Source organism: Pan paniscus, chromosome 19 (assembly GCF_029289425.2).
Source record: "Pan paniscus chromosome 19, NHGRI_mPanPan1-v2.0_pri, whole genome shotgun sequence".
NCBI classification, from domain to species: domain Eukaryota; kingdom Metazoa; phylum Chordata; class Mammalia; order Primates; family Hominidae; genus Pan; species Pan paniscus.
The window spans coordinates 31,479,875-32,633,307 of NC_073268.2; the positions used below are offsets into that span (position 1 = coordinate 31,479,875).

General features: G+C 43.2%; 14 protein-coding genes, 4 long non-coding RNA genes and 4 pseudogenes across 80 annotated transcripts; 13 read left to right on the forward strand and 9 right to left on the reverse strand.

Moving 5' to 3' along the window:
• Positions 1 to 45,647: 45,647 nt before the first annotated feature.
• On the reverse strand, positions 45,648 to 59,120 carry TMEM98 (transmembrane protein 98). 2 transcript variants are annotated; one of them, XM_034942103.3, is made up of 8 exons: positions 58,944 to 59,120; positions 55,887 to 55,962; positions 55,630 to 55,814; positions 53,990 to 54,121; positions 52,971 to 53,004; positions 50,848 to 50,963; positions 47,762 to 47,821; positions 45,648 to 46,511 (listed from the first exon to the last, which is right to left on the reverse strand). In XM_034942103.3, the coding sequence occupies exons 3-8, from the start codon at positions 55,758 to 55,760 to the stop codon at positions 46,304 to 46,306; spliced, it is 681 nt and encodes a 226-aa protein (XP_034797994.1). In that variant the 5' UTR covers positions 55,761 to 55,814; positions 55,887 to 55,962; positions 58,944 to 59,120; the 3' UTR covers positions 45,648 to 46,303. The 2 variants fall into 2 exon arrangements, with proteins under 2 accessions (XP_034797994.1, XP_034797996.1); XM_034942105.3 differs by lacking the exon at positions 55,887 to 55,962 and having other exon boundaries at positions 58,944 to 59,114.
• A 19,190-nt stretch (positions 59,121 to 78,310) lies between these two features.
• On the reverse strand, positions 78,311 to 128,358 carry LOC129394401 (histone H2A.N). Of its 3 annotated transcripts, XR_008621646.2 has the most exons (4): positions 101,956 to 128,358; positions 100,888 to 101,005; positions 100,214 to 100,758; positions 78,311 to 78,704 (listed from the first exon to the last, which is right to left on the reverse strand). XR_008621646.2 is itself a non-coding variant. In XM_055101299.2 (2 exons), the coding sequence occupies exons 1-2, from the start codon at positions 89,488 to 89,490 to the stop codon at positions 78,522 to 78,524; spliced, it is 357 nt and encodes a 118-aa protein (XP_054957274.1). In that variant the 5' UTR covers positions 89,491 to 90,650; the 3' UTR covers positions 78,311 to 78,521. The 3 variants fall into 3 exon arrangements, 1 of the variants encoding a protein (XP_054957274.1); XR_008621645.2 differs by having other exon boundaries at positions 100,214 to 101,005; XM_055101299.2 differs by lacking the exons at positions 100,214 to 100,758; positions 100,888 to 101,005; positions 101,956 to 128,358 and adding an exon at positions 89,317 to 90,650.
• Positions 101,612 to 484,635, forward strand: MYO1D (myosin ID). 9 transcript variants are annotated; one of them, XM_055101291.2, is made up of 23 exons: positions 101,621 to 102,071; positions 196,785 to 196,993; positions 198,998 to 199,091; positions 201,540 to 201,705; positions 204,728 to 204,781; positions 206,352 to 206,447; positions 209,814 to 209,930; positions 212,495 to 212,698; positions 216,954 to 217,099; positions 217,176 to 217,290; positions 221,900 to 222,070; positions 228,565 to 228,635; positions 232,266 to 232,340; positions 239,155 to 239,287; positions 249,929 to 249,949; positions 256,357 to 256,523; positions 265,323 to 265,530; positions 317,920 to 318,143; positions 322,638 to 322,782; positions 323,312 to 323,416; positions 338,410 to 338,523; positions 372,006 to 372,160; positions 466,367 to 470,652. In XM_055101291.2, exons 1-23 carry the CDS (start codon positions 101,977 to 101,979, stop codon positions 466,407 to 466,409), a joined length of 2,928 nt encoding a protein of 975 aa, XP_054957266.1. In that variant the 5' UTR covers positions 101,621 to 101,976; the 3' UTR covers positions 466,410 to 470,652. The 9 variants fall into 9 exon arrangements, 8 of the variants coding, with proteins under 8 accessions (XP_054957266.1, XP_063455194.1, XP_034797999.1 ...); XM_063599124.1 differs by lacking the exon at positions 466,367 to 470,652 and adding an exon at positions 442,812 to 443,068; XM_034942108.3 differs by lacking the exon at positions 466,367 to 470,652 and adding an exon at positions 382,699 to 403,418.
• A 1,355-nt stretch (positions 484,636 to 485,990) lies between these two features.
• On the reverse strand, positions 485,991 to 490,214 carry CDK5R1 (cyclin dependent kinase 5 regulatory subunit 1). Of its 2 annotated transcripts, XM_055101298.2 has the most exons (3): positions 489,883 to 489,901; positions 488,704 to 489,768; positions 485,991 to 487,683 (listed from the first exon to the last, which is right to left on the reverse strand). In XM_055101298.2, exons 2-3 carry the CDS (start codon positions 489,621 to 489,623, stop codon positions 487,680 to 487,682), a joined length of 924 nt encoding a protein of 307 aa, XP_054957273.1. In that variant the 5' UTR covers positions 489,624 to 489,768; positions 489,883 to 489,901; the 3' UTR covers positions 485,991 to 487,679. The 2 variants fall into 2 exon arrangements, with proteins under 2 accessions (XP_054957273.1, XP_034798004.1); XM_034942113.3 differs by lacking the exon at positions 489,883 to 489,901 and adding an exon at positions 490,081 to 490,214 and having other exon boundaries at positions 485,991 to 489,768.
• Positions 490,215 to 496,211: 5,997 nt separating this feature from the next.
• PSMD11 (proteasome 26S subunit, non-ATPase 11) lies at positions 496,212 to 533,368 on the reverse strand. Its single transcript, XM_003818017.7, has 14 exons — positions 532,693 to 533,368; positions 530,263 to 530,364; positions 522,686 to 522,810; positions 513,116 to 513,187; positions 512,658 to 512,715; positions 508,036 to 508,230; positions 503,286 to 503,430; positions 502,407 to 502,467; positions 499,651 to 499,713; positions 497,860 to 497,985; positions 497,349 to 497,384; positions 497,038 to 497,089; positions 496,604 to 496,746; positions 496,212 to 496,482 (listed from the first exon to the last, which is right to left on the reverse strand). Exons 1-13 carry the CDS (start codon positions 532,781 to 532,783, stop codon positions 496,604 to 496,606), a joined length of 1,269 nt encoding a protein of 422 aa, XP_003818065.1. The 5' UTR covers positions 532,784 to 533,368; the 3' UTR covers positions 496,212 to 496,482.
• A 252-nt stretch (positions 533,369 to 533,620) lies between these two features.
• Positions 533,621 to 549,685, forward strand: LOC129394400 (nucleotide triphosphate diphosphatase NUDT15-like; annotated as a pseudogene).
• A 57,099-nt stretch (positions 549,686 to 606,784) lies between these two features.
• Positions 606,785 to 627,030, reverse strand: ZNF207 (zinc finger protein 207). 10 transcript variants are annotated; one of them, XM_055101294.3, is made up of 12 exons: positions 626,787 to 627,025; positions 625,228 to 625,401; positions 618,557 to 618,695; positions 616,440 to 616,607; positions 616,238 to 616,313; positions 615,690 to 615,737; positions 614,222 to 614,292; positions 611,732 to 611,889; positions 610,456 to 610,548; positions 609,226 to 609,468; positions 607,781 to 607,940; positions 606,785 to 607,635 (listed from the first exon to the last, which is right to left on the reverse strand). In XM_055101294.3, the coding sequence occupies exons 2-12, from the start codon at positions 625,231 to 625,233 to the stop codon at positions 607,475 to 607,477; spliced, it is 1,323 nt and encodes a 440-aa protein (XP_054957269.2). In that variant the 5' UTR covers positions 625,234 to 625,401; positions 626,787 to 627,025; the 3' UTR covers positions 606,785 to 607,474. The 10 variants fall into 10 exon arrangements, with proteins under 10 accessions (XP_054957269.2, XP_003818067.3, XP_054957268.2 ...); XM_003818019.6 differs by having other exon boundaries at positions 625,228 to 625,354; positions 626,813 to 627,010; XM_055101293.2 differs by lacking the exon at positions 626,787 to 627,025 and adding an exon at positions 625,962 to 626,532.
• A 32-nt stretch (positions 627,031 to 627,062) lies between these two features.
• C19H17orf75 (chromosome 19 C17orf75 homolog) lies at positions 627,063 to 645,708 on the forward strand. Of its 5 annotated transcripts, none has more exons than XM_034942120.3 (10): positions 627,063 to 627,197; positions 635,876 to 635,956; positions 637,248 to 637,359; positions 638,827 to 638,970; positions 639,224 to 639,281; positions 641,767 to 641,886; positions 642,370 to 642,434; positions 642,604 to 642,740; positions 643,782 to 643,885; positions 645,324 to 645,708. In XM_034942120.3, exons 2-10 carry the CDS (start codon positions 635,926 to 635,928, stop codon positions 645,537 to 645,539), a joined length of 987 nt encoding a protein of 328 aa, XP_034798011.1. In that variant the 5' UTR covers positions 627,063 to 627,197; positions 635,876 to 635,925; the 3' UTR covers positions 645,540 to 645,708. The 5 variants fall into 5 exon arrangements, with proteins under 5 accessions (XP_034798011.1, XP_034798008.1, XP_034798009.1 ...); XM_034942117.3 differs by lacking the exon at positions 627,063 to 627,197 and adding an exon at positions 634,907 to 635,158 and having other exon boundaries at positions 637,234 to 637,359; XM_034942118.3 differs by lacking the exon at positions 627,063 to 627,197 and adding an exon at positions 635,114 to 635,158.
• Positions 645,709 to 652,620: 6,912 nt separating this feature from the next.
• Positions 652,621 to 711,590, reverse strand: RHBDL3 (rhomboid like 3). 6 transcript variants are annotated; one of them, XM_008971290.5, is made up of 9 exons: positions 711,356 to 711,490; positions 709,728 to 709,751; positions 692,579 to 692,737; positions 688,382 to 688,606; positions 682,926 to 683,074; positions 679,179 to 679,291; positions 672,330 to 672,430; positions 661,181 to 661,241; positions 652,621 to 656,313 (listed from the first exon to the last, which is right to left on the reverse strand). In XM_008971290.5, the coding sequence occupies exons 1-9, from the start codon at positions 711,464 to 711,466 to the stop codon at positions 656,042 to 656,044; spliced, it is 1,215 nt and encodes a 404-aa protein (XP_008969538.2). In that variant the 5' UTR covers positions 711,467 to 711,490; the 3' UTR covers positions 652,621 to 656,041. The 6 variants fall into 6 exon arrangements, with proteins under 6 accessions (XP_008969538.2, XP_034798016.1, XP_008969539.2 ...); XM_034942125.3 differs by lacking the exon at positions 672,330 to 672,430 and having other exon boundaries at positions 711,356 to 711,590; XM_008971291.5 differs by lacking the exon at positions 709,728 to 709,751.
• A 570-nt stretch (positions 711,591 to 712,160) lies between these two features.
• On the forward strand, positions 712,161 to 724,053 carry LOC129394403 (uncharacterized). Its single transcript, XR_008621648.2, has 3 exons — positions 712,161 to 712,394; positions 712,732 to 712,882; positions 718,568 to 724,053. It is a non-coding gene; the product is annotated as an uncharacterized LOC129394403 (long non-coding RNA).
• Positions 724,054 to 724,250: 197 nt separating this feature from the next.
• On the reverse strand, positions 724,251 to 835,104 carry RHOT1 (ras homolog family member T1). 25 transcript variants are annotated; one of them, XR_004667205.3, is made up of 22 exons: positions 834,715 to 834,924; positions 806,454 to 806,512; positions 803,641 to 803,722; positions 802,191 to 802,234; positions 801,551 to 801,604; positions 801,353 to 801,405; positions 794,859 to 794,967; positions 794,471 to 794,572; positions 785,431 to 785,529; positions 784,487 to 784,595; positions 783,606 to 783,726; positions 778,698 to 778,782; positions 778,179 to 778,324; positions 776,673 to 776,773; positions 774,840 to 774,970; positions 773,764 to 773,847; positions 770,734 to 770,853; positions 769,453 to 769,655; positions 768,320 to 768,415; positions 766,530 to 766,652; positions 764,942 to 765,055; positions 753,012 to 753,141 (listed from the first exon to the last, which is right to left on the reverse strand). XR_004667205.3 is itself a non-coding variant. In XM_055101302.2 (22 exons), the coding sequence occupies exons 3-22, from the start codon at positions 806,484 to 806,486 to the stop codon at positions 762,658 to 762,660; spliced, it is 2,091 nt and encodes a 696-aa protein (XP_054957277.1). In that variant the 5' UTR covers positions 806,487 to 806,512; positions 817,128 to 817,428; positions 834,715 to 834,852; the 3' UTR covers positions 754,782 to 762,657. The 25 variants fall into 25 exon arrangements, 23 of the variants coding, with proteins under 23 accessions (XP_054957280.1, XP_034798020.1, XP_034798018.1 ...); XM_055101302.2 differs by lacking the exons at positions 753,012 to 753,141; positions 764,942 to 765,055 and adding exons at positions 754,782 to 762,853; positions 817,128 to 817,428 and having other exon boundaries at positions 834,715 to 834,852; XM_034942127.3 differs by lacking the exons at positions 753,012 to 753,141; positions 764,942 to 765,055 and adding an exon at positions 724,335 to 724,533.
• On the forward strand, positions 749,595 to 751,891 carry LOC129394402 (ubiquitin-like protein 5; annotated as a pseudogene).
• Positions 824,628 to 830,700, forward strand: LOC100988584 (arginine-fifty homeobox-like; annotated as a pseudogene).
• Positions 835,105 to 847,053: 11,949 nt separating the features above from the next.
• LOC134729507 (uncharacterized) lies at positions 847,054 to 883,811 on the reverse strand. The gene is made up of 2 exons (XR_010110655.1): positions 883,687 to 883,811; positions 847,054 to 850,181 (listed from the first exon to the last, which is right to left on the reverse strand). It is a non-coding gene; the product is annotated as an uncharacterized LOC134729507 (long non-coding RNA).
• Positions 860,594 to 867,374, forward strand: LOC100989136 (WD repeat domain phosphoinositide-interacting protein 3-like). Its single transcript, XM_034943253.3, has one exon. The coding sequence runs from the start codon at positions 864,954 to 864,956 to the stop codon at positions 865,998 to 866,000; it is 1,047 nt and encodes a 348-aa protein (XP_034799144.1). The 5' UTR covers positions 860,594 to 864,953; the 3' UTR covers positions 866,001 to 867,374.
• A 648-nt stretch (positions 883,812 to 884,459) lies between the features above and the next one.
• LOC134729505 (uncharacterized) lies at positions 884,460 to 895,213 on the forward strand. The gene is made up of 2 exons (XR_010110652.1): positions 884,460 to 885,222; positions 894,918 to 895,213. It is a non-coding gene; the product is annotated as an uncharacterized LOC134729505 (long non-coding RNA).
• A 3,927-nt stretch (positions 895,214 to 899,140) lies between these two features.
• On the forward strand, positions 899,141 to 931,495 carry LRRC37B (leucine rich repeat containing 37B). Its single transcript, XM_034943239.3, is given in 14 exon segments — positions 899,141 to 899,170; positions 899,173 to 899,226; positions 899,228 to 900,834; positions 902,725 to 902,796; positions 905,764 to 905,835; positions 908,660 to 908,731; positions 909,383 to 909,463; positions 912,902 to 912,973; positions 913,556 to 913,630; positions 923,674 to 923,792; positions 925,750 to 925,890; positions 927,091 to 927,383; positions 927,991 to 928,095; positions 931,272 to 931,495. Coding segments are annotated over 14 exon segments (2,841 nt in total). The 5' UTR covers positions 899,141 to 899,155; the 3' UTR covers positions 931,335 to 931,495.
• On the forward strand, positions 918,257 to 920,822 carry LOC129394429 (endophilin-A2-like; annotated as a pseudogene).
• An 8,443-nt stretch (positions 931,496 to 939,938) lies between the features above and the next one.
• LOC134729506 (uncharacterized) lies at positions 939,939 to 949,044 on the forward strand. 2 transcript variants are annotated; one of them, XR_010110654.1, is made up of 3 exons: positions 939,939 to 940,289; positions 942,395 to 942,484; positions 948,922 to 949,044. It is a non-coding gene; the product is annotated as an uncharacterized LOC134729506 (long non-coding RNA). The 2 variants fall into 2 exon arrangements; XR_010110653.1 differs by lacking the exon at positions 948,922 to 949,044 and adding an exon at positions 942,779 to 942,904.
• LOC103785028 (polycomb protein SUZ12) lies at positions 940,881 to 1,056,861 on the reverse strand. 5 transcript variants are annotated; one of them, XM_063599129.1, is made up of 22 exons: positions 1,056,333 to 1,056,861; positions 1,053,507 to 1,053,553; positions 1,053,353 to 1,053,417; positions 1,046,146 to 1,046,214; positions 1,027,645 to 1,027,694; positions 1,020,626 to 1,020,711; positions 1,018,150 to 1,018,381; positions 1,017,247 to 1,017,340; positions 1,010,812 to 1,010,917; positions 1,005,407 to 1,005,584; positions 1,000,590 to 1,000,681; positions 999,914 to 1,000,057; positions 999,201 to 999,358; positions 998,161 to 998,359; positions 997,045 to 997,124; positions 985,801 to 995,278; positions 972,671 to 972,742; positions 969,634 to 969,705; positions 966,745 to 966,816; positions 966,014 to 966,094; positions 964,934 to 965,052; positions 940,881 to 957,584 (listed from the first exon to the last, which is right to left on the reverse strand). In XM_063599129.1, exons 1-16 carry the CDS (start codon positions 1,056,604 to 1,056,606, stop codon positions 994,933 to 994,935), a joined length of 2,220 nt encoding a protein of 739 aa, XP_063455199.1. In that variant the 5' UTR covers positions 1,056,607 to 1,056,861; the 3' UTR covers positions 940,881 to 957,584; positions 964,934 to 965,052; positions 966,014 to 966,094; positions 966,745 to 966,816; positions 969,634 to 969,705; positions 972,671 to 972,742; positions 985,801 to 994,932. The 5 variants fall into 5 exon arrangements, with proteins under 5 accessions (XP_063455199.1, XP_063455198.1, XP_063455197.1 ...); XM_063599128.1 differs by lacking the exon at positions 964,934 to 965,052; XM_063599127.1 differs by having other exon boundaries at positions 940,881 to 965,052.
• A 34,811-nt stretch (positions 1,056,862 to 1,091,672) lies between these two features.
• UTP6 (UTP6 small subunit processome component) lies at positions 1,091,673 to 1,130,486 on the forward strand. 3 transcript variants are annotated; one of them, XM_003811976.5, is made up of 19 exons: positions 1,091,673 to 1,092,072; positions 1,093,887 to 1,093,971; positions 1,098,606 to 1,098,647; positions 1,098,880 to 1,098,972; positions 1,100,819 to 1,100,866; positions 1,101,290 to 1,101,353; positions 1,104,208 to 1,104,326; positions 1,106,312 to 1,106,389; positions 1,107,564 to 1,107,645; positions 1,109,121 to 1,109,202; positions 1,112,888 to 1,113,069; positions 1,114,862 to 1,114,941; positions 1,115,316 to 1,115,393; positions 1,118,210 to 1,118,389; positions 1,119,870 to 1,119,950; positions 1,120,136 to 1,120,245; positions 1,125,496 to 1,125,562; positions 1,128,218 to 1,128,290; positions 1,130,140 to 1,130,486. In XM_003811976.5, exons 1-19 carry the CDS (start codon positions 1,091,981 to 1,091,983, stop codon positions 1,130,295 to 1,130,297), a joined length of 1,794 nt encoding a protein of 597 aa, XP_003812024.3. In that variant the 5' UTR covers positions 1,091,673 to 1,091,980; the 3' UTR covers positions 1,130,298 to 1,130,486. The 3 variants fall into 3 exon arrangements, with proteins under 3 accessions (XP_003812024.3, XP_054957292.1, XP_008962597.3); XM_055101317.2 differs by lacking the exon at positions 1,128,218 to 1,128,290 and having other exon boundaries at positions 1,091,834 to 1,092,072; XM_008964349.4 differs by lacking the exon at positions 1,118,210 to 1,118,389 and having other exon boundaries at positions 1,091,863 to 1,092,072.
• Positions 1,130,487 to 1,134,378: 3,892 nt separating this feature from the next.
• On the forward strand, positions 1,134,379 to 1,141,787 carry COPRS (coordinator of PRMT5 and differentiation stimulator). Of its 2 annotated transcripts, none has more exons than XM_034943255.3 (4): positions 1,134,379 to 1,134,568; positions 1,136,796 to 1,136,862; positions 1,140,625 to 1,140,843; positions 1,141,347 to 1,141,787. In XM_034943255.3, exons 1-4 carry the CDS (start codon positions 1,134,470 to 1,134,472, stop codon positions 1,141,514 to 1,141,516), a joined length of 555 nt encoding a protein of 184 aa, XP_034799146.1. In that variant the 5' UTR covers positions 1,134,379 to 1,134,469; the 3' UTR covers positions 1,141,517 to 1,141,787. The 2 variants fall into 2 exon arrangements, with proteins under 2 accessions (XP_034799146.1, XP_003812025.1); XM_003811977.5 differs by lacking the exon at positions 1,134,379 to 1,134,568 and adding an exon at positions 1,134,639 to 1,134,903.
• The last annotated feature ends 11,646 nt before the right edge of the window (positions 1,141,788 to 1,153,433 follow it).

Genomic DNA, 1,153,433 nt, shown 5'->3' on the forward strand with positions numbered 1-1,153,433 from the left:
ACGCATTCACAAAGACATGGTTTGGAATTTTAACTTATGTTTAAAAAGGAAGCAGAGCATAAAGGTTTGGAAAATTTGCAGCCTGACCACGTGGTAGAAAAGAAAAACCCAGTTTCTGAGGAAGAATTCAAATGAGCTGCAGAAATTTGCATAAGTAACCAGGAACCAAATGTTAGTAGCCAAGACAATGGGAAAAATGTCTCCAAGGCATGTTAGAGATCTTCAAGCCAGCTCATCTCATCATAGGCCTGGAGTCCTAGGAGGAAAAAATAATTTTATGGGCAAGGCCCAGCACCCTGCTGCTTTGTGCAGCCTTGGCACTTGGTGCCCTGCATCCCAGCCACTCCAACTCCAGCCAGAGCTAAAAGGGGCCATGGCTTCAGAGGGTACAAACTCCAAGCCTTGGTGGCTTCCACATGGTGTTGGGCCTGCAGGTGCACAGAAGTCAAGAATTGAGGTTTGGAAACCTCCACTACATTTCAGAGGATATATGAAAACACCTGGATGTGCAGGCAGAAGCCTGCTGCAGGGGTGGAGCCCTCATGGAGAACCTCTGCTAGGGCAGTGTGGAAGGGAAATGTGGGGTAAGAGCCCCCACACAGAGTCCCCACTGGGGCACTGCCTAGTGGAGCTATGAGAAGAGGGTCACTGTTCTCCAGACCCCAGAATGGTAGATCCACTGAAAGCTTGCACTGTGCAACTAGAAAAGCCACAGACACTCAATGCCAGCTAGTGAAAGCAGCCGAGAGGGAGGCTCCACCCTGCAAAACCACAGGGGCAGAGCTGCCCAAGATCATGGGAACCCACCTCTTGCATCAGCATGACCTTGATGTGACACATAAAGTCAAAGGAGATTTTGGAGCTTTGAGATTTAATGACTGCCCAGCTGGGTTTTGGACTTGCATAGGGCCTGTAGCCCATGTGTTTTGGCCAATTTCTCCCATTTGGAATGGAAACATTTACCCAATGCCTGTACCCCCATTGTATTTACTGTTTTAGCCCATTTTCACACTGCTATAAAGAAATACCTGAGACTGGGTAATTTATAAAGGAACAAGGTTTAATTGACTCACAGTTCCGCATGGCTGGGGAGGCCTCAGGAAACTTACCACCATGGTGAAACGGGAAGTAGGCAAATCTTATATGGTGGCAGGCAAGAGAAGTGCAAGCAGGGGAAATGCCAGATGCTTAGAAAACTGTTAGATCTCGTGAGAACTCTAACTGGGCACAGTGGCTCATGCTTGTAATCCCAGCACTTTGGGAGGCCAAGGCAGGTGGATTGCTTGAGACCAGGAGTTTGAGACCAGCCTGGCCAACATGGCAAAACCCCATCTCTACTAAAAATACAAAAAAAATTAGGTGTGGTGGCATGCACCTCTAATCCCAGCTACTCAGTAGGCTGAGGCAGGAGAATCACTGGAACCGGGAGGCAGAGGTTACAGAGAGCTGAGATCATGCCACTGCACTCCAGCCTGACTCAGTCTCAAAAAAAAAAAAAAAATCTCATGAGAACTCACTCACTATCATGAGAACAGCCTGGGGGAAACTGCCCCCACCCCATGATCCAATCACCTCCCTCCCTACTTCAACACATGGGGATTACAGGTCCCTCCCTCAACACATGGGGATTAAAATTCTAGATCAGATTTGAGTGGGGACACAGAGTTAAACCATATCAACATGGGAGTGCCAATATCTCTTGGAGATCATGATTCCGATTATTTTGGATAAACACCAAAAAACAGGATTGCTGGATCGTATGGTATTTTTAATTTTTTGAGGAATCTCCATACTATTTTTTTTTTTTTTGAGATGGAGTCTTACTCTGTTGCCCAGGCTGGTGTGCAGTGGTACGATCTTGGCTCACTGCAACCTCCATCTCCTGCATTCAAGCAATTCTCTGCCTTAGCCTCCTGAGTAGCTGGGATTACAGACACCTACCACCAAGCCCAGATAACTTTTGTGTTTTTAGCAGGGACAGGGTTTCACCATCTTGGCCAAGCTGGTCTTGAACTCCTGACCTTGTGACCCACCCGCCTCAGCCTCCCAAAGTGCTAGGATTACAGGTGTGAGCCACCATGCCCAGGCTCCATACTGTTTTTCATAACAGCAGCACCATTTTCTGTTCACACCCATAGTGCACAAGGGTTCCAATTCTTTCACACCCTCACCACCAGCACTTGTCTTAGTTTTTTTTTAAATAATAGCCATCCTGACAGGTATGAGGTGATATTTCATTGTGGTTTAGTTTTGCATTTCACTGGTGATTAGCTATGCTGAGCATTTTTTCAAACACCAGTTGGCCATTTGTATGTCTTCTTTGAAGAAATGTCTGTTGGCATCAATATGTCTTTAAAGCTTCCCAGATGACTCCCACATGCAGCCAGTCTTCGGGCTTTATTGGAGGTGGGGGAGGGAAGAGCTTTGTACTTGAGTTAGAAATCCCAGTTCAATTTCTTGCTCTGCCCCAACTGGCTAACTAGTCTTGGCAAGTTAGCCTCCACTTCTCATCATTGAAATGGAGCCATTACCCTGCCCTGCCCACTGTAACCTTGAGCACTGTACTTCATCTCCCCAAACCACGTTTTCCTCCCCTATAAAATGGAAATAATAACCATCCCTCCCTCTTAGGGTGGTGGTGAATCTCAAGTGTCTCAATGCATGAAGATGCTTACCACTTGGAGCAGTACATTTTAGCTATTGTTTTTATTGCCTGGCCCTTGGTGGTGATTCTGTCTGGTTGAGTTTTGGGGGTTTTACTGCATCCACCTGCTTTTACTATTTTATTGCTTCTTTTTATTGAGTAATCTTTCAGCTTATTTTATTTTATTGTATGTTTTGTTATTTCCCAGTTGACTTTCACTTTTAAATGGGGAATAAGAAACAGAAGCTCAAAAGGAACAGTTATAAGGGCAGACGAGGCCCCAGTTGGAGATCAGCAGGTCTTTATTTCCCTGCTGAGCTCTGCACAGTGTTTCCTACCCTCAAAGTAAACTCAGATTCTTGACCACATCCCAGAAGAGATACTCCTCTGCTCTCTCCAAGTTTAAGTTCTCCATCAGCCTCTCTTACATGCCTTGTCCTCAGGCCTGCCAACACTTTAGAAAAACTACTGACTCCTGGGTCCCATCCCAGGCCATTTACACCAAAATCTCTGGGGGTAGAACTCAGGCATCAGTATGTTTGTAATGTTCCCAAGTGATTCCAAAGTGCAGCCAGGGCTAAGAGCCACTTCCAACCAAACTCTTATAGTTCCCCTAAATGTGTGACGACATTTTGCATCCGTGTCTTGTATGGGATCATATATTCACATTTGTCAAAATTGCTCTTTCTGACCCAACTCCCTGGCTAGAATCTAGTCCTTCTTAAAGCACTGCTAAAGCTTGACATCTCCCTCTGGCCTCCTTGGGCTGACTTAGACAGTATCCAGTGGTACATTCTTGTACAGTATCCAGTGCTAACTTATAATCTCAGCACATCCCACATGCTCTCAGTTCTTCTTTCTCTATCATTCCCACCAGACTAGCAAATGCCTGATTTGTGTCTCCCATGTCTATTTTCCCAGCATCAAGAACAAAGATTTTTAGATGCTGGGTGAGTAAAGAAATGAAGAAATGAATGAAAATCACCTAGTTAGTTGATGCAGAAGAAACTTAGCCAAGAAGGCTTGGTCAGAAGAGTCCTCAGGCTGGCCACAAGGAATGTGCCAGGGTCACTGTGGGCAAAGAGAGAATGCGTCCTCCTCTGGCTAAGCAGAGAGAGCCTAAAATCCATAGATCAAGACCCTCACCTGATCCACCTCAAATTTAGTGCACTGAAAACAGAATTCACCTCTTCCCCATGATGTTCCCTGCTCTTTTCATCAGTGGGCACAGTACATGGGAGTAGTCACGTGGCATTGTTGGCAGGAGGACTGTGGTGTGTAAAGCCACTTATTCCTACACTAGTCTAACACCACTGTATTCCTTCAGTGTTGTGTCTCCTTTATTATTCTATCTTATCCTGTATGATGGTTAATTTTATGTGTCCACTTGACTGGGTCACAGGATATTTGGTCAAACATTTTACTAGGTGTTTCTATTCTGGGTGCTTTGGATGAGATTAACATTTTAATTGGTAGATTGAGAAAGCGGATTGCCCTCCCTAATGTGGGTGGGCCACATCCAATCTGTTTGAAGTCCTGAATAGAAGAAAAGTCTCACTTTTCCCAAGTTAAGAGAGAATTCCTCCTGCCTGCCTGCCTGCCTGCCTGCCTTCCAACTAAGACATCACCTTTTGTTTCCTGCCTTCAGTCTCAAACTGGAACATTTGGCTCTTCCTGGGTTTTGAGTCTGTCAGCCTTCAGACTGGAACTACAACATCAGCTCTCCTGGGTCTCCAGTTTGCCCTCTCACTCTGCAGATCTTGGGATTTGCCTCTGTAATTGCATAAGCTAATTCTTTATAACAAATTTCCCTTCGCCAGGTGCTGTGGTTCCCACCTGTAATCCCAGCACCTTGAGAGGCCAAGGCAGGAGAATTGCTTGAGGCTAGGAGTTTGAGACCAGCCTGGGCAACAAAGCAAGATCCCCATCTCTACAAAAATGAAAAATAAAAAATTAGCTGGGCACAGTGGCATGTGCTGTAGTCCCCACTTCTCAGGAGGCTGAAGCAGGAGGATCCTTGGGCCTAGGAGTTCAAGGCTGTAGTGAGCTATGATGGTGCCACTGCACTCCAACCTGCCTGACAAAGCAAGATCCTGTCTCAAAAACAAAAATTAAAAATTAAAAAATATATAAAAACTATATATATATAGATTGATAAGTAGGTACATAGATAACAGATAGATTATAGACAGACACATAGATACATAGAATGATATGGTTTGGCTGTGTCCCCACCCAAATCTCATCTTGAATTGTAGCTCCCATAATCCCCACTTGTCATGGGAGGGACCCAGTGGGAGGTAATTGAATCATGGGGGTGGGCTTTTCCCATGCTGTTTTCATGATAGTGAATAAGTCTCATGAGATCTGATGGTTTTATAAAGGGCAGTTCCCCTGTACATGCTGTCTTGACTGCTGCCATGTAAGATGTGACTTTGCTCCTCCTTCACCTTTCACCATGATTGTGAGGCCTCCCCAGCCATGTGGAACCATGAGTCCATTAAACCTCTTTTTCTTTAAAAATTACCCAGTCTCAGGTATTTCTTCCTAGCAATATGAAAATGGCTGGGCATGGTGGCTCACGCCGGTAATCCCAGCACTTTGGGAGGTTGAGGCAGGCGGATCACCTGAGGCCAGGAGTTCAAGACCATCCTGACCAACATGGAGAAACCCTATCTCTACTAAAAAATACAAAACTTATCCAGGTGTGGTGGCACATGCCTATAATCCCATCTACTCTGGAGGCTGAGGCAGAAGAATAACTTGAACCTGGGAGGTGGAGGTTGTGGTGAGCCAAGATTGTGCCATTGCACTCCAGCCTGGGCAACAAAAGTGAAACTCCATCTCAAAAAGAAAGAAGAAAGGAAGAAAGGAAGGAAGGAAGGGAAGGAAAGGGAAGGGAAGGGAAGGGAGAAAAGAAAGAAAGTAAAGAAAAAAGAAAAAGAAAAGAAAAGGGACTAATACAGTAAATTGCTACCGCTAGAGTGGGGTACTACGATAAAGATACCCAAAAATGTAGAAGCAACTTTGGAACTGGTTAACAGGCAGAGGTTGAAATAGTTTGGAGGGCTCAGAAGAAGATAGAAAGATGTGGGAAAGTTTGGAGCTTCCTAGAGACTTGGAGGGCTCAGAAGACAGGAAGATGTGGGAAAGTTTGGAGCTTCCTAGAGATTTGTTGAATGGTTTTGACCAAAATGCTGATAGTGATATGAGCAATAAATGGAGTCTATGCTGAGGTGGTGTCAGATAGAGATGAAGAACTTGTTGGGAACTGGAATAAAGGTGACTTTTGCTATGTTTTAGCAAAGAGACTGGTAGCATTTTGCCCCCACCCTAGAGGTCTGTGGAACTTTGAACTTGAGAGAGATGATTTAGGGTATCTGGCAGAAAACATTCTAAGCAGCAAAGCATTCAAAAGGAAGCAGAGCATAAAAGTTTGGAAAATTTGCAGCCTTATGATGCAATAGAAAAGAAAACCCCATTTTCTGGGGAGAAATTCAAGCTAGCTACAGAAATTTGCATAAGTAATGAGGAGCCAAATATTAATCAACAAGACAATGGGGAAAATGTCTCCAGAGCATGTCAGAGACCTACACAGCAGCCCCTCCCATCACAGGCCAGGAGGCCTAGGAGGAAAAAATGGTTTTCTGGGCCAGGGCCAGGGCCTCCCTGCTGTGTGCAGCCTCGGGACCTGGCGCCCTGCATCACAACAACTCCTGCTGTGGCTAAAAGGGGCCAAAGTGCAGCTCAGGCCATGGTTTCAGTGGGTACAAGCCTCAAACCTTGGCAGCTTCCACATGGTGTTGGTCCTGCAGTTGCACAGAAGGCAAGAATTGAGGTTTGGGAACCTCCACCTAGATTTCAGAGGATGTATGGAAATGCCTGGATGTCCAGGCAGAGGTTTGCTTCAGGGGCTGTGTCCTCATGGAGAACCTCTGCTAGGGCAGTGCAGAAGGGAAATGTGGGGTTAGAGCCCCCACACAGAGTCCCCACTGGGGCTCTACCTGGTGGAACTGTGAGAAGGGGGTCACTGTCCTCCAGACCCCAGAATGGTAAATCTACCAACAGCTTGCAACATGCACCTTGAAAAGCCACAGACACTCAATGCCAGCCTGTGAAAGCAGCCAGGAGTGTAGGGCTGCCCTCCAAAGCCACTGGGGCAGAGCTGCCCAAGACCATGGGAACCCACCTCTTGCATCAGCCTGTCCTGGATATGAGACATGGAGTCAAAGGAAACCATTTTGGAGCTGTAAGGTTTGACTTCCCAACTGGATTTTGGACTTGCATGGGGCCTGTAGCCCCTATATTTTGGCCAATTTCTTCCATTTGGAATGGGTGTCTTTACCCAGCCTGTACCTCCATTGTATCTAGGAAGTAACTAGCTTGTTTTTGATTTTGCAGGCTCATAGGCGAAAGGGACTTGCCTTGTCTCAGATTAGACTTTGGACTGTGAACTTTTGAGTTAATGCTGAATGAGTTAAGACTTTGGGGGACTGTTGGGAAGGCATGATTGGCTTTGAAATGTGAGGACATGAGATTTGGGTGGGGCCAGGGGCTGAATGATATGGTTTGGCTGTATCCCCACCCAAATCTCATCTCAAATTGTATCTCCCATAATCCCCATGTGTCATGGGAAACCAAGTGGGAGGTAATTGAATCACAGGGGCAGGTTTTTCCTGTGCTGTTTTCATGATGGTGAATAAGTCTCATGAGATCTGATGGTTTTATAAAGGGCAGTTCCCCTGCACATGCTCTCTGGCCTGCTGCCATGTAAGAAAATACTTTGCTCCTCCTTCACCTTCCACTATGATTGTGAGGCTTCCCCAGCCATGTGGAACCATGAGTCCATAAACATCTTTTTCTTCATAGCAGTATGAAAATGGATAGATAGATAGATAGATAGACAGATAGATGCATAGATACATAGATAGATAGATATCCTATTGGTTCTATTTCTCTGGAGAACTCTGTCTTATATACCACTCACGTGAAGTTGGTAGAAAATTATTTGTTAGAAGATAGATAGATGATAGATAGATAGATAGATAGATAGATAGATAGATAGATAGATAGATGATTGATTGATATAGATAGATAGATAGATAGATAGATAGATGATAGATAGATAGACAGACAGATAGACAGACATCCTATTCTGTTTCTGGAGAAGCCTAACTTATATACCACTCATGTGAAGCTGATAGAAATTACTTAACAGTTGCCAAGATCCTCAATTCACGTGAATTTCCTTCCTGGACCTGGTGCCACTATAGGCTGACATTCTTCCTTTCCCTCTTGTGATTTGTGGCTTCTGCAGTCTGGGTCAGTGGGCTGAGAGCAGCAGACCTGGGGGGAGGCCTGATTTTGCAGAACCTACCAGCTCTGTGAGCTTGGTGCATTAATTAACTTTGCTGACCCTCAGTATCCTCCCTGTAAAATGAAGAGAACTGCCGCCCCAGGAAGGTGTGGAGGGGATTCATGAGATAACATGCAAAACATTTCACACAGTACCTGGCACCAAGCAGACACTCAATAAAAGATTGCTTATATTATTATTTTAGAGGTGAGGAAACAAAGAAACTATGCTTTTGAGAACTACACTTGAATTGTCAAAAAAGCCTCTGAGTAAGGACCTAAAGGATATTGTGAAGTTAAAACAGCATGAGCTTGTTTCAACTGATCAGAGGCCTTTTCCTCATACAAGTTTATGCTATCTTGGCTTTCATTGCAGTGGCAAGATCTCTGGATAAGCAGGGAATTACTCTTCTCACATTCATCTTCTTGGACTTATATCCTAGGATTTTCTCTCAAGGAAACTGATATCACCTTAAAAAAAAATGAATCTTGGAAAAAGTGCTTGTTCATCCTTTTGATAACTCCTCATTCCCACCCTGATCTCCTTCTGAGTTCAGAGCTGGTTCTTCCATATCTGTTCCCACTACTCTGGTTGATGCCTTCTTCGTATCTTACCTGGGACTGCAGTCATTTCTTAACTGGCCTCTCTACATCACAGGGCTCTTTCTAAATGACAGGGCTGAATGCACCATTCCCCATTTCTAAACCTTTCAGTGGGGCTCTGTCACTTACAGAATTGGGCCAGCCCACTCAGTCAGAAGCCCAGATGGACCTCCATGGTCTGCCCTCTTCACCCTGCAGCCTCACCTCCCAACCCCTGGGCCCTGGAAGTTCCAAACAACCAACTCTTCCCCAGACATATCTGTCTAAACGTTCTTCCTCATTTGGCAACAGATAACTTTGTCTTATCCTTCAAAATCAACCCAGTGTCACAACTTTTGCAGAAGGAGCTAATCCAACACTCTCTGCTCCAGAACACCCCGCCCCCTCACCTATTTGCTTGCCGCTACACCTTGAGCTTATTCCTATCATAGAATTACCACATTACACTATAGTTTGTGATGTACGTGACTATGGCCCTGTCTGTGAGCTCTTCCAGAGCTACAAGTACATTATAGTTATCTCCGTGTTTCTTTGACCTATTAATGGGTGAGGCACACAGAAGGCACTGAAGAGATGTTAAGCAAATACATTTAAAAATGCACAGATTGGGGACAGAAGAAGATGAATGTAACTGTAAAGGGGTAGTACAAGGGGGAGCTTCATAGTGATGGCATAGTTTTGTATCTGGATTGGAGTGGTGGGTATACAAATCTACACATGAGACCAGGCAGAGTGGCTCACGCCTATTAATCCCAGCACTTTGGGAGGCTGAGACGTGCAGATCACTTGAGGTCAGGAGTTCGAGACCAGCCTGGCCAACATGGTGAAACCCCATCTCTACTAAAAATATAAAAATTAGCCATGCTAATGGGAGGCTGAGGTGGGAGTAATCACCTGAACCTGGGAGGCAGAGATCCCACCACTGCACTCCAGCATGGGCGATGGAGCAAGACTCCATCTCAAACACATACACACACACACACACACACACACATCTACACATGTTATAAAATGGCATAGAACTGTATACACATTGTAGCAATGTCAATGTCCTGACAGTGGTATTACACTATAGCTGTGTAAGACGTAACCATTGAAGGAAATTGGATGAAGCATATGCAGGATCTCCCAGTGCTATTTTCACAACTTCTTGTGAACCTATAGTTACTTTGAAAAAAAAAAGTTGGCCGGGCACTGTGGCTCACACCTGTAATCCCAGCACTTTGGGAGGCCAAAGCAGGCGGATCACTTGAGGTCAGGAGTTCAAGGCCAGCCTGGCCAACATAGCGAAACCCTATGTCCACTAAAAATACAAAAATTAGCCAAGCATGATGGCGCATGCCTGTAATCCCAGCTACTCGGGAGGCTGAGACAGGAGAATCGCTTGAACCAGGAGGCAGAGGTTGCAGTGAGCCAAGATGGCGCCATTGCACTCTAGCCTGGGCGACAGACAGAGCAAGACTCCGTCTAAAAAAAAAAAAAAGGAAAAGAAAAACTTTCTTAGAAATGAAAAACACACACAAAGTCTAGTTTTACTGTTCCGGCTAATCTAATAAAATAATTGGAAGTAAGGGGCTGTCAAAGTCTAATTTAATATTATTTAAAATTGGTTAGAAGGTGAACGATTACAACAGAAACATAACCCAAGTGTGCTTCAACATGCGGCTGTTTTAATCTGGTTTGAGTTGATGTTTAAAAACAAAAAGAAAAAGAAAAAAAAACATGGTTGTTTTAGAATATAACAAGTTTCTGCTCTGAAGACCTTTCCACCAGTGCCTAAGTGCTTAGGGCCTTGAGTAGAGTGAATTAGGTCAGTGCTGCTGTGGGTGCTGAACAAGGTCGGCAATGATGAAACACCTGAGAGAAACATACAGCTGCATTTATGGTATCTGACCACATAGAGGCTGAATGGGTGGAAGAAAACTGCTGGGCTGACCCACAACTCTGGGAAAACCTAAAACTCTGAGACTGTGTCCGTAGCAACCTGGAACCTGTGAAAAGCTACAGGTGCTAAAAAGTGAGGCTTTGAGTGGATTGACACCTTCAGAAGCTAAAGGCCTCTAGAAACCCAGAGCCTCTAAAACCTGAAAGTCCTAGCAACCAGGTTGAGCTAACAACCTAACATGAGAGCCTAGATCCATAAGAGCCTAGGGCCCCTAGAAACTGATGTCTCTAATAACTTGCGGCCTTTGAGAAACATGAAGCTGTTAATAAATTGAAAATCTGAATAACCTGGGGCTTTTAACAACCCAATACCTATAATAAACTGAAACTCTTAGCAACTTGGGTTGCCTAGCAACCTGGGGGCTCTAATTATCAGAGACTCCTAGCAACCAGAGAGATTGTACAACCTGAGGGCCCTGTACACATCCAACCCTGGACCCAGACTGCCTGTCACTCTTGCAGTAGCTGCCGCTGCATCTTGAGAAGCAGTGTGATCTAAGAGACAGAGCTGGAATTGGAAACCAAAGACGCATGTTTAGCGTTCTGACTTTGCCACTTGCTAACCATATATCCTGTGGCCTAAGCTCCCTGACCATCAGTTTCCTTACATATGAGAAAAGGCCGGGCACAGTAGCTCATGCCTGTAATCCCAGCACTTTAAGAGGCCAAGGTGGAAGGATTGCTTGAGGCCAGGAGTTCAACACCAACCTGGGCAACATAAAGAGACACTCTCTACAAAAAAAAAAAAAAAAAATTTAATTAACCAGGTGCAATGGCACATACCTGGAGTCCCAGATATGCAGGAGGCTAAGGCAGCAGGATTTCTTAAGTCCAGGAGTCTGAGGCTGCAGTGAGCTATGATCACGCCAGTACACTCTAGCCTGGGCAACAGAGCGAGACCCTGTCTCAAAAACAAAACAAACGATCCAGTTATTAACATTTTAGTGGCTAAACAGTCATTTGCACTAACATACTTCCTGTGAATAAAACAGGTTAATCTGGATTCTAAAAATACACATTGTCCTACGTTGGACTCAAAAAAACTGTCATTTTTCATTAAAATAAATACACCCTGTAAACACCTTTATTCACCCCATTTGATTCTCAAAGTTGCGAGTGTGGGAAGGTGGAGTGAACACCAGGAAGATGCTCATCCCTGGTGCAGTCCAATGTGAGAACCAAGACCCCCAAGGGGAAAGTGAAGACCTCCCACGCTCACAGGAAGGGCCAGAGCAGGGACCAGATCGACCTTTCCAGAACATAGCTGTGTAATCACACTGCTCTTGCCATTGACAGAGAGGGCACAAGAGAAAGCCTCTGACATTATTGCTCATGGGCCTGGAGTCGACAGACAGTGAGCCTGGGTATTCTATGGGGCTTCTTATGGTGTGTGGAAGGGAAATCATATGCGGCTCTGTGGGTGTGTTCAACCTTCTGAACTTCTACGCCTTTCTCTGCAAAATGGGGAAAATGATATGCATCTTTCAAAAGATCTGGTGTTCACGCTGTCTTCCCTCTGACATATTCCCTACTACTGTCTTGGAGCTCCTCTCTCCTAGCTGAAATCCCAGGCCCCAGCAGAGCTCTCCCACGGTGCTCAAGGGTTGAGTGGGGAGGAAAGACATTCTCCACTTAGCACCCAAAAGCAATTTCTCTCCCAAACTACAAGGAAAGAGCTGAGCTCCAGTTTTATGCTGTTTGATGGGCCCAAAGGAGTATCTTTTTTTTCTTTCTTTCTCTCTTTTTAGACAGAGTCTCACTCCATTGCCTGGGCTGGGGTGATCTCGGCTCACTGCAACCTCTGCCTCCTGCATTCCAGGGATCCTCCCATCTTAGCCTCCCAAGTAGCTGGGATCACGCCTGGCTAATTTTTTTTTTTTTTTTTTTTTGGTGTTTTAGTAGAGATGGAGTTTCACCATGTTGCCCAGGTTGATCTCAAACTCCTGAGCTCAGGCAATCTGCCCGCCTTCGCCTCCCAAAGTGCTAGGATTACAGGCATGAGCCACCATGCCCCACCTCAGAGGAATATCTTATATAGCAATGGTTTTCCACTGGAGATGGTTTCGCCTTCCAGAGGATGCATGGCAATGCCTGAAGACATTTTTGGTTATCACAACTAAGGGAGGGGGATTGCTACTGGCATTTGGTGAGGAGAAGTCAAGGATGCAGCATCCAACAAAGCACAGGACTGCTGCCCACAACAAATCATTATTCAGCCCAAATGTCAGTCGTGGCAAGGTCAAAACATCCTAATATACGGCATAGAGCAGTCTAGGTCTGGATCCTTCTCTGTTCCTAGCTTCCATGTGATCTTAGACAGGCTCTCTCATTTCTCTAGGCCATAGTCAGTTCCCTGACCTGCAAAACAAGACAATTTGATTTGATTGTGAGAAACACACGTTCACCCGTCCAAACCCAAAGAATGGACTTGGAGACACGAAGAACAGCGGAAGCAAGACTTTTAATGGCAGTCTTGCAAGATCAGGTGTCTGGTAGGCAGGCACGCCCAGGACAGTTACAACAGGTAATTTATCTCCTAACATGCAAGTCCCTCCCCCAGTTCCTCATTGATCGAGTACTGTGGGGTTACAATCTTCCCGGATATCGCCTAAGTTTCATTATCCCTCTTGTAAGGTTATACCCTGGGTCCCCTTCCCCACTTAAGTTTCAATCTCCCAATAATGAAACTTTCTTCCCTTTTACAGGGTGACCCCTTCCTCTACATTCTGTTCACTTATTGTGACCTTCTAGGTGAATGACCCATGCGGTTTGTTACGTTTGCAGGCTGGCTGCCAATACTTAGATTTATCATGCCTTGAAAATGGACCATTTAAAATGTTTTCTCACAAACTCCCTCCTCTTTTCTATTTACTTCCTTTGGTCTCATTTTCATATGAAGCCTTTTAGTCCTCGAATTTCTCGTTTACTTTCTTCATCATAGGAGAATGAGTTTAATTTGGTTTCTAACAGTAACAGGTTATTTTCCTGGTAAGTCATGGGCATTTGTTTACTAATAGCTGCTTCAATTAATCTCTGTGCTAGTCCCCTCACACAAGGGATAATACAACATCTCACTGAGGTTAAGACTCCTGCCACAATTGTGAGAGATATAAGGATTGAAGCTACCATGTCTTTCCAAACCAAGTTCTAGCCAACCCACAAGTGGGTCATCAATTCCAGCATTTTCTGCCAGTTCGTTGGCTAGAGTTTTCAGTCCTTGTAAAGCTTCTGTGATGGTCCCATCTGGGGCAGTATTGTTGAGAATGAAAGTACAACATTTCCCACCTAGCATAACATATACGCCCCCTTTTTCCACTAGTATCATGTCTGACGCAAGCCTGTTTTCCCAGGCCATTTGGCTGGTGGCATCTAACTGGCTAGCCACCCCTTTGAGGGTGTCTCAAGTATAATTGATAAATTTCTGTTGATTATAATAGATGTAGTTAATCCAATCCACATTCTTATTAATAGTTGGGCCAGGTGTGGTGGCTCACACCTGTAATCCCAGCACTTTGGAAGGCCGAGGCGGGCAGATCACTTGAGGTCGGGAGTTTTAGACCAGCCTGGCCAACATAGGGAAACCCCATCTCTACTAAAAATACAAAAATTGGCTGGGCATGGTGGCATGCACCTGTAATCCCAGCTACTTGGGAGGCTGAGGCAGGAGAATGGCTTAAACCTGGGAGGCGGAGGAGGTTGTGGTGAGCCGAGAACGTGCCAATGCACTCCAGCCTGGGTGACAGAGCGAGACACTGTCTAAAAAAAAAAAAAAAAAAAAAAAAAAAATTAGTTGACCCCCAAAAGAGTGCTGACTTTGGGCCTTAAATTCATTAGGCACCCCACTAGGGACTCTTATTGAGTCAACATATATATTGCGGTCAAAAGAATTTGTCAAATCTCTCCAGTTTTTATGGCCATATGTATTTTCAGGTATCTTGTGGAATGCCACGGTGAAGGGAATGGCCAATTGGACTAAAGCAAAGTCCTGGTCCAATTGGACAGTAACAAGTTATGGAGATTCCTTTCCCACAATACCATCAGACATCAGCCTGGGGTATATGGAGAGCTGAGTAATTGCCTTTGCCTCAACAGTGATGTTTAGGAATTGGGTACAAGTCGAGAGTTCTCCCATGGGCTTATTGAACCTGCCCCCTGCCTAGAGAGGCAAGAGGAGTGGTTCATATTCCCTATAGAGAATGAGGGGATTGCTGTGGGATCTGACCTCTGCAATGCAGGAAAGAGTAACGACAGACTCCTACAAGTCTCATTTCCCATGCATCCTTATCCTCGTATAGAGCCAACATACAACGCATTCCTTCAGGACTGGTATCCCATCCTAGGGGAAACGGAGCCACTTGTGCCTGAGGTTGTCCTGCAGCACACACATAGCAATTACTCTTCTTGAGGGCTTATACCGAAAATTTGACCCATTAGACCCAGACATTCACATCCCTGTAAATTGTCTCAATTTCTGTGATTTGCCTTAAATACTTTACCTCAATTATTTTTACCATTTTAGGGTCATTATTTGGTGGACTAAAGTGTTTGTTAGGGTCTGGGGTTGCAGTAGTCCCAGGCAAATGGGAGGTTGAGTTATTGATTAGTTTGAGAACAAACCACCCTAGGGGTCTTTCCCTGTGATGTCTGCCCCTAACTTATGTACATAGGATGCTACTTCTGGTTCTTGGTCTAGAACAGCTGGATTGTCAATGGTGATGAGTATAGGATTGCATTCTAAATTCTGGCAGTTATTTGGTGTGGAGCTCTTGGACAGAGGTAGTTTACTCCTCAAGGGTCTTCAGCTCAGAGTTTCCCACCCCATGTTTACTGCCCAACCCTCAAATTGGGTAGTCCACCATACATCATCCCAGCTGGGGCAGGGTGATGCCCTACTGTAACCTGCATTTGACTCAGGGCAAAGATATTTATTCACCTGGGAGAGCTGTCTCTAATTTTCCAAATTCCCACAAGGTAAGACCTGGCAGGCATTAAATCTTATAGTTTGGGGTGCTACCATCTGGGTTATATTAACTACCAACCTGATTGGATAGGGAGGAGTCCCCTGCCAGTTTCCATTTTGACCTTCTGCTCCTTGTATAGTAGCCTATCCCAGCCATATTAACTTCCAGAAATGGGACCAGCTCATGTTTTCTTTTTAGATTTTTCTCAGAGTTAACTTTAAGGGTTCCTCAGGTGACCCATGCACTTTTCACTGGGTTTTTTTTCCCTCCCTTCTGGGGTATCTTTTACCAGTTACTTGACTCAAGTATACTGAGTTCACCCCCATTCAGCTGTTTGCACAGCTGTCTCAGTGCTCAGGAGCACTTGATAGGGACCTTCCCAGCTTGGGTGCAGCATGTCTTCTTTCCAAGTCTTAATCAGCACCAAGTCACCAGGCTGGAAGTGGTAAACCACAAACTCAAGAGGCAGAATTTGAGTCAGAAGTCCTTTTAACCTAAGGGATAACAGGGTAGAGGATATGGCCAGTATATAATATCTTAAGAATTGATCAAAAAAAAATTGATCCTTGGTTTCCATAGTAGGGAGATCTGTAGCTCTGCCCAAATATGGGAGCCCATATAATAACTCATAGGGAGACAATCCCAAGTCTTTTCTTGGGGCTGTCCTAATCCTAAGGAGTGTTATTGGAAGACATTTTGTCCAAGGCATTTTAGTTTCTAAGATTAGTTTGATGATACACTTTTTGGGTGTTTGATTCATTCTTTCTACCTTTCCAGAGGAAGGGGGATGCCAAAGGGTGTGATAATCCCATCTAATTTGTAAACCTTCCATAATTCCCCTTAACAACCTTGAGATAAAGTGGCTCCCATTGTCTGAATCAGTATTTTCCACCAGGCCAAATCTAGGGTATAATTGCTCTAATATTATTTTGACCACATTCCTGGTGGTGGCTGTTGAAAGGGGAAAGACCCAGCCAGGAAGGTGATCTATGATCACCAGTAAATACTTTAGTCTTCCTACTTAGGGCATTTCTGTGGTATCTACTTCAATGCTTTGAAATTGTCTTAATCTGGGAGGTCTTCCTCCCGTGGCCTGTTTTCTCATTATCTTTTTGTTCATCCTTTGACAAGCTACACAACTTCCACATACTTGTTTAGTGAGGGTATAAATCCCTATACAGCCATAATTCCTAAGTATTGCATTATACAGAGACTGGGATCCCCAGTGACTCCTTTTGCATAATACAGACATTAGTTTCTTATTAGGGGTTTACTCACACTGGTTCTTTCACACTGTCCACCTTTTTCTCGGCTGTCTGCTCTGGCTCTGTGGCTCCTGCCACCCCCACGCCTGCAGCTGCACTCCCTGGCCTGCTAGGCCAGCTTTTAGTCACAAAGCTAACCTTTAAAAGGCCTTGCCCACTGGTTCTTCCAGATTTAATCCAAAATATTTTCTCATCTGATCTCTGAGCCTCTGCAGGAATGCAGAGGGAGTTTCCTCTTTTTCTTGTTGAATCTCAAATGCCTTTAAGACATTTTATGTCCTAGGAGTGGACTCTTTGATCTCTTATAATTATTCATTCCTCCATTTGGGCCCAGTCCCTGGGATCTTTATTATCCAATTTGGGAATGACATTTGGGAATTTTTGTTTGGCTGGCAAGAACCCTTGCCCAGGAGAGTGTTGCCTGTCCCAGATGGTCATGACTGCTCTCCTAATCATTCCCCTTTCTTCTCCTGTGAACAGTATATTTATAATAGAATAATTTTAGCCCAGGTGTAAAAGCTGGGTCCTAGGATTTGGTACAGCTGGTCTGCTAAACTGAGGGGAACTTCTAGGAGTGGTTTCATTTCCTTCTTGAAATTCCTAACTTCAGTACCTGTAACAGGAGCATTTACAAAGCCAGTCTCTCCCTGTCCCATGGGAACTTCCCTAAGAGGATACATGCTAGATGCCTGCTGTGTGGAGTGGATAGGGGAGTTTTCAATATCCTCTTACACTGTTCTTTTTTTTACATATATGCTTTAAGTTGTAGGGTGCTTGTGTACAACGTGCAGGTTTGTTACATATGTATACATGTGCCATGTTGGTGTGCTGCACCCATTAACTCATCATGTACATTAGGTATATCTCCTAATGCTATCCCTTTGCCCCCCCCAACACCCCACAACAGGCCCTGGAGTGTGATGTTCCCCTTCCTGTGTCCAAGTGTTCTCATTGTTCAATTCCCACCTATGAGTGAGAACCTGCGGTGTTTGGTTTTCTGTCCTTGCGATAGTTTGCTGAGAATGATGGTTTCCAGCTTCATCCATATCCTTACAAAGGACATGAACTCATCCTTTTTTATGGCTGCATAGTATTCCATGGTGTATATGTACCACATTTGCTTAATCCAGTCTATCATTGATGGACCTTTGGGTTGGTTCCGAGTCTTTGCAATTGTGAATAGTGCTGCAATAACCATACGTATGCATGTGTCTTCATAGCAGCATGATTTATAATCCTTTGGGTATATGCCCAGTAATGGATGGCTGGGTCAACTGGTATTTCTAGTTCAAGATCCTTGAGGAATCGCCACAGTCTTCCACAATGGTTGAACTAGTTTACAGTCCCACCAAGAGTGTAAAAGTGTTCCTATTTCTCCACATCCTCTCCAGCACCTCTTGTTTCCTGACTTTTTAATGATCACCATTCTAACTGGTGTGAAATGGTATCTTATTGTGGTTTTGATTTGCATTTCTCTGATGGCCAGTGATGATGAGCATTTTTTCATGTGTCTGTTGGCTGCAAAAATGTCTTCTTTTAAGAAGTGTCCGTTCATATCCTTCACCCACTTTTTGTTGGGGTTGTTTGATTTTTTCTTGTAAATTTGTTTAAGTTCTTTGTAGATTCTGGATATTAGCCCTTTGTCAGATGGGTAGATTGTAAAAATTTTTTCCCATTCTGTAGGTTGCCTGTTCACTCCGATGGTAGTTTCTTTTGTTGTGCAGAAGCTCTTTGGTTTAATTAGATCCCATTTGTCTATTTTGGCTTTTGTTGCCATTGCTTTTGGTGTTTTAGTTATGAAGTCCTTGCCCATCCCTATGTCCTGAATGGTATTGCCTAAGTTTTCTTCTAGGGCTTTTATGGTTTCAGGTCTAACACTTAAGTCTTTAATCCATCTTGAATTAATTTTTGTATAAGGTGTAAGGAAGGGATCCAGTTTCAGCTTTCTATGTATGGCTAGCCAGTTTTCCCAGCACCATTTATTAAATAGGGAATCCTTTCCCCATTTCTTGTTTTTGTCAGGTTTGTCAAAGATCAGATGGTTGTAGATGTGTGGTATTATTTCTGAGGGCTCTGCTCTGTTCCGTTGGTCTATATCTCTGTTTTGGTACCAGTACCATGCTGTTTTGTTTACTGTAGTCTTGTGGTATAGTTTGAAGTCAGGTAGCATGATGCCTCCAGCTTTGTTCTTTTGGCTTAGGATTGTCTTGGCAATGCGGGCTCTTTTTTGGTTCCATATGAACTTTAAAGCAGTTTTTTTCCAATTCTCTGAAGAAAGTCATTGGAAGCTTGATGGGGATGGCATTGAATCTATAAATTACCTTGGGCAGTATGGCCATTTTCATGATATTGATTCTTCCTATCCATGAGCATGGAATGTTCTTCCATTTGTTTTTGTCCTCTTTTATTTCATCGAGCAGTGGTTTGTAGCTCTCCTTGAAGAGGTCCTTCTCATCCCTTGTAAGTTGGATTCCTAGGTATTTTATTCTCTTTGAAGCAATTGTGAATGGGAGTTCACTCATGATTTGGCTCTCTGTTTGTCTGTTATTGGTGTATAGGAATGCTTGTGATTTTTGCACATTGATTTTGTATCCTGAGACTTTGCTGAAATTGCATATCAGCTTGCGGAGATTTTGGGCTGAGACGATGGGGTTTTCTAAATATACAATCATGTCATCTGCAAACAGGGACAATTTGACTTCCTCTTTTCCTAATTGAATACCCTTTATTTCTTTCTCCTGCCTGATTGCCCTGACCAGAACTTCCAACATGATGTTGAATAGGAGTGGTGAGAGAGGGCATCCCTGTCTTGTGCCAGTTTTCAAAGGGAATGCTTCCAGTTTTTGCCCATTCAGTATGATATTAGCTGTGGGTTTGTCATAAATGGTTCTTATTATTTTGAGATACGTCCCATCAATACCAAGTTTATTGAGAGTTTTTAGCATGAAGCGCTGTTGAATTTTGTCAAAGGCCTTTTCTGCATCTATTGAGATAATCATATGGTTTTTGTCTTTGGTTCTGTTTATATGATGGATTACATTTATTGATTTGCATATGTTGAACCAGCCTTGCATCCCAGGGATGAAGCCCACTTGATCATGGTGAATAAGCTTTTTGATGTGCTGCTAGATTCAGTTTGCCAGTATTTTATTGAGGATTTTTGCATTGATGTTCATCAGGGATATTGGTCTAAAATTCTCTTTTTTTGTTGTGTCTCTGCCAGGCTTTGGTATCAGGATGATGCTGGCCTCATAAAATGAGTTAGGGAGGATTCCCTCTTTTTCTATTGATTGGAATAGTTTCAGAAGGAATGGTACCAGCTCCTCTTTGTACCTCTGGTAGAATTCGGCTATGAATCCATCTGGTCTTGGACTTTTTTTCGTTGGTAGGCTATTCATTATTGCCTCAATTTCAGAGCCTGTTATTGGTCTATTCAGGGATTCAACTTCTTCCTGGTTTAGTCTTGGGAGGGTATATGTGTCGAGGAATTTATCCATTTCTTCTAGATTTTCAAGTTTATTTGCATAGAGGTGTTTATAGTATTCTCTGATGGTAGTTTGTATTTCTGCAGGATCAGTGGTGATATCCCCTTTATCATTTTTTTATTGTGTCTATTTGATTCTTCTCTCTTTTCTTCTTTATTAGTCTTGCTAGCAGTCTATCAATTTTGTTGATCTTTTCAAAAAACCAGCTCCTGGATTCATTGATTTTTTGAAAGGTTTTTTGTGTCTCTATCTCCTTCAGTTCTGCTCTGATCTTAGTTATTTCTTGCCTTCTGCTAGCTTTTGAATGTGTTCGCTCTTGCTTCTCTAGTTCTTTTAATTGTGATGTTAGGGTGTCAATTTTAGATCTTTCCTGCTTTCTCTTGTGGGCATTTAGTGCAATAAATTTCCCTCTACACACTGCTTTAAATGTGTCCCAGAGATTCTGGTGTGTTGTGTCTTTGTTGTCATTGGTTTCAAAGAACATCTTTATTTCTGCCTTCATTTCGTTATGTACCCAGTAGTCACTCAGGAGCAGGTTGTTCAGTTTCCATGTAGTTGAGTGGTTTTGAGTAAGTTTCTTAATCCTGAGTTCTGGTTTGATTGCACTGTGTTCTGAGAGACAGTTTGTTATAATTTCTGTTCTTTTACATTTGCTGAGGAGTGCTTTACTTCCAACTATGTGGTCAATTTTGGAATAAGTGCAAGATGGTGCTGAGAAGAATGTATATTCTGTTGATTTGGGGTGGAGAGTTCTGTAGATGTCTATTAAGTCCACTTGGTGCAGAGCTGAGTTCAATTCCTGGATATCCTTGTTAACTTTCTGTCTCATTGATCTGTCTAATGTTGACAGTGGGGTGTTAAAGTCTCCCATTATTATTGTGTGGGAGTCTAAGTCTCTTTGTAAGTCTCTAAGGACTTGCTTTATGAATCTGGGTGCTCCTGTATTGGGTGCATATATATTTAGGATAGTTAGCTCTTCTTGTTGAATTGATCCCTTTACCATTATGTAATGGCCTTCTTTGTCTCTTTTGATCTTTGTTGGTTTAAAGCCTGTTTTATCAGAGACTAGGATTGCAACCCCTGCTTTTTTTTTTCCATTTGCTTGGTAGATCTTCCTCCAACCCTTTATTTTGAGCCTATGAGAGATTTTGTCACCACCAGGCCTGCCTTACAAGAGCTCCTGAAGGAAGCACTAAACATGGAAAGGAAAAACCAGTACCAGCCACTGCAAAAACATGCCAAATTGTAAAGACCATCGACGCTAGGAAGAAACTGCATCAACTAACGAGCAAAATAACCAGCTAACATCATAACGACAGGATCAAATTCACACATAACAATATTAACCTTAAATGTAATTGGGCTAAATGCTCCAATTAAGAGACACAGACTGGCAAATTGGATAAAGAGTCAAGACCCATCAGTGTGCTGTATTCAGGAGACCCATCTCACGTGCAGAGACACACATAGCCTCTTACACTGTTCTAATTCTTTTCTTAAATTTGGATAAAGATTTAAAGGAGAGGTTGGTTCAGCTCCCCCATGGTCTCCAGGTCTTTCTTCCTCTAACCTTCCTCCTGCCCCTTGATCTTCCTGTCCCCTATTTTTTGAGACATATGGAAGGGGCAAGCATGGTAGGGGGTCCCAGGGCTTTTCCCTGGGTGAGGACTTTTTACTAGGCTCTTTTTCTTCTTTGAGGGGGAACATGGGGGCTAATTCCATGATCCATCAGAGAGTGTAACCTATCTCTTCTCATCAGTATGGGGTTTTATCATTCACATAGAGAATTAAAACTTGGCAAACCCAGTCCTCGTCTGATCCAAAGTTAGGCCAAAAGACTGAAGGCTTACAAATGGGGTCCTTGGGACAGATAAAACAGCAATACTTTTTCATCTTTTGCTTTTCCTTGTCTCTGGTTCGAGAGTTGTCCCTCTAAACCTGCAGCACTCTCCCCAAAAGACTATCCAGGGAATGTCAGAGAGAGTCTCTTTGATTCCCTCTTTCCTTTGACCCCTTGGCCTAGAATTTCTGTTTCCCATTTTTGGTCAGTCTCTGTGTCTGAGTTTCCCTGTGTACTCAACCCCCCTCTATTGGAGGTTTCTTGCACACCCCGAAAATCACTTCATCCATCTCCGGCCATTTCCCTTGCAGGAGAATGGAACTGCGGATTGGGACTCTGCACTCGCTTCGTATCTAAGATACCTCTCAGTCACACACACTTGACCTCCGAAAATGCCCAACCACCAAGGCAGTACTTATAGTCCAATTTTCTACCTTGGCTCATGCACAAGTTTGCCTGGTTGCCACAGTGCCTGCTTTTCTCCCTCTGTCACCTCCACTGCCTCCTGAGTAACAGTCTCGAGTTTGTCTATGGCTTCTGCAGGGAGCCGGGGTGCCCGGACAGAGCAGGCCACCTAAATCAGGTGGGACACATCTCCCCTCTCACCCAGAGTCTTACTCCACGCAGGCACAGAGATCCCAGATGGGCCTCCAGGTTTGTGAGAAACATACATTCACCCATCCAAACCCAAAGAATGGACTCAGAGACACGAAGAACAACGGAAGCGAGACTTTTAATGGTGGACTTGCAAGATCGGGTGTCTGGTAGGCAGGCACACCCAGGGCAGTTACAACAAGTAATTTATCTCCTAGCACACAAATCCCCCCCCCCCAGTTCCTCACTGGTTGAGTACTATGGGGTTACAATCTTCCTAGAGATCGCCTAAGTTTCATTATCTCCCTTCTAAGGTTATACCCTGGTCTCCTCCCCTGCTTAAGTTTCAATTTCCCAATGACAAAACTTTCTTCCCTTTTATGGGCTGACCCCTCTTCTACATTCTGTTCACTTATGGTGACCTTCTAGGTGCATGAGACATGTGGTTTGTTACGTTTGCAGGCTGGCTGCCAGTACTTAGATTTATCATGCCTTGAAAATGGATCATTTAAAATGTTTTCTCACATCGATGATCCATGTGGCCCCTCCTAATGCCATCATCCTCTAGCTGTGCCCCCTACTCACCCACCTGCTGATTTTGTATACGGTATTTTGAGTCTCCATAAGCTAAAGTGGGTGTATTGTCACCTCCATTTCTTCAACTATAAAATGGGAATAATTATTCCTACTGCACCTTTCCTATATTGGCATGAGGAGAAAAAGGGAATAAAGTGTGTGAAATTGCCTTACACATAGTACATGCTTAATCAACATTTGTCTTCCTTAAAAAACCATCATAATGGGTTAGCATGGAAAAAATGTTTAAGAAAATTGTAATTCACTGACAAGCATCTTCATTCAACAGCCAGCGGGACAGAGTGGCCTTCAAGCCAAGAGAATTACATAATGTCACAACTTTCCAAGAGGCAGTGATGGATCTCAGGCTTCACAGGCAGCCTAGTGAAGTGGAAAGAACTTGGGCAGGGAGGTAGACAGACCTGCTTTTAGGCCTCTGACCCATCCTTAATAGAAATATTTCTGTCCAAAAAAAAAAAAAAGATTACACTGGAATAATCATTTCAACAGCTCCAGTCACTACAAAGTGGAAGATTACAGAGTCTTGATGCCAAGTCTGAGCTGAGCTCAAACCCTTCCTTTGCCATTTGTTATTGAGTGACCTAATTGTCAGTAGGGATGGTAATAATTCAAATTATTATTAGGAGGCTGTGAATTTCAAGTGAGATAAAGTATTTAGTAAGTGCTTAATAATATTAGCTATTGTTGTGTTCTAAGAGCTACAGATGGGTCCCAGTCAGTGTATTAGTGTATTGCCTGCCTAGGCACAACTGTATTCTTGTTTAAGATTTCCATGAAAAATCACACAACATTGTCAAACCCCATCACGGTTCCATGAGAAAGATGTTTAGTAGTCTCTGCTACCCTCCCTCCATACACACACACACACACACACACACACACACACACACACACGCATCCCATTTTACATATTAAAAAGTTCACATTGGACATTTGATCAAGATAAAGATCTGTTATACTCTGAAGGATGGGGATATAAAGTTGTGTTTTTCCAGCATCTCTTTCCTTCATCCCAAGAACATACTGCACTCCCAAGAACATACCCATCAAAAGAGGTTAAAATGACTGTTTGAAGTGGGAAAGGCATCATCCTACCCCTGAGCCTCTATAAAGAAAGAAATCTTGTAAAACAGAATCTGTCCCATGGTTAAGCCAAGACCATCTCTTATTGATTAAAGGTCAACAAGAATGTAGATTAGTTAAGCTATGGAGAGACCTAACATTCTGAAATGCCAAGTCCTGAGGCTAAAAGTCTGAAACCAATCATTCAAAATCCAAGGAGATGCAACCCTGGAGGAATGATCTGAAGTAAGCTATTTCACAGAATCTGAAATCCGGATTGCCAGTATCTCGCTAAGGCACTCCCACACAGAGGGCTGAAACTGAGCTCCAAACTCTGATAGTGCTTAAAATAGAGTCCTGCAAACATACACAGAGCTCATGAGGCTGTAAGGCAGACCCCTGAATTCCAAAGTTGCTGGGAGTATTGGGACAATCAGGCTTGACAAGAGACAGATACAGACAAGAAGACAGAAGGAGACAGAGGCACCCACATGATAAAGAGAGTCAAGCAGCAGCTACCCACTTCTGGTTCCTTAAACGTTCTAAATAAACAGTGGAAGCTTGCTCTTCTCTTGGTTAATCTTTCATCTCTCCAGAGAATGTGGCTTTAGTTACTACCCAGTTTTCTTATCAGAGGAAACCAATGTATACAAAGGCAATGGAGTTAGTCCAGAAGCCTTTATCTAATTATATTATCAGAAGTCAATGGTTGGCCTTAAACAGTGCCCACTTCTCTAGAGTCTAAGACAGGGAGGTGAGAACAAGCCAGGCCAGAGCTCAGGATAGAGCTGAGTAGGGGGCAAAATTTCAGCTCCGGTCTGGACGCAGTGGCTCACGCCTGTAATCCCAGCAATTTGGGAGGCCGAGGTGGGTGGATCACTTGAAGTCAGAAGTTTGAGACCAGCCTGGCCAACATGGTAAAACCCCATCTCTGCTGAAAATACAAAAATTAGCCATGCATGGTGGCGGGTGCCTGTAGTCCCAGCTACTCGGGAGGCTGAGGCATGAGAATCACTTGAACCCGGAAGGTGGAGGTTGCAGTGAGCCGAGATAGCACCACTACATTCCAGCCTGGGTGACAGAGCAAGATAACATCTCAAAAAAAAAAAAAAAATTCAGTTCCAGGGCTGGGCCCCTGCAGAAGGCAGCTGTGAAGGTTCAAGGTGCTTAGTTCAAAAAGTGAAGCAAACTCAAGGGTACAAGCAGTAAATGTCTGTAAAGCTGCTCTGGCTGGGATGAGTGCACAGCAGCAGAATGTCTAAGCAGCCAGCCAGAGCTCAGCAGCCAAATAAATGGAAGTCAGTTACGGAAAACATGTCCAGATGCGGCAAGACCTCACCAGCAAGTGGGGAGGGGGAGAAACAGATAACTGGCTCGATTTTCTTGTTTGTCACTATCTTCTCATTGCCTAGCCTGGATGCCGGCATATAATAGATGCTTAATAAACATTTGTAGAATTAATAAATGCAAGACAAAGCCCCTATAGACACCAAGTGTCTGCTTACCTTCCCGTCTCCACCATCCTTCCCATCACTGCCTTTCTTGCAGCTTCCGAGGGTAGTCTCATTAAATCACTAATTTTAATTAGATCATAAGAACAAAAGTACAGATACTGTCAGGTTGTAAAGGACAAGAAAATTAGGAGAAATCTAATGGGAAACATAAAGCTTGGAGATGGAGTTGCTGATTGAGCTCCAGGAGCAGCGCCTGGGAGGGGAAGACTGGCTGTTGCGGGAGGGTTGGAGAGAGCAGGGGAGCCTACTGGGGCATGGAGAGGAGAAGAGGGGGCTGGACCTTGCTTCCTGGTCCAGCGAGACACAGGGAACTAACACCTAATGAAAGCAGCCTTGCAAGCTCACAATAGGACGTGGTCTGACTCATCACCTCCACACTGTAACTCTGGTGGATGGGCTTCTCACACTGCCTATGGAAGAGGAAAGCATTACAGAGGCCACATGGGATGGGGCTGGCCTGTGGCTCCGTTCTGGAAACAGCAACCAGACTGCCTGCCCAAAAGGTGCTGCTAAGACCATGGTGAAAGTCAATAATGATAAGAAGCCACCATCCCTCTGACAGAAGACTCATGACATGATAGCCAGATGTTCCACAGGACAAGGATCTCCTTCCCTGAGTCAGAGGCAGGCAAGGAGCTGAAGTTCTGTCAATCCAGCCAGCTTGGGCTGAGCCATGGAGCAAACCAGGTCTGTTTCTAATCTTGTCATCTACTTTGCCCACATTCAGGTGTGGCCTCAGGCATCCTCTTTACTCTTGGCTTCTAGGAAGCGCCCCTTTGGGCCACATGTTGAGACTCAACCCTCAGAGAGGATCTGCTCCTGGTTGTGTTGCTGCAGATCCCTGGATCTTGCAGCGGGGAGAGTGTTGATGTCGCCTGGAAGAGGAAACAATGTAAGAGACTGGCTATCAAACTACATTCTGTGAAGCTGGGGGACTCCGCAGAGGTGTTCGGGAACAGAGGGGAGTTGAGCAGGCAGGGGTTCTGCACACCCCCACTCCTACTTCAAATCAGAGCAGCTTCACTTTTCTCCATATTACATTACAATTCTACATAAGGTTTTGTTTCAAGAAAATGTTTTTAACTAGCCTGGGCAAAAATAATGAGACCCCCTGTCTCTATAAATTTTTTTTTTTAATTAGCCAAGCATGGTGGTGCATACCTATACTCTCAGCTATCAGGACGCTGAGGCAGAAGGATCGCTTGAGCCCAGGAGTTCAAGGGTGCAGTGAGCTATGATCACACCACTGCACTTCATCCTGGCCAACAGAGAGAGACCCTGTCTCCAAGAAAGAAAGAGAAAGAGAGAGAGAGAGAAAGAGAGAGAGAGAGAGAGCTGGGCACAGTGGCTCATGCCTGTAATCCCAGCTTTTTGGGAGGCCGAGGTGGACAGATCCCTTGAGCCCAGGAGTTTGAGACCAGCCTGGGCAATACAGTGAGACCCTGTCTCTACTTAAAAAAAAAAAATAGCTGGGTATGGTGGCATGTGCCTGTGATCCCAGCTACTTGAGAGGCTGAGGTGAGAGGACCAATTGAACTTGGAAGGCCGAGACGGCAGTGAGCCATGATCAGCCACTGCACTCCAGCCTGGGTGACAGAGCAAGACCCTATCTCAAAAAAAAAAAAAAAAAAAAAAAAGATATTAGAAAAACAGGGAGAAGAAAGAGAAGAAAGAAAGACAGAAAGAGAGGGAAGGAAGGAAGGAAGGAAGGAACGAAGGAACGAAAGAGGAACGAAGGAAGGAACGAAGGAAGGAAGGAAGGTCCTGAAACTAAAAAACGTTGATATCTGTGGCAGATTCAGTTGTTGACCCCAGATCTTCCTTCCCCTATAGTGGAATTATACATCCACATTCATACCATGGCTTCACGATGGACAGAGTGTATTTCCTGAGCTCTTGACTTTGGGCCTACCTATTCTTTGACCAACAGGATGGTTGCACAACACTAGCAAAGACTTGAAAAGTGTTTGTGTGGGCCTACACTTGAGTTCTTGCCTTTTCCCATGAGAAAAATTTGCCTCAGCTACAAGTCCAAGGAGGATGAGAGGCATGTGGAGCAAACCTGAGCCCAACCCACTGCTTGGAGTCAGGCTGAGTTGAGCCCGTTACACATCAGCCAAACCCTACCAATGCACAGGTCAATAAGCCCAAAATAAACGCTTGTTGTAAAACATTCAAATTTCCTTTTTTCTTTCTTCTTCTTTTTTGTTCCATCTTGCCCTGTTGCCCAGACTGTGCAGTGCAGTGGTGCAATCGCAGCTCACTGCAACCTCCACCTCCTGGCTCAAGTGATCCTCCCACCTCAGCCTCCCAAGTAGTGGAATTCTAGGTGCATGCCACCACACCCAGCTAATTTTTGCATTTTTTTGTAGAGATCACATCTTGCCGTGTTGCCCAGGCTGGTCTCGAACTCCTGAGCTCAAGCAATCCGTCCACCTGGCCTCCCAAAGTGCTGGGATTACAGGTGTAAGCCACCACACTCTGCCACCATTCAAATTTCAAAGTTGTCTGTATGCAGCAACATTAACTGACTACACAATGCCTTTTAAGGGCCCATCCAGCACCTTTATTTAAACAAAGAATCTGTCCAAAAAGGAAAGAAAGAAGTTTACAAAAAACTCAAGCACTACAGTACTTAGTTCTATTGCTTTGGAGAGCAATTTTACAACATCTAGTAAAGCTGAAGATGCCCATACCTTACCATTCATTATTCCACCTCTAGGTAATTATATAACAGCAGGAGTTGGCAAACTTATTCTGTGAAGGGCCAGATAGTAAATATTTTAGGCTTTGCCAGCCATATGGTCTTAATTAACTGCTGTTTTAGCATGACAGCAGCCATAGACAACACTCAAATCAATGCCTGTGGCTGTGCTCGATTCAAACTTTTTAATAGACACAGAAATCTGGATTTTATGTACTTTTCACGTGCCACAAAATAGTTTTATTATTATTTTTAACCATTAAAAATGTAGTGGATAAACAAAATGTGATACACACATGCAATGGAAAATTATTCGGCCTTAAAAATGAAATTCTGACACATGCCTCAACATGCATGAACCTTGGAGACGTGATGCTAAGTGAAATAAGCCAGTCACAAAAGGATGAATATGGCATGATTCCACCGACATAAAGGACCTACAGTAGTCAGGTACACAGAGACAGAAAGTAGAATGGTGTCTGTCAGGGCTAGGGGAAGCGGGAAAGGGGAGTTATTAATGACCACGGAGTTTCAGTTTGGGATGATGAAAACATTCTGGAGATGGATGGTGGTGATGGTCACCCAATGATGTGAATGTACTTAATGCCACTGAACTATATACTGAAAAATGGTGAAAATGGTAAATCTTCTGTTATGCATATTTTACCATAATTTTTTATTTATTTTTATTTATTTATTTTTGTGTGTGTGTGAGACCTCTGTCGCCCATGCTGGAGTGCAGTGGTGCGATCTTGGCTCACTGCAACCTCTGCCTCCTGGGTTCAAGTGATTTTCCTGCCTCAGCCTCCCGAGTAGCTGGGATAACAGGCATGTGCCACCACACCCAGCTAATTTTTATATTTTTAGTAGAGATGGGGTTTCGCCATGTTGGCCAAGCTGATCTCAAACTCTTGACCTCAGGTGATCTGCCCACCTTGGTCTCCCAAAGTGCTGGGATTGCAGGCATGAGCCACCATGCCAGGCCCCATTTTACCACAATTTTTAAAGTTAAAATTCAAATTCAGAAAAAGAAAAAAATGTAAAAACCATTCTTAATTCATAGCTGCATACAAAAAACAAGTGGTAGCCAGGTATGACCTATAAGCTACAGTTTGCTGACACTTGCCTTAAACAAACCCTCTCACTGTTCCCCAGGAGGAGGTAAGTGGAGGAATTCATCACAGCATAGTGTGGGTTATAAAAAAGAAAAAAAAAGGAAACAGCATAAATATTCATCAACAGGAAAATGGAGAAATACATTGTGGTATATTTATACAATGGAATACTCAATGATAAGTGGAATCTGCTACAATTTATATATAAAATTTAAAACCCTACTGAGTAATGCTATATTGTATTAATGAATACATAAATATGTAATAAAAGTGTAAAAACATACATAGGAATGATAAACACTGGATTCATGGTAATAGTTACCTCTGAGGAGGGAGAGGAACAGGGGTAGGGGTGGAATATGCGGAGATCTTCAATTATATCAGTAATATTTTATTTCTTTAAATGAGATCTGATGCAAATATGACATAATGTTAAGATTTGATAAAGCTTAATCGTGGGTAAATAGGTATTCATTATGCTCTTTTCTATTCTTGTCTATCTTTGAAATATTTCATGACGGAAAAATTAATTTAAAAAAAAAGCAAAGCAAAGGGAGGAACAAGTTTTTTGAGGAAAGAAAAGAAATCATCAATTTCAAAACATGCTAGTAACAAAGTGAATAACAGGCAAGGTAATCGGGCCATCTCACAGATCCTGGCTTCCTCAGGCTTCTTCAGCCCACCAGCTGAGAGCTTAGGGGACGGACCATGTGCAGAGACCCACATTTGGAACCAAAGGATAGCTCTGTCCACAGGTTTGTCCCTCTGTGGCTGAGAGAGAAGACCGACAGTGCCAGACCACCCATACCTGGGCACCTTCCTCCAGCCACAGCCCTGGTTTCCAGAGATAAGCCCACCCCCACTCACAAGGCATGACAAGTCATTTTAGGGCTTCAAGATGTTTTGTTGTGAAAACCCCAGCTTCTCTCCTAAATACCTGCAGAGATGGAAAAAGACAGGCCAGGCTTCTCTGAGGGACCTCTCCTCAACTCAATAAACATTTATTGACCTTGTTTCTAGTCCGTATCTAATGCTGTCTGTTAGGATTAGATTAGACTGCAAGTAACAGGAAACCCAACCAACAGCGGCTTAAACATGACAGAAGTCTACTTCTGTCTCATATGAAATAAATCTAGAGGTACATAACTCATGGTAGTGTGAAGGCACTGTCATCCTTAGGCTATGACATACTCCTGTTCAAGATGACAAGAGCTTCAGTTACCAGATCTGCCTTCTAAGCAAAAAGATGGAAGAAAGGGGAAAGAACCAGCATTCTCCGTTTTGAAGGAGACTTCCAGAAAGTATCCTATGACTTTTTCACTGACATCTCATTGGCCAGACATAGTCAAATGGCCACACTTAGCTCCAAGGAAAGCTAGGAAATGTAGTCTTTTTCCAAGACACCATGAACCCAGCTAAAAACCAGGGATGCTATTGCTAAGAAAGAAGGGAGACAAGATATTAGAAAAGGCAACTCACAATCTTTGTCACAGTTACTGAGTTACTATGTGACTGGCCTTGGGCAAGTGTCAATAATTCCTCACGCTTCAGACAATGCATTGGATTAGGTCATTGCTAAGATCCTTTCCGGATCTGACATCTCATTCTATCCTATACTATTCTGTGCTAAAGCTTTATGCTTAATATAATTGATTGATTCAAAGTCGGAAGAGAACCAATACGTATTACTTATTTTCAAATGTTCAATACTGTCATTGTTTATCTTTTTTAAACCTCACAAACAATTATATGATGTTTGATGTATTATTCCCTCGTTTTTTTTTTAGAGACAGGGTCTCACTTTGTCACCCAGCTTGGAGTGCATTGGCACAATCAGAGCTCACTGAAGCCTAGAACTTCCAGGCTCAAGCCATCCTCCCTGCCTCAGCTCCCTGAGTATCTAGGACTGCAGGTACACGCCACCATGCCCAACTAATTTATCTATTTATTTATTTTTTAGAGATGGGTTCTTGCTATGTTGCCCAGGCCGGTCTCTAACTCCTGGCCTCAAGTTCCTCCTGCCTCAGCCTCCCAAAGCACTGGGATTACAGGCATGAGCCACCACACCCGACCATATTATTCCCTTTCAGATATGAGAAAATTGAGGTTCAAGATGGCTAAGCCACCTCCCAAGTTCATGCAGCTTTAAATGGTGTGACCAAGATTTGAACCCAATCCAGGCTCTTTCACCACACCATGCTGCCAACTTCAATAACTTGAAATAGACTGGGATACAATCCCAGGTCTGCCATTTACTAACAGTGTCACCTTGGATAAATTACTTAGCCTTTTTGTGCCTTGTTTTTCTCATCTGCAAAATGGAAATAATGGTACCTATGCTGTAGGGCTGTTGAGAGGATTAAATAAATGAATAAATATATCTGCCACATAAGTATTAGTGTATAAGCATATTAGCTATTCTTATAACAGGGAACATTTGAGATGTACCTGGAGGAAGAACTGAGGAACAGGGAGGGTGTTGCAAGCAGAGGCAGGGATAAGCAGGAGGTATTTAGTCTCCTCCAACTCCAGTACTTAAGCAGGACAGGTCCTCATTTGGCACGTATTTGACTCAAATAAGTCTCAAGAAAACCCCGAAGAATAAAGGACTATGAGACATGAATCTTAACCTCTACCTGGAAGGGAAGGGAGAGTAGCCCCTCTTAACTCCCAACTGCAAGCTCTCCATGGCGCTGGGAGCATGTAAAAGGAGGGTGATGAGGGTCATACATGAACTTGGGTCCTTGCTCTGTCTTGGCCCATATCATGCCATATTCCATGTGTTCTGGTTAGTTATTCACAGCAGGCAGCCAGCCAGCTGGGCAGCACTCAGCCCCACCTTCTTGGTGAGGTTGTTCCTTGAACTTTATCCCCACGACGGAAAAAAATTTTTTTTCTCTGTGTACTTAAGAGAAAGACAGCTACACAGAGTCACACCCACAGGTACAGCTAGCCAGGGCGCTGCAGCCAGGAGGAGGGCTGACGGGTAGGGCTTTCCTCCCCAATGCCAACCTCTCCCAAAGAGAGATGTATCTCTCCTGCAGGGGCCATGTGCAGGTCTGTCTTTCAACAAACTGGGCAAATCGTGACATGGAGGCAAGCACATGAAAATGGAATTTGAGAGACCTGGTCTCTCATCCCAAATCAGCTCCTAAGCCACTCTGTGACTGTGAGCAAGTGCTTTGACCTCTCTGAGCCTTGAGTTGGTGGATGTAATAACACCAGCCTCATAAGGTCATTCATCTCTTGTGAAGATTAAATAAAATAATGCATGTAAGATGTTTCCAACAGCTCCCAACATGCAGTAGCGACCCAGTCACCCGAGGCCCCTGTCTCTGCAGGCTCCTCTCAGCTATTTTAACATTCTACCACACTGTGCTAGTGCGTCCCATAAGTCATTAGATGACTTTTTTTTTTTTTTTTTTTTGGCCCTAGGCATACCCCTTATATTTCTGAACTTAATGGGTTTACCTTTGAACTTTTTCACACTGTTTATGCATTTATGACTTTTTATTATAGCTTTTACAGGATGACAGATGTTAGGGGCTCTGAGTAGCACACTCACCTCCTCTCCTCCAAGCAATGAACTGGGAATTCCTTGGTGTGCATTCTTTCCCAGTTCTTCCCTTACTGGCTGCATGAGCTTGGAGCATGAGTTTCCCTTCCTAGGCCTGTTTCCTCCTTGCTAAGTCTCATTTTCCTAACTAAAAACCAGGAATAATAGTTGCTACCCCTCCAGATCTCCCAGGCTGTTTTAAGGAATCCACAGACTCCAGTAAGATGAGTGTGGCATGTGTTCTCCTGATGAGAGGAGATGGGGAATGAGCAAAGTCCTACCAGGTCAGGACAGAGTGATCAGTCCAACAACAACATCAACTAAGAGAAAGGATGTCCCAGAGGCCAGGAAGGGTACAGGGAGAGGGGCATGAAGAGAAGTTGATTGATGGGTACAAATATAGACTTAGATGGAAAAAATAAGATCTAGTATTTGATACATCAGCAGTGTGACTATAGTTAACATTAATCAATTGTATATTTCCAAATAGCTAGAAGAGAATAATTTGAATCTTCCTCGCTTAAAGGAAGATAAATATTTAAGGTGTTAAAGCAAATTAAATATGGCCTGAGAAGGACTCCATACTTCTATATATGAGTGATTGTGGACAAAATGTAACCTAGCTTAATAGGCAGACAAGATTGAAAACCTAACTTAGGAGTATGCACCTGTAACAATAGCTGAGTCTTGGCCAATCCCAGTGGCCACACCTCAACTACTCATGGACTAAGTTAAACACCAACTGTAACCAATCCAGCTGTTTCTATACCTCACTTCTTATTTCTGTACCTCACTTCCCTTTTTATAAATTTGTTCTGACCACAAGGCACCCCTGGAGTCTCTCTGAATCTGCTGTGATTCTGGGGGTTGCCTGATTCATGAATCATTCATTGTTTGATTAAACTCCTTTAAATTTATTTCCACTGAAGTTTTTATTTTAACAAAGGTATTGGATGTCCCAATTACTGTGATTTGACTACATGAATGTACCAAATTATCACCTGTACCCCAAAAGTATGTATATCTAATATACATATCAATAAAAATAAATTTTTAAAAGAAGAGAAAAGGAGTCTTATTCACCCTTCATAAGACAAATGGGGCTGGGTCATCTGGAAAGACAATAAGAGAAAAGCCTCTCTCAGGAGATGTATTAGTCTGTTCTCATGCTGCTAATAAAGACATACCCAAGACTGTGTAATTTATAAAAAAAAAAAAAAAAAAAAAAAGAGGTTTAATGGACTCACAGCTCCACATGGCTGGGGAGGCCTCACAATCATGGTGGAAGAGCAAAGGACATCTTTTATGGCAGCAGACAAGAGAGAATGAGAGAGCCAAGTGAAAAGGGAAACCCCTTATAAAATCATCAGATCTCATGAGACTTACTCACCATCATGAGAACAGTATGGGGGAAACTGCCCCCATGATTCAATTATCTTTCACTGGGTCCTTCCCACAACACATGGGAATTATGGGAGCTACAATTCAAGATGACATTTGGGTGGGGACACAGCCAAGCCATATCAGGGGAGGACAAAGCCAAAAGTTTCAAAGAGTAAAATTAATAATCCCATTTGCAGAAGTAAATAACAAAGAGGAGAAGGAGAAATGGTAAAGTGCTGAAATGAAGCAGAAATCACTTTTAAAAAACCAAAGAGCCAAAGTGAGAAGTCTGCATAAACAGAATCCCAGTAATTAGGAGAGACAAACGGAGTAGCAGGCAGGAAGGCAATGCCATGCACAGACCTTCGCCAGAAATGCAAGGAGGTCAGAGGGCTGCCATAGGGTTGAGAGAGAATGCACAGGGAAAGGTGAGAAATAAGAAAGTAAGGACATCAGAACAGTGTAATCGTTCTGTTTCAGGAGCAAGGGAAGGCTCAGAGAAAGTGGGAGGCAGGCTTTAGAGGAAGACTACAGCATCATTCCAGAATGGGCCAAGCTATAAACTTAAGCAAGCACTCCCCAGGGAGTCAGAGTCTGGCAATCAAGGTCTCTATATGGCCTCAAGACCAAGAAAACCTCAGATTGCTGTCCCAGGAAAAGGAGAGGCCTAGCCAAGGCAATAATAATACATTTAGAAAGGACAGTGGGCAGCTATGGCAAGCTGGAGCCCTCCAGCTGCAGCTCCAGCTTAAGTCCCACCACAAGCACTGGCAGCAGCAGGTGAGGCTGGGGGTGCCATGCAGGATGGCAGTGGACCACTCAGCCACCATAAGGGAAAACACAGCAGGGATGACAGAGCGAGCTGTGGGAGAACCATCACATTCAGATCCATGATAAGCTTCAGACCAGACAATGAGCCAGGGACCAATGTTGGCAGGAACACTGGAGGTAAAGAAGATGCTAAACAACTGGGGAAGCAAGGGAAGGGACCTGGAGAGGAGCAGGCACATGGGAGCTGAGGCTCAGACACCTGCCTTCAAAGATCACATGGAGACAGACCAAGTGAAGTATCTCCCCCAAGCAGGGATGGGCCAGCAGGGCAAACATGGAAAGTCATCTGAGTACTTGCTGCTGGAAGAAGACACACTGAGCAACATCAGCATGTGCATTTGTGTGTTTGTGTACTTTGAAGTGTACATAGCTACATTTTTATTTTTTTTTTTTTGAGACAGCATCTTGCTCTGTGGCCCAGTCTGGAGTGCAGTGGGGCAATCTCAGCTCACTGAAACCTCCGCCTCCCAGGTTCAAGCAATTCTCCTGCCTCAGCCTCCCAAGTAGCTGGGACTACAGGCACACATCACCGTGCCTGGCTAATTTTTGTATTTTTAATAGAGACAGGGTTTCATCATGTTGGCCAGGCTGGTCTCAAACTCCTGGCCACAAGCAATCCACCCACCTCAGCCTCCCAAAGTGCTAGGATTACAGGTGTGAGCCACCGCACCCGGCCAATGGCTACAATGTTTTTGAGCATCTGCTGAATGTAAAGCAGTGGGTGAGGCACATTACATACATTAGCTCCATCAATTCACACATACACACAGACACACACACACACGATTTTGTGTAAGGCCACACAGTAAGTGGCAGAGCTGGGATTTGAATGTGTTTCTTGCATCCCAAGCCTATGCTCATAATTGCTCTTCTATTCCTTAAGGTAAAAGGTAATACCATTTGACCCAGCCATCCCATTACTGGGTATATACCCAAAGGATTATAAATCATGCTGCTAATAAAGACACATGCACACGTATGTTTATTGCGGCACTATTCACAATAGCAAAGACTTGGAACCAACCCAAATGTCCATCAACGATAGACTGGATAAAGAAAATGTGACACATATACACCATGGAATACCATGCAGCCATAAAAAAGGATGAGTTCATGTCCTTTGTAGGGACATGGATGAAGCTGGAAACCATCATTCTCAGCAAACTATTGCAAGGACAAAAAACCAAACACCGCATGTTCTCACTTATAGGTGGGAATTGAACAATGAGAACACTTGGACACAGGAAGGGGAACATCACACACCGGGGCCTGTCGTGGGGTGGGGGGAGGGGGGAGGGATAGCATTAGGAGATATACCTAATGTAAATGATGAGTTAATGGGTGCAGCACACCAACATGGCACGTGTATACATATGTAACAAACTTGCACGTTGTGCACATGTACCCTAGAACTTAAAGTATAATAATAAAAAAATTTAAAAATTAAAAAATAAATAAATAAAATAAAAATAATAATAAACAATGGGAAGCTTTTGGAGATTTAAAAAAATAAATAAATTTTCACTTAAACTTGAAAAAAAAAATTCCCACTATGTGTCAGTCTAGGTATAATTACTAGGTATTGGAAATACAGTATTCAGCAAAAGCATATAGGGTTCAAACTTTCATAGATTTGACACAGAAAGACACTATTCAGACAATCAGGCTAATCAATATAACAAACTGATGCACGTTCTGAGAAAGAAGAAATGAATCATAGTCCTAGGTGCAGGATAATCAGATGTGCACACAGCAGCTTTCCAAATGTAACCCAATCAGCCAGTCTGGGAATTCCAGGTTGACACATTCTTATACCTCCCTCTTCAGACAAAGGCCACAGAAATTAGATCAAGCACCTTGAATCAAGCACCACTGTTTAGCTTTCCAATGTCCTCACTCCAGAACTACAGGGAGAGGGTATACTAACATGCCTCAGTTGGCCTCCAGGGTGAGGCAAAGTTGTGGCTAAGTGAACACTTCCTCCACTCTACTAGGAACCCAGCGGTCCAGTGAGATGCTGGAGCCCACACCTGAAGGTTCCCAAGAGCTGATTATGCACATCACGTCCCATGTTCAATGGCATCATGTTGGTACCCTGAAATCAGACATGCAGGGAGAATTTAAACTCCAAAAACAATAAGCACTACAAATCAAACAATAAACACTGCATCTGGGGGGAAAAAAAAGATAAAAGGTAACTCTAGGAGATACTTTCATTTCTCCTATTTGATTGGAAAATGGGAGGAAAGGTGGGCTCTGCAAAAAGTTCTGGGATGAGACGGGGCACTGAGTCATCCACTCTGGGTAACCTGCCCGGCTTTCTCACTTCCTAAGCTGGATCCCAGGTTTCTCTTCTGTTCTCCGCCTGCCCTCTGTGCTTACTTCTGCCTTCACATTGTATTAAAATCATTTGTCTCCACATCTGTTTCATCCATTAGACTAGTGAGTGGTTCTTATCCCTGGGTGCACATTAGAATCTGTTTAAAAATAACAATGCCAGGGTCTCACTCAATACCAATTAAACCAGAATCTCTATGGCTAGGACTTCGCAATTAGTATTTTTTTAAAGTTCTTCAGACGGCGATTCAAACGTGCCACCAGGTCTGAGACCCACTGTTGCAGGCTGTGAATACTTCAAGGTCAAGATCAGGTCATGGGTTTTTGAATCCCCAGAGCCCAGCACAGAGCCTGGTTCATAGTAGTTGCTTGACACATGTTTGCTGAGATGGTGAATTCAGATAGCAGAAGATAAAGATCAAGAATACAGAAAGGGAAATCAGGAAAGTGTCATGAAGAATGGGAAAAAAAGATGTGATTTGAAAAGCAAAAAAGAATCTTCAAGATGCCAGGGCAAAGGAAAAATCTGCATGAGGCTGCACGATCATGAGGTTGTCTTGCATAACAAATCTCTAGTTAAAGGTAATATGAAGCTTCAATGCAGAATAAACAGCACTTGCCTCAGAGAGGAATGAGGTGGAGAGGAGTCAGAAACGTGAGTCTCTGAATGTACTGGAACAATGGGCGTTAGGGGCCAGAACCCTCGTCGGTGAGAGGAGATGAAGAGGGCACGTGCCAAATCAGAAGAGAAAGAATGAAATCATGATTTTGAGAATAACAAAAATGTGTGAAAGAATATGGCCTGGAAGATAAAAATCATGATTTAAAAATAAAATGGGAAAACAAGAAAAAGAAATCTTATGAATAAGAGTGGATTTGTTAGCCATATGCATGTTTGCTCAGAATGCTATTGTTTCAGCAGCGGGGAAAGGATTATAGGTAAATAAAATACGCAAATGCAGTTCATAATGAAAAATCCTTTGATGAACAACTGAGATAATCACTGTGAAAACTCTCTGAAAAAATACAAAATGTTCTGGAAATGCAAAGTGACATAATTATCATTCTAAGGTGCGATCATCCAGTAGAAGTTGCTGTGTGTCCTAAGAAAATTAGCTCTCGGACGGGGGCTGTGGCTCATGCCTGTAATCCCAGCACTTTGGGAAGCCAAGGTGGGCAGATCGCTTGAGCTTAGGAGTTGGAGACCAGCCTGGGCAACATGGTAAAACCCCATATCTACAAAAAAAAAATACAGAAATTAGCCAGGTTTGGTGGCATGCACCTGTAGTCCCAGTTACACAGGAGGCTGAGGTGGGAGGATTGATTGAGCCCAGGAGGCGGAGGTTGCAGTGAGCTGAGAGATCATGCCACTGCACTCTAGCCTGGGTAACAGAGTGAGATCCCATCTAGAAAAAAGAACAAATGAAAGGAAGGAAGGAAGGAAGGAAGGAAGGAAGGAAGGAAGGAAGGAAGGAAGGAAGGAAGGAAGGAAAGGAAAAAAAAAACTGGCTCTCTGAGCGCTGATCATTGGTAACTAAACTTACTTCAGCTTGAGACAGCTCTCAAGAGGTAGGCTCTCCCAGGCTGGATCTTGGAGGACAGCGATGTATGCCAGGTTTGTGCACTAGGTACCCTGGGGAAGTTGAAAGAAGTCAGCTTGAGTCTCTGGCTGTAATACATAGAGCCAGAAAAGAGAGAGAAATAGAATAAAGGGAGCAGAGAAACAAAGGAGAAAAAGGAGACATATTTAATATTTACTGAGTGCCTACTGTGTGCCAGGAACTGGGCATATGCAATTTCATTTAGCCATCAACATAACAGTACAGAGCTTTGAACTGGCCCAGTATCATATTCGATGTTAAGAGTATCTCACACCCCTCTGCAATTTTCACTCCACACTCTCTCCCTAGGATTGCACCCATGGCCAAAACTCTCGTAATAACTTAATGAAAAGCCTTCAGCCCAGTCTTTTCTGAGCTCCAATCATTATATCTCTAACTCAACTCAGATATCTCAAATGTACCGCAAACTCTTCAACTCCAAAATGGATGACTTTAAACTCGTCCCCAAACCTGATCCTCTTCTGGTGCTTCCTGTACCAGTGACCCCTAGCCCCAAACTGTCACCCCCATATAGGTGTGCAAACTTGAAACCTAGGAGTCTTTCTTGGCACACTATTATCTTGCATCACTGTCCCATATCCAATCCACCCAAATTCTATTTATTTTACTTCCTAAACATTTCTCAAATGCTCCACTCCCCTTTCCATCTTCCTCTCCCTGCCTAGACCAAGCTACCATCATCTCTCACCTAGACTGCTGCAGCAGCATCAGGCAGCTCCTATCTGCTCCAGCCTCCTCCTATTGGTTCTCCACGTAGAAGGCAAAAGGATCTTCTCAAAATACAAATCTGATTATGTCTCCACCTCTAATCAAACCCCACCAGATCTGAAGAAACCATTTGAATGGGTTCTCATCACTCTTCAGAGAAAGACCAAAGTCCTTCACATGGCCTGCAAGGTCTGGCATGATTCAGTCCCTCCCCCATTTTCACCTGGCCTTCTTCCCTGTCTGCTCTGCTCTTCAGTCACACTGGCCTGGTCTCAATTCTTGTCCTTCTGCCAAAGGGCCTTTGCACGTACAGTTTCTCGTACATCCACTTCTTCACTTCTGGACTCCTACTTATCCTCCAGATAGTATATCAAAGATCCTCTTACTGGAAGCCTTCCTTGACATCTAGATAGATCAGTTTCCCTTATAATCTCTCATAAGATTCAAATTATTTTCTTACAACACTTTTAAAGTTTTCATTTTACATTTATTTAAGCAACATTTGTTTAATGTATGTCTTTCCTCACCAGACTACAATCTCATGAGAGCAGAAATTGTGTGGCTTTTCTCTGCCCTGCATCCCCCGCACTCAGACATGCTTGTCTCTTCATCCTCTACCTTGGGACATGCAGCTTCCTTTCTGTGCTACTCCCACACACCCTGTATGCCTGACCAGCTCCTACTCGTCCTTCAAGGTGTTCCCTTCCTCTCCTCACCATTCTTGTCTATTTCTTTGACCTGTGACTGTTCCCACAGGATTTGGGTGGATTGGGGTGGATTTGGGGTGGATAAAGGAAGGTTTGGGTTTTTTCTACCCTGTTGTTTTTTTCTGCCACTACTCCTAACATGTGAATATTATTATGTGCCTTTTGTTTCATAGCTCCAGCTCTCGATATTTATTTGATCTCTAGATAAGAAAGTATAAAAGCAATGGAAGGAATAACTAACAAAAAGAAAATCAATAAATTTGACTACACCAAATTTGAAACCTCTGGACATCAGAAACCATTGTAAACAAAACTAAAAAGCAAATGACAAAGCTGGGTGAAAATATATGCAATAAATATGACAAAGGGTTGTTATATTTAATATATAAAGAGCTCATATAAGTCAATGAGAATACTAAAATCCCAGTAGAAAAATGGGCAAAGGGCATGAATATGTACAAATAGCTAATAAACACCTGAAAAAAAAATGTCTAACTGCACCAGTAGTCAGGGAAATGCAAATTAACACAATGCTAGGCCATTGTTCACCTATCAAATTAGGAAAACATTAAAGGCTGGTGAGGGTGCAGTGATCAATTGCTAATGCCCCAGGAAAAAAATAAGAAAACAATTTTCAACATTCAATTGACCCCTATCACCTAGAGAAAAAGTCCAAAGACCTCAGCAAGGCCTATGAGACTCTCCAGAGTCTCATCCTCACCTTCTTCCCCAGGCTTACCTCCTACCATGCCACAGCTCCCACCTGACACTCACAGTACTGAACCAGCTAACATGTCCTGAGCATGGCATGGAATGTCATGTCTGCAAGATGGCCCTGCCTGGATGCTCTGTCCTCCACTTCCACCTTCCCAACCCCACCCTGTCTTCTCCTAACGCCTACTCCTCGACAGACTATTCTGAGATGTGACCACCTTTAGGAAACTCTCATGACCTGGGTTTGGTGGCCCTGCTCTGCGCTGTCATCACACACACATTCCCTCCCTTAGCCCTTACCACACTGTATTGAAAATGACTCTTTATGGTTTTCTTTCCACCTTAGATTATATGTACCTCAAGAGAGGCATTATCTTTTTATTCATTCATGCATCTCTGGGCCTAATCCAGTGCAGATGCTCAACAGATGACTCTTGAACTAATCATTCATGTAATAAATCAATTATTCTATTCTGCACAATAAATTTTTGCCACTATTCTGGTAAATGCAAATTTTATTTTAAATGGATAAAATTAAGTCATTTTGGAAGGAGAGGAAATACCTCACCCATGCCCCAGCCCTCGTTTTAGTACCTATGTTCTATCATCCTGTGGGTTGTAACCAATTAGTGGGCCGTGAAGTTAATTCATGGGTCACAACTACCATTTTTTTCACAAAAAAGATTTGAACTGGAAGAGAATGGAATGACTCTCATGTCTGTTCTTTCCTTTCCATGATGGATTTCCCACCTGCTGCACCCAGGCAGGAAGATGTGCCAGTTAAAAACACAAGTTGAGGAGTTGAAGATCCTGCTCTGATTCATATTAATTGTGAGACTCCAGGAGGGTTACTGATCTTTATGCTTTGGTCTCCTTACCTGCAAAATTGGGATAATAAAAATACAAATAGGATGAAACAGGAAGAACCAGTTTTGCCTCAAATTCTGAAAATTGCTCATCAGCCTTTCTCATAGAAACACAGTAAGACCCACCAGAACAAACACAGCACAACCATATTATTTCCCCCGGCACTTTCTGTGTGTGTGTACATGTGTGTGTTTTGAGACAGGGTCTTGCTCTGTTGCCCAAGCTACAGTGCAGTGGCTCTATCAAGATTCACTGCAGCCTCCACCCAACCCGGGCTCAAGTGATCCTCCCGCCCCTGCCACCTGAGTAGCTGGGACCATTTTCTGTTCTGATGCCTGACTCCTTCTTTGTCAAGTCTCCATTCAGGCAGCAGCTCTTCCCTATTTCAACCCCACCCCTGCCCTGTCCCTTCTGTGTGTGCCCACAGTCCCTCTTGTGGTCCCCTCCATCACAGCACTGGCTACAGTCATGGCTCCAGCAGCTGCTCATTTCTCTATCGCTCCTTAAGGGCAGGGATTGTGCCTTTTGTTTCATAGCTCCAGCATCTAGCACGAACCCTCTTCCACAGAAAGCTCTTGGTATGCATTTATTGGAGACAGGGAGGAGGTGAGGAGGATAGAAATTCTTCATCTGACACTTTCCCCACATTTCCAAGGCCATAAAGCAATGCAGGGCCTTTGAACTGTAGGCCATTTTCTAAAAGTCTGCTCGTGTGGGCACACAGGGTCTCTGAAGAGAGGGAACTCCTGGAATGAGGCAGGTCAGGCGGAGCACCAGGGGAAGTTGGATGCCAGGAATACGTGTTCCCTCTCGGAGATCTCACAAGCTGGGGGAATTTCTCTGGAGGAATGTGAGTTGCACAATCGACCCTTTGAACACTGATAAGAGGCAACGGCTTTGTATGTCTCCATATGAACAGACTTGTAGTGGGGCAGGGACAAAGCTACTCTCCCTACTGTAGGGATTCCAGATTTTTGGCCACTCAATTCCAGAGCCCATGAACAGAAGTCACTGCTTGGACCAAGCCATGGTAACTGAGGTGACGCCATCTGGGTCAGCCGCATCAGAGAATGGGAAGCTGTGGAGAGAAGGCTGTTAACATTGGCTAATCAGAACCAGGCCCACAATTGGGCAGCTCACACATACCGTTTTGCTTGTTGACATACCAACCCAATGACAATAGCCTTGATCATACAGATGAGAATGCTAAGGACCAGAATGTTAAGAACTTGACCAAGCTCACACTGTAAGTCACTGAGCCCAAATTCAAACCTAATTCTGACTTCAAATATCTTGTTCTCTTCACATTGAATCTCTATCTCCAAGTAATTTCTTTTTCATCAGAATTTGAGTCTAATGCTCCTATTCCAGGCCAGAGGGAAGAGAGACATGGAAGGAAGGCTCTACCACCATGTATACAGACGCTAGAGAACTAGGCACTTAGGAATGTGTCTGTTGCCTGGGAAACCACACCTGGCACAGAGACAGTCCTGAGATCCCTGGCACTCACTAACCAGCCCCTTCCAAGGGAGGAAGTAACTTCAGCCAACTCCCGAAGGGCCTAGAGGAGTGGCATTGCCTCCTACCCCAAAGACTGCTTCCACTTCAACCATCAGCCACCAACACCAAATTTATCCAGAGGCTTCTTACTTGTCCAGCACTAGAAAAAAAAAACTACACAGCAGTGGGATCAGAAATCCTACAGTCCAGCAGACACCTCCAATATCTTCGGCAACCTCTCCTCACAACAGAAAGGGCAGCATCTAAGGGATCCAGAAAGCCAATGTGCCAGGACTTGCCAGGACTCAGAGAAGGTAATCGACATTGGGCATTGCTTCAGGGGTGCTGGGAAAGCTCTCCACCCTGCAGACCCACACCAGGTGGATGGTATTTGAGATACCAATTCAGAACTGCTTCTCTGTGGCTTAGGGCTCTAGTGCAGGTTAAAATGCAGGGGACACTTACAACTGTGGCAGCCATTGCAAACTTAGCATGAATTGCTTTCCAGTCTAATTACGAAAACAGGTTCTGAAAGGGAGGTAAAAAGACAAAAATAGGATGACTCTGGATGTTTACTGTGGAGGCCTCAAACAGAAAAGTCAAAGTGACTTTGTATACATTCCCCATTCACAGCTTGACAGGACGGGAAAGTTCACCACTTAACGTTTTTAAGAGTTGATGGAAGCCACCAATCCAATAAGGTGTCCCCTGGAGCCCATCCAGAATCCATCCTTTAGTCCATGAGAGTTGAGCTCCAGCTTCCCTCTCCTGACTCCATATCCCAGCTGTGGTTCTGTGGTTTGGTGTACATTGTGCAGGTTGGAAGTGGCCTGTTTTCCTGGAAAGAATGAAATGTGCCCAAATGGAAAGACAAACCAGGTCCCAATCTTGGATTTGGGAATATGGGTTCCTGGTTCCCCAGAATCCAGCTGAGGAATTTTCTGACTTCAGTTAGACAGAGAAAATGACATGGGAACAGATGTGCAACTCCAAACATGCTTGACAGCATAGGCTACGAACCTGGGCAGCCCCTATACCAGGCCCCTCTCCCAAGAGCAAGCTGGCTCTGAGAATCTGAGAAGTGAAGAACTTCAAGCTTTTCCTACAGGCTTATGACAGAAATTGTGCCATTTGGGTATGTATCCAAATTATATAATTGTGATTCTGGGTCATAGCTTTCATAATCTTTCAATGTTTGCAAAATGAACAGGTATTAATATCAGAAGGGGGAACACATCGTTCAAGTCATTGCTATTGTTAACGTGGAAACTACTTCATAGTGCTATCTTCACTTCTGCCTGAACTCCAAGAGGTCTTTAAATATATTTTATATATATGTATGTTTTGGAGACATGGTCTCACTCTGTCGCCCAGGCTGGAATGCAGTGGCACAATCAGGGCTCACTGCAACCTTCACCTCCTGGGCTCAAGCGATCCTCCCACTTCAGCCTACCAAGCAGCCGCACGTGTCACCATGCCCAGCTAATTTTTGTAGTTTGTGTAGAGATGAGGTTTCACCATGTTGCCCAGGCTGGTCTCAAACTCCTGGGCTCAAGCAATCCACCCACCTTAGCCTCCCAAAGTACGAGGATTACAGGTGTGAGCCACCGCGCCCAGCCTAAATATCTCATTTTGAGGCATACACAGAAATCATCCTCAGGATTCTTAGGCTCTCTCCTTCCATCTAAGTATGTCCCACAATACACCATGCATATGAATTTGATTCAATAACTACACACTTGAGGGAAACATAAGTATAAATTTACTATCCACCTAGTGGTAGCTAGGTAAAATTGCAGGCATAAAGATAAAAAAGAAATCATCAACTTTGTAGTTCCTCAGCTTCAAACCCAAACCTGCAAGGGAGAGGAGAGACCCAGACGCCTCAGGGACCAGGCAGATAATACAAATAAATGAAACAGGCCAGGTGAGAGAGTACAAGTCTTGCCAAAAGAAGAAACCCCTACTTAGTTTCAATTGATTGTCCTCTTCTGAAAATGCAGATCAGAATTGCCACACATTCTGACCGATCGAGAGAGGCCAGAAATTCTAATTTTAATGTGAAACCTCTTGATTTCTTAGACGGTGGCTCAATTTTCTTGAAAACACTAGGTGAGCTAAATAAAGCTGACAGTCCACCAGTTTTCAATACTCCTCTTGCAGAGAGTGAATGGCATCTCCCCTAACTGTAGTATCAGACTGCCACTCACCAGCCACAGTTTGCAACTGCAAAAGAGGCATAAACTGACGGGGATCTCCTGCTTTACTATGCACACACAGCTGAACTCTCCAGCCGTGGAGAACAACTAACTCTACAGGAAAAAGTAGAAGGCTAAGCTGAGCCACCCAGGGATGGCGGCGGGGGCCTTCATGGCTAGCTGCTGGCCTGTAGGCACTAAATTGCAGACTGCTCCTGCAGGAAGCCTTCGGGGCCTGGGAGGCCTTTATCTGGCTCAGAAGCTAGGGCTGCTTCTCGAAGGACTTCCAAATGCTCCTCAGCAGCCGACAGAGACTGGTCAATCCAGTCCAGGCCTCCCGTCAGATGGCAGGCATTCCTTGTCACCAGCACCAGGTGACTGACAGACAGGAGCAGGGCAGTCGTCCTAGGGAAAAAAAGAAAATAGGGTCAGGTTTCCTAGGAAATGAGGGACTTTGCACAAAAGCCCAAATAGATAGACTTTTTGACTAGTATTCCCCAAACTGCACACCCTTCCCTAGGATGTTGGTAGGTATGCAATTTAAAGTTGGCTCCATGCTCAAATAAATTTGGAGATGGCTGGGTTAAACATGGTTAACTGAAGCCTGCCTCAGAGCCTTCTGAGATGTACCTGGTAAAGCTCCAAGGAGAATATAACAGGCTGTCTCTCACAAGCTTATTTAAGACTGTGGAAGCCATTTTCTGCAGCACACCTATTAACATCTCCCCAAAGAGAGCTTTGTGAAACAGTTCAGATATAGTCAATCAGATGAGCATATTCCCCAACCGCTGCCCACTGAAACGTAGGACAGACACACCCTCACTTAAACATTCCTTATTGATTACAAATCGGTAAGGCCCAGGGCTGGTTTATCCAACTCAAAAAAAAAAATGTAACTGAAAACCAAAGTGAGGAGTAGATTTTTCAGTGCTGAAAGATTCACTGTAGAATACCTTTTATAAGGTTAGTACCATGATGCATTTGAGAATACATTACAGATTATTAACCCACGGACAAAGCTCGGCAGCAGTAGGAGTGGGGCAGAGAAACCAAAGCTGAAGCGCTGTGACCCACTGCTGATCTGGCAACTGTTACATGTGTATCAAACAGTCATATAAATCCAAGGCAGGAAAGAATCTATATTTCTTAAATGGGTTGCATCTGGCACAGGAACATAACAATTTCATAGGGCTAAGTACACTCTGTGTATGCGCATGTCTGGTGGCAGGTGAGCACAGCTGTGGCTGACCTGTCACCTCCATTCTCACTGCTCTGGGAACCACTGCCCCACCGCCCAACTGGGTGGCACTCACAGCTAAGGCATGTCTGCTTCTGGGGTACAAAAATCAGAGGGGGGAAAGGGGAAAAGGTAGAAGGGAAGGCACAGTTAGGATGTAACATGGCCAGAAGTCTAATCATAACAATTTAAAATCTAAGACTGGCTCTTTCTTCTCCTGGGTTTCAGGAGAGGACTGGCCTCTATCACCCAGTCAGGCGCCACTCACTGAAGTAAATGGCACCCATGGCCCAGGCAGCCTAAGGAGGCTGCAAAGCCACCCTCCCTACACAAGCCAGTCAGCCAGCCTCACAGATCTGATAAAACGGTTGTGGACCTCTGCATGAAAAACCGAACATGCACCCACCCCTGGTCTCACCGTGCGTCCAGGAGTTTGGGGTCCAACGGAGGGTACATCGACTTCACAACATCATCCACCCTGACCGGAGGCAAAAGGTGTTCAGTACTTCACTTTCCTGATCTCCTTTTCTCCTTCCTTTTTTTTTTTTTTTTTCCTGAGACGGAGTCTCGCTCTGTCACCCAGGCTGGAGTGCAATCGTGCTATCTCAGCTCACTGCAACATCCACCTCCCAGGCTCAACTGATTCTCCTGCCTCAGCTTCCCAAGTAGCTGGGATTACAGGCACGCACCACCATGCCCAGCTAATTTTTGTATTTTTAGTAGAGACGGGGTTTCACCATGTTGGCCAGGCTAGCCTTGAACTCCTGACCTCAGGTGATCCACCCACCTCAGCCTTCCATAGTGCTGGGATTACAGGCACGTGAGCCACACGCCTGGCCCCTTCCTTCCTTTCTATCTTTATTCCAGTTCTTCTTTTTTGGTATCCCAGACCTGGTCTTTAATGGTTCTTTCTCCAATTGCTTCTGCATTCTCAGACAGACACTTAGGCACAAAGACTTCAGGTTCAGTCTTTGTAGAGACTACTTTGTTTTCTAGTTTTGTTTCAGTTCCAACGGTTTTTTAAAATACAGTCATACATATGGAATGATGTTCAAGATTACTACTATATTAAAAAGGCAAATTGCCAAATAATATGTAAAGCTCGATCTGTCATTTGCATAAAAATAGATAAACAAAAGCTCTGAAATGTGGAGTTGGGAAGGATCTGGAGGAAAACTCACCACTTAATAGTGGTTTTTTCCTACAATTGGGAGGGAGTAGACTTTCCAGGTCATCTATGTCTGCAGTATTTTACATTTTTATAAGCATTAATTACTCTTGTATTCAGGAAAAAAAAAATACAAAGCTAAAGGTATGTAAGACACCGAAAAAGAAGGCCATGAGTTTCATTTGGCTTCACACTGCTCTACTGGATTTCTTCTACCCTGTGGTTAATTTTTTTAAATCAAGTTCAGAACTACAATTCATTCTGATTTGCGTGGCACAAGGTTTTGCTCCAAATCTTTGCTCATGAACACTCGATAGGAAGAAAAAATAAAGATGTATTGTTTGATTTCTAAAAGCACTTGAAAAAAAGATGGCCTCAAACACTCTTATTCACGGCTGTGGAGCCGGTGAGGACATGCAGAGACACAGTCACCCTCCGCGCCTATCTCAGCCAGCTCCTTTCTCTAGTGCCCTGGAGCTGAAGCCACCTCCTCCAGACTCATAGGCCATCAACACACTGTGTGGGATAAATGGAGCAGGAAAAACAATGGGGACAAAACATGGCCAGAAGGAGAAAGAAGTGTGAGGGCAAAAGGACAAAGCAGGACCCTGGCTGAATTATGGCACGGAGCATTCTAGAAGTAGTCCAAGGTACTCTTTAGGACGGGCCTGTGAGCACCAGAACAGGTCCACTCTCTGGACAATGCCACACCCTCATCTTAGGACCCGTGCTGATCCTACTCACCCAGGCCTCAACCTCCTGAAAGTGCTGCCTTGTAACCTGTATCACAGGAATCTGCCTGGCCTCTAAGTGTCTCTTAGAAGGCATAAAAAGCATGATGAAGGGTCTAGTGAATACCATAGTGCAGAATCTTTAAAACTAATGGGGAAGGAGGCTGGGTGTGGTGGCTCACACCTATAATCCCAGCACTGTGGGAGGCTGAGGCAGGAGGATCACCTGAGGTCAGGAGTTTGAGATCAGCCTGGCCAACATGGTGAAACCCCGTCTCTACTAAAAATACAAAAATTAGCCAGGCATGGTAGCAGGCACCTGTAATCCCAGCTACTCAGGGGGCTGAGGCAGGAGAATCGCTTGAACCCGGGAGGTGGGGGTTGTAGTGAGCCAAGATCACACCACCGCACTCCAGCCTGGGTGACAGAGCAAGATTCCATCTCAAAAATAAATAAATAAATAAAATAATGGGGAAGGAATGCCCAGTGCCCACCCAGAGCCTGGGATCCGGGTTCTTATAAAGCCAGGGGCTGACCATGTGGCTACAGCCCACTGGAGGCAATTCCAGAGAAGGCAGGGAACTGTTCTCGGCTGAGTCCCTCCCTGGATTATCTCCCTCCCACTCTCTCAACTCACTGAACTGCCTGGACTGAGTTCAAGCTGACCAGGTCGTGTATTCCCTCAGAGGAACTCACGTGGCAACTCAGGAAACTGGTCGTTTTTATTTGGTTAATCTTGAGGCAGAGAAAGGGCTGGTTCCTCGTGATTTACCTGGGGCCATGGCAACAAGGAACGTGTGGGCCCCTGGAACTCACAGCAGTGCCATTGTTTCAGCAGGCATACAGAGGTGCCCTCCCGGGTGGGCGGAGGGGCCAGGTGGCTGACGTGGAAAACATCCTGGCCCCGACCCTCTGCTCAGGCACGTCAGCATACCAGCCACCAGGTGGCAGCACAAACTTAGTACAGCCCTTGGCTCTAAGAAAAGGGCTTTATTTTTCCTCACGAAATCAAGCCCAAATGAGGGGGTGTAGCTGTTGACTGCAATCCTGCTGGTTGCCTCCCACACGGGATTTCGCAGTTAGCCTGGAATCTGGGAGGTTGAATGCCATATGGCTTCAGCTCCCACCCAGTGCTGGAGGCTGCTGGCCTGGGCCAGGGATGGAGCAGTGGGCACAGCCGGAGTGGGTCCCCCAAGCTAGTCTCCAACACAGATTCGGGCAGAGACAGGGGTGTGGGCATCTGTGTGACATGTTGGCCTGGGAGGAAGGCGTGGCAAGGGGAGCTGGTATGTGGCTGGGAAAGAGGGGCGGCCACGGGCTCTGCAGGGCAGGGTCTAGGACAGGGTCAGGACTAGGCACCTGCTGGCGCTTCCCCAAAGCCCTCTCAGATGGGTCATGCTGCAGGTGGGGATGGTGGAAGCCCACCTTAGCTGAGAAGTCTCGGTATCTAAACCCTCCTGGTCACTCTGTAAATGTGTGGGAAACAAATAGCTGAAGTTGCCTGTGCACCGTTTTATAGAAGAGCCCAGCTCTGCGGCTACCCCAGCTTCCAGCCCCTCTCTTCCCTCAGGGAGTGTGGGGACCTCGAAGCCGCCAATCGCTCACCTGGGGCTGATCCGCTTGGCCACCACAATGATGTCGCTGACACTGGCTGAAGTCTTCATCTTGGCCCCAGAGCCCATTGTCATGGCAACAAGCTTCTCTGTCAGAGTGTGACAAATCTAATGCGGCAGGGAGGAGAGAGATGAGGGCTGACCTGGCTCCACTCAGGGCCTCGCCACCCCCACGAGACAAATCAGCCCTGCCGTGAGTTCCATCGCAGCTGGCCCCCTAACCTAATGGCCAGATGTGAAAAGTACAGAGATGAGAGGAAACGGGTGGGAAGTGGCAAAAGCCAAGGGCATGGCTGGGAGAGGACCTGGGGTGGGAGCCGCAGATCAAGGGCAGGGTGTGGGCTCTGGGAAGCCTAAGCTGAAATAATCTGTCTTAAGAAAAATCATGTGCTCCAATTTCACCTTCTCACTTAGGGGAAAAACCTACTTTCTTTTTCTATTCCTTCATCTCATGGTTTAGTCTTCCACAAGAATAAATATCTCCAACAAGGCACCCTCAGGAATGGGGCTGAACAAAGGGCAATTGTTCCCTTTAAGCACATGCTCCAATAACAGCACTTATTTCAACAATTGTCTCAGGTAATATATTAGCATGTTTATCAAGCTGATGATGAAAGGACCTTAGGAAAAGCAGGGAAAAGGCAAGACTGACTACAGCCTTCTTCGTGGTCCCACCCACAGAGCTGGCCACCCCAGAGCTTGCTTCCCCTTTCCAGGCCACCCCATGCTAGAACCAACCAACATGGGTGCGCCTCTATCCATGGCAAGGAAGCACCCCTACCTGACCTATACTTGGAGCTGGACAGTAGAGAGCAGAAAGAAGCCCAAAGGTCCACCTGGGAGTAAGCCCAGACCCCTCTCCCAGCTCCCACCACAGAGACTCAAGGGCAGGTGACCTAGCAAAACAGTCTTAAGATCCCAAGAGGAGACTTAGAAGCCCTCTCCTTTGATCAGAGGTTCGCCGGGTAGACACAGATTCCAATTCAATATGACTCCCTCCAGCTGATTCATCTCACACCACAGGTGCCATTTATCCTCCTAATAGATGAGGACAGGAGACAAAACCCAGGCCCAGGACACATCTTGGCCAGGAGAAGGGAAATGTAGTATAGTATTATCTTCTAGCCATTATGCCTACCTAGCTCTATCAATAACCATATTTATATCTATAGCCATATTTGTATATCCAAAGAGCCTCTCAGAATTAACTAAGCCTGGACTCTGAGATAATAACTTCCTACTAGGCATTTATCCATCCCCTGAGAGAGACAGCCAAAGAAGAGGTGGGGTAAAGAATGTTTTATTAATAGTGTCTTCTACTGAATGACACTAAAGAAAATACAAAGTTGTCTCTTTTGAAATCTTGAATAATTACTAGTCAAAGAGATAAATGTGTGATTACCCAGGTTACTGATGTAAAAAAAAAACCCTGATATTTGCAACTGGCCAAATATTTCAGTATAGTTATTATTCTATTAGGTAGGATATTAACAGGCAAGAATTGAAAACAAATGCTAAAACCATAAAATTACCCAAAATGCAAATTGGATGCAATTTTTCAAAGATTCCAGGCTTTCAAAGAAAAAATCCTCTGCCTTCAGATTGAAGTATGCCTGCTTTGGTTTTTTAACACTGATTGTCCCATTTGGCTGACTACGGTCACAGCCAAAGAAGGCTAGTGATGACTTTCTAGTCACAGTAGAAATCCAAATACAGAAAGAAACTCACTGTACAGGCCTGAACTCTCTGTTAGTGAAAATGAGTGTGCAGGGGGAAGCAGGGAAACCCCATTTCTCTTGGCAGCTACATGGTCTCAGGCATACACAGCTTTCTCCAAGAGGAGTGAAATGGTGGCTGTGTACCTAGGCTGTCTTTCCCACAGGTCATTGAATTAAGACGACCAGATGAAATAAAGCCTTTGAAACAGCCTTGAGATTCTGTGAACAGCCAGTCCAGGCAGGGGGGGAAGTAAACCACAAAAATTCCAAGTGTCAGGTTAAGGAAAGGCCTCTTGCGAGAGGTCAGTGCCCTTTCTAAGGTCCCATTCTACTCCATCCACGCACAGTGGTGCTTTTCGACTACCCTTTATCCCACAGAGAAATAAGAGAGGGTTACCTTCAAGATGGCAATGCAGTGGGACATGAGACCCCTGGGGAAACAAGAAGAAGTCATCAGTGCTCATCTGGAGGGGCCCACCACCCTCCAGCTCCCACCCTTGCTTCTCAACTTGCCCTGACCGGTGGGCACAGCCGAATACCAACCACTGAGAGTGGGAATGCCTCAGTGTCAACATGAACCAGCCCATGAGTTAAAGGAGGGAGCACCTCCCTTCCCTTCCCCTCCCTGCACCCAATCCACTCTTCCAGCAAGCTCCACTGTGTGCCTAGCGAGTCATGCTTTAATATAACTCTAAAGCTTCTGGTAGACTGTTCCCTCTGCCCAATGTGTCCTTCCCCTTTGCTCAGACTGGGGAACTCCTCTTCATCTTTCAAGACCCAAGTCAAAAGGCACCTCCTCTGTGATATCTTCCGTGAGATCCAGCTCAACCTCCCCAACCCAGGCAAACCTAGACACTGCCTTCTCCATGTGCCTACTGCACTGTACACAAGGATCTCTTACAGTTTCTGTGATACTGACTATAACTGTCTTTTCAACCGTTTCAATATCTGCAGCACCTGACCCAGTACCCTCCACATAATGCCCCACAAACATGGGCCCAGGGAATGGATGGCTAAATGGATAAGGCAATGAAGTAGCAGCCGCTTCTCAAAATGTAGGGGCTCCTGTTGGATGGAGAGACCCCTGAGATCCTAAAGAAAAGGGCTGCATCTCTGAAGCCTGAGCCAAATTTATGGGCACTCAAGGATAACCCAAGCACACCAGGGTGACTTTATAACAACCTTTGCCACACAACTATAGGCCGCAGTGTTCAGGTCTACAAAATGTGGGGAGAGAAGGAAAGGACAAACACTTTCAAGTCATATTCTGATTTTCCCCCATACTAAAGGCACAGGAAAGAGCAGCAAGTAACAGAGTGACTGTTCTTGAATGCCAGCTAAGTGCTCTGGCAAAGGACACCAGCAAAGGGCATCATTTGCCAGAAGCCCGGAAGCAAACAGTTCCCATGGCCTTACGAGGCATCTTCGACCCAGTCTTCATTCTCCAGAATGGCCTCAATGTGTGGGTTGGTGATAACGACATCGTCCAGTTCTAACTCAGAGGGCTCAGACTGGGTCTCCATGGCACCAATGAGGTCCACAATGGGCCTGGAAGAAAAGGCCCCCGTTAAATGGTTTCATGGTGGGTGACTGCTGCTGATCCTCTCCTCACTGAGGCCCACATACACCATAAAAGAAGGAAGGGAGTCAATAAGCTAGGGCAGAGACCACTTGTCTCGGATCCAAACCTAAGCCTAGTGGGGCTGCAGCTGAGGGCAGGGCACATGGCTAGACAGGGAGTTGGGGAGGCAGGCCGGGAGCACTAAAACAAAAGAAAAGTGAAATGGAGTCAGATAAGCTACCAAGAGAAAGAGTAGGGTATAACTACCTGATTACAAAGATGTTAGGGATATCCCTTCAGGACAAAATTATATCCTTCTATAATGTATTTTCCCTTTAATCCTACATTTTACAGAGAGGCGGTGGTTCCTATTACCCAAACCTACATGGGCTCCCTACCTGGTCTGCAGAATAACTCTTGTGAACCACTTTGGTCCATCCCTATATCCCTGCCTTTTCCTAGTTACACTGGAAAAGTGAAAGAAGTAAAAACACCTCCAATTTTACAACAGGGTACTTTAGAAAATGAGATACCATGGCATTCTGTTCAGTAGAAGAGCTTTCCTGGGTCATATAAATGGGCATTTATAAATTACGAACCACTTGACAGAGATGCTGATAGGATTAAGACAGAAGGATAAGAAAAACTAAGGGTTAATCCCTGAATGGTCTATCAATTAAAATATCCCTAAATTGAAAATAGAATCTTGCTTACAAAATATATTTCACATACAATGCATCACAAAGAAATCTGCTGGGCAGGCCAAGCATGGTGGCTCATGCCTGTAATCCCAGCACTTTGGGAAGCTGAGGCGGGTGGATCACCTGAGGTCAGGAGTTCAAGACCAGCCTGACCAACATGGTGAAACCCCGTCTCTACTAAAAATACAAAAATTAGCTGGGCGTGGTGGTGCATGCCTGTAATCCCAGCTACGTGGGAGGCTGAGACAGGAGAATCACTTGAACCCGGGAGGCGGAGGTTGCAGTGAGCCAAGATTGCACCATTGCACTCCAGCCTGGGCGACGAGAGTGAAACTCTATCTCAAAAAAAAAAAAAAAAATCTGCTGTGCAAAGAGAGAAACAGTCCTAAGTTGGGATTTCACAAAACCAAATGTTTGTTGCTTAGATGTATGGCCAGAGTGTGGGCATCTGATTTCTGTTCCTGTGGGTCTGGCTGGAAAGTGATTTGGCTTATCCAAATGCTAAGTGAGGTGGCCAGTTTGAGACAGATGGCTGAGCTTTTATGCTAGGTGAACATGTTCATATTCAGTGACTTTCTTCTTGGCTCAGGAAGCAGAGAAGGAGGTGACTCAGGATGTTGGGAGGCTTAAGGAACATTCTTAAACTCTGAGGTCTTTACAGGGAAGGACACCTGCAGGTACCATTTTAGAACCGAAAAGCTGAGTTAGAGTTGCCCAACACTGAACTACGTGTTCCTCTCTTTTTCTTTAGTTAGAGCCCACCCCTCCTCCTTGCCCTCCATAGGCTCACTCACTTAGAATCATAGCGCTGCAGCAGGTCTCGCGGCCGGCAGTAGCGCTGCCTGCAAACCAGCACCAAGGCTGCAAACGAAGCCAGAAAGATGGTGGCCAGCACACCTATGGCAACAATCACCACAGTCTCCATGCTTCCAGAGGGCTCCTAACTCAGTCCCGCTCACATCCTCCTCACGGGCTAAAGCTTGAGAGAACATGAAGTCAGAGCAGATCTGGTCAAGAAGCCACGAAAGAGAGTGGGACAGGTGGGTCTTACCTGCTGGAAGTGGCAAATTGGGGAAGAGGATGGCAGGTGCTAGGTTCCTCCACGACACCTGCAGAGACCTGAGGGCCTGAAGAGAACCAAGGTAAAATTTATGCCATGCCCCAAATTTGCCTTTTCCTTTCTCAGAAGAATTTGCTCCCCAGTTGGACTAAAATTGTTTTTTGTTTGTTTGTTTGTGTTTCTGTTTGTTTGTTTGTTTAAGATGGAGTCTAGCTCTGTCACCCAGGCTGGAGTGCAATGGCACGATCTCAGCTCACTGCAACCTCTGCCTCCTGGGTTCAAGCGATTCTCCTGCCTCAGCCTCCCAAGTAGCTAGGATTACAGGTGCCTGACACCACACCCGGCTAATTTTTTGTATTTTTAGTAGAGACGGGGTTTCACCATGTTGGCCAGGCTGGTCTTGAACTCCTGACCTCAAGTAATCCACCCACCTCCGGCCTCCCAAAGTGCTGGGATTACACGCGTGAGACACCGAGCCCGGCCTTAAGATAGCTTTTTAAACCCTAGACAAAAGGAAACATTTTAACTAGCAGTTGTTTTCGCAGCCATAAAAACATGCACAAAAGAACACCCATTAAAGAGAGGAAAGATGAAACTGTATTTACTGAGGATCTACTCTGCACCAGGTTCTTTGTTAACTTTTCCAACAACAATCTTATGAAGTGGACATTAGTAATCCCATTTTACAGTTGAGGAAACTGAGGTTCAGGGAGGTTACAGAATTTTTCCAATATGCAGTCAGGAGATGGAAAGCCATCCACTTACACTGAGATGGACATTCACTCTACTTTTCCTTTCTAAGGAAGAAAGAAGACTGTAAAGGTTCTGGAAAGAGTTCTAATTGCCAGTTTCAGTGCTGGAAACTTAGAACTGGCATTAAAGTGTCCATTGCCTCTTGCCAGTTTTCACTCAGGAGACTCTCATCTACTTCTTTTTCTCATAGAATTCTTTTATTTGTGTACAAAAGAAGAATGAAAGAAGTCCGTGCATTTGTATATACTAGTGTGTGCACAGAATTTTTTTAGTATGAACACATCGATAGGCACAAACACACATAAAATGTAACTTGATAACAGTAGCTGCCTCTGGAGAGAGGAACTGAAGAACAGGGGTCTTTCACACCTATTTTAAACTCATAAGCCAGAAGAACAAGGGCATCTCACAGAAGTACATATTCACTGTTATTTCATTGTAGGCCTCCTGCTTGCCTCTCTTTGTGCAAGCATTCTTCCCTCTCTGGGCTTTAATTTCCCCACGTGAAAAAAAGACACTCTGACTTAGGAGTCCTTAGAATACCAGGAGGGTGCTTTTCCTCTATTTGCACTTAATTCTATCCTCCATGTCTCGGAGGGTCCAAACGCTCTCAGTCACCATTCACTAAGTATTTATTGATCATCTACTATGCATCATGCACTGGAGATTGGAGATAGATAGGACAGAGACCCTGATCTTAAGGAGCTGGTGGGAGAGGCAGACAGGTGACAAAGCACTTGAACTCCATGTGCCTGTGCTTCCTGCAGAAGAACACAGAAAAGAGAGTAACTGTGCTTGCATGACACTTTCTGGGAACTGACACTTTCACAGGAGTGGTGAGGCTAGAGCTGGGTTTTGAAGGATGAGCAGGAGTTTGCCAGGTAGACAAGGTTGGGACATGCCTGGCTTAAAGTGCCAAGGAAGCCTTTCTCAAAGGGCTCACAGAGCTGCTCTCCCATCTCGAGCTCACTGGACCACAAGAAGGAGAAGGCTGGCATCTGCCTCTTCTGTGTGTGTCGCTGATTTTGTGAGAGGTAGGTGGGGGAGGGGGGTAATTCTCAGGGTAATTCTCTACGTGTGTGTTTCTCTTTACTGTCCTTTTATCCACCTCCTTTTGGCCTTTGTGTTTTCTGCCTCCTCTTATGTCTGCCTTTATCTCTGTTTCTCTCTCCAGGCATCTTTCCCTCTGCTGCTCCCGTCTCCCCCTTCTCAGTGTCTCTCCTTCCCCTCCCCCGGTCCCAGGCCTCCAAGACCACCCACTTGGTTTCCTCTCTCTTCCTGTGCGTTCTGAGTGTTTCTCTGAGCGTGTTTCTCTGGGTGTGTGTGAGCTGAGTGTGCTTCGGTGTTTCTCCGTGTGTGTTTGTGTTAGTGTGCGTGAGCTGTGTTTTTCTGTTTCTGTGTGTGTGAGCTGTTTCTCAGAGTGTGCTTCTGAGTGTGTGAGCTGTGTTTCTCAGAGTGTTTCTGAGTGTGAGCTGTGTTTCTGAGTGTTTTCTGAATGTGCTTGTGTGAGCTGTTTATCTTGAGTGTGCTTGAGTGGGTGTGAGCTGATTGTGTTTCTCAGAGTATGTTTCTGAGTGTGTGTGAGCTGAATGTTTCTCTGAGTGTGCTTCTGTGTGTGAGCTGAGTGTGCTTCTGAGCGCGTGTGAACTGTTTCTGAGTGTGTTTCTGAGTGTGTGTGAACTGAATGTTTCTCTGAGTGTGCTTCTGTGTGTGAGCTGAGTGTTTATCTTGAGTGTGCTTCTGAGTGTGTGTGAACTGAATGTTTCTTAGTGTGCTTGTGTGTGTGACCTGAGTGTTTAAGTGTGCTTCTCAGTGCGTGCGAGCTGAGTGTGTTTCTCGGAGCGTGTGTTCGTGGTCCTTCTCTGCAGTCTGCGTGGCGTTTCTTTGTGTTTTTCTTTCTCTATTCTTCCCTGCGTACTGAAGAGTAAGTTTTCCTGTTTTTCTCCGTCTCTTTCTCTCTCCCTTACTTTCCCCCTTCCCCTCCGGTTCCAGAACCACAAGGACAGAACAGACCCAAGACCCTACCCGCTTCCCCGTGCTCGTCCACCCAGGACGCCCACTCCGTCCCCGGGAGGGAGGGACCCCCAGCCCGCCCGGGACGCGCCGCACGGGCCCCGGAGCGCTCCGGGGCGCGGCTCCTACTCCTTTCCCCAACTTCGGGCGCGCGGCCCCGCGGCGAGAACAAAGCTGCGGCACCCGCCTCCCCTCTCCCCGGCAGCCGGGCCAGGCCCCGCGCCCCCCGCGTCCCCTTCCCCGACTCGCCGCGGCCCGCCGGGCCCGGCGGGGCTCACCCACCTCAGGCTGCGGCTCCCGGGCGCATCCCGCGACTGCCCCGCCGATGGCAAAGTCCGGGCGCGGGCCTGCAGCGGAGCATGCCGGGAAGCGCCGCGGCCCTAGGAATCCAGCCTCGCGCCCCCGCGCCCCGGCCCCGGCCCCCGGCCCGCGCCAAATCCCCGCCGCCAGGCGCCGCCGTCACCGCCAGGCCCCCCGGCGGCCGGGGCAGCTGGGAGGCGGGCCCTGGCGACCCAACACCCCTTCCTCGCGCCCCCGCGGTGGCCCGTCCGGGCGGCAGACGGAGAGGGGAGCGGAGGGTCCCTGCCTGCGCCCCGCCCCGGGCTGGCGGTCCCAGGCGGCGAGCGCCGATGCGTTCCGCAGGGGGGCTGGCGGCGGAGCCAGTGTGCTCCGCCACGGACTGTCCCATTGAAACCCTGCCTCTGCCACTCACTAGCTATGGGCAACTTAGTTCAGCCTTTGTGCCTCGGTCTGTAAAACGGGGCTGCTGCTTGTCAGCATCCTCAGAGTTGGTATTAGGAATGATGGGATGCAGGATGCATCGGACGGCCTGGCCCAGGGTAAAGAGTGAATCGAGAGTCGCTCTTATTTACAGCCTGACCCACGGGGCAGTGACAAGCAGGCCCACCCCTGGCGACTGCCTAGCCAGGGGCAAGAGTACAAATGCAGAGCCCTTGCTAGTAGTCTTGCTGCTTCTATTCCCACACGACTCCATCCCATACATACTGAAGGGGGTCTACTGGTTCAGGCAAACACACACCCCCTACCCTGCCATCCTTCATTCTAACGATACTCAGGCCAGGCAGGGCAGGCTGCCCTGGGTGGATGGAAGTCAGACCTCGGAAGCAGGCTCAGGGCTGTTTACACAGGGATTTCCGGAGTCCAGGGTACCAGGAGCATGATCTAGAAGGGAACACACGCTCCAGCTGGAGTGGGCCAACTAAAGCACGGGGTTCAGGGCAGGATCCCAGTGGTCCAGGTCTCAGGTCAGTATCGGTGACAGTTAACAAAGGATACAGATTGGGTCCTAGGCCGCTTGACACAGGGTCTGCAAACTGGTACCCCCAAGGCCACATCCAGCCCACAGAGGTGGTTTTTTTGGGTTCATACTTTTGTTGTTTTATTTTAATTTTTTTGAGACAGAGTCTCACTCAGTCGCCCAGGCTGGAGTGCTGTGGCACAGTCTTGGCTGTTTACGGGTGGAGGGTGTCCAGGTTCTTGCCTTTATTTTTTATTTATTTATTTATTTATTTTTTGAAACAGAGTCTGGCTCTGTTGCCGAGGCTGGAGTGCAATGGCACGATCTCAGCTCACTGCAACCTCTGCCTCCTGGGTTCAAGCGATTCTCCTGCCTCAGACTCCCAAGTATCTGGGATTACAGGTGTGCGCCACCACGTCCCACTAATTTTTTTTGTTATTTTTAGTAGAGACGGGGTTTCGCCACGTTGGCCGGGCTGGTCTGGAACTCCTGACCTCAGGTGATCCACCCACCTCAGCTTCCCAAAGTGCTGGGATTATAGGCGTGAGCCACCGCACCCGGCCGGTTCTTGTCATTTTGAACAAAGAATTAGACAAAAGGCACAAGCAAAGCAAGTAAAGAAAGAATGAAGCAACAAAAGCAGAGATTTATTGAAAACAAAAGTGCATTCCACAGGGTGGGAGCAGGCCCCAGCATATGGGCTCAAGAGCCCCTGCTGTAGAATCTTCTGGGGTCCAAATACCTCCTAGAGGTTTCCCATTGGCCACTTGGCGTTCACCCCATGTAAATGAAGTGGTGCCACAATTAGTCTGATTGGTTGTGGAAAGCAACCAATCAGAGGCTGAAGTGAAGTTACAAAGGTTGCACTGCTATGCAAAAGAAGATTTGGCCCGCAATCAGTCTGATCGGTTACTTTCCACAACCAATCAGAGGCTAAAGTGAAGTTACAAAGTTACACTCCTATGCAAAAGAAGATTTGGCCGCAATCAGTCTGACTGGTTGCTTTCCACAACCAATCAGAGGCTGAAGTGAAGTTACAAAGTTACACTTCTATGCAAACGCAGGATTGGTTGCAGAAAGGCAATCAGAGGTACTTTCAAAAGATTTTCCATCTGCCAAGCAGAAAGTGGGGAGTGGGGGTTGCAAAGGGAGTAGTCTCTGGTCCGTTTGTTACTTAGATGCGGGAAGTTGGGGTTTTCCTTTTGATTTAGTTCTAGGAAGTCAGGTGAACCCTTAGGTTTCCTGCCTCCAGACCCTATTCTCCTGCCTCATCTCCCTCCTGAGAGACATGACCCCCATAAATCTTTATGGGATGCAGAGGAACTGTAACTGCTTCATGCCAACTTGGGGCGTAGTCCCTACCTGCTGGAGATCATGGAACTCTTGCCCTACTCTGTCTAGTGGAGACAGGGTGGCATCCTGATGGCCAGGGGTGGTGTCTTCACCTGGAACTGACTGGAAACTTTGTCACATGATCATCTGAAGCTTGATGGTCTCTATGTGAAAGGAAATGAATATGGTTAAAAGATTTAACAGGAACTTCAGGGGGTGGATACTTATGCTGTCAGGAATGTTCGTTATGGAGATGAATTGAAACATTCTGCTAATTACTACAAAGGAAGTGATTCCATAAGTTTGGAAGAAGGCAATAAAAAAATGGCCACTATTATCCAGAGCACTTCCACGTTTTATTAAGTACCTTATCTCCTGGCCTGATTTGGGGTTGCTGGGATTGGCCAAGACTCAGCTATTTTTACAGGCACATATTCCTAAGTTAGGTTACCGTTCATCCACAGAGACTCCAATATAGAAATACGGAGTCCTTCTCAGGCTATATTTAATTTGCTTTAACAATTTCCCCCTTTTGGTCATTTTCTCAATTTTGAGAGATTGACCAAAACTTTAGTCATTCATGTCACTACCACCATCATAAATGTACTTATTTGGTCTTGAAACCCACTGGGAAACAGTAAAACAACAGTGAGTTTTGTACAGTGGGAACAAGGACTGAGTAGAGGGTACCTCCTTATGGTGGAACATCCTGTTTGCAGGAGAAAAACAAAACCTGGTCTGTTTTAGGATCTATGTGTTTTGGTTTGTTTGGTTTGCTGGGGCCTAGCACATGAGGTCAGTCCAAAACACTGGCCTCTCATAATTTTGTTAAAAAAATTCTCCCTTTTTGGTCAGGTTCTCACTTGGGTGAGAGTGTGACCAAAATTTAAGGCCTTAGCACCACACTCACTTGCCATCATTTTGGGTTTCCAGTCTCACCACATCATTCATAGGTTATGGTATCCTCCTGGTCATGCACTTCTTTCAGCTCTTGTCATTCCACTTGAAAAGAGACCATTTGACATTCTAGAGATGGCTGAATGCAAGCATTTAAAGCCTTTGAGATAATACAGCGCACCAGGGAGACTATTATTATGACTACTGGGAGGATAATACTAAGAGTTTGGAGCATACTTCATACCAAGGATCCCCATAAACCAAACCACCTAAAATTAAATCAAAGAATGTGCTAAAGAATCTACTCACTTAACTAAGAAATCTCTTCGTTAATCCCCTACAACTAAATCTCTATAATCTTCATTTGATGTATTTCTCCATAAGCCACAAGTGCCAGCAGCTGCACAGATACTTCTCTGTTCAGCCGATTCTATCGTAACCTTCACAAAAGAATTTAAAATCTGTTGTGTAACTATAGCCTTTACAGTAGATATTCTCAGAAGACCCAATCTTTGGGTTCTAGATTGTGAAGGGGTTGATTGTCCTCAGTGACCCATAAAAAGCTTTCTTTACCTGGTGAAAATACACTGTAGCATAATAATCTACTGTTATAACATCAGCCCTCTTGCATAGGAAAGCTTTTTTACAACCAGAAACATGCATTGAAAATGACAATTGAAATGTTTAAATGGCCCATGAGGTAGCTAAATGTACTTGAAGATTTGATTGTCTTCCCAGGAATATGGATTTGACAAACCAAACATTGGTTATAAACTACTTTAGCAATGTATAAGTCAGCACACCAATATATATTTAATTTGGATTATTTTATCTTTTCCATGATGAGTCATGGAGTGCATAACCTTTAATAACAAAAGCTTTAAGGACTCAGGAAGGGCAAGGCTGCTGTCCTGGTTCTCCATGAGTCCATGCTTAACATTGGACTTACGTCATCTTGAATACCAGTTGTTTCTCCAGTTTAGCTGTATAGCACTGACAACTGATGGGTTATCATAGGTAATTTGACTTAGACCATGGAGTTCATTCAAATTGTATATCTAAACAATTTTAGTATCTGCTGATTTAGCATGCAAATCTGGCAAAGCATTTTCTTGGTACTCAATTAATTTTTGTTCCACTTGGGTTAACACTTTTATACAAAGAAATTTGGTTATTTCTGTGGTCTACAGTAAGTTAACATAATAAACATAATTATGAATGATAGCATATACTCAGACATATTTAGAATTTTAGAAATCCCATACAATTTTGTAACATATATTAATATTCACTGAAATATAACCTGAAGAAAATTAAACATTTTTTTATTTTGACAATGCTTCCCATGTAACTAAATATGTAAGCTGAAATTTGATTTTGGGAAGCCTATTAAATATGCTAAAGGTTTACAAAAATTTACATTCCCATGCCTTCTTATAATCTTTTACCATTCATTTAACCGGTTTGCACAGAGAAAGAGAGGCCAGAAGTCCGACTGGTAAGAAATTCTTACCCTTTTGCTGCGTATCAGGTTTCTGGGTTCTCTCTCCCTGAGCAGCCCTAGTGACCCTGGCTCAACTATATGCAAACACAAACATTGCCATGAATTAAGAATGTTCACAGGCCGGGCGTGGCGGCTCGTGCCTATAATCCCAGCACTTGGGAGGCTGAGGCACAAGAATCACTTGAACCCAGGAGGCAGAGGTTGCAGTGAGCCGAGATCGCACCACTGCACTCCAGCCTGGGTAACAGAGCAAGACTCCATCTCAAGAAAAAAAAAAAGGAATATTCACAAATAGTTTACAAAGTCTGGACGAATTAGGCAGAGAGAGAAAAATATGACTTGAAAGCATACTCAATACACTTAAAGTATCAGGGAATCTAATATCCAAAAAATTTGTTTAAAGTTAGCAAGCTGGTGTGTTCCATCAATTCCTGTGAACCCAACAAAGGTAGCCTAGAAATTCCAGACAAATGGAACAAATGATGACTTGCTAGAAATGTATAGGAAACAAAATAACTATTCATAGAACCGAATAAAAGCCTTCCACTAGAAACTAAAAAACATCATGGTTTTATATATATGCATACATAAGCAAAGCCCAGAGGAGCGTAAACAGCAAACAAATAAAAATTAGAAGCACAAACAAATAAACAGGAAACCAACCCTAAATTTCTCCTACTCAATCTACCCGGGAGGCAGCAGTGTTACCCAGAGCTCCCCTCAAAAAAAAACCCACATAATGAATATTTTATTCCTGATATACAATTCAGTTCCCTTAAGCTCACCAATATCACCATATATCCTGTGCAATCAAGAAATACACTCTCAGCCAGCCGTGGTGCTTCACGCCTGTAATCCCAGCACTGTGGGAGGCCAAGGCAGGTGGATCACTTGAGGTCAGGAGTTCAAGACCAGCCTGGCCAACATGGTGAAACCCCAGCTCTACTAAAAAATACAAAAATTAACCAGGCATGGTGGCACACACCCGTAATCCCAGCTACTCAGGAGGCTGTGGCAGGAGAATAGCTTGAACCCAAGAGGCAGAGGTTACAGTGAGCCGAGATCATGCCACTGCACTCCAGCCTCGGTGACAGAGCTAGATTCCATCAAAAAAAAAAAAATCACTCTAGGCACATAATCAGTAAGTACTCCAGTGCCAGCACTATCCATGCAAAACAGTAAACATAGTATGAAGCAATGCAAGCATGTATGTGAAATTTGACTCCACACAGAAAAACACAGCTTAACTATATTAAAAAAGAATTGCCAAACTGCCAATGCTTTTTTTTACAATATTTCTTATTTTACTTTAATCAAGACTAAGAGTTTTAACTATGAAAATGTTAATTAGCCAAATTTCTCCAATTCTCTATGAGGTTTTAAATAATATTTTATTATCTAAACTTTTCCACATGTTTCTTCCCTACTTACTGGTTCCTTACTACATTGTTTCATAAACAACTTTTTCAAATCTGTAATTTGAACTAACTTTTAGATAACTTCTGAATTAGACAAAATTATTATTTTTCTCACTAATATCACAAACTTTTTTGGCACATTTTGTCCTTAGTAACCTAAAACTTTAGCAAAACACTAAAAAGCAAGAAATCTTGAACGATCAGACATGGGCATTTATAGATAAGAACAATCCCACAGTTTTTAAAAATATATTTCCCCATATCACAACCCTTTCTTAATTGGAAATGACCCACATATTCAACGAGCATCAAAAATAATTTTAAGATTTTAATTTACACAAAACATTTACATAAAACATTTATCCCATTTACATATACTCAATTCTTTCACTTACATTTATCTAGATAACTTCTGTAAACTGAGATATTAGATGCTATCATTTAAAGTTAGTTATTTCCTTGTTAACTACGTTTTGAATAGCCAGTGAACATCAGGTGCTCACCTAAACCTAAGTAAGAGTCTCAAAGTTAAATACGTAGGTATTTTTGCTAATAAATCACAAGATTTAGCTGACAACATTAAATTACTCATGTTTGTCAATAAAAAGGGCACGCAAACCAAGATCACTTTGTTTTTGCTGGGTTTATAGTTTTATAACTTTCTATGCCAAACCTGGACACCTCAAAATATCTAGCAGAGACAAATATAAAATCCAGACAAAAGTGTATGCTGACAGCTCTGAAGGCATTTCTATTTTTATTTTACCAATAATTTTAAAAGCAGCTTGTTTAGTAAAGTTATACTTAAGTCACGTGAACTTGAACATTGCTTAAACTTATTTATTTAATTTATGAGGGCTCTTTTACTTACAAGCCAGTTTGGTAGACACAACATATAACAATAAGCATACATACAAATAAACACATCTAGACATGTATACACACAAATAAATGAAGATCCAATACCTTTTACCTTGGAATCCTAGCCATGAGATAGCAATACAAGCTCGCCAGTTTTACTTTGTTTGCCCCAATAGGTAATCCAATGAAGGCCATGAACCAAAATTTCAGGTAAAGCAGTTTGATTTTTAAAGGCCAGACCGCCCCAGATTCCAAAGAACACTGGGGCCAAACAGCACCAAAGGAGAGCATCACATATTAACCAGACCCAACCCTGCTTAGGACAGCAGCACTAAAGCCTGGATACATGCAACTCCATCCTACTTTCCCATTCAACAGCAAACTCCAGATTCCAAACAATATTGGGGCCAAACAGTACCGCAACTGCAAGAGAAAATTCTAACGAGGGCTTAGTACTAGGCCTAAGAACCTCTGCCGATGGCGTTCTCTTTGGAGAGGTTGTGGTCCAGAGGATCCCCCAGAGTGTCCCGCTTTGGGGTCCAATCTTAGAGTGTCAGATGTCTCTGACCATAGATGGGCACCAGTGCCACTTTGCATGTTTTCCCTCCAGAGGTCATGGCCTACTATGAGCTTTCCTTTTATCCTTGGATGAAGGCCTGGACTTACAGCACTCTTATCATTTGTTAAGGCCACAATTTCCCATGCTCTTCATTCCACTAGAGATAGCCATGAACTTTAATGACAGGAACTGGAGGCTGAGTGGGTTTCTTTTGCCCTTAGCCAGTCGAGTAGGAGAAGGGAAGAATTTAGCATAAGAAAAGGTTTAAGTCGCCTGAAACACTTGTGAGTTCGCCCCAAGCCGTGCCACATGTAGCGATCAGGGACCACAACCAGAAAAGATAGAAGAGTCCTTCCTGCTTCTGGGCAGGGCAATTATCCCCATTCACTCCTTTGCCTTCAGGCAACACTGGAGAGTGGTCCCAGCCAGTTGCCCTCAATTACCAAGGAGCTGCTAGGAAACAGCCACTGAAAGACTGAAAAAGAAAGAAAGGAAAAATACCCAGGTCCCCTAAGCAAACCAGGCGGTGGCAGTTAGGTGCCTCCACATGGAAAACCCTTTCAGTTCACCTGCCACAGCCAGAAACCTAGAGTTGCCTCCATGCTTAGGCACTGCTCACCAAGGGACCCGAGTTGCAAAGGAAAACAGAGAGAGAGAGAGAGAGAGAGAGAGACAGAGAGAGAGAGAGAGAGACAGAGAGGGAGAGAGGGAGAGAGACAGAGAGATTACCCTGTATGGAGCAGAAAGGAGAAAAATAAACCCCAAACTTTGGGCTTACCTTTTGGCTGGCTCACCAAAATATGTTACCGGTGGAGGGTCTCCAGGTTCTTGGCATTTTGAACAAAGAATTAGACAAAATGCACTAAGCAAGGAAAGAATGAAGCAACAAAAGCAGAGATTTATTGAAAATGAAAGCACACGCCACAGGGTGGGAGCGGGCCCGAGCATAGGGGCTCCAGAGCCCCCATTACAGAATTTTCTGGGGTCCAAACACCCTCTAGAGGTTTCCTATTGGGCACTTGGTGTTCACCCCATGCAAATGAAGTGGTGGCCTGCAATCAGTCTAATTGGTTGCTTTCCACAATCAGAGGCTGAAGTGAAGTTACAAAGTTACCCTCCTATGCGAATGTCTGATTGGTTTTGGAAAGCAATCTATCAGAGGTACTTTCAATTTTCTATCTGCCAAGCAGAAAGGCAGGGTGGTTTGCAAAGGGAGTAGCCTCTGGTCCTTTTGTTACTTAGGTGTTGAAAGTTGGGGTTTTCCTTTTGATTTAGTTCTAGGAATTCAGGGTGAATCAGCCTTGGGTTCCCTGCCTCCAGACCCTATTCTCCTGCCGCAGGCTCACTGCAACCTCTGCCCCCTGAGTTCATGCCTCGGCCACTCGAGTAGCTAGGATTATAAGCATGCACCACCATGCCTGGCTAACTTTTGTATTTTTAGTAGAACTGGGTTTTCACCATGTTGGCCAGGCTGGTCTCGAACACCTGGCCCCGAGTGATCCTCCTGCCTTGGCCTCCCAAAGTGCTGGGATTACAGGTGTGAGCCACCATGCCTGGCCTGGTTCATGGTTTTTAAAAATCAGATTAGTTGCCAACATTTTAAAAAATCAGGACTCTCACTTATAATTCTAGATTTCCAGCTTCCCTGAAAAATTAATAAGATCTCTCAAAAACACAGCCTACAGTCCACCAGTAGCAACAGTCAGCAGGAGAGGCAGGTGCTGTCCGAGGCTTGCTTTCCAGACCCAGCACTACCCCATTGCCCCTACAACATATGTGCACACACTCACAGCTCACCCTTTTGGTAAGAGCCTGGACCTGTAGGTAGCTGGGTTTTCCCACCATTGGCTCTCAGGGAAAAGAAGGCTGAGGGATGATTTTATAATCCTCTGAAGTGCTTTCATGAAGAAGCTACAAGCATTACAATCTGTGTAAGGAAAATAGGCTCAAAGCAAAGCAGCCAGCGTTGGAATGGGTGACTGGGGACATTAAATGTGTCCATTTCTTGGAGAGTCTCTGAGACAAACTATTTCTATTTGTGTTGGGTGGTTAAACATTTGGTGGCCTTGAGGTAAGAAGCTAAACCACATGATCTCTTGTGGCCTCTTCCAGGTCTGGGGTTCTGTGACTCTGTACAAGAGATGTAAAAGAAAGCTTTAATCTTGAGGAGGTTGAAGCACACGTAGAAAAGACATACACTTACCAAAAAACAAGCAAACATATAAACAAGTGAATAAACAGCTCAGCGACTGCCTGGAGCTGACAGTATGCATGCCTCAATTAACCACCCACTAACCTGCTGCTGGGAGGAAAGAGTTGTACCAAGGTTGTGCCCAGTACCTTTTCTAGCCAGCTGTCTCCCATTGTTCTAACATCCCAAGGCCCCTTGAAATCTCTCTCAGGATTGATCTGAGAAGACCTCAGTGTTGCACAAGACTGAACTGCAAGCAACAGAAAATTATTGTCCCACGAGGAAAGGGGACTTGTTGAAAGGACAAGAGGGTGCCCACAGAATCAGCAGGAGACTGAAGACCAAGATTAAGAACTGGGCAGGCTCTAGGGGCTAAGTGCCCCTCTCCATTATCCTACATTCTAGATCCCAAATCCTGGGTAGGACCTCACCCTGTCTGCTTCCACTGTGGGAGGTGAGGCACAGGCAGTATCCTGCCTTCCAATATACTGCATGTGAGGAGGTTGTCCCCAAATAGGTAAGAGGTATGATTGCTGGATTGTTCCCCAAAATTCAAATACCCCTAGCTAAGGCCTCTCCTCACTAAGTCTGAACAGCAAACTGTGTAACAAGGGTCCCTAAATTGAAAGCTGAACCCAGTGATTAGAGAGGACAAGCCAGCAGGTCAGAAATGGTGCTGACCATGATAAGGAGGAAGAAGGCTTGGCTCCTGGCCACTGGGTGCATACTCGTGCTCTACTCAGCAAGGAATGAATATTTGTTGAGCACTTACTATGTAGCAAACACTGATTAGACATCCGACACACCTTATCTCTTTTGATCTTCTCACCAACCCTAAAAAGTAGGTATGATTATGTTTGCAAAGGAAGAAATAGCCTTGGAAGGGTAAGGCAACTTGCCTGAGCTCTTTCAGCTTATATGTGGGAAGGCAGGAAGTGAAACTCAACGCCTCCTGGTACCAAAGCAAGACCACTCAAACCAGGAAGCTGATAGCTCTTCCAACAACCTGGTTATTGGAACAGGACAGGTGGTCATGGCTCCAGCTGCAACAAATAGAGCCACTCCATCCCAATTTTGCACACACTCCATCATCAAAAACAGACTTACTCTGGTCCAGATGTAACTCAAGTACTGTATTTTTTGGCTAGTCTCATCTTGATTTCCTTTTGTTTTGCTTTTTCCTTCTGATATCTGTTGCATAGCTGTATCTGTGTCATGCGTAGCTCCTGGATGAATCTCTTTGCAGCACCTAGCACTGTGTTATAACCTAGTAATAAATAAGTGGTGGTAGTGCTACCTGGTTGACTGGACACCAAGCAATAAAGATGCCCATGCTTCTCCACTCAGAGCAGCTGATACCCCTTGAAAGACAGCTCAGAAGACAAAGATGGAAAAGGAGAATAGCAGACAGATGTTGGTTACCTACTCTCCCTTCTCTCCCCAATCCTTGTCACTGGGCAAGAGCCTCTTCCTTCCAGGCAGACAGGACCAGTGAGGTACAACAAACCCCCTCCTGTCCCAACCAGAAAAGCTTCTCACATTGTCTGTAATCCACATGAAACTCTCTCAACTCACCTCTATGTTTTCAGAGGGGCGGCAGAAGGACATCCTAAACCCCTACCAGGTAGGCAGTTACAAGCAGGAGCCTGAGCCAGAAGCACTGTGAATGGAGACCTCCTTCCCTCACTTAATGGCCGTGTGATCTGAGACAGTTCACTCAGTTTACGTTTCCTCATCTGTAGAATGGGGATCACAGTAAAACTCATGGCCTACAGTTGTTTTGAGGATGAAATGAGATGACACATTTAAAGTGCTAACACCTAGAAAGTAGAATGGTGGTTGCCAGAGGTTGGGGGAGGGAGGAAGGGGGAGTCATTGTTGATGGGCACAGAGTTTCAGTTTGAGAAGATGATTAAAAAGTGCTAGAGATGGATTGTGGTGATAGCTGCGTAACAGCATGAATGTACTTAATTCCAGTGAACTGTATACTTCAAAATGGTTTAAATGGGGAAGTTTATGTTGTATATATTTTATCACAGATTTTTAAGTGCTCATCACTGTATGACATTAAAAAAAAAATGAGGCCTCCTAGATGTTCCTCCAACATGTGAAGCTCATTCTACTCCAGTGATTTGCTGTGCCCTCTGCCTGGAATCCTTACCCCCATTATTCCCAAGGCTCCTCCTTCCTTTTGCTCAGGGACCTGCACAAGAGTCACCTCCACAGAGAAGTCTTCCCAGATCAACCTATCTAAAGTAGCACCTCCCATCATTGATGTGCTCCTGGCTCTGTTGTGAAATGTGGGGTTTTTTTTGTTTGGTTGGTGTTTTGTTTTGTTTTGTTTAGAATTTTTCTTTTCTTGCTCTGCCACCCAGGCTGGAGTGCAGTGGTGCAATCACAGCTCACTGCAGCCTTGACCTCCTGGGCTCAGGCAATCCTCCTGCCTCAGCCTCTCACGTAACTGGGACCACAGGTGCATGCAACCATACCTGTTGGAGACCAGCCTCAACACCACCCGTACGGTACCCAAAGTCCGGTGGCGACGAAGGAATGAGAAGATACAGGTTAAGAGTGCATAAAGAGTGTGGGCCAGGGGGACAATTGTAAAATGGAGGCTGTAAAAGGCTCAGAGCTCTGGTCTCCGCACTATTTATTGAGTACAGTCACTTAGAACTAAGAAGCAGATGTTGAGAGCGAAACAGTGAAAGGGAGGCAGTGCGTCATACGTGTAATCTATAGCAGTGGTGGTTTAAATGAATCTCCTTTGTGCTCAAACAGTGTATCTTTAACTTATTGGAGAGTAGTTAGTGGGAGTGGGTTTAACTAGCAGCCTGTACATCTGGCCACATTCTAATGTTTCAAAGGAGGGTCTTTTTTCTTGAACACAGTGTTTATGGATAAGAGAGCAAGTCTCGCTCAGAGCATGGGAACATAATGGCGATAAGAAGGCTTTCCTCCTCAGAGGCCTCTTGTGGCTTTTCACAACCTACTGTCCCATATTTTTACAGCCAGTTTATACAGGCACCCCATAAGCCTTTCCCCCAACATATACTCAGCTAATTTTTGTGTGTGTATGTAGAGACGGGGTCTCCCTATGTTGCCCAGGCTGGTCTCGAACTGCTGGGCTCAAGTGATCCGCCCACCTCGGCCTCCCAAAGTGCTGGGATTATAGGCATGAGCCACCATGTCCTGCCTGCATTGGATTTCTGAATGGCATGTATCACTACCTGACACTGCGCGATATATTTATGACTTCTCCCATTCCAGAATATAAGCTCCATAAGGGCAGGGACTTTATTGTCATGTTCTCTGCTGACCCCCAATATCTAGAACAGTGCCTGGATCTTAGTGCTCAGTAAGCACTGTGCATGGAGTGAAAATAAAGCTTAGCTATCATCACTGTCATTCTACAGCGGGGATGGGAACTCTCGACCCACACCTAGCACCAACAGGCTCGCTGGGGTGTGGCAGCCACTGGGAGGCAGGAGGGTTAAGCACATGGGAAACACTCAGACAGGGTAAGGCACCAGAATTGGAAAGAGAACGAAGGTTGACCTGAATTAAAGTGCCGCAATTTTAAATTTCTGGTTTGACCGAGTCCATGTTTGTTTTAAGCGTTCAGGCCCTTTTATGGACTAGTAAATGGCTTTCCAAGGACAGCGCCACCAGCCAGGAAGGGGGTTGTGTATACACTGATCAGGCTTTCTCTAAGCTGTGGGCGTGGACAGAGACCATAGCGAAAGCCCGTCCTCCTTGGAGGAGTGAAAGTGAGCAAACACTCAGAACTGCTGTGGGTCTGGCTGGAGCGAGGGGGCAGGACCAGGAAGCAAGGAAAAAGAAAAAGAGTGGAGGAGGGTTGAGAGCTAGCAGGGCAGTTCTGAGCCACTGGAGATACAGGGCAAGTTTGCATTTGCGCTAAGTTAAGGCAGCTGGGCCAGGGGACATTGAGAACCTGAACAGGGTTTCCCTAGAGGAAAAGGCATGTGCATAGGGCATGTGCATCTGGCAATTGAGGCTTAAAACACTTAAAATCTTCAAAAGACTTCCCTGAAAAAGCTTTAAAGACAGATAACACAGCTGTCCTCTCTTGCCCATTTCCGTATTTTACCATGTCCCTCTTTACAGCCAATAGAAATATCTTGCTTTAAGTATTTTGGGAGTGATGTGTAGATGTGTATAAGGGGAAGTAAATCCCATATTTTAGTTAATGCAGAGAAGGTTGGTTCAAGGATGGATATAATGCTATAAATAAAGTTATTTAAGTGTCCAGCTTTAAATCTGATACATCAGCATCTCCTACTTTTAACTTTCAGCATGATCATATTAATTACAATCACTGTCATTTTTGAGACTTTGTTCATGCCAGGTACTGTGCTAGGCACCTTGCATAGATTATATAATTATTACAATAATCTCTCAAAATAGGTATTATTCTCCCTCACTTTATATAGGAAGAAACTAGGGCTCGAAGAAGTTAAATACATTTCTACAGCTGGTAAGTGGTAAATCTAGGATTTGAACTAGAACTGTCTATCTGAAAAGCTGTGTTATAAGACAAAATCACCCACCACCTAGCCTGGTGCCTGGCCCATAATATATGTCCAAAATATTTAGTTTGGGATGACCTGAATTAACTCATTTTCATGATACCATATTCACTGAGTGCATACTCTATTTAAGGTGCTTTACAGGCAGCGCTTCATTTAATTGTCTCAACAGGTCAGCGGGGAGGAATTATCTCCACTTTATACAGGGGTACACTGAGCATCTGGGAAGTTCAAGAACTTGTGTGAGATGCCACAACTAGTAACTGGCAAATACAGGATGAGAAGCTAAGTCTGTCTGACTCCAAGTGGTGGATCTTCTCCTTTACCCACCTCTTTCTGTGTTCTCTCAGTCTTGGAAAAGACATCAGTGGTCACTTTGCCTCTGATGAGTTCCCCCAGGGCCTGGTACACCTCTGATGGAATTTCATTGCCATAAAACTTTTTTCTTTTTCCTTAATGTCTGTGAAATCTGCCTTGGTATAAATATCTAATAGTAATGCCTTAAACCAAAGCATTGTGTTGGTGTAAGAAACACTTTCATGTACATTGTTTAATTTTTCACCATAACCATGTGCCATCACCACATCACCATTTTACAGATGTGGAAGCAGGTATGTGGCCAGGGGATGACCCGACTGCAAGTTCAGCACAGGCTCCTTCCACGACACCAGGCTGCCCTAAGTACAAAGTCCAGTTCAAACTGGGGAGTGTGAGATAAGAGATGGGGAAGAGGGATAGAGGTGAGTCAGAAACAGTCTTCCTCCATTTCTTGACCACCTTAGAAACCACCTCCCTCACCTACCCCATGCCTCAGTGACCCTCTTGTGTTTGAACTCAAACCTGATTTACTAACCTCTTAAAGTGGAAGGGAAACAGCATGTCCTGGTACAGGGTAATTGATCAGAACAGTAAAAGTGCCTTAGGTTGCTGCAAAGGGGCTGCCCTGTCTTGGTCCTCTTTGTATTTCCCTATACCCTCTAACTAAGGGACACCCAACTTCTTGGCCCAGAAGTCATGCCCAGTACCTCTGATGACTGACAGGACTTTGGGAGGAATCTGCGTTTCTCTTTAGACTAAGCCAGATCCCAGTGCTTGGGTCAAGTGGAGCTGGAGACAGTGGAACCCTCTTAGAACCCCAGCAACAGTCAACTTGCGGGAGGTGGTGCTGAGAAGAGAGTCCTCACACAGTTCTGGGTCAGCCAGGATGGTATTTCCCCAGGACAACTGTGGGCTGGAAGAGGATTATGTCACTACCTGGCATTTTTCTAAACCCAAGCAGGGCTTTAGAATACCCAAAGCCATCCCAGGATTCAGGATCTGTCTCAGGACAGCAGGAACCTAGCAGAGAAGCCCAGGTCTGGGGTCTGGAGCTAACAGCCCCCAGATTGCCTTCAGTCCACTTCTAGTTACCCCCCTAAGCAGCAGCCTCTCCATCCCCTTGAAATGTCCAGGACCAATGGGACAGAATCCTGCAAGAGAGAACCATGGAGAGAATGGTGAGGGCTCTGATGCCTCCCAAGTGGAAAAAAACACACACTTCGGATCTGCTGACAACCTAAAACCAAGAAGGTGCACTTCAAAGAGTGGTCGCTGGGTGTCACCACTGCTTCTAAAGCAAGTGCCCTCATCTGTGAGCTAACGTTGAAGATTGCTGGGGAGAGAAATTCCTTCTTGGAGCCTCTGTTTACAGGCCTGACATCTTCTGTGCTTCTCTTGAGCTCCATGCCATTCTCACTCCTCTCACCCTCTGGTCCTACCATCTGGCCTGGATCACATAGGCCACCACGGAGTTGCTCTCTTGCTCTTCTCTCCTTCCCAGCTCTCTTGGCAGAACCCAAACTCCGTGTTCTCCATGCTGGCACTGGAGCACATAGTTAGGGAAAGTCACCCAAGACTGGCTTTGCTTTTGATTCATGATCACAAATCTCAAACAGGCACTTATTCCTAGTCATCCATCTGTCCGTAAGTGTCCAACTCTCACTTACTCCCTCAAACAACTTCATATCTAATCTTTAAACCTCCTATGCCCCTATTCTGCTTTACTTGTACCATTTAGAAAAGAAAAAAGAAATAGGTATCAACTCCGTGTTTTCATCACCAAACATCTAAACCTTCCAAAATTTGTATCTATCTTCTCTTTCACCTCTACTCTGTATCTCATCTCCCTTTACTTTCTCAAGGTCCTTTGGCTTTCTCTACTTTCTTCTGGATTAATATCTCCCTCTATCCTAGAGAATTCCCACCAATGAACAATTAAAATCTAGTATCCCTCATCTTAAAAATCTCTATATACCAAGTGACTCTCCAGTTACCAGCCTGTGTCTCTCTTCTCTTTCAAACTAGATTTCACCTTTCATCTCAACACCATAAGAAAAAAAAAAGCTGTCTCTACTAACTACTTCCCGTTCTCTCTTCAACCTGCTCAAATCTCGCTGATACCCACTGTGCTCCACTGAGTTGACTTCTCAAGATCACCATGACCCCCATGTCACCAAATGGACATAAATATCCTCACATTCCCACCAGGATTGTGAACACCAGTCTGACCATGTTGTCCCTCTTGGCTTCCATGACACCACCCTCTCCTGATTTTCTTAGATTTATCCTTGGTTTCCTTTGTTGGCTCCTCCACTATCTGATTTTAAATATTAGAATTTTTCAGTCTTTTTCCTGGATAGTTTTCTCTTTTCCTTTTTTACCCCATCTTCCTGGGTAATCTCATCCATTCCTGCTGATCTATACATTGCCTTTTGATGCTGATGGCTCCCAGATTTGTATTTTGGGCCCAGTCCTATCTATTCCACGTCTTCACTTGCAGGTTTCATAGGTATTTCACAATGAGCATGTCCAGAATGGAATTCTCAATTTCTTCCTCTCCCCAAAACACCTCTCCTGTGTTTAGTCTTCTCCATCTCTGTAGATTGCATGGCTGTTTCCCACAATGCCCAAGCTCCAAACCTAGGAATCAGCACTTTTTTCTACACGCTCATATTCATTCCATGAGCACGTTCTATTCTCTCTCCAAAATTCATTTCAAATTTCTCACTTCTCTCCATTTTCACACTCAACTGGATCACCATCACCTTTCTACGAAACTGACATGGAACATTTCTAAATAATCTTCTCATTTCCACACTTCGTGATCCATTATTGACACAGCGGCAACAGAGGTCTAAAAACTAAGTCAGTGATGGGGCCATTCTGTATCTTAATCTGGTATACATATGTAGAACTTTGTGGTGTGCTTAAGGTTTGTACACTTTACTGTAGGTTGTATCTCAACTAAAAACAACAACAACAACAACAAAATAAAGCCAGGTACATTGGTACATGCCTATAATCCAGGCTACTTGGGAGGTCAAGGCAGAAGGATGGCTTGAGCCCAGGAGCTTAAGACCAGCCTGGGCAACATAGAAAGACTCTGTCTGAAAACAAAACACCTAAGTAAAATGTCAATTCTCCAGTTAAAATTCTTCAGTGGTGTCCCTCTGTACCCAGGTAAAACCCAAGCCCTCCATCACATGGCCCCAGTCTTTTCCTCCAGCTTCATCTCCTATTGTATTTCTTCCTTGCTTGCTACAGCCCAGCTGTCCCAGCTTCATTTAGTTTCTCCAATTAATCCAAGAACTGTCCTGCCTGCCTCAGGGCCTTTGCTCAGGCTTTTTCCTTAGCCCAGAACCCTTCTCCATTCTTAAGACCTTCTCCTTCATGTCACCTACCCAGGCTTCCCCCAGGCCCCCCACCCACCCCTATCTACAGCATATCATCCCATTTATCCCTTTTGCTCCTTACCGTGATTTTTTTTTTTTTTTTTTGAGACAGGGTTTCACTCCCATGGCCAAGGCCGGAGTGCAATGGTGCAATCTCGGCTCGCTGCCACCTCTGCTTCCTGGGCTCAAGCGATTCTCCTGTCTCAGACTCCCAAGTAGCTGGGATTACTGGCGCATGCCACCACACCCAGCTAATTGTTCTATTTTTAATAGAGACGAGGTTTCACCATGTTGCCCAGGCTGGTCTCCAATCCCTGAGCTCAAGCGATCCGCCCACCTCTGCCTCCCAAAGTACAGGGATTACAGACGTGAGCCACCATGCCTGCCCTTGATTTTATCATACTATTATAATTGTCTTTTTTCTGCAGTTGGGACCAGATTATACATTTGACACTTGTACACTTATTACACACATTATTATATATAAGTGCTACATCATAGATAATCAATGCCACTGCCACAATTCTTTTTTTTTTTTGGAGACAGAATCTCACTCCATCACTAGGCTGGAATGCAGTGGCGCGATCTCGGCTCACTGCAACCTCTGCTTCCTGGGTTCAAGCAATTCTCCTACCTCAGCCTCCTGAGTAGCTGGGATTACAAGCACGTGCCACCACACCAAGCTAATTTTTGTATTTTTAGTAGAGACAGGGTTTCACCATGTTGGCAGGCTGATCTCGATCTCGTGACCTCATTATCTGCCCGCCTTGGCCTCCCAAAGTGCTGGGATTACAGGCGTGAGCCACCGTGCCCAGCCCCAATGCCACAATTCTTATACTCAAAGAGCAAGCAGATACCTTTTGCTTTAGTTCCTATAAATCATGGCAGAGGTGCTTAAATTTTAAAAATTGTCTTTCCTCATAGGAGTCTAAACAATGTCTCAACACTGTCAAGAGCCATAGCAATCTACACAAGCCAGGTAAAAGGGAAAATTACGGCCAAAGCAAAGGTTGGGGGCTAAGGTTGGAGAGGCAGGCACAGGTGGATAGGGAGAAAGCCAGAAGCTGGCAGCAGTCCTCATTACACTGCAAGTTTGGGCAATACTGTCTACTTTCAAGCTCCCCTCTCCCTGGATTAATACCCCCACATACGTGCCCCCCAACTTGCCCCCAATCCTTTGTGATCTCAGTTCATTCTAGTGTAGCAGTCTCCACCCTCAGTCTGGAGTGGGGAGAGATGATGGGTATACAGTGTAATCGATCTAGTTGTGTCCTTCAAAGAATACAATGGGTAGGCGCAAAACGGGAGTAGTATATATAAGAAATTAATAGCCATAGACAACAAGTACATACACACATGCACACATAGCATGCACAAGAGAAAATGCCTTTCCTTTATTATGTTCACGAAGTAAGCTGGAGGCCAAAAACACAGGACCCAGAGACTAGGTGTGTAGCAATGAAACTCCTCATGCAGCAGGACAGCTTCTCAGACATCTTGTCTTCCAACCCAGCCTTCCAAAACATCTAGTTTTTTGACAAGTGAGTCATTTTAACAAGGCCATTCTGAACAACTTCATTTATTCAAAAGCTCTTCTGAGAAGATCTCTGCTTAACTGCACCAAGGATCTCTCTGCCAGTGATGGCTCTTCTGTGGTTGTAGAAGGACAGCCTAAATGCCTCCAGGCTAACCCATTCCAGTTGCCAAGCATTGAGGGCACCTAGTGCATACAAGACCCAGGAACGCCCGCTGAAATCAGGGTGGATCTAGGGGAGAAATGGCACAGAGGTGAGACAGAAGTAAAGGCTTCCCACAGTGAACAGTTGTGGTCTGACCCAACACCCAGTACTCATGGTTTCTATGAATTCATGTACAAGTGGAACAACATAAGCGACCTTCAAGTTGAATGATGAATTAAAAAATAATAATAAACCACCTAAAGGGGCAATGACAGGCATTTGATGAAACAGGCTGTTATACTGTAAAAGGAAAATAAACCTTGGGACCCCAAAATACTAAACTAAAGGAAAAAGCCAAACTGGGAACTGCTTAGGACAAACCTGCCTCCCATTCTATTCAAAGTCACCCCTCTACTGAGATAAATACATATTTGATTGCCTCACTTGGAGAAGCTAATCAGAAACTCAGTAGAATACAACCACTCGTCTCTTACCTACCTATGATCTGGAAGCCCCCTCCGCACTTTGAGTTGTCCCGCCTTCACCTCAAGTTGTCCCCTTTCCAGATGGAACCAATGTACATCTTATACATATTGATTGCTGTCTCATGTCTCCCTAAAATATGCAAAAACACACTGTGCCCCTACCACCTTGGGCATATGTCATCAGAGCCTCCTGAGACTGTGTCATGGACACATATCCTCAACCTTGACAAAATAAACTTTCTAAATTAACTGACAAAACACACACACACACACACACACACACACACACAACCACACACACAAAAATCAACTGAGACCTGTCTCAGATTTTTGGGGTTCACATTTTGGTAACCATAAAGGGATTCTGAGTAGAGATGCCCCTGACCTTTGACAAATCTCTTGTCGGTGCTTGGTACCAGCATGAGCTAACTTTATGGCTCAAACCAATAGGACAATTTACTGAAGTCTGCGAGCACCCCCTCCAGAGAATCCCTGATCTCCCCAAATTTAGTCAAGAACTAAAGTTTATTTTGCTGTACAACTCCTCCCTCTTTTGTTTTGTTTGTTTGTTTGTTTTGGAGTTTACTTGCTCCCAACAAGGAAGGCAAGATTTCCTGTTTACAGGACGATGGAAGGCAGGTAACTCCTTTATGGAGTTTGAGCTCACTCTCGGCAGGGAAGAGGAGTTTGAGGCTTTTTTCCTGCTTCTAGGATGGTTGAAAGCAGTCTTCAGCCTCAGACCCATCCCTAGGTAAATAACTGAATTGGAGTTTTGTCTTGGCTAAAGTTCAACAACCAGCTGGTCTTAATTTTTTCTCCATTAGAACACTCAGTGATCATATTGTTGGGTTTTTGTTGTTGTTGTTTGTTCCAGTCTTTCTTCCATCAGATTTGACCAGCTTTACATGACTTGATCAAATCCAAGTGAAAATTCCAAATTATGGGTAACAAAACCTCTCTAATTTGACTAAAATTCCTCACAACTATAAAAGAGTTAAAAAATGCATTTGGTTTCTGTGTTTACTTCCTGTCTTAAAAAAAAAAAAAAAAGTTCTTTCATTTACTTTTCTTCCACCCCATACCTCCTTGCCCCTTTGCTATCTACAGTACCAAAAAATCTAGAGGAGGCTTCTAATGACTTGAACCCTTTAAAAGAATTCAGAACAAAGATTCCAGTCACCCCTTTTGGGGTGTTCTGTTTTCTTTGTTGAGTTTCAAGAGTCATAGGCAGATTTTTCTTAGGTCTAAAGGTCTGTTTTTCTGTATTACATGACCTGACTTCTTTGGCTTTGGGGGTACCAGAGGTTATCTTGTACTGTGAGAGGATTTGACCTTGATGTGTGTAATGGTGGATGAGAGCTACAAAGTAGGGGTGGCTGAACACAGTCTACAGGAAATGCCCTTGGCTGTTGTTTATTTTTTCTCTCCTAGGAAGTTGTTGTTTAAGGAGCCTAATTCTAGTTCGGAGATGCATTCTAAGAGGTCTTGTCTATTACTTTGTCTCCCAAAATTAATCTCAATTCGGCTTGTCTGTGTACATTTACATGAGGAACTGAACTGTTGTTTTCATAGATAAATGAGAGACTGAGTTTTCTCAGCTCTGAAGAGAAAGGGCATTTGCTCCTCCCAGCTGAAAGGTGCCCCTGGGTGACCAGGGGCCTTGTGGGAGTGTCTGGGGGGTTGACCCCCAAGACATACAACAACCCCACAGGGAAATCTCCAACAAAAATTAATTTTAAAAAAAGACTCATCCAGGAAACACGTATAAAGACTGATCACCCGGCATTTTGAACCCTCTCAGAAGTCTTAGACCTCTGGAGAGAGAAACTGAGACATGTAAGAGGGTGAAACAACTTAGTGGTGACACATTGTGGGGTCTGGCCACAAGCAGCACACATCAAACCACCACACAAAAAACCCGAGGCCACAGCTCAGTTCCCCCTCTTCAGAAAAAAAGTGAGACATAATCTAATGAGGAGAAAACAAGGAGAATGACCTCCTTTTGAACACTCCGTAGGTTTTATGACACCTCTACTTGCCAGAGTTTATGTAAAATGGAATATGGTCTTTGTACACACTTACATTAGAGAAAAAGAGCCCTAAGTTTGACCTGCAAACTATGTTGTTCCTAAATTCTTTTTCGCTATTTTTCTCTTCTGTCTGCTTTAAATCTGCTGTTATTTTTCTCTTCAGATAAAAACCACTGTTTAGATCCAACATGTTCATTTTGCAAGCTGGTGAATTTGTATTTATCTCATGGCTAAGTTCTGAAGTAAAAACTATAGGGTGTGTGTGTGTGTATTTAAAAAGACTTTATAATTTCTATAATTTTATGTTCAAATGACAATTAAATTCATATTAATTTCCCTCTAACACAGACTTTTTCTCTCCATAACTTACGATGTAAATTTTGCTATTAGATTTTGACCCGAATTGTTTCCTTTAATATACAAGTTTAAGACTATTTAACTGACAAGTGCCTAAGATAATAAAACAGGTTGTTAAGAATTTGAAAGTCTAAGATAGGAAAAAAAAAGTTTTTTATGAATTGATAGGAAGTACTTCCATTGGCATGCCTAATACATCTATGTATTTATGTGTTGTATATATAATATATATATAATATTTCACTACTGAAAATATATAAAAGAACTCTAATTGGCTTAAGAAAATAAAACACTTGAATCAAATACTTTATCAGGAAAAAAGAAAAGACTAGTCAAATGCTCTTTCAAGTTTATGTAACAAGTAAAATCTTTAATAAATTAACCTTAACATTATTGGTAAAGTAATATTAGAAATGTCTTAATAATTGCCAACATACATTGTTGTTTGCATTTATTAATTAAACAATTTCATTCTATCCCTGCCAAATACTATAAAGGTGTCAAAATTTGGTATACGGGTTACAAAACTATAAACACAGCCCCAAAACAGAATGACCTTTGCTTGTGTAATTTCTTTTTTTTTTTTGAGATGGAGTCTCGCTCTGTCGCCCAGGCTGGAGTGCAGTGGTGCAATCCCGGCTCACTGCAAGCTCCGCCTCCCAGGTTCACACCATTCTCCTGCCTCAACTTCCTGAGTAGCTGGGACTACAGGTGCCCACCACCACGCCTGGCTAATTTTTTGAATTTTTAGTAAAGACGGGGTTTCACCATGTTATGAAGGATGGTCTCGATCTCCTGACCTTGTGATCCGCCTGCCTTGGCTTCCCAAAGTGCTAGGATTACAGGCGTGAGCCACTGCACCCGGCCAACTTGTGTAATCTTTAATAAGATATTGATATTCATTTAATAAAAAACTACATCTTAAATTTAGTAAGATTACCATAACTCCTAATTTTGTGACTTTAGACGGTCTAGTCTACAGGCAGTAAGGTTTGTTTGGGGAAGGGATTGTTATCATCTTTGTTTCAAAGCTAAACTATAACTTCCTCCCAAAGTTAGTTCAGCCTACACCCCAAAATAAACAAGGACAACTTGGAGGTTAAAACTGAGATCACCGTCTCAGTTATAATTTTACAATGATGGTTCCATAACTTTAAATGATGATTATCACAGTTTTCAGAAATAATCTAGGTAAATGACTTCTAAGTTAAAATGTATTTAAAGGTTATGTATAAAACAAGATAAAAGGAACCCAGAAATAAGAAAGATGTGAAGAAAGTTATAAAAGTAAAGAGGTTTTTTTTTTTTTTTTTTTGGTAAGAAAGCGTAAAGAGAAATGAGAAAGAGTCTTGTACGGTAGATTTAGTCCTAAAGTAAAATAACTGATTGTTTAAGAAAGAGGGATGTTCAGGACAAGCCAGAAAGTCCAAACATGTTATGAACAGTCTGTGTAAGTCACAATAAGAAAATTCATTTTTTAAAAAAGTTTTATATGATCAAGTTGTCAATTAAAGTATAATGATCTTTCTAGAAATTGGGCTTGATGTTAAAAAAACACTTCTACACTAAATAATTGGTTAGAACAATGAAATTTTCTTAAGGGATTGACTTACTCTTAATAAATTACAAGAGATTTTAACTTTTTTTAGCCCAAAGTTCAACTTTCATTGCATCTCGCCATTTTCAGTTTTCTTTCACCTTTTAAAGGGCACAAAATAGTAATGCTCTCCTTCAACTCATTTTCAGCTCATACTTTTAAATACAAGTACTTTTAAAGTACTTGTGACATTGAGTTATAGGACTTTGACTCCTGGGACTAAAAAGGACACCAAGTCCTGCTAAATCTTAAACACTGACAATAATTAAAGCCTCATCTTCAGGCCCAATAGAAGATGTCAATTAAAATAAACTACATTCCTGAAGTCACAGGGCCAGAAATTAAAATTATTCAACTCCTCAAGGCCCAGGGACTATCACAGAAGAGGTGAATATGTGAGATTTTAAGGGCTGATTTTGAGAGATAAAATAAGTTCAGTTTCCCTATAAATTAATAATTAATGTCAAAGACACACTGATACAAGACCAATGCATAAGCCCCTATGTCAGATTAACAAGGTTTTTTTGAAACATTAACTGACTCCTTAATAAAAGTTATAAAAGGTTTATGGAAATTATATCTTATGGTCAAGATTTAAAAAAAAAAATTTTTTTTTGACACAGAGTCTCACTCTATCACCCAGGCTGGAGTGCAGTGGCGTGATAATGGCTCAGTGCAACCTCCGCCTCCTGGTTCAAGCAATTCTCCTGCCTCAGCCTCCCAAGTAACTGAGATTATAGGCACATGCCACCATGCCCAGCTAATTTTTGTATTTTTAGTAGAGACAGGGTTTCACCATGTTGGCCAGGCTGGTCTCAAACTCCTGACCTCAGGTGATCCACCCGCCTCAGTCTCCCAAAGTGCTGGGATTACAGGCTTGAGTCACCACACCCGGCCGAGATTAAAATTTTATAGATTGCTTATAAAATTTTTAAAAACAAGGGCTGGGTGCAGTGGCTCACACCTGTAATCCCAGCACTTTGGGAGGCCAAAGCGGGTGGATCATGATGTCAGGAGATCGAGACCATCCTGGCTAACGTGGTGAAACTCCGTCTCTACTAAAAATACAAAAAATTAGCCAGGTGTGGTGGCGGGCGCCTGTAGTCCCAGCTACTTAGGAGGCTGAGGCAGGAGAATGGCGTGAACCCCAGAGACGGAGCTTGCAGTGAGCCAAGATCACACCACTGCACTCCATCCTGGGCGACAGAGCAAGACTCCATTTCAAAAAAAAAAAAAATTTTAGTTGCCTTCATACTGTTTATTAGGACTTATTGTTTGGAAAATTAAGTGTCCTCTCTCAAAGAATGAAAGTTTTTGCCTTTTTTTGAAATCCTTGAGTTATCACTTTGGTCAAATGAATGACTTGTTTTACAACGACCTGTGTTTTTAACCTTTGATATTTTACAAAATTTCCAAAATCAAATTATAAATTATGTCTTTTTCTGACCTAATTAATCCTTTAAGATATTAGGTTCCCTAAAGTCAAAATTTAATCCTTTAAGATATTGGGTTTCCCAAAAATCCTAGTTTGAATTATTTGATATACAAATTATACAGGAAACAAGTCAAATCTAAAATGATATTTGACTTTATCTGGGCTGTATTTATATAAATATGTTATTGGTATGTGTTCCAAAATTATGGGAAATTCCTATAATTCTGATATGACTTAGTATACATTATCAGTAATTATAATTGTTATGTTAAATTATTGTGTGCCACAGAAGTAACAAATTTCCTTGTCAATTGTATGTCAACTATGACTGACCTAAAACTTTGTCATCCACAGACAATTGTTGTTTGCTTTGGTCCTCTTTAGAAGGTGGCTTTATAAACAACTATAAAGCTCTAACAGATCCTCTTGAATACAAATTTCTGATAACTTTGGAGACTGTGACATCAGAATAGAAGAAAAATGTTTAAGACTCATGGAAAACGGAAATGTTTATAAATATCAAACAGAATTAACTACATGGAGTGACCTAATATAAGACTGAAATAATCTTTTTGACTTTTGACTTAAAACTTTATTGCTGATCCTTTGTTTTGTTTTTTTCATAGTCAAGGAAACTTTTCCTTTGAGCTATTGACAACTTTTAACAATTTAGTATATGCCTATGAACAAACTTTAAAACATATTTGTTTCTCTCTATCTGATTTCTCCAGAATTTACAAACTATTTATGAGTATTCTTAACTTTTGAAAATACAGTTATTTACAAAAGTACAGTAAGAATCTATTTTCATTTATAACAGGACACGACTAGACAAACTGGTTATTTTACCAAGACTTTTGACTGGAATGGTGTGCTTTCCTTTAAAGAATCACACTTGACTTATGGAGCCAATAAAAGCCCCTTAGGAAAACTGGCCTCATACCTTGTTGACACAGTCCCTGTACAGGTCTTCAGCCAGGCTGACTCATGATAAGTAAAGAATGTCACTTTCTGACAGGCCCAGGAGCCCCAAGTTTATCTTGGAACCTCAAGAGGAGAAGAATTCACTCAACTCATAGGTATTTGATGGTACAAATCCATGACTGGGCTTGGCTTTTAAAAACTCTTTTCTAAGTTTCTTTCTATGGAACAAAGTTCCATCAAAGCCAATTTAAAAGCCTATGTTAAAAAATTTTTCTTGCTATACTATATGCAAATAATCAGGCCAAGTATAATAAAACAAATCAGTCCTACCATGATTTGTCTTTAATAAAAATGGTAAACTAGACAGAGAAAAATTATATTTCAAAAACTATGGTACACCTGTTATTAGATTCTAGTCTTGCCTAATGTTGTTCGATTTTTATTATTTTCTACAGTTCAGACCAAATTCTAATTTTTCTTGGCTACAAGTCTTCAAAATAATGTTTTCAATTTTTTCTTCCCCCCCATCTTTCCCAGTTTAGAGTCACTGAAAACTAAGCTGTGCTTTCATAAAGCCCTACGAACTGAAACTAGACAACTTAAACTTCAGAAGAAAATAATAGCAACCTATTTACATACATAAGCCACTTTCATACCTGCCTACTAAAGTATGGACTTCAGGGTAATATGGCCTATACCAATTTTCCAATATTGTTCTTTTGTTTTTGTTTTTCTCCCTTCCTCCCCCTACTTTATCTTCATAGGACATGAGACTTCACAACTTACTAAAAATGAACTTTCCTAGTAACTCAAGACCTACCCATCTAAAAATAAACCATCCTAGCCATGAAACATCAGACAAAACCTGAGAGCAGATTAATTTTCTCCTAAAATGTTTTCTCCAAAAGATTTTAAAAAAGAAAAGGGGGGATGTGAAATGAAAATAAATCTTGGGACCCCCAAAATCGCTAAAGGGAAAAGCCAAACTGAGAACTGCTTAGGACAAACCTGATTCTATTCAAAGTCACTGCTCTACTCACTGAGATATATACATATCTGATTGCCTCATTTGGAGAGGCTAATCAGAAACTCAATAGAATACAACCATTTGTCTCCTATCTACCTATGACCTGGAAGCCCCTCCCCACTTTGAGTTGTCCTGCCTTCGCCTCAAGTTGTCTCACCTTTCCAGACTGAACCAGTATACATCTTAAACATATTGATTGATGTCTCATGTCTCCCTAAAATATATAAAATCACACTGTGCCCCTACCACCCTGGACCCATGTCATCAGAACCTCCTGAGACTGTGTCACGGACACACATCCTCAACCTTGACAAAATAAACTTTCTAAGCTAACTGAGACCTCTCTCAGATTTTTGGGGTCCACAGTACCTATCAGCAGTTTCTTGGGATGAGAAAGAAGAGAGGGACGGGAATTTGGAGCTGGTGAGAAAGATAACCGTTGTTTGGATAACACAGACTAATTCCAGTCACTTCAACTTTTGTGACTTGGTTTTTCCTAACAGAAGTGGAGTTAACGTCCAACACCATCTGAAGATGGAAAACACTTAGTTTAGAATGTGCTTTCCCACTTTATATTTCACATTAAGTAAGCATTTTACTTTAACATTTCTCAATCTTCAGCCTCTCTTTCTTCCTGTTACTTCTTTGTGGTCTTCAGCCAGGCTGGAAAACTTGGTCTTCCTCGGATGTGTCCCTGTGTTTTCCAGCCTCCACCCCACTGTTCATCTGTCACTTCTACCTACCATGCTGACACTCAACAGCACTCTTCAGATCCTATCCATCCTGTAAGGCTCTTCCCCAAGTGCCAGCTCCCTTATCTGTGTTCCACACACACTTACTAAGTTCCTCCTCCCACTGAGGACATTGGCACTCTCTGCCGTCAGGCCCTGTATCACATGTTGCTACATGTCATTAGTGTCCTTGTTTAATGTTAGAGAGACAACCAGAGTAGTAAAAATAAGCTGTTCTGAGAATCATTTACCCAACGCTCTAATCCTAGCTCCACTTGGACATGAGACATATGGAGCAAGTCATATTTTCACACTGCTCTCAGCTTCTTGTTGCTGTGTGTGTGTGTGTGTGTGTGTGTGTAAGACAGAGAGAGAGGGGAGGGAGGGAAGAAGGGGGAGATGGGGGATGAGAGGGAGAGGGAGGAGAGAGGGAGGCTTGAGGTGAGATTCAAAAAGTTTTCCTGGTTCTAATAATTGAGAAATACTTCCTCCTCAACACTCTCCCACCGCAGGATTGTGCGTCCCTTTACAATAAAGTCTGCATCATTTTCATCTGAGTTCCCACAGCAAACAAGGCTTGCACTTAGACCACTTAGACACTCAATACATTTATCCAACCAATATCTTGTTTTATCCTTACAGTGCCCTGAGACAGTGACTCCAGCCACAGACCCAAGCCTTGGGAGGTACAAGGTGGCCTGCCAGGCCCACACAGTTAAGAACAAGCCAAAGAAAGACTAATTAGAGGAGAATGTCCAGGGAATGCACAAAGGACTACTTAATGCAAGTACTCCCATAGAGGGTCCTACCAGCCCTACAGGCTCTAGAGCAGGGGTTCTCCACTGGGGGAAATCTTGCCCTCCAGAGGACATTCAGCAATGCCTGAACATTTTTGGTTGTCACAACTGAGAGGGAGGGTGCAACTGGCATGTAGCAGATAGAGGCGGTAGAGGCTGCTTAACATCCTACAATGCACAGAACCCCACAACAAAGAGTTAACCAGCCCCAACATGTCAACAGGGCTATGGTTGAGAAGCTCTGTTCTATATATCCTCACTACACATCATGCACCTTCTCTCCTCTCCCATCTTTCCTTAATCTCATTTTCCCCTTTGTTTCCCAAGATAAGCAACAGATTCTAGATGATATTACCGGAATATGGGAGCTGTGGTATGACACACGTGAACACTCAAACTTACTTCCTTGTCATGAAGGCGTAAAATTCAGTCAAGATTTCAGAAAATCTCCTTATATCTTTTGAATCTTCCCAGCTTTTGAGGGGGAAGATTTTCCTTATTGTTTTCTACCAATTTTTTATGCCACGGGGTGAAGTTGGGTGGGCAGGAGGAAGGAACCAGGGTGCCTACCCCTCCTAAGTAATATTAGAAATACAGAGCATCATTTGACGAAAACTGATCTATGCCACTCTTCAAAGTTACAGAACAGACTAGGTGGCAAATATCCGCTTTACAAGAAAAGGAGAGGGCGTTTAAGAATCAGTTTAGGCCAGGCGCAGTGGCTCATGTCTATAATTCCAACACTTTGGGAGGCCAACATAGGAGGATTGCTTGAGCCCAGGAGTTCAAGACCAGCCTGGGAAACGTAGTGAGACCCTATCTAAAAAAAAATAAAAACCCACTAAAACAGACAAGCAAATTAGCTAGGCATGGTGGCGTGGGCTTATAGTCTCATCTACTTGGGAGGTTGAGGTGGAAGAATCATTTGAGCCCAGGAGATGGAGGCTGCAGTGAGCTATGATTGCAACAATGCACTCTAGTCTGGGTGACAGAGCAAGACACCATCTCAAAAAAAAGGAAAAAGAATCAGTTTACAGATTTACAGATTGCCTGTCAACAGATACGAGAGCGAGAGAGACATTCATTCAGAGCTCAGGTGTTCAGAGTTGCTGCCAACAGAAAGAAAACGAAGCGAGAGAAGACAGCAGCCATTAGCAGATCAATTTAGAAAAGCTGTTGGCACATAACTTTTCAGGAACACAGTGTGTGAAGGACTCCTGTATCACAGTAAGTTGAAGTCAAGATGATACCCAGGGCCGCTAACATGATACCTCTCTTGGCCATTCTAAGCTTCTACAAAGAGTGCACCAACTCACTTGCTTTAGGATTTTCCCCATGTAACTAAAATAGGCTTCCTTCCTCCTCTTCTTTCTCCACCTCCTCTTCTTCCCAGTGGCTGAGTTGGCCCACTCATACTTCTTTTTGACTGGGAAATAAAGCTCAGTCTTCTTCTTAGGGAATCTTAGGTCATTTAAGCAAATGAAATACATGTTGAAAGCTCAATTTAGGCCCCTAGCTCAGAGCACTGGCTGTAGGTCAGTGTGTGCTCCAAAAAGGTTTTATAGGGAGCGCTGAAGTATGCTTTCCTAATTAAATTAGTGATCACACCTGCAGAAGATGAAGGTGCTCAGAATCCCTAATAGATATTAGGTGTAGGCCGGCACAGTGGCTCACACCTGTAATCCCAGCACTTTGGGAGGCCGAGGTGGGAGGATCACTTGACCCCAGGAGTTTGAGACCAGCCTGGGCAACATGGTGAAACCCTGTCTCTACCAAAAAAAAAAAAAAAAAAAAAATTGTCGGGCATGGTGGTACATGCCTGTGGTCCCAGCTACTTGGGAGGCTGAGGTGGGAGGATCACCTGAGCCCAGGAGATGGAGGCTGCAGTGAGCCGTGATCATGCCACTGCATTCCTGCACTCCATTCTGGGTGACAGAGTAAGACTCTGTTTCAAAAAAAAAAAAAAAAAAAAAAAAGATTAGGTGTAGACTCTAAACGAGAGAGGCTACTTTGATGCAATGGCCATTAATTTACCAGGCAACAGTCATTTCAGAAGTTATTCTTTTATTGTACCTAACTCAAGGTGTTTTTATTACATGATTCTTAGCCACTAAGATTTATATTCAAAAGACTGGGAGTGAAACCTGGAAGATAGATGTTTCTAAAGCAGGCCAGGTGAATCTAATGACCAACCAGATATGGAATTTATTGATCTATGAAAGCTTCCTGAAACAACTACACAAGATTTGGGTTGGAGTGGAGGAGGCATCTATTCACAGACATTGCACTTATGCCTTGTATTTGTATTTGCATCAGGAGAAAAACGCATCCTCTGAAAGGCAAGCACATACCTGGTTATGCAACAGCAATTAGGAACTCGGGTGACAGCATGAACAAGAATGCCAGGAAGTGACTGTATCTACAAGACTCAACTTTGAGAAATTGTAGATAGCCCATGAACTTCCTGCAATTAGTGTATCAGTTCAGCTACAAGGAATTGACCAGCCTGACACGAACGAACAGATAAGAGGACACCAGAGAACCAGGGTGTCAAAGGAGAGAAGAACCAGATCAGAACAGACACTCTTTCCCCTACTGCTGGTTATAAGTTGCTTCAAAGCCTTGGTGCAAGGGACTGGCAGATAATAACAGTGCTGTCAACTTAGGAGCCCTAACTATGTCCCAGATGCCACACTAACATTCTTTATCCCATTTAATTATCAGAGCAATGCTATGAGGTAAGATATTAGCATTACTCCACTTAACAGAGAAGGACACTGAGGTTCAGAGGGCTTAAGTGACTTGCACAGGGTCATATACAGTGTCTGAGTGGCAGAGCCAGCCTTGGAGCCTTTGCTTTCTAACTCGCATTCTCTCTCCTTCCAAAACTGAACACCAGAGCCCCACAATGTTTGTAGTTACACATGTGCTCTACATAATTGCTACATGTATCAATTCATTGCTGGAGAATTTCAAATGTAACTTATTTATAGTGTAGGTTGAATTCTTCTGAATTATTTCTTTGATACTCTGCAAAGTCCTGAATTTAAAACCCTGAAAAAAAAATCTGAATAGTGCCTGAGTTAACAACAACGACAACAAAAACTAAACAGAATACCTCTGTGTACTGGAAAGGAACAAGTATGAAAGGAAAAGGTAGTTGCTTGTTGCCTGGTTGTCAAAACCATGCCCCCACCCCACCCCCAACTCTTACTCTCAAGTCACCAGTCTCATCTTTAAACTCTCTATTTTAAAATGCCATATATGGCTGGGTGTGGTGGCTCACGCCTGTAATCCCAACACTTTGGGAGGCCAAGGCGGGCGGATCACTTGAGGTCAGGAGTTCAATATCAGCCTGGCCAACATGGTGAAACCCCGTCTCTACTAAAAATACAAAAATTAGTCGGGTGTGGTGGTGGGCACCTGTAATCCCAGCTACTCGGGAGGCTGAGGCAGGAGAATCGCTTGAACCTGGGAGGTGGAGGTTGCAGTGAGCCGGGATTACACCACTGCAGTCCAGCCTGGGCAACAGAGTAAGACTCTGTCTCAAAACAAAATAAATAAAATAAAATAAAATAAAATGCCATTTATACACAGAGCATGTATGATAGAGTGAATCAGAAGGTTTTTTGTTTTGTTTTGTTTTTGTTGTTTTTTGTTTGTTTTTGTTGTTTTTTTCTCATTATTTTAAACAAATTCAAGTCACACTTTAACACAGAGTGAATCAGAAGTTTTAATGCAAATAACATATACAAATTGGCAGGTAACAATCAAGGCTCCATTGGATGGCACTCGTCACATGGAATGGGGAAATGGGAAGAGTTGTGCCAGGAGGGACGTAAACCAGGGCTTTATGTCAGGAGGAGGCTGGAGAGCATTCGGGGAATGGGAAGAAGAAATGTGATGTTGCAGTGAGGGTGTAGCACAGAGGGAATTCACTCATTCAAATATATTCAGGAAGGGCCAGGTGCAGTGGCTTATGCCTCTAATCCCAGCATTTTGGGAGGCCAAGGCAGGAGGATTGGTTGAGCCCAACAGTTTGAGACCAGCCTGAGCAACATAGGAGACCCTGTCTCTATGAGACCAGCCTGAGCAACATAGGAGACCCTGTCTCTACAAAAAAATTTAAAAAAATAAATAAATAAGCCAAGCATGGTGGCACGTGCCTGTAGTCCTATATAGTCCTAGCTACTCAGGAGGCTAAGGTAGCAGAGTTGTTTGAGCCCAGGAGTCTGAGGCTGCAGTGAGCTGTGATCGCACCACTGCACTCCAGTTTGACAGAGCTAGACTCTGTCTCTTATTTTAAACACACGCACACACACGCAGAGGAAGTTTTGATCCCTTACTAAGTGCAAGGCCCAGGGCTATACATGTAAATGGTAATAAATCAACAGGAATCATAAAACTCACATAGAGGAAAATCACAGCATGACCAGAAGCTCACAGGCATCAATTAGAAATCTCAGTCTGCTAAAAAGGACATGCTACAACTTATCTGCTTCTAATAATTCCCTATTCTGAAGATAACAGAAGCAATTGCACTAATAGCAATGCTAGCTTGTATTTACTGAGTGCTTACTGCCCGCCTTAAATTACATGAAGCACTTTATAGATGTCACCTCACTTTACACTTCGAGGTGGGTTTTTCTCATCTTTATTAAAGGTGAGGAAACTGAGGCTTACGCAGATGAGCTAATTTGTTCAAGGTCATACAGACCTAGGACTTGAACTCCAGTGTATGACACCAAAATTCCCCTCAACATTTCTCCAAGTTTGGTTGGCCCCCTGCCCACCTGCAGCAGAATCTCCTGGGCTGCTTATTAAAATTCAGATCTCTAAGTCTCTCGTGCAGGTACCCAAAGTTTGGGTACCACTGTGCCACCACTGCCTCCTGAGTATGGGGAGGATGCTACTGTGAACAGAATCCTATTCAGTTCAGGAGAGCTAATTAGAGACTTGGAAAGGACGAGAACACTAAGAGAAAGTGACACTGTGAGGAGATAAGCAAAGTCACACTGAGACATTGAGACGCTGGACCTCAAAAAGATCGGTGAAATAAGAGTTGGAATTTTATGGACAGAAACTCTAAAGACAGGTCAACTTGAGAAAAGTAGGAGGCTCCTTTCTACCTGGCCCTGACCTTGGCCTCCCAGCTTGATTACAATTCACTTCAAGCTGGTCCTACCTTGGTGGCATATAAGCTCCAAAGGACAAATCGAGCTCATAAATAGGGATAATGAGGAACAAGAAGATGGGACAGTTGGGAGCTGGTTGGCATACAGGGCATGCAGCGAGTCTGGGCAGTGGTTCAGGACTAAGAGTGAGTGAGATATTTGTTTGTTTGTTTTGTTTTGAGATGGAGTCTCGCTCTGTCGCCCAGGCTGGAGTGCAGTGGTGCAATCTCGGCTCACTGCAACCTCGGCCTCCCGGGTTCAAGTGATTCTCCTGCCTCAGCCTCCTGAGTAGCTGGGATTACAGGCATGCACCAGCATGCCCAGCTAATTTTTGTATTTTTAGCAAAGATGGGGTCTCACCATGTTGGTCAGGCAGGTCTCGAACTCCTGACCTCGTGATCCATCCACCTCGGCCTCCCAAAGTGCTGGGATTACAGATGAATGAGCTGTTTTTATGTAGATATACCTTCTGGGCATGAGGGAGGCCTAATGAGGCAAATGTCCCAGGTAGGTGCAGACATTGTGGCATATTACAGAGGGGATTCAGGCATTGGATGAGATATTGGGTTACATGACCTCTGGGATCTCCTAGATTGAAACTTTTCCCCTGTATAATTTCTTCAGGGTTCAGGTTGTCAGACTTGGATATAAGCATGGCTCACATTATTTATACCTCTAGATATTCTGAAGAATTAATCCAGTTGGTTGGAAAAAGTCAGAGGGTCATGCTGTGCATTTTATTTCAGGATCTTAACCCTAGGAGATGGATACTGCTGCAGCTTACCAGTTGAGAAACTGAGAAACTCTGGGTAAAAGGCAGGAGGAAAGCAGTTTGGGGGAGCAGATTATCAATCACCCTAAATATGATGTTGCACTCTTCCTGGAATGTCAATTCTGCAGATACTGACCCAATATGAATGCTAGATGAAACTAGTACTAACTAGTACTAGGTATTAGATATTGTAGTAGTAGATGTATCTAGTACTAGTTATTATTATCGTATCTTGTACTAGTTACTAGATATTGTTGGGTTTGAAAGAAGACCATTCCAATTCATTTCTTCCCTCCACCTGACAAAGTAGCAAAGTACTTGGAATTGGAACGGTTTTCTTCCAATCCCGACAATATCTCCTCTTTAACCTCTACTCTAAACTTTTAGGAGAAAAAGGGGACAGAGAAAATGAAGACATCATCCCAATATTTACAAATGGGAAAGGAACAGAAGTTCTGGGGGTACCCAGAGAAGATCTAGGGTGTTGCTCTCCCTCACTTCTACTTACCTTACCTCCTGAATTTCATCTCACGAAGTGCAATTTCTCTCTTTTTAAATTTTTTTAAATTTTTAAATTTTTTGTTGTTGTTGTTGAGACAGAATCTCACTCTGTCACCCAGGGTGGAGTGCAGTGGCCCGATCTTGGCCCACCTGGGAACCTTGGCCTCCTGGGTTCAAGCAATTCTCCTGCCTCAGCCTCCCGGCGCAATCTCTTAATTGAATGTCCATGCTGGATAGTGGAAACTACCCATTACATGACCCAAACCACATATTTTGAGTTCTGGTCTCAGCTCTACCACTGCCTCACTTTGATCTAGTTAGTCAGCCACTATTCCTGGGATTCGGTTTGTCCGTCTGTAAAGGAGGATGTTTGATATGACCAAACATATCCTCCTTTACAGATATCATCATACTTAAACATGATGTTCAAGTAACAACATTCTATTCCTTAGAATCTTGCTACCTAAAGTGTGGTCTCAGAACCAGCAGCATCAGCATCACTTGGGAGCTTATTAGAAGAGCAGAATTTCAGGACCCAGACCTACTAAATCAAATTCTGCATTTTGACAAGATCTCTAAGTGATTTTTCTTTTTCTTTTTCTTTTTCTTTTTTTTTGAGACGGACTCTTGTTCTGTCACCAGGCTGGAATGGAATGGCACGATCTCGGCTCACTGCAACCTCCGCCTCCCGGGTTCAAGTGATTCTCCCGCCTCAGCCTCCCGAGTAGCTGGGACTACAGGCACCCACCACCACGCCCAGCTAATTTTTGTATTTTTAGTAGAGACGGAGTTTCACCACATTGGCTAGGATGGTCTCGATCTCTTGACCTCATGATCCGCCCGCCTTGGCCTCCCAAAGTGCTGGGATTACAGGCGTGAGCCACGGCGCCTGGCCCCCTAAGTGATTCTTCTGCACTTTAAAGCTTGAGACATCCTGCCCTAAGACACCATCAATCCATGAATAGATTGTGATATGTCTTTTTGTTTTCCCTCTCATGGGTTCCTATCACACTCCCAAACTTTCTAGCTCTAGGACTGCTTTCAATGGCAGAATAGCTTGAGATTTAGTGATTATTTGGTTTGGGGCTTAAGGAAAGGCCATATGGCCCTTAAAATGGAACAATACATCTACACACATCCATTTACTAATTAACTTGCTAATTAATTCACCTACTACACTCAAGAAATACCTGTTGGGTACCAGGCACAGTTTGAGGGGTTGTAGATATAAGGATGAGTTGGGCACAGCCCCTGTCCTAGAGAGTTTAGGGATATGCCTGAACAGCCAACTCCAACCCAGAGTGATAAACACTTCTGTAATTCCTAAAGAAGATGCATTCCCTTTGAATGTTTATAGTCAGAAACTACGTCATGGCAAGCAGGAATAATTCTGGAGGCAGTTCCAGGTTGTCCGCCTCCACCCTCTGATTCTATCTTTCCTGTGGCCTTACATCTGTGGCTTGTCTGCCCACACAGGGGGATGAGTTATTGGGACAGTCCCTGTCTGGTGACTCACAGGATACTGACAGTGATGGCTTGCTATAATTCTTCTCCATTCCAAAATAATCAGGAATTGTGGTGTGATCTTTCCCTTAGCTCAGGAGTCCTTAACTTGGGGCCCGTAGAAGAGAGGTTACTTCCAGGGGTGGAGGTGAATTGGTGGCCCGTGGGCAAACTGTTCTGTGTATGTGCTTAATATATTTGTCTCAAGAGAAAAAGTCCACAAGTGTTTTTGTTTTGTTTTGAGACAGAGTCTCGCTCTGTTGCCCAGGCTGCAGTGCAGTGGCACGATTTCAGCTCACTGCAACCTCCGCCTCCCGGGTTCAAGCAATTCTCCTGCCTCAGCCTCCTGAGTAACTGGGACTACAGGTGCGTGCCACCATGCCCAGCTAAGTTTTGTATTTTTAGTAGAAACGGGGTTTCACTATGTTGGCCAGGCTGCTCTTGAACTCCTGACCTCATGATCCATCCGCCTCAGCCTCCCAAAGTGCTGGGATTACAGGCATGCGCCACTGTGCCCAGCCGGAAGTCCACACGTTTTTATTAAAGGATGATGAAACTTAAAATTGAGAAGTAGTGCCTTGCTACTCTCCTCTTGCTGCCGACACCCTTGTAGTACCAGCTCCTTCCTTCTCTTCCTCCTCTATCTCCTCCCCTCTTCAGCTGACATCTCCCAACACCCTCTGTGCTTAGCCTGATTAGTTAAAAGGAGCTCTGTCTGTGGTATCACAGTCACTCCAGTCCCCAACTCAACACCATCACAGTTAAGCACAGCTGGACCACAGGAACAATGGAGAAAAGAAGTGTCTAGAACTCAAAGCCAAGTCGTTAGCAATTGGCTTGCTAGTCTTCTGTCTTTAAGAGTTAGAGGTGAGAAGATGAACTTTAAAAATCACTTTTTGGACTTTCAGGATGGTTCAGGGTAGTGATCCCTGCCATGAAAACTCCCTTTCCTTTGTCCTGTGAGATGTCTAGAGTGTCAGGTTGGGGGTTAGGGGAGAGAGGGGACTCTACAGGTGGGTAAAAGTCATTAATGACATCAGAGAGGTAACTGTCAGGTCTCTTTATACTTAAAGAATTTTTTGGCTTCAGAAGCCATGAAAAGTACATATGCTATTTCTGATGTATCATTCTTAGTTCAAATCCAGGCTCCTGCAGTAAAAAGGAGGAGGTATGTTTTGGATATTTTCTAAGGCAGAGTTCCAAATCATTTCTATACGGCTGTAAGTACGTAATGAAGTTATTTTGCAACATATGTTTGCCTTTCTACTTCTGCTCTGTGATAATTTGGGATTATAAAATAAATTTATAAAATGCCCTTTGAATATGCTGTGTGACTATTGTTGTTGTTGTTTTTTTCCTAGCCGTCTTATTTCTGTCTTGCCAGACTCATGCTGAAAGAGTTGTCTTCCTTGGATGCAAAGCCTCTGGTAAAGGGAGGGAGGGCAGGGCAGCCCAGAAACATTCTGGGAAAGTTGAATGGGAATAAACATTTGTGGTGGAAAATTCAGGGTTGATTTTCGTGGATCATCAAGAGTAGACCCTCTGCAGTGGCTGGTAACTACAGAAGGGTTTTTGGAACAGCAGCTTTTGTTCAGTGTGAACACACAGTGTGCAGGCCTGGCCCCAGGGGAGAAATAAACACAGCCCTGAGATCTGCTTCCGGGGCAGGAGATGAGACTGAGGTTAATGTTGTACAATGACTAATTTGCAATGCAGAAAACTACCAAGGGGGGTGGATTTACAGTCTCACATTTTATGACCCATAGGTTCACAGACTATTACATATTCATTTATCAAGCAACAGTTTATTAAGCACTTCATCTCTTAGCACTATGCTAGGAGGTGCCAGAATTACATTTACATCAAAAACCAGAAAAGACAGCTTCCAGCCCTCATGGCCCTTACAAACGAGTGAGAGAGATAGACAGTAGGCTCAAGGGCATTTAGTACTGTAATGGGGGCAGCACTTCCAGGATGCTACAGGAGGCACAGAGGAGGAACAGCCAATTCTGATTTAGGAGATTACGGAAGCCTTCTTGGAGGAAGTGATGTTGAGACTGAGAGCGGAGGGATGAGCGGAAGTTAGCTAGGTCATAGGAGTGAGGGGTGGGGTGGCGGGGAGAACTTCAGGCAGAGAACAGGATGCACCTTCTCAGGGGCATATAGGTATATTTGACATCTAATTATTTTTGTTTTTAGAATCACCTGTTCAGTGTTTATAATCTCCTAGCACATCTATGCCAAATAGAGCTAAGAGGTACCCTGGACCAGGGTTTTCAAAAATATCTGCTGGTTCTTCAGTTCTGGAAGGTTTGCAAAATTCTGATGTGACTTTGATTTCTAAGTGTTATTTAATATTTTTAAATTAAAAATTTTTATTTAGCACAGTTTTAGATTGCTATTTAATTTTTAAGTTTAAATTTCAGGCTGAGTGTGGTGGCTCACACCTGTAATCCCAGCACTTTGGGAGGCTGAGGTGGGCAGATCACGAGGTCAGGAGCTTGAGACCAGCCTGACCAACATGGTGAAACCCCGTTTCTACTAAAAACACAAAAATTAGCTGGGCATGGTGGCATGCACCTGTAGTCCCAGCTACTCAGGAGGCTGAGGCAGGAGACTCGCTTGAACCCGGGAGGCGGAGGTTGCAGTGAGCCGAGATCGTGTCACTGCACTTCAGCCTGGGCGACAGAGCAAGACTCCGTCTCAAAATAAATGAATAAATTTCAAACTAATTGCAAAGTTACAGAAAAGTTGTGAGGATAGTACAAAAGAAAATTCCCTCAAAAGTCCCATATATTTTTAATGACTTTACCACTTGTTAGTATTTTGCATCATTTGCTTTAATCATTTATATGTCTACCAATATATATCCAAACCCTCCTTCCACCTCCTCATCTCCTTATTATTATTTTTATTATTCTTGCCAAACAGTTCGAGACATCATTTTACTCCTAAATACTTTAGCAGATACCTGCTAGAAACAAGGACATTATCTTGCAGAATCCCAGTAAAATGATCAAGTTCAGAAAAACTAGCATTGATACTATCCTACTATCTAACATAGCATCTATATTTGAATTTCACCAATTATCCCAATAATGTCCTTTACATTTTTCTGGTTGGAGATCCAGTCCAGAATCACCCATTGCCTTTAATAGTGATGTGCCTCAGCCTCTTTGTCTTTCACACCATTGATATTTTTGAAGAATACAGGTCAATTGTTTTGTAGGATGCCCCTTAATGTGAGTTTGTTTGATGCTTCTTCATGATTAGATTCCATTTACGTATTTTTAGCAGGTAAATGATATGTGTCTTTTTCAGGAGACCATATCAGGAGGCTCATGGTGTCTGTGTGTCTCATGATTGGGGATATAAACTTTTATTTATTTTTTGTATATTTTAAACTGTAACAAAAACATGCATCTCCAAATGTGTTTCTATTCAAATTTTATCACAAAGAACATTCATAATGAGCTAATCTGCTCTAGGTTACCTTGACTGAACGCAGACCAGAGTATTCAGTCTCTCCTGCCGGCTGTGCATATACCTGAACTTTGCTCAAGTGTGTCATTGATTAATAATGTTGTAACTGCACATTGGCCTAGAAATGCTGAATGTAAAGTTGTATGGGTAACAAATTACTGCTTAGTTATACAAACAAGAATTTGCTTGACACGGTACAATGAAAACAACATACAAAAGTAAACTGGAATCCTGAGGCTAATAGTGAGCCCCATTGAGCAGATTTGGGTTCATCATGAGAGCATCAATGCCTAATTTTATACTAATTTGGACTTATACAAGAAATTAATAAAATACCCTTTGCATATGTTGTATATGTGTTTTATATGTTGGGTTCCTATATAAGATGTTGATTAAAATGAGGATCTCTTACTTTGGCCATTTGGAAACCACATTGTATCCCACCATAACTCCTAACCACTGTACAATTTCTGCAACTCTCTCATCATCTGCAAGCCGTGATGTTTCTTTTCCTGGTACCTGGGATTTTGCCCTAATTTTTAACACCTACAGAGCTCAGGGAACACACATATATAATTTACCAAAAGGTTTTGGGGTGTGGTCCCTGGATGCTCCAAAGTGCACACAGTTTGAGATTTCTTTCTTTCCTTCTTGAAGTTCAGTTCTGCTTATGTTAAAACATGCCAATACAAACATTAGGAATACAACCATACCCTGTGCAATAACCTACTTGGCCACTGACCAACACCTCCACAAATGACCCAACCATAGGACACCTACCTTATTCCAGAGCTTTTATTCCACAAATGAGGACACTGATATCGAGACAGGTGGATCTCCTCCTTCTGAAGGACAGCTGCTAACGGTAGTCAGATGCAACCCAGCTCTGCTGGTGCCAGGGATTGGGGTGGTTTTCTGATGGCAGAGGCAGTCCCTCAGGAGGTGACAAAGCTACTTTCCTTTCTCTTAGCAAGTGTGGGTGGCTGGCAGCTGAAGCAGGCCTTGGGCAAGGTCCTTCAGTCTGGTTTACTCATCTCAAACTCAGCCAGAGTTGAAGCCCAGCCAGGTCCTTGGAGGCCTCTAGATTTCCTCATAGATTTTGTAATAGAAGATGTCCTAACAGAAACACAGGACTGAATAAATGTAGATACATTAGAAAGTCATTTATTTAAAAAAAATAGCTGGGCATGGTGTCATACACCTGTAGTCCCAGCTGCTCAGGAGGCTGAGGCTGGAGGATTGCTTGAGCCCAGGAGTTTGAGGTTGCAGTGAGCTGTGATTGCACCACTGCACTCCAGCCTGGGTGACAGAGGGAGAATTTGTCTCTAGAAAAAGAAAAAAAAAAAAAAAAGAAAGAAAGTCATTTGTAGTATATTTTCTTTGGGAAAATACATTGAGTTCAAAAAGAATTTTCCAAGCTCAACCAATGTATCAATAAATTGGAGACTACTTACAACTCACTTCATTCCACTGAACCAGTATGGATTTCATATTTATATATGCGAAGTAGTACAATAGTTATTTGGTGGATGCAAAAAGAATGGTCCCATGCTCAAGACATCCGCAATAATCCTGGAGAGATGATACAAAGATATATTTAAAACTTAATAATCATATAAGGTAATGTCTGATGACATGCTCGGATGAGTGGAAGAGAAAATGGGCCACTGAAGAATGGAGGTAGTCAGACATGGTTGAACGCTGCGGCTCCTAAGTCAAATGACCTGCGTGAAACCGCAGCTGCTCCACTTCCTAGTCGTATGGCAAGTTTCTTAAAAGTTCTCTAAGGCGCTGAGAACAGCTCTGGGCATTTTTGGTGCCCCCAAAATGTTAGCCATTATTATTACCTCTCAGTCTGTGCTTGAACCACCACTTCAAGAATGGGCAGGGTGTGAGTAGAGAGGCGGGAGTGGGTTTTGGAGCAGGGTGACAGAATCATAATGAATTGTCCTCGCGAAAAGCTCCACGAACTACTTTTCTAACTTTGTTGGCAGCTACCAAGTGTGGGCGGCAGGCGGCCATCCTCTTGGCCGCCTGAGATCCCAGCGCCTGTCCCCAGGGGGCGCTGTCACCCAGCTGCCGCCGCCCGGCCCAGCGCGCGTCCCCGCCGCCCACCCGCGCGTGCGCGCCGCCCAGGTGAAGAGGCGGCGGCCAGGGCCGCGGCTGGGGCGGGCTCCTCAGTGGGCCGGGAGGGGCGGAGCCGGGAGGCCCGGGCGGGGCGGAGCCGGGACGAGCCCCAGGCTGGAGGCGGGACCAGCCGCCGCCGTCTCCGTCTCGGTGTCCCGGCCCCTACAGCGCCCGGCAGCCGCGGCGGGAGGAGCGGAAACTGTCGGGCGCGTCCCGTTCGGAGCCGCGCCGGCCGAGAAGGCGCCGAGGAGCAGCGAGGCGGCCTCCGTCCGGCCCGGACCCGCCGAGCGGCGTGCGCGCCCCCTCCCCGTAGCCTCGCGGCGCGGCCTCGCCCCGGCCCCTCCCGAGCTCATCGCGGGCCCACGGAGCGGCCCCGGAGGCCCGAGCGCGCCCACCTGAGCCCCCGCGCTGGCGCCATGGCGGAGCAGGAGAGCCTGGAATTCGGCAAGGCAGACTTCGTGCTGATGGACACCGTCTCCATGCCCGAGTTCATGGCCAACCTCAGGCTCAGGTGAGGGCGGAGCGGCCGCGCGCAGGGGCGCGAGGCTGCGCTTTCCCGAGAGGGGGCGCCTCGGGGCGCGGCCGGATCCGGGGTGTCGGGGGCGCCCAAGCTCCAGGGATGGAGGCGCGGCCGGGCTGCAGTGTCCGGGGGTCTGCCGAGCTCCGCGGCTGCGCTTTCCCGAGAGCGGACGCCCCTGGGGTGCGGCCGCTTTGGGGTGCGGGGGGCGTGTCGAGCTCAAGGGCCGCGCTTCCCTGAGAGGGGAGCCCTGGGCGCTGTCCGGGGTTTAGGTGCAGGGGGTGTGCCGCGCGGGAGGGCGCGCTTCCCCGCGCCAGGTGAGGGATGTGGGCGGGCCGGTGACCTCATGGAAACTGAAGGGAAATAACTTGAACGAGAGTTGCGGTGGCCCCGAAGGCCCTAGGAGGACTGGAGGATTATTTTGGAGAGAGGCTGGCGTCTCATCCCGGCTTTACACTTGCTGCTTTTCTTTCTTTCTTCGCCCTTCTTCTTTTTTTTTTCCTCCTGGCGTAGTTCCATCCTGTCATTCAGGATGCTATGGAGTGATCCCTGAGCTGTCTGTTCCGGGACACTGGCTATTTTTTTAGTTACTCTCTAAACGTAATTAGACACGTTTCCAGACATCGAAGAGACTGCTGTACTTGCCAGTGCCAAGATAAACTGTCTGAATTTGACAAGACGTTCATGGTTTTGGTTTTTTTCAAGGAGTTAGTGGATGGAGCTCTTGTGTTATTAACATCCTGGAGAACGTAGTCACAACTCAACGCCCCAAAATGGGCTTCCAAGATGTGGATTTGTTTTAGAAAGCCCTTTACATGCGATTATTTCACCCTTGATAGAGTAATATGTAAACAGTTTTAAAGTAGTTTGACTTAAACATTAAAGTAAGTGGAATTTCAAAATAGCTGAGTTTTGGTGTGCGTGTGTATGTTTCCCTGCAAGCTTTGGCTCCATTTCTTCTAGGGTTTATAGCTAAACATCATTCCTTAAGCTTATAAAGTGAAAGTCATAATCTAGGCTTGGGTGCTTAACCCTAATTTCAGTATTAACTACCCCTGTCAATCCAGTTGACAGGGGTCAATCAGGTTGATTACATACCAGCATAATGATAGGATGTTACATTTCTGATCAAGGTTTGGATGTACAACTTTTATAGAAAGCACCCCAAATATTAATCAAAATGATATACCTCTACATCAGCTATAACCAATACCCATTATCATAGTGATTAAGAGTCAGACTGTTGAGATTCAAATTCTAGTTCCACTGCATTCTTGCTGTGATCTTTGAGCAAGTTACTTAACCTCTCTGTGCCTCAGTCTTCCCGTCTGTAGGATTGGGGTTGTCCTGAGGGTTAAATGAATTATTAATAATATGTGTATACATACTTCAAAGATTAGTGCCTGGCAAATCCATATTAGTAAAACTGTTTTAAGTTTTCCCAAGTGCACATAAAATAGATAAAGGGGTAAGTTACATAGCAATTTCATAGATTAAGGTTGTTTTAAATTAAGAGATTCTACTCCCCTCCCCCACAGGAAATAAGTTGTGTGCTTTGAGAAATGCCTTTATAATTTTGACACTCTCAGTTATAATCATTTCAGTTTTTCAGACATTGGTACATTTATTATGTACATACTGTATACAAGACCCTGTAGTAACAGTTGAATATGAAGCCTTTCATTTTAACCTCCATCTTTCACCTCCAGCAAATACATGGGCTTAGCCAGAGCTTTTGCAGAATTTTCAGAATTTGAAATTGAAGGCATAGAGTCTAACAAGGCTACATTAGTTTGTAGGACTACTCCTCTGTAATAGAATTAAAACTCTAGTGGTTTTTAAAAAGTAAATTGAGGGAAGGCACGTAGAATTTCTGCTTTTTTTTAAAGCATTAAGTCTCTTAAGTGTGAAGTTTGAATCTCAAGATAGATTACTAAGGTGAGCCTAACAACTCCTATGTGTACAGAAGAGAATGCTGCAATTTATTTATATTTATATTTATATTTTTTAGAGATGGGCCCTTAGAGTTGCTATGTTGAGCAGACTGTTCTTGAACTCCTGGCCTCAAGCAATCCTCCCATCTTGGCCTCCCAAAGCACTAGGATTATAGGTGTGAGCCACCATGCCCGGCCGAATGCTGCAATTTAATTCTACTGTGTGCAAGGTACTCTAGGAGATAAGCTAGGAGTATCCAAAGAACTACAAGATGTGCTGCTTACCTCTCAAAGAGGTGACATCTCAATGAAGACATGGAGAAAGGTGGAATTTTCTATTGATTTAAAGAATAGTTCAAGAAAACAACATCAGGAGGCTGAGACAGAAGGATTGCTTGAGCCCAGGAGTTCAAAGCTGCCGTGAGCTATGATCACACCACTGTACTCCAGCCTGTGTAATAGAGCACAACCCTGTCTCTTAGAAGAAAAAGAAGAAAGAAAACAGAGAGAGACAGAGACACAAAGAGAGAGAGAGACAGAGACACACAGAGAGAGAGAGACAGAGACAGATAAAGAGGAAGGAAGGGAAGGAAGGAGAGAAAAGAAAAGATAAAAGAAAAAAGAAAGAAAGGAAAAGAAAGAGAAGATAAAAGCCTTATAAAGCTTAGGTGATTATTTGTCAAGTAATTATAGAAATTGTTCTGGAAGTTCAGAAGAGAGAGAGATACCTTAGGTTGACTCCAAAACACCTTATAGAGGAAGAGAGGAGTTGAGCTGAGTTCCAAAGGATGGGTAGGATTTGTAAAGGTGGACTCGTGGCTGGAGAGCATTCCAGGTGGATTAAGCAGCATAAGCAGGGGTTGGCGGCATGAAAGCTGACTCTGGGTGACAGTGAATAAGTTAAGTTGTTTGGAAGGGAAGTGGTTGGTGTTGTGGAGAGGTGGGAGGAATCACCAGCTCTCCATATGGCCATTGGCTAAGGCCCAGGTTTTTAGGTCTACCTTTATACCCAATCTCCACATCATTCAAAATCCTGGGTGTACAGATGTATATGTATTTGTATGTATCTCATCTGTGTGTCCTTGATGACTCTGAGAACTGGCTGTGGTTCTCATTGTACAGATCGGTGATTGTTCATGACTTACTTATAAATTAAAATAGTTGGTTCCCTGTAGCCATAAACACAGTGCCAGCAAAGGGTAGCACCCTTACCCTCCTCTCAAACTATAAATTCTGACCCAGACAGAAAACAGTCCTCTCTTTCCTTTCACTTTGCAGAAGGTGACCAGAAACCCACCACTGCGTAATCCAGGTGCTGTTCTGTGATGTTGAAGTGTTTTTGTCCCCTGGAATATTGGTGGTTGGGCACATATTTCTGGTTGTATATAGCTGAAATTGAGCGTGTTTGGTCCATTGGTATATATGGATGTGTGAGTGAAATTCCCATGTGTGCTTGTACCTCATGACTCCTGCCCTCCCAAGCTGTAGTTCCTGCTCTTACTCCCCAGTCTGGAATGTCCTGTCCTCCCTTCCCACCTGGCTCTTCTGCAAGGCCTGCTTCCTTCCTTTAAGTCATGTAATAGTCAAGCACTCAAGGCTGCAGGTGCTTCATGGGTCTGTGTTTTCTCAACAGCAGCACCTAGCATAATGCTGGGTACAGAGTACGTTCCTTCGTGACAACATTTTTTTGTAGAGAGGGAAAAATGCTTGTTACTTTTTTTTTTTTAAAGCTTATGTGGCATTGTCCTTTTAGAATTATCTTCTTGTTTTGCTATTAATCTGGCCTTCTTTTTCCCTCTTGGAGCTAAAGCTTGATTTTTAGACAACTGCCACAATTGACAGAACTTTCTCCTACCATTTTTACTTTTAAAGATTGACCTAGATGTGTGTCTGGATGGGGCAAGAGTAAAAGAGTGATGTGGATTAGTGCGAGTTAGGATATCTGAGAAGGAGCTTCAACTTATATTTCTTGCTTTATAACAAAACCTGCGGCCGGGCGCGGTGGCTCACGCCTGTAATCCCAGCACTTTGGGAGGCTAAGGCGGGCGGATCACGAGGTCAGGAGATCGAGACCATCCTGGCTAACACCGTGAAACTCTGTCTCTACTAAAAATACAAAAAAAATTAGCCAGGCGTGGTGGTGGGCGCCTGTGGTCCCAGCTACTTGGGAGGCTGAGGCAGGAGAATGGCGTGAACCTGGGAGGCGGAGCTGGCAGTGAGCCGAGATTGCACCATTGCCCTCCAGCCTGGGTGACTGAGCAAGACTCTGTCTCAAAATAAATAAATAAATAAAACCTGCTTGTGTTCTAACAAAACCCTGGAATATCTGAGAAGGAGCTTCAATTTATATTCCTTGCTTTATAACAAAACCTGCTTGTATTGTGAGGGCTCCTTCTTTCCCTCCCAGAAGTCTCTTGTTGGGGGATATTTCTTTTGCCTTTTTGGTGGAGATGGAGGTGGTGGTGATAAGTTCCTCATTCCAATTTCCAAGGATCTCTGCTCAGGAGTAAGACCCCTGTATGAGTCCTGCCTGCTTCCATGGTCAGGAGCAGTTCCTGCCAGCAACCCTGATGACCACTTGAAGCCCTAACCACAGCATCCCTGTCCTACCATGTTCTGCTTTCTCTGTAGCCACTTCCTTTTTGGATGTGGAGCTCATTAGTTCCTTTTCTCCTTGCATGGGCCATTCCTATACGTGAGTTCTTCCAGCATTAACATCAGCTTTGCACCCTCCCTCTGAGAGTCCTGCCAGGGCAAGCTGCTTGCATCTGCTCCTCGGTGTGCTCCTTACTCCGCACACTCCTCACTCTCAGCCATGTGCGTGAAAGGAAGAATGCAGGCTACTGCTCAGGAGTGGACTTGAGCCACGGACGGTGTCCTTGACAGAAATGCTTTCCATTTTATAGGACAATGAAATATACGTTAGACTTCCAGAGGTCCAGTTTCTTAACTTTATTTGTTATTGGTTCCTGTTTTGAGAGTAAAGCATCTATTCAGTCTGATATCTTGGCTTCTCAGAAATTTAATTTTTCACCCTCTCTTTTCTTACTGGGTTTTGTCTTCCATAAAAGCAATCATCTGAAGCACTGTGCGTGCCAAAGCTCCATGCAACTCCTCTTTTTTAATCTAACACAGCATGTCTTTTGTACCTTTGCTTGGACCTGGGGTTTTCAGCCTTGTCACTATTGACATTTTAGACATTTTAGACTTTGTTGTAGGGGCTGTCCTGTGTGTTGTAGGATGTTTAGAAGCATCCCTGGCCTCTACTCACTAGATGTCAACAACTCCACTCCTCTTTGTGTCTTTGTGCTCACATGCATGCAATATTATCCCTAGCTGAGAGCCACTGGCTCTTGCTGTTTTCACCCCCTGGAATGTCCTCCTTTCCTCATCTCTGCCCTCATTCCCTGCCTGCCATACTCTTACTCATCCTTCAAGACCAGATGTGAGAAATCTTTCCCAATCCCCCAAAACAGGTCAATGTCACATTCTCATGTGCTCTCAGGATACATGGACATTTATTCATAACAGAGAATTTATCATATTCATAGGTTGCTTCCTCACCAACCTATGGAATCCTCAAAGGCAGATAGCCTGTTCAGAGGTAGATCCAGGTTTTCTGGTGCTTTGAACCTCATAATGCTTGGGGGCAACCACCTTTAAGAAAAAGAATGTAAATCATGAATGCAGAATAAGATGCAAGGCTTTGGAAGGGGAAGGTGCAAGTGAGTGGCTGTGAAGCAAACCTACCTTTAATCCTTTTGCGTTTTCTGTGATGCTACAGAATTTGCCCTTCCTCATGTTTAATACATCTTAAAATGAATTAACTGAGTACTCAAATGTTGGCTGATTGGTCTTCAACCAATGGAATTATTTCTTTTTTTTTTTTTTTTAGCAGACAATCTTCTCAAAATACTGTACTTTAATAGAACTTAACTGTGTGTTGGGGCAGTGAGTTATAGATTAGAAGAAAGGCAGGAAACAGACACACACATACTCACCACACCACCCCTGTATTCTTTCTCTGTGGCTGTTTGGTCATTTGGAAAATTTGGTGGGACAAAGGGTTTCTCTTGCTTGCCAGGGAAAAAAACCCATAGATACCCTGGGTGGTCTTCAAGTAAATGTAAACCTGCCATTGGTTCAGGGCTCTAGTTAGAAATAGCTCTAGTTAGATTTATAGGAGAGGTGAATGGCACACTAAATCTTTTTGGCTTCCATGTGAAATTCTTTGGCAACCTCTTTTGAAGGCCTTTGGAAAAGGACAGTTTGCTCTCTGCCTGTTTTGTACATTGGCTTCATATTGGGACAAAAATGGGAATTTGGGTTTTGGAGCTGCCATTTGGAGTGAATCACCCTGCTGCCTGGTTTCCTTTCCTACTCCGTGACAGATTTCCGAGACTATTTTTATTCAGGGTCATTTCTTGACCCTGGAGACTTCTGCTGAATTTAGTTCCCAAATAGAGCCAGATGTGGGTGGAATCAAGCACTTAGAAGTTGCTACTGGTTCATTTCATTGCAGGTTCTGATGGGATCTCCTTTTCTTTTTTCTTTTTTCTAGACGAGGTCTCACTCTGTCACCCAGGCTGGAGTGCAGTGGCACAATCATGATTCACTGCAGCCTTGACTTCCCCAGCTCAAGCAACCCTCCTACTTCAGCCTCCTGAGTAGCTGGGACTACAGGCGCACACCACCAAGCCTGGCTAATCTTTTTTTTTTTTTGTATTTGAGAACTACTTTTACATTAAAGAGATACACTTTGGCTCTTTGCTTAACTTTGAGACAAAAATGTTGAATCTGATGTAGCTAGAAATGTGTTTATTTAGTGATCTCCATATTAGCTCTATGTGGAGAGCTGTTCGTTGACATTCTCACCTAAGTGTGAGTCAGCTAAGCAAAATGGACACTATCTCTAGGAGTGACCTCATTTAATGATAATTCTCTAGTACCCATTTGTGGTGCTGCCACTGGAACTGGTTTGGGTCATTGTATTATTGCCCAGCCACTGCTAAGTCAGGGAACTTTACTGTCAGCAGTGGCTCCAGCTCCACTGGGTAGATTACCTGTTCATGAGCCTCACCGACATGGCCTATAAAAATGCCAACTATATTCATAATGGGGTCAGAGGGTAACAGCATTTTAAAATATGCATTGTATGTCTTTCCTTTATCATTTATTAGATGCCTTGATTTGGATGACAGTTTTATTTCCTGTAGGAAGCAGGCTTCTTTCAGTTCAACTACAATGTAATTACTGGCTAGATCTCTTTTTTTTTTTGAGACAGGGCCTCGCTCTGTTGCCCAGGCTGGAGTGCAGTAGTGCGATCTTGGCTCACTGCAACCTCTGCATCCCAGGTTCAAGCGATTCTCATGCCTCAGCCTCCCTAGTGGCTGGGATTACAGGCACGTACCACCACTCCCAGCTAATTTTTTTTTTTGTATTTTTAGTAAAGATGGGGTTTTGCTATGTTGGTCAGGCTGGTCTCAAACTCCTGAGCTCAAGTGATACGCCCGCCTCAGCCTCCCAAAGTTTTGAGATTACAGGCCTGAGCCACCGAACCCAGCCAAGATCTCTTGAATAGAACAATGTTTTCCAAACTTTAGTTTTGAGCATTTGTGGGAAAAAGAGCATTTGTGGGAGAAGAGAATCAAAAGCATGCTTCCAATAGGGAATCATGGAAAGAGCACAGGCTCTGAGACTTAAATGGCCAAGTTCAAATCTCAGCTTCAGCTGAGCATACTCCTCTTAGCATAGGCTTCCCTAAGCCTCATTTCCTTATATGTAAAATGATCGCCTTTTAGGGTTATTGAGATGAAATCACATGTTCAGCAAGTGCCTGGTATATAATTCTCACTCAACTAATGCTAACTCTTCCTGAATCCTTCCCAAATGGCCTCACCTCCCTACCCTGACCCCATAACTGCTAGAGAGCTAGATATTTTCATCTCTTCCTTGTCATTTCTTCCTCCCTCACTAAGACAAAGTTTTGTCTTTTTTGTTTGTTTTGATTTTATTTGGGGGGCAAGGATGAAAGTTTGCAATGGCGCAAACTAGGGAATTCAGATTACCTAGCAGAGAGTGCAAGAACACTGGAAATAGACAAATCTGGACCTTAATCTTGTCTTTGTTCATTTACTACCACCTGTGTGACTTTGGACAAGTGACTTAGCTTCTTTGAGCCTCAGTTTTTTCATCTATAAAGATGATGTGTTCTTGTGAAATTATAGCACATTTAAAATATGTGTCAAATACCTATGGTGGTGGCTGAAGCATAGTAGATACTCAGTGGGTACCCCTCTGTCTCTGCTCCATTCCCTGGTCCAGCCCTGTGGACCAAAAATGCCCTTGCTATTCCCAATTCACTCTGTAACTATCACCCTATGCATTCTCATAATCACATTCCCTCCAGGTATCACTATTTAATTTCTAGAAATCGTTTAAAACTCTTTGGAAAATGAAATATATTCATATTTAAGAGATTTCTAAACTATTTTATTCTGCATGTCACTGTTCTCAGCCTCCGTGAAGGTTTGTAACATCTAGGCACTATTGCTAGGGAATAGACTTTAAGTCTAGAGTTTTTTTTGCTTGTTTGTTTTTTAAATCTATAACCAATTTCCTCATTATCTATAGACCCTGTGTGTTTTTCATATAATCTCCTGGTATTAAAGCTAGCAACTACTTGAATTCTTTTTTTTTTTTTTTTTTTTGAGACGGAGTCTTGCTCTGTCGCCCAGGCTGGAGTGCAGTGGCACGATCTCTCGGCTCACTGCAACCTCCATCTCCTGGGTTCAAGCAATTCTCCTACCTCAGCCTCCTGAGTAGCTGGGATTACAGGCGCCTGCCACCATGCCCAGCTGATTTTTGCATTTTTAGCAGCGACAGGGTTTCACCATGTTGGCCAGGCTGGTCTCGAACTCCTGACCTCAGGTGATCTGCCCGCTTTGTCCTCCCAAAGTGCTGGGATTACAGGCGTGAGTCACTGTACCCGGCCAACTACTTGAATTCTTACAGTGTGCTTAGTGCTGGGTTGGGTACTTTGGTGGGGGTTACTTTTAATAAAGTTACTCTTTGAGGGATAGCTTAATTGGGAGTAAGAGATACCTTAATAAATGGATCAATATAAAGTGAAATATGATTGAGCTCAAATGAATAGCACAGACAATTCTTTTTTTTTTTTTTTTTTTGAGACAGTCTCACACTGTCACCTGGGCTGAAGTGCAGTGGCGTGATCTCAGCTGACTGCAACTTCCGCCTCCTGGGTTCAAGCAATTCTCCTGCCTCAGCCTCCCGAGTAGCTGGGATTACAGGCACCTGCCACCACATCCAGCTCATTTTTGTATTTTTAGTAGAGATGGGATTTCACCATGTTGGCCAGGCTGGTCTCAAACTCCTGACCTCATGATTCACCTGCCTTGGCCTCCCAAGACAATCCATTCTTTTAAGGGCTTCCTACAGAGAAGGAATCAATATATCATATTTTTAGAAAAGAGAACTGATGACAATATAATTAAGAGCTGTCTATATGTATGTACTATATTATGAGGGAATTCAGAAAAGGAAAAAATGGCATTGGGAGTAGGTAAAAAATGCCCTATGGAAGAGGTAGAATGTCAGCAGACCCTTGTTGAAGTAGACATAGTCTTTCATTTGGAAACAGTCCTTCCTCCCCCTGCCCTGTGGCCTGAGCCATCCTGGCCTTCTTTTCTTCTCTCTCCACTCACTTTAAGCATGCGTGGGCTGGCTGTGCTGCTAGCCAGCTTCCATTGCTCAAAAATATTTTCCCCCACATTGTCTGCACTTCTTTCATTCTTGTCTTATGCTGCCCCAAATTCTCCCAACTAGAGATTGAGTTAGGTTGATAAGAATCCCCTTAGAAAGTCAAATACTTCTAATGCAGCACAAGCACGTTAGTGTAAATCTGCTCAGTCTGGTTAATTTCTTTCTCATGCCTCAGTGGCATCAGTTAGAATAAGGAGTAGAGAATTTCATTTTTGAGAAATAACTTTACAGTATGTTACTGTTCAGGGATATGGCAGACCTGGGATAGAGAACTGAACCCTTGTGGGAAGGGACGGGCAGCAGGTAGTATAAGGTTAGTTCATTCTTGGGGAGGCAGGTCCTGATGACAGAGAGGGGAGGGTACCTGACGAAAACTTTGCTCAATTAAAAACTGTGTCTCTGGTTTATCTTTGGGTCTAGAAGAGAGAGAGAATTTTTTTTTCTTCTTTTATTTTATGCTCAATTACAGAACTTCCAAGACACAGCACCCAGTGTGTGTGGTGAATACTGTGGCCCTAACATTTGGGTTAAAGGGACATTACTGAGGAGCCAGGTGCAATGACCCATGCCTGTGGTCCCAGCTACTGGGGAGGCTGAGGCAGGAGGATTGCTCAAGCCTATGGGTTTGACACTATGGTCACGCCTGTGAATAGCCACTGCACTCCAGCCTAGGCAATATAGTGATACCTTGTCTGTAAAAAAATGAAAAATAAAAAGAGAGACACTAGAGAGCCAGACTATGACTCTAATCATGGTTTTCAACATTGTTATTGAAATAGAATGGTCTGGTTTTGGAAAGTAGATCATTTTTTAAGTGAAGGGTTCCTGTAAGTGACTTCAGTTGATGGAGAAGGGAATCAAGAACATCTGCTAGTTCCTCTTGATATTTTGTCCACCTTCCAGGCTCCTCATTGTCTTAGCCTCATTCCTGAAGATATCCCAGTTTGTATTCCAGGCACAGCTGCCCACATGGGACTAGTTACAATTATTCCAGCATGGGATTGCCTTTATTTTCCCACATTTCTGCTCCTTGATACACAATATAGAAATGGATTTCACTTTAATGAGATTAAAGCATTAACTCTAGTAAAGCTATTCTGCTTTAATAAAAAGATTGTTTACTCCTGAACATAGGTTTTTCAGAAAAAGCCACAGGCCAGTTCAGAGTTCTAAAAGAACCTCCTGGAATAGATGGATAAACACACCAAGGAACAAACACAGCTTTCCTTTTATTCCTCCTCTCCTCATATCTCTCACAGTTATATTGTTAAGTCTTGGGAAAAAACCCATTACCACTTACTGTATATTCACAAGGTTCACATATGCAGTAGAAGCAAATGAATTTGTCAAAAAAAAAATGGCTTAATCTAAAACAATGAAGCAAACAAATTTCGCCTCTGACCACAAAGTCGGCTTTGAGTAACTTGTACAATAGAGGATCATCTGTAGCAACGCCGGGTTATCCCAAATGGTTCTATCTCAGACTGTTGCTTTGTGTCCAATATAAAGTCAAGATAAATTTTATAGTCAATTAAAAGTCAAACCCCATGAAAAAAACCCAACAACATATTTATTTTGGATAAACCCCATCATTGGTCATATATCAGCTTTGGGTTTTACAGATATTTAGGTCATTTTAAGTTTATTATAAGGATAGTACTTGATAATGAGATTGAGTTAACCTGATTCTGCCATCTTATCCCGTGTTCCGTCTTATTAAGACAAAAACCTATAAACAATTCAAAAAATGTCTAGAATAGTTTAAATGTCAGTGAGTACAACTGTTTTTTTTAATTGCATTCAACGTTTCCTATCGGTTTATATTTATGTCCTACCTCTACACTCAAAGTTCTAAGGGCAAGACAAAGTCTTATCTCCCAAGGCTTATTTCCAGGCATTAAGGACAAAATATTTTCACCTCTATCACGGAATAAACAAATAAATGCATAGTACTTCTGCATCTTTGATTCTTGGCTGAACTATGCATTTACTATATTTTATGTATGCTTTTTAATGTATTCTATTTTATGTATATAATCTGATTTTTCTGTAATAACTCCAGTTTTTGGTAATGCAGGAAAAATGAAATTACCATTGCTCTTGGAAAAACCACTAAAATAGATTTTGGGCCTTTGTGAAATGGTAGACATTTCTCTCCTTTTTTTTTTTTTTTTTTTTTCATTCGTAGAACTCAGACATGTGAAGCTTGACACCGTACAACAAAGCAGGAAACATTAGTGGCACTGTAATCTTGAGCAGTCTCATGATGTTGCTTGCCTTAGCCAGTTAAAGACATTTTACCATACTACCAAACTTTTCACAGCATTGTGATGCCTTTATATAGCTTTGTGTCATTCGGTAAGTGTTTCTAAGGGACATGCCTTTACACAGCAAATCTAGGGACTAAGCTTGTTTAGATTGGTGCTTTTAAAAAAAATCTGTAATCTGTCGTGTCCTGGGTCATGGAGGTGCCTGAGGAGCAGTCTTGGATTACAGGTAGAGGTGGAGTAGGGCTTCAGGCCCTGGCACTCTAGTGCTTTTAACAGAGCAGCTCTGCTCCTGCATAGTGGGGTTCCAAGGAATATGTCATTTGGGAAAAAATGCTATCACATTGGAAAAACAGCTTGCAAACAACTGTTTTAGATGATTTTGTTTCCAGAAGGCTTTTATTCTTGCAAACACCAAAAAAAAAAAAAAAAAAAAAGAAAAAGAAAAGGAAGAAATGTTTGTAACCAAAATTATTTTAAAAGTGGCGGTATGGTATAAAATAATGAGCAAAGGAAATATTTCAGTTATTCAAAGTTCAACATGGCTATGGCTACTTTCTACAGTAAAACTTAAAAAATCTACTTCAGTTCTCTGAGCCTTTAATGGCTCGGTCTTAAAATGAGACTGATTTCTACACTACAAGGTTATTATATCAAATGAGATAATAGCTGGGTTGTTTATTGTTCTTTACACATAGAGGGCACTCAGATGTTCGTGCCTTTTCATTTTTGCTTCCTTAAGCAGAATATAAAGAATGTGATTTAATTCTTTTTTCTTAATGACTTAGATCATCATGACTGTAGTTATAAAAAGTTGTTTTCATGTCCTTGGTATTTACTGTCATATTTGTAATGTTTCGTTCCACACTAAGTTGATCTAAATTAACTTTTAAAAATATATGGTTCAGTTTCTATCGTTGCTTTGTGTATGCCTCCCCGTGAATTCCCTTTCCCCTCTTAATTTACAAAGGTAATCCTTTCTGGGTTTTGGCTGTCAGCCGAGCTCGTTAGAAGGGTGTATAAAAAAGGAGTTAATATGTTGTAATGAAGACTGAGGGGTTATCTTGGGTATATCAGTCATAGGGCAAGAGTTTTAAGATGTCTGTTTTTTATCTTCTCTGCTGAGAGGTATTTTTTATTGCTTTGCTGTGTTTGGCTGGAAAGGCAAGTAGGCCAAACTGAGTTCTAAGGTAAGGTGCTACTCTAAAACATATTACTGCCCTTGGTATTTGAATTATTTGTGTGGTTGAACAAACCAAACATGATGAGTGCATTTTTCCACACAGTGTGCAATTTATGACTGCTTGTTGACTTGTGGTAGGCAGCTGCTATTGGCAGAATCTGTTACTGTTTGCATCTCCACCTCTCAGGTTCCTATTTTATCTGAAACTCTTACTGAAAAGAAACCTCTTCTTCAACTTCTTGATTTACCCTAGGCTGGGGTTCCCAAATCCAGCTTTGTGTCATGATCACCCAGCTTTTAAAATACGCAGATTCCCCGGGCTCTGTCTTCTGGAGATGGTGATTTATTAAGCCTCCTTAGTGCCCAGGTGAGTCTCATATGCAGCCAGGCTCGGAGCCACTGTCCTAGGCTAACGTTTTTCACTCCACAGTTGTGTTCTATTAAAACTAAATGGGCTATCACTGTAATGTGAGCTGACTGACATATTAACAAATGTATTACAACTTATCCAGATAGTCAGTGTTCTTAGTTCTGTTTTGGTTATTAAATCAATTTAATCGTTTGATAATCACACTTTATTCTTTATCCTTACAACAAGTTTTCCATTTTTTCACCCGATGGTTATGGTTATCCAGTTTTAGCTACTATGTATGTATTTTTCTGTCCTCAGATTATCCATAAAAACTGTATAATCCCACCCTCCTTGTTAATACCTTGATTTATTTCCTTTACAGTCTTTTCTAGACATATAAAAAATGTACATATTCAAAACTTTGGAATCTTCCTGTTTATACAACATATAGTTTTGTAAACTGTTTTCTCACATAGCATGGTATCTTAAATGCTTTTCCATGCCATTAAGGTGCCTTTGAAAGTATGGTGGCAACCACGTTGTCTTTATTCTTTTCTGGATATGCAGGAGCAACCCCGATAGACACAGTTCTTGTTCTCATAGAACTGATAAACCAGCAAGGGGAATATACTAAACCAGTAAACAAACAAAAGGATAACTACAAATAGTAATAAGTGCTATGAAGAGAAAGAGCAGAGTTCCCCCATAGGGGAAATGGAAGTGACGTGTCCAAGTATGTGGGTGTGTCACAGGGAAGGCACTTTATGGGGAAGATAGCTTTAAGCAAGATCAGAAGGATGCGGAATATGTGCCTGTTGGGGGAGAGGTGGGGAGCGGGGGAACAATCAGATAGGGAAGAGAGAGAAGACAGAGACATAACTTTTATTGATTATTTATTTATTGAGACAAGGTCTGGCTCTATTGCCCAGGCTGGAGTGCAGTGGCACAATCTCAGCTCACTGCAACCTCCACCTCCTGGGCTCAAGCTATTCTCCTATCTCAGCCTCCCGAGTAGCGGGGACTACAGGCGTGTACCACTATGCCCAGCTAATTTTTATATTTTTTGTAGAGACGGGGTTTTGCCATGTTGCCCAGGCTGGTCTCAAACTTGTGAGCTCAAGTGATTCACACCTGCCTTGGCCTCCCAGTGTTGGAATTACAGGTGTGAACCGTGGCACCTGGCCGAGACATATTTTTAGATAGACTCAGTTTCTGAAACTGAAAGGTATCCAGTGAGGCTAGAGTCTTTGGGCAGAGTGGGGCAGGCAAAGTAGGGGCAGGTGAAGATGGAGCACTCATCAGGGACCACACTTTGCGGAAGGGGCTTGGGACATAAAATCCCAAGATTGAAAATTTAAGTATGTTGGGGAGCAATTGAAGGGCTTTACATCAGGGTGACAACACATTTTTAACTATCTGGGCTTTCTTTCATTTAGCTCCTATAATCTCTCTGGTCTGGGAGATGGCTGAATGTTTGTTTTTTGTCACATTCGTGAATAGGGTGCAGATTTGGCAAGTGTTTTCTACACATTTCCTCTGCTAAGAATAAACACAGGCCAGGTGCGGTGGCTCACGCCTGTAATCCTAGCACTTTGGGAGGCTAAGGCGGGTGGATCACGAGGTCAGGAGATTGAGACCATCCTGGCTAACATGGTGAAACCCCCATCTCTACTAAAAATACAAAAAATTAGCTGCGTGTGGTGGTGGGCGCCTGTAGTCCCAGCTACTCGGGAGGCTGAAGCAGGAGAATGGCATGAACCTGGGAGGCGGAGCTTGCAGTGAGCTGAGGTTGCGCCACTGCAGTCCAGCCTGGGCAACAGAGCGAGACTCCGTCTCCAAAAAAAAAAAAAAAAAAAAAAAAAAAGAATAAACACCAATACAGCCCAGACGTGATCCCTATAGTATAACAGAGTTGTTTCTTGGAGTAGGTAGCCCTAGGGCAGTGTTCTGTTGATTTGAAATAAGTGAATCTTGATAATGACTAATGGGCTAACACTGATTTGGGGGGATTTACTTTTCTTCATTTTATGCTTCAAGCCAGAGAAATTCTGAGCCATGAATTCTCTGATGAAGTCTCTTGAGTCATAGAATTTTAATGCCGGAAGGGAATCTTGAGGTTCCTCACTGTTGTATAGATGCATGAAGTTAGAAACACAGAAAGTCAGGACTTTTTACTAGTCTAGTGGCACATTTACTATGGAGGCAAAAATCTGTCTCCTAGCTTTGTGTTTATTATTCGGTTTTTGCCCTATTCCTAGCTCTTTTGCTTTGCAATCAAGTAGCAACTCTTCAATTTCCTTTATTATTCTCACTTAAAAGACCTGAACTAGTTGAAACAATGGAAAAGCTTACAGTGTAAATAAGAAGTAAACCTCTAGTTCTCTATTGAAGGGCAACAATTTAACAATACAAATACAAAATAACATTGTTGTAGGTGTGAGAAAGATGGAGGTCTTAGTAGTCTATGTTATGTGTCACCATTGACTTGAGCTATGTCAGAGGAAATACAGGGACTTGGAAGTTCCCTAGCTTATCACACCTCTCCTGGAGGGGTGTGTGGTTGCTAGCTTCACTCTATATCAGTCAGAATGCTGTTGGGGGCAGCTAAAAAGAAAACCAAACCAAACTGGCTTAAACAGAAAAGAAACATGTTATCTCACACAACAAGAAGGCTAATGATAAGAGAGGTTCTGGCCAGTCCCTAAGGACTCTGCCTCCACTTGTCTGTGATTCCCTTGGTTTTGCCCTTCTTGTTGTGCTGGTTTCATCCTCAGCTGGTGGAAGGTCGTTGCAACAGTTCTGTGCATCTCACCCAGGCACAGTAATGTCCTGAGGAAGGAGAGTGAGCTCTCTGCTTGTGTTGTGCTCCTTGCTTAGGAAGCCCCCCAGAAGACTTCCTTACATGTCACATTAGTTAGCATTTGGTCACATGCCCATTATTAAACCTGCCACTGGTAAGAGGAATGTGGTTATCATGATTGAATAGTCAGGTGCTGATGATAGATTTCACATTTCCTGCAGCATGTGGCTGTATGGAAGGGAGTGGATACCTGAACAAAGTCAGGCTTTTTTAGGAAAGAAGGAATTTTAGGGGCAGAATAGGATATTGGATAGGCAACCAAAAGTGCCTCCTCTACACAGTTTTACAAGCTATGTAGACAGAATAGGATTTATTCAGAAAAGAATGCTCAATATGTTGAGGGTACTTGAAACCATGTGATTTAAGGAATGACTGAAGGAACAAGACAGGACATGAACACCAACCTCAAATACTTGCGTATGAATTGATTATGTTTATTCTGGGAGACCCCAAAAGACAGAATTCATGCCAGTGGGTAAAAGTGAAGAGATGTAGATTTATCTTTCTGCTCCTTTTCTTCCTCTTCTTCTCTTCCTCCTGAAGAATTTGGTCCTAAAGCCATTGGGTTGGGGCACAGCAAGGTAGGCATCCATCCCAGGGGAAGGGGAGCCACAGGGGCCCAGATTAGAGTTTGGAGCCAAGTTGAGTAAAGAGGGGGCCAATGCATGAGGACCTGAGTATGGAAAAAGAGCATCCGTGCTGGCGTGGTCTTGGTGACAGCAGTGGGAGATAAGTGATAAACAGGGAGATTGACAAACAAGTAAATATGTTGAGGATAATGGAGTCAGGTTTCTCATGGTCATAAAAGAGAGCTCCAAATATGGAAAGAGGAAAAGTACAGTCAACCCTTTGTAGTTAGATTGGAATCAGAAGTTTTCAATATACAGCTAGACAGAGGAGTAAATATAGATGTGAATGTGTATGCACCTATATCCATACATTATGTATTCCCCATCTCTGTCCATTGTGAGGACCTGGGAGCAGTGATACCTTAATATAATAGCAATGGTCACACCTAGTACCATCCTCCACTGAAAGAAATAAGGGCTTTGTGGAGAAATGGGTAATTCCAGGGTTGTCACAAAGTAAATATTAATACAAGGTGAGCCGGGGGCATCTTGTATTTTCAGAAAGCAAGGAAATCCTCAAAGAATGATGAAAAATGTAAAACAGATTCAGAAAGCAGCTTAAGTGAGTACCCACTAGCTAAATCTGGGTCAGTTTAATCATCAAAATGAAATTGGAAACCATGATTCCATACTTACATAAACTAATAAATAACTTTTGAAGTTTGATGAGGAATGGGATATTTACTTAGTATCTCCCTACAAAATGTTCAATTAATTAATATCAAAGAAAAAAAGATTATTGTTACAGTGGAGAAGCCTGACAGATGCTACCTTAATGAAGTGATCAAAATGAACAATGTCAGAAATGGGACAAATCAGAATCATGTACCATGTGATCAGGTGCAATGAGAAAAACACAGCATTACTTCCTCTGTGACATTCCTGCTAAAGATGCATAACCTGAATCTAATCAGAGGAAACACCTAGCAAGCTCAGATTGAAGGCCAGTCTTTAAAATAACTAGCCTGTAACCTTCAAAAATGTTAAATTCCAAGAAAGACTGAGGAAGTATTCTAGAAGCAACGAGAATAACAAGACATAACAACTAAAGGTGAAGCATGATGCTGAACTGTATACTTTTGCTATAAGGGACATTTATTGGGGCATTTGGTAGAATTTGAATAGGGTTCAAGAATTAAATCTTAGCAGTATATCATATGTTAATCTCCTGATATTGATAGTTGTATTTTGGAACTGCTACTTAGACATCAAATGGTTCCCAAAGAAGGTAATGAGTTTCTGGTCAAGTGAACTTATTGAAACTGGAGTTAAAGGTTCACTCATTAGGTTCTTTTAAAGAGATGTTGTGCATCTGGAATATTGGTCTATGTGGCCTCTAAAGTCATACATTCTAGGATTCCAGTTGTCTAAATGCATATTTTAAAGTAACAGTTGAAAATATTAAATGATGTTATGCTCTCAGTTATTACAAATTAACAATTAACATTACCAAACAACAGGTATTACTTAAAGCTTTTTGCTAGAAACTGTGTATACTGAGGACTACATATAATTCGTTCCAAGAATAATTGGAGATAAATGGAATGAAAAGATGTGTAACCCCCGAAAGTATCATATAATAAATGCCTGATGATTAGTAGCAATATTCTACAGTTCACATGTGGAGAAAATTTCTGAGGAGTCTGAGCTTTGGTGGTTAAGGAAGGCCTTTATTGATTAAGGGATTGGGCTGAATGCTGGAATGTGAATAAGACTTAGGTATGCATGAAGTAAGAATGGCAAGGGAGAGCATTCCATGCAGGGGTGCCTCTGTGAATGGTTGTGACATGTTCAGGAACAGTGAGAAGACCAGTCTGATAGGGTTAAAGGAGTCTTTTTTTTTTTTTTTTTGAGGTGGAGTCTCGCTCTGTCGTCCAGGCTGGAGTGCAGTGGTGCGATCTCGGCTCACTGCAAGCTCCACCTCCTGGGTTCACACCATTCCCCTGCCTCAGCCTCCTGAGTAGCTGGGACTACAGGTGCCCGCCACCACGCCCAGCTAATTTTTTGTATTTTTAGTAGAGATGGGGTTTCACTGTGTTAGCCAGGATGGTCTCTATCTCTTGACCTGGTGATTTGCCTGCCTCGTCCTCCCAAAGTGCTGGGATTACAGGCATGAGCCACCGTGCCCGGCCAAAGGATTCTTAAAGGATTAGCTCTGCCTTAAATTCATTACAGTTGGGAAGACAGGATTAGATTCCATAAAATGGAAAATGGGAAGGAAACTAATTATTGGGGCAGCTACTAGGCATCATCAGGTGCAGTGTTAGGTGGTTTTCACTCATTAATCTCTTATAATCTATTCAACCCTACAAGATAGGTGTTATACGGGTATGAAACACATGTTTACAGAGAAAGAAGATGGCTTTGCCAAAGTCACATAACTGATTAAGAAGCAGTTTGAATTTGAAGCCAGACTGACAGGACTTCAAAGTGCTTGACATTTCTGCTACCCCTGCTTCATACCTGTGGAAAGGAATAGAGAGCAGTGATACAGACTTGGGGGGAGGGGATGACTATATGTGTAGAATATTGAGAAGAATATTGGAAAAAGGAGGATATTTCCCAGTACCTCTTCTCATGTTGAGATCAAAGTGCTCATAGAACATGCCTCTGAGATTTAGATGATCAGAAATGAGCATAAAATGTGAGAAAAGGGCCAAGGATTGAACCTTCAAAGAGATCTGTATTTAAGGGACAGTCAGAATAATAAGGACCCTGAGAGGAGTCTGAAGAGGAGTGTCCATGGAGGTTGGAAGAAAACAGGAAAGTCTGATATCACGGAAGTTGAGAAGAGAGGGGTCAGCAAAGTTGCACACTTGAGAAAGGCCAAGGAAGAGAAGGATGAAGAGGTGTCCATTAAGTACAGCATCCAAGAGGGCATTGATGACTTTCATTAGGGTGGTCTCAGTGGAGGGGTAGAGGTGGAAAACAGTTTGTAGTGGGTTAGTCAGTAGGGGTGAACAACTAGAGACTGAGTGATACTGCTTTCAAGAAGAGTGTTGTAAAGGAAAGGAGAGAAGACCATAGCTACAGGTTTTTGTTTTTCTGCTACTTTTTAAGCCAAGAGAGTTGAGTGTGAATAGGTAATGATGGGAAGGAGGCCGTAGAGAGAGAAAGACATTTGAGAGGACAGAGAGTCTTCTGCAAAGGATGAGATGTCTGAGGAGATGTGAAGCGCTGGAATCTGGAGCAGCAGACATGAAGAGGATGAAGGCTCCTATGCTTTTTGTGGAAATTGTCCATATCTCTCCCTCATACAACAGAAGTCTTTGTGTTCCCAGGCAGGGTGGTCTCACTGACCATAGTATAGCTGCTGTGTGGTCTATACTATTTCAAAAAGAAAAAAAAAATCATCCAAGAATAGCATCTGCATGCACATTCTAATTGATGGCAACTAAGATACATTTTGTTTAAAGCTGCAAAATTCGGTACCGTCATTATAATGCTGTCATTCTGAAATGCCTGCCTTAAAAATGAGAGTAAAAGAAGAACAAGGGAATAAGAATGAATATATACTCTCAGCCAATGAAAGCTAGTCCTACAGACTATCATAGCATGGATCCATGAGTTAGTGCTTCAGACAACCTCATCCAAAGAGCCCTGTGCTGTGCGTTCCAGAGATGAGTATGTTTCACAACATGTATTGTTTACTCTGTTGTGACCTCTTCTCCATTTATTTTGGCTTCTACAGACCTATTTTGATTTGTAATAGTTGCCAAAGATTTTTTTAAGTGAATGAATGATATTAGGCATGCAAGAAATAATACTAGACCTGCAGCTTCTGCAGTGTAGAAATAAAGGGGGAAAGTACTATGTTAGATGTAGGAGTAGGAGTCGAAACCTAAGAAAAAACACAAGTGTCCATCAACAGTGGGATGGAAAAATAAATTGTATTCATACAATAGAATGCTAGATGACAACAAAAGTGAATGAATTACAGCTACATACATCAGCATGAATTAATCTCACAATCATAACATTGAGCAAAAGAAGCCAGACAGAAAACAATACGTACTCTATGCTTTCATTTATATAGAATTCAAAAACAAGCAACACTAATCTATGGTGTAAGAAGTCAGGATAATAGTTATTTTTGGAGAAGAGAGAGGGGACAGTAATTAGGAGGAGACTAAAGGAGGGTATCTGGGGGTGCCGGGAACAGTCTTGGCACAGGCAGTGGTTACGTGTACTAAAGATGTGTACATTCTTATGTATGAATGTTATACTTCAATAAAAGTGTGTTTTTAAAAAAGGCCACAAGGAGTCCTCAAGGAAATCATGGAGGAAACAGTACAAAAATCAGCAAGCAATTAAAGGTTTGTAGCAATCCTTTGACCTTACATATGGCATCATAAACCTCATTGCAGCCAACGGGGATGGAACCAACAATTTTATTGTCAGTTGAAGGTGTGTCATGACTTCTGTGGATTTGCAGAGACTGCAAGAGTAACTGCCAAATATGGGATGTGTGCGTGTGTGAGTGAAGCTACACTCACACATGTACACATACACATTTGTATATCATATGTTGGCATCTTCATAGGGACCACAGTTAAAGCATGCAGATTCATCCAGTGCCCTCATTCCAGGAAACTCTACTTCCAGCTCTCTACTTTCAATTCATGTATTCTGTAGCTATAGTTACGGACTTTATTGTGCCTATTCAACCTTTACCCTGTGTTTATTACTTCTCAAATCACTGTCTAATTTTATTTTGAGTCTCAGATGCCTTTCAAGAATTTCACATTTATGGGATGTTTTTACTTCCATAAATGTTTTTACTGTGTTAACCTGGCCCAGTTGGTCTGTGTACAGGGAGTACAAACTAATTCTGATGTTAGCTTGTCAAATAAAATTAAATCTGTCACCACTGCATAAAGTGTATAATGTATCCCAAAGTGAAGCAAGAATTATTTCTTGTTTGTTGTTTGCCATTGGCTTCGCCAACGATTTCTCCCTTTAGCCCAGAGAAGAACTGAAGTTGATTCCTTTAGATGTGCAAGCTTTTCACATTCAGGTTTATTTCAGGTGGAACTTTGCTTTTCTTGGAGGAAGGTGACTCATTTGTGAGGAATTCTGAATGGCTAAGTAAGGAAGAGATCTGTTTTTCAGAGTTTCATAAATTTTTACTAGTCTACTCTGCCAGGATCCATTTTTATTCCTTCATGTAAGCTCTTATGAGTTAGATCTTAATGATGATTCTGATTAATAAGCTAAAATTCCCAAGGGTTACCTATTGCCTATGCTTGCAATTAATGTAAAAGAAACTTTCCGTGGAGTGAAAAGGAGATTTTATTTTTCTTTAGTTTGGACTGATTCCAGTATGCTGAAGTTGTTGATATTGCTAGTAAAAAAAGTATTTGAATTTTCGTTCTATTTTTAGGAAACTAAGATAATTTTTGCCTATATTTGAAATCAGTAGCTATGAAAGGTGACTTTCAAGTGTATTCCTGAGAAAGAGGAAATAAGAGGTTGGGGGAAGATTCTAATAATTAAGTTTAAAATGTGCATACTTTAAATATCACTGCGAGACAGTTGTTTGAACTTGAAGCAGATACCATGCTTCATAATGTTGAATTTACTGTTTGTTTCAATAATTTATTGACAAATTTATTGGGTAAATTTGCCATCTTGCATATATTGATTCTAGAGCATTGGTTCAGAAGTGTGGAAAAAAAGATCCATAATTTGTTAATCCATCATGTACTTTTTGTTCGTTTGTGAGCCAAATCATTCATTTAAGCAATTAGCAGTTAATTATCCATCAACTATATGCTAGGTTTTAGAGATACAAAAATGAATAGAATCCTTTCCTTGCCCCTGTGTAATCCAGGTCTATAGGGAAAGACAGACATGGAAATAATTACAGCAGTGTAATCCATGCTGTGATGGAGATATGGATGGCATGCCCCAGGAACCCAACTATTTCTGGGAGGTAAAGGGAAGCTTCAAAGGAGATGTTTGAACTAAAGTGTGAGCAGGAAGTTGGCAAGTTGGCCATAGAATAAGAATAAATTCATCAAATCCTATGCTAAAGATTTTTTATTATGTGGTGATGGGGAGCCATTGAAGGATTTTAATTAGGGAAATGACTTGATCAGATTTACATTTTAGAAGACTGTGGTGTTAATGAAGGAGATATATAATCACATGACTGAAGCTGGAAGTAGAGAGAACATTTAGGAAATTGTTGAAAGAGTCCAAGTGAGACTAGTGAGAAAGTGGGAAGAGAGACACAGAGGCGTGGTTTTCATATCTGTTGAGAAGGTAGAATTGATTGGCTTTGGTATTTGATTTCGATGGTGCTGTTTACAAAGAGTAGAGATGCAAGAGGAAAGAAAATTTGGAGTGTGGGTTAGAAGGTAAGATAACAGGCTGAGGCTATTGTTCTTGCGAGTCATCACATGGAATTGTCTAGTAGCCAGATGGAAGTACTGGACTGTACAGTTTTGAAGCAGAGTAGAGTGGTGTGTAGTCAGGACATAGGTGTTAGAGTCATCTGTATATGATGACATTTGATGCTTTTGAAGTATATGAGATTACCTTATTAGAGAATGTATACAGTGAGAAGTGAAGGTAAATACCATCTTTCACAAAAAGGCCTTTTGGACCTCTGGTTTGTTTCTCAAAATTGTTTCTTTTTTTATCTAAATTTATAAATACATGATTCTTGTAGAAAAATTGAAAAATATAGAAATATATAAAGACAATAAGATAGTAATATTCACCCATAATTCAATTCTCATTCCCCAAGAAAGTCACTGTTAGGAAGAAACTATGCATGTATTTGCCACATAGTTGAGACAACATTCTACAGACAATTTTGCACCCTATTTACCATTAATTCAAGCATAGTATCATATTAGTATTATAAGTAACATTGCATTTAATATGTCTGTATGAGAATTATTTCTCTAAGATCACAATTCTTGGTATGGATTCCTAGAAGTAGAATAACTTGGCTACAAGACATAAACAAATGTAAAACTTTACATTTTGGCCAGGCACAGTGGTCATGCCTGTAATCCCAGCACTTTGGGAGGCCGAGGTGGGTGGATCACCTGAGGTCAGGAGTTCGAGACCAGCCTGATCAACATGGTGAAACCCCGTCTCTACCAAAATATACAAAAACTAGCCGGGTGTGGTAGCATGTGCCCGTAGTCCCAGCTACTGGGGAGACTGAGGTGAGAGAATCTCTGGAACCTGGGAGGCAGAGGTTGCAGTGAGCTGAGATCATACCAGCCTGGGTGACAGAGTGAGACCCTGTCTCAAAAAACAAAAAAAAAAACTTTACATTTCATCAAGTGTTTTTCAAAATGGTCATATCAATTTCTACTTCCACTGGCAGACAGTTCTAACATTTGAAGGTTTTAGGGGAAGAAGAGTCAATAAAAGAAATAAAACTAGAAAGTAATGGTACGAGAGAAACTAACAGAGGAGAGAATTTCTAGAAGGAAACAACAGCAGTAGTAAATGCTGTAGATCAGGGATCCCAACCCCCAGGCCCCTGACCAGTACGGTGGTCTGTTAGGAACCGGGCTGGGCTGCACATCAGGAGGTGAGCAGCGGGCCAGCAAGCATTACAGCCTGAGCTCCACCTCCTGACAGATCAGCAGCATTAGATTTTCAGAGGAGTGCAAACCCTATTGCGAACTGTGCGTTTGCACACTCCTTATGAGTGCACACTCCTTATGAGACTCTAATGCCTGATGATCTGAGGTGGAACAGTTTCACCCTGAAACCACCCCCCTGGGTCCATGGAAAAATTGTCTTCCACAGAACCTGTCCCTGGTGCACAAAAGGTTGGGGACCACTGCTGTAGAGAGATCACAGAAGCAAAGAATGGAGGAGACCATTGAGTTTGGTGATGGGAAGCCTTGGTAGAATGGTAGGGAGTTAGCCAGGTTGCATTGAGCTGAGGAGTAGATGAGGTGGATATGGACTATTTGATAGAAGGGCTGCAGAACTGGTGGAAAATATTGTGTTGTTTGTTTTTAAAGGTGAGGAGTCTTAGGCATGTCTGTGGGAATTGGAGTTGATCATTGATGGAACAAGATGCTTGAGGAAGTGAGAGAGGATGGGTTCCAGAGCTCTGGGGCTCCCTCTTTTTCAGGCTCAGGAAAAAAGGTGGTCAGGATTAGGGTGGATGTAGGTAAAGTGGCAGGAAGTCAGAGTTGTTTCTGTCTATTGGATTTTATTTTGCTTTGTGAAATAGAAGGCAAGATGTTGGCTGAGTGGGGGGAATGGTAGAAACATCGACTTGAGTTAAGAGTGAATAGGTTTACCTTCTGATTTGGGAGCTGTTGAAGGACAAGTACAAGGATCACCAGACAATGCCAAAGGTCCTCCTGATGTTGAACTCCATGGATTTATAGAGTTTCCAATTGGTCAACCTGAGATTTTGTTGTTGTTGTTGTTGTTGTTTTTCATAGTACTTGGCAGCCTAGGTGCAGGGGAGAAATGAAGTAAACAGTTGGTCATCTGAAAAAAAAAAGTTTTCATAAGTATTCTTAACTAAAATTTAAAGTAGGTACAGGGAGGTTTATTCTCTCATAAATGAGAAAAAAGAGACAGAGATTGACTCCCATGGTAAGTTGGTGATCAAGCCCAATCCAAGCCTTGATAAGACTCCATTCCCCTCAAATTCACTAATGCTTGTAGTTAAATTTTAGAAAACTTGGTATGTCCTTATATGGTGTATCTCAAACAAACAAAAAACAGGGTACATAAGAGTGAGTTAGGGAGAAGAAAGAAAATCAGACAGCATTACTCTACTTTGTTATTCCTGTGCAAAATTACTTCATATTACAAAGTGGAGCAGTGTTTAATCAGAGGAATTATAGAGAAACAATGAAAGAGAGGTAAATAGAGCACTTACAAAAGTCACTTAGTTTTTATACTGCCCAGACATTTTTTCCTGAAGAATACTTTTAAAAAATTAATATCAAATACAATTTTATTTCAAAATAAAGTGGCTGCATTCTTTGATAGGATTGTTGTACCCATGGTGAAAGAGTAGTGCAGTAGTTCAGGTCTGAGTGTGTGATGTGTTGGAGGATGGGCAATTGTCCATTTAAGTATCAGTGGATAATTATGATTTTAAAACTTCACATAGTTTGATTCTCTCTCAAAATATTGTAAAGAAATAACTCCTTTGTGAAACTTACCATCATTGTTTTCTCTTACATGGTCTTGAGTGACATCAGTTTTAAAGGATGTAAAGAGCCATCTCAAGAACAGTAGCTATTAAACTGGTTTGAAAGTTGCTTGACAATAATGGAAAAAAAAAGTTATTTCCCAAAGGATTGCAGTAAGACTGATGATTTTTATGCCAGTGGAAGGCCAGTTTTTACCACAAAAATTTCCCTGTAACCTTTCATGATTGAAAACATATTACTTGCTATTCAAAAACACAGGCAAATTAGTGAGGAGAGTTTCTAAAAGAAGCTCAAGGGTTAGACATATAATTTGTGGATTACATGTCATGATAGTGAAGTGTATTTCCTTCCGTGTTTTGTTTTAAACTGTAGAAGGGACACAAAAGTCCACAATTTGGGCTTCAAACATATTTTTACAGCTGTAAGATGAAAACACTTAATTTTTAAGGGATTTTGTGTTCCAGTTTTACATGTCTTACTACATGTTTATTTCTAACAATTTATTTATTCTTATACTTAATAATATATGTTTATGTAACTTTGCATGGGTACATAAGAATGTTAGGGAACTTGGCATTGTCTATGAAATGGTCATCTAGGAGCCTCTTTATTACAATGTGGCTTATTCTCTTAAAGCATGTACTTTAAGGAACAAATATGAGACATGGGACTACTGCACTGAATGAGCCCAGCTACCTACTATGGCAAGAAGGGTGTGGGACGGGGGACTGTGGTTAGGTAGCAACGGCACCAGTAATTCAAGCTGGAAGTCATCAGGGACTGATACCCCACAGAAACAAGAGTATTTCCACTTTAAGGAGTGAATCCGTTTTAAATCCAGTGTAAGCAACAGAGAGCTAAGGACAGAGTATGGCAACTCCTCAAGCCCACTAATGGCCTCTGTAACATCCAAAACATTTAGTCTTCTTGATCATTCTGAGACTTGACTACCACAGAACTACTTGTTTTCATAAGGAAATGTAAAGAATTAATGTTTTGGTAATGTTTTACTTTGACATGATTTAAAATTTCAGAAAAGTTACGGGAACTCCCATGTACTTTTCACCCAGATTCATCAATTGTTTGACATTTGCCTTATCACTCACTTACCAATATTTGAGAGTAAGTTGCAGACATCCTGCCCCTTTCCCCTAATTCTTCTATGTGAATTTCCTAAGAACAAGGAGGGTCTCCTACATAACCACAGCATAGTTATGAAAAGCAGGAAATTTTACATGGGGTAGATAATAATCTTGTACCAAAGTCCATATTTAGATTTTACAATTGCCCTAATCATATGTTTTATAGCATTTTTCCTGGTCCAGGAGTCATATCTTAAATCTCATTTAATCTGAAATAAATTAACTAACTAGAACGGAGACAGGCCCATTTTTCATAGTACACACTGCACACTTTCATTCATGTGTATTCATTTCAGCATCTTCTCTGAAACAGAATGACAGAAGCTTGTACATAGCAGGTACCCTGTAGGAAATACTTGTACTTTATGGCTTCTCAGTTAGTGCCTTTTTCAGCAGTGAATTAATTTTTGTATAAACAATCATTGGTTCTTATTCTACTGTATAGGTACTGTTGTGTGCTGAGGATAATATTAAGCTTTCTTTGGTTTGAGCCATGTTTTTAACATGTATTAATAATAACTATTCTGGCTAGGCATGGTGGCTCATGACTGTAATCCCAGCATTTTGGGAGGCTGAGGCAGGTGGATTGCTTGAGCCCAGGAGTTGGAGATCAGCCTGGGCAACATGGCAAAACCCTGTCTCTACTAAAAACACAAAAATTAGCCAGGCGTGATGGGGCATGCCTGTAATCCCAACTACTTGGGAGGCTGAGGCACAAGAATTGCTTGAACCCCAGAGGTGGAGACTGCAATCAGCTGAGATTGTGCCACTGCACTCCAGCCTAGTGACAGAGTGAGACTCAGTCTCAAAATAATAGTAATAACTATTCTATCCCATTGGGACATTTTTGTGAGTCCCTGATGAGACAGTTCCAAAGTTCCAAGATATGTCCTGCAGTTTGTCTTTAGCTGAGAAAAAAATGGCAAGTGGCCACCATCTTTCTGCTTAGGGCCAGTGATTTAGTTTCTTTTCTCTGGGCTATAATTATTCTCTGAAGTATGTGAACAAAGCAGCATATATATGCTTGTGATTCCAAAATCACTCGTAACTTTCACCATGTTTGTTCCATTGAAAATTGCATGATAGTTTTTGGTACTGATGTTCCAGTCTATAAAAGTTTGGCATCGTTGACATTCTGTATCTAACTCATTCATGCCATGTATGAAGAATTCCCAAATTAGGATTTTTCTTAAAAGACTCATGGGCTACATGGAATTAAATTACTAAATTCAGGTATAGTTTTTAAATGGTTGTTTTGTTTAATGTTATGATTCTATAAATTCTATAAAGAGGAGAATTGTGCTATCATCTAATCTCCCTATTCTGTCTTATTTACTTATTTGTTTGTTTGTTTGAAACAGGGTCTCGTTCTGTTCCCCAGGCTGGAGTTCAGTGGTGTGATCATAGCTTACTGCAGCCTCAATCTCCTGGGCTCAAGCAATCCTCTTACCTCAGCCTCCCGAGTAGCTTGAACTTCAGGCACAGACCACTACACCTGGCTAATTTTTAAATTTTTTGTTTAAAAAAAATTTAGCTGGGCAGCTATGTTGCCCAGGCTGGTCTCAAAGTCCTGGCCTCAAGCAGTCTTCCTGCCTCGGCTTCCCAAAGTGCTGGGATTACAGGCATCAGTTATCACTCCTGTGCCTGACCTGTCTTGATTGTTTAAATTTTTATAAATGTTTGGCTACAAAAGGAGTAATGTTCTCCACAAAGTCTACCTAGATAATGTGCTTTGTTAATATTTGTATTATCAGTCTGCTTCCCTTTTTATTTAATTATTACTGTAATTTACTTTTGCAAGAATGTATTTCTATTTCAGATGGTAGATTTCAAAACACAAAGCACAAAATTAGATTTTTTTAACCTCAGAATGTACCTAGATACTCACCTGTACACATATTAATGAAGCTAATAGAAATACTACACATATTAGTAAAACAGAGTGACGTGCTTGGCCCATATTGTGGACTCTGTTATGCTGATGAGATATAACTATTAATAGTCATGCGTGTGATCACATGATATACATACACTTTTTGGTTAATGCCTGAGATAATGTTGAAGTAGGTATTCTGCTGTTTGGCCCTTCAGAGGTTAAGACCAAAGCCTCAAAAGGTGTTACTCTTATCAGCTAACTTTTTGTCTTGTGTGACGAAGCCCAAATTGCATTGCAGGCCTGTTCCTGAACTCTGTGGGACAAAGCCCATGTTGGGTAGGGGTAGATACCAAAATAAAATCTTAGTCCTATTAAAAGGAAGAAGAGAGGGAATAGGTGCTAAGTAGGCAACCCTCAGAGTTCACTCTATCACCCTTCAGGCTTTCGTTGTACCTTCTCCCACTACTCACCACTCTCTGGCTACCCTAGCCATCTTTGTATTATGAATTCAGCAGTTTTTTTTTTTCCTCTACAGTATTTCAGAAGCTCATACCATGCAGAGTAAGATGCTCAAATAATATTTTCCTTTACTTTAAGTGGGCAAAGCAAGGGTGTAGAAAGCCACCACAGGAGTGGAAAATGTCCTTGGAGTGGGAGTCACATCAGTTCTGTGATGATGGAAATATTCTGTACCGTACTATCCAAAGCAGTAGCCACGAGCCACCTGTGGCAATTGGGCCCTTAAAATGTGGCCAGTGCAACTGAAGAACTGCATTTTTAATTTTATTTCCCTTTAATTTAAGTTTAATAGCCACATGTGGCTCGTGGCTACTGTATTGGACTATGCAGGACAACGCTGTCACTCCCCAATTCAAGAACCTGGATACATCCCTCTACCTCTTCTAACTGAGACTGTTTATCTTGTAAGGGGGAATTATACTTCCCTGCCATCTTCATAGACTTGAGAACCAAATATGATTGTAGTTGTAAAACCTCTTTGGAAATCATCAATTGAAAATGTAAAATGACATTATCAATATTATGGCACTCTGTCTTTTTTTCGTAGCAAAGCTGAAACCAACCACTTTTTGTTGATAATCTCAGTCCTATTACTTCTCCTGTTCTACTGCTGATTCTTTAGGCAGGGGTAAACCTAGAGGCTATTGAGTGAATAGGGAGAGGAAGCATAATTAAAGTCAGTATTGTTGAACCTTTTTAGTTATTAAAAAGGTTTACTAGTGAAAATTGAAGATGAAGTTTTTAAGTGAAAACTTCATTTATAAAAATAGTATGTGGTCTTAATTTTTTAAAAAAGGGAGTCAAAATAGAAAGTTGCAAAGAGGAAAGCAAAAATCACACAAAAATCTCACCACCCAGAATAGCCATCGACAATGTTTTGGTGTAGCCTTCCAGATTTTTTTTTTCCTTTGGTACGTGTGTAACTTTTTAGAAACGTGAATGTGTTGCCTTAAGCTGCATTTTTTCATTTAAAAGGTGTACTGTTGACATTTTACGTGTCAATAGATATACATCTACTTTAAAATATCTATACATTTCTAATTATGAATATAATACAAAGTTATACAAAATTCCTAACTCAAGTGTTTCATAAACACAAGATTTATAAAGAGAAAGTCTCCCAGAAGTCATACCCCATTTGACATTATTATATGGTACATGCACATCAGTATTACTTTAAAATTTATTTTTATAAAACTATATTACATTATACATTGTTTTTTTAGAGATAGGGTCTTGCGCTGTCATGCAGGCTGGAGTGCAGTGGCGTGATCATAGCTCACTGCAGCCTCAAGTTCCTGGGCTCAACCAATCCTCCTGCCTTAGTAACTCTGTAGTAACTGGGACTACAGGCATGTGCCACCATGCCCAGCTAATTTTTAAAAGATGTTTTACAGAGACATAGTCTTGCTGTGTTCCCCAGGCTGGTCTGAACTCCTGGCCTCAAGTGATCTTCCTGTCTCAGCCTCTCAGAGTGCTGGGATTACAGTTATGAGCCACATATTATATATATACATATTATATATAATATATATACACATATATACATATTATATATGTATATATACATATATAATATATACACATATATTATAATATATACGTATATAATATATACATATACATATTATATAATATATAATATACATATTATATAATATATACATATGCATATTATAATAATATATACATATGATATATATCATATATGATATATACATATTATATATTATATATACACATATATGATATATACATATTAAGAACAGCCTAATACTGTTCTTAAACTTGCTTTTGTCACTTTTCAGTATATGTTTTATACATGTATTTATTTTATATGTTACTTGTGTTACATATAATAGAATATTTAATAAATTTACTGGTGAGCTGATACTAGTTTTTTGTTAATAAGGTTATCATTATGCTGATAAATATCCTTGTGTGTGTATGTATGTGTATATATATGTGTGTGTGTATATGTGTATATATAAAATATATTTATCTTTTTTCTTAATATAGATTCCTAGAAGTAAAATAAGAAGTCAAGAAGTCAAATGTATGCAAATTAACCATTTTTATATTTATTGCTAGATCGCCATATAGAAAAGTGGTGTTATTTCAACAGAGAATAAGAGTTCTCCAGAATGGGTATTGCCATATTCATTTGGAGAGGAAAAAAGCTTTACCATTGTTAATAGATTTTCTTCATGTTAATTCTAGACTGGAATGTGGCTGAATGAGTTTGTGTATATGTCCCTTCGAAATTACAGATCTTACACCTTGTCTGTAGGATCTTGATGAAATCCACTGCCTTTCCTTCCATTCGGTTTCAGCTGGATCTGTAAACCATTCTTGCCTCCTTTATTTCCATCTCTTCTATTCTCCTTAAGATAGGGGAAAATAAAGCTTGGTGACTTTGGATTTTCTTAGCATGCCAGATAGAAAACATGATGATTTAGTGACTAATAAACATAAGGCTAGTAGTCAGTATTATGCTTTCCGTTTGATTCATTTGACATTCCATTACTAATTTGGCAGGTTATTGTGCAGCTTTGAATACATTTTGTATAAGCACACTTCTCTGTTTTTTCCTTAGTCATCGGAGTTTGTTCTTTATGGATACTCAGTGTGGTATGTAAGCTTTAGAATAAAAAGATGGTTGTCTACATGTTTGGCTGGCTGTGTACTTTAAGTCAAGAGTCTTTCTTAGGCTCCAGCTACACTCACACATATTTTGGCTTAAAACTTGAATTTAAGAGGAATTCCTGTCCTTAAAGAGAAATAGAAGTAAACTGGGCATGGTGGCTCACGCCTGTAATCCCAGCACTTTGGGAGGCCGAGGCGGGCGGATCACTTGAGGTCAGGAGTTCGAGACCAGCCTGACCAATATGATGAAACCCTGTCTCTACTAAAAATACAAAAATTAGCCGGCCCATGGTGGCGGGTGCCTGTAGTCCCAGCTACTTGGGAGGCTGAGACAGGAGAATTGCTTGAACCCGGGAGGCAGAGGTTGCAGTGAGCTGAGATCGTGCCACTGCACTCCAGCCTGGGCTACAGAGCGAGACTCCATCTCAAAAAAAAAAAAAAAAAAAAAGAAATAGAAATAAAACAAATGACAGTATAACTATGTTGAATACGAAAAACTTGTGTATTGAAAGAAATAGTGATTTGGGTTAGGTAGAATCTTAGAGACTTTCCTAGAAGAAATTGGATACTTACCTGGATGTTGAAGTTGGTGAGATTTTGAAGTCTGAGCGCATAGAATGTGGAAGCACATTCTGAATGAGAGTGAGGAGAAGGTATGTAAGACACCTTGAGTGAAAGTTCGAGTGCCAGCAACATCTTGGAAATGGCACACAGCTTTGTCTGGTTGGGGTAGATCACCTTTGCTGAGAAAGAATGCAGGCATTTTATAGGAACAGATGAGTGGGGGAGAGAAAGAGAAAGAGAGCGAAAGAGAGCCCCTTAAAGTGTATAAAGTATCTACATATAAAGACTTTGAGGAATAACTGCATATTTCTAATCAAGAAAAATATCAGAAACCCCATTAATCCAGTGTGCAGCCAACTCCTAAGAGTCCTAAGTGACCCCTGTCCACCTGGGCACTGCTGGGATTAACTGTCTCGGAAACCTTGCAGTAACTTACGCTTCACATCCCCTGTGTTCTTGGTTATCTCCCAGAATGCCATTCTATTTTATTGTTCTCATACTGCTTCTTCTTCCTTCAGACCCACAACTCTCAGTCCAAGCTCCATTGTATCCCTGTCTTCCCAGTCTTAAACTGCCTTGTTCCGCTGACCTTCAGGGACTGTCACCTGGCAAAACCCCAGTCCTGGAACTATCAAATGGCTCATCTTAATTTGTCCCTAGAGATCCAATATTGGGGCTGCCGAGACTTGCTGGAGAAAATACTACTACTGCACAGATGGGTACAAATAAATGTATAATTGCTAATCTCACTCAGATCTTCAAATTTATGGACATTACTTCTGTGCTTCCCTAGACTGCTCTCTCTCTCTCTTATTTTGTGTAATGTCTCTTTCTTAGCCTTTTCACTAATCTTTTATTACTAGCCTACTCCCTGTCTCCTGCATCACCTTCCTGCTTCCCAGAGAAATACCCTGCAGACCTGAACTCCCACTTCCTCTGGCACATCTAAAGACCGCATCTTTATCCATTCTTTCTTCCTTCCTTCCTGTTGCAATAGGAGATGGGGGCTTATCCTCCTCTATTAGGCTAATTCTGCCTACCCTATCGTGAGTCCTGTCTTTTTTCACCCTCACAGGGACATTGATCTCTGAAATTATCTTTTTACTCTTTTGAATCTTCATCCTTGTCCTGTCTCCCAGATGCTTCCCTTCAGCATCCAAACTTTGTAGTAGACACCTATTACTTTATCTGAATAGTGCCCTTTTCTCCAATCCAGCCAGATGGTAACTCTGGGAGCTACAATTTAAATGCAGATGCTTCTTGACTTGCAAAGGGGTTGTGTATTTTTTTTTTTTTTTTTTTTTGAGACAGGGTCTCACTCTGTCACCCAAACTGGAGTGCAGTGGCACAACCATAGCTCACTGCAGTCTTGACCTCCCCAGGCTCAAGTGATTCTCTCACCCCAGCTTCCTGAGTAGCTGGGACTACAGCATGCAACCGTGCCTGGCTAATTTTTTCTATTTTTTGTAAAGGTGGGATTTTTGCCATGTTACCCAGGCTGGTCTTGAACTCCTGGGCTCAAGTCATCTGTCTGCCTAGGTCTCCCAAAGCTCTGGGATTATAGGTGTGAACCACTGCGCCTGGCCTACAGTGGGGTTACAGCCTGATAAACCCATCATAAGCTGAAACTATTGTAAGTCAAAAAGGCATTTAATACACTTAACCTACCAAACATCATAGCTCAGCCTAGCCTACCTTGAACATGTTTAGAACATTTGCATTAGCCTACAGTTGGTCAAAATCATCTAACACAAAGCCTGTTTTATACTGAAGTGTTAAATATCTCCTGTAATTTATCGAATACCATTCTGAAAATGAAAAACAGAATGGTTTTATGGGTACTTGAAGTATGGTCTTTACTGAATGTGTATCACTTTTGCACCATTATGAAGTCAAAAAAATCAAACCATCATAAGTTAGGGATCATCTGCACAAGACATTCCTACCTTTTGGCCACTGTTGATTTGTCCAAGGATGGGCATCTGACTCAAGCTGGACCAACCACAGTTCTTCCCCAGGACTTTATATTTGAAATGAAATCATCTTTCTCTCTGTTTTGGTGGCTGAAATTCAGAATGTGTATGTTTTGGAATTGTTGGGAGTCAAGTTCTGAGGGTTGAAGAGTAGAAAAGAGTAGAGAAGAATGAGGGGAAAGAAAGACGAGAGAGTAAGAGAGGGAGAGAATAAGAATGAATTATAGCCAAAAGGCAAAAACATTTCCTTAGTTCTTTACAAGCAGTGATTCCTAACCTTTTTTATGTCATGACACACATAGCAAATGGTAATATAAATACTGCCCATTGAAGGAGATGGACAAGGCTGTGCTTATGGCTGGTGGACACACCTGTAATCTGAACACAGGTTAAAAAGCTGTACTCTGCAGTGTTCTGAGAGGTCATACTTGTAAATCACTCCCACGTTGGGAAAAGCTCTGTTCCAGAATCTGGTTCTAATTATCTTGGTCCTAACCCTTGTGTCCTATGAGATACCCTTGCAACCTTCCTTTAGATGCCATTTCCTCCAGGCTGCTTCCTGAACTCCCCAGACCCTCTCCAGTGTGTTCCAGTAACACCCTGGGCTTTTTGTTGTAATTATCTAATTATTTATCTGTATAATCTGTTGTATATGAACCCCAGGAGGATAAGAACTACATCTCTCTTTTCATCTTTATAGCCTTAGTGCCTCCAGTGGGGTAAACATCTCCTGAATGAAGGAATTATGCTCTGCCCACATAAAAAGATGGAACAAGAAAATTGTAATTGAAACAAGATCTTTTGTGTAAATATTCTTTCTTTCTAAAAGGAGACAGCTTTGAATGGCAGCCCTGGAAAGGAAAGTGAATGAGAACTATGTCTTTTTGGCATTATGTGTCTGGTAGTTTTGTCAGACCGTCAGATCTTCAATTTCTTAAATTTTGCCTTGTGTTAAATATCTCACTATTCATGTTGCAAAATAAGACTCAACCCATTTTCAGAATAACAAATCCCCTGTGGAAAAAATGCATTAAAAATCCTGAGAGTAAATACAGGCCTAAAAATATGAGCAGTATCTCTGTTTTGTCCACTCACAGAATTATGTGTCCTGTCTTGTTTGTACTGAAGAGGTTGAGGAGGATTAATCTCTTCCTATAGGGTGAGCTTCCTTCCCCATGCTTCCCTTCATCCTCTGCCTTTCTCTGGAATTGCCCCTTACCTTCAACTTGCTGTCCATATTCCAGCTCAGTGTTTCCAGGTTCACAGCCTCACTGCACTATGGTATGAGAGAATCCAAACTCAAACTGATTAAAGCCACACGCAATTACTCCTCACTTAGTCTGGCCTAATTTAAAAGCACTTAAATTCTCTGCCAGGGTCTTTTCCACTCCTTTGGTTCTTAGGCCCTGCCACTATAGGTTACAATTATTTTGATAAGGCTCCAGCTTGCTTTGAATTCAGGTTGAAGTTTTTTCTTTATTCACTTCTTGGCTCTTGGAAAAACAAGGTTCTTTCTTCCTTGGGACCAAGGTATACCTCTGTTTAACTGAATTAACAGATTGTCCATATAGTTCTCTCCAACAGCTTAGTCTACCTTCTTGGCTTAGACTTAGTCCTTTTTGCTTTTGCTTTCCTTTAGTTCTTGACATTTCCTGTACTTTGAGACAAACTATTAAGGTGTTCCTACTCTGCTTGTTTTTCTTGTTTTTTGTTTTGCTAACAACTTATGTTATTCTTGCAAAAATATATGATGGAAGGAAACATGGCTGAATAGCAATTGTTTAGAAACCTTATGGAAAATTATATGTAATCAAGTTGTAATTTTTCATATATTAAGTATTTAGTGTACTTCCAAATAAAATCACAATTGGATTGGAGTTGGGTGTATAGGAGGGAAATTGACTAAACAATTTCAAAGTTTATGTGGAAACTAAATATGTGAAAGTAGCATAGAAAAGTTTGAAGAAGAGTATTGAGTCAGTTGTTAATATTCCTCATAGTCCCTTAAGTGGGCTCCTTGACTGTACTCCTGACTTCCTCTAGTAAATTATTTTTATTTTCTTATAGATAAAGTGATCTTTCTAAAATGCCTGTCTGAACACTTTGCCCCCGATGAAGCCCTTCGGTGGCTTACTTTGCTCTCAAGATAAAGTGCAAACTCATTTTTTAGATCTTTAATATCCTGTGTGATCTCGCCCTTAATACTTCTCCAGCCTGAGCTCTTGCCTATACTTTTCCCATCTGTCTGTTTACTTGTCTTCATCTTCTCACTAGCCTGCAAGCACCATAAAAATAGTGACTATCTAGTCACTATGTCTCGTTCCCTGTTTTATCCCTACAATCTAACGTGATGCAGGTGCTTAGTAAATATTGGTCAAATGAAATAATTATAAGGCTACAAGAATGGAACAATATGATGATATTGTAGGACTAGACAGACCAAATCGATGGAACTGAAAAGACAGTCCAGAAGCAGACTATTTCATGTTAAAAATTTAATAAATGATAAGGTATGCATCATAAATCTGAAGAGGAAAAGAATATTTGATAAATGGTATTGCCAGAGCTGGTTATTAATTTGGAAAAAGATAAGAGTTAGAGATGAGACCAGTATGTTAATAGTACCCCCAAAAAGGTTGCTAAGGCATTAAAGAGTTAATTTTTTTAATTTTAAGAATATAGTTTGACGTGAATATTTATAGGGAAATACTTAGATTTATGGGGAATATTGTAGGGAAAAAATATTTCTAAGCTTGGGTGTGATCACAGATCCAACTACATAAAAATTTGAAAAGCACAAAGAACATTACATCTTGGGAAATGATTGCAGTAAATATAAAAATAAAAATGTTATAAAGTATTATATGAAAAGAAAAGCACAATACCTTAGTGAATGAGAAGAACTCTAAGAAGCACTTGATAAATGCATACACAAAATGAAGACCGTTTATGAAAATGAGAATATAAACGACTAAACAAAAGTAATTTCGATTTTACTAGTAATCACTGAGTTAAACATTAAAACAATGAAATACAAATTTTTTGTCCTATCAGACTGATAAAAAATAGGGGAAAAGCCAGACTTGGTGAGGACATGGTGAGTTGGTATTATGATGCATTATTGGGCACCAATATCAACTGATAGAATTTTTCTGAACCAGTTTGGCTCTGTCTGCATCAATACCAAATGGTCGTGTACATTAATTCAGTAATTCAACTTCTGTGAGTATGGATGAAGGAAAGATTTTACATACAAATAAAGCTTTAAATTTTGGTTATCAGTGTTTAATTAAAGCAAAAATTAGAAATAGTCTATTTGTGCCCACCTAGGGATGCAAAAAGAAAGAAAGAAAATAATCTAAATGTCCAGCAGTAAGAGAATCGTTAAACGGTGGTTAGATCTAATTGAATAATGCATAGCCATTAACAATGAACATGAGCCACAGTCTGGGAAAAGACTTTTATTATATATTATGAGTCCTATATAATATAAGATTTGACAAAGCACTCATAGCTAGAACATTTAAAGAACTACCAAAAGAAAAAAAAAAAGACAAACAGCCCAATTAAAAAAAAAAAAAGAAAACGCAGGCACTTTGAAAAGAAGATAACCAAATGATCAATAAACATTTAAAAAGTCCACAACATCATTGCACATCAAGAAAATGGGAGCTAAAACTACAATGAGATAATATTACACACTCATCAGAATGGCTAAAAATTTAAAAACTGACAAAAATCAAATATTGGTGAGGATTCAGAATGAACCATTTAAAAAAAAGGAAAAAAATATTGGTGAGGATATGAAGCAACTGGAACTCTTACACATTGCTGGGAAACATGTAAATTACTTCAGCCACTTTGGAAAACTGGCAGTATCTCCTCAGGCTAACTCTATACCTATCCTATGACCTAGCGATTTAACTCCTAGGTATATACTCAGGAGAAGAATTCATGTCTACCAAGAGACTTTTAAAAGTGTAAAAAGAGTAGCTTCATTCAAACTAAACCAAAACTGAAAATAATCCAAATGTTCATAAACAGGAGAATGGCTTAACCGTGGTATAATCTAATGTAATAATTAATATAATTATATGATGTCATTATGTAACTATAATAGTTAATGTAATTAAATTGTGGTATATTCCTATATAGAATACTGTATGGTGATAATGAAATAACAAATTAGTGACACACACAACAACATGAATGATTCTCACTAACACTATGTTGAACAAAGGAAGATAGACCAAAAGAGTACATACTAAATGATTCCACTGATTTGATGGAAGAGTAGGCAAATTGATTAGTGACTGATCGTCATAGAAGGCAGAATAGTGGTTACCCCTGGGTGGGAGAATTAACTGGGAATGAGCAGAAGAGAACCCTCTGGTGTGATGGAAATATTCTATATATTGATCTCTAAGGGGGTTAGGACTATCCATGTGTCCAAATTCAGCAAGCTATGCCCTTTATGTGCTCTTTAACATTCCTTTCTGATAAACTGAGGGAAAAATAACACATGGCCTTGAGCAAGTCACTTAATTTTCCTAAGCTTCAGTATGCTCTTCTCTAAATCACAAATACACTTGCAGGATTGTTGTTAGAATAGCATATGGTTAATGGGTAAAAATGGCAGTTACTGTCAACTAGAAATACTTAAAAATATTATATGTTGCAATATGTATAAATTGTGAATATATCATATGGTTGGAGGAGTGTAAAACAAAACCCCCTTTGCATTAAAATACTAATTTACCAAAATATTTGCAGTGGTTTAGATGTCTTTGGTTAATGAGATTTGTTTTTCTTCCTATTTTTAGCTTACAAAAATATGAATGAGCATTATACTCATAATGAAAGCAAACAAATCTTATTTAAAACATTTAAAAGTAATTTTCAGTCCATAGTGAGCGCAGTATGAACCAACAGTTAGTGTAAACCCCCAAATCTTAATTCTCTTTTAGGTTAGATTACTTGAAGAGTTGTGACTACAACAAAGGAATTAATATTCACTTGGTTTTAGGTGCCACCGTTCTAAAGGGATATAAATAATCTAGGAGGAATTCAGAAGAAGCATGACCAGGTGTTAAAGAGATGTGAGCTTGTGATATGTGACAAAAGCTGAAAGACCTACTCATGCTTGTCTGGGAGAAGAAAGACCCAGAAGGACTTGATGTCTGCTTTCAAATCAGAAGGCATCCATGTGAACAAGAGTAGGTTATGTTCTCTGTGATCTCAAGCAGAACCAGTAACAGTAGGTAGAACCTATGCCAGGGAATCCATTTCAGGGCCGTGTAAGAAAGCTCTTTGTGACAATGCTATTCATTCATTTATTCAAGTTATTTATTGAGTGCATTTCTGTTGTAGGCCCTCTACTAAGCATAGAGTATCCAAAAATAACTAAATCATGGTCCTTTCAGTAGTGACCAAGGAAGCTATGCAAATGATAACAGATCATGTTTTTCAGTGCTGTGACAGAAGTATAACAAATGTTATAGGAGCTTAGAGGAGGGAAATGTGCTGTTGTGCAGGGAATAGGAGAGAGCTTCACAGAAGGGGTAACATTTTAGTTGAGTATTGAATAATGGATTAATGGGTATTTGCCAAGCAGCCAGGCAGGGTATGGTATCTGGCAAAACAAACAAACACAAAACCAAAAAAAAAAAAAACCCCAAAAGAAAGCAAAACCAAAAACCAGAGCTGTGTTTGTACCTGACAAGGTATGTTTGGGACCAGACTGTGCAGGACCTTGTATATATCCTTTTGTAGGCAATGGGAAGCTGTTGAACAAATGTGGTTTTTTGTTTGTTTGTTTTTGTTTTTGAAGCAGAGTCTCGCTCTGTCACCAGGCTGGAATGCAGTGGCGTGATCTCGGCTCACTGCAACCTCCACCTTCCGGGTTCAGCGGATTCTCCTGCCCCAGTCTCCCGAGTAGCTGGGACTACAGGGGCGCACCACCATGCCTGGCTAATTTTTGTATTTTTAGTAAAGACAGAGTTTCACCATGTTGGCCACGATGGTCTTGATCTCTTGACCTTGTGATCTGCCCGCCTCGGCCTTCCGAAGTGCTGGGATTAAAGGTGGGAGCTACCGTGCCTGGCCAAAAAATGTTTAAGAAAAGGAACAGTGTTTGTTTTGGGGCAGGTAACTCCAGCTAAGGTTGTAAGACAGATTGGAGTAGGAGAGCCTGTGGTGAGATCCTAGTTTGGAGAATGCTGCAGTTCTCAAGTGGCAGATGATGTAGGATGAGGAATTGAATGATAGTGGAGTTGGAGAGTTGGACTGCATTTGGAACGTTCCTCAGGTAGACTCAAGAGGTCTTGATGACAAATTGGGTAATTGTTTTGGAAGGTGAGGGAGAAGAAAGAATTGAGGATAATTCACATGTTGTTAGCTTGAAGAACTGGGGGCCAGGTGACCTTGGCCTTACTCACAGGCACTGTTTGGTTCTGGTTATGGGGCAGGGGAGTGGACACCTTCACTTTGACTGCAAGCTCCATGAGGACAGGTATCATATCCACTTGTTCATTTCTGTTTTTCCAGTGACTGGAATAATGAATGAATGAGCAATTTGTTATCCCTCCCAAAGTGTTCTACGAATTTGATGACAATTCTGGGACTTCTGTCTGTTGTACTTAATTAATATTGATCAGGCTAAACATATTATCAGGTATTATTACATTTCGGAGAAGTTCATTTATTCAGCAAACATCTGTTGGGCGCCTACAATATGCTGAGCACCATCCTTGTCTTGACAGGTAAAATAGTAAGCAAAAAAGATAAAAATGCAAGCCTTCATGGAGTTTTAATTCTAGTGGGGGGAGACAGACTAAAAATAATGATAAAGAAGCAAAGCATATAGTGCATTAGATGGTGATAAATGCTGTGGAGAAAAAGCACAATGTGGAGAGAGGGAGTGTTGGGAGGTGTAGTAGGGGGTCTTATCTAGAATGGCCAGGGAAGGCCTCACTGAGAAGGTGGCATTTGAAGAAAGAATTGAAGGAAGGTGAACCACGCAGACAGCTGGGAGGAGAGACTTCCAGGCAGAGGGAACAGCAGATGCAGAGACCTGTTGATGGGAGCTTGCCTAGTGTGTTCAGAGGAGCAAGGAGGTGGCCAGTAAGGCTGGAGTGAAGTGTGTGTGAAGAGGAGAGCAGAAGGAGATCCGGTCAGAGCTGTGGGCGGATCAGTGTCAGGAAGGCCAGTAAGGCCAGGAAGCCTGATAGAAAGACTTGACATTTTTCCTGGGGTGCCATTGGAGCTGGGGTGCCATTGGAGCTGGGGTGCCATTGGAGAGTTTGAGCAGAGGAATGGCATGATGTGACTTACATGTTAACGGAATTACTCCGGCTGCTGTTTTAAGAATAAATTGAAGGGGAACCATTTGGCTAAGAAGCTATACAATAATTCAGGTGGGAGAGGTGATAGTGACTTGGACCTGGATGATCACAACAGAGGTGGTGAGAAGTAGTCAGACTCTAGATATGCTTTGAAGAGAGATGGATTCTGTTTATACTTTGAAGATAGATGGATTCTCGATATACTTTGAAGACGGGTGGCTTCTGTATGTACTTTGAAGATAAACAGATTCTAGATATACTTTGAAGATAAATGGATTCTGGACATACTTTACTGACAGATGAGACATGGGGTATAGCGAGCAGGAGGAGCAGGTGTGGGACACTATCAGGGGCTCAGTGTTAACATGCTACGTTTGAAGTGGCCACTAGACATCCAAGTAGAAATGCTAAGTAGGCAAGTGGATGTACAATTCTGAGATTTGGGTTAGAAATCCAAGCTGGAAATATAAATTAATTCTGAGGGAACTTGTTACTGTGAGCATATTTTATGATTTGAGCACCCGAGACTCGGGGGAGTACCATATACAACACTACTGTAAAATAATGTAAAAGTCCCTTGGGAGAAATTTCAGATTGTTTTGTAGGCATAAAAACATTTTATAGATCAGATAAATTAAGCTGCCAACTTGTACCAAAGTTAAAAGTTCTTAGTTCTTTGTATTTTAAAGAACAGTAGATTCTTAAATCATATATAACTTCTATTCTTTACATTTACTTTTCGTTTAAAAATAAAGCATGCCTTTTTCTCACGTCAATAAAATTGGTGAAATCTGTCATTTTAATGCAGCTGCTTTTACTCAGAACACCTAATTTTTTCTTAGCTTGCTCTTCTCATTCATGTGTATTCACAGACTGCAAGTTAATTTTAACAAATGCAAAATACATAATTAGGAGCCGGGCCCGGTGGCTCACACCTGTAATCCCAGCACTTTGGGAGGCCGAGGCGGGCGGATCGCAAGGTCAGGAGATCGAGACCATCCTGGCTAACACGGTGAAACCCCGTATCTACTAAAAATACAAAAATTAGCCGGGCGTGGTGGCGGGCGCCTGTAGTCCCAGCTACTCGGGAGGCTGAGGCAGGAGAATGGCATGAACCAGGAGGTGGAGCTTGCAGTGAACCAAGATTGTGCCACTGCACTTCAGCCTGGGTGACAGAGCGTAACTCCATGTCAAAAAAAAATACAAAAAAAAAAAAAAGAAGAAAGAAAAAAATTAGCCAGGTGTGGTGGTGCGTGCCTGTAGTTCCAGCAGTGGAGTCAAGGGAGCTGAGGTGGGAGAGTTACCTGAGCCCAGGGAGGCTGAGGCTGCAGTGAGCCATGATTGTACCATTGCCTGGGCAGCAGAGCAAGACCCTGTCTCAAAAAAAAAAAAAAAAAAAAAAAGAAAGAAAGGAAAAAGAAAACCCCCATATTATACATGACAATGTATCACTTCGTGGCCTTTTGGCTAAGATCTAGTGTATACATGACACTGCAGAATCCTAGTGGGATGATTACCAAAATTACACAGCTGAGCTGAGATGAGGACCCAGGTGTGTTGGACTCCAAGGTTAGTTTCCCCTGCATTGCCTCACCTAGAAAAGTTAGGAGATGGTAAAAGATGCCTTGCCCTTATGTGTAATGACAACAGCATCCCTGGTTACCTGATCAGGCCATTCAAATTCCAGGAAATGAAAGCAGCATATCACTGAGAACTTACCTAAATATTTGTTTAAGAATAATATGTAAACCTAAGTACAAACACCCCAGCATTTAAGTATGTAGAAAAGTAATCTTATTCTCTGGGGCACAAATTGAGTTATTAAATGCAGTACATTGTTTTTACAGCACACAATTCTGGTTATTACTTTGTATTGCATCAATAATTAATTACATTGCTGTTTACCTTGTTTATTTAGATTTGAGCATATGTTACTTTGTAAGTGATCCTAAGCCATCATTCTAAAAACAAATTAGTGGAAGCCCTATGCTCACATTCCTCTTTAAACAGATATTTTAGTTGGATTACGAAGTATCTCATTATCTGAAAGCACTTAATGCTCCATCAGCTTGGGGTTTCCTAAGCAATGTTCACAAATTAGTGAGAACAAAAGTGAAATAAATTCATCTGTGAGGACTTACCTGAGTGCTATTAGTAATGGGTACTTTTCATAGGTTTCTTGTAGTAAAAACTCAGCGTGATCTAACGCAGCAAAAAATAACAAAAAGCTGTTTCTTTCTCCTCCAAGCGAATATCATGTGCTTCAAAAAATGTTATTCTCTTTCTCAGCAGAATTTTGGAAGCCTTTTCTGATTAGATTAGCACTCTATTAAATTGCTGCTTAGTATTGTGTTGACTTCTACTTTCTTAAGTCTGACAATATTCTCTTGATCACAAGTCAGTAATATATTTATGGAAACTTAATCTATACCTGCTTTTTGCACTCATGTCAGTATTTTTTTTTATTCGAGATGGAGTCTTGCACTGTCCCCCAGGCTGGAGTGCAGTGGCATGATCTCAGCTTGCTGCAACCTCCGCCTCCTGAGTTCAAGCGATTCTCCTGCCTCAGCCTCCCAAGTAGCTGGGACTGTAGGTGCGTGCCACCACGCTCAGCTAATTTTTTGTATTTTTAGTAGAGACGGGTTTCACCGTTACACAGGTTGGTCTCCATCTCCTGACTTTGTGATCTGCCCCCCTCGATCTCCCAAAGTGCTGGGATTACAGGCATGAGCCACCGCCCATGTCAGTATTTTTTAAAAACCCTTTTTGTGTAGAAAAATCAGAAAATGAGTATTAGGAAAAATTTAAAAACCCAATTATTCCATGTAGTGATAACCATGCTTAATATTTTGTGTTTATCTGCCCAGAGTTTTTTCTGCTTATATAGGTTAGATAAATGCCTATATGATTTTAAAGAATAAAAATGGGTTCATACCACTGAGCAGTACAACACTGTATCCTTTCATTTACTGTGTTTTTAACATCTTATTTCACTAGATAATGTCGCTGCCACATTCATTTTTATTAGCTTCATGTTCTGCTGTATTTCACAGCCTTCTTTCTGTCTACCCTGCTTGCAGTCATCCCACTTTAATCTAGGACAGTAGCTCCTGGGGGTACTATGCTGTTATACATTTTTAGTATTTTCTTATATTCAATGATAATTGTGTGATAAATGCTATTTAAAGCATCGTGGCTGGTCTGAAGGTAGTGAGTTATCTCAGTTGATTGTTCAGTCACTTGCAGATCAAACTCCTTATTCTACTCTTTACCCCCTTCTCACTACTACACTTGACTATTCGAAAATGAGCATCCCACATATTTTCATCAGATGGAGAATTTTGTGCTAATGCTGAGTATCTTGATTTAAATGTTATCACTTTCTCGGTTTACCTCAGTTATCCAGAGCACAGATAAAGAGAATAAAGTAAAATTTATTTAATGGAAACTAAAATATATATTGTAATCAGTTAACTTTATTCATAAGAAGACTGTCTCATGCCTTTTCTAGGAGCTCTTTTTCTCTCTAGCTTTAGACAGGACTCTAGGGCTAAGCTTCAGTTACCTGGAAAATTTGATGATATGTGAATTAAATTATTCATAGAAGAGATGTCTGTTTATTTGATTAGCGGTGAGTGGGTTGGAGAGACCGATTTATGATAGGTCTCATGCTAGGGACTTTTCATTTCTGCTTCACAAAAATCCCACAAGGCATGTACTCTAGTTTCTGTATCTCTCTCATTTCCTTGTTAGTTTAAAAAACAACATGAAGCCAGGCTTGGTGGCTCACACCTGTAATCCCAGCACTTTGGGAGGCCGAGGTGGGCAGATACTTGATGCCAGGAGTTTGAGATCAGCCTGGCCAACATGGCAAAACCCTGTCTCTACTAAAATATAAAAAAATTAGCTGCGCTTGGTGGCACACTTCTGTAGTCCCAGCTACTTGGGAGGCTGAGGCATGAGAATCGCTTGAACCCAGGAGGTGCAGGTTGCAGCGAGCTGAGATTGCGCCACTGTGCTCCAGCCTGGGTGACAGAGCAAGACTCTGTCTCCAAAAACAAAACAGAAAAGAACAGCATGAGACTCAAGTTCCCACCCCTAGAAAGTAATTGAACTAGGGTACAACCTCAGGTCTGGCTGCAAAGCCAGAGGTATGTGTATAAATTCAAAGTGCATAAAATAACTTTTAGCCAAATCATTTTATCCATCCACTTGAAAATGACTTTGTCTGATGTTCTGATAAATATCTGTCCCAAAAGGTGGGGAGGTAAATGAAAGCACCCTGAGAAGACCTTACTCAAAAATGCCCTTAATCTAAGTATCTAGTTCCCCTGTTCTAATACTTTCTTAGCTCCTCCCTGTTAGATGACTCTTTTTTTGCTACTATTTCAAGATTTCATCTTAAAAGCAAATGTTTTGTAGTTTACTTTGGCACACACCATAGCATATTTTCTTTCTAGCATTTCCATTTTTGTTCCTAACTTATTTTCTCCTGTCTGTGTGGAATTGAGGCAGTGTAGCTCAGTGATTAAGTCCTGAGCATTGGAGTCAGACCCAAGGTCTGCCTTCTGACTGTCACTTACTAATAGTGTGGCTTTAAGCAGGTTTACCTGACTTGTATGTGTGTGCCTCCGTTTCCATAGCAGGAATATAGTATAGTAGTATGGCACCAACAGAACTGATAGAACAGAATACAACACCATAGAGTGGCTCTGAAGTTTAAATGAGAAAAATGCATATCTAGCACCACCTTGCCTCTTAGCACGAAGCAGGCATTCAAAATAGGTTAGCTTGTCTACCCCTTTTACCTCTTTAAATAATATGAAATAATTGATTTTGCCCACTGGCTTACATAGCATTTTCCCTCCCTCCCTCTCTGCATGTAGTAGCTTAGAGAGAACATTTGGAACCTGGCATACCTGGCCAGAGCCTGCTCATTCTCTGCTTGACTCATTCACGTACACACCTGTTTCCTGTCTTCTTTCTTTCTTTTTTTTTTTTTTTTTTTTTTTTTGAGACGGAGTCTCACTCTGTCGTCCAGGCTGGAGTTCAGTGGTGCGATCTCCGCTCACTGCAAGCTCCGCCTCCCTGGTTCACGCCATTCTCCTGCCTCAGCCTCCCGAGTAGCTGGGATTACAGGCACCTGCCACTATGCCCAGCTAATTTTTTGTATTTTTAGTAGAGATGGGGTTTCACCGTGTTAGCCAGGATGATCTCGATCTCCTGACCTGGTGATCCGCCCGACTCGGCCTCCCAAAGTGCTGGGATTACAGGCGTGAGCCACCGCGCCCGGCCTCCTGTCTTCTTTCTGATAGCACGGGAGAAAACAAACAGAATCCAATTTACTTACACAGAACAATGACCTCTTACCCAGGACCTTTCTGGAAAATAATGCCTGCCATTAGTATCCCTGGCTTCCACGTCAGCTTCTTTCACTCATCCTTAACTTGAAGCGTTTTTCATTGTGCTTTCAGCCTCTCCCATGCTCAGGGTTTTGGTCTTTGTCCAATATTTAGCGGTTTGTGATCATGTGCTTTTGCCATTGGTGTGGTTCTGACTTGGTAAGAGTTATTTCTTAATGCTTTGTAATGTTATCCCTATTTCTTTAGTGAAAACTGCAGTTTATAAGTAATGATAAGCATCATATTTTACTTGTAAATCAGATTTCTGAAAATATTTTTCTGCTTAAGTGAGAGCTGGATTTTTTTTCAAGGTTACTTTTTCCTCATTGCTTTGGCATAAAAGACAATTCCTTGTGTACATAGTCACTGACCATCTGTTTTGTGGGCTGTAGATTCTAGAGTTTGCCTTTAAACTTAATGATGTCTTTTTTTCTACTCTTTCCTTTTTGGGGGGTGTTCATGTCAGTTGAATCGATTGGAGGTTTTAAAAATAGAGAAATAAACACAAACATTTTTTACAAAATGCTTATTAATTTTTTTATTGTAGTAAAATATATGTAACATAAAATTACCATTTTAGCCACTTTTAAGTGTACAGTTCAGTATTTCTGTAGCATTAAGTACATTCACATTGTTGTTCAGCTGTCACCACTACCCATTTCCAGAACTTTGTCATCATCTCAAACTGAAACTCTACCCATTGGACCATAACTCCCATTCCTCCCTCTTCACAACCCTGGTAACCACCATTATGCTTTCTGCCTCTATGAATTTTTTCATTCCAGGTACTTCATATAAATGGAATCATACAATATTTGTCCTTTTGTGACTGACTTAGTCACAACTTATTATATGACTTATTATAATGTTCTCAAGGTTTATCCATGTTATAGCATGTGTCAGAATGTCTTTCCTTGTTAATCCTGAATAATATTCCATTGTGTGTTCATACCACATTTTGTTTCTCCGTTCATCCATCGATGGACATCTGGGGTGTTTCCACTTTTTGGCTATTATGAATAATGCTGCCACGAACATTAGTGTGCAAATAAATTTCAGGCCTCTACTTTCAATTCTTTTGGGTGCATACCCAGGAATGGAATGCTAGATCATATGGTAAATCTATTTTTAATATTTTGAGGAACTACCATACTGTCTTTCACATTTGGTGGCACCATTTTTCCTAACATACATTCCCATGTTTTATATTTTACATTCCCATGTTTCCTAATATACTCATATAGCATTTTTTAAAAGTTTAAAATATATATATGTATATGTTTTCAGCTATGATTGTATCAGAATTTAGCTGGAAATTATGAAACAGTATGATAAATGCATTACCAAATATTGCACTTCTGAAATATTTTCTCAAGATATTTTTATGTCCATTAAATTAGTTTGCTATTAGTACTAGTTTGTCTTCTATTCAAATAGAAATTTTCTCCTATCACAAGAGTGTGGAAGATCCAGTGTCCACGGTCTTCTATATCATGGCAGGATTTTTGGTGTGTGGTGTCACCTGTATAAATTACATTGTATTCAGTTTTATTAAATGTCAAGTTTTGTTAGATTTCAGATTTTAGTAACATAGAAATTACTGAAGGGATGCACATTTTTCTACAAATAAATTTTCAAGCCATGATTTACTCATTTGCAACTAAATATTTAAGCTCCTATTCTTTTTAAGGTAGTAAGCTGGCTACTGTAAGAAAAGCATCTCTATGTATTTTTTCCACATAGGCCTTAAAAGCATTCATTCATTCATATCAACAAACTTTTGTTGACTTCCTATATGCCAGGCTCTGCTAAATGGGTGGGGATGGAGGTGTTGATTGCAGGTAGGTGAACAGGCAAGTCTTTATTAGACTTGTATGGTTAAGTTATGTGAAGGTGGAAGTACAGAATGCTTTGAGAGTAAATGAGATGGGGCAAGCTAACCAATAGTTGGAGAGGAAGGGAGAATGTATCACCAAGATCTCTAAAATACCTCAAAATTCTTCAGGAAGTATATTCTCCCTAGAATAGTTAACCCCCAGAATAAAGTAGTAATACACTTTTTTTTTTTAAAGATGGAGTTTCACTCTATCACCCGGGCTGGAATGCAGTGGCACCATCATAGCTCACTGCAAGCTCAAACTCCTGGGCTGAGGCAATCCTCCTGCCTCAGCCTCCCAGTAACTGGGACTACAAGCGTGTGCCAGAGCACCTGGCTAATTTTTATCTTATTTTTTAAATGTTTGGTAGAGATGAGATCTTGCTATATTGCCTGGGCTGGTCTTGAACTCCTGGGCTCAAGCAGTCTTCCCGCCTGGGTCTTCCAGAGTGCTGGGATTAGAGGCATGAGCTACCACACCTGGCTATGGTAAACATTTTTATAGCATTTTAATATCATATATCACTTGTGAAATGAGTATTCTGTTAAGGAAGCAGCATTCGACTTCTGTCATGCCCATCAATTAAAACTATCAATAGTTTTAAAACTCTGTGCATATGAGCATGTGACCTTGCTTAAAGAAAAATTGGGCCGGGTGCAGTGGTGCACACCTGTAATCCCAGCAATTTGAGAGGCGAAGGTGGATGGATCGCCTGAGCCCAAGATTTTGAGATCATCCTGGGCAAGATGGTGAAACCCTGCCTTTACAAAAAAATACAAAAATTAGCCAGGCGTGGTGGCACACACCTGTAGTCCCAGCTATTCAGGAGACTGAGGTGGGAGAATCATTTGATCCTGGGAAGTTAAGGCTGCAGTGAGCTGTGATCACACCATTGTACTCCAGCCTAGACATTGGAGCAAAACACTGTGTCAAAAAAATAAAATAAAACAAAATAAAATAAAATAAAATAAAGAAAAAAGAAAAAGAAATGAAAATTCATCCTGAAATAATAAATACCCTGTGTTTATAAAGTAATGTATTATGGAAATTTTTGTTGTAGTAGTACTTAATTTCAGTTTGAAAATGTTGTACACCCAAACAAGCTCAACGACTATTTCTAATATCACATTTTCAAAAGGCCACAGTTGAGATAACAAAGATATGCTGCTATTCTTTAATATTTTCATCACTTTTAATTTAGCTTACTTTTTTATCCTTATTTTTTCATTACTAAAGAAAAACATGCAAGTAACAGTCAAACAATCAGAAGTAAATGAAGTAAAACATGAAATTTCCTCCCTTTCCTCTCCTCCACCAATTCTACTCCACAAAAGTAAACATTGCAGTTTAGTGTGTCTCCTTCCAGGACATGCAAGCATTTGGACAGCCAGCTACTATAAGAGGAGGGAGGGAGGAAGAGCGGGAGAAGGCAAGGGAGAGAAATTGTGCATACCCATACATACATTCAAACTAAATAATATGAGAGTATGCCATAATAATGTTCTGTATATGGTTTGTTTTCTATTTACTAGAAATGGAAAGTTAGACCAGAGCACCAGCTCCAAAGAAAGAGGTCCTGGGTCACTTCTGAGCCATCACTTACTAGCCGGGGGATCTCAGACAGTAATGCAGTCTTCTTCAATCCTAATTTTGTCATCTGTCAAATAGGGGTAATTATTTGCTCCTTAACAGGGTTGTGAGGATTAAATGAGATACTATGTGTAAAGTATTTGGGGGACGTGCCTGGCACAGAACCCCAAACTCTGGACAAACAGTAAGCTGTTAGTTTTATGGGTACTATAACTAGGATAGCTGACCCATTATGCTATGCTTTGCTGTGTGAAAGGACAAATATCTCTTTACTGTTCTTTATTTTGCAAAAATTGAACTTTAAAGCCAACTTTTCAGGTTCCTAAATGAAAGTTTATTAGTCTATTGAGTGCAGTTGCTTTGAATTTATAAGTTAAATTTTGGGAGAATTAGTACCAACTTTCAGGGTTGTTTTGTTCCAAATGAATCTCTTGTGTTCAGCATATAATTTGATTCTACTTTGTGATCATTCTGAGAGTCTTGCTTTTAATGGTTTTATATGACAATTTATTGACATGACAGATATGTTTGGTCTCAGTTCTGTTTTACTTTATGTAATTTTTCTGCCTTTAGTACTTCTTTTTTTTTTTTTTTTTTTTTTTGAGACGGAGTCTTGCTCTATCGCCCAGGCTGAAATGCAGTGGCCTGATCTCGGCTCACTGCAAGCTCCACCTCCCGGGTTCACACCATTCTCATGCCTCAGCCTCCTGAGTAGCCCGGACTACAGGTGCCCACCACCACACCCGGCTAATTTTTTATATTTTTAGTAGAGACAGGGTTTCACCATGTTAGCCAGGATGGTCTCGATCCCCTGACCTCTTGATCCACCCGCCTCGGCCTCCCAAAGTGCTGGGATTACAGGCATGAGCCACCGTACCCAGCCTAGTACTTCTTAAATAGTTTTTGCATGATGTTCAGTGTTTGTGTTGCCTGGCTTTATGTTTTCCTTTTGATAATTTGAACATCTAAAATTAGGTTTTTTCCTAGTAGTTACTTTTATAACTGTAACTTTACATTCCCTCTCTCCCTTTGATCACTCAATTTTTAATTACTTATATTACTATTATTAGTTTTCCTAGGTGTATTTCGCCAAATTGGGGATATATATGACCAACCTGTGGGCTTACCAACAACCAGTGGCTTGATTTGCAAAGTTTAACTCAGTTTTAAGCACTATATGCATGTTGTCTAGACTGAAATTCAGACTTAGCCACTTGCTAGTTGTGTAACCTTAGGCAAGTTACCCAAAGTTCACTATGCCTCAGTTTCCTTCTCTGTAAAATATTTTATATATATATGTATATAAAATGAATGCTGCAGAGGTTAGTTGGGCTGATCTTGTAGCTGCGTAGTGTCATCAGTGCCCTGACCCTGGGTGCTCACTCAGTCTATCCTTGGCTTGTGACTTTCGTGCTCATGCTTGTCTTGTGGTCATATGATAGTTACTCCACCTCCAACCTCTCATCAGCATTCTAGACAGAAAGAAAGAAAACGAGGAAAAGGGGTGCCTATACTGAGGAAGCAAAACTTTACTAGAAACCCTCAACTTACATCTCATTGTCCAGAACTAGGTCACATGATCACCCCTTCCTGAATGTGGGAAATAAAACAAGAATATTTACCATGATAATTTTACCAGACCAAGTAAAAGTCATGGTTAAAACCACTAATTTTATTTATTTATTTTTATTATACTTTAAGTTTTAGGGTACATGTGCACAACGTGCAGGTTTGTTACATATGTATACATGTGCCATGTTGGTGTGCTGCACCCCTTAACTCGTCATTTACATTAGGTATGCGAGACGCCGGCTGGGTCTCACGCCCGCGGGCGGCAGCCGGTCGACCCCGGAGGCCCGACCGAGGAGCGGTCGCGAGCGGAGGTCGGCCGGGTGCGGGGACGCCCCGGGCCTCGCCACCCGCTGCCCGCCACCCGCGGTCTGCTGGTCGACCCGTGCGGAGGAAAGAGGAGGAAGGACGCGCGAGGGCCGGAACCCCGGGTGGCCGCCCCACCGGGGCCCGCGCGGCCACCCCCCGGGACGGGGGCCGGCGGGCCACGGGCCCGGCTCTGCGCGGCCGCCTCCGCGGTTCCCGCCCACGCTCCCCGGGCCCCGTCCCGGCCCGGAGCGGACGAGCCGCCCCGGCGGTGAACGGGGAGGAGGCGGGAACCGAAGAAGCGGGGCGCGCCCCCCGCCGCCCCCCCCCCCCCACCGCCTGTGGTCGGCGGGAGAGGCCGGGAGGGAGGAAGACGAACGGACGGACGGCGCCGGACGCGTTATCCCTCCCCCCTCCCCCTACCCCACAACAGGCCCCACTGTGTGATGTTCCCCTTCCTGTGTCCAAGTGTTCTCATTGTTCAATTCCCACCTATGAGTGAGAACATGCGGTGTTTGGTTTTCTGTCCTTGCGATAGTTTGCTGAGAATGATGGTTTCCAGCTTCATCCATGTCCCTACAAAGGACATGAACTCATCCTTTTTTATGGCTGCATGGTATTCCATGATGTATATGTGCCACATTTTCTTAATCCAGTCTATCATTGTTGGACATTTGGGTTCGTTCCAAGTCTTTGCTATTGTGAATAGTGCCACAATAAACATATGTGTGCATGTGTCTTTATAGCAGCATGATTTATAATCCTTTGGGTATATACCCAGTAATGGGATGACTGGGTCAAATGGTATTTCTAGTTCTAGATCCCTGAGGAATCGCCACACTGACTTCCACAATGGTTGAACTAGTTTACAGTCCCATCAACAGTGTAAAAGTGTTCCTATTTCTCCACATCCTCTCCAGCACCTATTGTTTCCTAAAAACCACTAATTTTAAAATGCTGCCTGTGGTTGGCAGAATTATGCCCCACCATCACCCCCAAAGGATGTCCACAACCTAATCCCTGCATTCATATTTTGTCTCTTTCTTTCACTTTTTGAACAAAAATCCTATGCTTATAAGTAAAGGGAGTTTTTCCCTGAAAAAACTTTTCCCCCCAATCCCTAGTATGGACGAGTTTGAATTTGGTAGTTTGAATTTAGATCTGTCCATGGAAATTCAGTTCAAATATAGGACTAGATCTCCCTGGATCCATAGAGAAGTTCCAATCAAAGATGGTGTGTGTGTGTGTGTGTGTGTGTGTGTGTGTGTGATTTAGTTTCACTTATCTTCAGCTGACAAAGGTTGGCAGTCGTAGGGCACTTGGCCATCTCTTATTTCTCTACAGTAAGGATTACTTCATCCTTATTTGTAATTCCTAAAACTAAATTAAATTTTATGTACATATGTATTCATTCATTTCTTTATTTTAGTTTGTTGATTTAAGAATATTCCCACAAGTTAAACAATGAAAGTGATAGTTATATTAGACATATGAATGACTAATTATTCCTGCCCACCACCTACATCATTTTCCCCCCCAGCTTAATGGAGGTTTTATTGACAAACAAAAATTATATATACTTGCATCCAGTCATAAAAAAGAATGAGATCATGTCCCTTGCAGGGGCATGGATGGAGCTGGAGGCCATTATCCTTAGCAGACTAACACAGGAACAGAAAACCAAATACTGCATGCTCTTACTTATAAGTGGGAGCTAAATGATGAGAACACATGGACACACAGAGGGGAACACACACTGAGGCCTATCAGCGGGTGGAAGGTGAGAGGAGGGAGAGGATCAGGAAAAATAACTAATGGGTACAAGGCTTAATACCTGGGTGATGAAATAATCTGTACAACATACCTCCAACACAAAAGTTTACCTATATAACAAACCTGCATATGTACCCCCTTAACTTAAAATAAAAGTTAAAGAAAAAAAAAGTAGGAAGAATGAACAGAAAAAATATATATACTTAAAGTATACAATGTGATGTTTTGATACAGGTATACATTGTGTAATTATTACCACAGTCAAACTAATTAACGTAGTCATCACCTTATATAGTTACTCTTTTGTGTGTATATGGTGAGAATATTCTTCTATAACTGAAAGTTTCTACCCTTTGACCAATGTCTCTCCATGTCCGCCATCCCTTGACCATATATGCCCTCATATGGTCATAATCGTATGAGGTTATGACCTCATAACAACCATTCTTTCTTTTTCCATGAGTTCAACTTTTTAGATTCCATATTGTAAGTGAAATCATGTAGTATTTGTCTTTCTGTGTCTGGCTTATTTCACTTAGCATAATATCCTCCAGGTTCATTAATCATTCATGTCACAAATGGCAGGATTTGCTTTTTAAAACTGAATAGTATTCCATTTTATGTGTATGTGTGTATATCACATTTTCTTTATCCATCCATTTGTCAACAGACACTTTGATTCTTTCGTATCTTGAGACTAATGTGAATATGCTGCAATGAACATGGGGTGAAGATCTGTCTTCAAGATAGTGATTTTCTTTCCTTTGAACATATACCCAGAAGTGGGATTGCTGGGTCATATGGTAACTCTATTTTTAATTTTTTGAGGAACCTACATACTGTTTTCCATAATGGCTGTACCAGTTTACATTCCTGCCAACAGTGTGCAAGAGTTCCCATTTCTGTGCACCCTTGTTCTCACTTTTTAAAAGAGAAACTACCCTTCTATGGCCTTACTGAACAGTGACCATGTTTTGAACCACTTGATTCCTGTCTCCCGTCTCTCCCTCTTGCCACATCTGGAATGGGACATAATCCAAAGATGACCAACCTGTGGGCTTACCAACAACCTGTGGCTTGATTTGCAAAGTTTAACTCAGTCAGTTTTAAGTACTATGCATGTTGTCTAGATTGAAATTCGGACTTAGCCACTTGCTAGTTGTGTAACCTTAAGCAGGCTACCCAAAGTTCACTATGCCTCAGTTTCCTTCTCTGTAAAATATTAGATCCTATATAATGTGGTTTTGAGAATTAAAAATAGTTAAGTCCTTAGAACAGTATCTGGCTCATACTCAAAGCTTCATAAATGGTAGCCATTATTATTATTCTGGCAGGAATTTGGAATTAAGAAACTGAATAACTAAAAGAGTTACTAGTAGAAACTAAAGGTAGAGTGTCATGAGATAGAACAGTGGTTTTTATTCCTTTTTGGGGTCATTGCTTGCCTGAAGCATCTGATGAAAGTATGGACATTCCCTGCAGAAAAGTTCATAAGTATATATAAACAATAAAATCAAGATTGAAAGCACCTGATGCAGAGAATGATGGAGGGGAGGCCACAGCAAGTCAGAGCCATGTGCAAGTCAGCCGTGAGAAGGAGCAGAAACTGCCACCAAAGCAGAGGGAACTGTTGAGTAAACGGAGGGGAATGGACTGAAAGAAAAGGCAGAAACAGAAGCTGGGAGGTAGCCCTTCAGTTCCGGTCCAGTGATTTCTACCCCAGAATTCCTGTGAGATCTCTGTTTATCTCCTCACAGCCAACTTCCCTGCTTATAACCAAGCTAGCATAGCCTCCCTTCTTGCAATCACACTATCCAGACCAAAAAAAAAAAACAAAAAAAAAAACTTGAAACCAACTTCTACATGATAAAGCATTATTGCTGTGTCATTTCAGATTTCTTTCAGCCAACATTATGATGTTTTCCTGTGGTGTGATTATATCAACAGCAAATGCTTTCAGAGTAAAGTGAATAGCCATCTGTAGTTACTTTTCCGCGGCTGCTAACTTCCTTTTTTGTAGATAGAACACTTTCCAGGCATATCCTAGTTTTTAACATTCCACTTTAAGGAAAAAGCAAGGAAGAAGTAACGTCAACCTATCTCTCTAGTAGAATTCTCTTTTATTTCTATTAATTTTTTAAAGTTTTTAAGCTGAAAATGAGGCAGAACTTCATAAGATTTTGTAGGTGAAAAGGATTTTAAGGAATTTTCCAGGCCCATTACATCCAAAGAAAACTGGACTCTGGTATCCTATTGCATACTTAGTCTAATTTAGTCCTCAGAGTAACCTTATGTGATATAATACCCTTCCTTACAGATGAGGAAACAGGCTTAGAGAGATCTGACCCCTTGCCCAAGATCACTATAGCAAGTGGTAGAACCAGGATTTGAACTCAGGGTTTTCTGACTACAAAGCATATGCTGCAATGCTTCACTGGACTCTAAAACTTAGGCTATAGAAGAATGAGCCTTTCACTTTATTTCCCCCATTGGTCTCTCTCTCAGCAGCTCTTCTAGAAAAGAAGAATGGGAACTTGCAAGCCCCATTTTTTTTATCCTTGAGCCGAATGGGTCTTGTACGTGTCCATCGAGCATCTGCCTCCATTGCAGTGTCATCTCAAGTGGTGGTACCTTCCCACTGGGCTGGAGCTACCATTGGATACTTAGCCAACCCTCCTTCCATAATGAGGCCTTCACATGGGACCACAGCTCAGCAGTGCTGGGAAGAATGGTCAGAGACTGCAGGGGCAGCAGCGATCCATAGTTTGAACAGAAGCATCACTAAGACTTGTTTACAGACTATTTGCAGGATAGAGGTGTGGTTAAAAGCACTGGCTCTAGAAGTAGACTGCTTAGGTGAATCTCAACTCTTTCACAATACTTGTAGGGCAAGAACCTACTACCTCTTAAAGTCTCCATTTCTTTATCTGGAAAGTAAGATATTTCTTTAAAAGTGCGTACCATATAGGGTTGTTGTGAAGATTAAATGTGATAATGCACGTAAACCACTTAGCTCAGTGCCTGGCATGGTAACGCTCAGTGAGTGTTGGCTATTACTATACTACTTGAAAACAGTTTAGAGAAAAAGCAAAGAAGGAGGAACATCAACCTCTACTGGATCCTTTTATTTTGGTTAATTTTGAGTTTTTGAACTGAAAACAAGTCATAAATGTATAGGCTTTTATAGCTGGGAAGGATTACTTTCCTTGAAAATGGTAACTCCTGTGTTTAGCTGACAAAACCAGTTTTTAAACTGCAGTCATTTTATGAGTGTAAAATATTACCTTCAAAAGGCATAGAATGTATATGCATTTTATTACTGTAATTAAGAGAGGTACAAATATGTTCTTGTTCCAAGTTGTTTTGTTGCTAAACCATTAAATAATCTGGTTGTTGTTTTCCTATTACTCAGCAACATAAAGAGGCTTCAGTCTTCAGTCTTCAGTCTTCATATCTTTTTAGAAATGCATAAAATTTGTAGATTGCTAATGTATTCTTGTAACATTACTGTTAGCCAGGCATGGTGGCTCATGCCTATAATCCTAACACTTTGAGAGGCCAAGGTGGGAGAATCACTTGAGGCCAGGAGTTCAAGACCAACCTGGGCAACATATCATGACCCTGTATCTACAAAAAAATTAAAAAATCACTGTGAAGTAGCTAGCAGGTAATTACTATTTTTATTTTATTTATAGCAATACATCTAGTACCTCATTAAATAGAAATTTGAGGTACAAGTAGTTACTTGCCTAAGTTACATAATTTTTCCTCACCAAAAACTTTTTATTCTGTGACATCTCTTACCACTTGTCATCTTTTTCTTTAGTTAAAAATACTAATTTTTTTATTATTTAAAAAAATTCAAAAAGGGACTGTATTATATTGGAAGAAAGACTAAATCCTGTGTGTGTGATGAAAATGGATTAAGGTTTTGATGTTGAATTTTAAACTCATGCTACATCCAGGAATTTTTCATAATATCTGCAGTTGAGGTGAGTGCATCCATTTATTAGATTTAGACCACTTAATATAAAAACAATGAAGTAACTCAGGATTTACTAATTGTAAATACATAGTATAAATATGTTTAGAGAAAAATTATATGCAAATGTTTTTTCCCTTGCCTAGAATTTGAAGATATTGTTAAAACATGGCAATCTATTGCAAACTTGACTGTTTAGAATCAAACAGAATTATTTAAAATTCAGTTTTAATAGTACTACAGCAATCAGGTGGAGAGAAACCAAAATAATTATTAAAATGATTTCAAAGTTTAAGACGAAAAGTAAATAACATTGGACTAAGTTTCCAACCTTTCCCTTGGTCTAGGACATTAACCTTCTCTCTTTAGCTGTCTAACCCTTATGTATCCTTCTGGGCCCTGCGTTTGTCTCAGTGAAGCCTTTCCTAACCTGGTCAGGTCTCATGTTTAATACAGTGTTAGCACTGTGCCCTCTTCCTATATCTCTTGTTTGTCTGGATTGTAATAATATGATTGTTGATAATTTTTTAAAACCGTGTTCCTCACTTGACTCTAAGTTTGATCAGGGCAGGAACCAAATGTGCCCTTTTCACTCCCAGACGCTTAATGCAGTGTTAAACATCACACTAGACCCACAGACATTCTCAATAAATATTTATTGACTGATAGATGAATGGATTCCTTGTTTAGGATATTGTAGCTGAGAGATATTGAGAAGAATCAACTGGCTACTTCCCACTGGTTTTCAGATCAGTTAGTTGCTACTAGGTTACCATGGATAAAGGATTTGTTTATAAGCCCAGAAGTTTAATTTTATCATCTTGGTTCTCAGTTATTGATACTAGTAAACAAACTTACAAGAAACTAATTTGTATGAGAGAATACAACCCCGAAATTTACATAGGAAATGTACCTAGAAACTGGGGCTTGTGGTCTATACAGGTGTGGCAGAGACGGTAATCACTTACCTTGTCCTTCTCAACATTTCATACCTAGCTTGCAGTTAGGTGGGGACCACAGGACTAACCAGTGGTATTGGCCAATGAACTCTGCACAGAGTGATGTGTCACTTTGAGGCCAAGGGAATTCAGAGCCAGCATGCTTTCTTGTTTGTTTCTTTTGCCAAAGCGTGTGCTCTTTAGGCCTCCTGTTCTCATTGGCAAATCTACGAGAGGGAAGAGGGCTGCCTGACCAGGATTGGACTTAAGCATAATAACTATGCTTTTAAAAAAGTTAAGAGAATAAGAACTAACATGAAAATTTAAAATATTTAAGTCATTATCATTGATATTTTTCCATACTTTAGAAATAGTTCTCACAATTCTTGAGCCACAAGTTTGGAATGGTTTCTTCTACCACAATATTTTTGGTGTCTTCCTGGTAAATAAGGAAAATCCAGGTTGAAATGGGCAACTTCTATAAGTCAAGAGCCGGAAAATCTTTTTTCCTACAGTTTATGTATTTTAGCAGTAGTTTATGTAGCAAAATGGATCTGTTATGAGATAATTTTTTCATTAAGTATTTTTTCAACAGAATTATATTTGAGCCTTGAGCGCCTATTTTCTTCAAGATACTGTTAAGCTCTGCAAAGGTGAGTAAGTCATATATCTTGTCTTCAGTATTTTACCATCCACAACAGACTGCTAATTATTCAGCAAAATGTGTTTCCTGTTCTTTGGAGGCACATCCTCCCTTGCAGTTATGTGTCATGTGACAGAGTACTCATTGGTGGAATTTCTGAGGTCTAGACACTTCTAGGTCTAACTCATAAAAGCCTCCCGCAAGTGATTCTCCATTCTCTGCCACTTTTGCTGGCTGGCTGTTGATGCGCAGCATAACTTGAAGTCATGTGTTGAAGATGGAAGCGTTTTTGTCAGACATGTCACTGAACAGTTGCATGGAGCAAAGGCCTACTCCCTCCCCACAGAAACGTTTGTATTGGACTAATGTATGGGTAATAAATCAACTTCTTGTGTAAAGCCACTGAAAGTTTGGAGTTTATCTGTAATTGCAATTAGCATTATTCTAGGCAACTTCTAATAGATGATACAGCAATTCCAGTGTGAATATTTAAATTTTCAACAATGATTAATTTGTCTTATTTGTAATGCATCGTGCTTAGAAGAGACATGTTTTCATTTAAAACAGTCTGCTAATTCTTTGTCTTGCTTTCATTACTCCAAATTATATGTCTCTTCTTTTAACAGCCAACAAATGGCTACTCTGATTAAGGAGGCCCTTCATTATCCTCCTTCCTCTCACACCGTTTTATAAGGTCATTTATATGGTTTCTGTGCTTACAAATTCATTGAGCATTTACTCTTATTTATAAGTGCAGTAGGAAAAAAAGAAGGGATAAATTTAGAATGTTAACACAGAAGTGTTTTTTGTTTTTGTTTTTGTTTTCTTGAGACGGAGTCTTGCTCTGTCGCCAGGCTGGAGTGCAGTTGTGGGATCTCAGCTCACTGCAACCTCCGCCTCCCGGGTTCAAGTGATTCTCCTGCCTCAGCCTTCCGAGTAGCTGGGACTACAGGTGCACACCACCACACCCAGCTATTTTTTGTAATTTTAGTGGAGACAGGGTTTTACCATGTTGACCAGGATGGTCTCGATCTCTTGACCTCATGATCCGCCCACCTCGGCCTCCCAGAGTGCTGGGATTACAGACATGAGCCACCACTCCTGGCAAGAAGTGTTTTTTAGATGGCTGACCTGAACTCTGGCAGGTCACTTTTCTAAAAAGTGTTGCTGCCTCGAGAAAGTTACCAACATGTGAAGGCTAGTTTGTATTAAACCTTCCACCTAATGCCCATGGCAGAAATCTAGTTATTCTTGATTCATGTCTGTCCTCACCATCTCCACTCCCATCTGATCAATCACCAGATGAGGTCAATTGAGTCTCCTAAATATCTTTTGAGTGTGACTACCACCATGCTCTAGCGTAGGTTTCTATCAAGCATCCCATGGATGCAGCTGTCTCTTAACTGGTCTCCATAGCTCCAGTCTTAAGACTTCCATGCTGTAGCCAGAACTTCTTAACATGACTTGGAAGGCCCTTGCATCATCAGCAATTAATTCTCCTCTCTTTTCTCTAGTTTTCCTTTCCTTTACTGTTACTGTCCTTTCTGTGCCTTGTGCTCCAGGCTTACTGAACTTCTTTCCATCCTTTAAACATGCTTTTATCTTTCTGAAGCCTCTCAGCCTCTGCTCCTGCTGAGATCTCCATGTGGCACACTACTCTTTCCCACTCCTCCTCCTCCACCCCGTCGCCTCAATAATTCCTACCCATTCTTTAGTTTTCAACTTAGATGTTACTTCTGGGATCACCTTCTCAGTCCTTGAGGTCTGGGTTAACTGCCTTTCATTGGTACTGTAATATATCTCCCTGTATTTCCTCTAATAGCTCCTTTGTTACATTTTCCTTTTACTTGTCTGCATCCCCTACTGGGCTGTCTGGAGGAACACAGACCATAGTTATGTTGATCACCATTGTATCTAAGCCCTTGGCATATTGCTTAGCACAAAAAATATTTGTTAGATGAATGAGTAATAGGTTGTGTAAGAACCTAGTCTTTTTTCAGACTTGTCTGTAGAGTGATATTTGAGGATATAATAAAGAAGAGACTGAAGTCAGTGCCAGAGTATCTTTTCACATATTGGGAAATCATCAGTGAAGACCGTTTATAGGAGAAATGATTGAATGCTGGATAGTTGTTGAAGATTGAACTAACAAGATTTGCCAATGGATTGGATGATGGGTGTGGATGACTCCACGTGTATAAGTTATATTTGCTTGGCAAAATTGTTCATGAAAAGTTAATGTCGCCATTATGGTTAAGGTGATTGTGAGAATTAAATGGCCTATACATATAAAGTCTCTACCTAGTCTAGTGCTTGGCATTTTGTAGGTACTCAATAAATACTATTTTCCTATTTGTAAGTGACTTAGTGCTTTGTTAAGGCAAGGAAGCTGAATGTGTTATAACATGCTGCTGTTTCTAAGCAAAACTGTGCAGCAGGTGAAGTTGGTGCCCAGTGTCTGCTGGAACTTCTGCAGTCCTCTCCGTTGTCCTACCCAGAACCCCACAGGCTATATCTCAAGGTCAGTACTCCTTCCCTTGACCTGGTACTCTACTTGTCTCTCCAGTTCCCTCACTTGGAAGGCTTATTACTCTCATGTTTCATTCTGACTTCCTCTAACTTAAGTGTAGGTAACACAACATAAAGAGTTAAGAGCATTTACTCTGCTGTCAGACTGCTGGGTTTGAACTGTGGCCCTATCACCCCTGACCTTTGTAACCTTTTGCAAGTTACTAGACCTCTCTTGTCCTCATTTTTTACCATATGTAAAATAGGAAGAGAAACTCTTAGAACTGTGAGAATAAAAGAGATAATTCTTGTAGTACATTTGAAATTGTGCCTAGCACATAAAAAACACTGAATAATTGTTTGCCATTTTGAGTCATAATCATACCTGATGACTTCAGCCACTTCTGTGTAGCCCTCAATATCCCTTCTGTACCAATTCTTGAATTTCTGCACTCCTGTCCTCTCATCCATCCTTTGATCTTGTTTCCATTTGGAAAAGTAAACTCAAACTCAGAATTCAAAACTAAACTTATCAACTTCCCTATTAAGGCAAGCTTATCTCTTTTTGTAGCAGAATGTGTTGGCTACAAGTAGTAATAGAAAAACCCAAATAAAAGTGACAAACTACAAGGAAAGTTATTTCTCTCCCATAACAAGAAGTGTAGTAGTAGAATGGGTCCTGGGTTGGATAATTCAGTTGCTCAGTTATGTTTTCAAGGACCCAGGTGCCTTCCATTTCCTCAGCATTTTGACTTGTCCTTTTAGACTGGCTCTCCTCAACTCAAGATGAAAACTCAGGCAACATGTGCATATGACAGCTTTCAAAAAGGATTGCCCCACATCTTTACTCAGATCCAAGAAAAGCTTCCTAATCTCATCAATGACAAGAGGACTGGAATTCCCAGCTTTACCTTAGACTAACCAAGATCCATTCTCTTGGAGCTGGGGATAGCATTCCATTTCTGGAACACATGGCTTGGTGAGGGATGAACACCTGAGCAGCATCAGAGCCCTCCTGGCAAAAAAAAAAAAAGAGGGTGAGGGTTGGGAGATAAATGTGGCTAGAGGGCATACAGTGTCTACTACAAGGTTTGAAATATTTCATGATTAGAAGTAAAAGATATAAAAATGAAGAAGAATTAGTAGTCACATTGAAGTTAGGGAAAACTAGGTAGTAAGTACTGTAGAAAATCAACTCAGACCAAGGATTGGGGCTGGATTAGCGGGGATGGATTTGGGAGATGCAGCATGCATCCTCATTGACTGGACATAGGGAGGGGAAGAAAGGCCTCACTTGACTTCCAGTTTCTTTTTGGCTAAGTGGATAGCCATTCATGGAGATGAGGAAGACAACAGGATGAGTAGGTTTGACTGGTAGAGGTTTACTTATGTTTTAAATGCATTGAGTCTGGGATGCCTAGTGAGACATCCTAGTTGAAATATCCTATAGGCAGTTGGAAGAAATGTCTGAACTGGAAATGTAGATGCCCTTTTGAGAGCAGAAACTGCTCCTTTTTTCTTCATTATTGATGGTGTCTCCCAGTCTTTTTCAAGTCTTCCTCATCCTTTGGTGCCTCTCAGGCTGATAGCCTTCTCCCTCTCTTCTTAAGGAATACACTCACTTTTGGTGAAGCCGTTGCTACAATTGCTGTCTGTCTGCCAAGGTTTCAGTGTAATGCCATAAGGCAAATAACCTAAACCCATTAAAATTAATTCAGAATTTAAAAGGCCAGATAATTTAATCTACTTTTTAAAAGACTCATAAATATTAAATTACCAAAAAAAAGACAACTCCTCAAACAGAATAGATTTATCCTAAGCCCAGGAAATTGTGATAAGTGGACAGAGTTATTTAAAGGCATATTAAAAGTTAGATTTCTCACGCCTGTAATCCCAGCACTGTGGGAGGCCGAGGCAGGCAGATCACTTGAGGTCAGGAGTTCGAAACCAGCCTGGCCAACATGGTGAAACCCCGTCTCTACTAAAAATATAAAAATTAGCCGAGCATGGTGGTGGGTGCCTGTAATCCCAGCTACTTGGGAGGCTGAGGCTGGAGAATCACTTGAACCCAGGAGGCAGAGATTGCGGTGAGCCAGGATCATGCCATTGCACTCCAGCCTGGGCAATAGAGCGAGACTCTGTCTCAAAAAAAAAAAAAAAAAGTTACGGACTTAACCTTATGGTTCCCCAAAAGTATAAACATGAGAAACAGAGATCAGGAATTTTCAATCATTTGCTATTTAGACTTAAATTACCAGGGGAAATCCTCCAGCACATTCTGACACAGGACACCCAACCATCTGTACCTTTTCTGAGTCTGTGAACTCTGAACTTCAGGGTCACCCTTAGAACTCTTTGTATCTGCCCTTCTGTTTCTCTTGCCACCTACTCTCTCCTCCCTTTCTCAGCCTCCCTGTCTGCTGTCTGGGTGCTCTTCTCTGCAGCTTCCTCACCCTTCATATATAGTCCCTTGTCACATTGGTTCCTGGCTCTGGCTACCCACTACTTCCTCCCCTTCGCCACTTCTCCCCAGTGTTCATGTACACCTTTCAGCCACATCATTCTCCTGGCTGCTTCCTGCTCATGCCTGTCAAGGTCACCTGCACGCCACTGCTTTTGCTTTGTCCTGGCCTTTTCCCTTCACCCTTTAGTTAGCCCTTTCCCACTGCCTTTAGGTATAGAGGAAGCATTAATTAGTTTTTGCCTGTCTTTAGAGAAGCAGATCATTGATCATTGTGAATTTGTACTGCAAATACTGTATAGATTATTAGCTCACCTGACAATTATAGTTGGACCCCTTCTAATAAGATGATGCAAAAGGCCTGTCCAAGTATTAGCAGTTGCTATTACTGCTGAGCACAGAAACTCTGCATGAGTGCCCCTTATTTTAAAAACAGCCCAATGGCTGGGCGCAGTGGCTTACACCTATAATCCCAGCACTTTGGGAGGCCAAGACAGGCAGATTAATTGAGGCCAGGAGTTTGAGACCACCTTGGCCAACATGGTAAAACCCTGTCTCTACCAAAAATACAAAAATCAGCCAGGCATAGTGGCACATGCCTGTAATCCCAGCTATATGGGAAGCTGAGGCGTGAGAATCGTGTGAACCCAGCAAGTGGAGGCTGCAGTGAGCCAAGAACACGCCACTGCCCTCCAGCCTGGGCAACACAGAAAAAGAAAAAAAAAAAAAAAAAAAAGGCCTAGGCCAGATACAGTGGCTCATGCCTGTAATATCAACACTTTGGAAGGCCAAGTGGGGAAGATTGCTTGAGGCCAGGAGTGCAAGACCAGCCTGGGCAACATAACAAGACCCCCATGTCTATAGAATAAAAAACAAAAAAATTTAGTTGGGTGTGGTGACACATGCCTGTAGTCTTAGCAGCTCAGGAGGCTGAGGTGGGATGATTGCTTGAGCTCAGGAATTTGGGGCTGCAGTGAGCTATGATTGCACAACTGCACTCCAGGATGGGTGACAGTTTTGTTTTTGTTTTTTATCAAAAATAAAAATGAATAAAAACAGCCCTGGGAGGGTGTGGGAGAGCAGGCATTTTCTTTGAGATACAATTTAGAAATATCTCTCAAATCTACCCTAAATATACATATGCGTGTGCATGTGTGTATTTATATGTATGTATACATACACATGTTTACATATATACATATGGCTATACCTAAAGGCATAAAATTTGCATACAAAATTTCTCAACGTCTTAGTCTTTCAGGCTGCTCTAACAAAATATCATAAAGTAGGTAGCTTATAAATGGCAGAAATTTATTTCTGACAGTTCTGGAGGCCAGGAAGTCCAATATTAGGGTGCTGACATAGTTGAGTTTTTGTGAGTGACCTCTGCTGGGTTGCAGACTGCCACCCTCTCATTGTATTATTACATGGTGGAAAAAGAGTATGTTAGCTCTGTGGCCTCTTCCTATAAGGGCACTAGTCTCATTCATGAGGGCTCTACCCTTGATGACCTGGTTAACCCCAAAGGCCCCCTCTCCAAATACCATCACATTAGGAGTTAGATTTCAATGTATGAATTTTGGCGTGGCAGGGGGTGGGACACAAATATTCCATTCATAGTGCTCAGAATACATTAGAAATCGATAGCATTGGTTATAGTCGGATAAAAGCACTGGAAGTTCTGGGATAAGCTGTGAGGGAAAACTTTTACTGCATTCCTTTTATATCTTTTGAATTCTGATTATTGATGTATTACTTAAATATTTCTTTCAAATTTACTTTTTTTTTTTTTTTTAAAGAGACAGGCTCTCATCCAAGCTGGAGTGCAGTGGCATGATCATATCTCACTGCAGCCTTGTACTCCTGGGCTCAAGCAATCCTCCTGCCTCAGCCCCCTGAGTAACTAGGACCACAGGCATGCACCACCATGCCTGGGTAATTTTTAAATTTTTTTGCGGAGATAAGGTTTTACTATGTTGCCCAGGCTGATCTTGAACTCCTGACCTCAAACAATCCTCCCACCTTGGCCTTCCAAAACATCAAATTTAGTATTCTATGACCCATCAGTTCTCACTTGAAGAAATTTTCCCCCACAGAAATGCTTGTTTGGGTTAGGAAAATTGTGGGTAAGGTGATGTTAATGATAACATTGTTTATAGTAACAATAGCAACCACAAAAGCAGGAGCAACCTAAAAGTACATCAGTAGGGGCTGACATCTCAATTATAACATATCTATGCTGTTATTTAGGAAAATGAGGTATGCAAATATGGTAATGTGAAAGGGTTGCTGATTAAGATAGGGTAGGTTATGCTAGAGTTACAAACAACCCCAAAGTCTCAGTGGCTTTAATGTAAGAAAGGCTTATTTCTCACTCACATAAACTTTTCTGTGAATCCAGGGGACTCTCCAGGCAATCACTGAGCATGCAAGCTGCTTTGATCTTGTGGCTCTGCCATCTCAAACACAGAGGTTCCTCAGTCACCAAAGCATGTGCGCACCAGCTTTTCTGTGCTTTGGCCCAGAAGTGTATGTGTATCCCACAGCCTGTCGGGCAGAGCTAATAGCATGGCCTTGCCTAACTCCCACAGAAGTGTGGGAGAACAGATGAAATGTTTGGGATATAAGCCTGCTTTACTATTTACTGCTAATGTTACCTTTAGTATTTAAGACATCCTAATTGAGAAAAACATGTAGATCAGATTATATATCACATACAGACAAGATATATTAATATGACACGTAAGATACAGTGTATATTTTACATATTATATATAATTTTGTTTTAAATATGTATATACATAGGGTATAGGAACATAAAGTTTTATGGAAGAATATATAAGTTAACAATAGGAACCTCTAGAGAGTGGAACTAAGGTTACCCTGTTTAAATATTTTTACTGTAATTTTTACTGTAATAAAGTGTTTAAACTGCTTTAAACACTATAGTATAGTCTTTACCTTTTATTCATACATATTAAAATAGTAGGATTATTGTGTATTAATTTTTATGAGTTTTTTCCAATCTGGTTTAAATTGACTTTGTGAAATCCTCCATGAAAATAAATTCAAGTTTGAGAAATCTGAGTTGTGCAACTGTTATTTCACCTTAAGTGAAATTAACTTATAGCCTATTTATGTGTGTATATAATATGTATAGACCAAAGAGAATTGCCAAATTCACCTACATTTTTATTTATACATCCTATGTTATTTAGTTAAGGCTTACGTGTTGCCAGTTTTGTAAAATAGGAAATGCCATTCACTGTTGACTCTGCACCACTCCTTTCCTGAATATGTTGGAACTAAAGGGCAGGCAAAGAAATAAGTAATTCATTCATGGTGAACAAGCAAGGAACAGACTAGCAACGCCTTGGAAAGCCAAACACCCTTGGAGCTATAAAAACATAGTAACAGATGACATAATCCTTACTCGGAAGATTTATTATTAATCTCTTTAGATACTCAAAATGTGGAGGTTTGGCCATTCATGGTGGCTTATACCTGTAATACCTGCACTTCGGGAGGCTGAGGCAGGAGGATTGTTTCAGCTCAGGAGTTCAAGGCCAGTCTGGGTAACATAGTGAGACCTTGTCTCTAGTGAAAATTTTTTAAAAATTTAAAAGATCAGCTGGGCGTGCTGGCATGCACCTGTAGTCCCCAGCTACTTAGGAGGCTGAGGTGAGAGAATCACTTGAGCCCGGGAAGTTAAGGCTGAAGATTCACTTTTCACAGATTAATGACTATTTCTACAAAGCTAAACATTCTAATTTACAAACGGGATACATATTAAATATACATTTAAAAAATAAATTTAAACTCTAATTGAAAAACAAACAACATAACACCTTAGGTATGGTGTGATAAGGTTACTTTTTTTTGTTTTTGTTTGTTTGTTTTTGAGACAGAGTCTCGCTCTGTCACCCAGACTGGGGTGCAGTGGCGCGATCTTGGCTCACTGCAACCTCCGCCTCCTGAGTTCAAGTGATTCTTCTGCCTCAACCTCCCGAGTAGCTGGAACCACAGGCGTGTGCCACCACTTCTGGCTAATTTTTTTGTATTTTTGGTAGAGACAGGGTTTCACCGTGCTAGCCAGGATGGTCTCAATCTCCTGACCTTGTGATCCGCCCACCTTGGCCTCCCAAAGTGCTGGGATTACAGGCGTGAGCCACTGCACCCGGCCATAAGGTTACTTTATAATAATCATGAACTTTTACCTCTCATCAAACCCCAGAAGGCAGTTTATTCGTTGAAGTTGCAGATAACCCGAGAATAAAGATGGTGAAAAGCCCTAAAGATGTGGCTTGAGGTCCTATGTCTATCAGGGAGTAACTCTAGGAAGGAACATGTAATCTTTGAAAAAGCTCTTCCAGAATTCAGATCCAAGAGCAGTGCTTCTTTGAACCAGCCCAACCTGAATGAGCTGCCTTGACCAGGGTTAGACTATCCTGTAAACATCAGCTTTTAAAGCTATCATTTTTTTTTTCAGAGAATTATTTTGGCTTTGAAGTAATGTTTGTTTTATATATAAATGCTGTCTAATTTTGATGGTTTGATTGCTTCATTAGTCATCTCTGCAAATAACACACTTCTCCATCGGTTTTGGCTTCAAAACCAAACTCAATATGTGAGGAAATCACACCTCCAAGTAACAGCTAGTACAATCTCTTTTGGTCCTCATTTCTCTGAACCTGCTTCCTTCACCATAATTTGGTTTGCAATGACTGTACACTCAGAAAATACATGTATTTTGGAGACAAAGGAGTCCATAAAGCTTATTTTGCAAAGGATTAGGCGTGAAACCAAATTAGGATTAAAAATAAATAATGTACTTTTTATTTCCCTAATGTCTTAGTTTGTTTGGGCTGCTATAACAAAATACCTTAAACTCAGCAACTTATAAGCAACAGAAATGTATTGCTCACAGTTCTGGAATTTGGAAAGTCCAAGATCAAGATATTGATAGCAGATTTGGTGTCTGTTGGGATCCATTCGTCATAGCTGGTGCCTTTTTGCTGTGTCCTTACATGACAGAAGGGGCAAGCAAGCTCCCTCAAGCCATTTTTATAAGAGCACTAATTCTATTCATGGGGGTAGAACCCTTATAATCTAATCACCTCCCAAAGGCCCTACCTCTTAATACAGTGCAAATAATATTTTGAGTTAAGAGTTTGTATAATACCCTAAATATGACACTTTGTAACATGGTCAGACTGTGCGTGACCAATCCAGCTTGTATCATACAGGACCTCATCATGCAACCTCACCGTGTGATTTTGATAGCATCCAGACTGCTCTATACTTTATTGAATAAAATGAGTCCACTAATCTTGTTCTTGGCTGCCACTGTAATGTCAAATTGTTGTAAAAGTTACTAAACTCTTTATTTCCTTACTTATCACAGACCAAGCAACAGACAGTTTGCAGACTGGAACCCTTGAAATAACACTGTTCTAGGAACTATTAGAGAATATAAACAAATGTAGAAGCATTTAAAATACTAGATAGCAGTGAAACATTTAATTGCTTACAAGGGTAATAGATGAGATGCCCCAGTGCAACATCCAATTAATTGGCAAATAAATTGTAGAGACAGTAACTGTCCTGAAAATCCAGTGGAAGGAGAAAGATCACTCCAGGCTAGAGGTGTCAAGAAAAGCCTTATGGAGATGGTGGGTCTTCAAATAGTTCTTAAAGGACAATATTTAAAAATAAAAATTGCATAAGTTTTATTAATAATTTTAGTATATTCCTGTAAACTCCAAAGTAAACCCTAGTCATACTAGTTAGTGTTAGTCATACTATTAGAGCCCTCTATATCTATGTGTCCTGCATCTGTGGATTCAGTCAACTGCTAATAGAAAGTATTTGGAAATCTACATCTGTACTGAACATGTACAGACTTTTTTGGGTCATCATTCCCCCAAAATATAGTATAACAACTGTTTACATTGTGTTTGCATAGTATTGGGCATTATAAGTATCTGGAGATGATTTAAAGTATACAGGAGGATGTGCATAGGTTATATGCGAATACTATGCCATTTTATGTCAGGAACTTGAGCATCCAAGAATTCTGCTATCCACAAGAGGTCCTGGAACCAACCCTCCACTGGTATCAAGGGATGACTGCATATAAATACTAGTATTACTAGATAAATCTTCCATTCAGCCTTTGAATGCAAAGGGAACTTCCTTGCTTGTCTTCTTTTTTAAAACAATTTACAAAATTTAAAAACAAAAGTCTTTGTTCTCTTGAATCATTACAAATTTCCTGGTAATTACTGTGTTTGGATTAGATTCTTTATAAGTGGGACTACTCTGTAAGATTCCTTTAAAAGCTCTGCTTTGCAGATGTTGTTTTGTAATATGGAATCAATCCTTACCAGCAAGAGTGTAGTTTATATTGCATCACTTCCTTTGCAAGAGAATTGACTGCAGGATCCTTGGGGTTAGGGTCATTATTTTTTCATTGTTTTGCAAAGTGTGTATTGCCTATTTATGGTGTTAGAACTTTCAGATTAGTCATGACCAGAAATTAACTGGGAATGATTATTACACCTGTCAGCTGGTAGTGCGATGTATATAAGCTATAGATGATTTTTTTCCCAAACCAATTTCATGATTTGTAAACATTAGTTTGGTTTTAAAATAGGATAACATCCTTTTAAAATACATATTTCCAGCTTTTCTTGAAAAATTGGAAGTTCTGGACCAGGCGTGGTGGCTTACACCTGTAATCCCAGCACTTTGGGAGGCAGATCAGGAGGTCAGGAGATCGAGACCATCCTGGCTAACACGGTGAAACCCTGTCTCTACTAAAAATACAAAAAATTAGCTGGGTGTGGTGGCGGGCACCTGTAGTCCCAGCTACTCGGGAGGCTGAGGCAGGAGAATGGCGTGAACCTGGGAGGCGGAGCTTGCAGTGAGCCGAGATCGCGCCACTGCACTCAAGCCTGGGCGACAGAGTAAGACTCTGTCTCAAAAAAAAAGAAAGAAAAATTGGAAGTTCTGGCACAACTTGGTTCACATTTCAGAATGGGAACCGTCTGCTAGAGTTAACAGCTGCTTACTTTATACAGGGCTCATGCTTCTCACAGCCCTCACCATGCCCTGTTTGACTGACTTCTTTCCTTTTCCACTTATCTTTGCCTGTCTAACTTCCATAGACAGTTTGGCTACTGGACTAGTGTGTAATAGTGCGATTTGGCCACCAAATCTAAAACCAAGACAAAATGAAACCTCCAGCTTTTTTAGACCAGCAGGTACCTTTCCTAACTTGATGAAGCATCATTTGAAGAACAAAATCATGTATCATTCTGTGTTTAAAATTAGTTGGTTGATCACAGAAATAGATTATTATAATCTGTATAAACAAGTGAAATTGATCTGTATGTATATATATGTTATAGGTCTACATACACACATACATGTATATGAGAATAAGACAAATTTGAAAACATTAACAATTGGGCATTCATCTGAATGAAATTTAGGAGTTTTTAATGGTCTTCTTACAACTTTTAAGTTTGAAATTGTTTCAATGTGAAAATTATTTTTAAAAGTCAAACTAACTCTTAACCACAGATTTTTAACAGTGAAAAATATTTTTCTTCCCTAAGTGATTAATCTTTGTCAGATTAGTCAGGATTTGAGAAAGGGAAAATTTAAGACCAACTTAATTGATACCATGTTTTACAAGTTCTTTCCCAGAAAAAAAATTTTTTCTTTAGCTGATATTAAAAATAAAACTTAGAAAAAATGTTTTTAATGCATTAGCAATTGAAACTATTTGTCTCTGCATCCAAACTGTTAGTACCTTGACATAATAAAGTACTCAAAGCATAAATAAATGCGTTGCTTCTCTGTGTCCAAAGAGGAAGCTTATTAGCAAAATATATACATATGTGGTGATGTGTAGGCATCTACATATTAGGTACTTTAAACAAATGATCATACTGTCAGAAGAGCACAGACTTGAGCTGTTTGTTCATTTGTGGTGATGAATTTGTGCCAGTTCATTCCCATTGGTCTGATCTCCCTTGTAATCAATGGTATGTGTCTCCTAGAAGGCTGATGAGGGTACAAGCTGTATACCACACAGCCAAGACTGAGAACAGATAGTCAACAACTGAATTGATTCTCCTTATTTTCCACAATAAACTATCCCAGATTTGGATAGTGGAGGTCCGTTTCAGCTGGCTGCAGTATCCTTTGGACATGTCTGTCATTCTGTGAGAACTTCGTTATTTTCTGGCTCATAAAGATAGTCCAGGTTCATCTTGTATTTCCTGTGTCCCCATTATGGATTCAGCCGTTTCCTTTAGTATAGCATTTAGAAATCAAGAACTGGGTGGTCGATATGGTTGTTGGCATTGGTGTGTCATTGCTCTTACAAACAGAGCTAGGAAGGGGGTTGGGGAATGCACACACACACATACATGTGTCTACATCTATTTCTTTGTCTATTTATTGACAGGTACCATATTGATATTTACCATTTCAATCTAACACCATGGGGTTTATTTTAACCTTCCCTCTTTCATATTTGTAATTTCTTTCTGTGGTAGGAAGAAACCTGGGCTCCCATTATCCTCAACATATATACTTATTTTCTCAGTTTTCCTGTTTGTCACCAATTTCCACTCCCCCTGCCATGCAGGCCACTTCCTAGACCCCTCCCCTGCTGGACAACCCAGCTGCACCAGTGGAATCCTTACCCTGGCCCCACCACCAGCCCAGTGATCCAGCCGAATCCTCAGCCCTGTCTCTGCCAAATATACTGGCCACGCTGGCCAAACCCTTGACTTTTTAAACTTAGACGAATTATAAGCAAAATCTTGAGACAAAGTATTTCCTGGAATTTTAAAATAAGAATATTAGTAGTTTTAGTTATTCAATCACACATTATTTAGTTTCAAATCTTATTCACGGAAGATGTAAGACTTGTTTAAGTAAAGATTTGTAAATAATATTATTTATAAATAAGCTTAGTTTTTCTTTCACTTTTTTGAAATGTCATATTAATAGACACTTAGAGAAACTGTTTACTGCTTAAATGAGCAAGATTGAACTAGAGGACAGGCACTTTCCTTTTTTTCTTGTTTTATTTTTAATTTACAAATAATTATATTTATGGGGTACAGTGTGATGTTTGATACATGTATACATTGTGGACTGGTCGAATCAGAGTAATTAGCATATCTGTCACCTGAAATATTTATCGTTTCTTTGTGATAAGGACAGTTAAAATCGTCTCTTTTAGATTAGCTGGTGTTGTGGCACGCACCTGTAGTCCTAGCTACTCAGGAGGCTGAGGTGGGAGGATTGCTCAAGCCCAGGAGTTTGAAGCTATAGTGAACTATGATTACGCCACTGCACTCCAGCCTGGGCAACAGAGTGGGACCCTGTGTCTGGAAAAACAAAAATAAAAACAAAAAAAAAAAACAAAAACAAATAGCTCCTTTAGCTATTTTTCAATATGCAATGCATTATTATTAACTGTAGTCACCCTGCTGTGACTTTTTCCTCCTCTCTAGCTGAAACTTCGTACATGTTGACCAGCATCTCCCATTCCCCATCCAATCCTCCCCTGGTCTCCAGCCTCTGCTAGCCACCATCTACTCTCTACTTCTATTAAGTTCGACTTTTTTAGATTCCACATGTAAGTGTGGTCATGTGGTATTTGTCTCTCTCTGCCTGGCTTATTCTACTTAGCATAATGTCCTCTAGGTTCATCCATGTTATCAAAAATGACAGAATTTCCTATTTTTTTAAATAAAAGCTAAATAGTATTCTGTTTTATATATATATATATGTATATTTCGCATTTTAAAAATCTATTCCTCTGTTGATGAAAACTTAGATTGTTTCTATATCTTGGCTATTGTGAATAATGGTGCAGTGATTGAGAGTGCAGACTGATCTTTGACATAGTGATTTTAATTCCTTTGGGTATGTATATATCCAGTAGTGGGATTGCTGGATCATAAGGTAATTCTGTTTTCTGTTTTTTGAAGAACTCTATACTGTCTTCCAAAATGGCTGTATAATTTATAATACCACCTACAGTGTACAAGGGTTCCCTTTTCTCCACATCGTCTCTAACACTTCTTATCTCATTTTTTTGATAATAGCCAGTCTAACAGGTATGAGGTGATACCTCATTTTGGTTTTAATTTGCATTTCTCTTCTTATTAGAGATGAGCAGTTTTTCATATGTATTGGTCACTTGTATGTCTTGAGAAATATCAATTCAAGTCCTTTGCCCATTTTTAAATAGATAGTTTATTTGTTTTCTTATTATTGAGTAGTTTGAGTTTCTTGTATATTATGGATATTAGCCCCTTTCCAAAGTACAATTTGTAGGTATGTTCTCCCAATCTGTAGGTTGTCTCTTTACTCCATTAATTGTTTCCTTTGCGGTGCAGAAACTTTTTAGTTTGATGCAATCCCATTTGTCTGGTTTTGCTTTTTTTTTTTTTTTTTTGGTTTTGCTCTTTGCTTTTAAGGTTATATCCAAGAAATCACTGCCCAGACCAGTGTCATTGAGCTTTTCCCATGTTTTCTTCTAGTAGCTTTATAGGTTCAGGTCTTATGCTTAAGCCTTTAATCCATTTTTAATTGATTCTTCTTTAAGAGGGGAGATAAAGTTATATTTTCATTCTTCCATATATGAATATCCAGTTTTCCTAACACCATTTATTGAAGAGATTGAGGACAGCTATTTTTTTAGAACAATTAAAGATTTTCTTAATGGCTTATGAAGCTCAGAATGCAGTCATGGTTGGGATGATACTTAAAAAATATACTATTTGTCTTAAATTGGCAACCAATCTACCTACACAAATTTCTCTCTCAGTTAGATCTAGCAATAAACGAGATTTAATTTCTGCTAGAGGGACTAAAAAATAGGGAAAATTATTTGTTTTTTCCATTTCCTGATGTATTTGATCTGTTTTTAGTTTTTGACTCTTTTCTTTGCCACTACATTTTTATTCTCTTAGTTCACTTCCTGATGTCTGGTATTCCTGAGTATAGAAAATACTTGGTTATTTTCACAAGTGGAAAAGGACTGGCTGGCTAAAGCAAAGTAGTAGATTATCCAAATCATGTTTGTCTTTAGCATGTGTTGATTTGTGTTTCTGAATGTGGACCCATTTAATACTTAGAAATTTTAATAATGAATCTCTTAGTAGTTCCAGTTCCCTCTTACCTTACTTACTAAAAACCTTTTTGAGCCCCACAGCAGTATACTAGAAATAAGTATAAATAAAAAGAAATTTGGTTCACATTGTCTTAGGAAACTTGATTACAATCTAGGAAGAAAGCTGTAAAATGCCATATCTCAACCATCATTTAAAGATGAAAACTCTTTGCAGAGTGGCCATAGCTGATGTCTTTCACCTACTTTAGGTCTTCTTTACACCCTTCCAAATTCAGCTCCCTTTCCCTTACCATAATCACTCTATCCCAAAATGAACAGACATTATTGATGGCCCCAGTGAGCAGCTTTTGATATTTCATTTGGGGATGCCATCTCACATTCTTAGCTTCCATTTAGGGGCTGTTGGCATCAAAAGAGTTACAGTATTACCAGATTAGCACCGTAGAAGTTCCACGTGCCTCCAGACACTCCCAACGTTGAAGCAGTGATTGAGCCTCCTTAACTGTGGACAGGGGAAGGGAAGTAACCACTTACTCTATCTTAGACACAAGGAAGATTATTCTTTAAAAAAAGGTAAACTTAAGCTAAAAGAAAATGCCAGATATAGGAAGTATAAGGATAGTGCAGAATATAGGAAGTATTAAAAGCTTTCCATGAGGAAATGCAGCCTTACGGATGTTACAGACTTCTGACGAGGAAAGCCAAGGAGAGCCAGCAGACAAGGTGTCTGGCCCTTCACTAATTCAATAAATATTTTGGCTGATTTTAAAATACTTTGCTCAGTTCCTTGTTGGCTATTAATTCACCCCAACAAAAACAATAGTCAAACAATAACTTTAGGAGCGTCTGGGAAACTTTCCGGTTTTTCTACTCATGCAATCCATTCTGTAAAGTAGAAGTAGATCTCCTTCCCAGGTCAGTGAAAGCTGTGCTTTGTAATTCAGATTTCTCCAAGTAGAGATGATGGTTAAATGATTGGCATAAACGTATTTCTTTCTTACCTGTAACTGGGCACATGATGTCAACAAAAGAGGGCTTTAGAAGATTTTCTATTAATATTTAGTAAATGTATAATTAGCAACATACATGGAAAAGATCTAAAATAATTCTAGGCACAGAGTTGATGCATAGTAAATATTAGGTCAGAGTGAATCTGTTTATTGAATTTAAAAAAGTTTTGTGACAGTAAACTGAAAAAGTAATCCATGCGCTTGACGTTAACCACCTGTGAAAGTCTTCAGTGTCTCTTGTCACAACTACAATAGCTCCTCCTTATCTGTGAGGGATACACTCCAAGACGTCTAGTGGATGCCTGAGACCACCTATACTGAACACTATATATACTGTTTTTTTCTATATGTACATAGATGTGATGACGTTTAATTTTTAATTTAGGCACAGTAAGAGATTAACAGCAATAATAAAATAGAACAATTATAACAATAAACTGTAATAAAAGTTATATGAATGTGATGTTTCTCTCGAAATATCTTCATGTTTTTGGGCCATGGTTGACCGAAGATAACTGAAACCACGAAAAGCGAAACTTTGGATAAGGGGGACTACTGTGCCTCCCAGCCTGTGCCCAAAAGCTGCCTATCTGGGTACCTGAGGATTTTTAATAACACCTTGGAAAACCTTTCTTTAAATACATCACAGTCTTCACATGTTATGAAAAGTGGGAAAAGAAACTATGTTTTTAGAAAAGTGATGCAGCAGGCCAGGTGTGATGGCTTATGCCTGTAATCCCAGCACTTTGGGAGGCCGAGGCGGGTGGATCACGAGGTCAGGAGATCAAGACTGTCTTGACCAACATGGTGAAACCCCATCTCTACTAAAATACAAAAAATTAGCCGAGTGTGGTGGCAGATGCCTGTAATCCCAGCTACTTGGGAGGCTGAGGCAGGGGAATCGCTTGAACCTGGGAGGCAGAGGTTGAAGTGAGCTGAGATCGCACCACTGTACTCTAGCCTGGTGACAGAACGACACTCCATCTCAAAAAAAAAAAAACAAAAGTGATGCAGTGTGCTAAGTTTTATGTCATTTTCTGAATTAGGCATAGTTATTTAAAAGTGACAGGATATACTGTTTAGGTTTCCTGTCGTCCAGAGACCCGTCCCATGGAGTGAAATACCTCAGTACCATGTAAGGTAGAGAGGCTTCCTACCAGTATAAATTTGAGAGTGGGAAGGGATGAGAATCTTAAGTTTATTCTATTTAGTTAAAGTCCTCAGCCATCTGTGGGATTTACTTGTTTTTTAAAAGGATGTTTGGCTGGGCATGGTGGCTCACACCTGTAATCCCAACACTTTGGAAGGCTGAGGCCAGCAGATTGCTTGAGCTTAGGAGTTCGAGAACAGCTTGGGCAACATGGCAAAAACCCCGTCTCTACAAGAAATACAAAAATTAGCTGGATGTGGTGGCCCGCGCCTGTAGTCCCGGCTACTCAGGAAGCTGAGGTGGGAGGATCACTTGAGCTTGTGAGGTGGAGGTTGTAGTGAGGCTGCGATCATGCCACTGCTCTGCAGTCCAGACAACACTGTGAGACAGTCTCAAAAAAAAAAAAGTATGTTTAATACTGTAATTCACATGGTTTTTAATATTATTTAAAATGCATAATTGTTATCAATTCATATAATTGTCAATGCCTACTAAAGAGTTTTCTGTATCAGGTCCAGGTATCCTTCATTTTCCTGAGCAGTGTTGATTTATAAATAAGCTAACTCCCCAGTTAAGGTAAAATGCAGCTAACTACTTCCCTAGGCATGCCAAGTAGCCAAATGTTACCATAATGGGAAATCATTTCTAAATGGAATGGATGAAAAGGAATAAATATATAAATATTGAGCCCTATGTTGGATAAATTATGTTTATTGTTGGTTGAAAGAGAAAATCAGTGTCATATTATTAATAGGTAATTTTCATTCTTATGTTTTGGTTTAAATCTTCATGTCTGTCATTATTGGACACTCAGCACTGTTAAGGGTCTTGTATCGGTTCGAACCCCGAGAGCGCGCTAACAGACAACATGAGGTGGTGTGAAGCAACATGCTGTTTTAATGAGCGCCTGGGTGCAGGCGGGCTGAGGCCTAAAATGGCCTCAGCACCAAGTGAGGACGGGGCAAAGGTTTTATAGTCTCCTGTAAACAGGAAGTGTCGTAGTCTGACGTAACTGCTATGTTGTACCCGGATGGCCTCTTTCTCAATCTTTAGGAGTACTTGTCTTCAGGCGGACTCTCTTCCTCCTTCTGCTATCTTGCTGGCGCAAGTTGCTGCCCCAAGTTGCACCTTGGAACTGGGCCTGAGAAGAGAGGAGTTATTCATCTCCTTAAGCTTTCAGGCCCCGGGGAGAATCTTACAAGCACTTCATAGCTAAATAATGCTATGGTGATTTATTCATGTGCTGACATTGTATAGCTTCTTTATTGTATTTTTTAAAAAACTGAATTGCATGAGACCTTAGTAGTTAACGTTTTATGGGAGGAAGGTATTGTGTTTGTTTCTATTATACCAGGAAGGTTGAATCACTGAGGAACTTGGTATGATGAATTAATTCAGTTAGTAAAAAAAAAAAAAAAAAAAAATTTAAATAGAACCCAGATATCTCCTGTCTCTTTAAAATATTTTTCCACTTTTAAATGGGGCAATGAAGTATGTGTTCTCCTTGCCGTGTTTGCTGGCCGTGATGGTGTGGATATCTGCTTGCCCTCTCCACTGCTGATGATCTGTGTTTGCCATCCTCGGTGTTGTTCACTTTGTGTTCAGGGGATCGGATTTAATTCTATGAGAGAAAGAAGTGTGAGAAACATCTTCACTTGGATCTCTCTCAGGTGTCTCAAACAGATTGCATAGTCTGTCTGAATCACAGTTGCCTCCTGTCCCTATCCTCATTAATGGAGCATCACGGTCTGCCCAGTAGCTCATGTGAGATACTTACCCTGACACTTCCTTCTTTCTTGCCTCTCATACCCAGTAAGTTACCGTCTCCAATAGATTATATCTCTACTCTTAAAGCCTGTCTACTTCTCTGTCTCTCTACTGCTCCATCCCAACCAGAGACCCCGTCATTCCTTCCTGAGACCAGCGTAGTGCTTCCTAACTGGTCCATTAGCAGGCACTCAATTCCTTACACCCTGCAGCCAAAGGGAAGCTTTCAAAAAAGCAAATGTGATCAATACTTAAAGCTCCACCCTTGGATAAAGTCCACAAGCCCTAAGGCCTTGCGTGTTCTGGCCCTCCTCTCACACCTCTCTCCCTATGCTCTCTCTGCTGTGGTATAGTCACATGCCCTGCTCTGGATTCCTCAAACACTGCTGCTTCCCTCCACCAGTACAGTGCATTCTATTGGCTCTCCCTGGACCTCCATTTAGTGTCTGTCCTTATCATTGCCTGCATTAGGGTGGAGATGAGTCTGCTGTTTATTCTTCTGCTTGTGGCTCCCAGCACAATGCTTGGAACATGAGTGCTAATTACTAATGATTGATTGAATAAACAACTGGATACAAATACAATTAAATACATCAATAACATTTAAAATTAGGCATGCCATAATAAATAAAAGAATTGTGTTTTGAAAAAGCAAGCATCACCTAAAAACGTATATATCAAAAACAGTTGTTTTCCATTGCAGAGGAAAGGTAAGATAATTCATCTAGGCATCTCCTGACCACATCTTCTGGTTAACTACCATTTGTGCAGCTCAAATGAAGAAATATTGCACCAGAAGAAGAAAGCCAAGAAATGAAGTCACAACGTCAGTCATTTAATCCACCACCTGTGGTCCTAACTAGTTCTTATGTCCTGTGGTAAGCCTAAACAATTTTACTGAAGGCATTTGGCCTTAGAGGGTCCCCATGAACTGCTAGAAGAATGCTTTATAAACATGAAGCCAAGCTGGATCACCGTTCGCTATGCTAGCAGAAGTAACCCTCACTGTGATGTTAAACAGAAACATTGCACTGATGCCGCATGCTGAACAATGGGTCTCAAGTGGAAGAAAGATATTTCCTGCCATTCTTATGACTTCTGCTATTGCTCATAATAAAAATACGACTTGGTATTATTGTGCTGTTACCATGTACTAATTAGTGTGCTGAGCACTTTATGCAGAGTATCTCACTTCTTGTAACAATCCTCTGAGGGAAAGGTACTATATCAGTTGAAGAAAGTGAGGCACAGGGAGGTTAAACAGCTTCCACGTGATCATAGAGCTAGTCAGTGCTAAACTGCAGCCAGATCCCAGAGTCCACCTTCTTAATCAATACACCCTTTCCTCTGCTATCGATGGGCCTGGGAATACCCATATGCTGCACTGGTGGGCTGTGGTGGTGGTTCTTAAGTGCTGTCTTCCAAGTTGTTAATTCTAGGCTTCAGTGTGTTAACAAAAGATCAAAATAAAGCATCCTTTTCCAAATCATTTTAAGAAAGTGTAAACCAAGAAGTGGTTAGAACTGTCTATGTGGAGATTATATAATTGCATAAATAATTCAAATGTCAAGAAATACAATTTTTAGGAAGTCTTCTTTGAAGCCTCCCACTCCTAAAGCTGGTTTAGGTATCCTTCTCTAAGCTTCCATGACATTCTTTCTATCTTTGTTATTGCCTTAAATCTTTTCTGGAACAGAGAGAGAGACTGAGAGACAGAGGAGAATGAGAACAAGAAGGGAATAAGTTTAAAAAAAAAAAAAAGCCTAGTTTTTAAACCCTCTATCGTTGTGCTTACTGCATAGCATTGTCTGTTTATATAAGCCTTTGAGTACAATAATACTATGTCTTATTCTTCTAGTAACTAGTAAGTGTCCATGTGCCAAGTACTATATCAAGAGCTTGAGTGCTGCACTGGTGGACTGTGGTGGTGCTTCTTAAGTGCCCTCTTCCAAGTTGTCAATTCTAGGCTTCAGTGTGTTAACAAAAGGTCAAAACAAAGCATCCTTTTCCAAATCATTTTAAGACAGCTTGAGTGTTCTTGACATAGTACCTGGCACATGGACACTTACTAGTTACTCAGATGTTTATAAATGCACACAATCAGTAACTAGCAGAGCCAGGGTTCAAACCCAGGGCTCCAGTGCTGTATGACTCTAAAGCTCATAATTGGAGACCAGGGTAGGGAGATCATTTGTGGCCAGGAGCTCCAGACCAGCCTGGACAGCATAGAGAGAACCTGTCTCTACAGAAAAATCAAAAAATTGGCCAGGCATGGTGGTGTACACCTGTAGTCCCAGCTATTGGGGAGCCTGAGGCAGAAGAACCACTTGAGCCCAGGAGTTTGAAGTTACAGTGAGCTATGGTCATACCACTGCACTGTAGCCTAAGTGACAGAACGAGACCCTGTCTCTAGAAAAATAAAAACAAAAATAAAATAAAGCTCCTACTCTTTCCAACATATGGTCCCTGTCCATCTCAGGAACACACAGTCTAACAAGGGGATAAAACTAATTGACTCCATCACATGGAAACCATGATTTTTGCCAAGAGAAGCAGAAACAAGATGCTTTCACCCTTGGGAGAGATTCTCATCTAAGAACTGGCAAGGTGGGCTGAACCTTATTGAAAGTAACCTAATGAACATTGCATAAGCTAGGCGCATCTGTGAAGAAAGGGGTCAAAGTTTTGTGTATTTTGAAAATAAAACTCTGTCCTTTCTAAATAGGCCAGTATCGTTGGTTTAAAAACCCACACCCATGAAACAGAAACTCTCATACATTATAAGCAGAAGTTTAAATTGGTACAGTCTCTTTGGAGACTAATTTGGCAATATAATTCATAAATTTAAATTGCTTATATCCTTTGAACTAATAATTTGAATTCTAGATGTGCGTTCTACAGATATACATACACATATGCACAAAGAAATAGCTACCATTATATTTATACTTGCATTGTTCATAGTAACAAAACTAAATGTCCAATAGGGACTGATTAAATATATTATTGTATAATCACCCATGAAATGGAATACTATGAAGCCATAAAAAACTCGGCTTTTCTCTATCTACTTACATGAGACTTTTGCCAAGATAAACATTTTAATTAGAGAAAAAAAAATTGCCATTCATTCAAAAACAACAACAACTAAACTGTTTCTAAATGAATTCACAGGAAACCAGCAGCAGTGGTTGCCTCTGAGGAGGGAAGGTATAGGAAAGAGGAGAGAGAAACACTTTTCACTGTGTATTCATTTACATCTTTTGAGTCTTTTACTAAGAGTCTATCTTGCCTATTCTAAATTAATTAATTAACTATATAAAGAGGATTAGAAGTTGGATTTTTATTATCAACTTCTAATTTTGATATAATTTCAAATTTACAAAAAAGGTAGACGATACTACAAGAAACCCCCTTTTGTTCTTTATCAGTTGTTTACATTTTGCTCTATTTGCTTCTTAATTTCTCTTTGTATATTTTTATATATGTATGTAGTTATTTTTTGTAACCATTGGAGAATAAATTGGAGACATCAGGCCCCTATCATTAAATAATTCAGGGTGTGTTTCTTAAGAACAAGGATCTTCTCTTACATAACCACAATACAGTGATGAAAATCAGAAAGTGTAATTTTGACGCAATTCTGGTTTCTAATTCATAGCTGATGTTCAGATTTTATCAGTTGTCCCAACAACATCCTTTTTTTTTTTTTTTTTTTTTTTTTTTTTTTTTTTTTTTTTTTTTTTTTTTTTTTTTGAGACGGAGTCTCGCTCTGCTGCCCAGGCTGGAATGCAGTGGTGTGATCTCGGCTCACTGCAACCTCTGCCTCCTCGGTTCAAGCGATTCTCCTGCCTCAGCCTCCCGAGTAGCTGAGATTACAGGCACGTGCCACCATGCCCAATTAATTTTTGTATTTTTGGTAGAGATGGGGTTTCACCATGTTGGCCAGGCTGGTCTCAAACTCCTGACTTCAGGTGATCCACCCACCTCAGTCTCCCAAAGTGCTGGGATTACAGGTGTGAGCCACCATGCCCAGCTCATTACTGACATGATTTTAATGCCCATGTGGTCCCAGATGGGTGCAGTGAAAGTCCATTCAATCTAGCTCCTGTGTCCTTTTGACATGTGCGTTTCCTACTTTCTGGCTCAACAAGATAGTCCAAGCTCATTTTGTACTTTCCCTGTTCCAGTGATAGAATCCGCTTTTCTTCAAGGAGCCCTGAGTCCTTTTAGTTAAGAAAAATGGTATTTCCAGGCCTTTATCTGGTGTTACTGTTTCTCTAAGTGGACAGAGTTAGGAAATGTGTGTGTGTGCATACCTATTTCTTCCTCTCTCCCTCTTCTCTCTCTTTGCCCTGCATATACTATGAGTTTGTACTGATTCTTCCAATTCCAATTGAGCCCCATATATTCTGTGACCTTCTTCTCCAGCAATGAAAAGTCTGTCTCAGAAGTTGAGTTGGAGTAGATACCATTTAATTTTATTTTTCTAGAATAAAAGTTGCTGTTTGTATCTAGATTATGTGAAGTTGTCCACATAAAGAGAAGATCGTTCTGAAGATAAAACATGAACAAGATAGATATGTCCTCTATTCCTTTGCAGGTAGACAATAAACAAGTAAACAAAAAACAACTTGTGACCGGTATTACAAAGGAAACATACAGGTGTGGAATGATGGGGGATAGAGAAATTTTGATGGATAAGGAACTTGTGTGAAATTTAGGAAACAAACAGGTGTGGAATGATGGGGATAGGGGAATTTAGATGAATAAAGGCCAGTGCACACAGTAATCAGAGGTAGATGGCATGAGATGAACCAATGTCTGTGTGTCAGATTGGCTTGAGATTAAAGTTTCCCATTGAAAAGATTTAAGGCTAGGAATGCAGAGTAAGATAAGGTTTATATTTTAAGATCATACTTGCTACTGTATGGGGAACGGATGGAGAGTGGTTTGAGCAGATCAGTTAAGATGATACCTGTGACAGTGAAGATACCTGAGGTTGCATATTTTTGCTAACACCGTTAACTATCAAAACTCTTGCTCTATATAGGTGAAGAAGCATATCTTATTGTTGATTTGATTTACATTTCTTTATTTGTAAGGAAGAATGAGACATTTTTATTGAATTTATTTTAGTATAACTAGTTTTATTCCTACGGTTATTGTAACAAATTACCACAAACCAGGGGGGCTTAAAATAAAGAAGTGTATTGTCTCACAGTTCAGAAAACTAGAAGTCCAAATTCAAGGTGTCAGCAGAGCAATACCCCCCAAAACCGTCAAGGGAGATACCCTTCCTGGACTCTTCCTAGCTGCTGGCAGTGGTCGTCAATCCTTGGCTTGGCTTGACTTGTGGCTGCATTCTTCTTCTAGTCTCTGCCTCTGTCATTGCACAGTGTTCTCCCTGTCTCTCCCTTCATGGGGCATTTTTCTCTTTTATTGGTTTCAGGTCCACCCTAATGACCTCCTCCTAACTTGATTTCACCTGCAAAAACCCTATTTCCAGATAAGGTTACATCCACAGATACTAGGGGTTAGGATTTCAGCATATCTTTTGGGAGAATACAGTTCAACTTATGACACTAATGATGTGTGTTTTTTATTTTTCCAAGTGACTAGCCCATTTTCTAACACTGTTTATTGATGTTTATTGTTGGTATATTTATTTACTGTTTTGAAATGTCACCATTATCAGATACCTCACATCTGTGACAGACTCACAGCCAACATCATACTGAATGGGGAAAAGTTGAAAGCATTCCCCATGAGAACTAGAACAAAACAAGAATGCCCACGTTCACCACTTCTATTCAACATAGTACTAGAAGTCCTGGCCAGAGCAATCAGACAAGAGAAAGAAAGAAAGAGCATCCAAATTGGAAAAGAGGAAGTTGAACTGTTGCTGTTCACCAGAGATCTGATCATATACCTAGAAAATCCCTAAGACCCATCAAAAAAGCTCCTAGATCTGATAAACAAATTCAGTAAAGTCTCAGGATATGAAATCAGTGTACACAAATCAGCAGCACTGCTATATACCGACAATGGCCAAGTAGAGAATCAAATCAAGAACTCAGTCCCTTTCACAACAGCTGAAAAAACAAAACAAAACAAAAAACAAAAAAACTTAGGAATATATTTAACCAAGGAGGTGAAAGATTACAAGGAAAACTACAAAGCACTCGTGAAAGAAATATTAGATGGCACAAACAAATGGAAACATATCCCATGCTTATGAATGGGAAGAATCAGTGTTGTGAAAATGACCATACTGCCCAAAGCAATCTATAGATTTAATGCAATTCCTATCAAAATACCATTATCATTTTTCACAGAACTGGAAAAAAAATCCTAAAATTCATATGAAACCAAAAAAGAGCCTGCACCCCCAAAGCAAGACTAAGCAAAAAAACCAAATCTGAAGGCATGACATTACCTGACTTCAAATTATACTGTAAGGCTATAGTTACCAAAACAGCATGGTACTGCTATAAAAATAGGCATGTAGACCAATGGAACAGAACAGATAACCCAGAAATAAAGTCAAGTACAGCCAACTGATTTTCGACAACTGGGGAAAAGACACCCTATTCAGTAAATGGTGCTGGGAAAACTGGCAAGCCACATGTAGAAGAATGAAACTGGGTCCTTACGCAAAAATCAACTCAAGATGGATCAAAGACTTAAATCTAAGACCTGAAAGCATAAAAAGTATAGAAGATAACATAGAAAAACTCTTCTAGACATTGGCTTGGGCAACGAATTCATGACTAAGACCCCAAAAGCAAATGCAACAAAAAATAAATAGATGGGACCTACTTAAACTAAAAAGCTTCTGCACAGCAAAAGAAATAATCAGCAGAGTAAAAAATAAAAAAATAACAGATATTGGCATAGATATGGTGAAAAAGGGAACACTTTTACACTGCTAGTGAGAATGTAAACTCGTACAGCGACAGGATGGAGAATTACCATTTGATTCAGTAATCCCACTACTGGGTATCTACCCAAAGGAAAAGAGGTCATTAAGTGAAACAGACACACACACACCCACACGTTTATAGCAGTACAATTTGCAATTGCAAAAATATGAAACCAACCTAAATGCCCATGAACCAATGAGTGGATAAAGAAAATGTGGTATAGATACACCATGGAATACTACTCGGCCATAAAAAGGAACAAAATAATGTCTTTTGTAACAACTTGAATGGAGCTGGAGGCCATTATTCTAAGTGAAGTAACTCAGGAATGGAAAGCCAAATATCATATGTTCTCATTTGTAAGTGGGAGCTAAGCTATGAGGATGCAAAGGCACAAGAATGATATAATGGACTTCGGGAACTTGAGGGGAAAGGGAGGGAGGTGGGCGAGGAATAAAAGACCACATACCAGGCCTGGCACTGTGGCTCACGCCTGTAATTCCAGCACTTTGGGAGGCTGAGGCTGGCAGATCACGAGGTCAAGATATTGAGACCATCCTGGCCAACATAGTGAAACCCTGTCTGTACTAAAAATATAAAAATTAGCCGGGCGTGGTGGTGGGCGCCTGTAGTCCCAGCTACTTGGGAGGTTGAGGCAGGAGAATCGCTTGAACCCGGGAGGTGGAGGTTGCACTGAGCCGAGATCATGCCACTGCACTCCAGCCTGGGCGACAAAGTGAGACTCCGTCTCAAAAAAAAAAAAAGAGTACATACCTGGTACGGTGTACACTGCTGCTTGGGTGACAAGTGTACCAAAATCTTGGAAATCACCCCTGAAGAACTTACCCATGTAAACAAAACCCACCTGTTCCACAAAAACTATTGAGGTAAAAAAAATTTAAGATTTTACATATAAATGAGATAATACAAAAAATTATTTTGCTTACTTTTCTCCACCTTTTCTTCCTGTCCCCTTCTATTTTCAGCGGTGTCCATTCTCTTTATGTCTTTTAATATGACCTTTATTACTGTGGATTTTTTTTTCTCTCTTCTGGTTTTTTTTTTTTTTTTTTGAGCTCTTCTAGCTTTTTATCTCTTGAAAAAATGATTTTAAACACAATTTCTCCTTTTAAATGATGCCTTCTTTGATATTTTAGAGAGCTACATTTTTTTTTGTATTCTTTGCTTTCATACAGAATGTTCTTTCATAATTTTTCTACTTTGTGGTTTTCTTTGGGGGAGTGGGGTATTCTTGGTCTGCCTTTTGCCTGTCAGATGTTTTACCCACTACCTACTTTTTTTTTTCTTTTCTTCTGACATCTTATCATGTGCCCCATTCTGGTTCACTTCAACTGACCGTCTTTTTTCTTTTTTGACGGAGTTTTGCTCTTTCACCCAGGCTGGAGTGAAGTGGCGCGATCTCAGCTCACTGCAACCTCTGCCCCCTGGGTTCAAGAGATTCTCCTGCCTCAGCCTCCCAAGTAGTTGGGATTACAGGTATGCGCCACCATGCCCAGCTAATTTTTGTATTTTTAGTAGAGCCAGTGTTTCGCCATGTTGGCCAGGCTGGTCTCAAACTCCTGACCTCAGGTGATCCACTCACCTCAGCCTCCCAAAATGCTAGGGTTACAGGCGTGAGCCAGCGCGCCCGGCCTAATGATTGTCATCTTTGAGTAGGTATGGTTCATTCTGGGTTGAAAGATAAAATGCACTGAGTTTGGTGGTCTGCTGCTCATTCCCTGTCTCACCAACTGTCTGCCCTGAAATGGCAAGAAGATTGCCTAACTAGAAAGCAAGTTCCCTAGGTATGTCTGAGACTTCTGGGAGGTGATTTAGCATTGCCTCTTTTCATTTATCAAGATCATCTGCTGCAGAGCCACTGCACTTTTTCTCTTTTGCCTCACCACTATGACAGCCTGTTTTTTTTTAAAAAAGGAATTTCTAGTTATTTCTTCATTTAACCTCACCTTACATATACTTAGAAGTGTCAAATGGGACTTATTTTGTTCCAAAGCCACCTGCATACTGAGACCCTGACATTCTTAGCAAGACTTTTGGTTTGGCTACTCAGGAACTGCAACCTACTTCTGGAGAACTCTACTCCAGTGCCAGAGATTTGGAGAGGCATATATTCAGTCTTAGCAACCTGCCTCAACTAGGTCTAGTTTTCATAGCTTTTCACAATCTTTCTTCCTAGATTGTGGTTCAGAGTTGTGGCTAGTTTTTTGTTTCATCGTAGGCGATGTCTTTGTCTGTTTTTGTTATTCTTGTTGATTTTCTGAGGGTAGAAAGGGGGCCAAGATATCATTACTTTATCCTCCTTAAATGGAAGACCCTTGAATGGTATTTGAAGTGATACTAGACTCAACCCTAGAGAACTGGAATATTTAGAGATCAGCAGAAAAAGAGGAGTCAGCAAAGGAGACTGAGAAGGAAAACCAGAGAAGCAGAAGGAAAATGAAGAGAACGTGGCTCAAAGAAGCCAGTAGAAGAGTGTGTTGAGGAAATGGGAGTCAGTGTCGAATACTGAGAAATTAAGTAAGATGAGCATAGAAAAGCAACCAGTGAATTTAGCAATTTGGGAAGTTTGGTCAAGGTTTATTGAAGTGCAGGAGTGGAACCTAAATTGGAGTTGTCTAAGGAGATAGTGAAAGGCCAAAAAAAATGGCATGGGTAGATGGACACCTCTCCTGAGAAATAGGAACGTTCATGGTAACTTAAGATTCCATTTAAATTCAAAAAGGAAGGAAGACAGGCTAAATGAGTGTGATTAAGCAACACCTATTCAGAAAGTGTACGTTCCTCCTCAAGTAAATGAATAATACTTACGAATAAGGTTTTGTTAATACCATACCTAGTAGACCATTCACAGAGAATTTTCTTCCTGATTATAAGTGGTTCCATATATTTCAAGAAGTCAACCAAGGATAACACTGAATTCTGTTAGTGGGTGAATCTAACTTAGACGCTTCAGGAGTACATTTGAGATATGGTCATCTGAAATAAATTCCTTTTTCTCTTCTGCCTAACTCAAATATATTTTTGTCCCTTATGTTCAGTAGGTTTTAAGATTCTGTCCAGTTTCCCCGTGAAACAACTCCAATTTTCCTTTCCTCATTTCTCCTATCATTCCCCCCACTGAGCACCTTATTGATGTCTTTAACTAGAAAAGTCTTCACTGATTCCTTGTTTCCAGTCACATCAAATGTAAACTCCCTCAAATGTAAACTCCCTAAGCCTGGTTTTCATGTCATATCAAATCTGACCCCCATGTACATTTCCAACTGTTCCCCAGCATTCCGTAACACAGCCTTCTACTCTGACTGGGCCAACCACCTTCCGGTTCTCCATATCCCACCCCTCCCCACAGTATCTTCCTTTTTTGTGGGGTTGTGCATGTAGTCTGCCTGTGACTGATCTGAAGGAGCCCCTCTCATCTTGACTTCCTACTATAGATTGTCCTATATATAAGTGGCACATGCAAATTTACAAGCTACTTTAAAAAAAAGGTTTCAGAATTCCTTTACAGTGAACTATTGTTTGCCAATGTCATTATTATACCTTTATATTTTATCCATTACTACTCACTAATTCAGAACTTTTTAGAACCTCTTTGTTTCACTTAAAAGCCAGTGAAAATGTATGTCCCTTTTAATAAATATTTTTAAACTTACTAGTTTAAAAAATCAATTGCTATTAATTTATGTTAACCATTTAGGAAGTTCTAAAAAGGAAAAAAAAAAAAGGTAACAGAGCAAAGACCATAAAACTGACGTTGGAGGTAGAGTATTAAGAGTGACTCCATAGAGGACCTAGTGCTTAGACTTTTGGAGAAGGAGAGGGAATCTGGCAAGCACATGGGGAAGAAGGAACCAGGAAAAGGTGTGTGAGGCAGAATGAACTCCATGGGCAAAACCATGAAGACATGGCACTCTTGGGAACTGTAATTAGCTCATTAATGAGAACAAGAGTAACAGAGACAGAGAGAAGTGGTAGGGGAGGTTTTGGTGGGTGGAAGTGTTGTTGGTAGACGGAAGTCAACAGAAACCCGGAGGCCAGACCCTGTATGCTCTTACTCTTAGTGTTCCTCACTGAAGGTAGTTTATTGGGATAATCTTTGTCACTACAGTACATGCTTTTATTACCTTACCTATCACACTATATTGTTGTTATTTATGTACAATGCTTTCCTGTTCTCTACTCCTTTTTTAATTCCCAGGGTTTGACCCGGTATCTGGCACAAAGTAGATACTGAATAATTATAAAAGTTTGTCATGAAAGGTTTGCACACAGAAGTCATAGGAACACCTTCCTTGGTCTCTTGTAAGAGATGATAACATCCTATTTGTCATCTACGATAATTAGTAGTTCTTCCTGGAGGCAAACAGAGTAAGCGACTATATTACTTTAGTGCTTGCTTACTACCCTATGGCTTTCCAATGCAAACTGAAATTTGAGTTGCTGTTAAGGTGTATATTGGCACCACCTAGTGGTGATTTTTAAGACCCAACCAAATTGAAAGTTTTGTATTTGATAACCAAACTTAGAATTTCAAGTAAAATGAGCTTCTCACGTTTTGTGAATTGCTGAAGCATTGTATTTAATATCATATTCTGTTAATATTTGCCACTATCTTTGAGTTAATAGTTATGCATTCAATTATTTTCTTAAGACATGAGATCTTGCTGTGTTGTCCAGGCTGGACCCAAACTCCTGGGCTCAAGTGATCCTTCTGCCTCAGCATCTCAAATAGCTGGGTCTGCAAGCATGTGCCACTATGCCCAGCCATTTAATTATTTTATACATGGTGCCTATAGGTTAATAGAAAATATTTTATTTGTAATAAAATATTATTTTAGAGCATAATGATCTATTAGTGGCTCTAAAAATTATCCAGTGAAAAAGAAGGTACATCATTGGACCAACATGGAATCTTAAAATAGTCTAATCTCATACATAATTTGCTGTGTCTCTTAGTTGCAGAGTTCCCGGCTCATGAGACATTCTTCTGCTGCTTTTCTTCATTTTTTTTTTTTTGTTTGGACAGTGCTTATTCAAAACTAAACAATCGTGCCCTTTTGATTCTTTTCCTTGGAGATACTTGAGCATGTACTGCAAATTTGCAGGTTAAGCCAGAAAAACTTGCGTAGTGAATCTTAGCTTATTTTCACGAGTCTTTGAACAGTTGTTATATAGATATTTTGCTTGTGACTTGTAGTTGACTGACAGCTGAGTCAGGGAATTGGATTTTTTTTTTTTTAAGATGGAGTCTCACTCTGCTGCCCAGGCTGCAGTGCAGTGGTGCGATCTTGCCTCACTGCAACCTCCGCCTCCCAGGTTCAACCGATCCTCCCACCTCAGCCTCCCAAGTAGCTAGGATTATAAGTGTGCACCACCACACCGAGCTAATTTTGTATTTTTGGTAGAGATGGAGTTTCACCATGTTGCCCAGGCTGGTCTCAAACTCCTGGCCTCAAGTAATCCACCTGCCTTGGCCTCCCAGAGTGCTGGGATTATAGGCAAGAGCCACTGCGTCTGGCCAGAGAATTGGATTATGATAATTGAATTCATTCATTCCTCATGTGTAAGGATTGTTGTGATTTCAGTAGCAATGTTTATAAAACAAAAATGTTATTTAAAAATCTCCCTTATGCATAACATAATCAGAAGCATACTATTAATGATCTTTTTTAAAAAGTACTTATTCAATGTCCGAGGGTAGAGCGGTATAATTATGACCATTTTACAGATGAATAAGCTGAAACACATGGAGGTTAAGTAGCTTTCACAAGGTATCACTGCTATTGAGTTTGCAATGTGAGCATTCAAACCCAGATGTGAAGGACTGGAAATCAGTGCTTTTAGCTGCCATGTAAACTTCCTAACAACTGAGAGGATACATAGAAAACCCATAGTAGAAAAATGCACTGAAAACCTTGAAGTAGTTAATAACTGTTAAAATACTCTAAATACTTGATAAAAATCTTGGTTTGAATTTATTGTTGAAATTATCAACATCTGTTTGTTTCCATTCCTAATTATAGCCAACAGCCTTCATTCCAGCTTAAAGGAAATTTAAGGTTCTTGCTTTTTGGTCCCAAATGGTTAGTTATTTCTCCTGCTCCACCAGCCATGAAGCAAGCGTGCTTAGAGACATGCTGTCTGTGAACCAGCATTTTGCCTGTCAGGGCACACCCTTTGTTCAGTTCTTGGATGTGAGAGAGATGTCTACCAGTATCTCTCAGCTGGTAGAGCATGTTGGTGGTAACCACTTGTTATGTGGAAACATCTAAGCTCTGGGCCACATGTGTTTCTATGTGTGGATTACTGTGTAAAAACAGTGGACATATATGGGTTTTCTAAATTTTATATTTAAAAATTTTCTTAAATAGACACATAAAGTGGCACAATTGCAGTCATAGCATACCTACTCAAGCTTTGTATTCTTTTTTTTTTTTTTGTCCTGTGGCCTCTTCTCACCTGCCCATGTGGCCTTCCTCTTTATTTCTCTCCTTCCACATAACCCTACTGTGTGTATAAAATGATGCATAAAATATAACATGTATTTGTGTATATTTTTTCACACTTATGTACTCATTTATAAAATATATCTATGTACAGATACAAATACGTATGATTAGATTTTTAACCCTATTTTATGGGGAAAAGGTAGAATCATATTATATATACTTTAAAAATACACATGCCTTTCAACCAGCTGTCCCATTCCTGAGAATCTATACCACAGAAGTAAAAGCACCAATCTGTAAGATTATGTACCAAGAGCGTTTTCTGCAGTATTGTTCATAGAAAGCAGGAAGGAACAGGAATCGTTGAATATATAATGATATATCGACACCATGAAACTTTAGGCAGTCATAAAAAAATAAGTTTGATTTAGAGCAGAAGTGTCTCCTCCACCATTCTCTCTGTTATGGATTTTACTGTTTATATTAATTTACTAACATTTTAGTGAGGTTCAAGAGGAAGAAAAAAATAAATGTATATGACAGTCCTCTTTATAATTGAAAATCTGACTAGGTGGATTTCAAGATCTACTTTAACTTCTATTTCTTTTCCTCCTAGAGCTCTGAGATTGTCTTCAACCCTTTTTAGCTTTTTCATCTTCTTACCCTTCTGTATTTTGGAAACAGGAAATCCCAGCCTCCAACAAGTTAAATTCTTCCTTCTTGCCTGGCTTTTAACCCCTACTGGTCTTTTCTACCAATGGCATCTGAAGGGGCACAGCCTCAAACATTCTCTACAAGTTAACTCAGAGCCAATGAAACGTCAGTTCAGAAATCATTCCTAGGATATTTGGACTTCCTTGGAAATAAGAGACTCACAGGACAGATACATCATTTCTCTGTAACCACAGCTACGTCTTCCTTTTCTTTTGCTTCTGTACAGATTTGAAAAAGGGCGCATCTATACGTTCATTGGAGAAGTCGTCGTTTCTGTGAACCCTTACAAGTTGTTGAACATCTATGGAAGAGACACAATTGAGCAGTATAAAGGCCGTGAGCTGTATGAGAGACCGCCTCACCTTTTTGCTATTGCGGATGCTGCTTACAAGGCTATGAAGAGGCGATCAAAAGACACTTGTATTGTGATATCAGGTAATTGGAGGGGATCCCCTGTATTTCCAAAGTCACAATGTGTTTAATTTGTTTGATACTCAAGAATCCAAACAATTGATTAAATATTTTTTTAAAGGTAGAAGCCTGAGCAATTCTATAGGAGAGAGAAAACTGATGAACGTTAAATACCAAATTATTTATATCATTTCTGATCATCCTCTAATCTTGGTTCATTTATGAATACATATTACACTTGGATGACTTCTGGCCAATTTGTTGGATTGAGCTGACATGAAAAATGTTTCCATCTCAAACACATAAAAGTCTGGATAAAATGTAACAAAATTATTTTAAATAGCAAAATGAAACCAACGAAAATGAAATATTGAGGTGTGAAAAGGAAGAATCAACTCAAAATCAGACTGGTGCTTGGGAACTAGTGTTGAGGGACCTACTGAGGCGTGGGGGCCAAAAATAAGCTTTCAGAGCTGAGGGGCTGAGTTATTGAAGCCCAACAAGGGGGGAGATAGGCACGAGATAGGGTACACACCTCACATGTTTGAGGACTGGAGCCAAACTGCCTACGTTAAGGGGAGCCCTTCAAGGACCCTTATGTAGTGAAATGGGGACAGGAAAAATATCTGTTCACTGACCCAGGATGGCCTCTCCCAAATTGTGGGAATTTCTTCAGGTGCTAATAATACCTCACATTTGCACTGGTGGTTTTATGCTTTTAGAAACACTTTTATAATCATTATTCCATTTTGGTGAGCAAAACAACTCTCTGGTATGTAGAACAGTTATTTTTCTACTTTATAGATAAGAATATTAAAGGTCAGAGGAGTTAAGTAACTTAGTGTTGGAGTTAGAAAATTATATCCTAGGACTATGTTTTATTTAAAACAAATCACAAAAACAGTATTACTGGGTTTTAAAGGGGAGAATAAAAACAATTATATGAGTGTGTGGAGTAAAAGCAAAACGTTTCTTTGCCTTGAGTGCCTTATTCTTCCCAAAATTCCAGCAGTAACAGCTGTTAACAGTTTAGTGTTTATCCTTTTATACATTTTCTCTGGATGTGCAAACAAATACAGTCATAATTGCATGTGTAATTATATTATAAATATATAATTATATATAGAGAATTATGTCTGTTATATAACTAATTTTTCCATTTAATAATATATAGTAAATATCTTTTCATTGGTGTTTCTATAGAGCTAGTGCATTCTTTTTAATAATTGTATAGTATTCAATTTAAATAATTGAATCATAATTTATCCAGTTATCTACTGATGGATATATAATTTCCAGATTTTAGCCATGACTTACAGTACAGTCTATAGAAATGTTTTAAAACCTTTGAACATTATTATTATTTGGTTATGTTAGTATTTTTTAGTATTTCCTTAGGAGAAATTTCTACCAGTGGAATTTTTGAGTCAGAAGGCATAAGCATTTAACATTTCGAAGATACTTCAAAATTGGTTCCTTTTTCCCCATCCCCCAGCATTATCCCAATTGTCATGCTTTTTCTATGATACCTTGTGTCTGGAGCTTGCTGTTTTGTTTATTCACTAAAATTACTCTAACCTTAATTTTTTAGACGAATTATTTTGTCCCCTTTAAGATTAAAAGAAATTCTCTTATAGAAAATAAGATTATATGAATTTAGTTGTAACCACTGTTTGACTCACTACCTTATTTCATTTGTGCTAGACTTATGAGTCCCTACCAAGTACTAAAACTTTAGTCTTAGTTTACCACATCAGTACCTTTTTCCTAAGTAAATCTTTATTTGTAGTCTACTCATTATTTTAGTTTTATAATAGTTTTATTTTCTTCATCATATTCAGGTCTGTTAGAACCACTAACCATATCAAGGCAGGACGAAATAACTCAAAAAAGCAAAAAAATGAAACAGTGCAACATGTGGGATTTTAAATGCATCACCAGTATCAGATTTTTAAATTATTCTATTAAAAATTAGCTTACTCTTGGTTTAAATTATTATGTTAAGCCCTGAACAATTTTTCCCCCCAGGGGAAAGTGGAGCTGGTAAAACGGAAGCCAGTAAGTACATTATGCAGTATATTGCGGCCATCACCAACCCCAGTCAGAGAGCAGAGGTTGAAAGGTAAGAGCACTCTAATAATGGGGAGGAATTCTTAGCACTCTGTTTTCTCTATGGACTTGGCTAGACCTAAACTCTAGGAGTTGAGCATTTTGGGGGTCTAAACCTATGGGCTGAGCATTTTTTGATGATTAAGCTACTTTGATTCTCTTAAGTGCATATTGTCTCTGTACTTTTATTTATTTCACTGTATCCATTTCTAGATTTGTTTTTAATAGAAAAATAATACTATGGTAAGCTTTACCTAATTATGAGACCAAAAGAATCATTACTCTGAAACAGTTGAAAGTGGTCCCATCCTGGTTTATTACTGTTGACTTAAATGTGGTCAGCAGAGCTGTTATAATTTACACTGGTAGGTTTTATTGTTCAAACTCTCACAGGTTCCTTGCTCTTTGCACCACATCAGGGTTTTTAAAAAACTGTTCTGAGAGAAGTGGGACTCTGGAAGGCAGACCCATGCCTTCCCATCATCATCATTACAACATTCAGAACCCACTGACAGTGGAATTTCTGAACAAGATTCATTTTCTTTTTTTCTTTTTTTGAGATGGAGTCTCGCTCTGTGGCCCAGGCTGGAGTGCAGTGGCGCGATCTCAGCTCACTGCAAGCTCCGCCTCCCGGGTTCATGCCATTCTCCTGCCTCAGCTTCCTGAGTAGCTGGGACTACAGGCACCGGCCACTGCGCCCGGCTAATTTTTTCGTGTTTTTAGTAGAGACGGGGTTTCACTGTGGTCTCGATCTCCTGACCTCGTGACCCATCCGCCTCGGTCTCCCAAAGTGCTAGGATTACAGGCATGTGCCACCACGCCCGGCCGAACAAGATTCATTTTCTAAAAGGATTTCATGCCATACTGTGCTATTGCTCATGGGAAGATGAGTAATAAAGCTGATCTCTACTGTCTGGGGCCCAGCATTTAGGGGAGCAGCTGGCACATAGTATTTGCTTAACAAATACTTAAGGGATGAATGGATGATAGCTATAAAGCAACAAGACTCACTTTCTTATGTGGTGCAGCCTTTTTGAAGAGAGAAACTGTTTTCCTAATTGGTTACTTCAAAGCTCAGTACTAATTTAGTAAAGAGTCCCACCTCATCTACACATAACAATCTTCAGTTTTATAAATAGGAAGAAAGGATATTGGGTTGATGTAAAAGAAGAGAACTTACACTTCACTACCCTGCGTGGCCTTTCTTCTTTTCATCATATTGGGCTGCATTGCTGGGCCAGGAGAGGCATTTTTCTTAATTGTAACATATCCCTCCTTCTTACTCTGACTTTACAATCTAGTTTGACAAGGACAGGGATATGTGTAAATTTTCGTAATTTCCTTAGGAGCTCAGGAGAGCAACTAGATGAGAAATAAATTAATTTCACACCTACAATAGTAGAGTAAGGCATATATAAATTTACTAGTCTTTCACAAACATATCTTATCACAAGCAGTTACCCCACACACACATATTTTTAAAATATGCTTTCATTTATGAGGCGATAAGGTTGAACTCTCCAGTATTAGCGGGAGTAACAGTAGATCTTCTACATCAAGTTATTTCAGAGGCCAAAGTTATTTCTGCAGGTATGCCTGTATAAGAGGAATTTTATCAGTGGAATGAAAACAAGGATATAGCATGAAGTTTAAAATGTATCCATTGGGAGGGACTGCTGTATAGAAAGTTAGCATTCGTCGAATAAAGAATGCATTAAATGGCTGGTACAAAGGAGAAATTCCATACAGCTTCAAAGAAAATAATGAGCAATTTCTGAACTAGTGAAGATTAAATTTATGATGTATAACTAAGTACAATAAAATGTCACAATTCCAGGTTTTATAAGCAAGTGCCTTAAAAATTGTATCATTTTCTGTATCACCTATTCTTTCCCTTTTCAGAACACATCTTTTTAAAAATTTTCTTTATGTAGATAAAATATGTACATTTATAAAATGAAAAACAAAAATTACAGAATTAAGTTGAAGATGTAAAAGTTCCCTGAAATCCTACCTTGCCCATTCTATCAGTCTTCTGTCTAGATAACCATAGTAAGGTGTGCTGATCCCTCCAGATTTTTAAGCATTTGCTGATACATGTGTATGCACACACACACACACGTGAACATACACATACACACACAAGGATCCTGCAATGCATGTTATTTGACAACTTGATTTTATATTCATTAATATATGCTGGACATTTCCATGTGAGTACATATTGATGTACCTCATTCTTTTTAGCACCTGTATAGTATTTCATTATATTGGGAAACAAAAATTTATTTTTATCCCTATTGGTGGACATTAATTTGTTTGGTTTTTTTTGATATTGCAAACAATGCTGGAGTTAGCATCTTTGTATAAATATTTGTATGTGGTTTAGCAAAATCCAGTTTTTAAAAAATTCTAGTCTCTATAAGTTTTTATAATGACTTTCATTTATCTGTGTTAAAAGAGTGAAGAATATGTTGCTTAAGTCCAACTGTGTTTTGGAAGCTTTTGGAAATGCCAAAACCAACCGTAATGACAACTCAAGCAGGTTTGGAAAATACATGGATATCAACTTTGACTTCAAGGGTGACCCTATTGGTGGGCATATCAATAACTACTTACTAGAAAAGGTAAAATATGCTTAATTTCTGAGGGTAATGTTTAAGTGCTGAATGTTTAAACAAATTATATTTATAGAATTTATTTTATTGACTCAAAATAGCTTTAAATCCTATTCTCCCTTCTTCATTAGCTTTTTATGATAAGATATTCTCCTTTTGTCTTCTCTTCTTAGCACTTACACTGTCAAGTTGGAAAAAGTTGTGGACTTTGTAGATAGATTTAGCTATGCGTGTGAATGGGTGGGGGCACAGGTATGAGTGTGTGCCAGCTTCTGGGTAAGGTTTAACCGAAAGTCAATCTAAGACTAATCAGTTCTAGCCTTTTTATACATCACCATCTTCTATACATTTTAATTTTAATTAATTTGATATCTCATTTTCTTCTAGTTTCTATTTGTTCATTGCTTTATAGTAACATATATGTATTTTGTGATCTTACATCCTAATTATGAAGCGAACTGTATTTGGTCAGTAAAAACTTAAAATCAGCCCAATTTCTAGAGGATTCCAATTAGAATTTTCTTCTTGGGACCACCAGAGAGGTTGTGTCTGGTTTGGTTTTGTGTTTTTTGAGACAGGGTCTCACTCTGTCATCCAGGCTGGAGTGCAGTAGCATGAACATGGCTCACTGCAGCCTCAACCCCCCAGGCTCAAGCAATCCTCCCACCTCAGCCTCCTGAGTAGCTGGGACCACAGGCATGGCCCACCATACCCAGCAATTTTTTTTTTTATTTTGTAGAGATGGGGTCTCCCTGTGTTGCCCAGGCTGGTCTCAAACTCTTAGGCTCAAGCAGCCCTCCTGCTTCAGTCTCCCAAAGTGCTGGGATTACAGGCATGAGCTGCTGCACCCAGCTGGTTGTGTCTTAACTAATCTTGATTATCAGTGGACATGACTGCAAGAGAATACATAGAGTTCATTTTTACAGTTAAGCTTGTGCTTTATAAAATCAAGTCTCCACCTTGAATTCACACAGATCTAAGCCGACAGGTTTTCTCAGTTAAGGGTTTCCTATCCCAGTTAGGCCATAGCATCCTTTATGGCCATATAATGAAGTATAATCTTTATTTTTGTTTGTTATATTGAAGTCGGACTGTTAAGGAAATAAATGTATTATCAGAGTCAGTTGAAAAAGGACAGGAAATGCCAGGTATTATTATCAGTCCTTTTTCCAGAATGTTTCATCAGTTCACTTTATGTGTAATACATATTCAATCAAAAGGATCCTTTTGAATGAACTCATATTTTGAACCCTCTCCTAACAGCAGTATTTTTGGAACCATCTAAGGCAGAGGTCTCTATGGATTGATCTTGCTCAACTGACTTTTATTACAGGATATAAGGCATTGCTCTTTGAAATGCCAGCAGACCCTGGGGAAAGGAATGTTGAGAATATTCCTCCCTAAGCATTCCTTCCTATTCTCCCCACTTCTAATTCTTACCCCACCCCCAACCACCAAATTCCATCTTTAGGCTCCAGGTTAAAAAAATCAAAATAGCTTCATTCTTCAGAAAGTTTTAGGGACCTCTGTTTTAAGCAATAAAAAGAATTATCAAAGAATTGCAGGGGAAACCCCATAGAGAAGACTCATTCTTAGATGAGTATACAATCCATGGGGGTCTTTAGGATATTTAACTGATTTGGGAGAGGTCGGATAAAGAAAAAGGAGCATTAACCTTGACTATGCCTTTAGCTCCAGCCACCTCTTTAAGAGGAAATTGTTGGGCAGGTGGGGGAAGGCTAGTCATGGAACGAAACTGTAAGCCAGATTGGGTGTGAGGAGGGGAGGTGATAAAAGGATTATAGGGTGGGAGAGCACAGGCTGAGGAAGAATTGGGACCTGGCTCAGCCTGGCAAGGCACAGCCTGGGGAGGAGGGGAAGAGGTCCTGTAGAACGGGAGGATTCAGAGGACTCAGAGCTTGGGGTGGAGACTAAAGGAACAGACAGGAGAGAAAGAAGAAAGATGTGGGACAAGTCGCATTGGGAGCAGAGACTAGGGAGGGACCGATGTGTAAAAGAATGCCTGGACGTCAGGCATCTCAGATCATTTGCCCATTGTACGACAATAATTGTCTAGACCTTGTAGGATGGAGAAATTTAAAGTGCTGTTTTCTGGCTATTTGGAACCATTGTTGAGTTTGTATTGGGGTCAAGTGGTATTGCAGAAGAAAATAAGGTGTTTAGGTTTTAGGTCAGGTGTGAGTTGAAGAGGTTTTAAGTTCTTGAGAACACAGGCTAAGGGAGAAGAAGGAGGAATGGAGGGTGGAAGGTTGACCATAGTGGAGGAGGCAAGCCCAGAGAAAAGAGAGGGTAGAGACATGGGCCGGGGTCGGGGGGTGGGGGTAGGGAGTGGGGTGGGGTTGGTACTTGCCACCCAGGAAAGTGGTGCTTGCCACCAAGGTGAAGGATCAAGGCAAGTGTCCCCACAGTGATCAGACACCAATGGAGTGTGGGTGAATAATCAGGCAGGCGTCCCCGCAGTGATTAAACACCAAGGGAAGACTGTCTTCCCGAATCCGTGACTGGTGCTGAAGTTTTGTGTTCACAGATAAAACACGTCTCCTCTGTCTCTACCAGAAAAGGAAAGGAACTGAAATTAAGGGAAGGGGGAGATTGAAGGGTGGCGCCGAAATTGAAAGGAGAAAGAGGTTGAGGGATAGTAAGAGAGGTTGGAGAAGAGAGTAAAAAGAGGCCGCTTACCTGATTTTAAATTGGTGAGATGTTCCTTGGGCTGGTTGGTCTGAGGACTTGAGGTCGTAAGTCAGTCTTTCTCACAGAGCAAAGAGCAGGAGGACAGGGGATTGATCTCCCAAGGGAGTTCCCCCAATCCAAGTCACGGCACCAAATGTCATTAGTTAAGGCAAGAATCTGCCATTTTCACTTCTTATGTGATTCTTCAGTTGCTTCAGGCCATCTGGACGTATACGTGCAGGCTTGGGCTCAGAGGCCTGACAGTTCCCTAAGAAAGTGGCTCCTGTTTTATTTTAGGGGCACATTTTCGGGTTAACCATTTTAATGTGTTTTTTCTTAGTCTCGAGTGATTGTGCAACAGCCAGGAGAAAGAAGCTTTCATTCTTTCTATCAGGTTAGTAATCCATTATACAGATAATTGATCATTTGCCCAGTTGTGCAGGAAATGAGTATTTGTGTCTTGGGCTTTCCCCTGTCCTATGCATCACTCATCTCCATTGGCCCCGTAACATGTCACGCATGCACGCACGCACGCACGCACCACATGCCCTGCCCTACCTGCTTAAGAGATTGGATGAACATGACTGTTCCACCCAGCTGGCAGGAGCTTAGCCAACCAGATGACTGCCTTGGGTGAGCATCCCCCATATTTTCTTGCAGTACAGATAACACTTTAATGACTGTGAAAGCTTTTGAAATGGTACATTCTAAATGTTAAATTAATTTTTGTTTTATTTTGAATTGAAGCTGTTGTTTCCATATTTGGGAGTTCTAGAGATCAGAATACAAATTCAGTTTGTTTCACTCATACACACTAAAAGCAATATGATTACTTTTAAAAAACAATCCGGATTTATAACTTCTAGGGAGAATTGCCTTTTTAATCCATCAAGTTTAGAAAAAAATTTGAGTATTTATTTTCAAGAGTGCTTTTAGATTTTAAAGCAAAATCTTTTAAATAGCCTTCCTGTTGGCAAGTCTTTACACTTAGAAAACAAGTATGATATATTATTGTAATTTTTTAAAGCCCAAATTAATGTAAATCAAGGTTAACAAAAAGTAACTGAACGGTGACAATACAATTGAATGCAATTCAGTCGAATTCAGTTTCTTCTAGGTAACTGCTTTAATAGACACTACTCATTTGTATATATAAGTTCTGGTATATTAAGTTTAAAAATCAATTTTTAAAATCTGATAATTAGACTTTTTAAGTAAACAAAAGCATACAGTTTAATTTAGAGAATTTAAACATAATACCTTCCAAAAACATGCTCTATATAAAAGCACTGTCAATATTGTGTTTATGGTTCTGTTGGCAATATGCCATGTTTTAAATAAGCTATTTTTCTACCAAATATAAAAGAGTTCTGTTTATTTCAATAACCTGTAACTTTTTCCCAGTGTTCTTCCCACTTGGGTGAAAGTATTAAAATTTATCTTTATCCAATACTACAATCATGGTTCCCCAGCTGTCCTCTTTTCCTGAGAGGTACAGATTGATGAGGAAAAGTTGTTTGTTTCCAGTGTGATTCAGCATATGACTGTCTGCTGATGTTTCTTACTTCCGTAGCAATATTGACTTTTTCTAAATTCTGAGACAGAAGTATATCCTGTCTATAATGAGGCTGCTAAGCAAGCAACCACCACAGAGCATAGGATCCTGTTTTACAAATGACGGCATTCAAAGCAAGAAGCTTTTATGCCAGTTATATTGTAAATGAGATGAGACATTTTCAGAGTAATTTTCTTTATGACTGCATAACATTCTCTGTAACTGATGACATTGAAGCCATTTACCTTGAATGTTTAAAAAAACAAACAAACAAAACTTCTTCAAAGCTAGAAACAGGAAGACATAAGTGAATTAAGCCCAGAAAATGAATAAAAGCTAGATTACCACTAAGTTCATGTTTGGTTCAATGTATGTCTGGCCAATTTATTTCTAATTAAATATTTTTCAGCTACTCCAAGGAGGTTCAGAACAAATGCTACGCTCTCTACATCTCCAGAAATCCCTTTCATCCTACAACTATATTCATGTGGGAGCTCAATTAAAGGTGAGAATTTCCTCTTTGAGATTGCTCCAATAGAAAATCAGTCAAAGGATTAGAAGAGACATTCAATAATTATCTGGTCAAGCCTGCTGTCTTTAGGCAAATAAACATCTCTTTTATCCTGTTCTATTTTTTAAATTCTCAAGGACAGAGATTCAGCACATTTTTGAATCAACAACTTTGCTTAAAATCAATTATGATATTTTATCACCATCTGACAGGAAAGAAGTTTTTTCCTACATTCAATGTTTTATTTTAATTTTTAATCCTATCCCTATTCCGTTTATTTTCACACTATAAAAATATTGATAGGACTAGGAAGCCTACCTCCTAAGAAGATTCCATATGATTTGGCCAAAGGCAAGTTAGTAAGACAAAATTAAAATGCATTTTGATTCTCCATTCACTGTTTGTTCAAATGTTGATTTTGATGTACCCTAGAAATAATTTTGTGACCTTTGAGGCATTTCTATTCAGCTTTCAAGTTTTTCCATTTTTTCTCTTTTCTTGCATGCAAGCACTTGCATACACTTACATGCAGGCGTATTTTTGCTCTTTTATTTCTAGTTCATTTTATTTCTAGTTCATCTACTAGTAATTTTACAACTAATTATAATAATAGTTTGTTGATAATAGTTACACTATTATCCTATTTCGTAGGAGGGAAGGTATATAAATGCATATAATAAGATATGGTAGGATATAGATCACAGTATTAATTATTTATTCTAGATGGGTGAGATTATGGATATTTGTGTTCTGTTTTTCCTTATTTAAAAAAATTCTACATCAAAAACTTACTGCTTTCATATTTGGGGGAGAAATAAAAGAAACTGTAAAGGAAAAAGATCTAAGATATGGGAGCTATTTCTTTAAAAAATTCTATTAATCAAAATAAGCTAATTATACCTGCATTATTGGTTTAGCTGTATTTTTATTGCTGTGCATAGAAATTAATGATATTTTGGTTTTTGCAATTAATTTTCCATTATTTGACATTTAAGTTACAACAACTTCACTTTTATGGTCATCTGAGAGCAGGATGTTTGGCTGAAAATGAATTAAAAACAAAAAACAGTAGAGGGCAACACTCCAGCTCTCTGAGAACTAGCCAGAGGCACTTAAAGAATTGTGAAATCAACACCTGGAAAGCCAGTGACTGGGAATGTTTGTTTTCAAATTGTCTTATCGACTAAGTTACTTTTGACCAAGTCGTGTAGAGTCCCCACAGAAAGCAAGTATTAAATTAATAGCCTTTTTTCTAGGTTAAATTTAGCTTAGATTCCCTTTTTATCAAAAATTTCCATGTCTGCTTTCCCCACCTTTTTTTTTTTGCTTCCTAAGAAAAACAAAGAAGTAATAAATGATCATAGTCAAAACCTAAACTATGAACCAAAAGGAAACAAAAATACACTAAATCTTACCATACAGAAATGATTATTGATAATGGTTTGCATCTATATTTATAAATGGAATCATACAATAAATCCTAATTAAATAAACCTGTTTTTATTATAATCTTTCCATGCAAACAAATATAAATTAATATAATAATTTTTATAACTATTAAGTATTGCACTGTGTGTATCTTAACCAGTTCTAAAATGCAGGAGTCATATACAGTTAAGATATTTTGGGTTGCAAGTAAGAGAAGACCCAATTAAAAGTCTCCAAAAACAATAAGAAACTTAATTATCTAGCATAACAAGAAACTCTGAGATAGGACAATTCCAGAATTAGTTAGTTCATTGCCTTAACAATGTTGTCAGGGACCCAGGTGTTTTTTTGGTTGTTTCCCCAACTTACAACTCTGCCACACTCATGGACAGCTCTGTCCTCTTAGGCTGGTTTTCCTTTTAGTCCCAAAATGTCATCAGAAGTTCCAGGAGTCACCTGCAAAGGAGATGTTCATGGCATATGTCCTTTATAAGCTAGGGAAACCTCCCCAAGAACCCTCCTCCACTCATCCCCCATAAACACTTTCCCTCATGTTGTATTGATCAGAATGGCATCCCATGCCTGTGGCTAACCAGTCATTTAGTAAGGGAAATAAGATCACTCTGATGAGTTTAGACCAGTGAAGATTTACCTCTTGAGGCTAGGTAGATGCCAGTCACAAAGGACCTGCACACTTAGAGAGGAGTAAACAAATCAGGGTTCGATTGGCAAGAAAGAAATGAGGGTAGAGGATGGCTGTTAGGTAAGCAGCCAACAGTTCCCCACAGTAGGACATTTAGATTTTATCCAGTTACTTTCCAACTTCAACATGGTTGCAGTTCATAATAATAGTAATATCTGATACTGCTGAGTGGTTTTTTTTGTATGCTGGTGCTAGAGAGGTGCTTTATATAAATTTTCATTCAATTCTGACAACCACCCTGTAAGATATATGTTATTATGCCCATTTTATTTGTGAGGAAGTTGAGGTTCAATGAGGTTAAGTATCTTGCCCAAGGTAAAAACAAAAACCTAGGAGGAGGAGGGGCTGGCCTGGTTGTCTCCTGGACACTAGAGGAACTTGTACTCACCAGGCAGAGAGGTCCCCTTCCAGGGCCCTTCCTCAACAAGTGAGCATCAGGCCAGGTCTCTGTATCCAAACAAGAGGAGAAACTTACTGAGGAAAGAATTGATCAAGCCTCTGCGGCTGCTGCTGTGGTAAAACTAATATAAGCAGTTACTATTGCTTTATTGCGAATTTCTGTTTACGCACTTGTATTTCCAATGTGATGGCCACAGCTCTAAAAGGGCAGGCGATTCATCTTTGAGCTGCCTGTACCAGTTAGTAGAGCTGACTTGTGAAATGCGTATCAAGTGAGTGAAAGAATGAAGTTATAGTCCCAGACTATTTAATAGCTTACTAAATGACTGAGGCTGGCTGTTTTGCTTTTGAGGGCCCGCCTTGCCTCACCTGGAAAATAAACCGCCTGATTATACGAGAGTGAAGTGTTGTTGCCAGCCTAAATAAGACAATTGTGGAACAAAGAGCCACAAACAACAGTAGCCAAGCATGTATCTTGGAGGCTCCCACATTCAGCACTTGCATTTGTGATCTCACATCCATGCCGTTGCCTTCACTGATCATGGAGTGGGGGATCAGCTTGTCTGAGCCAGCTCAGGACTTGCTCCCTCACTGAAGGTTCCAGAAAACGACACAGTGCTTATTTTAGGGCTTTCACGCACAAGTGGGCTTTGTACGTGCTGAATAATGTTGCAACTCGTGAAATAATTTTTATTTTCTCTGGAGACTCACCATCCCCTCAAGTGATTTACTACGAAGGCAAAACCTTGGTATAACTTAGTTTTATAATTGTTGAATTTTAATGCTCATAGGAAATATCTGTAACTTCAGTTTTTCATTTTCATCCCCAGTCTTCTATCAATGATGCTGCCGAATTCAGAGTTGTTGCTGATGCCATGAAAGTCATTGGCTTCAAACCTGAGGAGATCCAAACAGTGTATAAGATTTTGGCTACTATTCTGCACTTGGTGAGTAGGGACACCTCTCAGAATGTATTGTCTTCTGCTGAGAACAGGATGCTTTCTCAGAAGATTTTGTTTTTTCCCTGTAGATTTAAAAAGTATTCAGAGAAAATTTTGTACATATTTTGAAGAAATTACTATGTCTGTGGTTCTTGCCATCATTTTATAATATTATGAGGGATTTTCCAAGCTACTATAGGGTTGGAGACTACTACTTCAGTTGATTGTCTTACTGGTATTGTCAAACTTTGAACTGGTTAATTTTAAGGATAAAGGAATTCAGCAGTGATGTGACTACTAGTGGTATAAATTTCTAGTGGCATTTGAAACATAGAATCGTAGGTTATCGGAACTGGATTTTTAATCATCTCATTTTACAGATTGGGAAATAGCCCTGATGGGTGGCATGACTACCTCAAAGGCACAGCCAGCTCATCCCAGAGCCAACACCATAGACCACTTTTGGGCCACTTGTTTCCCACTATACCACACCAAACTTAGAAGTGAAGAACTGTGTGTTAGATTTCTTTCATTAACATTTATATAATTAGAGATACTTAAAATACACTGAACATATAATCTTACAATAAGAATGACAACATGGATTCAAATCTGGAATAAAAATTACTTTTCACTTAATATAGCAAGATTTAACTCTAAATGAATCAGAAATGTGCAGGATCTTTATGAAAAATATTATATAGCGATATAAACAATAAATGTTCCTGACTAGGAAGACTTTAGTATTATAAATTGTCTCATCTGTTTGAATCAGTTTTTAAATACAGTGCAGCAGTCCTTTTCAGAATCCAAACAATAATTTTATTTTTTGTTGTTTTTTTTTGTTTTGTTTTCTTTTTGAGATGGAATCTCGCTCTGTCACCCAGGCTGGAGTGCAGTGGTGCAATCTAGGCTCACTGCAAGCTCCACCTCCCGAGTTCATACCATTCTCCTGCCCTAGCCTCCTGAGTAGCTGGGACTACAGGCGCCTGCCACCACGCCTGGCTAATTTTTTTTATTTTTAGTAGAGACGGGGTTTCACCATAGCCAGGACAGTCTCGATCTCCTGACCTCGTGATCTGCCCATCTCAGCCTCCCAAAGTTCTGGGATTACAGGCGTGAGCCACCGTGCCTGGCCTTTATTTTGTTTTTAACTTGACCTGTTGATTCTAGAATTTACCTGGAAAAAGATCAAATAAAGTATATTAAAGAAGTGTCGTATAGGGTAGGGTAAGGGAGGAGAGGGAACATGACTAGTTCTACCAAACTTAAAATGATAGTAAAAGCTATAGTACTTTATAACTTTCCACAAATTCAGCACCAGATCAACAGATTAATCAACTGATTGGTTAATGTGCTGGACATTTGGTAGATGGTTATAAGTATGTATTGCTTATTGAATGAGTGGAATATAAATAGACTCAAACACTTGAGGAGATTTAACATATTAAAAAGGTGACATTTCAGCTGGGCGGGGTTGCTCACACCTGTAATCCCAGCACTTTGGAAAGTTTGAGGTGGACAGATTGCTTGAACCCAGGAGTTCCAAGACCAGCCTGGGCAACATGGCAAAACCCCATCTATACAAAAAATACAAAAATTAGCCAGGCATGGTGGCACGCATCTGTAGTCCCAGCTATTTAGAGGGGCTGGGGGTGGAAGGATCGCTTAAGCCTGGGACGTTGAGGCTGCAGTGAGCCATGGTGCACCACTGCATTCCAGCCTGGGTGACAGACCCTGTCTCAAAAAAGAGGTGACATTTCAAATCAGAAAAAGCTAGACTGTTCAATAAGTCCCGTTAGAGCAACTAATCATGTGAAAAATAAAGTTAGATTCTTACTTGATACCACATACCAAAATAAATTGTGGATGGATTAAAAAGTTTAAGGAAAAAGGCCAGGCGCGGTGGCTCACGCCTGTAATCCCAGCACTTTGGGAGGCCGAGGTGGGTGGATCACGAGGTCAGGAGGTCGAGACCATCCTAGCTAACATGGTGAAACCCTGTCTCTACTAAAAATACAAAAAATTAGCTGGGCGTGGTGGCAGGCACCTGTAGTCCCAGCTATTCGGGAGGCTGAGGCAGGAGAATGGCGTGATCCCAGCAGGCAGAGCTTGCAGTGAGCCAAGATCGCACCACTTGCACTCCAGCCTGGGCGACAGAGCGAGACTCTGTCTCAAAAATAAATAAATAAATAAAATTAAAAGTTTAAGGAAAACAAAAACTATAAAAGCATTAGAGGAAAGCATCAAATGCTCATAAACCCTTTGGAGTAGGAATGGTCTAAGTATGACACCAAAGAAAGAGAGACCCTAAGGCAAAAGATTCATAGATTCGATTACATAAAAATGTAAAACTTTTATCTATCAAAAACATACACTGAAAGCAAAAAGATAGATGAGTGTCCGGAGAAAGGGAAAAAGTAGATGAAACACTGTTTTTAGATGTTGAGATGTATAATGTATTTAGGAAAATAGGTACAAACAAGGTCACCTGAATTATATTTTATATTGGCAAATATATCCTTGACATAATGTTTCATAATGTGTTATTTTTTTCACTTTTGATACAGGGAAATTTAAAATTTGTAGTAGATGGTGACACACCTCTTATTGAGAATGGCAAAGTAGTATCTATCATAGCAGAATTGCTCTCTACTAAGACAGATATGGTTGAGAAAGCCCTTCTTTACCGGACCGTGGCCACAGGCCGTGACATCATTGACAAGCAGCACACAGAACAAGAGGCCAGCTACGGCAGAGACGCCTTTGCCAAGGTGAGAGTGTAACTGACCCTATGTCACCTGGTGTTGATCGCAGTTGCAAATTGAGTGAAATCCTGTGAGCATGTATTCAGACATTCTTGAAAGAGGGTTAAGGCTTTTAGAAACCATAATGATACTTTCTGGCCATTGAAGCCTCGGTAAAACTCCCAGATGTAAGCATCACTGCCAAAAAAGGTTCTGAGAAGAGTGGAAGCTGACTGGGGGTGGCGCTCATGAGGGCTTCACGTGCTGCTTCTCTCACTCAATAATGCTTCGCCAGAGTCAACTGACTGAGCTCTGATCCATTTTTTTTAAGTTTTATTTATTTTTAATTGACAATAATTGTATATGTTTATGGGTACAATGGGATATTTCAGGACATGTACACATTATGGAATGATCAGATCAGACTAATTAGCATACCTCTTACCTCACCTACTTACCATTTATTTGTGGTGAGAACATTTAAAATCCACTCTTAGCAATTTGAAACAATATTATTAGTATTATTATTAATAGTCACCACGCTTTGCAGTGGATCACCACAAATTATTCTTCCTGTCTAACTGAAACTTTACCCTTTGACTAACGTCTCACACTTTCTCCATCCACCCCGCTCCTCTAGCCTCTGGTAATCACCATTCTATTCTCTGCTTCTATGAGTTTGACTTTTTCAGATTGCATATAGGTGAGATCATACAATATTTGTCTTTTTGTGCCTGGCTTATTTCACTTAGCATAATGTCCTCCAGGGCTGTGTACTAAGCCTGCAGTGATAGTACCACAATTTATTTAACCATCTTACTCTTAAGTCACCCACTTTACTTCCCTTTTTTGCAACTGCAAACAATGCTGCACGTCTTTATACATCTATGCTTATACACTAGTGCTTTTGTTTCAGCTGGATGGATTCCCAGGAGTGAGCTTGCCAGGTCAAAGGGTATACTTATTTTATTTTTATTTTTTGAGACGGAGTCTTGCTCTGCCATCCAGGCTGGAGTGCAGTGGCACAATCTTGGCTCACTGCAACCTCCACCTCCCGGGTTCAAGTGATTCTCCTGTCTCAGCCTCCCAAGTAGCTGGGATTACAGGAGTGTGCCACCATGCCCAGCTAATTTTTGTATTTTTAGTAGAGACGAGGTTTCACCATGTTGACCAGGCTGGTCTCGGACTCCAGACCTCAAGCGATCTACCTGCCTTGGCCTCCCAAAGTGCTGGGATTACAGGCATGAGCCACCACACGTGCCATATATTTATTTTAAACTTTAAATTTACTGATTTTATGGCTGCATGGTAATATTTTATTGTTACTTTTATTTCATTACTAGTATATTTGAGCATCTTATCATATTTTTGTAGAGTATTTTAACATATTCTAAGAATTGCCTGGGTATATCTTTTGTGCATTTTTCTTTGGAGCTGTTATCTTTTTATTGTCAATTTCTAAGTGTTCTTAGCATATCATAAACTTTAACCCTTTGTCTGTTATCTGTGTGGCAAGCATTGTATTTTCTCACGTCTAACTTTTGTTGTTGTTGTTTTGCTGGTTGATTAGTTTACTGTCTATTTCATTTTTTACTCTTGTAAGTCTTAGGCTTGGTTTTTAGTTTTGGGGGAATTTGAATTTTTCCTAAGTGCAATGGAGAGCAATAGGGAGGACTTTAAGGAGGGGCAATGACATCAAGTTTGCCCTTTTTTTTTTTTTTTTGAGATGGAGTCTCGCTTTGTTGCCCAAGCTGGAGTGCAGTGGCACAATCTCAGCTCACTGAAAGCTCCGCCTTCCGGGTTCATGCCATTCTCCTGCCTCAGCCTCCCGAGTAGCTGGAACTACAGGCGACCGCCACCACGCCCAGCTAATTTTTTATATTTTTAGTAGAGACAGGGTTTCACCATGTTAGCCAGGATGGTCTCCATCTCCTGACCTTGTGATCCGCCCTCCTCGGCCTCCCAAAGTGCTGGGATTAGGTGTGACCAACCGCGCCCGGCCGTTTTTTTGTCTTTTTTTTTTTTCTTTGCTTTTTGAGACGGTGTCTCTCTCTGTCACCCAGGCTGGAGTGCAATGGTATGATCTCAGCTCACTGCAACCTCCACCTCCCAGGTTCAAGCAATTCTCCTGCCTCAGCCTCCTGAGTAGCTAGGATTACAGGCACCTGCCACCATGCCTGGCTAATTTTTGTATTTTTAGTAGAGATGGGGTCTCATCATGTTGGCCAGGCTGGTCTCAAACTCCTGACCTCAGGTGATCTGCCCACCTCAGCTTCCCAGAGTGTTGGGATTACAGGCATGAGCCACTGCACCTGGCAAGTTTGCATTTTTAAAATGATCACTCTGGCCTTAGTATGGAGAATGTTACGGGGGCTAGAGTAAGAATGGAAGCAAAGAGGTCAATTAAGGGGATATTTTGTTAATCCAGGAAAGAGATGAGGGCAGCTTGAATCAGAAAGGTGGAAGTACAAACGGGGAGAGGAGGATGATTTGAAATGGACTGTGTTGAGAAAATAAAATCCATAGGACCTATTATGTGGAGAATGAGAGAAGCAAGGATAATACTTTAACATGGTCTGGCTCCAGCCCACCTCTCCCACCTCATTTTATACCATACCCAGCCCCCCTTTCTTCAGCCCAGCACATTAGTCTTCTCTCAGTCCTCACAGATTATCCTGATCGCTTTCTCCTTCCAGTCACAGGGCCTGTGCACATCTGTTCCCTCTGCTTGGACTGCTCTTCTCTCCTCTCTTGCTTGGCTACCTCTTACTCATCCTTCTGGTCTCAAGTATCACTTTCCCAGAGAGGCCTTCCCTAACCTTCCTGAGCACTGCATAGATTAAATTCCCCTAAGACCCCATGTACCTCTCCTTTAGTGTGGATGTTTATCTGCGAGGTGGGGGGCAAGTGAGAGAGACAGAGAGAATAATTTTTTCCTTCACTCTATTCCCTAAGTTTCTTGGACATTGAGACCATGTTTTTGTTTGCCTAGACCTGTATCTCTAACAAACTATATATAATAAGTATTCGGCAAATATTTGTTGAATAAATCAGTGAATTTCTAAGTGGTGCTATTTATTTGTGGCTAAAAGTAGGATAGGAACAGTTGTTGGAAGAGGAAAGATCAAGAGTCCTTTGAGTTTGAGATGGCTGTGAGCCATTGAAGAGTCAGTGTCAGGTAGACAGTCAAGCTCTTGAGTCAGGAGCTCAGAGACTGTTCTGTGAGTCTGGATTTGGATAATACTTTTGGGAGTCATATTATATTTGTATTATTTAATCCTGGGTGAGATGATTTAGAAGGTGCTAGAGAGTGAAGAGAAGAGTACCAGGAAGAACTCCAACTTTTACAAGTCAGGTAGAAGAGGAGACTCTACCAAAGGTCACCAAAAAGGAACATCCAGTGAACAAAGAGTAAAATTCAGAAAGGCTATTATCCGAAATCCAGAGAGAAGAGTGTTCCAAGAAGGCAGTGAAAACCTAGGTTGAGTGATGCTGAGCGACAGAGCAAGATGCCCATATGAGGTACGAGAAGTATCTACGTAGAGGTGCTGGGAGTCTTTGATGAGCCATTTCAATGGAGTAATAGGATGTAAGTGGAGACTGGAGTGGATTGAAGAGTAAAGGGGAGGTAATGGATATGGGTGAAGAGAGTGGGTAGCTGGCAGGAGACGTTAAGGAAGGTTTTCTGACGATGTGACATTGCAGAGCACATGTGTATCGGGATGTGAATGTGTGTTAGCGTGTGGCGCCTTTGTCCATGTGTGGCTTAGTGTGTGTGTTCTTTTGCATTGGATGTGTGTTCGATTCTCAGGGAATTTCAACCCTTGATCTTTGGCTCAGATCTTCATTTAGCATTAGAAATCAATATTTATATTTTTTAGAATTCATATAGCTTTAGTGGATCATAGATATTAACTCACTAGCTCTCAACTCTTTATAGTTGATGAAATTAATAATAAAGCAATGAACTGGCTTATTCAAAGGATCAGGCAAACTATTGATATAGCCGGGCAGGGAAACATGCCTGGAGAGTGTCGTTGGAATTGGTATAATGACCGGTAATAATCTTTTAAAAATACAAGCTATTTACTTTAGTTTTGCATACATCAGGTAGTTTGGGTTTTTTTTAATGGACAGTCTACATTTTCATTTGTTCTGCTAAGGCCAGTAATGGCTATGCTAAACAGTGAGAAGGTGGACAGGAATTTAAAACTGATCACAAATCCAAACAGAGGACTCATTCCCAAATTGGCAAGCATTTATGATGCTATTTTCCTTGCAGGCAATATATGAGCGCCTTTTTTGTTGGATCGTTACTCGCATCAATGATATTATTGAGGTCAAGAACTATGACACCACAATCCATGGGAAAAACACTGTTATTGGTGTCTTGGATATCTATGGCTTTGAAATCTTTGACAACAACAGGTAAACGGAAAAGATACTTAAAACCTTGTTGCCTATTTTCTATTTGTTGAAACTTAATTTATTCCTTTTCTTGTAGTTTTGAACAATTCTGTATCAATTACTGCAATGAGAAACTGCAGCAGCTATTTATTCAGCTGGTTCTGAAGCAAGAACAAGAGGAATACCAGCGGGAAGGGATCCCCTGGAAACACGTGAGTGGACTCTTATGGAAAATGCCTTCATGTGTTTCTCATATTATTGATAATGTCAAATTTTATTTTAGGTATTTCTTGATCTTTTGGGGGTATTTGAAACATCTGAACCTTAGCTTTCCTTTTTGGGATATGTAAATACAATTAATTTCATCATTTTTAGGTGGGATTGCTATAATTTGATAGACTGCCTTGTTGATGCCCAGAACATCCTGAGTTAGAACCAGTAAACCTGTTTTCACTTTATGGCTGATACCACGTGGACTTACTGGTTTATATCTGTCTGTTAGGTTTAGCATACTTTATTAAGTTATACCTTAAATTGGCTGAACTTTGCTTCAGAATCTAGTTTCTTCTTCCCCTTTTCCTCCTTTTTCTCCTCTTCTGCTTTGTAGACTATATGGTATTTTATTGTCTTCAGTTAATGTTGTTTATATTCTCTGAAACCTACACATTAAAATACTTGTTTTACTTTGCATTTTCTTGTGTATTACACTTCAATTATCACCTCTACTCTAATCAATCTTTGGGAACTTTTGTATTTGTCAGAGGCAAACTAATCTGGTAAGATATAGCTGGAAAGTATAATGGGTGCACAGTGCAAACCACAGAGATCAAAGCTAAAAGGCATGACTTGTTTGGTTTTTAAATTTCCTGTGATAAGACCTTCTGTTTATGATAGAAATGAGACATAGTAATTTTTCTTGTAAGTTTGCATTTTTAAGCAATTTTGAGAATAAACTTGAAAAATACAAAAACTTTTAAGTTTCTGTAGTTTGAGTTTATATGATTGTTCATCCTCTTGCCAGAGAATAGAAATGAAGCCAGTATTTGTTTTTTGTTATCCAATATAATAGCAGCAAAAAAATATTGGAAATACTGTATTTAAATGACTTTTATCTTCCTTCCTACCTTTCTATTTTCTATTTCCTCTCATTCTGAAATAAAGAGACAATGATATAACAAATAGCTTTCCCACCTCAAAATTGTATCTGCCTTCCATCATGTGTTAAACGTTAGAATACCATAAAAAAGTTGCTCAGGTATATTGGCATAAATTTTACCTATCTGCATATAAACCAAAGGGCTATTTTATATAAGAATTATCTGTAGTTTGACTTAAATAATGAACTCTTCTAATACAATTAAAATTTAATTCAATTCAATTAAGTGTATATGAAGCTTTCTAAGAATGTTGTATAATACACGGTATAACTGAAGCTTGGATTTTTAATACCAAATTTAATCATAAAACTTGTTATTCAAATGTGATTTCAAGATACTAGTCAAAAATATCCTTTCACAATCAGAATATCAAATTTCACAGACATAATTGACAACAGGGTAAGTAATGCAGTGGACTGTTCCAAACATCTCAAAAAGAATCAAGAATCCCAAAATGCAAAAAATTTTCGCTAAATAAACCAAGAACTATTTGTCCTAGAGGGAGCAGAAGGCTAACTCCAAGGTAACAGTTACTTACTACATGGCAGATCCCCCCACAATTAGAATCTCTATTCTGGGTAAAACCCCAAACTTCTAAACATAGTGATTCTTTTTAAAAGATTTTTTATTATGGAAAATTTTAAACACACATTAAGAAGACAGACTATAGTACAGTAAACCCTATATACCCATCACCTGGCTTTAACACATACCAGTTGATTGCCAGTCTTATGCCATCTGTACTATACCCACCTACTCCCAGATTATTTTGAAGCAAATTTCAGATATCACATTATTTCATCTATTCAATTGGGTATCTATTCAGTAAATATTTCCATGTATTTCTCTAAGAGAATTTTACAAAAACCATAATCACAATGCCATTATCATACCTAAAACATTAACAAAAATTCCTTAATATCATAAAATATCCAGTCAGTATACATGTTTCATATTTCCTTAGTTGTCTTCTGGTTGTTGTTTTGCAGGTTAAATTTGGATCCAAATAAGTTTCTTACATTATGATTGATTGATAGGTCTCTTGCATATCTATAGATTTTCTCCATGTTTCTTTTTTTCCTTGAATGATCTCTCTTTGCAATCTTGTGTTGAAGAGAATGAGTCATCTGTTATGGAGTTCCCCACAGTCTGGATTTTGCTAATTGCATTCCTCAGGTGCCATTTAATATGTTTCTCTGTTTCTTGTATGTCCTGTATATTGGTTGTTAGATCTAGAGTCTTGACTGGATTCAGAGTCAGTTTTTTTCCACAGGCCATTTCATAGACTGTGTGTGAACTTCCACCAGGAGGTTCATAATGTCTGGTTATCTGGTACATTCACTTTTAAAAGCTTTCAATGCTGTAGTCTGCAAATCATTTTAACTATTGAGAACTTGATACTCAAGCACAAAGCTGTTTTATCTGGAGTGGGTATGAAAGGCCAGAGCCCCATATCCCTAAGCTACCCCATCACAAGTCTTCTGGCTCCTGGTATCCCTTAGGAAACCTTACGGGAATGCCAAGTTGCTGGAAGAACTTAGTTTGAAAACTACTGGTTTAAGCAATGTTTGAAGCAGTATTAAACTTATAAACTGAAAGTTACTAGCAGAGACCAATAGCTTTTAGTAATATAATTGGGATTTTAGGGAAGGTAATTCTTTAGTCCCTGGGGCAAAAGACTTCGTCTTTAATTTCATAGTCCCGAAGTCTAAGATGTCAACTATTAATATAGAGCTCCTACTTTTTGAGTATTTTTAGGATTTTTTTTCCAAAGATGGAAATAACTTTTCTCCCTAATTAGAAATATAATAAATGCCCATAATGAAAGTAAATATTTAGACCTACACTGCTTCACCTCAGTACTACTGAAATTTTGTGCCAGATAATTCTTTGTTGTGGAGGCTGTTCTATGCATTGTAGGATGTTTAGCAGCATCCCTGGCCTCTCCCCACCAAATGACAGTAGCACCCCTACCCCATTTTGACTAGAAATGTCTCCTGATATTGCCAAATGTCCCCTGGTGAGCAAAATTCCCCCTATTTGAGAAACTTTAGTTTAGACAAATCAGAAAAGTATAAAAAACAAAGTAAAAACTACCCAGTTTACAGGTTTCAGTCCATAAGATACAGAAGAGAACATGCAAGACTAGAAATGGAGCTAAAAGCCATGTACAAATAACTGGCATAAAACCTTGGATTTTAAAGCATGAAATGGGAATACATGAGTCACTTGAATGGTCTATTATGAGTATATAGACCTTATAGAAGGTAATGGAGACAGCAATCAGTTTAGGTAACTCCTGCGTAAGATGGGACATAGCAAGATTAAACTGTGTGATCATAAGCTGCCCCTCTTTGAGATGTGCAGCTTGCCTGAGTTGGCCTTTCTTTGTGTGCCTTCTGTGTGTAGTGATAGGTACATTGCAGGCTGTCAGAATAAACAGGTGTGGCAGAGGATTGTTGGACAAACCTTGTACATGTATAGTTGCTGAAAAGCCAGAAGTTATTTATAACTTCATTCAGCTTGTGGAAGTAAAGGAAAAGCTTTTTCTTATCTTTTATAGATATTTATTTCTCAGAATTAAATTCTTTATATTATGCCTAGAAAAATGTCAAAATTCTACTGAATTTTTTCAAATTGTTCAAAATTCTATTGAAGCTTTTTAACTTTGGGGAAACCAAAAGAAATGCTCTTTTGGATTTTAGTCATTCAGGGTCATGTAACTAAAAATGCAAGTTCTTTTTTTTTTTTCTGTTTTAAGTGGAGTTTATTTAACACTAAGAGATAAAGGGTTGTTAACAAACACAATGACAAATGGACATCTGATTGGGATGAGGCATTATCCTGTACACATAATGTTGATATTTTTGTGTACCCTCAGTGCATAGCATTTACACATAGAGCCACTACTGCACAGCACAAGAGTATCTGAAGAGGCTGAATCAGAGTAAGGCTGTTTAAAAGACTGAAATTTTTTAGTATGTATATTCTGTATGAAAACAGAACTTTTGAACTGGCAGGTAGAAGGCAACTCTGCCAAACACTACAGTTAAAGCCCCCACTTTAGTGCACAGTTCCACCCCTTCCATCTGCATGCATGACACATTAACAGTATTTAAAGGTAAACGAGGCACTTTGTGGCAAATGCAGCCATCGTTATGAACATATTGCACAACATTTCTAGAACTAAACATTTAACTTGTACCCTACTTTTATAAAATTGCAAGTTTTGTGTAGTACCTTAACTTTATTATGAAGTAGTATATCAGATAGTACTTTAAGGTTATTTGTTGGCCCTTTGTGGAAGGTGGACCTTACAGTTAATGGCAGGCAGATTGGTATGAAGGAGTAGGGTTGGGTGTGGGATCTGGAGGCAGGATTAAAATGAGTTTGTAATGGGAGAAATGGTGTCTACCTTATTATCTTTGCCTTGGGTGTACTAATCTCAGACAGTGTATTTCATGATAGAAAGTTAACAAAGAAATTTAAAAATAAACCTCTGTTAGAATGTGTACTCTTTTTAGCGTAAGACCTCTTTAATGTTATTCACACATTTGACACCAAAGTAGTTTTACCTGAACTCCTGATACAAATGGGGGCATCAGGGTTTAACCTGGCCTGGTCACTGTTCTCTTCAGAATTCCCTCCTTGCTGTGTCCTACAGATTGACTACTTCAACAATCAGATCATTGTTGACCTCGTGGAGCAACAGCACAAAGGGATCATTGCAATCCTTGATGATGCTTGCATGAATGTCGGCAAAGTCACCGATGAAATGTTTCTTGAAGCACTTAACAGTAAATTGGGCAAACACGCACATTTTTCCAGCCGAAAGGTATATGTGTTTAATGACACCTTCTTCCTTTTATCTGTGAGGTTCTCCTTATTGTTTGATGGAGTTCAACGACTTTATATGTTGGGATAAAAGAATGTCCCCTTTAATAAGAAAGAAAAGTCACAAACATTCATTAAATGATTTGTTGCTGTGGATAAATTCTGCCTCTCTGGTTTATAGTATGAAGAAATTGATAAAATCATGTTAATCCAGGAGAGGGAGCTCCAGACTATGCAATTTGGTAGAAACAGGAAAAATGAGCATGATTCTTTAGAAAGCATGATGTCATTTGTAACCAATAGATGTAGAGTCCTTGCTCATGTGCTAGAATTTTGCTCCTGCATCTGATAATTCTGGCATGGAAAATAGCTTTTGTCCTTGACTTTTTACTGTAATCCTCAGTAACAAAATGTGTTGTGCACTCTGCTGTACTTCTTCAGATCATATGACTTTCTTGAAAACAGAGAGATTCTAGTTGTAATTCTAGTTATTACAGAGAAACTTATTCATTAAATAAATGGGTATCCTTTTAACTCTCCATTTTTCAGGATCTAAAAATGTGATAAACAGATCACATATCTGTAGTAATTGGTGACAATTGTGATTATCAGACCTTTGTGCTGATATGGACATATCATTTGCATGGAATATTCCATTTGCATGGAATATGTTTGCTATTAATATTTGTTCAAGAAATTTGTGTTAGAAGAGGAACACATCATCATCGCCCCTGAGACTTCCCTACACATAGTCTTGTCTAGTAACCATATGCTAAAGGGAAAACAGGCCCCTGCTCCTTCACATCCATAGAAAAAGGGGGCAAACATTTCTGCCTCTCCAGAGTTCCATATAAATCTCTGACACTGCCATTTTTTAGTGTGAATAAAGTCTATTTTCTAACTTATCTCCTTTGAAATTATGTAATCAGAACAGAGAAATTCCACAATTAACTAGCTAAAGCCCACATCGTCAAGAAATAGATTACTAGCTGACATTTATTTTAGGCCAGTTTTTTCTAAAATATTCTCCTTGGTCTGTTACTGAGGATTGATAGTAACCCTACTACAAGTTGGCTTTCAGATACTACAGTCTGCTCTTTCATGTTAGGGTTTTGGGTTAGAGGTACTGCTTCAGTCATTCCCTATTTACACCACAAATACCTAATAAGTGCTTCTTATCTTCCAGGTGCAATCCTAGGTGCTGGGGACAGAGTACTGGGCAAAGTTAGAAGTCACCTAAATAATTTAGAGTGATGCTTTTAAAGATGGCATGATTACATGGGCAAATGTCCTATCTTTGAGGGAAAGTTTATAAATGCCCTTTATAATCACAGTTCAGGTTTGGAGACTCACTTAGCACGGTGCCTACCAGATGGTAGACATTCAATCAGTGTTTGTAAAGTTGAATTGAATTGTTCCCAATCATGTCAAATAAATCTTATTTAAATTTTCATTTAAATTAGCTATGAGTCTCACATGAGAAATCAAATCCACCTCATTTTGATATCTTCTACCTTGGCCATTTATATACCTGAATTAAATGTGTCAACCAAATATTTTGAAATATAATATCATTCCTTTTTTTTTTTTCTTTTGAGATGGAGTCTCACTCTGTTGCCCAGGCTAGAGTGCATGGTGCAATCTTGGCTCACTGCAACCTCCGCCTCCCGAGTTCAAGCGATTCTCCTGCCTCAGCCTCCCAAGTAGCTGGGATTACAGGCACCCGCCATCATGCCCAGCTAATTTTTGTGTTTTTGTAGAGACGGGGTTTCACCATGTTGGCCAGGCTGGTCTTGAACTCCTGACCTCAGTTCATCTGCCCACATGGGTCTCCACAAGTGCTGGGATTACAGGCATGAGCCACCGCGCCCAGCCATGTCATTTGTAAGAGTAACTGTACATACTACATCAGTATTTGCTACTGATTTGACATGAAATGCTAAATAGTAATTTGTCTGTGGAGAGGATTTTCTTTTTCTTTTTCAAATTTGTGGGAGCCCAGGTTTCCCAACTTTCAGACCAAGTAGCTCTTTCTTTTGGTATCCCTAAGACAAGTGCTGAGGTAGTGATTATTTGTTTATTTATTTATTTTTATTATTTTAGATCTGGGGGGTGTACATGTTCAGGTTTGTTACATGGATATATTGCATAATGGTAAACTTTGGGCCTCTAGCTTACCTATCACACAGATAGTGAACATTGTACCCAATATGTAATTTTTCAACCCTCACCCCCCTGCTTTTGGAGTCCCCAGTGTCTTATTTCCATCTTTGTGTTCATGCATATGCATTGTTTAGCTACCACTTACAAGCGAAAATGTACATTATTTCACCTAGTATAATGGCCTCCAGCTCTACCCCTGTTGCTGCAAAGGACATGGTTTCATTCTTTTTTATGGCTGCATAGTATTCCATTATATATATGTATATCACATTTTCTTTCTATCCAATCATTTGTTGATAGACACTTAGATTGATTGTTTCCATGACTTTGCTATTGTGAATAATGTTATGGTAAACATACGAGTACAAATATCTTTTCGTTATACCTGGTAGTGGAATTGCTAGATCAAATGGTAGTTCTATTTTTAGAACTACCATTTAAAAGAAATGTTTACATTCTTTGAGAAATCTCCATACTGTTTCCCATAGAAGTTGTATTAATTTACATTCCCACCAACAATGTATAAGCATTTCCTTTTCTCCACATCCATGCCATCTGTTTTTGACATTTTTAGTAATAGCCATTCTGACTGGTATAAGACGATATCTTATTGTGGTTTCAATTTATATTTCTCTGATGATTAGTGATGTTGAACATTTTTTCAAATGTTTGTTGGCTGTTTGTATTTCTTCTTTTGAAAAATACCTGTTCATGTTCTTTGCCTACTTTTTAATGGGGTTATGTGATTTTTTTGTTATTTAGTTATTTGAGTTCCTTGTAGATTCTGAATATTAGTCCTTTGTTGGAGGCATAATTTACAGATATTTTCTCTGATTGTGTAGGTTTTTTGTTTACTCTGTTGGTTATTTCTTTTGCTGGGCAGAACCTTTTTAGTTTAATTAAGTCTCATTTGTTTTTGTCACATTTGTTTTTGAGGTCTTGGTCATAAATTCTTTGCCTAGGCCAATATCCAGGAGAGTTTTTCCTAGGTTTTCTTCTAGGATTTTTATAGCTTCAGGTTTTATATTTAAGTCTTTAATTCATCTTAAGTTAGTTTTTGTGTATGGTGAGAGACAGGGGTCCAATTTCATTCTTGTGTATATGGCTAGCTGTTTTTCCCAGTACCACTTAGTGAATAGCGTATGCTTTCTCCATTGTTTATTTTTGTCAACTTTGTCAAGGATCAGTTGATTGTAGGTATACAGCTTTATTTCTGGGCTCTCTGTTGTGTCCCATTGATCTATATGTCTATTTTTGTACCAGTGCCATGCTGTCTTGGTTACAATAGCCTTGTAGTATAATTTTGAAGACAGGGTAATGTGATGCCTCTGGTTTTGTTCTTTTTGCTTAGAATTGCTTTGGCTATTTGGGCTGTTTTTTGGTTCTATATAAACTTTAGGATTGTTTTTCTAATTCTGTGAAAAATGACATTGGTAATTTGATAGGAATTGCATTGAATTTTTAGATTGCTTTGGTCAGTATGGGCATTTTAATGACATTAATTCTTCCAATCCATGAGCATTGTATGTTTTTCCATTTTTTGTGTGTCATCTATGACTTCTTTCGTCAGTGTTTTATAGTTCTCCTTGTAGAGATCTTTCACTTCCCTGTTTAAATATATTCCTAGGGTTTTCTTTTGTGTGAGTGTTTGTGGATATTGTAAATGGGATTGAGTTCTTGATTTGGTTCTTAGCTTCAGTGTTATCAGTCGTGTATAGAAATGCTTATTTATTTTTGTACATTGATTTTATATCCTGAAACTTTATTGAAGTTGCTTATCAAGTCTAGGAGTCTTTTGGAAGAGTCTTTAGGGTTTTCTAGGTATTAGATCATGTTATCAGTGAACAGGAATTATTTGACTTCTGTTTTCCAGTTTGAATACCTTTTATTTCTTTGAGATAGAGATTTTTAAAATGTGTTCTTCTTTGATTTTTACCTAATGAAGAAAAGAAATGATCAAACTATCAAAATATTTTAATCACTGTGAACTGTTTATTACATATGCTATTCTGTGTGTTGAGCTGGATATCATCATTTGCTACGGGTTACTGATTAGCTAGACTTATTGGCATGTTAAATTAGAGGTTTCTGTCTTGTAACAGTTATTTCATTTAGGGACTACATTGCTTCTTCCGCATTAAAGTTACCATGGAGAGACAGGCAAATAATCCAATAAAGCATAAAATTATTATTTAAATTATTAATATAAAAAGTTAAATGATAAATACATAACTGCTATTACCAAAAAAATAAAGAAAAATCTAAAACCTCCTGTGTTCAGATCAGTTGCAACTTTGCAGTATCCAAATGTAAGAATGTTCCATTAGTGTAGACATCTCTTGGGTCCTTTTCCTTAAGGGGTTTTATAAATAAAACGGTTTGTAAAAGGGGTTAATAAGAGAGAGAGCAGAAAAGGGGAATTAAGTATTTTGGAGACCTCTCTGTATGGTAGATGCTTTGTTCTCAATAGTTCATTTAATCCTCAGAACAACTCTCTGAGATAAGTAATTATTAAAGAAGTCAGAGTGAATAGATGGTAGAGGCAAGATTTGAACCGTGGAGGTCTGACTCTAATTTCCTGTAATTATTCACTTGTCAAATTAATAGAATACACCTTTCAGGTTGAGATTATTTGTTATCGAACATTAGAACCTAAGTGGTTTTTGTATATTTCCCTAGGAAAATTTATTTATGTATTTATTTATTGAGACAGAGTCTTGCTCTTGTTGCCCAGGCTGGAGTGCAGTGGCATGATCTCGGCTCACTACAAGCTCTGCCTCCCAGGTTCATGCTATTCTCCCGCCTCAGCCTCCCGAGTAGCTGGGACTACAGGCGCCTGCCACCACGCCCGGCTAATTTTTTTTTATTTTTTTAATAGAGACGGGGTTTTACTGTGCTGGCCAGGATGGTCTCAATCTCCTGACCTCGGAATCCGCCCGCCTCGGCTTCCCAAAGTGCTGGGATTACAGACGTGAGCCACCACGCCTGGCCTCCCCAGGGAAACTTTTGTGGACTCTCCTAGACTATGTCTGCTTAAGAAACTATAAGATTCCAAGTGATTCTTAACAGGGCAGACAAAGAAGTCTAGATGCTACTGTAACAAGGAAGATTGTATGAAGTCATAGAGACCTCCACAGCCATGTAAAAACTGCCTTCCCATAAACTATTCCTCTTCAGGGAGAAAAGGAGCTGCAGAAGCTTTATCTTCTGTGAAATAATAGTCCTGAACTGGAGTCTCAGCTTAGCAGACAGATGAGCCAGGCCTCCGTGTACATAAGAGAGCACAGATGTTACATTCGATTCCAGGAGTCCTTTCCAGGGGTACCAGTTACTAGCTATGTGATCTTGGGCCAATTGCTTAACCTCTTTGAACCTCAGTTTCCATGTGTGTAACAGAGAGATTGTTGTCAGCATTGTTGTCAGATTATATGTCAGCATTGAGGACTGAATAAGATGTATATGCCTAACAACTAGTAAGCCTTCAGTATGGTCCTCCTTAAGTCCTCCTTCAGTATGGTCCTCCTTAAGGAGGAGAAAGAAACTCTATCAGTCAGGGTAGGCTGGACTGCATGAAGATAGTAGCTAAATTTTGTTTGGTTTGGTTTGGTTTTTGAGACAGGGTCTCGCTGTATTGCCCAGGCTGGAGTACAGTGGCCCAATCTTGGCTCACTGCAGTCTCTGCCTTCCATGGTCAGGTGATTCTCCCATCTCAGCCTCCCGACTAGGTGGGACTACAGATGCATACCACCACGCCTAATTTTTGTATTTTTAGTAGAGACAGGGTTTCACCATGTTGCCCAGGCTGGTCTTGAACTACTGGGCTCAAGCAATCTGCCTGCCTCAGCCTCCCAAAGTGCTGGGATTACAGGCCTGAGCCACCATGCCTAGGCTGTAGCCAAGATTAAAGTGTCATAAGATAGTAGAAGTCTATGTCTCTCTCAGGGACCCAAACTTCCTCTATCTTCTGACTATTCCATGCCTTAGGGACTACCCTCTGCATCCAACTAGTGGGAGGAGAGAAGAAAGCACAGAGGGGAATCATTCACTTTTCACCAGTTTGGGCCTAGAACAGCCACACTTTACCTCCATTGCCCAGAACTTGGTTACTTGGCCATATCCAGCTGTAAGAGTGGTCAGGAAATGTAGTCTAGCTGTGTGGATTTCTAGTGAAAGTTTAGTCTTTATAATACATAAGCCATATTTTTAAATCAAGCCCCACACAATGTGATGTCATAATTTGTGATATTATCATCATTTCATATTAAGCTGGAATATATTTTTAGCAAAGCAAAAATGTCTGTTTTCAAAATAATATCCTTCTTGATTTCTTAGCTCTGTGCCTCAGACAAAATTCTGGAGTTTGATCGAGATTTTCGAATTCGACATTATGCAGGCGATGTAGTGTGAGTATCTTACCTTAGTACCTACCATGATTTGCATGCCGCCTCACTTTAGAAAATACAACCAGGAAAAATGTAAATTGGTTTTTTATATTCATTTGCATGTTTTGGTCATTTGATATGTCAATATATTTTAATTTGTTCAACTTAAAAATGGCATAGCTTCATTCATTCCTTGCTTTTCAACCGTTTATTGAGCACACACTACTTGCCCATGTACATTTCATACAGTTCCTGGCATAGTTCGTGTTCAGTAAGAATCAGCTGGCGGGTCAATAAATCATGGAAGTATATTAAGAACTGGGATAGAAAGATGGATAAGATGGTCTTTGCCCTAAAGAACCAACAGTTTAGTGAAGAGTATAGGCATGTACGTCCATCAAAGGTCACTATAATGAAGAATGGAAACAGTTAAACTAGAGAAGCACAGGCATTATAGGAGCAGTGAGTAGGAATAATTAACCCACTGAGAGGGGTATAGAGAGGTCTTGCTGGAGGAAGTGGTATCCAAATTGAGTCCTAAAAGTAAAAGAGGGTTAGTCAGGGGAATGAATTAGGAAGAGGGGAGAGAAAAGGGAAAGCTTTCCAAGTAGAAGAAACAGTAGGCATAAAAAGGCCCCTAGGTGAGAATAACTCCTGTACATGAAGATCTGCAAATAGTTGGGTAACTGCATAAGCAAAAACAATTTTTGCTACATTATTTTCCAAATATTATTTTAAAAAGTAAAACTCTTACTAGCCGTATTTTTATTAACAATACAATAAAGTAGAAATTGATCAGAAAGTATAACTAAAAATTATAACTACCTTAGTACATTAGGTTCCAAGGGCTGCTGTAACAAATTAACCACAATCGGTGGCTTAAGTCAACAAAAACTTACTCTTTCACAGTTCTGGAGTTCAAAAGTTCAAAATCAAGATGTCAGCAGGGCCACACTCTCTCTGGAGGTTCCTGTAGAGAGGAGTCTGTTCCTTTTTCCAGCTTCTAGTAGCACTGGACATTCCTTGGCTTGTAGCTGCATCACTCCAGTCACATTGCCCTCCTCTTTGTGTGTCTGTGTTAACTGTCCCTCTGTGTCTATCTTTTTTTTTTCTTTTTTTTGAGATGGAGTCTCGCTCTGTCACCCAGGCTGGAGTGCAGTGGTGCGATCTCAGCTCACTGCAACCTCCGCCTCCCAGGCCCAAGCAAGTCTCCTGTCTCAGCCTCCTGAGTAGCTGGGATTACAGGCGCATACCACCATGCCTGGCTAATTTTTGTATTTTTAGTGGAGATGGGGTTTCACCATGTTGGCCAGGCTGGTTTCGAACTCCTGACCTCAATTGATCTGCCCGCCTTGGCCTCCCAAAGTGCTAGGATTACAGTCATGAGCCACCGAGCCTGGCCGCTCTGCCTCTATTTTAAAGTGACATTTGATATGGTATGTAGGGCCCATCTGAATAATGTAGGACGAGCTTCTCCTCTCAAGATCATTAATCACATATTTTATGATATAAGGTAACATTCCCAGGTTCCAGGGAATTTGATGTGAAACTTTTGTTGGGGCTGCATTTCTTAGCCTACTATATTTATTATGCCTTTACTGTCCACTGAACACTGCTCCTCATCTTTTAGAACTCTTTTTCTTAGTTTTTACATTAGGAATTCTTTACATGTAATGCATTGCAGGAAGAGATTAAACAAAAAAAGGTAAATGATCTTCTCTATAAATGCCGAAAAGATGTTTGAAGAAATTTTAATAGCTGTTCCTGATTTAAATTAAAATTCTAGGACCATAAAATAATATGGCTCAAAATTATCACACCATCTGTCAAACTAACCATTAGTGATGGAATGGCACCATTTTCCACTTTTTCTGGTCCTGTTCCCAGGTTCCATAATACTGAAGAGGGAAGATCCAGTACTATACAAATATCTCCCACTAAGAATCCAAGCCTCACAGGGTACTTTCATACCACTCAGAATGACGCAAATGCAGAGCTGGATAGAGGCCTTAGAGATGACCTAGACCAGCCACTTCGTTTTACAGATGAAGAAACTTATGCAGAATGAGTAAAGTTCTTACGCAATGCCACATAGCAAATTTACAGAAGAACTGAGACAATAACTAGGTTTCTAGACTCCTAGTCTAGAACTTCAACTAACCCTTTTGAGGGATATTCAATGCTTCAGACTTCCTCTTCTTAAACTCTTCAATCCTTTTCTGGATTTTTACTGAGTATCTTCTATGTGCTCAATACTTCATAAGGTATGGTCTCTGCCCACAAAGAGTTTGCCATGTAAGATACATACGTATATACATATATGTATGGTTGTATGTGTTCTTATTTATACACATGTAAACACGCATATATACACATAAACATTTATATACATGTATACAGTAACAGTGGTCTAAAATAATTGCCATATGAGTAATAGCAATTACTCATTTGGAATTTAGAGTAAGGAAATACTTCCAGGTTTGTGTGATAAACCCAGGAAGGCTGATGCTGGTCTTTGAATGCTAGGAATTATTCTTATAGGAAGAAGTGGGAAGGGTGCTACAAAATATTCAGGAAATAGCAACTAGGTCCATCTGATTGGAGTGTATCCTTTTTTGTAGCACAGAGAAGTAGAACTATCTGGAAGAGTAGCTTGAGATCAAATCACAAAGGTTCAGTCAAAAGTGACTTGAAAGTATTAAGAAGACCTAGGTCAGGGCAGGCAAGGAAATAATTTTGGGTATGGTAACCTTGAAGTACCCATGGGCAGCACAGCCTGAAGGAACTTTCTTGCAGGATTAAATATGTAAGGCAAGGAATCCGGGTTAGAGATCTGAGAATTGCCTATACTGATCTGATTGTCAAGGGAGAAAACAGGCACGAGAGCAGAACTGTAAGGTGTAGCTGTGTCTAAAGTTCCTATTTGCTTAATCTCCTAGCCTCTGCCTTAGTCACCCAGAGTCGTCAATTACTTTTATAACCCCAAAAATGAATTCACTCCTCCTAGAGTCCATGCCAGTCACTGGAGTAGTACAGTTCTATTCCTACTCTTCTCAACAACTGCAATCTTAGCTGGACTTTCAAGACCTTACTCATCTCCCTTCCAAACCATCTATACTGGCCTCCTCATTCTCTCTCCAGAGCACCATGCATGTGCCTGCTTTCGTCACTCCATTTGATCTGTTTCCCTGTGTGATCTGCCTGCCTTTTTCTCCTCTGCTTATCCAATTATTACCATCCTTTGCAGTTCTTCTTGGATTCTTTTATCCTACCCTCAACATTGAGTGAACCTTAGGCAAGTCACTTGACCTCCCTACGGATGAGACTGTTAGTTCCTGTATGTTGCTGTTTTGCTTTTATCTTAGGAATGCTGGATGATAAATACAGCTATCTTTTAAAAAGTCATCTTCTTGAGGTAAGCAATAAACCAGTAGGGAATTATCATCTTAATCATAATAGTACTGATGAAAATTCCCTTCTATTTAGTAGGTAAATTTGGTATCCTTTAATACAGAACAAGATGAACAATATCAGCTTTTAGATTATTGATTGCATAATTAACGGTGGAAAGGCTTGTTGCCTCCTGGAAAAACTTAAATGTGGCTCTTGCTTGGTAAATAATACATGTTTTCTGTGATTTTTCCCTGTTAGCTATTCTGTCATTGGTTTTATTGACAAAAATAAAGATACTTTATTTCAAGATTTCAAGCGCCTTATGTATAACAGGTAAGATTGAAATTTTATTAACTCTAGATTAAGCTCATTGACATATGTAATATATGCACATGGTTATATTTATATGCAATTTTAAGAGTTTCTGGCACATTTTCTTGTTCTGCTTTATCAGACTTAATAAATAGCATATAACTAACTTGATGATAAAATCTATAAATTTTGGGCAGGGACCTGCTAATAATATGATTTGCTTTGATTTCCCTTGGGTTGCCTCAGCTTCTGTGCTCACTGCTGCCAGCCTTCCAGCATCCCCTACCAGTATACTCAGCAGTCCTCAGGCCGGGCCGGTGTGATGAAGAAGTGTCAGGTGACATCTGGCCCAGCTAGAAGTTTTGCATACTCAGATTCCCATTGTAGTGTCTTCACCCCCAAATAAGAGACCGCTCTGATATCAGAGTGGCATCTAGTGTCAGTGAGCCCTGATAGTGACTGAGCAGACAGAATCTTCTCACAAACCAACAAAATGTGGAAAAGTTACGGCAAAATAAAACTAGGCAAATGATAACAAGTTTAAATCCAGTATGGATACTTTAAAAAGAAGGTCCATGAAGAAGAAAGAGGATTCCTGGTCATCTTTCTATGGGTTAAAGAACTGTATTCACTCATTTGTTAAGTCTGCTTAGTCAGTTGCTCAGTAGATTATCAAAAATGTATTGAGTATCTTTGAGGCACACTTTCTTCTATGTTCTGGGATACAGCTGTGAAAAAATGTAGGCAAAGTCCCTGGCCTCATGGAGATTATAGTCTAGTAAAGGTGACAGTTAATAAACAAGGAAACAACTTTCAGTTTGTGACAAGTGCTGTGCAGAAAAATAAGGTAACAGATTGAAGGGTACAGATGAGGAGGGGCTGGGAAGGAATTATAGATAGGGTAGTCAGAAAAGGCCTCTTATAGAGGTGACATTTCAGCAGAGACCTGAATTAAGTGAAGGAGGGAGCCATGCTGGAGGAAGAGCATTCCAGGCAGAGAGAAAAGCTAGTACCAAGGCCACAAGGTGGGAATGAGCTTGAGTGTATTGACAGCAAGGCCATTGTGGCTGAAAACAGAATGAGGGATGGAAAGAGTGACTTTAGAAAGGTAGGTAGAGCCTGGATCATAAAGAGCCTGAGTCCACGTAAGAAGAAAGTATGAAGGGAAGCGTTGGAATTTATGATGTGATGTGATGTGATTTATGTTTTAAAGATATCACTGCTGCTACTACTATGTAAAATGCACACAGTAAGGGACAAGCATGGAAATAGACAGTAAAGGAGGCGATTTTAATAATGCAGGCTGAGGCTGGGTGCAGTGGCTCACACCTGTAATCCCAGCACTTTGGGAGCCTGAGGCGGGCAGATCACAAGGTCAGGAGATTGAAACCATCCTGGCTAACATGGTGAAACCCCGTCTCTACTAAAAATATGAAAAACTTAGCCGGATGTGGCGGTGAGTGCCTGTAGTCCCAGCTACTCAGGAGGCTGAGGCAGGAGAATGGCATGAACCTGGGAGGCGGAGCTTGCAGTGAGCCGAGATCGCGCCACTGCACTCCAGCCTGGGCGACAGAGTGAGACTCTGTCTCAAAATAATAATAATAATAACAATAATAATAATAATGCAGGCTGAGGCCTGGGTGGTAGTGACGGAGATAATGAAAAGGGGTCAGATTGGGTGATATTTTGAAAGTAGAGTTGGCAAGATTTGCTGGTAGAGACAATGTGTGGTGTGAGAGGAAGACAAATCAAAGGTGATACCTGAGCCTGATAGGAGAAGACAAGAGGAAACGCTAATTGGTTCAGGGAAATTAAGAGTTTTGTTTTGGATATGTTATGTCTAAAGTGCATTTTGGATACCCAATTAAAAGTGCCAAATCAGCAATTGCAACTATGCATCTGGATCTCAGGGGAAAGGTGGGGCTAGAGATATAAATTCACAGTCATCAGTGTATTGATTGTATTTAAAGCCATAGACTAGATGAGAGTATCTAGGGAGTGAGCGTAGATTTAAAAAGAGAAGAGGTTAAAAAGACTAATTCCTGAGACACTGTAACATATAGAGACAAACGAGGAAAGAGGAACTAGCAAAGGAAACTGAGAGCATGCCAGTGAGGAAGGAAGTAAACAAGGAATCTGGTGTCACAGAGGCCAAGCCAAGAAAAAATGTTTAAAGAAGAAAAAAACGATACACTACATCAAATCTTGTCAAAAGCAGGAGTGATGAGAGGACCAAGATTGACCATTGGATTTGCTAACGCCAAGGTCAGTGGGACTCTTGACAACACTGGTTTCCATGTAGCATTGAAGACAAATATCTCATTGATGTGAGCTCAAGGGAATACAGGAAATGAGAATATAGAGACATTGTGTTTAAACTGTTCTTTCAAGAATTGTTATCAAATGATTCATCTGTGTGGATGTTGAAGCCACCAAGATTAATGATGGCACTATCATCAGTAGAAAGTTACAGAGACAGGAATGTGAGAGAGGATCCTTGGAAGAACTGGGCATGGGGAAAAGGGACTTTCAGAAGGGAATTTCAATGCTTAATTTATCAGGTAAGGTACATTCATTTTGAGGGACAAATGACAGAGTCCAGCATTTCTCTGTGCAGAAAATGTTAAAAGCTCAACTTAGAAAAAACAGCCTTATTTGGCCAGTAGTACCATCAGGGTGTGTTGCCAGTCTCTGTACCAAGAGGCTGCACGAGGTGATGTTTGTTAACTTTGTGAATGTACCATGGCCCGGAGGTTCAGCTGCTGAGAACAGCTTCACCTTTCAGTGGTGAACTAATATAGCCCAGGCTCTCCAGGCCAGTGTAGAAACCAAACAGCATGTGGATTTATTTCTAGTGGAAAATCTAACAGTAACATGGAATGGAATACAGTTGTCCCGAAGTATCCTTGGGGGATTAATTCCATCTGGTACCCTCCTCCACTGAAGATACCAAAATCCATACATGTTCAAGTCCCTTATATAAAATGGTGTAGTATTTACATATAACCTACACACATCCTCCCAGATACTTTAAATCATGTCTAGATTACTTATAAAACCTACTGAAATGTAAGTGCTATGTAAATAGTTGTTGTATTGTTTAGAGAATAATGACCCCTCAAAAAAGTCTGTACATGTCTAGCACAGGCACAACCATCTTTAAAAAAAAATTTTTTTTTAATTTACTTTTTTTTTTTTTTTTGAGACGGAGTCTCACTCTGTCGCCCAGGCTGTAGTGCAGTGGCACGGCTCGGCTCACTGCAAGCTCCGCCTCCCGGGTTCACGCCATTCTCCTACCTCAGCCTCCTGAGTAGCTGGGACTACAGGCGCCCACCACCACGCCCGGCTAATTTTTTGTATTTTTAGTAGAGACGGGGTTTCACCGTGTTAGCCAGGATGGTCTCGATCTCCTGACCTCGTGATCCGCCCGCCTTGGCCTCCCAAAGTGAAAAATATTTTCTATCCATGGTATATGTTGAATGTGGAAGCCATGGATATGGAGAGCCAACTGTAATTGTGTTCATGTAACAGGCTGTTTTTCCCTATTGGAAAACCTGCTTGGGAAGTCAAATAGCAGTGAGAACTCTGATTCATTATTACCCATGGAATCCAGAATGCTTAGTTGCCTGGTAAGCACAGAATCAGAACAAAGGAACTTAGATAAACCCAACAAATAAAGGCATCAGGCTAAGATGAATCCATTTCACAATAGGAATAGTTTTGCCAAAGGGGTGAAAGATTGAAAGTCTATTAAATGCAGCATATTGTGTATATTCCATAATAGGAAAGGCCTTGCCCGTGAGATGGGAAGTCTTGACTTTTTTTTTTTTTTGGATAAAACCATCCTCCTAGATGGTATTGGAATGAGCCACCTTCATCTCTGGACACTATTTGATGCTTCCATGGCTAATAACCTTCCAAAATTTGAATCCATTTTTTCTTTGTATATGTTAATATAATGATTTTTCTTTTCTTTCTTTTTTTTTTTTTTTTTTAGAAGTGGTATCCCAGTCGCCCAGCCTGGAGCACAGTGATGTGATCATAGCTCACTGTAACCCTGAACTCCTGGGCTCAATGATTCTCCCAACTCTGCCTCCCCAGTAACTGGGGGTACAGGCATGCACCACTACACCCAGCAATATAATTATATTTAAGCAATGTTCCTTGGATTCTAGTTCTGTAGACCTTGATAATATACACACATGTATGCATGCATGTATGTGTGTGTCTGTGTCTGTGTGTGTCTGTGTAAATGGAGGGAGGAAGGGAGCAAGCATTTTGCATTCCAAGTGCACAAACTTTTACTCTTTACTGCTGTCTTGTTAGCCAGATGAGATCTGCCTTACCTATTATACATACTGGGTCTCTGGAGGAGCTTCCCTTTTAAGATAAGGGTTCTGGTATTTAAAATATGTTGAAAACTGTTTTGTTAATATTACATTCAGGCTGGGCATGGTGGCTGACACCTGTAATCCCAGCACTTTGGGAGGCTGAGGTGGGAGAATCGCTTGAGCCCAGGAGTTTGAGACCAGCCTGGACAACATAGGGAGACCATTCTACAAAAAATTAAAAAGTTAGCCAGGCATGGTGGCATGTGCCTGTAGTCCCAGCTACTTGGGAGATTGAAGTGGAGTATCACTTGAGCCTGGAAGGTCGAGGCTGCAGTGAGCTATCATCTCACCACTGCACTCCAGCCTAGGTGACAGAGTGAGACCCTGTCTCAGAAAAACAAAAATATTACAGTCATGACTTGGCCTGAAAGTTCTTTCTCTTTAAAATGACTCCCTACAACTGTTTGGATTCATTTTGTATCAATTCTGCTATTTAACATATTATCTTATTTCCTTCATTTCCAACCTTTACAGTGTAGTACAGGAATAGTCTCCAAATATGGCCAACAGTGAGTAAGGTAGACAAAGAATTTGGAGTAGAAACTGCATAGACCAAACACCAGTGACTAAAAGACACAGTCTTTTAACATGTGTCAGAATTTTCAAAGTACACAAAGTGCAATTTTCTACTTTCTGAAAATTCTATTCAGTAAATGTTAAAATGGCATTCAGGCACCATGTGCACTGTAAGTTGAGATCGTTGCCTTAAATTATTTCTGTGCTAAAGATAAGAATGAAAAAGTTAAGGAAAAACAATATACATCTATGTAGTCATTTTGATATAAGTGTACAAATGGAAAATTATGGAATAGGACTAGAAAGTAATGAAACTGGGTTCATAAGCCACAGGTTATTGCAGCATTTTGTAGCCACTTTGACAGTAGTTGGCACTGCTTGCTGGTGATGGTGGGGGCTGGGAGTGTTGCTCTGTCTGTGTTCACAGACCCAGTCAATCCACACATTACCATTTATCTTCTTCGCTCTACGCTCATCTGCTCTTTCATCTTGCAGCTATTATTTTGAGCACCTACATACAGAAATATTCTGAGTGCTTTGGGGATCCAACTCAATTTTTAAAATTTTATATGAGGGAAAAAAAGTGGGTAAAATGTTAGCAGTAGTAAGAGCAATTAGCAATGAATGCTAATGTTAATTATTTTCTCTTCTCAACCCCTAATTTTTTTTATTATACTTTTAGTTCTAGGGTACATGTGCACAGCGTGCAGGTTTGTTACATATGTATACATGTGCCATGTTGGTGTGCTGCACCCATTAACTCGTCATTTACATTAGGTATATCTCCTAATGCTATCTCTCCCCCTCCCCCCACCCCATGACAGGCCCTGGTGTGTGACGTTCCCCTTCCTCTGTCCAAGTGTTCTCATTGTTCAATTCCCACCTATGAGTGAGAACATGTGATGTTTGGTTTTTTGTCCTTGCGATAGTTTGCTAAGAATGATGGTTTCCAGCTTCATCCATGTTCCTACAAAGGACATGAACTCATCCTTTTTTATGGCTGCATAGTATTCCATGGTGTATATGTGCCACATTTTCTTAATCCAGTCTATCATCGATGGACATTTGGGTTGCTCAACCCCCAATTTTTTAAGAAAAGTTTTTTTCTGATAAAAGTTTCTAGGAAGCAAGCAACATTTTGAGTTCCAACTGCTTTAATAACATCAAAAGCACCCAAAATGAAACCAGAAAAAAAATGACAGTTGAGATCACTACACGTTTTTAAAAATATCTCCACAGAGCAAAATTATGAATATACAATTTTAACCTGAAAATTGGCCTGAAATGCATTTTTAGAATTGGATTGCAACCGTCCTAATGTCACATCCATAAAATATTGTAACTGCCAATGCTACCTACAAATTTGTTCACAATTTGAACTGTAGTAAAGGGATTTACTAGGGACAATATAAAAATGGTTATTTTATATTCCTACCTGTGTTTTTTTTTAAAGAGCAGGCTTTCTGTAGTGTTACCTGTTCTATTAATATATAAATTATTTGCTTTAATTCAAAGATATTGCCACTTTTATGTTTTCTGCTGTGACATTGAGGATCATTTTTCTACTAGTGGTTTGTCCTCATTTTCTAACCATCACAAAAATGAATTTGTTTTATATATGTATTGTAAGAGCCATATTGACCATTTGAGGGTCCTAGGTAGGTATAATAAGGATGTCACTTTAAAGAAGTTTAAATAATTTTTAAAATATGCTATAGTTTGGAAAAACATCTCAATTTGCATTGCAGTATCAGTCATTATTCTTGTAGCATAATTTTCTGGATGGAATCATCTTTCTAATTAGGCCTTGTGAGTTGAATCTGTAGTCCAATTATGATTCTCAGGATACATTTCAGCAGAATTGCTTATCAGTTTTTATCCAGCTTATTTGAATGTGACATTTGAATTGTTTTTTCTGTGCTTCTCAGTTCAAATCCTGTGCTCAAGAATATGTGGCCTGAAGGCAAACTGAGCATTACAGAGGTGACCAAGCGACCTCTGACTGCTGCTACCTTGTTTAAGAATTCTATGATTGCTCTAGTAGACAACCTTGCATCAAAGGTAATTATTTTCTTTTCTAAATATCCATTTTAACTCATAGATTTCCTCTTGATGTATTATAAAGAATGTATATATGATTTGCTTTTTAGGTAATCATATGTAGATTGAAGAATATGTATAAAGTGAATGTTATAATAGAATTTTTATTCCTGCATTTTAAAAAATCTCACCTCAGTGGAATGATTGTTTGTGTCCTAGATTAGTATCTGTCTTGAATTTGAGCTTTTTATTCTACTGTCATGGTCAAGGGAAAAATCTTGGATTTGAAAAATATATAAGGCACAGCATGCCCAGCAAAAGGAACTTTAGCGCTGTGCTGGAAACAGGACCTGGCCAAAATAAATAAGTAAAGTCTTGAATTAAGTTGTAAAATGTACCATTTATATATTGTGTTTGAGTACAAAGTGGCCAGAGAGTTTTAAGAGGAAATTTAGGATGCAAGTATTGTCCTTAGGCTGTTTTAAATAATTGAAATATAAAGATGTATTGGCCTGGGTGTTGTGGCTTATGCCTGTAATCCCAGCACTTTGGGAGGCCAAGGCGGGAGGATCACTTGAGACCAGCCTGGACAATATAGTGAGACCTCTTTTCTACAAAAAGTTAAAAAATTAGACAGGCATGGTGGCATGCACCCACAGTCCCAGCTACTCAGGAGGCTGAGGTGGGAGGATCACTGGAGACCAGCCTGGGCAATATAATGAGACCTCCTCTACAAAAAGTCACAAAATTAGCCAGGCATGGTGGCACATGCCTGTGGTCCCAGCTACTCTGGAGGCTAAGGTGGGAGGATCGCTTGAGCCTGGGAGGCAGAGGTTGCAGTGAGCCAAGATCACACCACTACACTCCAGTCTGGGTGACAGAGCAGGACCTTGTCTCAAAAAAAAAAAAAAAAAAAAAAGATGTATTATTGACAATTATTTGTGTTTTTTATTGTTTCTTTAAGGACTAATACTATTTGATAACTTTTGTCTGTTTTTTCCCTTAAAGAACATATTTCTACCCCTAACTGCTGCTGTTGGCAAGTTTGATAAATTAGGCAGCATTCTGAGCCATGTTATTTTTAGTTTCTTCATTTTTATCTTTCTCTTCTGGTGCTTCTCCTATGTAGTTTCTTCTTCGTTATCTTTTTTTAAAAAATCAACTTCCTCTCTAAGAATTTGAATCCATACTGTTTCTGGTTACTTCACTATAGATAAATTAGGCAAATGCCACAGGAACACATCTGTGCGGTCGCTTTCTATCTCCTTTTGTCAGGATTCTTTGGCCTCAAGTGACCGCATATGAGCACAATTTGTTGGCTTATATAATCAAACCTCCAGAAAGGCAGGGGTAAGGACACTGGCACTGGAGGCTGGAATGCCGTTAGGACTCTTCACTCTTGTATCTCAGCTTTTCTTTGCATGTCAACTGCAGCCTGCTTCATCCAGCAAGAAGAAAAGTGAACCTGGAAGGAAGACACAGGACACAAGAAACAGTTGAACACTGAATTTCATGAAAGACTTTTAAGTATTCAGTTAACTACAGTTAGTCAATTAACTAGAAAAAGAATTGTTTTGTTTTCTAAACTTGGTAGTTAATGTGCCATATAAAGAAATAAAAATTCTAGAACCTTCTATAATTTCTGTATCAGAAATTGCATTCAACTTCTAATAAAACAGATCCCTGAATTAGTAGCTTAAATAAGAGAGACATTTATTACTCTCTCCTATAAATGAAGTATAGAAGAAGGCATCCCAGGACTGGTATGGCAGCTCCAAAGTTATTAGAGACCCAAGTTCTTTCTGTCCTTCCGCTCTACCATCCTAGTGCTTGGCACCGAACCTCCTGGTCCATGATGGCAGCTGGAACTTCCTTCTTTTTAAAGAGACTTCCTGGAAGTTTGACACACTTTAGCTACACCCCATTTGCTATATAGAGTTGTCAGGGAAGCTGGGAAGGACATTTTCATTCTGGTCAGCAGTGCACTCAGCTAGCAATAAGAATTCTGTTTTAAAGTAAGAAAAAGATACTGGACATAAAGTAGGGAACTAGCCTAGCAATCTCTGCTACAGCTTCCCAATCCATGTGTGTATGGAGGTCAGGGGAGAAGAGAGGGAGCAGAGATAAGCAGAAGAATATAGACAACTTATCAGTACAATAGAAGGCAAGAAGGTAAAGCCAGACTGAGGGGTTCTAGAGGACAGCAGGAAAAAAAAAAGAGTTGCATTTAGAACAAAATAATATGATAGAAATAAATCTAAATAATTGGTATTCATCATAATGTAAATAGACTAAGCAGACTAGATAGGTGGAAAATCCAGCTATATGCTCCTTAGAGGAGACACACATAAATAACACTATGCAGAAAGCTCAAAAACAAAGACGTAGAAAGATATCAAGCCACCTCTCACCAAAAACGGTTAAAAGCAACATTCATGTGAAAGAACATAGAATTTAAGAAAGCAAGTATTAATACAGATAAACTAGTGATATCAAAATTATCCAAGGCAAGCCATGTTGAACTAACATGGTACCCAACAACATACCCATGCTTCTTGTAAATTCTATAAAGAAAAAAAAAAACCTGAAAAATTTTAAAGGAAAAATTGACAAGTCCACCATCATAGTGGGAGATTTTAAACCAGTGCTGTCAGAAAGATAAATGATAGATGAAGCAGACAAAAATGTTAGTGAGAATGCAGAAGCTTTGAAAACCAAATTTAAACTTTATCTAATAGATCAAAGGAACCCCGTACCCAGAGAATAGGAAATACATATGCCTTTAAAGTATACATTGAGGCCAGACATGGTGGCTTACACCTGTAATCCCAGCACTTTGGGAGGCCAAGGTGGGAGGATCACTTGAGGTCAAGAGTTCAAGACCAGCCTGTCCAGCATAGTGAAACCCTGTCTCTAATAAAAATACAAAAATTAGCTGGGCATGGTGGCCTGTTGTCCCAGCTACTCGGGAGGCTGAGGCAGGAGAATCACTTGAACCCAGGAGGTGGAGATAGCAGTGAGCAAGATGGTGCCAATGCATTCCAGCCTGGGCAACAGAGCGAGACTCCATCTCAAAAAAATAATAAAATAAAGTATACATGGAACATTTACAAGAATTGACCACATAATAGATGACAAAGGAAACCATTTTGGGTTCGTGTGTGTGTGTGTGTGTGTGTGTGTGTGTGTGTGTGTGTGTGTTCAGATGGAATCTTGCTTTGTTGCCCAGGTTGGAGTGCCATGGTGCGATCTCAGCTCACTGCAACCTCTCTGCCTCCTGGGTTCAAGCAATTCTCACACCTCAGCCTCCTGAGTAGCTGGGATTACAGGTGTGTGCCACCACACCCGGCTAAATTTTTTTTTTTTGTATTTTTAGTACAGATGGGGTTTCACCATGTTGACCAGGTTGGTCTTGAACTCCTGATCTCAGGTCGTCCACCCACCTCGGCCTCCTAAAGCGCTGGGATTACAGATGTGAGCCACCATGCTCAGCCATCTCAGCTATTTTGAAGAAGTGCATATACAGATACAGTTTTCATCTTCAAAGCAAGTAAAATAAAAATCAGCATTAAAAAAATGTAATATGTTTTGGAACTTTAAAACTACTCTCCTAAACAGGTCATAGTTTGAAGAAGAAATCACAATGGAAATTACAAAATGTTAGGAAGTGCATGACAAAAAATTTGTCAGAATTTATAGAATACTGCTAAAGTGATCCATTTGTTATGCCTTTGTAAAATAACAAGAAAGACTGAAAAGTTAATGAGCTAAGCGCAACTTAAGAAGCCAGAAAAGGAACTCCAAAGAAAACCTGAAGAAAGAAGTAAGAAAATATTTTTTAAAATAGTAAAACTTTAAAGTAATGGAACAAAAAAGTAATCAATAAGACCTCTAATAAAGCTGATAAATTAAAAAATTATGAACAAAAAAAGGGCTATTACTGTGCAGACATTATGGAGATTTTTTTAAAGTATCAGAATATTATGGATAACTATATGCCAATGAATTTGAAAATGTAGATGGTTTTCTAGAAAAAAAAAGTTATCAAAATTAATTCAAGAAGAAAAGGGCAACCTGAATATATCAGTAACCTTAAAGAATCCGAATAACTGATGATAAATCCACCTTTTCCCAACGTTGCCAAGGACATCAGATCTAGATGGTTTTACAAATCAGTTTTATAAAACCTTTGTGGAGCCATTAATCCCTATCATATGGAAACTGTTTTGGAGGGTGGGAAGAAGAGAGGCAACTACTCAACTCATTTAATGAGATTAATATTACCTTAATACAAGCTTAATATGAGAAAATAAAATTAGAGATCAATTTAACTTAGAAACATAGATGTAAAGACCTCAAAAATATATGAATAATGCATTTTCTGGCAACATGGTGAATGAGGTGCCCACTAAAGCCAACTGAAAACAACTAAAATGTTAGATAAAATATAAAAATCAACATCTTGAATCTAGCCATGAACTAACGAAAAGTAAGAAATATACAAGCCAGGAGCTGAGTGAATACAGAAGTTAACTGAGTGAAGGAAAAAACCCCTAAAGCTGCCCCTCACCCTGTGGGGATTTGTTGAAGTGGGTAACTTTGCATATAGTTATTCAAGGATGGGTCTTTGAAGTGAAGCCCAGGGCCTGCCCAAAGTAGGGTATCTAATAAGGAATTCTGTGCACACACACACACAATGGTGAGTCTTTAAAGGGCTACATGTAGAGTGAACTAGAAGTAATTCCCCATTATCAGTAAGGAAAACTGCCTGTCTTGGTCCTTGGCACTCAGCCATGGGTGGAGGGGGTGTGAATCTCTCTTGGGAATTTATAATCATAAGTGAGCTTTTAGGTGGTTTGCAACCCAAACTCATACTAGCTGGGTAGCTTGAAAAAGCCTCAGACTGACAATTTGATTAAAGGTGGTCCAGGTCTTATAATTGCCCCAGGCATCTGAAAAAAGCAAGTAAAACTGTTTTCCTTAGGAAACTGTCTTCATACTGTCACAGAATCCTTGGAGTGTCACTTTTCTCGCCAGAAACCTTTGTGCCTGGTGGTGCCTTTGCCTGAGTTTTGCTCAAGCCTGCCAGGCTTGTTCCACCTACTCAGCCTTGCAGGCTGCACTCAGCTTGCCCTACCAGCCTGGATTCCACACCTGCCAAGGGTGAGCCAGGCACAGAATGGCAAGGGGAGTGTGAATGAGCGAGCATAAGGTCCAGCCACTGCACACAGCCAAGCACACAGGCTGCAGCAGGGCAGGCAGCTCCAGGTGCCGGCACAGACACTGGTTCCTTGTGAGGCTGTGGCTGGACCAGGCATACTGCAAGCAGCTTCCATGGCTGGCACTGGGGAATGCAGTGGTGCCCAGAAGCTTGGAAATACCAGGAACTGCAGAGCCCCAAAGAGAGTATATCAGCCCTGGCTTGGGGAGCTCCTAGGTCTGGGCTCCCTGAAGGGCCACAGCTCTTCTCCTTCTCTCTTCACTCCTCGTCACCCACAACGTGGCAAGCAAAGGGCATGTTTCAGCCCTGTTTGTGTTACAGCTCTTTTAGCCCTGCCATTCAGTGGATTCTGAGTTGTTGTCCTGTGTCCAGGAAGAATGAGGTATGCATACAAATAGAGGGTGAGCAAGGCAAAGAGGTGCTTTATTGGGTGACTGAACAGCTCAGAAGAGACTCTCAGTGGGTAGCTCCTCTCTGCAGTCAGGTCCTCCCATTGTCTACTCATCTCTCAGCATAGAGGAGACCAGCAGTATGAAGCTAGCTCCTCTCTGCAGGCAGGTCGTCCCATCATCTGCTCAGCTCTCAGCAGAGAGGAGACCCATGGTGGGTAGCTCCTCTCCACAGGCAGGTTATCCCATTGTCTGCCTGAGTCTGGCTGAGTCTGGGGTTTTTATGGGCTTCGGAGGAGGGGAAGTGTGTGCTGATTGGTCTATAGGCAGGCCTGGAAAAAGCACTATAAGTTCTCACTCTGGACCATGGAACTGGCAGTCTGGCCCAAAGGTGGGATTTCACCAGCGACCCACCCCTTTCTGCCCAGGCACCTGTCTGCCTCCTGCCACCATTAACCTGCCATCCACAGCGCCCACAGAGTCCAGACTGTTTGTGCCAAGGGGTGCCTCCAGGCCCACACCAAGCAGCCCTCAGCACCCCGTTGGCCTTCCGCTGTGCTCTTCGGCATCCAAAGTCTGAAGGGGGCCAAGGTAGCAGGGGGCTGGCATGTCAGCACTGCCCCAAGTGTGCGCATACCCAGCTGGGTTGCAACAGTGCCCAGGCTCAGCCTCAACTTTGCTCTGAAATCAGAGTGGGCGCCAAGACCAGGGAGAGGCCAGACGTTGGGAGCAGCACATCCAAGCCAACAGGGGCAGGGGAGCTTCCCATGTTCCCAGGAGTGCAGAGGTACCCAGGTCTACAGCCATGGCTGGGCGGTTATGGCTTCACCCAGGAGGTTGGGGCTCCTGCCTGCTCCCAGCCCCCAAGAGCACAGGGATGCCTGGGTCCTGCACCGTAGCTGGGCGGCCACAGCTGCGCCCAGGAAGCGCAATGATCCCACCCAGCCAACTTGGAAGGGGGCAGGGCTTCCACCTGTTCCTGGCTACTGCCAGCTCCACGGAGCACACAACCCCAGATGTACCTCCCCCACTGCAGCCAGCATCATGGCAGCAGCTGCTCCAGATGGGCCACCAATACCAGACCTTAAAGAATTTCCACAAAGCTCTAAGGAAAATTTGCTCACAGTAAAGAATCACTACAAGATACTGTAAGTAAAAGGCAACCTTAAACAACAAACAGCAGGTTCAGACTCTTGAAAACTTCTGATACAGAAATGATCAGAAAGGGAATATGAGAATGCTTAATATACATCAAGAAATGAAAGGCCTGAAAATGAGAGAGAACAAGCAACTAGACAATTGATAGAAATAAAAACTAAGTAATTAAAATTAAAAATTCAATGGATAGGTTTAACATCAGTTTACATAAAGCTGAAGAGAAAGTAGTGAAATGAAAATAAGAACTGAAGGATTATCCAGAATTCCACTTAGACTAAGAAATGAAACATATAAAAGAAACATTAAGACACATGGGGGCTGGTGGCTCACGCCTGTAATCCCAGCACTTTGGGAGGCCGAGGCGAGCAGATCACAAGGTCAGGAGATCAAGACCATTCTGGCTAACACGGTGAAACCCTGTCTCTACTAAAAATACAAAAAAATTAGCTGGGTGTGGTGGCATGCACATGTAATCCCAGCTACTCAGAAGGCTGAGGAAGGAGAATCGCTTGAACCTGGGAGGCAGAGGTTGCAGTGAGCCAAAATTGTGCCACTGCACTCCTGCCTGGGCGACAGAGCAAGACTGTCTCTGAAAAAAAAAAAAAAAAAGACACGTGGAAGAGAAAATAAAGTGGTCAAACATGTATCTTATCAGAGTTATAGAAGAGAAAATGGATAGAACAATATTTGAAGAAATATTCCTGAGAATTTCAAGAATATTGAAGGACTTAACAGAATCAGGAAGCCCAATGAATCTGAAGTTGGAAAAATTAAAAGAAATCTGCATATAGACACCTAGTAAAATCCTAGAACATTAAAGACAAAGAAAATATCTTAAAAGCAGCCAGAGAAAAGACAGATTAGATTCAAAAGTATGACAATTAGGCTGAGAAAATAAACGTAAACCAAAATTCTATACCCAGGGAATACATTTTTTCCAGAACAAAGGCACAATAAAGAATCTTTCTGAAAAACAAAAACCAAAAACAGAGAGTTTATCAACCTCACTTAAGGAGATTCTAAAAGATATTCATCAGACAATAGGAAGAGTATACTAAATGAAACTCTGAAATGCAAAAAGAAAAGAAGAGCAAAGAATTGGTAAATATGTAGATGCATGTAAATGAACTCTGTAAAATAATATTTTGTGGAATGGAAAATACAGACTAGAGTTATCACAGTAACAATTGCATATCAATTAGAAGAGCAGGTAATTGTAATTCCAGTGTTTAAGGTCCTTAGTTCAGAAAAAAATAATAAAAATATTGTTTAACGTTCAACTCTGATGAGTTAAAAATACATGTGAAAATTTTCTAACATAATCATTGAAAATAGTAGAAAATAGAGGTTATAAATTCCAAACTAGTAGAGAAGGAAAAAAAAAAAAACAGAATAAAAACAAAGAATCCTCACTGCCCCCAAAACAAAAACATAAAAAAGAAGAAACAAAAGAACATGGGAAAGCTGGATATTTGGTAGAAACAAATATAAATATATTAGTAATTACATTGAATGTAAATGGATAAAAACCAATTCAGATTGAAGAAAAAGAATCCAGATATATGCTATTTATTAGTGACACCCGTAAGGAAATAGAACAACTGAAAGTTTATATCAGTTCGACAGTCTGGGATCACCTTTATCCCATTTCAGGGCCTGTAGTAGCTCAGTGTTGGGCTGTCGTCCATTCACCTTTATCTCCCTGGTTTAGCTATTCAGGATTCCAGACCAAACTACAGTCCCTCATCCAAGACCCCAGATTCTAACTTTGGTACCCAAGTCCCATGAGAGCCAGAAGCTATGTTCAGCCTTATGACTGTCTTTTCCATGTCAACAGTAGCTTCTAAGACAAAAACAACCATGAGATGTAGGCTCACTCAACTTGATTTTAGTTTTCGGATTTTGGCCAGGTCTTTCCTCACTGTCTTATTAGCTCCGAGATGCACTTACCAAAACCTTTTCCCCATATTTTGTCTAGCACTTTTTTTTTAGTAACTTCATCAGGAAGATTGATAAGTATTACCTAGTCCTCCATTACCAGAAGTAGACGTCCCTGGCTCCTCACTTTCACAGAGTCCATAGTGCCTTCAGGTCATGACTTGTGTCCCCACCCAGATTGTAAATCTTTTGAATCTAGAGAATGGGTTTTGTTAATTTTATGTATTAATACCTAATAAGGTACTAAAACAGATTGTCAGTAAATTATGAAATGAACTTGAATTTGCTATGACTATTTGACAGTGTTCAAAGCAAGTTAAATAGAGGTATATTTAGATAGTGTAGTCTAGCTAATCTATATACTGATTGGTGTACTTTCACAAATGGTGTTTTTTTTCCTGTAAAATATATAGGGAGAGACAGGTGAAAAAGTTCAAGAGAATAAGATCACTATTAACTTTTGCAATTTAACCTTTATAAGACACTCTGAATTTGCCAAATTTAGGATTTCTTAGGCTGAGTCAGTCTGGATATTTATAAATGAGAGAGGAGGCGGCATTTATAAATTGAGACAGAATGCTGATTAAATATAGAGAAAGTATTCCCACTAGATTCCTTATCCAAAGACTTTTATATCACTAAACAGGATGAAAGGGCTTCCCCCCATGTCTTAGTTGGTTGTTAGTGTCTCATCCAATATTGCCACTTCCTATGCGTAATCACTCAGTACTGGTAATATTCCATTCAACTGTTTTCTGGTTAATAAAGTTATATTAATACTCTTCATATGATGCCTTATAAGATTGCGTTGCCTACATGATTTTATACATTATTCAGTCCAAAATGTTTTCCAAATCACATTGTAATTTCCTTTTTGACCTAAGGTTTAGTTGTTCAGAAGTATTTTTCTTAATTTTCAACATATAGGATTTTCTCATTATCTTTTTGCTCTTGATTTCTAGCTTAGTCTTATTTCATCAGAAGACATACTCTGTGTGGTTTCAATTTTTAGAAATTTGCTAAATTTGCTTTATGTATATGTTTTGTTTGTCTTTAAAAAATAATTTGCAGCCGGGCGCGGTGGCTCACACCTGTAATCCCAGCACTTTGGGAGTCCAAGGTGGGCAGATCACAAGATCGGGAGTTCAAGACCAGCCTGGCCAACATAGTGAAACCCTGTCTCTACTAAAAGTACAAAAAATTAGCCAGGCATGGTGGTGTGCACCTGTAATCCCAGCTATTCGGGAGGCTGAGGCAGGAGAATCATGTGAACCTAGGAGTCCGAGGTTGCAGTGAGCTGAGATCACGCCATTGCACTCCAGCCTGGGTGACGGTGTGAGACTGTCTCAAAAAAAAAAAAAAAAATTGCATTCAATATTCTATACAAGTCCATTAGGTCAAGTTTGCTAATAATATTGTTCAACTTTTCTATTTTCTTCCTGACTTCTTTGTTTTGTAAACATTGAAAGGTGTTTTAAACTCTGCCTTGATTCTGAATTTATCTACTTGTCCTCATTGTACCTTTGATTTTTTGTGTAAATATTTAGAGAATTTGTTAGGCTCATTCAAGTTAGAACTGTTATATCTTCCTGGTGTTTGAGTCATTTATCATTATGAAACATCTCTATTTCCATATTGCTTTTTGCCTTGAAATCTGCTTTGCATGAATAATATAGCTATGCCAGCTTTTCTTTTGGCTAGAGTTTGCATGGTATATCTTTTTCATCCTTTTACTTTCAATCTTTCTATATCCTTATGTTTCAAGTGTGTCTCTCATAAGTAGCATATAGTTAGCTTTGATATTTTTAATCCAGTCTGACAATTTTTGTCTTTTGAATAAATCATTTAGTTCATTTACTTTTAATATAGTGTGTGTTGCATTTAAATCAGGCATCTTGTTAATGCTTCTATTTGACTCTTCTGTATTTATTTTCTTTTTTTCTGTATTTCTTTTAGATTGATTATTGTGGGAGAAAGGTAAACAAAACTTTATTCCTTCCCCTTGACAGCTTAACCTCAGTTAAATTTCTAGCTCTGTTCCTCTGGCAACCTAGTAAGACATGTATCACTTAACAACATTACTTATGGTCAGAATTATCCCTGTCAGTAAATTGCATCTGTCTTGGGAGAATGATGTCTGGTGGGTTTGATATAATTTGGGTTTGCCTGAGCTTAGTGACTCTTGTATTAGGTCTGTCCTTTGCTGGACCCTTGAAGCTATGTCTTCTGAGCTGTTCTAAGAGATATTTGGTCCTGTGGGGCATGAGGCTTTTAAGCCAAGTTCACCTCGCACACATGTCCAATGTGGATCTCATCTCCTTACACCTAAGCTGTCACTTGACTGCTGTGTGGACTGCTCCAAGGACACTGACGCTACCTGCTAGCAAACCGTGTTCTTGGCCTTTTGAAGAGATTGCTGCCAAATGTGGCCTATGAGTATTCTGAGTCAAAATGTTTAGTTAGACCTAAGATCATACTCTTTCCCCTCCACTGGTGTTGCAAGTATTTTTTATCATTTTATTTATTCTCTTTATTATTTTGGAAGATTTACTTAAATACTGTTATAGTGGTTACTTGACTTATTGCAATATCATTCTTGAATATAAAAATCTAATGTTATTTGGTACTTTTGCCTCCTTCCTAGAAAGTACAAGGCCAATTTAATTCCATTTACCTTCCTCCTAACTTGTATGCTATTTTGGTCATGTATTTTAATTATATACCAAAATAACATGCATGTATTTTAATTATATACCAAAATATATTTGGTCATGTATTTTAATTATATACCAAAATAACATGCATATACACTTTTAAAGCCAGTAAGACATTATTATATCTATTTAGATATAAATATATTTATTATATTAGATATAGATGTTATATCTATATTATCTGTATCTATATTACCTATAGCTATTTATATCTATATTATCTAATATCTATATCTATTATAGCTATTATAGCTATTAGATGATATAGATATAATATATATCTATTTAGATTGTAATTTACATCTATTATATCTATTTATTCACTTGTTTATCTTTTTTTCTCTTCCTATTTTTTTAAAATATATCATGGTTTTATTTTGCCAAGTTACTCATGAAAAGCATGACTTTTTTTCTTTTTCTTTTCTTTTCTTTTTTTTTTTTTGAGACAGGGTCTCACTCTGTCACCCAGACTGGAGTGCATTGGCATGATCTCAGCTCACTGCAACCTCCACCTCCTGGGTTCAAGCAATTCCTGTGCCTCAGCCTCCCAAGTAGCTGGGACTACAGGTGCACGCCACCACACCCGGTTAATTTTTGTATTTTTTGGTAGAGATGGGGTTTCACCATGTTGGCCAGGCTGGTCTCAAACCCCTGACCTCAACTTATCTGCCCACCTTGGCCTCCCAAAGTGCTGGGATTACAGGCGTGAGCCACTGCACCCAACCCCTATATTGTTGACCTTCCATCTGGGATCATTTTCTTCTGCCTTAACCTCACTCTATTATATTTGAAATCTGAGGGTGACAAATGTTGTTTTTGTTTACCAAAAAATATTTCTATACTGTTTTCATTCTTGAAGAATATTTTTGCTCAGTGTAAAATTCTACATTAGCAGTGTCTTTTGGCACTTCAAAGATAATGTTCCTTTGTCTTCTGGATTTCATAGTTTCTTTTGAGAAGTTAGCTGTCAGTCTGTCTCTTTGTTGCTCCTTAAGGTAATCTTTTTTTCCCCTCTGGCTGCTTTGATTTTCAGAAGTTTCACTATGATGTGCTTAGGTGTAGATTTTTTTTTAAATACGCTTGTAGTTTGTAGAATCTCTTCAATTTGTAGCTCCCCCTTTTTTTTTTATCAGTTTTAGCAAGTTCTTTTCAAATATTTCTTCTGTCCCTTCTGTCTCCTCTCCTTTAGAACTCCATCTCACTGTATCTTCTATACCTCTTAGCCTCCCATCTTTATTTTCCATCTTTTTATCTATCCATGCTTCATTCCAGAAAATTTCTTCTCACCTAACTTCTAGTACATTCATTTTTTTTTTCTTCACCTATTTCTTTTTTTTTTTCTTTAAGATGGAGTCTCGCTCTGTTGCCCAGGTTGGAGTGCAGTGGCGCGATCTCAGCTCACTGCAAACTCTGCCTCCCAGGTTCAAGACATTCTCCTGCCTCAGCCTCCTGAGTAAACTGGGATTACAGGAGCGTGCCACCATGCCCAGCTAATTTTTTGTATTTTTAGTAGAAACGGGGTTTCACCATGTTGGCCAGGCTGGTCTCAAACTCCTGACCTCAAGTGATCCACCCGCCTTGGCCTCCTAAAGGGCTGGGATTACAGGCATGAGCCACCACACCTGGCCTTCTTCACCTACTTCTAATCTACTCTTGTACTGATCCACTGAGTTCTTAATTTCCTTTATTATATTTTTCAGTTCTAGGTTTCCATTTGGCTTGGTTCTTTTTCATAGTTTCTGGTTCTATACAAAATTCTCATTATTGTCTTTTGTCACCTTGAACATGGTAAGCATAGTTATTTTAATATCTCTATCTGATAACTCCAGTGTCTGGATACCTGCAGGTTTGTTTATTTTTTTATTTTGTTTTGCTGTTTCTAATTCCAGTTTACTTGGCTACTTACATGTCTGGTTACTTTTTATTTTGTTCCAAATATTATATTTGCAAAATTATCTGCAGAAATAATTGGAGGCCCAAGTTTATGTGATTTTTCTTCAGGGAAGAGTTAATTTTGCTTCTTTTAGTTACCTAAGAACAATAGTATTCCAAATCAGCTATTCCAATTTCAAGGACTTAGGTGATTCAAAGCTGAATTATGGGCTCTGTAAAGGACTGCCTCCTTCTAATTCATCCTTATTCCTGTTGGTGGGATCCTAACCCAAAGTGAGAGGGGTTTACCTGTGTCCCCTCCTTTTCAGGCCTTACTCGCTAATCTTTGTCCCACTAGGCCCATGAAGCTGCCAGAATCACTACTCAGATCCCATCTACCTTCTCTGGAACTGGCAAATTTCCCCAGGAAAAAAAGGCAGCCTCAAACCTGGGTTCTCCTCCACGGTTTTCTTCCTCTCCTGGATTCTGACCCAGTAAATTCTCCGCTGTCTTGTTAGATCTCCCATGTCTTCTGGCAAACGTTTTGTTTATTTTGTTTACCTATTCTAGTTAACCCTCAGCACGGGTGTCAGTTTAAATTACCTAGTCTGTCATTACTCAAAGAAAGCCCCCGTGTCTTCATTTCATAAATTAGCTAATTAGTTCCAGAGAGAATTTACAGCCAAGACTCAAGTGTTCTGATTTTGTACAATGCTTATTCTGTTACACTGGTGCCAAACATGCAGATAAATCTGGTAGCATTTTGGCATTTACTGTGCTCAGTGCCACTTTTCTTGGTTTATTCACCCAAAAGTAAAGGCATTCTATTCCAGCAAACTAGTAGAAAATCCTTAAGTAAACAGTGCCTCCTCCCGACTTCCCCATCCTATTAAGTTTTTTTAAAAACTTACTATAAGCCATTTTTTAAAGTGAGCTACAGTTGTTCCCCCAATATAGATGCTCCACTTGAAAATCATTACAGATTTAGTGAACGTTTGATCACCCATCACTATTTTTAAAGTAGGATTCTGCTTGTGCTTTATAATAAAATATACCAAAATTTAATATCTAATGAAAGGGTTGGTATTCCAGAATAGGGAAGAAGTGTAAGTTATCTATCAATCCATAACAAATCACTGTAAAATATAGTGCTTAAAATAATGGTTCTTTGTCATGATTCAGGGGTTGACTGGGCAGTTCTGCTGGGCTCACCAAGCAGCTGCAGTCAGCTGGGGATAGATAGGCTAAGATGAGCTCACTCAAATGGCGTGCCTGGATGACTGAGCATCTTTTCTTCACGTAGTCTTTAATCCCGGGCTTCTTCACATGGTAGAAGTGGTCCAAGAGGGCAGACCCTCTCGAGGATGGGCTTCCAGAAGTAACCCAGTGTTGCTTCTGCTGCATTCTACTGGTTAAAGCATGTCACAGGCCAAGCCAGATTCGAGAAGTGGTGTAGAGACTCCACCTCTTACTGGGAGGTGGTGCAAGATATTGAGGTCATGTTTTTCCTTCTGCTACAGATGACAAGATGAAAAAGGGCAGGTGTACTAGGCAGAATAATGGCCTCTGCATAGCAACAGCAACTCTCTAACATCAGCTAAGTGTCCTACAATTCAATTCAGTTCTTACACTAACTACCCAGAGTTAGCATTAATCTAAAAAATTAAAGGACAAGGTCCCTAATAAGACTCTCCTTTACTTCAGACACCAGCTGCAAGTGAGGTCCACAGAACACCTGCCCTTATATATAACTTGGGTATAAATTTGAGGATTCCCATGACCCCCCTCTTCAGGTCTGATAATTCACTAGAATGATTCACAGAACTCGGGTCCAAGCGCAGGAGCTTCTGTCCCCCTGGAATCAGGGTGCACCACCCTCTGAGTACATCCATGTGTTCACCAACCAAGAAGCCGTTGTGAGGCTCAGCGTCCTGAGGTTTTGTTTTTTTGTTTTATCAGCGTTTCATCACAAAGGCATGATTGATTAAATCTTTGGTCACATGATTAAGCTTAATCTTTAGTCCCCCTAACCTGCCCAGAGGTCAGGCAGCTGTAAGTTCCAGCACATGACGGAGTTTTCTGGTGACCAGCTCCCATCCTGAAGCTACCTAGATGCCCAGCTATGAGTCACCTCATTGTCATAACTAAGACACTCCTGTCACTGAAGAAATTTCATAAGTTTTTGAAGCGCTATGCCAGAAACCAGGAACAAAGGCTGGTAGATAATATTTTTTATTCTTACTATTACTATACCATAGTCATCCCAGATGTCCACATCCTAATCCCCAGAACCTATGAACATGATATGTGCTGTGGCAAGGTGGAATTAAGGTTGCAGATGGAGATAAGGCTACTAATAAATGGGCCTGAAAATAAGGGCTTATCCTCCATTACCCAAGTGAGCCCAGTGCTATCACGAGTCCTTCAGTGGGAAGGAGGGAAGCAGAAAAGTCAGAACGAAGAGGTGACATCATAAAAGACTCAACTGGCCATTGCTGGCTTTGAAGATGGAAGGGGGCCACCAGCCAAGGAATGTGGGCAGCCTCCAGAAGCTGGAAAATATGAGAAAATGGGTTTTCTTCTGGAGCTCCCAAAAACACCAACCCTGCTGACACATTGACTTTTGACTCAGTTAAACCTATTTCAGACTTCTGACCTCCAGAAATGTGAGATAATAAAACTGTGTTGTTTTAATATACTAGATTTATGATAATCTGCTATAGCAGCCAATAGGAAACTAATACAGCAGGGCCTAGAAAAAGGCAAAAAATGGCATTACCTTTCACCATGTAGGACAGCATGATAAATGTACTATCGGAGTTTCTTTTTTTAGGTGTTGAAAACTGTTATTCTGTTCAAAATGCAAGTAGATTTACATCCTTCAAATCTCTCCTACTTCTTAAATTATTTACTACCCGTTTCTACTTCTAGCCCTCAGCGGAGCTCAAAACTGCCTAATTTAACTACAGAGTATTCTGTATCTTAATCAAAGTGCATCTGTGTGTGTCTGATAGATAACAGATTCAGAGAAGAAAAAGAAATTCTTTACACTTGTAGGATACATTTGACCTCATTGATTCATCCAGTGATAATTTATTCATTATCTTCAGTGTACCAGGATCTATGCCAAGCATGGTTTTATATTTAAAAGGGGTTATGATCTAATATGTAGTATAAAACTTAATTGGCACAGAGGGAAGGATTGCTAGCTGAGCTCCTTCATAGAATCAGTGATGCCTGTAGGTGGTTTTGGAACTTCTCTACTTACCCGTGAAGTTTAATCTCTTTTCCGAAAGTACAAACTAATGCAATAATATTAATAATGATGGCTGACACTTAAGGAGCACTTACTGTATACCAGAGCTGTCCGTCCCTGTCATTCCTTAACATAATATTAACATTAACAAAGAATGTCCTTTTACATTCTCCATCCATTTTCATCGTTAGCTGCTGCCTTTTTCTATTGAATTACTCCTTCAGCTGCTTTAACCTTGTTTTCATAAATACACAGAAACTCGATCTTTACGTCTCTGTTATTTACTTCCTAGTTTTATCCCTTTTCTACTATTCCTAATAAACCCTAAAACATAATTAAACAAAAATTTGGCTGAATGTATGAGAACTTCTAACCTTGAATTGAAGGAGAAAGGAAGAATAACTACTTTATTCACAAGTGTATGCCTGAGAAATTAGAGGCACTGAGCTTAACTTGACACAATTAACACTAATTACATGTTAGTGTCCCTAGCTGGGAATTTTTCTCCAGTGAAATTACCATTTGCTGATTTATTTCTTTAGGAACCATATTACGTTCGTTGCATCAAACCCAATGACAAGAAATCTCCACAGATATTTGATGATGAACGCTGCCGGCACCAAGTAGAATATCTTGGACTACTGGAAAATGTGAGAGTGCGTCGGGCAGGATTTGCCTTCCGCCAGACATACGAGAAGTTTCTTCACAGGTGAGAATAGACTCGTCAGAGAGGCCTAGTTCACTGAGAATAAGGGAGTCCTCCCCGTACAATAGTGCATCAGCACATATTAGGCAATCTATAAATATTTGTTGGATGAACAAAAGAGCTGAGGAAATTACAAATATGAAAGACTTTCCCAGTTTCAACATGAGTCCCTGAATTCATGGTTTATGGACCATGAAAAAGTTTCAGCCTTTTGGGAGGAAATACTGGCATATAGCATAGCAGAAAGAGCACTGATCTGAAATCACATTGTGGGTGGAATTCTGATTATGCCACTTACTTGCTGCTTGATCATGGGCCAGAAATTTAACTTCTATGACCCTGTTTTTGCATCTGTGAAATAAGTAAAATAACATTTCATAGGACTGTTATGAGAAATTAACCTAAGTAAAAAGCCTAGATTCCTGGTACATCATAGCTATTTAATTAACGCTGCCTATCATTACTGGTGTCAGTAATTATCATAATAATAAAATATTAAGGAGTTAAGCATGGAGGACCTGAAATCAGTCTGCCTGGTTTGATTCCTGGCTCTGTCATTTTTCAGTTGTGTGACTTTGGACAAATTACATACCCTGTTTCCTCATGTGTAAAATGGGGATAATAATAATAACTACCTTGAAGCATTGCTAGAGGGTTAAATAAGATAATATATACAAAGCACTTGGAATAGTAGTACCTCCGTATAGTAATCACTCAATAAGTGTAATATATTGTTGCTATTGTTAATTTATTGTTGATAATGTTGCTTAATGATACATGTCATATAAAAAAGATAATGATAATTGATAACTTGGAATCACAAGAATGCTTTAAATTCCATTTGTTTTAAAACATTTATTGAACATTTTCTATAATCTCGACTATAGATTTCCCCCAAAAAATGAATAAATATAAATTTACATAAAATATAAATAAGAAAAATGCAGAAAATTAAAATACTTTAGATTAGTTGGTCAAAAAAGAGTCTCTAAGTAGCTGACAATGACAGGAAGCAGCCAGCCATACAAAGATCAGAGCAAAGAGAAGGTGGGGCAGAGGGAACAGCCAGGGAAAAGGCTCTATTGTGGTAGTAAGTGAGGCATTTTAGATGCCAAATGTAGTCCATTGTGGTTGGAGGACACTGACAGGACAGTGGTGTGAGATGAGATCAGAGAGATGGACAAGAGCCAAATCATGTCAAACTTTGTAATCAGACTAAACTATTTAGATTTTGGCTAGGCGTGATTTAAAAAACAAAGAAAGAAACAAAACCATTGGTGGATTTTAAGCATGGAATTACATAACCTTATGGATGTCTTAAAGGAATCACTGTGGCTACTGTGTGAGTAGAAGGCAAGGAGATGTTGGCCGGGCGCAGTGGCTCACATCTGTAATCCCAGCACTTTGGGAGGCTGAGGTGGGCAGATCATGAGGTCAGGAGATCTAAACCATCCTGGCTAACAAGGTGAAACCCCATCTCTACTAAAAATACAAAAAATTAGCCGGGCGTGGTGGCGGGCACCTGTAGTCCCAGCTACTCGGGGAGGCTGAGGCAGGAGAATGGCCTGAACCTGGGAGGCGGAGCTTGCAGTGAGCCAAGATCATGCCACTGCACTCCAGCCTGGGCAACAGAGCGAGACTCCGTCTCAAAAAAAAAAAAAAAAGGGGGCAAGGAGATGTTTAAGGATGCTATTGCAGGAGTCCAGGAAACAGGGCTTGATGATAGTGCCTTCAGTAAGGGACTATTATAGATATGAGAGCAGTGGACAGATTTGGGATATGTTTGAGGGATAAAGTTGACAAGACTCTCTCATGGATTGGATATGATGAAATAGGAATAAAGAGGAATGAAGGATGAAAATTATATTTTGGCTTGAGCATCTAGGTAAGCGCAGTACCATTTGCTGAGATAAAATTGGGTAAAATAATTTTGAGGAACAGGATGTGGAACAGGAGTAAAGATGGAATCAAGATTATTCTCTTGACTATGTTAACTTTGACACATCTCTATGTTCACTTTGAAATGCCTACTAAATATCTAGGCAGAAATATTAAGCCATTAGACTTTCATACCTGGAGTTCTGGAAAGAAGTTTAGGCTGCAAATAAGAGATTTTGGAGTCACTGGTAACATAGATTACATAGAAAGTCTCGGGACTGGATAGTGAAGAGGAGGAGGTCCATGACAATGTTTAGATTTGTGGTCTGGCATGAAAGAACCAGCAAAGATAAGAGAAGCAGCAACCAATAAGGTAGAAGAAAAACCAGAAGAGGATTATGTCAGAGAAGCCAAGAGAAGATGGCCTTTTTTTTCTTTTTTTGACAGGGTCTTGCTCTGTCACCCAAGCTGGAGTACAGTGGCGCCATCTCAGCTCACTGCAGCTCCACCTTCCGGGTTCAAGCGATTCTCCCACCCCAGCCTCCCAAATAGCTGGGATTATAGGGGCGTGTCACCACACCCAGCTAATTTTTTTTTCATTTTTAATAGAGACAGAGTTTCACCATGTTGGCCAGGCTGGTCTCAACCTCCTGACCCCAGGTGATCCACCCGCCTCAGCCTCCCAAAGTGCTGGGATTATAGGCATGAGCCACCGTGCCCAGCCAGAAGATGGCATTTTAAGAAGAAAAGTGTAGCAACTTTATGCTGCCCTTTATATGAAGTTCAAGAGCAGGCAAAACTAATTTATGGTGATAGAAATCAGAATAGTGGTTAGCTATTTGTATGGCAGACTAGAAAGCAGAATGGGGGAACTCTCTGAGATGATATATCTTGATCAGGGTGTCGGTTTCATGAGTATACACATTTGTCAGAACTTACTGAATTATATACTTAAGTGTGTATATTTTAGTGTATGTAAATTTGATCACAATTTTTAAAATGTTTTTTAAAAACTAAACTTTTTTAAAAAGTAAATTAGTGGGCCAGAGGATCAAGCTGAAGTCTTGTTCCAGATCTCATCACAAAGAAAAAAAGATGGGAAGTATTAAACAAAGGTCTAGCCGCATGTAAGGTTGATCCAGGAGCAGCAAAACCCATGTAACAGAAGGACTAGAGGAAAGAACACCAAGAATAGGGGAGAGGCACTATTCGAACAGCGGCCAGGGATTTGCATGAACTGAAAAAAGACGAATCTTCAGATTAAAAGGATACACTGACTGTCAAGCATAAGAATTTTTTAAAAACTTAAAAATACATTTGTTCACTTTTAGAATGTTAAAGAAAAATAATTATAGCTCCCAAGAAAAAAAGACAAACTGCCTTTGGGGAGTGAGAATCACGCTGACATCTGGTTCCTCATGAACATTTGATCAAGTAGACGAAGGAGCAAAATGCCTTCACAGTGTAAGGAAAGGGCTTTCATGCCTGGAATTGTATTCTGTGTCAAAATACCATTCAAGAGTGTGAGTAAAATAAACAGCATTTTCTGGCATACCTAGTTTGAGAAAGTTTATTATTCATAGACCCTCTGAAAAATCTTCTAGAGGATATACTTCAGCAAAAAGAAAGATGAATGCAGAAAGGAAACATGTGGCAGGATATATGCAAAAAAGCAACATTGAGCAAAGAAATCTGTAAAACTTTTTGTTAAATCTAAACAAGTACTGATTGTAAGGGTGGGGAAGAAGTCTTTAGTGATAATCTGGAACAAAAATTAAAATGGGAGTGAGAAGTAGAGATAATTAAAGATTTTGTCCTATTTATGGAAAGGATATTATAGACCGTGATTAACTAGACAGGAAAAGAATTACGTGTTGAAATTTTCAAGTGAGTTATAATAATAGTTGTGAATATTTTGAAATGTTTACTGGATGTACTAGATACTGATTTAAACATTTCACATGTAGGAAGTCACTGGAACTGACAACCACTTGAGGAGTATACATTATTCCCCTTTTATGTGGCTCATCCAGTGATGATGAGAGAAAAGATAATATTTTCTACAGTGAATTTTTGCTTTTAGATTCTGCAGATTTTTTGCAAGTAGTTTAGGTTTGAACCTGAATTTTTGCTTGTGACTTTTCTTCATTTTCATTTATTTTACTGAGAAAAGAGAGAAGGATTTAAAACATGCTGATAACCTTAACAGCTACTAAAGTCCTTTAGGGAGGTAAAACTCATTGTCAGAAAGCAGATGAGTTCAACTTTTTAATTAGCGAGTTCAGATTGCTGGTTTGCCAGAGAACCAGGGTCATGCACTTTGCTGGCATGAAACAAGGCAGAGTGCCTCTCGCCTGCCATGGGAGCTGAGCAGTGGGGCTGTAGGATAGCAATCCAGTTTCTGAAGCGTGCCTGAAACAAACAACACCAGCACTACCCATATGATGACCCAGATGTAGACCCCTACTATAGTTTGGTGTAATGAATTTGAGAGGTTTCCGATTTCACTTTTTTTCATGTGACATTGTTTGGTATTACCTCTGTCTTTATATTAAAACTTTTTCGTTTGGCTTTGATCTCTGCCCCCATCTAGCAAGTGAGTAGGCTTTAAATGATTTCTTTTCATTCATTCTGCAAATACCTATTGCCTCATAGTATGGCAGGCAACATGATAGGCACATGGTATATAGTGGGGAACAAAACAAAGTCCCTGCCTTCATATTAGCCACAGACTAGGGAGGGAGACTGACATTAAGCAGATAAACCCACAAATCAGTATGATTACAAGTTGTGATAAATCATGTGAGAAAAGAATAAATAAAACTAGTTGCCTTAGAGAGAATATTGGGGGTAGGGGGTTTGTTGATATACAAAGATCAAGAAAAGACTAAAGGATGAGAAGGAGCCAGACTTTCAAGGACTAGATAAAATGCATTCCGGGCAGTGGGAACAGCATGTGCAAAGACCCTGAAGTAGGAAGGAGGCAACCGCATTACAGAACCCCAAAGAAGTTAACATGATTGATGGATAGTAAGGAAGGAAAGCAGCCAAAGACAAAAATGATTTCAAGCTTTTTAGAAAACTACTCTGACTGATGTATGCAGAATGGATTGGAAAGGAAATGGAAAACAATTTAGGAGTCTGTTGTAAACTAGAAGGTGGCTTGCCTTTGAATTGAAACAATAAAGATGAGGAGAATTGTTAAATATATTTTGGAGGTAGAGTCAATAGGACTTGATGATGGATTAGAAATCATGATAGGGCAGGGAAAGAATGAAAATATTCTCAGGATCCTGGCTTTAGTAACTGGGTAGATTGAGGTAGGAAAGACTGAAGGAGTAATTAAGATGCCTTCAAGACCTGTATAGACATTGGATGTATAAATCTGAAGCTCATAACTGAGGGATAACACACAAATTGAAAATATATGTTTATATTTTATATACTTATAAAATATACATATTTTTGTGTTTATATTTGGAATGTTTTATTAAAAGTAAGTGGACTAGATGAGGTAATGTGGGGAGAGAATACATAGAAAGAAGTCCAGGTCTTAGGCTTGGGACACGCCTGCATTTGGGGGTATAGTAGTAGCCAGAGTAGCCAGAAAATCAGATTGACAAGATATATCCAGAGAGGCAGAAGGAGAGCATGCTGTCATGGAATCTAAGAAAAGAGATATGTCAAGAAGAAGGAAGTAATTAACTGTAATTAGGGAGTAATTAACAGATGCTTCCTACATATCTACTATCTTAACAAGAAATATGAAAAGCCCTGTGAATGATTTATATTCCTTTGGGTATATACCCAGTAAGGGGATTGCTGGGTCAAATGGCATTTCCGGTTCAAAATCTTTGAGGAATCGCCACACTGTCTTCCACAATGGTTGAACTAATTTACATTCCCACCAATAGTATAAAAGTGTTCCTGTTTCTCTGCAACCTTGCCAGCATTTGTTGTTTCTTGACTTTTTACTAATTGCCATTCTGACTGACGTGAGATGTTATCTCATTGTGGTTTTGATTTGCATTTCTCTAATGATCAGTGATGTTGAGCTATTTTTCATATGTTGGCCGCATGTATGTCTTTTTTTGAGAAGTGTCTGTTTATATCCTTTGCCCACTTTTTAATGGAGTTGTTTGATTTTTTTTTTCTTGTACATTTGCTTAATTTCCTTTTAGATTCTGGATATTAGTCCTTTATCAGATGGATAGATTGCAAAAATTCTCTCCCATTCTGTAAGTTGTCTGTTCGCTCTGATGATAATTTCGTTTGTTGTGTAGAAGCTCTTTAGTTTAATTTGTCATTTTTGCTTTTTTTGCAATTGCTTTTGGTGATTTCATCATGAAGTCTTTGCCCATGCCTGTATCCTGAATGGTATTGCCTAGATTTTCTTCTGGGGTTTTTATGGTTTTGGGTTTTACATTTAAGTCTTTAATCCACCTTGAGTTAGTTTTTGTATAAGGTGTAAGAAAGGGATCCAATTTCAATTTTCTGCATATGGCTAGCCAGTTCTCCCAGCATCATTTATTAAATAGGGAATCCTTTCCCCATTGCTTGTTTTTGTGGATACATGCACAGGTATGTTCATTGCAGCATTATTCACAATAGCAAAGACATGGAATCAACCCAAATGCCCATCAATGATAGACTAGATAAAGAAAATGTGGTACATACACACCATGGAATACTATGCAGCCATAAAAAGGAAAGAGGTAATGCCCTTTGCAGGGACATGGATGGAGCTGGAAGCCACTATCCTCAGCAGACTAACAGAGGAACAGAAAACCAAACCGCACATGTTTGCACTTATAAGTGGGAGCTGAACAATGAGAACACGTGGACATATGGGGGTGAATAACACACACTGGGGCCTGTTGGGGTGGGGGTGGGAGAATGGAGATCATCAGGAAGAATAGCTAATGGATGCTGGGCTTAATACCTAGGTAATGGGCTGATTTGTACAGCAAACCACCATGGCACACATTTGCCTATGTAACAAACCTGCACATCCTACACATGTACCTCAGAACTTAAAAAATAAAATAATTATTAAAAAAAAAAGAAAGAAAAGACATATGAGAAAACTTTAAAGATTCACGTAAGGCACAAAGCAGACTAGATCAAGTGGGAAAACATCTCTTGTTCTTGAATAGGACAACTCAACACCATATAAAAATTAATGGATTCACTGAGTGCAGTGGCTCTTGCCTATAATCCCAGCATTTTGAGAGGCCAAAGCGGGCAGATCACTTGAGGTCAGGAGTTCAAGACCAGCCTGGCCAACATGGTAAAACCCCATCTCTACTGTTAACAAAAAAATTAGCTGGGCGTGGTAGTTGCCTGTAATCCCAACTGCTCAGGAGGCTGAGGCAGGAGAATCGCTTGGACCGGGAGGCGGGGGTTGCAGTGAGCTGAGATCGCACCACTGCACTCATAGATAGAGCGAGACTCTGTGTCCAAATAATAATAATAATAATAATGTATTTAATGTTCCAACTCACTAAAACTATCAAGGGTGCTTTGGGTCTTTAAAAATTGTTTATTCACTGAATTCTGGTTTTTTTGCCTGGAACTATAAAACTTGATTCTGAAGTTCATGTGGAAAAATATGTGCGCCAGAATAACTAGAAAGACCTTTAAAAAAGAAAAGAATTAGGAAAAACATTAAAATGTACTTGTATCCTCTATAATTAAAACCATGTGGTAGTGATGCACAGATGGACAGACACAGCAATGAAACAGACCAGAAAGTCCAGAAATAAACTGAAGCACATATGATAAAGGCAGCATGTTAATCACAGAGGGGAAAGATGGACTTTTTAATAGTGTTGGAACAGCTAGACAGCCATTTGTTAAAAGATAAAATTAGATCCATACCTCACACCATATACCAAAAAACCCTCTAAATGATCAGAAATCTAAATGTGAAAAATGAAAACATACAAGTACTAGAAGAAAACATAAATGCATTACTCTATAAACCAAGTGAAGAAAGCCTTTCATACAATGACTTAAAATTTAGATGTAATATAAGAAAAAAACTAAATTTGACTACATGTGTTAAACAACTTTGCATGATGGAAAAAGCTCTGTGATAGACAGCCTTCTAAGATGCCCTCTACCTCCTGGTATCCATGCCCTGTGTAATCCCCTTCCTGTGAGTGTAGGCTAGACCTAGTGATTTGCTTCTGACAAAGTAGAATATGGCAAAAGTGATAGGATGTCACTTTTGAGATTAGACCACAAAAGACTGTGACTCTGTGACTTCTGTCTTGTTCACACTCACACTCATGAAGCAAGCCGCTGTGTGGTGAGCTGCCTTAATGAGAGGCCCACATGACAAGGAGCTGTTGACTGCTCGTATGTAAAAATGAAATCAATTTTTGTGTGTTGCTCTTATGTGCAGCAACACTGCTTAATTTTCTTTTAGTTATAATAGTTTTTTTATCTAGAGATCTGCTTGATTTCCTTTGAGGAAAGTTACATTATACTTAAGTAGTATCCATTTTGTTTTTCTGTCAGTCATTTACCAATTATGTCTTGGTCTCACTATGTCGACTAGACCTCCAGAGCAATGCCGAGCAGGACCCATGACAGAGCCACCCTTCTCTTATATCTGTTTGTAAAAAGAATGTTTCTAAGGTTACCCCTTTATGAACAATATTTGCCGTAGGATTTTGGCAAATAGACTGTATGAGCTTGAGGAAGTCCCTTCTATACCTAGTTTAGTAAGAGTTGTTATCTTAAAGTGTTTTATTTTACTGAAGCCTTTTTTTGCATACCTTATGAGGCTAATGAAATTCTATTGATAGTTTGCTAAGATTTGGTTTTCTATGAGGTGTCTTGCATTTTATTGAATAGTTTTCTATTGAGATGACCATATGGTTTTCTCCCTTAACCCTGTTTCTTTTTTTCATCCAGGTATAAGATGATCTCTGAATTCACCTGGCCCAACCATGACCTTCCTTCAGACAAAGAGGCTGTCAAGAAACTGATTGAACGGTGTGGTTTTCAGGATGATGTAGCTTATGGGAAGACCAAAATTTTCATTCGAACACCCCGAACATTGTTTACCTTGGAAGAACTCCGTGCCCAGATGCTCATAAGGATTGTCCTCTTTCTACAAAAGGTAATTTTATATTTTATATATAAGGATAAGATTTTGCTTTTAAGTTCTTAAAAATTTGTTGCATATTTTCTTTAATTCAAGAAATATTCCTGGAAGATATGTTGTTTTATGTCTATGCATATCTTAAAATGTTTTCTGTTGCCTTCACACATGGAAAACTTACTTGGTTGCCCCAGTTCAAAATTATTTTTGCCCAAGTTCAAAATTATTTTATCTTCAAAACTCTGAAGATATTTTGTTTTTAAAGTTGGAGAGATGTCTGAACCAGTCTTTCTGTCGTTTACTGTTAACTGTGTTTTTTCCTTCAGCTTAAATGCATAAAGGACTTTTCTTTTTCCCCCCCGAGACGGAGTCTCACTATGTCGCCTAGGCTGGAGTGCAGTGGCACAATCTTGGCTTACTGCCACCTCCACCTCCAGGGTTCAAGTGATTCTCCTGCCTCAGCCTCCCGAGTAGCTGAGATTACAGGCACACACCACCACACCTGGCTAATTTTTGTGTTTTTAGTAGAGATAGGGTTTCACCGTGTTGGTCAGGCTGGTCTCGAACTCGTGACCTCGTGATCTGCCCACCTCGGCCTCCCAAAGTGCTGGGATTACAGGCGTGAGCCACCACGCCTGGCTGCGTAAAGGACTTTTAAATCTTGTAAGTAAAAAATGTTGCCAACATGTTTGAAATTGCCTCCTTCACCTATCATTACCTACTCACCACCACTTGACCTCAGTGCTGACTCAATGCTCATTAGTTGATGGTGCTGTACCTGTCATCAATGATCTGTGCAAGGCCCCTTCTCATTTCATTCACTAATTCATGTATTTCTTTTTATCCCCCATACCCTTTCCCATATCTTCCGTATGAACTAAAATAATGCAAAAAATTGTAGAGCTATATGAAAAATCATATACCTCTGTGAGGATGTCCTTGGGATATATACCTAGGTGAAAAGTTGCTGGGTCATAGGGCATGTGTATACCTAATTGATATAAATACTGCCAGGTTGTCTTGCATGAGCCAGTTTGCACCACCAACAGCTGTATATGAGAGTTACTATGTGCCATATCCCTACCAGTATCTTCCAGCTACCTAAATTTTGTCAGATTAATAGATAGAATGATATCTCATTGTTGTTTTACTTTGTATTTCTCTGATTACCTTTGAGTTTGATTATCTCATTAAATGCTTCTTTGCTTGCTGTGTTTTCCTGTAAACTGTCTATTCATACTTTGTTTTTCTACTCGAGCTGGTACTTTCTTGTTGATTAGCAGAAATGCCTTCAATATTCCAAACATTAACCTCTTATTTACTTTAGATGTTATATATTCTCCTATTCTGTAAGCATTCTAATGAACTTTATCCATAAGAAGCTTTGTGGACCGAATTCTTAATTTTGACATAATCAAAGTCTTCAATATTTTGCCTTATAGTTAGTGATTTGGAATTTTCTTTAAGAAGGCTTTTCATGTCTCTCAGTCACAAAGATATTCTGCATTTTCTTCTATGAACTATATGGTTTTACCTTTCACATTTAGGTCTTTAATTCATTTAGAATCCACCTTCATACATGGTTTTATATAGGAAACTAGTTTTATTTTTCTCCATATGTTGAGAAAGTTTTCTCGATATCATCTACTAAGCAATCTGCCCTTTTCCCATTGATTTGCAGTGCCACTTTTATTATATATTAAGTTCCTGTATGTAGATAGGGAATAGTTTTATTCACACTTACACACACATCCTGTCTCTGTGTGCTCTATTCTGTTCCATTTTTCTATTTGCCTGTTTTTGCACTAATGCAACACAGCTTTTATTATATATATTAGTGTATTAGAGGGTTAGTTTATCTTTTCTACTTCTTTATTAAGGTTGATTAACCTATACATAGACCTTTATTCTGCAGTATACATTTTAATGTGCATAATAAGTTTATTAAATTCAATGATTTTTATTAGGATTGAACTGAATATAGATTAATTTGAAATGATTAACATTTCTACAATATTAAATCATCTTATTAAGAGTGTAATATAGGTTTACTTAAATCATCTTTATTGAACTTTAGACTTAGGCCTTATGAATTCATGGTTAATTCCTAGATACTTTATTATTTTTGTTGCTGGGGTGAATTTTTTTATTATGTTTCCTACATGGCAGTGTTAGTACAGAGAAATAATATTGATTTATGTTGCTTTATCTAAATCTAGAACAAAACCTTTCTTGATTTATATTTGTTGATTCTGTTGGCTTTCCTAGGTAAATAATTATATCATGTATAAATAATGAATTTTTTCTTCCAGTTGCCAAGATGTTTCTAAGTGTTGGTTTCTTTTTATTTATTTTGCCTAGAACTCAGGAAAACATTTGGACTGGAATACTAAATTCTGTTTCATCCCAAAACATTTTCCTTCTATTAATTTTTTTTAATGTTGCTTTCATTCAGTTCTATTTCTCAAGAATGCTTGTAAATGTTTCTGTTGGATCTCTGTTTTCTGCCATAGTAAATTATTTGCAAGTATCTGTTCTTCTCTGTCTTCAAGTCCTGGAGTCCTTACCCTTGGATCTCAAGTACTTACCTGTAGGCTTGTTTTTAGGGTTTTTTTGGTAGATTCCTCTGCCCCCAGATCTGTTACTATGTCTTTTTTTCTTTCTACCTATTCAAGAGATTGATTGATTCAAGCTCAGAGTTAGACTCTGAACCAGGGTGACCATACCTCTCAGTTTGCTTAGGACAGTCCTGGTTTATGGCAATTGCCTGTTGTGACTATTAATAGTACCCCATTTACTCTCAAAGTGTTCCAGTATGGATAAACTACATAATCACTCTACCCTGGAACTCACTTTCTTTCTACATGGTGCCCGGTAGATTCCTCTTTTTAAATCTACAGCGATAGTTTGTTTACTTCCTTCACAATTGTCAGTGTCCCACAGACTTCAGTCTGTGGCAGCTCTGCTAGCCAAAGATGAGCCCAGCTCATATATAAAAAGATGTAATTCCAGCTGTGCTACTAGGGCTGCAGCCACTAGGCTTCTTCCTTTCCTGGTTCTCTCTGACAGCACTGTGCTTCTAGAAATGCAGGGTGCCATTACCAGTCCCTACCTCTGCTTTTTTTCTGGTGAGAAATTAGTCTCTGTCTAGGAAAGAGGTTCTAAAAGAGAAGGGACAGTGGCTTCAAAAATTATCACATATGCGGTGAAGGGAAAGCTGTCCAGTCTTCTCTGTGAGACAGATCTCGCATTTCTTCACCATGAGGCAGTGGAGTAGGGAATATAAGGGTCCCTGTGCTCAAGAAGACCATTCCAGGGTATCTTATGTGCGACCTACTGATTATGTTTTTTTAGATCAACTCCACAGGCCATAAAATTGGAGGAAATTTCTCTGGGCTTTTCGGAATGGGTCATCAGTCACCTAACCGTGTGATGTGTGTTTTTACTTTTTCTGTATCCTTATAGAAATTTAATGGGAAGTTAGGAGAGACAGTATCAGGAACTGTTATTTTAAACAAGAATCTCCAACAATTGATTTTTATTTCCTTTTAAAATAAAAATAGCTATACTGATAATATAAATAAATTATGCTCATTGTAAGAACAAATTTAAAGCATACAAAAAATATAAGGGAAAATGTGAAAAAGTCACCTAAAACCCCACCATCCAGAAGTAACATCATTAACATTGTGGTGGCCATCCTTTTTGATATCTTTCTGTGCATATAGACAAACATATCTAATATAATATAAACAAGATCATAGTTCATATGAGTGTATTTCTATGATCAACTTTATCTTTTTCTGCAATACTTTGTACTGTCTTTTTTCCCCACATTTTTCCTCTCTGCCCACATTTCTTCTCACCCTCTATGTCGAGAGTCCTCAAGACTATCCTGTTTTGATGATTCACTAGAAGGATTCACAGGATTCAGCATAGTGTTGTACTGATGAGTAGAATTTATTACAGCAAGAGGATCAAAGCAAAATCAGCAAAGGGAAAATGCACAAGGAGTGAGATCCAGAGGAAACCAGGAGCAGGCTTCCAAGAGTCTTCTCCCAGTAGAGTGGCACCAGATGCACTCAATTCCTCCAGCAATGAGCTGTGTCAACATATGCCAAGTGTTGTCTACCAGGGGAGCTCCTTAGAGACTCAGTACTCAAAAGTTTTTACCAGGAACTGGTCATTTAGGCACCTTCTGCCTATCATGTACCAAAATTCCAGATTCTCAGAAGGGAAATCAGATATTCAGCACAATCTACATTATTTGTATAAACATAGTTTAAACACAGTAAACCAATCTTATTACTTAGGGAAAGTTTTGTATCAACGTAGGGAGCTGTTGACCAGCAAGTTCCCAGACACCAGCCAAGGACCAACAGACAGACCACTGTAAGCATAGTAGTCTCAGGCCTGCTATGTAAACTATTTTATGGGGACCCCCATAGTCTTCCCTAAACTTTAATAGACATCTTTATACATGTAGCCTTCCATACTGGTGCCTTCATTTCTATGTGCTGAATTCCCAGGAGTGAGATTGTTAAGTTGAAGAGTATATATGGTTTTAATCTTAAGAAATCATATTTGAACCCACAATGCAAGTGAACTCTTTTCTCTAAATTTTTGACCACAGTGGCTTTTACCAGGCTTTTTAATTTTTTCCCTTCTGATCAATAAGAAATAATACCTTATTTCTACATTTTTTAATTTCCATGACTACCCTTGAGTGTGTGCTTATTGGCTTTTTGGATTGCCTCTCTTGTTACTTATTCATATTCTTGGCCCATTTTTATATTGGGTTGTTCATCCTTTTCCTATGAATTTGTGGGAGCTATCTGTATGTAATATGCATTAATATTATGTATTACAGTTATTTTTGTTAGAGTTGTCATTTGACTCTGTTAATCGTAAACTCTTCAATGTGAAAATTTTCACTCTCAATATAATGAAATTTGTCTTCTTTTTCTTCATCGCATCTGGGTTTCTTCAAAAAAAATTTATGGATCTGGGAGGCTGGGCGCAGTGGCTCACGCCTGTAATCCCAGCACTTTGGGGGGCCGAGGCGGGTGGATCACAAGGTCAGGAGATCGGGCCCATCCTGGCTAACACGGTGAAACCCCATCTCTACTAAAAATACAAAAAATTAGCCAGGCATGGTGGCAGGTGCCTATAGTCCCAGCTACTCAGGAGGCTGAGACAGGAGAATGGCGTGAACCCGGGAGGCGGAGCTTGCAGTGAGCTGAGATCGCGCCACTGCACTCCAGCCTGGGCAACAGAGTGAGACTCCATCTTAAAAAAAAAAAAAAATGTATAGATCTGGAATTTATTTTTGTACATGATTTTGTCCCAGGCGAATAACTAGCTGTTTTAATTTTATTTAAACATTTCTCTTTTTTCCACTAAATTGAAATTCCACCTTTGTTCAGTGTTAATCTTCCATACATTCATGAATGTATTTCAGGACTCACCATTTTATTCTACAGTCAATTCCTATGGCAGTACCGTGCTGTTTTTGTTATAGTACAGCATAATAGATTTTAATATCTGAGAACCTGGCTTTAAGTGTATTTTCATACCTTTTCTGTGCCATAATAGAGATTTAGGCCAGGTGCAGTGGCTCATGCCTATAATCCCAGCACTTTGGGAGGCTGAGGCGGGCAGATCACTTGAGGCCAGGAGTTCAAAACCAGCCTGGCCAACTATGGCAAAACCCCATCTCTACTAAAAATACAAAAAGTAACCTGGTGTGGTAACGTGCACCTATAATCCCAGCTACTCAGGAGGCTGAAGAACGAGAATTGCTTGAACCTGGAGGCAGAAGTTGCAGTGACCTGAGATTGTGCCACTGCACTCCAGCCTGGATGACAGAGTGAGACTCTGTCTCCAAAAAATTAGAGATTTATTGGTAAGTTGTAGAAGGTTCAGTCAAGAATGTTGACTGTATTAGTCTGTTCTCATGCTGCTAATAAAGACATACCCAAGACTGGGTAATTTATAAAGGAAAGAGGTTTAATTGACTCACAGTTCCACATGACTTGGGAGGCCTCACAATCATGGCAGAAGGTGAAAGGCATGTCTTAACATGGTGGCCGGCAAAGAGAGAGATGAGAGCCAAGTGAAACAGATTTTCTCTTATAAAACCATCAGATCTCATGAGACTTATTCACTACCATGAGAACAGTATGGGGGAAACTGCCCCTATGACTCAATTACCTCCCACTTGGGTCCCTCCCACAACATGTGGGAATTATGGGAGCTACAATTCAAGATGAGATTTGGGTGGGGACACAGCCAAACCATATCATTAACTAAAACCAGAACCTCCAAACTTTATCGTTCTTAGAGAGATACAAACTGTGTTACTTTCCGATGCATAAAAAAATGTATAGTCTTCTACTATCATCATCTAAACCATTAACTACTCAGCATCAAGAATTACAGATAATCAGCCAGGTGTGGTGGCCCATGCCTGTAATCCCAGCACTTTGGGAGGCCAAGGCGGGCGGATCACGAGGTCAGGAGTTCTAGACCATCCTGGCTAACATGGTGAAACCCCGTCTCTACTAAAAAAAAGTACAAAAAATTAGCCAGGCATGGTGATGGACTCCTGTAGTCCCAGCTACTCGGGAGGCTGAGACAGGAGAATGGCGTGAACCTGGGAGGCGGAGCTTGCAGTGAGCTGAGATTGTGCCACTGCACTCCAGCCTGGGCGACAGAGTGAGACTCCATCTCAAAAAAAAAAAAGAATTACAGATAATCTGTTTAGTGCATATTATTCCTCTTAGTATACAGTCAGCCAGGTTTCGCATCCTGTGAATATTGTATTTTCTATCTGCATTGGGGTGAAAAAAAAATCTGTATGAGTGGACCCACATAGTTCAAACTTGTGCTGTTTAAGGGTCAACAGTACTCAGTCGTGTATTTGATATTGTAAGGAATTTGTGAAATGAGTAGAAAGATCTCTTTTTTTAAAGAAATAACCATCTAGATTGCAAAAACTGTTTTATTGATTTTATAGTGGATAATTTATAGCAATACAAGTTCATGTTGAAAAATGAAAAAATATAATTTTATATTATTTAAAATATGTCATTTTATATTAAATGCAAATTTAAATTGTTACATCACTGTTGTGTAATACTTTTTTGTTATATCTTTACTCTCTACACATTTATTGCATATTTGTAATAGCTGACTTAGGCCTTCATAGGATTCCTCAATCTGCATTTCCTCAATCAGTCTACTATTACCAGGCATTTAGGCGTTTCCAATTCTTCACTCTCACAGGTCTCATTACAGTGCACATCCCCGTTTACCTAGAGCAGTGCTTGACAAGTACTAACAATTCAGTGAATGTTAGCTGCTGTTGTTACTACTAGTGCTGCTACTACTACCATTGACTATTTCTAAATATCCTTGATTATTTTGTTGGAATAAATTCTCAGACACGAAATTGTTGGTTTAAAAGATGTACACTGTTAAGGTTTTCTATACCCATTTTCAAATGGCCCCTAGAAAGATTGTACCGATTTATGTTCCCACCAACTAATGTGGGAAGGAGTTTGTCTCACTGATGCACTGGTGATTTTCATTTTTTAGAGCACTCTTTGTGAATGACTCAAAACCTGAATGTTTTGTCTGAATATTGAAAACTGTGTTTTATAAAAAGCCCCAGTTATACTATACCCATTAAAAGAAATGAATCAATGTAGCCAGTGAGATTTTTATGAAGGTCATTCTTCTCTACCTTTCATAATGCACATTTGATTCACTTACCCATATACCCTCTACATTTGAGTTTGTGTGTGTGTTCCTTATATCACATTTGAATGAGAAATCACTAAGATGGTGTTTCTAGAAGGCACTGAAGAAACTATATAAGTTTTCAAAATTACAGCTTTAAGAAAGGAGGTGCTAAGAAATAAGTAAAGTATGTTGTCATTTCAGCAGCAAACACGTGGATGGAGCTGAGTTGAAGTATACAGTGATTTAGCGTATTATGAGATAAATCTGTCCACACTGATTTTGTTATTTTAGCTTTTTTTCTTCTTCAACCTGGGCCTTTCTGGTTTGGGATGTATCATTCATCTTCTATGTGTCATATTCATTAATTCCCAGAAAATAGGACACTTATTTGTTGCATGGCTGGGGAAATCCTGAAAGAAGACTGTAGTTTTAACTTTTAACTAATAATTAACAATTAGCCGAATTTTAATGAAAAGAATGTACCAAATGCATAACAAAGATTTATAATCCTCTAATATTCTGTAACCATTCAGACTAAAATATTTTGTTGTCTTGGAAGAGGAATGGGATATGAAAACCTTCAAAAAACTTCCTTTCTTTTTTGGTAGATATATAGTTTATATTTATGTTCTCATTCTAGGGAATCATAGGGCAAGATCAAAATCGTCAATAGCCAGGCACGGTAGCATGCACCTGTAATCTCACCTACCCAGGAGGCTAAGGCAGGAGGATCACTTTAGCCCAGGAGTTCAATACCACCCTTGGCAATATAGCAAGACCCCTATCTCAAAAAAAAAAAACAAGCAAAAGGGATCAAAATTTATATATAAAGTTATGTTAAGAATGGATTCTCAAAGGGAGATAGAAAAGAATTGAGAAAGTTTGTCTTTTGTGTCCATTAACAACAAATTTGGACAGGTAGATAAATTGAAAGAATAGATTTCTTGACCTACCTATAACACAAATAGGTGCCTTTGTGAATTGTTTTTATTTGGGGGATTTGGCCTTTTTTAAAGGGCATCTATAATTAATTATAGACAGAGATCTTAATTGCTCACTGTGTCACATAGTTGGACCATTTCTGATTGCATAGCTTTGATTGTAGCTCTAGGAATGGAATCAGCTCTTCCAGTGTAGTTAAGAGGGCAAGGCCTTTCCTCTGTCACTCACTGAAGGCTACTAAACATATAAATTATTTCTCAAAATGGTAATATCTTAAGACTCTAATCATTTTCCTCTGAGCAATTTGTAGGTAACTTAGCATCACAGTTACAGCTTATGAATTCTACAGCAGCAAGAACTGTCAACTCTTTGGAAATTTAAATCATGCTACCCCTTACCTGCTCCATGTTCCATGCTATGAGTTTTCCAGTTTTTATTTCAGGCCTAATTGTGGCTCGCAGCTTGTAGCATCCATGATACAGTGAACTGTGGGGTCCACAGTCAAGCTTGAATTTGAAGTCAGTTGGCAGTCTTCCATTGTAGTTGTGTGAAACTACAGACATGTCTTTACAGGAAATAATAGAAATACTTGCTGTAAATATTCAGATGCATTCAGTCCCCAGAATTTATTTTTGCTTATCTGGTAGATTCCTAATTAGAGGATGATAGTAATTTGATTATTAAATCATTGCAAAATTGATGCAATTCCAAAAGCAGAATAGCACTGGGGGGCGAGGAGGGACAAAGGAATGAGTGGAGAAGAAAGTCTGTGGAAAGACGTGAAAGAGAAAAAGATATGAAAAAGATAAAGCCAAGAACAGGGAAAAAAGCCTCAAGCTAGTGAGATAAAATATTCAAGATATAGGCTAAAATTATATGATTGTTTCTAATTTTATGTGGAATTCAAAGTGGAATTATAGGGTAGTTAGGGATCTTTTCTTAATTCAAAATAATAAACATTTGACATTCCCCTAGCAAACTAATATGAAAATATTCAAAAATAGGGTATGTGATTTTATCAATAAATCAGTGCAGGCATAATGTATATACAAATAACAGGCACACCACGTACATATATGCACACAAGTATAATATGGGAAAGGAAATAACAGAAGCATGTAAAACTCAGCATCATTTTTGTGCTGGTTCATGGGAAAATTTTTTTCTGTTCTTATATCAGGATTAGCTGTACTTCTCCTGGGCCACTGTCCTCAAACTGGCAGTCATGTTATGGGGAGGAGCCAGGCTGCTGTGTAGCCTGCTTGTGAGCTTTCCTTAAGCAATGATGTTAGACAGCCTTGAAATATTCCTGCACTTAAGGGAAATGTTTCTAGTGGTTTCTACTTTTGATTGATACTGGTTGACATAGATACATTTGAACATGCAGACATGCTAAGGTAGTCATCTATTCCAGTTGTGTTAAGAGTACTGTACTTTGGCAGGGCATGGGGGTTCACCCCTGTAATCCTAGCACTTTGGGAAGCCAAAGCTGGACTATTACTTGAGGCCAGGAGTTCGAGACCAGCCTGGGCAACACAGCAAAACCCCATCTCTACAAAAATAAAAATAAAATATTAACTGAGCATAGTGGAGCACACCTGTAGTCCCAGCTACTCAGAAGCCTGAGGCAGGAAGATCACTTGAGCCCAGGAGTTCTAGGCTATGGTAAGACATGATTGCGCCACCGAACTTCAGCTTAGGTGACAGAGTGTGACCCTGTCTCTAAAAAAAAAATGAAATAAATTTTAAAAAGAGTAATGTACCTTAAAAATCAAGAATAGATGAATTATATCAAATTACTTTTCAACAGATATCGAGATGCTTATGTCATTTTTTTCTCTTGAATTATCAATACAGAGAATTCTAACCAATTTGATAGCAATATGATGTTTGCCTAACAAGATAAAATGGACACTTTTCTTTTTTTGTCTGTATTTTGAAACAGTCTAAATAGCCTTGGAGTTAATCTGTTGAGGTTAAACTCCCTTGTGAAGCCATCTGGAAGGGGGTATTTGTTGGAGTGTACCTCTTCAACAGCTTACTCTAGCTCTTTGTGATAATTGATCTGTTTTTATTTTGTGGGATTAATTTTGGTAATTTATATTTTCCTAGAAAATCATTCAGATTCTCTAATTTAATTGAACAGAATTGAACGAAGTAGTCTCTTACATTTTCTTCTCATTTCCCTTGAATCTGTAGTCATTCCCTCTTATCATTTCTTATTTTGTGAATTTCATTTATGCTTATTATCTTTTTTCTTTATCAGCTTTAGTTAATGATGTATTATTTTTTCCTCAAAAAATCACCTCTGATTTATTTATTCTACTATTTTCTTTTTCTTTTCTTTTCTTTTCTTTTTTTTTTTTTTTTTTGAGATGGAGTCTTACTCTGTCATCCAAGCTGGAGTGCAATGGCGTGATCTCAGCTCACTGCAACCTCCACCTCCTGGGTTCAAGCGATTCTCCTGCCTCAGCCTCCCAAGTAGCTGGGATTACAGACGCACACCACCATACCTGGCTAATTTTTGTATTTTTAGTAGAAACAGGGTTTCACCATGTTGGCCAGGCTGGTCTCGAACTCCTGACCTCAAGTGATCCACCTGCTTTGGCCTCCCAAAGTGCTGGGATTACAGGTATAAGCCACCGTGCCCAGCCCATTTTCTGATTTCTAATTTGTTAATTTTTTTCTTTATCTTCATCAATTCCTCTCCTTTTTGGAATATAAAGAACAGAGGCAATCAGTTTATCTTTCTCCAACTTCTGGAGTTGAACACTTCGTTCAGTTTTTTTCTTTCACATTTATTAGTAATGAACTGTGAAATTTGTTGTGGATCTGCTTCTGCTGTATCTGTAGCAGGGGCCCCCAACCCTTGTGCCACGGACTGGTACTGGTCCGTGGCCTGTTAGGAACTGGGCCCCACAGCAGGAGATGAGCAGAGGGCAAGCAAGCTCCGTGGCCTATCAGATCAGCAGCGGCATTGGATTCTCATAGGAGCAGGAACCCTGTTGTGTGTGAAATGCCCAGGCAGGGGATCTAGGTTGTACACTCCTTATGAGAATCTAATGCCTGATGATCTGGTGGAACAGCTTCATCCCGAAACCATCCCCTACCACCTCCCAGTCCATAGAAAAACTGTCTTCCAAGAAATTGGTCCTTGGTGCCAAAAAGTTGGAGACTGCTGATCTGTAGGACCTGATATATTATTATTTAATTATTTTTTATGTTTACATTTTCTCTTTCCCTGAAAGTTGTTTAAAACATTTTTTTTAATCATTTCCGGGTGATATGTGTTTTGTGTGTGTATTTTCTTTAATTTTCTAATTTTGTTCTTAATTTTTTAGTTTCACTGCTTTATGATCACAGAATGTTAAATGTTCCATTTCTACTTTCTGGAATTTATTGAGGTTTACTTTAGGGCCTGGTGTACAGTGATTTTTTGTGAGTATAATGTGAAATAAGGTATATGTTATTTTTAAATATTTTTATTATGGAAAATTGCAAATATTCACAAAAATAGGAAGAACAGTTTAATGAATCTCCATGTTTCCATCACCCAGATTCAACAATTAACAATATTTTGTCATTCTTATTTTATCTAATTCCCACCTCATGCTTTTATGTATGTTTGTTTTGGTTTGGTTGAAGTTTTTAAAGAACATCCCAGATATCTTTTGTCACCCTTAAATACCAATCTACAGATAAGGACTTTATAGATAAGGACTTCATACTGTTATCATACCATATAAAATTAATAATTAATAGTTTCTGTTCATTGTTCCCAGTTGACTGGAAACTATCTTTTCACAGATGGTTAGGGATAGGCGTGGCCACCCCCAGAGCTGAGACAGCATTGAGAAAGGAGCACACTCATCTTTATCAAAGGGCAGCATCAACACCTAAGGCAGTGAGTGGTTCCTGGCAGTCTGACAGTTATCTCTGTCATTTGGGAGTTTTGTTCCCATATATTTCAGAAACTTGATATGTAATATTAATTATGATTTTCAGTGACATATCATTTCATCTTTAAAAATTGAATGTTTTAAAGGTGGCTTATGGGCTGGGCACGGTGGCTCATGCCTGTAATCCCAGTGCTTATTTGGAGACTGAGGCAGGCGGATCACAAGGTCAGGAGTTTGAGACCAGCCTGGCCAACATGGTGAAACCCCATCTCTACTAAAAATACAAAAATTAGCTGGGCGTGGTGACACACACCTGTAATCCCAGCTATTCAGGAGGCTGAGGCAGGAGAATTGCTTGAACCCCGGAGGCAGAGGTTGCAGTGAGCCAAGATGGTACCACTGCACTCCAACCTGGGTGACAGAGCAAGACTTGTCTTGAAAAAAATTAAAATAAAAATAAAATAAATGTGGCTTATGTATGGCAAGGAGTGGCATCTTTAGTTTGTCTTAATTAACAATTTGATATTATTTATATGTTCTTATATTTATTTGTTAAATTTGCATTTTGCATTTTTTATTATTGGATTATATTATGGCTTTAGCTCCCTTATCACAAGAAAGATCTTGTGAAGGATTAAAAGTGGCTCATTAAAGCATAAACATATAATGAAAATAGTAAATTCTGAAACTGAGAATAATATAATAACTGTTAATTGTAAGTAGACTCAAAGGTTAATATAGTGTAATCATTTTCAGTGAGTACGATAATTTTGTAAACCAGCCAAAAGAAAAAGTATGAATAGAATCATTATCTGAAAATCGGATTTTATTGGTTTTGTCATTCATTTGCCTAATGTTTTATTTGTTAGGAAACTGTCAGGTAGAGACATGAAGTGATGGGGGCTTTCATATGATTTCTAAACAAAGCACTCTGACTTCTTTGTAAAACCAATCAAGTGTTTTATTTCTAAGACTAAAAGCAAAATAATTATTTCTCATATAAAATTGATTACTTTTGTCCTTAAACAAAAAAGAAAGGAAGGAAGGAGGGAAGGGGAGGGGGAGGGGGGAAGAGAGGGAGGGAGGAAGGAAGGAAGGAAAGAAGGAAGGAAGGAGGGAAGGGGGAGGGGGAGAGGGGAAGAGAGGGAGGGAGGAAGGAAGGAAGGAAAGAAGGAAGGAAGGAGGGAAGGGGAGGGGGAGGGGGGAAGGGAGGGAGGAAGGAAGGAAGAAGGAAGGAAGGAAAAGGAAAAGAGAAAAGAAAGAAAACACAAAACCTACTGATACGGTAGCCAGTATTTCCTGAGTGATAGGCACTACTCTGGATACTTTACTATTCTGATTATTTAACTAAGTCATTACAAGAACCTTGTGAATGAGTGTCCATTATTATTTCCATTTAATAGATAAGGGAGCTAAAGCCACTGAGTGGTTAAGGACCTTGGCAGAGGTCACACACGGTAAACACCAGAGCTGGGATTTGAACCTAAGAGGCCTGCTTCCCACACACACTCTTTTGACTGCTGTACACTTTTGTACCATAGTGGCATCATTCAAGAAACAGCTATGACTCACACTATTGAAAAGTTTGAAAAACTAGTCACAAAGGTGATGTGTTCAGAGGATGTCCTCAAAGGTGATGTGCATCATGCTCACAAAGAAAGCAGAATGCAATTTGCAAAATTGCTTTATTAAATAGCCTTGGTAAACTGGTAATGTCTTCTGAGTTATTCACTGTCAAGTATGTGGACTAAGATACAGTAATACAATTGGAAAAAAAAAACCCTGATGTTGAAGTATGAATCAGCTCTTGACACGTGTATAGTAACAAAAAGTGATCGATGACTTTTTTTTTTTTAACTGAAAATACATGCTCCAGGAGAAGAGATTTTTGTTTGTTTTGGAAAAAGTGACTTTCGAGCTATGGGTAGGTTGGGAAAGGTGCATTTACAAAGCGACCAAGAAAGCATCAGCTGAAACAGGAAGCTGGGGTATGCTACTAGGCAATGAAAGAGGTTGCCCCCAATGCTAGTCCATTCATTGCTTTATTGATGGGAATATTTATGGTCAAAAATAGGCTGCTTGGTCTTGACTGAGTGTTGAAAGAAACAAAAGCGTACCTTTGACTGAATGGTGGCCATTGACTCCATATTTTTCCAGTATGCTGTGAGAAGAAATGGGTAGCATTTACAACACTGTGACATGTGGCTATGCAGGAAAAGGTGCTCACATGCATTTTAAAATGAGTAATAAATGTGGATTTGTTCATTCATTACTGAATGGAAACATGAAAAGGAACAAGACAAAGCTCCATCCAGAAGCTGACAACCCAGCCAGGGGGCAGATGTGTGCACCCAAACCAGTGAAATGGAGTAATTATGAGGCCCTAGGGTAGTAGGCAGTGACTGCCAGGTGGGCTCAGAGAAGAGGCACCTACCTGAGCTGGGGAGAGGACACTTTCTGGAAGAAGTTTGCCAAAATCTTAATTAACTCTGTTAGATTCACATCTTACTTGGAAACACATTAACAGGGAGGACAGATCTTAATCTGTATTTCATAAGCCATTTATACAGATTGAGTTAATTAGAGCTGGAACTTGACATTATAGTGGGTTAACTGTCACTAAAGCTAGTGGGTAAAATGGACTTCCTTTGACAAATGTAGAAAGCAAAGTTTTCTACAAAAATATGCAAACAAATATTGTTTTCTGTAACAAACATAGACTAGTCTTAGTCTTTGGAATTACTAAAACAGCCTTTCCATATCACAGGAAAGTGCTTGCCCTGCATAGCAAACAGCCAAATGGGTAACTAGCAAGCAAACACATGTGGCAGCAGTGCCACGTAGAAGGACAGAATTAAACTTGAATTTCATAACAGGTATATAAATATTTACTAACCCCTTCCTTATTTATCTAACAAGATGTAAAGAGCTAGCTCAGGACTTGTCTTCTTAAAGCACCTGGATCAACAAACTCCCATTCTGTCAAGGTTCCTCATTACTAACTACTAGTTGAGCTTGGCAGCCTCTAATTTGGTTATACTTTTTTTGTCATAGTGTATAATGTTCTGTTTCCACATTATACTGTCCATAGTCTTCTGCAACTTGTTTTTTTTTCCACTCAGAATAATGTTTTTAAAATTTGTATAGGTCCATAAGTGTACTAATGGCTTGTTTACTTTTGCTTGTTATTTTACTATTTAAAAGTCACAGTTTATTTAATTTCCTAATAATAGTCAGTTTTTCAGTTTTTTGTCATTCTATGAAATGCCATAGTGAACAATTTTGTACATATTCTCTTGTCTGCAAGTGAATAGGTCTCTGTGGGGCTGCCATTCTCAAATTTTGAGAATTCCAAAGAGCTTACCTTAGAAAATTCTACAAAATGCAACAATATGCAAGCACATATTCCATTAGCTATCAGAGTGATGATATCATCACATGTGATATAGTCTCTGGAAAATTCTGTCATAGGCTGAGAGGGTGAGAATTTAAAAGGCAAATAACCTGCTGGTATTCTTAGAAAATTAGTTTTTATCTTGAAGATCCCCTAAAAGTAAAGGGTCTCAGCAGTGCTCAGGGTTCCCCAACCACACTTTGAGAACTGCTACTCTTGGGTATATACCCCAGATTGCAAATGCTAGATTGTAGAGTCTGCACATTTTTAAGTTCACTAAAGTTTGCCCAGTTGCTTTCCAAAATAATTGTACCAGTTTATGCTCACCAAGAAATGTATGAAAGCTTTTATTCTTCTACATCCTTATCAACAATTCACATTGGCAGATTTTTTAATTTTGGCCAATCAAATTTTGATCCCTGAATATGACCGTTACTTTCTTACAAGCTCAGCTGTGCATAGGGGTATTTGTTACATTGTTGTAGCAGTAGGGATATCAAGTTATCTATTCTTCTACCTTCTTGCCCTACTCAGTGGAAGTCCTACTGGAAGTTTAAGAGAGAAGTGGTGTGGTCAGTTTGTGAGTGTTAAATAGATCTGTGTCAAGGAAACATTAGAAGTCAATAAGACAAGGAAGGATGGCCAATTAAGAGCCTGTTGCTGTAATCTAAGGCAGGGGTCCCCAATCCCCAGGCGGCAGACTGGTACTGGACTGTGGCCTGTTAGGAACCAGGCCGCACAGCAGCAGGTGGGCGGCAAGTGAGCAAACATTACCACCTGAGCTCCGCCTCCTGTAAGATCAGTGGCTCATTGGATTCTCATAGGAGCATGAAGCCTATGGTGAACTGCGCATGCAAGGGATCTAGGCTGTGCACTCTTTATGAGAATCTAATGCCTGATGATCTGAGGTAGAACAGTTTCATCCTGAAACCACCCCCACCCCCACCATGCCGGTGCATGGAAAATCTTTCCTCCACAAAACTGGTCCCTGATGTCAAAAAGGTTCAAGACCACTGATCTAGAGGAAAGCTGATGAGAACTTAAATTGCAGCAGTGGTAGTTAAGATGCAGAAAAATGTGAGAAATATTTAGGAGACCATGAAATAATTAGCAGACTATGATAGTTATTGGACAGGAGATTGATGAAAGGCAGGAATCAATGATTCCCAGGTTTCCACCATAGAGTCCTGGATAGCTGGTATCACTGACAACTGAGATAGAGGTAGAAGGTACAGAAGCAGGGGCATATCTGGAAGATGGTAGTAGTGTGGGGTATGATGTGTTCGAGGTGCCTATGAGACATTCAAGTAGAGATGACCAGCAAGCAGTTGGATATATGAGTCAGAGAAACAAAAGAAGTAGCAAATTTTAAATAAGAAGAAGCAGTCAACAGCATCAGACATAGTAGGTATGTCCAACACCATAACGGCTGAAAAGTGCCCACCTAGTCTGGCAATTAGTAGGTCATTGGTTTATTAATAACCGGCATGTTAAAGTTGGTCAGGATGAGCTCAGAGTGTAGAAGAAAAACCAGCTGCCAAACTCCTCCGGCGAGGAAATAAAAGTGTTTTGAACATTTGTTGGTGAATCATGGAAATGAAAATAGGTATAGCAAAAAGGTGTCCGTAATGAAGAAACTAAGAAGCGTTAATTTTCCATAAGACATTTAGTAAATGTTGAAACACTGAAGACTTACCCCTACATATATTACTAAGCAGCGCTATTAGAATAGCACTACTATGTACAAGTCACTGAACTTACTATGGGGAAAAATTTGGTCGATTTATAATATAAGCCTATAACTGGTCCATTTAGTATTTAACATATTGGCAAATGTAAAGCCCTTTTAGAACAATAAAAATGCTTCAGCAAAAACTTAACATTGAAGCAACAGTACATTCCCCCCCACCCGGCCCCACTCTCCTTTTTTCTCTTCCCACCTACTTGGTGAATAAAACGATAAAAGCATATTTGGAAAATAATGGTGACATGTCAAAAATAATTTGTTTCTTATTTATCTCCTCTCAGACACTGCCAATAAGAAACCATTGCCACTCCATCCCCAGCCCACTCTGCTGTAAGTTGGAAGCAGATGATTTGCTCTCCTGAAAGAGCAGCAAATCCGTTGCCTGGGTGATATCTCATTACTAAGGCAACCAATTTGGCGCATCAGTGTGAATCTCAATTTTAAAATATAATTATGCCAAGAGATGTACATATGCTTGAGGTTTACTTAATAGAAATCTGTTCGCCTTTGCAAGGAAAACATTTCGTATGTTAGGTGAAAAAAGAGGGGAAATACCGCTTTTATTCTTTGCTAGCTAAAATACACCTTTCAACTGAGCCCCCACTATGTTTAGTGAAACAGCTTGCATTGGTTTCTCCCTCACCACTTTTTTTTTTTTTTTTTTACTTGAGGTGTTCCCTTTCCAAGACACTTCTCTCTTGAGACTTGTCACTCATAACCCAACAGCTGTTGTCTCCATGACAACATTTTCTGGCCCCTATAGGTGGTGATAGGAAAAAAAGGAAGGAAAAAAAAATGGCTACATTTTCATTTCACTTTTCTTTTTTAATTGCTACAAGCTCAAGAGATTTGACTCTTTGTAAGGAATTAATTAATGAAGGGGAAGTGATTTCGTGAATAGATGCTTAAATTAAATTACAAAACTTCTGAACAATTTAATGAGAATTGCTATCCCAACCTCAAATGAAAGGTCTTATAGATAAGATGTATACAATCAAAAGCTTGTCTGGAGGAAGACTGTATTACAGAGGTAGCTGAAGATGCGCACAGCCAAGCCATGTAAAATCCCACTGAATTACTGCTGAGCAATTATTTTTTCTTCCTTGCCAACAATAAAACATTTGTTTAAAAATAAAAAGAGCATATTTTGGTGGAGGGAGTATTTAATTATCAACCTTATTAAAGAATGCCTATTAAATCATGAAATCCTTGCAACTCATTAAGTTTCCTGTTTGCTGTAGATGCCAGGAAGCTCAGGGCTCAGATTTGTATGTAAGTCCAGGAACCATCCTCAGTTTGGGAGTTTCAGTGGAACTGACTCCCTTTCCTTCCTACCACCCTGCCCCTGTTGCCCGGCTGTCCTTTTATTCTTACTTTGGTAATTTAGTTGTCTGTATACCTTTTTTTGTAAGTTCCCTCTAATCCTTTTAAAAATAATTAGATAACAAGTATTAAAGGCAATGATGAAAATACTTTATTGTAATAGCCATTCACTGCTTAGTCACCATGCTGACATTTAATGTAAAATATCACCCTAAAAAAGATTTTTTTGAACAGACTTTTATGAAAAGAAACAGCTTTTCTAAAGTATGTAATTTTGCCACGTATTTCATTGAGCTAAGAAACTTTATGGGTGACAAAATATATCCTGTTTACCAAGTTAGGTACATAATGGCATACATGTGGTTTAAGTGTGAAGCCTACAGTATTGAGGTTTATTTTATTCTCTTCTTGCTATAGCAAATGTATATAACTACTACCAAGAGATCTAAGTGTATCAAAAATTGCTCATATTCTTTGTCATGGCACATGTAAACACATTCTGCTGGACTATCAAGTTTTGCTAACCTAAAACAGAAAGTTTATGAAATATTCAACATGTTCTGGGAAATGTGTATATTTAGAGCATTCAGTTTCTATTAATGAGGAGCTATATAGCAGTCTTAAGCTATATTTTTTAAAATTTCAGCAACTGCAGATTATGAATACCTTTAATATACAAAAGGTCCCTCCTAAGAAATGAGATAGATACCTCACTAGAAAACTGAACAAAAATATGGACACTCAGACCACAGAAGAAGAAAAATGGCCAGCAACCATATTTTCACCTATCAAATACTCGGGATTTTTCAAAATATCATACACAGTGTTGCTGAGGATGTACACTACTGGCATAAGAGTAAATTGGTGAGAACTTTCTGGAGGGGTAGTTTGGCAATGTGTTTCCAAAAAATCTAAAAATTATATTTGCCTCTAATCCAGCAATTATACCTCTAGAAATTAATACTAAGGAAAATCTTAAGAATATATGTAAAACTTTAGTTGTAAGAAATTTTTTTGTGGCCAGGCATGGTGGCTCACACCTGTAATCCCAGACTTTGGGAGACCAAGGTGAGCGGATCACCTGAGGTCAGGAGTTCGAGACCAGCCTGGTCAACATGGTGAAACCCTGTCTCAACTAAAAATACAAAAATTAACCGGGCATAGGGGCAGGCGCCTGTAATCCCAGCAACTCGGGAGGCTGAGGCAGGAGAATCGCTTGAACCCAGGAGGCAGAGGTTGCAGTGAGCTGAAATTGTACCACTGCACTCCAGCCTGGGCGACAGAGTAAGACTGCATCTCAAAAAAAAAAAAAAAAAGAAAAGAAAAAGAATTTTCTTTGCAACATTTCTCATGACAGTGGGAAATAATGAAGACTCTTAAATGTTAAGAAGTTAGTGGAGATGAAGAGCGATTGGCTATGAGTACAAACATACAGTAAGATAGAAGAAATAAGTTCTTTTTTTTTTTTTTTTTTTTGAGGCAGTGTCTTCTTGCTCTATCACCCAGGCTGGAGTACAGTGGTATGATCCTAATATGTTGCAGCCTTGAACTCCTGGGCTCAAGCAATCCTCCTGTGTTGGCCTCCCCAGTAGCTGGGTCTACAGCCAGGTGCCACAACATCTGGCTAAATTTTTTTTTAAGAGATGAGTTCTGACTATCTTGCCCGGGCTGGTGTTGAACTCCTGGGCTCTAGTGATGCTCCTACCTCAGCCTCCCAAAGTGCTGAGGTTACAAGCATGAGGAGAAATAAATACTAAAGTTTGAGAGCCCACTAGAGCGACTGTACTTAGCAACAATATAATGTATAAGTCAAAGTCACTAGAAAAGAGGACTTTAAAGGATATGGTGTTAGTCTGTTCTTGAGTTGCTATAAAAAAATACCTGTGGCTGGGTAATTTATAAGGAAAAGAGGCTTAATTGGCTGATGGTTCTGCAGGCTGTATAGGAAGCATGGTGCGGTCATCTGCTCCTGGTGAGGCCCTCAAAGAGCTTCCAATCATTGCAGAAGGCAGAGGGAGAGCAGGCATCACATGGCAAGAGCAGGAGCAAGAGAGGGAGACATCTCATGAACTAACAGAGCAAGAGGTCACTCATCACAAAGGATATGGCACTAAGCCATTCATGAGGGATCTGCTCCGTGATCCAGTCCCTCCTACCAGGCCCCACCTCCAACACTGGGGATTAAATTTCAACTGGAGATTCGAAGGGGATAGACATCCAAACCATGTCAGACGCCGACACATAAAAATGATAAACACTCGGTCAGGTGCTGTGGCTCACACCTGTAATCCCAGTACTTTGGGAGGCCGGGTCGGGCAGATTGCCTGAGCTCAGGAGTTCGCGACCAGCCTGGGCAACACAGTGAAACCCTGTCTCTACTAAAATACAAAAAATTAGCTGGTGTGGTGGCATGTGCCTGTAGTCCTAGCTACTTGGGAGGCAGAGGCAGGAGAATTGCTTGAACCCGGGAGGTGCCATGAGCCAAGATCGCGCCACTGCACTCCAGCCGGGGTGACAGAGCAAGACTCCATCTCAAAAAAAAAAAAAAAAGATAAACACTCAAGGGAACGGATACCCCAAATACCCCAACTTGATCTTTATACATTCTATGTATGTAACAGACACTCACACATAACCTATATATAAGTAAAAAATATATCAGGAAAACAGTTATATAAATTATGATGTATCTATACAATAGAAAACTATGGGCCAGGCGCAATAGCTTATGCCTATAATCCCAACACTTTGGGAGACTGTGGCGGGTGGATAACCTGAGGTCAGGAGTTCAAGGCCAGCCTGACCAATGTGGTGAAACCCCATCTCTACTAAAAATACAAAAATTAAAAATTAGCTGGGTGTGGTGGTGGGCACATGTAATCCCAGCTACTCGGGAGGCTAAGACAGGAGAATCGCTTGAACCCAGGAGGCAGAGGTTGCAGTGAGCTGAGATCGTGCTGCTGCACTCCAGCCTGGGCAACAGAGCGAGACTCCATCTCAAAAAAAAAAAAGACAGGAAAACTATGCAGCCATTAATAATGACGATATTTTAACAAAATGAAGAGTGTTCTTCATAAATGTTAAGTGAAAATATATGTTACAAAACAGGATATTCAATGCGATTCCTCTTTAACCACATTGTTAATCCTGGAAATATCTACACACACACCCATTATATTTACTGAAGAGGACGTGATGAGTCATACTTTTGGTGGCTAGGCGGGCATCATTCGTAACTAAGGAAAATTAGGACTATTTTTATTCAGTAGTTTTTGTTAAAGTTTTAATGTTGTCAAACATCGCTATCTATTCAAACTTAGTACTATAATGAGAATCAGTATTTTTAAGAAATTCAATTTCAAAATAAGATGTTTACTACTCAACTGTCCTGAGTTGGTTGTATTGTATTTGTGTGGATAAGAAACCAAACACTCATAGAAAATATGTTGGTGACAGGTATCCTTGGGGAACTCAAAATATAATCAAGCATTTATAATTTAAATGCAGGTTTACAAACAAAGTACTGTATTCATGAGTTTATTGTACTTTAAATCGATTATAAACAACATATAACTATGATCACATTATTTCAGCCTAAAATTTTAAGTAACAGTTTTTATTATAAGGTAATACATGTTCATTGTGAAAGATTTTTAATTTAAAGAAGAGAATAATATTACCCATCATCTCACCACCAAAAGAAAATCACTGTTAACATTTTGGGATATATCATTCCAGTCTTTGTTCTACTCTCTTACATGCACACACACACAGACACATACACACATACACACACACACACACACTTCAAAAATCAAAGAGACCATATGCACTGTAAATGAGTATTACCATTTGAAAATCAGCAGAACCGTGGTGATGGTTGTGGTACTCTGCCCCTAAACCACTTCTGTGTGATCTTCCAGGCTTCCTCCCTTGACTTGGATCTGCACAGCATCACAATCTTAGGTTTTATGGTGTTGTATCTCCGTTCAAAAACCCTTCAATCACCCACAAAATTAAGACTAGACTTTCCCAGAGTCTGGCTCCAACCAACCACGTCTCCTGTGATACCATAGCACGACATTGTTTGTTTTTACTGAACCCTCAAACATCTCTGCTTTTTCACCTGTATGTATACTTTTACACATACTGTTTGCCTTGCTTACAGTGTTCTTCAAGTTCAATTCTGCCTCCTCACTAAAGTCCTCCCAACCAGACCACTGTAAATAAAGTCATCTTTACATCTTTGCCAGAACCCATTTGTCAGTTGTATGTGGCTGTATGAGACAGTGAGTCAAAGGGAAGCAGAAACGATGTGCCTGCTGTTAGTTTTATTGTAGGATTTACGTTCGTGTAAGGTTTTAGGTCATTCTCACTTCGTTTGTCTGTAAAACAATAGGGATGGTGTAGGCATATCTATTATGATCAAGTGTGAAGTGTGTTGCAGGTAATTTTTTACTAAGGTTTTGAAGATTGTGAATCATTTTATAAGTAGGAGTTGATTCAAGGTTATTCCTATGGAATTTATACGTGCTTTCTTGAGTGGGCAAGGAAGGCAAATCTCAGGGATTGCACAGCTCCCAGAAAGGTGTTGTGCATGTGAATGTTCCTCCCAAGCTATGCTATGGAAGAGGCGGGGCAGAGAACCTCTCAAATAGATGACTTATAAGGAGTCTTTAGCTCAGAAATTCCCGGTGGATTCTGTATTTTTTGTAGTCTTTAACCAGTGTTTAAATCTTAGATCATTTATTAATTTTGCAGATGTGTCTGATCTCTTCAGCTAGATTATAAATTATGGAGGGCAGCAGAATCCTTGTACTTGATTATGTTCCACAGAGGACTCCCAGCATCATGCCCTGTACCCAGTAGTCTTAGGTAACATTTCGTCAATAATGTACTTATCATGATTCAATACTAGGTAATAATTTGCTTCTGGATTTATAAGATTTCTTATTAGCTATGTTATGTATTAAAGCAAAGATATTTTTGAATATATAAGAGCTATTTATGTGCATTTAAATGAGATACTTTAGTAATACCAAGCAAATGGAGTAATCAGTAGGCCCTAGAGTTATTCCCAACTGGGCCAGGCACAGTGGCTCATGCCTGTAATCCCAGCACTTTGGGAGACTGAAGCAGGAGGATTGCTTGAGCCCAGGAATTCAAGACCAGCCTGGGCAACATGGTGAGATCCTGTCTCTACAAAAAATTTTAAAAATTAGCCAGGTGAGGCCAGGCACGGTGGCTCACACCTGTAATCCCAGCACTTTGGGAGGCCAAGGCGGGCGGATCATGAGGTCAGGAGATCGAGACCATCCTGGCTAACACGGTGAAACCCTGTCTCCACTGAAAAATACAAAAAATTAGCCGGGCGTGGTGGCAGGTGCCTGTAGTCCCAGCTACTTGGGAGGCTGAGGCAGGAGAATGGCGTGAACCCGGGAGGCGGAGCTTGCAGTGAGCTGAGATCGCGCCACTGCACTCCAGCCTGGGTGACAGAGCGAGACTCTGTCTCAGAAAAAAAAAAAAAAAAATTAGCCAGGCATGTTGGCCCTTGCCTGTGGTACTAGCTACTCAGGAGGCTGGGGTGTGGGTGGGGGGTAAGGGGGAAATAAAATAGTACCCACCTCATAGTATAGTTGTATTAAATAAGTTAATACATTTGACAGAATTTGAACACTTTGTAAGTACCTGTGTATTTAGTTTTTGTTCTTTGTTTTTTGGTGTGTGTGTGTGTGTGTGTGTTTTGAAACAGGATCTCACTCTTATCACCCTGGAGTGCAGTGGCACAATTATGGCACTGCAGCCTCAACTTCCAGGCCTCAAGCAATCCCTCCCGCTTTGAAACAGGGTCTCACTCTTATCACCCAGGCTGAAGTGCAGTAGTGTGATTATGGCTCACTGCAGCCTCAGCCTCTGGGGCTCAGGTGATCCCTCCTGCCTCAGCCTCCCAAGTAGCTGGGACTACAGGTGTGTACCACCACCTCAGCTAATGTTTTTATTTTTTGTACAGACAGGGTCTCACTTTATTGCCCAGGCTGATCTCGAACTCCTAGACTCAAATGATCCTCCTGTCTCAGCCTCCCAAAGTACTGGGATTACAGGCATGAGCCAATGAATGGTTTGGGTTTCCATTCATTGGAATAGTTAACTGTTGTCACAGTTACATGACAGACCACGTGCGTTAGTGTCCTAAGGCTGCTGCAAAAAAATTATCACAAACTTGGCAGCTTAAAACACAGATATTTATTCTTTCACTTCTGGAGGAAGGTTTGAAATCAGTTTCACTGGGCCAAAATCAGAATGTCAACAGGACCACATTTCTTCCAAAGGTTACAGGGGAAAATCTATTCCTTGCTTCTCCCAGCTTCTGGTAGCTGCCAGCATCCCATGGCTTGTGGCTGCCTCCATGGTCACAGTGCCTTCTCTTCTGTTGTCATATTTTCCACTGCCTCTGTTTTACAAGGATATATATGATTGCATTTAAGGTCCAAACAGATAATCTGCCCATCTCAAAATCCTTAACTTAATCATATATGCAAAGTTTGTGTGTGTGTGTGTTTGTTTTTGTTTTTTTGTGTGTTTTTTTCCCCCTTCCACAGATCTGTAGGTGATGATAACTTAAAGCTGGTAACATTCACAGAGATTTGCAGTTGGCTATTTTGGCTATTTTTTAAGGACCATTGTTCAGCCTACCACATCACTCTAAAACTTGGTGGATATAACAGTCAGAATTTATTTGTTGCTCATGCATCTAGGGTTTGGTCAATTTTGGCTCAGTTTATCCAATTTATATCGCATTGGCCAAAGCAGGTCATATCAATGGGATAACCCATGGAGGTCAAGAAGGCAGAAGTGAATATTTGCTCAACTATAATGTAACCGAGCATGGGGTTCTCTGTAGATGACAATAACTTAAAGCTAAGTTAGCAACGTACTTATTTGGGTGAAGAAGAAAATCCAGAATTAAAAGCAAAGTTATTTAGTAATAGGACAGTTTTCTATAGTTCTTATTTGATGGTTAAATCAAGGAGCTCTGTCTATTGTGGGCCTAGTCTGGCTAAATACATATATTCCTGAATCTAATAATCGTAGAAAACCTGTTCTAGGATTTTTTATTTAGGGGAAAAACCTCTACAGACATGGAAACTCCAGGACTCCTTTAGGCTACCTGCCATTATATAGTTAATCAGTGGATTCCATGGAGTTATGAAAAAGAAGCAAGGGTTTTCTGCCCCTTTGGAAGAACAGAATATCTGCTAGATAGCCTCTCAAGATGAGAAGTGAACCTGGAGATTGCTCACCAGCTGCTTTCTTGAAGCCAAAGCTATATTAATTACAGTATTTTCTCATGTCATCTTTGGCCTATGAGCTTGGGTATCTAGTTCATCTAAATAATCCAACCAAGAGTTGTTTCCTTATGCATTACTTGGAGTTAATTTGAGAACCAGTATACAATACTTGAGTTTGATAGAATTTCCCAGTCTAATTTTTTTTCTTCCCTCTCATTCCAATAATAGAGGAATTATATCATTCTCACAGGCCCAGTGAAAAAATGAACAACACACAGCGTTTATTGCTTTCTAGGTCTTGTTGACTTTAAGAGAGAGAATAAGGATGTGCACCTTTTCCCTGGTCACTTGATAAAATGCAGTGACATTGAGGTATTGACTTTTTTTTCCAAAAAAAATGATAAAGAGAAATTTTCCATGAAAAAATCCTGTAACCAGAATGAATAGGGAAGCCGGAACTTAATTTAGAACATCCACATTTTCATACTCTAACAGAACCAGCTTATTTAAGATGAAGAGTTTGTATTTTCAGTGAAATTTTTATGTAAAAGGAAAATTCATTGAAAATCAGACATTTTCATGCATCAAGTTGTTCATTGGCAAATTGGCAGCAGTTTTTCAAGTTGATGCTTATTCATGCTAGTCTGCTCTAGAACCATCAACCGTCAACAGTGAATTTGAAATTCTCTTCAGACTTGAGAAAATACATGACAGCTGCCATGTATTTTCTTCCTTGAATGTTTCATAGTTTGCTTGGCTCATCCTCACAGTTGTGTAATAGGATGGGCTGTTTCTTTTTAGTGCTCTTATACCCTAAGGTTACTGAGCCCTTGGATGGCCTTTTTACAGATCAGCGAGTCTTTAAACTTCAAATAAAGATATTTAGTCTATTCAAGCCAGTAATCATTCCTTCAGCAAATGTGTTTATTGCTAGGTACTCTTTGGAAATACAGGAATAAATAAAATGAAAATAGTCCTTGTCCTCATGGATTACACATTCTAGTCAGACAAAACATGAGTGAACACATAATTACAAATTGTGTAACAGTCATGAAGGAAAGAAAATGCTGAGCGAGGCAAGGATTCAGAGGACAAGGGAAATATATTTTTGGCTTTTAAAAAGACATGTGGGGGGAGGAGCCAAGATGGCCGAATAGGAACAGCTCCGGTCTACAGCTCCCAGCGTGAGCGACGCAGAAGACGGGTGATTTCTGCATGTCCATCTGAGGTACCGGGTTCATCTCACTAGGGAGTGCCAGACAGTGGGCGCAGGCCAGTGGGTGCGCGCACCGTGCGCGAGCCGAAGCAGGGCGAGGCATTGCCTCACCTGGGAAGCGCAAGGGGTCAGGGAGTTCCCTTTCCGAGTCAAAGAAAGGGGTGACGGACGCACCTGGAAATCGGGTCACTCCCACCCGCATATTGCGCTTTTCAGGCCAGCTTAAAAAACGGCGCACCACAAGACTATATCCCACACCTGGATCGGAGGGTCCTACGCCCACGGAGTCTCGCTGATTGCTAGCACAGCAGTCTGAGATCAAACTGCAAGGCGGCAGCGAGGCTGGGGGAGGGGCGCCCGCCAATGTCCAGGCTTGCTTAGGTAAACAAAGCAGCCTGGAAGCTCAAACTGGGTGGAGCCCACCACAGCTCAAGGAGGCCTGCCTGCCTCTGTAGGCTCCACCTCTGGGGGCAGGGCACAGACAAACAAAAACACAGCAGTAACCTCTGCAGACTTCAATGTCCCTGTCTGACAGCTTTGAAGAGAGCAGTGGTTCTCCCAGCACGCAGCTGGAGATCTGAGAACCTGCAGACTGCCTCCTCAAGTGGGTTCCTGACCCCTGACCCCCGAGCAGCCTAACTGGGAGGCACCCCCCCAGCAGGGGAACACTGACACCTCACACGGCAGGGTATTCCAACAGACCTGAGCTGAGGGTCCTGTCTGTTAGAAGGAAAACTAACAAACAGAAAGGACATCCACACCGAAAACCCATCTGTACATCACCATCATCAAAGACCAAAAGTAGATAAAACCACAAAGATGGGGAAAAAACAGAACAGAAAAACTGGAAACTCTAAAACGCAGAGCGTCTCTCCTCCTCCAAAGGAACACAGTTCCTCACCAGCAACGGAACAAAGCTGGATGGAGAATGACTTTGACGAGCTGAGAGAAGAAGCCTTCAGACCATCAAATTACTCTGAGCTACGGGAGGACATTCAAACCAAAGGCAAAGAAGTTGAAAACTTTGAAAAAAATTTAGAAGAATGTATAACTAGAATAACCAATAGAGAGAAGTGCTTAAAGGAGCTGATGGAGCTGAAAACCACGGCTCGAGAACTACGTGAAGAATGCAGAAGCCTCAGGAGCCGATGCGATCAACTGGAAGAAAGGGTATCAGCAATGGAAGATGAAATGAATGAAATGAAGCGAGAAGGGAAGTTTAGAGAAAAAAGAATAAAAAGAAATGAGCAAAGCCTCCAAGAAATATGGGACTATGTGAAAAGACCAAATCTCCGTCTGATTGGTGTACCTGAAAGTGATGGGGAGAATGGAACCAAGTTGGAAAACACTCTGCAGGATATTATCCAGGAGAACTTCCCCAGTCTAGCAAGGCAGGCCAACATTCAGATTCAGGAAATACAGAGAATGCCACAAAGATACTCCTCGAGAAGAGCAACTCCAAGACACATAATTGTCAGATTCACCAAAGTTGAAATGAAGGAAAAAATGTTAAGGGCAGCCAGAGAGAAAGGTCGGGTTACCCTCAAAGGGAAGCCCATCAGACTAACAGTGGATCTCTCGGCAGAAACCCTACAAGCCAGAAGAGAGTGGGGGCCAATATTCAACATTCTTAAAGAAAAGAATTTTCAACCCAGAATTTCATATCCAGCCAAACTAAGCTTCATAAGGAGAAATAAAATACTTTACAGACAAGCAAATGCTGAGAGATTTTGTCACCACCAGGCCTGCCCTAAAAGAGCTCCTGAAGGAAGCACTAAACATGGAAAGGAACAACCAGTACCAGCCGCTGCAAAATCATGCCAAAATGTAAAGACCATCGAGACTAGGAAGAAACTGCATCAACTAACGAGCAAAATCACCAGCTAACATCATAATGACAGGATCAAATTCACACATAACAATATTAACTTTAAATGTAAATGGACTAAATTCTCCAATTAAAAGACACAGACTGGCATATTGGATAAAGAGTCAAGATCCATCAGTGTGCTGTATTCAGGAAACCCATCTCACATGCAGAGACACACATAGGCTCAAAATAAAAGGATGGAGGAAGATCTACCAAGCAAATGGAAAACAAAAAAAGGCAGGGGTTGCAATCCTAGTCTCTGATAAAACAGACTTTAAACCAACAAAGATCAAAAGAGACAAAGAAGGCCATTACATAATGGGAAAGGGATCAATTCAACAAGAAGAGCTAACTATCCTAAATATATATGCACCCAATACAGGAGCACCCAGATTCATAAAGCAAGTCCTGAGTGACCTACAAAGAGACTTAGACTCCCACACATTAATAATGGGAGACTTTAACACCTCACTGTCAACATTAGACAGATCAACGAGACAGAAAGTCAACAAGGATACCCAGGAATTGAACTCAGCTCTGCACCAAGCGGACCTAATAGACATCTACAGAACTCTCCACCCCAAATCAACAGAATATACATTTTTTTCAGCACCACACCACACCTATTCCAAAATTGACCACATAGTTGGAAGTAAAGCTCTCCTCAGCAAATGTAAAAGAACGAAATTATAACAAACTATCTCTCAGACCACAGTGCAATCAAACTAGAACTCAGGATTAAGAATCCCACTCAAAGCCGCTCAACTACATGGAAACTGAACAACCTGCTCCTGAATGACTACTGGGTACATAACGAAATGAAGGCAGAAATAAAGATGTTCTTTGAAACCAACGAGAACAAAGACACAACATACCAGAATCTCTGGGACGCATTCAAAGCAGTGTGTAGAGGGAAATTTATAGCACTAAATGCCCACAAGAGAAAACAGGAAAGATCTAAAATTGACACCCTAACATCACAATTAAAAGAACTAGAAAAGCAAGAGCAAACACATTCAAAAGCTAGCAGAAGGCAAGAAATAACTAAAATCAGAGCAGAACTGAAGGAGATAGAGACACAAAAAACCCTTCGAAAAATCAATGAATCCAGGAGCTGGTTTTTTGAAAGGATCAACAAAATTGATAGACCGCTAGCAAGACTAATAAAGAAAAAAAGAGAGAAGAATCAAATAGACACAATAAAAAATGATAAAGGGGATATCACCACCGATCCCACAGAAATACAAACTACCATCAGAGAATACTACAAACACCTCTATGCAAATAAACTAGAAAATCTAGAAGAAATGGATAAATTCCTCGACACATACACTCTCCCAAGACTATACCAGGAAGAAGTTGAATCTCTGAATAGACCAATAACAGGAGCTGAAATTGTGGCAATAATCAATAGTTTACCAACCAAAAAGAGTCCAGGACCAGATGGATTCACAGCCGAATTCTACCAGAGGTACAAGGAGGAACTGGTACCATTCCTTCTGAAATGATTCCAATCAATAGAAAAAGAGGGAATCCTCCCTAACTCATTTTATGAGGCCAGTATCATTCTGATACCAAAGCCGGGCAGAGACACAACCAAAAAAGAGAATTTTAGACCAATATCCTTGATGAACATTGATGCAAAAATCCTCAATAAAATACTGGCCAACTGAATCCAGCAGCACATCAAAAAGCTTATCCACCATGATCAAGTGGGCTTCATCCCTGGGATGCAAGGCTGGTTCAATATACGCAAATCAATAAATGTAATCCAGCATATAAACAGAGCCAAAGACAAAAACCACATGATTATCTCAATAGATGCAGAAAAAGCCTTTGACAAAATTCAACAACCCTTCATGCTAAAAACTCTCAATAAATTAGGTATTGATGGGACGTATTTCAAAATAATAAGAGCTATCTATGACAAACCCACAGCCAATATCATACTGAATGGGCAAAAACTGGAAGCATTCCCTTTGAAAACTGGCACAAGACAGGGATGCCCTCTCTCACCACTCCTATTCAACATAGTGTTGGAAGTTCTGGCCAGGGCAATTAGGCAGGAGAAGGAAATAAAGGGTATTCAGTTAGGAAAAGAGGAAGTCAAATTGTCCCTGTTTGCAGATGACATGATTGTATATCTAGAAAACCCCATTGTCTCAGCCCAAAATCTCTTTAAGCTGATAAGCAACTTCAGCAAAGTCTCAGGATACAAAATCAATGTACAAAAATCACAAGCATTCTTATACACCAACAACAGACAAACAGAGAGCCAAATCATGAGTGAACTCCCATTCACAATTGCTTCAAAGAGAATAAAATACCTAGGAATCCAACTTACAAGGGATGTGAAGGACCTCTTCAAGGAGAACTACAAACCACTGCTCAAGGAAATAAAAGAGGATACAAACAAATGGAAGAACATTCCATGTTCATGGGTAGGAAGAATCAATATCGTGAAAATGGCCATGCTGCCCAAGGTCATTTACAGATTCAATGCCATCCCCATCAAGCTACCAATGACTTTCTTCACAGAATTGGAAAAAACTACTTTAAAGTTCATATGGAACCAAAAAAGACCCCACACTGCCAAGTCAATCCTAAGCCAAAAGAACAAAGCTGGAGGAATCACACTACCTGACTTCAAAGTATACTACAAGGCTACAGTAACCAAAACAGCATGGTACTGGTACCAAAACAGAGATATAGATCAATGGAACAGAATAGAGCCCTCAGAAATAACGCCACATACCTACAACTATCTGATCTTTGACAAACCTGAGAAAAACAAGCAATGGGGAAAGGATTCCCTATTTAATAAATGGTGCTGGGAAAACTGGCTAGCCATATGTAGGAAGCTGAAACTGGATCCCTTCCTTACACCTTATACAAAAATCAATTCAAGATGGATTAAAGATTTAAACATTAGACCTAAAACCATAAAAACCCTAGAAGAAAACCTAGGCATTACCATTCAGGACATAGGCATGGGCAAGGACTTCATGTCCAAAACACCAAAAGCAATGGCAACAAAAGCCAAAATTGACAAATGGGATCTAATTAAACTAAAGAGCTTCTGCACAGCAAAAGAAACTACCATCAGAGTGAACAGGCAACCTACAAAATTGGAGAAAATTTTCACAACCTACTCATCTGACAAAGGGCTAATATCCAGAATCTACATTGAACTCAAACAAATTTACAAGAAAAACACAAACAACCCCATCAAAAAGTGGGCGAAGGACATGAACAGACACTTCTCAAAAGAAGACATTTATGCAGCCAAAAAACACATGAAAAAATGCTCATCATCACTGGCCATCAGAGAATTGCAAATCAAAACCACAATGAGATACCATCTCACACCAGTTAGAATGGCAATCATTAAAAAGTCAGGAAACAACAGGTGCTGGAGAGGATGTGGAGAAATAGGAACACTTTTACACTGTTGGTGGGACTGTAAAGTAGTTCAACCATTGTGGAAGTCAGTGTGGCAATTCCTCAGGGATCTAGAACTAGAAATACCATTTGACCCAGCCATCCCATTACTGGGTATATACCCAAATGACTATAAATCATGCTGCTATAAAGACACATGCAGACGTATGTTTATTGCGGCATTATTCACAATAGCAAAGACTTGGAACCAACCCAAATGTCCAACAATGATAGACTGGATTAAGAAAATGTGGCATATATACACCATGGAATACTATGCAGCCATAAAAAATGATGAGTTCATGTGCTTTGTAGGGACATGGATGAAATTGGAAATCTTCATTCTCAGTAAACTATCGCAAGAACAAAAAACCAAACACCGCATATTCTCACTCATAGGTGGGAATTGAACAGTGAGATCACATGGACACAGGAAGGGGAATATCACGCTCTGGGGACTGTGGTGGGGTGGGGGGAGTGGGGAGGGATAGCATCGGGAGATATACCTAATGCTAGATGACGAGTTAGTGGGTGCAGCGCACCAGCATGGCACAGGTATACATATGTAACTAACCTGCACAATGTGCACATGTACCCTAAAACTTAAAGTATAATTAAAAAAAAAAAAAGAAAAAGAAAAAAAAAGAAATATATTTTTGAGAGGATGGTCAGGGAAGACCTCTCTGAGGAGGTGCTATTAAGCTGGGACCTATAGATATGAAGGATTTAACCCTAGGAAAAGTTCAAAGAGGGAGAATTCAAGCCAGGAAATACATAAATAAGGAGGCTGTGAGAAAGAGCTTGAGCATTTGAAAGACCTTTTAAGCAGTTTCACCATAGTGTCCGTCTTCTGTCACTTTTTGATGCTATTGCACATCCATTTCTTCAAGGTTCAGTGCAGCAGGGTTTATATCTATGCTGGAGTTTAGGTTTTGGTTTTCTGGAAGGACACCTGGAGGGCGGCTATAGAGGAGTTCCATGAAATATTGATCATAAGCCAGTTGAGATGAATTAAAAAAGATAAAAAAGAAGGGCAGATTTTGATGATCCTAAAATATTTCCATGGTTCACATACAGAAATAACTGTTTAGGCAGCCTAATGCTTGTGTTCGTTTGAAAAGCAGTCTGATTTGTTTTCTGAAATCAAGACATGCATTTCTGACTTCGAATGAAACCACTCATTTATTATGACATATATTAAAAACTATATTGTATACCCTTTTCATCATACTTTATGCCTTTTGCAATCAAGTAATGTATTTATATGTCTGTGTGCATATATCTATCTATCTATCTATCTATCTATCTATCTATCTATCTATCTATCCCCTGATGACTTCCCAGTGACTTTTTACACCTCTGTTTCAGAGGAGATATATAAAGATTTCAAATATTAACCCTTCTTATTGCCTGACCAGGTGCTGACCTAGATTCACACCACTCACATGGAACATTTCTCCTGTCATCTTCATCATCTGTAGCCAAAAACTTGTTTGTATTTCAAAGAATCCAGAGCTTTAGTGGGCATTTCACACATTTTTAATTATGGATAATCTACTGGAATAGGCAGAATCTGCTGCCATTCATGGAGTGATTATAAAATAAAGGCTCTCTGCTCATTATGATTCAATTCCCCTAATGTTTTAACAAAAACATAAATTAATTGTATGGGCATGTAATTGATTTTAAAGTAGGGAAGGCCTTTCTAACTATAGCAGCAGTAAAAGAATTCACAAAGGCAAAGTTTGCTAGATATTCCTGCGTAAAAATTTAAAACTTCTGGCCGGGCATGGTGGCTCACACCTGTAATCCCAGCACTTTGGGAGGCTGAAGCGGGCAGATCACGAAGTCAGGAGATCAAGACCATCCTGGCTAACACAGTGAAACCCCATCTCTACTAAAAATACAAAAAATTAGCCGGGCATGGTGGTGGGCGCCTGTAGTCCCAGCCACTCAGGAGGCTCAGGCAGGAGAATGGCGTGAACCTGGGAGGTGGAGCTTGCAGTGAGCCAAGATAGCGCCACTGCACTCCAGTCTGGGCGACAGAGCAAGACTCCGTCTCAAAAAAAAAAAAAAATTCTGCTTTTCAGAAAACATCATTGTATCACAATATGTTTAGTTGCAAATACAGAAAATGCAATTCAAACTGGCATAGAGAGTAACAGATTTATTTCACAGAACATGAAACCTCTCTATTCAGCCGTCTCTCGGGTCGTCTTCCTTCTAAGTCTGGCTCCCCCTTGTGGTTGTGAGGTGGCGGCTAACAATTTCAGCCGCCACAGGTTCTAGGTTCAGGGAGAGTCGCCTCTACAAGTCCCTTGGACATTCTCTCAGACAGGAGAGAACGTTTTTCTCTGAAACACCTAGCAAAATTCCTCCTGTTTCATTGACCTGAACCAGTAACCATGGCCAGGAAATGATAAAAGGCAAAATGCTAAGAAATCTTTGTAAATGTAATAAAAAGTTTATTTTCATATACAAAAAGCCCTTACAGATCATTATGTAAAGTAATGAACATGTTATGGACAAAAAAAAATAGAGAAACAATTCACAAAAGAAAAAATCTAAATAGCTAATGAATTTTTAAAAGTTGAATAACCCTAATTAAAGCAGTTTAATCAGAGCTACATTATCCCATCAATTTATTTAATTCTTTTAAACTATTTATATGGTAGATTTTGGAAATGAGGGCTTTAATGTGTGGCAGCTGAAAATACAAAGGGATCACAACAGCAATTCTGTTTTGAGAACTTTGCCATGAATCATTCATGTGCTTGAATTTATGTACAAGGATACTACTAAAATGTTACTGTATTTATAACTCCAAAAAAAAAGAGAAAACATCAGAAATATCTCACAATAGGGGATTAGTTAACTGAATTTCATATTTGAGTACTGCAAGGATGCTTAGAATCACATCATAGGAGGAGATTTGATCACATGGGAAAATATTTCTGATATATCAAGTAAAACGCATTGCAAGGCATTGTATGATTCTGTATAGTTTTGTATAAAAATGTACACAGGCATAAAAGAAAAATGAGTACATTTGACTACATAAAACTTTTTTAAAAACAACCTCTGTATGGCAGTATACCATAAACAGTATCAAGAGATCATCAACATACTGAAAACAAAACACCAGTGACAAAAGGATGGTTCACTTAATTTATGAAGAACTCATACAAATTAATAAAATAGAAACCCAAAGAAAATGGATAAAAGATAGAAATACACAGTTCACCAAAAGAATTACAAATTACTAAGAAGATATAAATTTATTTTTAAAATAATAGATTCAACAGTAATAGATGTTGATTGAAAAATTAATCATATTCCTGTTGACATTTATTTAAAATGTATTCTGACTTGATTGTTATTATATAACTCAATTAAGAAACCTCAATTTTCAAATACTGTGTTATAAAACATTTAGGAAGAAATAGATGAGGTAATACAAGCACAAGATGATGTTTCTGGTAGGTATGATACTTTATCAGTGATAGATAGTTACAGTTGTATGTACAAGTTGAATGTAACATGATTAATTAATTATGAAGGCCATATAAAACTTCAACATCACAGGAGTATATCCAGCATTCTACTTTATCTAGGTTTTTCTCTATAACAGTGACATTTATTTCTGTGTCACATTATTCCAACATGAGCTACTCATTACTGTGATCATTTCTGATACCCACTGTTATGATAAACCATGCACCCAAATAACACAGTTGTATTCCCTTAGCAATATATTTTTTCTTTTTGTAATTGAGTTATGACCAGTAACAGTCTTCATAGTTAATTGTGTTATGTTCAACTTGCATTATGTAAACTTGTACTGTTGAAAAAGTATGTCCTTAATAAATATACATTGTCTTATCCTGTCATTCCCCCTTCTATCAATTACAGTCTAAGACAGGAAAATGAAAAAGAAGAAGTATGTTTGATGTTTACCCTAAGTAAATGGGAGCCTTTTCCAGATTATTCCCTTCCCTGCAACATTCTAAAATCCCCTTTGAGGAAGCATCTTCGCCCAGTATCTCTGTTATAGTGAGCACTGGAAACTGATGTATTTTGGGATGCAGGGCTGCATTGAAGAGCACTGGTCAATGCCTACAACAAGAGCCAGGCTACTAGCAAAAACTGGAAACATGGATTACGTTTCTCTGTAGAAGCAGACTTCATAGGGCTGAAAAATGACTGTTTCCCAAAACCAAGCATTTGCCAGCAAGAAAATATTATATATGACTTAAAGAAGCTTATGTCAAATATATTTTCTGCTTTTTATGGTGAATTATTAGTAAGAAACATACAGCAGCACAGTACAAACAAATGTCAAGAATAAGTACTTTAAAAAAAAAACCTATTCTTAATGTATGTCAAGTGTCTAGGACAAGGCATGGCACATACCAGTAAAACAATGTGTTCTCTCCCTTCTCTTGGGGTAATACCAGTCATCAGATGAAAATCAAATATAGTGTTTATCAGTTCCATGTCTACTTTGGAACAGAAAAAAACTTTGCAATAACATTTTAAAATGTTTACTCATTATCAGTAGCTGTTATGATAGAATGCTGGTATATGCTCTTATGAATCATCTAATGTTGCATCCTCAGTGTACAGGTGAAGAACCCAAAGCCTATAGAGTTTGAATTGCCTGATTCCCCAGTAGTTGGTGGGAAATGCTTGCCTCTTCCTCCAAAGTAGGGCCGTTTCCACTCCACCCCCACACAGTGCCAGTCAAGGAGCTGTCCGTCAGAACATTGAAACAGCCTCACTTTGGAGCTCAGGAATTCAAGCTTCATACATGGAAGTTGGCATTGTTGTGGCATTTGATCAGATCTTACTTTTAAGGAATTAGTCATAGTTGTTTCCCAGTTATCTCATAGGCATATTTGGTTCTTCCTAGAATATCATAGATGTTTCCCATTCTAATCATTGCAGTAATATATTATACATCAAGAAAAACTGGAAGGGAAAATAATCCAAACACCAGTATTTTGTAAAGATACAAAAATATTTTCAATTTAATACATTGACACAAAACTGATACTTGGATGGAAATCCAGTTACCCCAAAACAATTAAGAACTATCGATGAGCATCTAATGTGTCATTGGGCCTATATGCAAAAGATTATCTGGAAACTGGAAACAATTATCCAGTTTTGTTAAGAGATAGGGTCTCACTATATCACCTAGGCTAGTAACTCTTGGCCTCAAGCAATTTTCCCACCTCAGCCTCTCAAGTAGCTGGGAATACAGGCATTAGCCTCCATGCCCAGCTCTTCAAATTTTAAGTATTACATTTTTCCGAAGCCTTGTTCATCATTAATACTTTTTAGTTATCCTTTGTTTATGAGCACAAAGTTGACTTAGCTCAGCTATCAATTCCAATTTTTTTTATTGCCAAAATTTTAAATCAGATATTTTCTTCCTTCAAAACTGTTTCCCCAAACTGTGATTTCATTCTCTTATTAAAAAATGTAGCATGTTGGCGGGGCACAGTGGCTCATGCCTGTAATCCTAGCACCTTGGGAGGCCGAGGCGGGCAGATTGCCTGAGCTCAAGAGTTCAGGACCAGTCTGGGCAACACGGTGAAACCCCGTTTCTACTAAAATACAAAAAATTAGCCAGGTGTGGTAGCACGTGCTTGTAATCCCAATTACTCAGGAGGCTGAGGCACAAGAATCACTTGAACCTGGGATGTGGAGGTTGCAATGAGCCAAGATACTGCACTCCAGCCTGGGCAACAGAGCAAGTCTCTGTCTCAAAAAAAAAAAAAAAAAAAAAGTAGCATGTTTATGTAATTCCTTACAATGGTCAACCAGAAGTTAATGAAGAAAGCCTTAACTAACCAATAAAGAGACTTTTTTTTCTTTAAAGTATGGTCAAAGCCAAAAGTTTTCAATATGTATATAGTTTGGCAACAAACCATGCTCTCTGCCTTTTACTAAGTGCAACAGCTGCAGTGTACAAAACCCACTTCCTCTCAGTGGCCACATCTCTGCCCTTTATTATTATTGGAATACTATAAACCTACTCCTATTAACAATCAGCACAATGAAAACTGTGCTGATGCCATTAGAGATCACACTCAATTCAACACTTTATGATTGGCTATAATCCAAGCACTTTGGGAGGCTGAGGCAGGTGGATCACCTGAGGTCAGGAGTTGGAGACCTTCCTGGCCAACATGGCAAAACCCCATTTCTACTAAAAATATTAAAATTAGCTGGGTGTGGTGGTGCATGCCTATAATCCCAGCTACTCAAGAGGCTGAGGCAGGAGAATCACTTGAACCCAGGAGTTGGAGGTGGCAGTGAGCTGAGATCACACCACTGCACTCCAGCCTGGGTGACAGAGCAAGACTCCATCTCAAAAAAACAAACAAACGAAAAAAAACCTTTATGATTGGGAATTATCTACGTATATATGAAGAATGTAGTAGTGTAGTAGTTTGGATTATGTTTGAAACCAAGCTTCCTGTTAATTATTATAGCAAGTCCAAGTCTCTCAGAGGGAAAATTAAATAATAGGCATTATTGCTTTATATACCATTAGACTGCTTTAAGTGTGATACATTTAGGAGATGGCATGATCAATTCTTGGAGCCAGACAGAGCTAAGAGACAGTTTTATCATTTACTGTGTTATCCAAAGTATATCACTCTCTTTGAACCTTAACATCCTCCTTTGTAAAATGCTAAAAACATCTGCCTATTGGGACTATTGGAAAACTTAAAATGAGATAGCATGTGTCCCCTGGCACAGAGCCCAGCACGTGACTGGCACTCACTCCCTTCCCTTCCTCCAATCTGCCAAATACCACATCATGTTTGTTCTGTAATTTTTGTTTCCTTATGCAGGGCCAGGACTCAAATGTAAAATTTAAGGTGGTACCAAAAATGTGGTCAGGATAGATAATATGTTCATGCAATATTTTTAAAAATCCAAAATTAATGGAACAAATCTGTGGTGAACAAAAGATCAAACTTTTAAATAAAGACGGGATCCATATTATTGAACTTTTTCCTTTTGCCTCAGGCTCCAATATGGCCCGACATGGCACAGCCTTTATATATAACTCAGTGCAGGTTAACATATGAATTAACTTAGCATCCATTAAACATGTTTCCAGTTTTTTAAATTAGCACAGACTAATTTACATACTCATAAAATTGCCATCATTTTCAATTTTTATATATACTCACCAATATTCAGAAAGCACAAGTACAACAAACTCCTTAGAAGAAAATTTAAATTTTTAAAAAAGGTATAATGACCACTCTTGCTTATGTAAAATTGTTAAAAATAATTGTGCAGTTGTTCTCCACTATCCCTTAAAGATACCTGTTGTTTTATTTTGAAATAATTTTAGATTTACAGAAAAGTTGCAAGAATAATATAAAGAATTCTTATGCCTTTCGCCCCAGCACCCAAATGTTAAAATTTTAACTATATTTGCTTTATCATATTGACACAGGATTTTTCTTGGCCCCTTTGCTAGACTCGCAGCCCGGGCACCCTGTCTACTTGGCCCACTGCACTCAGCCCCTGGCAGGAGGGAGCACGTGGGCGAGCGAGTATGGGATCTGGCTGGCCGCTCCAAGCACCAACATAGAAGCAAGATCCATGCAGGGTCCATGACCAAACCAGGCATATTACCCCCAGGGGAATGCAGTGATGCCCAGGCAGGGGTGCCTATGACTCCAGAGCCCCAAAGGGAGTGTTACAATATGCTTATTAGCTCTTTTAGCTCTGCCATCTGCAGCCCGACAAACAGGGATGTGTTAGCAGCTCCATCAGCCTTTTGCCCCACTCTGGCCTGCAGCTCCGGGACAGGCATGGCCCTGGGCCAGCTCAGGACCACCACTGCTTCTCTTCTATGGGGTGGCTGCTCTCCATTGACACAGGCAGAGGGTCAGTGTTACAGCCTTTCTGAATATCTGGTCCTAAGCTCTTGTCCTGCATCCAAGAAGAATGAGGTCATGCTGACAATTGAAGGGTGGTAAAGGCAGAACATTTTATTGAGCAACAAAACAGCTCTCAGCAGAGAGGGGACAGGAGGGTCAGATCATCTCTCCAGTGTGGCTGAGTCTGGGGCTTTTATAGGCACAGGATAAGGGAGTGCATGCTAATTGGTTTGTGAGTATGCAAACATGGTTAAAACAAAGGCACCAGTCGAAAGTGGACACGGTGTAAAAACAGGGAAGGGTATATGTAAAATAGGTGAAAGGTGGGGATCAGTCAAAGGAAAGCACACCAAATGGGAAGACAGGTTCTCAGTCTCATCCATGGATTTGACTTGTAGCTTGGACTTCAGGCTTTAAGCTGTTTTTGGCTTGAAGGTAGGGTCGCACCAGGGACCCACCTATGTCTGCCTAGGATTTCTCTGTCTCCTGCCTCTATCAATGCTTGTTCTTTGGTTCTCTCTCTCTCTCTCAATCTGTATATGTGTATATCTGTGTATATAGATCTATTTGTGTGTATATATACAATTGGTTTTGGAACTATTTGAGAGTAATTTGCACATGTAATACCCTTTACCCCTAAATATTTCATGTATATTTTCTAAAAACAAGAGCATTCTCTTCTGTAACTATAGTATAATTATCAAAATCAGAAAATTCACACTGATACAATGATATTTTCTGTGAGTTTACTTGGTTTAGGAAAGTGTCTTTCAGCCAGGCACAGTGGCTCACACCTGTAATCACAGCATTTTGGGAGGCCAATGAGGGCAGATTGCTTGAGGTCAGGAATTCGAAACCAGCCTGGCTTACATGGCAAAAACCCGTCTCTACTAAAAAAAGACAAAACTTAGCCAGGCATGATGGTGCACACCTGTAACCCTGGGCTACTCAGGAGGCTGAGACAAGAGAATCGCTAAAACCAGGAAAGGGAGATTGCAGTGAGCCAAGATCACACCACCGCAACTCCAGCCTGGGTGATAGAGTGAGACTCCACCTGAAAAAAAAAAAAAAAAGAAAAAGAAAATGTCTTTCCTGACAAATGTGTATGCCTCTTATTAGCTAAATAAAATGTGTATAAAATACCCCATTTCTGTTTCTGCTTTGACTTTTAATTAAAGTAAGCTTTATACACAATAGCTTTCATAGTCTAGGTTTTCTGGTATAATTACTCTTTATCTTATTTGAATAATTCTTTTATTTTGTTTGATTTCATTGCTTCCCAAAAGGATAGAACCTGGTTCTTTGGAAATTGTAGAGCAGGAAAACACTTCCTTTACCTGCTTAGATTCAGTGCCTGGGGCCTGCAAATTTAACTCACAAAAGACAGATTAACTGGAGAAAAGGCATACAATTTTTACTGATGTAAGGATTTTATATGCACAGGAACTTCACAGAAAAGAAGTGAAAAACCTAAAGAAGTGGTAGACTCAGGGTCTTATATACCATTTTAAAGAAAGGCAATAAAATGTGACTAGACATGAGATAGGGGATCTGGGATTCTAGGGCCAGTAAATTGTGAGAAAGTGACTGGGAACTGCATGAAAGGAAGTAATGGAAGATAAAGGCTATTTTAGTGAGACCTATTTATGTAGACTCATCTCAATGTGGACTCTTCCTCTCTGCTGGTGAGAGTGTTCTTATCTTCCTGGTACAAGGAGAGGGCACTTTTCTCATGGGAAATATATCCTTTTCAGGGAGATAGGGGAAGGGCAGAGAGCTTTTCCCGCATCTACTATTTCTTAGTTGTCTTTAGCTCAAAATAATCTTTATGCCAAAGTGGCATAATTTTGGGTGGCATATCCTGATCCCCTTCAACATTAGTACTCTGTGTACAAAGAAATCTGTAGTCAATTATGGTTTTTTTCAATTCTGTTAAAGTAGATTTACATAAAAATTCTCAGAGCTTCGGCCAGGCGCAGTGGCTCACACCTGTAATCCCAGCACTTTGGGAGGCCAAAGCGGGTGGATCATGAGGTCAGGAGATCAAGACCATCCTGGCTAACATGGTAAAACCACGTCTCTAGTAAAAAATACAAAAAATTAGCCAGGCGTGGTGGCGGGCACCTGTAGTCCCAGCTACTCAGGAGGCTGAGGCAAGAGAATGGCATGAACCTGGGAGGCGGAGCTTGCAGTGAGCCAAGATCACGCCACTGCACTCCAGCCTGGGCGACAGAGTGAGACTCCATCTCAAAAAAAAAAAAGAAAGAAAAAGAAATTCTCAGAGCTTCTAATGTGCTAATGTACACCATGAATCTCCATAAAGGGAATTGCAGTATGCAGCTGTTCCAAACTTATTGAAATTGGAACCCTTTTTTCAGGGAGCATTCCAAAAGCCCTGTGTTCCAGAATGTACTTTTAGAACTCTGTGGAATCAATGTTAGGGTATACCTTTGGCTGGATCTTTCAAATATCAGCTATTTTGGCAATCTAGAGAACTAGTCAAAATTGAGATTATTTGCAAACCACTAAAGCAAATGTATACTGTGTTATTATTTTGATGGAGTACTGTGTGTTTTGAATGCTGGGCATTTGTCACACAAGGTCAAAGCCTGACCTGTACTCTTTACCAGGTGGTAAGCCACCTCGCTATCAGACAGAGGTAGACTTGGAGATGGTAGAGGCTGTAGGAGTCTCCTGAAAAAGCTGAAATATTGCCAGACACCACTTTGGATCTGCTCAGATGCTCAAACTTTTGACCAAAACTCTGTAGTTCTACATCAAAATGCAGTTTAGATAGTCTTGAGAGATTTTCAAGATGAATTACCAAGTTTTTACCTCCTCTTTTAAGAAAACAAAACCAAACAAAAGAAAGCAGTCACTTTCCTACAGCTCCACAGAGTGTTTACAAGATTGAATCCTGGAAAATCTGTCAGAGTTACTTAACCTATTATCTGGAGTAATTTTATTTTCATTTGTCTGCAAAATAATTGCGATTTGGGTTTCAATAGTGTTGATAATGGGCTGTTCTTCTGATAGTAATTGACCAAAAGGTTCAATTACTTCTTGAAGTTACAGTTATAAGGAGGCTGTCAGATCATGTCATCATCATAGTGAAGAAATCATTAATAGGCAGCAATTGTGTGCACTAAAGAATTGCAAGGTTAATGAATCTGGACAAGGCCATATATATAAAATGGGCATGTCCTAAACGAAGGTTCATGGGTCAATTAACTCGGCAAGTTAGTCTCCCAGACCAAGGTAAGACAGCTCAGGGGTGGTCACTTCTAAATTATGTTCCACCAAGCACATACCAATACCACCACCTGCAATAGTTAAGTTCATCAGGACGGCTTGTAATGATCAGACTCACATGTACTTTTTGTGTGTGTGGCTCTTCATTTTAATGATTTTTACATTTGTTTATTGACTAAAGATTTGGTTCTTTTGTGTCTTAGATTTATCCTATGTCTTCCAAAATATTATTAATTTATCTGTAAAACGAAGGAATTTTGTGTCAGGAATTAAGCTAATAGCCTATAAATTATATTCACTGGATTATATTTTCTTCTTGTTACATATTAACCTGCTAGTCTGGTAAAAACATGAGCACCAGCATTTTAAAAATAGCACATCAAGTCTTTATTCATTTTGTCCCTTATAGAAATGGAAGAGGAGTAATTCAGAAAGATTTTTCTGTCTCTGAGTCTTCCTTTAAAATAGCTCTTAGAGCCACACCCTTCATCAGTCAATCATGAAATATCCTAAATTGAATGTGACTGTCATATTCTAAATTTGATGGAATGTGTCCATACCAAATTTTGTATATTTATAATTTGCTCAGAGTTCATTCAACAAGAGTTCATTATTTACATAAATAAACCCTCCTCTACCACAACTTTTTAACAACCGTAAGGTGTCAGAACTCTGCCCAAATAACCGTATGGGTTATGTAGACTTATCTCAATGTGGACTCTCAAAGTTCCCCATTATGTAGACTCATCTCGATATGGACATCTCGAAGATCCCCATAGGGGGAACTTAAAGATAGAAATGGAAGAAAGATGCTTCTAAAAATTGTCCTTAGGCATGGAGGACCTGAGAAGCTAGGAGCTGAAATGTTGAACGATTCTGTTTGTGGAAACCAAGAGAATGTCTAATTCAGAGTACCAGGGAGCTGTGAAATAGTGATTTATATTGACAACAAGACAGAAAGAGCCCCCAATGCCCATAATGACTAGAATTTTGAAAAACAAAACAAAACATGGGGAACTAGGAGAAAAAAAGGAAAGCTGACCTGTGTTTGATTCTGAGACGAAACGGAAGATACATAATTGCCCTACTTCTTAATAGAGTGTAACCTAGAATCCTACTTTTTTTTGCAAAGTTTAATGACTGTTAGATGTTGCTTTGAAACGTCTGACTGCTGAAGAAGTATGCAGCAGAAGAAAAAAATGGTAGAATTAAGATGGCATTATGAAACATCTGGTTAAACATGACAGTTGTGTTTATATCCACTCTCTTAACATCTCGAAAAGAGCAGAAAAGGAATAAAAATTGGATAAACCTACGAGGACAAATAGTACCATAGTGGAAACAACAGAAGACAAGAGGTGTCAGCATAAGTTTAGAAGTAAGTAAATGAGTCGTTACTCCCAGGCAAGTGCCTGCAGAGAACAAGGCAAACAGGCAAGACAGTTTGCCTTGTTCTGACTGTAGGGCTGTAGAAAGATTCTAGACTGGGAAGGACTGGGTGCCTCTGTAGGTAGGGATGAGGGGTGGCCCTGACAGAGGAGGTTGGTTAAAATCTATATAAAGAGGAATTAGACACTAGGTCTCTCCCCAGACCACACAAAGCTAAGGGACTACCTCAGCCTCATTCTGATAGATGGCAAGAAGTTTCTTTTCTGAATAAATTGAACAGGATTTAGAGAAGTTCTGAACTTAGGGACACCAGGCTTAGTGGAGGAGAGGGGTCAGGTACCATATTGAGACCAAGGATATTAAATGAAAGTATAGACACTGAGGAGTAAGATTCCCCCCACCACCCACCCCAGACCCCTTCACTCTGAGGATTCTGGCAGGAAAGAGAAAACACTTCATGATCCTGACATTCTGGGGTTCCCCACAGATGGCTACTCCCAACCTAATCACCCTGTAGTGAAGTTCCCCATCCATGAAGCACTTATACAGAGCTTCTAAGGGCTGTTCACCCTTCAGTGAGAGTGGAGGGCCAACGATCCCTATACATTTGAGGAAGGCCTTGGGCAAGGCCAAGACTAAGACAAATAGGAAAACTGGGGATTTAGAGGTAACAGGTGCAATACAAGGAACAGTGCAAAAAATAAAACCATAAGTTATATACTCAGAGGTGGGATGAGATGTTGCATTCATAAAGTAAGAGCAACATGCTTTTAAAAGAAATATTACAAGAGCAAGGATGAGCTCTTGAAGATGGAAAATGTGACAGCCGAAGTGAAAGATTCAATATCAGACTTGGAAGATGAAGTAGAATACATTCATTCATTCAGCAAATATTATTAACTAGGTCCTTGGCATTGTTCCAGACAGTGGAAATACATCAGTGAGCAAAACAGACAAAGATCCCCAGCCTAGTAGCCCTTAAATTCTAGTGGGAGAGAGCATAAATAACACCATAATATGTAAGTTACGTGATATGTTGGAAGGGATTGAGTGCTGGGGGAAAAAGAAAAAGCAGAGCATGGTAAGGAGAATTAAGAGTGCTGGGCGGGTGGGGGGGCGGGGAGGTGGAGACAAGTTGAACTTTTAAATCAGAAGGCCAGGGCTGGCCTCCCTTGGGAAGGTGACAACTGAGCAAAGATGCAGAGAGTGAGGAAGTCAGCCATCTGATGGCTGGGAGCAGATTATTCCAGGCAGAGGGAGCAACTAGCACAAAAGCCCTGAGACAAGAGGATGCCTGGCCTGTGTAGGGTCCAGCAGGGAGGCCAGTATGGCGGGAGCGAGCAGGGGAGAGGACAGCGGGAGATGAGGTGGGGAGGAGACAGTATCAGACCACATAGGGCCATGAACGCTATAGGAAGGACTTTGGCTTTTCTGCTCAGGGAAATAGCCACTGCAGAGTTTGAGCAGAGAAGTGACATGATCTGGCTTTGGTCTTAAAAGGATCACTCTGGCTGCTGTGTTGAGAATTGGCACCTCAGTTGCAAGGATGTGTGCAACGCCATGCCAGCATTCTCTGTTTATACCTGAGTCGTTCCCTGTCAGCAGGCCTCTCTGTTTGCCGCTGTCCTCTTTTCTGAGAAATGGTCCCTTGCTTGCTCCTCTGTCAGTATGCTCTCTACCCGATATCCTCTGCTGACTTCACCTCGCAGGTCCCAGTGTGTGTCCTTCAGCTCCCACTCCTCTGGCCTCATATCCCAAAGCATGTAACGTCTGGCTGGTTCTACTTTTGTGTTAATATTGTTTGAAGCAGGGCCCCTTTTGGCTCCCTTGTTGTTTGTTGAACCTCTCAGCCATATGCAAATAAGTATTAAGCACTTGTTTTTTAATATAACATTTAATTTTCTGCTTTCTGAGGCTTTGTCATCAGGCACAGTCCTTTACAAACGTAAGCTTTGTATGACTCAACAAACTCAACAGTTTAAGCTGCTTTAAACAAAGAGAGAAAACAGGAAAATCTGTCTTATACCTTAAATTCCAAACCTGCAGACCCTTGGTGGGAAAACCAACCAACAACCCTCCTGCCACACATACACACAAACTTTTATGGAAGCGTATCTATTTAAACCAAATATGCTTAGATTATAAGGGAAAATGCATGAATCATTTTTTCCTGTAAAATCATTTTCCTCTGTAGTTTTCAATGCTTGTCCTTTGATGTTAAAAAATAGAGCCTAAGGGACTTCTCATAAAGTTGGTGATATAACTGCAGGTTCACAAAATTTCCTTCCCACAGAATTGTGTAAGATTAACAAATATCAAATGTAAAAATAACAAAGAACATGTCATCAACCCCGAAACCAAGAAAAGATTCCAACTCCATACCATCAACTTTGAGAAGTGTCATCCAAAAAAAGAAAACTTGGGCCAAATTGAAAGAAGATGCTTTTAAAAAATCGATATGTTCTTCAAAGAGAAGAATGGAGCATGGAGAAGTACAAGGAGGAAATTCTGAAAAGTCGTACTACTTTTGAAGGTGCTTCATTCAGTATAAAGGTGTACCAGAGGGAGGGCTTAGAATACCCCACACCTTCATCAGGGACACTTTCTTTCATCAAGAAGACTTCTTTCACAAGCAAGAAGAGTAGGCAAGGTTTGCCAGCTTTCCTGCCTCTGATATATCAATAAGTGGGTGTAAAATGAGGAAAGCATCTGCAAGCAATGATTATTACAGCCGAACCAAGGAAAAGCTCCACTAGACATGAAAAAGGAACACTTGGCCCCATACCAAGCCAAAAGCCTATGATACAACCCAGATTTGAAGCAAACCTCTGATGCATTTATTTCATAGAATGAAGTAAAGCAGTTACTTAAAGCCCCTGCATGCTCTCCTCTCCTCTTAGGCAACTGAATGACTGGATAAGGTGTATAAACCATGGACACCAGTCCATATTATAGGTGGAAGAATAAAACAATATCAAATCAGGCACTGTTTGGGGGCAAATGGCAGACTGAGAAAGAATGACTTAACATTTACTAAACAGTTTTCAGGTCACACTGAGAAGTGACGGAGGCAAAAAATCTGCACATACAAAAAAAGAAAGTAGCACAATCGCCGGGTGTGGTGGCTCACACCTGTAATCCCAGCACTTTGGAAAGCCAAGGCGGGTGGATCACAAGGTCAGGAGATCGAGACCATCCTGGCTAACACAGTGAAACCCAGTCTCTACTAAAAATACAAAAAGTTAGCCAGGCGTGGTGGCAGGTGCCTATAGTCCCAGCTACTCAGGAGGCTGAGGCAGGAGAATGGCGTGAACCCAGGAGGTGGAGCTTGCAGTGAGCCAAGATCACGCCACTGCACTCTCGCCTGGGTGACAGAGCGAGACCCTGTCTCAAAAAAAAAAAAGAAAGAAAAGAAAGTAGCACGACCCACTAAAGGTAAATAAAGAACAGACTTTCAAATAGTCATAACAGCCTATGCTTATTGGGCACTGACTACTCACCAGGCACTATTTTAAGTGTTGCGTATGTATTAACTCCATTAATCCTCATAACACTACAAGGTAAGCACCATTATTATCCCCATTTTACAGCTAAGAAAACTAAGGCACAGAACGAGGCTTGCCCAAGTTTACACAGCTCTTTTTTTTTTCTTTTGAGACAGTCTCGCTCTGTCACCCAGGCTGCAATGCAATGGTGCGATCTCAGCTCACTGCAGCCTCCCCTTCCCAGGGTCAGGCGATTCTCCTGCCTCAGCCTCGCGAGTAGCTGGAATTACAGACGCGCACCACCACACTTGCCTAATTTTTTGTATTTTTTAGTAGAGACGGGGTTTCACCATGTTGGCCAAGCTGGTCTGGAACTCCTGACCTTGTGATCCGCCCACCTTGGCCTCCCAAAGTGCCGAGATTACAGGCGTGAGCCACCGCGTCCCGCTGCGCAGCTCTTAAGAGTGGGACCAGGATTTGAAAACAGGCAGTCTGAGTCCAGAGCTTGTTCTCAACTACTCTGCTTTTATAACTCAAGAAACAGACAACATTTTAGACAACTGCTTTTTACTTTCAAGGAAACTTAAGAGAATAGAAATGTATTGGCCATACACCTTTTCTTGAAAGCTACTGGGCGTGGGGCGGTGGGGGAGAACTCGGATCCAACGTGGAAGAGTAGTTTAAAAAGCCCCAGGATAGGGAACTGTTCAGTGGATACAGGTAATATCAAAGAAAAAGATTCAGTTAATGTGCCTGACAAGTAAAAAAATTACTGCTAATCATTTGATGGGTCTGTAAGAGCATTTGGCAAAAATTAGCAGTAGGTTTATAGTAAATAAAGCAAATTTTAAAAACAAGGCAGTTACTAATGATAGGTAAAAACAAATACACACAATAAAGAAAGAACATTCATACTTCTTAGCACAGCAATGAACCAAATATATGTGTAATATATAATACAATGCAATATAACATATACATATCAGATGTAAATTATTCAATATATAATAGAGTTAATATAGGTAATGTAAACATACTTTAACTATGATTGGGAAGGTAGATGAGAAGAAAGAATGATGGTGAGAGAGCTAAATCTCCATCTTGCGTGATTTGGATAGTGTCTAAAAGGATCAACCAAGAAATCATAATATACGTGGTTTTTTGGGGGGTATTTTTTTTTTGGGGGACAGGGTCTCACTTCCATCGCCCAGGCTGGAGTACAGTGGTGCAATCTTGGCTCACTATAGCCTCAACTTCCTGAACTCAGGCAATCCTCCCACCTAAGCCTCCTGAGAAGCTGGGACTACAGGTGCACACCACCACACATGGCTAATTTTTCTGTATTTTTGGTGGAGACAGGGTTTCGCCATGTTGCCCATGCTGGTTTCAAACTCTTAGGCTCAAGTGATCCTCCCACCTCAACCTCCTAAAGTGCTAGGATTACAGGCATGAGCCACCGCACCTAGCCATATTATCTATAAATATGACAGTAAATATGGAAGAAGCATCTAAAATAGTTTGTGTTGATTGAGACTGGAGGTAGGGAGGTGGGTTTAGAAGGATGAAGAGAAGGGCTAGTGTGTTTTTTTTTATGCATTTTTGTGCTATTTCATTTTTTCAACTATTAAAAACCTAAATAAGCCAACACAGATGAAATTATAAAGGTTGTCAAAAAAGACCCCCTTTATAAAGTAGGTTTCTTGTAAAAGAAATAAATTACTGCTTAAAAAGTACTTACTTATAAAATGTTTTTTTCAATTTGCTAAAGAATCTAACCAAAAACATTCTAATAGGAAGCTCTATAAAACACTTCTTGAAAATTAAAGATTGATATCCTTTATAGATGTGGCTCCAAGGAGTCTTAAATTCCTCCCAATAAAAAAAAAGAAACAAACAGTAGGAAACTTAAAAATGTGTTTTGTCTAAGAAATTAAATCACATACTTTCACCCTGTAATTGTATTTTTTTGGCTTTTCAAGATGCTAAAGAAGGGAGCTTTATTTTTGCACTTGGGTGGAGGCGTAACAAAGCCATCTGTACAGTGGATTTGGCTACAAGGAAGGGAGCCATTTTGACTAAAAAGGGCTGCTGTACTGACGCCACATGAGATGACGAGTTAGTTTTTATTGCCTCATTGTCTTTAAACATTCTGTTTATATGTGAACTCTAGATTACCATCACAAATTGCCCATGTGTCATGTTTCCCTTAAATGTTATGGTTTTTCTTGACCCATTGGGGTCCCTTGATGATCTTCTTGCACGTAGTGTGCAAACAAATCTGTATTGTGCAGCAGGCTGAAAAGGGAGAACACTGCAAGCACATGGTGTACTTTAGGAGTCCGCATGAGGACAAACCTAAAACAACTGAGTCAAATGAGGCATTGTGCAAGTTTTGCTTAGAGGAATTGGTGGGCACAGACGGGGATTTTTAAGAAGAAATAAAAGAAACCTGAGGGAGTCTGCAGAACCCATACTGTGGGCTTTGAACTAGAGGTTGAAAATCTTGGCTCTGAAAGGCCAGGGACTAGGGAGGGAAATAATATAATCAACCTAAGAGTTGGAACAGTTATTTAAGTAGCAGCAATAAATATACTGGGGCATGATGGCGATGTGTACAAGGAGTTCATCGAAGAAAGCAACTAGGGTTGTTTGGCATCTTGGAGACTGGTAGCAGAAAGGGAAAGAAAGGGGTTTACACTTCCATATTGTGGAAGAAGGAGTAAAGTGGTGGTGGAGAGGATATACAGGGGAAGAGCCAGTGATTAATTGAAGATCGCACCAAATTTGTTTTTGCTTGAGAAGTTGAGAAATATGGGTACCTGACAAAGGATCCTGAAAAAAAATAAGTATCTCTGACTTAACCATGCTTGGATGAAGTTGGCATTGAGGTGTTTATATAGTGTCATTGATTTGTGAGCACTGAAAAACTTTTAACAAAGATTCACAGGATATTAGTACGTAATCTGATTTACCCTTTACCCATGAATCTTTGAGAGTTTACATAGTGCCGCGGGAGAGGACGTGCACAGGCTGTGTGTAAATCAGTTTGTAAATCCAAAGTGGCGTTACACCAGTGGCCAGCATGTATAATCTATGTAAAGTTAGGTTTCACAAGGAAACTATAGATGCTTATGGCATGATGTTCTGACTCATCTCGCTTCCCTTCAGCATTCCTAAAATATTTATCCAAAGATATTTGCATTTTGGCTTTCTTCTTTTCATGACAGTAAAGTTAAAACAGGACTCAGCTTCAGGCTCAGCACACACTTCAGTGTAGAATAATGAGCAGCTAGACAGCTGAAACAAAATGACTGACGTGACTCCCCACGCCATCTGTTGGTGGCAGGTGGAACTGACATGCTTTGGCTCTGGCTGATTTTTGTGCACACTTGCAAGTTGCCTGGTTGAGTTTGTAAGTAGAGGAGCTGCTATAATATCAAAGCCATCCACAACTCAGCCGGTCAATAACGTTTTCCTTTTTCTTTCTCTATTGTGAAGGTGTGGCGGGGCACCCTGGCCCGCATGCGGTACAAAAGAACCAAGGCAGCTCTGACCATAATCAGGTACTACCGGCGCTACAAAGTGAAGTCGTACATCCACGAGGTGGCCAGACGCTTCCATGGCGTCAAGACCATGCGAGACTACGGGAAGCACGTGAAGTGGCCAAGCCCTCCTAAAGTTCTTCGCCGTTTTGAGGAGGCCCTGCAGACGATTTTCAATAGGTAAGAACGTGTTGCTGTGTGCTGCATCCATTTATGGTGGCACAGTTAATACTATGCAAAGTCACAAGTCTGAGACCGTGATATTGACTCAGCTATTTGCTGTTATGACATTTACCTTTACCTTATGTTTTCAGTTTTGTAGATTTGGCTTTCAAAGAGCATCTGCTTACCCCTCAAAATAAAGGAACTGCCAATTTGTTTTTCCTGTAGCAGCTGACAGCAATGTGCCACAACCCCTGGACACAAGCCATAGTTAAGATAAGCTACTAGCATGCTGTTTCTACTTACTTTTATTAGCTAAAAATAAAACCACCACACATAACTCAAACTAGAAAATCCATTAATCCTTTCAAAGCAGTGGTTCTCAATTCTGCTGCACCTTAGAATAACAAGGAGTTTAGGAAATATGCCAGCACCCAGGTCCTACCACCAGAGAGTCCTGTTTAATGGCGCTGGAGGGGTGGGGCCAGGCAGAGGTCCTTTTTTAAAGTTTCCCACGTGATTTTAAAGTGCAGCCAAAGGGGAAAATAACTGTTTTTAGAGCGAGCTGTCTTTTAAATAAATAAAAACCCAAGTAAAATGTGGTACCTTTCCAACTGGTCTTTATTTTTTTATAACCTGCCCTGGATCTGAGTGTGTAGTTATTCCAAGTCCTTTCTCCTCGCTTTTTGAGCTTATTTATTGCCAGTATACACCAGATATATTTAGTTCTGTCTTAGATACAGCCATCTAGTCACATAAACTAAGCTACTTCTTCTCAAATATAGTCATTTTATCATGATACTCCATAAAGAACACTTTGAACTAATTGATATGCTGAATGTACAAGAACTAATGTATAATTCTGTGCTAAATCAGATGTTATCTTCTTTAGATTTTGCTCTAAATATAATTGATGGAAGGTATCAAAAGATAAAGAAAAATGCATGGAAGAAAACTCTTATATATATCTCATATGCTTTTTTAAAAAAAGAAATAATTGCTCATAAGAAGAAAAAATACAGAATTATTGAAAACAAAAGTACCTCAACCTTCGGTTCTCAGATATAGTACTATAAATAATTAGTTTTCAATCTTGGCAGGCTTTTTATGTAGTCACATATGATTTGAACATTTTTTTCCTCTTTTTTACACAGATAAGATTATATGTATGGCTATATGACTTTACTCAAAAATAAGTCTTGAAGATCTGTCCATACCAATAAAGATCTGTGTAAGATTTTAAGAGCTGCAGGAGATTGTTATTGATTTTGATTAGATTGCACTACAGCCTATACAGTCTTCTTTTTAGATTTTGAGGTTTTACTTGTGGTCTAGAATTGATTGTTTTGTACAAAATTCAATGTACTCATTCAGCAAATACTTACTGAATGTCTGCTGTGTTGCAGGCACTGACCTAGGTTTCAGGGATATGGTGACAAACAAGAAAGATGTGAAAGACAGTCCCAGCCTTCCCAGGCCTTATAATCAATGGCATTTGAAACTAACAGGTCTGCTACATTTGTTCTGTATACGCACACGTGCGTGCACACAAGCACACTCGGACGCGCACACACACTGAATCTTGCCAGTTGTGTCCATCTAGTCCAGGGTTCTGCAAACTTTTTCTGAAAGAGCCAGATATTAAGTATTTTAGGCTTTGTAGGCTACAGATGGTCTCTGTCACATATTCTTCTTTGTTTTGGTTTTGGTAAACATGTAAAAATGTAAAAACTATTCTTAGCTTGTGGGCAGTACCAAGACAGACCATTGGCCAGATTTGGCACAGGCTATAGTTTGCCAACCCCTGATCTAGGCACTATCAGGAATTTTTTGATCTGTGGAATACAGAGAGAGATGTATTAAAGAATTCTACTGTGATTGTAACATTCTTGTGTTTGTTTTTCTAAAATCTCAATGTGCATCTAATCATGTTTAAGTTCACTCCTGTTCTTCACAGTAATTCTTTTTAATTGAGCTTTCTCCATGCCTGGCTTTGTCCCCTTTTCATGTCATTGAGGCTGGTGATTTTTATGGCTGCAGCTGTTGTTGGCTACACGTATTTATAGACAGCAGTTTGCTTGATTAGGATGAGAAGCATGGGTGGCTTTCTCCATGGTCGTATAGGTCAGGTCCTGAATCCCCCAGTGTGCTTCTGTGGCCTTTGGAGTCAGTCAGGGACAGACCTTGTCCTGAGCCACTGTGGGCAGTGAAGACAGGACAGGCTGACCAGGTTTGTAGACTGGAAACAGACCAGTAGACAGAGCAAAGATGTCTCTCCACCAGTCATGAAATTTGGAGATCAAGGGCTGATTCGAGAAGTTGCTTAGGAAGCCACTGAGTATTGTAAGACCCACCTGTCACAGTGTCCTTGACTTTGACCACCAACTGCTCTAAGTCTGTCACCTTCTAGTCTCTTCTGGAATGATCTTAGGACAGTCTGTCTTGTTGGAGTGTTGGTTGTCCATAGGAAGTAAAGAAAGGATTCCACTATTCTATTGAGCCATGACTTCTTCATGGTTGTTGCTTTGGCAACCTACTATCTCTGACCAACATGTGGCCTGCCTCACTGCAGCCAGCCATTCCATGTGCAGGGAACAGGCACAGCTCTCACCTTAAAATCCTTCATCTCCTGCCCTTGCTACCAGTCCCTGCCACTTCAGGCTTCAGGATTCTCATCTATCCCTCTGAGGGGTTTTCTCCTTCCACTGAGTAGAGTGCACTGCCCTGAGTGAGCCGCTTCCCCATCAGCTGGATCCCATCTGCTTTGTGTCTTCCAGAAAGTCATTACACTTTCTACTTTATTGACATTCCCATTTTCTGGTGTTGTTATAAATGTTTCCTTATTTTTATATTTATTTGGTTATTTCAGTGGGAATTTTCCATTTTAGTTAAATCTCTTTCTATGGAAACAAGTTTGAGAACAGCCGGCCTTGATTATTCGTCTGATCAAAAGGAAGTTCTCTGTTTGCTTCCAACCTCCGTACTTCAAGCTCCTGTGGCAGAAGAGAGGATATAAGCATCGTGCAGGGCTAGGGTGCCGCCAAGCGCATAAGAGAACTTGTACCTGCTTTTTCCCAATCAGGAACAGGTTATTTTTGGTTTAAGCTTTCAGTTGCTTAGCCAAAAAATCTTGGAGTTGTCCTTAAATCCTCTCTGGCCCCCACATCTAATCCATTGTCAAATTCTATTTGTTCTTCCTTCAGAAATATGCAGAACCAACACTTACCTCCACCTCCACCTCCACCTCCCTGATCCAAGCCACCTTACTCTAGCATGTGTGTTTCGGAAATAGCCATCTAACAGGTCTTCCTGTTCCCAGCCTATAGCAACCACAATGACCCTTTTAAAGCATGAGTCAGGTCATGTCCCATCTTTGTTCCAAACCTTCCGATGGCTTCTCATCTCATTCAGAGGAAAGGCCAAAGTCCTGATCATGGTCTCATGGCTTTGTGGATTCTGACCCTGACTCTCCCAGCTCCTTACACTGCTCCTCTGACGCACCAAGCAAGCTCACATCCCAGAGCCTTTGCACTTGCTGTGTTCTCTTCTCTTCCTGGAACACTCTGGTGCAGGTCTCCGTATGACCAGCTCCCTCACAGCCTGTAGGTCTCTGCTCATCTATCCTTATCAGTGGTGCCTGCCCAGACCACCCTATGTAAACCACCCTATATAAACCACACCCACTCTGCATTCCTTCCGTCTTCCACACTCCCGGTCCTCCTTGCCTTACCTTCACCATCCTACATACTATATGTCTACTCATATATTTGCTATCTGTCACTTCTCTCCAGAATACAAGCACCTAGCAGAAAGGACCTTTGTTTTGCTTATTACTGTGCCCCCACTGCCTAGAACAGCACTGGGAGTTTAGCAGGCACCTAGAAAACCTTCGTTGAATGAATGAATGATGAATCCAATTTTCTATGCCCTAAATATAAATATTATGAGAGCCCATGTATCACTAAGTTCTAGTTGCTTTCAAAACACACAAACAACAAAGCAAGTTTTAGGAAAGATCTGTCTACATAAAATGATATGTATTTTAGCAACTTCTGTGTGTATTTTGGAGGCATTTTACTTTTTTTAGCATGCCAGTGCTTTGATTTCATTCTACTTAATGACAGCTTCAGTTATTTTTGAGAATGCATGGAGCCCAGGCGTGGTGGCTCATGCCTGTAATCCCAGCACTTTGGGAGGCCGAGGCAGGCAGATCACTTGAGGTCAGGAGTTCAGGACCAGCCTGGCCAACATGTTGAAACCCCATCTCTTATAAAAATACAAAAATTAACCAGGCATGGTGGCACGCACCTGTAATCCCAGCTACCCAGGAGGCTGAGGCAGGAGAATCACTTGAACCTGGGAGGCAGAGGTTGCAGTGAGCTGAGATCATGCCATGCACTCCAGCCTGGGAGATGGAGGGAGACCCAAAAAAGAAAAAAAAAAAAAAGAGAGAGAGAGAATGCATGGGATTGCATTTCTAAAGTCTAATACATGTTGTCTATTTACTTGTAGATGGAGAGCATCCCAGCTCATCAAGAGCATTCCGGCCTCAGACCTGCCCCAGGTCAGGGCAAAGGTTGCAGCCATGGAAATGTTGAAGGGTCAAAGGGCTGACCTCGGGCTCCAGAGGGCCTGGGAGGGCAACTATCTTGCTTCAGTAAGTCCAAGGGAGCAAAGTGAAATCTACTTCTACGTCCTCTACTAAAAAAGAGAAGAACATATCTCCAAAGAATTTGCAGAAAGGATAAAACACTTTTAGAAACTAAATAATTTCTATGAGATACTAAAACATTTTATTGCTTCTAAATGTACAGTATTTGATGTTTCTCCCGTGTTTAAAAGGGTTCTGTGTGTTGTATCCATATGTATTAAATACACTCTATAACCTGGCCTTTGACCATTTAAACCTTCCCTTACATCATTCAGTGACGATTTTTTAATTACTACCTTTATATTAATTATTCCCAGAGCTACACTTTATCCTCTCTCCCATTCCCTATTTTAAAATTTGTATAGGATCTTTGATGTTACAACAACCATTTAGTAGCTTACCATCTGGGGTGAGGAGATAAAGAGTGCATGTGTGAAACTATATAAGTGTAGTTATAAAGTAGTACACTGAAAGATTGCCTTTCCTTCTAAAATGCTAAGCATACTCATTTTGCCTTGTTTCCTTTCTCTTTCAGAAGCCAGATACACCTCAGACCTCAGGCACTTTTGTCCCTGTTGCTAATGAATTGAAACGGAAGGACAAATACATGAATGTCCTCTTTTCCTGTCACGTCCGTAAGGTAAGGCAAGCTTAAACCAGATCATCTTGGAAAGGAAAGACTGATTCAGATAAAACTCACTTAAGTAAGCCTGTAATAAAACATAACAGTAGGTACACAACTAGCTTCATCATCAGTTCACTAGACCTGTCTGTGCTGAGGCATTGTAGGAATGGCTGAGGTGACTACAACTTTACAGTTAGGCTATAAAGCCTTCCTAAGGGAAGTGATAACCTTTTTTTTTTTTTTTTTTTTTTTTGGAGACGGAGTTTTACTCATGTTGTCCAGGCTGGACAGCAGTGGCGTAATCTCGGCTCACTGCAACCTCCGCTTCCCAGGTTCAAGTGATTCTCCTGTCTCAGCCTCCCAAGTAACTGGGATTACAGGCATGCACCACCATGTCTAGCTAACTTTATATTTTTAGTAGAGACAGGGTTTCACCATGTTGGTCAGGCTGGTCTCGAACTCCTGATCTCAGGTGATTCACCTGCCTCAGCCTCCTAAAGTGCTGGGATTCCAGGACTGACTCACCATGCCCAGCCAATTTCTTTTTAAAACTAGAAAAAAAAAACAAAAAAACTAGATTGCGGGGACCTCTTTAAAGTCAGGGATTTGTATTCCACTGCATGTGTAACTTTCATAGCAGCTGTATATCTACTTTATATTTAATTGTCATTTAGTACTTTTTATACCTACATTATTTCTTTTATTTATTTATTTTTTTTGAGACGGAGTCTCATTCTGTCGCCCAGGCTGGAGTGCAGTGGTGCAATCTCGGCTCACTGCAAGCTCCGCCTCCTGGGTTCATGCCATTCTCCTGCCTTAGCCTCCCGAGTAGCTGGGACTACAGGCGCCCACCACCATGCCCGGCTAATTTTTTGTATTCTTTAGTAGAGACGGGGTTTCACCATGTTAGCCAGGATGGTCTCGATCTCCTGACCTCGTGATCCGCCCGCCTCGGCCTCCCAGAGTGCTGGGATTACAGGCGTGAGCCACCGCGCCCAGCCTATACCTACATTATTTCTATAAAACAGGGTTTGGGAGAGGAAGAACTGAGTTTTAAAAAGAGGAGTAGGGCATATTGAGATTCGGAAGGTGAGGGAAAAGTTACCTGCTGTGAATGTATTTGTTTGTCTGGTGCAGGATACTTGGGCTGCTATTTACCTGGAGATGATAGCAGTTGGGCAAGTGGAAGTTGGGAAGTGGAAGGCAAAGGACGTAGCTAGTCTTAAAAAAAAACCTTAAAATACTTGTTTAGAAGAACACAGAAGAATTGAAATTATCATTAAAAGAGTATTTTGTAGAATTATCCAAATACATTTTAAAATATTAATGAAATTATAATTTTTTAAAAATATTAACTAGGTTGATCCAAGAAGAGACAGTAACATAAATATGGCAATAGACAAAGGAGGAATTAAGAAAATTATCAAAGAATTACCTCACAATAAAGGCCCAAGTTTAGGTGATTTTACACGTGCTTCATTTCAGATCTTTTAAAAAATAATAATTACAGTAGTATTCAGATCAAAATAATGAAATATGATTTTTCAACTATAAATTCGGCAGTCTTTAAAGTGTTGATAATAACCAATGTTTATAAGGATGTAAGAAGACATTTTTGGTCGGAGTATAAGATATAGTCATTTAGAGTGGACAGTTTGGCAATATCTATCAAAATTTAAAATTCTCATACCACTTAATCTAAGAATTCCACAACCCATATTTACCCTACAAATATATCTGCACAAATACCCAGAGAGAGAGAGATGTACAGGTTTGTACATTGTAACAGCCAGAAAAACTGGAAAAAATGTGAATATATATCAATAGGTAATTAATCAATTGTGTATGTACACAGTAATATACACTGATTCTAAATTAGCGGGAGGCCAGACGCAGTGGCTTATGCCTATAATCCCACCACTTTGGAAGGCCGAGGCGGGTGGATCATGAGGTCAAGCGATCAAGACCATCCTGGCCAACGTGGTGAAACCCCATCTCTACTAAAAATACAAAAAAATTAACTGGGTCTGGTGGTGTGCACCTGTAGTCCCAGCTACTCAGGAGCCTGAGGCAGGAGAATTGCTTGAACCCGGGAAGCGGAGGTTGCAGTGAGCCGAGATCGTGCCACTGCACTCCAGCTGGGTGACAGAACAAGACTCCGTCTAAAAAAAAAAAAAAAAAAAAAAAAAAAAAAGTGGGAAAAAGATATCTATGTGGGGAGAAAAGGACAAAATGTGTGAAACAGTGGTTTTCAAGACAGTGGACATCAAGCAAGGAAAGACAATGTTCCCTGAAATATGAAGAAAAAGATGAGGTGATGAGCCCTGCAATTTGCCAGTTTTCTGTCTTGAGAAACTTTCCAGTCCCAGGATGAGCAGTGGGGGAAGCCCAGGCAGAGCCCAGTAGACAAAGACAGAGCTTTTCAATAGTGAGAGAGACTAAGGCAGCTAGAATTTGCGGAGCAGAGTATCAGAGAGGAGAGAGTTGCACAGAGAGAAAACTCTGAAGATCTGTAGAGTTCACTTTGACTGTTCGTCTGAGTACTGATCAGCACATACATATGTGCATATGAGGAAATAACTCAAGGCTGGGAAACAGCAACCCAAAAGGATTATAGGCAACAATGCCCAGTACTCACACAGGGTTGCAAGTAGTGCCTGTTCACACCAGCCAGACTGGAAAACCTCATGATTTATGAGGCACCGAATAGAGGACTGACAAGAGATTGCCTCAGTAGGGGGTTATAACTAGCCCTTGACCAAACACTGTTCTGATCCTACCTAATAAATCTTGAAAGCACAACCAGAGATAATCAGACTGTTCCCAAGTAACCTAACCAGAACAAAGCCAAAAAATTTTTATAGGAATACAAAAATATCCAGCTCACAGAAGGTAAAATTCACAACATATGACATCCACTCAAAAGTTTCCAAGCATACAAAACAAGAGACTACAACTCATAAGGAGAAAAAAAATTAATCATTCAAACTGACCCAGAACTGATATAGATGATAGAATTAACAGACAAGGTCATTAAAATAATTATTATGATTGTATTCCATATCTTCAGAAAGCTAGAGGAAAGATTTAACATGTTAAATAAACACATGGAAGATTTTTTTTAATGACCTGCATGAAGTTATAAAGATGAAAAATACAATTTCTGGGAGGAAAAAACATGCTCAATGGGATTAACAGCAGATTAGTCTTTGCAGAAGGAAAACTAGTGAATTTGAAGATATAGCAATAAAAACTACCCAGAATTAAACACAGAGAGAAAAATAAAAGGCTAAAACAAAGCATCAGGAAGCTGTTAGATAACTTCCTGTGGCCTAATATAGGTGCAGCCGAAGTCTCTGAGGGAGAGGAGAGAAGGAGAGAAATAAATAATATTTTTTAAAATAACAGCTGATATTTCCCCAAAATTTGATGAAATGTTAAATGCACAGATCAAAGAAGCTCAACAAACACTAAGCACAAGAAACATGAAGTAAACTATACTATGGTAAATTGTAACTAAATTGCTCAATACCAGTAATAAAGAGAAAAAAGACATGAAGGAACAAAGAAAGTATGCATCCAATTTCTTGTCAGAAGCAATGCAAGTAAGGAGACAGTGGAGCAACATCTTTAAAGTACTGGTGAAAAAACAACAACTTAGAATTCTATACCCAGCAAATATATCTTTCAAAAACCAAAGTGAAATAAAGACTTTTTCAGACATATCTGAAGATAAACACTATAGGAAATGTTAAAGGAAGTCATCCAGACAGAAGGAAAATTATACCACATGAAAATGTGGACATTCACCAAAGAATGAAGAGCAAGTGAAGTGGTAGCTACATAGACAAATACATGTCTTTTCTTACTTAAATGTCTTTAAAAGGTAATTGACTATATACCAATGTTTATGGCAGCATAATTCATAATAACCAACAGGTGAAAGCCATTGAAATGTCCATCGATGGATGAATGAATTAAGAAAATGTGGTATAGGCCAGGCATGGTGGCTCACACCCATAATCCCAACACTTTGGGAGGCTGAGGCGGGTGGATCACTTGAGGCCAGGAGTTTGAGACCAGCCCGGCCAGCATGGTGAAACCCTGTCTCTACTAAAAATACAAAAATTAGCCAGACGTGGTGGCACAGGCCTGCAATCCCAGCTGCTCGGGAGGCTGAAGCACAAGAATCCCTTGAACCCGGGGGGTGGAGGTTGCAGTGAGCTGAGATCGCACTACTGCACTCCAGCCTGGGCAACAGAGTGAGACTCTGTCTCAAAAAAAAAAAAAAAAAGAAAGAAAGAAAGAAAATGTGGTTTAGCCATACAATGGATAAAAAGCCATAAATACATGCTACAACCAAGGTGAACGTTGATATTATACTAAGAAAAATAACCAGATACACATGGATAAATATTGTATGATCCCAGTTATATATAGTACCTAGAATGATCTGATTCATAGAGACAGAAAATAGAATGGTAGTTCTAGGGGTTGGGGAAAGAGAGGACTGGGGAGTTATTGTTTAATGGGTATACAGCTTCAGTTTGGAATGATGAAAGTTCTGGAGAAAGATAGTGGTGATGGCTGCACAACAGTGTGAATGTGCTTAATGCCAATGAAGCATTGACCTATACACTTAAAAATGATCCAAATAGAAAATTTTGTTATGTGTATTTTACCGAATTTTTTAAATGAAAAAACACAATTGGCTACTTAAACAGAAACAGTGATAAAGTAGTGTAGAGTTTATAATATATGTAGAAGTAAAATTTATGATAACAATAGCACAAAGATGGGGGAAATGGAAATATACTGTTGTATGGTTTTTATACCATAAAGTGATATAATATCAGTAGACTGTGATATGTTATAAACGTATTCTGTAAATCCTAGAAAAGCCACTAAAATGGCAATACAAAAAGTTATAACTAATAAGCCAACAAAGGAGAGAAACGAAATTATAAAAAAAAATCTCAATGCAAAAGAAAGCAGAGAAATGTGGAAAAGGGAACAAAGAACAAATGGGACAAATAGAAAACAAATTGAAAATGATAAATTTAGGCCTAACTGTATTGATAATCACATTAAATGTCAATGGTCTAGACACACCACAATTAAAAGGCAAAGATTATGGCTTCTTAGCATGTGGATGTGTGCACCACCCCCAAAGCTCTCCAAACCCCATAATTTTGAGTTTATGGAGGTTTTATTACACAGGCATGGTTGATGAAATCATTGGCTATGGGTAATTAACTTAATCTCCAGCCCCTCTCCCCTCCGTGAAGGTTAAGGGGTGGGGCTGAAAGTTCCAACCCTCTAATCATGCCTTGGTCTTTCTGGCAACCAGCCCCAATCCTGAAACTATCTAGGAGCTCCTAGTCACCAGTTATCTGATTAGCAGATAGAAACTCTTATGTTGGGAATCTGGGACTACGACTAAATAAATATCGTAACAAAAGGTGATTCTATAACCTCTATCACTCATAAAATCACAAGAGTTTTGGGAGCTTTGTGTCAGGAACTGGGATGATGAGCAAATACATGTATTTCTTATTATATCACAATCAGTGTTTGAACATTATGAGGAAGAAGAAAGAGGTCAACTCAACGTGATAGAGGCTTGTTTGTTTGTTTTGTTTTTTGTTTTGTTTTTTTGAGGCAGTCTTACTCTGTCACCCAGGCTAGGGTGCTGTGGCGCAATTTTGGCTCACTACAACCTCTGCCTCCTGGGTTCAAGCGATTCTCCTGCCTCAGCCTCCCCAGTAGCTGGAATTACAGGTGCACATCACCACGCCTGGCTAATTTTTATATTTTTAGTACAGACAGGGTTTCGCCATGTTGGCCAGGCTGGTCTCGAACTCCTGACCTCAAGTGATCTGCCCACCTAGGCCTCCCAAACTGCTGGGATTACAGGCATGAGCCACCGTGCCCAGTCATCAGTGTGATAGGGGCTTTTTAACAAAATAGAGAGCAGCTGGTTACAGTTAGAATGAAATAAATGTCATCAAGGAAAGACTGCTGGCAGTATCTTGGGGTGGATTACCACACTCCAGAGTTTAGTTCTGAAGTCTGAGATTTAGAAACTCTATTTTATAAGTATACCTAGAGTTGATCAGACTATCAAGAAAAGACTTTTGGTAACCAGATTCACACACCCATGCAAAAAAAAAAAAAAAATGTATAAGCTATAATGTCAGTTTGTAAATATAACAAAGGAATGTACCATGTCAGTGAGTCCTCATATTCACTATCTAGTACACTTTAGTATCAAGCAGCCGGAAAATCAAATTAATAATCAGAGCAGTTGATCAAAGACAGTTGGATGGTTTTAAGAATTAGGTCATTTACTACAGAAATGCCTGATGTCTCTATCTTTCCAGCAATGACAATTTGATGTCTGACAGAGAACATGTCTTTACCTGAGTCTTGCTGGATTAAAAACTGAAGCATTCTTATTCATGTCCCTGTATTTCCAAGTTCAAAGCAAAATAGTCTTTGTTCACCCTATAGCTTAAATACAGCTTTAGAAACTGTTCAATCCCAAGGCTACGCCAGCGTAAACTTGATAGGATTTCAGTAAAGCCCTCTTCTTTATGCTTAGATTCTCTCTGAAACAGCCACTTTCCATTAACCACATTATAAAATGTCCTTTAAGGTGAAAGACTTCTGCAAATAGCTACTCTCAACCATAATGTGTTTTCTCCTTATCTGCCTCTCCAGATAAACTTTTATCTGTGGCCCCCTGTGGTACTGACTAAACCTATGGACAGATCACTTGTAGTGTTTAGGGAAAAACAAATGCTAGGGATTTTTTTCTTTGGTTGAAGATTTTAGTTTTGGATAATAGAAGAAACAAGATGAGGGTTTATCTAATACAGTGTCTATAATCTAGTTTTTCTATTACTATATGAATTTAAGTGGAAGAAAAGAGTGCTTTTTTGCCATAATTATAAGTCTGGAATTTACATCTATATGTAGAATTTTTTCCTTTGCCATTTTGATATAGCTAAATTATGCAATCTGAGGCTTTTACTTTGTTACCTGATGTCCTTCCCACTCAATTCATATTCTGAGGATAATTTAAGCTGCTGAAACAGAAGGTAAAGATTTGTGATATGTTCTCTTTAGAAATTACATTTTTTGCATATAAAAACGTAATATTTTCAAACTGTTTTCATACAATTGCTGCTTTGAGGTTTTCGTTTGTTGTTTTTAGATTAACTCGGGAACATATAAAAGGACATGGGACCTACTTGTTTTGACTCTGGAATGACCTTATGAAATTATGTAACAGGTTTTTTTAATCATATTCTTTTGCCCTACACTCATATGTTTTTCACTATGATTCCACAAAAGATGACGTGCATGACTTTTACTTATTATTGTTTCCTTTCTTTTATATATATATATTTTTTTACAGAGAGGGTCTTCTTCTGTTGCCCAGGCTGTGACTGCAGCCTCAAACTCCTGGGCTCAAGCAATGCTCTTGCCTCAGCCTCCCAAGTAGCTGGGATTAGCTATTATTCGGTGCCTATTTTAGATATTCTCTATGAACTCTAAGATTCATACAAGTGATAGTAAGTGTTCTTCAACATGAGTTTTACAGAACCAGTGTTCTATTGAATATTTGTAGGTGCTGAAAAAGGGTTTCATAGTTTAAAGTATTTTGTAAATACTGGGTTAAACATGCTCTTTAAGTGCAGAATTCTCACAGCCTTTAATATATTCATGGGATCCTGACTGTTAGAAGGAAAACTAACAAACAGAAAGGACTTCCACACCAAAACCCCATCTGTACGTCACCATCATCAAAGACCAAAGGTAGATAAAACCACAAAGATCGGGAAAAAACAGAGCAGAAAAACTGAAAATTCTAAAAATCAGAGCACCTCTCCTCCTCCAAAGGAACGCAGCTCCTCACCAGCAATGGGACAAAGCTGGATGGAGAATGACTTTGACGAGCTGAGAGAAGAAGGCTTCAGATGATCAAACTTCTCCGAGCTAAAGGAGGAAGTTCGAACCCATCACAAAGAAGTTAAAAACCTTGAAAAAAGATTAGATGAATGGCTAACTAGAATAACCAATGCAGAGAAGTCATTAAAGGACCTGATGGAGCTGAAAACCATGGCACGAGAACTACGTGACGAATGCACAAGCTTCAGTAACTGATTCGATCAACTGGAAGAAAGGGTATCAGTGATTGAAGATCAAATGAATGAAATGAAGTGAGAAGAGAAGTTTAGAGAAAAAAAAATAAAAAGAAACGCACAAAGCCTCCAAGAAATATGGGACTATGTGAAAAGACCAAATCTCCGTCTGATTGGTGCACCTGAAAGTGACAGGGAGAGTGGAACCAAGTTGGAAAACACTCTGCAGGATATTATCCAGGAGAACTTCCCCAACCTAACAAGGCAGGCCAACATTCAAATTCAGGAAATACAGAGAACGCCACAAAGATACTCCTCGAGAAGAGCAACTCCAAGACACATAATTGTCAGATTCACCAAAGTTGAAATGAAGGAAAAAATGTTAAGGGCAGCCCTCGGGTTACCCACAAAGGGAAGCCCATCACACTAACAGCTGATCTCTCGGCAGAAACTCTACAAGCCAGAAGAGAGTGGGGGCCAATATTCAACATTCTTAAAGAAAAGAATTTTCAACCCGCAATTTCATATCCAACCAAACTAAGCTTCATAAGTGAAGGAGAAATAAAATCCTTTACAGACAGGCAAATGCTGAGAGATTTTGTCACCACCAGGCCTGCCCTACAAGAGCTCCTGAAGGAAGCACTAAACATGGAAAGGAACAACTGGTACCAGCCACTGCAAAAACATGCCAAATTGTAAAAGCCATCGATGCTAGGAAGAAACTGCATCAACTAATGAGCAAAATAACCAGCTAACATCATAATGACAGGATTAGATTCACACATAACAATATTAACCTTAAATGTAAATGTGCAAAATGCTCCAATTAAAAGACACAGGCTGGCAAATTGGATAAAGAGTCAAGACCCATCAGGGTACTGTATTCAAGAAACCCATCTTACATGTAGAGACACACATAGGCTCAAAATAAAGGGATGGAGGAAGATCTACCAATCTAATAGAAAACAAAAAAAGGCAGGGGTTGCAATCCTAGTCTCTGATAAAACGGACTTTAAACCAACGAAGATCAAAAGAGACAAAGAAGGCCACCACATAATGGTAAAGGGATCAATTCAACAAGAAGAGCTAACTGTCCTAAATATATATGCACCCAATATAGGAGCACCCAGATTCATAAAGCAAGTCCTTAGAGACCTACAAAGAGACTTAGACTCCCACACAATAATAATGGGAGACTTTAACACCCCACTGTCAACACTGGACAGATCAACGAGACAGAAAGTTAACAAGTATATCCAGGAATTGAACTCAGCTCTGCACCAAGCGGACCTAATAGACATCTACAGAACTCTCCACCCCAAATCAACAGAATATACATTCTTCTCAGCACCACGCCGCACTTATTCCAAAAGTGACCACATAGTTGGAAGTAAAGCACTCCTCAACAAATGTAAAAGAACAGAAATTATAACAAACTGTCTCTCAGACCTGTGCAATCAAACTAGAATGCAGGATTAAGAAACTCACTCAAAACTGCTCAACTACATGGAAACTGAACAACCTGCTCCTGAATAACTACTGGGTACATAACGAAATGAAGGCAGAAATAAAGATGTTCTTTGAAACCAACGAGAACAAAGACACAACATACCAGAATCTCTGGGACACATTCAAAGCAGTGTGTAGAGGGAAATTTATAGCACTAAATGCGCACAAGAGAAAGCAGGAAAGATCTAAACTTGACACCCTAACATCACAATTAAAAGAACTAGAGAAGCAAGAGCAAACACATTCAAAAGCTAGCAGAAGGCAAGAAATAACTAAAATCAGAGCAGAACTGAAGGAGATGGAGACACAAAAAACCCTTCAAAAAATCAATGAATCCAGGAGCTGGTTTGTTGAAAAGATCAACAAAATTGATAGACCACTAGCAAGACTCATAAAGAAGAAAAGAGAGAAGAATCAAATAGACACAATAAAAAATGATAAAGGGGATATCACCACCGATCCCACAGAAATACAAACTACCATCAGAGAATACCATAAGCACCTCTACGCAAATAAACTAAAAAATCTAGAAGAAATGGATAAATTCCTGGACACATACACCCTCCCAAGACTAAACCAGGAAGAAGGTGAATCTCTTAATAGACCAATAACAGGATCTGAAATTGAGGCAATAATTAATAGCTTACCAACCAAAAAAAGTCCAAGACCAGACAGGATTCACAGCTGAATTCTACCAGAGGTAGAAGGAGGAGCTGGTACCATTCCTTCTGAAACTATTCCAATCAATAGAAAAAGAGGGAATCCTCCCTAACTTATTTTATGAGGCCAGCATCATCCTGATACCAAAGCCTGGCAGAGACACAACAAAAAAAGAGAATTTTAGACCAATATACCTGATGAACATCGATGCAAAAATCCTGAATAAAATACTGGCAAACCAAGTCCAGCAGCACATCAAAAAGCTTATCCACCATGATCAAGTTGTCTTCATCCCTGGGATGCACGACTGGTTCAACGTAATCCAGCATATAAACAGAACTAAAGATAAAAAACACATGATTATCTCAATAGATGCAGAAAAGGCCTTTGACAAAATTCAACAACCCTTCATGCTAAACACTCTAAATAAATTAGGTATTGATGGGACGTATCTCAAAATAATAAGAACTATTTATGACAAAACCACAGCCAATATCATACTGAATGGGCAAAAAGTGGAAGCATTCCCTTTGAAAACTGGCACAAGACAGGGATGCCCTCTCTCACCACTCCTATTCAACAGTGTTGGAAGTTCTGGCCAGGGCAATCAGGCAGGAGAAAGAAATAAAGGGTATTCAATTAGGAAAAGAGGAAGTCAAATTGTCCCTGTTTGCAGATGACATGATTGTATATCTAGAAAACCCCATGGTCTCAGCCCAAAATCTCCTTAAGCTGATAAGCAACTTCAGCAAACTCTCAGGATACAAAATCAGTCTTCAAAAATCTCAAGCATTCTTATACACCAATAACAGACAGACAGAGAGCCAAATCATGAGTGAACTCCCATTCACAATTGCTTCAAAGAGAATAAAATACCTAAGAATCCAACTTACAAGGGTTGTGAAGGACCTCTTCAAGGAGAACAAACCACTGCTCAATGAAATAAAAGAGGACAAAAACAAATGGAAGAACATTCCATGCTCATGGATAGGAGGAGTCAATATCGTGAAAATGGCCATACTGCCCAAGGTAATTTATAGATTCAGTGCCATCCCCATCAAGCTACCAATGACTTTCTTCACAGAATTGGAAAAAACTACTGTAAAGTTCATATGGAACCAAAAAAGAGCCTGCATTGCCAAGTCCATTCTAAGCCAAAAGAACAAAGCTGGAGGCATCACGCTACCTGACTTCAAACTATACTACAAGGCTACAGTAACCAAAACAGCATGGTACTGGTACCAAAACAGAGATATAGACCAATGGAACAGAACAGAGCCCTCAGAAATAATACCACACATCTACAACTATCTCATCTTTGACAAACCTGACAAAAACAAGAAATGGGGAAAGGATTCCCTATTCAACAAATGGTGCTGGGAAAACTGGCTAGCCATATGTAGAAAGCTGAAACTGGATGCCTTCCTTACACCTCATACAAAAATTAATTCAAGATGGATTAAAGGCTAAAATGTTAGACCTAAAACCATAAAAACCCTAGAAGAAAACCTAGGCAATAACATTCAGACATAGGCATGGGCAAGAACTTCATGTCTAAAACACCAAAAGCAATGGCAACAAAAGCCAGAATTGACAAACGGGATCTAATTAAACTAAAGAGCTTCTGCACAGCAAAAGAAACTACCATCAGAGTGAACAGGCAACCTGCAGAATGGGAGAAAATTTTTGCAATCTACTCATCTGACAAAGGGCTAATATCCAGAATCTACAAAGAACTCAAACAAATTTACAAGAAAAAAAGCAACCCCATCAACAAGTGGGAGAAAGATATGAACAGACACTTCTCAAAAGAAGACGTTTATGCAGCCAACACACACATGAAAAAATGCTCATCATCACCGGCCATCAGAGAAATGCAAATCAAAACCACAATGAGATGCCATCTCACACAAGTTAGAATGGCGATCATTAAAAAGTCAGGAAACAACAGGTGCTGGAGAGGATGTGGAGAAATAGGAACACTTTTACACTGTTGGTTGGACTGTAAACTAGTTCAACCATTGTGGAAGACAGTGTGGTGATTCCTCAGGGATCTAGAACTAGAAATACCATTTGACCCAGCCATCCCATTACTGGGTATGTGCTAAGGATTATAAATCATGCTGCTATAAAGACACATGCACACGTATGTTTATTGTGGCACTATTCACAATAGCAAAGACTTGGAAACAACCCAAATGTCCAACAATGATAGACTGGATTAAGAAAATGTGGCACATATACACCATGGAATACTATGCAGCCATAAAAAATGATGAGTTCATGTCCTTTGTAGGGACATGGATGAAGCTGGAAACCATCATTCTCAGCAAACTATCGCAAGGACAAAAAAGCAAACACCACATGTTCTCACTCATAGGTGGGAATGGAACAATGAGAACACTTGGACACAGAAAGGGGAACATCACACACTGGGGCCTGTTGTGGGGTGGGGGGAGGGGGGAGGGATAGCATTAGGAGATATACCTAATTTAAATGACGAGTTAATGGGTGCAGCACACCAACATGGCACGTGTATACATATGTAACAAACCTGCACATTGTGCACATGTACCCTAGAACTTAAAGTATAATTTTAAAAATCTATATATAAAAAATAATAAAATAAATTTTAAAAAGGAAAAAATATATATTCATGGGATATGAATATCCCTAGTGGAGGCTGTGGTTTGCAGTATTTCTGAAACCAACTTGTCCATGGACCCTTACTTTCACAAAACCTCACATAAGGCTAGAACTGAACAGCTTAGAAAAATGCTGCTATACAAAGACTTGGAACCAACCCAAATGTCCAACAATGATAGACTGGATTAAGAAAATGTGGCACATATACACCATGGAATACTATGCAGCCATAAAAAATGATGAGTTCATGTCCTTTGTAGGGACATGGATGAAATTGGAAATCATCATTCTCAGTAAACTATCGCAAGAACAAAAAACCAAACACCGCATATTCTCACTCATAGGTGGGAATTGAACAATGAGATCACATGGACACAGGAAGGGGAACATCACACTCTGGGGACTGTTGTGGGGTGGGGGGAGGGGGGAGGGATAGCATCGGGAGATATACCTAATGCTAGATGACGAGTTAGTGGGTGCAGCGCAGCAGCATGGCACATGTATACATATGTAACTAACCTGCACATTGTGCACATGTACCCTAAAACTTAAAGTATAATAATAAAAGAAAAAAAAAAAGAAAAATGCTGCTATAGAAGCTCTTCACTCACTGTGTTTCAAGTTTTCTGACAAGTGCCAATCCTCTGTTAATAGCAAAAGCTGTTGCTATGTAAAGTTATTTACTAAGGCTAATAATTATTCCACCATATAGATTCTATTTTACTCTCAATTACAGACACCATTTTTGTCAAGTTGAAGACTGAAAAAATGTGCTTTGGTTATTAAGGAAATGCTTAGAGAATTGACTGATTTCTAAAACTATGGGGCAAAGGGGAGAAGATTGAATAAAATTCAAACTAAAATTTAAAGTTTAGTTTGCTATATCCTCCCTATAGCAATATATCCTGCTGTGTTCCATCCTGCCAATCTTAATTTCATTAGCTAAATAGCCTACCGAAGCTAACCATGTTTTCAAATTGATCTCTAACTTCTTTGTTTGCATCTTAGAAATAAGAATTTGAAGGAGGGGATGGAGGATATAGATCACAACTATGCCTTCTTTTCTAGTTGAGGAGGGCTTTTTAAGTTTTCTGTTTGTTGGTTTGGTTTGCATTCTTTTTCCTTCTAGTTACTGAAAAACATGATATCGTAGTGGTTCAAAAATGTTTAGTGCTAGGTACGTTGATTAGTATCCAAGTCTAGCTGAACATGGTGGCGCATGCTGGCAGTCTCAACAACTTAGGAGGCAGGAGGATCACTTGAGCCCAGGAATTTGAGGCTGCACTGAGTCACTGCTTGAGCCACTACACACTATCTTGGGTGACAGAGTGAGACCCTCATCTTTTTAAAATACATATGTGTTTATTACCCAAGTCTAAGTAGCTAACTACTTATAAAATATCCTGTGGTTAATTCTGCTCTTAGGAAAAGATTTACCTGAACATGTGAATCTTCTCTGACCCTCTGTCTAATAAAGTAGCATTCTACACACACACACACACACACACACACACACAATTTCTCCCAATCTCATAATCTAGTTTATTTTCTTTATATCATTATATGAAATTATTTTTACTTATTAGTTTCCTATTTGTCTCATCCCTATATACTAGTCTCAGATTCTTATTATAACCAAGGGCTTCATATTATTTCTTTGTATAATTGGGTTATTTGCCTTTTAGTTATTGAATTGTATTAGTTCTTTACATAGTCCAGATACAAGTCCCTTTTTAGATATATGATTTTCAAAGTTTTTCTCCCATTCTCTGGGTTTGCCTTTTTACTTACTTGATGGTGTCTGGGTTACATATGTTTAGTCCTTTAATTCTTCTATGGTTTTCTTGTTTTCCATGTTCAATTGTAAAATTTCAATTGCCAAATTCCACAAGTATGGGAACAGCTACTCCTTTTAAATCTTTATTGCATCCAGTAGAGTGGCTATACATGGTTCACATCTATTAAAGAATTTGTCTTCACAGTCAGCCAACTTGATTTCATTATTGATGAGATACTATGGTTTATTGGTTTGTTCTCTTACAGGTAAATCGATTTAGTAAGGTGGAAGACAGAGCAATTTTTGTCACTGACCGTCACCTGTATAAAATGGATCCCACTAAACAGTACAAGGTGATGAAGACTATCCCTCTATACAATGTAAGTCCTCTGTGCTTCTCTCTGGATAAAGATTCTTAACCTGGTGCTCATGGACCACTAATGGGTCAATAGACTGAGTTCTAGAATCTTTGGGGCTTTAGGATGCCCATGAATTCCTGAAATTTTATGTGTCATATGTTTTGTAGAAATGTACAGTTTTCTAAAAGGATCCAAAGTTTCCAAGAGATAAATGCAGACATTTTTTAAAGTGTAAGGACTACTGATTCTTTGTGATCTTTCTCTATTCCTGATCCACTGTTTAAATGCACTGGCGTATAATGCATTTTCTTATTTGTTTTCATAAGGTTTGTTTTTATATGGAAATGGTAGAAAATCGGTAGGGGATTACTTAAAATATTACTTTTTCTCTTTTAAATGTAAAATGTATGCTGCTTCCAGAATTCTTTTCACTATATATTTTGTGCATATTTAGTTGTTGATTGTGTGATCTTTGGTGTAAGTCCACTTTATTGTTCACTATAACCATACAGTTTTCTAATTCCGTTATCATTTTTTATTTGAAATACGCAATTTCGTGGGTATCTCCTTGAATCGCAATATGAGTTTGTTTGTTTGTAATTTGTCCTTCTTAATAGAGTCTGCTTTACAAGTGACTGTTTATTCTGATTCTTCGGAAAGATCCTACCGGAATATTGGACCTTTTCACGTGTCAGGTGATTTTCCTCTGTTAGTTGTTAAAGAAGGAAGACTGTGTTTGTCTAATACTGGAAACTATGAGGAGTATTACTTAGAGAGTATTTTAAATCCTTTTGGTTGCTGCAAGAGGGAATAGGAAACATACTGTTTTACAGTTTTATTTTGCTAAGTCAGGGGTCCTTTTAGTTATAAGGTACAAGGAAGACAAACTATTCCTGGCTTTGCTGAATGCTTTAGAATGATTTAGACCATGGGGTGGAGATCCGTCTTCACTATGCACCCCTCACCCAACCCCTCACACACACACCTTTTTTCCTTTCAATAGAAAGGCCAATAGATTGCAACTAAGGCTAAAATGATATGACACTCTTTTTTATTTTATTTTATTTATTTTTTAGACAGTTTGACTCTGTCCCCCAGGCTGGAGTGCAGTGGCACGATATCAGGTCACCGCAACCTCCACCTCCTAGGTTCAGGTGATTCTTGTGCCTCTGCCTCCTGAGTAGCTGGGATTATAGGTGCACGCCACCATGCCCAGGTATTTTGTATTTTTAGTAGTGATGGGGTTTCGCCAAGTTGACCAGGCTGGTCTCAAACTCCTGGCCTCAAGTGATCCACCCGCTGTGGTCTCCCAAAGTGCTGGGATTACAGGCATAAGCCACCACACCCAGCCCTAAAACACTCTTGATTATATGTAGTCTTCTTATATATAGACTTATAATCTTCTATTGCAGTTACAGTTTAAGCCTAATAACCCTCCAATCTTGAAGTAGGAGATGAAGATAGATGAGGCAGAAAATCATATTTTGTCCAAGTCTAAAGAAGTGTGAAACCAAAAAAATTAATTGTGGTATGTGTTTTGTTCCTTTTCCTTGCTTTCTATTAAGGGGAGATTCATCAGGCACATGATATAAATTCAATAAATAGTTAAACAGCTCTTTGAACCGAAGTTGTTTTCCCTTATTCATGTCAACTGGTTTGTATTTATAGTCACTGTTTCCCTTTATCTTCATCATTATCATTGCTAATTGTTATTAATAATATCATGACATCATAAAAACTAACAATGTTTAACTACAGTAGTAAAGGTAAAACGTCAGTGGGATGGATACACCCCGTTGCAGATGCTGTCAACACCCTGCCCATACCGTCTCGTATTCCCATACCATATTTGTGCATACCAGCCTGATTTCCAGCAGCCAACATCTTTGTCAAAAAGCTGCCCTCAGGCTGCCAAACCTGCTTTGCCCTTACTCACAGAGGGCTGGAAGTGCCTAGGCACTCATTGTGTGATAAGTGTGGGGTATAAATACTCCATCTCCATCACTCATTGGCCAAGACAGTTCCAGGCTGTCTCACACCGTTTCCTAGAGCTTCCCTGCAGGAGTAAACTTGCCCACAGTGGTGGCTGCCTTCTCTCCCCACTTCCTTGCCAGTGTGCCTGAACCTCCCAAATCAACTCTGTATACTCATCAGCCTTTATCTCAGGGTCTGCTTCTGGGTGAACTAACTTCAGAAGGGCAGCCACCTTTTCAGAGGGAGCAAGTTCGATGTGATGGGGAACTTCCAACTAGACCTGTCATTGTTTTTAAGTCTGAAGCAAATATGTCAGAATATTAAGTATGGATGATAGGGACATGAGTATTTGTTATATTATTATTTATACTTTTCTGTATGATTGAAATATTTTGAAATTAAAAACAAAGTTTAAGATAAAGAACCTTTTAAAAACATGATGATGCTAATAATAGTGTTGGAGAAGCTGGGAGGGGATGAAGGAAAGTGATTTCAATTTTAACCATATTGAGTTTGAGGTTTTTGTGAAACGTACAAGTATACTTTCCATAGATAGTTGGAAGTCTGATGGTATAGAGTGGGAAAGAATTCATCATTTCAAATTTAAGAGTGGACCCAGGTATAGTTGGAGGCCGAAATTATGAGTCAAGAGAGAGAAAGGGGGTGGATTATTCAAAAACATCCACAGTTAAGTGGTGGGAAAAAGAGAATCACTGAAGGAAATGGAATAAAAAGGAAATTTCTTTATGGACCTCCATTTTCTCATCTCTCTTTTAATGGACTAAATGAGCTCTAATTTCCCTTCAGTTCTATACTTTTTAAATTATTCTACGAAAGAAAAAAACTATGGGAACATCATGTTTCAAAATCAAATCGGAAAGTTTTCAGAAATAAGAGTAGTCAGTAAAAACATACAGGGCATAGCTAAGGGCATCCACACTTCTCTCATTCTCCACCTTTCATTTCTCCTTCTATAGAGGTTCCTTTCCTGTTTTAGTTAGTCCTTTCTTGCTCCAAGGACAGACTGTAAGCGCATTCTGTCTTAAGTAATGTTTCTTCCCCCCTCCCCCCCCGCCCCGAGACGGAGTCTTGCTCTGTCACCCAGGCTGGAGTGCAGTGGCGCCATCTCGGCTCACTGCAACCTCCGCCTCCCAGGTTCAAGCAATTCTCCTGCCTCAGCCTCCCAAGTAGCTGAGATTACAGGTGCCTGCCACCGTGCCCAGCTAATTTTTTTTGTATTTTTAGTAGAGATGGGGTTTCACCAGGCTGGTCTTGAGCTCCTCACCTCATGATCTACCCACCTTGGCCTCTCAAAGCGCTGGGATTACAGGCATGAGCCACCACGCCTGGCCCCATTTTTGATTTTAGTAAAGGTACAAGGGTAGTAAGGGAATCAAATCCCATGGAAACCCAGGAAATGCTACCATTCAGGTTTTAAGGCAGCTTTAAGGGACCCTGCTATCGTTTAGCCTCCTCCACAACCTGAGTTTTGCATAGCCTATGTTTCTGCCATTCTTTCTCTTTTTCTCTTTTTCTCTTTGTCTATCTTCTTACTCACAGTTACTTCTTTCTTGCTAGACAGCATGGGTCAGCTTTAGGCTAAGGTCTGAGTCAGCCAACTCAGCAAACCATTAGAGTTTCATCTTGCAGTAACATATTGAACACAGTGTCTCAGATGAGGCCTCGCCATAGCAACCAATGCTGGGTGATCCAGATCGGTACTTTTGTTCATGCCAAATGCTTGCAAATCTATGCTTAGCCTTTCCTTACTTTTTCTGGTATGGCATGGATAATTCCTACTATTCATTTTGGGGTATAACTGATCTCCTCCCTCCACTATTTATCACTGTCATCCTTAGGCCCAAGCCACATTTGGACTTTGGTCACAGATCACGCTGAATATTGGGGTGGGTCATTGGGTTTTCCCAGCAGAAAGGAGCAGCAGAAGAGAAGTGCTTCAGATAGGCCAGGTTGGCCAGGCATCCTAGGTCCTTGGATTCTTCCCAGCTACTCCCACTCCAATTGCCAGCATCCCAGTCTTTGTCAAACAGGACCTAAAATTGTGCTCATGAATCTCCAGGATAGGTGAAAACTCAGCTGATGTTGCAATTTGGTAGTTTGTCTAATCATTCTTGAACGTAGTCTTCATGAGTGCTTTCAGCAGAAAGTGGTTCCTCTGTTTCCTTAACTGCCCCCAGCCACGCACTATGGGACCAATATTTGTTGTTTTCCTAATGCACTATAAAAAGTACCCATCCAATCCCACTATCCTTACATCTCCTAATGCATTGAACTTCTATAAATCAGCAACTAACTTTAATGGGCACACCAGCCATCTCCCATGGGTCACCAGTGATAGGTTAAGTAACATCTTCCTCCATACAGACCATGAACTGCTGGCTTTCCACACTGGGTGGAGCAATCCTCCTTTGCCCCTCCTTGTTGAGATGCTGCAGCCAATTGCACACCCCCTCTTGAGAGTTGCTTTTTGCAGCATCCTGGTGCTCATTTCTTCCTGCTAGGTTTTGAGTTGTAATGAACAGAGACTTAAGGGACCTCGAGTAGACAGGAGGTGGGCGATTTTAAATTGCATCTGGGTCAGAGAGAATGACAGTCTAGAAATTACCTTCTTTGGGATTTTAGGCAGTTATACATCAGATCATCTATACATCACACCCTCAATAACTAAACCATTCAATTCAGATAATTACTGAGTGTTCATTATATGCCAGCCACATATGTATTAGGAACATAGAGGTGTCAAAACAGGCAAAATCTCTGCAAGTCTTGGAATTTACATTCCAATGGGGAAAAGTATATGTGTGTGTATGTATATACATACGCACATGATATAGTCCATAGAAGGTGATAAGGGAAAAAATAAAATCAGGAAAGAAGATAGAACGTGTGAGGTGTGTTGTAAGTTTAAATAGGGTGACCAGGCCTCACTGAGAAGTTGACATTTAAGCAAAGACTTGAAGGAGTTAAGGAATGAACCGTAGGTGTACTTGGTGGAAAGTATTTTAGACAGAAGGAACAGCAAAGACACAGAGACACGAGCAGGGAGGAAGGAGCCTTCTGGGATGGGGGTGGGGGCTGGAAATGTGTCATAGCTTGATCTGGTGGGGGTTTCACAGATGTATACATTTGTAAGAACTCATCAAGCTGTTTACTTGAGATTTGTGCACTCTAGGGCATGCATGTTATACCCTAATAAAAATGGGAGGAGAAAGAGAAGAAAAAGAAGAAGAAAGCAAGCTATCTATGAAGGGGGTAAGAGGAGGGTGTAAGTAAAGAGGACAGTGAAGCAAATTAGGTAAATGATCACTCAAGCCTGGGGGAGATTTCAGCGTACTTAAAGAGAGGGACGTGTGAAACACTAGAGTGAAGAGCTCTTCATTGTACCTATAGGTATATACTCCTTTGTGTTCCTAATATTGATTATATGTACTTTTTCTCATTTCTTCCAAGATCAGTTTTGCTGTAGGTCTGTCTCTCTTACTGATTTTGTTATCTTTTCATTTACCTCTGCTCTTATTTTTTCCTTCTTCGTTCTTTAGGTTGTTCTTTTTCTAGCCTTTTTAGTTGGGGGGCTTAACTGTTTTGTTTTTAAATTTAGTCTTAAAAATTCATTGAATTTGTAAATTTGTATTTAAGAATGGCTTGAGCTGAACTTCACATGTGTGATACTACCTTTGTTGTTCAGTTTTAATGATTTTGTGATTTCCATTGTGAGTTCCTCTTTAAGCCATGAGTAGTTTGGTAGTATGTTTTTAAATTACTACATAGATAGTAATTTGTGGTACGTGTGCTTTTGTGTTCTGTGCGGGGGAGATCATTTTTCTCCATTGCTCTTCAGTGCCATATTTGTCATAAACCGAGTGTCCATACACCTCTTCCGGATTCTCTGCTCTGTTCTATTGGTCTGTTAGATATCCTTGTGCCAGTTACTGTTTTGATTACTGTTGGACAAAGGTATTATGAACCCAAAAATTACAATAAATTCCCAGATACCCTCCTTTCCGTCTTACCTCCTCCCAGCATAACACTGTCATTTGCCACAACCATATGAAGGGAAAAAGAGCGGGGGATGATGGTAAAAGGAATTCTGTCAGAAAGGACAGCTTCCTATTTGCCTATTTATATATGTGTGTGTGTGTGTGTGTGTGTGTGTGTGTGTGTGTGTGTGTGTATAGTACTTCAGTTTGCATGTTTTCTTTCTCATGAAGTCAAATGCCTTTAGGAGTCAGATGGGCACATACACGAATGCAGCATATACCTCATGACGCGGCAGCCGCCACTCCGCTCCAAAAGGTTTGGGCCATGCCTGAATCCACTGGGCCAAAGCTTTGGATATGCCTAGAAAAATCAGAAGTCTGCATTTTATGTGAAATCTCCTAATTGTTAAGTATTATGAACTAACTTTAAAATGCCTTGCAAGCCAAATAAAAAAAACACGTCTATAGGCCATATTCAGCCCCAGGTTTCCAGTCTGCTACTCTTATTAAAAGAGGTCTTGTCATTTGTTATTTGAAGTGAGCTGTAACCAGACTCCTTGGCCTCCTCCATGCCAAACTTTAAAAACTCAAAATCTATGTTATGTGTTATTCTAGACTTTATGGAGCAGAGATAGACACTAACCATTTCTCACTCACTTATAAGGAGCTATAATTGGGTGCAAGCTTTAGGAGAATATATTTTCTACTTTAGTTAGCAAGGAAGGAAGGGAATAAAGGAAATCTCTGATAAGCAAATCTTTCCTAACTTAAGAGCATTCTGTTCCCTCAGAGTTCACTGCTAATTCTATCCCTCTGACTTTTTATTATGAAAAATTTCAAACTAACAGAATTTGAAAGAATAGCACAGGGAACACCCATGTTCCCCACCCCTATATTCACTAAGGGCTTATTTTTTGCCATATGTGTTTTATTTCTGTCTTGTGACACTTCACCCTTGAAATACACGTGTGCATCTCCGAAGAATAAGGACATTCTCCTTCATAACCACAATACCATTTTCATATCTAAAATATTAATATTTCCATAATATCATCTAATATTCAGTACATATTTAAATTTCCCCAGTTGTTCAGACTACCTTTTTTTTTTTTAAGAGACAGGTTCTCGCTCTGTTGCCCAGGCTGGAGTGCAGTTGCGCAATCATAACTCACTGCAGCCTTAAACTCCTGGGATCAAGCATTCCTGTCTCCTCAGCCTTCCAAGTAGCTAGGACTGCAGATGCACGCCACTACTCTTGGCTAAACTTTGAAAATTTTTTTTGTAGAGACAGGGTCTCACGTTGCCCAAGCTGGTCTGGAACTCCTGGCCTCAGCCAATCCTCCTGCCTCAGCCTCAAATCCCAAAATGCTGGAATTACAGGCATGAGCCACACCACACCTAGCCAAAGACTGCCTTTTAAACCTGTTTTTTTAATAACAGAATTCTGTGTAGGTTCACATTTACATATGTAGAAGTAAAATTATTCCATCATATGGCACTTGGTAGTTACATCTCTGGTCTGTTTTAGTCCACACTGCACCTCCACTCACATATACCCCTACCCTGTTTTTTTCCCATCATATTGACTTTTTAAAATAGCTTTCTTGAGGTATAATTCACTGTTACAGACTGAATTGTGTTCCCCCAAAATTTATATATCAGAGTCCAAACCCCCAGTACCTCAGAAAGTGACTGTATTTGGAGATAGGGTCTTTAAAGTAGTAATTAAGTTAAAGTGGGATCTTAAGAGTGGGCCCTAATCCAGTATGACTGGTGTCCACATGAGAGGAGATTACAACATAGGTACAGAGGGAAGGCCATGTGAAGACAGAGAGAAGACAGCCATCTACAAGGCAAGGAGAGAAGCCGTCAGAAGAACAACTCTACCGGCAGGGCGTGCTGGCTCATGCCTGTAATCCCAGCACTTTGAGAGGCCGAGGTGGGTGGATCACGAGGTCAGGAGATTGAGACCATCCTGGCTAACAAGGTGAAACCCCATCTCTACTAAAAATACAAAAAAATTAGCCAGGTGTGGTGGCAGGCACCTATAGTCCCAGCTAATCAGGAGGCTGAAGCAGGAGGATGGTGTGAACCCAGGAGGCGGAGCTTGCAGTGAGCCGAGATCACACCACTGCACTCCAGCCTGGGCAACAGAGCGAGACTCCATTTCAAAAAAAAAAAGGAGGAACAACTCTACCAACAACTTAATTTTAAACTTCCAGCCTCCAGAACTTCAAGGAAATACATTTCTGTTGTTTAAGCCACCTAGTCTGTGATACTTTATCATGGCAGCCCTAGCAAACTAATATATTTACATACCATAAAATTTGCCCATTGTAAGTCATAGTTATTTTTAGTAATTTATGCAGTTGTGCAATCATCACATAATCCTGTGTTAGAATATTACTAGGCTGGACGTCTGTAATCCCAGCACTTTGGGAGGCCAAGATGGGAAGATTGCTTGAGCCCAGGAGTTTGAGACCAGCCTGGGTAAAATAGTGAGACACTGTCTCTACAAAAGAAAGAAACAGATCTGAATACTAGATGTGCTTGTTGCTACCGGGGATTCATTTCTTTTAGGTCCTCTCAGCTGGCACAGGACAGAAATATATGTGTATAATCTGTGTATATACACATCTTTATAAATATTTTTATATGTGACCATCTTTATATGAAGTTAAACATGAGTTTATACTAGTGTCTCTCACTCTAGTCCATGACCACATGAGTCATTCTAGCCTTCCCCCATCGCTTATCTTTAAATTCCCTGTCCAAAAGTGAGAAACCTGGCTTGCACCATCCACTGTCCATTTACCTAATTGTTCATTTCCAGTATCCATGCATAGCAGTATCAGAATTGTTAACCTGTACTCCTGTGAGGCACGACTTTATCAAATAGAGTACAGTGCTACATGCACTTCCTTTTCCCTTTAGTCTTACACACTCCACTCATTTCCAAAGTTACCTAGGTCAACACCTTTTCTTTCCGCCCTCTTCAGTGAGATTGATACCTTTTTTTTTTTTTTTCTTGAGATGAAATCTCGCTTTGTCACCCAGGCTGGAGTGTAGTGGCGCAATTTTGGCTCAGTGCAACCTCCGCCTCCTGGGTTCAAGCAATTCTCTGCCTCAGCCGAGTAGCTGGAATTACAGGCGCCCGCCACCACGCCTGGCTACTTTTTTTGTATTTTTAGTAGAGACGAGGTTTCACCATCTTGGCCAGGCTGGTCTTAAACTCCTGACCTTATGACCCACCTGCCTTGGCCTCCCAAAGTGCTGGGATTACAGGCGTGAGTCACTGTGCCTGGCCCATACTTTTTAATATAGGTGGATTCTCTTGTCACATTTTGCATTCCTTCCTGAAACCCCCCAACCTCCTAATTTTTTTTAAGTTGCCCACATTAAGGTTCACTCTTGATGCTGTTGAGTTCTGTAGGTTTTGGCAAGTGTATAGTGTCATGTATCCACCATTACAGTATCACACAGAACAGTTTCACTGCTCTAAAGATCCTGTGTGCGTAACCTGTTCATTCCTTTCCCTCTTTCCCCTGAACCTACGGGAACCACTAATCGTTTTACTGTCTCTACAGTTGTGCCTTTTCTAGAATGTCATATAATTAGAATCATACAGAATGTAGCCGTTTCAGATTGTCTTCTTTCACTTAGCAGTAGGCCTTTAAGGTTCCGTCATGTCTTTCCATGGCTTGTTGGCACATTTTGTTTTTTTAGTCAAGAAATAGTTCATTATATGGAGGTGCCATAATTTGTTTCTCCATTCACCTATTGATTGCTTCCACTTTTTGGCAACTATGAATAAAGCTACTCTAAACATTTGCAAGCAGGTTTTTTGTATGGACACAAGTTTTTAAATCTATTGAATAAATAGGAGTGCTATTGCTCAATCCTGTGATAAGACTAAATTTAGCTTTGTAAGAACTGCCAGTATTTTCCAAAGTGGCTGTATCATTTTCCATTTCCACCAGGAATTAATGAGTTTCTGTTACTTCCCATCCTCACCAGTATTTGATAGTGTCTTTTTTTTATTTTGGCCATTCTAATAGGTATGTAGTTGTATCATGTATTTTTCTATTATCCTAAAATATATAACTCAGTACACACTGGATTATCAATTAATCTTTATGAGAACCATCTCTCCACTCTTTGTCATTAGTTGGTTTGTTTTCAGGAGACAAAGCTTGATCTTCATGTAAGCCTAAGCAAACATAATTAAAAGCTGAATTTGGCACTTTTTTCCCCTCTTCCATTAGCAAGAATTATTCAATTTACCATTTAATGATGGTTCTAGTCACTCACACAGGAAAGATAAAAACAGGAAATTGTGACAGGTTTTTGAGACTCTTTTCAGCAAACACTGTTCTCACAAATGGCATGGTCATATAATTGTAAACAACATGAAACATTAAGTTACGGGTGACCCCTTTCTATGTATAAATATTGCACACTAAGGTTAGGGTTTCAGCCAACTGGAATCTGCATTATTGTCAAATTGGCATCATCCCCTTTGAGTCACCAGGCTATATTTGTATGTAATATTGAAGTAAAGCATTAGTTGTAAAATTGTTAAGAAAGGTTAAAATTTTTACAGGGACAGTAGGGTCAGAATTTGAATGTTTTCTGAGCTGGGGAACTTGTGATTGCTGAGGCTTGATATGGAAAACAGAAGCAAGAAATAGCCTACATAATTAGCAATATTGTGTCCAAAACTTTGATCACAATCTCTTTGAAAATCATACTAGAGATCACTGTAAATTGGTGGGAAAGATTGCTCCCTGTGGCTGAAGCATGTTGCTTGAATAAATGCACTTCTGCCACTAGAGTTCATGTGGACATTAGTCCTCCCAAACCAGCATCCATGGAGCAGGTTGCCAAGATTGAGTTTAATTTGCGTAAACAAAAAATCTGTTCGCCAGTTTTGAGTGAGAGCACATTAACCGAAACATATAACCTTACCTCAGCTAGAATTCTTCTTACCCTTCTTTTGTTGTTGAGTCGTGTTAGTTTTGCCTGATGTGTTTGGTCTGAAGAATGTTTGAATCTGCCCATTAATGTTGTTTTGATATAGTCCCTTTTTATCAGTATGGGCTTGATGACTAAGGAAGCAGCCAATTAATTGCGCAAATACCTCCTTTCGTTCTGTGGAGAATACAAAGCAAGCAGGGGAGAGAAAAGAGACAATTATCTGAACCGATGTGACTGTTTTGTAAAGGTAAAGGGACTGTAATTATGCAAGACTTCATGCTTTATTGCTCTATTTGACGTGACTTGCTAGAAAGATATCATTTCGTTTGGAAGATGGATTGTCCTTGTAATGTGTACAGGGTGAACCCTGCTGAAATCCATCCGCCCGCCGGTCTGTGCCCCATCACCATTTCTAAAGCACCCTGCCCTCATGGCAGTGTCCCAAAGGAAGGGGTTTCCATGGTAACCTCAATGGATACAGTCAGCTGACGTCTGGCACCGCCTGTGCTGGTGTGCGCTAGCCTACTCACTCCCTCGGCCCTCCCTCAATCCTTTAAACTATATTTATTAGTTCTCTTTAATGGAAAGTATATAATCCCTTAATGTCAGACCCTGAGTGGCACTCAGCTTTATTAATTTATTTAGGTAATAAATTTACCTTCCTAATTAATTCTCAGTAGTCCTGGGAGCTGTATTATTTTGAACATCTTGCACAATGTTTATAGTTCTGCGTGTTATAACAAAGAGAGCCACTTAGCAAAATTAGATATTTGGAAACCTCTGTTCTTAGAAAAAAAGTAATGTCTATATTATAGAGAAATTTAGAAAAATACAGATGAAATTTTTTTCTTATTCTGATGGCTTTGGCAATGAAACATTCTTTCCCCGCCTCTTATAATTTCTTTTTAACACTCAATGACTTTATTATTGGATTTGAGTGAGCCACGTCGTTTTAAAATACTTCTAAGAAATGTGACGACTAAGCCACATTCTCTCTCTTTTTTTGTTAGTAAGAGAGAAAGAAGTCAGAATTTCAGAGCTCCCCTATTGATGGTTTTCCTGACATGTGTTCAGAAGCAAACGCCTTTTGTTACACTGGTTAGAGACAGCTGCTTATGCCAAACACTACTAAGCAAACTGCTTTCTTTTTTTTAATGTGTTTTTCCTTACATGTGCAAAAATCTGACCAATAAGCAAACGATTTATAATACCAAAAGTCACTGCTTTTGGGCACAAAGTAGAGTCCATTTTCATCAGTACTGTACTTGGAAATTCAATTTCATATGTAAAAGATGTCTCAAAGCAATGTCTGAAAGCACCAACCACTAGGGCCAATTTATGACTCCTTTAAAAAGCTACATTGTTAAAGAAACACAATGCCTTTTAAGAACTAAAGTGTAAGCAAATTAGTACAGTACCACCTTAATTTATCCAGAAGTCAGATTGCTAGAGGCAAGATGGCTTTAAAACAAAGCCATACACGGAGATGTATATATTTTTTACATCTCTACATTTGCAGAAATAGATGTCACTAAGCTGCGGCAATAATAGGCTTCCTTTAGACAGCTGTCTTTATCAGAGCTCTCTTTTATTCAGTAAACATTTTGGAGCACCTCCCATGTGCTGTGCATTTGGCAGGCACTGGTGGTGCGAGCATACATCACGTAGCCTCTGCCTACAAGCCTTGTGGACCCGTGGGAGAGACAGGGAAGCCACCAGTCCATCGGTACAGTGCCTAGGTTGCTCACTGTGGCAGCCCCGTAGGTGCACAGCACAGTAATACCTTGCTCTGAAGAGAAAACTGGTGCTCAGAAAGGTGAAGCAATCTGCCCAGGTCACAAGGAGCTGGGCTTCATCATTTGTGTGTGTGACCTAGCCCCTAATCCCGAGTGTGTTTGACCTAGGCCAGTTCCAACAGCCACCTGCTACCTGCCCCTCCCTTTGACAGATAACACATGAAACTAAAATCCTGTTTGGGGCCCAGAGCAGTGGCTCACACCTGTAATCCCAACACTTTGGGAAGCTGAAGCAGGCAGATCACCTGCACTCAGGAGTTCGAGACCAGCCTGGGCAACATAGTGATACCCCATCTCTACAAAAAATGCAAAAATTAACCAGTAGTCCCAGCTGCTCAGGAGGCTGAGGAAGGACAATTGCTTGAGCTCAGGAGGCAGAGGTTGCAGTAAGCTAAGATCGCACCATTGCACTCCAGCCTGGGCAATAGAGCGAGACCCTATTTAAAAAAAAAATCCTGTTTTAAGAGGAAAGAAATAACAGAACTAACATTCATCGCATGTGTCATGCCAGGTGTTTCTTAAATGATTTAACCAGACTATATCTCAATCATTGTAAGAATCCCAGGCAGGAAGTCTCATTTTATAGATGAAATAAATTCTCAGAGAAGTTGACCACTAGCGCAATGTTTCAGTGCAGGTTATTCTAATCTCAAAGCCAGAGGTAGCCACAAAATTAGGTATCTTTCTACCTAACTTAATTGCCAAAGTTGCTCTCTCTCTCTCTCATTTGCTTTATTTATCTATTTAAGTCTTTCTTACATTAATAATAGCTTTCTAAAATTGTTCGTCTTAACCTTTTGAGGATTAGTGACTTGTATGCCCGCAGGAAACTGAATAATCAAGATGAGAGTGTTTGTATTGGCCCTGGTCTGCATATCAGGAGCTCCGAAGGTATGGTCCATTAGGATACAAAAAAGGGCTAGGCACAGTGGCTCACGCCTGTAATCCCAACATTTTGGGAGGCCAAGGCAGGCAGATCACTTGAGTCCAGGAGTTCAAGACCAGCCTGGCCAACATGGTGAAACCCCATCTCTACTAAAAATACAAAAATTAGCTGGACGTAGTGGCAGGTGCCTGTAATCCCAGCTACTCGGGAGGCTGAGGCAAGAGAATCGCTTGAACCCGGGAGGCGGAGGTTGCAGTGAGCCAAGATCGCGCCATTGCATACCAGCCTGGGCAACAAGAGCAAGACTCTGTCTCAAAGAAGAAAAAAAAAAAAAAAAAAGATACAAAAAAGGAAAACAAGAAAAAGAAAATGTCTTCATTTCTTTTAGGGGGGAAAAACAGCACCTTTAAAGAGAGCTGCCACGTTATACTTTTATTTGTACAGTTTGTTTCTCTCAATTGCAATCCTGCCTCCTCAAAGAAGAAAAGGTACTACAGTCTCAAGAAGGCCAGAAAAAATATAGTGGTTTTACTGTTAACCTGCTATTTAGAAGATCTGATTTTTATTTTATTTAGTTTTCACTTTTAAAGCCAAATAAAAAATGTTAGTATGTTAGTAGTCTTAACTCAGGGGTTCTCAACTTTAGCTGCACATTAGAATGGCCTGGAGAGTTCTTAAAATTACTGATACCCAGGTCATACTCCAGATGAATGAAATCAAATCTCTGATGGTAGAGCTAGGCATCAGCAAGCATTAAAGCTCCCCAGGCCGGCCGGGCACAATAGTTAACACCTATAATCCCAGCACTTTGGGAAGCCAAAGTGAGAGGACCGCTTGAGCCCAGGAGTTCAATACCAGCCTGGCCAACATAGCAAGACCCTGTCTCTACAAAAAAAAAAAAAAACTTAAAGGAAAAATAAAATAAAGCTTCCTAGGTGACTGCACTATGCAGCCAGAGATGAGAACCACTTATCTAACTATTCTGTTCCCCAAATTTTTTCACTTTTGTTGTTTTGGCTGCTTGGAAACATCTGTTAAAAGTTGGACTTGCTCCCAAATTCAATTCTGCCATTAGAGTTTTTTATCACTTACGTATATGTGTGTGAGAGAGAGACAGAGAGACACAGAGTGCTAAGGTCTGAAGGTGTTCCCCCAAAATTCATATGTCAAAATCCTAACCCCCAAAGTGATGGAACTCGGAGATGGGACCTTTGGGAGGTTTCCACCCTCATAATGGGATTATCGACTTATACAAGAGGCCCCAGAGAGACCCTCGCCCTTTTGCCATGTGAGGACACTACGAGAAGTTGGCAGTCTGCAACCTGGACGAGGGCCACCAGCACCCTCATCTCGGACTTCTAGCTTCCAGAACCATGAGGAGTAAATCTCTGTTGTTTATAAGCCACCAGTTTATGGTATTTTGTCATAGCCACCTAAATGGACTAAGACAGAGTTGGAGAGAGTGTGTGTTTTCTAGGAAGCCTCATGATCGCGTATCTGTATCAAAAATTAAATTTTCTTTAAGTCACTGACCATGGTTTAATGTTTGAGGACAGTCTCATCAAAAGATTTTCCTTAAACAAGAGTAGTATAAGATAAAGAAATCACCTTATATTTGATGATTTTCATTCCTTATAGTGGACCTCTGCATATATTGTCTCACTTAGCAACAACCCCCCATCCCCACCACTACCACACACACACCACTGGGAGGTGGCCTATACTGGTCCTGGACTGTAGCCATTAAATAAATGAGTTTGTTTCTTTGTTATCGGCTAAGGTCCAGAACAAACTTTCTTTACGCAGAATTGTTACGATGAAGTTCTGCACTACAGGGGGAATCTGATTTTTTTAATATAATAAACATTAGAAGGATTTCATTTTATTGGAACCATATCTAAGCATAGACCTCTTTACAGTGTGCCATGGTTAGAGGTATATCTAGTGGGAACAAGTAAAGTTGACAGGCTCAGGTCCTCTCTCCTGAGTTAGCTGAACTACTACTTTGGCTCCTGTTAAGGGAGCAGCCATTCTGCTTCTTGGGAGCCACCTCTGATGTCCGCCCTTACCATCCCCTCTGATAGCCTTTCACAAAGCTTGTTGAGTTGTAAAAATATCTTATATTGCATTTAAAGATCATTACACCATAAATGGTAAAGGACAAAAGAAAAATCACACCCCAGTGGGGTCTGGCAACACAAGTGTTAGGATATTTGGAAGCAGATGGGTGGTTGTTGAATTCATGCCCCATTTTAACAGTAGCACCCATCTCAGTTGAATGTTGAGGCCCAAAATGAGGTATATGAAATAATGCGTGGAAAGTCCTCAGCATCGTTCTTATCACATAGTCAAGTGCTCTAGAATTAGAAACTGCTCTTTGCCCCCTTGCAAACTGGCAATCCCATGCCTGTAGAAATCAGAGTCGGATGAAGTCAGCTTTCAGTGCCCTCACTGTCTAATCTTTGCTCTCGGTTTTCATTCCCCTGGAGTGTTCTCCCAGATAACCGAATGGCTTCCTCACTTCATTCAGGCCTCTGCCCAAATATAACTTTAAAAGGCTTGTTCAGAATGATACCCTCAGCTCCATCTTATCCCTCTGTATGCCTTTACACACTTTATTCTTCTTCACAGGCCACATCACCACCTGTCACATTATTAGAGTTCTTTTCAGTCTGGCTCCCCCACACCCCCATTAGAACATAGACTCCATGGGAGAAGGGTCGGGGACTCTCTTGTTCCCAGAACACTGCCTGCCATACAGTAGGTGTTCAATAAATGAGTGTTGATGGTTGAGCTGGAGAGGTCAAGACTGGTGACAGGAAAAGCAGTTAAGATGCTGCTTAAGAAATTACAAGGACCTGAACTCAAGCAAGGACCATAAAGAGATGGGGAGATGGGTTCAAGACCTGTTTATGTGCGAGAACAACAGGCTTTGGTGCTGGTGACTCACCAAGATGGGAAATACAGGAAAAGAAGCAGGGATGTGGTAGCAGAGTGTGAGAAAGGTCAGTCTCAAATGGGCTTCATTTGAGGCAAGGCCCAATACACAGTCAAAGAGCAACCTAGGATGGAGACTGTCTTAGCATGGGGTGCTGTAACAAGAAACCACAGACCGAGTGGCTTAAACAACAGGAATTTATTTCCCAGTCTGGAGGCTGAAGTCCAAGATCAGGGTGCCAGCATGTTTGAGCTCTGGTGAGGGCTTTCCTTTCAGTTCACAGAGGACTGGCTGCCTTCTCATTGTATCCTCACATGGGGAAGAGAGGAGGAAGCAGGTTCTGGCCTGTCTTTTCTTATAGAGACACTAATCCCAGCATGAGGGCTCCACCCTCATGACCTAATTACCTCCCATAGGCCCCACCTCCAAATACCATCACACTGGGGATTAGGGTTTCAACATATGGGAGGTCACAGACATTCTCAGTCCTTAGCAGAGACATGGATTTGGAAGCCGTGGACAAGAGCTTGGGGAGGGGCATGAGGAGAGAAAGGAGAAAGTACCTGCAAGGTAACCAGTAAGAATAAAGCTTTTAAGGCTGTAATTAAGGGTTGGCTTTGATAAGGAACACATGGGAAACATCAGTCTTCTAAGCAAGGAGAACCTTTTTAATCCATCCATAGCTTTTACTGTCTTCCACACATTCAATAAATTCTATCATCTACCACTTACCTGGCAGGTAAGGAGGGAAATAAGGATGAGAAGATGCAGCTTCTGCTTGTCGTTTAGTGGGAGAGGCAAATGCAAACAAAAATAATCACAGTGCAGCTTGTTAAATGCAAAAGCAAAGGTGAGCATGAAGTTCTATGAGAGGGTGCAGAATATGGCAGAAATGGCTTTTCAGGACAAGGAAACGTTTGAGGAGGCTCATACGTACAGGTTGAGCATCCCTAATCCAAAACGCTCCAAATTCCAAAACTTTTTGAGCACCAATATGATGCCACAAGTGGAAAATTCCACATCTGACCGCATGTGACAGGTTACAGTGAAAACGCAGGCACACAGCACAGCTTATTCAGTGTCCCCAAGGGAAAAATAAAATTACCTTCAGGTTATGTATATAAGATTTATAGGAAACATAAATGAATGTCATTTTAGACTTGGGTTCCATCCCGAAGATATCTCTTTATATATGCAACTATTCCAAAATCTGAATAAAATGCAAACTCTAAAACATTTCTGGTTCTAAGCACTTTGGATAAGGTATACTCAATGTGTATATGCAAATACTTGTGTATGTTTGCGATGGGCTCTCGTAGCTTTTTTCAAATTCTTAAAAGGAGTGTGTGCTCCAGCCTGTGATGTTTGCCTCCTGGCTCCTCCCCCTACATCAGAAACCACTGAAGGAGAAACTACATTTCTGATTTGTTTGGGGCATTATCTAGAATGAGAAGTTGGGCCTTCAAGTTCTAAACAAAATGGAAGAGATGCATTTCTCCCTACCTGTCTCACTGAATACAGCTAAAAACCCTAGACATTATATCATAAAACAAATTTAAGAGGATTCTGAATGCTGGAGAGAGGAAAGTGGACCAGCTAGGGACCTCAGGACTCTGGAGGAACTTGGCAGGCGGGGGGGGGGGTTCCCTGGCTTTTCTTTTTGCCTCCTTTCTATCCCAGACTGCCTGCTGGAGAAGCCCGCCATCCAGAAACACCAGCAGGCACAGAGAAGAGCCTGCTCTTTCTTGCCAAAAGTACAAGAAAGGGGTGACCTAGCAAAACAGAATCCTTTGACAATAAGCACCCTTCTCCAGAAAAGCACCAGGGGGAAAATATGCAGGTACCTCCAGCTCTCATCAGCAAAGGCCTAGTGAAAAGCCTAGCCCTCCACCCTCGCCTGGCAGTAAAGAGGTACCCCTCTCCTGACCCTTCCCTGCTGGGCTGGTGTCAAGGAGGCTCAGTGGGGAGCCAGCCTAGGGGTAATGAGGTACCCAACCCCTCTCAGTATGTCAGTGGAAGCAGAGGGACATGCCTAGGTTTCCACCCACTCCTGGAGGCTATGAGGCGCCTGTCATACTCCCCACAAGAGCGGTGTCAATGGAAGCCATGTTGAGGGGCCTGGACTTCCACTCCCATCCGGCAGTAAAGCATTTGTCCTCACCTTCTGCTCCTGGCCCACTTTTAGTGGAAGCCTGCTAAAAGAGAAGATTTAAGTAAGATCCAGAGTCTCCTAACACAATATCCAGAATGACCAGGATACAATACAAAATCACTCATCATATCTAAAATAGTTGTTATTGCACACCGACTCAGAATAGGATAAGGAAAATAAGCCTAAAATGATGAGTGAATAATCTTTTTTTATTTTGCACTGAGAGGGTCAAAAAAATTCAATTAACGACTAATAAGGAAAGCAGCTTAATTAAGTTGGTATTTTAAGAGAGAGGAAAAAATAAATTTAAAATAGATAATATAGAGCTTGATTCAATTAGTAAAACAATTAGCTTTGTAAAATAATAATTTGACTATCTAGGACCCAATTATTTAGTAGTTTTACCTAAATCAATGGTTACGTGTGATTTGAATCACTTGGGGAGCTTTTACAAACTGCAGATGCCCAGCACAAACCAGACCAAATGTATCACAGTCTTCCCTGTGATTCTCATACACAGCCATGGTTGAGAGCCACTGGCCCAAAAGAACCATAATCAGAAGGAAAATGGGAGGATGTTTATACCTCCCAAATAGATGAGACAGTCAAAATAGGTGGGACAGAGTTTGTGTGGTAAACTTTGTATGTTCTTTCCAAAGGAGCGCCTTCTTGGCCATTTGTCTTGCTTTATGTACCCTTGTGATGAATTTGATTATCTCATTCCCAAGCCCAAAACAATAAATCTGAAGCAGTAATTAAAAGGAAGTCAGCATCTTACACAGGCAGGCATATTGATGACTGCAATATATGAAAACTGAAAGTATAGGAAGACTCAGAGATTTAGTTCAGTTCCACTAGATGGCTTGGTATTAAAAACTTGTTGAAGTGATTTCTTGAGCTATGTCCTCAGAGCAGTCTATTTGGGATTAAAATTGAATTTTTCGTGAAACTACTGAACTCCAAGTTACAAGACGAGCCCAGGAACTCAAACTGCCAGATACTCAGGGAAGTATCTGGCTTGTCTTAGATTTTAACAAAAAGAAGACAAGATTCTTGCAACAAAAGGAAAAATTCACCAAGCATTTAAATTAATGGAGGAGTTGCGAGGCACAGTGACTCACGCCTGTGATCCCAGCACTTTGGGAGGCCGAGGCAAGTGAACCACTTGAAGTCTGGAGTTTGAGACCAGCCTGGCCAACATGGTGAAACCTTGTCTCTACTAAAAATACAAAAATTAGCCAGGCATGGTGGCAGTCGCCTGTAATCCCAGCTACTCGGGAGGCTGAGGCAGGAGAATCACTGAAACCCGGGAGGCGGAGGTTGCAGTGAGCCAAGATCATGCCATTGTACTCTGGCCTGGGCAACAGAGCAAGATTCTGTCTCAAAAAAAAAAAAAGAATTAATTAATTAATTAACGGCGGCAGCTATGGGAGGCCCAGCTTCCTCTGTGTCACTCTCTAGAGGAATTTATATTTAATTTTGTTAAGTACAAAATCCACTGTGATGAGAACATTATGTGGGTTGTAAATGTTCTTCTTGATGGTGCCCTTGATCCCTGTCAGGATGTGGAATATTGGGAAGAAATTGAAGTTGGATATGGAGATGTTTTATTTATTCAGTGCAATGAGGTGAATTGGTGTTGGAAACTTATTGAAGAGTTTTGCTGAGTGGCTTTCATCAAGCTGTTAAAATCAAGGGTTGAAAGCCCTTGTCAATCAATGATATAAACTTAGCCCTTTTAATCAGTTGATTACAATTATTTTCCTTGACCTGAATAATGTTGATCAATAGTACTAGGCTCACAACAAGCACTTGGGAATAAAGTCGATTATACTGGTTTCAAGACAGTTTTTCATTACTGCTCAAAGCTCATGTTTTGTAGAAATAGGTTTTGTTTTACCATTAAAACAGCATGTGGCTCACACATACTGGTATGATGTTTGGATCATGTGATCCAGGCGTGCAGTCACAGAGAGCCTAGTAGCCCTGAAGATGCATCTGTTTTAAAGCATACTTACTAATTAACATTCACCATAACAACTTTGAATCCCTAAGAAAGGAAAAGAATTTTATTCTGTTTCACGAAGTGGGAAAATATTTATAAATATGGTATTTTTACTGTTTATCTGATGTGTTAAAATAATAACAAAAAATTTTTGAAAGTGACTGTCTGTTTATAAAGGAATTAATTCTTAGTTATCCCAAACAATGTATTCTTTCTATGATGCATTTACAAAATTAAGGTTTCTCTCTGTTACTGTCATATGTTCTTGGGTCAGTGATTCAGAATAGGTGGGCCGGGAGCAGTGGCTCATGCCTGTAATCCCAGCACTTTGGGAGGCTAAAGCAGGTGGATCACCTGAGGCCAAGAGTTCGAGACCAGCCTGGCCAACATGGTGAAACCCCATATCTACTAAAAATATAAAAATTACCCGGGCATGGTGGTGGGTGCCTGTAATCTCAGCTGCTTAGAAGGCTGAGGCAGGAGGATTGCTGGAACCCAGGAGGCAGAGGTTGCAGTGAGCTGAGATCGTGCCATTGCACTCCAGCCCAGGCCAACAACAGACAACGGTGAAACTCCGTCTCAAAAAAAAGAGCAAAGCAGGTGGCTTCTCTCTGCTCTGCAGTATCTGAGGCCTTAGCTGGGAAGACTTAAAGACTAGGGGTGATTTAAGGGCTGGGGCTGGAATCATTTGAAGGCATTTCACTGAGGTGACTGACACCTCGGTGGGGAGGACTCGGAGACTGAAACTGCTGACCGGAGAGCCTTATGAGGCCTTTTGGAGATGCTTGGCTTCCTCACAACATGGTGGCCTCAAGAAAGTCAGCCTTCTTTATTTTTTTTATTAACTTTTTTTGAGACAGTCTACTCTATTGCCCAGGCTAGAGTACAGTGGCGTGATCTCAGCTCAATGCAACCTCCGCCTCCCAGGTTCAACAATTCTCGTGCCTCAGCCTCCAGAATAGCTGGAACTACAGGCATGCGCCACCATGCCCAGCTAATTTTTGTATTTTTAATAGAAATGGCCATGTTGGCCAGCTCGGTCTTGAACACCTGGCCTCAGGTGATCCACCCAATATGCTGGGATTACAGGCATGAGCCACCACGACTGGCTGGTAGTTGGACTTCTTATGAGCTGACTTAGTGCTCAAAACATGAGTGTCCCATTAAACGAGGCAGAAGCTGCATTGCCTTTTATGAGCAGGCCTCAGAAGTCACACAGCCCCAATTCTGTTGCATTTTATTGGTCAAAAGCCAGTCATATGGTAAGCCTAGATTGAAGGGGTGAGGATATAGACCCCTATCTTTCTATGGGAGGAGTGGCAAAAATTTTGCAAACTTGTTTTAAATCCTCCACTTTCTACCCGCTGATTAAAAATTATTTTTGTTACTCTTACTTAAAATGCACTTACCGGCCAACCACTGTGGTTACACCTGTAATCCCAACACTTTAAGGACGCCAAGGCAGGAGGACCACTTGAGGCCTGGAATTCAAGACCAGTCTGGGCAACACAGCAAGACCTCATTTCTACCAAAAAAAAAAAAAAAAAAGTTTTTAATTAGTCAGATGTGGTGGTACATGCCTGTAGTCCCAGCTACTTGGGAGGCTGAGGCAGAGGACTGCTTGAGCCCAGGAGCTCAAGGTTTGAGCCATCATTGCACCACTGCACTCCAGCCTGGGCAACAGAGTGAGACCCTGACTCAAAAAAATGAAGTAAAATAAAATAGAATGTGCTTACCTACTCCCAAGATGTCCCAAAAGTCTCATCTCTTTATAATACCAGGTTTAAGGTCAAGGGCCAGGATCTCATCTAATTCAATCCAGGCACAGTTCCTTAAGTAGAGTTCCTGCAATCTGAAGACCAACTAAAAGGAAAAGTTACCTGCCCCGCATACCCAACATGCAATGATGATCTAGGGATGGGATACCTACCACAGACATTTCTGTTCAAAGAGGAGGGGAATGAGGGGCACAAAACACTCACTGACCATCTGTGTTTGCAACTAAGTAGCTTTCTTAGCTGCTTCCTGTCCACAGGTCCAGAGCCTCTTTGCATTTTGCCATGTCTATGTTGCTTTCAGTCCAGTCCTTTGAAATTTTGGTGGATTCACTGTGTATCAGTTTATAATCACTCCATTAGACAAAAAACACGACCACAAATCTCTGCAAAATAAACTCTCCCATACCTTGGGCTCCTCGTGAGCTATTGTGGGACAAGACCCTTAAGATTCAGGAGCCCTGTTGTTTATCGGATAGAATTTGTAAGGCATGCCCTAAAGATCTTTAGAGCCTCGTTTAGTCTGTCTGGAAGATACTATGGATGCCTTCGATCTTTCTAAGGTTTTAACAAAGGATTTTACAATCCCACTCTGGGTTTGATCCGTTGCCCTGAAACCATTTCTTAATTTGAGAATCATTTGCCATCTGGAGAAGCTGGGAATAAGAAACAGTTTTATTTTCAAGCCTAGCAATTGCAGGCTTCTTTATGTTTCCTCTAAATTTTACATGAGAGCAGAACCATTCTTTATTAAGGTCCTCTCTCTCCTCTCACATTTTTTTCATAGACAGCAAGAAGAAGCCAGATGGCACTTTCAGTATTCTGTCTAGAAATCTCCTTATCTAGATCATCACATTTGTTACGTACATTTTCTATTTTCTGCCTTCCCATAGGCAACAGTGTTGTCAAATTTTCTCCTACTTAACAAAGGTCCGCTTTCCTCTGGCTCGAAGTAATCTTTTCCCTGTTTTCCTCAGGCCCTCACTGACCTCCTCTTGAAGGCCTGCCATGATTCCTTCAACAGTCTCTCAGAACCTTTCCAGCTTCCACCTACTTCCCAAAGCCAGTGCCAACTATCTGGGATTATGTTATAGGAGCACCCTACTCCTGTTCCAAATTTTTATTCCAATTACTATTGCTGTGTAACAATCCACCCCAGACTTAGTGGAATGAAACGACCGCTACTTTATTATGTTCTTGGATTCTGTTGGTAAAGAATTTGAAAGAGGCACTGTGAGGCCAGCATGCCTCTGCTCCACAATGTCTAGGGCCTCCATTAGGAAGATTCGAAGGTGGGGGTTACTTGGTGAGTGAGAGTTGGAATCACTGGAGCCCTCATACACTCACTTGTCTGGCCCTGGCTGGCAGAGCTCAAGCCAGGACTGCTGACCAGAGCACCTGCACACGACCCCTCTGAGAGGTTTGGCTGCCTCACGGCATGGCACCTCAAGACCATCAGCCTGCTTGCATGAGGGCTCTGGGCTCAAGCAAGTTGTTGCTTTCAAGAGATGCTTGCTTATAAAGGGATAAACTCTCAGTTATGCCACAGCTTCCACTATTTCCATGATGAGCCCACACAGCTGAGCTTCCTGAGTTATAGCTAGTTGAGGAGTAAGGAGGGAACAAGATGTGGGGGACTGGGAAGGGAGAAGGAGGGAGATTAGGAGAGACAGATGAACAGAACAGAGAAAGGTGAAAAGAAAGTCACCAGGTGTCCTGCAAAAAGCCAGAGCAAACTGTCTCCCAAGTTTCTGAATGGAAAACAGAATGAACAGAATGTTCTCCATCAAAGAGCAGCCAAATCAGTTTGTTAATTGAGATCAAAAGAACATAAGCATTATCTCTGCAGTCTAATCAAAGAACAGAAGTTGAAGAGTACATCCAAAAACCCAAGTGTCTGTGTCAAAATACGAGCAAACACCTGCAGAAATTAAGTGACCGCTACAATTTCATGAAAGTTCTTTGTGTGTCAGGCATAGCTTTGGACGGGGTGTGGGGGACAGGGGCATGGAAGGGCAGGGAGGTGGGGGGAATACCAAGAATGAAGTCCCTTAGAGGTGTATGTAGAGAGCAGTAACCAAAGAAGAGGAGAGATTCTCCAGGACAGAAGATTGTGGAGCAGCTGCTACTGGGAGGAAGTTTGGAACAAAGATGCTCCAGAGTTAAAAAAAAAAAAAAAAATTAAAACATTATTATAGTGATGAAATAGCAATAAATACATTTGAGTATTTACCATCTTACAGTAAAATGAAGTATTGTTTTATATACCATGGTATACTGTAAAATAAAAACAATACAAATACAAAACTTCATACTTGGCTGAAAAAAGTGAAAGCCAGCGAGCCTGACCCCAAGGAGATCATTCTGGTTGGACAAGCACACAGATAATACATAAATGTGAACTATTAATAAACTGGGTTATATTGAGGTATTTCTTTTTTTTTTTTTTTTTTTTTTTTTTTTTTGAGATGGAATCTTGCTCTGTCGCCCAGGCTGGAGTGCTGGAGTGCTGGAGTGCAGTGGCACTATTTCGGCTCACTGCAATCTCTGCCTTCCTGGTTCATGCGATTCTCCTGCCTCAGCCCCCCGAGTAGCTGGGATTACAGGCACGCACCACCACGCCCAGCTAATTTTTGTATTTTTAGTAGAGACAGAGTTTCACCATGTTGGCTAGGATGATCTTGATCTCCTGACCTCGTGATCTGCCCACCTCAGCCTCCAAAAGTGCTGGGATTACAGGCGTGAGCCACTGCACCTGGCCTATATTGAGGTATTTCTTACTAGTGAACCACCCTTACTCTTGTGAATATACTCTCATGGACATGGTGTTTATCTTGTTGAATCCAGTTTGTTAATTATTTTGGATTTTGCATCTGTATTTGTACGTTACATTGATTTCTGGGTGTGTTTGTTTTTGTGTATGAGAGAGAGATTCGGCAGGTTTTGCTAGCAGGATAAATAAAATGAGTCAGTATGATTTTTCTCTTTTTCCATATTGTAGAGCATTTAAGTATGATAGAAACTACCTGGGCCTATAACATAACCTGTGCCTAGTAAGAACTAGGAGAGTATTTTTCTGATAATCTAAAAAAAAAACTTTTTGCTAGTTATAAATAGAAATTAATTGTTTTATCTTTCTTTAAGTCAATTTTACTAATTTATATTTTCCTATAAAATCATGCATTTCAGGCCTGGTGCAGTGGCTTACACCTGTAATCCCAGCACTTTGGGAGGCCAAGGTAGGAGGATCACTTGAGCTTAGGAATTCATGACAGCCTGGGCAACATGACAAAACCCTGTCTCTACTGAAAATACAAAAACTAGCCGGGTGTGGTGACGTGCTCCTGTGGTCCCAGCTACATGGGAGGCTGGGGTGGGAAGATTGCTTGAGCCTGGGAGGTAGAGGCTGCAGTGAGCCGAGATCGTGCCACTGCACTCCAGCCTGGGCAAGACAGCTAGACCACATCTTTAAAAAAAAATATGCATTTCATTAATATGAAATTACAATGACAAAAGTTTTTCTCTTGTAATTTCTTCTTCTTCTTCTTCTTCTTCTTTTTTTTTTTTTTTTTTGAGATGGGTCTCACTCTGTCACCCAGGCTGGAGTGCAGTGGCGTGATCAGCTCACTGTAACCTCAAACTCCTAGGCTCAAGCAATCCTCCTGCCTCAGCCTCCTGAGTAGCTGGGACCACAGGCACGCACCACCACATCCAGCTCCAGCTAATTTTTTTTTTAGCCGGGGTTTTTGCTATGTTGCCCAGGCTGGTCATGAACTCCCGGCCTCAAGTGATCCTCCTGTCTCAGTCTCCCAAAGTGCTGGGATTAGAGGCTTGAGCAACTGCTCTTAGCCTCTTATAATTTTGAAAGTCAACATACCCTTTCTTAAATCCCTTTCTCATTCCTAATGTTAAATATTTGCGGTTTTGCCTGTTTTTTCCTTGGTGAGACTCTGCCAAGGGTTTGGTCTGTTCAAAGAACCAGCTCTTTAATTTATTATGTATGTTGTTCTCATTCATAAACTTCTACTTTTATCTTAATTAATTTTATAAACAGGGTATATTTTTGTTTTTTGCTTAAATCTATAACCCCTCGTCCTCCAATAAAGGAGTTGTATCCTGTTCACATTTCTTACAGCAACTGGCAAAAAAACTTTTCTTAAATTCAATCATGTTATTTAAATGCTTTCTATTTTTTATGCTCCCACGCTATTTCCTTCTTTTTTCTTTTGCTGCATTGGTCAAGTTTTATTTATTCTCTTTTTACTACTGGTTAGAACCTTACACATCCTTTTTCATCTTAATGATTACTGTTAAATATTTGAGCTGATCTTTCCTAATTGATATCAAGAATAAAATGGATTTACTTATCTCCTCCTGTGAATTGTGACAAAATTAATATGAGTTTTCTTTTTGTTTTTGAGACGGAGTGTCGCTTCAGTGCCCAGGCTGGAGTGCAGTGGCACGATCTCGGCTCACTGCAACCTCTGCCTCCCAGATACAAGCGATTCTCCTGCCCCAGCCTCCTGATTAGTTGGGACTATAGGCACCCTCCACCACAACCAGCTAATTTTTGTATTTTTAGTAGAGACGGGGTTTCATCATGTTGGCCAGGCCAGTCTCAAACTCCTGACCTCAAGTGATCCTCCCGTCTTGGCCTCCCAAAGTGTCGAGGTTACTGGTGTGAGCCACCACACTCGGCCAAGTTTTCTGTTTTAAAAAAGGATATAAACCTGAATTTTATTTTCCTGTGTGGATAACTTATTTTTGTATGCCTAGATACTTGAAGATTTTTTCCTTTATTCTACAGGTCTAAAACTTCTCTGGGCTACACATCCAGAAGATCCTCTAAGTTTGGCTGGTACCTGTGATTCCTTTCTATCTAAAGACTGGGATGTTTTCTTCTATTATTCTTTAATTTTCTACAGTATCTATTCAGTTACTGCTTCCATCGTGTATGTAATTTATCATATTTGTCTTTTCGAATTATTGCTCTTTCTAATATCGGTCTGTTTTGCGCTGATTTCGTAAATGAGAATATGGATTAGAGATTTTCTTGTAGAGTGAGCTCTGCTCTCTAGCGCTCATTCCATTGCAGAGGATGCTCTGATTTCTCAGGCCGGCCTCCTCTTCCAGAACTGCTCAGCTCTTTACCTATCTAGTTGTGTTCACTGTTTGGTCCTTCTTAGTAAGGAGAGGCTGGGAGAATTGAAATGGGTTGCAATCAGAGACTGTTTTTGCCCTGTTCAAATCTTCAAGGCCAAAGAAGGGGAAGGCTTAGATTTATCATAGCATAGAAATCTCATCGATTAGGAGAAATAAGGAAGCAACAGGGGCAGGGGGAGCCTTGGTAAGGAGTTTCCCTTTTGTTCGGAGAAACGCATCTATGTGTTATGGCTGCCCAAATGCAATGAGGTAGTGACCCCTTCCCCAGCTGAGGTGTTTCACAAAATACTTTCCATTTGCATGGTGTTGTAAGGTTTTAAAATTATATTTTCAGTGATAAAGTTTTGCTGACATATTTTCACTTAGAGTGTAAGACCCTCGAAGACAGAGGGTTTTTTTGCTTATTTACTTTTTGTACTCCAGAGTTGCTACTATTTGATCCTTACCACAACCCTGCAAGGTAGACAAGGCACCTGATGTTACCCTTATTTTGCAGAAAAGGAGACAGATGCCCCAATAAATTAAATGAGTCACTCAAGATCACATGGCTGAATTGGGATTAACACCCAGGTCATCCTTAGTACACTAATCCCCACTTACCATCCTTTCTTCCAGAACTAAAGGGGACATTCTGGGTGCTGTTTGTCCTGCTTTGGCAACAATAGGGACTTAGTCTTTCATTATTTGTGTAGCAGAGCAACTTAAGTGCTGTTTTCCCTCATTTCTTCCGAGACTGACACACCACTAGGCCTGGGCGTACACATGAAGAATTCCCATCCACAGCAGATAAAGCCACCTAGACAGCAAGGGAGAGAGAAGGGGAGGGAGAGAAGCCCACCCGCTGAGAGGGGGTGGTGGCCGAGAGCAGAGTCATTGGCTCCTGTCCTCTGGTCCAGGTAGCACCTAGGAAGGGATCCTCTATCCCTGTGGTTTCAGCATTCTTTGCCGAATCTGTCTCTTTTCCCTGAACCCCTGCAGCTAATGCTCCTGGGATATGCTGGCAGAGTTACTGCTGTTACCATTCTCATTTCATTAGGCTTTAATCAAGCTCTCCTGTGAAGTGCTACATCAATTCAATTTTGAATTTCACATATAAAATAATGAAATGAGAGTGAAGCATGATAGACATAAAATGTTTTTTTAAAATGAAAATGATATTTTTAATTTAATCATATAAAAATCATCTGGATCCAGTACATATAAGTGGCAGAGAGTTTGCTATATTCTCTTACCAATGGCCTCAGAAAGCCCATGATCCACATTGGTTGGTGAATGATTTCCAATTTCTTTAATATTTTCCCTTCTCTCCATTAAGCCCTGACCCTGGCATTCTTTAAAATCAACCCAAGAACTCACCTCCTATGAAAATGTATTCATGGGAATACTTATTTATAGAATATATAAATATTCTATGTTCATTTATACATGATACTTGAAAAACCTGGTGTGATGGAAAGAACATGAGTCCCCATCAGTCTGCAGGTCTGAGTTCTAGTTCCCGGGCCTGCAGACGGGCTGAACTCCTTCAGTCTCAATTTCTATCTGTAAAACATAGGCATGGAACTAAGTGACACTGCAAATCTGTAAATTGTTAAGGTGTTTTTCTTCAGTTATTTAATACTTACCTCTTCCTCTGATCCAACTGGATTGTGAATCCCCCAAGAACAGGGATCACATTCTCAGCATCTTCTGCACGTCTGTCCCTACCACAGGCCGTGTGGCACTGCGCCATCCCCCAGTGGTTGCCTTGTTCATGCTGCCTGCCCGCCTGGCTGATAGCACCTGTGGTAGCCAGGAGGTGGCACTTCGGTATTTTATGCAATACAAGAACAGACCACAGAATGAGGAAATCACTCTGACTTCTGCTTTGTTGACCAAAGTAGAATATCTAGAGATCAAAACAGCCAGGGTGTGCAATTTTTTAAATTTATAGGCAATGAATATAATTTACATGCGTGGGTGGTGGTGTACAGGTCTCTTGAGTCTTAGTATGGGCATAAATTTGTGTAACCACTGCCACAGTCAGGATACAGAGTAGTTCCATACCCCAAAAACTCCCTTGTATCGGACTCCTCATAACCCCAAACCCTGGCAGCTACTGATCTGTTGTCCATCCTTATCCTTTTATCTTCTAGAGAATATCATATAAATGGAGTCACACAGGCTGTAACCTTTTGAGACTGGCTGCTTTCATTCAACCATAATGCCTGTGAGATTTATCCATGTTGTTGCATGTCAGTAATCTGTATCATTAGTTTGTTCATTGCTGAGTAGCATTCCATTATTTAAATGTACCACAGTTTGTTTATCTGTGCACACACTGCTGGATATTTGGGTCGTTTCCAGCTTTTGTCAGTTATTAGTAGAGCTGCTGTAAACATTCATGTATAAATTTTCATGTGAAGCTAAGTTTTTATTTCTCTAGGATATGTGCCTAGGAGTGAGATGGCTGGCTCATGTGGTAATTTTCCATTTAATTTTTTGAGTTAACAACCACTGTTTCCACAGTGGCTGTAACATTTTACATTTTATATTTTCACCAATGATGCATGTAAGTCCCACTTGTTCTGTGTCCTCACCAGTATTTAGTATTATCACTCTTTTGTTGCTGTAGGCTGTTTTGTTATTTTAGCCATTCTGGTGGGTTTGCAGTGGTTCCCATTGCAGTTTTAGTTTGCATTTCCCTAATGGCTACTGATGTTGAGCACCCTTTCATGTGCTTATTCACCCCTATGCCTTCTTTGGTGAAGTGATTTCAAATCTTTTATCCATCATTTTTAATTGAGTTGTTTACTATCAAGTTTAAGAGCTCTTTATAGATTCTAAATACAAGTCCTTTATCAGATACATTTTTGCAAATATTTTCTACCAGTCTGTGGCTAGTCTTTTCACTCTCCCACCAGTGTCTTCCTTAGAGCAAAAGTTTTAAATTTGATCAAGTTCAATTTATCAATTTTTTTGCATTATGGATTGTGCTTTTGGTATCATTTCTAAGAAATATTTGCCAACCCAAGGTCACAAAGATTTTCTTCTATGTTTTCTCCTAAAAGTTTTCTAGTTTTACATTTTGCATTTTGATCTTATAGTGCACTCTGAATTGTTTACGAGATGTGAGATTTAGGTAGACTTTTATTTCCGTTTGCATGGGGATGTCCAAATGTTCCAAATTATCCAGATGCCCACATTATCCTTTCTTCATTGAACTGTCTTTGCACCCTGGTGAAAAAATTATTGGCCATATTCACGTGAGTCTGTTTCTGATCTATGTTTTTTTTTTCCTTTCTAAATTATTGTCTTGATTAACCTAGCTTTATACTAAGCATTAAAATCAGCCTCTATGAGCCCTCCAACTTTATTCTTCATTTACAAAACTGTTATGGCTATTCTAGTTCTTTTGCTTTTCCATACACATTATAGAATCTGCTTGTTGATACCTACAAAAAATCTTGCTGGGATTTTGGTTGGGATTTCATTAAATCTATAGATTAATATGGGAAAAATTGGTACCTTAAGAATTTGTGTTTTCTAGTCCATAAGGATATTATTTTCCTTCATTTATTTAGGTTTTCTTTTATTCCTTTCATCAGCCTTTTAATTTAACTTGTTCAACATTTTGTAGTTTTCAACATGTAGGTCCTACAGATAGATGTTTTGTTAGATTTATATCTAAGTATTTTTGTTTTTGGAGTTGTTATAGATGGTTTTGTTTTTCAATTTTTGTTTCAAATTTTTCATTGCTAATATAGAAATATTTTTTTATGTCAGCCTTGTATCCTTTGACCTTACTAAATGCGCTTATTAGTTCTGGGAGCTATTTTGTGGATCCTTGGCATTTTCTATGTAGGCAATCATGTAATCTGAAAACAGAGACATGTGTTTCTTCCTTTTCAATCTGTATGCTTTTTAATTTTTTTTTCTTTGAGATGGAGTCTCGCTCTGTTGCCCAGGCTGAAGTGCAGTGACGCGATCTCAACTCACTGCAACCTCTGCCTCCCGGGTTCACGCGATTCTCCTGCCTCAGCCTCCTGAGTAGCTGGGATTACAGGCTCCTGCCACCACACCTGGCTAATTTTTGTATTTTTAGTAGATACAGGGTTTCACCATATTGGTCAGGCTGGTCTCGAACCCCTGACCTCAAGTGATCCACCCACCTCAGCCTCCCAAAATGCTGGGATTACAGGCGTGAGCCACCACACCCAGCCGCTTTTTAATTTATTTAACCTGCCTTGCTGCACTGGCTAGGGCTTCCAGTATAATGTTGCATAGCTGCAGTAACAGTGGAAATCCTTGCATTGCTCCTGATCTTAAGGGAAAACATTCAGTCCTTCTTCACCAAGTATGATGTTAGCTGTGGCATGTTGTATATGTCATTTTATCAGGTTAAGTTCCCTTATAATCCTGGTTTGCTGAGAAATTTTTATCATGGATAGATGTTGAATTTTGTCAAGTACTTTTTCTGTGTCACTTGATACAATCTGTGGATTTTCTTTTTTATCCTGTCATTTTATTCTGTCATTACCTTGATTAATTTTTGAATACCTAACTAGCCTTGCATTTCTTAGATAAACTCCACTTGGTCATGTTGTATTATCATTTTTATGTATTGTTGGATTTAATTTGCTAATATTTTCTTGACATCCATTTTTACATCCGTGTTGATGAAGGATATCAGTTTGTAGTTTTCTTGTACCGTTGTGTTTATTTTTGATATCAGAATAATGCCAGCTTCAAAGTGAGTTAGGAAGTGTTCCCTTCTCTCCTATTTTCTAGAAGAAATATGGTGAATTGGTGTTATTTCTTCTTTAAATGTTTGGTGGAATTCACTAGTGAAATCATCTGGGACTAGAATTTTCTTTTTCAAAATGCTTTTAAATATAAATCTAATTTCTTCAACAGATACAGAATTATTCAAATTATTTCTTCTTGGAGAGTTTTAGTATTTTGTGACTCTTAAATAATTATTTGTTGTTGTTGTTGAGATGGAGTCTCACTCTGTCACCAGGCTGGAGTGGAGTACAGTGGCATGATCTCAGCTCACGGCAACCTCTGCCTCCTGGGTTCAAACAATTCTCCTGCCTCAGCCTCCCAAGTAGCTGGGACTACAGGCGCACGCCTCCATGCCCGGCTGATGTTTTTTTTGTGTGTTTTTTTTTTTGTATTTCAGTGGAGATGGGGTTTCACCATGTTGCCAAGGCTGGTCTCGAACTCCTGAGCTCAGGCAGTCCGCCCGCCTTGGCCTCCCAAAGTGCTAGGATTACAGGTGTGAGCCACTGCACCCTGCCGGAATTATTTGGTTTTAACTAAGTTGTTGAATAAGTTTTTGTATAGAATTGGTCCAAATATTTTAATATTATCCTTTTAATGTCTGTGTGGTCTATAGAGATGGCCCCTCTTCCATTCCTGATATTGGCAATAAGTTCTTCCTTCTTTTTTTGTTTTGGGCTAGAGGTTTATCAATTTTATTGATCTTCTGAAAGAACCATCTCTGTTTCATTAATTTTTCTGTATTGTTTTTCTATTTCAAATTTTGTTCATTTCTGCTCTTTATTATTTCCTTCCATCTGCTTGTTCCGTGAAACTGATAAAGATTAAAGTCAGGAGGGTCACTGAGCAAAACCCTTAGAAAATGTATGACGTGTTTTGTTGTTTTTAGGGATGGTGTCTCGTTATGTTGCCCAGGCTGGATTCAAACTCCAGGGCTCAAATGATCATCCTGTTTCAGCCTCCCAAGTAGCTGGGACTACAGGCACATGCCATCATGCCCAGCTCCAAAATGTATTTTTTAATTCATTCTTTTGAGAATGATCCAAATAGTTTTCCATGCATTTTCTCTTTGCAGTTGACTGGTCTGAGTGTCTCCAATGGAAAGGACCAACTTGTAGTGTTCCATACGAAAGACAACAAAGACCTCATTGTCTGCCTCTTCAGCAAACAGCCAACCCATGAGAGTCGAATTGGAGAACTTGTTGGAGTGCTGGTGAATCATTTCAAGAGGTAAAGTTTGATTTTTGTAACTAAGACACGTTTTAAATCTATGAAATCTTTAATCGTAATTATCACTGAGCTTGTTTTGTGCCAATTTTAATGTATTGAGCTATTTTTCTCCATAAGGACAACTTAAATCATCTGTTTCGCAGAAGGTAAAATTAGCATCCCAGCTTACTTTCGAGATTAGGAATGATCCTCTACTTTTCCAGCCTCCAGCTGAACCAACAATGAGAGATTTCCCTAAATGGTGATTTTTATTCCACTGTCGATCCAAATGCAATTAAATCCAAAAGATAGACAAATTACCTTATATTCTTCTCATCATAGCTTCTCATTTACCCCAAGTATAATCAGTTTGTGTGTCCACTATGACCATAAGCAAATTAGAAGGCAGATTTGGGATGGTTTGCAAGTCCATGAAGACTACAAGAATTCCTGAGAGAGGCAGTGACCACTGCAGAAACATGGAGTCATGATGGAACATGGCATAATCTGAGAACTTCATAGTAAGCCCTGATGATACCTGGGGCAGGGGGGTGAACAATGATATAATAAATATAAACAGAGAGCAGGTCCTGAGAGTGATGGGGACCAGTGAATGGATAATTTTAAGCAGGGGAGTGATTTTGTCTGGTTATTTATTGGAGTTGTTTCAGAGATTGGATTTCTCTTCCCATAAGGGGTCATGGAATATTTGGGTGGGTGTGTCTCTCCAAAGTCAAGTGCTCTCTTTGTGGCATGCTGCCTTCACCTCCCAACCCCACCTGATGCTGGGAGAAGACCACTCATCAAAATCAGTGACTGAGAAATGATACAAGTGTAGTTCCTTTTTCTTCCTAAAAGACATTTCCTGAGTTCCTAAAATTAATCAAGTATTCCTTATTAGTATGTTTTTTTTTTTTTTTTCAGTTTAGACGTGGCTTCTCTTTCTCTCAACAAACACATATTTGGAATCAGATGTCCACATATCTAATTCTATTGTGTTCATTTTGGCTGATAAATGTATAGAGCATAATTTTAGAGGTGGGCTGCACAGACCATTTATTTTATGTTATTACACCTTACATTCTAGATCAAAGTAGATCTTTAAATATTTTCTGTCATTAAATGCTTTTAGATGCTGTAAGTAAAATAATACTTAATGGTCATTTGTGGGGAAAAAATAAGAAAGTAATTACCAAAAATAATAATAAATGCATAGACTTTTGAAAATTCCTTTCCATCTGCCAAATAAATGTAAAGCCAAGAAAAATTTTAAAAAGTTTAGAATGTGGCCGGGTGCAGTGGCTCACGCCTGTAATCCCAGCACTTTGGGAGGCTGAGGCGGGCGGATCACGAGGTCAGCAGATCGAGACCATCCTGGGTAACACAGTGAAACCCCGTCTCTACTAAAAATACAAAAAATTAGCTGGGCTTGGTGGCGGGCACCTGTAGTCCCAGCTACTCAGGAGGCTGAGGCAGGAGAATGGCGTGAACCCGGGAGGCGGAGCTTGCCGTGAGCCAAGATCCCGCCACTGCACTCCAACCTGGGCGACAGAACGAGACTCTGTCTCAAAAAAAAAAAAAAAAAAAAAAAAGTTTAGAATGTAAGGAAAAGACATAAAGAAGGCATCTCTGCAATAAATGTCTATAACTCAAATAAGCAAGCTTATTTTCCTGCTAATATTTATAGCAAAGTATAGAAAATTAAAGGAATTTTAATTTGTTACTCTTAATTTGGATACCAGTACTAATGAATGCAAGAGTTTTTGCCTGGGAAATTGAAGTATTTTATCTCTGTCTGGGTGCTTATTTAGCAAATTCTGATCTATTAAGTGCCTTCTACAAGTGACAGAAATACGTGAATCTGGATGTAGATTTCATCAGTTGCTTTCTTTTCCTAGCTAGCATATGCATGCTGAGGTACATTTCTAGGCATATGTCCTCTATCTTTAATGTATGTAAGGATTTTTAATTTCTTTAAAATGTACAAATGTGAAGAGAAGACTATCAAGATGCTAGGATTTTTTTGGTGGATTTTTTTTTTTTTTTAATTCTTGGTGTTTCTATCTTATGAATTAAGAGTGAAGTGGAAATGAGAGATAAAATCTTTCCTCCCAGACCCCAGAAAAGTCAGGCTTGAAATTTTGACTTAGAGTTTTAGTCATCAACTTACTATTTACTTTTTGGGAAAAGGTTAATTTGATTTTTTCTAGCTATTTTCTTTTATTGTCAACTATCGTATCATTGCCATGACATTGAAATTCACATTGTATTTTATAAGCATGATGTTGTGGCACATAATCTTATTTGTCCCTGAGTTAATTATGGAAATCTAAAGGTTCGGGAGGGAATTAACTTCGGACAAATTCTTTATCTTCCAGATAATTTCCGTAAAGTACATTCTGAGATGTGTTCTTGTCAGCAGTTGGGAGGAAAGGGCTCAGAACTTCCCAAGGCTGAGGCAAGAACCAGCTAAGAGGACCAGAGGGAACAGTGCCCAGCCTCACAAAGAGCCAGGAGTAGTTTCTGATCTAACAAGGCAGACTAAAGAACTTCGTCATTCACAGGGTAATTGGGTAGAGTATTCAGAAGGGTTTTGCCTCAGTAGGGGGGAATAATTGGCCCTAGAATAAATGCTGCTCTGGTACCACCTAATAAATCTTAAAAGCAAGACCCAAAAGGCTCAAACTGCCTCCAAGTAACTTAGCTATGTCCTGAAACAAAGCTCATGTATATTTCTAAAAATACAAAAATATCCATACCCAACAGGTAAAATTCACAATGTCTGACATCCAGTCAAAGATTACGGGCATGCAAATAGGAAAATACAGTCCATTATGAGGGGGAGAATCATCCCTTTGAAACCAACCCAGAACAGACAAAGATACTAGAATTAGCAGATACAGACATTGTAAGTCATTATAACTAGATTTCAGATGTTTATAAGTTAACTAGAGATAAGGAAGATGTAAGAAAAAGACCCAAATCGAACTTCTAGATGAAAAATACACTGATGTTTGAGATATTCCATGATTTAAAAAGAAAACAAAACAAGACAAAGCATGTCCTCGAATAAATTTTTCCTCATCACCGTGAGTTGAAGCCAGAACTTTCCTGGCATTTCCTTTCACATGAATCTTGAAACAAAAACCAACTAAGTATAAATTAGTCTCTCTTTCACCTCCTGCAGTCTTTATTCAATCCGGACCCATTATTTCTGCCTCTCCAAGTACACACCCACATATTTCATGTTTGCTAAAACATTTGAAGACAATCTTTAATAAAGTACAGGTATACCTCGTCTTACTGTTCTTGGCATTATTACACTTCACAGATATTGTGGTTTTTATAAATTGAAGGTTTATGGCAACCCTGCATTGATCAAGTCTATTAGCGCCATTTTTCCAACAGCATATGCTCACTTTGTGTCTCTGGACACTGGAAGAAGATGCCATCTAGAACTTTCATAGCTAGAGAGGAGAAGGTCAATGCCTAGCTTCAAAGGACAGGCTGACTCTTTTGTTAGGAGCTAACAAATTGCCACAGCAATTTTGATAATTCTCATAATATTTCAAAACTTTATATTGTTATTATCTGCTATGGTGGGCTTTGATCAGTGATCTTTGTTATTACTGTAATCATTTCAGGGCACCACAAACTGTACCCATGTAGGACAACAGACGTAACTGATCAATGTCGTGTGCATTCTGACTGCTCCACTGACCATCTATTCCCTCATCTCTCTTCCTCTCCTCAGGCTCCCCTATTCCCTGAGATACAACAAGATTGAAATTAGGTCAGTTAATAACCCTACAGTGGCTTTTAAATGTTCAAGTGAATGGGAGAGTTACACATCTCTCAGTTTATTTTAAAAACTAGAAATGAGCCAGGTATCATGGCTCATTCCTGCGACCCCAGCACTTTGGGAAGTTAAAGCGGGAGGATTGCTTGGGGCCAGGAGTTCCAGACCAAGGTCTGCGCAACATAGTGAGACTCCATCTCTACAAAAAAATTTAAAAGTTAGTCAAGCATGGTGGTGCACACCTGTAGTCTGTAGTCCCAGCTACTTAAGAGGCTGAATTCAAGGCTGCAGTGAGTGATGATTGTGCCACTGCACTCCAACCTGGGTGACAGAACAAGACCTTGTCTCAAAAAAAAAAAAAAAAAAAGGGAAAAGAAAAAGCTAGAAATGATTAAGCTTAGTGAGGAACGCAGGTTGAAAGCTGAGATAGGCCAAAAGCTGGGCCTCTTAAATTAAACAGCCCAGTTGTGAATGCAAAGGAAAAGTTCTTGAAGGAAATTAAAAGTGCTACTGCAGTGAATACATGAATAATAAGAAAGTGAAACAGTCTCATTGCTGATACGGAGAAAGTTTGAGTGGTCTGGATAAAAGATCAAACCAGCCACAACATTCCCTTAAACCAAAGCCTAATGCAGAGCAAGGCCCTAAACTCTCTTAAATTCTTTGAAGGCTGAGAGAGGTGAGGAAGCTGCAGATGAAAAGTGGAAGCTAACAGAGGTTGGTTCATGAGAATTAAGAAAAGAAGACATCTCCATAACATAAAAGTGCAAGGTGAAGCAGCAAGTGATGATGGAGAAGCTGTGGCAAGTTATTCAGAAGATGTAGCTAAGATAATTGATTAAGGTGGCTACATGAAACAACAGATTTTTCAATGCAGACAAAGTAGCCTTACACTGGAAGAAGATGCCATCTAGGACTTCCGTAGCTAGAGAGGAGAAGGTCAATGCCTAGCTTCAGAGGACAGGCTGACTCTTTTGTTAGGAGCTAATGCAGCTAGTGTCTTTAAGTTGAAGCCAGTGCTCACTGACTGTTCCAAAAATCCCAGGGCCCTTAAAATTACACAAAATCTACTCTGCCTGTGCTCTATAAATGAAACACAAGGCCTGGATGACAGCACATCTGTTTATAGCATAGTTTGCTGAATATTTTAAGCCCACTGTTGAGACCTGCTGCTCAGAAAAAAAAGATTCCTTTCAAAACATTACTATGCATTGACAATACATCTAGTTATCCAAGAGCACTGAAGGAAATGTACAAGGCTTGATTAATGTTGTTCCCATGCCTACAAACACAGCATCTATTGTGCAGCCCGTGGATAAAGGAGTAATTTCAACTTTCAAGCCTAATTATTTAAGAAACACATTTCATGGCCAGGCACAGTGGCTCACGCCTATAATCCCAACACTTTTGGAGGCCGAGGTGGGCTGATCACCTGAGGTCAGGAGTTTGAGACCAGCCTGGCCAACATGGTGAAACCCTGTCTCTACTAAAAATACAAAAATTAGCCAGGCGTGGTGGCACACACCTGTAATCCCAGCTACTTGGGATGCTGAGATAGGAGAATTGCTTGAACCTGGGAGGCGGAGGTTGCAGTGAGCCAAGATCACACCACTGCACTCCAGCATGGGCAACAGAGTGAGACTCTGTCTCAAAGAAAACAAAATGAAAGAAAAACATTTCATAAGGCCACAGCTGCCATAAATAGTGATTCCTCTGATGGATCTGGGCAAAGTAAACTGAAAACCTTCTGAAAAGGATTCACCATTCTAGATGCCACTAAGAACATTTGTGATTCATGGGAGGAGGTCAAAATATTAACACTAACAGAAGTTTGGAAAACGTTGATTCCAACTCTCATGGATGGCTTTGAGGGGTTCAGGACTTCATTGGAGGAAGTTATTGCAGATGTGGTAGAAATAGCAAGAGAACTTGAATTGGAAGTGGAGCCTGAAGATGTGACTGAATTGCTGCAATCTCATGATAAAACTTGAATAGATGAGGAGTAGCTTCTTATGGAAGAGCAGAGAAAGTGGTTTCTTAAGATGGAATCTACACCTGATGAAGATGCTGTTAACGTTGTTGAAATGATGACAAAGCATCTAAAATATTATATAAACTTAGTTGATAAAGCAGTGACAGAGTTTGAGAGGATTGACTCCAATTTTGAAAGACATCCTATTATGGGTAAAATGCTCTCAAACAGCACCGCATGCTATAGAGAAATCTTTCATGAAAGCAAGACTCAATGAATGTGGCAAACTTCATGGTTATCTTATTTAAAGAAATTGCCACAGCCACCCCCGCCATCAGCAACCACCACCCTGATCAGTAAGCAGCCGTCAACATCAAGACAAGACCCTCCAACAGCAAAAAGATTACAACTCACTGGAGACTCAGATGATCATTAGTATTTTTAGCATTTTTTGTTCTTCTTTAATATCCGCTTAATTAAAGGAGCACTCTCATTGGATTTAACTGAACATTCAGCCGGCTTCTCTGTTATAGTTTGCTTATGTTCTTTTTAAATCACACTTTCCTTATTGTTTTTAATTAAAGTATGTACAGTATTTAGACATGATGCTATTGTACACTTAATAGACTACAGTATAATGTAAACATAACTTTTATATGCACTGGAAAACCAAAAAAAATTGTGTGACTTGCTTTATTGTGATATTCACTTTATGGCAGTGGTCTGCACCCAAACCCAAAATATCTCCAGGTTATGCCTGTATATTCCAAAAGATGACATTAAGAATATATAACAACCAGTATGGCTCAAGCACAGACCAGTCAGAACAGACAACATCCAGAAACACCTGATACCAGCAAGTCCAGGCTGTATTCCACAAATCAAAAATTCCACCATGGGGTGGGAAGACCCAAAGTCAAATACATTTGGGATATGCTAATGAAGTCAAACAGGTTTCTTTTTTTTTCTTTTTTGAAACAGAGTCTTGCTGTGTCACCCAGGCTGGAGTGCAGTGGTGCAATCTTGGCTCACTGCAACCTCCGCTTCATGTATTCAAGCAATTCTCGTGCCTCAGGCTCCTGAGTAGCTGGAATTGCAGGCGTGTGTCACCATGCCCAGTTAATTTTTGTGTTTTTAGTAGAGGTGGGATTTGGCCATGTTGGCTAGGCTGGTTTCGAACTCCTGGCCTCAAGCAGTCCACCCGCCCTGGCCCCTCAAAGTGCTGGGATTACAAGCGTGAGCCACTGTGCCTGGCCCTAACAGGTTTCTTTACTGCAGTACCTCTCCGAGTCATTAATATGCTTTTGTTCATTGTAAATGCTACCAATACAAGAACAAGAGAATTCTATCTATATTGATATAAAACCATTTCCAAATAAGAGGAAAAAAGGGCAAGGTACAGAATGGTGTATGTACCGTACCACCATTTGTGTAAAGAAGTTGAAACGAGATTTCTTTTTTTTTTTTTTTGAGACAGAGTTTTGCTCTGTCACCCAGGCTGGAGTGCAGTGGCACAATCTTGGCTCACTGCAACCTCCACCTTCCCAGGTTCAAGCAATTCTCCTGCCTCAGCCTCTCGAGTAGCTGGGATTACAGGCACCTGCCAACATGGCTAATTTTTATAGTTTTAGTAGAGATGGGGTTTCACCATTTTGGCCAGGCTGGTCTTAAACTCCTGACCTCAGGTGATCCACCCACCTCAGCCTCCCAAAGTGCTGGGATTACAAGCACCCGGCAAGAAGTTAAACCGGAAGATATCCGTATCTATCACTGGATAACTATATTATAGGTAGATATATCTCTATTTATATAGATAGATATATAGATATCTCCTATGACTTTTTTTTTTACAAAAATGGTGATATGCTACACATACCATCTGTACCTTGCCTTTTTCTCCTACTAAACAATGTATAGATATAGGTACAGATAGATATGTATACACACATATGATTATGTATAATACAGGCTATATCTGGGAAGATATTCAGGAAATGGATAACAGTGTTTGTCTCTAGAGAGGGAACTGAGACACCTCAGTACAGGGAGAAAGAGGTAGGAGGGAGATTTATTTGTTTTTCATGGTTAAACCTTCTGCGACCAATATACGTGTTACTGATCTAAAATTTTTTCATTTTAATAATAAGTGGCAGCTAGTTTTTAAGCATATCGTAGGTGGCTCTGAATTCATTATTATTTTGCTTTCCTGCCTAGAAAAGTAGAAAGGAACAGAAGAACTGTCCAAGTGAACAATCTCTCATAGCATTTCAATATATTGAAACAATCCCAAATATAGCCTCTTGGAATATTATCTTTCTGTATGGTCTTGTTGTATATATCACATGAGCCTAAGGTGAGGTTTCTTTTTCTGTGGTTGTGCCAGTGGTTTACAGAGGTTTTGAGTGTGGCTGACTTTTGGTTTGCGTTTCATCCTCAGCAGCAGCTACCTGCTGGTACTGAGCTTTTCTGCCCACTACTAAACAGATGGTCTCACGTTGGCTGCCCTAACTATGAAGTCACCAGAAACTCTGCAGTATTAAGCTGTCAAAGGACCCATCTGCCCTAAGCAGCTGTCCAGGCATTTGCCTGCCTGGATGCTGGAAACCTCAGTATAACTCCAATTGCAGGCATTAAAATTTCTTATTTTTCCTGTTCTCTTTCTGTGGATGCAAGCCAGAAATCAATGCCATCTGCTTCTTGTTCTTCTTTAATATCTGCTTAATTAAAGGAGCACTGTTACTGGATTTAACTGAACATTCGACCAGCTTCTCAGTTGTAGTTTGTGTATGTTCTTTATAACTCACACTTAGAGCCATGGGGAGACCCATACCGATAAGCAGGCCAGCAGTTGCTGGCTGCACATTGCTGTCACTGCCGCGGCAGTACAGGTGAGGAGCCAGGGGAGGTGAGGCCTCATGACAAGAGGTGAAGGAGGCAGAGGATGGGGCCACCTCCCAAAGGTCCCAGCGCCTGGCCCTCCCCGTCCAGCAGAGCTGCTGCTCACGCCTTCTGCTGCACCTGCAGTGAGGCTCCTCTGCCCCGAACCTGAATACCCGTTTCCATGGCCCTTGATCTATGTTCCCAGACTGCTCTCTTTGAATGCCTGGCCACTCATTTTAATAGTTTATATTCCATAAGCAAAATAAAGGTACGCCATGTCGATTGCCAGCTGTGGAGGACTGGTTGATTAAATTTTGGTCCATCAAATTTAGGGTATTTGAGCTATTTAAAATAGTTATTGAAGGCACCTGACTTATGGGGGACAGAAAAGTGAGTGGCCACAATTCACTTTCCTCTGCCTTCCAATAGAGATACACGTGAAAACACAGGAAGCAAGGACACCTTTCTGTAGTGCTGGAAACTAGAAATATGACTCAATCCTGGACCTGCCAAGAGGGGCGCCCTTCACCCCTGCTCATGTATCGTCTCACCAGGTCTTCCCTGACTGTCCTCTGGAGACTAGCAATTCACCCTGTCCCACCACACCCTGTCCCCAAACCCCCCTAATCTTTCCCCATGGCTGTCAACTCCACCTGACATGCTATATCTTTACTTGTGTATTGTATATATTCCAACTGGAATACAAGCTTTATGTAAGCAGAGACTTTATTTATATTGTTCCCTGCACTTTCCCTAGTGCCCAAAACAGTGCCTGGCACACAGAAGGTTCCCTGTAAATAACTGTTGAATACTCATTGTTAAACAGAGAATTGCTGACTGATAGGCCCCACTCGCGGTAGGGCGCTTCTAGCCCTTCCTACTGATAGGTGCACCTTGCCCACCAGAAGATGGTAACTCAATCCTTCTCCTGTATGAAAGAAAGGAAAAATTCTTCTGATAGTTTCCTTCCCTTTATGAATACCTCTTTTCCTTTTTTTAAGTTATTTTTCTGACACAATGATTATACATATTTATGGGATACAGTGATATTTTGATACCTGTATACAAGGTATAATGATCAAATCAAGGTAATTAGCATATCTATCACCTCAGACATTTATCATTTCTTTTCGTTAGGAAAATTGAAAATCCTCTCTTCTAGCTATTTGAAAATATGCAATAAATTGTTAATTGTGACCGATTACAGATAAGATTACAGAATAGGGTTCTATATTCACCCTGCAGTGCTAGAGAATGCTAGAACTCATTCCTCCTCTCTAGCTGTAATTTTATATCCGTTAACCAACTTCTGGCTATCCCTGCCACTTGCCAGCCTTCATACCACCATATGAATGTCTCTTTTCTTGATTGATTCCAGGATTACAGGGCTAGGCAATGTAATATGTGTGGGACAGAAGGGAGGAGGCATTTCAAGATATTAAATCAGCAACTAAAAGGGCTGTGGGCTGGAAGAGCCATGAGTATGTTGAATGCTGGGGGCTGCAGCTTTCCATTCACTTTTCTTTAACAACTACAGAACTAGAAATAATTTCAGACTCTCCTTGTCAGTGAGCTGACAAGGAAGCAGGATGTAGGAATTCCTACTCAGATCAGCAGTTTCATAATAAGTAGAAGACTTTGAAACCACAACTAGAGTCTGTGCACACAAGCCAGCTCTCCAGCTTAAAAACTGATAAATGATTTTGGCTACAAACAGGTGGGCTGTAAGAAGGAGCCCCAAAAAATCCATATGCCCTTTATGTAAGAACGTCAGAACTGAATAGATGTCTCCTTAGTTGGGAGGCCTATAAAGGAAGATATTAACAGTAAGAGAGATATAGATATTATAAGACCTAAAAGAAAAAGCCTATTTCTGAAAAGGCCAATAATATAAAATTTATGTTACAGAAACCATCTGCTTATACTCTGAATAAAATTCAAGAAAGCATAGATTCTACATAAACAGGCCCAAGATTACATGGCAAACTGAGATGAAGAGGATGCTGGCTGAGAAACAAACAAAAGTGTTCAATTATTTGAATGAAGTAAGGAAAGATATTTTAAAATGTAAATCAACATTAAAATCTGAAAATGGCACAGTTGATATTGCAGAAAATAGAATTGATGTGAAAGGAAAGTTTGAAGTCTCTCAGTGTGCAGAATTTACTGTTATAATGGGCAACATGTTAACTTTCTTAGCAATATACAAAATAAGGGTACATCTTACAGAGAAGGCATCTTATATTCAGTAAAATATGGTAATTTAAAACATACAAAAAGAAAATATGTCTGTACTGAATGCACTTTTTCTGAAGCTCCAGAGAGCCTACTTTGTTATCATGATGACCTTTTTTAATTTCAAGGGTTAACTAAATATATGTAATTCTCCAGCTTAAAAGCTGAGAAATGATTTTGGCTACAAAGAAGTGGGCTATAAGAAGGAGCCCTGAAGAGTCCATATGCCCCTTTATGTAAGAACACCAGGACTGAATAGATGTCTGCTTTTAATATACATAACTGGTTTTGTTTTGTTTTTTTGAGATGGAGTCTCGCACTGTCACCCGGGCTAGAGTGCAATGGCACCATCTCGGCTCACTGCAACCTCTGCCTGCCAGGTTCATGCAATTTTCCTGCCTCAGCCTCCCAGGTAGCTGGGATTACAGGCATGCTCCACCACGCCCGGCTAATTTTTTGTGCTTTTAGGAGAGATGGGGTTTCACTATGTTGGCCAGACTGGTCTCGAACTCCTGACCTCATGATCCTCCCGCCTCAACTTCCCAAAGTGCTGGAATTACAGGCATGAGCCCCAACGCCCAGCCAATATATATAACTCTTCTTTATATATAACTATGTTTATAGTTAATCCTTGAAATTATAAAGTATGTATTAAACACACAGACCTGGGAGTGGAATGAGATTCTCTTACAAAGGAACAAAAATTAGGATTCCCTCCATCTTCTGTACTGCAGCAGTAAATGCCAGAATCCTGTGGAGCAACATCTTTAGTCTTCTAAGGAGAAAAGCTTAGAGAGCAACAATTGTATGCCCAACCAAGTTGTCATTTGTGTTTAGCAGACAAACGAGCCTCAGAAAGCATGCTACTGGGGCTCTCTGGAGGAGGAACAGCTGTGATCCAGGAGTCAAATGCTGTCACAATCTCCATCTCTCATCTTCACATCTCTTGTCTTGCCAGGTTCACTCTCCTGTAGTGGTGGCTTCCACATGGCTGGAAATGTCTCCAAATAACTCTATATCTCCTTTTCCAGCCTTGCCACCAGTGGGAAATTAAGAGAATGTTCTCTGGGCTATTGTCCTAAAACCCCAGGGAAATGTTCCCACTGACTCAATAACTGTGGCCAGAGTAATGGTTGTCATGGCATGGGTAAGACACCTACCCCAGTGACAGTCACTTTGGCCAGAGAAGTGGTGTCTTCCAAGAACATGGAAGTCTCCAGTAAAACCTGAGGAAGAGCATGTTTTGGAAGAGAGTGAAGCAGAGTGGGGTGGGAGTGACTGGGGACAAAGTGTACGGGGCCAGCATTTCCCGAAAGAAGCGGAAGTGATACAGTACTGGGCAAGAAAAACAAATGGTTTCACATTGTTTTGTTTTGTTGGGTTTTTTTTTTCAGTGCTATATACAGTTTTATTTGTTCTTAGTTTTATGGTTCCAGTCATTTCCAGAGTTATTACTTAGGTCAGTAAGTCTTTTTCCTTGCCCCTACATTGTTGTACTTTACACAAGTTATATCAAACATTTGTAACACAGCTAGATTGTTTTCTCACAGTTCCATCTTATTCTGGCATCCCCTCCCCTCCTGGTTGGTATTTTTAAGGTGCTATATGGATTTTGACAAATGCAGTGTCATGTATCCACCACTGTAGTACCATATAAAATAATTTTATTTATATTTTTTGCTTGTTAAAATTATTGTTGGTGTAAATACCAAATTGACTAAAGAGTTAATTGTAAAAACTGAAATCATAAAAGAATTAGGTAAAATAAAGGATAAATCCAAAAGAACAATTAATAACTCTACACAACAACATTGATGCATCCATCTTAAGTGCATGTTGCTAAGTGAAAGAAGACAGTCCGAGAGGCCTACATACTGTATTATTCCACTTATGTGACATTCTGGAAAAGGTAAAACTATAGAGATGGCAAAGCCTGTGGTTACCAGGGGTTTGGAGATGAGGGAGGGTTAAAAAGGTGAAGCACTGGGGATTTTTGATGGCTATAAAATTATTCCATGTACATTCCTGGGGAACCTGGTGCTAAACCATTCTTGGACAACCTGCTTCTGGGTCAGGGTTTTGTACATAGCAGAGTGACTCTCTTGCTGTGATTATTGAGTCAGCCCTTGACATAAGGGTGTGCAAGATATAATAAAGAGAAAACACATTGTTTTTAATTGCGAAAACTTAGAAACCATATAAAAGTTCATCAAAACAAACATGATTAAATACTTGATGGTATTTCCATGCAATTAAGCAGCATGCAGCCATGAAAAAGACTATGACAGTCTTTCTTTATCAGGGGTCCTTAAAGTGTGGGCTCCATCGGCATTAGAATAACCTGAAGGTGTTTTTTCAAAAGGCAGCTCCCCGGGCCCATCCCAGGCCCTCTAAATCAGACCCTCCAGGAACCTACATGCTTAGTAAGCTACCCAGGTGATCCCTATGCTCAAGCTTGATGGCCACTGGTTTCATGAACTAACATAGAAAATGACCAGAAGGAGCACATCATGTTTTCATATGGCCAATTTGCTGATGCCATTGTGATGAAAGTAGGTTTTTTTTTTTTTTTTGATGAAATCACCAAAGATTCGTGTTTTTGAAATTGCTGACAAGTGCAAAAGAAACATCCCCTACTGCCCCAGTGAAGAAAGGCGGGATGGAAAGAGGGCTGAGGCTCAGAGAAAAGGGGTAAAGAAGGAATGGAGAGTAGAATTGAGTGGAGGATTACAGAGAAATCACACAGAACCAGGATCCTGTTTACCACATCCACTTGTCCTAGAAAGAGCCGCCTGTCATTCTAAGCAATGGTTTTTAATTACCCTAAGAAGTTCGCAGTGAGGGCCCACCTGCCCACTTCCAGATAGGAAACTCCACCTGCAAAGAGCAGGCTTCCACATAATGAACTTAACCTATTTATATGCACTCAGTCCCACCTGCTATACACAAAAGAGTACAGAGAGAAATCTTAAAAGGTTTTCAGTGTGACTAAGCTGGGGCAAAAATCAAACAATGTTAAAGTGTAACAGCTGTTGTGTACTGTGAGCAATCCACTGACTTTCCATCTCCCTATGCACGGTGCCCATCTGCACTGAGAAGCGGCTGCCCTTGGGCAGAGCTCACCAAGAGGTTGTGCAGGGGCACAGTCATCCTCAGCTTTACCTGCCTTGATGACAGGAGATTTTCTGGGGATTTTTGTGCAAATCAAAGATTCTTATTTGCTTGGTGACGTGTTCATCATTGCCTTTTATGTTGAAAGAGTGAATCCAAAAATACTGGAAAACTGATCTTTTCATCATTTCCGCAGGTAGCTATTGTACCTTTAGAGTAATCATATTACTTTTTAAAGGCCGTAGCTCTAAACCTTACAATATATGTTAAAACAGAGATCTTCCTGTGAGGTATTCATGAATTCATCAAATGATTAGTGAATAATACCATGCTATCTGTTGGAATTTTTTTCTAAATTGAATGTCAGCTATAACTCTTTAACTTAATGCAATTTTTAAAAAGCTCTCTTAATGTGTTTATTTCAGGTCTTAGCAGCTATATTGGAATCAGGAGTTTATATAAGCATAATATACTCAGTGAAGTGTTTTATCTGCCACAAACACTGTTCTATTTTTATACCAGCATTCAGCATGCATTCACTAAGCACCCATCACAGGTCAGGCTGCGGGTGGTAGGAGGGATACCAAGAAGAACCCTGCGGTCCTTTCCAGTCCTTTCCCTTCAAACAGCTCTTAATCCCATGAAAAGACAGCGTGTACATTATACTGCCTGGTACATACTGTAATAAAACCATGGACAAAGGCGATGGAAACACAGGGGATAAACCAGCCCTCTTTGCCTACCAGAGTCAGGAGATCCCTGGCAGAGCAAATGATCACCCAGTTGGGTCTTCAAGTCTAGTTGGAGGTTATGAGCTGGGGGATGAGGTGAGATGCTCCCCATAGAAGGGAGGAGAATATGCAAAAACTTGGTGGAGCTGGTACATTTGGAGAGTTGAGTGATTGCAGGGGACCAAAGGGGCTGTAGCAAGAAATGAGACTGGAAAAATAAGTAGAAGCTTATAAAAGCCCATGCCAATGAATTTGAACTTTATCATATAAGTAATGGGGAGAAGTAAGTATAAAAATATAAAACTGCCCAACAAGACAAAGCCTGAAGACACAGATGTCACCTAGCCTGTACATGCTCAAGAATGCAAAATAATTTTTCACTTAAGGGAAGTGGGAACTTGAGGAACACTAGTTGATATGTAATACATCTGTGGGCCCCACATGCCAAAAAGAGTTAATTGAACAGAGAAAGAGCTAGCAAGATAGAAGTTACAAAGGCAGGTGTTAAACCTCAGTAATAAAACCAGAAATCAAAAATCCTCATGGAGTAAAAACTATAACAAAATTCTTTAGCTTTTGTAGCTTCCCTGAAATTGTTATTTTGCCACCCCTTTAGTAATTAGCAATAAAAATCCCTAGAATGAGAAGGACCTAGATTTTTACCTTCAGGGTCAGCAAGGAAGCACGAAGTTAAAGAAGCTTCCTCCTGTTCTACAGCTGTTCGTAGGGAGAGAAGATTCTCAAGGGACAGTGTGAATGATGGAAATGTTAAATTGAGGAGGAGGCGGAGCTTGGGTGTGGAGGCATTTATTGTTTGGTCTGTCCAGTAATCCCTTCTTCTGGGACCTTCCTCTCCCCTGTCACACTTCTGCATGGTCCGACGAGAGGCACCACATCCTTACATCGCCCTACTCCCTGGAAAGAGCTGAGTACAGGGCACAGGTAGTATCTGACCCAACCTGGACCACTTTCCCCATCCCTCAAGATTTTTGGGCTTTGGATCAGAGAAGACTTATAATTCATTGCCTCTCCTATGCATGAAGGCAAAACATTTGGGAGCTGTGGCTCAACACGTTTCCAAAGGTGAGAAGTTGGGTTCAGTAAGAGAGAACAGCGTAGAGCATAGGGAACCCACAGGGAGCAGCAGGACTCAAGGTGAAGCAGGACCTGAAACATCCAAGCCCCAGGTCTGCCTCCCCACGAGGCCAGCCACCTTGTGGCCATCAGACTGTATGCCGTTTTTTGATTTTGTGTGACCTAAAGCAGGCCAATTTGTCAAAAACCAGTTCACAAATATGCAGTTCACAAATATGACACTGTTGTACTGTACACTTGGAAATTGTTGGGAGGGTGAATTTTATTCTCTTGCAGGGGCAGTGGGGTGCCACAAGTTTTGTTTTTGTTTTTTGTGGGGGTTTTTTTGTTTTATTTTGTTTGTTTGTTTGTTTTTTGAGGCAAAATTTTGCTCTGTCACCCAGACTGGAGTGCAGTGGTGGGATCTCAGCTCACTGCACCCTCCACCTCCTGAGTTCAAGCGATTCTCCTGCCTCAGCCTCCCAAGTAGCTGGGACTACAGGTGTCCACCACCACGCCCAGGCTAATTTTTAGTAGAGATGGGGTTTCACCATGTTGGCCAGGCTGGTCTTAAACTCCTGGCCTCAAGAGATCCACCTGTGTCGGCCTCCCAAAGTTCTGAGATTACAGGCTGAGCCACCATGCCCAGCCTTTGCCACAGTTTTTTAAATGGATTTTAAAAATTAGTTCACCAGAAGTCAGTTTGCCCAATACCAGTTCATGGAAGTTATAAAAATTTGTGAAGTTACCAAAAACTAGTCTTGAAAAAACTCCTTGAATATGTCCCTTCTAACAGCTTTTTAATACATGTTCAGGGTGAAAAAAACTAAGGCTCTTGGGTTGGTTTAGTCTTTTTATTAAGTGGAGCAGAAAAAAATGGACTTCACTCAAATGTACAGGTATGCTGTTTGGAGTTTATTTTGAACGATCAGAGAAGGACATCCCTCTTTCAGATACTTCCAAAGAACTAGCAAGCACGTGTGTCTTTTATCAGGCATCATGCCCTTAAAGGGGTTCCTCCCAGATAGCAGTGCCAGATACTAGGGTTTGACTGTCAGAAACAAGCAACCTACATTTCAGGTCATGCAGATCCACATTTTTCCTAGAAGGTAGCTCTACACACTGTCCAACCAGCAACTGTCAAAATCCACAGATTTTAGCATTTCCTATGGGGACTTTAGCTTATCCTAAATTCTGAAATCTTCTTTGTTATTTTCCATTTGATATTTAGCTTTCTTCTATCAAATTTGCCAGATGACTAATTCATCTAATTTACCAAATTTATAGATTTACCAAAAATGTGTTTCTTTTGACTCTTTATATAAAGTATACAATTCAGCTAGGTGAGATGGCAATTAATAGCTTTTGAGGATTTCTACAAAGTTCTAATTGATTGATTTTCATTTTGTTTTCATAACAACAGTTTAAGGAATGGTCCGTTTGTTTCTGGCCCTGCTGCTGCAGCTGGAAGTAGCTGGAACAGAGGAGAGAAGGGAAGAAAGGAGAGTCTGTGCCCAGTGCATCTGGGCCGCCAATCCCACAGGGAAGGGAGGCTGAAGAGCAGAGGGAGGGGAAGACTAGGGGGCCAAGAAGGGGTAGGCTGAAGGGTGGGAGAGAGGCTGAAGGCCCAAGAACCCCAGGTATTCACAGCCTCCGTTGACCCTGCCAGTTCGTCCAACAAAAATTGGATAAACAAAACTCAGCCTTGTTAAATATGCAAATTTGGTAAATTTGGCAAACTAGTCATTCAGCAGATGACTTTTGGTGAATTCACCATTTGGCAAGTGACTTTTTTTTTTTTTTTTTTGAAACGGAGTTTCACTCTTGTCACCCAGGCTGGAGTGCAGTGGCACGATCTTGGCTCACTGCAACCCCCACCTCCTGGGTTCAAGCAATTCTTCTGCCTCAGCCTCCCGAGTAGCTGGGATTACAGTTGCCCACCACCACGCCTGGCTAATTTTTGTATTTTTAGTAGAAACGGGGTTTCACCATGTTGGCCAAGCTGGTCTCAAACCCCTGACCTCAAGTGTTCCGCTCACCTCAGCTTCCCAAAGTGCTGGAATTACAGGCGTGAGCCACAGCCCCCGGCCTGGCGAGTTACTTTTTACTCAGTGAATTGTCCTAGTTCTTAACAACTTTTCCTTTTTGCTTAAGTCACTATGAATTGAGTTTATGTAACTTGCATCCAACAGAGTCCTAACCTAATGAGTCTTGGAAAAACTAGTAACAAAAATGAGAGAGGAGCACTGCTTGTTGTTACAAGGGTAGGAAAGACATCACCGTTTAGAGAAAATGGTATCATGTTAAAGAAACTTGTTTTCATCATACCCATCAAGAAATAAGTTTTTGAAACGAAGAACAAGCATCAAGAGGGAATTTAAAGCCCAGCTAGGAAAAGAGGACTGCTGGATGCTTTATTAATTCACACTCCAGGCCAGATGACTCACATCCTGAGACACTGGAAAGCATCTTCATATGAACCCCCATTCACTCTCAGACATCTTTGAGCAGTCATGGAGAGCGGAAAAGGGCCAAGAGACTGAAGGCAGGTAAAGGTTTTCCTTGTGCAAATGTGAACACAGATGCAAAAATTATATATAATTATTGTTGAACCTGACATAAATTTTCAGCAAAATTCTAAAATTGTCATAGTTTATACGTACTTAGAGGAAAAAAGCAACCAAAGAAAGCATAAGTTCAGTGAGAAGAAATTGGGTAAAACTAACACAATTTTTCTTAAACAATGACTTGAATGAAGACATACTTACAAATTTGCAAATAAGAAAAACCCAGGAAGGATAACTTATATTTTGATGACAAGTTAGGATTCAAAGTATCTTGACAAACTAGAATAATGAGAAGAAACCACACAACTATATAAATGTAAAATTCTGCTTTGGGTTCAGAATGTCATTTGCACACATAGGGAATAGGAAAGCCTCTGGGCCCATTCCGTCCCCAAGATGCTAGAATCTGTGATTCTTTCAGTTATAGGCAACACTAGAGTGGAGATGAGAAACTTACCACCAGAGAAGAGAGGAAGAGATCATTCTATCAGATTAATTTTTCCCCCTGAATTTTAAGAGGATGAGGGACATAGTATTTTCTAGAGCTTAGAACATGGACAAAGGCTCAGAAAACGAATTCTTATGGTTTGCTCAGGTGTTTCTCCATGGCATGCATTCCTTACCAGACCCTCTGCAAATCCCAGACTTCTCTGTTCAATGGGGAAAGGTTTGTTCTATTGAATTCAAAGACCGTCCTCTAACCTGTCTTAAAAAGGTAATAGCAATTGCTTCCTTTAGCTTCTCTTTGACGCGTAGAGAAATTATTCCAAGCCTCCTTTTCTTCAATATTTGAAACCAAAAGAAGTAGCCAACATGATATTTATGGTCAAAAAAAAAGTTTTTTGCACTTAATATTTTTTATTTTTGGTCTTTAGCTGTCTCAAAAAAATACGGAATGTTGAATTTCCTGTAATTGTTATGTATTAATTGTATAACCAGAAAAAATTATTTAAACATTAATACGAGACTATTTTATTTTAGACTGCCCTTCCTCTTTTTTTTTTTTTTTTATTTTGAGACGGATTCTTGCTCTGTTGCCCAGACTGGAGTGCTGGAGTGCAGTGGCGTGATCTCAGCTCACTGCAACCTCCGCCTCCCACGTTCAAAAGATTCCCTTGCCTCAGCCTCCTGAGTAGCTGGGATTACAGGTGCCCGCTACCACACCTGGCTAATTTTTGTATTTTTAGGAGAGACAAGGTTTCACGATGTTGGCCAGACTGGTCTCGAACTCCTGACCTCAGGTGATCCTCCCACCTCGGCCTCTCAAAGTGCTCGGATTACAGGCGTGAGCCACTGTGCCTGGCCAGACTGCCCTTTCTTACAGAAACAAAGCAACTAGTAGCCAGTAAATTCACATAAAATTTTCATAGTGGAAAAAATCCCCATGCAACAATCGCTGGTAAGACAGAATCATTACTAAATGAAGCAAAGAGTTATATCTGGTCTTAGGAAGAAAGATACCAGGCCTAGAATGTCATCTACAAAATGAAAAGAATCTGAGGGTATAAGAAGAAAAGAAATTTAGATATAAAATAGAAAAGGAAAGCGACCTTACAGAACCAGATGATTCAGAGAACTCTTTGTCAGAAAAAAGAAAAAAAAATGAGAGAACAATTTGTTAAAGAATATTATATTTCTTGCTAACCAAGACAAATGAAAACAACCCAAGCCCAGCCTAGCTAAATTATGCCATCAGAATTAGTAACTTTCCACATCTGAGGCTTCTTTGATGCATGGAAATTCTTGGCCTTCTGTGCTTGGCATATGCTTTGAATTAACAGACCTATTAGGAATGAGTATTTGACAGGAAACAGACAATGTGACTTCTAGTCCTAACTCTGCCATCAGCTAGCTATAGGCCTTTGAGCAAATCAATGTTTTTTTGTCCCATAGTTTATCAAAAGACAGCTCCAAATTTGTTCATTCCTTTAACATATGTATTTCTTTTTATAAGATGAAAAAGTTCTGGGCCAGGTGCTATGGCTCATGCCTGTAATTCCAGCACTTTGGTAGGCTGAGGCAGGAGGATCAGGAGTTTGAGACCAGGCTGAGCAACATGGCAAGACTCTTGTCTCTTCAAAAAAAATTTAAAAATTAGCAGGGTGTGGTGGCATGCACCTGTAGTACCAGCTACTCCAACTCCAAAGGCTGAGGCAGGCAGGAGGATCACTTGAGGCCAGGAGGTCAAGGCTGCAGTGAGCTATTCCAGCCTGGATGATAGTGTGAGACCCTGGCTCGAAAAAAAAAAAAAGTTCTGAAGATCTATTTCACAACAGTGGCAGTGGAAATATTACTGCTGAACTGTATACTTGAAAATAGTTAAGATGGTAAAAGAATAATGTAAAAGTCAGTGTTAGTTGGCCAGCATCATAGAAACCAGAAAAATCTATTTCTTGAGGCTCAGTCACATATCAGACATTTTAGACACAAGGATGCAAAGACCAACCTCCTGCCATTGGTTATTGTCTTATCAAGGGAAATAAATGTATCATGTATAATAAGTTTGTAGAAGTATAAAGAAAGTGGTTTAAAGCACAGAGGTAAAAGTACATCTCTAGATAGAAGCGAGATTTGGGGAAAATATCATAAAAAATAGGTAGTATTTGTTCTGGATACGAGAATGAAGATGGTCCCCAAAAGGTAGGACACAGCTGGACATGGTGGCTCACCCCTGTAATCCCAGCACTTTGGGAGGCTGAGGCCGGGGGATCACTTGAGCCCAGGAGTTCGAGGGCAGCCCAGAACTGCCACAGATGTTAGAAATCACCAGTAACAACATTAAAATAATTATTACAACTGTGTTTTAACAAAAATTAAAGATGTGCGAGATATCAAAAAAGACCCAAATAAGCAGGGCACGTGGCACATGCCTGTAATCCAAACACTTTGGGAGGTTGGGGCGGGCAGATCACTTGAGCCCAGGAGGTTGAGGCTGCAGTGAGCCCTGATTGTGCCACTGCACTCCAGCCTGGGTGGCAGATCAAGACCTTGCCTCAAAAACAAACAAAGAACAAACAAAGAAAAAGACTCAAATCGAACTTTTAGAAATGAAAACTATGATGTCTGATATTAAACTACAGTGGCTGGGAGTAACAGCACATTAGATATTACAGAACTAAAAATTGGTGAATTTAAAGACATAGCAATAGAAACTATCCAAAATGAAGCACAAAGAAAAGATAAATTTTCAAAAAATGAATAAGTCATCAGGGAACTGTGGGACAGTTTCAAGTGGCCTATATATAAAGGACTAGTAAGCGAAATCCCCGAAGGAAGGAGGAGGACAGAAAAAATACTTGAAGAAATAATGGCTGAAATTTTTCCAAATTTGATGAAAACTATATAAACCCTTAGATCCAAGAAGTTCAATGAACCCTAGGCACAAAAAAAAATCATGAAGAAAACTACACTAAGGCATATCACATTCAAATTGCTCAAAGCCAGTGATAAACATTGCTAGAGGAGAAAGACACATTATATACAGAGGAATAAGGATAAGATGACAGAGGATTTCTCGTTGGAAACAATGCAAGCAAGAGAGCAATAGAGAAACATCTTTAAAGTACTGAAGGAAAACCCCCTCTACCTACAATTTCATACCAAGCAAAAATAGCTTTCCAAAACAAAGGTGAATTAAAAGACTTTTCAGACACAAGAAAGATAAAACGGTTTATTCCCAGAAGACTCACAGTACAAGAGATGTTAAAGTCCTTCAGAAAGAATAAAAATATACCATATGGAAATATAGATCTCCAAAAATAACAGAAGAGCACTAGAAATATTAGCTACACAAGCAAATTTTTAAGATTTTTTCCTTGTTGTTTAAATCTTTTTAAAAAACAATTATCTGTTTTAAAAATAATAGTAAAAGTAATGTGGGTGAATTCATGAAGAAAACATAGCAAACCTAAATATATATGGCCCTAAAAGAATTTCAAAATGTATAAAGCAAAAACGAACAAGGGAAAATGGACAAATCTACAATTATATTTGGAAATTTCAATTCTTCTGTCTCCATATTTGATAGAACAAGTCAATAGAAAATCAGTAAGCATATAGAAAATGTAAACACTATCAACTGAGTTGAACTGAGTTGAACTAGTTACCATTTATAAAACATTCTGCCCAACAGCATCAGAATACACATTCTTTTCAAGTGCATATTTGCCAGAATAGACCATATTCTGGGTCATGTCACAGTTACAGTAAATATTATGTAAAAGCATTCAAAATCTCTGCCATAATGAAACATAATTAGAAATCAACAGCAAAAAGATCCCTGGAAAAATTCCTAAATAATTGGGAACCAAATAACACACTCCAAAGTAACTTATAGGTCAAAGGGGAAATTAAGAGACATTAGTATTTTGAACTTCATGAATATGAAAACAATAACATTTCAAAATTCATGTAATGCTGCTGAAGCAATACTTACATGGAAATATACAGGACAATAAAATGCTTTTCTTTTAAAATGCGTAGATTTTAAAAGTCTCAAATCAATGCCCTCAGCTTTTATGTCAAGAAACTAGAAAAAGCCAGGCATGGTGGCTCATGCCTGTAATCCCAGCAATCTGGGAGGCCGAGGCAGGTGGATTGCTTGAGTCCAGGAGTTCAAGACCAGCCTGGGCAACGTGGTAAAACCCTATCTCTACTAAAAAATTACAAAAAAATCAGCCAGCCATGGTGCCTCACGTCTGTAATCCCAGCACTTTGGGAGGAGGCCAAGGCAGGTGGATCACCTGTCCAAGACAGGTCAGGAGTTCAAGACCAGCCTGGCCAACATGGTGAAACCCCATCTCTACTAAAAATACAAAAATTAGCCAGGTGTGGTGGTGCACACGTGTAGTCCCAGCTACTCAGGAGGCTGAGGCAAGAGAATTGCTTGAACCTCGGAGCAGAGGTTGCGGTGAGCCGAGATCGCTCTACTACACTCCAGCCTGGGTGACAGAGCAAGATTCCATCTCAAAACACATACACATACACACACACATGCACACACACACACACACAAATTAGCCAGGTATGATGGTGTGCACCTGTATTCTCAGCTAGTTAGGAGGCTGAGGTGGGAGAAACACCTGAGCCCAGGAAGTTGAGGCTGCAGTGAGCCAAGATTGAGCCACTGCACTCTAGCCAGGGTAGCCAAAGTGAGGCCCTGTCAGAAAAAAAAAGAGAGAGAGAGAGGGGCATGGAGAGGGCGAGAGAGAGAGAGAGAGGAAGGAAGGAAGAGAGAGAGAAAAGGAAAAGGGAAGGGAGGGAGGGAGGAAGGGAGGAAGGAACTAGAAAAATAAGAGCAAATTAAACCAAAGAAAGCAGAATAAAGGTCAGAACAGAAACCAATGAAATGGAAATCAGAAAAACAATAGCAAACATCAGTAGTACCAAAATAAAATTGATACACATCTAGTAGGACTGATGAGGAAAAGCAGAAGACACAAATTCCCAATATCAACATGAAAAATGTGACATCAATACAAATTCTATCGATATTAACTGCGTAACAAAAGAATGTGATACAACTTTATGCCAGTAAATTTGACAGCTTAGATTAAATAGACTCCTTGAAAGACACAAACTACCAAAACTCACACAAGAAGAAATAGATAATCTGAATAGCTCTATGTATATTAAAGAAATTTAATTCATAGTTAAAACCTTTCCACAAGGGAAACTCCAGGTCTAGATGCCTTTACTGGGGAGTTCTACTACAGATTTAAGAAATATCACCAGTTCTACACAAACTCTTCGAGAAAATTGAAAAGGAGATAATGCTTTCCAGCTCATTCTGAGGCCAGCCTTCCCCTCATACCAAACCAGACAAAGATAATACAGGAAAAAAAAACTACAGACCAATGTCCATTAAGAGCATAGATTTAGGAATTATAAGCAATATTTAGTGCATCCAATTTAGCATTTGATAAAATAACTAATCAAATCCAACAATATATAAAAAGGATAATACATTGTGACCAAGTGGGATTTATCCCAGGCATGCAAGGTTGGTTTAACATCCAATAATCAATATATGAAATTCACCAGATAGTCCGGGCGCAGTGGCTCACACCTGTAATCCCAGCACTTTGGGAGCCCAAGGCAGGCGGATCACGAGGTCAGGAGTTCGAGATCAGCCTGGCCAATATGGTGAAATCCCGTCTCTACTAAAAATACAAAAAATTAGCTGGGCCTGGTGGCGGGCGCCTGTAGTCCCAGCTACTCAGGAGGCTGAGGCAGGAGAATCACTTGAACCCAGGAGGCAGAGGTTGCAGTGAGCTGAGATGGCGCCACTGCACTCCAGCCTGGGTGACAGAGTGAGACTCTGACTCAAAAAAAAAAAAAAAAGAAATTCACCAGATAAACAAACTGAAAAAAAAAAATTATCTCAGTGGTTGCAGAAAAAGCATTTAAAATCAGGCATCCATTTCTGGTAAAAAAAAAAAAAAATCCTCTTAGCAGACTAACAATAGAAGTGGACTTCTACAACCTGGTAAAGTACATCTGTGAAAAAATCTAAAGCAAATATCATATTTAATGGTGAAAGACTGAATGTTTTCCCCTTAAGATAGGATTTAACTCTATTGCATAATTTTTGGATAACTGGTTTGTCCATTTTGGATAATTGTATTAATTGAATAATTTGTATTGTCATTTTATGTTATCATGGTGGGAACAGTTTGGCAGTGTTTTAAGCTAAACATATCCCTGCCACATATTCCAGCCACTCCACTCCTAGATATTTATCTAGGAGAAATAAACACATTTATCCATATAAAGACGTACACAAATGTTCATATCAAATTATTTGTAATAGCCAAAAACCGGGAATAACCCAAATGTCCATTAGCATTGGAAGATGGATAAACAAACTGTTATATCCATACAGTGAACTACTACTCGGTAATAAAAAGAATGAGCTATTGATACTACAACATGGATGAATTTCAAAATAATTTTGCCTGGTGAAAGAAGCCAACCTGAAAAGTTTATCCATTTATATACAACTCTAGAAAATACAAACTATAGGAGCAGGAAGTAAATCAGTCATTGTTGGGATGGAGAGTGGATAGGGAGGGGAAGGAAGTAGGAATTACAAGGCAGCACAAGAAACCTTTGGGGAGTAATGGATAGTTTGAGTGCAGTGATGGTTTCACAGGTATAATATATACTTCAAAACCTGTCAAATTGTATACCTTAAATATGTGGAGTTTATTGTATGTCAGTGATGCCTTAATAAAGCATGCCTTAATAAAAGTGACTAGAATCTGGAGTATAGGGAGGGATGTTCAGGTGAGACAGGGCCATGAATTTTGTATAGAAGAAAACAGCACGAACAAATACATAAAGGAACTATTTGAAAATACATTGGGCTGGACGTGGTTGCTCATGCCTGTAGTCCCAGCACTTTGGGAGACCAAGGCAGGAGGATCACTTGAGTCCAGCAGTTTGAGATCAGCCTGAGCAACATGGTGAGACCCTGTCTCTACAAAAAAATTTAAAAATTACCTGGGTATAGTGGCACACACCTGTAGTCCCAGCTACTCAGGCTGAGGCAGGGAAGGATTGCTTCAGCCCAGGAGGCTGAGGCTGTAGTGAGCTGTGACCATTCCACCGCACTCTCGCCTGGGTGACAGAGCAAGACCCTATCTCAAAAAAAGAAAAAGGGAAAAGAAAATAAAAAATAAAAAACATTGCCACTGTTCTGAAAACAGTGAGTAGTCCAGAGTGGCAAGATCAGAGATTGTGTTGAGAGGAGTGGCAAGATCAGAGATTGTGTTGAGAGGAGTGGCAAGAACTACCAGAAAGGTATGTAGATATGACCAGATTGTCAAGGAACTTGAAGGGAATGTAAATGAGTCTGAAGTTACGCCAAAGCAGGAGGAAGTCATCAAGGAAACATGTAGAGTGAAAAGGGGCCAGGATAGACCCCTAGGCAATTCCTACATGTAATAAATGGGAGGTCAAAAGGCAGGAGGAGACTTAGGGGAAGTACTCTCCCAGAAAGAGGACAACAAGGTCAGATGCCTCCGCATTAAAGGAGACCTAGCCCTAGAGCAGTCCCTTTGATTTGGTGACCTTTGAAAGCACCTTTTGTAAAAGCATTGAGGGTAAAAGCCAAATTGCATGCTAAAATTAATAAAAAGATTAAATGGAAGTATAGTCTGATCTTTAGAGTATTATCTCTTTCTATTACAAATTCTGTTATTTCAAATTCAAAAGCTTAATTTTTCATACTGCACAAGTTCAGGAAACCCAGTTCCGAGGATCTGTTCTGTAGGTGAGAACCTGAAAATCTAATTGTGGGTATGTCCTAAACTCGGCCAGCTAATGCTGATTCCCAGATGAGCAGGGTTCTGAAGTTATTATTCTATCAGGTGAAAGTAGTAACCTTGTAAATGTGGGTGTTTGATCCTGAGAAGACGGGGTATAGTTTCCTAACCTTATACACATAGGGAATCTGATATGCCATGCCCCTTGGGGCCCATTACCTGTGTGACCCTCTATGATTTGATGGCAATTTATTGGACCTCTGATGGGGTTGAATAAAAGAACTTAGGACCATTAACAAAGGGAAATATTTTTACCACATGACTTATTTTATGTATATGAGGTTTCAAAGCTGTATTCTGCTATTCTGTTATATGCAGTTTGTGCCAGCCATCTCTTATGTTTTATAAACCTGGGCATTCTAATAGCTACCTCTAAGGTCTCTTTGAAATATGTTTCTGAGGCTGGGCGCGGTGGCTCACGCCTGTAATCCCAGCGCTTTGGGAGGCCAAGATGGGCGGATCACGAGGTCAGGAAATCGAGACCATCCTGGCTAACACAGTGAAATCCTGTCTCTACTAAAAATGCAAAAAATTAGCCAGGCGTGGTGGTGGGTGCCTGTAGTCCCAGCTACCCAGGAGGCTGAGGCAAGAGAATGGCATGAACCCAGGAGGCAGAGCTTGCAGTGAGCCGAGATCATGCCACTGCACTCCAGCCTGGGTGACAGAGCAAGACTCCGTCTCAAAAGAAAAAAAAAAAAGAAATATGTATCTGAATCTTGAAAGTTCTGTCTGTTGGATTCTTATTTATGCTCTATTTTCAACTCTTACTAGTGAAAGCTAAATCACATTCTTTTTTTTTGTAACTAGACTATGAGTCCTTGGTAAAAAAAGCTCAGTATTGCTGTTAGTTAAATGATAGCCATCTGTTCAGAAGAGCAGAACTCAAACCTAAAAGCATCCTTTCTGCAAAAGGAAAGGTATAAAAATAAACATCTCAGCACCTGACAAATGTTGATTAATCATTACACATTATATATTATCTCTGTTCTAAATCACTTATCCTGGCAGGGTGTGGTGGCTCACACCTATAGTCCCAGCACTTTGGGAGGCTGAGGTGGGAGGATCACTTGAGCCCAGGAGTTCACGACCAGCCCTGGCAATGTAGCAAGACCGAGTCTCTACAAAAAACACAAAATAAAAAATTAGGCCGGGTACGGTACCTCATGCTTTTTTTTTTTTTCCTGAGACTGAGTCCCACTCTGTCGCCCAGGCTGGAGTGCAATGGCGCGATGTCGGCTCACTGCAAGCTCCGCCTCCCGGGTTCAAGTGATTCTCCTGTCTCACCCTCCTGAGTAGCTGGCATTACAGGCACCCACTGCCACACCAGGCTAATTTTTTTGTATTGTAATAGAGACAGGGTTTCATCCTGTTGCCCAGGCTGGTCGCAAACTCCTGAGCTCAGGCAATCAACCTGCCTCACCCTCCCAAAGTGCTAGGATTACAGGCGTGAGCCACCATGCCCAGCCTACCTCACACTTTTAATCCTAGCACTTTGGGAGGCCAAAGCAGGAAGATCGTTTGAGCCCAGAAGTTCAAGAGCAGCCTGGGCAACAAAGCGAGACCTCATCTCTATTTGAAAAAAAGATAAATAAAAATTTAAAAATAAAAAATTAGCTGGGCATGGTGGCATGTGCCTGTAGTCCTAGCTACTTGAGAGCCTGAGGTGAGAGGATCGCTTAAGCCTGGGAAGGTCAAGGCTGCCGTGAGCTATGATCATGCCACTGCACTTCAGCCTGGGTGACAGAGCAAGACCTTGTCTCATTCATTCGTTCACTCATTCATAAATAAATGACCCTTTTTAAAAAGAGGCAGTAGTAAATCAAAGCTGATATTAGATTAACAAAATATGAATGTTACCACAGAAACACATTTCTTAGGCACATGGACTACCATCATATGATTTAGTCCAATTAAGGTTATTTTGATATCCTGAATAGTATGTGATATATTATTGATATGTATCACAGAATTCTCTTTAGAGTTTTGTACTGCTTTAAAAACCTTGTCACCGTCCTTTTATAAGAGATTACAGTTAGATAGTCACAATTGTCCTCAGAAATTGTCCTTGGTAGTTGATTCTAATGCAGATTCCTAAATATGCTGTCCTTTGTTGCTTCTTAGATAGAGAAATAAGGTCAGGAGACCCAGGTTCCTTTAAATATAAAACCTTGTAGTTTACAAACTTGCCATCAGTCATAGTGCTTAGAACCTAAATAGCAAGTGGGGCAGAGTAGCAAGCTGGCAAGTTCTCCAAAGTTCTTTGGGATAGTAGATATTTTGACATGCTTCCTCTTTCTTCTCCTGACTCACCCCTGATCTACCTAAGAGTGAACTAATTTTACTCTGATTTTGTTCTTGAAGTCTACTAATGGATTCCCTTTAATAGGTAAAAAGGAGTCAAATATACAGCTTTTAGTGGTTTTGAGGTTCCTGTGGTTTTGCATCTTCACTGTTGTCACATCTCTTAGATGAGGGCATTGATTGACACACACCAAAACAAAAAGATTCTCCCTCAACAACAAGCATACTAGGAACCTACCTTTTAAAAGCCCGTGTTTTCTTTTCTGTTGCCATGGAATGCTATCCCCAGCAGGTTGATTGCCACTACAGGTAGTTGAGCAAAGAATCATCTTGGTAATTCTGGAGTCTGTATGATGGATGTATTTCTGACCCATCAATCTAGCAGTCATCTCTCTGATGGGCAGGATCCAGGCAAACTCCAAAGAGAAGAAGCAGGAGCCATTGAAACATAATGGAGTGAAAACAAAGTTAGGAGAAACACACCCCAGAGGGAATAGGGGGTGAAGTCCATGGGATTCGCTGCATAAAATGGAAACAGGAGCAGATAGAGAACTCACTATGCATCTGATAGGACTAAGATAATAAGGTGGCTATCCATAAGTCACCCCAGAAAATCTCTTTCCTTGTACTATATAATCACACCACATGGAAAATTTTATTTAACCAAGCAAAATTTATTGTGGATGTAATGAACTTTCAATAAAGCCTCACTAATTTCAATTTTACTCTTTCAAAATTTTCATCAGTAAATTAAAGGATACAAAAATCAAATGTAAGGCTTTGTAGCCTGAGGCTGCTGCCTTATGATGTTTTAATGGATTGAGCTATATACAGACAAGGTAAATCAAAGGTCCTCGGATTGGAGCTACAGAAAGTAGGAAGAACGTTTGGCTGGGCCAAAAGTAGCTTTATTTAAATACCTGCTAATAATTTGAGTTTTACTCTAGAATGTTTTTTATCATGCTTAGTATTATGTGAAACAGTACATAAATTTGGGATTCTTTCATCAAAATTAGTGCTTTAGGTTTGATTTCTGTATATCAACATTTCATTGCTTTTATTAATAACAATAATACTTCCGATACTTCCCATCAGCTCCCACGATTATGTCAATAACTTTACATAAACTGTCTTATTTATCCTTCAAAGTCACTGTATTACAAGGTAGACATATTTATCCTCATTTTACATATGAAGAACCCGGAGTTCAGAGCATATAAATGACTTGTCCAGGGTCATACAGCTAGCAAGTGGCGAGCACAGACAGATTCAAACCCAGTTTTTCTGACTTCAAAGCTCATGATCCCTGCAAACCACTGTTTTAGATGTTAGGACTAGGGAGCCTACACAGCTCACCAGGGATATGCTTCTTGACTTTGAGAGGGCTTCAGCTGCACCTCGTGTACCTTTACTTTTGTTTTCTCAATCTGTATAGTGAGCCGACACTCAGAAGTGCCAGGCTCTCTTTCTACATAAGTTAGGTGCCAAAGATACAGCAATAAGCAAGATACTATTTCTTACCACACTGAATTTTAAATGAATAATTGAAAGCAAGTACAATGGTGATGAGCAGCATGAAGGAGAATTAAATGCTGTGAATAAGAAGTTTACTAAGAAAATGATTAGGAAAAGAAGACTTGCAGAAAGACAATTAGCCTGATTTGGAGAAGAATTTGTGGAGACGCTATTTACATTTGAAAGAAAGAAAACAGAATTTCTTTACTCAACATACTATAATTCAAACTAACCCACTTAATTTAAATTAGCTAGCTTTACAAAATTTCATCTTGGGTGCATCAGTCTGGATAGTCTTCGCTAGTAGTGATACAACTGTGCACATGTATGTGAATTCTCTTCACTTATACTAGATGCTAAAAGACAAGCTTCTGTAAAGTACGGAGAGATAAGTATTGTCCACCTATAATTCTATTCCCAGCCAAAGTATCAGTCAGGTATAAAGTTAAAAATAAACAAGGGGGCCGGGCGCAGTGGCTCACGCCTGTAATCCCAGCACTTTGGGAGGCTGAGGCGGGCGGATCACGAGGTCAGGAGATCGAGACCATCCTGGCTAACACGGTGAAACCCTGTCTCTAGTAAAAATACAAAAAATTAGCCGGGCGAGGTGGCGGGCGCCTGTAGTCCCAGCTACGCAGGAGGCTGAGGCAGGAGAATGGCGTGAACCCTGGGGGGCGGAGCCTGCAGTGAGTCGAGATTGCGCCACTGCACTCCAGCCTGGGTGAAAGAGCGAGACTCCGTCTCAAAAAATAATAATAAAAAATAAACAAGGGATAAAATATGGTCAGAGACCGGGCACAGTGGCTCACACTTGTAATCCCAGCACTTTAGGAGACTGAGGTGGAAGGATGGCTTGAGGCCAGGAGTTCAAGACCAGCCTGGGGAATTAAGAAGGCCCTGTCTCTAAAAAATAAAAAATAAATAAATTAGCCGAAAGTGGTGGCACATGCCTGTCATCCCATCTACTCAGGAGGCTGAGGTGGGAGGATTGCTTGAGCCCAGGAGTTCGAGGCTGCAGTGTGCGGTGATCACACCACTGCACTCCAGCCTCGGTAACAGACCAAAACCTTCCCTCAAAAAAAAAAAGAAGAAAAACAGCACAGTCAGAGCCTTTCACACACACCCTTTCCTGTGAAGTTTCCTGAGGATATATTCCAGCAAAGTAAGGTAATAAAACAGGAAAGAAGAAGACATGAGAGTCAAAGGTAGCAGATCCAAATCAAGAGAGAAATAGAGTGGCAGCTGTGGTACAGACTGACAGAGCAAGAAGACACGGGGCTCTGATGATTGGTACCTGTGAAATGCGGGGATTCAAGGGATTTTATTCAATTCTAGACCATGGAAGAGAAAAAACAATTGTAAGTTCCAAGAAAGAAAATAGAACATATTTGGGGACATTATTTAAATAGTGAATAATAATTATAGGTTTGCAGAAATAAAACATTCTTTGATTTCCAACTTTTAGAATTAATCTTAACCAAAGTATAGAAGCCTTAATTAAGGCTACAGAACACCGAGTTGATAATAGTCAGTATTTTTTCAATGCCTTGTATGTGCCACGCATAGAAGGTGATTGGGATACAGGCAGTGAACAAAACAGTTCTTAAAGGGCTCTTATTCTAGAAAGGGGTATGAACGCTAAGCAAGTACAAACAAGATAATGTCTGGAGTGCTGTGAAGACGCTGAAATAGGGTAACATGAAAGAGCCTAGCTAGGGAGAAGAGGTTGCTTTTGCTAACATGGAAAGCCTGTCAGAGAGTGACCCTTCAGTTAGGATTTGAATGACGAGAAGAAGGAGAAGATCTGAGATGTCACCAAGCAGAAAAGTAAAGGCCCTAAAATGGAAATTAGCTTGTGACAGTGGAACGATAAGTGCCTGTGTTGCTGGAGCAGAGTGAATGAAGGGAAGAGTATAGGAGATGGAAGTTAGAGATCACCCAGGCCAGATCATTGAAGGCCTCGTGGATAATGATAAGGGGATTTTAATATGAGGTTTTTTAGCAAAGGGGGTGATGTGGTCTGACTTATATTTCTGAAAAATCACTCTGGCCATTTTGTGGAGGGTGGATTTTAGCAAGACAAGAGGGTGGCTGGTCCTAAAATTAGAAGACAGTGGCTTGTACTAACATTTTAGCCATGGAGATGGTGAAATATATTTGGAGGTAGAAATGACAGGACTTATGTGGGCGAAAGGGAAAGAGAGGATTTGTTTGTGGCTGGAGCATCTGGGTAGATGGAGTAGCACTAGCTGAGAGTGGGGTACTTGGGAAAGGAGCATCTTTGGGAGGTAAAATCCAGAGATCAGTGTTGGAGATGTCACAAAGGAAGCAGCCTCAGCCTCTGGTGTAGAAGTATAGCTGGTGGGAGGTGGGCGAGGGGGAGTAAAAGTGCTGGAAGGAAGGTGGGGATACTGGCATCAGCACCTTAGAAAATGGGAAATACAGAGAGAGTTTCTTGTTGATGGAACAAAAATAAAGGATACATATATTATTTAATGTGGTCAAGAAGTAATACAACTATTGATGAAATTACAGATGAGGAGGAGAGCAGGGGTTATTAGTGATATGAACCTAGGTCTGTTGTAAAAGGAAGTCAGTGGATATATATCAAGTTGATAATTTCAGATAAATTGAAGTTGATAAATTCAGAAAGGTAATATCAGCCTGTTATTTAGTGTTTGGAGTTCACCATAAAAAGAGCTAAAAGTAGAAGCAATTTAAAGCAAGCACAAAAGAACCAGCAGTGGGTTAAGGGACTGTTGCTTTTCATTCTCTTCAGTCCTCTGCATGGGTTACTTTGCTAGAGTAAAATGGTAATATTCTTAATTGCCTCGACAAAATCAGATTTTCTGGATGTGAAAAGGAAGTGATTTTTGATTTCCCAAAATTAATTGAACAGGGGAGAGAGAGTTTGAAAGTCTCATTTCTTCAATATACCACCAAGAAGTTTTCATTTTAAAATATGCTAGAAAGTGGCAGTGGATATGCTACCAAGTGTCCAAAGAAATGGCTACTTCCTTTCTTGACTTATAGAAGTTTCCACCCTTTTAATTTAAACCCAGTTCTCGGTCCTCTGCTACCTTCTGGAGAACAAGGAATTATCAACCCGACCCCACCAGAATTTACAGTTTTTCTAGGCCATATGGCAAATTTAGTGGAATTGCAAGTTCCAGGAAAGGAGGAAAGGCTTGATACAGGGAACAGCCCAGGGGAGCAGAAGAAAGGCAGCAGCAGGAACAGATGCTTGGAAACTTCCAGTGGAGGGAGGGCCAGAGGCGGGGTTGCCAGGGTTAAAAACCAGAAGAGTGTGGTCAGTTTTTGACCATTTACCAACCAATGAGGTTTTCTTTACCCGTTCGTTTGCCTGCTTCCACGCCCCACTGCCCCACATCTCCTCTTCCCTCCTGGCTACCCTGCATCCTCTTAGCCCAGCAAGCCCTACACATACTTCCCACTGATTCACCTACTCTAGCACCAGTGGTAGAAACACCCTTTAAGGTCTCTCTTCCAAGGGCCCTTCTGTGCATTTGTATTTACTTTCCCCTCCACCCACCCATCTTGTGACTTCTGAGTCCCCTTTTGCCCAGCACTCCCCCTCCAGCACCTTTTCCTCATGGGAGCCAGCCCTTTCCATAGCCTCAAGTGGAACTAATCTGTCACTTCTTTCTCTTACCTTCTATTCCCGACAACAGACATGTGTGCTTGGTGACTTAGATTCATATCTATAGTATTAATAGACACCTTTAGGATATGCATGTTAGAAACACGAATGTTGTGTTAAGTTTCCTGTCTTAGAACCCAGAACTTGGCATTGTAGAATCCATCTGTGCAGATCAATCATATCAAACTGGGATGTCACTGAGTTTTTAGAGGTTTGTGAACTTTACAAGAGTCGTTTTGAAAGGAGCTTTGAAAGCATGAAGAATGTTTGTTAGAAGAGCCTTAAAAAGTGTAATAACCGGCCAGGCGCAGTGGCTCACGCCTGTAATCCCAGCACTTTGGGAGGCCCAGGCAGGCAGATCACGAGGTCAGGAGATCGAGACCATCCTGGCTAACACAGTGAAACCCTGTCTCTACTAAAAATACAAAAAAATGTGGCGGGTGCCTGTAGTCCCAGCTACTTGGGAGGCTGAGGCAGGAGAATGGCATGAACCTGGAAGGTGGAGCTTGCAGTGAGCCAAGATCACGCCACTGCACTCCAGCCTGGGCAACACAGCGAGACTCTGTCTCAAAAAAAAAATGTTTTTAAATGTGGTAACCTTGGCTTACCGTGCATGAGGGTTGATAGGAGGAAACTATCCTGTACCCATTCTACAACCAAGGAAGTTTGATTAAATGTAAGGACAAATTTTTGACTGTCAGAGACTGATTACAATGATAACTCCTTGAGGGCCCTCTGGTTCTGGGTTCCACTGTCTCTTACAGGCAATTGGTGAGGGTGAGGCATCGTGAGACTCTGAGGCTGGAAGGAACTTAGAGATTCCAGCCAATTCAGCACAGTGGTCAGACTTAAACAGAACTCATCCCTAATTGCTCAGTTACTGCTCTGTTTGTAAAGACCAGCAGAGGAATATATTCCACAGTTCCCTTGGTGATTTATTTAATGATCTTAAACATCCTGCTCAGGAAACTTGGTCCTATTTCTAACCAAAACTGCATCTGCTGTGGTTTCTTCTAGTTCTCAGAGACTGTGGGAAGCAGCTGTCCCCATCTAGTGACTCGCCCTGTGATACCTTCACACACTCATCCTCTGACCTTTTATCTCTCCTTTATTCCCAGATCTTATTTTCTGGCTCTTTAAGATATTCAAGTTATACGTGCTAAAGATCAGCAACAGTTCAAAAGCTCTCAGAGCAGGATGACTACTGTGTTGCGTTTACTTTCTCACTCTGTAAAGCAACTGGAAATTCAGATTTAACTAGAGAGGAGAGTTACCAATCATTGCTCATCTCTCCAAGACTAATGCTTTGGGAGAGAAAAGGCATTATGGAGGCAGGGAATTCACACTCCTGGGCGTCTCCCATTGCTCATCCAGTGGGAGGTGACGGTTCCCAGTCTCAGTCTGGGGCACTTCCTTTCACTTCCCCTGGGTGTTCACCATTGTGAGGAACAGGTTAGATGGGGAAGAGCTGCACAAGAATTTCACACAGTGTCTTTTCTGTGGCAGATACTATTACAGAATTGGTCATGCAGGTCTGAGAACACCACATGTAAGTTAAAGTACAAGAGGCCTGTGTGTCCTTGGGCCCAGTGCACCTGCAAACACTTCCTCGATTAGTCAGCGCTTAGCTGACTTAGTGTCTTGGCCTAGAGCAATACTATCCCCAATTAACAATGGAAGTGAAATATGCGATTGCTGTCTTCACCCAGAGAAAATAGATTGCTCATATATTACTTCTTCCATACACTCACATGGAAATCAGCTGAAGTTTCTATGACACCGGGACAGTCAGCAGCTCTGCCATAAAACATTTTAGTCATAAACATCTATTTATAACACAGACCTCAATGTATTTATTTAAAAGGCACCAGATTATCTAGTCGTGGGATTTATTTATTATCAACTGACAGTTTCTGAACATGAAGGATGTACAAAACACTCCTCTACATATTGGGGGTGGCCACAAGGATGACTTAAACCCCCAACCTCAAGGAGTTCCCAGTCTAGAGAGGGCAATACACATAAAAACAAATGATGACTGTGTCCAGTCAAGGTGCATAGGAGCATAGAGGCTGGACCTGTAATTCCAGCGAGTAGGTGCAACTGCACTTCGAGCTGCTCTGGAGGTGTGTGCACTCACTCTTCCAGAAGAGAAGCTGGAAGGGCTGAGGTCTGGGACAGAAAGCACGGAAAGGGCAGATCCCTCTCAGAGGCTGATCTGGGTGGGGAAGAGTCAGAAAATGTGGGTTCAGTTCAGATTGCCAAGGACCTTCTATTCCATGTGAGGTGACCACAGATCCCAGTTTCCCAAGGTTTATGTCTGTTGCTCCAACATAATCATCAATAGAGCTGCGTCCTTTAACTCTCAAGAGTGTCCCAGATAGATGATAAGTCCCACAAACACCTGACTTATACAGCTGTGCAAAGGGGGTTGATAGGTTATATAAATCAAATGAATGAATCAGATATGTGTCCTGGAAAGATAACTCCAGCAGCCATGAGAAAAACAGTTTGCAAAGGGATGAGACTAGAGACAGAATCTCTCCATACAGACAGAAGTAGAATGAGACATACTTGCCTTGAAAACTAACCATATTCTAAACACAGACTTGCCTAAATGTTGGTTATAAGATTGTCTGTGTTTCCAATGACAATTTTTTGAACCGTGTCAAGTTGCATAGATGTTCTGAATGTCTTTTAAGTTCTCAGTAATTTTCAGAAATAATGCTAGCTGCCTGACACCAGCCTTTTTTTTTTTTTTTTGTAATAACGCAGAAAGAGAAAGAGGATTCTGATAAATACTTGGGGGAAAAAATCTCAAGACTCTTTTGGGAAAAAGGACTTAATGTTGCAGAGGAGCTCTGATCACCCAGGTTTGGTGCAGAAGTTTGCGTGACCTTTTTCTAGGAAGCTGCTGCTCACCATTATTGCAGCATACCTTTTGCATTGTTTTGCTAGTCTTGCAAATAGGTTTCACCAAGCCACCCACACTTCCCAGCCATCTTTTCTGAAACTACTGAATGCACCTCTGAGTTGGATTGGGGTGTAGTCTCCAAGGCACAAAGCTGAGTTAATTGGACGTGGAGACTGAACCTGTAGCAGTGGCCTCGTTAGCACCACTGAACTACCCAGACACAGCCTCAATGATGCAAGGCACTTTTGGTAAGATGCTTCCTGTAGGTGTCCTTCTGTGCACATATGCTCCCTTCTTCCAGGGCTACTTGGACTTGATGACTAAGAATGATGAAAGAATGAGGCCCTACAGTGGCCAAGTCATCCTGAAGGGACTGGCCATGACTGAAGCCCAAGTTCTTAGCATGTTCATGCTTGAGAAGCAACACAGCACAGGGCAGAGAAAGAGTACAGGGTATGGAGTGAGATTGGTCTAAGTCCATCCCTGCTACTTACTAGACAAGAGACATCAGATGTTACTTAAACTTTGTGTACCTTATTTCCTTCCCAGGATTGTGACGACAACACCTGCTGTACCTGGTGGTTGGGTTTGTGTTAACCTAGCCAAACCCCCAGCACAGGTGTGGCCCATGTAGGTGCTTAGTTGACGGTGGCTAATTTTATTAACTGTTGTCATCGTGATTATTACAGAATAGGTTCTGTTTAAATACATTCATTCGCTGAGTCAGCATCTATTTCTTGAGCACATGTCACTTGCTGAGTAGTGTTCTCTGCCCTAGGGATATAGCCATGAACAGGATAAACAAGGTTCCTGTCCTCAGGATGCTTAGACAAATGCTCTAATTCAGCTCTTCTTTTTTCATTTCCTGCTCAATTTATTGACTTCTGCCACCCCTTCATTTGTTGCCCTTTCCCAGCATCCTCTACCTTCAGCCAGAAACCCCTGTTTTCTCAGTAGCTTTGTCCTGTTAATATCCCAGAAGCCTGCAGCCGCATCATCTGCTCCTTTTTGATTTCCTCCATTCTGTGAACATGGATGGAGCATGGGCTTTGGAATCGACCGTTCTGCCCTCAGTCCCAGCTCTGCCGCTCCCCACCTTGGATGCAGAGGCTCCCATTCCTCTGTTGGAAAGATCACACAGATGTGTCTCAGAGGCTTGGTACACAGTGCCTGCCTGATTTGGTTAAAAAGAAGCTTAAAAGAGAAAGACCAAAGAGGGAAGCTTTTACAAGTTGCTTTTTAAAGCTTTGGAAGTTTGTGTTTGAGGCTTCAAACAGATAACTAATTCAGTTCTTAGAAGCACTCCCTGTGATTCGGACAACAACCGTAACTACTGTCATGTTACTACTATTAATTGATTCTATTTGGTTCCAATTACACGAGTCAAAAAATGTTTTCCCAACTGTGGTTGGACTCAGTTGACTTTCCAATCATATCACTCCCCTCCTTCAGTGGCTACTCAAGATCAGGTCTGAGGTCATTCCCACAGCCTACACGATGTGGCCCCACCTCCTCACTCTGCATTTTCCCGCACTTACCTGCAGGCTCACCTGCAGGCCACACCAACTTTCCTTGGCTTCCTCAAGGAAAGCCCCTCACTGCCTACCTCAGAGACGGCTCCGGTGCCGTGCCCTGTGCCAGGAATGCTGTTCCTAACCTCTTCCCCAAGCCCCAGTGCATCTTCCAGGTTTCAGCTTAAATGCTACTTTCCCAAAGAAGCCTTTTCCTGACCCTCTCCTCAAACAAGTCTAAGTCCTCATGTTAGTGTCGTCTTCTAGCACTCTGGTTTTCTCCTTCATAACACCACAGTTGTACTTCGTTTTTGTATACTTTTTTTTTATTTAACATCTGTCACTTTCAGGGGGTTATAAGGAGCACATGAGGGGAGGACTGTGTCTACCTCCCAGTCTAGAAGCTCAGGAACTATGTGTTGAATGAATATATAGGAAGCTGTAGATGGATTTCTTATCACTGCATATATTCAATCTTAGCTAGAAACACACTCTGAAGGCCGGGCGCGGTGGCTCACATCTGTAATCCCAGCACTTTGGGAGGCCGAGGTGGGTGGATCGCCTGAGGTCAGGAGTTCAAGACCAGCCTGGCCAACATGGCGAAACCCTGTTTCTATGAAAAATACAAAAAAAAAATAGCCACACCTGGTGGCACGCACCTGTAGTCCCAGCTACTTGGGAGGCTGAGGCAAGAGAATCACTTGAACCTGGGAGGGGTTGCAGTGAGGCAAGATCTCGCCACTGCACTCCAGCCTGAGCCACAGATGGAGACTCTGTCTCAAAAAAAACACACACACACTCTGAAACAGGTGTGTGGAATTGACTTTCAGATCTGGACTTCCTGTTCAGATGCCAGTGGTAACAAAGTCATTACTTGATAATGTTTACTGATGGCCATGACCTAGCTCAGTTCAGTCCTGAGTAGATGGGCATTCACAGCAGCCTACTTAGCAATTATGTCACCGGCCATATGAAGACTGGCCACTCCTGAGAGCAGAGGTGACAAAGCAGATGATCGAGGGCTAAGGGCTGAATAGATTCCAGAATCTGAGCAGCCACTTTCACCAGGTCATATCTCCAGGGTCCAGAGGTGAGGTTTTAGGGGGATGGAGGTGGGAGCTGCATCATAAAAGTGAGCAGTGCCAGGGTGCCTTTCGTTGCTACAAGGAAGAACCCTATCTTAAAGGAGCAGTTTTTGCACATGAAGGTATTTTCTTCAGGCTGGGTGTGGTGGCTCACGCCTATAATCCCAGCACTTTGGGAGGCCGAGGCAGGAGGATCACCTGAGGTCAGAAGTTCGAGGCCAGTCTGGCCAACATGGTGAAACCCTGTCTGTACTAAAAATACAAAAATTAGCTGGGTGTGGTGGTGAACACCTGTAGTCCCAGCTACTCCAGAAGCTGAGGCAAGAGAATCACTTGAACCTGGGAGGCAGAGGTTGCAGTGAGCTGAGATTGTGCCACTACACTCCAGCCTGGGTGACAGAGCAAGAAGCCGTCTCCAAAAAGAAAAAAAGTATTTTCTTTTTCTTTATAATGAAATGATGTCTAGTTATATGCATTATGAAGCAGGAAGAGTTATCAAGGGTGATGGACTGTTTTACGTAATTGTGAGATGGGGGGTATGCTGTTTCTAGAATTAACACAGATTGACCTTTGTAACAGTGACCACAAAATGCAGACAGGCCTGATGGGGATTTGTTCCTATACTCTTCCCTGTAAACGCCACATGGCTTGGAGCCTCAGTTGATGCCTTAGAGTCAGGGTTAAAGGTGCAGCTATGTGGAAGGGCTTCCAGCTCTTTGTTATGTCTTGTGCTCACTGCTGCTTTGCCACTTACTTTGTAGTCGTCTGTCTACTTAGTCCATCTCCCCCATTAAACCACAAGTTCATTGAGAACAGGGACCATGTCATAAATATATTTGACTCATCCCTAGCACCTAGCACAGGAAACACTAAATAAATACCGAAAGAGGGAAGGAAGGAAAGCAGGTAGGTCAGTAGGCTCTGGTTAAGGGAAGGGATGGTGTGTGATTCACCCTGGGCTGTACACTATGCTCCAGCACTGACTGTAAAGCCACTTCATAATTGCTAAGTAGAGGGTGTCGGCTTAGAAAGGAAAGGGACCACATGCTGACCAAGATTTTCCCAGGTGACACTGTGAAGGAAGCTGATGTCAGCTTCACATCCAGACTTGTGTGAGTAATTAGAAACTTCAGAGGGAGGGTAAAGAAAATCTGCCTACTAGTTGACAGCCCCCTTCTCAGCCCATATGGACCAACTCATGAAGGGGAAGAAGCAGAGGGCATGAGGATCCATTCCCAGGTTAGCCTGGGCTCTGCTTACTGCCCCCAGGCAGGGCTCCAGCACCTGCAGGCCAGGGACTCCACAAGGGTCTTTGGAAGCCACTATTGCAAAGCAGAAATACTTCTGTACATTATCTGCTAATTGTCAATGGGCAGGCTGGAGGCAGCAAAGTGGCTTCTGGACCCCTACAGATAAATTTCAACAAAGAGATTTTAATCAATTGATGGATCGATCTCACTGTCTCCTGCTACTTGCATATTCCCTTGCAGCCTTTAGCCCAGCAAGAATTGTAGTAAACCAAGATCAGCATCATACTGAATCAAAAGGGGTTTAAGAAACTAAATACACTAAGTCAAATGTTTTAATAGCTTATCTTAAACCAATATGTAGCAGTTTGAGGTGTGATTGAATGCCACGTGTGCAGCGAAGGGACAGGGTGAGGAATGAGGAAGCCACGCGACTGTTCAGCTCCTTCTCATGAAGTAGAACTCAGTGTACTGTTGATGGCTCCATTTGAAATGAAGTTGAACTTCTGTTTTTCCAAATGTTTGTTAACTATTTGTATGTCTTTTTATTGTCCGTTTTCATTGCAATTATAGTTCTCCCACTGACGTTAAGATGCAGGTGCTGAAGCACACACAGATCAATCTCATCCTCCATCAATGCATTAATATATTTAGAAATCACCATAATTGCAGGCTGGGTGCGGTGGCACACGCCTGTAATCCCAGCACTTTTGGAGGCTGAGGTGGGTGAATCACTTGAGGTCAGGAGTTCGAGACTAGCCTGGCCAACATGGTTTGAAACCCCATCTCTACTAAAAATGAAAAAAAAAAATTAGCTGGGCACAGTGGTGCGTGTCTGTAATCCCAGCTACTCAGGAGGCTGAGGCAAAAGAATCGCTGGAACCCGGGAGACGGAGGTTGCTGTGAGCCAGGATTGTGCCACTGCGCTCCAGCCTGGGCAACAGAGCAAGGCTCTGTCTCAAAAAAAAAAAGAGAAGAAAAAAAGAGCTGTAATTGCAAAGAAAACGGAAAATAACAACATATATAAATAGTTAACATTTAGAAAAACAGAAGCTCAACTTCATTAATAATCAAAGATGTCTTAACAAAACAATGAGATACGATTTTTCCTTCAAGTCAGTATAATTTATTTTGATAATAGTCTACATTCACGAGAATGCAGTAAGATTCTGCATTGATATATTGCTGCTGAGAGGTAATTGATATAAATCTAGAAAACCATTTGAAAGTATGAACTTTCAAATGCCCCTCCCTTTAAAAAGACAAAGGAAATACCATAAAATGTTAATCATAATTATTTCTAGGGTTATGTTGTACATTTAGAATTAAAGGGAAAAAATAACATTACTAATATTTTAATGCTCACATCATTTTCCCTAACAATCTCCTTTTAAGAAATATCCTGTCCGGGCGTGGTGGCGCACGCCTATAATCCCAGCACTTTGGGAGGTGAGGCAGGAGGATCACTTGAGGCCAGCCTGGGCAACATAGCAGAACCTCGTCTCTACAAAAAGTTTCAAAATTAGCTGGGCCTGGTGGCATGCACCTGTAGTCCTGGCTACTCATGAGGCTGAGGTAGAAGAATCACTTGAGCCCAGGAGGTCAAGGCTGCAGTGAGCCTTGATCACACCATTGCATTCCAGCCTGGGCAACAGAGCAAGACCCTATCTCAAAAAAATTAAAAATTTAAAAGGAAAGAAATATCCTAAGAAAATAATCAGAAATATGGGCACAATTTTATATGTAAAGATCCATAAATAAGTTATTTATAAATAGTAAAAAACTGGAAACAGTCTAAATGATTAAAGAATATCTAAATAATGATATGAAATTATGAAATGAAATATTTTGCAGCTTACCTTTACAAACTTATTGATGTCAAAGGAAAGTGCTTATGATAAAATAAGTTTTTTTATGTGTGTAATATTATATTCTGATTGTGGTCACAATTTCAAAAAAAATGTTCATTGAAAGAACGAGCGTATCAGCCTGGGCAACGTGGCAATACCCGTTTCTAGAAAAAAATACAAAAACTTACTTAGCCCAGCGTGGTGGCATGCACCTGTAGTCCCAGCTCCTCGGGTGGCTGAGGTGGGAGAGTGGCTTAAACCCAGGAGGCCAAGACTGCAGTGAGCTGTGATTGTGCCACTGTACTCCAGCCTGGGCGACACAGCAAGACCCCGTCTCCAAAAAAAAAAAAGAGAGAGAAGAAAATATGCCAAAATGGTTTATGCTGACTGCTTTTGTTTTTACTGCTTTGAACTTTTCTGTGTTTTCCAGCTTTACTTCAGTGAGGACATATTGCTTGATAATCACAGAAAATTTTTAACTCTTTATAGCAAAAGTTAATTACTAAAAGGATATGTAAAATATAATATTTCTATGTTAATATGTCAAAATATTAACAGTGGTTCTCTCTCTAGATGATGAGATGGTATTATGGATAAAATTTGATTTCTTTATAGCTTTTTGTCACTTTCCAAGTTTTCTTTTTTTTTTTTTTTTGAGACAGAGTCTCCCTCTGTCTCCAGACTGGAGTGCAGTGGCGGGATCTCGGCTCACTGCAACCTCCTCCTCCTGGGTTCAAGCGATTCTCCTGCCTCAGCCTCCCAAGTAGCTGGGACTACAGGCGCACACCACCACGCCCAGCTAATTTTTTGTATTTTTAGTAGAGACGAGGTTTCACCATGTTGGCCAGGATGTTCTTGATCTCCTGACCTCATGATCCGCCTGCCTTGGCCTCTCAAAGTGCTAGGATTACAGGCATGAGCCACCACACCCAGCCACTTTCCAAATTTTCTACAATAAACATGTATGAATTTTAGAATTTAAAAAAAAGGAGAGAGTTGGAAAAAAATTGAAGCAAAAAAAGAACTTATAAATGTAGAATTTGTAATGGGACTGAGTTAGTGATGGATGTTATAAGTGCCAGTTTACTCTTACACATTTTCAAAAACATACCTCTCTTTGAAAGATTCACCAGCTAGACTGGGCTTTGTGGCTCACACCTGTAATGCCACACTTTGGGAGGTTGAGGCAGGTGGATCACCTGAGGTCAGGAGTTCGAGACTAGCCTGGCCAACATGGTGAAACCCTGTCTCTACTAAAAATACAAAAATTAGCCAGGCGTGGTGGCAGGTGCCTGTAATCCTAGCTACTCAGGAGGTTGAGGCAGGAGAATCACTTGAACCCAGGAGGCAGTGGTAGCAGTGAATCGAGATCACACCATTGCACTCCAGCCTGGGCAGCAAGAGCAAGACTCTCAAAAAAAAAAAAAAAAAAAAGCCACGCATAGTGGCTCATGCCTGTAATCTTCGCACTTTGGTAGGCCAAGGCGGGCAGATCACGAGATCGGGAGTTTGAAACCAGCCTGAACAACACGATGAAACCCCGTCTCTACTAAAAATACAAAAATTAACTAGGAATGACGGCACACGCCTGTAATCCCAGCTACTCAGTAGGCTGAGGCAGGAGAATCACTTGAACCCGAGAGGCGGAGGTGGCAGTGAGTTGAGATTTCGCAACTGCCCTCCAGCCTGGGTGACAGAGCAAGACTCCATCTCAAAAAAAAAAGATTCACCGGCTAATCTTGAGTCAGAATTTTTAACTTTAGGTATAAAAGTTATACATATATATATATATATAGAGAGAGAGAGAGAGGTTGTCTCTGGGTATTGCTTTTTTTTTACTTAAATGTCTCCATAACATACATTTCTTTCTTGCAGTAACTTTTGTGGACTACTACTGTCTCTTTTGGCTTCATCTCAGTAGTACTTAAACTCCAGAAACTGTGTCTCTGATAACCTGCCATAGTCATATGAATCAATTACCATATTTATGCAAAAAGAAGAGACTAGCTTATTCTTCAGAATAGTTTAGTATTTTAACATCAGGCATATACAGCTTGTCACAAACACTTTTTCCTTTTTTTTTTTTTTTTGAGATGGAGTCTCATTCTGTCGCCCAGGCTGGAGTGCAGTGGTGCAATCTCGGCTCACTGCAACCTCCGCCTCCCAGGTTCAAGCAGTTCTCCTGCCTCATCCTCCTGAGTAGCTGGGATTACAGGCACGTGCCACCACACCTGGCTAATTTTGTATTTTTAGTAGAGATGGGGGTTTCACCATGTTGGTCAGGCTGGTCTTGAACTCCTGACCTCGTGATCTGCCCGCCTTGGCCTCCCAAAGTGCTGGGATTACAGGCGTGAGCCGCCACGCCTGGCACACTTTTTATGCAGTTGGATGAGGGTTTCTATAGGATAACTACTGTGTCACTGCATTACAATACCATAGCATTGACAAATACAGACAGTGACACTGAAGAGTCAAGAAATACTTCATTTAAAGGTCTGTGGCTGGGAATGGATATAATTGATTTAAATTACAAAAAATTAATGAGATATCAATAAAAAGAGAAGTTAAAGATAGTAAAACGTATTAGGATGGAAATGATGAAATGTGATAAAAAGATAATGGTAACAAAGTGCCAGAAGTGTTCAATTTAGGCAAATTAAATTTAACAGAGTTTAATTGAGCAAAGAATGATTCACAAATCAGGCAGCCTCCGGAACCAGAATAGATTGAGAACAACTCTGGGGCTGCCACATGGTCAGATAACGTTTATGGACAGAAAAAGAAAGTGAGTATAGAAAACAGAAGTAAACTACAGAAGCAGCTGGATTGGCTACAGCTGAGCATGTGCCTTATTTGACCTTGGCTTGAACAGCTGAACACCTGTGATTGGCCGAAACTCAGCTGAAACTCAAGTGATTGAGTGAGACTCAGCTCCGAGTTTCAAGAGTAGATTATGGTCTGCTCACACATCCAGTTAGGTTACAGGTCATTATGTGTGGAGAAACCTTTAGTCCAAACTTAAAATATATAAGGAGGCAACATTAAGCTAAACTTAATTTAAGAAAAGTATATGAGAAAAATAAATTGCGCTTCAGAAAACAGTTGAGATCCCTATTGTATATGGATTACAAACCCTTTTTTATACAAGCTTTTCTTTAAAGAACATGCCCCAACAAGCAAAGTTCAGGAAATTCAAGATCCAATTCAGTAATTTAGAAGCCCTTGAAAGACAATTTGGTTCATATTGCACACACACAAGCACACGTTCTGAGATACTTAGTAAACACATGCAGATAATAAAAAGTTAACATTTGTCTAGTCCTTAGTCTGTGCTAGGCTATATTGAAAGCACCATGCATATGTTAGCTCATATAAGCCTCACAATAACTCTAGAAGGTGGGTCCTATTATTACTGCCATTTATAGCTGGAGAAACTGAGGCATGGAAGGGTTCAGTGGCTTTCTCAGGACCACAGCTAATTATTATAGTAATGGACCAGAGCTCAGACAGTCTGGCTCCAGCATCTGTACTCCCCGCCTCAGTGTCTTGTCCCAAGACTATACTCCCTGTCAGATGTAGGGTACTGGTATTATTCAAAGCAGAGGAAGTAAAATATTTAAAACAGAAGCACATTTTAAAATAGAAAATGAGAGGGGCAGAAGAGACGGAGCGTGTTAATGACCTCTATATCCTCTCATCTCCCTGGGAATTCATTCTATAGCAAAACCAGGGAGAACTGTGGAGGAAGCCTGGTTCACTTGAAAAGAAAGAACATTTCTGGGCTCTTATTCTCAGCGGTTGTGTTATCTGACAATGCGCCCTTGCATGGAGAGTGGTTTGTTTGCTGTTTTCAAACCACAGGTGTGAGCATGTGATGATAGCAGTGCATTACTGATTTTCTGTTTATCCTGCAGTGAAAAAGCACAATGTAATGTGCTTCCATAAGGTGTGAAGTAAAACACTTTTAATCAAACTTCAAAGAACACTCTTCTCTTCTGAGAGCAAAGCCTTGTTTCCTTGCTGCTCCGTCTTCTGTTCAGTGTTAACTGTCTGCTGCCCATCTCCAGCCTGGCCGTGCTCAGAAATAAATTGTTTCCATTGGGCCTAGGCACTCAGGGGTTGGAACTTACTCTTGAGATCAAGGAGCGCTCTGCCTCTCAGAGTGTTTCTTTTTATCATCCCATGGTTTCCCACACAGACAAACTGTTTTAAACTAGACCTGAGGTTGACAAACTTTGATCCACAATAGAATCTGGCCCACCCCCAAGATGACTTTGCATTTTTATATGTTTAAGGGGATAAAAACTCAAGAGAGGTTTAATATTTTGTAACACCTGAAAATTATGTAAAATTCAAATTGTGTCTATAAATAACATTTTATGGGAACACAGCCATGCCCATTCATTTACGTCCACAGTTTCAATAAATGTGGACATGGCTGTGGAGTGTGGACATAAATGAATGAGCATGGCTGTGTTCATTATATAAATGTTATTTATAGACACAATTTGAATTTTATATAATTTTCAGGTGTCACAAAACATTATATAATTATGTCCAAATTACATAGTTACAGTGCAGACTGTATGACCTGCAAAGCTGAAATATTTACCATCTTTCCTCTTATAGAAAGACTTTGCTGAGCGAAACCCCATCTCTGCAAAAAATACAAAATTTAGGCATGGTGGCGTGCTCCTGTAGTCCCAGCTACTGGATGGGGGTGAGGGTGGGTAACGGGAGGATCGCTTGAACCTGTGAGGCTGAGACTGAAGTGACCCAAGATCCTGCCACTGCACTCTGGCCTGAATGACAGAGCAAGACCTTGTCTCAAAAAAAGAAGAAAAAGAAAAAAAAGGAAGTTTGCCGACTCCTGAGCTAGAGCACCAGAGCATCTCAAGCCCCACCCAGTTTGGCCACCTTTACTAAAGATGAACTAGGCCAGGCACAGTGGCTCACACCTGTAATCCCAGCACTTTGGGAGGCCAAGGCAGGCGGATCACGAAGTCAGGAGTTCGAGGCCAACATGGTGAAACCCCATCTCTACTAAAAATAAAAAAAATTAGCCAGGCGTGGTAGCAGGCATCTGTAATCCCAGCTACTCAGGAGGCTGAGGCAGGAGAACAGCTTGAAACCGGAAGGCAGAGGTTGCAGTGAGCCGAGATCACGCCACTGAACTCCAGCCTGGGCAACAAGAGTGAAACTCCATCTCAAAAAAAAAAAAAAAAATGGATAAACTAAGCCTGCCGAGTGAAAGGCACACATCATTTCACTGAATGATAACTGCAGGGTGTCCCACAAGCTGCTCGCCATTCTCTACATTCATCATAGTTTAAACTGCCTTAATTGGGGTGATTTCCCTGCATCATTTGTCTGTAAAATATGTGAGATCTCTTCCTAGAGGTCTCACCAAGCCACATTGTAAAGGAAACAAACATCATCAAGTTTCAGGTTCCACAAAGAGCCTGTAAATTCCTTAGGTTAGGGAGTTTAGCACAAATCATTTTCTCACAGACCCAAAACACTATAATATTCCTATTTTGTCTTCATTTAATTCCCATGGTCTTAATGTTAAATGTGATGTTCATTTTTTTAATGTGAAGCTCAAGAATAAGTTGCTAACTAACTTGTTGCTAAAATCCAGTTTTATATGTAGTTAAACATTTTGGCTGAGTGCAGTGACTCATGCCTATAATCCAGACACTTTGGGAGGCTGAGGTGGGAGGATCTCTTGAGCCCAGGAGTTCAAGACCAGCCTGAGCCACATAGCAAGATCCCATCTTAAAAAACAAACAAACAAAAAATTTGTGGCCATAAACCCTGTGTCTGCACGGTTTACAGTGGGCTTGTGTGAGCTGAAGCTGGCCTGTAGGCAGTGTTTCATCATCTGTGTGACCTGTAGCAACTGTTCAATTCTAGAATGGCTTCCTCCACCCACTTCGAGCCCTCAGGAGCCCCACTCACCCATTCATTCAGAGCACCCACTTGTTGACCACCTGCAGTGGGCCAGGCCTTGGCTGCTCTATCCAGTCTGTGTCAGAGCACCTACAGTCCCTGGCAGGCAACAGCTGTAAAGAAAGAACTGCATTAAGTTAGAAAAATATAGGTAAGAGAAGATTGGTAGAGATGAGTCTCCCCCATTGGGAGTTCCATGGCAGCACATAGAAAGGCTTTACAAAGCAGTTGGTCTTCCCACTGTTTGCCCATTCCGTAAATAACTACGTGCACCTGCCATGTGCAAGGCCCTGGGTTAGACACATCACACTCCCTGTTCTCAACCTTACATTCCAGTGGGGCAAACACACAAAACCCAAGTAAACAAATGAGTAAAAATAATTCGATATGGTAATAAGTGCTAAGGAGGAATAAGCAGGGTTCTGAGGCAGAAAACGAGGTGCCCTCTTTTGATAGAGTGGTGGGAGAAGGCCAAATGAAGAGGTGACACTTCAGCTCAGGCTCGGAAGATGAACAGGAACTGTGAAGACCAACCCAGTCAGGAAGAATAGTTGGTGCAAAGGCCCTGAGGCAGAAAAGAACTTAGTATGCTTGAGGAATTGAAAGCTGGCCAGGAGTTGGAGGAACAGACCATTAGCCACGGCTTTGCACGTGGTGTGAGGAGGGGTGTGGCTATTGTGGGCAAGGGTCTGGAACGGCATGGGTGTTGGTGGATGTGCCACGGATACAGGATTCTAGCCGGGACGAGCGGGAAAAGCAGGCTGGAAAGCCAAGGAGGAGGCAGATTGTGACAAGCCTAGGATACCAGGTCAAGAGATTTTGGTTTTATGCAACAGACAACAGGCAGCCAAAACAGAGGAGGATTTTGTGTTTCCACTTAAAAATATTTTTTCTGACAACAAAGTAACTCTATTTGTAGAAATTTTAGAAAATATACACAAGTACATTAAAAAAAAACTGGAAGCACACATTCAAACCATTGTTCACATTTTTATATCTCCTTTGCATATAGATCTGTGTATAGTTTTACAAATATGAGATTTTTCTGTACATTCTATCTTATAATTGTGATTTCACTTAACAATATAGAGCAAACATTCTGAAAATGTTTTCCTGTGTCACTGTTCTTTTCCAGCACAGCTTGTAATATCTGTGTGGTATTTCATGCTAACCACACAGGTGTTAAAGGCTGTGCTGGAAAGGAACAGTGACACAGGAAATTTGTGCTAAATTCGTACATTTATTTAACAAGCCCTGCGATTGAGCACCTAGAATGTTTCTAATTTTCAGCCTTACAAACAGTGCTGTGATAATTATCCTTAAAATGATGTATTTATTCATATCCGTAATTGTTTCCTTAGGAATTCCTAGAGACAGAGTTGCGGGGTCAAAAAGTGTATATTTTTTAAGGCTTTTCGTACATTTTTCTAGATTAGCTTCCTAAAAGCTTATACCATGTTATGCTCCTACCAGCCAAGTGTGAGCATACTTCACTTACCAAGCTACTCACTTTGCACTAGATTTAATTGGCCTGTTTGAAAAGGAAAAAACTTCGTATATCCATTGTTTCAGTCTGCATTTCTTAAATGAAATTGAACATTTTCTGCCATGGGTCTACCTGTGATTTGTACGTGTTTCATGGATTATTCATATCCTTTGCTGATTTTTTTCTTTTGGTGTGTTTATGATTTGGTTACTAATTTTTAGGAGCTTTTTATATATTAAGACCATTTACACTACTTGCAGATACTTTCCCAGTCTATCTTTCTGCCTTCTTTTTTCAACAAAAGTTTTGCATTTGTATGTGGTCAATTCTGTCCTTTCCTTTAGCCTTTACATGAATGCTTTTCCCCACTGAAAGATCAGGTAAATATTCACTTATATATCCTTCCCATTCTTCAGTACTTTTACAAATTTTAATAATTTTTATATTATAAATTTCAATAATTTGTCATCTTTAATCAGATTTCTGTATTTCAAAGATAACTGAAGAAATGTGGAGAAGGTTCCAGAGGGGAAGGAACTGGTATCAGGGAGACCAATTAACTAGGTGTTGCAGTTGCGCAAGAGGGATCTGGCCATGGCAGTGATTCCAACCCTTTCCTGTCCCCACACAGTCTAATTGTACAGAGTACACCCATCAGGAGTAGCTCTCACTATGTGCAGTGATTCTCAACCTCAGGTAGGGGCAGGGGCAGGAGCAGGGGCAGGGGCAGGGACTCTCAGCTCAGTTGAGAATCCCAGTGGAGTTTTAAAGGAAAGAACATATTGAACAGAGGCTCAGGAGGGCAGGCAACTGAATGGCTGTAGGTGATGAGCAGAGTAACTGGTGACTCAGGTATTTTATTTAGGTAAGTTGGTAGATCATGGTTCCATTAGCCTAGACCATAACAACTATGGGAGGCAGAGGCAGAGCCCTAGAAAGGAGGGGAAGAGCATGGAAGATGACATAGACATGTTAGGACTTACTTATTTTAAAAGGATATAGTTCAGTTCAGGTGGAAATATCTAAGCAGTGAGAACTGGGAGCCTGGAGCCCAGGAGTCTGTACTGGGGAGTGTGGATTGGGAAGCCAGCTTAAAGGAAGTTGAAGTGGTGGGAGTGAATGAAACAAGCCATACGTGGAGAAGAAGAAGAAAAACATGGCCAATAAGGAACTCTCAGGAACATAAAATTCCAAAGGTGGGAAAGGGGTGTTGAGGAGGAGAAATAAGTAAACAGGACTAAGAAGAACTTGTCAAAGAAGTAGGAGAACCAGAATGACAGCAGTGCCGAGAGAAAAAGAGTTTCAAGGAGAGGGAATGGTCTTCAGCTTTGGAACTTTCTAGCAGGATACCTAGGCCCTTCATTGTGCCATCAAAACCCACGTCCTTTTTCAGCTACTAGAAGAGGAGCTGATTCTTTCTGCTAGACTCTTTCCTATTCGATGTCAGGTCCATTCGCAGCCCTGGTAATTGCACACACTGCTTCCTCCACCCACAACACTCTCCCCTGCTCTTCCTGGTGAGCCACTCCTCTTTCAGGAACCACTTCAAATATCACCTCCTCTGTAAAGGCAGTCCTATTCAGCCTTCTGCAAAATTCACTCAACACTGTTGTGAATTTCTCAGAGCTCCCTTGGCACTATAGTTCATCTCTCTAGCTAGCATACCACCTTGTGTAGTAGTTATCTACTTCTCAGTGCTTTTCAGGCTCCTCTAAGGAGTTCCCCCAGCAACAGGGAAGAGTTAACTCAACATTCACCAGGGACATATCCCAACACAGCCTATGACATGCTGCTGGTTTTTTTGTTTTTGTTTTTTGCTTTTTGTTTTTTGTTTTTTGTTTTTTTGTCTTAGAGAATGGGGTCTCACTATATTGCCCATACTGGCCCTGAATTCCTAGACTCAAGCAGTCCTCCTGCCTCAGCCTCCCAGAGTGCCGGGATTATGGGCGTGAGTCACTGTGCCCAGCCTGTCATGCTTCTTTAAAGGCCTGTGTTTTGGTAATGGTTGATGCTGTTTTTCATGCTGTCATTCTAAATGTTGGTTTTAATTTACTTGGGTGTCCAGTGTTTCCAGTTACTTACATGGAGTAAAGCTTAGTCTCCAGCAAGTTTCTCCATCTTCGTTCTGTGGTTTCGCTTACTATAGCACCCTGATGCACATCCAAGGGAAATAATCGTGTCCCGGTTTAAGAAGCTTCAGTTTCCACATCTGTATCTTCCATTGGAGCAAGAGCATTTCCACTGTAGTGACTGATCTTAAACATCCTATCTCTAGTACCCAGCACAGTACCTAGGACGTAGTAAGCATTGGTGTATACATTTACAGAAGCAAAGGACAGAAGGAGGAAGGTGGGAGATGAAAGAGCGGATGGATGGATAAAAGGAAGGAGGGCAAAAAAGGGGAGGTGAACAGATGAACAGATGGTTGGGAGGGAGACAAGGAGGGGAGGGATGGATGAATGGATGGATGGATGGATGGATGGATGGGTGGATGGATGGATGGATTACAAAGGTTAAAGAGTGAGCAGTGCAGGCCACGCTGTGGCTCATGCCTGTAATACCAGCACTGTGGGAGGCCCAGGTGGGCCAATTATTTGAACCCAGGAGTTCAAGACCAGCCTGGGCAATATAGTAAGACCCCCATCTCTACAAAAAATACAAAAATTAGCCAGGTGTGGTAGTGCGCGCCTCTAGTCCCAGCTACTCAGGAGGCTGAGGTGGGAGGATTGCTTGAGTCCAGGAGGCTGAGGCTGCAGTGAGCCATGATTACGCCAATGCCCCTCTGCCTAGGCAACAAAGCAAGACCCTGTCCAAATGAAACAAAACAAAAAACAGTGCATAAGTAAAGCTTGACTGCAAAGTACGATGAGGGAGAAGACATTAGCTATGGATAGTTTATTTTAACTTCAAGGCATTTGGTAGCAGTGGAGGGATAGGGAAGAACAGGTGGACTTTTTGGTCTTTTGTTTACTGGAGGAGATTTGAACATGCTTCTGGGCTAAGGACAAAGCAGACAGCCACTGGAGGAGAGACTGAAAATATTTATTCAATCAAGAAATATTTATTGAGTACCAACAATGTGCCAGGCTCTGTACAGGAAGTGAGCAAGATATAGACAGCGTTCCTGTGCCATGGAACTTTCATTCCAGCAGAAAATAGAAAGGATAATGGGTCATCATCCATGAGAAAATGGAACCGCGTGCTGATTGGTGTGTTCTCGGGAAGAGCAAAATGTTTTAATGTTAGTCCAGGTCAAACATAATTATGAAGGTGAGACTCCCGAAGGGAAAAGCCACATACATTCCAAAGCCACCTGGATGCGTGTGTGTGTGTGTGTGTGTGTGTGTGTGTGTGTGTGTGTGGCGGTGGGATGGTGGGTGGGGAGACATAGAGAAAGAGCAAAAGTAAAGCTGGACGTGTCCAATGTATATTTGCCAAAAACATTTTTCTCTCCTGTGATTCAGACAAGGTGGTGCTTTCAGGATATACAAGTGAAACCAAGGCAGAAAAAGACATGGCCAAGTCTTGTCTAGCCAGTTAGCCTAAGCTTTTCTGGTCTTTTGTAAGTGACTCATTCCCCTTTTGTGTGGTTTTCTTAATATATTCTGCATAAGGCTGGCTGTTACATCCAAACAGAAGCAAAATGTATGATCTGAGCATGCACTGCCTCTTGATCTAATCCACTTCTTAATTACATTTATGTTCATTGTCTTTGAGTCCTGTAGTTTGGGACAATTCTACAGGCTCCCCACCCCTAGAAGTCATTTATTATCAGCTACCAGCCACTCAATGTTTAGTTATAGTGAATAAAATACTTTCAGTGTCAGAAACTATGGATCTCATTTCTAACTCTAGATTAATTCTGTTTCGCTGATAATATTAAGAAATGGCTGTAAATTGGATGAAAATATTCTAAAATTATTTCACTATTATCATTTCTTTCTTTCTTTCTTTTTTTTTTTTTTTTTTTTTTTTTTTTTTTGACACTCTGTTGCCTAGGGCTGGAAGGCAATGGTACAATCATAGCTCCCTGTAACCTCAAGCTTCCAGGCTCAAGTGATCCTCCCACCTCAGCCACCCAAGTAGCTGAAGCCTAGCTAATTTTTAAATTTTTTGTAAAGACAGCATCTCACTACATTACCCAGGCTGGTCTCCAACTCCTGGGCTCAAGCTGTCCTCCCTCCTCAGCCTCCAAAAGTGCTGGGATTTCAGGCATGAGCCACAGTGCCTGGCCCACTTTTATTACTCCTATTTCTATTATTATAGGCTATCCCCAAATACTTTTTAGAAGTAGGCAGAGTATATTCGCAAGTACCTTTTTAATTACCTAGAAAACAAATCTACAAAGAATGAAGACGTGGGACTCAGTTTGTGATTTCCTCATTTTTAATGTGTGGTATTATAGGGGCCTTACTAATCCTCTGTGATTAGCTGTGGAAAATTTTGCTTTAATCTTTACAACAGGTTAGATCATGAGACAGTGAACACCAAAAAAAAAAATTGCAACTCTGTAGTATTGAAAAAATTTTATATGGCATATTTCTTGTAACCAATCATAGCTCAGGCTGGGCGCAGTAATCCCAGCACTTTGGGAGGCCAAGGCAGGCAGATCACCTAAGATCAGGAGTTCGAGACCAGCCTGGCCAACACAGTGAAACTCCGTCTCTACTAAAAATACAAAAATTAGCCGGGCATGGTGGTGCACACCTGTAATCCCAGCTACTTGGAAGGCTGAGGCACGAGAATCACTTGAACCAGCAAGGCAGGGGTTGCAGTGAGCTGAGATTACACCGCTGCACTCCAGCCTGGGCAACAGAGTTAGACTCCATCTCAAAAAAAAAAAAAAAAAATTATAGCTCAAAGCTTGAAAATCATTTTGTTTTCATGGGATTCATTGTAAAGGAGATTTGACCTAACATATTATTAATACTGATCTTTTCATTATGTTAAGTATTCACTATCATAGAACACTAAATTAGGCACATTCCATAGAACTTTATAGTTTTATGCTTTTTGTGATGGATAATACTGAGTGTCAACTTCATTGGATTGAAAGATGCAAAGTATTGATCCTGGGTGTGTCTGTGAGGATACAAAAGGCTTTCACACTGCATTTTACTCCTATTTCACAATACTTCCATAAGACAGTTAATGCAATTAACATGTCCTTCATGTGACGGATGAGGAAAATGAGGCTCTGGGATTGAAGAGACTTGACAAAAGTCATTCAGGTCATTGGTATTTGCATAGACCACACACCTTGCCACCAAGTAGTTCCCAGACTGAAGCAGAGGTAAATGACCATTTATGAGTGTAACCCTCCTAGCATGGCATCCAACTCATGGCAGACCCTCTCCAAACGTTAGCTCTGTGCATTTAAACTTATAATTCCCACAAACAGAAGTGACATTAACACTACGGAAAACAGAGCTTCGTAAATTAGAAAGTCAATGCTATGCCCCTCCTATGACCTCGCTAACATTTTCAGAAGGTGGCCCAGGGATTCCTGCTCACTACTTATCTTTAACGTTTATATTTGTAACAAAAGATTAAGAGGGAGGGTGCAGTGGCTCACACCTGTAATCCCAGCACTTTGGGAGACTGAGCTGGGTGGATCACTTGAGCCCAGGAGTTTAAGACAAGTCTGGGCAACATAGTGAGACCTTGTCTCTACAAAAATAATGAACAAAATTAGCTGGGTGTGGTGCTGTGTGCCTGTAGTCCTAGCTGCTCTGGAGGCTGAGGTGGGAGGCTCGCTTGAGCCCAAGAGACAGAGATTGCAGTGAGCTGAGATGGCACCACTGCACTCCAGCCTGGACAACAGAACAAGACCCTGTCTCAAACAAACAAAAAAAAAGGATTATGCATTTTGTGTAACATATATTTTTTCAGTGTAAATGTATGTGTATACAGATATATATAAATAATTAAAAGTCGGCCAGGCACGGTGGCTCACGCCTGTAATCCCAGCACTTTGGGAGGCCGAGGCAGGTGGATCATTTGAGGTCAGGAATTCAAGACAAGCTTGGCCAACATGGTGAGACCCCATCTCTACTAAAAATACAAAAATTAGCTAGGCGCGGTGGTGCACACCTGTAATCCCAGCTACTTGGGAGGCTGAGGCAGGAGTATTGCTTGAACCCGGGAGGCAGAGGTTGCAGTGAGCCAAGATCATGCCACTGTACTCCAGCCTGGGCAACACAGTGAGACTCCATCTCAAAAAAAAAAAAAAGACCAAAAAATAATTTAAAAAGAATTTAAAGTGGTACTGAATAAGAAGTCAGATCTCCCCTCATTGGTGTCCCATGCAACACAATGACTTCCCACTGACACTGGAAAACAGGATTTTTCCCCACGTTGCCAAATGCTCATAGAGCCAGTGACCTGCTGAGGTCTTCTTGAGGAGCTCAGACAGATCTTAACCTAGCTCTAACTCCTTCTTATTAGGCCCCTTCTCATTTTCCCTCCTCTGCCTTCTATACCTAGATAATCCTAGAGGACAAACTTTTTTTTTTTTTTCTTGAGACAGGTCTCGCTCTGTCACCCAGGCTGGAGTGCAGCGGTGCGATCTTGGCTCATTGCAACCTCCTTCTCCTGGGATCAAGCCATTCTCCCACCTCAGCCTCCCAGTAGCTGGGACTATATACGTGCAGCACCATGCCCAGTTAATTTTTTGTATTTTTTGTAGAGACAAAAAATATAAAAGACCAGCCTTGTTGCCCAGGCTGGTCTCCAACTCCTGGGCTCAAGCAATCTGCCCACCTCAGCCACGCAAAGTGCTGGAATTACAGGCATGCCACCATGCCCTGCCTAGAGGACAAACTTTTGGCCAGAGCCAAATTTCTTCAGCAGGTGACAAACCCAGAAAGAAAGGGCTTAGGGTTCTATAGCAACTGCAATGATGAGTGCTCTCTCGTCATGTTAAGAACAAACTAAGGAAATTAAGAACTGGGCTGTCCAAAATGGACCACTCTCCGTAGTGAATTTTTTTTTTTTTAAGACACGGTCTTGCTCCGTCACCCAGGCTGGAGTGCAGTGCTGCAATCTCAGCTCACTGCAACCTCTGCCTCCCAGGTTCAAGCGATTCTCCCACCTCAGCTTCCCATGTAGCTGAGACTACAGGCATGCACCACCACGCCCGGCTAATTTTTGTAGGTTTTTTTAGTAGATTCAGGGTTTCGCCATGTTGGCCAGGCTGGTCTCGATCTCCTGGCCTCAAGTGATCGGCCTGCCTTGGCCTCCCAAAGTGCTAGGATTATAGGAGTGACCCACTGTGCTGAGCCACTATAGTGAATTCTCTATCACTGGAAATACTCAGGCTGAGATCAGACAATCACTTGGGATGCTGCAGAAGCGGTTGGTTGGTTGGACAAGACAATTATGAACAACCTTTCCTAATCTGAGCTTCTGTGATTCTGCGGCAGCAGAAGTCACCTTTATGCCTATGGACACATGAAGTGTGACATGTTAATGACTATGCATATGGAAAAGCATGGCATTTATTTAATTTACCTAACTTAGAGCCTCACATTCCTTAGCTGTAAAACTGGGATAAAAATACCTGTCCCATGGGGTTTTTATGCAGATTAATTTAAATCATGAAACATAATGTAAATTGCCTGCCACTGTGTCTGGCAGGTACTCATTAGGTGCTGGTGGTCTTTGAATATTCACAATATACCATGTGCTGTAACATATATGAAAAAAGACTTGATTGCTGCTTTGAGTTAGATGGGTTCTTGTGCCGGCACAATGGCTCACACCTGTAATGCCAACACTTTGGGAGGTAGAGGTGGGAGGATTTGCTTGAAGCCAGGAATTTGAGACTAGCCTGGGAAACATAGTAAGATGCTGTCTTTACAAAAAAAAAAAAAAATGTTTAATTAGCTGGGCACGGTGATGTAGTTCCAGCTACTCAGAAGGCTGAGGAAGGAGGATCACTGGAGCTCAGGAGTTTGAGGCTGTAGTGGGCTGTGATTGTGCCACTGTACACTCCAGCCTGGTGACAAAGCAAGACCCTGTCTCTAAAAAAAAAAAAAAAAAAAGTTCTTATTTTTGTGACTTGGCCAGCCTTCAATAATGGAGCTCAGTGATAGCCTAGATAACCCAAACAAAATAAAGCAAACATCACTTTGAGGTGCACCTCTGAATTTGCATTTGGGCATTACTGATTTGCAATACCACCTTTGCATTTTATAGGCTGTAAACTAATTGAATTTGAGATTCCTTTCTTGGAGTCTCAACTAAAAGGCAGGAGAACTCATATTTTCATATTTGGGAGCACAGGGGTTTGGGGAAACAGTAGGTTCTTTTTAAATGAATATCCTTGGCAGCCATGCCCCCCACAAATCCTTTTTCTGCTTCTCTAGGAAAGGTGCTGGAAAGCAGCCAGCACATAGGAATTAAAAAGACAACTGGCACAGAAGAGAAATGTGTGCTAAAAATACTAAAACCAACAAGGATTCATCATCTGAAAGCAAAATAGGTTTTCTGTGTGCCCCTGCTTCTGGACTTGCTCACAGTCGTGATGGCTCTGTGTTATTTGGGGGTGACAGTAATTATGGAGCTGGAGTGCTCCTCGGCAAAGACAGACAGAGCTCCTCGCAGAGGGATGGTTTCCATGGCAATAGCATCAGCATCTGAATGACTTCCTGTCACAACAAGTTGGTGATTTAATGAGTTCATTACTGAATTCCAAAGGAAAACCAGAGAGTGGATGAGCTACTGTTCAGCCCTCAAAGTGGCTAAATCCATAGTGAGGGAGCCATTTCTACCGGGTGCAGCATCAGAACCATTAACAGCTCAGGGCCATTACAAAGGCAGCCTGGGTGCTCCAGGGCGGGTGTGTGAAGGGAAGGCGACCCAGACTGTGAATCTGCAGCCACGTGGTCTGGCAAGGCGTCAGTGGCTGTTATTCCAGGAGTGTGAAAGAATCATATGAATCTCCACTAGAAGCTTTCCCTGGTTCAAACCCAATAAAATTCATATCACAGGAGTTTAGCTCAGGGCTTCAGATGCATACTCCCAGGTACCCCAAGTCCTTTAGAAAAGACACCGAGAGAAAGAAACAGACCTTAAATTCTTATTGTGTACAGAGGAAAGGGAGAAAGCATTTCATCCTACTTTCTGTTCTTCAGTATTGTAGAGATTGACACTTATGTGGAACCCAAAAAAAAAAAAAATCACCTGGATACTTCAGAAATTGGAGATGTCATTCATGTGGCGAATTGCATATAAAATTTAAGCTAAGAGGTTATGTATCACAATAAGAATGTATAATAATTGACCTTTCATGCTTTACTATCTTCGCTAATTAAAGTCTACCATATGGCTGGTAGAACAATGTAGCCTTAGGCTGATCAATTAACTAGGGACCAGTTAGGGACAGAAGTAAGACAGTGGTCATGATTCTCTGTGAGTGTCTTCCTAATAAGAGGTGGAATGGTATTCTACTCCTCTCACGTTCCTTTCCCCATTAGTTCAATAAATATTTGATCCCTCAAAGGGTTTACGATCTAATAATGGGGACTGACTACATTCAGAAGGAAGCCTAAAACAGGAGAATAATATGCCACTGTTTACTGATGTTTCCTGGGTGCTGCCACTGAGCCACATGCTTTACATACGTTTTCTCACTTACCCTGTATAACCCCATGAGATGAGCATTGCTCCCATTTTTTATATGAGGAAACTGAGCCCTGGAGAGGCTGTATAAGCCAGAGGTGCCCACAGCTAGGAAGTGCAGAGTTAGGACTCCAACTCGAGTCTGACTCCTTGGTTTGTGTCTTGCCCACTCTGCCCAAAGAGAGATGCAGACTCGGGGCCACGGGCATTCAGCGGGAGAGGCCAGAGAGGGGCAAGATGGAACAAAGATAGACCTTGTAAGGGGAAGAGATGCCTCCTCCCCTTGCTCCCCTACACTAAGCAGAGACTCCATATCAATACGCAAGGCAGGTGGACAAGGTCTGTGCCCAGATATAGGGAACAGAGAAAACTTGGAGAAAGAGAAGTCACAGAGAACTAAAAATATGCATTTTATCAAATATTTTACCAGATCAACTAATAAAATGGGGAATTTGACTAATTTGGCCATATATATATTATGCTTAGAAAAGCATACATAGTAAAGGTTGTAAGTATGAGTGTGTGTGTATGTGTGTATGCATGAACAAGTGTTGATCATTTTCTCTTTTAATAAAAATAAGGAAAGCAACTGCCTGACTGATGTGATACTTGCAAAGAACACATAATTGCCTCTTATTTTTCTATATGCAAGTATACCTACTTTCCAAAACATCTAGCATATTTTCCCAGGATCCCTGAGAGGTGTTGTTCTATCCTTGTCTTTCTAACAATGGGGAAGAGAGAATATTGCTAGTATTCTCTAAGAGTACCTTCCTAAGACGTGGTCAGCAACAGAACTTTTACCACCCCAATCCTACTCATTTTTGGAGATTCCTTTAAAATATACCACTATTTCATTAATCATGTGTACAATTTGGACAGTAGAATTTTTAAAAGAAAAGCTAGTGTCATATAAAACTTAGCAAGCTTTAGGCTGGGCACAGTGGCTCATGCCTGTAATCTCAGCACTTTGGGAGGCCAAGACAGGAAGATCGCTTGAACCTAGGAGTTCAAGACCAGCCTGGGCAACATAGTGAGACAGTGTCTCTACAAATTTTTTTTTTTTTTTAATTAGCTGGGTATGGTAGTGCACACCTGTAGTCTCAGCTACTTGGGAGGCTGAGGCGGGAGGATCACCTGAGTGCGGGAGGTCAAGGCTGCAGTGAGCAGTGGTCATGCCACTGCACTCCAGCGTGGGCAACAGAGTGAGACCCTGTCTCAAAAAAAAAAAAGCAAGATTTGGCCAGGCGCGGTGGCTCACACCTGTAGTCCCAGCACTTTGGGAGGCCAAGGCGGGTGGATCACTTGAGGTCAGGAGGTCAAGACCAGCCTGGCCAACATAGTGAAACCCCGTCTCTACTAAAAATACAAAAATTAGCCAGGTGTGGTGGCACACGCCTATAGTCCCAGCTACTAGGGAGGCTGAGGCAGGAGAATTGCTTGAGCCTGGGAGGCGGAGGTTGCAGTGAGCAGAGACTATGCCATTGCAATCCAGCCTGGGCGACAGAGCGAGACTCCATCTCAAAAAAAAAAGCAAGATTTAAGTATTGCTTTAATATGCATGGGAGTATCTAGTCAGGACTTAGCATGCCACCTCTTAGGGCTACAAGATCTGTGCTAGGCACACTCCACAGGTGCCACTCGCCTAGACTGTGACATGAAGGGCACCCTGGAGTAGTACAGCATGGCAGCCCTCACATTTTATTTATTTATTTATTTATTTTTATTTTTATTTTTTTATTTTATTTATTTATTTATTTATTTATTTTTGAGACAGAGTCTTGCTGTTGCGCAGGCTGGAGTGCAGTGGCGTGATCTCGGCTCACTGCAAGCTCCGCCTCCTGGGTTCACACCATTCTCCTGCCTCAGCCTCCCGAGAAGCTGGGACTACAGGGGCCCGCCACCACGCCCGACTAATTTTTTGTATTTTTAGTAGAGACAGGGTTTCACCGTGTTAGCCAGGATGGTCTCGATCTCCTAACCTCGTGATCTGCCCACCTCAGCCTCCCATAGTGCTGGGATTACAGGCGTGAGCCACCACACCCAGCCGGCCCTCACATTTTAAATGACTCACCAAATAATCAGATATGTAATTTATTTATTCATTTTTTTTTGAGACGGAGTCTCGCTCTGTCGCCCAGGCTGGAGTGCAGTGGCATGATCTTGGCTCACTGCAAGCTCCGCCTCCCGGGTTCATGCCATTCTCCTGCCTCAGCCTCCTGAGTAGCTGGGACTACAGGCGCCCGCCACCACGCCCGGCTAATTTTTTGTGTTTTTAGTAGAGACGGGGTTTCACCGTGTTAGCCAGGATGGTCTCGATCTCCTGACCTCGTGATCCACCTGCCTCGGCCTCCCAAAGTGCCGGGATTACAGGCGTGAGCCACCGTGCCCGGCCCAGATACGTAATTTATAATCATCGAATCCCAGGGTCGGAGTGGAGCTAATAATCATGAAATCCAGCTTCCTCTGTAAGCTATGCTCCCCAAAGTATCCCACCCTTGCTTGGATACCTCTGGGGTTAGGGAACTCACTACTTCTAAGGGTTGGAGGGCAGCTTCCCACAGGCCTCACTGGACTGTGCTTATACAGGAAATATTTAGAAACTAGTCATTCATATATTGATCAGGAAATATTTAGATATTCCTGAAATACCATTGATACGGGAAATATTTAGCAACTAGTCATTCCTTCTTGTCCCCTAACTGTTGGCTTTTTTTTTTTTAGCGTTACCTCCTACAGGGTTTGCAAATGCAGTTTTCACATGCTGCCGGGTGTGAACAGCACACTGCTTTTGCTCTTTGGACGTCCCTTCTCATTAATACACATGTTTGGACATGAGGATCAATAAAGTGTTAATAAACTGACCAAACCACAGCTGAAATAGGACTTCACCAGTGTCACAAGACAGCCAGTGGGCCACCCCTCCCTGTCGCACCACGGAGGCAGAAGCAGGGCAGGTCTGCACACATATGCATTTAAGATAAGGCACAATAGCAGTGTGCCAGGCTCCTCAGCCCCAGAAAACAGAGAGGTTCTTCAGTCTGGATAGAGAAGTGGAAAATGCTTTCTTTTCTTTTTTTGTTATAACTGCTGGTGCCATGATAATCCTCTGTCGGCCCGGTGGTTATTTGGCACTTCCATTTCTTACTCTTTTTCACTGTGCAAGTCACTGAATGTAAAAGGTGAATAAGACATGAGGCACACAGACAAATACCTCTGAGAAGGGTAAGTGCTGTCATAGATGTGTGTTCTGGGAGCCAGGGGTTCCTAGAAGGAGCTGCAAACCTGGTGGAGAGGGAAGGACAGTCTCAGAGCCCTTGGGGGAGCTTCCTGGAAAGAGCTACAGCTGAGGAAACATGGAGGAGGAAGAAGAGAGGAATTAGCCAGGTGAAGTTAGGGGAGGAAAAGAGAGTATTACAGTAAAAGCAGGATGTGCTGAAGCTGTTTCAGGGAAGGCAAAGAGTTAAGTATACCTGCCTAAGGGGGTGGGGCGGGGAAGCACCCTGGAGGAGAGTTACAGGGATGAAAAGGGGGTAGAGATAGGCAGGGGCCTAGTCCTAGGAAGCTTCAAATGCCAGGTGAATAATAAGAATCCACACATCGAGTACCTACTGCGTGCCAGGTCCTGTGCAAAAGTTTTACATGAATTTTTGCTTTAATCCACCTGCACATTCTCTTGGAGCTGGGACTGGACCACTCTCTGATTCTAGATACTTTCTAGCTAACTATCTAAAGAGCTTTATTGTGATATAAATTCACATACCATACAATTCACTCACTTGAAGTATGCAATTCAAAGGTTTCTAGTATATTCAGAGTTGTGCAACAATGACCATAATCAATTTAGAAATAATTATCATAAATGGAAACCCTTTGGCAGTCACCCCCATTCTCTGAAAGTCCCCACCCAACTCTAGGCAATCACTAATCTACTTTCTGCCCCTGTAGCTTTGCCTACACTGGACATTTCATATCAACAGGATTATATAGTATGTGGTCCTTTGTGACCAGCTTCTTCCTCTTGGCGTAACATTTTCAAGGTTCATCCATGTTGTGGCATGTGTCAGGACTTCATTCCCTTTTATTGCCAAATAATATTCCACTGTATAGATAGACCACATTGTATTCACCTGTTTATCAGTGGATAAACATTTCAGTTGTTTCCACTTTTTGGCTATTATGAATAATGCTGCTTTGAACTTGTGGATATAAGTTTTTGTATGGACATGATTTCATTTTTCTTGAGTTAAATATTTGAGTCATATAGTAAACCATATCTTTAACTTTTTGAGGAACTGCCAAACCATTTCCCAAAGCAGGTGACCACTGTATTTCTACCAGCAGCGTATGAAGCTTCTAATTTCTCCATTCCTTGCCAACACTTACTGTCTTTTTTTTTTTTTTTTTTTTTTGAGACGAAGTCACTCTGTCACCCAGGCTGGAGTGCAGTGGCACAATCTCGGCTCACTACAACCTCTGCCTTACAGGTTCGAGCAATTCTCCTGCCTCAGCCTCCTGAGTAGCTGGGATTACAGGCCCACACCACCATGCCTAGTTAATTTTTGTATTTTTAGTAGAGACGGGGTTTCACCATGTTGGCCAGGCTGGTGTCGAACTCCTGACCTCAAGTGATCCGCCCACCTCAGCCTCCCAAAGTACTGGGATTACAGGAGTGAGCCACCATGCATGGCCATTATCTGTCTTTTTGATTATAGTCATCCTAATCGATATGAAAAGGTATCTCAGTGTAGTTTTGATTTGCATTTCCCTGATGACTAAAGGTGTAAAGTATGTTTTCATGTGCTTATTGGCTATTTGTATATCTTCTTTTAAAAATATCTATTTAGATCCTTTGTCTACTTTTCAACTGGGCTGTCTTTTTATTATTGAGTTCTAAGAGTTCTTTATGTAGTCTAGATACAAGTTCCTTATCAGATATATGATTTGCATAGTTTTTTTTCTGTTCTGTGGGTTTTCTTTTCACTTTCCTTTTTTTTTTTTTTTTTTGAGACAGAGTCTCTCTCTGTCACCTAGACTGGAGTACAGTGGCGCGATCTCGGCTCACTGCAACCTCTCCCTCCTGAGTTCAAGCAATTCTCCTGCCTCAGCCTCCCGAGTAGTTGGGATTACTACACCTGGCTAATTTGTACTTTTAGTGGAGACGGGGTTTCATCATGTTGGCAGATTGGTTTTGAACTACTGACCTCAGGTGATCCGCCTGCCTCAGACTCCCAAAGTGCTGGGATTACAGGCATGAGCCACTGTGTCCGGCCTCTTTTCTTTTTCTTGGCGGTATCCTTTGAAGCACAAAAGTTTTTGATCTTGACGAAATTCAGTTTATCTATATTTTCTTTTGTTGCTTGTGCTTTTGGTTTAGAGACCGTATTTTTAACCAATACATTATTTGAACTTGATTCTGTGAGTTATGGAAAGTGACCGAAGGACTTAAAGTTGTAGAATGACCTAAAACTTCTCATTTTTAAAAATCAAACTAATGCTTATACATGTGTGGCGGGCTAATGATGATTCCCAAAGTGATGTTCATGTTCTAATCCCTAGAACCTGTGAATATTATCTTATTTGGAAAAAGGCTCTTTGCAGATTTAATTAAGAATCTCGAAATTAGATTATCCTGGATTATTCAGGTGGGCCCTATGTGGCACTAATAAATCCTTATAAAAGAAAGGTAGAGGGAGATTTAACACTCACAGAGAAGGCAGTGGGAAGACAGAGGCAGAGACTACAATGATGAAGCCACAAGTCAAGGAGTGCTGGCAGCCACCCGAAGCTGGAAGAGGCAGAGAACCCTAGAGGCTCTGGAGGGAACATGGCCCTGCTCACACTTTGATTTCAGACTGTTGGACTCCAGAACTGTAAAAAAGTAATTTCCTGTTGTTTTAAGCCGCTAAGTTTATGGTAATTTTTTACAGCAGCCATAAGAAACTAATACAATATGGTTTTTCAAAAAATCAAAGTGAAAGGGTTTTAAATGAAAAGATAAACAACATGCTGCTGTGTGTGTGTGTGGAGAGACAGGGTCTTCCTACGTCACCTAGGCTGGTCTTGAACACCTGGGCTCAAACGATCCTCCTGCCTCAGCCTCCCAAAGTGCTGGCATTACAGGCATGAGCCACAGAGCCAGGCCTTTAAAAAAAGTCATATTTGAACATCATCTATTTTATTTATTTATTTATTTTAAGTTCCAGGATACATGTGCAGGATGTGCAGGTTTGTTACGTAGGTAAACATGTGCCATGGTGGTTTGCTGCACCAGTCAACCTATCACCTAGGTATTAAGCCCAGCATGCATTAGCTATTTATCCTGACTCTCTCTCTCTCTCCCCCAACCCCCACCCACAACCGGCCTCTTGTGTGGGATGTTCCCCTCCCTGTGTCCATGTGTTCTCATGGTTCAGCAGCTCTCACTTATGAGCAAGAACATGCGGTGTTTGGTTTTCTGTTCCTGTGTTAGTTTGCTGAGGATTATGGCTTCCAGCTCCACCCATGTTCCTGCAAAGGACATGATCTCATTCGTTTTTACGGCTGCATAGTATTCCATGGTGTATATATATCACATTTTCTTTATCCGGTCTATCATTGATGGTCATTTGGGTTGATTCCATGTCTTTGCTATTGTGAATAGTACTGCAGTGAACATACATGTGGACATCATCTATTGACCTTTGACTATAAAAGATGGTAGTTTAGGGCAGGCATGGTGGCTCATGCCTATAATCCCAATGCTTTTGGAGACCAAGCCTCAAGGATCACTTGAGTCCAGGAGTTCAAGACCAGCCTGGACAACACAGCAAGACCCCATCTCTACAAAAAAAAAAAATAATAATAATAATAATAATAATAATTATCCAGGTGCAGTGTTGCATACCTGTAGTCCCAGCTACTCAGGAAGCTAAGGCAGGAGGATCACTTGAGCCCAGGAGCTCAAGGTTACAGTGAGCTATGATCATGCATGCCACTGCACTCCAGCCTGAGCAACAGAGCTAGACCCTGTCTCTAAAAAAAAAAAAGATGATTTATTTTACTTAGATGCCTTTGACTACTCCCTCCCAATTTTTACTAGTTTTTCCATTATCTTTAGCTTACTGTCAGTTACTATTGCAACTCAAAATACTGTAATCATCAAATCTAAGATGCCATCTACTATAAGATGCACCATTATTTTCTATTCCACTAAGGAAAAACAGCACTGCCAATTATACTTCTACAGTATCATGAAGAGTAAGGAGCTTCCCAGTTCAAAGACATTACAGGTTGAAAAAAATGGGGCCTTAGAAACAGTGAAATACAAAAATATACAAGAATTTTTTTTCATGCTCCATCAACTTCAGACCCCTTGACTCACCATGTCAAATGAAGATATAAGTGGCCCAGATTTTCTCCTTACTGCTCCATGTCCCTCTCTGAACTTTTGACAACTATAGCTTTACTTTTACATTGTTAATATTAATATTTATATTGTTTTCCACTTTGGTGATTGATTCTAAAGCCAAAACCCAATAACTGACATTTATATTACTATGATTTTGTAAGCATTGTTTCCTTCAGAGCCAGGTAGTGTACTAGGATGACATTTCCTTCTTATGGATTCGTTTCTCTCTCTATGGACCGCTATGCTAATGGACAACCCTCAGTTCAAACTGGTCATTTCATAATTGGAGTATTTAAATGTTGTTTGTCAAGTCTTAGGCTAATTATAAAAAGCAATTAGACCCTAAAAACTAAACATTTATGATATTGGCATGTGTAGTCCCTGCTCTTTGACATCACTCTATCTGTAGACCTTCTCTTCAATTCCTTATCATCTAAACCTGGAGTCAGCAAACTTTTTTCTGTAAAGAGCCAGATAATAAATATCTTAGGCTTTGCAGACCATATGGTCCCTGTAACAAGTATTCGGCTCTTCCATTGTGTCACAAAAGCAGCCACGGACAATATGGAAATGAATGGACATGGCTGTGTTCCAGTAAAACTTTATTTACAAAAACAGACAACCAGATTTGGCCCTGGGTCTTAGTTTGCCAGCCCCTGATATAGAAGAAGAAATCGTGGCCCTCATATCTTGGGACACTACGAATATTTCAATTTGGAAGGTTTTGAATACTCTAAATTGAAATGACTGTAACATGGGCCACACGGGACTGAAAAAAACACTTGAAAATCTAAAATTCTTTAGATGTCATTAATATAGGTCATCTTCCGGCCCTAGGAGGAAACAAGTCTGCTGAAGTTGCACTCTTAGATGTTTCTCCATTCCTTGGGCAAATCAAGTAAGACAGAACAGAGAAACGTCTTTCATCCAACCACACATTTTCTGGGTCAAAGGTGGCCTTTCAACTCCAAAAATAGAACTCTTCCCAACCTCCACTTCCTGCTGACAAGAAGTGTGAACTCTTGGATTTCTAACTGTGAAAGGATGCAATTCATGGAACTTTTTTCCTAACCACCAAAATGAAATCCTAGGAAGCTTAAAAGGAATCAGTAACAATTTTTGGAATGTTGCCAATGTTTAAGGGTATCGAATGGAAAATTCTACAGACGTGACCCAGATCCGATTCTAAGAAATAACTTCAAACTTTAAAATGAAAAATATAATGCATAATATTTTCTTATTCATACTATCATTAATTTCCCAGCTTAAATCTAATTCTGGGAAACTAATTAATTGGCGTTGTCTTTAGAATTATCCACTTGAAAACTTAGGAATTTAAGCCAGCACATAAGATCTATCACTCATATAAGCCAAACAGCCATATTTATGATTCGTTTTAATATCTAAACCAGTAAGAACCCACTCATTCGACCATGATAATAAAAGTTAGTTTCGGGTTTAAAATGACCTGATATAATAGAATCTTCTTTTAGTTTTCCCTCATCAAGATATGACTTGTGATTTAATATAGGTTTCCTTTTTTAGACCTAGCAAATAATAGAATTAGAGTCTGTATCCTGGGGCCAGGCACAGTGGCTCATGCCTGCAATCCCAGTACTTTGGGAGGCCGAGGTGGGTGGATCACTTGAGGTCAGGAGTTCGAGACCAGCCTGGCCAACATGGTGAAACCCTGTCTCTACTAAAAATACAAAGATTAGCCAGGTGTGGTGGCGTGCACCTGTAAATCCCAGCTACTCCGGGAGGCTGTGGCAGGAGAATCGCTTGAACCCAGGAGGCGGAGGTTGCAGTGAGCCAAGATCATATCACTGTACTCCAGCCTGGGCAACAGAACAAGACTCCATCTCAAAAAGAAAAACAAAAAACAAAAAAAGGAGTCTGTATCCTGGGAGACCCATAACTCTTGTTTGTCTGCACTCTTCCAGTCTGCAGCTATGCTCTGCCTCTCATGGCTTTGAGTACAAACACTCTCTGCAGGAATACAGTTAAGCTTAAAAAAGAAATTTGCCCTTCTCCCTCAAGTTACTACAGTCTTATTTCTGCAGGTAAAACACCCTGAGATCCTCAAAGATATTATCTAAATGCTATTGAGTTTTGTATAAATATTCTATAAGTACGATTTTTGTTTTGTTTTGTTTTGTTGAGATGGAGTCTTGCTCTGTCCCCCAGACTGGAGTGCAGTGGCACAATCTCGGCTCACTGCAAGCTCCGCTTCCTGGGTTCAAGCGATTCTCCTGCCTCAGCCTCCTGAGTAGCTGGGATTACAGGTGCCCACCACCACACCCAGCTAATTTTTTGTGTGTGTTTTTAGTAGAGATGGGGTTTCACCATGTTGGCCAGGCTGGTCTTGAACTCCTGACCTTGTGATCCGTCCACCTTGGCCTCCCAAAGTGCTGGGATTACAGGCGTGAGCCACCGCGCCCGGCCACAAGTACAATGTATTGTTTCTCTCTTCAAATGTATTGAATCTCTCTTCAAAGAGATTGAAGCCTATGTTTCAAAAAGTGTGTTTTTAATTATTATTACATGGTTTACTTTGCAAGTGCTATGTACCAGGTCATAAAGTGAAAATTTAATCTGCAATTATACTTAAATGAGCAAAAGATGCTGCATTTTCAGTTTTATGCTTTAAAATATTTTCACATAAGCTAAAAGTTTGGCCTCATTTTCCCAAAGTATGCCATTCACTTCTAATGGTTTACAGATTAAACTTTTAATTTAATTAAGACTGAAAAAGAACCTCTAATAGAAATAACATACATGCTTGATTTGGTGGAAAACTGTCCTTAAATTTAATATTCTCAGGTCCACACCAAATGTCTTGTATTACTTTGCAAGGATTGACTTCTCACAACTGGCCACTAGATATATCTGTATGGACTTAGCCGAATGATTTTCATTTTTCTAAAGAACAAAACGTTTGTGTGTTAACTTTCCATTCTCTATACGTAGTTGGGCACACAGATTGACTAAAATGGCACCTCTTGTTCCCTGTTGACTGAAGCACAGCAGCTGGGGGTTTTTAAGATTTATTTAACCGTACTTTGCTCACTCAATTCCATTCCTTCTTGTGGCCCTTCAGCTGGTCTCATATCTACGGGGTGTAAAGAGAAAAAGGGGGGGATTTCTTCAGTAATGGAAGCACACGTCCCAAAAACAAGGAATTAATATTAGCCCCAGCATTTGTCAGAGAAACATCAGCAGAAGCTTCCGCCGCACTCTTCAGCTGTTTTTTGTACTTTGCCCTTTGCAACAGATTATTACAGGACTCACTGATAAGCCTCTAGATCTCATACCCATTAAGGATTTAAACTTTCCAAATAAAACATTCCTCCTTGAGAAATAGAATCTTTGCTGTGTGTCTATATGTGCCCTCATTACCTTGCTTAGGGGTGTTCTTCTTTTAAAATATATTTTTCCAGCTGGGCGCAGTGGCTCATACCTGTAAACCCAACACTTTATGAAGCTGAGATGGGAGAATCACTTGAGGCCAGGACTTCAAGACCAGCGTGGGCAACATAGCAAGACCTTATCTCTATAAAAATAAAAAATTAAAAAATTAGGTGGGTATGATGGCACATGCCTGTAGTTCCAGATACTCAGGAGGATGAGGCAGGAGAATTACTTGAGCCCAGAAATTCAATGCTGCAGTGAGCTATGATCACACCACGGCACTCCAGCCTCGGTGACAGAGAGAGACCCCATCTCTAAATTAATTAATTAATTTTAAAAATGTAATAAAAGTAATTATTGCATATGGATGGGGAAATGTTGGAAAACTTTAAAAAATTACTTTATAAAGAAAAAATTTAAGTCAGCTATTATTTTGCCGTGCAGAAATTACTATTACTATCCTATTTAAGTAGCTATGAAGTCATGATAGAAAGCAGGTTTCACAAGTTGATTTTCTCATTTAATATACTACAAGTAATTTCCTATTAACAGAAAACTTTATGCAGTCATTTAAAAATTTTTGTTTATTGGGAATTTTGATAATTTCCCATTTTTAATTTTAATTTATGCTATGATGAGCATCCTTATAATAAATATTTGTAACACTTCATATTTTTTTAGGGTAACTTCAAATAGGGTACGGGCAAAGAAGAAAGTGTGTGTTATCCAATGGAAGAGCAAGTATGAAAGCCAGGAGGGAGCAGAGAGCTCAGCACATGGTGGAACTGAAAACAGTGGAGTAGGGCTGGAGCCTGGAGAGCTGGGAAGGAGCAGGAGGCCTGGGAGCTGGAGAGGTCAGCGGATCACAGAGACACCCAGAGGAGCTTGGTCTTTTTCCTGAGAGAATTGAGGAGCTAAAAGAGAGTTTCAAACAGGAAATCAGATTTGTGGCTTAGAGACATGTGCTTTAGTAAGATCATTCTGGTTGCAGCTTGAAGAGTGGGGTGGCAGGCAGCAGCTGTTAAAATGCTTCAGGTGAGATCTGATGAGTCTGAGTAATGAAGTGTAGTAAGGGAGGAAAGAAGAGAAGGTGGGTTTGAAACAGGTTTTGGAGGTAAAATCTTCAGGATTTGGTGATGGATTGCTGTGGAGTGGGAGGGAGGTGACATCATGGAGGGTCCTCAGGCTTCTGGCTTGGGTGATGGGTGGCCATGAACCCAGCTGTCTCTTATCCAAGTGCAAATATCTAAGAGGCAGCTGAATATGAGGTTTGGAATTAAAATGGGCTAGAGGTATAGATTTGGGAGTTATCAGCATATGGAATTACCTGAGTATCAATTTACAAAATAAAGTTTCATTTTGCCATAGATCTAAAAAATATATAGAGAAGTCCTGCGAATGGAAGAAGAGGGTAGAGGAGACAAAAGGAATGGTAAAAGAGTAGGAAGACCAGAACACGCTGTGCCTTGAAAGCCATGTGAGAGAGTGTCATAAAGCCATCATGATCTTATTCAATAGTTGGCAGAAAACCAACTATTGACAGAATTCAATGATTTGAAAAACCCAGGGAAGTAAGATGGGATGATCAAGTCTGGCTTCTTGAAGAGGACCTGCTGTCATTCATTTTGTAACCACCAAACAAAATAACCTTAGTGTAGATAAAGCCAAATAGAGTTGTTTTGCACCAAACAATGGGAATGGAGGGCCTCAGCCCTGCTGTGGTAAAATGAGCATATCAGCCTCGTGCACTCGTTTGTTTTTTTTTTGTTTTTTTTTTTTTTTTTGAGACGGAGTCTCACTCTGTCACCCAGGCTGGAGTGCAGTGGCAATCTCGGCTTACTCCAAGCTCCGCCTCCCAGGTTCACGCCCTGCCTCAGCCTCCCGAGTAGCTGGGACTACAGGCGCCACGCCCGGCTGATTTTTTGTATTTTTAGTAGAGACAGGGTTTCACCGTGTTAGCTAGGATGGTCTCGATCTCCTGACCTCATGATCCACCCACCTCAGCCTCCCAAAGTGCTGGGATTACAGGCATGAGCCCCTGTGTCCGGCCCCTTCTTCTACTTTTAATATTCGCCCGACTAAGGGCACCTCTTTTAAGGCCGTGGGTCACCATGAGACGTTGACACTACACTGTTTATTCTGCTACAAAGAATATTTTAATTTCTGAATTGGTGTCATTGAGTAAGCCTGCTTGAGGCGGCAGATATAAACTTGTGTAGAAGTTCAAAAGAAAGCAGATCATTTCTGGTTGAAAGGTAAAAGAAAGGTGCAAATCAGAAAATAATTCACAGAGGGGGCTGTTTTTATCCTTCCTTGGTCTGATACTTGTTTTAAAGAACTGACTTCTCACCGCTTAAATTGGAAATTGTCAGCTGAATTCTCAGCAGCCACATTGGAGCCAGGGATGGCACAGTGCAGGACCTTGAGAATGTCCTTATTCTGTAGCACAAAGGATTAGCTGCCACTTCCCAACAGATTGGCTACTTGGTCATGGTGGTTTGCAGCCAGATGATGATGTAGCCATTAAGAGTGAGTGCCATTGTATGATTCCTGATACTAGTGTTGAGACATGAAATTTTCCTGCTCTGTAAGCAAACAATATTGAACATAAAAAGTGACACATAATACTCTAGAAGCTTAAATGTTGTCCCAATCACTTTTCTCTACATTTCAGCATGATTGCCTGCATATATTTTGAATGTACTTCCCCATCCTGATCATGCTTTCAGGTGTTAGAATAATCCAGCCAAGCCTTCACTGAATGCTTCTCCGCTATCCATCATTATGCATGCACATGGCCATTTTTGTTTGATGCACACAAAAGGTTAATGCCTTGAGCCAGGTTTAGAAAATTGGGGATTAATGTCTAAATGCAGAGCTGATGCCATTTTTTCAGGAAAAGCAATGACCTTTATAGAATCTTTTTCCAACAACATTCTTATTTGCCTTCCATCAAGTTTTATTTGGTATTGCAGAGTAAGCTTACTATATAAATCAGAACTCTTTCTGATGAAATGACCAATTTAATCCCAAAATTGAATGTCCTAGAAGGAACTCAGAGAGTTGCAGGACCCTGGGGACTTTAAGCACTAGAACCAAGGACGTGATCACCATCGAGATCCTTTTCTTCTCCTCCCAACCCAGCTCTCTTTCTCCACTCCTCTCAGTCTCTGTGTGCTGGCCTCATTTTTTCCGACAGTAGGCTTCTACACAGGGGAAACCTTGGTCACAGGCAGCTCCAGACTTCCATTATGTCAGCTTAGCATCCTGAAAGAAAGAGAAAGCCTATCTGACTTCAAAATATATGAATCCCAACGGAAGTCTCTGATTGGCCCAATTTGGTTCTCATGCCCTGTACCCAGGCCAAGGCATGGAGGAGAGGGAGCAGGTCCTGGGATTGGTAGATCACATGCCCATCCTCAAGGCTGGGGAGTGTCGGCCTATGCTGGGCAGCACCATCCTGGGTTGCAGTGAGGGAGGATCAGTTCTCCAAAGGGAGTGAGGACAGAGAACTAAAAGAAGGGAGCAGACAGAAACCAATGTCAATTATACTCAATGGTGAGATGCTCTTTTATTTTTAAAAAAAAATTATTTTTAGCAACAGGGTCTCACTCTGTTGCCCAGGCTGGGGTGCAGTGGCATCATCATAGCTCACTACAACCTCAAACTCCTAGGCTCAAAAGATCCTCCCGCCTCAGCCTCCCAAGTAGCTGGGACTACAGGCATGCACCACCACACCTGGCTGATTTTTGCATTTCACATAGTGATGGGGTTTCACCATGTAGCCCAGGCTGATCTCAAACTCCTGGACTCAAGTGATCCTCCCACCTCGGCCTCCCAAAGTGCAGGGATTACAGGCGTGAGCTACTGCACTAAGCCTTTCTTTTGTCTTGAATGATATCTTTCATTCTTGTCCCAGAGTGTCCTGATGCACCACAATGAAATTATTATATTCTTGGAATTAGACTAGCACTTAGTCTGTAATTTTTTCTCTTCTCATCATGTAATTTTAAAATATTTCCTTATGTTCTACATTACAGCATTTGTTGAGATGCAGTTATTATAGTTTTAAAGGGCTTTCACATACATTATCTCATTTAATTCTCAAAATCTTCTAAGCCATTTTTAAATGTATTAAGCCTATTTTATAGATGGACAAAAAGGCTTAGAGAGGTTCTGTGATTTTCCCAAGACCACAGACAGAGTGTAATGGAGCGGCTCGATGAACACAGATCGGGCTCCCTTGCCTGTCCTTGGTGTCACATGCCTTAGATAACTGTCACCTATGTTTTTTAATTTATATTTGTCTCATTGTCCCTGGAGAACTGAGACTCTGCCATCTACTTTTACCACAGAGCTCCACGAAACTTCCTCTAGTGCTGTATACCTTGTGAATGCTGAATAGGTGATGCAGACTGGTAATGAACCAAGGAGTTTAAAACGCTATTGTTCAAGTGGAGATACAGCTGGGAACCTTTGAGGTTGTGGAGCCCAGGTACAGTGGGAAGACTGCCTGGCTCCCCGTGTTTGTTTACGCGTTGGGAGTCAGCACGGGGCCTCCCCCACGGTGAGGAGCGCTGTCCCTGGAGAGCCTCTTGGAAGGCAGCCATGATCGTGGAGAGGAGTGTTCATGTCTCATCCGGGAAATCTCTCACCGCCTGTGCCCCTTCCCTGTCTTCTCTCAGACAGCCCATAGAAACACATTAGCATCCTGGGCCTGATGCTATTCCTTAAGCAAAAGGCACCTGCCCACCCGCATATGTCCATGTGAGTCTCACCCACCTGAAAGCAGCACCCCCTGAGCCCATCCTGGCCACATCCACAAAGCACACCCAGCAGCTCATTGCCCCTGCATTAGACACACACACACACACACACACGATTATAGAGTTTACCCCTGTGGAAAGTGTTTTCAGATGAAACAGAAAAGGGTCTAGCATCCCTTACTCTGTATTCTTCTTAAGGGAGAAACTTACAACTGCAAAACAGGTCCTGCCCTCCCCACCCGCCCCTTTTCTGGTGGGTTTCTTCCCTCCTCTCTGTCCAGGCAGCTCACGTCTCTGGAGGGACACCTCACCTGCTTCCTGCTATAGCCTCTGCTATGTTCTGTGATGCCTTCTGAGACCCTGCCAGACTACCTGGGGCAGCTTGTCTCATGATCCTCCTGCTCAATTCGCAGCTCCCTGTTCAAGTACAAGCTAGTTAACAACAGACACAGATTCAGATCCAAGTGAGGGGTGGGTTGGGCTGTGTGTGTGTGTGTGCACGCACACATGCAGAATTTTGATACTGCTCCTGCACATTGCACGTAATGATGTGCAACACTTGTTCTTCTCACTTAGGAGTCCCACCATCTAATGCCTACAGGAAGTAAACCAGAAGTCTCATCCGAGGACACCATCTACCGATCTATGTCAGTTTCCTATTGCCGCTGTAACAAATTACCACAGATTTGGTGGCTTTAAACCACAGACATGTTTTTTTCTCACAGTTATTAAGGCCAGCAGTCCACATTCATTTCACTGGGCCAGAACGAGGGCGTTGGGCAGGGCCTGTTCCCTCTGGAGCCTCTCAGGGAGAATCCACTCCTCCACCCCTCCGGCCTCTGGGAGCTGCCGGCACTCCTTGGTTTGTGACTGCTTCACCCTGATCTGTGCCTCCGGGATCACACTGCCTCCTCCTCCTCCTGTCTGTGTCAGATCTCCCTCTGCCTCTCTTTTAAAAGAATACTTGTGATTGCAACTAGGGTCCACCTGGATAATCCAGGATAATCTCCCCATCTCAGCAGCCTTACATAATCCCATCTGCAGGCCTTTTTGCCATGTATGGTAACATTCACAGGTTCCAGGGATTAGGATTTGGATATTTGGGGGTGGGAGGGCATATTCAGTATCACACACTACCCTTCCCAGTAATTCCCCCAACACACATACACACACACACACATACGCACACACACATATACACACCCCTAAGTTCTACTCAAGAGCTGGCTCTGCTTCTTTCAACTTCCCAGTTCTGAGGAGCCAGCTTCCCAGCTCTGCCATGCACTTCCTACCCATCTCACCCTCTCCCACCTGCAAAGCAGTAATTCCTCAGTGCCTTGCTACCAGCTCTCCAAAGGGCAGAGGAGGCTAGACATCGCCTCTGATCAAGGTACTGGATACCTTCTTCCCCAAAACCACTGGCCCAGTGGGGCAGAAGAGGGCAAGCCTTAAGTGGGGTAGAACCCAAATGGGCCAATTTTACCACCATAAGAATCAAGTCAGCCGGGCGCAGTGGCTCACGCCTGTAATCCCAGCACTTTGGGAGGCTGAGGTATGTGGATCACAAGGTCAGGAGTTCGAGACCAGCCTGGCCAACATGGTGAAACCCTGTCTGTAAGAAAAATACAAAAATTAGCCAGGCCTGGTGGCGGGCGCCTGTAATTCCAGCTACTCAGGAGGCTGAGGCAGGAGAATTGCTTGAACCCGAGAGGCAGAGATTGCAATGAGCCAAGATCGTGCCACTGCAGTCTAGCCTGGGCGACAGAGCAAGACTCTGCCTCAAAAAAAAAAAAAAAAAAAGTTGTTTTGCTTTTATGTAGCTTTTATTGTTTTGTTTTATTTTGATAGAGTCTCTCTCTGTTGCCCAGGCTGGAATGCAGTAGCACAGTCACAGCTCACTACAGACTTGATCTCCTGGGCTTAAGCAATCCTCCCACCTCAGCCTCCTGAGTAGCTGGGACTACAGGCACATACCACCATACCCAGCTATTTTTTTTATTTTATTTTTAGTATAGACGGGGTCTCACTATGTTGCCCAGGCCGGTCTGAAACTCCTGGGCTCAAGCGATCCTCCCATCTCAGCCTTCCAAAGTGCTAGGATTATAGGTGTGAGCCACCAAACCTGGCTACTTTTATGTAGCTTTGACAAGCGCAGGAAATGTCTTGCCTCTGCCCCTCTGTCAGGATATCTCTAGAATTTAAAGTTAGTGAGAACAGAAAGCACATCCTTGGCTTACAGTCCACAGGGCCTGGCAGTGCCTCAACAGGCTGGACACTCCTTGGACAGCCACATGGACTCCTCCTTACTGTGGTTAGCCGCCGTCAACCAGTCCTCTCGCCAGCATGCAGGGTGGGTTTGGCAGCGCCAGGCACAGCTTCACATGCCTTCCTTGTTCTTCTGAAGTCCCCTCTCTGGATGGTGACCTTGTTCATGTGGCCATTTTTAAAGCAGAAAGTTGGATCCCAGGCCAAATCCTGCCTTGCAGTTCCGAGAGGCATGTGCTGTCCCCCTTCACTGGTGATGGCGGGCCGGGGAAAGACCCCACTGTGGTCTTACGAAAAGTGTTTGTAGAGAAACCAAACAGCACTGTATGGGATGGCTGATAATTGCTGCTCTTGGTGTTAGTTCCTATCTGCTTAGGCAGAAGGTTGGGACTGGGGAGGAGGAATGTTAGTGGAGATTTTATGTAACTGTAAACTTCCTCTCTACTGTAAGAAGGATTGTCTTGAAAGAAAATGAAAAACAGTTCCAGATGGTCCATGGAAGATGTTTCATGGTTGGAAACCTATTCTACCTCCTTGTCAAGAATAACTATGCCTTGGCTGGGCACGGTAGCTCACGCCTCTAGTCCCAGCACTTTGGGAAGCTGAAGTGGGAGAACTGCTGGAGCTCAGGAGGTCGGGGCTGCAGTGAGCCATGATTGTGCACCTGCACCCCAGCCTGGGCAACACGGCAAGATTCTGTCTCAAAAAATAATAACTATACCTTGAAAATAGGGGTCCATACTTACCAGCCCACCAAAAAAAAGAAGGCTTTATGAAGAGGAAGTACCAAGATCTAGATAAAGAGTCTCTAGCTCCTTTCAGTTATCAGGGTAAGATGTTCACTTTGTATTTAGGTATTAATCTTAGGCACAGACACCATCTAGGAGTCTGTAGTGCCACATTTACATACATATATGCACACTTGAAGATTTTTTCAAACTCATAACTGACAAAGGACTTTATTTGAATAGATATTTGATACGTTAAAATAGAAGACTTAGAGGCTATTGAAGGACAAATAATTTGATGTAATCTAAGAAATATATTGGAGGGAAAGGAAGAGAGGGAGTTCTTGTTGAGTTCGGAACAATATAGAGCTGATATTTACAGAGGAGCTATTATGTGCTGAGCCAGAAGTGGGGATAAAACAGTGAACAGAACCCAGACCCTGCCCAGGGTTTACAATCTGGTGGGGGAACCAGATGAGTAGACAGGGGATTACAATGCAATGTGTTAAGTACATTAATAGGGGATATACGTCAAAGGGGCAGTTAACCCTTTCTTGGAAGATCGGAAAGGCTCCTAAAAGTGATGCCAATATTGAGGAAAAAATGACAAATAGAAGTTGATCTGGAAAAGAGACCAAGAGTCTTCCAGGCGGGGAATAGCATGTGCAAAAGCCTAAAGGCAAAACCATCGTGGCAAACAGGTGTATGAGGGTGAACTAGGAGACAGATAGCTGAATGACCTAGCGAGAAGGGCAGGTAGGTGGGGAGTTGGGAGGTCCAGTTTCTCCTCGGGCTGAGTGACCCTGCCTCTCCTCCATGTTAGCTATTGTCACTGAAGGTAGCGCCAGGGAGCCCAACAAGCTGCCCAGTTCTCTCCACTTTCTTCTGTGGCATCTGAGACTCCAGGATGGGCTCCAATTAGAAACTGCAGGGAGGGCCGCTGCAGTGTCTCTCGGCCCCAGAACTGATATTTCTGGGGCAGAGAGAGTTGGGTCCTGAAAGTTGAAATAAATGTTCCTTTCTAGCAGGGTTCTGATCGCTTCTCGGCCTTTTGGCTAAGATCAAGTCTAGCAGGGTTCTGGAACTGTCCCCAGCGAGGAGCAGGTTATCAGATGCACAACTCTGATGTCACACCTTATTATATCCCAAGAAAAAAAAAAGTTCTTGGTTACCTGAAAAAAAAAAAAAAAAACCCAAGGAATTTTAGAAATCACTTGATAAGAAATGTCAAGACATACTGACTAGAAATCAAACCACAGCAGCTGCTTCCCACAGCTGCATGCCATGTGGCGACCTCATTTGAACAGTTAGTGAGGCTTAAAATAGCCAGGAATGTAAAACTCTTCAGGATCAGGTCTCTCAGTGAGATAGCCACAGAAATCCACGTGGGGAAGGAGAGAGGGGACGTTTGTCTTGAAACCGTTGGACCAGTGGTCAGAGGACTATCAACTGACAGCCAAATAAATCCTACCAGGAGCCTGCAGTTCCCCACTCCTATGAATGATTGAAGCTAATGGTGCCCATTTGACAGATGGTGAGAAAAGCATGTTGGCCCCTGAATGCTTGCAGATTGAGAATTCCTAATTCAGCTATAATCCAAATACAGTTGACTTCCTAAGGAAAACAAAAGTAACGAGATGTAGGCTAGGTGTGGTGGCTCATGCCTATAATCCTAGCATTTTGGGAGGCCAGTGCAGGAGGACTGCTTGAGCCCAGGAGTTTAAGACCAACCTGGGCAACATAGCGAGACCTTATCTCTACTAAAAATTAAAAGAATTAGTCAAGGCCAGGCGCAGTGGCTCACGATTGTAATCCCAGCACTTTCGGAGGCCAAGGTGGGTGAATCACAAGGTCAGGAGTTCAAGACCAGCCTAACCAACTTGGTGAAACCCCATCTCTACTAAAAATACAAAAATCAGCCAGGCATGGTGGCGGGCACCTGTAATCCCAGCTACTCAGGAGGCTGAGGCAGGAGAATCGCTTGAACCCGGAGGCGAAGGTTGCAGTGAGCCGAGATCATGCCACTGCACTCCAGCCTGAGCAAAAGAGCGAGACTCTGTCTCAAAAAAAAAAAAAAAAAAGAATTAATCAGGCATGATGGCACCCACCTGTGTGGTCCCAGCTACTCTGGAGGCCGACACAGGAGGATTGCTGGAACCCAGAAGTTTGAGGCTGCAGTGAGCTATGATGGTGCCACCGCACTCCAGCCTGGGTGACAGAGCGTGACCCTGTCCAAAGAAAAAAAAAGAAAAAGTAATGAAATGTAAGTTCATTTTTTCCATCCTACGCCTGAGCTTGTTAGCGCAGAGTGTTTTAGTTGTGAAACTAAGACTGAGACTGAGACTTTCTCACCAACAGAGGGAAGAGTGAGTTGACGTCGGAAGGAAGCATGCTCCACCAAAGACAAAAGCAAAATGATGCTTTTTTTACTGTGGGAAATTCAAAACGATGCATATATTCATTCAGCCCCAGAGAAAACAGATATGCTTTCCCAAACATAGAAAAGCACCAACAACTTTTTTATTCCATTTTTCTTGTAAGAAAACTAGTTTACCCTTGTTGTAGCAGCTCTGTGGCAATCATAATAGCAGCAGCACATGCTGATTACGCACTGCACTGTGCTCCAGGCACTGTGCTGAGAGAACTCTTTGCCATGGATCATTATCTTTTGATCTTCACAAAGTCTGTATGAAAATAATACTATCGTCATCCCCATTTCATGGTTGAGGAAACTGAGGCTTGGAGAGGTTAAGAAGTTTGCCCCACGGCTTACTGGTTGTTGGGAGAAGATGGGATTTGCCCCGACCACTCTCACTCCAGGGTTGGCACTCTTTTTTTTTTTTTTTTTTTGAGACAGGGTCTTTTTCTGTTGCCCAGGCTGGAGTGCAGTGGTACAATCACCGTTCACTGCAGCCTCAACTTCCCAGGCTCAGGGACTCAGCCTCCTAAGTAGCTGGGACTATAAGTGCACACCACCATGCCTGGGTAATCTTTTGTAGAGATAGGGTTTCTCCATGTTGCCCAGGCTAGGACTGGCACTCGATTGTAAAGCTCCTCGGGCACTGTTTTGTCATGAGACTGAATGGAATGATTTTTGTAGTCTTCTAAGTCTCCTGTGGAGAGCTTTTCTGTTTCTCATTTGCATCATGCTCTTTCGCTATTGGTGACATTTCGCACTTCTGCCCTTTCCTTTTCTCTCATGGACTCGATGAATGAACACTGAATCGGAAATGTGAAGCCCAAGGTGAGAGTTTCACTTCCACCCCTAAGTGATCTTGACAATTCATAACCTCTTTGGGCCTGGTTTCTTGTCTGTAAAAGGAAGTTGTTGGGTCAGAGCCAAAGCCCACCCCTGTGCTAAATACCTTTCTTCTCTTTCCCCTCCCCCACCTGCCTTCCCATCTCTTTTCCCTTCCTTCTCTTGCTGTCCACTGGCAAGCCCTGAGTCCTACCTGATCCTCTTTCCTCCCATGTGGTAGGCAGGCAAAGGTAGTGGCGTTAGTTGCACTGCTGTCTAAGAGGCATGGGGGGCCAGGCGTGGTGGCTCACGCCTGTAATCCCAGCACTTTGGGAGGCCAAGGTGGGCAGATCACAAGGTCAGGAGATCGAGACCATCCCGGCTAACATGGTGAAACCCCATCTCTACTAAAAATACAAAAAACTAGCCGGGCATGGTGGCAGGCACCTGTAGTCCCAGCTACTCGGGAGGCTGAGGCAGGAGAATGGCGTGAACCCGGGAGGCGGAGCTTGCAGTGAGCCGAGATCGCACCACTGCACTCCAGCCTGGGTGACAGAGCGAGACTCCATCTCAAATAAAAAAAAAAAAAAAAAAAAAAAAAGACATGGGGGACACTAAGACTGAGGAGCCTGACAGCCACATGATGCTCCTAATGGAGTCCACAGGCAGCACTGGCCCTCCTCAGTGGGTAATGAGCAAAAGCTGGCTGTGCGACTCCTCTACCCCACTCGTTTTTCCGTGTTCTTCATGTCATTAGGGTCTTCATACTGCCCCTTAGCTCACCCTCCTGCTTTGTGCCAGGCCATCCTAGCCTCCTCCAGTCCCTCCCCACCTTAACATCACCTCTCAGTGCTCTGTGCCCCATCCCCTGGGAACTCTGCTGTCTATTTAGGAAACAGTGCATCATGTCTTCCTAATATGTTCACTATGCATCCCTTCCAGCTGCTATAATGCTTTAACTCATTGTAAGTCAGCAGCTAGAACTTAAGGCCTTCAAGAAACTAGAGTAGTTTGGGACAAAATTCTTTCATTCTGACCACCAATGGGGGACCCATTTTTGGTGAAAAGGCTTTCATTATAACCCTGAACTCTGTGGTTTCAACTCAGCATTAGGCCACAGCATCAGGCCTTTAGTGGTGAGATGGAAGCAGGGATAGCAAATTATGTCATAATCCATGAAGAGAATTTATTTCATACCTCTATCATTTTTAGTTAATGTTTTGCTTGATTAATTTTAATTATTTGCTCCTAGAGGATATGTAAATTTTATTCGACCTGAATATTTGGAATATTTCAGAGAAACTGAGTTTTGCTTTTTTTTTTTTTTTTTTTTTTTTGAGACACAGTCTCACTCTGTCGCCCAGGCTGGAGTGCAATGGCATGATCTCAGCCCACTGCAACTTCTGCCCGCTGGGTTCAAGCAATTCTCCTGCCTCAGCCTCCTGAGTAGCTGGGATTACAGGCACCTGCCACTGCACCTGGCTAATTTTTGTATTTTTGGTAGAGACAGGGTTTCACCATGTTGGCCAGGCTGGTCTTGAACTTCTGACTTCATGATCCCCCACCTCGGCCTCCCAAAGTGCGGGGATTACAGGCGTGAGCCACCGCACCTGGCCTAATTTTTTTATTTTTAGTAGAGAAGAGATTTCACCATGTTAGTCAGGCTGGTCTTGAACTCCTGACTTCATGATCTGCCCGCCTTGGCCTCCCAAAGTGCTGAGCTTATGGGCGTGCGCCACCGCACCCGGCCCTGAGATTTATTTATTTAATCCAGGTTGGCTGGCTAGGGTTCTATGGACCAAGAAGTACTCACCACCCACATCTCAGCAAATTAATGTTTTCCCGAAACATTTTAAATTATTGATCATGAATTTCACTAGCATCTATATTTAAATATTCCTTGACGCTATGGCTAGTAAACATAGGAGCAATTTGTATGAGGAACTGAAAATTCCTCCTTAACCTCCTCACTGTTCTTTTCAGTTTGTTCCTGATTATGCGGGAATTTACAGGCCTTCATCACATGAAGTCTGCCTCTACAGAAAGACTGCTTTACTCTTCACTATCATAGCACTCATGAGTGCTATGAGAGACAATATGCGTTTTTTGAGCCTTCTCTTCCCTATTTTAGGTGTGTTTCTAAGGAGTAGGTTGGTTGTCATGGTTCAGGATGGAAGAATACTGGAGTAGGCAGCGGAGGGAGGCAGGCCATCTGGTCCTGAGGGAGGGGTCTTTAGGAAATCAGTAGACAGCCCGCTGGCCAGAAGATTTTAGATGTGTTCTTGCTTAAAGCTGAACTCAAGGTCGGATCTTTTCTCAAGGCCCAGTTCTAGACTTCTAACCTTCCAAACTGAGGTCTGATCTTTTGGGTAAGCCAATGGAAAGATTCTCTAGGTTTTGCTGAACAAAGGGGCGCGATTCCCCGCCCCATGTTCTCAGCAGCTGAGTCCTACCATTCCCTGATTGATTTCCACCCCCTGCCATTCCCAATACCGCCTGCAAAGAAGATGAACTTTGTCAGTCACCTTTGAATATGGTGCAGTTTGAATTCTGGAATGCAGGAATAACAGCAGTTCACGCGTATTATTTTTATTCATCATTTTTCTGTCAGTGGCTGTGGCAAGGCCCTGGGATACCACAGTGGCTTCTAGGATAACCAAAGAACACATATGACTCTTAGGATGGACGTAGCATCTGTCTAGATGAACAGAAGAGTGGTTAGGAAATGGCACTCCAGTCAGACCCATGACCTGTATCGGGGGAGCCCCACAGCAGCGCGAGCAGAGCAGTCGGGAGGCAGCTCCCTGCCAGCCCACACCAACCTGTCACACGCCTATTATTCATCGACATGCCTCTCTATTATGATCTCACAAAGCATGGTGCTCCAGACCCAGGACAGATATGTCATAAAGGTGGGACTTTGCCTGATGGATAAAAAGACCTATGTTCCTGCCCCCGTTTTGCTATTCGCTGAGTTTTCAAAACCTCCCCAGCCACACCCCTTGGCTCTTTGTGTGACTTCATAGCAAGGCATTCGTGCTAACAGGATGTTTCTGGGCCCAGTCGCTGTTGCATTCCGGAGGCTGGCCTCGGGAGGTCCTCTGTGTGGACTTTGTGCACAGCGGCAGGGTCCATCACCCTCAGCTAGTGTGCGGCAGGTCCCGGGGCTCAGCAGTTACAGGGATGGTTCAGACCGGTTTCCACCCTCACAGAGTACAGTCTCATGAGCCTTTCCCTGTTCGTGCCGAAATACAGTTTAAGAGATGATACCATGAGTTTGGGCTTTGAATAAGAAAAAGAAAAAGGTGCACAGATTGATTTTCTTTTTCTGGAGCAGGAATCTGAGCAGGGAAAGTGTCACGTAAAGCAAACTGCTGCAGTATGGCTCCTGTGGGCCTGAGTCTTCAGGGTTTCCACTAATCCTATTTCACATGGCTGCGGGGGTAGCCCTTTCTCCTCCCTTCTTAACTATTTCTGGCTAAGACATCGCCCTGGTTTAAAAAAAAAAAAAAAAAAAAAAAAAAGCCTGCTGTTTACCCACATCTCCATTGCTTAATGTTTTTGTCTTGTATTCTTAATGTTTTTGTCTTATATTGATCCTGTACCCTTAGCTGACCCAAGTCCCCATCCCCTTCCTTTTCAGCAACGCAGTGAGCTCATCAATATGCCAGCAGATGATCTAAGCCCCAAATCATCACCTTCTCGGGAAAGACAGACAAACAAAAACAGCCGGAAGGAGGGCGGGCGGGCGGGCGGGCTGGGAGGGGCTGTCGGCGGCGAGGCGGAGAAGCGCGGCCGGCCGGGGCTGCGGGGGGCTGCAAGGAGGGCGTGCGCGCTGGCGCTCGGGCTCGGGCAGCGGCTTCGTTTCAGCCGCGGGCGCTGGGGCCGGCGTTGCCTTGGCGACCGCGTCGCGCTCGGAGCCGCAGCCTCCGCCCCCGCCGCCGCAGCCCACCCGGCGGGTGCAGATTCCCTTTGTCTCCTCCGCCTCCCCTCCTCCCTGCTTCCCTGCGTCCTCCCCCTCCCGCCTTTCCTTTGTCGCCCCGGATTCCCCGGCAGCCGCCCTTCCTGCGCTCCGCTCCAGCTGCAGGTGCCCGGGCCCGCGAGGACAGGCCTCGCCGCCACCCCCACCCGGCCTGCCCAGTGCCTGGCATGAAACCAGTGTTTCAAAAAGCGGTGCCGGGCTGAAGCGCCGCACAGGAACTTGCTTCCCTCACCTGGGCGGCCTCGCTGGCCTCTAGCCGGCCTGTACCGCGCATAGCAGAGCTAGGAGACGTGACAGCCGCCCCCTTTAAGGACCCAAGAGATTCCCCACGGACCTCTTCCCCTTCCTTCCGTTTGAGAGGGAGCGGTGTCACTTGGTGAGAGGGAGGAGACGGGAGGAAAAGGAGGTGAGACTCGGCATCCAGTGCCCTCTTGGCCTGGCTTGCTCGGCCTTCGCTGCAGCGAGGCGGGGCGCACATCCCCTACCCGGGCCGCAGAGAACCTATCGGCCGCCGAGTTCTGCAGCTCGATGGCATTGCGAGGCCGAAAGCAGAATTTCCAGGGCCTCTGAGAGTTGAAGTCGTGATTCGGGGGGAGGGGATTCTGTGAGCAAAATGTGCTGCTGTTAGCATTCACGGTCACCTAGTGATGAAGAGTGCTGGGGATTTGGCCACAGTAATGGCCCTAACCCAGAACCCTCTTTGTCCTGGAGCAACATAGCAGCTCTAGTGGCAGTGGCGTCAAACATCAGATTGGCTCATATTCTAGCCGATACCCTCTTAGTGTGTGCCAGTCTTAGTGTTGACTCATACACCCTAAGTGGGACTGTGGTTGCTCATGAGGAGGGTGGGACTGTGGTTGCTCATGAGGAGGGAAAGCGAGGCCAGGTGATAGGGGTGGAAGGAAACACGCTTTCCCTCTAAATGCTTTGGGACCTGTGAATATCATACCATGTGCATTTCTTTTCACTCTTTAAAATCAAATGTTTTTAATATCACTTCTTCAAGAAAGTGTTCACTGACTCCCCCGAGAGTAAATAAGATAGATTAGGTTTCCCGTCACGATTCCATTGCAGTCTGTGCTTTTACCGCGAGAGCTCTTCGCAGAATTATGAATAAACAGTAATGAGTGTGTAACTCATGTTTACAAGAGTCTTCCACACCAGGCTCTGAGCTCCATGAGGGCAGGAGCAAGACCTGGCTTATGCACCACTGTTCCACAAGGGCTGACACACAGGCTTTAGCCAATGTTTGTTGACGAAAGAAATGAGAAGGGGACAAGAAAGAGGGTGATGGCGGAGTGGTGGACCAGGTGCTGTCCAGAGGGTGATGACAGAGTGGCAGGCCAGGTGCTGTCCAGAGGGTGATGGCAGAGTGGCAGGCCAGGTGCTGTCCAGAGGGTGATGGCAGAGTGGCAGGCCAGGTGCTGTCCAGAGGGTGATGGCAGAGTGGCGGGCCAGGTGCTGTCCAGAGGGTGATGGCAGAGTGGCGGGCCAGGTGCTGTCCAGAGGGAGAGCCGGGGTGGCAGGAGGGGTGCCCATCTCCACATCCTCCTCTGAGCTCTGTGACCCTTGGGGGCTCAGCCGCTCCTTCACAGGCACTTCTAGAATGTTGTTCCAAATCATTCTTGTAATTCTTCTTTCTAGTATATGTTTAAGAATTGTCATAATAAAAAGTGTGATAAATCAATTAAATTGTATGTAAGGGGAATCCTATCATGTGCTAGGCCAGTTCCCAGGCAGCTAATTGGAGCATTTATCTGAAGCAAAGCGGGGCCAGCTCTTCTTCCGGTCGTTCCCAGGGAGGGTGATGCTTGAACGGTTTAAAGCGGTGGTGCACAGGAAAATCACCCAGGGAGCTTTAACAACGCGACATTCAGGGGCCCACAGGCAGACCAATTGAAGCAGAGTCTCTGGGGTTGGAGCCTGACCACTGCTAGGGCCAGTATTTTTCATAAGCTTAACGTGCAATCAAGGTTGACAATCTTTGCTCTATGGGCTCCCAGAGACAGACAAGAGGAAGTGGGGACACACTCACCAAACCCAAAGATTCCATTTCAGCTGTAAAGCTGACACTGATACACTTGAGGCTAGACAAAGAGGCTGTTTGCTTCAGCCCACTTCAGATTGTTTCAGTCCTGCTCATATGACTTCTCTTTGCCTTAAAATGCCTCCGGATCCCATCCTATGACAGTCATTTAAAACAAATGTGTAACTGCCTAATCAGGGCACAAACCATTTTTCAGATTTGCCTGGGCAGCAGTGACCTAAATATTACTCAGGGTGTCTGACTTCCAGCTCCAGAGGAAGAATGTATTTGGTTTGATTGTTTTCATGCCAATAAAGTTGGGCCAGTAATTCAAGGTCCCCATTGGGATAGCTGAATCCTTCGATGCTATAAATTAGTTCTTTAGACAGAAGCAGTGGTGTAGTTTTTATTGAATTGTTCACCTTCCAATGGAATCACTATGCACCCACGCTAATTTGTTGTGCCATTGTTAATGGATATAAGATAAAAGGAGCAGGAACTGGAGAGGATGGTGGAAGTGGCCCAGCCCATTTACACCAGCCAGGTATGTGGAGTAAATCTTGGGAAAATGTGTCTATTTAATCCACTTACAAGCCAAATGGTGTAGCAAGTAGCAGCAGATCCATTCTGCTCTCTCTCTCCCAGGTAACAATGCAGGCAGTAAATAAGGCCTGTATTAGAAGCCACTAAAGCTGTAAACACACACAGCAGGGAAATTTGCCTAAACTGCCCACTGAGGTATCAGATGCAATTGGCCTTCTATTGGAAGTGTGTCTGCACTCAAGGGCAAGCCAAATTTGGCAAGAAGCCATGTGGAGACACTTCACATTTACATCTTCTACGAGACTGGGGGCAGGGAGACAAAGGTTCCTCTGGGGCTCTCAAATCCAATCGGTGATTCCAGAGAAAATGGGGACTCTTCATGGCAGGCAGGAAAAGGGGAAATGTGGCCTGAGAGAACCCACACTTTCCCAGCCAGCAAGCTCCAGCCTGGATCAAAACAACCCATTTCTGGGAACTTAAAATAAAAAATAAGAGAGCAGTCAAATGAACTTGAGACCCCCACAGGGCCTTTCATGTGTCTACCAGCAGCAGCATGGTGAGTGGTTTCTGTGATGTGGGATTCCAGGGCAAGAGGCACTGGACCATGGCCACTGGTTCATCTCTCATTATAGGCCAGAAATAGATGCCCCATCCCAGGAAAAGGGAAATAAGGCTGCATGGAATGTTTCATCTGTTGGAATATTGTTCTGCTCTGCCTGACAAGATTACTGAGTTCTCAGTTCTGTAGCAATGGCATTGAGTAAGAGTCTGAAAATTGATGCATTATGTACTCGCTTAAAATAGCAAATGCAGAATAGAAAAAGCAAAGCTGCTAGGAAGTGTGCAGAACATATTGATAGAAAGGCCTGCTTTGCCTCTGTCATTACCAGCATGAAAGTGTGTATCGGAGCAGGGGGTAGACTTTCCATCAGAAGCAATTGAGCAGTGGAGGCTCTTTTACCGCAATGAGACAAGGGTACATTTTTTTAGCTGACATAAGTGAGTATAAATCTTTCTGTTCTCAAACAGGTGGTAGAAAGTGGGCAATTTGTTTCTTTTCATCTCCGTGTTCTGGGCTTGGTTTATGAGATAGCTGCCTCTGTTTTAACTTCTTTGAATTCCCCTCAGAACAAAAATCCCCCACCACCTGCTACTTAATCAAATATTCTTCACTGTGGATTATAGTTGCCTGGATGGGAGCAAGGTTCAGTGACAGTGTGATGGAAAATATCCAAAAAGAACTATGTCGTCAGCCCCAAGAAGAAAGCATTATCCTTTGTCCTTAAAAATGGGATTTAAGGCTGGGCACAGTGGCTCACACCTGTAATACCAACACTTTGGGAGGCTGAGGCAAGAGGATTGCTTGAGCCTAGGAGTTTAAGACAAGCCTGGGCAACAAAGCGAGACCCTGTCTCTACAAAAAATCAAAAAATTAGCCGGGCATGGAGGCACATACTTGTGGTCCCAGCTATATAGGAGGCTAAGGCAGGAAGATGACTTCACCAGGAGGTGAAGACTGCAGTAGGCCATGGCTGGGGGACTGGGCGAGACTCTATCTCAAAGAAAAGACAGGAGGAGGGAATTTAAAAATACTGAATAACAAGTTAAAAAGTCCTTCTGGAATCGACAAGCCTTTTTGCCCTGGAAGGTGGCATAGTTGCTTCTTAGGGGAATATCCGTGGTCAGGGGCAGAGGCCTTGAGAGGCTGGGCAAAGGTCCTTTCAGCCCTGGTTTCATGCGTCTAGCCAGCATTCCACTCTAACAGCCTCCTCCATTCAAGCGCTTACTCCATTAACAAACATTAATGGGGCACTTACTCGATGCCAGGCATGGCACTAGCCACTGTGCATATATTTTCTCCTTTAACTCTCTAGAAAAAAGAACATTATCACTGTTCATTATCCCAGTTAAGGAAACTGAGTTTAAAAGGATTAAGTAACTGCCCGGAGCCAGACAGCTAGATTTGAACCCTAAACTATTGATTCCAAACCTTGTATTCTTCCCACTATGCCTCCATTGTCTCCTCTTTTGATTAAGCAACATTCCTAGAAATACAGGGAACCTGGAAGGCCCCTGTCCCCATCTCTTTCCTGCTGCTGCTGCCAGCTGGAATGTCTGACTCCCGGATGTGTTATAACTAAACTTCTAAAAGAACGATCAGTATCTGAGAAAAATCCCTTTTTTCAAGCTCAGCAAGCAATGTGATGTACTAACAGCCCCTCATCGTGATTCAAACTAACTATAATTTACCCATTGTTGTTGGACATTGACTAGTTTCCAAATTTTTATAGGTCACCACGATTTTGGAGAGTGTGACCTGCTATTTGCAAAGCAAGGATTAGACTTTCCCTCCTTTCCCCTTTATAATTTGCACTATTGCTTCTAAGAATAGTGTTTTTTAAAGTTTGGACATTTTCAGATAAAGATTGCTGGAAATAATAGTGTGAAAAATATTTTTTAAATAAAAGACTAACATTGAATAAAAAGATAGAAATCTTGGGCATCCGCGGTGGCTTACACCTGTAATCCCAGCACTTCGGGAAGCCAGTGTGGAAGGATGGCTTGAGCCCAGGAGTTCAAGACCAGCCAGGGCAACATAGGAAAACCCTGTCTCTACAATTTTTTTTTTTTTTGAGACAAAGTCTTGCTCTGTCGCCCAGGCTGGAGTGCAGTGGCACAATCTCAGCTGACTACAATCTCTACCTGCGGATTTAAGCAGTTCCCTGCCTCAGCCTCCCGAGTAGCTAGGATTACAGGTACATGCCACTACGCCTGGCTAATTTTTGTATTTTTAGTAGAGACGGGGTTTCACCATCTTGGCCAGGCTGGTCTTGAACTCCTGACCTCATGATCTACCCGCCTCGACCTCCCAAAGTGCTGGGATTACAGACATGAGCCACCGTGCCCAGCCAAAAAAAATTTTTTAATTAGCATGGTGGTGTATGCCTGTAGTCCCAGAAGGCTGCAGTGAGCCATGCTCACACCCTATACTCCAGCCTGGGCAACAGAGCAAGATCCTGTCTACAAAAAAAAAAAAAAAAAGAAAGAAAGAAATCTTAAGGCGTTTGGGGTGGGTGAGAATGACAGCCAGGTTGCTGAGACACAGCTGTGCGGGCAGGCTTACCATTTCAACACTAAATTTTCAAATTCTAGACTTTATTTGCTGTCACTTAATATAGCACAGCATCACTGTAATATTGTAAGTGCTGATTTTATAATAGAATTTTCTTACAAAAATAGGTTTTGTGAAACAATTTTGATACATGATAAACTGTTTTGACATATGATCTACCTTGCTGGATTACATCTATTCCTTTAAGGGAGAGAGAGCACTGAGCCCTGTGTACTCCTGGGTCTACGTGGTATATAGTGAAACCCTTTGCATCCTTTTCCAGAGGAAGTCAAACTCAACACTGTCCAAAAAACAAACTCATTCTCTCTTTCCACCTCCTTCTCCATCACATGAGCTCAAAACCTGAAGACATGGTAGAGTCTCCCTCTTATCACCCACATTCAGCCAGTCGCCACGTTCTCACTCCTAAGCGTCTCTCCAGCGGGACCCCACTCTTGCCCTCTCATGATCACAGCTCTTTCTGCCTTGACTTACAGTTTCCTAATTGGTCATCCTACCTCAAAATGCCCCCATCAGTCAACAGTCTATCTGCCATACCTCCTAGTTTATCTCTATCAATTTCATGTATTGGCTCTTTATTAAGCACCTACTGTATGCCACACCCTCTTTTAGGTACGGGGGATACAGACAAGGTCCCCCTTCCCATGGAGCTTACCTTTGGGCAGGGGATAGAAGCTATAGGAGACGGACAGTTAACCAACTAAGTATCAAACAAGTCAATTTCAGTTAGTGGTAAGCACACTGAAGAAAACAAAGTATTATCTATTTTCTGTCTTCAAGAATCCTTGGCTGGGTGTGGCCAGGCTTCAAGGTGCCTGAAATGTAGCCCCCAGTCATCTTGAACTCACTGTCAGGTCCTCCTCATCCTCCAAAGGGCAGCTCATCACCTTCTTGTCTGTAGGGTCTTGGAGACCACTGTGGCTGGAGAAGCCCAGTTAGGCTTCAGGGAGAAAGGACAGGTAGAGCTTGAGGGACATTATTAAAGGAAGGAGAGACACTGGCTGAGCAGGTGAGTCACCTTCAGCCCTGGTACACCAGGCTGTCTCCCTCGGCACCCTGTTCAGTGGCTCTGTCTTCATCCCTATCTGTGGGGAGTAGCACGAGGATGAGAAATCCTGACATGCTGTGGACCCAGTGCTGAGAGCCTAGTTTATTCCAGTGATGCATGTGCATAGCAAAGCCACGCAAAGCCAGGACACAGCCTAAGAGGCCACACCCTTGCAGGGAGCAGGCAGAAGTCCTGGGCACCTCCCTCCACCCTGGGCCTGCTTAGTGCCCTCTAGACCTTCTGTGATGCTGACTCTGTTGCACCTGATACAGTAGCTCAGGAAGCCTCCTTCCCCAGGCTCTGAGCTTTTTTGAGAACTGAGGCCTTTTTATTATTTATCTTGCATCCCAGAAGATGCAGATGTTTCATGATGGCTCTTTTTTTTTTTTTTTATGAGATAAGAGTTTCACTCTTGTCACCCAGGCTGGAAGGCAGTGGCGCGATCTCTGCTCACTGCAACCTCTGCCTCCTGGGTTCAAGTGATTCGCCTGCCTCAGCCTCCCAAGTAGCTGGGATTACAGGCATGCACCACCACACCTGGCTAATTTTGTATTTTTAGTAGAGATGGGGTTTCACCATGTTGGTCCGTCTGGTCTCAAACACCTGACCTCAGGTGATCCGCCCACCTCGGCCTCCCAAAGTGCTGGGATTACAGACATGAGCTGCCACACCCAGCCAGCTCTCTTTTTAATATATATGTCCCCAGTGTGTTTGTGTGTAGGTGCTAAGTGCTTTCAATGTTCGATTCTCAGGTGGCAGGGACTGGGATCCTGTTAACTCCTCTATCCAGTGACCCACAGCTACACACAAATATAAATTTAAATGCTTCTTGATAATGGTGAGCTGAATAAGCAAATATATAATGGCGTTCCCGACAAACCACTAAAAATCGTCTGTTCCGAGGAAGGCGTGGGTGCTGGTGCATGTTCAGTCCAGTCTTATTTAGCACCTTCATTAATGATGTGAATAGAAAATAAACATTGGTGTTCACAGATGGTGCTAACTTTGGAAATGCTGTTAATAGAAGTGTCAAGAGAGGAGAACAGAAATATAAGCAGGAAATAGCAAAGATGTCCAAAAAAAAAAAAAAAAAAAAAAAAGCCCAATACAGCAAAGGCGAAAACCTCTTTCAAACATGTAAAATAAAGCCCTACAGACATTAGAGCAAGAGCATCAAGAGATGAGAAGTTCGCGGGGGGAGCTGGATATGGTTGCTCTGGCCTGTAATCTCAGCACTTTGGGAGGCCAAACCAGCCTGGGCAAGACCAGGCTGGGCAACCTAGTGAGACCCCATCTCTACAGGAAATTTAAAAAATTAGCCAGGCGTGGTAGCACACACCTGTAGTCCTAGCATCTCAGGTGGCTGAAATGGAAGGATTGCTTGAGCTCAGGCGTTTGAGGCTGCAGTGAACTATGATCATGCCACTACACTCCAGCCTGAGCAACAGAGCAGCAAGACCCTGTTTCCAAAAAAAAAACAGAGTGAGCGAGAGAAGTTTAAGGAGAGTAGGGGAGGTAGAAGAAAGAAGAGACGTGAAGAGAAGGGGAGGAAAGGACAGATGTCCTCTGATTGATGTGGGAGGGTCTCAAGGCTCCAGAGCCCACTTCCCTCTTGAGGGTCAGATGCTGGCCCAGGCATCCCACTGAGGTGGCCCCAGCCCTCTGCTCACAACTGCTGTCTCATTTGTTTTGTGATGGGGCTTTGGTTTGGTTTGGTGGTATTCTGTTTCTTTTTTTTTTTTTTTATTCTTCCCTCATATTTGAGGGAGCTGTGGGTATAGTTTTGTTCTTTAACTCTGGTTTTGAAAGGTTTCATTACGCCTGGCATAAAGTATTAATTTGGGCATTTTGGCAGGGTCAGAGGAATGCAGCCTTTAAAGAGTACAGATTCCAAATAGACAAAGCAAAATGGAGCTTCCTCAACACTTCCAAGTCTGATGTTGGTGGAGGGGAAGCAAAAGAGAGAACCAACGCAGGGGTCGCCAGGCCTCTCCCAGGAGCCATCAGGCCACCTCCAGTGCACCGAGGCCCTGCCTGGCCCACCTTGCCAGGGGAAGCCTGCTGAGGCACAAAGCATACGAAGCTTTTGGTTGACAAAAACGGAAACCAGGAGTCTCCATGGAGTACTCCTCAGGGACTGCAGCTGGAAAGTCAAGACAAAGATGTGTGCTGGAGAATAGTAAAAAATGCATACAAATTCTCCAAGCACCAGGAGAGTGCCTCTTTCTTTAGCAGCCTGGAATCATCTATGCCTGGAAACATCAATGTCTTCTGGCCAGACAAAGGCCAAGGAGTGAAAGGCGCTATGCCCAGCAAGAAAAACATACAAGTGGTGAAAGTGCCTGTGCAGGGGGTCAGGGTCTGGGTCCGAATGTCCAAACCTCAGCATCGTTACAGGAGGTTCAAAGTGCCTTTTCCTCTGACTCAGAAGCACCTGGTATTAAAGAATTCCATGCTGCGGAGGCTATGCTCCACGCAAGAGCTAGAACAGCATTTTAGTGTGGAAACTAAATGGAATGAAGGCGCAAATGCTGTTGAGGAGACAGTTGCCCTGGGCCAGGTCCTAGCCTCACCTTCCAGCTGCAAGAATTTGCTTGAGCTTTCTACGCTTCTGCACCCTCATCTATAAAGTGAACAGAATGACAGTGCCCCATAATGACAGCTTTGATAAGGATTAAATGAAATTAAGTATGTAAAATGTTTAATACAGTGCCTAGTAAATTCTTAATAAATAAATGGATGACAGTGAATTTCAACCTTCTCCTCCCAATCTAAGACCCCTTTACAACTCCGCAGGCATGCTGCTGAGGAGCTCCAGGCCCATATATTTCACTAGAAATATCTGCCCACATACTTTGGGAGGCCGAGGCGGGCAGATCATGAGGTCAGGAGATCGAGACCATCCTGGCCAACATGGTGAAACCCCGTCTCTACTAAAAATACAAAAATTAGCTGGGTGTGGTGGCGCATGCCTGTAGTCCCAGCTACTCAGGAGGCTGAGGCAGGGGAATTGCCTGAACCTGGGAGGCGGAGGTTGCAGTGAGCCGGAATCGATCGCACCACTGCACTCCAGCCTGGTGACAGAGCAAGACCCTGTCTCAAAAAAAGAAAGAAAGAAAAAAAGAAATACCTGCCCACATTTCTGAAGCTATTACTGAGAACTCTGCATGGAGCCAGTGCAGTGTCTGCTCGTCTCCATTAAACCTCAGGACATAAAAATGGCAACATGTTCATTGATACAATTCCCGGAGCTTCTCTAACCTTGCATATGTGCTTCCAAAGCCCATCAGTCCAAATGTTTTCCATCCTACCAAATGTTTTTATTTCACTGAGAACTTCATTAGCAGTGGGGAGGCAGCAGCTAATACAGGGATGTTTGGGTTTACAAAGCAAGGTAATGACTCACTTTGCAAGAGGGTTCTTCAGTTCCCAAAAGGCACCCCTTGAACAGTGAGTGTCCCTAGTGCCTCTTCATATGTTTTCATCACACGTGACACATAAACAGCCCCTTACACGGAGCAGGATACCAGGCCGGGACATGTACCCCACCTGACCCTTTGTGTTCAACCCCAGCCCACCGATGGCTCCGCCTCACTTGCCTCACTTCTTAACAACCCTGCTGTGAAGATGCGTGAGGCCAGCCTCATGTCTCCCAGTTGAAGACATGTCTTGTGTTGACATTAGCCCCAGCTGCTTTCTTAATCATGTCATTTTATAAAAATTCATTCTTTCTATAGACATTTATGGAACTCCTATTTTGTATCAGACACTGCACGAGGAGCTGTTGATAGGGACATGAAAGTGCTCAGCTCATCACTCTGCTCAGAAGCACACAGCAAACAGGGACCACGGCTAATGATGTGCTATTTTAGGGGCAGGATGCATAGAGGTTAAGACTTGGACTATGGCCTGGATTGCCTGGGTTCAAATCCTGCCTCTACTCTATCACTTCGGGCAGGCAGGTCCTTAGGCTCTTTGGGCCTTCTCATTTCCTCTTCTGAAAAGGAAATTCACCTCGTGCTGTAGTAAGTCCGTGAATTGATATCTGTAAGGCACTTAGTAAGCACTGTATACTGTTTGACTATTTGTCTTAGTCTGCTCAGGCTGCCATAACAAGATACCATAGACTGGCCAGGGGAGGTGGCTCACGCCTGTAATCCTGATACTTTGGGAGGCCAAGGCAGGTGAACCACTGGAGGTCATGAGTTCAAGAGCAGCCTGGCCAACATACCAAAATTCCGTCTCTAGTAAAAATACAAAAATTAGCTGGGCGTGGTGGTGTGCGCCTGTTAATTCCAGCTACTCGGCAGTCTGAGGCAGGAGAATTGCTTGAACCAGGGAAGCGGGGGTTGCAGTAAGCAGAGATGGCACCACTGTACTCCAGCCTGGGTGACAGAGCAAGACTCTGTCTCAAAAAAAAAAGATACCATAGACTGGGTGGCTTGAACAACAGAAATGTATTTTCTCACAGTTCTGGAGACTAGAAGTCCCAGATAAAAGTCCAGCATGGTGCTGGGTGCAGTGGCTCATGCCTGGAATCCCAGCACTTTGGGAGGCCAAGGCGGGCAGATTATGAGGTCAGGAGTTCAAGACCAGCCTGGCCAACATGATGACACCCCGTCTCTACTAAAAATACAAAAATTGCCTGGGCATGGTGGCACATGCCTGTAATCCCAGCTACTCAGGAGGCTGAGGCAGGAGAATCACTTGAACCCAGGAGGCAGAGGATGCAGTGAGCCAAGATCGCGCCATTGCCCTCTAGCCTGGGTGACAGAGCGAGACTCCGTCTCAAAAAAAAAAAAAAAAAATCCAGCATGGTTGGGTTCTGGTGAGGGCTCTCTTCAAGGGTTGCAGACTGCCACCTTCTTTCTGAGTCCTCACGTGGTGGGGAGAGAGAAAGCAAGCACCCTGGTTTCTCTTCTTTCTGTCAGATCAAGGCCCTGCTCCTATGACCTCATTTAACCTTAATGACCTCTGTAAAGCCCAGATCTCACAATACTGTGGTGTTGAAGGCTAGGGCTTCCATATAAGGAATTGGAGGGGACACAATTCAGTCCATAGTACTATTGTTATATTGTTATTTTATTCTCCTTTTATTTGATTTCTAATTTTACTGCACCGTAGACACAGAAGATGGTTTCTATGTGATGCTAATTCACAGGTTGTTATTGAACTTTCTTCTGTGGTCTAGTATGTGTTCTGTGTGTACTTTAGAAGAATGTGTGTTCTCTAATTGTTGAATGTAATGAATACACACACATACACCCAAGTTTTTTGTTTTGGGGGGAGATTTTTTGAGATAGGGTCTCGCTCTGTCACCCAGATTAGAGTGCAGTGGCACAATCACAGCTCACTGCAGCCTCAACCTCCCAGGCTCAAACAATCTTCCCACCTCAGCCTCCCGGGTAGCTGGGACTATAGGCGTCTGCCACCACACCTGGCTAGTTTCTTTTTTATTTTTTGTAAAGACAGGGTCTCATTCTGCTACCCAAGTGGGTCTTGAACTTGTGGGCTCAAGCAGTGCATATCTGCCTCAGCCTCCCAAATTGCTGGGATTTTAGGAATGAGCTACCACACCCAGCCTATTTTTACTTTTACTATGATTGTGGACTTGTTATTTTATCTTTGTAAATCATATGTATGAGAGCATCTTCTTGGTAAACTGTTCCTTAATAAATAAACAAAACAATTATCTAATGAACTTTTTTTTAATTTTCCTGAGACAGGGTCTCACTCTGTTGCTTGGCCTGGAGTGCAGTGGCACAATCATAGCCCATTACAGCCTCAAACTCCTGGGATCAAGTGACCCTCCCACCTCACCCTCCCAAAGTGCTGGGATTACAGGCATGAGCCACCGCACCCGGTCTCTAATGAGCTTTTTCTCCAGCAATGCTTTTCCCCAGCTTTCTTTTGATTAGTATTTGATTTATATATCATATTCCCTACCTAAACTGTCATCATGATTTAAATGGCATCTGTTACAAGTAGCATATAACTGCATTTTTAAATTAAATCTGAGAAATCCCTTTTAGCCAGAGGTTTGCACATCTAGGTTTACTGTGCTCATTTATATATTTAAATGTATTTATTCCATTATTAGTTTGTGCCTTCTTGTTCCCGTGTTTCTTCTTTGCTACTTTTGTTCCCCTTTCCTGCCTTCTATCTGATGGATCAGATTTGTTTTATACCCTCCCTTCTACTGCTCTGAGAGTTGTACATCACAGTCTACTGTATCTGTTTCCCATTATTATTATTTTTTTGCACTGTGCTTGCCTGAAGGGAGCCTCAAGTTCATGAGTCTCCCTACCCTCCTCCCAAATGAGACATGGACCTTTGAATGCTTTCCTGGGACCACCACCCCACCTTTCATGCTGCTGTTATCCAGGATTTTAGTTCAACAGTGTTTTAACCCCCCCAAATGAGTCATTTTTATTGTTTCGTATAGTGAATGTGTATTTGGGTTTGCTTATATGGTGACCTGTTTATTTGCTCCTCATTGTACCTCATGCTCTGCTCTTTCCTTCTAGATTCAGTCTCTTTCCTAATGAGGTGTCTCACAGCAATTCTTTACAAGACAGCCAAGATAGGCCAGCTCTCAGAGCACTTGTTGTCTGAAAAAGTCTTTTCTTATTTAATTTTTTTTTCTTAGAGATGGGGTCTCATTATGTTACCCACACTGGTCTCAAACTTCTGGCTTAAAGCGGTCCTCCCACCTTGGCCTCCCAAAGTGCTAGGATTACAGGCGTGAGCGACCTCGTCCAGCCTGGCTGAGAAAGCCTTTGTTTTGCCCTTGCTCTCAGATGACAGTTTGGGGATAGAATTCTAGGTGGACGGTTTTTTTCCTTCAGCCCTTTGAAGAGTCTGTATTTTCATTATCTCCCTGCATTAGATGTTCTTTTGCAAGTAACGTGTCTTTTCTCTCTGGGTATTCTTAAGGTTTTCTCTTTGCCTTTGGTGAGCTGCAGTGGATTTACTTTTTTCAAGAGGTCAAGAGAAAGGAAAGTGTGAGGTTTCTGTTTTTTACTGAAAATTTGTTTGTTGATTTGTTTTCCCACCCAGAGGTTCCTTGCCACTTTGCCAGGCTGGAAGGCAGACTTCTTCTGGTGTCCTGTTCACAGACGGGGCAGCCTGCGGAAGGCCCTGCCACATGCAGGGCCTCGGTCCTCATTCCCTTGCATGTGGACCCGGGCATGACTCCTGTTCAGGCTGGCACTTCCCAGAGCTGAGCCCCAGCCTGACCTTCCTCCCATACTGTCTTCACACCCCCCTCCTTTCTTCTGATACCTGGAGGTTTTCCTTTCTTTCCTGTCACCTCCACTTGGATTTTAAATCCTCTGTCTGTGGAATTGTATTCGGCACAGGAAGATGCTTGCAAGGGCCAGGCTCATCAGCCCTGTCCCTGCTGCTGGAAGCAGCACAGCAGAGCCTCATGCTCAGGCTGAGATGGAGCAGAGGCCTGCAGACGAGCACCCAGCTCAGCTGGGGTTGGCGCTGATGGTGGAGGGTCCTCGAAAGCTCTGGGGACGATGGCAGAGCTATTGGCAGGGGAGCCGCAGGGTCTTTTGAGCCCTTAAAAGATCTCTCTGATGACTGTGTGGAGGACATCACACAGTCTGCCCCTGTGCTGGGGCAGACCCAAGGCAGAGAAGCCAGTCCGGGCTATGACAGTAACCAGGAAGGAGAGAAAAGGGTCTGGGCTGAGGCCTCGGCAGGGGACACAGACAAAAAGTGCAATCAGTAGAACTCAGAGACTGTCGGCAGTGGAGAAGGAGCGGGAGCGGGGCTGCCTGCCAGCTCTCTGGCCTCAGTGACCGTGCAGACGACACCTCTCACTGCATAGGCTTGATGGGAGGAGGGAAGCACTTTGAGGGAGGGGGCCAAGAGGATGATCTCAGCATTGGCCATGTGAAGACTCAGCTGTCTGCAGAGCGTTCCGGGGATTTGTCTAGGAAGTGGCTGAAAAGACATGCATGGACCTCATGCTAAGAGAGGGGACACGGACTGGGTCATTGTCATTGAAACCACAGGCATGAGTGATGCCACTGTGAAATAATGTATAAAATGAAAGGGGCTGAAGATGAAGCAATATTTAAGGAGTGAGAAAGCAAAGCCAAAACAGCTCCCGCAGGAGTCCCACTTATTCTTGCGGTATCAGTCTGTGTGTCACCTCCTCTGGGAAGCCCACCCCAGCCACCCAGGGTCAGTGACCCTCCTCCATGCAGCAGGTGCTTCCTACAAAGCACTAGCATCCACGAGCTTGGGCCCGGGTCATCCTCACCGCATTTGTCCTTCTCTGGACAGTGCCCCTTCCACCCTGGGCGCTCCATGAGTCACTGCAAAGAGAACGTGGGCAGGGAAGGGAAGAATGGGTGTTGGCAGCATGAGGAGAGTGCCATGGGGGAGGGGCAGCCCAAGCTGGGAGGGTGGTGGCAGTCCTGTTGGGGACACAAGCAGGGTGAGTGTGGATCACGCCCCCGGGCCTGGGAGCCAGGTCAGTTCAGTGCTGCGGAGAGGCAGACAGCAGGCTTGGGTGAGGTCTCAGGGCATGCTGGCTGCCGACAACACCCAGATATGACCCAGTTGGTTCATGACAAGAGAAAGGTTTTATTTTCCAAATACAAATGGTTTTGCCCCATTCCTCACCAGCTGCAGACCCAGAAAGGACTCAGTATGCCAGGAAGCACCACGCCACCACTCCTGGACTTGGCCTGGTTGCTGAAATCATAGCCTCACCTTATAGGTGACTGTGGTAAAAGTGTCCATTCAACCCTGACAAAAACAGAAGTGGCATTTCCTAAAGCAAGATTTTGAAAGAGATTCCCTGTGTGGTTTGACATCCGCAGGGGGATTTACTTCTTGAAGGAACTGAAACACAGAGTAAACAGCTGCAGTCATGAGCTCCTGATGCCCCAGTCAGTAGCTGTTGTCCTCAGTGTGAGCCAGAGAGCATGCATTATGTCCTAGTGACATCCAGATGGAGGATGGCCTGTCTCTGTGACTCTGGAGTTTCTCATGAAGCACTTAATGCATTTACTATCACTTTGAAAAGCACCTGTCTCTGCTTGGTGCAAGGCTGTGTTCCTCCTACCACATCCTGTTACCAAACTTGAGAGAACATTGCATTAGCCTCACAATATTCTCAGACACTCCTTGCTGCACCCAGAAAAATGTTCTCACCAAGTTACTGCACTGCACCCCACTTCCACTGCATTTTCCCTTGAAGTGCATTTGTTAGAACCTGGATCACCCCCACTCTCATAGGGAATGCCATTGAGAGGAAAAGTGACTCACTGATTTCTTCAAGTCCTGCCTGGCTTCTGCAGGGGCAGGGCAGGCCGGCGAATGAGAGTCTCCTAATCCCAGCTGAGCCAGGGCTGCCTGCAACCTCCCGGGACCCGCTTTCCTGGTTGGCTTTGACCTAAAACCCTGCACTGCCCAGCTGACCAGGGGCCTGGATGGGAGGGGATGTTTTCTGGGCTGATTCACCTTCTGGACAGGAGTGGCCTGTCCCACTTTGTGCAGGGCCTGCGAAGGCACAGGTAGCACAGGGAACATGTTTGTTCATTCCATAGATCAAGTCTTGCATTTACTCACGGGTTTCTCTAAGAGCAGAAGACAAGAGTCTAAATGAAAAATGAAGGAAAGTAATTTGATAAAGGCCATTTGCCTGCAATGATGGCTTGAAACAGATGAAACGAGATGAAAGTCCCCGAATTCCACAGTTTGCTGGCCATTAAATCCTGTAACAGAAGATGGGGAGGGAAAAAAAATATCCCTCCCCAATGCAGCCAGCCTCCCTCGGCAGCTGTCCTTTGGCTTGGCGCACCCTCAGAGGGAGACGCCCTGCCTCCATCTGTACGATGTTTCCTTTTCTTTAAAAAATAAGGAAAGAATTCTGGCTCTAGTTGGATTTCCAGAGTGTGGCGAAGTTCAAACAAGAAAGAGGTCACTGACCCCAAGCGTCTACTCCGTCTCCTGCCCAGGCCTTTCTCTGCTCTGTCTCCAGGATCAGCACAAGAAATCTCTTATTAGTCTTAAAATTATTTTGGCTAAACTTGAGATGAGGAGGGAAAACATGGTTTGAAGGCAAATTCTAATTTTTCATTTAGGTCAATCCACATTTTAAAAAAAAATTATTGTGGTAAAATACACATAACATAAAATATATCATTAGTCACATTTAGTGCATTCCAATGTTATACGACCATCACCTCTACCTAGTTCCGGAATATTTTCATCACCCCAAAAGGAGACCCTATGCCCTCTAAGCAGTCCCTCCACGCCCCCACTCCCCGCAGCCCTTGGCAGCCACTAACTGGTTTCTGTCTCCGTGGCTTTGCCTCTTCTGGCTATTTCATATAAATGTAGTTATACAATATGTAGCCTGTTGTCTGCCACCTTTCACTTAGCATCATGTTTCAAGGTTCAAGGTTCATCTTGTTGTAACATGTGCTAATACTTTATTCCTTTCTGTTGCTCAATAATATTTCATTGAATGGATGTACCACATTTTGTTTATTCATTCATCCACTGATGCACATTTGGGTTTATGTAGGAAAAGTCTCTATCAAACTGTTTCCTCTGCTCTCACACCACCACCACAGTCATGAACACAGAAGAAGACTTCTGTGACCAAAGGTATGGAGGTTTTCGCCACACACCTACCAGTGGTCACCAGCTGGGTGTCCTCCGATTCAATTCCGACATCATCTACCTGGAGATGGTGTCAGATCCCACAGGTTGAGGGCTTAGACCAGCCCCCACACCACCCCTAGACACCAGTTGCAAGTCAGGGTCTCTGGAACTTCTGACCAACCAGCTTCCAGTTGGAGTTGCCAGGACCTCCTCTTTGGGTTCAATTAATTTGCTCACAGAACTCAGGGAAACACTTCCTTACATTTACCAATTTATTAAGAAGGATATTCTAAAGGATGCAGATAAACAGCAGATAAAGAGACAGACAGGGCAAGGTGTGGAAGGGTCCCAAGAAGCAGAGGCTCATCTGTCCTCGCGGACTGGGATGCCTCCCGGTACGTGCTGGATTCTTCTCCACCTTCCCGTCAGCCTCCATGTGTCCAGCTCTCCAGAAGCTCCAAACCCATCCTTCTTGAGTTTTTTATGGAGACTCCATTGGCTGTCCATGATTGAAGCATGGACAACTGTGTGGAAATGAGATTGGCCAAAAAGGGACTGATCTAAACCCACCAAGGCCTGTCCATTCAGATCTTTCCTGGCCTCTCTGTGCAGCATTCCTTCCTCCAAGGTGTTGGGCAGGACCCCCTCGGGAATGAGGGTGTTAGGGCTCACAATCAGATTAGAGAACTGACTTGGGCAGGAGAAAGTCAGCGAGAGAGATTTTGTTTCCTGAGGGCTGCTTCTGAGGCTTCTGAGGCCTAAAGCACCCCAGCGTTATAACAAAAGACTAACAATGGTTATGGGAGATACGAGCTAGGAACTGTGGATGACACCTCATCATATCATCATCATCATCACCATCATCACATCACAAGGCTGTTGCTACCTTTGGTAAACAGTGCTGCTATGAACATTCATGTATAAGCTTTTGTCTGTTCTCAGTTCTTTTGGGTATATACCCAGGAGTGGAATCACTGGGTGATATGGCAGTTCAATGTTTAACTTTCTGAGGAGCCGCCAACCTCAATCCACATTTTCTTTTTTTTTTTTTTTTTGAGATGGAGTCTCGCTCTGTCACCCATGCTGGAGTGCAGTGGCACGATCTTGACTCACTACAAGCTCTGCCTCCCAGGTTCACGCCATTCTCCTGCCTCAGCCTCCCGAGTAGCTGGGACTACAGGTGCCCACCACCATGCCCGGCTAATTTTTTTGTGTATTTTTAGTAGAGATGGGGTTTCATCATGTTGGCCAGGATGGTCTCGATCTCCTGACCTCATGATCCACCCACCTCGGCCTCCCAAAGTGCTGGGATTACAGGCGTGAGCCACTGCGCCCGGCCCCTCAATCCACATTTTCTGACTTCGTTATCTGCTGATGGCAGTGTGTAGATGGTGCCAGCTGGGCAGTGCTCAGCCGAACTTCAGAGCAGAAGGCTGGTTCTTCTTGCCCTTGTTGTTCGGTGGTGAGCTCAACACACGTAGTCACTCAACCCCCTCTTCTGCCCAAACGTCACAGCAGCACCACACAAACAGGCTGGGAGTCAGGCAGGCCAGGGCTGCCCAGGTCTGTGCCAAGGAAAAAAGTAGTAACCCAGGCAACTGTCACTTAAGGCGGCAAAACAGAGTATCTCTCTGCTAAGGAGCAGACCTCCTTCCCAGGTCTGGTTCACAGGTATCTGGCCACTTTCCGTTTAGAAGGAACTTCATGGACTGGGTGAGTCTCCATCCCAGGAGGCTCTTGACCAGTTGTGCCCATTGTCTTCCTCATTCATGAGGCTGCAGTGAGTGTGCAAAGTTGATGAAGTGAGCAGATGAAGTTGTGTTACTGGGAGAGAGCCATTTACACAGCAGATGGACTGAGGCCTGCAGCCTTACGCGGCCCCAGCACGTCCAGAACCTGTGGCCCAGCCAGTGTTGCCCATCAGCACCTGGGAGCATCTCCCGTGTGCAGGGCAGCACCACGCATGCAGCTGTGTAAGACGCCTCCCCTCCCTGCCAGGACCTTGCATTCTGAAAGTGGAGACCAGTACATGTGGTGTGAATGCTCCATTAAACTTGTAGGGTTGTTTATTTTTTATTTTTATTTTATTTTTTATTTTTCAAAGATGGGGTCTTGCTCTGTCACTCAGGCTGGAGTGTGGTGGCTCAGTCTCGGCTCACTGCAGCCTCCGCCTCCCAGGCTCCAGCGATTCTTCCACCTCAGTCTCCCAAGTAGCTAGGACTACAGGCCCATGCCACCACACCCAGCTACTTTTTAATTTTTTTTTAAATTAAAAAGGAGCTGGGGCTCCTCCGCCCAAAGAGACAGTAATTCACCATGTTGCCCAGGCTGGTCTTGAACCTCTGAGCTCAAGCAATCTGCCGGCTTCCGCCTCCCAAAGTGCTGGGATTACAGGTGTGAGCCACCATACTTGGCTTTTTATTTTTATTTGTTTATTTTTATTTATTTTTTTATTTTTGGAGACAGAGTCTTGCCCTGTCACCCAGGCTGGAGTGCAGTGGCATGATCTTGGCTCATTGCAACCTCAGCCTCCCAGGTTCAAGCGATTCTCCTGCCTCAGCCTCCCGAGTAGCTGGGATTACAGGCATGCACCACCACACCCAGCTAATTTTTGTATTTTTAGTAGAGACTGGGTTTCACCATGTTGGCCAGGATGGTCTCGATCTCCTGACCTCATGATCCACCTGCCTCTGCCTCCCAAATTGCTGGGATTACAGGCTTGAGCAACTGCACCCGGCTGCCTTTTTAATTTTATTTTTAGAGACAGGGTCTCACTATGTTGCCCCGGCTGGTCTTGAACTGGGCTCAAGTGATCCTCCCACCTCAGCCTCCAGAGTAGCTGGGACTACAGGTGTGCACCACCATGCTTGACACTTGTAGGATGTTTTTTGTTTTATTTTGTTTGAGAGGGAGTCTCGCTCTGTTGCCCAGGCTGGAGTGCAGCGGCACTGCAATCTCCAACTCTCTGGTTCAAGCAATTCTCCTGCCTCAGCCTCCCGAGTAGCTGGAACTACAGGCACCCACCACCACACCCGGCTAATTTTCGTATTTTCAATAGAGACGGGGTTTCACTATGTTGGTCAGGCTGGTCTCAAACTCCTGACCTCATGATCTGCCCGCCTCAGCCTCCCAAAGTGCAGGGATTATAGGTGTGAGCTACGCACCCGGCCTGCTTGTAGGATTTAAACACAGAATCAGAATCCAAGCCCCTCCCCACAGGATGTAAAACATTTAGGAAGAGAATATTCAAAACAGAAACATTCATATGGTTTTGTGAGCTATGCTAAAATGTGTAAAGAACATAATCTGATTCAATAATATAGCTCTCTTGAACCATCTCTTTTGGAGGTTCTTGACACTTAACTGAGAAAGCAGTGGAAATTCCTTCTGTGAAGCGAGAAATTGGCACGTGTTTTACACACAGTCCTTCACATCTTTCAAAGTGCCTCATGTGCATCACTCCTCAGACCGTAAATTCCACGAGGGCAGGCGGCTTCCCAGGCTCTCAGGAAGAACCCCTGTCTGGCTCCCAGCTCGGGTTTCATGTTTCCAGTGCCAACACAGTGCCCGGGGTGGAGTCAGTCCTTGTGGAGCACCTGGAGGGTAGATGGTTTGACGGTTGTAAAAGCCAGACAGAGGTTTAAGTGACTTGAACAAGGTCATGAAGCCAGGAAGCTTGGCAAGGCCAGGACAGAATCCAGACTCTCCCACCCGTAGGCCCGGCTCTTGTATTAAGACCTCAAAGGGATCAGGAGAGATCTCAGGTGGGCTTAGAAAACAGTCCTGGGAGGGGCAGTGTGGGGACCGCCACTAAATACCACCTTTTCTTTCCTGAAGTGTCACTGATTTTTGTTCAGTTGGGGGATGTTCTGGGGAAGTGGGAATTAGATGTTTGCCTCAGATCAATATCTGTGGTCCAGGAGAGGGACAGGTCCCCAAGAGGGGACAGAGACAGGCCCCGCCACCCTCAGCACTCAGGCGAGTCTCTGCACTGCCTCCCATCTCCTGCGGCGCTGGGGCTTCTCCGCCCAAAGAGAAGAGCTAGCAGGAACACTGCCTCCGCCAAGCCCCATGGGCTGGGCCGGTGGTGTGGAATGCCGGAAAGCCAGAATTGCCAATGGGAAGGAGAGGACCAACTGGCTGTCCCGGGACAGTACCCACCACCAGGGAGGGGACTGAGCAGCTGTGGGGCTGGCACAGCAGAAGTAGGACAGGGAGAGGGAAAGGGGCCCACAGCTAGCTCATCCACATCCACAACCCAGAAGGATCCAGTGTCCAACTTCTGCCTTCCTTCTTGCTATTCAAGAACCTTCATTTCAGCAGAGTGGTGGCCTCGGGTGGGGAAGAGGGGCTGGCCCGACAGTGGGAGCACTGTTGACTGGTGCATGATCGGCTTGGACCTTCCAGAGCATGGTCTGCTCTTCCCTCTGCTGGACACTCCCTGAGGAAGGGCCTCCCCCAGGCAGCAAGTACTCCACAGGACCTACTGACAGGGACAACAGAGGGCAGGAGGAAAAGGTTTCAGCCCAGCCCGTGTGGGAAGCAGCAATCTGGAGCAGTGGTTCCTGCTGCATTTTTTATTCTACAACTCCCTGAGGATGATATCCTGGGTGCCGATTTATTTATTTATTTATTTAGAGACAAGGTCTCACTCTGTTGCCCAGGCTGGAATGCAGTGGCATCATCATAGCTCATCACAGCCTTGAATTCCCGGGCTCAGGCGATCCTCCTGCCTCAGCCTCCCAGGGAACTAGGATTACAAGCACAGGCCACCACACCAGGCTCATTGGTTTGTTTTTTTATTTTTTGTAGAGAGGAGCGATGGGCTCCTGGGCTATAGGCTGTGTTGCCCAGGCTGGTCTTGAACTCCTGGCCTCAATTGATCCTCCCTCCTCTGCCTCCCAGAGTATTGGGATTACAAGCATGAGCCACTGCACCTGTGCCATTTTATAGCAGTCATTTGCTCCTCCCCATTTTCCCACCAGCCCGAACCCCGGCATCAAGGCTGTAGAGCATATCCTGGAGATACACGGAGCCCAGAGGAAGCAGGGAGGGTGGAGGCAGGGGCCACCCTGCTGAGCGGGAGTCAGGAGAGCCCTGCACCGAGGAGCATGCCCCGATTGTCTGAACGCAAGAGGGTGAGGGTGAACTAATGGTTCCCATTTTCTGTCTCTTAATTTTTTTGAGCTGACATGGAGCGTGGCCTGTTTAGAGCCCATTCCCTCAGACTGAGTCACCAGGTGATTCTGGAACCCACTGTGTACATGCAGTTCCCCAGGGAAGGGCGAGGGCAGAGTCTGGACTCCCTGCACAGGGAAGGGCACAGGCCCTCCAGGAGGGCGAGCAGGGGGAGGCCGCTGCCAGGGTCAGGAGGGAGGCTCCCAGAGGACAAGAGTCCAGTGACAGGGACCCAACGCCATACCAGGTTGACAGAGGGGAGGCAGGGAGGCCACCCCAGCTCAGGGACCAGCCTGGTCCTGGAGGCATCTGGTCCAGCACGAGGGCTGCAGGGGCCCCGCTTGGACCCCGCCACCAAGGGCTGCACATGAGCCCTGCAGAGCGGCCCTGGTGCCCACAAGAGTAGAAGAGGACCTGAGTCACGGCCTCTGCTGGGCTCTGCTATTTTTATGTCCAAGTCTGGTTAAAAATAGCTGTCTAAGCTCAGGTTTTAGCTGCAGCTGACAAGACATTAAGTATTAGATACGTAATGCCCACAAGTGACAACCGGGGTCTCTTCCTGTGTCCGTGAGAAAGCAGGGGGGAGACAGCCATGAGGAGAGCCCCTGAGCACCCCGCACTTACCTCTGAAACTTTGGGGCCTGCTGTGGGGCGCGCCCACCAGGTGTCCTCAGAAAGCGTGTGCTGGGCCAGGTGCTCTAGTGACACCCATTACTCTGGGCACGCTGACCCCGTGGAGCCACTGCACGTCGGAGCCCTTTGAGCTGCCTCGGCCTCTGAGCAGTTGCGCCTCCCGGGCAACCAGTGCTTAGAAAGTGCCTCACGTGCTCATGGCCTGGTGAAGGCGACTCCAGGCTGGGCAGAAGCTCAGCGCATGCTGGCCTTGGCCCTGGCATTCCCCTGGCCGTGTGGACACGACAGCTTGGCGTTCACTGCCCAGCACTAAGAGCAGTTCCGTAAGTCCAGCAGAGCGTTCAAAGCGGGACCAACCTGCCCACGCCCCAGACGCCATCCCGAGAGCAGTGAAAAATTCCCAGGGCTTTCGGCATACGGAGCAGAGCCAGCCAGTCCTGACTGGAGGCTCCGAGGTCAGGAGGCTTCCTCCTTTCTCCTCTCCCCTCCCAGCTCAGAGCTGACAAGGCATAAGCTGAGGTACAGCGTGGGATTGTGCTGCTTGTGTGAGCAAACATTGGGGTGCCAGCCTATTGCGACAAGTGTCTCTGCTTTTAAAACCAGCAACAGCTTCTTAGCATGTTCAGCGCCGTGTGAGGAGCTGGAGGAAGGGCTCGGGCTCGGGCTCGGGCTCTGTCCAGCAGGAAGAGCACAGCTTCCGCCTCTGCACCCGACCTGGAGCCCGGCCGGACGCCCGGCTGAAGCCGCCTTCATGTGCTCCCAGGCCAGCGGGGCTTCCTGCTGCACAGGGTTCCCTGCAGCCCCCGGTGGGGCACCAGCTGCACTGTTCTGCGGCCACCAGGGTGGCAACCAGCCAAGCGGCCCAGCTCCAGATGAGAGCAGCCTCTCGCTTGGGGAAACCCGAGTCAGGCCTACTTCCACCAGCCAGGGTGTGACAGGCAGGTACCAGCCAGGAGCAGGAGACATCTCTCTCTCTCTCACTGGGGCATGTGGCACGGGTCTCCCGCAGGATGGATTAGTGTCAGAGTCAGAACCCCAGCCCTGGTACACCGAAGGACCCAGGGGCTTGGTCCTCAGCCCCAGCCAGAGACCTGGTGGCGTCTGTTCAACCACATGGCCCTCCACTGTCCAGTCCCATGCGCTGGCATGGGAGCCAAGGGCTGCCATGGTGCCGAGGCTCTGGTTGGAGGCCCAGCTAGTGCCACACTCGCGTTGCCTCGGCCTCTCTGGGGCCCTTCAGGCATCCTCCTGGCACTTGTGGAGGAAGCAGGCCGCGCCGGAGCCAATGGTGGCCGGGAGCTGCCGGGCAGGTGCCCTGTTCTCATGCTGCCTGCTAACTGCCCGTCTGGTGTTTTTGGTTCCTGCAGTGAGAAGCGCCACCTTCAAGTGAACGTCACCAACCCAGTACAGTGCAGCCTGCACGGGAAGAAGTGCACCGTCTCCGTGGAGACGCGGCTCAACCAGCCCCAGCCCGACTTCACCAAGAATCGCTCGGGCTTCATCCTCAGCGTGCCCGGGAACTGACGCCCCGCGGAGGCCTGGCCCGGAGCCCGGCCACACTCCGAGTCCTGGGTCCCAGTCCAGCTGCTGCCTCCCAACCCATGCCCGCTAGAAACCTGCTGCGAGGGCCCCTCCCAGAGGAGCCCCGCCCCTGTAAGATTTCCTTCCTGGTTTTCTGCCTTTGGTATCATCTTCCTCTGTCCTTACTGTCCACGGTCCCTGTTCAATAAGCCAAAGACCCTGGTGCCCCGCCCAGACCCCTGGGCTGACGTCCAGACCAATCTCACCCCAGAGGCAACTGGATGGTGCCTTTAGTTGGTGCGGATGCCCCGTGGCCAGGTCAAGTCAGAGCACCTGGACAGGTGTCCTCCCTGCTGCTGACCCTGCAGAGGGAAGGGGTGGGGATGCAGGACCCCCGCTCTGCGGGAGCCCCATAGCCACCTCTCTTGCCCAAGGTGAGCCAGCCCTGGGGACCCAGCTCAGGGAGGCTCTGCTCAGAGTTCGGCGGACCCACCCCAACCCAACTCCCAGCCGCCAGCCAAAGCCACTGGGTGAGCAGAGTCACCCACAGGGCCAGCCCCTCAGCCAGGAGCCAGTGGCAGGAGCGGAACAGCCCATCCAGCAGAGTGAGTCCATCTTTCCCAGGTTCTCCCCTGGGAGACTCCCTTTGCCACCAAGGCCCCCACCAGGGCCTCTGACCACCGCTCTGGAGAGGACAGTGTGGCATGCTCCAAGGATCATCTTACTTAACTCGCAGCCTGTGGCCGTGGTCCTCTTATAGATACTTTCACCGTTTGCAGGGTTGCTAATCAGATACCTGCTGTCACCACACTTGGGTCAGGAACCCTAATGAGAACGGGGAGCTGCCAGGGTGAGGGCAGCCCTCAGGGTCGGCCGCTTTCCCTCTGGACCACCTCCTGCTGCGTTTCCTACTCAGAGAAACAGCAAGGGTGGGGTCAAGACATGGGATGACGGGAAGCAGGAAGCGGGGCAGCAGCACAGCGTGGGGTCCTGGCACTGCAGGCCAGGCCAGGATGCCCACCCCGCCCTCTACACGGCCCCTTGGGGCCTGCGCCCGTGAAACTGGTGCCAGGGAGCACTGCCAGCTTGCCAGTTTCTGCCCAGCAAAAGCACGTATGCTTCAGGGGCCTTCTGAGACCACCTTCCCCACTGAGCCCCAGCTGCTGAGAAGGCCTTGAGGGAAGTAGAGGCTCGGAGCAAATGCCCCATGCGGTAAGAGGATGAGGGGAGCCTACGCCTCAGGCATGTGGTGAGAGGATGAGGGGGAGGGAGCCCACGCCTCAGGTGGAGTGGGCAGGGGTGCAAGAGAGGGATGTACTGAAGCTTCTTCCCGTCCTGCCACAGACACTTCTCCTGCCTTCCCACCCTGACCCGGCAGAACCCACCAAGTGCCTGTGTGCAGCCTCCTGTGCCTCACCCAGGGCCTGACCCCAGAGTGGTCCCAACAACCCGGTCTCATGCCCACTCCCCATCCCTGCTTCCCAAAAATTGCACTGTGTGCAGTTTGCAACAAAGAATCCCGCTGGCATCCTGTCCTTGGGAACCCTTTCTCATTCTCCAAGCCTGGTCAGCTGCCTGCACAGGCAGAGGTGCCCTCAGCCCAGGTTAGCAACACTCATAGTTTTGCCAATTACCAGTAGACACTAGTGGAACCATCTAACTGGAACTTCCTCTCTCCTTCCACTTATTTCCTCAAACTTGTTGCTTTACACTAGACACATGCAAATGTATGTTTTAAACACACCAAAACAGATCATGCCAAATGAGTTGCCTGTCAAAGGCTGGAGGGCAGGAGGAGGGCCTGGGTTTGGGTTCTTTCCTCCCAGCCTTTGGATGGTGCCTTGGGCCCCTTAGCCCCAGCGCCAGGGCCTCCCAGCTGAGGCCACAGGACAAGCACTTTTTTATGATGTACTAAAAGCCACAGTATGTGGCAACTGCAAAAGGATCAGGAATTTAGGGTATGATCTCGGTCACGTGTCCCGGGCGCTGAGGGGAAAGGAAGCGGGCACAGTGATTGTAGACAATGAGGGGGTTCTCTTGATGTAATGAAATGCAATTTTATGGTTTGGTGCAAAAACTCCTATTTTCCAGTAAATTAACTTTATTTCTAAAGCATATTTTGATTTGCCATCAAGAGCAATAAAGCATTAAATCTTATTTTTAAAGGTGTTCTGCTTATCTGTCACTGAAAACTTGGTGAAATTTTTGCTTAAATAAAGTCAACCATTATCTGGGAGGATAGAAGGGAGAATTAAGCACAAATCATGTAAAATGGAGGATGATTTGCCTGAGGCTTTTGAACAAAAAGTGAGCAAGAAGCAAGCTGTGGACCGGAGGTGTGAGGAGGGAAGGAGGCCATGGGGTCGAGTCCCAGCACTTCCTCCTGCCATCTTGAGGCCTGTGCACTGGCAGCTGGAAGCACACTGCTTAGTGCCAGGGAATATGTTTACTGCAATAGAAGCACGTACGTAGAAAGGAAAGGCTCAGAGACCTACAGCAGCAGACTGGGGACAGGCCAGGCCAGCAGAGTGAAAGGGGCTGGGAGGAAGTGCGGGGGCGGCAGGGAGAGTGAGAGGAAGCAGCAGCTCCTCCTGGGGAAGGGAGCAAGGCCCTGAGGGAGCAACAGGGCATGGCCAGCACCCAAGGGTCCTACAGCCAGGGTGCTTCCGGTCACTGGTCATTGGCAGAAAAGAACACGCAGCGGTGGCTTCTGTAACTCAGACGAAGGCAGTTGCTTTGCGGAAAGCAAGTGGCCTTGATCACAAGGCTGACAGCTCCCAAGCTACAACTTGAGGACAAGAAAGACTTTCCTAGTACTCAGGGGCAGCTTCAGACCGCAGGGTGCAGGGCCTGGGGAGGGCCACATCCAGCATCCCCATAACCCTCTTCCTGAGGCTGACGCTGGTGGCACATGCAGGCCTCAGGCTGGCAGTCAGGACAGGTACAGATAGAGCTGGTAGGAACCCCACCCTTGCCGCAATTATGGGCTGGAGTGGCTGCTTCCCTGGGAGCCACAGGGCTGGATTTCTCCCTCCTGGAAACCCACATGGAGCTAAACCTGCAGGGTTGGCCCATGTGGACGCCAGCCCACCCCTGCTGGCCTGGGAGACCCCGGGGGAAGGGAGCACAGAGCAGAGCCAAGCCCAAGAATACGTGGGAGCAGCAGCTTCAGAGTCACACCTCGACACAGGGAGTCTAGGGTCCAGAGCCCCTGCAGGACCCACCCGGCCAGACCTCAACAGGCCATGCTTGGGCCTGACCCTCCTTGGCCGGAGGTTCCAGTCACCCAGCTCTGCCACGGGAGCCTTTGGGAAACAGCTGCCCTCACCTCGGCCGACGCTAAACCAAAGCTGACTTAACCTGTGCTTCCTTCTTAATCACCTTAGTGTGTTAAGCCCTCGCCCCCAACTCTGTCCTCCCCTCCCCAATAACACAAATCCAATTATGTTCTGAGTGCATGAATCATTTAGTAAAGGGGACCCCAGCCTGCCCACAAAAAGAGGTCTCTGTAATGGATGGTCAGTGCATTTTATTGAATCAGCACAGTACAAAAATAAATAAAAATAAGGGAAGGGGAATTAAATTACAGCCAAACTGAGCTTCATGACTTTGTCAGATTATAAACCACACATACTCACAAACACACTACACATACATACAAAATGAGACAAATATAAATTAATATTAACAATACCCACAGTTTGGTCAAAGAATAGCTACAGAAGAAATTGCACTAAAAAACCAACATACATCACACGTGTGTAATTAGCAGTTTCAAATATACAGCTATGAATAATTCTGAGTGAAAAAAATGGCACATTTTCTTTTCATTGCAAGTTTAACTGTTGGAACAAAACTAAGTTCTAATAACTGCATGGAAAGAATATATCAACCCTCCAGGTTTACAAGAAAAAGAGAAAAACCAAATCCTGAACTATTATTCCTGTGGCTTGTTCTGTGCATGGGTGTAATTTTCACAGCCATCTGTTCTAAGATTATTTTTCTTAAGACACAAAATGCTCCTGGTTTGCATGCACAATATCACCGTAAAAGCAACAATTAAAGAATAAAGGTTTTTTTGTAGGTTTTTTTTTATTGTTGATCTAAAAGTAGTCTTCATAGCAGCATGGCAAATGGGTTCTTTGCTTGCACACTCAAGTATATCAGTTGTTCCTTTACACAATACTGATGACCAGTGCAAGGGGAGAGAACACGACAGGCTTCACACTGAGGGAACTAGAGAGTTCTTCCCTTAGTCCCCACCACTTCCGAAATGTCCACCTCCTCCGAAGAATAAAAAAATAAATACAGAGAAAGAGAAGGAAACAGACACGCAACTGGAATCCTGTGGATGCAACGTAACTGCACAGTTCGCAGCCAGGTTCCGCCAGCTGAGGGTGATACACACATGTGCCCTCCTCCTGAGACTTGGCACTGACCCTCCCTCTTCCATGCCACCAGGGGCCTCCCACCTCTGGTCGCACGCGGCAGCAGGATCTGAAGACAGGCTGTGTGGAAACCCAGCAGAGAGGAGGTGCTGTGTGAAGTCTGTGCCAGCAGCCGCAGGCTCCTTCCACCGCTGCACCGATTATCTGACTGTCCCAGGAACGGCTCTGCTGGGCCTCAGGTGCAGCAAGGCAGATGCTCTCCGGCCGGGCAGGCTCTCTTCCCCACCTCTGGGAATGCCTCCAGCCACCAGGTTCTGCCTCAGGACTCTTAAATTGGGACTTCAATTTCACAGCTTTCTTTTTGTGTAAATTTCAGTAGTGCATGTGCTGAAATCGGTAGCCACCTCGAACTTAATCCTGTGTAAAGTGACCCTCTGCCTCCCCACCCCAGGTCCCCATTCCAGCACTCCCCAGTGGACTGGGCCTGGAAGACAGAATCCTCTGTAGTGTCTTCACATTGGTCTTTGTTCTCCACAGCCGAGTGATGGGCCATGGAGGAAGGCTTGCTCCCTCTCCCAAGTCCCAAGCCACCAATACGGGAGAATTAGAAAGAAAATCAATAAAGTACACATTTGTGTTTTTACAGCCAGTAGGGTAAGGTGGAAACCAAAACCAGCAGCTGCAAATGATCAGTTGTAGAAATCAGCAGGCTTCCAGAGCAATCAGGAGTCTCACTCCCCGTCTTGTAATTGTCTCCAAGATCCGGCTGTCTCACTGGTCCTTGCTGGGCAAGGCTTCCTCTTTAGAAGAAACTCAACTGTTTAGAAACAGCTTTAAATTAACGGGTGGGGGTGGGGTCACCACATCGCCTTCCCCCCAGCTCTGCAGGACAAATGTCATGTGCACCAGCAAGAGGCCTTAGCCCTTAGGTGGGCACCGGCTTGGTCTCAAGGTATGGCATCCCTCACCTTGCCCAGAAGGCAGGCGTTGCTAATGGGCACCTGCAGCTGTCCTGGCATTTGCCACAGGGTGACTGCACTACATTATTTAAAAGAAAAACTCACCCAGGAAAGCTGTCCCCAGCTTCACCCGACCTCTTTAGCTGGGACCCAAATTGAGAGAAATTAATGAGTCAAACCAGCTCATCGGCCAATACCACCAACGTGGCTGGGAGCAGCAGACAAGGGGGTAGGGGGGCGAGTTCCATTTCTCCACTAAAGAAAACCCCTTCTCCCTAAAAAAAGAAAACAGCAAATCAGGGCGGTGTGTGGTCAAACGACCAGACACAATCTTTCCACTAGACCCGCTCAGCTTCGCCTCGCCTAGATTGAAGATGTCCCCGGGTGGCGGGGATCTTGCCTCACGACCCCACTGGCAGCTCAGTTAGGGTGGCTGGCTCCAGGAGCCTCTGGGAGAGTGAATAACTCCACACAGGAGCCAGAAAAGGGCCTCCAACCAGAAACCCCAATTCCTCCCTGGGCCAGGCAGCCAGAGGCCCCTCTCTAGCTCCATACAGGGTGCAGCCGGCAGCCTTGCCTACCCTGGACCCAGCAAGGGCACAGGCGGCAGGGGCAGGTCAGTCCTTTGAGTTCCCCAAAGTGGGAGGTCAGTGGCCTGGGTGGCTCTGAATACATCTTCTGGGTTTTGCGCAAGGCTCGTGAGTTCAAAAGTGCCCAGAGTTCTTGGCAGGGATGAAAAAAACCCCAGGGAGAGACTGTGGGAAAGGTGAGGCCCTTGGTGGCTTTGCTAGACACATACTGTACACAAAACTGATTTAATAATAAATTCTTAAAAATGCATTTAATCCTTGAGCCATGACGCAGGCTACAGTGCTCACCGATCCAGGCCTAGGAGGAGCCGCTTCTTGTCCTCCTGGCCGCTCTCGTTCTTCAGGTCGGAGAAGACCTGTGTGAAGTAGTGTGGGTCGGCATTTATCTGCAGCATCTTTGAGCTCATGAGGTTGATGACAGAGAGGCAACGGTCCCAAAAGGCCTCCTTGCAGCTCTCCACCAGGAAGGGCTTGAGCGGGTAGGAGATCTCGTTGCCCATGTAGGAGTAGGAGAGGTACAGGCATGTCAGCAGGACGGCCTGGAGCTCGTGATCCGAGCCCACCTCGGAGGAGATAACATCCCTGCAGAGCATGTAGAGGAAGACCACGTTGGCCGGCGTGATGAAGCCCTGGTCCTGCCAGCCCTGCAGAAGCAGCGAGCGGTCCACGCTGCGCAGCCAGAGCACGGGGTCCGTGGGGGACAGGTGCTTCAGGCGGTAGCACCGGCGGCAGAGAAACTCACCCAGGCAGCGAAGCAGCTCACTGGTGGACGCCTGGACGATGACCCGTTTGGGCGTCCCTGCGGAGGTGACGGCAGGGTGAGGGGCTTTCTTGACTGAGGAGGAGCCCCCGGTCTGGGAACCCGAGAGCTGGCTGGCCGGGGGTGCAGGCGGCTGGGCCGGTGGGGGCTGGGCGAATGTGGACAGGTTGGCGCACGACAGCGACTTCTTCAGGTTCTCATTGTTGAGGTGCGTGATGTTGTTCTGGTAGCTGCTGTTGGGCTGCACCTTCTTGGAGTTCTTCTTCTTGGCCGACACGGCCACGATTCTCTTCCAAGGCAGCACGGAGATGATGGAGTGGCGCTTCAGGTTCTTGTCCTTGGCGTTCTTGCTGTTCTGTACGGCCGTATAGTGGCCCACGGTGGCCGCGCCATCCTCAAACAGCGTGGCCTTCCGGTAGCTGGGAGACAGGGACAGCACCGTGCCCATGGTGCTGCTGCGCGCCGGGCGGGGGCTCGCGCCCCTGCGCGCCCAGCCTGCCGGCCGGAGGGATAAAACCGCTCACCGAGCCTGCGGCGGCCCCGGAGAGGAGGCGGGGGCGCTCCCGGGAAGCGTGCTGCCCCCTTAGATCTGCCTGGAAAACAAGATGGTTCTTAGCGCCAGGCTGGGCTCCGCGCCGCGCGCCGCGCCCCTGCGCCCCTCCGCCCCGCGCCTCGGCGCACCCCGCCGCCCCAGTCCCGGGCCCTACCCGCGCCCCCGCGACGCAGCCTCGCCGCCTCCACTGCAGCACCCCCGCCCGCCGCCGCCGCTGCGGTCCCCAGGCGCAGCCGGGAGGGGCCCGGGCGCCGACGGAGGCGGCCGAGGACCCCCGCCTGGACACCCCGCACGGGCGCGACCCCGGTCCCCGCTCCCCAGGGCCAAGGACGGCCGCCCAGCGCAGGCTTACCCGGCAGGCGGCAGCTCCTGCGCTCCGCGCCCTCCGCAATGCGCGCCGCGGCCCCGCCGCCGCGGTCCCGGCGCTCGGCGGCGCTCGGGGGCGCTCGGCGGGGATCGGCTGGGCTCGCGCTCGGCGGCGGCGACGGCGGCGGCAGCTAGGGAGCTTCTGTCCAAGGTTCTGCAGGCACCGCGGCCCCGCCCCCCGCTCGGCCGCCCGCACCTTCGCCGCCGCCGCCGCGCTCCCGCTCCCGCTTCCGGCGCGCGCCTCAGCGCCCTGCCTCGCGGGGCGCGCGCGCCGTCCACGCTCCGACGTGGTCTCGCCGGGGAGTCGCGGCCGTTGGTGTCCTCAGCTCGAGCCGCGCACGGTGCGGGTAGGACGCGGCAACGAGCGGGAGGCACCTCTACGCGCCGGGCCCCATCTAGGAGCCGGACTCCGCGGCTGCGGCGGGACACGCGGCGTCGGCCCGCCCCGCCCCTGGGGGCCGCCCCTCCCGCACAGCTCGCCGCCCGCTCCGCGCCGCCGCCCTACAGCAGCCCGGCCGCCTGAGAGTCCTCGGCGCCCGCGCAACCCAACTCTGCCGACGCGGGGCGGGCGCCGAGCAGGGCGGAGCCGAGGGCCGACCCCGCCCGCGTCCCGCCCAGACACGTGCTGCCTTTGTTCCCGCCGCGGCGCCCGCAGCTGCCGGCCGCGGGGGCACTCTCGGCCGAGTCCCTGCCCTGGCAGCGCGCGGCCCGCCCTCTCTGAGGCTGCCGCCCTGGCCTGGTGAGGGGCCCTCCGCCGAGGCCAGGGTCCGGAGCTCCCTCCTTCCACCTGACATCCCCGTCCCTGTGGAAAGCAGCCAGGGAGCGCGGGGAAGAAGGCCCTGGGCGGGGAGAGGCGACGCCTTTACTGAGGCCTCCCGAGTGCCACGCGCACCTCGAGTGGACAGTCCAATCGGTTCTGGCCACCCTTCCGGGGCCTCCGTTCCCTCATCCTGGGTAGATGCCCGCGGCCGAAGTGGGCCTCAGAAATCCAAGCCAGAGAAGCATGGCCCGTAGCCAAGCCTGAGCCCGCCACAAATATGACCTCTAAGTTCCCACTCGCCCTCTTATTTGTCATATTAAAGCTGAAGCACCTGCCCCTCCGGCCACCTTTCTGACCCTCTTAAACGTTTTCAATTCTAAGTATGTATAATTTGAGAACTTGATGCTAGCGAAATTGAGTAAAATTCTGTTTCTGAAAGCTGTTCCTGTCAGATGTGAATCCAGATCCTTCACAAAGGCCGTTGTTCATTTACTATTTTACCTTGTTTCTGGAGATCGAGTCAAAACTGACCACAAACCTGGGGAACAGGAAACTTAAGCCCTGTCTTAATCCAGATTATCTCTGGACCTAGAGATGAGGGAGTGGCTCCCCAGAGGAGAGGATGCCACCCAGTTACCTGACCACTCCAGCGGACTAGGCTTTCACCCTGCGCCAGCCCTGTCAACTGTCCTAGGGGGAACAGAAAGGGAATCTGGCATCATTCAAAATGGTGCAATCAAGGCAGAAAGTGCTGGGTTTTGTTTATGTGCCACTCAGATTTCTGTCAATAGGAATTCCAGGCTTTAGGAACCTTGGGGGGCAGGCATACAGTGGAAATGCATTGCTCTGTACCCAGAGGGCTACTTTGTCCACAGCCTTTCAGAACATCCACAGCAGCTGTTATGGGAACTCAGAAGAGGAAGGCAGGCCCCCAGTTCAGTGCGCCCCTCCCTGTGAATGTTCCTCAGTGTACAAGCCTACCTGCTCTTCAAATGGAGCTGTCCTCAACCCTCCTGCATGTAACAGTAAGAAGCCAGAAGAGGCCGACGCAGTGGCTCACGCTTGTAATCCCAGCATTTTGGGAGGCCGAGGCGGGCGGATCACCTGAGGTCAGGAGTTCGAGACCAGCCTAGCCAACATGGTGAAACCCCGTCTCTACTAAAAATACAAAAAAAATTAGCCAGGCATGGTGGCGGGCACCTGTAATCTCAGCTACTCAGGAGGCTGAGGCAGGAGAATCGCTTGAACCTGGGAGACAGAGGTTGCAGTGGGCCGAGATCGCACCATTGCACTCCAGCCTGGGCAACAAGAGCGAAACTCCATCTCAAAACAAAACAAAACAAAACAAACGCCAGAAGAAACGATTTCCTTTGAGACCCTGACCAAGTGTCCCTTTTCCTTCTCAAAGGAAAGCCGAACCCCAGCCTCTTTTCCTCAGCCCTTACTTGGAGCCTCTAGCTCCTGAGTTGGCTCTGTGCCCGCCTTCAGATTCTAGTGTTGAGCCAAGGTTAAATGTTTTCCACTTCCCAAAATATGTCCAAATTTTGAAGCCTATAATCCACCCCGGCCAGGCATGATGGCCACACTGTGTCCAGCAGTTTCAGAGGCCAAGGCGGGCGGATCGCCTGAGGTCAGGAGTTTGAGACCAGCCTGGCCAACATGGTGAAACCCGTCTCTACTAAAAAAATTAGCTGGGCGTGGTGGCGGGTGCCTATAATCCCAGCTACTCTGGAGGCTGAGGCAGGAGAATAGCTTGAACCCGGGAGGCAGAGGTTGCAGTGAGCTGAGATTGTGCCACTGCATTCCAGCCTGGGTGACAGAGTGACACTTCGGCTAAAAAAAGAAAAATCCACCCCCTAGAAAAACTTGGGCCCACTCTGTTACCTTTAACTCTCAATCTCAATTCCAGCTATTCCAATTCACGGGGAGGCGGACCAAGCTCACCCCACTACCCTGCTTCCCACGCCGCAGCAGCATGCCTCTGCATGGGCCTTTTCAAGCCAGGCCATACCCTGTGTCTTCTCACCTTTGTCCAGCCAGCCTTTCCCTAGCACCTTCAAACAGAGCTCTCGGCAGAACACCAGCCTCCTCACACTTGCCCAAGGCAAAGTCACAGTTGCAGCACAGCAGGAATGGGATGGCACTGGCAGCCCACTTGCTGCTGCGACTGAGGGAGGGGTCTCCAGGAGCTCCTATCACCCAGGCCATGCCTGTTATGCTGGTTTTCAGACACCACAGAGCTCCTCTTTTCACTCAACCCACCACCACCTCCCCACCCCCAGTTCCTATCACTGCTCCAACTGGAAGCAAGGAAGAAAGGACAGTCAACTGCCAGAAATGGCAGAATCAAGGACCCAGAAGGCAGACCCAGTTGAATGAGGCAGAGCTGTTTTCTTCCTAGCTGCCTTCATCATAGAACTGCAGGGAAGATTTCCAAATCCCACCCCCATCAATCAGCCTACTTAGCCTATTGCCTATCTCTAGCTGCCTGAAGGGCCAGCCTGCTTGTTAGCTTCCCTGCTGGGCTGGGCTGCCCGTGGATTGCCGGAGAGTCCATTCTTCCTGCATGCCCCACTTCCCATAGCATCCTGAGGGAGGGAGGTCAAGGCGGGGGCCAGCTACAGCTTCCAAGAAGGGTTCCAAATAGAGCAGGCCTGAGCCTTACTCCTGAGGAAGTCGGCTTTGTTCTTTCAGGGATCACAGAGCAGCATCTAGTGGCCCTTCTGGGCAGCACAGATTACATAACTAGCACACAGCAGGGGACCAGAGCCTCTGCTCCCAACTCCAGTAGAGTCTCATTAACACACAAGAAAGTCCTGGCACCATGAAGGCTGGAGCCCAGAAGGGAGGTGAGGGAGCCAGGCCCAGGCCAGCCCACCGGCCAGCTGACCTTCCCAGCTGTGCCTGGACTCAGGTCATGAGAGGCCTGGGAGAGGAGGCAGTGGCACAACTGCTGGTCCTGGAGGTCTAGAGCTGCGCTGTCCAGATAGAAGCCACATAGGTAACTTTATATTTTCTAGCAGCCACATTACACAAGTAAAAGGGAAACAGGTGAATTTTAATAATATATTTTATTTAACCCAATACCCAAAATATTTCAACACATATATAAAAAAGTTATTGACATATTTTACACTCCTTTTCTTTTGTTATCATACTAAGCCTTCGAAGTCTGGTTTGTGTTTACACTTGCAGTGTATCACAGCTCGAACCAGCCACGTTGCAAGGGCCTGACAGCTGCACATGGCTAGCGGCTACATATTGGACAGCACGGGTCTAGAGGGCATCATCTGACCAAGACCCGCAAAGGGAACTGAGAAAAGGGCTACTGCCTGAGCTCCTCAGGACTGCCCTAAGTTTGAGAAAACATCTCCCCTCTGCTCCAAAACTAGACCTCTTTGGAGTACTTTTTAAAGTCCTTTATAGAAGCAAAACTCTTTCTGCAAGTGAAATACAGAGACACAATACTAAAACTGACAATGGCTGAACTGCTCAGACTGAAAAGGATTTAGCAGGTCCCCCAGTGGTCCCAGAGCCCCCCGCCCCCGCCAGGGTGTGAGGCAATATGAAAATCGCTGCCTTTGAAGATTCCAAAAGGAAACGAAACCACAACTGCATGTCAGGACTCTCCAGACACCTGCACATCTATGACTTACTAAGCTTCACATCACAATCACCTGCCAAGGAAGCAGCATCCTCACTGAGTAGAAGAGAAAGTAGGCTCAGAGGATCTACTGCCCAAACTTACATGTGCTCACTGGACCATGCTGCCCTGGAAAAAGACACCTGAACTCATTTCCAACTTCAGAACTCACACACCAACTTTCTTGCCCCCAAAGCCCTCCAAGTTTGGACCCCAAATTTACCTTAAGGACTCCCATTACACAAATGAGATAACAGCTTTGGCCAGATGAGAGCTAGACTAGTGTGGGGCTACACAGAGCTGTCTGGGCTTGCTTGGAAGCCCTCCAGCACTGAAGAAAAAGACACCTTTTGAAAAAAAAAAAATTATTTTTATTGGAACTCATCTGAACATCAGATATACCTGGTGTTGGTTAGCAAGAACCGTTTGTACATTTGATACTGATGGTGCCAAAACCAAAACAGTGACTAGACATGATGGGGAAAGATGTTGAGAACAAAAACCTGATTTTGGAGAGGAAAATAAAAGCCAGTCAGATTCAGTGAGGATGCAAAACCTGGTACAACAAAATCCTTTTACAAAATATAAATTTATTATGAAAACCTGGAAGGATAATCCAAGGAAGGTAAAGAAAGAGAAAAGGAGGCCAGCAGAAGAAGGCAGGAAGGAGAGGAAAAGAGAAAAAGACAAAGAGGAGATGAGAGAAGAAAATACAGTTCAGCACAACAGAAGTGCAGAAGCTCACCTACCCAAATGGCATTAAAGCCTCGCTGTGTAATCGTGTCAGAAAACAAAGCATACTGACACATAGTGCTCTACTTCCCATCCACTTGAGTTCTAAGAGGTAAATTAAAAAGCTCCCTGGGAAGGGGACATGAGGTTGCTCAAAAACCCAACAAAGAAAATTTTAAAAAAAGAGAGAGAGAGAGAGAGAAACCACACCCCACAGTCTCATTTCCGATGTTCATTGTTTAAAAAAGGAATAAATCCATCTGAAAGTAGGAGAGGAGGAGTGGGAGAGGGAGAGAAGCTCATGGCTTTCACAGACAGCCTGACTCCCCTGGAGGGGAGAGGAGGAAGGCAGAGAGACATGATGGTCTCCTGGTTGAGAGGGGAAAGAGAAGGGACAGAGAGGAAAGAAGAGAGGAGAGGAATGCAGGAGAGAAGAGGGGCAATTAAAACACTGAGACTAATCTAGTTTACTGTGTTGAAAAAAAAAAAAAAAAAGCCACATGCATAGCAGGCCCCTTGGGGGCTAAGGGCCCACACTGCTCCCTGTGTGGCCGTGGTAGACACTAGCTCCTGGCCTCATCCCCATTCCTTCACAGGTCAGAGTGGAGCTAGACAGGCGCTGCTGCTGCTGCTGTTGTTGCTGCAGTGGTGGTGGTGGTGGTGGTGGTGGCGGCGGCGGCAGGACCTTCAGCTACTCTGCTGGAGCCAATGTGGGGAGGGAAGGGCAGACAGGCCGTATGGTAGGGGAAAGAACACCAAAATGCCTCATTTCAAATAAAAAAGAAAACAGCAGTCTATACACAGTTGTTTGTTTTGGTTCAGTACAAACAGAATAAAAAGTCATTGCTTTTGATGGTCAGCAAACACCCAATTCTGAGGAGGAGGAGAGGTGATGCCCAGCAGGTGGATTAGGACCCCCAGTGGTTGGCGGGGTGCCTGGCTTTGCGGCCCTCTCCCAGGAGGCAGAGAGCACAGCTTTAGGTAGTGTAAGCCTTTTTCCTTTTATTTAGAATAATCTTTTTTTTTTCTTTTTCTTTTTTTTTAAGCAATTTCCCCACTCCCAAGTTGGGCCAGTAAAGATTACATGAAAACTGGCACACCTATTGGCTGGAATACAGATGCACCAAATGAGGATTTAAAAACTTTCCGAGCGAAAAGTAGAACAAAAAGAAAAAAGAATCTCCTAGCATTTTCCCCCAAGGTTTCACTCTCCCGCCACACACACTCTCCAAAGGACCGCTACAGATCCAACTCTGCAAGAGAAGACAGAGCAGTGTCAATCAGGAAGCCATGAGGACACCAGGAGGAGGTTTTCAGTCTCGACACGCAGAAGACAGAGCTGCCCAGCCCTGGGGTCCTGAAGCCAGCACTCACCTATGTCAGTTTCTTGGCTTTGTTGTAGAGGGAATCCACTACTTTGCTCATGTTCTGAATTGTTTCCAGAGCAGCTTCATAAGTTTTATCTACTGGGGGTTCATCGAAAATAATCAGGACACCCTCCCCCTGGTCCAAAATCCCTGCAAGAAACACAAGGGCAACCCAGGTAAAAGATGAGGTTAGACACAAAAGTGTTTGTGAAGCAGCCCACTCCCTAGTTGACTCACTGTGTCCAGAAAAGAAGGGAAATAGAATTCATCTCCCTATTCCATGTACACATGCTTATTACACATTCTCATCACAGGGAAGAGGGGCCAGGACCCCAGGGTGAACCATCGGGGGAAACAAATAGAACATCTTCTTTGAAAATAAACATCTTCAACCATCTCATCACCACCACCAGCCCCCTTGCCTGTGTGACTGTTACTTACCATGAAATTTCTTGTCAAGAATCATCTGTGATAATTTCCTTTCCACGTCGGCCTAAAATCAAAGCACATGATTAAAGGGACCAGTATCCACTAGTCAGAGATCACCCTGACACAGTAGCTTTGTTGGAGGGGTCTTAGGCCAAATGGACTGAAAACAAAATAACAACAATGCAACTCCTACTCTAGCCCACACTGCCCATTCCCCACTGAGAAGCTGGGGAGCTTTCCAATGAGGCCAATCAGGTGCATGTGCCACCCCTCCTCGCCACCCCTTCCCATTCCTCCCTGCAGATGGCCTTAAGACTCCTTACCTTGGAGAGTTTGATGAGACTAGATATGTGTTCAATCTAAAAGGAAAGGCAGAGAGACACCAACACTGAAAGTTTTACTTTTGCCTCCAATAAGAGAAGGGAGGGAACAGGGGGGAGAACTGCTGTATTTCTCAAAATCCTAATGTAAGACCCTCCTTGGCCGTGCTTAAGTCTCTTGTTCTCTGCCCATCTGCCTGCCCTTCACTGCTACACACAATAAACAGACTCTTATCCCACACACCCAATACAGAAAACAGGTACAACACATGCAGTGACTAAAAGCGAGGAGGAAACTGCTCAGAACACATGCAGGGGCAACCCACATGCCTCTACCCACAGCATCTCTCTCCTCGATTTTTGTTCATTTTATCAACAGAGGCCCAAGCTCTTGGTGGCCTCTTGCCCACCAGGCACACCCCTAGAAGTGAGTTCCCATCCTGGACAGGTGTGGAAGGGAGGTGGCTACAGTGAGAATGCCTGGCCAGAAATGGAGTCCCCAGAGGGTTCTCACCTGTACTCTGGAAAAAGGCTCAATGACTCGGATCAGATTCTGTTCTAGTAAGTTATCATACAACTTGGCCAAGTGTGTGCTGATGATTGGGTCATCCCGGAGCTCTGCCCGGTAATCTGTCAGAGCCTGCCAAAGGAACCAGTCGCAGAGATTGGCACAGAGAATCACTTTAAAGTCATGCTACTCCTGCTTCCTAGATAGTCTGCTGGCCCTTATAAAACTACATGGTTGAATGAAGTTAGGGGAGATCTGGGGAGATGCATGATACAAAGCAGAAAAGGAATGTCAAGAACTGAAAGGGAAGTTTGGCTTGGTGGCATGCACCTGGAGTCCCAGTTACTCGGGAGGCTCATGTGGGAGGACTGCTGGAGCCCAAGAGTTCAAGTCCAGCTTGGGCAACACAGACAGCCTCCATCTCTAAAAATAAATTTTTAAAAATGCTATTTTATGGTAGTCTCTAAGAGAAAAAAAAAAAAAATAGAACAAAAAGGTGGAGTCACCCTAGGGACCATCTTTCTGTCTGCAGGCTTCAGGTCAACAGCTCAAACCATGTAAGCCCCAAGAGCAACTCAGCTCATGAACCAAATTAGCTACACAAGCATTTCTCAGCATGTATTCTACAGAATAAATAGGGTCTCCATGGGGGGGGAGAAAAGAACATTGAGGTTAAAGAATAGGAAATGCTGAATTCCACAACTAGCTCTTGGGAGTTTTATGAGGACCATCAGCATAACATGGCTCTGCAATGATTAAGCAAAATTAGGTGTTTTAATTATTATTGGCCCTAGTATTTTGTTTAGCCCTAGTATTTCCCAAATATCTAATCACAGAATCCTTCTTCCAAGGAACTATTTGGAATAAAAGTGTCCCATCAAACATCTCAGACATTGGGATAAAATGATCTAGACCAAGTATTCATGTGTGTGATTTACTGGACCATCAGTAATGGTCTCAACATCCCAGCCTCATGTCAGCTGTGCTACAAGGTGTTAAGGGAAGCAGGCGAATCATGCCAAGTAAGACGCAATAGGAATTGGCAAGAGCCCTCCAGGAAGATGGTGAATCTCAGGGACAGTCAAAGCCACATGGTCTAGTCTCCATCCACACTAAGTTTTTCTTTCTGGATCTAGGTTTTGTTTTTATTAAGTTGATCATTATACTCAGACTAAGAGGAGAGAGGTTCAGAAAAGACTATATAATTCTCACCCTAATGCCCAGACAAGCTTTTCTCCCTTTTCAAAACTCCCAAACAATGACCAAAAGGCACCAGGGTTAAAGAAAGCCTAGATCATCACCCTGAGGACGTTTCTTTGGGTCCAAGTACGCACATCAAGACTTCCCTTCTGTCCACAGAGGAGCAGACCTGGCATTTCTGGAGCTGAAGGAATGCCTACAACTGTGTCATGTGGAACAAGCACTAGGCCTAGAGTCAAACTCTGACCCTATGCTGTGTGACTTTGAGTGTCCTCCTGAATCCCAGTTCCCTTAACCATAAAATGCAGATAATAAATAGGTGTGTTGTGAAAAATCAAAGTGAAAAAAGGACAGAAAGAACTTTTGAAATAGAAAGGTATTATGTATAAATAATATATATTTTATATCAACTCAGTAAGTTTCATTGTACAAAAGTGCTTAACTATTTCCTGGTTTTAATACTGTCCTAGGTGAAGGATACATAGAATCATCTGCAACTTCTTTTGAAACTATAATTATTTTTAAAAGTGTGTTTTGAAGTACTTAAACGTCCCTCTCTTCCACCCACATTCCATACCAACCCAATATCATACTCACCTTTTCAAAATCTGCCAGTGATCTGTTCTTGCTAGCCTGAGCCACGCATTTTAATGCTTCTGTCTGAGAATAAAGAGACAAATCATGAAAGTGATTTATTCTGCACACTAACATTTACCCAAGTCTCATAAGCAGTATGCTGTGTCCACACAACTTCTGCCAAAAGGAAGAACCCACCCCACCATCGTTCTTCTTCAGACGCCTGGGAAGAAGAGCCGCAAGTACTGAATACCACTATATGCCAACCTGTTTCCCTTTGAAACCTGAAATGACTTAATAATACTAGGAAACAGAAATTTTCCAAACAGACCGACCCTAATACAGCATTCTCTAGAGATGACAAGCTAAAAGGAAAAATGACAAGAGAACTGTGATTTCTTCCCCCTTCCTCCAAGGCTCGTTATCGCCACATCCACCCAAACTCCTTCTTGCCCTTAGACCCTATTATATCTGTGCTTTATCAAGATTCATTCTGCTAGGTTTGGAACAAGGCACTGAACAAGGTCTACCTCATTAACACTGAGGCATCAAGGCCAGGCACAGTGGCTCAAACCTGTAATCCCACCACTTTGGGAGGCCGAGGTGGGCAGATCACTTGAGGTTCAGGAGTTCGAGACCAGCCTGGCCAACATGGTGAAACTCCCTTCTCTACTTAGCCGGGCATAGTGGTGGACATCTGTAATCCCAGCTACTTGGGAGGCTGAGGCAGGAGAACTGATAGAACCCAGGAGGCAGAGGTTGCAGTGAGCCAAGATCATGCCACTGCACTGCAGCTGGGTGATAGAAAAAGAATCCGTCTCAAAAAAAGGTTGCGGCATTAACATATTACACCAAATGTTAAGACCCCACAGAGTGATGAAGGTATAATCAATAGTTGAGAACAACTTCTAACATGGTTAAAAAAGGCACCTGACCAAGCTATTAAGTCTCCACTCAGCAAAAAATCTGCAACACTCATCTTTCTGGGAGATTAGCCTATCTCCTGCTTAAAAGCTAACATCAAAGGCGCAAGAGACTAAGAGAAGCTGCTCTTTTATCAGCCTACATACTTATATAAGAACAGTGTGTCTTATACAGTAGACTAAATGGTGCAAGGCTAATCATTAGTGTGTTTGTCTCCAGCATTTGTCCTATAGACAAAAAAAGTGTCAAAATGAGAAAAGCCTGGAACTTAGAGCCAATGACCCTAATTCAAAGTCTAGCTCCACCGATTAGCTACCTGACCTTGTCCTGAACGCTTGGATGTCCCTGAGCCTGTCTCAACTCTAGTTATAGTGAGAGTAGTGCATCTTTCTTATTTATTATTATTATTTTTTAAGACAGAGTCTCACTCTGTCGCCCAGGTTAGAGTACAGTAGTGCTATCTTGGCTTACTGCAACTTCCACTCCCCGTTTGAAGTGATTCTCCTGCCTCAGCCTCCTGAGTAGCTGGGATTACAGCCACCAATGCACTACCATGCCCGGCTAATTTTTGTATTTTTAATAGAGCTGGGATTTTGCCACATTGGCCAGGCTGCTCTCAAACTGCTGACCTCAAGTGATCCGCCCACCTCAGCCGCCCAAAGTGCTGGGATTACAGGCATGAGCCACCACGTCCAGCCCCTAATTGGCTTTTTATCAGCAAAAGTTTCAGGTCAGCTCCTGGTTTTGACCTCAAGAGTACCGGTTATTACTATACTGGAAGATGCGTGGCTGGATGCAGTGGCTCACACCTACAATCCCAGCACTTTTGGAGGTTGAGGTGGGCGGATCACTTGAGGTTAGGAGTTTGGGACAGCCTGGCCAAGATGGCAAAACCCTGTCTCTACTACAAAAAATTAGCCGGGCATAGTGGCGGATGCCTGTAATCCCAGCTACTCGGGAGGCTGAGACAGGAGAATCACTTCAAACTGGGAGGAGGAGGATGCAGTGAGCCGAGATACGCCACTGCACTCCAGCCTGGATGAAAGAATGAGACTCCAACTCAAAAAAAAAAAAAAAAAAAGCCAATTAGGGCCACTTGTAGAGAGGGAAGAAATCATCTATGTGGCCACTCTCCAGAGATACAGTGAGATTATATAGACAGCCAATGAGTCTGTGTTTAGAGACCACTGCAGTTGAAATCCAGAAAGATTACACTAACTTTACTAGTGATAATCAAGCAAAATACAAAGAGGAGACAGTCTAGACATCATCTTTGCATAGGTCCTAACTGTCTACTCTCAGAAGTCACACTCATACCTACTTGGGCATTAAGGTAACAAAAAAAAGGGCCTCTTTTTGCACCACACCCAAAATTCAAAGCATGAGTACAAAGGTACTGATCTGAGAACCACAAAAGTAAATCTCAAAACCTAGTTTCTGCATCAAGCAATCAGACCTCTCTAAAGCACATATGCACCAGACCTTACCAGGCTCCTAACCTGGAGAATCTAAGATTTCATACCCTGCATATGTTAAATTCACAAGTCAGACTCGTGGTAGATAAATCTTCTGGTCAAAGCCAAATGCAAACTAACTCACTGCAAATGCTACAGTTCAGTTCCCTAAGTCCCTCAAACAACGTGATGTCCATAAGAGCACCAAACGCTGACTTTCCAGGCCAAGAATTTAACAGTCTGGGAAACACACTGAATGGGCTTAAGGGAAGGAAGTGAGTGGGGCAGAAGGAAGAGAGTATTATGAAGATCTGAAGAGTGCTGGTCTCATCAAACGTTGTGACTCTGAAAACATGATGGTCTCAGAGTGAGCAGAACTGCAGTCAAGGGAGTCCCTACCTGCCTCCCTGCATACCGAAGTGCAAGCTTCCCGCTCACCAAAGCCTGGACATCTTCTGGGCTAGAAAAAAAGACATACTTGGTCAATTGCTGCAGATGTTATGCTTCTAAAGGAAGGTTTGGGCAAATTTCTTTTTAACAGAATTCCACTGTAATAAAGACTCTGCCCACACAGATAATCAGCCCAACCCCTAAACCCATACGCCCATCACATTGCAAAAGCTAGGTTTTCTCCACTCTGGGTCACAGCTCAGCCTGAAGAGTAGAAAAACTCCAATGTTAGAAAGCTGAACTGAACCTACCAAAAGCAATAGACACAACAAGCAGAACTATAAGTTTAAGTCAAATCCCAGTGTAACAGGTATTATTAAAACACAGCCCTTATGTAATCCAAAGATCCAAAGAGAGTTCTTAGTCAATACTTCATTTATTCCCAAAAGAATTGAATAATTCTGTAGACTTCTTTATAAGTAGGTCTGTCATACTTTTGTTGTCCACTTTTTCAAACCTCTCCTTAACCCTTCCTTCCTCATTCTGGGTGGCTCAGTTGGCTGTTACTGGCTGATCTGTAAGCTATTTCCTGACCCTCTGTCCTGTGCTCTGCACCTATGAGGACAGAATATTTAAAGGATGAGGAGAATTCTCCAAGAGGAGCTGGGAAGGGGATTTCTAAAATGTCTCCCTGATTCTGAAAGACTAGCAAGCGAAAGTTTTCTGGACCACTTTTGATCCTCCCGCTCTACCTTAGCCAGCCCTAGAGGCCGCAGCTGCTGCTGTTTCTGTAACTGGCCAAACTCCCTGCTCAGGCCATCTCTGCCATGGCAAACAGACTTGTTGAAGGATCTGAGTTCCTGTAGTCCAGAGTTAAGGTGCACCTACGTGTTGAGCATGATTTTGCACAGCAACATGTACTTCAGAGATGTGATGGCCTTGGGGCTGTCGATGGAGTCATAACCCTCAAATGCCTCATAGAAGTATGAGTACGCAGTTTTCCAGTCCTTCTCTTCTGCTGCATGGATAATACCTGGGCATTGAAAAGAAAGGAATAAGAACATATAAAATAATAGAGCCATAAAAGATCACAGCTGGGAGGCACCTTAGACATCTACCTAAATGGGCACGGTGGCTCACACCTGTAAATCCACACTTTGGGAGGCTGAGATGGGAGGATCATGTGAGCCCAGGAGTTCGAGACAAGCCTGAGTAACATAGTAAGACCCCATCTCTTGAAAAAGAAAAAAAAAGGCTGGGCACGGTTTCAGCTCACGCCTATAATCCCAGCACTTTGGGAGGCTGAGGCGGGCGGATCACCTGAGGTCAGGAGCTCAAGATCAGACTGACCAACATGGAGAAATCACATCTCTACTAAAATTACAAAAAAAATTAGCCGGGTGTGGTAGCGCATGCCTGTAATCCCTGCTACTCGGGAGGCTGAGGAAGGAGAATCACTTCAACCCAGGAAGCGGAGGTTGCGGTGAGCCGAGATTGCGCCACTGCACTCCAGCCTGGGCAACAAGGGCAAACTTCCGTCTCAAAAAAAAAAAAGCCAGGTGCAGGGGTTCACTCCTGTAATCTTGGCACTTTTGAGAGGCTGAGGCAAGAGGATAGCTTCAGCCCAAGAGTTTGAGCCTAAGTAACAGAGTTAGACGTTGTGTCTTTATTTTTTTTTTCGAGCCGAGTCTCACTCTGTCACTGAGGCTGGAGTGCAGTGGCGCAATCTCAGCTCACAGCAACCTCTGCCTCGTGGGTTCAAGCAATTCTCCTGCCTCAGCCTCCCAAGTAGCTGGGATTACAGGCACCCACCACCACGCCCGGCTAATTTTTTGTATTTTTAGTAGAGACTGGTTTCACCGTATGTTCGCCAGGCTAGTCTTGAACTCCTGACCTCAAGTGATCCACCCGCCTCGGCTTCCCAAAGTGCTGGGATTACAGGTGTGAGCCACCACACCCAGCCGACCTTGTCTCTTAAAAAAAAAGAAAAAAGAAAAAGGCCGGGCATGGTGGCTCATGCCTGTAATCCCAGCACTTTGGGAGGCAGAAGCAGGAGGGTCATCTGAGGTCAGGATTTCAAGACCAGCCTGGCCAACATGATAAAAACCTGTCTCTACTAAAAATACTAAACCAGCCGGGCATGGTGGCGGGCGCCTGTAATCCCAGCTACTTGGGAGGCTGAGGCAGGAGAATCTCTTGAACCCAGGGGGTGGAGGTTGCAGTGAGCTGAGATCACGCCACAGCACTCCAACTTGGGCGACAGAGTGAGACTCCGTCTTAAAAAAAAAAAAGAGGTCAGGCACAGTGGCTCACGTCTGTAAACTCTAACGTCTATAATCCCAGCACTTTGGGAGGCCAAGGCAGCCAGATCACTTGAGGGTCAGGAGATCGAGATCAGCTTGGCCAACAAGGCAAAACGCCATCTCTACTAAAAATACAAAAATTAGCCGGGCTTGGTGGTACATGCCTGTAATCCCAGCTACTCAGGTGGCTGAGGCAGGAGAATCACTTGAATCCAGGAGGTGGAGGTTGCAGTGAGCCGAGGTCACGTCACTGTACTCCAGGCTGGGCAACAGAGCGAGACACTGTCTCAAAAAAAAAAAAAAAAACTCTACCTCAACTCCATCAACCTACTGATGAGGTCAGGAAAGGATAAAGAATCTGCTCTGCCAGGCACAGTGGCTGACATCTGTAATCTCAACACTTTGGGAGGCCAAGGCAGGTGGATCACCTGAACCTAGGAGCTCAAGACCAGCTGAGGCAACATGGTGAAACCCCATCTCTACAAAAAATTAGCCAGGCGTGGTGGCACATGCCTGTAGCCCCAGCTACTTACTCATGAGACTGAGGTAGGAGGATCACGTGAGCCTGGGAGGCTGATGATAGCGATGGGAGCTGTGATAGCAAAAATGCACTGCAGCATGGGTGAAAAAGTGAGACCGTCTAAAAAAAAAAAACCTGCCCAAAGTCACCATAGTCAGCAATGTGACAGCTGAGATTAGAAGATGAGAATCCAAGTCTCTGACCTCCCAGCTCAATGTCATATTGCCAATATAAGTTCCCAAAGAAGTTAGAGACTCAACTTAAAAGGGACCTGAAAAACACATACTGTACCATCTTTCTTCCATGCTTCTCACCACCATTCCAGTCCTGCTATCTTTTGGAGCCACAGGAAAAGGCCACATTTACCCTCCATGACATCACATTCACAGGTCAGGGAGTTGACCTAAACATCTCTAGACTGCCTGAATGACCTGTTCTAATAATATTAACTACTTTAAGATAGCTTTTCTAAGCCTGATAGTTTTATATTTATGCAACTGTCATGGGGCATGGGAGAGGGAATCCAACATCTTATATTTTCATTTCAAATATTTATCGTTTATGGATGTGCTTTTGCCTAAATGCACTCAGTGTACAGCTTTCACATAATGCCAAATCCATGAACTTAATTATACATGGCTAAGCAGTATTTCTTCAGACTGATATACCATAGTTGACCTAACCAATCCCCTATTGCTTAGAAGTTGAGTTGCTCCCAATGAGCTTAACTTTGATTGAACCTGCTACTACTGCCAACCTATGCTATCACTTGGGATAACATAAAAATTAGTTCTTTCCAAGCTTGGGAGGCATCTAAACCCTAAAATTCTCTATTTGTGTATATTAGCTCTAACTCTGCCCCAGCCCTTTAAGAAGTTACAGACCTCAGCCCCATCCACTTGTTTACCACAACTGCTTCCCAACATCTTTCACATCGAGATACATGTAGAAAGTATTTAGCACACTAGAGTCAAAGGATGATGCTGCTGACACATGATCCAAAGAACTCAATACCAGCAGGAACCTTCTGACTTCACCATTTATTGAGTGATGCGTCCTTTCAGCCTACTCAAAAAACCTCCCACTTTGGGTTTGTGGGAATCAGATCCTTTTTCTACTACTGTTAAGTATAGAGGCCTCAAGGAATATCTGCTCTTCTCTGTAGCTAAGGAAAGCCCCTTCAACAACCCAACAAACCATCAATGCTGCTAAACTAAATAAGACACATCTCCATTTTTCCACATCTCCCAGTATAGAGAGAGAATAGGCCAGACCCAAAAATATGTATGGTTAAAAAACAAATAAATAAAATAAGGCCCAAGAACTGGTATACTGCTTTGCCAAACACATTAGTTAACAGGGGCCATATCAGCACTCTGAGTGTCATGGCTGGCACATGAGGTTTATTGTTAAAAACAGAAACAGGCCAGGCACAGTGGCTCATGCCTATAATCCTAGCACTTTGGGAGGCAGAGGCGTGCGGCCAGCCTGGCCAACATGGTGAAACCCCATCTCTACTAAAATACAAAAATTAGCTGGGCATGATGGCAGGTGCCTGTAATCCCAGCTACTCGGGAGGCTGAGACAGGAGAATCGCTTGAACCCAGGAGACAGTGGATGCAGTGAGCCAAGATTGCGCCACTGCATTCCAGCCTGGGTGGCTGAACAAAACAAGACCCCATCTCAAAAAAAAAAAACAGAAACAAAGGCCAGGCATGGTGGCTCATGCCTATAATCCCAGCACTTTGAGAGGCCAAAGTGGGAAAATTGCTTGAGCCCAGGAGTTCAAGACCAGTCTGGGCAACATGGCGAAACCCTATCTCTACAAAAAGTTAGCTTGGCGTGGTGTTGCGCTCCTATAGTCCCAGCTACTCAAGAGACTGAGGTAGGAGGATCACTTGAGCCCGGGAAGTTGAGGCTGTGGTGAGCTGTGACTGCACCACTGTGCTCCAACCTGGGCAACAGAGTGAGACCCTGTCTCAAAAAAAAAAAAGTAAAAACAAAACAAAAAACTAGACTGTCACTCATTCAACACAAACATTAATGAGGCTCTATCATGTGCCAATTATTACCATTTTACAGATGAGCTAAACATAAATTAAGTAACTTGCCCAAAGTCACATACTAGAAAGCAGCAGAACAAAATGTCAACCTAGGAAAGCCTGATCCTAGATCAGTACATCCCTGACAGATGAGTCGAGTAGGCATTATCTTTTACAGATGAGAGGTAACACAAGCACTTAAACTCATCTTCTGCTTCCAATTCCAACATTCCTTCAATAATGACGCCTCCAGTAAAAAAAAACTGCTGAATACAAAAGAAAGTATTCCACCTGCCAATCCATGGCTTCCCAGCCTCACATTCACGCACTCCATCGGAAAACTACATACCACACTCAGCTGAAATTGGGTTATCATTCCTCAGCCCTGATATGAGGCCCTTTGGAAAAGTCAACCAACTTTACAAAGATCTCCAAGAGTCAACAGACTTGGGGTAGGCCAATCCCAAAGGAAAATGCTACTATTCCGAGTAAGTGGCTAAGAGTTAAGGGAGTCTTCTACGTGCGACCTTTCTAAGTTTGGTTCTAAAAGTCAGATTGCCTGGTCAACCACAGATAGGTATGTTCTTAATACATTTTAGGCAGTTAACAGGAGGGGAGCAGCTAGTTAGAAAGGTAGCTTTCTAACTGGTTCTCTGAAGAAGCTAGAGCCAAATCAGCCAATTTTATTCTCCAGCCCCAACCCCCATTCCTTCCACCTATAAAATAAGATGAGCTTTAAGAAAACACATCCCAGGAATAGCTACGTCTGTTACCTGACTGCATGTCCAAGGTGGCCTGCAATTTAGGGGGGCAGTAGATGGCATTTGCTGTGGTTCGAGCAGAAGTTAAGGCAGCTCGGGCTTTCGGCAGGTTGCTCAGGGCATGGTATGTTTTGCTTTCTAAAAGCTGTACTTCCACCAAAAGAGCTTTGTCGTCCATCTTTTTCAACTCCCGCAGCAGCTGAGAACCTGAAAAAGGAAAAGACATATTCTCCTTTACAGCCATCAGCTTAATACCTAATAATAGCTCACTCTCCCACCCTCATAACACTCAGGATTAAAAAAAAAAAAAAATTCCTGAACTCAAAAAAGGTTACCTCTAGACCCCATGCAATAATTAAATTTTCCACTAATGTGCTATCTTCCAAGAGAAAAACACACCTCTTTGAAGTTTTCTGCTTCCTAAGGACAATATTAGAGCCAAGAGTCCTATGAGCTTACTCCTAAGATTTAAATACAGTGGGAATCCCTACCTATAAAATGCTAAATCTAGTTATCCAGTTCAGAAAGACACAATCTCGCTCTCTTCTTGTCTAGCAATCACAAGGCTATATAAGAAACACTGGGGCACTAGGTTGATGAAGGAAGTAAAGAGTTCTAGATATACCAATGTTCTCCAAATACACCTTCTTCCCTGACTCCCCCATCTCAAACTAGAATATCAAATTCAAACAGACTTACACCATATACATAAATTGACTCAAAATGGATCAAAGACATAAATTTAAGAGTGAAACCTATAAAACTTCTAGAAGAAAACAGAAATAAATCCCTGTGGCTTTGGATTTGGCAATGGTTTCTTAGATGTAACACCAAAAGCATAAGCAACAACAAAAAACAGGTAACAGAACTTCATCAAAATTAAAATGTACTTCAAAGGACGTCATCGAAGGAAAAAAACAACCCACAGAACAAAGAAAAAAAAACTTCAAATCATGTATCTGGTAAGGGACTTGTATACAGAATAAAAAATAAACCTAAATGCCCATCAATGGCAGACTGAATAAAGAAAATGTACATATACACCACAGAATACTATGCAGCCATAAAAAAGAACGAGATCACGTCCTCTGCAGGAACATGAATGGAGCTGGAGGCTATTATCCTTAGCAAACTAAAATAGGAAGAGAAAACCAAATACCGCATGTTCTTACTTGTAAGTGGGAGCTAAATGATGAGAATACCTGAACGCGGAGGGGAACACCACACACTAAGGCGTATCAGAGGGTGGGAGGAGGAAAAGGATCAAGAAAAATAACTAATAGGTACCAGGCTTAACACCTGAGCACCAAAAAATCTGAACAACAAACGGCATTACACAAGTTTACCTATGTAACAAACCTGCACATGTACCCGACATTAAAATAAACTTAAAAAAAAGAAAAGAACTTCAGAATAAAAAATAAAAACAAGAGCTGGGTGTGGTGGCACACGCCTATAGTCCTAGCTACTCAGGAGACTGAGGCAGGAGGATTGCTGGAGCCCAGGATTTCCAGGCTGCAGTGAGCTATGACTGCACCACTGTACTCCATCCAGGTTGGGTGACAGAGTGAGACCCTGTTTCTAAAAAATAAAAACACAAATAACCCAATTAAAAAATAAGCAAAGGATCTGAATATTTATCTGAAGACATACATATAAAGGAGGCCGGGCGCAGTGGCTCAAGCCTGTAATCCCAGCACTTTGGGAGGCCAAGGCGGGCACATCACCTGAGGTTAGGAGTTCGACACCAGCCTGGCTAACATGGTGAAACCCCGTCTCTACTAAAAATATACAAATTAGCTGGACATGGTGGTGCACGCCTATAATCTCAGCTACTCGGGAGGCTGAGGCAGGAGAATCACTTGAACCCGGGAGGTGGAGGTTGCAGTGAGCCGAGATCGTGCCACCGCACTCCAGCCTGGGAGACAGAGCAAGATTGTCTCAAGAAAAAAAAAAAAAAAAAAAAGGCCGGGCATGGTGGCTCACGCCTGTAATCCTAGAACTTTGGGAGGCCAAGGCAGGCAGATCACTAGGTCAAGAGTTCGAGACCAGGCTGGCCAACATGGTGAAAACCCGTCTCTACTAAGAATACAAAAATTAGCCGAGCATGGTGGTGCGTGCCCATAATCCCAGGTACTTGGGAGGCTGAGGCAGGAGAATTGCTTGAACCCAGGAGGTGGAGGTTGCAGTGAGCCAAGATCACGCCACTGCACTCCAGCCTGGGTAACAAAGAAAGACTGTCTCAAAAGAAAAAACAAACAAACAAACAAAAAAACAAAAAAACAAGACATACGAAGGAGCAAAAAGCACATGAAAATATGCTCAGTATCATCAGTCATTAGGGAGATGCAAAACAAAAACATAATGAAATACTATTGAGGATGGCTAAAATTAAAAAATAACAAGTGTTGGTAAGGATATGGAAAAATTGGAACCCTCATACAATGTTAAAGAGAATGTAAAATGGTGCAGCCACTTTGGAAAACAGCTTACTTAGCAGCTCCTTAAACAGCTAATCAGTTACCATATGACACAGTATAATTCCACTTCTAGGTATATACCCAGAAGAACATGTCCACATAAAACCTGTTCATAGCAGTATTCTTAAGAGCTAAAATGTAGAAACAACACAAGTGTCCATCAACTGATGAATGGATAAACACATGTGATATATCCTTACAATTGACTATTATTCAGCAATAAAAAGGAATGAAGTACTGACACATGCTACAACATAAACCCTGAAAACATAATGCTACGTGAAAGAAGACAATCACAGAGAAACAAATATTGTATCACTTCATTTTTAAGAAATACCCAGAACAGACAAATCTACAAAGATACAAATAGCTTAGTAATTGCCCAGGGCTGCTAATGAATAGGAAGTTTCTTTCTGGGGTGATAAAAATGTTCTGAGGCCAGGCACGGTAGCTCACACCTGTAATCCCAGTACTTTGGGAGGCCAAGGCAGGCAGATCATTTGAGGTCAGGACTTTGAGACCAGCCTGACCAAAATGGTGAAACCCCATCTCTACTAAAAGATACAAAAATTAGCCAGGCATGGTGACAGGTGCCTGTAATCTCTGCTATTCAGGAGGCCAAGACAGGAGAATCGCTTGAACACAGGAGACGGAGGTTGCAGTGAGCCAACATGACACCACTGCACTCCAGCCTGGACGACAGAGTGAGACTCCATCTCAAAGAAAAAAAAAAGTTCTGAAATTTTTTTCTTTTTTTGGAGACAGAGTCTCGCTCTGTTGCCCAGGCTGGAGTACAGTGGCATAATCTTGGCTCACTGCAACCTCCACCTCCCGGGTTCAAATGATTCGTCTGCCTCAGCCTAACAAGTAGCTGGGATTACAGGTGTGCACCACCATGTCCTGCAAATTTTTTGTATTTTTAGTAGAGACGGGGTTTCACCATGTTGCCCAGGCTGGTCTCGAACTCCTGAGCTCAGGCAATCTGCCTGCCTTGGCCTCCCAAAGTGCTGGGATTACAGGCATGAGCCACCACGCCCAGCCGAAAACTTTCTGAAATTAAGTAGTGGTGATGGTTGTACAACTTAGTGAATACACTAAAAACCACTGGATTATACACTTTGAAAGTGAATTTTATGGTAAGTGAATCATATCTTATTAAAGTTATTTTTTAAATGCTCCTATTTGAACCATATGAAATTGCCACTTTTGCAGTCCAAAAATTGAATATTGGAAACTCTTCAACCTAATAAATCATAAGAGCCATGTTCTTTTGTTCGGAAAAAATAGTCCAGATCTACCCACTCATAAAAAGCAAGCGGTGGCCGGACACGGTGGCTCATGCCTGTAATCCTAGCACTTTGGGAGGCTAAGGCAGGCAGATCACTTGAGGTCAGTAGTTTGAGACCAGCATGGCCAACACAGCAAAACCCCATCTCTACTAAAAATACAAAAATTAGCCAGGCACATGCCTGCAGTTCCAGCTACTCAGGAGGCTAAAGCAGGAGAATCGCTTGAACCTGAAAGGCAGAGGTTGCAGCAAGCTGAGATCACGCTGCTGCACTCCAGCCTGGGCAACAGAGTAAGACTCTGTCTCAAAAAATAATAATAATAATAATAATAAATAGATAGATAGATAAAAAAAAAAAAAAAAGCAGGGAAGATTTCAAGGTGTTTAAAGGCCACACAGGAAAAAGGCTTCAGTTAGCCACTCCAGCTTCCAAATATATTTGTACCCAATTAATTTCTTGATTTTTAAAATAGATTTTAAGTATATAAGCAGATATAGTAAATAGGACAGTAAGCCAAACATTTGCCTTTAAAAACCTAAATCTGAAATTTAACAGAGTACTATATGCAAAATATACACATTTTTTTAAATTTCAGTTATTAAAATGGAATTGATTTTACTGCTCTAAATTCAAGTAAATTTAAAACTACCCATTTGTCCTCTAAATTTGACAGATTAACTCTAGCTAGTTTTTTAAACTTTCAAATGACATTTTCCCATGACAAATGCAGAACTGTAAGCTACCTTAAATCCTTCTTAGAAGTGAGTAGAATATAAATTATTAACAGGTAATTAGTAAGAGTAGCCAGGTGGTTTAGAATACATTCATTTAGCTAGCTGAGATGACTTATTACCAGCTTACTTACCCAAATGCAATGCTTCCTGGTACCTCTTGGTATCAAAATACAAAGACACCAGTCTTGCCTAGGAAAGAGAAAAGGCATTGATTGAAGGGGGGGAAAAAAGCCACAGAAAGAAATCAAAGATTGACAGTCACAGAACTGTTACTGTTAAATATGCAATTTCTGATGATAGCATCAAATTCAGCATAAGAGACGATCTAGCCAATGTATTGTCTCCTATTATAGCCAGCAAATGACTGTTAACTTTACCATGTTGTTGCTTACTACTCTGAGCCAAGTAGCAAATCTGTCTCAAAACTTCAATCAGAGCAATTATCATAAGTGGGGCTACCATCAATAATCTTTCAGTATCTAGGTAATTACAAAGTTGCTGAAGATACTTTTGATAAGGATGGTACTGCTTACATTCACCCTCTGTCTCATGCTTAGAGACCTGAAATGAGTACTAATGTAAAACCTACCTCCAAAGCTTGGCGTAAGAAAGTTCTTTTCTCTGACTTGGCCCATTCGATGCACTCTAAACACAGCTCGACCTGCAATAAGGAGAGACAGTACATGCAACATTATGTCCTCAAATTCTTCCCATAAACCATGCTTTGGAGAACAGCTTAAATTCCCTCCTTACATATTATCCATGTTGCTCTATTTAGTGTCTGATCCACAGTATCTCAATGTGTAATAGTTATATCATAATGGAGCATCAACTTGGCTTTTTACACATAAAATATTTTTGTGCTTAGATTATGTTTTTTAGGAAAAGAGCTCTATCTTCAAGACTCCTACCTACTGAGGAGAGACCAAGAACTTCCAAACAACATGTATAGACCTGGAATGTAGATTTCTATGACAGATTAGGAATTTTTAAAGCACAGATTTCTCCCTGGTTAGAAATAGTAATGGTAATGTATAATACACAAGTAATAAAGGGGAGAAATTCTCATCCTAAGCACTAATGCCTCATTCCTAGCAGTTGCTTTTAAGACTCAAAAGGTCCAGCTGGCTTTTTCCCTTTCAGATTCTAAGCAGTGCAACTAATCAATTCATCATCACTCTTAAAGCAAACAGGTACAGTAACCTAGCTTGCATTAAAGGGGATAAAAGCTGGTCTGAAGGTAGTGAGTAATCTCGATTGTTCACAGTCAGTTACAGATTGAGCTCCTGATCTACTCTTTCCCTGCTTCTCACTACTGCACTTTGACTAGTCTTAAAAAATTTTTTTTAAATTAAAAAAAAAAGAAATTAGAATTAGCCTAACACATAAAAGCGCTTTTAAGCTTTATTTAAAGGCACTCTGAACCCCTACTACTATCTGCCACCTAAGTAGTGAGGTAAGGTGCAAAGTAACTGACTTAAAGCAGCACTCAATGCTAGACAGTCTAGCACGCCATCAGGTATCTCTGACATGCTAGCTTTGACAAAGTAAATATTAAGTACTGAAGATCTTCTATCATTTTGGTTACTGCAAGTTTTATATTAAGGTTGCTAACTAGAGCATAAGAGCAAAAGAAATGAAATGAGAAACTGAGCTCTCCAGAGAACTAATTGCTAATACAACAGGTTTTTATATAAATCCAAAGTTCTCTTAAGAAATGCTGGCCAGGCGCAGTGGCTCATGCCTGTAATCCCAGCAATCTGGGAGGCCAAGGCAGGTGGATCACCTGAGGTCGGGAGTTCAAGACCAGCCTGACCAACATGGAGAAATCCTGTCTTTACTAAAAACAGAAGAAATTAGCCAGGTATGGTGGCTCATGATTGTAATCCCAGCTACTCGGGAGGCTAAGGTAGAATAATCCTTTGAACCTGGGAGGTGGAGGTTGAGGTGAGCCGAGATCACACCATTGCACTCCAGCCTGGGCAACAAGAGTGAAACTCCGTCTCAAAAAAAAGAAAAGAAAAGAAATGCTGTAAGAAGGAAAAACTACAGGGACATAATCCAAATTGACAAGATCTTCTACTTTTAGATCCTAAATTCTAGCTCTGTAAATAAATTAATAGATAACATTACACAGTATTCAGAGGATTCACCAGGAAGAGAACCAACAAAACCTTTACAACTCCTCACTGGAGCCCCCTGGTGGCTACCTAATCTCCAACTCTAAACTCATCTGACCTCATAAAAATTATCTAAAAATAAGACAGAACCAAAAACTAAAATAAAAGCAAGCTTTATCACAATTGCAGAGTTTTGAGTTATATTCTGAAAAGCTAAATTCAAAGTAAGATTTCTAATATAAATGGAACTGAAAATATTTCTCTGAATAGTCTTAGCAAAGGAAATATAAGTGTTTAGTTCTACATGACTTGAAAGGGTAAGAAGTGCCCCCCACAGTTTTACCCAGGGAGTTTTTTCAAAGGACACAAAAATGAATACCTAGGACTTAGAAATATTCCTCTGTAAGTTTTATTTCAATAAATCATTTACCACACTCATCTACCAAAAAAAAAAAGGATGCCTGGGCTGTTGATTCATTAGTCTAGAATAGAGCTTGGTCACTGAAAGTATATCTCTAATTAAGAAACAATGAATTATACTCCTGCAATTCACCTGCCTCCATTTCCCTGATAGTCCAGATACTAAGTGATTCACCTAAGGTGAACTGACGGGTAACATTAGAGGATTTGCCAGTAAGAGAACCAGCAAAACCTTTGTAACTCCTCATTGGAGCCCCCTGGTGGCTACCTAATCTCCAACTCTAAACTCAACTGACCTCATAAAAATTCTCTAAAAATAAGACAGAACGAAAAACTAAAATAAAAGCAAGCTATATCACAATTGTATAAGATGAATTCACCTAAGGACTACTAATCGGTTAATATCTGGACTATCACATATATCTGCTGCTGGCACCAGAACTTGTGCCTAACTCCAGCACTCTACCTATCTTAACCCAGCCTTAAGTTAAGGTCATCACAGATGTTTCTCCTACAGCAAGGATTTTTTTTTTTACACGAACTGGATATCTTTTTTCTTTTTTTCTTTTCCTTTTCCTTTTTTTTTTTCTTTTCTTTTGAGACAGAGTCTCACTCTTGATGCCCAGGCTGGAGTGCAATGGCACAATCTCAGGTCACTGCAACCTCCACCTCCTGGGTTCAAGCACTTCTCCTGACTCAGCCTCCTGAATAGCTGGGATTGCAGGCGCCTGCTACCATGCTCAGCTAACTTTTGTATTTTTAGTAGAGAGGTTTCTTAAAACGTGCTATTGTGGGTCGGGCACAGTGGCTCATGCCTGTAATCCCAGCACTTTGGGAGGCCAAAGCGGGCGGATCATGAGGTCAGGGGTTCGAGACCAGTCTGGCCAACATAGTGAAACCCCATCTCTACTAAAAATACAAAAAATTAGCTGGGTGTGGTGGTGTGCACCTGTAATCCCAGGTACTCGGGAGGCTGAGGCAGGAGAATCACATGAACCTGGGAGGCAGAAGTTGCAGTGAGCCGAGATCATGCCATTGCACTCCAGCCCGGGCGACGGTGCGAGACTCCGTCTCAAAAAAAAGAAAAAGTGCTATTGTGTTTCAGTTGGGTAGACTATACCAGAAAAGTTGCCCATAGGCTACTCCCCAGAGATCCCTGGAAGGAAAGTTGAGTTCACTATTTGGCAAGAGTCTGGTTCAGTCTTCCTTCCCTCCTCTTCACCTTACTTTTCCACTCCCCAGCCCTTGCCAACCAACCCATCCTCACTCTCTCACTCCCCGACTCACATGCCCTCACTTTCTAGGCTCCAAACCTTGCATTTAAATGAACAGATCATAACCTGAATCATACCAACTTTGGGAATAGCAAGCTGAAGATGGTTCTCTAGATATATCTGTTTTTTTTTTTTGAGACAGTGTCTCACCCAGGCTGGAGTGCAGTGGCGCTCACTGCAAGCTCCGCCTCCCAGGTTCACGCCATTCTCCTGCCTCTGCTTCCCCAGTAGCTGGGACTACAGGCGCCCGCCACCACGCCCGGCTAATTTTTTGTATTTTTAGTAGAGACGAGGTTTCACCATGTTAGCCAGGATAGTCTCGATCTCCTAACCTCACAATCCGCCCACTCGGCCTCCCAAAGTGCTGGGACCACAGGCATGAGCCACTGTGCCTGACCAGATATATCTGTCTTATAGTTAGTCCTCAAATAGAAAAAAGCAAGGGAAATCCCCTCCCTCATATTCTCAGTACCAAACTCCTTAACACAAAATTCTAGCTGTCTTAACAGTATTCTAAAACGTCTTATTTAAACCAGGCACGGTGACTCACATCCGTAATCCAGGCACTTTGGGAGGCTGAGGCAAGCAGATCACTTGAGGCCAGGAGTTTGAGACCAGCCTGGGCAACATAGCAAGACCCTATCTCTACAAAAAAATTGTTTTAATTAGCCAGGTGTAGTGGTGCACATCTGCAGTCCCAGCAACTTGGGAGGCTGAGGCAGGAGAAATCCTTGAGCCCAGATGTTCAAGGTTACAGTGAACTACGATCGCACCCTGCACCCCAACGTGGGCCACAGACCAAGACCCCCATTTCAAATAAACAAAATAAATAAAACTTCCCATTTTGCCTCAGGCCTCAATACTACCATGATAGCCATGGTATGTCTTGCTTGTCTATTCTTTCCCACCTATGACTTGCTTGTCTATTCTTTCCCAACACCCAGTCAAAAAATTTTAAAATAACTAAGAACAAGGCCGGGTGTGGTGGCTCACATCTATAAACCAGGCACTTTGGGAGGCCGAGACAGGCGGATCACCTGAGGTCAGAAGTTCAAGACCACCCTGGCCAACATGGCAAAAGCCCATCTCTACTAAAAATATAAAAATTAGCTAGGTGTGGTGGCGTGCACCTATAATCCCAGCTACTCAGGAGGCTAAGGCAGGAAAATCACTTGAACCCGGGAGGCAGAAGTTATAGTTAGCCAAGATCACACCACTGCACTCCAGCCTGGGAGACAGAGTAAGACTCCATCTCAAAAAGAAAAAAGAACTAAGAATAAAAATTATATCCTATTTCCCCAAGTCAGAGACCTTGAGTTACCTAAACGAATGTAGTAACAACACCCCATGCTTACATTTCAATTCAATAAACTCAGATCTTAATTCAACAAAGTATTTCCTGGCTGGGCATGGTGTCTCACATCTGTAATCCCAGCACTTTGGGAGGCCGGGTCCAGAGGATCACTTGAGCCCAGAAGTTTGAGACCAGCCTGAGCAACATAGCAAAATCCCATCTCTACTAAAAATACAAACAAACAAAATTAGCCAGGCGTCGTGGTGTGTACCTGTAGTCCCAGTTATTTGGGAGGCTGAGGTGGGAGAATCACCTGAGCCCAGGAAGTTGAGGCTGCAGTGAGCTGTGAGCATACCACTGCACATCTACCATAGGGAAGGCACAGGCACAGTCCATACATTCCTTCAACAAATAGGTATGCAGCTTCTTCAAGCCAAAGTACTCTGAGTGCTAGGGATACAACTTAAGAGTATATAAGCAAAAAAAAAAAAAATATATATATATATATATATATATATATTTTTTTTTTTTTTTTTTTTTTTTTTGAGACAGAGTCTCACTCTTCTTACTCTTGCCCAGGCTGGAGTGCAGTGGCACGATCTTGGCTCACTGGAACCTCTACCTCCTGGATTCAAGTGATTCTTGTGCCTCAGCCACCTGAGTACCTGGGATTACAGGCATGCACCACCACACCTGGCCAATTTTTGTAAAAAATAAATATTTTTAAAAAGCAAACAAAGATAGGTGATCAAGGAAAGTCTCTGAGGAGGTAAGATGTGAGCAAAGACTTGAAACAGTGTAAAGAAAAAAAATCCTATTAAGATCAAGCTGACAGCAATCCATATGTATATAAATGTCCCAACCCCAGACAGTTTGAAGCATAAGGCAATAAGGCCAGTAATTATAGCTATAAAGAAAGTAAAAGGAGACTAGTATAGTGGATGTGGTCAGAGGTAGCCGTGGTTAAGGAATTTGAACTGTACTGGGAATGAGGAAGGCTCTGTGGTACTGCAAGGTACATAGTGCTTCACCTGAGTGAGACTGTATTATAGTAAAGGAGACAAGGCAAGTGTAAAGCAACTGTCATACAAGGCAGAATAGTCAGAAATACAGCATGTACAAAATACAATGTGAGTCACTGAAAGAGTTAAAACCACATTAAAGTCAGGAAGGAAAGAGTTCAGAGGAGGTAGAACTTGAGATAAGACTATGGAAGAGAAAGGTACAGCATGAGGGTTATACAGGCTTGTTCAGCAAACAGCCAGGGATCCAACATGGCTGATATATTTGATATGCTTAGTAGAGTCCTGGGAGATTAGACTACTGCAGTAGGTTGCAGTAGGTTGTATTATAGAAAACCATTAATTATCTAATTCTGCAGGCAATGGAAAGCCACTGAAGGTTTGAGTTGTGGGAGAAGAGGGAGAGGAATAAAATTATCAGAGGGCTATTTGGTAAGGTATCTCTGACAATGATGGAATGAGGCTTTTACAGTAGTCCAAGTAAAAAATAATTAAGAACCAAACTAGACGGTAGTTGTAAAGAGAGAACACGGCTGGGCGCAGTAGCTCACGCCTATAATCCCAGTACTCTGGGAGGCTGAGGCCGGCAGACCACAAGGTCAGGAGTTCGAGACCAGCCTGGCCAACATGGTGAAACTCCGTCTCTACTAAAAATACAAAAATTAGCCAGGTGCAGTGGCGGGCACCTGTAATCCCAGCTACCTGGGAGGCTGAGGCAGGAGAATTGCTTGAACCCAGGAGGCAGAGGTTGCAGTGAGCCAAGACCGCAACACTGCACTCCAGCCTGGGTGACAGAGCAAGACTCCATCTCGGGAAAAAAAAAAAAAGAGAGAGAGAGAACAAATACAAAAGAGGTGGAGAAGCAGATAATGAAGAAAGCTGAATTGACAAAATTTAACAAATGGCTGGATGTTGAGGTTGCCCATATTGAGTTTGAGGTGCAGGTGAGACAGTCTGGATGATTCACAATTTGCTCCAAAACAAGCAAATAACCTATAATCCACACAAATTACCAAAAGAAGTCCTACTTAGTGGAATAAGACTCTGGTTCATGATAAAAGCAAAGCTGCTAACCATCAAAAAAAATCAGCCTTAGCCGGGCGTAGTGCTGCACGCCTGTAATCCCAGGACTTGGAAGGGCAATGCAGGCAGATCATTTGGGACTAGGAGTTCAAGACCAGCCTGGGCAACATGGCAAAACCTCATCTCTACAAAAATACAAAAATTAGCCGAGTGTGGTGGTGCATGCCTGTAGTTCCAGCTACTCAGGAGGCTGAAGCAAGAGGATCACTTGACTCCAGGAGGTTGAGGCTGCAGTGAGCCAAGATTGTGCCACTGCACTCCAGCCTAGGCAACAGAGCAAGGCTGTCTCAAAAAACGAAAACAAAAACAGCCTTTACTAAAAAGTAAAATGACACTGATGATAAAATGATACAATGCCTAAAAGTGTTTCCTTTCACCCTAAGGAAAGGAAGAAAGGTCTTTACTTTATATAAATGTAATGTGCAATGAACAATGACAACATATAACCACAGTTAAGGGAGCGCCTAACCAGTCAGGGAGCCATATGACAAAGGCCAGAAAATCCTACTAGCGAACTATAGCAGAGCACTCGAATGGATTTCCACAAAGGAATAGGAGAAATGATCATTAAATAAATGCAAGTCAGGCGCAGTGGCTCACGCCTGTAATCCCAGCACTTTGGGAGGCCAAGGCGGGTGGATCACCTGAGGTCAGGAGTTCAAAACCAGCCTGACCAACATGGTGAAACCCCGTCTCTACTAAAAATACAAAATTAGGGCCGGGCACGGTGGCTCACGCCAGTAATCCCAGCATTTTGGGAGGCCGAGGCAGGCGGATCACGAGGTCAGGAGATCAAGACCATCCTGACTAACACTGTGAAACCCCATCTCTACTAAAAAATTACAAAAACTTAGCCAGGCGTGGTGGCGGGCGCCTGTAGTCCCAGCTACTGGGGAGGCTGAGGCAGGATAATGGCGTGAATCCAGGAGGCGGAGCTTGCAGTGAGCCGAGATCGTGCCACTGCACTCCAGCCTGGGCGACAGAGCGAGACTCCGTCTCAAAAAAAAAAAAAAAAAAAAAAAAAAAAAAAAAAAAACCGGGCATGGTGATGCATGCTTGTAGTCCCAGCTACTCAGAAGGCTGAGGCAGGAGAATCCCTTGAACCCGGGAGGCGGGGGTTGCAGTGAGCCAAGATCACGCCATTGCACTCCAGCCTGGGCAACAAGAGTGAAACTCTGTCGCCAATAAAAAAAAAAAATGCTGTTCTATCCGCTGAGTGAGCTCTAGGTTATGGGGATGGATAATTTCAGAAACTTCAGTGTGCAAAAAGGAGCAGCTTCCATAATTAACTTTTCTGCCCAAAAACTTCCAAGTAACATTTATCAGTCAGTTTCAAATTAACATTTACTGATCAGTCTATTTTAAGGTACTCTATTTCAAACAAAGAATGGTACCACTTTCATGAGTTTTTTTTTTTTTTTTTTTTTTTTTTTTTGAGACAAGAGTCTCGCTCTGTCACCCAGGCTAGAGTGCAATGGCGTGATCTTGGCTCACTGCAAGCTCCGCCTCCCGGGTTCACGCCATTCTCCTGCCTCAGCCTCCCAAGTAACTGGGACTACAGGCGCCCACCACCACACCTGGCTAATTTTTTTTTATTTTTAATAGAAACGGGGTTTCACCAAGTTAGCCAGGATGGTCTCAATCTCCTGACCTCGTGATCCACCTGCCTTGGCCTCCCAAAGTGCTGGGATTACAGGCGTGAGCCACCGCACCCGGCCTCATGAGTTTTTTAAAGTACAATTTTTAAAAAAAGTTAGATAAGACTAATACCCTAAATAACTTTTAATTTTTTCATCAAAATAACTGACACTTTAATTCAAAATAGCCATCTAACTTTTTATATACTATCATCAAACAGTTTTGCCAGAGACATAAATCTGAAGACTGCTCTACAAATGAATTTTCTACAAATAAAGTTAGTATATAGTGTTTAAATCAGAATTCAAAGAATTATTAAAGCCAGATTTTACAAAAGGTATGATTCCAAAGTAGGATCCATGTGTCCTAGGTTTCTGAAATTCCCATTTATTCAATATGCTACTATGGCCTTTCATACCTTTCACGCCCACAGAGGCTACAGCAAACAATCAGACATATAACCAACTAATATTATCTGACATTTTACATTTGTTTATTGCCTGCATTCCCCGTTAAAAAATAATCCTCATGACAACAGTGACTGTGTTTTTACAACTGTATCCCCAATACCTAAAAAAGTGCCTAACACGTAGCAGGCACTCAATGAGTACTGATCAATATATCCATAAGAAAAACAACAACTATATTCTTCCTACAAGCAGATTCAAGCAATGACAATATACCCTGCTTCAATCTGCCACTTTTTACAGAATGATGTTTAATTTTGGTATGTGTCTCTTCCTGAATTGCAGAAAATACAGTTATCTTTGAGAAGGTTGGAAGACTCAGTGATTACTGAGAAGCACTCTTTAATACAGCTCAGGGTCTAGTCTGAACTTGTGGGACACATACAGGAACACCAGAGTCACTTCTGCACAATGAGACACAAATGGATGGATGCTCACCCCTCAATAAAGGCATATATGCAGTACAAAACATGCTAAGAAGGAATACCACAAGACTTAATTAGTGCTCAGAAGGAGCTTTGTGACACAAGATGAAAGGTACCACAGACACAGAAAACATTACAAAGGTGTGGCAATACAATACCTCAAAGACAAGAATCAGTTTGTGACCCTGATGTAATGAGGATTCCAGGGACCACTGACAATCTCCACTTACAAAGCAAAGCATGGAACAGACCCAAAGTATCAAATGCCCTGTAACAAAGAGAAACTGACATGATAAGTCCTGCGCTGTCCTCCCAGTTTTCCCTTCCACATTAGTACTAAAGTGCAGGTAGGCACTTCTTTCATGGAAACAAACTTTTCTCCATATTGTCTACTTTCTGTCATTAATATCACTTACCTCCTGCCCTGTAGCTGCTTCCATATCAAGAAACAGATCAAGAAGAGATCGGACCAGGCGAGCTGCTTTAGCCTTGCTGATGGAATTCAAGAAGGGTCGTACATACTTCAGGAGTCCTCCAAGCTCTGTATGAAAGGCAATTCAAAAAGAGAAGTTAACATCAACATTTGAGACAAAATACCCACTTAAGAAACTGACCCAACGTCATAAAAATCGGTACTTACATCACTGGAATCAGTCTAAGTGAAACTTACTAGGAGTTTAAAGCATTCCTAGCAAATAGCAGAATAGCAAAAATAAGTTAACGTCATATACCAAATTTGCATTCTGTTCCCTACTCAGCCACTGGATTACTATGAAGTTGCAGGAAAAGCTCATGTCTCTGCTTCATTTATCCATCTTAATGAAAGATAAACAGCAAAGTATTCATAATCTCAAAAACCAGTTTTCTAGAACATGAAATATGCTGTGTCCCCGCCACCTTCACAAAATTACTTCCTCACAACCAATAAATATGATCAGGTCATAGAAGTAATTTTTTTCTAACTTCCAAGTCTGCTTCAGCTGTTCCCCTTAGACACAGATTTTCTACTCCAGATTCCTTTTTCCTGTCTTTCTGCAGTGCTCCCCAGTTTAGCCTTTCTGCATTGTCACTTCCCTGGCACTCTTCTGAATAAACTTTTCACATAGAAGAGTGTTTTGCCCTTAAAGTGCTGCTATATCTCTTTTAAATTCCTCATTAATTTTCAAAACCCAAGCCTTAAACTATGACCAAAAAACGGATCCATCATAGAGCTTTTCCCCCACTATATAGAAGAGGGCAGTTATGAACTCTAAAGAAACATCTTTTGAAACAATAAACTAGAGATATGCTTGTCAAATAGTAAAAATTAGAGAATGGTTCAACTAAACAACTAAGGAGGTATTTTGGAATGTAGGTTAAAATTACTTTAGTGCCACTGCCTCTTTAATATTCTCCAATTGCAGACTCACCCTCCTGAGAACTCTAATTCAGGGCAAGCAAACCTCACCCTCCAGAGAATGCTAATTCAAGGCCCTGAAATTCTCATCTGCCTGAATAGTCAGAGAATGCATGGGACTGCGTCCGGTACTTAAGAACTTGATATAGAGTAGAAAAGTTTATCTTTTCCCTTCACTCCCCAGTAATGACCTTTGATTCCCAATGTTTAAAACTTTTTGCCATTCTGCCACCTCATTCACCTCTGCACAAGACTACAGTATATACTCCTGCTTTCAAGAGGCACTAATGCCATAATCCCATCTGAAATGTCTTGCCATCTTCTCAGTCTATATAAATTTTATATATCCTTTTAGGTCCATCTGAAGTCCTATTGAGTTTTCCATGTAACTCCAGTCTACAGTGATTCTCCCCCTCAAATTCCTTTTGCATTTATTTCAATTATATTATGTAATGATAGCTTTTTAAAAGTAGTCTGAAGCAATGTCCCTTCTCCCACAGAATTTCCTCCTGTGCCTGAACAATTCTGAATGATTTCTAGTCACAGAAATGTTCACAAAGCAGCCTATTCCAATGTTGGCCGAAACAAATTATTCCTTTTTGAAACACAAAACACAAATCTATATCTTCTTTCACATGGCTTTAAATACTTAAAGATAATTATCATTTACATTTCCCTAATTTTCCCTTTATTCAAGCTTAACATCTTTGGCTATTTCAACTGTTCCTCCGAAGTCCTTGTTTCTAGGTAACTTAGTTGCTCTCCTCTGAACAAACTCTACTTTGTAAAGGTACTACTTGTGGTATTTTGTGGTACCCAGAAATGAAAACAATTGCTCCAGGTAGGGTCTGACAGTAGACCAGGAGGCAATTTAATTCTCTTGATCTGGCCATGATATGTAACACAAGATAGCATGTTTTGCTTTTTCTAACACCTCTCTTTGTTCAGACTGAGCCCATTAAAGTTCTTTTTAATAGACTACTGTCAAAACAGGTAATTCCCCCAACTTCCTCTGTTTTGAAAAATACTTTAAGTATATAACTTAATCCTTATCGCAACTGAATTTAATCTTCCTGGCTTTGGCAATAACTGTGAATTTTAATTCTGTCTTCTAACTGTACTGAGTCATCTACAAAAATAAGCATCCCTTCTGAGATGGCTTTAACCATGATTCCAGATGCTGACCAGAAAAACAAGGACAGATCCTCATGACACAATGCCTGAAGACTTCCCTTCAGGTTGACAAATGATCCATTTATTAACATGTTTTGGATACAGTTATTCAGCCCATTGTAAATTCATAACCTGTACCTGTGATATTAATATTACGGCAAATGTTCAACTACCCTGCTTACATCAGATATGCAGTCTATATCATTCCTCTAATCCAGAGGCTGGCAAACTTTTTCTGTGAAGAGCCAGATAGTAAATTTTTTTGGCTTCGCAGGTTATATGGTCTTAGTAGCAGGTCCTGAACTCAGCCAGTCACACACAATGTGGAAACAAATGGGCGTGACTTTGTTCCAATAAAACTTTATTTACAAAAACAGGTGGCATGCAGACCCCTGAAAATCTATGGGTCTGATAAAGCTAACCAAAAAGAGAACTAGGCTGGGTGCAGTGGCTCACACCTATAATCCTAGCACTTTGGAAGGCCAAGACGGGCAGACTGCTTGAGCCCAGGAGTTTAAGACCAGCCTGGGCAATATGGCGAAACCCCCTCTCTACAAAAATTAGCCAGGCATGGTGGTGAAGGCCTGTAGTCCCAGTTACTTGGCGGGCTGAGGCAAGAGCATTGCTTGAGCCCAGGAGGTCGAGGCTGCAGTGAGCCAAGGTTGTGCCACTGCACTCCAGCTTGGGTGACAAAGTGAGACTCTGTCTCAAAAAAACAAAACAAAACAAAACAGAGAGAACTAAGGTGAATTTGGAATAATCTGTTCACAATAAATCCACTGTTTTTTAAGAGATTACTATCTCCTTATCAAATAATCTGTCCCAGAACTCTACCACTGATGACCATGTATAGTGTCTACTCTTTATTTTTAATTTCTTTATTTCAATGTGCAGCACACAGTGAATACATCTATTCTTTGCATTACCCTCTTGAAAGGCAGGATAACATTTGCCTCAGCTTCCTTATACCTCTCCATGATTTTTCTCAGAATAATATATGGCTCTATAGTTATATCTGCTAAAACTATTTTTTTATAATAAAAGAAACTGTTAGAACCTAGAGACCTGAACTTATTTACAGAGACTATCTGCTCTGTCTTCTCTCACCTACCATTAATTATCTCTTTCTGCTGTTATTTCTATCTTTTGCAGTTTGAAAATCATTTTCCTTCCTAGAAAAGGCAGAAGTGAAATATGAGCTAAGTAGTCTGCCTTTCTAACACCTGCTAGCATTACAATATTTTCCCTAAGCACTGAGTGTTATCCTTCTTACGCCAAGAGAGAAGCAAATGATCTCTTAGTTGTCCCCCTGCATTTCTTTTTCTTTTTTCTTTCTTTTTTTTTTTTTTTGAGAAAGAGCCTCACTCAGTCACCCAGGCTGTAGTACAATGGCACAATTGTGGCTCACTGCAGCCTTGACTTCCCAGGCTCAAGTGATCCTCCTGCCTCTGTTTCCCAAGTACCTGGGACACAGGCACGCACTACCACACCCAGTCAATTTTTTTATTTTTTTTTGTAGATATGGGGTCTCCTTATGTTACCCATGCTGCTTTTTAAAAAAAATTTTTTTTAACAGAGATAGGGTCTTTGCTGTGTGGTCCAAACTGGTCCACATAACTCCTGGCTTCAAGCAATCCTCCCACCTCAGCTTCCCAAAGTCCTGGGATTACAGGTGTGAGCCACTGTGCCCACCTGCATTTTTCAGACTCAGTTCATCATCTGTTTTAGTCTACTACTGTTTTATATTCATTCTTGTTTGTATTTCCTGTTTCCTTCCACTTTCATACATTCTGAGTTAATTTTTTTTTAAGTCCCATAAAATCATACTGACTTCCTCCTATTCTTATTGGGATTATCTGTAATTATATGACCAGATTTTCCTTGTCAGAACCTCACAGAACTTGGCTGGGCACGGTGGCTCACACCTGGAATCCCAGCACTTTGGGAGGCCAAGGCGGGTGGATCACCTGAGGTCAGGAGTCCAAGACCAGCCTGGCCAACGTGGTGAAACCTCGTCTCTACTAAAAGAAAAAAAAAAAAAAAAATTAGCCGAGCATGGTGGCTCACGCCTGTAGTCCCAGCTACTTGGGGAGGCTGAGGCCCGAGAATTGCTCGAACCCAGGAGGCAGAAGTCGCAGTGAGCCGAGATCACACCACTGCACTCCAGCCTGGGCAACAGAATGAAACTCGGTCTCAAAAAAAAAAAAAAGGCCAGGCACAGTGGCTCATGCCTATAATCACAACACTTTGAAAGGCTGAGGTGGGTGGATCATTTGAGGTCAGGAGCCCAAGATCAGCCTGGACAACATGATGAAACTCCGCCTCTACTAAAAATACAAAAATTAACCGGGGGTGGTGGTGGGCGCCTGTAGTTCCAGCCACTTGGGAGCCTGAGGCAGGACCTCACAGAACTCAACAGATTCCTTTTAAAAGTTTTAGGCTATGAAATCCTGAGCCAAGGCATCATGTCTGATGATGCTCAACACTACTAACACTACTTGCAATCACAATTACACATCAGACATTGTTTTATTTGGTAATCCCCAAGTGATTTTTGTTGGCCAGGGATCCTATCTTAAATTTTTGAGTAGAATACTTAGCACAATGCTATGCATTTATTAAATGCATAAAAAAACTGAACATTAATGGAAGAGACATATTTTCTGTTCTCAGGAGCAAACAATACAAACGTATCATTAATAGCAAAGACAGCTAAATATATGTAGGCCTCAACACTTCCTTAGAGTTCCCATTGTGTATACCTATACTCATCAAACTTCCTTAGAAAACAATAAGTAACATGGAAATGTTTTTGAAAGTTCTTATAATTCATCTATTAAATTCCAATAGCTTTAGCAGTACACTTCTAAACTTCTCAGGTCACAAGGCAGGAAGGGCAAGAAATAAGGGGAGAATACATATAAAATAGGAATTTCAAGCAAAACAGTAACATTTTTGGATGAAAATTACTGAAGTGTTGACTATATACCACACACTGTTCTTAATTCATGCCACTGGAGGAAAGTAGAAATTTGGATATGTCAACAACAAAAAAATCTTTTTTTGAGACAGGGTCTTGCTCTGTCACCCAGGCTAGAGCATAGCAGTGTGACCATAGCTCACTACAGCCTCAACCTCCTCGGCTCAAGCAATCCTCCCACCTCAGCCTCCAGAGTAGCTGGGACTACAGGCACATAACACCACACCCAGCTAATTTTTCTATTTTTTGTAGAGACAGGGTCTCACTATGTTGCCAGAGCTGGTCTCAAATTCCTGGGCTCAAGGGATCCTCCTACCTCAGCCTACCAAAGTGCTGGGATTACAGGCATGAGCCATCACGCCTGGCTAACAAGAAAAAAAATTTTCACATCACTTCAGTTGGCTTTATAATTCAGAAAAATTTCCTTATTATATTTTGCATGGAGTAATTATCAAAACTGTTTTGGAACCCCCCCAAGCTCAAATTAACTGACAGACAAGTGGAATCCTTACGTATGTTAAATAGGAAGGAAGTCAGCCTAAGATGAAAAGACACCACTCACCAATGATAATTCATTTAAGTAGACAGTTATAGGAAAGCAATAACCATGATGTCATGTGGCTATATGGGCTCTGAAGTAAGACTACATGAGTTCAAATCCTAGGTCTACCAGTTATTAGTTGAATGAGCTTTGATAAGTTATTTAACTTTTCTGTGCTCAGTATCCTCATGTGTAAAATGGTAACAGTACCTACTTCAAGTTGTTTCGAGGATTCAATTAAGTTAAACCATGTATGTGTTTAAAAGAGTAACCACTTGGCCAGGTGCGGTGGCTCACACCTGTAATCCCATCATTTTGGGAGGCCAAGGCAGGTAGATCACCTGAGGTCAGGAGTTCAAGACCAGCCTGACCAACATGGTGAAACCTCGCCTCTACTAAAAAAAAAAAAAATACAAAATTAGCCGGGCATAGTGGCGCATACTGGCAATCTCAGCTACTCGGGAGGCTGAGATAGTAGAATCGCTTGAACCTGGGAGGCAGAGGTTGCAGTGAGCCGAGATCGCACCATTTGCACTCCAGCCTGGGCAACAAGAGCAAAACTCTGTCTCAAAAAAAATAATAATTAAAAAAAAAAAAAGAGTTCATAGCACTCAAAAACCATTATGGATGGTTCTTTTTATAGCTACTTAATGATGTTTTAAGTAAGATATAAGGCCCATGTAAACACATCCTCATAATTTCATACATCTTTATTCAGCTCTATAGACTGAGCCTAATAATTAATAAGTTAGTTATCTTTAATTGAAAAAAATCACTGGCCGGGCACAATGGCTCACGCCTGGAATCCCAGCACTTTGGGAGGCCGAGGTGGGTGGATCATGAGGTCAGGAGTTCAAGACCAGCCTGATCAACACAGTGAAACCTCGTCTCTATTAAAAATACAAAAATTAGCCAGGCTTGGTGGCGCGTGCCTGTAATTCCAGCTATTCCGGAGGCTGAGGCAGGAGAATCGCTTGAACCCAGGAGGCGGAGGTTGCAGTGAGCCAAGATCGCACCACTGCACTCCAACCCGGGTGACACAGCAAGACCCCGTCTCAAAAAAAAAAAAAGAAAAAAAAAAATCTTTAGTTCTCAAGTTGAAGAAGTTGTGCTAACTAACCCCCATCATTGTCTTGAACAACATAATTTTAGGGAAAATAATTCATGAGGTCACTTACCAGATCTTAATCCAATCTAATCAAATGAGCTCTAAATTCACTTTAAACTTGACAAAAATCACCCATTTAAGTTTAAACAGACTTCTCTCTAAATACTATTACCACTTTACTGGTAAAAGGTCCTTCCTGATCAAAAGGACTCCCTTCTCATTCCAAGGACACACCCATCATCAGAATATTATGTCAAATCTAATCAGTCAATGGTTCAATTACAACTAGAATGTTTGAGCAATGATGTGCACAAAGTCCTAGGTATGAATGGAGAAGTCTTGGGAAGGCTCCATTTAATGTCTTACTCATTCTCATTCTGAATCTATCAAAAAAAAATGACAGTGAGTCACTTGGATACAAAATCCTTTGTCATTTTTAAATCAGGTGCTTAAAGTTGTTATCTATCTTAAATACATCAGAGTTGCTCAGTGAAATTATTGAAGACTGTTGCTGCCTCTATGTAAGCGAATACAGTGAGAATTCAAAAACCAGAAACAAATCAGAAATCACTATATCCCAACAAAATAAGATTGTCTCTCATTTGCAAAACTAAACTACCATGAAAGAAGTGAGTTTAAAGGCCACTTAACTGCCTGCTAAAAAACTGAAGCTCAACAACTTGCCAAGAAAATAAAGCTGAATTCAGTTTGTGGATCAGTCCCATGATTCTTCACTCCAACAAAAGACAGGAATTTCACTGAGCATTTCAGGTACAATCCATGTGTAGCACTTACCTGCAGCTTGTCCAGTCTTTGCCAGGAGAGATCCCAGTTCCAGGATGCTCTGCTCTTTGACTTGCACTGCCTCTTCATCGTTTTCCTGAATGTCACGCTTCACTGGGAGAGGAAAATGCAAACCTTCTTAAAATTCTGACCAAAAAATGAAGACTGAGGGAAATTTCACCCTCATAAGATCCATTACAAACTCAAACATATTTACCAAAAGACAAATTCTAGAGTTAAAAAAAAAAAACTCTAAGCCAGGAAAAAAAAAAAAGATCATATATACGTAGAATATGCTCCATGTAAATCATAAAAAAAGGATTCTTCTCTTTGATTTTAAATGTGCCTTTTCATTCTACCCAGCAGAATTTTGCTTACCTACATACACTAAGTTTCTGTTGTGGTCACTTGGTTAAAGCGAAATTAAAACAAAACAAATCCTTCATACTTATGGTGCCAAGATCTGTTCCAGTCACTATTTTATGGGAAGATATTAAACATGCCTGTGCGTTTATGCCACAAACTAAAATCAATTGACCAAGTTACTGATGCCTGTAAGTCAAAAGCGTTTCAATAAACTTTAGGTCTGTGCAAAGCCTCAGCTGATGGGTGGTGTTAGGGATAAGCAGGTCTATAAAGCCATTCAAGAAAAACAACTCTATCAAAGCCCCAGATCCTGCACAGCTACACTTAGGAGAGACTGCTGCTTTTTAATGCATTGAGGTCTGTTAAAATAACTTTGTGCTATCTGTCCTATTTTCAACAGTTAATAACTATTTTAACATTCAAACATGGAATAGCCTCTCCAAGTTTGTAGTGATCATCACTAGTTACTACTACTCTTACAAAGCATCATGACTTGACAAAAACCATGATGGAGTCCAGAGAAAGTAAGGCCGTCAACCACCATGACTCAAGCTTGCTCTAACAGTGAAGCTTTCAGGGAACTCTCCCCTAGAATAGTGGGCCAACAGGAAATACTCTAATTGTAATATTTGACGTAATTTCTACTTTATGAAAGACAAAATATTAGACACTAGACACAGACAATTAAAATTCATGCTCCTCACATTAGTTCTAAATAATAGTGTGTACTCAGAATAAAATACCCATGTAACGGTGATTGAGATGACTCTGGTTCCGTAGAAGTAACTGACCTAAGATCAGAACTTTTAAAATGAAACACCTTTTACCAATATCATTCAAAGATACACCTTGACGCCCACTTCCTCTCCTTCTCTAGTATCCCCAATGATAAAGTATCAAGATCTTGTCATTGTCCTTTCTCCGTGCAGGTCTGGAATACCAAAATTCAACACACTAAGTCAAATGCCAACATCTTGCAAGTCCCACATACAGGTGCATTCTCATACTACTTGTTGAGCCAATTCAGATCTTCCCAAACTACACTACAAAGATTCCATTACATGTGCAGTGAAGAGCTAGTCCAAGCCCTAACTGAATCCTTTATGAGTGAACATTAACGTCTTCTTCTGTCATTATAAATTTCTGTTCACACTTGAATCCCAACAGAAAGCTGCCGGAAGCGACTGGCTGGGGTTCCCATTTCAGTTTTCCTGTTGTGTACAGGTGTAAGACCATCGTATTACAGTGTTAAGAAATTTTAATTTTTCCGGCAACATGCAGCCGACCCGTTCCAAAGAATTCCCTGAACTCCGCGGCTGACAACTAACTCCCTTAACTCACTTCCAACCCCTACAGGGAGTCTGGAAAGATTAGTCACCTCCTCTAGCCAGGCGGTCCCGCTCCAACACCTCACTCTTACACCCTACACAGAGCAGATGAGCGTCTCGGCCACCTCCACAAACCAAATGCCAATCTGAGGTGTGTGTCACCCCTGAATTTCCTATATTCTGAAAGAGACCCTCCTCTTAGTGGAGCTTTCTGCCGTGGGGCTGAGGAGTAGCAGCTCCCAGCGTCCCGTGGAAGGAAACTCCCAGAGAAGAGCAAGCGCTCGCGCTCCCACCCGGAGCAGGCTGTGCTGATTACAACGGCGGGAAATGCCTGTCCAGAGCTGGTTTCGCCAAGGCCTTTCAAGTAGAGACTCTAGGACCAGTCCGTGACAAGCACGCCGGCCGGCACTGCTCCGGGTCCCAGACCAGCTCGTGCGGGCCAGAGCCGGGGACACGGCTAGGGAGGGATGGGGGCCCGGCTCGGCCCACTCTCCCACCCTACGCTGAGCCCCCCGTGAGTCAGCAGCCGGCGAGGGGACCCGGGGATTGCCTCAAGCCCTCCCACAAGAGTGAGACCTGGGAGGCTCTGGGGAGCTCCGAGCGGCCTGCGCCCCCGGCCCGGCCCCCCTCACACACACAGTGAGTCAGCAGCATCAGAGCCGGCTAGCCCGGCCCCTCTCCGCTGCCGCCGACCGACATAAGCGGAGCTGGGCCGGCGGGGCCGGGGAGGCGGCGCGGCGACCTTTACCGATGGAGTGGAGGATGTCGATGGAGGCCTCCCGGTCGGTGCTGAGTAGAGACTGGGCTCTCTGGAACTCCACCACCGCCGCCGCCGCCATCTTACCGCTCTCACACCGTCCCCGGCCGCGGCCGCCGACGCCGGAAACACACACCCGGAAAGCCCGCCCTCGGGTCCCTCCGCCTGTAGCTCCCGCGGCTCCGTTGCCAGAGCACTCCGGGAGTTGTAGTCTCTCCGCCGGGCGCTGTAGTCTCTCCGCCGGGCGCGGGCTGAGGGGTGGGGAGAGCGGGACCGCCTCGCAGGTGGGCTGCAAGCTCCCCAGCGCCTCCTAGCGGGCAGCCGGCGAGGAAAGAGGCGGTGCCCCGCAGTGGGAGCTCTAGATCGGTCCCCGCCCACCCCAAAAGAGGCTTCTTGATTCCGGCCCCGCTCGCGCACCCCTGAGAGGGGTTCCTGAGTACCGGGCTAGGTATTGAGTCAAAGCTGCGTGGCTTTCTTTGCGGCTTCCACGATTTAACCATTCATTCGGGACGATAAGTGACCTTATAAAGTGCTCGCTATGTGGCAAAGAATAGCACCATTCAAATGCGTTCCAGTGTCTGACGCCTGTGCGCCGCACACACGCTTTCCAGGCTTGACTCCCGCAGAACGCTGGCCAGCAGGTGGGCAAACCCGCCAGGACCGGAGAAAACTGTCCTCACGCGCCCATTTAACCTTGGGACAGTGCTGGACGTGATGAAGTGAAACATCACCTTTGCTCCATTCACGCCACAAATACCTCTTGGGAATCCACAGAAGCCTCACCCAGCTCCCCAGCTCAAAGAAGAAAAAAAAAAAAAGGAAGGAAGGGAGGGAGGGAGGGACGGAGGAAGGAAAAAATTGAATTATTCTTCCCAATATCTTCAGCCCCTTCAACTAAAGTCACAGATATCAGTGAAGACGTCGTGTGGACGGAAAAATGACATTCTATGAGACCACTTAGGGTTAAACTTAAGAAAGGTGCTAAAAGGATACAAAGACAATTCAGTATTAAGGAAGACCTTTCTCTAGGTGATGACGATCCAAAAATGGAATGTGCTGTCCCATAAAAGGACGCAAAAAGGGGACTAACATTGCACACCCTCCTCTGTAAGTGGAGTAGGCCATTTATATTCCTCTGTCTCCTTTTATTCTCCCAACAATGTTCTGTAAAGCAGATATTTACTCCCCTTTAATATGTGAGGGAACAGGGGTTTGAGTTATTTGGTGAAGCTCAAATCGTGATTGGAAGAGATAAAAGCTGCTGGTTAGGGAATGCCTTCCTAATTCCTGGGTGTGTTCACGTGAAAAGTAGATGACATCTCATCAGGTGGTTGTAAACAGGATTCATGACTTTGATGGAGAGTTGGATTAAATGGCTTCTAGCAAGGCGCGGTGGCTCATGCCTGTAATCCCAGCACTTTGGGAGGGCGAGGTGGGCATATCGCTTGAGCCCAGGAGTTTGAGACCAGCCTGGGCAACATAGAACCCCGACTCTACTAAAAATACAAAAATTATCCGGGCATGGTGGCGCACGCCTGTAGTCTCAGCTACTTGGAAGGCTGAGGTGGGAGGCTTTAGAAGAAATCATAGAGAGGATAGAGTGCTGGCCTCACTATAAAGAGGGAGTACTATAAAACAGTGGACCCCAACATTTTTGGCACCAGGGACCAGTTTTGTGGAAGACAATTTTTCCACGGATGTGAGGAGGGGGGATGGTTTTGGGATGAAACTGTTCCACCTCAGATCATCAGGCATTAGATTCTCATAAGGAGCAGGCAACCTAAATCCCTGGCATGCTCAGTTCACAATAGGGTTTGCCTCCTATGAGAATATAATGCTGCAGCTGATCTGACAGGGGGCGGAGCTCAGGCAGTAATGCTGGCTCCCCAACCGCTCACCTCCTGCTGTGAGGCCTGATTCCTAACAGGCCACTGACCAGTAGTGGTCCTTGGCCCAGGATTGGGGACCCCCACTGTAAAAGACTAGGAGTGTCTGCCAGATCTTTCTCCCAAGCTAGTGAGTCTTGCTGACTGTGGAAACTTATGAGCCCATCCCTGTGTGATCATCATGGTGAAAGTTTTGAGATGAACTAGACATGTCTCTTGAGGAGTTTGGCATGTGTGCACATTCATGAAGATGGGCACCCACTTCTAGCCTGCAGAATTCTGAATTAGGGAAGCTGGCTGGCACACTCTACAATAGGACAAGGAGAAAAGGCAACAATAGGGTAGCTTCCACTCCCTGTGTTTGACATGGCAAGGTTCTTATGAGCCAAGAGGATGCTGAAAAGGTAGATCATCCAGGACCTTCTTAAAGGAACCTATTCAGTAGGGCCGTATGCTAGTGTAAGGAGACCCGGAAATAAGTTGCTGGAAGTGTGGACTTCAGGAGGCAGTCACTGATGGGAGTCTTGAGATCCACAGGTAGATCCTCCAAAGAACACAAGAATACATAAATGCTCCCAACGAGAAAGAACCAGCACCTGGGTCTCTGCCTCTGACGTCATCAGTCATGTAAGAGAAGAGACCTTGACCTCTTTTAATTCCTCCTACTTCTCTGCTTTCACCAAAACCTCCTCCACCCTGGAGGAAACCCAGAAACAGCAGAGTGAGAGGGTGGAGAATGAAAAGAGTGAAACTGCAGACCAAACACAAATTTTCAACTACCTGAGACTTGGAGACAGGGGAAAAGCTTTAAGTTAGATATGAAATTAAAGTTTTGCTTTAGGCTAGACTGGACTTTCAATCATTACAAATGGCATAAAAGAGATTTAGGGGCCAGGTTCAGTGGTTCATGCCTGTAATCTCAGCACTTTGGGAGGCTGAGGCGGGCGGATCACGAGGTCAGGAGTTTGAGACCAGCCTGGCCAACATGGCAAAACCCCGTCTCTACTGAAAGTACAAAAAAATTAGCCAGGCATGGTGGCGTGTGCCTGTAATCCCAGCTACTCAGGAGGCTGAGGCAGGAGAATTGCTTGAACCCAGGAAGCAGAGGTTGCAGTGAGCCAAGATCACCCCACTGCCCTCCACCCTGGGTGACAGAGTGGGACTCTGTCTCAAAAAAAAAGAGAGAGAGAGAGAGATTTATGAGATTTTCCCATGGCATCTCCAGGGCAAAGGAAGGAAAATCCAATATTTGCCTTCAACTAGGCTAGCCACTTAGTAGCTGATGACTTTAACATGTTTCTTAATTTCTCTGATCTTTGGTTTTCTCATCTACAAAACAGGGATAATAAAATCTAGCTCACCACCTGTAATTCCAGCACTTTGGGAGGCCATCTTCATTACGTAATACTGAGACTCTATATTATAGGGATCACAAACTACTGTGTAGTAGTCACCTGTCATTGATTGCATCCATAGGTTAACAATGTCCCTAAATGTAAGTATTACTAAAATGAAAGTCATTCTCAGAAATGTGACATTCTCAATGTCACACTCACCCTCTTACTATGCCATTCTTCCCCACTTTGAGATTCTTTGTACCTCCTCAGTATAGCTCTAATGCTCTGGCCTTGTGAGAGTCTGGTTAGCATCCTCCTTACTGTGGTCCACAAAGTGTCGCATAATCTGGCGCCTGCCTACTTCTCCAACTTCAACTCTTATCACTTTGCCCCTTACACACTTTGCTCAGCTGACTTTTTCTTTTTTTTCTTTTTCTTTTTTTGTCTCTAACATGCCACGTTCCTTCTCACTTCAAAGCCTTTATATTTTCCCCTCAAAGGTTTCAGCTCAAAGGTCATTTCCACAAAGTGGCCTTCTGTGTAATCCCATCATAAGTAATCTCTTATGCCTTCAATCTAGTAACCATCACATCATTCTATTTCCTTCCTAGCATTTAACACAGTCTGTGATTTTATTACGTCAATTTTTAAATTTTTTTAATGTAAATTTTATTTTTACTTTTTTTTTTTAATTTTAAGTTTTTTAGACACAGGCCGGGCACAGTGGCTTACACCTGTAATCCCAGCACTTTGGGAGGCTGAGGTGGGTGGATCACCTGAGGTCAGAGTTCAAGACCTGCCTGGCCAACATGGCAAAAACCCATCTCTACTAAAAATACAAAAATTAACTGGACATGGTGGCAGGTGCTTGTAATCCCAGCTACTCGGGAGGCTGAGGCGGGAGAATCACTTGAACCCGGGAGGTGGAGGTTACAGTGAGCCGAGATCAGACCACTGCACTCCAGCCTGGGCAACAGAGCAAGACTTCGTCTCAAAAAAAAAAAGGATTTTAGAGACAGAGTCATGCTCTGTTGCCTAGGCTGGAGAGCAGTGGCATGATCATAGCTCACTGTAGCCTTGAACTCCTGGGCTCAAGTGATCCTCCTGCCTCAGCCTCCTGAGTAGCTGGGACTATAGGGATGCCCTACAATGCTGGGCTGATTTTTTTTTTTTTTTTGAGATGGAGTCTTGCTCTCTTGTCCAGGCTGGAGTGCAGTGGTGCGATCTCTGCTCACTGCAACCTCCGCCTCCTGGGTTCATACCATTCTCCTGCCTCAGCCTCCTGAGTAGCTGGGACTACAGGCGCCCGCCACCACGCCCAGCTAATTTTTTGTATTTTTAGTAGAGAGAGGGTTTCACCGTGTTAGCCAGGATGGTCTCGATCTGCTGACCTCGTAATCTGCCCGCCTCGGCCTCCCAAAGTGCTGGGATTACAGGCGTCAGCCACTGTGCCTCGCCCGGCTGATTTTTTTTTTTGAGAGACAAGGTCTTGCTATGTTGCCCAGGCTGGTCTCAAACTCCTGGCCTCAAGGGATTCCTCCCACCTTGACCTCCCAAAGTGCTGGGATGACAGGCATGAGCCACTATGCCCAGCCTGTTTCACCTGTTTGAATCTCATCTCCCTCCAAAAGGTTGCAGGACTACATGCTATAGAAAATGAGCACAGAATTTGAAGTCAGACAAACATGGAGCTCAATATTATCTCTGCTACCAACTAATAGTCAAATTACTTAACTATCTGATACAAAGTTTGATCATCAGTAAAACTATTTTAAAAATTGATTTTACTTAATGGTTGTACAATAATGTGATTGTATTTAATGCCACAGAACTTTTTTTTGTTTTGTTTTGTTTTTTGTTTTTTGTTTTTTGTTTTTGAGATGGAGTCTCACATTGTCACCCAGGCTGGAGTGCAGTGGTGTGATCTCGGCTCACTGTAACCTCTGCCTCCTGGGTTCAAGAGATTCTCATGACTCGGCCTCCTGAGTAGCTGGGACTACAGGCACCCACCACCACGCTCTGCTAATTTTTGCATTTTTAGTAGAGACAGGGTTTCACCATGTTGGCCAGGCTAGTCACGAACTTCTGACCTCTAGTGATCTGCCTGCCTTGGCCTCCCAAAGTGCTGGGATTACATGGGTGAGCCACCGCGCCAGGCCAGAACTGTACAATTTTAAATGGTTAAAATGGTAAATTTGATGTTATTCATATTTCACCACAATTTTAAAATTTTACTTCACAGATTTGTTGAAATTTTTTTTTTAAGAGACAAGGTCTTGCTATGTTGCCAAGGCAACTCCTGGATTCAAGACATCCTCCTGCCTTAGTTTCCCAACTAGCCAGAACTACAGGTACACACCACTGTGCCCAGCTTTGAAGTTTAAATTTTTAAAGACACTAGAACACTTCAGTGCTATTACTGACACATATATAAGTATTCCATCAGTGGCAGTTATTAAAATTGCAATTAAGTTGCTGATTAAATTAGCTGATTAGCACCCACTACTCCCCTTCCTCAGGGAGCCCAGTTGGAGGGCTAAATGAATCTTTAATAGATAATTTTCATAGTAATAGAGTGGTGATCAATTGTCAGTTCTATTTCCTTTTTATTTTATTTTATTTCTTTTAGGAGACGGTGTTCGTTCTTGTTGCCTGGGCTGGAGTGCAATGGCGTGATCTCGGCTCACCTCAACCTCCACCTCCCAGGTTCAAGCAATTCTCCTGCTTCAGCCTCCCGAGTGCCTGGGATCACAGGCGCCCACCACCACACCCGACTGATTTTGTATTTTTAATAGAGACGGGGTTACTCCATGTTGGTCAGGCTGGTCTTAAACTCCCAACCTCAGGTGATCCACCCACCTCGGCCTCCCAAAGTGCTGGGATTACAGGCATCAGCCACTGCCCACAGCCCAACAGGTAATTTTCATAGTAATAGAGTGGTGATCAATTGTCAGTTCTAGTTCCCATCTTAAGCTTCCTCACCCTCAGTCTCGTCTCCCTCCCCTCCCTGTCACGCTTCTTTCTGTCCTCATGCCACCCCCAAACATGCTACACAGCCCTAATCTTCCCTATGCTACTCTATATTCCAAAACAATTTTTTTCTATATAGCTCTTGATTGTTCACTGATCTTTCTAAACATTTTGTATCCCAAAGTTGAGCAAATAGAGGAATACTATGATGTACTATCCTGCCAATACAAGCATATATGCTCCTCCTTCTCCTCTCTCTCCTACCCTATTGTTACTGGAAAAAGGAGTCTTGGTCCAGACCCCAAGAGAAGGTTCTTGGCTCTCGCACTGGGAAGAATTCAAGGAGAATCGGAGTGCAGTGAGAAGAGAGAGTTTATTGAAAGCTACTTCATTATAGAATAGAGTGTCCTTGGAAAGCAAGTGGAGGAACACATAGTCTTTAAGTTTTTCTTCTATAGGGATCTTTTTCTATACAAAGACTAAACTAAGCTGTGCCTACATGCGGATGGGCAGACAGCATGACCAAATTTATTATGGTATTGATTTAAAGAAACCTATCCTTGACATTCTACTATGTGAGTACATCAAAGCATAACTATCTTTAAAAAAAAAAGCATAATTATCTTGAAAGCAAATCTTGTTATGGGTATTGGGACATCTGGGCTTTTCTGTTTTTGTAGAAGTCTGTCCTTGCAGGTAATCTTTAGGTTGTTTCCTCAACTATAAACATCTTATGACCATGGGTCATGCTAGTTTTTTTTTTTCTTCAGAGACTCACTCTTGTTGCCCAGGCTGGAGTGCAATGGTGCATCTCGGCTCACTGCAACCTCTGCCTTCTGGGTTCAAGCAATTCTCCTGCCTCAGCCTCCCAAGTAGCTGGGATTACAGGCGTGCACCACCACACCCAGCTAATTTTTTTTTTGAAACGGAGTTTCGCTCCTGTTGCCCAGGCTGGAGTGCAGTGGTGCAATCTTGGCTCACTGCAACCTCCGCCTCCAAGGTTTAAGCGATTCTCCTGCCTCAGCCTCCCGAGTAGCTGGGATTAAAGGTGCCCACCATCACACTGGGCCTAATTTTTGTATTTTTAGTAAAGACAGGGTTTCGCCATGTTGGCCAGGCTGGTCTCGAACTCCTGATCTCAGGTGATCTGCCCAGCCCAGCCTCCCAACGTGCTGGGATTACAGGAGTGAGCCACTGCGCATGGTGTGTCTTGCTGGTTTTAAGATGGAGTTGATTGGCCGGGTGAGGTGGCTCACACCTGTAATCCCAATACCTTGGGAGGCTGAGGCAGGCGGATCACCTGAGGTCAGGAGTTCGAGACCAACCTGGCCAACATGGCGAAACCCCATCTCTACTAAAAGTAGAAAAATTAGCCGGGTGTGGTGGCAGGCACCTGTAATCCCAGCTACCCAGGAGGCTGAGGCAGGAGAATCGCTTGAACCCAGGAGGCAGAGGTTGCAGTGAGCTGAGATTGGTCCACTGCACTCCAGCCTGGGCAACAAGAGGGAGATTCCATCTCAAAAAAAAAAAAGATGGAGTTGATTTTAAAATGACCTTATTCTGGCTCTCCTAGGCTCCTGCTTCCCTAACGCTATGACAAGGAGTTAAGGCTTGCAGTTCTACACTAGTGCTGACTCCGTAACTACGCATTCATTACCATTCGAGCTCTGGAGAGGGGGAAAAATAGTAAAAAACAAGGAAAATGTACATTATATTTTTATCTCTTTTGGGGAACCCTTCTCTCACATACTGCCACATCTCCCCAGACCTCCAGACACCTTATCGTATTTGAATTGTATTACAGTTCTCTTTTAGTGAAAGTCTGTTAGTGATAACCTTGTCTTTGACTTTATTTTACTCTCACTCTTTATTGATAGTTCAAGTGGGTATAAAATTCCTGCATTGTAACTTTTCAGTCAACATTTTAAAGGTGACTGTCTTCAGTCTAATTGAAGTTCCTTTGTAGGTAATCCATCTTTTCCCTGTAGTTAATTTTAACAAATTTTTTGTTTTCAGCTTTTATCAGCTTCACTACAAAATATTTACATCCTGATCAGGATGCACCAGCTTTCCTGAATCTCAGGATTCCTGCCTCCCAGTAATCCTGGAAAATTATCTGCCATTATCTCTTCAAATATTGCCTTCTCTGTCTCCCTTCTCTCTTGGAAATCTTATTACATGTAAGTTAGATCTGCATTGTCCAGTATAATAGTCACTAGCCACATATGGCTGTTGAGCACTAGCTAGTCCAAACTGAGCTGCGTGTGGTATAAGTGCAAAATACACACTGGGTTTCAAAGACAGTAGGAAAAAAAGAATATAAAATATTTATTCGTGACTTTATATTACACGATGAAATAATATTTTGGATTAATTTCATGTGTTTCTTTTTACTTTCTGTTAGGTTGGTACTAGAAAATTTAAATTATGTATGTATGTATCTCATATTATATTTCTATTGGACTGTGTAAAACTATCTGCATCTCTTTTCCATATCTTTTATATTTTCTATCTCCTTGTCTCTCCATACTACCTTACAAGGAATTTTCTTAATTTCATTTAATAGTTACTGGATTATATCATCAGCTCTTTCTAATCTGCTACTTAATCCATCCACTAAACTTGTTTTGCTTTGTTTTCCAGACAGAGTCTCACTCTGTTGCCCAGGCTGGAGTGCAGTGGTGCAATCTCAGCTCACTGCAACCTCTGCCTCCCGGGTTCAAGCGATTCTCTGGCCTCAGTCCCCTGAGCAGCTGGTACTACAGGCGCACGCCACCATGCCTATTTTGTTGTTATTGTTGTTGTTGTTGGGGGTTTTTTTTGTATTTTTAGTAGAGATGGGGTTTCACCATGTTGGCCAGGCTGGTTTCGTACTCCTGACCTCAAGTGATCCGCCTGCCTTGGCCTCCCAAAGTGCTGGGATTACAGGCGTGAGCCATCGCGCCCAGCCCATTCACTCAACTTTAGTGTTAACCAACTTAAAACATATTTTTTGGTCCTCCTGCTTGCACTATGACAGCCAACATGAAGCCGCAGGGGCGGCCGCCCAGAGTCAGAGTCTGAGTTGTGACCAGCTGCAAGTATCCGTGTTGTGTCCTCCTGGGGAAGAGGAAAGGGTCATTTGGAGCCAGCAGTTTTCAGCTTTCTGGGGGTCATTTGGAGTTCAGTGAGAACTGGAAAGAATGTGCTCAAAGGGAAACCTGGGAAGAAGCTCTTCACCTGAAAAATGTTTGCTTTGCCTCAGTTGTGAATTCTTTCACTGAGAAGAATTACCATTATGTTACTGTATTAATGAAAGGAGAAGTGGACGTGACTCATGATTCAGAACCAAAGAATGTAGAGCCTGAAAAAAATGAAAGTTGGGAGTGGGTTCCCTGGGAACAATTTCCTCCTTCTGGGCCCTGTGTTCTTTAAAAGAACAAAACTATGTTCCATTTAAAGATCTGAACCATCTGGTAGGATACAAAGGAAATCATCTCTAGGTGGCCAAGAAGATTTCTTGATTTTCTTTAAAAGACAAAAATAAGGTCAGGTTAGGGAATGAAAAATATCTACATTTCGGTGCAACTCCATTTTATCTAAAAAAGTTCTTGTGATCACCTGTTTATTTGCAGTCTCTTAATGTACCCACCACCCTTTCAGCTAGTACTGGATAACATTTTTCTGAAATATGTATAATTGAATTATATTTCAGACACAGGATATATGATAAATACTGATATTATGGGTAATCTGCTTTCCATATTTATCTGTGATATTTACTGTGCAGTTTGTCATTACTAGCTTGCATGGAATAGGATGCAGTCGAATTTGCCTTAGTGTTCTGTTCAAATAGAAATCAGAATTCAAATATTGTAGTTTAGATTCAAACACAGTATGCCTGTTGCAAAATTTACCAAGTTTGTTGATTTATTAATTTAAATTATTTTTAAAATTATTAATTTATTTTTAAAAAGTGGATTGGGGGTAATATATTGTGATAGTCTTTGCAACTTACAGGGAATAGGACAGGCCATTAGGGTGTATTTCCCAGGTTTCCAACTGAGAACCTAAACCCAGAGAAGTGAGACAAACCATCTAATGTCTGTATCCTACTATTGACAGGCTGTGTGATGTTGGATTTCTCATTTACTCTCTCTGAGGTCCAGGGTCCTTATTTGTAAAATGATGACATTCGTCTAGAGCAGTGGTTCTCAAAGTATGGTCTGGGGGTCTTCAAGAGCCTTTGAAGAGTATTCTAGGTCAAAGCTACTTTTATAATACTAAGACATAATTTATCTTTTGCACTCTCATTTTCTCATGAGTGTCCAGAGGAATTTTTGAGCAGCTATCTGGTGTGATATTATAACAGGCTGAATAAAGAAGTAGATATGAGAATCTAGCTTTCATCTACCGTCAGACATTAAAGATACTTGCAAAAATGTAAAGCATGGCTGGGCACGGTGGCTCACGCCTGTAATCCCAGCACTTTGGGAGGCCGAGGCAGGCAGATCACGAGGTCAGGAGATCGAGACCATCCTGGCTAACATGGTGAAATCCCATCTCTACTAAAAATACAAAAAATTAGCCGGGCGTGGTGGTGGGCGCCTGTAGTCCCAGCTACTCGGGAGGCTGAGGCAGAAGAATGGCATGAACTGGGGAGGCAGAGGTTGCAGTGAGACGAGATCACGCCACTGCACTCCAGCCTGGGCAACACAGCAAGACTGTCTCAAAAAAGTAAAGTAGTTGGGGCTCTTCTCACTAATGAATTTTTCTTGTTGTTTAGAAAAATAGTTATTTTTTGTGAGTCTTACTATGTGAAAAAATAGCTATTTTTCAAAAAAATTATTTAATTTAACACATATTGGGCTTTTGTTACTCGTAAATAATTAGTAATTTTTTTTTTTTGAGATGGAGTTTCGCTTTTGTTGCCCAGGTAGGAGTGCAATGGGGTGATCTCGGCTCACCGCAACCTCTGCCTCCCGGGTTCAAGCGATTCTCCTGACTCAGCCTCCCGAGTAGCTGAGATTACAGGCATGAGCCACCATGCCCAGCTAATTTTGTATTTTTAGTAGAGACGGGGTTTCTCCAGGTTGGTCAGGCTGGTCTCGAATTCCCAACCTCAGGTGATCTGCCCGCCTCGGCCTCCCCTAGTGCTGGGATTACAGGCGTGAGCCACCATGCCCAGAGAAAATAATGAAAATTTTAAGAAAAAAATAAATAAAACCTATTTTTTTATTTCTACAAGATTGGTTTCGTCCTTCTCTAAAGCTGACTTTTTTCAAAGTATCATATTATTTGCTTATGCTTTGGGTTCCTTCTTTTGTGCTTTTCATTCTTTAAAACAAAGTCTCTAATCTGTATCTGATCATTATTGCTATTTGTGGGAGCCTGATCCTGCAGTTTGTTGTGTCTGCTGACTCTCCCTCCTGCAGGATTGTTTTCTCCTGTATTTGTAATTATGGATTATGAGCTCATCTTCAACTGGGTTTTATCTTTGTTATTGCTAGGAGATCTGGGTTGAGTTCACTTCTGCAATCACATCTCAATATTATGTGTTCATGACTACATTGATGTTAGTTTACAGAGTTTGGGGAATTTCTCCACTACAAAGATAATATGATTTAATCCCTGATATAGTTTGAACGTGTGTCTCTGCCCAAATCTTATGTTGAATTGTAATTCCCAGTATTGGGGGTGGCGCCTGGAGGGAGGTGATTGGATCATGGGGGTTGATTTCTTATGAATGGTTTAGTACCATCCCTTGGTGCTGTCCTCATGATAGCAAGTGACTTCTCTCAAGACCTGGCTGTTTAAAAGTGTGGCACCTTGGCTGGGCATGGTGGCTCACACCTGTAATCACAGCACTTTGGGAGGCCAAGGTGGGCGAATCACTTGAGGCCAAGAGTTCGAGATCAGCCTGGCCAACATGGTGAAACCCCATCTCTAGTAAAAATACAAAAATTGGCCAGGCATGGTGGTGGGCACCTATAATCCTAGCTACTCAAGAGGCTGAGCAGTCTGAAAAATATAAAATAAAAAATATATAAAAACAACAGGCTGGGTGCAGTGGCTCACACCTGTAATCCCAGCACTTTGGGAGGCCAAGGCGGGCAGATCACGAGGTCAAGAGATCGAGACCATCCTGGCCAACATGGTGAAACCCCGTCTTCTACTAAAAATATAAAAATTAGCTGGGTATGGTGGTGCACGCTAGTAGTCCCAGCTACTCATGAGGCTGAGGCAGGAGAATCACTTGAACCCAGGAGGCAGAGGTTGCAGTGAGCCAAGATCGCACCACCGTACTCCAGCCTGGTGACAGAGCGAGACTCTATCTCAAAAAAAAAAAAAAAAAATATATATATATATATATAAAATAAAAGTGTGGCACCTTGCTCTCTCTTGCTCCTGCTTTCACCACGTGATGTGCCTGCTCCCACTTTGCCTTCTGCCATGATTAGAAGCTTCCTGAAGCTTCCCCAAAAGCAGATGCCACATGGCTTCCTGTGCAGCTGCAGAACCATGAGCCAATTAAACCTCATTTCTGATAAATTATTCAGTCTCAGGTATTTCTTTTTCTTTTACTTTTTTGAGACAGAGTCTCACTCTGTCGCCCATGCTGGAGTGCAGTAGTGCAATCTCGGCTCACTGCAACTTCTGCCTCCTGGGCTGAAGCGATTCTTGTCCCTCAGCCTCCCGAGTAGCTGGGATTACAGGCATGAGCCACCATACTCGGCTAATTTTTTTGTAGTTTTAGTAGAGATGGGGTTTTGCCATGTTGGCCAGGCTGGTCTCAAACTCCTGACCTCAAGTGATCCAACTGCCTTGGCCTTCCAAAGTACTGGGATTATAGGTGTGAGCCACTACACCTGGCCTCTGGTATTTCTTTGTAGCAACACAAAAACAGCCTAATACAATTCCCAAATGAGAAAGTCATAAAGTTACAATTTACCAGAGCAGATTTTTATTTATTTTTCTACCCAGGCTGAAACAAATATGTTTCCTTGTTGGCTGCCTGTGTCAGGGGATACAGGGGATAGCTTTTTTTTTTTTTTTTTTCCTGGCTACCTCTTTCATTGAAGGGACAGCCCTTTGAGCATCCTGGCTTTAGATAGGTTTCAATTTCCACGTTGCCCAAGCTAAAACTCTTGTCTCTTTCCCTATGTGTGGTTTAAAATCCAAGCCCCAAGATTATCAGAAGATAAATTCCATCTGTATTAGTCTGTTATCACACTGCCAAAATGAACTACCTAAGACTGGGTAATTTATAAGGAAAAGAGATTTAGGCCAGGCACAGTAGCTCATGCCTGTAATCCCAGCACTTTTGGAGGCCAAAGTGGGTGGATCACCTGAGGTCAAGAGTTCGAGACCAGCCTGGCCAACATGGCAAAACCCCGTCTCTACTAAAACTACAAAAATTAGCCAGGCATGGTTGTGGGTGCCTGTAATCCCCGCTACTCAGTTGGCTGAGGCACGAGAATCACTTGAACCTGGGAGGCAGAGGTTGCAGTAAGTTGAGATCGCACCACTGAACTCCAGCCTGAGTGACAGAGTGAGACTCCTTTCAGGGGAAAAAGAAGAAAAAAGATAAGAGGTTTAATCAGCTCACGGTTCTGTGGGCGGTACAGGTTTCTGCTTCTGGAGAGGCCTCAGAAAACTTACAATCATAGTGGAAGGCAAAGGGGAAGCAAGCACATCTTCACATGGCTGGCAGAAGAGAGGGGGGTGGGGGAGGTGCTACACACTTTTAAACAAGCAGCACTAAGGGGATGGTGCTAAACCATTAGAAACTGCCCCCATGATCCAATCACCTTCCACCAGGCCCCTCCTTCAACACTGAGGATTATAATTAGACATGAGATTAGGGCAAGGACACAGAGCCAAACCGTATCATTCTGCCCCTGGCCCCTCACAAATCTCATGTCCTTCTCACATTTCAAAACAAAATCATGCCTTCCTAACAGTCCCTCAAAGTCTTAACTCATTCTAGCATTAACTCAAAAGTCCAAGTCCAAAGTCTCATCTGAGACAAGGCAAGACTTCCCTTCCACCGACGAGCCTGTAAAGTCAAAAACAAGTAATCAAGTTAGTTGCTTTCAAGACACAATGGGGATATAGGCCTTGGGTAAATACACCCATTCTAAGAGAAAGAATTCAGCCAAAACAAAGGGGCTATATGCCCCATGCAAGTCCAAAACCCAGCAGGGCAGTCATTAAACCTTAGAGCTCCAAAATAATCTCCTTTGACTCTATGTGTCACATCCAGTCCACACTGATGCAAGGGGTGGGCTCCCAAGGCCTTAGACAGTTGTATCTCTGTAACCTTGCAGGGCATAGCCCCTGCAGGTGCTTTCATGGGCTGATGTTGAGTGCCTGTGGCTTTTCCAGGTGCACAGTGTGAGCCATTCATGGATCTACCATTCTGGGGTCTTGAAGGTGGTGGCCTTCTTCTCACAGCTCCACTAGGCAGTGCCCCAGTGGGGACTTTTGTGTGGGGACTCCAACCCCATATTTCCCCTCTGCATTGCCCTAGTAGAGGGTCTCCATGAGGGCTCCACCCCTGCAGCAGACTTCTGCCTGGACATCCAGGTGTTTCCATCTGAAATGTAGGTGGAAGCTCCCAAGCCTCAATTCTTACCCTCTGCATACATGCAGGCTTAATACCACATGGAAGCCACTAAGGCTTTTAGCTTGCATCCTCTGAAACAATGGCTGAGCTGTACCTCGGCCCCTTTTAGCCATGGCTGGAGCTGAGTGATCACGATGCAGGGTGCCAGGTTTCAAGGCTTCACACAGCAGCAGGGCCCTGGGCCTGGCCCACAGAACCATCCCTGCAGCCCAGGCCTCCAGGCCTGTGATGGGAGGGGCTGCCAGGAAGGTCTCTGAAGTGCCTTGGAGGCATTTTCCCCATTGTCTTGGCTATTAACATTTGGCTCCTCTTCACTTATTCAAATTTCTGCAACCTGCTTGAATTCTTCCCTAGAAAATGGGTTTTTCTTTTCTACCACACAGCTGGGCTGCAAATTTTCCAAAATTTATGCTCTGCTTCTCTTTTAAATATAAATTCCAGTTTCAGATAATCTCTTTGCACATGCATATAAGCATACACGGTTAGAAGCACCCACTGTTAAATGCTTTACTACTTAGAAATTTCTTCCACCAGATAGCCTAAATCATCTCTCTCAAGTTCAAAGTTCAACAGATCCCTAGAGCAGGGGCACAATGCCACCAGTCTCTTTGCTAAAGCATAGCAAGAGTGACCTTCACTCCAGTTTCCAGTAAGTTCCTCATCTGCATCTGAGACCACCTTGGCCTGGACTTCATTGTCCATATCACTATCAGCATTTTGGTCACAACCATTCAATAAGTCTCTAGGAAGTTCCAAACTTTCCCTCATCTTCTTGTCTTCTTCTGAGCTCTCCAAACTGTTCCAACCTCTGCCCATTACCCAGTCCCAAAGTCACTTCCACATTTTCAGGTATGTTTATAGCAATGCCCCACTTCTCTGGTACCAATTTTCTGTATTAGTCCATTCTAACACTGCTATAAAGAACTACCTGAGACTGGGTAATTTATAAAGAAAAGAGATTTAATCGGTTCATCGTTCTGTGGGCTGTACAGGCTTTTGCTTCTGGGGAGGCCTCAGGAAACTTGCAATCATAGCAGAAAGCAAAGGGGAAGCAAGCACATATTCACATGACCAGCAACAGAGAGGTGAGTGGGAGAGGTGCTACATGCATTTAAACAAGCAGCCCTAGAGGGATGGTGCTAAACCATTAGAAGCTGCCCCATGATCCAATCACCTCCCATCAGGCCCCTCCTCCAACACGGGGGATTACAATTAGACCTTAGATTTGGACAGGGACACAAAGCCAAACCATATCACCATCCCTCCTCCAACCAGGGCTGCTGAAATATACACTCATGCTTACTACTCTGATCTTACACTTTTTTTCTTTGCTTTTTAACTATGATTCCTTTTTTTCCTTTATCTTGTCTTTTCTTTTTTTTTTTTTTTGAGACAAAGTCTTGCTCTGTCACCCAGGCTGGAGTGCAGTGGCACGATCTCGGCTCACTGCAACCTCTGCCTGCCGGGTTCAAGCGATTCTCCTGCCTCAGCCTCCCGAGTAGCTGGGATTACAGTCACATGCCACCACCCCCGGCTAATTTTTGTATTCTTAGTAGAGATGGGGTTTCACCATGTTGGCCAGGCTGGTCTCAAACTCTTGACCTCATGATCCACCCACCTCGGCCTCCCAAAGTGCTGGGATTACAGGCATGAGCCACTGTGCCCAGCCTTTTTAACACAGGGACTCACTATGTGTTGCCCAGACTGGTCTTGAACTACTCCTGGCCTGGAGTGATCCTTCCAGCTTGGCCTCCCGAAGCTCTGGGATTATAGGTGTGAGCCACCATGCCCAACCTATCATTCTTTTGTTTTTAAAGTCTCACTATGTTGCCCAGGCTGGTCTTGAACTCCTGGGCTTGAGAGATCCTCCTGCCTGGTATCAGCCAATCTTTCTTTCTTTCTTTCTTTCTTTCTTTCTTTCTTTCTTTCTTTCTTTCTTTCTTTCTTTCTTTCTTTCTTCCTTCCTTTTTTTTTTTTTTTTTTTTTTGAGACAAAGTCTCACTCTTGTCACCTAGGCTGCAGTGCAGTCGCATGATCTTGGCTCACTCCAACCTCTACCTCCCAAGTTCAAGCAATTCTCCCGCCTCAGCCTCCCGAGTATCTGAGAGTACAGGCACAGGCCACCACACCTGGCTAATTTTTGTATTTTTAGTACAGACGGGGTTTCACCATGTTGGCCATGCTGGTCTTGAACTCCTGAGGGTAATCCACCCAACTCAGCCTCCCAAAGTGCTGGAATTACAAGCGTGAGCCACCATGCCCAGCCTATCATTCTTAATATTCATTCATTTATCAGACATTTATTGAGCCCCTACTATTTTCCAGGTACTAATCTAGGTACTGGGAATACAGAAACAATGTGAAGTCCCTGGCCCTTATATTCTACTCAATTAGAAAGACAATTATGGGCCAGGTGTGGTGGCTCACGCTTGTAATCCCAGCGCTTTGTGAGGCCAAGGAGGGCAGATCACCTGAGATCAGGAGTTCGAGACCAGTCTGGCCAACATGGCAAAACCTTGTCTCTACTAAGAATACCAAAATTAGCCGGGCATGGTGGCTCGCACCTGTAATCCTAGCACTTTGGGAGGCTGAGGCAGGAGGATTGCTTGAGGTCAGCAGTTCAAGACAAATCTAGCCAACATAGTGAGAACTCATCTCTAAAATAAAGAAAAAAAATTGATTTTAAAATATTATTTTTCATCTTTAACTTTAAAATGTATTTTATTCATTTTATAATTAATATATAATTAATTTAACACATGGAGTATTACTTATAATTTAATTTATATAAATTAAATATGATACATTAATACTATTTATGAATAAACAGATATACATATAATGGGGGATATATACCCTCCCCCATTTTTATTGATGGAGTTCACAATTGTAAAAACTTGAAACCAATTCCTTTAAAACAGCCACCACTCAGGCACCTGTAACACGGCTACTCGGGAGGCTGAGACAGGAGAATCGCTTGAACCTGGGAGGCAGAGGTTGCGGTGAGTCGAGATCGTGCCATTGCATACCAGCCTGGGCAACAGAGAGATACTCTGTCTCAAAAAGTATATGTAAATAAAAATAAAAAATCAAAAAATAGCCACCACTTCCACAACATTCCTAGTACTAGATTTTTCCTCCTCTTAAGCCCACCAACATCCTCTATCTCTGAGTATTTGTTGTGGTTTCTTAATTTTTATTTATTTTTTATTTTTTATGTTATTTTTATTTATTCATTTATTTATTTTTTTGGGGACAGAGTCTTGCTCCATTGCTCAGGCTGGAGTGCAGTGGTGCAATCTCAGCTCACTGCAACTTCTGCCTCCCGGGTTCAAGCGATTCTTCTGCCTCAGCCTCCTGAGTAGCTGGGACTACAGGTGCACAATTTTTTTTTTTTTAGATGAAGTCTCGCTCTGTCACCCAGGCTGGAGTGCAAGTGGCATGATCTCAGCTCACTGCATCCTCTGCCTCCCGGGTTCAAGGGATTCTCCTGCCTCAGCTTCACGAGTAGCTGGGATTATAGGTATGTGCCACTACGCCTGGCTAATTTTCGTATTTTTTGTAGAGATGGGTTTTCGCCATGTTGGCCAGGTGGTTTTGAACTCCTGACCTCAGGTTATCTGCCCGCCCTGGCCTCCCAAAGTTCTGGAATTACAGGCATGAGCCATCGTGCCGGGCCTTCTAAGTATTTAACATAATCAGAGATCATATTCACCATAAGATACAAATGGGGTTATTTCTCACCAGCAGGGATATAATAATAAAAGAGGAGCTTGCTGCCCCCAAATGAAATGATATAAATATATCTTTGATAGAAATGATATAAATATATCTTTGGTATAAATGATATAAATATATCTTAATATTTTTAAGTTGTGGATCTTTCGTTCATCTTTGTTACCAGCTCTTAGGGCAAGGCTTGACACCTATTAGCATCTGTTGAGTAGGTAGATAGATAGTACAAGTTTACAACATCTGCCTTTTCTTATCTAATTTACCAGAGAACTGAATAGAAAGAAGTAAATACTATGGATGTTTTGTTAGAGGTGTGGCAATATTCAGATAGGAAGTAAAGTACCACAATTAGAGCTTGCCCATAAAACTCTATAGAACCAGCCCAATTCTAGTTGGAGTAGGGATAGTCTTAGGATAATTTCTCACTTTTCTACCAACTTTTATCACCTTTATTTATTTATTTATTTATTTATTTTTTGAGATGGAGTTTTGCTCTTGTTGCCCAGGCTGGAGTGCAGTGGCGCGATCTTTGCTCACTGCAACCTCCACCTCCCAGGTTCAAGCGATTCTCCTGCCTCAGCCTCCTGAGTAGCTGGGATTACAGGCACGTACCACCATGCTCAGCTAATTTTTGTATTTTTAGTAGAGACAGGTTTTCATCACGTTGGCCAGGCTGGTCTCGAACTCCTGATCTCATGATCTGCCCACCTCAGCCTCCCAAACCAAAGTGCTGGGATTATGGGAATAAGCCACTGCATCCCGCCTATCACCTTTTTTACTTCTTCTTCTTCTTCTTTTTTTTTTTTTTTTTAGATGTGGATCTCACTATGTTGCCCAGGCTGGTCTCAAACTCCTAGCCTCAAGAGATTCTCCTGCCTCAGCCTCCCAAAGTGCTGGATTACAGGCATAAGCCACTGCGTCCAGCTACTTTTCCTACTTCTTGACTAAATTTTGGTAATATACACCTTCCTAAAATATTTATTTCATTATGAGTTTCAGAATTATTAGCACAAGATTCTCTTGAGGCTGGGCATGGTGGCTCACACCTGTAATCCCAGCACTTTAGGAGGCCTAAGTGGGAGCATCTCTTGAGCCCAGGAGTTCAAGACCAGCCTGGGAAACACAGCAAAACCTTATATTTTTTATTTTATTTTATTTTATTTTATTTTATTATTTTATTTTATGACAGAGTCTCACTTGTCACCCAGGCTGTAGTGCAGTGGCATGATCTCGGCTCACTGCAATCCCCACCTCCCAAGCTCAAGCGATTCTCCTGTCTCAGCCTCCTGAGTAGCTGGGACTACAGGTGTGTGCCATCACACCCAGCTAATTTTGTATTTTTAGTAGAGACAGGGTTTTACCACATTGGCCAGGCTAGTGTCAAACTCCCAACCTCGGGTGATCCACCCGCCTCGGCCTCCCAAAGTGCTGGGATTACAGGCGTGAGCTGCCACACCCAGCCAGACCTTATCTCTATTAAAAAAAAATTTAATAATAATAATAAAATTAAATTTAAAAGATTATCTTGAATGTTTTAAACCTCCATGAAATCTGATCACATTCATTTGTCTCATTACTAATGCAATATATTTAATGCTTCTTTGTATTTAATTTGCTTCTTTATATTTATCGTAATAGAGATTTTTCTATTTCAATGCTATTTTAAAAGACAAGTTCTTAGATTTGTCATTAATTTGATTGTTTTCTGGGTTTTATTCACTAATTTCTGCTTTAATCTTTACTGTTGTTTTTTTTTCCAAGACAGGGTCCTGGTCTGTCACACAAGCTGGAATGCAGTGTGTGGTGGTGTGTTCTTGGCTCACTGCAACTTCCAACTCCCAGGCTCAAGCGATCCTCCCACCTCAGCCTCCCAAGTAGCTGTGACTGCAGGTATGCACCATCACACTCAGCTAATTTTTTTGATTTATTTTTTGTTATAGAGGCTGTTTCTCCCAGTGTTGCCCAAGCTGGCCTCAAAGTCCTGAGCTCAAGCAATCCTCTCACCTCAGCCTCCCAAAGTGGAAGCACGAGCCACCACACCCAGCTGATCTTCACTTCTTTTTCTTTTTTTTTTTCCTGGGTTCACGCCATTATCCTGCCTCAGCCTCCCGAGTAGCTGGGACTACCGGCACCTGCCACCATGCCTGGCTAATTTTTTGTATTTTTTAATAGAGACGGGGTTTCACCATTGTTAGCCAGGATGGTCTCGATCTCCTGACCTCGTGATCCACCTGCCTTGGCCTCCCAAAGTGCTGGGATTACAGGTGTGAGCCACCGCGCCCAGCCTTTACTTCTTTTTCTTTATTTTCCTTTCATTTATTTTGTTGTTTATGTTTTAGTTTCTCAAAAATGCTTAGTCCATTTAATTTTATTCTTTCTTAATCATAAAAGCTTCTGACTTTTTTGCACATCAGATAAGCAAAGATTAAAAAGAATGATCTGGCTGAGGGCAGTGGCTCAAGTCTGTAATCCCAACACTTTGGGAGGCCGAGGCAGGTGGATCACCTGAGGTCAGGAGTTCGAAACCAGCCTGACCAATATGGTGAAACCCCATCTCTATTAAAAATACAAAAATTAGCTGGGCTTGGTGGCATGCGCCTGTAGTCCCAGCTACTCAGGAGGCTGAGACAGGAGAATTGCTTGAACCCAGGTGGTGGAGGTTTTAGTGAGCCGAGATTGTGCCATTGCACTCCAGCCTGGGCAACAGAGCAAGACTCTGTCTCAGAAAATAATGATCTGCCTGGATACAGTAGGTCTTCTAGAGTGAGTGCTGGCCCTAAGAGTGGGAACCTCTCTCATCTTGGAATTTCAGAGGACCTAACCTCCCAGACTGCTCCTTCTCTGTGCATTCTGTGCCTACCACTTGACATATACCACCCTTGTAGAAAGAAACCTGAGCCAGCTTACCCATCCTGGAGTGAGCCTATACTAGAGAAACAGATTACCTACAAGACAGTATAGATGGTCCATACTACATGCCTATATTCTTAAATAGGAATGGACAGCCAAGAACTCCCAGACATTTGAAGAAATAGCAAAGCAAACAGAGCAGAACCAAAGTAAACAAACAGAATTTAATGGAAAGGAACTATTTTGAAATTCCAAATTTCAGAAAGTATACTCAGAAAGTTTCTAGGAATATATTTAATCAGTTTAACAAAATATCATCTGCTATAGAAAAGGAACAAGCAGAGAACAAGAAAGAGATCCTGGAAATAAAAAGTATGGTTGCTGAAAAATATCTATAAATATAATAAAAATTAAACTATTGTTTTCAGTGGCCGGGTGCAGTGGCTCATGCCTGCAGTCTCAGCACTTTAGGAGACCAAGGCAAGCAGATCGCTTGAGCCCAGGAGTCCTAGACCAGCCTAGGTAACATGGCGAAAACCTGTCTCTACAAAAAATACAAAAATTAGCCGGGAATGGTGGCTTGCGCCTGTAGTCCCAGCTACTCAGGAGAGTGAGGTGGGAGGATCACTTGAGCCCAGGAGGTCAAGGCTGCAGTGAGCCGTGACTGTGCCACTACACTACAGCCTCTGTACAGGATCTACAGAGTGAGACCCTGTCTAAAAAAAATAAGTAAATAAAAATAAATAAAACTCTGTTTTCAGCTTAGAATTTGATTCTCTACCAGTCAGGCATGAGGGAAAATAAAGACCTTTCCAAACCTGCAATAACCAACCTCATTCTGGAAGATAGCATAACTCAAGAAATGAAAGGAAATTACCACAAGTGATTTGTTTTATACAACAATCTAATAATAGAATCGATTATCTTTCTCTTTTTTTTTTTTTTTTTGAGATGGAGTCTCGCTCTGTCACCCAGGCTGGAGTGCAATGGCATGATCTCAGCTCACTGCAACCTCTGCCTCCAGGGTTCAAGTTATTCTCCTGCCTCAGCCTCCCGAGTAGCTGGGATTACAGGTGCCCACTGCCATGCCCAGCTAATTTTTGTATTTTTAGTAGAGATGGAGTTTCACCAGGTTTGCCAGGCTGGTCTCGAACTCCTGACCTCAGGTGATCTACCCACCTTGGCCTCCCAAAGTGCTGGGATTACAGGCATGAGCCACCGCGCCTGGCCATGAATTCTCTTTTTAAAAAGGGCCCAAAGACAATACGATAAGGCAACTTGAGATGAAGAGGAAGACTGAAGAGACAAGGAAACAGACAGGATCAAAACAGCATCATTAAAAAACTAATAAATAAGACAACTTAAAGAAACACATGAACATATCACAAAGGTTAAAAATAAAGATGATGAGGGCTGGGCACGGTGGCTCATGCCTGTAATCCCAGCACTTTGGGAGGCCAAGGTGGACGGATCACGAGGTCAGGACATTGAGGCCATCCTGGCTAATATGGTGAAACCCCATCTCTACTAAAAATACAATAAATTAGCCGAGTGTGGTGGCATACGCCTGTAGTCCCAGCTACTCGGGGAGGCTGAGGCAGGAGAATCGCTTGAACCCAGGAGGCGGAGGTTGCAGTGAGCCGAGATCGCACCACTGCACTCCAGCCTGGTAACAGAGCAAGATTCCATCTCAAAAAAAAAAAGAAAAAGAAAAAGATAAAAGATGATGAAAGCTGAGAAAGGAGACGATGAAAACAAAGGAATAAGAGAGAAGACAATAGGTATGAAGAACATGGCATCTGTTATAAAGTTAACTAATGTCCCTGAAGTAAAGGACTTTATGAATAAAACAGGAAAATGAGAAAATTATTCAAAGAAATAATCTTTCAAATTTCTCTTTAATAAATAAGGAAATTAGTTACAGATAGAAATAACACACCATGTTCCAAGAAAAAAAAAACTGACACAGCATGGTAGCTACTGATCTCTATCCCAGTTAAGTCGCTAAACATTAAAGTTAAACAAAGAATTCATTGAACACAACCAACCAGACAATAAAGCAAGTTGCCTAAAAGGGGTGAAGCAGAGTTGGGAATTGGACTTATCTCAGACCTCTCTGAGGCAAGGTTCAATGCCAGAAAAACATGAAACATGCCACAAATTTCAGAGACAAAATGTGGCCCAAGAAAATGATACCCAGTCAAGTTGTTGTTCAAATATAAGAAAAAGAGATAGTCTCAACATGAAAAAATCCAAGGAACTTAAGACAAAGAGCTTTTCTAAAAAAAAAAAAAAGAAAGAAAGAAAGAAACAAAATCTAATAATTAATCAATACAAATAAATCAGTAATGGGAAAGTACTTCTGGTGGTGAGCAGTGATTCCACCTGAATATAGAACTAAGACTACACAGGACCTAATGTAAATGCTATAAACCTCAACAGATAATATAACTACCAAAAACAATGGGATGAGGAGAGAAGATAGGAAGCTGAGTGTTAACTTCAATTTCTTCATCTTTCCATAGTAAGATGTTAACAAAAGTGTCCAATAATAAAACATGTAGCTAAAACATATAATGATTCTACTACTTAGTGATTTTCATATCTTTTTTCTTAACTTTGAAGAGATAGACTGAGAAATAATAGCTCTTAGATGAAAAATATTTACTAATGTTTAACCATTTCTTCCATTTTACTTTAATTTCCTTTTTTTTTTTTTTAGTTGTCAATTTCCAAGAAAAAACATTAAAGGGAAAGAAGTAGTTGGAATTAGGTGGGGCAAAGTGGCTGTCACCTGTAATCCCAGCATTTGGGGAGGCCAAGAGTTCAAGACCAACCTGAGCAACATAGCAAGATTCCATTTCTACAAAAAATAAAAAATTTAAAAAAAGGAAAATTTAAAAAAAAATTAGCCAGGCATGGTGGCTATGCCTGTAGTCCCAACTACTTGAGAGGTCAAGGTGGGATGATTACTTGAGCCCAGGAGTTCAAGGCTGCAATGAATTATCGTGCCACTGCACTCCAGCCTTGGCAACAGAGCAAGACTCTGTCTCAAAAAAAAAAAAAAAAAAAGTAGTAGGAATTATAAAATAAACACCTACATTCCCATCATTCAGAATTAACAATTATAAATGTCTTTTTTTTTTTTTTTTTTTTTTTTGAGAGAGAGTCTTGCTCTGTCACCCAGGCTGGAGTGCAGTGGCATGATCTCGGCTCACTGCAACCTCCACCTCCCTGGTTCCAGCGATTCCCCTACCTGAGCCTCCCAAGTAGCTGGGACTAGAGGCACATGCCAGATGGTGTTTCACCGTGTTGGCCAGGTTGGTCTCAAACTCCTGACCTCAAGTAATCCGCCTGCCTCAGCCTCCCAAAGTGCTGAGATTTCAGGCATGAGCCATTATGCTCAGCCAAATTTGATTTTTTTAAAAAACAAAATATTATAAAGAAAGCTAATATTCCCTTTAAACACCATTCCCACTCCCATCCCTCCAATGCAGAGCAAAACCTTTTCCATCTAGCTTTTTTGGTATTTAGAGATATATAGACAGATAGATATTTATTATCAGCAATGATATATAGTATTGCTATGTGTGAATAATGCTTTTTTCTTTACACAGTGGTACCATACCAAATATATTGTACTGCATCTTGCTTTTTTTCATTCTGTATTGTTGAGTGAACTGCATATAGAGCTAATTCATCCCTATTAACTGTGTATATACCACTGTATGATTAGTCTGCATTTATTTATCCATTCTATTAACGGACACTGAGATTATTACTCTTTGATTTTTTGCACTTCCAAACAATGCTACCATGATCATTCTTGTATGCATCTAAAAGTTTCTCAGTATACCCAGAAATATAATCATTTAATTATAAAAACACATTTGTTTTCTTTTTTATTTTTTGAGACAGAGTCTCGCTCTGTCGCCCAGGTTGGAGTGCAGTGGCGCGATCTCAGCTCACTGCAACCTCTGCCTCCTGGGTTCAAGCGATTCTCCTGCCTCAGCCTCCTGAGTAGCTGGGATTTCAGGCACATGCCACCACACCTGGCTAATTTTTGTGTTTTTAGTAGAGACAATATTTCACCATGTTGGCCAGGCTGGTTTCGAACTCCTGACCTCAAGTGATCTGCCTGCCTCGGCCTCCCAAAGTGCTGGGATTACAAGCGTGAGCCACTGCACCCAGGCATTCATTTTCATTTTATTAGATACTGCCAAATTGCTCTTCCAAATGACTCTATATCAGTATACCCTATCCCTATCTGAAGAGTTGTGAAAGCTTATCATTTTCTCCACATCTTTGCCCGTACTTGACATTTTGGGCAATCTAAAGTGCAATAGTTTCAGTTAACAAAGTAGCTAAAAAAAAAAAAAAAAAAAGTGCAATAGTATCTTGTTGCTTTATGTTTCCTTAATATTAATAGTGTGAGACTATTTCTATGATTGCTAATTTATTTTAGGTAGATTCTTCCTTTTATCAAAATAAAATGCTCCTTTAATTTTTTTTCACATCCTATTTTGTCTGGTATTCAATTGCTACTCCCAATGTCCTTTGGTTACTATTTGTCTGATGTTATCATTTTTCATTTCTTAATATTTAGGTTTTCTATGTTGTTTTACATGTGTCTTTTATAAACATCATATAGCTGAACTTCGGTATATGTGTGTAATTAATCCAAGCTGAGCCTTTTTAAAAATTACTGTTTTTACCATGGAATACTACACAGCCATAAAAAAAGAATGAAATTGGTTGGGCGTGGTGGCTCACACCTGTAATCCCAGCTACTTTGGGAGGCTGAGGCAGGCGGATCACCTGAGGTCAGGAGTTCGAGACCAGCCTGGCCAACATAGAGTGAAACCCCGTCTCTACCAAAAAAATACAAAGTATTAGCTGGGCATAGTGGTGCACGCCTGTAGTCCCAGCCACTTGGGAAGCTGAGGCGGGAGAATCGCATGAATCCAGGAGGCGGAGGTTGCAGTGAGCCAAGATTGAGCCACTGCCTGGGCGACAGAGTGAGACTCTGTCTCTCAAAAAAAAAAAAAAAAAAAAAAAAAATCATGTCCTTTGCAGCAACATGGATACAGCTGGAGGCCATTATCCTAAGGTAATTAACACATGAACAAAAAACCAAATGCCACAAATGCCACATGTTCTCACTTATAAGTGGGTGCTAAACATTGGGAACACATGGATATAAAGATGGAACAATAAACACTGGGGACTCCTACAGGGGGAGGGAGAAGGATGAGGACAAAGGCTAAAAAACTACCGACTGGGGACTGTGCTCACTATCCAAAGCTCATAAAACATATTTTAAAGAATTGCATAAAATGCCAGGCATGGTGGCTTATGTCTGTAATCCCAGCACTTTGGGAGGCTAAGGCAGGTGGATCGCTTGAGCCCAGAAGTTCAAGACCAGCCTGGGCAAACCTGCGAAACCCTGTCTCTACCAAAAATAAAAAAATTAGCTGGGTGTGGTGGAGAGTGCCTGTGATCCTAGCTACTTGAAAGGTTGAGGTGGGAGGATAACTTGAGCCTGGGAGGTCGAGGCTGCAGTGAGCTAAGATCACACCATTGCACTTCAGCCTGGATGACAGAGCGAGGCCATGTCTCAAAAAAAAAAAAAAAAAAAGCATCAGTTGATTGATAACACATGTCTGTTATTCATCATTTAAGTTATAAATGGTCTCAATTACCTTACATATGCATTTCCTTTCATTTTCCCTCCAAAGTATAAATACTATATCAAATTTCTGGGTAGAGACAGCAGTTCAATTTTCTTGCCTCCCTGCAGCTGCTGCTATCAGGCTTGAATTAAAGATACCTCATGGGCAGGTGCAGTGATTCACACCTGCAATCCCAACACTTTGGGAGGCCAAGGCAGGAGGATCACTTGAGCCCAAGAGTTTGCGAACAGCCTGGGCAACATGGCAAAAACCCGTCTCTACAAAAAATACAAAAATTATCCAGGTGTGGTGGTGCATGCCTATAGTCCCAGACATTCAGGAAGCTGAAGTGAGAGGATCACTTGAGCCTGGGAGGTTGAGGCTGCAGCGAGCCATAATAGCACCACTGCACTCTAGCCTGGGCAACAGAGTGAGATCCTATCTCAAAAAACAAACAAATAAATAAAATAAAACAATAAAATATTCTACAATGTATACGAAGGAGAAAGGTTCATTGGTGGATTAGATAATCTTTAAAAACAAGGGTAAGGCTAGGTGTGGTGGCTCACACTTCTAATCCCAGTACTTTGGGAGACCAAGGCAGGAGGATCACTTGAACCCAGGAGTTCAAGACCAGCCTGGGCAACATAGTGAGACCACATTTCTACAGAAAAATTAAAAGTAACTTAAAATTTTGTTTTAGTGTAAATGGAGAAAGGGAGGCTTGCTCTATCAAATATTAAGACATACTGCAAGGCCATAATGATAAGGCATCAGTGCGACATGCCAACGGAACAAAGTAGAGAATTCAGAGAAGTACTCATTTCTGTATGGGAACTTGATGTAAAATAAAGAAAGCATCACAAATCAATGGGGAAAGAAGAGATCATTTATTAGGTGATGCTGGAAAAACTGATTCACTATATGGAGGAAAATAAAACTAGAATGTGACCTAACATATATAAAGGTGAATTCCAGATGAAGTAAGGAGTGAAATGTGAAAGAAAAACTATAAAGTTAACTGAATAAAATGTAGGATGAACTTTGTGATTTAGAGACAAGGAAGAAATTTTTAAAACTTCTAAAGTACAAACCATACAGAAAAACAAATAAAAATTTGATTACATCAAAATTATTTCTACCCATGAAAGACATCACATATACAAATTTGCTAGGTAACAGGAGAATCGAAGAAGGTATTTGCATTGTCAAATATCTAAAGTATATGAGGGCCAGGTGCCGTGGCTCACACCTGTAATCCCAACACTTTAGGAGGCCGAGGCAAGCGGATCACTTGAGGTCAAGAGTTCGAGACCAGCCTGGCCAACATGGTGAAACCCCTGTCTCTACTAAAAAAACAAAATTATGGCCAGGTGCGGCAGCTCACGCCTGTAATCCCAGCACTTTGGGAGGCTGAGGCAAGTGGATCACCTGAGGTCAGGAGTTCGAGACCAGCCTGGCCAATATGGTGAAACCCTGTCTATACTAAAAATACACAAATTAGCTGGGCGTGCCAGCAGAAGCCTGTAATCCCAGTTACTCAGAAGGCTGAGGCAGGAGAATCGCTTGATCCCGGGCGGCAGAGGTTGCAGTGAGCCAAGACTGCGCCATTGCTGCCTGTGCCATTGCACTCCAGCCTGGGCAACAAAGCGAGACTTTGTCTCAAAAAAAAAAAAAGAAGTATGCGAGGATTCAAGAATCATCTTTCTGTTCTGCCTTCTCAGAATGGCTTTTGTTCCCTTCAGGTTGCAGGATGGCCACTGCAGCTCCGGATAGCACATCCAAACACAGGGAAGTTTTTCCTTATGCTCCTCTTGGTATTGTGGAGAAGTACCTTTCATAGAAATTGCCTAGCAGAATTCCTGTCAGATCCCATTGATTGGGACTGGGTTATCCATCCATGCAGCAGCTACAAAGGTGGCTGGAAAAGCAATTTGTGTACATTTTCAGCCTCTATAGCGGGAGACAGGATGGCCAGCAAGGAAGAGGGGTTACAGAATGACAGTTGCAGAAGTAACAAGGAACACTGTCCATATCTCCTCTCCTTTTTCTGCAATGTCTAGCACTCCTATTAGACTGATGTTAGCATTTCTGGATCTTCCCTCCATGTCTCCTAAATTTTCCTTCATATGTCCATCCTTCTCCTTTCCTTTCCTACTGCATTCTGGGAGAATTTCCCTGTCCAAACATCTAGCTCACTAATTCACTCTTCAGTGTATCCACTTTGTAATCAACATTTATTATTTTATTTTAAAAATTACATTTTTCATTTTCAAGATCTCCAATTTGGTTCCTTTTTTTTTATAATGCCCATTCTTGCTTCATGGATACAATATCTGTGCATCTCTTTGACAGTATTATGCTTTTTCTTTTCTTCTCTTTTTTGAGGTGGAGTTTCACTCTTGTTGCCCAGGCTGGAGTGCAATGGTGTGAACTCGGCTCACTGCAACCTCTGCCTCCCAGGTTCAAGCGATTCTCCTGCCTCAGCCTCCTGAGTAGCTGGGATTACAGGTGCCCACCACCACGCCCTGCTAAATTTTTTTTTTTTTTTTGTAATTTTAGTAGAGAAGGGGTTTCACCATGTTGGCCAGGCTGGTCATGAACTCCTGACCTCAGGTGATCCATCTGCCTCGGCTTCCCAAAGTGCTGGGATTACAGGCGTGACCCACTGCACCCAGCTGACAGTATTATGCTATTTCTAAAGGTTTGTTCCAATTCTGTTAGCTGTTTCCTCAAGTGAAGATGTTTTCTTTAAACTCTGTTTCAAAGAGTACTCAAGTATGTGAAAATTCTTTACCATAAGTGCAGTTTTTTCCACTGAGATTCCTATTAGATTGAAACTTTCTTGACTTGAGAAAGTAACTGGCCTTGGAGTTAGGGTGTAGTTGAAGGAGGTACAGATTTGATTGTTGGAACTTACACTCCATGTGTTTTTCAGTAAGACTGGAAGATGTGTAGAGTATGATACAAGAAAAGACGCCTCCACAGCTAGTTTTCCAGGCTTAAGTGCTCCTTATTTCTCCCTGGTATTGTCAGCCACTTGAGGCATTGCTCTACCTCTGAGACGCTGCTCCTGTCTGGAGATAGTGGTTGCAGATGCATGACTTACAGATGGGAGGCCAGGGTGGGTACAGGGAGAATGGGTCTGCACTGTACCAGCTCCCATAATGAGTCTTCATCTTGCTTCCAGTTTCCACCACCGGCAATGTGAGAATAGAGCTCCCACTTCTTGAGGTAGTACTATGAGTTGAGTTCCCACATATACACTGGACTGCCATTACCCTCTTCAATTCACTCCCATCTAATTTTAGTAGAGAATTTCTCATAAGAGAATTCGTCTTGTTTTCAAATGCTTCTATGAATACATTAAATTCTTTCTTCCTGTCATTTCTAGAGTTTGGAGAAAAGGAGGAAAACTGCAAAATGTACTCAGATGACCACCAATAAAATATTATTTTTGTTAAAAATTATCATGTAAGCTTTCCAATTTGGGCCTGGCAGAATGGTTCCTGAAAAGGGTGGCAAAAAGAACAGGCCATTCTGCATCTACCAGGTGGTAACCCGAGAATACACCATCAGTATTCACAGGTGCCTCCGTGGAGTGGGCTTCAAAAAGCAAGCCCTGGGGCTGAACACGGTGGCTCACGCCTGTAATCTCAGCACTTTGGGAGGCCAAGGCGGGCAGATCACGAGGTCAGGAGTTGGAGACCAGCCTGGCCAACATAGTGAAACTCCATCTCTAAAAAAAATTTAAAAATTTTTAGCTAGGCACAGTGGTGTGCACCTGTAGTCCCAGCTACTTGGGAGGCTGAGGCAGGAGAATCACTTGAACCCAGGAAGTGGAGGTTGCAGTGAGCCGAGATCACACTACTGCACTCCAGCCTGGGCAACAGAGTGAGACTCCATCTCAAAAAAAAAAAAAAAAAAAAAAAGCAAAGCAAGCTCCTCAGGAGGCACTTAGAGATCCAGAAATTCACCATGAAGGAGATGGGGACTCCAGATGTGCACATTGATACCAAGTTCAACATAGCTGTCTGGGCCAAAAGATAAGGACTATCCCATAGTGTATACCTGTGTGGTCATCTAGAAAACATAATAAGGATGAAGATTCACTAAACAAGCTCTCTATACTTTGGTTACCTTTGTATCTGTTACTACCTTCAAAAATCTACTGACAGTCAGTGTCGATGAGAGATAACAGCTGATCTTCAAATACATCAAATACTTATAAAACTGTCCCTAAAATGTATCATGTATGATTTCCTTTATATATTTTATTGTTCATTCATCTCTCCATCCATCTGTCTTCCTATCTGTATATACACATAGAGGGAGAGATGTTTGGAATGTTTTCCTTTTTTAAATTGATACATCATAGTTGTACATATTTTTGGGGTACATGTGATATTTTGACACCTGTATACAATGTATAATGATCAAATCAGGGTAATTGGGATATCCATTACCACAAACATTGTGCTAGAAACATTACAATTCTTTTCTAGCTATTCTGAAATATACCATAAATTATTTTTTATTTTGTTTTTTTAGAGACAGGGTCTTGCTCTGTCACCCAGGCTGGAGTGCAGTGGCATAATACAGTTATAGCTCACTGTAACCTCAAACTCCTGGGCCCAAGTGATCCTCCTGCCTCAGCCTCTCTACAGGTGTGCACCAGCACACGCAGCTAATTAAAAAAATTGTTTTTTGTAGAGACAGGGTCTTGCTATGTTGCCTAGGCTATACAATAAATTATTGTTAACTATAATTTCCCTACTGTACTATTTTTTTTTTTAAGACACAGTCTTGCTCTGTCGCCCAAGCTGGAGTGCAGTGGCGCAGTCTTGGCTAACTGCAACCTCTGCCTCCTGGGTTCAAGTGATTCTCCTGCCTCAGCCTCCTGCGTAGCTGGGATTATAGGCAAGTGATACCATGCCTGGCTAATTTTTATATTTTTAGTAGAGACGGGGTTTCACCACGTTGGCCAAGCTGGTCTCAAACTCCTGAACTCAGGTGATCCACCTGCCTCAGCCTCCCAAAGTGCTGGGATTACAGGTGTGAACCACCGTGCCCAGCCTTTTACTTTTTTTTTTTTTTTTTTGAGACGGAGTTTCGCTCTTATCACCCAGGCTGAAGTGCAGTGCAGTGAGTGAAGTGAAGTGCAGTGAGCAATCTCGGCTCACTGCAACCTCTGCCTCCCAAGTTCAAGTGATTCTCCTGCCTCAACCTCCCCAGTAGCTGGGATTACAGGTGCCTACCACCACGCCCGGCTAATTTTTTTTTTTTAAATATTTTTAGTAGAGATGGGGTTTCACCATGTTGGCCAGGCTGGTCTCAAACTCCTGACCTTGTGATCAGCCCACCTCGACCTCTCATAGTGCTGGGATTACAGGCATGAGCCACTGTGCCTGGTCTGTACTATTTTTAACTTAATATTAAAATAATTATTTTGGCCAGGCACAGTGGCTTATGCCTGTAATCCTTGCACTTTGGGAGGCTGAGGTGGGAGGATCCCTTGAACTCAGAAGTTCAAGACCAACCTGGGCAACACAGTGAGATTGCATCTCTATTATTAAAATAAAAGTTGGCTGGGCACGGTGGCTCATGCCTGTAATCCTAGCACTTACGGAGGCCGAGGTGGGCAGATCACTTGAAGTCAGGAGTTCAAGACCAGCCTGGCCAACATGGTGAAACCCTGTCTCTACTAAAAATATAAAAATTAGCCGGGCATGGTGGCACATACCTGTATGTGTAATCCCAGCTACTTGGGAGGCTGAGGCAGGAGAATCACTTGAACTCGGGAGGCAGAGGTTGCAGTGAGCCAAGATCGTGCCATTGCACTCCAACCTGGGTGACAGAGTGAGACTCAGTATCAAAAAAAATAAAAATAATAAAATAAAAAACAAAAATAAAATAGTTATTTTGGGGTTATTTGCTTTCTCTTTTTTATTTTTATATTTTTATTTACATAATTTTAGAGATGGGGTCTCACTATGTTGCCCAAGGCTGGTCTCAAACTCCTGGGCTCAAGTGACCTTCCTGCTTTGGCCTCCCAAAGTGCTGGGATTACAGGTATGAGCCACCGCACCTGGTCTCTCCTTGATTCTTTTTTTTTTCCAGAGACAATTTTTTTTCCTGAACTTTTTAATACCTGGATTCATCTCAAGAGTATTTCACTGTCACTTTTTGAAGAGTTTTCTCTGTCAAATATTAACCTATCTTTATCTGATGGTTTGGTGCAAGCTAGTAAATTTCAGGGACCTGTTCTCTGCCTTGCTTTCTGAGGCCCTGATGAACATTTCTTTAAGACATGTCAACAAATAATTACTAGCATATTGTTAGATATGTGAAGTCTGGCCAGGATCTTGTACATTTCAAGGTAGGCCTCTCAAACCCACATTTATTTTTAGGAATTATAGGAAGTCTGGGTTTTGTTTTGTTTTAAGACAAGATCTCGCTCTGTCACCCAGGCTGGAGTACGGTGGTGCAGTCACGGCTGACTGCAGCCTCAAACTCCTGGTCTCAAGTGATCCTCCCATCTCTACCTCTTGAGTAGCTGGGACTAGAGGCACATGCCATTATGCCCAGCTAAGTTGTTTACTTTTATTGTAGAGACAGGGGTCTCACTATGTTGCCCAAGCTGGTCTCAAACTCCTGGCCTCAAGTGATCCTCCTGCCTCAGCTTCCCAAAGCACTAAGATTACAGGCACGAGAACGTGCCCAGCTGGACGTCTGGAATTTTTTTTTATAGATTAGAGGTTGCTGATTCAGTCAGTTTTAAACGTCTTTAATAATTCACATCCCCCCACATACTAATATACACAAAGTTGCAAGGTCTCATTGTACACAATGCTTCTGGCCAGTCTGTGTTTTACCATTACCTTTGCCACAGTAACACAGCCTATATAACAGGTGCCTGTTCTCGGATAACATCAGGATTTGCATCCAGTTCTGATTTCCACCCCAGGCTCACTTGGCATCAGTCCATACTACATCTTATGTAGATGGATTCTGACATTATGTACACAGTCTTGATAGTGCTGCATGATTACTAAGCAAAGCAGTCTGCATCAAGTCAGGTAAATGACAAGCTACGTTGTAAGGATTTTTCTCTTCTCATTTGGTTAACTCAACAATACAGATATCTGCCCAAATTTTAAATGAGAATTTTCTATTAAAATCCATTTTCTCAATAGAAACTGTTTCTGGTGTAGACCGGATTAAGAAAATGTGGCACATATACACCATGGAATACTATGCAGCCATAAAAAATGATGAGTTCATGTCCTTTATAGGGACATGGATGAAACTGGAAACCATCATTCTCAGCAAACTATCACAAGGACAAAAAACCAAACACCGCATGTTCTCACTCATAGGTGGGAACTGAACAATGAGAACACATGGACACAGGAAGCAGGGGAACATCACACACCGGGGACTGTTGTGGGGTGGGGGGAGGGGGGAGGGATAGCATTAGGAGATATACCTAATGCTAAATGACGAGTTAATGGGTGCAGCACACCAACATGGCACATGTATACATATGTGACAAACCTGCACGTTGTGCACATGTACCCTAAAACTTTAAGTATAATAATAATAAAATTTAAAAAAAAAAGAAACTGTTTCTGGTGTAAACAGTGGCAGGATTTCCATTATAAATGTATAAGGTAAATGTTATTATCATCTGAGTGACTGGCAGCTTTTCCTACTGTCCCATAGATTCTCCTGGTTTGTCATTTTCATGAGGCAGATTAACAGACAGAGATCTTGCATATGACTCCTTATATACCTGGGTTTTGGATTTCATCTGGTATCTGTAAATTTCTCTTTCCAAACCACCTCCTTATAATTCTTATCAAAGAGTACAGAACAAAAATTCTATACCATTAGATTATGACCTGCAGATTAGCAGGTTATAAAAGGTACTTTACAGATATAATTTCATTTAATCTTCCCAACAACCCTATGAAAATAAACATTATATGACAAAAAGACACATTGTTGGAAAGGTCAGAGCTAGTACTCAAATACAGATATTTCCAGCCTGAGAACTCATTTTCTTCACACTATACCATGATTTAAGAGACAAATACATTCATGTAACAACACAAACTGTAACATAACATTTTATAAGTATAAATAAAATGCTACCCCAAACAACAGTTCCTTTTGTCTGAAGAGAAAATGGTTCTTGGCTAGGCGTGGTGGCTCATCCCTGTAATCCCCGCACTTTGGGAGGCCGAGGTGGGCAGATCACCTGAGGTCAGGAGTTCAAGACCAGCCTGGCCAAGATGGTGAAACCCCATCTCTACTAAAAAATACCAAAATTAGCCAGGTATGGTGGCACGCACCTGTAATCCTAGCTACTCAGGAGGCTGAGGCAGAGAATTGCTTAAACCCGGAAGGCAGGGGTTGGGAGAGCCGACATCGCAACACTGCACTCCAGCCTGGGCGACAGAGCAAGACTCTGTCTAAAAAAAAAAAGAAAAGAAGAAGAAGAAAAGAAAAGAAAAGAAAAAGAGAGAGAAATGGGTTCTTATTAGCTAGTAGAAAAACTGAGAAGACTTCAGGGGAAATGGCAACTGAAAGAGGCCTTTAAGGATGAATAAAATGTCAACAGGTCCTGAAAATATAGCTATCAAATAAATTCCCTATGCAGATGCATAGGAATTATCCCCTAGGCTTTTATACTCCTCCTGAAAATTGCTCAGTACTTTGGAACTCTGCTTGTTTTCCAAATTCTCTCTATCCCATCTGCAAGTGCTCCCTGACCTCTACCCCAAACCAAATTTACCTTGACAGATTTTTTCAGGACATCTAAGGCTACATTTGTTTAAAAACAGACACTTAGCTCTGAGACATAAGGCTTTCCTTTTTTTTTTCTTTTTCTTTTTTTCAAGAGATGGGGGTCTCACTATGTTGCCTGGGCCAGTCTCAAACTCCTGGACTCTAGCGATCCTCCCACCTTGGCCTCCCAAAGTGCTGGGACTACAGGCATGAGCCACTGTGCCCAGCCAAGGCTTTTCAACTACACTTTGTATCCTACTCATCTTATGCATTCTGATGCTTTTGCATCTACCTAATACTGCCTAATCTTAGTTTATCTTTTATAAGATTTCTTTCATAACACTTACAAATATAGCCTGGTCTCTATTCTTCCTGAATAACAACTTCTAGTATAAAAACAAAAAGCAATAGAAACAAGGATGCATTTATTTAACTTTAATACAACATCGACTAAATAAAGAAATTTAACAATACTAAAAGATAGAATGCAATAATGCTTATATTTCCTTTGGTGATCAAATGTTAACACATAATTTTAATACCTTATACAGTAATGTTTCTATCGAAATGTGTCTGGTGTTTTTGTTTTTTTTTTTTTTTGAGACACGGTCTCACTCTGTCACCCAGGCTAGAGTGCAGTGGTGCAATCTGGGCTCACTGCAAGCCTTTGCCTCCCAGGCTCAAGCGATCCTCCCACTTCAGCCTCCTGAGTAGCTGGGACTATAAGCGTGCGCCACCACACCCAGCTAATTTTTGTATTTTTTACAGGGATGGGGTTTTGTCCAGGCTGGTCTCAAACTCTTGAGCTCAAGCGATCTGCCTGTCTTGGCCTCCCGAAGTGCTGGGATTGCAGGCATGAGCCACCGCGCCCACCCATGAGATACCTTTCATTCAAGCTTGACAGCAGCACCTGCAGGGAGAAAAGAAAATTGAACTGCTCTCTCTACCTGCTTCAGCCTCCCAAGTGCTGAGATTACTGGCATGAACCACCACACCTGGACGATTTCTGTATTAACAATGGAAACTTAATATTAGAAGAGAATGCATCTTTATTGAGTTACATACCTTTGAGGAGCAAATGAGCTAATAATCGCCCTCCATGTTTATATTATTGATAATAAAATAATTATATTTATTGTATGCTGGGCACCATGCTAATGCTTTATTTTCACAAGACCCTATAAAGTAATATCAGTTTGTGGGCTTTTTTTCTGAGACAGGGTCTCGCTCTGTTGCCCAGGCTGTGTGCAGTGGCAAAATCATGGCTCACTGCAGCCACAACCTCCCAGGCTCAAGCAATTCTCCCACCTCAGCCTCCCAAGTAGCTGGGACCATGAGCACACACCACCATGCTTAACTTATTTTTTACTTTTTTTTAGAGATGGGGTCTAGCTGTGTTGCCCAGGCCAATCTTGAACTTCTGGGCTGAAGGGATCCTCCTGCCTTGGCTTCCCAAAGTGCTGGGATTACAGGTGTGAACCACTGCACCTGGCCAATATTAGTTTCTTTTCACAAATAAAGAAACTGAAATTCAGAGAGGTCAAGTTACTCGCTCAGTGTTATTCTGCTAGAGACAGCACAAATCACTCTGCCGACAAAATTTCTGTTATTTCAACTCCTGGCCACTTTCACCAGGAGCAGTGGTATGCTCCTATAGTTCTAGCTACTCAGAGGCCAAGGCAGGAAGACTGCTTGAGCACAGGAGTTTGAGTCCAGCCAGGGCAACATAGCAAGATTCCAGCTTTTAGAAGAAGAAGAAAAGAATGCCATTCTCATCCCCAAATCCTGCACAAAAAGGAAGTCGAATTACCCAGCCACTGTGAGATTTTCCAAAACTTACCAATTATCTTACAATGTCCTCACCTGTCATGGTTAGTCACTGATAAAATCAGCATCTGAATTCCACAAAAGCAACCAGAGAAAATCACTAGGCCATGTAAACACATGCCTCCTTCCAGGTATTGTTATGGAATGTATATGTTATCCAAAGGCCAGTCCTGGTGAAAAATCTTGTCTTGGGTTTGTAAGGTGACAGCAGAACCTCTGGATCACCCTGGAGGCTAGCTTTCCCTGATTTGATAGTAGAGTTGCTCCAAATCATTCCATTATCACATTGAGTAGAAGTCTTCTGTTAGAATCAATTATCAGAATAAAGGGATCCCATTCCAAAAGAAAATCAACCTGTAGCAAAGAAGTTTTTCTTATAGTGTTTACAGGGTCAAGTTCATATGAGTAAGAAATTCTTTTTTTTTTTTTTTTGAGACGGAATCTTGCTCTGTCGCCAGGCTGGAGTGCAGTGGCGCGATCTCAGCTCACTGCAAGTTCCGCCTCCCGGGTTCAAGTGAGTCCCCTGCCTCAGCCTCCCAAGTAGCTGGTATTACAGGCACGCGCCACCATGCCCAGCTAATTTTTTGTATTTTAGTAGAGACAGGGTTTCACCATGTTGGCCAAGGTGGTCTCAATCTCCTGACCTTCTGATCCGCCTGCCTTGGCCTCCCAAAGTGCTGGGATTACAGGCGTGAGCTACCACACCCGGCCTAAAGTAAGAAATTCTACACAGCCTACAAAAGAATCTGCAGTAAATGTGGATATTTTTCTTTGGTATACAGAATTGTATCCATGTAATTAATACAAATGCACTATTTTTTTTTTTTAGATGGAGTCTCACTCTGTCGCCCAGGCTGGAGTGCAGTGGTGCAATCTCGACTCACTGCAACCTCTGCCTCCTGGGTTCAAGTGATTCTCCTGCCTCAGCTTCCCAAGTAGCTGGGACTACAGGTGTGCACCACCACGTCTGGCTTATTTTTTGTATTTCTAGTAGAAACAGGGTTTCACCATGTTGGCCAGCCTTGTCTCAAACTCCTGACCTCAGGTGATCTGTCTGCCTCAACCTCCCAAAGTGCTGGGATTGCAGGCATGAGCTACCACGCCCAGCCACAAATGCACTATTTATTCATCATTGAGGCTTAACTTACAAAAGCAAGCTTTTCTGAGTACATAAGAGACATATCCTAAAGCAATGGTTTCCTTATTTCTCAAATTTTAAAAATATAATTCCACTTAATTATGTCATTGATATCCTGATCACTTCAACATCCCTGTAAAGCTAATAATGATAATAATCACAGATTTTCTGTTCTTCATCTCAAGGGCTTCTATTTTTGTTGATGCTTGATTTGTTTCACGCACTTCAAGCAGTGCCTCCCTCTAGACTTGCCATGTTTTATTCTTCTTCATCTTTTTCAGACCTAAAAATAACACAAAAATCCTACAAAGCATTATCAAAAATATTTCTAATAAACAAAATTGCATTTTGTATGCAAAGGACTAAATTATGCACATAAATTAATCATTCCTTCGACAAATACATTATCAAGGAGTGTAGCTTAGATCAAATGTTCTAACAGATCACCCAGATTTTTCAGAGGAAAGACAGTGTAACTGTAGAAAATGTAATATAATTTTCAAAAGTATATCATCAGGGCGTGGTGGCTCACGCCTGTAATCCCAGCACATTGGGAGGCCGAGGAGGATGGATCACCTGAGGTCAGGAGTTCGAGACCAGCCTGGCCAACATGGTGAGACCCCGTCTCTACTAAAACTACAAAAATTTAGCCAGGTGTGGTGGTACGTGTCTGTAGTCCCAGCTACTCAGAAGGCTAAGGCAGGAAAATCATTTGAACCCGGAAAGCGGAGGTTGCAGTGGGCTGAAATCACACCACTCCAACCTGGGCGACAGAGCAAGATGTTGTCTCAACAACAACAACAAAAAAGTATATCATCAGATGTTCGGGCGCAGTGGCTCATGCCTGTAATCCCAGCACTTTGGGAGGCCAAAGCAGCAGATCACTTGAGGTAGGGAGTTTGAGATCAGCCTGGCCAACATGGTGAAACTCGTCTCTACTAGAAATACAAAAATTAGCCAGGCATGGTAGCACGCGCCTATAGTCCCAGCTACTTGGGAGGCTGAGGCAGGAGAATCGCTTGAGCCCGGCAGGCAGAGATTGCAGTGAGCTGAGATGGTGCCACTGCACTGCGGCCTGGGCAACAGAGCTAGACTGCTTAAAAAAAAAAAAAAGTATATTATCAGCTATGTAAATTGTGAAAGATAGTTTCAAAGTGGTGTAAAACATACAATTCTTCCTTGAAACAAAAAATATAACAAAGCCTAGGAAAGCCATCACAACCTACCATTACCACATCCTAATCATATGTGTCTCCCTCCTTAATTATTGTTTCCAAACTTAAACTCCTGGTTGTGCGTGTATCCCAGTGTTACCTGTCTATGTTAACTTGGAGTCAAGTTCTTTGTCTTATTGCCGGTTTCCCAAGATCTAGTACAAAACTTGGCACAAAACCTGCTCAATAAATGATCACTGAATTGAAATAAATCTCCTTTACATACCTTGGAGGCACAAATAACATAAGGTATGCAAAACTACTTAGGAAACTATCAAGCACCATACGAGAGATGGTTATTACCAGAATGCCACCAGAGAACAGCATCTCACCATTGGCTGTCCTTTGTAAATTCTATTACTGGCATATATAAATCATTGGATCATTAATGCCCATGTCACATATGGCCGAATTTTACTCTAATAATTTTATTCTTCACCTGTCATTTCTAAACAACCTCTCCCAAACAAAAGATGTCCCCAATTTAAAATACTATTTCAATCATGAGATCCAAATAACTAAATCTATAGCAACATAACTGGATAATAGATAGCTCCAAAAATCATGGACTTCTTTCCCATGGAATAAAAGCTTTCCTACACTGCAGCCAATCTGACACCACACTTAATACTGAGTACATTCCTGTTAAAGGCTTGCTGAATTTTAAGCAAACGCAAACCCCATACTCAAACTGTACAAGATAAAATTTGCTTAAGGGTATGTGTAGACAAATGAAACAAATTAGTCAGCTCTCTGTCCTGCCCTTTCTCAGAACTCAACTTCCCTGGTCTTTGCAGTTCTGAGTCACCCTAATCTTCAGGTTCAACCCTTCCCACAACTACCACTTCCAGAGTTAATCCTGACCCCCAAGCAACTCATTGTTCCACCCATCAGTCTACTGAGCAAACATTCATTAACTACTGTGTGTCAGGCGCTATACTAGGCTTGAGAACATCTATGGCTTTATGGTTAATTGCGGTCTCTAGTAAGTCTCACATTCTTCTTCTTTAACGTTGTCTTAACCATTCCAGGCTCTTGCCTTTTCATATAAATTTTGGGTTAAGCTTTTCAAGTTCTAAGGAAAGTCATTAGGTATACCATTTAATTTATAATTTGGAGAGAATTAATTTTTTTCTTTTTTAAATTTTATAGTCTTTATTATTGAAACATTGCGTTTCCAAATCACAGTGGTTTCTACTGACAGTGCCTACAATTCATTTCTTTATTAATTACAAACATTTCAGAGTAATTACACAGCACTTTATCTTGTGCCAGCCAAACCTCACAACAATGCTAGGAGGTAAGCTGTCATACCTACAGTTTGTTTTTCCCTCTAAAGGAGAAGGCAGAGAAAGAAAGTCTTTTGCAGAGTTATACAAATATTTGGCAAAATTCAGAACAAATCTGAGAGGGCTATTGATAAGAAGCTCTTTTCATTATAGACATTCATTCTATCCAAGAATGAGAGAAAAAAGAGAATGGAAGATGTATGCATTACTTCAATTGGAGAAATGAGATAGGAGAGTGGCTAACACAAAAATCCCTAAATATTGTTTTAGAAAGTATGAAAAGTGGACTGGGTGTGGTGGCTCACGCCTATAATCCCAGTATTTTGGGAGGTCGAAGTCAGCAGATCACCTGAAGTCAGGAGCTCCAGACCAGCCTGGCCAACATGGTGAAACCCCGTCTCCAATAAAAATACAAAAAAAATTAGCCAGGCATGGTGGCACATGCCTGTAATCCCAGCTACTCAAGAGGCTAGGGCAGAAGAATTGCTTGAAACTGGAAGGTGGAAGTTGCAGTGAGCCGAGATCGCGCCACTGCACTTCATCCTGGGCAATAAGAATAAAACTCTGTCTCAAAAAAAAAAAAAAAAAAAAGTATGTAAAATGGCATTTTTATCCCACTTTGTACACTGCTTATATCTTACCTATGCAGCTCATCCAATATCTCATTGCATCTGACAATTATTTTTGACTACCTTGTAAAAAGATGGAAATGAACCAATTTCATAATTCATTTACTTATAAATACATCTTTATACAAAGGGGAAGGGCCTAAAAGACTATTACAGAACCAATTTTTTTAAAAAATTGAAAATTACACATTACCACCAGATAGCATTTTCCCAGATAGGACTTTGAGTAGGCCGGGCGCGATGGCTTACATCTGTAATCCAGGCACTTTGGGAGGCTGGGATGGGAGGATTGTTTGAGCCCAGGAGTGTGAGACCAGCCTGGGCAACAAGGTGAGACCCCGTCTCTACAAAAAAATTTAAAACTTAGGCATGGTGGCACACGCCTGTAGTCCCAGCTACTAGGGAGGCTGAGGCAGGAGGATTACTTGAGTTCAGGAGTTTGAGACTGCAGTGAGCTATGATGGGATGGCAACACTGCACTCTAGCCTGGATGACAGAGCAAGATCCTGTCTCTATGTTAAGTAAGTAAGTAAATAAAAAAATAAATATTGGCTGGGTGCGGTGACTCACACCTGTAATCCCAACACTTTGGGAGGCCAAGGTGGGTGGATCATGAGGTCAGGAGTTCGAGGCCAGCCTGGCCAACATAGTCTCTACTAAAAACACAAAAATTAGCCAGGCACGGGGGTGCACGCCTGTAGTCCCAGCTACTCAGGAGGCTGAGGCAGGAGAATCGCTTGAACCTGGGAGGCAGAGGTTGTAGTGAGACGAGATCATGCCACTGCACTCCAGCCTGGGCAAAAGATTGAGACACCATCTCAAAATAAATAAATAAATAAATAGGCCTGGCGTGGTGGCTCACGCCTATAATTCCAGCACTTTGGGAGGCCGAGGCCAGTGGATTACCTGAGGTCAGGAGTTCAAGACCAGCCTAGTCAACATGGTGAAACCCCATCTCTACTAAAAATACAAAAAATTAGCTGGGTGTTGTGGTGGGCACCTGTAATCCCAGCTGCTCAGGAGGCTGAGGCAGAAGAATCACTTGAACCCAGGAGGCAGAGGTTGCAGTGAGCCAAGATCACGCTATTGTACTCCAGCCTGAGCAACAAGAGTGAAACTCTATCTCAAAATAAAATAAAAATAAATACTTCTACTTTGTTTATAATTAAGTTTGCAATAAAAGATGTATAAGGGTTGGGCGTGGTGGCTCACGCCTGTAATCCCAGCACTTTGGGAGGCTGAGGTGGGTGAATCACCTGAGGTCAGGAGTTCGAGACCAGTCTGGCCAACATAGTGAAACCCTGTCTCTACTAAAAATACAAAAATTAACCAGGCGTGGTAGTGCACACCTGTAGTCCCAGCTACTTGGGAGGCTGAGGGAGGAGAATTGCTTGAATCCAGGAGGTGGAAATCACAGTGAGCTGAGATCACACCACTGCACTCCAGCCTGGGTGACAGAGTGAGACTCCGTCTCAAAAATAAATAGATAGATAGATAGATAGATAGATAGATAGATAGATAGATAGATAGATAGGCCGGGCTCAGTGGCTCACTCCTGTAATCCCAGCACTTTGGGAGGCTGAGGTGGGTGGATCACCTGAGGTCACGAGTTGGAGACCAGCCTGGCCAATACAGTGAAACCTTGTCTCTACTAAAAATACAAAAATTAACCAGACGTGGTGGTGCACGCCTGTAGTCCCAGCTATTTGGGAGGCTAAGGCAGGAGAACTGTTTGAACCCAGGAGGTGGAGGTTGCAGTGAGCTGAGATCGCACCACTGCACTCCAGCCTGGGTGACAGAGCGAGACTCCAAAAAAAAAAAAAAAAAAAAAACAAATTACAAGGTCAGGAATGGTGGTTCATGTGTGTAATCCCAGCAATTTGGGAGGGTGAGGAAGGAGGATCACTTGAGTCTAGGAGTTCAAGGCTGCAATGAGCTGTGACTACACCACTGCACTCCAGCCTGGGTGACAGAATGAGAGTCTGTCTCTGAAAAGAAAACAAAGTCCATGCTAGGCTGAAGGAACCAGAGGTGCAAAGGCCCTCAGGGCAGAACCCTGTATTTTTGCCATAGGAGAATTTTGAGCAAAAAAGTGTAAATATTTTCAAAGAATTAAATTCTTGGACTGGGTGCAGTGGTTCATGCCTATAATCCCAACACTTTGAGAAGCCAAGGCAAGAGGATCACTTTAGTCCAGGAATTCAAGACCAGCCTGGTTAACAAAGTGAGACCTTGTCTCTACAAAAAAATTATACAAAAATTCAATAATTAGCCAGGTGATAATTGTTAGTGGGTGGTATGTGCCTGTAGTCCCAGCTCCTGGAGAGGCTGAGGTAGTGGGAGGATAGCTTGAGCCCAGGAGGTTGAGACTGTAGTAAGCAAAGGCCTTGCCACTGCATTCCAGCCTGGGCAATAGAGCAAGACTCTGTCCCTAAAAAAAAAAAAAATTATTGCATTCCAGAATAAATCCTCCTTGTCTATTGTATATTATTTTATTATTTATGTATTTTGGGACAGAGTTTCACTCTTCTTGCCCAGGCTGAAGTGCAATGGCACGATCTCAGCTCACTGCAACCTCCACCTCCTGGGTTCAAGTGATTGTCCTGCTTCAGCCTCCCGAGTAGCTGGGATTATGCCCAGCCAATTTTTTGTATTTTTAGTAGAGACGGGGTTTTCTCATGTTGGCCAGGCTGATATCGAACTCCAGACCTCAGATGATCCACCTACCTTGGCCTCCCAAAGTGCTGGGATTACAGGTGTGAGTCACTGCACCCAGCCTCATACATTATTTTAGTACACTGCCAAATTTGTAAGAATTTTACTTCTCTTCCTTTTTTTTTTTTATACTCATGAGATTGGTTTCTAATTTCCTTTCTTGAACTTCTTTTGCCCATTGTTTTTATTAAAAAGAGACAAGGTCTCTGTCATCCAGGCTGGAATGTACTGGCACAATCACAGCTCACTGCAGCTTCAATCTCCTGGGCTCAAGCAAACCTCCCATCTCAGCCTCCCAAGCAGCTGGGACTTTAGGTGTACACCAGCACATCTGGTTAATTTTTTATATTTTTTGTAGAGACAGGGTCTCACTATGTGTTGCCCAGGTCCTCCCACCTCAGCTGGGATTTATAGGCATGAGCCATCACACACAAGATGTTATCCCTTTTTCTGAGTCTCTTCCTTCCTTCTATTGAATTGATTTCTATATTCCCTTTTTTAGCTGTGCTAATTTGAAAACTACAGATGTGTCTGGGTTTTTTTTTAGTAGTTACTCTTGATTTTAAAGCAACACACTTAACTTTATGTCTACTCTAAATGTCTGCAGCTATGTCTCTCTTCCTGGGGAATGTGAAGAGATTCTTAGCACACCATTGGACAGATCCTCTCTATTACTATTTAGGGCAGCACTTCTCAGAGTATGTTCCCCAAGGCCCTTTCAAGGGTCTGAAAGGTTAAAGCTATTTTTATAATACTACTACAAATTGTTCTCAATTGATTGACATTTGCATTAATGGTACAAAACTGATGATGGGTAAAAGAGCTGGTGTCTTAGTATGAATCTAGGCAGTGTTATCAAACTGTCCCAGTAGTCACTGTATTCTTCATCATGCACTCGCAGAAAAAGCCAGTTTCACTTAAGATTGCCCCAGATGACAGAATAAAAATTGTTAATTTTATAAATCCTTGACCCATGAACACACATCTTTTAAAAACTGTGAGTGATAACATGGGAAGCATGCATGAAACACTTCCACACACAGAAGTACAAGAGTTGTCTCATGGAAAGACATTTGTGCAATTCTTTGAGTTGGGCCGAACTAGCTACTTTTCTCAGGGAGCACCATTTTTATTTCCAAGAACTGATAGACAACCACGGATCTACAGATGTGGGTATGTGGCAGACATTTCCTCAAAAATGAAGTAACCCTGTCACTTCAAGAAAAACAACTCAGTATTTGTTGTAACAGAAAACATTTAAGCTTTCAAGTGAAAAAGCGATTAAAATAATCCCTTTCCCAACTACTTGTCTGTGTGAGGTTGGATTTTCTTCGGGTACTTCAACCCAGAAAACACTGCGACATACTGAACACAGAAGCATATATGAGAATCTAGCTGACTTCTATTAAGACAAACATTAAAGAGATCTGCAAAAATGTACAAATAACACCACTCGTTACATTTTTGTCTTGATTTAAATTTTTATTTTGGGAAAAACAAAAACAAAAATAAATAAATTTTTATTTTGGGGCCAGGCACAGTGGTTCACACCTGTAATCCCAGCACTTTAGTAGGCCAAGTCAGATGGATCATTTGAGGTCAGGAGTTCAAGACCAGCTTGGCCAACATGGTGAGACCCCGTCTCTACTAAAAATACAAAAATTAGCCAGATGTGGTTGTGCATGCCTGTAATTCCAGCTACTTGAGAGGCTGAGGTAGGATAATCACTTGAACCCAGGAGGCAGAGGTTGCAGTGAGCCAATATCGTGCCACTGCATGCCAGCTTGGGTGAGAGTGAGACCCTGTCTCCAAAAAAAAAAAAAAAAAAAATTCATTTCAGGCCAGGCATAGTGGCTCACACCTCTAAACCCAGCACTTTGAGAGGCCAAAGCAGGAGGATTGCTTGAGGCCAGGAGTTCCAGACCAGCCTGGGCAACATGGCAAAACCCCATTTCTACCAAAAAGAAAAAATAAAACAAAATTAGCCGGGTGTGGTGGAGCATGCCTGTAGTCCCAGTTACTCAGGAGGCTGAGGCAGGAGGATCACTCAAGCCCCAGAGGTTGAGGCTGCAGTGAGCCATGATCATGCCATTGCAGAGTGAGACCCTGTCTCAAAAAAAAAAAAAAAAAAAATTATTTTGGCCTTCCATCACAAAAAAGGGTTTAGAGTCAATAAATAATTTAAACTTACTGACCTGTTAAATTAATTGCTATGGTCACATTACTTTAAGTCAACCACTCCTCCCACTATAGAAACTACCTTTTGCTTCTTGATGCCCACACTTTCCTTCTGGATTAACTTTTCTTCTTGTAGAGGCATAACCTTGAATAATTTTTTTTTTTTTTTTTGAGACAGGGTCTCACTGTGTCACACAGGCTGGAGCGCAGTGGTGCAATCTTGGCTCACTGCAGCTTCAACCACCAGGCTTATGTGATCCTCCCACCTCAGCCTTCTGGATAGCTGGGACTACAGGCAAGCACCACAATATCCTGCTAATTTTTTGTAGAGATAGGGTTTCGTCATGTTGCCCAGGCTGGTCTCGAACTCCTGGGCACAAGCAATCCACCCGCCTCGACCTCCCAAAGTGCTGGGATTACAGGTGTGAGCCACCGTCCCGGTCTGAAATCTAGAAAATGTTCAGTGATTATCTTCTCAAACGTGATCTGTCATTCCTTTCTTAAGTTTTTTAGTGTCTTTGAATGAAAAGTTAAGGTTTTCTTTTTTTTTTTTTTTTTTTTGAGATGGAGTTTCGCTCTGTCACCCAGGTTGGAGTGCAGTGGCATGATCTCGGCTCACTGCAAGCTCCGCCTCCTGGGTTCATGCCATTCTCCTGCCTCAGCCTCCCAAGTAGCTGGGACTACAGGCGCCACCACGCCCGGCTAAATTTTTGTATTTTTAGTAAGAGATGGAGTTTCACTGTGTTAGCCAGGATGGTCTTGATCTCCTGACCTTGTGATCCACCCACCTCGAGCCTCCCAAAGTGCTGGGATTACAGGCGTGAACCACCATGCCCGGCCGCCTTACTTTTTAAATCTCTCCCTTTTCTTTCTCTTACTCTACTTTATCTAGAAGATATGCAGTTGGCTCCACCTGTTCTTCCAGAGCCTTCAATCAAGATCTAGGACTTCATAGTGTTTCAGATCTTCTGTGCTGATACACTAATATTACAGATTCAGTCACTTGAGCAGACAGGCTACTTTGCTGTTTTTGGTCAAAAAGTCATGTTTTTCTCCCTTGCCCTCACTAGGCCCACTTTCTTACAAAGCAACAGTCCCAGACAGTCAACCCTTTTATCAGCCTGCTTTCACAAGCTAATGCCCATCCCAGGCCCCGGCTTTGAGGGATACTCCCAGCTCCAGGCATCTCTGCCATGGAGTTCTCCTAAGGATCTGTTTTACAGAAAGAGGTCAAAGTCCCAGCAAACACTGATTCTCCACTCAGAGCCGGAGTCTCACTGTGAGCCTCACTTGCCACTAGAGCTTTCTCTCTTTTTTTTTTTTTTTTTTTGAGATTGAGTCTCACCCTGTCGCCCAGGCTCTGGTGCAGTGGCACAATCTCGGCTCACTGCAACCTCCGCCTCATGGGTTCAAGTGATTCTCTTGCCTCAGCCTCCCGAGTAGCTGGGATTACAGGTATGTGCCACCACGCCCAGCTAATTTTTAGTAGAGATGGGGTTTTGCCATGTTGGCCAGGATGGTCTCAAACCCTTGACCTCAGGTGATCCACCTGCCTCAGCCTCCCAAAGTGCTAGGATTACAGGTGTGAGCCAATGTGCCTGGCCTCTCTTCTATTTTTAGTCGTATGTTTTTCCTTTTTAAACATTTATTTATTTATTGCTACGTGTTTGAGGCAGAGAAATTGTGCTGAAGTTGAGCTCACTTTAACATCTCAATCAGAAGTCATATATCCTTTCTACATTTTATAAAAATAGGAATATATTTTATAATTTAATATGTTTTTTATTTTAAATTTGTTTTACTCCCTTTACTATATATGTATTATAACAGGGGCAAATAAATAGCAGAGTCGTGGAAGCAAGGAAGAGCCAAATTCTGATAGAGGAAACGAATTTCACAGAAGCTCTTGCCACATACAAAAAATAAAAGAAAGATAAAAGACTTCACAAAATTTCAATCATTTGCTTGCCAGCATCCTAAAATTTTCTGTGGATTCACTGGAATGGGCAGATCACCAGAGGTCAGCAGTTCGAGACCAGCCTGGCGAAACCCTGTCTCTACTAAAAATATAAAAATTAGCTGGGCGTGATGGTGGGCGCTTGTAATCTCAGCTACTCAGGAGGCTGAGGCAGGAGAATCGCTTGAACCCAGGAGGCGGAGGTTGTGGTGAGTCAAGATTGCGCCACTGCACTCCAGCCTTGGCGACAGAGCAAGACTCCATCTCAAATAAATAAATAAATAAATAAATAAATAAATAAATAAATTTTAAAAAAATTATTAAGATGGTAAATTTTGTTATATGTATTTTACATAAACGTAAGAAAAATATACCTGAAGATATCATCCAGGCAACCAACTTTTTTATTTAGTAAGAAAAAAATACTTTTGATTTGGAATTTGTGAGGTGAAAGGACTAACAGTTAATATTTAGACTTGTAAAGAAAAATAAGCATAATAATAGTAATTGTGGCTACAAAGCAGAAGGTAAATATGTTACAATTCATGAATAAAGCCACAATAAACTTTCATACAACATTCACATAATATTATTTAATATTACTACAAAAAAGTAACCATGAATAAAATAAAAAGACACCCTACCATTTAACTCACCAGAAAATAGGGGGAAATACCAAAGATGCATAGAGAAACGTGTGCAAGAACTTGTGTCAGTGGCTGGGTATGGTGGCTCGCGCCTGTAATCCCAGCACTTTGGGAGGCTGAGGTGGACCAATCATGAGGTAAGGAGTTGTAAACTAGCCTGGCCAACATGGTGAAACCCCGTCTCTATTAAGAATACAAAAATTAGCTGAGCGTGGCTGCGCGCCTGTAATCCCAGCTACTCAGGAGGATTGCTTGACCCTGAGAGGTGGAGGTTGCAGTGAGCTCAGATCACACCATTGCAACTCTAGCCTGGGCAACAGAGCAAGAATCCCATTTCAGAAAAAAAAAAAAAAAAAAAGAACTTGCATCAAAATGTTTACATGGTGGCAGGGCACAGTGGCTCACACCTGTAATCCCAGCACTTTGGGAGGTCAAGGCAGGCAGATCATGAAGTCAAGAGATTGAGACCATCCTGGCCAAAACAGTGAAACCCCGACTCTACTAAAAATACAAAACATTCGCCAGGCATGGTGGTGCACACCTGTAGTCCCAGCTACTTGGGAGGCTGAGGCAGAGGAATCGCTTGAACCCGGGAGGCGGAGGTTGTGGTGAGCCGAGATTGCACCATTGCACTCCAGCCTGGGCAACAAGAGCAAAACTCCATCTCAAAAAACAAATAAACAAAAAAAAATGTTAACATGCTTATCTCTGGATGGTTGGATTAAGGGTGAGTTCTAATTTTTTTTTTTTTTTTTGAGACGGAGTTTTCGCTCGTTTCCCAGGCTGGAGTGCAATGGCGTGATCTCGGTTCACTGCAACCTCTGCCTCCTGGGTTCAAGCGATTCTCCTGCCTCAGCTTCCCGAGTAGCTGGGATTACAGGCATGCACCAACACGCCTGGCTAACTTTGTATTAGAGACGGGGTTTCTCCATGTTGGTCAGGCTGGTCTCCAACTCCTGACCTCAGGTAACCTGCCTGCCCCGGCCTCCCAAGCTGCTGGAATTACAGGCGTGAGCCACCACGCCTGGTCTGCTTTCTTTTATATACATTTTTTTCCTCTGAGATGGGATCTTGCTATGTTGCCCAGACTGGTCTTGACTCCTGGGCTTAGGTGATCCTCCCACCTCTGCCTCCCAAGTAACTGGGATTACAGGCATGCTCCAGTGTGCCTGCCTTGCTTTCTTCTTATTCTTTAATTTTGACCAGTTTGTTCCCCATCTCTTGACCTTTAGAATCCTGCTCCTACTGCCTAAGACACTCGTCCTGTGCCTTCTCCACATGGCTGGCTCCTTTCGATCACTTAGATACAGCTCACACATCATCCAATTCCTCAGAAAGGCCTTCCTTGATCATCTAACCTAAAGGAGTCCCAACTCCACCAACCACTATTATTTTACTCTGTTTTTTTGTCTTCATGGCACTTTATCAGTATCTGAAATTAAAAGTTATTTTCTTTGTTTAATGTTAATCTCCAAAACTAGAATGGAAGCTCTATGAGGGGAAGGGCTCGTCTGTTTTGTTTACCTAATGTATTTCCCTAGGACCCTGAAACATATTATAGCCCATAATACTGGTTGAAAATGAATATATTTGTGCTAATTTTGTAATCAGAACAACAAAAAAAAATAACTTTTTTTTTTTTGAGACAGGGTCTGGCTGTTTTGCCCAGGCTGGAGTGCAGTGGTACAATCTTGGCTCACTGCAACCTTGACCTTCTGGGCTGAAGCCATCCTCCCACCTCAGCCTCCCCCATAGCTGGGACCATGGGCATGAACCACCATGCTAAGCTATTTTTTTTGTGTGTTTTTTAATAAAGATGGGTTTTCACCATGTTGCCCAGGCTGGTCTTGAACTCCTGAGCTCAAGTGATGCACCCATCTGAGTCTCCCAGTGCTGAGATGACAGGAGTGAGCCAACACACCCAGCCCAAATTCTTTTCTTTTTTTTTTTAATTTTATCAATCTAAGTCTAAATCTAAACAAAATTATTTTCAATAGAGAATAAAGAATAAAAGCAGAAAGACTGAGTTTAAAAAAACAAAGATTAAACCATAAGATACATTTTATGTACATTTCACTGGCAAAAAAATGTAAAAATGTGAGAAACCTAAATGTTGGAGAAGATATGGATCAATGAGAACTCTTTATACACTGCTGGTGGAGTATAACTTGATTAACTACTTTGGAAAATAATTTGACATTTTCTTATGTTTATTATTTACATATTATCCAGCAATTTCACTCCTAGAAAAACCCTTTCACATATGCATCAGGAGACACAGATAATAATAATTTTTACAGCAGCACTTTTCATAAAGCAAAAGATTGCAAATCCAAACATGCATCAAAAAGAGAGTGGATAAATTCTGGTACATCAGACAATGAAATACTATATAGTGGAAATGAATGCACTGCAGCCACAAAAAATAACATGAATGAATCTTAGTATAATTTTGTATTATTCCATTTTTTTTTTCAGACAGATTATCGCTCTGTGCCCCATGCTAGAGTGCAGTGGTATGATCTTGGATCACTGCAACCTCTGCCTCTGGGTTCAAGCGATTCTCCTGGCTCAGCCTCCAGAGTACCAGGGATTACAGGCGCCTGCCCCCACACCCAGCTAATTTTTGTATTTTTAGTAGAGACAACATGAGGTTTCACCATGTTGGCCAGGCTGGTCTTTAACTCCTGACCTCAGGTAATCCTTCGGCCTCAGCCTCCCAAAGTGCTGGGATTACAGGCGTGAGCCACCTCGCCCAGAGCAATTTTTTTTTTTTTTTTTTAAGACAGAGTCTCATGCCAGGTGAGGTGGCTCATGCCTGTAATCCCAGCACTTTGAGAGGCTGACAGGGCAGATCATGGGGTCAGGAGATCGAGACCATCCTGGCCAAAATGGTGAAACTCCGTCTCTATTAATAATATATTAAAAAAAAAATTAGCTGGGAGTGGTGGCGCATGCCCGTAATCCCAGCTACTTGGGAGGCTGAGGCAGGAGAATTGCTTGAACCAGGGAGTCGGAGGTTGCAATGAACCAAGATTGCGCCACTGCACTCCAGCCTGGCGACAGACTGAGACTCCATAACAAAACAAAACAAAAAAAGACAGTCTCACTCTGTTCACCCAGGCTGGAGTGCAGCAGCGTGATCTTGGCTCACCACAACCTTGGCCTCCCAGGTTCAAGCGATTCTTGTGCCTCAGCCTCCCGAGTAGCTGGGATTACAGGTGTGCACGAACACGCCCAGCTAATTTTTTTTTTTTTTTTTTTTTTGTATTTTTAGTAGAGGTGGGGTTTCGCCATGTTGTTGGCCAAGCTGGTCTTGAACTCCTGACCTAAGGTGATCCACCCACCTCGGCCTCCCAAAGTGCTGGGATTACAGGTGTTCCAGTGAGTAAACTGGAACAATTAAACTTAAATGAACACAATCTTCAATACATTTCAAACTTTTGAAGTTATGAGTATCACTTTTTTTCTTTCACATATTTAGATGTAGTCTGTCAGCAATAAAATTAAGGCAAATATATCAGCTGGGTTCACTTAAATTTTTAAAATTGTACCTGGTACCCTTTACCAATCTTCATTAACATCAAGAAAACATAAAAAGTACACTAGTTGTGCTGGAGAGAAGGAAATTACAAGGAAGACATTGGGTTAAATCTAACAACTTATTAGTAAATGAATTGAAGATGTAAAGTATAATATATAGGCAAATAAGAGTTTTCAGGAGGACAGTACATTCTTGAGAAAACCCTAATGCATGAAAATTTAAGAAAAAGTTCTAAGATGAAATGGCATTAATAGTTGTCTTTGGGCCGGGCATGGTGGCTCACGCCTGTAATCCCAGCACTTTGGAAGGCTGAGGCAGGCAGATCACGAGATCAGGAGATCGAGACCATCCTGGCTAACACGATGAAACCCCGTCTCTACTAAAAATACAAAAAATTAGCCGGGCGTGGTGGCAGGTGCCTGTAGTCCCAGCTATTCGGTAGGCTGAGGCGGGACAATGGTGTGAACCCGGGAGGCAGAGCTTGCAGTGAGCCGAAATCGCGCCACTGCACTCCAGCCTGGGCAACAGAGCAAGACTCTGTCTCAAAATAAATACATACATACATACATATATAAATTAATAATAATTGTCTTTGGCCGGGCACAGTGGCTCATGCCTGTAATCCCAGCACTGTGGGAGGCTGAGGCAGATGGATCACGAGGCCAGGAGTTCAAGACCAGCCTGGCCGACATAGTGAAACCCCGTCTCTACTAAAAATACAAACATTTGCTGGGCATGGTGGCACACGCCTGTAGTTCCAGTTACTCAGGAGGCTGAGGCAGGAGAATCACTTGAACCGGGGAGGTGGAGGTTGCAATGAGCCAAGATCATGCCACTGCACTCCAACTTGGGCAACAGAGTGAGACTTCGTCTCAAAAAAAATTAAAAAAAAGAAACAATTGTCTTTGATGATTAAAATATTTTAGAAATCTGAATTACAAATCCGCAGTATAAAGATGAAAAATGTCACTTCAGTAAAAATAAAAATTGATTCATGTACATGAGTAAAAAAAAATAAAAATTAAGCCAGTCACGGTGGCTCATGCCTGTAATCCCAGCACTTCGGGAGGCTGAGGCGGGTGGATCACGATGTCAGGAGTTCAAGACCAGCCTGGCCAAGATGGTGAAACCCTGTCTCTACTAAAAATACAAAAAAGTAGCCGGGCTTGGTGGTGGGCGCCTGTAATCCCAGCTACTCGAGAGGCTGAGGCAGAGAATTGCTTGAACCCGGGAGGCGGAGGTTGCAGTGAGTCGAGATCGCACCTCTGCACTCCAGCCTGGGCGACAGAATGAGACTCCGTCTCAAAAAAATAATAAAAATTAAAATTAAAAGAAAAATGTCCCATCACCTTAGGATGCCTCTGTCCTCCCACCTGTTTTTTTTTTTTTTCTCCCTATTTTGGCTGTTTCACTCTGTCGCCCAGGCTGAAGTTCAGTGGTGTGATCTCAGCTCACTACAGCCTCGACCTCCCAGGCTTAAGTGATCCTCTCATCCCAGCCTCCCAAGAAGCTGGAACTACAGATGCACGCCATCATGCCCAGCTAATTTTTGTATTTTTTTTGTAGAGATGGAGTTTCGCCATGTTGCCCAGGCTGGTTTCAAACTCCTGAGCTCAAGTCATCCACCTGCCTGGGCCTCCCAATCTCCTCAACTTCTAAAAAGATTTTGAAGTAAACAAGACCAAAGAGTAAGAAACATATATAGCTAAGTTTACAAATAAGGAGAGAGAAAAAAAAAAAGTTCTATTGGTAAATAAACAGTAGCCTAAAATGTTGCATTTACAAAGAACTAAGCATTTTGCTGTTTTTGAGTTACACATTCTTGTTTGAAACAGCGTCTTATTCTGTTGCCCAGGCTGGGGTACAGTGGTGTGAACACAGCTCATTTTAGCCTCCATCTCCCCGGGGTTAAGATGATCCTCCCACCTCAGCCTCTCAAGTACCTGGGACTACAGTTGTGCACCACCATGCCTTGCTAATTTTTAATTTTTTTTTTTTTTTTTTAGAGATGGGGTTTTGCCATGTTGGCCAGGCTGGTCTCAAACTCCTGGGCTCAAGCAATCCGCCTGCTTCGGCCTCCCAAAGTGCTGGGATCATATACATGAGCCAACGTGGCCAGGGTTACATGTTCTACTTTGCCATATCCTACGGGTATTACAAGCAAATCTTCTCCCTACAAAATGAGATTAGACTGATTAGATCTTTAAGGCAACTTCTGGTTTTAATTTCGTACAGTTTTACAAAGACAGTAATTTTAAGTAGGTTTTAAAAATTCAACTCTTAGGCCCAGGTGCATGGCTCACACATGTAATCCCAGCACTCTGGGAGGCTGAGAGAGGATGCTTGAGTCCAGGAGGTCAAGGCTGCGGTGAGCTGTGATCACACCACTGCACTCCAGCCTGGGTGACAGAGCAAGACCCTGTCTAAAGAAATTTCAGCCTTCAAACCAGATGCAATCATTCTGATCCTAATGTAAAACTTTTAACCCGTAAACCAAAATACAAGCTAAAAGTGTCTCCCTCTCTTGAGGGGGAGCTGGGAAGAACCAATTCAGGTGTCTTGGGTTTCCAGGACTAGGGTTTTTCCACTACTAGGGTAGCAAACAGGGATGTTTCTTACCAGAGCCTCATTCTAGAGGGAACATAACAAAGTGAGCCAGAGAAAGTCTTGTGCAAAGAGGCATTGCAAAACCAACAATCTGGATAAAGATAGAAATAAACTTCCTGTAATCCCAGATGCTCAGGAGGCCGAGGCAGGAGAATCGTTTGAACCCGGGAGGTGGAGGTTACAGTGAGCCAAGATCATGCCACTGCACTCCATCCTGGGGGACAGAGGGAGACTCCATCTCAAAAAGCAAACAAAACAAAACAAAACTGAGGCTGCCTAGATAAGGTCAATAAAAAAGTGTCTGTACAGTAGTTCTCCCTTATCTGAGATTTGGCTTTCCATGGTTTCAGTTACCCATGGTCAGCTGCAGTCTGAAAACAGATGAGTACAGTATCATATTTTCAGAGAGAAAGAGAGACCACATTCACATAAATTTTATTACAGTATGTTGTTATAACTGTTCTATTATTTATTAGCTGTTGGTATCAGTCTATCTTATAAATTACATTGTATTAGGCCGGGTGCAGTGGTTCATGCGTGTAATCCCAGCACTTTGTGAGAGGCCAAGGCAGGCGGATCACGAAGTCAAGAGATCAAGACCATCCTGGCCAACATGGTGAAACCCCATCTCAACTAAAAATACAAAAATTAGCCAAGCGTGGTGGCACATGCCTGTGTTCCCAGCTACGTGGGAGACTAAGGCAGGAGAACCGCTTGAACCTGGAAGATGGAGGTTGCAGTGAGCCGAGATTGCGTGACTGCACTCCAGCCTGGAGACAGAGCAAGACACCGCCTGGGGGAAAAAAAAAAAAAAAAAAGTATTACAGGGCTGGATGCGGTGGCTGATGCCTATAATCCCAGTACTTTGGGAGGCTGAGGCCGGCAGATCACTTAAGCACAGGAGTTCGAGACCAGCCTTGGCACCATGGCGAAATCTCATTTTTACTAAAAATTCAAAAAATTAGCCAGGCATGGTGGTGTGTGCCTGTAATTTCAGCTTCTCAGGCGGCTGACGTGATCATCTGAGCTGGGAAGTCAAGGCCACAGTGAGCTGTGAATAGGCCACTGCACTCCGGCCTGGGCCTGGATGATGGGTGTGAGACCCTGTCTCATTAAAAAAAAAAAAAAAAAATTTGTAAGTAATTTAGAGATGATTTAAAGTATATGGGAGGATGTGCATAGGTAATATCCACATACTATGTCATTTTCATATCAGGGACTTGAGAATCTGCATACTTTAGTATCAAAGGGAAGTCCTGGAACCAGTCTTCAGATAACAAGGGACAAATCTAGTTCTTCCTGGGGACTGTAGCCAGGAGTAGAGCAGAAAACAATTTCTTTCATTTAATCCACATTAGATTTTTATTTATATTTATTTTGAGACAAGAGTCTCACTCTGTCACCCAGGCTAGAGTGCAGTGGAGCGATCTGGGCTCAAAGACATTCTCCCACTTCAGCCTCTGCAGTAGCTGGGACCACAGGTACGCACCACCATGCCCGGCTAATTTTCGTATTTTTTTAGTAAAGACGGGGTTTCACCATGTTGGTCAGGCTGGTCTTGGACTCCTGACCTCAAGTCATCCACCTGCCTCGGCCTCCCAAAGTGCTGGGATTACAGGAATGAGCCACCATGCCTGGCCTTAGATTTTTAAAAGTAACATGCAACACTTTAAACATAAAGAAAATGTACTTTTAAGAAAAGGAACAGTATGGACTTTGTACAAATTTCCAGAAAGCAGGTAAAAGATTATATACTCTTGGTAATTATGAACTACTGGAGTTAAATATTTTACCTTTTTGTCTCACCACTATTTACTGAGAAACTGAGGACTAAAGTATGCTTTGCCAACACCCTGACAGCTATCAGACATAGCTTTCTTTGATTTGAGGATGGCATCACAGAGATATACTTACTCAATGTAACAAACACTTACTGCCTACTAGGTGCCAAGCACTATGAATCAGAGGTAAAATAACCTCTTTCAAACCCCACAGTAATAAACTTAGTCACCTATTATGACTATATTCAAGATAGGTCCCTCCCCATCCAAAAATGTCATTGATTGTTCTGAAATTTTACTTTTGTGATCTCAGTCCCTTGGGATACTGCATTTCCCAAAAGCCCATCTAGGAACTGAAATATTGATGCCAAACACTAATTTATTTATTTATTTACACCGACAACCTGCAGCTCGATCACAATAGCCAATTACTGGTTCAACTGCACCAGTCTATTCAGTGGCTTGTTCCCCAACATCATACTCCATCATCTACCTCTTGTCCATCATCAAACCTTCCTCTCTGGGATTATCTTGCTTTCCTCCTGTTGATATAAATTTCTGCAAACATCAGCTTTCATCAAAAAAAATCCCACACTGGTGATCTACAAGAAAAACTGTCCTGCAGGTGTGATTAGCACATAATGTTTAAATTCTCTTTAAATAACTATGAGATCTAACTTCTCCAGAAAAAAACTGAAAGCTGGCCACTGTGGCCAGGCAATGCACCCAGCATGAGCCTCATTTGTAAGGGTCACGAGTTCCCCATTCCCCAATTGGCTTGTTTCACTCATTTCTATAACCTATCTGGTTCTCGTAGGTGTTTCAGTTTGCAATCACTGGTCTAGCCTACCTCTATTCCAAACTAAAGCTATTCTTTCACCATTAATAAAACGAGAACCTTTTATTCTAGCAGACATGCCGCAGGAAAAGTTACTTTTCAAAAATCCTTCTAATCTTAAACAAATACAGATTTCATTGTTTTGTTGTAACAGCTCTGTCCAAGAGACCTTTGCTATTGTCAGAGGTTATTATTTAGCCAATCACAAGTATCTGTTCTAAAGATCCTGCTCAAAAGGACAGCATGACTGAGTCAGGTTTAAATTGCACAATATTCAAATAAAGGCACATCTCTCTAAACCTCTAGTCTGTTTTGATGAAATAAATTAACCCTGCCAGGCATGGTGGCTCATGCCTGTAATCCCAGCACTTTGGGAGGCCGAGGTGGGCAGATCATGAGGTCAGGAGTTCGAGACCAGCCTGACCAACATGGTGAAACCCCGTCTCTACTGAAACATTACAAAAATTAGCCCAGCATGGTGGGGTGCGCCTATAATCCCAGCTACTCCGGAGGCTGGGGCAGGAGAATCGCTTGAACCCAGGACGTGGAGGTTGCAGTGAGCCGAGATTGCGCCACTGCACTCTAGCCTGGGCAACAGGGTGAGACTCCATCTCAAAAACAAACAAACAATACAAAAATTAGCCAGATGTGGTGGTGTGCACCTGTAATCCCAGCTACTGAAGAGACTGAGGCAGGAGAATCGCTTTAACCTGGGAGGTGGAGGTTGTGGTGAGCCGAGATTGCGCCACTGCACTCCAGCCTGGGTGAGAGAGCAAGACTCCATTTCAAAAAATAAATAAATAGATAAATAATAATAATAATAATAATAATAAACCCATTACTAGCAACTCAATTTAACCCAGCAATTACTAAGCACCTCTTTTTAAGTGTCGTGCAACGTGCTAAGTTTTAGGAATGAAACGAACAAGACACAGTCCTGAGTCCGAGGTTGCAGTCCAATACAAACACACAAATTGATGGTAAGTACATAATGCAATGAAAGCACATACGAAGGTCATTACAGAGGATCAGGGATTTGTAAGAGGGAATTAACTCTAAACTAGTATTTGGCAGATGTGAGGAAGTGGAAGTTACACAAGTCAAAGTACTAAGGGGCAGAGAGGGTGTTGAGAGTTTAAGCCAAGTACCAAGGGAGAACGGCAAGAAATTATTTTGGAAAGATAAGCAGGAGTCAGATTATTAAGGGTCTTTGAGCCAAGAGTTTTCAGAGGTAAAACCTGGGCCTCAGTCTTGACTATTTTATCCAAATTTTATTCTAGGAAAAAGGAGTCATTAACAGAATGAGAAACGGGCCGGGTGCGGTGGCTCACGCCTGTAATCCCAGCACTTTGGTAGGCCGAGGCGGGTGGATCTCAAGGTCAGGAGATCGAGACCCTCCTGGCTAACACGGTGAAACCCTGTCTCTACTAAATATACAAAAAATTAGCCAGGTGTGGTGGCACACACCTGTAGTCCCAGCTACTTGAGAGCCTGAGGCAGGAGAACCGTTTGGACTCGGGAGGCGGAGGTTGCAATGAGCCGAAATTGCGCCACTGCACTCCAGCCTGGGCCTCCCAAAAAAACAAAAACAAAAACAAAAAAAAAACAAAAAAACAGAAAAACAAAAACAAAAAAACAAAAACAGGATAGGAAGCTGAAGAAACACAAAAACGAACAAGGAAGACCACTACAACGGCAAAAGTTGGATTCCAGAGCATAGCAAAAGAGGAGAGCTGTAAATGGATGCCTAGTACAATGTGATAAAAAAGGATGCAAATACAGATTTTATAGATATGGTAGGTTGAGGGCCTTGGCTTTTACCATCTTCATGAATCAGAAAGCCATCAGACAAACTGTTTATGGCATCAACGGATGAGGAAAACGAGCCATGTGGAATAGCCAGGGGAATAAGTGAAAAGGGTGACTATCAATTGCTTCACAGCATCATGATCCTAGCAAATACTGAGACATATGGTTACACATTGCTCACTTCCATTGTACATGGTTATATAATACATGCACAATGTATGAATATACATTGGTAGAGACTCAGAACCAGCTTTCAGGAAAGTTCCATGAAGAATTCAGAAAGGGGTGTTCTGTTACTAAAAAATACAAGTTATGTGGTGATAACAAAGGTTTCTGAGCAGAACAATGTCCTATAATTGTGGGGAATAGTAAAAAATTAAGAAACTTAGTTTGTAAAGTGACCAAGAAGTACAATGGCCTCAGGTATATAAGGCTTCCAAAACACTTTAAACTGGCCTTACTGAACATAAAATAGTTCTAGTTTCAACTCACCAAGTTAATAGCTGTCCGGCCCAGTTATGGTTTCTAAATTTTATTATTCCCTGTCACCCAGATGGTAGTGATATGGAAATATCCTGTGGTGCCAGGAAATAGTGGCAGCCTATAATGATACCCTGGGTGCTTCTGAAGACACACTGGGTCCAAAACCACAGCCACTGCTCTAGTCGATGTTTTTTTGTTGTTTTTTGAGACGGAGTCCCACTCCTTGTCCAGGCTGGAGTGCAGTGGCACAACCTTGGGTCACTGCAACCTCTGCCTTCCGGGTTCAAGCGATTCTCCTGCCTCAGCCTCCCGAGTAGCTGGGATTACAGGCACCTGCCACCACGCCCGGCTTTTGTATTTTTAGTAGACAGGGTTTCACCATGTTGGCCAGGCTGGTCCTGAACTCCTGACCTTGTAATCTGCCCACCTAAGCCTCTTGAAGTGCTGGGATTACAGGTGTGAGCCACCACACCCAGGCAGTTAATGTTGTTTTTATGCCAAGAATCCCAAGACACCCCAACTCCTAGAGAAAATGTATATGCCTAATGTGGTATTCAAGGAACTTTACACTTTGGACTCCAATGACCTCATTCTTTACAACTTTCCTTCATAAGCCTCATACTATTGGGTTTTCCCATCTCTTTTCTAACACGTTTTTTTCCAATTTGCCCAAATCCTAACAATCCAAGACCTACTTCAAATGCCACCATCCTGAGATCACAGATGGAATTTGCTTTCTCCAAATTTTACGTCCTTTGAGGGCATTTTCACTTTGTTACTGATGTATCCTTCTTAGACTCTTGAAGAAACTTTTTTGCCTCTCAATGTCTTACTTGATCTCCAACAAACATTTCCTAAATAAGTCTTACAGATTAGGTGGAGCCTAAACGGCGTCCAAATAAATAACAAAAACAAAAAAAACCCAAAAAATCCCCCAAACCAACCCACTGTATTTCCAACGTTTCCTTTTTGAGTTGGGGGTCTCACTGTTGCCCGGGCACCAGCGAGTGCAGTGGCACCATCATGGTTTACTGCAGCCTTGAACTCATGGCCTGACACAATCCTCCCAACTCAGCCTCAGTTGCTGAGTTTACAGGCATAAGTCACTGTACCCAGCATCAATATTTTGCTTTTTGCCTTTTCCTGTGTTTCACATATTCAAGGTTAGCATCTTCTAACTTCTCCCATGACTATTCAGTAAGTCATTACATCAGTTACTCTTGAGATGTTTGGGGCCAGGTTCTTCTTGCCTTCTAACTGATCCTCATACTGCCCACCAACCCACCCTGCCCCACTGCCAACCAACTTAGGATAATCTGTTAATCATAAACCATGTATTACTCACCAGCTCCAAGTTCTTCAAAAGATTTCCATTAGAATGACATTCAAACCATGGTCCATTGTGAGACTTGGCCTCTCTCTCTCTCCCATCTCCACTCACCTTACATGCACACACACCCATCCCACCCACCATTCAAACCTCATTTTTTGTTCAAGATGTTATGTTTCCCATCTCATGGTTTCTGCACACCTACTATGCAAAACACTGTTACTCAATGAGACTTTGTGCAAAGGCTGGCTTCTTAAATCCTCAGTTCCAAAGTCTCTACTCAGATGCACTTCCTCTATTATGTGCAAAGGATAATATCAAAGCACACTGTGGGCATTCATATATATGTGCTAAATGAAATTTTTTGATTTGCAATAACTGCTCCCACCATTGCCTGTGGTCTAACAAGATTAGCACAAATGTATAGTGTGTTAGTTCTTCCAAGTAAACATACAGAAAATACTGAGCACTTACAAAGTTGCCAGGCCAAATTCTTTTACACATATTTACTTGTTTCTCACAAACCTATGAAACTTATGACTACCATTTGAGAAGTAACTTGTTCCAGGTCATATAACTAATAAATAATAGAAAAGCAAGGATTTGGTTGCAAGATCTAGTTTTATGCTCACTCTAAATCACTGTTTCTTCTGGCTCATCTACCTACACAACTATCACATACAAAATATGCACACTAAGCGTGCTCTTTTACCCCTTTTCCCCGTAGACATTCTGTATTTAATTATTATTCCTTACAGTTCCCAGGATACAAAAAAAACTGCTCAGGACAACTGATGCATATCATAATACCTTAATATATAACTGTTCGGGATACAAATTTAAAAAATGGGCTCAGACAAGTATCATAAATAATAAATGAAAGATTTTATTCATCTTTGTAGATAACAAGCACTCAAAGGTTAATGAGTGAAGGAGATAACCATCTCCTCCAAACAAAGAGGCTCTTAATAACGCAGAAGCAAAAATCTTTCCACTTTTAGATGAAAACAAACTAAAAAATAACTTCAGGCTTCAGATATGGAAATAAAGCACCATTTTTCAAATGGTAGACTTGGCTTACTTAAAATAAGTAAATAGCCCCAGACTATCTGAAAAAGAAAAACATTTCAATGCCCCTTGTGAGTTCTAATTACATGGCTACATGTTAAGGAACATCTCTCTCTCTCTGAACCTACTAGTAAACAAAAATTATACAGATATACATACAAATGTAGTCTTCCATTTCATTTTTCATTTGCACAAGCTTCCAGCTATTTAGCCAGGTGACAAATCAAAGTGACAAGATGCACTAATATTCGTGAGAACTTTAAATTTTAAAAGCTAGTATTGAATTACCCTTAGTGAGCTCATTTACTTACATTAAAAATTATGCGATCAGTCATGATTTTTCTTTAGACCATTTAATAATACACATGGACTAACATTTATCATGCTTTGTTCAGGACCTCCTTACAATCATATCCCTTGTATGACTTACTCTTCACATAATCCCTTGCCAGTAAAAGTGAAGACCGAAGACTGACCTGACAGACAGGTCCCTTTACTAACCTTTGCAATCTTGTACCACTTCATAAAATAATGCTTACTCTAAACCACTACAGACTAGTTTGGAAATAAATGGACCTTTTCCTCAGAAATAATCAATCTTTCCTGGTGTAGTAATTGAACACTTCACTTTAACCTTCATTTATTATCACTTTATTATTAATACAACATCCCAGGGAATAGACTCCCAAATCTTATCACTTTTTCTTTTTTTCTTTTTTTTTTTTTTTTGAGACGGAGTCTCGCTCTGTCACCCAAGCTGGAGTGCAACAGTGCCATCTCGGCTCACCGCAACCTCCTCCCCCTGGGTTCAAGCGATTTTCCTGCCTCAGCCTCCAGAGTTAGCTGGGGTTACAGGCACGTCCCACCACACCCGGCTGATTTTTGTATTTTTAGTCGAGACGGGGTTTCACTATGTTGGCCAGGCTGGTCTCAAACTCCTGACCTCAGGAGATCCACCCGCCTCAGCTGGGCCCAGCCCCTTTTCTCTCAATTTAAAAACTGCTTTAAAAACTGCAAATCAAGTATTGGGTTAATACCACTTTACTATCATTAACTGATTCCTCTAACATTCCAGAAACAGCACAAGATTTTTTCCATTTTTGATAGCTGCCTATTGTCAGTTTTAAAAAGGGACACTGAAATAATCCTTCTTGAAGATATTTTCTTTAACAGCCACTTATTTCTACCCTGCAAAAAGCTTGAAATATAAAATTAGTATTTAAAGCACCATACAAAATAAAAAAACCAGACAAAGGAGTAAGGTATGTTCCAATTTAATCTTTATGCAGGCAAATTTGTAAAAATGTTAATCACATCTACATGAAGTCGCAAAAGAGATGCAATAATTATTGCTCACTTTTAAACATTATCTTATATTACGGAAATTTGGCTACTTACTCTCATCATTATTACATGCACTTAAAGTTAAATACTTACCAAATTTTCACTGTTTATTCCTGCTAGGAAAGGACACAGTTCCTTAGAAATTTACTTCACTTTAAATCTTAAAGACATAAATTGAGGGTCCATACTTTGTTTAGTGCTTATCTAGAAGAATGCATTGCCACATCACATACTCAGGTATTGATTTTCAGATTTTAGAAAACTATCATTGTTCATACTAAAAAGCATCACAGTTGACTGTTTATTATTGGTTCAGAAAGATCACAGGAGGAAATAGAATGTAAAAACATTCTTAGCATATGCTGGTTTTAATCTAGGATATAGTTAAAAACTAGAGGGAAAAAATAATCCATGTGTTACATATAGCGAGGCTAAATAAAGCAGGGCATAAATTAGAAATTTACTCAGAAGCTAATTTTCACTGGTATACGTGGTCTCAGAAATCAGTATTTCTAACTCCAATTTTTCATGCAGGGTTAGAGTGGCTTAAATAATACTTTTGAAATTTTTAAGCCTCTCAAAGAAACCCTGTAAGCAACTAGTCTGCAGGAAGAATTTTGGTAAACCCTTCTTCCACTCTAACTCCAGCTTACTGCTCATGAATCACCACAACAACAGCTTCAACAAGAACAGAATGAAGTTCTGGTATCTTAATTTTACACCTATGCAATGTCTCCAAAGAACTAAGAAAAATCTTTTGGCTGCCAACTAAAAAAAATGTTTAAGAACTTTCTTAAATACTAATTTTAAACATTTATTCCATCTCACCAAAATGAAATAATTTATGTGTTCAAAGTTTTTGTATTTATAGTCTGTTAAGCGAAGGTCAGAAAAAAGTGAACTAGCAAATTAAAAGGGAAATGCCAGGTGGTAAAATAATTTTCTAATATTCTTGATTCAAGTAATATCCAAAGATGTAGAAATTCAGAGTGCTCACCTCTTTAATCAAAGTGTCCTATTTCAGTTAATTTTAGAAGATAAAATTATAATATATAAAAGTATAAAATAGTACTCACCAGAAAGGCAGCTTTAAAGAGACAGTTTTAAGGAAAACCATTTCCACTGTATCTACACCACTTCATATACAGATTAAACTGTGAAAGGCAATGAAACTTAAGCCCTTGTGCAATTTTACATTAAAAAACAAGTGGTTATCTTGTAAGATATATTTTATTATCAGTTGATAAATCCATGTTTTAAAATTTAGCAATATGCACAATTTCCATATAATCTGTTTTCACAATGGCTAATCACCATCCAGCTCAAGAGGAATTCAAGATTACTAGTTTTATGGCTAGATCGTCTCAAATTAAACAACACACAAGGTGAAAAGGAAGAAGCCATACATCCTACTATCAGATTAGGATGGTTCAGGCTTGCGAAAATTAGAAATTAACTTGTATGCTTTATTCCTCCCTCCTCAGTGCTTTACATTTGTTATCAACCTAAAAGCACAACATTTAGAGGTTAAAGGAAATCTTTACAGGATGGTTCAAACAACAATGAACTCGGGTAGAATAAAAAAAATAATAAAAATGTTAAAACACATCTTCCACAACCCATTATGTCCCCACTGCCCCTCAAAAGTGTTACATAATCTAGCTACATTTCTTGATGAGTAGTCAACTTTCAGTATTAAAAAGGTATGTTATTCTTAGTTTACAGTAAAATGAACTCACTGGTACACCAACAGGATACGTTATAGTTTACAAAAAAAGAACAAAAATAGGAGTACTTGTATTTACAAGTGTTGCTAAAAGAACAAAAAAGCATTATAAAAACATATTCTAGCTTATGACTGTACACCATTTATCATTTCTAGATGTGAGGAAACTTGCCTTTTTTCTTAGGTTGATTCATACTGTAAAAAGTTAAAAGGTGAATGAGAGAACCATCATGAAATAGCTTAAGTAAAAGACCCTGGACCCAAAGCCCTGGACTCCATATCATCTATCAACAAGGGCATAGCCAACTGAAACTGTCTTTTCCTTTTATGTACAATGTATCTACTTAGGTTGAACCACAAGGAGATAACAAAGGAGCAGTATTACACCTTTATTACAACTGGGGTTAGCAAACCTAGATCTACTTTGGCCCAAGTACTGAGTGTTTTGAAGTGTCCAATGGATCTATTATTAGTTATACTAACATTTAAGTAACCGCACAGCTTTCTTCCTTGTGTGAGTTATATGGATATGTTTGAAAAAAATAGGAACATCAGGTACTTACAGATTAAACTAACCTGTACTGGCAGGGCTGTGGGATTTTTCTTCTCTACCAGTAAGTAGCAAATGCTGAAATTCTGCTGCTAGTTAACAAAAACACAAATTGTATTAAACTGAGGAGTTCAATCCATAGTTTAAAAAGTCAATGTGCATTAAATTTCCTCAGAGCCTGATACTAATACATTTAAAACTTTTCCCTAGTTTTTTTTTTTAACAGAAGTTACCTTATATTGGCTATTTAGAATGAGCTAATTAACACTGAAAATCTCTTGGACACATCTCAATTTTACTATGTATTCCAGTATGTGAACTGTGATAGAAATTTTGATTACTCTAAAAAGGGGATGGGCATATATCTTAACCATGTGGGAATTTCTAAATTTAAACGAATATGTAGACATACCCCCAAAGACAAGCAATTTTTTAAAGTTTTTAATTCAACTTTTGTAAAAACTGATTTTGTCACATCAGAGATTCTCAATTTTAAAAACATGTACTGAGAAGCAAATTCTATTGTTTCTCTTTGAATAAGCGAACAGGTAAAGGGGGGCTTTGCTCAATAACTAGATGCTCTGTATTTTTTCTAACTCAGACTTACAGTAACTGTAGTAACTCTTCCCTTGCTCCACTTGGGTACTTAAGCAGCCTCATTTTATTAGTAAAGACTCGGATATGATGGTGCAAATCTTTTTTTTTTCCACCTCTGTGACTGCTAAACTATTTATGAATAAAATTTTAATAAGAAGCTACATTAAAATACTATGGTGAGACCTCAGTAACAAATGCAAATCATGAGCAAGAATGCCGTTACTTTTCAATATATTTAAGGTTCTTAAGTCAAACAACACTACCCAGTGTTCTCTCCCAAATAATCACTATTGGTCCATGTGTAGTAAACTGGGAAAATATCATTCTTCATTTTTATCCAAGTTGGCCATCAATGAATTTCACTGTTAGTTCCTCAGACTTAACCAACGGTGAAGGAACACAGATTCAACCATAATAGTAAAATGCAAACCAACCAACCCAGACACTAACAATGTCAGAGGGCTTAGAAAATGCCAATAAAGTACTTCACCTTTTTACAAACACAGCACACATTACTGAAGCTGTGCCAGATTACTACCTTATAGACCATTATATCATTTAGAATTAATGGGTGGGTTCCAAGTAATCAACCATTAAGACAGTTTACTCACATGTACCTCCTCTGAGGTTATTTTGATAAAAATTAAAACATAAACATTCTCATAACTCATTGTATGCCTCTTAAAGAACCTAACCATCAAAGTTTCCATCTAATTAGCCAGTCTAGATTTATAATAGTGTTCAATTTGCTTCAAATAGGAATAGTTCAAATTAGTTTCAGCGAAGACCTACCTCGTTTGGGCTACAAATTTCTGCCTCAATATGACTACTACTTCCGCTTAGTAAAATAAAGACATTTTCCCCTGAGAATACATGAGACTAACTGAACAGATTTAAAGAGAGATGATTCAGATTTCTCAAACTAATTTAGTTCCAAACTATTATTTTCCAGAGTTAAGAAAATGAAAAGCTTTTCAAGACTAAAATATTATGCAAAAATGTATAGAGCCAAGAGCAAGAAAAATATACTTATTAAAAGCAATTATCTTACTGAAGAATTTTTTTAAATGTTACTTTAAAACGTAATCTATTTTCTAACAAAAATGCCAGGTAAAAAAATAAAGATAGATGTTTTAGGGCTTAAACACTTGGAAAACGTGGATATATTTAAAGTTATTGGGAAGCGCAAACTGAAGTCCTACTTTCTCCATTTCCTACATATTGGTTTGAATTAGATCCATAATAGGGTGCCTAGGAGCTTAAGATACTAGTTTAGAAAATTCAGCAGTAATCACAAAATTAATGAATATCCATTATGTACATGACCATACATCAAGTGCTTATTTTGCCAAGAAACATCACACAGAAAAGTCAGATGATTTCTTTGCTATAAAAACAAAAGGTTATTATTTAAATGATTCAATGACAGAAATTAAAATACTGAGAAAGGGTTTTTAAAAAGGAGTAAACTTTACTGTCATGAGACAGTTAGCATAAGTGGAATCGGGGGAATGTTTACTTATAAAAATCTGCCCTATAGTCAAATAGCCTTATAATTGAATCCCCTTTTAAAGGACTTTTCCATAAAAGTTACAATGAAGAGCAAACAAATTTCAATTTGGAATAACGCAGAAAGATTACTCAATATTAGGTCAATAATGACAACCTTTTAAAAAAGACATTATGTCTGTATAAATTTTAGAGTATCTACTTCTAGGGTACATGTCTATTTTCATCAGCTTATTCAAACAAAATTTTGCTCAGTTAAAGTGGTGACTTCACAATTCTCTTTCATGTGCCAAGTTTTACCAGTGGATGTTACAGACACCTAAACACTACATAATTCTCGAAATCTTATTTGTCTGAGTCACAGAACTACAAAAAAAAAAAGGAACTATCTTAGTTAACTATAGATATTACCTTCAACAGATTATGACATTACTAAATCCTTCCCACCCCCAGTACTCAACCAGATAAGAGCCTGTATTTCCACCAGCACACGTTTTTCAATTATCACCATTAGAATTAAGATAAGCAACTTAGAAAGATTTCAGCATATTGCGGATGGTAGGTAATAGAGAAAACAGATCTCCAATTAAGGACTCTTAAATGTTGATTACTGAGGTTATAAAATAGTCCAATGGGATATTTTGTCATGGAAGCAAAAAATTCTTTAAATATTAAAATCCTATTAGTTATAGTGAAAAACATGTTATTTAACAAGTCAAAATTTACAATTCATTTAATGCATATTTTTTCTTTATGCTTCCAAGAATGAAAACCACATACAAACAATTCCAGGTTTGCTAAATGCTATACTGTTTGTTCATTGTTACTGCTCAGAGTAAACTGCTATCTGGATAGAATCGTGGCTCAAACACAAGAAACAAAAGTAATTCAGGTTTGTTTTTGGCCTCTCTTCCAATTCCCTAATTATTCCCTACAACAAACACACACACACACACAACTTTTCTCACCAAATAAAAGCAAATTTTAGTTGGAAACAAATGTGGATACTTTTCACATGTGCGTAAAACACTGTTGAGTGAGGCTGAAAATGAACCTCAAAATAATCACTCCAAAACCATAGTTTAACATACTTTACCACAGGATCAGGTATCAAATTTCAGTTTCGATACCTGAAAATTAGTAATCCATCCATGCTGAAAGGTCTGTAACACCCAAATTCTGTTGTTATATCAACTATATGGTCTATACCCCCACATACACAAGCACACACATAGACACCACCTTCCCACCTTTACAGGGCTCTACATTAACATTTGCTCTAATGTGGTGAGGCTTGAAAATATTTTAAAATTAAGCATTTCCAGATGACCTTTTAGCCTTAACATTCAATGCGTAAGTTTGTGATTAAGAATGCAGATTTTGGCCAAGCGCAGTGGCCCACGCCTGTAATCCCAGCACTTTGGGAGGCCGAGGCAGGGGGATCACAAAGTCAGGAGATCGAGACCATCCTGGCTAACACGGTGAAACCCCGTCTCTACTAAAAATACAAAAAATTAGGCGGGTGTGGTGGCACGCACCTGTAGTCCCAGCTACTCGGGAGGCTGAGACAGGAGAATCGCTTGAATCCAGGAGGTGGAGGTTGTAGTGAGCTGAGATCGTGCTACTGCACTCCAGCCTGGGTGACACAGTGAGACACTGTCTCAAAAAAAAAAAAAAAATACAAAAAAGAATGCAGATTTTGGCCAGGCACGGTGGCTCACACAGGCTACTCCAGCACTTTGGGAGGCTGAGATGGGTGGATCACCTGAGGTCAGGAGTTTGAGACCAGCCTGGCCAACACGGCAAAACCCCATCCCTACTGAAAAATATTGAAAAAATAGCCAGATGTGGTGGCGGGAGCCTATAATCCCAGCTACTCGGGAGGCTGAGGCAGGATAATCACTTGAACCCGGGAGGCAGAGGTTGCAGTGAACCGAGATCGCACCACTGCACTCCATCCTGGGTGATAAGAGTAAACTCCGTCTCAAAAAAAAGAAGGCACATTTCAGTATCCAGTGGCATTTCCAATGATTAAACTTATCCTTGAGGTTAAATTTAATAGTTTATGGAGAAAATAAAACCAGTAAGATTTTCCTAGAAGTGAAAGTAAAAAACTTGAATGAAACATTTCTTGCCTCCAATCAAAAATATCAAATTTTGTCAATTTATTGAAGTTCAATATAGGAACACAAGCTTTACTGAAGCTGTTAATTATGTAACACACAGCAGATTACATAAAATTGCATATGAAATACTTATGTTTATTAACACCACAGTCAAACGTGAATATTAATATAGAGCCTTCTCTGCCAGAAGAGTATAAAAATCCTAAGTTTAATTAAATTTAGGGGCCTTCACCAAACTTGCTGCAAGTTTGGGGACATAAATATCCAACAGCCATAAAGCTGTGAAAGCCCCTATAAGGAATAAAATAAATCCCACTTGCCTCAGACTGAACAGGGCAACACTGAGACTCAGCCTCAGCCTGTCCTATGGCAGGGCTATAGGAAGAAGAAAATTTTAATTTTAGAAAAACAGTTCCCAATTAATTTAAAAGACATGCATTAAAATTTTTTTTAAAAAAATCCCAATGATCAAGCAAGCAAAAGGAGCAACTTTGTTTTTAACTATTGTCCACTACAATTCCACTCTGAGCCCGTACTTCTTTTTGTTGGGGAATCCCCCTCCCCAATTAATTAAGTTTAATTAAGGCGAGTCTAAGTTCAAAATGTAACTTAGTGGAATAGGAGTACAGTAGGAATATTTTATTCATACCTAATGGCAAATGTGTGAGAGACTACTAAAATACTAAGTATTCAAATCAAGTAATTCCAGCAGCCACTCAAAAATTAATCCTTACCTGCTGTGGTCTTGTTAAACAGTATGAAAACGTATACAACAGAAACTAGTGCCAGACAAAATGTTTTCTTGTTTTTCTAAAAGGGGTGGATGTAAGGTAGAGCCAAAGCTGCCAGCCCTACTAACCTTACAGCTTCCTTAATTATGACAATCACAATGCCTGCCTGAATTATCAACTCCCAAAAGTTGTCTTCTGTGAGGGCAGTTGGCATCCACTTTGACTCAACTTCATCTACTACTTAAGGAAGGTTGAGTCAGAGTTAATTATATGAATATAATTTGCTCCACGCATAATTCAACCACACTATGGACCCCAGAAGCATTTAGATAAAAGGTATTTTCTAGAAGCTTAATTACGTTTGGATGCATGCAAAAATTACACTTCAAATATATTAAATGGGTACACCACCTCTGAGCCTATAGCTACAAACTCAGGAACTCATGAGCTTAAGTTTTATGTGCCAATGCCTAACACTTTCAATTAATTTTTAATTAGAATTCTATCCCATATTTAAAAGTTCCATTTTTGCCCATCAGACCTATACAGAGAGCAAAAAACCTTGCTACAAAGTATCAACCTTCTTTGCATAAAATGCAAATAAAGCTTCACATAATTTCTGAAACAGGTCTACTAACTCTATTGCAGTTTGTCAATAACCATATACATGAAATTCCTGAGAATTTGGGAGAGCACCCCTTACTTAATTATTCTAAATTTAATCACAGCATTTTTTTTTTTTTGAGACGGAGTCTCGATCTGTCGTCCAGGCTAGAGTGCAGTGGTGCGATCTCCGCTCACTGCAAGCTATGCCTCCCGGGTTCACGCCATTCTCCTGCCTCAGTCTCCAGAGTAGCTGGGACTACAGGCGTCCGCAACTATGCCCAGCTAATTTTTTGTATTTTTAGTAGAGACGGGGTTTCACCGTGTTAGCCAGGATGGTCTCCATCTCCTGACCTCATGATCCGCCCGCCTGGGCCTCCCAAAGTGCTGGGATTACAGGCATGAGCCACTGAGCCCGGCCTATCACACCATTTTTACCTTAAAGACTTTCAACACAAGTTTTCCTTCAGCAGTATATTAAGTGTGCTGCCAAATCAAAGCAGCATGTATTAATTTTGAAACCATTTAGGTAAGCAGAGGTTCAGAGGGGAAAGTGATTTGGGACTTGGCTGCTGGCAGAAAGCAATACATTACTGGCAAAATACGTATGTTTTATTTTCAAACTATGAAAATTTTTGTACCACTATGGTACCACAAGCACAGGAGCCAAAATCATTGAAGCCAAATAATCAGATATTTTATTTTATTTTTTGACAGAGTCTCGCTCTGTTGCCCAGGCTGGAGTGAACATAGCTCACCGCAGCCTCGGAAGGAGGAAGAACCTCCTTCCTCAGTCTCTTGAGCAGCTGGGACCACAGACACACACTAACGCGCCTGGCTAATTTTTAAATGTTTTGTACAGATGGGGTTTTGCCATGTTGGCCAGGCTGATCTCAAACTCCTGGACTCAAGCAATCCTCCCATCTCAGCCTTCCAGAGGGCTGGGATTACAGGCGTGAGCCACTGCACGCAGCCAATGTGAGTTAAAATAGCATTCAGCTTTATAATACTTGCAATGTTTTGCTTAAAGGTATGACTTTTATCTGTCACATAAATACAAACTCTTTTGTGATGGCTAAATCACTTTTCAATATATTTTCCTTCAAAGTTAAAGCCCTTTTTTCCATACAACTTCAGACTTCATGTCTTTTATCTATACCTTCACAGGAAAGTTATAAAGAAATGTTACCATTTTCTTAGAAGTCTTAACTTTATAATGAGAAAAACTCAACTTGAGTTCATTATATTAATACTTTGCATAGGTTATTTGATGCCTAAAAAATCATAAAACTACCCTGCAAAAGATCAGAAAAACAGATCCCAAAAAGGTCAACAAGAGCTATTATTTTAAGAGGTTGCAACACAAAATATTGAATAGCAGTCATCTCTACAGAAAAGCTCTCTGTAAGAACACAACATTCAAAATTTCCAAGGATAAATAAAAAGTTGCACAGTAAGGCTACCTAGGCTTAATAACAGAAGGTACTCAAATGAATAATGTAATCTTCCAGGAACATAATAAAAATTGCCAATTCATCTGTTAACCATCCCAACAGAGACACATTTAGATTCTCAGCATTACACTTAGAATAATATATAACAACCCATTAACAGCACAAGAAGCTATTACTGCATGCACCTAAGCTTCTAGAAGTTTGCACCTGAAAAGCTTCTGAGGTCCATGCAGTACTGAGTCTCAAAAATAATCAAAAGGAAATGAATGGGTCTGGCACTAGGCTCTAAACATCTCAGCAGGAAGGAAAAGTGTTAACATTTACATTTTAAGTATCTATGACACGTGATGTGTACTGACACCATAGAGGGTGGAAGGGTGATTATAAAGATTTCATACCCATTATGTAACGACTCATGTATCTTAAGTTTTTCTCTTAACTGAAACATTAACATACAACTCTATGCAAATTCAGTTTAAAACATGCAGCTAAGAAATAACCTAAAACTCAAAGACAGAATCCAACGATATATCAAAACTGCATTGGTAACTACGAATTTTATTATGTGGACATCTACTGTGGCATGCATCTGTACAAACCTTTCAGGCAGTGGTCCACAGCTGGGTTATGAATAAAAAGGCATAAATTTTTCTCTCATTTTATTACAATGAAGTTTAACAGTACAGAAAAGTCACATGACCTTGGTGGGTCAGATTTCTTAAACCCTGCAACATGAGGAACTCTAAATACATTAAATATTGTTACACATTCAGACTTCCAATGTACAAGTACTTGGAAACAGTTACAGCCCTCACCAAGCTAGGTTGGGGACATGAAGTCCAACAGCATCTGAAATGCTGTGAAGGCAAACTTTACAAATAGCAATGTAAGCTTACAGAACTTGCCTTTACTAGGGTGGTATGTTCATGTAATTCCAGCGCCTTCACAATTTAACGAACCAAATTTACTATACTTCACTTCTAAAAACCTAGATGAAACATGAAAAAGAAGCCATACAGTATAAATTGCAACTTCAGGAAAAGTTCCTGCTTTATTATTCCAAATAATTTTTCCCATGTAAAATAAATGTCCAATAGTTCCTGGTATGTGGGAAGATAATGTTTGTTAAAGTCACAATGAAGCCTTATTGACGGAAGCTTGGCTATATAAACAGCACAAGTTGAGAAAAGGTTTAATCTCCAAACCTATTAGACTGGATGAAGTAAGATCAGTAACGGCCACCTTGCGACATTACAGGAGGTCTCATTCCCATCGGAGGTCGAGGAGGCCCACCCTGGTAAGGGGGCACCATTGGCGGTCCCTGCCCATACGGGGGCATAGCACCAGGAAGGTATCCTGGCATGCCTTGATGATGACCACCATACTGACCTAAAAAACAAGAATTTCAAACACAAAAAAATAGATTGTTAACGCATTGTACTTTTAAATGCAACGTATGCTGCAGATAAATTTAATATTTTATGCGTGAACTTAGAAAATCCACTAAATATGAAAAACATAAAAAGAGGAATACCATGAGGTGGCATTGGGGGTCTCATTCCTTGTTGCTGTGGGATGCCTGGCTGTGGTGGCATCATACCTCCAATTGGTCCAACTGGTGGATTACCGATGGGGGCCTGTCCTGGCCGAGGAAGATTACGTTGATACTTAGGTAACTGTGCCCTTCTCTCTTCCTGGGAATAAAAATAAGCACAAGGCTAAATACTCGAATGCAGAGGCTCATCAAGCATAAAGGCATGCATCTAAAATCTTACAACGTTAAGAGTAATTTTCAAAAATTTATCCTTACATCCCAACTATTTACTTTTGCCAGACAAACCAATCCAACTACTTAAACTCTAGATACCTTAAAACTTCACCTATTTGTAAACTTGAAGCATGGCTAACAACTTTCCGGGAATTACAAATTGCTTCAACAAGAAACTATCTAATGAAGTATTGTTATTAACATTCTTTTTTTTTGAGACGGAGTTTCACTCATTGCCCAGGCTGGAGTGCAATGGCCTGGTCTCAGCTCACCGCAACCTCCGCCTCCCGAGTTCAAGAAATTCTCCTGCCTCAGCCTCCAGAGTGGCTGGGATTACAGGCATGCACCCCCATGCCTAGCTAATTCTGTATTTTTAGTAGAGATGGGGTTTCTCCATGTTGGTCAGGCTGGTCTCGAACTCCCGACCCTCAGGTGATCCACCCGCCTCGGCCTCCCAAGTGCTGGGATTACCGGTGTGAGCCACTGCGCGCCCGGCCAACATTCCATTTTTTTCTTTTCTTTTTTTTTTTTTTTTGAGATGGAGTCTTGCTCTGTTGCCCAGGCTGGAGTGCAGTGGTGCAATCTTGGCTCAACGCAACCTCCGCCTCCCAAGTTCAACTGATGATCCCGCCTCAGCCTCCCGAGTAGCTGGGATTACAGGTGCCCGCCACTACACACTGCTAATTTTTGTATGGATGAGGTTTCACCATGTTGGCCAGGCTGGTCTTGAACTCCTGATCAAATGATCTGCCTGTCTTGGCCTCCCAAAGTGCTGGAATTATAGGCGTGAGCCACCACACCTGGCCATTATCAACATTCTAAACATTAACTTTATATCAAAATTAATTCATTTATATGGGACTTAAGGGATCTGCAGATTCTACTTCACACTTAACGTTTATTCAATTAACATATGCAAACTTATGTTTAACTAAAATGATTTTTAAGAGAGTTAAGAACCTGACTTACTGTCTTCTTTTAGAAACAGTCTGGAGGAAGGGGAGAGAAACCATCTAAGACCAAAACATGCAATATCCGTCCACTTTAAGTATTTTATGATTTCTTAAGAATCAGAATGGCAAAAACCACTTAGTGAGCATTAAACCAGATCACAGACCATCTGAGTACAAACGAACATTTATTTTAAAGGGACGAACTGCTATAATGGCTTTAAATCAAATGCTGCTCGTAGAAAACTAAAAGCAACTTACCAGGGATATATCCTCATCTGGATGGATCAACTTACTGGTTGCACTAGTTGTTGTAAGTGTAGCAGGCTTACTTGTTATTGAAGCCGCTGGTTTAGCTGCAGTACTATTTGTTGTACTAGTTGTTGAAGCTGTAGACTGTGTATAAGCAGGGAATGTAGGCTTTGGGGGTTCTGTAGTTGTTGCAGGGGTACTATTTAAGGGTTTGAAATCTGTACCAACAGGTCCTTGGACAGCTGCCTGAGCCTGTAAAATACAATACTTCATCAACGAAACTTCAAAACCTTAAATTAACTATATCTACAACAGTTCAACTTAAAACAAGGCATCAACATTAAATAAAGGACCAAACTTTAAATGAAATTAATACAAAGTTAACATGTGATAAACATTTCACAAAATTCAAGATAACCCATAAAAATATCAAAAGATGCTGGGTTAAAGTCACACCCACAACACAGCAGTGGAAATAAGACTGTATATTTAACTTGTTAGATGTCTTCTACCTCCTCACCAAAAATTAAATTTACAATGCTTTGTGTTTATTCCAGATTGCTGAAATACAGTATCTTAGAATAGCATGTGTTCTATTTTTAATGTTCTATTAATTAGTTATTAATCTATCAAACAGCTAAAAAAAAAAAACTACAGAATATGAGTTTAAACTCCAGTTACTAACTATAACATGAACAGTGTAAATGGTGACACAATAAAAATACATCCTTTAGTAGTAATATATGTATATATATATAATCCCCTCCAAATTAACAATGGCTGGATAATTATCATGGACAAAAGGGTTAATTTAGCAGGATCTTTTAAAGTAGCAAATTATCAGTAACAATGTGTTACTTTTCATAATACCACACATCTAAAACATGTAGACTAGGCCAACTTTAGAACCAAAGCAGTATTAAATTTTCTTACATTAAATGTGATGCATTAAACAGCATTAAATCAAAATAGCTTAATCATGCATCAGGCTAACCATTGGCCACTATAACGCATTTACTGCTTACATGCTTTTAACCCTTTAGAACCACAGGAGTTCGGGGTAGTTTTGTTTAGTATGAATTCAAATTTTTAAATACCATTTGACTTATATAGCATTAATTTTGCTTTAAAAAAGTAAACACAGTATATTTTTGGAAAAATATTCATTTTTTAAGTAGGGTCCAAAGGGTTAAGTTATAAAGCCATTTTAACAATTTTAAACTGCAACTTCCTGCGTACTTGTGCTGTGCTAGGAAACAGAGCTTTAGAAGATGCAGACAGACTTTCTGAATTGGATGAAGCTGTACTTGAGCTTGTGACAGGTGTCCCCATCTGTAGCATAAAAGAAAGGAAACAATGAAAAGTCTCCAAACAAATGGGTCAAAATAAGCCATGTGGTAGACTTTTTAGTAGATTGCATATTTGTAAATGCAAAATTTAATGCAATCAAATGTCACTTATTTTAAAAGGCAGGCAGTTAATGCATTTACAATAAACAAAATTAAAGTATGAGCCTCAAAATTTTAATTCTATACCAGTAAAACCTAGTTAACTAGTTTCTTTTCTAAAACTACTGTTGTGCATTATTTCAAGAATGATACCTGAAACTGAGAATAACGATGTACAAATACTGACACTTCAATCCAATTCTGTATCAATGATTCTCTACAAAAGATTTTTGCCAAAAGTTTTACATCTCTCAATACATAAAATTCCCACCCACCATAAAAGCTAGGTTAATGTGCTTAACAAAAGGCACTTAAAGAAAATGCTTTTAATTTAGCACCCACAAACAGAAAAAAACAATTTAAAAAAATCTAAGGGATAATCTAAAAAAGAAAATGAATAAACATACATCCTGATCTAAATTCTGAATAAATTAAATCTGAATCTGCTTAATTCTCAATGAAACTAGGAAAAAAAGCAAAGGTGTTAACCATCATGTGTACACCATATAGAACAGAAGCATCTTTCACTTATGCTCTGGAAAAAAACTTTTAAAAGCTTTGAAAAAAGACCAGTAAGAAATACTAGTGTGCCTAGGTCAAAAGCCATTAAATTACTCCATTTTAGCACAAGTGCGGCATTGTAGCTCATCACTGTTCCGTACTAGAGGCAGAGCCTGACAAATGATTTGCTACCGTCTTAAGAATGCTAATCTTTGACTTTGGTGTCCTTCCATTCACAGTTTAGTCAGTAAAGGAAAACTTCTAAACGCTCCAGATATTAAACTTTCGTTAGCTTAAAAAAACAAAACAAAAAACTAAGAATAAATAGGGTTCACAGCTATGAAAAAGTAACATACTAACTTTGGCTCCATTCAACCTTTTATGGGTAGAGGAAATCAGTGTGTAAACATGGAAGTGGATAAGCCACCTTTTAGTATATTTAATAAATAATATTAAAAATATTATAAACAAAAAAAATTGACCTATGAAAATTTCAAAGACTTCTGTAAACAACTGTACTTTATCTTTAAATATAAGTGCACTCCTTTTCAGGATTTTCACCTTACCTGTCCAGCACTGGGGAAAAGAGGCTTAGTAACTGGAGGCTGTGGGGCAGGTACAGTTGCTGTTGGTGCAGGTGGTCTATTAAGAATACCTGGCGCTGAAACAGCCTGTGCTTGAGTCATTGGAGGAATTCCAGGACGTGGAACAGGTGGGGGCATACCTGCAGAGAAGAAATGTTTGGGGAAATTGAGTCACTGAAAAATTTAGTGTAGAAAAAAACGCTTCTATACTACAAAGTTATTAACAATTAACTGCTCAATGACTCGACTAAATCCAAGGAACTTAGGCATTTGCCCCATGCAACATTCTTACCTTAAAATTTCCCTTCCTTTGTACTGCTTCAGAATTTTACAAAGTGGAAGATAACACTAGACCCTGCTGCATGGGCAAAACATTTGGCAATTATGCTTACTGGTCCTACTGATTTAGCAAACTTCTTGCAATATATAAAAGAATTATTTCAATCGGCTACAAGACAGATATTTAAATACTTCCTGAACCCTAGTGCAAATTACAGTAAAAACTGATGAATCAAATATCATGAACAATAAGAACTTTTCCAAAGTTAAACACATCACTACTACATACTTTAAACTTCCTCAACATGACAAAACTTTTAATGACTTCACATTCTCAAATGAACATCAATTATTATTCTGTATTCTTTTAAATACCTAAATGTGTACCACAACATAATGTATATGGAACTGCCTGGCAATTATTCAGTTTGTTGATGCTTTATTTTTCCTGTGTCCATTTACATCAACTATCATTTCAGTACTCTAAATATGCTACGGATTGCAAACACACCAACATAAAACGCAGGCTAAGGCCGGGGACAGTGGCTCACGACTATAATCCCAGCACTTTGGGAGGCCGAGGCAGATGGATCACGAGATCAGGAGTTCGAGACCAGCCTGACCAACATGGTGAAACCCCATCTCTATTAAAAATACAACAATTTGTCGGGTGGGGTGGCACACGCCTGTAATCCCAGCTACTCAAGAGGCTGAGGCAGGAGAAAATCGCTTGAACCCAGGAGGCGGATGTTGTGGTGAGCTGAAATCGCACCACTGCTCTCCAGCCTGGGCGACAGAACAAAACTCCATCTCAAAAAAAAAAAAGAAAAAAAAACAACTAATAGCCTCGTGTGGCACATCTTGCTGGCCAACCAAATCCCTTTCCTTGTGCTGTATTTCCTGCTTTATAGGCCAAATTCTATATACTTAATTTCCCAGGTTCCCTCACAGCATAATATGTAAGGAGCTAAAGAGCTTCTGGGAAAGTTATTTTGGTTCCAAATAGAAGAAAAAGGAGGCCAGGTGCTGAGGCTCACTCACACCTGTAATCCCAGCACTTTGGGAGGCTGCAGCTGCAGTGAGCTATGATCGTGCCACGGCACATCAGCACGGGTATCAGACCAACACCCTGTCTCAAAAAAAAAAAAAAGAAGAAGAAAAGAAAATGGAGAGTGCACTACGACCGACACCCCTTCTCGTCTAAGCTGTCTTATAACCAAATGACATTTCTGAGGAAAAAAAGCTAAGGTGAGCAAAGTCAAAAAAAGCATGGGTTAATAAATATCATTGGGCCACTGAATCTACCACTTTTTTGTTGACTGAGACAATGAATGCCTACACCGTTTAATACAGTTTGTTGGGGCCAGGCACAGTGGCTCACGCCTGTAATCCCAGCACTTCGGGAGGACAAGGCGGGCGGATAACCTGAGGTCAGGAGTTTGAGACCAGCTGGCCAACATGGCAAAACCCCGTCTCTACTAAAAATACAAAAATGAGCCAGGCGTGGTAGTGGGTGCCTGTACTCCCAGCTACTCGGGAGGCTGAGGCAGGAGAATCACTTGAACCCCGGAAGCAGAGGTTGCAGTGAGCCGAGATCATGCTCCAGCCTGGGTGACAGAGCGAGATTCCATCTCAAAAAAAAAAAAAAGTTTGTTGGATTTCTCTATTACTTGTCTAAAACATTCCTAACAAATACAAGCGCTCTAAGTACGTGAGATTCAGCACATAGGCCGTGACTCACTTTGGCTGCTTTGAAACCTATCATCTATTTCAAACTTCAAGAAAGGGCCAGCCAGGCGTGGTGGCTCACACCTGTAATCCCAGCACTTTGGGAGGCCAAGGTGGGTGGATCACCTGAGGTCAGAAGTTCAAGACCAACCTGGTCAACATGGTGAAACCCCATCTCTACTAAATACACAAAAATTAGCCGGGTGTGGTGGCAGGCGCCTGTAATCCCAGCTACTCAGGAGGCTGAGGCAGAAGAATCGCCTGAACCTGCGAGGCAGAGGTTGCAGTGAGCCGAGATATCTACTAAAATACAGTTTTAAAAAAAGGGTCCATATAACACTTCTCACAGGAACTTGCAACTTTCAAAAATTTTTTAATTTCATTATACTAATGCCCACAAACGTCTAAAAAAACTTAGAAATAAAGCCTGTACATCATATTAAAATGAAATTGTCTAACATATACCTGGTGGCATTCCAGGCATCAGAGGTGGTATTCCTGGTCCAGGTGGCATCATTCCACCCATTGGCATCATTCTATTAGAAAGCAAATTTCAAGAAACAGTAAGTTAATGAACAGCATATACCATTAAAAAATATTCTGGCTAAAGCCTGAAACAACACTAGGTAGAAGACTTGAATCTGACCTCTAATACTGAAATGAATCAAAGCTGAAAGAACACACAACACACTGTAACAATTCTATCAAAATAAATTGTCTAAAACCCAGCAAACTCTTTGGTTTACCAATAAAAGAAAAAAAAAAGTTGACAAAACATTTAAAGTCACTGAGAACAAATATACTCTCAATATGTACAAGAGGCCTCATCTAAAATATGTGTAATGGGAAAGCAAATTCACCACTTTTTCCACTTGGAAAATATCCACACAGAGTATTAAAGAAAAAGAAGAAATCTCTATTTCAGAGTTGTGTTGGATTTTGAAAAGAAAAAGATTGAATGAATGTACCCTGTGAAATGAGATTTTTTATTTGGCTAGGTGCAGCAGCTCATGCCTATAATCCCAGAAGTTTTGAGAGGCCAAGGCTCAAGGACTGCTTGAACCCAGGAGTTCAAGACCAGGCTGGGCAAAAAGTAAGACCATATCTTTTTAAAAAAGCAAAAATTTTAAACATTAGCTGGGTGCAGTAGTGTGCGCCTGTAGTCCCAGATACTCAGAGGGCTGAGGTGGGAGGATCACTTGAGCCCAGGAGGTCAAGGCTGCAGTAAGCTGTGACTGCGCCACTGCACTGTAGTCTGGGCGACAGAATAAGAGACCCTGTGTCAAATACATACATACACACACACACACACAATTTTTTTTTTTTTAGAGAAAGGAAATACTACCACCAAAATTAAAGACACCCAAAAGTAAAACCAGATGGCCTATTTACAATAACTACCTAACACTAAACCATGACTTAAAAACACAACCCACTTATTTTTTTCCCCTAAAAGAGCTCACCTTCAAATATCAGTGTCCAATTCACTTAAAAAACGATAAATTGGTCAATTTTCTTTAAAAATTTTTAAATTTTTGTGGGTAAATTCAGTTCTTGATTTAAAATTTTTATCAGAAGATTAACTTCTATTAATAGATTAGAAAATTCCATTACATCCTATAATAATAAAGCATGTAATTTCATAGAATATAGTCTTTCTTAAATACTAACCCTTATTAACAGGTCCCATTACTTTCAATAGTTTGGAGAAAATCACTGCACATTTGAAGTATGTTTATATGGGTCTATTACCATTTCCTAAAAGATGTTTTATTTTCCTTCTTTAAGAGACCTGTGTTAATTAGCTTGCAAGTTTTAGTGAGGAAGGTTAGAAAATTTCTGAAGTCAACTGAATAGATACCATTAAACACACACATAAAAAAATGACAGTATGATTATACCTCCTGAATTACATTATGAATGAGATGCTTACATGTTTTCACCGCAAAATGACTGGGTGTATTTTCTCTGATGATGCAATCTGTGAAAATGTATGACAAAATCAAAATCTAACTGTGATTTTCAAAATACAGTGGGAAAGTGTATTGTATACCTCTCACATCCAACAATATTTAAGTAAAAGTGATGGGCACAAGCACCTCATATTCATTTTAGTTTTGATGCTTTGACAAATAAATCATTTACAGAGTTTCTCTGCTTCTTGTCACAACTACAAAGTGTCACAGATAATTCTGAATCTCAGAAACGCAAATCTATAAATAACCAACTACTTTAATCACAGTAAATGCAATTGAAGTAGATGGTTGCTTACATATACCCTAAAACCCAAAAATCTATTACTCAGAGGCAAATTTATATTCCTTAAATTTACTGGTTGATCCCTTTATTAGACAAGATATATAGAGCCCATACCTTCTAGAAGCAAAAAATGGAAAGTAACATTTCATTCATATAACATCCAAATTGAAAAAGATCATTACTAGGCACAAGCCTACAGGGCAATTAAAAGAATTTTCTTACCCAGGTGGCATGCCTGGCATAACTGGTGGCATTCCTGGCATCAGAGGAGGAACACCTGGCATTAATGGAGGTATGCCTACAAGCAAGAATTTCAATCAAAATAATAACAAATATTAAAGAGTTAGAGGGAAGAAAGTAATACTTCGATACAATATCAATAATGTCCTAAAAATGTTAGATTTTAAGCAATCCTATGTGCTACCTGGAGGCATTCCTGGTGCTCCTGGCACTGGTGGCAGTCCTGGCTGTGCCATTGGAGGAATATAACCTTGTTGAGGTTGAACAGGCTGTGGCTGAAATGAAGTTGAGGCTGCAGAGTCGTCATCATCATATTCATCAGAATCATCTTGTTGCTTCTTTTTTTGACTTTCTGTTAAAAAAAAAAAATTATTTCCATAGAGTAAAAACTAAGAAAGTTTATTTACAACATTCAATATTTAAAAATACATATATGGGTAAAATTAGTTCATGAGATTTTTCTTCCCCAAAAATTCAATTAATACTGCTCTATGTTCTTCAAATGTGTTTTCACTCTATATTAAACAAGATTAACGTTCTTTCCCTGTCCTATAAAAGGTAATATGATTATCCTAAATCAGTATTTTTTCTTTTAAATTTTTAGTAAGGTCTTGCTCTGTGACGCAGGCTGGACAGCAGTGGCACGACTGCAGCTCACTGCACTCTCAAACTCCTGGGCTGAAGCGTCCTCCCGCCTCAGTCTCCCAAGTAGCTGGGACTGCAGACACATGCCACCACACTGGGCTTTTTTTTTTTTTTTTGGGGGGGGTAAAGGTGAGGTCTTGAACTTTTGGCCTCAAGTGATCCTACGGCCTCAGCTACCTAAAGTACTGAAATTATAGGAGTCCTTCATTTTCATATGCCTTAACACTTGCTAATTCTATTTGGAATTCAATTATGAATAATAATATAAGAAAATCGAATGATCCAAATGGTACTGCATATATACAAATCAAGTATGTCTTCAAAATCAGAGCTCAAATTTTAAATTCCAAATAAATCTATCATCTACCATTCAATTTTATCTATCTATCAAGTGATCAATCAATCGATTTATCTAGATAGGATCTCACTCTGTTGCCCAGACTGGAGAATTCACAGCTCACTGAAGCTTCAACCCCTTGGGCTCAAGAGATCCTCCCACCTCAGCTGAGACTATAGGCATGTGCCACCACACCCGGCTAATTTTTGTATTTTTTTTGTAAAGACAGGGTGTCATTCTCTATTGCCTAGGTTGGTCTCCCAATTTCTGGGATCAAGCAATCTTCCTGCACTGCCTGCCCATAGTGCTGGGATTACAGGTGTGAGCCACTGCAACTACCCTACCATTAAATTTATAATTGAAAATACTAACTCTGGGCTTAAGTGAGGCTGAAAAAAGAATATTATCACAAGGGGAGAGAGATGGTGGCTCACACCTGTAATCCCAGCACCTAGGGAGGCCTCGGCAGGTAGATTGCTTGAGGCCAGGAGTTTGAGACCAGCCTGACCAACATGGTGAAACCCTGGTTTCTACTAAAAAATATACAAACTAGGCCAGGTGTGGTGACTCACATCTGTAATCCCAGCACTTTGGGAGGCCGAGGCAGGCAGATCGCGAGGTCAGGAGTTCAAGACCAGCCTGACCAACATGGTGAAATCCTGTCTCTACTAAAAACACAAAAATTAGCCAGGTGTGGTGGCACACACCTCTAATCCCAGCTACTCCGAAGGCTGAGGCAGGAGAATCGCTTGAACCTGGGAAGCGGAGGTTGTGGTGAGCCGAGATCGCACCTCTGCACTCCAGCCTGGGCAACAGAGTGAGACTCCATCTCAAAACAAAAACAAAAACAAACAAAAATCAACTGGATGTGGTGGCTTGTGCCTGTAATCCCAGCACTTTGCGAGGCAAAAGTGGGCAAATCACCACTTAGGGTCTGGAGTTCGAGACCAGCCTGACCAACATGGTAAAACCCCGTATCTACTAAAAACACAAAAACTAGCCGGGCGTGGTAGTGCATGCCTGTAGTGCCAGCTACTCAGGAGGCCGAGGCAAGAGAATCGCTTGAACCTGGGAAGCAGAGGTTGCAGTGCAATGAGCCGAGATCATGCTACTGCACTCCAGCCTGGCAACAGAGCAAGACTCCACCTCAAAAAAGAAAAAAACAAACCAACAATCACTTAAACCCCGGAGGCAGAAGATGCAGAGAGCCCAGATCACACCACTGTACTCCAGCCTCGGCTGGACAGAGTAAGCCTCGGTCTCAAAAAAATAAATAAAAATAAATAAATAAATAAAATAAAACTTATCCCAATATTTACCCTGTGTTTTCTGTTCAAGAAGTCGTCGTCTTTCATCCATGTCTTTTTCTGGAATACCTTCCATACCATATATTTCCAACTCTATGTCTGTTCTTCCAGGTATTGCATTTGGTACGGCATCTATTGTTTCTTTATGTACCTAACAACAACAATTTCCATTAGATAAAAGTCTTTTTTAAGAATAATTCCAAGTTAATCAAAGACTGCTTAGTATAAAGAATAAACGTTCTATAGTGAGGCCATGTAGAGCCAATTCCCAGTTTTGCCATTCACTAGCTCTGTGACATTAAGCATGTCAGTGGACTTCTAAGCCTCAGTTTACTTCACCTATATAATAGCTAACTTCTAGAGTTGTTTTTAGGATTAAATACTGTATATAAAAAACACTTGGCGAGATGTCTAACACACAGTAAGCATTCAATAAACATTCTTTCAAGTTTACCATATAATCTTGATTACTTCAATTATTAGCAGTAACTAGTAGTCCTATCCAAATTAGGGATGTTTCAAGTGTGAATTAAGTAAAGATTACGAAACAGCCTCATACTAAGAATTAGAATATAGCCAGGCGAGGTGGCTCACATCTGTAATCCCAGCACTTGGGAGGCCAAGACGGGTGGATCACCTGAGGTCAGGAATTTGAGACCAGCCTGGCCAACGTGGCAAAACCCTGTCCCGACTAAAAATACAAAAAATTAGTCGGGTGTGGTGGGGTCTGCCTGTAATCCCAGCTACTCGGGAGGCTGAGGAGGCAGAATCACTTGAAGTGAGCAGAGGTCACACCACTGCAATCCAGCCTGCGCGAGAGGGAGAGTCCCTCAAAAAAAAAAAAAAAAATTAGCAGGGCGTGGTGGTGCACACCCGTAATCTGTCACTCGACAGGCTGAGGCATGAGAATCACTTGAACCTGGGAGGCAGAGGTTGCAGTGAGCACTCCAGCCTGGGCAGATACTGAGAGACTGTCTCCAAAAAAAATAAATAAAAAATAAAAAGTCAGGTGGGGCGGCTCACGCCTGTAATCCCAGCACTTTGGGAGGCCGAGGCGGGCGGATCACGAGGTCAAGAGTTCGAGACCAGCCTGACCAACATGGTGAAACCCCATCTCTACTAAAAATACAAAAATTAGCCGGGCATGGTGGCACGTGCCTGTAATCCCAGCTACTCAGGAGGCTGAGGCAGAAGAATCGCTTGAACACGGGAGGCAGAGGTTACAGTGAGCCGAGACTGTGCCACGGCACTCTAGCCTGGGCAAGAGAGCGAGATTCTGTCTCAAAAAATAATAATAATAATTAGAATAGCAAATTTTCTAAGTATAGATCTTGAGACAAGCCTCTGGTTACAAACTAGATAAGTTACATTTGCAATCAGTATCACTTGTAACTAATGAGTTACGTGAGGCATTTTACTTTTTTTTTTTTTAAGACAGGGTCTCACTCTGCCACCCAAGCAGGAGTACAGTGCCATAATCTCAGTTCACTGCAACCTCTGCCTCCCAAGCTCAAGCCACCCTCCCACCTCAGCCTCCCAAGTAACTGGGACTACAGGTGCGTGCCGCCATGCCTGGCTAATTTTTGTATTTTCTGAGGCGAGGTAGTTTTGTTATGTTCCCCAGGCTGGTCTCAAACTCCTGAACTCAAGGGATCCACCCACCTCAGTGTCCTAAATTGCTGGGTTACAGAGGTGAGCCATCATGCCCAGCCCTGAGGCACTTTAACATGTTTATTGCAACACACTGAAAATCTGGGATTTTTTTTCATTATATTGTTTTGCTACATAAGCGCTTCTAATCTTCAGATCTGGGTAACTTTTGCCAATAATGTAATATCCCTGCCAGTCTTGGTTTCTTCAGCAAGCCATTTTGCTGAAGTAGATGTCAAAGTATTTTGCCTAGACTATCAAGCCTTTCTGGAAATGCTAATGCATGCTCAAGTTTGAGAAGCACTCATTTAGGCTAATGACTTAGATATATTTGCCCAAATAATACTCATTTTTTCTTTCCTCCGAAGACATTTTCATGTACGAACAGAAAAGTAACTACAAAAAGCTAAGTATTTTCTTCTTAGCAATGTATCTCACTTAAAAATGTGAAACTGGGGCATGCAAATCAAACTCAGAAATTATCTTAATATCTGATTGTTAAAAGCTATTCCTTATATTGCAATTAAAATATTTATGGATAAAGCGGCTTAACAAGTGACTTAATTGCCGTTTCCTAAGGTTTTTTGAAATATTTTGCTATTCTTAATAAAGAGATGATGCAACAGGCATTCTATAAACAATTACATTCACATACACACTAATCTTCACTACATTTTTGAGAAGGGCAACAATTAATTTAAAGGTGTATCTATTATGGTACAGCCAGAATTAGATTTCTTGGGACCCTGCCAAGCAAAGTCATAGGGTCTTGGTTGAAAAGACAGGAGCAAGCATTGATGAGAAACTGCAGGGAACCACCTAACTTACTAATAATGTCTTACGGTTTATCATCTATAAAATTGGTATGATTTAACTGCCAGGTCTATCTCACAGGTTGCTGTGAAAATAGGACTAAATAAAGGCACTCAGACAATTAATAATGTTACTTTCTCAACTAACCTTGAAGCTTCCACTCCACTTCTCTGCTCTTCATAAAGGGCAGCTCCCTAAGAGTGCCTTCGCTTCCTCTCTCTGTCTCTTCAAAGCACCGTAATCACACTTCACCCTCACCACTCTTGGCAATCGCTCTTTGTCAAGTCACCAATGACCTTATTAACCCAGTCTCAGTACTCTTACTGAACCAGCATTTGACTCAGTTAAATAACTCACTCCTTGAAACACGTCATTGACTTCCAGGGCACTACTCTTGGTTTTTCCTACCTTTCATCTCCTTAGACGATTCCTTTTAATCTCCTGACCTTCAAATGTTGGAAGTGGCCCAGAGCAGAGAGCACCTAATTTCCAACCACACTATAGTCCTTACAAAGGACATCTGGTAGCGCGGCTTAAACTAGCCACCCTTACATTGTATGCTTCCAAATTTCTATCTCCTGTTTTAATTTCTATGAACTCCTGACTTGTACATCAAACTGCTTCGGTAACCTTTTCATCTGGATATTTAATAGACCTCAAACATACCTACACTCAAAATTAACACAGGACTCCCTTATTCTCATTCTTAAGCCTATTATCCCTGTAGCTTTTCACATCTTGTCATATGCTCAAAATAAACATTTTTGAGACAGGGTTTCACTCTTGTAGCCCAAGTTGGAGCTGAGTAGTGCTATCACGGCTCACTGTAGTCTCGTCCTCCCCAGCTCAAGCGATCTTCCTGCCTCAGTCTCCTGAGTAGCTGGGACACAGGCACGTGCCGCCATGCCCAACTTTGCATTTTTTGTAGAGACAGGGTCTCATTATATTGCCCAGGCTAGTCTCGAACTATTAGGATCAAGTGATTAGTCCATCTCGGCCTACCAAAGTGCTGATTACAGGCGTGAGCCACTGCACCTAGCCAGACCATCTTGAGATCAACATCTTGAGACCACCCTTAACTCCTCACTTTTTCTTATACCCCATATCTAACCTATCAAACTCTGGTCTCTGTCACCATCTCCTCTTGTCTGGAATATTCCAAGTCTTCTAAACTGGTCTCACTGTACTCTGCACTTTACTTTCAACCCTGCAGCCAGAAAAATCCTTTTAAAAAGTCTTACAGGCTGGGCGCAGTGGCTCACGCCTGTAATCCCAGCACTTTGGGAGGCCAAGGAAGGTGGATCAGGAGGTCAGGAGTTCAAGACCAGCCTGGCCAAGATGGTGAAACCCCATCTCTACTAAAAATACAAAACAATTAGCCAGGCACAATGGCAGGCGTCTGCAATCCCAGCTACTCTAGAGGCTGAGGCAGAAGAATTGCTTGAACCCGGAGGGCAGAGGCTGCAGTGAGCCGAGATCGCGCCCACTGCACTCCAGCCTGGACGAAAGAGACTCCGTCTCAAGAAAAAAAAAAAAAAGTCTAACAGAGGCCAGCTGCAGTGACTTACGCCTGTAATCCCAGCACTTTGGAGGCCAAAGTAGATGGGATCACTTGAGGCCAGGAGTTCAAGACCACCCTGGCCAACATGGTGAAGCCCCATCTCTACTAAAAATACAACTCAGGCAGGCACGGTGGTGCACGCCTGTAATCCTAGCTATTTGGAAGGCTGATGCACAAGAATCACTTAAGCCCAGGAGGCGGAGGCTGCAGTGAGCACAAGACAGAGGAAAACTCCGTTTCAAAAAAAAAAAAAAAGTGACAGAGCATACATCTCTATTTAAACCCCTATTTCATTCAGAATTAAAGATAATGGCCGGGCTCAGTGGCTCACAACTGTAATTTCAGCACTTTGGGTGGCCGAGTGGGAGAATCGATTGATCCTGGGAGTTGGGCGACCAGCCTGTGCAACATAGTGAGACCCTGTCTCTACAAAAATAAAATTTTAAAAATAGCCAGGTATGGTGGTACACAATTGTTGTCCCAGGTACTCAGGAGGCTAAGGTGGAAGGATCATTTGAGTAAGGGAGTTCAAAGTTGCAGTGAGCTATGATCTGCACTCCAGCCTGGACAACAGAATGAGACCCTGTCAATCAATCAAAACAAAATGTTCTTATCCACATTACCCAATATAAGTTAGCTACTTGACAGAGAAACTGAGCATTTAGATATTTATATCATTTTAAATAGCCACATGTAACTAATGGCTGCAACAGTGAACAGCTGTGGGTCTAACATGTAGTAGGTTCTCTAACATTTTTTTTTTTTTTTTTTTGGAGACAGAGTCTCTGTCACCCAGGCTGGAGTGCAGTGGCACAAACTCAGCTCACTGCAACCTCTGCCTCCCGGGTTCAAGTGATTCTCCTGTCTCAGCACCCGCCTCGCCCCCCCCCCCAGCCCTCCCCCCGCAGCCAGGACTGCATGTGCCCGCCACCACGCCCAGCTAATTTTTGGTATTTTTAGTAGAGATGGGGTTTCTCCATGTTGGTCAGGCTGGTCTTGAAACCCTGACCTCAGGTGATCCACCAGCCTCGGCCTCCCAAAGTGCTGGGATTACAGGCGTGAGCCACCACATCTGGTCAACATTTTAAAATGAGTATTAAATTGTTGTTAAAGTATCTGGAGTGAAAAGGATCTATATAAATTTATCTTTAAACCTGGAGAAATCACGTCTCCCTACCTCCCACCAATAGTAGTTTCCAATGATTTGGTATTTGCTCATCTCATATTTCTCTAAGGTCTAATTTAGCAAAAATTCAGACAGCTCTAGGACTAAGCAAAAGTAGAATAATGTTGAATGAGACATGAAGGTACTTACTAGATCTTAAAAAATATAAATTACAATGCTCTCGCTATTTATTAAAAGAACTTTAAAAACCTAGAAATTATTGTTATTATTATTATTATTATTGAGACAGAGTCTCACCCTGTTGTCCAGGCTGGAATGCAGTGGCACGATCTCAGCTCACTGCAACCTCTGCCTCCAGGGTTCAAATGATTCTCTTGCCTCAGCCTCCCCAGTAGCCAGGATTACAGGCGCATGCCACCACACCCGGCTAATTTTTGTATCTTTAGTAGAGACGGGGTTTCACCATGTTGGTCAGGCTGTCTTGAACTCCTGACCTTGTGATCCGCCCACCTTGGCCTCCCAAAGCGCTGGGATTACAGGCGTGAGCCACCGCGCCCCGCCGAAACCTAGAAATTATTAAATGAAATACAATTCTGGGCTGGCACAATGGCTCATGCCCATAATCCCAGGGCTTTGGGAGAACAAGACGGCTAGAACCCAGGAATATGAGGCTGCAGTGAGCCATAACCATGTCACTGCAATCCAGCCTGGGCCACAGAGCAAGGCCATCTCTTGAAAACAAAAGCAAAAAGTACAATGCTGCCATTCCAAAAGAAGTCCAATAAATAAATTGCTGAAATTAGCCTAGCCCCAAGCTACAGATAATAACAAATCCTTCAATGGCAGTGAGTAATGACTGCTAATTAAGTATTAATTCTTAAGGCCAGACCACCTACAAAATCTAAATCGCTGATCCTTGTTCTCTGCTCCAAGTACTCAGGAAATATTTTGTGATTTCGATATGTTACCAATCTAACCTAGTAAGGTACTATCAAACTAAATACAAATACAAACCCTCTTTAAACATAAAAAGCCAGTTTTGTTTATTGTCTTGATGGCTATCGAACAAATTTGTTTTTTGTTTTTTTTAATGCTGATTGGCTATCTTATCTTTTGCAGTAAGTGAACAAAAAAACCAAAACTACAGTTGTCAGAGAAATAAATGATTATTCTTTCGGCCAGGGGCGGTGGCTCACGCCTGTAATCCCAGCACTCTGGGAGGCCCAGGTGGGTGGATCATCTGAGGTCAGGAGTTCGAGACCAGCCTGGCCAACATGGTGAAACCCCAGTCTCTACTAAAAATACAAAAAATTAGCCGGGCATGGTGGCGGCTGCCTGTAGTCCCAACTACTCGGGAGGCTGAGGCAGAAGAATAGCTTGAACCCGAGAGGCAGAGGTTGCAGTGGGCCAAGACTGCACCACTGCACTCCAGCTTGGGCGACAAGATCGAAACTCAAAAAAATAAAAAAGATTATTCTTTCAAGTTGTTTCCAAATCACAAGCGGACAATAAATACAGAAGAAAAATCCTTACCTGCATGCAATGAATAGCTAAGCCAGGTCCTGTATACAATTTCTTGTGACATATATGGCATTTAAAATGCTTTGCTTTTTGGTGCTGAATAAGGATCTTCTCATCATCAAAATCTCTATTACAATACCTGATCAATACTGTTAAGGCACAAAGACAGCCTAATGATGACACTGCCTATAATAAAAACATATGGATAACATTACAATATGGGAACAGCTAAAACCAAAATGGTACTGTATAGAAACTCTGCTTTTTATATTTATTACACAATTAGGGACTACACTTGCCATGTTATTATTTCAGTATTTTCAATTTCCTAGAAGCCCAGCTCTCTTCACCACCCCAAAAAACACATCTCAGTAATCAGCAATATACTTTGTCAAATTCCTATGTTTAACAGAGATGTCGGTGAAACTTTTGTTATGAATATTTCAACATTTACAAATGCACACTGAGGACAGGAAAGAGTTCAGTTAAGAAATCCCCAAGGTTCTGTCAAGACAATTACTTCACTAGATATGAAGACGATAGCAATAACTGGATTAGGAATTTAGCAATATTTAGAATCTAAGAGTAACTATATGGTGAACAATAATCACATAATTTCGAATGAACAATCCATAAAGTTGTTTCCAATTCCGTATGAATTTATGTTGCCAAGCAATGTATTTAAATTCACAGATCAATAAAATCAAAGCAGAATTCTTACTACATCAATAAAACAGAATTCTTACCTCACTACTCAGATTTTCCTAAAATCACATTACAAAATTCGTAACCGTATTTAAGCTATTTTTAAAACTGTTACATAAACGCAGTACTGTAACAAGCCGCCTTTACGTACAAAACAGTAAATAAAATAAATTTTAATGTAAAGAATATTAACGCTTCCAGAAAAAGCATTAATACCACACTGTAGTAAGAGTTTTCCTAATAAGATAGGCACTTTTTAGTCCTACGAAGTTGGGTAACAGAAACTCCACCCTGTGAGAACGCTTCCTGAAGATTAAGGCGCCTCTGGGTGAGACACGGAAGCTAGTTCTCCTCCCGCCCCGAAAAGAAAAAAAAAAAAAGGTTCGAAACCAGGGTTGACTAACTTGGTTCTTTACTAAACCGCCAATTCGAAAAAATAAACACAAAACACACATAAAGTAAATAAAAACAGAAAAAGTGGGTGACAGACTGTGAACCTGTCCCCAACCCTCCATGAAAGTAATAAGCCTATCGCACTCGAAGAAAAGTCCCTTGTTGAATCGTCACCAAAACAACGGAAGGTGGCTGAATAGTCCCTAGGGGACACCGTCCTTGGCGGAGGGGTCCAGGCCGCCTCCCGGAGTCCAAAATTCGCACCGAAGAAGATCCTCCTGAGTCACAGAGTCACATGACCCACAACTGCAAGAGCCTGTCGACCTCGGAACCCCATTTTCCTAGAAGCCTTCCCAAGTCCAATCCCAACCACCAGGCCACCCACGCAGACGCCTAAATACAAACGCTCCACGCCGTAAGCCAAATCCAGGCCTCCTAGTCCCAGGCCCCAACAACCGGCACCCCAACGCGACCTCGACTTCAAACCGACAAAGGATACCAGCACCACGGCTTCAGCTGCTTCTTCTTCTTGCGACCCATAACTGTGTTCTACCGGCAAAGTAAAAGGGAGGAGAAAAGAAGCAGGAGAAACGAGGCGAAAAATCCCTCACTTTCCCGACCCAACGGCTACCACCGCGTCCCACAGGAAGCAGACACAAAATGGCCGACGGCCTCGTTCCCCGCTCCGCCTCCCGTCAAGCACTGCGGTAGGAGGCGGAGCCAAGAAGGGGAGGGTCACATGACGCAGACCTCCGCCCTGAGTGGGTGGGACTAAGAGGCGCGAAGAGGTGGCAGCCATCTTGTCCGTTTCAGAGTTTTTCGCTTTCGCTGGCTGTGCTTGCGGAGCACTTTGGGTTTCATTTGTAAAGGAGCCGGAGCCCCAGGTACGCTAAGGGGCATGCGAATGGAAAACAGAAAACAAAAAAACGGAAAAGATTGCCAGTGCAGTTAGGGCCGATCACAAATAAAGATAGAGACAGCGCCCAATTTTAATTTTGTTTCAATTGAACAGTAAATGTTGATTATGTGCCTATTAAATGCTAAACCAAATAAGTTAGTCTCTGCTTTGTAACTCGCAGATTGGTGACAGACGAGTACACAATGCAGAGTTCTCAGTGCGGCGTTGGGGAAAATGCGAAGTGCTGTAGGACCTCAGAGAGCGGGAGTCCTAGGCGGCCGTAGTGGTAGTGGTCGTTGGGTTGTCAAGTAAGGTTTTGTTTTTCTTTGTTTTGTTTTATTTTTCTGAGACCAAGTCTCGCTCTGTCTCCCAGGCTGGAGTGCAGCGGCGCGATCTCTGCTCACTGCAACCTCCGTCTCCCGGGTTCAAGCGATTCTCCTACCTCAGCCTCCCGAGTAGCTGGGACTGCAGGCCCGCGCCACCAAGCCCGGCTAATTTTTGTAATTTTAGTAGAATGGGGTTTCACCATGTTAGCGAGGCTGGTCTCGAACTCCTGGGCTCAAGTGATCCGCCCGCCTCGGCCTCCCAGAGTGCTGGATTGCAGGCTTGAGCCGCTGCGCCCGACATAAGAAAGGTTTCTTGAGTCAACGGGAGCAAGCAAGGTGAAGGAAAGGGTATCTCCGTAAGGGAGCAAAGAGTTTAAGTCTTTGAGGCTGGGCACCTGAAAAACTAATCTGGTAAGACTGGAGCTGATAGCTGGGCGCGGTTGCTCACGCCAGTAATCCCAACACTATGGGCCAAGGCCGAGGCAGGCGGATCACTTGAGGTCAGGAGTTCGAGACCAGCCTGGCCGACATGGTGAAACCCTGTCTCTACTAAAAATACAAAAATTAGCCAGGCGTAGTGGCAGGCGCCTGTAACCTCAGCTACTCGGGAGAATGAGGCAGGAGAATCACTTGGACCTGGGAGGTGAAGGTTGCAGTGAACCGAGATCTCGCCATTGCATTCCAGCCTGGGTGACAGAGTGAGACTCCGTCTCAAAAAAAAAAAAAAAAAAAAAAAAAAAAAGACTGGAGCTGTCAGTGAAGGTGCTGGTCACAAGAGATAATCTTAGGGAGGCTAGCAAAGGCGGGTTCTGGCGAACCCTAGAAGCATTCTCAGAAGTTGGATTTCATGCTGAAGTCTCTGAGAAGGCACAGAGTGGTTCTAAGAGGGCAACTGGAGGATCATGCAAGTGAGAGGTGGTTAAAAGCCCAGTGCTTGGGTTCATAGTCCACCAGTGCCACTGCCTAGCTGCCTGACTTTGGGCAAGGCAGTTAAACTTCATCTTGGCTGCACTTAGAACAGAGCTTAGCGTATAATAATAACTAGTATTGTAAATTATGTTACTATTAAAAGCAAAAAATAATAGCAGACATCCATGGAGCACCTACCGTGTGCCAAGCATTGTAGTGAGTTTTAACATTATTTGTCTCAGCCTCTGGGGTAGGAGCCATTATTGTCAACTTGTTAATAGAGATGAGATAAAAGAGACTTAAGAGAGCTGGAATAATTTGCCCAAAAACACAAAGTATGTGTGGAGCTGAATTAAATTTGAATTTTAAAGGATCAGTTTAGGCTGGGCGCAGTGGCTCACACCTGTAATCCCAGCACTGTGGGAGGCTGAGGCGGGTGGATCACCTGAGATCAGGAGTTGAAGACCAGCCTGGCCAACATGGTGAAACCCGGTCTTTACTAAAAATACCAAAAAAAAAATTAGCCAGGCGTGGTGGGGCATGCCTGTAATCCCAGCTACTCCGGAGGCTGAGGCAGGAGAATCGCTTGAACCCGGGAGTCGGAGGCTGCAGTGAGCCGAGATCACTCTGCTGCACTCCAGCCTGGGCGACAGAGCAAGACTCTGTCTCAAAAAGAAAAAAAAAAAAAAAAAGTTCAGGCTGGGTGCAGTTGCTCAAGCCTGTAATCGCCGTGCTTTGAGAGACTGAGGCAAGAGGGTGGCTTGAAGCCAGGAGTGTGAGACCAACCTGGGCACCATAGTGAGACCATCTCTATGAAAAAATAAATTAAAAAATGAAAAAGTTTAAAACTGTATTGCAATGTGCTGAATATCCCCCCAACTGCTTGAACCGTAATCACCAATGTGATAGCATTAAGAGGTGGGACCTTTAGCAGGTGATTAAATCATGAGTAAACTGGGGGGGGGGGTGGGATTAGTGATTTTATTAAAGTGCTGGAAGGAACTAAACTCTCTACTCTCTCTTGCCTCAACCAAATGAGGATGCAGCAAGAATGCCCTCATCAGACACTATTAGTGCCTTGATCTTGGATTTCCAAATTTCCAGACTATAAGAAAATAAAATTCAGTGGGTGTGGTGGTGGCTCACCCCTGTAATCCCAACACTTTGGGAGGCTGAGGTGGGTGGATCACCTGAGGTCAGGAGTTCGAGACCAGCCTGGCCAACATGATGAAACCCTGTCTCTACTAAAAAATACAAAAAAAACAGCTGGGTGTGGTGGCGGGCGCCTGTAATCCCAGCTACTCTGGAGGCTGAGGCAGGAGAATCACTTGAACCCAGGAGGCGGAGGTTGTAGTGAGCCGAGATTGCGCCATTGCACTCCAGCCTGTGCAATAAGAGCGAAACTCCATCTTGGGGGAAAAAAAAGAAAGAAAAGAAATAAAATTCTGGCCAGATGTGGTGGCTCATGCCTGTAATCCCAGCACTTTGGGAGGCCGATGTGGGTTGATCACCTGAGATCAGGAGTTCAAGACCAGCCTTGCCAACATGGCAAAATCCTGTCTCTACTAAAAATACAAAAATTAGCTGGGCATTGTGGTGGGTGCCTGTAATCCCAGCTACTCAGGAGGCTGAGACAGTAGAACCCAGGCTGAGGCTTGAACCTGGCAGGTGGAGGTTGCAGTGAGCTGAGATTGTGCCACTGTACTCCAGCCTTGGTGTCAGAGTGAGACTCCAGCTCCAAAAAAAGAAAGAAAGAAAGAAATACAATTCTGTTATTCATAAATTCCCCAGTCTGTGGTGTTTGTTACAGCACCATAAACAGATTAAAACACTTTTACTATGAAAGCAATAAGCAATAAAATATTGCTGTTAGTTGGGAGGCTTAGGCAGGCGGATCACCTGAGGTCAAGAGATTGAGACCATCCTGGCCAACATGGTGAAACCCTGTCTCTGCTAAAAATACAAAAATTAGCTGGGCCTAGTGGCGTGTGCCTGTAGTTCCAGCTACTCGGGAGGCTGAGGCAGGAGAATCGCTTGAACCCGGGAGGCAGAGGTTGCAGTGAGCCGAGATCGTGCCACTGCACTCCAGCCTGGCAACAGAGCGAGACTGCGTCTCAAAAAAAAACAAAAAAAAATTGCTGTTAGAAATTAAAGAAGGCCTGGTGCACTAGCTCATTCCTGTAATCCCAGTACCTTGGGAGGCTGAGGTGGGAGAATCACTTGAAGCCGGAAGTTTAAGGCGAGCCTGGGCAACAAAGCAATATCCTGTCTCTATGAAAAAATTAAAAATTAGCTGGGTTTCGGTGGCCCAGGCTGGTAGTGTGCAGTGGTGCAATCGTAGCACACTGCAGCCTGGATCTCCTGGGCTCAATGGATCCTCCCACCTCAGCCCACGGAGTAGCAGAGACTACAGGGCCATGCCACCATGCCTTGCTAATTTTTGTGTTTTTTGTAGAGATAAGGTCTCACTTTGTTGTCCAGGCTGGTCTTGAACTCCTGGGCTCAAGTGATCCTCCTGCCTTAGCTTCTAAGTGTTAAGATTAACAAGCGTGAGCCACCATGCTGTGCCTCTCGTTGTAGTGAGTTTATAGATAAGCAAGGGGAGGAGGCTAGAATGATCCATGCGGCCATGGATTAGAGCTGGAGACACCAGAATGAACTTGTGTTTATTTTAAAATAGATACATAGAGAAATATTTACGGATATGTGTATATCTAAAGTTAGTATAGATACATATATCAGCTGAGAGGGCCTAGAAGCAATAATGTCCCATATCAAGCATACTTTGTCCAGAGATCTTGGTTTGTAATACCATTCTCCAGTAAAAGCAACCTGAGGTCCTTGGAGAAATGGTTGATGCGGACCAGGCACGGTGGCTCATGCCTGTAATCCCAGCACTTTGGGAAGCCGAAGAGGGTGGATCACGAGGTCAGGAGTTCGAGACCAGCCTGACGAAACATGGGGATCCTGCTGCCTCAGACTCCCGAGTAGCTGGGACTACAGGCGTGCGCCACCACGCCCGCCTAATTCTTATATTTTTAGTAGAGACAGGGTTTCACCATGTTGGCCAGGGTGGCCTCAATCTCCTGACCTTGTCATCTGCCTGCCTCAGCCTTCCAAAGTGCTGGGATTACAGGTGTGAGCCACGGCGCCCGGCCAGGGGAATTCTTTTCAACCTAGAATTCAATGTCCGATCATATCAATCTAAAATTCTATTTCTTTTTTTCCCCCCTGAGATGGAGTCTTACTCTGTTGCCCAGGCTGGAGAGCAGTGGCATGATCTTGGCTCACTGCAACCTCTGCCTCCCAGGTTCAAGTGATTCTTCTGCCTCAGCCTCCTGAGTAGCTGGGATCACAGGCGTGCACCACCAGGCCCGGCTAATTGTTGTGTTTTTAATAGAGACGGGGTTTCACCATGTTGGCCAGGCTGATCTCGAACTCCTGACCTTGTGATCCGCCTGCTTCAGCCTCCCAAAGTGCTGGGATTACAGGTGTGTGCCACCATGCCTGGCCCCTAAAATTCTATTTCTAAGGAATATCCAATCAAATGTGAAAATACAATAAAGACGTGAGGATATATTTTCAGACATGCAAGGGCTTAAAAATTATTTTATATATACCCTTTCTTGGCTAATATTGGAGGCAGTACTTGAGCAAATCAAGAGAACAAACCATAATCTAGAAAAAATGGGATTAACAGGGAAGAATGTGAAGAAATCCAGATAAGAATAGAAGAAAGGGTTGTTGGGGGGACTCTATTACTTCCTTTCTTTCTTTTTTTTATTTTTATTTTTATTTATTTATTTATTTTGAGACAGAGTCTCACTCTGTCACCCAGGCTGGAGTGCAGTGGCATGATTTCGGCTCACTGCAACCTCTGCCTCCCGGGTTCGAGTGAGTCTTCTGCCTCAGCCTTCTGAGTAGCTGCGACTACAGGTGTGTGCCACCATGCCAGGCTAACTTTTGTATTTTCAGTAGAGATGGGGTTTCACCATATTGGCCAGGCTGGCCTCAAACTCCTGACCTCGCGATCCACCCACCTTGGCCTCCCAAAGTGCTGGGATTACAGGTGTGAGCCACCACGCCCGGCCATATTAGTTTCTTTCTTTCTTTTTTTTTTTTGAGACAGAGTCTGGCTCTATGGCCCAGGCTGGAGTGCACTCTGCCTCCCAGGTTCATGCCATTCTCCTGCCTCAGCCTCCCAAGTAGCTGGGACTACAGGTGCCCACCACCTCACTGGGCTAATTTTTTGTATTTTTAGTAGAGATGGGGTTTCACCGTATTAGCCAGGATGGTCTCGATCTCCTGACCTTGTGATCCGCCTGCCTCGGCCTCCCAAAGTGCTGGGATTACAGGCGTGAGCCACCACACCCAGCCACTGTATTAGTTTCTTATGGCTGCTATAACATGTACCACCTGGGCACGGTGGCTCACACCTGTAATCTCAGCACTTCAGGAGGATGGGGCAGAAGGATCACTTGAGCCCAGGAGTTCAAGACCAGCCTGAGCAACAAAGTGATACCCTGTCTCTATAAAAAATAAAAATACAGCTGTTTCCTGAGTGAGATTTGGTTTTCAGTCTTGGCAAATGAAGACCATTTTGGGGTTAAATGGGCTCTTTTTTCTCAATTCCTTGATATGGACCTGTGCTGGGGACTGGTCAGCTATTCAAGTACAATGCACCCAGTTTTGGTTCTGTGCCAGGATTAAACCCACGATATTTCACAATTTGTATATGAACCCCAATGAAGTGTTTCTAGGAGATGGTTGCCTTGTAACCTAGTTTTGCCAAATATCTACTATGAGTTTTTCTACCATCCTCATGACTGTGGTAACTCAACCTCTCCAGGAAGTTCTTCTGCTTAAAACTAAAATCAAGTATATCTCAAGAGACTACTGTCCGATCTGAAATGCCTCTGTCATGTGTTGTCCGCAATCAGAATCCTCTTTTAAATGTAGTTGAAATGAGAGATAAGGAAACTGACAATGTTACTGAATGGGAGATAGAGGTGAGGATACCCATTGCGAATGAAGACATGGCAGTAACTTCTGCAATACAATCTTTTAAGAATCTGACTGCTATACTCCCTTGTTCATCAAATGAGTACCTTTATTGCAAGAGAAGAAACTGTGCTATCCACTTTGATATTGAGAGGCAATTTGGAATCTCTGCCGTAATTGCTTAGGACTGAGGATTTAATGTGCTATTTTTTGAAAATCTGAGAAGCAGGAAGGGGATTTAATGATCTCAACTGTTATCCATCTGAAAAACCTAACTTGTAATTTTAAATGAAATGGCAGGTTGCCTTCCACTATTCCTTTTTAAAAATAGGAACTGCCCCTGCTTTTAACTTTATGAAGTTTTATTTATGAATCAAGTTTGCACTACTAAAAATAAAAAAAACACACAAAACACATGCATGCACACACACACGGTGGCTTAAAACAATGGAAATGTATTATTTCACAGTTCTGGAGGCTGGAAGTTGACATGGAGGTGCTGGTGGGGACATACTCTCTTGAAGCCTCTAGGGGAGAATCTGTTCCATGACCTCTCCTAGCTTCTGGTGATGACCATCAATCCTTGACATTCCTTGGTTTGTAGATACATCACTCCAGTCTGCCTCCTCCTTCACGTGGCGCTATGGTTTGAGTGTTTGTCCACTCCCAAATTCATGTTGAAATGTAATTGCCATTGTAAGACTATTAAGAAGTGGGGCCTTTAAGAGCTGACTATAAATTGCCCAGTCTTTGGTATCCTTTTATAGCATCATAAAATGGACTGAGACAGAAAACTGGTACCAGAGAATGGGGTGTTGCAGAAACAAACACCTGAGAGTGTGAGTTGGTGTTAGAACTGGGTAATGGGCAGAGACTGGAAGGGTAGCTGGGATTACAGGCGTGAACCACCACACGTGGCTAATTTTTTTGTACTTTTAGTAGAGACACAGTTTCACCATGTTGCCCAGGCTGGTCTTGAACTCCTGACCTCAAGTGATCCGCTTGCGTCGGTCTCCCAAAGCACTGGAATTACAGGCGTGAGCCACCGTGCCCGACCTTTTAGTTTTTATGTAGTCATTTTTTAAAACGTTTTCCTGTATGACTTCTAAGTGTTTTGTTATGTTTGGAAAGACCCTCTTCAAGAATTAACAAAATTATCCCATATTTTCACTTTAACAAAATTCATTTTAAATTCTTAACTTTTTGATCAAACGGGTGTCTGTGTGTGCTGGCACGCGCGCAAGGAGGCAGACGAGTAGCCTTATTTTTTTCCATGTGGCTAGGTAGTTGTGCCACCTTTATCACATAGAAAGTTTCCCAGATGTCTCAAAGGAAAATAAGTTCAAAATAAATGGTAAAAGCTTTTCAGTAAAGGCGAACTCAGTACGCCTGTCAGCCCCTGTGGGGAGAAGAGACTCCCTTTCCAGGCCAGTCCTTGCCTGCGAACCCGGGGAAACCAGCGGAACGCAGGTGTGCGAGGGCCGGGAGCCGGACGAGCCCTGATACCGACGGCTGCACGGCAGCAGGGGAGCCGTTTGGCGGAGACACAGGGCCGCTCAGAGGCCGCCGCGATGCTCCCCTCTTTGCAAGAGTCGATGGATGGAGATGAAAAGGAACTAGAGAGCAGCGAAGAGGGAGGCTCAGCCGAGGAGCGGAGACTCGAGCCGCCGTCCAGCAGCCACTACTGTCTTTACAGCTATCGCGGAAGCAGGTGCTGGCGCCCAGCTCGGCCTGCCAGCCCGCCCGCCCCTGCGGCCCCGCCCCCGGCCCGCCGCCCGGCCTTGCACCCCACCCCCGGCCCAGCGGCCCGGCCGCTCCTAAAAGCCATCTTCTCCTCTCCCAGCCAAAGGTCTCTGGCCTGAAGGGCGCTCCTCGCCTCCCGCTGCTCTTCCTGGCCCTCCTCGTGGACTTGTATGCCTGACCCAACCATGCCTGTGCCCTTCATCTGCCCCTATATCATCCCAGCCTCTTACTCTCGCGGCTGCCCTTTGTTTAGCGCAGTGCCCCGCACGCTCAATAATTTCAGTTCCCGTCCCCTCTCCTTTCTGTCATTATCTCCCCACTTCTCCCATTTCTGTCACACACACCCCCATCCCCACCCTCTGGTTTTCCTCTGTTCCTTGATTCCTCTTTTTCCTCCTTCTGACTTTCCTGGAACCTTCTTGGCCTTGTCAAGTTTGGTTTTTAAAGGAGTTTCCTTGAACCTTCTGGGTATTTAGCCTTTCCTCCACCCGTTAAGTGGCCTGGAGAGAGAAGGGGCTCTTGTCAGCACTGCTGTATGGGTTTTCCTTGTCATGAGAATAGGCAGTGCACTTCCACCTTGCAGCATTTTTAGTTGACTCCTTGCCTTACCCTGCTTGCCAGGCCCCCATACTCCTCTTGCTTTAGAGCCCATAATTGATAGCACTATTGGTTTTGTGGCTTGTAGATTGGCGCAGCAACGAGGGGACAGTGAGGACGGAAGCCCAAGTGGCACAAATGCAGAAACTCCCTCTGGTGATGATTTCAGGTAAAAAGAGCTTCAGCATAATTCATGCATGTGCTTTCATCTTCCCTGCATCTCTGGCCTGTACATGTCAGTGGATACTCTATTTCCACTGAGCTTTCCCTGAGTCAAACCGTCAATTCCTCCTATCCCCTAGGAACCTCACCCTGATTTCCTCATTGGCTGGTTCATTCAAGGCTGGGGCAAACAAATCCACATACTGATAGTGTGCTTGGTGATTAGCCAGAAAGAAATCCTTTTTTTTTTCTTTTTCCTTTTAAATTGAGACAGGGTCTTGCTCTGCTGCCCAGGCTGGAGTGCAGTGGCATGACTTTGGCTCACTGCAGCGTCAACCTCCCCGGCCTCAGGTGATCCTCTCACCTCAGCCTCCCCAGTAGCTGAGACTACTGACCACCACGCCTGGCTAATTTTTGTATTTCTGGTAGAGATGGGGTTTCACCATGTTGCCCAGGCTGGTCTTGAACTCCTGGACTCAAGTGTTCCGCCCACCTCTGCCTCCCAAAGTGTTGGGATTACAGGCATAAGCCACCTTGCCCAGCCCTGAATTTTTTTTTTTTTTTTTTTTTTTTTTTTTGAGACAGAGTCTCCCTCTGTTGCCCAGTCTGGAGTGCAGTGGTGTGATCTCAGCTCACTGCAAGCTCTGCCTCCCGGGTTCACGCCATTCTCCTGCCTCAGCCTCCCGAGTAGCTAGGACTACAGGCACCCACCACCACGCCCGGCTAATTTTTTTGTATTTTTTTTTAGTAGAGACGGGGTTTCACTGTGTTAGCCAGGATGATCTCTATCTCTTGACCTTGTGGTCCACCCGCCTCGGCCTCCCAAAGTGCTGGGATTACAGGCGTGAGCCACTGCTCCCGGCCCCAGCCCTGAAATTTTTAAATCATCAATTATACCTCAATAAAGTTGAAAGATAAAAAAGATAAGAATGTGTGCAGGGGTGTGATTATAATGACTGACCATGGAATTAAGGCAGAATAAGGAGGGAAGTGAGATGAGAAACTTGAGAGACTGAAAAAGAGGTAGGGTCAGTGGATTGGGGGTTCCAGTGGAGTCACAGTACTGGAGAGAATGAGCTGGAAAGATAGGAATATTTTAAGCTATTTGATGAGGTAGATCATACTTAGTGACATACATTCCTAGAAGCCGCACCAATAGGGGTCATAAGGACAGCTTTCCCCAGTCCTTAAAAGAGCCCCTGGCTTTGGTACCATTCTGTCTGACTTAATGGGTGTGAATACACTAGTCCACTGGTAAAGAATGTGTGTCTTTCATTTGTCAAGCCTCTCCTTGGCAGATACTAATCTACCATCCGAAGTGGAGCCAGAGCTGCGCAGTTTCATTGCTAAGCGTCTTTCAAGAGGTGCAGTCTTTGAAGGGCTGGGTAATGTTGCATCTGTGGAGCTAAAGTAAGTGCAAAATGTGCTGTGTCCTGAGTTTTTATTTCTGAACTAAATATGAGAAGTGATGAGAAACTCCAAAAGATCAGCTCCTACTAGACCTGCAGAATTTGTCTTTATTCTCTGGCAGCCCGAGCACTGGGCCTCACACATAAACATTTGTGGAATGGAATTAATTGAATGGCAGAGACCCTGGCACCAAATTGCACTTTATTTAATTAGTTTATTTTTTTTTTGAGACAGGGTCTTGCTTTGTTGCCCAGGCTGGAGTGCAGTGGCCCGATTACAGCTCACTGCAGCCTTGACCTCCTGGGCTTAATCAGTCCTCTCACTTCAGCCTCCCAAGTAGCTGGGACTGCAGGCAGGGACTACGATGCCCAGCAATTTTTTTAATTTTTTTTTTTTTTTTTTTTTTTTTTAGAAATGGGGTCCTACTATGTTGCCCAGGCTAATAAGTTTTGTACTTAGAAGAAGAAAAGTGTTGATTATTAAAACTAAATTTGTATACAGTTTGTATTTTCACAAACTTTTATGTAGTTTTCCTTACAAAGGGGAAATATAGCAGATACTCTTATTTTCATTTTCAGATGAGGAAATAAACTCAGAGTTTATGTAAACTTAAGTCATGAGGCTGGTCAAATTGATGGAGTTCAGGCTTAAACATGAGCATTCTTAGTCCAATTCCAACTGTCTTTCCATTACACCTCTCCTTTTTTGTTTTGTTTTGTTTTTTTTAAGACAGAGTCTCACTCTGTTGCCCAGACTGGAGTACAGTAGCATGATCTTGGCTTGCTGCAACCTCCGCCTCCCTGGTTCAAGCAATTCTCCTGCCTCAGCCTCCCGAATAGCTGGGATTACAGGCATGCACCACCATACCCGGCTAATTTTTGTATTTTTAGTAGAGATGGGGTTTCACCATGTTGGCCAGGCTGGTCTCGAACTCCTGACCTCAGGTGATTCACCCGCCTTGGCCTCCCAAAGTGCTGGGATTACAGGTGTGAGCCACTGTGCCCAGCCTCCATTACACCTCTTTATTCTAGTTCAACTCAGACCGTGAAGTTAGCATACAGGTCCCCTCAGGAGTTTGAGGCCACTTCCCAAGGATAAGGCCACCTTCAGTCACATCTGCCTTAAACATCAATTTGTGAAGGTTTGGGAGAAGGGAGAACATGCTTTTTTTTAATATAAACATGGGTATGAACTAGAGTGAAATTTGTGTGAATTTTTCACATAAGACAGGAGAATTCAAAGAAATTTCATGTATGTTAGTGGCTGCTTTAACTAAAGCCCTCCAGGGTATACATTCATTTTTCTTTTCTGCTGCAAGTACACCAACGAGAAGTCTGGGAAGCTCTGAGTTAGTGGGCAGTTTAATGGTGTTGCCAGATCAAGATGACCGGAATTCAGAGCAGTCCACAAAATTATAGATGCATGAGTAACCAAAATAATGCATTTGACATTTTCTTTCTTTTCTAGAATTCCAGGTTACCGAGTTGGTTGTTATTACTGCCTTTTCCAAAATGAAAAACTGCTTCCTGAAACAGTAACAATAGACTCTGAACATAACCCTTCAGAATATGTGGTCTGTTTTTTAGGAGGGTCTGAAAAAGGACTTGAGCTATATCCTTTCTTTGGTTTTTGAGAACATCAGGAAGGAAAACGTGGGAAGGCAGGTGGAAGAATATTGCTACCAACCTCCAAAAAGCTTTTCTACTCCTCGTGTATTTAGTTGAATTTCATACCTTCATGTAGCTACTTTGCCTTGGCTTGTTTGCATTTGCAGCTCACATTATTTGAGAGATTTTATATTTCTCGTTGAGAGATGAAATACTGTCTTCATTATTCATCCTTTATTGCTTCCTTAAGAACATACTTTCAGGCTTGAATTGGACAAGTACATTCAAGGGCTGAAAAATAACATGAATTGTGAGGTAAGGTGACTGACTTAATGGTTTTTAAAGACTGAAATGGGGCCAGGCTCAGTGGCTCACGCCTGTAATCCCAGCACTTTGGGAGGCCGAGGTGGGCAGATCACAGGGTCAGAGACCAGCCTGGTCAATATGATGAAACTTCATCTCTACTAAAAATTAGCCAGGCATGGTGGCAGGCACCTGTAGTCCCAGCTACTTGGGAGGCTGAGGCAGGAGAATCGCTTGAACCCGGGAGGCAGAGGTTTCAGTGAGCCGAGATCACACCACTGCACTCCAGCCTGAGCGACAGAGTGAGACTCCATCTCAAAAATATAAAAAAATAACGACTGAAATGATTAATATACTGTGATTGCTCTACTTGTCAAATCATATAGGTAGACACAAAGACGCCTATATTCTAGAAGCTTGCCACCTTGTGAGCTAGTAGAGAGGTGAATTTTTTTTTTTTTTTTTTTTTTTTTTTGAGAGGGTCTTGCTTTGTTGCCCAGGCTGCAGGGCAGTGGTACGATCAGGCTCACTGCAGCCTCAGATTCTTGGGACTCAAGCAGTCTTCTCGCCTCAGCCTCCTAAATAGCTGGGACTACAGGCAAATACCAACACGCCTGGCTAACTTTTGGTATTTTTTGTCGAGATGGGGATCTCACTTTGTTGCCCAGGCTGGTCTAGGATTCCTGGCCTCAAGCAATCCTCCCTCCTCAGCCACCCAAAGTGCTGAGATTACAGACGCAAGCCATTGTGCCCGGCCTACAGGTGGTTTCTTTTTCTTTTTCATTTTTTGAGATAGGGTCTCACTCTATCACCCAGGCTGGAGTGCAGTGGCACGATCATGGCTTACTGCAGCCTTTTCTGGGCTCCAGCGATCCTCCCACCTCAGCCTCCCAAGTAGCTGGTACCACAGGCATGCACCACCATGCCCAGCTAATTGTATTTTTGGTAGAGGTGGGGTTTTGCCATATTGCCCAGGCTTGTCTTGAACTCTTGAACTGCTGATCTCAAGTAATCCACCTGCCTCGGCCTCCCAAAGTGCTGGGATTACAGGTATGAGCCACTGCACCCAGCCTACAGGTGATTTTAAAGGGATACAGGAAACATAGTCCTGTAAGTGCTGAAAGTTTCACAAGACTACTTCTGATGTTTTGTATCTATGAAAAACTCGATCTATTCAATGGCATGTAGTAACATGCCTGGCGAGGAAGAGGATGTCCTTTTCCTGATTTCTAGCGTATAAGATTTATATTATGGTCAGAAGTACCGGTCCATGCAGCCTCTGGCACCAAAGACATGCTATGCAATAGTATGGCTGTTCTTGAACTAAACATCAAAGATTCTTAAAAACATTCTATTTTCATTAATTGATCTTTTATGAATTAGGCATATCCATATCAACTTAGTCAAACCTTTGAAAAACTGTCTGGGTGTGGTGGCTCACACCTGTAATCTCAGCACTTTGAGAGGCCAAAGCGGGCAGATCACTTGAGCCCAGGAGTTCAAGGCCAGCCTGGGCAACAAAGTGAAACCCCATCTCTACAACAAATACAAAAATTAGCCAGGCATGGTGGCATGCGCCTGTAGTCCCAGCTACTTGGGAGGCTGAGGTGGGAGGATCACTTGAGCCTGGGAAGTTGAGGCTGCAGTGAGCTATGATTGCACCACTGCACTCCAGCCTGGGTGACAGAGTGAGACCCTGTCTCAAAAAAGCAAACAAAAACAATGCTTTCAGCTTGTAGCAGTTGTTAGTCATGACTCTCACAAATTTACTACCCATTACATATATAGTAGTAGTTATACTTTTCACATACTTAGAAGATACTGCAGGAGAGAGGAAGGGATAGTGCAGGAGTGAGCAACTGATGCAAGTCTAATAGAGTTGTTCTCCCGGACTAGAGGTCTTCGTGTGTGACACTAGTCTTCAGGGAGCAGCATAGCCTAGAAAGCCAGATGTGCTCACGGCAGCATGTCTGACATCTGGAGTGGAGTGGAGTGCTTTGATGAGTTACTTGTATCCTTCCCCGTTCACATTCTGAATACGAATGAATTCTCTATCTACATGCTGTTAGTCATTCAAAAGGCACTTAATAAGCTCATACTATGCATGTTTTAGACACTGTACCACAAGTGCCAGGGAAATGAGGATTATTGAGTGAGTATCTCCATTGAGTGCACAGTACAGTGGGAGGAGAGGGACTTGTGAGTGCCCAACTCTTCCCTGTGAAGAAATAGCATGGAACCCTATTCAGTCTCTTCATTTTATAGAATGCATTTCTTGGTGTGTTTTAAATAAATTCAGTACAGATTTAATCCTCACCCTGCCCAATAAGCCAGGAAAGGTATATCACAATCTCTTTTTTTGAATTGGTGGTGTTAGCTTTAAAAAGGGAGGTGTCTATCCTGGTCTTTTTCACCATCAAGGATATGATGAAGAAAATATGAAGTCCACTAAAGGAAAGGCTTATATTAAAGCAAATGATGTTCTTTCTTGATTTAGGAAAGGGGCCTGGAGAGTCACATAAAATCCTATCTGAGCAGCTGGTTTGAGGATGTTGTATGCCCAATCCAAAGGGTTGTTCTTCTCTTTCAGGAAAAGCTTACCTTTCTGCTACATGCCGTAAGTACTGCCAAATGAGAGCATTTCCTTAACTGAGAATGACTTTGGATGATTTAGAAACATACTCATTTTCTCTGAACATGACTCCCATCCCTCCCCAAATATTCAAACTATGCTTGCTATCAAGATAGACCACACTTTATTTTCTCAGATCTAGAAAGTGATATTACTAAGGTAGAGTTGAATTTCAAATGCTGAGTCTTCCTAATAGGATAAAACATTTTAAAATAATTACTTTTCCAAGTGATCTGGGAAAGGTATAGTTTCCAAAACAATTTGAAAAGGAAAACAAAAATCCAGAGCAATTTTGATTCTATAAAATGTTAATAAGCAGTGGCTGAACAAGGCTCTGGAGAGCTTGTGACCAGTGCCCATCAATTGTTGTCCAGTGTGGTAGGGACTTATGGGGACATTTAGTCATGAGTAGCTGCTCAAGAAAAACTGGAATATATGTACCAATCAGGCTTTATTTTTCTCTCATAGGCTTTGAGTTACACTCCTGTTGAAGTTAAAGAATCAGATGAAAAAACAAAGAGAGACATTAACAGGTAAAGAACAGTTTTTTCAAAGAGAAAAGCTTTTCCACAGCAAGATTGACATCTGTGTTTGTAAACTGCTCCTTCCATCCCTTCCCCACCAGCCCAGTGCAAAATAAATTTGTTTTCATCCTTCCGTCCTGCAATATTGTTTGTGGAAATGGACTTGTGTGTGTGGCAGGTTTCTGAGTGTGGCCAGTCTTCAAGGACTTATTCATGAAGGCACCATGACTTCTTTGTGCATGGCCATGACAGAGGAGCAGCATAAGTCTGTGGTCATCGATTGCAGCAGCTCCCAGCCTCAGTTCTGCAATGCAGGTGAGCTACAACCTCTGAAGCAGCCTTCCTACATCTCTTGCGAGTCCCCATCTTTGCACTGAGAGCCTATGATACAACCTTATTCTTCCTGCCTTGTGCAGTTTTACATGGTTATCTCAAACCATGAGAAACCACTTGGTGAAAACAATATAATTGTAGAAACATGGAAATCATGCCATGCCTAGCAATTCCACATCTAGGTACATAAAGAAATTCTAGTATGTGTACACAAGGAGACGAATTTTAAAATGTCCATAAAGGCATTACTTGAAAAAGCAAGGAATTGGAAGCAATTTAAGTGTTTATCAACAGGAAAACTGATAAGCTGCTATATTCATGCAATGGAATATAACAGAGCAGTGAAAATGAATGAACTAGAGCTACTTGTGTCAATATAGCTCTCAAACATACTATTTAGTGAAATAGCCATAAAAGAAAAAATACATAAAAGTTTTAACATATGCAGAATAATGTAGATAAGGCTTACACGTGCAAAGGTATATGGGAAAAGTTTAAAGACGTCTGTGGGAATGATTATCCTTTCTGATGGGAAAGGAAGGGGGATGTGATTGGGAAGGGGCATACAGCGGGCTTCAGCCATTTTGGTATTCCTTAGCCATGTGGTGAGCACACTGTTTTTTTAGGCCATTATACATGTCTTAAATAATTCATTATAGGTGTTTTTATAAAGAAATAAATGGGTCAGGCGCAGTGGCTCACACATGTAATCCCAGCACTTTGGGAGGCTGAGGCAGGTGGATCATCTGAGGTCAGGAGTTTGAGACCAGCCTGGCCAATATGGTGAAACCCCGTCTCTACTAACAATATAAAAAAATTAGCCAGGCATGGTGGCAGGCGCCTGTAATCCCAGCTACTCAGGAGGAGAATCGCTTGAATCCAGGAGGCGGAGGTTGCAGTGAGCCGAGATCGCGCAATTGCACTCCAGCTGGGCAACAAGAGCGAATCTCCCGTCTCAAATAAATAAATAAATAAAGCTTTGTAAAATTTCATTTTATTTAGTCTCTCTGAAATGTTTTATAGGAAGTAACCGGTTTTGTGAGGATTGGATGCAAGCTTTTTTAAATGGTGCCAAAGGAGGTAACCCTTTTCTTTTCCGACAAGTACTGGAGAACTTTAAACTAAAGGTAATTAGTTGGCTGTGTGCCAAGTGCCACATGAAATTTTTGTCTGAATTTTAATTAGTACCAGTGACAGAGTAACAAATTGCTTTATAGCTGTGATGTCTGTTAATTAGGATGTTCTCAAAACTGGAATTATCAGAAGACATTTACTTTATTTTTTGGCAGCTTCTGTATACATATCATTTCTAATAAATTGGGTTGAATGCTTGCTTATATTTAAGGAACATCAGTCTTACAATTTGTGACTTAACTTAGTTGGAAAGCACAAAAAAACTGGTTCAGTGCCTAAGTTTTCAAAATTCTGATGGGGGCTGGGCGCAGTGGCTCACCCCTGTAATCCCAGCACTTTGGGAGACCATGGCAGGTGGATTGCTTGAGGCCAGGAGTTCAAGACCAGCCTGGCCAACATGGCAAAACCCTTTCTCTACTAAAATTATAAAAATTAGCTGGGCCTGGTGGCGCATGCCTGTAATCCTGGCTATGTCAGGTGGCTGAGGCACGAAAATTGCTTGAACCCAGGAGGCAGAGGTTGCAGTGAGCCCAGATTGTGCCACTGCACTCCGACCTAGGTGACAGAGTGAGACTCTGTCTAAAAAAAAAAAATTCTGATGGGGACGTGTTGTCACCTTATTTAGTTTTGTTTGTTTGTTTTAAGAGACAGAATCTTACTCTGTCACTCAGGCTAGAGTGCAGTGGTGCAATCATGGCTTACTGCAGCCTTAACCTCCTGGGTTCAAGCAGTCTTCCTGTCTCAGCCTCCTGAGTAGCTGGAACTACAGGTGTGCACCACCACACTCAGCTAATTATTTTTATTTTTTGTAGAGATGGGGTCTTGCTGTGTTGCCCAGGCTAGTCTCAAACTACCGGCCCTTAGGCAATCCTTTTGCCTGGAGCTCTCAAAGTGTTGGGATTACAGACATGAGCCACCATGCTAGGTAGATTATTTTAAAGTATTTTTATTTTGTATAAGAGATTTTTGGCTGCGCATGGTGGCTCACGCCTGTAATTCCAACACTTTGGGAGGCCGAGGCGGGTGGATCACTTGAGGTCAGAAGTTCGAGACCAGCCTGACCAACATGGTGAAACCCCGTCTCTACTAAAAATACAAAATTAGCCTGGTGTGGTGGCGCACACCTGTAGTCCCAGGTACTTGGGAGGCTGAGGCAGGAGAATCACTTGAACCCAGGAGGCAGAGTTTGTGGTGAACCGAGATCAAGCCATTGCGCTTCAGCCTGGGCAACAAGAGCGAAACAAAAAAAAAAAGGAGATTTTCTTCTTCTACCAAGGGCAAAGCATACTGCAATTTAAATTTTGGAAATATTTAATATGAAAAGCAAACAATTCAGGAAGATATGTTGAGTTCTCAGCTGGATAGGAGTTATTTTTTGAGCTTCATTATTGTTTCACTTAACACATTTTTAACTGGGTAATCTTTTTCTAGGCCATACAAGACACAAACAATTTGAAGAGATTTATCCGACAGGCAGAAATGAATCATTATGCTTTGTTTAAATGTTACATGTTCCTAAAGAACTGTGGTAGTGGAGATATACTTTTGAAGATTGTTAAAGTGGAACATGAAGAAATGCCTGAAGCCAAAAATGTGATAGCTGTCCTTGAAGAATTCATGAAAGAAGCTCTTGACCAAAGTTTTTGATCATATGTTTTGAGATAATTGTATGATCAAGTTGTATATTTAAGTCTTAGTGTTTGAAATTGCAGTTATAATTGTTCATAGGATTGCTATTTAAGATGATTTGAAACTCAATCCAGATTTTCTTTTTGTATTTTACCAATTTAACTTAAATAAAAATCTGAGGAACATCTTCACTGAGTCCTAGATAGATAATGTATGTGAGAGTTGTGAAATTTTAGTGTCTCACTGGCCCCATAAATTCCATGCTTCAGGAAGTTGTTGCTTAAAAAATTTCAGAGATGATTTTGTTTGTGGCTTTTCTCAGGAAAAGCCTGAGTTTGCTGCAGTATTTAGCAACTTTTCTTCTCAGAAAAACCATAATACTTCCTTTTCAGTGGACTGTAGCTTCTTAAAAAAAAATGTAATCCTAGTCTTAGAACAGATTAATACCACTACACCAGTTCAGAGATAGATCTGTGCATCCTGTGGGTGCTTGATACATTTTTTTGTCTAGTTGATAACGGCATGGATGATAAAGTCAGATTTTAAGTCAATATGCAAATCCTGAGTATGTAGAAAATTAAATGAGCTTTACAAATCGATGCACTAGCTTCAAGATAAAATATTATCTTTGAGCTGGGCGCAGTGGCTCAAGCCTGTAATCCCAGCACTTTGGGAGGCCGAGGCGGGCAGATCACGAGGTCAGGAGATCGAGACCATCCTGGCTAACACAGTGAAAGCCCGTCTCTACTAAAATACAAAAAATTAGCCAGGCATGATGGCGGGTGCCTGTAGTCCCAGCTACTCTGGAGGCTGAGGCAGGAGAGTGGCGTGAACCCAGGAGGTGGAGCTTGCAGTGAGCCGAGATCGCGCCACTGCACTCCAGCCTGGGCGACAGAGCGAGACTCTGTCTCAAAAAAAAAAAAAATTATCTCTGAGAGAAAGCTACTGCAGAAATCGCCTCCAGTCACCATTTCATTTATTTGTTCACAGGTATTTATGAAGAGCCTGTGTTTTCTTTTAGGTGAAAATGCTGGAGTTTTAAAACAGTGTTGAGAAAAGAAACAAAGTACATACAGTTTACAAGCAAACTGTAACATAAGGAATGCAAACAGTTTCTTCCTATTAGAGTTACTCATTGATTTTAGTTTTTTGTACATTTGTTACAAGCCTCAGATTGTTTTACTCTGAATCAATTGAAAGTGCCCTCAGCTAGCCATTTACAATTCCCATGGAAGCCTATGTAGCTACATACATACAATTGCAATTTGCTCGGGATAGCTCTTTAATAAATTCATTTGATAATGATTTTTGCTTAGAAGAATTCTGTTCTCACTTCCCTGAGGATGCTCAGAGGAGCACAAACCCATAAAACTGAGGAATCCTTTCTTAAATGGATCTAAATTCACATTAAGTGCTGAGTTTTAATTTTCAAAATGACTGACAATGGCCTTCTGCTTTCTCCTCTACATAAGCCTCGGGACATGACTCACCAAGCATTTCTTTTCTTTTAATGAGAAATACAATTCAGAATCTTCATAAATGCTTTCATACGGTTTTAAACTTTAATAACTTGGATTGTAGGCAGTATAGAAAAAAATCTAAGTAGCATTTTTCATAGTATTAAAGTGAGAGTGGCTGGGCACGATGGCTCATGCCTGTAATCCCAGCACTTTGAGAGGCCGAGGCGGGTGGATCACCTGAGGTCAGGAGTTCCAGACCAGCCTGACCAATATGGTGAAACCCTGTCTCTACTAAAATTACAAAAATTAGCTGGGAACTGTGGCATGTGCCTGTAGTCCCAGCTACTTGGGAGGCTGAGGCAGGAGAATAGCTTGAACCCGGGAGGCAGAGATTGCGGTGAGCCAAGATTATGCCACTGCATTCCAACCTGAGTGACAGAGCGAGACTCTGTCTCAAAAAAATAAAGTCAGGGTGACTAAGGAAAACTAGCAATTTTATGACACTGTCCTTGAATCTGACTGTCTTTTCCCAATGTAGTTGGTTCCCCACTTGGAAATCATTTTTTAAAGTAAGCTACATTAGCACATCAATGTTTTAAGTCTGAAAAAATACTTCATTTTCAAATTCATGTCATTCAAGAGTCTATGTTGTAAATGGCATTTAAAAGCAAATGTGTTACCTGCTTCAAATCATTTATGGATATAGGCAAGGTGTAATTACATATTCTCTGTGTGGTTGTATATATTTTTGTAATGTAGGCTCACTACATTACACAGCTCTATATGATAGTCTTATTTTATCTTTTTTTTTTTTTAATGAAATAGGGTCTCACTATGTTGCTCAGACTGGTCTTAAACTCTTGGACTCAAGCAATCCTCCCACCTTGGCTTCCCAAACTGAGCCACTGCACCCGGCCTCTGGTAGTCTTATTTTAAAAAAAGTAAGTCTGGGCCGGGTGTGGTGGCTCATGCCTGTAATCCCAGCACTTTGGGAGGCCTAGGCGGGCAGATCATGAGGTCAGGAGATCGAGACCATCCTGGCTAACACGGTGAAACCCCGTCTCTACTAAAAGTACAAAAAATTAGCCGGGCGTGGTGGCAGGCACCTGTAGTTCCAGCTACTTGGGAGGCTGAGGCAAGAGAATGGCGTGAACCCGGGAGGCGGAGCTTGCAGTGAGTCGAGATCACAGCACTGCACTCAAGCCTGGGCGACAGAGCGAGACTCCGTCTCAAAAAAAAAAAAAAAAAAGTCTGACAAACTCTGTATCACTACTGTAGACAAGGAAAATGGTGTCATGTAACTGAATATCTTGGTCATGAGAAGAAACCACAGAGTTCATGACTAGAAACGTACTGTATTCAAATTTTAATAAGCTACTATCTTGGCTTTTAAAGTTTTTTTGTTTGTTTTTGTTTTTGTTTTTGTTTTATTTTTTAAGATGGAATCTCGCTCTGTCACCCAGGCTGGAGTGCGGTGGTGCAATCTTGGCTCACTGCAACCTCTGCCTCCCAGGTTCAAGTGATTCTCCTGCCTCAGCCTCCCCAGTAGCTGGGACTACAGGCATGTGCCGCCACGCCTGGCTAATTTTTTGTATTTTTAGTAGAGACGGGGTTTCACCGTGTTAGCCAGGATGGTCTCGATCTTCTCACCTTGTGATCCGCCCGCCTCGGCCTCCCAAAGTCCCGGGATTACAGGCGTGAGCCACTGTGCCCAGCCAGCTTTTAAAGTTTTAAAAAGGATTTGTTCAGACATGGAATATATTTGTGTATATTACTTGTGTGCTGTACACACAGAGGAAATGTATGTTTGTCATGTATGAAGAATGGCTTCAGTTTCTCTGTAATTAATTTGTAATTATAATAATAAAACTTAGCTTCTCATCAAGACAGTTGTTTTTGTTTAATGAGCTCAGTCCTCAAGCCTAACACTTGTATTCCCAACAAGGTTGTGAGGAAATTATACTTGTTATACTAAGGAATTTGTTGAAGAAAATCAAATCACTTGCTGGGATACACACCTTTCTGCTTCTTGCAGGAGGCATCAAGCAGAATCTAAGAGCAATTTCCCTCACAATGTTTTATTCATTGTCCAGTAGAGTTATACTCATAGAACTCAATAACCCAAGTTACTTCCTTTCACTCTCATTCATTATTCACCATGACAGAATGCCTGTCCTCTACCAGAGGATCCCTTAGACCAGGTGCCAGGAAAGCCTGCGGGCTTCTTGGAAATAAGATGCAGTTACTAGGACCACACTTTCCTAACAGTGTGTCTTCTCACTTAATGGAAACCCTGCTGACTTCAATGAAGTCTTTCCACTTGGAGGTCTGAGAGGGCAGTCCAGTTCTCTTAATGGCTAAAGTTCCTAAATGTGGCTGGATGCGGTGGCTCAGGCCTGTAATCCCAGCACTTTGAGAGGCCAAGGCAGGAGGACTGCATGAGCCTAAGAGTTCGAGACCAGCCTGGCAACACAGTGAAATGCCATCTCTACAAAAAATAAAATTAGCAGGACCTGGTGGTATGTGCCTATAGTCCCAGCTACTCAGGAGGCTGAGGCTGGAAGATCGCTTGAGCCGAGGAGCTCAAAGTAACTGAGCTATGACTACCACTACACTCCAACCTGGGCAACAGAGCAAGACCCTCTCTCAAATATAAAGAAATAGGCCAGGCATGGTGGCTCACGCCTGTAATCCCAGCACTTTGGGAGGCTGAGGCGAGCAGATCACCTGAGGTCGGGAGTTCGAGACCAGCCTGGCCAACATGGAGAAACCCCATCTCTACTAAAAATACAAAATTAGCCAGGCATGGTGGCACGTGCCTATAATCCCAGCTACTCGGGAGGCTGAGGCAGGATAATTGCTTGAACCTGGGAGGTGGAGGTTGCGGTGAGCCGAGATCGCATCATTGCACTCCAGCCTGGGCAACAAGAGAAAAAATACATATATATGGAAGCAGTAATGAATCGACAGCTGTGGTTTTTCTTGTAAACTACTATGAGGGCTGATAAGGTGAAGGTCCTATTACATGAACTCTGAGTGAATGTCCCGAGGTTCATTCCTGTTACTGGATGGCCCCAGGCCTAATGCAATGAGATGGATCTTTAAACAAAGACCCTGAGGCCTGCACATGCTTAGTGCCCTTACAGTCCTGTGCAAATACCTGAGGGCTGACAGCATGAACTTTGGTACCACCAGTCTTGGGTGTGAAGCCAGCTGTGCCACATACTACCAGCAAGTAACTAAATTTCTCTAACCTTTTCCCTTGTGTATAAATAGGGGGATATTTATACCTAGTTCACATAAAGTAGCTGTGGAAATGCCTACCTCAGTGCCTAGCACATAGTAGGTACACAGGAAATCGTCTTCATTTCTTTTTTTTTTTGAGACGGAGTTTCACTCTTGTTGCCCAGGCTGGAGTGCAATGGCACGAATTCGGCTCACTGCAACCTCCGCCTCGCAGGTTCAAGCGATTGTCCTGCCTCAGCCTCCCAAGTAGCTGGAATTACAGGCACGTGCTACCACTCCTGGCTAATTTTGTAGTTCTAGTAGAGACAGGGTTTCCCCACGTTGGTCAGGCTAGTTTCGAACACCCGACCTCAGGTGATCCACCCACCTCAGCCTCCCAAAGTGCTAGGATTACAGGCATGAGCCACTGCACCTGTTTTTTTTTGTTTCTTTTTTGAGATGGAGTTTCGCTCTTGTTGCCCAGGCTGGAGTGCAATGGCGCAATCTCGGCTCACTGCAACCTCTGCCTCCTGGGTTCAAGTGATTCTCCTGCCTCAGCCTCCCGAGTAGCTGGGACTACAGGCATGCACCACCATGCTTGGCTAATTTTGTATTTTTAGTATAGACGGGGTTTTGCCATGTTGGCCAGGCTGGTCTCAAACTCCTGACCTCAGGTGATCCACCTGCCTCAGCCTCCCAAAGTGCTGGGATTACAGGTGTGAGCCACTGTGCCCGGCCCTTCATTTCTTAATTACCTTATTATTGGGAAGTGCCTTATTAATGTGTGGAAGAATGAGAATCTAGTATTAATAGAAGAGAAGAACCAGGAAAGTGAAAAGGGGAGAGAAGGCAAAGGCAGAGAATTCAACAGCTTCTGGCTCTCCAAGGAGCTTGCCTTTATTAATTAATTAATTAATTTATTTATTTATTTATTGAGACAGGGTCCACTCTGTCACCCAGACTGGAGTGCTGTGGCAGGATCTTGGCTCACTGCAACCCCTGCCTCCCAGGCTCAAGCAATTCTGCCTCAGCCTCCCGAGTAGCTGGGACTACAGGCACGCACCACTACCACCCGGCTAATTTTTGTATTTTTAGTAGAGACAGGTTTTCACCATGTTGGTCAGGCTGGTCTGGAACTCCTGACCTCGTGATCTGCCCGCCTCAGCCTCCCAAAGTATTGGGATTACAGGCGTGAGCCACTGCGCCTGGCAGTTTTTTTGTATTATTAGTAGAGATGTGGTTTTGTCATGTTGGCCAGGCTGGTCTCGAACTTCTGGCCTCAAGAGATCTGCCTGCCTCAGCCTCCCGAAGTGCTGGGATTACAGGCATGAGCTACTGCGCCTGGCAGGAGCTTGCCTTTAAATGGCTCAGGTACTTTAGCCTGAAGTTGACCTATAAGAGCACTGATGCTCAGAGAGGATCCTGATTTCTCCTTCTAGGGAAGTTGGATCTCCACACTCTAAACAGAAGTGGGTTCTTTGGCCTTTAGCCTTAATGGCACTGTAAAGTTTGTTCTTGGATAGATTCTGCAGCATTTAAATTTTCTTTTCTTTTCCTTTTTTTTTTTTTTTTATTTTGAGACAGAGTCTAGTTCTGTCGCCCAGGCTGGAGTTTAGTGGCATGATCTCGGCTCACTGCAACCTTGGCCTCCAGGGTTCAAGCGATTCTCCTGCCTCAGCCTCCTGAGTAGCTGGGATTACAGGTGCCCACCACAACGCCCAGTTAATTTTTGCATTTTTAGTAGAGACGGGATTTAACTGTTGGCCAGGCTGGTCTCAAACTCCTGACCTGATGATCCGCCCACTTCGGCGTCCCAAAGTGCTGGGATTACAGGCATGAGCCAATGCGCCTGGCCTGTTTTTGTTTTGTTTTGTTTGAGACGGAGTCTCACTCTGTTGCCACGCTGGAGTGCAGTGGTGCAATCTCGGCTCACTGCAACCTCTGCCTCCATGGTTCAAGCGATTCTCTTGCCTTAGCCTCCTGAGTAGCTGGGATTACAGGCGTGCGCCACCACACCCAGCTAATTTTTTGTATTTTTAGTACAGACGGAGTTTCATCATGTTGGCCAGGCTGGTCTTGAACTCCTGACCTCAGGTGATCCACACGCCTCGGCCTCCCAAAGTGCTGGGATTACAGGCGTGAGCCACCATGCCCGTCCTACATACACATTTTTATGGGAAGAGAAATCACAGCTTTCATCAACCACTCAAAAGAGTTCAGTGATTTGAGAAAAGTTAAGTAAGATGCACACAGCTACAGACTGGTGCTAAGCACTGATACCCCAATCTGTATTTTATAGAAATCCTAGATCCACCACCGCTGCTGTTCACCCTCTCCCACCCATCCTGACCCAGACCCAGATGAAACAGGCCCTAATGCCAGCCCTTCAGGTCACTTCCTGAATAACCAATGGCTTGGAAAAAAAAAAATCTTTAATGGAATCTGTGCTCAAATAATATGTTACAACAAAAATATACAGAATGTACACAATACAAAAATACTTAGAAACAAACATTGCAGTTTGTGTTTTGTTTTTTCCACTTACTCAAGTCCTCGGAGGGGCAGTTCACTGTTGGGCACTGTTTTTAAGGCAGAGGAGAACCGTGCTTTCCAGCCAGCACGGGGAGCAACATGAATGATGCCAGGAAAGGCTTTCATGGCACCCAGGGAATCTGCATTACGTATTTGCAAATTAAATTGGACGCTGGGGGAAGATCCTGGCGTGGTGAGCAATGGCTCCCCTAATCCTCTGGGCAAGAATGGTTCTCATGGAAATCGAGAGTCATTAGCTGGCAAAAGAGCCTCATTAGGGAGCTTTTCCTAATTAAAAAACGAATGATGAATGGTGTCATTAAAGCGAAATTTCTCCTTTGAAGGTTTGTTTTCCCTTCCCCAGTTTCTGTGATTCCTCTCCCGTTTAATGAGAGCCAGTGAGTCTATGGCTGCTGTTTGGGGATTCCCCAGCTTTCAGTTTCTGTATCCTGTGGATAAAAGGCCAACCTACCTCCACCAGCCTGAAGATTTACACACCACCCCCTGGGCTGGCAGCCACCTCAGACAAGGAAAGAGACACGGAGGACACGGCCAGCCTTGGCCATGGGGAAGTGCTGCTGAGAGGGTGGTGGGACCTGCTGAGGAGAAAGCCAGATGCCACAAAGAGAACTCCTCTGACCAGACAGCTGCCTCCTGACCTGGGGAGAGGCCTGGGTCAGGTGAAGTGACCCTATGACCCCACCCTGCGGCCCCGCTTGGAAGTCATGGTTGGGAGAGGGGGTGGAGGTGGGTGTGCTGACAGGGAACAGCTGCGGCTGGTGGTCTAAGGTGTAGACGAGGGTCCTTGGCAGCAGAGGACACACTTAACATGGTGGGAGACACGATTCCGCCTCCACTGTCCTCAGTAACAAGCTTCCCTGGGAGTCCCCGAGGGAGCTGAGTGCTTCTACGAGGGATTTCTAGAGTCTTCTAGTTCAATGCTTTCTCACCCCTGAGAGAGGAAGCTCCCTCTCCAGGTCATACCAGACAGAGGTGGCACTCTGCTCATTCCACCCACACCACAGGGACCAGGACAGGAATCTGGAGGGGATTCTCCATCCCTCCAGGAAAGGACCTCATCGCTCAGCTTAGTGCGGCTGCAGCCCAGGCAGAGGCAGCAATGTCCTGACTCCTTCTGCATCCTCCCCTGGTCTTCCCTGAGCCCAGCTCCACAGCCTCAGAGCCTCCTCCTCTGAGGCACTGACTTCCATCTACATCTTTCTATCACTAGGGCAGAGAACGGTGGGCAGGGCACACACGACGCCCCAGGCTGAAGCAACACCGCCAAAGGCGTGGGCCCACAGTGCCACAGGCTGTGGCCCTCAGCATGGCACTGGTGCAGGGGAGCAGGACCTAGGGAACTACATATGTGGATGAGGCCAGGGCAATCTATTTAGCAGTGGGCCAAGATGCGGTATGGCTGGGCCTCGCCTGCCAGTGAGTGAGTGAGCCCATTTACATGTAGTCACCAGGACGGGAAGCCACTGTGGCCCAAGACCCCAAATGCCTGGCCTGACTGACCCTGGACCCTGCTACACTCAAGGGCCGGGATGGGCACGAGGCTGGAGGAAGACCGTTCCCACACTCCTGCCCCTGTTTCTGGACACGCCCAGCCCCCCTGCCTCCTCCCAGGCCTGGCGTTCTTTGTTCTTCTGGGCTGTCAGTGGTTGAGAATGCCAAGAGCATGATAAAGGGAGTGTCATCTTTTGTCAAAGGTCATCCTCATGCCCTCCATTCGGGGCCTGCACCAGCTCCTGTTAGGAGGGTCATTCCCTCCATCTTGTTTTCTCACCTGTGTAATGGGGTGGGGTGGATTTGATAACCACCATGTTCTCTCCCGCATCCAAGCCTCCGAGGTTACTGGCTGCCCTCCCTCTGAGGTTCATCCATGCACCCAACAATTCTCCCGAGGCAAAGTTTTCCAACTAAATTGGAATTCCTCTTCCTGTAGCCTCCTGTCCCCCTAACTTAAATGAACACATGGCCTCAACATTCCTACCCCAGCCTCTCTTGCGCCCCCAAAGCTCTTTCTCTCCTAAGGGAGATAGGATGGAACCTTTTTGGATATGAAGGCCATCTCAGAGGGAAACAAGAGCTGAACCTGGCAAACCTCAGCATCCAGGGATCCTTGGAGGGCTTGAGCTCTCCCTCCAGCAGGGCCATTCTGCCACCGGTCAGTGATGCTCAGGGGCAGGTGTGGAAGGGACAGGAGATGGGAAGGAAGGGGGCAGGCTTTGTCAAAGCAAGGACACTCAGCAACCACAGCACACCACGGTCTCCTGCCTCTCACGGATGCCCACATGGGCCCCCTGCATCCTCCATGCCTTCTCTGCAGGCGCTGACGTGCCTCAGTTACCTTTCCCATCACATACACACACATATACACACACACACGCACACACACACACACGCATGAATGTTTCAAAACACTGTCTCCATAACCAAAGAGAGGCACAAAGTAGTGTCAGGGCAGCAAAAGGAAAGAAAAAGACCCTAAAACAAGGCTGGGCATGGAGGCTGGGGCACCCGTGTGAGATGCCAATATCCTGGAAGAAAGGGAGGGAGAAGTCTGAAGCTGGTCCTGGGTCTGTCTTCTCCAGGGTGGAACTTGGAATGAAGTTTATTCCCCCTGCATGGGTCCCTCTCACTGGGTACCCCCAGCACAAGAGGGGTCCTAGAGCCTACAGGCTCCCTGCTCTGCCCAACCCAGGCACAACAGATCATGCCCCAGTGCACACCAACCAGCCCAGGAGGGCACCCTGGTTTCAGCCAGGTCACAGCTGACACGTCCAGTAGGCCCTCTTCTTACTGGAGCCCCAGACACAGCAGGTGTCAAGGAGACACCACATGGCCTGCAATTATCTCTGAGCTAGAGAGGGGCCATGCCTGGATGCAACAACCTTCGAGCCTTCCCATGTCTCTTAGGGTCTCTGAGGGTAGAGGAGGAGGAAGAAGCTGCTGCTCAATCCGCAGCAGTGAGGGGGCACCCCCTGGCCCCATGGAAGAAGCCCAGCCCAGGTGAGGGAGGGCCACTCTCACACCCCACCCCAGACCTTCACCCTGGCCCGATGTCATCAGAGCAGCCGAGAAAAACGACAGCAGCCACATCAACTCCTCCGCCAGGTGCCTTTCAGAAAAGGGTCTCCACTGTGTGTCCAAATCTAAACACAAACATTACAGTGGCCCAGAGTCTTCTGTCCTTGTCTGCCCGGCCTAGCTGAGCTGGTGATGAGAAGAAACCTCGCAGGCGCTCCCTGTGGGTGCTGCTTTTCCCTCCCCTCCCCGACCTTGGGCCTCCAGCCCTCAGGGGGGAGGCGGCAGCTTCAAGTCCAGCAGGGTGTAGGCAAAGATGTTCCAGAAGACGGCGAACAGCACGAAGACGGTGTACATGGCCACAAAAATCCACCACAGTGACTGGTCCTGGAGCCTCTGCTCGTAGTTCCTCAGGACCACCACGCCCAGGGTGATGCCCACGGCCACGCCACCCAAGTGCGCCACAAAGCTTGGGTGAGGGCACGGGGGATAGGCCGACGGGTGGAAGCGGAGCCACACGGCCCGCCCAAACTCCATGCTCACTGCAAGGGGAGGAAGCAGAGATGTCACAGGAGGGCCCTGAGCAGGGGCTGAGGGCCTTCACTTCATCACCCACCCATGAATTCATTCCCTATTAGGCCAAGCACCATTCTCTGCACTGGGGACACAGTAGTGAAGGAGGCAGGCAAATCTCTGTTCTCCCAGAGCTTACAGGGTCTAGCAATAAACCAGTAAGCAATTACATACATGAGATAATTTCAGGAAGAGAGACATCTATGGGAGGAAACAGGTGATGTAAAAGCAATGCCTGGTTTAAGGAGGGAAATTCTTTAGCTCGGGGAGTCATGCAAGACCTCTCTAAAGAGGTGACATTTGGCCGGGTGCGGCAGCTCACACCTGTAATCTCAGCACTTTGGGAGGCCGAGGCGGGTGGATCACCTGAGGTCAGGAGTTCGAGACCAACCTGGCCAACATGGTGAAACCCAGTCTCTACTAAAAATACAAAAATTAGCTGGGTGTGGTGGTGGGCTCCCGTAATCCCACTACTCAGGAGGCTGAGGCAGAATTGCTTGAACCCAGGAGGTGGAGGTTGCAGTGAGCTGTGATTGCACTACTGCGCTGCAGCCGGGGCGACAGAGCAAGACTGTCTCAAAAACAAACAAAAAAAGAAAACCCCGACCCCAACAAATTGCTGAATTGACCCCTTAACAGATTCTTTTTGTTGTTCTTGTTGACACAGGTCTCACTCTAGGCGGGAGTACAGCGGCACCATCACAGCTCACTTCAGCCTCAACCTCCCGGGCTCAGGTGATCCTCCCATCTCAGCCTCCCAAGTAGCTGGGACTACAGGCACCCACCACCACATCTGGGTAATTTAAAAAAATTTTTTTTTTTTTTTGTAGAGATGAGGTCTTACTATGTTGCTCAGGCCTGAACTCCTGGGCTCAAGTGAGTCTCCTGCCTCAGCCTCCCACAGTGCTAGGATTATAGGCATGAGCCACCACACCGACCCGTAACAGATTCTAAGATGCCTTCATCCTGATCACCAATCCACGCTTCTTGTGTGAACTTCTTGCGTCAGCCAGTCAAGTGGGGATGAGTCTCTTGAAAGGACGGGCACTAGGAAACTGCCATCCCATTATCCACTACCAAAAGAACACTGAGGGTAGGTATTCTTATTCCCATTTTACAGATGAGAAAACCAAGGCAAATTTGACACTGAAATAAAGCCCTTTGAGGGGAATTTTATACCTATTTAGCTACCAGTTAATGAGCCAGGGCACTTCTCTCCACCCTAACCACTGCAGGGGGTGCCAGAACCTCCAGGGACCTTCATTTCCCTTGGGGTTGCCCAGCCTTCTGGGCTGAGCCCTGCAACTCCAAGGATGGCCGATAGATGGCAGAAAAGGCGCATCCAGGGACCGACCCTCCGCCCTCCGCTCTCCCACTCCTGCCCTGGGACAGCCTTCCAGCTTTGGCTCCCCAGGTCCAGGGTTTGATAAAGGAGGTATGAAAGATGATGGTCTCCAACTCCGATACAGCATTTTAGTTTTTATGATGCTTACGGTTAGATTTTTTTTTTTTTTTGAGACGGAGTCTCACTCTATTGCCCAGGCTGGAGTGCAGTGGCGCGATCTCGGCTCACTGCAAGCTCCGCCTCCCGGGTTCACGCCATTCTCCTGCCTCAGCCTCCCCAGTAGCTGGGACTACAGGCGAGTGCCACCACACCCGGCTAATTTTTTGTATTTTTAGTAGAGACGGGGTTTCACCGTGTTAGCCAGGATGGTCTGTATCTCCTGACCTCGTGATCCGTCCGCCTCGGCCTCCCAAAGTGCTGGGATTACAAGCGTGAGCCACCGCGTCTGGCCGGATTTTTTTTTTTTTAAACAACAAAACTCATGCTTCTCTTTCCTTCCTCAAAAACGAACAAACTCAGAGCCTAAGCAGACGCAGAAGCTATGCCACACCCACTGCCACCCCACTGCACCCTAATGCCCTGACTCAAGGAGTCCTCAGGTTTTAAGGCTGGAAGTTCCTTCCTGGGATGAGAGAATCTCCAGCCCCATCCAGGAAACAGATCCAGAGAGACCCACAGAGGGTCAGGGGCAGACCCAATTTCTTGAAAGCCATGGGGTAAGAAGTAAGGAAGGTGGACGTGAATTGAAGCGGAGCCTTCCCAGGCCTGACCCTCCGTGAATTGAAGTGGAGCCCTCCCAGGCCTGACCCTCCATCCCAGGTTTGTTCGGACTCAGTCTTCCTCTTACCTACACAGCAGGTGGCTGACCCAGAGAAAGCCCAGGTGCTTACTGTCTAGCTTGGCTAACATGTGGGACATTTGAAATGGCACAGGCTGGCTCTGAATTCTGGCTCTATCACTTCTTAGCTGGGTGACCTTGGGCTAGGAACCTACCTCTCTGAGCCTGGAGTTTCTACCTATAAATTAAGCTAATAATAATACCCTTTCTAGGTGGGTTTGGAGGACTGGATGAGAAAATGCGTTCACTCCCTCTTCTATCCTCATTGTTTTTTGTTTGTTTGTTTGTTTTTGTTTTGAGACAGAGTCTCGCGTCTCGCTGTGTCCCTGAGGCTGGAGTGCAGTGGCATGATCTCGGCTCACTGCAACCTCCGCCTCCCAGGTTCAAGGGATTCTCCTGCCTCAGCCTCCTGAGTAACTGGGATTACAGGCACGCGCCACCACGCCTGGCTAATTTTTGTATTTTTAGTAGAGACAGGGTTTCACCATGTTGGTCAGGCTGGTCTCAAACTCCTGACCTCAGGTGATCTACTCGCTTTGGCCTCTCAAAGTGCTGGGAGTACAGGCATGAGCCACTGCGCCCTGCCTTTTCTTTTCTTTTTTTTTTTTTTTTAAGGCAAGGTCTCGCTCTGTCACACAGGCTGAAGTGCAGTGGCATGATCATAGCTCACTGCTGCCTCAAGCTCCTGGGCTAGGACTATAGGCATAAGCCACCATGCCTGGCTAATTTTTAATTTGTGTGTGTGTGTGTGTGTGTGTGGAGACAGGGTCTTGCTGTATCGCCCAGGCTGGTATTGAACTCCTAGGCTCAAGAGATCTTCCTGCCTCAGTCTAAGGAGCTAGGACTACAGGTGCAAGCCACCATGCCGGGCTAATTTTTTTGTTTTTTTTTTTTTTTTTTTTTTTTGTAGAGACAAGGTCTTGCTATATTGCCAAGGCTGGTCTTAAACTCCTGGGCTCAAGCGATCCTCCCACCTTGGCCTCCCAAAGTGCTGGGATTACAGGCGTCAGCCACACAGCCCGACCCCTACCTCCATTGCTTCTGTTCAGTCTCATCTCTTTCGATCTCAGAAAGAGCCCTTTGGCCTTTGGTCTTTGGTCTTATCCCCCTTGTCCCCACAATCTATTCTCCACACTGCAGCCTGACTGGTTTTCTAAAACTCTGGTTATCCATCAATAACTCTCTTGTTGAAAGCCCTCCAGTGGGATCCCAGGGAACGCAAAGTGAAGTACATTTTCTTTTCTTAGCATTTAAAGCCCTTAACAATCTGACTCATACTATTTCACTAACTTTATCTCTGATCAAAATCACACACAATCCCAAAACGAATTTCTTGGTTTTGCTAACCAACTCACTGGCCATGACCCTTCACCCATCTATATGTTAGTTCAGGCTGCAGCTTTGCCTGAAATGTCCTCTTACACCGTGTTTACTCGGTGGACACCTGCTTGCCTCTAACACTCAGAATGACCTCTGTAGGTAGAACTGAGCTCTCCCAACTAGGGCCCTGAAGACATCTTGTTCCTAAGGGTTCTTGGACTAGTTACAGTTTGCGAACCTGCTAAAACTGCAGCTTTTGATATATGTGTGTATGCACATGAGTGCACATATATGTATTTTTCTGGCGACAGGGTCTTGGACTTTCAACAGGGGATCTCAAAGGATCAGTTCCATGACCAAAAAGGTTAGGAAGTTATTTGTCTTGATCTGGGTGCTGGTCCTTAAGCACTTTTCTGTTTGCATATTATATGTCAATAAAAAGATGAAAAAATAGGCTGGGGCCAGGCATGGTGGCTCATGCCTGTAATCCCAGCACTTTGGGAGGCCAAGGCGGGCAGATCACCTGAGGTCAGGAGTTTGAGACCAGCCTGGCCAACATGGTGAAACCCCGTCTTTACAAAAAATACAAAAAAGTAGCTGGGCGTGGTGGCACGTGCCTGTAATTCTAGCTACTTGGGGGGCTGAGACAGGAGAATCACTTGAACCCGGGAGGTGGAGGTTGTGGTGAGCTGAGATCACACCACTGCACTCTAGCCTGGGCGACAGAGGGAGGCTCCATCTCAAAAATAAAATTAAATAAAATAAATAAAATTAAATAAAATAAAAATAAAATAAAATAAAATAAAATGCCGGGCGTGGTGACTCACACCTGTAATCCCAGCAACTTGAGAGGCCAAGGCAGGAGGATTGCTTGAGCCCAGGAGTTCAACACCAGCCTGGGCAACATGGCAAGACCCCCATCTCTGCCAAAAATTTTAAACAGCCAGGCATGGACCCACACATGTGTAGTCCCAGCTATTTGGGAGGCTGAAGAGGGAGGATCACCGGAGCCCAGGCAGGAGTCTGATGCTGCAGTGAGCTATGATTGTGCCACTGCACTGCAGCCTGGATGACAGAGGGAGACACCCTGTCTCAAAAAAAAAAGATGAAAATATAATTTTTAAAAATAGATAAATAAATAAAAGATGAACGGTTACGAAGCAGCACAGCAGGACAGACAGCTCTCACAATATCCCTACTTTTTTGCACACCATTGACATGTCCCACTTTTTTTTTCTTGACCACAAGCCCGTGAAGGGCAGGAACTGTGCCATCTTTGAACCCCAGGGCCTGGTGCCAGGCTTTGGTCCCCCAGCGCCCCATCAGTACTTACTACAGATAAGGGCCACAGCCATCCGCAGCAGCTTGAACTGGCACTTCATGCCTGACCAGTTCTAGGGAAAAAGGAGAGTTCAGTCAGTTCCAGATTAGACCACTCTTCTGCCGGTGTGTCTTGCTTAAGAAAACCTGACATTAAAATAAGGATCTCCGTGAAGTCCTGAATGAGAGAGTTGTGGCTTAGTAGCAGAACACACCACATGGCTTTGAGATTTTAGGCAACAGCAAGTTTACTCCTGTCATAAGAGTTCTTGAGCTGGACTAACAAGAGGAAGGGACTCCAGATCTAGGAAGAGGAGAGGCCCTGTCTCCTCAACATGGACAGAGAACATCTCAGAGCTGCATTCACTGCTGAGCTCCATGGTTGCAAAGGATGCAGGAGAGCCAACCAAGCAAAGTCAAGACAGAACCATCAGGATGATAAAAGAGCTCAAAATCCTGCAAATGAGGAATGAATGGGGAAGCCAGGATCTTTTAGCTCAAAAAAGAGGGGACTCAGGGGTCAAGTTCATTGTTGTCAAATATCAAATGAGTCAACACAAGGAAAGGGCACATTCAATTCAGTGTAACCTGCAAGCAGAAGATGCAATGGATGAAAACTTCAGAGAGAGACTTTTTAGCTCAGAGTAAGTTTCCATTTCTAGTAAGCAGAGCTCTCCAGAGATAGAATGGTCCGTCTTGCAGGCTTCGTGAGTTTCCCAACCATCGGGGGTTTCACGTCACTCGGAAAGGATGCTCCAGAGGAGAATCAGATACTGGAGAGGGGGTGGGCCAGGTGGCCTTCAAACAACTCCCTCTCTCCCCTGAGAATCTTGGAAAACTCGGAACCTCCAAAGCAGATAAACAGTACAATTATTCGCTTTACAAAAGGACTTTTCACTTTACAAAAGACTTCACCACAGGATTCCTTTGAGAGGCACTCCTGCAGTGCATTCAAAGCACTATTCCATTTATACAGAGGTCCGCGTGCACAGAAATAAGCCCGGAATCTTCCTGGAACACATAAGCCCCAGGGAAGGAGGGCACAACCAGGGGACTTTGGTCCCCTCCCACCACCCAATCTGCCTTTGCTGCCTGGCCCAGGCCCAGCTCGGGGGCACGTCTGGCACTTCTTTGAGGTTGCAGGAACATCCGTGTAACTTTACAGAGGCCCTGAACACTGGCATGGACACTAACATCTATGAACGCTTCAGTCAAGCAAGCAGGACACAGAGCAGATGCCAAAGAGGGGGAAATCCTCACAGCCTTCAGTTCTTGCCCACCTCCTCCCTTCTCCCCATCTTTCCTCACTGACCAGCAACCCCTTCTTCACAGAAAGTGAAGTGTGGGCCACCTGCGGTCCCGCTTTAGGTGGAAAGCCTGTCTTCGCTTGCCGACATGTTCCATGCTAGGAAGCAGATGGCAGGATATCGGTGTCATCTGCTGGTGTCTGCCCACAGAGGAGCCTTGCCAGGAGACGAGGAAGAAAACAGGAGTCAGTGCCCTCCCCTGAATCTAGCGACCCAATCTGAGCGGGCTCAGTTAGCGGATGGTGGGCACCGCAGACCCCCTTCAAGCTGAAACCCTAGGATGGGAGGAAACTTGGGAACCATCTAATGGGACATCTCTTCCCAAAGGCGGACACCCACTGCCAAGTAGCCAACAAGATGGCCCTCCAGCCCACGTGATGGGGTGCTCCCTGTCTCCCTGGGAGCCCTGGGAAGGGCTCTCACCCCTAACGGTTCTTCTTGCTGTTGTTTGCCAGGCTTTCCTTCCCTATAATGTCCCCTCCATGGATTTCAATTCTCCCTTAAAGGTGATACCCGGCTGGGCGTGGTGGCTCATGCCTGTAATCCCAGCACTTTGGGAGGCCGAGGCGGGTGGATCACTTGAGCCAGACTCCGTCTCAAAAAAAATAAAAATAAAAAAAAGTGATACCCATGTTCATAGCAGCATTATTCACCATAGGCAAGACACGGAAGCCACCCCAGTGTCCATGGATGGATGGATACATGAAATATACATACATATGTCTATATATTTGGTTTCTTGCCCACCTCCTCCCTTCCCTGACTCTTCCTCACTGACCGGCCACCCCTTCTTCACAGAAGGTGAGGTGAGCCACCTGCCTTCCCTTTTTAGGTAGAAAGTCTAATCTTCACTAATCTTCATGTTCCAAGCTAAGAAGCAGATGGCAGGATAACATTGTCACCTGCTGATATATACATACAATGGAATACAATTCAGCCTTAAAAAGGCGGTGGCTCATGCCTATAATCCCAGCACTTTGGGAGGCCGAGGCGGACGGATCAGAAAGTCAAAGGAGATCGAGACCATCCTGGCTAACATGGTGAAATCCCATCTCTACTAAAAATACAAAAAAATTAGCCGGGCATGGTGGCAGGTGCCTGTAGTCCCAGCTACTCTGGAGGCAGGCGAATGGCGTGAACCCGGGAGGCAGAGCTTGCAGTGAGCCGAGATCACACCACTGCACTCCAGCCTGGACGACAGAGCGAGACTCGTCTCAAAAAAAAAAAAAAAAAAAGGAGGGAATTCTGACCCATGTTACAGCATGAATAAACCTGGAGGACCTTATGCTAAGTGAAATAATGCAGTCACAGAAAGCTAAATACTGTATGATTCCACTTAGATGAAGTATAGAGTAATTAAATTCATGGAGACAGAAAGTAGAATGGTGGTTGCCAGGGGCTGGAGGGAGGAGGGGGTGGGGAGTCATTGTTTAATGGGTACAGAGTTTCAGTTTTGTAAGATGAAAAGAGTTCTGGAGACAGATGGCGATGATTGTACAATGTGAACGTATGAATGTACTTAATGCCATTGAACTGTACATTTAAAATGTAACTGTATACTTTAAGATGGTACATTTTATGGTATGTACATTTATCACAATTAAAAGCAAAAGTACAGAAGACTTTTTCTTTTTAAGAGACAGGGTTTCACTCTGCCAACCAGGCTGGAATGCAGCAATGCAATCATAGCTCACTGCAGCCTCAAACTCCTGGGCTCAAGTAATCCTCCTGCCCCAGCTTCCCAGGTAGCTAGGATTATGGGCATGTGCCACCACATCTGGCTAAATTTTTTATTTTTTGTAGATATGGAACTTCACTATGTTGTCAGGTTGGTCTTGAACTCCTGGCCTCAAGTGGTCCTCCAGCCTCGGCCTCCCAAAGTGCTGGGATTACAGGCTAGGTGCTCACGCCTGTAATCCCAGTGCTTTGGGAGAGGCCAAGGCAGGAGGAATGCTTGAGCCTGAGAGTTCGAGACCAGCATGGGCAACATGGCGAAACCCTGCCTCTATAAAAAATTAGCTGGGCGTGGTGGTGTGCACTTGTAGTGCCAGCTACTCAGGAGGCTGAGGTGGGATGATCGCTTGAGCCCAGGAGGTGGAGGTTGCAGTGAGCTGAAATTGCACCAGCACACTCTGGCCTGGACAACAGAGTGAGACCCTTTCTCAAAAACAACAGGCCAGGTGTGGTGGCTCAGGCCTGTAATCCCAGCACTTTGGGAGGCTGACGCAGGCGGATCACTTGAGGCCAGGAGCTCAAGACCAGCCTGGCAAACAGCAAAACCCCATCTCTACTAAACATATAAAAGAATTAGCTGGGTGTGGTGGTACATGCCTGTAACCCCAGCTACTCTGGAGGCTGAGGCACAAGAATTGCTTGAACCTGGGAGGTGGAGGCTGCAGTGAGACGATATTGCGCCACTGCACTCCAGCCTGGGCAAAGGGTGAGACTCTGTCTCAAAACAACAACAAAACAAAAAGTGCTGGGATTACAGGCATGAGCCATTTGTGCTCGGCCCCCTCTGAGTAAGTATCTTATTATTTTTCTTTTTTTTCCTTTTGAGACAGGGTCTTACTCTATTGCCCAGGCTGGAGTGAAGTGGCATGATCACGACTCACTGCAGCCTTGACCTTCTGGGCTCAAGTGATCCTCCCACCTCAGCCTCCCAACTAGCTGGGACTGTAGGCAGACTGTACCACACCCGGTTAATTTTTAAATTTTTTGTAGAGATGGGGTCTCCCTATGTTGCCCAGGCTGGTTCAGAACTCCTGGGCTCAAGCAATTCACCTTCCTCGGCCTCCCAAAGTGCTGGGATTGTAGGCCGTGAGCCACCAAGCCTGGCCTAAGTGAATATCTTATCTGAAGACAATGTCTCTTTCACTATGTCCTGAGTGATAATATCAGGCAAACAAAGTAAGTTAGAATGTATGGACAGCTCTCTCCTTTATCTGAGGTCTCCTGCCTCCATGCCCCTCCTGGGCCCTATCTGAGATAGATGTTAAATGCGCCATCCTTATTTTTGGCCTGGTTGGCCATCAGTGGGGTGGCTCAGAATTCCTTCTTCTCTGTCGTTTTCATTTGTGAATTTGAGATAACAACTGCCCCTTATCTCAGTTCCCCACCTCATCAGGTGGTTGTGAGAATGAAATGAATTAATATATGTAAAGCACTGAGACCACTGCCTGGCACACAGTAGGCATCATCTAAATGTGTGACAGTATCTTGACCTGAGACAAAGACGGGGAGTTTGCCCTGCAGAGTGGCTTGAAAAAATCTGAATCTGAATGACTCCAGTTTTGCCACAGCACCTCCCAGGCCCGCTTTATGGGTTTACAACATCTGCCTGGACCCTGAAAGCCCTGGAGCCTGCCAAGCTGATCCAGTCCATCCCTCTGCCGCACACTTTAGGGAAGAAGAAACTGAGGATTCAGGAGGGCTGGTTCAAGGTCACAGTGAGTGAATGGTGAGCTGACTGGGCTCCTGGTCCAGGGCTCTGTCCACCCACACTTCAGAGGTCACATTCCATGTGCCTGTGCCGTCTGTCCCAGCTGCCCACAAATGGAGCGAAAAAACGCCAGTAAATATGACCTGCCTCCCAGCAGCCGAGGGGTTAAACTAGAGAGTCCCCGCTTCCAACCAGCTGCCTTACTTCCCTAATCCAATATTCCCGCCAATAAAATCAGTGCACTGAAACAACGGGAGAGAAGAAAAAAAATCTCACATGCAGCCAGCACTGCTGCTGCTATAAAAGCTGGAAAGCCTGCAGATCTTTGGGGAATACAAACCTTTTGCAGGCCCTTTCATTTCATTCTCCCAGAGCCTCAAAGAGTGAGATAGTACTCACCCACAGCGAACAAGTTGGTAACCAGTCCCCTCAGCATCTTGCTCACCCAAACGGGTTAAGAGTGCAGAGGCTGAAAGCCAGGCAGGGAGCTTCCATTCCAATACAGCTTTCTATATCTATCCCTGGTAGAAACGGTTTCTTGTGAAATGACTTCAAGAAAACCCAACACAGGGAAGGTGAAAGCATGACGCAGATAAATTAGGGAGTTGATTCTTTGTCCTACAAAAATATTTTTCCTTAATAAAGTAAACCTTTTTTTTTTTTTTTTTTTTTTTTGAGATGGAGCCTGACTCTGTCGCCCAGGCTGAAGTGCAGTGGTGTGATCTCGGCTCACTGAAAGCTCTGCCTCTCAGTTTCAAGCCATTCTCCTGCCTCAGCGTCCTGAGTAGCTGGGACCACAGGTGCCCGCCACCACGCCTGGCTAATTTTTTGTATTTTTTTTTTTTTAGACGGAGTCTCGCTCTGTCGCCCAGGCTGAAGTGCAGTGGTGTGATCTCAGCTCACTGCAAGCTCTGCCTCCCAGTTTCAAGGCATTCTCCTGCCTCAGCGTCCTGAGTAGCTGGGACCACAGGTGCCCGCCACCACGCCTGGCTAATTTTTTATATATATTTTTTTTTTAGACGGAGTCTCGCTCTGTCGCCCAGGCTGAAGTGCAGTGGTGTGATCTCGGCTCACTGCAAGCTCTGCCTCCCAGTTTCAAGCCATTCTCCTGCCTCAGCGTCCTGAGTAGCTGGGACCACAGGTGCCCGCCACCACGCCTGGCTAATTTTTTGTATTTTTTTTTTTTTAGACGGAGTCTTGCTCTGTCGCCCAGGCTGGAGTGCAGTGGCACGATCTTGGCTCACTGCAACCTCCGCCTCCCGAGTTCAAGCGATTCTTCTGCCTCAGCCTTCTGAGTAGCTGGGACTACAGGCACCTGCCACCACGCCCACCTAATTTTTGTATTTTTAGTTGAGATGGGGTTTCACCCATATTGGCCAGGCTGGTCTCGAACTCCTGACCTCGTGATCCGCCTGCCTCAGCCTCCCAAAGTGCTGAGATTACAGGCATGAGCCACCGCGCCAGCCAGTTTTTTGTATTTTTTAGTAGATATGGGGTTTCACGTATTAGCCAGGATGGTCTTGATCTCCTGACCTCGTGATCTGCCCACCTTGGCCTCCCAAAGTGCAGGGATTACAGGCATGAGCCACCACGCCCGGCCAATAAAGTAAACTTTATAACAGAAATCTTTAGTGTCTGTTAGGCAACCATCTTCCCTTGTGCTTTGACAATGTGGTTCAGTTTGTGAAAATTCAGACCTCAAACATTTTGGGAAAACATCAATCATACAGAGCGAAGTGTAAGTAAATATCTTGTAGATTAAAAAATGGAACTCTGGCCAGCAGGAGGCAATTAATAAATTATTCAATTAGGTGTATCTGTATATTTCTAGTGTTTAAAATAAGAAGTCTTGGCGGGGCATGGTGGCTCACGCCTGTAATCCCAGCATTTTGGGAGGCTGAGGTGGGTGGATCACTTGAGTTCAGGAGTTCGAGACCAGCCTGGGCAACATGGTTAGCTAGGCATGGTGGCACGAGCCCGTGGTCCCAGCTACTCGGGGGGCTGAGGCAAGAGGATCGCTTGAGCCCAGGAGGTGGTGGTTGCAGTGAGCTGAGATCGTGCCACTGTACTCCAGCCTGGGTGACACAGCGAAACCCTGTCTCAAAAAAAAAAAAAAAAAAGAAGAAGTCTTGATTATAGGGCTTTTTGCATTCCAGATCTTTTGTTGAAATATTTTGTCCATTTTCTCATCTCCCAAACAACTGTTTTGTGAAGATGGGATTACAGATGAGACAACTGGGGCTCCAAGAAGTTGAGTAATAGACTCATAGCTATTAAGATGGTGACATTGGTACTCAAATGTGGATTTTCTCTCAAGTCCATGCTTTTTCTTTCCTTTTTTGAGACAGAGTTTCGCTCTTGTTGCCCAGGTTGGAGTGCAATGGCGTGATCTCGGCTCACCACAACCTCCACCTCCTGGGTTCAAACAATTCTCCTGCCTCAGCCTCCCGAGTAGCTGGGATTACAGGTATGCACCACCACACCCAGCTAATTTTGTATTTTTAGTAGAGACGGGGTTTCTCCATGTTGGTCAGGCTGGTCGCAAACTCCCAACCTCAGTTGATCCGCCTGCCTCGCCCTCCCAAAGTGCCGGGATTACAGGCATGAGCCACCGCGCCCAGCCCAAGTCCATGCTTTTTCTACTTTTAGTTCTGATGAGGTACTTTACTGTGTATCTCTCTCACACACACACACACACACACACACACACTCACTCTCCAAACCTTCATTTTGAAGCTGAAAACAATAGTATATCTATTAGGTAGAACCATATGAATTTGCCAATATTCAAATGCTGGTGGCCCATAGAAAGGGCAATTTTTTTTTTGAGACAGGGTCTCTCTCTCTGTCACCCAGGCTAGAGTGCAATGGTGTGATCTCGGCTCACTGCAACCTCTGCCTCCTAGGTTCAAGTGATTCTACTGCCTCAGCTTCCTGAGTAGCTGGGATTATAGGCACGTACCACCATACCTGGCTAATTTTGGTGTTTTTAGTAGAAACGGGGTTTCACCATGTTGGTCAGGCTGGTCTTGAACTCCTGACCTCGTGATCCACCCGCCTTGGCCTCCCAAAGTGCTGGGATTACAGGCGTGAGCCACTGTGCCCAGCCAGAAAGGGCCATTTCATATGGGTCGACCCAACGCATCTCTGAACTGCTTAGCACTGAACTAATTTGAGTAAAGGTAGCCTCTTGACAAAGAGAAACCAGCCTTTTTAATGAGACGATGAGTTTTCTTTCATTGTCAATAAACACCACATAACTTTCTTTCTTTCTTTTTTTTGAGACAGGGCTTCACTCTGTTGCCCTGGCTGGAGTGCAGTGATGCAATCTCAGCTCACTGCCCGCTGCCTCTCTGGCTCAGGTGATCTCAGCCAGCCTCCAGAGTAGCTGGAACCACAGGTGCATGACACCACACCAGGATAATTTTTTGTATTTTTGGTAGAGATGGGTAGAGATGTTGCCCAGGCTGGTCTTGAACTCCTGGGCTTAAGTGATCTGCCTGTGTTGACCTCCCAAAGTGCTGGGATTACAGGTGTGAGCCAGCGCGCCCAACCCACACAACCTCCTGGAGAAGGGCTCCCCATGTGTCATGCTCTGGGGACTGCACAGCTCCCAGTTGGCCAAGGAAAGCCGTTTGCTTCTGGAAGGCACGGGGCTCTCAGATGAGGCTGCTCATCTCCACAGCGGCAGGCCATGGGCTACTTGACAGAGAGAAGCATCAACTGGAACAAAACTGCTCTCACACCTCTCTCGACAAACATGCCCTACTCCATGGTCCTTCAGTGGTCTGCCTTCACCATGGGAACTTCTGGGCCATCAGAGCTGTTTCCCATGAGGTGGGGAAGAGGGTGGGAACAGGGCATCGTTATGAACGCCAGCGTGCTTCTTCCTCCCTGTGTTCTCTTTCAGTTGAGCTTGTTCATCACCCCTACACACATACAAGTCTTGGGCGGAATGGGAGGGAGGAGGTTAGCATTTCCTTCCCCTACTGAAAGGAATTGGGGCAGGGGGAGGGGGGAGTGGAGGAGGCAGAATTCAGAGGAAAAGCTGTGTCTGGGGAAAGATGTGGCACTGATACAGAATGACCCATTTAAAAAGGCCATGGGAGGCAGCCCATGCACTCAGGTTTTCAACAAACTGAAGTGTGTGCATGTGCAAACACACCTGCACACACACACTGAGAGGCTCACCGTTCCACGTTTCCCAACACCCGCAGCCTCTCTCTGAGCACTCACCTGAAGGTGCCAAAATTCAGGCCAGTAGCAAGTATAGGCAGGTACTCAGTGTCTGTCTACCTCTCCCCCTCTCTTCCTTTCTTTTCCCCTCCCTCTTGTGCTCTTTCTTCTCTTGCTCAATGTACAATGGGCATTTTGATGAGAACAAAAGGGACAGGGTTGGGAGCAGGGTGGGTGACAGAGAGATTGATAAGGAAGAAAAACATGGGATAATTCAGGAACGCCAAGCCCTGTGCACTGTGATCATTGAGCATTCAAACATCTGCCACGTGGGTGAAGACACTGATGGAGGAGTGGGTGAGAACAGGAGGACCCCAAAGAAAAGCTATGCCTTCCTTCCTTCATTCACTAAAATCTAGTGGGCACCATCTACCATGCTCCCAGCCATATGCCAGGTACTGGGAAATAGACAAGTAAGACCCAGAGGCTCCCAGGCCAGCAGAGGGATCGGGCAGGGTTAGCCACTGACTCCTCCATCAGCCTTCAGACTTCAGACCGCCTCCAAAAAAAGGATTTTGATATCCTCTAAGACTATCAGATCCCAATTTCTGGCCTTCAAGGCTTTGTCTAGTCTGACCCCATCCTGGCCTCTTCTGTCAGGAGAAGGAAATTAAATTTACATTTATATAGGTGGTTATTTGCACTTTATTTCATTTACTGTATATCATTCCATTTCTTTTCTTTTCTTTTCTTTAAATTGAGACAGGGTCTCACTCTGTTTCCCAGGCTGGTGTGCAGTGGTGCAATCTCTGCTCACTGTAACCTCTGCTTCCCAGGCTCAACCGATTCTCCAGCCACAGCCTCTGGAGTAGCTGGGACTATAGCCATGCACCACCGTGCCCAGCTAATTTTTGTATTTTTTATAGAGATGGAGTTTCGCCATGTTGCCTGGGCTGGTCTTGAACTCCTGAACTCAATGCAATCTGCCCACCTCAGCCCCTCAAAGTGCTGGGATTACAGTCCTGAGCCACTGTGCCCAGCTCCCATTCCATTTCACAGATGTAGAAAGTGAGGTGCAAAGCAGTTAAGTAATTTGCCCAGAGTGTAGCAGGGATTTAGACCTAGGCTGACTGGCTCCAAAGACCATGTTCTTCACTATCACACTGTACTACCTTTCAGGAAAAGGCAGAGGGTGAGAAATGGAGTGGTGCCCCCCTCCTATGACAGACTGGGATAGGGGAACAACTGTTTTTTTTGAGACGGAGTCTCGCTCTGTCACCCAGGCTGGAGTGCAGTGGTGCGATCTCGGCTCACTGCAACCTCTGCCTCCCGGGTTCAAGCAATTCTCTTGCCTCAGCCTCCCAAGTAGCTGGGACTACAGGAGCGTGCCACCACGCCCAGCTAATTTTGGTATTTTTTTAGTAGAGATGGGGTTTCACCATGTTGGCCAGGATGGTCTCGATCTCTTGACCTCATGATCCGCCTGCCTCGGCCTCCCAAAGTGCTGGGATTACAGGCATGAGCCACTGTGCCTGGCCGGGAAATGACTCTTGAATGGTTGTCAGGAGATACGGGTTTAAGCCCTCATTTTGCCACAAACTTGACTGTGACTTTGGACAAGTCACTTAACCTCTCACAGCCTCCTTTCCTATTTGAGAATTTTGATGAGATAATCTCTAAAGCCCTTGTATTTTTAACAATCTATGATAAATAAGCAATTCCAATGGCCATATATGCTAGTGACCAAATTTTTTTTTTTTTGAGAGAGAATCTCACTCTCTCCCCCAGGCTGGAGTGCAGTGGCGCGATCTCGGCTCACTGCAAGCTCCACCTCCTGGGTTCGCGCCATTCTCCTGCCTCAACCTCCCGAGTAGCTGGGACTACAGGCGCATGCCACCACGCCTGGCTAATTTTTTGTATTTTTAGTAGAGACGGGGTTTCACCGCGTTAGCCAGGATGGTACCAAATGTTAACTCTTTAACGTTGGTGAATGGGAAAGAGGCAGAAGGGGCAGATGGGCATGGTCCTAGGCCAAGCCGTGACTGGAGAAAATAGGAATCGCATCTGGAAGGCGCTCATTTGAAATGGGCCTGCAGAGGGTGAGGAGTGTGTGAGAACTCTGCTCCAGGTCAGGTCTGCCTGGTTTTTGCTGAGCCAGCTCCAGTGGATTAATACTCAGGCCCAGTGATGGCAGAGGACAGGGCCAGAAAGACACATTGAGAACGGGAGGTGCTCACCATGACAATGTTGGCCAGATGGGCAGAGACGAGAGCATACACCCCTCCAGAAGAGCCCACGACTGGAGCGGTCATGTCAGCCACAGACACTGCCAAGGACCCTAGTACAGAAAGACAGCGAGAATTCTCAGGAGTGCGGGACTCGGCTCACCCAACCCAGCCCCAGGCCTTGGATTCTGCAGGCTCCGTGCTAAGACTCCAGAGCAAGACGCTCCACCTCTTCCTCCTTTGAGTCCATGTTGCCAGGGAGCTTCCCCTCCCCTCCCCTCCCCTCCCCTCCCTCTCCCTCCCTCCCTCCCTTCCTTCCTTTCCTTTTCTTTCTTTCTTTCTTTTTGAGACAAGGTCTAACTCTGTCACTTAGGCTGGAGTGCAGTGGCACGATCAGCTCACTACAGCCTTGACCCCCGGGCTCAAGTGATCCTCCTGCCCCAGCTTCCCAAGTAGCTGGAACTACAGTCATGCGCCACAATGCCCAGCTAATTTTTGTATTTTTCTTAGTAGAGACAGAGTCTTACTATGTTGCCCAGGCTGGTCTCAAATTCCTGGACTCAAGCAATCCTCTTGCCTCAGCCTCCCAAAGTTCTGGGGTTACAGGTGTGAGCCACAGAGCCCTGCCTCCAGTGCATTTCTTAGAGGATTAATTTCTGGCTGAAAGAACCATTTGATTCTTTGACTCAAAGAGGGAAGTGTCCTGCCCAAAGTAAAATTCAGACTTCTACCTGGATTATCTGCCTCTCAATCCAATGTCTGCCTGACATGGTGCTATGTCAGGGTTCTGGAACCATAACAAAAATAGTAGCAGTAGTTATTGAAGAAACAGCGGCCACCTAGGTGACACGGATACCAAGCAAACATTTTACAGACTTTCTTCCCTTCAATCCTCAAGACAGCCCTCTGAGGCAGGCGCCAGTAGCCCCATTCCTGAGATGAGGAGACTAAGCCCAGAGTCTCCTGGTAGGAAGTGCCGGAACCAGGATTTGCATCTGGGTCTGCCTGATGCAAAACCCACCCGTGTTCTTGACCAAAGCCTGCACTCTTGGCCTCTCTAGCAGCCACGCCCCAAACTGGCCCAGAGGTTAACCTCTACCTTCTTCCATCTCTCCCTCTGTTCAACAGCATCTAGAAAACTGCTTAGGGTTACGTCCACCCTTCCTCCAGCCCAGCTAAATCACAAAAGGCCAACAGCATCTCTCCAGTGGGGCTCCTTTGGAGGAAACATGTCCTTGAAAAGTCATGGGGAAGAGAGAGAGATGATGTCATACCCTCTGGGGGAAAGGAAGGGTATGCGAGGCTTGGTCTGGGGGATGACAAACTTTTGTCCTGGGAGGGAAGCTGAACAAAGAAAAGAGGGGAAATTTATTGTTCTGGTCTCATTTAAGTGTGATCAATGCTTTGGCTTCCAAGGGAGGACATGGGAGACTAAAAATAACTAGGAGGTAGAGCCCAGGGCTCAGAGGATGAGAGGTGGCTGGCCTGGGTGAGTGTGCAGAAATTACCACTGGAAAATGCCCAGGGGCTCAAGAGCCAATTAGCTGCTGGAGAAAGGAGGGACAGGCAGAAAGCCAAATTCTGCAGGCTGTATAGGGTGCAAGATCCACGGACTTAGGAGGAGGCTGGGCCCAGCCCAGCAACCAGAGCACCCAAGGACCTGGCAGCAGAGCCCCCTGATAAACTCCTCCACCTCCCCTGCCCCCACCTCCATCAAGGCCTCCCCTACTCACTGAGCTCCTTCAAGAAAGAGAGTCCCCACAACCAATTCTTGGTCTCAAGGGGGATGTAATCTCTCAAAAACAAAAACAAAAACAAAAAAAACCTGTCATGAACTGAGGACTCCCAAGTCCTCCTCCCCTCCCAGGGCAACTATAAATCTTTCATGCCTTCCCTCTGGCTTTAATTAGGTATTGATCTATTGTCAGATAACTTTCTTTTGCTTTTGCTTTTTTTACTGCTTAGCCACAGGGTCAGCCATATATAACAGGAAAGAAAAATCCCAGGGTGGCAAACAAACAGGCAGCAGGATCCGCATGACAAAGGTTTCCCACGCTCTCCTGGTGGGGCTGTCTTCGAAGGCTGCATTGCAGGGCTGCAATGAGGGCTGGCTGCCCAAGCTGCTCCTCATTAATTACCTTTTGGACACAGGAAGCCCCAGCCTCCCTAGGCTGGCTTCTCTTCTCAGAGCAGGTCTGTACAAACTGGCCCAGAGTCCACTCCCTCGCCCCTGCCCCAGCACGGTCCACCAAGGCAGAGCCGCCCCAGGGCAGCCCCAGGCAGGGATGGGCCCCTGCGAGGGTCAAGCTGGCACACACTGACCTTTCCCTCACCCTATCCATGGCTCGGAGTCCTGACCCTAGGGTCAGGGGTCAGCGTGGGATTGTGGCAGGAGTATGGAAGGGGCCTGGCCAGCTAGCTGTTGTGACCTTGGGCACAGTCCCTGAATTCTTTGGGCTTCGGTTTTCTTTCATGTCTATAAAATGAGGTCTAAGGCTTTCTGACTTTTGAGCAGCAAAACTCTCTTCAAAGGAAACTTTTCAGGGACGCCCTAACCCATGGAGCAGAACACAGGCAGCAGCTCTGGCTAAGTGGGGATGAGGCCTAGAGAACAGTTTGCCAGTGCTGGAGGGGACCTCCCTGGTTCCTTCCAGATCAGAAATTCAGTGACCTGAGTCTTGGCCTAAGATCCAGGGGCCGCGGCTCGGGTCCCGATTCTGGAACCTCAAAGGTAACGGCCTGAATCCACCTGCCCCCCCATTGGTGATATAAAGACTTTTGGGCCAGGTGGGGTGGCTCACCCCTTATGTAATCCCAGCACTTTGGGAGGCTGAGGCAGGCAGATCACCTGAGGTCAGGAGTTCGAGACCAATCTAGCCAACATGGTGAAACCCCATTGCTACTAAAAAAAAAATATATATATATATATACAAAAATTAGCTGGACATGGTGGCGCATGCATATAGCCCCCCAGCTACTCGGAATGCTGAGGCACAAGAATCGCTTGAACCTGGGAGGCAGAGGTTGCAGTGAGCCGAGATCGTGCCACTACACTCCAGCCTGGATGACAGAGCAAGACTTCATCTCAAAAAAAACTCCAAAAAACTAAAAAAAGCAGACTTTCAAGTGACTGCAGGTGAGGCCTGGACTAGAGCAACTGGGAGAGACCAAAGACAAACATGGGGCTGTGTACACATAAACACAGTAATAAAGGCCCTCCCCGGGCAGGAAGTGTGGGCCAGGGAGGAATCCCCTCCAGAGCTCTGAACAATCCTAACAGGTACAGGCAGATAAGACCAGTATGAATTCCACAGAGGTCATGGAGGCAGAGGACTAGGAGAGAATGGCAAACTGGAGTGACATGCCACACCTCTGCACAGAGGCAAACCATGGGCCTTAGTTCTCATCAGGATTACAAATTCTGTATCCTGCACCCCAAAATTCTGAGGTCATGCCAGCACACAGATAAACTGGCAACTTTGCCATAAGGTACAGCCGTGATAATTTTAGCCCAGAAAATTTTAAAGCAGGTGTTCTTCAACATCTTCTTTGGCCTTAAAAAAAATCCAAATAAAAATTGGCAGAACATTTATCTTTAAGTAATGTAACTTTATTTACGTATCTTTCCTTTTTTTTTTTGAGACGGAGTTTCGCTCTTGTTGCCCAGGCTGGGGTGCAATGATGAGATTTCTGCTCACTGCAACCACCGCCTCCTGGGTTCAAACAATTCTCCTGCCTCAGCTTCCCGAGTAGCTGGGATTACAGGTGCCCGGCCCAAGATACTGGTTTTTAAAATACCTACATTGTGTGCCATATAATTGCTAGCCATAAGTGATTTTCACATTGGCCTCAAGCATTGGTTAGAAAGAAGCACAGGGGGCTGCCAGGCGCAGTGGCTCACGCCTGTAATCCCAGCGCTTTGGGAGGCCGAGGCGGGTGGATCATGAGGTCAGGAGTTCAATACTAACCTGGCCAAGATGGTGAAACCCCGTCTCTACTAAAAATACAAAAAAATTAGCCGGGCGCGGTGGTGGGCACCTGCAATCCCAGCTATTCAGGAGGCTGAGGCAGAGAATTGCTTGAACGCAAGAGGCGGAGGTTGCAGTGAGCCGAGATCATGCCACCGCACTCCAGCCTGGGTGACACAGTGAGACTCCGTCTCAAAATTAAAAAAAAAAAAAAAGGAAAGAAGCACAGGGCTTGGGAAGGGCTCCTCCCTAGTTCTAGTACTTTTCAGGTAAGCAAATCTGCAAGTCATTTCACCTCCCTGGGCTGCCTGTAAAATGGGAGTGGTAGTACCCACCATATAGGACAGCAGTGATGAGCATAGCATCCACGATCATCCGCAAACCCCTCATCATATGCCTGGAGCATGTATACGCCCCATAGAGGTTAGCTATCCTCATTACAAAGTGTGGGTTGGAAACACTTTCACTGGGAAGGAATTAGAGAGTAAGGCTGCCAGACATCTATTAAGGTCTCCTTTGGTTTTTTTCTTTTTTTCTTTTTTGAGACAGGGTCTTGCTCTGTCACCCAGGCTGGAGTGCAGTGGTGTTATCACAGCTCACTGCAGCCTTGCACTTCTGGGCTCAAGCGATCCTCCTGCATCAGCCTCCCAAGTAGCTGGGACTACAGGCCTACACCACCATGCCCGCCTAATTTTTTAAAAACTTTTTGTAGAGACAGGGTCTCCCTATGTTGCTCAGCTTGGCCTGGAACTCTTGGGCTCAAGCGATCTTCCTGCCTTGACCTCCCAAAGTGTTGGGATTACAGGTGTGAGCTACTGCACCTGGTCTGCCTTGGTTTCTGACAATAAATTAATTGCAAAAAGGACAAGGACCACCTTTTGGTTCTCGTCATACTATTATAGTGGTTGAGATCACAGCCTTGGGGGTCAGACCCTGCCCAGCTCCACCACTTTCTAGCTGTGTCTTCTTGGGCGAGCCACTTAGCCATCTAAGCCTTGGTTTCCATATCTGTGCTGGGGGAGAGCAACAGTGCCCACCTCGTAGCGTTGCTGTGTGGATGAATTACGGCCTGCATATGGTAGACACTGATAAGTGCCACCCGTCCAATCTAGGGCTGGCTGGCTGTAAACCGGCTCACCTCTCAGAGGAAAGCTTGGGAGGACAGGAAAGGGTAGACAGCAGAGACAGATCAATCAACTCAATCATGGAGATCAATGACATGTGTGGTGACCAGAGTGCCCTCTGGTCTTAATCACTGACTCAGACAGAACAGTGCACGCCATGTGCTCAATGATACAGCCCTACATGCTCACATTCAGGTGATGAGCTCTGCTTCTGTTTGAATCTTCCCACTCTGCACTGGTGTCACTGGGGAGGTGACACCTACACTGTCTCCCCACTGCATGTCACCTGGTTTGGGTGAGGTCTGAGTCCGTTTGAATCTTATTTTTGTCTTCTAGGTTATTGGCATTCCCATCTAATTGAATACTAACTGCAAATGTTATTAATGTCTTCCCTGTTCCTTGCTATTTAACATCTGGGTCTCTGGGTATTGAGGTATGGAAAATGAGGCTATCAATCCTCAGATGTCAGGATTAGGGGGTGTGTGGGTGGCTGAACAAGTCTGGCACTTAGAGATGCTCATTAGCCCTTTATTCAAGGACATGGTGAGCCTTGGATTCTGGGAGGGGCTTGCAGGGGTGCTGACCAAGGTGGCCAACGATTTTAACCTCAGCGCATACAGGAACAAAGGAGATGGTGCAGGGTGAATCTCCCAGGCCAAGGGTTCATGCACTAGCAGACCAGCCTCGTGTGGGTGGGGTGGGACCCTTCCTCTTTGATTTCTGAAACCACTTCAGTTACTCCCAGGGTCCCTGCCTGCCTGTTGTTTACAAGGCTGACGTTGCCCGGCTCTCCTGATGACAACTTTAATACCACTCAGAAAGGATTAAGATCTTACTTAAACATACACACAAAGCTCCCTTGGGCACAGCTGTCAAGCTGAAGAGCTGAGGCGGCAAACCTTGTTAAAAAAAAAAAAAAAAAAAAAACAGCCGGCAATAAAGTTGGAGACATCACGAGGGAGATCCTCATGTTCAGAGGCCTGGCTGGCAGACGCTTCCTGCAGAAATCCGTGCTCTCCCCAGCTAACTTCACCCACCTCACCTCCCACTGGGGAGGGGGCAGAAGGTGGAAGGCTCACTGGGAGTCACTCTGGCCACTATCCATGAAGGATGATCACTGGCCACACGTGTGCCCAGTCAGCTGGAGGCCCAGATGCCTTCAGATGGAGCCAGGGCTCACTGCCTCTTAGGTCAGACTCCCTGTCAGCAGTGGGTCAGGCAAGGGGACTGCGGTTGGTCTGGGTAGCAGCCAGCTCTCTTTTTGGGGACAGGTGCTACGTGGCCAGGGTGGTACCTGGCTCCACTCACCCCTTTGATTCCCCTGTGGGGATCTCACTGTGCCCTTGCAGTTTTTGGAGCACTGTTGTTCCATCTGTTGCCTCACTCACTCTGCCCTCCTGGCAACCCTACAGGCAGATCTCATTAGTTCCCTCTTAAAGCTTAACATGGCCAAAAGAGGTTAGGAAATTTCCCCAAGCTCAGAGAGCTACCACATGGTGGTGTGAGACCGAGAGTCGGTTGTCCAGCCTGTCCCAAATCCAGTGCTCTCCTCCCCCGTCCTGCCACACACCTCCCTCTATGGGCAGCAGTCCGCTCTCCAGCCTCATAGGGAGGTGGGTGTGCCTGGAGGACAGCCTGGTTAAGTCAGGAGCCTTGGAGATGAGGATCTTCTGTGTGTCCTGGAAACCTGGGGCTTGCCCCGCCCCACAGGGTCTCCCACCCCACCCTGGGGCAGTGTGCCTTTGTGGACACGGGGCCTACCTGCCTACCTGCCACAACACCGGCCACGTAGACAAGCCCAATTCGGGTGGCTCCATGCACCATCTCCAGGGGCACCCCCACCAGCAGCTGCAGCACCACATTGAGTCCCAGGTGTTCTATCCTGTGACAGAGAGACCACACTCACTCATTCATCTATTCATTCATTCATTCATTCATTCATTCAACAAACACCTGCATCCCCCAAGATGCCAGGGATCCAGCAATGAACAAGACCACCTCTGTCTGCGAGGAGCTCATGGTCTAGGGGAAGGAATGACAATTCAGACAGACCATCTTGGAAAGAGTGTTCCTTCCAGATGGGACAGGAACACATGTGCAAGGCCTGGGCGGTGACTGGCAGCATTTCACTTGGCACAGTGAGACAGACTAACCACAGTCAAGATCCAGCAACTAGGCTGGGCGCAGTGGCCCACACCTGTAAGCCCAACACTTTGAGAGGCCAGGGTGGGAGGACCACTTGAACCCAGGAGTTCAAGATCAGCCTAGGCAACATAGTGAGATCCCATCTCTAAAAAAAAAAAAAAAAAAAGATCCAGCAACTCCATCAGTTAACATGTGAAAAACCAAGTCTCAGAGATAGTGACCAGCCACAGTTAGTGGCCACGCTGACACGACAGTTCAGGTCTCCAATCTGCCTGACCTGCTCCATTCACTGGGCCATGTGGTCATTCTGGCTCTCTTTGTTTTTTGTTTGTTTGTTTTTGTTTTGTTTTGTTTTTTGAGATGGAGTGTTGCTCTGTCAACTAGGCTGGAATGCAGTGGCATGATCTCAGCTCACTGCAACCTCTGCCTCCTGGGTTCAAGCGATTCTCCTGTCTCAGCCTCCCAAGTAGTTGGGATTACAGGCCACCATGCCCAGCTAATTTTTGTATTTTTAGTAGAGATGGGGTTTCACCATGTTAGGCAGGCTGGTCTTGAACTCCTGACCTCAAGTGATCCACTCGCCTCGGTCTCCCAAAGTTTTGGGATTACAGGCATGAGCCACTGCGCCTGGCCATGTTCTGGCTCTATTTGTAAGAGCTATGGATGTTAGCCGGGCGTGGTGGCTCATGCCTGTAATCCTAGCACTGCGGGAGGCCCAGACAGGTGGATCACCTGAGGTCAGGAGTTCAAGACCAGCCTGGCCAGCGTGGTGAAACCCCGTCTTTACTAAAAATATGAAAATTAGGCATGGTGGCAGGTGCCTGTACTCCCAGCTACTAGGGAAGCTGAGGCTGGCAGGTGCCTGTAATCCCAGCTACTCGGGAAGCTGAGGCAGGAGAATAGCTTGAACCTGGGAGGTGGAGGTTGCAGTGAGCCGAGATCGCACCATTGCACTCCAGCCTGGGCAAAAGAGCGAGATTCCTTCTCAAAAAATAAAATAAAATAAAATAAAATAAAATAAAATAAAATAAAATAAAATAAAAAAGAGCTACGGGTGTTTAAAGAAAAATATGTTCTCAAAACAAGTGCAGGCATTAAATATACATCTTATAACTTAATAATTCAAAGCTTTCCCTTAAAGTCTCATAAGACAGGTTTCTCTTTACTGGTATAAGAAGAGACCTAGGCCAGGTGCGGTGGCTCAAGCCTGTAATCCCGGCACTTTGGGAGGCTGAGGTGGGCGGATTACAACGTCAGGAGTTCAAGACCAACCTGGCCAATATGGTGAAACCCTATCTCTACTAAAAATACAAAAATAAGCTGGGAGTGGTGGCATGCACCTGTAGTCCCAGCTACTCAGGGGGCTGAGGAAGGAGAATCGCTTGAACCCAGGAGGTGGTGGCTGCAGTGAGCCAAGATCGCACCACTGCACTCCAGCCTGGGTGACACAACGAGACTCCATCTCAAAAAAAAAAAAAAAAAAAAAAAAAAGAGACCTATTCTGCTCCAAAACCCTCAGGACTAGGATATGGGATCCCAGGTTTTCTGTTTTTTTTTTTTGTTGTTTGTTTTTTGAGATGGAGTCTCTGTCATCCAGGCAGTCTCTCTCACACCATCCATGCGGTGGTGTGATCTCGGCTCACTGCAAGCTCCGCCTCCTGGGTTCATGCCATTCTCCTGCCTCAGCCTCCCGAGTAGGTGGGACTACAGGCGCCTGCCACCAGGCCTGGCTAATTTTTTTGTATTTTTCAGTAGAGATGGGGTTTCACCATGTTAGCCAGGATGGTCTTGATCTCCTGACCTCATGATCCGCCTGCCTTGGCCCCCCAAAGTGCTGGGATTACAGGTGTGAGCCACCGCGCCCGGCTGGACCCCAGGTTTTCTGACCCTGTGAACGCCTTCCTCCCTATACTACCTGTGACTACATCTTGCTGCTAAAATTGTGGGGCATCTAGCTGTGTGCATGTGACCAGAAAAGACTGTAACATGACTATTACTAAATCAATCGGGTGCTTCCAACTTTATACAGCACTTTAACACCCACTGTCTCATTTAAATTGAGCTGACATCCCCTGGGAAGCTCCTGGGACAGGGCTCAGATGCCCCCAGCTCACTGCTTTTGGCTCCAGGAGGCAGAGGATGGAGCAAGGAGGCTTTGGCTATTCTCCTTCCTCACCCTGAGGCACCAAGAGAGGTCAGGGGGCAGTCCTGGAAAGAAGGCAGACAGTCCCAACCCATGTGCAGCCACTGGCTTGGGATGCCTGGGCAGGGAAGCCCCCATGTCTGTTGTCACCCCTGGCTCATGAGTGGATGTGAGTGAAGCATGACAGCCATCCCGCTGCTCCTTAGCCCTGTAAGATCGAAGCCTGGGGCAAGCCAGACAAGGTAAGCAGCATGTACCAATGGTCCTCTTTGGCCTGAGCAGAGGCGTTCATTCAGGTCTCTTCACCCGAAAGCACCCTCCCCCGCAGGTGCAGCCAATTTGGGATTAGCTCTTGCACCTGCTTTAGAGGCTAAGGGGAAGGGAGGCTCATGGGACAACTCCCTCTTGGCCATTGTGGGTCTTTCTGCTGAGCAATGGGAATTATGGCGTCATTGGGGCCAGAGTGACCCCCTTCCCAGTTCCCACTCCAGGGCCAGGCACCCCCACGGTTTTCCCCAGGCTAACTGTGAGCTCCTTCACTTCTCTGGAGAGGCTACAGAAGAGAAGACACCACAGAGGCCTGGTGTCTGGGGTCTCTCCTCTCCCATCAAAGTGCTTCTACCATATAAAAGCGTCCAGACTGCTCTTCAAGGGATATGGACCTGGGTGGTCACCTGGCCAGCTGGTAGGCCCTTATCATGAAGTGGGAGGCACCAGTGAGAACCGATTGTGCTGCAGCCCCAAAACAGGCTACAGGGCTCTATAAACAGAAACTATAATTATCGTCAGAGTTCCTCAAGAAGACCCTCTCTATATATGGAGACCACACTGGGAGGCACTCACACACAGTTATGGACAATAAATCTGGTGGCTTGACGTCCCTTTTTGCTCTAGTGGCCAAAGCAAAAGCTCTAGGAAGCCACTAGGAAGCCCTAGAATAAATTTTCAAGCCACGTCTAGCAAGTACATAGAATCAAATGCTGTGTATGTGTGTGCTGTTCTCACTGCTGGCTTTTAGCATTTTCCTTCTTATATATTTTCCCCTTTCCCATTCACTCTCAATAATTTACTTGTATATTTTGGTATTAAATGAGTTTCAAGCAGCCATCCCAAATCCTATGTCCAAATAGATAAAAATAAACTAAAAACTATATTTCAATCCAGGCTATCTTGACCACTTATTTTTCTGTAGGGTCTTTTGACAGAGCAAAAGAAGACAGGTACTCACCCTGCATGCATGAAGATGTATGTCAGGTACCGCCAAACCTGTGCTCGCAGCTGTGGGTGGTAAACCAGGGAGTTCTTCAAGTAACGTGGATGAGTTACCTGCAGTACAAATTGACCTAGCGACACCCCATTGTAGAGGAAAAAGGCAACCTGGACAGAACAGAGAGAGTCTGTTACTAGGTGCACACTGCCCAGGAAACTTCCTGTTGTGCTGACTAGCACTGGGAGTCCCTACAGGAAGTTACCACCTTTCCTTCTCAGAGAAAGAGGGATACCCCACAGCCAGGGCCCAACTGAGTTTTTTTTTTTTTTTTTTTTTGAGATGGAGTTTCGCTCTTGTTGTCCAGGCTGGAGTGCAATGGCGCAATCTCGGTTCACGGCAACCTCCACCTCCTGGGTTCAAGCGATTCTCCTGCCTCAGCCTCCTGAGTAGCTGGGATTACAGGCATGTGCCACCACGCCTGGCTAATTTTGTATTTTTTAGTAGAGACTGGGTTTCTCCATGTTGGTCAAGCTGGTCTCGAACTCCTGACCTCAGGTGATCCACCCGCCTTGGCCTCCCAAAGTGCTACAATTACAGGCGTGAGCCACCGTGCCTGTCTCAGCTGAGCTTTTAACCACCCCTCACCCACTTCTGTTTGCTTATTTTGTGTCAAATGGCCGCAACATGGTCCTGGGGTCTCTTTGTCCACACTTCCTCCGTGCTAAGCAGAAAGGATTTGGAGGATTTTGAACTTTAATTCCAGTAATAACTCACACACCCACTTGGGAGATGACGAATTCCACATAGCTTGATTTCTTAAATAACTATAGTGAAATAAACATAAAATTTACCATCTTAATCAGTTTTTTGGGTTTTTTTTTTTTTTTGAGACAGGGTCTTGCTCTGTCGCCCAGGCTGGAGTGCAATGATAGTCTTGGCTCACTGCAACCTCCGCCTCCCGGGTTCAAGCGATTATCCTACCTCAGCCTCCCAAGTATCTGGGATTACAGGAGTGCACCACCACACCTGGCTGATTTTTGAATTTTTAGTAGAGATGGGGTTTCACCATGTTGGCTAGGCCAGTTTAGAACTCCTAACCTCATGTGACCTGCCCACCTCGGCCTCCCAAAGTGCTGGGATTACAGGCATGAGCCACTGCGCCCGGCCTTAATCAGTTCAGTGGCATTAAATGACATTTATGTTGCTGCGCTACCATCACTACTATCCATCCACAGAACTCTTCATTTGCAAAACTGAAACTCTGTACCCACCGAACAATGACGCCCTACCCCCTCCTCCCTCCAGCCCCTGGCAACCACCATTCTACTTTCTGTCTCCATGAATTTGACTACTCTAGCTACCTCATATAAGTGGAATCATACAGTATTTGTCTTTTTGTGTCTGGCTTATTTCACTTGGTATAATATTTTCAAGGTTCATCCATGTTGTGTAGCATGTGTCAGAATGATCCCCCTTTTTTTTGAGACAGGATCTCACTCTGTTGCCCTGGCTAGAGTGCAGTGGGGCAGTCTCAGCTTGCAACTTCTACCTCCTGGCTGGTCTTGAACTCCTGGGCTCAAGCGATCTTCCTGCCTCCTCAAGTGCTGAGATTATAGGCACGAGCCACTGCACCCAGCCTTCCCTTCCTTTTTTTTTTTTTTTTTTTTTTTGAGATGGAGTCTCGCTCTGTCGCCCAGGCTGGAGTGCAGTGGCGTGATCTCAGCTCACCGCAACCTCTGCCTCCCGGGTTCAAGCAATTCTCCTGCCTCAGCCTCCCAAGTAGCTGGGATTAGACGTGTGCCACCATGCCCAGCTAATTTTTGTATTTTTAGTAGAGACAGCATTTCACCATGTTAACCAGGCTGTCTCGAACTCCCGACCTCAGGTGATCCACCTTCTTCAGCCTCCCAAAGTGCTGGTATTACCAGCGTGAGCCACCGCGCCTGCCCTCCACTATAAACACAGACCACATTTTGTTTCTCCATTCATCTACCGATGGACACTTGGGTTGCTTCTACCTTTTGACTATTGTGAATAATGCTATTATGAATATGGGTGTATCAATATCTCTTCCAGTCCCTTTCAATTCTTTTGGGATATATTCAGAAGTGGAATTGCTGGATCATATGGTAATTCTATGTTTAATTTTTTGAGGCAACGCCAGACTGTTTTCCATAGCAGCTGCACCATTTTACTTTCCCACCAACAGTGCACAAGGGCTCCAATTTCTCCACATTCTCACCAACATTCCACAGAAGTTGATTTTGCACACGTGACTGAAGCATACTTGTTTAATCTCTAAAAGGGTATTTAACTCTTTTTTTTTTCTGGGACTCCTTCTAAAATGTATCATTTATGTCCCTGTGTTCTTAATCAGGGCATATGCATAACTGTTTAAGAATATCTCAGGTATGGGCTGGGTACAGTGGCTCACGCCTGTAATCCCAGCACTTTGGGAGGCCGAGGCGGGCAGATCACAAGGTCAGGAGTTTGAGACCAGACTGACCAATGTGGTGAAACCCCGTCTCTACTAAAAATATGAAAATTAGCCGGGCGTGGTGGCAGGCACCTGTAACCCCAGCTACTCAGGAGGCTGAGGCAGGAGAATTGCTTGAATCCAGCCGGCGGAGGTTGCAGTGAGCCAAGATTGCGCCACGGCATTCCAGCCTGGGTGACAGAGGGAGACTCTGTCTAAAAAAAAAAAAAAAAAAAAAAGGAATATCTCAGGTATTGATCTGGGCCATAAGAGTGATTTGTTTCCCCAGCAACCCCAGGAAGATGACATTTTTTGTTTGTTTTTGTTTTGAAATAAGAGTCTTGTTCTGTCACCCAGGCTGGAGTGCAGTGGCACAGTCTCGGCTCACTGCAACCTCTGCCTCCTGAGTTCAGGCAAGTCTTATGTCTCAGCCTCCTGAGTAGCTGGGATTACAGGCACCCACCATGATACACGACTAATTTTTGTATTTTTAGTAGAGACGGGGTTTTACCATGTTGCCCAGGCTGGTCTTGAAATCCTGACCTCAATGACCCACCCGCCTCGGCCTCCCAAGGTGCTGGAATTACAGGCGTGAGCCACTGTGCCCGGCCAGGATAGTGTTTTTGTTCATACACTCAAGGTCCTAAATTCTTTTTTTTTTCTTTTTTGAGACGGAGTCTTGCTCTGTCGCCCAGGCTGGAGTGCAGTGGCATGATCTTGGCTCACTGCAACCTCCGCCTCCCGGGTTCAAGCAATTCTCCTGCCTCAGCCTCCCCAGTAGCTGGGATTACAGGCACCCACGACCATGCCTGGCTAATTTTTATATTTTTAGTAGAGACAGGGTTTCACCATGTTGGCCAGGCTGGTCTTAAATTCCTAACCTCAAGTGATCCGCCCACCTCGGCCTTTGAAAGTGCTGGGATTACAGGTGTGAGCCACCACGTCCGGCCAATCCCCCAAATTCTTGTATTTCTTTTCCTTTTTTTTTTTTTTTTTTTTTCTTGAGACAGGGTCTCGCTCTGTCACTCAGGCTGGAGTGATGTGGCATGGACACAGCTCACTACAGCCTTGACCTCCTGGGCTGAAGCGATCCTCTTGCCACAGCCTCCCACGTAGCTAGGACCACAGGCATGTACCACCATGCCTGGCTAATTTTTTGATATTTTGTAGAGACAGTCTCACTTTTTTGTCCAGACTCGTCTTGAATTCCTGGGCTCAAGAGATCCTCCCACCCTGACCTCCCAAAGTGCTGGCATTACAGGTGTGAACCACTGCACTCAGCCAATTCTTTTATTTCTTTAAGATTCAGGTCTGCTTTAAACTTTTCTTTTGTCACTTCCTTCACTGCCAGGCTGTCGGCTACTGTTTCTTATTGCTTGCTGGTAGTGGACCCCTTTGTTGCTTTACACCATGTCCCTCCTATTTTCTATTCATTATGAAATCCGAAAGCCAGGTTACCAGAACTGTATAGAAGACAAAAGCCTTGGGCATTGTAGCCCCGGGGCTTCGAGATCGTTATTTCAGCTATTTGATCACTTCCCAGTTTCTTCTAGATTGGTGGTTCGGGTTTACATAGCTGAGGTTCATCTGAACCAATCTGGACACAAAATTGCTCCTCTTGATCAACCTGGGCAAACTGAATTCTCTGGCCCTCAGTTTCTTTATCTGGAAATGGGTACCGATACCTAGACTTCCAGAGTGGCCAGGAGGTTTAAAAGTGATAAACTATACACAAAGAGCCAGCCCCCTGCCCGGCACACACTTAGAGAAGGAAGCTATAATTAGTGTTGGGTTAAAATCTTCTGGGCTCAGCCTGGGAATGGCTTAGGCCCCTGGTAGCTGTATTCTCCTGGGCTCTCTGAGGAGCCGTTCTGTCCACCTAATACCATGAGGGTGGCCTGGCAGCAAATCCTGCTTCCAAGGCATCTCGTTATTATTGGGCCTCAAATAGAAGTTAATAAATAGACCAGCACAGTAAGCGCTTGAAGAACGAGTCCAAGAATATCTCAGAAAAATCGCAACTTCAACATGTACTTGGATGAAGCCATAACAACAAACAGGGGAATGCTGGCCTGCAGACCAGATATTCTGACTTAGAAAAAAAGAAGGATGCCGCGAAGCTTAACGATCCTGCCGTTTGATTAGGCAGGAACTTTACAAGAACATATGCAGAGGCGGTAATTAGGCCCGTGGCTTTGGAAGAGAAACAGCGGAGATCATAAAATCCCAAAGTGAAGCCAAGCATCCATTCAGGAGCTGCAGCTGGGGTGGGCTGCACAGGTTCTTGAGTGGAGGAGCCAAAAGAATTGAGTTTTATCACACATGGGCACCAACACAGCAAGGGGTACCTTTGGATTCTGTTGCATAAGCAGTAGAATTTAGCATAACAATAGGCACAGAGGATTCCCTAAGGGGAGAATGTTCTTTAAAAATGTTAAGCCCATATTTACCTGTTCACACTCCCTCCCAGATGTGTTTGTGTGATGCTTTTGTGTTCAGAAAGCACCAGTAGCCATTCTCTCACTTTAAATAAAGGTGTCCTGGGAGAGGGAAGGCAGGTCTGGTTATTTCTGATTTTCAGGCGGGAAAAAGGAGCAAATGACTGGTCCACATTACCCACCTAGGGAGGAACTAAATAAACTGGCTTTAATGAGTTAGCCTGGCTAGATCTCCCAAGTCAATGAACTTATGACATCGTTTTTGTTGCTGTTGTTTTGGGGTGGGTGGGGGGTAGTGGTCCTACGGGGATTTGGCTGCAGTAAGTATTGTTTGAAGTAATAATCTTTGGAATATCTCTTTGCAGTCCAGGGTTACAACACTGGTATGCACCGCAACAGAGTCTGATTTACAATACAACTATTATTTGATCCTCAACCATTGCCCTTCGATGGAAAAGAAATGTCCCTCTTCCCTCATGATCTGTGTCATCCTCTTGGCTCCTCTCCCCATACCCGCCACTCCCCAAGGCAGAGCAACCCCTCCCCACCCTTGTCCTTGCCTCCAGCAGCGTGACTGTGATCATGAACCAGGGTGGGGGGCAGCAGGTGTAGCTGTCATAGTACCACTTGCGGTCAATTTCCCGGGGCAGGGTCTCATAGGCCACATGGCGGATAAGTCGCTGCGAGAGGCTCAGCCCCTTCTCCTCCAGCAGGGCCTTGCTGCTTAGCCTGCGGTTGCCCTGCAGGATGGCTTGGCGGAAGCTGTTGGAACGCTTGTTGCTCATCTGTGCAGGAAATGGAGTGGGGAGAGGGTCAGAGCTGGGGCCCCGCGGAGCTCCCCACCCACTTCCCAGCCAGCGTGTTCCTTGCACCAGGCCTGACCCCGCATTTCCCTTTCTCCTATAATAGTTAATAAGAAGCAACATTCACCAAGGTCTTGTTAGGTGTCAGGGGTTATTATTCTCAGCCCTTCACGTCTTTTGGCTCATTTGATGATCACCAGTCTTCCCGTTAGATAAGGACTATTAACATCCCCATTCTATTGGATTAGGAAACTGAGACACAGAGAGCTTTAGGAATCCATCAAGTTCGCACTCAGTAAGGCTCCAGAGCCCGTATTTGTGTTCACTATACCTTCCTTCATCTACTCACTCATCATCCATCCATCACAATTTACTGAGCAACTACTAAGTGTCAGGCTCATTACCAGGCACAGGGAGGGATACGGTGGTGCTCAAGACAGATTAGTAACCAGCAATCACAGTTCAGAGTGATGGTTGCTGTGGGAGCACACAAGAGGGAGCCCAATCCAGTCCCAGGGAGGTCAGAGGTCAAGGAAGGCTTCCTGGAGGAGGTGAAGTCTGAGTGAGAATCAAAGGATGAGCAGGAGGTAGCACCCTCAGACACGCTAGCTTGGGAAGAGGCAGGCAGCCCTTGGTTAGATGGGTTTGCAGAGAGGCACCCAGAGCCAAAACCCAAGCTGTGCCTGGGGAAGGTCACCACTCCCGAGGGCCTTCACAGGACCTGGAATGCCCAGCAAGCCCAAGGACTGGCTGCAGAGCTCCACCTGGGGACCAGCTCTATCCTCAGCGGCCTGAAGCTTCTCTGACACATACTGGGTAGAGCTCTGGCAGCCTCACCCAGTGGTCAGCCTGACTCAGAGACCAGAGGTGGCCTTGCTGACTCCTGGCCTCCCAAGGCCTCCGTTACCTCCCACCTGCCTTCCACGGCCAACTGTAGACCCTTCTTATGGGGAGAAGTCCTAGAGATATGGCTCTCCCAAGCCCACACCTCAGCTGTCCCTATGTTTGCTGGTGTGGGGATTATCAGTGTATTCCTGGGACTCTAGGCCCAGCAGTAGACATCAGGCTAAACCCGAAGGCAGGAGCCCAGTGGGCTGGTGAGGTGAACCAGGCCAGACCACGGCACAGGGGTTGTAGGCCCTGTCAGCGGGCAGATGGCTGGGGAGGATCTAGGTTCAGACCAGGCCAGGTGGTGTGAACTTCCATCTATAGAGTCCCCCCACCTCACATTCCTGAGCTCTGTTGTCTCATAGTCAAAATCTAGCTTAAAGCTCGCCCCCTCCAGCAGGCCATCCCAGATGAACCTTTTCCAACCATTCTCTATCCCCATTCTCTCCATGCCTACAAAGCTTGGACCTAGTTCTTCTCAATGGCCCAGGAGCTCTGTAAATGTAGGCCAGGGTTAGGCGCCTGGTGCACATTGTGAGCCCAAGACAGGATCATGATGTCAGATTATTTTGTGGCCACTCTCACCTGTCTCTCTCCCAGTCCCTGAGGATGCACCTGCACAGGGGTGTGCACAGCACCCGTGGTGGGAGCTGGCTCAGCAGGAATACACACTCACCATCCACCTGCGTCCCTCACATGCCCAGTGCTGTGCTGGGCACAGTCCATGACCATGGTCCCAGGCCTCATGGAGCTTACAAGGGGAGACAGAAGTGTAAAAACAGTAAAAAAGGGTGCCATCATAGTTATTTGGCACCCCGTATTATTCTGACATTACAAATATGGGGACTGAAGCTTGGAGAGGGTGAGTAGTTTCCCCAGGTACTCATACTTAGTAAACCACAGAGTCAGGATTCAAATACAGATCTGCCTGACTCCACAGTCCATGCTAGCCCATACGGAGCTGTTGTGCCAATCAGATAAAGGAGCTCTTCTTCTGGATGGGTGCACCCATGCCAGGCCTTGGTGGGCAAAGTCCGGGCCAGATTTCAGTCTCCATCATCTCTCAGCTAGGCACCATTGTACAGTATACAACCTGCACACTCATACACGACTACCCGGGTTGCTCAGCTGTAATGCAGTGTGGCGGTCTGTACTACGAGAGAGGCCTGGGCAAGGCACTGTGGGAGCTCTGAAAAAGGCTGACTCACTCTGCCTGGATTGAGCAGATAAAGGCTCACAAAGGATGCAGAGGAGTTTACCTGGTGGAAGAACATTAAGACACATCAAAAATATTCAAATACTTTTTTTGATCCTTGCAACAACCCTAAAGAGAGGATCCTTTGGATCTATTCTACAAATGGGAAAAGGCAGGCTCAGAGGCTCTTTCCCAGTGAGTGGCAGAGGCAGAGCCAGACCAGGACCCGGGTTTGCTAGGCTCCAGGTCCTCAGCTCTCTGCCCTACTCAGAGCTTCCCCTCTGGTGAGTCCCTTTGTCTGCTCTCCAGGGCAGCCCTGCTCATACAGATCCAGTGCAGAATTTGAACAGAGAAATCTCAGAAATCCCAGCAGTAACAAGTAACTTGCTGTCCTGAGCTCACACAGAGGCTCCATTGAGCCCTGGCTGGAGAGAAGCCACTCCTGGGCCCCACGTGCCCTAAGACCTAGCAGGGCATCTTGCAGCAAACACACAGGTGCTGGGGCTGTGGCTGTGGATGAGCCTGGGCAGGCTCAAACCTTTGGCCTGGTCTTTGGTGGCACTGCTGGGTTCCAAGTCACAGGACTCACCCTCACTGCCTATCCTATGAATCCTCACTGTCCCCCTCCCCTGCTCAGCTCAGCTCTGTCCCTTGCCCTCCAGGAGGTCTGCTCCCTGGGTCCACTCTGAACAGCAGTCGATTCCTCCACTCCTAAAAACCCCACAGCAGCTCCTTGCAATCACACCAACCCTTGGACCAAGGCTGGACCTCAGCCAAGAGGCTGTTGAAACATCTCCTCTGCCTGGGCATCTGCATCAGAGCGCTCATGTGGCACAATGACAGGCTCCAGTGGTGGCGGCTCCCCCATCACTGGTGCCTTTGAATTTAGGAGTCTGGGGTGCTTCACACAAGTCATTTCACTCTCGCTCCCTCCATGGGTGACATGAAGAGAGGTGACCAGCTCCATCTCACCAATAGGGAAACCCAGCAAAAACTTTGGGTCTTATTTTCAACCTGCTTGTTCACCCCGCTTTTCTACTGATGTCACCTGCATCCCATGGTGGGTGAAATACTGCCTGCTTAACCCCACTGAACCCCAGTCCACAGCAGCCCCTGAAATAGCGCAGCACTAACCCTCAGTGAGGGGAAGTCTCTGCTCCGAGATAACAGACCGCTGGGCAGGATCCATGGGCCTCTCTTCTCCGCCTCTTTGGCAGCCCAGAGCATCGGCTGAGCAGACCTGCTGAGCTCTGGCTCTACCACATGCTGCACTGACCCTCCCGGCCCCCACTCCCCAGCCCCTTCTCCTACCACCAATACCCTACCTACTCGCAGCCCTTCATTTTGGTGGAACTGACCCCACTCTCAGCTACAGGAGTGGGGCAATGATTGATTTAATGCAATCTACCCATCCTACTGACCCAATCTAGGCCAATGGGAGGGAGAAAATACCAGGCCTTGTGCAAGAGTTACACCAAGAAGGATTTCTCTCTCTCTCCTCTCTCTCCCCTCCCCTCCTCTTCTCTCTCCCCTTCCCTCCATCCCTCCCTCCCTCTCTCTCTCCCTCCCTCCCTTCTGCAAGGTACAGCCTGAGGGTATGAGGGCTGGAACAGCTGCAGCCACTTTGCTGCCACAATAGGAGGGTCTGAAATTGCCAGGTGCTGCCTTGAGGATGGGCTGACACTGCGGAGGGCAGAGTCTAGAGACAAAGAGAAGATGAGTCCTTGGTGGCACCCTTTCACCTCAGAAGCCTGGACTTTTTCAGTGCTGCAGGCCAACAGATCCTTTGAATTGCCTAAATCCTTTAAATGTGTGGAAGCCACAACCCTCAAACAGGTCCCCCCCAGTACCAAGGGCCCCAGAGCACTCACTAGGCTGACAAAATCCTGGTAGCCGATCTGCCCATCCGCGTGGCTGTCGGCAAGAGCCAGGAGGACCTCCCTTTTGTGCGGGTCCAGCTTGGAGCTGTGGCTCTCCAGAAGACTCCGGAACTTGCCTGTGCTAATGTAGCCTGTGTTCCCAGGGTCAAACTGAGGGAAAAGCAGACAGCAGCAGGGTCAGCAGGGCACCACCTCCTCTTCACACTGATGTGGGTGCCCTGATCTCCACCACTATTCACTGGCTTTAGTCCCCAGCCCCTGGCAGAGGCTCAGTCAGTGTCTGGGAGGTTTCCAAGGACCCCCGTGGGAAACATCTAAATAGGAATGACAATCACTTAAAGCCCTAGAGGACCTGCAGACCTTCAGGATCACCCAATCCAACCATCTCGCGTGGATAAGGAAACTGAGGCTCAGAGAGGTTAAACCGCCTCCTCTCACCATGGAGAGGGAAGTGCGAATGAAAAGGCAATGAGTGCAGGAAGATGAGAAACTTCTGGGGCCTGGGACGGGTGAGAGGACAGCAGGAGAAGGACATTTCAGCTGCGACTGGCAAAGGGAAAGGGGACTGGGCCAGAGGGACCCCAGGGGGGATGCCAGAGGGCCCTGGGGAGCAAGAAGCACTGCCTTGCAAGTCCTTCTGCCCCTGGCCGCCCTCCCATGGCCCCTCCCACACACCCAGGCGGGGAGGATTGGTGGGGCTCCCCAGAGACACTCTGCTCTGTGGTTTTTGTTTTGTTTGGGGGGTGTTTGTGCGCGCGCATGAGTAGGAGTGCGCGTCTGTGTGTTTTACACCGTGCTCTTTCATCGTTTGCAGCTTTGCACCACGTGGGTCCCTCTGCCTGGGATTCCCTTTCTTCCTCCGTCTCCCTGGAAGACTCCGACTCACCCTTCCTGACTACTCAGATATGCCCTTCTCTTGGAAGGCTCACCTCAGCCATGGCCTGTTCTCACGGAACCCTCTGTTCTGTCCAGACCTCTGGGCCTCCAGCCCACACTGATGTCTGTCTGCTTTTGCCTCCTCCTTGGACCGCGGCGCCTCGCGGGTCGGTATCACAACTTATCCCCGGTACTTAGCACAGAGCCTGGCATTATCAGCACTCAATCAAGATTTGTTGGATGAATAACTAGTGGGTGTTCAGATGAACAGACAGGCACTGATTTTCCATGAAAAGCCTCATCAGTTCAGTTAGAAAAGGCAGGATCGGGCCAGGCGCAGTGGCTCAAGCCTGTAATCCCAGCACTTTGGGAGGCCAAGGCGGGCGGATCACAAGGTCAGGAGATCGAGACCATCCTGGCTAACACGGTGAAACCCTGTCTCTACTAAAAATACAAAAAAGTAGCCAGGCGTGGTGGTGTGCGCCTGTAGTCCCAGCTACTCGGGAGGCTGAGGCAGGAGAGTATGGCGTGAACCTGGGAGGCGGAGCTTGCAGTGAGCCGAGATCACGCCACTGCACTCCAGCCTGGGCAACAGAGTGAGACTCCATCTCAAAAAAAAAAAAAAAAAAAAAGAAGAAAAGGCAGGATCTTAGTCACCTCTCCCAGAGAAGACCTTATCATTTCTATCCCTTTCCTCACGGAGCCCACCCAATGCCCACGGCAACACTTTTAACACCAAGCATCTCCTGGACGCCAGGAGCTTTCTTGTTCAGAAGGTGCTTCCCTACATAAGACTCCACTGCATCCTGGAGATGCAGCTGTGAGTTGTTTAAAAGGCAAACAGACATTGAGGATGTATGTGTGTGCATGACGAGGGAGTCCGGAATACCAAACCCACGTTTTCGCCTTTTCTAGATGGTCAATGAAGGCTATTTTAGGAAAGTGGATTCTGTGTGTAGCATTTCTGAGAAAATCAAAGAGCAACAGTCAGGAGTCCCAGTCATGGGCTATTTCAATTCTCCACAGAAGGCCGGGCGCGGTGGCTCATGCCTGTAATCCCAACACTTTGGGAGGCCGAGGCGGGTGGATCACGAGGTCAGGAGATCAAGATCATCCTGGCTAACACGGTGAAACCCCGTCTGTAATAAAAATACAAAAAATTAGCCGGGCGTGGTTGCAGGCGCCTGTAGTCCCAGCTACTTGGGAGGCTGAGGCAGAAGAATGGCCTGAACCTGGGAGGCGGAGCTTGCAGTGAGCCGAGATCGTGCCACTGCACTCCAGCCTGGGCTACAGAGTGAGACTCTGTCTCAAAAAAGAAAAAAAAAAATCTCCACAGAATTGAACAAGAAAGGACATCTCCAATGAGGTCTATTGTTTTTTGTTTTAGACAGGATCTCACTCTTGTCACCCAGGCTGGGGTGAAGTGGTGCCATCATAGCTCACTGAAGCCTCGACCTCCTGGGCTCGGCAATCCTCTCACCTCAGCCTCTCAAGTAGCTGGGACCACAGTTGTGTGCCACCACAACCAGCTAATTTTTAAATTTTTTGTAGTGATGGGCTCTCACTACGTTGCCCAGGCTGGTCTCGAACTCCTGGGCTTAAGTGATCCTCCTGCCTCAGCTTCCCAAAGTACTGGGATTACAGGCATGAGCTACCATGCCTGGCCCCGAGGCATATTTTTAAATCTGTATATCTCCCACCTTCAAGCCAAAATGCCAGGTTTCATGGATGACATCTGTTTGGTTCACAACACCAAGTATTTCAGGGAACTCACCTACTTGTTGCTCAGTAAAGATCTTGAAGAATAAAAACACCTAATATTTGCTGAGTGTTTTCATGGAGCCAAATACTGTTTAAGCACCTTATGCATATAATGTCTTTGACTCCTACACAACTTTATGTAGCAGATCCTATCCATGTCCCCATATTACAGACGAGGAAATAGAGGCACAGAAGAGTTAGCACGGGGAGGTGAAGTGATTTGCCCGGCAAGCGGCAGAGCCAGGATTCCACCTCCAGACAGCTGAGCACTCCTCTAAGCCATGGCCAGGTGCCACTGACCTCCAGCTCCAGGGACTGCTCTGATGCCCAGGAACAAAATTTAAGGACCAAAGAGGTGAGTGCGGGCCCAGGAGAGGAAGGGGCTCCGTGAGTCTCACAGCCCTACCATAGGCAGAGATTTTTAAATCCGGAAACAGCCCCGGACAGCAACAGCTCTGACCTCCTCCATTGCTCAGCTAAGGAAATGGACCCTGGAGAGGGAATGTGGCAACCACAGCCAGGGAGGGTCTGTTTCTTTGGTGCCTGGGACCCCTCCCATCTCTACAAGCCACCTGTGCCAACCCCTACTCCATCACAGGGTCTCACTAGCCTGGCCCTCCTGTTCTGGGTGGGTAGATAGGGGGTGGGGTGCGGGCTGAGAAGGAGCAGGTGGAGTCCTGGGAAGCCCCCCAGCGGGGGCTGCAGGAGGGCCATTGGTCTGCGGCACAGCTTGTGCAGTCTCTCCTGCCTCGGCCTGGAGAAGGGAGCCCAATGACTTTGCGTGCCCTGGGAGCAAGCACCAATCCCCTCCTAGGGGCTGCCTCCCAGGCTGGGGAGGGCCGTGGGGTGGGGGTGCGGTGGGGGTGCTGGGATCAGGCTCCAGACAAAGAGCCACCTGCTCTCCCCCTCAATCTCCCCCTCCAGTGCTCCCTGCTGTTGTCCTAGTGACATGGCTGCCCTGTGGCTCCTCAAGCCTCCACCCCCACCAGGGCCTGCCTGCCCTGCCCCAAGCATAGTAACAGGCTCCAGACAGCAGAGAACAAGCTGGAATCAGGCCGAGCCTCGGTTCTCTGCCAAAACTCTACCTTTCATGGCAGGGCCAGACAAGCCAGACAATGGGGGGCGGGGTCACCGCTACCCTAATAATGAGGCCTTGGGGATGCCCGGAGGATGGAGGACGGCTGGGGCAGGGGGAGGGAGAGGCAGCAATGGGCCGGCTGCCTGGGCTCCATGAATGCACAGGACACCTTTCAACCCCCACCCCCACCCCCAGGAAGATGAAAGCAAGGGCAGGTGCTGACATTGGGTATGGGGCATGGGGGAGAGAGAAAGGGAGGCAAAGGGAGAAAGAGACAGAGAGAGCCAGAGAGAGCATGAGTGCACAGAAAGCAGGAGAGAGGTGCATCCCATTGCCCCAGAAGGAAGCTGGGAGTTTCTAACAGAGGCTGCACCCCTCACTCAGGGGTAGCAAGGAACAAGGCAAACCTCATGCTTGTCTCCACCACTAACCAGGGTTTGTGTCATTTACAGCAAACTCCCGAGCCACAACTACCTCATCTACAAAGTGGGCTACCTTCCTCTCGCAGGGCAGCAGCTCACCAGGGCCTGGGCTTGGAGGCCAGACCAGCTTCCCTTGCAGCGAAGCTGGGAGCATCCTACTGTGATGGGGGTGTGGCTGACCCTCTCTGGGCACATATCCTACCCTTCCTCCTCCTTCACAGCCTGCTTAAGGAGGACTGGGATCATTAGGCAGATCCAAACTGTGGTTTGGAGCTTTCGGGAAAACAAGCCCCATCAATGCAATTTCCTTGTTAATACCGTGCCACTGGTCCTGAAGCTCCCCTCCCCCAGGCACTGTGCCCCAGATTCACCCACTTTGGTAGTGAGGTGCTCCTGATGGGGTCTGGGCTGGGTGGGATTGAGGCGGCCTGACCGGGGCTGCTCTGGGGCTGGTCGGGGCAGCCGTTAGAATGTGGGCTGTGAATGGGCCGTAGTGGCCCAGCAGGGAGCCAGGAGCCTGGGAGCGTCCTGGAAGCTGCCTCCTGAATAGGGCTCAGTGCCTTGGAGGGAGGGGCGGCCAAGTCCACATTTAGCCTGAGCGGAAGACACAGAGGAGCTGGCCCGCCCACCTGCCTCGGCCTTTAATCGCACCAGCACCCAGCGTCCGACCCTAATCCTCTAGGTCACAGCTCGCCTCAGCCTGAGGCCTCCCACACGGTCTGCCTTCTCCTATCCTCTATGCTGCACCCATTCCTGGGGCGCTCAGCCCATCTAGGTGGGGGAACTGACCCACCAGATTCTCTCTTTGTATTGCTGCCATCTGGGGCTCCTTCCCCAGTCTGGGGCAAGGGGAGGAAGAGAGTTCCAGAAAGAGGCTCCACTCGCAGCTGTTGTGCCATCTTGGGTAGTTCATTCAACCACCCTGCCTCAGTTTCTCCATCAATCAAGCAGAAACTCTTCTCAGGGAGCTATAAGGGCCACCCACCCCGTGCACATAAGCGTGCCATACGGAAATGGGGGGTAGAAAATGAGAAATCCACAACCCATGCAGCCCACAAGGGCAGCCAATCTTCTATTTGGAATCTTTGCACAGTCAAGGGGCTATGGGACATTCGGGATCACAGCAGGCAATTCCACATGGAGTGAGGAAGGGCTGGGGTCATTTGGGTCTGTGCTGTCAGAGGGGCCTGGCAACACTGGGGAGAGGGACAGCAGGTCAGGGAATCAGAAATCACGGAGCAGGAGGGAAACTCAGTGGTTTTCAAACTACGCTGCAGAGTTCTAGGGGCTATGGGGCCTCCAAGGCCCAGAGGTGCTGGGGAGGGCACTGAGGAGCAGCCCCCAGCCCTCCTCAGGCAGGGCAGCTCCATTCGGAGCTAGTTTATGTGCTGGCCTTCTGCATACTATCCTGGTGAACAGCAACACGATAAGGGCTGATATGTGTGGAAAGTTTGCTATGTATCAGGCACCCCTCGACTGAAACCTCAGGCCACCACACACCCTGGTTTTTCTGTGTTAGTCCTGGCATATACCTGTTGTCCAAGCATAATAATTATTATTGTTCTTGTTTAAGAAACAACAGGATCTTGCTCTGTTGCCCAGGCTGGGGTGTAGTGATGTGATTGTAGAATTCATAACCTTGAATTCTTGGGATCAAGCAATCTTCCTGTGTTTGCTTCCTGAGTAGCTGGGACCACAGGTATGTGCTACCATACCTGGCTAATTTTTAAATTTTTTTGTAGAGACAGGGTCTTGCTATGTTGCCCAGGCTGGTCTTGAACTCCTGGCCTCAAGCAATCCTCCCACTTTGGCCTCGTAAAGTGCTGGGATTATAGGCGTGAGCCACCCTGCCCAGCCTTGAGTGTGATTTACAGTAGCTCCTTTACTCTCAAAGTGTCCTAACTTGGTCACTTTGAGAGTGGTCCCCCCTATTTAAATCTCACAGCAACCCTAAGAGGTACACACTATTGTGAGCTCCATTTTACAGGAGAGGAAACCGAGGCACCAAGAGCTGGGTTGCCCAAGTGTGAATGGCTGGTAATAGGTGCAGATGGATTCATATCCAGGCAGAGGGGTGAGAGCCTGCACTCTCTCCCATCACTAGAGTGCTGTGGCTAAAGAGAGTTTGAGAGACCCTCATCCAATCCTCTTATGTGTCCACCTAACACATATTCACTAAGGATCAACTGTGGCCCAGGCATCCCACTCGTTTTATGGGGAAACAGGTGCATAGGGCAAAAGGAACAAAATAAACTAGTCCAGGTCAGAGAGTGAGTTCGCGGTCAAGACAGAAATAGTTCAGGATTCCTCCACTGTGCTGGCTGGTCCCATCTTGCCCTCCCTTGTTTTTCTCTGTCTTGTTCGGTTGAATGAAACATAGCCCCTGAGTTTATTTTTATTTTTATTTTTTTGAGATGGAGTCTCACTCTATCGCCAGGCTGGAATGCAGTGGTGCGATCTTGGCTCACTGTAAGCTCCACCTCCCAGGTTCAAGCAATTTTCCTGCCTCAGCCTCCCGAGTAGCTGGGACTACAGCACCCACCACCACACCCGGCTAATTTTTGGTATTTTTAGTAGAGATGGGGTTTCACCATGTTGGCCAGGCTAGTCTCAAACTCCTGACCTCAAGTGATCTGCCTGCCTCAGCCTCCCAAAGTGCTGGGATTACAGGTGTGAGCCACCACACCCAGCTGATTTTTAAGGGTTTCCCAATGTGTGTTCTGTGGAATACCAGGTACCTGATGGTAACTGAAATAAGGGTTCTGTGGTCCTACAAGTGGAAAAACCTCTTGGAGGGTCATAACGCACCATATCAAGGACTCTGCAAGGTTTTAGGCTGGAGAAACCTGTCTGATTTTGTTCAGCCCAGCATTCTTCAAACTCATTTGACCTTTGGTCGTAGTATTTTTTCACAGTAACACTTGATGGAACACTCTTTGGGAACAAGGTATGAGTCCACAGCAGTCACGTTTCCCTTTGGTGAACCTAGCCCCTTTGCCGCTGGTTCAGAACCAGAGCCTTTCACTTCCGCCCCATGAGTAGCATAGGCTCTCCAAGCAGCTGACACTTTGCTGGAGTCTTCCAGCAATGCTAGAAGTCTGTGGGCTCCAGGCCCAGCCTGAGGGTTGACTGGGGACACCAGGCCTCAGAAGAGGCTGAGGAGTCCGTGACTGGCCTAATGGGGCCACTGAGCCGAGCTCTCAGGGAGCAAACCCCGCTGGAGCTGGGATTTGCCTGCTCAGCACCCAGGACAGCAGCACTGCTTCTCCCCTCCCAGCTGCAGGCCCATGAGCCAGGCCAAGGCTTCAGAATCTGCCCAGCAACAGGGAAGCATGAGAGAGAGAAGGGCATACCTCTGTCTTCTTGTGTCTATGATGTATGTGTGATTTTCACCAGCTGCATTTTCAGGACAAACACACGTCTGGTCTCTGCCTCCAAGGCTTGAATTCTCTCTCCCAGGAGGACCCTCTCTCTGTCCATGCTCTAGACAGGCCCTGGACCTCAGTGAGGGATGTGAGTACTTTCAAGGACCTCAAAGGCAGTACCCAGGGCCAAGGAACCAGCTGCCACTGGGGTAAAGACCTCTTGAGTCAGGAAGGTGGAGACCTGGGATCTAGAGCAGGTTCCCACCCGGATCCCCATTGTCTTCTCCCATGTACACACACCAAGGCAGAATGAGCCCTGGGAAATGAGCACAGGCACGTGTGCTAGGGCTGGAGTCCGGTGCTAGGGCTGCAGTACTGTGCTAGGGCTGGAGTAAGGTGCTAGGGCCGCAGTACTGTGCTAGGGCTGGAGTAAGGTGCTAGGGCCGCAGTACTGTGCTAGGGCTGGAGTAAGGTGCTAGGGCTGGAGTACTGTGCTAGGGCTGGAGTAAGGTGCTAGGGCTGGAGTACTGTGCTAGGGCTGGAGTAAGGTGCTAGGGCCGCAGTACTGTGCTAGGGCTGGAGTAAGGTGTTAGGGCTGCAGTACTGTGCTAGGGCTGGAGTAAGGTGCCAGGGCTGGAGTACGGTGCTAGGGCTGGAGTCCGGTGCTAGGGCTGGAGTACTGTGCTAGGGCTGGAGTAAGGTGCTAGGGCTGGAGTACTGTGCTAGGGCTGGAGTAAGGTGCTAGGGCCGCAGTACTGTGCTAGGGCTGGAGTAAGGTGTTAGGGCTGCAGTACTGTGCTAGGGCTGGAGTAAGGTGCTAGGGCCGCAGTACTGTGCTAGGGCTGGGATAAGGTGCCAGGGCTGGAGTACGGTGCTAGGGCTGGAGTCCGGTGCTAGGGCCGCAGTACTGTGCTAGGGCCGGAGTGAGGTGCTAGGGCTGGAGTACTGTGCTAGGGCTGGAGTACGGTGCAGGCAGCTGTCTGGTGAAGGTTACCATGGCTCAACTGCTGGCCCCCTGCCTCATTACTCGTCTTCTGAGCAGAGCAGAATTAACGAGGCTGCCCAGGGGTCTGTGGTTCAGCAGAGCTCTCCCCACCCAACGGCCAGAGCCCAAAACGGAACTCTGGCCCATTCATGGATATTTACAGCCCCGTAAATTAGGTCCAGGCTGCAGCTGCCAAGGTCAGCAGGGAGGTTAGGGGAGTAGGAGCTTTCTCTCCCAGTTCTGCTTTCTTGCAAATGAGGATGCTAATTCACCCATAGAGAAAACCACCTCACACCCTTCCCCTGACCTTTTCCCCTGACTCTTTAAAATACTGACTTTCACAATTTTTTTTGTTTTTTTGTTCTCATGCCAACCCTAGAGTAAGTCTGGTTTGTCCCATAGAGAAAACCACCTCATACCCTTCCCCTGACCTTTTCCCCTGACTCTTTAAAATACTGACTTTCACATTTTTTTTGTTTTTTTATTCTCATGCCAACCCTAGAGTAAGTCTGGTTCGTCCCACTGAACAGATACAAAAATTGAGGTACTCAGAGACATGCCCCCTGCCTGAGGCACTCTGGAAGGGGTGGACCCAGGCAGTCTGGCCTGCTTCAAGCTGGGGCTGGGAGGGGGTTTTCAGAGACCTCAAGCCTCTGTGGGAAGGAGAGAGACCAGATGGAGGCATGAGGGGCCCTTGTGACCCCTACTCCCCTGGGATCTGGCCAGGCCAGGCCCCTGACAGCTGGAGAAGCCTCCACGATTCTGGGATTCCCAGTTTTATTATTTCTGCTCCCTCAGCTGCCACCATAGAGGGGTGGGGGAGGCAGCTCAGCCCTCTCATGGTGCTTCTCCCAAAAGCCCCAAGCAGCCTCCTGAGCATCCCCCTTGCCCAAAGTCGAACAGCCGAATCCTAGGATGGGGGCAGCCAGGCTGATTAGGGAGAGACAGGCATCCTGGCCTGAACTCAGGCTGAGCCCTTGACAATCGGCATGCTTCCAGAAAACCACCCAGCTCTCCCAACATCTGGGAAGTGAGGGGAAGAAACGACCTCACACCTTCCCTGGAACGCATGCAGCTGGGGATGGGTGGGGTGGGCAGCATGGGTTGGGGGACTGCCTCCTCCACTGGGCCTATTCCTTCCCGCCCCTGGGGGACTCCTGCAGCCCCTTCTCCTCCTTCCGACCTCCTCACAAGGCCTCCCAGGCACACAGACGGATCCCTTCCCATTCCAGAATGGCCCCTGCCTTTGGGAGGCCACTGAGGGGGCTGCCAGGGGCTGTGACTCAGAGGCCCTTGGGTACCCAGGAGGAACAGATGTAACATCCATGCTGACTCATCCGGCCCAGCCTGACGCGCCGCCTAGGGACTGAAGCCGAGTCATGGCCATGAAGCCCAGGAGTCTCAAGGGAACTGCAGGCAGGGAGTGGGGAGTGAATGTCAGCAGGGAGGGATCTGACATCGCCCCATCTCTCCCCTTCAGCCTAAACCGCTGGCCGCCGCTGCTTCTCCTGGCAGCCACCAAAGGGTCTCTCTGGTCCCCCAGAGGAGAGAGAGCCAACAGATCCAGGGAGAAGGAGGGGAGCAAGATGCAGAGCGGGTGCATGGCAGGCAGGATAAAGGGCTGGAAGAATAGAGGGTGCTCAGCTGCTCCTGCATCTCCTGGCCCATTTCAGGAGCTACCCAGAAGCCTTGTGGGGACACACACACATGCATGCGTGCACACACACATGCACACTCATGCACACACACACATGCATGCATACACACACATGCACACTCATGCACACATAAACACACGCGACTGCCGCAGAAGGTCCTCACTGCTGTCTTTGGGCAAGCTCCGCCCCCTCAAACCTCACTTTCCCTTTTTATTTTAAATAGAGAAGGGGTTTTGTTATGTTGACCAGGCTGGTCTTGAACTCCTGGCCTCAAGCAAACCATCCTCCCCTCTCAACCTCCCAAAGTGGTGGGATTACAGGTGTGAGCTACTGCACCTAGCCAGTTTCCTCTTTTGAGGTGCAGCACCACACACCTCACAGGGCTGCTGAGAGATCAAAATGAGACAACAAATTTATAAGCACGCAGTTAGACATTCAATGTTTGCTCCCTCGAAGAATATTTACTGACCCAAATATACTGATTTCAACCTGTACCTTGCTTCACAAAAGCCTGGGGAATGGTGATGGGGGCTACCTCTAGTTGTTCACAGCTTAAGCCACACACGGACTGGTTTCTCTAGCACAAGACAATGGCCCCAGTGTCACGATAGACCACTAAGTAAAGCTCCAGCAGGAATTGCCAGATCAGAACACCAGACAGAGGAGTGCTAGCCCTGTCTACCTGATGGCCAGACGCCTCGTCTCACCCTTCACCCTCTGCCATGCACAACACTCCCCAGGCAGCCTTTGTCCAAAACCTTCTCTCCTTTCTCTCTGGAAAGATCAGGGGAAATGTGATTTTTCAGCTTCTCCCCTAAAGCAGGCAGCCTGATATGGTGGAAGGAACCCCAACTGGGGCTCTGAACACTTCGATTCAAGACCGAGGTCTGGCCAGGCACGGTGGCTCACGCCTGCAATCCCAGCACTTTGGGAGGCTGAGGCAGGCAGATTGCTTGAGGCCAGGAGTTCAAGACCACCCTGGCCAACATGGTGAAACCCTGTCTCTACTAAAAATACAAAAATTAGCCAGGTGTGATTGCACATGCCTGTAATCCCAGCTACTTCGGAGCCTGAAGCAGGAGAATGACTTGAACCTGGAAGACAGAGGTTGCAGTGAGCTGAGATTGTACCACTGCATTCCAGCCTGGACAACGGGGTGAGACTCTGTCTCAAAACAAACAAACAAACAAAAAAACAAAAAAACCTACTCTATTATATGTCTTTTTTTTTTTTACTTGTTTAAATTCCTGTAACACACAACAGTATTTATGAGGTGCTCACTACATACTGTGCCAAGCACTATACACACAGCATCCCGTCTTCACAACAACGTGGGGGGGAAGGTACTAGGCTGGCACTTTACGGATGAGAAAACTGAGGCGTGAAGAGGTCACCTGGCTTGCCCATTGCCACACATCTAGTAGGAGCAGAACTGAGACTTGACCTAGATATGTGTCCTCTCCACCTGCCTTGGTTACTCAAGGCACCAACTAAGTGAATGGCCTGGTGGCAGGAACACAGTTCAGATAGAAAGCAGGGTTGGGATCTAGTCTCCGCTCTGGCTGTATTGCACCAAGTGACCTCAGTAGGCCACTGACTTCTGTTTCCTCGTTTGCAAAATGAGCGGACTGGGCCGGGCGCGGTGGCTCACGCCTGTAATCCCAGTACTTTGGGAGGCCAAGGCGGGTGAATCACCTGAGGTCAGGAGTTCGAGACCAGCCTGGCCAAAGTGGTGAAACCCCATCTCTACTAAAAATACCAAAAAATAGCCAGGCCTGGTGACAGGCACCTGTAATCCCAGCTACTCGGGAGGTTGAGGTAGGAGAATCGCTTGAACCCGGGAGGTGGAGGTTGCGGTAAGCTGAGATCACGCTACTGCACTCTAACCTGGGCAACAAGAGTGAAACTATGTCCCAAAACAAACAAAAACAAAAACAAAATGAGCAGACTGGACAAGATGCCTCCATTAACCTTCTAATAACCTATATTCCTTGAGGTGGCAGCAGCCATACGGTGGCAGAGGGGCTGCCGTGAGTGTGGTAGCTGCACAGTCAGGGCCTGCTCCTGGAGAGGATATTTTAACCCAAGACAATGCATGCAGAGCTGTAGTTCGACCTGTCGTTCGCTCAAACGTGTGTATCTATTATGTGTCAGGCAGGCAGCCAGGCGAAGTTCAACCTCGGATCCCTCGGCCCTGTTGCCCAAAGCAATCAAATGCATTTCTGTGAGTGGTCAGGAATAAAAGGGTTAATGTCAGTATAGCTGATGGGGTCACTGGGGCAGGAGTAAGGTAGGGAAGCAGGCTCTGTGGTGAAGAGGAGTCCACAGCCTCAAGGGTCCTAGAGGCCACTTGATAAGGAGTTGGGGGTGCAGAGCCCAAGGGCTCCAGTTAAGCCCGTGGCTTTGTTCCTCTCTGGGAACCCTGCTCTGCTGGTTAATTGTGAGTTCTGGGGGTGGCCAACACCCTGTCTCTGGGGCAGGTGTTTTCTCTGCAGCTCCTTGCTAATCCCTTCAGGGGTCTTATCTGAACCTCTTTTCAGCTCCCAGAACACCTTTAAGCCAGCTTGCAGGGGGGACTACAAATGAAGTCAGGCCAAGGGAAGAGCCCCAGGCTGGAGGGCAGGGAACTGGGAAGGGGAGACACTGGAAGTCGGAAAGCAGAAAAATCCTCTGGGCTCAGAAGTGTTGAGGAGCTGCCTTCCCCGTAGGGGCCTGGATCTCAGAAGTGGTCCTTGTGCTTCTCCAAGCAAATTCTGATTCTCAATGAAGATACTTTTGTTGAATATCCACTGCAAATCAGATATTGCAAAGGGAGCTTCCACTTCCATTTAATTCTCATAGTCACCCTGAAGTTAAATATTATGTCCCCATTTTACAGAGGAGGAAACTGAGGCTCAGAGAGCTAATGTAATTACCTCCGATCACAAAGTGAGTAAGACTTGAACCCAGGTCTATCTGACTCCAAATCCAAGTTTCTGACCCCAGCAACCCACCGAAGCGGCGGCCCCACGCCTTCTGTTCATCGTAGCATATGTTTATGTTTATAATTTTGGTGAGACAGTCAGTACTTGTCTGCTTTCCTTCTGGGAGATTAGCAAACTTGGGGATCTCTTTTGGGGGTCTAGGAAATACAGGCTCCCAGTGAGAAGGGAAAAAGGAAGATAGTCAAGTTACTTTCAATACTGCATTTTCCCTCTTGTTCTTTTGAGCTTGAAAGCAATTGTGCTTTGTTGACTTAACGGAACTCTGCTCCAAACTCTTTTGTTCATTAAACATTCACAGATCTTGGAGGCATTTTTAAGGGTAAACCTGGAAATGACTTTTCCAACCCAAGAAGCCCTTTGTGGGTTAACTGGGCTCTGGTCCCATATCTGTCACTGCCCCGCTATTTGGCCTTTGACTAAATATTTGACCTTGAATCAAAACTCCCTGGGATTCAGGAAGGGACTGAGAATAAGACTATCAAAGCATAACCCGAAAAAGGGAAGCTTTTCAGAAACCTATGGAACAGATGTAAAGCGATAACTAAAGGGGACATTACCTGTGCAAAATTATAAATATCAGTGGCATAAATCAGAAATAAAATATCAACCCAACCACACAAAAAAATTTACCAAATAACATTTCTCAAACAATATAATAAAGAAGGCTTACTTAATAAGCGATGCTAGCATAGCTGGATAGGAATCAGATGCAGATGGAGTGCAGGGTTATATGATGTTTTTAATCATAGAAAAAGTAGTAGGAAATAAAAGGGCATATTTATGAGACCTGGGGAGGGATGAAAACTATCTCAGGCCTGAAGCAACAGAAGGAATCAGGAAGGAAAAGCTCAACAGATTCCACAGAAAATAAGACTTTTTTCTTTAACAAAATTTTTTTTAAACTTTTAAAAAACGGAGGTGGGGTCTCGCTATGTTGCCCAGGCTGGTCTTTAACTCCTGGGCTCAAGCGATCTGCCCACCTTGTCTTCCCAAAGTGTTGGGATTACAGGTGTGAGCACCCCGTCAGAAAAATAAAACATCTTTACTACGATATTATACTATAACAACAGACTAATATTTATGGTAAATTTTAAATCTACTTAAATATTTAGGAAAACCATCAAGATCTCCAAAATATGAAAAGACGATTCCCTCAAGAAGAAGTTTGAACAGGACATGAACACATGCAACATACTGAGTTGAACTGATGACCCTCAGGTCTCCCACCTGCTGCAACTTCTGGGACCCATGGGGAAGAATCGGGGGAGTGAGGGTGCGTGGCATGGATTGGCCCTGCTAACACTCCTGCTTGAGTGGGCCAGATGCCACAATGCCAGGGAGGGGGATGCAGAAGCTTCCATGGGACTGGGGTCACCTGCTTTCATCACCTCCAATCCCCACAAAAGGTATCCTGGCCATTTAGTTCGACGGTGACCATATAGGACCAACAAGACCAACACCATGGCTTCTAGCCCTTGGGGTCCAGTTGGCGTCATGCTAGATCAAGGCTACTCCACATGCTGAAGAACCAGACATTATGGAGGGACTGGTCTAATCCATCCCTAACACCTGGAAAACAGACCCTAGCAGATCCCAGTTTGAAATTGGGTTACCACTGGTGTCTGCTTGACCCAAGAAGGGAGGGAGGAGAGGCTTGACTGGTTCTAGCCGCCCATGCCATTGATCTCTGGAAGGTGAACTCCAGAGTCACTTGTGCTTACAGGGACTCTGAGAGGTGTCATGTCCCATCCATGACTGCAGTTTGATCTATCAGGGTTGCTTGCTTCTTTTTTTTTTTTTTTTGAGAAAGGGTCTCACTTTTTGGGAGGCCATCCTCCTGTCTCAGCCTCCCAAAATGCTGGGATTACCGGCGTTAGCCACTGTGCCTGGCCTAATTTCTTTCCTAGAATTAATTCTGGGCAGGCCTCCCAGAAGCAGGGGTATGCTCTTTGTGACACCCAGGACCCAGGACCTACCTTCAGTTGGAAAAATTCGATTTAATAGACCACTAGCTACTATTAGGTGCTACACATTCTTTCTGCTCCCTTGAGTTCCAAAATCTTCCTACTAAAAGCTCTCTTCCTTTCACCCAAATGGTTTGTTTTAAAATGTACACATACACACAGGGACTGGCAAAGGAAATTAATCAAATGAAAAAGATAGACACAGACAGAGAAAAAAAAAAGAATGATACACTTTGTTCTAGGTTCTGATTCTAAATCTGGCAGGAGGTGTGAAGGGCTGGCAGCTTGGTGGTAGTGGTGGCAGTGGCGCAGCGGGCTCCCTCCTGCCTTGGGGCATCAGGCCAGCAGCTGCTGTACTCTTAGGAGCCAGAGGGAGAGATGCTCTACCCGTCAGGACAGGAGCCAGTGCATGCTTTGAACTTCAAACCACAGCCAGACCTCGTGGTTAATGTGGATGATAACCCCAAATCCTCACCCCAGGCCTTTCGCACTGCAATTCCGTGTCATCACGCCCACTCCAGCATCTGCAACCGGCTGGCTCCTCTAACTGAACTCGTCTCAAACCAAAGTTGTCATTTTTGCCAAACGTCTCTCCTCACTCCAACTTGTTTTTTGTTTTTGTTTTGAGACAGGGTCCCACTCTGTCACTCAGGTTGGAGTGCAGTAGCACGATCATGGCTCACTGCAGCCTCAACTTCCTGGGCTCAAGCAATCCTCCTGCCTCAGTCTCCCATGTAGCTGGAACCACAGGAGTGTGCTACCATGCCTGGCTAATTTTTTAATTTTTTGTAGAGATGAGGTCTCACTTTGTTGGCGAGGCTGGTCTTGAACTACTGGGTTCAAGTGATCCTCCCGCCTTAGCCTCCCAAAGTGTTGGGATTACAAGTGTGAGTCACCCCACCTGGCCCCACTCCAACTTCTTTCCCTCCTAGGTTCAGAATCTCAAAGTTAGATATGTGGTTCCCCTCACCTATGGTCTATTAAGATCTTCCAATTCTTCCATCACCATGTCCCTCTTCCCGTCCATCCTCACTGTCACCTTCTTGCCTCCGTTCAGTGCTGCAGCTCCTGCCTAGCTTCCCTCATCCCGGTAGCCCATTCACTCCTTATCTCCTAAGACATTGGAGCTTTCCCAAGCCTGGCTTGGATCACGTAACAACCTTGCTAAAAAACTTTCTAAGGCTTCCCCTGCCTACAATGAAGTCCTGGTTCAAGCTAATTTTTCAGCTTTATCTCCTTCTCCTACCCAACACATTCCCTCTGGCCCACTCACACCAATTTCTTAAAGTTGCACAAACTTCATGGCACAATCATTCTCACCCCAGGACTACAGCACTCAACTATCCTCCAACATGGGGCAAAGAGAGAGAAGGAAGCACATAACAGCACCCACCACGAATGCTAAGAGGAGAACCATTTCCTTGCTGAAGGTCAAATGTCCATCTCCAGGTTCAAAAGCCAATACTTGGCACCCCCAACTCCATGCCCTACACCTGGACTCCAGGCATTGCGAAGAATCACACACAATTTCCCCTCTGTAACCTCCCAGCACTCCCTCATCCCTATGACAGAATTAAAGACATTGAATTAGCCTTCAAAAGAGTCCATACTGTGAGTCAGCCCCCAAGGATGGCAGAGATTTGACTTCAGCGGTGGCCATGGACCCTCCATAGTGGAGGTAGAAACGGAGAGGGATTGTCAGCCCAAGCCCTTCCCCCACCTCTCCAGCCCCCTACTGCAATCCCCTGGCATATGGAGGATTTCCCAGGCATTCAATATATAACGTCCAATTTCTACATGGTGTAAACCCGGCTCTGGTGCAGCAGAGTATGGAGGAGGCAGGAGGGAGATCCTCTCAGGAGAGCCCATCTCTTCCTCCTGATACCTGGAGAGCAGTGTCGTTCAGCCCTAGAGATGCACAAAGCCACACCCCCACCCCACGTCACCATCTCAGGAGCGCGGAGCTAGGGAAGCCCACGCAAGCAGGGAGACTGAGACCGATTTCAGGGAGGGCTGGAAGGAAATGGGGGGTTAACTGCTCACATACCTGATCAAACAGGACTTTCCAGTGCTGGCAGAGAGGGAGGCCATGCAGGAGAGGAAGAAGAGGAGAGAAAGAAAGACACACTTATCACCAAGGTCTCTGTAGTCCTCGGATGTTTCTGACATAGCCTCCCAGCGGCTGCCCAGGAGTCATGACCAGGCTCAGGGACTGGCCACAGGAGAGCAGGGGAAGTCTGGGAGGAGCTCCCCAATGAGTCCGCACTGAGCAGAGGGAGGAAACTCACAGTAAGGGATGGGGTGGGGGCGGGGGCGGCAAGGTGGGTGTTGCTGGTTCTGGAACTGGCAGAACAAGTGATTCTCAACAATTACTAAATAAAGGCGTCCAAATATGTCCAAGCGCCTCTAATAATTTCTGCTGCCTAAAGCTTATGTCCACAGCTACTCCCAGGCCTGGGAGAGCATGGCCAGGTGCAGTTCCATCAGACCCCGGGCGCAATGAGTCTCACCTCCTGGGGGCTAGAGCCCCCCCTCCCCCCCCCAGGAGAACTCACCTCTGCATAAACACTAACATTTTGCCTGCAGTTTTTTGTTTGTTTGTTCGTTTTTTGTTTTTTTGCGGGGAAGGGGGGGGGTGGTGAATGCCGAATGCGGTGAAGCCCACCCATTCTCTTCCAAGGCTGAGTCTAAGTGGTGACTACATCAGATTCTGCCAGGGGTTTAGGGCCAGAAGGAAGTGATGGATTTAACCGCAGACGCCAAAGAGAGAAGATCGTAAACTACCCCCCAACCCCATTCAGACTTTCCCGCTTTGGTTGTGTGGGTTGGGGGCCTGGTTTCACTTCCATCTCCCCACCCTGAGGGAGGGGTGGGCAGGGCAGGGTGTCTGCCCGGTTTTTCACCCCTATGTGTAGGTTAGCCCCGGGAGGTTAACCCAAGAAACTCCAGTTCCCAGGGCTTCGCAGGGCCGGCCCGCAGGACCGGAGGGATGGAGACCCGAGCAGCAGACGGCGGGGAAGCCCTCGGGGCAGCCCCTCCCTCTACTCGCTCAGGGGACCGTCCCCTGGCACCGCCACGGTCTTGGACTCCCGGGCCTCCTTCTAGGAGCAAAGCCGCTCCCAGCACTCTTTCCCTCCCTGCTCCGGCCGGGGTCAGAGGCGGGGGCCGGCTTGAATTTCAATCAGTGTCGCGGCAAGGCAGGTGCCGGGCGGGAGCTAATCCGGGAGCGGAGGAAGGGGTCGCCAGACCGGCTTGCACGGCCAGGGACGGGGACTCTGCGGCGTCCGCTCCTTCCCCAGCTCCGGGAGCTCGCAGGTCGCGGGCGTGAGGGGAGGGGGAGTCACCGCCGTGACGCGGCCGCCTCTGCGGGAAAACGCCGTGTCCCGGGCACTGCACCAGCGGCGGGGAGGGGGCTCCGGCGGTGACAGGTCCGCGGCGCAGTGGCGGTGCTGTGTCCCGCAGGGAAGCCGCGGGAACCAGAGCGGGGGAAGCGGTGCGCGCGCGTTTCGGGGAGACCGGTCCCTCCGCCCCCTCCTGCCCGCGGGGACCCGGCCAATCCGGGGCGCTCCCGCGTCACCTTGAAACCTCCAAGTTGCCCGGCGTGGGGCGAGACAGGGGCGGCTTTTCCCCCCGGCGCCCCCTAGAAAGTTTGCCGGGCGGGGAGGGGGCACTCACGTCCTCCGGCGCCGCGGGCAGCCGCTCCTCGGCCTCGGGTTCCAGCTCCTCGATGCGCTCCGCCTCGGCGCAGGCGGCCACCGCGGGGCCCGGGCTGGGGTGCTCGCCCATGGCCGAGACGGGGTCCGGGGGCGGCGGCGGCTGCGGGGCTCGTCCCGGGGCGCCGGGCTAACTTTGCGCCGCGGCGGCCGCGCCGCTCCAGGGGCTCAGTGCGCGCCGCGTCGCCTCCGCGCCCGCCCCGCAGCCCGCGCCCGCCCCCATGGCCCCGGTCCCCGCGCCGCCGCCGCCTCCTCCTCGCGACCCCGGGACGCCCGGCCCCTCCGCCGCCAAACTTCACTGCGCTAGCTGCCCCGCTGGCCTCCGCCTCCGCCCCGGCCCTCGCGCCCGGCTCCGAGGCGAGGGCGCCCTTGGGCCGGCCCCGGCCCCGCCGCTCCCCGCGCTCCCTTCCCGCTTCTCGCGGCCCCCGCTCTGCGCCCGAGTCTCCTCCTCCCCGCGGAGTCCTCGGGGGCGGCGCGCGGGCGGGGGCGGGGCTGCTCGCGGGGAACGCCGGCCCCCGCCCCGCACCCCACCCCGGGCGCCGCCACCCGGGCCCAGTCGGTCAGAGCGGCGCGGCCCGGGAGCGGGAGGGCTGCGGCGGGGCTGGCGAGGAAGTGGCGGCGCTGCCCGGGGCGGGGATGGGGACTGCGCCGTCCCCGGCCCGGTCACCACCGGCCTGCACTCCGGGCCCGGGCTTGGCTCTTCCATCGGCTTAACCATCACTTGGAGGTGGCAGATATGTGATGGAGACACGATGTTGGCGACGTCAGGGTTAACTAGGAGTGAATTGGGGGCGCGATGTTGTAAGGACGGGATCCCTCCCTCCCGCCCCATTATCCTTACGCCCTATTCACTGCGGTCTCAGATTCTGGGAGGTCTTGGGAGGCCCAGAAATGGGAGAAGTCAGATTGCGGGGTCCTGGGCCCCAAAGCCTAAATCTTGCCCTTTCTACACCCGGAGCTAAGTGACCATGCCCAGGCTTCATTTGACCACGTGGACAAAGGTAAGCCCAGGGAAATGCCCCATCTGGGGAGAGGGACGCTAAAGAAACTAAAGCAATCAGAAAGGAAGTTAGCCAAAAAGGAGTAGGGGATCTTTTAAAGAAAACAATCGATGCTGTTTCCCTGCAGGAAAGCGCCCCCAAGAGAGACCATCTCCCGAAGCAGAGGCTCTGGCTGTAAATGGTGCTAGTGGCCGGCCTGGCAGGGGCCAGCTCTCCCCAGAGGCTCAAGGGGCTTCTCCAGGAAGGCTGTGCCCTTCCACTCCTCTTGTTTTCCTCTTCCCACCACCCACTCACTCACCAGTCTTTGCCCTCTTCCTTCCTCTCGGAAACGGAACAGGCTCCTTTCCATTAGTGAGAGCTGCAACTAATGCAGTCATCTTCAGAAAGCAAAGACATAACCCCGTGCCCAGGATCCGAACTGCGACCATCGCCCAGCAATGACTGCTCCCCTTAAACACCGAGAAGGGAATTCACTTGATTCTAATTAGGTGAGTTTGCTACAGACACCAATTTTCATCTCTGTTTCAGAAAGTGTGATCATTTCAACTATTTTTGTTTCTCACCACCCTCCTCCCCATCCCTACTCTACTAACAAGTCAAGATCCTGCCAAGATTTCCTTGTAAATAAAACTGTCTGCATGGGGTGTGATTTTGAAAACAGCCTTCAGGGGACAGAAGAGAGGCTGATTCTTTGTGAAGAGGAGCCCAGAAGGACAAGTGACTGCTGGGGCCCTGGGGTCTGTGTTGCTGCCTCCTGCATCCCAGGCTGTCATTTGCATGACCGGTATGGGTGTTGGCTCTGTTATACTTAGATCTCTGGGACTAGAGAAGTGGGCCAGGAAGTCTGGTTCCAGGGGAACTGGAAGGAGAAGGGCACAGAAAAGGGTTGGCCACTCTGCTGGGATGCCCAGCCACCCTGGACAGTGTTCTGATACCAGCTACCCATGGGAGCTTCATCAGCCCAGGGACAGCTCTTATCAACATATCCAACTCTGTCATCCCTTCATGGGGAAGGGAGCTTAGCATGCTCAGTTCTGTTCCTGAACATGTATTAAGCTCCTACTAAGTACCAATGACGGAGCTTTGAGAATACAGAGGTGAATAAGAACCAGACCCTGCCCTCCAGAAATGGATAATTGGGGGTGACAGTCACATTCAACACAAGGGTAAGTCCTGGATTCAAGGGAAGCCCAGAAGGTGTAGAACTCCAAAGGAGGGGGTCGCTGTGGGTCCAGGAAGGCTTCCCAAAGGATAAGCCTCCAGAACTAGGCAACATGGAAAAGGTGAAGGAGGTGTTCCAGGTAGAGGGAACAGCACGACCAGGCTTGTGGAGCAGCATCATATGGGAGGCAAACGACAAGCAGTTTGGCATGGCTGGAAGCTGGAGCACGATGACCAATCTAAAGAGCCCAGCCTGGACGGGAAGGTTGTGAGGGGCTGTGAGTTTCATGGGAAAAGAGCTTGGACTTTACCTAAGGGCAATAGGGAGCCATTGAAGGATTGTGAGCAGTAGAGTAATATTTAAAATATCCCTGGCCAGGCGCGGTGGCTCACGGCTGTAATCCCAGCACTTTGGGAGACCAAGGCGGGCGGATCACGAGGTCAGGAGATTGAGACCGTCCTGGCTAACACAGTGAAACCCTGTCTCTACTAAAAAATACAAAAAATTAGCCAGGCGTGGTGGTGGGCGCCTGTAATCCCAGCTACTCGGGAGGCTAAGGCAGGAGAATCACTTGAACACAGGAGGCGGAGCTTGCAGTGAGCCGAGATCTGCCACTGCACTCCAGCCTGGGCGACAGAGTGAGACTCCGTCTCAAAACAAACAAAAAAGATCCCTTTGGCTGTAGTGTAGAGTCTAGACAGGAGGGAGGTTGGCCTGAGCAGAGGGCCATGAGAGGTGCTGTCCAAGGAAGAGGTCACAAGGGCAGCAGCAGTTAGAATAAAAGGGAGAGGGAAGATGGGAAACATCCAGAAGGCTATCTTGTTCCTCCTTCTGTCCCTAGGAACATTTACCCCGCCTTGGCAGGCTATGTTTCCAAAAGTCTCCTAAGAAGGAATTCCTGATCTCTCACCAGGATTCTTGCTTCACGGGGCAGCTTCTCTCACCTTGGCCCTTGCTGGGAGGTGATGGTGTCTGGACTTGGAGACTGTTAGGACAAGTTGTTACATCCATCATCCTCCATGAGCCTGAGGCCACCCTTTACCTGTTGTCCTCAATGTCACCTACGCCCAGCTGGTCAGACCACTCTGCCCCTCAGCTCCAGGCGAATCTGCAGCCCACTCCCCAGCAGGCAGTAGGACATGGGGCCTGGGGTCCAGGCCTAGAAAGCTCCAGGGGATAGGAGTGGCTAGGCACCCTGACACCTTTTGTTCTACTCTCACCTGAGACAGCCTAAGGACTGGCATATTCTGTGGCATTTTGGGGGCAGAGGAGGGAGTAGGCATGGTGTCACTTTCACTGACCAGCTGCAGCAGGCAGGCACTCATCGATGCCTGGAGGTGTGCCATGCAGAGGCCCCTCCCTGGGAGAACCTTTGGCGCTAATGAGAAGTGACACGGAACTGGGCCTATTGGCACTTCTTCCTTGCTCTTCATTCTGCAAGTGCGCTACACCATGGCCTCTTTTAAGGTTCCTAACAAGACACTCGAAGTCAACGCAGAGCAGGATGAAGGGCTGGGGAAGGGTGGATCAAACTCGGTTTAGAAGGGCAGGAGCATGATGTTGAGATGAGCCTTGAAAGGGGCAAGCTTGTGGTAGAGAACGTGGAAGGGTTTCTAGGTGGAGGGAACTGCTGCAGCAAAGACACAGAGATAGGAAAGCTGTTGACTGTGTTGGGAACCATGAAGTGGCTGAGCACAAAGTGAGGATGGCCGGGCAGGCGAGGAGCACTGTGTCGCCAGAGTCCCCGAGTGCCAGTCTGAGGAGGTTGGACCTCGCCCAGTGGGAGATAGAGAAGCAGTGATGGCTTCTAACTGGAGCAGCATTTTAGGAAGATAAAGTTGGCGACAGCTCAGCAGTGCCATTCAGCTCACACGTGCTGAGTGTCCATTATGTGCCAGACCCTGGCCGAGGTGCTGATAATACAAAGGGGATGAGACCCAGGCCCTGGCCTCCTGGGGGAAAATGAGGTCATCCTCTAATGACAGTCCAGTGGGATAAGGGGGAGGAGAGAGGGAAGAGCCTTTCCAGGGCTGAATCTCTCAAATGTGCCCTCCAAGAGAGGAAGGAGTTTTTTTAAGGACCCGATGTTCTGGTCCTGGGAACTGGGACAGTTGGCTGCCATGGAAAAGCCAGGAGTAGCTGCTGGAAGCGGGGAGAGGAAGGCAAAGGGGGCTGAGCAGTTTGTTTGTGGACACCTTGAGCTAATGAGAAGCCAGGGAAGAAACATGAAGGGCTGTAATTATTGCTCAAAGCAATGGCAATGCCCAGAAGGGGGGCAAACAGGGATGACTTTTTCTCCAGAACCTCTTTCACTTGGGGTTCATTCTGACATCTCCCTCTGCCAGACCCACACCCTCTGAGCCCCTTCTCTCTCTGCAGCCAACTTAAACCTAAACTGACCTTCATGGCACCCTGTCCCCACCTGTAGCTCTAATCTTCTGAGAAACCAGCCCTGAGCTACCACTGTTTGCCTTCCTGAGATGAAGACGTAAGTTATTTTTGACTGAGATCCAAGCCCCAGCCCTGAATTCTTTTGTCTTCCGGGAATCCCCCAGCCGTGTTTGAAGTCTGCAAGTCCAAACAGCAGACATGGCTCAGGATGGCAGAATCCGACCACCCTCCACCTCCATCTCCAGCATTCTTCCATCATCGCCCGCTGTCTGCCAGATCAAACGGAGCAAGACTGCAACATGGATTTCTTTCCCTTTCGTCTCTTCCTTTCACTCCAGGGCTCCCAGTTTTCTGAGTAACTTAAATCATTACTGAGAGATGTGTAGGTTCACAGACCAAACCCTTTCAAAGCAAGGCGTGGGCACCCAAAAGTTGAGCTCAGAAAAGCACAGAAAAAAACTTTCCCAGTCCCAAGATTTAGCCAATCACACATTCAGGGAAACAATCAGCTACTTTGCCAGGTCTTACCTTCCTTTCCTGCCACCTCCTTGGGGCCTGGCTGGTCCCCAGGGTCCCATTTCTGAATTCTCTTTGGGCCTCAAGACTTCCATATGACCTTCACTGTGCTATAGGCAGGTCCTGTGTCTTCAGTAAACCACCTGTTCTATCTTACCCATCAGCCAGTCACAGTGGCTCACACCTATAATCCCAGCACTTTGGGAGGCCAAGGTAGGAGGATCGCTTGAGTCCAGGAGTTCAAAACCAGCCTGGGCAACATAGCAAGACCCTGCCTCTACAAAAAAATTTAAAACCGGCCGGGCACGGTGGCTCACGCCTGTAATCCCAGCACTTTGGGAGGCCAAGGCGGGCAGATCACGAGGTCAGGAGATCGAGGCCATCCTGGCTAACACGGTGAAACCCTGTCTCTATTAAAAATACAAAACATTTGCCGGGCGTGGTGGCGGGCACTTGTAGTCCCAGCTACTCGGGAGGCTGAGGCGAGAGAATGGCGTGAACCAGGGGGGCAGAGCCTGCAGTGAGCCGAGATCACGCCACTGCACTCCAGCCTGGGCGACAGAGCGAGACTCCGTCTCACACACACACAAAAAAAATTAAAACCTAGCCAGGTGTGGTGGCATGGGACCTGTAGTCCTAGCTACTTGGGAGGCTGAGGTGGGAGGATCCCTTAAAATAAAGGAGAAAATCTTGCCCATCTCTCTGACGAATGCTCTCTCCTCCACAAAGCCTTTCCTCCACTCTCCAACCCAAATGAACCACTCCTTCCTCTGAATCCCTTTTTCCTTTTGACTTTGAATTATATCTTCTAAGTTTTATCTTCCTGATACTAGAACGTACATTCCTTGAAGGGGAGGATTATGGCTTATTCAATTCTGCATCCTTCGCAATGCACAACATTGCACACTGTAGAAACTGAACAAATGTCTGTTTAATGAAAAAAAGAGGATGCCTCTCTTGATATGACACAAAGTCTAATTATATAGTTATTACTCTCAACCTGCAACAAGAGACAACTTTTATGTTATGGAGAAAAAAATTCTTCTGCATAATAATAATGCGCCTGTATGCCTGCTGCCTTTATTTCAAAATACTTCCGCATTTGCCATTGCATTTCATCCTCAAAAAGCAAGCCTTTCTGAGGTGAGCAGAACAGATACAATTGCCTCCATTTTATAAATGGGGACACTAAAATCCCTGGGCCCCAGGGAGGTTTGATTCTCCATGCCTGTCACCAAAGTTCTTATTTAAAGAGTGAAATACAAAAGCCCCTGATGGTAGTGAGTGCCCTTGGCCCCGACCGCTGACCACTGTCTACAGAGACTGCTTTCCCAGGGCAACTGGACAAGGCTGAATCCCAGCGCACAAATAAGGCTTGTCCAGCTGCAGGCTTGTATAAGTCAGAAACTTTGGGGGTTGTCTCTGGCTTTGTAGCTAAAACTTCCATTGGTCTATTTACTGCTTTGTTTCTCTCAACCTAAGTGTGCAATCAGTGTCCTCAGAAAAAAAGAGAATGGTCTGATTTTCTTACCCACTGCACAGAACCAGGCACCAGAGTGTCCAACAGACTGTGGAGGGAAAGAAATGGTGCGAGTCTGGCACAGCCAAGGGTAATTAGCTGTAAGAGACCTGTGGCAAACCTTGACATTAGAGCTCACTGTCTATGAGGGGCAAGGATTGGTTTTGTTGGTTTGCAGTATTATCTTTTTTTTTTTTTTTTTTTGGAGATGGAGTCTGGCTGTCAGCCAGGCTGGAGTGCAGTGGCATGATCTCAACTCACTGCCACCTCCGCCTCCTGGGTTCAAGCCATTCTCCTGCCTCAGCCTCCTGAGTAGCTGGAACTACAGGCGTGCACCACCATGCCCAGCTAATTTTTGTATTTTTAGTAGAGACGGGGTTTCACCATGTTGGCCAGGCTGGTCTTGAACTCCTGACCTCAAGTGATCCACCCACCTCAGACTTCCAAAGTGCTGGGATTACAGGCGTGAGCATTGCGCCTGCCCTGCAGTAGCATCTTTGACTCCTAGAATGATTCTTGGCACATAGAAGGTTCACAAAAAGTATTTGCTCATTGAATGAACCTGTCCTATTTATACTTCTTCAGGCCTAGAGAAGGCCTCCCCGAGGCCAGAATCCCTGGGAAGTCTGCCCAGCATCTAGTCTCTTAGGACTTTGTTGGCCTCCTCTGGGGAAGAACATCAATTCAGCCCAGCACCTGCTCCAGTGAGGGGCTGCAGCGAAGAATGACGTGGGGTCCACGAGGCAGGCTTTTTGATGGTGAGGCCACAGCAGCAGCAGCAGCAGCAGCAGCAGCAGCATCAGCAGCAGCAAGACATCCTGGAGCTCCATATTCAGTATGGCAAGAGGCAACGGGCGTGAGGGAAGCAGTCCCGAACAGAAATGCAGGAGCAGCGGTAACAGCAGCAGCCGCTGCCTGCGAGCATCAGGCAGGGGAGTGAGACAGTGGGCACTCAAATCCGTTTCCTCCATCTCTCAGCCACACAGCCCAAGCGAGGCTGTGTGAGAACTTCTCAGTGCACATTGTAAATACCATCTGTCACACTGCCTGCCCAGACGCGGCCTTCCTCCCTGCAAAGGAAGCATTCTTTATTATTTATGCAGAATGCACCCTACTTAAGTGTTGCACCACCAGCAGAGAGAAGACAAAGCCTGGAAGAGTCAAGGACTCCAGGGATCTGCTTTTCGGATAGCAGCCGGTTGGGAGGGGCTTGGTCATCCATCTTTCTGGGGTGGGAGGTTCATTCAGTCGGGCAAGGGCACTTCCCTAGGAATTAGGAGGCCTGCGTTCTCAGCTTAGTTCTCTCACCAGCTTGCTGTGTGACCTTGGGCAGACACCTCACCCCCATGGGCCTCCATTTTTTTTTTCCATCTGTAAATGCAGGGGTCAGACTAGATGATCTATGACATCCCTTCCAGCTCTAAATTCAATTGGTGTCCCTCTAACCCTTCTCCATCCTGTGCGGGCCCAGAAGCCTGTTCATTACCGTCAGCTCTCCTTCCCAGCTGGCAGGGGAAATACAGTTCAGGATCTGATTTCTTTTTCTTTTTCTTTTTCTTTTTTGAGACAGAGTTTTGCTCTTGTTGCCCAGGTGCTGGAGTGTAATGGCGCGATCTTAGCTCACCACAACCTCTGCCTCCCGCATCCTCCTCCTCCCGGGTTCAAGCGATTCTCCTGCCTCAGCCTCCTGAGTAGCTGGGATTACAGGCATGTGCCACCACGCCCGGCTAATTTTGTATTTTTAATAGAGACGAGGTTTCTCCATGTTGGTCAGGCTGGTCTCGAACTCCCAACCGCAGGTGATCTGCGCGCCTTGGCCTCCCGAAGTGCTGGGATTACAGGCGTGAGCCACCGCGCCCGGCAGGATCTGATTTCTTAGTACCCGAGAGCAGGACAAGGGGCCAGCAGACCTAGGCTCTTGTCCAAGCTCTGTCACTGTTTAGCCTTGTGGCCCGGGGGAAGGCAGTTTCCTAATCTCAGTTTTGTCTTTTGTGAAACCAGTGGGAGGGACTAAGAGATTTCTGGAGGAGAATCCATCTCTAAATTCCATAATCCCTGATTTTCCCTTCCAAAACACTGCTGATAAACATGTTTACAGACTGAGTCTCTAGACATGGAGATTAGTGAGACATAGTTCTCTGCCCTCAGTGAACCCGAAGTCAGGTGGAAAAGGCATGCTAAAAACAACTGCAGGTGCAATGTGACAGGTACTAAGTAGAGATGGGTGCAAAGGATGTGGTGGCATTAAGGCGTCCAAGTAGGTGATGCTGGAGCTGGATCTTAAAAGATTGAGTAGGAGTTCACCAGGTGGATGGGGCCTGATGTGTTCAAGACAGAAGGAACTGCATGTACTAAGGCAGGAAGGTGTGAATCTGCATTGGAACTGCCCACTTGTCCACTGTTAGGCTGACAGTGACATTCTGGGAGTCTTTGCATTGACTGCTTCCTCTGCCACCCCTTTAGAACAATCTGGTACTCCCTGGGTTGGGATGAGGGGACTTATGGTTGACGGCTCCATATGGCTTCCCTGCCCATGAAGTGCATCACCAAGGAGATGAGTGACTTGAGTAAGTCTCCCCTTCCACATGCCGGTATCTGTTCTCTGAATGAAAATCAGCGAAGCAGACTGAAACTGGGGGGCTGGCTCAAAGGGTCCGCAGGTGACCCATAACTCTTCAGCCTCGCCCACCATCAGGCCAGGTCAGAGGAGGAATGTGGCCCTGTGCAAAATGGGGCCCAGTGGCTGACGTAGGCCGTCTCGGTTTGTTGGGCATCCTCCCCTGTGCAGCCAAAGCACGTGATCTGTCCTACAGCTGGGGTGGCCTGTTGTGGCTCCTTGGGGAGCTGTCCACGTCCTCTGCAGAGAGATGAAATCAACCTGTCCCTTCTCCGTGAAGGACATCCTGCAACAGAAATGCACTTCCCCCAAACCCAGCTTCTCAATGTGGTCACTGTAGCTCTGGGCTGCAGCTCACATGCCTGGCTCTGCATACTCCAAAATACACAAGAACGGCAGAGGGGAGACGCATGTATCCAAGACATCATTAGCTGTGAGCAGCCTCATAGGCTGTGAGCCATGGGGTTAACCAGGCTCAGAGAAGGCCTGCAAAGCGGCAGTAAACATTCTGCTGGCTTGGCTTGGCTTGCTGCAACAATTTATATCCCAGGGAAAAAAGGGGCCAAAAGTCACGGAAATAACAGAAATGCTGAAGGAACTGGCACATTTGCCAGATGGTTCCTGGGGCACAATCGTATTTGCAGAGGGACAGTCTGCAGCGGAGGTCCTTTCATCAGAGAGCAAAGACTCTGGCTGACCGCTCATTCATTATCCCAGGACTCACTTGGAGGAGGGTGGTGGCTGGAGCACACCCACGCTTGTCCTTCCTTCCCGGAACCTTGAAGCTGTGGTTGCCTGAAGCTGAAGTGGCATTCGGGATTGGGCCTCTCCAAACACCCACAGCTCTGCTTCTTTAGACACCTGCCACCTGTGTCTCTTTTTCCCAACTTACACCAGCCAGTCCATTCTCCCAGCTGCCAGCTGTCATTTTCTCCTTAGTGCAACTGGTCAGATTTTAGTAAATAACACAGCTTGGGCTCTGACAATATGAATTCAGTTGTGCTGCCAGGGCCGAACTATGAGGCAGTAGGGACAAGGCTGGGACAGGCTAAGTGGGCTTGAAAATATGAATAACCCGGCTGGGCGCGGTGGCTCACGCCTGTAATCCCAGCATTTTGGGAGGCAGAGGCGGGCAGATCACGAGGTCAGGAGATCGAGACCATCCTGGCTAACACGGTGAAACCCCGTCTCCACTAAAAATACAAAAAAAAATTAGCCGGGCATGGTGGCGGACGCCTGTAGTCCCATCTACTTGGGAGGCTGAGGCAGGAGAATGGCGTGAACCTGGGAGGCGGAGCTTGCAATGAGCCGAGATCGCGCCACTGCACTTCACCCTGGGCGACAGAGCGAGACTCCGTCTCAAAAAAAAAAAAAAAAAAGAAAAGAAAAGAAAATATGAATAACTGGAAGGGCATTTAAAATTATTTGCTGCATTATCACAGAATTTTCAAGAACTCATTGCTTTGTCCTGGTATTGCTATGTCTGTGTTTGTCTTCCTCCATTAAACTAGAGACTTTTTTTTTTTTTTTGAGACAGACTCTCGCTCTGTCACTCAGGCTGGAGTGCAGTGGCGCAATCTCAGCTCCCTGCAATCTCCACCTCCCAGGTTCAAGCAATTCTCCTGCCTCAACCTCCCAAGTAGCTGGAACTACAGGAGCATACTACCAAATCTGGCTAATTTTTTTGTATTTTTAGTAGAGATGGGAATTTACCATGTTGGCCAGGCTGATCTTGAACTGGTCTCAAATGATCCACCTGCTTCAGCCTCCCAAAGCCAGGATTCCAGGCATGAGCCACTGCGCCCAGCCTAAATTAGAGATTTTGAGCAGTAGGGAAGATGTCTGTCTTGGCTTTGCTACATTCTCCAGGCGGATTGGTGGTTATAGCCTGAATCATGCTGTTGCCCCCAGAAACCTTGGTCATGGGGGTGATGGGGTGAGGGTGAGTGGACAGTCAACACAAAGGCATCACTACAAGCAGAGGCCCTATTCTTGGTGGTCAGTGCCTACCTCTGCATAAGGACAGTGTCATAGCAGCAGAGGGAGGCTGTGCATGGTCAGCTACTTATTGAAAGGGTGCCCACCTATTAGAAGTTCTATAATTGTCCATTTATTGTAACTTCTGTGTTATATGATGACCTCCTTAAGGAAAGGATGTCTCTATAATCATCTTACTTTCTCTACATCCTAGTACCATGCTTGTCAGTGTGGCATTGAGGGATTTGGTGGAAAACATACATATTTATCCATTTAGACTTCCATTTGCATTTGGCAGGATAACTTTCAGCAGGCTGGTTAACCTCAATGAGCCTCAGTTTCCTTGGATTCAAATGAGGCTAATATTACCCATCTTGTGAGGATGTAGGTAAAAAGGATGGGACAGTACTTGGCACAGAGTAGCTCTCAGTAAGCATCCGTTCCCCATTCCTTCCCCGCCCAGGATACTCAATACATGGAGTTGAATAAATGAATAAATTATTTCAGAGATGAATACACTTTGGCATCTTTCTTGGATATATTCACACTCCCCAAAGCCCAAATATTGCAGTTAAAAAAAAACATCCAACGGCCGGGTGCAGTGGCTCATGTCTGTAATCTCAGCACTTTGGGAGGCCAAGGCGCGTGGATAGTTTGAGGTCAGGAGTTTGAGACCAGCCTGGCCAACGTGGTGAAGCCCCGTCTCTACTAAAAATACAAAAGTTAGCCAGGCGTAGTGGTGAGCGCCTGTAGTCCCAGCTACTCGGGAGGCTGAGGCAGGAGAATCACTTGAGCCTGGGAGGCACAGGTTGCAATGAGCCAAGACTGCACCACTGCACTCCAGTTTGGGCGACAGAGTGAGACCCTGTCTGGAAAAAAAAAAAAAAAACAACTAGGTAACCGAATTTGAAGGAGGCAGCCATCCTACGGCAGGGGCTAAAATGGTTTCCAGCAGATGGAGAAGCATCTCTGTTGTTTTCTAAAGGGAAATACATGCCTGTAATCCCAGCACTTTGGGAGGCTGAGGTGGGAGGATCATTTGAGCCCAGGAGTTTGAGACCAGCCTGGGCAACATAGTGATACTCCATCCTGACAAATAAAAAATTTAAAAATTAGCTGAGCACAGTGGCAGGCACCTGTAGTCCCAGCTACTCAGAAGGTGGAGATGGGGGGATTGTCTGAGCCCAGGAGTTCAAGGCTGTAGTGAGCTGTGTTTGCACCACGGCACTCCAGCCTGGGTAACACAGTAAGACCTTGTCTCAAAAAATAAACAAATACATAAAATAAAATAATGCAAAGAAACTACATCAGGAAACACGACTAGACGTGGTGGATCACGCCTGTAATCCCAGCACTTTGAGAGGCCGAGGCGGGTGGATCACCTCAAGTAAGGAGTTCGAGACCAGCCTGGGCAACATGCGGAAAGCCCGTCTCTACTAAAAATACTAATATCAGCCGGGTGTGGTCGTGGGCGCCTGTAATCCCAGCCACTTGGGAGGCTGAGTAATGATAATCGCTTGAACCCAGGAGGCAGTTGTTGCTGTGAGCTGAGATGGCGCCACTGCACTCCTGCCTGGGCGACAAGAGCGAGACTCCATCTCAAAAAAAAAAAAAAAAAAGAAAAAGAAAAAGAAAGAAACTACATCAGGAAACAATGCCACAGGACCTTGTGTTTGACCTCTTTTATTTCTCTGCTTGATACAGAAAGCACCCAGTTGGTACCTAATAAATGCACACTAAAGGCTTTGCCTCCTTAGAGGTGCTGGAGTCGCAAGACTGGCTGGGAGCCACATGAAGTCCTGGAGCCACAGTGTCCTCTAGTGGGAAAATGAGGCCATAGCACCCCACAGAGCTGACAGACACACAGTGCGGTGCCAGAGCTGGGCAGTTTCCCTAAAGTGACCTGGATTAGTCTCAGTGCAGGCGCCAGGGCAGACTTCCAGGGCTGTTTTCATGCCTAGAAAACAAAAAACAAACAAACAATACACTTTACAGGACGTGTTTTTCTGCACGTATTACTCAGAAAGCCATTGCAGCCACATTTGTTCCTTAAAATTAATTGTCAGTCAATTTGCGGGTCTAGGCGATAATGATAGGCTAGCATCACAGAAAGAAACCAGATATTTGCTGCCTCTGATGGAAGTATACAGCACCCCCTAAGTATTTTTGCTACAGAATTGAACGTGAATCTGTTCAAGTCTCTAGATCCAATTCACAGGAAATACATTGGTCATTGATGAATAAATATATTTAGAAGAGTATGTTGAATGACACCACAGGTATATGATCAGGAAAATCCATACCATAGGAAACTACAGGACAAATCACCTGGTTTCGTCAGCAATATATATTTGATCCTGACTTAAAAAAAACAAGTGAAAAAAAAAACTTGTTTAAAGAGTTGGGGCGATCCAAACACTGTATATTTGATCTTAAGGAATTGTGGGTTTTTTGAGACAGGGTCTTGTTCTGTCACGAAGGTTGGAGTGCAATGGTGCCATCAGGTCTCACTGCAGCCTCGACATCCCAGGCTCAATCAATCCTCCTACCTCAGCCTTCTGGGTATCTGGCACTACAGGCCTGCACCACCACGCCTGGCTAATTTTTGTATTTGTCGACATGGGGTCTTGCCATGTTGCCCAGGCAACTCCTGAGCTTGAACTCCTGAACTTAAGCGATCTGCCTACCTTCACCTCCCAAAGTGCCAGGATTACAGGCATGAGCCAACATGCTTGGCCAATAGTTCATTTTTAAAGTGTGAAGATGGTATTGTGGTTTTGTTTTGTTTTGTTTTAAGATTCTTTATACTTTAGAGGTACACACTGAAGTATTTTCAGATGAAATAATGGGCTATCTGGGCTTTGTTCAGCATAATTCCAAAATGGGTGGGGGAACAATGAAACAGATTGACCATGTTGGTAAGTGTTGAAGTTCAGTGGTGGGTACATGTACATGAGAGATCATTATACTATTTACTCTACTTTTGTTTTTATTTGAACATTTTAAAAAATATTTTAAAAAATCCTTACTAAGGTACGTTTTACTTTAATTCCCTTTGAGAGCCCATAGTTAACACCTTTAAAAGCCTTATTTTGCTGCCTCTGTGAGAAAACTATTTGACAGCTTCTGTAGGATGGGGTGTTATAGATTGCTTTCACCAAGCACATCTGAGAAGTATGGTCAGAATCGGGTGAACCTCTATGCTTTAAAACTTGAGGGTCAGGTGCAGTGGCTCATGCCCATAATCCCAGGACTTTGAGAGGCAGAAGTGGGAGGATCGCCTGAGCTTAGGATGTTCGAGACCAGCTTGGGCAATATAAGGAGACCTCACCTCTACAAAAAAATTTAAAAAGCTGGGGCGGGGGGTGGGGGGCTGGGCGTGGGCCTCTAGTCCCAGCTACTCAGGAGGCTGAGGCAGGAAGATTGCTTGAGCCCAGGAGATGGAGGCTGCAGTGAGCCGTGATGGCGCCACTGAACTCCAGCTTGGGTGACAGAGACCCTGTCTCAAAAAATAAATAAAACGGCACCATTTGAAAGAGCTTCTGTTCTTTTATTTACCCCTGGATAATAGGGTGGGAAGAGGCCAACAACCACTGGACAGATCATTTAAGGGCGGCTTTGACAAATGCTCTGACTCAAGGAAGCCAGTCGCACCTATGCTCCTGGCAATCTCCAGACTGTCTGCATGACCCTCTCTCCTGAGCAGTAACTCCTGACCAGAACTTCCCAAGAAAACCTCAGCAAGTGTATAGGTGGATTAAGCACCTCCTGCCTCCTTTGCAACCATCATTCTCCCCTCTGCACCAGCTTATATAAACACAGCTGTATCAGCAGCCCTCCAGCTGCCAACTCTCCTAGAAGATATTTGGCATTTTCCTATTCTGGCTAAAAATAAGTCTCAGGCTCTCCTGGGCACCTGCAGGTGGAGTGCTCATTCTGCCATGCTGGAGTTTTCTTAAGATGCTGTAAATAAGAAACATGGAATTACTTGTATCACGTTCATGGCAGAAGCTCTGCTCCTTCCCTTGGGAAATGGTCACAAGCATAATCAAAGCTGAAAGAAGCCCTTCTGCCTGTCCCTAAAGGTCTTCACTCACTGGGTACTAACCTCAAACATGGCATCTGCAGACAGAGGGCATGGGTTCAAGTCCCAGTCCTTCTGGTTAGCTAGGTCTGGGACAGGTTCCTTAAACTCCTTTAGTCTTAGTTCTCTTATAATGGGCATGATAGTAATATCTACACCTCTTGGTTATGACAATTAAATGATATGTGAAAAGGGCTTTGGAAACAGCTCTATAAATGTGCTATTTTTTTTCCTTCTTCTTCTTTTTTTTTTTTTTGAGATGGAGTTTCACTCTTATTGCCTAGGCTGGAGTGCAATGGTGCGATCTAGGCTCATCGCAACCTCCGCCTCCCAGGTTCAAGCGATTCTCCTGCCTCAGCCTCCTGAGGCTGGAATTACAGACATGCGCCACCACACCTGGCTAATTTTGTATTTTTAGTAGAGACGGGGGTTTCTCCATGTCAGTCAGGCTGGTCTCGAACTCCCGACCTCAGGTGATCCGCTCGCCTCAGCCTCCCAAAGTGCTAGGATTACAGGCGTGAGCCACCGCGCCCAGTCTATTTTTTTCCTTCTTAATACGCTCTCCCACCCACCCCCCTCGGACGAACAGGCTCTCATTTATACACTCAACAAACACTTGAGACATTTTAAGAAAAGAAAACTTCAGACCAATATCCCTCATGAACATAGGTTCAGACATTCTTAAAATGTTGGCAAGTCACCTCTAACATATATGAATAGGATAATACATCGTGACCAAATGGGGTTAATCTCAGCACAGCAAGTTGGTTTAACATTTGTAAATCAATGTTGGCTGGGCGTGGTGGTTCATGCCTGTAATCCTAGCATTTTGGGAGGCTGGGGCAGGGAGATTGCTTGAGCTCAGGAATTTGAGACCAGCCTGGGCAACATTATGAGGACCTTATAATGAGATTTGGTTTCTAAAATGTCAGCTAGGCATTGTGGCACACGCCCATAGTACCAGTTACTTGGGAGATTGAGGTGGGAGGATTGCTTTAGCCTGGGTGATCGAGGCTGCAGTGAGCCGAGATCAAGGCTTCAGTGAGCCATGATTGCACCACTGCACTCCAGCCTGGGAGGCAGGGATCCCATCTAAAACAAAACCAAACCAAAAACTATGTTATTTACCATATTAACAGACTGAAGAAGGAAAACTATACGATAATCTCAATAGATGCAGAAAATCATCTGAGAAAATTCAACATTTATTTATGACAGAAACTCTGAGGTGGTTGCTGTCCCAGGAACAGCCTGAAGGTGGGCAAAGGGGGAAGGAGGGAGACCAGTTAGAAGCCTAGTCCATCAATCCCAGCTAGAGAAAGACTAGGGAGATAATTGGATCATGACGGTGGTGAGAGGTGGCCACTCTCTGATTATCTTGAAGGTAGGCCCAACAGGATTTGCTAATAGAATGACTGTAGGGAGTGAGGGAAAGAAAGTATCCAATAAGGATGACTCGGATATTTTTGGACTGATCAACTGAAAAGCTAAAGTTGTGGTTAATAATGATGGGGAAGATGGTGGGCATAGCAGATTTTGGTGGAATAGATCAAAAGTTTAATTTTGGACATGTTAAGTTTGAGATATACATTCAGCATCCAAGGTAAGGTGTCTAATAGGCAGAGGATATATAAATCTAAAGATAAAGAGAGAGACCATATTTGGGCTCTAAATTTGGGAGGCTTCAGCATATAGTTGGTGTTTAAATTTAGGAGAGAAATAAAATTACCAAAAATCTGAGAAAAGACAGAAAAAAGGTGTCAAGGACTCAGCCCTGTGTCTCTTCACCATTAAGACATCTGATAGAGGAAGACAATCCAGCAAAGAAGCCCAGAAAATAGTGGCCAGTGAGGCAGAAAGAAAACCAGGAGATTGTGGAGGCCAGAAGCAGACAGTGTTCCGAGGAGAAAGGAAATGTGTCAGATGCTGTTGCTGAGGGTAAGATGATGGCTGAGATCAGATGCTGTTGCTGAGGGTAAGACGATGGCTGAGATCAGATGCTCTTGCTGAGTGGTAAGACGATGGCTGAGAACTGATTGTTGAATTTGGCAATGTGGAGGACATTGGAGACCTTTACAAGAGCAGTTTCGGCACGGTAGGGGAGGTAACAAGCTGGGAGGAGTGGCTCAAGACAGAATAGGAACATCAATCTCTTCAAAAATTCTTCCAAAAAATAGAAAAGGCGAGAACACTTCCCAACTCATTCTGTGAGGCCAGTATTACCATGGAAAGTGTTACTTGGGGCCGGGCGCGGTGGCTCACGCCTGTAATCCCAGCATCTTGGGAGGCCGAGGCAGGTGGATCACGAGGTCAGGAGATGGAGACCATCCTGGCTAACACAGTGAAACCCTGTCTCTACTAAAAATACGAAAAATTAGCCGGGTGTGGTGGCAGGCGCCTGTAGTCCCAGCTACTCAGGAGGCTGAGGCAGGAGAATGGCGTGAACCAGGGAGGTGGAGCTTGCAGTGAGCCAAGATCACGCCACTGCACTCCAGCCTGGGAGACAGAGTGAGACTCCATCTCAGAAAAAAAAAGAAAAGTGTTACTTGGATAACAAAACTAGACAGAGACATCACAAGAAAACTACACAATGATACACCTTATGCTATAGATGCAAACATCCTCAACAAAATACTAGCAAACTGAATCTAACAATATATAAAAAGGAGTATATACCATGACCAAATGGGATTTTCCCAGAAATGCAAGATTGGTTCATCATACAAAAGTCAATGTAATACACACACTGTATGAATGGAATAAAGGACAAAAAACAAATGATCATTTCAGCAAACGAAAAAAAGCACTTGATAAAATCCAATGTTGCTTCATTATAAATAAAACACTCAACAAACTAGGAAGAGAATTGGTTTAATCTGATAAAAGACATCTATGAAAGACCCACAGCTCAGCCTGGGCAACATGGTGAAACCCTGTCTACTAAAAAATACAAACATTAGCCGGAGGCTGGGTGCGGTGGCTCACCCCTATAATCCCAGCACTTTGGGAGGCCGAGGCAGGCGGATCGCTTGAGGTCAGGAGTTCAAGACCAGCCTGGCCAACATAGCAAAACCCTGTCTCTACTAAAAATACAAAAATTAGCTGGGCATGGTGGCACGTGCCTGTAATCCCAGCTATTTGGGAGGCTGAGACAAGAGAATTGCTTGAACCCGGGAGGGGGAGGTTGCAGTGAGCCGAGATTGCACCACTGTACTGTAGCCTGGATGACACAGCAAGACTTCGTCTCCGAAAAGAAAAAAAAAAAAAAAAAAAAACAGAATTAGCCGGGCGTGGTGGTGTGTGCCTGTGATCCCAGACACTTGGGGGCTGGGAGGCTTGCTTGAGCCCAGGAGGAAGAGGTTGCAGTAAACGAAGATCACACCACTGCACTCCAGGCTGGATGACAGAGCAAGACCCTGTCTCAAAAAAAAAAAAAAAAAAAAAAAGAGAGAGAAAAGCCACAGCTAACCGACAACTTACTACTGAAAAGGCTGAATGTTTTCCCCCTAAGATCAAGAACAGAACAAGGATGTCTGCTCTTGTCATTTGTACTTAACATTGTACTGGGGGGTCTAGGCTGGGCAATTAAAAAAGAAAAATAAATAAAAGACATATACTTTGGAAAGGAAGGAATAAAACTATCTCTAATTGCAGATGACATGATCTTATGTATAGAAAATCCGAGGCCTGGTGTGGTGGCTCACGCCTAATCTCAGCACTTTGGGAGACCAAGGAGGGAGGATCGCTTGAGCCCAGGAGTTGGAGACCAGCCTGGGCAACATGGCAAGACTGTGTTTCCGCCAAAAAAAAAAAAAGGAAAAGAAAGAAAGACTAGCCAGGCACAGTGGTTCACACCTGTAATCCTGGCACTTTGGGAGGCTGAGGTGGGCTGATCACTTGAGGTCGGGAGTTCAAGACCAGCCTGACCAACATGGAGAAACCCTGTCTCTACTAAAAATACAAAAAAACTTAGCCAGGCATGGTGGCACATGCCTGTAATCCCAGCTACTTGGGAGGCTGAGGCAGGAGAATCGCTTGAACCCGGGAGGTGGAGGTTGCGATGAGCCGAGATTGCACCATTGCACTCCAGCCTGGGTAACAGGAGCAAAACTCCAAAAAAGAAAGAAAGAAAGAAAGAATAAAAAAGCTGGGTGTGGTGGCCTGTGCCTGTGGTCCCAGTTACTGGGGAGGCTGAACTGGGAGGATCGTGTGAGCCTGGGAGGCAGAGGTTGCAGTGAGCCGAGATCACGCCACTGTACTGCAGCCTGGGCAACAGAGTGAAACCCTGTCATAAAAAAAGAAAAGAAAATCGAAAACATATGCCCATACAAAAACTTGTATATGAATGTTTGTAGCAGCATTATTGATAATAATGAAAAGGCAGAAACAACCCAAAATATCCATAATTTTTTTTTTTTTTTGAGACAGAGTCTTGTTCTGTTGCCCAGGTGATCTCGGCTCACTGCAACCTCCACCTCCTGGGTCCAAGTGATTCTCATGCCTCAGCTTCCCCAGTAGCTAGAATCACAAGCATGCACCACCACACCTGGCTAATTTTGTATTTTTAGTAGAGACAGGGTTTTGCCATGTTGGCCAGGCTGGTCTCGAACTCCAGCCCCAAGTGATCCGCCTGCCTTGGCCTCCCAAAGTGCTGGGATTACAGGTGTGAGCCACTGTGCCCAGCCCAAATATCCATAAATTGATGAGCGATAAACAAAATGTGATATTTCCATACAATGAAACATTACTCATCCATGAAAAGGAATGGAATGCTGATACATGCTGATACAAGGTTCATACAGATGAACCTTGAAAACGTCATGCAATCTGAAAGGAGCTAGTCACAAAGATCCACATATTGTATGATTCCATTGATATAAAATATTTAGAAGAGGCAAATCCGTAGAGACAGAAAGTAGATTAGTGATTACCAGGGGTTCGGAGAAAGGAGGATTGGGGAGTGACTGCTAATGGGTACAGAGTTTCTTTCGGGAGTGATGAAATGAGATAGTGGTGACGGTTGCACAAGTTTGTGACTGTACTAAAAACCACTGAATTGTACACGCTAAAAAGGTGAATTTTATGGAGTGTGAGCTATATCTCAGGTTCTGAAAAGAGACAGAATAGGAGACACTGAGGAAACTCTTTCAAGCAAGCTATAAAGGGAACAGAGAAATGCGGACGAAGAGATTTTTTTTTCAGATGGGAGAAATAATGTTTGTTTGTTTGTAAATAAATCCAGAGGAACACAAATCAAAGATCCAAGAAAGGCAGGGGGAATTGTTGGAGGATGCAGACGACAGAGGCCAGACTCTAATGCGTAAGTGAAGGAGCTGCCTGTGGACAGTTTCTCTGTAGTCACAGAAGGGAAAATATAGCAGATATGTGCAAGTCCAGGTAGGTGGGCGTGCACGGGATGAGAACTGGACGAGATTCTCTTCCAAGTGCTCTCCTTCAGAGAGCTTGGTCTGTTTTCCTTCAACATCTTGCTTATAGCCTCCTGTCTCAAAACGTGCCTGCCAAGAAAGTACACTTGCTTCCAAGAAAACAAGCAAGAAAGCAAGCAAACCAATCCCCTAAAATCATCTACCCTGATAGTTTTATTCTTTTCTTTTCCTCAAGACAGGGTCTTGCTCTGTCACCCAGGCACAATCATAGCTCACTGCTGGCCCCCAATAGCTTTAAAAAGTGAATTCCAACCAGGTGCACAATGGCTTATGCCTGTAATCCCAGCACTTTGGGAGGCTGAGGCAGGAGCACTGCTTTAGCTCAGGAATTTGAGCCTGGGCAATCTAGCAAGACCTCACCTCTTCTAAAAATTTTTTAAAATTCGTCAGGTGTGGTGGCATGTGCCTGTAGTCCCAGCTTCTTGGGAGGCTGAGGTGGGAGGAGTGCTTGAGCCTGAGAGGGCGAGGCTGCAGTGAACTATGATTGTGTCACTGTACTCCCTGCTGGGCAAGAGTGAAACCCCACCTCAAAAAAAAAATTCCATCTCAAACTGGTCATTCTGAGTTCTTTCAACAATGTTATTTATTTCTATGTTATTTTAATCTATTTTTGAAATTAAATTTTATTATCAAAGAGTAATACTTGCTCAAATAAAATCCAAAAGGTACAGAAAACAAATCTCTCTCCCACCTGTCCCCAGCCCTCCTCCTTGAGGCCAGTTTATTGTATGTCCTCTGAGAGGTAGTCTATGCATAACTGCATATTTATCCCTCCTCCCTTTTTTATTAATTAATTAATTTATTTATTTATTTATTTTTGAGACAGAGTCTCGCTCTGTCGTCCAGGCCGGAGTGCAGTGTTGCGATCTTGGCTCACCGCAAGCTCCACCTCCCGGGTTCAGGCCATTCTCCTGCCTCAGCCTCCCAAGTAGCTGGGACTACAGGTGCCCGCCACCACATCCGGCTAATTTTTTGTGTTTCTTTAGTAGAGACGGGGTTTCACTGTGTGAGTCAGGAGGGTCTCAATCTCCCGACCTTGTGATCCACCCGCCTCGGCCTCCCAAAGTGCTGGGATTACAAGCGTGAGCCACCGCGCCTGGCTCCCTCCTCCCTTTTTAAAACCGCAAATAGTATCCAGACTTACCTAGCGTTCTGCATCATGCTGTTGTCACTGAAGATACATCTTGGAGATTGCTTCATATCAGTACATACAGCACTGACACATTAGTTTTCATAACTGCCATGACATCATAGTCCTAAAACATGTTCACGGAGTCCTTGATACTTCTCAAGAGGTGGCTCGATTCCCCTCCCCAAACATGTGTGCTGGACTTAGTGACATGCTTCTATAGAACAGAATATGGCAGAAGCAATGATGTGTGCCCTCTGAGACTAGGTCAAACAAGACAGTGCAGCTTCCTCCTGTTTTCTATGTCTTGGGTCACTTGCTCCAGGGTCAGCCAACTGCCATGTCATTCAAGCAGCTCAGTGAAGAGAGGCCCATGTGGTGAGGAGCTGAGGCCTCCTGCCAATGGCTAATGTGCTATCTTGGAAAGGGATCTCCCAGCCCCAGTCAAGCCTTCAGGTGACTGCAGCCCTGGTTGACAGTCTGAATACAATCTAATTAGTGACCTGGAGCCAGAATCACCCAGCTAAATTGCTCCCAAATTCCTGACCCACAGAGACTGTGAGATAACATGTTTATTTTAAGCTGCCAAGTTTTGGAATAATTTGTTACGCAGCTATATATATATTTTATATATATCATATTTTATATATATCATATATGATATATATATTTTATATATATCATATATGATATATATATTTTATATATATCATATATGATATATATATTTTATATATATCATATATGATATATATATTTTATATATATCATATATGATATATATATTTTATATATATCATATATGATATATATATTTTATATATATCATATATGATATATATATTTTATATATATCATATATGATATATATAAAATATATATATCATATATGATATATATATTTTATATATATCATATATGATATATATAAAATATATATATCATATATGATATATATATTTTATATATATCATATATGATATATATATTTTATATATCATATATGATATATATATTTTATATATCATATATATGATATATATAATATAATATATACAATATAATATATTATATATTATATTATATATTTTATATATATTATATAATATATATAATTTATATATAATATATGTCATAATATTATATATATTATATATATAAAATATATTTTTTTGAGATAGGGTCTTGCTGTGTCACTCAGGCTAGAGAGCAGTGGCACAATCTCAACTCACTGCAACCTCTGCTTCCTCGGCTCATGAGATCCTCTCACCTCAGCCCCCTGAGTAGCTGGGACTACAGGCGTGCAGTCCCATACCCGGCTAATTTTTTAACTTTTTGTAGAGATGGATAGAGACCATGTTGCTCAGGCTGGTCTCGAACTCCTGGGCTCAAGTGATCCACCCGCCTTGGCCTCCCAAAGTGCTGGCATTCCAGGTGTGAGCCACCACACCCCGCCAGCAATAGATAATTAAGATGCATGTTTAAGATAAATGTGTCCTATCTCCTCCATCATCCCATTTCAATAGGAAAAGCCCTTGGCCAGCCATAAAGCGTGTCATGAATATGAGGTACAATGCTTCCTATCCCATTTTCTCTCCCCAGCTCTCTGATGGCAACCAGCACATACCTCCGAGTTTGTTCAAACCTGTTGCTCTCCAGTAACACAGTGTGGTCTGTGGGTCTTTGAGCCAAGTCTGTGCTGGCCCATCTCATATGCTCCCAGTTGATGACTTCCCCCAGAGATGTTGGTGTTTTCATCAGTACTTCCACCAGCAATTCTCTGGGTCGGTGTCAGAACCATGTAATAATAAGTTTTTGAAATGTTCAGGAAGTGAAGTCAGCTAAGAAACAAATTTGGCTTTATGAGCCCTTTCCCATCTCCGCTGATCTGGGCAGGCCTCCCTGCAGTGTGGAGAGGACCTGTCAACTATACTCTGAGAATAAAGATTTCTTTTTTTAAAAAAAAATCTCATCTTTTCCCTGGAGTGGAAAGGCAGCTAATAGCATTCAGATATTTTGAGATGAAACTGTTACCATGGGAATGTTTCCATATCTCTCCCTTAATAATGATGGGTAGAAACAATGAACAGTACAGCTCTTAGAATTCTAGAGATAAAGGAAACAAGGGGAGAAAAGTGAAAGCTGGAAAAACAGATCCCCCTAAAGGACTGATTATCTCACTCAAAACTCTGCTCTGGTGCTCTCTAGGTGAATGTGGGGAGTTTGTAGGTCAGCGGTTTTTCTCCAAGGGTCAGGGTTCCCATATAGGAGGGAGATCAGTGATCCTGAGGTGGGTGGGGTGTGATTCTTCAGTAATTGCTGGTAAGGGGGTGAAGCTGGTCTGTCCTTCTGAGGCTCTGTGTGCAGGGTAGGGAGTGGAGGAGGAAAACTGAAGAGCTAACAAATTCAGATGCTTCTAAATACTTCTCCGTCTTTGTCCTGGCAAGAGGTCAAAGCACTTGAGGAACTCCTCCTCCCTAGGGCCTCAGACTGTACCCTGAAAGTAGAAGCATGCTGGCACACATTTTCATCTTATAGTTCCAGAATTTCCTGTGCTGGACTGTCCTCTACAAGGGCTCAGGGATAATTTCTTAACCAGGAAGGCATCTCCTCCTCCATCCACTGCTTGAAGCACTGTAGGGGTCCCCTCAGGTCATTGTCAGCTGAGCTCCTGTTTCTCTAGGACTTTGAGAAATCAAAGGACAGATGACTCGTTAATGAGCAAAATAATTTATCTCCTGTGACAGGCATTTTACCTTGTCTGCCATAGCCTCATACTCTCTCTCGGAAGGATTTATTTGCCTTTGTTGTTTTTACTTTTTGAGAAGGGTCATCCAAATAGAGCCATCCTGCCTATAAAATGAATGGGAATCCAACCCATTAGCTGAGAATTTAAGAACTCGTGTCGAATGTGTCAGGATAGGCAGATTGGGTATCCCCTTATTGTAAGCACCCCTTAAATATCTCAAAGATGAAAGAAATGGATACCATCCCACCAAGCACCCCTGCACACTGTGAACTCACCTAAGGTGAGAACTGCTTGCTCACCGAAATCTTTATCTGTCAATTCCCCGCCTCCACCCCTGACCTAAGTTTGCTTGGAATGTCAGCATCTAGGGATTTCTTTTTTGTTCTTGAGATCTTTAGTTAAAATACAACATAAGCAGCACTTGAACTGTTTCTTGGTGGTAGCAGCTGAAAGCTAATCTTTATAGGAATGTAGCTTAAGGAGCAGAAACCGTATTGGGTTGGGTGAACAACTAGAGAACTAAGTGTCTTCTTTCTCTGAAGCATCTACTGAAGCAATACATATGGTTGTCCCTGTCTCTCACACCCTCCGGAACCCACATTTTCTGTTCTAAAATTTGTGATCCACAAAGAGAAAAGCAGTTTAAACATTTGATCTAGCATAAATATAAGCTCAGCAGAGGGAGCGCGGCAAGAGGTTCTAAACATAGGTGGCTCCACAGCACAGAGAAACCAGCCAGGAGACACCCAGGCAAGCGTCCTTGGCTGACTTCCCAGGTCCCTTGGCTTTGGGCTTTCCATGGTCCTGACCACATAAGGAAGGCTCTCTCTGCCGGTGACAGGCATCTCCCAATTCTTTCTCGCTGACTGCTGCGCTAGTAGGTCCTCTTCATTTGGGCTTGGGAGGTCATTTTTGGCAAACAGTAACTCTCACTCCCAAAACGTGGATCCTAAAATGTGGAAGAATCCTGATGACAATGTAAGATGCTACAGCTGCACCTGGTTGGTGGCAGAGTTATAATCTGGTACATGTTTCAGCTGCCACTTACACATAACAGGTGAGCACAGCGTTCATGCTGCTTGAAATGAACACCTATTCTGTTCCAAGCACATTATTACACAGCATATTTTTTCAAATTCAGCTGTACTTTGACAGTTTTTATAGAAAGTATGTGTCTCAATTTTTACATACCAAACTGGAGGAAATTTATCCAGTGAAGTGATTACTGATCTCCAGCCCCAGAAGCGTGAGGCACACAGGTACCTGAATTCTTTCAGGCCAAATGAAACTAACTAAATATTCTTTATGTGTGAATTGTTATGGGGCAAGGTGAACACCACCTCCTCCATAAAAGCTTTCTGGGAGCTCCTCAACAGCAGAAAATCTCCCCTCTGCTCGAATTCCCATTGCACTTGTTTTTTTTGGGTTTTTTTGTTTTTTTTTGTTTTTGAGATGGAGTCTCGCTCTTTTGCCCAGGCTGTAGAGCAATGGCGCGATCTCGACTCACTGCAACCTCCACCTCCCAGGTTCAAGCGATTCTCCTGCCTCCTTAGCCTCCCGAGTAGCTGGGATTACAGGCATCTGCCATCATGCCCGGCTAATTTTTGTATTTTTGTCGAGATGGGGTTTCACCATGTTGGCCAGGCTGGTCTTGAACTCCAGACCTCAGGTGATCCACCTGCCTCGGCCTCCAAAGGTGCAGGGATTACAGGCGTGAGCCACCATGCCTGGCCTGCACTTGATTTTATCTCTTATAGGTCTTAGTTTTCTACCTATAGTAGATACTTATTTACATATTACCTCTCCCTATTGTATTGGAAGATCTTTGAATCAGGCATCTCCCCCATAACTATTTCATCTCTATTTCTCACCACATACAGCCCAGCACTTTATACAAAGGAGGCCCCAAGTACATGTTTCTGAAGGAAAGAATGACCAAGCAGAACAGAATCCCTTGTGATAAACTAAGTGTAGCAGTAGAAGAGAGATCACTGAGCCCTGGCCAAGAGGCCTAGTTGACCAGACGACTTGAAGAAAGGCTCAGACCCCAAGTCTGAGGCCTGTGACCCCTGGCTCTGAATTGTGCAAGTCCCTGACATTGTGTCATTGATTTTGTGGACGCACTTCCCCACAGCTCAGTTGTTGGAGCCAGCTCTGCAGGAAATATTTTGGTTGTCCTTTAGCTTTATTTCCTCACTCAGTCCAATAAGCGGCACTGACTTTCATAGAGTTTTAAGGCAAATGGCTTAAAGTTCATTTATTTGTCCATTTACTCATTGATTCAAAACATATTTACTGAGCATCGACTATGTACCAAGTATTGTTCTAGGCCCTGAATATAAAGTGGTGATTAAGACAGTCATAGACCTACTCTTTTTTTTATTTTCATTTTTTATTTTTTGAGATGGAGTTTTGCTCTTATTGCCCAGGCCAGAGCGCAACGGCACGATCTCGGCTCACCATAACCTCCGCCTCCAGGTTCAAGCAATTCTCCTGCCTCAGCCTCCCGAGTAGCTGGGATTACAGGCATGCACCACCATGCCTGGCTTATTTTGTATTTTTATTAGAGACGGGGTTTCTCCATGTTGGTCAGGCTGGTCTCGAACTCCTGACCTTAGGTGATCCACCCACCTCAGCCTCCTAAAGTGCTGGGATTACAGGCGTGAGCCACCACGCCCGGCCCAAAGCCCTACTCTTATAAAGCCTACATTGAAGCAGGAGGGAGACCCTCAACAAATGAAGGAGCACACATGGAAAAGGAAGGAAGGGAGGGAGAGAGGGAACGAGAGAGGGAGGGAGGGAGGATGGAAGGGAGGGAGGGAGGAAGGAAGGGAGTAAGGGAGGGAGAGAGGATGGGAGGGAGGGAGGGAGAGGGAACGAGAGAGGGAGGGAGGGAGGATGGAAGGGAGGGAGGGAGGAAGGAAGGGAGTAAGGGAGGGAGAGAGGATGGGAGGGAGGGAGAGGGAACGAGAGAGGGAGGGAGGGAGAGGGAACGAGAGAGGGAGGGAGGGAGAGAGGGAACAAGAGAGGGAGGGAGGATGGAAGGGAGGTAACGAGATAGGATGAAAGGGAGGGAGGGAGGGAGGATGGCTGGTGGTGAGATGCTGACAATCAAGGTGATGTCAGATAGAGTTTTTGTTTGTTTTGAGACAGAGTCTCGCTTTGTCGCCCAGGCTGGAGTAGGTGGTGTGATCTCAGCTCACTGCAACCTCTGCCGCCTGGGTTCAAGTAATTCTCCTGCTTCAGCCTCCCGAGTGGCTGGGATTACAGGCACCCGCCACCATGCCCAGCTAATTTTTGTATTTTTAGTAGAGACAGGGTTTCACCATGTTGGTCAGGCTGGTCTCGAACTCCTGGCCTCAAGTGATCCACCTGCCTCAGCCTCCCAAAGTGCTGGGATTACAGGTGTGAACCACCACACTCGACTGTCACATTGAGTTTCTAGATGGTTTCTTTACACGATCTGGAAAGGCTCCACTTTGAGGAGGTAACATTTAAACTGAGATGTAAGTGACAAGCATGAGGCAGCTTTTTAAAAAAAGAGGGAAGAGTGTTTCAAGCAGAGAATAGCCAGTGCAAAGGCTCTGAAGGAAGCAGGCAATAGGTCTGGAAACAGTGAGTTCAGAGAAGCAGGCAAGGAACAGCGCAGTCCGGTTTTAAAAAGCAGGACGAGGGCAAGGCATGGTGGCTCACACCTGCAATCCCAGCACTTTGGGAGGCCGAGGCGGGCAGATCACAAGGTCAGGAGATCGAGACCATTCTGGCTAATGTGGTGAAACCCCGTCTCTACTAAAAATACAAAAAATTAGCCGGGCGTGGTGGTGGGCGCCCGTAGTCCCAGCTACTCGGGAGGCTGAGGCAGGAGAATGGCGTGAACCTGGGAGGCGGAGCTTGCAGTGAGCCGAGATCGCGCCACTGCACTCCAGCCTGGGCGACAGAGCGAGACTCCGTCTCAAAAATAAATAAATAAATAAAATAACAAATAAAAAAGCAGGACAAGGAAACTGGGTTTTATTTAAGTGTGACAGGAAGATAATGAAAGAATTTAAGTGTAGGGGTGGCAAGATGGCTGCTTAAAGAGAATGGATTTTGGAAGGAAAAGAAGAAACTGGGAAACTGCTGCAGCCGTTAGGAGGTTATCCTGCATTTATTCCAGGTGGGAAGTCGTGATGGGCTGGCCCTGGGTGGTAGTTGTGGAGATGGAGATAAGTGGACAGATACATGTATTGGAAGTAGAGTCAACAGGACAGGGACGATCGGGAAAGGGGCAGTTACTGCTGGGTACGAAGGGTTCTGTTTAAGGTGCTTCAGATATCCATGAAGAAACAACAGGCAAGAAACTAGAATCAGTTGGCTGGGGGCGGTGGCTCACGCCTGTAATCCCAGTACTTTGGGAAGCTGAGGCAGGCGGATCTCCTAAGGTCAAGAGTTTGAGACCAGCCTGGCCAACATGGCAAAACTCCATCTCTACTAAAAATACAAAAAATTAGCTGGACGTGGTAGCGGGCGTCTGTAATCCCAGCTACTTGGGAGGCTGAGACAGGAGAATTGCTTGAACCCGGGAGGTGGAGGTTACAGTGAGCCGAGATCGCGCCATTGCACTCTAGCCTGGGTGACACAGCAAGATTATGTCTCAAAAAAAAAAAAAAAGAAAGAAAGAAAAGAAAAAGAAAAAATAAACTAGAAGCAGAGTGTGGATTTCTGGAATCAGGTCAGGGCCGGTGATAGCGATTTAGGAGTTGCAGCTGGATTGTATTTAAAGTCCAGGGGCTGCTAGTAGCAACGAGCTACACCTAATGCCAGAATCTTTGTTTCTAAATAACCATTCTCTAATCAAAGGAACCAGAGTTCCTGGAGAAATGGTTGATGTTGGGACAAGGGCAAGTAAAGTACAGGATGAGGATGGGAAGTAAACAAGTTGCTTGGAACATCTTGTGATGCCTAGAAATAAGGAAGTGCTCAGAAATAATGGGGCACATGTTGACGGGTGCAGGGGCCAGCTTGAAGGAGCTCCTGATGGCCCAATCTGGGATAAGAACAGGATGAGCAAAACTGAACAACGAAATAAATAACAATAGTAATGTGTTATGGAGGCCAGGCGCAGTGGCTCACGCCTGTAATCCCAGCACTTTGGGAGGCCGAGGTGGGCGGATCACGAGATTAGGAGATCGAGACCAGCCTGGCCAACATGGTGAAACCTCGTCTCTACTAAAAATATAAAAATTAGCTGGGCGTGGTGGCACATGCCTGTAGTCCCAGCTACTCAGGAGGCTGAGGCAGGAGAATCGCTTGAACCCGGGAGGCAGAGGTTGCAGTGAGCCGAGATCACGCCACTGCACTCCTGCCTGGGTGACAGAGTGAAACTCCATCTCAAAAAAAAAAAAAAAAAAAAAAAGAAAAGAGTAATGTGTTATGACCCATAGGATAAAGTAAATAGTAAATATCCATCATATAAATAAATATCAAATAAATAAATAAGTCAATGGGGGACGGACACTCTTCTCCTTTACTGTATAACTCCAATTAATAAATACAGGGGGAATAACTGAAGTAGAAAATTGGGAAATACTGCAGTAATAAATGTTCTGGGCAAGATAAACAATTGTCAAAACCACAGCGACACCATTTCACACTCACTATTAAATAGTTACAAAAACCAAGACAGGCAAGTGTTGGTGAGGAAGTGGAGGAACTAGAACCCTCACATATTGCTGGTGAAAATGTGAAATGTGCAGCCACTTTGGAAAACAGTTTGGCTTTTCCTCAAAATATTAAACACAGAGTTACTCAATGACCCAGCCATTCCATTCCCAGGTATATACCCTAGGGAAATGAAAATATACATCCACACCAAAACTTGTACACAGAAAAACAAAACACAAAATGAAAATGAAAAAACCAACTTGTGCACAAATGTCCATAGCAGCATTATTCATAACAGTAAAAAATTAGAAATAATCCCAATGTCCATCAACTGAAGAATGGATAAACAAAATATGACATATCCATACAATGGAATATTATTCAGCAGTAAAAAGGAGTAAAGTACTGGTATATGCTACAAAACGGATGAGTCTTGAAAACTTTATGCTAAGTGAAATAAGCCAGTCACAAAAGGCCACAGGCTGTACGATTCCATTTATAAGAAATACCCCAAAGGAGCAAGTCCTATGATTACTTTTGTAACTTTGTTTTTAATGTTTCAAATTATTTCAACATAAAAAGTTTAAAAATCAGGGCCAGGCACGATGGCTCACGCCTGTAATCCCAGAACTTTGGGAGGCTAAGGTGGGCTGATTGCTCAAGCCCAAGAGTTGGAGACCAGCCTGGGCAACGTGGCAAAACCCTGTCTCTACAAAAAAATATGAAAGTTAGCCTGGCATGGTGGTGCACATCTGTAATCCCAGCTACTCAGGAGGAGGAGGTGGGAGAATGGCTTGAACTCAGGAGGTGGAGGTTGCAGTGAGCCGAGATTGAGCCACTGCACTCCAGCCTAGGCAACAGAGCGAAACCCTGTCAAAAAAAAAAAGTTAAAAAATCAAAATCAAGGTGCTGAATGAGATCACCTAGAGACAAAGTCTAGATAAGAAAGATAAGGAAACTCAGGACAGAACCTTGGGGTACTCGAGTATCCTAGAGGTTGAGCAGAGGTCGGGCAGCCCACAAGACTGAGAAAGGAGCCAGTGAAATAAGGAAACTCATCTGTTTGTGCTGCCTGCCAAGACAATAGGGGTGAGGGACATTTTATTGGCCCCTGCTATGGTCTGAATATATCCCCCCACCCCAATTTCTTATGTTGAAATCCTAACCTCCAAGGTGACAGTATTAGGTGAGGCCTTTTGGGAGGTGATTAGGCCATGAGGGCAGAGCCCTCATGAATGGGATTAGTTGCCCTTATAAAATAGGCCCAAGGGAACTTTTTGCCCCTTCTACCATGTAAGGACACAGTGAGAAGGTGACATCTATGAACCAGGAATCCAGCCCTCACAAGACACTGCATCTGCTGGTACCTTAATCTTGGACCTCCCAGCCTCCAGAACTGTGAGAAATAAATTAGTGTTGTTTATAAGCTGCCCAGTTTATGGTATTTTGTTACATTGTTATGGCAGCCTGAATAGGCTAAGACAGCTCCAATACTCAAGAGAATCAAGACATTTCTCAGATACATATAGGAGAAAAAACTGGCTGCCACCCATGCCTCTCCCACTCTCCAGACACAGTGGTGCAGCTCTGCTCAAGTGCAGGAGGAAGGGCAGAGGGTTGCCATCCTGTGGGTCTTTATATGGGATGCAGACCTCCTATTCTCCTGACAAGGGAAAGGGGAAATAACACCCCCCAGGAACAGATCTCAGTAAATGTGCACAATCCCAATCTTCATTGTTTAGGAGGGAAATAGAAAGTTCAAGTAACTTGCACATAGAATGTGGCAAAGTTGGGATTTAAACTCAGATCTTAGCTCTTAACTCAATCCTTTACTACTCCCCAACCCATAATCTAGTGAATTTCCACTACCACTAAGAGATCATTTAGCTTCCAGGGCTGCTAGTCAGTTCTTTCCACATGGACTCAGTGACTGAGTAAAGCTGCTTCTCAAGAAAGGGTTGTGTAAATCAAGAAAATGAAATTACAGGCCAGGTGCGGTGGCTCACGCCTGTAATCCCAGCACTTTGGGAGGCCGAGGTGGGTGGATCACGAGGTCAAGAGATCGAGACCATCCTGGCCAGCATGGTGAAACCCCATCTCTACTAAAAATACAAAAATTACCCAGGTGTGGTGGCATACACCTGTAGTCCCAGCTACCTGGGAGCCTGAAGCAGGAGAAAGGCTTGAATCCGGGAGGCAGAGGTTGCAGTGAGCCGAGATCGTGCCACTGCACTCCAGCCTGCCAATACAGCAAGACTCCATCTCAAAAAAAAAAAAAATGAAATTACAAATAAACGGATTGGTATACATCCCCCTAGGTACTCTTAAGAGTAGGCAAGTGCATGACAGGCAGGTGCAAAGGTCCAGTACTTAGTTCAGTACTGGGTAGGATGGAGACAGGTTAGCTTCCCCAGGTTCAGTTCCTTGGGGTCAGGAAAAAGGACATTTGCTGAGACCTGACTAGTATATCCCTCCCCTGCTTAACACTCTTTAATGGAATCTCTAGAGAGGGCCAAGAGAGGATCACTGGACAAAGCACAGGTGAGGGCAGGGGTGCCATACTGTGCACAGGGGGATGAAGTGGATAGATGAGCACTAAATGCCAAGGCTCAGCTCCTGGATGCTGACAGCCAGGCCTTGGCCCTCCTTGAGACCTAAAGGATGAAGAGCTGGGAGGACAGGCTTCTAGAGAGAAAGCATCTGCAAAGGGCTCAAGAGAATGAGCAAGGTACATTCTTAGAAGTGAAGGAAGTTCTGTGTGGTTAGACTGTAGTAGGATAGTGAGAGTGCAGATTTGGCTGCAAAGGTCTGAGTCTGGGTCTGCAGGGCCTTGAGATTTGAATTGGAATTTTCCTAGGGGAAAGAGGGAGACATGGAAGGGGTTGTTCTATTGTTTTACCAAAATTATTCATGTGTATAATTTCTCTTAAAAATTTTAACCACTGTACTGCTAGCAAATTTATAGTTTTGTTGCCCCCAAAGATTGTAACCTCTTTGACTCCTTCAATATCTACTGCAGCAGTTCTCAAACCTTCACATGCATCTGAATCGCAGGGCAGGGTAGGGGGTGGGTAGTGGTGATGGTTGTTAACACAGATTTTGCTGGGTCCCATCCTCCAAGTTTCTGAGGCCTCAGAGTCTTGGAGGTCTGGGGTGGGGGTGGGGGAAGGGCTATTGAAAATCGTATTTCTTACAAATTCCCAGGTGATGTGATCACACTTTGACAATCTGGGGGAAAAGTAAGAGATGTAAGAGGGGCTGGGCGTGGTGGTTCACGCCTGTAATCCCAGCACTTTTGGGAGGTCAAGGAGGGCGGGTCATCTGAGGTCAGGAGTTTGAGACCAGCCTGGCCAACATGGTGAAACCCCGTCTCTACTAAAAATACAAAAATTAGACGGGCGTGGTGGTGGGCACCTGTAATCCCAGCTACTCGGGAGGCTGAGGCAGGAGAATCGCTTGAACCCAGGAGGTGGAGGTTGCAGTGAGCTGAGATCGTGCCATTGCACTCCAGCCTGGGCGACAAGAGTGAGACTCCATTTCAAAAAAAAAAAAAAAGAAAAGAAAAAAAAGATGTAAGAGGAAGTCAGTAAAAAGTGTGGTGAATGTGTGAAGACATATTCAGCCACTCATTCTCTAGATGGTATATAGAAGTGGCTGGATGCCACTGGAATTATAGAAATCCTGGAGGCAGATTACAGAAGCAGAGATGAAAAATGTTAGTGACAAAACTTTATTCTAGGAGTTCTCCCCCATCAAAGCCCCTGACACAAGTACTTTTCCATTTATAAAATGTGAATAAATTTTAAGAGTATTTTTTCAAAATTAACAACTTAAGAACAATTAAAAATCATAAAGAGTGCTTTTCAAAGAGTAGTTATATCCTTACTTCTCCTCAGTTATCTGTACCTGAAATAAACCTAACCACGTGTCTGCACTCCTCTCAATAGACACATCAATTACCTAGTGACAGCTAGCAGAAATGAAGGCAGAATGCCTCAGAGGAAATGAAAGGCTTCCAGAAAATTTGCTTTGCCAACTTTAACCCTTTTTAGTTATAGAGATGTCAAAACTGTTTCGTGGGGTTTTTCTTTCTTTCTCTTTTTCCCCTTAGGCCTGTTTTTTTGTTGTTGTTATTGTTTTTCACAGACTATATTGCAAATCTACCAAAGGTAGGAACAAAAGCCCAGTCGTTAGGTTGGCTCCTACAGTGGAAGGAGTACCAAACTGGGAATCAAGATACCTAGGTTCCAGTCCTAGCTCCAGGACAAACTAATACTGTGGCTTTGAGTAAGTCACTTCTTGCTGTCACCCAGGCTGGAGTTCAGCGATTTAGGCACACTGCAACCTCCGCCTCCTGGGTTCAAGCAATTCTCCTGCCTCAGCCTCCAGAGTAGCTAGGACTACAGGCACCTGCCACCATGCCTGGCTAATTTTTTGTATTTTTAGTAGAGACGGGGTTTCACTATGTTAGCCAGGATGGTCTCGATCTCCTGACCTCGTGATCCTCCTGCCTCGGCCTCCCAAAGTGCTGGGATTACAGGCGTGAGCCTCTGCACCGAGCTGTCACTTCTCGCCTTTTTGTGCTCCCTGTACGCTATGAAAGTATGGAGTTGGACAGATGACCTTTATACTATGTAAGCTATTTAAGCTCTGAAATTTTGGCTTTAAAATTTAAAGAAATAAGAAGCATGATCACATGTTCATGCACACAAGGGGATAAATTCCCCAGATAACTAGAGTTCAAACTAAACATTCTCGTGGGATTCCTTTACTTTCCATGTATACCAATTATACAACTGGAAAACTGAAAACAAGCATGGATGAAGTGCCAAAAGAACAGTTCCACGTGAGTCCTCAGAAGAAGTGGAATTGATGCTCCCTTTACCTTCTAAGCATCAAACTGCTCTTTGAGGTTAACCCCACGTTGGCCGGCGCACCGTGCTCTTATAAACAATATGATCAGTAAAAGTGAAAAAAATCAAACAACTCCTACATCCACTCTTAGTTTTCATACAAACAAAACATGACTACAGTATTTTTAGGTTCTTCATAGTATTGAACCTTTTCACATTCCAAAACAATCAGGTAATTTTTTTAAATCATTAGTAAATGCTGCTGTGCATTTACTACTATATTTTCATCCGTTACAGGGGGTGTTTATCAAATCTGGCTCACTGTCAGTTTCTGTACAGCATGTGAATGGTTTCCACTTTTTTTTTTTGAGATGGAGTCTTGCTCTGTCACCCAGGCTGGAGTGCAATGGTGTGATCTCGGCTAACTGCAACCTCTGCCTCCTGGAGTCAAGTGATTCTCCTGCCTCAGGCTCCCGAGTAGCTGGGATTACAGGCATGCCCCACCACGTCTGGCTAATTTTTGTATTTTTAGTAGAGAAGGGGTTTCATCATGTTGGACCGGCTGGTCTCAAACTCTTGACCTCAGGTGCCTGCCTCAGCCTCCCAAAGTGCCGGGATTACAGGTGTGAGCCACCGCGCCTGGCTAGTTTCCACATTTTTAGATGGTTAAGAAAATCAAAATAAGAATATTTTCTGGTACATAAAAATGATACAAAACTCACATTTCTGTGTCCATAAATAAAGTTTCATTAGAATGAAGTAATTCATTTGCTTATATATTGTCTATGACTGTTTTCATGCTACAACAGAGTTGAGTAGTTGTGAAAGTCTCAAATATTTACTATCTGGCCCTTTGCAGAAAGTTTGCGACTTATAACTTAAACTGCAGTATACACATTCATGTCATCCTAATAAAACTCCTAAGGGTTGATTATAATACACTTATATGGGCCGGGCACGGTGGCTCCCGCCTGTAATCAATCCCAGCACTTTGGGAGGCCGAGGTGGGCAGATCACCTGAGGTCAGGAGTTCGAGACCAGCCTGGCCAACATGGTGAAACCGCATCTCTACTAAAAATACAAAAATTAGCTGGGCATGGTGGCAGGCACCTGTAATCCCAGCTACTCGGGAGGCTGAGGCAGGAGAATCATTTGAACCTGGGAGGTGGAGGTTGCGGTGAGCTGAGATGGCGCCATTGCACTCCAGCCTGGGCAACAAGAGCGAAACTCCATCTCAAAAAAATAAAAAACACTTATATGTAAACTATAAATAGGAAAATGCTGAAAGAGAAACACACTGTTCTTGCGGAATTTGGAATTTTCAACGTATGAAAACGATACTGGCAATTCCTCCTTGTGTGTACACAGCTGACATTCAGCTTTCAAACCCAGAAGGACTAACAATCTCTCGATTTCGCCATTGGACCTCTGCAACTGTCTATGCTAAAGAAGATAAAATTGGCCGGGCATGGTAACAAAAATTAGCTGGGCATGGTGGCACATGCCTGTAATCCCAGCTACTCAGGAGGCTGAGGCAGGAGAATCACATGAAGCCGGGAGGCAGAGGTTTCAGTGAGCCGAGTGGCACCATTGGGAGACTCTGTCTCAAATAAAATAAAATCTTGCCTTCTAGTAAGATACTTTCTGAACCCAAAATATCTGGGACAAATGGTCTGACAAGTCTGAGTGCCATGGGAGCAAGAGGATATTTTATGAAACTGAGATGCACTAGAGAAACCTGAGATACACAGCTGTGATACTCACAGGTCAGACTTCCACAGAGCTGAGGGCCAAGCAGGTTAACAGACACTCGCTCTCACTGACAGCAATGTTTGATAAAAAGAGTTAAAAAGACATGAATTACTTGCAACCTTAGGGGTTTAAATAAGTGTGTTATTGGACTGTGAATCTGGGGATAAAGGCATTGGAAAGGTCAAGCTGCCTGCATGGGTCATTCTCGTACTGTGAACATTAAATTTAGCATCTTGACGTGGTATTTCTCAAAAAGTATCTAGTCCCAAATCAGTTTCCTAAAAACACGTGGACTGTGAAAGTATGATTTAGGAATCTGGTATGTTGGTTAAAAAAATAAATAAAAAATAAGATGTATTAAAGTATGAAGTCAAATAAACATGTTAATGGAACTAGATTACACACTTATTTTTAGGATTTGCACATATAAAGGCATCTTTGTACTGACTTTTACTAGTGCAATTCAGACAAAAGGGGCATCAAAACTAACCTAACAGCCAATGATAGGCAAAAAAAAAAAGCCAACCCCAGGTGCATTTTGAGGGCCTGTTTAGGAAAGAATTATGCTCTACCACAGAGATCGGGCACTTACATCTGCTTCCCTCTCTTTATTCATTATTCAGCTGCCTTCATAGATTGGGAACGTTCTCATTTCATTCAAGACTGGCTTATCAGTATAGTTCTTTTTTTTTTTTTTTTTTGAGACAGGGTCTCACTCTTGCCCAGGCTGGAGTGCAGTGGTGTGATCTCAGCTCACTGAAACCTCCACCTCCTGAGTTCAAGGAATTCTCCTGCCTCAGCCTCCTGGGTAGCCGAGATTACAGGCGTGTGCCACCAGGCCCGGCTTTTTTTTTTTTTTGTATTTTTAGTAGAGACAGCGTTTCACCGTGTTGGTCAGGCTGGTCTCAAACTCCTGACCTCAAATGATCCGCCCGCCTTGGTCTCCTAAAGTGCTGGGATTACAGGCATGAGCCACTGTGCCCGGCCTCATCAGTATATTTCTTCTTTGGTGCCTTCCCCTGGCAGGTGATGTGCATATATGCACTGATACCCAAAGTCCTCCTACCACTTTCATAGGCCATTTCAGAATGGTCATGTGCTCCCCAAATTCCTAACATCAGAGCCCACTCCTACCGTAGCATTATCAGTGCCAACAATGCGAGAAATTGCTCATTTTTTGGTCAAATGTGAAAGAGAAAGACATGAATAGCAAGAAGCAACAGATCCCTGATATACTAAGGCTAAGTTACTACATTATGCTAGGACTACAAACCTTCAAAGCAATGCTTCTTCACACAACTGCCTTATTATTCATTAAGGCACTGCAGCCTCAGAATTGCCCATTTGAAGGACAATGCTGAGGAGCTAGTGGCCTCGCAGATTCCAGGCAATTCGAGCTCCAGCTAGGATGATCGAGGTTGTTTGCAACGACCGTCTGGGGAAAAAGGTCCATGTTAAATGCAACACGGATGATACCATCGGGGACCTTAAGAAGCTGATTGCAGCCTAAACTGGCATCCGTTGGAACAAGATTGTCCTGAAGAAGTGGTACACAATTTTTAAGGACCATGTGTCTCTGGGGGACTATGAAATCCACAATGGGATGAACCTGGAGCTTTATTATCAAAAGATGAGAATCCTCATCTTCCTGCTGCCCCACTCTCCTCTCCCATCCTCACCCCGCACACTGGGATAGATGCTTGTTTGTAAAAACTCACCTTAATAAATACTTAGATGTTGAAAAAATAAAAATAAAAAATAAAAGACAATGCTTTGGGAAGCTGAGGCAGGCGGATCACCTGAGGTCAGGAGTTTGAGACCAGCCTGGCCAACATGGTGAAACCCCGTCTCTACTAAAAAAAAATAAAATAAAAAATAAAAATAAAAAAAAAATTAGCTGGGCATGGTGGTGGGCGCCTGTAGTCCCAGCTACTCGGGAGGCTGAGGTTGCAATGAGCCATGATTGTGCCACTGCACTCTAGCCTGGGTGACAGAGTAAGACTGTCTCAAAAGAAAAAAAAAAAAAAGACAATCCAACTGGTGTAAAGTGAAAGATCTCCTTTCGACTCTCAAGTTCCTATTTTCTTTATTTCTCCTTAGTACTCTTAAAGCTTGCATCTCCTGAGTAAACTGTAAAAGCCAGAAAAAGCCTTTTCTTGTGTTCACATTATTTTCTCACATTCACTAGTCTCTAAAGTGGATGCAAAATGAAGAAAAATAGGCCAGGCCTGGTGGCTCATACTTATAATCCCAGCTCATACCTATAATCCCAGGCAGAAGGATCACTTGAGCTCTGGAGTCTGAGACCAGCCTGTGCAACAGAGTGAGACCTCATCTCTACTAAAAAAATTTTTTAAAAATTAGCCAGGTGTGGTGGCACATGCCTGTAGCCCCGGCTACTTGGAGGCTGAGGAGGGTGGATTGCTTGAGCACACAAGGTCAAGGTTGCAGTGAGCTGTGATTACGCCCCTGCATTCCAGCCCTGGCAACAGAGCAAGACTCTGTCTCCAAAAGAAAGAAAAAACCCATATGTGCCTGTAGGTTAAAGATGAGAAAACAGTAAGCATTCCCTCTATTAATTCGCCCCACCTAGAGTGATTGACAAGTGAGGAAAGGGGCTAGCTTAGCAAGGGGGTGTGTCTAGAGCAAGTGCGAGATAGGGCAGCTGCCCCCTGCCTTCTTCTGAACCAAAGAAATGTAAGCTCCCCAAATGAAAAGATGGAGAGAGAATATCTAAATATATAAACACACCACTTATTAACTCTTGGTAAGCTAGCTTCTTACCTCTGCTTCTCACAAACACAACAATCTATAAAGCATATTCATTTAAAGCAGTATTTCAGACAAACTAGAAAAGAACTTGGAAAAAATTAACTGTCATTGCAAACTATACAACTGACATAAATTTGGTAAGTGGGAAATTCTCAGAAAATAATAAAAAATGAGGAGTCAGGCCGGGTGTGGTGGCTCACACCTGTAATCCCAGCACTGTGGGAGGCTGAGATGGAAAGATCACTTGAGCCCAGGAATTCGAGGATGCAGTGAGCTATGATCGCGCCACTGCACTCCAGCCTGAGCAACAGAGTAAGACCTTACCAAAAAATAACAAATAACAAATGAAGTGTCATGTTATTTTGCCAGCTGGTAAGCTATACTGTTACTAGTTGCTCAAGAAGTGTGATCTTGTAAGAAAATGTCCCTCAGAATGGCAAAGAGGAAAAATCATGTTAAAGGAGAAAATAAACATGCAAACAATAGCAGAAACCACATTAATTAGCTATGTGTAGGGGAAAACAATTGGCCTTTTACCAGAATAGATTTCTCTACAACTTTTAAATAAATTTCCTCTTACATATATAAATCATACTTGACTTTTTTCCTAATAAGTTTTTTTTTTTTTTTTTGAGGTATAGTTTCGCTCTTGTTGCCCAGGCTGGAGTGCAATGGCGTGATCTTGGCTCACTGCAATCTCCACCTCCTCCCAGGTTCAAACGATTCTCCTGCCTCAGCCTCCCAAGCAGCTGGGATTACAGGCATGCGCCACCATGCCCAGCTAATTTTTTGTATTTAGTAGAGACAGAGTTTCACCATGTTGGTCAGGCTGGTCTCAAACTCCTGACCTCAGGTGATCCACCCACCTCGGCCTCCCAAAGTGCTGGGATTACACGATTGAGCCACCACTCCCGGCTGAGTATTCCTTTTATACAGAATAATTTTCAATATGAGAGATAGAAACCAGAGGACTTCACTCACATCTGTACAGAAATATTTACTTTAGATGACAAAAGAACTCAAGATCACAGTACACAGCAGTTATTTATTTAAATACTTGAAAAGGCTGATGATGGAAAAAATAGGTTTATCATGAGAGTTTATATTCATTAGATTTATTTTATCATTTAAAAAATTACTGCCTCTAGGTTATCCTAGCCTGATATAGAACACTTGGTGACACATGCAGTTACTGTAATATACTATAACAGACACAGCCATTATAGAATGATTTACACTTGGGATGAAATTCAACAGTAGTAAGGGTGACTCTTTATTTAAACTAAAAACATTGGTAATATACAAATTTTTTTTTATTTCATTGAAAGGGCTATAAAATTCAACATACTGACAAGGAAGCAACATAATCACATAGATAACGCCTCTGCTAATTGCTTTTACCTCACTTCACCCTTAAAGGTGAGCTGCACACTCAGCTACACAAGTTTCTAGACTGTGCGATGGCTTCAAGGCTGGCCTACCACAACTGACTGAAAAAATGTCATGTTGGTAAGCTGACACTGACTTGTATGTTTTTAAAAACGGAGAGACAATGGCAAATTGTACCTTATGTCCTTATAGAACCCAAAGGATCATTCTGAGTAAATGTGAAATAAATAAAGTGATCCATGAGTAAATACAATCTCTGGGCTAACTTAAACCTAGAAGAGTGAGCCAAGTGAGCACTAACAATACCATTTAGAAATGTCTAGAAACATCATTTCTAGAACTCAGCTTGGGAGACCATATCTTGCCTGAATATGTACATATATTTACAAAATATTCCCTTTTGGCCTCTGGAATTTAGCCATTTTAGTTTGGCTGTTAGCTGTTTTCTTTCCATATGCTAGCCAATACTGCAGTTATAACTATCATTAAAATACTCTTATGCATGAATTACAAATATTAATAAAGTAACTCTGCATGTATAAATATCTCAATAATTCTAGCAGAACTTAAAGCATTCAGAATGTACATAAAAGTATTTGTTTTTGGTAGGGACAGTATTTCTTTTTATATCATCGCTGTTTCAATAATGCTTTGTACATAGCAAAGCCCAAAACTGCAAAAACAGTAGCACCAAAACTTGCTCGAAGCCAAAACGTGGAGCTCTTGAGGTCAGCTTGTGTCACGTGCCTGCAGTCAGAAAATATAATTATTATTTAAAACATGATTAGTATGAAAACCCTATACCAGTTATTTAGCAGTCTACTTTTAGGGAAGTATTAGCACACTTGTCAAGCTAACTGTATACAGTAATGCTTATCAAAAACATTGATCAATATAGCCATATATATAATTACTTAATCATTACTTTAAGAAAATGACACAATGTAGATACTAATAAAGACAATTAGCTACTTTGTGGGAGTAGACATCTAAATTTGTAAACTTTTTTTCACACAGGAAATAAAGAAGTTAGACAAATCAATCTAGCATTTTATAATACCATCGCGGTTGTTCAAAATGAAAATTAAGGCGGTGTTCCCACAATTTTGAGGATCATATTCATGGTTAAATAATGTGCAATCTCCTATCCCCAGGAACTGAAAGCTATTTTGTAAGCAGTTAAGTGACAAGTGACAATACTTTTCTAAGAGAAATGATTAAAGTCAACTTTGGAAACACTGAGCCTCATAAAAATTTACAAAAAACCCCCCAAAAAACCCGAAGGGGGAGGGGAAGATTTATCAGTTTGCATTAATTTGGTTACTGCTAATTAAAGAGAAAAAAACCAATCCCTGGTGTTAGACAGGCAGTGATAATGATACCAACTAACAGACATAACGTAATGTGATGGATTGAAAGGCAATGACATAAAATAAGCCATAGTATGCATGACAAGAACAGGGACAGCCTGTACCACAAACTGAGTTGTGAGCATGCTCAGTAAGTACCCTCAAGAGTCTCAAGTATGACAGCTTACCATGAAGAGGATAAAGCTCTAAAGAAAAGGTCAGAACGTTTTATTTAAATGTCACTGAAGTCTTAGTACTAAGTGAACACAATTGAGATGATGTAGAAAACTTAAAAAATTGGCCGGGTGCAGTGGCTCATGCCTGTAATCCCAGCACTTCGGGAGGCTGAGGCGGGTGGATCACCTGAGGTCAGGAGTTCGAGACTGGCCTGGCCAACATGGTGAAACCCCGTCTCTACTAAAAATATAAAAAGTGGCCGGGCATGGTGGTGGGTGCCTGTAATCCCAGCTACTTGGGAGGCTGAGGCAGGAGAATTGCTTGAACCTAGAAGACGGAGTTTGCAGTGAGCCGACACGGTGCCACTGCACTCCAGCCTGGGTGACAGAGTGAGACTCTATCGCAAAAAAAAAAAAAAAAAGAAAGAAAAGAAAACTTACAAAATTAAGAGCTTAGAGAGACTGTCTAGTTTAGGTTATTTTATAACTAAGTTAAACAGATTTGAAGCAAAAGTCAGATATCATTAAAAGACCAAGGCACTGACATATGCAAAAGAGTTAAGAGCCAAGAATTCAAACTGCACAAAACTACTTTGCCTCAGTAATAGTCAAAGAGAACAGATTAGTTATCACAAAATAGTCTGTACATCCCTAGAAACAAAAGTCTACAACACAAGCCAGAGTGCTCCATGCTTAACACAACAAAGCAAGACACAACACTCCAATTCTCACCCTCACCAGTTTCTATTTAAAGAAAAAAAAAAAATCACTCCTCACATAATTATTTCTTACAAAGCAAAGTGATATCACAGGTTCATTCCAGCTTGCAAGTTAGTTTTTCCAACAGGCAGCATTTTATTAAAAAAAAAATCAGAGAAGAAAATGCTTAGGTTTTTCAAGCTGGAAAAACTCCAACGAGGCCAACCCATTGGAAATGTTACCTGGCTTCAAGAAAAAGTGGACCATGAGATGACTCCATGAAGATGGAATCTTCTACAGAGCTGACAGCATGCACCTGGTGAGTAATACTGCCTTCGTCGTCTGCTAACAGCATGGCACCCCACTCAGCTACCCGGGCTCTTAACCTTTTATACACATGCACACAGTTTGCAGTTCACAGCAGAGCTCACAAAAAAAGGGACTCAAAATAACATCTCTCAATTATGCATCCCACACATAAATTGAGTTGCCACCCTATATGATGGATCTCATGTTTTCTATATTTAAAATAAATGTACTCTATAGCAAATTGCCAAACTTAAAAAAAAAATCTATCTGTATGTACTCTGTTAACAAACACACACACACACCCACTCCAGACAAGGAAACCTAAAGCTGTTATATACATTCTCCAAATATCCCTATGAGGCTGGTCTTGGTGCATCTGAAATACCAAGTCCTTTAAACCAATACCATAAGCAGTACCTGACAACACGTAGTAACCATAAGTATTCAACAGAAATGAGGTTAACAACGATTAGTCGTGAAGTTTACAGATGATTATAACTTTGGGTTATCAAAAACTACAAATATATATCTGTGAAAAAATTGAGTCCAACATCCCAAACTCACAGACCGCCATGGACCTATGATGAGAGTAACAGAAGTTTACAACTCCAAGTCAATGCAGATGCATAGAATTTAAAGTCAGAGCGTAGGTAAAGGTGCATTAGAGGTTTCTCTTCATCTTTGGCCTCCCTGTGATTATCATGCATCTGCACTGATGGAGATTTTTTATCTTATTTTTACATTTATTTTTTAACTTAGGAGGAAAAAAGAATTAGGATTTAAGCTAGCTATAATCATATTAAAATCAATCAAAATGATTTCTCATAAATAGTCTTCAAATATAGATATCTGTTTCACAGAGCTCCCTTGTGGTTTCTTGTTTGTTTGTTTGTTGATAGAGATGAAGTCTCACTATGTTGTCCAGGCTGGTCTTGAACTCCTGAGCTCAAGCAATCCTTCCACCTTGGCCTCTCTAACTGCTGGAACTACAGGCTGGTCTCCCTTGTGTTTTAAGACACATGAAATAATATATTCTGACTGACCTTATTGCTTAGTTTTCTTTTGCATTTCAAGATCAATATAGATACATGTTCAAGATACAGCTAGTTTAAAACTTAAGGTAACTATTAACTTATAAAATATATTTCGATGGCTCCATCAATGTTACAGTAGCTGTTTAAGACACTTTTAGACATGGAAAGTTACTTACAGAACTATTTTACACCTGTACCACCTGCATTTAAAGGCTGCACTACCAGGCTCTATTTATAAAAGAGAAAGCATTTAAAATGGAGGGCACACTTATCATTGCTTAACCTGAATAGAGAATAATGTGGTCTCACATGTATTCCAAAAGTATCAAAAACTAATTCATGTTTGTCCTTTCAGTTTTCAAACAGAGGCAAGTACAGTTTCATAAAGCTTCTGGCTCATTTCTTTCTTTCTTTTTTTTTTTTTTTTTTTTTTTGAGACAGACGAAATCTCACTCTGTCACTAGGCTGGAGTGCAGTGATGCGATCTCAGCTCACTGCAACCTCCGCCTCCCAAGTTCAAATGATTCTCCTGCCTCAGCCTTCCAAGTAGCTGGGACTACAGGTACATGCCACCACACCCAGCTAATTTTTGTATTTTTAGTAGAGACAGGGTTTTACCATGTTGGCCACGATGGTCTCGATCTCCTGATCTCAGGTGATCCACCCACCTCGGCTTCCGAAAGTGCTGAGATTACAGGCGTGAGCCACCACGCCTGGCCGCTTCTGGCTCATTTCTAAACTTAAGCAGAAATAATTCTTCCACAATTCAAAAGCATAATTCTTTCAAAATGACTTATAGAAAATATCATCTTAGAATAACTTATAGTATCTTACTGCAGTTTTTCTTTCTTTCTAAAGTTTACTTTATTTTCAAATACAAAAAAGCTAATATACACTCATTAGAAAATAAGGCAAAGTAAGAAAAAAAATCATTTATGTTACCCAAGGCAACAAATTAAAAGGTCAGGTATTTCCTTTTAGACTTTTTTTTTTTTTTTTTTTTTGAGACAGTCTCGCAATCTCAGCTCACTGCAACCTCCACCTCCCAGCTTCCAGTCACTCTTGTGCCTCAGGCTCCCGAGTAGCTGGGATTACAGGCGTGCACCACCACGCCCAGCTAATTTTTGGTATTTTTAGTAGAGATGGGGTTTCACCATGTTGACCAGGCTGGTCTCAAACTCCTGACCTCAAGTGATCCGTCTGCCTCAGCCTCCCAAAGTGCTGGGATTACAGGAGTGAGCCACTGTGCCCAGCCCCTTTTAGACTTTTTCTATGTATTTTTTACACAGCTGCAAACACAATGTGTGTATATTTCTATATATTTTTCACACGTGTTATAAGGTATGGACTTCTTCATCAATTATGGAAACATTCTAAATAGCTGGATTATATTCTATTCTCCTATTGGGGGCTATCTCCTTTTATTTTATTATTTTACTTTTCAGAGACAGCGTCTTGCTCTGTCACCCAGGCTGGATAGTGCAGTGGTGCAATCCTAGCTCACCGTAGCCTCGAACTCCTGAGCTCAAGTGATCTTCCTGCTTTAGCCACATAAGTAGCTGGGTCTACAGGTGTGTGCCATCATGCCTGGATAATTTTCATTTTTCTTGTAGAGATGGGGTCTTGCTATGTTGCACAGGCCAGTCTTGAACTCCTGGCCTCAGCCTCCCAAAGAGCTGGGATTACAGGCATAAGCCACCATGCCCAACCTGGCTATCTCCATTTATTTGTGGCTACAAAAAAAAGACTATCTTTCTACATAAAATTTTTCTCTATATTTAGGATGTTTTCATTAAGATAGACTTTCCAGAATTAAATGTTACAAGGTCAAAAATGTGTACGTGTGTCTATGTATAAAGGTTTTTTTTCTAACCTAGTGATATATCAAAATCACCAAACCTTCCTACTCTATGTGGAATAAGATCATTTAGTTAAGCAGTATCTCTTTTTAGAACATTAGAAATAACGACTAAATGTTGAATATAACCCTAACTAATCATTCGCAGTTTGTTAGAGCTTTCAAGTTCTTAGGTGAAAATTCCTGTGTCTGGGATGTTGGCTTTCTGGCTTAGAAGTGCTGAAGGCCCATTAATGTATCAGACGTCAAGTTCTCCTTGACACAGGTGTAGGAGCCAACCAACACGTCTGGACTTGGGTTTTATTAAGGCCACTACTTAATAATGCAGAGAGAAGAAAATGTTGCAAAATTCAGGTAATAAAGAGTTAAACGAACAACTGTGTGAACTGTGAACAGTCACACAAGGCATATGCAGACTGGCCAAAATTCCTATGTACCTTTGCACTGAATATCTTTAGTGCAAGGCCATACAAAATACTTTTAATTAATTCTGCAACTTAAGGTGAATATAAAAACATGAACTGGTTGGGCACAGAGGCTCACACTGTAATCCCAGATCTTTGGGGGGCTGAAGTTGGAGGGCTGCTTAAGGCCAGGAGTTCAAGACCAGCCTGGGCAACATAGCGGAAGGGTAAGAATTCAGAAATTGTTACCCAGATATCAATTAACCTTGTCTTAGACTGTAAGCTATTATGCAGAGGAAAAGAAAAGTTCAGTAGAAAATACTGAAAAGAAGCAAAACTGAGAGATTTTACTCAGAGGAGCTCCACTCAGAGAGTCATTTTTATCAGTCTTCCCACACAATTTCTCAGAAATGTATTTGAATTTCCTATTTTTCACTCCTCTCATCTCCCCATCTTATTCTTTCCAAAATACAACTAAGAGATGTACAAATGCACTAATGTGAATGGTCTTCTAATTTTACAACTCTACCCATATATATATCTCAGGTATAGATTTTTAAGATAATACCCTAAAACAACCAATATAACTGTAATACAAGTGTATCTAAAGTTACCAGGGCACAGAGATACCATATTTAGCTTTTTCTCATTTGTAATTACGTATCTCAAGTTGAAAACTATACTGAGGTCACCAAACTACAGTAAATTTTTCTGTCTTTATTTATTTATTTATTTAGAGACAGGGTCTCACTCTATCACCCAGGCTGGAATGCAATGGCATGAACACAGCTCACTGCAGCCTCAACCTCCTGGGCTCAGGTGATCCTCCTGCCTCAGCCTCCCATGTAGCTGGGACCCCAAGTGCGTGCTACCATACCTGGCTAATTTATGATTTTTTGTAGAGATGGGGGTCTTAATACAATTTTGTTGCCCAGGCTGGTCTGGAACTCCTGGGCTTACATAATCCTACTGTCTCGATCTCCAAAAGTGCTCAAATTATGAGTGTGAAACACTGTGCCCAGCTCTGTTTTTTTTTTTTTTTTTTTTTTCAGACAGGATCTCATTGTGTCACCCAGGCTACAGTACAGTGGCACAAACACAGCTCACTACAGCTTTGACCTCCTGGGCTCAAGCAAACCTCTCACCTCAGTCTCCTATGTAGCTGGGACCACAGGTGTGAGCCATCACGCCCAGCTTTTTTTAAATTTTTTTAATTTTTTTAAATTTTTTGTAGAGACAGGCTCTCACTTTGTGACCCAGGCTGGTCCTGAACTCCTGAGCTCAAGTGATCCTCCTGCCTCTGCCTCCCAAAGTGCTGGGATTAGAAGCATGAGCCACTGCGCTTGGCCCTTTTCTATTTTCAAATATTCCACTTAAAAAAAAAGTCTTCTGAGGACGGGCATGGTGGCCCATGCCTGTAATCCCAGCACTTTGGGAGGCCGAGGAAGCCAGATCACATGAGGTTAGGAGTTCGAGATCAGCCTGGCCAACATGGTGAAACCCGTCTCTACTAAAAATACAAAAAATTAGCCAGGTGTGGTGGTGCATACCTGTAATCCCAGCTACTTGGGAGGCTGAGACAGGAGAATCACTTGAACCTGGGAGGTGGGGGTCGCGATGAGCTGAGATAGGGCCACTGCACTCCAGCCTGGGCAACAGAGTGAGATTCTATCTCAAATAAATAAATAAATAAAATAAAATAAAATATTAAAAATTAAAAAAAGTCTTCTGGACTCTCTGCTTTTGTTTCTCCAAATGTTTCAATCTGGTGAAGTATTTTCTTTCTTTCTTTTTTTTTTTTTTGAGATGGAGTCTTGCTCTGTCACCAGTCTGGGGTGCAGTGGTGCAATCTTGGCTCACTGCAACCTCCGCCTCCGGGGTTCAAGCAATTCTCCTGCCTCAGCCTCCCAAGTAGCTGGGACTACAGGTGCGCACTACCACGCCCAGCTAATTTTTGTATTTTTAGTAGAGACGGGGTTTCACCATGTTGGCCAGGATGGTCTCAATCTCTTGACCTCGTGATCCGCCCTCCTCGGCCTCCCAGAGTGCTGGGATTACAGGCGTGAGCCACGGTGCCTGGCTGTATTTTCTGTATCTACTTTTAAAAATAATGCCACTACTGCTAATAACAATTTTAAAAAGGACAATTCTCCTAACTGAGCCAATAGGCATAAAATATTTTAATAGGATATTTATTAGGATAAACATATATTAGGATAAATATTTAATAGGATAAAATAGGTTAAGGAATCAATACACAGTGTCTAGCAGCTTCAACACAAACCATAAGCAAGCTGTTAACTGAGCACGCCTAAATAGTAACATACTTTGGGAAAGGACACAGGTGTGCACTAATGTCAAGAAATGCTTCACCAAGCATTAGAAGAATCTGAATTTACAGATGATCATGAATACAAAGGAAATGCTCCAATATCTATATGTTAACTAGTGATACTTAAAGATCAGATAAGGTAAACTTCACCTTGTCATGTCCTTTAATATATTAACCAAATGACAAAAAATTTAAAAATTATAAGCAGCAGCAGCTTACTTAATGAAAATCTATAACATAAACTCTTGTATAACTTTAAATATATGACTATGTATAGAAATTCACAAACAGTCTTATAAGGACCTTCATACAAGGGAATAAATAAGTTTCATAAGAAACTAAAGCAGGACTTCCTTGGACAAAATATTTTACTATAACGTAATATCCCAAAGACTCTTAGATTTCCAACATTTAACAACATTAAGATTTTTAGAAACCTATCCTTTTCATAAGGCAATCCTATGAAAAAGCAGTTCATTTTTGTCTGACAATAATAAAATCCTTTCTTCAATAAAGGGCTCCTATATTAAGTAATGAATTCAAACTACATAAAGGAAGAACTTGGGTGATTATTAAAGCAATATGGGTAAATGAAGTCATTAATGAGTGGCTTAAAAGTCACACATATATTTAATCTAAAAATACATTATAAATAGGGTAAAAAATGCAATAGGTATGATGTCTATCCATCATACTTTTGGGTCTCTGTAAATATTCGGTGTGAACTATGCACTTGGTTGTCAAAATAAAATGCTGCTACTGAACTTAAGAAGTAACATGAACCAACAACTTATATGGCTAATGCAAATAATAAAATAGAATGAAAGAAATCCTAAAACCAAAATATGCACAAAGGAAATCACGCCCAAAGAATAAACTGTAAAATAAGCAATATTTGATTAAATAACAGGTTAGAAGTGGTGAGATTATACACAAAAACCTAGCTGGGAAGGAGATTGAGAGTATCAAAAAATGACTAAGTTACACAAACAAACAAATGAAAACAAACACCTAAAAAAAGGACAAATTAAAGTTCACGATACACTACAATCTAGTAACATTCTCATGCAAAGCAGGAGTGTTCTCAAGTCAGAGTAATAAATACTTAATAAATAAAAATCCTGGGTAGTTCAAACCAACAATCAAGCTCATCTATATATAATCACTTTCAAATTTAAAAGATATTTAAAATTTAAAATATATTCAAAAGGTCTTTTTCTCCAGTAACGTAATTTATACCACTTGAAATGAAAGCAGTCCCAAAGATTAAAATCATCTGACCACATGTTAATCATCCTCCACATGTATTTAAATTCAAATAATTCCAGTTATTCATAAATTAGTCTAAAGTAAAACATAAACCTATCCAGATCTGAGTGAGCTCATAATTACCAAGAGAAAGATTACATGTGAGATAGATGTGTGTTTAACACTACTGTCACATATCAAAGTTAATATATGTTCAATTAAATTGGAAATAAAAATTTTTAATTCATTCTTTCTATATTTAAAATATATCGTGTTAGTAAATAAGTTCAAGAAAAAAGACAATTTTTTTCTCATAAAAGGAAAAACACATGCAGAAATTAACCTCTTGAAACTGCCTAAATTCATTATCAGGTTATATAGCACTTTCCTTTTTAGCATGAAGGACTAACATCACTGAAAATATAACCAAAGTTAAAAAATGTTTTTCTTAGAGAAATAATATTTAGAAAGATGCTTAAAGGCAGGTTCCATATATTCTTCATTTTCAAATTTTGCCCCAGTTCACAGCAGGTTCCTATTTAAAGCAGGTACTTAAATTAAGTACTCTGAATGAATAAATCACATCAAGGTGGGGTTAGGGGACAGTGGGGTAATAAGAGAATGTGGTCTCAAACATGTATCATATCTGGTAGTAATTTCTATTTCAGTGACCAAAATTTTTACAAGCACACTAAAACAATGTGCTGATTTGAGACCAATACTTGTCTACTAATTTAATTCTTTGTAGACATTCAATGAAACTTTTTACTTAAATAAAAATGACAGCTGGGTACGGTGGCTCACAGCTGTAATCCCAGCACTTTGGGAGGCTGAGGCTGGCACACCACCTGAAGTCAGGAGTTCGAGACCAGTTTGAGACATGGCGAAACTAAAAATACAAAAATTAGCCGGGCAAAGTGGCACATGCCTGTGGTCCCAGATACTCCGGAGGCTGAGGCACGAGAATCACTTGAATCTGGGAGGTGGAGGTTGCAGTGAGCTGAGATCATGCCACTGCACTCCAGCCTGGGTGGCAGGGTGAGACTCCATCTCAAAAAAAAAAAAAAAAAAGACAAGCCTTTTAGAACTGCTCTTTCACAATTCTAAATCAAACACTAAGCATGGTAGTTCTGATATCTAAAAACAAAGACTTAGGACCTAGTGTTAGGTGAGAACCCTCCCTATGAATAAAATACAGTGAAAAAATTTTAAATGACTTTTACTTAATTAATCAATCAATCTTTTTTGTGCCTAACATTAGGATATGTCTAACACAGGAAACCAATAGTGACCAACCAGTAACAGCTGCCAAAACCTGAGAAGTAACAGGGAAAGGTGGTTCCATTCTCATCCCACCACCCAATAACTTTTTCAAATTTTTCATGGGAAAGGAGTAAAGTGGTGGTGGTGGTGATGGGACCAGAGACATTTTCGTTCTATGTGTCCTTTTCCTTGGCCTCTATTTTCTTGACTAGGCCATACCTTAAGACTGAGGTTGCAAGCTGGTGGACTATAAACATGCTTTGTTCTGATTAGTACTTAAAAATTTGTTAATTAATTGCTAATCTCTAACTATCTGGAAATTTCACACCAAAGCCTTGATTTCCAGTCTCTTGTAAAACCAGAAAACCTGGCAACACCAGACCTGTACAACAACAAACGGCCAGAGCTGAGTGGTGGCTGCCTCTTTTAGACAGTGCCTGTCACAGTCCCCACCTCTCCTTGTTTCTTATACTTGGCCACCTTCATTCTTTTACAGTATCCATCCGGGACCTGTGGGCACTGAGTTTTTGGCCCCCACCTACCTATCTTACTTACCTTTCATAAACTAGAAGAAACTCCAATACGCAGCCCCTAAAATTCCACTGTACTTCTCTTAAATAAATGATTGAAATACTAACAGGGATAAGGAAGGAGTGTTTGAAAAGTATACTGGTTCCTCTACTTGTCGTTTTCATTCTTTCCATTCTTGATTACCAGATGTCAGGATGTGTGCTGACATCACCATTAAATTACTACCAGTTTATAAATAGATATGACCAAAACGTACTGATTTCTCTTTGAGGGCCATTGTATAATTTACTATGCACAATAGTATTCATTTAATGCACATCTGTCCTATTTCATTTGAAAGCTAACTAAATCAATTTTATTTGAAAGCTAATTAAACCAATCTAGGAATAAAATTGTCACCAGGGACACAGACAATGAATCAATCTGTAATTATGGACAATCAAGAGTTTCTAGAATAGGTAATAAAATAGGTGGTTTGTGATCAGCAATTACGGGGAGCCAAGGTGAGTTCACCAAAATAAGACATCAAATAGATGTTGCTTACTAATTAGATAAAATTATGATATTGGTAGATCAGAGGAATATGGAAGAAATTATATACTGATTTTAGAAAAATCCTTCATGAAATATCTGATAAGACAGGAAGACAAAATGTGGGCTGGATAATAACATATTTTTCATTGACTGAAAAATCCTTCCCCAAGAATTTTGAACCTGTCATTGACAAAGAGTTCTCTGGTGGAATATTATAGGGCTTGCTCAGTTTAGCACTCTCTCTCTCTCCAACCTCTGGGTATTCAACATCATTTTTTATCAGTAACTTGAAAAACAGTACATATCTACCAAATTTGCAAATAACACAATGCTTAGAGAAATATATAATGGGACAAATGACAGAAATAATGTTTGAAATGACTGAGCTAGAACAAATGGATCAAAAAGAAGAATATGACATTTAATAGAGATATATATGTATCTGCATTTAGATTTAAAGCATCAACTAAAAAATGTCAAATACACATCAGAAAGGAGGGGACATCTGTCTCTTCATATGAAAAACATCTGACTTTAATTAGCCCCAAGACAATATATGTCAACAGTGGGATGGGACTGCCAAAAAGTTAATTCATGCCCTAGACAGATGCTGTCCTAATTGTGAAAAACAGCTGCCCACTGTTCTGGACTAGTCGCACTACAACTGCAACACTGCTTTCTATTCTTGGTGGCACCTTTTAAGAGGTACTGTGAAAACCTAAGGGGCTTTCAGATGAAGACAACCAGGAATGATAAGTTCACTAAACCATCTAATTTAAGAAAAGGCTGAAAGAAATGGGGATGTTCTACCTGGAGAAGAGAAAATTAGGGGAGACATGATGGCCGTCTTCAAATGCCTGAAGGATTGCTATGTTGAAGAGGGAGTAGGATAGTCGTATGTTGTTCTAAAGGGCAGAACTAAAACTAAAGAGAGAAAGTTATAGGGAAAACATTTAGTTAAAAAAAATAATAAAAGCAAAAGCAAAAATGCTTTCCAATGAGGCAAGCCATCAGCAGATAAACAGCACTCTCTCAGGAAGGCTTGCAGGAAGGCATTCTAACAGGAGGTTAGGCCAGATGAATTCTAGAATCTCTTCCAACTCAACGATTCCCAACACTGGAGCACCTGAGTGTTGTTTGGTTTGAACTAGCCTTGCATTTTCTGTCAGTCATCATGAGAGAATCTGTCTATGTTACTACTTTACAAGGTGCTAAAGCACAGAAGCAGAACTTTGCCACCAAATGGGTGTGGTGATCCCTTCAAAGCAGTCACCTGAGATGGTTGCATTCTTATTCCAGAGCTGTTAGTGCTCGAAACATCACTGAAACTCTCAGAATGCCTTCAAAATCAGTTTCTGACTCACAGAAGAAATAAACTCACTGTTTCATAGACACATCCACTATATTGCTGGTGGATACAAACTATGGTCATTTGATACAGTTAAAGTCTAGCCCTCAGTGAGTGTCCAATGGTGAGCCAAATAACTGACCCATTTCTAACCAAAACTGAATATTTAGCTTGATCTTAATCAAGCCCAGCTCCCAATGACTTTTAAATGATTTCAAAAACCTAATGCACATATGACATCAGGTACAAATTAGTATTCAGCTCTTAAATGCTCAAAAAATGTAAAACTGATTTGAACAAAGGTAGCATGATCAGCATAAGAATACAACCTTCCAAGATTATTGCTTTGAGGGAATATATGCATCCTTTTTTTTTCTCTTTCTTTCTTAAAAGCGTATTACTTTATAGGATTACTTCATGCTTTTGGTTCAATTATAAAGGCCTAAAAAAACAGTACTACAGATCTTTTTCTCTTTTCCACATTCCTTTGAGTTCTTAAAGTTGGTTATTATCCTCATGTCTAGAAACCATGTTCTTTCAAATAAACACTCCAGGTACTTAAAAGCAGATTATAATTATAAATGGTTTCAAGAATAGAATATTGTTTCAAACTCAAAATACTGTTTGCATTACTATGGTTTTAATGAGATATATTATTTCATTGTAAGCTGAGTACAGTATAATATCTTTCATTTAGGATTAATGTGTCTTTTCTTTACTACAAAAGTCCTAATCTATTAACTCACAGCCAAAAAATTTTAATTTCCCTATACATATTATCTTTTAATAGGAAAGATAATTTATCTTCCTTATGAAAAAAACATCCAAAATCTTATTTTATAGTCCTCTAAATATACCTATTAATTTAAAAACATTATTAAGGATGCTTCCAAAACTAAACATTGTCATCACAGTGAGAATTTTAGTGGAAGTTAGTTGGGCATCAGTCAGCTTGTCTTTGTAGTGAGTATCTGTATAATAAATAGTTATCCGCTTTTTTCTTTTGTATTTTAACAGAATGCCTGGTACCCAGTAAATAAAGTTAAGAACCTGTTAAGAACTGCAGTGAAGATTTTGTTCTTTACAGATTGCAGCAAGTCTGAGTTGAGGAAGTTCTGACAGATGCAAAATGTACACCTGTTGCAGGTGCACATACAGCGTAACCGGGCATGGCTGCGAAAACACACAGAAGGACAGGAGTTGAGTTCTTACTTACAAATATGGCACAAGTCAGGGTGTGCCAACTTAAAAAAAAAGACTTAGGCATAAGCAACACTCTTTGTAGAAAGGAAAAGGACAGTATGGGGCATGCTAAAGTTGTGCAGAATTCCACATTTACCAAAAACATAATAAATAGTAATAGCTTCCTCCTCCCTCCCTGTAGAAAATCTAGGGAAAATTAGCTGATACTTTTGCTTTTTTTGGAGGGGGGATGGAATTATTATTACATGAATTTTTGTGGAATAAATATGCACAGCAATAGATGGCACCCTCGTCTAAATTAATAAAAAGAAAAACTGAGTAAGCCATAAGCACCCACCAAAAGGACAAAGTTTGCTAGCGTTTAAATAACCATTCCCTCCTCCTCCTCCCTCAGCATACACACATGCCTGAAAACCAGGAAGGAGAAGAATGATAAATATACAAATGAGTCAAAAGACAAGTGTATTCAACCCTGAGAAGATGTGAACAACAACGTCTTTAATTCATCAAGCACCCTGGCTCTCAAAGGAACTAAATCAAGGTGCTTTATAAATTTCTACTCAAATAAAATATAGGGTTGATTTCATCTGCTACCCAAACACAGCAGCTATATATGACAGTATGAAACTCTGGGTAAGGATGTAAAATCAACAATGGATCCAATTGAAATCAGATATGAAATTTAGGGAGGCTTTCTGACTCCTTTCTGGTTGAGGAGAGTTGCACTAGTTGGTGCAGGCACAGGGGGCAACCCATTTCACCTCGGCTCTAACTACCAAAGTAGGGGGTCTCCAATGACTGTTCAGTGGTCAGAGCCACTCATTCATACAAAGCCATCACACCACCCATGAAGAGGTACTGGTTCAGAACCCACTCAGAAGAGCGCCACCTGATGAATCAATGACATCATTTCCTGTAACACCTGAACATTTTTTTATAGGCTTCTCAGTCAAAAGACTGGCCCAATCTGACTTGGCTTAGCTTATGAGATCTGATGAGACCACAGCACATGGTGGCATGGTTGTAACGATTAGCAGCATTCCAATAATGCCTAATTCCCAATATGAAGAAAAACAAGAATTAAAAAAAAAAAACTTGTATAGGCCCAAGACATTCCTTTTTCATTTTTTTTTCATTTTTTTTGACTTGTGATGATGAACAAATCACTGCTACTAAGTCTCTGCCAGCTGTCATACTGGAATCCATCTGTTATTTTATAAATCAAATCTGATTCTTTAACATACACAAGGCTCCACCCACCAAAAAGGAGAGATGCAAAGTATGCTTAGCAACAGGGAGATGCTTCATGAGAAGTAGTTTGGGATTAACCATATAAACAAGTGGTCCATGTATGTACATTTATCATATAACACACACACACACAACAGAATTACAGTAAAATGTTTTAAAAATGCAGATGTAAAAACACAGTTGCAGTTACTGTAATCACAAGATTAAAGAAGTACATTTATGTAGTAAGGAAGACAACGTAATATATAGCTAGGCAGGAAGCCTGACCAAGCAGTGCGTTTCTACATAATTACTAAATGTTAATTATGGCAAGAAAGGAGATTTGGTCATTCTCTAAGAAAATATCAACAAAATCCCACAGAAGTCATAAAGAAAAAGTAACTTACAAAGCAGTTTTTAGAAAGACCCAGATTTTTCTCAAATTCTCTATTCTATCAGTGTGGCCCATGTCTCGGGAGAGTCTGTCTCTGTAATGATCCTCTCTGTAGATAACATACATGAGAGTTTTAAAGCAAAGGTAAAACATAAATAAGGTTTTGGTTATTCTATAATAATAGGAATGACTTGTCTTCGAATACACATAGAAATTCAAGGGTTTGTTGCATCTAAAAAAAGTATTAGGTAATAAAATAGTAAAGTTAACTGACTTTAAAAATCTGTACAAATCAACACCTTTTTGAAAAATGTCATTCTTGGTTTATAGCAATGTTTGATTATTACTCTATGTTACACTGTAGTTTTCATAAGAAGAAAAATAATTTAGAGACTAACATAAGAATAAGTAGAATAAGCTATAAAGTCCTGAGAAACGCACTGCCTGAAAAACTATTTTGTTACAAAACAGAATTTATACAAACACACTACTTGAGGCGAATGCCATTAAGAACCATGCAATTTTAAGGCAGTTAGTAAACTACAGAGATGACCACAGTTATGTGCTTGTGCATATGCATGTATAGATATATAATAAATGTACATGAAATTTGTGGCTCATAACACTTAATGTAAAACATTTATACAGTAGAAATTCCAATTACAACTACTCTTTACAGCACTTAAAAAAGACATATCCTAACTGAAGCATACCCACAATTTCAACATAAACTAATAAAATATTTTAGAAAACTTCATATACCTAAGGTCAAAAACAGAAAAATATAAACTTTCTGTTCATATGAAAATGCTTTATAAGCATAAAACAACATGATGCCAAACCCATTTTATTCCAGTAAAACTATTTTTTAATGCTGGGTGGGGGGTTGTGTTTTATTGTACTATTCTATTAAGATAGTTACAGCCTGCTCAAAAATATACAGATATTGTCAGAAGCACTGTTTATATCATTTTATTATGGCATTCAAACCAAACTTGCATTTACTCAAATTTGTACCTTCTCATTACAAAGTATCTTTCTGTTGCTGAACAATTCCTATGTGACAAAGATATTCCCTTCATGGCTAATAATGGCATGCAATGTTATGAACCATGCAACATGAAAATGAAGACAGCAAGTACTTACGGATACATGGCCATTGTTGTCAGTTTAACAAAGATATCCTTACTGGGGGCATCAGCAGTATTGCAAGTGAAGGCTTGTGGTGGAGGCATTTTGTGTTTCCTGCAGAAATCAGTAGGTGAAATACTGTATTCTTGTTTAACTTCATGCAGGTCTGACTTTGCAGCTACGATTAAGCAAGGTATTCTGCTGTCCATAAAGTGTTGCTATGGAATAAAAAATGAAATCAAAATCTGATAACAAGTTCAAAAATTACTATTTAATTAAATGTGAACCGAGCATTTCCTCCAGATGGGCAAAGCAACAGTAGTTTCAAAGCAAAAAAGTGAACCAAAAGGCAAAGATTGGCAGTGGTCTAGGTAAATCTCATATAATAAATAAGATCCAGATCACTTTTCCAATGCTGATGACAAAACAGACCTATACTGATTCCTTAGATTTATTACAATTAAAAAAATACATGTAATTAAAAACACACATTAAACACACATATTTTGAAGTATAAAGAAATCCACCTAAATTCTTTTATAAAAACTACTTTCATTTTTTAATATCACCTCTAGTCCTTGAGCACATGCATTTTTATGTGTGTTTGTACAGTCGCAGTCATGCTGGACATAACCACTTAAAAATGTAATACTGTGTCCTCCATATTCTTCAGAATTCAAAACTATTTTTAATTTTACATTTATTGTTTTTATTTTTTAATTTAAATATTGCCTAACATTCCACTAGATTATTTTATCTTACTTCAGTAAATCATCGTCCATTGTTAGCCATCTTGATTATTTCCAGTTTTTTCCTATTAAAAACAATGCTAGAATAAACACCTTTGTACATATAGCTTTTTACTCCTATTGAATCTTATTGATAATCCCTAAGTGACTGATAGACTTTCTAAGCTTCAGATTTATCCCTTTCCTCTGGCTGTTATTCTTGGTATATTTGGCAATATATAATCCATATGTACTACTCTTTTTTTTCATCAGAGAGAAGGCAGACATATGTAACTTTTAACAGCCAGGTAGAGCTTGCATTAACGTAAAAGTTCTCAATCAGGAATGCACCTCACAATCACATGTCGAAAACTTTCAGAAATATGTATGTCTGAGACTCTACCACTTTAGAACAAAACCAGAACCTTCAGGAATAGGGTAAAGATGTATGTATTTTTAAAATACACATGATTTTGTTGCATTTTTGTGGTTAGGAAACACCACACTGCAATTCCATAAAAAGTCCATATGAAGTTACATTCAGTCATAGTCTGTAGGAGCAACAAACCTTAAAAATCCTGGCACAGTATTCAAAGGATTTGGGATTGCTGACATCATATACCAGGCACACAACATCACAAATGATCTCAGCTTCAGTTAGAAATTCCGATTCTGAGATATCATGCAACTTGTAAAAGAAAAAGATAATGAAAAATATAAGTATCATAATATTGATATATTAAGTCATGATAGCTTATTACTTCCTTCCCTGGACTTCCTAAGTTTAAAAGTACTGGTTAAGCATAACTTTTCAGGCCAGTTTTAAAAGTAGAAAGTATAGACAAGGCTGGGCGCGGTGGCTCACGCTTGTAATCCCAGCACTTTGGAGGCCGAGGCGGGCGGATCACAAGGTCAGGAGTTCGAGACCAGCATGGCCAACATAGTGAAACCCTGCCTATACTAAAAATACAAAACAAATTAGCCAGGTGTGGTGGCGGGTGCCTGTAGTCCCAGCTACTAGGGAGGCTGAGGCAGGAGAAAGGCATGAACCCGGGAGGCGGAGCTCGCAGTGAGCAGAGATTGCGCCACTGCACTCCAGCCTGGGCGACAGAGCAAGACTCAGTCTCAAAAAAAAAAGAAAGTATAGACAAATAAGCATCTTCTGATTCTGCAGACTAAAAATGGTGATTAAGATTCTGTGGAAGCTTAGCCAGGTGCAGTGACGTGTGCCTGTAGTCCCAGCTACTGGGGAGGCTAAGGCAGGAGAATCGCTTGAGCCTGGAAAGCAGAGGTTACAGTGAGCCGAGATCACGCCGCTGCATTCCAGCCTGGGTGACAAAAGTGAAACCTTGTCTCAAAAAAAAAAAAAAAAAAAAAGATTCTATGGAAGATAGTATTAGTAAGTGACTAATGTGTGGGGGCAGGCCCTCTACATGCATTGTTTACATTCTGCAGATAAGGAGACGGGCTAGAAAGATTAAGTCAGCTGCCCATGGTACACATCTAAGAAGTTATCAAATCAAAATTTAAACTCAGATATGATTCTCAAATCTATTTTCTTTCTACCACACCACCTTTTCTCCCCACTAATCAAAAACAAAAAGCAAATGACTCTTTACAGTAAGGTCATTTTTGTTCTGTTTCACTGCCACTCTTCGGTGCTTATTATAAAATTTCTTAAATATTCCATCTATGCTATAATGATCTCCAACAAGAGTAAAATTCAGGGGTGGGCACTGTGGCTCACACCTGTAATCCCAGCACTTTGGGAGACTGAGGTGGGCAGATCGCTTGAGCCCAGGAGTTTGAGACCAGCCCGGGACAGGGTTTCTCCACGTTGGTCAGGCTAGGGTGATCCACCCGCCTCGGCCTCCCAAAGTGCTGGGATTAGAGGCGTGAGCCACCACATCTGGCCCATGTAACCCTCCTTCTACTGTATTTCATAGTGTCTTTTCAGCCCTTCTTTTGTACTTTTTTTTATTGTTTGTTTGATTTTATTGCTCCTTGCAGAGCAGGGCTAACCCATAGGCAGTGTGCCTAGAGTAGCCTATACATTTTTAAGGCTAACATATTTGTTAAATACTCCCTTCCCTGCTAAATAAACTTGATTCAGATTACAGATAAACTACCAAGCACTAGCAGGGTTTTCATATTAATTTCTAGTCAATAGTACAGGAAATATTTTTTTAAAAAAATAGAAGTATGCAGCCATAAATAAAGAATGAGTTCATGTCCTTTGCAGGGACATGGATGAAACTGGAAGCCGTCATTCTCAGCAAACTAATACAGGAACAGAAAACCAAACACTGCATGTTCTCACTCATAAGTGTGGGAGTTGAACAATGAGAACACATGGACATAGGGAGGGGAACATCACACACAAGGGCCTGTCAGGGGGTGAGGGGCAAGGGGAGGGAGAGCATTAGGACAAATACCTAATGCATGCGGGTCTTAAAACCTAGATGATGGGTTGACCTATGCAACAAACCTGCACATGTATCCCAGAACTTAAAGTAAAATTTAAAAAAAAAAAAAGAAGTAGAAGAAAGTAAAAGGGGAGTTCAGTTTTTTCGACTTTTTTTTTTTTTTTGAGACGGAGTCTCACTTTGTTGCCCAGGCTGGAGTGCAGTGGCACAATCTTGGCTCACTACAACCTCCGCCTCCCAGGTTCAAGTGATTCTCCTGCCTCAGCCTCCTAAGTACCTGGGATTACAGGCACGTGCCACCACGCCCAGCTAATTTTTGTACTTTTAGTAGACAGGGTTTCACTATGTTGGCCAGGCTGGTCTCGAACTCCTGACCTCAGGTGATCCACCTGACTCAGCCTCCCAAAGTGTTGGGATTACAGGCGTGAGCCACCATGCCTGACCCATTTTTTTCAACTTTCTTATTGTGGTATAGCTAACATACAATTAAGTGTACCAACTTAATTTTTTTAAAATTTTTTTAAATGATGAATTTTTATTTATATCTAAACCTATGTAATCATCACATGATAAAAAGACTTAAAATTCTTTTTTTTTTTTTCTGGAGATGGAGTTTCGCTCTTGTTGCCCAGGCAGGCGTTATCTTGGCTCACCACAACCTCCACCTCCTGGGTTCAAGCGATTCTCCTGCCTCAGCCTCCCGAGTAGCTGGGATTACAGGCATGAACCACCATGCCCAGCTAATTTTTATTTTTAGTAGAGACGGGGTTTCTCCATGTTGGTCAGGCTGGTCTCAAACTCCCGACCTCAGGTGATCCGCCTGCCTTGGCCTCCAAAAGTGCTGGGATTACAGGTGTGAGCCACCACGCCTAGCCAAAAGACTTAAAATTCTAATGAATAAACCAGATGAAAAAAAATAAAATCAAGCTTGGCATGGTGGCACATGCCTGCAGTCCCAGCTCCTTGGGAGGCTGAAGTGGGAGATCCCTCGAGCCCAAGAGCTCGCCAGGGCAACATAGTGAGACCGTGTCTCTAAAAAAAATTAAATAAAAAAAAAAAATCACACACAAGTTCTACATAGAGTCATTCAATTGAAGCCAATTTGTTTTCAAAGAGTCATTTAAAAATGTACCCAATAATTAGTAATTTTTGTATGCCACAGAATTTCTTACCAACAAGTATTTCTCTTGTCCATATACATAAACAGTGTTAATCGCATAGTAGGATTTATGATCTTCACGAATTTTCTTCTGCCTCTGAAAACAGAACCGAAAATCTCAATATCTGCAGTAACTAGTTTTCAACAATATACAAACACCTCTGTGTATATGTGCAGGTGTGTTATAAATAAAGGGGCATTCTTCCCTACACTGTGTACTATTTATCAGTACAAAGGAGATATTGATTTTATGTTTCTTAGTTCTTAAGACCTAAAATAAAAGATGTATTTGTTCTGCATAAAGTACAAGCAGTAGCTAAAAAGGAAGGAAACTATCCATATTACTGAAAGTATATTCTAGAGCCACCTGCTGGCAATCTTCATTATACCATAATTTGGTCTGATCGAGATTAATACCCATCTAGAAATATGTTGGCAGGGTGTGGTGGCACATGCCTGTAATCCCAGCACTTTGGGAGGCCAAGTAGTTCAAGACCAGCCTGGGCAACATGGCGAAACCCCATCTCTACTAAAAATACAAAAATTAGCTGGGCCTGGTGGTTCACGCCTGTGGTCCCAGCTGCTCCAGGGGCTGAGGTGGGAGGATCACCTAAGCCCAGGTGGTTGAGGCTGCAGTGAGCCATGATCATGTCACTGAACTCCAGCCTGGGCAACAGAGCAATGCCTTACCTCAAAAAAAAAAAAAAAAAAAAAAAAGAAGAAGAAGAAGAAGAAAAGAAATATGTCTTCTTCTTCTTACTCAAGGGAGTAGTAAGAACTAGATATCAATATTCAATTCAAAATATTTACTGTGCATTTACTTCATGCCAAGGACTGTGTTAGGTGCTTTCACATCTGTAGTCATTTAATGCCCATTTAAACACTGGTTAAAAAAAGACAAATGATAGCTAATATCAATGAAACAAAGACAGTTCAACAGGATTACTGTTACATTTAGACTGTACTTGACTAATACAGGCCATTGAGTTCTAATAATTATCTAAAAAGGTCAATGGCTATGAAAACATTATGTAAACTTGTAACTATAAAAATTTGTTGGATAAAATTGTATTTTACGAGAACTCTCACCATTAAGTTTCTTCCAAGAAGAGCCTGAAGAACTCCACTTTTCCCACAGTTTTTCACTCCAATTACATTACATCTGAACACATTTCTTTGAGTTTGTTTTTTCTGCAGGTCTATCTTTTTATCTCTTGTCACTAAAAATAATAATAATAAAAAAATCCACTAAACATGTACCACTTAGATTCACTGAGCCTCCATTCCACCTTTTGCAAAATAGGGCATTGCTGCTTATTATTTTTATGAAGTAGCTGATCTATAAACAAACATATTGTACAACAGTCAAGCTGTATGTGAATGAAGTACACAGAATGCAGAAGGGCCCCAGTTAGTGGAAAAAATGCATTTCTGAAAGTTGACTGGAATGTGAATTTCGAGTAACCAAACATTTATTTCATCATAAAATAGTATATTTTCATAAGGAAAATATCCTATAAATGAATGAAAATTACTAAGAATATAGCCAACATTATATTCCATCTAATTTTTTCTGTGATAAACTGTCACATATTATAAACTAAAAGATGCTATTTCAAATCGGCACTCTCTTGGAGCTGGATCCATAAAATGGAAAGGGACACACACTTTGGGGTTAGCCATCCTTTCAAACGTAAACTGTAAAAGAGGCACGCCAGAAAACAATGCTGTATCATCGGGACAGCAGGCATCCCTTCCTGAGATAAAGAGACCTCCTTAGAGCCGGGTGCAGTGGCTCATGCCTGTAATCCCAGAACTGTGGGAGGCCAACGGGGGCAGATCACAAGGTCAAGAGATTGAGACCATCCTGGCCAACATAGTGAAACCCCATCTCTACTAAAAATACAAAAATTAGCTGGGCATGGTGGTGCATGCCTGTAGTCCCAGCTACTTGGGAGGCTGAGGCAGCTGAATCGCTTGAACCCAGGAGGCGGAGGTTGCAGTGAGTTGAGATCTCATCACTGCACTCCAGCCTGGTGATAGAGAGAGACTCCATCTCAAACAAACAAACAAACAAACAAACAAAAACAACCTCCTTAGGCTATACCTGAAGACTGAACTACAACAGACCTCACCAGAGATACTAGTGATAGTAGAAAAAAAACCGAAAATGATAAAAATATATAATTATGGGATAGTTAAATAAGTTATAGAACATCCATATTGTGACACATTATTTAACATTAAGATATATAAAAGTATACCTATTGATACAGAAAAATGTCCACAATGTGCTGAGTGAAAGAACCTCATGGCTGGCTAGTGACTGTTTTCTTATTCTCTGGTGTTGAATTAAATACTGTCTAATTGGTTAAGTATTTTAAAGGGTACCTGCTCTGTCAATTTAAGAAAGGCTGTCTTCTTGTGCTAGGGCTTCCCGTAAGATATGGCAGATTTTCCACCAACAGGGATATAAGAAACTCTTGAAATGATCAGTTCCTTAACTTGCTATTTCCATACATATGGTTTACTTTAAGTGGTGCACATTGCTTGGCAAGAATGCCTGGCTTACAAGATTTGTGAAAGCTGTATTAATACAGAAAACAGTTAATACGCATTTTTTTAATGTTTAAAGAAAATTAAAATGCAAGATCAACTGGTAAATCCTTTAATGCCCACAGCTCTTCCTCATTTTCATCAGTGGAGTAACCCCAGGGAGTAGACTTGAAGAAAAGTCTCTACTTTCTTTCTTTTCATAAACAATAAAATCAAGCACCTCAACACAAAAGAAATGATCTGATCACAAGGAAAACTAATAGAGTGTAGATGGAAGACTAATGTATTCTTACTCTTTGTTACATTTGAAAATGGAGTCTTAAAAAATATCTCTAATCATGAGCTGAACAGTATCTAGATACTTACCTGTAATAGCTGAAGCTTGAGACTCTTGCTCAGTCAATATTGAATAGCCTAGATAGCCCAAATACTCCAGGCACCGCTGTACATCTAAATAAGTCGTGAGCCTATGAAAGAAAAGAGTTTAAAATGTGAAAAGTTCCTAAACGAATATTTATGGGAAAAAAAAAGCCAATAGCTAAAAAAACTTTATGCACCAGACCTAGATAATTTTTGTCTAGACTACTTTAATTTCCTATGTGCCCAACCATAGTTTTTCTTACACTGCCATTCTTTTTTTTTTTTTTTTGAAAGATAGGGCCTTACTTTGTCATCCATGCTAGAGTGCAATGGCACAAACATGGCTCACTGTAGCCTTGAACCCCTGGGTGCAAGTGATCTTCCTGCGTCAGCTCCCCAAGTATCTGGGACTACAGGCATGTGCCCCCAAGCCTGGCTAATTTTTTTTTTAATTTAAAAAAATGTTTTAGTAGAGACAGGGTTTCGCCATGTTGCTTAGGCTGGTCTCGAACTCCTGAGCTCAAGTGATCCATCCACCTTGGCCTCCCAAAGTGCTAGGATTATAGGCATGAGCCACGCTGCCTGGCCCTACACTGCCATTCTTAATGCAGAGAAGAAAGGGAGAAGAATGCAAGATGGTGGGTAATTCCTCTCTCTACTCCATCTGCCCAGAAACACTAAGCTTACAAACATAAGCGGTGAGTGGCTGGTAAAATCTAGATAGAGTGGGGATATTTTATGCGATCTACCTTCCGAGTTAAAAACAAACCAAAAAAAAACAACCTCCTTAGGCTATACCTGAAGACTGAACTACAACAGACCTCACCAGAATACTAGTGATAGTAGAAAAAAACCCAAAAATGATAAAAATATATAATTATGGGATAGTTAAATAAGTTATAGGACATCCATATTGTGACACATTATTTAACATTAAGATATATAAAAGTATACTTATTGATACAGAAAAATGTCCACAATGTGCTGAGTGAAAGAACCTCATGGCTGAGGCAGGAGAATGGCTTGAACCCGGGAGGCAGAGTTGCAGTGAGCCAAGATCACGCCACTACACTCCAGCCTGGGCAACAGAGTGAGACTCCATCTCAAAAAAAAAAAAAAGAGTTCATTAAAAACAAACAATAACAAAAAAACAGAGTCTTCAGTGTCAAGTAAAATATGCTTCACCCCATATTCTGAAAGAGTAAGAATTGTGCAACAGCAATGACATTTCCAATTCCCTTAATCAAACAAAAAAGTGCTAAAATGTAGTTCAATTTTCAAAGACTTACTACTTTTTCCCTATACATCATTCAAAAGAAAACAATCCCTTCCTGATAAATTTACAGAACATTTATAGTTCATCTTAGAGATATCAGCAGCTAATCTTGCTTAGAGGCAATTATGATTGAAGAATTTCATAATGCCTCACAAGCTTACAAAGTGACAAATGTAATACACCATAATTTTAAACTATTTGTAACTCTAGAGGAAAGAGGTGAGCTCTATACTCACGTCCACTGGGAAAGGAATCCCTGGTAGGTTATCCAGCCTCTTTCATTGGTACAAACTGTGTTATTCACATCTGGCCCCCAAGGTATGTAAGGGAAAACTTTAAATAAATCTTTAAGCTCATCAGGTGACAAAGCACAGTCTCTATCCTGAAGAAACACAAGGATACAGAATGTTTAGATATCTAAGATAATAATTCCCAACTCAAAAGCCCCCCAGTCTAGTAAAGCTATGCTTTTTAAAACTACTTAATAAATGACAACAAATTTTACATTTTATCAAGAAAATTCCTCACATGTATGTAAGAAAACTTATAAGTGAGTCTATTAGAAATTAGACATTTTCATCTTGAGAAAACAACAAAGGTAAACAGCAGAAAATATTTTTGCGAATTTAACTTAGAGAGGTTAAGCAGTTTTTGGCTATGTAACATACACATCCCATAGCTCAGAGAACAGAGTTATATCATCCATAGAAAAATGTTTTACTATATATTATGGAAAATTACAGCTAAAGGCTTACCAAATCATGCTTGTCAAAGGTGCTTTGGAGAAACAAATATGCATGATGATTTAATTCAGTAGTGCAATCAGGAGGTATTTTCAGCCTGTTGAAAAAATTCAAGAGTAAAATAAATCATTAATCAAATGTTAAAATTTAAGAAATTAATATAAAATTGCAACGTCTTTTGTGAGGTAACACCATTTACAAGAATATCTTCACTTGGTATCATTTAGACTTTCCCAAGGAAACTCTCTGGAGTGATTTTGGCACTCTTCAGAAGAGTCATAATAATGCTCGTTCCAAAGTAACAACATTTTCTTTTTTTCTCTTTTTTAAATTCAGACAGGGTCTCACTCTGTTGCCCAGGCTACAGTGCAGTGGCAACGATCACAGCTCACTGCAGTCTCGACCTCCTGGGCTCAATCAATCTACCCATCTCAGCCTCTTGAGTAGCTGGGACCACAGGCACACACTACCATGCCTGGCTAATTTTTGTATTTTTGTAGAGATGGGGTCTCACCATGTTGCCCAGGCTGGCTCAAACTCCTGGGCTCAAGCAATCCACCCACCTTGACTTCCCAGTAAGTGTTGGGATTATAGGCATAAGCCACTGTACCAGGCCCATTTTCTTAAATATCAGAAAAGCAGGTTAATATAAAAAATTTACAAATAATACTGATTTACCTGTCATGGGTTTGTTCTTCCTACAAATTTTAAATCATACTTATGAGCTTCATATTAATTCCAATATTGTAATGAGTTGAAAATGATGCAAAGAGAAGTTATTTCTACCTGACTTGACCTTTTGGACCCACCCTAAATTCTGTTTAATAAACATTAACCAAATGCACTGAGTGCTGGACATGGTGACTCATGCCTGTAATCCCAGCACTTTGGGAGACCGAGGCAAGGAGGATCACTTGAGCCCAGGAGTTCAAGACCAGCCTGGGCAACAAAGTGAACTCCATCTCTACAAAAAATTTTACAAATTAACTAGGCATGGTGGCACATGCTTGTAGTCCCAGCTACTGGGTAGGCTGAGGCAGGAGGACAGGTTAAGCCCGGGAGGTTAAGGATGCAGTGAGCCGTGTTTGCACCACTGCACTCTAGCCTGGGTGACAGAATGAGACCCTGTCTCAAACAAACAAACATAAAAACAAACAAAAACCAAATGTACTGGCTGGGCGTGGTGGCTCACGCCTGTAATCCCAGTACTTTGGGAGGCTGTGGCAGGTGGATCATTTGAGGTCAGGAGTTCGAGACCAGCCTGGCCAACATGGTAAAACCCCGTCTCTACTAAAAATATGAAAATTAGCCGGGTGTGGCCAGGCACGGTGGCTCACGCCTGTAATCCCAGTACTTTGGGAGGCCGAGGCGGGCAGATCACGAGGTCAGGAGATTGAGACCATCCTGGACAACACGGTGAAACCCCGTCTCTACTAAAAATACAAAAAAAATTTAGCTGGGTGTGGTGGTGGACGCCTGTAGTCCCAGCTACTCGGGAGGCTGAGGTAGGAGAATGTCGGTGAACCTGGGAGGCGGAGCATGCAGTGAGTCGAGATCACGCCACTGCACTCCAGCCTGGGCGACAGAGCGAGACTCCATCTCAAAACAAAAAAAAAGAAAAAAGAAGAAAAAAGAAAATTAGCTGGGTGTGGTGGCATGCACCTGTAATCCCAGCTACTCGGGAAGCTGAGGCAGGAGAAGTGATTGAACCCAGGAGACGGAGGTTGCAGCGAGCCAAGATTGTGCCACTGCACTCCAGCCTGGGTGACAGAGCGAGACTCCATCTCAAAAAAAAAGCAAATGTACTGAGCTAGGTACTAGGGAGACAAAAATGAGACAGGCTCCCCACTTCTAAGGAACCACAAACAAGTGGGAGGTGGACCACAAAGACATTTCTTTTTTTTTTTTTTGAGATGGAGTCTCACTCTGTCGCCAGGGCTGGAGTGCAATGGTGCGATCTCGGCTCACTGCAACCTCCACCTTCCAGGTTCAAGCGATTCTCCTGCCTCAGCCTCCCGAATAGCTGGGATTACAGGTGCCCACCACTACACTCAGCTAATTTTTTGTATTTTTAGTAGAGATGGGGTTTCGCCATGTTGGCCAGGCTGGTCTCGAACTCCTGACCTCGTGATTCACCCGCCTCAGCCTCCCAAAGTGCTGGGATTACAGGCGTGAGCCACCGCACCCGGTCCCCAAAGACATTTCAACAGAATGAGGCAGGAGCTAAGAATGTGCAAGCCAAGGATGCTAGGGAGCCACATGAAAAGGAACATCTCTGGCCTGGGGACTGGGAAAACCTCAACACTGCTGAGAAACATTGTCATCTGAACTGAGACTTGAAGGATGAGAGGCATTAATTAGGTGGGGGCGAGAGGGAGAGAGGTGAAAATAGCATGGACAAAAGCCTGGTGTAGAAAAGAACATATGCTTGGTGGACAACAAATAGTTTGGTATTGACTTCCAGAATGAAGGCAGGGAGTGTGCATGAGGAGAACAGATCATGAATGACCTTGCAAACCATGTTAAGAAGCTTGGATTTTAGACCAGGTGTGGTGGCTAATGCTTGTAATCCCAGCACTTTAGGAGGTCAATGCGGGAGGATTTCTTGAGCCTGGAAGACAGAAACCAGCCTGGGCAACAAAGGGAGACCTCATCTCTACAAAAAATTTAAAAATTATCTGGGAATGGTGGCCATGTGCCTGTAGTCCCAGCTACTTGGCAGGCTGAAGTGGGATGATTGCTTGGGCCCAGGAGGCCAAGGCCACAGTGAGCTGTGATCATGTCACACCACTGCATTCTAGCCTGAATGACAGACAGAGCAAGACCCTGTCTCAAAAAAAAAAAAAAAAGCAGCAGCTTGGGTTTTATCCTGTGTCTTGAAGGGAAGTGACAGAGCCAAATTTTTATTTATTTATCCACTACTCTAGCAGTAATGTGAAGGATAGACGCAGAGGGTTTCATAAGGATAGAGATATTCGTGTAGTAGCTCCAGGGAGTTATTTTGCAGAAAATTAAAGGCAAAGAGGATTAAAAAAAACTGAAAGAGATGATCAGTGTAAGCCACAATGCGACAAGACATGGAATTTCCTAACTGTCATACTTAAGAAAGCAATAAGCAACCCCCCATAGAATTCATCTATTCACATAAATGACACAGAAAAGAAAACCTTATGAGAGAGTCCTATAACAAATTCATTCATTTAGTATATATTTATTGAAAAATCTAGGAAATTAACTTGAGCCAAGATTTAGTAACTTAGTCAAAGGAAGTTTCAATTTAGAACTGATTAATGGACTAGGAATCTAATCAGAAAGAACTTTGCTTCCTCAATAACGGAGAAGTAAAAAGCAACAGTCTTTCTGAACCATTACATAGACAGCTGAAGGTGCTATGCTAAAATAAAAGAGCACTATGAAGGTAATGTACCAATGAAAAAATGAAGAATGATTGAAAACTCTGAGGCCAGATCCTGGGAAGTCACCATCCCTGAAAAGCTCGCTTCCCTGGGGTATAGAAGAAGGATCCTGCAACAAGGCGGTCTCTTGTTTGGGGATGACACTGGGTCCATTTTTAAACAAACAGAACTTAAACACAGCATTATCAAAGGAAAATAACTGGCCAGCCATGGTGGCTCATGTCTGTAATTGCAGCACCTTAGGAGGCTGAGGCAAGAAGATCATTTGAGGCCAGGAGTTCAAGATCAGCCTAGGAAATATAGTGAGACCGCTTTTCTACAAAGAAAAAGAAAACAAAGAAAGAAAGAAAAAAAAGCCAGGCATTGTGTTGCACACCATAGTCCCAGCTATTTGGGAAGGTCAGGTGGGAGGACTGCTTGAGCCATGGAGTTTGAGGTTGCAGTGAGCTAGCCAAAATGAGACCTTGTCTCTTAGGAAAAAAAAAAAAGGCCGGGTGCAGTGGCTCACGCCTGTAATCCCAGCACTTTGGGAGGCTGAGGCGGGTGGATCACGAGGTCAGGAGATCGAGACCATTCTGGTTAACACGGTGAAACCCCTTCTCTACTAAATATACAAAAAATTAGCCGGGCATGGTGGCGGGCACCTGTACTCCCAGCTACTCGGGAAGCTGAGACAGAAGAATCGCTTAAACGCGGTGGGAGGTTGCAGTGAGCCAAGATCGTGCCACTGCACTTCAGCCTGGGCGACAGAGCGAGACTCCGTCTGAAAAAAAAAAAAAAAAAGAAAGAAAAAGAACCACAAATAGACCAGTCATTTAGGAAAATACCTACTTCAACTTAAGCTAAGAACAGGCTATAAAACTGAGGGAGAAGAACAATGTAAGAAAAATGTGAATCAACATATTTCTGAGATCTCTTGACTCCCAAAACAAGTTTGTTGTCTAGCATCTTATTTTTCCTTCCTCAGTAAAATGAACAAAAAAAGATACTTGTAGTCTCCACAAGAAGAGGAAAAGTTTGAGCCATGAGGGAATCAGTGGTTCTCAACTGGGGATAATTTCACTTCAGAGGGTACATTCGGCAATTTCTCAACAGTTTTGGTTGTCACAACTGGAAGTGTCACTGACATCTATGGATGTGGTAAAGATCCTATACTGCACAGGACATCCACAACAAAAAATTTTCTGGTCCAAAATGCCAATAGTGCTGAGGTTGAGAAATCCTGCTATAAAGCTCTGCTATAATTCTAAAATATTCCCAATTAACTTGAAGCCCACCTCCCCATGTGTGCTAAATCAACCTTAAAAATATTTAACAAGTAAAATCATTACAAAACCAAAGGTGACTGGGCATGGCTCAATGCCTGTAATCACAGCAATTTGGGAGGCCAAGGTGGGAGGATCACTTGACTCAGGAGTTCAAGACCAGCCTGGGAAACATAGTGAGATCCTGTCTCAATAAAAAATTAAACAACAACAACAACAAAAAAAACAAAGGTACATACAGGGGGAACAAATATTCAGGTGTCAAATCCAGGTCATCATCATAACCAAATCGTCGAAGCACAGTCCAAGTAGTTTCGTGTCTCCCTCTCTGGATAAAAAGTGTGTGTAAAAAGAGAAAACCTGAAATAAAGTAAATTAGTAAATAAAGCGTACAGAGTCACATAGGAGAAAAGCATGTCACATAATGGCAAGAACCAGATTCATGAACATACGGATGCTAGCTTTGCATTGTAAAGCTCAAAACAAAACAAAATTCACAAGTATCTCAATGAAACAGAGCTGATTTCAGAATTGTTTCACATATACACCCAGCTCAGCAAGAGAGAGCAATAGAGGAAATGGCCAACATTGCATCTCAAGGAATATACTGACATGCAAAAGTTATATGAGAGTAGTGTTCTACAGATCTTTGAGCTTATTTTTGTCATGGAAAATTCTGGTTTTCAATCTCATTAACTTCACTGTGCCTCTATAATATATTCTCCAGGGAACATTCTATACTGGTAAATTTGACTCATAGACAAAATTCCCTAAAAATAATGACTACTTAAAGGCTGTTTATGAGAAGGAAGAATTTTAAGATACTTTTTTTTTGTTCCAGATATCTCCTTCCCTCAGGTGGACCTCTGTATCCTTGAGATCCAACCAATTTCCCTACCTCTAATTTATATTGTAAATATAATATTGTAAATATTGTAAAGATGATAATCCCCAACAATGGCCTGTCCCTCCCAACTCATAAATATCCAAATCAGACTTTAGGCATACTAGTAAATATTAACATTTCCTTAAAGTATAAATAATGCAATAAAGACTTTCACCTTCTGCCAAATTTTGAAAATATTAAGTTTCAAAAGGGGGAAAAATACCATTTACCCACCTTTCAGGGTCAACCCACTGTCAGCCACACCATCACTTATATGTTTTCTGACTACATTCTTGACATCCTCCAGAGCTTGAGGAGCTAATGGAGTGTTGAAACAAATCCTCTAGCAAAAAACATAAAAACATATTTAAAAACATACCAGCGTTAAAACCACAAATAATATAAAATGATAATCTATAAAGCAATATTAAATCCACGAATTGCAACCAAAGAAACATATTCTACATTAGGAATAGTCACCACTTTTTTAAATGTATTATTTAAGTAAAACATGGGCTGGGTGCGGTGGCTCACGCATGTAATCCCAGCACTTTGGGAGGCTGAGGCAGGCGGATCACGAGGAGATCGAGTCCACCCTGGCCAACATGGTGAAACCCCGTCTCTACTAAAAATACAAAAATTAGCTGGGTGTTGTGGCGCATGCCTGTAGTCCTAGCTACTTGGGAGGCTGAGGCAGGAGAATCGCTTGAACCCAGGCGGCGGAGGTTACAGTGAGCCGAGATCGCGCCATTGCACTACAGCCTGGGTGACAGAGCGAGACTCTATCTCAAAAAAAAAAAAAAAAAAAAAAAAAAAAAAAGTAAAACATGTCATACTTAGAAAGAAACATTCCCAACTCCCTCCATCCTGTTTCTAAAACACAGGGCTCTTTGTGTAGCTATGTTATTCAAAACCAAGAAAGCAAAATGACTCAGAGTTCAGACTCCAAGTCATCCTTAACACACCCACTTTATACCATAAAATGAAGCTATCAGAATCCCCTCAATTCCTAGGCATAAGAGAGTTTAGGCATATATAGGTTGATGTGAAAGATAGTTTTATGAGAAAGAAACTTATGTTTATAACATACTGTTCTTGTTGTTTAAGCTAACACATTTTACAGCTTTCAGCAAAAAAAAAAAAAAGATACGCAAATGTCTGAAATAAAGGACCATTACCTGAAAGAAGTTGAGTTCAGCATCATTGAGAGTACCATCATTATCTTGATCAGATATTTTAAATATACGAGTAAGGGCTTTTATACAAGCTGGTTTCATCTATAAATCATTGAGAAAAGAAATAATTGTTTAAACTGTGATTTTCATAAGCAATGCTGAGAATAATTCTGATTATTTTTACATAATATCAAATACAACCAACATGGAAAAATGAACTAAAGCAAAGCCATTTACTTTATATGCAAGCCTTTTTAAGTAAATGAGGCAATATTTGCTGGGACTGATATTTGGAATGGTCAAGCTCTCCCCTTATGACCACAAATCCTCTAAGAACAGGGAAAAGAGAAGTTCATCTTTAGGAGGGATTCATTTTTCTAGTCACAGAAAGAAGAACTGTTTGTTTATTTATATCTTCCCTCATTCCATAGAGGATATGAACTGACTTTTAAAACTACTAAGGACTTTCCCCTCAACTTCTGATTTCTGATCATCAGCCTTCTGGTAGCAGAATGAGATTTGTTTTGATCTTTCCCCTGTGTGTATGTTAAAGCTGGGAAATAAAATACGCTTATTCACAAACAAGTGGCAAAATTATCACTGGTTAATAAGTGTAAAAAATTTTTACTAACTTCCTAGTATAAGAATTATTTATACTTTAAAAAGAATTTTGCCTTCTGTGACTCTAAAACTTTTATGACTAATGCTGCTGGAAATATATTCTGACAATTTCCTTCATTTTTGTTTTATGATTCATCATGGATAGAATAAATATATGACTATTTTAAAATAAGGCCCACATGCTTCTACACTGTATAACCACTATAGGGTAATCACTGTCAACAATTTTGAGAATAAAACTTCAAGGAGAGCTCTGACTTTTGTCTAAGCTTGGAGATAGATCTTTATTTAGATCATCTAAATCAGAGAAATGAGATGTCAAGGTGAGGAAATATAAACTTATTAACTTACAAAATGGTAATGATGACAGCTTTGATCATGCTATCAAACTCAAATGCAGAAAAGAAATTCTTTAAAAAATAGGAAAGAAAATAATTATCCTCCAAACATACACAGTTAACCCCTTCTATTCTTGTTTTAAATGGGGTCTCTGGGAGAGTAATTTGATATAGTGAGAAAAAGATAAAACTTAAGATACAAAGAGAAAGAAACGAGAAAAAGAAGTCAAACATTTAGAAAGCATTTGAGGCTGGGCGCGGTGGCTCACACTTATAATCCCAGCACTTTGGGAGGCCGAGGAGTGCAGATCACCTGAGATCAAGAGTTCGAGACCAGCCTGGCTAACATGGCGAAACCCTGTCTCTACTAAAAATACAAAAGTTAGCTGGGTGTGGTGGCATGTGCCTGTAGTCCCAGTACTTGGGAGGCTGAGGCAGGAGAATCGCTTGAACCCGGGAGGCAGAGGTTGCAGTGAGCCGATATTCCATCACTGCACTCCAGTCTGGGAGACAAAGAAAGACTCCGTCTCAAAAAAAAGAAAGCATCTGACGGGGCTTCCCTTATAAAAGAGTACTAAATGGACTATAACATCTATAATCACACATGATTTATTCTTTAAAATAATGAATGGTAACATAATGCTTCTATAAATGTGATCCTGTTAGTCATTAAAGATTAATAAAAACTACATTGTTATATTTTATTTACTCTCCTTTTAAAAAAGTTTAATAATTTAAATGTTTCCAAAAGAAGCAATAGCAAGAATATACAAAACAGAACCTAATCTTTTATTTTGTCTAAGTGATTTTTCCTCACATAATAAAGGGATACATTTTCAAAAAGTAATTTTAAGAAAAATAAACAATGCTCTTTTCTTCTTTTTTTTTTGAGACAGAATCTTGCTCTGTCGCCTAGGCTGGAGTGCAGTTGTGCGATCTTGGCTCACTGCAACCTCTGCCTCCCAGGTTCAAGCGATTCTCCTGCCTCAGTCTCCCGAGTAGCTGGGTCTATAGGCACCTGCCACCATGCCCAGCTAATTTTTCACATTTTTAATAGAGACGGGGTTTCACCATGTTAGCCAGATGGTCTCGATCTCCTAACCTCATGATCTGCCTGCCTCGGCCCCCCAAAGTGCTGGGATTACAGGCATGATCCATTGCGCCCGGCCAACGATGCACTTTTCATTAAAGCTTGAAATGCAAAGCTAAAGAGCTCTAAGGTATTGGCCCAATGTCATATTTAAAAACTAACCACCTGAAAATGTAACACCAAAAAAGGACTACTAAAAAGTATTAAAAATTCTACTTAATAAAGCTATAAAAAATTATGGTATTTGGCTGGGCGTGGTGGCTCACACACTTTCGGGAAGCCAAGGCGAGCAAATTACTTGAGGCCAGGAGTTTGAGACCAGACTAGCCCACATGATGAAACCCCATCTCTACTAAAAATACAAAAATTAGCCAGGCATGGTGGTGCATCCCTGTAATCCCAGCTACTTGGGAGGCTGAGGCAGGAGAATCATGTGAACCTGGGAGGCGGAGGTTGCAGTGAGCTGAGATCGTGCCATTGCACTCCACCCTGGGAGACAGAGACTCCATCTCAAAAAAAAAAAAAAAAAAGAAAAGAAAAGAAAAGATATTGTTGTTGTCTAAATAAAAGATTCCGTTATAGGCAATTTAAAGTTTGTACTTGTGTAAAACAAGGTATAGTTTAAAAGTTGAAAACTTTACCTCTCACTCAGGTCCACCTAAGAATTGAGTAACAGATGGTGGTAGATATTTTACTCTTGTGGGATGGGGGTGGGGATGAGGGATTAACAGATTAGCAGAACTAATAACAGGCCTGAGAACAAAGTAACAATTAAAAAACAGAACAAACTAATTGAGGGGATTTCATATACTGCTAGGCTAAGGCCTCAGAGGTAAATTCTTGTAAGAGTTCCCACAGTATTAAGACTGTTTCCCAAATTTCCTGTATCATAAATACAACACCTAGCTGAATCAGAATGGAATCTATGTTTTTTTTGTTGTTTTTTGTTTTGTTTTTTTCTTGAGGTGGAGTCTCCTCGCTCTGTCGCCCAGGCTGGAGTGCAGTGGCACGATCTCGGCTCACTGCAAGCTCCGTCTCCTGGGTTCATGCCATTCTCCTGCCTCAGCCTCCTAAGTAGCTAGGGCTACAGGTGCCCGCCACCACGCCCAGCTAATTTTTTTGTATTTTTAGTAGAGACGGGGTTTCACCATTTTAGCCAGGATGGTCTCGATATCCTACCTCGTGATCCACCCGCCTTGGCCTCCCAAAGTGCTGGGATTACATGCGTGAACCACTTTGCCCGGCCGGAATCTATGTTTTTAACAAGTAACAGTGACTATTACGATGAGGTAAGTTTGGGAAATACTGGATTCAGAGTAAATTAGAAAGAAGAATCCTAACTAAGGAAAAGTAAACCAGGAATAAGAGTAAACTAGCATCAGATTAAGGGATAACTCAAATTAATTATTTATACCAGGAGTTGGCACATTTTCTGTAAAGGACCACATAGCAAATATTTTAGGCTTTGGGGCCAACAGGCAAAATCAAGCATGTCATGTAGGTACTTACATAGTAAGAAAGGAATCAAACTTCTACAAAGTTTTTTTGACAAAACTCAAAATATAACTGAGTACAGTTTTGCAATACAGATTTATTAATGAGAAGAATGAAATTCTTTTTGGAAGGAAAACATTTTGCTTTGTTGGGGTTTGAAGTTAGTGTTGTCCACCATGAAAATTAATTACAAATGTTTATATGTTAATGCTGATCTGTAATGAGATTTTACATGTCCCATCTTTGAAAATGTCTTTTTGCACAAATATATACTGCCAATACTGGTACATATCCACAAACCTATGACTTTATAGAGCACAAGGTATTTATAAAATTATATTTGATTATTTTCTTGATGTTTGCCTTTTAGCACGTCATTACACTGCAGATTAATCAATTCCAATTGAAGGTTAATGGAAACTCAATTGCATAGTTAAGTGGATTACAAAATATGGAAATTTCCTTTGCATTTGCATCAAGGTCTAAAAAGATGATGCTGGAACTGTAATTTGAACCTGGAATATTTATCTGCTTTCCCATCTAAAAAGCACTTTATTATTCTTTTCATGCTTTGGCATGATGAGTATGCAATGAATATAAATAAAAGGTCCTGGTAGAGTGATATACATAGTACTTGAAATGCTGTCTAGTGTGTCAGCACAATTAGTAGTGCACTCAGCAGCAGTGAGAAGAGATGAGAGTAGCACATATAAGCTCTATTGAAACTACTAAACTTTGCCTTTGCAGCACACAAACAGCCACAGATAACATAAAAGAATGACCATGGCTATGTTACAATCAAACTTTATTTTTATGAAATGATAAAATTTGAATGTAATATAATTTTCACCTATCACAAAATATTATTTGACTTTTTTCAATCATTTAAAAATATATGGCCAGGCACAGTGGTTCATGCCTGTAATCCCTGCACTTTGAAAGGCCAAGGCAGGCAGATCACCTAAGGTCAGGAGTTCGAGACCAGCCTGGCCAACATGGTGAAACCCCGTCTCTACCAAAAATACAAAAATTAGCTGGATGTGGTGGCACATGCCCGTAGTCCCAGCTACTTGGGAGGCTGAGGCAGGAGAATCACCTGAACCCAGTGAGCTGAGATCACACCACTGCACTCCAACGTGGGCAACAGAGCGAGACTCCATCTCAAATAAATAAATAAATAAATAAAAATATAAAATGTTTCCTTAGTGTACAGACTGTGAAAATAGGTGGTAGGCCATGAGTCATTGCTAACCACTCACTTATACTATAAACTTTTCCTGAAAGATATCTGCAACTTTTTATTCTTAAAAACAATACCTCTCCCGACAAACAGAATCAAAGCAATCACCTCAAGCTGGGTGTGGTGGTGTGGTGACTCACACCTGTAATCCCAGCTACTCAGGAGGCTGAGGCAGGAGGAGGCCAGGAGTTCAAGACCAGCCTGGGCAATATAGCAAGGACCTGTTTCTTTCTTTCTTTTTTTGAGACAGAGTCTCAATCTGTAGCCCAGGCTGGAGTGCAGTGGTGCAATCTCAGCTCACTGCAACCTCCACCTCCCAGATTCAAATGATTCTCGTGCCTCAGCCTCCCGAGTAGCTGGGATTACAGGTATGCGCCAATATGCCCAGCTAACTTTTGTATTTTTAGTAGAGACAGGGTTTTGCCACATTGGCCACGCTGGTCTCGAACTCCTGGCTTCAAGTGATCCCCCTGCCTCAGCCTCCCAAAGTGCTGGGATTACAGGCATGAGCCACTGCACCTGGCCCCCGCTTCTTAAAATAAAAATTACCTTTAATAATAATTTAAAAAAAGACAACCCAACTAAAAAATGGGCAAAGGCAGCTACTCGAAAAGCTGGGGCAGGAGGACTGTTTGAGGCTAGAAGTTCAAGACCACCTTGGGCAACTCAGCGAGACCCCCTCTTTACAAAAAAAATTAAAAATTAGCTGTGTGTGGTGGCATGCACCTGTAGTCCCAGCTACTTAGGAGGCTGAGTGGGAAGACTGCTTGAATCCAGGAGGTTAAGGCTGCAGTGAGCCATGATCATGCCACTGTACTCCAGCCTGGATGATGGTGAGACCCTGTCTCTTTAAAACAAAAATGGGGGCCGGGCGCAGTGGCTCACGCCTGTAATCCCAGCACTTTGGGGGGCCGAGGCGGGCGGATCACGAGGTCAGGAGATCGACACCATCCTGGCTAACACAGTGAAACCCCGTCTCTACTAAAAATACAAAAAAAATTAGCCGGGCGTGGTGGTGGGCGCCTGTAGTTCCAGCTACTCGGGAGGCTGAAGCAGGAGAATGGTGTGAACCCAGGAGGTGGAGCTTGCAGTGAGCCGAGATTGCGCCACTGGACTCCAGCCTGGGCGACAGAGCAAGACTCCGTCTCAAAAAAAAAAAAAAAAAAAAAAGGGAAAGGACTTTGAATAGGCAATAGACGTTTCTCCAAAGAAGATGGCCAATAAGCACATGAAAAATTACACAACATCATTAGCCATCAGGGAAATGCAAATCAAAACAATGAGATCCCAACCACATCTACTAGGATGGCTATAATAAACCAAAAAAGAAAAGTAAAATAACAAGTGTGGCAAAGATGTGGAGGAATTGGAACCTTCATACACTGCTGGTGGGAATGTAAAATGGTCCAGTCATTGTGTAAAATAGCTGCTGGTTCCTCCGTATGTCAAATATACAATTACCATGTGACTCAGCAATTCAACTACTAAATGTACTCAAAAGAATTTAAAACAGGCCAGGAGTGTTGGGTCATGCCTGTAATGCCAGCACTCTGAGAGGCTTGAGATGGGAGAATTGCTTGAGCCAGGAGTTTGAGACCAGCCTGGGCAACATAGTGAGATCCTGACTTTACTAGAAAATTTAAAAATTAGCTGGGCACGGTGGCATGTGCCTGTAGTCCCAACTACTCAGGAGGCTGAGGTGGGAGGATGGCCTGAGCCTTGGAGTTTGAGGCCGCAGTGAGCTATGATCACACCACTGTGCTCCAGCCTGGGCCACAAAGTAAGATCTTGTCTCTAAATTAAAAAAAAAAAAAAAAAAAAAAAGGCCGGGCATGGCGGTTCACACCTGTAATCCCAACACTTTGGGAGGCCAAGGCGGGTGCATTGCTTGAGCCTAGGAGTTTAAGACCAACCTGGGCAACATGGTGAAACCCCATCTTCTACTAAAAATACAAAAATTAGCTGGGTATGGTGGCACACAGGTGTGATCCCAACTATTTGGGAGGCTGAGGTGGGAGGATCGTTGAAGCTAGGAAGTCGAGGGGGCAGTGAGCTGTGATTGTGCTACTGCACTCTAGCCTGGGCGATAGAGTAAGGCCCTGACCCAAAAAAAAGGAGAGTAGGCCAGGAGCAGTGGTTCACGCCTATAATTCCAGCACTTTGGGAGGCTGAGGCAGGAGGATCACCTGAGGTTGGGTGTTCAAGACCAGCCTGACCAACATAGAGAAACCCCATAACTATTAAAAATACAAAATTAGTAGGGTGTAGTGGCGCATGCCTATCATTCCAGCTACTTGGAAGGCTGAGGCAGGAGAATCACTTGAACCTGGGAGGCGGAGGTTGTGGTGCACAGAGATCGCACCATTGCACTCCAGCCTGGGCAACAAGAGCAAAACTCCGTCTCAAAAAACAAAAGAAAAAGAAAAAAGAAAAGAAAAAGAAAAACTAGCCAGGCATGGTGGTATGTGCCTATAGTCCCAGCTACTTGAGAGGTTTAGGTGGGATGATTGCTTGAGCCAGGAATTTGAGGTTATAGTAAGCTGTAATCATGTCACTGCACCCCAGCCTGGGTGACAGAGCAAGACTCTGTCTTCAAAAAAAAAGCAAACAAGTGTTCAAACAAAAACTTGTATTGAATGTTTACAACAGTCTATTCGTAATAGCCTAAAAGTAGAAACTACTCAACATGCATCAACAGATATGGGGATAAACTAAATATGATGTATCCAGCCAGGTGCGGTGGCTCACACCTGTAATCCCAGCACTCTTGGAGGCAGAGGTGGAGGCGGGAAGACTGCCTGAGCCCAGGAGTTTGAGACCAGCCTGGGCAACATGGCGAAACCTTGTCTTTACAAAAAATAAAATTAAAAAAAATCAGCTGGGCACGGTGGCGAATGCCTACAGTCCTAGCTACTCGAGAGGCTAAGGCAGGAGGATCACTTGAGCCCAGGAGCTTGAGGCTGCAGTGAGCTGTGATCACACCACTGCTCTCCAGCCTGGGTGACAGAATGAGACTCTGCCTCAAAAAATAAAAAAAAAATAAAAAATAAAATAAATAAAACCCACCAAAAACATGGTTTATCCATAAAATGATTATCGGGCCATAAAAAGAAATGAAATACTGATACATGCTACAATATGGATATACCATGGAAATATTATGCTAAGTAAAAGAAGCCAGAAACAAAAGGTCACATATGGTATGAGTCCATTTATATAAAATGTCCAGAAGAGGCAAATCCACAGAGACAGAAGGTAGACTGGTGGTGGCCAGGGGTTGAGTAACGGGACAATAGGGAGTGACTGCTAATAGGTACAGGGTTTCTCTTTAGGGTGATGAAATGTTCTGAAATTAGACAGTGGTGATGATTGCATAACTTTGTGAATACAATAAAAACCACGGAATAGTACAACTTTAAAAGGATGAATTTTAAGGTACTTGAGATATATCTCAAAAAAATTTAGTTTTTCAATGTCTATGGCAAAATATTAAATTTTGGATATTTCAATAAGGAGTTACTGTGTTTCTTAGCTATAAAACAAAAGGGGCTGGGCGCAGTGGCTCATGCCTGTAATCCCGGCACTTTGGGAGGCCCAGGCAGGCAGATCACTTGAGGTCAGGAGTTCAAGATCAGCCTGGGCAATATGGTGAAACCCTGTCTCTACTAAAAATACAAAAATTAGCCAGGCATGGTGGCGCATGCCTGTGATCCCAGCCACTTTGGCAGGCTGAGGCATGAGAATCACTTGAACCCCGGAGCTGGAGGTTGCAGTCAGTCGAGATCGAGATCGTGCCACTGCACTCCAGCCTGAGTGACAGAGCAAGATTCTGTCTCAAAAGAAAAAAAACAAAAACAAAAGTAGTAGTCACATTGTATTACATTGTGCCTATGTCAAAAAACTATATAAGGTTTTTATTTGTGTGTGTTTTTCGGTTTGTAGATTTTATAGTAGCAAAACAAGAAGACCATTAGCTAAGTCTTTGGAGGACTTTTTTGTTGTTATTGTTGCCAATTCTTGTTTGTTTTAATGGCACTTCCTGAAGCAGTACTTGATTAGATTCCATTGATGTGGAAAATATTACGAATATTTAATGTGAATGTCATTGAAGAAGAGTACCAAAATGTAACCATTTAATAAACAATAAATTTAAATTTCAGCAGTTTAATCTCTACACAAATACTTAAGAGTTACTAAAAATCACTACCATACTAGAGTTACTACATACACATTCCAGCCCCTATAAACACAGCCTGTTACCTCCTTCTCCTCTGGGCAGTACAGGGGCCCTGTAGGATGAAGAACAGCTTTCTGCGCGTAATAAAAGAGCTCTGATATGTTCTTCAGGTTTTTCGCTGAACACTGAAAAAATAAAATTTTACACTCTGAAGTCAATTATGAGAGCTAAAAACAATTTTCAAATTATCAACATAAGGCAAAAGAAAGATTCCTTGAAAAAAAACGAAAAATGCATCTTTGTGGACATCACAACATGAATGTCTAGAAAGAGCTCTCTGTTTTATTTGGTTTACGTGACTTCACAAATAGCAGGAAATTTATTCCATCCCACATTGTCCCCCCTATTTAAAACCCCAATTTAGTAAGAATTCATTAAAAATAAATTTTCAAATCAAATTACAAGGCATACCTCCACACAGGTTTCTATTTCTGTATACTGGTTCATAATAGGAAGGATGGTCTCCATACTACTATATTCCACCAGATCAGATTTGTTCCCAACCAATATTAAAGGCAGCCTAAAATAAACAGGGCACATTGTAATAAGGAAGGCAAAAGACATTAGATTTATATTTTAATTTATATCATAACCCATTCTAACTAAAAAGCTTTTATTTAAATCTTCTCAACAACATGAACCTTTCTCTACAGTCAGGTCGAGCCCCCTAGATAGCACGTATTTACTCAACATGTTATCTATTGAGCACCTATTATAAGCCACATACTGCTTTAAGTATTAAGGACACAAGACAGAAGGTCCTACCCATTCTGTTTTGTTTTTTGTTTTCTTGAGACAGGGTCTAGCTCTGTTGTCCAGGCTGGAGTGCAGTGGCAGGATCACAGCTCACTGCAACCTCAAATTCCTATGCTCAAGTGATCCACTTGCCCTAGCCTCCCTAGTAGCTAGGACTATAGGCACAAGCCACCACATCCAGCAAATTAAAAAAATTTTTTTTTTTTGTAGAGAAGGGTCTAGCTATATTGCCTAGGCTAGTCTCAAACTTCTGGCCTCCCAAAGTGTTGGGATGATAGGCATGAGCTACCATGCCTGGGCAGATCTATAAACCTGATCATTCCAATAGTGAAAAACAGAAAATGAGCAATAAGCAAATAAAATAATTTCCAATTCAGTAAGTACTATGCAGGAAATAAATAGGGGGATAGAGTAGTGAGAAGGAGCTAGTTATGTATAGTAATTAAGGAAAACTCCCTATGTAAAGGTGACATTTGAGCCAAGGGGTGAAGGATAAGATGAAATCTGCCATGTAGAGTCAGGGAAGAGCAAGCGAGGAGGAAGGAACAGCATGTGCAAAGGCCCCAAACTGAAAAAACATCCTGATGGGGCCAAACAACAGGAAAATGCCAGAATGGCTACAGAGTACTGAGTAAAGAGAAAAAGGTATAAAATGGGGTTAGAAAGAGGATCAAAGGTCAGACACATAAGGACTTACAAGCTGCAGTAAGGAGTGTAGGTTTTATTGTTAGTGTAAAATGGGAAGGCATTGAATGATTCTAAGGGGGTTAACATTTTTAAATGCAGTGATTTTTAGAGCTACATACTGAAATACAGCATGAAAATAATGTCTCTATTTGCTTCAAAATGATCTCAATGGGAGGGGTAATAGATGAAACAAGACTGGCCATGAGTTAATTGTTGAAGCTGGATAACAGGTATGTACCTCAGTATATGTTACATTTTTTCACTATCACTAACAAATTTTTAAAAATTTCTTAGTGAAAATTTTAAAAAATATAATAGTAACTTGGACTAGTGACAGTGACAGTAAAGATGAAAAGGAAAATATTCAAATTTCAGATATATTTTATAAGACAGAAACAGCTGATAGGTTAGATGTGAGGATTGAGGGAAAAGCAGAAACCAAGAAAAATATTTAGGTTTTGGCTGGAAAAAAATGGGTAGATCTCAGAAGATACAGAAGATTAAGAATGATTTTTTGTTTCTGTTTTTGGCAGGGAGTAGGCAGGGAATTAAAGATTTTGTTTTAGACAAGTTAAATCTGATAAGTCTGTGGGGAAAAATCTTAATGGGGATATTAAGGAGGACCAACCTAGTGGAGAACTGTTGTGAATCCTGCAAGAGAGCTTGGAGGGAAAGCAAATCATCCTGCTGGAACTCTAGACTGCAACAGAAGCACTTGAAAGCATTTAGCTTACCTAACCCTTGGTGTGCCATTATGCTTGAAAAGACCGACCACCATATAGCCCAAATATAAATTCCTAACAGAACCAGGAGGGTTTCCAAAAATGTAGTGGTTTGTAACCAAAGGTGTGCATCAGTGGCTCACGCCTGTAATTTCAGCACTTTGGGAGGCCAAGGCAGAAGGACTGCTTGAGACCAGGAGCTCAAGACTATCCTGGATAACATAGTGAGACCCTGTTTCTACAAAAGTTTTTTAAAAATTAGCCAGGTGTGATGGCACGCACTTGCAGTCCCAGCTACTTGGGAAGCTGTCATGGTAAAGCCAAAATTGTTTAATTCAGTGGTCCAAGCTGGTGCTTGATAGATTGATAGATCTTAGCAAAACTGCCCTCTTTTTCTTTTTTTTTTTTTTTTGGCTTAAAACAAAAATAAGCATTTATTATTTCTTTTTTTTTCTTGTACTTTTTTTTTTTTTTAATGTTTATTGATCATTCTTGGGTGTTTCTCGGAGAGGGGGATGTGGCAGGGTCATAGGATAATAGTGGAGAGAAGGTCAGCAGATAAACATGTGAACAAAGGTCTCTGGTTTTCCTAGGCAGTGTTTGTGTCCCTGGGTACTTGAGATTAGGGAGTGGTGATGACTCTTAACGAGCATGCTGCCTTCAAGCATCTGTTTAACAAAGCACATCTTGCACCGCCCTTAATCCATTTAACCCTGAGTTGACACAGCACATGTTTCAGAGAGCACAGGGTTGGGGGTAAGGTTATAGATTAACAGCATCCCAAGGCAGAATAATTTTTCTAAGTACAGAACAAAATGGAGTCTCCTATATCTACTTCTTTCTACACAGACACAGTAACAATCTGATCTCTCTTTCTTTTCCCCACATTTCCCCCTTTTCTTTTTGACAAAACCGCCATCGTCATCATGGCCCGTTCTCGATGGTCGCTGTTTCTTCGGAGCTGTTGGGTACACCTCCCAGATAGGGCGGCCGGGCAGAGGCGCTCCTCACTTCCCAGACAGGGCGGCCGGGCAGAGGCACTCCCCACTTCCCAGATGATGGGCGGCCAGGCAGAGGTGCTCCCCACTTCCCAGACGGGGCGGCCGGGCAGAGGCGCTCCTCACTTCCCAGATGGGGTGGCTGGGCAGAGGCGCTCCCCACTTCCCAGACGGGGCAGCCGGGCAGAGAGGCTCCCCACTTCCCAGATGATGGGCGGCCGGGCAGAAACGCTCCTCACCTCCCAGACGGGGCGGCCGGGCAGAGGCGCTCCTCACTTCCCAGACGGGGTGGCCGGGCAAGACACTCCTCACTTCCCAGAGGATGGGCGGCCGGGCAGAGGCACTCCTCACTTCCCAGACAGGGCGGCCAGGCAGAGGCGCTCCTCACTTCCCAGACGGGGCAGCTGGGCAGAGGTGCTCCTCACATCCCAGATGGGGTGGCGGCTGGGCAGAGGCGCTCCTCACTTCCCAGACGGGGCGGCCGGGCAGAGGCGCTTCCCATTTCCCAGATGGGGCAGCCAGGTAGAGGCGCTCCCCACTTCCCAGATGGGGCGGCCAGGCAGAGGCGCTCCTCACATCCCAGACAGGGTGGCAGCCGGGCAGAGGCGCTCCTCACTTCCCAGACGGGGCGGCCGGGCAGAGGCGCTTCCCATTTCCCAGACAGGGCGGCCACGTAGAGGTGCTCCCCACTTCCCAGACGGGGTGGCGGCCGGGCAGAGGTGCTCCTCACTTCCCAGACGGGGCGGCCGGGCAGAGGCGCTTCCCATTTCCCAGACGGGGCAGCCAAGTAGAGGCGCTCCCCACTTCCCAGATGGGGCGGCCGGGCAGAGGCGCTCCTCACTTCCCAGATGGGGCGGCCGGGCAGAGGCACTTCCCATTTCCCAGACGGGGCTGCCAGGCAGAGGCGCTCCTCACTTCCCAGACGGGGTGGCGGCCGGGCAGAGGCGCTCCTCACATCCCAGACGGGGTGGCGGCCGGGCAGAGGCACTCCTCACTTCCCAGATGGGGTGGCGGCCGGGCAGAGGCGCTCCTCAGATCCCAGACGGGGTGGCCAGGCAGAGATGCTCCTCACTTCCTAGATGGGGTGGCAGCCGGGCAGAGGCTCTCCTCACCTCCCAGACAGGGCGGCTGGGCAGAGGCGCTCCTCACATCCCATTCGGGGCAGCCGGGCAGAGGCGCTCCTCACATCCCAGACGATGGGCGGCCGGGCAGAGACGCTCCTCACTTCCTAGACGGGGTGGCGGCCGAGCAGAGGCGCTCCTCACTTCCCAGACAGGGCGGCCGAGCAGATCGGCTCCTCACATCCCAGACGATGGGCGGCCAGGCAGAGACGCTGCTCACTTCCTAGACGGGGTGGCGGGCGGGCAGAGGCTGTAATCTTAGCACTTTGGGAGGCCAAGGCAGGCGGCTGGGAGGTGAAGGTTGTAGGGAGCCGAGATCCCGCCACTGCACTCCACCCTGGGCAACACTGAGCATTGAGTGAGCGAGACTCCGTCTGCAATCCCAGCACCTCGGGAGGCCGCAGCGGGCAGATCACCCGAGGCCAGGAGCTGGAGACCAGCCCGGTCAACACGGCAAAACTCCGTCTCCACCAAAAATACAAAAACCAGTCAGGAGTGGTGGCGCGTGCCTGGAATCCCAGGCACTCGGCAGGCCGAGGCAGGAGAATCATGGGAGCCCGAGGCAGGGAGGTTGCAGTGAGCCGAGATCACGGCAGTACAGTCCAGACTCGGCAAGAGAGGGAGATCGTTGGGGGCGGGGGGGAGGGCATTTATTATTTCATGTAGTTTCTTCCGGCCGGGAATTTGGGAGTGGCCTAGCTGGGTGGTCGATCGACTCAGCATCTCTCATGCGGTGGCTCATGCCTGTAATTCCAGCACTTTGGGAAGCCAAGGCGGGTGGATCACTTGAGGTCAGGAGTTTAAGACCAGCCTAGCCAACATGGTGAAACCCCGTCTCTACTAAAAATACAAAAATTAGCTGGGTGTGGTGGTGGGTACCTGTAATCCCAGCTACTCGGGAGGCTGAGGCAGGAGAATTGCATGAACCTGGGAGACAGAGGTTGCAGTGAGCCGAGATCGCACCACTGCACTCCAGCCTGGGCAACAGAGTGGAAACTCCATCTCAAAAAAAAAAAAAAAAAAAAGAAAGAAAGAAAGATGTCACTGGGGGCTACAGCCATCTGCAGGCTCGATGGGGCTCTTTTTTTTTTTTTTTGAGACGGAGTCTCGCTCTGTTGCCCAGGCTGGAGTGCAGTGGCGTGATCTTGGCTCACTGCAAGCTCCGCCTCCCGGGTTCATGCCATTCTCCTGCCTCAGCCTCCCCAGTAGCTGGGACTACAGGCGCCTCCCACCACACCCAGCTAATTTTTTTGTATTTTTGTAGAGATGGGGTTTCACTGTGTTAGCCAGGATGGTCTCGATCTCCTGACCTCATGATCCGCCTGCCTCAGCCTCCCAAAGTGCTGGGATTACAGGCGTGAGCCACCGCACCTGGCAAAACTGCCCTCTCTTAAAGATTCCCTCCTAGAAATGGCTCAAGCAAAAGCAAGAAAAGCAGATATTAGGAGCATATGGGTATTGGATCCCCCAAGGCAGCCCTGTCCAATACAACATTCTATGATGATGGAAATGCTCTTTATCTCTACTCTCCATTACTGTAAGCATTAGTCACATGTGGCTATGAGCACTTGAAACGTGGCTAAGTGTATCTGAGGAACAAGTTTTAGTTTTATTAATTTTAATTAATTTAAAGTTAAATCACCACGACTGACGAGAGCCTACTACACTGGACAGCAGAGCTCTAAAGGGTCATTCTTTCCTTTCCACCTTGTCAAATCATCACAAAGTTAAAACCATGATAAAAGAGAAGCCATACAATGCCACAGCATTTCTCACAGCACATATAATGTCATCTCAGTCTCCCTTCCAAAATATGTAAGACAGAGGGTTAATGACCATAGTCATATGTTTAGAACCAGATCTTTAGAGTTTCAAGGCACAAAAACGTCCAACTAAAAGAGAAATCTAAAAAATTGAGAAAAGGACTAAATGTGTACAATATATAGATATTAGTCTGATTTTCCTATTTAAAAAGATTCAGGCCAGGCACAGTAGCTCTTGCCTGTAGTCCCAGCACTTTGGGAGGCCAAGGCGAGCAGATCATTTGAGGTCATGAATTCGAGACCACACTGACCAACGTGCGAAACCCTCTCTACTAAAAAATACGAAAATTAGCCAGGCATGGTGGTACATGCCTGCAGTCCCAGTTACTCAGGAGACTGAGGCATGAGAATCACTTGAATCCAGGAGGCGGAGGCTGCAAGGAGCCAAGATTGTGCTCCTGTACTCCAGCCTGGGCGGCAGAGCAAGACTCTGTCTCTAAATAAATAAATAAATAAATAAATAAATAAAACTGAGAGTTTTCAAGCAGCAGTTTGAGGAAGAGAAATGTAAGATTTATGACCAAAATAATCTGCCTGAAGTTGTGAATCATGATATCAGAGTTCTGTTTCTTGCTTTGCTCTCAAGTATATCTACTGCCTCAAATGAATCCCCCCAAAAAAGGCACGTGGGTGTGTGTATGAACAGACAGAAAAACTGATAGATAAGGCAAATGTGGCAAAACGTTACCTAGTAAATTTAAGTGAAGGATTTAGGGAAGTTCAATGTACTACTTCTTGTACCTTTTCTGCAAGCTTTAAACTTTTTAATTATAAAAAGTTTGAGAGAGGAAAAAATACCTGCTGTCTTTGTCTGTTCTTTCATTTATGAGAGGAATCCATCGACTTGTTACCTAAAATGAAAATTAACAAGCGCTTAGCCATGATAAGGATCTTTACAAAACACTCTTCCCTTAGACCCCTAAAATTCTAAACTGAGAATCAACTTTGGAAGCACTCCACTGAAACCAACTATAGGGAAAAAAAGATCACACCTACTTTATCAATAGAATGCTTGTTGTTAACCGCATACACTATACAGATGACATTAGCCTAGAAGAAAAATTAACAAATTAATCGTATCTAAAAATAATAAAAACATAGACAGCACTTAATTAGCAACTTATTAATATATTTGGGTGAAAGGAAGAAAAAATTTAACAGCTAAAACAAAAAAACAAAAAAAGAATTAGCTTGCCTCTAAGAGAAAATGTTCCTAAGGACTTAAAGCAAAAACACATACTCAGTAACAGCCATAACAATAAAGAACTGCAAAAGAACTTTTGGTAATTAAGAGAATGAAAAAGGGACGGGGTGTATCACTTGAGGCCAGGAGTTTGAGACCAGCCTGGTTAACATGGCAAAACCCCATCTCTACTAAAATACAAAAATTAGCTGGGCATGGTGGTGCCTGCCTGTAAAGGCTGAGGCATGAGAATCGCTTGAGCCTGCCAGATGGAGGTTGCGATAAGGCAAAATTGCGCCACTGCACTGGGTGACAGAGTGGGTGACAGAGTGAGACACGGTCCCAAAAAAAACACAAAAACAAACAAACAAAAAGAGAATGAAAAAGGCAGGCTCATAAAATCATCACTGTTTTTCTACACAAAAACCCACACCTCTGTTTTTTAAAGCTCACCTGAGATATTTCTTGATGAAGTTGTTCATCACTCTGTTCTGCTTCTATAAATGACAGAAAGTCAATGTTTCGTATTGCAGACACTTTCATAAAAACTAACGGCCAAGCTAAATTCTATGCAACACTCATCTAACATCCCTCAAAATGACATGGTGTAGCAAACACAAGGGAAAGCCAGGGGAAGGAAAAGGTTCAACTATGATAAGGCAGCTGGCCCTGAAAGACGAATCTATAAAAGGATAACTCAGGCATGGAACAGCAGAAGCATTGTGTAATAAATCTAGGCCAGCATCTGGTCCAGAGTTGAAAAGGGTCAGGCAAAGGACTTCAGAAATCCAAGCTAGCAGACTGGGTGCTGAAGAGTCAGAAGCTCGGACAAAGAGTCTATACACACAGGATCAAAAGGCAGGTGAGATTCTGGGTAATACAAGCTTAAGATCTAGATAGCAGGTGGGAGTAATAATAACCAAGACCCAGAGGCAAAACTGTAGCTTGATAATGAAGTGATGAGAATTCCCTCTCTAGCATGTATCTTTAGCTAGAACTGGTCTCAATGGGTGGGTGTGCCTGCAATTCCACGGATGCAGGGATATGAATGATATAGCTAGGATAGAAAGCAAATAATTGAAGAGCAAAGCAATTACTGGCATATTGATTTAGACCACCTTAGGTTACATATATCTTCCCCTAAAAATGCCTGTTACTTCTGACATATAAACTAATATCATACATGAATTCAATGGTATTTTATGCTATGCTAAATAACAGGCCATATTTTTAATATCTTTCCATATGTTAAGTAATCAATGGGTTAAGGCTTCAATTCTAAAACTGAGGTGAATCTAATTATATGGCTACACATATTGAAGAATAATTCTGTAAATAAATCTAGTTATGAGACTGATTGTAGCAGAAGTCATTCACCTCCCTCAGCTTTCAGTACAGTGCTGTCCAACATACAGACAATGCAAGCCACATAGATAGTTTTCAATTTTTTAGTAGCAACCTTTAAAAAGGTAAGTAAAAAAGGTAAAATTAAATTTTCATTTAACCCAAAATATCAAAAGTATTTAAATTTCAACATGTACTCAATAGAAAAATTAATGACATATTTTACATCCTTTTTTCATACTAAGTCTTCAAAATCCAGTTATATTTTACAATTAACAGCACATTTTCATTTAGAACAGTCACATTTCAAGTGTTCAACAGCCACAGGTATTATGGAACCCAACTTAGTAATCTGGGGACGAAGAACTGTCAGATGGAGGCACTGGGTGGGGTACAGGGTAGAGGTTGACAGACATAAATGAGATAAGAATCGTAAAGGATCATTTACTGCTACAGAGAAAAGACCACCTCTCTGAACATTTGTAAAAGCTCAGTAAGTATCTTTTTTCAAGTCTATTAAATTAACCTACACCTTCATCTACAAGAGGATATTCATTACCTGAGTAATCTACAATGTGTGTTGGAACTCTCTCTGGGGTGACATCAGCTGGAATGGTGATTTCTTCTGCCCGGGGAGGAACCTTCATTTACAAACAAATATAGAAAAAAAAAAAACACCTTTGAATATTATCACTCAAACTTGTAATAGATGATATAAATTTATCTACACAGGTTGAGTGTTTCTTTTCTTCTTTTTTTTTTTTTAATGGAGTCTCACTCTATGGTCCAGGCTAGAGTGCAGTGGTGCGATCTCTGCTCACTGCAACCTCTGCTGCCCAGGTTCAAGTGATTCTCCTGCCTCAGCCTCCCGAGTAGCTGGGATTACAGGCGCCTACCACTGCGCCCAGCTAATTTTTGTATTTTTAGTAGAGACACGGTTTCACCATCTTGGCCACGCTAGTCTTGAACTCCTGACCTTGTGATCCACCCGCCTCGGCCTCTCAAAGTGCTGGGATCACAGGCTGAGTATTTCTAAGCCCAGAATCTGAAATCTGAAATGTTCCAAAATTCTAAACTTTTTAGCACTAACATGATACTCAAAGGAAATGTTCATTGGAGCATTTCTGATTTTCAGATTAGGGAAATGCTCAGCTGGTAAGTATAATGCAAACATTCCAAAATCTGAACAAATCTGAAATCTGAAACACTTCTGGTCCCAAGCATTTTGGATAAAGGATGCTCAACTTGTATTAGCCCCTCTCACCAATACCCATTTGTTGTATATATAAGTGTTTATTTTTGTGCTTTACCACAGATGCAAATATATATTAAAACTATAGGATAAAAACATTTTAAATGCGTATTTCTATCTACATAGACACAATACATTAAGGATACTTCAGATGTGACACAGACTCAATGGATTCTTGGATTAATTTGGTGTTTCGGTGTTAGATTTTTTAAATATGTTGTTTTCATTCTATTTTGTTGAAGGCTGAAGATACTCTGCAAATGAGGAGGTATTTAAATCCACAACAATCTGCAAATAAACCAACAGGTTATCAACATTCATTTCCTCTAGAAAATAATTGACTGGCTACATAAGCCTTATGTTTGCTTGTTTTTCATTCATTTATTTATTTTTTGAGACAGAGTTTCGCTCTTGTTGCCCAGGCTGGAGTGCAATGGCACGATCTCAGCTCACTGCAAGCTCTGCCTCTGGGTTCAAGCTATTCTCCTGCCTCAGCCTCCCAAGTAGCTGGGATTACAGGCATGCGCCACCATACCTGGCTAATTTTGTATTTTACTAGAGATGGGGTTTCACCATGTTGGCCAGGCTGGTCTTGAACTCCTGACCTCAAGTGATCCGGCCACCTCAGCCTCCCAAAGTGTTGGGATTACAGGCATGAGCCACTGTGCCCAGCCAAGCCTTATGTTTAATGATTCCATTTTTCACAAGGACTGAATTTTTAAAAATTAATTAAAAACCCTTCTAGATTACTTACAATCCCTAAAAAAGTGAAAAACTAAATTTTAAAAAACCAAAAACACAAAACCCTTATCCACAATCAAGAGGAGTATGCTAAAACAATTCTAAACTAAAACTCTCACAGAAAACTTTTAGGTGTTATACCCAGAGTAATTATAAATTAATGTTACTGATTCTACAAGTAATACATGAAAATATACTTCATTTCTTAAATTAAGCAATTACTTATTTAACCATCTTGTCTAAGAGAAAAAAAGCAAAAAATAATAATAAATAGTCTTTTGGCAGCTGTAAATGTTGAAAACACTATCACATGATACATCAAATTCCTATTTGAACAATGAAATTATACAGATATTCCTATCTAAACTAGAGTAAAGGAAGGATAAATGTAAACTGTGACACTAATGATACCTACTATGCAAGAAAGAGGGTAATTTGAAATCATTTTCATCCCATTGCACAAATTTCATTCCCTATAACTATATGCTAACTTTATGCAAAGTTTAGCCAACAGCTCCTCACTCTAGAACTTCCAAAATGTAAATTTATTGCCAGTAATAATAAAACCACCTTACTACTTTTGGTGGCACTTCCCTGCTATTAAGTTCATCTCATTTGAGACCCATAACAATCCTTTGAGGTAGGCAAAGGTGGAATGAGTTTGTTTCAACATTTGTAAAATGAAGCAGGTAGATCATATTAAAGGTTTTCAAATATATGTATCATAATTCTAGTGGTTCCGACAAAAACACCTCACAGACCAGGGAGTGTCAGGCAGAAGGCAAGTAGGGATTCACATCTTTCCCCTTAACTTCAACTCACAGAATGCTCATTATCTTTTTTGTATTTTGGGTTTATGAGCAACATTTTATTTTTAAGAAAGGGTCACAGAGCTTATATGACATTTATATCCCTTTCAGCTTCCATTTTATAGATGAGACAACTGAGACACAGAGAATACAAAGGTCCTAGACAAAGTCAAAGGAAGAAAATGCAAAAGACTTAGATGAAGTTAGACACAGGCTGGTTATTTCTCCTATACTGTATTTCATAGATACAGGTGATAAACAAATATTAGCTTTTTAAAAAGTCTCAACTGGCAGGGCACAGTGGCACATGCCTGTAACCCCAGCACTTCGGGAGGCCAAGACAGGATTGCTTGAGTCCAGGAGTTGGAGGTTGCAGTGGGCTATGATGGCACCACTGCACTCCAGCCTGGGCAATAGAGTGAGACCCTGTCTCTAAAGAAGGGAGAAAAAAAAGTCTCAACTGTCCAAAAGGAAGCACATAACACATGCCAAAAGAGACAGAATTCAGTTCATTTTAATTTGATTTTGATAAATTTTTTAAAATTTAAATATGGAAATCAAAATGTTTACCTCTTCTGGAAATTCTTCACTGACCAGAGACATAATCAGTGATGTCTTCCCAACTCTAGCTGTGAAAAGAAAAATCGTTACTTTAATAAAGTGTTTAGGTTCTACATAAGCTCAAATTCGGCAACCACATAAGGAAGTCTGTTACTCATTAGCTAAAATCTAAGGCATCCAAATTATTAAGTTTTAGTATAATACTTAAAAGTATATCTTGATGTTTAGAAAAGTCACACATACTCGTTTTTAAAAACTTGCCAAAATATATTCTGTAAAAGTACAAATCCCTCCTAACATCCTCTACTAACATTTTAATATTCTCCCAGATTTTTCCTATACTTATATTAACTTGCAATATTTTACCACAATGGAATCATAGTTATCACACTACTTTGCAATTTTCCTTTATCACTTAATTATGCATTTGGGCAGTATTTCATGTCAGTACATAAAAACTCCTAGAAGAGAAGACAAAAGTTACTAGTTAATGGTTACATAGTTTTTGTTGAGGATAATAAAATAGTTTTAAGTACACATAGTGGTGATGGTTACACAACATTATGAATAAATTTAATGCTGCTGAATTGTATACTTACAGTTAAAATGATAATTGTTACATGTATTTTAACCAATTTTTAAAAGCAGCAATAATAAACCCATTTTATATTAATATTTTTTTAAATCTCTTTTTTTTTGTGAGATGGAGTCTCACTCCGTTGCCTAGGCTAGAGTGCAGTGGCGCAATCTTGGCTCACTGCAATCCCCACCACCTGGGTTCATGCGATTCTCGTGCCTTAGCCTCCAAAGTAGCTGGGATTATAGGCATGTGTCACCACGTCCAGCTAATTTTGGTATTTTTAGTAGAGACAGGGTTTCCCCATGTTGGCCAGGCTGGTCTCGAACCCCTGACCTCAGGTGATCTGCCTGCCTCGGCCTCCCAAAGTGCTGGGATTACAGGCGTGAGCTACCGCGCCCAGCCATCCTGCATTATTTTTGATAGTTGTATTAGAATCCACTGCATGATGTATTATAATTTATTAAAATAAACTCTTAACAAGGAACATTGGAATGGTTTCCCAGTTTTAACTTTTTTTTTTTGATTCAGGGTCCCACTCTGATTGCCCAAGCTGGAGTGCAGTGGTGTGATTTTTTTGGCTCACTGCAGCCTCAACCTCCCCAGGCTTGGGTGATTCTCCCACCTCAGCCTCCCGAGTAGCTGGGACTACAGGCAGATGCCACTACAACCAGCTAATTTTTTTTGTATTTTTAATAGGGACAGGGTTTTGTCATGTTGCCCAGGCTGGTCTCAAACTCCTGGACTCAAGCAATCCACCTGCCTCAGCCTCGCAAAGTGCTGGGATTACAGGTGTGAGCCACCACACCTGGCCCTAAGTTTTCACTTTTATAAACAATGCAACAATTAGTATTTCTACAGAATAAATTCCTAGAAGTAGAACTCAAGTTAGTGCACAAGATCTTTTTTATTTTTAACTGATGTTGTTAAATTATCTCCAAAAACGAATAAACCAATTTACATCCTCATAAACAGAATATCAGAATGCTCATTTCTCTGCATCTCTACATTCTTTCTTCCATAGAGCATCATATTTAAAGGGTTAGTAACAAGGTAAAAGCAAAGAAAGTCTCCTATTACATTTTCTATTCTAGCAATTTTTTTATACACAAACTTTAAAATCTTAACTTTTATTATGAAATTTGACTTGCATTCCCGTCACTTTCTGATCATATAATTACTATTGTTAGACATTCAAGTCATCAACTAAATCCTTTTGTGAATCTAGAGGAGAACAGTCCACATGCTTACTAATCTCTGCCATTATCAACAGTTTCCAAAATTAAAGTCTAAATATAAAATAAATGAAATTTTTTGAGTTAAGAAAAGTCACATTCCCTTCTTAAATGATTAAAAGGGTGAACACAAGTCCAGTCTCTGGGAAAATAATGAATGTCTGGCACACAGGAAGGAGAGTGAAAACAGCTTAGAGAGGGCTATGAACAACCGAGTACCGCTGGTAGAGGGATAGATCAGATGATTTAACAGGTGTCTTCGAGCTCTGACTTCTACAGGCCTTTTCAATTGACTTGTGTAAGAAGGTTTAGGCCTTTTTCAAATGGCTGACCGCAGGTCACATTTCACTGAGTTCTGATGATGTCCGTGAATCCATCATCACAGAACTGCTAGAATCTAGTTAACAATGTCAGTTTATTCAGCTCCCCAGAAAATTTTCAGATAAAGAATCTGGGATCCAGAGACAGTCATTTTCTAAGTCTTACTAAAAGATTAGCTGCAGATTTAAGAGAATAACCCATCTCCTGATGGCCAAGCCAATGCTTTCTCTTTCTTGTGCCATACTTTAAAAAATATTGCTAATACAAGTTAACAACACCGAAAGGGAATGGAGACCTCTAAAGCCACGCATCAGAATAATTTATGAGGCGTATATATAAAATATATAAAAATATATTTATATATATAAATATTACATATATGTGTTTGTGTGTGTGTATATATATATGTCTGGTGCAGTGGCTCATGCCTGTAATTCCAGCACTTTGTGAGGCTGAAGTGGGAGGACTACTTGAGGCCAGGAGTTCGAGACCAGCCTAGGTAACATAGTGACACCCTGTCTCTACAAAACAGTTTTTAAAAAATTAGCCAGGTGTGGTGGCACACACTTGTAGTCCCAGCTACTTGGGAGGCTGAGGCGGGAGGACTGCTTGAGCCCAGGAGTTGGAGGCCACACAGAGCACCATGATCTTACCATTGCACTCCAGCCAGGGTGACATGGTGAAACTCTGTCTGGAGGAAAAAATATATGCATGTGTATGTGAGTGTGTGTGTGTGTGCATGGGCACTTTTCCTTTTCTTTTTTTCCTTAGAGATGGGGGTCTCTGTCACCTAGGCTAGAGCATAGTGGGATGATCATAGCTCACTGTAGCCTCAAACTCCTGGGCTCAAGCAATCCTCCTGCCTTAGCCTCCTGAGTAGCTAGTATCACAGGCCACGCCGCCACATCCAGTGAATTTTTTAATTCTTTGTACGGACAGGGTCTCACCATGTTGCCCAAGATGATCTTAAACTCCTGGCCTCAAGCAATCCTCCTGTCTTGGTCTCCCAAGTTGCTGGTATTATACGACCCAACCAAGATTTTCAATGTAGATGAAACAGCCTTGTATCAGAAGAAGATGCCATCCATAGCTAGAGAGCAGATATCAATGCCTGGTTTCAATGCTTAAAAGGATAGGCTGACTCTTGTTAGGGGCTAATGCAGGTTGCTGCCTTTAAGTGGAAGCCAGTGGTCATTTGCCAGTCTGAAAATCCTAGGGCCCTTAAAAATTATGCTCAATCTGGCCAGGCATGGTGGCTCACGCCTGTAATCCTGGCTACTTGGGAGGCTCCACTAAAAATACAAAAATTAACCGGGCATTGTGGTGGGTGCCTGAAGTCCCAGCTACTCGGGAGGCTGAGGCAGGAGAATGGTGTGAACCCAGGAGGCGGAGCTTGCAGTGAGCCAAGATTGCACCACTGCACTCTAGCCTGGGCGACAGAGCGAGACTCCGTCTCAAAAAAAAAAAAAAAAAAAACTATGCTCAATCTATTCTGCCTGTGCTCTATAAATGGAATAACAAAGCCTGGATGACAGCACATCTGTTTACAGAATGGTTTATTGAATATTTTAAGGCTACTGTTGAGACCTACTCCTCAAAAAAAAAAGATTCCTTTCAAAATATTACTGCTCACTGACAATACACCTGGTCACCCAAGAGCTCAGATGGAGACGTACAAGGAGATTATTTTCGTGCCTGCTAACATGACATCCAGTCTGCAGTCCATGGTTCAAGGAGTAATTATAACTTTCAAGCCTTATTATTTAGGCTTACTATTTACATTTTGTAAGCCTATATATAGCTGCCATAGATAGTGATTCCTCTGATGGATGTGGACAAAGTAAACTAAAAACCTTCTGGAAATAATTCACCATTCTAGATGCCATCAAGAACACTCGTGATTCACGGGAGATCAAAGTAACATTATCAGGAGTTTGGAAGAAGTTGGTTCCAACCCTCACATGACTTTGAGGGATTCAAGCCTCAATGAAGGAATTGCAGATATGGTGGAAATACCAAGAAAAGAGCTAGAATTAGAAGTGAAGCCTAAAAATGTGACTAAATTGCTGCAATCTCATAATAAAACTTGAACAGATGAAGAGTTTATTATGGATGAGCAAAGAATGTGGTTTCTTGAGACAGAATCTACTGGTGAAGATGCTGTGAGCAATATTGAAATGACAACAAAGGACCTGGAATATTACATAAACTTAGTTGATAAAGCAGCAGTAGGGTTTGAGAGGATTGACTCCAATTCTGAAAGAAGTTACACTGTGGGTAAAATGCTATTAAATGGCATCACATGCTACAGAGAAATCTTTAGTGAAAGGAAGAGTCAATCGATGCAGCAAATGTCATAGTTGTCTTATTTTAAGAAATTGCCACAGCCACCCCAGCCTTCAGCAATCACCACCCTAATCAGTCAGCAGCCATCAACCCTGAGGCAAGACTCTCCACCAGCAAAAAGGTTACAACTCACTGAAGGCTCAGATGATCATTAGCATTTTTTGACAATAAAGTATTTTTAAATTAAGGTATGTACATTTTTTAGATATTACATTACACACTTAACAGACTACAGTATAGTATGAACATAACCTTTTTTTTTTTTTTTTGAGATAGAGTCTCGCTGTGTCACCCAAGCTGGAGTGCAGTGGCACAATCTTGGCTCACTGCAACCTCTGCCACCCAGGTTCAAGCGATTTTCACGTCTCAGCCACTCGAGTGGCTGAGATTCCAAGCATGTGCCACCATGCCTGGCTACATTTTTTTGTATTTTTAGTAGAGATGGGGTTTCGCCTTGTTGGCCATGCAGGTCTCAAACTCCTGGTCTCAGGAGATCCGCCCATCTTGGCATCCCAAAATGCTGGGATTACAGGCATGCACCACCGCACCTAGCCTATAAACATAACTTTTATATGCACTGGGAAAACAAAAAAATTTGTGAGCCACTTTACTGTGGTAGTGTAGAACCAAACTCACAGTTTCTCTGAGGTATGCCTGTTTACTTATTTATATATGAGTATAGACTAACAGATTCCTATATTATCCTATTATTTTATGGTTTGTCATTATTTGGAGGTTCAAGTTCCATTTTACTTCTAAAAATGATATTTATGCAGGTATAAGTCAACATGTGCAATATGATCCCATTTTAAAGATAAATATGTATGTGCATAGAAAAAAACCACTGGATGAATATATTATACTAAAGTGGTTATCTTGGAAAATAAACACAAAATTTTTTTAACTAGAAAAGATCAGTAACTTTTTTTTTTTTTTGAGACAGGGTCTCTCTCGATCACTCAGGCTGGAGTGCAGTGGCACGATCTTGGTTCACTGCAACTTCCACCTCCCAGGTTCAAGCCATTCTTGTGCCTCAGTCTCTTGAGTAGCTGGGATTACAGGCATGTGCCACCATGCCTGGCTAATTTTTGTTTTTTTTTGTTTTTTTTTTTTTTGAGACAGAGTCTTGCTCTGTCGCCCAGGCTGGAGTGCAGTGGCGCGATTTCGGCTTATTGCAAGCTCCGCCTCTTGGGTTTATGCCATTCTCCTGCCTCAGCCTCCCAAGTAAGTAGCTGGGACTACAGGCACCTGCCACCGCGCCCGGCTAATTTTTTGTATTTTTAGTAGAGATGGGGTTTCATCGTGTTAGCCAGGATGGTCTCGATCTGACCTTGTGATCCGCCCGCCTTGGCCTCCCCAAGTGCTGGGATTACAGGCGTAAGCCACCACGCCCACGCCCGGCCCTGTTTTTTTTGTTTTGTTTTGTTTTGTTTTTTTGTTTTTTGTTTTGCTGTTGTTGTTGTTAGTAGAGAGGGAGTTTCACCATGTTGGCCAGGCTGGTCTTGAACTCCTGGCCTGAAGTGATCCACCTGCCTTGGCCTCCCTAAGTGCTGGGATTATAGGTGTGAGCCACCACACCCAGCTTATTTATTTTTGAGACAGGGTATCACTCTGTCACCCAGGCTGAAGTGCAGTGGTGCCATCACAGACCACTGTAGTTTTGACCTTCCAGGCTCAATGATCCTCCCACCTCAGCCTCCTGGGTAGCTGGGACTACAGATGTGCACTACTATACCTGGCTAATTTTTTGTATTTTTAGTAGAGACAGGGTTTCACTATGTTGCCCAGGCTGGTCTTGAATTCCTGGGCTCGACATCCATCTGCCTCAGCCTCCCAAAGTGCTGGGACTACAGGTGTAAGCCACCACATCCAGCCTCAGTAAGTATTATTTTTAAGGTAATTTTTGGTATTAAAAATTGGGATGTTAGGCTGGGCACGGTGGCTCACGCCTGTAATTCTAGCACTTTTGGAGGCCGAGGTGGGCGGATCATGAGGTCAAGAGATCAAGACCATCCTGGTCAACATGGTGAAACCCCGTCTCTACTAAAAATACAAAAATTAGCTGAGCATGGTGGCACACGCCTGTAGTCCCAGCTGCTTGGGAGGCTGAGGCAGAAGAATCGCTTGAACCCGGGAGGCGGAGGCTGCAGTGAGCCAAGATGGCGCCACTGCACTCCAGCCTGGCGACGGAGCGACACTCCGTCTAAAAAAAGAAAAAAATTGGGATGTTAAAGATGACAACTAAAATTTACCCAAAAGTTGACAGGTTAAATGCATTCTTTCATCCTTTGATAAATATTTCTTAAGCAATTCTATAAGCCAGGCACTATTCTTTTTTTTTTTTTTTTTTTTTTTTTGAGATGGAATCTTACTCTATTGGCAGGCTGGAGTGCAGTGGCGCGATCTTGGTTCACTGCAACCTCCGCCTCCTGGATTCAAGCAATTCTCCTGCCTCAGCCTCCCTAGTAGCTGGGACTACAGGTGCACGCCACCACGTCTGGCTAATTTTTGTATTTTTATTAGAGACAGGGTTTCACCATGTTGGCCAGGATGGTCTCGATCTCTTGACCTTGTGATCCACCTGCCTCGGCCTCCCAAAGTGCTGGGATTACAGGGGTGAGCCACCACGCCTGGCCACCAGGCACTATTCTTCATCCTGGGGATACCACTGATCATGGCCACTAGGTCCTCTCTACTTTTACATTACATTGTAACAGACTTAGATAGTTATCACCAATATAGATAACATTCTTTGTTTTTTTTTCCTTTCTTTTTTTTTTGAGATGGAGTCTTACTCTGTCACCCAAGCTGGAGTGCAGTGGCACGATCTCAGCTCACTGCAACCTCTGCCTCCCAGATTATAGTGATTCTCCTGCCTCAGCCTCCGAAGTAGCTGGGATTACAGGTGCGCACCACCACGCTGGCTAATTTTTGTATTTTTAGTAGAGACGGGATTTTACCATATTGGCCAGGCTGGTCTCGAACTCTTGACCTTGTGATCTGCCCACCTTGGCCTCCCAAAATGCTGGGATTACCAGGCGTGAGCCACCACACCCAGCCTTGGTTAACATTCTTTTTACATATCTGGATAAAAAGAAAAATTTTAAAAATGTACCATCTCCGATTCATCATTCTTCTGCATTTAGCAGTCAAGATCTGTCAAATTTTCTTTTGAAATTTTTAATATTCATTCCTTCCCTCACTGTTCCCCTATTTCCCTAATTATGGTACTTTTATTGAAAAATCTCCCAGTCCCAAATTTCCTATCCCTTTCTCCAGTCTCTCTCCTCATTAATCTACCAACAATATAAATGCTGGTCCATTTTTCTTACATGCTCTTTTCATTTTCTGACTCACCTGATGAAACGCTTTCTTTGACTCTCAATTATCTACCACACCAAAATGAAATCATTCTACTGGCCTTTGAATATCATAAATAATCTATCCCTAGCTCACCTACCTAATCTCATTTCCCACTATCCCCCACTCAATTTGCTCAAATAAGGCCATTCTGCATTGTTTAAGTGCAAACAAGCCATGATAAATCCTGCCCACCTCACACAGTTTCCCTCATCTAAACATCATTCCTGCTTTCCCCTCTATTTTCCCAAATGTTATTAATAATTATCTTTCAAGGATGGATCAAATTCTACCTATAGCTCTTATTTCCTCCACTTCCTCCTTTGAACTACTTTTGTGCCACACAATTTATATTAAATTATAACTTAAATTTATACCCAAGATACATACTTAATATGTATGAATCTACATTGACACAATAACCAAATATTTGGAAACACTTGGATAGTGAACAAAATTTTCCAATTTTACATGAATGGGAAAAGGGCCTCTAGCACATCAACCAGACTGAATCATCTGATTTGATTTCACCTGGCCCAAGCACAGTGGTACTGCTGTTATTTTCGACATCACCACTAAGGAAACTGGTCTCACCTCCTGGAGATTCTGGAACTAGCATTCAAAGATTTTCTTAACAGCAACCGGAGAACTGGGAATAACAGGTCGCTACTGAGGCAGTTAAAATATAAACATATGCTAAAATTACTGTGTTCAATTTGTTTTTGGTAAAAAATAAAATGTTAAAATTTCAAATAATATAAAGGAGGGAATGATATAACATAGAATACATCTGGTCTTTGTCCCCAGCTTCTGGCACAGAGCATCAGAATCCCTTGGAATTTCCTATATGATAGGAGTGTCTTTTATTATGAATAATGAGTCCCTTTCAACCACAGAGTTCATCCTAATGAGGTGACTCACGTGGGGAGGAGGGGGCAACAGAGCATGCTAGCAGGATGGGAGCTGGTCACCAGAAAAACCAACTACATGATTAGAGGGTCAGAACTCTCAGCCCCACCCCAAAACCTCCAACAGGGAAACAGCTGGAATCAAGCACGTGGCCAATGACTTAATCACATCTACCTACTGAAAACCCATATAAAAACTCCGAACATCAAAGCTCAGGAGAGCTTCCTGGTTGGTGAACAGGTCAATGTACCAGGAAGGTGGTGCACCCTGACCCTACAGAGAAAGAAGCTCCTGAGCTCGGGACTCTTCCAGACCTTTCCCCATGTACCTCTTCAATCTGGTTGTTCACTTGTATAATCGTGAATATAACACTTTCCCGAGTTTTGTGACTCACTCTAGTCTGAGGGGGTAGTAGGAAGCCCTGAATTTGTGGTTGGTCAGGCCAAAGTGCATGCTGCTGAAGTAAGGGCAATGTTGTTGGAAACCTTGCTCTTTAACTGGTGGTGAAACTGCCTTTGCAAAATTATGACAGTAAGAGAAATCTGACATAGTTGACTCCATCTTGCTTCTAACCTCCAAGCTGTCCCTGGTCATTCCTGGGAACAGGCCAAGATAACCTTGAGAGGAATTTAAGTTTACTGTTTAATCTTAAAGCAAGAATGATAATAGCACTTCCTAAAACTAAACCACCTTTGTAAAACTAGTGAAAGGCCACAAGGTTAGGATTATGTGAGGGACCTGAATTCTGCTAAGATACAGGTGTAAATGATAACCAACCATTGTTCTGGAGGTCAGGAGATTTGTAACTTTCCCCAGTTACTCCTGTGATAACATCACTATAATAGAGCCTACAATTGGCATTTTGAGATGTTTTTCATATTTTTGCATTTCTGGTGAAGGACTGACTCTACCGGAACCCACAACTTGTGACTCAGTCGATCCTGTGGCCCCCAATCAGCAGCTGACTGAGCACGAGGAACGTTTTCCACATCCCGATGATTTCATCCTCAACCAATCAACATCCTCCATTCTCTAGCCCCCACCCACCAAACTATCCTTGAAAAACCCAAACCTCTGAGCCTTCTGGGAGACTAATTTGCGTGATACATTTAGTTCTCCTGCATGGCCAGCCTTGTGTTAATTAAGTTATTTCTTTACTACAATACTGTGGTCTCAGTGAATTGGTCTGTCTGTGTAGCAGGCAGAAGAACCCACTGGGCAACTATAGTGGATCTGAAGCTAACTCTGGGTGGTGTCAGTGTTACGGGATCCTTGGGGTGTCATTTCACCAACTGGAAACTTCTGTGGCCAGTGGTGCCTTTGTCCAAGTTTTGCTCTGGCCCACTGGGCTCGTTCCACCCACTCAGCCTGGCAGGCTGTGCTCAACTCACACGACCAGCCTGGATCCCACGCCTGCCAAAGGTGAGCCAGGCACAAAGTGGTGAGGGATGTGTGAGCAAGCATGGGGTCTGACCTCTGTGCACAGCCAGGCACGCCGGCTGCTGCTGTGGGGTGGGCAGCTCCAGATGCCAGCTTGGGCACCATCTCCCTGCGAGGCTGCAACTGGACCAGGCGCATCACAAGCAGCTTCCACGGCTGGCACTGGAGAACACAGTGGTGCCCGGAAGCTTGGCGACTGCAGGAACCACAGGGCCCCAAAGAGAGAGTCATAGCCCTGGCTAAGGGAGCTCCCAGGTCTGGGCTCCCTGAAGGACTGCAGCTCTTCTCTCCTTCTCTACACTCTCAAGGTAGCAAGCAAGGGGCATGTTTCAGCCCTGTTTGTGTTACAGCTCTTTTAGCCCCACCATTCAGCAGGTCCTGAGTTCTTGTCCTGCATCCAGGAAGAATGAGGTAACAGACAAGTGGAGGGTGAGCAAGACAAACAGAAGCTTTACTGAGCGACAGAACAGCTCAGAGGAAACCTACAGTGAGTACCTCCTCTCTGTAGCCAGGGTGTCCCAACAAGTGTTCAGTTCTCAGCAGAGAGGATAGCTCCTCTCTGCTTGGCAGGCTGTCCCGAAGAATGTTCAGCTCTCAGCAGAGAGGGTAGTTCCTCTCTGCAGGCAGGTCATCCCAACGTCTCTTCAGTTCTCAGGAGAGAGGGTAGCTCCTCTCTGCAGGCAGATCATCCTGTCACCCCTTCAGCTCTCAGCAGAGAGGGTAGTTCCTCCCTGTAGGCAGGTCATGCCGTCGTCTCTCTTCTGGTCTGGCAGAGTCCGGGAGGCTTTTTATGGGCCTCAGAGGGGAAGAAGAGTGTGCCGATTGGTCCATGGGCAGCCATGGGAGGACCCGCGTCACAAGTTCCCACACTGGTCTGCGGGATCAGCAACCCAGCCCCCGGGCTTCAGGCCCTCCCCAGCCTGAAGGTGGGGCTTCACGGGGCATCTGCCCCCTTCTGCCCAGGAGCCTGTCTGCCTCCTGCTGGCATTCAAGCTGCCAAGGCCATGCCAAGGGGTACCTGCAGGCCTACACCAAGCTGCCCTCAGCCCCCATCTCAGCCTCCCTCCCATGCTCGCCAGTGCCTGAAGTCTAGAGGAGGCCAAAGTGGCAGGGGCCTGGCATGTCACCACTGTCCCAAGCATGCGCACACCCGGTCAGGCTGCAACAGCACCCAGGCTTGGCCCCAACCTCGCTCTGAAATCAGAACGGGCACCAGGAGCAGGGAGAGGCCAGGCAGCAGGAGCAGACATCTCCAAGCCCACAGGCTTCCTGGGCCCCTTAGACTGCAGAGATGCCTGGGTCCACAGCCATGGCTGGGCAGCTGCAGCTGCAACTGGGAGGTGGGGCTCCTGCCAGCTTCCAGCTCCTGCCAGCTCCATGGAGCGCGGCACCGCTCAGGGCCCAGCTCCATCTCGGGGCTCCTCTCTGTCCACCCCTCCATGCCTGATCACACTGCTCCCCTGCCAACGGGTAACTCGGCCCGGCCCCATCATGGTGGCTCTGGGGGTATCAGGCTCCAGGGGGCTCCCAGGTGTGGGCTCTGGGGACTACATGCCTCCTCTCCACATTTTCCCTGCAGCAGGAGCAGGAGAGGTACAGGTGGCGTGGCAGCCCTGGCCAACCCCGCACAAACAAACCCGATGATCTTGAGGCTGGCCCCACGAGTCCCAGCTGCACCTTCAGCCGGGTGCTCATGGGCTCCTGAGACACGGTGTGGGGAGAGGTTGAGGCCATAGTGGAGGCTCCAGGCCTGGAAGCAGGTCCTGCCCGGCCATGTGAGGTAGGAGTGATGCACTCAGCTGCCTCAGGGATGCAGGGCACAGGGGTCCCACCACCACGACTGCTGCTCCAGCAGCCACTCCTGCTGCCACCGCTTGCGCCTCCCTGCTGCAGCTGATGGCCACTCCAGATGGCCGCCACTGCCATCATTAGAATTGAATTGAATTGTATGACACTCAGTTGGTATAGGAAAATTGGTGTCGGAACTCAGAGGGTAGGTGAGCTCTGTATTTATCAAAAGAACTTATAGCTAAAATACCAAGAAACGGCTGGACACGCTGGCTCATGCCTGTAATCCCAGCACTTTGGGAGGCTGAGGTGGGCGGATCACGAGGTCAAGAGATCAAGACCATCCTGGCCAACATGGTGAAACCCCGTCTCTACGAAAAATACAAAAATTAGCCGGGCGTGGTGGCATGCGCTTGTAGTCCTAGCTACTAGGGAGGCTGCGGCAGGAGAATCGTTTGAAGGCGGGAGGCAGAGGTTGCAGTGAGCCGAGATTGCATGGCGCCACCGCACTCCAGCCTGGTGATAGAGCAAGACTCTGTCTCAAAAAACGACGACAGAGGGAGACTCTGTCTCAAAAAAACAAAAAACAAACAAACAAAAACTGAGAAACACTGTAATAGATTTTTTATCCAAGAGCACTAGTTCCACCCAGACACATGTCTACCCTGCCTATAACAAACTAGGGAAAACACTAGAACATGCAGGGTATTAACTTATGCTTCTACATGACCCATCTTTTTTGTCTAGACTCCTACTATTAGTTCATTTTATAATTATTGACCTGATTGTCTTCTAAGGACAAAGTTTTGTCTTACATACTATGTGGGGATAATATGGAAAATATATTAAATAAGACAAGGCTGAGCACAGAGTGGCTCATGCCTGTAATCCCAGCACTTTGGGAGGCTGAGGCAGGCAGATCACTTCAGCCCAGGAGTTTGAGACCAGCCTGGGCAATGTGGCGAGATTCTGTCTCTATAAGAAATACAAAAACTAGCAGGGCCTGGATTCCTAGATACTCAGGAGGCTGAGGTGGGAGGATCACTTGAGCCCAGGAAGTTGAGGCTGCAGTGAGCCATGAAAGAGCAAGACCTTGTCGGAAAACAAAACACCCAATCTATAACTTGGTCTCTAGGAAGAAAAAATAATCAGTGATCCAATTAAGACACACGTATTCTTTTTTTTTTTTCTGGGCGGCGGGGTGGGAGCGGGGGACAGTCTTGCTATGTCACCCAGGCTGGAGTACAATGGCATGATCTCAGCTCACTGCAAACTCCGCCTCCTGGGTTCAAGCTGATTCTCCTGTCTCAGCCTTCTGAGTAGCTGGGATCACAGGTGTGCACCACCACACCTGGCTAATTTTTGCATTTTTAGTAGAAACGGGGTTTCACCATGTTGGCCAGGCTGGTCTTGAACCCTAACCTCATGATGCACCCGCCTCGACCTCCCAAATGGATTATAGGCATGAGCTACTGCGCGCAGCCAACACATGTATTCTTAACTCTGATTCATTTGTGTAATATCTAGGCAACCTTCCAACATATCACCAGTGATCTCCTGAAGGACTTCTTAAACCTCCTTGATGTCACATTTCGTACCAGCTACTGAAGATCTCCAGAAAGATTAAGAAACAAATATTTCATTATCACCCATAGGAAACTTCTCAAGGGCAGAAAACATGTCTTTCTTGTTTACTGTTGAATAACAGTGGCTCCAGCTCCCATGGCACTTAATAAATGCAGCTGTATAGCTTGGTGGTTAGGAGCACAAATTTGAAACTCAGGAATGCGGATGATTACTTTGGAGGAAAAGAGAGGACAATGTAATGGGAAGGGAGCTTCAAATGATTGGTAATACTTTATTTCTTAAGCTGGGTGTTGAGTATTTGTCATATTATTCTTTATTACCTTTTACATAAATATTTAATCAAAAAAGAAAAGAAGAAAAAACAACACAGGCTTTGGAACTACACAGAATTGGGCTGAAATCTTAGTTCCAGCACTTACTAGCTGTGCTTCCTCAGGCAAGTCATCAAGGCTGCTTATTCATCTATAAAATACTGGCCAGCCTCATAGAATTGTTAAGAGGATTAATAAAGATGAGAGCTATATAATGCTTAGCACAACACCTGTCACACATTAAGTACACAAATGGTAAATGTCATGACAATGATCAGTTTGAATTAAAGGTGTTAAAATGAGCACTGGCCTGGGCCAGAAAATCTGGATTCAGGAACCGGCTTTTGCCATTAACAGTATGACCCTGAGTTACAACTCTCTCTGGGCCTCAATTTTTCTCACCAGTTAAATCAGTTAAAAAAAGAAAAGGTGGGGATAGGTGGACTAGATGTTATCTAAATGCTTACAGCATATGCTTAAACTTCCTTGGAGCACACCTAGAAAACAGGTCTGTAACATGAGAAAAAGTGCACATTAACATTAAGGGCTGGGCATGGCAGCTCATGCCCATAATCCCAGCACTTTGGGAGGCTGAGGTGAGGGGATCACTTGAGCCCAGGAGTTCAAAACGAGCCTGGGCAACACAGTGAGACCCCGCCTCTACCAAAAATAATTTTAAAAATTAGCCAGGCATGGTGGCGTGTGCTTGTAGTCCCAGCTACTTGGGAGGCTGAGGTGGGAGGATCACCTGAGCCCAGGAGGTTGAGGCTGCAGTGAGCCATGATCACACCACTGCACACCAAGCTGGTCCAGGCTGGGTGACACAGCGAGACCCTGTCTCAAAACACACATTCACACACCACTACGTAAGATATAGTACCCTAGAAATGGCAGAGAGATCTGCAAACTGTATGTTTTAACTGTGTGTGGGAAAGTGATTTGGCAGAAACATTCGTCTAGCTACAAGAACAAAGTAGAACTCACCAAGCCAATGTTGGGTCCCGGAATTTTCAGATCTTGCCAACTTACGTGCAACATTTCATAACCCTTTTTCCTTAAATAACTACATTTATCATGCCCTTGCTTAAGGTTCCAGCAATCCCAAACCTTCAGCTAGCTCAAGGTAGTATTCCTGTCAACATTCATAGTAGTTCATCCTGATTCCAGATGATTATGCACCATGGAAGCAAAACACAGATGCTCCTTCACTTATGATAGGATTTCTTCCCCATAAACCCATCATAAGTTGAAAATATAAGTTAAAAATATACTTAGACCAGATGCAGTGGCTCATGTCTGTAATCCCAGCAGTTTGGGAGGCTGAGGTGGGAGAATCACTTGAGCCCAAGAGTTCAAGATCAGCCTGGACAACAAAGTGAGACCCTATGTCTACAGAAAATAAAAAATTAGCCAGGCATGGTGGCGCACACCCATAGTCTCAGGTAATCGGGAGGCTAAGGTGGGAGGATCCCTGGAGCCTGGGAAGTCGAAGCTGCAGTGAGCCATGATTGAGCCACTGCACTCCAGCTTGGGCAACAGAGTGAGACCTTGTCTCAAAAAATTTTTTGAAATGTGTTAGGATCCTCCCTGGCAACCAAAACTTAAAAAAAAAAAAAAGAAAGAAAGAAAGAAAGAAAAAGAAAAGAAAATGCATTTAGGCTGGGTGCAGTGGCTCAAACCTGTAATCCCAGCACTTTGGGAGGCCAAGGCTGGCAGATCACGGGGTCAGGAGATCGAGACCATCCTGGTTAACATGGTGAAACCCTGTCTCTACTAAAAATACAAAAAAATTAGCCAGGCGTGGTGGCGGGCACCTGTAGTCACAGCTACACGGGAGGCTGAGGCAGGAGAATGGCGTGAACCCGGGAGGCGGAGCTTGCAGTGAGCCGAGATCGCGCCACTGCACTCCATCCAGCCTGGGCGACAGAGCGAGACTCCATCTCAAAAAAAAAGAGAATGCATTTAATGCTAACAACACAGAAAGATAGTCCCTGACTTACCATAGTTCTGTTTTTCTTTTTCTTTTCTTTTTTGAGACAGGATCTTGTTCTGTTGTCCAGGCTGCAGTGCAGTGGTGCAATCACAGCTCACTGCAACCTCAACTTCCTGGCCCCAGGTGATCCTCCTGCCTCAGCCTCTCAAGTAGGTGGGACCACAGGCACACACCACTCCATCACTCAGCTAATTACCACTCCATCACTCAGCTAATTTTTTTTTTTTTTTTTTTTTTAGATGGATCCTTGCTCTGTTGCCCAAGCTGGAGTGCATGGCACGATCACGGCTCACTGCAACCTCCGCCTCCTGGGTTCAAGCAATTATCTTGCCTCATCCTCCCGAGTAGCTGGGATTACAGGCATGTGCCACCATGCCCGGCTAATTTTTTTGTATTTTTAGTAAAGACAGGGTTTCACCATGTTGGCCAGGCTGGCCTCGAACTCCTGACCTCAAGTGATCCACCCACCTCAGCCTCCCGAAGTGCCAGGTTTACAAGCATGAGCCACTGCACCCGGTCAATTTTTTTTTTTTTTTTTTTTTTTGAGATGGAGCCTTGCTCTGTCGCCCAGGCTGGAGTGCAGTGGCGCCGTCTCTGCTCACCGTAAGCTCTGCCTCCCAGGGTCACGCCATTCTCCTGCCTCAGCCTCCCGAGTAGCTGGGACTACAGGCGCCTGCCACCACACCTGGCTAATTTTTTTGTATTTTTTTTTTTAGTAGAGACGGAGTTTCACTGTGTTAGCCAGGATGGTCTTGATCTCCTGACCTCGTGATCTGCCCACCTCAGCCTCCCAAAGTGCTGGGATTACAGGCGTGAGCCACTGCGCCTGGCCTTTTTTATTTTTTATTTTTTTAATTTCTCGTAGAGACGGGGTCTCCCTATGTTGTCCAGGCTGGCCTCAAACCCCTGGGCTCAAGTGAGTCTCTTGCCTTGGCCTCTCAAGTGCTGGGGTTACAGGCATGAGCCATTGTGCCTGGCCCCTTTTCTCTTTTTTTTTTTTAGAGACAAAGTCTCACTATGTTGCCCAGATTGCTCTTGAACTTCTGGGCTCAAGCAATCCTCCCACCTTGGCCTCCCAAAGTTCTGGGACTAAAGGTATGAGCCACCACACCTGTCCCCTGATTTTTCAACTTTACAATTGGTTTATATGAATAATACACAGCAGACAGAGCTCTCTGTGGATCACAGACAGAATGCCTCTGTTATGAAGTCCCATCAAGTCCACCAAGCCCTGTACTTTATGTAATTTATTTTAGCAGTAGTGTAACTCCCAGGTACTCAAAACAGCAAGGCCTTTTAAAGGATACAATGCCTGTATAATTTCTAAGACCTCTGAACTTCTGCACCTGACTATTCCCAGTAGAGATGTCTGCTTTTCCTGGAGTGTCTCCATAATCACAACTACCACCAGCATGGATATTTCCAGGAACTTTTCCATTTCTAAAGAGCTATCCTGGATATTTTACACTTTTTTTTTTTTTGAGACAGGGTCTCACTCTTTTGCCCAGGCAAGAGTACAGTGGCATGATCATAGCTCACTGCAGCTTTGAACTCCTGGCTCAAGTGATCCTCTCACCTCAGCTTCCCAAGTAGCTGAGACTACAGGTGCATGCCACCTTACCCAGCTAATTTTAACAATTGTTTGTACAGATAGGTTCTCATTATGTTCCCCAGACTGGTCTCAAACTTCTAGCCTCAAGCTATCCTCCTGCATTGGCCTCCCAAAGTGCTGGCATTATAGGCATGAGCCACAGAGCCCAGCTACCTGGATATTTCAAATATCTCCATATTCTCATCCTTCATCTACTATATTAAGGATGGCAAAAATGAAGCTGACATTCAATAATTCAGTCCCACTCTAGGTCCATAAGAAATGTGCCTACCTTAATATGCTTAAGACCCTGATTCTTCTCATAATCCCCTTTTCAGAATTATCTTTTTAAAATTTTGCTCTTGTTCACCACTCTAAGGCCCTTACCAGTTTCAGAAAGAAAAAAAAACCTACCTTTTAATCCACAATTCAAAAAATGTTAAACAGGCCAAGTGAGGCGGCTCACGCCTGTAATCTCAGCACTTTGGGAGGCTGAGGCAGGCACATCACTTGAGCCCAGGAGTTCTAGACCAGCCTGGACAACATGGTGAAACTCTATCTCTACAAAAAATTTAAAAATTAGCCAGGCATGGCGATGCATGCCTATATGCAGGTATTCGGAAGGTTGAGATGGGAGAATCACCTGAGCCCAGGAAGTCGAAGCTACAGTGAGCCATGATCACGCCACTACATTCCAACCTGGACAACCGAGTGAGGCCCTGTCTCAAAAAGAAAAAAAAAAAAAGATAAATAATGTGATCAAAATTAAGCCAATCCCCAACACTGAAAGGCTACTGGTTTCCAAGAAAGCACTTGTTCCTTAATCCCAATCACATAGGATCTCTCAGCAAAATTCAGGCTTTCAAGAGATGTTTTGTTCCCCTTGAAGTTCCCTCCCTCACCATGGCCCTTAAAACTCATCCATTCTTCCTCATCTCTCTCTTTTTTTTTTTCAGAGCAGAAGTGGAAGTTTATTTTAAAAGGCTTTATAAGAGGAAACAAATGAAAAATTTGCTGCTAGAGACCCAAGAGGGTGCCTGAAGGTCCAAGAGAGAAAAGACCTTCATCTCTCTTCTTAAAACTCATTAGAACAAACTTTTTCCCAGTCACAGTCTCCTTCTGCTTCTCCCATGGACTCCCTATGTCTGCAATGATATTTTCAGAACAGACAACCAACATTATGAGGAACTTCAGATTTCTTCACAGCTCTGCTCATTAGTCTGAAGGTCAGTTCTGGCTGCCTGTGTAGCAGCAGGCTCCCGCCAAAGTACAAACCTGCCACCAGGTCTATTCCAGCAGGGCAGGCCTCAGAGATAGGAAAGAAAACACTCTGGCAGGAGAGAAGGTGTCGTAAAGACAACAATAATCAAGTAGCTTTACTCACGCTTGAACATACAGACATACAACACAGTGGTAACAAAGAGTGGGGGCAATTCTGTTTAAGTTATTTGTATCAGTCACTATCTTTTAAAGTGTGATTTTAAAAAATTTATTCATATCCTGCCTTATCTGGAAAAGAATTTGAGGTAATTTAGCACTCACTACATTACAAAAAATACCATCTAGTTTGTGAAGTAATTGTACAATAAAAGATCTTCTAAAAATCAAAGAACGTGAATTTCTTCCACATTAAAATCCAAGAGTGATTTCCTTTTTTTTTTTTTTTTTTTTTTTGAGTCAGAGCCTCGCACTGTCGCTCAGGCTGGAGTGCAATGGCGCAATCTCAGCTCATTGCAACCTCCGCCTCCCGGGTTCAAGCAATTCTCCTGCCTCAGCCTCCAATGTAGCTGGGATTACAGGCGCCCACCACCATGCCCGGCTAATTTTTTGTATTTTTAGTAGGTATGGGGTTTCATTATGTTGGCCAGGCTGGTCTTGAACTCCTGACCTCGTGATCTGCCCACCTCGGCCTCCCAAAGTGCTGGAATTACAGGCGTGAGCCACTGCTCCGGGCCATGATTTCCTTTTTTAAAAAAGTTCATTGAGAGAGAGAGACACACCGCGCAGGACTGAAAATGGTCTAAGGGGATTCATGACAGATTTCAGAAACCATGATGAACAGAATGGCCCCAGAGAATCCCTAGCTAGACTCTTTCATCAACAGGAATGATTCCAACATGAAAGTGATACCACCACAGGATCCAGCTAGTCCCAGTTTCACTCTGTCATCCAAACTGGAGTGCAGTGGTGCAGTCTTGGCTCACTGCAGCCTCAACCTCCCAGGTTCAAGTGATCCTCCCACCTTAGCCTCCCAAGTATCTGGGACTACAGCAATATGGAGAAGGCATCAAGAATGTACTTCATTCACCCGCCAACAGTATAAAGAACTAGAAGCTCTGTTTAGCCAGACCATGTTCCCAGACAGAAATCTTCAGGAGAAACTAGCTTTGAAACTCAACCTACCAGAGTCAACAGTAAAGAACCCAGTGTCATGGTAAATTGGAGAGGATGTGAGATGATAACCTGGCTGTTTTCACTCAGGAGAAGCCTGGAATGCCTTCTCCAAGAACAGACCACAATCTCCCCTCTTCCCCCACTCCCAGGTCTGGTTTAGGAACCGGCGATTCAAATTGAAGCATCAGCAGCAGCAGCAGCAGCAATCAGCAAAGCAACCGAACCAGATACCTTCCATCCAAGAAGAATGTGCCCACCTCCCCCAGAACATCCCCCAGTGCTTATGCTTTTTCTCCCGTGGTTTCAGATTTCTACAGCTCCCTTCCACCTCAGCTCTTAGACCCTTCCAATTGGGCATGGAACTCTACCTTCACTGAGAGTCCCACAAGTGACTTCCAAATGCAAGATACTCAGTGGGAGAGGCTGGTGGCCTCAGTTCCTGCTTTGTACTCTGATGCCTATGACATATGCCAAATCATAGAACTGTATAATCTTCCTGATGAGAATGAGATATCCAGCTCTTCTTTCCACTGTCTGTATCAGTATCTCTCACTCACAAAGTACCAGGTAGGAGGACAGGGTTCCTCTCTCAGCACCTTTGCTGGTCTAGCTGTAGGCCTATCTCCCACACAAACCTGGCCCAGTATGATAAGGCAAGGCTTTAAAGACTACAGTCTAACAGACAGCCTGGAATTCCAGAAAACCTCCAATATGGTAGACTTTGGATTTCTCTGACCAGAGTACTAATAAATATGGACCATTTAGAAAAGAGGTCTTCTTGCATCTTACACATGAAAAAAAAAAAAAAAAGTTCATTAGCAGCAAAAGTTCAAAATTGGAAAGAGACAGATTACAGTGAATTTATGGAAAAAAATAGCACATCTTCATCAGTATCATTTTTGTGTTTCCTTTTGGAAGGGCAGTGAAATAACAGCTACTTTAATAAAGGATCAGACAAATGTGACTTAGTTAAAAAATCCTTCAGTAAATCTAAACTAGGGCTTTTTGCTCTCCTTAGGGCCTCCCTACCTAACCCTATGTGAGACTATCAAAGGAATAATAAAGCAGCAAGTGTAAAAGCCACTTTTAAGCTATTTTTTAAAAATTAATATTTTGGCCAGGGGCAGTGGCTCACACCTGTAATACCAGTACTTTGGGAGGCTGAGGCACGTGGATCAATTGAGGCCAGGAATTCAAGACCAGCTTGGCCAACATGGCAAAACCCATCTCTACTAAAAAAATACAAAAAATTAGCCAGGCGTGATGGCACATGCCTATAATCCCAGCTACTATGGAGGCTGAGGCAAGATAATCACTTGAACTCAGGAGGCGGAGGTTACAGTGAGCCGAGATCATGCCACTGCACTCCAGCCTGGGCAACAGAGCGAGACTCTCTTCTCTCTCTCTATATATGTGTGTGTGTGTGTATATATATATGTGTATATATATGTGTATGTGTGTATATATATGTGTGTGTGTGTATGTATGTATGTGTGTGTGTATACACACACACACACACACACACACACACACATATATATATGGAACTGCTGGGCTCAAGTGATTCACCCGCCTCGGCCTCCCAAAGTGCTGAGATTACAGGCATGAGCCACCACACCCAGACTATGCTAATTTTAATTGAGAAATAAATAAGAGTGCCTTAAAGATAATGAAACATTTTAGAATATTAAATTCTAAAAACTATTTAAATATGCTTACAATCAAAAAGGTATCTTAATAATGGCAAATATGATATAAACACTATATATTTTTAACTGCTTCAGAAAATAAAGATTGTTTAGGAGGAAACACAAATCCCAAGCTCTTCTTAAATTACACTAATTAAACTTCATATTTACTATAAAAGTTATAGGACAAATGCATATAAAACATTGTATTTTATAATAAAACTTATAACAAATAATTACAAATAAAATTTATAATAAAATGTATAAAATGTAATATAAATACATTTGATACAAACATTTAGTATGTTATTAATATGGAGGACAAAAAAATTATCCTTCATTAGCCAACCGACTAATGGTCTCTATTTCTTCTATTTTGCCTGAGAAATATTGAAGTAATCTATAAAAACTAAAAGCAAGACCACAATTATCCGCAAGGACAGAAGGCCTTCTGATCCAGTTCAATAGAATATGCCACAGTTCTGAGACTCCATGCTTCTAAGCAGGTCATCCATGGAAAACATAATTCATCACTATAGAACAAATTATCTAGATTTATCCAGGCTACAAATTTGTCTTTTCATCACATCTTTTGAACATCTAGTTCCAAATGACAGCAAATTCCTAATATTCATGAAGCAGAAATAACATTCTCTGGTTCCAATTACCACTCTACCAGCCATACTGGCTATTTTTCTTGATAACAAACACCCCCTGCTTCAAGTGGCAAAGAGAACTACTCCTCATTTTTATGTTTCTTTAGTAAGAAGCGTTGTTGGCTCTTCCTAAGTTATTGAAATTAGAATACACTAGGGGGAGGAAGGTAACTATGGAGTTACATTTTTAACTGGAAAACTTTAGCATTTGGCCAAATAGCTAAACACTGTTCCAAAGGACAATTTCATTGCCCACATGCAGATGATGTGGCCTGCAGAACAAAAGCTATCGCTCAGCTATCCTTCTCCTTCAAACGAGATCAACACTAGTAACCAACTGGTGCAGCAATAAAGGACAGCAGAGAATAGGTTTCAGTACATCTGTGAGGATGTTATAGAAAGGACTCTGTACGAACAGAATAGACTCTTTATGCAGAATGGATTCTATGGCCAGGGATGTTTGAACTTTGACTTTCTCTGCATTTAAAGACAGCTTAACTTCTTTTATCTAAGCACTAAATACTTATTAAGGAATTTTCTTTTTCTTTTTTGTTTTTTGAGATGGGAGTCTCACTGTGTCACCCAGGCTGGGGTGCAGTGGCATGATTTCGGCTCACTGCAAACTCCGCCTCCCGGATTCACGCCATTCTTCTGGCTCGGCCTCCCAAGTAACTGGGACTACAGGCACCTGCTACCACGCCTGGCTAATTTTTTGTATTTTTAGTAGAGACGAGGTTTCACCGTGTTAGCCAGGATGGTCTCGATCTCCTGACCTTGTGATCCGCCCGCCTCAGCCTCCCAAAGTGCTGGGATTACAGGCGTGAGCCACTGCGCCCCACCCTTATTAAGCAATTTTCATTAAAGCCTACACGCATCAGAAGTGGGCCCAGAAAAGATCCAGTTCACCTCAATGGGTGTTTGAACATCCCTGGCCATAGAATATTACCCAGGTAGTAAACACAGTGTAATTGAAACTGGAGCAGTTTAATCTTTTTTTTTTTTTGAAATGGAGTCTCACTCTATCGCCCAGGCTGGAGTGCAGTGCGCAATCTCCGCTCACTGCACCCTCCGCCTCCTGGGTTCAAGTGATTCTCCTGCCTCAGCCTCCTGAGTAGCTAGGATTACAGTCACACACCACCATGCCCAGCTAAATTTTGTATGTTTAGTAGGGACAGGGTTTCACCACGTCGGTCAGGCTGGTGTCGAACTCTTGACCTTTGAGCCACCCACCTTGGCCTCCCAAAGTGTGGGATTACAGGTGTGAGCCACCGCGCCCGGGCAGTTTAATCTTTAAATATCATTCCAACAAAGACCAGAATGGAAAGCAATATGGCTTTTTTTTTTAATAGTTAAAAAAAAGTAGAGGCAGGGTCTCACTATGTTGCCCAGGCCAATCTCAAACTCCTGGGCTCAAGCAAGTCTCCCGCCTTAACCTCTCAAGTGCTGGGATTAGCAATATGGTTTTAAAATGATCTTAGGCCAGGCACAGTGGCGCATGACTGTGATCCCAGCACTTCAGGAGGCCAAGGTGGGTGGATCACTTGAGGTCAGGAGTTCAAAACCAGCCTGGCCAACATGGTGAAACCCTGTCTCTACTAAAAATACAAAAATTAGCCAGGCGTGGTGGTATGCGCCTGTAATCCCAGTTACTTGGGAGGCTGAGGCAGGAGAATCGCTTGAACCTGAGAGGCTGATGCTGTAATGAGCCGAGATTGTGCCACTGCACTGCAGCCTGGGTGACAGGGTGAGACTCTGCCTCAAAAAAATAAAAAAAGAGCAGGCCAGGCATGGTGGTTCACACCTATAATCCCAGTATTTGGGAGGCCGAGGTGGGTGGATCACTTGAGGTCAGCAGTTCCAGACCAGCCTGGCCAACACAGTGAAACCCTCTCTACTAAAAAAAAAAAAAAAAAAAAAAATTTACAAAAATTAGCCAGGCATGGTGGCGCATGCCTGTCATCCCAGCTACTTGGGAGGCTGAGGTTACAGTGAGCCAAGATGGCACCACTGTACTCCAGCCTGGGCGACAGAGCAAGACCCTGTCTCAAAAAAAAAAATAATAGGCCGGGCGCGGTGGCTCACTCCTGTAATCCCAGCACTTTGGGAGGCCGAGGAAGGCAGATCATGAGGTCAGGAGATCGAGACCATCCTGCCTAACATGGTGAAACCCCATCTCTACTAAAAATACAAAAAAAAATTAGCCAGGCGTGGTGGTGGGCACCTGTAGTCCCAGCTACTCGGGAGACCGAGGCAGGAGAATGGCCTGAACCTGGGAGGTGGAGCTTGCAGTGAGCCGAGATCGCGCCACTGCACTCCAGCCTGGGCGACAAAGCGAGACTCCATCTCAAAAAAAATAAAATAAAAATAATAATAATAATAATACAGAAAAATGATCAAATTTTTATGACAAAGAGGAGTGGTTTGGAAAACAAGGAAAGTCTAAACAAACTGAACTAGCTTGAACTCATTCATTCTTTTAAGAAATACCTGAGTGCCTCTTTTGTGCCAGGTCTGTTCTAGCCACTGGGGATACAGCAAGAAGGAAGACAAATCCCCTGCCTTCATGATGATTCTTTTCTAGCCCAAGAGACAGGACAAAAAATGTACAAATATACATGGTTATGGGGATAATGCCTAGGTCAGAGCCTTCTTATAGAGAGAGCAATGAAGGAGAGAGTAGCATAAAAGAGAAGTAAGGGCTAGATTGTGGAGGGCCTTACAGGACTGCATTAAAAAGTTTGGACTTTATTCTAAGTGAAAGTAGAAATCACTGGATGATATACATCTATTTTCTGAGACAGATTCTCACCCTGTCAACCAGGCTGGAGTGCAGGGGTGCAGTCATGACCCACAGCAGCCCCGAACTCCTGGGCTCAGGTGATTCTCCCACCTCAGCCTCTCAAGTAGCTGGAACTGCAGGTGCATGCCACCTCACCCAGCTAATTTTTTGTATTTTTTGTAGAGATGAGGGTTCGTCATGTTGCCCAGGCTGGTCTCGAACTCCTGACCTCAAGTGATCCACCTGCCTCGGCCTCCCAAAGTGCTGAGATAATAGGCATGAGCCACCACACCTGGCTCATTAGATGATTTTTAAGGTGCATAGCAGAATCTGAGATATTTTCTAAATATGAATCTGTATATATTCAGGACAGCTTGAATCTATACTTCAGGGTAAAAAAATTAAAAATAAAAAAATAAAAATGAATCTGCCTGCTCCATGGAAAATGGAGGAAAGCAGGAGCAGAAAGACTGGTTAAGGGAGATATTGCAAAAGTCAAGGCCAAAGCCAGTGGAATTTTGAAGTAGTTTGGCAGAGGTTGCCATGATAATCAGAGTTAGACAAACCAGTTAAAGAGCTGCCAGATTCATTTTAAAAGAAGATAACAGTTCCATTTTCTTAGGAACTTAACTAGTAGAAAACAAATATATCTCAATTTAATTTAAAAAGAAGACTCCATTAAAATGAAAACTATCCTGTTTACTATTATTTATATATATATATATATTTTTTTTTTTGAGACAGAGTCTCACTCTGTCGCCCAGGTTGGAATGCAGTGGTGTGATCTCAGCTCACTGCGACCTCCATCTCCTGGGTGAAAGCCATTCTCCTGCCTTAGCCTCCTGAGTAGCTGGGATTACAGGTGCGTGCTGCCACAGCTGACTAATTATTGTATTGTTAGTAGAGACTGGGTTTCGTCATGTTGGTCAGTTTCCTGGTCTCAAACTCCTGACCTCAGGTGATCTGCCCACTTTGGCCTCCCAAAGTGTTGGGGTTACAGGCATGAGCTACTGCGCCCAGCCATTAAAAATTAATTTTTTTTTTAAGAGACAGTCTTGCTCTGTCACCTGGGCTGAAGTGCAGTGGTGTGATCATGGCTCACTGCAACCTCGATTTTCTGGGTTCAAGCAATTCTCTCACCTCAGCCTCCCCAGTAGCTAGGACTACAGGTGCACACCACCATGCCTAGCTAATAGTGTTGTGGTTTTTTTTTTGAGGCGGGGTCTCACTATGTTGCCCAGGCTGGTCTCAAACTCCTGCGTTCAAGCAATCCTCCTGCCTCAGCCTCCCAAAGTGCTGGGATTACAGGAGTGAGCCACTGTGCCCAGCCATTAATATTTAAATTTTTTGTAGAGACAGGATCTCACTACATTGCCCAGGTTGGTCTCAAACTCCTTGGCCTCAAGTGATCCTCCTGCCTCAGCCTCCCAGAGTGCTTGGAATACAGGTATAAGCCACCTCACCCAGCTGTGTGGGAGCATTATTAAAGTTTTTTTTTCAGACAGAGTCTTGCTCTGCTGCCCAGGCTGGCATGTCTCAGCTCACTGCAACCTCCTCCTCCAGGGTTCAAGTGATTCTCCTGCTTCAGCCTCCAGAGTAGCTGGGACTACAGGTGTGTGTCACCACACCCGGCTAATTTTCGTATTTTTAGTAGAGATGGGGTTTCACCATGTTGGCCAGGCTCGTCTCGAACTCCTGACCTCAAGTGATCTGCCTGCCTTGGCCTCCCAAAGTGCTGGGATTACAGGCATGAGCCACCGTGCCTGTAATCCCAGGCACTGCACTCCAGCCTCGGTGACAGAGAGAGACTCTGTCTCAAAACAACAACAACAACAAACTATTTCATCATATATTTAAGGATCAGTTTTTTAAGCAAGTCGTCTACTCACTTTCCCTACCTTGCTCCAAAAGCATAAGCATGAATTATATGTTAAATAACACCTTCCTGAACCTTGTCAAGGAAGTCCATGAAAAATACAGATTAAGATATAGTTATAAATAAAAATAAAAATTTACAACTGCAAATCAAAAAGTAAACTATGGCTGGCTAAGCTTACTCCTAAATTCTAATTCTAAAGGAATATTTCTCCAAACAGCAGGTGGATGAAATTTCAATGAACTCAAAGAACACTACAGAAGAGGGTAAAAACGTGTTAACTTTCTTCCTTGGGATTCCATCATGGTGACCGAGGGGTTACCAAGAATGAAATAATGGTTTAAAATAGAATGCTTCGAAACAGCAATGGTAGACTATTAACGAATGTATTAACTCTTTAAAACAAACAATCCAGTTATCCCTGGCCCACTTTCTTATTTTAGTCCTAGCAACTGAGTTACATAACCTGCAGAGTGATATCAAGAAGTCCCCGCTGTTGTGTCCTCATGTCAGTGAACAGAGGGAACTCTCCTTTATTATATTTTCAAAAGGTGAAATGTATGAAATTTCTGGGTGGGGGGAGATATCAAATGTCTGTGTGCCTGTGGTTATTAATAAGTTAACTACGAAGTAACTATGGAATAAATAATGCTTAAAAAGAGGGCAAAGATTACGCTTTAGGGTAACAACAATTGGACCCTCCCCAGATAATTCTAATTCATTGAGCGCTTGCATAACTCGAAGTTGAGTAAAAATTTTTGATGAAATATCTCGAGTACGAGGAGTTAGTCCAATGCAAAGTACAAGTATTGCTAAAAAGGATCCGGCCCTTTCCACTACTCATATCTTAATGTCAATACATAGAGAGAGTGAAGACTGCGAGTGCCAAAAAAATGCAGAAACCTGACCTTGCCCACAAGTCGAATAGTTCTGCACCCCTCCCCCAGCTTCCCCGGGAGCCGGTTCACGCAATCCCTATTGGTCAGTCTGCTTATTCCAGCACCTGCCTGGCAGTGATAAGGGAATCTCCAGAAGACAAGAAGGTCTGAAAGGAGGCGGCCTGGGAAACTGTGAGGCCCAGAAGGACAGGGTTCGAAGAGGAAAAGGAGGAGTGAAGCTTCGGAGGGATGAGGTCGGGCGGTTAGGGGCTAATGGGGACATGGCTTGGGAGGACGGCTGGGGAACAGGGAAAGGAGATCTCTGGAGGGCCCAGGTGAGGTGACAGGGTGAGGGCCGCCGGCGGGCAGCCAAAAGAGAAGAGTGAAGGGGCTGGAAGGCCTAGGAACGCGGAGAAAGGCGAGCGGAGCTGTGAGGCGCGAGAAGGGCCGGGGCTGCAAAGGTTGGGGCTGCAGGGGCGACAGGGGCTGCAGGGGCAGGGAGGGCAGGGACTCAGGGGCAGGCCAGAGGGTGCGGACTCACGTTCTCCCACCAGCAGGATCCGCACGTCTTTCTTCATGTCGGCGGCTCTCGGGGGCCGGCCTCCGCCCGCACGCATGGAGTGGACTCCTCTCACCAGGAGCACCCACCCCACGGCGCCACCTGCCAGCCTCTTCGGCCGCCGGGGCCCGCCGCGCCGCCCCCTCAGTTGCTTCCCCGCAAGAGAGCCGGGACAGCGCCAGCTCCGCCTCCTCCGGCCCAGCGGGCTGTGGCGGCGGCGGCGGCGGCGGCGGCGGCGGCGGGGACGACGGCACGCGGCGAGGGACACGCGCTTTCGGAACGCGAACGCTCTCTGCGCCGGAACAGCGCTCCCGCTGTCAGGCCGCCGCAGCGCAGGCCCAGGGAGCCTCGCCCACCCTCCTTTGGGCACCGCGACCCCGGAGACACTTGGGCCAGGAATTTGAATGGCGGATTCCCTGCTTTAACCCCGTTTATTTTATAGATAGGGACAGAAATTCCCTGTTCAAAGTCACATAGCTAGAGCTTGGCAGTGACTCAGAGCAGGGATCTTCTCACCAGACCAGAAACTCCGGGAGGGCAGCGATCAGCTTGCATGGTTTTCAGCTGCGTCCCCACGTTATTGGATAGGGCCGTCAGAAAATGCTTGATCGAGTAGGGCGACTGGCTCCCAGGATCCGGCGCTTTCCACTCCCCAAAGCCCGTCACCCTACTTGCTTTTGCCTCTGATGCTTATAAAATACGATTATAAGATTCGTTTTTACGCTGTGTGAACAGACTCCTTTCTTTATAACCAAACTAAGTGACCTTTTTTTCTGTCTATGTAGTTTATTTTATGGCAGGGTTTTCGGACACTCTTCTTTACTCAGGCTTACCCAGCGTAATGCTAGACACGGAGGTGGCACTGGATAATAAACTCTAGATGATTTTTCTAACATTGCCTTAATTTTCTCGTGACCCTCTCCATCTGGAGGAATTTGTTGTTACATGCTTAATGTTTGGTACACAATGGCAAATATATATATATACATACGCGTGCGAATATATATCACATCCCTAATACTTGGCACACAGTGGGAAATATAAAATACATAAATTAATGAGGAAGCACTATCTGTGCATAATGTACATTTTTTCTATCTTAAATATTACACAATAAACACTTAAAGGGAATGAAATGTGCGTAATACCAACTTCCCTTTCTCCTAGGAGAAGTCATGTGGTCTCTTGCAGCAGTTAAGAGTTGCTGGCAAATTTCCTGGGTTTGAATCTAGGCTCCACATAATAGCTCTGTGATCTCGACTAAGTGCTTTTATTTTTACTTCCCTCAGCCACTGTTCCTTCTTCTGTAGCATGGAAATAATAATAAATACTATAATACTTGTCAAGCATTTGGTACAGTGCCAGACTCAGAGTGTGTGCTCTACTGATCTCAGCTATCATTATTATATTAAAAAGTCACTAAAAAGTTGTAATCCACAGATTTTTTGTTTTGTTTTGGTTTTGTTTTGAGACGGAGTCTCGCTCTGTCGCCCAGGCTGGAGTGCAGTGGCGCAATCTCGGCTCACTGCAAGCTCTGCCTCCTGGGTTCACGCCATTCTCCTGCCTCAGCCTCCCGAGTAGCTGGGACTACAGGCGTCCGCCACCACGCCCGGCTAATTTTTTTTTGTATTTTTAGTGGAGACGGGGTTTCACCGTGTTAGCCAGGACGGTCTCGATCTCCTGACGTCGTGATCCGCCTGCCTTGGCCTCCCAAAGTGCTGGGATTACAGGCGTGAGCCACCGCGCCCAGCCTAATCCACAGGTTTTGAGGCAAATATGTTGTTGTTTTTACTGCAGAATTTCACCATCTTAGTTATTTGATGTCCATAAGGAGCATAGGGGAGAAAGCCCTTTCAAAAACAACTCTATCCCTGTCCGTGTTAGGAAAAAGAGGGAGATGGGAAAGACATACTCCTTGTTCACTGAGAGATAATGAAGTCGCGTTCCTGGGTAGATGTAAATAAGGTGCTTTCATCTCCCTCCTCCCCCCACACCTCAATGAGTGGAAATGTGAAATTCAGGAGGCTTGGTTACCTGATCTTTCAGGGAAAAGTAGCCCTCAGAATTTTAGTGTTACAAAATGTTTGAGTTGGAAGAACCCTGATAGAGCTCCTATTCCAATCCCGTTACTCTGTAGATAAAAAAAAAAAAAAAAAGCAAGGCCCACAGAGACGCAATGACCTGGCACAGACGGCATGGCTGAGGCTGAGCTTTGCTCTGCCATTCCTAGTGCATGACTCTAGGCAACTCATGTCACCTAGTTGTGCCTCAGTTTCCTCTCTACCAAGTGAAGGCTGTGATCTCTTATGAAATTGTTTGGAGGAGCTCATAAAATAATGTAATGAATTGTAAATCTTTTTCCTAAAAAACAAACAAACAAAAAACAAGTTACACAAATATCAGAGCACAGAGGACAAAAGCCTTTTACAGAGGGGCAAATTCTTTAGGGCACTGCTTGCACCATGCAGCTTTGTGAAGAATCTAGATCCCTAAGAGCTCTCAATCAGCGTTGCCAGTTAATGACAATGTTGACTCATTGGGGCTTCTCCAGGAGGGTGAGCAGTAACAAGGTCTTCGTGGGGTTGTAGATGTGTACCGGGTAATGTCTGGTAGGCAGGGGCTGGGAAAAAGCATTTATTTAGAGGGACATCACAGATACAATATTGCAAAGAACTCCTTTGTAAATAAAACTTACTTAAAAATCCATATCCAGCCAGGTATGGTGGTTCAACACCTATAATCCCAAAGCTTGGGGTAGCTGCGGTGGGAGGATCTCTTGAGGCCAGGAGTGCAAGACCAGCCTGAGAAACATTGAAACCCCATCTCTACAAAAAATAAACAAATTAGCTGGGCGTGGTGGCATGCACCTGTAGTCCCAGTTGGGAGGCTGAGGTGGGAGGATCACTGGAGACCAGGAGTTGGAGGCTGCAGTGAGCTATGATGGCACCATTGCACTCAAGTCTGGGTGACAGAGCCACAGTCTGTCTCTAAATAAAAAAAATAAAAATCTGACTAGGCCGGGCACAATAGCTCACACCTGTAATCCTAGCACCTTGGGAGGCCGAGGCGGGTGGATCACTTGAGCTCAGGGGTTTGAGACCAGCCTGGCCAACATGGTGAAACCCTGTCTCTACTAAAAATACAAAAATTAGCTGGGCGTGGTGGCGCATGCCTGTAATCCCAGCTATTCGGGAGGCTGAGGCAGGAGAATCGCTTGAACCCAGGAGGTGGAGGTTGTAGTGAGCTGAGATCGCACCACTGCACTCGAGCCTGGGTGACAGAGTGAGACTCCATCTAAAAAAAAAAAAAAAAACCTAACTCAAGAGCTGCAGAAAAGAGGCAATATCAAGCACTTTCAGTGAGCAATGGATATGGTTTGGTACAAACTGAGGCCAGCACTTGCTAAAGTTGGGGAGAGGGAGTCTGGTATGCCAGGGTTTGCCTCCCCTGCAATGTAAGTTTCTTTCTACAGTCCGCAGCCATCTCCTGATCATCTATACTTCTGCCAGTCTGGCTCCCTGACTTGCCTTGAACTTTATGCCCTCCTTATGATGTTAACAAACGTCCACTAGGTGTCACTCTGATGTTCTCCTGGAGACAGCACAGGTCGCTGGTTAAAGCAGGGAAGCTTGGCTGGGGATGAGAGGGTTGCTTGAGCCCAGGAGTTCGAGACCTGCCTGAATAACACAAGGAGACCCTGTCTCTACAAAAAATTTTAAAGAATTGAGCTGGGCGCCGTGGCTCACGCCTGTAATCCCAACACTTTGGGAGGCCAAGGTGGGCAGATCACCTGAGGCCAGGAGTTTGAGACCAGCCTGGCCAACATGGCAAAATCCTGTCTTCACTAAAAATACAAAACTTAGCCGGGTGTGGTGGCAGGCGCCTGTAATCCCAGCTATTTGGGAGGCTGAAGCATGAGAATCTCTTGAACGCGGGAGGCGGAGGTTTCAGTGAGCCGAGATCGCATCACTGCACTCCAGCCTGGGGGATTAAGCGAGACTCTGTCTCCAAAAAAAAAGAAAAAGAAAAAGAAAACAAAAAAAATTAAAGAATTAATTGGACGTGGTGGTGCACACCTGTAGTCCCAGCTACGTGGGAAGATGGCTTGAGCCTGGGAGGTTGAGGCTGCAGTGAGTTGTGATTGTACCACTGCACTCCAGTCTGGGCCACAGAGTAAGACCCGGTCTCTTAAACAACAACAACAACAAAGACTAAGGATGCTGGAGTCTGCCTGCTAGATCTGAACATCAATTGTGCCAATTACTAGCTGTGCATCACTGGACAGATTATTTAACTTCTCTTTGCCTCATCTGCCAAATGGGAATAACAATAGGACATACCTCATGAGATTGTTATGAAAATTAAATTAGTTAATATAATAGGAAAGGCTGGGCACAGTGGCTCACGCCTGTAATCCCAGCACTTGGGAGGATGAGGTGGGTGGATCCTTAGGTCAGGAGTTCGAGACCACCCTGACCAACATGGCGAAACCCTATCTCTACTAAAAATACAAAAATTAGCCAGGCATGGTGGTGGGCACCTGTAATCCCAGCTACTTGGGAGGCTGAGGCAGAAGAATCACTTGAACCTGGGAGGTGGAGGTTGCAGTGAGCTGAGATCACGCCACTGCACTCCAGCCTGGGCAACACAGCAATACTCCATCTCAAAAAAAAAAAAAAAAGATTCATTAGCCGGGCATAATGGCATGCACCTATAGTCCCAGCTACCCGGGAGGCTGAGGTGGGCGATCACTTGAGCCTAGGAGGTCAAAGCTGCAGTGAGCTGTGATTGTGCCACTACACTCCAGACTGGGTGACAGAGCAAGAACTTGTCTCAAAAAAAAATACATATATATGTATATATATATATTTTTTATGTATATACATATATTTTTATGTATATACATATACATGTATACATGTATATGTATACGCATGTATATGTATACGCATGTATATGTATACGCATGTATATGTATACGCATGTATATGTATACGCATGTATATGTATACGCATGTATATGTATACGCATGTATGTGTATACGCATGTATGTGTATACGCATGGATGTGTATATGCATGGATGTGTATATGCATGGATGTGTATATGCATGGATGTGTATATGCATGTATATGTATATGCATGTATGCATGTATATGTATATGCATGTATGTGTATATGCATGTATATGTATATGCATGTATGTGTATATGCATGTATGTGTATATGCATGTATATGTATATGCATGTATATGTGTGTATATATATATATTAGGAAAACACTTAGAATTGTGCCTGGCGTGTGGTCAGTGATATATAAATGTTGGAAGAGGGAGATAGGAAAGACACACTCCTTGTTCATTGGCAGATAATGAAGAAATATTCCAGGGAGGATGCGAATAAGGAGGTTTAATCTCCCCCTTCCCACCCACACATCAAATAAAATAAATTATAAGGGAAGTGGCTTCTGTACACCTCTCTGAGCTTGAGGACAGAGCTTCATGATGACACATACTGCAGCAAATCATAAGCCAAAGAACAGAGTTGTTGGCAGTGAATTTACTGTTGGGATATTACAGATTGAATACAATGTATTAAATAGATTGGATAAGGCCAAGAGGACAGATTGGTATCTAGAAGGCACTGATGGAATTTTCCTCTAGAATGCCAGGAAGGAGCTCTACCCTCACAATACAGGCTTCATGCCTCCTCAGCTGTGCAGGGGAGGAGGTCAGGGCAAAGTGCTTTCACCAGGAGATAAGAGGATCCATCTTTATGCCTAGTGACACAGCCTCTGTCTGAGTTCCAGAACAGCAGAACACCCAGGGCAAGTGGGCAGGCCTGCTGGGTAGAAGATAAAGTGTGTGTTAAATGACTGACATTGGGTGGGAACAGGGGGCCCATCTCTGATTGGTGAGTTAGACAGAGTCTCTCACCAATCTCTAATTGGTGAGTGCTGGGCAGGAAACCAAATAAGACTTGGCTTGGCATCAGTCCCATGCTTCAGACCCACCTATCTTTGGTCTTTCAAGTTAAACCCAAAGCAGCATCCATCATCTGTGTTTTCTTCACTTTTGTGTCCCATTCTTTCCAGGATGCCTTCCTCCTTTTCCTGCCAGGCCCACTCTGGTGGAGTGGAAAAGTCCAATGCTTTGATACCAGGTAAATGCTGTATTTTATCTTGCCTTTTAACACACTCGTTATTGGTTCATTGTTCAAACATCCATGTCTTTGGCATAGTCAGTCACAAGGGTCCGTCTCTAGAGGACATGGATTCTGCCTGTTTGCTTGATTTGGCTTGAAGGTACATCACTCAGCACAATTACTTATTAAAAGGCATTTGATTATAACTGTCAGTGTTGAAAGTATATTTCCAGACAAGAGCTTCATCTGTTAATGAGGTTGCATCCCGTCTTCTTTTTAATTTTCTTGAGCTCCTTTCAGATAAATTGGAAAACAAATACCCTCAATTAAGACATAATTGATATTGAGAAGCCTACCTCCAAATGGCCTGAATGTCTATGGAGTGATTAAGAGCATGGGCTCTGGAGTCTACAGTTTATTTCCAACACTTTGCTAGCTGTGTGACACTGACTAGCAATGTTGGGCAAGTGACTGACCTTTCTGAAAAATATAAACCTCATCTGCAAAATGGAGCTATTTCATAGGACTCTTCTGAGGATTAAATAAAATGATGCAGGTAAAGCATTTGTCACATTGCTTAAACATGTTCACATATCACCCTTAACAGCTACATTTTAAATTAGGAATTCATTTGCTGATTTACATCATCTTCCCAAGGGCAAATTGATTAGCCTACCTACTGTGGGTGGCAAGCCACCCAGGTGCCAAGGCAAGAGACCAAGGACACGAGCTGTTCCAGTATAATAAAATATAAAACAAGAATAGTTATACCGGATATAGATCTTAGATATGATTATATATGAATATAATTAATCATTAGTAGTACTTATTCTTTATTCCAATATTATAATAATCCTCACTCTATAATCATAGCCTAGGAAAAACCAGGCCATACAGAGATAGGAGCTGAGGGGACATAGTGAGGAGTGACCAGAAGACAAGAGTGCGAGCCTTCTGTTATGCCCAGACAGGGCCACCAGAGGGCTCCTTGGTCTAGCGGTAATGCCAGCGTCTGGGAAGACGCCCGTTGCCAGGCGGACCGTGGTCTAGTGGTAGTCTAAGTGTCAAGGAAAAACACCCGCTACTTAGCAGACCGGGAAAGGGAGTCTCCCTTTCCCCGGGGGAGTTTAGAGAAGACTCTACTCCTCCACCTCTTGTGGAGGGCCTGACATTAGTCAGGCTCACCCGCAGTTATCCGGAGGCCTAACCATCTCCCTGTGATGCTGTGCTTCAGTGGTCACGCTCCTAGTCTGCCTTCACGTTCCATCCTGTACACCTGGCTCTGCCTTTTATATAACAGTAGCAAAATTAGTGAAAGTACTAAAAGTCTCTGATATGCAGAAATAATGGTGTAAGCTGCCTCTCTCTCTCCTCTCTCTCTCTGCCTCGGCTGCCAGGCAGGGAAGGGCCCCCTGTCCAGTGGACACGTGACCCACGTGGGCTTACCTATCATTGGAGATGGCTCACTCTCCTTATCCTGCCCCTTTGTCTTGTATCCAATAAATATCAGTGCAGCCTGGCATTCGGGTCCACTACCGGTCTCCGCATCTTGGTGGTTGTGGTCCCCCGGGCCCAGCTGTCTTTTCTTTTATCTCTTTGTCTTGTGTCTTTATTTCTACACTCTCTCATCTCCGCAGATGGGGAGAGACCCACCGACCCTGTGGGGCTGGTCCCTACAGCCTACCAAATTGTAAACTCTGAAAGGCAAAAACGCATTTAATTTTTAATCACTTTAGAGACGTTAAAAATTTTGCTGACTTATTTTTTTTTTCTTTGAGACAGAGTCTCACTCTGTCACCCAGGACGCAATCTCAACTCACTGCAACCTCTACCCCACCCCAACCTCCACCCCCACCCTGCCATCCCCCACCTCTGGGCTCAAGCGATCCTCCCACCTCAGCCTCCTGAGTAGCTGGGACTACAGGCGTGCACCACTATGCCCAGCTAAATTTTTTTTGTATTTTTTTGTAGAGACAGGGTTTTTATCATGTTGCCCAGGCTGGTCCTGAACTGGGCTCAAGTGATCTGCCTGCCTCGGCCTCCCAAAGTGCTGGGATTACAGACATGAGCCACCTGGCCTGCTGACTTTTTAAATCTTTTATACATACATACACACACACAAACATATATATATTCTCAAGATTTTTTTAGACCACAATCTATTTCTGTCCAACAAAAAAACTCCATGGAATGGCACATTTATAATTTATTTTCTTGCTCTTTTGTAAAGCAAGAAAAAAATTATCATTTCTGTTTACCTCTGCAAAGAAATCAGCAGAATTAAATATAGTATAAGAAAATAATTCAAAAGAAAAAATATAGATAGATAAATATGTACAGTCAGCCCTCCATATCCACGAGATCTACGTCTGTGGATTCAACCAAATGGGGATAATACAATATTCTCAGCATGCAGAACCCACAGTTACAGAGGCTTACTTTTCACATCCGGGTGTTCAGCAGGGCCAACTGCAGGACCTGAGCATCCTCAGATGTTGGTATTCAAGGGGATCCTGGAACTAATTCCCCTTCAGTATCGAGGGATGACCATGTATATATATAGTCACGCACCACACAACATTTTGGTCAGTGATGGACCACATATATGAAAGTGGTCCCATTAGATTATAAACTGTATTTTAACCATATCTTTTCTGTGTTTAGATACGTTTTGATACACAAATGCTCACCATTGTGTTACTGTTGCCTACAGTATTCAGTGTAGTAACATGTTGTACAGGTTCGTGCCTCGCAGCAATGGGGGATGGTTTTATGGCATTGAGCCGTAACCTGTGGGATCACCAGGTGTCAGAATTGAATTGAATTATAAGACATCCAGCTGGTGTCTGTTACAGAATTGCTTGTTTGGTGTCTGAGGAAAAAAACTCACACATATCTGGTATCAAAAGTGTTGTGCTGAATGACTGTGTAAGAGAATAGGAAAAAGACACTTTGGGCTGGGTGTGGTGGCTCATGCCTCTAATCCTAGCATTTTGGGAGACTGAGGCGGGCAGATCACTTGAGGCCAGGAACTTGAGACCAGCCTGGGCAACATGATGAAATCCTATCTCTATAAAAGATACAATAATTATCCAGGCATGGTGGCACATGCCTGTAGTCCCAGGTACTCAGGAGGCTTTGGCAGGAGGATCATTTGAGCCCAGGATGTGGAGGTTGCAGTGAGCCAAGATCGTGCCATTGCACTCCAGCCTGGGCGACAGAGTAAGACACTGTCTCAAAAAAAAAAAAAAAAAAAAAAGACACTTTGTTTTTTTTTCCCTTGATATCTCAAATACATATATTCTGTTTATATCAACAGATATATATATATATATATTCTGTGTAAGCAACACTACATGCTTTAAAAAATGTTTAAAAATTGAAATATGTACAATTGTAGGGAAATAGCTAAATTAAGTGTGACATAACATGATTGGAATTTTTGCAGTCATTTAAATTAGTGACTATTAGAGAGATGGAAAAGTATTTACAAAATAAGTGAGAATATAGAAATATAAAACTATATACAATTATGACTATGTAAAAACCATGTGATATATTCATTTATGCAACTTTAACCCTCTAGACTTTTTAAATTTTGAACTTTTACAAGCATGCCCATGTGTTACTCAGATAATAAAAACTAATGGATATACATAAATATTAGATAAGAGCACAAATGAAGGAAAAAGTAAGTTAAAGATCATAAATTAATTTTAGTACAACCATCTTTTGTAAAATTTCAAAGTTTATTGATTTATTTTTATTTATTATCTTTTTTTTTTTTTTTTATGGAGTCTCACTCTGTTGCCCATGCTGGAACGCAGTGGTGCAATCTCGGCTCACTGCAACCTCTGCCTCCTGGGTTCAGGCGATTCTCCTCCCTCAGCCTTCCAAGTAGCTGAGATTATAGGCATGCACCACCACACCCGGCTAATTTTCGTATTTTTAGTAGAGATGGGGTTTTGCCATGTTGGCCAAGCTGGTCTTGAACTCCTGATCTCAGGTGATCTGCCTGCCTCGGCCTCAGAAAGTGCTGGGATTACAGGCATGAGCCACCACGTCCAGCCTTTTTTTTTGAGATGGAGTCTCTGTTGCCCAGGCTGGAGTGCAGTGGCGTGATCTTGGCTCACCTCCACCTCCCGGGTTCAAGAGATTCTCCTGCCTCAGCCTCCCGAGTAGCTGGAATCACAGGCGCCCACCACCACACCCGGCTAATTTTTGCATTTTTAGTAGAGACAGGGTTTCACCATGTTGGCCAGGCTGGTCTCAAACTCCTGACCTCAGGTGATCCGCCTGCCTTGGCCTCCCAAAGTGCTGGGATTACAGGTGTGAGCCACCGTGCTTGGCCCAGCTTTTTTTCTGAGACAGAGTCTCAAGTCTTGCTCTGTCGCCCAGGTTGGAGTGCAGAGGTGCAATCTCAGCTCACTGCAGCCTCTGCTTCCCAGGTTCAAGCCATTTTCCTGTCTCGGCCTCCCTAGTAGCTGGGATTACAGGTGCACGTTACCACACCTGGCTAATTTTTGTATTTTTAGGCTGGTCTCAAACTTCTGACCTCAAATGATCCACCCATCTCAGCCTCCCAAAGTGCTGGGATTACAGGTGTGAGCCACCACACCTGGCCCAAAGTTAATTTAATAATTATGTATTTTAAACTAAGTAGAAATATTTAGAAGGATAGCAATGCTTTAAGTGAGATATTAATGTAGCATATCATGTTTTTTAAGTCATTCAACAAATATTTACTAAGTTCCACTATGCTTAAGGCTCTGCGCTAGGTGCTAGGGACATAGTAATGAACAACACAGATTTATCAAGGCAGGCAAGTTTTGAACAAGGAAGTTCATCTTTAGGCATCCATATTTCTTCTCACTAGAATCCTCCAAATCATTCCCTATTTGCCCTAATCACCCCTTCCAAAAATCTTCCCTAAGAGGTACATCTCATAATTTAAATCTCCTCTGCCTTCCTCCTCCCCACCCCATCGATAGCCCATGCTAGCTTGGCCTGTGTGACTGTGTCCCATTCCTTCTAGCAATCTGCTGTCCCCGCTTGGCTGTGTTAATAGATTGCCCCTGGCCTCCCAAAATGCTGGGATTTACAGGCATGAACCACTGCACCTGCCTGCAATTAAAATTTTTAAAAATGTGGCCGGGCATGGTGGCTCATGCCCGTAATTCCAGCACTTTGGGAGGCTGAGGTGGGCGGATCACCTGAGGTCAGGAGTTTGAGACCAGCCTGGCCAACATGGTGAAACCCAGTCTCTACTAAAAGTACAAAAATTAGCCAGGCATGGTAGTAGGTGCCTGTAATCCCAGCTACCCGGGAGGCTGAGGCAAGAGAATCGTTTGAACCCGGGAGGCAGAGGTTGCAGTGAGCCGAGATCACGCCATTGCACTCCAGCATGGGGAACAAGAGCAAGAATTCGTCTCAAAAAAAAAATTTTTTTTTTAAATGTAGGTATGATGGTCTCTATGAACCAGACTGAGAATCTACCACTGCCAGGTTTATTCTGTTCCCCATCCCCCCACAGGGCCTTACCCTAGGCACTTCCTTCAGGGTGTTCAGGACAGGCTGGTCTCTCTGCTTGACAGGTGCTATGATTTGAATGTGGTTTGTGCCAACCAAAACTCATGTTGAAATTTACTTGCCAACATGATGGTGTTTGGAGGCAGGGTCTTTAAGAGGTGACTGGGTTATTAGGATGGATGAATGACTTCCTCTGGGTGGGTCATCGAGAGAATGGATTAGCTCTCCTGAGAGTAGGTTGTTATAAAGCAGGTCAGCCTATTTTGTCCTCTCTCTCTGGCACATGCTTGCTTGCCCTTCTGCTTCTCTGCCATGTTAGGACACAGGTCAAAGGCCCTCACCAGAAGCTGACCAGATGAGCTGCTCAATCTTGGACTTCCCAGCCTCTAGAACTGTGAACCAAAATAAATCTCTTTTTTTTGTAAATTACCCAGTCTCAGGGTGCATTCCTAAGGTATATCAGATAACTCTGGGTGACAAGACTTAGGCAGAACCTCATTATCAGCCTCTCAAGCCTGAGTGAAATGTTTTCATTTTAGACATTCTAATAATTGTGGAGTGGTGTCTCATTAATGGTTTTAATTTGCATTTCCTTAAAGAGTGATGATGTTGAACATCTATTCAGTTGGTTATTTATGCCTGTGTCTCTTCTTTTTTTGCATTGTCTGTTCCAACATGTTGCCCATTTATAAACTTAGATGGTTTTCTCATTATTTAATTTTGAGAGTAATTTACATATTTTGGATGAGAGTACTTTTTTTCTTTTTTTTTTGTTGGTGTTTAACAAGACTTGACAGATGCAAGCACTTTATCAGAAATCTGATTTTCAAATATTTTATCTCAGCCTGTGACCATCTTTTCATTTTTTCAACAGCGTCTTTTGAAAGCAGTTCTTAAATTTTTTTGAATGTGCCAAACACATTCATATTTATTTTCTTTTTTTAAAAGTAAATAATAAACAGCAGTTTATCAGTTTGTTAAACAAAAAAAATGACAGGCTGAGGTAAGTCTCCATCAGCCAAAGTTTATTGAGTCCAAGCTTGAGGAAGTGCCCAGGAAAAACACAAGGCACAGAAAGAGTCTGTGGCATGGATTCTCTGAAGAGGTTTTAAGGAGATTTAGTATTTATACATATCCTTAAACAGGGGAAGGCATGGCCAGGCACGGTGGCTCAAGCCTGTAATCCCAGCATTTTGGGAGGCCGAGGCAGGCAGATCACCTGAGGTCGGGAGTTGGAGACCAGCCTGACCAACATGAAGAAACCCCATCTCTACTAAAAATAGAAAATTAGATGGGCGTGGTGGTACATGCCTATAATCCCAGCTACTCGGGAGGCTGAGGCAGGAGGATCGCTTGAACCTGGGAGGCGGAAGTTGCGGTAAGGCAAGATCACGCCATTGCACTCCAGCCTGGCCAACAAGAGCGAAACTCTATCTCAAAAAAAAAAAGAGGGGTGGGGAAGGCATGTAGGATGAGGGGCAGGTAGGTAGTGAGACAGGGAATAGTTATATTCTTGTGAGACTTTAGTTAGTGCCCAGTAGATCTGCATTTTACATAAGATGAGGTGAACTTCTGAAGGAAAAAAAGGGAGTAAAGGAAGAATTAATTGTGCAGGTGTCTCCGGGTAGGTGGAAGAATGATTAATCTCATCTTCGTTTTGTTCTGCACCTGGAAAGATAAGCTTGGAATCAACATTATCTGTGTAGAAAGGAACAACACTGGTTTCAGGAGCTACATTTAGATTGCAGACCTAAAGTTACAATCAACATGCCCTCATTTTACGGGTGGATATACATCTTGACATCTTGAAAGTTTTTGAGGCAGCAAAATATTTAAGTGTGACTGATTTGTGGGGCAAACATCTGGAGCTGCCTGAGGCCTTTTGCATCCTGTGGGGGTCTGGCTAATGCTTCATGCTTTCACACAAGCTTGTGAAGTAGCAGCTTTGCACTTGGCAAAAGCATGGCAGTGTTGTGTGGCACAACCTCCAGGCTTAACTTTCTCTTTGGCATAAGGAGTTTGGGGATCCTGAGATTCCTTTTATTTTCCTTTATAAGTTTTACTTTTTTAAAACCTAAGCTTAACATTACATATTTAAACAACTGTCAAAACTTACTAAGTTGCCAGCCAGCATTCACGCACAACTAGAAAACATGCTTAATTTATATTAAACCAGAAATATATTACCATTAATATCTTTCAGTACTAAATACTGGGGAAAAAAAGCAATTATTTCTGTAGAAGATTCATCCTGAACAATGTTAACTTATCAGCAGGCTGACACCACTTGCATCACATTTCAAGCAAAATTGAAAATCAGATACATTGGTAGTGTACAATCTTGTACACTAACGAAGAATCATAGCTGGATGGGTGCAGTGGCTTCCACCTGTATTCCCAGCACTTTGGGAGGCTGAGGCGGGAGGCTTCCGTGATAGTTAAACTCTGCCTGTTGAAAAAAAACAAACCGGGGATGGTGGCAAAGTCACGCCTGTAATCCCAACACTGTGAGAGGCCGATGCAGAAGGACTGATTGAGTCCAGGAGCTTGAGACCAGCCTGGGCAACATGGAGAAACCCTGTCTCTACAAAAAATACAAAAATTAGCTAGGCATGCTGGTGCATGCCTGTAGTCCCAGCTACTCGGGAGGCCTAGGTGGGTGGGAAGATTGCTTGAGCCTGGGAGGTTGAGGCCGCAGTGAGCCAAGATGGCGCCATAGCCTGGGTGACAAAGCGAGACCCTGTCTCAAATAAATAAATAAATAAATAAATGAGTCACAGCTTACTTTGGATTATGTTTAATTAAGAAAAGCAAAGTGCATACAGAGATTTATAACTTTAAAAACAACAAAAAAAGTCTTTTTATATGATCCAAAGAATAAACTCAAAAGTCCATGACAAATAGAAGTTCTAAACAATTGTTTACAAATACTTTAGGTATAATTACAGTAAAAGTCAAGTTCATTTGAAATCACCAAAAAAAAAAGTTTCTGGTTGGACACGGTGGCTCACCACCTGTAATCCCAGTATTTAGGGATTTTCTTACAATAAAAGGCATACAGGTTGATTATTTTAGGCATACGGGTTGATTATTTTAGGCATACAGGTTGATTATTAAATGACATGATTGCCCATATATAAAATTTTAAGGAATCTAAAAACAAAAAACAGCTTCCAAAACTAGTGAGTTTAGAAGCACAGAGGATGCAACATAAATATATGAAAATCGATTGTATTTCTATATAGTAACAAAAAACAAGTAGACACTAAAATTAAAACTACTATGTTGTTTATAATCATTCGAAAAGGTAAATACTTAGCTATAAATCTCACAAAACATGGACAGAACTCATAAGCTGAAACCTACACAGTGCTGAGGAAAACAGTTGCTGGATCATCCTGCAGCCTGGAGGGCACCGCCTCGGCGGCCCGGCTGACTCTCACGGCCCTGGGACTTTCAGGGTGGAGCGTGAACAGGCTTCCGGGAAACATCTTCCATCAGCCAAACCGTCCCGCTGCCTTATTGAAGAAATCCGTCTTCCAGTTTTTCTGCTCACATCTCTGAATCTCTCCTTGGCAAAGGCTCACGTGGGCTCCGGCACCGGCGTCATGCGGAGGACAAGGAAGGGGAGCCGCGCGTCTGGGGGTGACTCCCGGAGCCCCGCCTGCACCCAGGCCCGCCCTTCCTGCGCAGTGGCCCTGCCTGAAGCTGCTTTCCACCAGCGGGAATCGAAACTGATCTAGATGAGAACACATATGTGGAGGGAGGAGACTTGGCTAGAAAGGAGAAAGAGCAAGAACACCTTTATGAGGCAGAGAAGGGACAGTGACGAGGATTAGGGTTCAGGGCTGCAGGCTGCCCCCCTGCTGGTCCCCCAGCTCAGGCCCCTCCCCACCCCTCCCTCTAGCCGAACTCTCATCAGCAGGACCAGGCAGCACAAGGCTTGGCCCAAAAAGAACAAATTGAAGTTATTCAGAGAGCTGAGGAAACCCCTCTTATAGGCATCAACTGGTTTCCAGGAAAAGAGAGATGTTAATAGCTGACCCCACCACTGCAATGACTCTCTTTTGAGCCCTAAAGCAAATAGAAAAATCACTGGGGTAGGGAAGAAACATTTCGCATAGTGGTGCTCAGACTTTGGTAAGACAAGAATCTTCCAAGATTTGGGTGCTTGGGGGTAGGGCTAGAAATGTGCATTCTCTTTTTTTTTTTTTGAGATAGGGTCTTGGTCTGTTGCCCAGGCTGGAGTGCAGTGGCTCAATCATGGCTCACTGTAGCCTCGACCTCCCAGGCTCAAGTGATCCTCCCACCTCGGCCCCCCAAGTAGCTGGGACCAGCGACATGCACCACCACGCCCCGCTAATTTTTTACTTTTTTGTAGATGCAGAGTCTTGCTATGTTGCTCAGGCTGGTCTTAAACTCCTGGGATCAAGTGATCCTCCTACCTTGGCCTCTCAAAGTGCTGGGATTATAAGTGTGAGCCACCATGCCCAGCTGAAAGCTGCATTTTCAGCAAGCCTCTCACACAGACCTTGGTTTTGTGGGCCCTAAAGATTACAAATATAGGGGGCATCTTTAAGAAAAATAATTTCTTTTTTTTTTTTTTTTGTCTTTGAAACAGATTCTGGCTCTGTCACCCAGGCTGGAGAGCAGTGGCATGATCTCTGCTTACTGCAGCCTCCACCTCCAGGACTCCCACCTCAGCCTCCCGAATAGCTGGTACTACAGGTGCACACCACCACGCCCAACTAATTGTTACATTTTTTGTAGAGACAGGGTTTCCTCATGTTGTCCAGGCTGGCCTTGAACTCCAGGGCTCAAACGATCCTACCACTTTGGCCTGCCAAAGGCTCGGATTACAGGCATGAGCCACCGTGCCTGGCCAAAAAATAATATCTTACTTTACAAAACTAGATGAGCATCTGTGCGCATTGCTAGTGGGGCCCCACACAAGGGAAGGACCCTGCGGCACAAGCCTCGTAGCCCTTCCCATGAGTCCACTTCTGAGCCAAGAGGATTTTAATGCAGGAAGAAAGAGCTTCCTTGAAGAAACACAGACCAGTGCTTTAGTCACAGCATTACTGAGCACCTGCTGGGTGCCAGGCCCTGAGCTTGACTGTGGGGACCACAAACCAAGAGGGCACTGACCTTTCCCACCATGTATCATTACAGTTGGTGGTTATGAAAATTATTAAATGCACTAACACGCTATGAAGGAAATGTAGTCAGTGTTCTGGGGGGAGAAAAGGGGGCCGGCAGCTAAGTGAAACCAGGCAAGTTACTTTAAATCTCCAAGCCTCAGTTTCCTCATCTGTAAAATGGAGCTCATCACAGAACCTATTTCATAAGGTTGTTGTGAGGATTAAAAGAGCTAATGCCTGTGAGGTACTTAAGTCCGTGCCCGGCACAGAGTGAGCACTCTAAGTTATATCTGTGTTTTTGCATATCGGTCCTGTGATTGGTGAGACCAGGGTGGACTTCAGGGAGGGGGTGGGCCTTTGGTTTAGGACAGATGGTGCCTTCCAGGGACCACAGGGAGAAGGAGTAGAAGAGCACGCTCCTCTCTGTGTGTGCACTTGTGTGTGCATGTGTGTGTGTTTGTGCACGTGTGTCCTCAGGGAGAGATGAGCAACTCCTTGTGACTGAAGAGCAGACATCAAGAAGGAGGCACTTAGACACCAGGTGCTGGAGAAGCAGCAGGGTCCCAGTCTGGAGGCCTCGTGTTCCAGGCCAAGGAGATTAGACACCGGGTGCTGGAGAAGCAGCAGGGGCCTGGTTTGGAGAAGTGGGCAGGGGACTGATCTGGAGGCCCTTGTGTTCCAGCAAAGGAGCTCAGACTTTCTCCTGAGCAGTGCGAAGCATCACTGAAGGACTGTAAGCAGAGGAGCAAGAAAGCAGGTTTTGTGTGTCATAAAAATACTCGGGTGGTAAAGAGGCGGAGGGATTGGAGGAGGTAAGACAAACCGCAGGAGGCTGTCTGGGAGGCAGTACAGACATCCAGCTGAGACTCGCACTCAGCTCAGAGCCTGAGCAATGGCAGTGGGACAGAGACAGGCCAAGTAACTGGCCATTTGTGTTATGAAAAGTGCTGTTTCACAGCTTCCTATTACTCACAGTAAAGAACTGCAGCAGGGCTGGATAAGGCCATGGTACAATATTAACTTCACAGAGATAGCAGGTCATCTGACATGAAACCACTCCCTGGCAGACGCCTGGTCTGTCTGGCAACCATGTTGGCACCGTAATCCCATTTCATTTTTTTGTTTCTTTTAAGACAAAAGTTTCCCTCTTGTTGCCCAGGCTGGAGTGCAATGGCCCAGTCTCAGCTCACTGCAACCTCCTCCTCCTGGGTTCAAGCGATTCTTCTGCCTCAGCCTCCCACGTAGCTGGGATTACAGGAGACTGCTACCACACCTGGCTAATTTTTGTGTTTTTAGTAGAGGTGAGGTTTCACCATGTTGGTCAGGCTGGTCTTGAACTCCTGTCCTCAGGCAATCCACCCGCCTCGGGCTCCCAAAGTGCTGGGATTACAGGTGTAAGCCACTGCGCCCGGCCCATGATCCCATTTCTGAGCACATACAATCAATTCTCGTAGTGTGGTCCCCTCTGCCCATTTCTCTGTGGGCAAGAGGTTCTGAAATACCCAATATAAAACACTGTGATGGGGCCAGGCACAGTGGCTCATGCCTGTAAATCCCAGCGCTTTGGGAAGCCGAGGTGGGCGGATCAGTTGAGCTCAGGAGTTAGCCTGGACAACATGGCAAAACCCCGTCTCTACAAAAAATACAAAACTAAAAAATAAAACACTGTGATGGGAGTGGGGGTGAGTGTGGGACAGTTCAGTTGGCACCCATGTGGAGTTAATCAGACCCCATGGAGCTACTCAGATCAAAGTGATTTAAGCATTTTTTGTCTTCATGAACAAAGACAAGTTCCAGAGGTACAGCCTAAACTTCAGACCCTCAAGTTTTGGCTGGAGTGAGTGAACCAGAACAGTGAGTCCCAATCTTTTAAGGGAAGCATAATTTATATAAAGTAAGGCCCGCGACAGGGTCAACATTAGAATGGGCTCGTAGTGAAATAAGAGCCCTGTGAAACTTCCTGTGGAGTTACACAAATTACAAATCCACCAGGACTTTCCCCAGTGTCCAACTTCCAAAAATACTGTGTGTATAAAACAGTAACGTAATTCAAAGAAGTTATCCAAATTGCTCATGTCAACATGTTGCTTACTGAAATAGCCATAAAAAAACAAATCCCGCTGGGCGCTGTGACTCACACCTGCAATCCCAGCACTTTAGGAGGCAAGAGGATCATTTGAGCCCAGCAGTTCGACACCAGCCTGGACAACATGGCAAAACACTGTCTCTACAAAAAATAAAAAATAAACTGGGCATGGTAGTTCATGCTTGCAGTCCCAGCTAATCGGGAGCCTGAGGTGGGAGGATCACTTGAACGTGGGAAATGGAGACTGCAGTGAGCTGAGATCATGTAGCTTGGGCAACAAGCAAGACTCTGTTTCAAAAAAAGAAAGAAAGAAAGAAAGAAAAGAACAAATCCCATGCCTTCTTTGAAAAATAAATGTTATTTTTTAAAATCAAGATTTGAAGACATATCTTTGCAGAAATGTTAGAACAGCAATCGGGGGTTAGTCAAAGGTATGTAATAAAAAATTTGAAGTACAGATCAATTTAAAGAAGAATATTAAATAAATAGTGTTGATGGCACATGGACACAGGAACATTCAGAAATGTGGCATGTGGTTGGCTGAAATATTAGAAGCACCAGTTTAGTCATTCAGCCTCATTGCAGTTTTCAGATGCGATTCTGAGGCACAGAGAGGGGAAGTGACTTTCTCAAGGGATCATTGTATAGTTGAGGATTACTTTTGGGAGCATTGAACAGAAAACCCCCAAATGTAGAGGCTTGAACAGGATAGAAGGGTTTGTTTTTCTCTCATATGAAAAAGGCTGGCGGTCAGCCATTCAGGGCTGGGGTGGCAGCCCCACTGTTCCTGGGGACTCAGCTCCTTGTATTTTCTCCTGAATCACCCTTAGTTTGTTACTTCATGAACTAAAATGGCTGCTGGAGCATCAGCCATCGCATCTGTTATTTCAGGCAACATGAAGGAGAACAAGGCGAAGGGGCAAAGGGCACTCCTCCTCTCAGACAAGTTAGCTTGCTCCCTCTAAGAAGCCTTCCTGGGGGTCCCATGCAATTCAACTTCACCCCATTTCCGGATCTTATTCACGTGGCTACTCATAACTGCAAGGGAGACTGAAAAGCAGTCTTATTGGGTATATTGTCACCCTAAACAAAATTGGGGTTCTGTTACGGGCATATCCAGGATTTTTAGTGGGTCCGGAAGCTTTTGCAATTTCTCTTTAAGAAAATATACAAAATTGGCCAGGCACGGTGGCTCATGCCTGTAATCCCAGCACTTTGGGAGGCCGAGGCGTGTGGATCACGAGGTCAGGAGATCGAGACCATCCTGGCCAACACCGTGAAACCCCGTCTGTACTAAAAAAAATACAAAAACTTAGCTGGGCGTGGTGGCAGGTGCTTGTAGTTCCAGCTACTCGGGAGGCTGAGGCAGGAGAATGGCGTGAACCTGGGAGGCAGAGCTTGCAGTGAGCCGAGGTTGCACCACTGCACTCTAGCCTGGGCGACAGAGCGAGACTCTGTCTCAAAAAAAAAAAAGAAAAAAAAAAGAAAATGTACAAAATTGTGAATACAAAGCCAGGTACTGAAGTAAATATTTGTTTAGAAGAAACAAAGAAATCAAAACAGATTACAGATTTTTAAAAACTTGACACATACCTCAAACATCTTAAAATCCAGAAAGATGGCCGGGTGAGGTGACTCATGCCTGTAATCTCAGCACTTTGGGAGGCCAAGGCGGATGGATCACCTGAGGTCAGGAGTTCGAGACCAGCCTGGCCAACATGATGAAACTCTGTCTCTACTAAAAATACAAAATTTAGCTGGGTGTAGTGGCAGGCACCTGTAATCCCAGCTACTTGGGAGGCTGAGGCAGGAGAATCACTTGAACCTGGGAGGCGGAGGTTGCAGTGAGCCAAGATTGCATCATTGCACTCCAGCCAGGGCAACAAGAGCAAAACTCCATCTCAAAAAAAAAAAAAAATTGCCTAATATTTTAATACTGTCCTACTTCTTCAGCATACTCTTTGATTGCTCCTTCAAATGATGAAGACATAACTTTTTTTTTTTTTTTTTTTAGACAGAGTCTCACTTTGTCACCCAGGCAGTGAGCGTGCAGTGGCATGATCTCAGCTCATTGCAACCTCTGCCTCCCGGATTCAAGCAATTCACCTGCCTCAGCCTCCCAAATAGCTGGGGTTACAGGCACACACAACCATGCCTGGCTACTTTTTTATTTTATTTTTATTAATGAATTTATTTATTTATTTTGAAACGGAGTCTTGCTCTGTCCTGTCACCCAGGCCAGAGTGCAGTGGTGCGATCTTGGCTCACTGCAACCTCTGCCTCCTGGGTGCAAGCAATTCTCCTGCCTCAGCCTCCTGAGTAGCTGGGACAACATGTGCCCACCATCATGGCCCACTAATTTTTGTATTTTTAGTAGAAATGGGGTTTCACCATGTTGACCAGGCTGGTCTTAAACTCCTGACCTCAGGTGATCTGCTCCCCTCAGCCTCCCAAAGTGCTGGGATTATAGGCGTGAGCCACCGCGCCTGGCCCTAATTTTTGTATTTTTAAGAGACAGGCTTTCACCATGTTGGCCAGGGTGGTATTGAACTCCTGGCCTCAAGTGATCTGTCCGCCTTGGCCTCCCAAAGTGCTGGGATTACAGGCACGAGCCACCGTGCCTGGCCAGGGTTTAACATATTTTCTATAAAGAAAATAGAATGACCATTCTGTCTTTCCATTGATCTGTTTATTCTCCATTGCCCACGTACTTTGGGTGCCAGGCACCATGGGACATGTTCCTTCATGATGCTCCTTGGAGCCTCCGGCCCTGCATCTTTGCATCTGGATCCAGGTGGGTTGGCGCAATTGGCAGAGGAGTGTTCTAGAAGCCATTCCTAACAGCTGGGAATAACTGAGTCATTCATGGAAGTGGCTGTGAACCACATAGACCTGTCCTGCTAAACCTACAATACATGTTGCCCAACTCAATTCCTTAGCAAGATTCCCAAAATGTACATGGCCTCTCCACCACCACCTGACTCAAGAGGAAGTGTGCTGGAGGGGAAGTTGGAGTGGAAGATGGTAGCGTCAGTCCATTTAAAACATTTTAACTTTTGCAAATATTAGAGAAGTCTGTGAGCATGTGAACACATTGCTCATGCAGAGAAGGGCCCTGAAGCTCAAGCTGTATTAGCTCCTCGATGAACCTGCCTCTGGGTTCAGCTCCTAGACCAGCTGGGAAGGACAAATGATGAGCTGGCAGGTAGCGATGTTTGCCTCATGGAGGTCGCACCTGGTCTGGTTGCAGCCTCTGGCCCTAGCCCATGTTATTCTTGTCGCTGGCCCACACTGGTGCTCTTCTTTTATCCTTCACACCATGTGTTCAGAGAACAAAGCCCCCTTCATTCACTGTAAACCCTCCCCAGGAAAGAAACCAGTATTTACCAGGCACCAGATCGCTCTCTGTCTGGCACATCTGATGAAGCTCCCAACAGCCCTTGCTGGGTTGAATAATGGACACATCTGAGAATCAGAGACCTGCCCAGGGCCATGCATGTGTGGAGCAGTGGAACCAGGCTAAGGGTGATAATAGCAGCCTGGCTCCCAAGTTTGTCGTCTCCCCCACACCCAGCAGCCCCTTCCCTCTGTTTTGGACTTACCCAAAGTGATGGCTGAGGCAGTTGCCAGAGCAACCAGCCACCACAGTTAATCTGCTGAGCTGACACTCCCAGGGCTGATTATCTAGTTGGCGTTCTGGTTATTTACTGCTGCATAAATGTTATTCTACCACTTAGTAGCTTAAAACAATGACAGGGTTTATTTGGCTTACAAATCTGCCAGTTGGGCAGGGCTAGGTGAAGAGAGCTCATCTCTGCTCCACTCGGCATGAAGTCAGGTGGCCCGGAGGCTGGGGCTGGAATATCTGAAGGCTTCTTAACTCACAGGTCTACCGCTTAATATTGGCTCTTGGCTAAGATCTTAGCTGAGGCAATTGACTAGAACACCTGCAAGTGGCTTTTCCACATGGGTTGGGCTTCCCCACAATATGGTGGCTGGAGTCCAAGGGTGAGCATTCCCAGTGAGAGCCAGGTGGAACTTACATCCCTTTTATAACCTAGCCTCAGAAGCCATCCAATGCCATTTCCACCACATTCTATTTCTTGAGGCAATCACATGAGCACCACCCAGGCTCAAGGGGAGGGGAAAGAGACCTCACCTCTAGACAGGAGGCAGCAAGAGGTTGAAAGAGCACCTGGGACCAGAAATATTTGGAAAATTCAATGCCCACCACAGACAATAAGTAAGTGCTGGACTCCTCTGGGCACTGGGGTACAGAGAGAATTGGACACAGTCCCAGCCTTAAGCAGCTCATATTCCAAAAGGTAAGATGGATATACAGCTGGGCTACATGGCATCAAGGAGGAAGTGCACAGAGTTTTTTTTTTTGTTTGTTTGTTTGTTTGTTTTTTGAGACGGAGTCTTGCTCTGTTGCCTAGGCTGGAGTGCAATGGCACCATCTCAGCTCACTGCAAGATCCCCCTCCAGGGTTCAAGTGATTCTCCTGCCTCAGCCTCCTGAGTAGCTGGGATTACAGGCACCCACCACCACGCCTGGCTAATTTTTTGTATTTTTAGTACAGACAAGGTTTCACCATATTGGCCAGGTTGATCTTGAACTTCTGACCTCAGGTGATCCGGCTGCCTCGGCCTCCCAAAGTGCTGGGATTACAGGCGTGAACCACCGTGCCCAGCCAAGATTTTTTGTTAAAGTTAGTATAGTTGGTTATGTGCTGGACACCATTCTAGGTGCCTTACATTTAACTTCATGTCAGTTTTATGAAGCGGGTACAAATAATAATCCCCATTCTACCTGGGAAGAAACAAAGGCACAGAGAGGTGAAGCAACTTGCCCACAATCACACAGCAGTAAAGTGCCAGAGCCGGGACTCAGCCCAGGCAGTCCCGCAATGGAGTCTGTGCTGCTCACCACAGCACCACCCCACCTGTCTTCTCAGATGCCCCCTTATGGGATGGACCTACTTTCATGGACCTCAACGTCTTTGCAGGGAACATGGGCCTAGGTGACTGCACTCTGTCACTAGGGAGTGAGGAGGGTTCTGCCGAGTGGTTTCATTTTGATCACTGTTTTCTGTGCCTGGGGGGTGGGAAGCCCAGAATGGCACAGCTCAGCTCCTAGTCCTATCAACTGTCTCTCATCCAGGGCTGATTCTAGAGGGGTGGCAGGGAATGAGTAGTGGGGGCTGCTCTGCTGAACAGGAAGGAACGCCGAGTCCATTCTCTTTTGTATCTGGGGATCCCCAGAGAAGAATGTAACATGGTATGAAAGAGTGGAATGCCAGCTTCTAGGGGAGCCCCAGTGTCCAACAAGGGCACACACTTTGGGAGTCAGCCAGGCCTGGCCCTAATTCCAAGCTCCTTCACTTCCAGGTGGGATGACCCTGTGCAGTCTACTTCACTGCAGTAACTCCCAGTTTTCCCTTGCTTACATGGGGGTGATATTTTCTCACATGACTTCCCTGATGTGAAATGAGAGAACACATGTAAAGCACGTAGCATGATCCTGCGTAGTAGGCAGTGAGTGACCATCTCTCCCTTTGGCCAGGCCTCCTGGCATGTGCCCAGACCTAGACCCTGCAAGGAATCTGACCAACACACTGCAGTGGGGGCTTTCACCTCCCTTGTTTCTACACACTCTACCACTAGTGATATGACTTAAGATTATTTTATTATTTTTGCAGCCACATCCCTCAGTGGTTCTCATCAACTAAAATTCTACAGTTCTTTCCACAGGTAGCAGCTGCTTCTCAGTGTCCTCCCAGCGGCCATCATAAATGACCTGGCTGCAGTGATAGTTGTGCTGTTACAGAAATATGGAAAATCCCAGGCCACGTCCTCCATGCCTCGGGACCTGTTTCCTTCCACACTAAAGGCTTGCTCAATACCCCAGCAAAGGAGGGATAGGTAAGATTCAGAACCCAGGCCTCCTGCACCCTCCCTCTGATGAGCTCTATTCCTGAGGGGTATTGTCCAGCCATTTGCTCAAGGGAGAAAGATAGTAGATGCTCAGTTCCTACTTGGTGATGAGAAGGTGACTGAGAAGGGTGTGTCTACTTCTTCAGTGCGGCTCTGCCTCCCAGCCTAGAAACTGACCGAAATAACAACCAACAATTTTAAAGGTGGGATGTGGGCGGGAAGTGGAAATCTACATTCACACTGGAAACTAGAGTGTTGTCACAGGCTGTCCACATGCTGCAAGCATTGAACGTGATGCATTGCCAGAGCTCATGTGGGCTGGAAAGAAGGCATCACCGGGTCACTGCAATCAATGCATAGCTTCCCTTCTGGGAATGGACTTAGTGATCTTGGGAGGGAGGTGCAGATCCTGGCCGGATGAGGGCAGCCATCAGGCTTTGAACATTCATTCACCTTATGTGCTAAGTGCTTCACACGCTTCACTTATTTGGTCATCACCACAACCCTGCCAAGTACCAAGATCCCACTTCGCTTATCAACAAGGAGACGGAGGTTCCAGGAGGTGCGGGAAACCGTAGCAGGGCTGAGGGCTGACTTGGTGTCCCCCATGGACTCAGGGGACTGGGGAAAGGGGAGTTAGTGTTTAATGGGAGTTTCATTTGGAGATGAAAAGGTTCTGGAGATGGATGGTGGTGATGGTTGCATAACAACGTGAATGTACCTAATGCTAGTAATTTGCACATTTCCAAATGGTTTAAATGATAACTTTTATGTTCTGTAACTTTGCCACATAAAAAAGGTGGGGGGAGGAAGGCAATCACTGCTAGGTTGCTGTGGTAACTCTGCAGGTGTATATAAAGCTATCAGGAAGAAAAAGCTAAAATACTCACTTACAGTCTCCCATTGTTTTGCTCCAGAATCCACACACCTGCTCTGTCCCTGCAATGTATATAATTAAAAGAATGCAGGTGCTCAGCCTGATTGAATTGAGCCTGCTTCCCTCTCAACTACTATTATATTCCAGATGGGATAATGCGGTCAACTCAAAGTTCTGAGTCTGAAGCCTGCCCTCTTTGTGTTAAAAGTGAGATCAGACCCAGGCATGGTGGTGTGCACTTGTAGTCCCAGCTGCTTGGGAGGCTGAGGCAGGGGAATTGCTTGAGCTCAGGAGTTCCACACAGTAGCATGCTATGATTGTGTCTGTGAATAGCCACTGCAGTCCAGTCTGGGTGACAGAAACAGACCTGCATCTCTTTAAAAAAAAATGCAGCCAGACGCAGTGGCTCACACCTGTAATCCCAGCACTTTGGGAGGCCGAGGCGGGCGGATCATGAGGTCGAGAGTTCAAGACCAGCCCGGCCAACATAGTGAAACCCCGTCTCTACTGAAAATACAAAAATTATCCGGGCATGGTGGCAGGCACCTGTAATCCCATCTACTCAGGAGGCTGAGGTAGGAGAATCGCTTGAACCCGGGAGGCGGAGGTTGCAGTGAGCCTTTGCACTCCAGCCAGAGTGACAATGTGAGTCCGTCTCAAAAAAAAAAAAATGCAATCAACACTGGCAGAGAGGAGGTACTGGCATCAACCTGAGCCTTTCTCTTTTTAAAAATAATTTATTGATTGATTTATTTATTTTAGAGACAGGGTCACACTATGTTGCGCAGGCTGGTCTCAAACTCCTGGGCTCAAGTGATCCTCCAACCTCAGTGTCCCGAAGTGCTGAGATTACAGACTTGAGCCACCGCACCTGGCCTAGACTTTCTTCTTGAGGTCATCAGAAGGGTTGAAGACACTTGAAAATAACGTCCTCACTGTGTGATGCCAGGGTATTTAATCCTGCATCTGTGAAGGTAAAGTGTTCTAGCAGACAGGGTCCATTTCTCACTGGGCAGCCCTGTTGAGGAGAGCAGGAACTGCAGGGGCTGGGGCTGTCCAATGACCAAGAGAAGAACAATTAGGCAGAGCGGACAGAGCTCAGAGCCCTGCATGTGAGCATGTTGTTCCCCACGTCCCCACCCCAACTCTTGTTGCTTTTTGCTGCACTGTTGGGGGAGACCCATTTTCTACTGAAGCTCACTGACACCATGTCAGGCTCCCATCATGGACTCTGGGCCTTGGGGAGGGCCACCGTGGTCTGTGGCGGGTCAGAGCATGTAACTAGAGCACACAGCGTGTGGCAGCCGAAAGCTGGAGGGTGAACATGGAGTTGACGCTTCCTGATGCTGGGCGTAGCAGCTTGGAATCAGCTCCAGATGCCTCCCAGTGACAGTAGAGCTGTCAGAACCTGCAACTTGGTGGCCTGCCGCCAATTCCAGTCTGCAAACTTGTTTTGTTTGTCCTATAAACTGTTTTAAAAATGTAAGCCAACTTCTGAAAATTGGGAGATTTCACATAAAATTCCACCCTTCTAACATCTCTTAAAAAAAAAAAAAAAAAAAGCTGATGTGGTGGCTCACACCTGTAATCCCAGCACTTTGGGAGGCCCAGGCAGGCAGATCACTTGAGGTCAGGAGTTTGAGACCAGCCTGGCCAACATGGTGAAACCTGGGCTCTGCTGAAAATACACAAATTAGCCGGGCTTGGTGGTGTACTCCGGTAATCCCAGCTATTTGGGAGGCAGAGGCAGGAGAATTGCTTGAACCCAGGAGGTGAAAGTTGCAGTGAGCTGAGATGACCCCATTGCATTCCAGCCTGGGCAACAGAGTGAGACTCTGTCTCAAAACAAAAAGAAAAACAAAAAACAAAAAACAAGGTCGTCCTGGCACAGAAAGAGCTCTGTTGATGGGCAGAGACACAGATGGGAGATGTAACTGACAGGACTTCAGTCTCCTTGACCCCACAGCCTTTGACACAAATCACTTTTCTTTGGCTTGCGTGGCTTTGTACAGTCCAGGTCCTATTACCATTTCCATTTCCTTCTGCTGCTTCCTTGTGATTGTATGTGGGAAGTTTCAATGCTTGTCCCTCCCTACTTTTTATTTTTTAAATCTTGTTAGGAGATTTTATCTATTCTTAGGTTTCAGATCTCCCCTTTATATTGGTAACTCTCAAATCCCCCTTCTCTATGTGGTGATAGGGAAACACATATTGTACACCCAAGTGTGAGGAAGTTGTATTCGTGTTGGGGTCTGGAGGATGAATTGACGTTAGTCAGATGAGGGGTGTATCCTAGCTTGACTTTACTCCACTTTTGATTTTAAGTGCTAGCTGTAAATAGTTTAGTAAGGTCCTCTCTCTTATTTTTAATGTGTTACCCATTTGTCGATTTCTAATTACCATAAATGTTTTATTTTATTTTATTTTAGAGACAGAGTTTTGCTCTGTCCCCCAGGCTGGAGTGCAATGGTGCGATCTTGGCTTCCTGCAACCTCTGCCTCCCAGGTTCAAGTGATTCTCCTGCCTCAGTCCCCCAAGTAGCTGGGATTACAGGCATGTGCCACCAAGACTGGCTAACTTTTTTTTTTTTTTTTTTTTAAGATAGAGTCTCACTCTGTCACCCAGGCTGGAGGGCAGCGGCACAATCTTGGCTCACTGCAAACTCCACTGGGATTACTGGCCTGAGCCACCATGCCCAGCCCCAGCTAACTTTTGTATTTTTAGTAGAGACAGGATTTCACCATGTTGGCCAGGCTGGTCTTGAACTCTTGGTCTCAAGTGATCTGCCTGCCTTGGCCTCCCACAGTGCTGGGATACAGGCATGAGCCACCTTGCATGGCCAAATGTTTTATTTTAATATTGAAATAATATCATCCCTTTGTATGATGTGAAAGTCAACCAGACTTCACTTATATTAGATGCCAGATGCCTAATAGGGTAGTTTCTGATAAGTTTCTCCTTTTTTTCCTGCAGAGTGGAGAAAGAAAAGGCACAAGCAGTTGAGCAACAGGCCAAGGTTAGTGAACAGAAGAAGGCAGAGGATGTCAAGGCCCAAATGGAGGCTCTTTCAAAACAGCAGCACTTGACTTCCCATCAGCGGGGGGAGTTGGTACTGGTCCCACTTTTACATACATTTTTTACTTGACAGCATACATACATTTTTTACTTGACAACATACATACCTACATTTTTTAGCCAAATTCATGCACACCCATGCACAATGATATATTCTTGTGGGTTTTGGGGTTTATTTTTTGAGACAGTGTCTCACTATCCCCCAGGCTAGAGCAGATCACAGCCTCGACTCCCTGGTTCAAGCGATCCTCCCACCTCAGCCTCCCTAGTGGCTGGGACTGCAGGCACACACCACCATGCCCAGCTAATGTTTGTAATTTTTATAGATATAGGGTTTCACCATGTTCCCCAGGACAGTCTCAAACTCCGGGACTCAAGCAATCCACCTGCCTCAGTCTCCCAAAGTGCTGGGATTTTAGGTGTGAGCCATTGTACCCAGCCAGGTTGGTTTTTTTTTTTAAGTTTATCTCACATATATCGTATTGTCATTATTTGAAAACAGCTCTGTGGATACACCAAGCTGTGGTTTTGTAAAAAGTATACATATTTGGAGGACATCTGAAATAAGATTTCTATTATTTATCTTTAGAGTTTCATGAGTAATTTCTGAAAATAATTTTTTCTTGTGAATTTCCAGTTTGGAAAATTTCTGCAGTATATAGAAAAGCAAATTACGCTAAAACTCCGTAAGAGTTTGTTGTAATTGATTATTATAAAGCTACTAATGGTTTCTTAGTGTTTTCATACTATAAATAATGTTCCATGGCCAGGTGCAGTGGCTCATGCCTGTAGTCCCAGCACTTTGGAGGGCCAAGGCAAGAGGATCCCTTGAGTCCAGGAGTTCAAGACCAGCCTGGGCAACATAGGAAGACCCTGTCTCTAATAAAAGAAAAAAACAAAATTAAAAAAATAAAAATACAATGTGCATATATGCTGAACATTGAGCACCCGAATAAAAGATGATTACCGGCCAGGCGTGGTGGCTTACGCCTATAACCCCAGCAGTTTGGAAGGCCGGGGCAGGTGGATTGCCTGAGGTCAGGAGTTCAAGACCACCCTGACCAACATGGTGAAACCCCATCTTTACTAAAAATGTAAAAATTAGCCGGGCATGGTGGCGCACGCCTGTGATCCCAGCTACTCGGGAGGCTGAGGCAGAAGAATCGCCTGAACCCAGGAGGCAGAGTTTTTAGTGAGCGGAGATCACACCATTGTACTCCAGCCTGGGCTGCAAGAGCAAAACTCTGTTGGGCGCGGGCGGGGGGGCTGCAGAGAAGAAAGATGATTATCATTTATTCCTATTGAGAAAATACTATAAAAGTTTTTACCACTTCCTGCCGCGGCGGCCTCAGCGCTGGCCCGAGGGGACCAGACCGCCGGCCCCCGCGAGCGGCATGCAGCGCTGAGGAACGGCGACCCAGCAGGGCGGCGCCATGAACCTCCTGCCGTGTAACCATCACCGCAACGGGCTGCTGTACGCTGGCTTCGACCAGGACCACAGATGCTTTGCGTGTGGGATGGAAAATGGATTCCGAGTCTATAACACTGATCCACTAAATGAAAAAGAGAAACAAGAATTTCTAGAAGGAGGAGTTGGCCATGTTGAAATGTTATTTCGCTGCAACTATTTAGCTTTAGTTGTTGGTGGAAAAAAGCCAAAATACCCTCCCAACAAAGTAATGATCTGGGATGACCTGAAGAAGAAGACTGTTATTGAAATAGAATTTTCTACAGAAGTCAAGGCAGTCAAACTGCGGCTAGATAGAATTGTGGTGGTTTTGGACTCCGTAATTAAGGTGTTCACATTCACACACAATCCCCAATGGTTGCACATCTTGAAAACCTGCTATAACCCCAAAGGCCTCTGTGTCCTTTGTCCCAATAGTAACAACTCCCTCCTGGCCTTTCCGGGCACGCACACGGGCCACGTACAGCTTGTGGACCGGGCCAGCACAGAGAAGCCACCAGTGGACATTCCTGCACATGAGGGTGTCCTGAGCTGCAGTGCACTCAAACTGCAGGGAACAAGAATTGCAACTGCATCCGAGAAAGGGATATTTAATAATATCCTTATAAGAATATTTGATACTTCCTCAGGGCATTTAATTCAGGAACTGCGAAGAGGATCTCAAGCAGCCAATATTTACTGCATTAACTTCAATCAGGATGCGTCCCTCATCTACGTATCCAGCGACCATGGCACAGTGCATATTTTTGCAGCTGAAGATCTAAAAAGGAATAAACAGTCCAGTTTGGCCTCAGCCAGTTTCCTTCCAAAATACTTCAGTTACAAGTGGAGTTTCTCCAAGTTTCAGGTTCCCTCAGGATCTCCGTGCATTTGTGCCTTTGGAACACAGCCAAACGCCGTCATTGCAATTTGTGCAGACTGCAGCTACTACAAACTCCTGTTCAACCCCAAGGGGGAGTGCGTCCGAGATGTGTACGCGCAGTATCTAGAGATGACTGATGACAAGCTGTGACTCCCCTGCTGGGGGCGCCGCAGCACCCACCACCTGCCGCCTTCAGGCTCTCGGGGCTGGTGCCAGAGCCCCAGGGGCCTCCTGGGCCACGGGCTGGAGGGGCTGCCCAGGGACCTTGGTCTCGAAGCCTTAGGTGGTTGTCTGCTTTCCTAAGGACTCCCATTTCCAGTATTAAAGAGAGAATCATCATCAAGGCACCGTAGGTACTCAGTGCTGTGACCAGCTTGAGTGGCCGCTGGCTGTTCCCATGAGTTCAGCTGTGATGTTAGCTTCAGTGGCTCCACCGCATCCTTACGCTGACGGGGGCTCCATACGGACCTGGGAACTGGGCTGAGAGGGTGGACGAGTTCAAGTTTGTTTTTGCAACAGATTCCATTGTTCTTACTGAGTCTGCAGCGGGGAAGTGAACAAGTGTGCAAATGTAAGTTCTTACATTATAAGCAGATTTAAATAGAACACCAGCAGCTTGCCTTAGAAAAGGAGAAAGGAATTCCTTCTCCCGTCCGAACATGAAGAAAAATGACCTGACCCTGTAGAGAGAACACAGCGTGAATGTTTCCCCTTGTGTGAGCCCAGCCTGTGGTCTTCTCCGTACCTGCAACGTGGTCATCTGTGCCCGTAACGTCGTCTGTGCCCTTGCGTGGCGTCCCCGTCTCTGTTGGGGCCATTAGAATGAGATGGACACCAGGCCACCGTAGAAGCCGAGCTGTCAGACCTCAGGCATGTGCGGGGCGGGGACGCGGGGTCTCCTGGTTACATTCTGGGTTAAATCTGTTTCCCGGTTATGTGTAGGGAACATCAGAGTGATGCACGGACTTTGAACATTCGTTATGGGGGAAAACATCCTTTAACTTCGGGGTCGTCTGGCAGAGCAGGATCTGGGAGGGCCCACTGCAGTGCCCGCTGCAGTTCCCGCTGGTGTGGAGGGAAATGCCTTGGTCTGGCCTCCAAGCCCCCAAGTCCACTGTCTTCCCCTCCCCTCATTTGTAAGAATAGCTACACACTAACATTTTAGGAAGGAAAGGCACATAACTTTTTTTAACATTTGGTAACTAAAATAGGTTATGGGCTCTACATTGTCAGCTATTTGGGATATATATTTAATTTTCTTAAATTCCCGTTAAAGAAACCCTATTTTATGGTTTTGATTTCAGATTGCAAACATATAAAATCTGCGTAGCAGCAAGTTCTCGGTTTTGCCAGTTCCTTCAGTTCCTTTACTGTTACTGTCATGTAATCAACTAACTCTGTATGTGGATTTTGATGTAAAGTATGCATGTTCCTTTTATGTGTATTTAATCATGATGTTTAATTTTGCACACTTATTTGTAATGTTTCTTTTAAATAAAAGTGACTAATTTTGTTGTAAAAAAAGTTTTTACCAACTTCAGTATATAAACATTGAAGATACAGATGAATATACTATATACAATATTATTAACATAGTTATACATAACTATCTAAAAATCACATATAAACCAAATTATTTGTTTCAAACTACTTTTCCCTCGCATTTTATAAAACATTTTTTCAAATTCTTATGTATCTTTCAGTTTACCACAGGTCCTTCACTTACATCAAAGTTTGAGATGATAGCACGTTTGGATTCTATGTATGATGCTATCTGTCACAGGAAATTCATTACTAAACCCAAATATCTATAACAACTGGCTAGTTGTTTTGTTTTTTATTTTATTGTTGTGTTTTCTAATTTCTGCAATGTAACTTTTTTTTTTTGAGACAGGATCTAACTCTGTTGCCCACACTGCTGGTATGCAGTGGCATGATCACGGATCACTACATTCTCAATCTCGTGGGCTCAAGCAATCCACCCACTTCAGCTTCCCAAGTAACTGGGACTACAGGCATGCACCACCATACCCAGCTAATTTTTGTATTTTTTGTAGAGATGGAAGTTTTGCCATATTGCCCAGGCTAGTCTTGAACTCCTGAGCTCAAGTGATCTGCCCACCTAGGCCTCCCAAAGTGCTGGGATTACAGGCAAGCACCACTGCATTCGGCCCTAATATATTACTTTTAAAAATTTATTTAAAATGCTTTTTTACGAAGATAGCTAACACTTCAACTTTGAAGGCATATCCTCCAGTAAATAACTACTAAATATCTGTTCTATTTCTTTGCCTCCTTTTTTTTTTTTTTTTTTTTTTTTTTGAGACAGGGTCTTGCTCTATTGCTGAGGCTGGAGTATAGTGGTGCACTCATAGCTCATTGCAACTTTGAATTCCCAGGCTTAAGGTGATCTTCTGGCCTCAGCCTCTTGAGTAGCTGGAGCTATAGACGCACTACCACACACACCTTTGCCTCCCTCTTTCTTTTCTTTTTTCTTTTTTTTTTTAACTGATTTAATCAGGTGAGATCTCTAAGTGTTGAAAACTAAACTCTTTTTCTTCTGAAGAATGAGGAATTGTGTAATGTACTTTATATTATATTCAGGTATATAAGATAGGTACAAAAGTAGTCCTAAAAAAATTCGATGTGATTTCATAGGTGAGCACTTTGCAAAGGCAGGAGATAGCGCAGAATTGGAATTTGATTTTAGCAGGCATCCCAGCATCACCCTTAACTAGCTCTGTGGCCTTGGGCCGGTTACACAACCTTTCTGAGTCTCCATTTCCTCAGCTTATAAGATAATGAAGGTAAAGCATCTGCCACCAGGTTTGCTGTAAATTTCACCTGTTGTTTTTACATGTGTAAGGTTATACTGTTACTCATCACACCACTGTTGATAAGCTGTTAGAAAAGTTTAGCAATCTATAATAAAGGATATACAGAGTGTCTTTAATAACTGTAGTTTTAAAGATCATATTATACTACTCTGTATAGTATAAATTATTTTTTCTGTAAAAATATTTGAAGGAATAATATAAGAAGTCTAGGAAAACTATTTTATAATTTTCAGCTTTCTTGATTGCAGGTTTGCCAACTTTAATAATAGTGTCATTAACTATTGACATGCTTTCTATAGTTGGAAAAATTAGCATTACAGTGAAACAGAAACCTTTCGCAGCTCCATTTGTTCTCAGCTCTGAATCTCACTGCTGGGCAGCATGGTGTTCCTGTCTCCAGTAGACTACCCACATCTCTGTTGCTTTCAGTCTGAAACCTTGAATATTTGTACAAGCCAGAAAAACTTGATCATTTTAAATTTTCTGCTATGAACAACTTAGTATTTTTAATGTAATATATGTGGTACAGAGACATAAAAATACTGCCTTCATAGATAGGTACCTTGGAGGAATTAAAAAAATATATATGGCCTTTATCAAGAAATTAAATTCAGGTAAATCTTTTTTTTTTTTAAGAGATGGAGTCACTCTGTCACCCAGGCTGGGGTGCAGTGGCATGACCTCAGCTCACTGCAACCTCTGCCACCCAGGTTCAAGCAATTCTTCTGCCTCAGCCTCCCAAGTAGTTAGGATTACAGTTATGAGCCACAATGCTCGGCTAATTTTTGTATTTTTAGTAGAGACAGGGTTTCACCATGTTGGCCAGGCTGGTCTCAAACTCCTGACCTCAGGTGATCTGCCCATCTCAGCCTCCCAGAGTACTAGGATTACAGGCGTGAGCCACTGAGGCCAGCCATAAACTCAGGTACATTTATACGGGCATATATTCTTTTTGGAAGTAAAATATTTCAGAAACATAGTGTAGTTTCTTAAGGTGAGAGAAATTGTGGACAGACTTCTTGTACAATGGTATTGTTTTTATTTTGAACTATTTTGATTCATGTTTCCTCTCCCTTGCTTTTTTAGAAATGATTAAAGCAGCAGAAGCTGACAGTGATTGCAACTTCCACCACTTCCTCAACAAACAGTGCAACCAGTACCATCTCTCCAGCACAGAAGGTTATGGTGGCCCCCACAAGTGGCTCAGTTACAACTGGAACCAAAATGGTACTAACTACTAAAGTTGGATCTCCAGCTACAGTAGCATTCCAACAAAATGAGAACTTTCATCAAACCTTTGCTATGTGTGTTAAGCAAGGCCAGTCAGATTCAGGTATACAACTATGATTAAGTAAAAGATTACTTTTGTTCAGGAAAAAGAATTTTCAACCCTTTAGCTACTGAAATGAAACTTTTTTGTAGAAGATTGTTTTTCTTTTGCAGCTGATTGAGCAAACAAGCTATAATGTTTTGTTACAGATAATGTTCATAATATTACATTAGCAAACTCGTCTCTTACATGATTTCACTTTCAACATTTACGTAGTTCACTTTGAGTGGAGAGGAATGTTTTTATTAAAAATACAAAATGAGCCACATTTCATGCATTGGTGCCCTTTCCTAGAAGTCACTACGTTGCTGGTTATTTTAAATCTGAAGCTTATTAAATGTCTTATACCCCATTAGCCACCAGCACAGCTGCGGCATCTGCTACAACCATTGCCAGCACAGGTCAGATGTTCCAAATTACAGGCAATCCAGTCACTATGGCAGGAAAAGTAATTACCAAACTGCCACTTCCTGCAAACAGCAAGACTGTCACTGTAAATGTGCCAGCAACACAAGGAGGTAAGGGAAATGTGAAGAGTTTTAATTCACATTTGCCAGATCATACTGTTGGCATTATTTCTCATCTCCGTTTCACTGATTTCAGACCTCGGATCTCACATTCTGTGTAGCCCACTATAAAACCCTGCCACACGTAGTTTCTTCTCAGCAATGGAGCACCACGTAATGCTTTCCAATAAAGTGACAGTTTTTAATTATGGCTTCATCTTTTTTTAAGGCATTGTTCAAGTACACCAGAAAGTCCTGGGTATCATTCCACCAAGTATAGGCACCAGTCAGCAAACCTTTACTTCATTCCAGCCCAGGACAGCAACAGTCACAGGCAGGCCCAATACCTCAGGCTCTGGAGGAACCACAAGCAATTCACAAGTAAGAATTATTACAGACTTATTTTGATTTGATGTGTTGAGCACCACATTGATTTTTAGAATGACTTCTTTCAAGATTAATCCAACTTAGTTTCCTTTGCCTATTACTGAATCTGTGACAGAGTACTGATTTGGAAAAAAAATCTGTTATATATCTGATAAGTGAAAATGATATATGAAGTATTAATTTTTAACAGTTAAGGACACATTAGTATGGTTTATTAAGAATAATAATTGCTTTCTAGGATTTTATAAAGAAAATTTATTTGCATAAGACAATGGACAGCACTAGACCACCCAAGGAAGTATGCTGTGTAGGCTCGCTAGGAAATCAAATTTAAAATGCTGGTCCAGCCGGACGCAATGGCTCATGCCTAATATCCCAACACTTTGGGAGGCTGAGGATGGTGGATCACCTGAGGTCAGGAGTTCAAGACCAGCCTTGCCAACATGGTGAAACTGTGTCTCTACTAAAAATACAAAAAATTAGCTGGGCATCATAGTGGGCACCTATAATCCCAGCTACTTGGGAGGCTGATGCAGGAGAATTGCTTGAACCCAGGAGGCAGAGGTTACAGTGAGCTGAGATTGCACCACTGGACTCCAGCCTGGGCAACAGAGTAAGACTCCATTAAAAAAAAAAAAAAAGAAAGAAAGAAAGAAAAGTACTTAGAAAAACTGACAGGAGGAAGGATAATGTTCAGAGTTGGGATTTGGGAATGACTTGCAGAGAAGGCTGAAATTGTAGGAAGGATGGCCTGAGAAGGACTCACTAAAGATGGAATTTGAATAAAGACCTGAAGGAAATGAGAGAGATGTGCAGATATCTGAGGAAAGGGTCTTTGATGAAAAAGAAACAGCAAATGCAAGGGCCCTGAGGCCCTGAGGCCCTGAGTGGACCTGGTGACATTGAAGGGGTGGGTAGCCAGTGGGTCTCAGGGAGACCCAAAGAGGACAAGAAGTGGGAGTCAAAAGAGTTATGGTCAGAGAGGTGGAGGGTGGGTGGGTGTGGATTGTGCCTTCAGGTGTGCACAGGTCACACTGGAACTTAACCCTCTTCCTATGCCACACTAGCTTTTCCTAAGATGAGATCCGGCCGGGTGCGGCGGCCCATGCCTGTAATCCCAGCCCTTTGGGAGGCCAAGGCGGGCGGATCACCTGTGGTCCGGAGTTCGAGACCGGCCTGGCCAACATGGTAAAACCCCTTCTCTACTAAAAATACAAAAATTAGCCGGGCGTGGCGGTGCATGCCGGTAATCCCAGCTCTTTGGGAGGCTGAGGCAGGAGAATCACTTGAACCCAGGAGGTGGAGGTTGCAGTGAGCCAAGACCGCACAACTGCACTCCAGCTTGGGCAACAGAGCGAGACTCCATCTCAAAAAATAAAAATAAAATAAAAAGATGAGATCCACAGAGTCTCAGGGTATAGTCAGAAATTATTAAATTTTTGAATTTCCATTTTGATCTAAAAATACATTGATATATACATATTGGAGATCATCCAGGTGACTATTATAAAAATCAATCAGTACTAATCCTTAGACATGTACTGGACTTCTATCTGCCAAATGCCATGCTATGCATGTTTCACTCATGATTTGTAAATGCTCACCACAGCTCTATGAGGGATGCATGATCACTCCTTTTTCTAGATGAGGAAGCTGAGGCTCAATCAGATTAAGTCACTTGCCTGTGCTGTCACACAGATGGAACATTTCTGAGCTAGATTCAAACCCAGGTTCATCTAGCTGCTTCTTTACCACCCTGCCTCCCCCTGAACTGGAGTCTGTGATCCACCAATTAGCAACTCCTGGCACAACGGTAGCCACCCTGAGCCTCAGTGGGCTCATCTTTGACAAAGGATCAGGGTCACCATGACCCTAGCTACCTTAGAGGCTTGTAATAAGCCCTGAATGAGAAAATGAATGTGGAACCCTTTACAACCAAGGACACTTGTGCAAATGCAGTGTGTTGTTATGTAAGGAGAGGAAGTGGGTCTCCCCAAAGCAGCTCCTCCTCTTGTTCCTGGAAGATGAGAAACTCTGGTGCAAATAAAGAGTCATGCAGGCCTCTCGATCGAGAGTGATGTCCTAGGTTTATTCTATTTGCCTCTGGTGGCCCAGGGACCTTAGCAGCTGGACAGAGAGAAGAATTTGGGGGGAGTAAATGGGGAGATGGGGCCAGGGAAGGAGAAAGGACTCTGGATTGAGTCAAGCAAGGACTCTAGTTCCAAACTGGACTTTGGAGTGCCTGATAGTATCTTATCAGAGATTTAACACAGATGTGATCATTTCAGAGGCGGGATGGGAAGGACAGGGGTCCAGTGAGCTATTGTTGTGAAGGTGGCCACCAGCCACAGCAGCCATGAGAATATGAGAATCTCTTGCTCCCCACCAGCCCCTTGCCAGACTGGGCTACCTGACTATGCTTCAGTCAGTAGTGGGTGAAGACCCACTGAGGACAATGCCTTCTCTCTTAAACTGGGGTCTTTTCCTTCCTGGCCTTTCCTGGGAAAGGAGAGAACAATTAAGTCTGATAATTTATCCCCAGCTGATTATGCCCCAGTAGCGTGGGCTTTAAACCAAATACCACATGTCCATCTGGATACCATGGCAGGCTGGTCACGCGGCTGGCATGCCCGCCGGCTGCCTGCCCCTCTCCTGCATTCATTCAACCCTGATTCTGCAGCATTCCAGAGCAGCCCATTGTTTTTTCCCCTGGGATTGTGAGCCCAACTCTGGTTTTCTCATCTCTCCTCTGGATGGTGGTGGAAATGCTAGGCCTCAATCCAAAACTGATATGTATTCAGAAAAAAAGAAAGAGAAACCAGTCAGGCCTAATTTGAACTGGGGAAATAGCCAGTGTAAATTTGGAGGAAAATTCAAACTCCATAGCTGACTTGAAAAATGTCCGCATTGACCGGGCATGGTGGCTCATGCCTGTAATCTCAGCATTTTGGGAGGCTGAGGCAGGCAGATCATGAGGTCAGGAGATTGAGACCATCCTGGCTAACATGGTGAAACCCTGTCTCTACTAAAAATACAAAAAAATCAGTTGGGCATGGTAGCGCACACCTCTAGTCCCAGCTACTTGGGAGGTTGAGGCAGGAGAATTGCTTGAACCCAGGAGGCAGAGGTTGCAGTGAGCTGAGATCGTGCCACTGCACTCCAGCCTGGTGACAGAGTGAGACTCTGTCTCAAAAAAAACAAAACAAAAAAAAAACAAAAAAAAAAAAAAGAAAAGAAAAATGTCAGCATCCAGGGACTGTATCCACCCGGATGATACCCCATTGGGAGGGGGCAGCATCAGCACCGTGCCTGCAGAGGCTTAGGTGTACTTGTGTTTATGTTGATAGTTTATGGCTGTCTGGAGCATAGGCCAGCTCCGGCCCCACTCCCTGAAGCATCACCAAATTCCAAGCAGTGTGTCTCCGTGAATCTGCTGCTGCTGCTTTTTTTTTTTTTTTTTTAGACAGAGGGAGTTTCTCTCTGTTGCTCAGGCTGGAGTGCAGTGATGTGATCTCAACTCACTGCAATTTCCACCTCCCAGGCTCAAGTGATTCTCCTGCCTCAGCCTCCTAAGTAGCTGGAATTACAGGCATGCACCACCACACCCAGCTGATTTTTGTATTCTTAGTAGAGATGGGGTTTCACCACATTGGCCGGGCTGGCCTCAAACTCCTGACTTCAGGTGATCTGCCCGCCTTGGCCTCCCAAACTGCTGGGATTACAGGCACAAGCCACCATGCCCAGCTGTGAATCTGCTTCTATGCTGGCTGTGTTTTCCTGGTCACAGCAGCCTCAGGCTCAGTGAAAGTTCACTTGCTATAATTATTCAGGTTTCATTGGTTCTCCCTTATCCCCCTGCAAAGACCCACTCTCCCTCTAAGTACTGATGGCAGCCTCCAGAGGGTATCTCAAATGTGCTCTTAAACTAGTCCTTTCAGCCACCACGTGGTGTCCTCTGAGCAGGACCGCCTGATCTTCTGGGCACCCCTGGCCCAACATGACCACTGCCTCTAGGCATCGCCTCCCAGGCTGGACACCAGGGGCCAGAGTTGCTCACTGCTCCCTTCACACTCCACGAAGGCCTTCCTGAAGCAGAGCTGTTCGTATTTCCACAAAATCACCTTCCCCACCTCCCCCCGCCAAAAAAAAAAAAAAAAAGAAATCACCCTTCCCCACCTCCCCCACCAAAAAAAAAAATCACCCTTCCCACCTCCCCCCAACCGAAAAAAAAAAAAAAAAAAAAAAAGAAATCACCCTCCCCAAAAAGAAAGAAAGAAAGAAATCACCCTTCCCTTTTTCATGTGTGGCTTCCATTCTCCTTATGCCCCTGGTGTGAGTCCCAGAGGCTGAGTGATGGCTGCCACACTGAACTCAAGAGTCCCTCCTCCCCTACATCTCTACATCTCTGAAGCTTCACTTGGACCCAGCTTGTCATACCCAACCCTATTCCATTAAGAGAGGTGTCTCCCAGGAGGCCACTGAGGCAGTAGACCCAGGCAGGTCTGTCCTGTCATGCTGCAAGCAGCTCCTGATGTGGCTTGACCCCAGGGCTAAACAAGGATACACAGCTTCATCTAGAGTAGAATGAACCCCAATTCAATAGCCTCATGGAGACCGGGGACAGACCAGGCAGCAGAATGGAGGTGCAAAGCCACCTAGGGCTCGAGGACTGGGAAGCGGATTCCCTGGAGAAGACACATGGAGCTAGGGAATGGCAGAAGCCGAGGATCAAGCACCTCATACACCCAGACTCCACATGTGGAAACCGCTGTTCAAACTAATGATACCAGGTTGACTGTGTCAGCCCCTGAAGGAAAGCTGGCATAAATAGAGCCTGGAAAACCAGGCTTATCTTTGCCCAGTAGGCAAGGTAAATATTTAGTCCCAGCCCTGGAATTGTGCCTGGTAGTTCCATTCTTTGCTATCAGTTTTCCTTTTATTCACTCATGCTGCAAACATTTGCCACCTGCCCTCCCTCTATGTGGCCAACCTTGGCCTGGGCACTTCGATGCTCTGACGGCTAAGACGTGATCCCCTATTCTTTTCCTCAGGGAGTCTAGCTGGGGGAACAGACAGGGGGCAGAGATCAGGTCAGGCCTCACAGGCTGGGTCTTGGCTGGCACATAGACTTCACAAGAGGAAGCAAGACTGCAGGGAGCAGCCAGGGAGAGTGCTCCAGGGCTAGGGTCAGCACCCGTCCCAGCCTCCCTGACTGGCCTGGTGATTTCTGCACCCATAATTCCCTGTAAGCGTGGACGTAGAAACACAGAACAAGAAACACTTTGAGGCCAGCAGCACTCGTATAAGGGAAGCAGCAAGGACTGCTGGGTTTGCAGATCTGGGTTCAATTCCCCATTTCATCATTCATTCACTGGCAAGGGACAAGTTGCTTTACCTCTCAAGTTTCTTCAGAAAAGCAGTAGAATGTAGCAATTGTAAGTGGGCGGACTCATGTATCAGACTTTCTGGGTTCAAATCTCAGCTCTATCTGTTTTTTGGGGGTTTTGTTTTCGTTTTTGAGATGGGGTCCTGCTTTGTCACCCAGGCTGGAGTACATTGGCACGATCTCAGTTCACTGCAACCTCCACCTCCCAGGTTTAAGCAATTCTCCTGCCTCAGCCCCCTGAGTAGCTGGGACTACAGGCACACGCCATCATGCCTGGCTAATTTTTGTATTTTTAGTAGAGACAGGGTTTCGCCATGTGGCCAGGCTGGTCTCACTCCTGACCTTAGGTGATCTGCCCGCCTCGGCCTCCTAAAGTGCCAGGATTACAGGCGTGAGCCGCCGTGCCCAGCGGTAGTCATCTAACTTTCTAAGAACACATTGTGGCCTAAAGCTCAATGCTCTCTTTGTTGTTCTCCATTACTACAAAAGGTTTAACTAATTTTTAAACATACATTACATGCTGAATTGTACTTAAATAGAACATGCTCATTGTAGGAAATGCAAAAAATATGAAATGGAAACCAACTACAATTCTACTATGCTAATTGGTTATTTTTCAACGATAAAAGCTGATCCAGTTGGTTATTTAGAGGAAGAGAATTTAAGTAGCTCAATGACCCAGGCACAGTTTTTGCATGGTACTTTACTTAATTCTCCAATACGTAGTGTTCTATCACATGAAAATTCATAATGAAATTTTCCAATTGCCCTATATTAACATTTTTAGTTTTTTACATTCCCCCAAATCAGACCACTTAACACTTTTGATTATCCATTCCTGTTTTGATTTTGTTCTTTAATTATGATTATACTGTATATATAATTTTATACACAGACAAGCTTGCCCTTGAAAATATTTCTTCTTCTGATTGTTTTTTGTTTTTTTTTTTTCTATTTTTATTTTTTACTCTGGGAAACATTTCTAATTCAACATACTTTATAAAATCATATCTCACATTGCCTTTTAGGGGACTGAAGATTGTTATCTGTTATTGTACCAAAACACGGGAGAGCAAAAAGGGATTTGTCTATTTTAATGCCATGATTCATAAAAGGAAATGAAGGGGGGGAGTAAGCTGGCTGAAATTAATAAAATTTCCTATGATTTGATGTATATGGAGGAAAGAGTAAGACCATGATTGTGTTATTGCAATTACTGATCCCCCAAAGACTCCTGAACACTAAAACTTTTCTAATAAAAAAATTACACATTTTTCTAAACAGATCTAATAGAGAAATACTTCCAACTACCAGATATGAATAAATATAATTCACAGTAACTAAGAATGCTTTTTTCTGCAGATGAAGTATATTTGTGCCCAACACTATTTATATGTGAGAGCCTATCATTCTCCAAAAATATGCACGAATTCACAGGAATATTGATGCAGAATATGTGAGAACAAGCTTGGATGCAGCTATCTGGGTGTCTTTATTAAATATAAACATTCTATTTTTAAGCAAATGGAGAATGGGGAAAATTAATAGGATTATATGTATGGCAGATAATGTATGCAGAAGAGCAGAACTCAGAACCAGGCACTTAAAAGTGTACTTGCAGAATCTTACCTAACAATTTTATCTAAGTTAAAACTTAAAAGGCACTGCAGTTGGCCCTCTGTGGCCAAAGGTTCTGCATCCTTGGATTCAATCAACCTCAGATTGAAAATACAGTATTCTCAAGATGCAGAACCCTTGGATGTGGAATGCCAACTTTTCATATCAGCAGGTTCCACAGGGCTGACTGCAGGATTTGGGCATCCACAGATTTTGCTATCTGCAGAGGGCTCAGGAAGCAATCCCTGAGAATACTGAGGGATGGCTATATTAGAAAACACAGGTGGTATTTATTAAACATGCACAGAATACATCTAGCAGGATGAAAAAATAGCAATAATGATTGCCTCTGGAGAAAGGAGGTCAGATTGGAGATTATGAAGGAGAGAGATTCATTTTTCACAGCATACCTTTTTATACTATTTAAAGTTTTAAGGTATGTATGTTTTTAAAACTTAAATAAAAAGAAAAGCAGAGTTGAGTAACAAAATAAATAAGGTGACATTGAATTATAACCTAATAAATAACCAGTTATAACCCAATGAATATAAAATAAATATCCATGAATATATACTCATAGAAATAAATGTCTGAAAAAATAAATGAATAAACAAATCTCCTGTGCAGAAAAAATCCAAATAATTTATGTAGATATTGCCCCTTCAGGAAGGTAGAACATAACTCCCCACCCAGTAAGTGTGGCTGTTTACAGTGACTTACAGTATTGGGGGTTTGAGGAGATGGGGGAGGATGTAGGGAAACCTGACAAACACTGCCTCACCCAGAGGACCAAGGTTAACATCATCAGTGATAAGTCACGACGACAGCATGCACTCTTGATAAGACGAGAACTGCACATCACTTCTGTGGTCTTCCTCCCCAAAATGCAAAAACCTAGGCTAACCATGAGAAAAACCCATAAGGAGGGCTTTCTACAGCATACCTAACCAGTACTCCTCCAAACTGTCAAGGCCATCAAAAACAAGGAAAGTCTGAGAAACCGACAGTCTAGAGGAAAACACGATGACTAAATATCATGTGGTATAGGATCATGAGGCAGAAAAAGGACATCAGGTAAAAACTAAGGAAATCTGAGTAAAGTATGGACTTGAGTTAATAACAGTGTGTCAACACTGGCCCATTAGTTGTAACAAATATCCCACACTAATCTAAGACGTTAATAACTGGGGCAACCAAGTATAGGATATACGGAAACCCTCTACTATCTTTGCAACTTTTGTATAAATCTAAAATTATTCTAAAATTTAAAGTTTTATTTTTTAAAAAAGGCAAAAAGTTCAAAAAATATTATTTCTTAAAAGCTGGAATGCCAAAAAAGTTTAAAAAGATACTTGAATTAAAGAAACAAACTAACATTTTGGGGAATATTAGTAATGACCCAAGGCAGAAATAAAACACTAAAATGTATAGCATCCCTAATTTATGTGGGAATGAACAAGGTTCTCTTGGGAAAATGAAATACGGAGAACTAAAGTAAAATATACACACAGCCATACACTGCACAATGTTTCAGTCCACGAGGAACCACATACATGACGGTGATCCCATAAGATTTTATGTAGTACCTTTTTAAATGTTTAGATATGGTTAGATACACAAATACCTACCGTTGTGCTACAGCTGATCACGGGATTCAGTACAGTCACAGGACATACAGGTTTGCAGCCTAGCAGCAATAGGCTATGCCGTATAACCTAGGTGTGTAGGAAACCCTACCATCTAGGTTTGTATAAGTGTACTCTATGATGTTCACACAATCGGGACATCGCCAAATGACACATTTTTCAGAATGTATCCCCATCATTAAGCAATGCATGACTGTACTTGAAAATTTTAATCTATTTTTGGCCGGACACGGTGGCTCAAGCCTGTAATCCCAGCACTTTGGGAGGCCAAGGCGGTTGGATCACAAGGTCAGGAGATCGAGACCATCCTGGCTAACACGGTGAAACCCCGTTTCTACTAAAAATACAAAAATTTAGCCGGGCGTGGTGGTGGTGGGCACCTGTAGTCCCAGCTTCTCGGGAGGCTGAGGCAGGAGAATGGCGTGAATCTGGGAGGCAGAGGTTGCAGTGAGCCAAGATTGTGCCACTGCGCTCCAGCCTGGGCGACAGAGCGAGACCCTATCTCAAAAAAAAAAAAAAAAGAAAAGAAAATTTTAATCTATTTTCAAATTTTGCAGTGATTTCATACCAACAGTTTAGCTCAGACTTAACAAAAATAAAATGAGAAAATGCCCCTCTTGCCATTAGCTGTTGCCAGAAAGGATTTGTTACTGCCCCGAGCTTTATCGGTCAGGTCTTCAGTTATGTCCATGTGTCAGTGGATTTCTTCATGCATTTCTTCCAGAATTTTGCAGAGTTCTGCTTCCCAATAATCTTTGTCTAGACAGTCAATTAATTCTGCAAGCTGAACCTTTGCGCTGTAGTACCGAATTTTATTTTCATTTTCATTTTCTGTATCTTCTTCTCTTTAAAAATGGGGGGAAATACATTATATGTTAGACATAATGCCACTTATCTGACAGCTGCATCTACCCAGTGAAAAGTTAAAACAAAGCTTATGCACTAAAACTCAGTATATGTGCTCACAAGAGATCCCTGCAGGTCTTACTCAAACTTGATTTACTCTGAGAAAGGACATCTAAAAAACTTGATACAGAGAAAGATGACCTCAAAATTCAGAACCACATGAGAGTACTTTGTGGAAGCCAGTTTCAGCTACATCTCAATCAACTTTAAGATCATCAATGTAACAATATGATGAGCCAAATGTATTTAGAATTATTTTATTTTAATTATTTATTGAGACGGAGTTTTGCTCTTGTCACCCAGGCTGGAGTGCAGTGGCGCGATCTCGGCTCGCTGCAACCTCTGCCTCCCGGGTTCAAGCGATTCTCCCGCCTCAGCCTCCAGAGTAGCTGGGACTACAGGCATGTGCCACCATGCCCAGATAATTTTTGTATTTTTAGTAGAGATGGAGTTTCACCATGTTGGCCAACATGTTCTCTATCTCCTGACCTTGTGATCTGCCCACCTCGGCCTCCTAAAGTGCTGGGATTACAGGCATGAGCCACCGCACCCGGACTAGAATTATTTTAGAATAAAATACATGTATTTTAGAGACAGGGTCTCACTTTGTCACCCAGGCTAGAGTGCAGTGGCACCATCATGGCTCACTGCGTACTCAGACTCCTAGGTTCAAGCAATTCTCCTGCCTCAGCCTCCCAAGTAGCTAGGACTACAGACATGTGCCACCATACCTGGCTAATTTTATAATATAGTTTAGAAATATTTCCATCAAACTGGTGTAAACGCTTTGCTAAGTTCTGGTTCTTGAAGGAGTTATCTCAAATAATATCTCATCCCTTTTCTTTACTTCTGGACAATCGAAGCCCAAAATGAAGAGAAGAGGAGCTTCCTCTCCAGCCTAAAACTCTCCTAAGGTTCCATTCACTTTTAATGGATTTAAAGACTTCAACAGAGATGGTCACTAACTTAAAAGAAACAAGGCAAATTAATGTCTAGGACTAGATGTAGAGGAACACACATAATGGTATTTCTGTTCCCACTCAAAAGCAATTCAAGAGTATGTGTGAGGCAATTGATGACAGTGAGTCTGATTTTCCTGTTTCCTCAATGGCAAACTGAGGGAACTGAAAAAACTGGGCTTTTGGAGAGATCTGGCTTTAAATAGGCTAATGTGCTTAGAAGATATGTGGACATGGACAAAACACAACCTCTCTGAGTCTCTAAGACATTTTATTTATCTCACTTGTAAAATGAGGATATAATAAAACCTGCCTGTGTGCCACTATAAGACTTAAAAGTATAATGATGAGGCATCTACCATAGTGCCTGGGCACATTAGTGATCAATAAATGTTAAATATTATTATTAAGGTAATAAATGAATAAAAATTCAGCAGCATTACAGGAATGAGTCACTCAGTAATTCTGAAGAAAGAAGGGCTATATTAAATCATAGATAAATAAAAGGATACTGGTGGAGTACCCTTATTCTGAAAATCTGAAATCCAAAATGCTCCAAGGTCCAAAAGTTTTTGAGTGTCAACATGCTGTTCAAAGGAAATGCTCATTAGAGCATTTCAGATTTTCAGATTAGAAATGATTAACTGGTAAGTAGAATGCAAATATTCCAAAGCCCAAAACACTTCTGATCCAAAGCATTTTAGGTAAGGATGCTCAACCTATACAGTATTCACTGACTTAACATTTTTCTTCTTGAAGCCACAGAAAGATAAATTCATTAAAGCATAAAGGAACAAAACAGCAAATACCTGCTAACCCATTCAAAGAAGAGTTTGGATTTTTTTGGTCTGTTTTGTTTAACTTTTCCCTTTTTTTGGGGGGGGGTAGGGGGGTGGTGAAGGAGTCTCGCTCTGTTGCCCAGGCTGGAGTGCAGTGGCATGATCTCCGCTCAGCACAACCTCCGCCTCCCAGGTTCAAGCGATTCTCCTGCCTCAGCCTCCTGAGTAGCTAGGACTACGGGCACATGCCACCATGCCCGGCTAATTTTTGTGTTTTTAGTAGAGATGGGGTTTCACTATGTTGGCCAGGCTAATCTCAAACTTCTGGGCTCAAGTGATCTGCCTACCTGGTTTCCTAAAGTGCTGGGATTACAGGTCTGAGCCACCACACCTGGCCACCCTCTTCAAACAAAATATGGGCATTTCCATTGGCCTAGGTCTTCACCTTGTCTACTTTATTGACTTACATTATTTACCTAGTCCCTGAAGACATACACACATTTGCCACCCTTAGAGCTCAACCAAACTGTATTGAATGCATTTATTTGGCAATTAGTGCTTGTATTTTAATTTTCATTTCACATATGTGTTCCATTTTCCTAACTAGATTGAAATAAGCCATCTCCTATTAGGTATTTTTCTTTCTTTTTAAAAAATTTTGAGACAGGGGCTTGCTCTGTCACTCAGGCTGGAGTGCAGAGGTGCAATCATGGCTCAGTGCAACATCCACCTCCCAGGCTCAAGCGATCCTCCCCCCTCACCCTCTGGCGTAGCTGGAACCACAGCTGCGCACCACCATGCCCGGCTAATTTTTCAATTTTTTCTAGAGACGAGGTCCTGCTATGTTGCCCAGGCTAGTCTCAAACTCCTGACCTCAAGCAATCGTCCGGCCTTGGCCTCTCAAAAGGGCTGGGATTACAGGCATGAGCTATCGCACCCGGCCAACTATTTTTCTTTAAATTACTTTTTGGTTGACACTTATCTCAATAAATATTAACATATGTTTACGAAACCTTTCTTTTTTTTTTTTGAGACGGAGTCTCGCTCTGTCTCCCAGGCTGGAGTGCAGTGGCGCGATCTCGGTTCACTGCAACCTCCGCCTCCCGGATTTTATGCCATTCTCCTGCCTCAGCCTCCCGATTAGCTGGGACTACAGGCGTGCACCACCTACGCCCGGCTAATTTTTTTTTTGTATTTTTAGTAGAGATGGGGGTTTCACTGTGCTAGCCAGGATGGTCTCGAACTCCTGACCTTGTGATCCGCCCGCCTCGGCCTCCCAAAGTGCTGGGATTACAGGCGTCAGCCACTGTGCCCGGCAAACCTTTCTCTTATCTGAAGAACTGACCTCAACCACTCAGGGTTGAGTCCCTGTGATAAGGTTTGAGGGTGCCTGAACTGTCACCATGAGTCGTCCCCTGGGCTAAGCTCAAACCTAGTGATTTGTCAGGTAAATAAATTAAGGTTATTTCCCGATAATACAGACCTGTAACACCGTGAAGTAGGTTTTAGGCAGGATTCCCTCTTTTCCACTGCAAAGGAGAGGTAAGTTCTTGCTAAGGTGGTCAGGGTCCTAGCTGGGACACTGGGAAGGTGGCGGGAGATTGGAACATGCAGTAGTTGCATTCTGGGGTTTACTGAGGCTTTCCGAGTGGGGAATCCCATGCAACAGGTCTTAGGGACCCCCCTCCCTCCGGGCGTGGCAGCCCGGGGTGTGGCTCCTGGCACAGATCCGGAGCAGTTGTCATCGGAATCAATTCAGGACTCCACTTCCAAGCTTCGGAGTTTCCTAAATTCTGGGGGCTTGTCTCCCTGTACCCCACCCCGACTAATTTTCCTCGGTCGCTGGCGCTGCCCCGTCCCTTAGGTCGCTCGGGCCGCCCCCCTCCGCGACTTTTTTTTTCTTTCTCTCGCTGCCTCTTTCAGCCTCAGTTTCCCTAGAGGGCGGGAGGGGAACGATATTTGGGGGCTCTCCTGCCTTCTTCTCCGAGCCGCGGAAGGGGAGTCGCGGGAAGGAGGCCCGGCCGGCTTTGGGCTCCAGCCAGGGGTCCGCGGAGACTGTGGTCTCTGAAGGCCTTAGACGCGGGGCTTGTCGGGAGCTGCGGGCCTCTTTCAGCCGCGCCACCCGCACCCGGAGCGCCGTGCTGCGCCAAGTCCAGGCGCCCCGAGCTCTCCGCCCCCGACTCAATGATCCCGCGCTCCCCCTAGCGGCCGCCGCGCCACCTCGCCCCCTTCCCAGGCTGGGCGGCGGCGCACCTCACGTGACCGCGTTCCCGTAGAGGGAAGAAACAAGGTGGCGGTTGAAGGCGATCTTGAGTGGGGCCCCAGCAATTCGGTTGAGCCTTCTCCCTCCACCCGCTTCCGCCGGCCGGGCCCCTCCCGCCCAGCCCCTCGGGCCTCCCAACCCGGCCCCGGCGCTCCCCACCGCCGCCACTGCGCCTGGCCCTCCCCGTCTGCTTTCACTTCTCCCGCCGCCTGGGCTCCAACAAGAGGGGCCGGCGGGGCAGGGCGACCAAGCAGCCCGCGGCTCCCGCTGCGGAGCGCTGCGCCCCGGCCCCGCCGCCGCCGCCGCCGCCGCCGCCGCCCACGTCCGGACCCATCGGGGGCTCCCCTCGCCGATACGCGGTAGTAGCCGGGGCAGGTGGGCAGCCGCCAGGCTGAGGTGGCGCCCAAGACGCGGCTGAGCTCGCCCAGGATGGGCAGCAGTAGCCGGAGGAAGCCACCGCCGCCGGCCCGCCCCGCGCCGGCACCAGCGCACGGGCCCGGCGGGGGCGCGGGGGCAGCCACCTAGGCCGGACCACCGCAGCCCGGAGGGCTGTCAACAAAGTGGTGTATGATGACCACGAGAGCGAGGAGGAGGAGGAAGAGGAGGGGGGCGGCGATGCCGAGGAGACCCAGGAGTCTGAGGACAACTAGGAGGATGACATGGAGGAGGACGATGACTCCGATTATCCGGAGGAGCTGGAAGATGACGCCGAGGACGCCAGTTACTCCACGGAAAGCAGCTTCAGCAGCACTCCAGGTACCCACCCAGCGCAGTTGCTGCAGACTCATTCCCCACCTCCTCTCCCCTCCCCCCTTGCTCACTTATGTGCTGTGCATCCCGCTCCGATCTCCCGCCAACCCCGCCGACCCCTAAACTTTAGAGGGGAAATGGGAGGGCACATCAAGTGGCAAAAAACTAGATTTATAAGAGGAAAGAAGCACATTGTTCAAAATGGAGATTGCATTGTTGCAGTTTGCAGGCCGCACTCGCTTGCTCCCCGTCCCCCCAACTCCCTTTTTTTCTCCTCAAAATTTGTGTGGGGAAAAACAAGAGAGATCAGATTGTTACTGTGTCTGTGTAGAAAGAAGTAGACATAGGAGACTCCATTTTGTTCTGTACTAAGAAAAATTCTTCTGCCTTGAGATTCTGTTAATCTATAACCTTACCCCCAACCCCGTGCTCTCTGAAACATGTGCTGTGTCAACTCAGAGTTAAATGGATTAAGGGCGGTGCAAGATGTGCTTTGTTAAACAGACGCTTGAAGGCAGCACGCTCCTTAAGAGTCATCACCACTCCCTAATCTCAAGTACCCAGGGACACAAACACTGCGGAAGGCCGCAGGGACCTGTGCCTAGGAAAGCCAGGTATTGTCCAAGGCTTCTCCCCATGTGATAGTCTGAAATATGGCCTCGTGGGAAGGGAAAGACCTGACCGTCCCCCAGCCCGACACCCGTAAAGGGTCTGTGCTGAGGAGGATTAGTAAAAGAGGAAGGAATGCCTCTTGCAGTTGAGACAAGAGGAAGGCATCTGTCTCCTGCCCGTCCCTGGGCAATGGAATGTCTCGGTATAAAACCCGATTGTATGTTCCATCTACTGAGATAGGGAAAAACCGCCTTAGGGCTGGAGGTGGGACCTGCAGGCAGCAATACTGCTTTGCAAAGCATTGAGATGTTTATGTGGATGCACATGTAAAAGCACAGCACTTAATCCTTTACATTGTCTATGATGCAAAGACCTTTGTTCACGTGTTTGTCTGCTGACCCTCTCCCCACAATTGTCTTGTGACCCTGACACATCCCCCTCTTCGAGAAACACCCACAAATGATCAATAAATACTAAGGGAACTCAGAGGCTGGCGGGATCCTCCATATGCTGAACGCTGGTTCCCCAGGTCCCCTTATTTCTTTCTCTATACTTTGTCTCTGTGTGTTTTTCTTTCCTAAGTCTCGTTCCACCTCACGAGAAACACCCACAGGTGTGGAGGGGAAACCCACCCCTACAAATTTGTGCCAGTGCAGTGTCTCCACCGGGCAGGATTGAAACTTTGGCAAACACATATCCATTGCATTCATTTTTCTCCCCTTGTTTTGGTGTGGTTTTCTGGAATGAAAGAAGCCTCTTGTTTTGCAAACCTCTTTGCATTTCTAATGTGTTTCCTTTCGGATTTTCATTATATATCTGTTCCTTAAAAGGGAATTAAGGATTTGTACAGATTGTGGCGCACAAACACACAGAAAAACATGCCTGTGTTCACACCCCTAGCTGTGGTTTTTAAATTGTGTTAAGGAAACGGATCATTTTGGTTAGTAGGGGAACTTTACCTGGTCCTGTGTGTTTGTTTTTATTCTTCGAGTGCTGACGGGCCACTGCAACAGTTGCTGGTAAATGGCTGATTAAAAAGCAAAGCAGAAAGCCAAACAAGATCCAACCAAATTTGGTAATTCATCCGATTCAAAATTGTTTTGGTTATTTCTAGTTTTTGGCAGCTATGAATAAAGCTGCCCCAAACATTTCCATCATGTTTTTTGTATGAACGCAGACTTGTTTCTCTTGAGTAAATACCTAGGAGTATGATTTCTGGGTTGTATGTTTATAAGGAACTGCCAAAACTGTTTTCCAAAGTAGCTGTACCATTTTTCATTCTTACCTGCAAATGTATGAAGAGTTCCGGTTGCCCTGTATCCTCTCTAGCACTTGATATTGTCAGTTTTTGTTGTTTTTTTTTTTAGCCACCTTAGTAAGTATATGGTGGTAGCTCCTTGTGGTTTTAATTTGCTTGTCCCTAATGACTAATGGTTCTGAGCCTCTTTTTATGTGCATCTTTTTATTTGCCATCTGTATATCATTGTTTCTGGAAAAATACTAAAATCTTTTTTTTTTTGAGATACAGTCTTGCTCTGTTGCCCAGGCTGGAGAGCAGTGGCACAGTCACCACTCACTGCAGCCTCCACCTTCTGGGCTCAAGCCATCCTCCCACCTCCCAGTCTCCCAAGTAGCTGGGATTGCAAGTGTGCACCACCATACCTGGGTAGTTTTTTGTTGGTTTGTTTGTTTTAAATAGAGATGGGGTTTTGATATGTTGCCCAGACTGATTTTGAATCCTGGGCTCAAGCGATCTGCCTGCCTCGGCCTCCCAAAGTGCTGAGATGACAGGCATGAGCCGCCATGCCTGGCCAAGATACCAAAATCTTGATTTAAGATGTTTAATTGGGTTGCTTTCTTTATTGTTATTCTTCTTTTATTTTATTTTTTGAAGACAGAGTCTCGCTCTTTCACCCACGCTGGAGTGCAGTGGCATGATCTTGGCTCACTGCAGCCTGTCATTCCCCTCGACCCTGGGCTCAAGGTGATCCTCCCACCTCAGCCTCCCAAGTAGTTGGGACCACAGGTGCATGCCACCACCATGTGTGGCTAATTTTTGTACTTTTAATAGGGATGGGGTTTCGCTGTGTTGCCCAGGCTGGTCTTGAACTCCTGAGCTCAAGCAATCTGCCTGCCTTGCCCTCCCAAAGTGCTGGGATTAGAGGCATGAGCCACCATGCCTGGCCAATTTCTTATTATTGGGTAGTAAGAGTTCTTTATATATTTTGGATATAAGTGCTTTGTTAGGTTGTGTGATGTTCATATATTTTCTCCCCATCTGTGCCTTGTGTTTCATTGTCTTAGCAGTGTCTTTTTCCCGGAGCATAAGTTTTAAATTTGGATGAAGTCTGCTTTACCACATTTTTTCTTTTACAGATTTGGTGTTCATCTAACAACACTGCCTAACCCAGATCTTGCCAGACTTTTTCTGTAAAAGGTCAGATAGTAAATATTCAGCCTTGCTGTCCCTGTTGCAGCTCTGCCATTGTAGCAATGAAAGCAGTCGTAGACAATACGTAATGTCTATAGAATGAGAATAGCTGTTCTGATAAAACTTTATGAACACTGCAGTTTGAATTTCACATAATTTACAAATTACCAATTATATTGTTATTCTTTTGATTATTACAAAAACGGGTAGTGGATTGGCCATGGTTTGCTGATTCCTGGCCTGACCAACCCAAGTTCACAAAGATTTTCCTCTTTGATTTTGTTGTGGTCGTTGTTGTTCCACACCTTCTTTTTTCACTGTTTCCTTAAGGTAGAGTGTACATATTTATAAGGGTACATGTAATATTTTGGTAGATTCATACAATGTGTAATGATCAAATCAGGTTAATTAGGGTATCCATCATCTCAGATGTTTATCCTTTTTTTTGTATTGGGAAGATAACAAATGTTCTAGCTATTTTAAAATATACAGTAAGTTATTGTTGACTCTAGTTACCCTACTGTGCAAACAAAAACTAAAACTTATTCCTTCTATCTGACTGCGCTTTTATGCCCATGAATCAACTTGTCTTCATCCCTACCTGCTTCCCAGCCCCCAGTAACCATCATTCTACTGCCTATCTCCATGAAATCAACTTCTTAATCTCTCACATATGAATGAGAATATGCGATACTTGTCTTTCTGTCCTTGGCCTATTTCACTTAGGATTTCACTTTTTTTTTTTTTTTTTTTTTTTTGAGATGGAGCCTTGCTCTGTCACCTAGGCTGGAGTGCAGTGGCACAATCTTGGCTCATTGCAACCTCCACCTCCTGGGTTCAAGCGATTCTCCTGCCTCAGCCTCCCAAGTAGCTGGGACTACAGGCACCCGCCACCACGCCCGGCTGATTTTTGTATTTTTAGAAGAGACGGGGTTTCACTATGTTAGCCAGTCAGTTCTCGAACCCCTGACCTCGTGATCCGCCTGCCTCAGCCTCCCAAAGTGCTGGGATTACAGATGTGAGCCACCATGCCCGGCCCGGATTTCACTTTTTTAATGGCTGAATAATATCCTATCGTGCTTATATACCTCATTTTCTTTGATTTTTCTTTCTTTCTTTTCAAATAGAGATGAGGTCTCACTATATTGCCCAGGCTGGTCTTGAACTTTAGGGCTCAAGCAATCTTCCTGCCTTGGCCTCCCAAAGTGCTGGGATTCCAGGCTAAACCATTGTGCTCCTTTATGCATTTTTTTTTTTTAAGACAGAATCTTGCTCCGTTGCCCAGAATGGAGTGCAGTGGCACGATCTTGGCTCACTGCAGCCTCCACCTCCTGGGTTGCAATGATTCCTGTGCCTCAGCCTCCCGAGTAGCTGGGATTACAGGCACCCACCACCACACCCAGCTAATTTTGGATTTTTAGTAGAGATGGGGTTTCACCATGTTGACCAGGCTGGTCTCAAACTCCTGACCTCAGGTGTTTCACCTGTCTCGGCCTCCCAAAGTGCTGGATTACAGGCATGAGCCACCGTGCCCAGCCCCTTTGTGCACTTTTAAAAACGTATCTTAGAATTTGTGATATACGTTTTATTTTCATTTTCATTTGGTTCACAATGTAGTAAAATTTCTATTATGACTTACTCTTTGACCCATGATTTGTTTTAAAACGTATTGTTTAATTTTCAAACATTTAGGGATTTCCCAGATATCTTTGTTGTTGGTTTCTAATTTAATTCCATTATGGTTAGAGACCATACTTGGTATGATGAATTAAAAAAAAAATTTAGAGGTTTGTGTATGGCCTGAAACATTTTTTAGGTGAATGTTCAGTTTGTAATGGGAAAGATGTGTTCTGCTGCCGTTAGGTAAAGTGTTTCATAAATAATAATTAGGTCAAGTTGGTTGATCATGTTAAGGTCTGCTCTATCCTTGCTGATTTCCTGTCTGCTTGTTCTAGTGATTACTGAGAAAGGAGTGTTGAAGTCTACAACGATTGTTATGGGTTTGTTCTCTTTCTCCTTGAAATTCTGTCTATGCGTCCCATATTTTGAGGCCCTGTTGTTAGATGCAGAAACATTTACAGTTTTGTCCTCTTGATGATTATTTGACCCCTTTATCATTCTGAAATAACCTTTATTTCTGGTAATAATCATTATACTAAAAATCATTATTTGGCCAGACATGGTGGCTCACGCCTGTAATCCCAACACTTTGGGAGGCCAAGGCGGGTGGATCACCTGAGGTCAGGAGTTCGACACCAGATCGGCCAATATGGCGAAACCCCGTCTCTACTAAAAATAGAAAAACAGCCTGGTGTGGTGGCACACGTCTGTAGTCCCAGCTACTCAGAAGGTTGAGGCAAGAGAATCACTGGAATCCAGGTGGTGGATATTGCAGTGAGCTGAGATCACACCACTGCACCCCAGCCTGGGAAGCAGAGCAAGACTCCATCTCAAATAAATACATACATACAGGCCAGGTGCGGTGCCTCACGCCTGTAATCCCAGCACTTTGGGAGGCCGAGGAGGGTGAGTCACCTGAGGTCAGGAGTTCGAGACCAACCTGGCTAAGATGGTGAAACCCCGTCCCTACTAAAAATACAAAAATGAGCCAGGCGCGGTGGCAGGCACCTGTAATCCCAACTAGTTGGGAGGCTGAGGCAGGAGAATTGCTTGAAGCCGGGAGGCAGAGGTTGTAGTGAGCCGAGATCGTGCCACTGCACTCTAGCCTGGGTAACAGGGCAAGACCCCGTCTCGAAAACAGACAAACAAACAAACAAAAAACCATTATTTAATACTAATATAAAATTAGTGTTTTATATTAGTAATATAATACTGTTTTTGACTAGTGTTAGAATGACATATCTTTCCCTACCCTTTTGCTTTTAATCTATATATCATGATATTCGTTTACTTTCAATTTATAAAAATAGAGATGGGGTTTCGCCATGTTGCCCAGGCTGGTCTTCAATTCCTGGGCTCAAGGCACCTGCCCACCTCAGCCTCCCAAAATGCTGGGATTATAGGTGTGAGCCACCATGCCTGGCCACATCATTATATTTTCAAATGGTTTCTTGTTTTTTTTATTTTTCTTTTAAATGTAATCTGACAGCGTCTTTTAATTAATGTGTGTTGGACCATTTACATTTAATATGATTGATAATGATTGGATTTAGGTTTCCCATTTTATTATTTGTTTTCTGATTATCTCTTTTTTGGGGGGTTTCTTCTGTTTCTTTTTTCTGCCTACTTTTGGATTAATTGAATATTTTTTAGTGTTTTGTTTTATTAAATGGCTTTTGGTCATATCTGGGCTATGTTTTTGCTGTAGGAATTACAAAATATACACCTAACCTACCTACTTAGAGTTAGCCTTTTACCTCTAAATACAACGTCAAAGTATTGCAACCATATAGGTTTCTTTATTCTAGTCCCCCTCCCTTATAATTGTATATATATGTGTGTGTGTGTGTATGTGTGTATATATCTATATACACTTTCAATGTATCTAGGTATATAGATATGTATCTATACTTTCAATGTATATCTACATGCATACATTGTATATGTATGTAGACATATATCCACATACATTGAAAGATATATCTCTACATACATATACAATGCATGTATGATACCTTTGGCCACTACATCCTTCTTAAATTTCCTGTTGCCACTCATGACCCAATTTCCTTGACCAGTTATTCCTCCTTCAAACATCCCTCTTACATGTGATAGTCCTCAGCATTTAGTTTCCTCAACTTTCCCCTAATTATCAGTTGACTCAATTACCACCAAAATATCAATGACTTCTAGATCCATTTTCCTACCTAGACCTCTCTTCTAAACTCCAGTTATGTATTTCCAACTGCCTATGTTGTCCCCGATAAACTCCACATTGTAGGAAATAAAAAGAAAGGAGTTACAAAAGTTAGGTTCAAAGCAAAATTTAAAAACTCCTAAATGAGACAAAGATTTAGTGATGATAAAGGCTATGGTCCACAATGAAGATATAAAAGTAATGAACCTTTCTGTAAAACATGTGTGTGATAGAGCCAGTCCCCAGCTTTAAGCCTTTCAGCGATTCAAGTAACTGCAGAACATCTTTAAAGTACTGAGAGAAATGTCAATCCAGAATTCTATATCCAGCAAAAATACCCTTCAACAATTAAGGCAAAAAGAAAAAAAAGCCATTTCGGATGAAGAAAATCTAAGAGAATGTGTTGTCAGAAGTTCTGCTCTAAAATAAATGTATAAGCAGGTCTTTAGGCCAAAGGAAAATTATACCAGTGGTAATACTAGAACTTCAGAGATAAAGAAAGAGCAGCAGAAATGGTATCTGGGAAAATTTTAAAACACAAATGGTTGTTTCTCCTCTTACGCTCTTTAAAATATGTATAGTGGTTGAAAGCACAAGTTAAAACACTGGTGAGACTTCCAATGTATGTAGATATAGATAGATAGATACGTATATCTATATACATGTAGAGGTAATAATGGTAGCTATTTTATGGAGCTGATCTGAGGATAAAATAAGATAATGCACTTTAAAGTGCTCAGCACAATGTCTGGCAAATAGCACTCTATAGGCCAGGCATGGTGGCTCACACCTGTAATCCCAGCACTTTGGGAGGCCTAGGTGGGTGGATCACTTGAGGTCAGGAATTTGAGACCAGCCTGGCCAACATGGTGAGACCCCATCTCTACTAAAAATATAAAAATTAGCCAGGTGTGGTGGTGGGCTCCTGTAATCCCAGCTACTTGGGAGTGAGGCAGGCGAGTGGCTTGAACCTAGGAGGTGGAGGTTGCAGTGAGCCAAGATTGCGCCACTGCACTCCAGCCTGGGCGACAGAGCGACTCTGTCTCAAAAAAAAGAAAGCACCTGTAAAAGCTAGCTGGTGATTTTTATATTATTACTGACACAGAAGATAGGGATTGGGGGCAAATAGAATGTACTCAAAGAGCACAGCCTTGTTCAGTAATAACGTTAATACCAGATTGGGACACTATTCCACATCAAAAGGTAAATCCTTGTAACATTTGACAAGTAAGTTTCATAATTTTTAAAAGATTTCAATGCATCACAGATTATTTCTTCTTGATATGCCATTCATGGTTTATAGATGTGTAATAGCAGATTAAATAATTAGATTTTATTAGTTCTGGAGTATTAACTTCTGCTGGAAATGAACTTCCCCCTTCCCTATACCAATATTGAGTGAGGCCTCTTTTCTCAGATACCAATTAGAAACAAGGGGACAATGTTACACTTTTTCCTTCTAGAAACATACATTATATAGAGAGTTGTCTTTTGAAGTCTAGAAGTCTGAAAACACTGTAATTTTTTTTTAAGAATTAATACAATAAATGTATGGGTCAACTCCGAAAAATCTACAATGGTTTCTGGGATTTAATCTTGGCATGACTTTACCTCTGCACCTCTGCCCTCGGCGGGTACTTTTGTTTATGGGTGTCATTGGTTGAACAAATATTGTTTTAGTTACTACAATAACTGAAACATGATCTGTGCTCTAAGGGAGTCAACAAATGAGCCAGGGGGGCATGAGTAATTGCCTGTAATATAATCGTGCTCACGCTGTCATGGAGGACCGTACAGTGTCAGAAGCACAGCGCCAGGAGGCACAGCAAAGGGTAGTAGAGGTGACATTTGAGCCCGGCCTTGAAAACCGTCTAGGATTTCTCAGAATTTCAGCAAAGTAAGGTAATTTCTGTCTAAAATATGTAGGCAAACTTTTTATTAAAAATATGAGAAATTAATTAAATAACAGATTATGACCACAATGCAGATTTAAAACCCAAGGCATGATGAGTGCCGTTGACCAGTTCATCCAAACAGTTCAGAGAAGAGAACATCCATGTAGATCCTTCTTGTGTTACAGAATACAAAGGAACAGAAAATTTTGCCTCAGTAACTGCCAGGTCATTCTAATTAAAGTACCTATACATTGTAATATAATTCCTCCATTAAGGTAATAACCGATCAGGTGGTCCAGAGTCTGTGTCATTCAGTCAAGAAATTCACTCCCTTAACCTGGGGCTGTGCTGGAAATTCATTGACAAATTTTGGTCTTTGGTTCTCCGTTTTTCTTCAGAATTCATGCAGACCACTTGACTTCCTTAGCATTTTCTTTTGTAGGCATATATTAATGTCTGTGGTTAAGCTTCGGCTTCCGTTTGCATCAATCCTGTTGTAATCATGCCTCCTGAGGCATCTTTTTGCTTCCCTTGCATGAGTTTCCAAAATCCTGCTTTCCACTTGGTAAGGGGAGTATCCATTTTCTTGAACGCAGTGGTTTTCAAACTTGCCTGCACATCAGAATTATTTGGGGAGAAGGATAAAAATACAGACTACTGAGCTTCACCTGGGATTCTGTAAATTTGGGTTGCATTTGAGATGACTTTTAACAATTTACCAGATGATTTTTGCTGCACCTCCACTTCAGTTTTAGGAAGGACTGTTTCAAGGCAGCTTTTCAAACTTTCATGACCATAGAAATCACCTGAAGATTGTGAGAAACTGCAGATCCTAATTTAGGAGGCCTGGGTTTAGGCCTGAGATTCTGAATTTCTCTCAAATGTGACAATATCAATCCCTTGTTGAGTAGCAAGGTTGTTTCTTGTTTTCTTCTTTTGTTTCCAGGATCTTCATGACATTCAATGAGTAGCAAAATTTGAAGATAACTTCTGGAATTTCATCTAATGTGTACTCATCTGGATCTTAGGGGAAATAACCTATCAGGTTATAGGGAAGGAGGACCTTTAATAACCAAGCTAAATGTGTGGGCTGTTTACCTCTCCCTCTTATGCAAAGGTATCCCTTGCACACACTGAAAACTGCATAGACCAAAAGCATTATAGCTCTAGTTTGCCTTGAAGGAAGTTGTATTGTCTGTAGAGCATGTGGGCCATTTTCTGCCAATAAAATGTTCAAATGTTCTCTCTCTCCGAAGCTTTGTTCACTGTGTCTGGTGGAATTTTGGTTCTCAGGGAGTAGATGATACCTAGCCATGCTTCTAATGTGAAGTGTCTACCAGCCCATGGTCTCTATTTTGGATTTGAACTTACTTCGACCCCCTACCTGATGCCTTACCATTTAATCATATTGTGATTGAACATTTTTGTGTCCACATTTTTCATTTCTTATGTTATTATTCCTTAGTTCTTATCTGTAAGATCATAAAGTCCTTTGAACCAAACACAGTTGATATTTCATACATACGTTAAAAACTGAGCTGTGAGACCGGACATGGTGACCCACGCCTGAAATCTCAGCAATTTGGGAGGCCAAGACAGAAGGATCACTTCAAGCTAGGAGTTCGAGACCAGCCTGGGCAACAAAGCAGGACCATGTCTCTAAAAAAGAGAATTAGCCGGGCACAGGGGAGTAGTCCCTGCTACTCTGGAGGCTGAGGCAGGAAGATCACTTGAGCCCAGGAATTCCAGGCTGCAGTGAGCTATGATAGTGCCACTGCACTTCAGCCTGGGTGACAGAGTGAGACCCAGTCTCCAAAAAACAAAAAAACAAAACAAAACAAAAAAAACGAAGCATATGATGAGGAAACTTCCAGGAAAATGCTCTTATTTTCTGCTTTTAGAAACCAAAAGAATGTCTCATTGTGGGGTGCTACCATTATATTCAGGAAGTTTTAGAATGAAAAAGATTCTGAATTGATACTTGCTAACTTTATTTCAGAAAGTGGTAAAATAGCTGTGGAGTGCAGACCCAGTGAAGAGATTGTAGATGTCAGATGGGAAGAACTACACAGTTTAATTCAAGTATGTGGAGATAAAAACTCAAAGGTAACATGGCTGGGCGCAGTGGCTCACACCTGTAATGCCAGTGCTTTGGGAGGCCAAGGCGGGTGGATCACCTAAGGTTGGGAGTTCAAGACCAGCCTGACCAACATGGGGGAAATGGTGGTACATGCATCCCAGCTACTCTGGAGGCTGAGGCAGGAGAATCGCTTGAACCAAGGAGGTGGAGGTTGTGGTGAGCCAAGATCATGCCATTGCACTCCAGCCTGGGTGACAAGAGTGAAACTCCATCTCAAAAAACAAAACAAAACTCAAGGGTCGGATAACATAGCCAGTGTAACCATAATTCAAAACAAGCAGCAGAATTTGGAGGATAATTTGTTTCATTCTCAGGAAAATGTGAAACTCTGAAACTGCTTTTTGAGTGCAGGGTATTTCTGGGGCTTTTCCTAAAGTCTTGACCCTTGGTTCTGACCCCTTATTTGAAGTTTGGAGAGCAAAACTGAGGACTGTATTACTACAGTTGTGGACACAGGAGAGGGGTTAGTCTCCCCCGGCCCCAGGAGTAAGGGATGCTGGGCTGCTTGAACACAGGCCTTTTTAGAACTCCCTTCAAACAAGATACCAGAGATGTGGGGGGAATGTAACTGGCCTTAAGACTGATTGTGCTACGGCTTTCAAAAACTATAATGCCTTTCAAATATGGCTTACTGCTTGGATCTCATTATCTCCCGTATACCTTGGGTGGACTATTTTGCTGAAGATCTTTCTGTCAATCATTTACAATCACGTGCTGCAAAATGAGGTTTCTGTCAACAATAGACCACATACATTATGGTGGTTCCATAGGAGTATAAAGGAGCTATCCCTATACAGGCATACCATTTTTATCTTTGTTGTTGTTGTTGTTGTTATGGAGTCTCACTCTGTGGCCCAGGCTGGAGTGCGATGGCACGATCTCAGCTCACTGCAACCTCTACCTCCTGGGTTCAAGTGATTCTCCTACCTCAGCCTCCTGAGTAGCTGGGATTATAGGCACGCACCACCATACTCAGCTGATTTTTGTATTTTTAGGAAAGACTGTTTTTCGCCATGTTGGCCAGACTGGTCTCGAACTCCTGACCTCAGGTGATCCACCCACCTCTGCATCCCAAAGTGCTGGGATTACAGGTGCGAGCCGCTGCGCCTGGGCCCCATTGTTATCTTTTATACAGTATTTTAACTATACCTTTTCCATGTTTATATACACAAATACCTGCCATTGTGTTACAGTTGCCTTTAATATTCAGTACAGTAACATACAGTACAGATTTGTAGCCTAGGCTATACCGCATAGCCTAGGTATGCTGTAGGCTACACCACCTAGGTTTGTGTAAGTATACACTATGATGTTAGCACAATGGTGAAATCACCTGACACATTTCTCAAGCTCTTCACATGGCAAGCAATGCATGACTGCATATGAAAGCTCTTAAATAGGGATTAAGTTTCTAAATTAATCTCAAAAGAAAACAGTAATTATTTACTATTTATGGATTTTTTTTAAAAAAGGGAGCAAAAGTTTCATTTCAATGGGAACTTAATTTGGGGCTAGAGTGTTTTATTTAACTTTCACTCCAAAGTTGCAAAGTGTTTTGAAGTTTTTCCCTGTAAAATAATTATTTTAATTCAATTTAAATCAAACCCACCAAGGAAACTTCCAGCTTTAAGAAGTCTAGCTTCCTGTGAAATGTGAGAGGAAGTTAGCACTGATTTCAGAAATCTGATTATAACAATAGATCCATCCCTAAATGAGGCGAATCTTGGAATCCCTTCAATTTTATTTTATTTTTTTGAGACGAAGTTTCTCTCTTGTTGCCCAGGCTGGAGGGCAATGTTGCGATCTCGGCTCACTGCAACCTCTGCCTCCCAGATTCAGGGGATTCTCCTGCTTGAGCCTCCTGAGTAGCTGGGATTACAGGCATGCACCACCACGCCTGGCTAATTTTGTATTTTTAGTAGAGACGGAGTTTCAGCATGTTGATCAGGCTGGTCTGGAACTTCTGACCTCAGTGATCCACCCACCTCGGCCTCCCAGAGTTCTGGGATTATGGGTGTGAGCCACTGTGCACAGCCCCCCTTCAATTTTAAAACCATCACTATGCACCCCGTGCCTGTGCTAGGCACTGGAAGAAGATGAAGCGCCTTCTTGGAGTTTACATGCTGATAATTGTGCCAGACAGTAATAAAATAGGTAAGGGCTGTGGGGGAAGTCAGCTGGGTTCTAGTTATAGTCGCATTTCAGGAAATTATTTAACATGCTGACTTTAACAACCTAAGCCTCTTCTCCATGTGTGCACACAGGGTAGATCTCTGAAGGGTGGCACTGTAACTTCTAGGGTAATGGCTGTGTTGAGTTAAGGCAGGATGACAGTTCAGCCTCCTCCCAGGCTAGTGCAAAGGGCTCTTCCCTCGGATTGAAGCCTTCTCTCCCAGACTGAATTGCCCACCCCCAACACCCCTCCTACAGAAAATTTGGAGTCCTCGCTTATTCCCTGGCAGCCCCTACCTAATAGGGTGGTGAATTAATTATCAAACATGCAACAGTTTAGCGAAAACGGCAACATTTTGGAATAAATGACTGTAACGCGCGTCCTGCCTGCCACCCTAACTGGCGCCCATTTTGCAGGTCAGTTGCTCTCCCCTGAAGGAAGAGTATTCTCGGATTTCACCTCAGAGGAGGAAGAATTCAGGCTGCCAGAACTGGACTAGCACTTCTGAAGATCCCAAGGCCAGGTCATGTGACTTCCTTGGGAAGCTCTGCCACGCCCCCACCCCACCCCACGCCACCACAGCAGGCCTCTGGAGTCCTGGGACCCCCCGGGTCTGTGGCCCGAATCCCTCCTCACTAAGGGGAGGGAAGGGGAGGGGTGTTCCGGCCTGGCGGGGTGGGAAGGGGCGCTTGGGCGGTATTGTGACATAAGATTGCCCTGGTAACATGCAACAGACCTGGACCCAAGCCTAATAAAGGTGGCATAAATAAAGGTGTCATAAAGACAGGGCGTGGCACACGCTTATAAGGGGCATGAGCATCTCAGGGCTGCCAGAATGGCTTTTGCTGAGTGCATAGCACCAGCGTGTGTCATGTCTTGGCTGCGTTTCTGGGGCCCATGGCCCCTTCTTACGTGGCAACTATTGTCTTTACTAGTCAAGGAGGCTCAGCCTCTGGTGTGGGTCAAGGACCCGCTCCAGCTGACCTCTAACTCCCTGGGGCCACCTGAGCCCTGGTCTTCCCGCTCCTCCCATCTCCCGTGGGAATCTCCCCATGCACCTGCTCCCCCAGCAGCCCCGGGGGACTTTGATTACCTGGGGCCCTCTGCTTCTTCGCAGATGTCAGCCCTGCCTCAGGAACCAACTGAAAATTTGGCTCCATACCTGATGGAATTGGATTCAGCTGGAGAGCTGCCCCTGGGGCCAGAGCCGTTCTTGGCTGCACATCAGGATTTAAATGACAAGCGGACTCCAGAAGAAAGGCTCCCCGAGGTGGTTCCGCTTCTGGACCGGGATCAGAACCAGGCCCTAGTTCAGCTTCCTCGCCTCAAGTGGGTTCAAACTACAGATCCAGATCGGGCTGCAGGTCATCAGGCAGATGAAATACTTGTTCCACTAGACAGTAAGGTTTCAAGACCAACCAAATTTGTTGTTTCGCCCAAGAACCTGAAGAAAGATCTAGCTGAACGTTGGAGCCTTGCTGAGATTGTTGGGATTCCACACCAATTATCCAAACCTCAGCGTCAGAAACAGACTTTGCCTGATGATTATTTGAGTATGGACACACTGTATCCCGGCAGCCTGCCTCCAGAACTCCGGGTGAACGCAGATGAGCCTCCAGGGCCTCCTGAGCAAGTTGGACTTTCTCAATTCCATCTAGAGCCCAAAAGTCAAAATCCAGAGACCCTTGAAGACATCCAGTCCTCTTCACTCCAGGAAGAAGCCCCAGCGCAGCTTCTACAGCTCCCTCAGGAGGTAGAACCTTCAACCCAGCAGGAGGCCCCAGCTCTGCCTCCAGAGTCCTCTATGGAGAGTCTAGCTCAAACTCCACTGAATCATGAAGTGACAGTTCAACCTCCAGGTGAGGATCAAGCTCATTATAATTTGCCCAATATTACAGTCAAACCTGCAGATGTGGAGGTTACCATGACTTCAGAGCCTAAAAATGAGACAGAATCTACCCAAGCCCAGCAGGAGGCCCCAATTCAGCCTCCAGAGGAGGTGGAACCTTCTTCTACAGCCCTGAGGACTACAGCTCCTCCTCCAGAACACCCTGAGGTGACACTTCCACCTTCAGACAAGGGTCAGGCTCAGCATTCACACCTGACTGAAGCCACAGTTCAACCTCTGGACTTGGAGCTTAGCATAACTACAGAGCCTACTACAGAGGTTAAACCGTCTCCAACCACGGAGGAAACCTCAGCTCAGCCTCCAGACCTGGGGCTTGCCATAACTCCGGAACCCACTACAGAGACTGGACATTCCACAGCCCTGGAGAAGACTAGAGCTCCTCATCCAGACCAGGTTCAGACTCTGCATCGAAGCCTGACTGAAGTCACAGGTCCACCTACAAAGTTAGAATCTTCTCAGGATTCATTGGTGCAGTCTGAAACTGCACCAGAGGAACAGAAGGCCTCCACAAGCACCAACATATGTGAGCTCTGCACCTGCGGAGATGAGACTCTGTCATGTGTTGGTCTCAGCCCAAAGCAGAGGCTCCGCCAAGTGCCTGTGCCAGAGCCCGACACCTACAATGGCATCTTCACCACCTTGTAAGAATCACCTTTCCTCAGTCATCCTCTGTGTCTTGCCTGACATGGCAGCCTTTTCCTGGAGGCCTTCCTGGGCCTTCTTTATCTCCCCAAGCCATACTGACAAGTGACTTTCCGCTTTCACCTTTGCTTGTCAATTCTCCCTTCTCCTCATTCTCCTTTAATGTTAGACCCATTCTCCAGTCTTTTACTTTTTCTCCAGTCTTTTACTCTTACTCGTTTTCTTATCCGTTCTTATTTACCCCATCACATCATTGCTTAACCGCTGCTCTGCTCCTATTTTCGCTTCACCCTCTTTTTTTTTTTTTTTTTTTTTTTTGAGACAGAGTTTTGCTCTTGTTGCACAGGCTGGAGTGCAATGGCACGGTCTTGGCTCACCGCAGCCTCCATCTCGCGGGTTCAAGTGATTCTCCTGCCTCAGCCTCCTGAGTTGCTGAGATTACAGGCATGCGCCACCACACCTGGCTAATTTTTTGTGTTTTTAGTAGAGACGGGGTTTCTCCATGTTGGTCAGGCTGGTCTTGAACTCCTGACCTCAGGCGATCCACCCACCTTAGCCTCCCAAAGTGCTGGGATTACAGGCGTGAGCCACCGCGCCTGACCCGCTTCACCTTCTTTACAGCAGCCTGTCACTCTCCCGATCTCAGTGATGATGCTGTAAGTGGTTAAGAATTGATTCTGGAGCCAGGCTGCCTGGGTTTGAACCCAGGTCTGTTTATTAGCTTGGTGATCCAGAGCAAGTTATTCTGCTCTGTGACTCAATTTCCTCCTTTTAAACTGGGGATTATGCTAGTTACCATTTCATAGGATTGTTGTGCAATTTAGGTGAGTGAATATATGAAACACTTCATCAGTGCCTAGCATATGTAGGAGTGTTGGCTGTTAACATGATTACTCTGTCCTTTAGTTATGTCCAGAACTCATCTTTGTCCCTGGCTTTTTATATGTAGCACTCATTTTGTGTCAAACCCAGGACCAAGTATGCTATTGTCTGCAGAACATGAAAATGATAGGAGGGAAGAAAGAGAATAGGCATAAAAAGGGCGGTGTATATAATTAATTCCTAAAAGATAATGCATACCATCAGTGCTAGAATTTACCAGAATCTGTGGTCCTTGAGGTGTGGAGATCAGGGAAAGCTACATGGATAAGCTAAAAGTTTACTTGGGTCTTAAAGAGTACACAATGAGGTATGGAAAGCCATTGAAAGTTTCCAAGCAAGAGAGATTAAATGATTAAAACAGGAAGATTATTTTATTTTATTTTGTTTTTTTGCTTTATGTTCAAGTATAGACATGCAAAGAATTATTTTAGAATCCATATGTAGAGTGCCCAAAAGGAAAAGCTTATTTCAGGGAGACAAAATAGAAAGGTCTAGCAAAATGTAGGAGTAAACTGTGAAGGGGCTAAATCAGATCAGTTGTAATAAGAGTGGAAAGAAAAAGCCTAGGATGTTTCAACAGAGGGCAAAGCTTTGCTGTTGCCTGGCATAGGGTTTCTTTCTACTTATTTATCGATCAAGATAAGCTTATGCCCATTTTTCTGTTGAATTATTTACCATTTTTGTGTTGATTTGTAGGAGTTTGTTTAGACACATAAGTGCTTTTGGATAAAATACTTACATTCAAAGTAATTAACTGGCATCGTCTGTCCAAGAGATGGGATGGATAGGAAGTTAAGCTTCCGGGAGATGCCTCATCATTTGTGCCAGTGGCCCCGCATTATTTCTTGATGAATTGTGCAAACTGGGAAGCTGATAGCTCTGGAAATGAGAAAGCAGGTGTTATTTTCTGTTTCTGAATATCCCCGACAAGGTTGCCATGATTCTTTTATTTATCCTGTTCATTCTTTGCCTGCCTATTCAAGGATATAAACTGTCTTTCTTCACAGAAATTTCCAAGGAAACTATATTTCATACATTGATGGAAATGTATGGAAAGCATACAGTTGGACCGAGAAACTGTGAGTATATTCTCTCCAAATATGACAAAAAACTAAGTGCATTGTAAGATCCTTCTTTGTCCAGAATTTTGAGGTCCATACCTCTGAGAAAAGATATTTCCCCTCCATACCCCAAATCAGCCTCTGTGGATTGCAATCCTATGGTTATTTTAAAATTAAATTTGGTAGGCTCTCTCTAAAATAAGAAGCAATTTAAATTTATTTTTTATCATACAAATAATACATGGTTATATTCTTTTTTTTCCTCGTTTTTTTTTTTTTTTCAGAGACAGGGTCTTACTTTGTCCCCTGGGCTGGAGTGCAGTGGCATAATCACATCTCACTGCAGCCTTCACCTCCCAGGCACAAGTGATCCTCCCATCTCAGCCTCCCAAGCAGCTGGGACCACAGATGCATGCCACCTCGCCCACCTAATTTTGTATTTTTTGTAGAGACGGGGTCTTCCTATGCTGCTTAGGCTGGTCTTGAGCTCCTGGGCTCAAGTGATCCTCCCACCTTGGCCTCCTAAAGTGCTCATATTATAGGCATGAGCCACCACCCCCAGCCCATGATTCTATTTTTAATGTGTAAAAATGCAATAACAGGTATAACAAAAACCCTCCTTGTGCCCTACTCCCTCATCCCTGAGGTAATGCTACTGTGTGTTTAGTATACATGCTTCCAGACTTTTCCCCATTTACCTACATACATATTTACATAAAGCAAAATAGATTTGTTGTGTGGTTTTTAAAATCTTTTTTCTTTTCATAAAGGGTAACATCTTGCAACTTGATTCTTTCACTTCATGGTATCACTTATATGATATTCTTTCACTTCATAATTTCCTTCCTAGGACTTAGAGGGTCACCCCATTCATTTAAACTCCTGCATAATCCATAGTATGGATGCATCATAGTTTATTTAATAATTTCCCCATTGATGAATGTTGAGCTTATGCTTCGTGGGCAAGTATTCCTGTAGCATAGATATCTAGAAATGGAAGAGTTGGGGTGAAGACTATGTAGATATAAAATTTTAATTGTCCTCAAAAATGTTGTGCCAACTGACTCTATCGTCAGTAGAATGTGACAGCATTCATTTCCCCACACCTTTTCACTGTTGGGTATTTGCCAACTTTTTGTTGAATTTATGGATGAATAAAAGGGATTCCATCCAAATTTGAATTTTTCTGATCACTCATGAATTTAATTAAATATCTTTATATGTTTATTGAACATTTGTGTTTCTTCTCTGAGTTTTCTGTCCTTTGTTCATTTTCCTGGTGAATTGTTTTATCGTTTTCTTCCTGATTTATAGAAGGAATTAGTTGAGACACATAAATGATTTTGGAAAAAATGCTTACATTCAAAGTAACATTTTTCACAACAGTTTGTGTCACATCATTAGTTTGACTTATATAGACAAGACATACATGAATTCTAAATTAAAAATCAAACACATGCCAGGTGCAGTGGCTCACGCCTGTAACCCCAGCACCTCGGGAGGTCGAGGCAGGTGGATCACCTGAAGTCGGGAGTTTGAGACCAGCCTGGCCAATATGGTGAAACCCCATCTCTACTGAAAATACAAAAATTAGCCAGGCATGGTGATGGGTGCCTATAATCCCATCTACTTGGGAAGCTGAGGCAGGAGAATTGCTTTATTTATTTTTTGAGATGGAATTTTGTTCTTGTTGCCCAGGCTGGAGTTCAATGGTGCGATCTTGGCTCACTGCAAGTTCCACCTCCCGGGTTCAAGGGATTCTCCTGCCTCAGCCTCCTGGGTAGCTGGAATTACAGGTGCCCGCCACCATGCCCAGCTAATTTTTCTATTTTTAGTAGAGATAGAGTTTCACCATGTTGGACAGGCTGGTCTCGAACTCATGATCTCAGGTGATTCATGTGCCTTGGCTTTCCAGAATGCTGGGATTACAGGCATGAGCCACCACGCCAGGCCAGGACTACATTTTAAAAGCAAGAAAATCATTACAAAAGTCAGGGTAGTGGTTACCTATTAGGGTTAGAGAGAGGAATATGATTGGAAAGGGGCACACTGGGGCTTCTGGGATGCTAGCAATAATCTTTTGTAACAATGTTTACATGGGTATCTGCTTTATAATTATTAAACTGAATATTTGGCCAGGTGAGGTGGCTCATGTCTGCAATCCCAACACTTTGGGAGGCAGAGACAGGAGGATCACTTGAGCCAGGAGTCTGAGACCAGTGTGGATAACAGAATGGACCCTGTCTCAGAAATTAAATTAAATTAAATTAAATATAAACAACATTTATGTTATGTGCACTGTACGCACATTGTAGTTCTCAAATTTTTTTGATGGGGGAAAAAAGTTGAATGGCTTCACTTGCAGCCCTGACATGGTCCCATGTGGGGCTTTTGTAATAAGGTTTGGGAAAAGAGAGGAGGAAATGGAGGTTCTGCTGATCTTGGTGCCACCCAGAGTTGGATTCTGAAAGGTATATTATGATCTAGAGAGGAGTCATTAAAGATACAATTTGGTGGGAAGAGTGGAGCAGTGTGCTTGTGTGTGTGTGCTTGCACGTGTGTGCTTGCTTGTGTGTGTGTGCTTGCGTGTGTGTGTGTGCTTGCAAGTGTGTGTGCGTGCTTGCCTGTGTGTGTGTGCTTGCCTATGTGTGTGTGTGCTTGCCTGTGTGTGTGTGCTTGTGTGTGTGTGTGCTTGCCTGTGTGTGTGTGCTTGTGTGTGTGTGTGCTTGTGTGTGTGTGTGCTTGCAAATGTGTGTGTGCTTGCAAGTGTGTGTGTGCGCTTGCCTGTGTGTGTGGTGGTGGTGGTGGTGGAGAGGGATGGACACAAAAAGGAAAATGGAAGAAAAGGTTTGAATGAAAGCAGAGCAGATCCCACCATCTTGAAATGACCATGACCCAGCTTTCCTCCACATGCAGGAGATAGTCCTGTGTAGCAAATAGTTGTAGTTTGCATTTTAACCTAGAAATAACTTTTTCATTTTCCAGAATTCTCAGTGAAAATTATTTGACTGAATTACCTAAGGATTCATTTGAAGGCCTGCTATACCTCCAGTATTTGTAAGTTAGTTAATCATATTTTTGAGTTTTTAGTCATATTATCTTTAAAATGAATAAGAGGGTCAAATTAGATAATGTCTAAGATTTCTTCCAGCAATAAAATTCTGCAATTCTGTAAGTTTGTATAGGGTCTCAGCCCATCTCTAGCATTAGCTACATCCTATGCATTTTCAGTTTTTAAATTGTATAGACAAAATACAGACAGAAAAAATTTCACATGGTAAGAAGATCTGAGCAGTGACTGACACCCATATGAACCTTGTTTTATAAGGGTTTACATACCATCTTCTTCTATTCAATCTACAGCCAGTAGATCAAATCTAACCTAAGGTCTATTTTTTAATAGCCTATTAAGAATGGTTTTTGCATTTCTAAAGGACTGTGAAAGAAAAAAGAAAGAGAAATATGCGAGAGAGATCATATGTGGCCCACAGAGCCTTAAAATATTTACTGTCTGACCTTCACAAAAAACGATTTGAAAAAGTTGGTTTAGTAGGATGAAAGGAATTAAAGTTAACTTCAGATTGTTGCCTAAAGGAGAAGAAAATATAGACCACCTACATTCATTTGAACATCATTAATCCAGAATTTTTTGGTAATTTAATCGAATTAAATTAACATTTAAATATTTGAAATCAGCTGAATTATAGAAATAATATTATCAAGAATATTAAGCTACCAAGAGAATAGACTAGTATTAAGGATTTCATTTCAGGGATTGTTATATTAAAACAGATGTTTAAAATGATGGTTAAGTGGTAGAGCTAGAAATGTTTACAGTAAGAAGCATATCAGAAATGCCCCTAACTCTTCACTAATTACACAGTAACTATCTCCCCAGCCCTGTTACCAAGAAAAGGATACCTGCATAGTATTTCTGTCTGTTTAGAGACAAGAAGATACTATGTTCAATTGCTATGAAAGCTTGATTCTTATCCTCTGTCCATAGAGGTGTGTATGTCATTAATCCTTATTAGTGATGCTCTTTTGCGGACAGATTCTTTCAAATGTGAAAGGCTTAAGGAAAGTGGGTGTAAAGACCCTCAAGTGGATGCCAAAGTGCTACAGAGGCCATGAAGTAATAAAACTACATTTGCTTTAAAATAATCATTTTCCTACTACTCACTCCCCCAGCTATTTATTTATTTATTTATTTATTTATATTTATTTATTTATTTATTTATTTTTGAGACGGAATCTTGCTCTATCACCCAGGCTGGAGTGCTGTGGTGCGATCTCGGCTCACCGCAAGCTCTGCCTCCCTGGTTCACTCCATTCTCCTGCCTCAGCCTCCCGAGTAGCTGCAACTACAGGCACACGCCGCCACGCCCAGCTAATTTATTGTATTTTTAGTAGAGACGGGGTTTCACCCTGTTAGCCAGGATCTCAATATCCTGACCTTGTAATCCACCCGCCTCAGCCTCCCAAAGTGCTGGGATTACAGGCATGAGCCACTGCACCCGGCCAGCTATTCATTTGTTTTACAAATATTTTAATTTACTTTATTTCCATGTGTCAGTTTTAAACATGGTGGGCAATGCAGATGATCAAGACCTAGTCCATGCTTTCAAGGAGTTTATGCTCAGAAAAAATGGGATGAACAATAACTACATTAAGAAGAAGAAATGGATGTGGGCACTAGGAGGGATAAATTGTTTCTGAAGCATAGAAGAGGGGAAAATGACTTCAGTTTGGACCCAGGAAGCTGTTACTAGAACAATCCCATTTGAATAGGACTTTGAAGGGCCATTGTGTAGCATCGGACAGACATCTTGGGGACAATATTCTAAACTTGCAAAAGGGAAATGGGAGAAGGGCAAAACACAGGAAAGTATTCGAGGAATGCCATGAGTACCTGTAGATTACAAGGAGGGAGAGTAGGAAATTGGAGCCAGATCTTCTAGGGCTTTGAATGCCAAGCTGAGGAGCCATCATGGGGAACCATGTTATCACAGCAGTGCTGTAAGATGGATCTGCATCACAGTCATTGAGAGGGCACGTTAGAACTCAGTTCTGGACTCCGCCCTCATAGTTATTGATTCAGTTGGTCTAGAGTGGGACCAAGAATTTGCATCCTCAATAATTTCCCAGGAGGTGCTGGTCTTTGCAAGCCACTTCTGGAGAGTTTATATGATGACTGTGTGGAGGATAGTTTAGGAAGGGAGAGACTAGAGATGGAGACATCAGCCAGACAACGTTACACCATCCAGGTAAAGAGGGAGGGAAAAGCCCCATCTCTGTATAACTGAAGAAATTGCTTTCATGAAATATTAAAGCAATATAAAACCAAAAATGAATTTCTATTAATATGATAGAAATTAATTGTATTAATATGATTTGAATATTAGTTCAAAGTTACGTATTAAGTAAAGGGGTAACTTCCTTTCAAATGCTGTTGAAAGGATGTCTTTTATTTCTTCTGATACTGAACTGGCTTAGGAAAACAAAGCTAAACTAGGAAGGTGTATAAATGTGAGGCTATTCATTTTAATATTAGAAACTATATATAGAGATAAAAGCTTTGAGCTCATAATCTAGGATTTGATGAGACTACAAAAGGGCATCTAATCAAGTCTACTGCTCTCAGGAAAAATTAATTCCAAAGTCTATTAAGTTGTACATTTTGTTTATTAAAAGTATGAAGGTGAGACTCTAGGAGAGGTACAGGCAGGGTTAGGAGCTCTGGAAAGTTCAAATACAGGTCCAAATGTTTAGAGTCGAGATGAAAAATGTGTATTCAATATTATTCTAAACTCTTGCTATTATTCATACTAGTCAACACTGATAACTTATCAAGGCAATATTTTCCTTTTATTTTTCCTAGAGATTTATCCTGTAATAAAATACGATATATTGAAAGACAAACATTTGAATCACTACCATTTTTGCAGTATATGTAAGTTACAAATATAACTTTATTACATTTGGAATTTTTATAAAACTTAATTATAAACCTCTTTGCTATTCATTTTGAAATATGATTAAAATTTGACCAGTAGAAAGGTACTAAAATTCTATAGCAAGTCCTTTTTGTCTCTAGCAAAGATTAGTGTGAGAATTATTACACAGATCATAGTGAATCATCAGAGAGCAGTGGTTCTCAACTGGTGTGATTTTTGTACTCAGGTGACATTTGGTAATGTCCAGAGACACTTTTGCTTGACAAAACTGTGGTTGTGCTCCTGGCATCTGGTGGGCAGAGGCCAGAGATGCTGCTAAACCTCCTGCAGAGTATAAGACAAACCCCCACGGCAAAGAGTTATATAGTCCAAAATGTCGATGGTACTGAAGTTGTGAAATCCTGTTCTAGAGAAATGAAGATCACTTAACACAGGTATTTACTGAGCGTTCACTGTTTTGTAGCTAATGCACCACATGTGCAATGTTAAAGTATAAACCATAAGCCAGTATCTTCCACAGTGAGATTGCCTTAGTGCACAGAGAAAGGATTGAGGTGATGTTCCATCCTATGTAAATTAGACTCACAGCAAATGATAAATGTTCTGAAATAATTTTTTTTTCCTTTGGCTTATGTCTTTTTTTGTAGAAATCTGGGCTGCAATTTAATTACACAACTGAGCCTTGGAACATTTCAGGCCTGGCACGGAATGCAGTTTTTACACAACTTGTAAGTGAAATAGAAGATGAATACGTGTAAACAACTATTTTGTATAAAAACTCATACAATTATTGGTTAGCTGGGTATAAGCCCATTATGAACTCTGAAAAGTGTGTCTTAAGATCCATTCATTTTTCTCAAATGGGGAAACTAAGGTACAAAGCGACCAAGAGACTTACACAGCTTATATATGACCTGCTCTGCTTGTCCTAGTTCTGACCTATGGCATGGGCAAGAAAAGGCATCAAACAAGTGACCCTCAAATTAGCCTTGTTGCTGGGCGGGTGGCTCAGGCCTGTAATCCCAGAACTTTAGGAGCTGAGGGGGGCGGATCACCTGAGGTCAGGAGTTCAACACCAGCTTGGCCAACATAGTGAATCCCCATCCCTACTGAAAATACAAAAAAATTAGCTGGGCGTAGTGATGCAGTTTTTTGCTCCCTGGAGGACTTTGTGTTAAGCTTTCTTCCTTGCAGCTAAATGTTGCAGACATTTAAGCAGTTTGAAACTCTGCATATGAGCAGGAATCAAAGTTAAATCCAAAGTGTAGGGCTGGGCGTAGTGGCTTATGCCTATAATCCCAGCACCTTGGGAGGATCACTTGAGGTCAGGAGTTTGAGACCAGCCTGGCCAACATGGCGAAACCCCGTCTCTACTAACGATAGAAAAATTAGCAGGTCGTGGTGGCAGGCGCCTGTGATCCCAGCTATCGGGAGGCTGAGGGTCGAGAATGGCTTAAACTCCGGAGGTGGAAGTTGCAGTGAGCCGAGATTGTGCCACTGCACTCCAACCTCCCCTCCAGGCTGGTCTCGAACTCCTGTGACCTCAGGTGATCTGCCCACCTTAGCCTCCCAAAGTGCTGGGGTTACAGGCGTGAGCCACCATGCCTGGCCAAAATGGTGTTTATGTTAAGCTATTGTGCAAAAAAAAATTTTGTAAAGAAAATACGTCGCTCTATTTTAATTCCATGTACTTTCCTGACTACTCTTCTACCATAAGTGCAAAAATTCTATGATTTCTCTGTATAACATACCCAGCAAATCAGAGTGGGTAAATTCAATGGCCTGAAGGGGACTTTAGACTCATGGTGAAGATTCTCCTCTACATCTGACTTTAGAAAATACTTTCCACCTTTCTTGTGGTTCAGAAATCTAGTTTCACACAGTTCATTTTGAGGTAGAGGGAGGTGTTCAGGATGTGTCTGGATTAGAGCAGCAGTTTCTGCAGATGCTCCTCTCTGCATTAATTTGCTGATGCTCAACTTAGGGAAGAGACACTGAGGGTCTGTTTTTCTTTTGCCCTCACACCAGAGAACAGGCTCATTAGGTCCCTCCACCAAGAGGTTTGGGTAGCATCAGTACAAATGTCTTAAACTCACCACCTTTACTAAGCACTTTATAACAGTGGGAGTCCCACATCAGAATCTGGCGGCCAGGAGCGGTGGCTCATGCCTGTAATTCCAGCACTTCTGAAGGCTGAGGTGGGTGGATCACCTGAAGTCAGGAGTTCGAGACAAGCCTGACCAACATGGTGAAACCCCATCTGTACTAAAAATACAAAAATTAGCTGGGTGTGGTGGTGGGCACATGTAATCCTAGCTACTCAGGAGGCTGAGGCAGGAGAATCACTTGAACCCAGGAGGCGGAGGTTGCAGTGAGCCAAGGTCATGCCATTGCACTCAAGCCTGGGCGACAGAGCAAGTCTCCAACAGAGATGGGGTTTTACTACGTTGGTCAGGCTGGTCTGGAACTCCTGACCTCAGATGATCCACCCGCCTGGCTTCCCAAAGTGCTGGGATTATAGGCCTAAGCCACCAGGCCCAGCCAATAAATGGAAACTTTAACTCAGAAGAAGGAAGGAAGGAAGGGAGGAAGGGAGGGAGGGGAGGGAGGGAAGGGAGGGAAGGGAAAGAAGGAGGGAGGGAGGGAAATGAAGAAAGAAAGAGAAAGAAAGAAAGAAAAGAAAAAATTGTAAAACCATAAGGTTAAAGTAAACCTTTTTTCTTCATACAGAGTAAGCACGTGAGTTCAGATTACAGCTTTGCTTCTTCATAGCTTGGTGACCTAGGACAAGTTATGTAACCTCTCTGTGCCTCAGTTTCCTCATTTATAAAATAGGGCAATAATAATATCTACCACATAAGGTTATTATGAGGATGAAATGTGAAATGCTGATCACAAATACGTAGCAGCCTAATAGATACTCACTGTAAGAATTATTATTTTTATAATTTCTGCAAAAGTACAGTGATGATTCTTGGGTTAACCTAAAGTGTGATTTTCTTTTATTTCTTCCTGTTTCTTTTCTTTTTCTTGTTCACTTTAAAGAATTAAAAAGAAAATAGATTCCAGCATTTTGGAATAAAAATTCACATCAAAATAAATTTATTCATTTTATTGACAGATAAACAAAATGTCATTTGTTTATTCAATAAACATTTATTAAATCCCTAGTAAATTTCAGACATCATACCAGGCACAGGGATGACAATGACAATAAGATGTGGTCTCTGCCCTCAAGGAGCTGATAGCCCGGGAGACTGACAAGTAGACAGGTGGTTACATGCAGTGTAACGAAGGCTGTGATGTCATACAGGAAGACAAGTGGGAGTGTGTGATGGGAGTATGGTTTTGACCAGTTCCTCCTCTTAGATTTATCCCTTTTTCTTTGGGTATAAAGCAAAAGAATTGGTCCTATTTTTTTTCCTTAACTGTGCAAATTAAACCATAAATTTAAAAAACTTTATAAAGATAAAAGGCAAGCAGTCAGGCGCAGTGTCTCAGGCCTGTAATCCTAACACTTTGGTAGGCCGAGGGGGGTGGATCACCTGAGGTTAGGAGTTGGAGACCAGCCTGTCCAACATGATGAAACTCCGTCTCTACTAAAAATACAAAAATTAGCTGGGCATGGTGGAGGGCAACTGTAATCCCAGCTACTCAGGAGGCTGAGGCAGGAGAATTGCTTGAATCCAGGAGGTGGAGGTTGCAGTGAGCCAAGATGGAGCCATTGCTGTCCAGCCTGGGTGACAGAGCAAGACTCCATCTCCAAAAAAAAAAAAACCAACTTGAATTATGGATGAACAACTTGAATTATGGAGGACACTAGAAATAGTGTTTCCTACAGAGTCAGGGCTTCCTACCAACATCGTCATTTCTAGGGTTTTTGACCTGAAAAGTTCTGTGGCATATTTTTTCTTTCCTATCCACTTCTTGTGGTTTTTTTTTTTTTTCTATTTCTTCCCTGCTTTCTCTCCTCTACTTTATCTTCTAGAGACCTAGGTAGTTCCCAAAGGAATAGTGCTTTATGGAGTCTAATGGTGATTTATTATGTAAAAGCAGAAAATTATTTTTTTTACCTAAAAGTTCCATACCAAAAAATGAATATAGACTTTTTATGCAGTTTCACACATTGAAAATGCAGGTAATTTTAATTTCATTGCATTTTTCAGAATTCTCAATCGCAATCCTCTGACTACTGTCGAAGATCCATATCTCTTTGAACTGCCGGCATTAAAATATCTGTAAGTACTATAGTACTCTCATGAGTCATGAGATGATTTGTGCTTTTTAAATTTGTCATCAAAGATAAAGTATTTTGCATTTAGGCTAAAAAGTCATAATTTAAATTTTAACTGAGTTATTGAAAAAAGTTATTGGCAAAGAAAAGGATTAAGAAAGGATGTATAATGGTCAAGACAGCCAGCGGGGGAAGAGATTAGTGTTGAAGAAGCCGTATAGATTTGGAACATGTAGACACATGGAGGAATATTACTTAACCAAGAAAGCAAAGAGAAATAGGTGTTCATTATTCTAAAAAGGAAGAAAAGAGTAAATCAAGATGGTTGAATGCAATATGAAATGAGAAGTAAGATAATGGTAAAAAAAAAGTGTAAGTTCTCTTAAATATCATTAATTTGATGATGTAGATCAACTTAAATTTCTTTAATAAGATCTCTCTGGAATTTTACGGCAAATAAACTATTGAAGTGGCTTGTTTTATAGAGAAGCCAAAATAGAAGTAATCACATGTCCTTGAATTATCTTTTGAAGTACAGAATTTTGTAATGGGTTCATATCATGAATGTTTCGGCTTTCTTCTTCAGAGACATGGGAACAACACACATCACACTTACAACACTGAAGAACATTCTCACGATAACTGTTGAACTGGAAAAACTGTAAGTTATTTTTTCTTAGATTTATTTTTACTTAGTTGGTTTTTTAGGTTTGTTTTATTATTTTCTTAAGTCAGGTTTATTGAGATTTAATTTTCATATAACATTCACCCTTTAGTTTGATGAGTTTTGACAAATGTATAGTTACATAACCACCACCACATTCCCAATATAAAGCATTTCTGTCACCTCAGAAAGGCCCCTCATTTCCCTTTGTAGGCAATCCCTTCCTCCCACCATCAGCCCCTGTTAGCTACTAATCTGATTTCTGTTCCTATAGTTTTGTCTTTTTCGGAATGTCTTATAAATGAAATCATGTAGCATGTAGCCTCTTGTGTTTGACTTCTTTCACTTAGTATTGTTTTTTATTTTTTTTGAGACGGAGTCTCACTGTCACTCAGGCTGCAGTGCAGAGGCATGACCTCAGCTCACTACAACCTCCGCCTCCCAGGTTCAAGTGGTTCTCCTGCCTCAGCCTCCCAAGTAGCTGGGATTACAGGTGTGTGCCACCATGACCAGAAAATTTTCATATTTTTAGTAGAGATGAAGTTTCACCATGCTGGCCAGACTGGTTTCGAACTCCTGACCTCAAGTGATCTGCCTGCTTCGGCCTCCCAAAGTGCTAGGTGTGAGCCACCTCGCCCGGCCTCACTCAGCATAATTTTTTTTGAGATTATGCTACCATCCATGTTGTTGCCCCTATCAGTACAGCTGGCCCTCCATATCTACATGTTCCTCGTCCATGGATTCAAGTAACCATGGATGGAGAATATTTGGAAAAAATAAAATATATAAAATAATACAACAATAAAACAGTAGAAAATTTAAAACACGGTACAATTATTTACATACCATTTACACTGTACTAGGTATTTAAAGTATACCCGAGGCTTATGTCATTTATTATATCAAGTATTATGTCATTCCATATAAAATATTTCAGCATCTGTGGACTTTGGTATCTGCAGGGGGTCCTGGAGCCAATCCCCTGCAGACACCGAGGGACAACTCTTCACTCCTTTTTATTGCTCAGTAGTATTCCAGTTGTGTGGATGTATCAATTTGTTTATCCATTCATCAATGTATAGACATTTGGGTAGCTTCCAATTTTTTGCAATTATGAATAAAACTCCTAAAAACACTCATATACAGGTCTTTGTGTGAACCAATGTTTTCATTTCTTTGGGTAAATACCTAGGAGTTGGATTGTTCACATGCTTAGTGTATATTTAACTTTTTAAGAAACTGCTGAACTGTTTCCTAAAGTGGCTGTGCCATTTTACATTTCCACCAGCGTTGTATGAGAGTCACAGTTGTTCCACATCTTCAGCTTTTTTTTTTTTTTCAACACAGTCTTGCTCTATCCCCAGGCTAGAGTGCAGTGGTGCCATATCGGCTCACTGCAACCTCTACCTCCTGAGTTCAAACAGTTCTCCTGCCTCAGCCTCCCAAGTAGCTGTAGGCACCTGCCACCACACCCAGCTAATTTTTATATTTTTAGTAGAGATAGGGTTTCACCATGTTGGCCAGGCTGGTCTTGAACTCCTGACCTCAATGGATCCACACCCCCTGGCCTCCCAAAGTGCTGTGGTTACAGGCGTGAGCCACCATGTCCAGCCCAGCAGATATTTTTTTGAGACAGACTCATTGCTGGAGTGCAGCAGCAAGATCTCAGCTCACTGCAAACTCGGCCTCCCAGGTTCAAGTGATTCTCCTCCCTCAGCCTCCTGAGTAACTGGGATTATAGCCACATACCACCATGCCCAGCTAATTTTTATATTTTTAGTAGAGATGGGGTTTCATCTTGTCGGCCAGGCTGGTCTCAAACTCCTGGCCTCATTTGATTCACCTGCCTTGGCCTCCCAAAGTGCTGGGATTACAGGCGTGAGCCACCATGCATGGCCCAGCCCAGCAGATTCTTATATTTGAGTTTTTAAAGAAATATTCACCTTTCTACTGCTAGATGTGTAGTGGAATCTCATTGTGGTTTTAATTTGCATTTCTTTAATAGCTAGTGATGTTGAATGTTCATGTGCAAATATCTTCTTTACTATACTGTTCAAATCTGTTCCCATATTTTAATTGGATATTAATATTTTTATTGAGGCTTTTTTTCCCTGTTATCCCATTGGAAATTCATTATTATTGAGTTTTAAGAGTGCTTTAGGCCAGGCATGGTGGCTCACGCCTGTAATCCCAGTACTTTGGGAGGCCAAGGCGGGTGGATCACAAGGTCAGGAGATCAAGACCATCCTGGCTAACACAGTGAAACCCAGTCTCTACTAAATATACACACACACACACACACACACACAAACACACACACAATTAGCCGGGCGTAGTGGCGGGCACCTTTAGTCCCAGCTACTCGGGAGGCTGAGGCAGGAGAATGGCGTTATCCCAGGGGGTGGAGCTTGCAGTGAGCAGAGATCACGCCACTGCACTCCAGCCTGGGCGACACAGTGAGACTCCATCTCAAACAAAAAAAAAAGAGTGCTTTATAGATTCTAGATACAAGTCTTTTCAGGGACCAGGTACAGTGGCTCATGCCTATAATCCCAGCACATTGGGAGGCTGAGGCAGGAGGATTGCTTGAGGCCAGGAGTTTTAGACCACCTGGGCAATATGGTGAAACCTTGTCTCTACCAAAAACATAAAAATTAGGCAGGTGCAGTGGTGCTCACCTGTGGTCCCAGCTACACGGGAAGCTGAGGTGGGAGGATTGCTTGAGCCTGGGAGGTCGAGGCTGCAGTGAGCTGTGATCGCCACCACACTCCAGCCTGGGTCACAGAATGAGATACTATCTCAAAAATTAAATAAGTAAATAAATAAAAACAAAAAACAAGGCCTTATAGATATGTGTTTGGTAAATATCTTCTCTCAGGTTGTGGTTTGTCTTTTCATTCTGTTAAAAGTGTTCTCTGGCTGGGCATAGTGACTCACACCTGTAATCATAGCACTTTGGGAGGCCGAGGCAGGTGGATCACTTGAAGTCAGGAGTTCGAGACCATCCTGGCCAACGTGGCAAAACCCCAATCTCCACTAAAAATACACAAATTAGCCAGTTGTGGTGGCCCATGCCTGTAATCCCGGCTACTCAGGAGGCTGAGGCACAAGAAGTGCTTGAACCTGGGAGGTGGAGGTTGCAATGAGCCAAGATTGCACCACTGCACTCCAGCCTGGGCAACAGAGTGAGACTCTGTCTCAAAAAAATAAAGAAAGAAAATAAATAAGTAAAGTTTTGTGAAGAGCAGAAGTTTTTAACTTTGATCAGCTTTAAGTTAGCAATTTTTTCTTATATGGCTTGTGCTTTTTTGTTTCTTACCTAAGAAATCTTTAAGAACCTGTTGTTTAATCCAAAGTGGAAAAGATTTACTCTCTATGTCTTCTCCCAGAAATTGTGTAGTTACATTTAGATCTATGATCCATTTTGAGTTAATTTGCATATATGGTGTGAGGTTTATTGTTTTTTTGTTTTTTTGCAATTTCATTTTTATTTTTTGGAGAAATGAGGTCTCACTGTGTTGTCCAGGCTGGTTTCGAACTCCTGGCCTCAAGTGATCCTCCGGCCTCGTTCTCCCAGAGTGCTGCAATTATAGGCATGAGGCATCATGCCTGGCCTTCTTTGTAGATATAGCTATAGATATATATCTGTCTATATCTATATATATCTTCACCAGGTGTGATGGCACACTCCTGTAGTCCCCGCTACTAGGGAGGCTGAGGCGGGGGTATCGCTTGAACCCAGGAGGTAGAGGTTGCAGTGAGCCAAGATGACACCACTGCACTCCAGCCTGGGTGACAGAGCAAGACCCTGCCTAAAAATATATATATATATATTTATATATATATAGTATATATATTTATATATGTATTTTTATATATATTTCTATATATATATTCTATATATATTTCTATATATATTTTATATATTTATATATATTTTATATATTATATATATATATTTCTGCAGGGCCCTATTGTGAGTTTGTTACACAACTTACTGCAACTTAAATTGTGCCACCACCACCCCCCACAATATGGCAAGCTAAATAGAAACTCAGTTATGCTAAGGCTGGTTGAGGGCACTATGCAAGATTAGCATGGAAAGGGCCCTTCATTTGGCACTCTGCTCCGTTCATTTTTGTCAGGTCACTTTCTTATCTTCACCGGGCTGTCAGATGTGTTTTACTGCTCTAGCCTCACTTTCCTCAGCCTCCTGCAGCATCTTCCCTGTAAGCTACATCCCTTCCTCTCTGGATGAAGTCCTCTTCATCGACCAACTTTCTCACTTAGTTCTCTAAGATAGTGAGGATCTGTCTGCTTTCTTCTTAACCATTAGTGGATAGGAAAAAAATGCTCTGATTTTCTGTAACCATTTGTCACCAAGGCCATAAAGACATTGAACTAATTTCCTTATTGGAGTTCATTATTGGAAGTCTTGAGGAGTTTACACATTTATCTACAAAGTAAGTAGGCCAGCTCATTTGTCTTGGCTCATGTGTAATCCTTAAAGCGTATTGAAAAATTACTATTCTCAAGTAAGGATAATGTATATCTCAGGTCACTTACAGTCTCAAAGTTTTGTCAGTATACTTTAAAACAATCCTGCGAACAGATCTAGATTGAAGGAGACTAAAGAATCATGAACTCGAGGTGGCCCCGGGGCAGGTGCAGAGCTGGCAAGCACGTGGTGGGGCCCCTGAGGCGTGCAGAGGGTCACACACCTGGGAGCCTGTTGCTGGCGCGGTCCGGGCGGGAGGTTCGGTGGCGGGAGGCAGTCTGTCGGTTGCAGGGCTGAAGAAGCAGTTCTACAAGGCGAGCCAGCTGGTCAGTGAGAAGGTCGGAGGGGCTGAGGGGACCAAGCTGGACGATGACTTCAAAGAGATGGAGATGTCATCAGCAAGGCGGTGACGGAAATGCTGGCAAGGACCATCAAGTACCTGCAGCCCAACCCAGCCTCGCAGGCTAAGCTGACCATGCTCAACACGGTGTGCAAGATCCAGGGCCAGGTGAAGAACCCCGGCTACCCGCAGTCGGAGGGGCTCCTGAGCGAGTGCCTGATCTGCCACCAGAAGGAGCTGGGCAACGAGTCCAACTTCAGCGACGCACTGCTGGATGCCGGCGAGTCCATGAAGCACCTGGCAGAGGTGAAGGACTCCCTGGACATAGAGGTCAAGCAGAAGTTCATTGACCTCCTCCAGAACCTGTGTGAGAAAGACCTGAAGGGGATCCAGCACCACCTGCAGAAGCTGGAGGGCCGCCGCCTGGACTTTGACTAAGAGAAGCGGCAGGGCAAGATCCCCGACGAGGAGCTGCACCAGGCACTGGAGAAGTTTGAGGACTCCAAGGAGGTAGCAGAAACCAGCATGCACAACCTCCTGGAGACCAACATTGAGCAGGTGAGTCAACTCCGGGCCCTGGCGGAGGCGCAGCTGAACTACCACTGGCAGGCCATGCAGATCCTGGACGAGCTGGCAGAGAAGCTCAAGCGCAGGATGCGGGAAGCTTCCTCACGCCCCAAGCGGGAGTATAAGCCCAAGTTCTGGGAGCGCTTTGACCTCGGAGAGCCTGAGCAGTCCAACGGGGGCTTCCCCTGCACCACAGTCCCCAAGATTGCAGCTTCATCCTCTTTCCGATCTTCCGACAAGTCCATCCGGACTCCTAGCAGGAGCATGCCGCCCCTAGACCAGCCAAGCTGCAAGGTGCTGTATGACTTCCAGCCTGAGAACCATGGGGAGCTGGGCTTCCATGAGGGCGACGTCTTCACGCTGATCAACCAGATCAACGAGAACTGGTACCAGGGCATGCTGGACAGCCAGTTGGGCTTCTTCCTGCTCAGCTACATGGACGTGCTCATGCCTCTGCCCAGTGACTCACTGGTGCCCCCGCCCCGCCCCTCCATCCACACTGGGTGGCACCCCCTGCCAGATCTCCTGCCTTCCATGGGCTCCTGCTGCCAAGGCGGTGTCCAAGCCTGCCGGCGCCACCCAGGCCCGGGTCCTTGAGGTACTCCCTCAGCAGGGAGCCACACTTGGGTGGGAGGCTTATCTGGGTGGGTGGGGACGCTTGTTTACACTAGCGCTGACTCCCAACGGTGACGGCTCCCTTCCTCACTCCATGGCGCCGGCCTCCTCCCTGCTCCCCAACTCCTCACCCAGCTGGCCCAGACGGGGCAACACTAAGGTGCTCTCAGAAACACTAATGTTCCTCCAGGGCAGCCCCCACCTCCGTCCTGACCCCACGGGGGCCCAGCCCACAGCCTACCCTCGAGTTCCACGGCCTTAACAGGCTTGGATCGAGTGTCCCTGTGGGGTGGCTCAGAGACAGGACCCTGGTTTTAAATCCCCCCACAAGCCTGCTCCTGGCGATGAACCCTAGCCCCACTCCAGGGCCACAGTACCCCAGCCTCACACATGCACTCCTCCCCAAGGCCAGGGCAGAGGGCCTCACTGTTTCCCTGGCCTGCTGTCAGCTTGCAGCCAGGAGACAGAGGCCATCTGGGATCTGCCCCACCTTCCCCCCGTACCGCTCCCCTCAACCAGGACAGAGAACATGGCCTCCTCTAGGGCCCTGCCTCCCAAGCCTTACCCTCACACACCAAGTACCTTTTCAGCTTTTTAACTGCCCCCAGCCAGGCCCACAGAAGCCTGTGTCACTCTGGCACAAGCTGCCACCACCAGCCACCTACACACCCCCCCAGCACACCTCGCACGGGACCACAGCCCCAGCCGTGCTGCTAAGGGCCAAGCACAAAGGCTCCAGTGAGCCAATGTTCAAGCCCCTGGTAGCCAGGCCTCCCCTTGCCGAGCCGCTGCCACCCCACCCTGTGGGAAGTGGCCCCAGCCATCTCCTCTAGACCACGGCAGGCAGCCCCGGGGTCCCCAGACCCCTGTCCAGGCCAGCATGTCTGCAGCCCTGACATCTGCTTCCTCTGTCGCCCAATCCAAAATCGACGAAATGGAGGGTCCTCTGGGCTGGGCCACATTCACATTCCCTTCCCCCTGAGGCCCAGCGAAGCCTCCGGACCCCAGGTTCTGCTCTGCACCCTCGTGGTCAGCAGTACATGAAGGGCACAGACACCCTGGCAGAGATGAGCACACAGCCTTGGGCACGGTTCAGGGCAAACTGAAATGTATGCCCGAATTTTGTAAACAGAAGTATTAAAGGTCTTTCTACAAAAAAAAAAAAAAAATCATGAACACAAAATGCAATGTCTGATGTTTGATTGGATTCTGAATTTTTTAAGCCATGTTATGATTGGGACAATTGTGAAAATGTGTATATGGAATGCATAGTAGGCAATGATAATATTAAGTTCCATTGGGTGATGAGAGTCTTCTGGTTATGGAGGAGAATGCATTGGTTCTTAGGGGCTGCACACTGATGTCTTTACTGGTGAAGGGTCATTATGTCTGCAACTGACTCTCAAATGGTTTGTCCAGAAAATGTATAGACATACACACATGGAAAGGAAATGTGGCAAAGTATTAGCTACTGTTGATTCCAGATGAAAGTTATGCAGGTGTTCGTTATACCATTTGAAAATGCTTCCTAGCCATCCTAAGCCTTAAAGGAAAAAAAGAAAATGTTTAAAATCAAAAGCTGGGGGCAGGAAAAGAATAACAAAACCTTTGGGCTCATGCCTGTAATCCCAGCACTTTGGGAGGCCAAGGAGAGGGGGTTGCTTGAGCTCAGGAGTTTGAGACCAGCCTGGGCAACATGGTGAAACCCCATCTCTACAAAAAATACAAAAATGAGCCAGGTGTGGTGGCACACACCTGTAGTTCTAGCTACTCAGGAGGCTGAGGCGGGAGGATCACTTGAGCCCAGGAGACAAAGGCTGCAGTGAGCCGAGATTGCACCACTGCACCCAACCTGTGTAACAGAGCAAGACTCAGCCTCAAAACAAAAGAAACATCTTTGTGTCAGAGTTAAGGTTGCTATATAAGTAAAATGCTAGGTTATGGTTCTGGGTACATTCAATCTATATGAAGATCAGAGGCTTCTATTGGACCCAAAGGAATACGAGTCACTTGTGATTATTCCTCTGTAGGTTTGAAAGATGTATCAGACCAACTTACTGGATGCAGTTTTAATTTAAAACTCTATACATCATACCCCCAACTCACAGACTTCATGTATCCATTGAATACTCTTCTGTTTCCACAGTCTTAATGTGGCCCTAACAAAGTCATCCTTTTAGAGGACTCAAAAGAGGCCCCCCTACAACTTCTGTAATGTAATATTTACAGTAGTTAACATTTATTGATCACTCACTGTGTGCCAGACATTTTTCGGGTAGGGATTCATTTAATCCTCAAAACTCATTTGAGGTAGGTACTATTATAATGACAAGGCCAAGGAACAGAGATTAAGCAATTTGCCCAAATTTACATTATTCACAGAGCTGGGATTTAAGCCTAGTCTGGCTGTGGAATCTGTATTCTTAATGACCATGCTATACTGCTTAAGATTAACCTTGAGAATTTATTCCAGTTACAGAGATTGTTTTTATTTCTCTTAAACTGCCCCCAAGAAGCCATAACAATAAATTAATCAATTATCTTGGTTTTCTCTTTTGCCCAAATTTATATTTTGAAAAAAATTCAAACATGCCAGAAAGATGAAAGAATACTACAGAATCCAGTCAAAGATCAGGCACTGCATGTCATGTCTTCATTTCCTTTAATCTAAAACATGCCTCTACTTTTTTTGATCTTTCATGACATTGGCATTTTTTAAGAGTCAAAGATAGTTGTCTCGTAAGTTGTCCCACAATCTGGATTTCTCTGTTTCCACATGAGATTCAAGTTAAGCATCTTTGGGAAGAATACTGCATAGGTGACGTATCTTTCCTGCCTCGTGACCCCAGGTGGCTCATAATGCTAAGTTTGATCACTTGTTTAAGGTGATCTTCCAGATCTCTCCACTGTAGTTATTTTGCTGGGTGTGGTGGCTCACACTTGTAATCCCAGCACTTTGGAAGGCCGAGATGGGCAAATCACTTGAGTCCAGTTTTAGACCAGCCTGAACAACAAGGTGAAATCCTGTCTCTACTAAAAATAACAAAAACAAAAAACTAAAATTAGCTGGGGTGGTGGTGCAAGCCTATAGTCCCATCTACCTGGGGGGCTGAATTTGGAGGGTCACTTGAGCCCAGGGGGTCGAGGCTGCAGTTAGCTATGATTTTGCCACTGTACTTCAGCCTAGGTGACAGACTGAGACCTTGTCTCATAAAAAAATAAAAAATAACTTTTCCCTTTGGTAATTAATAAAAAATCTGTGGGGTGGTACTTTGAGATCAGTGAAGATCCTGTTCTCAAATGTCTTTTCACCCAACTCCATCAATGATAATCTTTGTCTGAATCTATTTTTATTACATTGGTGGTTGCAAAGTGACACTTTTTAAAACTCTGTCATTCCTTCTACATTTATTAGCTAGCATTATTTCATTAAAGAACAACTCCCCCTCTTTTAAAATATCATTCCTCATGGATTTTTTATATATTATGTTGTAGTTTATTGTTGTTATTCTTTTGAATGCTCAAATTGTCCAGATTTGGCCAATGCAATCTCCGTTATTTTTTTAACCCCACAATCCAAGTTAAACGGAGCTATTTTTAATGCCCAGAGTAATTTCTAATACTTCCCACTCCCAACAGGAATTGAGAAAGGGCCTTCAGAAGTTGGGGGCTTATTCAGACTCTTCTTAGAAGTCTACCTTCTTCCTGTATACTTTCAGCCCAAAGTGAGACTTTTGAGTCGGGAAGAGATACCTCTGAATTTAAACTACTGATCAGTGTCACCCAATTCTAATCCCAACCACCTTTATTCTAGGCATACCATACTCACTGCCATGCTTACCCTTCAGTTGGGCACCTGTGTCCTCCTTCCCATTGGCCTTCTGGTTCCTACCCAAGTGTCCAGTCCACGGGTCTCAGTAACACCTCTTTGCCCAGCCCTGTGGTAGCGTTGGCTGCCTCCTTTACCTACTCAAGTAACCGCTTTACCACTAATTTATTGTTTTGTGTTTTCATCTATAGGATCTTACCTAGCCATATGGTCTGCTGCCTCTGCCAATTTAAAAATAGCATTGAGGCTGTCTCCAAGACAGTCAAGCTGCATTGCAACACTGCATGTCTGACTAACAGCATACATTGTCGTGAGTCCAAATTGCCTGGTGATAAATTGTTACATTATTTTAAGTATTTGTTTTTAAATTTTTATTTTTAATTGATGAAATGTTAAGCTGATGATATAATTGTTTTATTTACTCAGTCAGATTTCAACTCCCTCAACTTCTGAATGACTCCCTTGCTGGGAGTCAGGTTCTCAGTTATTATTACAAAATTTAATAATGGAACAGTTCCATATACATAAAGGACCAAGAGAAAGAAATGGGAAGGCTAGGGAATAACATTAACATCCACACACTGTGTACTGTGCTCTCTGCTTGGTGCTTTGCCCCCAGTGATAATTTCTTCATATAGTGCAATGTAGTTTGTAAGCTGGTTTTATATCCATGAGGTCTCAAGTACTCTCTGCCTTTTAGGACAGATGTAGATCCGGTTTTGTTTTTGTTTTTGTTTTTACAGTTTTATAAGAGTAGAAGTGATGCTGTTTTATTTGAAGCCTGAGAGCTTCTGGTTCCATAACCAGAAATTGCTACCTGGCTCTTCTATTGGAATGGAGGGCTTTTCCTTTCTTAGTCCATCCAACTCTGAACTTGCTCTGAATCTCAAACCTTTCTATTCACAGAACAAATGCTCAAGTTTTTTCAAGAGTTTTTCTGTAGATTAGGTTTATTAGCACCAACTTCATGACTTCTAAAATGTGACTGCTTGAATACAGGTATCTACCAGTGATATGGGGTGGATAATTAATAATGCTTGGCTACTTCTGTAAAGACAGTGTTGCTTATTTTTCAAAACTTTTTCTTTTTCTTTTCTTTTCTTTTTTTTTTTTTTTTTTTACCAATTATATTCTTCCCTTCTCCCCAAGAGGTGGGCAGAAAAGCATTGTTAATCTCCTTTTACAGGTGAGGAAAAACAAGATCAGAGGTGCTAAGTGCTGTAGCCTAGTGCCAGGTCTTCTGTCCCCAATTCTGGGTTCTCCCCAAGCCCATGTTTCTCCTTTCTCGCAATCTTTACTTCTTCCGCTGACCTTCAGCACCACCCAAAATACTTTTAATTCTGGAAAAGAAGCCCAGCTGCACACTGGCACACTTGACCTTCATGCAGTCAGAAGCTTTGGATGGTTCCCCATCCAAAATATTAGAGATGAATGAAAGTGAAGTAGGCATCTGACAAAAGTCACTTTTTCCCTTCTGCATTTAGGACCTCAAGTAATGTTTATCCAGAAACTGCTACCATACCATAGATTCATTGTATATTTAACAACATAGGCATACAATCTGGCAAATTAAAAATCTCTTAACCTACACCCTGAATCCCTGCCCAAATTTAAGAAAAGAACTAAGGTGGACACAGTGTTTTTTTCCATGTCACATCTTCTGTGATGGGGCTATGATATGTGGGAGCAGAGAATGGGGTGGGTGGGTGGAGCACATGCCAGATGAGGATCTGTCAGCAATGGGAGGGGGCATCCACTTTAGCATCTCCACCCTGCTCCTCTCAGAGGACCGCCTTTCATTGCATTCAGCTGCGATGGTAGCAAGAACACAGGCACACTGAGGATGAGGAGAGTGGGAGCCTTGTGCTGTCTCTGCATATGAGGCAGGACAGCACAGGGTATGGAGCAGTCTGCAGAGAGGCCAGTTCATCAGCTCATCAGGGAAGCACTTGTCTTCCACCTTGGGCTTTGACTGAGCACTGGGCAATTGGCCCCTGGGGATCAACGGAATAATCCTAAGCAGAGTTACTGTATGTCACACTATGGAATGTTCCAAGTAGGTGGCCATGTTTTCAAAAGATGTCTTTTCCTCCTTTCGTTGTTGCCATTTCATAGGTTTAGGTTTGGGTGTATGTTTCTCCTCTCTGAATGGCACTCGAATGTTTGCTGACTCTTACTCTGTGTGACTGGGGCATACAGCTATGGACTGAGTATGAAAGATGATCAAAGATATTTCATGATCAAAGCAGTCTCTTCTTTTCTGACAGCTGAAGAAGCATCTGTAGGCAATCCAGAAGGAGCGTTCATGAAGATGTTACAAGCCCGGAAGCAGCACATGAGCACTGAGCTGACTATTGAGTCGGAGGCGCCCTCAGACAGCAGTGGCATCAACTTGTCAGGCTTTGGGAGTGAGTAGCTAGCCACCAATGACGAGAGTGATGTTAGCAGTGCACTAAGTTACATCTTGCCTTATCTCTCACTGGGAAATCTGGGTGCAGAATCAATGTTGTTACCGTTCACTGAACAGCTATTTTCAAATGTACAAGATGGAGATAGGCTCCTGAGTATTTTGAAAAACAATAGAAAGAGCCCCTCACAGTCCAGCCTTCTAGGTAACAAATTTAAAAACCAAATATTTGAAAAAAAAATTAGAAACTGTGCAACCACAGGAAAACAGCCTGGCAAAGATTCAAAGTGTAGGCAAAAACCTGCAGAGAGTGAACAGAGTCCTCACAGGCCCAAGGAGCATCCAGGAAAGGCACTTCAAAGAGATGGGAAAGCACAGCACTAGGAAAGAACAGGATGCCCAGGCATTTGTGGACAATGCTGCCAAAGGAAAAAGGCTTGAGGGTCCAGCCCCGAGGGAGCTGGAACAGCCTCACATAGTGCAGGGGCCTGAGAAGGTAGTGGGAAACACCATCTACACCAAGCCTTCATTCACCCAAGAGCATAAGGCAGCAGTCTCCTCTGTGCTGAAACCCTTCTCCATGGGCGTGCCTTCTGCCTCTAGCCCTGCAAAAGCCCTACCTCAGGTCAGAGACAGATTGAAAGACAGCCTACACCATTTTAATTTTAGAAATGGCAATGGCTAGAGTGAAAAACATGAAGGCTGCTAAACCAATCGCACATTCCAGAAAAAAATACCGCTTTTATAAAACTCACTCCCGTGTGGCCCACAGAACACCCAAGGCCAAAAAGATTAGAAAGTTTAGAAAGGGCAGTTATCTCAACAGACCGATGCTCGCAAAGAGGCCGCTGTTCTCTGCAGCGAAGAGCCTCATAAATTCGCAAGGGGTTTTTTCATCCTTAGGAGACCTGAGTCCTCAAGAAAACCCTCTTCTGGAAGTAGTTGCTCCTTCAGAACGTTTTATAGAAAACACTAGTGTAAAAGACACAACTAATGTAAAAGACACAAAAGAGATGTGTTCAAAGACACATCTCTGAAAACACAAACTACAATCATCCTCCTGAGGCAGTTTCCGCTGGGACTGCATTCAACTTAGAACCAAATGTTAAACAAACTGAGACAAAATGGGAATACAACAATGTGGGCATTGACTTGTCCCCTGAGCCCAAAAGCTTCAATTACCCATTGCTCTCATCCCCAGGTGATCAGCTTGAAATTCAGCTAACCGAGCAGCTACGGTCCCTCATCCCCAACGAGGATGTGAGAAAGTTCATGTCTCATGTTATCCGGACCTTGAAAATGGAATGTTCAGAAACACATGTGCAAGGGAGCTGTGCCAAGCTCATGTTGCAAACAGGCCTCCTGATGAAGCTTCTCAGCGAGCAGCAGGAAGCAAAGGCATTGAATGTAGAATGGGATACGGACCAACAAAAAACAAATTATATTAATGAGAACATGGAACAGAATGAACAGAAAGAGCAGAAGTCAAGTGAGGTGAGGACCACACAGAAACATGAGACCCAGATTTCCCATCATTTAGCATATGCCAGGAAAGTGCCCACATAGGAGAACCTGGGACTCCCAGGCCATAGCTTGTCTTGGCCATGTAACTTTGGCCATGACAGTGATCTCCCACTTCGCTCATGTAGACAGTGAAATAGATTAGGGCACAAGATGAACTGTAGGCCGGGGGTGGTAGCTCATGCCTGTAATCCCAGCACTTTGGGAGGCCGAGGTGGGTGGATCACTTGAGGTCAGGAGTTTAAGACCAGCTCGGCCAACATAGTGAAACCCTGTCTTCACAAAAAATACAAAAATTAGCTGCGTGTGGTGACACGTGCCTGTAGTCCCAGCTACTCAGGAGGCTGAGGTGGGAGGATCACCTGAGCCCAGGGAGGTCGAGTCAGTAGTGAACTGTGATCGCACCACTGTACTCCCACCTGGGTGACAGAGTGAGATCCTGTCTCAAAAAAAATAAAAAGATCAAAAGAACCTGTAAGCTACTCAACTGGAATACTGGGGTTTTGAAAATTTAGCTTCCATTCTCTCTCTTTTTTTTTTAATTGTTCTTTCTTTTTTCTTTTTTCTATTTTTTTTTTAGCTCATGAAAGAAGTTCCAGGATATGACTATAAGAACAAACTCATCTTCGCAATATCTGTGACTGTAATACTAATAATTTTGATTATAATTTTTTGTCTTATAGAGGTAAGGACAATAATTAATTCAGGTTTTCAGAATACAATCCTGTGTTTGTGTGGATTCAGAATCCACAAACTGAAAACCAACGTCACTTTCCCACTTGACATTCTTCTTCTGTCATTTAAGGCTGAGGTGTGCTTTGTTCTTTTACTGCAATGTATATTCCAGGATTTTTAAAGGATCCTCGCTTCCAGGAGGTCTCTGTGAAATAAAACCAAGTTAATCCCACTAGACTATTTTAAGAAGTTAAGTTGATATAATAGCAAAATTTCTCCCACGCAAAACTATCTCAACAATTGGATGTACTCACTGAGTCACCCCTTACTCTGCCACTAATTTATTTCCTTGTTGCTTAAATGATGAGAGACATATAATCTCCACCCTCATGGAGTTGTCATCACCCTGGAGAGGAAGAAGACAGCCAAAAGAGAGAAGTATTGTCTTGTAGACTTACTAGATTCACATAGAATCATCCTTCTCCAGTGTGTAAGGTGTTGTCTAAATAGGTCCAGTTAAAGAACTACAGGGTAGCCATTTTTTTAAAAAAATTTTGGCCACGTTTTCAAATTCACAGGGGAGGGGGAATGTCTCATACTCCAGCCCTCCTGAGCCTAGGCCCTCTGTGAGATGTGTCACCATTTCTTGGACACCATATGAGACATTCCCCCTCGGATTAGAGATGCTCAACCTGCATCAACAAATCTAAAGCCTGCATCTGGCTACCCTAGGGCGAGTCCTGTTTACAGTGCCCATTCCTGGAGCTCGCCTCTTTTTGCCTTTTGTTTGATTATGTGATGTATTACTTTTCCCAGCAGGCCAGTGCTAGCATACTGGAAGAGGGATTTAATAAGCTGGCACCCTTGATGTAACTTATTTGCCTTATTGCCTTATTTGCCTTATTTGCCAACCTTATTTGCCTCATTGGCCATTTCCATTATGGTGGCAACCCTCCATTCCAGCCACAGCAGCCCCTCAGCGTCCCCCAGTCACACCGTCCCCATTGCTGCTTATCTGTGCCTTTGTCCATCTACAATGCCCTTATTTCACTCTGCCTGTGGGAGTCCTGTGAATCTCTCCAAAGCCAACTCAGTTCATCTTTCTGCTTGAAACCTTCCCTGAATAGGCCAGGTGCGGTGGCTCACGCCTGTAATCCCAGCACTTTGGGAGGCCAAGGCAGGCGGATCACAAGGTCAGGAGATCGAGACCATCCTGGCTAACACAGTGGAACCCCGTCTCTACTAAAAATGCAAAAAATTAGCTGGGTGTGGTGGCGGGCGTGTGTCATCCCAGCTACTTGTGAGGCTGAAGCAGGAGAATGGCGTGAACCTGGGAGGTGGAGCATGCAGCCAGCCAAGATCAGGCTGCTGCACTCCAGCCTGGGGGACAGAGAGAGACTCTGCCTCAAAAAAAAAAAAAAAAAAGAAAGAAAGAAAGAAACTTCCCTGAATATTCCAGCCCTCCTGAGCCTAGTCCCTTTGTGAGATTTGTCCCCATTTCTTGGACACCATATGAGAGACTTCAGAGGCTAAAGTGGGAGGATTGCTTGAGCCTGGGAGGTCGAGGATGCAGTGAGCTGTGGTCATACCACTGCACTCTAGCCTGGGCAACAGAGCGAGACCTTGTCTCAAAAACAGCCACCACCAAAAACTATCTTGGGATTTGAATAGGATTACCTTAAATTTGTAGATAAATTTGAGAATTGACATCTATACGACATTCTAGAACATGGTATTTCATGTCATGAATTCATTTCTTGTTAATGTCTTTCAGAAGAGTTTTAGGGTTTCCATCATATAGATCTTACACATCTTTTGTTAGATAACAGATCTTTGTATTTTTGTTCCTAAATACTTCAGACATTTGTATTGCCATTGTAAATGGGATCTTTCTTCCATTTTCTAGTTAGTTATTGGTGGTATATCTGAAAAGCAGTTGAGGTTTGTGTGCTGCTCTCTTGATTTTGTTTCTAGCCACCGTACTGAATTCTCATATTACTTCCAGTAAAATCTTAGTTGATTCTCTTAGGCTTCTTTGGCTAACATTTATTATTTTATATGCAAATAATGACAGTTTTGTCTCTTCCTTTTCAATACTTACACTCTTTCCTTCCTTTCCTTTCTTTTTTTTTCTTTCTCAGGGCCTTGTTGTCACCCAGACTGGAGAGCAATGGTGTGATCTACCTCACTGTAACCTCAAACTCCTGGGCTTAAGGGATCCTCCTGCCTCAGCTTCCAGAGTGGCTGGGACTACAGGCAGGCAGTGAATTTTAAAACTTTTGTTGTAGAGACAAGATCTTGCTATGTTGCCCAGGCTGGTTTTCCTGCCACTTTAGAGCAGGTTTCCTTTTTTTTCATACTTCTAAGAGTTTTTTATTAGGAATTGTCTGTTGAATGTTAGCTAAAACAGTCAATAAAATGCGTTAAGTACCAGCTGCATGCAAGACCCTAAGTTAGATACAGTCAGCCCTCTTCATCAGCAGGTCCACATCTTCAGATTCAACTAGATAAGGCTGAATATTTGAAGAAAGAAACAATAAAAATACAATTAGAAAGTACAGTATAACAACTGTTGCCATTATACAATATCTATACATTTTATTAGTGATGACCTAAAGTACATGGAACCAGGCACGGTGACTCACACTTGTAATCCCAACACTTTGGGAGGCCAACCTGGGCAGCATAGTGAGACCTTGTCTTTAATAAAAATAAAAATAAAAAAATTAGCCAGTGTGGTGGTATGCACCTGTAGTCCCAGCTACTCAAGAGGCTGAGGTGGGCAGATCACTGGAGCCCAGGAGGTTGCGGCTGCAGTGAGCTGTGATTGTGACACTGCTCTCCAGCCTGAGTGACAGAGGGTGATCCTGTCTCTAAGTAAGTAAATAAATAAAGTATATGGGGGGGTGTGTGTTGGTTATATGCAAACACTGCACCATTATATTTAAGGGATTGAGCATCCACAGATTCTGGTATGGTGTGGGGGCGATATCCTAGAACCAGTCCTCTGCAAGGTAGCAAGGATGACTGAACTGTGGAAGAATCAAAGCACTCTTAAACAGCATACAATTCCTGTCTTCAAAAAAGTTATCTCATCGGGTAGATGAGACTTAAAATGAATGAATACACATTGGAGATAGTGGTTGTTGTGATAGATAACCTTAATTGTGTTTTCTTCCAAAACAGGTGAATGCACATAAAAGGGCATCAGAAAAATACAAAGACAACCCATCAATATCAGGAGGCTGAGCACGAGTTAAAGCATGTGGATGGCCTGGAGCCATGTTTTAAAAATTGTTATTAAATATTGGTTTTTTACGTAAATCAATGAAAACTTTCTTTACTTTGTGGTTGTGTTCCTCAAAATGAGAATTTTTAACAATAATAAAAATAAAGCTTGTTAGATCATTTTTAATGGTAATAAATTGGTTACTGAAGATTTGACTAAAGAGAAAACTAGGCCAATCTAAGTAGAGTCCAAATGAAGTAGAAAGTCCATAGAGAACAGGCAAAAAGGAAGTTGTGGAACCACAGACAGTAAAAGGAAAAAATTGGCCAGGCGCAATGGCTCATACCTGTAATCCCAGCACTTTGGGAGGCTGAAGTGGGTGGATCGCTTGAGCCCAGTTCAGGCAACATGACAAAACCCCCATCTCTACAAAAAAAATGGTCAACATGACAAAACCCCCAATGTCTACAAAAAAATACACAAAACACATGAGGCAGGGGTGGTGGTGTGCACTTGTAGTCCTAGTTACTTGGTAGGCTGAGGTGGGAGTATCGCTTGAACCTGGGAGGTGGAGGTTGCAGTAAGCTGAGGTTGAGCTGTTATACCCCAACCTGGGTGACAGTTGAAAGAGTGAGACCCTGTCTTTAAAAAAAAAAAAAAAAAAAAAGGAAGAAAGCAAAGAAAAACAAAATTTATTTTTGTGACAAGGTCTCTTTCTGTCTCCCAAGCTGGAGTGCAATGGCATAATCATAGCCCACTGCAGCCTCAAACTCCTGGGCTCAAGGCATCCTCCTGCCATAAAGGCCTCCCAAAGTGTTGGGATTACAGGCATAAGCCACTGTGAGGCTAGATTTTTTTTTTTTTTTTTTTTTTAAGCAAGGTTTGGCTCTGTCACCCAGGCTGGAGTGCAGTGGTGCAATCTTGGCTCACTGCAACCTCTGCCTCCCAGGCTCAAGTGATCCTCCTGCCTCAGCTTCTCAAGTAGGTGGAACTACAGGTACGTGCCACCAAGCCTGGCTAATTTTTGTATTTTTTGTAAAGAAGGGGTCTTGATACGTTGCCCAGGCTGGTCTTAAATTCCTGGGTTACAGTGATCCACCCACCTCGGCCTCCCAAAGTGCTGGGATTACAGGTGTGAGTCACCACGACTGGCCAAAAAAAGTTAAGTGTTAAAATCAAAAAGAAAATTCACCAAGCCATTTTGCATATTTTTCTGGAAACATACAGATATATATATATAGAGAGAGAGAGAGAAAGAGAGAGATCTGGACTGGACACCTTATACTATCAGTTGGGTATAACTTTGTTTCAGAAAGGACAAAGGGAACTGATTAGAGTTAAGGCACATATATGTGTGTGTGTGTGTGTGTGTGTGTGTATTTTCCCAATTCCTCATACCACTCCTTTTTATTAATTTTTATTGAGATATAAGTTATACACCATAAATTCACCCTTTTAAATAAGTGCAGAATTTAGTGGGTTTTAGTATAGTATTTACAAGACTGTACAGCCATCACCACTATTTAATTCCAGAATATTTTCATCACCCCAGAAAGCAGCCCCAGAATCACTGGCCCTGCTCCCCATTTTCTCTCCTATTTCCTGGCAAGTATTTACTTACTTCCTATGAATTTGCCCATTTGGGACATTTCATATAAATGAAATCATACAATACATGATTTCACTAAATAAGACTTTTGTGTGTGGCTTCAAACAATTTTTAAAAATTGAGGTAAAGTAGGCATAATATTTACAGTCTAACCACTGCCCCCTCTCCCCACCTATTTTTTGAGACAGGGTCTCACTCTGTCTTCCTGGCTGGAGTGCAGTGGTGTGATCATGACTCACTGCAACCTCAACCTCCCCGGGGCTCAGGTGATCCTCCCACCTCAGTCTTGCAAGTAACTGGCACCACAGGCACACACCACCAAACCTGGCCAATTTTTGCATTGTTTGTAGAGACAGGATTTCGCTATGTTGCCCAGGCTGGTCTTGAACTCCTGGACTCAAGTGATCCTCCCACCTCAGCCTCCCAAAGTGCTGGTATTACCGGCATGAGCTACCACACCTGGCTGTCTCTAACCAGTTTTAAGTGTACAATTCAGTAGTGTTAAGTACATTCACACTGTTGTAAAAAAAATCTCCAGAACTTTTTCATCTTCCCAAATTGAAACTCTGTACCTATTAAACACTAATTCCCCATTCTCTCCTCCCAGCCCATGGTAACCACCCTTCTACTTTCTGTCTTTATGAATCTGACCACTCTAAGTACCTCATATGAGAGGAATCACAGAGTATTTGTCCTTTGGTGACTGGCTTATTTCACTTAGCATAATGCCCTCAAGGGTTCTCCATGTTGTAACATGCGTCAGAAATTCATTCAAGGCTGAATAATATATCCGTTATATAGATCAATCACATTTGAGTTATCCATTCATCAGTTAATGCACATGTAGGTTGTTTCCACCTTTTGGTCATTGAGAATAATGCTGCTGTATACATACGTGTATGCGTTTCTGCATGACTATTTGTTTGCAATTCTTTTGACTATGTATGTCTCGGCTAACTGCAACCTCCGCTTCCTGGGTTCAAGCGATTCTCCTGCCTCAGCCTCTCGAGTAGCTGGGATTAGAGGCACCTGCCACCACACCCGGCTAATCTTTGTATTATTAGTAGAGACGGGGTTTCACCATGTTGGCCAGGCTGGTCTCAAACTCCTGACCTCAGGTGATCCACCCACCTCGGCCTCCCAAAGTGCTGGGATTAGAAGTATGAGCCACCACACCTGGCCATGAATTTGGTCCAGTGTCTGAACTTCACCTCTAGAGTCCCTTCCAGCCTCCTACCTCACTCCCACCTTGGCCTCCTGAGTAGCTGGGACAACAGGCTTGCGCCACCATTAACCAGCTAATTAAAAAAAAGTTTTTTTCTTTGTAAATATGAGGTCTCCCCATGTTTCCCAGACTCCAAACCTATTTCCTAACCTTTATCATTATCTGCTTCTGTGGGATGTGAATGGAAGTGAGGTGTGCTACATTCAGGCTTTTAACACCTCCCACCTGCACCTTCTAATTCTTCCTTTGCATCTTCTGGCTGGACAAAGAGGGTCTTGTGGGGCCTCTGAGTCACTGGAAGAAGGTGAAGCCACAATATAGCTGGAGTCTGGTTCCCAGGTGCAGCAGTGTGATGTGAGTGAGAAAGTAGCCTTTAGTGCATTAAGCCACTGGGATCTACAGGTTGCTCGTAGATCAACCACGTCTACAGACGTGGGGGCACCACCATGCTCAGCTAATTTGTTATATGTTTATGTAGAGATGGGGTCTTGCTATGTTGCCCAGGCTGGTCTCAAACTTCTGGGCTTAAGCGATCCTCCCATCTCAGCCTCCCAAGTAGCTGGGACTGCAGGCGCATGCTACCATAACCAGCTAATTTGTAATATTTTTTTCTGTAGAGATGGAGTCTTGCTATATTGCCCAGGCCAGTCTCGAACTCTTGGGCTCAAGCAATCCTCCCGTCTCAGCCTCCCAAAGTGCTGGGATTATAGGTGTGAGCCACCATGCCCAACCAGTTGCTTAATTCTTATAACAGCCCTCGGAGGTAGGTTCCATTGTTAGCCCCAATCTTATTTATTTAGATGGAGTCTCACTCTGTTGCCCAGGCTGGAATGCAGTGGCATGATCCCAGCTCACTGCAACCTTCGCCTCCTGGGTTCAAGTGATTCTCCTGCCTCTGCCTCCTGAGTAGCTGGGATAACAGGCACAGGCCACCATGATTGGCTCATTTTTTTTTTTTTTTTTTTTTTTTTTTTTTTTTGTATTTTTAGTAGAGACAGGGTTTCACCACGTTGGCCAGGTTGATTTCGAATTCCTGGCCTCAAATGATCTGCCCACCTCGGCCTCCCATAGCCCCAATCTTTAAATGAGGAAATTGAGGTGCAGAGAGGGTCGGCCACTCGCCAAATGGGAAAAGCTAGAATTCTAACCCAGACCATTTGCCTTCAAAACCTACCCTGACCACCACAGTAACCTGTGATAAGGTGCAACTCAGAGTAAATAACCTCCTCTCTGGGCCCTGATGTCTCTCTACCTACAGTGGATTTCCTGTTCCTGTGTGGGGAGGGAGCTGCAACACCAGCCCCGGAGCTTTGAGCCTTGCCTCATCCTCCCTGTATATTAAGGAGTGCTCAGATGTGGCTGTAGCTGCACCTCTTTCTCCAAGATGGAGCCCACCCAGAGATGCTGTGTGCAAAAGGCTCGACTCACAGCTGGCGCATAATAAGCCTTCAATAAATGTTTGAAATTATTATTATCGATGGTGTCACAGTGCTGGCTGAAAGGCAGCATAGCTCAGCAGTTAAGCCAGACGGGCTGGGTTCAAATCCCATCTCTACCATGTAATAGCTGTGTGACCTTGGGTAAGTTACTCAACCTCTCTGTTCCCCCATCTATAAAATGGGGGAAATGACACTATCTATTTTATAGAGCTATTGCAAGGATTAGCATAGAAAATGCCTCAACCGTGCCTGCCACTGATGTCAGGTTTTATTATTGCTGTAACCCTTTCCCCTATTCAGAGTTTCATCTCCTAGATCCCCGGGCACGGAAACAGCTGGCTTTCAGATCAGGGCCTCCCTGGGAGGTTTTAGTCTCAGCACAAGTCACCTGCCTTCCCCCTCTCTGGCTCCCAGCAGCCCCATCCTTCCCCCAGTCTTGGCCCGGGTTCCAGCACCGTCTCCTCCCCTCCCCTTTGCCCCTCAGCCCCAGGGTGACCAAAGCCTCTGCCTCGTGGGACGGCTTTCTAGCACTTTCCTCCTTTTAAGAGATTGACTGCAATTTCTATAGTAACATCACATTAGCCAGAAATTAATGTCCTCATTAAGATAGCAATTAGGCACATTAGCGTGGCAATAAAAGAGAAGCTTATGAAATAACTGCTGGTTCCAAAATGCCTTTAATTTAGTATTTTATATTGTGCCATGTTATTAATTTTTTTCCCTCGGCAGAAGATAATAAGAGGAATGTTTGAATTGTGGGGAGGTTTAAAATAAAAAAAATTTTTGAGAAGGAAAGCAATGTTGATACCTGTAGACAGACGATCTGTCTTCTCCCCAAAACCCCATTGGTCCTGAGTCCATAGGGTGACTCCATGGGGTGTCAGAAGAGGGACAGCATTGAGGGGTAGGGGGCCAGGCCATGTCCTGGGACTTTTGGCCAGGCTTGGCATCCAGTGGAGATTGGAGTGGAACAGCCTTTGATCCTAGAAGCAGGAGAAATGGTGCCATGTTTCTTTGCCCTAAACAACGAATACCTGTTGGTTTGGGATTTTCCCCCCAATAGGCTCCATCTCCTGAATTCAAATTCTTTCAGCAAATGTTTCCTTGGTACCCTGTGGCTCTGACTCTGCCGTTGAGGGCTTTCCAGATTGTTGGAGACGACAGATGTATAAATGGGAAAATGCCATGATAAACTGGGAATGCAGTATTTTGCAACTTGTAATGAAATCATGGCTCTAGGCCAGGCACCGCGGCTCACGCCTGTAATCCCAGAACTTTGGGAGGGCAAGGTGGGAGGATCGCTTGAGGCCAGGAGTTCGAGATCAGCTTGGGAAACATAATGAGACCCCCCCCCCAACCCCATCTCTTAAAAAAAAGAAAAAGAAAAGAAAGAAATCATGGATCTAGGACCTGATTAGCCATGGATAGTAAAATCATTAGGGGAAAGGTGGATGAGGAATGGTTTTGTGTGGCCGGGCACAGTGGCTCACACCCGTAATTCCAGCACTTTGGGAGGCTCAGGCAGGCGGATCACCCGAGGTCAAGAGTTCGAGACTAGCCTGGCCAACATGGTGAAACCCCATCTCTACTAAAAATACAAAAATTAGCCCACTGTGGTGGCAGGTGCCTGTAATTCCAACTACTCGAGAGGCTGAGGCAGGAGAATTGCTGGAACCTGGGAGGCAGGGGTTGCAGCGAGTCAAGATCGCGCCACTGCACTCCAGCCTGGGTGACAGAACAAGACTCTGTCTCAAAAAAAAAAAAAAAAAGAAAGAAAACAAAAGAAAAAAAAAGGAATGTTTTAGGGGAGGCCTGTTCTGCTCCCATCTGAGCCCTGGGTCAACTTTAGCGTCCTAGGCTGGACATGATGTGGCTCCCATTGGGAGCAGTAGTAGGTTCGTGAGGGCCTGGAAGGAGACGTATCTCTCTGAGTTAAGGAGGGCACCTCAGAGGATCAGGCACATGAACAGAGACCTGAAGGAGAAAAAGCGGAGGATACACATAGAGATCTGGGGGAAGAAGGTTCCAGACAGGAGGAACAGCGGGTGCCAAGACTCTGGGGTGGGAACTAGCATGGAGAAGTAGAGATCAGCTAGGAGGCTGATGTGGCTGGACGGAAGTGAGAGAGAGAGGAGAGGAGGTGCAATCAGAGATATACCAAGGAAAGAAAACATGGGGGGCTGGGCACGGTGGCTCACGCTTTTAATCCCAGCACTTTGGGAGGCCAAGGCGGGCGGATCACCCGAGGTCAGGAGTTAGAGACCAGCCCGGCCAACACGGTGGAACACCGTCTCTATTAAAAATACAAAAATTAGTGGGGCATGGTGGTACATGTAATCCCAGCTACTCGGGAGGCTGAGGCAGGAGAAACGGTTGAGCCTGGGAGGCAGAGGCTGCAGTGAGCCGAGATCGCGCCACTGCAATCCAGCCTGGGCAACAAAGCGAGACTCCGTCTCAAAAAAAAAAAAAAAGAAAGAAAGAAAGAAAGAAAAAGGAAAAATGGGGAATTTCATTGGAAGGCATGCCAAAACACAAACAAAAAAGAAACAAATAAAGGAAAAATGGGGAAGGATTCCTCAGGAAGTTAAAGAGTTGACAATCAATTTCAGGGACCCCGGGATTTGAGTCTAGCTCCTTCGTGGGCAAGGGGACGTGCTGACCAATGCACACCTGTGCCTGCCAGGCTCCTTGTCAGTTACCTGTTGCCAATTAAGCTGTCTAACAAAGGCCAGGCACAGTGGCTCATGCCTGTAATCCCAGCACTTTGAGAGGCCAGGCAGGTGGATCACTTGAGGCCACAAGTTTGAGACCAACCTGGCCAACATGGCAAAACCTCGTCTCTACTAAAAATACAAAAATTAGTCAGTCGTGGTGGCGGGTGTCCGTAATCCCACCTACTCGGGAGGCCGAGGCAGGAGAATCGCTTGAACCCGGGAGGGAGGCAGAGGCTGCAGTGAGCCAAGATCGCACCACTACATTCCAGCCTGGGCCACAAAGTGAGACTGAGCCAAAAAAAAAAAAAAAAAAAAAAAAAGCTGCCTAACAACGCCCAAATCCAGCAGCTTAGGACAATCAGCATTAATTTTGGCTTCGCAGGCTACAGGGCAGTTTTTCTGCTCACCCACCAGCGTCTATGGGTCCAAGAGTCACACTGTATTTATTCAGGCTGGGTCTTTTCGTATATTTGGGGCCCGGCTGGCTATAGGCTGGTCTAGGACAACAGGATTCTTCCCTCATCCTCCAGCAGGCTAGCTCGGGCTTGGTCACCTGACAGGGGCAGGGTTTCCAGACATCGACCAGAAAGATGCACCACCTCTTCAGGCCTAGATTAGGAAGTGACTTCACTTCTGCTGCAATCCATTGATTGACCAAAGGAGATCACGAGACCAACTCAGATTCAAGGGGTGTGGAAATAGGCTCCACCTCCCAGTGGGAGGAGCTACCTAGGCAAAGAGCATAGATGGTGGGCGGTAGAATTGGATCCGTGAAGCCAACTTGACCAGTCCCATGATTCCTTTGGGGCTTTTGATAATCATTCCCTGCCCCTCCCTGGGTACCCCAAGGCATTCTATGGTCCTCGACTCTAGCTTTGGCCCCTGTAGAAGTTCTTTTTTTTTTTGAGACGGAGTCTCGCTTTGTCACCCAGGCTGGAGTGCAGTGGCGCGACCTCGGCTCACTGCAAGCTCCTCCTCCCGGGTTCACTCCATTCTCCTGCCTCAGTCTCCCGAACACCTGGGACTACAGGCGCCCACCACCACGCCCGGCTAATTTTTTGTATTTTTAGTAGAGACGGGGTTTCACTGCGTTAGCCAGGATGGTCTCGATCTCCTGTCCTCGTGATCCGCCCGTCTCGGCCTCCCAAAGTGCTGGATTACAGGCATGAGCCACCGCGCCCGGCCCTCTGTAGAAGTTCTTTCTGCCCAGGTTTGCTCCCTCTCTAAGCTCCCACAGGAGCTGTGGCTTGGGTTGTTCAAGACCCCAAATTCCCGACTGGACTTCCTTTCTTCAGCTCTGCATTGGGGTGTGACCAGGACTGAAGTATTTTATTGAAATCATTGGCTCTCCTGATAGCAAACAGAGAGTTGGTGTCAGTAAGGCAGAGGAGAGGTTAGTCTGTAGTGTGCTATGGAGTAAGGGAGCAATGGAAATCGGGAGCTTAGTTTGAACACACTCAGTGTCCCCTTGTGCAGTGTCCAACCTGCCCAACCGTACCAGCCCACCCTTATTGAGGGACTAAAGAGTGGAGGAAAGGAAGGGGAAAGGGATTTCACTGACAGCTGGAGCCTTAGTCCTCGGGCCAAATGAAGGACCTTCCCAGAACAGAGTGACCCAGAAGGAAGCTGTGGCCCAACCACCAAGATGGGTAACCCCGTCAGGCGCAACCTGCCCTCTTGTCAATCAAGGCTGGACCACGTGGTGTGGGGAAGGGGTGGAGGACTAAGAGAGGGGGCAAAGAGGAGGGTAGGAAGGTCCTGGCCTAAACGACCCAGTTAGTTTCCCCATCACCCCCTACCCCCATCCTGTATCCCAGGGAAGTATAGTGCAGCTGGGTTCTTGGTTGCCATGGCGACTGACAAAAAAAAGACTTGAGGGGAGGAAAACACCCCGGGGCATGAAGAAGCAATTTGCTCTCAGGTCTGGGAGTCAGCACCGGAATCAGAATGTCCTAAGGAGGAAAGAAAACTGAGCGAGCCGGGCTTGGGTAGGTGGCAAACCTTCCCGAGGTCCCCTGCCAGCCATCCTAAGAGAGAGAGGGTAGGGGCGACCCCAGCTCTTGTGGGAGGCGCCAACTCTAAGTCCCCACCCCCGAGGCTGCCCCTCCCACCCGAAGCGTTTAGCACCCAGGGTCTGCGGGGGGGGGGCGGGGGGGGCGAGGCGGGGGCGGGGCTTCCCAACGGATTGCTTTTTTTTTTTTTTTTTTTTTTTTTTTTTCTTAATTTCCAGTTCCGCCTTGGGACGAGTCCCTGGCTGGGGGAACCGCATCAGGCCTGACACCCATCCCATTCCCCCCTAAACCCAGAACGAGATCCAACCTCACTCCCCAGCCCCTTCCCGACCTCGCCGCTCAGGCTGTGATGGGAAGGTCCCTGGGAGTGGGGAGGAGGGCAAATTTAAACCCGGAGGGGATCCTGTAGCCCAGTTCTCCTCGGTTCCCTAAACCTCCAGGAAAGCGGAGAAAGTCACATTGTGGTGGCAGCAGCGGGTTTTTTTTTAAAAATCTGTTAATAAAACGCAAGTGAATCAAATCCGCCCTAAGGGAAGGGGGGGGGGTGCGGCGAGGCAGAGGCCATGGTGTTTGCAGAAGTTGGAAATTTAATAAGAAGGAAAAATAAAAATAGCCACTGTGCTGGAAAGAGAGAGAGAGAGAAGGTTGGGAGAAGCAGGCAAGTGTGGGACTCCTGGCTGGGTGGAAACGTGCAGAGGGGGCTGGGGAAGGCGAGGGCACCACTAGTCCGGAGGAGCAAGGGAGACACTGCTGGGGATACCAGGAGGGGAGTCTTTGGGGTGTCACTAGAACAGTCCAGTTCCTTGGCAGATTTTTCACCAGCAGTGAGCTGGGCACAGAGGTTGGGGTTTGGCCCTCTGAACACCTGGGTGTAGAGGTCCAGCCTCTGGTTACTTGGTCTTCACAGCGCCCCCCACCTTCTGAGCTACTCAAGAGATGGGAGACAGTAGCAGTACTGCCAAGAACAGTTGTGCAAGTTGCACACTGCACAAGCATACCAGACAGAGGCTAGAGCAGAAGCTAACATCATCTGTTCCCCTCACCACACATTGCATCTGCCCAGAGGAAGAGGTACCTTTTATTTATTTTATTTTATTTTATTTTATTTATTTTATTTTTTGAGATGGAGTCTCACTGTTATTGCCTGGGCTGGAGTGCAATGGCACGATCTCAGCTCACTGAAACCTCTACCTCCCAGGTTCCAGCAATTCTCCTGCCTCAGCCTCCCGAGTAGCTGAGATTACAGGCGCCCGCCACCACGCCCAGCTAATTTTTGTATTTTTAATAGAGACGAGGTTTCACCATGTTGGCCAGGCTGGTCTCGAACTCCTGACCTCAGGTGAGCTGCCCACCTCAGCCTCCCAAAGTGTTGGGATTACAGGCATGAGCCACGGCACCCAGCAAGGAAGGGGTACCTTTTAAAGATGTACACAAGGCCGGGCGCCATGACTCATGCCTGTAATCCCAGCACTTTGGGAGGCCAAGACGGAAGGATCGCCCAGGACCTGAAGACCAGCCTAAGCAGCATAGGGAGACCACCATCTCTACAATAAATAAATAATGAGAAAATAAACATCCTGGCCGGGCGTTGTGGCTCACGCCTGTAATCCCACTGCTTTGAGCGGCCTAGGCAGGCAGATTGCTTGAGCTCAGGAGTTCAAGACCAGCTTGGGCAACATGGTGAATCCCTGTCTCTATGAAAAATACAAAAATTACCCAGGCATGGTGGCGCACAACTGTGGTCCCAGCTACTCAGGGGGCTGAGGTGGGAGGATCGCTGGAGTGGAGGCTGCAGTGAGCTGTGATCACGCCACTGCACACCAGCCTGTGTGACAGAGTGAGATCCAGCCTCAAAAAAAAAGAGAAAAGTCCACACATAGTTGATAGTGAACCAGCTGCATCTCTGAACACATCCAGTGATACCCCCTCCACCCCCCTCCAGGAAACCCAAGATTGCTGACAGGCCCAGCTAGAGCAGCTTTGAGCTGGCTGCAACCTGTGGGGTCCTCTGGGAGCAGCTGAATGGAATTTGTTCATGCTTTCACTCAACAAGTATTTACTGGGTGTTTATTTCATGCCAGGTGCCGTGCTGGGCAGTGAATGAATGAACCTTGCCCTGGGGTTAACACTCCAGTGGGATGAACAAACAAACCCCACAAGCACTGCATACGGTATGCAAAATGGGGTGCATGCTATGGAGGGAAATACAGCTGGGAAGGGTGGGGGCGGGCAGGGGCCCTGGGTGCAATTTTTACAAAGTGACCTCACTGAGGAGGTGACATTGCAGCAAACCCAGAAGCAGGCAAGGAGGAGTCATGTGGCTGGCTGAGGGAACAGCATTTTAGGCAGGGGGAACAGCCTGTGCAAAGCACTGAGACCTTGTTTTGTGAATTGAGCACCTTGAAATATGGGTTGCTTGGCCCTAGTTAAGGTTCTGAAAGAGCCTTTAATTTTTTTTCCCCTAGACCTGGGTGTGGCGGCTCATGCCTGTAATCCTAACTACTCAAGAGGCTGAGGTGGGAGGATCACTTAAGTCCAGAAGGTTGAGGCTGCAGTGAGCCATGATCATACCACACGGCACTTCAGCCTGGGTGACAGAGCAAGACTTTGTCTCAAAAACAAAAAACAAAAAAATCCAATTCCGGCCAGGTGCGGTGGCTCATGCCTGTAATCCTAGCACTTTGGGAGGCCGAGGCAGCTGGATCACAAGGTCAGGAGTTCGAGACCAGCCTGGTCAAGATGGTGAAACCCCGTCTCTACTAAAAATAAAAAAAAATTAGCTGGTGGCATGTGCCTGTAGTCCCAGCTACTCAGGAGGCTGAGGCAGGAGAATTCCTTGAACCTGGGAGGCGGAGGTTGCAGTGAGCCGAGATCGTGCACTGCACTCTAGCCTGGGCGACAGAGCGAGACTCCATCTCAAAAAAAAAAAAAAAAAAAAAAAAAAAATCCAATTCCAACCTATACAAGGCAGCAGCTGTGAGGTGACACAAGTATGAACCCCATTAAGTCCCCCCAAAAGCCAAGAATCTTGGATTTCCTTCACAAGTGAATGACCCCCCCAATCTTGAAGGAAAATCATTCTAGCAGCAAATCCTAGGCAGGAGTTACTATCAGCCAGATATTGCCATCTGCCTTAACTGGTTTAATCCTGACAGTGAACCCCAATTATGTAGAAAATGTTACCACCATTTTTTTTTTTAATACAGAGTCTCGCTCTGTCCCCCAGGCTGGAGTGCGGTAGTACAATCTCGGTTCACTGCAACCTCTGACTCCTGGGTTCAAGTGATTCTCCTGCTTCAGCCTTCCAAGTAGCTGGCATTACAGGGGCACGCCACCACACCTGGCTAATTTTTATATTTTTAGTAGAGATGGGGTTTTGCCATGTTGGCCAGGCTGGTCTCGAAGTCCTGACCTCAGGTGATCTGCCCGCCTCAGCCTCCCAAAGTGCTGGGATTACAGGCGTGAGCCACCGTGCCCGGCTGTTATCACCATTTTACAGGTGGAGAAACCAAGACACAGAACAATGCAGTGGCTCCCATGTGTGGATAAGAAGTAGCTTGTAGATTTGAACCCAGGACACCTTTCTGTGCATTGAGCCAGGCCGATCTGCACCCAGGCACCTGCCCAGGTGGATGCAGGGCCTGTGAGATTCTTCCAAGGCCTCCCATTTTGATGGGGTCCCCAGGCCTCCAGGCCTGCACTGGAGCTGGTCTGCTTCCAGGTGGAGCCAACGGAGGGTCCTGGTGCGGGGGAGTCGGCGTTGGCGGGTGATTGACGGTTTAATATCTCGCGCTGCGACCTGGGCCCCTCCTCTCCCACGCCTCTGTGGGTGGCCCCCAGTGAGAGGCGGAGATGGGATAATTCGGTTACCAAAAAGAGAATGAAAATTCCAGAGAGAGAAAGAGACAGAGAAAGAGGTGCAGACCAGGGAGTGCGCTGGGAGCTGATTTGGCTGGGCTGGGCTTGGATGGGAGGGAGGAGGCCGACTCTCAAATCCGGAATCCCTCTGGGGGCCTGGGGACTCATAGGTCCCAGCCGTCTTTAACTCCCATCTGACTTCCTGTCTTGAGAACAGAGACAGCAGATGTGACAAGTGAGAGGTCACAGGCAGGGGCAAGGCCTCAGAGGAGAGGGAAGCATGTGGCCTCCGCCTGGGACAACTGCTGGCAGGTGAGGCCAAGGGGAGGTAGGGACTAGTGGAGTTGGGGTGGAGGGAACGGGAGACTCCAAGTTCCCAGCTCAGAGGCTTCTGGTCATCCTTGACTGGAGTCCTCTCTCTTTTTTTTTTTTTTTTAGATGGAGTCTTACTCTGTCGCCCAGGCTAGAGTGCAATGGCATAGTCTTGGCTCACTGCAACCTCCGCCTCCCGGGTTCGAGCAAGTCTGCAGTCTCAGCCTCCCGAGTAGCTGGGACTACAGGCGTGCAGCACCACGCCTGGCTATTTTTTGTATTTTTAGTACAGACGGGGTTTCACTGTGTTGGCCAGGCTGGTCTCGAACTCCTGACCTCAAGTGTTTCTCCCACCTTGGCCTCCCAAAGCGCTGGGATTACAGGCGTGAGCCACCGCGCCCCGCTGGAGTCCTCTCTTTTTTTCTCTTTCCATCCACGTTCAAACCTCGGACTTCATTTCTTCCCCACCTCCCCGGCCCTCACCTGGTCCAGCCCAGCATCCCTCACCTGGTCCAGCCCAGCATCCCTCACCTGGACTGTGCAGTTCCTTCTACCCTTGCTCAGGTCTCCAGCCTGGCCCTGAAGCCTGTTCCCTCCGCAGCCTCCAGAGGGCGCGAGCGAACACCTGATCAGGCCACGCCCCCTCCTCCCGCTCAGAACCCGGAAGGCTCCCAACTTGTGTTAATTTCCCATGGTTGCCGTCACAAGCTAGCGTTTTTTTAACGACGCAAATTATCCTACAGCTCTAGAGGTCAGAGATGTGGTTCGGGTCTCACCTGCCTAAGACCAAGAGGTCAGCAGGCTGCAGTCCTTTCTTGGAGGTTTTAGGGGACGATCTATTTCTTGCTCATTTAGGGGTGCAAGATTCAGTTCCTCGGGATTGTAGAACTGAGGCCCCTGTTTTCTTGCTGGTTGTCTGTTCCCCGTTTCTAGAAGTTGCCTGCATTCCTTGGCTCGTGGGCCCTCCCTCCATTTTCAAAGCCAGCAATGACGAGTCAAGTCCTCCTCATATGACAGCCTTCAACTCCCCTCTGCCGCCGCCTTGCACTTTAAGGACTTGTGTGATTAGATGATCCAAGGTCATTTCCCTGTCTGAAGGTCCTTAATTACCTAATCAGCAAAGTCCCTTTTGTTGCATGAGGTAGCAATTCACTAATCTTGCTTCTCAGGGCCTGGCTGTGTCCAAAGGACTCTTTCTCCTTTAGACACTTTTAAGTGTCTCACCTGTCCTCTGCCTCTCCCTGGGCACCTGCTCCCTGCTCAGCCTGCCTCTCCCGCAATTCAAGCCAGTCATATGCTTGACACTCCTCCAGGAAGCCTCCCTGAAGTACCTATGTTTATCAACCCACTGGAGCAGTTACCAGCCCCTTTCTCCTATCCTCCCCAGGCCACGAGATCTTGAAAGTTTAGGATGAGGAAGTAGACATCTTGGGAAGGAGGGCATTATTCTCCTTACCAACTGCCTCACTCAGAGCAAAACTCCAGTCCTCACGGAGGCCAGAAAACCCAGCTTTCTCCAAGCAGATGGGCCTCCTTACTGTTCTCCAAACTCACCAAAGACATCCTGCCTCAGGGCCTTTGCACAGGCTGTTCCCTCTGCCTGAGTCATCCTCCCCCAGATATCCACATGGCTCCTCCCTCACCTCCTCCAGGTCTCCCTTCACTTGTGCCCCTCCCCAGGGGAGACTTCTCTGATGCACACACACCCAATTTACAACATCCACAGACTCTTATTGCTGCCTTTTTTTTTTTGAGACAGGGTCTTGCTGTGTTGCTCAGGCTGGAGTGCAGTGGTGTGCTGTCAGCTCACTGCAACCTCCACCTCAGAGTTCAAGTGATTCTCCTGCCTCAGTCTACTCAGTAGCTGGGATTACAGGCATGCTCCATGACACCTGGCTAATTTTTGTGTTTTTAGTAGAGACGGGGTTTTGCCATGCTGACCAGGCTGGTTTTGAACTCCTAGCCTCAAGTGATCCGCCCGCCTCGGCCTACCAAAGTGCTGGGATTACAGGCCTGAGGCTGCTGTATTTTCTCCATTGCACTGGCTACTTTTGGCTACACCACAGAATATTCACTCCTTGTTCATCTTGTCATCGCCCAGGTCTCCCACTGGAAAGTCAGCTCCAAGAGGGAAGTTCCTCCACACTGTTCCCTCCTGGCTCTGTATGCCGCCCCCTTCCCTGGCCCTTGGCATACAGCAGGTGCTCCATAAGTGTTAGGGCTGGGCGCAGTGGCTCACGCCTGTAACTACCAGCACTTTGAGAGGCCGAGCGGACAGATTTGAGCCCAGGAGTTCAAGACCAGCCTGGCCAACATGGCAAAACCCCGTCTTTACTAAAAATACAAAAATTATCCAGGTGTGGTGATGCATGCCTGTAATCCCAACTACTCGAGAGGCTGAGAAATGAGAATTGCTTAAACCTGGGAGGCAGAGGCTGCAGTGAGCAGTGATCACGCCACTGCACTCCAGCATGGGCATCAGAGCGAGACTGTGTTTCAAAAAATAATAATAAGTGTTTGTTGAGTGAATGGATGGCAGGCAGACAGGGCCCCAGCCCAGAGGAGGATGGGGACCCAGTGGAAGGTGGGAGCGGCAGGTGGAGAGGGATTGGTGTGGAGATGGTAGAGAAAAAGACCTTCTAGAACAATCCTGGGGGTCAGGTGGTCCCTGTGATGAAATGAACCAGCATTGTGTGAATTCAGTCAAGGGCTGATCTCTCATGATCTCTATAACGTACTTTTCACAGGGAAACGTGTCCCCCCTGCCCCACAATCCCCTTGATAAAATCTTAGCTTTATGACTTTGTTCTCTGTTCATCTCAGATAACAGATGTTCCTGGAGTTGCCTTAGTCACAGGGCAGCTTGGCTTCAATTCAAAACAAGGAATGTCCAGACCCAAGCTGGGGCCTTGATTTAGACTTCAATCCTATTTCCTTCTGCCTCTCCTCCATCCGAACCAGCATCATGTTCTGGGGGTCTGGGTAGTGCAGGGGCCCCTTCCTTCTTGCTTTCCTCTCCTTTCCTTTCACGGCCAGGGCTGCAGCTCCAGGAGGGAATATAGTGTGTCAAATGGTGGCCCCCCAAAAGGATGTGTCCACATTCTGGCCCCTGCAACCTGTGAACGTGATGTTATTATATTAACTTTTTTTTTTTTTTTTTTTTTGAGATGAAGTCTTGCTCTTGTCTCCCAACTGGAGTGCAATGGTGCAATCAAGGCTCGCTGCAACCTCCGCCTCCCAGGTTCAAGTGATTCTCCTGCCTCAGCCTCCTGAGTAGCTGGGATTACAGGCGCCTGCCACCACGTCCACCTAATTTTTGTGTTTTTAGGAGAGACGGGCTTTCCCCATGTTGGCCAGGCTGGTCTCAAACTCCTGATCTCAGATGATACGCCTGCCTTGGCCTCCCAAAGTGCTGGGATTACAGGCATGAGCCACCACGCCTGGCCAACTTATTTTTTTTTTTAAAGACATGGTCTTGCTCTGTCACTCAGGGTGGCTAGAGAGCAATGGCATGATTTCGGCTCACTGCAGCCTCGACCTCCCAGGCTCAAGTGATCTTCCCACCTCAGCCTTCCAAGTAGCTGGGACCACAGGCATGCACCACCATGCCTGGCTAATTTTTGTATTTTTTGCAGAGATTCTTGCTACGTTTCCCGGGCTGGTCTCAAAGTCCTGGCCTCGAGAGAGCCTCCCACCTCGGACTCCCAAAGTGCTGGGATTACAGGCGTGAGCCACTGCACCTGGCCTGAATGTGATCTTAGGTGGATAAACTGTAACTGTCATAGGCCCATTGTTTGAGGCACTGGGCAAGTCAACATGCTGAGATACCAGTTTGCAGCAGAGAAGGAGGTTTAATCATAGGGCCACAGATCGAGGAGATGGGAGCAAATATAAAATCCATCTCCTGGGTGGGTGTGGTGGCTCACACCTGTAATCCCAGCACTTTAGGAGGCTGAGGTGGGCAGATCACTTGAGGCCAGGAGTTTGAGACCAGCCTGGCCAACATGGCAAAACCCTGTCTCTACTAAAAATACAAAAATTAGCCGGGCGTGGTGGTGCATGCCTGTAGTCCCAGCTACTTGGGAGGCTGAGGTGGGAGAATCAGTTGAACCTGGGAGATGAAGGTGGTAGTGAGCCAAGATCGCACCTCTGCACTCCAGCCTGGGTGACAGAGTGAGACTCTCTCAGAAAACAAACAAACAAAAATTAATTAATTAATAAAAATGAAATAAAATTAAAAAATTCATCTCCCCGAGGAATTTGGGGCTGGGGTTTTTAAGGGGTATGGAGTGGGCCCAAGTGTGGAGATCCTTTGATTGGTCAGAGTGCAAGGTGAAGTCTTGGGACAGAGGATTGGGCGGGAGTTGAGGGACAAGGGGTGGGTGAAGAAGCTGTATTCTCATGCTGATCCCATTCCTATATGGGGGGTCTTCTTCAGACTGGTTGCTGGAATTCAAGATCTGCAAAAACATCTGAAGTGATCCTTAAGCAAAAGCCATATGATCCTGACTGGGCGCAGTGGCTCACGCCTGTAATACCAGCACTTGGAGGCCGAGGCGGGTGGATCACTTGAGGTCAGGAGTTCAAGATCAGCCTGGCCAACATGGTAAAACCCCTTCTTTACTAAAAATGCAAAAATTAGCCAGGCGTGGTGGTGCACGCCTGTAATCCCGGCTACTCTGGAGGCTGAGGCAGGAGAATCGCTGGAACCCGGGAGGCAGCGGTTACAGTGAGCTGAGATCACATCAATGCACTCCAGCCTGGGTGACAGAGCAAGACTCCATCTCAAAAAAAAAAAGGCATATGCTCCTAATGTCAGAGATCCTGTCTGTAGAAACAATGGGATGTATTTGTGTTTTGTTTTGTTTTGAGACAGAGTTTCGCTCTTGATGCCCAGGCTGGAGTGCAATGGCGCGATCTCGGCTCACTGCAACCTCTGCCTCCTGGGATCAAGCGATTCTCCTGCCTCAGCCTCCCCAGTAGCTGGGCTTACAGGCATGCACCACCATGCCTGGCTAATTTTTGTATCTTTGGTAGAGATGGGGTTTCTCCATGTTGGTCAGGCTGGTCTCGAACTCCCAACCTCAGGTGATCCACCCGCCTTGGCCTCCCAAAGTGCTGGGATTACAGGCGTGAGCCACTGCGCCCAGTGAAACAATGGGGTGTAAAAGTGCTACCTGACTTTTAGCAGCAAGGAAGGGGACCCTAGTGCAGCCTGATTCATGGTTCATTGTAACTGTATTTCTGTCTGGAATCTAGCATGCAATCCTTGTCAATTCTGTAGGAGGGATTTTGAAAGGGTCATTGCAGATATTAGAATTCTCAAGATGAGATCATCCTGGAAAACATGGTAGTCCTAAATCCACAGACGACTCTCCTTAGGAGAGACACATAGAGGAGACACAGTAGAGAAGGACCCGTGAAGACGGAAGCAGAGGTTGGAAGGCTGTGGTTGCCACCGAGGAACGCCTGGAGCCCTCACAAGCTGGAAGGGGCCAGGAGGGATTCTTCCCTAGATCCTCTGTGGGGAGCGTGGCCCTGCAGATGCTTTGATTTCAGACTTCTGGCCTGTAGAACTGTGAGAAAATAGGTTTCTGTTGTTTTAAGTGACTCAGTTTGTGGTACTGTTATAGTGGCCACAGGAAGGAAACAAATCCGGGGGTCAGATGGTTCTCATTACACTGGGTCTGCTGTCAGCCAACCTTGCCTCTCAGGGCCTAGTGGTGTTCAGAATGAAATCTTTCACTTTCTTTCTTTTTTTTTTTTTTTTGAGACAGGGTCTCACTCTGTCACCCAGGCTGGAATGATGTAGTGGGGCAATCTCGGCTCACTGCAACTTCTGCCTCCCAAGTTCCAGCGATTCTCCTGTCTCAGGCCAAGTCAGGTGGATCACTTGAGGTCAGGAGTTCAAGACCAGCCTCACCAGTGAAACCTCGTCTCTACTAAAAAAAAAAAAAAAAAAAAAAAAAAATTAGCCGGGCGTGGTGGTGTCCACCTGTAGTCCCAGCTACTCGGAGGCTGAGGTGGGAGAATCACTTGAACCCAGGATGTAGAGGTTGCAGTGAGCTGAGATTGTGCCACTGCATTCCAGCCTGGGCAACAGAGTGAGACCCTGTCTAAAAAAAAAAAAAAAAAAAAAAGGCTGGGTGCAGTGGCTCATGCCTGTAATCCCAGCACTTTGGGAGGCCAAGGTGGGTGGATCACGAGGTCAGGAGTTCAAGACCAGCCTGACCAACATAGTGAAACCCCGTCTCTACTAAAAATACAAAAATTAGGCTGGGTGCGGTGGCTCTCACTTGTAATCCCAGCACTTTGGGAGGCCAAGGCAGGTGGATCACGAGGTCAGGAGATTGAGACCATCCTGGCTAACATGGTAAAACCCCGTCTCTACTAAAAATACAAAAAAAAAAAAATTTGCCGGGCATGGTGGTGAGCGCCTGTAGTCCCAGCTACTCCAGAGGCTGAGGCAGGAGAATGGCGTGAACCCGGGAGACAGAGCTTGCAGTGAGCCGAGCTCACGCCATTGCACTCCAGCCTGGGTGACAGAGTGAGACTCCATCTCAAAAAAATTTATCTTCCGAGTAATGTGCAAAGGAAATCAGTATTCGGAAGAGCTATCTGCACTCCCAAGTTCTTTGCAGCACTATTCACAATAACAAGATATGGAAGCAACCTAAGTGTCCATCAATGAATGAATGGATAAAGAAAATGAGGTGCATATACACAATGGAGTACTGTTCAGCCTGATAAAAGAAGGAAATCTTGTCATTTGCAACAATGTGCATGAATCTGGAGGACATTATGCGAAGTGAACTAAGTCTGGTGCAGAAAGACAAATAGTTCATGATCTCACTTGCATGCAGAATCTAAAAAAAAAAAAAAGTCACATTCACAGAAGTAGAGAGTAGAACAGTGCTTACTAGAGTCTGGGGTCGCAGAAAACATGTGGCCCAAAGGATACAAAGTTTCCATTAGGAAGAGTAAGTGCTGGTGATCTGTTGCACAGCAAGGTGGCTATAGCTAATCATAATGTATATTTTTTCTTTTTCTTTTCTTTTTTTTTTGAGACAGAGTCTCTTTCTGTTGCCCAGGCTGGAGTGCAGTGGCACAATCTCAGCTCAAGGCAACCTCCACCTCCCAGGTTCAAGCAATTCTCTGCCTCAGCCTCCTGAGGAGCTGGGACTACAGGCGCCTGCCACCACGCCTGGCTAATTTTTATATTTTTAGTAGAGACAGGGTTTCACCATCTTGGCCAGGTTGGTCTTGGACTCGTGACCTCATGATCCACCTGCCTCGGCCTCCCAAAGTGCTGGGATTACAGGCGTGAGTGACTGCGCCCCGCCCCATAATGTATTTTCAAACTTGTGAAATGAGTGGATTTTAAATGGTCTCCCTATAGGGTCTGGTGCGGTAGCTCACATGTGTAATCCCAGCACTGTGGGAGGCTGAGATGGGAGGATCACTTCAGCCCAGGTGTTCAAAACCAGCCTGGGCAATATTTTACAGAACCTGTCTCTAAAAAAACAAACTGTTCTTGCTACAAAGAAATAAGTATGTGAGGTGATGGATATGTTCATTAGCGTGACCTGCTTTATAATATATACAGTATTGAAACATCATATCATAGTCCATAAACATATGCAATTACTTGTCAATTAAAAATAAAAATTAGGGATCAGATGTGGTAGCTCATACCTGTAATTCCAGCACATTGGGAGGCCAAGGCGGGTGGATCACTTGAGGTCAGGAGTTTGTGACCAGCCTGACTAACATGGTGAAATCCCAACTCTACTAAAATTATGAAATTAGCTGGGCGTGGTGGCACGCACCTGTAATCCCAGCTACTTGAGGGCCTGAAGCAGGAGAATCGCTTGAATCCAGGAGGGGGAAGTTGCAGTGAGCCAAGATTGTGCCATTGCACTCCAGCCTGGGCAACAGAGCAAGACTCTGTCAAAAAAAAAGAAAGAGGCTGGGCACGGTGGCTCACACCTGTAATCCCAGCATTTTGGGAGGCCAAGGTGGGCAGATCACAAGGTCAGGAGTTTGAGACCAGCCTGGCCAACATGGTGACACCTCATCTCTACTAACAACACAAAAATTAGCCAGGTGTGGTGGTGCGCACCTGTAGTCCCAGCTACTCAGGAGGCTGAGGCAGGAGAATGGCGTGAACCTGGGAGGCAGAGGTTGCAGTGAGCCAAGATTACCTAGTGACAGAGCAAGACTGTCTCAAAAAAAAAAAAAAGAGAGAGAAAAGGAAGGAAGGAAGGAGAGAGGGAGGGAGGGAAGGAGAAAGAAAGAGGAAGGAAGGAAGGAAGGAAGGGCTGGGCGCACTGGCTCACGCCTGTAATCCCAGCACTTTGGGAGGCCGAGGCGAGCAGATCATGAGGTCAGGAGATTGAGACCATCCTGGCTAACACGGTGAAACCCCATCTCTACTAAAAATGCAAAAAGTTAGCCGGGCGCGGTGGCAGGCGCCTGTAGTGCCAGCTACTCGGGAGGCTGAGGCAGGAGAATGGAGTGAACCTGGGAGGCGGAGGTTGCAGTGAGCCAAGCTTGCAGTGAGCCGAGATTGCACCACTGCACTCCAGCCTGGGCAACAGAGCGAGATTCCGTCTCAAAAAAAAAAAAAAAGAAAGAAAGGAAAGAAAGAGAGAGAGAAAAAGAGAGGGAGGGAGGGAGAGAGAGAGAGAAAGAGAAAGAAAGAAAAGAAATAAAGAAAAAAAAGAAAAGGAAAGAAAAGAGAAAAGAAAAGATCTTCACTGTGGTCTGGCTTCCGTTGCTAGTCATTGTGTCTGCCTGGTTGAAATGTCCATCTTAGCATTCTGTTACTCTATCGGCATTCAGCTCTGGTAGTCACTGGTGTGACATTATTGCATAAATGTTCCTGGCCAACAGAGAAGGGGAAAATTTGTAGAAGGGAAGAAAGAATGGATGAGGGAGCATGGGTGGAAAACTTAAGGGTGGTCTGAGCTATACCCAGGAAGCCCGGGATTGGGAAAACCCAACTCTCAGCGCCCTTGGGGCTGAGAGCAACATAAGGTTTAGCAGCCTTAGTAATTTCTTTAAAATCTGAATTAGGGCCGGGTGCAGTGGCTCGCGCCTGTAATCCCAGCACTTTAAGAGACGGAGGTGGGTGGATCACCTGAGATCAGGAGTTCGAGACCAGCCTGGCCAATGTGGCAAAACTCCATCTCTACTAAAAATACAAAAATTAGCTGGGCATGGTGGCAGGCACCTGTAATCCCAGCTACTTGAGAGGCTGAGGCAGGGATAATTGCTTGAACCCAGGAGGTAGAGCTTGCAGTGAGACGAGATGGTGCCACTATATTCCAGCCTGGGCAACACAGCAAGACTCCATCTTAAAAAAAAAAATCTAAATTGGACCAGGCATGTTGGCTCACACCTGCAATCCCAGCACTTTAGGAGGCCAAGGAGACCAGCCTGGACGACACAGCAAGACCCCACCTCTACAAAAAACTTTAGAATTTGCCAGGCAGTCACAAGTCCCACCCAGGTTTAGGAGGTGGGAACACAGGTCCTGTGATATGGTTTGCATTTGTATCCCCCCCCCACCCAAATCTTATGTTGAATTGTAATCCCTGGTGTTGGAGGAAGGACCAGGTGGGAGGTGATTGGATCATGGGGTCAGAGTCCTCCCTTGCTGCTCTTGTGATAGTGAGTGAGTGAGTTCTCACAAGATCTGGTTGTTTAAAAGTGTATAGTACTTCCCTCCTCTTTCTCTTGCTCCTTCTCCAGCCATGTTTCCCCTTGGCCTTCCACCATGATTGTAAGTTTTCTGAGGCTTCCCCAGCTATGTTTCCTATACAGCCCACAGAACCATGAGCCAATTAAGCCTCTTTTCTTTATAAATTACCCAGTTTCAGGCATTTCTTCATAACAGTGTGATAAGGAACTAATACACCCTGCCTCTCACGAGAGGAGCACCAGCACTTTGTAAGAAGAGCCTATGCAATATGATCAAAACCAGGGCTGACAATCTTTGCAAATCACAACCTGTCATTCCTTTCTCACTTCCCAGCTTCCCTGTTGCTATTTCCTGGGATCTGCTCCCAGGTCAACAACTTACCCCTGCAAATCTTTGTCTCAGGGTCTCTGCCTTTGGGAGGACCCAAACTAAGATATCTCACAAAATCAATAGTGTGTTTATATAGCTGGTATAGGTGTATGTAAACGTTTAGAAAAAGGTCTGTAAGGATACACTCCAAACAGACAGCAGTAGCTTCTGTAAGGAGGGAACTGGGATGGGGGTTGAGAGGGTTCATGTATTAGGCCGTTGCCTATATGGGTAAATTTGCTGTAAAGAAATATCAAAGAATGGGTACATTTTATTTTATTTATTTTACTTTATTTCACTTTATTTTATTTTATTTGAGATGGAGTCTCACTCTGTTACCTAGGCTAGAGTGCAGTGACACGATCTTGGCTCACTGCAACCTCCTCCTCCCGGGTTCAAGCGATTCTCCTGCCTCAGCCTCCCAAGTAGCTGTGATTACAAGTGTGTGCCACCACACCAGGCTAATTTTTGTATTTTTAGTAAAGATGGGGTTTCACCATGTTGGCCAGGCTGGTCTCAAACTCCTAACCTCAAGTGATCCGCCTGCCTCAGCCTCCCAAAGTGCTGGGATTACAGATGTGAGCCATCACACCTGGCTAGAATGGGTAATTTATAAAGAAAAGAGGCTTAATTTACTCACAGTTCTGCGGGCTGTACAAGCACAGTGCTGGCATCTGCTTGGCTTCTGGAAAGATCTCAGGGAGCTTTAACTCATGGCAGAAGGTGAAGCAGGAACTTCACATGGCAAAAGCAGGAGCAGGAGAGAGAGTGGGGTGGAGGGGAGGTGCCACACACTTAAACAACCAGATCTCCAGGCCAGGCGCAGTGGCTCACGCCTGTAATCCCAACACTTTGGGAGGCCAAGGCAGGTGGATCATTTGAGGTCAGGAGTTCGAGACCACCCTGACCAACACAGTGAAACCCCATCTTTACTAAAAATACAAAAAAATTAGCTGGCCGCAGTGGCGCAGGCCTATAATCCTGGCTACTCAGGCGGCTGAGGCAGGAGAATCGCTTGAATCCAGGAGGTGGAGGTTGCAGTGAGCTGAGATTGCACCACTGCACTCCAGCCTGGGTGACAGAGTGAGAATCCATCTCAAAAAACAAACAAAACAACTAATTCTCCAAAGAACTCACTCACAATTGTGTGGACAGCACCAAAGAGATGGCGCTAAGCCATTCATGAGGGATCCGCCCCCATGATCCAATCCCCTCCCACCAAGCCCCACCTCCAATATTGGGAATTACAGTTCAACATGAGATTTGGCAGGGAAACAGATCCAAACTGCATCAGTTCATCTATAATATATGATTTTTTTTTTTTTTTTTTTTTGCCCCGAGGGAGGAAGAATTTTCTGAATCCCTGTGGTTAGTAAAAGAGAGAGGCGGCCGGGTGCGGTGGCTCACGTCTGTAATCCCAGCATTTTGGGAGGCTGAGGCGGGCTGATCACGAGATCAGGAGATCCAGACCATCCTGGCTAACATAGTAAAACCCCATCTATACTAAAAATACAAAAAAATTAGCCGAGCGTGGTGGTGCATGCCTCTAGTCCCAGCTACTAGGGAGGCTGAGGCAGGAGAATGGCGTGAACCCAGGAGGCGGAGCTTGCAGTGAGCCGAGATCGTGCCACTGCACTCCAGCCTGGGCGACAGAGCGAGACTTCGTCTTAAAAACAAAAGAGAGAGAGAGAGAGCCATGATCAGGAAGCCGTCATGATGACTCGTGGAGACACTGGCCCTGAAGTAGCTGCAACCCTCTTAATACACAGGAAGAAAGGGCTGGGATGCAGGAAGAAAGGGCTGGGAGGCAAGCACAGGCAGCCCCTCTGTGAACCCTCAGGTAGGAGCCACCAGCCATTTTACTGCTGAGTTTAGCATTTGGGGTTGTTCAAGAGTTCAGGGCTTCTGGGAGACTAGAGAATGCCTTCATCTCCAGGGCACTAAAACCTCAGTTACCTAATCTGTGAAATGGGTATGGTCACAGCAATCCCACAAAACTGCTGGTAGGGTTACATGTAATTATTTCTCCTTTTTTTCTTTTTTTAAGAGATGGGTTCTCCCTGTGTATGTTGCCCAGGCTGGATTTGAACTCCTAGGATCAAGTGATCCTCCCACCTTGGCCTTCCAATGTGCTGGGATCACAGTACATTTTTTCTTGTAGAAACAGGGTCTCCCTGCTGGGCACGGTGGTTCACACCTGTAATTCCAGCACTTTGGGAGGCTGAGGTGGGTGGATCACCTGAGGTCAGGAGTTTGAGACCAGCCTGGCTGACATGGTGAAACCCCATCTCTACTAAAAATACAAAAAATTGGCCAGGCGCGGTGGCTCACGCCTGTAATCCCAGCACTTTGGGAGGCCAAGGTGGGTGGATCACGAGGTCAGGAGATGGAGACCATCCTGGCTAACACGGTGAAACCCCATCTCTACTAAAAATACAAAAAATTAGCCAGGCGTGGTGGCGGGCGCCTGTAGTCCCAGCTACTGGGGAGGCTGAGGCAGGAGAATGGTGTGAACCCGGGAGGCAGAGCTTGCAGTGTGCCGAGATCGTGCCACTGCACTCCAGCCTGGGCAACAGAGCGAGACTCTGTCTCAAAAAAAACAAAAAACAAAACAAAACAAAAAATTAGCTGGGTGTGGTGGTGGGCACCTGTAATCTCAGCTACTCAGGAGGAGGAAAATCGCTTGAATCCGGGAAACAGAGGTTGCAGTGAGCCGAGATCACACCATTGCACTCCAGCCTGGGTAACAAAAGCAAAACTCTGTCTTACAAAAATAATAATAATAAAATAACAATGGATTGGTTGAGCGATCACCGTATGCCAGAAGTTGCTTTAAGCATTTTCCATGTATTAATCCATTTTACACCTCACAATATCGCTACCAAGTAGAAACGATTATCTCGATTTTGTAAAAGGTGAAACAGGAAAAAACCACTAGAGCAGAGCTGGCAGACCCTCAACCTTCTTTTCCTTCTGACTCCAAATGACAGACAGCATTCTTTCCATCTCTCACCTCCTCATGCCTCCTGTGGAAAAAATGAATGAACAGATGAGAAAAGTTGGAGCTGGAGAAAGACCGTGTTCCTCGTGTTCTGTGAGACCTGGGAAGGCTGCTAAAACCCAGGGAGCAGAGTTCTCCTCCCTCCATCCTTATCCACAGTCTGGGTCCCATCCAGACCCTCCTCTCCAAACCGGGGGTTTGCGACAAAGCAGGTGAGGGAGGCATTTCATTCCAGAGCAGAAGGGGGTTCCTCCCCCATCCCACTCCCGTTTCATTTTTAAGGGGAAAAGCAGCTCCCCATACGGTGAGGCAATGAGGCGGAGCAGCAGGTTCCCGGGGATCTCCGCAGCCCCGTTGCCATAACAACCGAACTCACTCGCAGCCTCTGATAGGGGAGTCAGCTGGAACCACAGCTTGGGCAGGAAACGGATGAGTGAGTAGGAAAGAAACTTCAAGATCAATCACTGGCCCTCACACCGAGCTGCGCACACCCCAAGGCCAAGTGAGGCTGGAAACCCTTGTCGTCCTTGGGAAATGGGGGAGGGCACCGGTACCCCTGGGACCTCCCTCCTGAATCTGGGCAGCTTTAAACATTTTTTTTCCAACTTTGGAAGACAGTTGTACAACCTCGAAGGAGAGGAGGTGTCACGATTCACAAAGCGTATGGATCACACATGGCTCTAGGTGACATTCTCTTTGCTCTGTTTAATTTTTATTGTATATTTTATTCTTTTATTTTGAGATAGGGTCTTGCTCTATTGCCCAGGCTGGAGTCCAGTGGCATGATCACACCTTACTGCAGCCTCAAATTACTGGACTGAGGTGATCCTCCTGCCTCAGCCATGCGAGTAGCTGGGACTACAGACATGCACCACCACACCTGGCTAATTTTTAAAATATATATGTTTTTGTAGAGATAGGGTCCTGCTACATTGCCCAGGCTGGTCTCAAACTCCTGGCTTCAAGTGATCCTCCTGCTCTGGCCTCCCAAAGTGTTGGGATTATAGGCATGAGCCACTGCATCCAGCATCATTTCTTTTCATTATTATTATGATTATTATTTTGAGATGGAGTCTCGCTCTGTCACCCAGGCTGTAGTGGAGTGGTGTGACCTCGGCTCACTGCAACCTCCACCTCCCAGGTTCAAGTGATTCTCCTGCCTCAGCCTCCTGAGGAGGTGCGATTACAGGTACCCTCCACAATGCCTGGCTAATTTTTTTTTCTTTTTGAGACGGAGTCTTCCTCTGTCTCCCAGGCTGGAGTGCAATGGCGCGATCTCAGCTCACTGGAACCTCTGCTTCCTAGGTTCAAGCAATTCTTCTGCCTCAGCTTCCTGAGTAGCTGGGACTACAGGCAGGCGCCCACCACACCTGACTAATTTTTGTATTTTTAGTAGAGACGGGGTTTCACCATATTGGCTGGTCTCAAACTCCTGACCTTATAATCCGCCCACCTCGGCCTCCAAAGTGCTGGGATTACAGGCGTAAGCCACCGTCCCTGGCCTAACCTGGCTAATTTTTATATTTTTAGTAGAGATGGGGCTTCACCATGTTGGCAAGGCAAGTCTCAAACTCATGACCTCAAGTGATCTGCTCACCTTGGCCTCCCAAAGTGCTGGGATTACAGGCGTGAGCCACTGCACCCAGCCTAATCTTTTTTTTTTTTTTTTTTTTTTAAATGAAGACAAGGTCTCACTACATTACCCAGGCTGGTCTCGAGCTCCTGGCCTCAAGCGATCCTCCCATCTCAGCCTCCTGAGTAGCTTGGATTACAGGCACAAGCCATCATGACTGGCTTCCTCTTTTTTTTTTTTTTAATGAATATGGTAAAGTGCACAAATCATAAATTTCAGCGTGGTGAATTTCTACACATGTATACCTGTATATCCACCATGCAGACCAGAAGAACATATTTGTCCCTCCAGGAAATTCCCAAATGCTCTTTCTTAGTCAATATCCTCCAATTTGACATTTTCATCATAGATTAGTTTTGCCCACCCCTGAACTTTGTGTAAGTGGAAATACATGGTTTGGCATCTTGCTTTTACGCAACATTGTATCTGTGAGAATCTATTGTCATGTCTGTTTTCCTGTTCTTTTTCTTTGTTGTATAATATTCCATTGTGGAGATATATCACAATGTATTTATCTTACTGCTGATAGATATTTGAGTTGTTTGCAGTGAATGGTTATTGTAGATAAAGCAGCTATGAACATCCTTGTACATGTCTTTTGATGAACATAAGTTTACCTCTTGTGGGGATGTGGACAGGGTCTCACTCAGTAACTCAGGCTGGATCGCAGGAACCTGGCTCACTGTAGCCTCAACCTCCCAGGCTCAAGTGATCCTCCCACCTCAGCCTCCCGAATAGCTGGGACCACAGGTATACACTATCACACCCAGCTAATTTTTTTGTAATTTTTGTACAGACAGGGTCTCGCTTTGTTGTCCAGGCTGCTCTTGAACCCCTGGTTCAAACTATCCTCCTGCCTTGGCCTCCCAACATGCTGGGGTTACAGACATGAGCCACTGTGCCCAGCATCTTGGTTTATTGAATGCTGGCGACCTGCCAAGAACTTTACATCAGTTATATCCTTACATAGTCACAACATTATTTATTTAATTCACTAATTCAACACATATTTGAAAATCTAGTAGGTGCCAGGTATTGTGGGACACACCGAGAATAAGAGTCAAGGTTTATAAATTTTGGCCAGGTGCGGTGGCTCACACCTGTAATCCCAGCACTTTGGGAGGCCGAAACAAACGGATGATGGAGGCCAGGGCAGAAGCCAGGAGGCTGTGGCCAAGGCAACCTCAGTAAATCCAGGCAAGTGATGAAGGAGTTGGGAAGCACAAAAGTGGAAAGAAGTGGGTGAATTTATGTTCTCTCTTTTTTTTTTTTTTTTAGAGACAGGGTCTTGCTCTGTTGCCCAGGCTGGAGTGCAGTGGTGCGACCTCTGCTCACTGCAACCTCCGCTCACTGCAACCTCCGCCTCCCAGTTCAAGGGATTCTCGTGCGTCAGCCTCCCAAGCAGCTGGGATGACAGGCATGCACCACGATACCGGCTAATTTTTGTACTTTTTTTTTTTTAGTAGAGACAGGGTTTCACCATGTTGGCCAGGCTGGTCTTGAACTCCTGACCTCAAGTGATCCACCTGCCTTGGCCTCCCAAAGTGCTGGGATTACAGGTGTGAGCCACTGTGCCTGGCCCTTAACTTGACTTATTTTTTCAAAAAGTTTTTTTTTTTTTTAATTTGAGACAGGGGTTTGGCTATGTTGCCCAGGCTGGTCTCCAACTCCTTGCCTCAAGTGATCCTCCCACCTCAGCCTCAGGTTCTTTGAACATAATTATTCCCAAATTACAAGTAGAGATAACTGAATCTCAGAGAGGTTAACTTGCCTAAGGTCACACAGCTATGAAATGGAGAAAGGGTAAGAAAATCCGTCTGACCTTCCTTCAGTTATGCAAAAGATGTCATGTGGTGGGTGGTGTGACCTCAGAAAACCTAGAAGAGTGGGGGGTCCAGGCTGGTGGTGGGGTAAAAGACCCAAGTGAACACACCTGTCCTGCTGGGGTAACTACTCACCCCTAGGCCACAGGGCAAGCAAAGTGGCAAGCCACAAATTGAATTGGGGGGCTGGAGGGGGATGTTTCATTGATGTCACAAATGAACATGGACCCCATATCTGCAGCAGGGATGGTTCAGGGCCAGTCAAGGAGATGATCGGGGCCCACGGACCCTCAAACGCGTCAGGAAGCCAGGTTGGTCCCTGAGTGTGTGTGATGGGATGTGGGTTTGTTGGGGGGACTGCCGCCGCCCGCCCCATTAGCAGCACCGTCATTATCCCAGATTTATGTATGTATAATTCTTCTTCCTCCCCCTCCCCAAACCGCTCCAACATCTCTCCTGGCTGCAAACCCGCCTCCCCCAGAAACAGCCACGGAGCCGCCTGCCACCGGGCCATTACCACACAGGGAAGGGGGTGTGGAGGGAGGGGGCAGGCAGCAGGGAAGGGGAAAGGGGGAGCCAGGAGAGGACGAGGGAGGCAGGAGCTGTAAGGATGGGAGTGAGGCGGCAAGATGGAAGAGAAGAGGGGAAGGAAACAGGGCTTGGAGGAGATGGGGAACCTCTGAGGGTTCTGGGGGGAGGGGGGGACACGTGTCCCAGAGGACGTGGCCGCAGACAGCGGGCCCCAGGGGCAGCCGAGGGTCTCCTGCGCCCTTTCTGGCCAATGCCAGGGCTGAGAATAGGGGGGTGGGGGTCCCATCGGCCGGGACTCTGTGGCTGGGTCTCAGCCCAGAACTTACTAGAGGGCCTCGCGCCGGAACCCCTCCCCCACTCTGGGAACCTCCACCTGCGGGGTGGGGTGGGGGTCTCCAGGCTGGGCGCGGGGATCCCGGCCGCCGGCTGCAGAGCTGGGAGCCCGGAGCGATGACTCCATCACCCTCCACTTTTCCCTCCTCGTCCCCAAACCTGGCCCCCTCCCTTCTTGCGCCCCTCGGGTTGGGGGCGCGGGAGAGCCCCCTCTATTACAAGAGAAATCATTGCCGCATTAATGCAAGGTTTCCAGGCAAGGAGAGGGGATCGCTTCATAAAAGATGCATTGTTCCCATTGCCTGCACGCGGCTCCCTCCCCAGCATCCTGCAAGATGGCGGCGGCCCCAGGGAGGGAGGGGGAGGGGCTGGGGAGGGGGAGAGAGAGGATGGCTGGGAACTCGGAGGAGGGAAGAGAAACGCAGCCCAAGGAGGTGGCACGAGGGAGGCAGGAGAGCAGGCCGGGGGGTTGGGAGTGGGGGGCGCTGGGGCCTGGAGGGGGGCAGGCGGGGGTGGGGGCAAAAGGGGAGGGAAAGGGGAGAAAAAGGCCGACTGGGCAGCGTGACCAGGAGAGAGGGGAAGACGGTACCCCCTCAACTGTCCCTAGGCTCCAAGCCCCCCTCCAGCGGGGCCCCTTGGTTCTCTCTCTTGGTCCCCGTGCACTCTCCCGCCGAGATGATCCAGGGAGCCACCATTTTCTGGCATGGAGGCCGCTGCACCCCATTGGCTTGCCTCCCTACCCTCCTTCCTGCCTTGGCACCACGGTTGCCATGCTGAGAGGGATCAAGCCTCCTCCATCTGCCTCCCAAGTCAAGGCCTCCAGAGTTGACCCGAAAGAGCTCCTTAGGAAGAAACTGCCGTTTGGGCACACCTGCATCCGTCCTACCTGCTGGGGACGGTTCCAGAAACCAGACAGTTTCCAGAGAGGGAAACTGGGGCAGAGGACAGCCGAGAACTCAACACGGGTCTCTACCTGCCCAGCGCCCCACCCGTGACCCCAGACCAACCTCAGCCCCCCTCCTCCCCGCCTTTTCTTCCATCCTCCGCGGGCAACCACGAAGAGAGTTTCAAGGCCCCCCACTTCCCAGCCTTCCTGCTTCGCCTAGGGGAGCTCCCAAACGCCTGAAAATATCTTTAAATTAGGAAAAAGAGCTAAGCCGCCAGAGTCCTTTGGTCTATTAAAGGAAGAGCAGAGGCCACCGGCGCCCCAACCCCATCCCCAGCCCGGTTTTGCATTTGAAGCCCTGACCGCGGATCTAGCCAGAACAATGACGGGGCCTGCCCAGCTGGCCCCAGCTGAATCCCTTTCAGTGGTCCTGGGCCCCCTGCCAGGTGTGCCAAAATTAGGAGGGCTCCCCTCCTAGGCGCTTTTCATCCCCTGGGGCTGCTGGGGTCTCAGAGGCGCTAATGAAGCGCCTCTTGCCGCCTTCCCTCTAGGAAGAGGGGGCCTGGGGGAGCCGGAGGTAGGGCCACACTGGGGGCAGGCGCCTGGAAATCTGCCTTCCAAGAACTGCCCCAGGAACATGTTTTTGTGCCTTGGTCAGCGGCAGCTCCCTCCCTCCCTGCTCCTCAGGGTCCTCCCACAGGTTCTGGTGACATCCACCTCCTCCAGGCAGCCCTCCTAGCCTGCTGGCATTGCCTCCCTACTGTGTTTCCTTTGGAGTTCGGCAGTGGGGGCAGGCTGCCTGGATTCAGATTGGAGCGCCATTGCTTTCTGGCTGTGGCTCAGTTAGCCACCCCGAGCCTCAGTTTCCCCACCCGTCAAGAGAGGAGAATTATAAAAACCTATGTCATGAGACTGTTGTGAAGGAGTCGCTGTGTGAAGAACTGTGGAAGGTCACACGTGCAAAGTGGGTGCAATAATCCCTAGACTTTCGCCTCAGCCACAGGGGCCCCTCACTGCACCCCAGACACACCCAGTGTGTGCCCATTTCTGGGACTTCCCACTGGCTGTTCTCTTTATTTTATTTGTATTTGTATTTTTTCTTTTGAGGCGGAGTCTTGCTCTGTAGCCCAGGCTGGAGTGCGTGGTGCAATCTCGGCTCACTGCAACCTTCACCTCCTGGGTTCAAGCAGCTTCCTGAGTAGCTGGGATTACCGGCGCATGCCACCACGCCCAGCTAATTTTTGTATTTTTAGTAGAGACGGGGTTTCACCATGTTGGCCAGGCTGGTCTAGAACTCCTGACCTCAGGTGATCCACCTGCCTCGGTCTCCCAAAGCGCTGGGACTACAGACATGAGCCACCGCGCCGGCTTTTTTTTTTTTTTTTTTTTGAGACGGAGTCTAGCTCTGTCGCCCAGGCTGGAGTGCAGTGGCCTGATCTCGGCTCACTGCAAGCTCCGCCTCCCGGGTTCACGGCATTCTCCTGCCTCGGCCTCCTGAGTAGCTGAGACTGCAGGCGCCCACCACCATGCCCGGCTAATTTTTTGTATTTTTAGTAGAGACAGGGTTTCACTGTGTTAGCCAGGATGGTCTCAATCTCCTGACCTCGTGATCCGCCCGCCTCGGCCTCCCAAAGTGCTGGGATTACAGGCGTGAGCCACCGCCCCCCGCCTTTTTTTTTCTTAAGATGGAGTCTCACTCTGTCACCCAGGCTAGAGCACAGTGGTGTGATCTCACTGCAACCTCCGCCTCTTGGGTTCAAGCGGTTTCTCCCACCTCAGCCTCCCAAGTAGCTGGGACCACAGGCACATGCCACCACACCTGGCTAATTTTTGTATTTTTAGTACAGACAGGGTTTCACCATGTTGGCCAGGCTAGTCTCAAACTCCTGACCTCAGGTGATCCGCCTACCTCTGCCTCCCAAAGTGCTGGGATTACAGGTGTGAGCCACCTTGCCAGGCCCAGTGGTCCCTGTTATTTACCATCATCTGTCTTACAGCCAGCTGACATTGTATTACTTACCTGAACTCAGGATATCAGGCTCTCGAATCCAAGAACCTGGGTTCAAATCCCAGCTTCACAGTTATTAGCTGTGTGACATTGGGCATGTTACTTAACTTCTCCGAGCCCATTTCCTCATTTATAAAATGAAGATGGTAATAAAACCCACCTGGAGCCAGGTGCAGTGTCCGGAGTCTGTAATCGCAGCCACTCAGGAGCTCAAGGTAGGAGGGTCCCTTTAGGCCAAGAGTTTGAGACCAGCCTGGGCAACATAGCAAGACCCTGTCTCTACCAAAAAAAAAAAAAAAAAAAAAAAGCCAGGCACAATGGCTTACACCTGTAGTCTCTAAAAAAAAAAATCCACAAGGCCGGGTGCGGTGGCTCAAGCCTGTAATCCCAGCACTTTGGGAGGCTACGGTGGGCAGATCACCTGAGGTCACAGGAGTTCGAGACCAGCCTGGAGGGGAGGTTGGAGTGCAGTGGCACAATCTCGGCTCACTGCAACTTCCACCTCCGGAGTTCAAGCCATTCTCGACCCTCAGCCTCCCGATAGCTGGGATCACAGGCGCCTGCCACCACGACCTGCTAATTTTTCTATCGTTAGTAGAGACGGGGTTTCGCCATGTTGGCCAGGCTGGTCTCAAACTCCTGACCTCAAGTGATCCTCCCAAGGTGCTGGGATTATAGGCATAAGCCACTATGTCCAGCCCTACACTTTGGATTTAACTTTGATTCCTGCTCATATGCAGAGTTTCAAACTGCTTAAATGTCTGCAACATTTAGCTGCAAGGAAGAAAGCTTAACACAAAGTCCTCCAGGGAGCAAAAAACTGCACCACTACGCCCAGCTAATTTTTTTGTATTTTCAGTAGGGATGGGGATTCACTATGTTGGCCAAGCTGGTGTTGAACTCCTGACCTCAGGTGATCCGCCCCCCTCAGCTCCTAAAGTTCTGGGATTACAGGCCTGAGCCACCCGCCCAGCAACAAGGCTAATTTGAGGGTCACTTGTTTGATGCCTTTTCTTGCCCATGCCATAGGTCAGAACTAGGATAAGCAGAGCAGGTCATATATAAGCTGTGTAAGTCTCTTGGCCACTTTGTACCTTAGTTTCCCCATTTGAGAAAAATGAATGGATCTTAAGACACACTTTTCAGAGTTCATAATGGGCTTATACCCAGCTAACCAGTAATTGTATGAGTTTTTATACAAAATAGTTGTTTACACGTATTCATCTTCTATTTCACTTACAAGTTGTGTAAAAACTGCATTCCGTGCCAGGCCTGAAATGTTCCAAGGCTCAGTTGTGTAATTAAATTGCAGCCCAGATTTCTACAAAAAAAGACATAAGCCAAAGGAAAAAAAAATTATTTCAGAACATTTATCATTTGCTGTGAGTCTAATTTACATAGGATGGAACATCACCTCAATCCTTTCTCTGTGCACTAAGGCAATCTCACTGTGGAAGATACTGGCTTATGATTTATACTTTAATATTGCACATGTGATACATTAGCTACAAAACAGTGAACGCTCAGTAAATACCTGTGTTAAGTGATCTTCATTTCTCTAGAACAGGATTTCACAACTTCAGTACCATCGACATTTTGGACTATATAACTCTTTGCCGTGGGGGTTTGTCTTATACTCTGCAGGAGGTTTAGCAGCATCTCTGGCCTCTGCCCACCAGATGCCAGGAGCACAACCACAGTTTTGTCAAGCAAAAGTGTCTCTGGACATTACCAAATGTCACCTGAGTACAAAATCACACCAGTTGAGAACCACTGCTCTCTGATGATTCACTATGATCTGTGTAATAATTCTTACACTAATCTTTGCTAGAGACAAAAAGGACTTGCTATAGAATTTTAGTACCTTTCTACTGGTCAAATTTTAATCATATTTCAAAATGAATAGCAAAGAGGTTTATAATTAAGTTTTATAAAAATTCCAAATGTAATAAAGTTATATTTGTAACTTACATATACTGCAAAAATGGTAGTGATTCAAATGTATGTCTTTCAATATATCGTATTTTATTACAGGATAAATCTCTAGGAAAAATAAAAGGAAAATATTGCCTTGATAAGTTATCAGTGTTGACTGGTATGAATAATAGCAAGAGTTTAGAATAATATTGAACACACATTTTTCATCTCGACTCTAAACATTTGGACCTGTATTTGAACTTTCCAGAGCTCCTAACCCTGCCTGTACCTCTCCTAGAGTCTCACTTTCATACTTTTAATAAATAAAATATACAACTTAATAGACTTTGGAATTAATTTTTCCTGAGAGCAGTAGACTTGATTAGATGCCCTTTTGTAGTCTCATCAAATCCTAGATTATGAGCTCAAAGCTTTTATCTCTATATATAGTTTCTAATATTAAAATGAATAGCCTCACATTTATACACCTTCCTAGTTTAGCTTTGTTTTCCTAAGCCAGTTCAGTATCAGAAGAAATAAAAGACATCCTTTCAACAGCATTTGAAAGGAAGTTACCCCTTTACTTAATACGTAACTTTGAACTAATATTCAAATCATATTAATACAATTAATTTCTATCATATTAATAGAAATTCATTTTTGGTTTTATATTGCTTTAATATTTCATGAAAGCAATTTCTTCAGTTATACAGAGATGGGGCTTTTCCCTCCCTCTTTACCTGGATGGTGTCATGTTGTCTGGCTGATGTCTCCATCTCTAGTCTCTCCCTTCCTAAACTATCCTCCACACAGTCATCATATAAACTCTCCAGAAGTGGCTTGCAAAGACCAGCACCTCCTGGGAAATTATTGAGGATGCAAATTCTTGGTCCCACTCTAGACCAACTGAATCAATAACTATGAGGGCGGAGTCCAGAACTGAGTTCTAACGTGCCCTCTCAATGACTGTGATGCAGATCCATCTTACAGCACTGCTGTGATAACATGGTTCCCCATGATGGCTCCTCAGCTTGGCATTCAAAGCCCTAGAAGATCTGGCTCCAATTTCCTACTCTCCCTCCTTGTAATCTACAGGTACTCATGGCATTCCTCGAATACTTTCCTGTGTTTTGCCCTTCTCCCATTTCCCTTTTGCAAGTTTAGAATATTGTCCCCAAGGTGTCTGTCCGATGCTACACAATGGCCCTTCAAAGTCCTATTCAAATGGGATTGTTCTAGTAACAGCTTCCTGGGTCCAAACTGAAGTCATTTTCCCCTCTTCTATGCTTCAGAAACAATTTATCCCTCCTAGTGCCCACATCCATTTCTTCTTCTTAATGTAGTTATTGTTCATCCCATTTTTTCTGAGCATAAACTCCTTGAAAGCATGGACTAGGTCTTGATCATCTGCATTGCCCACCATGTTTAAAACTGACACATGGAAATAAAGTAAATTAAAATATTTGTAAAACAAATGAATAGCTGGCCGGGTGCAGTGGCTCATGCCTGTAATCCCAGCACTTTGGGAGGCTGAGGCGGGTGGATTACAAGGTCAGGATATTGAGATCCTGGCTAACAGGGTGAAACCCCGTCTCTACTAAAAATACAATAAATTAGCTGGGCGTGGCAGTGTGTGCCTGTAGTTGCAGCTACTCGGGAGGCTGAGGCAGGAGAATGGAGTGAACCAGGGAGGCAGAGCTTGCGGTGAGCCGAGATCGCACCACAGCACTCCAGCCTGGGTGACAGAGCAAGATTCCGTCTCAAAATAAATAAATAAAAATAAATAAATAAATAAATAAATAAATAGCTGGGGGAGTGAGTAGTAGGAAAATGATTATTTTAAAGCAAATGTAGTTTTATTACTTCATGGCCTCTGTAGCACTTTGGCATCCACTTGAGGGTCTTTACACCCACTTTCCTTAAGCCTTTCACATTTGAAAGAATCTGTCCGCAAAAGAGCATCACTAATAAGGATTAATGACATACACACCTCTGTGGACAGAGGATAAGAATCAAGCTTTCATAGCAATTGAACATAGTATCTTCTTGTCTCTAAACAGACAGAAATACTATGCAGGTATCCCTTTCTTGGTAACAGGGCTGGGGAGATAGTTACTGTGTAATGAGTGAAGAGTTAGGGGCATTTCTGATATGCTTCTTACTGTAAACATTTCTAGCTCTACCACTTAACCATCATTTTAAACATCTGTTTTAATATAACAATTCCTGAAATGAAATCCTTAATACTAGTCTATTCTCTTGGTAGCTTAATATTCTTGATAATATTTCTATAATTCAGCTGATTTCAAATATTTAAATGTCAATTTAATGCGATTAAATTACCAAAAAATTCTGGATTAATGATGTTCAAATGAATGTAGGTGGTCTATATTTTCTTCTCCTTTAGGCAACAATCTGAAGTTAACTTTAATTCCTTTCATCCTACTAAACCAATTTTTTCAAATCTTTTTTTCTGAAGGTCAGACAGTAAATATTTTAAGGCTCTGTGGGCCACATATGATCTCTCTCGCATATTTCTCTTTCTTTTTTCTTTCACAGTCCTTTAGAAATGCAAAAACCATTCTTAACTTAATGGGCTATTAAAAAATAGACCTTAGGTTAGATTTGATCTACTGGCTGTAGATTGAATAGAAGAAGATGGTATGTAAACCCTTATAAAACAAGGTTCATATGGGTGTCAGTCACTGCTCAGATCTTCTTACCATGTGAAATTTTTTCTGTCTGTATTTTGTCTATACAATTTAAAAACTGAAAATGCATAGGATGTAGCTAATGCTAGAGATGGGCTGAGACCCTATACAAACTTACAGAATTGCAGAATTTTATTGCTGGAAGAAATCTTAGACATTATCTAATTTGACCCTCTTATTCATTTTAAAGATAATATGACTAAAAACTCAAAAATATGATTAACTAACTTACAAATACTGGAAGGATAGCAGGCCTTCAAATGGATCCTTATGTAATTCAGTCAAATAATTTTCACTGAGAATTCTGGAAAATGAAAAAGTTATTTCTAGGTTAAAATGCAAACTACAACTATTTGCTACACAGGACTATCTCCTGCATGTGGAGGAAAGCTGGGTCATGGTCATTTCAAGATGGTGGGATCTGCTCTGCTTTCGTTCAAACCTTTTCTTCCATTTTCCTTTTTGTGTCCATCCCTCTCCACCACCACCACCACACACACACAGGCAAGCGCACACACACACTTGCAAGCACTCACACATATGCAAGCACAGACACACACAGAAGCACACACACAGGCAAGCACACACACACATAGGCAAGCACACACACACAGGCAAGCACGCACACACACTTGCAAGCACACACACACATGCAAGCACACACACACATGCAAGCACACACACATGCACACACACAAGCAAGCACACAAACACAAGCACACACACACAAGCAAGCACACACACACAAGCACACTGCTCCACTCTTCCCACCAAATTGTATCTTTAATGACTCCTCTCTAGATCATAATATACCTTTCAGAATCCAACTCTGGGTGGCACCAAGATCAGCAGAACCTCCATTTCCTCCTCTCTTTCCCCAAACCTTATTGCAAAAGCCCCACATGGGACCATGTCAGGGCTGCAAGTGAAGCCATTCAACTTTTTTCCCCCATCAAAAAAATTTGAGAACTACAATGTGCGTAAAGTGCAAATAACATAAATGTTGTTTATATTTAATGTAATTTAATTTAATTTAATTTCTGAGACAGGGTCCATTCTGTTATCCACACTGGTCTCAGACTCCTGGCTCAAGTGATCCTCCTGTCTCTGCCTCCCAAAGTGTTGGGATTGCAGACATGAGCCACCTCACCTGGCCAAATATTCAGTTTAATAATTATAAAGCAGATACCCATGTAAACATTGTTACAAAAGATTATTGCTAGCATCCCAGAAGCCCCAGTGTGCCCCTTTCCAATCATATTCCTCTCTCTAACCCTAATAGGTAACCACTACCCTGACTTTTGTAATGATTTTCTTGCTTTTAAAATGTAGTCCTGGCCTGGCGTGGTGGCTCATGCCTGTAATCCCAGCATTCTGGAAAGCCAAGGCACATGAATCACCTGAGGTCATGAGTTCGAGACCAGCCTGTCCAACATGGTGAAACTCTTATCTCTACTAAAAATAGAAAAATTAGCTGGGCATGGTGGCGGGCACCTGTAATTCCAGCTACCCAGGAGGCTGAGGCAGGAGAATCCCTTGAACCCGGGAGGTGGAACTTGCAGTGAGCCAAGATCGCACCATTGAACTCCAGCCTGGGCAACAAGAACAAAATTCCGTCTCAAAAAATAAATAAAGCAATTCTCCTGCCTCAGCTTCCCAAGTAGATGGGATTATAGGCACCCACCACCATGCCTGGCTAATTTTTGTATTTTCAGTAGAGATGGGGTTTCACCATATTGGCCAGGCTGGTCTCAAACTCCCGACTTCAGGTGATCCACCTGCCTCGACCTCCCGAGGTGCTGGGGATACAGCTGTGAGCCACTGCAACTGGCATGTGTTTGATTTTTAATTTGGAACTCATGTATGTCTTGTCTATATAAGTCAAACTAATGATGTGACACAAACTGTTGTGAAAAATGTTACTTTGAATGTAAGCATTTTTTCCAAAATCATTTATGTGTCTCAACTAATTCCTTCTATAAATCAGGAAGAAAACGATAAAACAATTCAACAGGAAAATGAACAAAGGATAGAAAACTCAGAGAAGAAACACAAATGTTCAATAAACATATAAAGATGTTTAATTAAATTCATGAGTGATCAGAAAAATTCAAATTTGGATGGAATCCCTTTTATTCATCCATAAATTCAACAAAAAGTTGGCAAATACCCAACAGTGAAAAGGTGTGGGGAAATGAATGCTGTCATATTCTGCTGACGATAGAGTCAGTTGGCACAACATTTTTGAGGACAATTAAAATTTTATATCTACATAGTCTTCACCCCAACTCTTCCATTTCTAGATATCTATGCTACAGGAATACTTGCCCACGAAGCATAAGCTCAACATTCATCAATGGGGAAATTATTAAATAAACTATGATGCATCCATACTATGGATTATGCAGGAGTTTAAATGAATGGGGTGACCCTCTAAGTCCTAGGAAGGAAATTATGAAGTGAAAGAATATCATATACGTGATACCATGAAGTGAAAGAATCAAGTTGCAAGATGTTACCCTTTATGAAAAGAAAAAAGATTTTAAAAACCACACAACAAATCTATTTTGCTTTATGTAAATATGTATATAGGTAAATGGGGAAAAGTCTGGACGCATGTATACTAAACACACAGTAGCATTACCTCAGGGATGAGGGAGTAGAGCACAAGGAGGGTTTTTGTTATACCTGTTATTGCATTTTTATACATTAAAAATAGAATCATGGGCTGGGGGTGGTGGCTCATGCCTATAATATGAGCACTTTAGGAGGCCAAGGTGGGAGGATCACTTGAGCCCAGGAGCTCAAGACCAGCCTAAGCAGCATAGGAAGAGCCCGTCTCTACAAAAAATACAAAATTAGGTGGGCGCGGTGGCATGCACCTGTGGTCCCAGCTGCTTAGGAGGCTGAGATGGGAGGATCACTTGTGCCTGGGAGGTGAAGGCTGCAGTGAGATGTGATTATGCCACTGCACTCCAGCCCAGGGGACAAAGTAAGACCCTGTCTCTGAAAAAAAAAAAACGAGGAAAAAAAAGAATATAACCATGTATTATTTGTATGATAAAAAATACATTTAAATTGCTTCTTATTTTAGAGAGAGCCTACCAAATTTAATTTTAAAATAACCATAGGATTGCAATCCACAGAGGCTGATTTGGGGTATGGAGGGGAAATATCTTTTCTCAGAGGTATGGACCTCAAAATTCTGGACAAAGAAGGATCTTACAATGCACTTAGTTTTTTGTCATATTTGGAGAGAATATACTCACAGTTTCTCAGTTCATCTGTATGCTTTCCATACATTTCCATCAATGTATGAAATATAGTTTCCTTGGAAATTTCTGTGAAGAAAGACAGTTTATATCCTTGAATAGGCAGGCAAAGAATGAACAGGATAAATAAAAGAATCATGGCAACCTTGTCGGGGATATTCAGAAACAGAAAATAACACCTGCTTTCTCATTTCCAGAGCTATCAGCTTCCCAGTTTGCACAATTCATCAAGAAATAATACGGGGCCACTGGCACAAATGATGAGACATCTCCCGGAAGCTTAACTTCCTATCCGTCCCATTTCTTGGACAGACGATGCCAGTTAATTACTTTGAATGTAAGTATTTTATCCAAAAGCACTTATGTGTCTAAACAAACTCCTACAAATCAACACAAAAATGGCCAATAATTCAACAGAAAAATGGGCATAAGCTTATCTTTATCGATAAATAAGTAGAAAGAAACCCTATGCCAGGTAACACCAAAGCTTTGCCCTCTGTTGAAACATCCTAGGCTTTTTCTTTCCACTCTTATTACAACTGATCTGATTTAGCCCCTTCACAGTTTACTCCTACATTTTGCTAGACCTTTCTATTTTGTCTCCCTAAAATAAGCTTTTCCTTTTGGGTACTCTACATATGGATTCTGAAATAATCCTTTGCATGTCTATACTTGAACATAAAGCAAAAAAATAAAATAAAATAAAATAATCTTCCTGTTTTAATCATTTAATCTCTCTTGCTTGGAAACTTTCGATGGCTTTCCATACCTCATTGTGTACCCTTTAAGACCCAAGTAAACTTTTAGCTTATCCATGTAGCTTTCCCTGATCTCCACACCTCAAGGACCACAGATTCTGGTAAATTCTAGCACTGATGGTATGCATTATCTTTTAGGAATTAATTATATACACTGCCCTTTTCATGCCTATTCTCTTTCTTCCCTCCTATCATTTTCATGTTCTGCAGACAATAGCATACTTGGTCCTGGGTTTGACACAAAATGAGTGCTACATATAAAAAGCCAGGGACAAAGATGAGTTCTGGACATAACTAAAGGACAGAGTAATCATGTTAACAGCCAACACTCCTACATATGCTAGGCACTGATGAAATGTTTCATATATTCACTCACCCAAATTTCACAACAATCCTATGAAATGGTAACTAGCATAATCCCCAGTTTAAAAGGAGGAAATTGAGTCACAGAGCAGAATAACTTGCTCTGGATCACCAAGCTAATAAACAGACCTGGGTTCAAACCCAGGCAGCCTGGCTCCAGAATCAATTCTTAACCACTTAGAGCATCATCACTGAGATCGGGAGAGTGACAGGCTGCTGTAAAGAAGGTGAAGCGGGTCAGGCGCGGTGGCTCACGCCTGTAATCCCAGCACTTTGGGAGGCTAAAGTGGGTGGATCGCCTGAGGTCAGGAGTTCAAGACCAGCCTGACCAACATGGAGAAACCCCGTCTCTACTAAAAACACAAAAAATTAGCCAGGTGTGGTGGCGCATGCCTGTAATCTCAGCAACTCAGGAGGCTGAGGCAGGAGAATCACTTGAACCCGGGAGATGGAGGTTGCGGTGAGCCAAGACCGTGCCATTGCACTCCAGCCTGTGCAACAAGAGCAAAACTCTGTCTCAAAAAAAAAAAAAAAAAAAAAGAGGGTGAAGCGAAAATAGGAGCAGAGCAGCGGTTAAGCAATGATGTGATGGGGTAAATAAGAATGGATAAGAAAACGAGTAAGAGTAAAAGACTGGAGAAAAAGTAAAAGACTGGAGAATGGGTCTAACATTAAAGGAGAATGAGGAGAAGGGAGAATTGACAAGCAAAGGTGAAAGCGGAAAGTCACTTGTCAGTATGGCTTGGGGAGATAAAGAAGGCCCAGGAAGGCCTCCAGGAAAAGGCTGCCATGTCAGGCAAGACACAGAGGATGATTGAGGAAAGGTGATTCTTACAAGGTGGTGAAGATGCCATTGTAGGTGTCGGGCTCTGGCACAGGCACTTGGCGGAGCCTCTGCTTTGAGCTGAGACCAACACATGACAGAGTCTCATCTCCGCAGGTGCAGAGCTCATATATGTTGGTGCTTGTGGAGGCCTTCTGTTCCTCTGGTGCAGTTTCAGACTGCACCAATGAATCCTGAGAAGATTCTAACTTTGTAGGTGGACCTGTGACTTCAGTCAGGCTTCGATGCAGAGTCTGAACCTGGTCTGGATGAGGAGCTCTAGTCTTCTCCAGGGCTGTGGAATGTCCAATCTCTGTAGTGGGTTCTGGAGTTATGGCAAGCCCCGGGTCTGGAGGCTGAGCTGAGGTTTCCTCCGAGGTTGGAGACGGTTTAACCTCTGTAGTAGGCTCTGTAGTTATGCTAAGCTCCAGGTCCAGAGGTTGAACTGTGGCTTCAGTCAGGTGTGAATGCTGAGCCTGACCCTTGTCTGAAGGTGGAAGTGTCACCTCAGGGTGTTCTGGAGGAGGAGCTGTAGTCGTCAGGGCTGTAGAAGAAGGTTCCACCTCCTCTGGAGGCTGAATTGGGGCCTCCTGCTGGGCTTGGGTAGATTCTGTCTCATTTTTAGGCTCTGAAGTCATGGTAACCTCCACATCTGCAGGTTTGACTGTAATATTGGGCAAATTATAATGAGCTTGATCCTCACCTGGAGGTTGAACTGTCACTTCATGATTCAGTGGAGTTTGAGCTAGACTCTCCATAGAGGACTCAGTTTTGCTCTCCAAACTTCAAATAAGGGGTCAGAGCCAAGGGTCAAGACTTTAGGAAAAGCTCCAGAAATACCCTGCACTCAAAAAGCAGTTTCAGAGTTTCACATTTTCCTGAGAATGAAACAAATTATCCTCCAAATTCTGCTGCTTGTTTTGAATTATGGTTACACTGGCTATGTTATCCGACCCTTGAGTTTTGTTTTGTTTGTTTTTTGAGATGGAGTTTCGCTCTTGTCGCCCAGGCTGGAGTGCAATGGCATGATCTTGGCTCACCACAACCTCCACCTCCTTGGTTCAAGCGATTCTCCTGCCTCAGCCTCCAGAGTAGCTGGGATGCATGTACCACCATTTCCCCCATGTTGGTCAGGCTGGTCTTGAACTCCCAACCTTAGGTGATCCACCCGCCTTGGCCTCCCAAAGCACTGGCATTACAGGTGTGAGCCACTGCGCCCAGCCATGTTACCTTTGAGTTTTTATCTCCACATACTTGAATTAAACTGTGTAGTTCTTCCCATCTGACATCTACAATCTCTTCACTGGGTCTGCACTCCACAGCTATTTTACCACTTTCTGAAATAAAGTTAGCAAGTATCAATTCAGAATCTTTTTCATTCTAAAACTTCCTGAATATAATGGTAGCACCCCACAATGAGACATTCTTTTGGTTTCTAAAAGCAGAAAATAAGAGCATTTTCCTGGAAGTTTCCTCATCATATGCTTCGTTTTTTTTGTTTTGTTTTGTTTTTTTGTTTTTTGGAGACTGGGTCTCACTCTGTCACCCAGGCTGAAGTGCAGTGGCACTATCATAGCTCACTGCAGCCTGGAATTCCTGGGCTCAAGTGATCTTCCTGCCTCAGCCTCCAGAGTAGCAGGGACTACTCCCCTGTGCCCGGCTAATTCTCTTTTTTAGAGACATGGTCCTGCTTTGTTGCCCAGGCTGGTCTCGAACTCCTAGCTTGAAGTGATCCTTCTGTCTTGGCCTCCCAAATTGCTGAGATTTCAGGCGTGGGTCACCATGTCCGGTCTCACAGCTCAGTTTTTAACGTATGTATGAAATATCAACTGTGTTTGGTTCAAAGGACTTTATGATCTTACAGATAAGAACTAAGGAATAATAACATAAGAAATGAAAAATGTGGACACAAAAATGTTCAATCACAATATGATTAAATGGTAAGGCATCAGGTAGGGGGTCGAAGTAAGTTCAAATCCAAAATAGAGACCATGGGCTGGTAGACACTTCACATTAGAAGCATGGCTAGGTATCATCTACTCCCTGAGAACCAAAATTCCACCAGACACAGTGAACAAAGCTTCGGAGAGAGAGAACATTTGAACATTTTATTGGCAGAAAATGGCCCACATGCTCTACAGACAATACAACTTCCTTCAAGGCAAACTAGAGCTATAATGCTTTTGGTCTATGCAGTTTTCAGTGTGTGCAAGGGATACCTTTGCATAAGAGGGAGAGGTAAACAGCCCACACATTTAGCTTGGTTATTAAAGGTCCTCCTTCCCTATAACCTGATAGGTTATTTCCCCTAAGATCCAGATGAGTACACATTAGATGAAATTCCAGAAGTTATCTTCAAATTTTGCTACTCATTGAATGTCATGAAGATCCTGGAAACAAAAGAAGAAAACAAGAAACAACCTTGCTACTCAACAAGGGATTGATATTGTCACATTTGAGAGAAATTCAGAATCTCAGGCCTAAACCCAGGCCTCCTAAATTAGGATCTGCAGTTTCTCACAATCTTCAGGTGATTTCTATGGTCATGAAAGTTTGAAAAGCTGCCTTGAAACAGTCCTTCCTAAAACTGAAGTGGAGGTGCAGCAAAAATCATCTGGTAAATTGTTAAAAGTCATCTCAAATGCAACCCAAATTTACAGAATCCCAGGTGAAGCTCAGTAGTCTGTATTTTTATCCTTCTCCCCAAATAATTCTGATGTGCAGGCAAGTTTGAAAACCACTGCGTTCAAGAAAATGGATACTCCCCTTACCAAGTGGAAAGCAGGATTTTGGAAACTCATGCAAGGGAAGCAAAAAGATGCCTCAGGAGGCATGATTACAACAGGATTGATGCAAACGGAAGCCGAAGCTTAACCACAGACATTAATATATGCCTACAAAAGAAAATGCTAAGGAAGTCAAGTGGTCTGCATGAATTCTGAAGAAAAACGGAGAACCAAAGACCAAAATTTGTCAATGAATTTCCAGCACAGCCCCAGGTTAAGGGAGTGAATTTCTTGACTGAATGACACAGACTCTGGACCACCTGATCGGTTATTACCTTAATGGAGGAATTATATTACAATGTATAGGTACTTTAATTAGAATGACCTGGCAGTTACTGAGGCAAAATTTTCTGTTCCTTTGTATTCTGTAACACAAGAAGGATCTACATGGATGTTCTCTTCTCTGAACTGTTTGGATGAACTGGTCAACGGCACTCATCATGCCTTGGGTTTTAAATCTGCATTGTGGTCATAATCTGTTATTTAATTAATTTCTCATATTTTTAATAAAAAGTTTGCCTACATATTTTAGACAGAAATTACCTTACTTTGCTGAAATTCTGAGAAATCCTAGACGGTTTTCAAGGCCGGGCTCAAATGTCACCTCTACTACCCTTTGCTGTGCCTCCTGGCGCTGTGCTTCTGACACTGTACGGTCCTCCATGACAGCGTGAGCACGATTATATTACAGGCAATTACTCATGCCCCCCTGGCTCATTTGTTGACTCCCTTAGAGCACAGATCATGTTTCAGTTATTGTAGTAACTAAAACAATATTTGTTCAACCAATGACACCCATAAACAAAAGTACCCGCCGAGGGCAGAGGTGCAGAGGTAAAGTCATGCCAAGATTAAATCCCAGAAACCATTGTAGATTTTTCGGAGTTGACCCATACATTTATTGTATTAATTCTTAAAAAAAAATTACAGTGTTTTCAGACTTCTAGACTTCAAAAGACAACTCTCTATATAATGTATGTTTCTAGAAGGAAAAAGTGTAACATTGTCCCCTTGTTTCTAATTGGTATCTGAGAAAAGAGGCCTCACTCAATATTGGTATAGGGAAGGGGGAAGTTCATTTCCAGCAGAAGTTAATACTCCAGAACTAATAAAATCTAATTATTTAATCTGCTATTACACATCTATAAACCATGAATGGCATATCAAGAAGAAATAATCTGTGATGCATTGAAATCTTTTAAAAATTATGAAACTTACTTGTCAAATGTTACAAGGATTCACCTTTTGATGTGGAATAGTGTCCCAATCTGGTATTAACGTTATTACTGAACAAGGCTGTGCTCTTTGAGTACATTCCATTTGCCCCCAATCCCTATCTTCTGTGTCAGTAATAATATAAAAATCACCAGCTAGCTTTTACAGGTGCTTTCTTTTTTTTGAGACAGAGTCACTCTGTCGCCCAGGCTGGAGTGCAGTGGCACAATCTTGGCTCACTGCAACCTCCACCTCCTAGGTTCAAGCCACTTGCCTGCCTCACTCCCAAGTAGCTGGGATTACAGGAGCCCACCACCACACCTGGCTAATTTTTATATTTTTAGTAGAGATGGGGTCTCACCATGTTGGCCAGGCTGGTCTCAAATTCCTGACCTCAAGTGATCCATCCACCTAGGCCTCCCAAAGTGCTGGGATTACAGGTGTGAGCCACCATGCCTGGCCTATAGAGTGCTATTTGCCAGACATTGTGCTAAGCACTTTACAGTGCATTATCTTATTTTATCCTCAGATCAGCTCCATAAAATAGCTACCATTATTACCTCTACATGTATATAGATATACGTATCTATCTATCTATCTATATCTACATACATTGGAAGTCTCACCAGTGTTTTAACTTGTGCTTTCAACCACTATACATATTTTAAAGAGCGTAAGAGGAGAAACAACCATTTGTGTTTTAAAATTTTCCCAGATACCATTTCTGCTGCTCTTTCTTTATCTCTGAAGTTCTAGTATTACCACTGGTATAATTTTCCTTTGGCCTAAAGACCTGCTTATACATTTATTTTAGAGCAGAACTTCTGACAACACATTCTCTTAGATTTTCTTCATCTGAAATGGCTTTTTTTTCTTTTTGCCTTAATTGTTGAAGGGTATTTTTGCTGGATATAGAATTCTGGATTGACATTTCTCTCAGTACTTTAAAGATGTTCTGCAGTTACTTGAATCGCTGAAAGGCTTAAAGCTGGGGACTGGCTCTATCACACACATGTTTTACAGAAAGGTTCATTACTTTTATATCTTCATTGTGGACCACAGCCTTTATCATCACTAAATCTTTGTCTCATTTAGGAGTTTTTAAATTTTGCTTTGAACCTAACTTTTGTAACTCCTTTCTTTTTATTTCCTACAATGTGGAGTTTATCGGGGACAACATAGGCAGTTGGAAATACATAACTGGAGTTTAGAAGAGAGGTCTAGGTAGGAAAATGGATCTAGAAGTCATTGATATTTTGGTGGTAATTGAGTCAACTGATAATTAGGGGAAAGTTGAGGAAACTAAATGCTGAGGACTATCACATGTAAGAGGGATGTTTGAAGGAGGAATAACTGGTCAAGGAAATTGGGTCATGAGTGGCAACAGGAAATTTAAGAAGGATGTAGTGGCCAAAGGTATCATACATGCATTGTATATGTATGTAGAGATATATCTTTCAATGTATGTGGATATATGTCTACATACATATACAATGTATGCATGTAGATATACATTGAAAGTATAGATACATATCTATATACCTAGATACATTGAAAGTGTATATAGATATATACACACATACACACACATATATACAATTATAAGGGAGGGGGACTAGAATAAAGAAACCTATATGGTTGCAATACTTTGACGTTGTATTTAGAGGTAAAAGGCTAACTCTAAGTAGCTAGGTTAGGTGTATATTTTGTAATTCCTACAGCAAAAAGATAGCCCAGATATGACCAAAAGCCATTTAATAAAACCCTAAAAAATAGTCAATTAATCCAAAAGTAGGCAGAAAAAAGAAACAGAAGAAACGCCCCAAAAAAGAGATAATCAGAAAACAAATAATAAAATAGGAAACCTAAATCCAGTCATTATCAATCATATTAAATGTAAATGGTCCAACACACATTAATTAAAAGACGCTGTCAGATTACATTTAAAAGAAAAATAAATAAAACAAGAAACCATTTGAAAATATAATGATGTGGCCAGGCATGGTGGCTCACACCTATAATCCCAGCATTTTGGGAGGCTGAGGTGGGCAGGTGCCTTGAGCCCAGGAATTCAAGACCAGCCTGGGCAACATGGCGAAACCCCATCTCTATTTTTATAAATTGAAAGTAAACGAATATCATGATATATAGATTAAAAGCAAAAGGGTAGTGAAAGATATGTCATTCTAACACTAGTCAAAAACAGTATTATATTACTAATATAAAACACTAATTTTATATTAGTATTAAATAATGGTTTTTTGTTTGTCTGTCTGTTTTCGAGATGGGGTCTTGCCCTGTTACCCAGGCTAGAGTGCAGTGGCACAATCTGGGCTCACTACAACCTCTGCCTCCCGGCTTCAAGCAATTCTCCTGCCTCAGCCTCCCAAGTAGTTGGGATTACAGGTGCCTGCCAACGCGCCTAGCTCATTTTTGTATTTTTAGTAGGGACGGGGTGAAACCATCTTAGCCAGGTTGGTCTCGAACTCCTGACCTCAGGTGATTCACCCGCCTCGGCCTCCCAAAGTGCTGGGATTACAGGCGTGAGGCACCGCACCTGGCCTGTATGTATGTATTTATTTGAGATGGAGTCTTGCTCTGCTTCCCAGGCTGGGGTGCAGTGGTGTGATCTCAGCTCTCTGCAATGTCCACCACCTGGATTCCAGTGATTCTCTTGCCTCAACCTTCTGAGTAGCTGGGACTACAGATGTGTGCCACCACACCAGGCTGTTTTTCTATTTTTAGTAGAGACGGGGTTTCGCCATGTTGGCCGGTCTGGTCTTGAACTCCTGACCTCAGGTGATCCACCCGCCTTGGCCTCCCAAAGCGCTGGGATTACAGGCGTGAGCCACCATGCCTGGCCAAATAATGATTTTTAGTATAATGATTATTACCAGAAATAAAGGTTATTTCAGAATAATAAAGGGGTCAAATAATCATCAAGAGGACAAAACTGTAAATGTTTCTGCATCTAACAACAGGGCCTCAAAATACGGGACGCATAAACAGACAGAATTTCAAGGAGAAAGAGAACAAACCCATAACAATCGTTGTAGACTTCAACACTCCTTTCTCAGTAATCACTAGAACAAGCAGACAGGAAATCAGCAAGGATAGAGCAGACCTTAACATGATCAACCAACTTGACCTAATTATTATTTATGAAACACTTTACCTAACGGCAGCAGGACACATCTTTCCCATTACAAACTGAACATTCACCTAAAAAATGTTTCAGGCCATATACAAACCTCTAAATTTTTTTTTTTTAATTCATCATACCAAGTATGGTCTCTAACCATAATGGAATTAAATTAGAAACCAACAACAAAGATATCTGGGAAATCCCTAAACGTTTGAAAATTAAACAATACGTTTTAAAACAAATCATGGGTCAAAGAGTAAGTCATAATAGAAATTTTACTATATTGTGAACCAAATGAAAATGAAAATAAAACATATATCACAAATTCTAAGATATGTTTTTAAAAGTGCACAAAGGGGCTGGGCGCGGTGGCTCATGCCTGTAATCCCAGCACTTTGGGAGGCCGAGGCAGGTGAAACACCTGAGGACAGGAGTTTGAGACCAGCCTGGCCAACATGGTGAAACCCCATCTCTACTAAAAATCCAAAATTAGCTGGGTGTGGTGGTGGGTGCCTGTAATCCCAGCTACTCGGGAGGCTGAGGCACGAGAATCATTTCAACCCAGGAGGTGGAGGCTGCAGTGAGCCAAGATCGTGCCACTGCACTCCATTCTGGGCAACGGAGCAAGATTCTGTCTTAAAAAAAGAAAAATGCATAAAGGAGCACAATGGTTTAGCCTGGAATCCCAGCACTTTGGGAGGCCAAGGCAGGAAGATTGCTTGAGCCCTAAAGTTCAAGACCAGCCTGGGCAATATAGTGAGACCTCATCTCTATTTGAAAAGAAAGAAAGAAAAATCAAAGAAAATGAGGTATATAAGCACGATAGGATATTATTCAGCCATTAAAAAAGTGAAATCCGGGCTGGGCATGGTGGCTCACACCTGTAATCCCAGCACTTTGGGAGGCTGAGGCAGGCAGATCACGAGGTCAGGGGTTCGAGAACTGACTGGCTAACATAGTGAAACCCCGTCTCTTCTAAAAATACAAAAATCAGCCGGGCGTGGTGGCGGGTGCCTGTAGTCCCAGCTACTTGGGAGGCTGAGGCAGGAGAATCGCTTGAACCCAGGAGGTGGAGGTTGCAGTGAGCCAAGATTGTGCCACTGCACTCCAGCCTAGGTGACAGAGCAAGGCTCCATCTCAAAAAAAAAAAAAAAAAAAAAAAGTGAAATCCTTCATCTGTAAAGCTAGAGGTTTGGAAAATAAAACCTATTTGCAGCAACATGGATAGAACTGGAGGACATTATGTTAAGTGAAACAGGCCAAGGTCAGAAAGACAAGTATCGCATATTCTCATTCATATGTGAGAGATTAAGAAGTTGATTTCATGGAGATAGGCAGTAGAATGATGGTTACTGGGGGCTGGGAAGCAGGTAGGGATGAAGACAAGTTGATTCATGGGCATAAAAGCGCAGTCAGATGGAAGGAATAAGTTTTAGTTTTTGTTTGCACAGTAGGGTAACTAGAGTCAACAATAACTTACTGTATATTTTAAAATAGCTAGAACATTTGTTATCTTCCCAATACAAAAAAAAGGATAAACATCTGAGATGATGGATACCCTAATTAACCTGATTTGATCATTACACATTGTATGAATCTACCAAAATATTACATGTACCCTTATAAATATGTACACTCTACCTTAAGGAAACAGTGAAAAAAGAAGGTGTGGAACAACAACGACCACAACAAAATCAAAGAGGAAAATCTTTGTGAACTTGGGTTGGTCAGGCCAGGAATCAGCAAACCATGGCCAATCCACTACCCATTTTTGTAATAATCAAAAGAATAACAATATAATTGGTAATTTGTAAATTATGTGAAATTCAAACTGCAGTGTTCATAAAGTTTTATCAGAACAGCTATTCTCATTCTATAGACATTACGTATTGTCTACGACTGCTTTCATTGCTACAATGGCAGAGCTGCAACAGGGACAGCAAGGCTGAATATTTACTATCTGACCTTTTACAGAAAAAGTCTGGCAAGATCTGGGTTAGGCAGAGTTGTTAGATGAACACCAAATCTGTAAAAGAAAAAATGTGGTAAAGCAGACTTCATCCAAATTTAAAACTTATGCTCCGGGAAAAAGACACTGCTAAGACAATGAAACACAAGGCACAGATGGGGAGAAAATACATGAACATCACACAACCTAACAAAGCACTTATATCCAAAATATATAAAGAACTCTTACTACCCAATAATAAGAAATTGGCCAGGCATGGTGGCTCATGCCTCTAATCCCAGCACTTTGGGAGGCCAAGGCAGGCAGATTGCCTGAGCTCAGGAGTTCAAGACCAGCCTGGGCAACACAGCGAAACCCCATCCCTATTAAAAATACAAAAATTAGCCACACATGGTGGTGGCATGCACCTGTGGTCCCAACTACTTGGGAGGCTGAGGTGGGAGGATCACCTTGAGCCCAGGGTCGAGGGGAATGACAGGCTGCAGTGAGCCAAGATCATGCCACTGCACTCCAGAGTGGGTGAAAGAGCGAGACTCTGTCTTCAAAAAATAAAATAAAAGAAGAATAACAATAAAGAAAGCAACCCAATTAAACATCTTAAATCAAGATTTTGGTATCTTGGCCAGGCATGGCGGCTCATGCCTGTCATCTCAGCACTTTGGGAGGCCGAGGCAGGCAGATCGCTTGAGCCCAGGATTCAAAATCAGTCTGGGCAACATATCAAAACCCCATCTCTATTTAAAACAAACAAACCAACAAAAAACTACCCAGGTATGGTGGTGCACACTTGCAATCCCAGCTACTTGGGAGACTGGGAGGTGGGAGGATGGCTTGAGCCCAGAAGGTGGAGGCTGCAGTGAGTGGTGACTGTGCCACTGCTCTCCAGCCTGGGCAACAGAGCAAGACTGTATCTCAAAAAAAAAAAGATTTTAGTATTTTTCCAGAAACAATGATATACAGATGGCAAATAAAAAGATGCACATAAAAAGAGGCTCAGAACCATTAGTCATTAGGGACAAGCAAATTAAAACCACAAGGAGCTACCACCATATACTTACTAAGGTGGCTAAAAAAAAAACACAACAAAAACTGACAATATCAAGTGCTAGGGAGGATACAGGGCAACCGGAACTCTTCATACATTTGCAGGTAAGAATGAAAAATGGTACAGCTACTTTGGAAAACAGTTTTGGCAGTTTCTTATAAATATACAACCCAGAAATCATACTCCTAGGTATTTACTCAAGAGAAACAAGTCTGCGTTCATACAAAAAACATGATGGAAATGTTTGGGGCAGCTTTATTCATAGCTGCCAAAAACTAGAAATAACCAAAACAATTTTGAATCGGATGAATTACCAAATTTGGTTGGATCTTGTTTGGCTTTCTGCTTTGCTTTTTAATCAACCATTTACCAGCAACTGTTGCACTGGCCCGTCAGCACTCGAAGAATAAAAACAAACACACAGGACCAGGTAAAGTTCCCCTACTAACCAAAATGATCCGTTTCCTTAACACAATTTAAAAACCACAGCTAGGGGTGTGAACACAGGCATGTTTTTCTGTGTGTTTGTGTGCCACAATCTGTACAAATCCTTAATTCCCTTTTAAGGAACAGATAAATAATGAAAATCCGAAAGGAAACACATTAGAAATGCAAAGAGGTTTGCAAAACAAGAGGCTTCTTTCATTCCAGAAAACCACACCAAAACAAGGGGAGAAAAATGAATGCAATGGATATGTGTTTGCCAAAGTTTCAATCCTGCCCGGTGGAGACACTGCACTGGCACAAATTTTGAGGAGAAAAAAAGGGAGTTGGGGGGACGGGGAGCAAGCGAGTGCGGCCTGCAAACTGCAACAATGCAATCTCCATTTTGAACAATGTGCTTCTTTCCTCTTATAAATCTAGTTTTTTGCCACTTGATGTGCCCTCCCATTTCCCCTCTAAATTTTAGGGGTCGGCGGGGTTGGCGGGAGATCGGAGCGGGATGCACAGCACATAAGTGAGCAAGGGGGGAGGGGAGAGGAGGTGGGGAATGAGTCTGCAGCAACTGCGCTGGGTGGGTACCTGGAGTGCTGCTGAAGCTGCTTTCCGTGGAGTAACTGGCGTCCTCGGCGTCATCTTCCAGCTCCTCCGGATAATCGGAGTCATCGTCGTCCTCCTCCATGTCATCCTCCTAGTTGTCCTCAGACTCCTGGGTCTCCTCGGCATCGCCGCCCCCCTCCTCTTCCTCCTCCTCCTCGCTCTCGTGGTCATCATACACCACTTTGTTGACAGCCCTCCGGGCTGCGGTGGTCCGGCCTAGGTGGCTGCCCCCGCGCCCCCGCCGGGCCCGTGCGCTGGTGCCGGCGCGGGGCGGGCCGGCGGCGGTGGCTTCCTCCGGCTACTGCTGCCCATCCTGGGCGAGCTCAGCCGCGTCTTGGGCGCCACCTCAGCCTGGCGGCTGCCCACCTGCCCCGGCTACTACCGCGTATCGGCGAGGGGAGCCCCCGATGGGTCCGGACGTGGGCGGCGGCGGCGGCGGCGGGGCCGGGGCGCAGCGCTCCGCAGCGGGAGCCGCGGGCTGCTTGGTCGCCCTGCCCCGCCGGCCCCTCTTGTTGGAGCCCAGGCGGCGGGAGAAGGGAAAGCAGACGGGGAGGGCCAGGCGCAGTGGCGGCGGTGGGCAGCGCCGGGGCCGGGTTGGGAGACCCGAGGGGCTGGGCGGGAGGGGCCCGGCCGGCGGAAGCGGGTGGAGGGAGAAGGCTCAACCGAATTGCTGGGGCCCCACTCAAGATCGCCTTCAACCGCCACCTTGTTTCTTCCCTCTACAGGAGCGCGGTCACGTGAGGTGCGCCGCCGCCCAGCCTGGGAAGGGGGCGAGGTGGCGCGGCGGCCGCTAGGGGGAGCGCGGGAGCATTGAGTCGGGGGCGGAGAGCTCGGGGCGCCTGGACTTGGCGCAGCACGGCGCTCCGGGTGCGGGTGGCGCGGCTGAAAGAGGCCCGCAGCTCCCGACAAGCCCCGCGTCTAAGGCCTTCAGAGACCACAGTCTCCGCGGACCCCTGGCTGGAGCCCAAAGCCGGCCGGGCCTCCTTCCCGCGACTCCCCTTCCGCGGCTCGGAGAAGAAGGCAGGAGAGCCCCCAAATATCGTTCCCCTCCCGCCCTCTAGGGAAACTGAGGCTGAAAGAGGCAGCGAGAGAAAGAAAAAAAAAGTCGCGGAGGGGGGCGGCCCGAGCGACCTAAGGGACGGGGCAGCGCCAGCGACCGAGGAAAATTAGTCGGGGTGGGGTACAGGGAGACAAGCCCCCAGAATTTAGGAAACTCCGAAGCTTGGAAGTGGAGTCCTGAATTGACTCCGATGACAACTGCTCCGGATCTGTGCCAGGAGCCACACCCCGGGCTGCCACGCCCGGAGGGAGGGGGGTCCCTAAGACCTGTTGCATGGGATCCCCACTCGGAAAGCCTCAGTAAACCCCAGAATGCAACTACTGCATGTTCCAATCTCCCGCCACCTTCCCAGTGTCCCAGCTAGGACCCTGACCACCTTAGCAAGAACTTACCTCTCCTTTGCAGTGGAAAAGAGGGAATCCTGCCTAAAACCTACTTCACGGTGTTACAGGTCTGTATTATCGGGAAATAACCTTAATTTATTTACCTGACAAATCACTAGGTTTGAGCTTAGCCCAGGGGACGACTCATGGTGACAGTTCAGGCACCCTCAAACCTTATCACAGGGACTCAACCCTGAGTGGTTGAGGTCAGTTCTTCAGATAAGAGAAAGGTTTGCCGGGCACAGTGGCTGACGCCTGTAATCCCAGCACTTTGGGAGGCCGAGGCGGGCGGATCACAAGGTCAGGAGTTCGAGACCATCCTGGCTAGCACAGTGAAACCCCCATCTCTACTAAAAATACAAAAAAAATTAGCTGGGCGTAGGTGGTGCACGCCTGTAGTCCCAGCTACTCGGGAGGCTGAGGCAGGAGAATGGCATAAAATCCGGGAGGCGGAGGTTGCAGTGAACCGAGATCGCGCCACTGCACTCCAGCCTGGGAGACAGAGCGAGACTCCGTCTCAAAAAAAAAAAAAAGAAAAAAGAAAGGTTTCGTAAACATATGTTAATATTTATTGAGATAAGTGACAACCCAAAAGTAATTTAAACAAAAATAGTTGGCCGGGTGCGATAGCTCATGCCTGCATTCCCAGCCCTTTGAGAGGCCAAAGCCGGACGATTGCTTGAGGTCAGGAGTTTGAGACTAGCCTGGGCAACATAGCAGGACCTCGTCTCTAGAAAAAAATTGAAAAATTAGCTGGGCATGGTGGTGCGCAGCTGTGGTCCCAGCTACGCCAGAGGGTGAGGGGGCAGGATCGCTTGAGCCTGGGAGGTGGATGTTGCACTGAGCCATGATTGCACCTCTGCACTCCAGCCTGAGTGACAGAGCAAGCCCCTGTCTCAAAATTTTTTAAAAAGAAAGAAAAATACCTAATAGGAGATGGCTTATTTCAATCTAGTTAGGAAAATGGAACACATATGTGAAATGAAAATTAAAATACAAGCACTAATTGCCAAATACATGCATTCAATACAGTTTGGTTGAGCTCTAAGGGTGGCAAATGTGTGTTATGTCTTCAGGGACTAGGTAAGTAATGTAAGTCAATAAAGTAGACAAGGTGAAGACCTAGGCCAATGGAAATGCTCATATTTTGTTTGAAGAGGGTGGCCAGGTGTGGTGGCTCAGACCTGTAATCTCAGCACTTTAGGAAGCCAGGTGGGTGGATCACTTGAGCCCAGAAGTTCGAGGTTAGCCTGGCCAACATAGTGAAACCCCATCTCTACTTAAAACACAAAAATTAGCCGGGCATGGTGGCATATGCCTGTAGTCCTAGCTACTCAGGAGGCTGAGGCAGGAGAATCGCTTGAACCTGGGAGGCGGAGGTTGTGGTGAGCGGAGACCGTGCCACTGCACTCCAGCCTGGGCAACAGAGCGAGACTCCTTCACCACCCCCTCCCCCCCCCCGCCAAAAAAAAGAGAAAAGTTAAACAAAATAGACCAAAAAAACCCAACTCTTCTTTGAACGGATTAGCAGGTATTTGCTGTTTTGCTCCTTTATGCTTTAATGAATTTATCTTTCTGTGGCTTCAAGAAGAAAAATGTTAAGTCAGTGAATACTGTATAGGTTGAGCATCCTTACCTAAAATGCTTTGGATCAGAAGTGTTTTGGGCTTTTTTGGAATATTTGCATTCTACTTACCAGTTGATCATTTCTAATCTGAAAATCTGAAATGCTCTAATGAGCATTTCCTTTGAACAGCATGTTGACACTCAAAAACTTTTGGACCTTGGAGCATTTTGGATTTCAGATTTTCAGAATAAGGGTACTCCACCAGTATCCTTTTATTTATCTATGATTTAATATAGCCCTTCTTTCTTCAGAATTACTGAGTGACTCATTCCTGTAATGCTGCTGAATTTTTATTCATTTACTACCTTAACAATAATATTTAACATTTATTGATCACTAATGTGCCCAGGCACTATGGTAGATGCCTCATCATTATACTTTTAAGTCTTATAGTGGCACACAGGCAGGTTTTATTATATCCTCATTTTACAAGTGAGATAAATAAAATGTCTTAGAGACTCAGAGAGGTTGTGTTTTGTCCATGTCCACATACCTTCTAAGCACATTAGCCTATTTAAAGCCAGACCTCTCCAAAAGCCCAGTTTTTTCAGTTCCCTCAGTTTGCCATTGAGGAAACAGGAAAATCAGACTCACTGTCATCAGTTGCCTCACACATACTCTTGAATTGCTTTTGAGTGGGAACAGAAATACCATTATGTGTGTTCCTCTACATCTAGTCCTAGACATTAATTTGCCTTGTTTCTTTTAAGTTAGTGACCGTCTCTGTTGAAGTCTTTAAATCCATTAAAAGTGAATGGAACCTTAGGAGAGTTTTAGGCTGGAGAGGAAGCTCTTCTCTTCATTTTGGGCTTCGATTGTCCAAAAGTAAAGAAAAGGGATGAGATATTATTTGAGATAACTCCTTCAAGAACCAGAACTCAGCAAAGCGTTTACACCAGTTTGATGGAAGTATTTCTAAACTATATTATGAAATTAGCAAGGTATGGTGGCACATGTCTGTAGTCCTAGCTACTTGGGAGGCTGAGGCGGGAGAATTGCTTGAACCTAGGAGTCTGAGTACGCAGTGAGCCATGATGGTGCCACTGCACTCTAGCCTGGGTGACAAAGTGAGACCCTGTCTCTAAAATACATGTATTTTATTCTAAAATAATTCTAGGCTGGGTGCAGTGGCTCATGCCTATAATCCCAGCACTTTAGGAGGCCGAGGTGGGCAGATCACAAGGTCAGGAGATCAAGAACATGTTGGCCAAATCCATCTGTACTAAAAATACAAAAATTAGCTGGGCATGGTGGCACATGCCTGTAGTCCCAGCTACTCTGGAGGCTGAGGCAGGAGAATCGCTTGAACCCGGGAGGCCAGGGGTTGCAGTGAGCCGAGATCGCGCCACTGCACTCCAGCCTGGGTGACAAGAGCAAAACTCCGTCTCAATAAATAATTAAAATAAAATAATTCTAAATACATTCTGCTCATCATATTGTTACATTGATGATCTTAAAGTTGATTGAGATGTAGCTGAAACTGGCTTCCACAAAGTACTCTCATGTGGTTCTGAATTTTGAGGTCATCTTTCTCTGTATCAAGTTTTTTAGATGTCCTTTCTCAGAGTAAATCAAGTTTGAGTAAGACCTGCAGAGATCTCTTGTGAGCACATATATTGAGTTTTAGTGCATAAGCTTTTTCACTGGGTAGATGAAACTGTCAGATAAGTGGCATTATGTCTAACATATAAAGTATTTCCCCATTTTTAAACAGAGAAGATACAGAAAATGAAAATGAAAATTTGGTACTACAGCACAAAGGTCCAGCTTGCAGAATTAATTGACTGTCTAGACAAAGATTATTGGGAAGCAGAACTCTGCAAAATTCTGGAAGAAATGCATGAAGAAATCCACCGACACATGGACATAACTGAAGACCTGACCGATAAGGCTCAGGGCAGTAACAAATCCTTTCTGGTGACAGGTAATGGTGAGAGGGTCATTTTCTCATTTTATTTTTGTTAAGTCTGAGCTAAACTGTTGGTATGAAATCACTGCAAAATTTGAAAATAGATTAAAATTTTTTTTTTTTTTTTTTTTTTTTTGAGATGGAGTCTCGCTCTGTCGCCCAGGCTGGAGTGCAGTGGCACAATCTTGGCTCACTGCAACCTCCGCCTCCCAGGTTCACGCCATTCTCCTGCCTCAGCCTCCTGAGAAGCTGGGACTACAGGCGCCCACTGCCACCACGCCCGGCTAAATTTTTGTATTTTTAGTAGAGATGGGGTTTCACCGTGTTAGCCAGGATGGTCTCGATCTCCTGACCTTGTGATCCATCCGCCTTGGCCTCCCAAAGTGCTGGAATTACAGGCTTGAGCCACCGTGTCCGGCCAAAAATAGATTAAAATTTTCAAGTACAGTCATGCATTGCTTAATGATGGGGATACATTCTGAAAAATGTGTCATTTGGCGATGTCCCGATTGTGTGAACATCATAGAGTACACTTATACAAACCTAGATGGTAGGGTTTCCTACACACCTAGGTTATACGGCATAGCCTATTGCTGCTAGGCTGCAAACCTGCACATCATGTGACTGTACTGAATCCCGTGATCAGCTGTAGCACAACGGTAGGTATTTGTGTATCTAACCATATCTAAACATTTAAAAAGGTACTACATAAAATCTTATGGGATCACCGTCATGTATGTGGTTCCTCGTGGACTGAAACATTGTGCAGTGTATGGCTGTGTGTATATTTTACTTTAGTTCTCCGTATTTCATTTTCCCAAGAGAACCTTGTTCATTCCCACATAAATTAGGGATGCTATACATTTTAGTGTTTTATTTCTGCCTTGGGTCATTACTAATATTCCCCAAAATGTTAGTTTAATTCAAGTATCTTATTAAACTTTTTTGGCATTCCAGCTTTTCAGAAATATTTTTTGAACTTTTTGCTTTTAAAAAATAAAACTTTAAAATTTTAGAATAGCTTTAGATTTATATAAAAGTTACAAAGATAGTAGAGGGTTTCCGTATATCCTGTACTTGGTTACCTGTTATTAACGTCTTAGATTAGTGTGGGATATTTGTTACAATTAATGGGCCAGTGTTGACACACTGTTATTAACTCAAGTCCATACTTTACTCAGATTTCCTTTGTTTTTACCTGACGTCCTTTTTCTGCCTCATGATCCTATACCACATGATATTTAGTCATCGTGTTTTCCTCTAGACTGTCGGTTTCTCAGACTTTCCTTGTTTTTGATGGCCTTGACAGTTTGGAGGAGTACTGGTTAGGTATGCTGTAGAAAGCCCTCCTTATGGGTTTTTCTCATGGTTAGCCTAGGTTTTTGCATTTTGGGGAGGAAGACCACAGAGGTGATGTGCAGTTCTCGTCTTAGCAAGAGTGCATGCTGTCGTCATGACTTATCACTGATGATGTTAACCTTGGTCCTCTGGGTGAGGCAGTGTTTGTCAGGTTTCCCTACATCCTCCCCCATCTCCTCAAACCTCCAATACTGTAAGTCACTGTAAACAGCCACACTTAGTGGGTGGGGAGTTATGTTCTACCTTCTTGAAGGGGTGATATCTACATAAATTATTTGGAAGTTTTCTGCACAGATTTGTTTATTCATTTATTTTTTCAGACATTTATTTCTGAGTATAGATTTGTGGATATTTTATACTCATTGGGTTATAACTGGTTATTTATTAGGTTATAATTCAATGTCACCTTATTTGTCCCTCAACTCTGCTTTTCTTTTCTTTTTTTTTAGGTTTTAAAAACATACATACCTTAAAAGTTTAAATAGTATAAAAAAGTATGCTGTGAAAAATGAATCTCTCTCCATTACTCTGAACTATAAATTTTTAAATATTTATGTAATACCATAAATGACATATTAGTTGTAACTGCTGAAAGCAGGATTTCACATTAAGATTTTCCTAATTTCTTATTAGCTCTGACTCATTTGAGGCTGAAATCTTACTATGCTATCTAAATCAAAATTTTAATGTACATGTTAACAATGCATAATAACAAAAAAACCCCAAAACAGAATACAGCTTTTATATTATTGAACTTTATGTACAAAATCATTTGATTTCAAATAAACATTTAATGTAAAAACAAATGTTCTTTTACAACTGAATTTTTTTTACATCTACTGTACCATTCAAATGCTTTATCATCTTACAGGATTTCTTCAAAATCTGTTATCAAGGGTACATATAGAAAAGCACTTTTTTTATAAATAGAAACAAAGGGATTTTTTCAGCTTTTACGATGACATAAAAAGTTTACTCAACAGAAGTAATTTTATTACTATTTGGGGTGGGAATCACCAACTTTTTGTGCAAACAATGCTAGCCTTCTTTTAAGCATTAAGAGCATAACTGCTTAAGAAATGACATAAGCAATAATTCTACACCTACATCTCCCCTAAAATAATCTTTTTTTTTTTTTTTTTTTTTACATATGTGCACAGCTTTAGCAAATTAAAGCCCGAGATAAACGCTCGAGATCTACTATCCAGAGGCAAAAATCAGAGTTCACTAGAACTCATCATTTGGAGAGCTTACCAATCAAGGAATCTGTAATGAAAGCTGCAGTTTCCCTCTTTCCTATTTTTTTTTAAACACAAAAATCAATGACTAAGAACTTAATACTGGATGACAAATCACATCCACACTATTCGTTAAATAGCCTCACAGTTAAACACATCTTAAAGACCAGTCAAATCAGTATTTACATTTTATAAATTTCTGAAGACACCATTAGAAAGCTTATATATCCCTTCATTAAACAAAATAGGGAACTGCATCTGATGGTGGTGGAATGAAAATTTAAAATTAAAAATACCTGTATTTACAGCAGCATTGATCCTTTATAAATAAAGAATATGAAAATGCAATATCTTTAAGGATAATAAAAAATTGAGGTGATGTTACTCAACCACAGTGCTCGGAGTTGGAATAAAAACCTATTGGTGCTTGTTAATGTGCCAGTAGTGAATCCACTTTCTGTTGGAGAAAATCCAACTGCAAATATGTGCGTGAAACACATATAACACAGGGCAAAATTGCTCAAAATGATTCAAGTCAGCTTATCTGTATTGGATATTCATGAAACACATTACAAAGACATCCTTGCAAACAAATAAAAGGCATAACAGTTTTCTGGTTGACTTTTTAAGAACACTTCTCCCCTTATAAGTGACATCTTAAAATCTCAAATGCGTTCTTCCCTTGGTTTGCAATCCTAATTTAAAGATATGAACACCTTAATTGTCCATGTGATTATCTAATTAAAAAAGAAAAACAAAACAAGCAAAATGTTCAAGTTAAAAAAAAAAAAACATACCGGGTGAGCAATGCACTAAAATTATCCACATGAAAACAAATGGTCTGTAATCTTATAAACCAACATAGCATTTCACTGTCAACAATGTGAAAATTTAATATCTTCTCAAACAGGCATAAGATGAAGAAGTGCTATTTTTTAATTGTAAAATGAACTTATGTAATGTAAAAATATCTTACATTATAATTTTTCATTCCGAATTGACAAATGATTTCAAAAACAAGGATCAAAGTTTGACTGCAAATAGTAATGCAATATAATTTCATAAAAATCCTTCAATTTCTATTTTTTTCCTTTTCTGTAGTTGATATATGAAGACCACTTCAATTTCTAAAAAAGGGAACCATTCCAATTTTCCCTCCCCAAGAAAATGTCTCACAATTACAAAGTAGAAAAACAGCAGGTCATAAATGCAAAAAAATTCTAATTTATATATGAAATAATTTCTAGATCAATTCAACATATTTGATGACATTTGTTGAGTTTAAAAATACTTTGAAATATTGCTTTTCATGCTTAAAGTACAGAATGTTTTAATGACATCAATAAAAGTGATATACATGTAATGCTGCATAATGAAGTGAAGTAGAACCCTGATACAAATATCCTTGTTGAAATCATTTACTTCATCTAACAGTGCCTGTTTGGAACATATGATTAAAAACAAAAACATAATTCTTAGAGGATGAATTCCCTAAAATGTAATTTCAGTGTTTGTCCATAACATGGGGTTAGAGCTTTTCAGAGTTTTTGTTTTTTGCTCTGTTTTGAAACCCCTGAGACACTATCTGTTTCCAAAGCTTTCTCTTTTGAGTTAATTTCACTAAATCCATTTGCTGTCCCATTTTGTTCTTCAGTTATTTCTTCGTTTGCAGGGGAAGCAGATTCCCCCTTTTCTAATTTTTGCTGCATTTCACGGAGCTTGGTAACAGCTTTATCTATTGACATTATGCTAATAAGATTAAAGTCATGCATGCTGACTAGATGAAGCATGAAGTTTCGACATAAATTCTTCTTAATTATTTTCTGTCCATAATTTTCTACAAACAGCATACAGGCATGATTCATTTGATTGTCAGCAATAAACCTATTTAATAAAAACAGAATATGAATAGCAATACAAAGCATTTTTGTCAAATGCAACAGTGATAACCATTATAAGACTATATCCAATTCCAGTAAAATAAAAGATGATTAAAGAAGCAGTAAAACTATAGAGAAACTGAAATTCAATCATCTGAATGAGCTTACCATTTTAAAAATTTCAAGAGATTTAATCTAACTTAAGCTTAAACAGGTGCCATTAGAACAGCAGATATAATTTCTGTTCTTCAATTACATAAGCAGTCTTAAAAGCATAAAATATATGGGCCAGGTAACTACGCCTGTAATTCTAGCACTTTGGGAGGCCGAGGTGGGTGGATCGCAAGATCAGGAGATCAAGACCATCCTGGCTAACACTGTGAAACCCCGTCTCTACTAAAAATGCAAAAAATCAGCTGGGTGTGGTGGCGGGTGCCTGTAGTCCCAGCTGCTCCGGAGGCTGAGGCAGGAGAATGGTGTGAACCTGGGAGGCGGAGCTTGCAGTGAGTCGAGATCACACCACTGCACTCCAGCCTGGACGACAGAGAGAGACTCCGTCTCAAAAAAAAAAAAAAAAATTTAGTAGAGACAAGGTCTCACTATGTTGCCCAGGTTGGTCTTGAATTCCTCGACTCAAGTGATCCTCCTGCCTTGGCATCCTAAAGTGCCAGCATTGTAAGTGTGAGCCACCACACCAAGCCGGGAACATACTTTTAGCCACAAAGGAATAAGAAACAAAAATTGTTCTCCTTTCACCTCTATGAAATGGTAAACAAATCCAAAAAGCCACGTTTTATTCTGAAAAATTAACCAATGGTTAAAAATTGTGGTAATAACTGTGGTAATTTTCAGGATTTCCAGACATGTAACACGTGGCACTAAAAGGCATGAAAATTGGGTCATTAAATGAACCTACAGCTCTGTCTTGCCTTCTGCTGCTCCCTGGTCGTGGGTCCCACCAAGGTGGCTTTTTTTTTTTTTTGGAGATAGGGTCTCACTCTGTTGCCCAGGCTGGAGTGCAGTGGTGCAATCTTGGCTCACTGCAATTTCCATTTCCCAGGTTCTTCAAGTGATTCTAGTGCCTCAGCCTCCCGAGTAACTGGGATTACAGGTGTGTGACACTGCACCCGGCTAAGTTTTGTACGTTTAGTGGAGACAGGGTTTCACCATGTTGGCCAGGCTGCTCTCTAACTTCTGACCTCAAGTGATCCACCCACCTTGGCCTCCCAAAGTACTGGGATTACAGGCATGAGCCACTGTGCCCAGCTCTATAAAATGTTTTGAGTGTGAACGAGTCAACCCTGATAGAGTTTGCAAGCATGGGAGAAACACTACTACGAGAGTTAGGATGGGCACCAGTGATTTCTGAGGAGGGTCTATGATGATGACACCCTTTCCTACGGACACCAGGGTTGCAGCAGCCTGTTTCCTCTTGAAAGCTGACAGAATCAACAACCCTGATAAATTATGCTGCGATGACTCACATCTCTGCAACAAGTTCTAAAGGCAAGGCCCGGTTTTTGCCCTGATTTTATTAATACTAATGAATATAATATTAATTCATTGTTATAAATAATACCAAAAGGAACATCTTTGTACCTAAAAAAACCTGCCAAACCAAAAAACATTGGACTAGAATAAAATTTGGGACAAATATACATTAATGGAATTTTAAATAAGATTCTAACACACGCAAGATTTCTAGAATGTGAAACAGCAAAAGACCATAAAGAATAATAAAATATTTAAATTAATTTAGAAATACCCTACCCATGCTTCATGACATGGAGATTCCACAGTTTCATCACTTCTTTCTCTCCTTCATTAACATCAGAAAACTCTTCAATTTGCTGGGAAAAAGAAAGAAAAACACCTATTAAACACATATTTTAAGAAAAACTTGTGAGAATGTCAAAAACAGAATGTTTTGGAACTAAAAATACAACATATTTATACAGCAAAGTGGCAACATTTCTTAAAATTAACTTGTATTTAAGTAGCCATTTAATTTAATTTAATTAATTTATTTATTTAGAGACAGTCTTGCTCTTATCGCCCAGGCTGAAGTACAGTGGCACGATCTCAGTTCACTGAAACCTTGACCTCCCGGGTTCAAGCAATTCTCCTGTCTCAGCCTCCCGAGTAGCTGGGATCACAAGCACGCTCTACCATGCCCAGGTAACTCTTGTATTTTCTTTTAGTAGAGATGGGGTTTTGCCATGTTGGCCAGGCTGGTCTCAAACTCCTGACCTCAGCTGATCAGCCCAACTCGCCCTACCAAAGTGTTGGGATTACAGGTGTGAGCCAGCACACCTGCCGTCATTTAAAAAGGGAAAGCCTAAATTACGATTACCTATAAATATAGAAATGAAAACACACAATACAAATTTACTTGAAGAAAATCCATATTCCCTTTAACTTGGTAACTTTTTGGTTTGTTTTGATACAGGGTCTCCCTCTGTCACCCAGGCTGGAGTGCAGTGGTGCAATCTTGGCTCACTGCAACCTCCATCTCCTGGGGTTAAGCGACTCTCCTGCCTCAGCCAACTGAATAGCTGGGACTACAAGTGCATGCCACCATGCCTGGCTAATTTTTTGTATTTTTAGTAGAGACCGGGTTTCACCATGCTGTCCAGACTGGTCTTGAACTCCTGAACTCAGGCAATGTGCCTGCCTCGCAAAGTGCTAGGATTACAGGTGTGAGCGACCGCCACCAGCCTAACTTGGTTAACTTTTAAAGTGACATAATTTTAAAACCTGTAAATTTCCGGATTCCTTTTTTTTTTAAAAAAAGTTCCTTAACACTAAAAGTCTAGTTCATAGTAAGCAATTTTCAAAACAAAATAATATTCCAAGATAATTGCCAATAAAGATAATAATAATTACTGTAATGGTTTTTTCTCTTAGCCATTCAGGATCCTTTTCATCTTCACTATCTACTTCCATTTCTTGTGGACGGAGAGGTAAGCAGGTATCACTATGGAAATACAGACGATTGTGGCCACTACTATATGTTCTTTGCTGTTCTACTTCCCCATCTTCAGATTCAAGAAATTCAGACATGCTTGCTTTTGTTCGTTTTGGCCTAATGAAAAGAAATAAATGTTGATTTATGGCCTCTACATGTATACCATCTAACCTCACGACTAGGAGTTGAGATCTGTGATAATCTGCAACATCACCATTTTATAAAACTAACCATAAAACAATAGTATTAGAGGCACACCCCCACTAGTTATTTTCTTTCGGTACATAATGTAAATCAAACCTATTACATATTAATTCAAACACAAACTGTCTTTCTGGGTGTGAAAAGTTACAGTTAAAAAGGAGGAAAAAGAAATGAAGTGCTAGTTAGGGCACATTCAGATAGGAATATGCATATAAAATCCTACATGTCAAAACTGTGTATTCTAACTCATGTATATTCACAAAGCAGAAAAGCCGTAACACTGGTTACATATGCATACACCTGCCTTAAAAATTTTTTCAGTTTTACCAAGATTAAAAATTCCCTCTTTGTAATTTTTTTATTACTATTATTATTATTTGAGACGAAGTTTCGCTCTTGTTGCCCAGGCCGGAGTGCAATGGCACAACCTCGGTTCACTGCAACCTCGACCTCCCAGGTTCAACCAATTATCCAGAAACTTCTGACAGAATTCTTTAATCCCAAACCACTGCAGCAGTAGTGACATTAACATCATTAAAACTTAAGTATAAAGTTCAAAGGAAAAGTGAGAAAACTTCTCTGTAGAAATAGGAGCTATCAAGTGTTATAAAGTAGTTAACAACCCCATAGACACCTAATACTGAAAAATAATAATTTCCATCTAATTAACTAGTAGCTTCATCTGGCTCCTTTGTTCCTCCAACATCAGTAAAAATCAGAGCTTAAACTTTTGTTATATGCCCTTTTTACCTACCTGCACACAAGAATATGTGTGATAGGTGTTCTCTTAACTGGTCCGTTGCGACTAAAAGCAAATCCAGGTTGGCGATGAATATCCTGAGGATTTCCTGCATAGGAGCCATCATAACACTCATTGATAGAAACATCTATCCTAGCACCTTTTGGATGATACTGCAACAAAAATGTCAAAAAAAAAATATTAAGTATCCTATCCTAAATATCCCTCCAATTTAATTAAAGAATTTGTGGGCTCTTAATATTTAGAAAACTAAAATAGGCCAGGCACACTAGCATGGTAAACAGGCAGTCAGAAGACCTGGGGTCAACAAAATGTGTTAAAATCTTAACTATGTCATTTATTGCTTGGTGACTTTGTACAAATTATTTCTTGGTTGAGCAAGAATAAGAAAATTATCATTTAATTCAAAGAGTTGGTTGAGGATTTTGTGAGTCAATTAGAGACACTACACAAACATTAATTATAATTCCAAATATATGTCAACTCTGAATCATTCACTGTAATCCATATATACGGCAATCTATCAAATACAGAAATTTGTTATTTTTATACAAAGTACAATTTTTGAAAGTCATGCTATCTTGTACTTAATGCATATTTTTTCCCTTTTTTAATTTAAAAAATTTTTGTGGGTACATAGATGTATATATTTATGGGGTACAAGAGATTTCTTAACACAAATTGAGAAAATATGAAAAATTACTCACAACATAGTTGAAGATAAATCTGCTATGGCAGAGTTTAAGATGCTTGAGTAAACTATAAAGTTTGCGGCAGTTCAGAGTACACCAAGGGCAATGCAGGTCATCTCTTGCTTCAGTTTGTTGCCTTGTATTGTTGTTATAGAGAAACTAAAAACAATTAAAAAAAAAAAAGCAAATCTCCAATTTACGCATAACAAGATATTTTGTTTAAATATCACTTCTAAAAATAGTTTAAAAAATTTAAGCGGAAAATCAAATTAGAGATATTCTCTTTAATTAAATATGCCCAGTGACGCGAGGTCACTCACGCCTGTTAATCCCAGCATTTTGGGAGGCCAAGGCAGACACTGTCAAATGTATCGCTTGGAGCTCAAGACACGCCTGGGCAACATGGTAAAACCTCGTCTCCACAAAAACTACAAAAATTAGCCAGGAGTGGTGGCATGTGCTTGTAATTAGTTACTCGTGAGGCTGAGGCATGAGAATCCGGTTGAACCCAGGAGGCAGAGGTTGCAGTGAGCCAAGACTGCACCACTGCACTCCAGCCTGGGCAAAAAAGTGAGATCCTGTCTCAAATAAATAAATCAATAAAATAAAAATGAACAAAAAATTTTCATGTTTGACATACAAAAAACAAATACATTTCATAATTACTTTAAGAAGGGTCAGCTATGTTTACCTGATAAAATATTCTTAATTTTTGTCGGTTTTCATTTGGAGTATCCTTTTCTTTTCTTGTTTGTAGATCTGTAGTCAATGATTCTTTAACAGCTGAAAACATACACTTTTATATTCAATAAAAACATTGCTTTTGAAAAGCAAAATAACATACCTCACAAAAACTATTAAATATTAAAGGTTTCACAGAATTCTACTTGTGGTATTTAAATACATTTCTGTTATCTCCCTCAACTGATGATTGCAGGAAAAATACCCATAATTCAGCATCCCTAATCTGATGTTAAGGTCTATTGGCAGGACTTATTTTTTTCCTTAAAAAGCACCTCTGGCCGGGCGCGGTGGCTCACGCCTGTAATCCCAGCACATTGGGAGGCCAAGGCAGGAGGATTACGAGGTCAGGAGTTAGAGACCAGCCTGCCCAACGTGGCAAAACCCCATCTCTAATTAAAAATATAAAAAATTAGCAGGGCGTGGTGGCGGGCACCTGCAATCCCAGCTACTCAGGAGGCGGAAGCAGAATTGCTTGAACCCGGGAGGCGGAGGTTGCAGTGAGCCAAGACCACACCACTGCACTTCCGCCTGGATGACAAGAGCAAAACTCCGTCTCAAAAAACAAAAACAGGGCCGGGCGCGGTGGCTCACACCTGTAATCCCAGCGCTTTGGGAGGCCGAGGCGGGTGGATCACGAGGTCAGGAGATCAAGACCATCCTGGCTAACAAAGTGAAACCCCATCTCTATTAAAAATACAAAAAAATTAGCTGGGCATGGTGGCGGGCACCTGTAGTCCCAGCTACTCGGGAGGCTGAGGCAGGAGAATGGCGTGAATCTGGGAGGCAGAGCTTGCAGTGAGCTGAGATCGCGCCACTTCACTCCAGCCTGGGCGACTGAGGAAGACTCTGTCAAAAAAAGGAAAACAGAAACAAAAACAAAAAACCACCTCCTATGTCCTAAACAATTATAAAAGTAACTCCAAGTAATTATATGTCATTACCATGCTGTTTTAAGCACTCTGAAGTCAGAACGTGTTTTTTTGTTGTTGTTGAGACAGATTCACTTTGGTGACTAGGCTGGTGTGCAGTGGCGCAATCTCAGCTCACTGCAACCTCCACCTCCTGGGTTCAAGCAATTCTCGCGCCTCAGCCTCCTGAGTAGCTGGGATTACAGGCACCCGCCACCACACCTGGCTGATTTTTTGTATTTTAGTAGAGACAGGGTTTCACCATATTGCCCAGGCTGGTCTTGAACTCCTGAGTTCGGGCAATCTGCTCATCTCGGCCTCCAAAAGTGCCAGGATTACAGATATGAGTCACCGTGCCCAGCCCAGAGTGTGGTTTTAATTGGTGTTTGTATTCTCAGATCCCAGGTGTGAGCAGGCACTAAGTGTTGGTTTATCAGAAAGTAAGTTATACTTATTATATTAAAATTATTTCAGGCTGGGCACGGTGGCTCATGTCTGTAATCCCAGCACTTTGGGAGGCCGAGGTGGGCAGACTGCCTGAGGTCAGAAGTTTGAGACCAGCCTGGCTAACATGGTGAAACCCCATCTCTATGAAAAAAAACTAGCCAGGCATGGTGGCACACACCTGTAGTCCCAGCTACTTGGGAAGCTGACGCAGGAGAATTGCTTGAACCCGGGAGGCAGAGGGTGCAGTGAGCTGAGGTTTCGCCATTGCACTCCAGCCTGGGTGACGGAGCAAGACTCCGTCTCCAAAAAAAATAATTATTTCAAATCTAAAAAGACAGTGACAAATGATTCTGGTATATTTCCTTTCAGATATAAGAAGAAAAAAAGGTATTTATATTTCCTTACATAATTAACAATTAGGTATAATTTGTATAGAACTTTTTCTTAGTTTTGATGCAACCTTTTACCTATTTCACTGGCTTCTGAGTATTCTGAGAAGTGCCCATACTACAGTTTACTTGCAAAACCTTTCCCCTGACACAAGCCATTTCTTATTTTATTTATATTTTTTATAAGCGACAGGGTGTCACTATGTTGCCCAGGCTGGTCTTGAACTCCTGGGCTTCAAGCAATCCACCCACCCTGGTCTCCCAAAGTGCTGGAATTACAGATGTCAGCCACTGCGCCCGGCCCCATTTCTTATATCTCTTTAATCTGACCATTACTGTCACCTGCACACAATGAGTGTACATGAGTGGTCAAGGAGGACAACTTACGCCTTCTGCCTTCTTTAAACAGGCAGATAAAGACACATGAGTGCTCTCTCAGGTCAAGGACAATGTACCTACTGGACAGACACAAAAATGACAGAACTTGGCCAGGCGCAATGGCTCAAGCCTGTAGTCCCAGTACTTTGGGATGCTAAGGTAGGTAGATTGCTTGAGCTCAGGAGTTTGAGACCAGCATAGGTGATGGCAAAATCCCATCTCTACCGAAAAATACAAAAATTAACAGGGCGTGGTGGCACGAGCCTGTAGTCCCATCTATATGGAGGGCTAAGGTGGGAGGATCGCTTGAGCCTGGGAGGCGGTGGTTTCAGTGAGTGAGATGGCACCACTGCACTCCAGCCAGGGTGAGAGAGAGAAACCCTGTCTCAAAAAAAAAAAGTAAAATAAAAATGATAGAACACTGCAACTTGGGCCTTAAACTCAGCAGAAAGTTAACTCTATTTGTAAATGTTTTTTCCTCTTAAAAACTGGCTGGGCGCGATGGCTCATGCCTGTAATCCCAGTACTTTGGGAGGCCGAGATGGGTGGATCTCCTGAGATCAGTAGTTTGAGACAAGCCTGGCCAACATGATGAAACCCTGTCTCTACTAAAAATACAAAAATTAGCCAGGCATGGTGGTGTGTGCCTGTAATCTCAGCTACTCAGGAGGCTGAGGCAGGAGAATTGCTTCAAACCGGGAGGCGGAGGTTGTGCTGAGCCGAGATCACGTCACTGCACTGCAGCCTGGGCGCGGTGGCTCACACCTATAATTCCCAGCACTTTGGGAGGCCCAGGCGAGCAGAGCACGACGTCAGGAGATCGAGACCATCCTGGCTAACACGGTGAAACCCCATCTCTACTAAAAATACAAAAAAAATTAGTCTGGGCCTGGTGGGTCACGCCTGTAATCTCAGCACTTTGGGAGGCCGAGGCAGGCAGACCATGAGGTCAGGAGATTGAGACTATCCTGGCTAACACGGTGAAACCCCATCTCTACTAAAAATACAAAAAAAAAAAAAAATTAGCCGGGCATGGTGGCCGGCGCCTGTAGTCCCAGCTACTCGGGAGGCTGAGGCAGGAAATTGGCATGAACCCAGGAGGTGGAGCTTGCAGTGAGCTGAGATCGCACCACTGCACTCCAGCCTGGGCGAGACAGCGAGACTCCATCTCAAAAAAGAAAACAACAAACAAAACAAACAAACAGAAAAACTTATATGTGAGTTATAAAAAACATAGTTCCTGGGCTGGGCACAGTGGCTTGTGCCTGTAATCCCAGCACTTTGGGAGGCCAAGGCGGGCGGATCACAAGGTCAGGAGATCGAGACCATCCTGGCTAACAAGGTGAAACCCCGTCTCTACTAAAAATACAAAAAAAAAAAAAAATTAGCTGGTCGTGGTGGCAGGCGCCTGTAATCCCAGCTACTCAGGAGGCTGAGGCAGGAGAATGGCATGAACCAGGGAGGCAGAGCTTGCAGTGAGCCGAGATTATGCCACTGCACTCCAGTCTGGGCAACAGAGTGAGACTTCGTCTCAAAAAAAAAAACAAAAAAAAACAACTTAGTTCCAAAGCTCTTTGTAGTTGTGATTCCAAAATCTTAAAAGCTAATCTGAAAACCAATAGTTTTCTTGTAAGTTTCTGGCAAATTTGTTTAGTGGAAAAACTTGCTCTAACTTAACATGAGGACCCCACTTCAAGATGTTATATATGATATCTATACTATGTACCATATCACGCTTCAATTTTTTTTTTCAATTCAAATTTCTAGGCACCCTTGGCACAAAGGTTCTGGATAAAGAATTTTTACTACTACTTCAACACAAGACTTTACACTTAATATAGGAGAACCCTAATTTACCATGATTCATAACCTACCCAATAAGCCAAATAATATTCTGAAAGACTAATCACATAGAGGCCAGCAGAGGTGGCTCTCACCTGTAATCCCAGCACTTTGAGAGACTGAGGCGGGCAGATCATGAGGTCAGAAGATGGAGACCATCCTGGCTAACATGGTGAAACCTCGTCTCTACTTTTTTAATTTATTGACTTAGTTTTATTTATTTTTTTTGAGATGGAGTATTGCTCTGTCTCCCAGGCTGGAGTGCAGTGGTGCAATCTCGGCTGCAACCTCCACCTTCTGGGTTCACGCCATTCTCATGCCTCAGCCTCCCAAGTAGCTGGGACTACAGGTGCCCACCACCACACCTGGCTAAATTTTTTTGTATTTTTAGCAGGGACGGTGTTTCACCGTGTTAGCCAGGATGATCTCCATCTCCTGACCTTGTGGTCCGCCCGCCTCGGTCTCCCAAATGCTGGGATTACAGGTGTGAGCCACTGCGCTCGGCCAACCCTGTCTCTACTAAAACTACAAAAAATTAGCCAGGTGTGGTGGCATGCGCCTGTAGTCACAGCTACTCCGGAGGCTGAGTCAGGAGAATCGTCTGAACCCACAAGGCAGAGGTTGCAGTGAGCCGAAATCACGCTACTGCACTCCTGCCTGGGCAACAGAGCAAGACTCCATCTCAAAAAAAAAAAAAAAAGAAGAATCACATAAAGCAAAACACAAATGAATTAATCTAAAGCACAAGACCTAACTCTGCAAACCATTATTTTATTATTTTGATTGCAATGTTTTCTTACCAATAGTTTGAGTAGGTTTAACTGAACCAGGCTTGTTTTCCTGATGGAGACTCTCTGAATTTCTAGTGGCAAGAGGTTTGGCAATAGGAGCCGTAGATTTATCATTGGTCTCTCCTGTCCAGCGAAGAGTGAACTGCAACGTAGGTCCCTGAGAAAATGTTTCGAATGGAGGCAGCCTCTAAAAAATAAAAAACATGCAAAGACTGGAGACTCAGATAATGAATTCAAATAAATTGCAGAAATTAAAAAAAAATTCATTATAAGTCAATGTGGATTTGCCTTAATAGATTTGTCTTGAAAATCCAAATGCTGACTGAGACGGCTAGGCAAACAAAGTAAAAGTATGGACCAGACACTGTAGAACTTGAACTGGAGAGCACAAGCTGTCTAAAAGAGGCGACCACTGATCAGCAACAGGTGAATTGTTGCCATGTGAAAACACTCGTCCAACACAGACAGATTTTCAGATTTTTCCAAATAGGTCAGAAATCAAAGTTTTCATGGGAAAATTTCCCATTTAGGTTGTTGCTAACCAGTTCAAATGTCTTTTTTTTTTTTTGAGATGGAGTTTCACTCTTGTCGCCCAGGCTAGTGTGCAACTTGCATGGTCTCAGCTCACTGCAACCTCCCCCTCCCAGGTTCAAGCAATTCTCCTGTCTCAGCCTCCTAAGTAGCTGGGATTACAGGCACCTGCCGTCACGCCCAGCTAATTTTTTGTGTGTGTGTTTTTAGTAGAGACGGGGTTTCACCATCTTGGCCAGGCTGGTCTTGAACTCCTGACCTCAGGTGATTCGCCTGCCTCGGCCTCCCAAAGTGCTGGGGTTACAGGCATGAGCCACCACGCCTGGCCTTGAAATGTCTTAAAAATAAAATTGTGGTACCCAAAGCCCACCAGCATGCAACCTTTGCTCTTAGGTGACCAATTACTTTTTTTTTTGTAAATTGAACAGCTTTTCAATTAGTAATTTTCTTTGACTTCTCTCAGTTTCACTGACAATGACTGCCAGTGCTTCTCTTCTTTGATTTTACAACACTGAGCTATTGAAAATAGCTAACTTTTAGCCATCTGACCGAATCACTCACCCATCCTCAAGAATTTACCTATTAAGCTGATGATCCCAAATTGGTTCTGCATTCTTATCCTTACACTTGAACTGTAAACTCATATCTCCAATTGCCTCTTGGACATTGCCAGTTGATCTCAATGTCACCTTGAACTAAAACATGTTTAGAAGTGTATCCAGTATCTTTTCTTCTAAAACACTTTCCTTCTCACGTTATTTTTGTTCTTGTCATTATCATTCTACTAGTGACCCTAAGCTAAAAATTTTGGAATTATATTTGACTCCTATCCTGTCGTTTCTCATGCAATTACCAAGTCCTTTTTGAAATGTTTATCATTTCTTCCTTGTCCTTCAAAGATCACAAAACAAAAAAAAACAAAAAAAACCTTTGTATAGATCAGTATTGCCTTACTACTAGAGTATCTCAGTTGTTCTACTTGCTTCTGATTTTTACTTTCCTATTCAAATATAGGAGAGATCAAGTAGTCTTCAATGAGCTTCAATTTATTTTACTGCCACAGAGGCCTAAACTCCTTCTATATCATTATTACAAAGTAATCCTCTTAAAACTATTTAGACTAGAGGACCGGGCGCAATGGCACACGCCTGTAATCCCAGCACTTTGGGAGGCCGAGGAGGGCAGATCGTGAGGTCAGGAGTTCGAGACCATCCTGGACAACATGGTGAAACCCTGTCTCTACTAAAATACAAAAAATTAGCTGGGCATGGTGGCTGGGGCCTGTAATCCCAGCTACTTGGGAGGCTGAGGCAGGAGAATCACTTGAACTCGAAAGGCAGAGGTTGCAGTGAGCCGAAATTGCACCATTGCACTCCAGCCTGGAGACAGAGCAAGACTCCATCTCAAAAAACAAAACAAAACAAAACAAAACAAAAAACTACTTAAGACTAGAATGTAGTAAAAGTGTGTTCAGAGACTAGTTTGGACACAGCAGTCCACAGGAATTTATCTTATAAAATACTTGATACAGGTTCAAGTATAATCACTATTAACATTTTTGACAAGATTAAAAAAAATCAAATAACCCAATTATCTATTAGACCAGCACTGGTTTAGTCAATTAAGGAACCCAAACAAAACAAAACAAAACAAAAAATTTCAGAACTTTTAAAAAGAAGTAAATCTATATGCTCTGACTTAAAAGGATGCCCATTTTACAGGGTTAAGAGCTTCCAGATAGGCCGGGCACAGTAGCTCACACCTGTAATCCCAGCACTTTGGGATGCCGAAGTGGGTGGAAAACCTTAGGTCAGGAGTTTGAGACCAGCCAAGACAACATGGTGAAACCCCCAGGCGTGGTGGCGCATGCCAGTAATCTCAACTATTCAGGAGGCTGAGGCAAGAGAATTGCTTGAACCCAGGAGGCAGAGGTTGCAGTGAACTGAGACTGCGCCATTGCACTCCACCTCTGGGTGACAGAGCGAGACTCCATCTCAACAGAAACAAACAAAAAAAAGGCCAGGCCGGGCACGGTCGCTCATGCCTGTAATCCCAGTACTTTGGGAGGCCGAGGCGGGCGGATCACAAGGTCAGGAGTTCGAGACCAGCCTGGCCAACATGGTGAAACTCCATCTCTACTAAAAATATGAAAATCAGCTGGGCATGGTGGTGCACACCTGTGATCGCAGCTACTCAGGAGGCTGAGGCTGGAGAATCGCTTGAACCCGGGAGGCGGAGGTTGCAGTGAGCCAAGATCATGCCACTGTACTCCAGCCTGGGTGACAGAGTGAAACTCCATCTCAAAAACAAAACAAACAAAAAAAAACAAAAACAAAACCAACAACAACAAAAACTCTTCATATATATAATCCTTATAGTCTCATGAATAAAAACATACTTTAAAACAAGAAATTTAAAATGAAAAAGATCATAAAGATAAATCCATGCAGAAAACCCAAACAGTATAGATAAAAATTATTTGAAATCTCATCACCTGGAGTTAACCACTATTATAAATTTTACAAACGGAAAAAAAAAAAAATATATATATATATATATATATACAGTTATGTAAAAATTTAATATGGAAATCTTATAAACTATCATCCTTTCTAATCGCTTTTTAGATTTAACATGTTTCTAACGTTTCATTATTTAAAAAATGCTGAGAAAACCTGTCACCTACATCTTTTGTTAACAAGTTACTACATTGTGACAAAAATAAAATATTTGAATTGTTAAAGACTATATATACAATTTTAACTTTATATATATTGCCAGTCTGCCCTATAGTAAGACTGTATCAACCTTTTTTTTTTTTTTTTTTTTTTTTGAGACAGAGTCTTGCTCTGTTTCCCCGGATAAAGTGAAGTGGCAAAATCTCAGCTCACTGAAACCTCTGCCTCCCAGGTTCAAGTAATACTCCTAAGCCTCCCAAGTACCCAAGTAGCTGGGACTACAAGCATCTGCCACCATGCCTGGTTAATTTTTGTGTTTTTGGTAGAGATGTGGTTTGACATGTTGGCCAGGCTGGTGTCAAACTCATAACCTCAGGTGATCCACCCGCCTTGGCTTCCCAAAGTGCTGGGATTACAGGCATGAGCCACTGAGCCCGGCCCCAACTTACTGTTACATCAAAATATTATTTGAGAGTATATGTGTCCTCACATCCCTAAAACACTAGAAACTGTCAAACTTTTAATCTTTGTCGAACTCTCAAAAGTATCTCGGCATTTGCATGCCTTTGAGTACTAATAAGGTTGAGTACTGCTTTAAAAGTTTGCTGGCCATCTATATTTGTTTTTTTAAGAACTGCGTGAGAGTCCTTGACACATATTTCTTATTAGACTGCGTATCTTTTTCTTGTTTTATAATTCACAATATTATGTATTCATATTAGCATTTTGTGTTACAGATACTTCCCCCATTCCATAATTTGTTTGTAACTTTAGATATTTTGCAGTATAAAAATGACTAATTTTAACCCGACAATTTTTACTTTATGCTTTCTTACTTTTAAATCATCCTTAGAAAGGTCTTCCTCACTGCAATATATTAACATTCACCTATTTTTTTTCCATGCTTACGAATGTTCATTTTTACATGTTTATGAGCCTTCCAGAATGTATTAGGTCTAAGATTATTTCCAGATGACTGGAGAAGAGTTGTCACAATTAATGAACTGTTTCTCTTTCTCACATAGCTATACCACCACCTTTATCATGAACTAAATTTCAAATATACATCAAACTATTTCAGGACTATGCCTGAATGATATGCTTGAATGATATGCTTGTCTATTCCTATGCTTATACCATAGGGTTTAAGTTCTCTTAACTTTATGGTATGTACTACTGTATATTGTATATCATACTAAAACTGGTAAGTAAAAATTCTCAAAATATTTTTCTAAAATTTCCCTTAGTATTACTAAATACTTATCCTTCTAGATTGACTTGGAACTAATTTTAAGGCTTAAAAAAATCCTTATGAGATTTTGCATTGGATGGTACACTGACCTAACATATTTAGAAATAAAAGACATCGTTACAGTTTTGAATCTACCTATTTAAGAAATGTATGGATTCCTCTTTATCTCTTAAAAGTTATCTTAAGTATGCTTAATCTAAATTCTGCAGATTTCTTGATAAATGTATTACTAGTCATCCCTTATTACCTGCCATTACAATGAATAGAATTTAAAATAGCCGTTAACATTTATTGAGCACTTATTGTATGCCAGGCACTGTACTAAATATTTTATTATTTCATCTAATCCATCAATTCTATGTCTCATGTTACAGGAGAAGAAACTGAGACATGGATAAGTAACTTGCCAAACGCCACATAGCTAGGAGCAGACATTTGAATCAGGCAGTCTGGCTCTCAAAGTATGATGCCTTCCGTGTGGCCGGGTGCAGTGGCTCATGCCTGTAATCCCAGCGCTTTGGGAGGCCAAGGTGGGCAGATCACAAGGTCAGGAGTTCCAGACTAGCCTGGCCAACATGGTCAAACCCCGTCTCTACTGAAAATAAAAAAAATTAGCCAGGCGTGGTGGCACGCAGAATCACAGAATCACAGCTACTCGGGAGGCTGAGACAGGAGAATCGCTTGAACCCGGGAGGTGGAGGTTGCAGTGAGCCGAGACCATGCCACTGCACTCCAGCCTGGGCAACAGAGCAAGACTCCCCCTCAAAAAAAAAAAAAAAAAAAGAATGATACCTTCCATTAAATGCTCTGACTAGATCATTTACTTGTGTTTTTTAAAGTATAAAAAACAAAGGCCTCTACTTCCAACATGAATTAGCATTTGGGGAAGAAAACATCAATCAAAAATGGGAGTTCATAACTATAACGTGCTCAACCTTCTAAGTAGTCCATACCTTCCCATCAAGAATAGTCTCCCATGTTGCTCTTTTCTTGCTTATTGGACATTCTTCCATTTCCTGCATGGCTACTTCATATTCCCCATCTAAAAGCTGTAAGCGCCTGTTAGACAAACACATATACTTTAAAGTAACCTGTGTTATTACTGTAAGTACACAAATTCTACATCTTTAGATTTATACTAAAACCATTTATTAAATTTATAAACTAGCTTACATACCCAACAAGATTTTAAAAATACAGCTACACTCCAGTCCTGATGAAAGCAATTTTAATGATGTACACTAAAAACTGTATTACTAGGAATTCATTACTGTAGCTACTCAGATATAACTCTAAACATGTAAAGTATAATATGCCTGAGGTCTCAAAACCTGGTACGTTGTCAACATTAAATATAAAGCGTAAGTACAGGCTTTATTTATTTATTTATTTATTTGAGATGGAGTCTTGCTCTGTTGCAACCCAGGCTGGAGGGCAGTGGTGCAATCTCCGCTCACCACAATCTCTGCTGCCCAGGTTCAAGCGATTCTCCTGCCTCAGCCTCCCGAGTAGCTGGGATTACAGGCGCGTGCCACCATGCCCAGCTAATTTTTGTATTTTTAGTAGAGATGGGTTTCAGCATCTTGGCCAGGCTGGTCTTAAACTCCTGCCCTCGTGATCCACCCACCTCGGCCTCCTAAAGTGCTGGGATTACAGGCGTGAACCACTGCGCCCAGCCCAGGCTTTATATTTTTAAAAATAGGATAATAGTGTTACAATGCTTGTCTTAGGGAAACACTAAGAATTCTGTTACCTTTAACTACTGTAATTGTTTGAACTAGAATCCTTTACTTTTATACTTGACCAGTAAACTGATTATTATAATGACGAATCTGGTAACTACGGAATTCTGGGGGCACCTGGCACATATAGGTGCTCAATAAACACTTCATGGAATACTAATTGAATCAAATAATTCAAATATATTCACACAATATAGTTTTAAGGTGTGTGTACATATGTGTCTATGTATAACTTATTTTTTCCATACTTTAAACACTAGTAACCACTACTACTCTAAACACCATTCTTCAACCATGCTCAGTAATTAACTGTATATATCAAGAAACTGGCTTCTCTTCATCACTCTTAGAGAAATTCTATTAGGTAAAAACAGCTGACATTTATTGAGTGTTCACTATGTGCCAGGCACTATTATAAAGATTTTACATGGTTCATTTAATCTTCCCAACAATGCTATGAACTATGTACTATTACTCCACTGCCAGAAGAGAAAACTGAGGCAAGAAAAGGTTAAATAACTTGCCTTAAAATCAAACCGTAAATAGCCAGATCCAGCAAATGAATCCAGGTGTCTGTCTCTAAAGTCTCTTAAAACCAAATGATTGACACTTAAGAATTTTTGTCTTTTCTCTATGCTGTACTACTTAAATTTAGTCAACTTCAATAGTCATCAGCAAAGCCATTCAACTATTTTAAAAACTAATTTATTTACTCAAAGAGGTAATAAATTCATATATTTCTAAATCAAAAAGGAGCTTCCTTATGTTTTTACATAGATACATACTATTCCATTTTGTGGGTGTACATTTGATACCTACAATCCAATGCACCCTCCTATCTGTAATGTATGTGGAGACTTTTCCCCCACAGCCTGATCAAGTGCTTTATCAAGTTTTTTGGTCTCTGTCAATCTGATAAGTGAAAAAACGCATCTCAGTGTACTTTTAATTCAGATGTTTTGTCATTTTAATTGTTTAAGAACCATATATATCTATTTTGGTAAACTTCTTATTGTTTCCTTTGCCCATTCTTCTATTGGGCAGTGGTCTTTTAAAATTAGTATGACCTGTTTACATTCAAGAATGACAGACATCTACCTGAAAGACAAGTTGAAAATAATTTCTCCCCATCTTGTCATTTTTGACTTTGGTTATGGTGGCTTTTTTGTTTTCTGAAGAAGTTTTTGATTTTTATTTTGTTCAACTTTGCGTTCTTTTCCTATATGGCTTTTGAATACTGGTTATTATTTCAAGGAATTAACTGGATTTTTTTTTTTGACAGTCGCTCTGTCAGCCAGGCTAGAGTGCAGTGACACAATCATAGCTCACTACAGCCTCAGACTCCTGGGCTCAAGAGATCCTCCCACCTTGGTCTTCCAAAGTACTAAGATTACAAGTGTGAGCCACTGCACTCAGCCCTCTGTGAGATTTTAAAAACAATTTTTACACATCTAACATGCAGATTTTGGCTTAAAAATACTATTCTTCTATAAGGAATCAGGACTCCTTGAAGAAATCACAACTTCAGAGCAGAGGTAAGAAAAGAAGAAGGTAGGCCGGGCGCAGTGGCTCATGCCCGTAATCCCAACAGTTTGGGAGGCTGAGGTGGGAGGATCACCTGAGGTCGGGAGTTCAAGACCAGCCTGACCAACAGGGAGAAACCTTGTCTCTACTAGAAATACAAAATTAGCCAGGCATGGTGGCGCATGCCTTAATCCCAGCTACTCGGGAGGCTGAGGCAGGAGAATCGCTTGAACCCGGGAGGCAGAGGTAGCAGTGAGCTGAGATGGTGCCTTTGCGCTCCAGCCTGGGCAACAGGAGCAAAACTCCGTCTCAAAAAAAAAAAAGGAGAAGGTGATTCTGGTATATCTTACTATTCTAGAAAATCAGGAAAAAATAGCAGCACCAAAACAGGACACAGAAGCCTACTTAGAAGGGCTCCTCCTGACCAAATACGAGACAATTTGGGCATTAAAATAACAGTATCAATAGATTAAAACTAATTGAATAAATAGAATTTGTTAATCCATACTGATTTTAAAATATCAAAGCTGGGGAAAGGAATGCTCTTCTTTTTAAATTTACATGTAACTTTTTTTTAAATTTTTTTTTCTTTTTAGGAATGAGGTCTTGCTATGTTGCCCAAACTGGTCGCAAACTCCTGGGCTCAAATAGTCTTCCCACCTTGGACTCCCAAAGTGTTAGGGTTACAGGTATCAGCCACCATGCCTGCCTGTTTCTCTCTCTCTATATACATATATATATATTTTTAGGGTTAGTCAAGTGAAGCAGTGGGAGCAGAGAACGAATGCTCTTCTTTATATAAAAATGCAAATAAATGTGGAAGAAATGTTAGAAAATTACCATTTTCCAACTGCCAAAGGAATAATTTATTCAAGCAAAAATAATCAATCGATGCTAAAACTATTGGGTGAAAGGCTATGGGAAGAAAATGGATATTTACTCAGCTTCATGTATTAGCATAAGAATTATACGCTGATTTATATAAAAGGGAAAAAAGTACTGTTACAATGGAGAAATATTGTGAACAGCATCTTAACTGAGTGATCAAACCTAATATTACCTTTTGTCTGTGATGTAGTACGTAAAGAACATATCACTCATTAGAATCCCTGCCAAAAATATTTAACCTGAAGCTAATCAAGAGGAAATCACCATAGAAGTCCTAATTGAGATACATTCTGCAAAACTACAGGCCTATACTGGGGGAAAAATGTCACAGAAGGTAGGGAGAAAGGCTAGGGGGACTATTCCAAATTGAAGGAGACTGAAGAACTATGACATCTAGCTATGGAATCGGGGTGGGGACAGGACAAATTATAAAGGACATTATTGAGGTCAACTGGGGAGATAGTATTGTATTTGTATTTTAATTTTCCTCATAAGGGTACGGTGGTTATATCAGAAAATGTCTTCGTTCTTAGGAGATACATGCAAGAGAGCTTATAAATGAGGAATAAGGCAAACTTTCAAATTGTTCAGCACAAAAATAAAATATAGCCTCATAAATAAATCAAATGTGGCAAAATGTTAACAACAGATACAATCTAGATGAAGGGTATGTGGATATTAAATGACTTTAGTATTCTTTCAACTTTCCTATAGTTTTGAATTCTTTTTTTTTTTTTTTTTTTTTTTGGAGACAGAGTCTCGCTGTCACCAGGCTGGAGTGCAGTGGCTCGATCTCAACTCACTGTAACCTCCGCCTCCTGGGTTCAAGCAATTCTCCTGCCTGAGCCTCCCGAGTAGCTGGGACTACAGGCACGCACCACCAGGCCCAGCTAATTTTTGTATTTTTAGTAGAGATGGGGTTTCACCATGTTGGCCAGGACGGTCTCGATCTCTTGACCTCGTGATCCGCCTGCCTCAGCCTCCCAAAGTGCTGGGATTACAGGCGTGAGCCACCATGCCTGGGTGAATATTTTCAAAATAAGCTGCTGTGGGGAAATTCTCCCAGTTTCTTCTTGGCACTTTTTCTTTAAAATAAAAGCATTATCTTTTTCTTACAAGAAATGTGTAAACATATGTGTCAGGTACAGTGATTAAAAAAGAAAACAGAATATACCCCATGCTGCCTAAAATAGAACAATTAACAGCATCGATGAAGTCCAATGCGCCTCATTCTAATTGTTTCCCCCACAGACATGACCACTATTTTCTAGTACATTTATGGTTCTATTGTTTTCCATTTAAATCTTCGATCCACAATAAAATTTCTGACTTTAAAAAGACACTGGCCGGGCACGGTGGCTCACCTGTAATCCCAGCACTTTGGGAGGCTGAGGCAGGTGGATGATGTGAGGTCAGGAGCTCCAGACCAGCCTGGCCAACATGGTGAAACCTCATCTCTACTAAAAATACAAAAATTAGCTGGGCATGGTAGCAGGTGCCTGTAATCCCAGCTATTCAGGAGGCTGAGGCAGGTGAATTGCTTGAACCCAGGAGGGCAGAGGTTGCAGTGAGCTGAGATCATGCCACTGAACTCCAGCCTGGGTGACACAGCGAGAGTCCGTCTCAAAAATAAACAAATACATAAATAAAAAATAAACAATAGGAGGAATGGCCTAGTTACTTTCCCTGGTTCTTTGTCCTATACCTGACAATAAACTGTTAACTACCAGCACGCAGCCTGGTACAAGAAATGACGGCATAGGTTTCTTTCTCCAATCCCAAAAAGAAAAAATGCTGGATTTGCTTCCCAGACATTCTTTCACTGGTGATATTTTCACTAAAATATTTCGTTTCCAAACAGAAATTGCAGAAATATTTAATAAGTCTGTGTTTCTTGCTATCCTGTACCAAATGCACAGAGGTACACAATGATTATACATGATTTTCTTTTCTTTTCTTTTTAAGACAGAGTCTTGCTCTGTCACCCAGGATGGAGTGCAGTGGTGTGATCTCGGCTCACTGCAACCTCTGCCTCCCAGGTTCAAGCGATTCTCCTGCCTCAGCCTCCTGAGTAGCTGGGATTACAGGCACACGCCACCGTGCCCGGCTAATTTTTGTATTTTTAGTAGAGACAGGGTTTCACCATCTTGGCCAGGCTGGTCTCGAACTCCTGACCTCGTGATCCACCCGCTGCAGCCTCCCAAAGAGCTGGGATTACAGGCGTGAGCCACTGCGCCCGGCCTTCTTTCTTTTTTTAAAAAAGATGGGGTCTCGCCTAGGCATGGTGGCTCACGCCTGTAATCCCAGCACTTTGGGAGGCCAAGGCAGGCGGATCACGAGGTGAGGAGACCGACACCATTCTGGCTAACACGGTGAAACCCGTCTCTACTGAAAATACAAAAAATTAGCTGGGCGTGGTGGCACGCACCTGTAGTCCCAGCTACTCCAGAGGCTGAAGCAGGAGACTTGCTCAAACCCAGGTGGCAGAGGGGTTGCAGTGAGCAGAGATTGCGCCACTGCACTCCTGCCTGGGTGATAGAGTGAGACACCATCCTAAAAAAAAAAAAAAAAAAAAGATGGGATCTCACTTTGTCACTCAGGCCAGAGTACAGTGGCATGATCATAGCTCATTGCTGCCTTGAACTCCTGGGCTCAAACAATCCTCCCACCTCAGCCTCCTATGTAGCTGGAACTACAGGTGCATACCACCATGACCAGCTCCTCTTCCTTAATTTTTAATAAACACATAACCCCAAGATTTACGTAGGGCCCAGTCCATTTAAGTCTCTTCTCAAATACTACCTCCTCCCAGAGGATATCTCTCTAAAACAGTAACCATTTATTCTCTATTTTTCTTCACAACACTCATCACTAAGTGACATTAGTTGATTTTTTGGGTGGTGGTCTGTTTCCTCCACTAAAAGTTAAGCTCCATGGTGAAGGCAGGGATTTTGTTGCCTTCTTAATGTCTAGAACAGTGTCTGGCAAAGAGTAGACACTCAGAAAATATTCGCCAAATAAGTAAGTTTAACTGAGCTATCTATGCAAATAGTTCCTTAATTGTTGTTTTCTATGAAACAGACAAAAATTCAGTGTTTGCAAATTTGTTTTTTCATCCGTAAGAATAAAAAGAAACAAAGGCAATGAAATAATCAATATAAATAATTATATTCTGCTTCAGAATGAAAACATTTCCAGAACATTGTGGGAGCCTCACTTGTTCATCAACATTACCTGTTTTTATCAAATACTGTCATTTGTGCAACAAATGTCTTTTCCCCATCCTCACGATTTCGTTTTCTTCTGGCTGGAAGCTCTTCATTGACATCTAAATTTAACAAACATTTCTCATAAATCAAATATTAGAACAAAAATGTGTTATGATATATGGTCCCTTAACATAAAACATGCTACATTTATCCCAAATGAGGTACGAATTACACTAAAGTTGCAATAATATACAGACCACATGTTTCCAATTTTGCATTTTTACTATATGTTCTTTTTAACAATCACAACATTAACCCCACATCTTTGCAAATGCTAATGTTTCTGTTTAGAATTATCTTTGCTAGGCAAACTCCTTCTCACTCATGGTAACTCCCAAAAACTTCAAACAATACTTCAAGAGTCAAAGATTATTTTTTCCAACGTGTTTCTCTGCTGAACTTCACATATACCTGTATTATGGCACTCATCATTTTGCAGCAATGATATATTTCATGTCTATTTCCCTACACTAGGTTGTGAGACTTTGGAGGATAGGACTGAATGTTTTAATCATCTTCGATTAAATTAAATCATCCCCAGCACCTATGTGTTTGTTGAATGAATACCTCAAAGATGAATTCACAATTGTTGGAAGAAAAGAGGGATGGGCAGGGGGATAAATACACAACAAGTATAATAAAATGTTCATTGTTGAATCTAAGAGGTAAGTAGATAGGTGTTCACTATAAAATACTTCTCATTGTCCTTTATGTTTGAAAATTTGCACAACAAAATGTTGAGGTGGAGGTGAATTCACTGTTTGCTTTAAGACTCAGCACCATGACTATCATGAAGGAACACTGGTACAATCATTTTCAATGACCATCTTAGTCTCCAGTGATAAAATCTAGTAAAAAAAAAAATTACCAATATTTTCATTGGTTTCTCCATTAATCATTCCATTAAACTCTCTTCTTCCTGGACGAGTCACTCTAAATAGCAACGAGTAAGACTTCACCATATGGCTGTTACTAGGTTCAAATTCATTACTGGAAACTGCAAGGGACGGGAAATTTCCGGGTTTTGTTTGATTGAGGTCAGGATTCAAAGGCACCTGCTTTTTACCTGTGGGAACTTGCCTTATTGGACAACTTACATCCTGCAAAGGTAAACATTATTAATTTATATTTATTTGTATATAAGCAATAAGAATTATAATAAAACTTCTAATCACAGCTATAGGAAACACGGGAGATAGGCCATGATCACCAAATGGAATGTTAAAATTCTAACCATAGTTCTGCAAACTGTGAAGCAAAAATAAACATTTGAAATACCTATATTCCAAATATTAAAGCAATTGAGGTTTTCTCCAACATAATGAAATTATGATACAGTATACCTAATATTTAGCTAACAGTGATCTGAAACAGTTGTATATTAGAAATTTAGAACTAAAAGCATGCTAAATCTCTCTGGTAAGGCTTTTTAGCAACAACAAAAAAACCATGCTAAAATGTTAAACTCATGTACTTTTATCAAATCTCTTAAATGTTCTATTTTAACATGACAATGACTAATAGGACCATTAGAAATAAAAAAAATGACTAATAATCCCATGGTCAACATTATGAAACAGTAAATCCATATAGTTAAAATATGTTGTTTAACAGAAAGGATCATCATCCTTAAAAAAACAAAAACAAAACTGGTTTTATCTACCAATGATCATATTCTGAGTAATATTCTGTTACTGTATGATTAGTTACACTGAAAATGCATACTAGAAAAACTGGAAGGATCAGAAGACTTTTATGACAGTATCTTACAGCAGCTACTTCTTTTAAATAAATAGAATACATACAGTCTTAAAAAATTTCTATTTTATAAGACTATAAAGTGAAAACTATGAATTCTCACCCACCCCCCCAGGTCTTACGCTCCGGAGATGACTAATACTAGCAGTTGGCTGTGTATATTCTTCCAGGAAAATGATTACCCCTGATACATTTTTTTGAACATAAGAATGACTATATTTATATTCATATCTTATTCTAAGTAATGTATCTTGGATTTTCATATCATCACTTGTTGTAATGTGTATGGAGGTTAGGTAGGAGTAAGAAGTGATAAAGGCTGGAGTGCAGTTGTGCGATCTTGGCTCGCTGCAAGCTCCGCCTCCCGGGTTCATACCATTCTCCTGCCTCAGCCTCCTGAGTAGCTGGCACTACAGGTGCCCATCACCACGCCTGGCTAATTTTTTATATTTTTAGCAGAGACGAGATTTCACCGTGTTAGCCACTCGATCTCCTGACCTCGTGATCTGCCCACCTTGGCCTCTCAAAGTGCTGGGATTACAGGCGTGAGCCACCAGCACCTGGCAAGGAGTGATATTTCCTAACTTTACATACATTTTTTTTTTTTCTTGAGACAGTTTCACTCTGTCACACAGGCTGGAGCTCAGTGGTGCAATCATGGCTCACTGCAGCCTCGACTTACTGGGCTCAAGCAATCCTCCCGAGTAGCTGGGACTACAGGCACAGGCCATCATGCCTAGCTCATTTTTGTATTTTTGGTAGAGACAGGGTTTCACCATGTTGCCCAGGATGCTTAACTCCTGGGTTCAAGCAATCTGCCCACTTCTGCCTCCCAAAGTGCTGGGATTATAGGTGTGAGCTACGGCAACCGGCCTTTACATAAACTTTCAAAAATAAAGTTCCACTGCTGCCTCCATGGTGCCTTAGTCTACTCCCTCCCAGTGATTGAGGCCCTTATGGCCTATGGTCTTGGAAGAATATCAGCACTGGGACCCTGGACCCAGACCAGTTCCTACTCCTCTTGAAACACTCGAGGACTTGAGGCAACTAAAGGTACATATGTTGGCTTTGATCGGTTGACCAGGAAACATCTTAACACTTGTTTCTATGGTGAAATAACTTCACCTTATAAAAATTTGAAGCAATGTACTAATAAGTGAATGGCTAATAATGCTGACAACAAAATTTCTTTGCCTGAGAGCAGTGTTACAAAGGATAATCTTGTGGAAAAAACTCTCTCTTAGCCCTTACCTAAAATGTCAATGGGTACAAATAGCTAAGAAATACGCTAACAGATTGAAATGGTAGAACAGCAACTGAATTTATGCCAGATGCTAAAACATAGCTTCTCCATTTCCAGACTCCTATGAGAAAGTTTTGTACAGACACTTATTAAAAGACTAGAAAAACTACACAGATATGCGAGTTGGCAAAAGAGGTTATCAGTTTTATAATTAGGCCATCAACACATTTCTTAAGCTTTCAAAATTTAAAACTCAGCTTTAAAATACAATATATATGCATAAAGATGTCCAATTAAGCAAATTATTCCATTTAATCTACCAATATCATTTTGTTGACATTACCTTTCTTTTTTTGTGGCAAACTTTCACAAGCAGGACTTCCAGGGTAACAGAATTTTGTTCATTTTCTGAGTTTTGTGATGGCTTATCTAAATAGAAAATCAGTATTTTAAAATCTATTTAAAAAATATATGAAAAAGGTATTCATTTTGCTAACAAGTCAGGGAACTTCAAACAGAGATTTCCCATAGTAAGACTTCTCAAAAGTTCACTCATTCTTTTTTCCTCAAATCAGTTCCAAACTTACAGCAAACTCTTTAAAAGCCTTTATATATAGTGTAAATAAACCACTCACAAAACAAATATAATTACTGTCCTATATGCTGTAATTTTTTTTTCCATTAGATATAGGTTTTGCTCTGTTGCCCAAGGTACAGTGCAGTGGCACAATCACAGCTCACTGCAATCACAAGCTCCTGGGATCAAGTGATCCTCACACATCAGCACGGCAGCCTCCTGAGTACCTGGGATTACAGGCGTGAGCCACCATGCCCAGGTTGTAAGTATAAAAAATATTCACTGGCCAGGCATAGTGGCTCATGCCTGTAATCCCAACACTTTGGGAGGCCAAGGCAAGAATATCACTTAAGGCCAAGAGTTCAAGACCAGCCTGCGCAACACAGAGACCTCGTCTCCAACACTTTGGGAGGCCAAGGCAAGAATATCACTTAAGGCCAAGAGTTCAAGACCAGCCTGCGCAACACAGAGACCTCGTCTCTACAAAATGTGAAAAAATTAGCTGGGTGTGGTGGGTGTCATGTGCCTGTAGTCCTAGCTACCTCAGAGGCTAGGTGGAAGGATCTCTTGAGCCAAGGAGTTCAAGGCTGCAGTGAGCTATGATCCTGTCACTGCCCTCTAGTCTGGACGAAAGAGTGAGATCCTGTCTCTAAAACACATCTACACATTTCTATTTTTATATATATATATACACGCACACACATACATACATATATATATACACATATATATACACACACATACATATATATACACATATATATATTTCCTAATTCCTTTTTTCTTTTCGAGACAGAGACTCGTTCTGTCACCCAGGCTGGAGTGCAGTAGGGCGATCTTGGCTCACTGCAACTTCTGCCTCCCGGGTTAAAGTGATCCTCCCACCTCAGCTTCCCAAGTATCTGGGACTACAGGTGCGCACCAGGACACCCAGCTGATTTTTTTAATTTTTAGTAGAGATGGGGTTTCACCATGTTGGCTAGGCTGGTCTTGAACTCCTGACCTCAAGTGATCCACCTGCCTTGGCCTCCCAAAATGCTGGGATTACAGGTGTGAGCCACCACACCCGGCCATATTTACTGAATATTTCTAATTTGAAGATTTAATATTTTTGTTTGTTTTTCAGACAAGGGTCTGGCTATGTTGCCCAGGCTGGTCTCAAACTTCTGGGCTCAAGTGATTCTCCCATTTTAAGCCTCCTAAGTAGCTGAGACTACAGGCACATGCAACTGGGCCGGCTTGAAGATTTAACATTTATGATAATACACTGCTAGTCAAAAGTAATTTTGACAAATACAGTTAAAGCTTCTTGGCAGAAAGCATAAATGAAAACAGTTGCAGGAGGGCCAGGTGTGGTGGCTCACGCCTATAATCGCAGCACTTAGGGAGGCCGAGGCAGGTGGATCACCTGAGGCCGGGAGTTTGAGACCAGCCTGACCAACACGGAGAAACCCCGTCTCTACTAAAAATACAACATCAGCCAGGCATGGTGGTGCATGCCTGTAATCTCAGCTACTTGGGAGGCTGAGGCAGAACTGCTTGAACCAGGGGTTGGGGAGCAGAGGTTGCAGTGAGCTGAGATCACACCATTGCACTCCAGCCTGGGCAACAAGAGCGAAACTCCATCTCCCAAAAAAAAAAAAAAAAAAAAAAGTTGCAGGAGACAACTACATTCAAAATAAGCATCTTCAATTTTTTTCTTCTCCTAAAATCTACTAGAAAAAGTATTAAGATAACATTTGAATTAAATCAGTTACCATTATACATGTTTCATTATGAATGCATAGAGACAACTAAACTAAAAAGTTCTTGATCTGACCAAGACTTGTGGCCAAAAGGATAAAAAATGGATTTCAAAAAACATTAAACATTATAAAACGTAGAGACAGAGCTATTTTTAGATGCTTTCCCCAGAATTTCTCTACAGTTTAAATGGGATAACAAAAATCAAGATATTATTTACTATCTAGAATATCTTGGCTTACAAAAAATTTAGGGGTGTTAATTTTGAATACCATAGTCTATATTCTCTATGTAAATTAACAAAGGCTTTACAAATTAAGGTTCTAGAGTAGTCCTCCATAACTTGTTTTTAAAGTCCCAAAGGTATTAACAGTTCATAACTGAATATTTAATCACTAATTCATCAAATAGCTTCAATAACATCCAGAACTATTATAATAGATGAATCCATGAACACACACAAAAAATTTTTTGTTCTAAGGCACTGAGCAACACATTTTTTCTTTATTTTTTTTTTGAGAGAGAGAGTCTTGCTCTGTTGCCCAGGCTAGAGTGCAATGGAATGTTCTTGACTCACTGCAACCTCCGCCTCCTGGGTTAAAGCAGTTCTCCCTGCCTCAGCCTCCCGAGTAGCTGGGACTACAGGCACACGCCACCAAGCCTGGGTAATTTTTTTTTTTTCTTTTCTTGAGTCAGACTCACTCGGTTGTCCAGGCTGGAATGCAGTGGCACGATCTCGGCTCACTGCAGCCTGCACCTCCCAGGTTCAAGCACTTCTCATGATTCAATCTCCAGAGTAGCTGGGATTATGGGAATGAAACACCATTCCCAGCTAATTTTGTTATTTTCAGTAGAGACGGGGCTTCACCATGTTGGCCAGGCTGGTCTCAAACTCCCTACCTCAGGTGATCTACCTGCCTCGGCCTCCCAAAGTGCTGGGATTACAGGCGTGAGCCATTGCGCCTGGCCGGCAACAATTTTTTTCTACTTAAAAACATTCTTATTGGGGGTGTGTGTGTAAAACACATTTGATCAGTTTCTTCGGAAGTTGCATCCAGGATAAAAACACCTTAATACAGCAAAAAATAGTCCAATGTCTAAATGCAGTAACAAAAATATTTGCCGAACAATACTCATCATGAAAATAGTACCCAAATAATCTTTGTGTATTCATTCTAAGAAGCAGTTTCAAGTAGTAATTGCCAAACAAAAGTTTTCATTTAAAAACAAGAGGCCGGATGCAGTGGCTCATGCCTGTAATCCTAGCCCTTTGGGAGGCTGAGGTGAGAGGATCACTTGAGCCCGGGAGGCTGCAATGAAGCAAGACTGCTCACTGCACTCCAGCATGAGTGACAGAGCAAGACTCTGTCTAAAAAATAATTAATAGTAAGAAAATAAGAAGAAAAAATCACATTTTAAGAATTAAAAATTTTTTTTTGCTTGTTTTGAGAGAGGGTCCCACTATGTTGCCCAGACTCTATTCAAACTCCTGGGCTCAAGCAAACCTCCCAGCTCAGCCTCCTCAGTAGCTGGAAATACAGGCAAGCATCACTGCTCCTGGTACATTTTAGAGAACTTGATGTTGGTTTTCTATCCTGGTTTCTTAAAAATATTATTGAAAACAAAAAAGGTACAAATAAACCTTGGATGGAAAAGAAACACAATATATCTACTTCCAACTTCTACTAGTTTCAAAGTTAAAATAGAATAGTTATTTTCAACATAGGCGTGGTGGCTCACGCCTATAATCCCAGCACTTTGGGAGGCCGAGGCGGGCAAATCACCTGAGATCGGGAGTTCAAGAGACCAACCTGACCAACATGGAGAAACCCCATCTCTACTAAAAATACAAAAAATTAGCGGGGCATGGTGGTGCATGCCTGTAATACCAGCTACTCTGGAGGCTGAGGCAACAGAATTGCTTGAACCCGGGAGGCAGAGGTTGTGGTGAGCCGAGATTGTGCCATTGCACTCCAGCCTGGGCAACAAGAGCGAAACTCCATCTCAGAAAAAGAAGAAAAAAAATTAGCTAGTGTAGTGGCACCCGCCTGTAATCCCAGATACTTGGGAGGTGGAGGCATGAGAATCACTTGAACCTGGAGGCAGAGGCTGCAGTGATCTGAGATCAAACTACTACACTCCAGCCTAGGTGACAGAGGAATTATTTTCTGGAAACAGAGATATCAACAGAGTTCACTATCTCTTTTACTTCAATATCAAGAAAAATAAAAACAAAGTAAATCTGAGCAATTGTTGAACTTTATATATTTTGTCATGAAGATAGGAAAAAAGCTTAATATGACTACTTTCCAAAAATTTCAGTGATGGATAAACTATGTGTTCTACACAGGTCCCTGAGAACAAAGGGCTAATGAATGTATAAAATTCAAATTATAAGTTTCTGAAGAATTAAAGTCTAGACACGTCAGAAGTACCACAGAAAACAAAATACCATGACTAGAAATAAGGACTCTAAGCAGACCATTACAAATAATTTAAGGAAAACAAAAACCGTAATGCTACCCAGGTTACTTCTATATAAAAAATAGACCAGATCTAAGGTAAAAACTAGAAGTTACATTAGCTGCTAATACAAATACGAGATTTCAAATTTCTTACATAAAAACCCTAACTAGGGCCAGTCTCAGTGGCTCACACCTGTAATCCCCGCACTTTGGGAGACTGAGGTGAGAGCATCACTTGAGACCAGGAGTTTGAGACCAGCCTGGGAAATGTACTGAGATTCCATCTTAACAAAAAAAAATTTTTTTAATTAGCGAGGCATGGTGGGAACGCCTGTAGTTCCAGCTACTCAGGAGGCTGAGGCAGGAGGATCACTTGAGCCCAGGAGTTGATCACACCACTGCACTCCAGCCTGGGTGACACAAGCAAGACCCTGTCTAAACAAACAAACAACCCCCAAAGAGTCATTTAAAAATGGTTATATTAGAGCATTTTGACAATTGGCCAATTGGCAAGGTTGTCTTTTTGTCTTTTTTAGACAGTGTCTCACTCTGTCACTCAGGCTGGAGTACAGTGGTGTGATCTTGGCTCACTGCAGCCTCAACCTCCAAGACTCAAGCAATCCTCCCACCTCAGCCTCCTGAGTAGCTGAGACTACAGAATAGCTGGGACTACAGGCATGTGCCACTGTGCCCAGTTAATCTTTTTTTACTTCTTACAGACAGGTTCTCCCTATGTTGCCCAGGCAAGCCTCAAGCAATTCTTCCATCTCAGCCTCCCAAGGTGTTGACGTTATAGCTGTGAGCCACCACGCCCAGTCTAATATTTGGGATTTTTTGGAGACAAGGTCTCACTCTGTTGCCCAGCCTGGAGTAGAGTTGTGCAATCATAGCTCACTGTAACCTTGAATTCCTGAGCTTACGCCATCCTGCCATCTTGGACTTCCAAGTACCTAGAACTACAGGACATACCACCATACCTGGCTGATTTTTGTAGAGATGGGGTCTGTGTTGCCCAGGCTGGTCTTGAACTCCTGGCCTCAAGTCATCTTCCCACCTCAGCCTCCCAAAATGCTGAGATTACAGACATGAGCCACCAGGCCAGGCCTCATTTTCTTTTTCTTTTTTTTTAGACAGAGTCTCGCTCTGTCACCAGGCTGGAGTGCAGTGGGATGATCTTGGCTCACTACAACCTCCAACTCCCGGGTTCAAGCGATTCCCCTGCCTCAGCCTCCCAAGTAGCTGGGACTACAGGTGTGCACCATGACGCCCAGCTAGTTTTTTTGTATTTTAGTAGAGACGGGGTTTCACCATGTTAGCCAGGATAGTCTCGATCTCCTGACCTTGTGATCCACCCGCCTCAGCCTCCCAAAGTGCTGGGATTACAGGCGTGAGCCACCGTGCCCGGCCCACCAGGACTCATTTTCAATCTTTGTTTCTTACTAAACGATACCAAGACAACCAACCTGGCATGTTTCTAATAATGGTTTTATTCCATTGCATAATAAAAAGATATGCCATATACACAGACTTATGATGGATAAGCTGATAACTGATTTTCCCTTTTTTTTTTTTTTTGAGATGGAGTCTCGCTCTGTCGCCCAGGCTGGAGTGCAGTAACACAATCTCAGCTCATTGCAACCTCCGACTCTCAGGTTCAAGTGATTCTTCTGCCTAAGTCTCCCAAGTAACTGGGACTACAGGCACCCACCACCACGCCTGGCTAATGTTTATATTTTTAGTAGAGATGGGGTTTCATCATATTGGCCAGCTGAACTCCTGAACTCCTGAACATCCTGAACTCCTGACCTCATGATACACCCGCCTCAGCCTCCCAAAATGTTGGGATTACAGGCGTGAGCCACTGCGCCTGGCCGTATTTTTCCATTTTTAAAACAACTCTAATTATTTCCAGCATGCTTTGAGCTTTTACTGGAGTAATATACCATATAATTTCCTTTGAATAATATCTAAAATATTAATATATGCCATTGGTAATAGTGGTTATTTCAGTTGTTTTACTGTTTTTTTTTAAAACATGATACAGTATCATTAATTCAAAATGTTTATGCATAAAAGGTTCTACTGAGGAGATTCTTTACCTATTGAAGTTCTAAGACAATTTGTTAAAATCTTCATCATTAGCCAGGCGTGGTGGCTCATGCCCCCTTGGGAGGCCAAGGCGGGTGGATCACGAGGTCAGGAGTTCAAGACCAGCCTGGCCAGCATGGTGAGACCCTGTCTCTACTAAAAATACAAAAAATTAGCCAGGTATGGGGCGCGTGCCTGTAATCCCAGCTACTCAGGAGGCTGAGGCAGGAGAATCGCTTGAACCCGGGAGGTGGAGGCTGCAGTCAGCCAAGATCATAACATTGCACTCCAGCCTTCACTCTGCCCCACCATCCACCAAAAACAAATTTCATCATTAGCCTTCATACCTTAAAGCTCAAAAACATCAGAATCAACATATTTTCCATTAAACTTAATTTTATAAATTTACACTCAGAAGCCCCACTTTTTTTACATTCACAAAGGTATCTTGCTATTAAAATGCCACTTTATTTACTTTTAAGTACATACCATTTTTGTGGAAGAAACCAGTAAACGTAAGCTGCAAATGAGCTGACAAGCTAAAAAAAAAAAAAAAAGGAAATATTTTATCATTGTAATGCTCTGTAGTAAAATAACCTAGACTTTAAAATATAACATTGAAATCAAAGTTACTTCAACTAATTTATAAATATTTGTACTCAACTGTTATTCAGGCCCATGACTCTATGCTTTCCCTGTTAAATATGACATCCAAAAGTGTGTCTATACACCTAACAAAAAATAAACAACAAAAAACCCCTCACAACTCACAAAAAGTAAGAACAAAACCACAAAAACACCAGACCAAGGCAGAAAAAAATCAGACTACCAAGTTGGAGGCCAGGTAATTTACTGTGTTTTAGTGTTCTACCTATAAAATGACAGCAGGTATGCCTTCCTATCTTTAAAAAGGAATTTTGGAGGGTTTTTGGAATTCTTTTTTTGTTTTGTTTTAATGACGCTTTAGTCAACGACTTCATCAAAAGGAAATTTTGAAAAGGGTAGCTAAATCCATGCAAAAAAATTTGAATATTTTGAAGCTATGGAAATTCAACCTTCCCAATAAATGATACAGAACCATTACTTTATACTTCAAATAGCAATGAAATACACAATTACAAATCTGGTATAGATCTATAATTTACTGTTTCAATATATCATTTTCACTGTTAGTTTTAGAAGCTATGGAAAAGCAAAAGAAAGCATGAACTAGAACTAGTGCTCCTTCTATTTTCACAAACATCTATTAACAATAGAAAAAAAAATAAGCATGGGATAAAATAAACAGAAGCATCAATAAGCTTTTGAAGTACCTTTAAACTGCAAAACAGAATACAGTTGTTGATCAGGAGACATTCATAACTCTCCTGAGCATAGTTTCCATAGTGTGACATGTACAGACACCAGATTATGGAGGGCTATACAGAACAGATGGTGGGGAAAGGAAAGCAGTACTGATCCCTTACATAAGGCATTTACTAATGAAATAGTCGCTGGGCACTAAGGACTAGTAAAGGGCATATATATATATATATATATTTTTAAATGATGGTGACAATCTAGGCATTTTTATAGTCAGATGGGAACAGTTACAGAAAGACATTGTGGCAAGAGAGTACTAAGGAACAAGTAATGACTGGAAATAAGGACATATTATGAAGAGGTTAGCCCTGTAAATTTGACCAGGACTCCTCTTTTTCTTTTTTTTGAGATGAACTTTCGCTCTTCTCGCCCAGGTTGGAGTGCAATGGCGCAATCTTGGCTCACTACAACCTCCGCCTCCCGAGTTCAAGCGATTCTCCTGCCTCAGCCTCCCAAGTAGCTGGGATTATAGGTGTGAGCCACCGAGCCCGACTGGATTCCTCTTTTTCTAAGATAGAGAAATAAGAGGCAAGTAAGAAAGCCATTTCCAAGGAAGATGGGGGGATATCTCCATCTACTTAGTGAAGTAGGCCATGAAACTGTCTGCTAAAAAAACTACAGTGTGGCCCGGGCGCAGTGGCTCACGTCTGTAATCCTGGCGCTTTGGGAAGCCGAGGCAGGGGATCACCAGGTCAGGAGTTCGAGACCAGCCTGGCCAATATGGTGAAACCCCGTCTCTACTAAAAATACAAAAATTAGCTGGGTATGGTGGCACATGGCTGTAGTCTCAGCTACTCAGGAGGCTTAGGCAGGAGAATCGCTTGAACCTAGGAGGCAGAGGTTACAGTGAGCCGAGATTGCGCCATTGCACTCCAGCCTGGGCGACAGGGGGAGACTCAGTCTCAAAAAAAAAAAAAACCTACAGAGTTGGGATTTTGAAGGGCATTTCTAGAACAGTAGTACAGAAAGTATGTTCTAGAAAAGTATGTTCTAGAAAGTATGCTAGGGGCTGGGTGCGGTAGCTCACAACTGTAATCCCAGCATTTTGGGAGGCCAAGACAGGAGGATCAAGAGATCAGAAGATGGAGACTATCCTGGCTAACACGGTGAAACCCAATCTCTACTAAAAATACAAATATTAGCCAGGCATGGTGGCGTGTGCCTGTAGTCCCAGCTACTCGGGAGGCAGAGGCAGGAGAATCACTTGAGCCCAGGAGGCAGAGGTTGCAGTCAGCCGAGACTGCATCACTGCACTCCAGCCTGGGCAACAGAGCAAGACTCCGCCTCAAAAAAACAAAAAACAAACAACAAAAAAGTATGCTATCAGTAGAGAACAAAATTATTATGGAAGAGTAGAACTATCAGGGTCCAAGCAGAGTTAGAAAGCAGAGGGCCGGTGCCCATGGCCATACCACCCCGAACGCGCCAAATCTCGAAAGCTAAGCAGGGTTGGGCCTGGTTGGTACTTGGATGGGAGAAAGCAAAAATATAAAGTTAAAAACTAAGAATGGCCGGGCACGGTGGCTCACGCCTGTAATCCCAGCACTTTGGGAGGCCAAGGCGGGTGGATCATGAGATCAGGAGTTCAAGACCAGCCTGGCCAAGATGGTGAAACCCCGTCTCTACTAAAAATACAAAAAAAAATGCCGGGCGTGGTGGCAGTCGCCTGTAATCCCAGCTACTCGGGAGGCTGAGGCAGAATTGCTTGAACTCAAAGGGCGGAGGAATCACTTGAACTCGGAGGGCGGAGGTGGCAGTGACCAAGATCGCGCCACTGCACTCCAGCATGGGCGACAGAGTGAGACTCTGTCTCAAAAAAAAAACCACCTAAGAACCACCACCACAACTTAAGTATCAGCTGGGCGTGGTGGCTCATGCCTGTAATCCTAGCACTTTGGGAGATGAGGCGGGATGGGAGATGAGGCGGGTGGATCACGAGGTCAGGAGATCAAGAACCATCCTTGCTAACACGGTGAAACCCAATCTCTACTAAAAATACAAAATTAGCCAGGCGTTGTGGCATGCGCCTGTAGTCCCAGCTACTCAGGAGGCTGAGGCAGGAGAATCACTTGAACCCAGGAGGTGGAGGCTGCAGTAAGCCAAGATTGTGCCACTGCACTCCAGCCTGGGCGACAGAGCAAGACTCTGTCTCAAAATAAATAAATAAATAAATAATCGTATACAACAGGAGTCTTAAAAACCTATTCTGTATAAGCAATTCATATATTATAAACATTTTTACATGAATCAGATTTCTACGTGCTATTTTACTAAAAAGACAGCATTATCCTAGAAAAAGTTCCATAAATACTACCTTACATAGCAGAATTAGCTAAAACCCAAAACATAAGTGAAAGAGGAATATTCTACAATTCTCACATTAGAAGATAATCCACCAGTCACAACAAATCTATCCTACTCTTTGTTACTTCAATTAAACCTACATACTAAGACCAGATTAACTTTCATAAGAATCTACTTTTTATCTATCATTCCTTTCTCCACATCTACTGAGACCCCACCTACCAAATCTTTTGTCTAACTGCTGAAATGGTTCTCATTTCTTGTTCTATGAAAGCCTTACATATGAAATAGAATTGAATTTATAGTCAGAAAATCCAAGTTTGAATTCTGGTGCCACTTATTCGCTGCGGTCTGTTATCTATAAAATGAGGATATTTTCTCTCACAGAGAGTGTGAGGCTTAAGATTTTGTTTTTTGCTTTCAGACAGGGTCTCGTTGTGTCACCCAGACTGGTATACAGTGGCACAATCTAGGCTCACTGCAACCTCCAATTTCCAGGCTCAAACGATCCTCCCACCTCAGCCTCCAAGAGTAGCTGAGACTACAGGCATGCACCATCATGCCTGGCTAATTTTTGCATGTTTGTGGAGTCAGGATTTTGCCATGTTACCCAGGCTGGTCTCAAACTCCTGAGATCAAGAGATCCACCTGCCTCAGCCTCCCAAAATGCTGGGATTACAGGTGTGAGCCACTGCGCCTGGCCTGTTTAAGGTTTTAATTCAATTATTTTTTTTTTCTTTTAGAGACAGGGTCTCGGTATGTTGCCCAGGCTGGTAATGAACTCCTGGGTGCAAGTGATCATCCCACCTCAGCCTCCCCAAGTGCTGCGATTATAGGCATGAGCCACTGTGCCCAGTCAGGCTTGCAGAAAGTAATAAAGTATCCAGCAAAATACTCTCTCCCTCTTCTACAAAGATCCTAAACCCAATCAATCAAGAGCTAAATGACCACTTTATCCCTTTACAAGCACTCTTATTTACCACTTTTTAGTCACTATTTTTCCATATACATCTTTTTATTAGTGTCCCTAGCACCTAGCAGTGTCTTACAGAAAGTGACCCAACAAATTTTTTTCATAAGATAATGTCCTCCTAGAGTAATACAAATTTAAAGGTCAGGAATGATGGCCCATTACACTGCAGTACTATTAGTATTATTTACATTACTTTTCTGAGAAGTGTGAGGGTAAGCTCCAACTTTGAAATGCCAGAAAGATCTTACATTTATTTACCCCAGAGAATATTTTAAATCAGTGTTACTTCAAATGTTGTCTACAAACTGAGGTCATTAGGAAAAATGTTACCATTCTACAACTCAAGAAATTGAGACTACTACTAACAACACACTGAAAATTAACAAATAAACAAAATGATCTTTCACCACAGGTGATTTGAGACAGTTTTAAATGGTACATTATACCTTACATAGGATAGCCTGTATAACCAGCTTTTTTTGTTTTGTTTTGTTTTTGAGACGGAGTCTTACTGTAGCCCAGGCTGGAGTGCAGTGGTGCGATCTCAGCTCACCACAACCTCCCACCTGGGTTCAAGTGATTCTCCTGCCTCAGTCTCTGAGTAGCTGGGATTACAGGTGCCCGCCACCATGCCAGGTTAATTTTCCTGTTTTTAGTAGAGATGAGGTTTCACCACGTTGGCCAGGCTGGTCTAGAACTCCTGACCTCACGTGATCCACCCACCTCGGCCTCCCAGTGCTGAGATTACAGGTATGAGTACTATGCCCAGCCAACCAGCCATTATCATACTAGTGTTTCTTTGTGAGAAAGAATTTTTTTTTTTTTGAGACGGAGTCTCGCTCTGTCACCCAGGCTGGAGTTCAATGGCGTGATCTCGGCTCACTGTAACTTCTGCCTCCCAGGGTTCAAGCCATTCTCCTGCCTCAGCCTCCTGAATAGCTGGGAGTCAGGCACATGCTGCCATGCCCAGTTTATTTTTCGTATTTTTTAGTGGAGAGAGGTTTCCTCGTATTGCCCAGGCTGGTCTCAAACTCCTGAGCTCAGGCAATCCAACTGCCTCAGCCTCCCAACGTGCTAGGATTACAGGTGTGAGCCACCATGCCTGGACTTTAAAGAATTCTAAATTTCAATTAACCAATTTTAAAAGACAACATTGGGGCCAGGCACGGTGACTCACACCTATAACCCCAGCACTTTGGGAAGGAGGCAGGGGGAATCACTTGAGGTCAGGAGTTGGAGACCAGCCTGGCCAACATGGTGAAACCTTGTCTCTACTAAAAATACAAAAAATTAGCCGGGCGTGGTGACACCCGCGTGTAATCCCAGTTACTCGGGAGGCTGAAGCAGAAGAATAGCTTGAACCTGGGAGGCAGACGTTGCAGTGAGCCAAGATCACACCACTGCACTCCAGCCTAGGTGACAGAGCAAGTCTCAAAAATAAATAAATAAATAATAAATAAAGGTGACATTGGGAATGTGACTTGCTATGCATGATTTCCCCTTCCTCACCTAAAAGTAAACACTCTGGCTGGGCGCAGTGGCTCACGCCTGTAATCCCAGCACTTTGGGAGGCCGAGGCGGGCAGATCACAAGGTCAGGAGTTCGAGACCAGCCTGACCAACGTGGTGAAACCTCATCTCTACTAAAAACACATAAATTAGCTGGCCGTGGTGGCAGGCACCTGTAATCCCAGCTACTAGGAGGCTGAGGCAGGAGAATCGCTTAAACCTGGGAGGCGGAGGTTGCAGTGAGCCGAGATTGCGTCACTGCACTCCAACCTGGGCAACAGAGCGAGACCCCGTCTCAAAAAAAAAAAGTAAACACTCTGATATGTACCTAGAATAAAGTGTACTAATGATCCCTTCCATAGGTGGTTTGTTCCAAGGAAAAGGGCAAAGTTTTCTCTCCCTTCCCTCTGCCCTCTCTTGCAGCTACTTTGTCCACATCTTAATTGGTTAGGCTGTACCAGATGAACGGGAGGAAAAGAAACATGTAAGGTTGGTCAGGACTATTTGGTTTTAGGCCACAAAAAAATCTAGTTTACATGACCAGAATAAGATATAAGAAACTTAGTTCATCTATGTCATGTGCTCCCTGCATCTTCTCAGGAAGTAAGACACATGATAACAAGAAATCAGGTAAAGAATTTGAAATTTTGAGATGCAAATTTCAGCATTCCAAGCACAAACATCTGACAGTTCTGATACAGTCTACAGAAAATGATGCTAAGCTAATTCATAAGAGACTAACACTTTGAAATCTAATTCAAGGAAGAGCCTCCCATTTTAAGAACAGCCAGATCCCACAGAGGAAGTAATTTTTATGACAAGAGGAGACCAAGATTAGTGCCTCTAATTTATATACATGAATCTGCTAGCAGCAGGAATAAGGCTTCATTTTAAGGGCATGGCAGTATTACCTCAAAACAGGACAAGTCTGATAATCTACTTGGTTTCTATAGTTAGATGTTAGCTATTCAACTTTTGTTATATACATTTCATCCTATGATATGTAAAGCTGAGAAACTCGTGTCTACATCAAGTCCAATATTCTGAAATCCAGGATCTCAAAATATAGGTTAGACGCACTTTGTAATGAGAAGATAAAGCTCAATGGTGGATGATGTGTGTGTCTATTAATTACAAATGGATCACTCTGCAGAAGTACTGTGAAGAAAACAAAGGAATTACTACAAAACCAAAAATTATACAAGGAATATTTTTACAATTTGTTCTTGAATATTCAAATTTTTAAGAATCAGATATGCTTAAGTGGCAACTGATGAGGCACCTTCAAGAGTAAGTATGCAAAAAGAAATGTATAGCCAGGTTCTGAAGAAAGAACAAAAACTCAAGACTGAAAAGATGACAATTTGAAAACAACTTCAAAGCTTATAGTCAAGGCAAAGTGTATTAAAAAAAAGAAAGGGAAAACATCAGATCTTATTAATGGTGGGAAAGACACATAACCACCCTAAGAGGTAGTCTACAGATTTTATTTATTTATTTATTTTGAGACGGAGTCTCCCTCTGTCACCCAGGCTGGAGTGCAGTGGTGCGATATCTGCTCACTGCAACCTCCACCTCCTGGGTTCAAGCAATTCTCCTGCCTCAGCCTCCCGAGTAGATGAAATTACAGGTGCACGCCACCATGCCCAGCTAATGTTTTATTTATTTATTTATTTTTGAGACAGAGTTTCACTCTGTAGCCAGGATGGAGTGCAGCGGTGTAATCTCGGCTCACTGCAACCTCTGCCTCCCAGGTTTAAGCAATTCTCCTGCCTCAGCCTCCCGAGTAGCTAGAAATACAGGCACATGCCACCACGCCCAGCTAATTTTTGTATTTTTACTAGAGATGGGGTTTCACCATGTTGGCCAGGATAGTCTCAATCTCTTGACCTCATGATCCGCCTGCCTTGACCTCCCAAAGTGCTGGGATTACAGGCGTGAGCCACCGCACCTGGCCTAATTTTTTGGATTTTTAGTAGAGATGGGGTTTTTACCATGTTGGTCAAGCTGCTCTCGAACTCTTCACCTCAAGTGAACCACCTGCCTCGACCTCCCAAAGTGCTGGGATACAGGCGTGAGTCACCATGCCTGGCCAGCCTAAAGATTTTAAAATGCAGCTAAATGTACAAAATAGAAAAGTAGGAAAAAATCATTAATACAATAGTTCTCTTAAAAATAATTTAATAGGTCGGATGCAGTGGCTCACGCCTGTAATCCTAACACTTTAGAAGGACAAAGTGGGCAGATCACTTGAACTCAGTAGTTCGAGGTCACACTGGGCAAAACGGTGAAACCTCATCTCTACAAAAAGTACAAAAGGGGCTGGGCGTGGTGGCTCACGCCTGCAATCCCGGCACTTTGGGAGGCCGAGGTGGGCGGATCATGAGGTCAGGAGATTGAGACATCCTGGCTAACACGGTGAAACCCCATCTCTACTAAAAATACAAAAAAATTAGCCGGGCATGATGGCAGGCGCCTGTAGTCCCAGCTACTCGGGAGGCTGAGGCAGGAGAATGGCATGAACCCGGGAGGCAGAACTTGCAGTGAGCGGAGATTGCGCCACTGAACTCCAGCCTGGGCGACAGAGCAAGACTCTGTCTCAAAAAAAAAAAAAAAAAAAAAAAAAAGGACAAAAGGTGAGCCAGGGCCAGGTGCAGTGGCTCACACCTGTAATCCAGGGCCAGGTGCAGTGGCTCACACCTGTAATCCAGCACTTTGGGAGGCTGAGGCTGGTGGATAACTTGAGGTCAAGAATTCGAGGCCAGCCTGGCCAACATGGTGAAACTCCATCTCTGCTAAAAATACAAAAATTGGCTGGGGGCAGCGGCTTACGGCTATAATCCCAACACTTTGGGAGGCTGAGACGAGCAGATCACCTGAGGTCAGGAATTCGAGACCAGTCTGCTCTACCTGTTGAAACCCTGTCTCTACTAAAAATGCAAAAAAATTAGCTAGGCATGGTGGCAGGCACCTGTAATCCCGGCTACTCGGGAGGCTGAGGCAGAAGAATCGCTTGAACCTGGGAGGTGGAAGTTGCAGTGAGCCAAGATCACGCCACTGTACTCCAGCCTGGGCAAGAAGAAAGAAACTCCGTATCAAAAAAAAAGAATACAAAAATTATCCGGGTATGGTGGTGCATGTCTGTAATCCCAGCTACTCAGGAAGCTGAGACAGGAGAATTACATGAACTCAGGAGGTGGAGGTTGTAGTGAGCAGAGATCACACCACTGCACTACAGCCTGGGCAACAAAGCAAGACTCCATCTCGAAGAGAAAAAAACAAAACAAAAAATGTAGCCAGGTAGTCCCAGCTAATCAAGAGGCTGAGGAGAGAGGATCTCTTCATCCCAGGAGGTTGAGACTGCAGTGAGCCAGTGATCGTGCCACTGCACTCCAGCCCGGGCAATGGAGCAAGACTCTATCTCAAAAATAATAATAGTAATAAAATAAGGCCAGGCACGCTGGCACAGGCCTGTAATCCAGCACTTTGGGAGGCCGAGGTGGGTGGATCACTTGAGGTCAGGAATTCAAGACCAGATTGGCTAACACAGTGAAAACTAGTCTCTACTAAAAATACAAACATTAGCTGGGGGTGGTGGCACATGCCTATAATCCCAGCTACCTGGGAGGCTGAGGCATGAGAATCCCCTGAACCTGGGAGGCAGAGGTTGCAGTGATCCTAGATGGCGACATTGCTGAGCCATAGAATGAGACTGTCTCAAAAAACCAAAAAATATATATATATACATATATATACACACACACGTATATATAGAGAGAAAATAAAATAAATAATTTAAGAATTTAATGACTTTTTTACATACCACAATACTAGGCGAGAAGTGCAATAATAGCAGAGGTGGGTAGGGAGGGTTTTCGGTGATATCTCGAGGTTCTGAAGTGACCAAAGAGCAGCATCCTGCTCCTGGAACTCAGATTACAATCCTAACCATCATATGTACTACTGGTCTGATGTTAGAAGAAACAGAACAATGCAGAAACAATAACTATATATATTTAAAAACTGACTGGGTGTGGCGGCTTATGCCTGTAATCCCAGCAGTTTGGGAGGCTGAGGTGGGCCGATCACGAGGTCAGATCAAGACCATCCTGGCCAACACGGTGAAACCCCATCTCTACTAAAACACAAAACATTAGCCAGGCATGGTGGCACACGCCTGTAGTCCCAGCTACTCCAGAGGCTGAGGCAAGAAAATTGCTTGAACCCAGGAGGCGGAGGTTACAGTGAGTCGAGACTGCTGGCGACAGAGTGAGACTCCCTCTCAAAAAAATAGTAATATTGGCTGGGCGCGGTGGCTCACGCCTGTAATCCCAGCACTTTGGGAGGCCGAGGCGGACAGATCATGGGGTCAGGAGATTGAGAACATCCTGGCTAACACGGTGAAACCCCATCTCTACTAAAAAATACAAAAAATTAGCCGGGCGTGGTGGCAGGCGCCTATAGTCCTAGCTACTCAGGAGGCTGAGGCAGAAGAATGGCGTGAACCCGGGCAGGCAGAGCTTGCAGTGGGCCGAGATCGCACCACTGCACTCCAGCCTGGGCGACAGAGCGAGACTCTGTCTCAAATAATAATAATAATAATAATAATAATAATAATAATAATAATAATATACAACTTTAAAAACAACAGGCTGGGTGTAATGGTTCACACTTGTAATCTCAATGCTTTGAGAGGCTGAGACAGGAGGACTGTTAGAGGCCAGAAGTTTGAGACCATCTTGGGCAACATGACAAGACAATGGATCTCTACTGTAAGTTTTTTTGAGATGTAGTCTCACTCTGTCGCCCATGCTGGAGTGCAATGGTGCGATCTCTCCTCCCTGCAACCTCCATCTCCCAGGTTTAAGCGATTCTCCTGCCTCAGCCTCCTGAATAGCTGGGATTACAGGTGCACGACACTCTGCCCAGCTAATTTTTATATTTTGAGTAGAGATGGGGTTTTTACCATGTTGGTCAGGCTGTTCTCAATCTCCTGACCTCGTGATCCGCCCGCCTCGGCCTCCAAAAGTGCTGGGACTACAGGCATGAGTCACCGTGCCCGGCTACAAAATTTTACAAAATCATCCAGGCATGGTATCTTGCGCCTGTGGTCCTAGGCTATTCGGTAGGCTGAGGCAGGAGGATCATTTGAGGCCAGGAGGTCAAGGGTAAAGTGAGTCATGATCGCACAATTGCAATCCAGCCTGGGTGATGAAGTGAGACCCTGTCTCCTAAAAAAACCTTTTTTTAATAAAATAAAGTAAGTGGGACATGGTAGCATGTGCCTGTAGTCCCAGCTACTCAGGAGGCTAAGGCAGGAGGGTTACTTGAGCCCAGGAGTTCATGGCTGTAGTTGAGCCATGATCACACCACTGTACTGCCACCTCAGCGACAGGGCAAATCCTCATCTCTAAAAAGTAAAATAAAAAATAAAGTAAGACAACAGAGCCTGGAAGTTCGAGGATGCAGTAAGCTATGAACGTATCACTGCACTCCCGTGTGGGTGACAGAACAAGACCCCACCTCTTAGAGAACAACAACAAAAAAAAGAGCAAACGAACGACTTTCTTAAGACCAACATCCTTAAATTACCTTGAAGACAATGCACTGTCTGGCCCTGGCCATCTGCTCCAATTTCTTCTCATACCACTCTCAAGGAGACTTGCTCTTTCTACACAGCTACTCTGGCATCAAATGCTTTATACGTAATATTCCCTTTAACTAGAACCACCTATTTGTTCATCCTCCCACCCCATTTTACTTCTGTACACTTCTTTCAAATCTCAGCTTATTTCTTCAGAGATGCCTTCCCTGATCGTCATTATTCCCAAATCTAACACCTCAAATGAAAGCTGGTTCTCCTGTTTTATACACTCACAGTTTTCTTATGCTTTTCTTTCCCAGCACTTATTTCATATTTATTAAATGATTATGTCTTTCTCCCCTAAACACTAAGCTCCATAAAGGCAGGGCCTTCATCCATTTTGTTCACCCTTATATACCCGAGGGCTTAGTATAGTGCCTAGGACATTGCACACTACAGAAATGAAACGCGCCCCCAAGAATATAGATGCAGGCCTTCTTATTGTAAAAATAAATGCTTAAAAAGGGGGAGGTTTAGAAAAGGAAGGTTACTAATTCAAAAGCTTAGGTTGCATCAAAAACAAAGTCGGCTGGGCGCAGAGGCTCACGCCTGCAATCCCAGCATTTTGGGAGGCCGAGGTGGGCAGAACACGAGGTCAGGAGTTCGAAACCAGCCTGACCAATACGGTGAAACCCCGTCTCTACCAAAAATACAAAAAATTAACCGGGCGTGGTGGTGTGTGCCTGTAATCCCAACTACTCAGGAGGCTGAGGCAGGAGAATAGCTTGAACCCAGGAGGCGGAGGTTGCAGTGAGCCGAGATGGCACCACTGCACTCTTGCCTGGGCAACAAAGCAAGACTCTGTCTCAAAAATAAATAAATAAATAAATAAATAAATAGTCAAAAAAGGCACATTGACTTATCAACCTACTAAAAATAAAAATGAGCCGGGCTCGGTGGCTCACACCTGTAATCCCAGCACTTTGGGAGGCTGAGGCGGGTGGATCACAAGGTCAGGAGATCAAGACCATCCTGGCCAACATGGTGAAACCCCTTCTCTACTAAAAATACAAAAATTAGCTGGGAGTGGCACCGCGTGCCTATAATCCCAGCTACTCGGGAGGCCAAGGCAGGAGAATTGCTTGAACCAAGGAGTTAGAGGTTGCAGTGAGCTGAGATCGCGCCACTGCACTCCAGCCTGGCAATAGGGCGAGACTCAGTCTCCAAAAAAAAAAAAAAAAAAAAAAAAATTGAGGCTGGGCATGCGGGCTCATTCCTGTAATCTCAGCACTTCAGGACGTCGAGGTGGGAGGATCACTTGAGGATAGGAGTTCAAAACTGGCCTGGGCAAGATGATGAGACCCTGACTCTACAAAAATTCAAAAAATTAGTGAGGTGCGACAGTACATGCCTGTAGTCCCAGCTACTCAGGAGGCTGAGGCAGGAGGATCCCTTTAGTCCACGAGTTCAATCCATCAGTGACCTATCATTGTGCCACTACACTCCAGCCTCGGTGACAAAGCAAGACCTTGTCTCAAAAAATAAAAATAAGGCCAGGCATGGTGGCTCACACCTGTAATCCCAGCAATTTGGGAGGTCGAGGCGGATGGACCACCTGAGGTCAGGAGTTTGAGACCAGCCTGGCCAATAGGTGAAACCCTGTCTCTACTGGAAAAAAAAAAAAAAAAAAATTAGCCAGGTGTGGTGGCAGATGCCTGTAATCTCAGCTACTGGGGAGGCTGAGGCTCGAGAATTGCTTGAACCTGGGAGGCGGAGGTTGCAGTGAGCCAAGATCATGCCACTATATTCCTGCCTGGGTGACAGAGCAAGACTTTGTCTCAAAAAATAAAAATATATGCTTGAAAATAACCCTAATAAAAGTTCTAATTCAGGTATCCTTTGAGGGGATTTTTCTCCAGCTACTAACAGAAGACCAGGAATAGAAGAGGAATAAGGGCAAGAGAGAAGTGACATTTTGCTTCGTTTGGCCCTGGTAAACACTTGAAGCAACTCAGATTTAAAAATCTTTTCATGATGCATTTTAGTCCATGGAGATGCACTCAGCACTCAAGAGTTGTTACCAGAGAATTCCGACATTGGGGACAGGCACAGTGCCACACGCCTGTAATCCCAGCACTTTGGAAGGCCACGGAAGGCGGATCACTTGAGGTCAGGAGTTCAAGACCAGCCTGACCAACATGGTAAAACCCTGTCTCTACTAAAAATGCAAAAAGTAGCTGAGCGTGGTGGCAGATGCCTGTAATCCCAGCTACTCAGGAGGCTGAGGCATGAGAACTGCCTGAACCCAGGAAGAGGAGGTTGCAGTAAGCCGAGATCGCGCTACTGCACTCCAGCCTGAGCGACAAAGCCACATTCCATCTCAAAAAAACAGCAACAAAAAAAAGATAATTCCAAAATTGGTAGGACAGCATAAGAATCCCTAGAATCCTGCTAGCATATACCACTACACAAAGGCAAGAGATTTATTCTAATCAGCCATAGTGCCTGGTCAAAATCCATGAAAAATTCAAAACTGGAGTACCAGAAACAAGAGCTGGAAAGGATGTAAGGCATTATATCAGACCTTCTGTAAAGAAAATAAAGGCCAGGCGTGGTGGCTCACACCTGTAATCCCGGAACTTTGGGAAGCCAATCTGAAAGGATCACTTGAGGCCACGAGTTTGAGACCAGCCTGGGCAACATAGCAAGATCCTGCCTCTAAAAAAATTTAAAAATTAGCCAGGCATGGTGGCATGCACCTGTAGTCCTAGCTATTCAGGAGGCTAAGATGAGAGGATGGTTTGAGGCCAGGAGTTAGAGGCTGCAGTGAGCAGCCACTTGCGCTCCAGCCTGGGCAACAGAGCAAGACCCTGTCTCTTAGAAAAAGAAGGCTGGGCGCAGTGGCTCACGCCTGTAATTGCAACACTTTGAGAGGCCAAGGTGGAAGGATCACTTGAGGTCAGGAGTTTGACACCAGCCTGGCCAACATGGTGAAACCCTGTCTCTACTAAAAATACAAAAATTAGTTGGACGTGGTAGGGCATGCATATAATCCCAGCTACTAGGGAGGCTGCGGCAGGAGAATCTCTTGAATCTGGGGGACAGAGGTTGCAGTGAGCCAAGATCGCACCACTACACTCCAGCCTGGGCGACAGTGTGAGACTCTGTCTCAAAAAAAAAAAAAAGGCTGGGCGCGGTGGCTCACACCTGTAATCCCAGCACTTTGGGAGGCCAAGGCGGGTGGATCACGAGGTCAGGAGATTGAGACCATCCTGGCTAACATGGTGAAACCCCGTCTCTACTAAAAATACAAAAAATTAGCCAGGCGTGGTGGCACGCACCTGTCCCAGCTACTCGGAAGGCTGAGGCAGAATGGCGTGAACCCGGGAGGCGGAACTTGCAGTGAGCTGAGATGGCGCCACTGCACTCCAGCCTGGGTGACAGAGCGAGACTCCGTCTCAAAAAAAAAAAGAACTAACCACCATTTAATAGCTCATGTTTTTCTATCAGCTCCTTCTACCAACAAGTTTCTGCAAGTGACTTAAGACAACTGTAGGTCTAAAATATAAAAGACCGTGAAACACCAACTTCTTTTGAACAGATAATGCTCATATCTTGGTTTAGTTTATAAATTACTACAAATGTCATAATAAACTCAGGCATTTATTTGACTGAACTAACTTTTGGGCTATACTACTATGGTATTTTTATCTTGATACTCCTTGAACTTTGAGGAATGAAATATATTGGGCTCAGGAGCAGACATACTATAACTTTGGCAGTGCTAAAAGCATATGAATTCTAGTGGAAGACTCCCAGACTAGACCTGTACAGATCCGGGACCCAGTCAAACTGAAATAGTACAAAGAATATATGCCGGGCGCGGTGGCTCACGCCTGTAATCCCAGCACTTTGGGAGGCTGAGATGGGCGGATCACGAGGTCAGGAGATCGAGACCATCCTGGCTAACACGGTGAAACCCCATCTCTACTAAAAATACAAAAAATTAGCTGGGCGAGGTGGCGGGCGCCTGTAGTCCCAGCTACTCGGGAGGCTGAGGCAGGAGAATGGCGTGAACCCCGGCGGGCAGAGCCTGCAGTGAGCTGAGATCGCGTCACTGCACTCCAGCCTGGGTGACAGAGCGAGACTCCGTCTCAAAAAAAAAAAAAAAAAGAACATAAATGGAGGAGAGATACTCTTGTGTACGATTTAAGATATTAACTTCTACTAACTAATGTTATGGAACAACAAAGATTTATCATCTTTTTTCTTTTTTTGAGACAGAGTCACACTCTTGCCCAGGCTGGAGTGCAGTAGCACAATCTTAGTTCACTGCAACCTCTGCCTCCCGGGTTCAAGGGATTCTCCTGCCTCAGTCACCCAAGTAGCTGGAATTACAGGTGTACACCACCTCGCCTGGCTGATTTTTGTGTTTTTTGTAGAGAAAGGGTTTTCCCCTGTTGGCTAGGGCAGTCTCAAATTCCTAGCCTCAAGTGATCCACCCACCTCAGCCACCAAAATGCTGGGATTATAGGTGTGAGCCACTATGCCCGGCCTGTGTTATCTTTTAAGAATTTGACAATAGATTTTAGAAGCAAATATTTATATTGCTGGCATCATATACTGGTGTTTAGGGTCCTTCTTACAACCCTGTGTGATAGGTTTAGGAGAAAAATAAGATTACCTTAATTTGAAATAAGAAATAGATTAAAGGAGGCTGGGCGCAGTGGCTCATGCCTATAATTCCAGCACTTTGGGAGGCTGAGGTGGGCAGATCACCTGAGGTCAGGAGTTCAAGAAAAAATTAGCTGGGTGTGATGGCGGGCACCTGTAATCCCTGCTACTTGGGAGGCTGAGGCAGGAGAACGAGGGAGGCAGAGGTTGCAGTGAGCGGAGATCACGCCATTGCACTCCAGCCTGCACAGCAAGAGCAAACCTCCGTTTCAAAATAAATAAATAAATAAACACAAAAATTGGCCAGGCTTGGTGGCTCACACCTGTAATCCCAGCACTTCGGGAGGCCAAGGCAGGCAGATCACTTGAGGTCAAGAGTTCAAGACCAGCCTGGCCAACATGGTGAAACTCTGTTTCTACTAAAAATACAAAATTAGCTGGGTGTGGTGGTGCACGTCTGTATTCCCAGCTATTCAGGAGGCTGAGACAGGTGAATCGCTTGAGCCCGGGAGGTGGAGGCTGTAGAGCCAAGATCGCACCACTGCACTCCAGCCTCAGCAAGAGAGAGACTTGGTCTCAAAAAAAAAAAAAAAAAAAAAAAGGGGGGGGGGCTGGGTGTGGTGGCAGGTGCCTGTAATCCTAGATAATTGGGAGGCTGAGGCAGGATAATTGTTTGAATCCAGGAGGTGGCAGTTGCAGTGAGCTGAGATAGCACCACTGCATGACTCCATCTCAAAAAAAAAAGAAATAGATTAAAGAAAGTTAATAATGTAGGGTCTTAGCAGTAAACTTAAAATGACACACTTTCTTAATTCATCTTAGTGTCTCTGGGAGCAATACTGAGACATTCATAAGAATCTTGAGAGGCTTAAATGGCCAACTCACTGGTCCTAGCTAGACCCTAAAGACTGAAAAAATTCTCTTCCAAAACTACCAGCAGGAATTTATGTAACCCTCTGATTTTAATGTTTGAGTTGCTATTGAACCCACCAGGTCAAAAGGAACAAAATTACCGGGGAAACAATTGTTCAGAGAGAATTGAACAGTATGTATCTCCCACACACTCTTACTTAGGGAAGCTCTGTAATTTCAAACCCAATGTCACAATGAGATAGTAATAGGGTTTAGTAGTGAAGGTAAACCTTGATGAGGAAGATGAAGAAAAGGGTCCAGTGTTCTTGTTGTTGGTTCATGCTTCCTTCTCACTTGAACCCTGAAATGACTATAGGGCAAACTTTTAATGTGGTCAGGAGAAAAGAAGCAGGGAGGTCAGACCAGGATCTTACTACAGTCTGTATTTTAAGTAAAAAAGGCCCTGAGGATCCCAAGAGCTCTGTCTAGGGTGGGTGACCAGACAAGAATCTGGAATATAAATTCTAGTAAAGAAAAATGTGCGTGCACTGCGAATATTCTCAGTTCTATCTTATAGGGTCTCCCTGGGCATTAACAGATATAACAGGTAACAATTCAGGATCTCAGCTTCTAGAATGGACTATCACAGTTTATTTACAAGTCAGGATTGCCTAGACATGGAAATATAAATTATACTTCAACCCCACAAGATTGCAAGATATAAAATAAAAAATATCATTTTATAATCCAAGTAAAAAAATCACTTAATTCCAAAGCCAAACTTAAAATAGAAGGAAGCCAAACTGAAAAAAAGGAAGTCTTTTACCAGTCAACAGAACAATGGGAAAACAATGAGATGCATAAATGATGCATCATTAAGTGTATATCCTATCTAAATTCGTAAGCTGTGATTTAAAACTAGGAGGAAAAGAAAAACGCATTGTGACAAATTTTCCAACTCTATTTTTTCAAGAATCTAATATTTTTAGTTCTGCACTCTCTAAAGGTAGTTAATGAATGAACAAACACCACCCAAGCTGCTGTTTCTCCTTAGAATATTCAATTTTCTATCAAAAATATCAAAAAATAAAGTTTACGTGTCAAAAAATAAATAGAAGCATACTATCTAGAGTAGACAGATATTAGACTAGTCAGAACATTTAGGGATTCGTTCTAGGTATATATTTGATAATGTACAATAAGTAGATTCTGTCCAAATGTTCAAGTTTCTGAAACTATGTGAGAAACATATTTCAAGTATGAAATAAAAGTTATGAATGTTGCCTGATAGATTTAAATGAGAAGAAAAAGATGGAAAAAAAGAGAAGCCCTCTCATATTTGAGAATAACTTACAAGATGCGTGATATTGTGAAGTCCCTGCCACAGTACCTAGCACATATACTATAAATGTGAGTATCCCTCTTTAAATGAGGTGGTAGAGTTAAGACCAATGGCAGAAGTCAGAGGTTTCACTCAAAATGGAAGAAACTGGTAATAAAGATAAACAATAATAAATACAACTACACTGGAGGTATTCAAGCCACAGCTTAAGTATTCTCTGCCAGGAATGCTACAGAAATTAATTTCTGACTTGTGTGTGAGTTTGGACCAAACTGACCTCTAAGATTCCTTCTAACTCCTTATATCAAGGTGATCACTAGGAAAATGATCACTGTAATTTTTCCTCTTTCCTAAAGTATATCACTTAATGTAAACTGATAGATTATCTTACCTATGAGATTCTTGCTCTCCTTTCATTTTCTCTACTTTTGATAACATATCATCAACTTTAAATGTTTTCCTGGAAGAAACAGATAAACAAAATAATCACTTCTCAACTGGGAAAAAGAAACAAATTACACTTTATTGTCACTCTAATAGGCAAGATGGAAACCAGATTTTGATTATTTTTAGTAAGATAAACTATGGATGATTAGCCATAACAATGAATACTATGGAGACGGTGTATAATACAGCACACGAGCCTTCAAGCCCCATCTAAAACGCTAACTTGTTTTCATTCAACCTTTTACCCAATTATTCCCAAACCAGTGATTTCTCCTTACCCATGGTACTTGGTTTATATTTATTTTGACACTTAGTTTTCATTCAGTTTCCTACACGTAAAACTCATGTAAATATTTTATTTCTCCTACTAGATTATATATTCCTGAAGGGCAGTAATTGCTCTTCTTCAAGGAAAGCTATGCAGTGCTGGCATAGTGCCTTATACTTGGTAGGTATTCAAGTATCTGTTGAATTAAGCCAAACAAATATAAATTATGTGTATTCTGAAACACTTAATACGTCTACTAAGCAACACAACAAATATGTACTAGCACCATCACATAAAAAAAGAAATATTCTATAAAATATATTTGAAGTTCATAAGGTATCCTCAAAGATTATCAGCAAAGCCTAAAGCTCAATGATATGTCATATTAAAGAGACGGTTGTTGACATCATGAAAAGATTTTGAAATTAGGGAATGATCCATCAAATCGTAATAAAACTACTACCTTTTAACTTGACAAGTTTAAGAGAAAAAAGCTATTTCCCAAAAAATAGAAACTTAAGTATAACTTCTCAAAGCAATTAAAGAATGAATGGATTGTAAAACAAGCCTCATCTTAGTTCTTAAGGTGGTCTATGACATGTTCTAGAGATAGAGTCTAAAAATCTATACCCATATATAATTTAATTAGAAAAAATGTTTCTCTTTATACTCATATAGTCCCTTCCTCTTTAGGACTTGAAAAGCCAAATGTACTCCACATCAATTTATTACTTTATAATGCTTGAATGCAGACACCAAAAATTACGAATAATCTCATTCCTCAAAAAGAGTTTTGTGTTTGTTTTTGTTTGTTTTGTTTTTGAGATGGGAGTGTCACTCTTGTTGCCCAGGCTGGAGTACAATGACGTGATCTCGGCTCACTGCAACCTCCACCTCCCGGGTTCAGGCAATTCTCCTGCCTCAGCCTCCCGAGTAGCTGGGATTACAGGTGTGCACCACCACGCCCGGCTAATTTTTGCATTTTTAGTAGAGACAGGGTTTCACCATGTTGGTCAGGCTGGTCTTGAACTCCTGACCTCAGGTGATCTATCCACCCGTCTCCCAAAGTGCTAGGATTAAAGGTGTGAGCCACCATGCCTGGCCAAAAAAGAGCTATTTATTGTATTCAACTACTGTAAAAATTATCAGTAGAGAAATGTTAATGTAAATATATTATAGTAAACTACTGATATTAGAGCAGAATTGATACAATCTATATTTCAAGTGAATGAGAAGAGCCTCCATAGTAAAGATCTTAAGGGAAAAAAAGCTTCTCTCTTCACCTTTAGAGTTACTGAAAACTTCAATATTAAAGTTTCATCCAATAGAGTATAGTAAGAAGTGCTTTCTGAAGGATGGCAATATATTTTCAATCTCCACAGATAAGAGAGAAAAAAGAACAAAAATAAAGGACTCTTTTAGGCTAGTTGCAAAGAGCTATTCAGTATAAATACTGAAAGTTACTATTGAGGAGGGCCATGAAATTACTGAAAACTTTTCAGAATAATGTTTATGTAATGATTAAGAAATTCTGTCTGCAGAAAAAGACTGTACGTTCTAAGGTTCATCTCTTCTACCTTTATGAAGCTGTATACAGGAGAAGTGAATAGAATTGATTAACCATTTGAAATAGATAAGATCACAAAAGCAACCCAGCCTTCCTTAGGAAAAAAACAAAACAAACCTCATAAGCAACTATATAAAAGCTGCTCCTCCCCCAACACCAAGGATTTCTGTTCTTTAGAAAGGTAATTTACTGTAGGTCAGATTTAAAGAAGGAAATAATTATCAAAAGGTCATCGAAAAGGAGCATATTTAAAAATTCAAGAAATTTCAGAAAATTTTCTTGGGAGACTTCAGAAACAGCTCACACGAAATCCAGCAAACTGGATTCAATAAAAGATGCCCTTCTCGTGACCTATATTTTTACTTTGTTGGGGCAGTGTTAGCCTATAGAAGTTGAATACTTCTAGAAAGAGTAAAGCACAAGCTGACTTTAATAAATATACCAGAATTAATATCACGACTGAGAGTATGACTTTAAAGGGAGTGATATGCTTATTCCAACAATGGATATTATGTTGTTGTAATAGTAAAAAAGGAGTTCTGAAAACATTTTGAGAAACGACAATCACTGGGCTAAATCTGCCACCTTCCAAAGTCACCAACTACGCTGAAGACAACAGCAAATGAGTTGTGCTTTAATTTCTTAATAATTAGTCCTAATAAGTAATAAGATCAGGCATCTAACAAGATGATTAAATGATTCCCATACTTTTTTTTTTTTTTTTTTGAGACACCGTCTCCCTCTACTGCCCAGGCTAGAGTGCACCGGCACATTCATAGCAACCTTCGAACTTCTGGGCTCAGGTGATCCTCCTGCCTCAGCCTCCTGAGTATTTGGGACTATAGTCATGAGCCACCACGTCCAGCTAATTTTTTAAATTTTTTGTAGATATAGGGTCTCACTATGTTGCCAGAGCTGACCTATAACTCTCGCCTTTAAATGTAAACTTGTTCACTTGATATGCTCAAATAAATATAATCTTGCACCCAGGACAAAAAACTTGCATTCATAATTACGTAAGGTTAAGTACTAAATGTTACACAAGCAATCCTCCTAACTCAGTCTCCCAAAATGCTGAAATTACAGGTCTGAAACACCATGCCTAGCCTATTCCTACCCATTTCTGTAGGAACTAAACCAGGTGGGACTTAAATTTGCTTCTTGGCTGGCAGATTGCTTAAAAATTCCCCAAAGACTTTTTTTTTTAACCTAAAGGGCAATAATTAAGAAAATCAGTTCTTACTTAACCAAGCTTTTAAAATTATCTCTACCCATGCAGGCAACAGAAACATATCCTGCAATGGGACACATTAATAAACATGACGGGAAAATGGAACTTAGATTTTAAATGTGTACTTTTTAGCAGGACGTGGTGGTTCACACCTGTAATCCCAGCACTTTGGGAGTCCGAGGTGGGCAGATCACCTGAGGTCGGGAGTTCGAGACCAGCCTGACCAACATGGAGAAACCCCATCTCTCCTAAAAATACAAAATGAGCCAGGCATGGTGGCGCATGCCTGTAATCCCAGCTACTCGGGAGGCTGAGGCAGGAGAATCACTTGAACCCAGGAGGTGGAAGTGGCAGTGAGCCAAGATTGCACCATTGCACTCCAGCCTGGGCAACAAGAGCGAAACTCCATCTCAAAAAATTATAATAATAATAAAATAAATGTGTACTTTTTAATCTATGAATGCAAACTTATTTTATAATAATTTAATTACTTTGTAAATTAAGATCAGGTTGCATCCTAGGCAGCAACTCAACTGACCTTCTATATTAAAAATGCTTTGATGGCCAGGCACGGTGGCTCACGACTGTAATCCCAGCACTTTGGGAGGCCAAGGCAGGCGGATCATGAGGTCAGGAGTTTGAGACCAGCCTGACCAACATGGTGAAACCCTGTCTCTACCAAAAATACAAAAATTAGCTGGGTGTAGTGCCACACGCCTGTAATCCCAGCTACTCAGGAGGCTGAGGCAGAATTGCTTGAACTTGGGAGGCGAAGACTGCAGTGAGCCGAAATTGCGCCACGGCACTCCAGCCTAGACGACAGAGCAAGAATCTGTCTCCAAAAAAAAAAAAAAAGCTTTGATGAAACAAAACAGTTAGTTGAATTCTACTAGTTTTATAGAATAAATCAAGGGTGGGGAAACTATGGACCATGGTCAAATCTGGCCTATCGCCTGTTTTTGTACAGCCCGGAAGGTAAGAACGGTTTTTACAGATAAACATTAGCAATTGATTTGATTATAGAAAACACTAACTCTCAACCCCAATTCAGCTAAGTGTTATCTCCCCTACCCTCACAAAAATAAAATTCTCATTTCTCATTAGTAAGGCCTGTATTACAAAATGTTCTATCTTATATTGTTGTATTTTAATCAACTAAAAATTTACAGATTGACATTTCGGACTGAAATTTTAAAAAACTGTAAATTTTTTCTTTCTTTTAATATTAAGTACCTACATAATATCCTCAATTTTGCACCCTGGCCGCAAAGCCTAAAATAATTACTATTTACTGGTCCTTTACAGAAAAAGCATGCTGAATGCTGGCAAAAATCAAATAATGGAGTAGACAGGTAAAGGGTGGACAAAACTAATTTTGTAACCTAATTCATCACCTCCTTTTTAGTTACTTAGGTGCTCAGCAATTTTCACCTATTAACTGCAATGCAAACTTGCTCATGCACGCTCTCTATTCAGAAAGATTGCCAAAAGACAAATAATTTTCACACTTCAATCCTTCAAAATACAAGTAGATTTACAAAACTCAACTATGTCTTGCTATAGAAATGTGATACCTACTTAATAAACAGTAGCAGTCCACCAAAGAGCTTAGTTTCAAACTCTATCGAGATAACTTGATGGTTTTACTAAAACTATAATGACAATACCAAATGCTTAACACAATTCTCGCCTTTAAATGTAAACTTGTTCACCTGATACTCTCAAATAAATATAATCTTGCACCTAGGACAAAAAACTTGCATTGATAATTATGTATGGTTAAGTACTAAATGTTACACAGCAAAAATAAGCTGTCTTCCACCTCCAGACCCCACTTTAAAATCTAATGATTTAAGACTTCATTGTTTTTAAAAAACCTTCATCCTATTGATTTCAAAAGTGTTTCCCCTTCAATAAGACCACCACCAAGGCCGGGCGCTGTGGCTCAGGTCTGTAATCCCAGCACTTCAGGAGGCCACGGTGAGTGGATCACCTGAGGTCAGGAGTTCAAGACCAGCCAGGCCAAAATGGTAAAACCCCAACTTCATGAAAAATACAAAAAATTAGCCAGGCGTGGTGGTGGGCACCTGTAATCTCAGCTACCTGGGAAGCTGAGACAGGATAATCCCTTGAACCCGCGAGGTGGAGGTTGCAGTGAGCCAAGATTGCGCCATTGCACTCCAGCCTGGGCAACAAGAGTGAAACTCTGTCTCAAAAAAAAATAAAAACAAAACAAAAAAAAACCCAAAGATATAAAATGAGACTTTCTGAACCCACCATTACAGGACCTAATTCAAATTACACATAATAATCAAAAATTAACTTAAATTTTACGTAACAAATATAGTTACCCTGAGCCCTTTAGTAAATATTTAAATCCTCAACTTCTATCAAACTTGAAAATAACCAGCGGAGGCTGGGCGCAGTGGCTGACGCCTGTCATCTCAGCACTTTGGGAGGCCAAGGCGGGAAGATCATGAAGTCAGGAGTTTGAGACCAGCTTGGCCAACATAGTGAAACCCCATCTCTACTAAAAATACAAAAAATTAGCTGGGTGTGGTGGCGGGAGCCTATAATTCCAGCTACTCGGGAGGCTGAGGCAGGAGAATTGCCTGAACCCAGGAAGCAGAGGTTGCAGTAAGCCGATATCGCACCACTGCACTCCAGCCTGGGAGACAAGAGCGAAACGCCATCTCAAAAAAAGAAAAAGAAGGCCAGGCTGGGCATGGTGGCTCACTCCTGTAATGCCATTACTTTGGGAGGCCGAGGCAGGCGGATCCTGACGTCAGGAGATCGAGACCATCCTGGCTAACACAGAGAAACCCCATCTCTACCAAAAATACAAAAAATTAGCCAAGCATGGTGGCACGCGCCTACAATCCAAGCTACTCGGGAGGCTGAAGGAGGAGAATCTCTTGAATCTGGGAGGCGGAGGTTGCAGTGAGCCGAGGTTGCGCCACTGCATTCCAGCCTGGGAGACAGAGCGAGACTCCGTTTCAAAAAAAAAAAAAAAAAAAAAGGCCAGGCACAGTGGCTCATGCCTGTAATCCTAGCACTTTAGGAGGCCGAGGCGGGTGGATCACCTGAGGTCAGGAGTTCGAGACCAGCCTGGCCAACATGGGGAAACCCTGTCTCTACTAAAAATACAAAACTTAGCCAGCTGTGGTGGCAGGCGCCTGTAATCCCAGCTACTTGGGAAGCTGAGGCAGGAGAATCGTTTAAACCCAGGAGGCAGAGATCGCAGTGAGCCGAGATTGCACCATTACACTCCAGCGTGGGGGACAAGAGTGAGACTTCTCTCAAAAAAAAAACCAAAAACAAAACAACAACAACAATAAAAAAAAAATAAGGAGGCTGAGGCAGGAGAATGGCATGAACCCAGGAGGCGGAGCTTGCAGTGAGCCGAGATCACGCCACTGCACTCCAACCTGGACAGAGACTCTGTCTCAAAAAAAAAACAAACAAAAAAAGAGAAATAACCCATGGCACAGAGTAAAAATATAATCAGTAAAATCACTTTATTCACTTCACTACTAAAATCAGTTTTGTTTTTTTTTTCTTTGAGGTAGAGTCTCGCTCTGTTGCCCAGGCTGGAGTGCAATGGCGCAATCTCGGCTCACTGCAACCTCCACCTCCCGGGCTCAAGCAATTCTCCTGCCTCAGCCTCCCAAGTAACTGGGATTACAGGCACACACCACCACGCCCAGCTAATTTTTGTTTTAGTAGATACAGGGTTTTGCCATGTTGGCCAAACTGGTCTCGAACTCCTGACCTCAAGTGATCCGCCCAACTTGGCCTCCCAAAGTGCTGGGATTATAGGTATGAGCCACCACACCCAGCCTCATTTCTATTAGGGGATTAAAAAAAAAAAGCTAATAACAACCTGAGACTTACAAAGATTATACTATAGAAAACCACTGTGCAACCAATTCAACCAGTCACTCTCTCACTTCAGTTTTCATCTTAAATCTTTAGTTAGAAATAGTGCTTATTTTTGTTCGTTTTTTTTTTAATTTTGAGAAATAGTACTTTAAAATAAAACTAACATGGTTTGATCAGCTTGAAATAAGATTCATAAAATGTACCTTTTGATGTTTGTTCTGGAGTTTCGATGAGACATGTAAGTAAGAGTTCTGTGCAAAAATATTGGCTACAAAAAGAGTTTTAAAAATGTTAAAATTGAATACAGATGCAGTTATAAGAGAGAAATAATATTGATGAATTTTGTTGACTACTTACTGCTATGAGATTCCGAGTTCGAAGAAATCTATAGATCTGTGTTGGCTCTAGGTAATAGAAACAAAATCCAAACATAATCTAAACTTACTTGTCAGAAAAATATCAACCGAGACCATGTTATAATCAATATAAACTTATCATCTGCTATGGAAATCACGCACTAAATATTTATATCGCACTAAATATTTACATCAAGAAAGTATGCATAGTAAGATCAAAAGGTATTCAATCAATGGCATACATTCACAAAGTTCATCTACGCTTTTTATACTGAAGGTTCTCTACAATATTTTTCTTAAGCCTTTCTAAGATAGTTATTGTTACCGAGCAGAACTCAAGAGAAGTAGTTGTACTCATTTAACTTAGCTAATTTAAACTATTTATAACCGATTTTCTTCCAAAAAGCAGCTGTAATAGGTAGCTGGAGTCAACAAAAGAACTATTGATTGATGCCAAACAAGATGAAAATTTCACTTTTTAAATGGTCACTTAAAAAATTTGTAGTCAGCCGGCCAGGCGCGGTGGCTCATGCCTGTATTCCCAGCACTTTGGGAGGCCAAGGTGGGCAGATCACCTAAGGTCGGGAGTTTGAGACCAGCCTGACCAACATGGAGAAACCCTGTCTCCACCAAATATACAAAAATAGCCAGGCATAGGGGCGGCGCATGCCTGTAATCCCAGCTACTTGGGAGGCTGAGGCAGGAGAATCACTTGAACCTGGGAGGCGGAGGTTGCCGTGAGCCGAGATCGCGTCATTGTACTCCAGCCTGGGCAACAAAGAGCGAAACTCCGTCTCAAAAAAAAAAAAAACAAAAAAAAAAATTGTAGTCAGCCAAAACAGAATCCTAATACATCCTAATACAGATATGATGACATCCTAATACAGATCCAGACATTCCTAATACAGGTATGATGAAAGTCAGTCAAGATTTTTTTTTCTTTTTTTGAAAAGGGGTCTTGATATGTTGCCCAGGCTGGTCTCAAACTCGTGGGCTCAACAGATCCTCCTGCCTCAGCCTCCAGAGTAGCTAGGATTACAGGTGGGATCCACTGCACTCAAAAGTCAGTCAATATTGAAATGAATCTCGGACACAAACTGCAGCAAAAATTCTCAATAAATATTCCTAATTATAATTTAAAGTTGTATCTATTTTGTTCAATATAAATATTACCTCAATACATTTTTTACACAATTGACAGATTCACAAAACAGTCTTTCTAACGCTTAAAATGAGTTGAATTAAATTTCAAATTAGTTAAAATGTAATTTGTTATACAGGACTTAAGTCGATGAAAAATACATATACTATTATATCAGTTACATTAATGACCTATTAGTGTCACGTTAGGTCATTATACAGCAGTATCAGAATAAACCAAATAGAAATAACTATGTGAATAATTACATTCAAGTATTTAAACTTTCCAGTAAACAACTTCGAGTTGTTTTATGACCAGATCTAGCTCTTAATGACACTTGACTTCCCCGAGGTCGACTCATCAGAACGCAAATACTTAAAACTTTCTTGGAGGATGTGTCTTAACATTCAGAAAGAACTTTTAAAATTTCCACCTAAATCTTCAATTGGTTAGTTTTATTTTAAATTAACTAAAGGGAGATGAGATACTTTAGAAGGGGTACAAACAAGTATCATTATTGTCACCACTGCCCTTCAGTTCTACATCCTATTTCCAATTAAAGCCTCTCTAGATATTTCAAAGTATACTAAGAAATATGTGAATAATGTGAATCTCTCTGAAGCAGGTTCAATATTCGTTTCCATAAAAACTGAAATTCCTTCTATTAAGTTCCAATTAGAATTTCATGAAGCACTAATGAGAGAGAATGAAGGAAGGGTATTAAACAACGTAATACGTCTTTCTAAGCACAGCTGATACCATGCCCTTAACATATGCCACAGTGAAATTGTAAATAAGGACACTGGGCGGTAGAGCCAAGTTTATTCAAGTTTCTGTAAGATTATTTAGCTATTAAAGATCACCCAAATTATAACACACAAAAGCAAAAAAGGAAACCAATCAGGATATAACATTCCTTCAAGAACAATCAGGATTATTTATAGTCACGATGTTTTTAATAAATTCTATTGTTTGTTTCCAGACACCTTGCTCTCCTTTCCAAATAAGTCAGTTTCACCTTCCAGACAGAACTTAGAAACAGAAATTGACGCAAGAAAATGTTCTGTAAGCCAGGTAGAAAAAGCAGAATTCCGGGGTCGTCTCCAGAGAAGATGCTTGACCACTCTCTGGCTCAGTTTACATATCCACAAAATGGGTGGATAGATTTGAAGGGTTTTAAGCATCCAAAGGTGCCATATGAACCTGCAGCACCAAGTTAGCGCGAAGGCATTTCAGACTAAGGACAATTTCTTCGGTTCCACTGCACTCATCCCTTCACAGGCTTCATTTTGCCCCTCAAAAGCTACAACCTAAACCCCTGTATTTCTAGAGTCCGAAAGGCATGAAAGAAAACAAGAACCAGTCTCGGGATGTGACTGCGGCTCAGTTCAACTGCTACCTCCTCATCTAAAAGCCGCCTGCTCTGAACGTGGGGCCCCAGTCCCGAGCCTCTTGCGTCAATCTTGGGGGAGTCAAGAACCCACCCGGACCCTCTTTTCCAGCTCTCCCAAGGCCCTGGACTCCGGATCCCCTGGAGACGTAATCTCCGAAAGGGGGACATCCCCTCAATTCCTCCCTCCACTACCACACAAGTGGACTCCCGAGGAGGAAGGGGGCCCAGCAGTGTCCCATCCCCGGTGTTGGCAGAGTGGGTCTTCCTGCCCTCAAAGCCTCGCACACACTCACTCTCAAAGGCCTGGAGGAAAAGCTCGTGGTCAGCCTGGACGTGCTCCATTTTCGGCTTCTTCACCGGTAACACCGCAGCCCCCGCCGCTGCCGCCGCGGAGGAGGAGGAGGAGGCCGAGTAACTGCCACCCCCTCCACAGCCCCCGCCGCCGGATTTGCCGCTCGAAGCCGTCGCCGCCGCCACCGCCGCCGAACCCCCGAAGCCGCCTCCCCCGGACCCCGCGCTGGGCCCCGAGCCGCCCCCTCCCCCACCGCCGTGCTTCTGAGGCGCCATCGCGGTTCCTGCCTCCTCCCCCCGCCAGCTACCCGCCGGGCGGCCCCGGAGAGCAAGCGCCTGCAATACCAACCGCTCGCCCCAGCAGGCTCCGGCGGACCGAGGGGGGAAGGAGGAGAGAGGGGAGGAGAGGGGAAGGGAAGGGAGGAGGAGAGGAGGGAAGGAGGGAGGAAAAAAAAAGTGTCTCCTCAGAGCCCCGCTCCGCTTCGGAGGCCGCTCACCCTACCCTGGCCTCGCTCCGCCCACTTCCCCCGCCCGGCGCTCTAATTGGCCGGCGGGAGCGCGCACCGCCGGGCCGCCCAGCCCGTTGGCCCGCGGATTCCCCCGTCAGTCACGCGGAGGCGCTTCTCGCGGAGGCGCGGCTTGGTTGGCCCGTGCGCGCTGCCGATCGCGGGCCCGGCCGCCTCTTTGAACTGAATTCGCGGGAAAATTAGGGGTCGGAGCGGCCTTCCTGCTGGCCCCGGTGCATTGTGGGGAGAGAAGGACCCAGCGAGCGGTTTAGCGAGTCTAGATCCTTAGTTTGTTGCCCCCAAACACCGTAAGAGTGGTCAGAGAGGTAAACTGGTTGAGAAGTACTTACATACACTCTTCTCTTCTTTAGGATCTATACCTTTTCAGCTCAGAAAGCTGAGAAGGAATCCGGTGTTTTGCGAGTCTTGCTCTTTTTTTTTTTTTGAGACGGAGCCTCCCTCTGTCGCCCAGGCTGGAGTGCCAGTGGCGCGACTTCGTCGCCCTACAACCTGCGCCTCCCGGGTTCAAGCGATTCTCCTGCCTCAGCCTCCAGAGTAGCTGGGATTACAGGCGCTCGCCACCACGCCTGGCTAATTTTTTGTGTTTTTATTAGAGACAGGGTTTCACCATTTTGGCCAGGCTGGTCTCGATCTCCTGACCTCGTGATCCACCTGCCTCGGCTTCCCAAAGTGCTGGGATTACAGGCGTGAGCCACCGCGCCCGGCCAGGTCTTGCTTTGAACGATAGACGCATAGGCCCATTTCAGTCTTCTGGCACAGATTGGTTTGGAGTTGAGCTAATGATTTGAATTTCAGGTTGGACAAGATGATCTCTAAGGATGTTCTTCCAATTTTTATATTACATTAAAATGTCAAAAATCCCAACCTATAAACATAGAACCATTTCATACTCTAAACAGCATTTTTAAAATGTCTACTTGGGTTCTCTATAGTTAACTGCAAAACACTGTTTACAAAACAAGTGTCTCTGGAATGGTTATTCAAGTTGTTTACAAAACTAGTTATCTTTGTAATGATTAAATACCTAAAGTACAGGTTTTATCAAAGCCTTTGCTACTTAAGAAAGTGATCTCTGCAAATGACATATATAGTATTTGGCATTTCAGGAACACATCTGAAATTAGGTATACCTTCTTACCTGAAATAAGGAATGCCTGTTGTTAAGGACAAGCTATATTTTATATTCAGACAAAAAGTTCAGAATCCCCTCTTGTTTGTTACACTATCCTCTGTAGTCTTTTTTTTTTTTGAGACGGATTCTCGCTCTGTCACCCAGGCTGGAGGGCAAGGGCGCGATCTTGGCTCACTGCAACCTTGGCCTCCCGAGAGAAATATCAGTAATTTCTCTTGGTAACAAAGCCACAGGCACTGCTAACACTACTATGATTTGTCACCTATTAGTAGTTGAAGGAGATGCTAAATTCTAGCTAGAGGTTAGTGTAAATAAATATATATATTTTTTGTCATTCAAGTTCTCAGACTTCCTGAAGCCTGTTCAAGTTAAGAACCTTTGTGTTATAGCAGCAAGTCTTTTTCTTTCTACTTTACCGTTAAGCTCTTGGGGCACGGATGATGGATGCTTTGGTAGCTGAGGTGTCTATCACTGTGCCTGGCATAGAATCAGGATTCATCCAATGAGTCTTGATGAATAAAGTTGGACACCAGCGCACAAATATAAATTAGGATAATAATGACTGAGTGCTTACTATGTGCCAGGCAATACTTTAAGTTTTTACAAGCTTAACTCATTCAATTCTCACACCAATCCTCTGAGGTAGACATTTATTAATATCTCCATTTCATAGATGAGGAAATAACAGCAAGACTTGTTAAGAAGCTTGCACATACTGGGATTTTTAACCCAGGCAGTGTCTCTGGAGCCCTTATGCTTCACTTTCATGCCAGAAAAATAAAGAGTTTTGTTTTTTGTTGTTTTTTGTTGTTGTTGTTGTTTTGAGACGGAGCCTCACTCTGTGGCTCAGGCTAGAGTGCAGTGGCACAATCTCGGCTCACTGCAACCTCAGCCTCCCGGGTTCAAGTGATTCTCCTGCTTTAGCCTCCCAAGTAGCTGGGATTACAGGTGCATGCCACTATGCCTGGCTAATTTTTTGTATTTTTAGTAGAGATGGGGTTTCACCTTGTTAGTCTGGATGGTCAGGATCTCCAGACCTCGTGGTCGACCAGCCTTGGCCTCCGAAAATGTGGGGCTTACAGAAGTGAGCCCCACACCTTGCCAAGAGTTTTAAAGATAAAAGATGTAGGATATGTCAGGCCGGGCACGGTGGCTCACACCTGTAATCCCAGTACTTTGGGAGGCTGAGGCGGGCGGATCACGAGTTCAAGAGATTGAGACCATTCTGGCCAACATGGTGAAACCCCATCTCTACTAAAAATACAAAAATTAGCTGGGCGTGGTGGTGCTTGCCTGTAGTCCCAGCTACTCGGGAGGCTGAGGCAGGAGAATTGCTTGAACCCGGGAGGTGGAGGTTGCAGTGAGCTGAGATCATGCCACTGCACTCCAGCCTGGCGACAGAGTGAGACTCCGTCTCAAAAAAAAAAAAAGTTGTAGCATATGTCATGTCTAAGTCAAGAAAGATCAGTAGGCTGGGTGTGGTGGCTCACGCCTGTAATCCCAGCACTTTGGGAGGCTAAGTTGGAACACAAGGTAAGGAGATCAAGACCATCCTGGCCAACACAGTGAAACCCTGTCTCTACTAAAATACAAAAAATTAGCCGGGCATGGTGGCATGTGCCTGTAGTCCCAACTACTGGGGAGGCTGAGGCAGGGAAATCACTTGAACCCGGGAGGCAGAGGTCACAGTGAGCCTGGATCCTGCCACTGCACTCTAGCCTGGTGACAGAGAAAGACTCCGTCTCAAAAAAACCAAAAAACAAAAAAAGGCCGGGCACAGTGGCTCAAGCCTGTAATCCCAGCATTTAGGGAGGCCAACACGGGCGGATCACGAGGTCAGGAGATCGAGACCATCCTGGTTAACACAGTGAAACCCTGTCTCTACTAAAAATACAAAAAAATTAGCCAGGTGTAGTGGCGGGCGCCTGTAGTCCCAGCTACTCAGCAGGCTGAGGCAGGAGAATGGCGTGAACCCAGGAAGCGGAGCTTGCAGTGAGCCAAGATCATGCCACTGCACTCCAGCCTGGGGGACAGAATGAGACTCCGTCTCACAAAAAAAAAAAAAAAAAATCAGTAAATATTGCCTCTAAGGCTGGGCGCTGTGGCTCACGCCTGTAATCCCAGCACTTTGGGAGGCCAAGACGGGTGGATCACGGGGTCAGGAGATCGAGACCATCCTGGATAAAATGGCGAAACCCTGTTTCTACTAAAAATACAAAAAAATTAGCCGGGTGTGGTGGCGGGCACCTGTAGTCCCAGCTACTCGGGAGGCTGAGGCAGGAGAATGGTGTGAACCCGGGAAGCAGAGCTTGCAGTGAGCCGAGATTGCGCCACTGCACTGCAGCCTGGGTGACAAGCGAGACTCTGTCTCAAAAAAAAAAAAAATGCCTCTGATGTGCTGAAATGAATAATCATCAGTATGAATGCACTTGACTTAAAATAACCAAGGTATCAAGCCTCCCTTTTACTTGTACAGCGTCTATCCTCCATTCATCCTCATTTCCTTAAAATTTAGCGCTGAGACTATTAAAATAAGTCAACAAGGCCAGGTGTGGTGGCTCACACCTGTAATCTCAGCACTTTGGGAGGCCAAGGTGGGCAGATCACAAAGTCAGGAGTTCGAGACCAGCCTGGCCAATATGGTGAAACCCTGTCTCTACTAAAAATACAAAAATTAGCTGGGCATGGTGGTGGGTGCCTGTAATCCCAGCTACTCAGGAGGCTGAGGCATGAGAATTGCTGGGTGTGGTGGCATGCACCTGTAGTCCTGGCTACTTGGGAGGCTGAGGCAGGAGAATCACTTGAACCCGAAAGGCAGAGGTTGCAGTGAGCCGAGATCATGCCACTGCACTCCAGCCTAGGCGACAGAGTGAGATGCCATCTTAAAAAAAAAAAAAAAGTCAACAAAGGCTATATCCGAAAAAAAATTTTGTCTTGCTTGAGGAAACTGACATGTTATATTAGCTGATAAGTTCTTAAAGAAATAGAATCAAATTTGATTTTTTTAAAAAAGAATGTCAACTGGTGATTGATTATCTGAATAGGAAAAACAGAAAAAGAAAAAGAAATAAAAATAAGTAAAAGACTGGGTGTGTTGGCTCATGCCTGGAATCCCAGCACTTTGGGAGGCCAAGTCAGGTGGATCATCTGAGGTCCTGAGTTCGAGACCAGCCTGGCCAACATGGTGAAACCCCATCTCTAGTAAAAATACAGAAATTAGCCGGGCATGGGGGTGCATGCCTGTAATCCCAGCTACTTAGGAGGCTGAAGCAGGAGAATCTCTTGAACCCGGCAGGCAGAGGTTGCAGTGAGCTGAGGTCGTGCCACTGCACTCTAGCCCGGGCAATGCAGCAAGACTCCATCTCAAAAATAATAATAAGTAAAAAAAGGCCTCCAAGATAAAAATAGTAATGACCTGCCTAATAAAATGTAGTTCGAAGGAACAGTTTTAACGTCCTGTTCAACTCTTACAACCAAAAGTTTACTCATTTTTGTTTTCTTTGTGTAGGAAAGAAAAGCATGAGAACCATGGAACATTCACTGTATATTATAGGGTTTTCATAATAAACCACTGATTTGTGTATGTGTGTTTATCTAGAGTTAACGAGATATAATAAGGATGTTAGTAAGCCATAGTTAGAACTCCTGGGACAGGAAGAAACTTGACACTAATAACCTGGGGAGAAAAAAAACCACCTGAGCCAAAGTGGAAATATCTAAACCTGAATTTCGGGAAGCTTATGTCTGGAAAAAAAACTATTATGGCTGTTTTTCAGACTGTGGGACAAGTTGTTTTACATTTAACTTTAAACAAATGTGAAGTAAGTTGCCATTTATTGAGCAACCTGTCCACACAACAATCATAAACAGTAATGTTAGTTACTATTAGTATTAGTCAAACCCCTCAGATACTTCTCACTGAATCTCAAAGAGATTAAGTAACTCCCCCACCATTACACCATCCCACAAATGAGAGAGCTGGAGTTTAAACCCAGCTATAGGGGGCTCAAAACCCCATGTTTTCCAGTATGACTAAAGTATCCAAGCTGTCTTTCTGGAACCCCAGAGTTTCAGGAAGCTACCCTCAGGGAGAAGAGGAAGCTGCAATATGGTGGGTTCTGCATTCCCATTTGTCTTTCATCAGAGATGTTCTACTTGTGACTGTCTTATAATTTGTTTGAAGATAATGGTTCTACTTGCTAAAAGGAATTTTTTTTGAAAACCACCACAGTATACTATGCTGTCTTCCCAAGTCTGATAATGAGAAATAACCAGCTAAAATAGCACCAATAGTGTATTCTGGAATATACTCATCTCAAAATTTGACAGCATTAAAAACAAACCTGGCCAGGTATGGTGGCTCACGCCTGTAATCCCAGCATTTTGGGAGGCCGAGGCCGAGGCAGGCAGATCACGAGGTCAGGAGATCAAGACCATCCTGGCTAATACGGTGAAACCCCGTCTCTATTAAAAATACAAAAAATTAGGCCAGGCGTGTTGGCTCACGCCTGTAATCCCAGCACTCTGGGAGGCCGAGGTGGGTGGAGCACGATGTCAGGAGATTGAGACCATCCTGGCTAACAAGGGGAAACCCTGTCTCTATTTAAAAATACAAAAAAAAATTAACCGGGCATGGTGGCGGGCGCCTGTAGTCCCAGCTACTGGGGAGGCTGAGGCAGGAGAATGGCGTGAACCTGGGAGGCGGAGCTTGCAGTGAGCCGAGATCACACCACTGTACTCCAGTCTGGGCGAGAGAGGGAGACTCCATCTCAAAAAAAAAAAAAAAAAAAAAAATTAGCCGGGAGTGGTGGCAGGCGCCTGTAATCCCAGCTACTCTGGAGGCTGAGGCAGAGGAATCGCTTGAACCTGGGAGGCAGAGGTTGCAGTGAGCTGAGATCGCGCCACTGCAGCACTGCACTCCAGCCTTGGTGACAGAGCAAGACTCTGTCTCAAAATAAAATAAAATAAAATAAAAAATAAAAACCTATGACAAGACTAATGAAGATTACTTTGTTTCATGGTAATGAAATGCAGATGAAAAAGATCATTCTGGCTGGGTGTGGTGGCTCACGCCTGTAACCCCAGCACTTTGGGAGGCCGAGGTGGGCATATCACCACACGTCAGGAGTTCAAGACTAGCCTGACCAACATGGAGAAACCCCATCTCTACTAAAAGTACAAAATTAGCCAGGCGTGATGGCGCATGCCTGTAGTCCCAGCTACTGGGGAGGCTGAGGCAGGAGAATCGCTTGAACCCGGGAGGCGGAGGTTGCAGTTAGCCAAGATCACACCATTGAACTCCAGCCTGGGCAACAAGAGCAAAACTCCATCTCAAAAAAAGAAAAAGAAAATGAAAAAGATAATTCTGTAAATATTTCATGCATGCCCTGCCCAGAAAAAAAAAATTAGTTTTGCTGATAATACCGCTAATCTTTGTGTGAACTTATGTTTTCTTCATTTTCTAGGGAAAAAAACAGCATTATTATGTCATCATACTTCATAAATCATGTCAACATGATTATTAGGGTCAACCTGTCAGGTATTATCATCACTTCTTTTTTTTTTTGAGACCAAGTCTTACTCTGTCACCCAGGCTGGAGTACGGTGGCACGATCTTGGCTCACTGCAACCTCTGCCTCCCAGGTTCGAGCGATTCTCCTGCCTCAGCCTCCCGAGTAGCTGGGATTACAGGCATGCGCCACCACGCCTGGCTAAATTTGTATTTTTTAGTACAGACGGGGTTTCACCACATTGGTCAGGCTGGTCTTGAACTCCTGACCTCAGGTGATCCGCCCGCCTCGGCCTCCCAAAGTGCTGGGATTCAGGCATGAGCCACTGTGCCCAGCCATCACTTCTATAATACTACTATAGTCTGGATATCTGGATTTCCATTCAGAGTTTATAAATTAACCTTTATTTTGCAATTGCTAATTTACTGCTGTTAAGCAGAACATATTAAGAGATGCAGACCTTTATTTTTAGCTAGTTTTTTTTTTTTTTTTGAGAGGTAGTCTCGTTCTGTCACCGAGGCTGGAGTGAGTGCAGTGGCGCGATCTGGGCTCACTGCAAGCTCTGCCTCTCGGGTTCACGCCATTCTCCTCCCTCAGCCTCCCGAGTAGCTGGGACTACAGGCATCCGCCACCATGCCCGGCTAATTTTTTTGTATTTTTAATAGAGACAGGGTTTCACCATGTTAGCCAGGATGGTCTCGACCTCCTGACCTCGTGATCCACCCGCCTCGGCCTCCCAAAGTGCTGGGATCACAGGCATGAGCAACGCACCCGGCCAGCTAGTTGTTATTATTACAAATATTGTTCTTATTTTCATAATACGATTTTATTTATTTATTTATTTATTTATTTTTTAGACAGAGTCTCACTCTGTTGCCCAGGCTGGAGTGCACTGCACCCTGGGCAACAAGAGCTAAACTCTGTCTCAAACCAACAACAACAACAACAACAACAACAACAACAAAAACATATTTAGGGCCAGGTATGGTGGCTTAGGCCTGTAATCCCAGCACTTTGGGAGGCCGAGGCGGGCAGATCACAATGTCAGGAGTTCGAGACCAGCCTGGCCAACATAGTGAAACCCCATCTCTACTAAAAATACAAACAATTAGCCAGGCTTGGTGGCACGTGCCTGTAGTCCCAGCTACTCGGGAGGCTGAGGCAGGAGAATCGCTTGAAGCCAGGAGGTGGAGATTGCTGTGAGTGGAGATCATGCCACTGCACTCTAGCCTTGGCAACAGAGCCAGACTGTCTCAAAAAGAAAGCAAAAAACGTATTTAGGGTGTAGAAGTACATATTTCCTAAAGGCATATATTATGTAGTGGTAAAGTCTAAGCTTTAATGTAGGTTCTTGTTAAAGTTACCTCAGTTCTTTAATTCTGAGAACTCACAGAAATTACCAGTGTGCAATACCAAAGTTAAATTCACTTTTTTACACCAAAGTTAAATTTATACAAATGTTATTTTTCTATGGGGTTTTATAAAGCTTGAGATCCATTTTTATTCCTGAATTATCCAAAAATAAAAGGCAAATGGTGTTATCTTCTAATGGGTGCAAAAAAGGGTTACAAATTTAGCTCAAAACATGTCAAGTGATATAGAAGAGTTCGGCTGGGCGCGGTGGCTCAAGCCTGTAATCCCAGCATTTTGGGAGGCCGAGGCAGGAGAATGGCGTGAACCCGGGAGGCAGAGCTTGCAGTGAGCGGAGATCGCGCCACTGCACTCCAGCCTGCGCCACAGAGTGAGACTCCGTCTCAAAAAAAAAAAAACAAGAAGAGTTCCTGGTAAGAAAATATACAACACTTAGGAAGTGAAACAAAATTAAAAACTAAACTTTGCATTACACTTACCATATAGTAATTTAAAAGTTATCTTTTTTTCTTTTTTTTTGAGAGGAAGTTTTGCTCTTTTTGCCCTGGCTGGAGTGCAATGGCACCATCTTGGCGCACTGCAACCTCTGCCTCCCAGGTTCAAGCAATTCTCCAGCCTCAGCCTCTCAAGTAGCTGGGATTAAAGGAACTTGCCACCATGCCAGACTAATTTTTTGTATTTTTAGTAGAGACGGAGTTTCACCATATTGGCCAGGCTGGTCTCGAACTCCTGACCTCAGGTGATCCACCCACTTTGGCCTCACAAAGTGCTGTGATTATAGGCATGAGCCACAACATCCGGCCTTGTCTGATGTTTTTCTAATGATTAGAGTTCAGTTATAGGTTTTATGGAGGGAGATCACAAAAGGGAAGTACCATTGTTATCATACCATATCCAGGTTGATATCCATATGATTGTTATTGATGACATTAATCTTGATCACCTGTCCAACATTTCTCAACCTTCTCCATACTTTTCTCTCCTGTACTCTTTTTCTCTGCTGTACTCTTTCTCTCCTACTTTTTCTCTCCTATATTCTTTTGAAGCAAGTCCCCAAGTGTAGCACTACACTCAAGGTGTGGTAATAGTGGTTGTGGTGAATTAAGCTCTACCACCTTGATGGCTAAGTATCTGTATGAATAATTTGGAATTCTTTCGTGAAGTGGATATTTACCTTCTCTTCCATTTCTATATTTATTCAATACTTTATATCAGTATGGATTCATGGGTATTTATTTTATACTTTGGGGTATAATCTAATATTATATATATATATATATATATTTTGAGACAGGGTCTAGCTCTGAGGCCCAGGCTGGAGGGCAGTGGCACGATCTCGGCTCACTGCAACCTCTGCCTCCCAGCTTCAAGTGATTCTCCTGCCTCAATCTCCAGAATAGCTAGAATTACAGGCTCCTGCCAACACGCCCAGCTATTTTTTGTTTTGTTTTGTTTTTTTGTTTTTTTTTTTTTTTGCTTGAGACAGAGTTTTGCTCTTGGTGCCCAGACTGGAGTGCAATGGCACAATCTCAGCTCACCACAATCTCTGCCTCCGGGGTTCAAGCGATTCTCCTTCCTCAGCCTCCCAAGTAGCTGGGATTACAGGTATGTGCCACGATGGCCTGCTAATTTTGTATTTTTAGTAGAGACGGGGTTTCTCCATGTTGGTCAGGCTGGTCTCGAACTCCCAACCTGAGGTGATCCACCCACCTCAGCCTCCCAAAGTGCTGGGATTACAGGTGTGAGCCACCGCGTCCAGCTATTTTTTTTTTTTTTTTTTTGTATTTTTAGTAGAGACAGGGTTTCACCACATTGGTCAGGCTAGTCTTTAACTCCTGACCTCAAGTCAGGCCAGGCGTGGTGATGGGCGCCTGTAGTCAGAGCTACTTGGGAGGCTGAGGCAGGAGAATGGCGTGAACCTGAGAGGCAGAGCTTGCAGTGAGCAGAGATCGCGCCACTGCACTACGGCCTGGGCGACAGAGCAAGACTCCATCTCAAAAAAAAAAAAAAAAATTAAAAAGAAACCAAGGCCTGGTGCAGTGGCTCATCTCAAAAAAAAAACAAAAAACAACAAAAAAAAAAACAGAGAAAAAGAAACCAAGATGTGGTTGCTGGGTACACTCATTGCTTCTGGGGTGTCATTGCTTCCAGGCTCTCCCAGTAGACAGAGCTAAGATATATGTATGTATACTAACCCATATATACACACAAATCTATAATTATTTCTGTAAATATCCATCTCTATCTATAGTAAGCTAAACGTGAATTGTTGTAATCCAGTAGCCTTTTTTTTTTTTTTTTTTTTTTTTGAGATAGACTCTCAGTATGGTGATTAGGCTGACCTCAAACCCTGGGCTCAAGGGATCCTTCTGCCTCACTCAGGCTCCTGTTGTGCACTGCCACCCTGCCCAGCTGTGGTCTTTGGTTTTATAATGTGAGTAGTCATATTCTTTTTCAATCTGTCTGTCTTTTTCCAGAGTACTTAATCCAGGGGATCCAAGTTTGTGCTGTTAATATAATTACTCATGTGTTTAACAATTGTTGCCACATTTTAATTTATTTATTTATTTATTTATTTATTTATTTATTTATTTATTTATTTGTGTTGAGACAGAGTCTCACTCTGTCGCCCGGACTGGATTGCAGTGGCGCGATCTCAGATCACTGCAATCTCTGCTTCCCAGGCTCAAGCGATTCTCCTGCCTCAGCTTCCTGAGTAACTTGGATTACAGGCGCGCACCACCATGGCACACCTGTAATTTTTGTATTTCTAGTAGAGATGGGGTTTCATTATGTTCGTGAGTCTGGTCTTGAACTCCTGATCTCAAACAATCCACCTGCCTTGGCCTCCCAAAGTGCTGGGATTACAGGCATGAGCCACCGTGCCTGGCCCTGTTGCCACATTTTAGTGAGGAAGAACTAATTTCATTTTCCCAGGAACCTTGAAATGTTAGGGAGGTAAGAGATGACAACCAAATACTAGAGGAAAAGGAAAGCTGGAACCAGGTGCCATGGGTCATGCCTATGGGAGGCCAAGTCGGGAGGATCACTTGAAACCAGGAGTTTGAGACCAGCCTGGACAACACAGCAGGACCCTCATTTCTTTCTTTCTTTCTTTTCTTTTCTTTTTTTTTTTTTGAAACAGCGTCTCGCTCTGTTGCCCAGGCTAGAGTGCAGTGGCATGATCTCGGCTCACTGCCAGCTCCGCCTCCAAGGTTCACACCATTCTCTTGCCTCAGCCTCCTGAGTAGCTGGGACTACAGGCGACTGCCACCACGCCCAGCTAATTTTTTGTATTTTTAGTAGAGACGGAGTTTCACCGTGTTAGCCAGGATGGTCTCGATCTCCTGACCTCATAATCCGCCCGCTTCGGCCTCCCAAAGTGCTGGGATTACAGGCGTGAGCCACCTCACCCGGCTCTTTTTTTTTTTTGAGACTGAGTTTCACTCTTGTTGTCCAGGCTGGGGTGCAATGGCGCAGTCTCGGCTCACTGCAACCTCTGCCTCCCGGGTTCAAGTGACTCTCCTGCCTCAGCCTCCCGAGTAGCTGGGACTACAGGCACCCGCCACCACGCCTGGCTAATTTTTTATATTTTTAGTAGAGATGGAGTTTCACCGTGTTAGCCAGGGTGGTCTCGATCTCCTGACCTCATGATCCGCCCACTTCGGCCTCCCAAAGTGCTGGGATTACAGGCGTGAGCCACCTTACCCGGCTCTTTTTTTTTTCTGAGACTGAGTTTCACTCTTGTTGTCCAGGCTGGAGTGCAATGGCGCAGTCTCGGCTCACTGCAACCTCTGCCTCCTGAGTTCAAGTGACTCTCCTGCCTCAGCCTCCCGAGTAGCTGAGATTACAGGCGCATGCCACCACGCCCGGCTAATTTTTATTTTTAGTAGAGAGGGGTTTCTCCATGTTGGTCAGGCTGGTCTCAAACTCCTGACCTCAGGTGATCTGCCCGCCTTGGCCTCCCAAAATGCTGGAATTACAGGCATGAGCCACTGTACCCAGCTGCGAGACACACATTTCTACAAAAAATAAAAGAAGGCTGGGTGCAGTGGCTCAATGTCTGTAGTCTCAGCTACTTGGGAGGCTGAGGTGGGAGAATATCTGGAGCCCAGGAAGTCAAGGCTGCAGTGAGCCTTTATCACTCCACTGCACTCCAGCCTAGATGATGGAGCAAGACCTTATCTCAAAAATAAATAAATAAATAAAATTAAAACAAAAAAAAAAAAAAAGGAAAGGGGGCACTGCTCATTGCCCTTCCCAGCAAATGTTGTTGAAAGAGGAGATGAGGGGCCGGGTGCAATGGCTTATGCCTGTAATCTTAGTACTCTGGGAGGCCGAGATGGCCGGATCACCTGAGGTCAGGAGTTCGAGACCAGCCTTCAACATGGTGAAACCCTGTCTCTACTAAAAATACAAAAATTAGCTGGGCGTGGTGGCGCATGCCTGTAATCCCAACTACTTTGGAGGCTGAGGCAGGAAAATTGCTTGAACCTGGGAGGCGGAAGTTGCAGTGAGCCGAGATTGCCCCACTGCACTCCAGCTTGAGCAACAAAGCAACACTCCATCTCAGGAAAAAAAAAAAAGGTAAGAAAATCATTTGAGCCCAGGAGTTTGAGGCTGCAGTGAGCCATGATTGCACTACTGTGTTTCAGTCTGGGTAACAGAGTGAGACCAAGAGAAAAAAAAAAGCACAGTTCCCTTTTCCTCATTAGAAGCTACTTTTCATTACTTAGAAATCTTTAAATTTTACCAACGTGTCTGAGTGGAAGAAGGGAGAACAGAATATGTCATGAATAGACATTGAGTTCACCATAAAACTCCCAAACAGAATTGGGGAACTTGTTATATTCTGAAACTCTTGTTACATCAAGAGTTTTTCAGAGAGAAGCATGGCTTATAATAAATAGTTTGGAAATCTGAGTCTTAAAGACCTTTTCAAGAGCCTAAGCTACTGACTCCTCCTTCAAAGAACACTGAGATGGAGCCTTTTGCAAGTAAATAAATATCCCTAATTTCTCAGATAAAGGCATTGCAGAATGAGTGCTTCCTACCTTCTTAACTCCTTCCATTCCTGGCCATACTGCTCTCTGATCATTCAGCATTATTCCGTGAACATTTTCTACATTTTCTTTTTTTTCTAAGGCAGAGTCTCACTCTGTCACCCAGGCTGGAGTGCAATGGCGCAATCTCGGCTCACTGCAAGCTCCGTCTCCTGGGTTCACGCCATTCTCCTGCCTCAGCCTCCCGAGTAGCTGGAACTATAGGCGCCTGCCACCATGCCCGGCTAATTTTTTGTATTTTTTTAGTAGAGACGGGTTTTCACTGTGTTAGCCAGGACGGTCTCGATCTCCTGACCTTGCGATCTGCCCGCAATATAGAGCTTTACTCAAGGGAGTGACATGATCAGAACTGCATTTGGAAGATTATTCTGATTTACCTTTTTTTTGAACCCAGGAGGCAGAGGTTGTAGTGAGCCAAGATCCCACCACTGCACTCCAGCCTGGCCACTGGGCAAGATACCGTTTCAAAAAAAAAAAAAAAAGTTGGCACTAAACTGAATAAACTAGCAGTTTTTTCTGAGGACATATCTTGTAGATTAAAAAAAAAATCGACTAGCAGTCTTTGAAATGAACACTATACTTTACCTTTATGGCTTGTATTGAGAAAAGTATATAACGCTTAATAAAATAAAAACTCCAGCTGGGTGTGGTGGCTCATGCCTGTAATCCCAGCACTTTGCGAGGCCCAGGCAGGCAGATCACCTGAGGTCGGGAGTTCGAGACCAGCCTGACCAACATGGAAAAACCCCATCTCTACTAAAAATACAAAATTAGCCAGGCATGGTGGTGCATGCCTGTAATCCCAGCTCCTCGGGAGACTGAGGCAGGAGAAACGCTTGAACCAAGGAGGCAGACATTGCAGTGAGCCAATATCACGCCATTACACTCCAGCCTGGGCAACAAGAGCAAAACTCCATCTCAAAAAAATAAAATAAAATAAGATAAAAACCCCAACCCACTAGGAGACCTAAAAGACAAGGGAAGACATGCTAGGTTTTTCCATGGCAGATTCCCCCAGACTGAATTAGTCATTTGCTAGTCATTCCTATAACAGTTTGTGCATATATTTTTCATGTTCTTATCACATTGAGTAATATATACTTAAGTTTCTCCTACTACATCATGGAGTGCCTTAAAGAAAAGAAATGGCCGGGCGCGGTGGCTCACACCTATAATCCCAGCACTTTGGGAGGCCAAGGCGGGCAGATCACAAGGTCAGGAGTTTGAGACCAGCCTGGCCAACATGGTATAACCCCGTTTCTACTAAAAATACAAAAATTAGCCGGGCGTGGTGGCACATGCCTGTAATCCCAGCTACTCAGGAGACTGAGGCAGAAGACCTGCTTGAACCTGGGAGGCAGAGGTTGCAGTGAGCCGAGACCACACCACTGCACTGCAGCCTGGGTGACAGAGTGAGACTCCGTCTCAAAAAAATAAAAAAAGAAAAAGAAAAAAAGAAAAGAAATGTATATTACTCATCCTTGTCTCCTCAGCAGCTTGCTTAAGCTTGCTTAAGACTGTGCCCATAGCAGATACCTAATTAATATTTGTTTGAGTAACTAATAAGAAAGGTGGAATGTGGGCCGGGTGCGGTGGCTTACGCCTGTAATCCCAGCACTTTGGGAGGCTGAGGCGGGTGGATCACCTGAGGTCAGGAGTTCAAGACCAGCCTGATCGATATGGTGAAACCCCATCTCTACTAAATATACAAAAATTAGCCAGGCGTGGTGGCGGGCACCTGTGGTCCCAGTTACTGGGGAGGCTGAGACAGGAGAATTGCTTGAACCTGGGAGGCGTAGGGTGCAGTGAGCCGAGATCGCGCCACTGCACTCCAGCCTGGGTGATAGAGCAAGGCTCCTTCTCAAATAAATAAATAAAAAAAAGAAAGGTGGAATGTGAATTGAGCCTTGAGGGTTTCAGTAAGCACAGAAGCAATATAGAGCTTGACTCAAGGGAGTGACATGATCAGAACTGCATTTGGAAGATTATTCTGATTTACCTTTTTTTTTTTGAGACGGAGTCTTGCTCTGTCACCCAGGCTGGAGTGCAGTGGCACCATCTCGGCTCACTGCAACCTCTGCCTCCTGGCTTCAAGCCATTCTCCTGCCTCAGCCTCCCCAGTAGCTGGGATTACAGGCATGCACCACCAAGCCCAGTTAATTTTTGTATTTTTAGTAGAGACGGGGTTTCACCATGTTGGCCAGGCTGGTCTCGAACTCCTGACCTCGTGATCTGCCCGCCTCGGCCTCCCAAAGTGCTGGGATTACCGGTGTGAGCCACCGTGCCCGACCCCTGATTTACCTTTATTACATTAGAGACCATGATTATTTTGAAGCAATAGTTTACAAGAGCTGGCTCATACCAGGTTGTAAGAATCAACTGTTGAATTTTTAGAAATTTTAAAAGCCAGTTGTTAAAACACTGTCACTGTTAAATTATTATGTAAAGTTATAATTAAATCAGTTATATTAAAAACCAAAATAAATACTCAAAACTCATTACTTCCAAATTATTATTATTATTTTTGCAGACGGAGCTTCACTGTTGTTGCCCAGACTGGAGGGCAATGGCATGATCTTGGCTCACTGCAACCTCTGCCTCCAGGTTCAAGCAATTCTCCTGCCTCAGCCTCCTGAGTAGCTGGGATTACAGGCACCCGCCACCATGCATGGCTAATTTTTGTATTTTTAGTAGAGGCAGGGTTTCACCATGTTGGCCAGGCTGGTCTTGAACTCCTGACCTCAGGTGATTCGCCCACCTCGGCCTCCCAAAGTGCTGGGATTACAAACGTGAGCCACTGCGTCGGGCCCCAGATTATTTTTCTACATTTTATTATTATCTATGCTCTTGAGATTATTTATGTGTGTTCTATCTATATAGTGGGAATGCTATAATATGCTACTGTGCATCTCTTCCTGACTCCATCTTCAGTGATATAATGTTAGTAGCTTGAAAGCAACCATGATGGAAATATTTGCACTATCAAAATAGGCAAACACTACAAATCAAGGCTTTCTTCCCCCTGCTTCTGAGAGTTGGTTGTTAGAAATTTAGTAGCACACCATTGTTTTTTGTTTTTTGGTTTTTGGTTTTTTTTTGAGACAGAGTCTCACTCTTGTTGCCCAGGCTGGAGTGCAATGGCACAGTCTCGAGTCACCGCAACCTCGGCCTCCTGAGTTCAAGCAATTCTCCTGCCTCAGCCTCCTGAGTAGCTGGGATTACAGGCATGGGCCACCATGCCTGGCTAATTTTTGTATCTTTAGCAGAGGTGGAGTTTCTCCATGTTGGTCAGGCTGGTCTTGAACTCCCGACCTCAGTTGATCCACCCACCTCAGCCTCCCAGAGTGCTGGGATTACAGGCATGAGCCACAGCACCCGGCCTAGCACACTATTGTTTAGAAGGCAACATTGATAAAAAGGCAATGAAAAGTTTGGAAAATAGAGTTGAGGAAATTTGCAGACCGTGGGGGAAAAAAGAAAGTTAAGTGTGAGAGAAAAGTTGAGAGGATTAGACTTACTTGGAGATTCCAATATACAAGTAACAGGAATTTAAGAAAGAAAGAACAAAGATGCATGGGGTGGAGCGGAGTGGGGTATGAGTGTGTGGAGGTGGAAGATATGAGTAATGCAAGAAAAATAAAGCAAAAAAAATTCCAGAACCGAGGGCAACAGTTTCTAAATTGAAAGGGCTCTCTGTCTATCACAATGAGTGAAAATGCACATCAAAGCATGGCATGTCACTTGCATTTTCTTTTTCTTTTCTTTTTTTTTTTTTTGAGATGGAGTTTTGCTTTTGTCATCCAGGCTGGGGTCCAATGGCATGCTCTTGGCTCACCGCAACCACCTCTTCCCAGGTTCAAGCGATTCTCCTGCCTCAGCCTCCCGAGTAGCTGGGATTACAGGCACCTGCCGCCTCATCCAGCTAATTTTTGTAGTTTTAGTAGAGATGGGGCTTCACCTTGTTGGCCAGGCTGGTCTCAAACTCCTGACCTCAGGTGATCCACCTGCCTCGGCATCCCAAAGTGCTGGGATTACAGGCGCGAGCCACTGCGCCTGGCCTGTCACTTGCATTTTCAAAACATCAAAGATAGAAGATCCTCAGAGTTTCCAGAATTAATAATAAAATTAGGGTCATACAAAAGGTATACAGTTGTGTTAGCTGGGCGCGATGGCAGGCGTGTGTAATCCCAGCTACTCAGGAGGCTGAGGCAGAAGAATCGCTTGAACCCGGGCAGCAGAGGTTGCAATGAGCTGAGATCGCGCCCCTGCACTCCAGCCTGGGTGACTGAGTGAGACTCTATCTCAAAAAACAAACAAACAAACAAAAAAGGTATACAGTTATGTTCTTTTGTAAGTAAGGATTTCCTTAGATTTCTCAGCAATAACACAGAAATGAGAAGACAAGTCATAGTTCTAAGGAAAAATGGATTCCAACCTAGAATTATGTAACCAGACAAATTATCACATTAATCAAGTGAGATCAAATAAAGATATCTTTCACCCAGGAGGCTGAGACAGGAGGACGGCTTGAGGCCAGGAGTTTAAGGCTGCAGTGGCTATGCTGGTGCCTGTGAATAGCCACTGCATTCCAGCCTGGGCAACATAGCAATACTTCATCCCTTAAAAAAAAAAAAAAAAAGATATTTTCAGACACGCAACATCTCAAAAAATTTTCCCCTTCACCACACCCTTTGTCAGAAAGCTACTGGAGGACATATTCTACCAAAGTGAGGGAGAAAAACAAACATGGAATCCAGGACAAAGGGGACTCACACAAAGAAGTAAAGAAAATTCCCAGGATGGTGAAGAAGGGAATTCCCAGAACAGCTGTGCAGTTCGTCTAGTGAGCAACAGTTAAGATTGGCATGGGAGGGATATTTCCAAGAAAAAACAAAATAGGTGTATTATCTGATGAGTTTGAATGAATGGAGCCTCGCAATTCTGGCAAAGCATTTGTGGGGTGGGGGGTGGAAATTAATGATGGGTACATAGAAGCCTTAACAAACCAACCATTGAGACAATCACTAACCCCAAGGAAAATAAAATAAAAAAAAAAGTCTGATAAGAAAGGAAATATGGCTGGGGGCGATGGCTCACACCTGTAATCCCAGCACTTTGGGAGGCCGAGGCGGGCAGATCACTTGAGGTCAGGAGTTTGAGACCAGCCTGGCCAACATGGTGAAAACCCATCTCTACTAAAAATACAAAAATTAGCCGAGTGTGCTGCTGGGCCCCTGTAATCCCAGCTACTTGGGAGGCTGAGGCAGGAGAATCGTTTGAATCCGGGAGGTGGTGAGCCGAGATCCAGCCACTGCACTCCAGCCTGGGGAACAAAGCGAGTCTCCGTCTCCACAACAACAAAAAAGGAAATGTAATCATAGTATATTACACAAACCAACTGGGAAAAGTATTTTCTTTATTTTTATTATTTTTTGAGACCGAGTTTCGCTCTTGTTGCCCAGACTGGAGTGCACTGGCGCGATCTCGACTCACCACAACCTCTGTCTCCCGGGTTCAAGCGATTCTCCTGCCTCAGCCTTCCTGAGTAGCTGGGATTACAGGCATGCGCCACCACGTCCGGCTAATTTTGTATTTTTAGTAGAGATGGGATTTCTCCATGTTGGTCTGGCTGGTCTCAAACTCCCGACCTCAGGTGATACGCCCGCCTCAGCCTCCCAAAGTGTTGGAATTACTGGCGTGAACCACAGCGCCCGGCGGGGAAAAGTATTTTCAAACTCATAATAACGTAAGTTCAAAATCGGTTTAACCCACAATTTGGGGAGGTTGGGGGATGAATGTGTGTAGGGAGGGGGCGGGAAGAGTTGGTGAGAGGCCAAAAAGAGGATGATACCATACTTAGTGGGAAACAGACCCCCCACCATAAAGATAAAGGAAATCAGAAACTGCTCAAGTCCTGGACCCCCTCAGACGGATAATGGACAGAGAAAGGGGGTCAGGAGGGAGGAGTAGAGAGGGTTGGTAGGGGGGTTTGTTTGGAGCAAGGCTTCAGTGTTGCGACTCCTGCCCTCTTTGGAGGAAGGGGCATGGAGTGCTCCCCTCAATTCAGAGCTCCAGGAGGGGCCTTTGAACGGTAACGCGCGAGCTGGGAAACCTGAAGCCTTGGTGCCCTCCCCACGAAAGCCAGAGGCCGGCGGCGACCTGCGCCGGATTCCCTCCCTGTGGACAGGGAGGCCGACTCCTTGCTTGGGGACAGGACAAGGCTGTGAGGTTGGGCTGGAGGGGCGGGCGTGGAGTTGCCGCGGTGAGGACGGCCCGCTTGGGCGCCCCAGAGGCCGGGCAGGGGCGCGGGGACCCGGTTGCACCGGCGGCGGTCGTCCTCTCTGCGGCAGCTGCTGCCGCCCTGCCGAGCGCCCGCGGGAAAACCCCAGAAGGCCCCGGCCGCCGCCGGGCAGGGCAGCGCCCGCTTCCATCCGCTGCGGGCCCGGAGTCCCGGCCGCTCGGCCAAGCGAGGTGAGAGGCCTGTGGCTTCCAGCCGCGATCTGGGCCCTCGCCCTGCGACTCCGACTCCTGTCCCAGTCCCCTACCACACGGACCTCGGCCCCAACTACGGCGGTCACCTCGGACCCTGGCTCTCGCTCCCCGACCCTCGCTCTCTGACAAAGGGTCTGGGGCGAGGGCGTGGAGCCGCGGCCGGCGGGAGGCGAGCGCTCAGCCCCGGTGCGGGGTCCCGGGGGTAGGGGTCGCTGAGCCCGGGCTGGGCTGGCTGGGGCTGCGCAGCCCAGGGTGCATGCGGCGGGCGAAGACCTGTGCCCCACCTAGAGCGGAGCCCGCGGTGTGTGCACCTAGGCCAAAGAGGTGACCCCGGGAATGAAATCTAAGGAATAGAGGGAGTTAACTGTAGAGTGGCGTTTTAGTTACATCGTAGTTAAGTCTGTGCCACACACCAGTTAAACCGGTTATTTAGAAAGACGGCGGGAAACCAGCAGAAATACCTGAAAAAAATACCACATGATTGCACAGGAAAGTTACAATTCCAGAGAGGGGATGCATGGGGGAGGGGAATGCTGTTTTTCTTTACAAGTCTTAGAGTGCTGTTTGGCTTTTAAAACTAGTTAATTAAAATTTTCCTGGTGGGGCGCGGTGGCTCACGCCTGTAATCCCAGCATTTGGGAGGCCGAGGTGGGCGGATCACCTGAGATCAGGAGTTCGAGACCAGCCTGGCCAACATGGTGCATTTTGTAAAAATGCAAAAATTAGCTGGGCGTGGTAACGGGCACCTGTAAGCCCAGCTACTCCGGAGGCTGTGGAGGGAGAATGGCTTGAACCCGGGAGGCGGAGGTTGCAGCGAGCCGAGATCCCGCCACTGTACTCCCACCTGGATGACACAGTGAGACCGTGTCTCTAAATAGATAATAAAATAAAAATAAAATTTTCTTTAAAAAAGAACCGTAGTGACCTTTAGTTACCCCGAATCCTAGATTTCCCAGCAGGCTCCCCAACTCACTGGCTGTGAGATCTTGGTCAAGCCATTTTATCCTCTGGAGCCTTGGTTTGCTTAAATGATACTAGTAACACCCAACCAGAGTTGCTGTAAGGATTAGTGACAAGTTAGGCGAAGTGCTTTGTCAGGGCCTGTGATGGGCACAAACCAGCTGTTCAATGAACCTTATGAATGAAGTTATTTTAAATGAATAAGGGGGTTTGTAGCCAAAAGCGGCCTCTAGCCTACAATACCTGTGTGCTTAAGGGCTGGAGTTTATGTGATCCAATTTGAATGTGGGTTTTTGAGCAGACCAAGGCTGTAAAGGAAAGCAATAATAGAACTATTTGTGTGAACAACTTGAGGGCTTTTTAAATGTTAATTGGTACCTGGACAGCTCCCAGGTTGTGGACTCTTGAAGTGAGATATGGAGAAAAGGGGGTGGAATTTGTGAAAGAGACAGAATATGCTATATTTATTATCTTATTAGCAAGTAGAAAAATTAGGGAAATGATTCACTTTACAAAAAATGAAAGATGGATCACAGGCCTCTTAAGAGGGAGTTGTCTCTGGTGTTTAAAAACAATGTATAAGAGAAAAGCTCAGATATTTCAGTCATTTGCTGTGAAGTGACGATCAGAAGTTAAGGTAAAGGAAATTTTCATCTTAATATTCCACTGAACCCTAAAAAGTTGATGGAACTAGGATTTGAATCAGAGTTTGATTCTGAAGCCTCTTCTTACTTTTTTTTTTTTGGTCTCCATTAAAATGTTTTATTTAAATAGAAATTACAGGTCAGGCGCGGTGGCTCATGCCTGTAATCCCAGCACTTTGGGAGGCCGAGGTGGGGGTGCAGATCACCTGAGGTCAGGAGTTCGAGACCAGCCTGACCAACACGGAGAAACCCTGTCTCTACTAAAAATACAAAATTAGCCGGACGTGGTGGTGCATGCGTGTAATCCTAGCTACTCGGGAGGCTGAGGCAGGAGAATCACTTGAATCTGGGAGGCGGAGGTTGTGGTGAGCCAAGATAGCACCATTGCACTCCAGCCTGGGTAAAAAAAGCAAAATTTCGTCTCGAAAAAATAATAATAGGTTGGGCGCAGTGGCACATGCCTGTAATCCTAGAACTTTGGGAGGCCAAGGCGGGTGAGTCACGAGGTCAAGAGATCGAGACCATCCTGGCCAACATGATGAAACCCCATCTCTACTAAAAATACAAAAATTAGCTGGGTATGGTGGTGCACGCCTGTAGTCCCAGTTACTCGGGAGGCTGAGGCAGGAGAATCTCTTGAACCTGCGAGGCAGAGGTTGCAATGAGCCGAGACTGTGCCACTGCATTCCAACCTGTAGATGGAGTGAGACTCCATCTAAAAAAATAAATAAATAAATAAATAGAAATTACAAATATGATATGCCTTTGTTATATTACTTAACAATATAGCAAGGTATAAAGTCCCTTTTCCACTTCCCAGAGTTTATCAATATGAATGGTTTGGTGGGCAATCCTCCAACCTTTTTTTTTTGAGATGGAGTCTCACTCTTTGTCCAGGCTGGAGTGCAGTGGTGAGATCTCAGCTCACTGCAACCTCTGCCTCCCGAGTTCAAGCAATTCTCCCGCCTCAGCCTCCCTAGTGGCTGGAATTACAGGCGCCTGCCACCACGCCCAGCTAATTTTTGAATTTTTAGTAGAGAGGGGTTTCACCATCTTGGCTAGGCAGGTCTTGAACTCCTGAGCTGGTGATCCACCCCACTAAGCCTCCCAAAGTGCTAGGATTACAGGCTTGAGCCACAGTGCCCGGCCGCTTTTTCTTTCTTTCTTTTTTTTTTTATGACAGATACACATACGCATATTTAAAATGGATTATTCAATATACTGTTCTGCAACTTGCCTTTCTAAAATTAACCAATGTAAATTAAGCCTATTTCCATCCCATTAGATACACACACTCCTTACTTTCTTTAATAGTTGCATAGTATACTATTGCATGGATGTACTATAATTTATTTAACCACTTTTCTTATACACCATTTGGGATCTTTCAGATTTTTTGCTCTTATCAACATTGCTTCAGTGACCATCCTTATATATGTTTGTGCACTTTTGTTAGTATTTCTGTAGAACAGATTTGTAGATGTTGGAATTATTGGGCCTTAAAGTATGTATGTTTAAAATATTGGTAGATACTGCCAAAGTATACTTAAAATAAAGCTGGTGGTCTTAACTGTTATGCCCCACTGCCCCTCAAGCAAAGTAGTGAATACATTTTAAAATAGCTGGCTTCCTTTGTGGTGGTGGCAGCTGTGTGGACTCATAGGGGTGAGCTTCTCATGGAGAAGGAAAAAGAGAAAGACTGTGAACAAGTCTTTGAAGCAGAAAGCCCTTTTCCTTAGATATTTTGTGTTTATCCAAGGCAATGGTATTAACTGAAACTTTGCAGGTTAACTTTGGGTTTGTGGCTTTCTTGTGGTTCGTAAATTCTCACTATTCAAAATACATGGTATTTGAATTTCTTTTTTTTTTTTTTGAGACAGAGTCTCACTCTGTCACCCAGGCTGGAGTGCAGTGGCGCGATATCGGCTCACTGCAACCTCCGCCTCCCGGGTTTAAGCGATTCTCCTGCCTCGGCCTCCTGAGTAGCTGGGATTACAGATGTCTGCCACCATGCCTGGCTAATTTTTGTATTTTTAGTAGAGACGGGGTTTCACCATGTTGGTCTGGCTGGTCTCCATCACCTGACCTCATGATCTGCCCGCCTCAGCCTCCCAACGTGCTGGGATTACAGGCATGAGCCACTGCGCCTGGCCAGTATTTGAATTTCTAACACTATGCTACTTTTGTGGTAATATAAATAAATAATTGTTAAAAGTGGCTGAATGATCTGTTGCTGTAAATCCAGAGTTTTGAACTTATTTAAAGCAAGGTGGCCGGGCACGGTGGCTCACACCTGTAATCCCAGCACTTTGGGAGGCCGAGGCGGGCGTTGACTTGAGGTCGGGAGTTCAAGAACAGCCTGACCAACATGAAGAAACCCCACCTCTACTAAAAATACAAAAATTAGCCGGGTGTGTTGGCGCATGCCTGTAATCCCAGCTACTTGGGAGGCTGAGGCAGGAGAATCACTTGAACCTGGGAGGCGGAGGTTGTGGTGAGCCGAGATCACGCCATTGCACTCCAGCCTGAGCAACAAGAGTGAAACTCCGTCTCAAAAAAAAATAAAAAATAAAAAATAAAAAAATAAAGCAAGCTGCATTCACACTGTAACTGTATTCTAGCTTGCCACAGGAGGGCAACCTTTAAAGGAGAACCAAATGGCTACAAAAAGAACACTCCTTTGTGCTTCCTAATAATTGTTCAAAGCTCCAAGGGTCAATCACCTTAGGATGTGAAGAATATCGCCAACGTATCATTTGGCAGAAAATACGAAAATGAAATACCCTGGCTCTTCTAGATGTGACAGCAATTATATAAACTAAGAATGGCATTTTTGTTAGGTTTTGGGAGTTGTAAAGAAAAGAGACACTCCCTTAAGGCACCTCAGCAATTTGGCATTATTGTAAATTGACACAGAGAATAACAAGAAGCACAAAGCTTCAAGAGAATTGGATTCAAGACAGCTCAAATGAGACCTTAACTGCAGTTTGTGGATCTTGACTCCAGGGTGCTCTTATTAATGTGATTCATTGACTCTCCATTTTCTCTTAGGTACCGTGTTCCTTTTTCCTGCACTTTGCCCTGTATATCTTTTCTATACTTCATAGTTTCTACATACTCATATTTATTCCTCCGTTACATCTTTGCCTTGTCAAGCTCCTCAATCTCCTATCTCTAACTAATGGCAATTCGGAGTCCAGAGAGGGAGAGTTAGATTAGTTCAGTTCATCTTTTCATACCAGGGTACATTATAGGATTTTGGCCAACCAGTGGATTGGTTGCCCTTGAGCCAAGAGCTTACTTGTGATCTTATCCATAGTGGCAAATTGCCCAGGATCAAGTGGTCAGATTAAAGTAGCTGTAGGTTCATCAGTTTCCTTCAGGAAGCATTTTGGGCATATTAGACACTGGGATTCTTATAATAGGTGGCATGCTAAATGTCCAGTAGTTTCCTTTCAGATAGTGTTTATTGAGTACATACCTAATGTTTTCCAATGCTAGGTTTCGGGGAATTCAAAGATAAATTAAGTACCCATGGAAGTCACAGTATCACTAAATACAGACATATGGATTCAAGAAATGTTGTAACCAGCCTGGGCAACATGGTGAAACCCCGTCTGTACTAAAAATGCAAAAATTAGCTGGATGTGGTGGCAGGCACCTGTAATCCTAGCTTCTCGGGAGGTTGAGACAGGAGAATTGCTTGAACCCAGGAGACAGAGGTTGCAGTGAGCCAAGATCGTGCCACTGCACTCCAGCCTGGGCTACAGAGCAAGATTCCATCTGAAAAAACAAAAAACAAAAACACAAACAAACAAAAAAACCACAAATGTTGTAATAGGCAGTGGCTCATGCCTGTAATCCCAGCACTTTGGGAGGCTGAGGCGGGTGGATCACCTCAGGTCAGGAGTTCGAGACCAGCCTGGCCAACAGGGTGAAACCCCATCTCTATAAAAATACAAAAATTAGACAGGCACGGTGGTGCATGCCTGTAACCCAGCTACTCAGGCAGCTGAGGTTGGATAATTGCTTGAACCTGGGAGGAGATGAGCTGTTATCAAACCACTATACTCCAGCCTGGGCAACAGAACAAGACACCGTCTCAGGAAAAAAAAAAAAGAAGAAAAGAAAAAAAAAAGAAATGTTATAATACAAGCTAAGTAGTACTGTACAATTATACAAATATACATTCAAAAATTTCAGTTCCAGCCAGGCTTGGAGGCTCAGCCTGTAATCCCAGCACTTTGGGAGGCCGAGGCAGGTTGATTACCTGAGCTCAGGAGTTTGAGACCAGCCTGGCCAACATGGTGAAAACCATCTCTACTAAAAATACAAAAATTAGCTAGGCATGGTGGCAGGTGCCTGTAATCCCAGCTACTCGGGAGGCTGAGGCAGGAGAATTGCTTGAACCCAGGAGGCGGAGGTTGCAGTGAGCCGAGATCGCGCCATTGCACTCCAGCCTGGGTGACAACAGCAAAAATCCCTCTGCAAAAAAAAAAAAAAAAAAAAAAAAAGCCAGGCACGGTGGCTCACGCCTGTAATCCCAGCATCTTGGGAGGCCAAGGCAGGTGGATCATGAGGTCAGGAGATCGAGACCATCCTAGCTAACACGGTGAAACCGTGTCTCTACTAAAAGTAGCTGGGCATGGTAGGTGGTGCCTGTAGTCCCAGCTACTCAGAAGTCTGAGGCAGGAGAATGGCGTGAACCCGGGAGGCGGAGCTTGCAGTGAGCCAAGATTGTGCCACTACACTCCAGCCTGGGCGACAGAGCCAGACTCTGTCTCAAAAAAAAAAAAAAATTTCAATTTCATGGAGCTTATGCTTTAATGTACATATGAGAAGAGACAAATAATAAACACTATTATAGTATGTTAGATGGCGATCAGTGATATGGAGAAACAAAAAGTAAGAATGTAGAATAAGAAGTATTGAGGTGAGGGGCTGCAATTGGTAATAGGAGAGGCCTCCCTGAGAGAGTGACATTTGAGAAAAATCTGAAGGTGGTGAGGGAATGAGCCATACATTTATCTGGGGAAGAGAATTCCAGGCAGGGAATAGCCAGGGCAAAGGCCCTGCATTGCCATGTTGAAGGGATGCCAAAGAGGCTAGTGGATCTGGAGTGGAGGGAGCAAGGGATCAGAGTGGGAAATAAGGTAAGATATGGCAGGAGTGTGGTACCGGGACCAGATCATATGGGAACTTTTCTGCAAACAAAAAGATTTTTTTTTTTTTTTTTTTGACAGCATTTCACTCTTGTTGCCCAGGCTGGAGTGCAATGGCGCAATCTTGACTCACCACAAACTCTGCCTCCCGGGTTCAAGCGATTCTCCTGCCTCAGCCTCCCGAGTAGCTGGGGTTATAGGCATTTGCCACCTTGCCTGGCTAATTTTGTATTAGTAGAGACGGGGTTTCTCCATGTTGATCAGGCTGGTCTCGAACTCCTGACCTCAGGTGATCTGCCTGCCTTGGCCTCCCAAAGTGCTGGGATTACAGGAGTAATCCACCGCACCCAGCCATGAAAGGGTTTTAGTTTTTGCTTTGAGTGAGTCAACCACAGCAGGGTTTTAAGCAAGAGAATGCTGTCCTCTGACATATTTTAACACAATCATTTTGGCTGCTGTGTTAAGAATAGACTTAAAGGGGCCAGAGTGAAAGCAGGGAGACCAGTTGAAGACTACTGGAATAATCCAGGTGAAAGATAATGGTGGCTTGAACTAGGGTGACAGCAGTAGCTGTGATGAGGAGTGGTCATATTTTGGCTATATTTTGTAGAGCAGAGAGGATCGCTGATTAATTAAATATAGAGTCAGGGACAACTCCAAGGCTTTTGGGCTGAGAAACTGGAAGAACGGAGTTGCCTTTCACTGAGATGGGGAAGACTACGGAAAGAACAGGTTTGTGGGAGAGCATCAGGTACTTGTTTTTAGACATACTAATTTTGGAATGCCTGTAAGCTCTCCAAGTGCAGATATTGAGTAGGCAGCTGGATATACTGGCATGAGTCTGGAGTTCAGGGGACAGTTATGGATTGGCGCTACTAATATATTTGGAAGTTATATAGGTCAGTGTTGTCCAACATGGCAGCCACTAGCTACATGTGACAATTTAAATTTAAATTTAAATTCATTAAATGAAATTAAAACTTCAGTTCTCGGCTGGGTGCAGTGGCTCACACCTGCCATCCCAGCACTTTGGGAAGCTGAGGTGGACGGATCACTTGAGGTCAAGAGTTTGAGACCAGCTCGGCCAACATGGTCATGGAAACCCTGTCTCCACTAAAAATACAAAAATTAGCTGGGTGTGGTGGTGGGTGTCTGTAATCCCAGCTACTCAGGAGGCTGAGGCAGGAGAATCACTTGAACTCAGGAGGCAGAGGTTGCAGTGAGCCGAGATCATGCCACTGCACTCCAGCCTGGGCGACAGAGTGAGATTCTGTCTCAAAAAAAAAAAAAAAAAAAAAAAATTCAGTTCTCAGTTGCTCTAGCCATATTTCAAGTACTCAATAGCCACATGTAGCTAATGGCTACTGTATTTACTGTATTGGATAGTGCAGATGTGGGACACTTCCATTATTACACAAAATTCTATTGAACAGCACTGATGTAGGTGACATTTGAAGTCATGGGTCTGTAAAAGATCACTTATAAAATTAATATTAAGGGAAAAAGAGATTCAAAGACTGAAGCCTTTATGTTTCTGTACTTAAATATACAAATTGGTGGTGAGGGTGGGATGATGAGGTGGTAAGGGCATGCTTCCTTTTTATTTATTTATTTTTTTAAATGAACTGTGCTTACTAAGTGGATAAGGGGGCAAAAGACATTCCAGGCAAAGGGAATAGTGTGTGTTAATAGAGGTATAAAATGATATGATTGGGGAACTGTAAGAAAGCTGGCATTTCTGGAGCAAGGCCACATTATTTTAGTATAGTTACACACACACCCACCCACACACACACCCACGCACACCCAACTCCAAACCTCTTCTTTGCTTCAACACTTTGGGACTGAGCATGTGGTGCTGAGGCTAATCAGTTTAGGTCTAATTGGAAGGCAGAATGAGAAGGGGAAAAAGAATTTTCCTTGTCACTTGTAAATTGTGAATGGGAACAAATGTAAGAATTAAATTTAGGGAAACAAATACTGCCTCCTAACAAGTTTTTTCAGTGATAGAAATCAAATGTGATAGCCATTTTTAATTTTAGGAAGTCTTGTTCAAATAAAACCTAAAAGTTATTTAAGCTGAAACTGGATTTCTATCTGGACTAGGGCAAACTGGAGGTAAGCTGATGTAGCTAATCAGCTATGGCTTTCATGAGATGTATTCACGCACACAACAATCCCCAGGCACCATTCTGGAAGGCCAATCATTTCAGAATATGTTTTTTCAAGATGTCAGTTTGTTTTAATAGTAGGTTGTTATACCCAAACTACCATATTCTTAGTTTTCTTTTTTTGTATTTTTTTTTCAAGTTTGCAAAAAGCAGTAACTTAAGCCACAGGGAAAAAAGCACAAAACTGTTTTTCACCAATTAAAAGGAACCCTTTCTATTTACATGTGTTTTAAACTAAAATAGCCTTAAAAAAGGTAAAGATTTCATTAGAATAAAAAAAGCTTAAAAATAGAATCTATTAAGATCTTGCATTATCATTCAACGCTCTTTGCAGTTAAAAATCATGTCATTATTTCCATTATACTTACCTCCTGTTTTTCTGGGCTTATTAGCCTGGCTGTAGAAACTTGCTCCAGCTGAAATTTGGCAAGCTGACAAGGCTGCGTGCCAGAAGTAATTTACTATCCAGTGCGGTTTGCAAAGTAAAAGAAGCTATAAATAATAGAAAAAGAAATGAAAAGTTACTGGTTCCAAATATTTTAATGTGTGTAAAGTGTGTCACCTCAAACTTTTCAGCTTTTGTTGTTGGCAATGTGAGATAACATGAAAGGTTTGAAAAGTACAGATGCTTTGCATTCGCATCAAACTGAGGGCTCTGATGTTCTTAGGCATCAAAGACCAGTCTGCGTCTGTCACTTCTCTGACTTTGAAGTCTACGAGCACTCTCTGTATGGGAGGATCAGGCAGGGGACTTGGAACAAGGCAGGGGGATGGGAATCCAGGTGCCTTGCCTCTTATTATGGCTCAAACTAGGTACTTCCCTTTATCAAATAATAATAATGAAAAAAAGATGAGCATCTCTTTCTCTGCTGTTTTTAACCACGGAGCTGTCTGAGAACTTCAAATGTGACAATGTGAATATTCCAAGGAAAAGTTCAAGTTTACTTTGAAGTTTACTTTTAAGTACTTTGAAGGCAAGAACAGAAATTTTAACTTAATTTGCAAACATCTGGCTAGTGTTCATCTGGCAGTCTTCTTAAAAGATTCTGTTGGCACCCTGAGACCCCTCTCATTTTCCAGACTGGCTCGTGAGCACCACAGTGGGGACCAAGTGTTTGGTCACCATGGGGTGATCAGGGTACATCTTTCTGTGATCAATCTTACAATCTGGAAAAAAAATAATTTATATTAAAGCAAATACTAATATATCATGGGCTAGAATGCAAAATTATCATAAACTCTTTTGGAAAGGGAAAAAGACATTGACCATTTGAGTTTCAATATTTCTGACCCTGCCACACACATAAAAATAACAATTGAAGCTCTTGAAGAGAATGATACGTTGAAAGAGAGAGTCTGGTAAGTAATTTTTTCTTAATGAAAGTGTAACTTCCATAAAGTGTAGATTTTTTTTTTGGAGATGGAGTCTCACTTGGTCGCCCAGGCTGGAGCGTAGTGGCATGGTGGCTCATGCCTGTAATCCCAGCACTGCAACATCCACCTCCCAGGTTCAAGCAATTCTCCTGCCTCAGCCCCCTGAGTAGCTGGGATTACAGGCGCACGCCACCATACACGGTTAATTTTTATATTTTTAGTAGAGATGGGGTTTCACCATGTTGGTCAGGCTGGTCTCAAACTCTTGACCTCAGGTGATCCACTGGCCTCGGGCTCCCAAAGGGCTGGGATTACAGGCTTGAGTCAGCGCACCTGGCCAGGATTTTGAGACATTGCGGGCTTTATGCAAACAGTTTCTTCTTCTGTCTTGGGCTTTCTCCAGTAGGTACTTTTTTTTTTTTTGAGGGGAGTCTCGCCTTGTTGCCTGGGTGGGAGTGCAGTGGTGCAATCTCAGGTACTATCTCTCTTTTTGAGGGCTCCTTCTTGAGTTGATATTTCAAAATATTTATGTGATGCTATTAGGTGAGTTAATACATAAAGGACTTTGGCCAGGCACGGTGGCTTATGCCTGTAATCCCAGTACTTTGGGAGGCCGAGGCGGGTGGATCACCTGAGGTCAGAAGTTCAAGACCAGCCTGGTCAACATGGTGAAACCCCGTCTGTACTAAATATACAAAAATTAGCCAGGCGTGGTGGCGGGCGCCTGTAGTCTCAGCTACTCAGGAGGCTGAGGCAGGAGAATCACTTGAACCTGGGAGGCCGAGGTTGCAGTGAGCTGAGATCATACCATTGTGCTCCAGCCTGGGCAACAAGAGCGAAACTTCGGCTCACAAAAAAAAAAAAAAAAAAAAAAAAGGACTTAGAACAGTGCACTTAGTAGCTGGGCACACAATAAGCCCTACATAATGACAGCTTTTTTTTTTTTTTTTTTTGAGACAGAGTCATGGGGTTTCACCATGCTGGCCATGCTGGTCTTGAACTTCTGACATTGTGATCTGCCAACCTCGGCCTCCCAAAGTGCTGGGATTATAGGCGTGAGCCACTGTGCCAGGCCAATGACAGCTATTATTATGAGATGCAGAAGTGAAAAGAAGGCTTTGTCATTTCTGTCATAATAATTCTTTTTTTTTTTTTGAGACAGATTCTCATTCTGTTGCCCAGGCTGGAGTGTAGTGGCACGATCTCGACTCACTGAAGTCTCTGCCTCCCGGGTTCAAGCGATTCTTGTGCTTTAGCCTCCCAAGTATTTTTTTTTTTTTTTTTTTTTTTTTGAGACGGAGTCTCGCTGTGTCTCCCAGGCTGGAGTGTAGTGGTGTGATCATGGCTCACTACAACCTCCGCCACCCAGGTTCTAGCAATTTTCCTGCCTCAGCCTCCAGAGTAGCTGGGATTCCCGCCACCATGTCTAGCTAATTTTTGTATTTTTAGTGGGGGGGTATTTCACCATGTTGGCCATGCTGGTTGTGAACTCCTGACCTCAGGTGATCCACCTGCCTCGGCCTCCAAAACATCATAATAATTCTTTCTTTTTTGGGACAGAGTGTCGGTCTGTCACCCAGGCTGGAGTGCAGTGGCGTGATCTCGGCTCACTGCAACCTCCATCTCCCGGGTTCAAGCGATTCTCCTGCCTCAGCCTCCCGAGTAGCTGGGACTACAGGCACGCACCACCATGCCCGGCTAATTTTTGTATTTTTAGTAGAGACGGGGGTTTCACCATGTTGGCCAGGCTGGTCTCGAACTCCTGACCTTGTGATCCACCCACCTCGGCCTCCCAAAGTGCTGGGATTACAGATGTGAGCCACTGCGCCTGGCCCATCATAATAATTCTTGAAGGTAAATATAAAAGCTAGGCAGGGCGGGGTGGCTCACATCTGTAATCCCAGCACTTTGGGAGGTGGAGGCGGGTGGATCGATCACAAGGTCAGGAGTTCCAGACCAGCCTGGCCAACATGGTGAAACCCCGTCTCTACCAAAAATACAAAAATTAGCCGGGCGTGGTGGCGTGCGCCTGTAGTCCCAGCTACTCAGGTGGCTGAGGCAGGAGAATCGTTTAAACGGGAAGGCGGGGGTTGCAGTGAGCCGAGATCGCGCCACTGCACTCCAGCCTGGGCAACAAACCGACACTCCGTCTCAACAACAACAACAACAACAACAACAACAACAACAACAACAAGAATATATATATAAAAGCTAAATTTTGGCCAGGCGTGGTGGCTCATGCCTGTAATCCCAGCACTTTGGGAGGCCGAGGTGGGCGGATCACCTGAGGTTAGGAGTTCGAGACCAGCTTAGCCAACATAGTGAAACTCCGTCTCTACTAAAAAGACAATAATTAGCTGGTCGTGGTGGTGAGCGCCTGTAATCCCAGCTACTCGGGAGGCTGAGGCAGGAGAATCACTAGAATCTGGGAGGCTGAGGTTGCAGTGAGCCAAGATCACGCCACTACACTCCAGCCTGGGCAACAAGAGCAAAACTCCATCTCAAAAAAAAAAAAGTTAAATTTCAAAACAAGGGAGGATCCCTGGGCGTGCTGGCTCATGCCTGTAATCCCAGAATTTTGAGAAGGGGAAACAAGATGATCACTTGAGGCCAGGAGTTCAAGACCATGGTGACAATACAGTGAGACCCTGTCTCTATTTACAAAAACAAAAACACCATCCTCGGCAACATAGTGAGACCCCTGTCTCTACAAAAAAAGGAAAAAGGAAAATTAGCCAGGTGCGGTGGGGCACACATGTAGTCCCAGCTACTTGGGAGGCGGGGGTGGGAGCATTGCTGGAGCTCAGGAGGTTGAGGCTGCAGTGAGCTGTGGTCACACCACTGCACTCCAGCCTGGGTAATATAGTAAGACCCTGTCTCAAAACAAAACAAAAACGTAATTAGCCGGGCATGGTGGCTCACGCCTGTCATCCCAGCTACTCGGGGGATCGCTTGAACCCAGGAGGTGGAGGTTGCAGTGAGCCGAGATCGCACCACTGCACTCCCCATTAGGCAACAGAGAGAGGCCACCAGGCCCAGCTAATTTTTTTGTATTTTTAGTGGAGACGGGGTTTCTCCATGTTGGCCACGCTGGTCTTGAATTCCTGACCTCAGGTTATCTGTGGCCTCGGCCTCCCAAAGTGCTGTGATGACAGGCGTGAGCCACAGCGCCTGGCCAGCGAGGCTCGGTCTTAAAAAGAACAACAAAACAAAACAAAACAATATAAAGGAGGAGCGTATTTATAGTTAGTTTGATTTAAAAATTGGGCGGGCGCGGTGGCTCACGCCTGGAGTCCCAGCACTTTGGGATGCTGAGGCGGGTGGATCATGAGGTCAGGAGATTGAGACCATCCTGGCCAACATGATGAAACCCTGTATGTACGAAAAACACAAAAATTAACTGGGTGTGGTGGCACGTGCCTGTAGTCCCAGCTACTCGGGCGGCTGAGGCAGGAGAATCCTTTGAACCAGGGGAGTCGAGGTTGTGGTGAGCCGAGATCGCGCCACTGCACTCCAGCCTGGTGACAGAGCGAGACTCTGTCTCTAAATAAATAAATAAAATAAAATAAAATAAAAATCATGGTTAATTTATCAAGGTCTCTATCAAATTTACTTTGAAATGATTACAGTCTGTCATAACTTGCTGACTTCCTTGTACCTAAAGAAATTTAGCAAGTGCCTTTTCTTAGTGTCATGCATTTATTAACTGAGTACTTATTATATGGTAGGCACTGCTATAAGCTGTAGAGTATCTAGCCAGTCAAAAAGGAAAAAATTCCCTGCCCATATGGAGTTTACTATCTAGTGTCATCTCCACTCTTACTGTTAACACAGCCCCAGAGATTTTACTTTTACAAATAAATTCTATCTTTGTCTTACATTCGTGATTTCCTTCCACTTCTGACATGTCTTACAGCTGAAGGATTCAAGAAATGGTGTAGCACAAGCCAACCCTCGTCTCAGTTCTGAGATGAGTGGGTAAAATGTGAAAGGAAAGAAAGAAATGAAAGGCACAGAGGTGGAACATGGTTTTGCTGAGCCCATTCTCCTTTCATAAATCACACACAGGATCCAGGTGCTAATGTGAATGTTGAAATAAGCGGATTTAGCAAGAACTGCTGCTTTGGCTTTTTTATATCCAGAACTAAAAAAGAACTGAACCATGTAGTTATCATTTGACGTTTACTAACTATACCAGCAATATTGCCTCCAAGCTGTGTTGCCTGGTGTTTCTCTTAGAAATGCTAAGTTGCTTGGGCAATGGTTTAAGGAGGGTGTCTATACCTTAGTGATTTATTTTGGTAATTCTCAAACTTTTCAATACAAAAATCTCCTTTTCTAAAAAGAATTTATAGTGTCTGATATTCACCTAGGGACATATATTTTGAAAGCTATTGCTTACGAAGCCAGGATATTGATTTAAATAATAAACAATTCTATTTTATTTATTTATTTATTTAGAGATGGAGTTTCACTCTTGTTGCCCAAGCTGGAGTGCAATGGCGCGATCTCGGCCTCCCAGGTTCAAGCGATTCTCCTGCCTCAGCCTCCCGAGTAGCTGGGATTACAGGCGCGTGCCAGCACGCCCAGTTAATTTTTTTGCATTTTTAGTAGAAACGGGGTTTCATCATGTTAGCCAGGATGGTCTCGAACTCCTGACTTCAGGTGATCCGCCCGCCTCGGCCTCCTAAACTGCTGGGATTACAGGCATGAGCCACCGCGACCGGCTTTCAAAAATGTTTAATTGTACAATATCCTCCTCCTTTGCTTTTTTTGTTGTTGTTGTTCTTGGTGTTGGGAAGTCAGGACGTGGGATGGGAACACAATGAAAATAGACAATATTCTGAAGAAAATGCATCTCGTGTCCCTTTCAGGCTTGAGCAGCCCACCTCTCTACACCTGGAGGCGCTTTTGCTGGCCAAGTCTAGCGGCGCGCGCACTTAACCCCTCCCTCCCGTCTAGCCCCGCCCCTCAACTCCTGTCCGCTAGAGTCGTCCGGGCCAAGACCAGGGCGGGTTCTCGCTGCAATCCCACAATCGGCCACAGGGAGGTGACGGTGGCTGTAGAAACCGAAGGGCCTTCCCCTAAGTAGGAGGTGGCGGAAGCGGAAAAGGCGGGACCTAGGGAGCACGTTACGTCCGGACGCGTCGGTGGTAAGGCTGGGTCTCCGAACCTGAAACCGGGAGCTTCCTGCTCGTGTTCGCTGTTGAGAAGCTACCCGCGGGGTTGTAGACTTCGGACCTCATGGCAGAGATAATTCAGGAACGCATAGAAGATCGGCTCCCGGAATTGGAACAGCTGGAGCGCATTGGACTGTTCAGTCATGCGGAGATTAAGTGAGAGAGGGTTGGGGAGAGGGAAGAGCTGAGGCGGCCTGAGGGGAGGTTGGGAGTGTGTGGCAGGGGCTGGGTGTGGGGACGCTCGACCTGTGTTTACTTTTCCTAACGTGGCGGAAGCCCATTTCTCGTTTTCGGTGATGTCCAGAATTAATTTTTCATTCGTTGCAAGGTAATCCGTCCGTCTACTTACCCATCAGACGTTTTGACAGCCCTTCATGGAGCCGGGTCTTAGGGCTGTAAAGGTGATAAACCCAGGATTCCTGCTCATTAGGAGCTAATTGGGCAGAGTGTGGTGGGGGAGACAGACAAATTAAATATTTTGATAACAGTGTACTGTAAGTTGATTGTAGTACCTTGTACTGCTGTAGGGATGGGAACAGAGTGCTGTGAGAGCCCAGGGGGAGTGGATAAATTCCTAACTAGACTTGAAGGTGGGGACCATTGAAATCAGTTTCATAGGCTACTCCAGAGCCTAACTACAGCGCCTGGCACATGGTAGACATTCAGTAGCGTGTTAAAATTATGTTTAATAGTTTTTAATGGTTTCTGTGACTGTTGCTTTGTTTTGCAACGTCTGAATGTAGTAATGTGACTCAGAGCTTCAAAGTAAGCATTCGTTAATGAAACACAGAACAAAGCAGTGTGGACGCTTAGAAAGTGCTCAGTTAAGGTTAATGTTACCATTACTAAAGACACCTGTCTTGCACATCTTGCATTAAATTCTCCTAATATATATTTGTCATATGTTCATTCCTTAGCTAAGGACTCTGAATCTTCTCCCATAAGTCCTTCGTAGTAATAAGTCTTTTAAGGCAGACGCAATTTAGATTTTTTAAAAAATTTACATGTTGAGAACTCAGAAATAAGAGGAATTTCGGAAAGAAATTTATTATTAAAATTTAAGTGACCTGAACTTGGAGTAAAAGAAGTCTTTATTAATACCAGCCAGGCGCTGTGGCTCACGCCTGTAATCCCAGCACTTTGGGAGGCCGAGGTGGGTGGATCACGAGGTCAGGAGTTCGAGACCAGCCTGGCCAATATGGTGAAACCCCGTCTCTACTAAAAATACAAAAATTAGCTGAGCGTGGTGGCGAGCGCCTGTAGTCCCAGCTACTCGGGAGTCTGAGGCAGGAGAATCGCTTGAACCAGGGAGGCCGAGGTTGTAGTGAGCCAAGATCATGCCACTGCACTCCAGCCTGGGCGACAGAGCGAGAAAAAAACAAAACAAAAAAAACACCATACATAAATGGTATAAAGTTCTTAATTGTATTTGCTTTGCTGGTGGGAATGTCATTGGTTTTGGGAGTTGATTAAGATGATTTTCCTGAAAGTTTAAAAATGAATTCTGATACCCTTAAGAACACAAAAGTAACTGTGTAAGAGAATACTTTTTTTTTTTGAGTTGGAGTCTCGCTCTGTCGCCAGGCCAGAGGGCAGTGGCGCGATCTCGGCTTACTGCAACCTCCGCCTTCCAGGTTCAAGCAATTTTCCTGCCTCAGTCTCCCGAGTAGCTGGGACTACAGGCACACACCACCACGCCCAGCTAATTTTTGTATTTTTAGTAGAGATGCAGTTTTACCATGTTGGCCAGGGTGGTCTCAGTCTCTTGACCTCTTGATCTACCCGCCTCAGCCTCCCAAAGTGCTGGGATTCCAGGCGTGAGCCACTGTGTCCGGCCGATAATACTTTCTTATGAAAGATAACTCTAGGAATTTCGTATTTTGAAAAACATGTTTTAAATATATTCAAAATAAACTTAAACGTTTAATTTTTGCAGTTTTCAAGTGAAGTTTAAATGGCTTTCTCCTCAGGGCTATCATTAAGAAGGCTTCCGATCTAGAGTACAAAATCCAGAGAAGAACCCTTTTCAAGGAAGACTTTATCAATTATGTTCAAGTAAGTGTGTAATTAATAATTTCTTTCTTTTTTTTTTTTTTTTTTGGTGAGATGGCATCTCACTCTGTCACCCAGGTTGGAGTGCAGTGGTGTGAATGGTGTGATCTCTGCTCACTGCAACCTCTGCCCTCCAGGCTCAAGCGATTCTCCTACCTCAGCCTCCTGGGTAGCTGGGACCATAGATGCATGCCACCATGCCTGGCTAATTTTTTGGTAGAGACTGGGTTTTGCCACATTGCCCAGGCTGATCTCAAGGGATCCACCCACCTTGGCCTCTCAAAGTGCTGGGCTTACAGGTGTGAACCACAGTGCCCAGCCAATAATTAATAATTTCATTACTTTTTTTTGAGGCAGGGGCTCGCCTTTCACCCAGGCTGAAGTGCAGTGGTGCCATCATGGCTCAGTGTAGCTTCCACCTCCTGAGCTGAAGCCATCCTCCCACCTCAGCCTCTGGAGTAGCTGGGACTACAGGTGTGTGCCAGTATGGCTGGCTAGCTTTTGTGTTTTTTTAGAGACAGGGTTTCGGCATGTTGCCCACGCCCAAAATGCTGGGATTACAAGTGTTTGTGAGCCACCGGGCCCAGCCTTACTTTTTTTATTTTTGTTTTTGAGACAAGAGTCTTGCTCTGTCACCCAGGCTGGAGTGCAGTGGCGCGATCTTGGCTCACTGCAACCACTGCCTTCCGGGTTCTAGTGATTCTCAAGTCTCAGCCTCCTCAGTAACTGGGATTACAGGCGTATGGCACCACACCCAGCTACTTTTAGTAGAGACTGGGTTTTGCCATGTTGGCTAGGCTGGTCTCGAACTCCTGGCCTCAAGCAATCCACCAGCATCGGCCTCCCAAAGTGAGTGCTATGATTACAGGCATGAAGCATCATGCTCGGCCCTAGCCTTACTTTTTAATCCCTTCACAAATTGATTGATTGGTTGATTAATTGAAATAGAGTCTCTCTGTGTCACCCAGGCTGGAGTGCAGTTGCACAGTCTCTGCTCACGCTCACCGCAACCTCCGCCTCCTGGGTTCAAGTGATTCTCCTGCCTCAGCCTCCCATTCCTTCACAAATTTAAAATCAGTTCTAGAATGATGAGCTTAACATCAATTTTTTTTTTTTTTTTTTGAGATGGAGTTTCACTCTTATTGCCCAGGCTGGAGTGCAGTGGTGCGATCCCGGCTCACTGCAACCTCTGCTTCCTGGGTTCAAGCAGTTATCTGCCTCAGCCTCCTGAGTAGCTGGGATTACAGGCGCCCACAACCACGCCAGGCTAATTTTTGTAGAGACAGCGTTTCACCATCTTGACCAGGCTGGTCTTGAACTCCTGACCTGGTGATCCACCCGCCTCGGCCTCCCAAGGTGCTGGAATTACAGGCATGAGCCACCACGCCCGGCCAACATCAATTTTTTAAAAAAATTAAAAGAATTCCAGAAACGTTCATTAGATAGATATTTCTGAACAGGAGTAGCATTGGGAGTAGCATTACTCCACTAAGACTGTAGTCCTGGCCAAACTGAACTTACTTTTCCCCTCCTCTTTCTCTCTTGTCGTCTTCTTTCTTTTTTTTTTCTACTGGGTTTGTAGATCAGAGATTGTCAGAGACATAGTGTGTATCAGGACTTCAGCAAGAGATTTGCCTCTTGGTGAGCAAGATAGAGGAGAGTGAATGTGATGAGTATAGAGAATTGAAAAGTTACTGCTTGTTTATCTATTGTCTGTCCACTTGGAAAGAGGTGTACTGCAAGATTTTTTCATCTTGTAAATGCATGGAAGGTTTGAATAAAGAAAAATTATGTCAGACCAATTTTCCAATGGGGGAGAATAGCTAATATGTTGGATGACGGAATCAGGATTCAGAAAGAACCAATAACAAGATCACATGTTTATAAGACTAGAAGTTTTGGTTGGGCATGGTGGCTCATACTGTAATACCAGCACTTTGGGAGGCTGAGGCGGGCAGATCACCTGTGGTCAGGAGTTCGAGACCAGCCTGGCCAACATGGTGAAACCCCCATCTCTACTAAAAATACAAAAATTAGCCGGGTGTGGTGTTGGGTGCCTGTAATCCTAGCTACTCAGGGGCTGAGGCAGGAGAATCGCTTGAACCCAGGAGGTGGAGGTTGCAGTGAGCCAAGATTGTGCCATTGCACTCCCAGCCTGGGAGACAAGAGCGAAACTCCATCTCAAAAAAAAAAAAAAAAAAGACTAGAAGTTTTGAGCTTAGATTTAAAAAGACAAAAGACAGCTGAACAAACAATATATGAACCTTGGCTAAGCTATTGTTTTTGGAAGAGGTCCTATGAGTAGGTTGCTCACTCAAAATGAGCCAAGACCATATTATGTCAAAAATAGATTTTTTTTTTTTCCAAATAATACACTCACTCTTGCCCAGGCTGGAGTGCAATGGTGCGAGCACTCATTGCAGCCTCGAACTTCTAGGCTCAGGTGATCCTCCTGCCTCAGCCTCCCAAGTAGGTAGGACTACAGGCTTGTGCCAGATGACTGGCTAATTTTCTTATTTTTTGTAGAGATAGGGTCTCCTTATGTTGCCCAGGCTGGTCTTGAACTCCTGGGCTCAAGTGATCCTCCTGCCTTGACCTACCAGAGTTTTGGGAATTACAGACTTGAGCCAGTGTGCCCAGCCAAAAGATTTCCTAAAGCTAAATTAGACTGTGAAAGCACAAACCATGAGAGAAAAGACTGATTGATTTGATTGTGTTCAAAATACAAATTTCTGGAGGGGCGTGGCGGCTCACGTGTGAGACAGGCAGATCGCTTGAGCCCAGGAGTTCAAGACCAGCCTAGGCAACATGGCAAACCCCATCTCTACAAAAAATACAAAAATTAGCTGGGCATGGTGGTGCACACCTGTAGTCCCAGCTACTCTGGAGGTTGAGGTGGGAGGATCAGTTGAACCTGGGAGGTGGAAGCTGTAGTGAGCCATGATGGCGCCATTGCACTTCAGTCTGGGTGATAGAGACCCTGTCTCAAAAAAAAAAAATTTCTTTTTCTGTGCAAAAAAGACACTACAAATAATGTGAAAATACAAGCCACAAAATGTGAGAAAATATTTGCAACACATAATTAGAACTACATATACACATATATAAAGAACTGTAAATCGAGAAGAAAATGAAAACTAAAAAGAAAAATGGGCAAATCATGTGAACGTGAAAGTCACAAAGGGGAAACATCACTTGTAGTTAAACTTATGAAAAGACATCAGCCTTATCAGTAATTAGTTAAATAAAGATTAAAACCAGGTGTAGGGGCCGAGCGCGGTAGCTCATGCCTGTAATCCTAGCACTTTGGGAGGCCGAGGCGGGTGGATTACTTGAGGTCGGGAGTTGGAGATCAGCCTGGTCAACATGGTGGAACCCCATCTCTACTAAAAATACAAAAATTAGCCAGGCACAGTAGCACGTACCTGTAATCCCAGCTACTGGGGAGGCTGAGGCAGGAAAACTGCTTGAATCCGGGAGGCGGAGGTTGCAGTGAGCCTAGGTTGCGCCACTGCACTTCAGCCTGGGCGACAGAGCGAGACTCCATCTCAAAAAAACAAACAATAAAAAAAAACCAGGTGTAGGACTGCTTTATATTCATTATAAGAGCAAACTTTTTTTTTTTTTTTCTTTTTTGAGATGGAGTCTCGCTCCGTCACCCAGGCTGGAGTGCAGTGACATGATCTCGGCTGACTGTAACCTCTACCTCCTGATCAGCCTCCCAAGTAGCTGGGATTACAGGCACACACCACCAGCCTCGGTGAATAGGGATATAGCTAAAGGGATAATGTTGAGTAGAAATATGGATTGATGGGCCGGGCACGGTGGCTCATGCCTATAATCCCAGCACTTTGGGAGGCCAAGGTGGGTGGATCACTCGAGGTCGGGAGTTCAAGACCAGCCTAGCCAACATGGTGAAACCCCATCTCTACTAAAAATACAAAAATTAGCCGGGCATGGTGGCAGGCGCCTGTAATCCAAGCTACTCGGGAGGCTGAGGTAGGAGAATCTCTTAAAGCCAGGAGGCAGAGGTTGCAGTGAGCCGAGATTATGCCACTGCACTCTAGCCTGGGCGACAGAGGGAGACCCTGTCTCAAAAAAACAAAACAAAACAAAAAACCTATGGATTGATGGATGTAGCATGATACCATTTATGTAAAATTTAAAGGCATTCAAGACATCATTATAATAAAGTCCAAAGTCATGTTTGGGAATGATAACAAAGTCAAGGTAATTGCTGCCTCTGGAGAGGGAGAAGAGTAGAATCAGAGACAGGTACATAGGTAGCTTCATTTTTATACGAACTATTTTATTTCTAAAAAAGATTTGAAGCAAATGTAGTGCAATGTAGGTTTGGTGTAGCTGCATTGTAGCTGCATGGGGTGTTTTATATGCTTGAAATATTTCATGGAATAATTTTTAAGTGAAGCATGTAATTATAAGCTTGTTAATTCTGTTTAAGTTTTATAGCTAAGTGAATTTTAAGTGAGTTCTAGACATTTATTGTAAATTATGTGATAGCACATTTTTTATTTTATATTCTCGATTTTTGTTTTATGACTTTAACTAAATTTCCAGTATTTAAAAGGTTTTAGATTTTCTAGCTTCTCATTTTTTTGTATGTTTTTCTTTCATAGTATGAAATTAATCTTTTGGAGCTGATCCAGAGAAGAAGAACAGTAAGTAGAAGATTTTCTAGAAGTTGGAGAAAAATACAGAACTAAGCAGTATGGCTGTATAGTTAGGACTTGTGTTTGGGAGACAGTGTTGATAAAACTGTGGTGATATGCCTATAATGGATATTTGTAATTATTTGTTTGCTTCATCAGTACCATTAAGTGGTCAAGTAGGAATGCTGTTTTGGACAAATATGATTAAGTTGAGGCTCTGTTTTTTTATGTCCCCCTTTAGCGCATTGGATATTCATTTAAGAAGGATGAGATTGAGAATTCTATTGTACACCGGGTACAAGGTGTTTTCCAACGTGCCTCAGCAAAATGGAAAGTGAGTGATCAAGGCATCCTTAACTTTCTGAGATGTGAAGATAAGTATTATACATATTGTATTAGGGATTCAAATGCAGTTTTCTATTTTTATCTTGGGTATCTTTATACTTACTCTAATGATGGTATCATTACACAAAACATTTTTTGAGCCACTTAACAAACCAGTAAGAAAATTGATCTTATTACCTTATAGTTATTCTATGAGGACAGTGCTGAAAACAGTGTATTTGATACATTACTAAGGATTGGAAATTTGGGAGATATTTGTATATATTTGTAAGTACACTGAAGACTTAGAGCTAGAAAATAAATGGTTATGTAGGGGCAATACCTCAGAAACTTGATTTTTTTTCTTTTCTTTTTTTTTTTTTTTTTGAGATAAGGTCTCACTGTGTTGCCCAGACTAGAGTACAGTAGGGTGATCTCGGTTCACTGTAACCTCTGCCTCCCAGGCTCAAATGATTCTCCCACCTCAGCCTCCCCAGTAGCTGGGATCACAGGCGCATGCCACCATGCCTGGCTAATTTTTGTATTTTTGGTAGACATAGGGTTTCGTCATGTTGCTTAGGCTGGTCTCGAACTCCTGGGCTCAAGTGATCTGCCCACCTCAGCCTCCCAAAGTGCTGGGATTACGGGAGTGTTTGGGATTGGGTATATTATATAAGAAGTATTTTGGATTCTTGGGAATGACAAATTTTATATTGCTACCCCAGATTGAGATTCTTTAAGAACTGCATTAAACCAACTGGATAGATAACAAAGTTTTTTTGGAGCATTGTGAGTGGGAGTTGGGGGAAAGGTTGAATTATCATAGTTAAGAGATCTGAGGCCTTTGTGAGGAAGAGCCAGATAGGATGAGAGGTGACTGGATTTTCTGAAATCTGCTTCTTTTTTTTTTTTTTGGTGGGGGATGGAGTTTTGCTCTGTTGCCCAGGCTAGAGTGCAGTGATGTGATCTTGGCTCACTGCAACCTCTGCCTCCCAGATTGAAGCAATTTTCCTGCCTCAGCCTCCCCAGTACCTGGGACTTCAGGCACGCACCACCGCGCCTGGCTAATTTTTGTATTTTTAGTAGACAGGGTTTCACCATCTTGGCCAGGCTGGTCTCAAACTCCTGACCTCAGGTGATCCACCTGCCTCAGCCTCCAAAAGTGCTGGGATTACAGGCCTGAGCCATTGTGCCTGGCTTTTTTTTTTTTTTTTTTTTTTGAGGTGGAGTCTTGCTCTGTCACCCAGGCTAGAGTGCAGTGGCACACAATCTCGGCAGCTCACTGCAACCTTCGCCTCCTAGGTTCAAGTGATTCTTCTGCCTCAGCCTCCCTAGTAGCTGGGATTACAGGCACATACCACCACACCTGGCTAATTTTGTTTGTTTGTTTTTTTGAGTTGGAGCTTCCCTCTGTTGCCCAGGCTGGAGTGCAGTGGCCCGATCTCGGCCTCCCGGCTTCAAGCGATTCTTCTGTCTCAGCTTCCTGAGTAGCTGGGATTACAGGGGTCTGCCACCACGTCCGGCTAATTTTTTTGTATTTTTAGTAGAGACGGGGTTTCACCATATTTGACAGGCTGGTTTTGAACTCCTGACCTCAAGTGATCAATCCACCTTGGCCTCCCAATAATCTTTGTAATTTTAGGTTAGGTGGGGTTTCACCATGTTGGCCAGGCTGGTTTCAATCTCCTGACCTCAAGTGATCTGCCTGCTTCGGCTTCACAAAGTGGTGGGATTACAGGTGTGAGCCACCGCATCCAACCTGAAATTTGCTTGTTTTTAGCAAAATTAATTAATGCAAAGGTGTATTATATGTAAAGGTCAAATTTGGGCAGCTTACTACATTGCTTTTCTTTCAGGACGATGTTCAACTTTGGCTCTCCTATGTGGCTTTTTGTAAGAAGTGGGTGAGTAAAGCCATGCATGTCTTGCTTCCTCTGACCGTCTTTTTGTTAATCTGCCCTTTAAGCTTCATGCCAGATGTTTTTTCCTGAAGTGTAGGGTTAACACGAAGAAAGAACCCAAGAAGGCGGAACATCAATATAACATTGGATAGCTGAATGACTATGGTTTCCAATTCAATTGAAAAGAATATAATTTTTACGTGTATTTGTTCAATACAGTTGATTTTTTAAAAAGATATTTAAAGTGTTTAGTGGTTTAATTGAGGTAGAAAATTTTGAGGGTCTGTGTTCGTTTATATATCCCTAGCAATAGCATGTCATGCTCCATTGGATTTTACAGTTGGTAAAGTTAGGGTACATATTACTTAGAGAGTAAGATCAATGATTTATCTGTGCAGGAAGTAGAAATATTTTCCTTTTTTACAGGCTACTAAAACTCAACTTAGCAAGGTATTCTCTGCCATGTTGGCGATTCATTCCAACAAACCAGGTATGGTGAAATCTTTGTCAATTTTTCTACATTTTATTTAGACTCAAGCCATTTTGGATTTTATTTCGATTGGTGAATCTAAGAGAAATTATTTTGAGGACTTGAGCTTAGGCAGTTGGCCTCAGCAGTTTTTTTTACTGAATAGCTGCCTCGTAGTTCACCCCTGCCTACTATATACTAGTTACTGTCCTAGGTGTTGTATCTGCAGGCAAGAAGGACTGTATTTCTTTTTTTTTTGAGACGGAGTCTCGCTCTGTCGCCCAGGCTGGAGGGCAGTGGCGTGATCTCGGCTCACTGCAACCTCCGCCTCCCAGGTTGAAGCAATTCTCCTGCCTTAGCCTCCTGAGTAGCTGGGATTACAGGTGCCCGCCACCACGCCCAGCTAATTTTTGTATTTTTAGTAGAGACTGGGTTTCACCACGTTGGTCAGGCTGGTCTCTCGAACCCCTGACCTCGTGATCCACCCGCCTTGGCCTTCCAAAGTGCTGGGATTACAGGCGTGAGCCACCACTCCCGGCCAGACTGTATTTCTTTTTAGATGATGGCAAAATAAACTTTTGAATCCTTTGTGGGACATTTTATTTGGAGGCAGTCAAATCTGAGGAATTTTAGAAGCTTAAAGGGGAAAATATCAATATAAATTTTAGAAGAGTGCTGGTACAGAGTAGACTCATGTTTTGTAAGAGAAATATTTCTCTTGTGAATAATGTATAAATGGTCTAGTTGATAGTGGAGGGGCCTCAGCACCTATTCTCAGGGTATTAGGCTTAATCAGATATCTTATACCACACAAGACTCAAATAGACTACATTTGGCACCATTTTACTCAGAAATATAGCAGGATAGCCTTAGGTATGTTCCTTCTGCAGAATGCTCTTAGCAGAATGGAGGTAGCCTCTGGTTCCTAAGGTGACTGTTCAGGTATGAGGAGATGAGATCATATCAGTAGGTAGGGGATCCAGTCTGGTTTAGAAGCCCCATGGATGGGCATGGCTTCTACAGATCCTAGAAAGGTCATGCTCAGTTTTAGGAGTCATATGTTCAAGGAAGCCCAAAGCAATTGCTTGCCACCATTGCTGACCCTTCTATTCCAGGTGTGGTTACCAATCAGGTGTCATTTTTAACAAAAGCAATCTTGATAAGATAGGTGACCTTTATTAAATGTCTAGGGAAATAGCTAGAATGTTAACTCAGGGTTAATTTCCCATGTAGAAGGACAAAGGGTTTTAGAGAAAATTATGAATTATAATTTATTTTATTTTTTATTTTTTTGAGACAGAGTCTTGCCTCTGTTGCCCAGGCTGGAGTGCAGTGGTGCGATATCAGCTCGCTGCAACCTCTCTCCTGGGTTCAAGTGATTCTCATGCCTCAGCCTTCTAAGTAGCTGGGATTACAGATGTGCACCACCACGCCTGGCTAATTTTTGTATTTTTAGTAGAGATGGGGTTTCACCATGTTGGCCAGACTGGTCTCAGAACTCCCAGCCTCAAACGATCTGCGCACCTCAGCCTCCCAAAGTGCTGGGATTACAGGAGTAAGCCACTGTGCCTGGCCCTATAATTTCTCTAAATACTGAGAAAAGAGCAAAAAATAATTTTATTTGTGGTAAGATAAGCAGTTTTTTCTGGACTTTTTTTTTTTTGACATGGAGTCTTGCTCTGTTGCCCAGGCTGGGGTGTAGTGGTGTGATCTCAGCTCACTGCAACCTCTGCCTCCCAGGTTAAAGTGATCCTTCTGCCTCAGTCTCCGTAATAGCTGAGACTATAGGAGGGTGCCACCACGCCTGGCTAATTTTTTGTATTTTTTAGTAGAAACGAGGATTCACCATGTTGGCCAGGCTGGTCTCAAACTCCTGACATCAAGTGATCTGCCTGCCTCGGCCTCCCAAAGTGCTGGAACTACAGATGTGAGCCACTGTGCCTGGCCTTTTTCTGGCATTTTACTACCTTTAAAATTTGTATGTGGGCCAGGCACGGTGGCTTATGCCTATAATCCCAGCACTTTGGGAAGCCGAGGCAGGCAGATCATTTGAGATCAGGAGTTTGAGACCAGCCTGAGCAACATGGTGAGAACCCATCTCTACAAAGCTACAAAATTTAGGTGGGCGTGATGGCGTATGCATGTGGTCCCAGCTACTTGAGGGGCTAAGGTGGGATTCTGGTAGGTGAAGACTGCAGTGAGCTGTGTTTGTGCCACTGCAGCCTGAGCAACAGAGCAAGACCCTGTCTCAAAAAAAGAAAAAAATTGTATGTGACTTACAATAATGTCCTTAGATCTGATGAAAACAGTAACAGACACTTAGGTACTCATCCTCTAAATTGAACATTTGTTATCATTTACTCATTTGCTTCAGAATACTGTTTCTAATTTTAGATAATGTAGCCAAGCTTTGCAGTTAGAAACTGTCTGTCCGAACTGCTTCCCCTTTTGTTAAAGGTTTTTTTAAAAAATTGTTTGAGTGGGCCGGGCGCAGTGGCTCATGCCTGTAATCCTAGCACTTTGGGAGGCCGAGGCGGGCGGATCACGAGGTCAGGAGATTGAGACCATCCTGGCTAACATGATGAAACCCCGTCTCTACTAAAAATACAAAAAAAATTAGCCGGGCATGGTGGCAGGTGCCTGTAGTACCAGCTACTCGGGAGACTGAAGCAGGAGAATGGCGTGAACCTGGGAGGCGGAGCTTGCAGTGAGCCGAGATTGCATCACTGCACTCCAGCCTGGGCGACAGAGTGAGACTGTCTCAAAAAAAAAAAAAAAAAAAATTGTGCGAGTATTAAAATTGGATCATTTGGTTCTTTTCTTGTCTGACTTGATTAATTTATTGAAATGAAATCTGATGGTTTTTCACTTACAGCTTTGTGGATTATGGCAGCCAAATGGGAAATGGAAGATCGATTGTCTTCAGAAAGCGCAAGGCAACTATTTCTTCGGGCACTGCGCTTTCATCCAGAGTGCCCAAAACTTTATAAAGAAGTGAGTGTGTATGCACATAGGATGAGACAGTGATGTTTCAGTTTGGTCCTCTGGAGACATATTTTTTTTTTTCCTGGATTCAAGCAATTCTTACGCCTCAGCCTCCCGAGTAGCTGGGATTACAGGTGCCCGCCACCATACCTGGCTATTTTTTTTGTATTTTTAGTAGAGGCGGGGTTTTGCCATGTTGGCCAGGCTGGTTTCACTTTTTTTTTTTTTTTTTTTTTTTGAGACAGTCTTGCTCTGTTGCCCAGGCTGGAGTGCAGTGGCACGGTCTCGGCTCACTGCAAGCTCTGCCTCCTGGGTTCACACCATTCTCCTGCCTCAGCCTTCCGAGTAGCTGGGACTACAGGTGCCTGCCACCATGCCCGGCTAAATTTTTGTATTTTTATTAGGGATGGGGTTTTACCATGTTAGCCAGGATGATCTCGATTTCCTGACCTGGTCATCCGCCCGCCTCCACCTCCCAAAGTGCTGGGATTACAGGCGTGAGCCACTGCGCCCGGCCCATGTATTCTTTATTAAATAAAAAAGGCTTCAATTTATGGAGGCTAGGAATAAGTGTGGAGGTGTGGGTAAGGAAAAACATCTTTTTTATTTTTTGAGATGGAGTCTCGTTCTGTTGCCCAGGCTGGAGTGTAGTGGCCTGGTCTTGGCTCATTGCAACCTTTACCTCCTGGGTTCAAGCAATTCTCCTGCCTCAGCCTCCTGAGTAGCTGGGATCCCACGTCCGGCTAATTTTTGTATTTTTAGTAGAGATGGAGTTTCGCCCTGTTGGGCAGGCTGGTCTCGAACTCCCGAACTCAGGTGATCTGCCTGCCTCAGCCTCTGAAAGTGGTGGGATTACAGGTGTGAACCACCATGCCCGGCCAGGGAAAAACATCTTTTTGTAGGTGCTGACACTGCAGCTTCTAAGTTAGTTGAGAGGTTGGAACCCCCGCCTCCTTCCTGTGGTTGGAAGGAATAGGGAACTAGACTCTAACATTTTTTTAGCTGGGAGCCAGATTTAGCCTCTTTATACTTTTGTTTTTATTTTTTTTTCTTGTTCCCTTGGTTCTCCAAAGAAGCCCTCTTCTGGCTTCTTTGCCTTGTCTTCCTCTTTTCTCCATGTTCTTTCTGTCTCCTTTTCTTGAGATAGATACCTGGTAGTACTTCCTTTCTCTCTTCGGGGACTTACTCCCTTATGGATGGTGCCCTAGAACATTTGAGGGCCAAGCTTTAGATAAAATCCCAAATAAGAGAAAGAATGTATTGGAAGCTGCACTGTTTTCTGAGTCATTTGTCAGGATAAAAGAGAAACTGCTATTTAATTCTTTTATTTATTATTATTTTTTTTTGAGTTGGAGTCTCACTCTTGTTGCTCAGGCAGGAGTGCAATGGTGTGTTCTTGGCTCACTGCAACCTCCGCCCCCAGGGTTCAAACGATTCTGCTGCCTCAGCCCCCGAAGTAGCTGGGATTATAGGTGTGCACCACCATGCCCTGCTAATTTTTGTATTTTTAGTAGAGATGGGGTTTTACCATGTTGGGCAGGCTGGTCTCGAACTCCTGACCTCAAGTGATCCGCCCGCCTGGCCTCCCAAAGTGCTGGGATTACAGGCATGAGCCACCGCGCCCAGCCTGCTATTTAATTCTTAAATGAAAGTTAAGCCTGAGTGTGGTGGCTCATGCCTTTAATCCCAGCACTTTGGGAGGCTGAGGCAGGAGGATCACTTGAGGTCAGTTGTTTGAGGCCAGGCAGCAACGTAGCAAGATCCTGTCTCTACAAAAAATAAAAATAAAAAAATTATCTGAGTGTGATGGAATGCACCTCTAATCCTAGCTACTCAGGAAGCTGAGGCAAGGGGATCACTTGAGTGCAGGAATTCATGGCCGAAATGAGCTGTCATCACCAGTGCACTCCAGCTTGGGTGACAGAGCAAGACCCTGTCTCAAAAAAATTTAAAAAAGCATCTCCAAAGATTTTCAGTTTATTTCTCTTCTGTAGTACTTTAGGATGGAGCTGATGCATGCTGAAAAACTGAGGAAGGAGAAGGAAGAATTTGAAAAAGCCAGTATGGATGTGGTAAGGTTCTAATTATTTTATTCTCACTTGCTAACGATGTATAACATTTTGAGCCTGCTTAGGAGTAAGAGAAAATATTTGGAATATATTTTTCTTTTTTTTTCTTTTTTTTTGAGACGGAGTCTCGTTCTGTCACACAGGCTGGAGTGCAGTGGCACCATCTTGGCTCACTGCAACCTCTGCCTCCGGGTTCAAGCTTTAATGTTTAATGTTGTTACATTTTGAAACTTCCAGATGAGTTAGTGTTACTTATAAATGGACTTAGTTAGGAAAATGAAGCTTTATGCTATAAAAATAGATATTTGGACTAATTAATGTGGTTCTCAAAATTGTTACTTACAGAATAGCCAAATGCTATTCTTTAACGCTGTATGATCTCATAAAGTGATATATTAATGGATTCAAGGAGCTTGAGAAAGGTTGTGAAATGTGTGGTTTCCTGGCCTTCTTTCTTTCCCTTTTTATATAATTTTTTATATGACAGAATAATTAAAAGATTTAGAATGTTAGAGCTGAGAAGAAACTTTGCTATTGTCTGTTATTGTGGTTTCCAGCTTAGAACTTTTTTCTCAGACGGAGTGTTGCTCCTTGTCGCCCAGGCTGGAGTGCACTGGCACGATCTTGGCTCACTGTAACCTCCGCCTCCCGGGTTCAAGTGATTCTCCTGCCACAGCCTCCGAAATAGCTGGGATTACAGGTGCCCGCCACCACTCCCGGCTAATTTTTGTATTTCTAGTAGAGATGGGGTTTTGCCATGTTGGCCAGGCTGGTCATGAACTCCTGATCTCAAGTGATCCGCCTGCCTCGGCTTCCCAAAGTGCTGGGATTATGGGCATGAGTCACCACGCCAGGCCAGGACTTTTTTATTCAAATAAAATGTTACAGAGAAGCGCAAACAAGACATGTAAAATCTGACCTGTTTTGGTCCAAATGGAGAGTGAGGCCTTAAGCCATGTGATCTTGCCACCACTCTTGGAGCCTGAGAGAACACAGTTGGAAGGTCAGTGATCTTGTTCAAGCTGCACACTTTACAAGTGAGGGAACTGGCCCGGAGAGAGAGACATGATTTACCAGTGGTCATATGGCACAGGTAGTCTAGGATTGTTAATTTTCGTCCTAGTGCTTTTCCTCCTTGTACTACCTGTTAAGTTACGTTTGATATAACACTCTTTAGGAGAATCCTGATTATTCTGAAGAAATCCTTAAGGGCGAGTTGGCATGGATCATCTACAAAAATTCTGTAAGCATAATTAAAGGTAGGTATCTTTTGAACATTATTTTTGGTAGGAAAGTGAAACATTCTTTTCTTAATGAAGATCTTTAGCTAGTTTTGAAATTTTCCGTTAGAATGTGTATGAAACTCTGTAGGAATAGTGTCCTGTTTCTTTCAGAAAATACTTATTTTTCCTAGGCTATAATTGAACATTTCAGTAACTTATTTATTTTTTGAGATGGAGTCTTGATCTGTTGCCCAGGCTGGAGTGCATTGGCGTGATCTTGGCTCACCACAACCTCTGCTTCCTGGGTTCAAGTGATTCTCCTGCCTCAGCCTCCCAAGTAGCTGGGACTATAGGTGTGTGCCACCCTGCCCAGCTAATTTTTGTATTTTTAGTAGAGACGTAGTTTCACTATGTTGGCTAGGCTGGTCTCGTACTCCTGACCTTGTGACCTGCCCGCCTCGGCCTCCCAAAGTGTTGGGATTACAGGCGTGAGCCACCATGCCTGGCATAAGTCTCTTTTTAAAATTTATATTCTACTCCCATTTTTTTTCCTTAAATTTTAATAGGTTTGGGCCAGGTATGGTGGCTCATGCCTGTAATCCCAGCACTTTGGGAGGCCAAGGCAGGTGGATCACCTGAGGTCAGGAGTTCGCGACCAGCCTGGCCAACATGGTGAAACCCCATTTCTACTAAAAATACAAAAATTAGCTGGGTGTGGTGGTGGGCGCCTGTAATCCCAGCTACTTGGGAGGCCGAGGCAGGAGAATTGCTTGAACCCGGGAGGTGGAGGTTGCAGTGAGCTGAGAGCGCCTGGGCAACAGAGCGAGACTTCATCTCAAAAAAATAAAAATGTCAGTAGGTTTTTGGGGAACAGGTTTAGTGGTGATGTCTGAGATTTTGGTGCACCCATCAACGAGCAGTGTACACTGTACCCAGCGTGTACTCATTTATCCTTCCATGTTTTTTTTTTGAGACAGGGTCTTACTCTGTCACCCACGCAGGAGTGCAGTGGTACAATCATGGCTCACTGTAGCCTCGACTTCATGGGCTCAGGTGATTCTCCCATTTCAGCCTCCTGAGTAGCTGGGCATGGACCTCTATGCCTGGCTAGTTTTTGTACTTGTAGCAGAGATGAGGTTTCACCATGTTGTCCGGGCTAGTCTTGAACTCCTGAGCTCAAGTGATCCTCCTGCCTTGGCCTCCCAAAGTGATGGCATAACTGGTGTGAGCCATTGCACCAATCCTCAGTAAGTTCTCATGGAGTAATTAAATCATGTGGGGAGTTGAAAATTAGTTCTTTTTTTATGAATACTCCAAAGATTAACAATAGCTTTGCTTGAGTAGGGGGACACTGGGGTGAGGGGACTATGGGATGACTTTTCTTCTATTTTATTCTATTTCTCATTTCAAAAACAAGAAGATTAACTCCAGTACATGAAGAGAATGCTACTTTTAAAGTAAAGTGATTCTTATTGGCAATAAACTTCCCCTCCCCTGCTTTTTAAATTTAGGTGCAGAATTTCACGTGTCACTGCTTTCAATTGCACAGCTATTTGACTTTGCCAAAGATCTACAAAAAGAGATTTATGATGAGTAAGTAAAGTTAGTAGAAAGGTGAATATATCTATTTCTGATCTTGAGATTAAGGGTTTGAGGTTGGATATTTAGTAGAAGAGAAAGAAGATACCACACTAAATCCCTGGAATAAAAGCTAATATTGGCCGGGTGCAGTGGCTCACACCTGTAATCCCAGCACTTTGGGAGACTGAGGTGGGTGGATCACCAGAGGTCAGGAGTTCGAGACCAGCTTGACCAACATGGTGAAACCCCGTCTCTACTAAAAATACAAAATTAGTTGGGCGTGGTAGTGCATGCCTGTAATCCCAGCTACTTGGGAGGCTGAGCCAGGAGACTCGCTTGAACCTGGGAGGCGGAGGTTGCAGTGAGCCAAGATCCCACAATTGCACTCCAGCCTGGGTGACAAGCAAAACTCCATCTCAAAAAAAAAAAAAAAATTAATATCATATTACGTTAAAAAAAAATTTCCTGGCCCAGTGCAGTAGCTCACACTTTGGGATCCCAGTACTTTGAGAGGCCAAGGCAGGTGGATCCCTTGAGCTCAGGGGTTTGAGACCACCCTAGGCAACACGGTGAAACCCTGTCTCTACAAAAAATAAGCTAGGTGTGGTGGTGCATGCCTGTGGTCCTACCTACTCTGGAGGCTGAGGTGGGAAGATCACCTGAGTCTGGGAGGTTGAGGCTGGAGTGAACTGTGATCCTGCCACTCCACTCCTGTCTGGGTCACAGAGTGAGACCGTGTCTCAGAAAAAAAGTATCTTCCTGATTGAGTTCTTTGATTCACTTACTGGGGGAAATAGTTTATTCAATAAAAAAAAAAAAAATCTAGCCAGGCACGGTGGCTTAAGCCTGTAATCCTGGCACTTTGGGAGGCCGAGATGCATGGATCACCTGAGGTCGAGAGTTTGAGACCAGCCTGACCAACATGGAGAAACCACGTTTCTACTAAAAATACAAAATTAGTCGGGCGTGGTGGCGCATACCTGTAATCCCAGCTACTCGGGAGGCTGAGGCAGGAGAATCACTTGAAGCCAGGAGGCGGAGGTTGCAGTGAGCCAAGATTGCGCCATTGCACTCCAGCCTGGGAAACAAGAGCAAAATTCCATCTCAAAAAAAAAAAAATCTAAAGCTTATATAAAATTCTAAATTCTATTTTCCTGGCATTTATCCATAAAATGAGAGTTATACTCATATGTTTATAGTTGAGTGCTGGTAATTTTATTCTTTTTATTTCTTTATTATATTTTTATTTATTTATGTTTTTAATTATAGAGATGAGGTCTCACTATGTTGCCCAGGTTGATCTTGAATTCCTGAGCTCAAGTGATCCTCCTGCCTTAGCCTCCCAAAGTGCAAGGATTACAGGTGTGAGCCATTACACCTGGCTGGTAATTTCATTCTTTAATGTCTGATTATATGGTTTTACAATTATTTGTAAGTTTCGGCAACATGGCGAGACCTGTTTTTACAAAAAATAACAATAAAATTAGTTGGGTATGGTGACATGTGCCTGTAGTCCCAGCTACTTGCGGGGCTGAGGTGGGAGGAGCCCTTGAGCCTGTGAGGTTGAGGCTGCCGTGAGCTGTTATTGCATCACTGCACCCCAGCCTGGGTGACAGAGTGAGACCCTGTCTCAAAAAAAGAAAAAAAAATTATTTTTAGCCTACCTTGTGGGTACTTCCGTTTTTTGGTAGCACCTCTTCCTTTGACAGGAGGGGAAATGGAACTTGAATCAATCTGTTGTTTGGATATCTTCAGGGTTTTGAGAGAGGAGTAGGTTGTGCTTTTTCTCTATTATTTAGAAAATGAAGAACCCTGGGCTGGGCGTGGTGGCTTACGCCTGTAATCTCAGCACTTCGGGAGGCCGAGGTGGGCGGATCACTTGAGGTCAAGAGATTGAGATCATCCTGGCCAACATGGTGAAACCCCGTCTCTACTAAAAATAGAAAAATCAGCTTGGTGTGATGGCATGCACCTGTAATCCCAGCTACTCAGGAGGCTGAGGCAGGAGAATCGCTTGAACCTGAAAGGTGGAGGTTGCAGTGAGTGAGCTGAGATCGCGCCACTGCACTCCATCCTGGTGACAGAGAAGACTCTGTCTCCAAAAAAAAAAACAGATGCAGTGGTTCATGCCTGTAATCCCAGCACTTGGGAAGGCCGAGGCAGGCGGATCACCTGAGGTCAGGAGTTTGAGACCAGTCTGGCCAACATGGTGAAACCCCGCCTCTACTAAAAATACAAAAATTAGCTGGGTGTGGTGTCACATGCCTGTAATCCCAGGTACTCGGGAGGCTGAGGCAGGAGAATCGCTTGAACCCAGGAGGCGGAGGTTATAGTGAGTTGAGATCGTGCCACTGCACTTCAGCTTGGGCAACAAGAGAGAAACTCTGTCTTAAAACACACACACACACACACACAAACACACACACACACAAACGAAAATGAAGAGCTCATCTATAATAAAGTTCTTTAGGCTGGGCACAGGGGCTGTAATCCCAACACTTTGGGATGGACTATTGCTTGAGCACCCAGGAGTTGGAGACCATCCTGGGCAACATGGCAAAACTCTGTACAATAAAACTACCAAAATTAGCTGGGTATGGTGGCATGCACTTGTAGTACCAGCTACATGGGAGGCTGAGGTGGGAGGATCACCTGAGCCCGGGAGGTGGAGGCTGCAGTGAGCCATGATGGCACCACTGCACTCCAGCCTGGGTGACAGACCCTATCTCAAAAACAAAAAAAAGTTCTTCAGGTCTCTTGGAGTCTTGTGTTGTCACAGATAACTGCTGATTTGACTTTGAGAGCTAACTTGAAAGTTAACATTTGTGAATGATACCTGAAATATTCTGAAACTCAATAAATGTGGGACAGCTCTGGCCAGGTGCAGTGGCTCACACTGTAATCCCACCCAGCACTTTGGGAGCCCGAGGCAGGAGGATCACTTGAGGTCAAGAGTTTGAGACCAGTCTGGCCAACATGGTGAAAACTCATCTCTCCCAAAGAAATACAAAAATTAGCTGGGCGTGGTGGTATGCGTCTGTAATTCCAGCTACTTGGAAGGCTGAGGCAGGAGAATTGCTTGAATCCAGGAGATGGGGGTTGCAGCGAACTGAGATCGTGCCACTGCACTCCAGCCTTAGTGGCAATGAGATTCTGGCTCAAAAAAAAAAAAAAGTGAAAAAGTGGGACAATTCTGATCCATTGACAAAATTTCTACAGTTAGTGAACATATTCTGGAGAGCCTGTTGGGAAATATATATATATATATATTTTTTTTTTTTTGAGACAGAGTCTCACTCTGTCGCCCATGCTGGAGTGATGCGATCTCGACTCACTGCAACTTCTGCCTCCTGGGTTCAAGCAATTCTCCTGTCTCAGCCTCTCTAGTAGCTGGGACTACAGTCACATGCCATCATGCCTGGCTTATTTTTGCATTTTTAGTAGAGATGGGGTTTCACCATATTGGTCAGGCTGGTCTCGAACTCCCGACCTCAGGTGATCCACCCACCTCAGACTCCCAAAGTGCTGGTCTCCCAATGGCCGAGCCACCGGGCCCGGCCTGGGAAATAGTTTTTATGGTACTGCAGTTGTTACAGGGATGTCCTGTGTAGATTTTTTAAGCACAGGTAACTGTTTCTCTGATATTCTGAGTCAGTTTCTTGTTGTGGGATTGATGCCAGTAAATTGTATTTTTCAGCCTTCAGGCTCTACACACAGATGATCCTCTCACTTGGGATTACGTGGCAAGGCGAGAATTAGAGATTGAGTCACAGACAGAAGAGCAGCCTACAACGAAACAAGCCAAAGCAGTGGAGGTCGGCCGGAAGGAGGAGAGATGCTGTGCTGTGTATGAAGAGGCAGTGAAGACTCTGCCAACAGGTGAACTTCACCAAACCATGGTGTGATATAGAAGGAATAGTATCCCTGAGTGTGAAACTTAAGCTCCTGTTCCCATTGCCAAAATCAATATTGGGGATGTCTCTGTAACATAGTTTACGATGAGCCTGGCTTTTTTTAAATTTTTTTATTGGGAGGCAGAGTCTTGTTCTGTCACCCTGGCTGGAGTTCAGTGGCTCGATTTCGGCTCACTGCAACCTCCACCTCCCGGGTTCAAGCAATTCTCCTGCCTCAGCCTCCCAAATAGCTGGGACTACGGGTGCCCGCCACCATGCCCAGCTAATTTTTTTGTATTTTAGTAGAGACGGGGTTTCACTGTGTTGCCCAGACTGGTCTCGAACTCCTGAGCTCAGGCGATCTACTTGCCTTGGTCTCCCAAAGTGCTAGGGTTACAGGATTACAGGCGTGAGCCACCGTGCCTGGGTTTTTTTTGTTTTTTGTTTTTTTTTTGAGACAGAGTCTCACTACTCTGTTGCCCAGGCTGGAGAGCAATGGTGTGATCTCGGCTCACTGCAACCTCCACCTCTCAGGTTCAAGCGATTCTCCTGCCTCATCCTCCCGAGTAGCTGGGATTACAGGCGTGTGCCACGATGCCTGGCTAATTTTTGTATTTTTAGTACAGACGGAGTTTCACCATGTTGGCCAGGCTGGTCTTGAACTCCTGACCTCAGGTGGTTTGCCCACTTTGGCCTCCTAAAGTGCTGGGATTACACGCATGAGCCACCGCGTTTGGCCGTGCCTGGCTTTCTAACTTGGTCTTGGCTTTCTAACTTTTATGGCCTTCCTCCATATTAGTGGTATTTATGTTCATCTATTTTGGGGGAAGCTTAGGAAATAATTCCTAAGATTCTTTAATTATTATTTCTTAATTATCTATGTTTTTTTTTGAGACAGGATCCTGCTGTGTCACCCAGGCTGGAGTGCAGTGGCGCAATTTCAGCTCACTCCAACCTCTGCCTCCTGGGTTGAAGCAATCCTCCCGCCTCAACCCCCTAAGTAGCTGGGTCTACAGGCGCATGTCTCCACGTCAGGCCAATTTTAATGTATTTTTTGTAGAGATGGAGTTTTGCCATGTTGCCCAGGCTGGTCTTGAACTGCTAGAATCAAGTGATCTGCATGCCTCGGCCTCCCAACTTGCTAGGATTACCGACGTCCTTAATTATCTTTTTGAGACAGAGTCTCACTCTGTTGCCCAGGCTGGAGTACAGTGACACGATCTCGGGTTACTACAACCTCTTCCTCCCAGGTTTAAGCAATTCTCCTGCCTCAGCCTCCCGAGTAGCTGGGATTACAGGTGCATGCCACCATGCCCCATGGATTTTTGTATTTTTAGTAGAGATGAGGTTTCACCACGTTGGCCAGGCTGGTCTTGAACTCCTGACTTCAGGTGATCAGCCTGCCTCAGCCTCCCAAAGTGATGGGATTACAGATGTGAACCACTGCCCCGCCCTTAATAATCTTTGGAAAGTGATTTAATTTTTATTTTGTAATAATGTAGAATAAAGGCAGAGGGGATATATAACCTGGATAAGGCTTTCAGTTTTTATATTTAAGCTGTTACTCAGTTGTTTTCCCCCAATATTTGAGGTGTTTGATTGGCTGTAGTCAGCGTAACACTTAAAATCAGGCTGATTTAAACTCTTCTTCAGAGGAGAGTTTTCCCCTTGAAGAAAAGGTGTATGATGACTGTTTTTTTCCTTCTCTTTTAATAACTTTGATGTGATGAATGTTGAACTAAGTGATCTGATCAACACAATCTTTCTGACTTTTCCAGAGGCCATGTGGAAGTGTTACATCACCTTTTGCTTGGAAAGATTTACTAAGAAGTCAAATAGTGGGTTCCTTAGAGGGAAGGTGAGGTTGTTACATGGTTACAGTGGTTGACTAGATAGTGACTGCCTTCTGAAAGAACAGAAGCACAGATCTTTTGGTGTCTGGCACAGTTTCTGAGAACTTTTATGTTTAGCCACTCTCTCTCTCCTTGTGGGTGACGTGTCATTCTAAAGGTCTGAGTCTGGTTTGCCGCCAGGTTAGGAGGGGCTCTCGTGTAACTGGGCTCTGTTTGGTGCAGCTGCCCATTGCATCTATTCATAAGTGAAACCACCATGCAGGAGCAAGTCAGCTTCTTTGAATTTTAAGAAATGTGCAAAACTGCTTTTGTTCTTGTCAGAGGCCAGAGGCCCCTGCTGGGATCTTTGTAATGAACTGAGGGATTTTTCTGTTTTCAGAGGTTGGAAAGAACCATGACTGTATTCAGGAAGGCACATGAACTGAAGCTTCTGTCAGAATGCCAATACAAGCAGTTGGTAAGAACATGGAGAAAATATTCTGTGCCAGTTACAAATACCTTATTCCAGTTGTTTTGTGCCAGAGTCATGTTTTAAATATATATAGTCTTAAGATGAAGGCCACTTGGGAGTTTGGTATGTGAAGTGTGTTTATATGTGTTTCCCAGTATTTGGCCTATGCAAAAAATGAAATCTGTACTAGCAAAGGGAGGAATATTATACAGTGAAAAGCACTTAGAACAAGAGTCATGATTTGGGTTTATTTTGTTTGTCCACCCATTCCTTTTTTTTTTTTTTTGAGACGGAGTCTCACTCTGTTGCCCAGGTTGGAGCGCAGTGGCGCGATCTCAGCTCACTGCATCCTCTGCCTCTTGGGTTCAAGTGATTCTTGTGCCTTAGCCTCCCAAGTAGCTGGGATCACAGGTGCATGCCACCACGCCCAGCTAATTTTTGTATTTTTGGTAGAGACGGGATTTCACCATCTTGGCTGGGCTGGTCTCTAACTTCTGACCTCAAGTGATCCGCCTGCCTCGGCCTCCCAAAGTGCTGGGACTAAGGCATGAGCCATCACGCCTGGCCAAATTTTTGTACTTTTAGTAGGGACAGAGTTTCACTATGTTGGCCAGGCTGGTCTTGAGCTCCTGACCTCAAGTGATCTGACTGCCTCAGCCTCCCAAAGTGCTGAGATTACAGGCGTGATCCACTGCTCCTGGCCGTGCCTGGCTTTCTAACTTGGTCTTTCAGGCGTGAGCCACTGTGCCCAGCCTAGATGATTCATTTTCTGTCGGAAGAAACATATCAAACCGTTTCGTCTCTTAGACTGGAGGCTCTATGGGTGGTAGGGAATGCACCTGATTTGTTCACTATTGAATCTAGCACATATAGTGTGCAATAAAAATGCTTGCTGAATGTACTGATTATATACTGTCATTTAATTTTTCACAAATTTGTACAATTGGATTGGTTTTAGGTTTTTTTTTTCTCTTTTTCAAATAATGTAGGTATAAGCATTTTGAACAGGTAAAATTTCCTTTCATTCATGTATTTTTTGGACCATATTTGTTAATGTAGAAGTCCCAAATTGAAGCGTTGAGCACTTTCATGACTCTTGCTACAAACTGTCAAATTGAATTTCAGAAAAATTGCATTAGTTTATGTTATGTCCAACTCTGTTTGAATATACCTGTTTCCTTGACGCTCCACAAATACTGATTTTGTGGATTGATTTTTGTTTATTGATTTTTAAAATTTTTTTGGAGACAGAGTCTTGCTCTGTCACCCAGCCTGGAGTGTAGTGGCATGATCTTGGCCCACTGCAACTTCCTCCTCCCAGGTTTAAGTGATTCTCCCAACTCATCCTCCCGAGTGCGTGCACCAACACACCTAGCTAATTTTTGTATTTTTAGTAGAAACAAGGTTTCACCATGTTGGCTAAGCGGGTCTTGAGCTCTTGACCTCAGGTGATCTGCCTGCCTTGGCCTCCCAAAGTGCTGGGATTACAGGCGTGAGCCACTGAGCGCAGCCTATTTGTTAATTTTCATCCTCTGTTTGGTGAGCATGTGTTCTGGCATAGTGAACTGTTTTGTTTTTATTTATTATTTTTTTGAGACGGAGTTTCTCTCTTGTTGCCCAGGCTGGAGTGCAATGGCATGATCTTGGCTCACCTCAACCTCCGCCTCCTGGGTTCAAGCAATTCTCCTGACTCGCTGGAATTACAAGCATGCACCACCACGCCTGGCTAATTTTGTATTTTTAGTAGTGACAGGGTTTCTCCATGTTGGTCAGGCTGGTCTTGAACTCCCGACCTTAGGTGATCTGCCTGCCTCAGCCTCCCAAAGTGCTGGGATTACAGGCGTGAGCCACCATGCCTGGCTGTGAACTGTTTTATTAAAAACTTATACGCCGGGCATGGTGGCTCACGCCTGTAATCCCAGCACTTTGGGAGGCCGAGGTGGGTGGATCATCTGAGGTCAGGAGTTTAAGACCAGCCTGGCCAACATGGTGAAACCCCATTTCTACTAAAATACAAAAAATTAGCCAGGCGTGGTGATGGGCGCCTGTCGTCCCAGCTACTCGGGAGGCTGAGGGAGGAGAATTGCTTGAACCCAGGAGTTGGAGGTTGCAGTAAGCCGAGATCATTGCGCCACTGTACTCCAGGCTGGGTTACAGAGCAAAACTCTGTCTCCAAAAAAAAGAAAAACAAAAACAAAAACAAAAACAAAAAAACCTAACTTACAGTCTAAATTCTTTAGGTTCTCTGGTTTTTACGTCTTCCCTGTTTTTGGATAACCCTCATGGGTAGGAGCAGTGAAAATAGGAGAAATTCTAAATTGTTCACTTCGTGCCTGTTTAACAGCCATGGAAAATTTGTTTTGATACCTATAAATTATCACATAGCTCATTTCTTTTCTTTTTTTTTTTTTTTGAGATGGAGTCTTGCTCTGTCGCCGAGGTTGGAGTGCAGTGGTGTGATCTCAGCTCACTGCAATCTCCACCTCCTGGGTTCAAGCGATTCTTCTGCCTCAGCCTTCCGAGTAGCTGGGATTACAGATGCATACCACCACACCCAGCTAATTTTTGTGTTTTTAGTAGAGACGGGGTTTCACTATGTTGGCCGGGATGGTCTTGATCTCCTGAGCTCGTGATGTGCCCGCCTGGGCCTCCCAAAGTGCTGGGGTTACAGGTGTGAGCCACCACACCCGGCCTCTTTTTTATTTTAAATTGTAGTGGAAAGGTTGGTGAAATTCTTGCCTCAAATGAGGCATAGGTTTACATTTACATAGATTGTTTGGGTTTCAGTAATTAATTTTCCAGTCATCCTTCATCTTGTCTAGAGTGTTTCGTTGCTGCGTTATAACTTCCTGAGGGAAGCTCTGGAAGTGGCAGTAGCTGGAACTGAATTGTTTAGAGACTCTGGGACAATGTGGCAGCTGAAGCTGCAGGTGCTGATCGAGTCAAAGAGCCCTGACATAGCCATGCTTTTTGAAGAAGCCTTTGTGCACCTGAAACCCCAGGTCAGTGAGCTGGATCTTTTGTATTCATTATATTTGGGAAACCTTTTAAGACTAGCCAAGGCTCATTTGGAATGTACTTGTCTATTGAGAGCCAACTCTAGAGTGGCATTTGCTATTAAGTGGTGATGGTTCATAGGTTAAGAGTAGAAGAACTTGCTTCTATTTAATATCCTTTATTTGAAAGTTAACCAAATTATATAAAACTTCCTATTCTATTTAGATATCTTATAAAGTTAGAAATACCAGTAGAATATTAATGTCACTTGCTGAATATAAGCCCAACTTTTTTTTTTTTTTTTAAGATGGAGTCTCGCTCTGTTGTCCAGGCTGGAGTTCAGTGGCGTGATCTCAGCTCACTGCAATCTCTGCCTCCCGGGTTCAGGCAGTTCTCCTGCCTCAGCCTCCCGAGTAGCTGGGACTACAGGCGCACGCCATCACACCCGACTAATATTTTCTATTTTAGTAGAGACAGGATTTCTCCATGTTGGCCAGGCTGGTCTGGAACTCCTAGCCTCAAGTGATCTGCCCGCCTTGGCCTCCCAAAGTGCTGAGATTACAGGCGTGAGCCACGGTGTATGGCCAGATTCACTTTGCAGTGAATTTTTTATATTAGTAGGTAAAACGTATTCCAGAAGATAAAGTAGTAAAAAAACTACTGCTCATTTGGTGGTGTTTTTTCCTTTTTTTTGAGATGAAGTCTTGTTCTGTTGCCCAGGCTGGAGTGCAGTGGTGCAAACTTGGCTCACTGCAACCTCCACCTCCCAGGTTCAAGCGATTCTCCTGTCTCAGCCTCCCAAGTAGCTGGGATAAGAAGTGCCCACCACCATGCCCAGCTAATTTTTGTATTTTTAGTAGAGACAGGGTTTTGCCATGTTGGCCAGGCTGGTCTTGAACTCCTGGCCTCAAGTGATCCGCCTGCCTCCGTCTTTAAAGTGCTGGGATTACAAATGTGCGCCACCATGCCTTGCTTTTGCTGCTCATTTGTACGTACCTCTGGGACATGAATGAAGATCAGATAGTTCAGCCTAGATTAATTAGTTCTTGTGTTGTGGGTCTTAGACAGCAGAGACATGACCTGGGTAGCTGTGGGTCTAACTGTGTGAGCTGTTAATTACTTACTTAACTAAAAGATGATTGATGATAACTACATGAAATATTTCCCAATAGAAAGGAACTAAAATTCACAGAAGAGTGTTGCTCTGAGTGACTTGGTCAGAAGGCTGGCTGTGTTCTGGAGTGCCATTCCTGCTGGGCAATGAGAATTCTGTCACAATGAGGACTGTTTGGGAATGAATCCCTATTTTACATGTTGATTATCGTAGGAGGAACCTGCCTTTTTAACTAGTTTTCAGAGCATAGGACTAAACTGTCATTTTATAGCATAAAAAAATTGATACATAATATTTTACATATTTATAGGGTACATGCGATGTTTTGTTATATGCTGTTCTCTAACTAACATTTTTTAAACTGGGAGTAGGTTTGTCTGCCATTGTGGATTTCCTGGGCAGAGTGGAGTGAAGGTGCCAAAAGCCAAGAAGACACTGAGGCAGTCTTTAAGGTATAGGCTCCGTGTTCCAAGTCTTGTGGTGTGGGGAATGGCAGAAGGTTCCCTGGTTGGTCAGCTCTAGTGTTGCAGGTGCGCCTAAAGCACTATGGAGTGGCCTCAGGTGGTTCTGGGAAAATCTGTTTTGGTATCTGTAAGTTTTCTCACATAGCTTCTTTCTTTTTTCTTTTAAATTGTAGAAAGCTCTCTTAGCTGTCATAGGTGCCGACTCAGTAACCCTGAAGAATAAGTACCTGGATTGGGCTTATCGAAGTGGTGGCTACAAAAAGGCCAGAGCTGTGTTTAAAAGGTACTCACAGACGTTCATAGTTGTTACTAGTCCCTCTACCCCATGCTCAGCCGCTCATACCCAGATTATTTGAATCACAGATAGCATCTGAGGGAGTAATCTGATACACTTTTTCTTTTTTTTTAAGATGGAGTCTTGCTCTGTTGCCCAGGCTGGAGTGCAGTGGCACAATCTCTGCTCACTGCAATCTCCGCCTCCTGCGTTCAAGTGATTCTCCTGCCTCGGCTTCCCGAGTAGCTAGGATTACAGGCACCTGCCACCACGCCTGGCTAATTTTTAAATTTTAGATTTTAAAGACAAGGTTTCACCATGTTGGCCAGGCTGGTCTCAAACTCCTAACCTCAGGTGATCTGCCCACCTCAGCCTCCCAAAGTGCAGGGATTACAGGCATGAGGCGCCACACCTGACCCAATACACTGTTTCATTTTTCTTTTTTTTTGTTTTTTTGAGACAGTGATTCTCCCGCCTTAGCCTCCTGAATAGCTGGGATTATAGATGTGCGACACCACGCCCGGCTAATTTTGTAATTTAGTAGAGACGGTTTCATCATGTTGGCCAGGCTGGTCTTGAACTGCTGATCTCAAGTGATTTGCTTGTCTTGGCCTCTCAAAGTGCTGGGATTACAGGCATGAGCCAGTGCATTTGGCCTCCAATGAACTTTTTCAAAAAGTAATGTTTCCTTTTCTTTTTTGAGACAGGTTCTCGCTCTGTCACCTAGGTTAGAGTGTAGTGGCACAATCATGGTTCACCGAAGCCTTGACCTTCTGGGCTCAAGCAGTCCTCCCACCTCAGCCTCCCAAATGTCTGGGTCTACAGGCATGTACCACCATGTCCAGCTAACTTAAAACATTTTTTTTTTTTTTGGTAGAGACTGAGTCTCACAGCATTGTTCAGCCTGGTCTCAAACTCCTGGGCTCAAGCAGTCCTCCTGCCTCAGCCTCCCAAAGTGCTAGGATTATAAGTGTAAGCCACCATGCCTGGCCTTCTTTTTCTTTTTTTTGAACAATAAAAGCAGTTCATTGTGGTGGGGGAAAACATAACCATGATAATTTATTACATCATCAAAGGAAAAATTACTGTTAACACATAATTTTAAAATTTGTTTTTATGTAGTTGAGATTATAGTATAACTGTAATTTTATTTATGATTTAAAAAAAATTTCTTTTTTTTTTTTTGAGATGGAGTCTCACTGTGTTGCCCAGGCTGGAGTGCAGTGGTACAGTCTCGGCTCACTGCAACTTCTGCCTCCCGGGTTCAAGCAATTCTCCTGCCTCAGCCTCCTGAGTAGCTGGGATTACAGGCATGTGCCACGACGCCTGGCTAATTTTTTATATTTTTAGTAGATAAGGGTTTTTGCCATGTTGGCTAGGCTGGTCTCGAACTCCTGACCTCTGGTGACCTGCCCGCCTCGGCCTCCCAAAGTGTTGGGATTACAGGTGTGAGCCACTGTGCCCGGCCTAAATATTTTTTTTTTCTTTGAGACAGAGTCTTGCTCTGTTGCCCAGGCTGAGTGTAGTGGCGCCATCTTGGCTCACTGCAAACTCTGCCTTCCTGGTTCAAGTGATTCTTGTGCGTTAGCTTCCCAAGTAGCTGGGACTACAGGTGTGTGCCACCACACCCAGGTAATTTTTTATTTTTAGTAGAGATGGGGTTTCACTGTGTTGCCCAGGCTGGTCTTGAACTCCTGGGCCCAAGCAATCTGCCCAGCTCAGCCTCCCAAAGTGCTGGGATTACAGGCATGAGCTACCATGCCTGGCCATGCCCCGCTAATTCTTAAATTTTTTTGCAGAGTCAGGGTCTCGCCTTGTTGCTTAAACTGATCTTGACCTTATGGCTTCCAGTGATCTTCCTGCCTTGGCCTCCCAAAGGGCTGGGATTGTAGGTGTGAGGCACTGTGCCCAGCCAAAAATTCTTTATAAACATCATTTATTAAACATAGCTATATGAGCTGGGCATGGTGGTTCAAGGCCTCTAATCTCAGGATTTTGGGAGACTGAGACAAGAGGATTGCTTGATCCCAAGCATTTGAGACGAGCGTGGGCAACACAACGAGACTTCATTTCTATGAAAAGTTAAAAGGCCGGGTGCGGTGGCTCATGCCTGTAATCCTAGCACTTTAGGAGGCGGAGGCGGGCGGATCACAAGGTCAGGAGTTCGAGACCATCCTGGCTAACACGATGAAACCCCGTCTCTACTAAAAAAAATACAAAAAATTAGCCGGGCGTGGTGGCAGGCGCCTGTATTCCCAGCTACTTGGGAGGCTAAGGCAGGAGCATGGCGTGAACCTGGGAGGCGGAGCTTTCAGTGAGCTGAGATCGCGCCACACAGAGTGAGACTCCATCTCAAAAAAAAAAAAAAAAAAAAACTTAAAAAAAGTTGGGTGTCATGGCATGTGCCTGTGATTTTAGCTACTTGGGAAGCTGAAGTCAGAGGATCACTTGAGTCCAGGTGGTTGAGGCTGTAGTGAGCCGTGTTTGTGCTAGTACACTCCAGCCTTGGTGACAGAGTGAGACCCTGTCTCAAAACAAAAACAAAAACACCCAGGCGCGGTGGCTCATGCCTGTAATCCCAGCACTTTGGGAGGTCGAGGCAGACGGATCACGAGGTCAGGAGATCGAGACCATCCTGGCTAATATGGTGAAACCCTGTCTCTACTAAAAATACAAAAAAAATTAGTCAGATGTGGTGGCGGGCGCCTGTAGTCCCAGCTACCTGGGAGGCTGAGGCAGGAGAATGGCGTGAACCCGGGAGGCGGAGCTTGCAGTGAGCCGAGATTGCGCCACTGCACTCCAGCCTGGACGACAGAGCAAGACTCCGTCTCAAAAAAAAAAAACAAAAAACAACAAACCAAAACAACAGCAACAACAAAAACAAAAAACCCAAACCAAAACAAACATAATAGCTGTATTGAAGGCAGCCAGCATACATGTGAAAAAATGTTCAAGATGACTAACTTTTAGAGAAATGCAAATCAAAACCACAATGAGATACCATCTCACTAGTCAGAATGGCTATTAAAAAGTCATAAAATTATAGATATTGGCAAGGCTGCAGGGTAAACCTTATATACTGTTGGTGGGAATGTAAATTAGTTCAGCCACTGTGGAAATCAGCTGGAGATTTCTGGAAGAACTTAAAACAGATCTACCATTTATCTCAGCAATCCCATTACTAGATATATACCCAAAGGAAAACAAATAATTCTACCAAAAAGACATGTACTCGTATGTTCATCACAGCACTATTCACAATAGTAAGGACATGGAATCAACCTAGGTGCTTATCAACAGTTGATTGGAAAAAAAACAATGTGGTAAATATACTCTATGGAATACTATGCAGCCATAAAGAACAACAAAATCATGTTCTTGGCAGTAGCATGGATACAGCTGGAGGTCATTGTCCTCAGCAAGTTATCACAGGAACAGAAAACCAAATACCACATGTTCTCACTTGCAATTATAGCTAAACATTGGGTACACGTGGATATAAAGACAGAAATAGTAGACACTACAGGATAGGGGGAAGGAGGGTAGGAGGAACGGAGGAAAGGGCTGAAAAGCTACCTATCGATTACTGTGCTCCTTACCCAAGTAACAGGGTCAGTCTATCCCAAACCTCAGTGTCACGCAATATACACACATAACGAACCTGCACATGTACTCCCCTGAATCTAAAATAAAAGTTGAAATTAAAACAATACATGGCTGATGGGCCGGGCACTGTGGCTTACACCTGTAATCCCAGTGCTTTAGGAGGCTGAGGTGGGAGAATTGCTTGAGTCCAGGAGTTTGAGGCTGCAGTGAGCTATGATTGTGCCACCACACTCCAGCCTGGGCAACAGAGGGAGAGCCTGTCTCAAAAAATAAAAAAAAAATAAAGAGGCCAGGCGTGGTGGCTCATGCCATTCCTGTAATCCCAGAACTCTGGGAAGCCAAGGCTGAGGTGGGAGGATTGCTTGGGCCCAGGAGTTGAAGACCAGCCTGGGCAACATAGCGAGACCCTTTCTCTACTAAAAATGAAAAACAATTAGCCAGATGCAGTTTGCACCTATAGTCTCAGCTATTCCGGAGGCTGAGGTGGAAGTATTGCTTGAGCCCTGGAATTCTAGGCCGCAGTGAGTCATGATCTCAGCACTGTACTCCAGCCTGGGTGACAGAGGGAGACTTTGTCTAAAAGGAAAAAATAAAAGAGAAAGCTGTATGATATACCACTCTGTGGATGCAGTATAACTTTATGTTTTTGTTTTTTGAGACGGAGTCTCACTCTGTCACCCAGGTTGGAGTGCAGTGGCTTGATCTTGGCTCCCTGCAGCCTCCGCCTCCCAGGTTCAAGTGATTCTCCTGCCTGAGCCTCCCAAGTAGATGGGATTATAGGTGCCCACCACCACACCCAGCCAATTTTTATATTTTTAGTAGAGGCAGGGTTTCACCACGTTGGTCAGGCTGGTCTTGAACTCCTGACCTCAGGTGATCCACCTGCCTTGGCCTCCCAAAGTGCTGGGATTACAGGTGTGAGCCACCATGCCCGGCCGTGAATGCAGTATAACTTTTTTGGCCACAGTAATACTGTTTTGATGAATATTTCTGCACAAATATTTGTCCGTATTAGAAATCATTTCCTTAGAATATATTCCTAGAAATGGAATTACTGATTTCCCAAAAGACTTTGACATGTTGTTGAGGGAACTTGAAAACTCTACAATTGATAAAGAAGAGTACAGTAAGAAAATTAAACCAGGCATGGTGGCGCACGCCTGTAATCCTAGCACTTTGGAAGGCTGAGGCGGGAGGATTGCTTGAGCCCGGGAGTTCGAGACTAGCTTGAGAAACCTAGTGAGACCTCTTCTCTACAAAAAACTTCAAAAATAAGCTGTGTGTGGTTATGTATGCCTGTAGTCACAGTTACTCTACAGGCTAAGGCAGGAGGATTGCTTGAGCCTGGGAATTCAGGGCTGCAGTGAGCTATGATTGCAATACTGCACTCCAGCCTGGGTGACAAAGTGAGACCCTGTCTCAAAAACAAAACAAAACAAAACGAAAAACTAAGAACTGGGTATGAAGAGAAAGTCATTAGTGGTCATAGAATCGTGAGAATGACTGGCCATCAGGTCAAGTCCTTGCATTGATTTGAAGTCAAGTCTTTGTTAAACCATGTGTTGTGGAGGCACTGGTCTCGGTATTTACAGTTATGAGATGTAAGAGGCTTTTTGTCATTGTTGAAGATAACGTTTTCTCCTTCCTTTTTAGTTTACAGGAGAGCCGACCATTTTCAGTTGACTTTTTCAGGAAAATGATTCAGTTTGAAAAGGAGCAAGTAAGTGTTCTGTTTCAGCATTTCTTGTCTGGGAAAATGGATTAGTGGTTACTAATCTATCAGACTGTTTTTTGTTTTTTTGTTTTTTTTGAGGCAGAGTCTCGCTCTGTTGCCAGGCTGGAGTGCAGTGGCGTGATCTTGGCTCACTGCAACCTCCATCTCCCAGGTTCAAGTGATTCTCCTGCCTCAGCCCCCCGGAGTAGCTGGGACTACAGGCACACGCCACCATGCCCAGCCAATTTTTGTATTTTTAGTAGAGATGGGGTTTCACCATGTTGGCCAGGATGGTCTCTATCTGTTGACCTCGTGATGTGCCCACCTCAGACTCCCAAAGTGTTGGGATTACAGGCGTGAGCCACCGTGCCTGGCCCGGGAGTGTTTTGTTATGTAAAAAGCTCTCATTATAATACAGTATAAATTTCTGATCCCTTGGTCTAATCCCTTTTCCATAGAGCTGGTTTAAGAACGGTAATCAAGCAAAGAGAAAGTATATGTTTGGGGAATAGAAAACTTAGATGTTACTTTTTTTTTTTTTTGAGATAGAGTCTTACTCTGTTGCCCAGGCTGGAGTGCAGTGGTGTGATCTCGGCTCACTGAAAACTCCGCATCCTGGGTTCAAGTGCTTCTCCTGCCACACCCTCCCGAGTAGCTGGGATTACAGGCACGGGCTGCCACGCCCTGCTAATTTCTGTATTTTCAATAGAGACGGGGTTTTGCCATGTTGGCCAGCCTGGTCTCAAACTCCTGACTTCAGGTGATCCGCCCCCCTCAGCCTCCCAAAGTGCTGGGATTACAGGTGTGAGCCAGCATGCCCGGCAAGCCAAGTATCTGTTCTTATTCTACAGTATAGAACAGTTTTATAGTATAGGAGATAGTCTAGCCTAATATGTAATAGCCAGGCTTTGGATTTATAACATGATAGTTATGTGCCTTGAGCAAGTCACTTAATTCTAAGCTTCCCATCCTCATCTGTAAAGGAGGTCATTATACCTGTTTCAGGGGTATGAGAGTTGTAAGGCCAAATGGGATACTGGATAGAAAGGACGTTGCATAATGCCGTGCACATATGAGCCATTAAACAGGTGTGATTCTGTTTTTCATGCATGTCTAAAATATGAGGTTAAATTGACTTTTTTTTTTTTTTTTTTTTTGAGACAGAGTCTTGCTGTCTGTTGCCCAGGCTGGAGTGCAGTGGCGCGATCTTGGTTTACTGCAACCTCCGCCTTCTAGGTTCAAGCGATTCTCCTGCCTCAGCCTCCCGAGTAGTTGGGATTACAGGCCCCTGCCACCGCACCTGGCTATTTTTTTTTTTTTTTTTTTAGACGGAGTCTCACTCTGTCGCCCAGGCTGGACTCTTGGCTCACTGCAACCTCTGCTTCCCAGGTTCAAGCAATTTTCTTGCCTCAGCCTCCTGAGTAGCTAGGATTACAGGCATGCACCACCATGCCTGGCTAATTTTTGTATTTTTAGTAGGGACAGGGTTTCACCATGTTGACCAGGTTGGTCTTGAACTCCTGACCTTGTGATCCACCTGCCTTGCCTCGGCCTCCCAAAGTGCTGGGATTACAGGTGTGAGCCACCGCGCCTGGCCCTAATTTTTGTATTTTTTGTAGAGACTGGTTTCACCACGTTGGCCAGGCTGGTCTCAACTCCTGACCTTGTGATCTGCCTGCCTCGGCCTCCCAAAGTACTGGGATTACAGGCATGAGCCACTGCTCCCGGCAAGAATACTTTTTTTTTTTTTTTTTTTTTTTTTTTTTTTTGAGACAGAGTCTCGCTCTGTCGCCCAGGCTGGAGTGTAGTGGCGCGATCTTGGCTCACTGCAAGCTCCGCCTCCTAGGTTCACGCCGTTCTCCTGCCTCAGCCTCCTGAGTAGCTGGGACTACAGGCACCCGCCACCACGCCTGGCTAATTTTTTGTATTTTCAGTAGAGACGGGGTTTCACTGTTGTAGCCAGGATGGTCTCGATCTCCTGACCTCGTGATCCACCTGCCTCGGCCTCCCAAAGTGCTGGGATTACGGGTGTGAGCCACCGCGCCCGGCAAGAATACATTTTTAAAAATAGGTGGAGAATGAGCAGTTTTTGGTTGTAAAGTTAGTTACAGCTATTCTGCTAGGTGCATAATTCATCAGCATTTTAATCTAATACTTATAGTTGTGCTAAGAGATATTAAAGCTTGTTTTATAGGTGAGGAAATGTTTAAGGTCAAAGGGTTCAAAAACTTGCTGAAGGTCATATAACTAGTATTTATTTTAAGGTGGATATAACAAATAAGTACCAGAGCCCAGATATTCAAAAGGAAGAAATCCTTACTCAAAGCGAATAGAACCTTTGCTGTTTCTTTATTTAATTCCCACTCATTCCTCAAGACTTTCAAATACTGTTTTCTGTGAAGCTGCCCATGTCCCCCACTTTTTTCTAATAGCACTTTTCTCCATGCTACTACAGCAAAGTGCTTTTATGTTTCACATATGTACTTCACTCTGTTGAGTGGCTTTGATTTTTTTCCTGGAAAAGTTGAGAGCCAAGTTGTGTTCATGTTAAACTCTTCCCTTCAAATACCTGACAGACAGTAGCTGCTTAACAATATGGTTGGAATGAATTTGTTATGTTATAAATCAGGCTTTTGAGACAAGATTGTCTATCTTTGTCAGGAATCCTGCAATATGGCGAACATAAGAGAATATTATGAGAGAGCTTTGAGAGAGTTTGGATCCGCAGATTCTGGTAAGTAAACCCTTAATTTGTGACCAATTAGTATGGTTAGAACAGTGTTTCTTAGCTGAGTACAGTGGCTCATGCCTGTAATCCCAGCACTTTGGGAGGCCAAGGCAGGCGGATCACCTGAGGTCAGGAGTTCGAGACCAGCCTGGCCAATATGGTGAAACCCCGTCTCTACTAAAATAAAAATTAGCTGGACATGGTGGTGCGCACCTGTAATCCCTGCCTGGGAGGCTGAGGCAGGAGAATCGCTTGAGCCTGGGAGACGGAGGTTGCAGTGAGCTGAGATTATACCATTGCACTCCAGCCTGGGCAACAACAGTGAAACTCCGTCTCAAAAACAAACAAACAAACAAAACTGTTTCTTAGTTTTTTGATTTGCATCATAACCCTCTTTTAAAATAAAACTTGTTTCCTTCCTCTGCCTCCTCAGTTGCTTTGTGTATACTAATTTTATCATTTCAGGATCATAAGTTCAGGGGTCCATGGGTCGTCTGTTAAGAACCCTAGATTTCTCAGGAGCCTGAGACCAGCCTGGGCAACATATTTAGATCCCCATCTCTACAAACAATAAAAAAAAAAAGTAACTGGGTATGGTGGTGCATGCCTGTGGTCCCAGCTACACAGCAGGCTGAGGTGCGAGGATTGTTTGGGCCCCAGGATGTTGAGGCTGCAATGACTGTGATGCCACCACTGTACTGCAGCCTGGGCAATACAATGAGATCCTGTCTCAAAAACAAAAACCAAAAACACCTCCTCTGGATTAGAGAAAGATTTGCATGGTTTTGTTTTCTTAAAAAAAATGTATTTAGAGTTACATGAAAGGGGTAAACATGAGATGCTAATTGGCGTCTGTTGTTGACTATCTCCACATTGCCCTCATTTGTAGGACTTGTACAACATACTTCTGGGTATAGGTATGTCATGTAAAATCTGTGGACTTTATGAACTCATAAACATTGATTTGTTTATTTTTATTTTGTTTTGAGACAGAGTCTCACTCTGTCACCCAGGCTGCAGTGCAGTGGCGCAATCTTGCCTCACTGCAATCTCTGCCTCCCAGATTCAAGCGATTCTCGTGCCTCAGCCTCCAAAGTAGCTGGGAGTACAGGCACACGTGCCACCATGCTCGGCTAATTTTTGTATTTTCAGTCGAGATGGATTTCGCCATGCTGGCTAGGCTGGTCTTGAACTCTTGACCTCAGGTGATCTGCCCGCCTTGGCCTCCCAAAGTGCCGGGATTACAGGTGTGAACCACTGTGCCTAGCCAAAAAGTTTAGTATTTTTGAGTTCATTGAATAAAATAGACTTTTTTGATTGATGTGAAGGTTTTCTACTGGGAAAAAAAACAAAAAACAAAAAAACAAAACTGATGAGGCACAGTGGCTCACGCCTGTAATCCCAGCACTTTGGAAGGCCAAGGTAGAAGGATTGCTTGAGCCCAGGAGTTCAAGACTAGCCTGGGCAATATAGTGAAACCCTGTTTCTACAAAAAATAAAAAAATTAGCCTAATATGGTGGTGTGCCTGTGTTCCCAGCTGCCCTGGAGGCTGAGGCAGGAGGGTCACTTGAACTCAGGAGGTTGAGACTGTAGTAAGCCATGTTCCCGCTACTACACTCTAGCCTGGGCAACACAGTGAGACCCTGTCTCAAAAAAGAAAAAAACACACAAAAACAAACCAAAACCTGCCACTATACTTTAAAGAAGCTAAGAGAGGTATTGTTAAACAAAGTGTCCTAGGGAAGTAACAGTGAGAAGTTAAGTTTCTTAGAAATCTTGAGTTGAATTGATATTTAATAAGGTTACCTAATAACACTCTGTCAGTTATCTAATTGTATGTTTTTTTTTTAAAAGATCTTTGGATGGATTATATGAAAGAAGAATTGAACCACCCCCTTGGTAGACCTGAGAACTGTGGACAGATCTACTGGCGAGCGATGAAAATGTTGCAGGGAGAGTCAGCAGAGGCATTTGTAGCTAAACATGCTATGCATCAGACTGGCCATTTATGAAGATGAAGAATACAGTCAGCTTTGTGAAATAGTATTGCAAGCAAGCCCCGTGGGCAAATTTGTATTGAGTCCATCTGTAATTTGCTCAGTGATGGCAGACAAGATGGCTGTCTGGTTTTGCGACACACTTTAATTTTATGTTAACTTGTTAAATCTTTTTTAAAAATTAAAAAATTTTTATGATTGAGACTGGGTCTTGCTCTGTTGCCCTGGCTGGTCTTGAACTCCTGGACTCAAGTGACCTTCTCACCTCAGACTCCTGAGTAGCTGGGATTATAGGCGCACGACACTGCTCAGTTTGATGTGCTAATCTGATTCCAGTAAAGAGAATTGCTGATTTAATGTTGAGGCCTGATCTTCCACAGGTCCTAAATGTTTCCCAAAATGCATGGATAGCATACGACTGGGTTTTTAAAAAATTATCCCAGGTCAAGCATGAGTATCTCTAATCTCGACCTAACAGCCAGTTAAAATGAAGGAGAAAGTGGCCAGGCATGGTGACTCAACGCCTGTAATCCCAGCACTTTGGGAAGGCTGAGGCAGGCGGATCACCTGAGGTCAGGAGTTTGAGACTAGCCTGGCCAACATGGTGAAACCCCGTCTCTACTAAAAATACAAAAATTAGCCAGGCGTGGTGGTGGGTGCCTGTAATCCCAGCTGCTTGGGAGGCTGAGGCAGGAGAATTGCTTGAACCTGGGAGACGGAGGTTGCAGTGAGCCGAGATCATGCCATTGCTACTCCATCCTGGGTAAGAAGAGCGAAACTCCTTCTCAAGGAAAAAAAAAAGGAGAAAGTACAGTTTTGTTGGTTTATTCTCATTATAAAAGATACGTGGTATGCATTTGTTCTGGAAAATATGGAGGAAATAGAATAGTGTGGTAAAAAAAAGCATCCTGTCACTGGGAGAAGCTTTCAGTGTAGCTTATTGTTCCGTTTCACTTAGTATTGTTTTTCTGTGTCATTAAATAGCCTTAAAAACATTTAATGAATTCATAACATTACATTGTAAAAATGAGCCATAATATATTTTACTAATCCTCTGGTTAGACTGTCTTTTTTTTTTTTGAGATGGAGCCTTGCTCTGTCATCCAGGCTGGAGTGCAGTGGCTTCATCTCGGCTCACTGCAACCTCCACCTCCCGGGTTCAAGTGGTTCTGGCTCAGCCTCCCGAGCAGCTGGGTGGGATTACAGGCACCCGCCACCACGCCCAGCCAATTTTTGTATTTTTAGTAGAGCGGGGGTTTCACCATATTGGCCAGGCTGGTTGCGAACTCCTGACCTCATGATCCACCCGCCTTGGCCTCCCAAAGTGTTGGGATTATAGGCGTGAACCACTAAGCCCGGCCTGGACTGTCATTTCTAATTTTTTTAAAAATTAGATAAATGCTGTTGATGAAGATTCTTGTCAATCTTTGTTCACATCCCTGGCCATTTCCTTAGGAGATTGACATCCGACAGTGGAATTACTGGATCAAAGGATACTGCTTTTAGAGAATATTGATATGTATTGCCGGTTTGCTCCTTCTTTCAAGCAATACATGAAAGTGTCAGTACCCTTACCTGTACTGGTGTAATTATATCTTTTATTTTTACCATTTTATAGGTGAAATGTGATATGTCATTGTTTTACCATACTTTTCTTTGATATTAGTGAAGTTAGTGTATTTTATGTTTCTCATCTTTTTATATCCTTAGACTATTTAAAAAATTTTTTTCTTACTAATTTATGAGTTAATTTTTTTTTTTTAAATTGGACAAGTTCTTGCTTTGTCACCTAGGCTAGAGTGCAGTGGTGTGATCATGGCTCACTACAGCCTTAACTTCTGGGCTCAAGAGATCCTCCCACCTCAGCCTCTTGAGTAGCTGGGACTGCAGGTGCACACCACCATGCCTGGTTAATTTAAAATTTTTTTTGTAGAGACTGGTCTTGCTATGTTGCCAGGGCTGGTCTCTTAAACAGCTGGGCTCAAACAATCCTCCTACCTCAACCTCCCAAAGTGCTGGTATTATAGGCATGAGCCATTGTGCCTGGCCAGAGTTTTTAAAAACATATTCAGAATATTAACATCTTGTTTCTCATTTGTTGCAAATAATTTTACCCCCAGCCTTGTTTGTGGTGATTTTTTTTTTTTTTGAGACAGAGTCTTGCTCTGTGGTCCAGGCTGGAGTGTAGTGGTGTGGTCTTACTGCAACCTCTGCCTCCTGGGTTCAAACAGTTCTCCCTGCCAAAGCCTCCCAAGTAGCTGGGATTATAGGCACCTTTTGTGGCGATTTTTGATGCCCAGAGGTATTTTGTGTGTGTATGTGTGATGTCTGTTTTTAAAATGCTTTGGAAGCTCTTCCTGGTGCTGAGAACAACTCTTTTTCCCCAAGCAGTTAATTTTGCCAACACTATTTGGGCAGTTATGTTTCTCTCTGCTGATTTGTGATGTTACCTTTATTATATATTAAATTTCTATGAGTATTAGAGTCTACTTTAGAACATTTTTATTTTAAGCTTTTGTACTGTTTTCTTTTTCTTTCTGGTTTTTTTTTTTTTTTTTTAGACCAAGTCTCACTCTGTCGCCCAGGCTGGAGTGCTATGGGGCAATCTCTGCTCACTGCAACCTCCACCTCCCGGGCTCAAGTGATTCTCCTGCCTCAGCCTCCCGAGTAGCTGGGATTATGGGTGTGTGCCACCACGCCTGGCTAATTTTTGTATTTTTAGTAGAGATGGGGTTTCACCATGTTGGCCAGGATAGCCTTGAACTGACCTCAAGTGATCCGCCTGCCTCGGCCTCCCAAAGTGCTGGGATTACAGGAGTGAGCCACCGCGGCCAGCCCCTGTTTTCTTGTCATTTGTTTTAAAATAAGAAAAAAATTCCTCTTTTTCCTGTCCCTTAAGTCCTGGGATGTTTAACATTCTTAATCTTATTTGGCACTTTAATTTTACAAAAGAGATATGTAGATTAGGGAGCAAAGAGGATAGTGGTAGTCTCCTTAACACAAGGCTATAAGGGTGGTCACCTGGGGTCATCACATCCCTGTATCTGATTCTCAATATTGCAGGTTATGAAAACACATCTAGCTAGTACACCTAGAGTTGCACTGTTAGAAACAGTAGCTCCAAGGCACATGTAGCAATTTAAATTTATTAGAATTATTCAATTTATTCACATTGGCCACATTTCAAGTGCTCAGTAGGTATATGGTTACTATATTGGACAGTACAGATAGTAGAACTTTCATTTCCACTTCCACCATTAAAGAACGTTCTATTGGACATTGCTGACCTAGAGGCAGTTAGCCTTGGGGATACTGACTCCTGTGTAGGAACATCTACATATAGAACAAAAATAATATCGAATATTGTGTGTCAGTTTTATGCTAAATTTTTTCAAATGCCTTTTGTGTTGTACAAACAACACAGTCTTTGAGGGGGATGAAGGAAGAGGGTCTCATGTCCTGATGTTGACGTGATTAGCACACCTTGAGCTGGTTTGTTATTAGAGGTTAGGCACTGTGGGGAAGGCAGGGAAGGCTGTCTTTCCAGTTGGGCTGTTCCCAGCTCAGGCCCTGCCTATCCCCAGAAGCCACCTTTCGAGGCAAAATGGGAAATAATTAGGTTGTCGGTATCAGGCGTTGAGCATGGAAATACAGGAATCCCGAATGTTCAGGATTATTATGAGTAAGCGTCGTGGCCTGTATTCTGTGTCCACTGCATATTGCAGTTTGTGTCTTAATCATCTATCTTGGTTTCTAATGGATTAACTTCAAAGACGATCATTAGCTCAAGGTGGAGGTCACTGGGTTGCTCATGTGTCTTACCCACGCGGGGTTTTGAAGCTGGAGCACACCCCGAGTGGCCGAGTAGGGTACGCTTGGCGTTTCACACGCAGCTAGTCGTGCAGCCTTAGGATATGCACCGAGAGGAGTTTCCAAAATCCGTCTCCCAGATTGTTTCAGATTTCGCGCTGGGAGGGAGGGGCGGGCTCCGCGAGGCCGCGCGCCCCGCCCCCTGCACCGCCCCGCCCCCGCTTCCTCGTGACACCCCCGCGCCCCGCCCTCTTGGCCGGTACCCACCCCCTCCCCAGGCTGATTGGCGCTTCTGCGGCGGATCCTCCGGCGGGCAGGCGGGCCGGCGCGTCACGTGGCCCACGGCGTCCAGGGCGACCAGCCGCGGGCCGCAGGTCATGGACCTTCAGGCCGCCGGGGCCCAGGCGCAGGGGGCCGCGGAGCCGTCTCGGGGCCCGCCGCTGCCTAGCGCGCGGGGGGCGCCCCCCAGCCCGGAGGTGAGCGCCGCGTGGGGGCCGGGAGCAACAGCCAGCCGCAGCCTGGGGCGGGAAGTCGCGGGGCCGGGCTGGGCGGGGGCCGCGGGGCCGAGGAAGCGCCTTTGGCCGGCCTCGGGCCGCCCCGCGACACGGAGCGCTGTTTGGGCTCGCGCTCGAGCTGAAAACGGCCAGGCCGCGGGGCCGCGGGGCGGGGAAAGCCGAGGGCGTGGGTGGGCGCGCCGGGTCAGCAGGGAAGGCTGTCCGCCCGCTGGGCGCCGCTGCGGATTTGGTAAATGGGAGGTGACGCTGGTGACCGAGAGCCGGGGCCCGCTGCCAGGAGCCTGGGCGAGGGCCAGGTGAGGGCGGCGAGGAGAGGGACTTGACTTTACAGACCTGTGGACCTCTGTCCGTTGGTGGGGATGCCAGCTAACCCTGAGCCCCAGATGTCACATGCGCGCTCCCCCTTCTCCTTACTGAAACCAGAAAGGCCCTGTTTGACGCAGGGTTTCCAGAAACTTGTTTTCATGTAAGCTAGACAGCTCCAGGTTTTCCCGAGAACGTTACAGACCGTTATTACAGTTCTTACCTGTCCTTGTTTACAGTCTGTACCGGCTAGGTGCTGAGCGGCTTGAAGGTAGGAACCCTCTGTTAGGGCTGTTTGCCCAGCCTATCATAGTGCCTGGCACAGGAGATAGACATGCCGACTGGATGAATGATGCCTCAAAGATGGTACTTAGCCAAAGTAAGATATGAAAAATGCAGCGACACTTACAAAGAAAATCACTTTGGAGTGCAGAATAGAATGGGACTAATTTTGTCAGGGCATAGCAGGAAAGGATCAAGGTGAGAGGCTGGTGGTGTCTGCAGAGGCGTGGAGATGAGAAAGTGCAGGGCACATGGCCTGGAGTTGGGTCTCAGAGCATGCAGAGAACTATGCTCAACAGGTTGATGGGAGTGGGAGAAGAGGGGACGTGCGAATGCCATGGCTAATTTTGTGCTCTCTCAGTGGAGGGCTGTTGAAGGTTTTGAGCAGAGTAGTGATTAATTCTGTAAGGCTGAGCCAGATGGCTGGATGGGAAGGTGGTTAGGAGGCCGTGGCAGTGGTTTAGGCGAGAGGTCTGACTTCTCCTTGGGCGGCAGTGACCAGAGGTTGTCACTAACTACAGGGAGTGGAACTGAATTATTAAACCCAGACATGACTAGATAATGAATGCTGATTGGAGCAGGTGCCGAGTACAGTTTAGATGTAGCAGAAAAGATGAATTTAAATTCAAGAAATGTTACATTCTTGCCACATGCCAGGTGTTTTCATAAATGGTGTCTAATCATAAGTCCCCTGCAGGGTCAGAACAGTCACCCCCAATTTCTGGAGAAGAAAACGCAGGCACAGTAATTGAAGTGATGTGTTCAAGGTCACACTCTGAATGGATGGCAGAGCTGGGATCAAAATCAGGTCTTTTATGCAGGCAGGGAACATTTCGTGATTCATTAGAAAGAGGTCTTGGAGGTCATAGGGTTTCAGGAACTTCTGAGTGATGGGAGCAGAGAAGCATTTGGTTGGCTGTGCGGGAAGATTTTCAGTTAGATTAGAAATACTGCCTTCAGTGCTCAGCATTGCAGAGGAATTATAAAGCTTCCCCCACCTCAGTGTGTCGGTGAGGAAACAGAGAATTTGATAGAGTTGTTTACTAGCTATAAAGTTGTTAAGTAACTGAAAAGGTAAAACGTGTACCTGGGGGTGGCAACCGCAGGGAACAGCTACCAACCTATGGCTGAAGGAACAAAGAGATGAAGTTGATTAAAATTTAAAAGCTTAGGGAAAAGGCTCTGCAGAGCTGAAATTCCAACCTTTAAGGAGAAGGCACTGCCCCAGCTGATGGTAGGGGGTCTCTGAGCTTGGAGGAGAGTCCTGAGACCCAGACCTCTAAAGAGAAGGTGCAGTGATAAGACTGGCTCTGCAAGAGTTCGCAGAACTGTATACTGGATTCTGTGGCCACTATAGGAAGGCATTCCTGCTGCCACGGTGAAGTGTCATGAGGTGATGCCTACATGAATAGGAAGGAACAAGGCCCATCTCCCTCCAGCCTTGCTCAGTTTAACAGGGCAAAGCAGAAATGTGGGTGGCAGAGTCCCAGCCCTGCATCACCAAGGGGAGTATGGAAGAGTGGGTGGGGTTGAGATGCAATAGCTGAATACTGGGCATACCCCAGATACCCAAGTCCTTGGTAATCATTTCTTCTTCCTGCAGGCTGGCTTTGCTACAGCTGACCACTCCGATCAGGAGAGAGAGACTGAGAAGGCTATGGATCGACTAGGCAAGTAGATGGCAGAGACGGAAGTTGGGGAGACCAAGGATGTGAGGAGAGGAATAGTCCCTCTGTCTCATTTACCTTCTCTTTTAGCCAGTCCTTTCTGCTGCTTAGTGACCTTCTCTGCCCAGTTGAACAGTACCCTCCTTTGGAAGCCTTGCTTGGAGCTTCCTTAAGGGAAGTTCTGAACTTTTCTTATGTACAAACCCATCCTTCTATCGAGAGAAACAGCTTGAAACGGTGAAAATAGTACAGCAGTCTCACCTTATTCCTAGGGGATACATTCTAAGACCCCCCCGCCCCAATGGATGCCTGAAACTGCTTTTTTTTTCCTCCTATATATACTATTTCTGATATGGTTTAACTTATAAATTATGCATATGTGATTAATAACAATAGTAATATAGAACAATTATGCCAGTATACTGAAAGTTACGTGAATGTGTTCTCTCTCAAAATATCTTTTTTTTTTGAAACGGAGTCTCGCTGTGTCACCAGGCTGGAGTACAGTGGCACGATGTCAGCTCACCGCAACCTCCGCTTCCCAGGTTAAAGCAATTCTCCTGCCCCAGCCTCCCGAGTAGCTGGCACTACAGGCACGCGCCACCACACCCAGCTAACTTTTGTATTTTTAGTAGCTATGGGGTTTTACTATGTTGGCCAGGCTGGTCTCGAACTCCTGATCTCAAGTGATGTGCCCACCTAGGCCTCCCAAAGTGCTGGGATTACTGTGAGCCCACGCTCCCAAAGTGCTGGGATTACAAAGGCATGAGCCACTGTGCCCAGCCCCCTGCCGTTTTTTTTTTTTTTTTTGAGAGGGAGTTTTGCTCTTGTTGCCCAGGCTGGAGTGCAATGGCACAATCTTGGCTCACTGCAACCTCTGCCTCCTGGATTCAAGCATTCTCCTATCTCAGCCTCCCAAGTAGCTGGATTACAGGCATATGCCACCATGCCCGGCTAATTTTTGTATTTTTAGTAGAGATGGGGTTTCACCATGTTAGCCAGGCTGGTCTCGAACTCCTGACCTCACGTGATCCATCTGCCTCAGCCTCTCAAAGTGCTGGGATTACAGGTGTGAGCTACCACGCTTGGCCCCTTTTTTTCTTTTTCTTTTTTTTTTGAGATGGAGTCTCACTCTGTCACCCAGGCTGGACTGAAGTGTCGCAATCTTGGCTCACTGCAACCTCTGTCTCCCGGGTTCAAGTGATTCTTGTGCCTCAGCCTCCTGAGTAGCTGGGATTACAGGCGCGCACCATATCGCCTGGCTAATTTTTGTATTTATTTATTTATTTATTTATTTATTTTTTGAGACAGAGTCTCGCTCTGTCTCCCAAGCAGTGGCACTATCTCGGCTCACTGCAAACTCTGCCCCCTGGGTTCACACCCTTCTCCTGCCTCAGCCTCCCGAGTAGCTGGGACCACAGGCACCCGCCACCACGCCTGGCTAATTTTTTGTGTTTTTAGTAGAGATAGGATTTTACCATGTTAGGATGGTCTCGATCTCCTGACCTCGTGATCTGCCCTCCTTGGCCACCCAAAGTGCTGGGATTACAGGTGTGAGCCACTGCTCCCGGCCTAATTTTTGTATTTTTAGTGGAGAGGGGCTTTCACCATGTTGGCCAGGCTGGTCTCAAACTCCTGACCTCAGGTGATCCGCCCACCTCGGCCTCCCAAAGTGCTGGGATTACAGGCATGAGCCACCGTGCCTGGCCTTTTTTTTTCTTTTAACTCTCACAACAACCCTATCTTCATTTTACAGATGTGGAAGTTGAGGCACAGAACAGTTAAATAAAAACAATTTAAAAATTGTGGTAAAAGATACATAACCTAAATTTACCATGTAACCATTTTAACGCATATAATTCAGTAGCCTTTTAGCATAATGGCAGTGTTGTGCAACCATCACCACTACCTAGTTCCAGAATCTTTTCATCACCCTAAAAGGAAACCCTGTGCTCACCAAGTAGTCATTCTCCATTCCTTCCTTCTCTGAGCTCTTGGCAACCACTAATTTGCTTTCTGTCTCTGTGGGTTTATCTGTTCTGGATAGGCAAATGTGAGTTGCCTGTAAATGGAATCATAACAATATGTGGCCTTTTGTGTCTGGCTTCTTCCACTTAGCGTATTTTCAAGGTGCATCCATGCCATAGCATGTATCAGCACTGCATTCCTTTTTATGGCTGAATAATTCCATCATATGCATATACCACATTTTGTTTTTCCGTTCATCCATTGATGGACATTTGATGTTGTGTCTACCTTTTGGTGATTGTAAATAGTGCTGCTGTGAGTATCCTTGTTTTATTTGAACAGCTGTTTTCAGTTCTTTTGGGTATATGTTTAGGACTGGGATTGCTGGGTCATATGGTAATTCTATATTTATGTTATGGAACTAGTTAAGTAAATTTCAGCTCAGTCACACTTTTTTTTTTTTTTTTTTGGAGACAGGGTCTCACTCTGTGCAATGGCATGATCTTGGCTCACTGCAGCCTCCACCTCCCAGGTTCAAGCGATCCTCCCACCTCAGCCTCCTGAGTAGCTGGGATTACAGGTGCATGCCACTGCACCCAGCTAAATTTTTTGAATTTTTTGTAGAGACAGGGTTTGCGACATTGTTCAGGCTGGTCTTGAACTCCTGAGCTCAAGCAGTCCACCCACCTTGGCCTCCCAAAGTGCTAGGTTTACAAGGGTGAGCTACCGCGCCCGGCCCAGTCCGATGTTTGGTAATTGACAAAACACGGATTTGAAATCAGACAGTCTGGCTTTAGACCCCTTGCTCTGAACTATCACTTTATTGCTTATCACTGTTACTGTTGTTCCAGTATGAAGAGCATGGCTGTTTTAGGCTGATTGCCTTCTCTCCTGGGACCTGGCATCACCAAAGCACTATGTGCTCGGAAATCCGTTATCTTTCCCCAGTCTTTCCTCCGTTATTGTGAGGCCTTTTGAAAATGTACCTTCCGGCCTCCCTGATGTCAGAGGGAGGCACTAGGTGCTGCCCATTGTGATTAGATGGGTTCTGGTCTTCTGCCTGCAGTGCCCCTGCTCCCCTTTGTCCCTGTGCTCACCTCTAACATGCTCTTTGAGGCTGAAGGGAGGAATAAAAGAGCAAAAACAACCGGGCACAGTGGCTCACGCCTGTAATCCCAGCACTTTGGGAGGCCGAGGCGGGTGGATCACAAGGTGTCAGGGGTTCAAGACCAGCCTGGCCAAGATGGTGAAACCCCATCTCTACTAAAAATACAAAAAAATTAGCTGGGCGTGGTGGCAGGCGCCTGTAATTCCAGCTGCTCAGGAGGCTGAGGCAGAGAATTGCTTGAACCTGGGAGGTAGAGGTTGCAGTGAGCCGAGATGGTGCCATTGCATTCCAGCCTGGGCGACAGAGCGAGACTCTGTCTCCAAAAAAAAAAAAAAAAGAGCAAAAACTTAATACAGGCTTGTATTGTGAAAGTGTATTATTTATCAGAGGCCCTTTGCCTCAGTGACATACAAACCACCTGAAAATGTTAACTGTCCCTAGCCCTCTTTGTAAATTAAAGGACCTGACAATTAATGCCTTGTATAAGACAAAACATCTTATTGAAAATAAATTATCAGCTCTTTTAAAAACATACAAAGAAGTGCATTTTTAAAAAAGTGCTCGGTGGCTAAAGAAGACTCTGTGCACTTGTTTTACTACCTTCGTAGTAAGTCTGCCCAAAATTTACTGAGCACAGAGCAGGTCCTCTTTGGTTTGTCACTAAGGCCATCTTCTCTTTGTCAATTTAGCCCATGGAGCACAGAGCATTCCTAATGACAGTCCTGCCCGGGGTGAGGGCACCCATTCTGAAGAGGAAGGCTTTGCCATGGATGAGGAGGACTCTGATGGAGAACTGAATACCTGGGAGCTGTCAGAAGGGACAAACTGTCCACCCAAGGAACAGCCTGGTGATCTTTTTAATGAGGACTGGGACTCGGAGTTGAAAGCCGATCAAGGGAATCCATATGGTAGGTGTGGAGTCTCTGGGGGTCCTGAACTAGGCCTTCTCAGACACACCTGTCAGACCAGCCCTGAAGGCAGTTTGGAACAGGGGTCCACATCTATGAGCTTAGGCTGGTATCTGTTACAGGTCTCCAATTTCTGTGACACCTTCTCTTTTATATTGAAAAAATCCAAATTTTGCATTTGACTCCATAATGTATCACTGTTTTAACGTCAAAACTGTTACTCTCTCCAAAAATCTCTGCTATGAATTGAGCAGCTGCAGATAGAAGTGCTGTGTTATCCAGTTTGCTTCTTCACTGTTAAGAACCCTTGTCTGAGAAGCATAGCTTCTCAGCTGTTCCGAATGAATGCATTTACAATTCTTCAGGAAAGGAGAACTGTGTGTGTTTTTAAACAAAATAAGTGCAAGGATCTGTCCCCTAGACATACCTTTTTGGCTGTCCGTTTTTACCTTCCTTCCTTCCCTCCTTCCTTCCCTTAATCTGTCTTTTAAAACTGCCTGCAGATGCTGACGACATCCAGGAGAGCATTTCTCAAGAGCTTAAACCTTGGGTGTGCTGTGCCCCACAAGGAGACATGATCTATGACCCCAGCTGGCACCATCCGCCTCCACTGATACCCTATTATTCCAAGATGGTCTTTGAAACAGGACAGTTTGATGATGCTGAAGATTGAGTGTGGAGCTTTCTGCCTTGTAGGTGGGCGGGCCTCCATGTCAAGATCTCTTTTCCTGTCTTGGAGGTGAAAAGTCATATCTGAGAAAATGTTTGCAGTGACCCCTAGTCTGGGGTACACAGACCAGTGTTCCTTATTGACAGTGTTCAATAAGGCCCCGTCATTCTCGCCAGTCTGTTGTTGTTCTTAATGGGCTCCTCCTTGAAATGTGTGTGTGTTTGTGTCAAGAGGAGTTGTGTTCTTTGTAAATAAAGGTTAAAAAAAGAAACCAGTATGCTTCGTCTGCTTTTTTCCCATTTATTTATTTATGGAGACAGTCTCACTGTGTCACGCAGGCTGGAGTGCAGCAGCGCGAACTTGGCTCATTGGAACCTCCACCTCCTGGGTTTAAGCGATTTTTGTGCCTCAGCCTCCTGAGAAGCTGGGACTATAGGTGCTCGCCACCACACCCGGCTAATTTTTTGTATTTTTAGTAGAGATGAGGTTTCACCACGTTGGCCAGGCTGTTCTCAAATTCCTGGCCTCAAGTAATCCACCCGCCTTGGCCTCCCAAAGTGCTGGGATTACAGGTGTGAGCCACCATGCCCAGCCTTCACTACTTCATTTAAAGTCCCTGAATGACATTTTAAAGATTCAAACGCTTGGAGGCTTAAAACTACTCTGTGAAAGAAAAAAAATTTTAGTTTTACTTCTGTAGATCTAGCACTGTTGACCAAGGATTGGAATCCAGGAGACACTGGTGATTTTGTAGCTGATTGTTTTCCTGTTGATAGAAAATGGAACATTTACTTAGTTAACAGGCTTTTCCCTAGGCCAAAAACTAAATGGGAAATTAGTTAAACCAGCAATTGCATAATCCTTAATTGACACTAAACTCGGTTTTCCATTTAATATTTTAATCCTTACAATTACTTATATGAAGTCACTTTTAAAAATTTACCTCACTTTGGCCGGGCGTGGTGGCTCACACCTGTTATCCTAGCACTTTGGGAAGCTGAGGTGGGCGGATCACCTGAGGTCAGGAGTTCAAGACTAGCTGGCCAACATGGAGAAACCCTGTCTCTACTAAACAAAAATTAGCCGGGTGTCATGGTGAACACCTGTAATCCCAGCTACTCAGGAGGCTGAGGCAGGAGAAGGAGTCGCTTGAACCCGGGAGGCAGAGGTTGCGGTGAGCCGAGATCATGCCATTGCACTCCAGCCTGGGCAACAAGAGTGAAACTGTCTCAGAAAGAAACAAAGAAACAAAAAAACCAAAAAACTTTACCTCATTTTAGAGATGAGGAATGCAAGACTCAAAATGTTTTGACCAGGCCAGGCATGGTGGCTCGCGCCTGTAATCCCAGCACTTTGGGAGGCTGAGGCAGGCAGATCACCTGAGGTCAGGAGTTCGAGACCAGCCTGGCTAACATGGTGAAACCCTGTCTCTACTAAAAATACAAAAGTTAGCCGGGCGTGGTGGCGTGTGCCTGTAATCCCAGCTACTTTGGAGGCTAAGGCAGGAGAATAGCTTGAACCTGGGAGGCAGAGGTTGCAACGAGCCAAGATCATGCCACTGCACTCCAGCCTGGGCAACAGGGCGAGACTCCGTCTCAAAAAAAAAAAAAAAGGTTTTGACCTCTTCAAGATCACACAGAGTGGCAGAACTGGGACCTAGGTGCACATGTGACTCTGAGGTCCATTCTTGGCCCTGCATGTATGAGAAGATAGCAACACCATCTGGGGCCTCGCCTTGGCAGGTCTGGGATCCACTAGAGTAAGTCACCTTTGGGTCTGACGGGCTCAAGGATTGTTTCTTCCTGCCTCCTTATTGAAGCTGACACAAGAAAAGCTTTCAGATGTGAAATTTTAGTATACTCCATAGCAGTTAATTGAGCATTTAACCATTTAAACTTTTTCAAAGGCCCCACAAGGTGTATGAACAAGGCAGAACCTTGTGAGGGAATGCAGTGGCTTTGGCGGTGAGGGGAGTCATGGCCAAGGCTGTCGGAGGGAGGAAAAAAATGCCCCTTCCACTGTCTTTGCTAAAAGGGCAGTTGTAGATCATATCACCACACCCCCTTTCTTCCTCCTCCCAAGGTCATAGATGATGAGACCATGAGTATGTCTGGCATGAAAAGGTAAACTTGAGAAACAGAGCCAAGAGATATTAGGGGCTTGAGGATGGCAGAATTGCTGAAATGGAAATGTCATGTTATTGAAAGGTTGTGTTGGCCCATGTGTGAGCAGGAGTTATGAGGCAGCTGAAACTATGAGTAAAGGTGGAAGCTGTGAGTTGGGGTATTATATATATAGGGGGGCGGGAGGGAGAGAAGAAAAAAATAGTATGAAGAGCATACGTGCATAAGTAGCTAAGCAAAGAAAATTCACACAATGTTGCTGCTGTGATCCATGGAGGAGTTGTCAATCTAGGCCTCAGTTTTGCTATTTATTTATTTATTTATTTATTTATGAGTCGGAGTCTCGCTCTGTCGCCCAGGCTGGAGTGCAGTGGTATGGTCTCAGCTCACTGCAAGTTCTGCTTCCCGGGTTCACGCCATTCTCCTGCCTCAGCCTCCCGAGTAGCTGGGACTACAGGCGCCCACCACCACGCCCAGCTAATTTTTTGTATTTTTAGTAGAGATGGGGTTTCACCATGTTAGCCAGGATGGTCTCGATCTCCTGACCTGGTGATCCACCCGCTTCAGCCTCCCAAAGTGTTGGGATCACATGTGTGAGCCACCGCGCCGGGCCATTTATTTATTTATTTAGAGATAGAGTTTCGCTTTTGTTGCCCAGACTGGAGTGCAGTGGCACTGTCTCGGCTCACTGCAACCTCCGCCTTCTGGGTTCAAGCGATTCTCCTGCCTCAGCGTCCCAAATATCTGGGATTACAGGCGTCTGTCACCACACCCAGCTAATTTTTGTATTTTTAGTAGAGACGGGGTTTCACTATGTTGGCCAGGCCGGTCTCGAAGTCCTGACCTCAGGTGATCCGCCTGCCTCAGCCTCCCAAAGTATTGGGATTACAGGCATGAGCCATTGTGCCTGGCCCAATTGTTCTAATTTGAATATTATTCTGGTGCCCTACCACTGGGTGATTCGATCAAGAGAAAGAAGATGTAGAATATTGGTTATCTCAAGGGGATGAAGTGGGAGTAAGAAAAAAAAGTGAAATGGAAAAATACTAATGATATAAGGCATGAAAAGGTGGACTCTCAAACTACTTTCATAATATTGCATGTATGAAATAATTGCATGTATATGTATAAAGATTAGAAGGTAAGATGGAGAAGTGGAAACAATTTGATTAGATGATGGAAGTGTAAAAATTTTGCTTTTACATTTTTGTTATTTTAAGATTTTGCAATTAGGTATTATTTTTAAACCTTTCAATAGTTTTTGGGGAACAGGGGGTGTTTGGTTACATAGATAAGTTCTTTAGTGGTGATTTCTGAGATTTTGGTGCACCCATCACCAAGCAGTGTACACTTTACCCAATGTGTAGTCTCTTATCCCTCACCCCCCTGCAGTTAGGTATTTAAACAAGACCTTATTCTTTTTTTTTTTTTTTGAGACAGGTTCTTGCTCTGTTGCCCAGGCTGGAGTGCAGTGGCATGATCTTGGCAGCTCACTGCAACCTCCGCCTCTCGGGTTCAAGCAATTCTCCTGCCTCAGCCTCCCAAGTAGCTGGGATTACAGGCATGTGCCACCACACCCGGCTTATTTTTGTATTTTTAGTAGAGACGGGGTTTCACCATGTTGGCCAGGTTGGTCTCGAACTCCTGACCTCATATGATCTGCCCACCTCGACCTCCCAAAGTGCTGATATTACTGGAGTGAGCCACCGCGCCCGGCCAAGACCTTAGTCGTAAGTGTCCTTTGTCTAGGCTTCCCTGTTCTCGCTGACAAATATCACAATACTTACCTTATTCTACTGTGATCATTGGCTCATGCGTCTGCCTCCCTCTTTAGGCCAAGAGCTCTTTGAGGGCAGGACTATGACTTACTCAACATCCCTGTTTCATACATGCTGGGCATGGGGCCCAGCATGAAAATGTTCAGTGAATATCGCCACAAATTCATTTACCTTTAGTAATGGTGCAGTATTTGCCTTAACTGTATTTAGGGTTGCCTGATAACATCCCAGGCTGGTGATGAAAAAATAACAAGGTATTTGAAAAACCTTTAAAAAGTCTTTGTGTTAAATATGATTTGGATTTAATTATAATTCCTTATCTATTAACTTACCTTTTTTTTTTCTTCTTGAGACTTGAGTCTCATTCTGTTGCCCAGGCTGGAGTGCATGGTGCGATCTCGGCTCACTGCAACCTCCGCCTCTCAGGTTCAAGCAATTCTCTGCCTCAGCCTCCCGAGTAGCTGGGATTACAGGCGCCTGCCACCACGCCCAGCTAATTTTTTTGTATTTTTGGTAGAGACAGGGTTTCACCATCTTGGCCAGGCTGGTCTTGAACTCCTGACCTCATGAACCACCCGCCTTGGCCTCCCAAAGTGCTGGGATTACAGGCGAGAGCCACCACACCTGGCCTAATTTACTATTTTTAAAAACAGTGTATGGGAACATAATGAAGAGAAATGTCTAGAAGCGGTGTGTTTGCAACTGTGCTTTAATCTGAAACCCTCCAGTCAGTGACCAAGAAAATTTTGTTCTCTAAAAACTAGTGTATGTATGACAAGACAAATGAGTTTGTTATGCAAAGTATGGCTGGGCGTGGTGGCTCAACTCACCCTTGTAATCCCAGCACTTTGGGAGGCCAAGGCAGGTGGATCTCCTGAGCCCAGGAGTTTGAGACCAGCCTAGGCAACATGGTGAAACCCCATCTCTACCAAAAATACAGAAAAAAAAATCAGCTGGGCATGGTGGTGCATACCTGTAGTCCCAGCTACTTGGGAGGCTGAGGTGGGAGGATTGCTTGAGCCCAGGAGGCAGAGGTTGTAGTGAGCCGAGGTCGTGCCACTGCACTCCAGCCTGGGTGACAGAATGAGATCTCATCTCAAAAAAATAAAACACCCAAAAACCAAAGTATTTATTTGATAAACAACAAATCATGATTATTAAAAAAATCAATGAAAAGGAAATATCACAGTAATTTCTAACCAGTGTCCTATATTGAAGAATTGTAATTTTAGGTACTCCATAAAATGAAAAAAATCTTTTATTTATCTGAACCTCTACTGAGCTGAGAAGTCTCAATCTGAGAACTGGGGAAAACATAGATGTTGCTTAGTTTGGCCTTGTGCCATCTGCAGAAATCCTCTGTGCCTACTTCTAGTCGCAGGGATCTCGCTACCTCAGAAGGATCCCCTGCGTTAGCCCCTGGCTAGTGTTGTTTGTTAGAAAAGTCTTCAGTGTAGGCCAGGTGCAGTGGCTCACACCTGTAATCCTAGCACTTTGGGAGGCCGAGGCGGGTGCATCACCTGAGGTCAGGAATTCGAGACCAGCCTGGCCAACATGGCAAAACCCCATCTCTACTAAAAATACAAAAATTATCCTGGAACGGTGGTGCACACCTGTAATCCCAGCTACTAGGAAGGCTGAGACGTGAGAATTGCTTGAACCCGGGAGGCGGAGGTTGCAGTGAGCCAAGATCTCACCACTGCACTCTGGCCTAGGTGACACAGCCAGACTCCGTCTCAAAAAAAAAAAAAAAAAAAAAGGAAAGTCCTCAGCGTGCTGAGCTGAAATCTACCCATTTAGTCCTGGTCTGCTCTGTGGTCTGACACTCTTTCAAATATTGGAAATTAACCATCTTATCCACTCTCTAGCTTTTCGTTTTCCAGGTTAAACAGTCAACAGGCAGTTGCATATACGTGTGTAGAATCGGAGAGGGATACTGGAGGTGTGAATTTGGGAATTGTTGATGTCTCAGTAGGTGTTAGAGCATTGAGAGAGGTTGAGGGTGTTTAGTGAGGGCACACGGAGAGAGAAGGGGGTCGAGGACAGAACTTTGGGGAGCAATGGCAGTGAAAAGGCAGGTGGAAGGATCTGGCCACAAAGGCAGGCTGTGGCAGCAGAGGAGAAGGAAGACCAGGTGGGTGAAGGTGCCTTTCAAGCCAAATCTAATAATAATAAGATTTTTAAGGAAGAGGGAGTGGCCATCTTTGATAGAGACAGGCCAAGTAAGATGAAGGCTAAAAGGGGTATTTTGGGATGTGGAAATTAGGAAGTGCTCACATGATGTTATGATTGGGGAGGGGGGAACAGGTACATTGTGGGCTGAAACAGGGGATATGTGTGGCCACCTGAGCTGCTGCCTTTGTCATCATTGCTTCTCTTGACTTGGGCAATGGTGACTTCTGGCCAGCTCCTCTCAGAATGTCAGACTGAGAAGAGACAGTGATGGGAGAGAAAAGGAAGGAACGGGAGAAGGACAAAGGTCGACAGAGGCTGTTGAGAAATACAGGTACTAAGGGCCTGTTAGGAGGAACAAAAGAGTAACTTTTATTCTGACTTTTTTTCAAACAGTATCGTCCATCAAGAAAGAAACCACAACTGACCACAGCCAAAATCTTGAGTGATGGGAGAGGATATGTGTGTGGATCAAGTGTCTGGATGATCGTTTGAGATGTGTATTTGCTTTCCCTCCTTCATTCTCCTCTCCATGCAAGCAGTCAGTTGGCTCTCTGTCATTGCCTGAGTGGAGTCATGCGGCAGAGTCTAAAGGAGCCAAGAAATCTCTCTGGCTTTTGTTTTACAAAATGGATTTACTGATTTGTTTTTTGGTAAGGAGGCAAAGGGGTTTTGGGCCAACAGACTGTGCATCTTGAAGAAATCTGGAAGAAAAGAATTTTCCCCAGGATCCCCCCACCCCCAACAACAACAAAAAGTCTTAGGTTGTGAGATATGGTAGACAAGAGAGAAGAGAGAGAGATTGGGGGATGCTAAGGGCAGGTGGAACAGGAGCGCTGCTTCTTGGAGTGTCCCTGGGGAGCTAGGTCTTCAGAGAGTGATAGATGTTAGTGCTTGTAGGCAGTTGGGACTGTCTTGCAATGCCCAGGCCTTGGCTGGGCGCGGTGGCTCATGCCTGTAATGCCAGCACTTTGGGAGGCTGAGGCGGGTGGATCACTTGAGGTCAGGAGTTCAAGACCAGCCTGGCCAGCATGGCGAAACCCCGTTTCTACTACAAATACAGAAATTAGCTGGGTGTGGTGGTGGGCGCCTGTAATCCCAGCTACTCGGGAGGCTGAGGCAGGAGAAATGTTTGAACCCAGGAGGCAAAGTCTGCAGTGAGCAGTGAGCCGAGATCACACCACTGCACTCCAGCTTGGATGACAGAGCAAGGCTCTGTTTAAAAAAAAAAAAAAAAAAAAAGACACCCTAAGCATTCTAAGAAGCTGATGGACCCAGAGGGCCCAGGGAAGACTTCTGAAGATGGACGGTGGATGACCTGATGCCCACCCCCACTTGCCTCCCTAGCATGACTCCAAGTAAGTGAGGAGAACCCAGAAGGCCTGGATGGAAGCTCAGGGTCAGAAATTAGGATAGTTTGAAGGACAGAATTGCTTCTTGTGAACCCCCAAGATGCAAGAGATGCCAAGTTGCAGAAGCCTGGACATGAGTGTTACAGCTGGGGTTCTGGGGGCATCATCAACTAGATCAAGATGATGTATTTGAGGTATCATTGGTTGATTAATACCAGAGTGCTAATAATTTTTGTTTTTATTTTCTATTTTGATGAAAAACTTGCAATTTTTGTACTGTAGTGGAACCAACAGGATTGTGCTGTTCACAGTTTGTATAGGTAGTTTTATGGTTTTTTTTTTTTTTGAGACAGTCTCGCTCTGTTGCCCAGGCTGGAGTGCAGTGGTGGGTTCTCAGCTCAATGCAACCTCTGCCTCCCGGGTTCAAGCGATTCTCCTGCCTCAGCCTCCCAAGTAGCTGGGACTACAGGCGCCCCCCCACCACGCCCGCCTAATTTTTGTATTTTTAGTAGAGATGGGGTTTCACCATATCAGCCAGGCTAGTCTTGAACTCCTGACCTCAGGCGATCTGCCCGCCTCAGCCTCCCAAAGTGCTGGGATTACAGGTGTGAGCCACCGCACCCAGCCAATTTTTGTATTTTTAGTAGAGACTGGGTTTTGCCATGTTGGCCAAGCTGGTCTTGAACTCCTGGCCTCAGGTGATCTGCCCGCCTTGGCGTCCCAAAGTGCTGGGATTACAGGCATAAACCACTGCATCCCGCCAGTTTTATGTGTTTTTGATGGCTCCCACTTGTTTCTGTCCGTTTTATGGCTTTTTTCCTGTTGGGAAATTCTGGGGCAATGTAGCCCTTCATCCCAGCTCCAGCTTAGCTTGGTGCTGTGTTTACAGTAGGGTTGGTGGTCATAAGACCTCCGGAGGTTATGATGGGCAGTGCTTCCCCAAGTTTTACTCTCCACACTTGTGTGCCTGGGCTAAGATGGGCCTTTCCAGAGAGGCTTTCTTTGCCTTCTCACAAGCAGACTGTGTAGAGGCTGCAGAGACCAGGCTCTCTGTGTCCAGAAGCAACCGGCTGGATTCAGCAAAGCTCTGCTGCCTTGAGGAAATCTGAGACTGTCTCCTTGGGAGATGGAAGTAAACTCATGGGCTAAGTAAATATCTTGGCGCTGCACTGCCCTTGGTTTTCCGGAGTTTGCATTCTTGGGCCCAACTTTTCACAGGATGGTTGGAATATGGAGAAAGAGAAAAAATAACCCTGGCTGTGGCCCATCTGGATTCTGCCTCCTAGTTTTCCCAGAAAAGATTTTCCACCCAAATAAATGAGAATAATGGAATGGAGGACTGTGTGTGTGTGTGTGCACTCCTGAGTGTGGCAGGCCAAGGAGGAGAACCATCGGGTGGAGGGAAGAGAAGTTGGAGGGTGGAATAGGAAGGCAGGAGGCAGGGCTGGCTCCCACGTTGTTGACTTAGCAAGTCTGGCTGCAAAGCCAAGGCCTTCGGAAAGAACGGCCTCCCTGCTTTGGGCAGTTTTCCAGGACTGAGCTAGATCCTGCCTTGTTTATGGGCAGGACAGTTCAGTTGGATTCCTGCGCACCAAGTTTTGGAGAATGTCACCAGGATCTGCCCTCTGTGATGGCCCATGGAGTAAAGTATGACCATGGTTTTAAAAGAAGATACTTCCTCCCACCTCACAGGGTTTTCTAGTCCTTCTCGCCTTTGAGTCAGAAAGAGAAATTTCCCCCGGAGGCACGCTCCACGTTGTAACCTTTGCAAGGTGCAGTTGGTTTTCCTTTTATTTTCTTTTTTTCTGGTCAGGTGGTTTTTATTTCAAAAGCAATCTCCTCTGACACCCTCTCATTAGCTGTTGAACAAATGTGGCAGATACAAGTTAGAGCCGTGCATTTGGCAGCTCCAGGCAGGCGCCTGAATTTCTCTGGGCTGCTGCCTGTGGCCTTATCCTGTTTGTCCAGCAGGTGGCAGTAAAGACCCACTGACTCCGCTGTCTCCGTAGGACCCACCGACTCTGCCGTCTCTGGTGCGACCCACATCCAGGGGCTTTGGAGGAGAGGCTGAGTCTGGTTCAGCGTTACCTTCCTGTTAGCTGGCTTCCTGCTGGCTGGCAAACCCACCTGCGAATCCTCAGGATTTACTCCGGATTTACAGCTGAGTTTTCTCAGAAGCCGTTACTGTGAAATCTAGGGCCAGGGTCATCATCATTCCTCCCAGCACCTGCCTGAATCTGGCACGTGGTAAGCGCTTCACAGATGCCTGCCGACATCAGCCAAAGTGTGTGCATATGGGAAGGAAGGTGGAAGGTATTGTGCTGCGTCCCTCTACCGGGTCACATGCCAGGTGTTTTTCTTATGAAGTAGGGTTTATAATTCCCACTTCAGAAAGAGATATCGAGGCTCAGGGAGGTGAAATAACTGACCAAAGGTCACAAAGATAGGCTGTGACCCAAGTCAGCTGACTCCAAGTTTTCAGCCTTGTATGCTTGCCGTACTGAGGTGGGAAACATTTAGATTCAGCGAGAGTCTAGGATGAACTTAGTTTTAGAAAAGCAAGGGAATTTAGTGTAGGTGTGCTCTTTATTCATTAACGTATTTCTGGGCACCTGCCATATGCTGTGTACTGAGGAGGAAGAGGTAGAGGCTGTAGTTCCTGCTTTCATGGAGCTCGGAGTGGAGTGGGGAGGCAATGGCACACAGGTCATCACAACACCATCCATAACCATGGAGAGGGTAAGCCCGGGGTGTGGGGGAACCTAGAAGGGGTGGGAGATAAAGGAGACCCCTCAAAGGAGACGGTCTCTCAGCTGAATTCTTTTTTTTTTTTTTTTTTTTTTTGAGACAGAGTCTTTCTCTGTTGCCCAGACTGGAGTACAGTGGCATGATCTCGGCTCACTGCAACCTCTGCCTCCCTGGTTCAAGTGATTCTCCTGCCTCAGCCTCCCGAGTAGCTGGGATTACAGGCCCCTGCCACCATGCCCAGCTCATTTTTGTATTTTTAGTAGAGATGGGGTTTCACCATGTTGGCAAGACTGGTCTCGAACTCCTGACCTCAAGTGATCCACCTGCCACGGCCTCCCAAAGTGCTGGGATTACAGGCTTGAGCCACTGCGCCAGCCTCAGCTGAATTCTTGAGGACTTGCTGGGCAAGTAGTGGTGGGGGTGTCATCTAGGCAGAGAGAGCTGTGTGTGCAAAGCTCCCAGGTGTGAGAGGAGTTGAAGCGTTCGGGGGGAACTGGCCAGGGAGGTGGTGAGGGATGAAGTCTGGTAATCACAGGGCTTTGAAAGTCATGCTGAGGGGCTTGAAAGGTTTTTAACAGTTATGTGACATGGGCAGATTTTCATTTTTGGAAGATTATTCTAGTGTCTGGCAGGGAGTGGCAGGAAAAGGCTGAGACTGAAGGCAGGGAGGCCAAGCTAGAGGCTATAGTCTAGCAAGAGAGTAAACTAGGGTAATGGCTATGGAGATGGAAGGAGGTGGACAGATTGGAACTATTTATAGAAGGTAGAGCTGGCAGGAGTGGGAATAGATTGCCTGTGAGGGGAGGGCAAGGGAGAGAGAAGACTCTGGGATGAGCTTGAGGTCCTGAGTGGAGCAACCAGGTGGATGGAATAACCTCTTAAGTGTGAATGATTTTTATAATTATTATGTACTTTCTTTTTTTTTTTTTTTTTGAGATGGAGTCTTGCTCTGTCGCCCAGGCTGGAGTGCAGTGGTGCAATCTTGGCTCACTGCAACCTCCACCTCCCAGGTCAAGTGATTCTTCTGCCTCAGCCTCCCAGGTAGCTGGGATTATAGGCGCACGTCACCACACCCGGCTAATTTTTGTATTTTTAGTAGAGACGGGGTTTCACCATATTGGCCAGGCTGGAGGCTGGTCTCGTACTCCTGACCTTGTGATCCGCCTGCCTCGTCCTCCCAAAATGCTGGGATTATAGGCATGAGCTACTGCGCCCAGACTCACATGCACTTTCACATCCACTCTTTCAAGAGGATGGTGCTCCACGTTCCAGATGTACTGCTGCATTCTCAGCGTTTGGAAGACCCGCCCCCACCTCCAGGACGGTGTAGTCCTGCGCCTTGACCTTGTCCAGGTCTGGCCTCTAGGGTCCTGTTTTTCCCATGCTCTCCTCTCTCCCAGAGCAGATGCTCAGGGAATGGCACTTTTCTTACACAGGGTGCCTGGAGTGGACACTCTGCTTGCCTCTCCCATATTCATTCCTCTTCTGTTGGTGATCATTCCTTTCCCATGCAGCCCATGAGCTTTGGGGAAAGCTAATCCCACCCCTGTACATAGGGGCAGGGCACAGGGCTCAGGACTCAGCTAACTCTCATAATTGCAGTCCTTGTCCTCTGTATTCATTTCCCAGGCCTGCCATAACAAATTACTACAAATTTGGTGGCTTAAGACAACAGAAATGTATTCTCCCATAGTTCTGGAGGGCAAAAATCTGAAATCAGGGTATTGGCAGGGCTGTGCTCCCTCCA

What these genes read in the sequence shown, in the direction of transcription:
- MYO1D (XM_034942106.3), top strand. Translation starts at nt 101,977, where the DNA reads ATGGCGGAGCAGGAGAGCCTGGAATTCGGCAAGGCAGACTTCGTGCTG. An exon ending in TACGAGAAGTTTCTTCACAG is followed by an intron (nt 256,524 to 265,322) that starts GTGAGAATAGAC and finishes TTTTTCATCCAG; the next exon opens with GTATAAGATGATCTCTGAAT. An exon ending in CTGCAGACGATTTTCAATAG is followed by an intron (nt 318,144 to 322,637) that starts GTAAGAACGTGT and finishes ATTTACTTGTAG; the next exon opens with ATGGAGAGCATCCCAGCTCA.
- PSMD11 (XM_003818017.7), bottom strand. Translation starts at nt 532,783, where the DNA reads ATGGCGGCGGCGGCGGTGGTGGAGTTCCAGAGAGCCCAGTCTCTACTC. An exon ending in AGCCTTTTTCCAGAGTACAG is followed by an intron (nt 497,385 to 497,859) that starts GTGAGAACCCTC and finishes CTTTCCTTTTAG; the next exon opens with ATTGAACACATATCTAGTCT. An exon ending in TCTTGACAAGAAATTTCATG is followed by an intron (nt 496,747 to 497,037) that starts GTAAGTAACAGT and finishes TGTTTCTTGCAG; the next exon opens with GGATTTTGGACCAGGGGGAG.
- LOC129394401 (XM_055101299.2), bottom strand. Translation starts at nt 89,490, where the DNA reads ATGTATTTCATTTGCTTAAATGACCTAAGATTCCCTAAGAAGAAGACT. An exon ending in TGGGGAAAATCCTAAAGCAA is followed by an intron (nt 78,705 to 89,316) that starts GTGAGTTGGTGC and finishes TTTCTCCCCTAG; the next exon opens with ATCCACCCTGATTTCAGCGG.
- ZNF207 (XM_003818019.6), bottom strand. Translation starts at nt 626,853, where the DNA reads ATGGGTCGCAAGAAGAAGAAGCAGCTGAAGCCGTGGTGCTG. An exon ending in TCTTGAACAGAAAACACAGG is followed by an intron (nt 616,608 to 618,556) that starts GTAAATATTGGG and finishes TTTTTTTAACAG; the next exon opens with AAAGTCAAAAAAAGAAGCAA. An exon ending in TGTTTCCTAGCACAGCACAA is followed by an intron (nt 609,469 to 610,455) that starts GTACGCAGGAAG and finishes TGTATTTTACAG; the next exon opens with GCTCAGGCAGCTGTCCAAGG.
- LOC100989136 (XM_034943253.3), top strand. Translation starts at nt 864,954, where the DNA reads ATGAACCTCCTGCCGTGTAACCATCACCGCAACGGGCTGCTGTACGCT.
- TMEM98 (XM_034942103.3), bottom strand. Translation starts at nt 55,760, where the DNA reads ATGGAGACTGTGGTGATTGTTGCCATAGGTGTGCTGGCCACCATCTTT. An exon ending in GCCAAGCGGATCAGCCCCAG is followed by an intron (nt 47,822 to 50,847) that starts GTGAGCGATTGG and finishes GCCTCCGGTCAG; the next exon opens with GGTGGATGATGTTGTGAAGT. An exon ending in CCCAAACTCCTGGACGCACG is followed by an intron (nt 46,512 to 47,761) that starts GTGAGACCAGGG and finishes TTTTTTCCCTAG; the next exon opens with GACGACTGCCCTGCTCCTGT.
- C19H17orf75 (XM_034942117.3), top strand. Translation starts at nt 635,019, where the DNA reads ATGCTCCCCTCTTTGCAAGAGTCGATGGATGGAGATGAAAAGGAACTA. An exon ending in CCCTCTGGTGATGATTTCAG is followed by an intron (nt 635,957 to 637,233) that starts GTAAAAAGAGCT and finishes TCATTTGTCAAG; the next exon opens with CCTCTCCTTGGCAGATACTA. An exon ending in ACAAAGAGAGACATTAACAG is followed by an intron (nt 642,435 to 642,603) that starts GTAAAGAACAGT and finishes TGTGTGTGGCAG; the next exon opens with GTTTCTGAGTGTGGCCAGTC.
- RHOT1 (XM_055101304.2), bottom strand. Translation starts at nt 834,790, where the DNA reads ATGCGTGCGGGCGGAGGCCGGCCCCCGAGAGCCGCCGACATGAAGAAA. An exon ending in CAGTGGGTTGACCCTGAAAG is followed by an intron (nt 783,727 to 784,486) that starts GTGGGTAAATGG and finishes ACTTTATTTCAG; the next exon opens with GTTTTCTCTTTTTACACACA. An exon ending in GTCTTTCTAAAAACTGCTTT is followed by an intron (nt 766,653 to 768,319) that starts GTAAGTTACTTT and finishes GTGTTTTCGCAG; the next exon opens with CCATGCCCGGTTACGCTGTA.
- RHBDL3 (XM_034942125.3), bottom strand. Translation starts at nt 711,466, where the DNA reads ATGGGCGAGCACCCCAGCCCGGGCCCCGCGGTGGCCGCCTGCGCCGAG. An exon ending in CGTGGCCGGTGTTGTGGCAG is followed by an intron (nt 661,242 to 679,178) that starts GTAGGCAGGTAG and finishes CTTTTTCCCTAG; the next exon opens with AACTGGTCAGGCATGAAGTG. An exon ending in GGCTGTGGCCCTTATCTGTA is followed by an intron (nt 656,314 to 661,180) that starts GTAAGTACTGAT and finishes CTCCCCTTGCAG; the next exon opens with TGAGCATGGAGTTTGGGCGG.
- COPRS (XM_034943255.3), top strand. Translation starts at nt 1,134,470, where the DNA reads ATGGACCTTCAGGCCGCCGGGGCCCAGGCGCAGGGGGCCGCGGAGCCG. An exon ending in GGGCGCCCCCCAGCCCGGAG is followed by an intron (nt 1,134,569 to 1,136,795) that starts GTGAGCGCCGCG and finishes TTCTTCCTGCAG; the next exon opens with GCTGGCTTTGCTACAGCTGA. An exon ending in GAAGGCTATGGATCGACTAG is followed by an intron (nt 1,136,863 to 1,140,624) that starts GCAAGTAGATGG and finishes TTGTCAATTTAG; the next exon opens with CCCATGGAGCACAGAGCATT.
- LOC103785028 (XM_034943240.3), bottom strand. Translation starts at nt 1,056,606, where the DNA reads ATGGCGCCTCAGAAGCACGGCGGTGGGGGAGGGGGCGGCTCGGGGCCC. An exon ending in GGAGAGCAAGAATCTCATAG is followed by an intron (nt 1,027,695 to 1,046,145) that starts GTAAGATAATCT and finishes TTTTTTTTTTAG; the next exon opens with CTTGTCAGCTCATTTGCAGC. An exon ending in TAAACCTACTCAAACTATTG is followed by an intron (nt 1,000,682 to 1,005,406) that starts GTAAGAAAACAT and finishes GTATGTTTTCAG; the next exon opens with CTGTTAAAGAATCATTGACT.
- CDK5R1 (XM_034942113.3), bottom strand. Translation starts at nt 489,623, where the DNA reads ATGGGCACGGTGCTGTCCCTGTCTCCCAGCTACCGGAAGGCCACGCTG.
- UTP6 (XM_003811976.5), top strand. Translation starts at nt 1,091,981, where the DNA reads ATGGCAGAGATAATTCAGGAACGCATAGAAGATCGGCTCCCGGAATTG. An exon ending in TGATCCAGAGAAGAAGAACA is followed by an intron (nt 1,098,648 to 1,098,879) that starts GTAAGTAGAAGA and finishes GTCCCCCTTTAG; the next exon opens with CGCATTGGATATTCATTTAA. An exon ending in GATTCATTCCAACAAACCAG is followed by an intron (nt 1,101,354 to 1,104,207) that starts GTATGGTGAAAT and finishes TTTCACTTACAG; the next exon opens with CTTTGTGGATTATGGCAGCC.